We start from the raw sequence: 1,152,118 nt of genomic DNA on the forward strand, positions 1-1,152,118 counted from the left end.
GCTGTTGTGCGACGTGGCTCCCAAACAAAATTGGCGTCCTTTTTTTCCCACAAATAGAGCTTTCTTTTGGTGGTATTTGATCACCTCTGCGTTTTTTATTTTTTGCGCTATAAACAAAAATAGAACGACAATTTTGAAAAAAATGAATATTTTTTACTTTTTGCTGTAATAAATATCCCCCAAAAATATATAAAAAAACATTTTTTTTCCTCCGTTTAGGCCGATACGTATTCTTCTACATATTTTTCGTAAAAAAAAAATCGCAATAAGCGTTTATTGATTGCTTTGCGCAAAAGTTATAGCGTTTACAAAATAGGGGGTATTTTTATGGCATTTTTATTAATATTTTTTTTTACTAGTAATGTCGGCGATCAGCGATTTTTTTTTCGGTATTGCGACATTATGGCGGACACTTCGGACATTTTTGACACATTTTTGGGACCATTGGCATTTTTATAGCGATCAGTGCTATAAAAATGCATTAGATTACTATAAAAATGCCACTGGCAGTGAAGGGGTTAACACTAGGGGGCGGGGAAGGGGTTAAGTATGCCTGGGTGTGTTCTTACTGTGGGGGGGGGGGGGTGGCCTCACTAGGGGAAACACTGATCTTCTGTTCATACAAAGTTTTGACCAACTTTGCGAAGAAAAAAGTATTGTGATCCGCCCCGCTGATAAAGGGGGCGGAATTGTGATACTTAATAAGTCTGATTACCTCGAGGTACTTGGTAATATAGTTGGAGATAGGGATACCTATTTACCACTCCCCAAGGACCCCAGACCATCGTATAGGAAAGTCTTGACTGGAATAGTAAAGAAAGGTTATACTTCTGGAGTTCTCAATAAAAAAGAAAAAGCTTTTTTGGTTCCAGCTTCTTCAAGGATCCCAGTGATATACTACCTGCCCAAGATCCATAAAGATCTGGTCCACCCTCCCGGGAGGCCGATAATTAGTGGAATAGATTCCATCTCTTCTAGGGCAGGTAAGTATATCGATGGGTTATATCGTTGGTTAGGGCCTTACCGGCCTTTATCCGCGACAGTAAACATGTGATTAATATAATGAACAACATCCCACATGAGGAAGGTTTATGGTTGGTTACAGCAGACGTCACGTCTCTGTACACCATCATACCCCACGATTGGGGAATTTCATCTGTGAAATATTTTTTGGAAAGGGATTCTGCTCTGCTGGAGATCCAGCAAAGATTCATTATGGATCTTTTACAGTTTGCAACCACTCACAATTTTTTTTGGTTCGGTGGCAAATACTTCCTACAAAAGAGGGGGGTCGCTATGGGGGCTAAATTTGCCCCTAGCCTGGCCAACCTCTTTATGGGGAAATGGGAGGAGGATGTCGTCTATGCTGACCGCAGACCAGAATTGGTCTTGTGGGCTAGATACATAGACGACGTCCTCCTCCTATGGAGAGGATCCAGGGAGTCTCTGGTTGACTTTATGGATTGTCTCAATACCAACAATAGGGGGATTGAATTTAAGTATGAGGCAGATCAGGAGAAGATCAATTTTTTAGATCTGGAAATAAGGGTGGAGGACGGTCAATTTGTGACGTCCACATACTTTAAATCAACAGATCGCAACTCCTTTATTCCCCGTGACAGCTGTCACCATAAGGCTTGGCTGGATTCGGTTCCTAAGAGCGAATACTTGAGGCTTAGACGCAATTGCAGCAAGATGGAAGACTTCGATGAACAAGCCAAAATGTTAACTGCAAGATTTTTAAATAAAGGGTATCAGGAAACAGACCTCTTTAAACAAACGCGAGAAGCTAAAATTATCGATAGAAATGTGTTGTTGCAGGATAAATGCGTTTCTAGTGAGGAAAATAATCAATACATATCTCCTTTCATCACTAGTTATTCAAATCAGCACTATCTAATTAAAAAACTGGTTAAGAAACATTGGCATCTCATCAAAGAGGATGCTATCCTTGGCCCTGCGTTACCAGAACAACCTCGGGTAGTCTTTAGAGGGGTCCCCTCATTAAGGGATTCTCTGGCTCCAGGAGTCGTGGATCCACCATTGAATAAACCCATGTTCTTTCAAAATATAATTGGCTACCATAAATGCCAAAAATGTGCGGTATGTAAAATCAATGCCATTAAAGAACGCAAGACCTTGAATTTCATTTCAAATAGCACCTCACAAGTGTTTAACATCAAATCTTTTATTACATGCTCTATGACCCATGTAGTTTATTTACTTATCTGCCCATGTGGGTTACAGTACGTTGGACGTACTGTAAGAAAGTTCCAGGTAAGGGTCAATGAACACATTGGGAACATAAGGAGAGGATTTAGAGAACATTCTGTTTCTCGGCATTATAGGGAGGTGCATGCCAGGGATCCTAGTGGCACTTCCTTTATTGCCATTGACATCCTCAAACCCCACTGGAGAGGTGGATCAAAAAGGATAGCGATATCAAAACTCGAGATGAGTTGGATATATCGCATGAAATGTCTTAAACCGCAGGGTTTGAATGTGGACATAGAGGTCAATGCCTTTTTAGACAATTCTTAGTGATCTCTTGCTGAACTATTCATTTTCTTCCCCCCTTTCTTGCCACTCCAATTTTCTGGGTCCATCTGAGGATTGTATACTATTGAAATTTGATACTAAAGATGAGGATAGTATACGATTATCGGTTTAATTTTTTGCCTTTAAGATCCGTGTGGGACCCCTTGGGGAGGTAGGTTACCCTTCTGGGGATTGTTCTTGTCTCCAATAGGGATTTACCTACCTGTAATACTCACAGATGCTGGTTAAATGGCAATGTAATTTCTTTATCAACCACTAGAGGGCTCTCAATGTGATATATTAGATTTATTAATTTTTAGATTTTTTATGTTTTGACCTTTATGATTTTAATGTATAGGGAGAATACAGATGTCAGCCAACTGCGATTTCTCTTTCAGATATTAAAATCCCTGTTTTGGCTGATATGATATTAATTTGGGTATAATGTTCATGCTGCTATCTTTCTGGCGTTTTTAATAGATGCTATAAAGTGGTGACATGAATTTACCCGTTTTTAGGTTAATATGGCGTTATCTGTTTATGTATAGTAAGAACATACGATGTGACAGACAGTGACTCTTTAACTAAAACATTTATATGAAATGAATGGTGGGATGTCTGCTGACCATTGAGAATATCCTCATGAGGTAGGACCTTACCCTGCTGACATAGGATAGTCCTATCTATGTCAAGGGCGGTCTTACTGGTAGGAAGTTCCGGGTCATTCAGATCCTCCCCTTCCGGGTTCATTGATCCTGCGGCCGTTCCTGATTGGAGGCTGCTAGCTGAGAGAGAGGCTTGGTTGCCTGCTCTGTAGGCATATAAGGCTGACGTTCAGTGCGTCGCCCGTGCCCTTTGACAACGCCATCTGTGGTGAAATCGATCAGGGCGGAGCCACGCACCGAACGTCATTGCGTTTTACGTGACCCCGGATGCACGGGCGCACGTTTTTTATTTGTATCTGTTTGCTTGTTTTAGCCGGCAATTTTAAATTATATGTACCGCTGTGTATATGTTGCACAATTTTTAATAAATATTTGACGGTACTTCACATTCTGAGCCTATTTCTTCCCCTGGTTCGCCGGATGGACGTGGAGCCGTTAAACACATTGGAGAGGATATTCTGCCTGTCAGCTGTGACCGAGTTTTCTCCATGACCTGAGTGGATCGACACGCTTTTTATGATCGTGGATCTGGTAAGAGCACACCCTTACTTACCTCTCGGTGGGAATATATGTTTCTTCTGACCAGAGGCTGTTCAATATTTGGATCATTTTATTACTCTGCAACTGTTTTTTGCCCATCTATTTGGACATTCATATGTTTTGGGGTTCTGCTGTTGATTTCCCCTCTCATTTTGGACTGCCTAACAATTGATTAGTATGCAATTCTAATGGACTAACAAAGTTTTTTAAGCGTTTGGTCCCAAATAGCAGATTGTTGTAATTACTCCGAAAGGTTTTTCCCATGACTGTTTGGGCATCATCCCTTTTTTTTGCTATTTTTTGCACTAGCACTTTATTCATTTATTCATTTATGCATTTATTTATTTATATTATTTTCGCATTAAGTTGCGACTCCTAGCGCAACTCATCTTTTTTTCTTTTTCTTGTTCATACATTGTATGAACAGAAAATCAGCATTTCCCCTGCTGACAGGAACGAGAGCTGTGTGTTTACACACACAGCTCCCGTTCCCCATTCTGTACCGAGCGATCGCGTGTGCCCGGTGGCGATCGCGCCCGCTGGGCACACGCACGGGAGTCGGGGGCGAGCGGGGGGCGCGCGCCTCCAGCGGCGCGCATGCGCCCCTAGTGTCGGCTAAAAGGCAGGACGTCCATTTACGTGGTCTCGCCTAGGAGAGCCACCTTGTGGACGTATTATGACGGTGCGGCGACGGCAAGTGGTTAAGGATTGACCACAAGTTCTCAATGGGATTAAGGTCTGGGGAGTTTCCTGGCCATGGACCCAAAAGTTTGATGGTTTTCCCCAAGCCACTTGGTTATCACTTTGGCCTTATGGCAAGGTGTGCCATCATGCTGGAAAAGGCATTGTTCCCACCAAACTGTTCTGGGATGGTTGGGAGAAGTTGCTCTCGGAGGATGCTTTTGAACCATTTTTTATTCTTAGCTGTGTTCTTAGGAAAAAATTTGAGTGAGCCCACTCCCTTGGCTGAGAAGCAATTCCACAATGGTCTCAGGATGCTTTACTGTTGGCATGACACAGGACTGATGGCAGAGCTCACCTTTTCCTCTCTTGACAAGGTTTTTTCCAGATGATTCAAACAATCGGAAAGTTGATTCATCAGAGACAATTACTTTGCCCCAGTCCTCAGCAGTCCAATCCCTGTACCTTTTGCAGAATATCAGTCTGTCCCTGATGATTTTCCTGGAGAGAAGAGGCAGCTTTACATACAATGTATGTTATGCGTAAAGTCAGGGCCAGATTAAGAGCATCATGGGCCTGGGGCTGAGGATTTCGGTGGGCCTTTTTATGGAAATAAATAAAATGAAGATACAAACTATTTTTTGTTAAAACATATTAAATATTTTAATTACCATTAAAGTGCCAAAACAGAAACATATTGAAAATATGTATTTTTTGTAAACAATAGAAAACTTCTTAATTAAATAAAACGATTATAAATAGAACATTCACAACAACCATTTTTTAAAGAAACGTAAACCATATAAACAATTTAACAATTTAAATATACGTGTATGATGTTTGGCTCATACAAATATGTCCCTTAAAGTATTATTATTAAAGCACCATAATCAATACAGCCTGCTGTTATGATTATGGTGCAGAGAGTAACTCTTGAAATAAATTTCAACCACTAGTAATAAACACACAAACAGATTATTCACTGAACTCTAAACTGCATTTAACCTATAAGAATCAAGTTGGCAGATTAAAATAATACTACACATGAACTTTTCTTGCTTTTTTACTTGCAAATTCCTCAATTGTAGAGTCAAGATTAAGCGTGTTCAGCAACCCATTTTCTATGCACAACAGAGAAAGTGCATTTAAACGCTCCTGACCCATGGAAGATCTTAGTTCATTTTTTACACGTTTTAATGCTGAAAATGAACGCTCACCACTGCAGTTGCTGACCATTAAACACAAATACATGCGGAGGGTCACATATGTATTCGGAAATGCACTGATTAGGGATTGTGCCATCATAAAATTGTACATTTGAGTTTGTTGGCTACCATGAATGTCTTTATATGCAGGTGAAGATTGGTACATTTTAAAAAGAGAGGAAAACTGTACAATTTCTTCTGCAAACCGGGGTGCAAGATCTTCAGGGTATATTGTCACGAGTCTACTGGCTCTGGAACGTAGACTATCATCTTGTAGAGTGCATATTTCTGATAGAAATCCAAATCTTTCTTCAATTGTGCTGTATGCTGCTTGCCTGTGCCTCAGTGATTCTGTCAGTTGGTCAATTATAGGATAAAAGGTATGCACTTTAAACCTCTCAGAGGGTGTCATATCAGTATCAGCATCTTCTGCATCACCATAGTCCCACCTCCTATTTCTTTTCACTTTCCTTCCACGTTGTAACTGATACTCCTCGCAGCCAGAAATATTTTTACCCTGCTCTTCAAATTCAGAGAACCTAGATCGGAGGGACTGCACAAAATCTTTCAGAGAGTTCAGCAGGTTTGTTGCTGTATGCAAATCTAATTTTGCATCTTGGAGACACTGACTGGTTTTGTGAAACCTAGGTAAGATGACAGACCATAATTCAACCATTATCCCAGTTTCCAGCTGATCCATGACATTGCTTAGGCCTTTTGCTTGTACACAGATCTCTCCGTTTGTGGCTTCATCACTCAAAATATTTAAAAGGACATCTCTGATGGTACTAAAGCCTTTTTGTAAGGCATTTACAGCATCATGGTGAGCAGACCAACGTGTATCAGCTAACCTTTTTAATGTCGGTATACCACATGGTTTGAAACCATTTGTTAAAAGATTCCACCGATGAGTTGAAGCAGAAAAAAAACAATACAACTGCTGTACGAAATTAAAGAACGAAACTGCAACTGGACAGCTGTTTACGGCATTTTGTCCCACAAGATTAAATGAATGGGCACAACAAGGAATGTATTCAGCAAGTGGGTTTTTTTCCCGAATTAAGGCCTGCATGCCATTATATTTGCCACTCATATTCGATGCGTTATCATAAGACTGACCCCTGCAGTCTTTGATGGAAATTCCATTTTCATCCATAAATTGAAGAAGAGTGTTTGTTAGCTCCATACCAGTGTGTCCATATATTGGAATGAATTTAGTAAAACGCTCCACTGGACCACTAGGTAGTACATAGCGAAATATGATGGTCAGTTGGTCAAAATGTGCTATGTCAGGGGTTGAGTCAACAGAAATTGAAAAATATTTGGCTTTATTTATCTCTTTTACAATATGCTGTAGCACCTGCTCACCAATCAGTTCAATAAACTCATCACATATCGTTGATGATAAGTAGGATATGTGACCTCTTCCCTTGTTGCCATGCTTTTGAATATGCTCAGCAAGAAATGGATCATATTCAGCTAACAGCTCAAGACAGCCCAAATAATTTCCATTATGTACGGATCCAATAATTTCATCACTTCCTCGAAAAGGAAGACCTCTTGATGCAAGTAGTTTTATAACACTCAGGATACGGCGAAGTATTTCATGCCAATATTTTTTCTGCCTCTCAAACTGATTAACAAGACCTTTGTCTATTCGTTGGCCAGAATTTTTTCTCATGGTGAGGTTTTCAATTGCTTTTCCATGGCCAGCACTATTTTCATGGCTACTTAAATCTCTTGTGGCATGTCGCCAATCTGAATACCCTTTTGAAGCCAAATGGATTTCCTCTTTTGAAAATAGCTTGCAAAAAACACAAAAAACTTTGCCAGTTTTCGGAGAATAACACAGCCATTCACGCTTAATTTTTTCTCCATTCAACTGTTCTCGGAAAAATAAAGACTTTGTACAGTGTCTTGTAAAAGTTTCACCTGGAAATGTCTTTTCTGAAGCTCTAAAATCACTGTCCATATGTTGACAATCAACTCCTTTTTGGCAAAAATATTCCCTCAAAGCATCACAGATAATCCAGTCTCCAATATCATCTGAATAAATTTCCTCTTGTTGTTCTGAGTCCAACTCCGTGGATCCACTTGCTCCTGCACTAGTTTCACTTTCATCTGATGCATGTGAAACAACCAAACTTGTTGTACTGACATCAGCTGCACTGGTTGAACTTGAAGCTGAAGCAAGTATATCAGTTGTTCCACTTGTTCCAGGTGTGCCTTTTCTACAAAATTCTGTAATTTTTTTGGTGCTAGACAAGAGTTTTTGGATTTGTTTTTCTTCCTCTTTCTTAGCTTTCACTTTCTCCCAACCACTACGTTGTTTTTTCATCCTTGTGTGAAAAAAAAAAATTCAATGACAGTACTTTCTCCAGGAGCTCCTTAAAGTGGTTGTAAACCTTTATTTTTGACTTTTACCTACAGGTAAGCCTATAACAAGGCTTACCTGTAGGTATAAAGAATATCTCCTAAACCTGTACGGTTTAGAAGATATTCCCCTCGCAATGCGGGCGGCGCATGCGCAGGGGGGAATCCACGGCGAAAGATCCTGCAGCCGCCGGACCTTTCCGATTTTAAATCTCCCGCGCGCGGGAGTGACGTCATCGCTGCTCCAGCCAATCACAGCGCTGGAGCGGCGATACCCGGAAGACACGCCGGAGCAAGATGACAACTCGCTCGGCGTGAACCAGGTAAGTGTTGTTCACCTCGTTTTGAGGTAAGTATTTCATAACCAGCTATTATGCGGTGCATACTAGCTGGTTATGCATTTTGCCTTGCAGGTAAAACAAAAAAAAAAATTATATATGCGGTTTACAACCGCTTTAACACCTCATGCCCATGCAACCATGCAGAAGGCCACATTGATCGATTTGGCATTTGTAAAACCAGCTCCATTTACATATACAGCGGGTAAAATATGTATTGAACACGTCACCATTTTTATTATCACCTGATGCCCTACAAAAAGGTGTCTCATTACCAAGGTGTCACACAAGAAACATCTCATGATGGTTAAAAGTAGGGTTGTCTCGATACCACTTTTTTTCAAGTAGTCACCGATACTTTTTTTAAATGTGTCCCCAAATGCAGCCATGTCCCCCATATGCAGCAATGTCTCCCCCCATCCAGCAATGTCTCCCCATATCCAGCAATGTTTCCCCATATCCAGCAATGTCTCCCCATATGCAGCAATTTCCCTCATATGCAGCAATGTCCCCCATATGCAGCAATGTCCCCCATATGCAGCAATGTCCCCCATATGCAGCAATGTCCCAATATCCAGCAATGTCCCCCATATGCAGCAATGTCCCCCATATGCAGCAATGTCCCCCATATCCAGCAATGTCCCCCATATGCAGCAATGTCCCCCATATGCAGCAATGTCCCAATATCCAGCAATGTCCCCCATATCCAGCAATGTCCCCCATATGCAGCAATGTCCCAATATCCAGCAATGTCCCCCATATCCAGCAATGTCCCAATATCCAGCAATGTCCCCCATATCCAGCAATGTCCCCCATATCCAGCAATGTCCCCCATATGCAGCAATGTCCCAATATCCAGCAATGTCCCGCATATGCAGCAATGTCCCCCATATCCAGCAGTATTCTATTTTGGTATCAGGGGTATTTGCGGGAGTACGGGGGTATTTGCGGAATCGGTCCTGATACCGATACTAGTATCGGTATCGGGACAACCCTAGTTAAAACCCTAGTTAAAAGCAAAGAGCTCTCTCAAGACCTTCACAACTTTATTGTTGCAAAACATACAGATGGCATTGGTTACAGGATTTCTAAACTTCTGTATGTTTCAGTGAGCACTGATGGGGCCATAATTCGGGAGTGGAAATTGATTGGATGGCACTTATAGGTGGCACTGGCATTGATTGGAAGGCACTTATAGGTGGCACTGAAATTGTTTGGAAGGCACTTATAGGTGGCACTGGCATTGATTGGAAGGCACTTATAGGTGGCACTGAAATTGTTTGGAAGGCACTTATAGGTGGCACTGGCATTGATTGGAAGGCACTTATAGGTGGCACTGGCATTGATTGCATGGCACTCATAGGTGGCACTAATGGGCTCAAAAAATATTCCTCCAAGGGGAGAAAAAACACTGCGCTAACAACAACGGAACAAATTATGAAGAGGACCACACCTGACTGTGGAAAAAGCTGCCAGTACCAATAACCTAAAATACCCAAGGTAAAGAAAGACAATATAAAAACCAAGGTACAGCGCTGTGCATATGAGTATAAAAAAAATAATAAATGAAATTAATAATGAAACATAAATGTGACATGAATGAATCATGTGAGTGGAAAAATAAAAAAATATTGGGTGAAAAAAAGTCCATAAAATGTGAACCACAAATTAATAAAGGTAAAGTTCATAAACAGTGATTTGTGTCACATAAGAGTCGTATGAATGGAATTCCTCCACCGAAAGATCACCAATCGTGTAATGTAGTCTGCTTACCACATATATATGGCCGCCGTTACAGCGGTCATATCAGGCGCAGGGATATTTAAAGTCTTCCCGGGCAGACTATCTCCAGACAGGATGTATTGAGGGGACCAACCCAAATAAAATTTGCTCCAAGAAGTATATAGCTGAGTTCAAACTCCCATGGAATGACAAATAGAAGAAATCCTTTTAATTTTCACAACTAGTGCTCCTCTTTAAATAGTAGAGAAATACGCAGACCGCCATTGCTGACCCCCTGATAGTACTAATTGCTTTGCCGTCTAGACTTCTGGATGCACCGACATAGGAGGAGGAGGGGTCACTTCCCAGCGTGGAGGCTCCAAAAAATCTGCACAGTCCCCGGACACTGACCCCAGGAGCTCACACTCCACAACGATCTCCTCTCTGCCTTTGCTCCTGCTGCTACTATTTAAAGAGGAGCACTAGTTGTGAAAATTAAAAGGATTTCTTCTATTTGTCATTCCATGGGAGTTTGAACTCAGCTATATACTTCTTGGAGCAAATTTTATTTGGGTTGGTCCCCTCAATACATCCTGTCTGGAGATAGTCTGCCTGGGAAGACTTTAAATATCCCTGCGCCTGATAAGACCGCTGTAACGGCGGTCATATATATGTGGTAAGCAGACTACATTACACGATTGGTGATTAAGGATGAGCTCCGGCGTGTTCGCATAGAACACGTGCAGAGCCCGCCAGGAAGTCGGCACCCACGCTGCGCTAATCACAGCCAGGCAGACATTTCCCGATCTCTGCAGCCGAGCATCGGACAATGTCTGCCTGGCTGTGATTAGCGCAGCGCGGGTGCCGACTTCCTGGCGGGCTCTGCACGTGTTCTATGCGAACACGCCGGAGCTCATCCTTATTGGTGATCTTTCGGTGGAGGAATTCCATTCATACGACTCTTATCTGACACAGATCACTGTTTATGTACTTTACCTTTATTAATTTGCTGTTCACATTTTATGGACTTTTTTTCACTCAATAATTTTTTTTTTTTTCCACTCGCATGATTCATTCATGTCACATTTATGTTTTATTATTAATTTAATTTATTATTTTTTTATACTCATATGCACAGCGCTGATATGAGTATAAAAAAATAATAAATTAAATTAATAATAAAACATAAATGTGACATGAATACAGTACCTTGGTTTTTATATTGGCACTAATGGGCTGCCTCCCTGCACTGATATAGCCCCCCCCCCCAAAAAAAAAAAAAAACCTGCTACACGTTTCTGCACAATTATACCGTATGACAGTCAGTCAGACAGTTACAATACTACCCCAGCGCAGCGGGCCAGCGCTCAGTCATGGCTTACTTACTTTCCTCCTTCACCTGGCTAGGCTGGCTGAGGGCTGAGACCGCTGCACACACTCCTCTCACAAGGCCTCATAGGACGCCGGGGACGGCCTCTGGATGACGTCACGCCGCCGGAACGTACTGAAGGGGAGGAGCACGCTTAGCCTCGGCGCACAGGCACCGCCCGGGCCGCGCCGCAAGAGGCTGTATTGTGAGACTGTCTGTTATGTATGATAGCCGCGGCCCGCGACTCGCGGCTCGCGGCCCTTGATTAAATGACGCTGAGCAATATTGGGCCTATGAATAATGCAGCTGCCTGCTGCTTGGACAATGTGGATCGACCATGTATTATATAGCGGCCGTCGGCCGGACACTGTGAGAGACATTTGGGCCTACATTGTGATGGGGGCCTGGAGCTGCAGCTCCATCAGCCCCATTGTTAATCCGGCCCTGCGTAAAGTTCCACTTTAACACAACTCTCAACCCTCTATGCACACCCGCTGTCATTAAAGCCACACAAAGCGTTCCACTTTTATAATTTACATTTTTGTTAGATATTTTTTGTACATGTACCATCTACTCTACAGTGAAGTAGCACACAGATGCATTACCCCAACACTGTAATAAAGAAAATAAAAACGGGGCTACTTCTGGATAACTTGGTTTACTTGCCTTCCAGAATGGGTAATGCTCAACAAAAGCTGAAGTGGTCACTTTAACATGACCAAATACTGCACTTAAAGCGGGGGTTCACCCTATAAACCCCCCAAAAAAAAAAAAAAATTCTTATACCATAAAATCAGGCATTGTAGCGCGAGCTACAGTATGCCTGTCCTGATTTTTTTTATCCCCGTACTCACCGTGTACTCGTACATCGAAGATACCGACTCCCCTCGGGGAATGGGCGTGCCTATGGAGACGGAGGATGATTGACGGCCGGCTCTGGCGCGTCACGCTTCTCCGGAAATGGCCGAAATAGGCTTGGCTCTTCACGGCGCCTGCGCATAGCCTGTGCGCAGGCGCCGTGAAGAGCCGAGACCTACTCCGGCTGTCTTCAGGGAGAGTGACGTGCCAGGGTCGGCCGTCAATCATCCTCCCTCTCCATAGGCACGCCCATTCCCCACGGGAGCTGAAATCTATAATGTACGAGTACACAGTGAGTACGGGGGTAAAAAAATCGGGACAGGCATACTGTAGCTCGCGCTACAATGCCTGTCTCGATGGTAAAATCGTGTCACTGAGGGTGAACCACCGCTTTAATTCATGTTTACTTTTGTGCTGATTGTGGCTAATATGTGCTACAGCTTTAATCTACATTGCCAGTTCTTTCTGCCTGTGTTGAACAGGGCTGTTATACATGTCCTAAAACACATCTGAACTGAAACCCACAACAGTAAAATCAGTCTGTATATGCAGTAAAGCATGCTTGTTATACTTACTGTGGAACCTAAGGGGTTAATCCTTGGCTTTGTGTAAAAGGCTGTTTGATCCTGTATGCACAGATCCTCCCCTTCTTGCACTGTCTCCAAAACATCTCCAGATAAGACAGTGTTACTTGAGTTGGGCTGCACATGCTCAGTTTGGTGTGTATTGCTCAAGTTGTTTTCCTTGGGAGAGTGCACGTGATCAGCCCAGGGCCAATCGGCACTGTTCAGACAGGATCAGGGGGTCCTGCATCCTGATAGGTCAGCCATGGCAGTCATCCTACAAGCTTTAACCAGGCACTGATAGAAGTCACAAGACTGCTATATACAGCTAATGGGAAAATGCATTTAGAAGTTTATATTTACTAAAATAATTGCATTTCCATGTCCTGTGGGAGACCAGATATAGTGAATGCATGGTCCTGGGTTTAGTAACACTTTAGCTGCTGAGATTACTGGAAAGGCTCTGCTATGCATTAATAATTGAGCAACAGATCAAGCTGTGTCACTCTAAATGCTTTTATAGGATAAAAAGAATTGTTCTTATTGCATTCTAAAATGGTGAAAGTAAAGGGCCATAGGTCCCATAATGCCTCTTTAGTAGCCAATCATTTGTAGCCACGCTTTTCTTTCATAATGTTCTTTTGGTAGTTCCTGATCAAACTGTAATTCATTTTGTATTGTGGTCTGTGTCTCTAGGGACATTCACACTCTTATTTTGTCCTGGTAAGGTAGAAAGGGGGGAGAGGGAAATTCAAATTACAGATGTCAACACAACCAGGGAAGTGGGGAGACCTTTCCATGGTGACACCTGACTAAGACTGGTATTCCGGGGACATTTTTCAGAGAAATAATTTAGGAGTGGCCGAATTTTAAATAGTTTGTAAAAAGATGGGTCATTTCGGAGAGGGCACTGGGTGTTGTCATTATAGTGGAGGAACTGCATAATTATGAGATATCGATGAGAAGAGTGGCATGTGGTGGATGGGGTTGGTAGACCAATATGAGTACAATTATTATTTTTTGTCCCATATTAAAAGTTTGGCCTAAGAACATTTTGAATTCCTCTACGGTTAGTTCTCCCCACTCAAAGGGATGGGCGTAACTAGAACCAGGGTTGCTTACTATATGTACTGCTGTGCATTGAGGTTGCACTGGGCCACAATGGACGATAGTAAGTCTGTGAAAATCAAATGAAAAAAATCAAGCATGGCAAAATCCTCGGTGTTCACCTGGCTGGGCGGTGAAAGGGGGATATTTGCTACGCTGGAAATAGGGGGAAGCCACAGGGTTTTAAAGGGCATACGGAAGGCTGGCATGGCCCCTATCCCTTTGGGGCTGAGATGACACTCTACTGGTGCCTGGCCTTTGTCGCAGTGGCACTGCGCTTGAGGTGGACGGCCCTGCGCTGCTGTTGGTAGGAGGCTGCTGCTCCATACCAGAACGCCTTCTTTTCACGGGCACACGTTCCTCTTCCGATTCTGTATCAGGCCCACTGCTTATAACAGGTTCATAGACCGAGACTGAGAGAGCTCCCCGCTGCTCTCATCGGTCATGCTTAGATGCTGGTAGGCCTTCTTGCTAGTAAAATATGATGTACTGATGTGCACTGTAGTGGCACAGATTGTACTGTAGTAGCACTGGTGGACACAGGCTGCACTAATTAGCGCACAAAGGTGGCACTACATTGAGCACTGATGGGCACAGGTGTGCACTGTAGTGGCAATGCTAAATGACAAAAACTCACTATTGGGCACGCGGTAGCTCTGATTACATGTGTTAAATGCACATATAAATTTTATAGGAACATTTTGTCCATACATTCAGTAGTCTGGCAACAGGGTTTCTTTTATTAACTGAAATCCAGTAATAGTAACTATTCATTGCTATGGACAGTAATGCAGCATTAAAATGTTACCTGCATTAAAAATCCTTCGGGGGCAGTCATATAGTTAGCATGTGAAACAGCCACTTACTCAGAAGTCCTTTCGATAAGGCTTATTTCATGCATTTTTCAGGGAGCATTGTTCAAGTCTTTCTATTTGTACTCCAGAAAAGTCACTTCCTTAGCACAAAGGCTCAGAAATAGAAATGGCCTGTCTATACATGCCCGTGTAAGCAAAGAAGCCTTTTCAACTTTTACTCCAGTACAAAAGTCAATAGCGTATGTATATTTGTTGTTGCAGATCCTGATCTAACTTCTTTTTGTGAGGAATGTTATCCCTTGGGAGTTGCTGAAGAGTTTCCACTGGACCAAAATTCTATTTCAGTTATTACACAATGGGGTTTATTTACTAAAGGCAAGTGCAGTTGGAAGTGTAGATCTGAGGGAGACATGCAAGAAAAAAAAAATAGCAATTTTTGCTGGTACACGACTGGATACTAAAATCAGCAGAGCTTCCCCTCATATCTAAAGCGACTGCACTTTATTTTTTTGAAGAACCTAGGCCTTTTGGTGAGGGAGATAATTTTATATTGCAGGCCTCAAGTCTTTTCTAGCAGGTCCCTAGGAATAGGACTTTTATACTTTAGAAAATGGGTTGAGGAATTGTACTCATGCTGTTGTTTTGGATTTCTGGCTTTCCATTGCAGCATGTTGGTTTTAGGCATCCACTAGGTCAGTAGACCCCTAAATAATAATAATATAAAAAAAAAAACACTAGTGCAAAACTGAACTTTTACATCCCTGATCCTTAGGCTGGCCATAATGCTCAAAGGAGAAGTTCAGCATGAGCTTTTTAGGCTGGGCTTCTCCTAAGGGTCACAGGCGTGCAATTTGTTTTGCATTCCTGTGACCCCCTTTTCAGCAGAGTGTGGTCTGAAGTCCACGGACGTCACTGCAATCAGCCAAGGCACCGTATCATCCTGACTTCCAAGTCTGAATCCGCCAGCTGTCTTGACATGCCGCTGAGACGGTCACTCCCTGCTCCTCCACAGCTCAGCGCTCCAATGAGCTTGGAGGAGCAGAAAGGATTGATGCTGACCGATAGTCAGCAGCTCTCTGCTCAGGGAGAAGTGAGAACCGAGCCATCGGCTATGTTCGGTGGCTCGGTTCTCAGTGCAGGGATGCCGGGGGACAGCTGCAGCATTGGTCATATGCTGCATCCACCTAGGGAAGTGTGAATCTAAAAAAAAAAAAACAAAAAAAAAAAACACATACTTCTCTTAAGGTGGGCAAAATGCTCAGCTCGTTTTGGGTCGCTCGTCAGGATGTTTGGCCTCCAAGTGCACAGTGAATAGCTGCCCGTTAAGGAGCAGGCTGGGAATCCAGTGGTCATGTCCTTAACAACTGATGCATCATCGGTCAGCAGGCTTCCCCGCCGACAGCTGAATGTAAAAAAAAACAAAAAAAAAACACCACACACACACACAGCCGGCAATAGAAAAACATGAATAAAATGGAGAGGGGGTCCTCCCCAATTCATACCAGGCCCAGTCGATTCCACCTCTGATCTATTTGGGAACTGTCAGACGGCAGGGAGCCTTCGTCACAGATGGAGACTTTTTTTCTCGGGTCTGGGTGCGGCTGGCGTCGTGATTGACGATGCATCCTAGGGGCGTCGTCCCCCCCCCCCCCCCCATTTCTTTTTGGTGAATAAGAATATAAAGAGGTGTTCTATAGTTCAAAGGTATACTTGGCAGGGCTGATAACACTACCTAAGATAATGGTGTAGGCCACAAAAGAACTTGCAAGCTTAGTGAATTTCTGGAAGGATCAACATATTTTTGTGATAAAAAAAATATCAAAACGTTTATTGGTATATTTAACAAACCAAATGGGTGTAAAAACAGTTCATTACATTTACATACTTTATAGAAGCCATCTATGATGTAGTGAATGTAGCCTTCCGCAAATATTCTCTGTTGGTGAATTAATCATTGTCGTCTAAAACAAATGTACCTAGATAAATGTACAGGTCCCTGTCTAGAACTTCTCCTGAGGAAGCGGAATATTCCACGAAACTAGTAGAGACCGTCATAACCCTCAACCCATCGTGTCTTTCTCCTTATCGGGGGTTCCTCAATATGGTGTTGTCATAGGTTATGAGTATTTTAATTGTGTGACCATGTTTGTCCATGTTTTCAATAAAATTTACTTTTGTTTTTTTTAAAATGTACCCTCAATTGTTCCTTTCTGTACCTGTACCGCGATAGTCCTAATTGGCCCATTCCTCCCCCTTGGCTCTCTGGTTCGGGGACCTCAGACCCAAAATATTGCATATGACTTCAGGATGATGGTACTTCCAATATTTGTATTTACATACTTTACCCAGAGGCTCTTACTTTATAATGTCCTAGAGTGACAATGCTGTTCCTCTATGGTAAAAGTACAGTGAACACCACAAGCGTTGCATGATTACTTTGTGTTGGTTGTTGTGAACATTAAACTGCATGTCTGTTTTCAATGTACTGTTGTCAAACCTTTTACAGAATAGTGCCACCTAATGGCCAATTACACAATTGCAGTTACTTTCATATCCTGAAGTTCAGCAGCTCCAGAGTTTCTGTAAATACAGAAAATAAAATTCTTCTACTAATAATTAAAGCCCAAGTGTAGCTAGAATTAAAAACAAAATGTCAGCAGTCAGTTGAAATACTCCTGCAGCTCTGTCCAACACGCACCCCCCGTCATTGTAAATGTTGGGTGTGGCAGGGCTTAACACAACTAGAGCTGTTACAGGCTCTCATCAATAGAACCTGACTATGCCCACCCTTTACTCTTAGCTGTGCCATTCATAGAAGTGGTACTACAGCTTCTATGTATGAAACCGTCTAAGAACGGAGGTGGGTTTATGAATGCCCCTTGATTCATAGATCACGCTTTGTTCATAGAAGCTGTTGCTTCTATAAATGGCACAGCTTGGCGTAAAGGGTGGGCATAGCCAGGCTGTCTTGATGAGAGCCTGTACAACCCCTTAGTTGCACTACCCCAATTCCAAAAAAGTTGGGTCGCCGTGTAAAATCTACATAAAAAAAATGAATACAATGAATTAAAAATCTCATAAACCCATATTTTATTCACAACAGAAAACATATCCAATGATTACACTGAAAATATGTACCATTCTAACAAAATAAGGCAATATTGAAATTGATGGCAGCAACACATCTCACAAAAGTTGGGTCAGGGCAGTGTTTCTCAATTCCAGTCCTCAGGCCCCCCCAACAGGTCAGGTTTTCAGGTCTTCCCTCAGATGAAAAGGCTGTGGTGATTACTAAGGCAGTGAAACTGATCAAATCACCTGTGCAAAATAATGGAAATCCTGAAAACCTGACCTGTTGGGGGGGCCTGAGGACTGGAATTGAGAAACACTGGGTCAGGGCCATGTTTACCACGGTGTACCATCCCCTCTTCTTTTAACGCTTTGTAAACATCTGGGAGCTTAGGAGACCAGTTGCTGGAGTTTTGGAAGATGTTTTTAATTGGTGAAATGTCTGGACTGCAGGCAGGCCCGTTAAGCACCTGGACTTTTCTACTATGAAGCCTTGCTTTTGTCATAGATGCAGTATATGGCCTAGCATTGTCATGCTGAAAAATGCAAGGCCTTCCCTGAAAAAAAAATGTTCATGCTTCCTATTGTGCGATAAAGGTAAGGTGCAAAGTACAGCAAAGCTACCTAGAACACAGAAAAAAGTCTAAAAATATTTTTACATTTAAAATAAGGAAAACAAAAAAGGCCCAGTAAATCCTTTGTTGAAAGATTTTATTATACTTTGAGTTTATACAAAGAAACGATTGTAAAACAATAAGATCATTTCCACAAGGACGGCAAATGAACAGGTCAGTGATCAGGACAGACCACCAAATGTTTATAAGAAAAGTTCAGAGTTATGAGGCTAAAAAAACACAGAAGGTTTTTACATACAAATACAATGCTATTCAGTTCTGACATACGGGTTTGTTTTTATAACCATGTGCCTACAGGGCGTAGTTAATGGTCATATATACACAAGTTCTGAGCAAACCCTGATAATAACAACATCTAACAATATCTAATACCTAAAGTTTCATACACACGATCGGATTTCCATCAGACAAATCCGTGGAATTTTGTGCGGAGGGCGTTGGCCAAGAACATGGTATGCATACAGACAGCAGAACCTTTTCAGCCAACATACACAAAACAACGTGTTTTTTTAGCTCTTTAGCGCCACCCTGTGGGCAACTTCTTCTGATGTCTTATGGTTAGCATTGGTTCGGAGAATGCGTGTTTGTACTTTGGATTTATTTCCCACAGACTTGTGTACACACGATCGGATAATCCGACGCACATTTGTTGTCGGTCAGTTTTAAAGCATGTTATAAAAAAACATTTATCGGAAATTCTGACAACAATTGTCCGATGGAGCATACAAACGGTCGGATTATCCGTCAAAACCCTGCCATCACACATTTGTTGTCGGAAAATCCAATCGTGTGTACGGGCTTTAACCCCCTCTCGAACCGCACCACTAAATTCTGCTGTCTTCAGCATCTGGAATACTTCTGGAGTGTGGGATTCCTGGTCCCCTGCCAAGCCCTGTGATTTTTATGCACATCTACCAACTACATCACTACAGGACACAGCGGCGACATAGGGTCAGATAAAGGAACGAGCTGTATTGATGGGGGTGTGGTATCTGACACACAGAAGTGGCGAATGCAGAACATTTTTCAGCAATTTAAAGACAGCAGAGCTTGGTGGTGCAGACAAGATACCAATGCTTTTTTCGCAGGCTGGTCTTCATTTTATTCATGTAGCAACAGAGCCACTTTAGAAGTTGCACCTCAGTCTTTTATACAGTTTTCCCTTAACTTAAAAAAGTTGGTGCCGAGTTAAAAAGAGAAAAATCTCAGGCTCTCAGTCATCATACAATTTCCCAAATAACAGTACAACTAGATATCATAAGTGACATACAGCCGATTCACTTGTCTTTAGGTTCTTCAGTTTGTTTCTGAAATTTCTGGTGGACGACTCGTAGAGTTGTGAAGAAATTTCCCAAGAAGTGTACAAAAAAAGGGAGACCACACATTAGAACCTACAAAGAAAAAAAACAAATGATTTATTTTGAAGGAAAAAACAATATAATGTGCGTCACAAAAACCTCAAACCGGCTTTTAATTTTAGTGAGGCAAGGATTACAGTTGAAAGGGAAAAAAAATAAAAAAAATAACAGGATCACTGCATGAATACTTCCAAAAATGACTGTTATTGGTCACGATAATAGCAAACACAGCCTGCTTAAAGAAGAACGTGACTGAGGAGAAAGCACAAGCGCTAACATAAGTGTAGTATGTATGGATGTTTACTAGAATTAGAAAAACTCGGGAGGATGGTGCCAGTGGATTCTGACGGCTCCAGGAAGCATCGGAATTCACCGACATCATCCTCCAGAGTACAGCAACCGCAGAGGCCACCCAGCGCCCCACTCTGATGATGTGGATACGTCCAAGTGCTCAATGCCCAATATGATTTACCTTTAGGAGTACCAGTTTTTCTAATTTTATTATACATCCATACATACACTTAGGTTGGTGCTTGTGCTTTCTCAGTCACACCCTAAGCAGCTTTTTACCGAGCTTCCACTCATGCAAGCCTATGTATGAACTGTAGATGAACACTTTGGACTTTTTTTTATTTGATCCTAATTTGAGAACCCCAGGTTCATTAGTACTTGCATCCTTGTGGCAATCCCCCCCCCCCCCCCATGTTTTTGTGCTCTAAGCAGAAGTCTATCATATATTGTTTTGTGATACAGCACCAAACACATTAGTAATGTGCATTGTTGTGAATCTGATTACCTGCAAGCTGCTGCTTCTGGTAAAAATCAACCCAGCAGCATCTCCTTCGTAGTCAACTGATATTGTCCTGATTGGCCGTCTTCCAGCATTGCAAAGTTTAACAGCAGCCACTGCTACTGAGAAAAGTTGCACTGCTCGCCCGCTCCCTTCTGCCCTCACTGGTATTTATATTGCGGATATCACTATACTCCCACAACGTGTGGAGGAGACCCTGTCATCCAACTGCTCTTCCTCAATTCAAGGAATTGCATTGCTGGAAAATGATAGTAGGAGTCCTGTGAATGGCGGAGAGGGCAGAAGGGGGCGGGCACAAATAATTTGTTCAGTAGCAGCAGCTGCAATTTGCCCTCACAGCATTGGCAGAAAGCCAGGACACTATTCGGCAGCTGTGAAGGAGTAATTGCAGGAATGATTTTAAACAAACAGCTACTTGCAGGTAATGGGAGATGCATTGGAGCAGCATTTGGTAATTGGAAAGGTAAATATTTACCTATTCAGCCTCTATGAATGAAACCAGGATTTATGAATGGAGGACAGGTGGATGATTGAAAGGTTATCCCCTCCATTCAGAAATCACATTTCATTTCTCTTTGTTGAAATAAGCCTGCATGTTCAGCACAGCCATGTGTGGCAACTATAAGGCCTCGTACACACGATAGGTTAACCAGAGGACAACAGTCTGATGGACCGTTTTCATCGGTCAAAACCGATCGTGTGTGGGCCCCATAGGTTATTTACCCATCGGTTAAAAAAAAATCCAACTTGCTTTAGATTTAACCGATGGATTCCTAACTGATGGGGGAAAAAATATGATCGTTAGTAGGCACGACCATCGGTTAAAAATCCACGCATGCTCAGAATCAAGTCGACGCATGCTTGGAAGCATTGAACTTCGTTTTTTTTCAGCACGTCATTGTGTTTTACTTCACCGCGTTCTGACACGATCAGTTTATTAACCGATGGTGTGTAGGTGCGACGGACCATCAGTCAGCTTCATCGGGTAACCGATGAAAACGGTCCATCGGTCCGTTCTCATCAGATGGACTGATCGTGTGTACGAGGCTTAAAAGCACTCTGCAACAATCCAGAGTTCTTATGTTCTCGAATACAGTCAGTCAAAGGCTGGCCATAACTCCTTTGCAATTCCAGTTATATAGGTGGAAATACGATCTATAGGTGGCCCTGCAGGTTGACAAAAGTCAATTTAAAAAAAAACGACTGAGCCAGGTGGCACATTTTTGGCCAATCCATAATGCAATTATTATCCCATTATACAACCAATAATGGCAAGTGTGTTTATTGTGGACCTAACTGCATTGAACCTAAAGCACAAAACAGAAAATCAACGCAATATAGCTTACAGTTAATATGATGTGTCCCTTATTCTTACGTGTCTGCTTTCAGTAGAAATTCCCATCTGTCCTAACTTACTACAGTATCTTTGAATGGCACAGGATCTATGAATGGAGGGGGAAGAGCTATCAATCATCTGCCCTCCCTATTCAGAGATCCTGTGTCATTCATAGAAGATGATGTAGTACTGCTTCTATATACAGCAGATATGGCAATAAAGGACAGGCATTATTGGGGTCTTTTGATTAGAGCACCCGGCAGCCCCTTAACTGTATTAACACCTATTGCACTGGGGGTTAAGTAGGACAGATGAAGATTTATACTAAAAAGGTGGAAGAATCAGGACAAGGGACACATCACACCAACTGTCAGTTTAGCTAAACTTAGTGTTAGGCCCCTTTCACACTGTCGGACCATTCAGGTCCGCCTGTCAGTTTTGACGGCAGACCTGAACGGCCGCTCCATGCAGTCCTATGGAGCGTCGGATGCCAGCGGAGACATGTCCGCTGACATCCGACACCATCCGCCAAAAATCAGACAGATGGCGATACGTCCCCATCTGTCCATGGCGGATCAGATCAGGTGAGATCTGATAAAAACGGACATGCTGTCCGTTTTCATCAGATCTCTCCACAAGAGACAGCGGAGCTGCACAAGCCCCTCCCCGCTCAGTGGGCAGAGAGGGACTTGTTATCCACCGGCTCAGCAGAGTCCAGAAGAGGCCTTAGGCTTTTCCTCTGCTTTAAACTCTATTCTTAAAAATATTCTTCCCTGCCTCCTACCTATACTGCATACTTATTTTTAGTCCACTCTGGTTCAGTCAGGTGATCCTGCAGCTCCAGCTCCCCTGGGTCAGTGAGCAGCTTCTGCAGGAGAGGGAGTGCCGACAATGGCTGGACCATAGGATTCTATAAGTGACATCATAGCCCTCCCTTACACGGGGGAGCTAAAGCTGCAGGATCAAGTGACTGGACCGGGCTAAAAAAAAAAGGAACTGCATAACATGAAAAAAAATGTAGGCTGCTCCAAATTAAATGACAATTGAGTCAGACTGTATAACACAATGGGTATAGAAAAGAATCACCCTCCTCACCCTAATCATATTTTGTTGCTTTTCAGCCTGAAATGAAGACAGGCACATTTTTTTATTGTTTTTTTTTTTTAAATAAAAGGACTTGTCCCAAGCCGTCGGTCGCTTTTAAAATTTTGACCCTTTTTTCTGTGAAATGGTAGGGGTACAATGTACCTGCACGTCATTTCAGGCGCGACGACGGCACGCTGCGCTCCACGGTGGAGCGCACGCCGCATCCTCTGTGGCTCTCCGGTGCTCCTGTCCCCCGACACCGATTACCAACAGTCTGCTACAGCCTACACTCTGGATGCCCGCCAGTCAAGACTACTGCAGGACCCCAGGCACACAACCATTTCCCGATTGCCTACATTTCTTCATTTTTGCCTACCATCCACTTCTTGTTTGTGAGTAGGCATTTTTCATATGTATATTCATTTGATTTTATTTCAGTTATTAAATTTTGGCTTACTGCACTCAGATTGGCGCACTCTGTCTTTTCTTTTTGATTGTCCCTTTGATGCAGTGAAGTTGTCTTGTCCTCTTAGCAAAAAAAAACATCCCCAAAGCATAACGTTTTCACCTCCATGTTTGGCAGTGGGGATGGTGTTCTTGGAGTCATAGGCAGCATTCCTCCTCCTCCAAACACGGCGAGTTGAGATGATGCCAAAGAGCTCAATTTTGGTCTCATCTGACCACAACACTTTCACCCAGTTCTCCTCTGAATCATTCATAAGGTCTTAGAAAACTTCAGACGGGCCTGTACATGTGCTTTCTTGAGCAGGGGGACCTTGTGGGTGCTGCAGGATTTCAGTCCTTCACGGCGTAGTGAGTTACCAATTGTTTTTTTTCGCGACTATGGTCTGGGCTAATCCCTCACCATTCTCATTATCATTGAAATTCCATGAGGCGAGATCTTGCATGGATCCCCACGATTGGCAGTTATTTTGCGTTTCTTTCATTTGCGAATAATCGCATCAACTGTTGTCACCCTCTCACTAACCTGCTTGGAAATGGTGTTTTAGCCCATTCCAGCCTTGTGTAGGTCTACAATCTTGTCCCTGACATCATTGGACAGCTCCTTGGCCATGGTGGAGAGATTGAAATCTGATTGGTTGCTTCTGTGGATAGGTGTCTTATACAGGTAACAAGCTGAGATTAGGAGCACTCCCTATGAGAGAGTGCTCCTAATCTTAGCTCTTACCTGTATAGAAGACACCTGGAGCCAGAAATCTTGCTGATTGATAGGGGATCATGTACTTATTTCACTCATTAAAATCAATTTATAACTTTTTTGAAATGCGTTTTTCTGGATATTTTTGTTATTCTGTATCTCACTGTTAAAATAAGCCGACCATTAAAATTTTAGACTGATGGGGGCAAACATACAAAATCAGCAGGGGATCAAATACTTTTTTTCCCTCACTGTAAATGACCAAAGCTGATCATAGTTGAAACTGAAATGGATTTATGTGCCATTGAGAATGTGAGTAACTACATCTGATTGAGTTTAGGTAATTTTTAGGAGGGGGGGCAATACCTTTTCCAACTCAGTGATTGTTTTTTTTCCTGCCATATTTGTGTTATACATTTATACAGCTGGATAAAACAAAAAAAAAGTTGGTCTTGGGCCCCTTTCACATGTACGGATCCACGCGAGGATCCGTACATGTCTCATCCGATTGCTCAGCGGGGATCACTCCGTTGATCCCTGCTGAGCCGACAGGTGACAGGGCGGTCCACGCACACTGTGCAGGGACCGCCCTGTCAGATCTCCGCTCTCCCCTATGGGGGGGGTCAGATGAACACGGACTGTCTGTCCGTGTTCAACCGATACGCTCTGCAGATGGATGGAGAAATAGGATTTTCCTCCATCTGCAGAATCAGAGCATAGTGGACACCGATGAGATCGGGTGTTAGCGAATGTTCATTCGCTGACACCCACTATCTCAAAGGGATACACGCATGTCCCTTTTTCATCCGTAAACGGATAGATGAAAAAGCGGACATACGGTCCCTGCATGTGTGAAAGGGACCTTAATTTCAGGGTGCAAAGCAACAGAATGTGATTATTTTAAAATGGGAGGCGATTTTTCTCTATACCCACTGTACATGGCTACATTTTCCAAATTGTGGATCGACAACTTCAATTATGTGTTGCTTTGAAAGTCTCAGATTCATAACAGAGTGGATACAAAGTATGACTTTATGATACTGTATCTATACGGATTTTTAATGAGGAAATCAATGGTTGTTGCATTTACGTGAGATCTTGATCAAGTTTAAATTCCCCAGGGTACTTATGGGCAGAAGTTTTTTTTATAGCTTTCAGTATCATGTGATTTTTGCGTTTACATACCTCAGCGGTTTGCATTATACATGTTATTTTCTGTAGGGTATAGTGTAGTTTTGAGTCTTCGGTAGCTTTTTTTAAAGCAATTTTGAGTATCGTTGTCTACACAGAGTTTATTTGAGGATGCACTTTGTGGGGCAGTATCACCATTTCATTTTGTAACATATATTAAATTAATAAATTAAATTAATAAAAAAGTGGGGACAGACATATACAGAACATGCAATATTATTAAAACCTTTGGGTACATAAAAGCTAAATATAATGTACATTACCTGCCATTCTTTGCACTCTGGATGCCTGGCTAGTTGGAAGAGTGTGATGGCATTATAGAGCTGCCAGAACTAAAAAATAAAAACACCTTTTAAAACAGCTCAGACTAAACTCACAAAGTTTGCACTGCTGTGTTTAATATTACAGGTTAGATTGAGTCAACAAATGCAGTCCATTGCTATACATACCTGACCAAAGAAGAGAAATGGCAGAAGGAAGGTCAATCCTCTCCACATCCAGGACTGAAAGCCCTCTGGAAACATAGTCAGTACATCAGTAATACAGCAGAAACTTTCGGTAGCATAATGTCAAGTTATCACAGGACTAAACTAGACAATGCTCACACATTTAGGGCTTGTTTGCACCAAATGCGTTCGGGCCAAGTAGGCAGCCATTTCATGTGCAGCCCCAAAGCATAGACAAAAGAATTGCTGTAGTGTGTGCTGTAAAAAACTGCATGAACAGTACTTCATCTTAGCACAGTAGGTTGCAAAACCACAGCAGCGAATAGAACTGTATTAATGGTCACTTGTGACATTTAAAAAAAGTTATGTAAAAAAAAAAAGTAATCAGTAGGAAGTGACGAACTGGTTTATCGGCACCCCAATAAATGCAATTAGCTTGCTGCCGTGTGGCTCATTGGTGTGAATGAGCCTTTACAGTGTATTTTACCCCAACATTTTATATTCATATCCATGTCAACATGCGCTTCTATGAAAAAGTGTCCCCTACTCTTTGTATAGCTTTCTTTGTGTGAAATACTGGTGATCCTGCCAGTCCCATACTTTCCTAATTCAACCACACTAGGACATTCAAGCACATCTATCCCAGTGTGGTCAGTTTTCTTCTTTGCATTCTACTTGGGAGTACACCCCACTACACAGCTCATCACTGGGAAGATCTGTGCACTGCTGTTTCTCTGCCTCCTGCTGGCATGACCACTGCATTCTCCTCCCCCACCTCACTAAGCCCCTTATAAAGAGAAGAGCACTTGAAAAGCAAAAATATATATATTTTTTCCTCTTGTTTTTTTGTTCATAGCACAAAAAATAAAAACTGCAGAGGTGATAAAGCTCTATTTGTGGAAAAAAAAAGGACATTATTTTTATTTGGGTACTCAAAAGATCCGATTTCACCCAATTGCGAAATTGTCCATTAAAGTAACGCAGTGCTGTATCGCAAAAAATAAGTAAACCTTCTGGTGCTGAAGTGATTAAAATAGAAATGAATGGCAAAACATTTGTGTATAGATTATAATTTTTTTTTTTTTTTTTTTTTTTACCTATACACAAATGTTTTGCCATTTATTTCTATTTTAATCACTTCAGCTCCAGGAGGTTTACTAATTTTTTGTGATACGGCACTGCGTTACTTTAACCGACAATTTCGCAATTGGGCGAAATCGGATCTTTTGAGTACCCAAATAAAAATATTGTCCTTTTTTCCCCACAAATAGAGCTTGATCACCTCTGCAGTTTTTATTTTTTGTGCTATGAACAAAAACACGACAATCAAAAAAAAAAAAAAAAAAACACATTTACTGCTATATATTTACTGCTATAAAACATACCCAATAAAAAAAAAAATGTCTTCATCAATTTATGCCAATATTTATTCTGCTACATATTTTTGGTAAAATAAATCCCAATAAATGTTTATTGTTTGGTTTGTGCAAAAGTTATAGCATCTACAAACTATGGGATATTTATATTTAATTTTTCTAGTAGTAATGGCAGCGATCAGCAACTTATAGCGGGATTGCGATATTGCGGTGGACAAAGACAGCTGACACTTTTTGAGGACCAGTGACAATACATACAGTATTCAGTGCTAAAAATGTGCACTGTCACTGTACTAATGACACTGGCAGGGAATGGGGTTAACCTCAGGGGTGATCAAAGGGTTAAATGTGTGTCTAAGTTAAGATTACTAACTGTAGTGGATGGCAAAGGTCTGTGTTGCTACTTAGCAGAAACACAAGATCAGTACCTTTTCCTCTGACAGAATCACAATCTGCCTTGCTTACATAGGCGGAATGGCGTTCTGCCTCTATACTGTGTAATCGGCGGGCGCCGGCAGACATCGAGTCCACGACACCCACCGTTGGGCTCCTGCTGTGTCCAATCACAGCGGGCGCGTGCGCCCCAGAACCGGAAGTGTCAGATCACATACTAGGTATGTGATATGGCATAGAGTGGACGCTCTGCAGCAGTAAATGTACGTGGGGTGGTCCGCAAGTGTTTAAACTAAATGTGTTACTATTGTAATTTTGGGGGGTTAATCACAGGGGAAGATTTTATCTCAATGCGTTACTAAACCCACTAAAGTAAAATGAGTCTGTATATGCAGTAATCCTGTGTAATGTGTAAAAAGGCTGTTTAATCCTGTCTTCTGATTTTATATGACCTGGTTACCAAGACTTCAGACATACAATACAACTAACTGTATTTTATACAAACTGTTTTAATATATAGAGACTGAAAACTGTTCTGTTGTGCCAACTTGTATCCACTCAAACCCGATGTTCCCTATACCAAAGGAAATCTTCACATTGATCTACATTATTTGGTTAACACAATGTTTCATCCACCTACCCACAGTAAGGTCCATATTATGCCTCTCCCCAAGAGCTCGTAGTCTGTACAAACAGCCACTTTGGTAGTAGTATTGCAAGAACTGAACAAAACCTGCAGGAACAAAAACAGCTTAACAAAATCAAAACATAAAAGACACACGCACAAACACATACCCAATATCACACCTACTTTGATACATAGAAAATGAAAGGAATTGGTTTCTGAAAATCTGGTACATTAATCCATCTGGCCTAAAAGAAAACAAAAGCATTTTTTTTTTTTTAAACTGATTAAATCTAACCGATATTAAATCTTTACCTCGTATTTTAGTCATATTTATTGAAAGGTACTGCCATTTTATCACATGGGTGGGAAGCCAGTTAGATTTGGGGACCTTCAAAAACAGCCCATGACTACCCATTACCCTTGGTTCACAACTATGTGTTTTTAGTGCGATTTGCAGAAACATACTACAGTCAATTTAACATGGTTTCCTGTAGATCACATCTGTGCATTATGAGCTGATGTGTGTTTTGGAAAGGGTCAAGGACTTTTTTTCCTCGCAGCAGATTGCGTTTTGCGTGTAATAGTCTTCAATAGAACTGCAGCAAAAAATGAAAGTGTTGCATTTTGTGTGTTTTTTTTTTTTTACCCAATAGGAATGTATGACAGTTCTGTTCATGGAGTCTGACTTTGATGGAACTTTTCACTCTCTGGCACTCAAGTAACAAAGCCGCATTAAAGTAGTGCAGGAACCGTTATGTTCCCAAAGTCACTTTAGAGTTAGCAGCAATTGTTAGGATTAGGGTTGGCGGTAATTGTTAGGGTCAGCATGCTAACCCTAGCAATTACTGCTAACCCCGACTCTAACCCAGAGGTGCTACAAGAACCCTCAGGGCCCCCAATGCAACAAACCATGATGGACCCCCTTGACCCCTCTCTTCCATCCGAGTCCCAGGCTTCCAATTTTGGGAGAGGATGCATCGACATCCTTCCAGAACCCTACCTCCCACATTTCCCCTGGGACGTGCATCCAGCGCAATTACAGCAGCTCTTTACCACGTGATCAGCTGATCACATGTAAACAGGCTTGCTAGTTATCGTGCAGCCCTTTCCTCCCATTGTGTGTGTGTGTGTGTGTGTAAAGGAGAGGCAACAATGTCAGTAAATAATTTACACCGATTAGTGACCTGATCATCAGTGCAGCCCATCAGTGCTCATCAATGCCACCCATCAGTGCCACCCATCATCGCTCATCAATGTTGCCCATAGGTGCCACCTCAATGGTGTCCATCAGTGCTGCCAATCAGTGCTCAATGCCCATCAATGCAGCTTATCAGTGTCCATCAGTGCTCATCAATCCCACCTATCAGTGCTCATCAATGCCGCCTGTCTCCTCAGCACGGCACTAGTAAAGGAACCTTTATGTGTCCAAAGTAGCATTTTAGGGTTAGAGCAGTAACTACCAGGGAAGTGTGAACTTGTTAGCTTTACACTTGACTTCCCGCAGAGCACACACAGGTGGAGAGAGAGTCAGGAGGAGAAGGAGCAGACTGGCTGTCTACTCTTCCCGTGCGAGAGAGGACGGAGGACAGGAGACAGTATTCCATAGAACACTGGCTTTGAGCTGTATAAGAGACGCTCTAAGCTCAGAGCCCTGCGACTAGTAACCAATCTGGGGTTACCCCCCCCCCACAGTGGCGGAATGGCAGGGCGGCCAGGTCGCAAGTGCGACTGTTGCGACCCTGGCAGTTACTGCTCTAACCCTAAAATACGACTTTGGACACAAAGGTTCCTTTACTACTTTAAAGTGACTTTGATGCTACTTGAGTACCAGAGAGTGTAAAGTCACATCAAAGTCACACATCCCGTGAACAGAACTGTCCTATTGGCAAAAAAAAAAAAAAAAGCATCAAGACTCGTAGGAAAAAAAAAAAAAAAAAGCATCAACCGCAACCTGCATTGATGTGAACCTAGCCTTAAAGCAGAACTTAAGTCCGGAAGCCCATAACAGCTAGCAGGCAGGGCTTTTGGCACAAAATGTCAAAGTACCATTAATAAAATGCAGACATCTTTCAATGTCCCCTTATGTGCCCCAGGACCCTAAAGTCTAAGAATATGGAAAGCAAAGTGGAGAATTTTCTTGATGTGCAGTGGCACTTGTACACAAGAACACTTTACCCAACAACACTGGATCTCTTCATTCAGCACATCTGCTTATATATACTCAAAGTGCAAAGTTGTCTTTCCGTATTTAACGTACATTTGCAACAAATTTGAATATAAAACATTCTTTATGTCTTTTGTTCTTTTCAGTAAAAAATTAATAGGGATTCTCAGTGGTTCCCTCCGCCGCTTGGGCATTATGCTCCCCCACTCGGCTTCTTGGCACAGTGGGGAGATGTGAGTTTTTTCCACTATTCTCCCCATTGTGCTTCCACAGTAAAGCCTTTTCCCAACTTGGCCACTGGATGGCAGCATATTCCATGCCGGCGGCATCCTGTGAACACCCCTGAATGTTTAGCGACGTCACATGCCTGCGTGGTCTATGCCATGCATGCGCGTGATGTCATGTGTTTACGTCGGAGCTTGCCTTCTGGAACGCAGAGGGAGCCACACAGAGGCCGCAATCATGGCGGCAATGACCCCAATTAGAGGGGGTAGGAGGAAGGCACCTGAAAGTAATTCATGCAATACCAAAAAGATATTTAAACCGGCAGCCTCCAGCAGATCAGTAGGTGAACTCTGGATATCAGACGATGAACGTATAGGAGAATATGGGGTTTTCAAGTAAGTGCTGCTGTTGGATTTACCAGACCAATTGGTTATTCACACCATATTGTGTTTAGCCAATATATTTCTTACCAACCACTGATAATACCACTATTTCTTCTAATTCCAATGCAGACATGACTTTCACCTCCACATTTGATTAACACTTTGGCAAGTTTCACATTTATGCTTTGCTGAGGTACTGGTTACCTCACCATTGTCTCACCCCCTAAAAAGGGGCGTTTTCATCATACACTTGTAAATATAAATTTCATTCCCTTTTTTCCATATTTCCATTTGGTAGCACCTATCACTCCAAATGAATAGCCTGTCATTTAAATATCACCGGCTAAACCCTTTGTCTTTTGTCCTTGGCACTGCTAATTTTCTTTGCACATTACACTTTTCACCTGTCCCACTTATCACATCCCTTTCACTTGATCTCACCCTCACTACCATCATAATCTGATGTTAGGGGGCTTTAGTCATATTTTTACTCTATTCCTATAGCCCCACTACTTCAATAGATCAAGCATAAACTTATACTATATATCAATTTGATACTAATAAACCAAGGATTTGGTCTGGTTCCAAAAGGCAGTACAAAAAACCCTTAGCTCCTAATTATCTAATCAATCACATATTGCAGGTGCTGGGCCTGCTTCCTCCTATTATGAGTTTTGAACTTGACTCTTCGTAACCTCCTGATGAAGACCACAAATGTAGGGGTTGAAATGCATTGGGGTGCTCATATGTAATGTACACATGTAATGCAAATAACCACATTTTGCAATGTGAATTTTATCATTGATGGATGTTCTTGTTTCATATTCCAACCGGATCTCATATTTGAAAAATAAAATTTGTTGCACTTTGTGATAATAAAATATTGAAAATGCTTACCTATTAATGGTTATTCTGCCGCTTTAAAACCCCTTGGGGAACCATTCCATTTTTAAACTAGTTTTGGGGTGTGCAGCTTCACTGACTCTCATTCATGTGTTTTTCCAAATTATGAAATTGCAATATTCACACTTGTTCTGGGTAAAAACCTTGCTAACTAGTGAAGCCAAAAGATAGGTGGACAGAGCGCTAACAATTTCTAGAAAAGGTAAGCAATGGTAGCTCAGGCATTTCTACCAATAAAACCCTTAGGCCCCTTTCACACGGGCGGACCGTGGAGGTCAGCCTGTTTTTAGGCGGACCTGAACAGACGCTCTATACAGGTCTATGGAGTGCTGGATGCTCAAATCCGCTAAAGTGTGACGGATGGAAACCCTATTTTCCAACCGTCTGGCGGATCAGATTGGATGAAAACAGACTCTACAGTCCGTCTTCATCCGATCCCCCATAGAGGAGAGCAGCGCTCTGACAAGTCGGTCCCTGCACAGTGTGCAGAGACAGACCCGTCATCTGCCTGCTCAGCAGGGATCGACGGAGAGATCCCTGCTGAGCAAAGCAGAGTCCGTACACAGACACGTCCATGTGAAAGGGTCCTAATAGTGTGAACAGGGCAATTTTGAATTAAAAGGAAATCCACACTTTTATGATCTATGTAGCGGTTATCAGCCTTCCTCAAATGCCTGTACTAAGGCAGAACTATCCAGACTTCCAGCCTACGAAGCAGGCATATGGGTTGATTTACTAAAGGCAAATATACTTTGCACTGCAAGCACAGTTGCTCCAGAGCCTAAAAAAACTAGATGAAGCTTCACTTTGCAAAGAATACCCAATCACCTGCAGAAAAAACAAACAAACAAAAAAAAAAACAGCATTTTTGTTTGTACACAATTGAACGATAGAAATCAGCAGCGCTTTCCCTCATTTCAGAACTTCCCTTCAGATCTAAAGCAACTGCACTTGCAGTACAAAGCATATTTGCCCTTAATAAATCAATCTCATAGCCTAGAGTAAACCATCACTGCATGTATTCTCAAATATGGAGGCATGATCCCTAAAACACATACTAGTGGTTGACTTTTCATTCTGAAGTGCAAGGAAAAATCCAGTTTACCAAAAGGCTGCGATATATGAACTTACCAGGTTAACATGACACCTGAGAGGAAGGTGGATATATAATGGTTTAGGACCCACCAGCCTTTAATTCTGTAGAAACAAACACAGTATAACGTTAAAGCTTTCACATATCTCATGAAGCACAAAGCTCTGCTACCCACCACTCAGCAGGATGGCATAGGTCCATCATGTATAACTTGATTTCTAAAATGCAGACCCCTATGATGTATATTTTCGTGACCAGAGTTTTTTTTAATAATGCAATTTTGACATATGGCAAGTGCACTGTAAGGCTGCCGTTTACAGCATTTACTGTAGTAAAGAGTAAGAGAAACCAAAAGCCAGTCTATCAGCAACTATAATAACATTTACAATTGACAATAGTCGGGTCCTAAAATGTAAACCTCCCGGGCATTAAAGCCCACTTAAAGAGCCCCTGGGAGGTGGTGCAGCTTCTGTATCATGTGGGCGCTGTGAATGGTTCTTACAGCTGTCACGATAAACGAGCCCATCCTGGTGGTTTCTTATTAGAAGCCTTGACCGAGCGTTGTTGGTGACAGTTCGGCCAGTGTACTGAGGGCATGCAGTGAGCGCCCTCTTACCACAAAGTAGATATTTGCCAGCACACCATGGATAAACAAGGTAGCGTCCAAACTGATTTTATTGCATGATTACAACACAGAGCATTGCAAAGTTTCAGAGCCACGCAGGACCTCTTCGTCAGGGATCTTACCACAAAGACCTCAAGCTGCATGTATGTGGTGACTTGGCATTTTAGCCCATCTTTGTTACCACATGCATATTTGCATTACGCAGCTGGCAAGAAGCCAACTTACCGACAAATGTTAAAATTAGAAAATGGCCCTCTTTTGCCCCAAAAGGGAGACACTTTAGAGGATAACTATGCTGTCCGCAAAAAAGGTAACTTGCACAATACCCCCATAACAATTGCCAAAACGACAGGTATCGGGGTATTGGTGAGCCATCACCTAATATCAGTCATAATGGTTGGATGATTTACAGGAATAGTTCTAGACTAGGGGCATTATTTAAATATAAACGTGGTATGGCTGCTGCACTGCATCCAGGCCAAAAAAACAAACAGCCATAAAATGCTTTGATATACAAGTGCTTTGGATTACACGCATGTTTCTGGAATGAATTATACTCGCAAACCAAGGTTTTACTGTATAAGAGAAAAAAAAAAGTAAATTTTCACTAACCTGGAACCATTATTGATTAAAATGCTTTCACGGATTGTAAGTGTGCAGTAATACCAAACCAATAAAAAGTTAAATACAGCATCACCCACCCTGAAAGACAAAACAAATACATGTATATTGCAGCAAGGGGTCATTGCTTACAGTCATCACACTACATTGCTTGTACTCGGCAGCATCAGAATCAGACTGACATCTTTGTTAAATAAGTAGCCATTTTCAATTAAGACAAAATAAAAATAAAAATTTTTTACATGTAAAGCCACCCCCCTTTTAAACAGATCTTAGTGGTGTCTATAATGAGGTTATCCCACCCCTCTCCTCCCAATTCTCTGCGATAAACTTGGAATCCCCAGACCTCATTTCAAACCTTACAGTTTCTGGTGATCAGACAACCGTTGATAGTAATTAATAATAAAAGTGTGGCTCCAAAACAATTCCCACTGAGAATTCAATGGAATTTGATAACTATTGACAGTAGTATCCGATTTATTTTGTAATAAATGATCTGCTACAAAATTGTTAAAGGGTAACTAAGGGAAAACAAATAAAGCATATATAATTGTGATACAAGTCATACTGTAATTGATTGTTAATAAAAATGACCTTTCCTTTTCAATCTGCAGCCATTGTCATATTCTGTAAAATGCAATATGGCTACATGGAGGTGTTCTCTACACAGAATGCCCCCCAGAAACATAAATTTTATGCTTGTGTAATTGGCTCACTAATTTTCCCAGAAGTCTGCACTAAGATGCATGTTAAATTTTTGGCATCCCCTGCAGCAAAAAATTGCATTTTAATGAGATAATCCCAATAGGAAAATCATGTCTAAAAGGGATGCAGTCCTTGCAATTTTCCTCATTAGAGCCCTGCAGGTGCAGCAGCTGATTGAGAATTATGAAACCACTCCCATTAGATTAATTTTCCATACGGACACAGCCAAACACAGGGATTGCTTCAGAATAACAAAGGTAGGAATCTTTGCAATGTACATAGATCACAAAGAGGGGAATTATTTTTTCCGTTTAAGGATTGGTCCACTGGATTTGAGTTTTTAGTCACGAGGGGACCTAAACAAGCCTAAAATCTCAGGTCTTATAGCCCTCCCTCTTTACCTCAAGTTTTAGTCATTTGTGTATTAAAAAAAAAAAAAAAAAAAGAAGAAGGACATTCCTTATGATAACAGGATGAGGGCATATGCAAGAACAAATGTGAAGAAATCAATAAGACGATGGTGGTATTTGGCTCAGCCTACCAGAAACAACCATATATTGAAATATTTTGGGCAAGCTGACCCAAATGGACTGTAACTTTTAGCATGTGTGACACAAGCAAAAGAACTAGCAATACAAGTAATTGATTAGGATCAATTTAGAGGCAATATATCATCCTTACTAATACTAGCTATTTTGATGTTTATCAATTACAATACATTAAGCTCACCTGGAATTCAGCATAAAGCGACATAGAAAGGACAAGACCAGAAGGATCATGGTTAGGTATAGTTTGAATTTTTCATACTCATCTTTGTAAGCAAACCTGATAAAATAAAGGGATTTAATGCAAATAGGACCAATATATAGACAAAAAGAATAAAGCTTAAAGCTGAAGTTTAGGTATGGCAATTATTTTCATAGTTGCATTGGTCTAGCTTGGATCCCACAGGCGTGACACAAACATAATTATTACATTGGTCCAAGCTGGATCAATGAAACTATAAAAAAAAAAAAAAAAAAAAAAAAAAGACACCTAAGCTTCTGCCTTAAAATGAACAAGGCATCAGATATATGTTGTGTGCATGTATGCTAAACAATGTGTAAGTGCAACACTTGCATTTACTACATCAGAGTACTTTGACAACACTTTCCTGCCTTTCTCTCCAAAAGGAATCCTTTTTGTTCAGTCATCCAGCTTTAGAAACTGCTTCCTAGATTAAAAAATGCTGGCTCAAAGATTACACAATTATGAAATTCTGGCACCTGTGCAGTTCTTTGCTGTGTTCACAAATATCGGACACATATCAGTCCCTACTACAGCCTCTGTCTGTAAATTGCTACCATATGTGTGTGCAAACCATTGCATTAGGGTGTGCACCCCAAAGCTCAAACACACATGCCTTTCAATGCTGTACATGGCAGTGAATGGATGGGACGTGCTCTGTGCTGAGCAGCTTCCTGTACATTCACAAATTGAAGCATAGTAAACACGGTCTACTATGCTTTAGTTATGCATGAACACAGTGAGTGTTTATTTAGAAAAAGGAAGGCACTGGTAAATTCTTTATCCTGAAATGTCCCCCGCAGCAACTGGGGGAGAGGAGGGAAGCCAGCAGCACTGCAGGGCCAACACGGGGGGAACCGGGCAGTAGGGGGGAATCAGCACTGCACATAGCGATTAGGGTGTGCCCAGGCACACCCCCTGTGAACATCTATGATTGATACAAATTTTGATGCAAAGTCAAATTGCTGGGGGGAGAGGCGATTAAAGAAATGCTTTCTTGTGCCAGCAACAGACAAAAGTCTGGTTATTAATTAAAAAGTACAGATTTTCTGAAAAGTCATACTTTTGTCATGCATTGTGACATAGCAGGAATTTAAAAAAAGCAGAGATGTAACTAAATACAGTAAAGGCCCCTTTCACACGGACAGACCGTTCAGGTCCACCTGTCCGGACCTGAACGGCCACTCCATACATCTCTATGGAGCATCGGATGTCAGCGGAGACATGTCCCCTGACATCCGTTCCGCTAAAATCTGACGTATGGGGATACGTCCCCATCCGTCCATGGTGGATCGGATGAGACCTGATGAACGGACATGCTATCCATTTTCGTCCGATCTCTCCATTGGAGACAGCGGCGCCCGACAAGCCCCTCCCCGCTCAGTGAGCAAAGAGGAGCTTGTCATCCTACAGCTCAGCGGAGATCATCGGACAGATCTGGCGCAGTCTGCCTCGTGTGGAAGGGGCCAAAGGGTCCCCTGAAGTGCCTTATACTTACTTGGACTGTTTGCTTAAAAGAGTGACATTCACATTCCCCAATACCAGACTCAGGTATAATCTGAAAAAAAAAACACCAGTTAGTTAGGATACACTTATTGTTTGAGAAGCACTTCCAATTTTCAACCTCTTTCACTCACATATTAAAGTTTTATTCAGTGTACAAGGAAAACAGCAGAACCACCAAGTACAAAGAGCAACCAATAGGTATTTATCTTACTACAGTCAGACCAATGCATAATGGATTGTGACTGGTTGCTATAATCTTTCCACTTTTCATCCATATGGAACACATTTATAGGCATTATCCCAATGCGTGTCTGGCAGCTACCACAACATGATGAGATCACACTTCAAATCCTCACATCAAATGTCCAAACTTCTACTGTCCAAGCCTCACCTCAGCATTAAAAACATGGTCATTCATCGAAAGGAATGTTTTCCAAGAACTATAGCATTTGAGGAGAACTTTTGTTCGAGAGGGAACTCTTTATTTCGGGCCAATACACACTTTTGCAATGCGGTGCGTTTGTGGTTACACCTGGTAAACCTTGCATGCTGTGAGACCCTCTGCAATGTACTAAGACAATGCAGCTCTGATGCACATGCAAGGAATGATTAGGATGCCTTAACACAACGCATAAAAACAGCAAAGTGTGAATGGGCCCTTAACACTCTATAAAATTATTACAGAACAGAATATGGTTAAAAAGAGAAGTATAGGAATGTATTTTTTTTTTTTAATCATGCTTTCCTAGGTGGATGTAGCATCAGTCCCCTGCCAGCTCTAAGGCTGAGAACTAAGTGATTGAACACCACTGATCACTGAGGAGCGCCATATGCAAAGAGCTGGCGACAGTCAGTCATCGCATCTCTGCTCTACCCCCCCCCCCCCCCCCGCTCACTGGAGTGCTGCCGCTGTGGAGGGCTGGGTTGGCCGGCTGTTAGCATGCTTCAGGCATGCGAGTGGATCCCGACCATATGGTCGCAGTCTTTTCTGAGCCTGGACCGGCTCTGTGACTTAAGCCCACTGTCTGACACAGGAGTGCAGAACGAGCGGCACTTCTGTGATCCACAGGAGAAGTACAGCCAGACAAGCTTTGGCTATACTTCTTTAATGAGAATTATTTGCAAAAAAAGACACAATGAATTCAGCTGGCCTTTTGGAATGACTTCTGCTTTATAGTAAAGGTGTCTTTGGGATTTTTATAAAAAAAATGGCTCTGCAAATGTCTCCAGCATCCCACAGCGATCATAAATAACCCTGGTAATGTGCCAAATACATTTATTTCCGATGATCGCCAACTCCATCTAGTGGTCATATTTTCCTGAAATAACTAAATAGGGGAAAATACTGCATTATTCCCACTAAATGGAGCAGACGATCATGGGATATAAAAATATACACAATACGTTGATTGTTCATGACAGCCGTGTCAATTTAAAAGTGATATTACAGGCCTTTTTTAAAAATAACAAACATATTATACTTGCCTGCTCTGTGCAGTGGTTTTGTATAGAGCAGCCCAGATCCTCCTCTACTAGGGTCCCCTGCCAGTACTCATGGCCCCTCCTCTTCTCCGAGTGACTCAATAGCAAGCTTCTTGCTATGTGGACACCCCCTCCCAAGCCCTACCCTGTGTGTCCATAAGACACAGAACGGGGCTCGGCTACACCCCTGCTCCCTCCTCACTGGCTGTGAGCCGTCATTGAAAGCCGGGGGAGCCAATGGCTACTGCTGCTGCCTCTTAGCCAATCAGAAGGCAGAGACCCGGGAGAGCAGCCGCTCTCGTGCACATTGCTAGATCTTCATCGGGCTCATGTAAGTATGGGGGGGGGGGGGGGTTGTGGGGAAGCTGCATACTGAAGTTTGTTTTTTTACCTCCAGCCTTTAGAACAGATTCAAACAGCAAATTTTTCATAAAAAAAACACCTATATGTACTGTACCTTTGTCTATAATACTTTTATAAAATAAGTGTACATTTTTTTTTAATTGTCAGCAACTACCTTAGTACCTAGAGACAACTTTATTGTACATTGATTTTTACAGACATATCAATATTTTTTTTCTTCACTGGAATAACCATGTCTCCTGGAACATATATCCCTTACCCGTTTTTCTTGGGTAGAAAGGATTCCATCTCAGAAAATGTTCTCTCCCGCAGCTTAATGTTTTCTTGTATGTCTTTAATTTGGTTGTTCTCATTTTCTTGGCTGTCTTTAACCCTGCATACATGTAAAGATGTCAGGATCCTAAGAACATTACTTCGATATAAAAAAAACAGTGTTCATCATACACTTACTGAGACACAGAAAACAGTGCAGTTTGGATGGATTGTCAGAAATTATCTTTAAATCTTTGAAAGATTTCTACTATAAAGAGAAAAGACCACTACAGATTGTTGTAGCTACTTGGGGTACACCCTGGGAATAGTGCAGGTAGGGTGGGCACAGGTCAGACCTTCCAACATGACCCACTATAGTAGGTACGCAGCACTCCTAATCTTAACATACTCAAAACCTCAACTTGACCAGGCCTAAAAAAAAAAATTTACTCAGAAAGGTAGAGAGGTAATTAGAAGCAAACCATCTTGTACCTACTGGAATGGGTCGTCTTGGAGGCTCTATGCAGTAGTTATGCCATCTACCTTGTAAAAGGAGACAAGGCTGTTAAAGAATATGTAAACCCAACATTTCATACTCCTGATATGCGACTGCTGTACCATGTACTTGTATTAAAAAGCACCCGGTTATCTTTGTATTGCTTTCTTTGTGTGAAATCCCTGGTGATCCTACCAGTCTCAACTTTCCTTTTAAAAACTGACCACACAAGGCATGAGAGCACAGCGTGATTAGTTCTATAGCTATTCTGGGAACTCAGCCTGCTTTCCTCTAATGATCAGACCTGTCCTGACACGTTCCCCCCTTTCACTGGGAAGTTTAGTGTGATGCCGCTTCTCCTCCCCCCAGTGATTATGCAGCCGAGAACAGAGGTTATATGATCACTTATACATTTTTAATAAATCTATACACAAATGTTTTGCCATTCATTTCTGTTTTAAACTGAATGGGTTGTTTTACAAGGTGAGGGTTTAAAATCGCTTTAATTACAGGCAGCAATGATTCAGCACTGTAAGAGGTAAGGGCTAGAAAAGCTATTGACTGAAAAAAAAAGCTAAAGCCCTGTGCATGCGAGGTTAAAGTGGATGTAAACCTACACTCATCCTTTCTAAACTACTGCCATGTATCCTTACCTGTCAAATGTCTCCCCTCTGTTATGAGACCTGAAAAACTGCAGATTCTGTGGGTGGGTCTGTTGTCTGGAGCTCGGTGGGTGGAGTCGAGATGTCAGTAGACTCCCTGCCCTCCTCTACATTCCCCTTGTCAACATGCATTTTCTCCTGTGTATTCCCTACACTAAATTCTGCTATGATCACCAACATCCAGTCAAAATCCAGAAAAGTAACCACATGACTTCAGAAAAGGAGTGGGGGTGGGAATTAAAAAAATAATGCCTGTCTCCAGGCTAGTGCATGAGATATGTAAATAACCTGTCATTCACAGCAAGGGGGAAGAACGGACAAAAGTTTTCTCCTGTTTGTCTTTATCTCACTGAAAAAAAGAAGAGGATTGCTCAGAGCTGGATTAACTCTGTGTGGCAAGACTGGGCACAGATGATTGGAAATCTTATACTCTACATTGTGACAGCAAAAAAAAAAAAAAAAACGGGTTTACATCTACTTTAAGTCTACAACAATGGGCTGTCATTAAGGCAAATTACTTCTTGGGCCTGGAATTGTTACCTGGCTCTGGCATTAGGGCAACTCTTATTAAGTTACTATAAGAAATTTGGCCACCTTTGCAAGATTTTTAGTTGAGCTCAAACAGTATAGAACATTATAAAAACTCCAAATGAAATTTTCAGTATGTTTGGCAGCATGGCACACTTGACAGTTTTAAGTGAATCGTTTTAGTGTTTCGGTGGTAAAGTTTCTTCTCTGGAGACCTTGCCAGTAATAACTCTTCCTGTTTCAGGTAAGCCACTGCCTTGCAATTACCAGAAGAGATGTCAGCCTGCTGTGCGCACTCTTATGCCTCGTTTCCACTGAGTGGTTCGGTACGCTCTTTTGGGTATTTCCATTATGAAAGTGTGCCATAAAACCGAACCGTACCGGAACATTCTGGGTCCTGCTTAAGATGTGGGGCCATAGAAAATGGAACGGTTCCATTAGGGCGGAGATGCAATACATTCCACTGATTGGTGGATGCTCTAGGCATTTTTTCTAAATCCTGTATGGTCCCGACGGTCCGATTTGCAGTGGAAACGCTCACGAGAATAGACCGGTCCGTTGTAAACCGTTCCAAATCTACTGACCTGAACCGTTCCGTTCAGTGGAAACAAGCCATTAGTTGGCCTTAGGCTGTCCATCAGGTCCATCAGATGGGCAGTCCAATGGCCACCTGAAGAAACTTTGAAGGCAGGCTGAAAACACTGTTAATTGAGAGACAGCCCCCGGGGGATCAGGGTTTGGGTCCCTTCTTCACAGGAGGACCACTTGACGTTGCACCCGTCTGCACGTTTTTGTGAACACTCTTTATGTGTGTGCACATTTTTTCTGCACCGGGTGGAGTTTTTTTGGGTGTGTTCACACGCCATAGGCTTTTCAAAAAAAATAAAAAATTGAGAGACAGTGGCTTAGTGTTTTGCAGCCTTCAACAGGAAGTACATTTATTGCCAGAAGCTCAAGATGAGAATCATTCCAACAGATTTAAAAATAAAAAATATTTGCCTAAAGGCAAAGTTCACCTTTTGCATAACAAAGGAACTCCATAAAAGCAAAATGCGGTGTGCGATTTTTCAAAATTTTATTTATTGCAATTGCCATACCTGTAGGACTGTTTTGGTCCCCCTGAAGACTACCCGAAATACTCTTATGCAGTTTATATTCCCTGTTCTTGACTAGTTTCCCGGGCATGCCAGACATTTGGTGCGCATCCTCAGAATTACAGGAGGGAGCACAATTACTTGATGAAAATCTGTGCATGGGTATCAAGCTCTCCCTCCCCCAACTGCAGCAACAGCTAGACTTCTGTGGGGCCCTCTCCCAGCTAAGAGATGGAGGTAGACAAGCCCCATAGACGTCTATAGGGATGTACTGTGCAGGCATAGCTAGGAGAGTAAACCAGTAGATGTAAACAACTGAGGCAGCAGGCATCAGATCTCGGCAAGTAATGATCTGTGGAGCTGGACACTTGGTTAGATTAGTTCAGGGCAAAGGGGCAAAAGAAATAAGTGCACTTTACCTGGATTTGCACTCATTCTTTAACCTCTACACAAAAGGTTGAAATCTTCATACAACGTAAAGAACTCAGGGAAAAACGTTTTTCTTCCATGCAGTGGGGCTGTCTCTGCACTACATGGGTTAACTGCTTGTAGTTTGTCTAGGGGATTTCAGAGCAGAGATATACTTACCTAATCCACCGATCCTCCAAGCGCAAGACCGATCCGCCCAACTCCTGCTGCCCCCCCAAGCACACTAGTGGTCTTGTGAATGGACGGTTCCTGATGAAATCACACCCATAGACTGGCTCTGGATGTGGACAGCTGAAACAGTCCACCGCCGGATGTAGGGGTGTGCAATTTTCCGGAAAATCAAAGGATCAGGTAAGTTTTGCTTTCCCCTAGACAAAATGAGCAGTTAACCCGTGCAGTACGGGCACAGCTTCACTCCGCGGGAGGAAAATAAATGTTCATGGATTCAGGCTTTAAAGGGGTTGTAAAGGTAAAAAAAAAAAAAATCCATAAATAGCTTCCTTTACCTTAGTGCAGTCCTCCTTCACTTACCTCATCCTTCGATTTTGCTTTTAAATGTCCTTATTTCTTCTGAGAAATCCTCACTTCCTGTTCTTCTGTCTGTAACTACACACAGTAATGCAAGGCTTTCTCCCTGGTGTGGAGAAAGCCTCTTGGGGGGGGGGGGGGGAGGGGGCGAGCAGGAGTGTCAGGACTCCCACTAACACACAGCTTCTTTCTCTATCTGCAAAGTAGAGAGTGTCCTGACTTGCCTGCTCGCCCCCTACCCCCTCAAGAGGCTTTCTCCACACGAGGGAGAAAGCCTTGCATTACTGTGTGTAGTTACAGACAGAAGAACAGGAAGTGAGGATTTCTCAGAAGAAATAAGGACATTTAAAAGCAAAATTGAAGAAGGTAAGTGAAGGAGGACTGCACTAAGGTAAAGGAAGCTATTTAGGGAAAAACATTTTTACCTTTAAAACCCCTTTAAGTCTCCTATACTGTAACTATAGACCTACTGACTATTTTGTCATGTAGTTTTAACAAAGCATTTTTTCAGTTTAATTCATCCCAGCTTGTGACCAATCATTTTTTTAATCATTCCTGTTTTTTCATAGCATTTTAAATACATTTACATATAAATTAGGCTAAAGTAATGTTACTGATCCCAACATCTGGTGCAGGCAGAACTTCGAATGTCACTTTATACTCTGAGGGGATATATGTAAGATTAGCTTTGTAATTACAATGTCATTGTCTAAAATGAACAACGATTGCATCTGCCATTTAATTCCCATTAGACAAAGGCATCACATACTTCTTTAATTCTAGCGATAGGTCTTTTAGCTTCTTCTTCTGACGTGAAATAGAACTGGAACACCGTGTCTGCAGCTTTGTCAATTCCTCCAGCTTTTGCTTGTATGAGCGATGGGTCTCCTGGCAGATAAAACAAAAAAAAGAACACATTTAACAAAGACCCCAAAGCAAGCTAAAGGAAAAGCTGAGTGTCACGGTCTAGGAAAACATTTTTGGACTTGCATTTTTTTTCTTGAAGTCCATTGAGAGAGCTGAGAACTTAGGAATTCCTAAACAGGCAGGCTATTTTGCCATCCACAGGAGATTGGGACACGTTACGCCAGCCCCCGTAGAACCCTGACTTTAGCATAAAGCTATGTTAGGACTAGAACACCTTCCTCTCTTCTCCACAGCAGGGGGATGAATTTTGTAGACCACGGCGATAACAGGAAACAATACTGACAACAGTCCAGAGACAGAAATTACAGGAAAGTACAGCATCAGCTCACAAGATTTCTGACTAGATGAACTGCAGGTTGAACAGATCTAATAAATATACAATTAACAGCATTTTATTATAACTAAAAAGGAGACAAACAAGAAAAAGGTAATGTTAGATTTTACATGCACTTTAAAGTGGATGGAATCCCTCACATATGCCCAGTTAAGTGAACAGCCTTAGATGCTACACAGATTAAACAAATCTCCCTAAATAAGTTTTACAACTATATCTGCTGTCTTCAACTTTATATATCCCTTATAAAGTCCACATGGTGTTAGCAGATTTCTTCTTCTGGGAAAGGAAGTTTGGACAAAAGACAGTCAAGAGCTTCAGGGAAGAGAGGGCCATGACCAATCAGGAAGGATATAACCCAATTACCAACCTTATAAATAGATAGCCATGAATGCCTCCAAAGCATAAAATCTAAATAGATACAGGGGAAAAAATCGTTAGGGTGAAAAAATTAAAGGGTACCGACCTTGAATCCTCTTAAAGAACAGGTAAGGGTGATTAACATTCACATAAAAGATGGACAGTAATGAAGGGTATACCTTTAACTCAAACCAGTGCACAAAGACATCAGGACCAGAAGAACAAGTGGGCCTTCTTTCAACCAACACCCACAGGCGTTTCTGGGGTGTGATAGCCACATTGCAAACCTGCCTAACCAGTTATCAAACATAAGAGTCATCCAACTAATCCGTGTAAAGGGCATAATACTCTGAGGATTGCGGGCGTCAGGGACGAGTGGGGGGGGGGGGGGACGTGCGCGCGCCCCTAGTGGCCGCTTTGAGAGGGGACGTTATACTACGTGCTCTCGCGCAGGGGAGCCGACCTGTCGCCGTAGAACGGCGGCAGCTGGTCGGCAAGTAGCTAAGGATCACCCCACGTACATATACTGCAGCAGGGCGGTCCTTAAGTGCAAAATCACGTATCTGTACACAATGCATCGGATCAGCTCTTGGACGCGGGCGTGCAAACGCGCCGCCAGAGCCCCGCTTCTGCTGCGATTGGACACAGCGGGAGTCAATAAGCCGGTCCATCGGGCGCAATCACTGGCGGCCACCCACGATCGTTCACAGGAGAGGCAGAACAGTGGTCTGCCTATGTAAACAAGGCAGACCACCATCCGGTCACAGAGTAAGAGACCTGGTCTTCTTGCTAATCATGTACACAGATCTCTCTTCCTCCAGTCAGTCCATCCCCCTCACAGTTAGAAAGAACTCCCTAGAAGCACACTCAACCCTTTGATCGCCGCTGATGTTAACCCCTTCCCTGCCAGTGTCATTTATACAGTGACAGTGCATGTTTTTTTTAGCACTGATCACTGTATCGGTGTCACTGGTCCCCAAAAAGTGTCACTTTGTGTCAGATTTGTCCACTGCAATATTGGAGTCCGACAAAAAAAAAAAAAAAATAAGCAGATCGCCACCATTACTAGTAAAAGCAGTAAATAGTCCATAAATTGATCCCATCATTTGTAGAGGCTATAACTTTTGTGCAAACCAATATACTTTTGGATTATTTTTTTACCAAAAATATGTAGCAGAATACAAATTGGCCTAAATTTATGAGGAAATTTGATTTTTTATTGGATATGTTTTATAGCAGAAAGAATATTATATTTTTTTTTTCTAAATTGTCTGCTTTTTTTTGCTTATAGTGCAAAAAATAAAACCGCAGAGGTGATCAAATGCCACCAAAAGAAAGTTTTAAACATTGCAAGACCGCGCTATTTTCAGTTAAAACAACGCAGTGCCATATTTCAAAAAATGATGTATGTTTTACTACTTTGCAGGGTATAGAATAGCAATCTTGTACATGTTTAAATTGTGTACAGAGCTTTTTTTCTGTGCTCAATCTTGCAAAGTGACCCTTGGAGAATATATTTAAATGGCATCCTAAATACTAGCGCTGTGCTATATAAAGAAAGGCGAGGTGTAAGACGAGCCCCATGACAAGAGCGGGATACTTCTGCCCAATGGCTGTAGCAGAGATTAGTAGATGCCATTCTCACAGCCCTGGTGCCCTTTGTGAAGATATTATTGTCATGTCCTTGTGCAACTCCATAAGAGAGGAATAGAGGCCAAAGTGCATGTGTGGCAGACATCTATCTCAGTGCCTGGCTGTGTCACTAAGCGACCACAGTCTTCCTCCCAAGGATTATAGGCTCACGAGTAGTTAATTTTTGCCTTTTCTGTTGAAGATAAGAATTAGAAACAGCAAAAGATAATGTTCTTGCAAAAAGTGCAAAGGTTTAGACATTTGGACTGCAAGAAATATAGCGCTGATCCCATTATAAGAATATATTATACATTTATTGTTCATATTTAAAACTACTTGTTTAGTTAAACGGAGGACTAGACTGAACAATATAATTTGCCAAATCGTGGCGCAACGGGTGCTTGCTGAAAGCGTGACCTTTATGCCAGTAATGCATCCTAGTATGATAAGCACTCAGGCCTCATTCAGTGGGAGACCTACAAAACATGACATGCATAGTCTGCCATCACCTCAACTTTTCCACAAGATATTTTTTACAGGACTAAAGTATGTTTCAGTGAATTATATCTTCCATATTTGTATAGTGCAGACATAGTATGCCAAGGTCTAGAGCAGTGGTCTCCAAACTGTGGCCTGGGGGCTGGATGTGGACCTTTGCTTGCTTTTATCCGGCCATTGGGGCATTATTCCCCCCCATTGTCAGCAACAGTGGGGCACCACTCCTCCCACTGACACCAATGATGGGGGCACCACGCCTCCCACTGACCCCAACGATGGGGGCACCACGCCTCCCACTGACCCCAACGATGGGGGCACCACGCCTCCCACTGACCCCAACGATGGGGGCACCACGCCTCCCACTGACCCCAACGATGGGGGCACCACGCCTCCCACTGACCCCAACGATGGGGGCACCACGCCTCCCACTGACCCCAACGATGGGGGCACCACGCCTCCCACTGACCCCAACGATGGGGGCACCACGCCTCCCACTGACCCCAACGATGGGGGCACCACGCCTCCCACTGACCCCAATGATTTGGAAATCCTATGGTCACAAGCTGTGCCGTTACTAGATCTAAGATCTCACTGAATAATAGAGATCTGTAACTTTTAGTGTGCTGGCCATTTCTGCAGTGTTGGATTTTCACGTCATCACGGCTAGCCGTGCACCCTCCTTTAAGGACTGAAAGGGGAAAATGTGGGATGGATTGCTGTTCAGTTTTAGGTCTACCACACTAAAGTCTGGCACACACAGGCCGAATATCATCGAACATTTGGCCCCTGTGTACATCAGCCTGTCCGACAGAAGCCAGCCATTCTGCATCAGCATACGATCAGCACTGGCAGCCAATAGTTGCGAGCGCTGACTGATATGTGGCTATGTGGGGGTGGAGATAAAAAAGGGGAGGGGCCCGATTGCACAGAGGACAAGGGATCAGGGGTTTAAGAAATGGCATTGGGGATGGGAGGGGGGTAAAGAAATGGCATTGGGGATGGGAGGGGGGTAAAGAAATGGCATTGGGGATGGGAGGGGGGTAAAGAAATGGCATTGGGGATGGGAGGGGGGTAAAGAAATGGCATTGGGGATGGGAGGGGGGTAAAGAAATGGCATTGGGGATGGGAGGGGGGTAAAGAAATGGCATTGGGGATGGGAGGGGGGTAAAGAAATGGCATTGGGGAGGGGAGGGGAGGAGGGGATGGGAGGGGAGGAGGGGATGGGAGGGGAGGAGGGGATGGGAGGAGGGGAGGGGAGGAGGGGAGGGGATAGGAGGGGAGGGGATGGGATGGGAGGGGATGGGAGGGGAGGGGAGGGGGGTAAATAAATGGCATTGGGGATGGGGGGGTAAAGAAATGGCTCCAAGTTTAGGCCGGGTTCACACTGGTTGCCTGTGGTTTGGCCACAGCATGGTTGTATCCATGGTTTTAGTGTGTTTTACCCTGCGGTTTTAGCCACAGTCCTATAGACATCTATTAGGCTGCTCCAGGGGGCCCCAACCATGGGCACCATTAGCGCACCTCTTGGTGGGCTCCTTGAGTTCCAAGGTTAGGCCAGGTTTACACACGTGTACCACAGTTTGGCCACAGCATGGTTGTATCCATGGTTTTAGTGTGTTTTACCTGCGGTTTAGCCACAATCCTATAGACATCTATTAGGTTTCTCAGGGGGCCCCTAATCATGGATGGCACTAGCACACATCTTGGTGGTTGCCTCAGTTCCAAGGCAACCATCGCCCGAAAAAAAAAATCATGTGATTTCTTGGCCTGGTTTGTAAACATTATTTGTAGTCACATGATTGTCTGGAAGCAGGTGAAGCATTTACAGAAATATGTACACAGAGAGCCAATATACACCTGCTGAAGACAAAGCATGCATACCAAACAATACTCTACATTGTTTACTAATCTGTGATGTACGCATTGACATGGTTATAGTTCATAAGCTTTAAAGAAGGGTGTCAATACCACTAAAGGAGGGTGTCAATGCTGGTTAAAAAAAGGTCAAATGTTCCTTCGGGCCATTTGTGAAGCCCAGTGACAGGGATTGTATTCTCAGTTCCTCCAAAGTAGATTGTAGATTTTGAAAGCACTTGGGTTTACTCATCAACATGTGGAATTATCACTGGGGTCTGAGGTGAGTAAAGTCCTGATACGCAGCTCACACAATAACTAGGATGTTTGCCTGATCTTACATGTATTTAGGGCCTGTACACAAAACTACACGGTGCAGACCGTGGGGGACTGTCATCCTTACCTGTTGCTAAGAAGCAGAGGCCGGCAGCTGCCATGTCAGAGGATGCATGTGATGATACCTGAAGGAAACAGAGAGGGGAGAACACTCCCTGTATGGGAGCTGGAGGGGGTCAGGGGGAGGGGCGGGCGCCTCCTGTCATTGTATGCAGTCCTGATTATGAGCAGAGTGAGCAGGAGATGCAAATAGTACACAACACAGTCGACAGTGAATGAAAAATACCGGCCGTTGCATTGCCGGTATTTTTCATTCAAACTTACCGGCACAGCTCGGAATCCGAATGAAAATACCGGCTGTGCCGGTAAAATACCGGCAGGGTGGCAACCTTAGGCTTAATACACATACTAGGCACCCAATTAGCTTACCAGTATGCTTTTGAATTGTGAGGGGAACCCACTTTAGACACAATCTCTGTGCAGATAATGTGCCAGGTGAGTTTTTTAACCTATGGATTGGAGCCTAAAAAGTTCAGCGCTGGACTTTTAAAAGTCCATCTACAGTATATATAGAATTTTGTTTTTAGTAGATCTTCAAGAGTTAAACCACACAACATTTTCTTATATTTCTCAAGTCTCTATTGGGATCCATCTGTGCTTTTGTTCATGGGTTTGCACACCTGTCGTGGTCACCAAGGAGGATTACCACTTCCTTTTGGATATTTTATTTATTATATGTACAAGAGGTTCTGGAACAAAAATGTGGATGGAAACTCCCAAAACCCCTAGGTGCATGAGAATAGAGACGAGTCATTCCTTATACCTAAAATTGACATTGTAGTTACAATTGTTACAAATAGAATTCTGTTGCTCTTTTACTACAGCTGAACCACCCACATTCCATGGGCAGAGATCAACAGCATTTATATTAGTCTTTGTATTTCTAGGGTAGGACTTTTTTTTTTACAATTCTACTAGTCCAATAATACAAAGTGCAGTTAGGCCGGGTTCACACTGGTGCGACACAACAGTTGTACGACTGTGGATCTGACTTTGTCCTGCGACTTGAAGTCTGACACCAGTGCGACTTCAATGAATGGGCATCTGACTTTGATACCAACAATGCAGGATCTGTGTGTCTATTATTAATCTTTAGGAGAAACTCCACACCAAATTTTCAAAAAACGGCATGGATTCCTCCTCCAAGACCATACCATGCCTTTTGGTCTGGAATGGATTTTAAAGGGGAACCCCCATGCTGAAAAAACAGCATGCCCCCTGCCCCATATCCATATCCTTATCATAGCACACAGCCCAGCAGGTTAGAAAAGGGGGTGGGGACGAGCGAGCAGCCCCCCCCCCTCCTAAAGTGTACCAGGCCACATGCCCTCAACAAGGGGGGGTGGGTGCTTTTGGGCAGAGGGGTCTTGCACCCCAAAGAACCCTGTCCACATGTTGAGGACAAAGGCCTCTTCCCGACAACCCTGGCCATGTCTGCGGGCAGGGGGGCTCATTGAAATCTGGAACCCTATGTAAATGAGTATAGGGTACATTGTACCCCTACACTTTCATCTAAAAAAAAAAAAAAAAAAAAAAGTGTCAAATAAAACGCAGTACACGTTTTTAAAGCAATTAAGGCAGCTCCGGCGTCACTTCCGATTTCTTCTCCCCTCTCCGGGTCTTCTCTGCTGATGTCTTCTAGCCCTCTCTGGTTCTTCTCCCCTCTCCGGGTCTTCTCTGCCGATGTCTTCTAGCCCTCTCCGGTTCTTCATCTGTCCACTGTTTTCTGCCTCTGCAGGGCCTTTGCAGTCTTTCAAAGCGCTGCCTATTCATTTCAATGGGCAGGGGTGTTTTGGGAGCACTCTTTATTGCGCTCCCAACCTGTCCCAAAGATGCTGTTTGCAGGACTTTTCCTAATGTCCCGCAAGCGCACAGCCTGAGTGTGAAAGCACACATCGCAATGAATGGGAAGCAGTTTTCAGCTGCTTTTTAGAGGCTATTTCTAAACGCCTGAAAACTGACTCAGTGTGGAAGGGTTCTTAGTGTGGTTCAATGAGGACAAAACAAAAAAAAGGCGTAACAGCACTATATCTATATCACTCAATTCTGCATCCTCTTTTTAAGAAGTTCAAAAGTGTGCTGTAAACTAGTGAGTAAGTCCAAACAAAACACATGCATGTACAAAGGACAGATTACATACCTCTACTATACCCACCCGCCACTAATCTAAAGCTGTATCAAAGTACAAGGTGATATGCAAAGAATACTAGTGTTCACATTTAGGCTCTATTCACTACTTTGGTGCAATTCCAGTGACATTTTGGACCCATAGAATATGCAAACATACAAATTGCACTACATAATCGCATTGATAATCGGATTGCAGCAATGTGAACCTAGGCTTGTGGATATTTCTGAAACCTTTATATTTGTTCTGGTCAAGCTTTTACATTATGTGGTGAAGTCCACTGTACCAATAACAATCATGCCCATTGGCTGTTTTACATGCCTGTAACGTAACAAGTGATGAAAATCTTATAGCAGGGGATTGGAAGTTCCTCCCACTGTTCCTAGTGCATCCGAAGTGACAGGTCGCATTTGTCACGGGTGGCTTTACAATAAAGCCCATTGCCTGCTCTAAAAAAATTGATACCATGATCATGGCTGCAGCTTTAGCCATGTTCCTGATATCGATGCTCCTGTCCGAGGACATATACACTATGTTGTCAAAAGTATAGGGACGCCGGTCTTTACACGCACATGAACTTTAATGGCATCCCAGTCCTTAGGGTTCAATATTGAGTTGGCCCACCCTTTGCAGCTATAACAGCTTACAAATGTACAAGAAAGTTGGTTAAACAATCCCATAGACACATTCGTAAACCCTGTGGACAGCCTTCCTAGAAGAGTTGAAGCTGTTATAGCTGAAAAGGGTGGGCCATTAACCACTTGCAAAAGGTTATATTTTTTTACAATGCTTCCTTTTTCCGGGGGGGTGGGGGTGGGGGGGTGTTTAACGGTGTCAGTATTTTTTGGGTGAGATACAAGGGGTCTAAACAGACCCTTGACATCTTCCCTTTAAAACAAAGTAAGGGGCTGAGGACAGATTCCCCAGTCTCTTTCTCTGCAGCCTCGGTTACACTGAAAATGAATGGACAGGAGACAGAAGCTCCTGTTTATTCATAAACTGAAACAGTTTACAATGCTCAGTTATGATACAAGCAAAACAAAATGATCCTTTAGAAAAGCGCTTCATCAGAGTCAATATTGGAATCCAAACAATGATTTGATTAAAAATGTATTGTCTGAGAAAATGTTTCCATAGTACCAGCTTTTACTGCTGAATGTTTAATGTTGGCAATCCAAAAACTGGCAGGCAACTAAACTGTTAAACACAGTACTGTCACAAAAGCACTTCCAATAGGCAAATGCCTATCCCACAGGCACGGCGTATTGGAAGTGCTTTTGTGTGTGTGCCGTACTTGTTTTGTTTGTTTAATGCTCAGTTATGAATGGAGTCCGTGACCACTAACTCTGCTCATCCTGACAGATCCAGGACAGACAGGGACCAGGGGAGCACGGAGGGAGACTGGGGTAGGATTGGAGAAGCACAGAGAGGGGGACCAGAGGAGCAAGCACCGACAGTCAGGGGTGATCGGTGCAGCGGTGGGGGAGTTGCAAGCACTGATCTTCCTGTATAGATTTCAAGAAAGTAGCTGAAAGCCGCAGGGGGAGGGGCTGTCAGCCGCTTTATTGAAATCTATACAAGGAGATCGGTGCTTGCAACTCCCCCACCGCCGCGCCAATCATTCCCTGACTGCCTAGGTATCGGGTCAAGCATTAGATCATTTGGACAAGTACAAGTACTCTTTCATATGCTCGGTATCGGCACTGATACCGATATCTGTACAACCCTAGAACTTGGTTTGTTTTGCTAAACTAACTAAAAAAGACAGAAATTTCAAAAAAATAAAGTTTCTGTTATAAGATTTTGCAAATAAGTAATTGATTTTAGGGCCGAAACAACCAATTGATTAATCGACAACTAATCGATTATGAAATTAATCGATTACAATTTTCATAATCGATTAATCGACCAGTAACATAATGGGGTTAAAAAAAAACTAAAATTAGCCCTTTATAGTACAAAAAAGCAAATCGCTACTGTAAATATTACTTTCACTGTCCCACAGTAAAAAAATTAACCCCTTACAGTAGTGATTATTTGCTCTTTTTGTACTTATTTTAGTTTTTTTAACCCCATTATGTTACTAAACATCTCAGGCCTGGGTCACACCTCTGTTTTTTGGTGCTTTTTGCAGAAACACACTACAGTTCATTTACAGGTTTTCCTATGGGACACGTTCACATCCATGATTCTTTTCAGCTGCTGCGCATTTGGAAAGGGCAAGGACTTTTTAACGCAAAACGGTGCCATTTTGTTTTTTTTTGGTTCAATATACTTCAATGGAGAAGCTGCAGAAAAGTATGTAATGTGTTTTTGCGGCAATTTGTGTTTTGTAATCTGCCCAACAACAAATTGGCCCAAAAAATGTTAAAAATGCTTTTTTTTTTTTTTTTTTTTTTTAAGGCTATTATCTGATTAATCGAAACAATAATCGGCCAACTAATCGATTATGAAAAAAATTGTTAGTTGCAGCCCTAATTGATTTGATTGGCTGATTTGCGCTGATGAGGCTGCACTGATAATTAGGACACTGATTATCAGTGTAAAAAGTGTGACGACAGCCTTGCCAGTTATCACTAAGCAAATTTTGTTTATCTGTGATCAGCAGTGATTGGACAGACACAGCTGATCACATGGTAAAGGGCTGCTGTGATTGGCCCTTTAGCATGATCTGTGATCAGCTGTCACAGAGCACGCTTAATGCACACCCTAGCGAGTTTGTGGTGGGTGTGGTTCTGGGAGGATGTCCATGGAGAGAAAGCCACGCTCTGTCCATCTTTGAGCTATAGCACAGGTGATTAAGGCCGGTGTGAATAGTAGAGGCAGGAATAAGATTGCTGCTACGCCTGTGAGTGGCTTGGTGCGGCCGCCAGCTCCATTCACTATACCGGCAGGTCGCTGGTGGCCGCAGCAATTCACAGATGTCTGTACAGCCAGCGATTACCTGCAATGATTGTTGCTAGAAACACAAAGTGCATCCAGCAACGATCACTGCAGGTAATTGCTGGCTGTGCAGAGAGGAGAATAGCTGTGGTGGCCAGCGACCTGCCGATCTAGTGAACAGGGACTGAGGCCACAGCATGAATTTATGCTTCTATTCAAACTGTATGAGCCAGCTGGATGTATCAAGTTCATCGATCAAAATGATCCCATGGGAAGAGTACTGAGGCAGAGTGGTGGGATGTTTTCAGAAAGCCATGATCCACCTACACTGCATTGAGAAACCGTGCCGATGTCCATAGGTCTAAAATATGGTATTTAACCACTTGACTTCTAGAAGGTTTTACCCCCTTCGTGACCAGGGCATCTTTTGCTATTCAGCACTGTGTTACTTTAACTTGCTCAGTCATGCAACACTGTACCCAAATAAAACGTGCACCAAATGTTTTTGCACACAAATTAAAGGGTCACTAAAGGAAAAAAAAGGTTTTGCTGAAATGACTGTTTACAGGGTATAGAGACATAAAAGTTAACTGATTCCTTTTAAAAATTATTAAAAATAGATACAAAATCAATCATATAATGTGCCTGCAGTTTCACTTTCGTTTTTAAACTGGTTTCATGTTTCTGTGAAGTAAAGAGACCCACAGAACAAAAACAAACAAATCCAGGGCAGTGTTGTGTTTTTAAAATGAATCTGATTGGTTCTGTTGAGTTTTACACACACAGTAATGACAGCTTAGACCACCGTGAAAAGCTCCCAGTACCATGGTTATAAGGAGCCAGACAACCAGGAAGTGTGGAGATCAGAGCAGAATTACAGCTACTTCAAAGCAAAAACGAGCAATGAGGACATGAAACCAGTACTGCAGTAAGGTAAAGGAAGCTATTTAGCTAAAAAAAAAAATTCCTTTAGTGATCCTTTAAGCTTTCTTTTTGTGCTTTTAAAGTGGTAGTAAAGTCTTTACAACCACTTTTACCTACAGGTAAGCCTATAATAAGGCTTACCTGTAGGTATAAAGAATATCTTCTAAACCTGTACGGTTTAGGAGTTATTCCCCTCGCAATGCGCCGCTTATTGTAGCGACGCATGCGCAGCGGGGATCCTCGGCTAAAGGGCCGGCAGCCGCCGGACCTTGCCGGAAAGAAATCTCCCGCGCGCATGCGCAGGAGTGACGACATCGCCGCGCCAGCCAATCACAGCGCTGGAGCGGCGATACCCAGAAAGACACGCCAAGGCAAGATGACATCTCGCTCGGCGTGGACCAGGTAAGTTCTCTACACCTCGTTTTAAGGCAAGTATTTCATAATGAGCTAGTATGCGGTGCATACTAGCTCATTATGGCTTTTGCCTTACAGGCGTAAGAAAAAAATGCGGGTATACAACCGCTTTAATCACCACTGGGTTGTTTTTTTGCTATATAAAACAAATACAGAAAAGTTTGAAAAAAAAATAATAAAATTCTTAGTTTCGGTTATACAATTTTTGCAAACAAATCAATCTTTCTTCATAAAATTAGGCCAAACTGTATTCTGCTACATTTCTTTGGTGAAAAAAACAAAAACACTAAATCAGTGTATATTAGTCTGTGTGAAAGTTATAGAGTCCACAAACTATGGTATATATACGTATATCTGAAAATCGATCAATCCTGATGTACCGACGGCCAATTTCATTTCTCGAGGCCCGAAAATACGAGTCACAAGTATCCCCTAAACGACCCATTTTTGAAAAGTAGACAGTCCAGGGTATTTAGTAAGAGGCATGGCAAGTTTTTTGAAGTTGTAATTTTTAGTCACACTTTTTTGGAAATATAATAAATTAAATATTTTTTTTTTCTTTAAAGGGGTTGTAAAGGTTTGTTTTTTTATTTTCTAAATTGGTTCCTTTAAGCCAGTGCATTGTTGGTTCACTTACCTTTTCCTTCAATTTCCCTTCTAAATGTTTTTTTCTTTGTCTGAATTTCTCACTTCCTGTTTCTCCTCAGTAAGCTTGCCACCATCACCTGGCTGGGGGTTAGTCAGCCAGAACGGCTTACTGAGGAGAAACAGGAAGTGAGAAATTCAGACAAAGAAAACAAACATTTATAAGGGAGATAGAAGGAAAAGGTAAGTAAATCAACAATGCACTAGCGTAAAGGAACCTATTTAGAAAATAAAAAATGAACCTTTACAACCCCCCCTTTTTTATATACATACTGTCACCAGTTATATGACTGGTGTGGCAGTGATCAGGGACACTGATTGGTGACAGTATGTAGAAAAAAAAAAAAAAAAAAACTAAAATCATTTTTATTCATTTTTTTTATGCATTTTTGTTTTTTACATTCTGTTATTGGAATAATTTAGTATTTTTTTTAACACGGATTGCTTGCAGTGAACATCACTAACAATTGTTTGAACTGTCACAAATGGCTTTCATTCATCACTCATTGTTTACTACTGTGATTGGCCCTCAGCTATCACATGGGGCAGGGTGCTGTGATTGGCCCAGGTGGCATGTGATCACTGGTAACCAATTTCAGCTCAAGCACAGTGGTAAACAATGGCCTTCATGAATGGATTCTATTCTTGACTAAGGAAGAGCTCCGGTGTGTTCACATAGAACACGTGCAGAGCCCGCCAGGAAGTGAGCAAGGCGCTGTGCTAATCACAGCCAGGGAGACATTGTCCCGATGCTCGGCTGCAGGGATCGTGAAATGTCTCCCTGGCTGTTATTAGCGCAGCGCCATGCACACTTCCTGGCAGGCTCTGCATGTGTTCTATGCTAACACGCCGGAACTCTTCCTTATTCTTGACTATGGTTTGTAGTGATGGGCTTGGGCGTGTTCGTATCGAGCCTGCCAGGAAGACATCACTGTACACCTCCAATTATAGGCAGCGAGGCATTTCCTGACCGGCAGCTGCACATACACAGGATGCCTATGATTGGCGGTGTGCAGTGCCCTCTTCCTGGCGGGCTCGATCCGAACAAGCCCATCGCTAATTGTTTACTATGTGCCATGTGATCGCACATGTGATGACGTGGTATCTGGGCCCAGTGGACACATGGGTTGCAGAGCATGTCGCAAGGGAGTGGCACAGTGCACATGAGCACCAACAGGTACAGGTATGTCACGGTGCCTAGGGGAGCCGCCTGCCAGCAGTAAATGTACTGTTGGCAATTAGCAGAATGGAAAGGTTTTTTTATGAAAATGTCATTAGCATGTTGATGGGTGGGGTGACCAGTCAGAATCAATCTGAGCGGCACAGAGAAGAGAGATGTGTGGGGATCTCAAATCCCTGGACCCCTGAAATGGTTGAGTGGAAGCAGACTGCTTGGCGACTTCAGACCGTGGGGGGCTTGAGTTGGTGTACAGTGATAGTGCACCTTTTCATTTTGCTGTAAAGGAGGAACTACCCCTTTAAATATAGTATTGGAAATATTCTGTTATATCGGTTTTATACATGCAAAACAATTACCCGGGGATCATGCCAGAAACCCAGAACTGTCCTGTGCACACTTCAGCCTTAGAACTTTTTCTAGCATGCTTTCTTGTATTACAAACTGTTGTGGTGAGGAGAGAGAGGTATTCTGCAGTTCAGCAAAAGACAACTAGGCAGGGCTGACACCTTCCTTGTGATTACACCACAGGTTGTATCACAGGGGTATTTTTTTGAGCGGGGTCAACATGTATTTTTCTCTGCTTTCAAGGAATGAACATAGATGATAGAAATGCACTACATACGATTTTCCCCTTGAACACAATCACATAGAAATCAGTGCGACCCATGAAAGCCTACCTACGTGTAGAAATAACAAATCTGACACACTTATTTGCACATCGTCACAGTTGCCATGGCGACTTGCTCCTCTGACCCTTTCTCGCCATACGGCATCGTCTGCTACGGCGGCTCCGCCAATCACTAAAAAGCGGGGGCGGAGCCAGAGTCACACGGCGCAGTGTACACCATCCGTAGGTGACAGGCGATCACTCACCTGGCTCTCATTGTAATGCTGCTGCAGCTCTTCCCATTCCCGCAGACAATCGCGGAGCCCTGAGGAAGTCATCTCACCCCGAGCGGTGAACAGCTCACTTGTGGGCAACCCAGCGCCACTTCCTGATTACTCTTCCCCCACCAATTGCGGCCAGCCGACACGCCCCCCTTCACCGGCAGCTAATCGCAGCGCCCAGCGAAGGAGGCCGGTGAGGTCACGTGCTGTGAGGAAGTTCAAGGGTCTCCTCCCCTTGTCTGTGGTGGGTGGAGGCGGGGCTGTGTGTGTACACAATGCACACGGCGTCGGCGATGCGTCATCACATCAGGAGCATCGGCAGCCTATTGGACTGGGCAGGGCTGACATTTATGATCATTCATTGCTCGTGTTATTACTTTATACACCACAGAATGAAAGATAACACACGTTGGCGATATCAAGGCAGAATAACTGTGTACAGAACTGCAACTTGGGATTTGCTGATTTATATAGGAACACTGATCATCTACAAAAAACATGGTATTGGGTGTTAATTGTGTATAGAACTGCAACCTGTGATTTGCTGATGTATATTTAGACACCGATCAGCTACAATAAAAATAAATAATAAAGTCCTTTCCATAAAATGCACAGATGTGAACTACATCCATAGGAAACCATGTTAAATGAACTGAAGTGTGTTTCTGCAAAATTAAAAATGCAAAGGCCTCTTCTACTCGCTTTTTCTTTTGGCTGGCTGCTGTTAGAGGGAGAAGACAGTAAAAAAACTCCCTCCAACAGCTGTTGCAGTTCCCGTGCCCGTTCACCAGCTACCCAAATTAAAGGAGTAACGGTGGCGCCACTCCCATCATACATCGGGATAGAGAGCAAGGAACTGACAAGCTCCCAGTGCCTCCTCCATACTAGTACTGCATGGTGCCCCCTTGACAGCGGCATCACTACTGACACAGGCGGGTAGAGAACAAGGCACTGACAATCCCCTGGCACCCATTCCTCCTGGTGGCACATAGGGAAGCCAGTGACAGTGGCTGCGCTCTAGGCGGCAGTGCGCCCTAGGCAGCTGCCTACTTCGCCTAGTGGTAGCGCCGGCCCTGGAGAAAAGCCCATCTGCGAGTCTGGTAATCTGTGGATGAACTTTACAATGTGAAAAAGGACTATGGTGCCACATGCAAAAAAAAATGCAAAATTAACATAAAATAGATGAATATATATGAAAAAATGTGTACCTTTCCCCTTGCAATATTATCTAACAGCACCCATGCATAGATATTTTGGTAAGCTCTTTACTGTGCCCTCCCTTGTGTCACATTTCTTTAGTAATCCCTTGTTAGCAGCTGTAAAACTCTGTAAAAATTGGAGTTGTAAAGTCTTGAGGTTTTATGTATGAAGGTGAAAAACCTTCTGTGCTGCAGCAGCCCCCCAGAGCCCACCTTTTTCTTACCTAAACCCGATCGTTCCAGCGTCAAGGGTGAGCACAGCAGCTCCAGCCGCTGTCTTGGGTCCTCAATGGACAGATTGATAGCAGCAGGAGCCATTGGCTCTTGCTGCTGTCAATCAAATCCAGTGACACGGGAGTCGGGGGCGGGGCCAAGTCCTGCTGTCTGTCAATGGATGCAGCAGCAGGACTTGGGAGTGCGCCCGCACGAGTGCCCCCATGGAAATCGTCTCTCTGTAGGGGCACTCGCCAAATAGGAGGAGCCAGGAGCGCTGCCAGAGAAGAAGGATCAGGGCTGCTCTGTGCAAAACCCTTGTACAGAGCAGGTAAGTATAGGCATGTTTGTTATTTAAAAAAAAAAAAACCTTTACAATCACTTAAAGTGGATGTAAACCCGGATGTTTTTTTATATATTTTTTTGTTGTTATCACAATGTAGAGTATAAGATTTCCTATCATCTGTGCAATAACAGCCTCTATGCTCATATACTGTCAAATGGGATACCAAGAGGAATGGCATTACTCACTTTAAATTTTTTACATCCATGTTTATTTTTACTTGTTTGGTCTGTTTGTTTACTTGTTTGTTTACTTGTTGTATTTACTTATACTTGGTGGGGTGGGGGTTGAATTAGCTAGGAGTACAAAAATACTCTTTATTATAACAAACAATTTTTAACAGTTTTTCTGCAGGATGAGATCAGCAAGCAAGCCTTTAACTGGTTGCCGACCAGCCGCCGCAGTTATACGGCGGCAGGACGGCTCTGCTGGGCGAGATCACGTAGATATACGTCATCTCGCCGTTCAGCGCGCCCCCATTTTCCCCTGATGCCGACGCGCGTGTCCGGCGGGCGTGATCACCACCGGGCACCCGCGATCGCTCGTTACAGAGCGAGAACCGGGAGCTGTGTATGTAAACACACAGCTCCTGGTCCTGTCAGGGGGAGAAATTACTTATCATCTGTTCATACAATGTATGAACAGCGATCAGTCATTTCCCCTAGTCTGTCCCACCCCCCTTCAGTTAGAACACACCCAGGGAACATAACTAACCCCTTCCTCGCCCCCTAGTGTTAACCCCTTCCCTGCCAGTGGCATTTTTATAGTAATCAATGCATTTTTATAGCACTGATCGCTATAAAAATGCCAATGGTCCCAAAAATGTGTCAAAAGTGTCCGAAGTGTCCGCCATAATGTCGCAGTACCGATAAAAATCGCTGATCTCCGCCATTACTAGTAAAAAAAAAATATTAATAGAAATGCCATAAAACTATCCCCTATTTTGTAAACGCTATAACTTTTGCACAAGCCAATCAATAAACGCTTATTGCGATTTTTTTTTTTACGAACAATATGTAGAAGAATACGTATCGACCTAAACTGAGGAAAAAAATAGTTTTTTTATATATTTTTGGGGGATATTTATTATAGCAAAAAGTAAAAAATATTATTTTTTTTCAAAATTGTCGCTCTATTTTTGTTTATAGCGCAAAAACTAAAAACCGCAGAGGTGATCAAATACCACCAAAAGAAAGCTCTATTTGTGGGAAAAAAAGAACGCCAATTTTGTTTGGGAGCCACGTCGCACGACCGCGCAATTGTCAGTTAAAGCGATGCAGTGCCGAATCGCAAAAAGTGGCCCGGTCATTGACCAGCAATATAATCTGGGGTTTAAGTGGTTAATCTGCACTGGCAATGCTTCTGCAATGTAAATTTGTAACTGGTATACATAAAGGCCCTAATTTATATCACATATAATATATTGTTGGTAAAACGGATAGCCAATCATGTAAGCAGTGGGATGGTATATCTAGGAAGGCTTTTACAGTATATAGCATACTGCTATCAAGAAAATAAATATGATTTTTGGCTGTTTTAGAAAATCACATCTGTATGCAGATTAAAAGGTAAAATGTGGATTAACCAATAAAATGTCTTGTATAGCAATTATAAATGTTATATCATTAAAAATAAATGAAAATCGGAAAGTGGTATCTTTAACAACAGTTTAGAGGGCAATACAAGTAAGACACAGCGCTGTCGATTTAAATACTCTCTTCTGCAATTAAAAGTGGAAAAACGTCTGCCAACACAAGAATGGCTGAAGAATATGCAACTAAACCTGGCCTTTGACACATAACAGAAGGACTGCAGCATGTACACTTCTTCAATTCATGTAACGTCATACACTGCCACTGTATTCTAAATGGAAGATGAAATGCAACGTTTTTATTTGAATTCTACTATCTTTTCATTTAATTGAGCCAGGACTTGTACTCCGCTGCTTTTGTTGGTGTACGTATGTGTCTTTTTATCTCTTTTCTCTTCTGTCTTCAGGATGTTTGAGAAAAATGTTCCAAAAAATAAAACCGGATTTAAATACTCTCTTCTACTTTATGGAAACCAAGACCAAACAGAATAAAAACACTGAAAATATATGATATTTCATATATAAATACAGTATCTCACAAAAGTGAGTGCACCCCCACATTTTTGTAAATATTTTATTACATCTTTTCTTGTGACAACACTGAAGAAATGACACTTTTCTACAATGTAAAGCAGTGAGTGTACAGCTTGTATTTTATTATATCTTTTCATGTGACAACACTGAAGAAATTACACTTTGCTACAATGTAACCACTTCCATACCAGGCACTTACGCACCTTCCCGCCCAAGCCAATTTTCAGCTTTCAGCACTGTCGCACTTTGAATGGCAATTGCGCGGTCGTGCGACGTGGCTCCCAAACAAAATTGGCGTCCTTTTTTCCCCACAAATAGAGCTTTCTTTTGGTGGTATTTGATCACCTCTGCGATTTTTTTTTGCGCAACAACTAAAAAAAGACTGAAAATGTTGAAAAAAAATTACGTTTTTATTTTTTTCTGTTAATTTTTTTGTAAATAAGTAAGTTTTCTCTTTCAATTACGGGCACTGATATAGCGGCACTGATGGGCACCGATGAGATGGCACTGATGGACATCGATGAGGTAGTACTGACGGGCACAGATGAGGTGGCACTGATTGGCGGCGCTGGTATGCGGCACTGATGGGCACACATAGGCGGCACTGATGGGCACACATAGGCGGCACTGATGGGCACACATAGGCGGCACTGATGGGCACTCATGGGCGGCACTGATGGGCACTCATGGGCGGCACTGGGCACTCATAGGCGGCACAGATGGGCACTCATGGGCGACACTTATGGGTGGCACTGATGGATACTTATGGGTGGCACAGATGGGCACTGATAGGTGGGCACTGGGCATGGATGGGCACTGTGGGGTGGCACTGATGGACACTGTGGGGTGGCACTGATGGACACTTGGGGTGGCACTGATGGACATTGTGGGGCAGCACTGATCCTCCCATGTTGCCAGTCAGTGCCCATTTGTGGGCACTGATTGGCATTTTTTTTTTTTTAAGACTTTTTTTTTTTTTTTATGCTTTTTTTTTTTTTTTTTGGCTCACCCTGGTTGTCCAGGGTGGGCTTCCCTGGTGGTCCAGTGTGGCGATCCGAGGGGGGGCTGCGCTGATAAACAATCAGCGCGAACCCCCCCCCTTTGTTTTTGTCATACAATTGTGTTTTCTCCTTCACTGACGGGCACCGATGAGGCGGCACTGATGGGCACTGATGAGTTGGCACTGATAAGGTGGCACTGATGTGTTGGCACTGATATGTAGAATTGATGGGCACCAATAGGCGGCACTGATATGCAGCACTAATGGGCACTGATAGGCGACACTGATGGGCACTGGCAGGCGGCTGTAAAGGGCACTGACAGGTGGCACTGATAGGTGGTACTGATTGGCACTGACAGGTCACACTGATGTTGAGGTACTGATTAGTTACTGACAGGTGGTACTGCTGGGCACTGAAATGGGCACTGACTGGCACTGTGGTGGGCTCTGATTAGCACTGTGGTGGGCACTGGCAGTATTTATTATTGCGGCACTGCTGGACAGCTGATTGGCAGATCTGAAGGGGCTGTGCTGATAATCAATGTGCTGATTATCAGCACAGACTCCCCCCTGCTGACATGGAGAACCGCCGATCAGCTCTCCCTGTCAGCGCGAACTGAGGAATGCCATTTACCGGCACTTCCTGGTTCATGCGATGATCAGCTGTGATTAATCACAGCTGATTACATGGTAAGAAGCCTCTGACAGAGGCATCTTATAGCGATCGGAGATGCGGAATGTCAGACTGACACGCCGCATGAGCTGCGATGCGTGCCCCCATGGGGACGTTATATGATGCCCAGTCAGGATAACAGAACCACTTCCTGGCCGTCATTCTGCATATTGTGGATGGGAAGTGGTTATTGTCTAAACCGCTGGCAACAAAAGTGAGTACACCCCTAAGTGAAAAGGTCCAAATTGGGCCCAATTAGCCATTTTCCTTCCCTGGTGTCATGTGACTAGTTAGTGTTACAAGGTCTCAGGTGTGAATGGGGAGCAGGTGTGTTATATTTGGTGTTATCGCTCTCACTCTCTCATACTGGTCACTGGAAATTCAAAATGGGACCTCATGGCAAAGAACTCTCTGAGGATCTGAAAAAAAGATCTGTTGCTCTACATAAAGATGGCCTAGGCTATAAGAAGATTGCCAATACTCGGAAACTGAGCTGCAGCATGGTGGCCAAGACCATACAGCAGTTTAATAGGACAGGTTCCACTCAGAACAAAGAAGTTGAGTGGATGTGCTCAGCGTCTTATACAGAGGTTGTCATTGTGCAATAGACGAATGAGTGCTGCCAGCATTGCTGCAGAGGTTGAAGGGGTGGGGGGTCAGCCTGTCAGTGCTCAGACCATACGCTGCACACTGCATCAAATTGTTGTCCCAGAAGGAAGCCTCTTCTAAAGATGATGCACAAGAAAGCCTGCAAACAGTTTGCTGAAGACAAGCAGACTAAGGACATGGATTACTGGAACCATGTCCTGTGGTCTGATGAGACCAAGATAAACTTATTTGGTTCAGATGGTGTCAAGCGTGTGTGGTGGTAACCATGTGAGGAGTACAAAGACAAGCGTGTCTCAGTCAAGCATGGTGGTGGAAGTGTCATGGTCTGGGACTGCATGAGTGCTGCCGGCACTGGGGAGCTACAGTACATTGAGGGAACTATGAATGCCAACATGTACTATGGCATCCTGAAGCAGAGCATCTCCCTCCCTTCAGAGACTCGGCCATCATTCTAACATGATAACGACCCCAACACACCTCCAAGATGACCACTGCCTTGCTAAAGAAGCTGAGGGTAAAGGTGATGGACTGGCCAAGCATGTCTCCAGACCTAAACCCTATTGAGCATCTGTGGGGCATCCTCAAACGGAAGGTGGATGAGCACAAGGTCTCTAACATCCACCAGCTCTGTGATGTTTTTAATGGAGGAGTAGAAGAGGACTCCAGTGGCAGCCTGTGAAGCTCTGGTGAACTCCATGCCCAAGAGGGTTAGGGCAGTGCTGGAAAATAATGGTGGTCACACATAATATTGACACTTTGGGCCCAATTTGGACATTTTCACTTAGGGGTGTACTCACTTTTGGTGCCAGCGGTTTAGACATTAATGGATGTGTGTTGAGTTATTTTGAGGGTACAGCAAATTTACACTGCTATACAAGCTGTACACTCACTACTTTACATTGTAGAAAAGTGTAATTTCTTCAGTGTTGTCACATGAAAATATATAATAAAATATTTACAAAAATGTGAGGGGTGTACTCACTTTTGTGAGCTAATATATATATATATATATATATATATATATATATATATATATATATATATATATATATATATATTTATTTACATGACCGCCCAGTATACTATTTACATTGTTGCTTCAAAGTAGTTATTAACGAAGCGCATGCATTTTTTCACATGTTTTTAAAATGTGGATGCCTGGTGGTTGAAATCTCATGTTGAATAATATACTACAGTGACTAAATGATTAGAGTTGTTCCTGATTTTAAATAACACGAAGGCCATTAAAACTTTGGATCTCCTATATCTGTGAACTGCTGTCCCAAAATTGTCTTTTCCCATTCTGAGAGCTGCTGCACAAATCCTCTGTTTGGTCTCATGTTGTTTTTGCATTTATGAACATGGTTCCAAGCTTCCTGAAAAGAAAAACAACAATAAGTGTCCTCATTGAGGTAAATCAACCTAAGATAATCCAGTTTGCATTTGGTACGAAGACTAAATACAATCTGCATGTGTATTTAAAATAAAATAAAAAGATGAATGGAATGTCATTTGACGGTATGATAAAGCAAAATGAGTCCATAGCTGTGTGTAATGTTAGTGCCATGCCTCGGACTTTCTTTGGACTCAGGGGGCCGGATTCAGATACCTGAGCGTATCTATCCGGCCGGCGTAACGTATCTTAGATACGTTACGCCGCTGTAACTTTGGGCGCAAGTTCCGTATTCAGAAAGAACTTGCGCCCTAAGTTACGGCGGCGTAACGTATGTGGGCCGGCGTAAGCCCGCCTAATTCAAATGGGGATGTTGGGGGCGTGTTTTATTTAAATTTGCTTTGACCCCGCGTATTTTACGTTTTTTTTTGAACGGCCCAGTGCGCATGCTCGAAAATCTGCCGCAAAACGTCATTGCTTTTGACGTGAACGTAAATTACGTCCAGTCCTATTCGCGAACGACTTACGCAAACGACATAAAATTTCAAAACTCGGCGCGGGAACGACGGCCATACTTAACATTAGCTACGCCTCATATAGCAGGGGTAACTATACGCCGAAAAAAGCCTAACGTAAACGACGTAAAAAATTGCGCCGGCCGAACGTACGTTTCTGAATCGCCGTATCTACCTAATTAGCATATTCCTTGTGTAAACATACGGAAGCGCCACCTAGCGGCCAGCCTGAAAATGCAGCCTAAGATACGACGGTGTAAGACACTTACACCAGTCGGATCTTAGGGATATCTATGCGTAACTGATTCTCTGAATCAGGCGCATAGATACGACCGACCGCACTCAGAGATACGACGGCGTATCAGGAGATACGCCGTCCAGTGGCGGCTGGTGAAGTTTTATGATGGGGGGGCGCAATACCCCGCCCTTCCACATTTGGTCCCTCCCACTTCTCATAAGCCACACCCCTTATAGAATCCACCACTCCGTCCCCTGTATTCCACTTGCTTCCACTCAATGTCAGGAGTATACAGCTCAGCGTCACAGCACAGAGTATATAGCCCCAGCATCACAAATCATGGTATATAGCGCAGCCTTACAGATCGGTGCAAACAAACTAAAATATGACACTGTTAGTAATGAAGGACTCGAAATGGGCAGGAGATTAGACTGCGGACATACTGCACAAGGTTACCAGAGACTGCGGACATACTGCACAGGATTACCAGAGACTGCGGACATACTGCACAGGATTACCAGAGACTGCGGACATACTGCACAAGATTACCAGAGACTGCGGACATACTGCACAGGATTACCAGAGACTGCGGACATACTGCACAAGATTACCAGAGACTGCGGACATACTGCACAGGATTACCAGCGACTGCGGACATACTGCACAGGATTACCAGAGACTGCGGACATACTGCACAAGATTACCAGAGACTGCGGACATACTGCACAAGAGTACCAGAGACTGCGGACATACTGCAGAAGATTACCAGAGACTGCGGACATACTGCAAAAGATTACCAGAGACTGCGGACATACTGCAGGAGATTACCAGAGACTGCGGACATACTGCAAAAGATTACCAGAGACTGCGGACATACAGCAGGAGATTACCAGAGACTGCGGACATACTGCAGGAGATTACCAGAGACTGCGGACATACTGCACAAGATTACCAGAGACTGCGGACATACTGCACAAGATTACCAGAGACTGCGGACATACTGCACAAGATTACCAGAGACTGCGGACATACTGCAGGAGATTACCAGAGACTGCGGACATACTACACAAGATTACCAGAGACTGCGGACATACTGCACAAGATTACCAGAGACTGCAGGAATTACTTGTCCTGCGACTTGGGACTTAAATGTTGCATGACGTAGTCGTACCCCATGATTTCCAATGAGAACCGTTCATATCTGTGCGACTTCAAAGTAGTCCCTGCATTACTTTGGTCCCACATTGATGCAACTTGAGGTCCATAGACCTCCAGAATACACAGGCATTGCTTTAAGTCACATCAGAATTGCAGTAGAATTGTGCAACTTTCAGACTGCATTAGCCTGAAAGTCGCAAGATTCTGCAATTTTTTGGTGCGATTTTGCAGCGACTTGAAGCAATGCCTATGTATTCTGGAGGTCTATGGACCTCAAGTCACATCAAAGTGGGACAAAAGTAATGCAGGGACTACTTCAAAGTTGCACAGATATGAACAGTTCTCATTGGAAATCATCGGGTCCAACTTATCCTCCAACTTTCCAGTCCCAAGTCGCAGGACAATTTGCAAGCGGGGGGTGGGGTGGTGTTGACGGCCGATATTTTCCCTGCACATTAAGTATAAAAAAGTTTTTTTTTTAATAACTGGGGGGGTGGGGTGGTCTGGTGGGGTAGTGTTACCGCCCGCTATTTGTGCTGTAATGAATTTTTACATAGAAAAGAAATGTTGTTAATAAATGGGTAAATGAATTATAAAAAAAAGATTTTTTTAATAACCGTTATTGGAAAAATCTTTTTTTTATAATTCATTTACCCATTTATTAACAACATTTATTTTCTATGTAAAAATTCATTACAGCACAAGTAACACTACAGCGGGCGGTAACACTACCCCACCAGACCACCCCCCCCCCAGTTATTAAAAAAAAAACTTTTTTTATACTTAATGCTAAATTGAATCAAATATAAAAAATAAACTGTTAATAATCTTAATATATTTAACTAATATTAAATAAAAATACATTGATTGGGGGGGGGGGGGGTGTTGTTGCCTGGCATTATATTCGTTGAATATTAAATATTAAAAAATATTTAAAAAAAATATAAAAAAATATATAAAAAAGAAATTGGATTAAGCAGGGGGGGGGGGTGGAGGGTGGATGCCAGCCGCTGAATAAGCAGGGGGTGGGGGTTGCCGCCGAATATTACAAAAAAAAAGAGTTTTAATAAGCGGGGGGTGGGTGGTCCGACGAATATTAAATGCAATAAAAGACTATGAATAAGCGGGGGGGGGGGGGTGCCGCCGAAGAATAATCAATAGAAGAAACAAACTTTGAATAAGTGGGGGGGGGGGCCAAATACGAATGTGGAAATACGATAATGGAAATCGATGGAGGGGTTGAATGCAGCTGTGAAGCGGCTGCCGATGTAGAGACAGGCAGGCTTACCTGTTCCTCGGTCGGGCGCAGTGAGCTCGAGCTGACCCGACGTCACTTCCGGTTTTTCCAGTGACGTCGGAACGAGCACAGAGACGGACGGGTGCACACAGACAGTGTATGCACCCGCCCGGCCATAACAATACACTCCATCGCGCCAGAAGCAAGTGGCGCGATGGAGAGCGCCACAAAGGCATATTTTTTGTGCCAATGTAGCGCCGCGTCTGCAATCCCGTGATTGCACAGACGTGGTGCTACTCCTAAAGGACTGTTCCCGGCGTCCGGCGCGCGGACATAAGTCCCTTTTTTGGGAAAAAAAAATTTCTTAAAGGGACAGATTTAAAAAAAACATTTTTTTTTTTTTTTTTTTTTACTGACTGTGTGATGGGGGGCGGCGCCCGGGCGCCCCTATGGACGGGCCGCCACTGACGCCGTCATATCTCGTCTCTGAATCTGGCCCAGGAAGTGTGACAGCTGGAAAAACAGCACTCACAGGTCACTGCAGCAGCACTCACTGCCAACCAGGGCCGGATTAACATAGGGGCTATTGGAGCTGCAGCTCCAGGCCCCTTACTCAAGATAGGCTCATTTGCCCCCCCCCAAAAAAAAGGATCGACTTTGGGGGCTGTAGCTCGCCGAAACATCACATAACACTTCTCTCCTAAATCATAATTATTTTTTTGCTAGAAAATTACTCAGAACCCCCAAACATTATATATATTGTTTTAGCAGACATATTTCTTTTGGAAAGCAACTGTTTCATTTATAAAAAAAAAACACTAAAGTTAGCACGATTTTTTTTGTATACTAAGCGATGCTTTAAATTTTACAGGTTACGTGTTTAGAGTTAGAGAGGAGGTCTAGTGCTAGAATTATTGCTCTCACTATAACGATCGTGGCGTATGTAACCTGTGTGTATCTGGCTCTGATACTAGCCAGGGCCTTCCCAAGGACTGACTAGTATCTCTCCCCAGCCTGTCCCCACACACCCTCTCACCTGCTGACCTGTGGATGGGGGAATCACTCCTGCAGTGTTATTGTGTTCTGCCAGTGCGTACAATGATCAGTGTTGCTAACTATTGCTGGCAGCAATGATTGTTTTGGGAAAAACCTAACAGGCTGGTTGTACTGAAGTCGATTAATAGATTGACTTGTGTAAAACCAGCTTGCCCATACATAGATCGACTATGGCTGGTCTCTGCTTTATTGGCTTCATTTTAATCCATGTATGGCCCGCTTAACCACTACGCAGTCCCTAAACATCCTTCCACAAACCTTTAAATTTTTCATTCCCAGATTCCTTCATCCTCCTTACCTGTACATAGTGCCCCTGTCATACCCTCCACACTCTTCTCCTTTATATACTGCCCACTGTTATATCCTCCCCACTCTACTTCTGTACATACTGCTCACTGTCTTACCCTCCACACTGATCTCATGTACATACCTCCAGTGCTCAGTATCATACCATCCACACTCCTCTCCTGTACATACTGCCCACTGCTCCTCTATTGTGCCTGCTGTCATACCCTCCACACTCCTCTCCTGTACATACTGCTTGCTGTCATACCCTCCACACTCCTCTCCTGTACATACTGCTCACTGTCTTACCCTCCACACTCATCTCATGTACATGCTCATTCAGTATCATACCGTCCACACTCCTCTCCTGTACATACTGCCCACTGTCATACCCTCCACACTCCTCTCCTGTACATACTGCCCACATTCATAAACTCGTCTATTGTACATGGTGCCGGCTGTCATACCCTCCACACTCCTCTCCTGCGCATACTGCCCACTATCATACCATCCACACTACTCTCCTGTACATACCGCCCTACTGTCATACCCTCCGCACTCCTCTCCTGTACATAGTGCCCACTGTTAGACTCTCCACATTCCTCTTCCCAACCTGCACATACTTCCCACTTTTATACCATCCATACTCCTCCCCTATGCCTCTAACCCACCAAAACAGTTCTTTAAAATTATACTGAATATCCTCAATGTTACCAGCTCTAGAATGGACACACTTTTGTTAGTATAACTAATGGAAATCTTCTCGGTCCTCATTTGTTCTGCCCCATTATTAGTACTTGTGACGGTATCGGTATGATATCCCCGTCAACGTTCCCTTCTTCCCATAACGAAAATCACCCCAATATTCCACGAGGAGGGATATCCCTGGAATCGCCCAGAAAGCCACACATGAGACCAGCTTACTGCTTGAACAACACAGCCTTTAATGTTATAACACACAGCTTATATGTCATTTCCAAAACTGTTACAATGACAAATCTCCGCCCCCCTCACACTGGGGCTTCCATACAGATGACTAGGTAGACACGACGGGGCCGATGCTGAAAACACATTTTCTTTAGACAATGACATCAATGACGCTGAGTACTAGCTGTACTGAATACATCAACCAGACCGCTCGACCCCGCATATAGAGAGATAATTACCACAATGAAGCAATCAGAATAATTAACACAAGCCACTTAAACCCAGCTCTCCTTCACACAACACAATAGATCAATTAACCTTTAGAAATAGTGAGGGGACATTAGCACATCAATAACCTGGCTAGCAGGGAGCAGTAAACTGAGACATATAGGCAAATGTATCACAATGGCCCCCCTTTTGCTCCCTGCTCCGGCAAACCCGGTTGGACCTTCCCTGGTCCAGTAGGGTTGACGGGTTCAGAGCTATTAGTCAGAGGTTAACTCCGTTTGGCATGACTGACCTCCCTTGGCAACTGCTTCAGACTCAGGTATGTCACCGGGTCGTCAGATCACACGCCGGTCAGTCCCCAAGTCTTTGTGCGATCTGCAAAGTCACCAGAAGTCAGTGTGAAGACAGCGAATGGGTCTGTGCGCCGCCGTCTAGGTGTCCCACTATGGGAGGGGGCAGGTTATGGCTCTGAAGTGACAATCCCAGGAGATTCATAAAAAGAAAAAGTTATATTTGTTGAAATGCTGTAGCACTGGTGCTCAGAGTCCGGGGGGGGGGGGGGGGGGAAGGGAATCAGAACCCCATAAGGTCAGCCACCCCCTGCTCCCTCCGCAGCCGCCGGTTCTCCTCTTGGAGCTTCTCCAGCTCCATCTCCAGTTCATGCTGCTGTGACCTCAGGTGGTTGTTCTCCTCCTCCATGCGGCTTATGCACTCCTCCAGCTCTATGTACTCACGGATCAGCTCCTGCTTGCTCATGTCCTGCAGGCTCTCCACGTGGTCCTTCATCATCAGGAACTGGGTGGTGGTGTAAGGGGCCACCGGTGGGCCCTTGGCGAACATCTCGGCACGCATCTGGGACGCCCGCTGCGACTCCCTCTCCTCCAGTCGCTTCTTCTCCTCCCAGGTCAGCTTGTTATACGGCTTCCAGGACCTCTTCTTCTTGAAGGGTGGCCGGCGGTGCCTCTTTCTGCCCAGCTCCCTCCAGGGCCCCTCCGGCTCAGGGCTGTCGCCCATGACCAGCTGACAATGGTGTTCCCTGTTGTCCGTAATAACAGATTGTACCATGAGGGCTTCGTAAGGGGTGCCCAATGGTTCTTCCTGACCCAGCTCCTTTGGATCCCAAGCCGAGTCTACACAATGGGCTGCTGCTGGTGGGCGGTACCCAGGTTGAGACCAATTTGACCTGGTGTTGTCATTCATGGGGCAATTCTGCTTGAAGTGACCCAGCTGTTTGCACCGGAAGCAGCGTTGTTCGTTGCCCTCCTGGCGATGATAGCGAGGGCTAGATGTCACCGGTCTGTTAGGAGGTTGGTATCTAGCGGTTGGTGGGTGTGAGGGCGCCGTTGGTCGTGGAGGTTGTTCCTGTGGTGTGACCTGGTTCGTCTTGCGAGTATCTGCATATTCATCCGCCAACTTCGCGGCCTCTGGTAGAGTCATGGGCCTGCGATCTCTCACCCAATCTTTGACGTCCGTCTGGATGTGATTGTAAAATTGCTCCAGGAGCATTAGTTGCAAAATGTCCTCTGCGGTGGTGGCCTGGCTGCTGTTAGCCCAGTTAGAGGCCGACCGGGACAATTGGCATGCCCATTCCGCATAAGAGTCTTTCGTGGTTTTGCGTGAGTCCCTGAACTTCTGTCGGTGGGACTCTGGGGTTACTGCATAACGAGCCAGGAGCACTTCTTTAACCCTGGCGTAGCTATGGATATCCTGATCTGGCACGGTCCGGAAAGCATCAGAAGCTTTGCCTGACAGTTTGCCTGACAATATTGCAACCCACTCTCTTCTAGCTATTCGGTGCAGGTTACATTGTCTCTCAAAATCTGCCAGGAAGTTATCAATCTCACAGTCCTTTTCATCAAAAGCTTTAAAAGCGCTAAACGGAATCTTCCTTGCGTCTGCTGTGCTGTACTCACTGTTTGGAGAATGTGCGGCTGCTTGTTGGACTGCTGCCAGTTTTAACTGTAGTTCTGCGTCCCTTATTTGTTTATGCTTCTGTAGTTCTGCGTCCCTTATTTCTTTATCCTCCTGTAGCTCTGCGTCTCTTATTTGTTTATCCTTCTGTAGCTCTGCGTCTCTTATTTCTTTATCCTTCTGTAGCTCTGCGTTTACTAACAGGTCCATCACTTTCAGTACCACATCTGGCGTTGGGTTCGGGCCGAACCACGCTAGCTTCTCTCTCATTAGCTTGTTGGCTGGCGATTCCTCCTCCTGAATCACTGGTGTCTCCATCTCTTGTACTGCTGGCGTTGCTGCAATCCCGTCCTCCTGGTCTAGCTCCATTGATTCTGCTATGATGACCCGCTTGGTTTTGTTGCTAGCAATCCTTCCACGAACTTCCAGTAGTTCTTCCAGTGTCTGCTTGGAATCCGGGTGTGAAGGGGAATAGAAGGGAAAAATCCCACCGCTACCAACCAATTGTGACGGTATCGGTATGATATCCCCGTCAACGTTCCCTTCTTCCCATAACGAAAATCACCCCAATATTCCACGAGGAGGGATATCCCTGGAATCGCCCAGAAAGCCACACATGAGACCAGCTTACTGCTTGAACAACACAGCCTTTAATGTTATAACACACAGCTTATATGTCATTTCCAAAACTGTTACAATGACAAATCTCCGCCCCCCTCACACTGGGGCTTCCATACAGATGACTAGGTAGACACGACGGGGCCGATGCTGAAAACACATTTTCTTTAGACAATGACATCAATGACGCTGAGTACTAGCTGTACTGAATACATCAACCAGACCGCTCGACCCCGCATATAGAGAGATAATTACCACAATGAAGCAATCAGAATAATTAACACAAGCCACTTAAACCCAGCTCTCCTTCACACAACACAATAGATCAATTAACCTTTAGAAATAGTGAGGGGACATTAGCACATCAATAACCTGGCTAGCAGGGAGCAGTAAACTGAGACATATAGGCAAATGTATCACAGTACTCATTTAATTTTGTGATGTATAGAGGAACATAGGGGATGTCAGCTACTCTAAATATAGCACTTGTAAAAAAAAGTGTCCCTGAAAATATTTTAGAAATGTTGGCAACTATGCACTTAGGCACTGCCCAAGGGCCACTGGATCAGGAGGGGGCCCCATGAGAGGCTCCTGGGATCTGTGATATTAAATCCGTAGTAAACTTTGCTAACATTACTACTTTTTCGAGGCCCTGAGGTAGGTTATGCCACAATGTACAAGTATGCACAGCATATTTGAACATTAGGGTACAGTTAAATTGTCAGACTGAGCCCTCCAGTGCTGTGCTGTGATCAATCCGGTGGGGCCTGGGAGGCTTCCATCATCACCCGGTCTTCCTTCTGGGTTCTGTACCTGCGGCCGGGCTGTGTTGATGTCATTCCCACGCATGCTAATGCGCATCCTCTCTCTCTTATCCCCCCTCTCTCTCTCACCCTCTCTCTCTCTCTCACCCCCTCTCTCTCTCACCCCCCTCTCTCTCTCATCCTCCCTCCCTTGATCCTCACCTCTCTCTCTCATCCCTTTTCTCTCTCTTCTCTCGCTGTCTCTCTATCTCTCTCTCCCATCACCCCTCTCTTTCTCTCTTTAACTTAATTTGTTATAACAAAAAATAGTTTGCATTTTTATTTATTTAATTATTATTTATAAAAGGCTCCACCAAAATCCTCAGCACCAGGCCCATGATGTTCTTAATCTGGCCCTGCTGCCAGCCATGGCTGGACCTCCCTTTACGAAAGCCACAATGATGTTTATTGTCTTGGAAAAAGTCCACTGCTGGCACACAGCTTTTTAAAATGCTCCCCCCATGGCCACAGGCACCTACACAAGTGGTCAGATTTCCTAAATAAGTTGACAATCCTCACTCACAATATTCACTTCAAGCATCAAATCTGTGAAAAGCAAAGAAGTGAACAGATGTTTTCTTTTCACACGATTGAATAAAATGAAGTGAATATTCGCAATATTTTGTGACTGCCAATTCTCAACGCCTTAAAAGAGAAGCATGGGAAAGACTTGTTTTCTTGAACCATACTTACCTAGGTGGATGCAGCATAGCTCCGATACTGCATCTGTCCCCCGCCTCTAACATTGAGAATCGAGTGATCAAACACCACTAATCGCTTATTTCTCAGAGCTCCATGAGCAGAGAGCTGGTGACTGTCAGAAGCGCTGGGCTGTGGGGTGGGCGGGAGCAGCCACACTGAGAGGCTGAGTCGGGTGCCGGTCCAAACATGTGGACAGATTCCGACCATATGGTCACAATCTTTCCAGAGCCTGGACCGGCTCTGTGACATCAGCCCGCTCTCTGCTGAAAATGGGTCACAGGAGTGCAGAACGAACTGCACTCCTATGATCCACAGGAGAAGTACAGCCAAATTAGCTTCTCCTTTAAGTAAGTCAGCCTCAAAGTTTTTATTTTCCAGCAAAATATACAGTTCTACGGCTCCCTCTTGGTCTTTCCCTCTACTCTTCTTTAAACCATTCACTAACATTCCAGTAGCACCTGTACTTATTTTCAGCCAAAGCCAGTAGGCTGTGATATTGAAATGAACACTAATAATTAGAAAATCTAAAGTTTGCCATAGATAGATTGAAATGAATTCTAATGATCGGCTTCTCTCGAACGGGAATGTTGAAAATGTTTCATTTGATCAGCACTGCAGACAATCGGCTGCAACAGTCTCTGTTGTTATAATACAATTACGCAGCAGGGAGGATTCCTTAATCCACCTCCAATGTATGGCTGAACATTTGTTTGTTGTTTTTTTTTTTAAAGCAGACTGGCTAATAATAATTAAAAAAAAAAACATCTAGGTGATGCTTTAAACGAAAGCAGCCAGTAGGTGTCAGTATCTTACAGAAATGCTGTCTGTTAGACATATTTGTCCATTTTGTGTGCAGCCATCTTCTGCTTTTTGGAACTCTTTTTTTTTTTTTAAACAAATAGGTACATACTTTTATGCGTTTTTACATTCTTACTAGGAAGCAAATAGTCATATTAATGCCATCATTTGTGACTCACCATCACCATGACCTCCTCTACTAACGTTGCCATTGCTTTGGATTGGAGAGCTTTAGAATTACTTTATAATTTCAGAGTTTAGATAGGGAATGAAGCAGTGGGGCTTCTGTGCATAGGAACACCTAAAATTTGAAAGAGTATCTATACATAGATCAATAGCTATATAGTGCCAACAGTACACAGCCCACACACAAGCAGGGCCGGATTTGCTACAAGGCCACCGAGGCCAGGCCTCGGGGCGGCAGTGGTGCAGGGGCGGCATGGCCGGCGCCGCTCCTGCGGCGACATCACGGTTTTCGCGGCCGCCCCCCGCATTTACATAGTAGGGAGGCTCTCTGGGGACCCTGATGTAAGGAGGGAGGCTCTCTGTGGACCCTGATGTAAGGAGGGAGGCTCTCTGGGGACCCTGATGTAAGAGGGGAGGCTCTCTGGGGACCATGATGTAGGGGGGGCTCTCTGGGGATTCCCCCATGTGATGTGTGTGTGGGGGGGGGGGGCGGCATTGAAGGACCGGGCCTTGGGGCGGCAAAGGGAGTAAAACCAGGCCTGCACACAAGGCAGTTTGCAATGTTGTAACTCTTCATCAGTGTTTAACCGCATAAAATCTGTCACCCAGAGCTTCATTTGTATCCAAGTTTTGAGTATCTAAATGTTTAAAACTGATTAAAGTAATATTAAAGCCTCATTTCCTTATCTACTGAGTATTCAGCTTTTCTTTTAATCACTGCCTATGGTGCCATGACTGCCGCCCTAGATTTCCTGTTTGATGGCTCCTTTCCCTTACAGCATCCTATAAAACCACTCTTGTGTGCAGGGACTAAAGCTGTGTCTCCATAAGCTGTGTGCATCAATAAAAACGTACAGCCCCTGTAGCCTAGAATGCACCCTGCTCCTCCCTTCTCTAAGCTAGCAGATTGACTCCAGACTGCACTGACCACTGTGAACTATTTTCCATGAAGACCAGGGGCCAGATCCACGTAGCGTATTGTATTTTTATGCAGGTGTAGCATATCCTAGTAACGCTACGCCGCCGCAACTTTGAGAGGCAAATGCTGTATTCACAAAGCATTTGCCTCTAAAGTTATGGCGGCGTAGCGTAATTCTCCCGGCATAAGGGCGCGCAATTCAAATCTATGTGATGGGGGCATGTTTTATGTTAATACGTCGTGACCCGACGTAAATTACGTTTTTTTTTAACGGCGCATGCGCCGTCCGTGGGGGTATCCCAGTGCGCATGCTCGAAATTAAACCGGAACAAGCCAATGCTTACGACGGTGACGTCATTCTACGCAAAGCCCTATTCGCGAACGACTTACGCTAACGACGTAACATTTTCAAAATTCGACACGGGGACGGCCATACTTAACATAGGATACGCCTCATATAGCAGGGGTAACTATACGCCGGAAAAAGCCGAACGCAAACGACGTAAAAAAATGCGCCGGCCGGACGTACGTTCGTGGATCGCCGTATCTAGCTAATTTGCATACTCGCCGCGGAATTCGACGGAAACGCCACCTAGCGGCCAGCGTAAATATGCACCTACGATTCGACGGCGTACTAAGACGTACGCCTGTCGGATCGAGCCCAGATTCCGTCGTATCGACGCGGGAACTTTGAAATTACGTGGCGTATCCATAGATACGCCGGCGTAATTAGTTTGAAGATCTGGCCCCAGAAGTTCAGGAAAGCAGCTGCCAGCACTGAAGTTGTAACTTGCAAGTGCTAAAATAAGACCTTTACAAGATAGTTTACTAGGGAATGTTTATTTATTGTGCTCAATGTGTTAAACTAAAAAATCCTAAAACTATTTTTAAGTGGTTGTAAACCCTTACATAGAGTCAGTGAAGTGCCTGGTCTCAGTTGATACATAGGGACAAATCAAATCCTCCTACATAAGTTGTACCTGTTTATCTCCAGCCTTGTATTATCTACAGCAAATCTAGAATATACTATATAAGCTTGCCCAAGCTGTCAGAAAAAAAGGGGGCGGAGAGCTGAAGTTACACTCTGCAGAGCTCAGTGAGGATAGCTATGAGGGCTGATTGGAGGGAAGGGACACACCCACTTCACACAGCACATAGGAACAGAGCTAAAGCCGCGTACACACGACCATTTTTCATGTCATGGAAAAAAACAACGTTTTTCTCGATGTGATTCCTCTCAAGGCTGCCTTGCATACACACGAGCGTGATAAAAAATGCTCGAGCAAAGCGTGGTGACGTACAACATGTACGACGGCACCATAAAGGGGATGTTCCATTCGAATGGCGCCACCCTTTGGGCTGATTATGCTAATTTCCCGTCTCATAACTTGCTTCTGAGCATACGTGTTTTTTTCCCCATCATTAAAGCGTACACGCGACCGTTTTTCACGACGAGAAAAACGACGACGTTGAGAAAAATGCTCTGGAGCCTACACACAATTTTTCTCGTCATGAAAAACTGTTGCGGCATAAGGCTATAAATCAGCTGGAACTCCCTCCCCGTCACCATTTTTCTCTTGGTATCAGAAGTGACTTCTGCTGATAGCAGAGGAATGAAACAGCAAACAGAACTGACACTTATGCCCTGTACACACGAGTGGAATTTCCGTCTGAAAAAAGTTTTTCCGATGGAATTCCTCTCAAGCCTGCCTTGCATACACACGGTCACATAAAAGTTCTCTGAACTTTCGAGCGTTAAGAGCGCAGTGACATACAACACTATGACGAGGAGAGAAAAAGAAGTTCAATGCTTCCGAGCATGCGTCAAATTGTTTCCGAGCATGTGTGTTTTTTTCCCCCGTTGGAATTCCATACAGACATGGATTTTCCGATAGGAATTTTTTTCCGTCTGAAAAATTGAGAACCCGCTCTCAATCTTTTGCTGGCGTAAATTCCGACAGCAAAAGTCTACTGGAGCATACACACGGTCGGAATTTCCGATGAAAAGCGCACATCAGACTTTTGCTGCCGGAAATTCCGCTTGTGTGTATGGGGCATAAGTTTTCTTAATTGAGACAAGTACACACTATAGAGGGATATGCTTTGTTCATATTTCATGTCGGAGAATTAGAACTGAAACCATAAAAGTGCTGATAGAAAGTATTATTGGTCACTTGATCCCTCAAAACTGGGAAGGGACTGAAACTATGGGTGACAGATTACTGTGGCTGAAGACTGAGAAAGAGCCTAGATTGTGGGTACCAGGCTCATTAACCCCAGCCTTGTGACTTATCTCACAACTGATCCCTGGTGCCCTAAGCCCTTTGCCCAGAGTTCAGTGATCCTGTGAAGCTCTCCCTACAACAAACAATGCTGAAAGTAAACAGAACCAGGGCTGGACTGGGACAAAAATTTGGCCCTGGACTTCAACCAGACTGGCCCACTTTGACAGGTCTCTCCCATGGCGGCCGGACAAATCCCCCCCCCCCCCCCCCCCCAGCCACCCAAGCCCCCTCTCCCCCTTTACTAGCCACTAGCCGTTCTACTGGTACTGGTATTCTTATAGGCAGTACCAGTGGGAAAGCTAGACATTATTTGCCCCGGGGCAAGGAATCAGTTCGGTGCCCCCCTTATGGGACAAGATTAGGTAGAAGTGAGAAACTCCCAGACCATAGCTATTGAGTCAGCAGTCTGTCCCCTCCCCCATGCTCCTCTGTCGTCCCCCTGCTTCTCTGTTCCCCCCAGGTAAGCGCTGTGGGGAGGGAGAAGAGGTGATCACTGCGGGAAGGGAGAGACAGAGCGGATGGGGACAGCGGTCCGCTGTCACTGAAGCCGGCCCACTGAGCCATCGGCCCACCGGGAAACTCCCTGTAGTCCCAATGGCCAGTCCATCCCTGAACAGAACACAAAGAAACACAAGGATCCTGTATACCCTGACTCTCCAGAGGACCAACTCAACAATAATCCCCATGTTACCTGCAGCGTTGATTTTCTGGCATGCATAAGATATGCTATGACCACAGTACTGCTTCGACTCATCCCCAAAGTAGAGGAAACAAGAACAGCGCAGTTTGGAGCCATGTTAGAATCTAGAAAAGAAACAGTTAGACTTCAGTCAATAAAACCATAATATTGCAAGTATTTACATTTGTTATTTATATAATATCATCATCATTATATGGAAGGCCCTATTCACACTGATGCCGCGTACACACGATCGGTTAAACCGATGAGAATGGTCTGATGGACCATTTTCATCGGTCAAAAACGATCGTGTGTGGGCCCCATAGGTTATTTAACCATCGGTTAAAAAACAAGCCAACTTGTTTTAAATTTAACCGATGGATTCCTAACGGATAGTTAAAAACCGATCGTTAGTAGGCACAACCATCGGTTAAAAATCCACGCATGCTCAGAATCAAGTCGACGCATGCTTGGAAGCATTGAACTTCGTTTTTTTCAGCACGTCGTTGTGTTTTACGTCACCGCGTTCTGACACGATCGTTTTTATAACCGATGGTGTGTAGGCGCGATTGACCATCAGTCAGCTTCATCGGTTAACCGATGAAAGCGGTCCATCGGTCCGTTCTCATCGGATGGACTGATCGTGTGTACGCAGCATTACTGTTTAGCCCTGGTTCATTGAGGCTGTGGTGTTTAGGTGTGGGCACAGGCATCCTGCAGGGCAGTCGCTGGGCACATACTGCCCTAAACGTAAGTACTGTTAGGTGAACCATTCAGCCCTGATTAGTAGCTGTCAGCCTTTCATAGAGTTTGACAGGTTGTTGGCAGTGAAGCTGGATGCTGCACCTGTGCCCTTTGTCCACACCTAATCACCGGTAACCCATGTCATGTTTTTTTTCTCTCTCCGCAGCGAAACATCTGTGAGCAGAAATGTTTAAAATAAATGTCTATATAGCATCCACCTATCACGGTCACACAACCAATATCATAGTTATGATACTTATTTATTTAAGATAACAACACTGATGCAATGCTATCACAAAGAATGGAAAGGGAGTTAAAGTGTTGCTAAACCCACAACAGTAAAATCAGTCTGTATATGCAGCAAAACATGCTTGTTATACTCACTGTGGAACATAAGGGGTTAATCCCCTGAATTGTGTAAAAAGACTGTTTGATTCTGTCTCCTCTGATCCCCCCTTCTTCCACTGTCCCCATCTATCTCTTGATAGAACAGAGCCTTTGGAGTCACTCTGCACATGCTCAGTTTGGTGTGTATTGCTAGAGTTTGTTTTTTTCTTGGGAGAGTGCATGTGATCAGCACAGAGGGTCAGGGGTCCTGCAGCCTCATAGGACAGTCACAGTCGAATGAAAACTTCTCCTGCAAGCTTTAACCAGACACTGATAGAAGTTACAAGACTGCTATATACTGCTGACGAGATAAGGTATTTAGCAGTTTATATTTACTAAAATAATTGCATTTTCATGGTCTGTGTACTGTGGAAGACCAGATATAGTGAACGCAGAGCCCTGGGGTTAGTAACACTTAAATATGAATAAAAATTCACGAATTTGTTTAGTACAATTACAACCACCTTGTAAAAAATAGGCTGATTTGACTTCTTTTTGAATAACAGAATGAAATAGTTATTGGAATATGACCAAACTCACCTTATTTCATAGAAAGACCAAAGGTTAGAAATGAATGTGGCAATTCTTATCATATAAAGCAACATTATCTCAGTAAACATTATATGACCTAATTTATTTCCACTTTGACAGGCAAAGTTTGTTTGACTAAAGAAATGTTTGCAAAGAAACGGTAGCTGATTACTTTTTAAAGAGGAAGTCCAGCCAAATCTCCTTCAGCTTTGATTTGTATTGCTGTGTTTCAGCTAAAGAAATGTTTCCTTCCTGGTGTGTCAGACAGGAGCTGAAGAGAACCTCTTCAGCAGGGACTGCAATACACAATTCTTTTCGTAGCCTAGGGTAGGGTATTTTGCCGTCTTTGTCACCATCAAAGACATATCCTTACTTCTTGTGTTACCAAGACAGTAAAGCCCAGTACACATGCTCGGTTTTCTCGGTGGTAAGAAGTCTGCAGAGAAACCCGAGGGGAAAGCCGAGAACCCGGCAGGGATACTGCTCTTTTGTTGTTGAGGTACTACACAATGCTGTATACTGGCCTAGGCCAGCAAGGCCCAGGCGGCCTAGGGCAGCACTTTGCAGGGGGGCAGCACAGAAAGAGTCCCGCCGGCTCACGCTACACTGTTAGTGTAGCGCTAGTCTTATGGGGCGGACTGGGCGGAAAATTAGTCTAGTGTCCCCATAAAGCCGCCGCACTGCTTCCGGTATGCGGGCGGCCGCCATTCCGCAACTGTGCTTCTAATTTTGACTGTCCTATCATCCTGGACCACAAACCTTCCTCGCTGTGCTACATGTCTTCTGCTGCACCATTGCCATGGTTATATCTTCTTAGTCCTCTCTATAAAATTATCAGAAATTTGTGCTTAAAGTAGAACTATAGGGGAACACTTTTTTTTTGTTTTGTTTTGGATAGAGTAAGAGAGGGTTATAGCCCTTCACTTCCTGCACAATAGCCAAACAGGAAGTGAGAGGAAACCTATGCAAATTAAGATAATCCATTGCCCCTCCCCCCATGCCCTCAGAACTAGTGTCCCCACTCGAAGATTTAAGGGCGGGTCTAAAACAGCAAGGGGTGTGGCCTTGACAGCAAGGGGTGGGTCATATCAAAATTAGGGGGTGCATGAGTTTAGTCAGGCCTAGGGCAGCACAAAATCTAAATACACTACTGGTACTACATGGGTATCTGCAATATCTGCAATAGATATTCCCTACCTAGCCAGGTGTGTCAGAGTGTGTGGGGGTATTTGCAGAGCAGTGGGCACAGGAAAGTGGAATTTTGCACATCCAGTGGCTCCTTTGAGGGGTAAGAAATACACATGTACAGATAATAGTTTCCTATCAAAAGTTATACAAAAAAGTATAGCCATATATATTAAAAATGACATGTTTGTAAGCCCCACCTGTAAATATATAACATACAAAAATTACTTGGCAAGTGGAACAAGAGTTCTAATTATAGAGACTTAGAACTTAGAGCCGGTTCACACAGGGGCGACTCGTCGGGCGACTCAGCCACCTGACAAGTGGTGCTCCGCTCTGTTCAATGGAACCGTTCTAATAGGAGCGACTCAAGTCACTCCAACTTAGAAAAAGGTTCTTGTACGACTTTGGGGACAGAAGTCATTTTGCAAGTCGCCCCCCAAAGTCATGCCGCCCCTGTGTGAAACGGGTCTTAGAGTTTTATTTACAAAGACATTTCTGAAAAAGGTGCTCTGGGTGGCTATCACATTGATCACATGATCAAAAGCTACATTGATTTCCTCCTAGCCATTACTTCAATGATCATGGTGTCATGGCTATCCAGGGACACCATGATCAAAATTCTGAAAGGAGCTGTAAAGTCTCATGGTTAAAAAACCTTCTGTGGTGCAGCTGTGATAGACGTGAAACTAAAATGAAAATTTTATGTTATGATTAGAAATATTAAAGTGTATTTCGGTTAATATTTCTTTAGTATATTGCTTATTTTCCTTGATAAGTTCTATCAGAGATTGTTTTAAAGGGATTTGATGTTTTGTGAAAAGCAGAACTGTTTTCCAAATTAAGAAGCAGAGGACTTTTCAAAGGAAGCTAATCCATTTCCCTCCCCCCTGCATTCCTGGAAATTTCACTTTGGATAAGCAATTGTGGATTCTCTATAGGAAACTGACTTTGCCCATCCCCCACATCCTGACTTTTACAGACCCCAGAAGGAGCCTGTATGACTTTTGGAAGAACATGAAATGGACTTGTGAGGAGAAACCACCCTTCTATATGAATTGACCAATAAAAGACTCACAAGGGTGATGGGGAGGGATTGATGGGTGTGTATTTTGTGACATCATGAAGTCAATAAATCTAAGAGGAGAAGGCCACCTCCCTCTCCTCTTTCATTATTTTACTACATTCTCTGTGTGTGCATCTGTCTGTTCTTCTCTTCTCTCATCTTCCTGCTGTGCACTTCAGCTCCAGACCACAAGAAGCTGTGTGTGTGTGTGTGTGTGTGTGTTCGTTTGCCTTTGCTTATTTCCACAGATTATACCAGTGAATCATTACAAATCTAAATCAATTGACGCGCCAACGTGGTTTTTTTGGACTTCAAGGTCAGGAGTGCGGACCCACAAGAAGCTGCCTGAGGGATGAGATTTTGTCTAGCATTGACTGGGACGTCATGAACCCCAAATCACGGTGAGTGTAGTTTTTTTTCTCCTCACTTTGTGTACTCAATGTAAGACATATTTTTCCCTCATCCAGTTTGTCTGCACATCCCCAGCCTTTCAAAGGCGGTATCTCCTTGTCCAAAACCTTTTTTAAACAAAGGCGAACCCGGCTTGTGCTGATTCACTGCTATTAATTTTTTTTGGTGTCTTGCTGCCTGTGAGTAGAAGGGTGCGCTGTAAGGGTGTGAGTAGAAGGGTGAGCTTGTGGGTTGTTTGCTGTCTGTTTGTGGTGTGAAATCGGCCTCCTGAGTTAGGTACTGGTCGTGCATCGTCTCGGATTAAGCCGATGTGATAAAGGTGGTGTGCACGGGGAGTGCATGCTGGCTGGGATTTGAGTCTGGGATTCAGCTCTAAGGAAGTTAGCTGCGAAGTTTATATGGGTTTGTTTTATTTTATGCTTGTGAAAAATATTCCAAACCTCCTTGTTTTGTTAGATTAATTGGGGTACATTGGGATACTGGGGTTTATTTGAGTATGTCTGTAGTGAGATATTGAGTCAGTTTTTCCACATTTTGTCCTTGCTTTGAATAACGCGGGGGTTTTGTTTACAGAACTTCCCTGTGCTAGGAAAGGTGGGGGCTGAGCTGGAGAAGGTTGTTTTTGTGTGGCTTCTGCTAGCTGGCTATCTGTGTATATTTTTGTGTCTTAAATTGCTTTTTCCCTTACACTTCTGCCTTTTGTCAACAGCTACATACTAATTAAGGGTTTTCTAACCAGCATACTTAACTCTTTCGTCTCTGGCTTTCTGCTAATGTGTGCCTGAAACTTTCTGCCTTTTGTCAAGGCTGGACAGCAACTAACTCTAGGGTTTTTATAAACTATTATATTTATCCCTTTGCTGTCTAAACAGAAAACCTTTTTCATTTTTGTGCCTTTCCATTTCTTAGTTAATTTTATATATATATATATATATATATATATGCTTATGGGGTTTTTGCTGGAAAGCACTGTGTTGGTACAGGAATAGAACGAACCCTTTCCTTGCCAGTCTGAAAGGACCGCATGGTTAAGCAATTACTTGTTTCTGATAAGTATAGATATATCTGGATTTCTTGTCATATATATATCAACTGCTGTTGACATTGATTTCTGTTTTTAATATCTGGCTGAAGGTTGAATTTTTTTTTATTTTCTTCTCTCCTTGCTTTGTCTTTACTTTGTCCTTGATTCCTGATTCCCCCCCCCTCCGCCATCTTCTTCTTAGCTCCTCCCTTTCTTCTCCAAATCCTTGCCGCTCTTTTTTCATAGCTCCTCCCCTCTCCACCATTTTCTTCTTAGATCCTCCCGTCCAACCCTTTCTTTGCTGCCTACTACACAGCCCTCTAACTTCCTCTCCCTCTATGTAGCATGCCAATTGTACTGACTGTGCTAGAATTGATTTGATTGTGTCTAATGGTACATTGTGTCTGTAACATATAACTTATGGTGTCTTGCACTTTTCGTTTGGGTTCTCTACTCTGTGCTGGAATCGAACTCTTTCTTTCTTATTTCTTTCTCCTTTCTTCAACCCTTTTTTTTCTTCTTCCCATTGAAATTCATTGATCCCTTTTCCCAATTCCTTGTTGGCAAGTGGTGAATGAATTCTTCTTATTATTATTATTTTTGCTGTTTTTTTTTATATTTCTGGGATGCCTCCCTGTTATAATATATACTCCTGCCCCCTCCCTGGTGGGGGGATAGAACTGGGTGTGTGAGGAATGTGGGAGGTCCAGACCCCTGCATCCTGCCCGCCCTGAGCTCTGCCACATTTGCAAGTTGGAGGATAGCCCCTCTCTCCCCCCCCCAGGGACGACAACCTAGGAGACAGTTTTTTTGTAACAGAGTTTTTTTTATAACAAAAGGTTGACTTGGGATATTGCACTGTCTATGTCCAAGTTAGATTGTACGATTTCAATTGCTTTGTCGCACTTAATAAACAGTAATAAAAACTAATAGGATATTTCTCCTGAGGTTTAACAACTATGGAACAGACATTTGATCAATTGTTAAGTCTTTATTTTACAGTTAAAATCTTCTACAGAGAATTAATTTAGGTGAATTATTCCGTCCTGTTTTTTATCCTTTTAATCGGATAGATTGAATGCGTGTTCTGTGGGGACCTGTCTCTACCTACCCTGACGATGCATTGCATAACCTTTTACATAGAGGGCTTTTTGCAAGTTTGGTTGTTGTAATGTGATACCCAGGGCCTGTTATTGTCTTTTCGTTTCCCTCGTGTTCTGCCCACGATGCCTGCTGGAAGCATGGGCCCCGCCCGACTGCCCCTTCCTTCCCCTCACATTCTGCCCAACTGTATGCCCGGCTGGAGGAAGCATGGGCCTGCCCGGATGCTCTTCCCTGCTGAAGGCTTTGCCTCGTTCTGAACGCAGATGGTGTCGCCTCCTGCCCGCTGCCCTTACTGGATTCTGTGCCCTCCGGCCCACGGGCCTTCTTCTTCATTCTCTCCTTAGTCTGTCCAGGGGGGGGTAACTACAATGCCACTTCGCTGGACAGACGCGTTGGGATGAGAATGATGTAGATGGGAGTGGCAGACCTACCTGAAGGTAGAATCCGCTCATATGCTGTCACGTGTGCCCAGACCTCAATGCCTTGACCTCATGGGGTGCCCAAAAGCGGTAGAGAGAGTGTGTAAATCCTGGCGTTCATGACTACAGAAGCTGTGTTCACAAGTCACAAATGAGGGATGAGGAGATTCTGGGTATCACATTGGAACAGTAGAACATTTTACATAGTACATTTAAATGGTTTTATTCCACATGCTGTGCCATGCCATCCTCAGGGTTAAGTGGGTAAGTGGCCCCAAGGGGGGAGCATTCAATACATTATCCCTTTCTGAAATCTTGTTTGAGACAGTCTCTAGATTAGATTGTTATGAGCTATGATTATGTGACCGCTTTTGAAAATAGGTAACTAATATTCGTGTACGAGTTTTTTCTCACATTTCTGATGTAGGTACCGATAATTACCAATATCCCCTGGGTGATGATTAAGAGGTTCCTTCGAAAATATTCTCTGGAGATGAGTGATATGATGGACTGTGCCCACAAATCTGAATTAAATTATATATCTTTTTTCAAATACATGGGATTGTGACCACTGGGGTTTGTGGGTTGGAATATCTCAAAGGGGGGTCCCGGTTACATGGGGTAATTAGTTAAATAATGTCAGAGTGTAAAGAAGTTCTCTAATGAGATAATTAAGTTTAATTCTGCCTGTAAATGTTTATGAATATGTTTACCCCAACAACTGAAAATGTATTATGACATGTCAAAACATGCATGGGATTAGAACAAAGGTTTAATGGGAAAATTGTTGATTGAGATTGTGTGAAGAATTGTATACAATTCAGTAAATGGTAAACAACATGGTATTTTATGTTTAACTGAAATCCTACAGATCTGGTTGTAAGAATTAATAAGTTGAGGTTTGAGCAATGTTTACAACAGATTCTAAACTTGGGTTTGGTTTATTATAAGGTTCCCCAGAGAAAAATATTAAAATATGAAAGTTATGTTCAATCTAAAAAACTTTATAAAAAATATTATTATAAAAATTGTAAAAATAAAATTAAAAAATAAACAAGTGTTAAAAGTTATTATAAAATGACATTTCTGATAAAATATAGATTGTGAGTAATTATGAGTGACTTTATCAGTAGAAAACAATGGTCGGTTCATGCGCAGGGACTGGTCAGTGGATTTCATGAGATTTGTCCTCTAAGCGATCTTTTGTCGCTATTGGAAGTTAAGGAATGTCATGTTATAATGTGGTGTACATGATTTTTGGCAGATGTACAAACCAAATATGTTTTAAAATTTTTGAAAAAGAGTTAAAAATGAGAAAAACGATGCAATTCGATTGGATTGTATATGGCCTAAAACTTGTACAATCTGCTCCAAGCATGGGGGGGGACAGATGTTTTCCCTTAGAGGTCATTAACAGCAGATCAGGTTACAGGCTGTGGTGGTTTACAGGAGTGAGTGCTAGCTTGAAATCCGACTCCCAGTGTAAACATCCTCAACTTTGCCTAGTTTGAAGGGAAAAATAAATAAATATCAGAGTTTATGTTAAGTAAACTATGGAAGCGTATTATGAGGGTAAATCTTTCTTTAATAATAAAAGGTAATTTGTACACAATCATTAGAAGATCTGAAAGAAAGCCCTTATTAATAAAGTATTATTTTTCTCTTTCTTTTCCTTTCTTTCTTTTTCTCTCTCTCTCTTTCTTTTGCTCTTTCTTTCTTTCTTTCTTTCTTTCTTTCTTTCTTTCTCTCTCATTCTTTCTTTCTCTCATATGTTACTAAACTGTGGGTTTTTTGCACCATTTGGTTTGAAGAATACCTTACTTTGAGGGTGTCATTTTAAAGAGAATGATAATGGTGTTAATCTGCATAGCTTAAGAAAGTCAGTTAAAATAGTTTAAAAATAAAAATACAATATGGATAGATGATGCAGATGATGATGATTTATGGATTAAAATGTCACTTTCTAGGCTTCAGATTGACGAATGTATTAATGGAAGAATAATTGATCTCTTATATTTGGATCCATGTAGGGGAACAATGAAACTTCTGTATGTTCGTTTATGCTGAAGGCTGCTATGTTTGTTTAAACAGACATGCGACAAGAATATTCATGCTGCATGATCAGTCCTGAAAACTAGTGTAATATAATAAAGTTTCTTTAGGAAATAAAATATTTAGGACAGAGCCCAATATAAAATTAAAATGCTAATGAAGGGAAATATAGTAATTTGGTGGGAACGGATGCTTTTATGAAATTTAACTTAGTAATGTAAATGTAGATTGGATAAATTCTGGTTGCTATGGTCAATAGAGGTTTGTTAACTATAAACAAGGATGCATTCCAGTATATTACTGAACACCTAGAGGCCACTTCACAAATGACTTTGTATAAAATTATGGCCTTATACAGGATATTAGGTGAACAAGGGGGGGCATTTAGAATGTCACCTGCGGACAATATTTTGGGTGATAACACATTTGTACTCAAATAGGTATAGCAATTCTGTTTATATTGGTTATGATAATGTTTTGTTATATGGACCGTGTCCTCCATTACCGTCCTTGTCTGTTAAGAAATAACAAAGAGAATAAACTGATAAAATATTCATTTCAAGGGGGGGCTGTGATAGACGTGCAACTAAAATGAAAATTTTATGTTATGATTAGAAATATTAAAGTGTATTTCGGTTAATATTTCTTTAGTATATTGCTTATTTTCCTTGATAAGTTCTATCAGAGATTGTTTTAAAGGGATTTGATGTTTTGTGAAAAGCAGAACTGTTTTCCAAATTAAGAAGCAGAGGACTTTTCAAAGGAAGCTAATCCATTTCCCTCCCCCCTGCATTCCTGGAAATTTCACTTTGGATAAGCAATTGTGGATTCTCTATAGGAAACTGACTTTGCCCATCCCCCACATCCTGACTTTTACAGACCCCAGAAGGAGCCTGTATGACTTTTGGAAGAACATGAAATGGACTTGTGAGGAGAAACCACCCTTCTATATGAATTGACCAATAAAAGACTCACAAGGGTGATGGGGAGGGATTGATGGGTGTGTATTTTGTGACATCATGAAGTCAATAAATCTAAGAGGAGAAGGCCACCTCCCTCTCCTCTTTCATTATTTTACTACATTCTCTGTGTGTGCATCTGTCTGTTCTTCTCTTCTCTCATCTTCCTGCTGTGCACTTCAGCTCCAGACCACAAGAAGCTGTGTGTGTGTGTGTGTGTGTGTGTGTGTGTGTGTGTGTGTGTTCGTTTGTCTTTGCTTATTTCCACAGATTATACCAGTGAATCATTACAAATCTAAATCACAGCTGCCCCCCAAGTGCTCCCCTTTTTCTTACCTGTACCCGATCGTTTCGGCGACGAGCACAAGCCCAGCAGCTCCAGCCGCTGTTTTGGGGCCTCATTGGATAGATTGATAGCAGCAGGAGCCATTGGCTCCTGCTGCTGTGAACCAAATCCAGTGACACGGGAGTCGGAGGCGGGGCTGAGTCCTGCTCTCTGTGTTAATAGACTCGGGAGAGCGCCCGCATGGGTGCCCCCTTGGAAAATGTCTCTCCGTGGGGGGCCAGGAGCACCCCAAAAAAGGAGGATCAGGGCAACTTTGTGCAAAACCCTTGCACAGAGCAGGCAAGTATGACATGTTTGTTATTAAAAAAAAAACACACACACAACGAACCTTTACAATCACTTTAAGTGTATACTTACAAACAGACATTGCCTGAAAAATTATCAATACTATCTTTATGTTCTATGAGAGGTATTAGCTTTTTTTTTATAGCTGGATCCTGAAAAAAAAAAAAAAAAACATGCAAGTTCCAGCGCTGTCATGTTCACCCTTGTTTTACTGGTGGAGCAGTGACTCACTAAGCAAGCACAAGCATGTATATTGACACTTCAGACATTCTTGACTGAAAGGATGGCAGACAGAAATAGCATACTTCTGTCTTAAAATATTTCCTTGAATATGTTTTGGGGGTAGATTACCTGTTTTAGTTTGCAGCTTCTGTAAAGGTAAGACATAAATCCAAAAAATAGCAACACTTACCTATAAACTGACAAGCAGCTGGGAAGAATTGTAGGAGATCAGAATCCTGTGAATCTGGCAGTGCAGTGTGCACTATGGGCACAGACCTAAAAACATAACACACTGATGATGAAATATTTAATGACATCAACTTGCTAAAAACATATTGGGATTCATTAATGACCTGCAGAGCTTTTTTCATTGCATCCCCCTAGTATTGCTCTTTGTAGCACGTTGTTAAAGTGCGTGTAAGCACTAACAATAAACTCATCTTATTTTCTCACTTTTGGACTGTTTAATATTCCTTTTTCATCTAGTGTAACAATGCTTTTCCTCCATAGATACAGTACAGTGGGTGAGCTTTGTCATTCTGGGACAGGCATTGTATTACTGGCAGGATGACTAGGAAAAGTTGAAAGAAAAAAAAAAAAAAAGAAAACCAATGCAACCACCACATCTAAGGACTGGTACTCAATATAATACATTTTTGATCTTGGGTTTAGAATAGACGCTCACAGAGGTAACAGGCCATCCCAATCTATAACCAGCGGCTCCTTCGGGGGTGAGCACTACACATCACAGGTGATATCATTTGCTGCTCAGTGATTGCAGTATTCTAGTCTGCATCTCCTCAAGGTAATACATAAAACCTGGCCTGTTAGTGGGTCCTGAGGACAGGGTTGATGACCACAGAGCTACATAATCAGTTCAACTGCAGAATTGGTGAACTGAACCCAACACTGACAAATTGAGCTCCACTAAATTTAGTCGTAATCTTTACTTACAGTTGTGTGGGCTCTAAAGACACATTGACCTCAGACTTAATCTTCAGATCCTTTTGAATGTGATGGTCATTTGCTTGGCGATGATCTCCCATGTACAATAAACCTGGTATGATTTCAATGGGATATGGCAGAAAATCATCTATTTCCTAGAGGAAAACCAAATAGTTGTTAGTCGGAGCGATGTAGGAGCGATATATACACGATATATGTAGGAGCGATATATGCGATATACAGTTGTGTTCAAAATTATTCAACCCCCCAATGCTGTAAAGGGTTTTAGGGAATTTAGTGTACATTTGTAATTGTATTCAGAATGAAATCCTACAAGGACTTCTTAAAGAACCATATGCAACTAAAATGACATCAATTGGTTTTGTAATACAGTAGTAAATGTTTATTTTGTGAATTCTTCATTTACACAATTATTCAACCCATTAAAGACTACCACTCTGAAGAACAGAGGTTCATTGAAGTGTTTTCAATCAGGTATTGAAAACACCTGTGGATGTCAGGGAGCAGCAATAAAGCCTAATAAGCACCAATCAGGCAGCTTTAAAATGACTGTGATACTCAGCTCCTTCTAGACATTTACTGGTGTGGTTACAAACATGGTGAAGTCAAGAGAATGGTCCGGGAAGACAAGAGAAGAGGTGATTACTCTTCACAGGAAGGGCAATGGCTATAAGAAGATTGCAAAGATGTTAAACATACCAAGAGACACCATAGGAAGCATCATTCGCAAATTCAAGGCAAAGGGCACTGTTGAAACGCTACCTGGTCGTGGCAGAAAGAAGATGCTGACTTCGACTGCTGAGCGCTACCTGAAGCGTAGAGTGGAGAAAAGTCCCCTTGTGACTGCTGAGGAACTGACAAAAGATTTGTCAGATGTGGGTACTGAAGTTTCTGCTCAGACAATACGGCGCACACTGCGTAATGAAGGCCTCCATGCCAGAACTCCCAGGCGCACCCCCTTGCTGTCTCCAAAGAATAAGAAGAGTCGACTGCAGTATGCAAAAATCATGTGGACAAACCACAGAAGTTTTGGGATTGTGTTCTGTGGACTGATGAAACAAAATTAGAAGTGTTTGGGCCCATGGATCAACGCTATGTTTGGAGGAGGAAGAACAAGGCCTATGATGAAAAGAACACCTTGCCTACTGTGAAGCATGGCGGGGGGTCAATCATGCTTTGGGGCTGTTTTGCTTCTGCAGGTACAGGGAAGCTTCAGCGTGTGCAAGGTACCATGAATTCTCTTCAGTACCAGGAGATATTGGATGACTATGTGATGCAGTCCGTCACAAACCTGAGGCTTGGGAGACGTTGGACCTTTCAACAGGACAATGATCCCAAGCATACCTCCAAGTCCACTAGAGCATGGTTGAAGATTAAAGGCTGGAACATTTTGGAGTGGCCATCGCAGTCACCAGACTTAAATCCGATTGAGAACCTCTGGTGGGACTTAAAGAAAGCAGTTGCAGTGCGCAAGCCTAAGAATGTGACTGAACTGGAGGCTTTTGCCCATGACGAATGGGCGAAGATACCCGTAGATCGCTGCAAGACACTTGTGTCAAGCTATGCTTCACGTTTAAAAGCTGTTATAACTGTAAAAGGATGTTGTACTAAGTACTAAGATTGAATGTCAACTGGGGGTTGAATAAAACTGATAATGATGTGAGCACAGAAAAGACATTTGTGGTTATTTCATTATAAATGTTATATTTGTCTGACCTACACGTGCCTCTTTGATTTAATTGTAAGCAGGATGACTGAATGATCAAAATCAATGTCAAACTGGGCAAAACAATCAATTTCAGTGGGGGTTGAATAATTTTGAATACAACTGTATGTAGGAGCGATATATAGACCGATATATGTAGGAGCGATATATACACCACTCCTACAGCGCCTCAAAGATGTGGCTTGCAGGACTTTTTTGAGTGTCCTGTCAGCGCACCGCTCCAGTGTGAAAGCTCTCGGGCTTTCACACTGGAGTGAGAGAAGAGGCTCTTTCAGGGCGCTTTGCAGGCGCTATTTTCAGCTCTATAGCGCCTGCAAAGTGCCTTGGTGTGAAAGTAGCCTAATTATAATTTTGGATAGGCAGTTGGCTGTGTGTGGTGCAGCTGTCTTCACCTACATATTAGTATTGCTTATATTGTTCACATTGGTTTGATTTTGTGATGAGCGTGAAAATGGTATTGGTATTCTATTGATTATGACATTTACCTGCGGCATCCAAAAGACTTTCTGTGATCTGAAGAAATGGTAGTAGCCGGAGAATTCCTCATAGCCTCCCTTGAGCACTATTACAGGATTATGGCAGACTTGTGAAATCACCTTCGCACACTCCAGAGCTGGGCCTGTGGAAGAAAGTTAACCCTTTAGTACACCATTACAGCTTGACCATAACTATAGCAATACTAAGCTAATATCAATAGTTATCCTACCGTCTCCATCCAAGGAATTGGTCCGACTATCATAAACAACACAGTATTTCATGCAAGCCAGCTCAATAGATTCAGGTAATAAGAAATTATTATCTTCATCCTATAGGAAATCAGATATAAAAATATAGAATTACTTGCAAAGGCCATTCGGTGTCAAAAGAACAAAACACAACTGATTAGGTAATTGAAGTGAAGATTTACATGATTTAAGCCAGCCATAGTTCAGGAGGAACTGACAGAACTTCAATCTGTCTATGGACAGGTTGGTTGTCCTAAAGTTGATTCATCGATTGACTTCAGTACAACCAGCCTGTCAGGTTTTTTTTTTGAAAAATAACTGCAGGCGGCTATAGCCGTAGTTTGAAAAAAGCTAGTTCCCCCATTCACACATCCGATGTAGATGGGATATGCACAGCCTTGTCAGTTAGTGCAGCCAAGATCATGACCTGACTTTGCTCTACTGCAGTTTAGAAAACAAACCCTGGTCACCTCCCCGCCCCCCAGCTGTGATTGGACGGTGAAGGCAGAACAGTGGTAGACTGTTACCTCTCCATTTTTACATCCTATTAGACCAGTGGTTCTCAACCATTCTAGTGCCGTGACCCCTTGATAAAATTTCCCAAGTTGTGGGGACCCCTAACAGTAAAATTATTTTCGTAGCTTGGGTTGTCGGCACCCAAGGCAAGACAAGTAATTTGCACCTCTAACCCATGGACATTTAGCGCTCCCTGAGTCCCTTCCACGTGTACAGTATTAAAACCACTTATGGTACATTTTAGGATGTACCACTCTTTCCCTTTTATCTCTCTCTATCCTAATTTCTTGTTTTTTTCCCCCATCCCTCTATCTAGCCGTCTTTCTTGCTCTTTCTCTCCCTTTGTTCACCCCTCTTTTCCTTTCCCTTCCATGTATCCTCAATTTTTAATCTTTCTCTTACTCCTTGGTGGGGGGGGGGGGGGCTGAATGGGATGAGTGGATTAGGTGCTCTTGAACAAGGTCATCTGCTGATCTGAGAACTGTAGTGGGGACTTTAAATGTCAACTATAGTCATAGGTAGTGTTGACTTTGTGGCGTCTTGTAGCAGTGACACCTATGCCGGAATCAGGAGATAGGGTCTCCTCCAGCCCCTCCCACTTCACATTCCTCACCAGTCAGCTGACCTCTAGCCTCTTTCCCCCCACCCATGTCGTTAAATGAATGGGCGGCTGCGACGAGGGTGAGTGGGAGACCATGGTCTCCAGGAACAGCCCAGCTGGGCAGTCACAAAAAGGCAGGGAGAGTGGTGCGGGCTTTAAGAACAACCCAGGATTCAGGGACCCCTGGCAAATCTTTATTTGACCCCCGAGGGGGTCCCAACCCCCAGGTTGAGAACCACTGTGTTAGACCATGCCAATGTATGTGCACTGCAGGACAACTGATTGGCCCGTAGTGCTGCCTCTCCATTTTTCAGTCTGAGTGTTGCTATACAACGGATTACAAGAGGATGATCCCAAGTAAGAATCAAGTATTTACAATACTATTATTTACAAGCATTTAAAATATATATTTAGTATATTGTAATAAAACACATAGCACTAGCAGCATTATTTTTTACCTTCCTTGAATTTGGTTTTAAGTTAATAAAATTTTTGGACAACAAAAATTAACTAGAGCAATATTTTTTAACGGACACGGTTTGTCACATTAGAGGTTACCAAACATATACAGTATGTACACATACTGTGTACATAGTAATTAGCTTCCGTTACCTAGATTACAGTGTCTGTATAGATGGTGGACCAATATTTAGGGTGAGAAAGGTAGCAGAGGGTTCCTACTTGATAAAAAAGTTTATGACTACAGAGTACTCATCCGAAATGTAAGCCAGTAAAAAAACATGCATAAAAAGCACATACGTTGGAATGTGACTGAGCTGGAATTGTGACCAGGAAATGTATGGTCAATGCTGACCAAGTGTTTAACATGTCCTTCACATACTTCAAGCAGTTTAGAGGTCATATGGTGGTTTTATAAAGAGAAGTGTCAATGTTCTCTTCTACTGTCTCACGCCATGTACTAACAATAAGCTGTGAACATATTACACATGTTCTCTTCAATTAACTTGCCAGTTTGATCTTTTCAAAAATGTAAATCATGTTGGATATTGAAATCTATCTATCTATCTATCTATCTATCTATCTATCTATCTATCTATCTATCTATCTATCTATCTATCTATCTATCTATCTATCTATCTATTTTCCCATAATGTACTAATATACCATTTACCATCATTACCTGCTTCACTCTTCTTGCAGTAATAATGTGACCTTCATTATACTCTCGTTTGGAACGGGCATCTAGAAGGCAACGATGCACAATTATAAAGTAAAATGTACACAAAAGCTACTGTATTTCAGACTTCCTAAACATTTGTTCTCATCTCAGGTATTATTTTAAACAGTATTACTGTAACTGGTAATAAATGTAGTAAATAAATTAGGCAGCTGTAAAGATAAGGAGAGCGCAATTTGCAAATCATACCAAATCTCAAGACCCTGCAATTTCTATAAGCCATGCTGGGAATGCCTTTTTTTTATTTTAAGGCCCCATGCACACAGGGTATTTGCCCAACAATGCTAAACACCTTTCCTCCTGGCAGCAGCGTTTTTCGCAGAAAAAATGTTTGGGCACGTCAAGCGCTTGAGTGTTAATTCATTTGGACAGAATAATATTTTATTCTGGCTATAGAAATTAATTAACACTGAAGAGCTTAAAGCGCCTAGTGTTAATGCGCGTTTACACAAGTCAATCGTTTTTTCTGCCAAAATGCTGCTGCTCCTGGACGTCCTGGCACTGTTATTTATTTGATTTTTTTGCCTCTAAACACCTATGCATGCATGGACACATGGCTAACACAGAAGGGTGTTTAGAGGCAGAAAAAAAACAGTGGACACCCCTAAAAGCAGTGAGGTAGATTCAAGAAGCAATTGCGCCTGTGTAACCATAGGTTACACAGCGCAATTGCTTACTTGCCCCGGCGTAACGAGTGCTCTCCTGATTCAGGAACCTCGTTACGCCGACTGCAGCCTAAGATCTGCGCGGCATAAGACTCTTATGCCCGCATATCTTAGGCTGCATTCTTGCGGTGGCCGCTAGGTGGCGTTCCCGTTGTGCTCAGTGTATAGTATGCAAATTGCATACTAACACCGATTCACAACGTTGCGCGAGCCCTGCGTACGCAGTTTACGTCGTTTACGTACGGCGGTTTTCGCGCAAGGCTGCCCCTGCTATTAGCAGGGGCAGCCCATGTTACGTATACCCGTCGTTCCCGCGTCGCGAAATTTGAATTTTACGTACTTTGCGTAAGTGAATCGTGAATGGCGCTGGACGCCATTCACGTTCACTTTGAAGCAAATGACGTCCTTGCGACATCATTTGCTGCAATGCACGTCGGGAAAGTTTCCCGACGAAGCATGCGCTCTACGATCGGCGCGGGATGGCGCCTAATTTAAATGATTCCCGCCCCCTACGGGATCATTTAAATTGCGTGCTCTTGCGCCGGGCATTTTGCCGGCGCACCCGCGCAATTTACGGAGCTTCTGCTCCGTGAATCAAGGGCAGCGGAGCAAATTTGCGGGGGCGCAGGGCAAAAAGGTTGCCCTGCGCCTCCGTAAATTATGGGCAATTCTACCTGAATCCTGGCCAGTGTTTTTATTGCTCAGTGTGCATAAGGCCTAAAATACCATCTGTGTCTTCTCTAATAAACCCCCACTATGATAAAGAAATCAATATAGAAAAATACATACTTTAATACTTTTTTTCTTTACTTGCCTCATTTATTTTTTATATTTATATATTTTTTAGCATCCCAATGCTCGCTTACACCCCTACCAATTATCCCACGCCAACATTTTAAAAGACATCATTAGTGGCTGTTTTTTTTTTTTTTTGGTTTATTATTCTCTGCTGGCCCACCGACGACGCCTGTGCCAGATCTATAGTTACATAGTAGACGAGGTTGAAAAAAGACACAAGTCCATCAAGTCCAACCTATGTGTATGATTATATGTCAGTATTACATTGTATATCCCTGTATGTTGTGGTCATTCAGGTGCTTATATAATAGTTATTTGAAACTATCGACGCCCCCCCCACTGAGACCACTGCCTGTGGAAGGGAATTCCACATCCTTGCCACTCTACAGGAATGGACTGGCCATTGGGACTACAGGGAGTTTCCCGGTGGGCCGATGGCTCAGTGGGCCAGCTTCAGTGACAGCGGACTGCCGCCCCCTCTGATCCTCTGTCTCTCTTTCCCGCAGCGCTCACCTGGGGGGAACAAAGAAGCAGGGGGAGGACCAGAGGAGCAGGGGGGATGACAGAAGAGTATGGGGAGAGGGGACAGACAGCTGACTCAACAACTATGACCTGGAAGTTTCTGACTTCTGCCTAATCTTGTCCCATAAGGGGGGCACCAAACTGATTCTTTGCCCCGGGTGAAATAATTTCTAGCTTCCCCACTGGTACTGCCTATAAGAGTACCAGTACCAGCTGTTCTACTCTAATAAAGTAGAACAGCTAGTGAAGGGGGAGAGGGGGCTCGGGTGGCCGGGGTGTTTGCGGGAGTTGTCCGGTCACCATGGGAGAGACCTGTCAAAGTGGGCCAGTCTGGATGAAGTCCAGAGCCAAATTTCTGTCCCAGTCCAGCCCTGCCACTCTATGCCACTCTATGTATGTTCTGTTCGAGATCTGGTGCAGTTTGTTATTATTTATAGAATTCTATGGTGTTAGCAACGCGACAGTCATCGCACATGCAGACATTCTCATTGCTGAAGGCATAGCAATGTATAGACAAATATGAAAATAAGGCCCTTCCCCGAGATCTCACAAGATTTCACAAAACCTTGAGAGATCTCAAAAATTAGGCACAAGATCACTGTGGAAGGCACAGGTGACATAGCCTTTCCAGGACGAGGCTGTGAGGCACTGACTATGTCACTCAGAAAACAGGAAATAAATAAATACATAAATTGTAAGTTTTGCTAGAAATCATTTATTTTACATTTGACTTGAATCTGTGTGCATGCACCTGCAATTTTTAGGCTGGGGGGAGGTTCTTCTTTAAAATGTATGCAAAGGCAAAACTTTTTTTTTGTTACAGATGTAGATAAGCAGATTTAGATCCTCTGTCAAATGTTTATTGCTGTCTCCCCTCTACTTGTCCTGTGGGCCATTGTCACAGAAAGAGTAAATTATGGAAAATTCAACATTTTACAGTTGTCACCAACAAGTGAGCTTAAGTCTTCCAATGTGGACACGTATTCTGGTGACAACTGTAAAAGAAAGGGAAATTTCTCTCACTTCCTGTTGAGTCTCCAGAAAGCGATTTTATCCAAAACTAAAAAGTTTGGGCTATACATACACTTTAATGATAAACACATACATTACTTACCTAAAAGGCATAAATAGTTGGGTTCAGCAAGTCTAGAGAACTTGGTTGACTGGTTCAAGATGTTGTATAATTCTGTTGATGTGCATAATACCAATTCGCCCATGTTTCTGGAACAAAGAACAACGTTTTCAATTTTTTTTAAAGTAGATCTATATGCTAATTTGGCTTGTGAAAGCTCTGTGTATCTTCCCATGTCAGCACCGCAGTGTAGTGCATTTTGAAAAAATATAAAATAGTATTTATTTTCTGTGTTTCAGTGCATTGGGAAGCCCATAGCAGTCAATAACATCAAAGCGCATATGATATAAGTTAACACATTGGCAACAGGTTTTAACAAGGTTTGGTCAATGGCTGTGAACCCAATCCACTCCAAATTCTGCACTTCCGTCGGATGACCTAGGCCAGGGGTCTCCAAGCTTTCTAAACAAAGGGGCATGTTAACTGTCCTTCAGACTCTCTGTGGCCAGTGTGAATAGAAAATGTTTTGGCATCAATGGGAGTATACAATGCTTCATCATTGGTATTAGTGGGAAGAATGGTGCCAAGTGCAGGTATCAAGGGAAAGAATAGTGCCCTACCATTGATGTCAGTGGGAGGAATTGTGCTCCATTATTGGTGTCCGTCTGAGAAATATTCCCTTGCATTAGGAGGAGAAATATTGCCCAATCATTAGTGTAAGTGGAAGGAATGATGACCCAGTGTTACTGTACAATAGCTAGATAAAAGCAAGCAAAGGGCCACATGTGGCCCCCGGACCGCAGTTTGGAAATCACTGATCTTGGTGATTCCACCCACTGCCCACAATCTCTTGGTCATGTCCCTGGTCCCATGAGGTTGTGGGACCATTTACACAGCACAGCTCAGATCGCACAAGACTGGCCCGGGTAAGGACAGCGCTGGATCCTTGGACAGGTAAGTATCCTTTTATCAAAAGCTTCCTGAAGACGTACTATGCACAAAATGCACAGAGGCTGAGCTGCAACATCATATATGGTCCATTGCCCGTCACATGTCCATCCTTTGGAATGCACACCGACTTGGTGGCATGAGCGGCGGTGCTACTATACCTTCCCAGTTGAGCTGAATGTGCTGGTGTCTTACAGGCACCCAAGGCATGTGAGTAGCTGATTTTAAAACAACTTTGTCTGCATTTTATTTTAATAAAAATACTACACCATGATTTATTTCTTGGGTCTCTTATTGAATCTATGATTGAATTAGTTCTCACTTTCCAAGATATGGATGGGACCTAAATGTGCTGTGTATTTTAAAGCAGATCGTCACCCTTCGCCCATTTTTTTTTAAACCCCTCAGGGGTGGTGTGTTCTGCAAATTTCAGGTACTCACCCACCCAGTAGACCCAGCGTTGTCCTGCAGAATCTTCTCTTCTGCCACTGATCAGGTCCCGTGCTGCCATGTAAAATTGTGAAGTCATCAGGAGGCTGATGGCTCATGCTTGCTTAGCTGGTGGGCCTCCTGTTGACGTGCTGCTAGGCATTTCCCTCCTTACTGAATGAAAGACTATACTACCTGTATAGCGCCTGTGTACTTTTTAGTACAGGTGCTATGTTAAATTTAGTAGAATGAGAGAGTTATTTGCTCTCATCAGGGTTGATCTGTTTAAATTTTGGCTGTCGCCAGCCCTGAACTGTCCTGTGGGTCATTCTGTACTCCAGAGATGTAGTTCCATCTCTGGATGGCAGGTGGCGCCAGAGGGGTCCAGGCGGAGCCGCTCTTCCTCAGCAGCCAATCAGAGGAGCTTTTCTTTCGTGGGGCATGCTGGGGAGGGGTATTTCTGTGGCGGAGGCCTTTGCCCGGGGTTCTTCGTGGGTTCCTGGTTCCTGGTGCGGCACCCACCTTTAGGGTGTGCGCACATGACGGGCCCCCCGGCGGTATGGCCTATTTGGCTGGGGCGCACATGCTACGCAGAGTTCCTGACTCTGGGCCCTCATGGCTCAGAGCAACTGAAGCTACAATGGGACCTCAGTGACTTACTGGGTCCCCACACTTTGAGAGAAAGATCCCAAGCTGGCTGTGCTGTTCAGTGGGGAGTCGGTCTGAAGTGAGCCCGGAGGCAGGTGATTCAATAGGGCTTGGACGAACCATCGGGGATCTGGGTGACCAAATACTGTCAGATTGTATGATGCAAACTGTCAGTCGGTGGCCCCAAATTATTGACTGGGAGGATTCGCTCTACTTTCATGTTCCTGAGTACTGGGCCTGTGGCAAAGACCCTTTAATAATCTAAAACCTAATAGAGTCAAGTCGGTGGCAGAGACTTGTTCCTTCCCAGCAGTTCCGAGTGACGCCCTGGCTGCCAAGTCTGTGAGAGGGACCTGTCCAGGGGCACTATACCCACGCCGGCTGGAGTGGCGATGAAACAAACATAATTATTGGAGGCAGGACTGCTTCTTCTATCCATAGCCTGAATCTGCAAAGTTTACTCTTCTTCACCAACCTATTCTATCTACCTTGAGTTGACTGTTGGTCGTGTTGGACCAGAAATAAACGTCATAAACGTCAACCCACGATTTGGACATTCCTTCACTGCTCTCAGCATCACCATCAACCCTAGACACATCACGGAGGTAACATAATTATGCCGTCCCAAATCTAACCAGCGGCTCCTGAGGGGGTAGCGCTACACCTGTGATATGTGATGTGCTTATCATGGGAGGCACAGGGAGCACAGTGCATGGCATTCACCTAGGTGAGTAATGTGCATGGGCGATGGCCCAAAATCTTTTCTTAATTAATAAAAAGAAGAAAAAAACGGCACTATTTGTGTAGAGGTTGGGTGGAGATAATGGAAGCTGAGTGTGAGGATCTGCTTTAATTCCTGTGTATGGGGGGTCCACATAACCTGAAGTGCCCCGAGCACCCAAGGTATAAATCTGGCCTTGCCTGACTATAGGTACATTTTGGACAGATAAAACTGAGATACACCCTGTGTGTACATAACATGACATGTAGGGTGAGTGTTGTACACAATCTCTGTCCTAATAGACAGGGAATGTGGTGATCAGTGATGGTGCAGTGCAGAGCTTTTTTTCTCAGAAAATAGGTGCAGGAACTCGACCACTACCCCGTTCAGATTTCAAAAACAGTAGAAGGGTCTTAAAGGGTCATTAAATATCAGGATTGCATTACATACAGAATACAGAGTTCAGGGGGGTTACACACAGAGTGCAGAGCTGTCACTTGTAAACACAGAAACCGGACTTCTGTGTTTACAAGTGATTGTGGTGAGCAGGCACCAAAGGGTCTTAGCCAGAGGTGGTGGAACTGAGTTCCCCCAAGTTCCCCCTGAAAAAAAGCCCTGGTGCAGTGTACTTACTAGTATAGGTGACAGGCTCCTTCAGACACACACACCACCAAGGCACACCGAGCTGCCTGTCCTGTTACTAAGGACGCTCTACTGGTATCTATGGAGGACCACGCTCCTCCACTCCGCCCCCTGTGTTCATCATCAGCCATGACACCCTACTATACATCACAAGTTTGCCTTTTACGTGCAGGGCGCTTCTAAAATAGAACAGATGTCATCAATACGTAACCACAGCTGATTATACGCCCATCATAGGCTCCCTGCGCAAAATATAGCTAGTCATAGACCACGAGGATCGTAGTAACTAACACCATTATTACATGACACGATCACATTAGAAAGACCGTCATTTATAAGTCCTAATGTAATACGCATGCGCAGAGTCGGCCTTTATCTATGACGGAGGAAGGTCACGGCACACGTCCGACGTTCCAGGAAGCTCCGCCCCCTCGCTTTTCCTCTGTCTCTGCTGCTGGAGGTCGTTGGAGTCACTGCAAGCCTGTGTGTACCTGTTATCATGTTCTCCCGTATCGCCAGACCCGCAGCCGGAGGCCTCGTCCGAGGATTGTCTACCAGCGCTCAGGTGTCTGTCCGGGGCTATGTGTCTGGGTGGTGGGGACTGCTCATAGCTGGGGCCGGTATAATGCTGAGCACAGGGCTCACTTCCTTAGGGCAGGGGGTGGCTTGTCATTGGCTGCCCATGGGAGATACATGTTTCTGCAGTCCATTCACGTGCAAAGCGCAGGATTGCATTTATTCTAATCAGGGGATCTATAGGCCGTTTATTCTAATTAGGGGCTCTATAGGGTGCTTATTGTAATCATTAGGGGGATCTATAGGGTGCTTATTGTAATCATATGGGGGGGGATCTATAGGGTGCTTATTGTAATCATTAGGGGGATCTATAGGGTGCTTATTGTAATCATATGGGGGGGATCTATAGGGTGCTTATTGTAATCATATGGGGGGGATCTATAGGGTGCTTATTGTAATCATTAGGGGGATCTATAGGGTGCTTATTGTAATCATATGGGGGGGGGGGATCTATAGGGCGCTTATTGTTCTCATTAGAGAGCGATCTATAGGGTGCTTATTGTAATCATGGGGGGGATCTATAGGGTGCTTATTGTAATCAGGGGGGCATCTATAGGGTGCTTATTGTAATCATGGGGGGGATCTATATATGGCGCTTATTGTAATCATGGAGGGGGGGGATCTATAGGGTGCTTATTGTAATCATGGGGGGGGGGATCTATAGGGTGCTTATTGTAATCATGGGGGGGATCTATATATGGCGCTTATTGTAATCATGGAGGGGGGGGGAGCTATAGGGTGCTTTATTCTAATCATGTTGGGATCTATAGGGTGCTTATTGTAATCATTAGGGGGTGGGGGTCTATAGGGTGCTTGGATGAATGGAACATTGCATTAACTGTTTGCCTCACAAGCCTATTTTGACACTTCTCTCCTCCCCTCTGGAAGGGGGGGGGGGATTTTGTGTATCCATATGCGTTCACGTTTTGGGGGTGGCGTGCTCTGATTTTATTTTTGTTTCTTTATTAAAAAAAATTGGATCAACATTATTGCTATCACAAGGGATAAACATCCTCTGATGGCATGGGCTGTGACAGGTTCTCTTTATGACCCTAGCTCTGGTCTCCAAAGCAACCAGTCAGACACAGATCTGTCTGATCGGGTGCTTCACTAGCCGGCAACCAGCCAGTAAACCCAAAACAGAAACCGGAAGTGACAAAACACTCATCACTTCCAGTTTTAGACCATAGAGGTGTTTAGGGACGTTCAAGTCCTCGTTCATTTCTATGGCCAGCCAGCCGCAGTCCCAGGCTCCCTGGTGGGGGAGCCTGTTAAAGCAATCCAGCAGCTAATTGGCCATTGGGGTTGCTTTTACAAAGCCCGTTGCTGCAAGCATCATCCTGTTATAACCACTGCAACTCAAGGATGTAAAGGAATGGCCTTGGGCGGCAAGTGTTTTAAACTTTTTTTAGATGGCTCCTTCTCCATGTTCTCCAAAGCTTATAGCTGGGACATGCATGCCACAAATGGAAGTCAGGAGTCTTCAACTTCATGCTTGTCCCAGGAAACCTCTGCAATAAATTCAAGAAATTACATCTGCTTGACAGCCAGGCAACTAGCATTTTTATAGTGACAGTCTCCATGTTTCTTTCAGCCTAGGCTGTCATTTAAAGGGATTGTTCACTTTTACCACAACTGCCTATGCAGATGAGGGGCATCTGTAAATGAGAACTGTGCAGCGGTGACTAAAGATGAATAATACCCTTGCTATAGGTGGCAGGCCATTTACATACCTTATGAAGCCTGACTGGAATATACCCAGGACGTTGCCAAGTGAAACCTAGTCATCACTACTCACCTTCACCATCACAGGAGTGAGCGCTCAGAGCTACTTCATCAGAGTGTATGAGGGGGTTTGAATCAGAGAGCTCACTCCTATGATGGTGGAGGTGAGCAGTGATGACTAGGCCTCACTTGGCAACGTCCTGGGAGTATTTTAGCCTGCATACATTTATTATGCTTCAGGTAGCCGGGCTGAATGCTGCAACTGTGCTTTCTGGACTCACTAAAGCCCTTGTAATGGGTGAACATGGGCCTAAGTGGTATTGACATTGAGCATGGTTGGATACTGGCCAGACCATTGAAAGACTTTTCACCTGTTCATTTGTACAAACATGAGCACTTGTAACTAGCAAAATGTTAGGTATGTAATAGGATCGGCCTACTGAAAGTGCTAGCTGAGTTTAATCTTTATTCAGAGCCTGGTGGGTTAACAATGACCAAATTCTTTCTGTCATGTATGAAGCCAGCAGAACTTTTCATGTACAATGTAACCTTAACTAGTGTTGGTATAAAACATTGTAACCATTTTGTTATCCTTTGCCTGTGCTTTCTTTTCTGTGGGACACACGTAATGGGGCATTCTTGTGCATCACCAGGCTTTTAATTTAAGGAATAAAAGAATAAACCAACACTTTCAAGGCTCTACTGAGAATATCAGTTTGGTGTATGAGGAAATGCCTTGCTGTGTATACAGATGGGCATTTTTCCAAGGATGCTGCGTAACTTGTCCTCTGGGGAGGATCACCTTTCAGAAGCTGGAAGTTTTACAGCTTGCCATCCAGAAGGCCGGTCACCCTGTTAAGTTCTATGGAAGGGTTTGTCTACGCAAGATGAAATGCAGCGCAGTGTGAATTTGACACACAGAAAACGATTCCTATGCGTCCTTGTGGTGACAGACGTTTTACAATGCAGTAAAGCTTGTCACTGCAGTAAGTGTGAATACACGCTGAAGAGGAAATATTGTTCAAATGATTTGATGTATCACTTGTAGAAAGACGAGCAAGCGCTTGGAGAATCTGTCATAAGGCATTAAAGGCTGCAATTGCTTACCTGATTCTGTGAATGCTAGTTCTCTGGCTGTCATGCTTTAGTGCTTGACAAGCAGAGGTGAGGAACCTTGACTCTCTTCTGGCAAACATGTATGCCAGGCTTGGTTCGGGTCTCTGACTCCAAGTGCTGATGTTGGATAAAGTCGGGCAACTTCCAGCAATGGCAGCCCCCATACTTTTCTCATTTAACTTTAAATGTCATTTTGGTCTTTGTAGTTTTATTGCACTATTCTTATTCTGCATCAATCTGCACAATTTTAAGTTGTTTCTTGTGCTTTCTTATTTCCTTAGAATCATGCCAGGGTGGCAGTGCTTGGAGCCTCTGGGGGCATTGGACAGCCTCTTTCCTTGCTTTTGAAGAACAGTCCTTTAATTAGCAACCTTGCCCTCTATGATATTGCTCACACACCAGGGGTCGCCGCAGATCTGAGCCACATTGAAACCAGAGCCAAAGTGACAGGTAAGATTTATTGCTTTTGGGGTAGTCCTTGCTAGTTTGCAAACGCACAGTAGAACACCAGTTGAGTTGCCTTGTGAGCTATAGTAGCTAGTCTACACACCCATGTGACGTAAGACAAAGAGAAATTCATTTAGAACTATTTCCACTCTTTATTTTTATTTTTTTTTATATACTCAGGGCTTTTAGTAGTGGTGAACTGAAATTAAAAAATTTCAGGATGCACTTGACTGAAACCTGTGTGTGTCCTTATCTGCACGTTTTTTTTAAGTGGTGGCAAAAATGCATAAAAGGTGCACCTGTTTTGAGTGACCTATGAAAAATGCACCATATAAACAAAATCGCAGGTATTTTCGGCAGGCATTGGTTGCGCTTTCCCCATATAATTCCCCCCCCCCCCCGTTCTGTAGTAATTGGGATTTACAATCTTTCTCAAACTGAGAATTTTTGATATGGTGGCTTATTTATTCTTATAAATTGCCGTATTGCAAGGAAGTGGAGCCTCTTTTAAAGCATTCATTGCTTTGAAGCCTGTATGTGATCTGTTTGTTGCCATGTGTTCCTCTTATGCATTTCAATGATCCCCGTTTCTTAGACTTGGGGTTACCCTTACAGAATATTTAAGATATTGATTTAACTTCCTACTAATCACTGTGACCTCCACCCCCCTCACTCAGCCACAATCTCTCCAAATTCCAGTGCCCGCTTGAGAACCACATACTCTTAAGTCAAACTTGTGAAACTCTTGTGCACAGCAGACACTATACTACAGTGGTGTATGGTATGGTGCACTGTATCTTAAAAGTGGTATTTACAATAGGATCTCCCCCCCCCCCCCCCCCCCCCTTCTCTTTTTTTTTTTTTCCTACTACACCCCCTTCCCTCTCCTCCTATTTATGTGCTTCTGCATTCACTATTTCAAATTTGTATTGCCCTCAATCAACAGGATACATTGGAGCTGAACAGCTTTCAGAGAGCCTGAAAGGTGCTGATGTTGTAGTAATCCCTGCTGGTGTTCCCAGGAAACCTGGTATGTTTTATACTAAGACTTGACTAATATGAAATGTATCATATCGGCACATGCATGGACAAATGGATTAATTTGTATTCTTTTTCTTTTGAAACCAGGCATGACCCGTGATGATCTGTTTAACACAAATGCATCTATTGTCGCTACACTGACTGATGCCTGTGCTAAACACTGCCCAGAAGCCATGATTTGCGTCATTGCCAATCCTGTGAGTTTAGTGTTGGTTTACACTGTAATTTTATTTAGGTACTCTTTCCCTTACTGGTGTTAACATCCAAAGATTGATCTGTGCTGCAAAGAGCAACCTGCACGCTCTGCTTTTTTTAATATCTAAATTTTTATTTCTGCTCATTTCTTGCACATGGGATTAAAGGGGTTGGAATCTTAACAGGTTTATGTGTCTACTTTGCAGCAGAAACGCATCAAAAACTTAAGCACTGCATCTTTGTATTTCTGCTGCCTCTCTGTTTCAAGTCTATCAAACCAAAAATGCAACCTTGACCCTTCCCAAAAAAGTGCACCATTGGGGGGGAAAATGTCAGATGTGAATGTGACACATAGGAAAGCATGTTAAATGAACTGTAGTGTGTTTTCCGCAAAGCTAAAAACTCAAAGGTGTGAACCCGGCCTAAGTATATCTATAGTCAATGGTTCATACAAAACTATTTTGTTTAGTTATTTAACCACCCTGGCGGTATGATTGTCAGATTTTTTTTTTTCCGCCCCCCCCCCCCTAAATGGCTTCCTTTACCTTAGTGCAGTCCTCCTTCACTTACCTCATCCTTCGATTTTTGCTTTTAAATGTCCTTCTGAGAAATTCTCACTTCCTGTTCTTCTGTCTGTAACTACACTCAGTAATGCGAGGCTTTCTCCCTGGTGTGGAGAAAGCCCCTTAAGGGGGCGAGCAGGCAAGTCAGGACACACTCTACTTTGCCAATAGAGAAAGGAGCTGTGTGTTAGTGGGCGTCCTGACACTCCAGCTTGCCCACTCTTTCCCCCCCCCCCCCCCCTCAAGAGGCTTTCTCCACACCAGAGATAAAGCCTTGCATTACTGCGTGTAGTTACAGACAGAAGAACAGGAAGTGAGGATTTCTCAGAAGAAATAAGGACACTTAAAAGCAAAATCTAAGGATGGGGTAAGTGAAGGAGGACTGCACTAAGGTAAAGGAAGCTATTTAGAGGGGGGGGGGGAACCTTTACGAGTTGGGGGCAATTGTCAAGCAAAGATTCTTTTAGGTTGATCTCGTGTTTATGAATCTTTTCTACATATGTTTTTGCTCTGTAGAGTAACACATTTTGGCTATCTAGAATTAACTACACTTGTAAATATTTTTTATTAAAGCTTAAATTTGAAAAATCTACAAAGTATTTATTTATTTATTTATTTTTGTTTGTGTTATTTATTTTAATAGGTAAACTCAACTATTCCTATTACTTCTGAAGTTTTTAAGAAACATGGTGTTTACAATCCTAACCATATTTTTGGTGTTACTACCCTGGACATTGTTCGAGCCAACACATTTGTAGCAGAGCTGAAGGTAAGTGACGCTTTTGCATCCAAACTTTTTGGTTGGATAGTTAAGGTTGAAATTCTTGGGTCTTGTTCGCTCTTTGTTCTTGGTGCCGTAATGTACGCAAATGCATGATGGGGTCTGATATTATTATTAAGGCGCTCGTGGATATTTGTTGGCAACCTCCATGTGCATTTATTTTAAGGTGGGGGGGGGATGCTTTTGATGGACCCAGTTTCCATTAGCTTGAATGCCAAAATTCAGGTCTTTTTAAAGAGGGGTGGGAGGAGGTTGTTTTTGAAACTGATGGCAGCAACACGGTCTCAGTTGGGACGGCAACAAAGCTTGCAAAGTGGTACTATCAAGGAAGAACATTTGAAAGAACATGCAACTAATTATGTTACTGACCTCTTGCCTTTTTAACCTGATTGAGGAGAAGGCCATCATAAAGGGAATGTCTCAAAGATGGAGGTTCAGAAGTAAAGATGGGTGGAGGTTCACCAATCTGTTTTAAAAAAAAAAAAAAAACGGCTAGGGGCCTAATGGTATGGTGGTGTATGTAATGAGCCGTTTGCACATCTGGAAAGGCAAGCTATAACCAGTTTTTTTTTTTTTCAGCAGCATATGATCCTATCCAGACACCCTTGCTTATTTCAGCAGGATAATGCTAAACTGCACCATGGCTTTGTAGAAGAGTCTGGGTGTTTAACTGGCCTGCCTGCAGTCCAGACTTTTCACCAACTGAAAATATTTGGTGCATCTTGAATTGGAAAATGGGACCAAGGACTGTTGAGCAGTTAGAATCCTATATTGGGCAAGAATGGGACATTCCTCAACCTCAATTCCAGCAGCTGGTTTCCATTCCCACAGAATGGGTTACAGCGCACACATACAAAAACATTTAAATCCTGCAAGGCTATTTAAAATATGGGGATTTAGTCATACAGTGCGAAGCCCACTATTGCATCAAAGTACCCCATTATCAGTGGGTCCTAAACTATTCATAGAATTGAGAGGTCCTGCCTCTCAAGCATGGGACACTAGCTCCTCTTTATGGGAGAACTTCCATTCCCAGATGCTTACAGAATCTTCTATTGTGAGTAAAATATGAGTTTGTGAGACTTGCAGATCATTGCATTCTGTTCACTTTATTGGGGTTGTATACTATGCTATCTTTTTTCTGCATAAAGTTCAATGTTTACTAGATTGCAAATATTTTTTTTTTTTTTTTTTAATATATAAATATGTAGTTAAACCCTTTTTATTTTAGGGCCTGGATCCCGCACGTGTGAATATTCCCGTTGTTGGTGGACATGCTGGAAAAACTATTATACCTCTGATTTCTCAGGTATCTTCCTCCTGTCAAACTCCATTCTTGTGTGCACAAGTTCAAGCTTTTTTTTTTTTTTTCTTTTGTCTACTAAAGGGATAGACCTAAGTATTCTACATTCTAGGGGCACGCGCTCTTGGCATAGCTGTTTTTGCACTAATGCAAGCACTCTGCCCCAAGGCCCACCCACGGCTCCAAGGGGTTAAAGATCCCTTTTATGTTTACTTTTGCCTTAAATTGATTGTAAAGCCAAAAGTGTTTTAACCTTAATGCATTCTTTGCATTAGGGTAAAAACATTCAACCGCAGTCAAAGCCTATGAGGAAGCAGCTGGGGTGTAGCCAAGCCGTGCTGTGTCTTGGGTGCAAGCCAGCTTGTGTGCCCCCACGGCAGCCTGCTTGCCGAGGGGGCAAGAAATTTCACCGGCATCGGTGCCCACCGTATAAGAAACAGTAACGGCACTTATTCAGTCCGGGGAACATCCGCAGCAGGAAAGAGAAAATAAGATGATCCTGCTGCTGCAGATGTTCCCTGGACTGAATAAGTGCTGTTACTGTTTCTTACATGGTGGGCACTGATGCCGGTGAAATTTCTTGTGAATGAGATCCATTAGGACCGTGTATGTCTGAACTGCGAAATTGGGACCTAATACATGCTGTTTCTGATCCCCTGTCATAAGGGATAGTGGCAATCTGGTAAGGAGCCAATCCATAAGTCTGGTGGAGGACACATACTTTTTTTTTTTTTTTTTTTTTTTTTAGACACGTTTGTAACTAATCTGAAATGTGGCACAATGCACGGGTGTTTGATATTTCACCTGCTAAATATTTATAAACTTTTATTCTGGACTGTTTATTTTTATTAAGAGCTATAACCTAATTTTAGTTATGTTTTTTGATCAAGTGTTTTTGTTTTTTCCTTCTAATCACCATTATCATTTATTGCTAAGGGGTGTTGAGATGGCTGCATAGTGCACCCTAGTGGCCATTATACTCCATTGTTTTGATATAGCAGTGAGCTTCATATAGATCACTAGATATCACCTACTTGTAAATGCTTATAATTTGTTGGTCAAGAACGGTTGTGGAGGTAGCACAATTTATATTTTTCTTGTATAGAAAGTTGTGCTTTCTATAACTCTGGAAGCCTCTTCGCATGAAAGATTGCATAAGATTTTACATCTGGTTAGCTTTTTCTTTTTGATGCAGTGTGATGCATAGATTAAACGGATTTCTTGGCTGAATTAAAACTAGCACTGCTGCAGTTGTGGACCTCCTGCTCTTACAGTTGCATATCCTACCTTCCTTTTTTATATTTAAATTCTTTTTTTTTTTTTTTTCTTCTTCGAGGCTTCCTTACCCTTTTTTGCCCTCCCATCTCACTTGGAGGCCCACAGCAATGTTGACATTCTTCTGTTGGCTTTTTGTTCTGATGCTTGTGAAATTTGGCACTATACATTTCTAGTGGCTGCTAGATTGTCTCCTGTCCCTCTGCCAGTCGTGTGTGTGTCAAAGAACAGAACCGGGAAACATGGCAAAGTGACCAGTGGAAAAGCTTGTAAAGTTGAAATGTCCCTTTTTATTGTTGATGGTTCCTTTAACATAGAACATGTGTGTTTTTACTTGTTTCAGTCTACCCCCAGAGTAGAATTTCCTCAAGACCAGTTGGAACCCCTTGTTTCCAGGATTCAAGAAGCTGGGACAGAAGTAGTTAAAGCCAAAGCTGGAGCAGGTATGTACTGAGCTGTATAAGAACTTATTAAATGGACTGTATGACCAATTGTGTAAATTCCCCCCCCCCCCCCCCCCCCCCAACAAAGAAAAGCATTATCAACTGACTGGCACAGATTAGAAATTGGTGTGTGTATCCATGCTTTTAGAAACTCCCTACTCTCTATAGCTGCTTTATTTAGGGCATTTTATGAATTTCCACTCTGTTCACAGCGCTGTCCTAGAATCCTATCAGTTTACCATTTCAACGAAGAACTGTGCAATTAACTATTTCACAAAAATTTAATAAAATTGCAGTAGATAATTGGTATCAAACAATACTGCTATTAAAGTCCATTTGTGAAGTTATCTTTGTGCTTCAAAAATCACAGCCTGTTCCCTACTGCGCTTTTCTGAATGGCCCAGTGATTGGGGGGGGGGGGGGGGGGGTTCTCTGGAAGTGGGAATGAGTACCTATCAGAACGGGTACCCCCAAATCCCCCCCCCCCCCCCAAAGGTGCCAAATGTGGCAGTGAAGGGTGGAGTTCCCCCTTTTTGGGGTGGAGCTCCGCTTCAACTTGCACTGCCTCACAGGCCCCTCTGAATACATTTTCCCTTGATAATGGGGGGGGTTGTGAAGTATGGGCCTTTTGCAAAACAACCGCGGTGCCTTAAGGCACACATCGATCAAAGGGTGTTGGTTTGGCTTACTCCTTACTGTAGGCAGGTAAAGCGTAGAAATTGCTCATCTTACAATTTCTTTCTAGGATCTGCAACACTGTCCATGGCCTATGCTGGAGCACGCTTTGTCTTTTCACTGCTGGATGCTATGAATGGAAAGGAGGGCGTTGTGGAATGCTCTTTTGTTAGATCTGAAGAGACTGAAAGCACATATTTCTCAACTCCTCTGCTGCTGGGGGTAAGCATGTTGTAAAAGTTGTGTTCAATTCATGCTCTGGTTACTGTTGGCAGCTTAAACCATTTAGTTGCTTTTGCAAGTCTGGCCACATTGTTTTGTAATGGTTGGTTTGTACCAAGCAAAAAACGATTTCTATTTAAAGTGGAGTTCCACCCCTTTTTATTTTTTTATATATTTATATTTATATATATATATATATATATATATCGGTTGCTATGTTGAACTAGCTCTTCTGCCTCTTCCTCCACCGCAGTGGATTGTCTTCCTTGTCCTCAGTCGCGGTGTCTTCTGGTGAATGGGGCGTGCTGCCTTCTGGGCATTATGTATCCCAAGTGGTAGCTGCACGAGTCGCGCATGTGCAGTAGGAAACAGGCAGTGAAGCCTTACGGCTTCACTGCCTGTTTCCTTTCCTTAGTGAGGATAGAGGTGCCAGGACCGAGCGATCGCTGTTGGGGAGCGGACATCACGGGCACCTAGGAAAGGTAAGTGTCCTTATTAAAAGTCAGCAGCTACAGCTTTAAAGTGGAATTCTATTTTTAAGCACCATGATGCCTTCCCTGCATGCCATACGGAAGGCTGACTGTTGTGAAATTAATATAGCTAATTTGCTGATCACTTTTCCATCCAAGTTATTTGGGGGTTTAAATATTTTGTTTAATGGGAGCTAAGATGGAGGAACACTCCATGCAGGGAGCATAGTACAACAAACATCAGCCCACTATGTCATTAAAAGTGGGAAAGTAAACAAATACAAACATCAAGCTACTGTGTTGGCACTAAGTAAATGTAAGATTTGAAATGTAAATGGTGGCAATGATGAAATAAGTAACCAGCACTTTGTTGGCCCGTCCCCAGTCAGTGTCAGGAAAGCACACTGATATCAAAGAAGGGGATCTAGGAGTCTTTCTCGTGGCAGCCTGGAGAGTGCCAGTGGGAAATGAAACTTACTAATGGGGTCAGGATTCCAAGAGGGTGTTCTCAAAGCCAGGGGGCAGATACTAATCGCTTAGAGGCCGCCAGACTTTGGAGTAGCGTTGTACCCTATCCTGTAGTGTTGCCTCAATTTTGAGGTGTATCTCCTGGGTGATGCTAGTCAACATTCTCCCCCCCCCCCCCCCCCAATAAATAGCAGTTTGTTTGGTTTGCAGCCGTTGTATGGAAAAGGAGATGTCATTTGTTCCTGGTCAGCCCTGTGGGTGTTGCATTTAGAAGGGCTGTCTGTGGGTCAGGCGATAAGAGAATAAAAAAACAAAAAATTGTAACAAACTTTGCAAGGCCCACCTGATTCACACAATCCTGAAAGCAGGTAGACGGGTAGTCCCAAACCTACTATGCCATCTTGTGTGGCACTTGTTACTATCTTATATTCTTAAGATGTTTCTAAAGCAGATATGTTTAGAGATACTCTGGGTTGCGTGCCAGATGGCTGACCAGTCTTTGGGTGTAAGGTCCAGAGATGGGTTGGATGTCCACTTGGCTACATAAGCTGGGAGGCCAAGGCTGTGTACATTTTTATAGTGATCACTCCTTTGGCCTGAGGATCCGATGCATCTAAGGTATTAAAATGGATAAGATGTGCACACACTGTACAATTTCCCCCTCAATGGGTTATTTAATCATACAGTAAATCTGTGTTTTGCTTTTATGCTTAATGAGGGCAAATTTATTTGTATTTATTTTAATCTGTTTCTGCTCAACAGAAAAATGGCATTGAGAAGAACTTTGGCTTGGGAAAACTGACTCCCTATGAAGAGAAGCTTGTAGCTGAAGCTATGGGAGAGTTGAAGGCCTCTATTAAGAAGGGGGAGGAATTTGCAAAGAACTTCAAGTGAATCTAAAACTTGGCTTGGAAGTTGGCTTCCATAATTTATTGAAGCAAGGTGACACTTTAGGAATGTATCCCATAAAATATGCTGTGGAGAGGTCTGTATTGCAATAGATGGCTTTTGCTGAAGATTTATTTTGCAGTAAACAAGATATCCTCACAGCATATACAATGGGAACTCAGTAACAGCACTTACATCCATTGCTTTTACCAGTGAAAAGCAAATACTGTTAGATTTAATTTGTGAATTAAACATCCTATTCTTTCTAATGTCTTGAGTGTCCCTTGTTTTTGTGCTTTCTTGCAGGTAAAAAAATTAGTGGGTGTGTAATGTATTTTTTTTTCTTGGAAATTGATTGGTCTATGTCCACTTTAAGTACCTGTGCATTGGTGAATATGTATGCCATTGCAGCTTATGTTTTTATTTTGCAGATGTTCTAAACTCAATGCAGATGCATAAAATATTGCATGGTTTTTGGTGACCTTAATGGCAACATTTAGCTGTTTGAGGACCACATTCTGCTACTGGCCTGGAAAAAGTGACTTGGGCAACCTCAAAACACAAAGCAAGAATGCCAGCTACTCATTCACCATGCTGTGATATGTAATACATTAAATCAAACATTAATAACAGACATATCTCTTGAATGCCACACCTGGAAAGTAGAATTTTCACTAACCAGACCTATGCCACTTTTGGGTTACATGCTATGTAAATTGTCCACCAATGCATTTAATGTATTCAAATTCACTAGTAATACAACCACCCCCTGTCCTATGTCCCAGATTCACCTGTTCCTCTTGGGTGCCTGGGACCTCAAAGGCAAACTGCAGGATGTATATTGGTGGGAGATCGGTGAATGGATTTACCCTGTGAAGTATGGTGAGCGATGTATTCTTAATGAATACAAAGCTTGCTTGTATTGTGGAGGCTGTAGCATCAGCCAGTGCCTCTCTTAAAGCCAATCTGAGTAGGCTACTGTATGTAGCCTGCTCGGATTGGCAGGGGTTACTCAAATCCGAGCAGGCTCTGTATTCATTAATCGAATACATTACTCGCCGGGATTGGCCCCGGCAGTGAATACTGTATTTGACTGAAGCCACATACAGTATTACCAGGCATCCAGGGGGCTGAGATCCATTGGGCAGCATTCTATACCCGGCGTATAAGATGACCCAAGATTTTGGGGAATTTTAAGTGTAAAAGGTAGTCTTATACGCTAGAAAATATGGGTATATATTTTTCACTGCACTTTACATGCATAGGTGTAAATGGGCGTAACATATTCCCATCCATTGAAGCATATTGTGTTAAAGCAGCCCATTCATTTTAGATTTTCAACACCGCTCAACGCCAAAAAAAAAAAGCAAATTCATATCCGTTTAGTGCTACCCTATAGCATGTGTATGGTCTCCTTTGGCAATATATTAAACCTCTTCCTAAGGCTCCTTTCACACTGGAGTGGGAGCCGTGGTATAGCGCTGCTAAAAATAGCGGCGCTATACCGTCGGATTTGCCACGGGATTCGGCCGCTAGCGGTGCGGTATTAACCCCCCCCTGCTAGCGGCCGATAAAGGGTTAATACCGCCCGCATTGCACCTCTGTAAAGGTGCATTGCGAGCGGTATTGCCGTTGTTTCCCATTGTTTTAAATGGGGAAGGAGCGACGGTATACATGCTGCTCCTCTCACCGCTCCAAAAATGCTGCTAACAGATTTATTTATTTTTCTCTCCTGCCAGTGCATCGCCTCAGTGTGAAAGCCCTCCGGCTTTCACATTGAGGTTGCTGGGCAGGAGTTTTTCAGGCGGTATAGTACCGCCTGAAACTCCTCAGTGTGAAAGGGGTCTAACTGTGGGGGTTTTTTTTCTCCCCTCTAACTCATTCCTGCTCAGTTAAAACATTTTTTTTTTTTTTTTTTGCACCACTTGCTTCTTTTTTAGCTGTAGGCTCATATGAGCAGGTTCTTCTTTTTGTATTGACTACCATGCTGTCTGCTTGAATATGTAAAGTGCTCTACAAAATGGTTGGTGCTGTAGAATATGCATGCTATTAAATGGCAGCACAATGCACACAAGCCTGTGTATCACTTAATGTTAAACTGCATACAGCCTTTAAGGGCACTCCATTTGGTTTCCAGCTGTACAACTGGGAACATTTTTAAAGGGGGTGTGACTAGTTTATATGGACAGCACAGATGGTTTTCTCCTTTTTTAAATCTTTGACTAATTTAGTGGTTTGGTTTATTTCCATGTATAGCCTTTTTAATTGTTGCTGCTGTCATCCTATGTGACTATGTATATAGCAAATGTATTCTCAGTCAGAACAAACACTCACTCTTGTGACTCTTCATTTAGGAAGTGAGAAGGGCAAAGCTGAAGTGTGGTAAACCATAATGCTGCGATTTTCATTTTACAGCATTCTAAGCACAGAACTAAATCTTAAGAAGATGCTATATATATATATATTTTTTTTTTTTTTTTTTTTTTTTTTTTTCTGTGCCAAATAAGCTTCTAAAAGTTGGTTTGTATAATTTTTGAAAGATCAAATTCTGCTGTCTGTTAAATGGAAATCACAATGCATAGCAAATGTTACTACCACTTAAGATGGGGCAGTCTTATTTTTCTATGCCATTTCTCCACATTTAAATGGTTTGTGCATTACAGATTGGGACGCATAATGGCTTAGTCGGGCATCTCAGACTCCTGACTTAACCCCACAGACACTTTCTTCTAGCATTTATTGTACAGAAATGTAGGCAAATGGATGCCTGTACTACATAAAATGCTGTATGTCAATACTTTATAAATTATCTTCCAGTGACTGTCCTGGATCACTGAGACTAGATGAAAGCTTGCTTTTTTTTTTTTTTTTTTTGTGGCTGTGACCAGTCTTCTGCAGGAGGCACTGCAATAGCTCACTACAGTCTGACTATAAAATTGTGAAGGTCCTGGAAGTTGCTTGTATTACTACATTCCAGTAGCTCATAGCCATGTTGTGAAATTTGTAGACACTTTTCACTGGTGCTGTGGGCAACAGCTGTGTTCTTGAGCCCCTACACAATTATCCTGTTAATGTCTTATCTGCAGCTACCCCAACCCCCTCTCCTTACTCAGCCTTGCTGTACTTTTTGATAGCGCTCTCAGGTGCCATTTTGCTACCCATGGCAGCCATGATGAGCTTCTAGCACCAGTGGTCAGACTGAGCACCTTCTACTAGTACCAAACTATTGTGGTTTGCTAGACAATCAAGAGTGCCTGCAGGTGCCCTTTGAATCAGCAGAATCTGGAGTCTAGGCTGTGCCTCTGTTATGTCCAGCAGAGTTGCAAAGACAACATAAGTACCTTCTCAGGACCCCCAATCAATTGCCTGAACCTACCTTAAAGGACTTTCATTTTGCAGAGGTCCAACAGTACACCACTTTTACTGGGTGGGTTTGCCATCATATAAGACATTATCTCTAACAAACTAGGGTGCAAACATCTGCTTTGAAGGGCTGGGTCAGCAACATAAATGTCACAAGCCCCCTGAAATTGGATGTCAAGGTAGCCATGTTGTGGGCTCATGCAGATGCACTTGAAGCTTAGCCCCCTGGGAAAACAGTCATAACAGCATCAGGGCCATAGTTTGCCCAGAGGAAGTCAACCTGAATATGCTAAACAATAGGCTAATCTTATAGGCAGAGACAACCTTTTATCTGTTGTTTGAATATGCACACCAGGTACCTACCAGACCTTTTCCCTTTTGGCAGTCTGCCAGAATCCATGTTAATATGCTTACTAAATTACAGGGACAAATAACTTATTTCTGTGACATTGGTGAACTCTTGCTTAACATGCTCTTTCCTGACTTCTCCCCTAAAGTTCAGAAATGGAAACACAGATTTTTGAAAATGAAGAGTTTGCAACACTACAGACTTCAGTATTTAATTATGGATCCAGTTAAACTGCGTGTGGTGGATGGTGAAACCCTGTTATTTGAAATGCTTGCAACTGCACCTGGTGAGACACCACAAAGAAAACGGATATACCCATACTTGAAGTTGGTAGTAACTAGTCTTTAAAGTTTGGATGTAGATTGAGTTCCTCTAGAGCAGGGGTGGGCAATTATTTTTTCGATGGGGCCACATGAGAAACTAAAAATATTTTGGAGGGCCGGGCCAAAAGGCTAAACTCAATACTGCATAAAATCAATTGTATTTCTTTATAAAAAGCAGTAAATATCATTGTTGGAAAACTGGTACGAGTACTTGTTATAGACATGGCACAGGAGGGGGATGGAGGCTGGGGACATGGCACAGGAGGGGGATGGAGGCTGGGGACATGGCACAGGAGGGGGATGGAGGCTGGGGACATGGCACAGGAGGGGGACGGAGGCTGGGGACATGGCACAGGAGGGGGACGGAGGCTGGGGACATGGCACAGGAGGGGGACAGAGGCTGGGGACATGGCACAGGAGGGGGACAGAGGCTGGGGACATGCAGCCACTGTTTATTCAAGAACAATTGATTAAACAGTGGCTGCGTGTGATGGCACAGTGGCTGCATGTGATGGGCACAGTGGCTGCGTGTGATGGGCACAGTGGCTGCGTGTGATGGGCACAGTGGCTGCGTGTGATGGGCACAGTGGCGACAATTTATGGTGGCACAGTGGCTGCATGTGTTGGCACAAGTGGCTGCGTGTGATGGGCACAGTGACCCCTCCCGGCCCTGCCTACTGTTATCACCGCGGCGGGGAACATTACAGACAGCGTTCGTTTGAACAGCTGTTTTCCCCGCTGCGCATAGACACTCCCCCTTGGACGGATCTGTCCAATCGCGAGCAAGGGGGAGTGTCTATGTGACTCCCCCTTGCTATGTCTATGCGCGGCGGAGAAAACAGCTGTTCAAACGAACGCTGTCTGTAATGTTCCCCGCCGCGGTGATTAACGTGGCGGCGATTTCGGCGGCGGGGGGGCCGGATTAAAAGGTCCGCCGGGCCGTAGTTTGCCCAGGTCTGCTGTAGAGTCAACCTTATCCAGAATTATGCACATATTCTTTAATAGCCTTTTATCAGTTGGATATGCCTGCTAAATACTGTCTAAGGCAGGCCATAGATGTTGTGATATTTATTTCCTGCAACCATGGGTTGCAGAAAAGAAAATTGCTTGGTCCCCCCCCCCCCCCCATCAAGACAGTTGAGGGGGGGGGGGGAGAAATCCTTCCTGCAGAGCTAGTCCCAGCCAAGAGAACAAAGTGATTGTAGCTACAGCTGCTGACCATAATGAAATGCTAGAAATCTGACATGCTGCATGTACCCAAGTCGATCAAATTTGGGCTGGTCCCTGCTGAACTGGCTGAGATTTGAATTATCAATGACTGGTTTAAGTAATCCACCCCTCTGAGCACTTCCTTGTTATCAATTGGAGCTGTTCCTTGCACCCTCACCTTTCAGGGGTGCCAACAGGAGGTCACAACCTTGACCAACTAATCAAGTTTAACCAAATTGTATGGAAGAATACATAAATAGGAATGTTTCATGTCGACTGTATGCAAACGCACTGCAAAATGTTATCATGAGCAATATGTTTAAAAAGTAAAACTTGGTGCATGTCCAAAGAAAAAGGCATTTAAAAAAATAAGGAAGGCATATCTTTTGGAAGTTGCATATAATATATCTGAGGAGCTTCTGTCATACTGCAGCTGCTGCATTTTAATATGACACTCTGCTGCCCAGGGATCTGAGCTGGTTCTTCAGTTGGCTTTGGGCCTAGGTGCAGGCATCTTAACTAAGGGAAACCAGATGCAAAGCCTTGTGGCTTTACAGCCAGCTTCCCACTGCGCATACATGAGCCACGTGCTTTGTGAATAGTCCCACAGTTCTGAGACCTGTGATGTGTTTCAGAAGACCAACGGGTGAAAGGGAGGTGAACTTCTGCTAAGATTACCTAGGCGATCCAGGTGGAACTGGGAGCAGGTACCTGTAAAAACCAGGTACACACACTTCCAAAAAACTGTGGGCCGGATTCAGATACATTGCAGTATCTGCCGGCGCGGCGTAACGTATGTCAGATACGGTACACCGCCGTAACTTTGGGCGCAAGTTCCGTATGCATAAAGAACTTGCGTCCTTAGTTATGGCGGCGTAACGTATGTGTGGCGGCGTAAGCCCGCCTAATTCAAATGGCTATGTTGTGGGCGTGTTTTATTTAAATTTAAGATGACCCTGTGTATTACGTTTTTTGTGAACGGCGCATGCGCCGTTCATGAAAGAATCCCAGTGCGCATGCTCGAAATTACGCCGCAAAGCCTCATTGGTTTCAACGTGAGCCCTATTCGCGAACGACTTACGCAAAAACAACGTAATATTTTCAAAACTCGGCGCGGGAACGACGTCCATACTTAACATTTGCTACGCCTCATATAGCAGGGGCAACTTTACGCCGGAAAAAGCCTAACGCAAACAACGTAAAAAAATGCACTGGCCGTACATTTCTGAATCGGCGTAAATACCTAATTAGCATATTCCTTGCGTAACTATACGGAAGTGCCACCTAGTGGCCAGCGTAAATATGCAGCCTAAGATACGACGGTGTAAGACACTTACGCCGATCGCATCTTAGGGAAATCTATGTGTAACTGATTCTCTGAATCGGGCGCATAGATACGACTGCCCGCACTCAGATACGACGGCGTATCTGGAGATACGCCGTCATATCTCGTATCTGAATCCGGCCCTAAGTGTTTAATAGGAGTGGGGGAAGAGACAAACAAGGGCCCTTTCCCTTAGGGGTGAAGTTGCTCTTAAAGGCTGCAAAAAAAAAAATGCCCTACTTCTTTTTTTTTTTTTTTTTTTTTTTTTTTTTTTACAAATACTCTTTAAATCCATTATTGGTAAAGTCAGGCCTTAATATGTAGGACCTTTTGCTATATAATTTAGAGTCGGTTACTGGGGACGAAGAGAAAACAAATTGATTAAATACCTTCTTCAGCTCTGTGTATACAAATGAAAATTCTTCCAAGCCAATAGGAGCTCACACTCCAAGCGCTTGGCCTGCTAGCCAATCCTTCCTGGAAGAATTGGCTTCAAGTGTGTCTGATCCATCCACTGACTGTTTTGCATCTACAGCCTCTCACTACAGGATTTTTCATCCAATTGAGCGGTCTAATATTGCTTGATGTCGCAGGTTAATGAGTCCTAGAGCCTAGCCAGCTCTATCATGTCCCCCAATAGGATTTGGTCAGCTCTATTGGCTGATCCATTACATTACAGTGTGGTCAACTGGGTTGACTTTCCAGATAATTACCCTGTTAGAGTATTACTGCATGCATGCATTTTTGTGATGCAGCTTGAGTTTTAATTAGACAGCGTTGTCTTATTAATTTTAACTATATTTAGGGTGTTGGTGAAGGGTTTTGAGTGTCTGTATTTATGTATGTGCCAATTTTCTACCATTAAAATCTATTATCATATGCAACGTGGTCTGCCCGTGGCTTCTTTATCCAGGGAGTGTGTGTGGGGGGGGGCCTCTTCACTTTTCTTCTCCTCCCAGGGGGGTTTTCTTCCGTATGTTGTTCATTGGCCCATGGAGACTGCACCTTAATCGGTGAGTCGGCAATTAATGAGATATTGTTCTACAGGGCTCGACAAATCCCTGTCGCCATGGCGACTAGAAATAGCGTCCTGGCGACTTGGCTTGGAAGGTGGGTTTTTTTTTTTGTGAGCTGGCGGTGAGCCGTTGGTATTACAAGTTATTACCACCAGATGTGTGAGCTGGCGCTATCTGGTGGTGGCCGTTGGTATTACAAGTTAAGCATTACAAGTTAAACAGCAATTCTAATGTCATTTTTCACTATTTTTCACTGCCATCTTCTTCCCTCTAATTAGAACCCCCAAACATTATATATATTTTTTTATCCTAACACCCTAGAGAATAAAATGGCGATCGTTGCAATTCTTTCTGTCACGCCGTATTTGCGCAACGGTCTTGCATGCGCACTTTTTTGGGAAAAAATTACACTTTTTTTAATTAAAAAATAAGACAACAGTAAAGTTATCCCCATTTTTTTTATATTATGAAAGATAATGTTACGCCGAGTAAATTCATACCCAACATGTCACGCTTTAAAATTGCGTCCGCTCGTGGAATGCCGACAAACTTTTACCCTTTAAAATCTTCATAGGCGACGTTTAAAAAAAATCTACAGGTTGCATGTTTGAGTTACAGAGGAGGTCTAGGGCTAGAATTATTGCTCTCGCTCTACCAATCGCGGCGATACTTCACATGTGTGGTTTTGAACACGTTTACATATGCGGGCGCTGCTCACGTATGTGTTTGATTCTGCGCGCAAGCTCGCCGGGACGGGGTGCATTTTCTGGCTCCTAACTTTTTTAGCTGGCTCCTAGATTCCAAGCAAATTTGTCAAACCCTGTTGTACTAGGATATCTACCCTGCACAATATTTATAATAGAGTGAGCATAGGATCTAATCTCCCTATTTCCAAGCCAATCCTTCCTGCCTGTGATAGCTCTCCCAGATGTGATCATGCGGCTCGTGACGTCGGTTCTGTGTGTTCCAGGTTGGTTCTGGTGTCCACAGGGGATGTGTTGCGGCTAGACAACCAACACAACCATGCACTGGATACCCTTTCTGGGCATGAGGAGACCCCGCAGCCCCCCCCGAACCATTGACACAGATGAGCTTGCATGTTTCCTGTAAGTGTATGGAACTGGGTGATACTCCTGCGCTGTGATGGATAGGTGTAGAGGTAATGGAGTGGCAAGGGAAAAGAGGGGAGGGAAAAATGTTAAACTAGGGGTGGGAACTGCAGCAAACAGAAAGGGAAGTCTTTCCAATGAAGGACAAAAGTGAATGCAATAGTTGTGAGTGTCTGCGCTGTGATTAAACTAGTGGAGAATGGACAGGGAAGCAGTGGTGGTGGAAAAGGGGAGGGGAGAGGGGGGTGTTTGAATCAGGGGAGTCAAACGTGTACAAATGCAACAAAAAGTGACCTACAAAAAGGTGAATCTGATCCTAGCTGGACTGGGTGATAAAACATAAAATAGACTGGATAGGTAAAATGAGTGATATACCTAATGTATACTACAAATGACTGTGAAAAACATGCAATTGCAGTGAGTGGGAACCCAAATCGATGGGATTCACAGTGAGGTAAGAAAAGTGACTTGAATAAACAAGAAGGTTGAATGCCAGAGTCCAATAAGTGAAGGAGTGCAACCCAATTCAATCCACGGATCGTGCAACCCACACCGTTAGGTTAAATAAACGGCTTACCTCCTGGTTGTCACTCACACATGAGGTAAATTGCTGGTACTTCAGCCTCTAGTTTGTTGAATATCCTCTTAACAGATCACAATTTTTGACCATACATGTAGAGAAAAAGATAAATGTATATTGTAGCTTGGCCTCCTGCCACTCAAAGGAAAGAGAAAAGGTTTCTCAAGGATGCAGTGGGTAAGTGTACACTTACACAACTCACACTGTGTATAAGGGGAAGGTGCCTGTCTCCACGAGCGCCGCGCTCGTATCCCGGTCTTCTCACTGTCAGCACTCAGCTCCTCAGATATCTGTGGAAGCGGCCGCTCATAATCGGGTAAAGGAGCAGAGAGGGGAGAGGAGAAGGAGGAGAGGGGGCGTATCGCGTGAGACTGCACAGCAAAACTTTTAATAACCAATAAAATGTAAAACTCACATTGAGCAGGGAAAATACGGTCGCATCTCCTACGAGCACCGCACTCGTCTGCCGTCCATTAAGGTGTTGCTCCCAATCAGTACTCTAGTGTCCCGACGCATGTTCGTCACATCACGTGACTTCATTTGTACCTTGCCATTAAAGTCTCAATTTTATTACTAAGGTGGCGCTTCTGGTATTCTCCCTTTTTATCTTTCTGTGGACAGAGCCATCTCTCTGAGGACAGCAGCCTCCTTTGCCAAACCATCATTGTGCTTTCCTAAACTTTTTGGTCTAATGATTTAAACATAAACTGCTAATTCAGTAATGGTGACTTTCACTTAATTGCACTGCATCTTGGTGCTTACAGTCATTTCTTCCATTTACTGCAGTATACTGAAGAGTGTCAGGGCACTTTTAACTGAAGTATAGTAGTGCATCAGGGCACTTTTACTGCAGTATATTGACGGTGTTAGTTCACGTTTACCGCAGTATATTCAAATGCGTTGGTGCACTTTTAAGGCAGTATATTGAAGTGTGCCAGCGCAGTTTTACTGCAGTATATTGAAATGCATTGGTGCACGTTTACTGCAGTATGTTGAAGTGCGTTAGTACACTTTTATGGCCGTATATCAAAGTGTCAGTGCAGTTTTACTGCAGTATATTGGAATGTGTCTGTTTAGTAAAAACTGAAGTTAAAGTGCACCAAACACTACTTTCCATTGATTAAAGTGCATCCAAGTACACATTTTCCCAGTCTCTACTACATTTTGGTAATAAGCACCCCCCCCCCCCCTAGCAGCCACCCTATTCCATGAGATTGTGGAGTTATCTCCCGACCCACTTCCCACAACTCAGCCGCCTGGGCCTTTTTTAAGTACAAGTGCAGCCAATCGCACTGTTGCAATTTGCAAACTTTGCTTCAAGTGTGCCAAAAACACCAGCCATTTGGGTACCACATGCTTGACATGGCATTTGACTTTACAGAGTCCGCCCTGTGTGAAAGGGGTCTTTGGGGCGATATGATCAACATGTATACATAAGCTGTCCATCTAGTAAATTTGGTGTTGCTATTCCATTAAAGGTCATTTTGATCGGCACCCCAACAAACTATGGCAAGGCAACTCCAAAGGGCATGCATTGTAGTACACCCCAGCACATTGTCCCCGCACTGTGTTGCAAAAACAATGCATGTTTTTTTTGGGACTTTTTCATTTGAATAGTCTTAATGCATTGCATGCTAGGGCACAAAAAGAAAAGCATTGACGCACCACACCAGAATGTCAGGATCTGAGCACTAATAACACTACATCACAGCAGACTGCACTCAATGATTTCTAGCCATGTCTGACCATACAATAGTGGAGTTTTGACTGAAAGTTCAGTACGATTGATGACAAGGTAAGTGTCATTTGAAAGTACTTCAGTAAATGTTTTCTTTTAGTGATTTTGGAGTGTATAGACTTTCCTGAACAAAAAACACATTTAATTTCATCCAAGAAAAGTCTTCCATCCTGCTCTTTCACATTTTCTTATAACTGCAGTCAAAACGAATGCCGATTTGACCCTATTAGCCATTAGAAAATCATATGTTCTTGAAAGAAGGATTTTCTACCCAAATTTAACTAATATACGGCCAGCTGTAGGATATAGAATTGGGCTTTAAAGCTGGCCCTAGTTTGATTTTCTAATCGTTAGTAGGGTTCAGGGTGGGGACAAGGGGTGGTCAGGAAAGGCGGCTGCCCTGGGTGCGGTGATGATTATGGGGGGTTGTGCTAGAATGAGTGATTTGAAGGGTGGAATTTGTACTAGGTAGAGTTCCGTAAAGAGGGATTTGGAAAGGGGGGGGGGGAGTTTTGTGATAGTAGGGATGTTTGAAGGAATTTGTGCTAGGAGGGGAAATTTGGTGGGGAGGATTAATACTAGGATAGGGGATTTGGGGGAGGAGAATTTTGAGGGGTAGAGGAGTTGTGCTTGAAGGGGGGAGTTGGGGAAGGAGAGGATTTGAGCTGGAAGAGGGGAAATTATTTGGGGGGGGGGGGGTTGCTTGAATTGTTTTTGAGAGGATTTTTTCTGGCTCGTAACCATTCATGAGAAGGTTCTCTCACTACATACAAAATCAAGTGCTAAAAGCTAATGTTCATTCAAAAATCGGCTGATACATGCCCAACTTAACCCTACGTTCACACCTATGCGTTTTTAGTGCATTTTGTAGAAACGCACTACAGTCCGATTAACATGGTTTCCTATGGTACTGGTTCACATCTATGCGTTTTGCGGCCGGTGCGTTTCCTAAAAGGGTCGGGGACTTTTTTTACAGTGATTTGCGGCTAATACAGTTCAAAATACAATTTAAAAAAAATGTTGTGGGGCCCCCACCATAGGCGGGGGGCTATGCCATTTTTTATTTTTTACATTTTGGTGTGGGGGGTCCCCTCCAAATCCCTACTAGACCTGAAGGGCCTGGTATGGACCTGGGGGGAACCCCATGCCGTTTGTTTTTTTGTGAATTTTTTTGTCTGCAATCTTTTATTCATTTTATTTTTTTTACATTCATCTTTCCGCCGCACTGATGGCTGATGACTCATAGGTTGCTAAGGATGCAACGGCCTTCTCCTTAGCAACCAGCTATATAGAGTGTTTTTACAGCGCGTTTAAAGAGAAAGGGGGGAAAAAAAGCAAAATGCATTGAAATGTGCCTGAAAAACACATCAAACGCAGGCTCGTAGATGTGAACCTAGACTAAAAGTGACCCCCTTCCCTGGAATAGCCTACAGTAAAGTCTGACAAGTGAACTGGTTGGGTGAAGTAGCCTTGTTGGTCATTCTTTTAGCTTTATAAATTTAAAGTGGGACCAACTGTACATATCGTTTATTTGGTCTGGTTTGGATTGGAACGGTACTAGCATGCATTGCTTTTCTACAATGTATTGTGAGCAGTTTCCACTGGAAGATACATTTTTTATTTATTTTTTATACTCATCTGGGGACTGCATTGAAGTAGCATTTTCCGAGATAAAACACTAGTATGCCTTGTATACATACATTGTATATCGGGGAGGCTGCTTTAAAACGTTTCATCTTTAGGCCTCATTTCCACTGGCGTTTTTACAGCCACGTTTCTGAGCGTTTTTTACAGCTTAAAAACGCCTGTCCATGTTATTCTATGGCTTCATTCCCACATAGGCGTTTTTGAGCTGCAAGTGGCATAGACGTTTTTGAGCTGTAAAAAAAACGCGGGACCAGGGCGTTCTGAAGCTCCAGAGTAGAGCTGTAAAAACGCCAGACGTTAAAAAACGCGCAAAAACGCTCAAAAACGCGACCGCGGCATTTTTAAAGCTGCAGCTCACAAAAAAAATATTTTTTTTTTTTTTTTTTTTTTTTTTTTTACAAAATAAACATGGACAGGCGTTTTTAAGCTGTAAAAAAGCCTAACAACAGTGGCTGTAAAAACGCCAGTGGAAATGAAGCCTTACATTTAGTGGTTTTAAACAATTCCTTATTTTAACATTAAAGCCCTTATTTATTTTTTTAGACACTTAGAATAAATGTTACTGGTCTAATGCCGCGTACACACGGTCGTTTTTTATCATGAAACAAAACAACTTTTTTTAAACTTCATTTTAAAAAACGCCGTTGCCTACACACCATCGTTTTTTCAAAATGCTCTAGCAAAGCGCGGTTACGTTCAGCACGTACGACGGCACTCTGTTCCATTCAAGCTCGCGTCATAACTTGCTTCTGAGCATGCGTGGGTTTAAAAATGTCGTTTTACCCACACACTATCATTTTAAATGACACAAAAAACGACGTTTTGAAAAACGTCATAAAAAATTTAAGCATGTTCGAATTTATTTTTTGTCGTTTTTCAGAAGACATAAAACAAAGTTTTCCCCACACATTTTAAATGACGTTTTTAAAAATGTCGTTTTTTTTCATCACAAAAAACGACTGTGTGTACGCAGCATTAGGCCATAGCTGATCATTGATGAGTTTTCACATTCACATTGTAACCTGCTGGCAGCAGGCTGCACTTGGAGGAACTCATAACTCTTCTTGCAGTAAGTGTATATGCATTACATAAACTGCAGCACTGATTCAGCATGTTTCAGCTTATATGAAATGTGGCCAAGGTTTAAAGGGGTGGGATGAGGACGGCTAAAGCAGGAAGCTGTGTTCTTGAGCTAATGAGCTGTGTTGCTTCATACAGACGGAAAGACTTACTAGCTCTAAAAAAAAAGCAAAGAAAATGCCGGCTGAAATTTAATCTTTGTGAGGACCTGTAAAGTATTAGGTAAGTGAAATACATACTATAGGATCAATACTTTGTCAATGCAACATTGCAAAATCATTTGTGGCTGCAAATGAAACTGCCTGTGAGGTTTACAGCCTAAGGCACATTGGCTCAAAGGTTACATTGCTAAGGAGTTGTGTAAACCACAAATAATGTACATTTGTACCCTGGCATTTGTATATAGTTTGTTTTTTTTGGGTGGGGCCGGGGGCTTGACAATTTTGCAATGATAACAATAGGCAAATGTAACTTTTAGAGAATAACATTTAAGTATTTTACGCACAGGCTTGTTATAGAGGTAAATGCAGGTGTGTTTTAGTATGCGTAGCAACTTCAATGTACTTATCCCTGCTCAGCACTGTAGGAGCTTCTATTTATATCAAGGCACACATCTTCCTGTGCTTGCAACCTGCATTTACAGCTAAGGTTAATGCAAAGTGTTATGCACATGAACCAGGGGGGTTGGGGCAGTCCATAATGTCCTGGACTCACAGTGGGGATCCTTTCACACCATAACCATAAAAAAAATGGCAGCCACCCCGACCTTTAACTAGCCTTTGCAGCATGGAGCATATGGAAGGGCGATGCATGTCAAAAAACAAACAAAAATTCCCAGCTCACTTGCCAGCCTGCAACCAACTGAATTGACCCTGTCTAACAGTTTACGTTAAAAACAAGGTGCCAGATTCAGAAAGACTTACGACGGCGTATCAGTAGATACGCCGTCGTAAGTCCGAATGAGCGCCGTCGTATCTTTGCGCGCATTCTTAAAATGAGATACGCCTCACTGTTGCCAAGATACGACTGACATAAGTCTCCTACGTTGTATCTTGGGTGCATATTTACGCTGGCCGCTAGGGGCGTTTACGTTGATTTACGCGTCGAATATGTAAATGAGCAAGATACGCCGATTCACGAACGTACGTACACCCGTCGCAGTAAGCTACGCCGTTTGCGTAAGACATACGCCGGCGTAAAGATAAAACACCTCGTACGCATTGAGCCGTCGTATCGTAGGGAGTATTTGCGACGTAATTTTGAGTATGCGCGCGCATGCGCCGTACCAACGGCCCTTCATTTACATGGGGTCACGGTTACTTTACATGTAGCACGCCCACTACCTGCCTAATTTGAATTAGGCGGGCTTACGCCGGCCCATTTTTGCTACGCCAACGTAACTTAGGGAGCAAGTGCTTTGTGAATACTGGCTTTGCCTCACTATGTTACGTCGGCGTAGTGCAAATGGGATGCGCTACGCCGGCCAAAAGATACGCCGCTATACGTTAATCTGGCTCAAGGGGTTTAGTTTGCATATATACAGTACCTTGCGAAAGTATTCGGCCCCCTTGAACTTTGCGACCTTTTGCCACATTTCAGGCTTCGAACATAAAGATATGAAACTGTAATTTTTTTTTAAGAATCAACAAGTGGGACACAATCATGAAGTGGAACGAAATTTATTGGATATTTCAAACTTTTTTAACAAATAAAAAACTGCAAAATTATTCAGCCCCCTTAAGTTAATACTTTGTAGCGCCACCTTTTGCTGCGATTACAGCTGTAAGTCGCTTGGGGTATGTCTCTATCAGTTTTGCACATCGAGAGACTGAAATTTTTGCCCATTCCTCCTTGCAAAACAGCTCGAGCTCAGTGAGGTTGGATGGAGAGCGTTTGTGAACAGCAGTTTTCAGTTCTTTCCACAGATTCTCGATTGGATTCAGGTCTGGACTTTGACTTGGCCTGTCTAACACCTGGATATGTTTATTTGTGAACCATTCCATTGTAGATTTTGCTTTATGTTTTGGATCATTGTCTTGTTGGAAGACAAATCTCCAGCCCAGTCTCAGGTCTTTTGCAGACTCCATCAGGTTTTCTTCCAGGTCCTGTATTTGGCTCCATCCATCTTCCCATCAATTTTAACCATCTTCCCTGTCCCTGCTGAAGAAAAGCAGGCCCAAACCATGATGCTGCCACCACCATGTTTGACAGTGGGGATGGTGTGTTCAGGGTGATGAGCTGTGTTGCTTTTACGCCAAACATAACGTTTTGCATTGTTGCCAAAAAGTTCGATTTTGGTTTCATCTGACCAGAGCACCTTCTTCCACATGTTTGGTGTGTCTCCCAGGTGGCTTGTGGCAAACTTTAAACAACACTTTTTATGGATATCTTTAGGAAATGGCTTTCTTCTTGCCACTCTTCCATAAAGGCCAGATTTGTGCAGTATACGACTGATTGTTGTCCTATGGACAGAGTCTCCCACCTCAGCTGTAGATCTCTGCAGTTCATCCAGAGTGATCATGGGCCTCTTGGCTGCATCTCTGATCAGTCTTCTCCTTGTATGAGCTGAAAGTTTAGAGTGATGGCCAGGTCTTCGTAGATTTGCAGTGGTCTGATACTCCTCCTTCCATTTCATATTATCGCTTGCACAGTGCTCCTTGGGATGTTTAAAGCTTGGGAAATCTTTTTGTATCCAAATCCGGCTTTAAACTTCTCCACAACAGTATCTCGGACCTGCCTGGTGTGTTCCTTGTTCTTCATGATGCTCTCTGCGCTTTAAACGGACCTCTGAGACTATCACAGTGCAGGTGCATTTATACGGAGACTTGATTACACACAGGTGGATTCTATTTATCATCATTAGTCATTTAGGTCAACATTGGATCATTCAGAGATCCTCACTGAACTTCTGGAGAGAGTTTGCTGCACTGAAAGTAAAGGGGCTGAATAATTTTGCACGCCCAATTTTTCAGTTTTTTATTTGTTAAAGTTTGAAATTCTGATTGTGTCCCACTTGTTGTTGTTTCTTCAAAAAAAATTACAGTTTTATATCTTTATGTTTGAAGCCTGAAATGTGGCAAAAGGTCGCAAAGTTCAAGGGGGCCGAATACTTTCGCAAGGCACTGTATGTAAGATGCAACGGCCACGTCACCCCAGTGTATTGCAGTCCTAAATATATAATTTTGAGAGGCTCCAAAGTTGAAGCATATCTATAATATTGGATAGATTAAGGGCAGGTATGTCTGGAGGGAGCCCAACCCTCTGCACTGGGCACCATACCACACCATAATGCACATAAAAACTCACTGAAACACATACAAACTGAATGTGCCTTGATGCCAATGTTTTAGCTGCATTATCATGCCCATTGCATTATATTACATTTTTATACACTGTATTTTCTTGTCAACCATTGTGAAGTGACAGTTCCCTGCAAAGCACTGCACTGCATATGTACAGAACATTGTGGTGTGAATGAGGCACAAAGAAAACCATTGTTTTTTTATATGCCTTCTCAGTGACCTGTGTTGATCAGTGCAGAACAACTCAGGTCACTGCACATGAATGAGCCCTAAGTAGTTTAAAGGTGAGCATCATTCAGCCTATAAGAGGACCAGTGCTAGACTTGTGAGAGGACAGCACTGGAGAGTAGTATTCCGGTGAGAGCTTGTAGGTATGGCCCTGGCTCACTGCCCACAGTGGAAGGAAACTCACACGAAGACTAATGTCGAGCAAGGACAGTGAACTCTGCAAAAACGTACAACACGCCAGACCAAACTCTTAAAACAAACTAGACAGAGTGACGTCAAATACTAGAGACAGCTGACAGCATCTGACATGGAACGTGGGAAACCGAAAACTGGGCCCAACACAGGATGACTTCTGTCCCTCCTCCACAGGAACCTGACCCTGTGCTACTCCGACTGTCCCTAGCTAGCGGGAGATCTGTCCCAACCCCAAGGGGACACTGCTTTTTCTAAGCACTGCCCACCTTAAAGATGGCTACCAGGTCAATCAGGGCAGTAGCGTCCAACTGGACAGCTGCTTCCCTGAAGAGACCTACAAAGGCCTCAGAGGAACCTGGTTCCGGCTTGTCTTCTGCACGGGAGAACCCGCCGCATAGCACCACCCTTGCAGGGAGACTGCGCTGCACCTGCCTACAAGCTGGACAAATAATTTTTTATGAGTCCTTAGATGTGGTGTTTTTTTTTTTTTTCCCTCATTCATTAACCACTTGCCGACCGCCCACCGCCGTTATATGTCGACAAGTTGGCTCGGCTGGGCGAGAGCACGTAGTATGACGTCCTCTCTCCCAGCCGCCACTAGGGGCGCGCGCGACTCCCGTGCGTGTGCCCGGCGGGCGCGATCGCCGCCGGGCACACGCGATCGCTCGGTACAGAGCGGGGACCGGGAGCTGTGTGTGTAAACACACAGCTCCCGGTCCTGTCAGCAGGGGAAATGCTGATCTTCGGTTCATACAATGTATGAACCGAGGATCAGTGTTTCCCCTAGTGAGGCCCCCCCCCCCCCCCCCACAGTAAGAACACACCCAGGCATACTTAACTCCTTCCCCGCCCCCTAGTGTTAACCCCTTCACTGCCAGTGGCATTTTTATAGTAATCCAATGCATTTTTATAGCACTGATCGCTATAAAAATGCCAATGGTCCCAAAAATGTGTCAGAAGTGTCCGCCATAATGTCGCAGTACCGAAAAAAAAAATCGCTGATCGCCGCCATTACTAGTAAAAAAAAATATTATAAAAATACCCCCTATTTTGTAAACGCTATAACTTTTGCGCAAACCAATCAATAAACGCTTATTGCGATTTTTTTTTTTTACGAAAAATATGTAGAAGAAAACGTATCGGCCTTAACTGAGGAAAAAAAAATTTTTTTTATATATATTTTTTTTTTTTTTAATTTTTTTATTAATTTTCAATATGTAAATAAACATACAGTGGTTCAACAATCAAATTCAAGTCGAGTATTGTGATACATATACAATTAGTCAATTTCAATAAGGAGAAACAACAATTCTAGTCACTGAAAACAAATAACAGTGTATCATATTTTAGAGAGAAATGGAGTAGGGAAAGGGAAGAGAGGACAAGGAAAGGGGAAGAAGCTTATGAAATGAAGTGTGGCAGCAATAAAAAGAGTCAAATAAACACATAAAATACCATCTCGTGCGAAACTTGATGAAACTTATTCCATAAGGAACAGATGAAAGCCGGTGAGGTCAATTGATAGACAATAACTGAAATTCACTAGATTCTGTGAAGTTAGACCAGCATGCCCATTTTTTATTGAAACTGTTAGAGGAATCGTTCGATTGATGGATTAGGTTTTCCATATCTGCTATATGTTGAACTTTTTTTATCCAATCAGAAATAGTAGGGGGGGAGGACTGCAACCATTTAATTGGGATGCAAAGCCTGGCCGCATTTATGAGATGTAAAACAATTGAGTTTTTATATGTTGAATGGGGTAGGGAAGAAAGATGCAGTAAGTATTGCTCAGCCGTGTAATCAGGGGTGTAGGTAGTAATACTAGAAATTAGGTTGTGAATTTTTCTCCAAAAGGGCTTAATAAGAATGCAATCCCACCATATATGGAGCAGAGATCCCAGAGCAATATTGCATCGCCAGCATACGGCTGAGACACTCGGATTAAATTTGCAAATAATTTGGGGTGTTTTGTACCATCTTGAATAGATCTTATACCCATTTTCTTGAGTCAAAACGTTCAAGGAACCTTTATGCATCCTGCGAAAAATAACCTCCCATTGGTCAGTAGATATATCAATGCCAAGTTCATCTTCCCACTTTAGATTAGTGACGTCTGCCTTTAAATCCAAACTGGAAAAAAACATGGCATACAGGAAGGAGATTAAGTGCCTTTGGGGAGCGTTTTTAAGGCAAAGAATCTCAAACTGTGTTTTTGGTCTGTTCCATACCGAGTATGAATTCGACCTGTTAACGAATTTGGTAAACTGAACAAATTCCTGTGGAGAAATCGCACTATTAGGATTTTTCCTAAGAAATGATTCAAATGAGATAAGATTGTTATTATCAAATAGCGCGCTCACCCTGTGTTCTTCTATAATGGGCATAACGTTGGAGCAATCAGTCGAGTGAAAACGAGGTAATTCCGGGTTTCCCGTCAAAGGTGTCAAGGGGCCATGCATCGAGGATATGTTATATTTTTTGCAAAGTGATCTAAAGATTTTTAAGCTAGTACCCGTAACGGGATGCGAATTAATCGACTTCGGCAATTTACGAGATTCAATCCATGGTAAGTATTTCAGAGGGATAGATTGTGTATAGGACGATTCTTCAAGATTTACCCAATCTTTGAATTCCGCATGAAGATTCCAGTCAACTATTCTGGTCAGATGACAAGCCCAATAGTATTTTTCAAGATCAGGTATGCCTATACCTCCCATGAGTTTGGGGACGATCAATTTATCCCATTTAGTCCTAGCTTGCTTTCCATTCCATATACATTTCAGACACATCTGTCTATATTTCTTAAAAAAAGTGTTAGGAATTCTTACCGGAATGGCCTGTAGCAAGTACAAAAGTCTGGGGAGGACATTCATCTTGACAATAGCAGATCTACCAAACCATGAAAAAAATCCCTTATCCCAACCAAGGAGGTCATTGTTTATTGTACGCAGAAGGGGAGTGAAATTCTTGTCAAATAAGTCCTGGATGGTAGGTGACAATTTGATCCCAAGGTAAGACAAGCAGTCTCCTTCCCAAGTAAAGGGAAAGTTTTGTTTACAAAGGCTAACAGTATTACTGGGGAGAGATACGTTCAATGCCTTGGATTTCTTGAAATTAATCTTCAGATTGGATATGGTTTTGAACAAGGAAAAATCCTTTAATAAATTGGGGATAGTCGTGATTGGTTTGGTCAAAAATAACAAAATGTCATCCGCGTAGGCAGCCAATTTATAAGATCTGTCTTTTATGGATACACCCGTAATATCTTGGTTAGCCCGCAATTTGCAGAGGAGTGGTTCTAAAGCGAGTACAAAAATGATCGGGGACAAGGGGCATCCCTGTCGCGTACCATTCGCTACAGAGAAGGCCTCCGACAGACCACTGAGGGAAAAAAAATGTATATATATTTTTGGGGGATATTTATTATAGCAAAATGTAAAAAATATAATTTTTTTTCAAAATTGTCGCTCTATTTTTGTTTATAGCGCAAAAACTAAAAACTGCAGAGGTGATCAAATACCACCAAAAGAAAGCTCTATTTGTGGGAAAAAAAGGACGCCAATTTTGTTTGGGAGCCACGTCGCACGACCGCGCAATTGTCTGTTAAAGCGACGCAGTCCCAAATCGCAAAAAGTACTCTGGTCTTTGGGCAGCAATATGGTCCGGGGGGTAAGTGGTTAAGGGACACAGGAAGTCTTTAACCTTTGGGTTATATTGTCACCTACAGGAGAAAAGGACATTGAAAACAAATTAACTGTTAACAGCAGTTCAGATGTGGTTTGTACACCCTCTCTGAAGGGAACATTTATCTGATCAATTTCAGATTTATTTCAATCTGCCATCATTACTCCCAATCCAGAGAAGTTGTTTTATCCTTGATTATAGTTAATGATTCCTTATTGCAGCAATGGCTATAGATCTCCATTTCAGCTGTGATGGTCTGTTAAAGGCTTTCAAGATTAGATCTTGTGTGTCTCTTGCATCAGTTGCACATGTGTAGACACCACCATTGTTTAAGGTGCTTGGCTGAGGAATTCTTGTACATTATTCTGCATGATCCTTGAGGGACAACGTCTCTTTGGATCATTTCTAGATATTTAACTAGGATGCTGCAAAAACTTAGACAGGGTTTGCTTCCACATGCTACCAGTGGTAAAAGCACATTTTCCCAGGGGAAGTTGCTTATAATGTAGACTATTGGGCAAATCCACAAATTCACGGACGACTTACACAAACAAAATACATTTTTTTTTTAATTATACGTGGGAACGACGGCCATACTTAACATTGCGTACGCCACCAAATAGCAGCTTTAACTATACGCCGAAAAAAGACGACTAGAGACGATGTAAAAAAATGCGACGGCCGCTCGTACGTTCGTGGATCGTCGGAAATAGCTAATTTGCATACTCGACGCGGAAAACGACGGGAACGCCACCCAGCGGACGCCAAAGAATTGCATCTAAGATCCGAAGGCGTACGAAGACGTACGCCTGTCGGATCTAACCCAGATGCCGTCGTATCTTGTTTTGAGGATTCAAAACAAAGATACGCCGCGGGAAATTTGAAAGTACGCCGGCGTATCAGTAGATACGCCGGCGTACTTTCTTTGTGGATCTGTCCCTATGACAGTCACCCGATTTAGACATATGCTTCGGGTTTAGGTTGACCATGACTTCCACCCAAATCTAGCCTGTATTTCTGTAAACTGACAAAAAACTTGGCCAAGTTTGGCCAGTTCGCCTGCCTGAACCTCTGGCAGATGTAGCTGGAAGTCATTAAAGTGATTGTAAACAATCACCTTGTAAAAACGACCCATTCAGTTTAAAATAAAAATGAAAGGCAAAACATTTTTTTATAGATATAAAAATAAATTATAAATCCTTTTTTTTTTTTGTGATCACATCCCCTCTGTTCTGCATAGGAGCTGGGGGAGGAAAGCAGCAGCAGCATCACACTGAGTTTACCAGTGAATGGCTGTGCAGCGGTGGGGTGTCAGGACAAGTCTGATCACTGGAGGGGTTACCAGCACAGTTGGAGAACTGACCATGGTGTGCTCTCCTGCTTAGCGTGGTCAGGTTTTAATAGGAAAGCAGAGGCACTGGCAGAAACACCAGGGATTTCACATAAAGGCAGCAATACCAAGAGAATAGGATACCGTCTCGTACAAGTACACGGCACAGCAGTCGCATATCAAGAATATGAAGTGTTGGGGTAACAAACGCTTTAATTAAGCAGTGGTATTACTACAGCTACTAATTAACAGATTCTCATTGGCTGGCTTCAAATTGTAAACAAGCCGGCAGAGATCCGGGGTGACATTATGGACCAAATATGGTCCCCATTAAAATACAGGGCCTCCCAGATATTCGACGCCAACCCCCCCCCCCCCCCCCCCTCCAACATGAATAAATAACCACTTTCAGATCGGGCCTTTTCTGGCACCTTTTTGTCAAATCAAGTATTTTTTTTAAGAAAATTACTTAGAACCCTCAAACATTTTATATATATATATATATATATATATATATATATATATATATATAATATATATTTATATTTATTTTAAAGCAGAGGCCCTAGATAATTGGTGGGTTTTGCAAATTACAGTATTAGCACAGCTTTTAGAGCTACACAAGAGGTCTGGTGCTTGAATTACTGTCCATGATCTGACAATTGTGGTGATACCTCACTGTTTGTGTGCATGTGGGATCGGCATTCGTATTTATAAACCCTTTAACCCCTTCCCCGCCCCCTAGTGTTAACCCCTTCCCTGCCAGTGGCATTTTTATAGTAATCAATGCATTTTTATAGCACTGATCGCTATAAAAATGCCAGTGGTCCCAAAAATGTGTCAAGTGTCCGCCATAATGTCGCAGTACCGGAAAAAAAAATCGCTGATCGCCGCCATTACTAGTAAAAAAAAAAATATTAATAAAAATGCTATAAAACGACCCCCTGTTTTGTAAACGCTATAAATTTTGCGCAAACCAATCAATAAACGCTTATTCCGATTTTTTTTTTTTTTTACGAAAAATATGTAGAAGTATATATATTGGCCTAAACTGAGGAAAAAAATAGTTGTTTTATATATTTTTGGGGGATATTTATTTTGGTAAAAAGTAAAAAATATTATTTTTTTTCAAAATTGTCGCTCTATTTTTGTTTATAGCGCAAAAACTAAAATCTGCAGAGGTGATCAAATACCACCAAAAGAAAGCTCTATTTGTGGGGGAAGAAAGGACGCCAATTTTGTTTAGGAGCCACGTCGCACGACCGCGCAATTGTCAGTTAAAGCGATGCAGTGCCGAATCGCAAAAAGTGCTCTGGTCTTTGACCAGCAATATGGTCCGGGACTTAAGTGGTTAAAGTTTTCTGTATCCTTTAAATGCCCACTCCCACTAAACAGTATTTTCTTTCAAACTTTTGCATTCATACATGTCCCTTATGGAAGTGCCCAGTTATCCATGTTTTTTTTTTGTTAACAAAATCTTGAAAATTGGCCTTAAAGGACAGGACAAAATAACATCTTTCGGCTTCCGTGAACTTCAGTGAGGTTCACTGCTATGTTCAGGGTTTTCAGATTTCCCACTGGGTTTGACAAACCTTGTTTTTTCAGTTCTCTCATCACTAAACTCATTCTCAGATTTTTATGAAATGTTCCTTTTTGTTCACCCCTCAACATTCTCATTGTGGTCCTCCTTGCCTGGTTCCCTGTCCACCTGCAAGCCTTGGTGCTTACTCTGGAAAAAATCTCAAACCAGCTTTTCTCTACATGAAGGTGTGGCCCCACTTTCCAGGCTGAAGGGAGTTTATTAACCTTTTATGGTTGCATACCCATGTAGCGCCTGGCTACTTTCATAGCAGGTGCTGCTGTAAATTTAGAGGGAGGTCAGAGAGTTAGCTGCCTCTAATTTGGCTAAATTTGAGGCCTCTGTTCCAGCTCTGGCTGTACTGTGTGCCCATGCTGCTGTCTGGGGACTTCAGGCACCCCCAGACTGGAAGTGGCAGCAGTAGAATCAAGGTCGTGTGGATACTTCTCCTCGGCAGCCAATCAGGAGGGTTGATCGCCTCGCTGTGCATGCTGGGGAGGGGTATTTAAGGGGCAGACACCATTGGACCGTGGTCGTTGGCCTTGCCGCCTTCCACCTGGGCAGTCTTCCCACCACCTCCATGTGTGGCCCTCCTGGCCGGTGTGTGTGTGTGTGTGTGTGTTGCAGTGTTCCTGGCTCCGGGACCACAATGGTCCGGAGCATTTATCTACCTCGTAGACTCAGTAGGCAGACTGAGTCTACAATTTTCAAGTGGTCCTGGGCTGTCCGTCCAAAGTGGGAGGAAGCCGATCGATGGAGAACCTGTCTGGGGGACACCGAGCAAGAGGCTAGTGTCACAGGAGAGGCCTATCTGCTCATCGAAAGACACTTCGTATCCGAGAGGCTGGACGATGGTCGCCTATCAGTTGCAGACGCAACTAAAGCTGTTAGAAGGAGATCCGGGTGCTGAATCCAGTTGAGAAGGATTTTGGACCGAGATCATCTCCACCTTTAGGAGGGTCTGTGGCCGAGACTTCAACCTAAAGTTTCCGAGTGACACTCTGGCTGCTAGGCTGGTGAGAGAGGACTATCCAGGTGCACTATACCCACTCTGGCTAGAGTGGCGAAGAAGTTCGTTATTGGAAGCAGGATTGTTTCCAGTACCAGTTAACCCTGAATCCGCCATTTCCATTTCTTCTATCCTTCACCCATTTCCACTTCTACCGTTTTTACCCGGCTGGGTAATAAAAGTACAGAAAAGACATTGACTTTATTACAGCTCTTATCCAGTACCCTAGATGGCGGGAAGATAGAGGTAACATGCCACCCAAATCAAACCAGCAGCTTCTTCGGGGGTAGTGCTACTCCCATATTGCAGCTTATGTTCCAGGGGCTACTGACTGGAATTATGCTCCTGCCTTCTCCTCAGTTCTTCCATCCTGTCTTTGTCAACATACATTTTATCAAAAATTGGCAGGTAAAAAAGATCAGTGGTAAGAGAAGGTGAAAATTGACCTTAGATAAGATCATGGAAAGAAAAGGGGTTACTGTAGGCTACACTGGAATGATCCTGATCCTAATAATGATAAAATCAGGATATGGTATCAAAAAGTTTATTCTGGTGATTTAATTAATCAGTAGGATAACATTTAAGTATCACAACACAGTTTAAAAGAGCATGGTTTTAGGTACCTAGTATCTAACCATGAACACACATAACATACAAGACATACAATAGACAACATTGACACGCGACGCTGTCCGGACTCTGTCAGTGCTGTACCTAAATTGGTGGCACGACGTGCTCATAGCCTTGGCGATATTTTAATTAAATCGGAATTTGTGAAAGAACCTAACGCCACTTTGTTGTCTGACTATCCAAGATCCCTGGGCATGTTCCCCTGTAATAAATGTCAGATCTGCCCCTATGTCGACCGTACAACCTCCTTTCAGGATGCCCACGGACAATGTGATTTTGAGATCGGGGATTTGATAAATTGTTCGACAACTCGAGTGATTTATTTAATCACCTGCCCTTGTCCCAAAATATACGTGGGAAAAACAAAACGTGCCCTGAAAGTTCGGATAGGTGAGCACCTACGTGAAATCAACGAAAAACAAAAAAAACCCTGAAAAGCCACTCGCCAAGCATTTTGCTGAACATCACAATAGATGCTCTAAGGGCATGACCGTGAAGGGAATCTATGCCCTTAAATTACCGGGCAGACGAGGTGATTTTGACCGTATCCTCCAACAAAAAGAGAAGTGGTGGGTATATCGTCTCAAATCACTTGTCCCTGTCGGCTTGAACACTGAACTAAACTTACAAGTCTTTCTAAATTCATAGGATAGCTTTGATCATGCCTTCCTTTACACCATGATATACAATCTGTGATGTGCCCTGGGAAATCTTGCACATCATTAAGTATACCTTAGCTATTCCCACCTCTCATATTCACAACACCTCTGATACATCACTGTCAAATGCCCAAAATAAACACTTTTTACTACCATAAGTGAAGCATTAATGACTGTCAGGTTAACCAAGTCCTCCAATCTATACCTAATCTGTAACATCTATCCACATGTACAATCGTTTTCATCTGTTCCCAGAAGCCAGTGATCCCTATTGCAATAGATTCAGATGAAGGGATTTAGATATTCACTGATACATGAGGAAATTACTACCATAGTATCAGACAGGACATGAATAATCTCGGTAGCAATTGTTATTTGTTCAGCCAAAAAATATTTGTCCTCCTTTCCTCACCTTTTTCCCTGCTGTGCATCTTTTTCCCCCACTGTGTTTTCACTTCAAAATTGAACATCGTCGTTCAAAGTAAGCCATACCCAATGAAGAAAGAATATGAGTATGTAAATAAATCCCTTTTCTGGGAAATTCAAAGTAATTTATCTGATTAACCTCCATGACCACCGTAGCGTCGGGTGCTCCATAAAGTAGTTCAGCACTAGCACGCACTGCTTTGGTGCAAGCATCAGCTGTGGACTGCGTATATAAACATCCATCAGCTGACATCTCATTACGTCCAGGAAGAAGCTACGCCATTGGCTACGGCGAAACGCGTCAACGTCATCACCAGACGCTGCCCATGTGACCTGTCCATGTGATCCAATTCAAACTAGGAAGGAATACGGAGGAACACGTAGACGGAGACGGCGATCGAGGCGTTACACCGGGCTATCCAGCCCGCGCTCTGAACACGGAGTATATTCAACTCCCTTCCCAACAAAGCCCCCTGCATTCTCGGGCATATTATTTGGGATAACCAACCAGAGGACTGCATAAACAGGACTTACCATCACTCTGATCATTCCACAGAATGAATGAACTTCTACTAAAGGTCTGTAACCATCTTTCATCTTGAATATTTTCATCTGGAGTCACATGGATGACCATATCCCTTGAAACCACTATAAGCATCAAACACGCTGTCGCTATATACCTCTGGGGACATAGTTGCTCGAATTTGAACAGCAATACAACTTCTATGACTCCTGAAAATTGAGCTATACCCATGTATAATCTGACCTAACCATCTCAGTATGAAACGTAGCAGTGTTGTCACGGCATAGCCTTTATAGGATGGCTACATCTAAAATTGGTGATGTATGACTTATATACACCCCCATTACTTATATTACTTAAATCAATATATCTGTGCATTTTCAGATATTAAATGCCTTCCAAATTGACAGCATACTGCGCACTGCTTCCAATGCTATTCAATTAATTGAATACATATCCAGACTGTCAAGGTCATACAGTGTACATTTATTTCAGACCAATTGAACCATTACTCATTCGAATGATCATTAAAATGTTACCATCTAATACAGAGTGAGAATTTTGAGAATTGATGCCATTCTGCACCTTCCACGAGAGGAAGTTACTCCCTCATCAATGGTGAACTTATCAATAGTCCACTATACAATCCTCTTGCCTAGTTATACCTGTTGCAGCATTACCACCTCGATCTCCACACCCCCTTCCCCCCTCCCTCTCCCTCCTCCCCCTCCCTCTAACCCCTCAGGGTTCAGTCATTGGCCAGCACACTATCAGGGTCACAATTGGATGTCAGGTGTCAATTAATTTTTGAATACCGTCACACTCTATTATCCAATATAAATTGTTTATAGTGACGACAACCAATGACTGACCCCGACAGAGTCCGGACAGCGTCGTGTGTCAATGTTGTCTATTGTATGTCTTGTATGTTATGTGTGTTCATGGTTAGATACTAGGTACCTAAAACCATGCTCTTTTAAACTGTGTTGTGATACTTAAATGTGATCCTACTGATTAATTAAATCAATTATAACCCCTTTTCTTTCCATGATCTTATCTAAGGTCAATTTTCACCTTCTCTTACCACTGATCTTTTTTACCTGCCAATTTTTGATATATGTTATGGTTACGGCCCCACTTTTATCATTGATGAGTGATCCCACATATGTTTATTGTTTACTTCATCAGACTTGCTTCTACCCCCATCCCCCCTCTCTCCCCTAAATGCTTATAACATACATTTTAGCAGATCTTATTTGGGCAATCTCTTTTCTAATCTATTTATCATTCCAATATTAAAAAGGGTCAATCACCCCATCTTAAATCTCAAAAGAGTGAATGTCCTCTTTTGAGTTCAGAAATGACAAAAGAGAATCCACCAGATCTGTCTTCGCCTCCCTGCACCAGGGAGACTTTTTATGTTTTTGTCGACAACAAGGACACATACCTACATGTCCTCATTTTTGCAGTGCATCAGCATTTCCTGTACTTTCCCTACATTTCCAATTGTGGGGGCACCCTTTGACCTCATTTGCGCTTCAGTGTTCTCCAAGCCCTAGCATTACCCCTACTGCACTCATGTGACATTCCCATTGAGGAATGCTTAGATGACCTCTTGTTAAAGGGACAGTTAGCATGAGCTCTGTTGTACAATTGACTTTGTCTGTCCACACACAACAGTTTGAATGGACCATGAACCTTCATAAATTGTCTCTGGAACCGATTCATCATTTGTAGTATCTGGGTCGACCAGAAAAGTTGTGCCTGTTTTTATAAATATGACAGGTCTCTATAGCTTTTCCAGTATAGCTACTGTAGTTTACAACATATTTTGTGATTATTTTCAGGTATGCTGGGAATCTTTTCAAGCTGTGAATCAGTGTTACATTATTGAATTCAATTATCTATTACATTTTTTTTTGCGCACTCAATAATATGCTTATTATGTAATACCCTAAATCATTTAGAATATATTAGTTCACTAGATCCATCCTAAAGCTGACCACATGTTATAATCCCACTAAATTAATTAACTTTTACAATGTTCTGTGTATAATTAAATAAATGATCATGCATGCTGCATTATAATGTACATTTTCATGTTTGTGAATTTCAGTGCAATCATGAGCTCAATTGCCCACAATGCACCTATTTCAAGAGTGGTGGTTTTTGGAGGTACTCATGGAAATGAGATGTCTGGAGTTGCACTTGCTAAACACTGGCTAAAAGACCCTTCAGAGATACAGAGACAGACATTTACAGCGCAGTCCTGCATAGCCAACCCACTAGCTGTGGAGAAATGCGTCCGATACTTAGACCAAGACCTCAATCGCTGTTTTTCAAATGAGATACTAAGGTAATGTTATGTATTGTATTATATTCCTTTTTTTTTTACATGAATAGGGTACTATTTACTGAACATTTTAGCTGTACTGCTAGGCAGTGGCGGCTGGTGCTCCATTTTTTTAGGGGGGCGCAAACAAAATCACAACCACCCCCCCCCCCCCCCCAACGTCACTCACCCATGATTGGGCTTACAGACAGACGGACAGAGATATAGAATAGATAGATAGATAGAAATAGATATAGAATAGATAGATAGATAATAGATAGATATATAGAGAGATAGATAGATCTATAGAATAGACAGCTAGCTATAGATATAGAATAGATAGCTAGCTATAGATATAGAATAGATAGAATAGATAGATAGATAGATAGATATAGAATAGATAGATAGATAGATAGATAGATAATAGATAGAATAGATAGATATAGATAATAGATAGATATATAATAGATAGATATATAGACAGATAGATAGATAGAATAGATGGAGATATAATAGATAGATAGATATAGATAGAGAGATATAATAGATAGATAGATAGAATAGATAGATAGATAGCTATAGATATAGAATCGATAGATAGATAGATAGATAGATAAATAGATAGATATATAGAGATAGATAGATAGATAGATAGATAGATAATAGATAGATAGATAGATAGATAATAGATAGATATATAGAGAGATAGATAGATAGATAGAGATATAGAATAGATAGATAGCTATAGATATAGAATCGATAGATAGATAGATAGAGATAGATAGATAGATAGAGAATAGATAGATAGAGATAATAGATAGATAGAGATATAATAGATAGATAGATAGAGAATAGATAGAGATAATAGATAGATAGATAGATAGATAGATAGAGATATAATAGATAGAGATATAATAGATAGATATATAGAGATATAGATAGATAGATAGAATAGATAGATAGATAGAAATAGATGGATAGAGATATAGAATAGAGATATAGAAGAGATAGATAGAGATATAGAATAGATAGATGGATAGATAGATAGAGATAGATAGATAGGAGATATAGAATAGATAGATAGATAGAGATAGATATAGAATAGAGATATAGAATATAGAGAGAGAGAGATAGATAGATAGATAGATTTAGAATAGTAAGAGGGAGATATAGAAGAGATAGAGAGAGATGAGAGAATACAGACCTATACACAGCATGAGCTGCATTACTCTAGGAGGTTGCAGAGCTGGGAGCCCTCGTGTTACACATACTGGAGATGTGTAATAACACTAACAGCCCCATCCAGATTACTGTCCCCAGGAAATGTGCTAAAAGCTTCTCAGCCCTTCACTGTACTCCCCCCTCCTTCTACCTCCCAGATCCACTATACACAGGAAACTGCTGCACGGTCTGAGAGCACAACACAAGAGTTCTCTACTTAATTACCTGCTAGCAGCTCAGTGAGATCATCGGCCGAAATCCTCTCATGTTCAGACTAGCCAGGATGAGTCACTGAGAAAACCGGAAGTGATTGGCTGGTCCGATAAAAGCACCACCCTAAGTCCTATGGACCAGCCAATCACTAACCACCAACAGGACACATCCAGCACAGAGTGGTTGTGAGAGCGCGGAGCTTTGCGCTCCGTGGGCAGTATAAAAGCCAGCCGATAGATTTGCTTGCCCAATCTCACGATTTCGATGACATCATGCTTCCCACAGCACCTCTGTGGCCGGCGCTCTGCCCCCCCCCCCCACACACACACACACTTAAAGGGACATGTTATAAAAAAAAAAAATGACATTTTTTTTTGTTGATGAGTAGCTTTGGGGGGGGGGGGGGGGCAGCGCCCCTGCGCCCCCTATGGACGGGCCGCCACTGCTGCTAGGTAATATAATGGCTGTAATCAAGTTCTGAATTCTATGAGTAAAATTATTTACTTAAATCATAAGGTTTCTGTTAAATTTCTGTTATATTTCACAATTTTGGAAGCATGAACTTGAGTCTGTGTGAGGTGAAATCAAGGTGCTTTTTGGTATTTTTAAGGGTGAATTTTTTTTTTTTTTAGGGCTCCTGAACATGGGAAAGCTCCATTTTAACTATTCTGGACATGTTCATAAAATGGCCTTGATTATCAATATTTTTTTTTCATTTTTTACAGAAAGAAAAAAAGAAATTACCCTATATACACCCTAAAAACATACCCTCTAATAAAGAAGAAAAGAATAGAATATTATTTTCAAAGAAAATTTTACCTAAACAGTTTAGTGAGCAAAATTTAAATTTCCAGATAGAAATTGACAATTTAGCGCAATTCACTCTGCTTTTCTCTGATTATTAGTTTGTAAATGATCTGACATTTTTGTAGTCATGATGCCCTAACTTGTTCCTGATCTACTAAAACATTTTTTGTCCTTGTCCCCATTAAGCAGAATACTGATCACTTCCTACTCTAACAGGAGATTGGAGGAAATCTTCAAATACAGGCAGTAGAAAGCAAAAAAAAAAAACAACAACAAAAAAACCTGTCAGAACCTGAAAATCCACATGTGTTTGATACATGCAAAGGAGTAGCTTTTCTGATTGGTCATGTATTCGATTGGGGCAGACTAATGAGCTGCTGCTCTACTATACTATGGTACTGTGCACATGAGGAATCTCATGACACATGACGCATTGAGATGCATTATATTGCCAAAAGTATTGGGGCACCTGCCTTTACATGCATATGAACATAAATGGCATCCCAGTCTTAGTTCGTAGGGTTCAATATTGAGTTGGCCCACCCTTTGCAGCTACAGTATAACAGCTTCAACTCTTCTGAGAAGGCTGTCCACAAGGTTTATGAGTCTATGGGAATGTTTGACCATTCTTCCAGAAGTGCATTTGTGAGGTCAGGTACTGACGTGGACGAGAGCCTGGCTGGCAGTCTCTGCTCTAATTTATCCCAAAGGTGTTCTATCGGGTTGATGTCAGGACTCTTTGCAGGCCAGTCAAGTTACTCCACCCCAAACTCACTCATCCATGTCTTTATGGATCTTGCTTTGTGCACTGGTGCACAGTCATGTTGGAACAGGAAGGGGCCATCCCCAAACTGTTCCCACAAAGTTGGGAGCATGAAATTGTCCAAAATGTCTTGGTATGCTGATGCCTTAAGAGTTATCTTCACTGAAACGAAGGGGCCAAGCCCAAACCCTGAAAAACAACCCCACACCATAATCCCCCTTCCACCAAATGAATTGAACCAGTGCACAAAGCAAGGTCCATAAAGACATGGATGAGCAAGTTTGGGGTGGATGAACGTGACTGACCTGACTTCAACCCGGTAGAACACCTTTGGGATGAATTAGAGCATAGACTGCAAGCCAGGCTTTCTTGTCCAACATCAGTGCCTGACCTCACAAATTCACTTCTGGAAGAATGGTCAAACATTCCCATAGACACACTCCTAAACCTTGTGGACGGCCTTCCCAGAAGAGTTGAAGCTGTTCTAGCTGCAAAGGGTGGGCCAACTCAATATTGAACCCTACGGACTAAGACTGGGATGCCATTAAGGTTCATATTCGTGTAAAGGCAGGCAATATAGTGTATGTTCATTTTGCCAATGAAGGCTGCAATTAAAAAAAAATAACTTGAAGTTTATCACAGACATAACTAATCAAACATTGTTTAACAGTGAAATATAAACTGCATAGAAAACATCCATGAACTATTAAACTTTAACTTTTATGATTATGCTTTTAATGTTTGGTAGGACGAAAAAAAAAACAACATATGCATTATTTTATTTAAAAGGTTGTAAAAGAGGAAAAATATCTATTAATCTCCCAAGACATACAATAAATAAAATTCCATCCAACCAGTGTGACTCAAATTCCTATTTTTAGACAACACACTTTGTCAATAATATTCTCACACGTGGAAAAATAACGAGTGTTACATAGCTTCTTCTAGCTTTTTGTTACACAGCTATCCCCAGCCTAATATCAAATTGAAAACATTGTCAAAATGTGCAACAATGTGAACAATGTGAACACGCTGTGTTGACCCTGGGAGCTCATATTTGTCTTGTGCAGAGATAACGTAAAGGACACATCTCGTCTGTCTGCCTTTTTTCCTGAATGTGCAACTACTGTAGTAGATGTATGGACAAAAATGCATGGTCACAAAATAAGTGAACTGCAAAAATAAATTGTGCAAAAGTTGGAAACAAACCTGTTTTCCCCCAAAAATTGTGACTGCTCTCGGGGGTGGCTGTAACCTTAAACAAAGGCCACTTGTCTGACATTCATAAAGTCAAGGAGCCAAGGACATAAATGCTTCTCGTTATTAAATTTTATTAAAGCATTACACAGTTGCAACATTGTGAAATGTTAATGCGTTTCTGCTGAAGTCTTCCTCATCGCACACTTGTCTGATATTACCCAACAATTTGTTTATTCTTGTTTCAGCTCTCCAGAATCTGAAGGTGATCCATATGAAGTCAAACGAGCAAGAGAAATTTATCAGCAATATGGATCTGGAGTGTCGTCTTTTGATTTTGCTTTTGATCTACATAACACCACTTCAAACATGGGAGCCACATTGCTTCGCTGCTCAAAGGATGATCTCTTCTCACTGCACTTGGCAAACTATTTGCAGGTGAGTATTAAAATATACATAAAGACAGGAAGAACCATGCTAATGTTTTTTTTTTTTTTTTGTGTATAAGACAGAAATACCAGTACCTGATCACTAGGTGTTAACATAAATGAAAACATACATTTATACCAGCATGCATAGTGTCTGAAAATAAGAGTCATTTAAGAAAAAGGTACAGCTTTAGAACTGCACAAACATTTATTATTCGATAATAACTGATTTGGCCATTTCCTGTATTTGGCGGTGCACATACATTAGAAGCTAACAGATGCATTTTACACATTTTGGGTTTTCCTTGTTTATGAACTTGCAGTTGACTTTGGGTTATTCCCATGTAAACATGATCTCAATCTACAGTATGTATTTTTGTAATATACTGTAAATCCCATTTTTTTTGCGGTAACTATATAGGGTGTGCAGTTCCCATAGATATTTGCAAATATATGCAACTGAAGCCAAATAGAAAGACAGGTTTTCTTTGGCAAAGGTACAGCTAAGTGTTGGGGAGTTTTGTGTTGTATGTGCCTTTAATGGGTTGGACCTCTAAGGCCGCGTAAACACGATCGGTTAAACCGATGAGAACGGTCTGATGGACCGTTTTCATCGGTCCAAACCGATCGTGTGTGGGCGCCATCGGTTATTTATCCATCGGTTAAAAAAAAGCCAACTTGTTGTTAAAAATCCACGCATGCTCAGAATCAAGTCGACGCATGCTTGGAAGCATTGAATTTTTTTTTCAGCACGTCGTTGTGTTTTTTACGTCACCGCGTTCTGACACGATAGTTTCTTTAACCGATGGTGTGTAGGCACGACTGACCATCAGTCAGCTTCATCGGTTAACCGATGAAAACGGTCTATCAGACCGTTTTCATCGGATGGACCGATCGTGTGTACAGGGCTTTAGTGTCCATCCTCATGTCAATTTTAGATGTAATGATTGCCATTTTTTGTTTTTCGGTCTATCCATTATTGCCCATAAGGTGACAATCACATTCAAATGTGTTCTGAAGCTGTTATTGAACAATTTATGTTGCTAGAGCAAAATAATCCATTTTCATCTGGGGCATTACTATAAATAATATCCACGGTTACAACAATTAATATATAGGACTAAATTCACACAACTTCTGGCAAATTTTTTTTTTTAGGTATAGCTGTAATTTCTATTTAATTCCTACCCGTAGGCTGTCGTTTAACGTCTTGGGCTTTAAGTGGTGATAACTGAATCTTGCAGCTACAGGCATCATCTAGATATCATTATTTTCTGCCGGTGATTCCCAGCAATGTAAAAACAATCATAGTGGCTGTTTACTATAGAGCTGACTGAGGAGCAGATGGTCCTTTGGAGGCCAGGCGCAAAGTTATGACGTCTCTTCCGGCGCCGGCAGATGTAAACACTGCCGTGTTTTTATCTGGAAAGGCTGAGATCGCTTCCCTTTTTTTCCCATCTCAGGATTTTAAGCCTAGAGGAGAGATCTGGGGACTTATAGACCCAAGATCCTCCTGTAAAGAGAACCTGTCATGCCCTATTCCTATTACAAGTGATGTTTACATTTCTTGTAATAGGAATAAAAGTGATCAAAATATTTTTTTTTAAGGGAAAGTGTAAAAATCTAAATAAAATAAACAATAAAAAATATATTAAAGCGCCCCCCTACTCGCGCGCAGAAGCAAACACATACATACGTTGCGCCCGCATATGTAAACTACGTTCAAACCACACATGTGAGGTATCGCCGCGAACGTTAGAGAGCACAAGACCTCCTCTTTAACTCTAAACATGTAATCTGTAAAACTTTTAAAGTGTCACCTTTGGAGACTTAAGTACCGAAGTTTGCCACTTCTCTACAAATGTGAGCAATTTTAAAGCATGACATGTTGGGTATCTTTTTACTTGGCGTGACATCATCTTTCACATTGTACAAAAAAATTAGGCTAACTTTATTGTTTTTTTTTTTTTTTAATTCATGTCACAGTATTCTTTCCCCCCCAAAAAATCACATTTGAAAAATTGCTGCGCAAAATACCGTGTGACAAAAGTTTCAACAACAGTCATTTTATTCTCTGCTAAAAAAACATTCTGAGTAATTTTCTAGCAAAAAAAAAAAATATGATTTTTAGATGTAGGAGGGGAGTGCCAGAATTGGCTTGGGCTGGAAGTGGTTAAGCTTCAACCCCTTTGAACAACAACATTTAGAACAGTTTAAAAAAAATGCAGGACTTTTGAAGGGAGTTATGAAGCTGGTTACATTATGGCACAGCCAATTCTTTGTACAGTTATATGAACAAAATATTAATGTAATACTGAACTTGTACAGTAAATGCTGTGCTTCTGTGCAAAATGCATACAAAGTGTGTTCAATTGTCTGTTTTAGAGCAGCAGTGAGGATCAGGTTATGCCATGCTACAACTTCCTCATCGACATACCAGAGAAGGATAATGCATACCTGCAACATATAACAAAGCATGCACTGTGTAAGCCTTCTTCAACTACACCTTACATCCAATCAGAAATCTGTGCTTGTTAGGTTATTGAAATTAGGCTGCTAATGGATGGTCTATTTGCTAAACCAGCCTTTTTAAAACTTTTTAGCCTTAAAATAATTTTTACGCGTTGTGAAACTCCTGCTAAAATAATTTTTCTTTATCGTACACCACGGGACACAGAGCTATGCTCATTACATAATGGGTTGTATGGTCACCAGAGGTGATTGGACACTGGCACAACCAATCAGAGACAGTTCCCCTCCATATAGCCCCTCCCATCTGGGGAATACCTCAGTTTTTTCGCCAGTGTCTAAGAATTGGACGTGTGGAGATGTACTAAGGGAAGCTTGACTAAAAGAGACCTCTGGGGACTAAAGGAGCTAGACCGTCGGGTCCATCCAGGACGCTAGTGTTTTATGCCGAAAATGAATGAGATCCGGGCCTCACGTATGAGGCATCGCCTGTAATGTCTCTCTTCGGAGGACTGGGCTCTGAGGTTCCAGCACTTTCACTATTGCAGCTAAAAGGCCTGGTCAGAGTCTTTTACAAGGCCCAGGGAAGAGGTCTCCTTTAAATAGGAACCCATACCCCTGAAGGTTGGCACACAAACCCCGCTGAGATGGGGGAAGATCGGTACTGTCTGTAAAATACAGCAGTTAAACCTGTGGAGGGGATAAAGGTAAGGGAAAGGAGCCTAAGATTTTTCTTAAGGACCTTTCTTTATGAATTTTAGATGAGTGTCTTCTCAAATTTGGCCACTAGAGGGAGTAAAGATCTGAGTTCACTCACCTCACTCCAGAGCAGTGTCAGATCCACAGGCACGCTTTCTGCTGCAGAGCTCTGCTCACAAGGCGCTGTTCATTTCCCTTTCAGAGACCTGATAGGAGGTCGGTTAAAGCAGGAAGAAGCATTCATGCTTCCAGGCATGCCGCCCCAACAAAATTAGGCACGAGCGAGCACGGGGGCGCGCTTTATGGTGAAGGGACAGGAAGTAGCCAGGCGCGTGCACGCCGTAATTTAAAAAGATGGCGCCCAGAAAGAAGCCATAAAGTAGCCAGAAGGCCAGCAGCTCTCCCTTGGGACACAGCAGCAGTTTTCGTGGGACACGTAAGCCTCTATGTGGTTGATGGGCATTACCAAAGAGAGACACCTACTCTTTGCATGAAACTGTGAGTTTAAGTTGCTTACTTGATGTAAATTGCTAAACTGAGCACAGTAGTATATGCATCTTGGTACCTCGGCTTTTTGCTTTGGAACATGTCTTCCCTTAGGAAGGGTTCAGGGGCTAAAAGCAAGAAGGCAACACCGCCGGAGACAGGGGGTTCTACCTGTGCCGGCTCGTTACCTTCCTCCCCAGTAAGCCTTGATTTGCCTATACAGGAGGAACCATTGCCACGATCAGGAGTTTCTCCAGTGGCACCTGGGCCTGCATATGTCACTGAGGACACTTTTGCGGCAACCATGAAGAGATTAGAAGAAAAGATGCGACTTTAATCCCTAAGTCCTCGCAAAGGGACGAAAAGCGAAGCAGATCTCCTTCGTCAGCATCAGAAAGATCAGAGGAGGAGAAGGAGGAGGATGAAGCAAAATCTGCAGAGGACAGGGATGAGGAGTCGGATGGCTCAGGGGTATCGGAAGAACCCTTTTCTGCTTCTCAGATGCTAAGATCGCAGGTGCAATGTTATGCTGAAGCGGTGCGAACTGCATTCAGACTGCCCTCTTCTGAATTATCTGAATCACCTGTCTCCTCCCTGGGCTCATTAAAATCTCTGCAAAGTTCTTGCTCTTTCCCAGTGCATCCGTTGTTAAAGAAGCTAATTTAAGCAGATTGGTTACATCCAGACAAGCGTTTCTCTCCTCCAAAGAAATGTGAAATACTTTATCCCATGGAGGAGGAATTCACCAAGAAGTGGAGTTTACCTGTTGTAGATGCACCTATATCTTGCGTGAACAAAAACCTGACTTGTCCAGTGGATGACGTACAGGTGTTTAAGGACTCTTCAGAAAAGAGACTGGAATCCTTATTAAAATCTTCTTTCCTGCTAGCAGGTACAGTTACACACCCACTGCAGCTACAACGGGTTATGTGTCAAGTTCTCAAGGACCAGGTAAAAGAGGGACTTAAAGAGTTGTCTCCAGAGCAGGCCAAGTTGTGGGAAAATTTGCCCAAGGCGTTATGTTTTACAATAGATGCTATGAGAGATTCTATCCAGCAAGCGTCTCGCCTTACACTCCAGTTGGTGCATATGCGCAGAGTCCTTTGGTTAAAACATTGGTCTGCAGAAGTGCCATGCAAAAAGCTTTTAGTAAGTTTTCCTTTTCATGGTAAACGCCTCTTCGGGGAAGACTTGGAGAAATATATCCAAAAGATTTCCAGCGGAAAGTCTACGCTGTTACCAGAGAAGAAGAAAAACAAGCGACCCTGTTTTAAACGTTCTCTGTCCCCGGCTCCTGGTAAATCTACCTCCAGCCAGTGGTGACGGCATTTTCAGCCAGCCACAAAAGCAAAGGAAGACCAGCCCCAGAGAGGCAAGAAACAGTGGGGTTCTAAGGCTAACAAGCAAAACCCCAAAACCTTCAGCGGTATGGCAGACAGAGATCCAGGACAGATGGGTGGTATCCACTGTATCCCTAGGGTACAAGCTGGAATTTTGAGAAATCCCATCTTCTCAGTTCCGAAGCTCAGGGCTCTCCAAAGATCCTTTTAAAAGAGCACCCTTCTTCAAGGGATTGGATCACTTGCTGTCCCAAGGGGTGGTCACAGATGTACCCTTAAGGGAGCAAGGTTTAGGTTTTTATTCGAACCTCTTTGTGATCCCAAAACCAAACGGAGACGTCAGACCCATTCTGGATCTGAGATCACTAAATCAGTTTCTAAACATTCGCCTTTTACGAATGGAAACTATTCATTCAGTAGTCGCCACCCTACTAGGCAGAGAATTCATGGCGTCGATAGACTTCAGGGACGCCTATTTACATGTGCCTGTCCATCCCGCTCACCAAAGGTTCTTAAGGTTTGTGGTGGAGTATCGCCATTTCCAATTTGTGGCTCTGCCCTTCTGGGTAGCCACCGCACCCTGAGTATTTACAAAGGTACTAGCCCCTCTGCTAGCAAATCTCAGAGCACAGGGCATAGTGATAACAGCCTATCTGGACGATCTACTTGTGATAGATCAATCAGTGGCAGGGTTGGATCACGCTGTATCCACTACGATAGGATACCTGGAGAAGTTAGGATGGATAGTACACCTACAAAATCCTCACTACAAGCCCAAAGAAGGGTAGAGTATCTGGGCATGATCATAGATACAGCCCAAAGCCGAGTATTTCTACCAGAGTCAAAGATCAAATCACTAAGGCCGCGTACACACGGTCGGACAAAACCCATGAGAATGGACCGAGGTTCAGTTTCATCGGTCCAAACCGACCGTGTGTATAGCCCATCGGTCTATTGTCCTTCGGTCCAAAATTTTAAAACATGCTTTAAAATCGACCCGATGGACCGCTGTGCAATCGGTCCAAACCGATGGTTAGTACAGAAAGCATCGGTTCAAAAACCCGCGCATGCTCAGAATCAAGTCGACGCATGCTTGGAAGCCTTGAACTTCGTTTTATTCAGCACGTCGTGTGTTTGACGTCACCGCGTTCTGACCCGAACGGTTTTTGGAACGATGGTGTGTACGCACATCAGACCATCAGGCCACTTCAGCAGTGAACCAATGGAAATGGCCCGTCGGACCATTCTCATCGGTTTGGAACGACCGTGTGTACGCGGCCTAAGGGATCGGATTCACAAGGTCAAAGCAAAGAAGACACCATCCATTCGCCTTTGCATGAGGCTATTGGGGAAGATGGTAGCCTCCTTCGAGGCTGTCCCTTACGCCCAGTTTCATTCGAGACTGCTTCAAGGCAATATTTTAGCTGCCTGGAACAGGCAGATCCAAGCTCTGGATTTACCCATGCGCCTGTCTTCACAGGTGCGCCGGGACTTCAGTTGGTGGTTGAGGACCAAGAACTTACGGAAGGGAAGATCCTTTCATCCAGTCACCCGTTGGTGGTGTCAACGGATGCCAGCCTAACGGGCTGGGGAGCCGTATTGGAGGAGGCTTCAGCCCAGGGAACCTGGACCAAAGTCGAGAGAGACCTACCCATCAACCTACTGGAGTTACGGGCAGTATACTTGGCGCTCAGAACCTGGACAAGCAGGTTACAGGGCAACCCGGTTCGGATTCAGTCCGACAATGCTACAGCAGTGGCTTACATCAATCACCAAGGAGGCACCCGCAGCCAGGGCACCCAGAAGGAGGTGAATCGCATTTTGAGATGGGCAGAAGAACATATTCCTTGCCTTTTCTGCAATTTTCATTCTAGGGGTAGAGAACTGGCAAGCAGACTATTTGAGTCGCCAGCAGCTATCACCAGGAGGGTGGTCTCTCCACCCCGAAATCTTTCAGGCCATTTGCCAGAGATGGGGGACCCCGGATGTAGATCTATTAGCTTCCAGGTTCAACAGGAAGTTGGACAATTTTGTGTCCAGGACAAGAGATCCTCTGGCTTACGGATCAGATGCACTTGTAGTGCCGTGGAATCAGTTTTCACTGATTTATGCCTTTCCACCAATCTCCCTTCTACAGAGACTGATTTGCAGGATCAAGAGGGAAGGAATTCCGGTAATCCTAGTGGCCCCAGATTGGGCCAGAAGAACTTGGTACGCCAAGATCATAAAGATGGCAGTGGGAACACCGTGGAAGCTTCCGCTTCGTCACGATTTGTTGTCACAAGGTCCAGTGTTCCATCCTTCCTTACAAGGGCAAATTTGAAGGTTTGGCTGCTGAGATCCACATTCTGAAGAAGAAAGGGCTCACAGGTCCGGTACTTTCTACGATTATTAACGCCAGAAAGCCAGCTTCCAGACAAATCTACTACAGAGTATGGAAAACATATGTTTCATGGTGTGAAACTAACAAGTGGAATCCTCAGAGATATGACATAAGTAGGATTCTTGCTTTTTGCCAGCTAGGAGTGGATATGAAATTAGCCCTTAGTACCATTAAGGGTCAAATATCAGCTCTATCAGTCTTCTTTCAAAGACCACTGGCATCTCATTCCCTAGTGCAGGCTTTCATCCAGGGGGTACTGCAGATCAATCCACCAGTCAAGTCTTCCTTGTGCCCTTGGGATCTGAATTTAGTACTATCAGTGTTGCAGAAGCAACCCTTTGAACCTATTTGCCACATTCCGCTGATTCTTTTAAGCAGGAAGTTGGCCTTTTTGATTGCTATCTCTTTGGCTAGAAGAGTATCTGAATTAGCAGCTCTTTCCTGTAAAGAGCCTTATTTAGTTTGTCATAAAGACAAAATTGTACTACGACCCCATCCTACCTTTTTACCTAAGGTGGTGTCGGCTTTTCATTTAAATCAGGACATTGTCCTGCCTTCTTTTTTTCAGAATCCGCAGACAGCAGAGGAAAGATTATTACACTCTCTAGATTTAGTGAGAGCTGTAAAGGTGTATCTGCAGGCAACCGCTCAGATACGCAAAACAGATGTTTTGTTTATTTTGCTAGATGGTCCCAAGAAGGGACAAGCGGCATCAAAATCCACGATCTCCAGGTGGATTCGACAAACTATTATTCAAGCCTATGGTTTAAAGAACAGAACTCTTCCTTTTTCTGTTAGGGCGCACTCTACCAGGGCAATAAGTGCTTCATGGGCAGTGCACCACCAGGCTTCGGTGACTCAGATCTGTAAGGCTGCAACTTGGTCTTCAGTCCACACATTTTCTGAATTTTATCAGATACATTTGAGGGGACATGAGGATGCCGCCTTTGGGCGAAGTGTGCTGCAGGCGGCAGTATACAACTTCTTGTCCATGGCAGTCTGCTTGATCTGTGTCTCCCCCCTTCATATAGGGCATTGCTTTGGGACATCCCATTATGTAATGAACATGGCTCGGTGTCCCGTGGTGTACGATAAAGAAAACAGGATTTTTATAACGGCTTACCTGTAAAATCCTTTTCTTGGAGTACACAGAGGTCTCCCCCTTCTTAAAGGGAACCTTATTGCTTTGCTACAAAACTAAGGTACTCTCCTATATGAAGGGGAACTGTCTCTGGTTGTGCCAGTGTCCAATCACCTTTGGTGACTATACAACTCATGGGGCCCCCAGGAAATAGAAGATTATGAGCCCCCCGGGCTTACAGATGGCCACCAAGCCAGGAGGCAGTACAGAGGCGGGGCAGCTAAAATCTCGTGATTTTCACATCAAAAGCATGTCGCTTTTGGACATATCAGTGACAGATGTAAAAAAAACACAGATTTTTACATACTGTCCCTAGTTTTACTGAGCCTGGCAACCCTGATGGGGCCCCCTAGTGGCATGGGGCCCTCGGGCAGTGCCCGAGAGCCTCAATGGTCAGTCCGCACCTGTATACAACCCATTATGTAATGAACATGGCTCTGTGTCCCGTGGTGTACTCCAAGAAAAAGATTTTTTACAGGTAAGCTGTTATAAAAATCCTGTTTTTTAGAAGTAAGTGAAAAATATGCCCCTTCGCCCATTACGGTCGTGAGCAGAACTCTAGCCTTTAAGGGAAAAAAAAATATTGGTGTCATGGCATTAGTTTGGTTCTGGAATGAAGCAGGCACTATTGAACAGGAAGTCAATTAGTCACAGCTCAAGGAACTTTTAGCAACTTCTGGAGAAACCACAGAATCCGGGTTTAGAATGTCTGCTCTAAACGCAGCTATCTTCCATAAAAATTTATAAAATATGAGTGGTGGTTTCCTGTTGCTTTCAGTGTGTCTTGCATTACAACCGATAACTGAAGCTGTTTTACACACAGCAGGCATTGCTCATTGGCCGGATATTTGCTAAAACATATTAGAAGTAGTTACCGTAATGATTTCTAGAGTTTTTTTTTCTTTTTTATTGAATCCCTTTAATGTTGTCCTTTATGCAGCATGTTAAACCTCCAGTATGGTTTTCTTTCAGACTTTCCTTTTTAGAGATGATTTACTGGCTAGTAAAAATGTAATATGTAATCTCAGTTTCTGACCTCTCTGAGTAATAACACAGATAGAAGAGTTGTATGTACTTTTGTTCTGCTGGGCAGACGGAGGTCTTTTACTTTTGGATAATATCTGAGAAGTCACAACACCAAATTGAACCTGCAGATTGGGTTGCTTAAATAAAAGAAATATGGGAAAGGGACCCATCTGTGCTACTAAGTTGAGGTCAGAAGCAGTAATTTTTTTTTGTAAGCTGGAGATCCTTTATTTTCATTTATCTGTTCTCTAAAGTACGGTAATATAAGTCATATAGATGTTTAATTGCAATTTATTTTAGGTTTAGAACTTGGGCCACAGCCTCAAGGAGTGGTCAGATCAGACATGCTTTCCAGAATGAGAGAGCTTGTAAACCAATCTTTAGACTTCATCGATCTTTTCAATAAGGGTAAGTCAATCCCCAATTTTTATTTAGCACAATGCCTACCTAAAGTGGTTCTAAAGGCAGAAGGCTTATCACCCTAATGTATTCTTTGCATTAACATAAAAACCTTCTGCATGCAGCTCACCCCATCCCCCAGCTCTCTCTCTCGCTCTAGCTCTCTCTCTCTCTCTCAGCAGGAGCCAATGGTCATTCAAAGCTAGTGTGAATAGAGTGGGGCTGGGGCCGAGCCACACTGTTTGTGTCAATGGACACACAAAACACAGCTTGGGAGCAAAACCGCAGAAGTGCCCCTATAGGAAGCAGCTTGCTATGGGGGCACCCAGTAGGGGAGAGGAGCCAGGAATGCTGACAGGGAACCCAACAAGAGGAGGATCAGGGCTGCTCTGTGCAAAACCATTGCAAAGAGCAGTTAAGTATTCACTGTTTACCTGGCAGAGCTGAAGAAAAACACAGCACTTCCAAGTATGGAGGCACGTGTGGCCTTACCTGGCCCAAACAATGCAGCATTGGATGCCTGAGCAGTCAATTACTAAGCCTACGATCTATATTGTGGGGATGGGGGAAGAATACACTTTGATTCTAGTCAATTTCAAGTGAATTGGAAGACTGATGAAGGTAAATATATGATCCTTTTCCTCTCTAAAGTGAATAGGTTCTTTTGTTCGGAAAAGAGTAAAGTGCATGTCTCCTTTAATCAACCATGCACTTTTCTGCTGAAAAAAAAGTAATACATTTCAGATATGCCAAAATGACTGATGCAATCAAAATTATAGGCTTGTGTTTTATTCAAAGGACTGTTCAAGTCAGCTAAGCATTACAGTGAAACATGCGTGTGAACTATTCCTTTAAAGAGGGTACACATGGTGAGTTCCAATGTACTAGTATGCATTTATCATGTGCATTGCTAGTCATTCATGATAACTCCTAATAGGGAGTGAGGTGTAATTCAGCAGGTACAGTATGTTGGTGGTAATCTGAAGGGTGGTTGAATGTACTGCAATCCAGAAGGGTTGTAGGAGTGGGCATTCACACCATACATGCAAAAGCATGCCTACCTCTCGTTAACATCTCCAACATTGGTTGGGACGTGTAGGGTCAAATTTATGTAGCAATGCTGGGGTCCTGTACCATCTAGACAGAAGTTTGTAGTTAGTCTCCTGAGTTGAGATGTTTACTGAACCCATGTAAAATATGTTCCCACCCTTCCAAGGGGATGTCGACTGCCAAGTCTCCCTCCCAAGCACGGCACGCTTTGCCTGTATTTGGTGGTGTATGCTCTTTGAGGAGACCATAGACTATAGAAATGACATGTTGTTGAGGGTCAGCTTTTAAGCATATTTCTTTATCGTACACCACGGGACACAGAGTCTTTAGTCATTACATAGTGGGTTGTATAGTTCACCAATGGTGATTGGACACTGGCACAACCAATGAAGACAGGCTCCCCTCTATATAACCCCTCCCATAAGGGACGTACCTCAGTTTTTTCGCCAGTGTCTAAAGTAAAGGGCACGAGAAGGATGTGCTAAGAAGGAGCTCTGTTGAAGGATCCCTCCGGGGGTTAAGGAGCTACACCACCGGGTCCATCCAAAGTGTTTATTAATTACGCCAAATGGATGGTACCCGAGCCTCTCAGAAGACCGAGGCGGTGCCTATAATGTCTCTCTTTGGAGGACTGGCCTCTGGGATCCAGCACTTTCGCAAATTTAAAACGCGCAAAAGTATTCTGACAGAGTCTTTTACAAGGCCCAGGGAAGAGGTCTCCTTTAAGTAGGAACCCATACCCCTGAAGGTTGGCACAAAATTCCCCACCGTGAAGGATAAAGATTGGTACTGTCTGGTTTCAGCAGTCCTGCGGCGTGGATAAGCTAAGTGGGAAAAAGTCAACTTTTTATACACTTAAGAACTTTCCCCTTTTTTGAGTAGGACTGTCTTGCCTGAAACCGCCACCAGGGAGTAAACAGTTAGAGTTCCACTCACCATGTCAGGAATGAAAGCTCAGTGTGTTAGCACTTCCTCCACTGTAAGGCTCTGCAAGGCAGTAATGTGGTCTCTTCCCAGGCAGCGCCTATCTTCAGAGGTGTATGGATGTCTTTGCATGAGACATGTTGCCTCTCTCCCCCACGCCGCCATTCCCCATAGGCGTGCGCACACACTTTTCACTCCATAAGCTTGGCAGGAGCAGAAAGGGGCGTGGTCACGCGAGCGGGCACAACAGCGTGTGCGCCGCTCTACTGCGCATGCGAGAGGCGAAAAACTTTGAAATCAGACTCCACAGGAAGAGACACAGCAGCTTGGGGGCATGTCAGTTCTCTAGGTGGTTAGATTACAGGCACTTTAAAGACTTAAAGACACCTACTCAACATCAGACTGTGTGATAGTTGGTTACTTTATGTAGATTGCTAAACTAGCACAGTAGTGTATGCACTGTTTGTACCTCTGCTTTGGCTTAGGAACATGTCTACCCAGAGAAGGAATTCTGGGACTAAGAAAGACAAAAAGGAGACGTCGCCTAAAACAGGGGGCTCTAACCGTTCTAGCCGGGTAGTATCCTCTCCTGAGGAACCAGAGGCACCCATACAGGATGAGCCATTACCTTTGTCAGGATGATCAGCCTCTCCTGTTATTCCAGCTCCTGCATATGTCACTGAAGACACTTTGGCAGCAGCTCTAGACAATTTGGAAGGCAGGATCTCTACATTATTCGCTAAATCCGTAGAAAAGGATAAAAAGCAAAGCAGGTCCCCTTCCTTTGTTTTGGATCCCTCTTCTGAAAAAATCTGATGAGGATGATGTGGCGTCCTTTAGCGGATAAGGATGATGAGCAGTCGGATGTATCAGGTGGATCAGAGGAACCTTTTTATGCTTCACAGGTTTTAAAATTGCAGGTGCAATGTTATGCTGAAGCAGTACGTTCCACGTTCAAGTTGCCCTCTGCAGGGTTAAAGTGGAGGTTCACCGGTAAATTGCTATTTTTACCCTTAGATGGATGCTCATTTAGTCTAGGGGAATCGGCTAGTTGTTTTAAAATCCGAGCAGTACTTACCGTTGTAGAGGGCGATCTTCTCCGCCACTTCCGGGTATGGGTCTTCGGGACTGGGTGTTCCTTCTTGATTGACAGTCTTCCGACAGGTTTCCGAAAGGCTTCCGACGGTCGCATCCATCGCGTCACGATTTTCCGGAAGTAGCCGAACCTCGGTGCGCAGGCGCAGTATAGAGCCGCACCGACGTTCGGCTTCTTTCGGCTACTCGTGACGCGATGGATGCGACCGTCGGAAGCCTTTCGGAAGCCTGTCGGAAGACTGTCAATCAAGAAGGAACGCCCAGCCCCGAAGACCCTACCCGGAAGTGGCGGAGAAGATCGCCCTCTACAACGGTAAGTACTGCTCGGATTTTAAAACAACTAGCCGATTCCCCTAGACTAAATGAGCATCCATCTAAGGGTAAAAAAACATGTATGGGTGAACTCCCGCTTTAACTGAATCACCTGTTTCCTCCCTGGGTTCATTAAAATCCCCACAAGCTGCATGCTCCTTTCCGGTTCATCCTCTATCTGAGAATCTCTTATTTTCGCCGACTGGCAACATCCAGATAAGCATTTCTCTCCTCCTAGAAAATTTGACGTTCTCTATCCTATGGAGGAAAAGTTTACTAAAAAATGGAAGCTACCGGCGGTAGATGCAGCCATTTTGTGTGTGAACAAAAAGCTATGAAGTGATGTAGGTGTCACCGGCGCAAATAAATTATATTTTAAATATATAAGTGATCTGCTGCAATACTGTATGGACCTTCAGCAGAAGGTTAAAAAAATGTGTTAAGAAAAAATGTTACTGCGCTGATCCAAAGATTTTTTAAATTTACAATTTCATAAAGTGCTATTAAGCCATAAGCTAACTTTGTGCACAAACAACTCTAAATGACGTGCTATATCAAGTGCAACAACATTAGTGGTGTACTATATGGATAAATATGTGTAAGGATATCACATTTAAATATTATATAAATTGAGATTTTCCTAGCTTGTGATGGAAAATATTAGTTATATGAAGACAGGAGGCGAGTATCTTATGCATTATCTTTCCTTTAATAATGCCCACAGCAGAAATACAACTTTAGTGGATTTTAGTAATAATAAAAGAACTTTTAAAAACAAACTACAAGTCCCAGCAGCCCCTTGGGCCTATCAGCCAATCACGTGGTCTCTGCCAGTATATAAGGGGCTGCCCCTTTAATCACTTCCTCTTTCTTGGAGCGAACTGCCAAAGACTTGAAACCGCGACTTCAATTCCAACTAGTCTTCTGACCATCAACGATTTGGATTCGGTGAGTCGAGTAAGTAGAGGTCCCAACGGGGACAACAAAGGAGATCCCTCCGGAAAAACTGCTCAGCCTGTGGCTCGCGTGTTGCGGTCCTCAATAACCTGGAACAATATGAGAAGAGAGACCATGATAGGGTTGGGTCGGGAGGGAAGATACTCGCCTCCTGTCTTCATATAACTAATATTTTCCGTCACAAGCTAGGAAAATCTCAATTTATATATCAGACAGGAGGCTCATATCTTATGCAAGTTCAAAGTCATACATGGATATAAATACAGTAACAACCAAGTATACGTCTAATTAATAACCGAGTCATAGAACCGACATAGATACGTGTTCCTCCGGTCTAAAGTAGAATTGGCGGAAGGTGGTCTCGGACGACCAGTCCGCCGCTCTCAGAAGATCCGAAAGCGAACCTCCCGAGGTGATTACCTTCGTAGCCATTGCACCCCTGGAAGAGTGTGCGCCAAATCGTGTAACGTCAATCCCAGCCAAGTCCATGGTGGATCTAACCCACCGGGCCAGAGTGGCCGAGGAAACCGGCAGGTGTGGGCCGACGTAAGAGATAAGGAGTTGGGATAGAGACGGAGACCGAAGCGGGGCCGTCTGCAATTCATACGCTTGTAAACAGCGAACCACGCATAAACGTGGGTGCGATGGGAAAAAAGGATAGAATACAGATTGTATCCCTGTTTTTGTCCTACGCACTACCGAAAACTGCACGCCTTGAGGTGAAAATTGGCGTCTGGATATGTCCAGGGCTCTGACATCGGATATGCGCTTGATGGAGACAAGGCATAAAAGGATCGTAAGCTTAAAAGACAATAGTTTTAGCGGAAGAGCGTCGTTGTCGTCCCATGTAGAAAACATGTTCAATACCCTGGAGACGTCCCAGGTGTTTTGATATCTGGGGCGAGGAGGACGTTGGAACCTAACGCCTCGCAAGAGACGACACACCACAGGGTGTTTACCCACTGGAAGGGAATCTACCGGGGAGTGGTAGGCCGAAATCGCAGAGCGATACACGTTAATGGAGCTATAAGATCTCCCGGATGCAAAAGAATCCGCCAGATAGTTAGCAACCATTGCTACAGGTGCGTGAACGGGATCAATTTTCCGTTGATCACACCAACGTACCCAGGTTCCCCAGGCCGATCGGTATGCCGATCTAGTCCCGGGGGCCCAGGCCAGGGCGAGAAGGTCCCTAGCTGTTCGTGAAAGGTCGCTACCTGCGCCTGACACCCCGAAATCAGCCAAGCGAGGAGGTGAAGGTTGTGATTCACGACCAGAGGGTGGGGTTCTCCTGCAGGGTTGGAAAGGAGATGGGGGACACGGGGAAGCAGCCTGGGAAGGTCGACAGCCATTCCCAGGAGAAGAGGAAACCACGGTTGTGTTGGCCACCAGGGAGTGACCAGCACAACTGAAGCCTGTAGGTTTGCCACCTGCAATAGAAATCTGAGGATCATGGAGAAGGGAGGGAACGCATAGTGTGTCCCTCGCGGCCAAGTCTGGCGAAGAGCATCTATCGCCAGGGCTTCGGGGTCCGGCCTCCAGCTGTAAAAGCGAGGGAGTTGACAATTGAGGCGGGATGCGAACAGGTCCACGGAAAAGGGCCCCCACAACCGGACCAGAGAAAGGAATACCGTCCGATCCAGCCGCCAATCGCTGGAATCTGTGAGGTATCTGGAATTCCAGTCCGCGATCAAGTTCGCGGTACCCGGAATGTATTCCGCCAGGGGAACGACATTGCGTTCCAGACAGAAGTGCCAAAACTCCTTTGCTAGATTCGCCAGAGCTTTGGATCTGGAACCTCCTAGGCGGTTGACGTATTGGACTGCGGTTACATTGTCCATCCGCAGCAATACGCAACAATTGGAGGCGTTTGGAAGGAGACTCAAGAGGGCGAAGAAGGCCGCCATGAGTTCCAACGCATTGATATGAAGCAGAGACTCCCCTGCGGACCAGGTCCCTCCTGTGGTGGATGTTCCGCAGCGGGCCCCCCAGCCGTGTCGACTCGCATCCGATTCTATAATGTAATCCGGATTGGAGCTGAAGATGGTCTTCCCGTTCCAATCGATGGCGTGACTCAGCCACCAACGCAATTCTACTACTGCTTCTGCATCCAGAGGTACTTCGTCTGCATAGCGAAGACCCTGTCGCAGGTGGAGCGCTTTGAGTCTCTGAAGGGCTCGGTAATGGAGGGGAGCCGGGAAGATGGCCTGAATAGAGGCCGATAAAAGTCCTACTAATCGGGCCAAACCGCGTAAGGATACTCGCCGTTTGTACAATACGGCACGAATCTCCTTGCGGATAGTAGTTAGTTTGGCTTTGGGCAAGCGAAGTATAGAGTGTTTGGTGTCCACTAAGAACCCCAAAAACTCCATCTCCTGTGAAGGGGTCAAGATGGATTTCTCGTGGTTTATGACGAAACCTAGTCCCTGGAGCAAGTTGACGGTCCAGGTGACATGGATCATCGCTTGATGGTGAGATCGGGCCATAATGAGGAGGTCGTCTAGGTATATGATTAACCGAACGCCTCTGCTCCGTAAGGCCGCCACCACCGGCTTCAGCAATTTGGTGAAGCACCACGGGGCGGAGGAGAGTCCGAAGGGGAGGCAAGTGAATTGCCACAGCCTGTCTCTCCAAAGGAACCGCAGGAGGTGTTGGGAAGCAGGATGAATGGGGACTGTGAGGTAGGCGTCCTTCAAGTCCACCTTTACTAGCCAGTCCTCGGGGCGTAACAGGTCTCTCAAATAGTGGATCCCCTCCATCTTGAAATGTCGGTAGACGACATGTTGATTGAGGGTCCTTAGATTTATGACGGGGCGAAATCCGCCATCCTTCTTTCTTACTAGAAAAAGGTTGCTGAGAAACCCTGGGGATACAGGGTCCACCTCTATCACGGCCTGTTTGGTAAGAAGGGCCTGAAGTTCTAGGTCTATGAGTGTTGAATTTTTGTTTGAGAATTTGATGGGTTGAGGCATTACATTCATTTCTGGCAAGGAGTACAGTTCTATCTGATATCCTGCCACCGTGTTGAGTATCCAGGCGTCTGCCGTAATCGCAGACCAAGCGTGGATAAAATGTCTCAACCTTCCCCCCAAGAGAATGTGACAAGAATTCTGGTGTGTGACACTCACCGGTATTAGGTCTTGAGCGGGGGTAGCCTCTCCCTCCGCGTCCTCTCCAGGGTCGTCCGGGAGGTGGGAAAAAGGGGGCTGGTTGTGCCACCGGGATTGGATAGGATTGTGGAGCCTGGCTATACTGAGCGGGAGCTCTAAAGTACTGCCTGCCTGCGGAATAGCGACCGGCAGAACGGCCCCTGTTTCTGCCGGCCCTAGGAAAAATTTTGGCTGATCCTGCCTTTTTCAGGGATGATTGGGCCTTGTCTAGACTGGTGTATAATCCTACCATCTTATTAATGTCCTTAATAAGTGAATCGCCAAAGAGCATACCTTCGGCTGAAGGGCCCGGTTCTGAGTCTGCGAGGTGGGCTAATTGAGGGTCCAACCTCATCAGGATGGAGCGGCGACGCTCCGTGGAGCAAATGGTATTGGCGCAGCCTAGTAGACAGACTGTTCTCTGGGCCCAACCTCTAAGTTGGTCCAGGTCTACAGGGGTCTCCGTGGAGGAGGCCTGTTCGGCAATGTTCAGTATTTTGGTGACTGGGCCAAACAGGTCGAGGATTCGATCCTGAATGGACCGGAAGGATCTTTCAATCCCCTTCTTGGAGTATTTACCTTGTTTGGTAAGGTACCTGAGAAGTACCGGGTCTACCTCTGGGGTGACTACCGTCTTCTTCGGAATACAGGGACGGGGGCACTCGGCCCTCAGCTTACTGCGATTATTTTTATCTACGGACCTACGGGCCCAGTACTGAATATATTGGGCTACCTCCGGGAGGGGGGCCCATTCGCCAGAGCGGGGGTGAGAAATCCCTTCTGGGTCGAAGAAGGGTTCTCCCCTGGCGTCTAAGATAATTTCTCCCTGGGTTACAGGGGTGGCGTTGTCAGGTGGCGCCATATGCCCACTACCCTCATAATCCGTATCTTCATCAGACTCGTAGGCGTCTGACGCCTCAGATCCTGTGGACGAATCTGATGTGTCCACAAAGGAATCTGGTTTGGTCCGTTTGGCGGACTTCTGCCTCTGCTTTTGCTGCTCCCCGAGGCTCAGGGGTCGGTGCGAGTCTGGGAGGGTAGTGGGTCGGCAGACCGGGTTGGGTGCTGCCTGGGGCACATTATTTACTTCCCCTGCCGGGGAGTCGTATGTTGTGGGAACATGTTTGCGCTTATGTGTCGCTTTGCCCTTTTGTGTGGGCGGTTCACCACGGCCTGGGGGTCCAGGCATGACAGGTGCAGCCAGGTGTGTCACAGGGGCGGAAGCCATGGCTATTTGTACTGAGTGGTTGATTAGATCCTGTATCTGGGCAGCAGTAAGGAAAATAGGGTTATGGGGGGTAATATCTCCCCCAGATGGCATGGAAGGGGAATCAGTGTATTCTTCATCAGCCATGATGGAAGTACAATTTGGTAGCAGGGGTAGATTGGAATTTTATACCCTCAGCGTTAGATATTATGAGGATCTATCAGGGATTATAACCGGATGGAAGGGGTTAATTATATTAGGGAGCCTATCCGTTTTATGGGCAGAGGCACTATAGATGCGTTCCTACCGTTCAGCCGACTCACTCCACACTGGAGCAGCGGCGAACAGTAGAAACTTCCCCGCTCAGGAGGGCGTAATCTCGCGAGATTACGTCTCCTGAGCACTGATAGGATGGAGCCGAGGTCCGCCGGGCACGCCCCCCGCAGCGTACGATGCGCTGATAGGAGAAGCGTGGGGATTGCTCGACACGCCCCCTCAGAGACGAGACTGTCTGAGGGGGAGCGCGCGGAGTGTGTGAGGAGATGAGGAAAGGCGCCAAGAAGGTAAAATGGCGCCGCCTGCGGAGTGAAAAACTTCAGGGAAGGTAGAACAGTAGAAGGAATGCTTTGCTGATAAGCGCCGCAAGTGGAGCGATATAACGCTAGATAAACAGTAATAAATTACTACATTTTACCTCTCAGAAAATTATGGAAAAAAATGACATAAATATAAAAGTACAAACGAATGAGTACAGTACATAAATTGTGGATGGGAAACGTAGGGGAACAAGTCCCAGCCAACGAATCCCAGCAAACTTATTAATACAATCTATAAATAAAATCTATAAATAGTACTTATCTACATAGTACTTATCTAGTTTCTTGCTGTGAGCAGAAAGAAAGAGGAAGTGATTAAAGGGGCAGCCCCTTATATACTGGCAGAGACCACGTGATTGGCTGATAGGCCCAAGGGGCTGCTGGGACTTGTAGTTTGTTTTTAAAAGTTCTTTTATTATTACTAAAATCCACTAAAGTTGTATTTCTGCTGTGGGCATTATTAAAGGAAAGATAATGCATAAGATATGAGCCTCCTGTCTGATATATAACTACATATAATGTGCAATAAACAAAATGCTAAAAAGTGAAAAACGGCGGTTAATTGTCGATATGGAACATCAAAGGGCAAAGTCAATGCCCGTTGTGTTCCTATGATGGAAATGTTACTGCTGATAGTGCTCCTTGTGTGGATGAATACCAAAACATATATAAAAACATTTTAAATTATGATCAAAGTCCCAAAAATGGCTAGTGAATGTGCAGACAATACTGAAAAATTCCAATAATGGGACAGCAAGCAATATGTCAATTGAATGATGAGTTCTTATGAAGGAGAAAAGAGTTCAATGCTGGTAGTGCTTCTAAGGCCTCGTACACACGACCGAACATTTTCCGAACCGGTTTCCACGGACATGTTCGGTCGTCTGTACGGCCGACCGGACCGGATTCCCGGCCTAGCGGACAGGTTTCCAGCGGACAAATGTTTCTTAGCATGATACGAAACATGTCCGCTGGAAGCCTGTCCGCCGGACATGTTCGGTCATCTGTACGACTCACTGGACATGTCCGCTCGGCCGAAAGCCCTCGCATGCGTCAAAGTGATTCGACACATGCGTGGTAGCATTGACCTTCCAGGGTCGCGCACGTCGCCGCGTCATCGTCACGGCCACGTCGCGGCCACGTCGTGGCCACGTCACCGCGTTTGCTGTCCGCGGGGATTTTGGTCTGATGGTGTGTACACACATCAGACCAAAATCCGGCAGCGGACATGTCCGATGAAAACGGTCCGGCGTCCGACCGTGTGTACGTGGCCTTATACAAAATAAATCATTAGAGGTGCGGCTGTTCCACCCGACAAACACGTGCCACCATCACCAATGGCTAAACTGAACACTCAACAGACCCCGAACAATAAAAGGCCCCAAAATGGTTTATTTTCTGACCGCCACTAGGTATATCCTCCTTCTCCCTCTTTCAAGATTTCCTTAGTGCCTCAAAAACAAGGGGCTCATCATGGTGTAGTACGTAAAAACAACTATTTATTAAAATAATAAAAACAGTGCACTTACAAGAAAAGTGCCTTTGACCGGCACCGAGTATCCTCGGCAGTGTCGAGCGTTATAGCTGCTCACCAGCATTTATGTTTCTCAAATGGCGTGCGTACCTCGCTTCTGTTCCCCTGTGTTTCAACAGATGATTGCGGCGTGCGGTGCACTCCCCCTTCGTGTGTATCCAAACAACTTCAGCTTTCCTGATGATGCAAGTATTGCGAAACGCGTAGAAGTTGTTTGGATACACACGAAGGGGGAGTGCACTGCGCGTCGCAATCATCTGTTGAAACACAGGGGAACAGAAGCGAGGTACGCACGCCATTCGAGAAACAACATAAACGCTGGTGAGCGGCTACAACGCTCGACACTGCCAAGGATACTCTGTGCCGGTCAAAGGCACTTTTCTTGTAAGTGCACTGATTTTATTATTTTAATAAATAGTTGTTTTTACGTACTACACCATGATGAGCCCCTTGTTTTTGAGGCACTATGGAAATTCTTGAAAGAGGGAGAAGGAGGATATACCCAGTGGCTATCGGGAAAGAAACCATTTTGGGGCCTTTTATTGTTCGGGGTCTGGTGAGTGTTCAGTTTAGCCGTTGGTGATGGTGGCACGTGTTTGTCGGGTGGAAGAGACAGCCGCACCTCTAATAATTTATTTTGTATAAGAAGCACTACCAGCATTGAACTCTTTTTTCTTTCATTAGAACTCATCGTTCAATTGACATATTGCTTGCTGTCCCATTATTGGAATTTTTCAGTATTGTCTGCACATCCACTAGCCATTTTTGGGACTTTGATCATAATTTAATTTTTTTTATATATTTTTTGGTATTCATCTAGACAAGGAGCACTATCAGCGGTAAAATTTCCATCATAGGAACACAACGTGCATTGACTTTGCCCTTTGATGTTCCATATTGACAATTAACCGCCGTTTTTCACTTTTTAGCATTTTGTTTATTGCACATTATATGTAGTTATATATACCTAGATTCAGATACATGGCCACAACTTTGCGGCGGCGTAGCTTTAGGCATTTAAGCTACGCCGCCGTAAGTTAGCTAGGCAAGTACATGATTCACAATGTACTTACCTGCTAAGTTATGGCGGCGTAGCCTAAATCGGCGGGCGTAAGGGCGCCTAATTCAAATGTGTTTGAGGGGGGCGTGTTGTATGTTAATGGGGCTTGACCTTACGTATTTTGCGAACTGCGCATGCGCCGGGCGCCTACATTTCCCAGTGTGCATTGCGGCTAAGTACGCCGCACGGGCCTATTGATTTTGACGTGGACGTAAACGACGTAAATCCTGCTTCACGGACGACTTACGCAAACAACGTAAAAAATTCGAATTTCGACGCGGGAACGGCGGCCATACTTGACATTACTATTCCAATAGGGCCTAGCTCTAACTTTACGCGGCCTATCTCTTAGGCCTCGTACACACGACCGAACATGTCTGCTGAAACTGGTCCGCTAACCAGTTTCAGCAGACATGTTCGGTCGTGTGTACGGCCGACCGGACAAATGTCCGGCGGATCGGATAGGTTTCCAGTGGACAAATGTTTCTTAGCATGCTAAGAAACATGTCCGCTGGAAGCCTGTCCGTCGGACATGTTCGGTCGTCTGTACGACTTACCGGACATGTCCGCTGGGCCGCCACCCCTCCTATGCGTCGAAGTGATTCGATGCATGCGTGGAAGCATTGACCTTCCAGGGTCGCGCACGTCACCGCGTCGGCGCGGCCACGTCACCGCGCTGTCTGTCCGCACGGATTTCGGTTTGATGGTGTGTACAACCATCAGACCGAAATCTCCGAGCGGACATGTCCACTGAAAACGATCCGGTGGACCGTTTTCAGCGGACAGTCCGTCCGTGTGTACAAGGTCTTACGTAAATGGCGTAAAAGTACTGCGTCGGCCGGGCGTACATTCGTGAATCGGCGTATCTACTCATTTACATATTCTACGCCGACCGCAGTAGAAGCGCCACCTAGCGGCCATCCAAAATATTGCAATCTAAGATAGGACGGCGCAAGCCGTCGTATCTTAGATATGTTTAAGCGTATCTCTGTTTGAGCATACGCTTAAACATAAATCGGCGTAGATTCTGAGTTAGGTCGGCTTATCTACTGATAAGCCGGCCTAACTCTTACTGAATCTACCTAATAATATTTAAATGTGATATCCTTACACATATTTATCCATATAGTACACCACTAATGTCGTTGCACTTGATATAGCACGTCATTTAGAGTTCTTTGTGCACAAAGTTAGCTTATGGCTTAATAGCACTTTATGAAATTGTAAATTTAAAAAATCTTTGGATCAGCGCAGTAACATTTTTTCTGAACAAAAAGCTAACCTGTCCAGTTGACAATGCTCAGGTGTTTAAAGATTTTTCTGAAAAGAAGCTAGAATCTTCCTTTGTGATGGCGGTCGCTGTGACCCAACCTGCTGTGGCAGCTGTGGGTATGTGTCAGGTCCTAAAGGAACAAGTGAAACAAGGGCTTAAGGATCTTCCTCCAGATCAGCTCAAACTTTGGGAGAACCTGCCTAAGGCCTTATGTTTTACGGTCAATGCCATGAGAGATTCTATCCAACAGGCATCCCGCCTCACGCTTCAACTGGTGCACATGCGCAGAATCCTTTGGTTGAAGCATTGGTCAGCAGAAGCTCTATGTAAAAAGCATTTGGCCGGGTTTTCCCTTTCATGAGGAATGACTTTTTGGGGATGATCTGGATAAATACATCCAGAAGATCTTAAGTGGTAAGACTACACTATTGCCAGAGAAAAATAAAGTCCCAGTGACCTCTGCCTCCAGGCAATAGCGACGGCATTCTCAATCAACCACAAAACCTAAGAACCAGACCCAGGGTCACAAAAATCTGGTAAACAGAACCCTAAAGCTTCCTTATGAAGGGGCGCCCCCGCTCGGCCTGAGAGGGGGGGCAGCTTCGGCAGTTTTCAGCAGCTTGGCAGAAAGATATCCGGGACAAATGGGTGATTTCCTCTGTATCCTTAGGATACAAAATAGAATTCCGGGAGATCCCACCTTATCGGCTCCTAAACTCAAATGTCTCCAAAGATCCATTTAAAGAAAATCCTTCTTCCAAGCAGTGGATCACTTGCTGTCCCAAGGGGTAATCAAAGAATTTCCCCTAAAGGAACAAGGCTCAGGGTTCTATTCAAATCTCTTTGTGGTTCCAAAACCAAACGGACACGTCAGACCCATTCTGGATCTAAAAGCTCTAAATCAGTTTCTAAACATTTGTCATTTCCGAATGGAAACAATTCGATCAGTGGTTTCCACCCTACAAGGTGGAGAATTTATGGCGTCAATAGACATCAAAGATGCATATTTACATGTGCCTATTCATCCCGCTCACCAAAAGTTCTTAAGGTTCGCAGTGGTACATCAGCTTGGCTATGGCACCTTGCATGTTTACAAAGGTTCTGGCCCTGCTTCTAGCAAAGCTAAGGACGCAGGGCATAACGGTGATGGCCTATCTGGGCGATCTACTCTTGGTAGAACAGTCAGTGGCACAGTTAAATCACAGTGTACTGTAAAATACCTAGAGTGTTTGGGCTGGATCCTAAACTTCCAGAAGTCCTCTTTACAGCCCCAGAGAAGGGTAGAATATTTGGGCATGGTCTTAGACACAACCCAAAACAAAGTGTTCCTTCCAGAGCCAAAGGTCAAATCTTTAAAGGATCTGGTCCGCATGGTCAGGGCGAATGGAAGACCATCAATTCGCCTTTACATGAAATTGCTGGGGAAAATGGTGGCCTCTTTCGAAGCCATTTCGTATGCCCAGTTTCATTCAAGACTACTCCAGAGCAGTATCCTGGAACAGAAAGATCCAGGCTTTAGATTCTTAGATGGACCTATCCCCAGAGGTGCACCAAAGCCTCAGTTGGTGGTTAAGCACAAAGAATTTGCAAGCAGGAAAATCCTTTCTTCCAGTCACTTGGAAGGTAGTGTCTACAGATGCCAGCCTGTTGGGCTGGGGGGCAATTCTGGAAGAAGCCTCACCTCGGGGTACCTGGACCAAGTCCGAAAAGGACCTACCCATCAACATTTTGGAGATTCGGGCAGTATATCTAGCCCTCAGAACCTGCACAAACAGGTTACACGGTCACGCGGTTCGGATTCAATCCGACCATGCTACTGTGGTAGCTTGCATCAATCACCAAGGTGGCACCCGGAGTCATTATTCTCAGAGGGAGGTGAACAAGATTTTAGCATGGGCAGAAGCTCATATTCCTTGTATTTCTGCGATCTTCATTCCAGGAGTGGAGAATTGGCAAGCGGATTACCTGAGCCGCCAGCAATTGTCGCCGGGGGAATGGTCTCTCCAATTTTGTATCGAGGACAAAAGATCCTCTATCCTACCGAACAGATGCACTAATGATTCCCTGGGATCAGTTTTCCCTGATCTATGCTTTCCCTCCAGTGCTGCTCCTTCAGAGACTTCTTTGCAAGATCAAAGAAGAAGGAATACCAGTGCTTTTAGTGGCCCCGAATTGGCACAGAAGGTCCTGGTACACCAAGATCATAAGGATGGCAGTGGGGAAACCTTGGATTCTCCCACTTCGCCAAGACTTCCTATTACAAGATCCAGTGTTCCATCCTTCCTTACAAAAGCTGGCTCTTTAAACCTACATACTGAAGAAACGTGGGCTCTCGGGTCAAGTTCTTTCTACTCTCATTAGGGCTAGGAAGCCAGCCTCCAGGCTCATTTATTATAGAATCTGGAAGGCGTATGTTACCTGGTGTGAATCTAGAGGGTGGAACCCTCAAAAATATGTAATCGGTAGGATTCTGGCCTTCTGTCAGTTGGGGGTAGATATGAAATTGGCCCTCAGTACTATTAAGGGCCAAATCTCGGCTCTATTGATCTTCTTTCAAAAACCATTAGCATCTCATTCCCTAGACAGGGCATTCATTCAGGGGGTGTTGCGGGTAAATCCGCCAGTCAAACCGCCCTTGTGCCCCTCGGATTTGAATCTATTTTTGTCGGGCTTGCAGAAGCAGCCCTTTGAACCTATCCGTCATATTCCATTGATTCTCTTGAGTCGCAAGTTGGCTTTTTTGGTTGCTATCTTCTCTGCTAGGAGAGTATCTGAACTAGCAGCTCTTTCCTGTAAAGAGCCTTATTTAGTTTGTCACAAAGACAAAATTGTATTACGGCCCCAACCTACTTTTCTTCCTAAGGTGGTCTCGCTGTTCCATTTAAATCAAGATATTGTTTTGCCTTTTTTTCCTGAACTGCAGACAGCGGGGGAAAAAATATTGCACTCTAGATTTAGTGAGAGCAATGAAGGTTTATCTGCAAGAAACTGCTCAGATACGTAAAACAGATGTTTTGTTTATTCTGCCAGATGGTCCCAAAAAGGGCCAGGCAGCATCGAAATCGACCATTTCTAAATGGATTGACACGTGATTATTCAAACTTATGGTTTAATACTGCCTCTTGGGCAGTGCATCATCAGGCTTCGATGGCTCAGATCTGTAAGGCTGCAACTTGGTCTTCAGTCCATACATTTACCAAATTCTACCAAATAGATGTAAAAGGACATGAGGATGCCACCCTCGGGCGTAGTGTGCTGCAGGCAACGGTATAGGGCCTCTCGTCCGATGGCGGTCTGCTTGGTCTGTGACTCCCTCCCCTCATATTGAGCATTGCTCTGGGGCGTCCCACTATGTAATGACTAAACACTCTGGGGTAGATTCAGGTAGAATGGCATATTTTTATGCGGGCGTAGCGTATCTCAGATACGCTACGCCGCCGTAACTTAGTGAGGCAGGTTCTGTATTCACCAAGAACCTGCACCCCAAGTTACGGCGGCGTAGCGTAAATCTGCCCCCGTAAGCGCCCCTAATTCAAATTGTGAAGAGGTGGGCGTGTTTTATGCAAATAAAACATGACCCCACGTAAATGACGTTTTTGACTAACGCCGCATGCGCCGTCCCTGAAAGTAACCCAGTGCGCATGCTCCAAATTAACCCGCAAAAAGCCAATGCTTTCAACGTTAACGTAAATTACGCACAGCCCCATTCACGGATGACTTACGCAAACAACGTAAAATTTTCAAAATTCGACGTGGGAACGACGTCCATACTTAACATAGGATACGCCACATATAGCAGGGGTAACTTTACGGTGGAAAAAGCCTAACGTAAACGACATAAAAAAATGCGCCGGGTGGACGTACGTTTCTGAATCGCCGTATCTACCTAATTTGCATATTCCAGCGTAAAATTGCAACTAAGATACGACGGCGTAAAAGACTTACGCCGGTCGGATCTTAGTCAAATCTATGCGTAACTGATTCTAAGAATCGGGCGCATAGATACGACGCCGCACACTCAGAGATACGACGGCGTATCTGGAGATACGCCGTCGTATCTCATACCTGAATTCCGTGGTGTACAGAAAGAAAGGGGGGAATCTCGCGCCAAAAATAATATATAAGTAAATGAATTTATGAGTATATAACTAAAAAAAGCTGATATCCCCAACATTCTAGTGCATGGAACCAAAGTAGAAAAAAATATATGAATAAATATATTAATGGGAGCGCTAATAAGATTAATAAAATGTATTTTATGAAACAACAATAATAAGAAAATATTAAATATAAAAAATAATATATACATTATATAACACCAGCCTACCTATAGACCTAAAATAATAACACAAGTGATAAAAAATCAGTCATAATTCGTCCACTAGAACAAAAAATTAATGAAAACAATTAAAATAATGTCCACAGTGAATGTGCCAAGTATTGCAACTTTGAACATTATGAAAATTAAACATGTGCTAAATCAAGGATAGACAGGGCTATGACAGTCCTGAAATATCAACACAAACAAGTCCTTGTGAAAGGTTTCTGAAGTGAATCCTGTGAATCAATATCCGGAAGTGACAACTTGCTATGTTCACCTTCACCAAAATTGGAAACCAAAACACCCAAATCGTGCTCAAAATAAGGATGGCAGCTTACCAGAAAAAATTGACTCTTTTAATTAAAAAAAGAAGTCAATAGCACTTGGAGCAAACCAGTTGCTGGTATACGTGGAGCTGATGCATATGGAAAGAAACCCTGCTTAACCATGGGCTCGGATCAGGATATGTGGAAATGCAGATAAAACGGCAATAGTGTAATCCCGTTTTAATAAAATCAATATAAAAAATACAAAATGCCAAATGCTTGCTTACACGAGGGAGTGCCAAAGGACCCGGCAACTGAGGCTAGAGAGCGGTGAAAATATGGAAAAGCAGTGTCCCGAGTGGAGGTTCTCTGGCGTGCGTTCCACCTAAGACGGCAGGAAGCCAGAGGGCCTGGAGGTGACGTCAATGCGTATCCTAGTAACGCCTCGACAGTTTTCGTGTTGCACGTCTTCAGGAAGCGTGCTAGGTCACGGAAAGCATACATTTAAATACGCTTGGCAATTAGCTTAAAGTGGTAGTAAACGCTGTACTACCACTTTAACCTACAGGTAAGCTTATAATAAGGCTTACCTGTAGGTATAAAGAATATCTCTTAAACCTGTAAGGTTTAGGAGATATTCCCCTCGCAATGCGCCGCTCACTGCAGCGGCGCATGCGCATCGGAGATCCTCGAGTAAACGCCCGGCAGCCGCCGGACCTTGCCGGGGAGAAGTCTCCGCACGCATGCGTGGGAGTGACGATATCGCCGCTCCAGCCAATCACAGCGCTGGAGCGGCGATACCTGAAAGACACGCCGAGGCAAGATGACATCTCCCTCGGCGTGGACCAGGTAAGTTCCTCACACCTCGTTTCAAGGTAAGTATTTCATAATGAGCTAGTATGCGGTGCATACTAGCTCTTTATGGCTTTTGCTTTTCAGGTGTTAAAAAAAAAGAAAAAAAAAACGGCAGCGGGTTTACTACCGCTTTAACAGGGGAGGGATTAGAAACTAACTCCAGCCTCCGTTCCGAGTCCCTGGTTATAAAAATACTGACATTACAGAAATAATCAATAAAAACACATAACTTCATGGCCTGAATTATAATGAAGTGAATTAATACAAATTTACCTACAACATCAAATAAATAAAAATAAGAAATATAAAAATTTAAAAATATAATCATTTGGTAATAATTACCCACAATTATACATAATATATAGACCATACAATAACTAGAGATATCACTAAAGAACTATGATAGTGTCTCATTCCAAAGGAAATTTAATATAAAAAGAGATAAATTGATTTTTAATATATAATAATAATTCCACCAACCCCTGTATGGACCTTCGCCTAGGAGCATTTCTGCTTCGAGAAACTTTACAATATAAATTGTTTTCTGCTCCTGGACGCTGATGCTCCAAAAAGCGCCTAAAGTAATGTGCATGGACACATAGAATAAAATTATTTAGCTTCTAGGAGCAGACAAAAAATGCTAATAACAGCTTCTAGGTGCTTAAAACAATGCTAGTGTGCATGGAGCCTTAAATCGTTTTTTTTTTATATTTTTTTATTAATTTTTGTGTTGAATCACTTGGTTCTTTTCTTAAAGTGTCATGCATACCTGTTTTTATAATAATTTTTTTGAGGTCTTGTATTTAGGCACAATTTGGTGCAGCTGCCCCCAGCTCTATGGAGGCCTAGTGCGAGTGTTTTTTTTTTTTATCATTTCTATAATACATTTATTTGCAGTGAGGTTTACAACTACCTGCCCTTTGAAGTAAAGACTGGTGTTAGATAGGGATGTTGAATATCCACATAGCTTTTCAATGTGTACTCAGCTGGCATAGGTAAGAGTACCCACACAATTATAACTAACAAAGGGCCACCATTTAGCTTCATCTAACCACTGCAATATAGAGTAACAAGTATGTGTCTTTTTGCATTATAAAATATTTTTACATCTAAAGCTATAGCAACAATTACGCAGTGTTGTCTTGCAAATCATAATCCTGTTTTCTGTCTCTTATCCAGGTAAGGAGTTTCCAAGTTTTGAAACTGATATATACAAGTTTGTATCCAAGGTGGATTTTCCTCGAGACTCTACAGGAGAAATCACAGCTGTCATTCATGCTGAGCTGCAGGTAGACTTACACATTTTAGTAGTTTAGTAGAATTTTCTTCCATATTCATCTCTCCTCCAATGGTTGAAGTATCATATTTCCCTAGAATGGCAATTTCTCATAAAAATCATCAAATTTCAAAAAATAACAGCTAAAAAAAGTTTTGAAGATAATCTTTCCTTGTTTAGTGTATGTGTCTGATGATGAAACAATGTAGCCAAATACTGTACCTAATGTACTGTGTGGGATGCTTCTGTTGAGTCTAACACAATTCCTTCTCTTGAGCTTCTGGGTTGGGAATTGAAGCTCTTTTTGATTAAGTTATGTGTTGGTTTGCAAAAGTCCCCTCTTCAGTTAAACAAATAAATAAATCTGGATATAGTTTGGGTGTGGGTGGGGGGTGGTACATGAGTAAGAGGATACATACAAGTTAAATCCTGTAATATTATCAAAGGATAAAGGATATAATTGTAAAGGGTAAATTGTTAGGTGGTTATTTCCAGTAAATTTTCAGGAGAAAGGGATAGATACTGTTGTTTTTTCTTTTAACTATTGTACTCCGGTTAAGTGAAATCTGACTGTATATTTGTGTAAGTATGTGTGTTGCTGTGTTAATTACTGCTCTGTCTAATATAAAGATAGAAACTAGAGAGAAAACGACTATGAAAGCCTAGCTTTTGGCCCAATTCCTCCTGAGAAGTTTACTTGTCTTTTTTGGAGCACGGGTTTCACATTGTCTTCTTTATGTAGCACCCTGTCTTAAACAGGAACTGATACTTACAATTACTTGTGCTGGGTGGTAGTCAACCCAGACAGATTTGTAGTGTTTCCCTAAACTCAGTGGAGCTGTGATTTCTTACTGCCAGTAGGTGTCACTGTTGCCACTGGACATATTATGAGATTCCACAACAAGACTGGGTTATGAATATATATTTCCTCAAGCCAACTCAGTAGGGGGTTCATGGCTACTGGTGCATACTGGGGGAGGCTTTAAATATTTGTGATGTCTCTCAATTCCTCCAGGCTGCATCCCTAGGAGCTGCTACTGGACTAACCTGTCTATTAGGCCCATAGTCTAAGTGGAGGCTGCCATGTGCTCTGGATGTAGAGATAGGCCTGAAATGGCCCTGGAACTGTCTTGTCTGTCGAAAGAGGCTAACCAAGATCAAGACCAAAGGGAAGGACTTAGCTGGAGAAAGCCAAGCTTAAGGCTGGTTTCTCACAAATCCTAGGCTTCAGGATGCACTGAAGCCTAGGAAATAGTACAGAGGGCTCCGGAACCAGCAAGAGGGAGTAGTCTGTGAACCAGCTGCCTAAAATGTTCATTGGGTGGCCTAAAGGTCCTGACTCTGTGGCACTGGACATGGATCTGGAGGGGTCTGTAAGTGATCTGGGTATCTGGGATCCCTAACCCTCAACTCCTTGTGTGTGATGACCATTATAACTACTAAAAATACAGAAAGTGACTGGCACCCAATGATCTTTTAGTTCCCAGATTAGGCCATGGACTCAGCTCTGGGATGAAATGCTGTCCCACCCTTGTCTCTGGAGGTACCAACATGATTCTGGGGGTTAGGGGTGCTACATTTAAAGATAGAAAGATCCATTCTCAAAGTTTATAGATCATTGCTTTAAGGTTTGTGTTTCTTCACCTTAATGCATCCTATGCATTAAGGTGAAAAAACACCTGGCAGTCACTGGCCCCCCAGCCCCCCATTTTATTTACCTGAGCCCTATAATTTTCCATGCTGGGCATGCGTCGTCCCTCTGCCTGTGGTTCTCGGCTCTTGATTGGATAGATTGATAGCAGCGCAGCCATTGGCTCCCGCTGCTGTCAATCAAACCCAATGACATGGCCGCCGGGGGGCGGGTCCGAGTCCGGCATTCGTGTCTATGGACACAAATGCTGGACTCGGGAGCACGCCCGAAAAATAACCCCCTTGGAGAGCGCTTCCCCTAGGGCGGTTATCTGATGTGGGGAGGAGACGCAAGAGCTGCTGAGGGACCCCAGAAGAGGATGTTCAGGGCCACTCTGTGCAAAACGAACTGCACAGTGGAGGTAAGTATGACATGTTTGTTATTTTAAAAAAAAATATTCAAACCTTTACAACCCCTTTAAACCATGTCCATCTTTCTTTGAAATATAGTGACAATTCAGTAGCTATCTCAGAAAAACATGCAGGGTATTTGCTTACACTTTCCAATTTTTAGCCATTCTGCCAACTTTGAACTTGTTGGTCATTATTTAAATTTTGGACACGTACTAGCTACTATTCAGCATTGCTGGGAGTAAACAAGTGTGCAGCCTGGATGTTGAATAATGTATGTTTAAAGAGGTTGTAAAGGTTTGTTTTTTATTTTCTAAATAGGTTTAAGCTAGTTCATTGTTGGTTCACTTACCTCTTCCTTCGATTTCCCTTCTAAATGTTTTTTCTTTGTGTTCTTTGTCTGAATTTCTCACTTCCTGTTTCTCCTCAGTAAGCTTTCCACCATCATCCGAGCGGTGGGAGCGGTGGTTAGTCAGCCAGAACAGCTTACTGAGGAGGAACAGGAAGTGAGAAATTCAGACAAAGAAAACAAAGAAAAAAAACATTTAGAAGGGAAATTGAAGGAAAAGGTAAGTGAACCAACAATGCACTAGCTTAAAGGAACCTATTTAGAAAATAAAAAACAAACCTTTACAACCCCTTTAATGTGCAGGAGTGAAGCTGTTTTTCTTTACAGGTAGCAAACTTTACAATGTTAATAGAAACCTGTACTGGGAGAATATGGAGGCTGCCATCGTAACATCTTTCACCATTTTTTTGTGTCAGTGTCCCCACTGTTTGTTACTAAGGCAGAAAATGATGGAAGATCCAATATTTTGAAGGGAAGGAAATCTCTCCAACAGGACATAAATGAAAAAAATACAAGGGGTTTATAACCATTCTCTATTCTAACCAATACACATTAAATGTGACAGAAGACAAAATGGAGTGCCATTATGCTTGTAATTTCCTAAACTAAATTACATTAAAAATATTTAATTATTTAAATTATATGTACTATACTGTTATGTGTTTAGGGTTAAATAAACCGTAAAAAAATAACTTTCTCTTTCGTTCATGGACGGACACAGCCTTAATCTTGACAAAGTGGGTATTAGCCTTCCTTTAGGAGTGACTAGGCAGAAAGTGTTAACAACTTCAAAGCTGTGTCTGCACCAGTCTATGACCCTTCCAAAGTGAACTGCTTGATGGTATTTAGACTCATCTGGGACTGATAAGCCCCCATAACACTTGGGAATGGTCATTTGATTCCTGCTTATCCTAGGTCTTTTATTGGCCCAGATAAATTTAGTAAAAAAACGTGTTTACTTGCCTAAAGTAGGCCCCCGGGATTTCTATTGGTATGGCTTGAAACAAATACAAGTATTTTGGCAATATATTCATTTTAATAGTGTTACAGCGGCCAAACCATGAATGGAATCCATGTTGTCATTTATCTAATAAGGAACATACTTCTTTGTAAACTGGTGGGAAATTTACCGAAAATACCTTTTCTAATCTTGATGGGATGTTTATCCCTAGATATTTCAATGCTGACCCTACCCATTTGATCTTAAAATTGGGTTGTATGTTTTGCTGTACTTTTAAGAGGAGGGCTACCCCCATCACTTCACATTTCACATAATTGATCTTCAGACCTGCTAGTGTCCCGTATCCTTCCATTTCCTTCATCAAATTTGGCAATGAGACCTGGGGGCATGATAGTGAAAACAGGTCATCTGCGTAGGCAGAAATTTTATATTTCCGATCGCCTATTTGAAGTCCCTGTATATCTGGGTTTTGCCTGATCCTATTCAAAAGAGGTTCTAGTAAGAGTGCAAACAACATCAGGGATAGTGGACACCCCTGGCGCATTCCGTTTGAAAATTTAAACGTTTCTGAATAGATACCATTTACTTTTACCGAAGCCCGGGGTGAGGCATATACTCCTGCTATCCAATTCCGCATGTGTTCTCCAATTCACATTTGTTTCAGTACTTCAAACATAAAACGCCAACTAACCCTATCAAACGCTTTTTCCGCATCCGTACTCAAAAAATTGCGGGCGTTTTTGTTTTGTTAGCGTAGTGTACCAGGTTGAGAACCTCTACGGTATTATCCCTAGCCTCTCGGGTAGGGATAAATCCAACCTGGTCTCGATGTACCATTTGATTTAACAAAGGCTGGAGACGGGAGGCAAGCAGTTTAGTAAAACGTTTTAGATCTATATTCAGCAATGAGATCGGGCGGGAGCTCCCGCACTCCGCCAGATCTTTCCCCTCCTTCGGAATTACTGAAATATATGCCATAAGTGCCTCCGGCGGCAGTGTGGGAGCCCGGCCGATCTCATTGAAGGCTCTTGTCATATATGCCCCCAGCATTGGGAAAAAACATTTATAGTATTGGATCGTAAATCTGTCTGGGCCCGCAGCCTTCCCATGTTTAACTGTCTTCATCACTGTCTCTAGTTCCTCTACTGATATAGGTGTTTCTATTTGTTTACGATCTGGTGATGATAACCTAGGCAGATGTGTTTAACAAAGGTTAAACTTTACAAGTTGATGTGAGTGCATCTTCGGATGCTTCTTCGGCCGCAAAGTTTTGCAGGTGGCTGTTTAGAGTTACAACTCCTCAGTTGAGGAGCTCTGTTTTGTTTTGGTGTGAAGTTTAATTTTATGCTGTTCCCACCCCTCTTTTTGACACTGCTTTGGGACGTCCCACTTTGTCAAGATTAAGGCTGTGTCCGTCCATGAACAAAAGAGAAAATAGGATTTTATACTCACTGTAAAATCCTTTTCTCTGAGTTCATGGACGTACACAGCACCCACCTCTCTTTTTTTTTTTAAGTTTGTACTGCTTGTTACGAACTGAGCTGCTTGGTGCAGGCTGAGAGGATATAGCCAGCTGTTCAGCTTTGAAGTTGTTAATACTTTCTGCCTAGTCACTCCTAAAGGAAGGCTTATACCCACTTTGTCAAGATTAAGGCTGTGTCCGTCCATGAACTCAGAGGAAAGGATTTTACGGTGAGTATAAAATCCTATTTTTGCCTTAACGACTTATTTTTATGTGGAGTATTAGGCCACCTTCACACTGAGGCGTCGGCGGTAAAGTGATTTACCGTTGTTTTTGCGGCGCTATTTGGCCGCTAGCGGGATGCTTTTAACGCCTGCTAGCGGCCAAAAAAGGGTTAAAACTGCCTGCAATGCGCTGCTGCCTATTGATTTCAATGGGCAGGGGCGCTTTAAAGATGCGCTATAGTGCCTGCAAAGTGCCTCAGTGTGAAAGCAGCCTAAGCCTTAAGAATTCTTACACCATGGGTCTTCAAACTTTGACCCTCCAGTTGTTCAGGAACTACAATTCCCATCATGCCCAGTCATGTCTGTGAATGTCAGAGTTTTACAATGGCTCATGGGATGTGTAGTTCCGCAACAGCTGGAGGGCCGTAGTTTGAGGATCCCTGTCTTACACTAAAGCAATGCAACATTTGAATTCTCCCTTGGAGGCACTTGGTGGAACCTTTTTTGGGTTAGGAACCTTTAACCATTTTGATTGGTCAGAATGGCATAAAGTGCGTGTGTGTGGGAGTTCATTAAAGCAAAACTACACTGCATCTGAGCACTACAAACCAAAAACGCTATCTAATTCATTTTTAATATTCAAAGCAAGTTCTCCTATTATTTTGCTGAGAAATCACCCTCCTGCTATTTCTGGCTGAGGAAATCTTGAGTAAGGGCAGATGATTCATGTAACATTTACTTCCTGTAATCCATCTGCCCTTAGCTCAGACATGCAGGCAGCAAGGTGTGCTTAGCTAAGAAAACCCCCCTCCCCTTCTGAAGACTCCTGGGATGTATGACATCATTTGCCTATACTTGTAAACCAGGAAGTTACTAAAAATATGTAAAAAAAAAGTTTTAAACAAGAAAATATGATATATTTTCCTATCTCTTTACTAATGCGATAAAAAAATATATTGCTGCGCTAAACCTATGGTTGTTACAAATAAAAGTGTAACCTTGTGAATATGTCAACACTGAAAAATTAACATACATGTGAATAGTCCAAATATACACGTGAAAATTACTTTGAAAAATAAATCATATAATGAAACAAAAATTCTAAATTCATAAGTGAATATAAATGATAACTGCCCTATGTTGAAAGGAAGCCAATGTGAAATCCACCACCGGAATAAGAGAAATTCCTGCTTACCAGAGCTCTGTGATCCCCCGTGACAGAGGATCCGGACTAGCTTAACTAGGGTCACGGCTTATTCCAAGGACACCTGAGATATGATGTATCACCAGTTAACACACTCTGTGGGTAATCAGACCTGTGTGCAAATGTAAGAGACATAATGCTGCAGCCCCCACACTGCCTAGCACCATAATGCTTAAATGCTATAATACTAGCACCATAAGGATTAAAAATAGTCAATGTTGATTGAGAGAGTGAAGTTCCACTTTAATACTGCCACCAAGGCATGCTTAGATTGTACATTGAGTTGCACATCCCCAGCCCAGTGTACATTCTACGGAAGCTTTCAAACAAGCAGATACAAATTTTTTAAAAGAGACTTAGGGGCAGATCCACAAAAGGATTATAAAGTAATTTTAAATTTCCTGCGTCGTATCTTTGTTTTGAATCCTCAAAACAAGATACGACGGCATCTGGGATCGATCCGACAGGCGTACGTCTTCGTACGCCGTCGGATCTAAGATGCAATTTTTCGGCGGCCTCTAGGTGGCGTTCCCGTCGTAATCCGCGTTGAGTATGCAAATTAGCTATTTACGGCGATCCACGAACGTAGGCCGGCCCATCGCTTTTTTTCCGTCGTTTGCGTTTGGCTTTTTCCAGGATATAGTTAAAGCTGCTATACTGAGGCGTACTCAATGTTAAGTATGGCCGTCCTTCCCGCGTACAATTTTGAATTGTTTACGTCGTTTGCGTAAGTCGTTCGCGAATAGGAATTTGCGTAGAATGACGTCACCGTCGTAAGCATTGGCGGGTTCCGGTTTAATTTCGAGCATGCCCACTGGGATACCCCCAGGGACGGCGCATGCGCAGTTAAAAAAAAACGTTGTTTACTTCGGGTCACAACGTATTTTCATAGAACACGCCCCCATCACTCCCATTTGAAATTGTGTGCCCTTACGCCGCAGTAGATACACTACGCCGCCGTAACTTACCGCATGGATTCTTTGAGGATTCACAAGAAGAAAAAGTAAGTTACAGCGGCGTAGTGTATCTTAGATACGCTACGCCTGCCTAAAGATAGGCAGATCTTTGTGGATCTGCCCCTTAATGTTGTAAAAGAGGCTTAATATGTATCTTCTGCAATCTCTAGACTGTAAGCTCTAACGAGCAGGGCCCTTTGATCCCTCCTGTATTGAATTGTATTGTAACTGTACTGTCTTCCCTGATGTTGCAAACTGTTGGCGCTATATAAATCCTGTATAATAATAATAATAATGTACAATAATCTGTCAGCTCACAAACATTTAATTTTAAAGTTAAATTCTAATTTAAGTTAGAATCTAAGGACATAATTATATGCTGTTAATGATAATTTAACTGTAGTTATAATGGACAGCATAGTTGAGTTGCATTCAGTAGAGTATAGATATTTTTTTCTGTATTGATAATTTGAAGACTGTAACAACCACCAGTTTCTAACATTTGTCATTTGAAGGTAGCAAATAATTGATCTTTTTAGATGATTAGCATTTAACTAACGCAGAAAACTTGCCATGATTGTTTACAGCTATAAACATTCATTGTTTGCTCGACATCCTTCAAATTACGATTTCAGTCTAAAACCCATAATTACAATATTTGGTGCTCGGTCTCTCCATCTATCAGTTTCAAACTGGAACTAACATGACTCTTCAGTGTAGATGCAGGCAAAGGGCCAACTAATGATGCTAAATATGTCTTGGTCTGTTTGATGTTTATTAATATAATCCATTGTGTTTGTTGGTAACTTGATGCTATATGTTTTTTTAGGACAAAGACTATGTTCCTTTGAAGCCTGGAGATCCGATCTTTAAGACTTTGAGTGGAAGAGATCTGTATTATGAGGATGAGAAAATCTTGTACCCCACATTTATAAATGAGGCAGCATATTATGAGAAAAAAGTGGCCTTCATATTAGCTGAAAAAGTCAACTGGAAAGTCCCTGCTTTGAAAGTAGAACAGTAACCTGCATGTCTATGGACTTGATGTCAACTGCCAGTATTCCTTTTGTGCCTGAGCTTTAGCACCAAAGTTGTTTAAATTAAAACTAATTTTATTTTTTCTCTTAAAGGTAAAGATCTAAAACTGTAAGAAAATATGTGCATCACCCAGGGTACAGTTCTCAGAGTAAACAAATATTTGCATTTTTTGCTACTTTACGGGTAATAAACAATAAAATATCTGATATAGCTGATGTTAATTATTAAAATGTATTTGCTTAGTCTTGAATTACTTTCCAAACATTCATTAGCTTGGAAGTACATCATGGACATGGGATTCAAGAGAGCTCTCCAACGACATAGGGATTGATTTAAAGACTAAAAAGGGCAGGTACTATAAGGTGCCTGCACTTCAGCATTGTTTGAAATGTTTAGACCAAGTTTATGCCCTGCCCATTAGTGATCTCTTCATGCAGTGAGTGGCCATAACCCATTAGTGCACCATGTAATGGATTCCATATAACACTGATTACAGTCATGGTTTTTTTTTTTTGCTGTCACAATGTAGAGTAAAAGATTTCCTATCATCTGTGCCCAGTCTTGCCACAAAGAGTTAATTCAGCTCCAGTGAGATAAATGGACAAACAGGAGAAAACATTTGTCCGTTCTTCCCCCTTGCTTTGAATGACAGGTTATTTACATATCTCATGCACTAGCCTGAGACGGGCATTATTTTTTAATTTCCACCCCCACTCATTTTCTGAAGTCATGTGGTTACTTTTCTGGATTTTGACTGGATGTTAGTGAGCATAGCAGAATTTAGTGTAAGGAATACACAGGAAAAAATGCATGTTGACAAGGGGAGTGTAGAGGTGGGCGGAGAGTCTACTGACATCACGACTCCACCCACCGAACTCCAGACAACAGACCCACCCACAGAATCTGCAGTTTTTCAGTTCTTATAACAGACAGAGGGGAGACATTTGACAGGTAAGGATACAGTAGGAGGCATGTATATCCTTATAGATCAGCACTATGGCAGTAGTTTAGAAAGGATGAGAGTGGGTTTACATCCACTTTAATCTAGCCAGAGAATAATTTTATTCAGATGGCAGTCAATTTCAAACCCAGTTGCCCATCCATTCATGAGATTAAATTAGTTTTTTGGTGGAATTTGTAATGCAGCACGGTCCAGCTATTTCTAGCTACTTGGATGGATTTTATTGTCATAAGAAATTGGGTAGTATACGCTAGACAAGGAGCACTGGGAGCCTTTGGCCTAGAGGGCAAATACAAACAAGTGGACAAATCGCCTTTGTGTAATAGTTACAGGTTCACATCCTCCAGCATCATCCTTCTTTGCAGTCCTTAGTCACATGACATCTCAGAACCACTACAGTATTTGGTGCTGGAAGATTTTCCTCTTCTAGGCACCGTGGGGTTGATTTACTAAAAGCAAATAGACTATTCAGTAGGAAAGTTACATATTGCAAGGAGATTATTTCCAGAGCATAGTGAGGCCCTGCTGACGGCCATTATCCAAAGAGCAAGCAACATACTTTTTTTCAAATTTTCCTTGCACATGGTTGGATACTCTTTGCAAAGTGTAATTGCACCAAATTCAGTAAGCTCTGGAGCAAATACACTTGTAAAGTGCAGCATAATTTGTAAAGCAAACAGTCTATTTGCCTGTAATAAATTGGCCCTTGTGATTGTAGGTCTGAAAGGGGAGAAGGTAGCTATATATCATCCATATCCTTATTAGGACTGGTAAACTTCAAATGTTTTAAATTGTTATATAAAACATAAAAATACTACACGTACACGCTATTTTTTTAAAATTTTGATTACAAATTACCTTTGTTTTTCAATTTTCAGCCAGATACACATAAACTACAAAAAAGTGTCACTTCTTTGTAAACATGGAAACTGGATGCATTCTATACACTATTTATACACATAACAACTAGAGGTATTCTGGCATGTGTAATTGGCTCACTTCTTTTCCCAGACTACAAATGCAAGTTATAGACATCCCCTGCAATTTAACTTTTTGGACAGATACTTTGAAATTAGGTACCCTTTACACTATTTTCCTTGCTCCTTTCTCTTTTTCCTTCTTTGCATTACTCTCCATTTGTACCCAATCGCATATTACACTCACTCACGCTGTATTTGGGGGAACTCCATTCCCCTGTCTTTTCACTTTTACCTATATACACTAGACAAATATAAATGGGCTTATTAGATAAAATCATGGAACCAGCAACAGATATAATAAAGACATATATATGCAATATACAGTATATGCACTTGTCTGAGTAGTTCATGTATGTAATAATCTGTATTCACCAATGACATTTTTGTTGGCAGAAAACAAACACATCACATCCAGGATGGTAAGCGCTGTAAATAGATCCCACCTGCAGAGCACTAGACAGAGAAACCCAGGGATTGTGGGATATATCGTTTTCCAGAAAATTTCAGTTCTCAGACTACAGATAATGTATTAACCTGTGCAGTGCCATGCCACCTGCCTCATGTTTTAAATGAGCATAAATTTGTGACAACGGAATGTGAAGATATACTCTACTATAGTTTGTGCAAACAGGGAAACAAAAACCATGAAACTACATGATCAATGCACATCTTATTTGTTAAAGAGCAAACCTTTTTTGGCACTTTACAAGTTTAAATCAGTATTTTTTGCTAGAAAATTACTTGTAACCCCAAACATTACATATATATTTTTTAGCAGAGACGCTAGGGAATAAAATGTCACGCTGTATTTGCGCAACGTTTTTTTTAAACGCAATTAAAAAAATTAATTTTAATTAATTAAAAAAAACATAATATATGCACCATTTTTTTGTAAAATATGATGTTATGCCAAGTAAATAGATAGCTAACATGTCGCACTTTAAAATTGCCCACGGTCATGAAATGGTGACAAACTACGGTACTTAAAAATCTCCATAGGCGGCGCGTTAATATTTTATTTATAGATTACCTGTTTAGAGTAACAGAGGAAGTCTAGCACTAGAATTATTGCTCTCACTCTAATGTTCGCAGCGATATCTCACATGTGTGGTGTGAACACTGTTTACATATGCATGTGTGATTTGCGTTTGCGTTCACTTCTGCGCATGAGCATGGATAGATGAGGGCGCTTTACATTTTATTTTTACACTGGTCCTTTAATTATTTTATTTTTTTATCACTTTTATTCCTATTACAAGGGATGTAAAAATCCCTTGTATTAGAAATAAGGATCACAGGTCCTCTTTATGGAGAGATCTGGACTCAAAAAGGCACCATAACTCTCCTTTACCTTTAAAAGCAAAAGATCAAAAAACAATTTTTGATCTTTTGCTTATAAAAAAAAATTGTTCACTTCTTCCCTAGACCAGAAGTAATGTCACAAAGTCGCTCCGGTCCTACAAGGCCATAGAGGTTTTCTGTTCGCCTCTGTGATCAGCCGCCTGCATCGTCGGATCATTTCTCGGGCGCACTGGTAAAAATGGTAATCCTGAGAAACAACGGTGAGCGACGGAAGTGGGAGGAAACGTCCCCTCCCGTCGCTTCTAAAAAGCCATCCAGAAGCTAATGAGCCACTCGCACCACTTTCATGAGAAAGCCAGTTGAAAAAAATACTGGGGTTGTGGCCAAAAAGCATTAACCTTTAGCCCTGTAAATTCCTTGCAAACTACAACGTATAGATAGGTTAGCAGGTGGTTATGCAGGTGAAAAACAAGAGGTTCTGGTGGGAAGAATTATAATGCCACTAAGGTGGTAATGAGTTTCCAGCAGTTTTTCGACTTTGTCTTTCTATAGTTATTTAAAGCTGAGCTTCAGGCAAACACATATACTGTTAAAATACATATTTTAATAGCTGTTTTATCTGCCAGAAAATTTACATTTGTCTATCTGGTCCTGAGATTTACACAGCCCTGCCAGAAAGTCAAGCCAAGTTGGTGAGCTAACTTTTCTCTGTTGCAGTTATGCAAGACAGCCTAGTCCCTTCCCTGCCCCCAGCTTGTGTTTTGAACAGTGGAGGAGCGGCAGAAGACTAATGCGCACATCCGCTCTGAACCCAACTTCCGCCAACACATGTACAGTACATGCAGCATACCTGATTGGCTCTTTAAGATGCCTAACCCGCCCAGTCCTTTTCTGCACAAGGGATAAATAGAAGCTAATTTTAAGACACATTTTGGTACTTTCATTAGCTGCATATAAAAATAAACTTTTAAAGATCACATAACTGTAACCAATGTTTTTATCTGTCTGGAGGTTAAAAATATATTACGTACAGTGTCACATGAAACAAATTGGAAACATATTTTGATTGCTAAAACAAGTTACAAAAAAACATATAAATAATTTATTTACCAAGAATAAAAAAAATGACTCTTTATGCACCAAAAATGTTTGTGATGTATGGATTATGGTTTATGAAGGTATGTGTCCATCTGTGCTTTGTTAGTTTCCTGAGTGAATGGAATCTTTTTGGTGTGTTCTTATTCTGTTTTCACTCCAGAGGCGTGACTCCATATGTGCTTGTATTATAGAAATAGTCCATGCTAGAAACCAATGAAGCCACTTCGACGTTCTCATAGTCACATGAGAATAGTTCTGATGGAAAAGACTTCAGTGAAAAACTTAAGTCCTGTTCATGACACTTTGCACAATTGTCTTCTGTGTTACCAGGGGAAAAGTCACAAGTACTTTTGTACTGTACCACTCTCTGTTGTGTTAATGCATTTTCTGAAGATTCAAGTCTGTTGGGATCCACCAGGTGCTCCAGTAAGTTACCATTTAAAGTAGAACATTGCGTCCTGATGATATCTTCAGAACTAATTCCATGAGATCTGCTTTCCTCACCACTGATAACCCAATTAAAAAAGCTTTTTGTATCAATGACAGCATTTGAATCTTGAAAACCAGAAGATTGCTCGGTGTTGCATGGTGACATTGTTGCTTGTGTTTGTTGCACACTAGCTAAATGGCAAAGCTCATTGGGGTTCACTTGACCTCGTGATTTTTGGTACCGGCAGGGAGAAACTTGAAGTGGCATATAATAATAACATTGGCATAAATTCAGTTGAGTTGTCGAGTATGTTATGTGAAAGTGCCCATTTCTGCATACAGAGTTTTTAACTAGGCAGTAGGGACATGCATAGTAAGGATATGCGTAATTACTGGAGTAACTGATCCCTAAAGGATCCCCTGTTAATAAAATTAAAGAAACAATAAACTGATCTGCATGTTAAAAAAACGAAATATAAGACAATGTATAAGATCAAATTAAAGGCATTTCATTAATAGTATAAAATAAATACAATATAAATTGTTAAACTTACTGCATTAGGGTCGATTTACCTAAACAGCATGAGTTTTTTTTAACTGTGTACTTGATGTTGTGGTAATATAATTTTCTTTAAATTCATAATTATTGCATGGTGTGGAATTATTAATTTCACAAGAAATTACAGTTATTTAAACATTAAAGTCCTTTTTCTTCTAATGGGTTAGGATTTTATTTCCAATTTAAATGTCTCAATTTTATGCTTTTCTAATTTGTACATTGTACATAACTTCCGGTAATGCCAGCCAGAATGAAACAGTATTTTTAGCAGTTGATGATCTATGACATAATGTGAATTGACTTGCATATAATAATCAATAATATAGATAAATATCTTCACAACACCATTGTTTATTCCTTTGCTCATCTATAAAATAAAACATTTATTTAAAAAAAATCTATAATATAATGATAAAAAAAAAATTTGTATGGTAGATCAAACTGTTTCACTGAAGATAACATTTTTAATTTATTGAAAATATAATGATTTGAATAGTGAAAATTTGTAAAAAGAGCCTGGTAATGAAAACACTGCATGCATTTCACTTTATTGAATTGACCCCTGCGGTATTACTATTTATTTTCTTATAGCCAACACTTTAAAATAATTCCTAAGAATGCAACATGCTGTTTCAGAAAAGCAGTAATTATTATGTATAATAATGGCAGGATTAAAAAAATGTAATATGAATACTTTTTAGTTTCTAAAATATGCTTTTCATTTAACTTTAGACAATATGATTAACAATACATTAGTAAAATGTAAATCATTCAGTACGTAAATGTGATTCATAAGAGAGCTAATTGGCATTATAAGTGAAATGTAGGTTCCAGAGTTAGCTTCACATACTCTCACATAGTTTTTCTACGTCATAAGAAAGCTGACATCTGACTGGTCACTACCTGGAGCTTCCTGGTTAGAAAGATGTAGCCCCAATGGCCAATAGGGAATTGCAGGAGTTGGGCAGGGTCAGGCAGCTCTAAATGTCTGAGACGTGCATATTATGCCCAGAGTTGCAAAACTGTTTGAAAATACTGCATTAAATTTTTTTTTTATGTTTGCCAATATAACTGTATATGTGCCAACAAGTTAAATTAACCTCTTTGCGCTGGCACCGCCCGGCCCTTTAAGAGGTTTATGATGCCGGGGGACAGGGGTTAAGATCACGTGACCGCCATGATTTGCCACGTGCTCTCTGCAAAGGTGTACTGGTAGCAATTCATGCAAATATGTGGTCCCTCGATGCTAAGGACCAGTCGCCAAGAAGCTGCATGGCTGGCGCCAAGGGGTTAAAGAGGAGCTCAGTCTCTGAAGTGAAAATTTAAAAGTCAGAAGCTACAAAAACTAACTGCTGACTTTTAATAAACAACCACTTGCCTGTCCCATGATCCAGCGATGTGCTCACACCAGCCGTTTTCTCCATTTGTTCTCTCGCCAGCATCTTTTCTATGGGCACCCAGGTGTGATAGCTTGCGGCCTCACAGCCAGGTGCCCACTTTGCATGCGTGAGTGTCGCTGCGCACTGTGAATGTCACCGCCCTGCTTCTCCACCATGTCCAATCAGAGAATGCTTTGCATTCGTTCCGAAGATGCAAAGAATTCTCTCAATGGCACCCACGTAGTGTGGCTGACCTGTATTCAGTAAACGGAAGAGAAGCCGCATGACATGGGACCAGAAACAAGTGGAGATCACTGAAGCAGCATTGTCTACTTCAGTGACTTCCGACTGCCAGGGACAATGGCCAGGTATGGTATATACCTAGTGACATTGGTCCAAGCTGGACCAATGTAATTGTGTAAAAATATACAATGCTTAGAATTCTGCTTTAACTGTAAATCTGACTGCTGTGGGGTAAATACAGATTATTTTTTTCTTATTGCAGGTATTTTAGAAAAATCTAAGCCTTTATTTTATACTGAAATTTAGTTCACACCAGCCCAACATACCTATTTTGGGGTCCATCCTTATTTAGGGTTGATTTAAATTAACTCCTTTGAGTTCCAAAAGCTTAGGGTCCAGCTGGATTCCCAGCAGGTCCAGTATTCACCTACAGGAAGAAATTGGTACATTATAACAAAATCGGCAACATAGAAAATGAGATTATACAACATAGAAAATGAGAACAGAGCAACTCACAGAAGACTCTCACTGGACTGCCGCCAACCCAAAACTGTCTCAATGCTCACACATGAATTTCAGCATTCCCTGCAGCAGCGTCAGTTAGGAAGCCCAACTGCCAACTGAAAGATCTTACATGGCAGGCTGACAACACTGCTGCTAATTGAGAGGCAGTGGTATTATCAACCTGAAAAAGGAAGTGCTGTTATTAGCAGGGTCTCCGGGTAATAAACTTTACAACAGATTTCCAAAAAAATATAAATGCACGGTGACGCAGAATGACAAACATACTAAAATATATGTTTTGGGTTTATATCCAATTTGAAGTAAACCTACCATTAGAGAAACATGAAAGCTGACATTTTTGGAAAATGCTAGCCACCTGGTTGTCATGCTGAACCTCTTCGCTTCACCCTTAGGCCAGCCATACGGTAGGCGGTTCAGCAATAACCGGCTGAGATTCGAACTGTGTGAGGGCAGGCTGAATGTACCAAGTTGATCGAAGGATCAACTGGGTAAAACCAGCCTGCCAGATTCACTTGTGGTTATCGCTAGCAGCTGCTATAGCCACTAGCAATAATCGCTGTCTTCTCCCAGCCACCCCTACCCCCCGCCAGGAGCAGACAAATGCTCAGCAGGAGGGATTCCCCTGTCAGTACTGTGCGTTGATGGGAGGAACTTGTGGTTGCAGGAAATAAATCTGCATCATCTATGGCCTGCAGGAGTCTGAATATTCAATCTGAAATCATTCTATTGTGCAGGCTTACTGCTGCGTGCATGTTGGGCTCTTGCCATGACATACTTGCCAAAAGTCCTGAGATTACTGGTGGGGGGCCACCATCTTCAATGTGAGGTCAACATCTGCAGCAGATTCAGAGCTGTCACTCAAGTGACCATCTATAGAATTCACTGCCTGTGCTGGTACATAAAAAAATATTCAGGGAGATGAGGGGTGTAGAAGTTTGGCCAACACAGACATTTATTAGACACAGATAAAGACAGGTCCATGATGTGGAAGAAGGAAGGGGCTGTGCTAGAGAATTGAGTCTTACTGCAATATTCAAATTTGCTAGCAAGTTCAGAGCCACATTACAAGTTGAAAAATGATGCTAAGCAAGAGTTAAAAATACTTGATTTTCTATACTTTTACCTGCATTTTTTAAATTTGGAGACAGGCTCTAAAACTGAACTCCAGACAGATATAGAAACACAACTATTTGCTCCAGTTAAATACCCACACACAATTCATTGAAATTTATTTTAGCTAGTACGGACTTCAAAAGTCTCTATAAAAAGCTTATTTAAATCCTCAACACAACAGGTTTTACTGTATTGCAGTATCAATCGAACCTAGTCATCTTGCTGATAGACGAAGAGAGCACAGTAAGTAGAGCAAAATGATGGGCCAGATTCACAAAGAGTTACGCCAGCGTATCAGTAGATACGCCGACGTAACTCCAAATCTAAGCCCGTCGTATGTTTAAATGTATTCTCAAACTGAGATACACTTAAACATGCCTAAGATACGATGGCCTGCGCCGTCGTATCTTAGGGTGCAATATTTACGTTGGCCGCTAGGTGGCGCGTCCATTGAGGTCGACGTAGAATATGCTAATGAGTAGTTACGTCGATTCACGAACGTACGCTTGCCCGTCGCAGTAAAGATACGCCGTTTCCGTAAGCGATACGCGGCGTAAAGATAAACATGCCCCCTAGGTGGCGTATCCTATGTTAAGTATGGCCGTTGTTCCCGTGTCGAAATTTTTAAATTTAACGTTGTTTGCGTAACTCGTCCGTGAATAGGGCTGGACGTCAATTACGTTCAGGTCAAAACCAATGACGTCCTTTAGCGCAATGCACGTCGGGAAATTTTAGGGACGGCGCATGCGCATTAGGTTCGGCGCGGGAACGCGCCTAATTTAAATGCTCTACGCCCCCTACCCGGCTGATTTGAATTACGCGGGCTTGCGCCGGGGGATTTACGCTACGCCGCTGCAACTTTACAGGCAAGTGCTTTGTGAATCAAGCACTTGCCCGTAAAACTTGTGGCGGTGTAACGTAAATGAGATACGTTACGCCGCCGCAGATCTACGTGAATCTGTCCCGATAGCTTCATCTTCATGTGGTGTGGTGATGCACATTTATTGTCCAATCAGCAGGCTGGGTTTAGTGCAACTTGATTATGTAGCAGGGTAGAGGAGCCCAGATCACAATACTGATTTAAAGTGGTTATAAACCTAGTTACACCACTTTTACCTACAGTTAAGCCTATAATAAAGCTTACCTGTAGGTACTGGAAATATCTCCTAAACCTACACGGTTTAGGAGATATTTACCATAGACGCTTGTGCCGACGTCATGCGCTCTAAAGAAAGGGCACGTGCCGTGACTGGCAGCTCCCACACCCATGCGTGGGAGTGACGTCATGCGACTGGCCAGTCACAGAGCCAGGGTCCATGGCCCCAGAAGGAAGAGGGTGACGGGATGTAGTTTGACAGTGCGGCTATTCATACACAAGCCACATCTCAGCAGGAGATCCCTGATGTGTTTCACCTGGCCAGCAGACCCTCCTGATTCCTCCCTGATGTATTGCTGGGCACTGATGAGGCTGAACAAATGGGCAATGATAGGCTGCATTGATGGATACTGATATGCTGCACTGATGGCCAATGATATGCTGCATCTCTGGTGACAAGTAAGCTGCATCTGATGACAAGTGAGTGCTGCATCTCTGGTGACAAGTGAACACTACATCTCTGGTGGCAAGTGAGCATGGCATCTCTGGTGACAAGTGAGCGCTGCATCACTGGTGACAAGTGAGCGCAGCATCTCTGGTGACAAATGAGCGCTGCATCTCTGGTGACAAGTGAGCGCTGCATCTCTGGTGACAAGTGAGCGCTGCATCACTGGTGACAAGTGAGCGCAGCATCTCTGGTGACAAATGAGCGCTGCATCTCTGGTGACAAGTGAGCGCTGCATCTCTGGTGACAAGTGAGCGATGCATCTCTGGTGACAAGTAAGCTACATCTCTGGTGACAAGAGAGCGCTGCATCTCTGGTGACAAGTGAGCACTGCATCTCTGGTGACAAGTGAGCACTGCATCTCTGGTGACAAGAGAGCACTGCATCTCTGGTGACAAGTGAGCTCTGCATCTCTGGTGACAAGTGAGCTCTGCATCTCTGGTGACAAGTGAGCTACATCTCTGGTGACAAGTGAGCGCTGCATCTCTGGTGACAAGTGAGCACTGCATCTCTGGTGACAAGTGAGCACTGCATCTCTGGTGACAAGTGAGCTCTGCATCTCTGGTGACAAGTGAGCTCTGCATCTCTGGTGACAAGTGAGCGCTGCATCTCTGGTGACAAGTAAGCCTAATCTTTGGTGACAAGTGAGTGCTGCATCTCTGGTGACAAGTGAGTGTTGCATCTCTGGTGACAAGTGAGCTCTGCATCTCTGGTGATAAGTGAGCTGCATCTCTGGTGACAAGTAAGCCTAATCTCTGGTGACAAGTGAGCACTGCATCTCTGGTGATAAGTGAGCTGCATCTCTGGTGACAAGTGAGCACTGAATCTCTGGTGATAAGTGAGCTGCATCTCTGGTGACAAGTAAGCCTAATCTCTGGTGACAAGTGAGCACTGCATCTCTGGTGATAAGTGAGCTGCATCTCTGGTGACAAGTGAGCACTGAATCTCTGGTGATAAGTGAGCTGCATCTCTGGTGACAAGTGAGCACGGCATCTCTGGTGATAAGTGAGCACTGTCCCCTCACTTGTCCCCAGAAATAAGACTCCACCTACAGACAAAAAAGTGTCCCTAGAAATGTTTTGACAATGTTGGCAACTTTGCACTTTGATACTGTAAGCGAAAGCTATATGTATAGCATTAAAAATTGCTGCTCATGAAATAACCCACAAACTATTTTTATTTGCATGATGACTGCAAAGCTGCTTCATTTGTAGATTCTCTAAAATCCTACAATAGACTGTTGGAGCCTGCGGACATGTCACAAGATAAAGTCGCAAATGCACTACTGTTCACTATCAGCTAGGCAAGGCTGCTTATTCCTGCAAGCTCTGTGTACATCTAAGGTCCACTTTGCTGAACATGAGAATATGTCCTGCGCAAGTCACTTTATTGTAAGTGCAGTTTTATCCTTTTATTCATGAAATGGTGTTATCCCTGCATTACCTTGTGCACTCTGTATTACTTTTTCTTTGACATGTCTCAAGAGACCTTTACACACTGCTCACATGTGGCTGTTAAAATTAATATAATAATATATGCAATATTAATTTTAATTTGCAACAGTTTATCAAAAAATGAATTCCGTATTTATACTTGGTCTATTACAAAAACTGCAAGCTTTTATTTAAAAGCATTAAACGGTCCATAGCTCAGCCAAGTTATAATCATCAAAATATAATTTACCAGCATGCACCATACTAAACAACTGATGGAACTCACTCCAGATATCATAAACATTCGCTTTAAAAAAAAAAAAAAAAGAACACTAGAGGATGTGCACTTTGTCCATCGCAATTTAAATCTAAAGCAGACTCTGGACTGCATAACATAACGCAGTATGATATAAACTGCCTATAAAACTACAAACCTTAATTTAAAAGCATTAGCCCTCCATAGCTCAATTGAAATATTACCACCAATATAATTATTAACGTGCACCACATGAAAAAATGATTTAAACTCAGTGCGGATATTGTAAATTACATTTGCTGTGGGCCCATTAGACGTGTATTTTGTCCTTCACAGTATTATTCTAAAGCGGACTCTGTGTTCCGTAACAAAATGCTGTGTGATAGAGCTGGTTATTTACATTTGTGTATTAATAAGGGATTCATAACTTAATGGGTTTGCTGGCTGATACACATTTATTGTGTTAGATTATTTCTATAAAGATTTCTGGAGTCTTTACTGGACAATTAAAAAAAAAAAAAATAACAGTAAATTGTGTTTTGTGAAGAACTAAAGGAAGGGTTTGGTGTACATGAAAAAAAAAAAAACATCTTCAAACTCGCCTCTATGCTGCAGTATCGGTCTGATGCTGTAGCTGTTCCTTACCGACTCTAAACCAAAGAACTGAGTGATCACATGACCGCTGATCACTCAGCTCTTAGTATTCTCAGAGCTTAGAGCAGTGACTGTCAGTCACCGCCACTGGCGTAGCAAGGGGGGGCAGGGGGTGCTGTGGTCCCGGGCGCAACATTTAGGGGGGCGACTTTCTGTGCCTCCTCCTTATTTTTAATTTCCCGTGTCACCGACACGGATGTCCGGACCGGCCAGGCGGCCACCATTTTTTTTTATGTCCAGCGCTCTGTGATTGGGCATATGGGGGTCATGTGAGGCGTGGGGCTGGAAGTCCCGCCTCCGCACATGACCGCCATACGCCCAATCACAGAGCGCCGGGAAACTCTGAACATGGCGGCGGGAGACGTCAGGCACTGAAAGTGTGAGCCGCCGTGGCCGCTGTCTTCCACTCCGCTCTGGTACTCTGCTCTGTGGTACGGCGCTGTGTGGAGGGAGTTGCAGCATGGAGCGGGCTGCGGGTGGATGGCGCTGGCGGGGAAGGGAGTCGGGACTCCGAAGCAGTTCTGCACATCCAGTGCTGGGGTCCTGTCCGTCCTGAGGAGAGTCCTGGAGTCTCTGGAGAAGAGCAGACAGAGGTAAGGAGGACTCGGAGGATGGAGGGGGGGAGGAGGGTGTGAGTATTGCTGGAAGTAGGACTCCAACTGTAGGAGTTAGGTGGCTCTGTGTAGTAGGTCAGTGTCAGTGTATGGGTCAGTGTCAGTGTATGGGTCAGTGTCAGTGTATGGGTCAATGTCAGTGTCAGTGTATGGGTCAGGTCAGTGTATGGGTCAGGTCAGTGTAGGTGTCAGGTCAGTGTAGGTGTCAGTGTCAGTGTCAATGTCAGTGTATGTGTCAGTGTAGGTGTCAGTGTCAGTGTAGATGTCGGTGTCAGTGTAGGTGTCAGGTCAGTGTAGGTGTCGGGGGTCAGTGCCATTACCGGTTGAACTTTCACATATACACGATCGGTGGCTCTATAGCCTGCCAATTATGTATATGTGCTGGCTGTGTGCCCCCCTACCCCCTCCAGTACTGCCGCCGCCCCCCCTCCTGACCCCTCACCTTCAATCCCGGGATCCGCTGCCCCATCTGCGGCCCGGGAACGGCTCGGGAGGGTGTCCGGAGGTAAGATGGGAGGGAGACCAGCATCTTCCTCCTTGCTGATCTCCCTCCAGGCTGTGAATGCAGAAGGGATGTGTATGACATCCGCATTCACCTGTCAGTCATCTGGCTGCTATAGCCAGAGAGAAGAAGCAGATCTGTGCTTCATCAGCTTCTTTTGGGGTCCCCAGGTGACATTAGGGGTCCTGGAGACCCCTAATGTCTCCATAAAGAGGACTGGTTAGTGTACCTGTGCTATTATATAGGGGGATTTACGCACATATAAACGTGGATGTTTATATAACTCTGGTTACGCCACTGGTCATTGCTCTCCAGTCTGCACTACAATGCTCGCTGGAGTGCCAGGCAGGAGGAGAGGGTGCAGCTGATTTTCAGCTCCCAGCCGCACACTGAGATACAGAGCCAGCTGTCAATCAGACAGCAGGGTGGATCCTAACAATATGGTCGGGTTTCCTTCTGGAGCTTGGAGCAACTCTGTTACTCAATGAGCAATAGCCCGCATTTAGCTGACTCTATCAAAGAAGAGCATCTGCTGTGCACAACTATGACCCAAAGAGAAGTATGTCCAAAAAAAACTACAGTTCCCATTAGGCTTAGCAGTGCATTAGCATGCGCAGAGCATTTTTTTTAAAACGGCAGACGAGAATGAGCAAAGTTCTCGTGAACACACACAGCCACACTCCGCCCCTAGTATACACCCCCTCCCGCCCCCCCCGCCTATACCCAGGAATTATTTCCCAGTCTACACACACATTCCCGCCTCCCCAGCCGACCAAGCCACGTTTTTTTCAATGGGGGCGGAGTGAAGGCATAAAGAGTTCTGCTAAAGAAAAAGCAAGGGGGCGGAGCCATAGTGTCCTAGAGATGCCCACTTATGTCCTGCCTCCATGCCTGTGAATGATAGAGAGCGTCTTCGCGCAGGTCACGCAGGGCTGTAGTCATAGGGAGGGGGCGAGTACGTTCTGCTTTCCACCATGCAAAACGGCTCAGATGCTGGTGGAAAGCAAGAAGAGGAGAGACAGAAAATGGCATTTTCAAAGCTGGATTACTGTATTTTGGAGGTCAAATGGAAAAACGAGGTAAGTGATATTTAAATGCTCTAGCTTACATCAATCAATTTAGTTAATAAAAAACGAACCTTTAGTGTTCCTTTAATATAAACAATGCATGTTTGCGTGAAACACATCAACTCTGTTCCCTGCCTGTGGAGCTATGATGTTTGTGTTTTAATGGGTTACCAATAAATAAATCTACTTGGAGTTTTCATCAACTTAAGTGCAGTCAACGGTCTTCTCATGCATTGTACAAAAGATTATTTGCCAGCAATATTATCATTAAAATGAGGATAAAAATACAAATAAAGGAATGCGAACTAGCATACTGAATTCTCTCATAACAAATACCAACCGCACAGTTATCAGAATATAACATTTTTACACATTGCAATCTTTCAAGAGATTCAAAAAAAACTTGTTAACAGCTTTGTAAATTCTTGCTAAAACTGCTGTTAGCTTCTGCAAACTAAGGTAAAACATAGGGCCGTGGATGTTCATGTTCACTATATAATTTTCTTACTTTTGCAATTACATACCATAGTTGCACAAAAACTATCAGGATTTGCAGTTTTATGCAGCAACCACTAGAGGGCATAATTGTCTTTTATAAAGTATTTCACAGAGAACAGTCTCTGCATGTTCTGTATACATATGTGTATTTTATGATTAGTCTTTTTATGCTTTGAAGAACTAAAATTGTTTATTTAGTGACCCTTTTAGTTTTGCTGCTTTGAGCATTTTTTTTTAAAACACCAAAAAATAAATTAATTTTATTGCTGCAGTTAAAGTCTGCCAAAAGAGGAAATACAGACACATTTGTGAGAGAATAACGTAGGGTGTCTACTTTGTAAAAAAATAACACTACTGTGGAAAATATACAGGTTTGCTAAAGAAGAATACTTATAGTGGAATAGTTCTGGATCTGGAACAGTTCTGCAGTGCTGAATGTGGAAGGATTCGGAATAGTTTAATAGAGATGATAGTCTCCTCTATGGGCTGAAAGAATTGCAGTGCCCCTGTCCAGGGCTCTATTTTCTATATGGCCCATTTATACCAGCGAGTGCACACTATGTACTAAATAACACATGCCAGCTGATGTGTGCTGTGATGGGGCAGTGTGTTTACAACACATCGCTCTGTTTACCTATTTTTTCTTTATTGAAATGTCACAAAATGACATTTCATTAATGTTTATGCACTGCTGCATATTGGGATGTGGTGTAGTGCATCGCAAAATGCTGCACTACGTAAAAAATCCGACTTTTCTCAGCTTCAAATTGGGTCGTGCTTTGCTGGGGTTTTTCGCCTTCCTCTGGATCAACAGTGGGTATAGATTTAGCAGGGCTCAAAATTTCAAGTCCTGAGCCACTAGCCAGGCCTCGAGAGTTACTCGCCACCAGTTGCCCCACCTAATTCATACACTGCCCTGCGCCTAATTGCAACCGTAAACACGCCCTCGTAGATTATCTCATGGAATGACACTGTTAAATGTTTTATGCAGAATCAAGTTACAAAATTAAATATTACCAACAATAACTTTAACAAAATGGGACAGGGCACTGGGGGCAGACCAGAGGGACAGGGCACTGGGGGCAGACCAGAGGGACAGGGCACTAGAACTGGGTCTCTTCCCCATTCTCTTGCTGTCTCCTCTGTAACTCCCATCCATCCTCTCTCTCTCTCCCATTCATCTCATCATCATGAGCCTGTGTGTGCGGCACCACGCTTGCATGTCCCCACTTCCCCCTTTTATTCAGGCTGGCAGAGAGGAGAGGAGCTGCAGCACAACGGGAGGGAGTACAATCCAGCGCTGAGATCCACACAACTGCACAGCTATTGACACCATAGCACAGCGCACACTGACAGCGCACAGCACACATTGAGACCAGTCTGTTCACAGTGCTCAGGCTGAACTGCTGGACACTTACATAGAGCACAAGAAGAAAACTGTACAAACTGGAAGGCTGCCGCTCTCATGTCAGGGCAACTTTCAGTGAGCGCTGCACCGGAGTGGTAATTTTTGCAATCCTCCACCTCACTCATTACTTTCTGCTCTCCAGTTACATTGGTCAGGGCCCGGCAGAGGGGGGCAGGCTCAGAGAGGTCATACTGTTAGGTCCCATGGCTTAATTGTAAGGAGAGCACCTGTGTACTGCTCTGCCTGTGCGCGGCTCAACAGACTACATTTCCCGAGCATGCACCTTTCCTCTTCGGCCGCCAATCTCATCGGGACTCTAAGTGTAGGCACAGATTGGAGGGAGATTGGTCATGCAGCCCTGTCATCACTCGCCCCCAGCTTAAATCCACTCGCCAAATGCTAGTAGGCGAGTGGAAATTTTGAGGGCTGGATTTAGGAATGTATTTTTTTTGTTTTTGGTTGAACTAGATGGACTTGTGTCTTTTTTCAACCTGGCTAACTATGTAACTATGTAGCTATAAACAGTAGAAGACAGTAGACTTTCCTGAGTCTCAGGATTCAGTGTGCACAGGGAATAGATGGACTCAACAAAAAGTATGAGGCACACAGCGGGGAGATGAAGGGCGAGAAAATCCCCATTGAGAACGTCTGTTAATGACGAAACGTCGTCTGGGAAGGCGCACACTGGCGCTACCACGTTCCATCTGAAGGAGGAAGGGCTCCTATTGCCGGCCGGCATACATACACGCTTTTAATCATGAGATGTTTGTAAGTACATGTCTTATGCATTTTTATTAAATATTTCGTACAGTATCATGCTATGGTCCGTTTTTATTTATATACCGAGGATATGTTCAATCATCGATGTGGTGCAATTTGAGATCTGCTCCCTGGATCCCTCCCCAGTCTGATGCTAATATGATGTGGAGCCCATTGAATAGAATCTGTATACATGCCTTAATTTAAGAGCCTTTGTTTTTTAGTGAGCACCAGCAACAGAAACAGATAGGACACAAAAAATGGTGAGACTGGAGTTCTGCTTTCAGAATTTTAACCAACTCCTGCTGCTGATCTTTAGCTTGATCCTGTCAATCCTTACCTACTGACTTGCTATTTCCTGCTGACCGGTGCTGATGAATTTAGGCCTGTCCTGTTACCCTGCTACTGTTCTAGTTCCACAAGCTCCACTGGCCTATCAGTGATGGCTCATTTTTGTTTGGTGACTTCTCTTCCTGCCTGCTGCCTGGTACCTTGTCTGATCAGTATGCTCTCTTGTACTCCCAGCCACTCCATCATCTATGTAAACATTTTCAATTCTTGGGTTTACTTGGTTTGAGTAGGTATAATAGAAAGTTACTTCTTCGAAGCGCTCTCCATGCTAGGTATAGTAGTGCTCTGAATGGCTTATTGTCTGTCTGCAGCAAATACATAATTCCTCCAATGTTTTGTTGAAGCTCTTTGTGCAAAGGGAACTGCTGGGATTGGGCATGTAATACAGATGTGCAGCAAGCACAGAAGCAAGAGCTTATCAAGAGCCTAGGGGCTTGTGCTCAGAATAGTCAAGATGCTATTAAGTAGATTACACAGAGGTGCTGTTGTGGATAAAATAAAAAGAAGTACAGCATATATCCTCACACAGGGACTTTTCTTGAACTTCCTTGTATATTCAATTTATTTTCTGTAAAGTGTAGAAAGAATAATAATTTTAGAATGATGAAGTAGTACACATACACAGCTCAGTCTGTTGATAAGACTTAACTTTTCTATTGTAGAATTGCTTCTGCAAGCCCAACATTTAACCCAGCCAACTCTTGTACCTATTTACCCCTTATAGACTAATAGCTAGATTCACAGAGAGTTACGCGGCGTATCAGTAGATACGCCGTCGTAACTCTGAATCTACGCCTTTGTAAATTTAAGCGTATTCTGGAAACCAGATACGCTTAAATTAGGCTAAGATACGAGCGGCGTAAGTCTCCTACACCGTCGTATCTTAGGGTGTATATTTACGCTGGCCGCTAGGTGGCGCTTCCGTTGTTTGCAGCGTTGAATATGCAAATGAGCAAGATATGCCGACTCACGAACGTACGTGCGCCCGTTGCAATTAGTTACGCCGTTTACGTTAGAGATACGCCGGCGTAAAGATAAAGCTGCTCCCTAGGTGGCGCAGCCCATGCAAGGTATGGACGTCGGAACAGGCCTATCTTTTTACGTCGTTTGCGTAAGTCGTACGCGAATCGGGCTGGACGTAATTTACGTTCACGTCGAAACGGCGTACTTTGGAGCAATGCACACTGGGATATGTCCATGGACGACGCATGCGTCGTTCGGTAAAAACGTCAATCAGTCATTACCATAAAACACGCCCCCCTGTTCCACATTTGAATTAGGCGCGCTTAGGCCGGCCCATTTACGCTACGCCGCCGTAACTTAGGAGGCAAGTGCTTTGTGAAAACAGCACTTGCCTCTCTGACTTACGGCGGCGTGGCGTATATGCGATACGCCACGCCGCCTCAAAGTTATGACCACATACCTGAATCCAGCTATAAAGCAATTTTCACAGTTTGGCTAGCCTAGAAATAAATAAACTAGATTGTAAAAAAAAAAAAAAATGTGTGCGTAAACAGAGAAAAGAGATTAAAAAGAAATGGTTATATGTATCAAAAAAATAACTTTTTCCACTTAACAGGTCTGCTGCAGCTGAAAGAAAAAGCAGATTACAAGACAAGCCTGTCATTAAAGTTATATTAAACACTCAGGGATTTTTAGTGTATCACCTTGAGGACAATAAAATATATATTCTCTAGTAAACTATTGTTTGTAAACTATAACATTTTATCCCAGCACTCGCAGTTTACAACCTTCTTTTTTTTACACTAGCTACTGGATACTGCTCACTCCCTCAACTTCCAGTCTTTGCAGAAAAGTGCTCATAGTGGACAGTCAGTGTAGTTCCTAGCCAGTCTGTTAGCTTTGGGAGGAGGAAGGAGCAGGGGACAGTCTTGCCATCCTTGGCTACAGAGCTCTGTGTTTCTATTGATGCACATAGTGTAGGGAAACACAACACTAATCCCTAAATGCAAGGGTGGCTCTATAGTACACAGCAAGAGAAGGGAGCCACCTTAAAACTTTTAAATTTGGCGCAACAATCATGGCACTAGCTTAAACAGGAACATAGGCAGGACATAAAAGATAAAGAAGCTACATACTAAACAGGGGATAATTAAACCAATGGGTTTAATATCATCTTAACTACTAACAGCAGCAACTAACTCCAATGTAACAAAATTGCAATAAATGGTATGTGTAACAAGCTGCTACATTGATTACAGTACTAAAATGCCATAGTTCAGCAAGCATCAGCATCCTCTGCATGAAGATCACAACCTTCTGGCAGGTACACTCATGGGAGGCCACCCAGTAGGAGTGGAGGCTAAGTGCTGCCAATTTTTTTTTTTTAATCATCATATGGAATATAACTTACAGCCAATAGGATGTGTCCTGCAGCTGAGGTTGTCCTAATATGCCTCTTTTATCTGTAGAAATCATCCATGCCCCCCTCCCATGCCACCCTAATCTTTTGGTGTGGCAGGGGCTAATAAAAACCTCATTGCATCAAAGCTGCCCAGTTTGGTCTTCCGCTTAGCAGTCAGCTGGGTGCAGAACCCAAGGTGTCCATTACCACCCCATCTAAGACACGCCACTGTAAAGAAAGAGGCCACACAATGACATAACAAAACGCTGACAGATTTATTGATAGACAGCACACACTGCATACTTTCGCCCTAGGTCCACCCCAGGCCCCCTTGGCAGACTTAGGGTGGAAGGACACTATGGGGGTTATTTACGAAAGGCAAATCCACTTTGCACTTGGAAGTGCAGTCACTGTAGATCTGAGGGGCAGAGGTGTATCTAGTGAAAGCACTGAAACTGCGCCCCTGTCAAAACATTTGAAACCCATCTTTTAGATAACCAGGGACACAAAGGGGACAGAGAGGCAAACTGGGGACCACTGGCGCCTGGTGCTGAATTTATTTTGGGGAGGGGCGTAAACAAACTGAAAAAAAACATAGATATAATTTTCTTCCGGCGGCGATCCTGCGCACCGTAAGAATGATCATAGTGGCGGTTCCGCCACTTGATCGTTCTTATAGGCGGCGGGAGGGGACACCCCCCTCCCGCCGCTATCTGGTGCTTCTCTGGGCTCTCCCGTCCCATCGGGGGCCCGGAGAGATGATCGCCGTCCACCGGATGTGCAGCATAGAGATGACTGGTGACCAGATGGTCACCAGTCATCTCTATGACCGTCAGAGGCCCGGGCGCAATGTGATGACATCACGCCCAGGTACCCGTAAGTAAACAAACCGCAATTGCGGCTAGTCAGAATGAGATCTGTGAATTTTTTTCACAATCTCATTCTTTCCAGCCTGGAGGAGAGATGTGGGGTCTTATTGACCCCGCATCTCTCCTTAAAGAGGTACTGTCACAGACTATTCCTATTACAAGGGATGTTTACATTCCTTGTAATAGGAATAAAAGCGATCTAAAAAAAAATGATGTAAAAAAAAAGTGTAAAAAATAAATAAATAAGTAAAAAAAAAAAAATTAAAACGCCCCTGTCCCCAGTAGCTCGCGCTCAGAAGCGAACGCACATGTATGTCCCGCCCACGTATGTAAACGTTGTTCAAACCACACATGTGAGGTGTCACCGCGTGCGTTAGAGCGTGTGCAACAATTCTAGCACTAGACCTCCTCTGTAACTCTAAACTCGTAACCTGTAAAAAATGTAAAACGTCGCCTATGGAGATTTTTAAGTAAGAAGTTTGGCGCCATTCCATGAGTGTGCGGAATTTTAAAGCATGACATGTTAGGTATCTATTTACTCTGCGTAACATCAGCTTTCATATTTTACAAAAAAATTGGGCTAACTTTACTGTTTTGTTATCTTTTAATTCATGAAACCATTTTTTTAACAGCGTTTGAAAAATGATTGCGCAAATACCGGGCAAGATAAAAAGTTGCAATTCCCTAGGGTGTCTGCTAAAAAATCATATATAATGTTTGGGGGGTTCTGAGTAATTTTCTAGCAAAATAATGATTATTTGTACATGTAGGAGAGAAGTGCCAGCACTAGGGGTATAGGTGATGTCTCTTGGGCTGATTTTTCTTTTGGCTGCATTTGGGCTTTAAGTATCTAGTAAATCTTTGGTCCTTATGTGGTAAAATATGATTTAATAAACCATCATTACAAGTGTTGTCATACAATTTGTAAGATTCTGACATTTTCCACCTTGTAAATCCATGGTTCAATAATCATATTAAAATATCTGCACAATAACTCACAGCATGTATACTCCGCTGTAATGAATAAGGTGAAACAGCATCTTGTGTCACATACTATCTAGGACTTGATCAATAAATAGTAAATATATATGCAAATATAAAGATATATGCAATTTGTTTTCAGCTGACTTCTTTCTATTTTAGCAGGTTCGTGTTTTCAGCTTTTGTCTCTGACTTAGTGTAAAGATACTTTGGGGGTTATTTACAAAAGGCAAATCCACTTTGCACTACAAGTGCAAACTACAAGTGCAAAGTGCACTAGAAATTGCACTGAAAGTACACTTGGAAGTGCAGTCACTGTAGATCCGAGGGGGACATGCAAGGAAAATAAAAAACAGCATTTTAGCTTGCACATGATTGGATAATAAAATCAGCAGAGCTTCTCCTCATTTCAGATCTACCCCTCAGATTTACAGTGACTGCACTTTCAGTGCAATTTCAAGTGCACTTTGCACTTGATGTTTGCACTTGTAGTGCAAAGTGGATTTGCCTTTAGCAAATAACCCCCCTAGTTCTTCTAGACGTGAGACATTATAAATGGCAAGTTCCCTAGAGGACCTACTATTGAGTGAAAGAGCTAGGGAACAATGGTCTGGAATGAGGTGAGGTTATATGAACTAGATATTTTCTGGTCTCAGGGACTAAAGATGAGAAATGAATGGAGTAATTTAACTTATTTTTTATTTTGGTACTTATATAGCACCTTCAATTTATGCAGCGCTTTACCCACACACACACACACATTCCTAAATAGACAAAATATAACTGGATATTAACATTTATAATTAAAAACACCAAAGAGAGTTGATTCAGGGAAAGTCCAATTACCTTTGGGGGGGGGACCAGGAAGGAATTTTTATCCATGCTTTATAGTTATTTTTTTCCTTTCTCTGGATCAACTATGGGTATAGGGTTCTGTATATGGAGGCCTTTTTTGTATTCTTTTTTCTACTGGTTGTACTAGATGAACTTGTGTCTATTTTCAATTTGATTATTTAAGACATAATGCAAGTATAGTCCACCATGGTCAACAACATGACCGCCAACCTGAGAGCTGACCTTCAGCCCAGTGGCGGTGTGCCCATAAAGCAATAAAAAAAAACTAGTGGGTTCTGAGAGGAGCTTTTCAGCTGTTTTTGCTGTAAAAACGCTCTAACGTCAAAAACGCTGATAAACGCAGACAAACGCTGGAAAACTACGCTCACCAACGTTTTTTAACATTTTTGATCCGTTGAAAAAAACTTGCTGAAAAACGCAGAAAAAAGCAAATAAAAATTAAAAACGCTATTGCAAAAACATAAAAAAAAAGTTGAAAAACTCACTTTGTACCTTTTTTTTCTTTTTATGTGAATGAATGGATGAGATGGGGTATGAATGACATATAGAGTAAACTTTAAAACTTTTAAAAGTGAAAAAGAGGGATATTGATCCCTAAGGTGTAAAATATGTCCCGTAAATATGTTTCAGTTATACGAGAGACTGTTTATAACATGTCAGCCACCTTTATCCTATTGTTCACTTAATTTTGAACATGCTGCAATTTTCGAACATGCTGCATTTTTTAACGTCGTTTTAAACAATGTCGTTTTTCGAGTTGTAAATAATGATCGTGTGTGGGCTAAAACGGCGTAAAAAACCCGCGCATGCTCAGAAGCAAGTTATGAGATGGGAGCGCTCGTTCTGGTAAAACTACCGTTCATAATGGAGTAAGCACATTCATCACGCTGTAACAGACAAAAAAGCGCAAATCGTCTTTTACTAACACGGAATCAGCTAAAGCAGCCCAAAGGCGAATAGAACTTCCCCTTTAGAGTTCCGTTGTACGTCGCCACGCTTTGTTCATCATTTTTTTAAAACGATGGTGTGTGGGCAACGTCGTTTTTAATGATGAAGTTGGAAAAACTTTGTTTTTTGGACATGCTGAAAAAAGGAAAATTTATTATCATACTTACCGTAATTTTCCTTTCCTGATGGACTCCATGGCAGCCTACGTGTGGGTTAATCCCGCCTCCTCTCCATTGATAGGACCCCATACCCATAAAGGTTTACTCACCGCCCAGTACTGGTGTTCCGTAACTATCCCGACTCCATAATTTCAGGGTGGGAACTCCGTCTGCCATGGAGTCCATCAGGAAAGGAAAATTACGGTAAGTATGATAATAAATTTTCCTTTTTCCTGACTGACTCCATGGCAGCCTACGTGTGGGAAATAACTAGCCAGACCACACGGGTGGGTATGCTGAACAAAAATAAATTTTAATTTGTCCCGTCAACTGACAAAACTGATAAACCAAAATTCACAGAGGAAAGAGATGCAGGCTCAACACAGTAATGGGACATAAAGGTATGTATAGAAGACCAAGAGGCCGCTCTGCAGATGACATCTGGAGCCACGTGACGAGCTGCCGCCCAGGAGGCTGCCATCCCTCTGGTAGAGTGAGCTGTCACCGCCTGCGGAGGAGCCAAGCCCTTCGCCCTATAAGCCTGCTGTATTGTCTGAACGATCCAGGCCGCGATTGTTCTGGCAGAAGCCTTTTTCCCCTTGTTACTGCCTGAGTGCAGGATAAACAAATGATCGGAACGTCTAAAGAGGGACGTCATCTGGATGTATTCAGAAAGGATCTTGCCCATGTCTAGAGGGTGAGTTTCATTGGAATCCGAAGACCTGAAGGTAGGAAGGACAACTTCTTGATTCTCATGAAAGACAGAAGAAACCTTCGGATTTGAACCCAGCATGGGTATCAAAACCACTCGATCCGGGAAGAAGGTAAGGAATGGCTCTTTGTGACCAAGAGACCCGATCTCCGAAACTCTTTTGGCCGAGGTGATAGCGACCAAGAATGCCACTTTAGCTGAAAAGTCCTTTATAGAGGACGGGGAAGGCCCCGATGTACTGAGCCCACTCAGAAAATCCAGGACTAGTGGGAGATCCCACTTGGGAAATCTTGGCTTCCTTTGAGGTCTCAACCTTGATGCCCCTCGAAAAAACTGTTTGACTAGTGGGTGTTCTGCCCACGAAATTCCAGAGAAGGCCGACAGGGCCGAGATTTGAACTCTCAATGAACTTACGGATAGGGGAAGATCTAACCCCGTTTGGAGAAAACTCAATACATCTTGGATTTCTGGATTCCTAAAGGACCTGCCTGAGACCGTAGAGAATTCTACAAATTTAGCCCAGATTCTTCCGTAGACTCTATTCGTGCTTGCCCTTCTCGAGCTCATCAGCGTGGAGATCACCCCAGAGGCGAAACCAAGGGATTCCAGCCTCTCCCTCTCAAGAACCAGACCGTCAGTTTCATCAGAGCCGGACAAGGGTGTAGGAGTGAACCCTGAGAGAGAAGGTCCGGTCTGACTGGTAGAGGTACTGGGTCCCGATAGCTCAGTTGGACCAGGAGAGGGAACCATGGCCTGTTCGGCCAGTAGGGAGCCACTAGCGTCACCTCGACCTCTTCTGCTTGAAGTCTCTGTAGAAATCTCAGTATTACTGGGATCGGGGGAAAAGCATATGCCCTCTGGAAACTCCACCGATCCGTCAAGGCATCCATCCCGATCGCCTGACTGCAATGACCTCTCGAGTAGAACTTCTCCATCTTGGTATTGTGCTGTGAAGCGAAAAGATCTACTTGGGGACTGACTCCCAGAGACAAGATCCATTGGAATGATTGGATGTGGAGAGACCACTCGTTGATATCCACCTGAGTGCGTGAAAGAAAGTCTGCCTGGGAGTTCTGTACTCCGGGAATAAAGACTGCTGTCAGGATGACCAGGTTTTCCTGTGCCCACTTCATGATGGGTTCGACTTCCCGTAGAAGAGACGAACTCCGTGTCCCTCCTTGCCTCTTGACATAGGACACTGCTGTGGTATTGTCCATCCTCAACAGTACCGACTCTCCCTTCAGGAGTTGGGAGAAGGACTGGAGGGCACACCAGGCTGCTCGAAGCTCTAGGATGTTCGAGCCCGGATTGCGGTGGCGAGCATCCCATCTGCCTTGTGCCATGTTTGTACCACACAGGGCCCCCCAGCCGTAGCCACTGGCATCGGTCGTCACTGTGACCCAGGAGACCGGGGCGATAGAATGGCAATTCCGTAGGTTTTTTGGCTGAAGCCACCAAAAGAGGCTGTTCCTCATAGAAGTTGAGATGCGAATCTGCTGATTCTTGTTGCCTGACTTCCACTGCCTGAGGAAGCCGGACTGGAAGGGACGTAGTCTCCACAATGCCCATTTCACCATTGGGGTTGTGGAAACCATTGTTCCGATGATCTTTAGACATTGGAACGCCTTCAGATGGCGGGTGTCTAGCGCCCGAGAAATCCTCTCCTGAACCACAGGGATCTTTTCCATCGGAAGAGAGATGGTTTTCTTCACTGTGTCGAACTGGGCCCCCAGATATACTAGGCGTTGAGTTGGTTCCAAATGGCTTTTCGTTAGGTTCAGGAGCCAACCGAATTCGGACAGGATCGAGATTACTTGATCTCTTTGTGCTAAGAGCTGAGTCTTGTCCTGGGCTAGGACAAGGAGGTCGTCTAGATAATGATAAAGTCTTATCTTTTTCAGTCTGATAAAGGCCACCACTGCCAACAGGGTTTTGGTGAAGACTCGCGGTGAGGTTGTCAGCCCAAAGGGTAGGCACACAAATTGAAGGTGTTCTTGTCCAACGTGGAACCTGAGATATTTCTGTAGCTCGATTGCCACCGGAACGTGGAAATAAGCGTCCTTCAAATCTATCGAGATCATCCAGTCGCCTGGCTGTATGGCTTGTTGGATTGTCGACAGAGTTTCCATCTTGAACCTTCTGTGTTTTATAAATTTGTTTAGATAGGTCAAATCTATGACTGGACGCCAAGAAGAGGGGGGAGTATACTCCATGAAACTGTTCGTCCTTTGGGACGCATACTACTGCTCCTTGGGATTTGAGTAGATCCACATAAGTTAGAAGGACCTGTCTCTGTTCCGCTGACCTTGGGAGAAGGGTGGAAATGAACCTGGGAAGAGGAATGCTGGAGAACGACCATGCGTGGCCTGATGTTATTGTCTTGATGACCCAAAAGTCTGTGATCGAGGCCGCCCAAACGTGCCGAAAGAGGAGCAGTCGAGCTCCCACCCGATCCGCCTGGGCGGGCGTTGTTTCAAAAGGACTTCGCCTGATCGCGTCCACTTGACGCTTAGTTAGAAAAAGCTGGTTTGCGAAAAGATGCGCGACCTCTACCCCAGTTTCTTCTGAAGTTTCCGCCAGGTCTGTAGGCGCGAGCTTCTCTAGTGCGGTCCGGGCTATACCTTCGGAATTGTGGTTTCTTCTTACCGGACTGACGCCTATCCTGGGGGAGAAAACCCGATTTACCACCTGTAGCCTTAGCGATGGCGTCATCCAGCTTGTTGCCAAACAAGGATGATCCCTCAAAGGGAATCTTACACCAATTTTGTTTGGACGATGGGTCAGCGACCCAGGGGCGCAACCACAAGGCCCTTTTGGCTGTAACAGAGGACAGCATAATTCTTGCCAATAGGCGAATTAAATCGACGGATGCCTCCCCCAGAAAGGCAACTGCTAGTTTAAGTTCTGACGTAGCAGAACTTCTGGCCAGATCTTCAGAGACACCCTTAAGGAAGGAGTCCACATTCTCCGTCCAGGCCTCCATTGCTTTGGATAAAGCTGCCAAGGCCAAAGCAGGTTTGCAGGCTGTACCAGCAAGACCGTAGATTATTTTGAGGTCTTGATCCATCCTCCTATCAAGACCATCCTTGAAGGACACCGAATCGGCCAGTGGCAGTGTAACGTGCTTGGCCAGTCGTGTCACTGCTGCGTCTACCACAGGAATATTCTCCAGGTGCTTAACGTCATCTGCTTTGAAGGGATACAGTCTGGAGGCCTTGTTGGCCATAGAGGACCTCTTGTCTACTCTACTCCACTCTTCTTCAAAGATGCCCTTTAGTTCGGTTAACAACGGAAAACTTGGGCGCTCCTTCCCCAGGCGTTTGAAATATTTCTTTTGCTTAGCTGGAGAAGTAGATTGCTCTTCCCACAAGAGAGCCTCTTTGATTGCTTTGATAAGCGGTGTCACTTGGGAGAAATCGAACTCTAGACTCTCCTCATCGCTTTCCAGTTCACCCTCCTGGGAATCTAGGCAAGCAGCGCGAGGCTGGGAAGGACCAGGATCCTCATGGACCTCAATGGCTGGAGAACCAGACCTGATGGTACCGGTTTGACTTTGTGTGTGGGAGACATTCTCTCTCAAAGATTTTTGTACCACACGTTCCACAAGAGACTCGATACGACGATCTTCAGTCTCCTTTTCCCCAACCGCCAGGGCGTAGCATCGGTCACATAATGATTTGCCCTCCGGGACATAAGTGTCACATCCCCAGCAGGCTCTGTGATCAGAGCGGCTTACGTGGCGGTGGGAGCGGTGTCTGGAGGAGGAATGGGAACTTCTCCTCTGATGGGAAGATGTAGATGGAGATCTTCGTTTACTCTTTGATTTAGAAGAAGAGGAATGTTGATGCGGCCTGGCAAGGTCTGCGGACTGGATAGCGGCATAAGGATCAGGACCGGAAGGGCTAAGGAAAAAATTAGATATATATAGGGGGAATAAGTCAGACAAAACATACAAAGTGTGACTTCCACCCCTATGCCCCCCCCTCACCCGCACATACCTTGTGCGTGAGGGCTGGCCACCTGTAGACGGTGACTGGTCCATGGTTTCTTGGACCTGCATAGTACTGTGACACTTATCCAAACAACGGAAGAGATCCTATGATGCCGGATAAAAAACAAAAAATATAAGAACACTGCCCCTTTAAGAAGAGAAAATTTTTTCAAATACCATATAGAAATTTAAATATATCTTTCAAAATGCTAGGCAAGGAGAAACAATACATTTAAAAATTAATAATTATTAAGCAGATTTAAAAACACCCAAAATGCAGGAAAAAAGGAATATAAAAGGGGATCTATGCCTATAGCACAGGCAGATCCCCCACACTAAGCTGGCAGAGTATCACAGGGTCAGCTGCTCGCCTGTCAGGAGAATCCCAATGTATACAGGCGAGCAGCTGATTTTTAAAACCCCCGCCGGTGACGTCAGACGCTGCCCACGTACGCGCCTGCGCAGTGGTGAATGACTCAACGGCGCCTGCACGGCCGCCGCGAGTCCCGTCCGACTGCGCATGCGCGAACCAAGCCTCACTCTGAGAGTGGGCATTGCGCATGCGCGAAGGGCTCTGGTGCTCGCACCAGGAAGAGAAAAAACGGCGCTGGAACGCAGGAGCGCTCCAGCCGCCATACAGGCAAAAAAAATACATAGAAAATACACACAACACATAGGTGACTGCCATGGAATAGAGATAAGACCTTGCCAGCCAGGAAGTCCGGATCTTCAGCACACGCAGCAACGTCCGCACAGCGGAGGGGAAGTTGCTGCAAAGCTCTCCACCCGCCCATGGCTGGGATCCGAGCTGCACCGCTTAAAGTGTGCTATCCATTCAAGTATGTCTTTTGTTTGAACAACTCTGTATTTCCTAGATCCATGGAGGAGGACAAAAAAGGAACACCAGTACTGGGCGGTGAGTAAACCTTTATGGGTATGGGGTCCTATCAATGGAGAGGAGGCGGGATTAACCCACACGTAGGCTGCCATGGAGTCAGTCAGGAAAGCTACGTTTTCTTTCATGCTAAAAAATGATCGTGTGTACGCGGCATGAGAGTTTTGGATACACGATAATGTACAATTTACTAACCATGATGCCCCCAGATAAACCGATTGGTATTCAAATAAAAAAATATGATGTGTATGTCACAATATAAAAGACTGTTTATTATGATTAAATAATCACATGCTGTATAAACCATTACAAATTCAATTGGCATATTGTCACATGATCTGTGTTGTTGCAATTAGTCCTGGGAGATGTGGATCATTGCAGCGTTGGCTGTTTAACATAAATTGCATAAATAAACGGTAGAAGACATTTTCTGTAACATTTTAATATGGCATGTACTGGCAGGTGGAATTTACACACAGGTGGTATGTCGGTGTGATTAAGTTTGTTCTTGGTGCAGTGGCATGCATACAAATGCAAAGTCCTAAAGGAGTTTTCTATTTTTTTTTTTGCTGTTAAATTTACTTCGGAGTGTCAGTGCACTAGATTTAGGGTAATGTCCATTATGAATAAAATAATATAAAAGCATATTGTAACAACTTGGTATTGATTTATTTATATGGTAGTTCAGAAAGTCCATGCATTTGGTGAAAAGAGCAGCACCTGCAGTTGGCAGCTGCTATAGCAATTAACAACTATGCCGACTTTTCTCTCAGGTAGCACAGTGTGCCCAAATCTGACACGCACCATTAATTTTATGTTTTGCCTATAGGCCCCATTTAGCGTGAATCATTATGTTAATAAACAGTCCACAGTTACAAATTAAAAATTAGTTTAATGTACAAAGCTTATTGAAAGCTCACACAACCAAAATTTCTCGAAATCTGGGAACCTTTTCCACCACCACTTCACCCCTTACTCCACCCACCCTCTGGGGGAGGGGTCTTCACCCAAAACCCTCCTGAGATCCAACACTAGTCCTCCTGCCCTGCTATTCCCATATTTGAGAAGATCATATAATTTCCAGCTTGGCGTCCTTCCAGGGCATGAGGACTAGTGTTTTATCTGCAGGAGGAAAATGGAGGGGTTGGTTGCTTCATATGCCACCCCCACTGTTCCTCCTCTATACGCTGTGACCACAGATGTCCTATTGAGCATCTGTGGGGCATCCTCAAACAGATGGTGGAGGAATGCAAGTTCTCAAACATCCACCAGCTCTGTGATGTCGTCATGGAGGAATGGAAGGGAACTCGAGTGGCAACCTGTGAAGCTCTGGTGAGCTCCATGCCCAAGAGGGTTAAGGCAGTGCTGGAAAATAATGGTGACCACACAAAATATTAACACTTTGGGCCCAATTTGGTCATTTTCACTTAGGGGTGTACTCACTTTTGTTGCCAGTGGTTTAGACATGAATGGCTGTGTGTTGAGTTATTTTGAGGGTACAGCAAATTTACACTGTTATACAAGCTGTACACTCACTACTTTACATTGTAGCAAAGTGTAATTTCTTCAGTGTTGTCACATGAAAATATATATTAAAATATTCATAAAAATGTGAGGGGTGTACTGTATATATATTACTCACACATCCCACCATACTCTTACTTAACAACCCTACTAGCATGAACACCGCCATCCAATGTTCTCCTGGCCTGTGGATAAGCTCAGAGGGTACAACAGGGGTAAACTGACCTAATATACGGAACACTACTGTGCAAGAAGCAGTGTTTTGGGCAATAAAGAATGGGGTGTTTTCCGTGCCAAATAGTGTTTAACCACTTCCATACTGGGCACTTAAACACCCTCCTGACCAGACCAATTTTCAGCTTTCAGTGCTCTTACAATTTGAATGACAATTACTCAGTCATGCAACACTGTACCCAAATGATTTTTTTGTCCTTTTTTTCCCACAAATAGAGCTTTCTTTTGGTGGTATTTGATCACCTCTGTGTTTTTTATTTTTTGCGCTATTAATGAAAAAAGAACGAAAATTTGGAAAAAAAATGATTTTTTCTTAGTTTCTGTGATAAAATTTTGCAAATGATTAATTTTTCTTCATAAATTTTGGCCACAATTTATACTGCTACACGTCTTTGATAAAAATAACCCAAACATTTTGGAAATTATTTGGTCTGTGTGAAAGTTTTAGAGTCTACTAGCTATAGTGCAAATCATAAAAAATGATCACATCTGATCACACCTGATGTACTGAAGGCCTATCTCATTTCTTGAGACCCTAACAAACCAGGAAAGTACAAATGCCCACAGATGGCACTGATGAGGTGGCACAGATGGCACTGAGATGGGTACTGATGAGATGGGTACTGATGTGCACTGATGAGGCCTGTGTACTGGTGGACACAGGTGGGCACTGATGAGGCGGCACAGATGGCACTAATGAGGGGGCACAGATGGCACTAATGAAGCGGCACAGATGTCACTAATGAGGCGGCACAGATGGCACTAATGAGGCGGCACAGATGGCACTGAGATGGGTACTGATGTGCACTGATTGACTGTGGCACAGGTGGGCACTGATGAGGTGGCACAGGTGGGCACTGATGAGGTGGCACAGGTGGGCACTGATTGCAGATGTGCACTGAGGTGGCAGATGGGCACTGGGCACAAGTGGTACTGGTGGCACAGGTGTGCACGGTGGCACAGGTGGGCACATGTGGGCACGGTGGCACAGGTGGGCATGGTGGCACAGGTGGGCACGGTGGTACTGGTGGGCACAGGTGGTACTGGTAGGCACAGGTGGGCACGGTGGGTCTGGTGGGCACAGTGGTACTGGTGGGCACAGGTGGGCACATGGTGGTACTGGTGGGCACACAGTGGTACTGGTGGGCACACGGTGGTACTGGGGGGCACTGTGGTGGGCACTGTGGTACTGTGGGGGGCACTGTGGTACTGTGGTGGGTACTGTGGTGGGCACTGTGGGGGCACTGTAGTACTGGGGGCAGGGGCGGACTGACAACTCATGGGGCCCCCGGGCAATAGAAGATTATGGGGCCCCTCTGGCTTACAGATGGCCACCACGCCAGGAGGCAGTGCAGAGGCAGGGCAGCTAAAATCTTGGGATATTCACATTAAAAGCATGTCAGTTTCGGACATATCAGGGACAGATCTAAAAAAAACACAGATTTGTACATACTGTCCCTGGTTTTACTGAGCCTGGCAACCCTGATGGGGCCCCCTAGTGGCATGGGGCCCTCGGACAGTGCCCGAGTGACTCAATGGTCAGTCCGCCCCTGACTGGGGGGCACTGTGGTACTGTGGGGGGCACTGTGGTACTGTGGGGGGCACTGTAGTACTGGGGGGCACTGTGGTACTGTGGGGGGCACAGGTGGTCCTGGGGGCACTGGTTAGTCACTTTTTTTTATCGCTGGTTACTCACAGATTTCTCTCCCCTCCTCACACGCGCTGTCTGTGTGAGGAGGGGAGAGCCGGCAATGAGAGATGATCTCATATGTTTACATATGAGATCATCTCTCATTGGCCGCACAGATCGCGCTGTAAATAGCCGCTGTGATTGGCTATTTACCGCGATCTGTGTTTGGCTGTGTCCAAGGGACACGTCCAGCACAGCAGTTCCCCTCTGCGCGCTCGGGAGCGCACGCGGGGAACGAGCAAAGGGGCGGCCGTAAAAAGACGGCCTGTTAGAGATTTAGAGCCGCGCTGCGGCCGTACAAAGTCGTACGGCCGTCAGCTAGTGGTTAAATACAGTACAGTGAAATATACACATGTGAAACAAATATGTAATTATAAATAAACAATAGCTGCTCCTCAGGTTACAGGGGTGAACTGTGTAATGAGTGATATATAGGTGAACGAGGGTGCTGGGGTTCAAGGTGGGAGCCAATAGTAAACACAATGTGGTGTACTGGTGAATGCGATTCACCTATAGTGGTGGATCCAATGAATATTGGATGGAATGAACCAACAATTCGGATTGAAAAATATATTAAGTGCAATATTGGTGAGTCCCAAAAAAGGAAAATTATTTATGAAAAAATTTTTTAGGAAAAAAATTCAGCAATCAAATCTTGATACAATAGCATTTATGGAAAAAGTTCTTCTGGAAGTTGTCATGCAATCTCATTCCCAGGTGATAAGAACAGCCTTCACCATTTAATCATTTTCACCCGAAGTGCTCTGGATAATTAATGCGCTTACCACAACACATAGACCACTTTAGTGAAAAAGTAGGTCATGTACGCTGGGTGGCTTTAGATCTGGTCATCCCGCACCCCAGCTGATCCTGGCACCCGACAAGCCAGTCACAGTACAGGACGCCTAGCCGAAAGCCTCTATGCTGCTGAGCGAGGTCCCATACTGAGGAATTTGACACACACGCAGTCCCAGTAGCGGGCAGGCACCTCTCAAGTAAGAGGCCAATCAGCTGTTGTTTTTAAATGTCTTTTAATTAAAACAGTAATATGCTATGAGATCCCATTTGTTTCCTTTTGGTTTGAACACATCGCTTTTTGCCATTGGAGTCCTTGTTCTTGTCTTTGCCGCAGAGTGTGCAGGCACATATCCTGCCCAGCGTACATGACCTACTTTTTCACTAAAGTGGTCTATGTGTTGTGGTAAGCGCATTAAAGCGGTGGTTCACCCTAAAAAACAAGTTTCTACCATGAAATTCAGCATACTAGCGCGAGCTACAGTATGCCTTTATTTTATTTTTTTGGGCTGTACTCACAGTTTAATCCCGTAGTTAAGTTTCAGACTCCCCGCGGGGAATGGGCGTTCCTATGCAGAGGGAACATGATTGACGGCCGGCTATGGCTCGTCACTCTTTCCGAAAATAGCCGGAGTACGACTCGGCTCTTCACGGCGCTATACGGCACCCGCGCACAGACTAGGAGCTGACTGCGCAGGAGCCGTGAAGAGCCAAGTCCTATTTCGGCTATTTTTGGGAAGCGTGACGCGCCATAGCCGGCCGTCAATCATGTTCCCCTCTGCCTAGGAACGCCTACTTTTTTTTTAGGGTGAACCCCTGCTTTAATTATCCAGAGCACTTCGGGTGAAATTGATTAGATGGTGAAGGCTGTTCTTATCACCTGGGAATGAGATTGCATGACAACCTCCAGAAGAACTTTTTCCATATATGCTATTGTATCAAGATTTGATTGCTGGACTTTTTTCCTAAATAATTTTTTCCTAAATAATTTTCCTTTGTTGGGACTCACCAATATTGCACTTAATATATTTTTCAATCTGAATTGTTGGTTCATTCCATTCAATATTCAGTGGATCCACCATTATAGGTGAATCGCATTAACCAGTACAATACATTGTGTTTACTATTGGCTCCCACCTTGAACCCCAGCGTTCACCTATATATCACTCAGTGTTTTGGGCAGGTGTGAAAAAATGCTGTAAATTAAGAATACTTGTAAAATGAAAGTGTTACTAATTTATTTCTACCTATTAACAGAATTTAAGGTAAATGAACAAAAAATAAATCCAAATCAAATTAATATTTGGTGTGGCCACTCTTTGCCTTTAGAACCGCATTCATTCTTCTAGGTATACTTCCACACATTTTGTTAAGGAACTCGGCAGGTAGGTTGTTCCAAACCTCTTGGAGAGCTAACCACATCACATTGTGATTTACAGCTTCACCTTTGGCCACATGGAGGTGTCATCCGGATAGATCGTTTGAGCCATGCTGGCCCAAAGTGAGTGTATGGCCCCGTACACACGGCCGAGGAACTCGACGTGCCAAACACATCGAGTTCCTCGGCCAGTTCAGACCTGAAGCCGCCGAGGACCTCGGCGGGCCGAGAGCTCCCATAGAACAACGAGGAAATAGAGAACATGTTCTCTATTTCCTCGCCGAGGTCCTCGTCGGCTTCCTCGGCCGAAAGTGTACACACGGCCGGGTTTCTCGGCAGAATTCAGCCAGAAACTCTCATTCTTGGAGTTCAACTTTAGGTATATTACTGCTTATTTTGATTCCCCTAGACAACACGAGCAACAGTGTTAGGGTGGTCCCAGCACTAGATGCGTATCTGCCCCCACCCCCCACACACACACCTTGGATGAATGTATTTCACTGCTTTTTCTTGTTCTTTTTTTTAACCATCTGTCTGAGCATAGACCTATGTTTGAATAAATTAACAGACTATCAATTCACCCACATGTCAGTTCATGTGCATAATTGGTGTCTAGTTTTGCCTCTCCCTTTCCTAGTCTGAGGTGTACAGTGGACTACAAGAAGCTGTCACCAACCCAAATTCCTATATTTACAGTGGTTTCATGATTTTGAATGAATACCCCATTGCACTAATTGGTGTTACCTTATGTTTTTTATGCCAAGCTAATAAAAGTAACATTGGTTCAATTTAGGTTTTAAAGAAGGTGTCCTGCCCCATGACATCATAATGGAGAAAAGGTGAAAGGCTGTTGAAGAGGTATTCTAGAGCTGGTATTACATAAAATAATTATTCACAATAAGAACTTTGTTTAACTGGTATTTTTTATGTAAAAAATGTACTGGGTATTAATTTCTTATAATATTGATGATTAGTGTATTAAAATTACTCTTAAAACAACATTTTCTAGGGTATTAATAAAAATATAAGGATTACAGATTTAAAGGATTACACTACATCAATTTTCAGTGTATTTTCTATAAATCTATGTTCCACATAACATCAATGTCAAAGCTTGCACAATATAAACCTCTGTATATTTTAGATACGTGTATTTTTGCCTTGCGGTAAATAAATGACTGATATATGATTTATTGATTTTTTTTTCTCTGTTTTCTTTCAGGTTGGACACAAATGAGTCTTTTTTTTTGTTTTACCTTCACGCAATGTTGCTGAGAGGGATTATATATTTTACAAGGATCATGGTAACGTGATGGTAGTTTGGTGCAATGTGTAAACCTTGAGGATGTTAATTCCTATGAGAGATTGATAATTTATTAACAGCATCAGCTGAATTATTTTATTTGGGAGTTTATTTTTATGCAACAAGATTAGGCTTATTTTTTTCTTAGTAGAGCAAATGTTAGCTTTCTTTTTACTACAATGTCATTGACAAGTGTATAGATGACATGATGTCCATACTGCTGTGTGTAGCTGGCAGGTCAGGAGGAATAGCTTTAGCTTTTTAATTTCAAAAGTAATTAGCAACATGAGGGTTATGGGAGTAGGTGGAGGCTGTACATGGGACATATAGACAAAAAGGATGAGAATTTAGGTATATCCATCTGAATAGGCAGTAGTGAATTCAAGATTTGTTCTAAGGTATTTACATGTAGTGTGCCTGCACGTGGGTGGCTAAATTTAGTAAATTTTGTTTTTGCTGTGACTAGCTGAGCTGCAATTTACATTTTAGGTCTGATTAGGTTTATCCCTAAATGTAGTGGCTGATTGCTTCTGCCTGCCTCTGGACGAAATAGTGCAGGAGAATTTATCCCTGGGTTATGATTAATTATCTGACCATAGCCAATCCCTGAAGATGTGGCTGGGGAGGAGATAAATATTTGGGAAGATCTGAACAGTCTCTCTCTTCCCCTGGGACCTTTCCCTGGGTGGGGGAGACAGTAGTGCTGCTGGGCCTCAGTAGGTATTATGGCTGAGGGCTTGAAGGAAGCTGAACTTAAAGCGGAGTTCCAACCACAATTAGCATTTTTTAAATGTATGTCCTTTCATCCTATGTTTTTATAATATAAATCCGGTCACTTACTATTTTACAATCCGCCGCCGATCCGCATAGATATTCAAAAAAGATAGTTTATAAAACTATGTCTACACCGTTGTCATTTTGCTTGTGGGTATTGTGAAGCCTACAAGCACTTACTTCCTGGAAGTCTTGGATGGGGAGTGATAATTGGACAGCGCACTGCATCCTGGGAAATGATGACACAAATTTCCCAGGAGCATTAGAGGTGGTTTCAAAGGCAGATTTCGTGGGACCGCATAGCAACAGGCATTTCCAAATGAGTAAAAAAACAAAACTTTTTTAGGTGTAAGCTACAGTTTAAAGCAAAATAGTTTTTTTGATGGAACCTCCACTTTAAGGAAACTTGTCTGTGGAAGTTTAGCTGCAAAGGTGGGTGCCTTTTGCCTGAAGCTCCAGTTACAGAACTGCTCACTGAGGAAAAGATGTCTGAGGTTGCTGTGACTTGCTTGCATAGGGTCTCAGATTCACTGGCTGTCCCATCTTTCTTCAGCATCATTTTGTGGCAGCTAATATAGGGTCTAATACTGCTGGAACAAGGATCTTCCAGGAAACTGTCCTCCAGGATTTTTGTAACCCTCCTCCCTGCATTTGTTCAAGATCTTTAATAAAGCTTAAAAATACGCCCCTTGACTGAGCCTGAATTTGTTGGTGTGCTTCTGGGACTGAACACAAGACGAGCAGCCTCTGAATAGGTAAGGGGGACTAAATTATTTCTAGCTGCACCTCCGGAGATTATCGCTACATGCCTAAACCAGGTTTTGGAATGGTGCAATTTTTCATCTAGCAATCCGTGGAGTGTATTAAGCACAATTTAGAGTTTTACCTTGGGTTTAAAGTGCAGAGTGCTAGTAGTTACACAACACTGTATATTGTAAGAAGCAGTGCACCAGTTAAAGTGTATGTATAGTCTTTTTTTGTATTGGATAGAGAAGGTTTTTATTTTATTTTTATTTCTATAGAGAAGAGAATGTTTGTTTTCTCTTTCTAGGGTCCTTAAAAGATGGAAAGGGATTTTGTTCACAGGCCCCATTACCTAAGTTTAATACTGAGTTGTGCTTGATTTATGGTTTGCATATTGCTAACATAGGGCCAGATTCACGTAGAGCGGCGCATATTTAGATTGGCGTAACGCATGTCTGTTACGTTACGGCGGCTCAATTTTGTGACGTAAGTCCCATATCCACAGAGTATTTCCGCCCAAATTTGCGCCAGCGTAACGTAAATTCCGAGGCGTAAGGCGGGGTAATTGAAAGTGGGAAGGAAGTGGGCGTTCTCCATTGAAATGAGCCGTGACCCCATGCAAATGAAGGGCCGGCCGTACTGCGCATGTGCGCATGATTATGCACCTCACTGGGCATGCTCAGAACTCGGCCCGGCGCAATCAGTGAGATAGGAACTAGGCCCGGTGTACTTAGTGAGATAAATAGGCCCAGACAAACGCCCTTCCATTGCAAAAGTACATCCATGTGTTCCCCTTCCTGAAGCAAGGTGCTTTTGTTCTGTTGTTTGTGGCTATTTGTTGGTTAGTGTAGTAGTGTTATAGTAAAGATTTATTGGAGTAGGAGATTGTATTAGCTGTTTGTTTTTTGTGTCTGTTTTTTCTGTGTGTTTTTTGGAGTCTGTATTAGCTGTTTGTTTGTGCTGTTTGATTTTGGTGTCTTGTTTGTGCTGTTTGATTTTGGTGTCTGGTTTTTGCTGTCTGATTTTTGTGTCTGTTTGTTCTGTGTGTTTTTGTGTCTGCGTGTGCTGTGTGTTTTTGTGTCTGTGTGTGCTGTGTGTTTTTGTGTCTGTTTGTTCTGTGTGATTTTTGTGTCTGTTTGGTGCTGACTGTATGGTGGTGATATGGCACCAAAGAGGAGAAAGCTCAACTTCTCTGTTCGGGAGAAGCAAATACTTGCTAGGGCCATCACCCGTCATGGGCGATTTTTGCATGGCCCTGAGAGCCGGGACACCACCCCGGCCAGGAAGAAGGAGATCCTCCAGGAGATTACGGATGAGATCAACCTATCTGGCGAGTAGCATGTGTCGGGGGGGAAGGGAACATGTGCCAAGTGTGTGGATCCTCCAACCTGTGTATGTTTTGTGTCCAGGCCCCTTCTCACTGCGAAGTTGTGCAGCATGCCACATGCACCAATGATCTGGCACACAAAGTTTGGGGAATACAACAGGGTACCCCCAGACTTATCCAGGCATCGGAAATGGGACTTCAGGAGGCCAAAGGTGCGTTCCACTACTGCACGGGTACGTATGTGTGCAGCATTGTATCTTTCCTCTCCTGGGGTTTGGGGGAATGGAGTCATGAGATATGGTCCCAGTGCATATGCAGAGTCACCTGGAAGGGAAAAGACAGGAGGATGTTAGTCATGCATGTGCCCCTTGTGATGTCTGCATCATGGGGGGGGACAGTCATGCCTGACACCCATGTCACTCACCAAGCAGCCAGCTGTCCCCATACACGTTCTGTTCAAATTCTCTTGGGATGTGGCTTTGACAGTATATGAAGCTGTCATGGCTGGATCCTGGGTGTTTGGCACGGACATGCCCATATGTGGTATTGGGCATCGGCTATCACCTGTACATTGATTGAATGCCAATGCTTCCGATTGCGGTACATGTGCTCTGTCTCATGGGGGGGCTGTAGTGCCACATGTGTGCAATCAATGGCCCCCACGGTGCGTGGGAATCTGGCAATTCTATAGAAATATGTCATTGTCTTCAGTCGCAGGTCCTCCTGGGTGGGTTTGATGATTTGGTTGGCCAGGCGTCTGAGGATTGCAGGGACAACCTGGTGAACACATCTGCTAATGGAGGATTGTGACATCCCAGCCACCACTCCACTTGTGCGCTGAAAAGAGCCAGTGGCAAAGAAATGCAGTGTTGCTATGACCTTGACCAGTGGCTCCAGTGCATGTGAGCGGTGTGTTGGGCTGGTGATGTCATCCTGCAGGGTTGTGGTTAATTCCATGATGGCTTCAGGGGTGAATCTGAAGGTGCGATACACCTCAGAAGCAGGCATGCCAAAGACATCTAGGCGTCTGCGGTATATCCTCTCCTGTGCCCTCCTCCTCTGTTCCCTCCTCCTTCTGCGTGCCTCTAAAGTCACTAGTATAGCTATGAGCATGGATGCCCCTGGCATGTTGGCATACAGATTGTTGTCCTGCAAGTGTGTGTGCTCAGCTCGTCCCTAACGGTGTTGCTTTAGCTGACCTGCACACGTCTGGTGTAAAGTTAAGGCAGCTTTTATAAGGTGTAACTTTCCGCCGGGAAAACAGGAGATGCGCACAGGGCGTAGCCTGCGCTGCACAAGCGTACTTTTGTGGATCGTCGTATCTCCCTCATTTGCATCTTTGCCTAGCAAAACAATGGTGCGTCTAGCGTATTTTGCGCTCCAAGATGCGCCGGTGTAATCGTTTTACGTCGGACGGAAAAAACTGGTTTTCAGGCGTATCTCGTTTTGAGGATACGGCGCATAGATACGCACGGCGCATTTTTCAATTACGCCGCGCATCTCTAGATACACCGGCGTAAGTGCTTTGTGAATCTGGCCCAAAGCTCCTACATAACTTTTCCCTCAAAACAGGGTCCTTGGTCTGAGTGTAAATGTTGTGGGCACTCATAGATTTGGAAAAAATCTCTACATATTGCACACGCTGCTGTTTCTACAGTTTGATCTCCTATCAGTTATGTAAAATGATATGTAATTCAATGCTAGTTGCAAGAGAGATGTTGAATTCCAAGTCATTACAGGGGTTCTAATTTTTGTACCTGAACTCAATTGAAAGCATTTTCTGGCCCCAGGGTTTTGCCCTAAATTTGATTAATTAGAGGTTTAGACATTTTGCCAGACAAGCCCATTTGCCAAGCTGGTTCACAACTTTTAACTTGGGGCGCACTAAAACACACGTTCACCCCAAGCATATATGCATTATGCATCATGTTTGTTGTTACAAATTTTGTAAAAGTAGCAATACATTAGTCTCTTTTCTAAATCCAAAAAGAGTTTAATTAGAACACGCTTAAATTGCTTGATACCTATAGCTGTAACTATATGTGTCACTTCAATACTCCACAGGAGAAACTCCCACCCTCCTTAGTGCCCTCAAGACAAAGACTACACGCAGATAGCATGTAGGCAGGTGCCTACAAGGGGTTAGTATGCCTGCCTATTGTGGCGGTGGGATCCTGTGTGACCTTAAGGCCCCTTTCAGACGTCCGCTCCGCCTGTCCGTTATTACAAGTCCGTTAACGGACTTGTAATACATCCCTATGGGATCGCGTCCGTTAGCGGATGGAGCATCCGCTAGCGTCCGTCGGGATCCGGTTTTCGGACGGAAGAAAACCCTATTTTTCTTCCGTCCGGCGGAACGGAACTGATGCAGACGGACAGACGGTCCGTCTGCATCCGGTTCCCCATAGGGCAGAGCGGAGCTGAGACAGGGCGGTCCCTGCACTGTGTGCGGGGACCGCCCTATCTGCCGACAGCTCAGCGGGGATCCCCGCTGAGCCGACGGAGACACACGGAGCGGACCGTTTCTGGGTCCGCTCCGTGTGTCTCCCTAAAGACTGTTGGTTTACGCCAGATTTTGGAGAGAAAAGGCACGCTGATTGCACAGCTGTGTGTTGGGCTATTAAGTTCTGACCTGACTATGGCTCAGGGCCCCACTTAACAGACAGGAAGTCTGTTCCTTGAAGTCAGGTGGACTCCCATCCCTCTGAGAGGAGTCAGAGGCTGCATGGGCGCAGCCAGAGTATGCATGTCTGCAGGAGGTAGATGTCATTGGTGATTGAGCAGCAAGGCTCTGATCAGGAGTAAGCTAGGAGAGAGCTTAACTCAAGGAAACTGTTTGGTTCTGAGGAACAGACCTAAGGCCTAGGCTAAAGACCTGAAACAACCAGATGGCAAGAATGAAAGCCAGGAGGCTAAAGTGTTGAGTATGCAATATACAGTAATGGTGGAACCCCCCTGTGAGGGCTACTGATGTATTTGTGAACTTTTTTGTGCTTTTAAATAAAAGTGGGCTACTAGGCCCTTAAAAATTCAGTTCTGGACTGGCATACTCACTAAAAACGCACCTACCGCTGGCGTCTGATCACCCCTAAGCACTTGTTTCCCCTGGCTGTGCTAATTTTTTCATGTTAGTTGAGCCAGCCAGGTGCCAATTGTTACAATGTTTGTATGCTTTCCTGTGTCCTTAGGTTGACCTGAAAGCAAGGGGTACCCAAAAGGCTGTGAGGGTTAATGTTTTCTGCACCATTTTCAGATGGGTTACCACCCCCTACAGGCTAACCAACATAGTAGGGGGCTGCCTCCAAGCCCCTGGAGTACTACCTGGGGAAATACTGCTAAAATATAGCTGGTTACCTTGCTGGAGAATCACCCCTTTGGGGGGGAGGGGGTGCTAGTAGCCTAATTGGGGTCCTGGCGAGGGTCTCATGCCTGGGGACCTATTGGACATGTAGTGGTTAGTCATGGACTTACTGCCTTTGCAGATTACTGCCAATCATGGACTGTAAGGACCTTGCAATACCTCTTGTGGCTTTAAGGCATAATTGCCTGAAAATGTATTGTTTTCTGGACTTTCCTTCTGCATAAGGTATGCACACTCTATGAATTGTTAGAATAGCTCTGTACAGAATTTGTGTTGAATTGCTTTCTGAGATCTGAACTGTATTCATCAACTGCATCAGTAAAGGATCTTGTTTTTTTACTTGCTTTGCTTGGTCTGAAGTCTCTTAAAGGGGTGCATGCACAGCATATCAAAAGAACATGGCTTGCAACACAACAAGGGGACTGAGCTAGAGGAAGATACAATACATGGGTCTAACACACAAAGTACTGTCCAATGAAAGTTTTTGTGTTGTTGCTGAGGACTACAGTCTTTGTGTCATTACTTAAGGCAGCCAATCTGGTAGAGGAGGGGGTTAAGTACTTGGCACCTCCACTAGTGGCCAGTTCTTCACTAGTGGGACCGGACAACCACCACAGAGTGCCTAGGGACCCAACCTGGAATAATCTAAAAGAATGTGTAAAGGGACCCCTGGAAAAAAGAGCAAGCAAGGAGGTTAGAGAGTGAAAGATAGAGAACATTTCCTGTATCCCATAGCAATCTTGGGATGGGTCACTGGGAGAGATGACCTGCATTGCTGGATTGGTGGAGCTCAGTACAGGCTCAGTGGTACTGGCCTCAAAATGCTGCACACTTGGGAGTGGTGTCCTGTAAGCATGAGAGTATCTGAAGTGTCATTAGAGAGCAAGGAATTTGTGTCATTTCAGCTTGTTTCCAAGCCTGGGAGACCTGCCCTAATGATGACTGTCACATGACCACAGCTCCCAGATTGAAGTTCAGGCATTAGCAAGTGCAGTTTAATGTTTTCCCACACAGGCGCTTAAGCCCCAAGTGCAAGAATGCCCACGGGACTGGAAAACTAGCCTGAATGAATGAAAATATGAAATTTGTAGTTTATGCATTGTGGTGTACATGACTACCATAGAGGTGCACTGCTTGCTGCAACCAATAAATGGAAGTTGAAGGGAAAAAGATTTTTGTTAACACCAAATAAATGGTATATTGAAGATATTTCGAGATTTTAAGAAAGGATTTTTAGAAAAGTGCAGTTGCAGACAGTTGCAGACATGTGTCCATGTTTTGAATAATTTTATTGTTTCTCTTTTAAATCCTTCCAGGAAGGAGGATGATTTCCAGGGGCGGGCTGGGCCAGGGAACAGGGATGCGTTTTCCCCCTGGGTTGCTCTGATATGCTCTGCAAAGGCTGCCTTGTCGCCAGCTCAGAACCGCACATGCACCGTTTTTGAGCTGGCCGAGCGCGGCAATTATATCCAGCACTGTGAGCAGCGATGTCTTCTCTGTCTCACAGCCGACAGTCTGTGTTACAGAGCCCAGCCCCTCCCTCCTCCACACAATTGGCTGGCAGAGGCTGCTCTCTCTTTCCCCGCCCACACTCTGGCCAGCCTGTGTGCTGTCTGTGAAGAAGATGTGGGCGGGAAGTTCAATCTGAGCAGTCGGCTCGAATGCAGTGAGTGCAAGTAAAGTAAGTGAGCTTCTCCACCCTACCCCTCTCTGCAGCTGTGACAGACACTACCCAGGTGTTATGATGTGGGCTCACACTGGTATCCTGCAGTTTGTCTTCCTGCATGTTGCCCCTATTCCCATAGAGGTTGCACATTTTTACTGCATGTTCTGAAAGTGCACAACATTTCCTGAATGCTGCATCTTTGGTGCAATTCCAGAAAATGCAGCAAAAATGTGCAACCTGGGGGACTATGACTGTAGAAAACTGGCAATACCCCAGTGTGAGCCCAAAGACTTGTATTCACTTGCAGCAGGAACTGCCACTTCACTGAAAAGTGACATTTCCTCCCTGCCTGTTTTAGCCCCCTAAATGCCAATTCCTCCAGGTAATGGCATGGTTCACTTTTGAACTCCATCTTGTTTCCATTACTCTCAGTAGGTATTTTATGTGTTATTCTCACCTTATTGTTTGCACATCTAATACCTAATGAGTTCTGGAAATAAAAAATGAATTTCTACACCCTAGTGGAGCATTTCTTTCACAATATTTTAGGCTATTATTAAACCCAAAGGCTAGTTGACTTAGGCCACCATAGACAGATTGAAATTCTGCTGGTTCAGCAGAAAGTTCAATCTATCTATGTGCAGAATGTGGTTGTCCAGAATTCAATCTATCAATTGACTTCAGTACAACCAGCGTGTCTTTTTTTTTTTTTTTTGGCAATCACTGCTGGCTGCTATAGCTGCCAGCAGTGATCACTGTATTCTGATGGCTGGAAAACTTTCAACCCCACAGAGAGTGACCCCTTTGCACTGCCCCCACAGAGAGTGACCCCTTTGCACTGCCCCCACAGAGAGTGACCGCTTCGCACTGCCCCCACAGAGAGTGACCGCTTCGCACTGCCCCCACAGAGAGTGACCGCTTCGCACTGCCCCCACAGAGAGTGACCGGTTCGCACTGCCCCCACAGAGAGTGACCGCTTCGCACTGCCCCCACAGAGAGTGACCGCTTCGCACTGCCCCCACAGAGAGTGACTGCTTCGCACTGCCCCCACAGAGAGTGACCGCTTCGCACTGCCCCCACAGAGAGTGAGCGCTTCGCACTGCCCCCACAGAGAGTGACTGCTTCGCACTGCGGGCAATGTGGAGCAGTCTCTCTCTCTGTGTGCAGGAAGTGTCAAGCGATCTCTCTCTCTCTCTCTCTGTGCAGGAAGTGTCAAGCGGTCTCTCTCTCTCTGTGCAGGCAGTGTCAAGCAGTCTCTCTCTCTCGGTGCAGGAAGTGTCAAGCAGTCTCTCTCTCTCTCGGTGCAGGAAGTGTCAAGCGGTCTCTCTCTATCTCTGTGCAGGAAGTGTCAAGCGGTCTCTCTCTCTCTCTGTGCAGGCAGCGTCAAGCAGTCTCTCTCTCTGTGCAGGCAGTGTCAAGCAGTCTCTCTCTCTCTGTGCAGGCAGTGTCAAACAGTCTCTCTCTCTGTGCAGGCAGTGTCAAGCAGTCTCTCTCTCCGTGCAGGCAGTGTCAAGCAGTCTCTCTCTCTCTCTCTGGGCAGGCAGTGTCAAGCAGTCTCTCTCTCTCTCTCTGGGCAGGCAGTGTCAAATGGTCTCTCTCTTTCAGGGACAATATGGAGCAGTCTCCCCCCCCCTCTCTCTCTCTGTGGGGGGAATGTGGTGTAGATGGATGGTGAGCCAATTCGGTGGTTCAATGGGCCACGTGACTGGACTTTCCCCCCAGGCCTAAGGCTGCCAGCCCTCCCCTGATGATTTCCTTTCCTTCCTGGCAGGATCTGATATAGTATGGTAGGAGCTTAGTTCAGAGAAGAGATGTTGGCTGATGGCAAGAGAGTGGCCACAGTAGAGAGGAATCTCTTGACTGGGATTCTAGAGAATCCTCTGGAGGGGACTCCCATATAGCTGGGCACAAAGAGGTACACTGCTTACCCAATTGTAAAGCCCACAGCCCATTTTCCCCCATTGACCAGTGTTCCTTTGGTCTACATGTCCTATGATCTATTGCAGCTGCATAGCAAGTTCCCTCCCAGCTGCTGATTGGCTCATGCACTAATGCTAGGAGAGATGTTGAGCAGATGCAAAGGGATTTCATATACGACCCACAGCCGTGCCTCTCGTTGATCACAGCACCCAGCTAAAATTGTAATGGCTATTTCCTTTACAAGTACAGATGCAGAAATTATTTTTCACCACGCAATACTGAGGGTTGAAACTTTTTTTTTTCACCTAACAAAAAAAATGTACAGAACAATCTAGTAATGAAATTATCCACTTGCTTCCAGAAAAAGCACAATGAAAAATGTCACATCTATTGCCATTGCATTTCTCAAAAATATACAACTAAAGCTAAACATAGGATTTATTTATCCATTACAAATCTACCTAACAGAGGCATAGGCAACAATAAAGATTTAGCAGGGGTTCCAATTGTTTCCTACATCATCCGGAAAAAAATTTGGGCTACAAATTTACTTTGTCAGTGGAACAATCTTTAAATATCTGGAATAACCTTTGAATGGAATGCCATCCTGCTCAGGACTATTGCTTGGCTCCCAGTCAAGGGCTATTATGCTGCACAGAATTGATTAATCACCACTTCCCATCTGTGATGCGATTGTATATAAAGGGGACTCTTCTGTAGGAATAGATTCTGTACTTTGAATAGCTGCTGTATTTCTGTGAAGTTGCTTACCCATTGCGCTGGCTTTCTTTGAAGGTCTGCAGTGAATACCTGTCAACAAATTAAAAAAAACTGTATTTAAGTGGGTGTCTTTCATCTTCAGCCAATTATCCAGGCAGTAAAACATACAGTAAATGGAAAGCAGTTTTGGATATACAGTAACTATATGGTGTCTGTAGCTTGTGTGAAACTATAGGGGGGGGGGGTCATAAAGTGCAAGTGCCCATGGTGCAGTCATGGCTGTACCTCCCCCTCATTTACTAGCTGTGTGTTCTAATCTACCAGATAGGTATTTCACTTTCCTGCATATATCTTTTTACTTTTCGTTAGCAACTATGTGAGGCTCTAGCAGACTAACATGGTTTAGAGGAATAAAAAATGCAAACATTTTGTTTCATTTTAGCATGAAATGGACAATATATCAGAGCTGTTGCATGAGATAATGGGGGTGGTGCTCAGATTTTGTACCAGGGCTCTATGGCATTTAATGACACCTTCTTGCTAGTCCAGTGTTATATGTAATGTAAATCCTTATATCTAAAAAGATACAGTCTGACTAATGATCAAAATGACAATGTGAAAAAATATTGACATTAAAATTAACGTGCTACCAGTGGCGGCCCGTCCATAGGGGGCGCCCGGGCGGCGCCCCCCTCCTGTAGTCACAAAAAAACGGCCCTGGTTTGCCCCTCAGGCATGTAAAATGAAAGAGTGCGTTCGCCGACGTCACCTCCGGTACCTCTTGGTGGACTCTTGAGTGTAACCAAGAGTCCACCAAGAGGTAGCGGAGGTGATGTCGGCGAACGCACTCTTTCATTTTACATGCCTGATTTTATCACAGCTATGTGAGTACCCTAGTGTATTATTTTGTTAATAAACCTTTTTAAAACACCTCCATACCGCACGGATTTACACCATATCAGTTTATTTTCTCTGGCTGCTTTACTGGTGGATCGGTGACCCCTTGGAGGATCGTTTCAACAGACAAGCTCCATCCCAACATTTAGGATCCAGTGATTTCAGCTTGACTAGATCCGTTAGGATCTTCCATTCTGGTAAGGGTCAGCAAGCTATATTTATCATTGGGCCCAGAGTTTTTTCCTTCACGGTTGCAGCAGTGTGCTAACACTCAAATTCGACACATTGGACTATTTTTTATTTTCATTTATCAATTTTTTCACATTTTTGATATTTATTGGACTTCTATTCAGCCTTCTCATTGATTTAGATGGCATATGAAGGCCCTTTCACTTTTTAGCGCTACTCCACCGTTTGTTTATAATAAATATCCCCCAAAAACATATATAACATTTTTTTTCCTCAGTTTAGGCCGATACGTATTCTTCTACCTATTTTTGGTAAAAAAAATCGCAATAGGCGTTTATCGATTGGTTTGCGCAAAATTTATAGCGTTTACAAAATAGGGGATAGTTTTATTGCATTTTTATAATTTTTTTTTTTTTTTACTACTAATGGCGGCGATCAGCGATTTTTTTCGTGACTGCGACATTATGGCGGACACTTCAGACAATTTTGACCCATTTTTGGGACCATTGTCATTTTCACAGAAAAAAATGCATTTAAATTGCATTGTTTATTGTGAAAATGACAGTTGCAGTTTGGGAGTTAACCACAGGGGGCGCTGTAGGAGTTAGTGTTCACTTAGTGTGTGTTTACAACTGTAGGGGGGTGTGGCTGTAGGACTGACATCATCGATCGAGTCTCCCTATATAAGGGATCACTCGATCGATGCAGCGACATAGTGAAGCACGGGGAAGCCGTGTTTACATACGGCTCTACCCGTTCTTCAGCTCCGGGGAGCGATCGCGACGGAGCGGCTATAAACGAATAGCCGCGCCGTCATCCCGGATCGCTCCCCGCGGGAATCCGACTGCCGCATGTAGCGGGGGGGGGGGGTCCCGATCGGACCCCCCACCCGCTAGAAGGCAAGCACGTACCTGTACGCCCATTTGCCTGTATGTGCCATTCTGTGGACGTACATATACATGCGGCAGTCGGGAAGTGGTTACAGTAGTAAGGTAAGGGGACATCCTCACTTATTTTGAAGAGTACACCGGAAACCTACCTTTTCTTCACGTCATTTTGGCATCTACACCTGCACTTTTTTTGGGGGATTTTTCCTCCGTTATGCTTATAGGCTTTTTGTTGCATGGACATTTAACTTAGCCTATTTCAGTCACTGTTGTGTGTTGTGTTATGCATGCTGTAATGCATTGGTTAACAGTACACCAATTATTATTGTATTACACTGTATGATACTAGCACTGTCACATTTTATTACCCTACTTTTGCCAGCTGGATTAGCTGCACTGTAGCACGTTAATTTTGATGTCAATATTTTTTCACATTGTCATTTTGATCATTAGTCAGACTGTATCTTTTTACATATAAGGATTTGCTACACTTCCTCTACACTTGTACCCCATTCCCTATTTACAGCGCGGCACTACCATTTTCTTTATATCTATTATGGTCTGATACACCTTTCAGTGCCGCAGCCGTACCCCCTTCCTTTTTCCCCTTCCCCCACTTCTTGGTAACGCTGTAATACTCACTCCCTCACATATGTAATGTAAAGGTGTACGTATTTTGAGTATTTATTTATGGAAGAAACATTAAATCCTTCACAAAGTGCATCCATATTTATCAATAGTTTCAACTGTATGGGCTATATGGGCTTTCCATTATAAAAGGGAAGACTCCATTTTATTGGTCTTTCATAAGTCTGCTACCTGTAAACTACAGGGGGAATTCACTAAAGCCGCTACACCACTTTTGTGGTGTTAATACCTTGTGTTAATGTGTTGCGACAAATTTATGAAGTATCTGCAACACTTTTGTCTCTGACCGCGTTTTGAGTGCCAAAATCAGGTCTGTTACATTCTGATGCAATGAATGCATCAAACTAAAAATAAAATACGGACAGGTTATATCTTACAAAAGTGGAGCTAATTAAGACCAGCTCTCTTTTAGCTTGGCTCAGGCAGATTTTGTTAAAGTGTGCATTCTAAAAGTGGTGCAGTACCAGGGCTCAAGTCCTGCGGGAACGCGTGGGAACGGAGTTCCTGCACTTTTTTCACAGCAGGAACGCAGTTTCCTTTGCAGGACTAGAGCAGCCGAGAGCAGCCAAGCCGCCAGGAGCCAATCCTTCACTAAGCGGCGATGCCCAGCTCGAGGCACTGTCAGGGGCAGGTGAACCTTAGTAATCCTTTATGTTACTGGCCGCTTCCTGTATATGGATTCATCAGGTAGTGTGCTGGTTTTCCGTCACTTCCTCGATGCTGGTGATGAGGTCTGCAGCGAGTTATCACAGGATTTCTTTCTAAAAAAACACGTGGTTTAGTAAATATGCATATGAACATATCATTTTTTTTTGGTGGGGGAGTGGATCTTGGGTGGGAGTTCCCACACTTTTTTTCCCCCAGGACTTGACCCCTGTGCAGTACATGTGCAAGTTCTAGGCAGGTACATGCATTTGGTACTTTCTAGACCACTAGACCAGGGTATGTGCTAATTAGGTTCTTGCTGGTTAAGATTATGATAGGCACTATCTATATTTTTAGCTTGAACATAAAGCTTGATGCAGCAAGCATATGTCCTCTGTTCCGACTCTAGAAAACACTACAATAGAATAGAGTGGAAATGTTTACTTTATTTCAGACTGTGAGAGCTTTGGAATAGCTGCTAATATTTTTGTAGTTACATTCAACTTGCTCTGTAATGTTCACATTTCACTACTTATTCAAGCAGCTTTTTTAGGTCTAATTAGGGTAAGAAACATGTTTCATTTATAGCCACACAGGTACCTCAGTCACCTTACCATGGAATGTGTGACGGAAGATGCGTACTGTTTAAGTTTAGATCTTATTCTTGGACAATCAGCATGTAGGTGAGGTGCAGTGCGGTGGCAATAATACACTCAGTCTCAAGTGCAATTATGAAGGAACTTGTATTGAAAAAAAAAGAGAAAGTTCACAAATAACCCGGTGGGACGGCAGCCCAGCCAGGAACACTCACAGTTCCAACAGCGTGTAGAGAGCAGGATTTAGCTAAACTATCAGTGCCTGTAGAGAGGGGTAGAATGTGAACTGGCCATTTTTTGCCCAAGAAGGCAGATGTCCAGATAACTTGTAATCCCTATTATTTCCCTTCTCGTCTGGAACCTTTTCCTGCCACTAGTTCTATCCCTACCATGTGGGATATCTGTATCTACTCTACCAACTCACAGAATGCATGCCAAACCTGGGAGCCAGGACCTTAACCACTTGGGGACCCCTTCACGCCGATTTCTGTCGGCTGGGCACAAGCACGTACCTGTACGTCCTCTTTAAGAGCCCAGCCGTGGGGTCGCGAGCGCGGCGTGGGCTCCGTGATGGCGCCCGCGGGACCTGCGGATGCGATCGGTGCCAGTGCCCCGCGATCGCTCACAGGAGCTGAAAAACGGGGAGAGGTGTGTGTAAACACACCTTCCCCGTTCTTCCTTATGGCAATGTCAGTGATCGTCTGTTCCCTGATATAGGGAAAGATGATCACTGACGTCACACGTACAGCCCCGCCCCCCTACAGTTAGAAACACATATGAGGTCACACTTAACCCCTACAGTGCCCCCTAGTGGTTAACTCCAAAACTGCAATTGGCATTTTCACAGTAAACAGTGCATTTTTATAGCACTTTTCGCTGTGAAAATGACAATGGTCCCAAAAATGTGTCAAAATTGTCCGTTTTTTTTCTGCCATAATGTCGCAGTCACAAAAAAAATCACTGATCGCCACCATTAGTAGTAAATTTTTTTTTTAAATAAAAATGCCATAAAACTATCCCATATTTTGTAAACACTATAAATTTTGCGCAAACCAATTGATAAACGCTTATTGCGATTTTTTCCCCAAAAATAGGTAGAAGAATACGTATCGGCCTAAACTGAGGAAAAAAAATGTTTTTTTAATAACTTTTTTGGGGATATTTATTATAGCAAAAATTAAAAAATATAATTTTTTTTTCAAAATTGTCGCTCTAGTTTTGAATTTCCGACGGACTTAGATAGAGAGCAGGTTCTCTATTTTTCCATCTGAAATTCTAACGGGAGTTTTTCCCGTCGGAAAGTCCGGCCATGTGTACGTGGCATTATATCTGCAAATGGTGGGCCAACTCAATACTGAACTCTACGGACTAAGACTGGGATGCTATTAAAGTTCATGTGCGTGTAAAGGCAGGTGTCCCAATACTTTTGGTAATAAAGTATTACATTAGGATTATATCTGTATATGTTTATTAATAATTATATTTATATTTTATGTGTGTATTGTCAAAAACATTTAATAACAATGGGTGTCTTAAATGCAGCAGTATGAATAGACACATATATTTGTTATTTTCACATACTTCTTAGGTATGTGTTCATTTTATACTGTATATATGTTGTGTTTTACTGCTCCACTGATACACAATTACTTTCTAAAGGGCAATTCATTTTACTATCTGCAAGATATTTATTTGTGGGAAAACATTCTTAGAATTTAAGATACTTTCTGTGAATTTTGGCAGTACTGGGTTAATGTCCTTTCTAAACTCAGAACTCCTGATTTGCTAAAAAAGGAAACTCATTAAGTAAATGCCCTGTATGCATCACTTTATGATAATGCTTCACCCAGGGGACTGTCTCTTCAGCTAATGCAAGATAATGAAATACATCTGTCAGAGGAAAAGACTGCCTACCAGTGTGAAAGGAAGCGCATCTAAGACACCAATTTGCAGATACAGCTCTCACAGCTAGCTTACTTTTTATAATTGATAAGGCAAGCAACTTATTTTAGCTTGCTTTGTCACCTATCCATGCATAGACCAAGTGGGGAAATGTTTATCTAACTTATTACATTCATGATTTCACAACACAGACCACTTAACCAATGTAAAAAGTCATGCATAAAATGAGGGTATGCATTCTTTATCTTTGATGGATAATAGTCTTTGGCGATTAACTGTACTGTTTAGCATTGATATACAGTAGAACAAACTATTGGTTTTAAGACAAATGGCACACCTGGTTTCTTGTATTTGTCTGAGGCTGGGTTCACACTACTACACTACTTTCATCCTACTTTGCTCTGCTACATTGGTCCTACATTTATCCTACATTGGTCCTACATCCATCCTACTTTCATGAACAGGATACTACTTTGGTCCGACTTCAATGATATTCAATGGGCCTGAAGTAGGATCAATGTAGGACCAAAAGTAGTACAGGGAGCATTTTCAAAGTCGGACCGACTTGTGTAGGACGCTACAAGACGCTCTCATAGGGAAACATTGAACACAGAGCAAAGTAGGATGAAAGTAGTGTAGTAGTGTGAACCCAGCCTAAAGGGAACCTGTACTTACTAAATAAAGTAACAGACTTTCTGCATAGGAGGTAACACAAGCAGGCTGTACATGTAATACAGAAACCTACAAAACTGCAATAATAATAATAGCCTTATGGTTATGCAGAACAGGAGTGTGTGATGAACTAGTATAGTGGGACAGCATTACCAAAGTTTTCGACCAAGGGAATACCACCAGTCCGACACAGCAGCGAACGCGCCATTGTCCGCCAGTGATAGAAGGTGGGCATTGTCAATTTGAATCATGGGCATGGTTAATTCGCATAAAGGGTGTGATTCATGTAAAGAGTCATCTAAGAGACCTCACTGTATTCTATTAATTACCAAAAAAGCTTGGCTAGTGTATTTTACCCCAACATTTCATATTGTTCATGTGTGCATTGTACCATGTACATTGCTCTCTTTATGTAAAGTACCTGGTGTTTCTGCCAGTCCCCCAAAGCTAGGCATAAAAGCACACCCACTTCAGCCTGCCCTCCGATGGTCAAGACTTGTGCTGACATGCCCCCCCCCCAGCTAATCACTGGGAAGATCAGTCTATTTCTATTTCTTTGCCTCATGCTGACACCCCCCCCCCCCGCCTCAGCCCCCGCAATCTCCGACCCACCTTTCTAAGACCTGATTTTGCCTTGCATTTCTTCTTTACACTGAATTGGTTGTTTTACAAGGTGAGGCTTTACATATTCTTTAAAGCCTAGAGATAGCCTTTATGTATTACAAATAAAGCCACGCAGCACAAAAAATATACAGTAATTAAAAGAAACATTTTTTTTTTCTGTTGAAAAGCCTGTGGCGTGCAAAACACAACCCAAAAACTCCACCCGGTGTAGGAAAAAATGTGCACACACATAAAGAGTGAAACACAAAAAACTGCGACGGGTGCCATCATCAAGTGGTCCTCCGAAAAGGACCCAGCTCTGATCCCCCGGGGCGTTAGGCTCCTGACAGGGAAAAGAGTAACTGTGGCCCATACAGCCGAAGCCATATGGACCCATTTTGGTCCAAGCAGCCAAAGCCACAAGGACCCAACATCCTCGGAGGGACTGCCGAAACAGAACCCTCCTCGGTGAGGCTCCCCCGAAGGGAGACCCCATGAGAGCCGGCGAACTAAGCCAGAAGGCCATGTCCACCAACTCCCAAGACTTTCAGAGGCAGGCCCGAGGACCAGCACCCTACTCGCCACACTAAAAGTGCAAGCACCAAACAAAAAAAAATTACAAAACATGACAAACACGGGGTAAAATAAAAAGGAAAGTGGGGAAGAAGGAAGATGGGAGAGTGAGGAAAGTGACCAATGTGCAATACGTTGGCCGGCCAATTAAAAGAAACATTGTGAATTTGTTTTTGGAGAGATGATAGCACCACTGTCTTTTAGTAGGAATGAGCAAATTGTCCTTGGTTCAGTTCAGGCTGTTCATTGAACTCATGGTATGCCCAAAAATGTCAAGCTTTAATCCAAAACGCATAAGAGGCAAATCCTAAATATCAGTTTTGGCACTTTTCAAGGCTAATAGGCAAAGGATTGTTAAACAAATGGGGAGCTGGGTTCTGCTATGGGAAACGTGCCAATGCAAAAAAAAAACAAAAAAACACTGTACAGAGGGGAGAGGCTCCTACTTTTTATGCAAATGCAGAGGTTACATGGGAAAACATTAGTCCTTCCAATTACATGATTGGAAGGTGCCTTAAAAGAGTACCTATACTTTTTTTCAAGAAAAAACAAACATTGGGGGATCAATGCATTGCAGTGATTTTAACAAACTTTGTAGCAGATTTCTATCTTTTATTGCCGTAAAGAAATAGCTATTTTTCACCAGACCGATCACATATTCAATCTACATGGGAGGATTTGGATCATTATTAATCAACTGATGCACTTTCTGTGTTCTAATGAGGAAAGCTGCAGTGTCTGCATCCCTTTAGACGTTATTAACCCCTGGGAAGTATCATACCAGTACTTACATTTCTATTGCAGGGGTGCCTAAAATCTGACTTTTATTTTAGTCTAGACTAAACTATGTATTACATATGTATAAAAATAAATAGTGTACAAATATCTCTCACCAAAGAGATCATGGTATTGCATTTGTTAATATTACAGGTAATATAGTCACCTTACTCAGGGCCAGATTAAGAACATCATGGGCCTGGTGCTGAGGATTTTGGTGGGGCCTTTTAGGCTGCATTCACACCTCCGCGACAAGTAACGCCGCGTACGCGGCGTATTTTGCCGCGAATAGTGTAACTTTTTTTTTACAAATCCTTCCTATTGCTTTGTATGGCCGAACGCCAATGCCGCCTGAGAAAAAGGGTCTGGGACTTTTTTTCATGCCGCAGGTGTACGGCGTCTATGAGATGTGAACCATCTCATAGACAGCAATGGGAATTCTCCCCTCCAGCGGCACGAGCGGCCGGCGTCGGGCGTATTGTCGCGGAGGTGTGAATGGGGTGTAATAAATAATAAATAAATGCGTGGGAATGACATGAACGCAGCCCAGCCAAGGCAAGTGACCAAAGGCACAGAACCCAGAAGGAAGACCGGGTGAAGATGGAAGTGTCCAGGCCCCCGCCTGATTCATCGCAGCGCAGCACTGGAGGGCTCAGTCTGAAAATTTAAGTGTACACTAATGTGCTAATATGCTGTGCATACTTGTACGTTGTGGCATAACCTACCCCAGGGCCTCTAAAAAGTAGTAATGTCAGGAAAGTTTACTACCGCTTTATTATCACAGGATCCCAGGAGCCTCTCATGGGGCCCCCTACTGACCCGGTGGACGGTGGCCCTTGGGCAGTGCCTAAGTGCACAGTTGCCAACATTTAAAAAATATTTTCAGGGCCACTTTTTTATATAAGTGCTATATTTAGAGTAGCTGAGATCCCCGATGTTCCTCTATACATCATAGTAGTAATCACAAAACTAAATGAGTACTAATAATGGGGCAGAACAAATATGAGAACTGATATTTCCTTTAGTTGAACTAACAAAAGTGTGTCCATTCTAGAGCTGGTAACATTGAGGATATTCAGTATAATTTTAAAGAACTGTTTTTGTGGGTAAGCGACACAGGGGAGGAGTATGGACGGTATATAAGTGGGAAGTATGTGCAGGTGAGGGAGAGGAATGTGGAGGGTCTAACAGTGGGCACTATGTACAGGAGAGGAGTACAAAGGGTACGGAAAAAAGCACTATGTACAGGAGAGGAGTGTGAAGGGTATGACAATGGGCAGTATGTACAGGAAGAGTGAGGGGGTATGACAGAGGGTAGTACGTACCAGAGAGAAGTGTGGAGGGTATGATGGGGCAGTATGTACAGGAGAGGAGTGTGGAGGGTATGACAGTGGGCAGTATGTACAGGAGAGGAATGTAGACGGTATGATAGTGGGCTCTATGTATAGGAGAGGAGTGTGGAGGGTATGACAGTGAACACTATGTATAGGAGAGGAGTGTGGAGGGTATGACAGTGGGCACTATGTATAGGAGAGGAGTGTGAAGGGTATGACAGTGAGCAGTATGTACAGGAGAGGAGTGTGGAGGGTGCGACAGTGGGCACTAAGTACAGGAGAGAAGTGTATGACAGCAGGCACTATGTACAGGAGAGGAGTGTGAAGGGTATGACAGTGGGCGCTATGTATAGGAGAGGAGTGTGGAGGGTATGACAGTGGGCACTATGTACAGGAGTGTGTAGGGTATGACAGTGGGTACTATGTATAGGAGAGAAGTGTGGAGAGTATGACAGTGGGCACTATGTACAGGAGAGGAGTGTGGAGAGTATGACAGTGAGCACTATGTACAGGAGTGGAAGGATATTTAGGGACTGAGCAGTGGTTAAGCGGGTCATACATGGATTGAAATTACACCAATTATGCAGAGACCAGCCATAGTCAATCTATGTATGGGCTAGCTGGTTTTACACAAGTCAATCTATTAATCAACTTGAGTACAACCAGCCTGTTTTTTTTCCCTAAAACAATCAGTGCTGCCAGCTAAAGTTAACAACACTGATCATTGTACGCACTGGCAGAACACAATAACACTGCAGGAGTGATTCCCCCATCCACAGGTCAGCAGGTGAGAGGGTGTGTGGGGACAGGCTGGGGAGAGATACTAGTCAGTGGCTGGGTAGGCACTGGTAGTATCAGAGCCAGATACACACAGGTTACATACGCCACGATCGTTAGAGCGAGAACATTAATTCTAGTACTAGACCTCCTCTGTAACTCTAAACATGTAACCTAAAAAAATGTAAAGCATCGCTTAGGATACCAAAAACAATTGTGCTAACTTAACTAACTAACTGTTTTTTTAATGAATGAAACATTTTTTTCCAAAAAAACATGTTTGAAAAATTGCTGCGCAAATACCGTGCTAGAGCTGCACAATTAATCGTTAAAAAAATCGTGATCTCGATTCAACCCCCCTGACGATCTTCAATGCAGAGTTTGCTGATTCTTTCATATAACAAGTGGAGAGACTTTCAGCTGTCAAAAGAAAATATCTGGGCAGTCTGCCAAGTTTTTAACAGGAAACATTGTAACTGACACTTCCTTCTTAGATCAAAGGGATACACTTCTGTGTGTAAAGAACAAATCTGGGCAGTCTGCGAAGTTTGTAAACAAAATGAAACATTGTAACTAACTAACATTGTAACTAAATTTAACCACTTAAAGTCCAACACTTGTTTCTTAAGTTAGAAAGCAATATTATTTGCTAGAAAATTACTTGGAACTGCCAAACATTATATATATTTTAGCAGAGATTCTAGGGAATACAATGGCTATTGCTGCAATATGTTATGTCACACTGCATTTTCCCACTTCAATGAATAATAAAAACCATAGAAACAAAACAGTGAAGTTAGCCCATTTTTTATTTTGTATTTTTTATTTTTTTTAATGTGAAAGATGATGTTACGCCGCAACAATCGTTAGAGAATCGTGATCTATCTTCTAAGCAAAAAAATTGCAATTCTCATTTTAGCCAGAATTGTGCAGCTCTGTACCCTGCAACATAAAAAGTGCAAAGACCACCATAGAGTAATTTTCTAGCAAAAAACAAATGATGATTTTTACATGTAGTAGAGAAGTGTCAGAATTGGCCTGGGTGGCAAGGGGTTAATTACCATGAGTAATATACAAATAATTAGTATAAGCCCTGTGATCCTATCAGTCTGCTGTAGTGTGTCAGCTTGTATTTATATTGGCCGCTCTGAATGTAGCTTCTGACAGGCTGTGCAAGCAGGCCCGTATCTCCGGAACCATAAATTATAGCCGTCCCATATTTTAACCAGTTGTGGGGTAGCTCTTCCCATGCCTACCCCCAAATGTAGGGTTTCTGTGACCTCTGGTCATCGAGCTACAACCCCCCAAATTCGATCTTAGAAAAAAAAAAATCTTTTTTTTTTTTTTTTTTGGGCAAATGGGCCTATCTTGAGAAAGGGGCCTGGAGCTGCAGCTCCATCAGCCCCATTGTTAATCCGGCCCTGACCTTACTGAAAATAGACCAATAATTGGTACAGCAATCCAACCAACATGCATTGTCAAATAAAAACGAGAGGTCACAATCCAAGTGTAGCAATGCCAAGTGATTTTTATCCAAAAATAAAGGAGCATACAACATCTGGGGAATTTCCCAGAATTGTAGGGAAGGGGACCTGAGGAACAGGAAGGAAATGGGAGGGGAGAATTAAACAATGGTCCAGTGCTATCTATCCACCTGGCCGGGACTGTGTAGACACCGACCACAGGATCTGATTTTTCCAGGACCTCTATATAGAACCCTAGGACTGCTGTTCACCCCCCCCCCCCATGGGAGGATCGAAGTAGAGGCTCCATGACACCGCTCCTTCTATCTGCTCCAATCCCTGGATTACAGAAATATGCTGCCCACTCCCAGGCCCCGTGGACCCCGTTCCCTCTCTTCTAAACTTTTTCTCAGATTATGTCTTGATGGCAGAGCACTCTGACCGGACATATGCCCCAGTACGGGGGCTCGGTGGACTGCAGCAAAGGGGGCTTCATCGGAACAAACCGATCGTGTGTGGGCCCTATCGGTTATTTATCTATAGGTTAAAAAAAAAGCAATCTTGTTTTAAATTTAACCGATGGATACCTAACCGATAGAACAAAACCGATCGTTTGTAGGCACGTCCATCGGTTAAAAATCCACGCATGCTCAGAATCAAGTCGACGCATGCTTGGAAGCATTGAACTTCGTTTTTTTCAGCACGTCGTTGTGTTTTACATCACCACGTTCTGACACGATCGTTTTTTTAACTGATGGTGTGTAGGCACGACTGACCATCAGTCAGCTTCATCGGTTAACCGATGAAAACGGTCCATCAGACCGTTCTCATCGGTTTGATCGATCGTGTGTACGCGGCATTAGAGTTTGTGCCACTATATCTGCTCATCTGTGATCATATTTTTTGGTATATGAGTGTCAGTATTTTGTAAAATACCAGATAAATGATCATTGCTCAATTTACCATATCTACATACACATGTCAGCTGATAAAAAAGACTGAATTATATGAATTATTTTTTATTTTCTTATAAAAACCTTTCCAGTTTGATTATAGAAACAATACGTAAAATCTGGTCTGTTCTTGGCTGCAGGCACACAAGTTATATAAACTAGTGGTCCTTATGTTTTATGTTCAGATCTCAGTGATGGGGGATATACAGCTTGCTGCACAGAAGTAAAACTGGCCCTGCACTTTAAATAGGCAACATTACAGAATCAGCATCTGCTGAAGTGGGTAGGCAATACAGCAGTGCAATCGCCTTTAATAACCAGATAGGGAGGTTTTCTTTCCTGTAGAATCTCTCCTCAGCCAGAACCTCTCCCTAGCACCAAGTACACTTTAGCCAGTGGGGATTCTGTCCCTACACTATCCACTTTGCAAAAGCGTGCCAACTGCAGTGGCACAGTGCTATTTATTAGCATTGCCCTCACTAAAGATGGTCACAGAAATCATTCAAGGCAGCAACGTCCAATCAGATGGCTGCTCCCTGATGACACCTACAAAAGCTCCTCTCAATCTCTCTGCCCTCTTCACAGCAGCTTCCGGAACAGCATCACCTACAGAGGGGTGGCTAAACTGCACCAGCCAACATACTGGTGTCATCATCTTCTCCACTGGTTCTTCTTGGTGCCGGTCTTTGGCCATTTTGATTGGCTGCTGTGATATAATGTCACGCACACTGCCAAAGTGGAAACTAAGCTGCAAATGCCCAGTTCAGTGTATAATCTGCAGGGGATTGTGTATTTTATTGCAGAAAAGCCAAGTAAAAAGCCTGCCTGTTTGTAATTTCATTATTGCTTTAATTTCCACTTTAAAGTGTACTTTGCTGTCAAATTTAAGAACATCCTGCTATATGTTTGTTATGTTTTTCTATTCAAACAGAAACCTAAAAATTATTTTAAAATATGTATTACCTTTCTAGTAGCTTCTTTGGAACAGATTATTACAGAAGGCTCTATAGACAGCTTCTATCGTTTAAAAAGATGGCAAGACGGCAGAAGGAAGTATATTAACATTCCAAGCAAAACCCAAGCCCTGAGATCTTTAACCCTTTTTTCGGACAGGCAGTGTACAAATCTAGTTCAAATCTAAACTGATGAGATCTGGTAGCATAGTACAGACAGGTTTAATTATTTCCATAAAGTTTTATGGAGGTTTACAGATGAAAAGCAGCAACAGAAACACAATTTTGACACTGGGAGAGAAAGTTAGAAAGAGAAAAAAAGAAAGAAGAATAAAGTATAGGAAAAATAGACACGGGGACTTGAGGAGGATAGTGGGGGAAAAGGGGAGGGTAATTTGGGAGCCAGAAGAATAAAGAGGTGGGGAAATATAAGGAAACCCAGAAAAACAGAGAGAGGAAAGGGGCCTAAACCGAGCATCTAACAGCCTATCTAGTGAATTGAGATCATTTAACGATGTCCTGTTAATTCCCCCCACACCATCCCAGTTTAAATGTAGTTAATTTCTTGGGACGGCTGGCGAGGGTTTGCACAAAGTGACACTCTGGCGACAAGGGTTGGGCACTTGTAAATGGGCACTTTGATTCAGGCACTGCTACATATCTCCCTCTCTTCTGCCCACTCTATATTACTGCACTTATCACCTCCTGCTCATTCTAATACCACACAGTATCACCACTTCCACTCCACTACAGCATCTGCCCTTTTATAAATCCCACACCCGCCTTACCACCCCCACCCTCCGACTACTCCTAATGTCTCATCATAATAAACTCCTCATCTAAACCTCGTCAACTCTTTTCTACCCTTATTTCCTTACTTCACCCCCCCGCTCCACCCACCAACTTGCTTGCCGCTCAACGGATTGCCAACTATTCAAAAGCAAAATCAACACAATTCACAAGAAGATATCCAGCATTCAACTTCCCCCCCTACCCATCACATTAGGTCCAACACCACACTCAATACTCTCCTCCTTCTGCCCAGTTACCACAGATGAAGTTGATAAACTCCTCTCCATGGCCCACCTCACCACCTGTCCCCTCACAATTACTGTGACCACCTTCCCGCTCTATCCCAAACTCCCTAACCCTCATCTTCAACCTCTCCCTCTCTTCTGGCACCTTTCCTTCCCTACTCAAACATGCACTGGTTATCCCCATACTTAAAAAAACCCTCACTAGACCTCACCTGTTTGAATAACTTAAGACCCATCTCCTTGCACCCATTTGCCTCCAAGCTCATCGAACGCCTTGTCCATGACCCAATGAGTCGCAACCTCACGGACAACAACCTTCTCAGCCCCCTACAGTCCGACATCCGTCCACAACATTCCACTGAAACTGCCCTACTAAAACTCACCAATGACCTACTAACTGATAAAATCAATGGCCATTACTCTATACTCATACTCTTAGACCTCTCTGCTGCCTTCGGCAGAGTTGACCACCTGCTCCTCCTCAGCAAACTACACTCCCTTGGCCTTCGTGATTCTGCTTTATCCTGGTTCTCCTCCTACCTATGTCAGTGCCCTTTCAGTGTCACTTACAACTCCATCTCCTCCGCCTCTCTGCCTCTTTCTGTTGGGGTACTCCAAGGCTCCATCCTTGGGCCCCTCCTATTCTCACTCTATACCTCTTTCCTGGGCCAGTTGATAACCTCCCATGGCTTTCAATACCACCTCTATGCCGACGACACCCAGATCTATCTCTCCACTCCTCAACTCACCCCCTCGATCTCCTCACGGATCTCAAACTTACTGAATGACATATCGGTATGGATGTCACACCGCTTTCTCAAACTCAATCTTTCTAAAACTGAGCTTGTTATATTTCCTACTTCCCGGTCCCCCCCATGACTTTACCATTAAGATCAACAGCACAACCATTGGTCCCGCCATACATCCCATGGTGCTGGGAGTAATCCTTGACTCTGACCTCTTCTTCAACCCCCACATCCAATCACTGGCTAAATCCTGCCGCCTTAACCTCTGCAACAACTCCAGAATTTAACCCTTCCTGACTAATGACTTCGCAAAGCAACTTATTCACTCCTTGATTATTTCTCGGCTTGACTACTACAACTCTCTCCTTTAATGGCCTACCTTTATGCAGGCTATCCCATTCAGTCTATTATGAATGCTGCTGCTAGACTAATACACCTCTCTAACCTATCCGTGACTGCTGCCCTCTCTGTCAATCCCTTCACTTGCTTCCCTTACCCCATCGTATAAAATTCAAAATGCTAACCACAACATACAAGGCCATCCACAACATTGCCCCCAGCTACATCACCAAACTCATGAATGAATGAATGAAAAACTTATATAGCGCGGCACATGCAAACTGAATTGCTTCTGGGCGCTTGATTGTTCCTGTCTCTTGACATCAAAAGAGCAGAGTTTTAATCTGTCTTCTGAAGGCCAGGTGGTTTTCCTCCAAACGAATGCTGGTTGGTAAAGCGTTCCATAGTCTTGGACCTTGGAAAGCAAACCTTCTTTCTCCTTTGGACTTGTATCTAGCTTTGGGTACCTTGACCAGGTTTTGGTTAGTGGATCGCAGAAGGGATTGGAATTGTGGGGTTCTATCTTGTCGCAAAGATATTGCGGAGCCTTCCCATGGATGCACTTATGCATCCATGGGAAGACATCTGCAGATATCCCCAAATCATCCCCTCTGCTCCTCCCAGGACCTCCTGCTCTCTAGCTCCCTTGTTACCTCCTCCCATGCTCACCTTCAGGGCTTCTGCAGAGTCTCTCCCATCCTCTGGAACTCCCTGCCCCGGTATGTCCGATCAGCCCCTAACCTGTCCACCTTTAGGAGATCCCTGAAAACTCCCTTATTCAGGGAAGCCTATCCCACACCCACCTAACAACTGTCCCAGAGCCACCCCCATGAAATCATTCCCTGCATCTATTACCTTTTGTACCACCACCCCCTCCCAGTTTAAATGTAAGCTCTATGAGCAGGGCCTTCCTGTCCCTTCTGTATTGAACTGTACTGTAATTGTGCTGTCCCTCTACATTGTAAAGCGATGCGTAAGCTGTTGGCACTATATAAATCGCATATAATATAATAATAATAAAGCAGGCGAGAGCTTGGTAAGATATATATGCAAGAAGAGAGCACTAAAAACAGGCAAGCAGCAAGTTTAAATATACATTTTAAGTAACAGTAGAGCATGTAACAATTGTAAAGTGGTTGTTATCGAAATTTGGCTGCAAAAGTAGAAATAAACTTTAAGTAAATAAGCAATGAACAATAAAAACAAGAGACTTACTTGGCTTTGGCTGCTTCCCTCAGCTCAGGAGACCCAACCTGTTGGCGTCACCTAGTATTAGGACACCACATGTTGGTATCCTGCACACTAGGAAGGGGCCCAGAACAGGAATCAGGGTCATGGGAAGCAGGTACAGGCAGCAGGATCAGGATACCTGGTACAAGGAGCAGCAGAAAAGACAGTATGAACACACAGATAAAAACGCTAAAGCACTGAGTGATTTTTGAGGAGGAGCTAAATACCCTCCCAGCAGCTAGCATCACATGAATGCTCATTAATGGGACCTGCTTACTGCTGGGAGATACCTGCTGGTTGGCACCGGAACTGCAGTCTTCAGGTAAGTGGATGACAGTTCCACCAATAGGTGGTCTGGCTTCTATCACCTAGTGTTCATCAAATTATGTTACAGTGATCCACTCCAGGGGATAAATGAACAGTGGTATTTAAAAAAGCCATACTTTAATAGAATTGAGAAATAGTGCTCTAAACAAAATCTTATTTTAGAAGGTAACTCCATCCAAACCAGTGAAACACATAGTGGTTCTTATTTATACCTAGCAATATTTGTAAAGTAATGTACATACATTTGTAATCCACCCACCCTGCTGTACTACTACCCTGCCCTACTCATAGCCAACAGAGTTACCGTGGTGGCATAGCCACCATGTTACTAGCAGCCAGTAACATATTTCCAGGTATAATAAGTGATCAAGACTGGTGTCCTGTATTCTTCAGTGCTGCTTTCCTGCACATTTTGTGTGGTTCTCCCACTCTTTGTCCCTACACCTAGAACTGAACTGCTAGTAGAACTGGTTTAGTGGAATACAGTACTTTCCTATCCAATGTGGATTTGTTTGATGAGAAACACATTGCCTCCAGCTCTTTAAAAGGCGGTCCCTCCGGCATATGGTCGGTTTTATCCAAGAATCAAAGGATGGAGCTGAAATACAGTTAAACTGTACATGCAATTAATTTTATACATACAAAGGGTGGGAACGTGCTGTCCTGGAAGACTCCTGAAAACAGAGTTTTCGTACACATGGCCAAGAATCTTGTCAGGAAAAAAATGTTGTGTACACACACTCATTTCAAAAGAACCACGGTTCTTTTGAAAGGCAAGAATGCGGTGACGTCATCGCGTACGACGAGCATGCTGTTGTTTCTCTAGTTGGGTCCAAGTACCCTTCGCCCATTGCCCCTCTAAATGGGTCCCCCATCCCTGACTACTGGCATCTGTAGCCGATATGTGTGCAATCGGGAAGGTCCACAGCAGTCCCTCTTGTAGATTGACTTGGTTTCTCCACCACCAAAGGGGCTTTCTTTGTTTTTTTCTGAGAGGTACACCTTGTCCTCTAAGTCTTTTCCCCACAAATTTTGTAGAAGGAAGCACTGGAGTGGTCTTGGGTGAAACCTGGCCCATTTGACTGCCGAGATGGAGGACGTTATAAGTCTTAATACTGACATTATTTCTCTTATTGTAACTTGGAGTTTTGTCTGTATTTGTGCTATCCGTTGTCCCATGCGATTGACCTTTTCTTGTGGGAGTATTATTTTTTTAACTGGTTGTGTAACCTAGGAACAGGATTTCTTGCGAGGGAGAGAGATTAGATTTCTCCCTGTTGATGATCCATCCTAGCTGGGATAACCACTGTTGTGCAACTATTAGATCTTGTGGTAATGCCTGAGCTTTTGCTGGGTCCCTGGATAATTGAGTAATCAATACTCTTGCGGGAGTTCTTTAGTTGAACTCTAAGGCCTCGTACACACGACCAGACATGTCCGATGAAAACGGTCCACGGACCGTTTTCATCGGACATGTCTGCTGGGATCATTTGGTCTGATGTATGTACACACCATCAGACCAAATTTCCCGCGGACAGAATACGCGGTGACGTGGAGGCGACGATGACGCGGCGACGTGCGCAACCCAGGAAGTTCAATGCTTCCACGCATGCGTCGAATCACTTTGATGCATGCGCGGGATTTCGGCCCAGCGGACATGTCCGATGAGTCGTACTAATCATCGGACATGTCCGACAGACAGGCTTCCAGCGGACATGTTTCTTAGCATGCTAAGAAACATTTGTCTGCTTAAAACCTGTCCGCTAGCCCAGGAATCCGGTCCGCTAGGCCATACACATGATCGGACATGTCCACGGACCAGTTTCAGCAGACATGTTCGGTCGTGTGTACGAGGCCTAATGCCGCGTACACACGATCAGGCTTTTGCCCAGCCAAATCACATTGGAATTTCATTTAAGAAAAATAGAACATGTTCTATATCTAAACTATGATGGAATTCATCGGAATTGCAGATGAAAAAAACTCAGATGGGGCTACACACGATCTGAATATCCAATGGAAAAAGTCTGTCTGATCGTGTGTACGTGGCATAAGGTATATCCTTTTTTGTCTGGGAATTTCTTTTTGGGAAAGGACTTTTTTCATATCAACTGTACGCTCTTAAGACTTAATGTAGGCGGGTGCCAAAAAGAAACTTGCCTGAAAAAGGAACGTCAAGTGATCACACTCGACCTTAGCTGTCGCTGTAAGGTCCGGCTCAGACAGATAAGAGGGATGAGAGGTCCTACAGGAATAGATATCTCCTACCATTTTCCTACCATGTAAAAACTGGCTACCGTATACCAGATATGTTTTAGTTAGTTTTAACTATAGTTAGATATGTTTAGTTTTGAGATACATGGTGCGTTGTATGCTGTTATGCACATGGCTATGTGCACAAATTGGCCGGGGCATGCCCCAATGGCCCTGTTATGCACCTCCACAGTAAACATTTAAAAGAAAATATTTTTCAAAGAAAAATGAAACGCTACATAAGCGCAACTTGGAGGCTGTGTCCCCTGGCCAGGTTTTGAGCCAAAGGGTTCTCCTGGCTGCTATAGATAATGAGGCTGCTCTGGCTAATAGTTTTACAGATTTGGCCAGGGCATCTACAATAAAGTCTACTGCTTTAAAGAGCATGGGGAAAAATTGTAACCCACCGTCAGATGCTCTTGTAGTTGCTTTGTCCAAAATTCAAAATTTTGGGCTACACACGTTGTTTCCAGTGCTGGCCTGAGGTTTGCCATTGCGGTGTCCCATGATCTATTTAAGTTTACATTACCTCTATTGTCCATGGGGTCCCCCAAGTGCCCCATGTCCTCAATGAGCAAATCTGAGTGTTTTGGCACTTTTCCTAGAGGGGCATTTAATTTAGGGGATCAATTCCAGACTGAGTTAAGGTCCTCATCAAAGGAAATCTTCTTTTTAGACTACTTGAAAGAAGGGTCTCTTGTCTGATTCCTCCCACTCCCTAAGTACTAAATCTGTCATGATTTTGTATACCGGGAATACCTTTTTTTATTCAACCCTGGGTACATTTTGTCACGCCTTGAGTGTGTTTGTTTTTTTCTTCCTTCATCTCTAAGGTCTCATAGATGCCCTCACTAGTTCACCCGCTTCCTCCTGGGAAAGTTTGAACCTTGTGGGTACACTTAAATCCTCCTGGCCTTCCTCCTGCCCTGAATCTGATTGGGAAGAATCCGGGTCAGTGTTTTTAAGGGAATTCTCCCTACTTTCTAAAGGCTCTCCTGAACCTGAAATTACCAGAGTAGGGGAAGTGGGCACCTGTTCCGGCTGGCTAATGGTCGCGCCTGGGGGTTGTGTATCTGAGATACATTTTCGTAATGATTAAAAAGTAGATTGCATTTCATCCTTAAAAGAAAGAGCAGAGGAATTTTAAAAAGGGGGAATCCTCCTCGCTCTTTAACACGGCTGCAATGCAAGTAGGACACAACATTTTTGTGTAGCTAGAGCAGAGCCTTGCATTACAAGAAGGACATATTTTCTTATCTGTCTTGGTAGTGTCTTTCTCTGATCTGGATTCTTTCTGAGAAGGGGACAAGGAAAGAGATTTTTTTTAAAACAAATGGAACCTCATCTAGGCCTGGCCTCCTCCCAGTGTGCTAAGGTGCCCACAGAGCTGTAAGGTGATTCCCCCAGGGTCTTCTAGCTCCCCTTGTTATAAATGGATACACAGGAAAAAAGGTTCTGGCCAGGCCAGCCTACCTGTGATGAGCAGGTGTTCGAATCCCCCGGAGCGTGGGATGCCTCCATGGTGCTCTGTTGCTGCTGTTGTCTAAAGCCCATGCTGTTGCATCCTTTATCTATGCCGGCTCGGCCTACTCCCTTGCTCTCTGTGCCGGAGGCCGGAATCACATCCTCCGGCGCACCGTGATGACATCACATCCACCGGAAGTGACGCCCAGCGTTTTTCAGGTCACCACGTCCTACAGCGAGGAGAGTGGGCTCTCTCACTGCCAACACAATGCTTCGCCATCACTGCCCACTCCCGTGGCCTGAGGAGAGGAACAAAGATGAGAGGGATTTCCGATTAGTCTGGACAGCCCTTGATGATGGATGCTCTCCAACTCCATCTCTCCTTTGAAAGGCGATTCCTCCAGGCAACTGGTCTCCTCCAACTGAGGAAACACAAAAAACTGACCAGATGCCTGAGGGACTGCCTTTTAAAGAGCTGGAGGCAATGTGTTTCTTTTCCGGGAGGAGCTCCATATTTGAAGGGATTTCCTGGAAGACTGGGGAAAATATTGTTTATTCTTAGTTTTGAATTACAAATTCTGTCATTTGTGGATATGAATGAGGTCTGAGAGATCCTGAGAAAGCAGGGTGTCCTGCAAAACATGTTGACCTTACCTTATCCCAGCTACCCATATCGACATTCCAAGTGGGATGTCTTTGAGATGTGCTGTTGGTATTACATACTGACCTTGTACATATGAGGTGACATGTGTTTATGATATATATGTAACAAATATGGTTTTATTTTTTGTACATAATAAAAATTTATGGTATTTTAACTAATGTGTATTGCACTATTGGTGACATATACAAAGTCCCATTTTAAATTTTTGCTCTGATATACTATTAGGTTAGTCTTATAGTCATTTGTTCTAGGTGTACTGATGCATAAGGGGCAAACCCTCCTTCACCTTTTACATCCTCATCATGTCTCGTGTGGCTATGACATCTTAGTCTTTTAATTTGATACTAAAGTTAGCCAATCCACTAGTGTAGGAGGGTGGCAGCACAAGACAACTGGCTATTGGGAAGTAGACTGTATAACTCTGAACCTGCATGTTATATTATAAAATACACCTAACTGAAAAAAATCAATAAAAATAATGTGGACAAGACAGGAGAAAACTCAGAGATGGAAAAAAAACATGGACATAAACAAATAGATGAAAACTAGTATTTTTTATATTTTATTTAAGATCGGAAAATTACCTAAAGCTGGAGTTACTCTTTAATAAAAAAAAGTAAAACAAACAATAGAATTACTGATGTCCTGGCTTTGCTGACTGCTTTGGTACAAATCCATGTGATTTAACCTGGCCTTCACTATTATGTCGCAGATGATTAATTTCATGCATTGGGATAAGTGATCTTTAGTGTGAATCGGTTGATTACATTTCCATAGGCTATATCTCGACTGGGATACATCCTTAAGAAGCATACAGCGCAAGTCACTTGCTCTTCTATTAGATCTGTGCTCACTAGACCATGAAGAAAATAAAGTAGGTTAAAGAGGGAAACCATGGGCAATACATGCATTACACAAGATGTTTTCTCCTCTCAAACGAAATAGAAAACGTTAAAATGTTGGAAGTAATAAAAGAGAAATGTGTATTCTGTCATGTGTACAGAGACAGAAATTCTCTCCTTTGTGATTTCTTTTTAATGAGTCAAACTCCTATTATCAATTTGCCGGGAAGCAGAAGCTAGATGAAAATATTTTGATCTCTTGTGGCCTGGGGTATGAGCAGCACTCATAGACTTACAACACGTAACCCCTTCCCCTCTCGCGCCGTGAGGTTAAATCTATATTTTATTGCTCGTTTACACAGCCGAGCCGATGATAATTTATGACTTTTCAAAGTATTTTATCTTAATTACTCTGATGATTTCTCCTGCACTTTGCATATTGATGGCAGATTTGCTAGTTTTTTTGGAATTCTGTGTATTTTACATTTTAAGTCGATTCAGTGTTTTACTGTGCTGAAATTACAAAATCACTTGAGGACGTAAACTCAATTAGTTTAAGTACACTTGCTAATTCAATGTGACATTTGTTAAAGCATGGCAAGCTAATTAGTTAATTTAAAAAATTGATCATGCTACCAAAGACAACATTTTTATTTTCATTCAGATCAGTATTAGGTATTTATGCATGTTTTCAATTAAGTTGGCTTAAAGTATAACATGCTTGCAATCTAAACATAAAGCTTGAGTGTCAGGTATACTTCTTGGTACATTAAAAGCCGCACAATGAACCAAGCTGTAATGTTTACAGAATGCACGTCAGAGCTGAAAAATAAAATGCACAAAAATGCATCCTTTTACCCCCTGATATGTGATTCAGTACTGCACTGTACTTGAATGACAGTCCCATCCATCATAGATGTAAAGGGAGGCTGTAATGCATGTAATGATGCACATAAAGTGCCAGGCAATGAGCAATACAAATTAGATACCTGTCATGAGATACCTGCCATTTTTAGCTGATTTTTTATGAAGCTTTAACCACTTAAGCCCCGGACCAATATGCTGCTAAATGCCCAAAGGCGTTTTTACAATTCGGCACTGCGTCGCTTTAACAGACAATTGCGCGCTCGTGCGACGTGGCTCCCAAACAAAATTTGCGTCCTTTTTTCCCCACAAATAGAGCTCTCTTTTGGTGGTATTTGATCACCTCTGCGGTTTTTATTTTTTGCGCTATAAACAAAAATAGAGCGACAATTTTGAAAACAATTCAATATTTTTTACTTTTTGCTGTAATAAATATCCCCCAAAAACATATATAAAACATTTTTTTCCCTCAGTTTAGGCCGATACGTATTCTTCTACCTATTTTTGGTAAAAAAACCGCAATAAGCGTTTATTGATTGGTTTGCGCAACATTTATAGCGTTTACAAAATAGGGGATATTTTTATTGCATTTTTATTAATTATTATTTGTTTACTACTAATGGCGGCGATCAGCGATTTTTTTCGTGACTGCGACATTATGGCAGACACTTCGGACAATTTTGACACATTTTTGGGACCATTGTCTTTTTCACAGCAAAAAATGCATTTAAATTGCATTCTTTATTGTGAAAATGACAGTTGCAGTTTGGGAGTTAACCACAGGGGGCGCTCAACGTGTTAGGCTTCACCTAGTGTGTGTTTACAACAGTAGGGGGGTGTGGCTGTAGGTCTGACGTCATCAATTGTGTCTCCCCTATAAAGGCGATGACACGATCGATGCGCCGCCACAGTGAAGCACGGAGAAGCCGTGTTTACATACGGCTCTCCCCGTTCTTCAGCTCCGGGGAGCGATCGCGACGGAGCGGCTATAAACGAATAGCCGTGCCGTTGTCCCGGATCGCTCCCCGAGGGAATCCGCCCGCCGCACGCAGCGGGGGAGGTGGGGGTAATCGCGATCGGACCCCCCACCCGCTAGAAGGCAAGGATGTATATATACGCCCTTCTGCCTGTCCGTGCCATTTTGCGGACGTAAATAGTCGTGCGGCGGGCGTTAAGTGGTTAAAGGGTCACTAAAGAAATTTTATTTTTTTGCTAAATAGCTTCCTTTACCTTACTGCAGTCCTGGTTTCATGTCCTCATTGTTAGTTTTTGCTTTGAAGTAGCTGTAATTCTGCTCTGATCTCCACACTTCCTGGTTGTCTGGCTCCTTATAACCACAGTACTGGGAGCTTTTCACGGTGGTCTAAGCTGTCATTACTGTGTGTCTAAAACTTAACAGAACCAATCAGATTAATTTTAAAAACAAAACATTGCCCTGGATTTGTTTGTTTTTGTTCTGTGGGTCTCTTTACTTCACAGAAACATGAAACCAGTTTAAAACCGAAAGTGAAACTAGAGGCACATTATATGATTGAATTTAATCTATTTTAATAATTTTTAAAAGGAATCAGTTAACTTGTATGTCTCTATACCCTGTAAACAGTCATTTCAGCAAAAAATTTTTTTTCCTTTAGTGACCCTTTAATTGTTTAATTGTTTCTTCATAATTCCCAGAACTATCAGCAGGATAACTGTGTGTGTATGTGTATGTGTGTGTGTAAGGGGATGTAGTAGGGAAGACCATTATTACACCACTGTTTTAAAGGTACCCATCATTCAAGCATGAAAATGTGCAATTATAATAATTTAAGGTACATCTTATCTGTCCTTTGCCCTTAAATCTTAACCTAGACTTCATGTTTTACCTAGATGTCCTGCAAGCTAAATCCCTGTAGGTGACACGATTTCAATTATTTTTTAACAGCTCTACATTTGAACATACAAAAGCACAGGTCAGTGTGCCCGTGTCTTTTTATTTTATTTTACACAATATATATATGGCAAACACATTATGCAGCAGTTTACGGAGTACATGGATCCTCCCCAGCACTGGGACAAGGTCATCCAGAATCCAGGACAAAGATGCTTCCCTTAGGTTTAGGGTCAGGGCGCCACCATCCCTGCTATAAAACATTGGGCTAAATCCACAAAAGGGATACGACGGCGTAACTGCTGTTACTCCGTCGTATCCCTGTTCCTAACTATGGAACTGATCCACAGAATCAGTTTTCCATAGTTAGGGAGAAGATCCGGCATGTGTAATTGAATTACACTGCCGGATCTTAGGATGCAGTACCGCATCCGCCGCTGGGGGCATTTCGTGTCGAAATGCCGCCTCGGGTATGCAAATTAGCACTTACGGAGATCCACGAAGCTTTTCAGCTTCGTTTTTTCTCCGTACGTATTAAGTTGCATGTGTAAAATTAGGGCTGCTTTTACAAGGTGTAAAGTTAGTACACCATGTAAAAGCAGACCTTTCTGTCCAGCGACGTGATTTTTTTTAAAATTTGAATTATTTTTTTCCCGCCGTATCTTTTTTTTTTCCCGACGCAACTTTATTGACCCGTCGCAATCCACAAAGCTCGACGTAACGTAATTTCGCGCTATGCACGTCGGGAAAATGACGTCACGAGCATGCGCAGTACGGCCGGTGCGGGAGCGTGCCTATTTTAAATGGGAATCGCCCCCATTACAATAGGAACGCCTTGCGCCGGCGGAATTTAAGTTACACAGCCCAAAATTTCTAGGTAAGTGCTTTGTGGATTGGGCACTTAGGTAGAAATTTTAAGGCAGTGTAACTTAAATGGAAAAAATTAAGTTACGCCGGATCTTTGTGGATTTGGCCCATTGTGCCCAGGGCAGCCACCATTCCTGCCCACCCCTTGCCCCGGCCCTGATGCTCTCATATAATTTCCTATCCCCAAAGAAATCTCATAATTCGCTTTCCCTGCCACTCTCATACAGGCTCAAACAATATTGTTTTCGTCTGATCATTTAATGATGATTTTGTCTTTGATTTGATTATTTGGTCTCACATCTCCTTCCCCCTTCAAATGCTCCCCTCACCCCCTTCAGTTTCAAGACAGTTGTATTTTGTGACTTTTTAAAAATGTACACTGGGGGACAGCTCTGGATTAAAGGTGAATAGTACTACCTGCTGAGAAATTAAATTTCTTATCCAGACAAAGGTCTATAGTTCACACAACTCCCTTTTGTTGAAATCTGGTGATTTTGGAACTCACCTGCTGGGATTTTGTCACCTTTTACACACAGAAAGCCTAATGTAAACTAATTGACAGTAATAAGAAGTTTTTCAAAGTCAACTATTTTATTTAAACCCACATTTGAAGTCTGTTTTCAACATGTATAAATACTGTACATAAATGGTCCATATAATGAACTTGGTGTTGAGTTACTTTAAAGGGGTTGTAAAGGTACAATGTTTTTCCTAAATAGCTTCCTTTACCTTAGTGCAGTCCTCCTTCACTTACCTCATCCTTTGATTTTGCTTTTAAATGTCCTTATTTCTTCTGAGAAATCCTCACTTCCTGTTCTTCTGTCTGTAACTACACACAGTAATGCAATGCTTTCTCCCTGGTGTGGAGTGTCGTGCTCGCCCCCTCCCTTGGACTACAGGTGAGTCAGGACGCTCTCTACGTTGCAGATAGAGAAAGGAGCTGTGTGTTAGTGGGCGTCCTGACTCTCCCGTAGTCCAAGGGAGGGGGGCGAGCACGACACTCCACACCAGGGAGAAAGCCTTGCATTACTGTGTGGAATTTAATCTCCAATTTTGGAACGGCTTCTTCACAGTAAAAGCTATGAAAATGTAGAATAGACTCCCTTAAGAGCTGGTTCAGGCTAACTTTGTTTTCTAGATACGCATAATATAACTGGATACCAATATTTATGAGTAAAGTTGATCCAGGGAATATTTAATTGCCTCTTTGGTGATCAGGAAGGATTTTTTTCCCCTGCCAGAGCAAATGCTTATTTGTTGTTTGTTTTTTGCCTTTCTCTGAATAAACTGAGTATAGGATTGTATAATTTTTCCTCCTTATAATGGTTGAACTTTTTTCAACCAGACGAGCTATGTTACTATGTCATATCATTTAGTTAGGGATTATTTGAACAATTAGTAGACTTTACATGCATTTGTCAAATATAACTGAATTTGTATTCATATTAACCTCCTTAGCTGCAGTATTCAGACTGGAGGAGGAAGGGGCAGTACTGAGCCACGTGGGGCTTTACCACATTTTAACAGTGCAAACTTCCATACAGGTGGGGTGAGCAGAGTGATAAGCTACTCAACATGTTAATACTTCTTTATTGTCCATTCACAGACTGTAGTGGGTTCTAGAATGGGATGAATTACTCAGCTGTAGTATATTCAGGGCATAGTTCTTCTGTCTGGCAGAGGTGCTTGAATCACAAACAGGGTGAGCACAATTTCAAATATATCACTCCATTTTATTTATTTTAACCCTGTTAGGCCCTGTACACATGGTCGGTCCATCCGATGAGAACGGTTAACCGATGAAGCTGACTGATGGTCTGATGTGCCTACACACCATCAGTTTAAAAAACGATCGAGTCCAACGCGGTGAAGTAAAACACAACGACGTGCTGACAAAAATGAAGTTCAATGCTTCCATGCATGCATCGACTTGATTCCGAGCATGCACAGGTTTTGAATCGATGCTTTTGCGTACTAACCGTCGGTTTTGACCGATCGGTTAGGCGTCCATCGGTTCAATTTTAAAGCAAGTTCTAAATTTTTCAACCAAAGGATAATGGACCGATGGGGCCCACACACGGTCAGTTTGGACCGATGAAACTGAACTTCAGTCCGTTTTCATCGGTTTGGTCCGATCGTGTGTACAGGGCCTAAGAAAGATATCAGAGACTTGTTTGTCACATAGGGGGTTATTTACAAAAAGCAAATCCACTGGCAGTGCACTTGGAAGTGCAGTCGCTGTAGATCCAAGGGAGACATGCAAGGAAAAAAACAAAAAAACATTTTAGCCTGCACATGATTGGATGATAAAATCAGCACAGCTTCCCCTCATTTCAGATCTACCCCTTAAATTTACAGCGACTGCACTTCCAAAGTGGATTTGTCTTTTGTAAATAACCCCCATAGACTTTATAAATTGAATTCAGTTGAGGTTAAAGATGATATTATGAATATATAAAATGAGCAGTGGGCACAATAAGGAGCCCGCAATATGGGATTGTGATCGCCACACACTTTATAAAGTTTTGTTCTAGGTGGTTTGATAGTATATAAAAAAAATATGTTTTTTTATTGTAGTCACGGGGCTTTGAGCGGGAATAATGTGAGGACACAGGTGGCTGGAGGTTATATAAGCCACCTGTGTGACAGAGTTCCTCACAGAAGCCCCTGAGGCAATTATGATTGGAGCTCCCCCTCCCTCCCACCCTGTCACTGGCACCATTATGTGGTTGTGTCACCCTTGGATCAAGGGGGACTTTGGTTTATCAATGTATTCATTATAGCTCGAGTCCTATGACTGAGCCGGTTTAGAATTTGTTTTAAAGTTTTAAATATATATTTATTTATGATTTCAATGATCAATATTTGAATAAAGATATTTATTTATTTAAATACCAATAAAGGTGCCGCGGCCGTTTAAAACACCAAATTAGTTGTCTTGCTTGTTATTTACTGGTTTTCTATATATAGATAGGTGCGATCTACAATCCCATGCAAATATTAGTTTACAAAATATATAGTGCTACCTTTTGCTTTCATATCCCTTGTGCGATATTGCGGGTATTACAAAATAAAAACCCTGCTATAAACATTAAATTGATTAAAATAGTAGACGGTAGTAAAATGCCTATATTTGAGCCTTGACTTGCTCCATAATAGTCTCACTTTGTGTTGTAAATACAGCAATCTGGAGAACACTAACCAGTGGCCAAGCTATGTACTTCTGGCCTAGCAATTAGTTTGGCCCTCACAGGGAACTTTACAGAAGCGCCAATTTTTCAACTACACAAATTAAAACATGGCAGTTGGAAAAAAGTAATAGCTCATTCCTTTAATTAAAGTTTAGCTTTCACAGTAGTTAGCTAAATGATATTGTAGTTATTCTTATTTTGCGTTTATAATTTGCTTTAATTTTTCATGGTAATACATAGCAATAAATCTTTCTGATTTACTTCTGGGTAACGGGAATTAATCTGGTAAATATATTATTTTACCAGAATTTTTTTTAACAAATCTGTTTTTTGTTAAATGGGTAGTATACAGTATAAGACTAATGGACTTTTTGTTAAGGGAATCTATTTATGAAAATCAACAATGTCTCCATGGTATAACTTTGCTGCATATGATACTGCATTACATTGAGCAATAATGACTTGGATGTTATTTAGAACATAAAGGTCATATAATCATTTGTCTTGAGCAAAATAAGCAAAACAAATAAAAATAACAGCTTTTTGTAGGTATTTCCAATACATTATATTTTACTTTTGAGATGTTGTGCAGTGCACAAGAGAATATTTATTTATAGAATCATATTTACTGTGATTTTCTAATGTAGCTGAACACAAAAACAGAGTTTTGGTTCTCTCTCATTACCATTATTGTTATTCTCAGTCTCCTTGACTAGTATCCTGAGGCAGCAGTATGAACATGCTAGTAAAGGCCTTTTCTTTGCCAGTGAATACACTTCCTGGGCGATTTCAAGACATTCCCAGGTTTGCAATGAGATTTGGAATCATCTTCTTCTACAACTGGCCAATCAGAAGACAATGTTTTTGACCTAATTTGCCTTCATTGCAAAGAATTTATAATGGGACATACTGCATCAATGGAAATGCAATGGAAAGCACATCAAATGCAGCGTTAGAACTGTCATCCAGACTATACCATTGGGGAAAATGTGCCTTTCAAACGAATGACAAAGAAAGTTAAACAAAGCCCTTGTGCCTAAGACCTAACTGTTGACCAGCAATGTTTCCATTGCTGGTCAACAGTTAGGGCTTCCATTGTACATTTGTTTTGTACTGTAGTTGCCCCTGGTGTCAATGCTTTATTTTGGCCTAGGCCTAGGGCAGCACTTTAAGGGGGGGCATCAAAAATGCTACCCCTGCATTAAAAAAGCCGGCCCTTCCTCCTCCTGAGTCAGTCCATTCACTGCCGGGGTTTCTGGCTGCAGCGTCTCTGATATGGAGCAAAGCGTGTGCTCACAGTTACCTCTCCACACAGACAGGAGAGCAGAGAGAGAACTGGTGAGGCTGTGCTTGGTACCCTCTTTTAATGTACAAAGATAAAGAGATGGAGCTCTAAGGCCTCGTACACACGACCGAACATGTCTGCTAAAACTGGTCTGCGGACCAGTTTCCGCAGACATGTTCGGTCGTCTGTACGGCCGACCGGACCGGATTCCCAGCCTAGCGGATAGGTTTCCAGCGGACAAATGTTTCTTAGCATGCTAAGAAACATGTCCGCTGGAAGCCTGTCCGTCGGACATGTTCGGTCATCTGTACGACTCACCGGACATGTCCGCTCGGCCGAAAGCCCTCGCATGCGTCAAAGTGATTCGACGCATGCGTGGAAGCATTGACCTTCCAGGGTCACGCACGTCGCTGCGTCATCGTCGCGGCCACGGCGCGGCCACATCACCGCGTATCCTGTCCGCGGGAAATTTGGTCTGATGGTGTGTACAGCCATCAGACCAAATGATCCCAGCGGACATGTCTGATGAAAACGGTCCGCGGACCGTTTTCATCGGACAGATCCGGTCGTGTGTACAAGGCCTCAGAGGAAAAGGTGGAGCCTAAAGATGAAGGGGTGTGGTTTGCACAAGACAGGGTGGGTCTTATACAGGAAGGGGTGTGCCATTGACAGTAAGGGGTGGGGTATATTTAAATTAGGGGGTGCACAAGTTTAGTCAGGCCTAGGACATCACAAAACCTAAATACACCACTGCCTGGTGTCATTCCTATCCTGGGACCTAACAAAAGGTATGATGCTCTCCCAGCTAAATTGCCTGGAACACCTCTGCATAGATCCTTTCTAGGGTCAACTGGCTTTTCAGAGTTTAAAGGGGCTACTGCTGTTTAAAGCACAATTTTGGGCAATCCCTTTTAAATGTTAGAGTGGGGAAGAATTACAATTTCTGCCAAGTCTCTGTTTGTCTTTATCCCCATTGAGGAGATTCCCATAACAGAAATAGGGATAGTGGTTGTCACCAGGACAGGAAGGCACAGAAAACAATACAGTAAATACATTGTCATAAGTTCTAAATGATTCTGAATTTTTTATAATTTTTTTGGACACAGATAGAGCTTTCTTTCGGTTGTATTTAATCACCACTGGAATTTTCTTTTTTATAAACAAACATAAAAAGAGTAAACATTAAAAAAATAATTATAACGTTTTGCAAATAAGTAATTTTTCTTCTTCACTGATGTGCACTGATGAGCACTTATGGGCTGCACTGATTGGTACTGATGAGGCTTCACCGATGGGCACTGATGAGGTTGCACTGATGGGCACTGATGAGTTTGCACTGATGGGCACTGGGACAAAGATGGTGAGAAAAAAAATCTGACAGGGGCTATAACCCTTCCTTGCTCTATCCAAAATGACAAACAAACTTGGCCCTCCTTCAATGCTTACCATTCTTGCAGGCTTTCCAGAAGTAACAGTAATTGTATATGTACAGTGACCTAACATCTGATGGGGGTTGGTTTGCCAGGTTACATGCTTTTATAAATTTGTTACTTTGCAAGTGCGAGTTATCTTAAGTATTTATTTTAATAACTAAAAAGAATTTTATCTGAAATATCTACGGTGCTCGGTCCTGTTTTACATGTGCTTTTAGTTCTATATGCCTTTGGATATAAATGGAACTTGCAAGGAGGGCCAGGCTGCTTTGGTACCAATGAAGCACATTACATCTGAAGATATCTTTCTGTATGTTTTACTTTGATCTCAGGATTTGTCTCATCTACCATCACTTATCTGCTAATGCTATGCTGTGATACTAATGTTTTCTGTAACTCCCTTTAAACATTTTCATAAAATAGATTTAACCATAAATGTCACAGCCACTTAAATAAAGGTCTTTAAATGGCAGCATTATTTCTATTGTGCCATTTTTAAATGAGTTTTGAGACTAGTTTGCTGCTTAGAAGTTGACCTGAGAAAGAAAGTTTTTAATTGGCAGAAAGTTTAATGAGGTTGTCAGATCTGTCACCTATTGCTATGAAAATGTCTTTCAACGTGTCTTAATGTATTTCTATTAAATTTCTGGAACATTAATTAGACTCATTATCATTCAAGTGGTTACATGTGTTGTATATCCTCAGAGTTCATATAAACGAATTATCTACTGGCTGTCCATAATCAGCTTGCAAATGGATTTAGCAACCTTATAATCCAAAAGATATTTGCTCTCTATTTTCATTCAAGGTTTTTATTTTTTATGTGTATGTCTCTTATTAGCTGGAGATTATTATAAAACTTGCAGCTATGTATTCTGACATTTCTGAGCAACACAATTTATTATTGATAAGTAAATACGTTTATGAAAATATACATAACATTTAAGTGAAATTTCACGTTTGTTAAAGCCTAACTCGATGTTTTGAAAAAGTAAAAATGTCAGTCAGCTTTCAATTTCTGTTTGTGACCCCATTCAAGGCCTTTTCTGACTTACTGTCCCTATTACACTAGAACCAAAATGGGCTGTGCTTGTCACCAGGTTAGGAAAGCAATAGAAGCATTATCAGATGTCCTAACTTTTCCCCTTTCTACTAAAAATGTGTTTTTGTAGTCCCTACATTTTTCTATACTGTAACTAACTATTGAGCATGGACCATGGTGCAGTGTCTTTTGGAATTGTTTTGGTTGAAATATGTTTCGTTATAGAGCTGTAAACTAGAGTACCCATATTCCGGTTGAGGTGTTTACTCTTTGCTTGTAATAGATTGATATACTGTATTTATTGGTGTATAACACTCACTTTTTTACCCTGAAAATAGAGGGTAAACTGTGCCTGCGTGTTATACGCAGGGGTCTGTGGAAAGTTTTTTTCCCTGAAACTTCCCTCTTAAAGTTAGGGTGCGTGTTATACGCCTGTGCGTGTTATACGCCGATAAATACGGTATATATGAAATTTATGACCATAATTCCAGCATTTACAGCACAGCACATTTTTAACATACAGGTCCTCAGTCACTACCACTGACATGGTCACCAGTCACCACCAACGACTATCACTGGTGGTAGGTGTTGAGAATGAAAGAGCCAACATCATATCTAACCACCACCACCTATAGTTTCTCTGTTATATAACCAGTATTATCATACCACCTTGCCACAATGCCCTGTATGCAGGTTGAGTTTAATGCTACCTCAGCCAGGAGGGTTAGAGTTAACATGCTTCCCAGGTCTTTCTTGGTGGGCTTTCTTGGGTCCAAACCCCTGGTCCTGTGCTTTATGAAAATAGGGACAGGGGGCTGATCCGAGGGGCGCATATATATTTAGACACAATGCTGTTGCTGGATTCCAACCTACTGCCGAATCCTGGGCACCTATGGATAAAGAGCCTTCTACAGAGTACATGACCACTGAGATGTGCAAATTGCCCACAGATGCTAACTCTGGAGATTTGCCATAATGGACTCTATCCTGTGCAGGCATGCTTAGGGATAAGAGATGTAGGAAAAGATTGTGAACTTTGTTCTGTATGCTAAGGCCGCGTACACACGATCAGTCCATCCGATGAGAACAGTCCGGAGGACCGTTCTCATCGGTTAACCGATAAAGCTGACTGATGGTCTGATGTGCCTACACACCATCAGTTAAAAAAACGATCGAATCCAACGCGGTGACGTTAAACACAACGACGTGCTGAGAAAAATTAAGTTCAATGCTTCCAAGCATGCGTCGACTTGATTCTGAGCATGCACAGGTTTTTAACCAATGCTTTTGCATACTAACCGTCGGTTTTGACCTATCGGTTAGGCGTCCATCGGTTCAATTTTAAAGCAAGTTCGAACATTTTTGACCGAAGGATAACTGACCGATGGGGCCCACACACCATCCGTTTCCATCGGTTTTGACCGACTGTGTGTAGGCGGCCTAAGAGTTTTCAGTAAAGCTTTTGAAACCTTGTCCTTGCCTGGCCTGAAGTAATTTAAGAGGTGTAATGCAAGTAAATGACACACATAGTCTACAGCTCGAATCAGTTAAAACACATTGGGGTCTGAAGACAGCAGCATAAGAAGTAATGCGGTACAGAAGACAGCAAGTGGTTATGATGAGTAATAAAGGTCTTACCATCAGCCTGTCGTAAGTGTGTACATGTGGCAGGTGGGATAGCCTTTTGCAGGTGGAGTTGTTGTCGGCACTCTCGCCCTCTCCTATAACAGATCAGCACTGCAGAGGTCTTCAGCCTGTGCACAGGTACAGAATAGAAAGAGTTCCTCTTGCATGTCCCTCCTAAATGCAACAGTGATCATAGTGGTGTACACGAACACAGAGAGCTAACTAGAGTTCCGTCGTCTATTAAAGTAGAGGTACGCCATGTGTAAGGAAGTGACATTGTTCAAGGTGCCTAGCATAGCCCAGAAAAACCTACCATAGGGTAGGCATCCTATATGATTCACACTTGTTACCCAACGAGCAGGGGAACATTGAAGAAGTACTACCTGCCAACCCTACAGCCTTATTATTGAAGGCACTTTTCTCCCCTGTACTAGGTCTACATCTTTACATCTTCAGTCTTTACTCCTGCCAATGCACATTATGAATACTGGAAAACTGAAATGGAGCTTTAGCTAAAAAGCCTTTTGCACACTGCCATTAAAATGCGATATTAAATCACCCTTCTAATTTACTCATGTGGCGAATTTTCAATGACAGAGCATGGTTTGGATTTAAATTTTGTATATTGTGGATGAAGTGATATTTTAATACTATACTATATAAGACAATATACAATCATTTTTTTTTCATTAGAATTAAACATTTTTATAGTGGAGAATGATAAAAAAATAAAACAAATAGGAAAAAACTAAAGCTGTAAATGATTGTAGAAATTCTACAAAAATATTAATCTATAGTAATTGGTCCTCAAATACACATTACCCATTATCAACAGATTCTGAGAAACTGATTTATGCACGTATTTAAAGCAGCTCATGGGCAATATAACATGTTTGTTGCTGCCAGTCAGGTTTCCCTGTTCTAGTTGTTTACTTTATGGGACTGGCATTGTTAGCCTTAGTGCTACCCACTCATATTGTTAGTGTAAATCTTCCTAATTGTTTCAGACTAAGCCAAAACAGTCTGCTAGGAAACATAATAAATCTGAAAGCTGCAGATGGATTTCAGTATTTGAAACACACATTCTAAAGTGAAAAACAATCATAAGAAGATAGAAAAGGTGACCTTGTATTTAACCACCTCCATACAGGACACTTTCAGGCCGTTCCTACCCAGTCTATTTTTCAGATTTCAGTGCGATTACACTTTGAATGACAATTACTCAGTCGTGCAACACTGCACCCAAGTAAAATTTATATATATTTTTTACACAAATAGAGCTTTCTTTTGGGGGTATTTTATCACCACTGGAGTTTTAATATTTTGCTATATAAAAAAAAATATCGGACATTTTGAGATAAAAATTGTTAAATTATTTTGCAAATTAATGATCTTTCTGATATGGCGGCTTTTTGATGGGGGGAATCTGTGATGGAGAGGAGTCTGTGATGGGGGATCTGTTATGGGGGGTCTGTGATGGGGGGTTTGTTATTCTGGGTTTTGTGATGGAGAGGAGTTTGTGTTGGGGGGCTTTATGATGGGGAGGATCTGTTATGGGTTTTTCTTGATGGAGAGGAGTTTGTGGTGGGGGGTCTGTTATTGAGGGATTTGTGATATAGAGGAGTTTGTGTTGGGGGGCTTTGTGATGGGGGTCAGTTATTGGGGGCATTGTGATGGAGAGAAGTTTGTGTTGGGGGGCTTTGTGATGGGGGGCCTAATATGGGGGAATCTTTGAGGGGGTGATCTGTGATGGAGAGGAATCTGTGATGGGGGGGGGGGGGGTTCTGTGATGAGGAGGGTCTGGGTTGGGGAAGGGTTCTGTGATGAGGGGAGTATGTGAAATACTAATAAGTTTATGTTGATTAAAATTGTTCTTTATTTTAAATATTGTATTCGTTTTTCCTTTTTTTTGCACTTCAAATAAGATGTGTGCATAGGTTCATATTTTTTTAAACTATAGTCCGGCCCCCCAACAGTCTGAGGGACCATGAACTGGCCCCCTGTTTAATAAGTTTAACCACTTAAGACCCGGACCATTATGCAGGTTAAGGACCTTGCCCCTTTTTGCGATTTAACTGAAAATTCCGCGGTTGTGCGACGTGGCTCCCAAACAAAATTGGCGTCCTTTTTTCTCCACAAATAGAGCTTTCTTTTGGTAATATTTGATCAGCTCTAAAGTTTTTATTTTTTGCGCTATAAACAAAAATAGAGCGACAATTTTGAAAAAAATTCAATATTTTTTACTTTTTGCTATAAAAAAAATCCCCCAAAAATATATAAAAAAACTTTTTTTTCCCTTAGTTTAGGCCGATACGTATTCTTCTAAATATTTTTGGGGAAAAAAATCGCAATAAGCGTTTATCGATTGGTTTTCGCAAAATTTATAACGTTTACAAAATAGTGGATAGTTTTATTGCATTTTTATTAATATTTTTTTTTTTACTACTAATGGCGGCGATCAGCGATTTTTTTTCCTGACTTATATCAGGGAACAGACGATTAATGACACTGCCACAGTGAAGAACAGGGAAGGTCTGTTTACACACACCTCTCCCCGTTCTTCAGCTCCGGTGACCGATCGCGGAAACACTGGTGGCAATCGGGTCCACGGGTCCCACGGGCGCGGTCACGAAGCTTAGGACCGGATCGCGACCCCACGGCTGGGCTTTAAGAGTCACGTACAGGTACGTGATTGTGCCCAGCCGTGCCATTCTGCTGACGTATATCGGCGTGAAGGGGTCCTTAAGTGGTTAAGGACCCCTGATTTAGTCTGTGTGAAAGTTATAGAGTCTGCAAATTATGGCATTAATATTTAAAAATTGATCAGTCCTGATGTAATGATGGCCTATCTCAGTTCTAGAGGCCCTAAATAGCCAGAATAATACAAATACCCCCCAAATGACCCCTTTTTGGCAAGTAGACAATCCAAGGTATTTAGCAAGAGGCATGGTGAGTTTTTTGAAGTTGTAATTTTGGGGATTTTTTGGGGGAAAATTCAAAAATTAAAACAAAATTGTTACCCTATTAACAATGTATTTCTTACAGACAGCATAGGCATACTTAGAATTACACCCACAAACACATTCTGCTATGCCTTCCAAAAAGGGAATACCACATGTGTGAGGCCCCGTACACACGGCCGAGGAACTCGACGTGCCAAACACATCGAGTTCCTCGGCGAGTTCAGCCCTGAAGCCGCCGAGGAGCTCGGCGGGCCGAGTTCTCCCATAGAACAACGAGAAAATAGAGAACATGTTCTCTATTTTCTCGACGAGTTCCTCGGCGGCTCCATCGGGCCGAAAGTGTACACACGACAGAGTTTCTCGGCAGAATTCGGCTCTGACCGAGTTTCTCGCTGAATTCTGCCGAGAAACTCTGTCATGTGTACGGGGCCTGAGACTTTCACAGCCTAACCACAAGAAGGGCTCAAAATCTAAGGAACACCGTCGGGCTTTCAAAGAGCAAAAATCGAATTTCCTGACTACCTATCACATTTTGGAGATCCTAGACCCTATTTTGGCAAGCAAACACTCCAAGCTATTTTCTGAAAGTCCTAGTGAGTCTTTTGAAATGTTTTTTGGTAAATGCAGGAAAGAAATAATTTTTTTTTTTTACAAAAAGTTGGCAATTATTAAGATATTTTATACACACATCATAGGCATACTTAATTACACCTCAAAACACATTCTGATACTCATCCCTCCCAGGATATCACATATTTATTTGTTAAAACTCTTGCGAGCAACCAATACTTATATGTAATGTCTAAGCACCTAGCACTTAAAGTGGATGTCCGCTGAAAAAAAAATATTAAAAGCCAGCTACAAATACGGCAGCTGCTGACTTTTAATATTAGGACACTTACCTGTCCTGGAGTCCAGCGCCGTCCACAGCAGAGGACGAGCGTGGGTCGCGATACACCTGCCGATTGGCTCCCGCTGTGTACTGGGAGTCGAGTGCTCCCAGAACACAACGGGGTGGGGGGGGGGGGCTCGGGAGGTGACGTCATGCCCGCAGACTGTGTGGCCGGAAGTGGGTGCAAATACCTGTCTTTAGACAGGTATCTGCACCCCCCACTTTTTTTGCTGCCTAGAGTGACCCAAAATCCAAGGAGCAACCTCAGACGTTCTAGGGGCATTACCGTATTTATCGGGGTATTGTGCGCTCCAGCCTATAGCGCGCACCCCTAAAGTGGACCCGCATTCCTGTAAAAAAAACATTTAGTACTTACAGTTTTGGTGGCTTCGGTGGTGTCCTCCTCGTTGGGTCCGGGGTCCTTTTGCGGTGTCCTCCCCGCTCGATCCCCGCTTCCCGCGCCGAGTTTGAACCACACCACTGCGCCGGCATATACCAAGCGCAGTACACTCGGGTATAGTCGGGCAGGCTCGGCTCCTCTCGCGGTCACGTCCTGTGCGTCCTGTACGTCCAGGGCATGACCGCGAGAGGAGCCGAGCCTGCCCGACTATACCCGAGTGTACTGCGCTCGGTATATGCCGGTGCAATGGTTCAAACTCCGCGCGGGAAGCGAGTATCTGCGTATATCGTATATTCAGGGCAAAAAAGTGCGCGGTATACGCCGATAAATACGGTAATTACACATTTATTTTCCTGACTTTCCTTTCACATTTTGGAGATCCTGTAGAAACACCTACAATATGATGACATTTTGGAAAGTAAATACCCCAAGGTATTTTTTAAATGCGGCACGGGGAGTCTTTTGAAGACTTCATTTTCGTTTTTGAAAAAAATGAAGAAAGAAAATGAAAAAAAAAAATTTGTACACAAAGTTGTCAATTTAACAAGATATATCTCACACGCAGCATGGACATACTTAGAATTACACCCCAAAACACATTCTGCTAATGTAAGACTTTTTTACTGTGTGAACTGATTATGTATTGGACACTGTATTTTATGTATCACACAAACCAACCAATTGTGTCAAAAACAATTGTACAGTAATGATCACCTCTGTACGAGTGGACAGGGAATTTAGCTTAGTGTAGCATCACCTAAAGCAGTCCCAGTTCCTATAAGTTAATCAAGCCTTGCGTACTGGTACATGGCTGCCCCCAGGAAAGTCATGCCCATTGGCCTGTGGTCTTGCAGAAATGTAGTCAGCGGGATGTGCAGATGAGTCAGTTCAGGCTGCAGGCAGAAACATGGTCAGCAAACAGGAAAATAATTGGTCCAGGCAGCAGGTGCAGAAGGTGGAAACACAGTCAATAAACAGAATAGGGTTAGTACAGATGGCAGGCAGAGGCAACACTGCACTGGTGTGGCGGTGATCAGGGACACCGTAACTCGGATGGCTGTGATCAGGGACCCAATAACTGGTCACAGTAACTGGCGTGGCGGTGATCAGGGACACAGAAACCAGTTTGGGGCTGATCAGGAACTCAGTAACCGGTGTGGTGGAGATTAGGAACACAGTAAATGGTGTGGTGGTGATCGGGGACACCTTAACTGGTGTGGCGGTGATCAGGGACACAGTAACTGGCATGGTGGTGATCAGGAACAATATGACTGGTGTGGCAGTGATTGGGGACAATGTGACTGGTGTGGTGGTAATCAGGGACACAGTAACTGGTGTGCGGGTGTACAGGGACACAGTAACTTGTGTGGTGGTGGTCAGGGACACAGTAACTGGTGTGGGGTGATCAGGGACACTGTAACTGGTGTTCCAGTGACTAGAGACAATATGACTGATGTGGCAATAATCAGGGACACTGTAACTGGTGTGGTACGGTACATCCTCCTGGAACTAGAGAGCACCCGTCCAGCCGTTTATGTACATTGGCTGGGAGGGGAGTAGTCTTAGTAATGTTTACAGTTTTTTCACCATGTTTTAAATAACTTGATTATTGAACGTTTCTTCTGTGAATTGAGTTTAGTCAGGGCAGCACTGCACAACATATTTTGTTGTTGATAAATGTGCAAGTGTCAGGGATTATACATGTAGTTTATATATTTAACGCCTGATTACTCTTCAGAACCGGTGCTAGTGTAAATTTAGAGGGGGTCAGAGAGTTAAGAGACTCTGACCAGGTTAATTTGTTTAAATTTGGAGCCTCTTTCCCAGCTTTGACTGTGCTGTGGGCTCATGCTGACATTTCTGGGGTGCTGGTCACACCCCAGGTCGACAGGTGTCAGCAGTGGAGTCAAGGATTTGGATGCTTCCTCCCAGCAGCCTATCAGGAGGGGTTTTCCTCGCTGTGCATGCTGGGGAGGGGTATTTATATGGCAGACGCCATCTTCTTGGGTCTTCTTCCCATGTGGCGCCCACTTTCAGGGTAGCCATACCACAGCACCCTGGCAAAATGGCCTTCCGGGCCAGGGTGTGCGTGCTATGCAGTGTTCCTGGTTCCGGGACCATGTTGGCCCTGAGCAACTGAGCTGCGGCTGGGGCCCAGTGATCGACTGGGTCCTCAATCTGATGAGGTCCTGAGCTGTTGGTTCCTGTGTGGGGAAGCTGTTCGGTGGATAGTCTGCCTGAGGAGTGCCAAGAGAGGCTGGTATTCCAAGAGGGACCTGACATCCACCGGGGACCAGGGAAACCGGGTGCTGAGAGGCTGGACGTTGGTCGCCTATCAGCCGGTAACCAAACCAAAACTACCTGAAGGAGATCCGGGTGTCAAATCTGTTAAGGAGGATTCTGGACCACTATTATCTCCATTGTGTTCAACCATTGGGAGGGTCTGTGGCAGAGACTTAATCCCACGTTAGAGTGACATTCTGGCTGCCAGGTTTGTGAGAGAGGCCTGTCCAGGTGCGCTACATCCACTCCAGCTAGAGTGATGAGATAGAATTTGTCGTTGGAAGCAGGACTGTTTCCCATTTACATACACCTGGATCTGCTATTCTTCATTTCTACTATCTCTTCACTCTTCACCAAGTTTTACTGTTTTTACCTGGCTGGGTAATAAAAGCACAGAAAAGATATCTGTTGTGTGGACATTCCATTTAATACACTCTCATCAAGTACCATAGAGGCGGAGAAACATGGGGTAACATGCCACCCAAAACAAACCAGCAGCTCCTTCGGGGGTAGTGCTACATATATTTTGAAGATGTTGTTGAGTCTCAAGCTCTAGCCCACCTGCTTGCTTGATTTCAGATAGAGTGAACAAAAAACAAAAATATAGAAGATTGGAGCCTCAGCTAAGACAAAAACTTCACTGCTAAAATTTTAGGAGTCTTCAAAAAAATAGTTCATATGTTACGTTTTCTGCTTGTTCAAAACATATATACTGCACGCTGCCAAAGAATCAGGCCAGCAAATACCTTAGTGTGTGTCACAGATCCACAACGTTTCCTAACCAAAGAATTACATTCCAGAGGGAAGAAAAAAAAGATCTGTAAAATCACATTCAAGCTTCAGGGGTTCATTGAAACCGATCAGCGTACATCTGCAGTTGTCACAAAATGCCTTGTGTCTTGGTTTTACACCAAAGTGCTTTTTTTATAAGGCCAATTACAATGCAGGTGCTGGTCTGATTATGTAGTATCAACTGACCAATGAACTAAGTGCTTATTTACTAATCAGATAGTAGTTGATCCTATATCTTTGGAGTTGAAATGATAACAATGCCCAGGAAACTTTATAGCCCAACTTCAACTATACCTTCTGTCTGGATTTCCGTTCTTTCCATTATGGACTCACACACGGGAGTTACCTAGGACAGTCTGAATGAATAGGAACACCCATTCTTCCTAAGTGGCATGCACCCATAATTTTCATAACTCATCCTAAGCCAGTCCACTGCTTATATCAGGACTAGGGATGAGCTTCGAGTTCGGGTCTAACTCATGTTCGACTCGAACATTGCCCTTTTCGCCTGTTCGGCGAACAGCGAACAATTAGGGGTGTTCATGGCAAATTCGAAAAGCCGGCCGGCTTTTGAATTTTTTTTCGCTATATGCTGTTTTTATCTTATTGAATCTGTAAGTACATTACGTTTTTTATTAAATCTGTTATCCTACGGTATCACGCTATTGCGTCCTTCTTTTATCCTATGATCCTTGCACCAGGAGTTCATTGGTTTGTTTGGTACCGTTGGTGAGCCATATCCGTGGCTGAATCCCAATCCTCTTTCACAAAGAGCTTATGCCTTGGGTCCTGGAGAGAGCTCACCTATGTTCTGAGAAGGAGTGTTCCATCCAGTGTTCCAGGGATAAAAAGGCCTTGGCTGGGCTAAAGCCAACTGTGTGGAAAGCTTGCCATCTGGTAAGCTGCTTATGATTACGGTGGAGGGCTGGCACTGATTGCATGCATGTCACCTGGTGATTTGGAGCTTTGATCAACTACTATACCAAAATACCAACTTGTATGGAGTCTCCATCTGCAACTTATACAAAACCTACCATTTAAATACCTGTTGGGTGTTATAGACATTTCATTAGGGCTCAGCCCTTTATTTTTTGCACTGATTCATTAGTGTAAAGTGTTATAGACATTTATTTTATTTTATTTTTTGGGCTCAGCCCTTAAAATATTTTGCACTGATTCATTGGTGTAAAGTGTTTGGCGCGGCTTTTTATTTTTCATCAGTGAATTTAATAATGCTAAAAGTGAAACAATAAAAGTGAAATATTACTTTAAATTTCGTACCTAGGGGGGGTGCAAAGTTAGCATGTGAAATAGCGCATGTTTCCCGTACATAGAACTGTCCATGCACAAAGTGTAATTTCTGAAAGGAAAAAAAGTCTTTTAAAACCGGCTTTGCGGCTATAATGAATTGTCGGCTCTGGCAATTCAGAGCGAATTCATTCATAAAAAAAAAAAAGAATAGCGTGGGAGTTCCCCCAAATTCCATTACCAGGCCCTTCAGGTCTGGAATGGATATTAGGGGAACCCCACCGTCAATTTAAAAAAAAAATGACGTGGGGTTCCCCCCAAATATCCATTCCAGACCCTTCAGGTCTGGTGTGGATTTTAAGGGGAACTCCACCCCAAATAAAAAAAAAAATGTCATGGAGTTCCCCCAAAAATTCACACCAGACCCCTTATCCGAGCACGTTAACCTGGCCCCCCCTCCTGAACCGTACCAGGCCACATGCCCTCAACATGGGGAGGATGTCCCCATGTTGATGGGGACAAGGGCCTCATCCCCACAACCCTTGCCCGGTGGTTGTGGGGGTCTGCGGGCGGGGGGCTTATCAGAATCTGGAAGACCACTTTAACAAAGGGGACCCCCAGATCCTGCCCCCCCCTATGTGAATTGGTAATGGGGTACATTGTACCCCTACCATTTCACAAAGCAAGTGTAAATAGTTTAAAAAAAACACACACACAGGGCCAATGTGGTGCCCATATTTAAAAAGGGAACAAAGTCTTTACCAAGTAACTATAGACCTGTTAGTTTAACTTCTATAGTTGGGAAGATACTGGAACGTGTAATAAAAGACCACATGGATGAGTTCTTGCTGGAAAAAAACTATTTAACCTGATTTCCTTTTATGAAGAGGTAAGTAAAACCCTGGACAGAGGCGTGGCTGTGGACGTGATATATTTGGATTTTGCAAAAGCGTTTGATACAGTTCCGCACACACGGCTCATGTGTAAGGTAAGGTCTACAGGATTGGATATATGAGTTTGTAAATGGATAGAAAACTGGCTGAAAGACAGAATTTAGAGAGTCGTGGTTAATGATTCTTACTCTGAATGGTCCAAGGTTATCAGTGGTGTACCCCAAGGTTCAGTGCTGGGACCCTTACTTTTTAATATATTTATAAATGATATTGGGTCTGAGATCAAAAGTAACATTTCTGTCTTTGCAGATGACACCAAGCTATGCAGTGGAATAACGTCCTTGCAGGATGTCTCCAATTTACAAGCCGACCTCAATGCTCTGTCTAGTTGGGCGACTAAGTGGCAGATGAGGTTTAATGTAGATAAATGTAAAGTTATGCACTTGGGGGCTAAGAATATGCATGCATCATACATACTAGGGGGAGTACAACTGGGGGGATCTGTAGTGGAGAAGGATCTGGGGGTTTTAGTTGATCATAAGCTCAATAATGGCATGCAATGCCAAGCTGCGGTTTCCAAAGCGAGCAAAGTCCTTTCTTGTATTAAGAGAGGTATGGACTCCAGAGACAGAGATATAATTTTGCCCCTGTACAAATCATTAGTAAGACCTCATCTGGAATATGCAGTTCAGTTTTGGGCACCAGTTCTCAAAAAGGACATCGGAGAACTGGAGAAAGTGCAGAGAAGGGCAACCAAACTGATAAGAGGCATGGAGGAGCTCAGCTATGAGGAAAGATTAGGAGAACTAAATTTATTCACTCTTGAGAAGAGGAGAATAAGGGGGGATATGATCAACATGTACAAATATATAAGAGGTCCATACAGTGAACTTGGTGTTGAGTTATTCACTTTACGGTCAACACTGAGGACAAGGGGGCACTCTTTACGTCTAGAGGAAAAGAGATTTCATCTCCAAATACGGAAAGGTTTTTTCACAGTAAGAGCTGTGAAAATGTGGAACAGACTCCCTCCAGAGGTGGTTCTGGCCAGCTCAGTAGATTGCTTTAAGAAAGGCCTGGATTCTTTCCTAAATGTACAGAATATAACTGAGTACTAAGATTTGTAGGTAAAGTTGATCCAGGGTAAATCCGATTGCCTCTCGGGGGATCAGGAAGGAATTTTTTCCCCTGCTGTAGCAAATTGGATCATGCTCTGCTGGGGTTTTTTGCCTTCCTCTGGATCAACTGTGGGTATGGAGTTGGGTGTATAGGATTTTACTGTGTTTTTTATTTTGTTTTTTTATTTTTTGTGGTTGAACTGGATGGACTTGTGTCTTTTTTTCAACCTGACTAACTATGTAACTATGTAACTATGTAACACACACACCGTTGAAAAAAGTCCTTTATTAATAAAAAATAAATAAAAAAAATCCAGCGGTGACACTCGTTCCCGGCTTCCTGCTCCAACGTTGTCTGTATTTAACGTTGTCTATGTCCCTCCCTCTTTTCTGAGGCCGGCCAGGTTAACGTGCTCGGATAAGGGGTCTGATGTGAATTTTTGGGGGAACTCCACGCCATTTTTAAAAAAAAATGGGGGTGGAGTTCCCCTTAAAATCCATACCAGACCTGAAGGGTCTGGAATGGATATTTGGGGGGAACCCCACGTCATTTTTTTTTAATTGACGGCGGGGTTCCCTTTAATATCCATTCCACACCTAAAGAGCCTGGTAATGGAATTTGGGGGAACCCCACGCTTTATTTTTTTTTTTTATGAATGAATTCGCTCTGAATTGCCAGAGCCGACAATTCATTATAGCCGCAAAGCCGGTTTTAAAATACTTTTTTTACTTTCAGAAATGACACTTTGTGCAGGGACAGTTCTATGTACGGGAAACATGCGCTTTTTTACATGCTAACTTTACACCCCCCATAGGTACGAAATTTAAAGTAATATTTCACTTTTATTGTTTCACTTTTAGCATTATTAAATTCACTGCTCCCGAAAAAACTGTAGTTTTTAAAACTTTTTTTTGCATTGATACATATCCCTTGGGACAAGACCCAGGTCCCCAAACACTTTTTAGGACAATAACTTGCATATTAGCCTTTAAAAATAGCACTTTAGATTTCAAATGTTCGAGTCCTATAGACTTTAACGGGGTTCTAAAGTTCACACAAACATTTGGTGTGTTCGCAAGTTCTCGTGCACACCGAGCAGGGGGGTGTTCGGCTCATCCCTAATCAGGACTGAGGGCTTTTCATAGGAGTATATGGCTCCACCATATCTAATGTACCTGCATTGCAAAGGGAAGCACAGGGACCCAGTAATGACATCATTGGGTCTGAAATATTATATGTAACAAATACAGAACTGGAGAGCATGGTACACAATCCAGAAGATTAACCCCTTAGGCTCCACAGTTAGTATAACAAGCATGCTTTACAGCATATAAAGACTGATTTTACTGTTATGGGTAACACTTTAATGTCAGGGATGTAAGCATTGGTCAGACAGATATGAAAATCCTTTGACAAAAAGAAAAAATGCACCTACTAAGTGCAGTATGTCTGATAATATGGAATTTATTAATTCATTAACCACTTGCCGACCTCCTCATGTAGATATACGTCAGCAGAATGGCACGGACAGGCACATGTATGTACCCGTACGTCCTCAGCTTGACGTGGGTGGGGGGTCCGATCGGGACCCCCCCCCGCTACATGCGGCGGTCGGTAAGCCTCGGGGAGCGATCCGGGACGACGGCGCGGCTATTTGTTTATAGCCGCGCCGTCGTCCGATCGCTCCCCGGAGCTGAAGAATGGGGAGAGCCGTGTGTAAACACGGCTTCCCGGTGCTTCACTATGGCGGCGCATCGATTGAGTGATCCCTTTTATTAGGGAGACTCGATCGATGATGTCAGTCCTACAGCCACACCCCCTACAGTAGTAAACACACACTAAGTGAACACTAAATGTTACAGCGCCCCCTGTGTTTAACTCCCAAACTGCAACTGTCATTTTCACAATAAAGAATGCAATTTAAATGCATTTTTTGCTGTGAAAATGACAATGGTCCCAAAAATGTGTCAAAATTGTCCGAAGTATCCGCCATAATGTCGCAGTCACGAAAAAAATCGCTGATCGCCGCCATTAGTAGTAAAAAAAAAAAAAAAAAAAAATGCAATAAAACTATCCCCTATTTTGTAAACGCTATAAATTTTGCGCAAACCAACCGATAAACGATTATTGCGATTTTTTTTACCAAAAATAGGTAGAAGAATACGTATCGGCCTAAACTGAGGGAAATTTTTTTTATATATGTTTTTGGGGGATATTTATTATAGCAAAAAGTAAAAAATATTGCATTTTTTTCAAAATTGACGCTCTATTTTTGTTTATAGCGCAAAAAATAAAAACCGCAGAGGTGATCAAATACCACCAAAAGAAAGCTCTATTTGTGGGGAAAAAAGGACGCCAATTTTGTTTGGGAGCCACGTCGCACGACCGCGCAATTGTCTGTTAAATCGACGCAGTGCCGAACTGTAAAAACCCCTTGGGTCTTTAGGCAGCATATTGGTCCGGGGCTTAAGTGGTTAAAACAGCCAAATGGCTACTCACTAAAAAGTAGTACAAAAAAATCGTCAGCCGATGATGGTGGCTTCTCTGGTAAAGATATTGTTGGTTGCTGTCCAGGAAAGAAGCGAGGCAGAGCACTGCAGGAACAGTGAATCCCGGAAGTACCTGTTCGGCAGCGTGCTTTTGGCCTGGAGCGCACACGGCTCTCGGCGACAGGAAGTGACCAACAATATCTTCACCAGAGAAGCCACCATCATCGGCTGACGATCTACAGTGACTACACTTCCCCTTTTTATGAGCGCATTTTGTACTACTTTTTAATGATTTTGGCTGTTTTAATGAATTAATAAATTCCATATTTTCAGACATACTGTACTTAGTAGGTGCATTTTTTCCTTTTGTTTTTGTATTTGAGTCTTGCTTCACTCTCCAAAGTGCTGCCACGGTGTATATGTCATTTTGAACTGTTTATATACGAACTTTAAATATTGGGACTTTCATTACCATCCTTTTTATTTTTATCCAATTACTGGTCTTTTTGTTTCCCTTCCTCCCATTCCCTTTTTATAACAATTTATTTATCAACTTTTTGTGGTATTGTGGTTCAAATCTCCCTCTTTTGCGCCGTCATTGTGTTAGTTTTTTCATGAAAATCCTTTGGCAGATAAAGCAGCTTCTATATATGTATTTCAGTTATTTACAATTGTCAATTTCTTAGCTGTTTGTTAAAGCCCAGCTTTAGCTATACAAATGTGTGGGTCAGGCATTCCTAAATAGTCCCTTTGTTATAGACTTTGCACAGTTGTATACTGTGGAATCACATGTCAAAAAGCTTCCAACTCAAAAAGCACATGTAGAACTTCATTAAATGTAGCTTTACTGGACAGTTACATTATGTACGGGATATATTAGTAATTCACTGTTTGCTTTCACTAGACTGTTTCTTAAAATGCAGATACAGTCTTCTTGGTGATCGGTTGTTTCTTGAAAACTAGTATTTGCGTATTCCATTCAGAAAGCATTTCATCCAAATTATAGTATAAATCAATTCTCAGAGCAATTTTATTGAATGAGTTCCTGAAAAGCATGCTATCTTGTGTAACAATCAATAACCACTCACAGATAGTGCTAAAGTCACAGAAGTGATTGGTCTTTTCCAGTAATTCAGCTACTCTTTGAAATAACTGTTGATTAAACAAAATTGTCTGAGAATTTCCATAATGTTGTATTCCACTTTTTATAATCTTGAATTTATTAAGATCAAGACTTGATTTAATTTTTTTTTCCCAAATAGAATGCTTTTTAAGATTGCTTTCAGCAATTTTATTTCTAAAATTGTCTGTACTGTGTGGATAATCATGTTTTATTTATGAAATTCATTCCGGAAAAAAAAAATTGTACAACAAGACAATGCTGCAACCCTGTATTTCAGAGTCATTCAAAATTGCAATGTACATGGTTCTTGAGTGCTTAGGCTACAAGCATTTGCAGTGAGGTTTCAGTAATGGCTTGAAGCTCTTTCCTTTGCAGTGGGCATATTTAAAAAAAAAGGAACTCCTGTCCTAAATTAAGACTAAAGATTGGAATCTGAAGTCAGTAAGGGGAGTCTAATATTTATCTTCTTCTTGTTCCTTTTCCCTGATCTGGTTATTCCCATGAAACCCCATAACGGATTGCTCCTTTTGATACTAACTACTAAGCTGATACAGTATATGTCTATGAGGAATTCTGCAACAAGGAAGGTAAGGCTAGCTGTGGGTCTTAAGCCCCATACACACGGTCACACTTTTTGCCAACCAACTTCAAAATCTGCAAGTTTTCTAATTTGTCGGACCGTGTGTACGCTCCATCGGACCAACTTTTTCGGGTTTCATCCAACAAAAAGTTGGGTCTGCAAACGGACCAACTTTTCGGCAACAAAAGTCCGATGGTGCCTTGTCTGACTGTGTGTACAGCAATCCAACCAACTTTTGGACAAAGTGCAAATACGCATGCTCAGAACCAATGTTAAAAGCAACAAACAATAGCAGAAGTTAACCAAAGGGTGGCGGTAAAGAGCAGAAAATAGCATAAAAAACACGTGATGTTAGGAAAGTTTTAGAAAAGTTTGCAGAAAAGTCTGACTGTGTGTATGCTATGGGTGTGGCCGGACAAATCAATTAGGAAAAAAATCCAAGGGAAATTTTGTTGGATGTCTGACTGTGTGTATGAGCCTTTAGAAGTGTATCACAATCAGTGTCAGACTGGATACCACACCCACCAGAAGCAGTGAGAAAGAAGGTCCACTACAAAGCAGCCCATCCACCTATGGTTAAATAGTCTCCGGTTAACACCTTTAGATTATGCTAAAAAAGTAGCACCAGAAGAAAGTAATTTTTGATCATAAAGATTTTCAGGTATTTTTCAGTAGCACGATCGTAAACCAATCCGCAGTCCACAATTACTATTCGTATGTTACCGAAACTGGTAGAGCCTGCTCATTTGCTACAAAAGACTGTCAGCGAATGTTTGCAGGGACCAAAAATGAATACAGAAAAAAAAAATGCTGTCAGAGACTGCTTGCATATTTTCTGCTATTGTTCTCCATTGACATATTAGCTGTTCTGTAGACAGCACAGCCCACATTATTTACCTCCATGAATACTATTGTTAAAGCGGAGGTCCACCCAATTTTTTTTTTTTAAAAGCCAGCAGCTACAAATACTGCAGCTGCTGACTTTTAACAAATGGACACTTAGCTGTTCAGCATGCCCGCGATGTCGGCAGCCGAGGCCGAGCAATTGCTCGTCTCTCGGCTGCCCCCACTGCCATTCTCGGAGAGAGAATCAGGAAGTGAAGCGTTGCGGCTTCACTGCCCAGTTCCCTACTGCGTATGTGCGAGCCACATGGCGCGCCCTCACTGGTCCCCGCTGTCTCCTGGGACCAGTGTGTTTCCCAGAAGACAGCGGGGGTGACGCGAAAGGGCGTAACTCCCGCGGGTGTCTATTCCTGGAAATGGGTGTAAATACCTGTATTATACAGGGTTCCAAAAAGCAGAGGTTCACTTTTTGTGTGGACCTCTGCTTTAAGTTTGCTATTGCAAAAACACAGTTTGGTAGCTAAAAAAAGCATAAATTCACCACAATTTTTTTTAATAAAAATCACACAGAATACTCATTGAAATCGTTTCTTATCTTAGCTGTGTTCAACAAGATGCACAATATGTCCTAAATGTCATTAATTGCAGGTAGGACATGCTGGCTTTTAAGCTGTCGTGACCTGAGTTGAGCGTATGAATGGCTCCAAATGCCCCAGTCCACACAATTCCAATGAAAGTCACTGTCCTGTAGCAATGTATAGGTTGGTGAAAGAAGCCAGTGAGCACTGTGGGGTGGAAGTATCGTTTTCTGAATAGACTATTACTTATTTAAGGCGCATCCCATGCAAAGGTATGGACGATGGAACAGCCGTCGTATTTTACGTAGTTTACGTAGGACTACGTGAATAGGGCTGGGCGTAGGTTACGTTCAGTGATTCGACGTATCTTAGACGTTATGTCCCATGTGATTCTGAGCATTCGCACTGGGAAGCGCCCACGGAACAGCGCATGCACAGTTTGTTCGGCCCTTCATTTGCATGGGGTCATGGTTAATTTAAATGTATCACGCCCACTACCTTACTACTTTGAATTAGGCGGGGCTTACGCCGGCCAATTTACGTTACGCTGGCACAACGTAGGGAGCGAGTGCTGTTCTTGCCTCTCAGAGTTACGTCGGCGTAGCGCATATGAGATGCGCTACGCCGGTATATAAATGCGCCGATCTACGTGAATCTGGGCCTTAGCGTTTACAAAATAGGGGATAGTTTTATTGCTTTTTTATTAATATTTTTTTTTTTTACTACGAATGGCGCCGATCAGCGATTTTTTTCGTGACTGCGGCATTATGGCGGACACATCGGACAATTTTGACACATTTTTTAGACCATTGTCATTTTCACAGCAAAAAATGCTATAAAAATGCATTGTTTACTGTGAAAATGACAATGGCAGTTTGGGAGTTAACCACTAGGGGGCGCTGAAGGGGTTAAGTGTGACCTCATATGTGTTTCTAACTGTAGGGGGGCGGGGCTGGACTTGTGACATCGTTGATCGTGTTTCCCTATATCAGGGAACAGACGATCAATGACAGCGCCACAGTGAAGAACGGGGAAGGTGTGTTTACACACACCTCTCCCCATTCTTCAGCTCCTGTGACCGATCGCGGGACTCCGGCGGCGATCGGGTCCCGTGGTCACAGGGCTTTGGACCGGGTCGCGCATGCGAGACCACGGGCACTTAAAGAGGACGTACAGGTACGTGCTTGTGCCCAGCCGTGCCATTCTGCCGACATATATGTGCAGAAGGCGGTTCTTAAGTGGTTAAAAGTCCAACTATATACTGTATTGTCCTTCGGACTTGTAAAAGTTGCGGTGACATTATCACTTTGTACATAGCTTGTGCAGACAGCAGAGCTGTGGGAGGTACCCAGTAAATCCCATCCACTTCAGGCTGCCTGCTGGAAACTACAGGAGGGGGAGGAGACAAGACCAGTCACCTTGCACAAGAAGAGAGAGCAGCAGTGACTGGACTTTATTACAGGGAGCACCTGCACTGAGGCAGGATAACTGCAATGATCTGGAAGTATTACAAAAAGCACATTATGATTCAAGTGAGAATACTAATGCCTCTTGTATTTAAAAAATATTTTTTATCCCGGAGTTTAGCTTTAATACCTTCTTCAGAGCAATGCCATGATTAACGAATAGGTAAATTAAAAACTGTAAGTACAGCAAAGACATGTTTCCGCAGCAGATGGCTCATTAATGCCCAGTGTGGAGTTATGCCAGCTGTCTATCGATGTACACACGTACACAAGAAAACCCAAACTACAGAAATGTTCTTAAGTCTCAGAACAGATAAGATCTCCCAGAAAATCATAATATAATGCACCATCTGATGTAATCAAATACTCTGATCACTATTTTAATGAAATTACTTGTCGTATTCTACTTTTTACAGCAACATGTTTCATTATTGGGTTTTTGCTATAGAAAACATAAAATATTAATCATACCACAAAACCTTGTATGTAGACTCTCCATGGACATTTGTAATGATATCTAACTCAAAATATAAATTTAGGCCCGTTTTTATGACATAAATCTATGCTATATATAGTCACACAGGACAAAGTAAAATTAGACACTAGAAGGAATAATTTGCAATAGCAATATTTTTCCCCCAGTTTTATAACAGCTCTCTATAATGACACTATGCTATAAATCTTGACAGTTTCCTTTATAAAAATGTTGCTTATTAATATTTCAGGAAATATTGTTTAATGCCTGTAAATGTGGAAATATTACAACTGTCAGTAAAACTTGTCAGCTGGACAGAAGTCCTTTCTCTCACTTGAAGATGTTTTCTGCCTCTAAAGCTGAAATAATATGTTGTTTTCAGCTCCTTGACAGAGGAGCTTCACTTTATTTGAGCTCCAATTTATTTGGAAATAACACAGTTAAAGTGGATCTAAAAAAGTGAAGATCTGCTATAATATAGAAAACATAAATGTGTGTAGCATCATGCCCTAGTTAGGCTAAATTTTGTGTTTTGGCTATGCTGTACTCATTGAAGCGGCGATCATTTTTTTTGGTCTGGTCAGGTTTCCCTAGGTTTGGTGGTTGATTACCCTGCTTGCTAATTCAATATGTTTCCAGAAGATAGAGTAGGTGGATAAATCACTGAGCATATTTATGTGGACATTAGCCAATCCCTGGGAAGGGGCACCTGGAAGGTGGCTGGGGAGATAATAAATATTTGGGTGGTCTGTTCAGAATCATCTTGTTCCTGGGGTGACTGCCACTGGGAGGTAGCCTGTGTGTGTTTTGAGATGGGTTGCTTTTAGGCCTTAGCATATGCTGTGCTGAGGGCCTGAAGGTGATCTGGTGAAAATGATTTGGCTGGAGGGCATCACTTGTGGAGGTCGGACTGGAGAAGGACCTTTTCTTGCTTTTTGAGGGGTGTCACATGCAAGCTGGAATGGTGACAGCTGTCTTAGGACATTGATATAAGACCTTGATTTGGGATCCCAGTTGTGCACATGTTTGTGGATGTAACTGCTCGAATATCATCCTTTATTCCCTCTTATCCCCAGCAAAGGATGTTACAAGAGGATTCAATCAAAATGTTGTCCTTCTATTAGTTTATTTTAAAGTCATGGAGAATCTTTACACCCTTATTCCTCTCCTGTTTACATTTTCTGCAATAAATCCACAAAAAGACAGTGCTGTGTTGCACACTGTTCTCCTTGTTGGAGAAAAACTATAGTATTTTGAGGACCTGTACTTTTTCCAGCTCTCCTGCTACTACAGCTTGATTATTTCTCCATAAGATCACCAGACATCATGGGGACCACTAATACAGCACAAGGGGGTTAATTAACTGCTATTGGCCACTACTGCATTACAGATCAATGGTAGTGTTCAGTAATGCCTTGTGTTGAATTAGTGGCCAGTGTCAGTACATGAACCCCTTCATGCTGAATATTACTGGCTAATGGCAGTGTTAGTTAATTATCCACCAATCACAAAACCCACCACAGTTCCCAAGACATTAACCAGCCCTGTGCACTGGAAAAGAGTCACTGCAACATTACACTGTTAAGCAAAATATATTTTCCTCTGTCTGCCATTGCTCACTTACTTAATCCCAGCAACATGTACGCTTCCTCGCAGTGCCTCTCTCTCTTCCTGTCCTGGCCTCTGAATGACATCATATCAGAGGCGGGGACTAGAAATTATCTGTCGGGCGGAGTTCACTCCTCCTAATAGAGAAGTGTAGTAAGGATGTCTACTAGTGCTGAGTGTAGGAGCACAGGGAGCATTACAGCACTCGGCACCCAGCTGCAGCTCTGCAAGGGTACTGTGCAGGGTCAGAGGGTCTGACTTTGTTTAAACAACTGAAGGGCTGGTTTGCAATGTTGATGGTTAAATAGGTCCTGCAAACCCGCCCATCAACATTGCTAAACCCGCCCTTCAGTTGTTTAAACACGCCCCGCAAAGACGTGTAGTTTATTGATAAAACCACCCCCAACCTATCAGCTGTGCCCATCAATTTTAAATGCGGCCTCTTCTTAAGCCATCCGCCCCTTACATGATATAATAGTAATACACCCACCCCTTGCAGAGTTACACGAGCATCGGGAGCGTGCGGCAGCATGGGGCACAATGTCGTGTTCAATGTACAGCCTATTCACATCTGTTCATCTTTGGCAATTTTCAGCAGCTCCGTTGTGCTCCGTACTGCGGGACCCATCTCGCCAGGACACCGGCACTTTCATCTCTTTATGCTCCCCCATTGTCCTGGCCTTGGTTTCACCCCTCTGGCGGGTGTCCCCCTTGCTATGGGGGCACCCCTGTCCCCCCATAGCAATGCCACTGGTCTATACCAAGATGGCTGTCTCCAAACAGAGACACAGTGCAGAACAAGATTAGCTGCAGGGGGAAGGCAGGAAATACTTGTGTACTACTACATTTTTAGGTGCATTAAATGGACTGTGTTAAAGTGGTTGTAACGTCCCTTTTCTTAACTTGTACCTATAGGTAAGCTTATAATCAGGCTTATCTGTAGGCACAATGAATATTTTCTAAATGTGCACGGTTTAGGAGATTCTCACATCAGCAATAGCTAATGACACCACCCCCCCCCCCCCATGCACAATGATGCTCTGGGCACACAGTATGCCATTGAACGCAAAGGGTTGTGTCGCAGCCTGCTCTCCCATGCACATGCGCAGGAGTGACGTCATCATGGCGGCCATTGATGCGGCCAGGGCCTACAAACCCAGAAGTAGGACCAGGCGAAGATGGAAGCACCCGGGGATCTGTGAGAGCACTGTGCTTGAGGGCTCCATATGTAGGTGAGTCTGCCATAATGTGCTAGTATGCGGATCACTTGCATAGACCTGCAGAAGACCCAATTTTTTGGTGGTTTACTACTGCTAACACATGTTGACACATGGCATAACGTGTGTCAAATTCATGTATTAGTGCACCAAAATGGTGTGATAGGAACCGTATAGCTTAGAAATTCCTTCTGTATTTTTACATTAAAGAGCTGGCAGGGTGTCAAGCTCTGTGTCTCACAGAAAAACAAACTGCCTGTGTTGTGAATCTTAAAAACTATTCATAATTCTTGTAGATACAGAGATAATTGAGAATTTTTTTAAAATGCTTTTACTGAAAAAATAAACTCAGTTTGCATAGAAGTAAGATTATTCTTTTGCCTTGTACACACGACCAGTTTTCCCGTTGGCATGACAGCTTTTGGCTGGGAAAACTGTCCGTGTGTATGCTCCATGGCAGTTTTCCCAACAGGAAAACCGTCGGGAATCCTGGCGGGAAAAAATGAGAACATGTTTCCTTTTTTCCTGCCGGGATTCCCGGCGGTTTTTAAGCCGGCAGCTTTTCTATGGGGAAAGCCTGCTGTGTAGCATGACAGTTTTCATGCCAGGAAAACCAGCCGTTTGTAGGGAGAAAAATCTACTGAGCAGGTTCTTGGTTTTCCCCTTGGTTTTCCCGGCAGACTTTTTACCGCCGGGAAACCCGATCGTGTGTACTGGGCATCACTCTCACAAAAGCTTTCAAGCCAAAACAAAACTGGTGTTTCTGAGTGAAAAACAGTCAGGGGTTACTGGCACGATACAGGCTGTGAATTTGTCTCTCATAAGGCACATACAGTATTCAGGACCAATACAAAGGTAAATTAAGAGATTCGTCTAAACTGCAGAGCTGCCTATAAGCAAGTACTACTTCAGTTGTGGTTTTAAAGCACAATACAAACTATTCTGTGTGCCCTTTTAAAGATGCATAATTTTAGAAGTTTCATTTAACAAAGGACATTTTCCTACTTCCACTGATAGAAATAAAACTGAAAACCAGGAAACCAAATCCTGCGTGCTCCAAGCACAGTTACCGGTCCCAATGCATACTTGCAATTGTGAGCTTCCCAATCAGTGGTCAATGGTACTGTGACAGCGGTCACATGATCAGAATGCCTGTCTCAGCCTCCCAGCATTTAGAACCTATTAAAGGGCCATGAAGTGGCAGGGGGAAGGGGTTAATTTGCTTATATTTTGTTCCTTTATCAACATGCTAATAAAATGTTTTAATTGAACCCAGTGGCGGCCCGCCCATATGGGGCGCCCGGGCACCGCCCCCCCCCTCCTGTAGGCACAAAAAAAAAAATATATATATATATATATATATTTTTTTTTTTTTTTTTTTTTTTTTCAGTGGCCCCTTTAAGAAACGTAAAAAAAAAATCCTTTAATAAAATAGGATTGAGCGCCGGCCACCATTGCCCTATGAAGCGCCACGTCAATGCAATCTTTAGATTGCAGACATGGCGCTTCATTTGCGGGCTTTTATCCCGCCTTATGGGCGCATTGCAAAGCGCTGATAAGCTTCCCGTGTCTCTATGGGCGCCGGGAGCATTACTATTACTGTTACTTACGGCCATTTGTCTTGCAGACGAAAAGCGGAAGTGACGTCAGGCGGCAGCTCAGTTCTCTTCACAATGCCCGAGCGGAGCTGCTAAGGTAAGCCGATGGATCATGCCACAGAATTCAATATGGATTTGCTTGATCGCCCCCAAAGTCATCAGCGGACAGCGGTGCACTGCCTGATCCCCACCCATTCACCTTGGAGCCTGTTATTGTATTTAGACTGCTGGGACTTGTAGTTCTCCATCTTCTCCTGAGGCTCATGGAGAAGATGGAGATTGGAGAACTACATGTCCCAGCAGGTTATACATACAATAAGGCTATGAGGTGGATGGGTGTGGATTGCATGCACCTATCAATCCCCGGGGGACAGGATTATATAACAGTGTTATCTGATCCCCCCCCCCTCCATAAGCCCCAGGAGAAGATGGAGAACTACAAGTCCCAGCAGTCTAACTACAATAACAGGCTCCGAGGTGGATGGGTGGGGATCAGATGGCACAGTGACTGCGTTTGATGGCATGGCACAGTGGCTGCGTTTGATGGCATGGCACAGTGGTGCGAATTGATGGCTTAGTGACTGCATTTGATGGCATGGCACAGTGGTGATAATTGATGGCACAGTGGCTGGGTTATATGGCATGGCACAGTGGTGACAATTGATGGCACAGTGGCTGCGTTTGATGGCATGGCACAGTGGTGACAATTGATGGCACAGTGGCTGCATTTGATTGCATGGCACAGTGGTGACAATTGATGGCACAGTGGCTGCGTTTGATGGCATGGCACAGTGACTGCGTTTGATGGCATGGCACAGTGGCTGCGTTTGATCGCATGGCACGGTGGTGACAATTGATGGCACAGTGGCTGCATTTGATGGCATGGCACAGTGGTGACAATTGATGCCACAGTGGCTGCGTTTGATGGCATGGCACAGTGACTGCATTTGATGGCATGGCACAGTGGTGACAATTGATGGCACAGTGGCTGCGTTTGATGGCATGGCACAGTGATAACAATTGATGGCACAGTGGCTGCGTTTGATGGCATGGCACAGTGGCTGCGTTTGATGGCACAGTGGCTGCATTTGATGGGCACAGTGAGGCTGCAATTTTTTTTTTTTGTTTGCGCCCCCCCAAAAATTTTGAGCACCAGCCGCCACTGATTGAACCTTTACATTTTTCAGTTCATACCTTTTTTAGATCCAGTGAAATTTGTATCTTTGTGCTTCTCTATACAGTGCAGTTGGATCAAGGCTTGTGGCAGTGGCATCACTAGGGTTGGTGTCACCTGGTGCAGTAAAACTTGGTATCACATGCAGGACTTTTGGTGCGCTTTCAGAAAATGCAGTCCTAATAGAAATCTATAGGACTGCAGCTATAACTGCAGGTAAAACCTAGGATAACCCCCTTTACCCTTTACATTACACATCCCCTGCACCTCTGGACCCCTTTACATTACACAGTCCCCGAATCTCTGGACCCCTTTACATTACACAGCGCCTGCACCTCTGACCCCTTTACATTACACAGCCCCCGCACCTCTGGACCCCCTTTACATTACACAGTCCCCACACATCTTGACCCCTTTATATTACACAGTCCCCACACATCTTGACCCCTTTACATTACACAGTCCCCGCATCTCTGGACCCCTTTACTTTACACTGCCCCTGCACCTCTGGACCCCTATACTTCACACAGCCCCCTTGCAGCTCTGCCCCTTCCTACCTTACTTGGGCAAGCAGAGTGGGGGACACAGCAGAGCGGAGCAGGGAACAGGAGGCTGAATGAGAACACTGGAGAGAGGCACAGTAGCACTGAATAGACAGCAGGAGCTGTCGGAGTTAATTTTTCATATTAACAAGCTAATGATTAGTTGCTAGGACCACCTTGCAACCAATCACCTGCTGGTTAACTTGGAAATGTAACTCTGGCAGCTACGGCTGTCTATTTAGCGCTACTGTGCCTCTCTCCAGTGTTCTCTTTCAGCCTTCTGTTCCCTTCCTCCATTCTGTTATGCTAATGAGCAGCAGAGGCAATGCGGCGGCCGGCCATGGGTGTCACCCCTCTGGCGGATGTCACCCAAGTTCGATCTGCACCCCCAGCACCCCCAAAGCGACACCACTGGCTTGTGGGAAGAGATGATAGGGTGTTTTAAATAACTTCCTGAAAACATCACAGCAAGCAGTAGACCGGTTCTTGGGAGAGGTTAAATAGATATCAAAATATCTTGATGGGTGGGTGTCTATCTGGAAGAGGGCATTTGCATTCAATCTGCCTTAGATAATGCCTCCATGGTATGTTGATCCTCCATAATTGAAAGACATGGAATTCAGTGAAAGAAAGGTGCAACTCAGTGACAGCAAGACTGTGGATGAAGGGAGCTACATGATGCTGGATGCCCTCCTCCCGGAAATGAGACAGACTCTATCTGATTTGCTGCAGCTTTTAAAATCACAGGGCCAGATTCTCAAAAGAGTTACGCCGGTGTATCTATAGATACACCGGCGTAATTCGAAAATCCCGCCGGCGTATCATTGTTTTGTATTCTCAAAACAAGATACGCCGGAATTAGGCTAGGATCCGACTGGTGTAAGTCACTTACACCGTCAGATCCTAAATGCAATACTACACTGGCCGCTAGGTGGCGTTTACGTTCAGGTCTCATTTGAATATGCAAATGAGCCTGATACGCCGATTCCCGAACAAATTTGCGCCGCGTCGTCGTCGTTTACGTCGTTTTCGTAAGCGTAAGGTTACCCCTGCTAGCAACGGGAAATGGATAGCTCAACACCTGCAACACTTGACAGAGATTTATAATATTGGGCATACACCTATAGAATAGTATATAGTAAAAAAAAAACTCATAATTCAGCTGCACATATAAAAAAAAAACATAAAATGGCATGCAGATATACATATATATATCATATAAAAATGTATGCGTGTGCTATCTTTGGAAAACTGGGAATTGCTTTTTCCTCATCACACATTTCCATGCTATGTATATATGTCATATAGATGAAATGTCCTGTAGAGTTTTCTTGTAATGTAAATGTACGCCTCTTATGACAGAACTGGGACCTGATAATATATGGCTGTTGGCTACAGTCAGTTCCTGCTTTTAATGTGATACTTCAGTATAAGCTATTACATCTTACATCCACACACGTTAAGGCATAATGGTTTCTAGCAGTTAGCATTAAGTTCAATTCTAAACCTCTTAGCGATTGTTGGCAATTAGAACCGTTGGAATAACTGACACAACATCAAAAATGTAAATGTGGATACGTACTGCTGCCCAGGCCTAGAAATTACTCTAAAAAATAGTCTAAACATTTTTAGATCATGGTCTATGAAAATTGTTTTGTAGTATAGAGAATGGAGTTGCAATTAATTGCTTACAGTTACAGACATTTAGCCAGATTTAGGTAGAGTTACGCCGGCGTATCAGTAGATACGCCGTCGTAACTCCGAATCTGCGCCGTTGTATATTTAAGCGTATTCTCAAACTGAGATACGCTTAAATATTGCTAAGATACGTCCGCCGGCGCCGTCGTATCTTAGCTGTCTGTTTACGCTGGCCGCTAGGGGCGTATACGCTGATTTACACCTAGAATGCGTAAATCAGCGAAATATGCCTATTCACGAACGTACGCTTGCCCGTCGCAGTAAAGATACGCCGTTTACGTAAGGTGTTTTCAGGGGTAAAGATAAACCACCAAAAAGATGGCGCAGCCAATGTTAAGTATGGACGTCGGAACCGCGTCAAATTTTTAAATTTTTACGCCGTTTGCGTAAGTCGTCAGTGAATGGGGCTGGGCGTAATTTACATTCACGTCGAAACCAATGAGTCTTTGCGGCGTAATTTGGAGCATGCGCACTGGGATACGTCCACGGACGGCGCATTCGTCGTTCGTTCAAAACGTCAATCACGTCGGGTCACGATTCATTAGCATAAAACACACCCACCTCACAATTTGAATTAGGCGCGCTTACGCCGGCACATTTACGCTACGCCGCTGTAACTTAGGATGCAAGTGCTTTGTGAATACAGCACTTGCCTCTCTAACTTACGCCTGCCTAACATTAGGCAGGTCTACATGAATCTGGCTATAGATCTGTAAGTAATTTACCAGAATTACCAGAGCAATGCTGCAAACATCTTTGTCTATATTCCTGGTTTTGACAGGTAACTAATACCCTTAACTTACGTGGGTTAGTGGTATTGGACTTCACTAAGTTTTTCACATACCTTAGAATTAGAATTACAGATTGTAGTGGCTGATGAAGTTTAAAAGGCAGCTGTCTGACTTTAATACCACCAAGAGATGTTAGTCTTTATCAAGCCTTAAAGGGCCACTAAAGGAAAAACATTTTTTAGCTGAAATGACTGTTTACAGGGTATAGAGACATAATAGTTAACCGATTCCTTTTCAAAATGATTACAAATAGATAAAAAACAATCATATAATGTGCCTACAGTTTAGTTTTGTTTTTGCTGTTGTTTCCTGGTTCTCTGATGTACAGAGCCAGAGAGCCAATAGAGGGCAGTGATGCTTTGTAAAACGAAACTGGATTGGCGCTAAGGGGTTTTAGACACACAGTAATCACACCTCCTTGATTAGTGACCACAGTGAGAAATCTCCCAGTACTGTGGTGATCAGGAAACAGACAACCAGGAAGTGTCCAGAACAGAGAGGAATTACAGCAACATCAAAGCAAAAACGAAAAAATGAGGACATGAAACCAGGACTGCAGTAAGATAAAGGAAGCTATTTAGCTAAAAAAAATATTTCCTTTAGTGACCCTTTAACATACATAAGGACAGACACACACCTTTCACTTTTAGCCTTCTTAAGGCCTCGTACACACGGACGGACTGTCCGCTGAAAACGGTCCGCCGGACCGTTTTCAGCGGACATGTCTGCCCGGAGATTTCTGTCTGATGGTTGTACACACCATCAAACAGAAATCCGCGCGTACACAATACGCGGTGACGTGGCAGCGCCCTCGTCGCGACGATGACGCGGCGACGTGCGCGGCCCTGGAAGCTCAATGCGTCGAATCACTTTGACGCATGCGAGGGATGGCGGCCGATCGGACATGTCCGGTGAGTCTGTACAGAGACCGAACATGTCCGACGGACAGGCTTCCAGCGGACATGTTTCTTAGCATGCTAAGAAACATTTGTCAGCTGGAAACCTGTCTGATCCGCCGGAAAATTGTCCGGTCGGACGTACACACGACCGAACATGTCCGCTGAAACTGGTCAGCGGACCAGTTTCAGCGGACTTGTTCGGTCGTGTGTACGGGGCCTATGTCCTGCCCCCTTTTTAATTTAAATGTATTTCTTTCTTTCTTTTACAGTTTAGTATATACATATCAATCTCACTCCTAATATATCAAGCTTTAAGTACTAATGGGAAGTTCCCCTAAGGGGTTTTAATGCAGCAAATTGTATGAATCCAAGTAAAAGAATTGTATAAAAATCTTTTATTGAAATATATTGGGATGCATGTTATCACTAAAATATAAATATAAATTCTGGTAATAGAGATACAGTACATATTCTATAATACAGCAAGACAGCTACGTGATTCTGGGCCGCTTTTCCTTTCCGGGTAAGAAGATCTACTCTGGTATCACTAGAATATGGTGTCACTTGGAAGTAGGCAACCAGCTGTTCCTTGGGTCTTTTGTGAGTACAGGCATTCTGAAAGATCTTGGGGACCTATGTGTTTATGCCAACGCTCTGCTTGATAAAGTCCTCTGTGGGTCTGTTTGGAGGAGATGCCATCTGGTGTCCTGGAGAGCTTTTCCAGATACTGTCCTACTTAAAGGGGCTCTGGAGATAATGTTCTCCATTTCTCATTGCAGCTCAGTGAGACGCTACCAGTGACAGCAATGCAAAAGTTCATTAACCACTTAAGGACCCCTTCACACCGATATACGTCAGCAGAATGGCACGGCTGGGCACATCCACGTACATGTACGTAGCTCTTTAAGCCCAGCCGCGGGGTCGCGGGCGCGTGCACGCGACCCGGTCCGAAGCTCCGTGACCGTGGCCGCGGGACTCGCGGACCCGATCGCTGCTGGAGTCCTGCGATCGGTCCCCGGAGCTGGAGAACGGGGAGAGCTGTAAACACAGCTTCCCCGTGCTTCACTGTGGTGCTGACATCGATCGTGTGATCCCTTTTATAGGGAACCACAATTGATGACGTCAGACCTACAGCCACACCCCCCTACAGTTAGAAACACAAATGAGGTCATACATAACCCCATCAGCGCCCCCTTGTGGTTAACTCCCAAACTGCAACTGTCATTTTCACAGTAAACAATGCATTTTAAATGCATTTTTTGCTGTGAAAATGACAATGGTCCCAAAAATGTGTCAAAATTGTCCGAAGTGTCCGCCATAATGTCGCAGTCACGAAAAAAAACGCTGATCGCCGCCATTAGTAGTAGAAAAAAAATAATCAATAAAAATGCAATAAAACTATCCCCTTTTTTTGTAAACGCTATAAATTTTGCGCAAACCAATCGATAAACGGTTATTGCTATTTTTTAACCAAAAATAGGTAAAAGAATACGTATCGGCCTAAACCGTGGAAAAAAATAATGTTTATATATTTTTGGGGGATATTTATTATAGAAAAAAGTAAAAACAATTAAATTTTTTTCAAATTTGTCACTATATTTTTGCTTATAGCGCAAAAAATAAAAACCGTAGAGGTGATCAAATACCACCAAAAGAAAGCTCTATTTGTGGGAAAAAAAAGGACGCCAATTTTGTTTGAGAGCCACGTCGCATGACTGCACAATTGTCTGTTAAAGCGACGCAGTGCCGAATCGCAAAACCTGGCCGGGTCCTTTACCTGCGTAATGGTCCGGGTCTTAAGTGGTTAAGGTGCGAAGTAAGCACCTCACTGGCTGTTTTCTTGATCCCTGGTTCTCCACCGAGGTAGTGACAGCAGGGAGAGAATCGGGAAATGACTGCCATGTGAGGAGCAATATCCACCAGTGCTGGGACAAGGCCATTTGGTGCCCAGGGCAAAGATGGCAAACTGCGCCCCCCCCCCCCATTTTTAAGGAAGAATCAATGTCGTTTCAAAACAAGAATATACTTAAATTGGATGTAAACCCACTCTCATCCTTTCTAAACTACTGCCATAGTGCTGATCTATAAGGATATAGATGCCTCCTGCATGTATCCTTACCTGTCACATGTCTCCCCTCTGTCTGTTATAAGAACTGAAAAACTGCACATTCTGTGGGTGGGGCTGTTGTCTGGAGCTCGATGGGTGGAGTCGTGATGTCAGTAGACTCCCCGCCCACCTCTAAACTCCCCTTACACTAAATTCTGCTATGATCACTAACATCCAGTCAAAATCCAGAAAAGTAACCACATGACTTCAGAAAAGGAGTGGGGGTGGGAATTAAAATATAATGCCTGTCTCAGGCTAGTGCATGAGATATGTAAATAACCTGACAATGACAATTTTTTTTACTGGCAAAAATATGTGCAGATATTGTATTATATATGCACATATTTTTGCCAGTAAAAAAAATTGCATTTATTATTTTTTAAAACAGTAGACTACCTGCACACACTGCCTAAAACTTTGTGCACATACCTCTGTACAGGCTGTCATTGCAGAGCTGTAAGCAGTGTGAATGAAATACCAATGTGTTGATCAGTGTGCTTGCAGTTCATTTAAACTACAAGTCTGTCTGCTATCACACCACACAGTATTGCCCCTTCACATATCACCCCCACACAGTATTGCCCCCTTCACACATCACCCCACACACAGTATTTCGCCCTTTACGTGAGCCCCCCACACAATATTGTCCCTTTACATATCACCCCACACAGTATTTCCCCCTTTAGATACAGTGGTGTCTCCAGCTTTCTTATTTAGGGGGGGCACATGGGGGGACAGTGAAAAAACGATAAAATACAATTATATATATATATATATATATATATATATATATATATATATATATATATATATACTGGGGCTGTTTATTACGATCCCACAACGAGACCCTTTCACATGTTTTGCAGTGAGCCCCCTTCCTACTGTATTGGGGCCCCCCAATACAAGAAGTATGTCACCAGCACACCAGGAAAATATAAGGGTCCAAATCAGTGGGAGAACTACCAGGGTTGCTAAGGTTGCGCTTGCGACCAGGCCCTATTGTTCTGCCACTGTGGGGTTCCCCAGTCTCCTCTTGCTGCCCTGCCCCTGCTATTGACAGTGCTGGTCTGGCATCTGTCTGTATGTTACCCAACATGGGCTCCTGCACTATGTATGTTACCCAACCTGGGCCCCTGCCCTATGTATGCTACCCAACCTGAGCTCCTGCATTATGTATGTTACCCAACATGGGCTCTTGCACTATGTATGTTACCCAACCTTGGCTCCTGCACTATGTATGTTACCCAACCTGCGCCACTGCCCTATTTATGTTACTCAACCTGGGCTCCTGCACTATGTATGTTACCCAACATGGGCTCCTCCTGCACTATGCATGTTACCCAACCTGGACCCCTGCCCTATGTATGTTACCCAACCTGGGCTTCTGCACTATTTATATTACCCAACCTGGACCCCTGCACTATGTATGTTACCCAACCTGAACCTCTGCCCTATGTATGTTATCCAACCTGGACCCCTGCCCTATGTATGTTACCCAACATGGGCTCCTGCACTATGTACGTACCCAGCCTGGACCCCTGCACTATGTATGTTACCCAATTTGCAAAATGTATTTTACATACTTCTGACTCCTGCACTCTGCACATAGGCACATGTTTTAAGCCCTCCCACTGTGAGCAATATTTTGCCACACCCAATATCCACCGCAGTATGCAACATGCACCACTATTAGCTCCACCCACCACTCTGCCCCATTCTCAGGAATTCAAATTTTCAAGAGTTCTCAGTTATGGTCATTATAATAAAAATAACAGCAGAAGAACACCGTGCAGTACAGTATTAAAGCTGGCTTGATACAATGGTTTGAAAACACACACCCCTCTGTTGCTTGGGTATAAATTGATGAAGTCATATGAAGCAGGCTACTGAATGCATCAGGCCTCGTACACACGACAGAGGAACTCGACGTGCCAAACACATCGAGTTCCTCGTCAAGTTCAGGGATGAAGCCGCCGAGGAGCTCGGCGGGCCGCCTTCTCCCATAGAACAACGAGAAAATAGAGAACATGTTCTCTATTTTCTCGACGAGTTCCTCGGCGGCTCCATCGGGCCAAAAGTGTACAGACGACAGAGTTTCTCGGCAGAATCCGGCTCTGACCAAGTTTCTCGCCGAATTCTGCCGAGAAACTCTGTCGTGTGTACGAGGCCTGAAAGGACCTTTTGCACTTGTGACCTAATTCCCCCCCCCCAATTCCTGTATGCCCCCTCTTTCATTTATTGTCTCCTCTTTGTTTTTCTCCATGTATGTTATAATAAAAATATAAAATAAAGATTATACAAAAAAAAAGCTGCAAGGAGCTGTTCTTTCCCCTCCAACCCCACTGAGTATTAATATTTGGTACAAAAATCTCCCTCCTGAGCAGAGGGGGCACAAAAAAACTTGTGGCTTTACTACAGTAATAGTACAGTACGTAGTATACTAGGCACTATGTACTGATTTTAGTATGAAAAGTCCACTTTTAATAAAGTGAACCTGTCAAGCCTGTTTGAAGTTTGGCTACTGACAACAAACCCAATGCATAATGGAGTCAGTAAATCGCGTTCCTAATTTACTACATTCGGAACAGAGATTAGTTGACAAAGGTTGGTGAAACTGATGTAGGATTCTATTTGTATCTGTGCTGTATTCTCATTTATAACAAACAGTGCCCAAACACCTCAGTATAGCAATTATTTTTATTTTCGAAATAGGTTGGGATTATAATACCTTTTTAATATTTGTGCCAAAACTTGGCATTATTGCTGATAATGACTTCTTGCTACTGACAGCTGCAATATAAAGGATTGCAAGTATCTTCTTATATTTTTAGCACTCAGAATTTTCTCATTTGCGATGGTGGATGTAATGTACTATTTCCATGCTCGCATCTGTCAGGTTTTCCCTTGGAGGATTCTGTCTGGATTTCAGGGAGTATATGAATATTATGTGCTCAATTGCTATCATTATTACATGTCAATATTTTGGGGCATCTGAACATCTTAACCATATGTGAGCTATACCAAAGCGATCACCTTCCTTCAAGAAAAAAAGCAAAGTAGCTTTATTATAAAATAGAAAAAAGCCAAGTATGCACCATGTAGGCTGTTGTTCACCTCTGAGAAGTACTATGGCCCAGATTCTCGTAGAATGGCGTAAAACTTGGCGGGCGTAACGTATCTGATTTACGTTACACCGCCGCAAGTTTTACAGCAAGTGCTTTATTCACAAAGAACTTGCCTGTAAAGTTGCGGCGGCGTAGCGTAAATCACCCGGCGCAAGCCCGCCTAATTCAAATTAAGCGGGTAGGGGGCGTGTAGTATTTAAATTAAGTGCGTTCCCGCGCCGAACGTACTGCACATGCGCCGTCCGAAGAATATCCCAGGGTGCATTGCTCCAAATGACGTCGCAAGGACGTCATTGGTTTCGACGTGAGCGTAAATGGCGTCCAGCCCCATTCACGGACGACTTACGCAAACAACGTACATTTTGAAATTTCGACGTGGGAACGACGGCCATACTTAACATTGGTTGCCCCTCATATAGCAGGGGCAACTTTACGGCGGAAAAACCTAACGTAAACGTCGTAACTTCACTGCTTCAGCCGCGCGTACGTTCGGGAATTCGCGTATCTAGCTAATTTGCATACTCGACGGGCAAAACGACGGAGGCGACACCTAGCGGCCAAAAAAAAAATTGCATTTAAGATCCGACGGCGTAAGAGCCTTACGCCTGTCGGATCTAATGGATATCAATGCGTAACTGATTCTAAGAATCAGTCGCATATATACAACGGCCCAGATTAGGACTTACATGGCGTTGCGCCGTTGTAAGCCCTTTGAGAATCTGGGCCTATATGTGCTTAGACTGGACATTTCAGTGCTGGTCTACTCTAGACTATTGATCTGGCACTTGGGGACGAATCCCTACTCAGGTAATAATGAAATATTCTTGCTTTGTTCTTTCCTGCTAGATATTTACAGAGACAAGCTTGTTTAAACACTTGAGTACCAGCCTGAAATATCCTTTCATTAGCCAGCCATTTTTCAGCTTTCTGTGCTGTGATAATTTAACTGACAATTATTTGGTCATGCAACACTGTACCCAAATTAAGTGTATATATATTTTTTTACACAGATAGAGCTTTCTTTTGGTGTTGTTTAACCACTTCACCTCCAGGCCATTTTTTGACACCTTTGTTTACACGAACAAATGAAAATGATTTAGAACCCCCAAACATTATATATCTTTTTTAAAGCAGATGCCCTAGAGAATAAATAAGTGGGTGTTGCAGATTTTTATGTTGCACAGTATTTGTGCAGTGGTTTTTCAAATGTAATAGCAATCAAGAAGCTAGTTAGCCTCTCTGATTGCTTACAAGAGAGCTGACTAGCCGACTACTGGGTCTAAAAAAAATGTTTGTCATACTCATCCAAACTTTTCTTGTTTTTCTCTTTCACATGAAGGATTCATATCTGGCTTTCCAGCTCTAACATATTTTTATGTAACTATTTGCCCCCCCCTCCCCCTTGGGTCCTCATTGGTCCCCGTCCTACAGCTCTCGGGCCAGACGTTCTTTACTGTCACCAACTGGAAATGACACCAAATTTGCCAGTCTTAAGCATCATACACACGATCGGACTTCCATTGGACAAATCCATGGATTTTTGTCCAAAGGGCGTTGTCCGTGAACTTGTTCTGCATACAGATGGCAAACATTTTCAGCCAACATACGTCAAACCACATGTTCTTTCAGCTCTTTACCGCCACCCTTTGGGGTACTTCTGCTATTGTCTGTTGTTTAGCATTGGTTCAGAGCATGCGTGTTTGTACTTTGGATTTTAGTGCAATGGATTTGTGTACACCCGATCAGATAATCTGACAACACATTTGTTGTCTGACAATTTGAGAGCATGCACAGCCAACATTTGTTGTCGGAAATTCTCCGACTGTGATGTTTTTTGCATGAGGGATCAATAAAGGCGAAGTGTTACAATGGATGCAAGATTTCTTTGATTGTGTTTAAATGGAAATTGTTGGTTCACCGTGCTAGACCTACAGTCTGAATAGTACCAAGTTCAAATAGCACCCAATGATCAGAAGACAGCCTTTATATGTCCTACAGGCTTCTATCAATTTATTTGCATGACACAAGGCATAAGAGGTACATCTGCAACATTCCAAAGGTTGATGGAAAGAGTTTTGGGTGATCTTGTACACAAAGAATGTCTTGTTTACCTCAATGGTATTATCGTGTTTGGAGCTACACTAGAAGAGCATGAAGAATGACTCATGTGAGTATTACATTGCCTAAAAGAAGAGGGACTGACATTATCAGCACACAAGTACATGTTCTGCAGGTCATCAGTCACCTATGTGAGCCACGTTGTCTCTGCTGAGGGATTGGCCACTGCTCCTGCCAAAGTTGAAGCAGTAGTAAACTGGCCTTAGCCTTTGTATTTTACAGTTACATTCTTTCCTTGGATTTTGTAGATACTACCTCAGATTTGTAGAAGGGTATTTATTCAAAGTGAACAAAGCTCCCTATGACTTGTTTAAGGGAAACAAAAGAGGTCTTCTAAAAGACTTCTGCATGTGAAGAGGCTTTCACTCAATTGAAGAAAAAGTTGACAGAAGCATCAGTCTTGGCATATGCTGATTTCCCGAAACCTATATGTGCTTCATATGGATGCAAGTTTTGAAGGATTGGTGGAGTGTTGCACCAAGAGTATCCACCTGAGCTACAACCAGTAGCCTTCATCAACTGAAGACTCATTCCCAGTGAGTGCAATTACCCAGTTCACAAGTTGCAGTTCCTGGCACTTAAATGGAATATTGTTAAATAATTATCTGTATGGAGCTATGTTTGAAGTATCAACAGATAATATTCCATGTATGTACAGTATGTTCTAACCACAGCAAAACTGTAGTATGTAGGGCAGCGTACAGAGGTCAGTAGTATGTTGGGCAGTGTACAGAGTTCAGTTGTATGTAGAGTAGTGTACAGAGGTGAATAGCATATAGGGCAGTGTACAAAGGTCAGTAGCATATAGGGCAGAGTGCAGAGGTCAGTAGTAAGTAGGGCAGCGTACTGAGGTCAGTAGTACGTTGGGCAGCGTACAGAGGTCAGTAGTATGTTGGGCAGCATACAGAGTTCAGTAGAATGTATAGTAGTGTACAGAGGTCAGTAGCATATAGGGCAGTGTACAGAGGTCAGTAGGATGTAGAGTAGTATACAGAGGACAGTAGTATATAAGACAGTGTGCAGAGGTCAGTAGGATGTAGGGCAGCGTAAAGAGGTCAGTAGGATGTAGGGCAGTGTACAGAGGTCAGTAGTATGTAGGGCAGCGTACAGAGGTCAGTAGTATGTAGGGCAGCGTACAGAGGTCAGTTGTATGTAGAGTAGTGTACTGAGGTCAGTAGAATATAGAGCAGTGTATAGAGGTCAGTAGAATATAGAGCAGTGTATAGAGGTCAGTAGAATAAAGAGCAGTGTATAGAGGTCAGTAGGATGTAGGGCAGCGTACAGAAGTCAGTAGGATGTAGGGCAGCGTACAGAGGACTGTAGTATGTTGGGCATCGTACAGAGGTCAGTTGTATGTAGAGTACTGTACAGAGGTCAATAGCATATAGGGCAGTGTACAGAGGTCAGTAGGATGTAGGGCAGTGTCCAGAGGTCAGTAGTATGTAGGGCAGTGTACAGAGGTCAGTAGCATATAGGGCAGTGTACAGAGGTCAGTAGGATATAGAGCAGTGTACAGAGGTCAGCTGGATGTAGGGCAGCATACAGAGGTCAGTAGTATGTAAGGCAGTGTACAAAGGTCAGTAGGATGTAGGGCAGCATACAGAGGTCAGTAGCAGGTAGGGCAGTGTACAGAGGTCATTAGCATAGGGCAGCGTACAGAGGTCAGTAGGATATAGGGCAGCATACAGAGGTCAGTAGCATGTAGGGCATTGTACAGAGGTCAGTAGGATGTAGTGGCTGGGGTCAGAAGGGGCACCATACTGGGTGATCAGAAGGCACAGTGCAGGTGGGTGAGGAGGACATGGTACTGGGGGGGTCAGGAGAGCACAGGACTGGAAAATCAGGAAGGTACAGTACAGGGGGATCAGGACAGCTAGGGCATCAAGAGGGCTGGGGGTCAGGAGGGCATGGTGCTGGGGCATTAGTAGGGCTGAGTGTTAGGATGGATGGGTGTCAGGATGAATGGGTGTCAAGAGGGCTGGGTGTCAGGTGAGCTGGGTATCAGGATGGATGAGTGTCAGCAGGGCTGGGTGTCAGGAGGGCTGGGTTTCAGGAGGGCTGGGTGTCAGCAGAGATAGGTTTTAGGAGGGCTAGGTGTCAGCAAGGCTGGGTGTCAGGATGGACTGGTGTCAGAAGGACTGGGTGTCAAGAGGACTGGATGTCAGGATGGATGGGTGTCAGGATGGCTGGGTGTCAGGGTGGATGGGTGTCAGGGTGGATGGGTGTCAGAATGGATGAGTGTCAGGATGGATAGGTGTCAGGAGGGCTGGGTGTCAGGAGGGCTTGGTGTCAGGATGGATGGGTTTCAGGAGGGTAGTGGGTCAGGATAGATGGGTGTCAGGATAGATGGGTGTCAGGATAGATGGGTGTCAGGATGGATAGGTGTCAGAATGGATGAGTGTCAGGAGGACTGGGTGTCAGGATGGATGAGTGTCAAGATGGATGGGTGTCAGGATGGGTGGGTGTCAGGATAGATGGGTGTCAGAATGTATGGGTGTCAGGATGAATGTGTGTCAGGGGGGCTGGGTGTCAGGATGGGTGGGTGTCAGGATGGATAGGTGTCAGGATGGATGGGTGTCAGGAGGGCTAGGTGTCAGGATGGATTGGTGTCAGCAGGGCTGGGTGTCAGGATGGATGGATATCAGCAGGGCACAGAAGTTGTTTGTAAGCAGTGGCACAGGGAAGGTGCAGTTAAAATTCAACATGTCCTGCCGTGGATGCCCCCCAAGTATGTTTTTGTATGTTGTATAGACCCTGACCAGGTCTCTTGGGCTGGAGCACCCCTCCCCTCTTCATTACCTCACATTAGTGGCCACCAGTGCATAGGAGAAATCCCTTTAGTTCTCCCACATAGAGCAGTTTATCTCCCATGGTTGAGACACAGGTTCTTTCATTCTAACAGGGTAGGACCCACTAATTCAGGGTACTTTGTCGCAGTAAGTGGGCTAAGCACTATTTGACCATATATTGTGACCAAACACCCGTATTTTTGAAAATGTTCAGGGGTTTTTAACTAGCCTTGCAGGATAAATGTCATTTTTGCATGTGTGAGCTATAATCTGTGTTTTGTACTGTTTTTGGTCTTATAGCAGCACCATCTTAGATGTATAGCATTTTTAGGGTGTGCCCCCCAAGTATGTTTTTGTCTGCCGTGAATCCTCTCTCACCTTTGCATCTATCATTCACAAGCCCTGTGGATCGGTAAGGAGGGCTGGTGGGGATAACCACGGAAAAGCAACAGCTTGGGCGGGTTCGGAGAAGAGCACGGACCCCACCCCGCCCCTTAGCTGCACCAATGCAAGGGACAGGGGCTTCCTCTGCAGCCTATGATCAGACGAGCATGCATCTGCACAACTCTGAAGCTCTGTAGAGAAGACTGGGTTGGGACTGGGTCGTGTTCGCGAGCTACCCGATGGGTAGTTCGCGATCGACGGGTTGAGAACCCCCGATATAGACATCCAATATTAGCTATTGAAAACAGTGTATGGGAAGATTTCCCTGGTCCCAACTTGGGGGCTATGTGGGCTATGGCTACAATAGTTGAAGATCAAGGGGCCTTTTCTAAAATGTGACTGACAGACTCCATAGGAGGTGGACCAGAATATGTGCCAAACATGTGCTACCCTGCAGCATTTGAGAACTGTTTCATATCTCCGCAGCGGATGTTCAAGAGTCAAAAGATAACCCCCTAATTGGACCTCTGTATAGGGCTGTGAGTGACAATGACCAAGAGATGTTGAGGAAGACTCTACCTACTGAGTGTGGATAGTTCCTAAGATACTGGGAGAAGTTTAAGATAGACAAAGCATTGCTCTGTCATGTGGTATTATATCATGACCATCCTAGGAAATGACAGCTGGTTTTCCCATTTTGTTCTCTAAAGATGGTTTTCAGAAGTCTGCATGATCACCGTGATCATCTGGGACCTGAGAAAACGTATGACTTAGTTCAAATCGATTTCTATTGGCCAGGATGAAAGATACCATGACTAGTCTACATGGATGTTGCCTCAGATGTTTGTAGAAGAAAGCCCTCCCAATTCGAGCTCCTCCATTATGGCACTTACATGGTTCCGACCATATGGATTTAGTTAGTGTAGACTTTCTCTGCATTGATAATGATTCAAGAAGAATTAGAAATATACTGGTGATCACTGACCAAGTTACCTAATTTGCCCAAGCTTTTCCTATCAAGGATTGAATGGCAGTTACAGTCATAAGAGTGGTGGGGGAGAAGTAATTTATCCATTACAGCATACCCTATAGGCTACACTCAGATCAGGGCTGAGATTTTGAAAGCAAGCTAATTTAAGAGATGGTTTGGGATTCTTACACGTGGACTTTCATCATTTTTAAGATTTCACATTTGGACTTTTATATATTTCTCTTTGAAGTTGACTTATTTTTTATGCATAAGTGTGTTATATGTTATGGGACTGTTATTTCACTATTTATGTGATGCACATTGTTCATTATGATTTAATATGAGTTAACTTTATTTCTTATACAATATATTTTTGTATTAATCCCTACAGAGATATTGGCTTTGCACACCTTTTTAGATTAATTTTTTGTAATTGCTTTGTGTCTGGAATATATGTTGCTTTCATTACCTCTTTTTTTTGCAATAAGCACACAATTTTTTCTATGTTTATATGCCAGTTAACATTTGTCTTTAAAAATAACTGTTGTGTGATGTCCCACTAGCACCAATGAGATTCAAAGCTGCAAAGGAAAATGAGGACTGGAGAAAAGCTTGAACCACATTGAAAGCTACAAAGAAAAAAACTAAACACTTCTCACTTAAGAAAATAATAAGCATTCCAGTCTGGTTAGTAATTTTATACATTACATTGACTCCATCTTTGTTCGCTAAACCACTTTTCAAGATGCTTGTGGTAGCCTTGAAACTGTTTTATTACTGCACAGAAAGGCTGATCGAGACAGGGACACAACAATCTCTGGCAGAGGTTCACTAAGCAGTTGTGTCTTCTTCTTGTTAAAAACAGGACCCTTTTAATTCTATGAAGAGGGTGAAGGGGACAGTTATAGTATCTCTATTGAATATGCCAAAATTGTATGTATTTATGTTATCATAATTTATCTCTGTGAATTTAAGATTCATGTTTTAACTGGCTTGGTGTCTGTTTATTTCTGCCTGCCTGTACCCTCATCATTAAATGAATATTGCAGCAGTACTGGTGATTCACAGGTTGTTTGACCTTCACATGTATAATAAATTACACAATGGCTTAGAGTAATGCATGTTTTCCTTTTTTGCAGAAGTGCACTTCCCACCGGCATTGTAGCTTAATGTCATGCCAGGACAAGTTGTGGAAAAAACACATTGCTCTCTTATAAATGTTTGGAATTAAAGAGATCCCGTCGCAAAGTTATAAAATTGCAGTATAAAGCACAGAAAAATCAAGTCTTTTAAATGCTTATTTGCTGTTTTATTTTCCATAAACACATTTTTATTCACCTAAATCCAGTACACACTTTTGTGTGTACTGGCCAATTGTACACACAATTGGCCAGTTCAGCAGGAACCAGACAACTTTTGATCCGTGTGCATAGCTGTCAGTTCCACAGAAGCCAGTATAACAACAGGCTTCTGTCGAATGTCCCTGCTGGAAAACCAGCATTCGATCAGCACCTGCAGCCAATGGCTGCAATTACTGATCAGTGAATTCTGGCAAGGGCAGGGGGGAAACCTCTTGCAGAATACAGTGTTTCAGCGGAAGAGATCACTGCATATACAACGCTTGTGTTGATGTGGGGAACTGTCAGGTTATTTTTTTTTTCATTTTTGTGAACAAAAAAAACGAAGAAAAAACTATGGTGTCCATAGATCACCACTGATCACAGCTCATAAACAGTTTATGAAACAGAGATAATCGGGGGGGGGAGGAGAAGTGTTTGAACTTGCTCTCCCGCCGATTATCTCCACACGCAGAGAAGTCTCATAGACTGACACAGTAACGGCCAGTTTATGAAGCTGTGATCTGAGAGCTTCACTGGCGATCTGTGTCAGAATTCACACTCCCCAATTCACCATCTCAGAGGTGGTGAAGCGGGGAGTGAAGAGGGAATCCCGGGGGTTCTGAGGAGGAAGGAGGAGAATTTTTAACTTCCATCTACCTCTTTCTGACCCCCCAACGCTGTAACCATGTCCCCCTGTAATATTTATGTGTGTATATTTATATATACACACAAACATATATTGTCAGGGCACTGCCCTTTACGGTCACATTCCCCAGTTGGCTCTGGGTGGAATTGAACCTAGGACCTATCCATTACAAGTCCAGCTCTTTGCCTCTGAGCCACTGCTCAAGTGTTAGTTTGCTTGCTGTCCGTTGGAGCCTGGTTCTGAACCTGTACTTCTGTGGACCAATCAGTGGCCAGTGCGGCCTATTTAAGCCAGCCCCTTCCCCTTTGCTAATTGCTGGTTCGTTGTCAGCTTTACCCTGTGAGAGAACCTTGAAACCTGAATACCCTGACCTGTTTGACCCGGATTGGACCTTGACTATTCTCTGCCGTCTCTTACACTTGACCCCTGCCTGCTTATCGGATTTGCTGTTGTCTCCTGCCCCTTGACCTTGGCTTGCTCTCACGGACTTCCTCTGATCTCTCCAACTCCTGACCCACGGCCTGTGACCCGGATTTGCCTTTGTTTCCTGTTGGTCCCTTCTGGACTTACCTCCTGTTCCTGCCTGATCAACGACTGTCTCCAGTCCTCTGCACCTGCCCTGTTTTCGTCAGCTGCACCAAGTCTGCCTACCAGTTCCTGGCACCGGTGCCTCCTTGTGCCGTCCCTCCTCTGTTCTAACTCCAGGGAGTGGTCTGCACAGGGTCGCAAAGGTGAGCCGCCCTCAGCATCTCGGCCTCGGTGAGTACTTACCTTAATGGTCCTGACATATATATAATGTGTACATGTACTGTATATATGTATAATGTGTGTGTATATACATGTGTATGTATAATGTGTGTGTATCCATATATATATTATGTAGGGGGGGACTCATTATTTTAATTACATTAACCACGCCGTCTGATACTGAACAGTGATAATTTATCACCGCTCAATGAACTGACATCTCGGTGTTTCTGTGAATTTCTGGTACTGTAATCTCGTAAAGTCTCACGAGATTCCAGTATCAGGAGTCGTTCTCCACTGTTTGAAGCGTTGGTAGATCACTTCACTCCTCCAAGGGTGAAGCGATCTTCTCGGCTTCATAAACAGGCACACAGAGGAGAAAAATCTCCTCCGTGAATGCCGGAGAATGAAGCAGTGAATAGGTTTCACTGCTTCATAAAAGGACACCTATGTGTGTACTCAGCTTTACAATGCGCCTTGAGGCTTGAAAAAAAAATTGACCAAACCATGAAAAGTCAATTTCTTACCACACACAGATATATGGGAACAAGGCCTTAGTGGTGAATCTGTGATGGCAGCAGATTGTGTCAATAGTCGTCAGGATTTTTTTCTTTTGGTAAGCTTTGGGTGCCATTCATTGTGACTGACGTAGCTTGTGGGTTAAGGCCCTTGTCCTCATCAATATAGTTACAAATTGCTTTGCCAGGGAGATCCCCCCTAGTAAGGTGATGGAGGAGAGGACACAGGAGCCACTGCCCAATGCCTGCCACCCACCACCTGCCACCTAGATGGGGTAAGTGCTGGATCCACCGGCAGACAGCGTGCCAGCAGGCGAGGGGGGGCTGTTTGGGCCCCCTCCCCAAAAAAAACACCAGCCGCACACTGCTAGATGCCAACATACAGGAAAAACGTATTATATTGTAATTATTTATGGTAAATTCACTAAATACAACATGCAACCGATTAACAAGGGCAAGAGTGCTAAGCAACAAGTGAGCTACTAATGCTTACCAGCAATTATCTACCTTTTGGCTAAGATCAAGCATAGTATCTGTTTTTATCAGTTCTTGGGAACAGAACACTGGCATCTTCAGGGCATGGTGGGGACCACTTAGTGATTCCTGATGTAATACGATTGGCACTGGTAGAGGAATTTTTTTGAATGTGGCCTGGTTTAACAGACGTGTCCCTGGTTGTAGGCAGACACTTCCTAAATGCTAATGCCTTACTGGAAGGCATGGGACTGCATTTGATATGGGGCAGAAAGGTACAAGGAGCTCCCGAAACCTCCTTTCCCACCGGCTGCTGTGGGCACACAGCACAAAGGGGAATGCTGAAGGATGGGAAATGGGGGGAGAGACTGGTGAATATGTAATTTCCTCTGATCCCTTGCTTTTCTGATTGAATACAGTGAGTGATTGGTACTGGTCACTCACTGGGCCAGATTCAGAAAGATCAGCGGATCTTTCTGCTGCCGTAACGTATGTCATTTACGTTACGCCGACGCAAGTTTTTCAGGCAAGTGCTTTATTCACAAAGCACTTGCCTGTAAAGTTGAGGCGGCGTAGCGTAAATCACCCGGCGGAATTCAAATTCGGCGGGTAGGGGGCGTGTATCATTTAAATCAAGCACGTCCCCGCGCCGAACAAACTGCGTATGCGCCGGCCATGACTGAATCCCAGTGCGCATGCTCCAAATGACGTCGGCAAATGGTCACGCTTTCGACGTGAATGTAAATTACGTCCAGCCCTATTCGCGAACGACTTACGCAAACGACGTAAAAAATTCAAATTTAGTCGCGGGAACAACGGCCATACTTAACATTGGCTGCGCCTCATAGACCCAGGGGTAACTATACGCCGGAAAAAGCCTAACGTAATCGACGTCAAAAAATGCGCCGGGCGGACGTACGTTTGTGAATCGGCGTATCTACCTAATTTGCATATTCTACGCTGAAATCGACGGAAGCGCCACCTAGCGGACAGCGTAAATATGCAGCCTAATATACGACGGTGTAAGAGACTTAAACCTGTCAGATCTTAGGGATATCTATGCGTAACTGATTCTCTGAATCAGGCGCATAGATACGACCGAGCGCACTCAGAGATACGACGGCGTATCAGGAGATACGCCGTCGTATCTCTTTCTGAATCTGGCCCACTGTGTTCATTCATAACTAAAGCATAGTAAACTATGTTAGGAAACAGCCATTAATTAGGAGCATGCCATATTCACAATACCTACGTATCAAACAAAACTGCTCTACTGAGGAACAATTTCAAAAGGAGGTGGGTCTACTGAGGTCCAGACTGCTTCATTGAGGCTATACAAAAACTAAATTAAAAAGGGCTTACAATAGAACCATTTTACATATTTTTTTAACAGGTTAATATTCTTCTTAAACTATACTGCTGAAGAAGTGGGTTCCCTGCGAAACATGTAGAGTATAATATTGGAATTGTGTCAACTGAGTTCTCTCCTTGGATGGAATAATACTTTATAAATTTCAATCTGGGTGAGAGGAATTGATGTTGTATTAGAATCGTCTAATGTCCATATTTGGACATACATTTAACATGCCCCCTTGTGTTTTTTCCCTTCCCTTTCCCAGTTGGGTGAAACTTGTAATATTCATTGATGTAATAAAAATGTATATATTTTTTTAAATTGTTGTATTTTGAAAGTAAACAGTGCCTCAACTCAATTGTGTACATTACAATAGAACAAAACAAAAAAGTAGACATGATTTGCTGTTAGTAGGGAAGCAAAATGTCAAGAATAGTGATCACTTTTTCCAGTCAGCAGCGGGAGACACGAGATGCCATTCAAAAGCATTGGCACCTGTTAACTGACGATCCCATACTAAGAAAATATATTACGAATCATCCACAAATAACATATAACAAATAATAGCGAGATTGCTTAGGGATAGGCTGGTCAAAAGACACTTTCAGGAAGGGCCCCGTAACGAGTGAAGTTTGTATGGTATGTTTGAATGTGGGCCGTGTGAATATTGTAGGTGGATCTTAGAAAGTCCTTCTTTTGTTTTGCCGTACAGATGCACGCACACACTAGGGTCACATTTACATTATGTTTTGTAAATGCAGCATATTCTATGTCGACAAGACATTTAGAAACTTTTGGAGGAGAATATACGACCACATTTATTATATCAGAGAAAATCTCCTCTATACCCCTATAGGAAGACATGTAGCCTTGAAACACAATAATGACACCTCTATGGTCCAATTTACAGTTATCGAGAAAGTTCTTGATTACCCTAGAGGTGAAACTTTAGAAATTATTTCAACGTGAGGAAAGATGGATCTTTAATCTTAATGCCACCACCCTGCCAGGCTTAAACGAGGCTCTCAGTTTTAAACCTTTTCTATGAGGAATACAGTATATACCTCATTGGTAAAATATAGTCTGCCAAATAAGTATTAAAACAAAAAGAAGATAATCTATAGTATATAGGTGGTATGTGAATTTAGCATGATTTTCAATTTATTATGGAAAGGACCCCCCAGTAAAGTACAACATTGGAAGCTGAGAGACATGAAGTGCCTTCTCAGGCCTCCCTCTGGAGGTGAAGTTGTGGTGGTGGATCAAAGGGGAATCCTCTATTATTATTATTGTTGTTTTTTTAGTTATTTTTTTAATCTCGCTCTATGTGGATGGCTCCCACATAGGGCTTTCTCATAGGTAGACACTGTGCATGACAGGATATTATGACTTGTTCATTGGCAGGCCATGGACTGCTGGTTGTCTGGTAGTATGGACCGTCTCTCTTGTTATGTCGATTGGGATGTGCGGCTATGCAGCCACAGCTGTGTTATGATATTTGCAAAGTATAGGCACGGTCTGTAGCTGTTGCACATACGTGGACTGGTGTTCCATTTACGTATGCACGATGGCATGACTATGAAGGGCCTGAGGCTTGGTTTGGCTGGCACAGGAGGGACACGCCCATTGTCCCTCCACTCCTTCGACCTACAGTAGAGCTGGACCCCTTTTGATGACATCATAGGAAGTTGTTTTACCTTAGGAGCCTGAGGCTTTGATTTGGCGCCAAACTAACTTTAAAAAGAGATGGGTAGTGTCATTCTCTTACAGGTGGTGATATGTGAATGCTGGGTAAGATAAGACTATTATGACAGGTGTAAGATATAAAGGATTACCCTATTCTCCTTGTAAGGAGATGGTTGCACAATTATACTTTACTCTATTGTAGATACGTGGCAATTAAGGCCTGCAATATACCTCCATTGCTGGAAGATCATATCCTAAAATCCTGCTCTTCTATAGCAGGTAAATGGTGTGTTTTAACCACTTCCCGACGGCCGTACGACTATATACGGCCGCAGGGTGGCTCTACTTCTCTGGGAGGCCGTGTTTTTACGGCCGCCCCTTTTCGCGTTCCCCGCGCGCGCTCCCGAGCGCGCAGCGGGGAACTGCTGTGCTGGCCGTGTCCCTTGGACACAGCCAGTCACAGATCGCCGTGAACGGCCAATCGGAGCGGCCGTTTCCTAGGCGATCTGTGCGGCCAATGAGAGATGATCTCATATGTTTACATATGAGATCATCTCTCATTCCCGGCTCTCGCAGACAGCGGTGCTGTCAGGGGAGAGAGGAGACGGATCTGTGTCTCTTGTACATAGAGACACAGATCGGTCACCCCCCCAGTCACCCCCCCTCCCCCACAGTTAGAACACTAATTAGGATACACATTTAACCCCTTCCTCACCCCCTAGTGTTAACCCCTTCCCTGCCAGTCACATTTATACAGTAATTAGTGCATATTTATAGCACTGATTGCAGTATAAATGTGAATGGCGCCAAAAATGTTTCAAAAGTGTCCGATGTGTCCGCCATAACGTCGCAGTCCCAATAAAAATCGCAGATCGCCGCCATTTCTAGTAAAAAAAAAATGTTATACAGTAATTAGTGCATATTTATAGCACTGATTGCAGTATAAATGTGAATGGCGCCAAAAATGTGTCAAAAGTGTCCGATGTGTCCGCCATAACGTTGCAGTCCCAATAAAAATCGCAGATCGCCGCCATTTCTAGTAAAAAAAAAAATTATACAGTAATTAGTGCATATTTATAGCACTGATTGCAGTATAAATGTGAATGGCGCCAAAAACGTGTCAAAAGTGTCCGATGTGTCCGCCATAACGTCGCAGTCCCAATAAAAAACGCAGATCGCCGCCATTTCTAGTAAAAAAAAAAAAAAAAAATAATAATAATTCTGTCCCTTATTTTGTAGGCGCTATAACTTTTGCGCAAACCAGTCGCTTATTGCGTTTTTTTTTTTTTTTTTACTAAAAATATGTAGAATACGTATCGGCCTAGACTGAGGATAAAAAAAAAACGTAAAAAAAAAAAAATTGAGCTATTTATTATAGCAACAAGTAAAAATATTTTTTTTTTTTCAAAATTGTCGCTCTATTTTTGTTTATAGCGCAAAAAATAAAAACCACAGAGGTGATCAAATACCACCAAAAGAAAGCACTATTTGTGGGGAAAAAAGGACGTTAATTTTGTTTGGGAGCCACGTCGCACGACCGCGCAATTGTCAGTTAAAGCGACGCAGTGCCGAATCGCAAAAAGTCCTCTGGTCAGGAAGGGGTTTAAGTGCCCAGTAAGGAAGTGGTTAAGATATTATATCCATGGTGGTGGTCTTGGGCCCCATTTCTCCTCTGAATGTCATTGTGGATATTATCCAAAACTAGCCCATTGCTCAGCATGGATGTCGCACCACTTCCTTAAAAGAAATCTCTCTAAAACTGAGTTACCAATAATCCCCCCCACCCGTGCCCCCCTCCATGACATCAACAATACAATCATTAGTCCCTCCCCCTCACGCCAGGGTATAGGTGTAATCCTAGACTCTGACTTGTCTTTTCAGCCTCAAGTCCAATCGTTGTCAAAAGTTTGTAGAATTCACCTCCGTAACATCTCTAAAATTCACCCTTTTTTAACAAATAATACCAAGCTCCTCATTCACTCCCTTGTTATGTCTCGCCTTGACTATTGCAACTCCCTTCTCATTGGCCTGCCTCTCCATAGGCTATCCCCTCTTCAGTCTATCATGAATGCAGCTGCCGGACTTATCCACCTTACCAAACACTCAGTGTCTGCCAACCCTCTCTTCCAATCCCTACACTGGCTCCCGATCGCCCAGCAAATTAAATTCAAAATACTAACCACTAGTGTTGAGCAGAATATGCCATATTCGATTTCGCGATATATCTCGAATATATATTCGAATATTCGAGATATATTCGCTAAATTCGAATATTCGTGATATTTTATCGAAATTAAATGATTGCGATTTTTCGCTATTGCGAATGCGAAAATAATTGCGATTTTTTTATAACTGCGGTAGGAGCACTCTGATTGGCTCAGAATATTCGTGATATTTTATCGAAATATCGCAACATGCGAATGCGATATTTATTGCGCAATTTCGAGAAATGCTGGAGGAGCGCTCTGATTGGCTCAGAATATTCGTGATATTTTATCGAAATATCGCAACATGCGAATGCGATATTTATTGCGCAATTTCGAGAAATGCTGGAGGAGCGCTCTGATTGGCTCAGAATATTCGTGATATTTTATCGAAATATCGCAACATGCGAATGCGATATTTATTGCGCAATTTCGACAAATGCTGTAGGAGCACTCTGATTGGCTCAGAATATTCGTGATATTTTACAATACAAAATAATTGCGAATATTCGGCAAATGCGGAAGGAGCACTCTGATTGGCTCAGAATATTCTTGATATTTTACAATACAAAATAATTGCGAATATTCGGCAAATGCAGAAGGAGCACTCTGATTGGCTCAGAATATTCTTGATATTTTACAATACAAAATAATTGCGAATATTCGGCAAATGCAGAAGGAGCACTCTGATTGGCTCAGAATATTCTTGATATTTTACAATACAAAATAATTGCGAATATTCGGCAAATGCTGAAGGAGCACTCTGATTGGCTCAGAATATTCGTGATATTTTACAATACAAAATAAAAAGTGTTTTGCATTGGTGGTGATTCTTTACTCTATCCATCTGTCACAGCCGTTTGTCAATCAAACACCTTGAAGATTGAACACGTTCATGCTGCATGCTTTGGACTTTTTTTCACTTCACATATCAAAGACATTTTTATGAAAGATTATTTTTCTATTATTGGGACTATATTTCTTTATATATTTGTTTCACTGTGTATTTCACAAGTTATTTGCGCTTGCTTATTTTATAATTTGCCCACATGTCTTGTCACTAGACATATTTTTTATTCTTGTAGAGCGACTCCATTTTCTGTCTTGTATTAATTTATGTTGTATAACATTTTTGAGTTGCTGCTGTATTCTCCCCTTTTTTAAGGTATGCGCAATTTTTTCCTTCTTACAAAAAATAATAATATCAAACATACAAATATTCATAACATACACATACACAAAGCCCCCCCCTTTTGCATCAGAGACAATCAGAGTTCTCCTACCACAGTTATCGAAAATTCGCAATCATTTTCGCATTCGCAATAGCGAAAAATCGCAATTTTTTTTTTTTCAATTTGGCAACATAAAAGGATCGCCTCAGCTTAGCTACTCGGCCCAGGGTCTCTAATCATACCAGCAATGCTTTTAGACGTCGATAGGATGTGATCTGTTTTAAAAATCAAATTGAAAAAATGCGAATATTCGGAATTGCGAATATTCACCGCGAAATTCGAAATATAGCGCGATTTCTCGAATATGCTATATTCGAGTCGAATATTCGCAATGCGAATATTCGTGAGCAACACTACTAACCACAACATACAAAGCCATCCACAACTCTGCCCCGAGCTACATCACCAATCTTGTCTCCAAACATCACCCAAAACCATCCTCTCCATTCTTCTCAAGACCTCCTACTCTCAAGCTCTATCGTCTCCTCCTCCCATGCTTGTCTCCAGTATTTCTCCAGAGCCTCTCCCATCCTCTGGAACTCGCTACCTCAACCTGTTCGTCTATCCCCTACTCTTGCTACCTTCAAGCGATCCCTGAAAACTCATCTCTTCAGGGAAGCCTATCATGACTCTAACTAATCTTTTACCACTTCCATCAAGAGTTACAAACTTTTGTACCCCCTGCCCCACCCTATTAGATTGTAAGCTCTTCTGAGCAGGGCCCTCTTAATCCTCTTGTATTTTATTGTATTATAACTGTATTGTCTCCCTTTTTATTTTGTAAAGCGCTGCGTAAACTGTTGGCGCTATATAAATCGTGTATAATAATAAATATTAATTGCACATTCACTATCTCTCTGTGGAATATGTGAATTATTCTAATCGAAAGTACATCTACTCAAAAATAACAGTGTTCCCATATTACATAATATAAAGTTTTATATAGTTGCCAATCCCTTATGCCTTATAGATATGCTTCCGTCCAATTGTTTATATGTCCTTGTTGACTGCAAACCGAACTTGAACTTGAGATTTATCCACATTATATTTTTATTCTGAAATGTCACCATCTGGAGGCTATACTCCTACTGTAATGCGTAAGTGTAGCAATAAACATGCTTAGTTAAGCTGTCTATATAACTCTATGTTTGATATACTGTGTTGCTTATGTATATTTTCTTTCTTGAGTAGTCAATGTCTTTGCTACCAAAGTAAAGAGGTCCTGAAGAGGCTGGTTGTTGTGAAACGTATCGACCTCTAGGATCATAAAGCAGAGATAATTTTGTTGTACTTCAATGATATGGCCTATATCACATTTGAGTACAATTTCCAATGTTTTTAAACAATTTTATTGACAATTTTGTAATAAACACTTTGATTTTATACATCAGTGTGATCGTCTCACTTTGGTACCAGTAAAGTCCGAAAAAGGAGAGGTTGTTTTGTAGATGGTTAAATACATGGATGAGGAGCCCCTTTTGATTAGCTGATTGTTCTATACAGATATATGCATTTACTATGCTTCAGTTTATGAATTGACAGAAAGCCATTCAGCACAGAGCACTCCCCATTCATTCACTATCCAGTGTAGCTGAGGCTGCGGAGAAAATAACTGGGGAATCTCTGTCCTCTGTTTTTCTCTCTCTTTCAAAAGTAAGACATCAGGGGTCTGGTTATTTCGCTAAAGCCCCTCAACAGGGGTCCTGAAAAACAAACAAAAAAAATACAAATTATATTGTAAAAATAATTAAAAATAACGTAAAAAATAAAAGACTACTGACACCATCTACTGCCCTACTGCCACCACCAGTCTCTGCCCTTCTGACATCGTCCACTGCTCTACTGACACCAACCTCTGCCCTATTGACAAAGTCCACTGCTCTACTAACTGACACCATCCACTGTCCTACTGACAACAACCTCTGCCCTACTGATAGGTTTACTGCTCTACTGACACCATCCACTATGCTACTGACACCATCCACTGTTCTACTGACACCATCCATTGCTCTACTGGCACCATCTACTGCCCCACTGGCAACAACCTCTGCCCTATTGACACCATCCACTTTCCTACTAAGACCAACCTCTGCCCTATTGACACTTCCACAGCTCTACTGACACCATCTACTGCTCTACTGACACATCTGCTGCTCTACTGACCTGACAGTTTTTATTGTGCTACTGACACTGTCCACTTCCCTGCTGACACCAACCTCTGCCTTACTGACACCATTCATTGTTCTACTGACTGGCAACATCCCCTGTCCTACTGACACCAACCTCTGCCCTATTGACACTTCCACAGCTCTACTGACATCATCTACAGCTCTACTGACACGTCTGCTGTTCTACTGACCTGACACTTTACATTGTGCTACTGACACCCTTCACTTTCCTACTGACACCAACCTCTGCCCTACTGACATACTGACACCATCCACTGTTCTACTGACTGACACCATCCACTGTAATGCTGACACCAACCTCTGCCCTACTGACACTTCCACTGCTGTACTGATAATCATCTACTGCTCTACTGACATGCCCACTGCACTACTGACACTGTCCACTTCCCTACTGACACCATCCATGTTTTAATACATTTTAAAAATGTGTATTTACATTTTTGGTGTGTGTGTGTGTGTGTGTGTGTGTGCGTGTGTGTGTTAATATATATATATATATATATATATATATATATATATATATATATATATATATATATATATATATATATACTGTATACACACAGCATGTGTGTTTGAGCTTTGGGGTGCACACCCTAATGCAATATGCTATCCACATATAACTATTTGGTTCCCAATCTAAGTAATAGTGTATGCCCTGATTTGTAAGAAACACAAACTGAAAGAAATGCTGATGCTGTTCTAGGATAGCTGCTAAGTTATTTACACCGTTTCTTCTGCTTTGTGAATTTGGCAGCTTGTGAGTGAAAAACCACGCAAACAACTCAGTCATAGAGAGTGGGTCTCTTTTCTGAGTAGACCTGCTGAATCACAGATGTTATAGTAACATACTGAATGAGAGCCAGAATCATCCTACAGCTGCCGATACTGAAATAACTGGCACATTTGATTTATGTGAAACAATATACAAAATCTTATGTGAGCAGAGGTGTAACAATAGCTATAACAGCCACTTGACTGATATGGGGCCTGGGTTAGGAGTAGGGCCCTATTAGGAAGGCCGTTAAGAAAAATGTAACTGTGAAGCTTATAGTATATCAGGGCTAAAACCAGACCTCAGGATTTCTGGTAGTCAGAGATACTCCTGTGTGGAAGAGGAAGCATATGCTTGGCTGCCTTAGACATGCAGGTTTGTTGCCTTGTGAACTTCTGCTACAGACTGAATTTAACCTTGTATGCCTTAATGCAGTCATAAATCCCCGGGTTTCTCCTAGACTTTGGCAGACTTTCTAAACAAAAGGGCCAGTTTACTAGGAGGGCCAGACTGTGGCCAGTGGGAGTAGAAAATGCCCCAGCATCCATGGGAGTAAACAATGCTTCAGGCCTGGTGGTCATTAGGAGGTATCAGTAGGAGGAATAGTGCCCAATAATTTGTATTGGTGGTAGGAATAGTGCCCTATCATTGGTATTGGTGGGAGGAAGAGTACCCTGTCTTTGGTGTCACTGGGAGGACCAAGTACCCCATTGTTAAGTAGGAGTCAGTAGGAGTAATAGTGTTGCATTGTTGATGTCAGTGGAAAGACTAGTTCCCCATCGTTGGTGTCAGTAGGAAGGTTTTGATCACCACTGTTGATCTCTTTTTTTTCTCTAAAGATATTTTTTTGGAATTTTTTCAGCATTACAAAAAACAACAACAAAAGAAAAAAAAAATCACAATAAATTAATAGCAGTCATACATTCCCTCAATACAGCCACATAGAGTAGAAACTGCTGTGCATAAACAGATAGGTAGGAAAATAGCAGTACATCAGTAATAATTAATAATCAAAAGAAATAGATCAGTAACGAAAGAGAATACTTAGCGCTACTCAAATCCCTCTATGCATACAGGCGCAAAGAGAAGGAATAAGGTTTTAACAAGCAAAACTAATAAACAAGGGAGCAGTACCACCACTCTTGTTAATGCAGATTAGAAATATATCTCAACTAGAGCGTGCCTACCCTTTGAGTGCTTCAGCCACCCACATCCACCAGTACTACAAACAAGTCCTTTTATGATCAAACTTGACACCATTAACGTTAACATTGTTGAATCTGAATGGACACTAAGGTTAGAGAGGCTGGTCCTGGGATCAGTAACCATGGGTTCCATAGCTTGTTAAACTCCATCGGAGGGCCAAGCTGGAACGCACGTCAGCTACAGAAGGGCAGAATCATGCCTGTCCGGTGTGTCTACTACCACCTGTCCGGCTTTATAAGCTGATATGGATGATGGGTTAAGCTGATCCATTCCATAAATCCATGGGAGAGTCTGTGCTGACCTCCCCACTGGAAGGGGTGGATGACTTGGTAAGCTCCTGCCATCTATACCTCAATTTCCTGCTTGGAGACTACTTTAAATACGGAAACCCAGTTGATGATTTTTTGACAAAATCCTTAGCTCTGGTAGGCAATATATTCCTCACTTCTAGTAATTTTTATTTGCAAGAGCAAGCATGATATGTATCCCTATAGACAGTATGTATTCTCTTTGTGACAGTTCTCTATGGTCTTAGCTATAATTATGGTTGCTCCCTTCATATTTATATATAATACTCCATGTCCCTTTATAGTTTTACATATTGATATTTAGATTTGTGGTCTTCCATGCATTTCACCTTAAGGGATATTGTCCCACTTCTTGGCCAGTTGGCTCGCTTTGTTATACATTTTTATATTTGTGGCCAGCATGACCTAGTTTATATTTTATTTGTATTTATTTTTTTATAAATCCTCTTTTAAAGGAGTTGTAAAGGAATTTTTTTTTTTTTCTGAAATGACTGTTTACAGGGTATAGAGACATAATAAATAACTGATTCCTTTTAAAAATAGATAAAAATCAATCATATAATGTACCTGCAGTTTCTAGTTTCGTTTTTGCATGTTGTTTCCTGCTTCTGTGATGTACAGAGCCACAGAGCCAATACAGGGCAGTGATGGTTTGGAAAACGAAACTGATTGGTGGTGAGGGGTTTTAGACACACAGTAATCACACCTCCTTGATTAGTGACCACAGAGAGAAATCTCCCAGTACTGTGGTTATCAGGAAACAGACAACCAGGAAGTGTGGAGATCAGAGAAGAATTACAGCAACTTGAGAGCAAAAACGAACAACGAGGACATGAAAACAGCACTGCATTAAGGTAAAGGAAGCTATTAAGATAAAAAAAAATTCCTTTACAAACCCTTTAAGTTACTTTCATCTAACAATCTCCATAGACTCCTCTTTAGTTTACCCATTGTGAAAAATTCAAATATTTTCTATCATTACTATGCTTTTTATATTTCTGTTATCATAGATTGCATGGCTGTGACACTTGTGTCTCCTCTTGGTGTGCGCTCCAGCTGGTCCTTGTATGACTTTGCCAGGGGTAGTATGGTTGTGACACCTTTTTCTTCATTTTTGACATGTGAGTGCAATTTTTTCCATTTTAAAATAACATGAAAATTATCTGTATGTGATGAACTATGATACTTATAATTTTCTTGCCTCACTTCTAGAAGTGTTGTGTTCTACTGATGCACACCCCTGAGGAAAGAATGAACTTCTGAAACACGTTGGGGGCTTCTATTTATACTGAGTCACTGTGTTCCTATTGTGTAGTGTTCAGAATATGTAGAACAATATACAGTAAAACCTTGGATTGCGAGCATAATTCATTCCGGAAACATGCTTGTAGTTCAAAGTACTTCTATATCAAAGCAAATTTCCCCATAAGAAATAATGGAAACTCAGATAATTCGTTCCACAACCATTTATTCATAAGTCCTTCAGTTTATAGTCCATATAAAAAGATTATAGCAATGTGATAGGTTGTATAACCATAAAATGTCCATCCACAAATGGAAGCCTCCAAAAGGGGATTAGAAGCCAAATCCAGCAGGAGCTACAGTGTATAAAAGAGAAGAGAAGCACCTCTAAAGCCTCGTACACATGATCAGTCTATCCGATGACAACGGTCTGAAGGACCGTTGTCATCGGTTAACCGATGAAGCTGACGGATGGTCCATCGTGCGTACACACCATCAGTTCAAAAACCGATCGTGTCAGAACGCGGTGACGTAAAACACAACGACGTGCTGAAAAAAACGAAGTTCAATGCTTCCAAGCATGCGTTGACTTGATTCTGAGCATGCGCTGGTTCTTAACGGATGCTTTTGCATACTAACGATCGGTTTTGACCTATCGGTTAGGCGTCCATCGGTTCAATTTTAAAGCAAGTTCTCATTTTTTTGACCGAAGGTTAAATAACCTATGGGGCCTACACACGATCGGTTTGGACTGATGAAAACGGTCCTTCAGACCGTTGTCCTCTGGCGATCCTATCGCGTGTACGAGGCCAAAGTGTAGCAATATGGTTACATTTAATAAAGTTAAAACATTTAGCAACTCACATGGTTGATGGTTAAAATAGGCACATCTATGTATGCAGGCATCTGTGGTAAAGCTGTCTACATAGACCATCTCCCGCACCGCCGGCTCTCATCGTTGTCAGTCTGCAATCATAACCAGGAAGACTACCCAGAAGAGTGATTTGAAAGCGTGGCTTGAAGCTCTTGTGTAGCACAGCATGGAATGGATGACATTGATGGCGGTGCGGTACATGGTTTATGTGGACAGCTTTCCCCCGGATGCCTGCATACTTAGATGTGCCTGTTTTAATCGTCAACCATGTGACTTGCTAAATGTTGTACCTTCATTAAATGTAACCATATTGCTACACTTAGAGGCGCCTCGGTTCTCTTTTATACTCAGTAGTGACATGGCGCTACTTGTATATCAAGACATTGCTTGTATATCAAGTCAAAATGTATTAAAACATTTTGCTTGTCTTGCAAAACACTCTCAAACCAAGGTTTTACTGTACATATATATATTGTGTACAATGTTGATAATGAAATGCCATAAATAACAAATTTCCCCATAAGAAATAATGGAAACTCAGATAATTCGTTCCACAACCATTTATTCATAAGTCCTTCAGTTTATAGTCCATATAAAAAGATTATAGCAATGTGATAGGTTGTATAACCATAAAATGTCCATCCACAAATGGAAGCCTCCAAAAGGGGATTAGAAGCCAAATCCAGCAGGAGCTACAGTGTATAAAAGAGAAGAGAAGCACCTCTAAAGCCTCGTACACATGATCAGTCTATCCGATGAGAACGGTCTGAAGGACCGTTGTCATCGGTTAACCGATGAAGCTGACGGATGGTCCCTCGTGCGTACACACCATCAGTTCAAAAACCGATCGTGTCAGAACGCGGTGACGTAAAACACAACGACGTGCTGAAAAAAACGAAGTTCAATGCTTCCAAGCATGCGTTGACTTGATTCTGAGCATGCGCTGGTTCTTAACGGATGCTTTTGCATACTAACGATCGGTTTTGACCTATCGGTTAGGCGTCCATCGGTTCAATTTTAAAGCAAGTTCTCATTTTTTTGACCGAAGGTTAAATAACCTATGGGGCCTACACACGATCGGTTTGGACTGATGAAAACGGTCCTTCAGACCGTTGTCCTCTGGCGATCCTATCGCGTGTACGAGGCCAAAGTGTAGCAATATGGTTACATTTAATAAAGTTAAAACATTTAGCAACTCACATGGTTGATGGTTAAAATAGGCACATCTATGTATGCAGGCATCTGTGGTAAAGCTGTCTACATAGACCATCTCCCGCACCGCCGGCTCTCATCGTTGTCAGTCTGCAATCATAACCAGGAAGACTACCCAGAAGAGTGATTTGAAAGCGTGGCTTGAAGCTCTTGTGTAGCACAGCATGGAATGGATGACATTGATGGCGGTGCGGTACATGGTTTATGTGGACAGCTTTCCCCCGGATGCCTGCATACTTAGATGTGCCTGTTTTAATCGTCAACCATGTGACTTGCTAAATGTTGTACCTTCATTAAATGTAACCATATTGCTACACTTAGAGGCGCCTCGGTTCTCTTTTATACTCAGTAGTGACATGGCGCTACTTGTATATCAAGACATTGCTTGTATATCAAGTCAAAATGTATTAAAACATTTTGCTTGTCTTGCAAAACACTCTCAAACCAAGGTTTTACTGTACATATATATATTGTGTACAATGTTGATAATGAAATGCCATAAATAGTTTTTAACGATTTTTGTGAAATATAATTTGTACTTGAGAATTTATAAACACTCTCTTGTAAATGGATTGATACCTTTTTGTAGGCCTCTAAAGCCCCATGAGGGGGTTGTTACTTGCTTTTGCATTATATTTGGGATGTTGGCCTAATTTACCCTTTGACTGTAGCCTTCTTTCCAATATAGCTTGTTAAACTTATGAGGGGTGCCCCCTTGTAGCAATATTTGTATTTCCTTAAGTTATGTGATGTTAACCTGCATTTGCCAATCCTCAAATGTAGGAGGGAGAACAGAAGCAATCCCCCGCAGATCGTCTGCACATGCTTTGGAATTGCCCCAAACTGGTACGCCATTGGAAACTTGTTATTGCTACCAATAATTTGGCATTCCAGACTCTCTTACACAATGACCCATTGTTGTGTACACTGGGATGCTTGGGCAAGGAAGCATGCACACCTCAAGCTCAGCCTTCTATCTCTAGATTGTTATTTTGGACCAGCAAATGCATTATGTTGATTGATTATGTTGACGGGTCGTAGTTTGGAGACCAATGTCTTAAGGTTCGTACACACGGTCGGACATCCAACAAAATTTCCCTTGGATTTTTGACTTAATTGATTTGTCCGATCACACCCATAGCATACACACACTCGGACTTTTTCGGCAACCAACACGAACGTAGTGACGTTTTAACGTACTGCCACGCGATTCAAAGAGGAAGTTCTATTTTCGTACGTCACGCATTGCGTTCCATCAGCTACTATATAGTTAGTTGACGTTTCGTGTGAGTGCTTTCCCGATTTCCATGTTCGTGCCTTTTTGGTCGTTACTTTGCGTGCGTTCGCTCGATAACGATATGTTGCGGAATCCAGCGAGAGAACGGGCTGTTTATGGGCTTGGAGTTCTGGCTATTGCTCAAGCCGGGACCAGGACCAGGAAGAGGAGGACTGTTTGGACCAAAAATTGGTTGCTTCAGCGGGACCAATTTTCCCATATGTCATTGCTGAGGGAGCTGCAAGAAAACAATCCGAATGATTTTCGGAACTATCTTCGGATGTCAGATGCCTGCTTCCAGCGTCTTCTAAACTTGCTGTTCCCATATATTAGCAAGAAGGACACCTGTATGAGGCCTGCTATTCCTGCAGAGCAACGGCTCATAGCCACTTTGCGTTATTTGGCCACAGGAAGAAGTCTCCAGGACATCAAGTTCACCACTGGGATCTCTCCCCAGGCTCTGGGACACATAATTCCAGACACTTGCTCTGCCATTATTCAAGTCCTGCAGAAGGACTATATTCGGGTAAGTTGTTTTCTTTGTTTTCACATTTTATACACTTCATGATTTCTCCTAAATCTTTAATTTGTACTTTGTCTTATTTGTATATATTATGTTATTGTCTACCCTCTGGTGTGTCAATCACAAAAACCCAAGTCGGTTGCAACCTGATCCTTCATTGGTTCACCATATTGATCCCATGGAAAAGGAGAGAGTTCTTAACACTTGCCAAACTTTAAGCATTCAACATTATCTCCCCAAAATGTATTTAATCTGCCACCAGAGGGAGTCAGGAAGCATATTATTATCTCTGCTTGTTAATTTTTATTCAACAAATGTTTGGATATATTTTAGTGTTCTCTTGCCCCTATAATGTATGTTTTAAAAATGCTGATACTATTTTGTGCTCAAGTATTAACTAATTTTTCTTTGCTTGACTCCACAGTTTCCTTCAAACCCTGAGGAATGGCAGGATGTTGCAGCCCAGTTTGCCAATCAGTGGAATTTTCCCAACTGTGGGGGTGCCATTGATGGCAAACATGTCCGAATTGTTCCTCCACCGGCCTCAGGCTCTTATTTTTATAATTATAAGGGCTTTAACAGCATAGTTCTGCTTGCTATTGTTTCTGCAAATTATGAGTTTTTATATGTTGATGTCGGTATGAATGGTCGTCATTCTGATGGAGGTGTCATGGCTCATACCGAATTCTATCAGCGTCTTACGTCTGGCACCTTACATTTGCCACCTGCGCAGGACAACGTGGAGGGCCTCAACTTTGTTTTTGTGGCAGATGAGGCGTTTGCTCTTGGGGAACATCTTTTGAAGCCCTTTCCAATGAGGAACCTCACCCCTGAGCAACGGATATATAACTATAGACTATCTCGTGCCAGAAGGGTGGTTGAAAACGCCTTTGGCATTTTGTCCTGCCGTTTTCGGCTTTTTCTGACTGCCATTCACTTGGCGGAATACAAAATTAATCATGTGGTGTTGTGCTGCTGCATCCTCCATAATTTTCTACGGAGGAATGCTGCTAACTACATTGGTTCCGGCCATACTGATGACCCCTCAGGTGGACGGCCGGCTGAAGACGCAGTGATGCCAGCCCTGCAACTAACTAGACCTGCTGTCTCCTCCCAGAATGCCCGTCTGGTGCGGGAGCAATATATGGACTATTTTGTGGGTAGAGGGGCAGTGCCTTGGCAGCAAGATCTCCTGTAGTTTTTTGAGAAGCTTTCTGATGTTCCTTTTGAAAACCCAAATTTCAATTTCAAGATGCTGTTATCTGTGTTTATTAATATTATTTTACTGATTAATGAAATGTTGCTGTGATTAGCATTAAATATTTTGAACCAAGCAAATGTGGAATTAGCCTTTCTAAATTTACAAACAGCTATGTGTATTATTATTATTATGCCTTTTGGTTCTGCTACACCCCTTTTCCATATGCAAATATACTGGTAGTAGTGATCAGATAAATAATAAGCTACAAACTTTTTGAAAAAATATAATTGTTCAATCCTGCACAATCCAATGTCACTTTTTGGCAGTTTACAAAATACAAAAACATTGGTAGTTCAGGAATAACACAATTGTTTTTTTTTTTTTTTTTTTAAACGCTAAACATGCATCTTTTAAAACACAGCCCTAGACATTGCCAAGTGTTTTGAGAAAAAATGTAACCATTTTCAGCTTTCTTCACGCACCAAAATCAAATTTACTAATGTAAATGTCTGTCCAGATGCACTTTTGTTCATTTTGTGTTCCATTTTTGGGTGTGGCAAAAAGGCATGCACAGTGGTCTCCATGCGCTCCGTGGGTTCTGGTTGGCTGTAGCTCACAACATGTAGTCATCCTTATCACCGGAAACGGACTACCATGTTGTGAGCTAGAGCCGACCGGAACCATAATGGAGTGCATGTCAAACACTGTGCCTGCATCTTTGTCGCATACAAAAATGCACACCAAAATGAATGGAACTGCGTCTGATGTGAACTGACCCTTAGCACAGTCTTTCTCAACTCTCCTTCTCCTGGTGCAATCCCAGGGTCAGAATGACAAGTTGTTCCACTTTTGTCCTCGATACATTGGGCATTTTTGTATGTGCATTTTTGTCTGATTTTAAGGTCTAGCCCTTAAAAAATTACAAAATTACATTTGTAGGCACCAGGAGAAGAAGAGTGGATAAACACTCAGCTGAGACCCAGAAATCACACATAAAGATTGTCATTTTGTGGTAATGACCAACCAATTAAAGTATTGTATTGGCGAAAAAAGTCACATGGTCAAAAATGTGCGTAGTGCAAATAGAATTAGTGCAAATTCTTTGAATTCTCACAAACTGAGCATGTGCAAACAAGGCTAATTACAAATATTTCCATGATAAAACCTTGAACACGAGGGAACATTTGTAATTAGAAATGTACGATAGAAAAAAACTAAAATTTTGCTAACAGGTCGTAATAATCCCTGATTCGTCTCTGAACACCAGTGGCAGCCTCCTTGAGATTTTCCAGCTCTGTCATTGCCTGCAGCATATCAGCACTGATCCGACCAATAGTGCATCCTGGTAGTTGGTGGCCTTGGAAAAAGACAAAAATTTTGAATGGGTTTGATGGTCAAGTGACTGAGGCAATCCAAAAAAATTAAATCTAAACAATCTGGTCTATTTTCATGAAATACTTACCTAAACCTAGACACTCAATTAGTCCTAACAAGCTTTTTCAGCTTCATAAGACACCTACACTACTAGTGAATGTACACACTACAGATAATACTCTGTAAATCTTGGGCCAGGTGCATATCCATGTGTCTTCACATGCATCTACCTAAACACCACTGCCACCTCTCCCTTCTACATGCTCAAATGTTGAATACACTAAATAATTTGCTATTGTGGTGTAGGCGTGTGTGGTGTGGACATCGAAACAAGAAACAGGTGTTGATTTTGCAAGGCACATGTTCCAAAAACTTACTGGGGCAAACAACAACCTCCGAAGGCTCATCTTGCATTTCTTGCACTCCTTCACCCTCAGCATATCTGGTGTCTGGGGATGTGCTGTCGACTGATGGCTCTTTGCTGGGTCCGGCACTATCCTCCAAATCCTGCAAAGGTTGGTGCTGAGCACACTCACAATCCTCTAAAATGAAAGAATAAATCATCTATGAATCCTCGCCAAAATTACATTATATTAACATAATCACATGTGCTGCTTTTAAAGTACACCAACCTTGCCCTGGTGAACCAGTTTGCTCCACACTAGTGCACTACACTATGCATTATTAAAATAAACGCAATGCTAGGGAACAGGAGTATGATGTCATTAAAAATGTGTGAATACATGTCTATATATTGGCCACATTAAACAACTCAGGCAGATGACACCCATCACTCTTGTTTCCTATGGCAATATGGTTTATATGATGTGAAATCTAGCAGGCGTGACTCTGTGTGACTCTGATCCCCAGGGCCTCTCCTCTACCCATGTCTACCCTGCAAATGTGTCATTAATGGTCAGTGATGAGCCACGCATCTAACATAAGTGTAATGTACCCCTTAAGTTCTGTCCTGAGCCCATGGCCTTTGTCCTACCTATAAACACCCCTGTCACTGGCAAAAGCACATAAGCATTTTTATTAACTTACGTTTTGGGGCAGATTTTGGGCCTGTTGTCTCCCCTGTTCTCTCCCCTGTTGGAGCCCGGCCAAGGGAAGCCTCCCTTTGTCCCCTGTGGTGTCTTTCTCTGTGCCTTTGTCCTGTTTAAAAAATTAGAATACAGTATATTAAGGATTTGACAAAAGTAGCCAAGACATAAGAACAACTTGACAATTATAATGAAATGCTTGTAAACTTCCATTAACTTCTTCTGTAGGCCCCACCAGAAAAAAAACACATTAAATTTCATCCATCTATAATGTACAGACAAATAATTCTCTAATTACATGTACTTACTTCTTTTGATAATGGTGCGGTGAATGGCTTCAAAATTTTCTTGCTCTCTGTGCTTCAAATCTGACCATCATTTGCGGATTTGGTCTTTCGTTCGTTGGACACTATAATCTCCTTCCAATACCGCGAGGACCTTCTCCAGAACCCAGTCTTTATGGCTGTTGGGCCTATCATAATTTTCGAGTTTACAATCGTAATCGTACTTCTCAAAGATGCGAACCATCTCCACCATCTCCCACTTGCTCATGGGGGTGGCCTTGTGTTTTCTATAAACGCCTCCACTGCGGGGCCTATTCGTTTTCGTGGGTTTCGCCATCACGTTCTCCCTCACACATCCCAGAATGTCGCATGAAGAAAAGGGAATGTGGTCCCGCCCCAGCGTCATGACGCACGTAGAGCGAAGCTTTACGCATGCGCAGGCTATATAAATCAAGAACGAGCGCTCGATGTCACGGACGCATGCACGAACCTAACGGAACGACTCTACGTGCAGCCGAAGGTATACGCGGAACGAAGGTAGGTGAATACATTGGGACACTAGTGGTTACTGCATGATTTAGCTTAGACCAAACAGAGATTGTATAAGCAGGTTAGGAAGTTAAAGCAAGCACTTATTGGTTGTATTCTATCCTTTATTGCAGATATCTCCTAAAAAACATGCCGAAAGCAAAGGGTGGAAAGCTGAATTCAAAAGCCTTCATTACAGCTTTTATTGATCTCTATAGATCTCACACATGTCTGTGGCAGGTCACCAATAAAGACTACTCAAATAAAAATAAAAGGCAGGCAGCAATTGATGAACTGGTGGCAGAAGCAAAGACTGTGTACCCCAGGGCCAACGAGACCCAAATCAAAGCCAAAATTGGGAGCCTGAGGAGCAATTTTCTGAGGGAGCTCAAGAAGATTGAGGGTTCAAAAAGATCGGGAGCTGCAGCAGATGATGTGTATGTGCCCAAGCTATGGTACTTCAGCAGCCTGATGTTTTTAAAGGACCAAACTGAGCCACGAAAACATCTTTCCACACTTGCATCCGCATCAGCAGAGGCCACAGATACTGAGGCTGAACCAACTCAGGATGAGGAGGAGGAGGAGGAGGAGGAGGAGGAGCTCAGCTTGACACAGGTATAGTATTCATGAAAATATGGGCATTCAGATATACTATGATGTTAATGTGTTGTTATGATGGCAAGAAAACAGAAATGATGCTTCTTTTTCAGACACAGGACGTTGGCAGCCAAGAAGAGGCTGGGCCCAGCAGACAGTCCACACAATGCAGAATCCCTACGCTGAACCCTCCTAGGAAAAGGACCAAGAAGAGGCAACACCTAGATGATGCAACAGCCGAATTCTTGAGTAGGGCCACATCGGTCATTACCACAGCACCCGATAGTGCAGAAGGGTTTGGCTGTTTTATAGCAAACAAACTACGCGAAATTGATGCCGATCAAAGGGAGCTATGTGAAGGGATCATGGTCCAGCTCCTTAGCAAGGCCAGGAAACGGGAGCTAACCCCTATTTCACATGTATGTGATTTCGAACACGCACCTCCAGCCAATGTACAACAGGCCTACCAACCACAGACAGCCTACCAACCCCAGACAAGCTTCCAAGCACACCCAGCCTACCCACACCAGCCAACCTACCCACACCAGCCAACCTACCCACCCCAGCCAACCTACCCACCCCAGCAAGCCCACCCACCCCAGCAAGCCAACCCACCACAGCAAGCCAACCCACCCCAGCAGCATGGGGGTCAGTGGCCAACTCAGAGCCCAGATTTTAGGGGATACTAATTTGTCTATTAATATTATGATTTGGAACATATTTTTTCTATTATTTGAAGTTGAGTATGTAATTTTAGGTTTGGCTTACAAAAAAATGCTCGAATAATGGCATAAAATCTTTAGTTTTAATATATTATTGGTTTTTGTATTGTGGTGGGAGTGCTAAAAAATATAAGGCCTCAGCTGATTAGGTGTGAAGTGTGGAGAGTGTTGGTCGTGGTTCAGTTTGGTATGCAGAAATATCAGCCTGTTGAAGTACCACAGCCTGGGCACAGATATGTCTGCTGCTGCTGCTCCCCATCTTTTGGAGACCACAATCTTCTTGGGCTCCTTAGATTTAAGTTCATGCTCAGGTCCCCAAGTTTGGAGATTAGAACATAATTTATGTATGCCCTGGGGTACAGAGGCTTTGCCAAGTCAACCAGTTCTTCAATTGCTGCCTTCCTGTTGTTTTGTATTTGGATCTGTCATTCTTTTTCCCATTTTTTTAAAAATAAAAGGATGATGCTAAAAACTTGTGGATTATGTGTGGAAAGTCAAATGTCAGTTTGTGAGTAGGCAGGCCCTTTGCTAAAATTGAAGGGACACAAATAGAGTAGTTATTACTTTACCCAGCATAAAGAATTGTGGATAATTTTTTTTTTGGAATTTAAAAGAAATATAAAAAAAAAGGCTGGATTCATATCAAGAAAATACACTAATCCAAAGTAAATACATTTGTTCTTAATCTGTCCGTATCACCAGTTGAGCAGATGTACATATTAGGACATTATAAAGAAAAAGAGAATATGCGCTGCTTTTTGAGATTTCGAAACTTGCCGAGTGACGAATGAGCATTTTCGAATACGAACGCTAGTTTTACTAGACAGATGGCTTCCGGGTGCTCTTTATTTCGGGGCATGCGCATTTAGATTTTTTTGTAAAGTCCGATTGTTTTCTGTACACACGGTCGCACTTTGCACAATCGGACTTTTTGGAACATAAAGTTGGTCCGTTCACAGACCCAACTTTTTGTCCGATGTAAGCCAAAAAAGTTGGTCCGATGGAACGTACACACGGTCGGACAAATTTGAAAAGTGCCGGATTTTGAAGTTGGTTGGCCGAAAATCTGACCGTGTGTACGGGGCTTTAGACTAACAGCTTATAGGACAGCTGAGGTTTGTATTTCTACAGAAATGTTTAAAGAATATAGAGTTTAAAGAAGTTTGTATTAGGGTTATAAAGTAAATGTGTGCAAGACTATTACTAATTTTGTTAATACAGAAAATGTCATAATGTTTTTTATTATTATTATTTTATTGCAACTGCAATATAACCTTTATCCAAAGCACTGTTCTCTTGTCCAAGATGGAAGGTCCCATTCAAATTTTGCTATTGGCCCCATGAAACGCATATAAGCTTTAATATGTTCATGGAATTATAAGAGTCATTTTAAATTTTTTGAATGTGCAGCTTGCATTAAAAAAAAAAAAATCCTGGTTATCTTGCAGTAAGGGCCCTTGCTGGGACACTTCCTGTTATAGGGTGAAAATGCACTGTTCCTGTCTACCGGTCATGCTCCTGTGGTTTCACCCTGTCCTACAAAGACCACAAGTGGCTATCGAAACACACATTTTACAGTTGTGGCTCACTATTGTCGACATCAGGAGTACAACGTCACCTGAGTGTATGCATGTAGACAGGAGGTGGCTGTAAAGAGGCCACAGGAGATCGTCAGCACTGAGAGGCAACATTGGATTAAAAAATATGAATTATTATATTATAGTTTTGAACTAGTTGGTGAGCATTAATACTTGAACTTGATTAGTGTTTCAAGCTTCAAGCAACAGTGGCTGCAAATGTCACATATTTTCCAGGTCTCTTCACAGAGTAAAAAGTGAGATTTTTGAAACGTATTTTCTAATCCCTTAATGACTAGCAAAAAATCTATGCTCTGGTTTGTTCTGCATTGCCACCAAGATGTAGAATCGTAATGGAGATTTATAAATGTTTAAATAAATAAAAAGTCTTCCATTGCAGTGTGCCTGTCCCCACACTGCAAGGGCTAAATGCTTGTTTAGGTCTAGGGCATGGGTCTTCAAACTATGGCCCTCCAGTTGTTCAGGAACTACAATTCCCATCATGCCTAATCATGTCTGTAAATGTCAGAGTTTTACAATGCCTCATGGAATGTGTAGTTCCGCAACAGCTGGAGGGCCGTAGTTTGAGGGTCCCTGGTCTAGGGGCTGCAAAAATAACTTTTACTTTCCTGATTCTCCTCTACTCCAGCAGATGGCACTCTCCTCTACTCACCTGCGCTCCAGCAGCTCTCTAGGCATCGTCATGTCCAGTGCAGAGCCATGGGCTATGTATTGGTCTCAGTGATGACATAGAGCTGCGACTGCCAGAGCATGGGGGAGATTAGGCTTGGGGGGGGGGGGGCTAGTTCTACTGCCAAATGATCCTGTGGGAGACAAGGATTGTTTAAGTGTTTTTTTGCGCCCCCTAAACCTAAAGAACATTTAACCTTTGCAGTACAGGGACAGCTCCAATGCAAAGGAGGATGTTCATTTCTTTGGAATAACAGGCATATACAGTATCATTGGCATGCATGTACTGAAGTATACAATATTACATGTATTTTTATGTATCATTGTCATACCCAGGATATTACTAACTGTCCTGGGCACAGTAAAAGTATAAGGGGCAAAGTACAACTTTGAATGTTGTCAATTTGACAGTCATCACCTGACAAAGTAATGTTGTAAGACCCCTACTGCTTCTCATAAAATTCTGTCCTCTGGACCTCTATGCTGTATATTGGAGTCATCTAAGAAGAAAACAAGAAAATACATATCATGACTGCTAAGGTCTTATTAATTATTAAAGCTGTGTTTCCCCCCTGAAAGCCTAGAAAACACAAAATGCCGGCAGCTAATGAGAATTTGAGCTGTAAAGCACTATACTAAATGAAGATTATGATGATGATGAGGTTGTTAATTACTATTATTTACATTCCCTGATTATTGGCCAAGCATAATATTGTAAAAAATCGATAGTACTGCAATAGCATAATCAGCAGCAGAACATAAATGACTCATGGAGCACATGAAAGGCAAATCCATGTAATGTGCAGTAGGCAGGTGTAGAACAAGTGCTTAATGGAGAAACATGAAACCATAGAAACGGCTAAAGAAAGGACAGGTAATGTGCCAGTAAGGGCATCATTATGTCCATATTTGCTATAGGGAGACTGCAACTAGAAAGTGAAAAAAGCAAAGTCACTGCAATGACCAATTGGCATACTCACAGTGCCGTCATCCTGACAACAGACTAAGGTTATTTGGAAAGGTACCACACAGATGACAATTGAGTGGAGGAAATATGTCTATTTCATGAGTTTTAGTTTTTATGTTTAGAAAGGCTTAAAGTGATTGTTTAAAAATAAATAAAAATAACAAACATATCATACTTACCCCCACTGTGCAGTTTGTTTTGCACAGTGTGGCCCCAAACCTCGTCTTCTGGGGTCCCCCGGTGGTTCTCGTGGCTCCTCCTCGCTTTGGTAAACCCCCTGGGAGAAGAGTTCTCCCTGGGGGTTACCTTGCGGGCACGCTCCCAAGTCCAGCATTTGCGTGCAAAGACACAGAATGCCGAACTCGGCCCTGCCCCCCGGAGACACGTCATTGGATTTAATTGACAGTAGCGGGAGCCAATGAAGGAAATCGTCCTGGACTGCCGCACTCTGTATAAGACGTTCTTTAATGAGGATAAAATCCAAATCACAGCATACAGTCAAACTTTAAATGAAGACAGGGACAAGGCTAACGCGTTTCACATCGTGAGATGCTTACTCATAGCTATGCGGGAGCTAATGGCTGTGCTTCTATCAATCTATCCAATCAGGAGCAGAGAACCCCAGGCAGAGAGGAAGATCGCGACTCTGCCGAGGGATCGAACAGAGAGCGGGGGCTGATGCTCCATCTAGGCAACTATCAATTGATTTATTTTTATTATTAAAAAAACAACAGTGTTAAAGGGTCACTAAAGGATTTTTTTTTTTTTAGCTAAATAGCTTCCTTTACCTTACTGCAGTCCTGGTTTCATGTCCACATTGTTTGTTTTTGCTGTAATCCTTCTCTGTTCTGAACACTTCCTGGTTGTCTGTTTCCTGATGAAAAAAGTAATGGGAGCTTTCTCTCTGTGGTCACTAATCAAGGAGGTGTGATTACTGTGTGTCTAAAACCCCTCAACACCAATCAGTTTAGTTTTCCAAACCGTCACTGCCCTGTATTGGCTCTGAGTCTCTGTACATCACAGAAGCAGGAAACAGCATGCAAAAATGAAACTGAAACTGCAGGTACATGATATGATTGATTTTTATCTATTTTTAATCATTTTTAAAAGGAATCAGTTAACTATTATGTCTCTATACCCTGTAAACAGTCATTTTAGCAAAAACATATTTTTCCTTTACAACTCCTTTAAGCTGAGGCTGCATGATAGCTAGTGCAGTATACATAAGTAAAGGTTATATATGTTCTTCAAAAATAAGTTTTCAATAAAAAAGCAATTTTAGCAGTAATACAATTCCTAGAAATACACATTCTTATCTCCAAGAGAGTAACCAAAATAGATAGTTCACAGATTTTGTCATTAACAACCTTCCTAGTACAAGGTGTGATGTACTGATGAATGGCATAAGGAATTATTCATGCGAACATAACATTTATATACTCTCAAGATTCAAGCAAAGACCAAAGAAACCTGCCATGTGAACTAAACTAAAAATATTGGCATAATGCCAATATCTATATACCTCTATGCAAATAAGCGAATATTCAAATTATTCAATCAAATTATTTTCTTTCAAATTTTTCTTAAACCCTTGCTGGTGTTAAAACTTAGTGCATCTAAACCAATTTTTTTTTTTTTTTTTTTTTGTAGTTTTGGATAAAGTGTTGATAAGTTAGGATCCCTGTCAGATTTCACTGTTATCTGGGCTTATTAGATAGATTCCCCCCACACTTTCTGTTCTCGGAATAACCAGGCAAGAAGTAAAATAATCTTTCAAATGGAGCCTCCAATGTCAGTAAAACATGACAGGAATTATTTTCTTCCCCTGCACTGTCAAGAATAAAAATAAAGTTTTGGCTATAGATATACCTCAATAATATAACATTCTCTCTGCCAATGATGCAAAGGTGAATAGTTAGGTTATAGTAGCTCTAGCATCAGATACATGTAATATGCACTATAATAAAGCAGAGCTCCAGTTGTTTTTTTGTTTAATAAAAGTCAGCAGCTACAAAAAGTGTAATAAAAACACACTCACCTGTCCCAGGATCCAGCAATGTGGCTGCCCAAACCTTCGCCAGTGCCAGCATTAGAACTGTGGGCACCCAGCAGTGACAGCTTGCGGCTTCACAGCCGAGTGCGCAATGCGCATTCGTGAGGCACGCTGCGCCTCCCCAATGGTTGGGAAATCTTCTGGGACCTGTGACGTGTCCCAGAAGATTGCAGGGAGGGAGAGGAGAATGCTCAGATTGCCCAAGTGGTCATAACTAGGTACCCGCTCCCCCCCCCAAAAAAATGACATGCACAAATGTGGCATGGAGGGTGGGGTATTTAAATCAGAACTTCCCCTTTTGGGTGGAGTACCGCTTTAAGTGCATGCTAAATAATGTGTAAGTGTAACACTAAAGTTTATTTTGTTATTCTCTGAGATCACAGTACTCCCCTGACAATACAATCATATACATAAAGGACGGCGTCATTATTGTGACACCATTATTGTTCGGACATCATCCATGGTGAACTTCTACTTCCTGGACTGAGATGTTGGCCTAAAGATGACACAATTAAGTAAAATATGGTGCCTGTGAAATTCCTGACTATGCTCTCAAAAATCTGGTGCAGATCAGTCCTTGGTACAGCCTCTCACCTTGCAACAACAGTTACAATGTTGCAGTCTGATCATTGAGAGAGATGAGACTGAGGAAATGCTTCCTTCTGTATGCAACAGACTGATGACATCATCTCAGTCACTGACTGGATCTCAAGGTCTGCTTTTTAATAATAAAAAGTACAGTTTTTCTGAAAAATGAAACTGCTGCTAATTTTGCACCCTGAGCTAAGACAGTTTTGCACTTCTACTTCTTCAAGTGGAAGGATGTGTCATGGTGATAAACCCCACTGTATTGCTTATTAGAAAAATAAAGAGAAATCTGAACAAAAGTGGTTATTAAGTGCCCAAGTCTAATACATACAAAATGAATCCACTGATTATACACTTATTTATACATACAGTACATTAATGCAACTATTACCATGTCTAATCCTAATTTACAGAAGAAATTCACTAAAAGTAGAAAAAAAATGGTAGCTCAAATACCACTACTGAAGAGCTTTGTAGCACATGAGGTTCCATTTTCCTAAATGAGCAGGAAGAACATCTGAAGATTATATCATTAGAGCTGAGTTCAACCCTAAAATGGAACTTCTGCTTTTCGGATTCCTCTCCCCTCCGGTTGCACATTTGGCACCTTTCAGGGAGGGGGGGGGGGGGGAGTAGATACCTGTGTAATCCAGGTATTTGCTCCCACTTCCGGGCATAGATAGCCGCAGTATGCACGGATATCTACACCATGTCCGGCCCCTCCTCCATCCCCCCGCTGTCCCCCAGAAGAAGTGAGCTTGCGCAGAGCGACTCACGCATGCGCAGAAGGAAACCAGAAAGTCAAGCCGCAAGACTTCACTTCCTGATTCCCTTACTGAAGATGGCAGCCCCTCCACCCGAGACAGATTGTGGGCGCCCTGGACAGGTAAGTGTCCATATTTTAAAAGTCAGCAGCTGCAGTATTTGTAGCTGCTGACTTTGAAAAAGAAAATTGGCGACATTCCGCTTTAAAGTCAGTGGGGAATTCTCACATTATCATCCCTTTACTAAACAATATTACTCCAAAACTACTGACACTGGGCTAGATTCAGAAAGAGATACGACGGCGTATCTCCTGATACGCCGTCGCATCTCTGAGTTACGTCGGTCGTATCTATGCGCCTGATTCATAGAATCAGGTTCCGCATAGATATCCCTAAGATCCGACAGGTGTAAGTGACTTACACCGTCGGATCTTAGGCTGCAATTCCAGGCCGGCCGCTAGGTGGCGTTTAGTTTTTTTTACGCAACGAATATGCAAATGAGGATTTACGCCGATTCAGAAACGAACGACCGCCCGGCGCATTTTTTTTACATTGTTTGCGTTTGGCTTTTTCCGGCATATAGTTACCACTGCTATGTGAGGGGTATCCTATGTTAAGTATGGCCGTCGTTCCCGCGCCGAGTTGAAATTTTACGTTGTTTGCGTAAGTCGATTCAGAAAAGAGCTGGACGTAAGTTACGCTTACGTCGAAACCAATGACGTCCTTGCGACGTCATTTGGAGCAATGCACGCTGGGAAAGCTTACGGAACGGCGCATGCGCCGTTCGTTCGGCGCGGGGACGCGCCTGATTTAAATTTTAAACGCCCCCTACCCGGCAAATTTGAATTCCGCAGGGGGATTTACGATACGCCGCCGCAACTTTACAGGCAAGTGCTTTCTGAATAAAGCACTTGCCTGAAAAACTTGCGGCGGTGTAACGTAAATCAGATAGGTTACGCGGATCTAAAGATCCGCTGATCTATCTGAATCTGCCCCAATGAGTTTTGTAACAGCAAATATGCTCTATGGGCCAGATTCTCGTACATCCGCGCAATTTTGTGCGGGCGTAACGTATCTGATTTACGTTACGCCTCCGCAACTTAGACGGGCAAGTGCTGTATTCTCAAACCACTTGCTCCGTAAGTTGCGGCGGCGTAGCGTAAATCGGCCGACGTAAGCCCGCCTAATTCAAATTTGGATCAGGGGGGAGTGTTTTATGTAATTGTACTGTGACCCGACGTGATTGACATTTTTCCCGAACGGCGCATGAGCCGTCCGTGGAATTTTCCAGTGTGCATTACTCCAAAGTACGCCACAAGGACGTCCAGCCCCATTCACGGATGACTTACACAAACGACGTAACTTTTTCAAATTTCAACGCGGGAACGACGGCCATACTTAACATTGGTACGCCGCACTTATATAGCCACTATATAGCAGGGGCAACATTACGCCGGGAAAAGCCTAACGTACATGGCGTATCTTTACTGCGTCGGCCACGTGTACGTTCGGGAATTCGCGTATCTAGCTACCTAGCGGTCAGCAAAAATATGCAGTTACGATGCGACGGCGTAAGAGACTTACACCTGTCGGATCTAATGGATATCTATGCGTAACTGATTCTAAGAATCAGGCGCATAGATACGATGGCTCGGATTAGGACTTACGACGGCGTACATGGCGCTGCGCCGTCGTAAGTCCTTTCTGAATCTGGGCCTATGTGCGTATATACAGCACTGTGCAAAAGTTTTAGGTAGGTGTGAAAAAATGCTGTAAAGTAAGAATGCTTTCACAAATATGTATTGTATTTATTTATTTTTATTAATTGACAAAATTCAAAGTGAGCGAACAGAAGAAAAATTGAAATGAAATCAAAATTTGGTGTGCCTACCCTTTGCTTCAAACCAGCATTAGTTCTTACACTTGCACACTTTTTACACTTGCACATAGTCAGGGGTTTTGTAGGATTAGTGTCAGGTGTATGATTAACCAATTATACCAAGCAGGTGCTAATTATCATCAGTTTCTGTTTCAATTGTATTTATTTAGTTATTACAAGAATCTTCTTATAGGCTAGGTCATATTTATGTAGAGCAACAATATTTTTTTTCAGATCCTCAGACAGTTCTTTGCAATGAGTTGGCAATGAGTTGGCATGTTCCAGTGACCAGTATGAGAGAATGAGAGCGATAGATTTAACACACCTGCTCCCCATTCACATCTGAAACCTTGTAACACTAACAAGTCACATGACACCAGATAAGGAAATGGCTAATTGGGCCCAATTTTGACATTTTCACTTAGGGGTGTACTCACTTTTGTTGCCAGTGGTATACACATTTATGGCTGTGTGTTGAGTTAAATGAATGAACGAACTTTAATGGTATCTTAGCTCTCTTATATACAGTACAGCATGTTAAAGTTAATCACAGGGACAAATGAACTCTCCACCCACACATCACACAATGGGGGGCTTCAATACACCTTCTCTTAGACAATGACATCCAGTTGAGCTAATCATTAGTCATCCCACAGACGTCCCATCTCCGCAATTAGAGGAGGTAATTACTACAGCTTGACAAGTCACATTCCTTTACTAAACATAATTGACATGCTAATTCCCTACCCCTGAAAGGAGACCTCTGACCCTTCAGACATAGTTAGCATCACACAATGGACAATGGAATGTCTAGGAGCAGCCCCAATTAACACCTCAAAAGCATGTGTCCTCACATTGAATGAAACCACTCCACTGATCTGGTGGGGTCAGAATAACCACTTGTAATATCTCAAGATATCCTGCAATATGAATTATCAGTTATCAGTCATATCTCATGTAATTTATAATTAATATTTCTCAGTCACCCTATGCCCATAAGGGGCACAGGATGACCCTAGACCCAAGAGTTATTAGTGAAGCTGGCACAGAAGTACCCCTCATCCTTCAAAAGTCTCTGGGTGTCATGGGTCATTCTGTTACATCGCCGCATACACACGATCGGTCCATCCGATGAGAACGGACCGATGAAACGTTTTCATCGGTTAACCGATTAAGCTGACTGATGGTCCATCGTGCCTACACACCATCGGTTAACCACTTGCTTACTGGGCACATATACCCCCCTCCTGCCCAGGTGAAATTTCAGCTTTCGGCACTGCATCGCTTTAACTAACAATTGCGCGGTCGTGCGACGTGGCTCCCAAACAAAATTGACGTCCTTTTTTCCCCACAAGTAGAGCTTTCTTTTGGTGGTATTTGATCGCCTGTGCGGTTTTTATTTTTTGCACTATAAACAAAGAAGCGAGACAATTTTGAAAAAAATACAATATTTTTTACTTCTTGCTATAATAAATATCCCAATTTAAAAAAAAAAAAACATTTTTTTTTCTCAGTTTAGGCCGATACGTATTCTTCTACATATTTTTGGTAAAAAAAAAAAAAAATCGCAATAAGCGACTGGTTTGCGCAAAAGTTATAGCGCTTACAAAATAGGGGACAGAATTATTTTTTTTTAATTTTTTTTTTTTTACTAGAAATGGCGGCGATCTGCGATTTTTAATGGGACTGCGACGTTATGGCGGACACATCGGACACATCGGACACATTTTTGGCGCCATTCACATTTATACTGCGATCAGTGCTATAAATATGCACTAATTACAGTATAAATGTGACTGGCATTGAAGGGGTTAACATTAGGGGGTGAGGAAGGGGTTAAATGTATCCCTGCTTAGTGTTCTAACTGTAGGTGGAGGGGGGGGTGACTGGGGGGGTGACCGATCTGTGTCCCTATGTACAAGAGACACAGATCGGTCTCCTCTCCAGAGACAGCAACGCTGTCTCTGTGTAAAACGGCAATGAGAGATGATCTCATATGTTTACATATGAGATCCTCTCTCATTGGCCGCACAGATCGCCTCGCGAACGGCCACTCTGATTGGCCGTTCGCGGCGATCTGTAATTGGCTGTGTCCGAGGGACACGGCCAACACAGATTTTCCCCGCAGCGCGCTCTGGAGCGCGCGCGGGGAACGCCCAAAGGGGCGGCCGTCAATTGACGGCAGTTTGGAAATTGGGATCCGCACTGCAGCCGTCAATTGACGGCAGGCGGATCCCAAGTGGTTAAAAAAACAATCGTGTCAGAACACGGGGACGTAAAACACAACGATGTGCTGAAAAAAATGAAGTTCAATGCTTCCAAGCATGAGTCAACTTGATTCTGAGCATGCATGGATTTTTAACCGATGGTTGTGCCTACTAACGATCGTTTTTTTCCCATCGGTTAGGAATCCATCGGTTAAATTTAAAACAAGATTGCTTTTTTTTAACCTATAGATGAATAACCGATGGGGCCCACACACAATCGGTTTTGACCGATGAAAATGGTCCATCAGACCATTCTCATCGGTTTAACCGATCATGTGTACGCGGAATTAGTTTTAGGGGACAGAAATTGACACTGTTATACAAGCTGTACACTTACCACTTTACATTGTAGCAAAGTTTAATTTCTTCAGAGTTGTCACATGAAAAGATATAATAAAATATGTACAAAAATTTGAGATACTGTATCTATTCCCATTTGCACTTGTCTCCTGTTCCTAGAGAGTCTTTTCTGTGATATTTTTGGCCAATTGTTGTGACCTTATTCAAAAAGTTTTAGAGCAATTTTTTCACCTATTTTGCTCTTACATTTTTATTTTTATATTTATGTGTCATATTTTTTCATGCCTGTTGTGAGAATAAGGTTTAACATCTTATATAGAATCTTCTACTATTCCTTCATACGCTCTCTTCTAATTTTCAATTTTTAATCTTGGTTATATATCTTGGATTCCTCTCCCCTTTTTTTTGGCACACGCGTAATTACCATTCACTTTAATGACACGTGTGATCAATTAAATATGCTAATTGTTTATAGGTGGAGTCTGTCAAAGTGTATGTATGTATGTATATATATATATATATATATATATATATATATATATATATATATATATATATATACAGTATATATTGTCATATCTGTCTTAAACTAGCTGTAACTAAGGCTTCTGCCAAAATGCGTCCAATGTACCAATAATTTAAATTTCAAGGATTTCAGTGTTGCCAGCTCCTTTCTACTGTTTGTGACTTGGAATGTGATGGGACGCATCAAGCTCAGGCACCTGTGAGGAGTTAGCTTGTTGGTGTGTAGATAACATCTGGAACATGGGAGAATGTATCAGATGGGAAGGTAGACACAGTAACATCGCTCTCTACAGGGACAACTCAATCCATACGGATTGGGTTGTCCCTGTAGAGAGCGCTGTTACTGTGTCTACCTTCCCATATCATACATTCTCCCATGTTTCAGATGTTATCTACACACCAACCAACTCCTCACATTGAAAAAAAAAAAGTTAGCGTTTTATTTCCTGTGACAACATGAGATAATTTCATGATAGGAATTTACTAAAACTAAAGCAACTGTGCATCGTAGCCAGTCACCTCTTTCTTCAGCTGGTTCCATTCAATTTTGAAAATGAAAGCTAAAAGCTGATTGGTTGCCATGCACAGCTGCTCCAGATTATGGCAGTCTTAGTAAATTCCTCTCAATATGATTCTGTTTGCAACAGTGAGTCCATTACTGTTACAGATAGCCAAAGTTATCGCCCCCGTGTTCCAGTGCGATGGAACTAACTGTATGCCGGTGACTTGTCCTCAATGTTCCACTGTGGGGAAAGTTCCTTCACTGACTGCGCAGGCGCAAACTTCCCGACGGAAATTCCCGAACCTCGCCCGGCATCCAGGCTCATTCTTTAACATCCCCGTGGATTGGAGGATGTTAAAAAAAGAGCCAGGAGGCCGAGCGAGCGAAGCGAGCCGTCCGAGCGCAGCGAGGACGTGAGGCCGACTGACCACTTACCTCAAAATCCACGTCGCCCTGAATGCCGGCCGCCGTTCGGGGATTTCCGTCAGCAAGTTTGCACCTGCGCAGTGCTTGAAGGAACTTTCCCGCATCAGTTCGCGCATGCGCTGGAACTTCCAGGACACCTGGAACCAGCACGGCAGATCACCGGCGTTTTAAACCCCGTTGCCCTGGCGTCTGACGTCACCAGGCGAGCGTGGACACAAGAGGGTGCGCATGCACCAGAGAATGAAGCGCCTGACGGCCTACAATCCTCATACTCCCTTGCGGCAGCACAACGTCGTAATGACTTTAAGGTCTGCTGACTTGTCAGATCACATACTCGCTGATAATTTTTGGGTACAATATATCTGCAAATTAACAGGCTGCCCCCACAAGTATCTTTAACTACCTAACATAGTAAGCTTCATTTTGAAATAACTTTACTACTTATGTTTTATGATTTTTTGGAACATAGCACTCATTTCTTTGTTCCTCACAGCTGGGTCCTTTTATTACCCCCTACGGCTGAGTACTGCCTCTTACACAACTCCGTAATTTTGGATTTTTATTCCACACTCCATGTGGGATTCCACATGTTGATTTCCTCTAGTTCTGGCTGAGTAAAGGTGGGTCTCCCTTGGGGCAACTTGTCAGCACACGTTCATATTTACATGTAAAATTAATTATATGTTTTTTTATATATGTACAGTAATATATTATTTTATTACATGTTGTTTTTGATTTCTTGATAGAGCTGGCTGTTTTTAAAAATCTGTGGTCACAGTGTATCGCCTGAAAAAGCCAAGTTGGCAAAATATATAGGGAAGTGACATCATACCTGACCACCAGTAGTATACTCTAATTTGGAAATACCAGCGACCCATACAGTCCAGTATACTTGTATTAATTATACATGTTTTTAATGAATTGTTTCTATCATGTAGTTTGTGTGATAATTTCATGATATTTTTGTCATGGACCTTGAGATATTAAAGTGTTTCTACTTGACATCTGTTACACAGGAGAGGGACATTCAATGCAAGGCTTTTGAAATGCTAAGTGGAACCAGCTTGCAAAATACCTTTTATTGTGTTCTGCAGGTTCAGAGCGGGTGTCGGAGTCAGTCCGTCTAGCTAGAACCGGGTTATTGTGTACATTGATTACCCCCTGGGGCTTCTGTCTCAATACACAAGTCTTTCTATCCAAGCTATTGGACCAATCCCTGTTGACAATTTCAAGTCCTCATTTGGATGGTCAAGGAGGACTTGAGTGAAGACTGGATATACTTTACAATTGACCAATAGGAAAGCGGTTGTTGGGAGTGGGATGTTCCAAAATTCTGTATAAAAGTGTGCTGTGTACTTGAAAATAAAGAGTCCTGTTGGAACTTACATACAGCCTGCCTGGTGTTTGTTCTTAATGGGTCCGAATGGCACATAGCTGTAATTCGGATCCCGGAACCTTGAATGACTGGACCATCAGACGTTGCAATCTGCAAGCTGACTCACTGGTAGCAGAGGAGTGTCGGGAGAGCAGGACCTGGGCGAGGAAGGATCTCGTCACATTGGTTGGCAGCGGTGGGATTTGCTCTCCAGTTACTGGGACAACTCCAAACCACCACCATGAATGACCAGCTATGCAGCCTGGAGGAGAACCATGCTAAAAGACTTGCTTGAGAGCCGTGGAGGGACCGGTGGGAAGAACAAGGCCACCCTGATCATTGCGCTAGCCGAGATGGATCAGAGGGATGGTGATGCAGGACCCCGGTCAGTTGAAGACTTGTTCCAGCAGCGAGTTCAACAACGGTTGGCATTATATGGTGCTAACCCATCAGAGATGGCCATACAGAATACCATTAGAGACCTCCAGCTGCAGGAACAGAGAGCACGAGAGTGGCAACAGAGAGCACGAGAGCGGCAACAGAGAGAACGAGAACGGCAACAGAGAGAACGAGAGCGGCAACATGAGCTGGAAATCGCCTACAAACAGCTGCTAGACTCCGCTCAGCAGCAGGATGGGGCTCCCTTTGCCTGGGACTATGAGGAAATATCAGCTGACAACGCTGAAATCCTGGCTGATGAATCAGCAGTGGAAAAACGGGAGCTTGCCATTCCCAAAGCAGAAGTGCTGGCAACAGGGCAGAGTGCCTCTGGCATCTGCCCAGCATCAGAAAAAGAGGTGGATCCGGAGAGTCTGAGAGAGGATCTGCGTGAGCTGTTGCCCCAACAGCAGATATCCCCACCGGGAGTAGAGGAAGCAATTCTCCCTCCCCAGCAATTGGACACTACCCCAATGTTCATCCCCCCAGCAGAAGTGCTGGCAACAGGGCAGAGTGCTAGCCATCTCTGCCCAGCACCGGGACCAACTGTGGAGTTCCAGGGAGCCGGGGCGGTTGGCCCCCCTCCCCAGCAACAAGCTGAGGTGGTAAAGCTCGTACTCCCAGCTGAATTACTGGCAGCAGGACAGGATGCTACTGGCTGCTGCACACAACTACAGCTTGAGCGGATATCGGTGGATGGGACTGTGGTCCCCACTCACAGCAACCCAGCGGAAGAGCTGGCAACAGAGCAGAGTGCCCCGGGCCTCTGCTCACAACTAACAGAAGAGGGGGTTCCGGTGGTAGTGGATGGGACTCCGATCTCCACGGACACAACCCCAGAACATGGTGCGGCACTGAGACAGGAGGATGTCGGCTTTGCTTTGCAAGCACCGGGGGATTTTTACCTAGCCTCAGTGGATGGGACTGCAGTCTCCACTGGTATACCCCAGGAATGGTGGCCAGTTGGCCCAGATTCCCAACGGCACGATGAACTGAGCCCAGCCACCCTGTCTTCTCTCCAGCGGCTGAAAGGACTCCAGGGAGAAGGGCCAGTCCAGGCCTCTCCCCAGCGGCAGGCGTGTTCTCTGAGAGAGGCAGAGATTGGCTGGGTGAGTAATGCTCTCTTTGGGACAAAGTATCTGGGGTATTGGGTGGGTACCGGAATTGGGGTCTCTCCCTGTGTTAGTCTCCTGCCAAAGGGGGAGATGTGTGACAGACCTAGCCGGGACAGGGGCTTTTGGAGAGGACTGAATGTGAGCCTCTTGCCGTCCGATTATGGGCCAGGACCTCAAAACAGGAAGGCAGATGGGTCATCCCAGCAGACAGTCCTGGAACTTTAAGACTACTTTTCCAACATCCTCGAATTGACCCGTTTGGGTCCCACTGCGGCTGTTGGACTGTTTCTCAGGGGAAGTAATGTCATGGACCTTGAGATATTAAAGTGTTTCTACTTGACATCTGTTACACAGGAGAGGGACATTCAATGCAAGGCTTTTGAAATGCTAAGTGGAACCAGCTTGCGAAATACCTTTTATTGTGTTCTGCAGGTTCAGAGCGGGTGTCGGAGTCAGTCCGTCTAGCTAGAACCGGGTTATTGTGTACATTGATTACCCCCTGGGGCTTCTGTCTCAATACACAAGTCTTTCTATCCAAGCTATTGGACCAATCCCTGTTGACAATTTCAAGTCCTCATTTGGATGGTCAAGGAGGACTTGAGTGAAGACTGGATATACTTTACAATTGACCAATAGGAAAGCGGTTGTTGGGAGTGGGATGTTCCAAAATTCTGTATAAAAGTGTGCTGTGTACTTGAAAATAAAGAGTCCTGTTGGAACTTACATACAGCCTGCCTGGTGTTTGTTCTTAATGGGTCCGAATGGCACATAGCTGTAATTCGGATCCCGGAACCTTGGATGACTGGACCATCAGACGTTGCAATCTGCAAGCTGACTCACTGGTAGCAGAGGAGTGTCGGGAGAGCAGGACCTGGGCGAGGAAGGATCTCGTCACAATTTTAATAAACAATTAAAATCTACTGTGACGTTGATACCTTGATATTTGAGCACCAATATAATGCCATCATCCTCCTTTTCTACACTGTGCTGTATAACATGCTTTAAGGTAACAGGATCCAACCTACCATATTTGCCGGCGTATAAGACGACCCCCTAATTTTCCAGCTAAAATTTTGGTTTTGGCATACACTCGCCGTATAAGACGATCCCTTACTGTGCCGTTATACATGCCTCACTGTGTCGTTATACATGCCTCACTGTGCCGTTATACATGTCCCACTGTGCCGTTATACATGCCTCGCTGTGCCGTTATACATGTCCCACTGTGCCGTTATACATGCCCCACTGTGCCGTTATACATGCCCCACTGTGCCGTTATTACATGCCTCACTGTGCTATTATTACATGCCTCACTGTGCCATTATTACATGCCTCACTGCGCCATTATTACATGCCTCACTGTGCCATTATTACATGCCTCACTGTGCCATTATTACATGCCTCACTTTGCAATTGCCGACCTCACTGTACCATTCCATTCCCTGCCTCGACGATCTCTCTACCTTCTCCTGTTTGCAGAGTATGTCAGACGGCGGCCATCCATTATTCAAAAGCCGCGCCTCCTCCTCAGGCTGTTCCGTGATAGGCGGAACACTAATTTTCCCAGCAGAGCCTCTGTTCAGTGTTCCGCCTATCACGTATGTCCTCTAGTCCGAGGCCGAGGATGAGAAGGCATCCGTGATAGGCGGAACACTGAACAGAGGCTCTGCTGGGAAAATTAGTGTTCCGCCTATCGCGGAACAGTCTGAGGAGGAGGCGCAGCTTTTGAATAATGGATGGCCGCCGTCTGACAGACAGGTACCGGCGTATAAGACGACCCCCGACTTTTGGGGCATTATTTTACATGCAAAAGGTCGTCTTACACGCCGGAAAATACGGTATAGCAAGGTTTTGTTTACTAGTTCTATCAAACAGCAATATTCAGTCGCTAATAGTTTCTACTTTTTGGGCCTTTTATTTTAAAGTGGAGTTCCACCCATAAATATAACATTACATCAGTAGTTTTAAAAAAATGTCATTAGTCCTTTACAAATTTTTTTTTATTTTTTTGTTAGCCTTCAAAGTGTTGTTGCTAGGCAGAATAGTTAATCTTCCCACTTCCTGCACCTAGGTGCTTAAGCTTCCTAACCTACACCGCACAGACTCCTGGGAATGTAGTGGGTGTAACTTTCCTGGAGTCTGTGCAATCCCCAGTCTGCTTGTGCAGCACTGAGCATGTGCGAGATCTGCAAGGCTGAAATCCAGGAAGTCATACAGTCTGGCTTCATGATGCCCACACTTAAGATGGCCCCAGTCAATTTCTATTTTATAAAGTGTCTAAATGCTGTAACAACCTAACAAAACGGACCTTAGTTTACAGACTAACGTTACTAGAATACATTAAGCTTGTGTATTACAGGGGTATTTATATATAAAAAGTGAAATTGTGGCCGGAACTCCGCTTTAAAGCCAATACTTGCAATGGTATACATGATATACATATAAATAATACAGTAGTTTTATATCTAAAATTTGCAAATGAATGATAAACTTTAGTATTTATCACCTCAATACTGTTCTGTGGGATTATGGCGAAGAAAAGTAATTCTAAATAGCTGTATGCTAAGGGGTCAGAGCTCATGTGTTGAAGCAAGACTCCTCTAGTTTAGCATCATATGTTTTCTTCATCTATACTTCTAGCTCTCTTTTGCCCTGGAGCTTTTCTCCTTGTCAACCTGGTTTTACCTTTGCACTCTCTCTAGTTTTCTACAGCAATTGCTCTTACTTTTTCCTTCACTCCATTTACTGTGCTCTATCCATATTCCTCACATCTCTTCTCTTTGACTACATTTGTTTTTCTGCTCTTTGGTTCTTATGTGGCAATACGCCTCTTTTCTTAACCTCAGTACAATGCAATGGACAGTGCTCAAGAATTTTTATCTTCATTGCATCTATTCAAAACATTCTTCTTACTGCCTCTAACTATACAAATGGATAAATGTTTCTTGTCTGGGCTATTGGTGCCTTTTGCCCAAGTAGAATTTTGCTCTTTGATTCTTATGTGGCAATACACCTCTCCCTAACTAAGTCCTGGGGGTTGGGCGATACATGTTGGAGTCGTGGTCTGGATGAAATGAACTGAGGCTGCTTTTACCTGCTAACCATTCAGGCCTAGTGAGGTGTGCCGCAGTCGGGCTATCTCTTCCTATTTCTGCATTACACCTCTTTTCTTACTCTGAGTACTATGCAATGGGCAAGGCACTCAGGGATTTATATCTGCTCTGCATTTATACCAAACATTTTTCACTGCCTTTAACAATACAAATGGCTAATTGTTTCTTGCCTTGGCTCATGGTGCTTTTTACCCCAGTAGAATCTGAATTTCCCTAGCAAAATGCAACTTCCCTTTTAAAGTGAACAGCCTATCTGCCTTTAGTAACCATCATCAGTGTTGGGCGAGCAGTTCGGCTGAGCATAAGCTCGGCCAGGACATCACCTGTTTGTGTGTTCAGCAAACTCCCGAATTTGCGTAGCATTCATTGTGATGTTTACCCGCCCCGCATTCTAATCCCCCAATTGGCTGAAGCAATGCACCTGACCATTTTTTTATAAAAATAAATTACAAAAAAGGGGGGTTGCCATCTGGGACCTCTGGGCCCTTTACTAAAAAATAAAATAAAAAAATATATATAAAAAAGAAACATTTATAAAAAAAATAAAAAATAAAGGGGGGTTGCTATCCAGGGCCCTGGAGACCTCTGGGCCCTTTAATAAAAAAAAATATATATATATAAACAAAAATAAAAAAATAAACATTTATAAAAAAAATAAAAAAGGGTGTTTGCCACATGGGGCCCTGGGGATCTCTGAGCCCTTTAAGTAAACCCGAGCGTGACTCGGGGTGGGTTTTCCATGTTAGGATCGGTATCCCCGAGTCACGCTCGGGGTGGACGTGCAGAGTGTGCAGCGGCGCGGCTTACCTGCTCGCTGAATCCACAGGCAAGTTACTCACCTTGTCCCTGGATCCAGTGATGCATCCCCGCTGTGTGAGCGAGCGGGTCCTCCTCGCTCGATTCACAGTCTCCCCATGTGCCGCCGATCTCCGTTCCCTGCGACGTTACGACGCACGGGGCGGAGAACGGCACCAAATTCAAAAAAGTAAACAAACACTATACATACAACAACAAAAACCTGGGGAATGCCCAGGGAAAAACCAAGCCTACTTACCGACCAGCTTGCAGAAAACCAATTAACCTGTCTACAGTATGCGTTAAAAACAGGGGTTCAGTCCGCACGCATTTGCAAACGCATGCGTGAGCCACAGAGCCGCGCCAAGGCACCCTGTAATATCTGTGGTCCTAACACTAAACAATGAGCGTCCCCACAGTGGAGGCACATGCATTTTAATGGATAGACAGGGGCAGGTGAACTGAAGGGAAGCCACCCCTCCTTTAAAGGTACAAGAGCACACCAAGCACCCAGCATATAGCACAATGGCTGCAAAGGTGTTGGTGCACTGATGGACCAATATAAACACCACAGGTGAAGCATAAACATGTCCACTGCCCCCGTCTATAGCTGGCCATAACAGTAAGTAGCATTGGAAGACTAAAGCAGATAACAACAAAAACCTGGGGAATGCCCAGGGAAAAACCAAGCCTACTTACCGACCAGCTTGCAGAAAACCAATTAACCTGTCTACAGTATGCGTTAAAAACAGGGGTTCAGTCCGCACGCATTTGCAAACGCATGCGTGAGCCACAGAGCCGCGCCAAGGCACCCTGTAATATCTGTGGTCCTAACACTAAACAATGAGCGTCCCCACAGTGGAGGCACATGCATTTTAATGGATAGACAGGGGCAGGTGAACTGAAGGGAAGCCACCCCTCCTTTAAAGGTACAAGAGCACACCAAGCACCCAGCATATAGCACAATGGCTGCAAAGATTACAGTACTGTATGTAAAAAATACACACCCCCCTTGTCCCTAGTGGTCTGTCCAGTGCCCTACATGTACTTTTATATAATAAAAACTGTTCTTTCTCCCTGCAAACTGTAGATTGTCCAAAAGTGTCCCTTTATGTCAAAAATGGTTTTAGATCAGCTAGAAAACAGCGATAATAAATTATAATCACAGAATTGTGCGATAGCAATTTGTGGGGAAATACGTCATAAAAAAATTAAAAGTAATGACAGCGACAATTCTGCAACTGAGCACATTTCAGTGATTTTGAGTTGATTACATTATTGAATAATTTTTATTATAATTATATTATTATTTGTTATAATTATTTATAATTATTTATTATATTATAATTTATAATTTTGTTTTAAAAAAAAATCATACCCTACTAGACTCTTGTTTGGTCAGATTTAAGTGAGTTATTCCTAAAAAATTACAGGCCTACAGTGTAAAACGCCAAATTTCCTTGCAAAATAATTGTACCTCTTTTGGTACGTAATTCCAGACAGAATCATACCGCCAGGGAGGTTAATAAAAAATAAAAATATATTAAAAATATATATATTTTTTTATTTAAAAATAAATAAAAAAGGGGGGTTGCCATCTGGAGCCCTGGGGGCCTCCGGACCCCTAAAAAAAAGGGGGGTTGCTTTGTGCCCCCAACAGTGATGGGGCCCTGGGCAGCTGCCCCTGTTTGCTCTATGGTAAAGACGGCCCAGGGGATGCTCCAGGGGAGAGCTGCTGAGCCACATGGTTTTACCAAGAGAACAAGGGCTTCATAGAAAGTTTGCTGAGTCCAAATGGTCACTGTGCAACTTGTTGGATGTGTGTGTTACAAATTTCCATTTCCAATTTTGAGCTATCCCTGTCCTTTTGCCACAGTGCTGCTGCTGTCACTAGCCACTGTGAGATCACTGGAGCTCTGAAATGAACTGTCACTTGCATCTGTCTGAGCACTCGAAATCTACAATGTCTATTGTTCTATGTTAAGCAATTTATTGTACTTGCTCTCTAACCCTTTTTTTCCTACAGGGATTTGCAGTCCATGAAAGCTTATTGAAATGTTCTTATGTATGCCATGGTATCATTCAGGTACTGGTGAAGATAGGTCATCACTTGTGCAGGGCAGAATGGGACCCAAAACATCCAGCGTCCCCTTCGGGGGTGAGTGTTACAATACATTCCATTAAAGCATAAGCAACCCACTCAGTTTAAAATAGAAATAAAAGGCATAACATTTTTGTATAGATATAAAAAACATTATAAACACCCCCTTTTTATAAGTGATTACATTCCCTCTGTTCTCAGCTGCATAAGGACCTCAGAGAGCTAGGGGAGGAGAAACAGCAGAACGCTGATCTTCCCAGTGAATGGATTTACAGGTGTGGTGGGTGGGGAGTGTCAGGACAAGTCTGATGATTTGAAAAAAGCAGGCTGGAGAAATGAACACACTGTGCTTCCATGCCTAGTGTGGTCAGTTTTTTTTCTAAAAATAAGAAGACAGGGGGACTGGCAGGAACACCAGGGATTTCTTCTTCTATAGATTTTTATTGAAGCAAATGCACAATATAAGTACAAACAAAGTGCCAGGGGTGCAAAAAGCATTCATTACCAAACCAGTATAACAGTACTAGAGTCTTACAGTGATATGCTCGAACAGTATGTGCATAAAAAAGGAGTGAAACTAAAAAGAAGAAGTAGAAAATAAGTTTTAAATAATGGTTATCCGGTTGTTCAAATGCAATCAAATATATATTGCAATGAATTTTACAAATTAGACATAATAAGTTATAGGGACCCATTGGAAGTGAACAGTATATAGCAATATTGTGAGTAGTATGCAATTTCTGTTGTTAAAGGAATCTCTGCAGGATACCTAGGGGAAGCTGAGTTCTGCCTTATGCCGCGTACACACGTTAGGAAATTCCCGACAACAAAACCGTGGATTTTTTTCAGACGGAATGTTGGCTCAAACTTGTGCTGCATACACACGGTCACACAAATGTTGTCGGAAATTCAGACCATCAAGAACGCGGTGACGTACAACACTACGACGAGCCGAGAAAAATTAAGTTCAATGATTCCGAGCACGCGTAGGATTATTGTGCGTCGGAATTGCATACAGACGATCGGAATTTCCGACAAGAACTTTTGTTGTCGGAAAATTTGAGAACCAGCTCTCAAATTTTTGTGGTCGGAAATTCCGACAGCAAATGTCTGATGGAGCCTACACACAGTCGGAATTTCCGACCAAAATCTCACATTTGTTGTCGGAAAGTCTTGCTAGTAACACCAGGGATTTCACACACAGAAATCAATACAAAGAGAACAGGATACGTTCTCATACAAGTACAAGTACAACAGGCACATATCAGGAATATAAAATGTTGGGTTTACATATTTTTTTTGCTTTGCTTACTAAAAGTAACAATAAAAAGAAACAACAAGAAAACTTTGTAGTCATGTCCTTTTTAGCCACACTGTTTCTGGGAAGTATTTATTTCCATATTGTCATTAGGGAGTAGAATATGGTTTCTCTTTTCATTGTTTCCACTGACGCTATCCATTTTATCTTGCGGCCTCTTTCGTTTCCCCTTTGTCGTCTTTGTCCTTCAGCATGATTTATGAAATATTTATCAAGATATTCTTTTATAGAAGACCACATGATAAGCCTATGCCTCTATAATGTAAAGAGATTAGTGCATTCTCAGCAGTGGCTCACCTGAAAGTACAATGTATCCCGTGTGTGCCTGAGGTACAGAGAATAGAACAAAGCCCAAAGGGTATAGATGCCTTTGAAGGGTCTCTACAATTTTACCCAAATGCTGTGTCTGCTTCAAACACAACCTTGTTCTTTGTGAATTAAATGTTTAAAGGAGTATATTTTTAGGGTTGACTTCAGCAGGGGATCATTCAAGAAAAGACATCTCATTAAATAAATGCTTTACATTAATAACATTAACCTGAATAAAATGTACCTTTTTATGATCAATAAAAACGATTAAGAATGCACAGAAAAAAAGAGAGAGAGAGAGAGGACACTATACACTTGGTGGTGTGCCTTCTTACATACAATAATGTGGCAGTGTGAGGGGCTTGGAAGTGCCCCAAACCTCGCCCTACTGTAGTTTGCTGCTGACTGGACCAATAAAACCTTCATTAAGTGGAATTTAAGTGAGTAGGTTGTCCACTAGAAGCAGCAGGACCCAGCACTCATTGATGATTGATATAGAAAAAAATATTGGTTCTAAGAACATTTAAAACTGCCTAAAATATTTGTTTTATATAGATAGTACAATAGCATTCAGATTTAGTGCAAAATGTTCTGGTGTTTCGCCTTCATGTCATGATAGAAATTAGTTGGATGGAAGAAAACATTTATAAAGCAACCAGGAAACTATCACACTGGTACTGGCTACTTAAAGTGTTTGTAACCCTAACCATGACCAATGTTTATCTTGGTTGCTGAGCCCTGACACCATGGTCAGTTTATGTGCCTCCGTCATCTGATGTCTCTCCTCTGCCCCCCCCCCCCGCCTGTAAGCTAGTGACAGTGCTGATCTGCTCCCCGCCCCTTTCTGCTGCTAAAATTACTGTGTTATAGTCATACAATCCCCTCTGCTAAATAACTTCCCCACTGTATGTGTTTTATAAAAAATATGTCGATTTTTACCTTATTTCAGAGTGCCTTTTTGTGCTCACGTAACTGCCCACCCCTCTCCTCCTCTCCTCCCCTCCTCCCGGCTAAAATCAGCAGGGGATTCTCAGGCTCTCCTGCTGTAGCTGTCAGACTGGGAGAGGAGAGCAGCGAGCAGTCATGTGAGCACCTGTAGGCTATTTGAAATAAGGTAGAAGTCAGCATGTTTTTTATAAAACACGTAGAGTGGGGCACATAACGTCATGTAACAGAGGGGATTTTGTGATCATGACGAAGTGGCTTTACAATAATTTTAAATGCTACCTTGTTTGTAACAACCTACCTAAGGATCCTTAGTATCCTGTGAATTCCAGAAAGGAGATGAAAATGGAAAAATGCACATTTCTAGTTTTAGTGTTCTCTCTTTTAAACTGTCCTGTTTTATAGTCCTATTTACAAAAAGCCTTGTCACCTTGCAATAACCACAAATATATCTATAAAAAAGATGCTCAGATGCTCAAGAGATGGGACTAGTGGATCATCATATCTTCATACTGTTAAATGTTGCTCTAACTACAAAAAGACAAAAAAAGTCACAGAGCATGTGCAATCGGAATGCAAATATTCTACCATCATTTGCATTGACCATGAACATATATATATAATAGAAATCTCGATGATAAAAAAAAAAAAACAGAAAAAACGCTCTGAAGCTCTGTCATCATTGCTTCTGCTCTGAAATTAGCCAATTAATATATATTGAGGTCTATTTGGAGAAGTGTGGTACCATGGCTTTTGAATGTACAAAAGATAAGTAACCATATAAACAGGCCAAGGACGTGTGGTGAGGTCAGTGGATGGTGAAGTACTTGATAGAATCAGAGCCAAACTTTTTTTTGCATTGATACATGTCCCCTGGGGCGGGACCCGGGTCCCCAAATACTTTTTATGACAATAACTTGCATATTAACCTTTAAAATGAGCATTTTTCATGTTCGTATCCAATAGACTTAGGCCCCGTACACACGTCCGAGGAACTCGACGTGCCAAACACATCGAGTTCCTCGTCGAGTTCAGTGTGGAAGCCGCCGAGGATCTCGGCGGGCCGACTTTCCTCATTGAACAACGAGGAAATAGAGAACATGTTCTCTATTCGGCCCGACGAGTTCCTCGTCGGCTTCCTCGCTGAAAAGTGTACACACCACCGGGTTTCTCGGCAGAATCCAGCTCTGATCGAGTTTCTGGCTGAATTCTGCCGAGAAACTCGGTCATGTGTACGGGGCCTAACAGTGTTCGAACAAATTTTTCGCCTGTTCGCATGTTCTGCTGCAAACCAAACGGGGGGGTGTTCGGCTCATACCTAGTTAGCAGTGACCTCCTCTCATATATGCCACATGTAGAAACAACAGAGGCTTGCAATAGTATGATATGTTTTTTTTTTTAAAAGGTTTATTACAACTTAAACTCCACAAAATTACACTCACATTTCATAATAAAAAAACACGCCTTAGTATACTCATGTGTAATGGGGTGATAGTGTCACCTGAAACCGGATGTGCAGCAACATTCAACCCACTCCGTCAGAGACTCTTTACCTAGATCGTTGTTGCGGGGTGTCAGACTGACACCCTGCAACAACGATCGCCGCGTTGCGCGCCCCCGGGGGCGTGCAGCGGCTCAATATCCTGAGGACGTCATATTACGTTCAGTCAGGATATTGAACCCACTTTGCCGATGTCTTTTTGCAATAGGACGGGCGGCAAGTGGTTAAAGAAAATAGAAGCATTCAAAAGTGCTGATCTTGGTGTTTTGATTGCTTTTAAAAGCAGATTCCTCCATAAAGTGTCATGTTTACATTGCTTGTGACAGCAATAAAAGTGATACATTTAATAATATATATATATTTTTTAAAGTGCCCCTCCTCGTGGTCGCGTGCAAGGACAAAGGCATGCATCGGTCCTGAATGTGCGCAAATAGTGATCGTCCCACACATCTGAGGTTGTCAACACATGGGCAGTAATTCTAGTAGCGGACCTCCTTTGTTAATCTAAAGTGGTAACATGTAAAGGCCTTTAAAGCATTGCATATGGATAGTAAAATGTATGTTGTTTGTCACCGTTGTAGGGTTGTGCACACTTTTAAAGCATGACATGTTTGGTATCATTTTATTTGGTCTAAAGGAATCTTTTACATTTTGCAAAAAAAAATCTGATTATATATTGTGTTTTTTTGCATTACAATTTTAAAAAAAGTGTATTTTTTCCCAAATATTGTGTTTGAAAAACCACTGTGCAAATACCGTGTGACATGAAAAAATTGCAAAGCCCGCCAATTTATTTTCTAGGGTTTGTGTTTGGGGGTTCGAAGACATACTGATGGTTACATGTAAACAAAAAGTGCCAGAAATGGCCTGGAGCTGAAGTGGTTAGCCTGGAGTCAGGCTTTTAATCGGGGTGTAATGCAGTACATGGACAGCAGAAAAAAACAAACAATCGATGAGACAGATTAGAACAATGTTTGCCACAGTTTGACTTTGTAGAAACACTGTGAAGTGTCAGAGTGCCTCCAATCAATTTTTTATCACACAAAGACATTTAGCAACATATTGGCAAACCTCTTTGTGGACATCATTCCTTTGCCTGTGGAGAAAAGGGAATAAAGCTTTTACCTCAAGTACATCCATTCATCAGCTGAACCGAAAAGACCATTATGGCAGGTCCTGGTGGTGCACAAGCAGAGCAAAATGGTCAGCTGTGTCATTATCCATGATTCGCAGTGAAGTAGTTATCTGTGTACAACCCTGTAGTTGCAGAGTCTTGTACCAAGATAGTCATTTAATCAATGCTGAAAATATGTAGCTTAAAGTGGTAGTAAACACTGCTATTTTTACCTGTCAAATGATGTGCATTGAGCTTCCCAACAAATGATGTTTAGACAGGTGTCACTCCTCACTCCCTGTGTAATGTTACATACACCTTGTGATAATATTGCTCAAATGATAATGTTAAAAACAGAAAAACATCAAAATATGAGTGTGTGTGTGTGTGTGTGTATCTATACAGTATCTGACAAAAGTGAGTACACCCCTCACATTTTTGTAAATATTTTATTATATCTTTTCATGTGACAACACTGAAGAAATTACACTTTGTACATGTAAAGTAGTGAGTGTACAGCTTGTATAACAGTGTAAATGTGCTGGCCCCTCAAAATAACTCAACACAGCCATTAATGTCTAAACCCTAAGTAAAAATGTCCAAATTGGACCCAATTAGCAATTTTCCCTCCCCGGTGTGGTGTGACTCGTTAGGGTTACAAGGTCTCAGGTATGAATGGAGAACAGGTGTGTTAAATTTGGTGTTATCGCTCTCACTCTCTCATACTGGTCACTGGAAGTTCAACATGCCGCTTCATGGCACAGAACTGTCTGAGCATCTGAAAAAAATTATTGTTGCTCTATATAAAGATGGCCTAGTGTATAGGAAGATTGCCAAATCCCTGAAACTGAGCTGTAGCACGGTGGCTAAGACCATACAGGGGTTAAACGGGACATATTTCACTCAGAACAGGCTTCACCATGGTCGACCATGAAGTTGAGTGCACCTGCTCAGCATCATATTGAGAGGTTGTCTTTGGGAAATAGACGTATGAGTGCTGTCAGCATTGCTGCAGAGGTTGGAGGTGTGGGGGGTCAGCCTTTTAGTGCTCAGACCATATGCCACCCACTGCATCAAATTGGTCTGCATGGCTATCCTCCCAGAAAGAAGCCTCTTCTAAAGATGATGCACAAGAAAGCCCACAAACAGGACATGAATTACTGGAACCATGTCCTGTGGTCTGATGAGACCAAGATAAACTTATTTGGTTCAGATGGTGTCAAGCGTGTGAGGCGGAAACCAGGTGAGGAGTACAAAGACAAGTGTGTCTTGCCTACAGTCAAGCATGGTGGTGGGAGTGTCATGTTTGGGGCTGCATGAGTGCTGCCAGCACTGGGGAGCTACAGTTCATTGAGGGAACCATGAATGCCAACATGAACTGTGACATACTGAAGCAGAGCATGATCCCCTCCCTTCAGAGACTGGGCCGCAGGTAGGGTTGCCACATCATCCCTTTAATCCAGGACACACATTAATTACACAGGTTCTAATTAAGCTCACTTGGTGCCTTATCTTCATTAAATCAGCCTCAAAACTGATTGTGATGTAATTAATATGTGTCCTGGGTTAAAGGGATGATGTGGCAACCCTAGTTGCAGTGCAGTATTCCAACATGATAACGACCCCAAACACACCTCCAAGATGACCACTGTCTTGCTAAAGAAACTGAGGGTAAAGGTGATGGACTGGCCAAGCATGTCTCCAGACCTAAACCCTATTGAGCATCTGTGCGGCATCCTCAAACAGAAGGTGATGGATCTCTAACATCCACTAGCTCTGTGATGTCCTAATGGAGCAGTGGAAGAGGACTCCAGTGGCAACCTGTGAAGCTCTGGTGAACTCCATGCCCAAGAGAGTTAATAAGGGAGTGCTGGAGAATAATGGTGGCCACACAAAATATTGACACTTTGGGCCCAATTTGGACATTGTGACTTAGGGGTATGCTTACTTTTGTTGACATTTTAGACATTAATGGCTGTGTGTTGAGTTATTTTGAGGGGACAGAAAATTTACACTGTTATACAAGCTACTTTACATGGTAGCAAAGTGTAATTTCTCCAGTGTTGTCACATGAAAAGATATAATAAAATATGTATAAAAATGTGGAATGAGTACTAACTTTTGTGAGATACTGCTGTGTATGTATATATATATATATATATATATATATATATATATATATATATATATATATATATGCGCACACAACAAAATTACAATAATAATTTTATTTGACAAGCTATTTGAGTATGTGTGTATATATAATATATATATATATATATATATATATATATATATATATATATATATATGCGCACATAACATAATTACAATAATAATTTTATTTCACAAGCTATTCGAGTTTTAATGTGTCCTCTTAGTTACAATTTTGGGTATCATAATTTTTCAGTGTTTTCAAAGCACACATGATTTTGAGGCTCGATATTGTTATTAGTTAAATTGGCATAGCTTCATCTTCTATGTTTATTGGGAAATTTGGATATGATATTGTTAGTAGTTAAATTGGCATGGCTTCATCTTCTATGTTTATTGGGAAATTTGGATATGATATTGTTAGTAGTTAAATTGGCATGGCTTCATCTTCTATGTTTATTGGGAAATTTGGATATGATATTGTACTATTAAACAAAAAAATATATTTGTGTATTTCATTTTTTACAAAAAAGTATAGATATTATAAACATTTGTGCAAATAGCATGCAACATACAATATCAGACCTTCTCTCGTGTTATTGTATAAATACTCTGCTTCGAAAAATATGTCAATTTGGGGGCTTTAGCAAATTTACAAGTCTACTGTATGTGTGAAAAATGAAAAAAACTGCCCCAAAATGTAACATTGAATCTTTCCCCATTACCTTCAATAGCTGATGCTGCTCACACCCGATATGTTTGATAGGAATTCTCCTTAAAAAAAATCTATATATTTTTTTTAAATCAATTATCCCAACCTTCCCTGATCCAGGTCCTAAATCCTTATGTCCATATGTACCAACAATAGCAGTAAATCTACATATGCAACATATACACACGTTTGTGTGTTTCTAATCTTAATCAGATTTGATTCCTTGAGCATTACTATGAGCCACAAGAAAGCAGTTTCATTTAATAATTTAAATGGCCTACCCTTTATTATTTGGTTCAAGTATTTTATTGGATTTAAATGCCACTGTGACAGCAAGTGGGGACACATTTTCTTTACATTTGATACATACTTATATAGTAATAATATTATTTTGTGGTTAAAATTACTTATAATCTAGCTTTTAAATGTGTCCATTTATCTTTTGAGTTTCTGCAATGTTCATGTAAAAGGAGAGATTAGGCGAAAGTGATTCTATAGCAAAGCTTATTCATTTCCTGCACCCCCTGCCTGAACATTGGAACATAATGTGCTCTGATGTAAATTACGGGTTTGCATATAAAAAAAGTACAATATGTTTCATTAGCCCGCAATTTAATATTGTTCTTCAAACTTTAGTCCATCAGACCTTGCTAAGAATCATAAACATGTGTAAAAGCCATCACACCCTTAGGATAATACTCCATTTGGCAAGCATGAAATATCTAGCTCCCACTGTTAAACGACATTGGAAAACAGCAAGCAGGGTTCTAATTACTAGAGTATGTCTTCCTGGCATTCTCTTATCAATGAATACAGTGTAATTTTTACCATTTACATATAAATATATCTTTTTATCCTTCATCAGAGACTGCCTTTGTTGCTGAAGGTTTGATATCATTTATAACCTAGGAAACTGAATACAGAGGGTGTAGTCAATAAATCAGTATAGATTCCCCAAAATGTATGTTCTATCCCAATCAGTTTTTTCAGTTATAGTGATGATGGGTTGACTTTTCCAGGGATGTCAGTAGAGAGAGTTCTCCAGCAGGTTTTCTGATTCAGCTCACATTTTATCCATTATAAAGCTAGATCGTAGAGTCTCTCTACTTCTGTTGCATACTTTATCATGCCTAATAAAGGAAGAAACCAGCAGCAAGAGTAAAACTCACATGAAATGGCTATGGGAGTTGGATACAATTTTGCACAAATCCTGTGGCCAGAGACTCTGAAAGAACCCTCACTCATCATGTCATGCTTTCAAATTCTTGGAAGTTAGATTTATCTAAATAGCATATGTAGGTTATTATGTGTGTAATATTTGGGGGTTTATGTAACAACCTAGGTGTCTCCAGAGACATAAGTCTGATAAAGGAAAATATTTTAATAACTTACTATAGTACTTACTATTACAATAGTAGTTCCTAACAAGCAAAGAGAAGTTTAAAGTGGATTTTCCCCAAAATGACCAGAAATCACATCAGTATGTATACTGATGTGATTTTTTGCTGTGTGTACCGATATGAAACCATTGTACAAATACATTATTTTCTTTTACTTTGCAATTTACTTACAACCACTTCCTGGTTGAGTAGGGCACTGGTGTTATAATCAAGGCCTCATGGAGGCACCCTGGAAAGTTCCTCTCACATGTTCCAGGAGGTAAACCCAGAGTTCCAGTAAGTAGAGGGAGATGGATTCATCCGCCTTTAGTGAAAATGGTCCCCACGAGGAGAATGGGGAGAAAAAGAAAAATATGGTGGTCAAAAATGAAAAAATAAAAATAAATCAGCACAAGGGACAATACTTATAATGTATATAAAAATTATGATGATGTTACCCACAATAACTTAATCTCTATAAACTATTGTCAGTATCCATATTGGATTTCATCATATCAAAACATAATTAATATAAAAAATGGTCATATATGTGTATATAAATCATTGTGACCCCCCCCCCCCTCACAAAAAAAGTGATGTTGTTTCTCAAACAAAAACTTTCAGTCACATACACCATTCAATGTTCCTGTGCAGTCCAGCATCTTAGTATGGAAAGGCATAAAAGAGACCCAATAGTGCAGACTGCAATTTCTATTTTATTTGAGAATGTTATTAAAAATGCACTCACAAAGTATAAAGGTAAAATCGCATGTAAAACCACATGTATGCAAGTACTCAACAACATGGCTTCCTGACTCCACCCAGCATGAGGACAGCACTGCTTGCCTGACACATATCAACATGATTGGTATTTGAAGAGAAAACCTGTAGACATGTAGTCCACTGTCCTGAACTTGAAAGAACTTTTAAATGGGAAACCACATTTGGATCCTGAAAAAATGCCAGGACAAAGTCATATTTTTGATAGGGCTGAAAATACTGTTCATAAATAAAAGATTTGTGTCCTTAGTCTACCATTTGTTGACCATTTAGTCAGCAGCTCCCGGTTGTCTGACTTTTCATAGAGCCCTATTAAAAAGGTTTCTTTGGTAGATCAGGCTGATTTTATACCAGGGTGTCGGGATTTGTAAAATATGAATTAAACAGACATAGACTGTTGAAGAGACACGCATGTCTCGAACACGCGCATCCCCCTGCTGAACTCTGACCCGGAAGTGACGATTATACAGCTGCACACTCGGGAAACAAGCTCCCCTTCTCAAAGGTTCCGAGGGCGTTCGCCCCCCACCAACGCAGCCACTCGAGGCAAGGGAATTAGCTAGTTCAAGTCCACAGGACACCGAGTGATCAACGTCTTCCCCGGGACCCCCAGCAGATGAATCTTCATGCTAGATGCCTTTTTTAACGCTCCTTTTGTGAGTACACATCTTTGTGAATTGATTTTATCTTATTATTAAAAATACCAACTTACTATGCTTAGAAGGCGCCGCTCTGTTTCTTTTTTATAGACTGTTGAGGCTGCCTGATTGGCTCGTCCTCTAGTGTAATTGGGAGTATTCATTATTTAAGTATGGCAATATGGAGGAGCAGGTAGATGCCCCAGTTGAAGTCCCATAGGACGAAACGCTTCGGGCTTGGTTCGCTTACTCCGCATATTGCTTTTATTTCACATTTTACATGTTTTTGTGATCACTTTTACGTCTATATTTGGTTTTATTTCAATAAAACGTTATCCTCTTTTTACCTGCACCATCCGGAGCATTGTTTTTCTTTTTCTTTGCATGACTTGCTGGACTAAGTTTTAAAGCTTTACCATTGTGCCTTTTTAACCTTTGAGTGGATACTTTTTCCCACCACGCATTATCAGTTTGGAGCAAAGGTCTTCCTGCTTTCGTCTTTGGTCTTGTTCCTGATCCAATCACTTTCATCGTGAGGTTCCGGTCCTGGATTTTCAAATACATCTGGATATCCTGTGTGGCCTCTACCCTTTGGCCTTGGACCGATCGAGTGGATCCCAGAAGGGACCATCCATGCGTGTATGATCTGTTGTCGCTGACAGGCAGATCCTCTGCATCTGGTAAGAGTATTTCATCTACTCCGGTAAACTGAGAAGAATGTACTGTCCATGACGATCGATTTGGCCATATGTTTTCCAGTTTTTTATTCATGGACATTTATTTACACATTCACTGTTGTTTGTTATTTCTTATTTTTCACATATTTGTCACTTCAGGAGACAAACTCCATCTCTTACCTGGGCATTAAATTAACCCCCTCTTTGGCAATTCTTTACCAATAAAACTATTCATGGCTTTTTTCTCAGTTGCTGCAGGAGTTGGAACAATGGTCTTCTGGTGGTCTCTCCTGGATGGGTTGAATAGCTTCGATCAAAATGGAGGTGCTCCCGAGGATCCTGTACCATTTTTCGAGCTCTACTTATAGCAGTCCTCTCCCAGGAGCTACAGAGATTTCAAGCCCAGTTTGAAAATTAAATTGATATTTATTTGGGGCCCTAGGGGGGCGTAGATTGGCCCGATGCACTTTGTATATCTTGCGTGAGCTTGGGGGGCTGCTGGTCCCAGACCTTAAAAAATAATATAGAGCAGCACAGGTGGCCCAGTTGGTTCAGATATATACCACCCAAGGCAGACCGGAGTAGGTGACCCTGGAGGAGCAGGCTGGAGAACCACTGCCCATTGACCTTTTGATGTGGATTCCATTTCGCCATTGTCTGTCGATCCTGTGCCCATCTTTATCACAATCTATGCAGGTCTGGGATTTGTCCTGTAGGTCTGTGCCTCTGCGGCCCTCACACACTCCTGTGACCCCTCTGTTCCACAACCCAGCATTCCCACCTAGTCCATGTCGACAGGAATTCCAGTGATGGATTTATAAGGGCCTGTATAGAATAGTTGATTTCCTTGATCATAAAGGAATCTGTCCGGTCTCCTACTTTGTGCAGCAGCTGAGGGTGCCTCTGTCTGAGAATTTCTGTTTGCAGCAGATCCTACATTTTTTGCACTCTTTGCAGAGATCTACAGCTGATATTACTACACACAATTGCTTTTGAATCTAGATGTCTCCGGGGGGAGGCTCAGAGGGGGGCATCACAATGTTGCACAAATTGTTTGTTTATCCGTCTGCGAAGCTACCTTATACGGAGGCTTGGGAGAGGGACTTAGGAAAGGATATTGATTGGAGTGACTGGTAGAAGTGGTCTCCTCGCACATATAAGGGTATCATGAACACAGCCCTGGCTGAGGGAGGATATAAGGTGTGATCTAGATGGTACCTGGTGTCAGACTGCCTCTTGAAAATGTACCAGGGGGTTTCCTCCCTGTGTTTTTGGGGATGTGGTCAACTGGGTATGATGTTCCACATATGATGGACCTGTGCCAAGGTGTGCCGGTTTTGGATCAGAGTTCATTCCCTGATTAATTTGGTGACAATGGTGAATGTGGTCAAAAAATCTAAGGTGGCTTTTCACAAGGAGCCTGTTGTTGATGCCCCCAAGCATGTTCAAACTATAATTCACCTAATGTTTCTTGCGAATATCGCAATAGTGACCGCTTGGAAGGAACCGGTGGTAGATCTAGCTAATTATGAAAAATAAGCTGACATGAATCATGCTTAAAGGGTCACTAAAGGAAAACATTTTTTTTTTGCTGAAATGACTGTTTACAGGGTATAGAGACATAAAAGTTAACTGATTCATTTTAAAAATGATTACAAATAGATTAAATTCAATCATATAATGTGCCTGTAGTTTCACTTTCGGTTTTAAACTGGTTTCATGTTTCTGTGAAGTAAAGAGACCCACAGAGCAAAAACAAACAAATCCAGGGCAGTGTTTTGTTTTTAAAATGGATCTGATTGGTTCTGTTAAGTTTTAGACACACAGTAATGACAGCTTAGACCACAGTGAAAAGCTCCCAGTACTGTGGTTATAAGGAGCCAGACAATCAGGAAGTGTGGAGATCACAGCAGAATTACAGCTACTTCAAAACAAAAACGAACAATAAGCACATGAAACCAGTACTGCAGTAAGGTAAAGGAAGCTATTTAGCTAAAAAAAAAAAAAAAATCCTTTAGTGACCCTTTAACGAAAAGCTGGTCAGTATCTTGCAGGATAAGACTGTTAGGTTTGACCGGGTTTGGGATCCTTGGATTAAGTATCTCCAACTTCCAGCTGACTGAGGAATGGAGGCGAGCGTCCAGACAGTCTTTCCTTTACTTTTTGCTTTGTCTCTTTCCGCTCTCCCTCTTGCTCTTCTTTTCTTCCTTCCCTTCGTGTTCTCTTTATTTCTTGGATACGCACTTTCTTTTTTATTTAGTTGTGTTGCTTCCACTAGTGGTTGCACATTATGTATACTCATGGTTCATGCCGGCGGGTGGTGGCAAGGTACGGATTGTAATGTTCCCCCTGGTGAGGGGTTTTCTGAGTGAGTTTGCTGTTTGTTCTATGAGAACCCTCTCTCTTTTATGTTGAAACTCTGATTTCTATGGCACCTCTTTGTGACGGAAATAAAATGGTGGTATAATATGTGATTTCTTTCTTATACCTGTTCCTAATGTTTTGATATGCTCCACCTGCGTTGTGGACCTTATTTTTGGAAAATTATTTCAATAAAAAAAAATATTGAAACAGAAAAAGGTTTCTTTGTCCTGACAGCAAGAGTTAATTCATTCTAGTGGCTAAAATAACTGAATATCCTATTCCTAACCAATAGAATTGGTTTACAGGCATACGCCTATAAATGCTATGCAAATATAAACAGGCATAAACAGGCATTTTTTAAGCTGGATTTGTCTGCCAGCTCCTGGAAGAAAGATCTAGCGTTTAGGAGAATTTTGAAAACACCTGTGTGCATTGGGCCTTAAAGGCTAGTTAGTTCAACCCTAGCTAGTCCGTCCTAGTTTCCTAGTTTTTCTTCCCTCAGTCAGTGTTAGTGCTTTTTAGAGACAGGGTATAGGAAAGTCTTTGTTTTCTTATACTTCAAAGGACTGGAAAACATCCTCTGGACTGCAATTAGCTTAAGTAAAATTGGGAGGAACTGCAGTCTGCTCACATAATTTGTAATAAAAACATCTTTGCCATTCTAAAGCTTCCCTCCAACCACTTTGCATATTATTTTATATATACTGTGAGTCTGGCTGCAACCATTTAAACTGTGGGCAGTTGAAGTTGCTGCCTGTTCACTTCCTGGATTTATAGACACACAGAGGCACACCTCCAGCTATGCAGCTCTCATTGGCCCTCTTATGACTCACCCCACCCCCCCACCCTTCCTGGCAAACTCTCACAAGAGTGAGGGAGAGAGCTGACAAAAAACAGGAAGTGGGTTGTATACAGTATTTACGGGCAGACTTTTTTTGACAATACAAAGTTAAAACAACAAGGGCAGAAGATTTAATAATTTAATAGATAGAAAGTTGAAAAAATTACTGAAGGTCCGTTTTAAGCTGCCTGTGGATGGTGCCAAGTCTGCAGGTGACCATACTAGAGTAGACTACTAGACATAGCCTGGGTCTGAGAAGGTATGGAAATGCATAAAGTGGCATTTGAAACACAAACAAACCCTAGCACCAGTCAGCAATCAGGAGAGGTTTGCAGTTTATTATTATTATTATTATTATTATTCAGAATATATATAGTGCTAACAGTTTGATGGCTACAAATTTACCCCAAACACCCACTAATCACATATTTGTGTAAGGCCACTTTCACACTGAGGCACTTTACAGGTTCTATAGCGCAAAAAATAGCGCCTGCAGAGCGCCTGTAAAGCGCCTCTCTTGTCACTTTTTTAATGTCTCACAAGCGCACCGCTCCAGTGTGAAAGTACTCAGACTTTCACACTGGAGCGGTGCGCTTGTGAGACATTAAAAAAGTCCCACAAGCAGCATCTTTGAGGCACTTTAGGAGTGGGTTTGTGGGTGCTTTTAACCCTTTTTTTGCGCTTTTACCCCCCGCTAGCAGCTGAAAAGCGCCGCTAAAACGACGGTAAAGCAACGCTAAAAAAACTGTGCTTTACCTCTGACACCCCCAATGCCCCAGTGTAAAAGTGCACTTAAGGTTGCCTTCCCAATTATACATGCAAGCGTAATGGAATCGCTTCATGAAAAAATCAGGAAGTCATGCCTCAACAGGTTTGATGTTGTCAGTAGCATTATACCAGGGTCTATCATTGATCAAGTGTGCTTGTACTCCATGCATTTGTTTGAAAGGGCTTTTATGCTGGCCGAATATGAGACAGCACTGTGACAATTTGAATCAGCATTTACCCCCCCCCCCCCCCCCCCAAAAAAAAGAAAAAGAAAAAAAGCAATTGTCTGCAGGTACACACCACATATCTCTGTACATAAAAATGAAAAAAAATATTGACCATCCACTGCTCTACTGATACTGTCCACTGCCCTACTGACACAATCTACTTTATCGATGCCTGGGGCCCACTTTTTATCTTGCACATGGACCCACTAATTTCATGATATGCTCCTGATTGAACACCCCTCAGTCAATACTTTGTAGAATCACCTTTCACTGCTATTACAGCTGCAAACCTTTTTGGGGATGTCTCTACCAGCTTTGCACATCTAGAGAGTGACATTTTTGCCCATTCTTCTTTGCAAAATAGCTCAAGTTCTGTCAGATTGGCTGGATAGCGTCTGTGGACAGGAATTTTCAAGTCTTGCCATAGATTCCCAATTGGATTTAGATCTGGACGTTGGTCTATTTTGATGCCGCGTACACACGATAATTTTTCGGCATGAAAAAAAGCGACGTTTTTAAAAAATGGCATTTAAAATGATGGTGTCTGGGCTTCACATAATTTTCGGGTTCTGAAAAACAACAATTTTTTTTTTCGAACATGCTGCATTTTTTAACGACGTTTTAAATTATGTTGCTTTTCAGGTTGTAAAAAATGATCGTGTGTGGGCTAAAACGACGTGAAAAACCCACGCATGCTCAGAAGCAAGTTATGAGACGGGAGCGCTCGTTCTGGTAAAACTACCATTCGTAATGGAGTGAGCACATTCATCACGCTGTAACAGACAGAAAAGCGCAAATCATCTTTTACTATCAGGAAATCAGCTAAAGCAGCCCCAAGGCTGGCAGCATCCGCATGGAACTTCCCCTTTGTGGACAGATTCTCCTACCTGAGCTATGGATCTCTGCAGCTCCTCCAGAGTTGCCATGGGCCTCTTGGTTGCCTCTCTGATTAATGCTCTCCTTGCCCAGCCTGTCAGTTTGGGTGGACGGCCCTGTCTTGGTAGGTTTACAGTTGTGCCATACACTTTCCATTTTCGGATGATGGATTGAACAGTGCTCTGTGAGATTATCAAAGCTTATGATATTTTTTTTATAACCTAACCCTGCTTTAAACTTCTCCACAACTTTATCCCTGACCTGTATGGTGTGTTCCTTGGCCTTCATTATGCTGTTTGCTCACTAAGGTTCTCTAAAAAAACTCTGAGGGCTTCACAGCTTTAACAGTTGTATTTATACTGAGATTAAATTACACACAGGTGGACACTATTTATTAATGTAGTGGGAAATCACCCTTTTTAATGTGATATAAAAGACTACCATTGCTGATCGTGAAGGATCTCAGCTCCCTCCAGTGGCCGAGATTAGTTAGAGCCACCTGTTGTTTACATTTTGTTCTGGTACCACAGGGAATGTTGGGGAATTGAGTACAGGGAAAGAAGAGACTCCATTTGCCCTGGCCTGTTATAAACGACATTACCCAGAGAGCAACTGTACAATCCCAGAATGCCTTGCCTTCCGCACGGCCTGCTGGAGGAGGTAATTTAAGGGAGAGGACATACTTGGCGTGTTCTCTCTGGACCGCCTCTTCAACCCAAGAGTACACCGCCAGAAGTGTCTCCACGGGGAGTAGGCCGCAGCTGAGGCCTACATACGCCCATGCGGAGCGCCTTTGAGAAGGAGAGACGGAACCTCTGACGGAGTGATCGGACGGGCTTCCCTGCGACCTGTCTGAGAACCGTAGGCTGCCGGCTAACAGGACTGTGACCGGAGATAGTGGACGGAGTGCCACAGAAGGACAAGGCCTGAATCGGTTGGGTGAGACGGGCACCTGCCCAAGACCTACTGATTGTGTTGATGGAGGGTGGACCGTCCACATTTGCCAGCGTGTTACCGTTATTTGGGGGCTTTTCCTCAGTTTGTTTATTATCACCCTTGGATTACAAATTACCCCTTGCGCGCCAACGCATGCCTACGTAACAGTGCACGGACTCTTGGGATAATTTGAACTGGGGTATGGTCGGATCAACTAAACCACGTTAGTTAGGTATACCACTTAAAGACTGTCTATTTAATTGTTGTAGTTTATGGATATCCATTTTCATATTCTTTGATTAAGTAACTGAGTTTATTCCACTGTACAGTATTGTTAATAGAGAGAGCTGGGTGAGGCTTGGCAAGGGGGTGCTTCAATGCGAATACCTTATTGAGGGAATCCCCTTGCTGTGTGCTTACGCAGGTCTATTTGATACTGTAGTTTAACTTACACCTATTTGTCATTATTGTTGCTGACTCTGCAGGGCTCTGCGAGCAGTTCATTACTGTCTTACCCTTTTGTTCTTCACCTAATTCTTGCCAGTAAAGTACCCCTTTTTGGTTAAGCTGAAATCTGTGTCCAGTCTACTTGTCATATCGCAGGATCCATCCAAGGTAACAATTAATTTACACATCATTTGTTGCAGTGTAATGAGATATTGTGCCCTCCAATGAATTATTGGGGTCCACAACTCCCATTTTTACCAGTTGTGCCAAGTGAGGGTTTTGAGTCACTTTCAGGGGTTGACCACAAAGCGTAGACCCAATACAAACCAGCAGCTCCTCTGGGGGTAGTGCTACATTAATTAGGTGACTTCTGTAGGCAACTGGTTTCACTAGATTTTAGTTAGGGGTTTCAAAGTAAAGGGGGCTGAATACAAATGCATGGCACACTTTTCAGATATTTACTGTATTTGTAAAAAGAATTGAAAACCATTTATCATTTTCCTTTCACTTCACAATAATGTCCAAACAAGAGAACTCGCTGCTCCAGGTGAGACAGGAAGCCTGATGATCTCACGGGTGCCTGCCCTGGCTCGCTTCCACATAAAACCAACAATAGAAGAAACGGCTGCACTCCGAGATCAATCAAAATTCCTTTATTCAGAAGATCCCAAGTATTACAAACAGACAAGCTAATAGACGCGTTTCACACACTAACAGGTGAACTTAAAGCGGGGGTTCACCCTAAAAAAAAAAAAAAATTCTACCATGTCATCCAGCATACTACAGTATGCCTTTATTTTATTTTTTTGCGCCGTACTCACAGTTTAATCCCGTAGTTAAGTTTCAGACTCCCCGCGAGGAGTAGGCTATGGCGCGTCACGCTTCCCGAAAATAGCCGAAATAGGACTTGGCTCTTCACGGCGCCTGCGCAGTCAGCTCCTAGTCTGTGCGCAGGCGCCGTATAGCGCCGTGAAGAGCCGAGTCCTACTCCGGCTATTTTCGGGAAGCGTGACGCGCCATAGCCGGCCATCAATCATGTTCCTCTCTGCATAGGAACGCCCATTCCCCGAGGGGAGTCTGAAACTTAACTACGGGATTAAACTGTGAGTACGGCGCAAAAAAAAATAAAAATAAAGGCATACTGTAGCTCACGCTAGTATGCTGTTTTTTTTGGTAGAAACTTGTTATTTAGGGTGAACCACCGCTTTAATCATTAGTGTTGGTCTATTACATAATGATAACTAAATAAATCCCAATAAAATAAATTTCTGTTTTTGGTTGTAACATGACAAAATGTGGAACATTTCAAGGGATATGATTACTTTTTCAAGGCACTGTTTGACAAATGCGTGAACCAATACATGGTAGTTTTGAAATGTGCAATTTGGTGGTGATGCTTATTACTGCAGTTTTCCCCACAGCATAGACCGTAATTATGTATATAAATCAGGTTATTTGCTCTATATTTAACGAGCAAAAGGTAAATACACACATTTCATAGAAGTGTTTATGTTTGCCAGAATTCAACAAGAGCTCTGCAATAGTTTAAAGTTCACAGACAAGGTTTCCTGAATAAGTGAATCACCTTTTTCTGTTCTGAGACGGCTGGTGAGCTGTCCAATGTGCTGCAGACATAAAAGGCTGCACTGCTTCTGTAAATTGCTGGGCCATGAGTGTGATTGCCTATTTGAAAGGATTCTCTGTAATTTGCCTAGTGTATTGGAATGACCTGCTTCACTTGCTCACAATAATGTTGGTTTTGGTAGCTGACAAGACACTTGTACCATCTCTAAAGCACATGTAGCCACTGGCCGTTTTTCTGAGCTGTTTAAAGCATGTTTCTTTTAATGCAAAAGCTGTAGATTTGATCTTTAAGCAAGTCATTTTCTTTAAAAAATCATTTGACTTCATGCTACAACTGTTGGAAAAGGCTGTTAAAAAAGGTTTAAAAGTGTTTTTAGGATTTCAGTTAGAAGGAGAATAATTTGCAAAGATAACAGCCAACCTAGGGGCAGACCTTGAAACCCTTGTACTATAGAAACCACAACAATGACAAGTGAGCTATGCAGCGAGCAAATAAAATAGTTCAACTGCTGTAAACATAACTCTTCTTTTCAGAAAAGTTTGGAGGCTCTGACTGCTGACCCTCTTTTGAAGTTTGTAAATAAGTATCAGAAAGGGGCAAAATTCCTTATCACTATATTTCTTTCAACTCATCGAATCAGAAAGCATTGGAGCCTAACCATCTGCATGATAACCAGGGAACTAACAGTAGATGTAAGCGATGGCAAGCTTCCATATTTTTTGAGTGTTCACTTTTGAGTGGACCTTGCACCAAAATTTCCATCTATTACATTGAACCTCCCTCGACGCTTTACAATTTGGTGCCGGTTCCTGTTAAAAAAAATGCACCTGCACCCCAAAGGAGCTGCTGGTTTGTTTTGGGTGGCATGTTACCTCATGTTCCTCCGCCGTCTAGGGGTATTTTGTGAAAGTTGCAGTAATGGAATGTCCACACAACAGGTGTCTTTAACTGTGCTCTTTATTACCCAGCCGGGTAAAAACAGCAGAACTTGGTGAGGAATAGAGATTTGGTAGAAATGGAAATAACAGATTCAGGTGTAAGTAATAGGGAAACAGTCCTGCTTCCAACGACACTTTCTTTTTCACCACTCCAGCCTGCGTGGGTATAGCGCACCTGGACAGGCTTCTCTCACTAGCCTGACAGCCAGAATGTCCCTTGGAACTTGGGGAAGAGTCTCTGCCACAGACCCTCCCTATGGTTGAAACAGTGGAGATAATCCTCCCTAGCAGACTTGACACCTGGATCTCCTTCAGGTAATTGTAGCTAGGTTACCAACTGATAGGCGACCGACATTCAGCTTCTCAGTACCCAGTTACCTTGATCACCGGTGTATGGCCGAACACCCTCTCGGAAAGCCAGCCTCTCTTGGCACTCCTCAGGCAGACTTTCCACCAAACAGCTTCCTCTAGCAGGACTAACGCTTGGGACCTCTCTAGATTAGGGACCCAGTCGATCACTGGGCACCAGCCATAGCTCAGATGTTCCAGACCAACATGGTCCCGAAACACCGCGTGGCACGCACACCCCGGCCTGGAAGGCCATTTTGCCGGTGTGCCGTGGTATGGCTACCCTGAAGGTGGGCGCCACACAGGAAGAAGGCCCAGGCAAATGGTGTCTGCCTCCCAAATACCCCTTCCCAGCATGCACAGCAAGGGAAACTCCTCCTGATAGGCTGCTGGGAAAAAGTATCCAACTCCTTGACTTCACTGCTGCCACCTGTCAGCCTGGGGTGTGATCAGCACCCCAGAAACGACAGAATGAACCCACAGCACAGCCAAACCTGAGACAGAGGCTTCAAATGTAAACAAATTAACATAGTCAGAGTTACTTAACTCTCTGACCCCCTCTAAATCTACACTAGCACCGGTTCTAGGCACTACACACCTATGGAAAGAAAAGTTAGCTTTCACGTGATCCTTTCAGCGAGATCCTGGGAGCAAGTATCCCAAATCTTATGAGAAGATGTCCTGGCACAGGACCATGTTTTTGTGTGATGTGGGATATCCAGTATTCCTAGGGACTTGACAGAAGGATCATGACATCACCCTTGCTTAGGCAATGCAGATGTGAATGCACCTGTAAGGTAAGTATAATTTTTAACTCTTTTTCAACATGTGATTATTTAAAGGTATCACGCAGGGATTTGAAAATATGTGAGAAGGCTGATGTACAAATCAATCCTTTCTATTTTGTGCATGGACCTCTTTAAGAAAAGTTGCCTTGTGAGTCTAGCTGCGTAGGACCATGATAGAAGACAGGTCTGGTAAACTGTTCCCTCAGATGTAATATAACTAGGGGAGTAATATAACTATGCTCAGAAGCTAATTGACAGTGTGGACCTCTCTTTAAATTATAAGTAAACCCAATCAGTAAAATCTCATGTCATATCATAAAGTAATTTAAAACATTAGTATTTTAAAATGTATGTCTTTCATTAAAATAATACCTGCCATGAAGATCCTTGTGCAGGTACTTCTGTTATGAGAAAAAAATACGTATGTGTAGCGCTAAAATTAATAAATGAATATCAAAATACCAAAAAATGTGTATAGTAAAAAATAAAACACATATAACATTAATAAATGTTAGACACAAATTGTGAAACATGTGAGATTCCTCTGTAGCGAGGGGTGACAACAGTGCCAACTGGCACGTGAACTGATACACCTAAGGTGGTATCAAACATAAAAACAAAGTCCAACAAAAACTCCTAAGTGTGATGATCCGAGGTATGTAGCAAAGTTCATCAACATCCACAAGTCATTCAAGTGAAAAGGTGAATAAATAGAAAAAGCGTGACTCCTTTAACGTGACAATCCCATCACCGGAAAAAGTGCAGGCTTACCGGAACTTGTTGACCAGACGATGTGCTTTTGACCACGAAACGCGTCGGGAGGACTCCACTGTCGCCCCATTTACATGCAAGAGCTCTTTTACTTCCAGCCAAATGTAAGTTTGTTAGCTGTGAATAAACACGTATTTTTTCTTTTATACGGAGTTACGCTATGTGGCCACTTCTCTTTATTTTTCTCTATGCACCACTAACACACTGAGCCAATTGGTTTTGGGATACCAACATCAGTATAGCTTCCGGCTTACTCCTGGGGACCTATTCCATATAAGGACCTACCCACCAGTTGGACCTACGCTTCCTGCCAAGGATTGCTGTTTGACAACCGTCATATAAAGCCTTGACTGACCTCTTTTGGCATATGCCACCAGTGGTCAACAAGTTCCGGTAAGCCTGCACTTTTTCCGGTGATGGGATTGTCACGTTAAAGGAGTCACGCTTTTTCTATTTATTCACCTTTTCACTTGAATGACTTGTGGATGTTGATGAACTTTGCTACATACCTCGGATCATCACACTTAGGAGTTTTTGTTGGACTTTGTTTTTATGTTTGATACCACCTTAGGTGTATCAGTTCACGTGCCAGTTGGCACTGTTGTCACCCCTCGCTACAGAGGAATCTCACATGTTTCACAATTTGTGTCTAACATTTATTAATGTTATATGTGTTTTATTTTTTACTATACACATTTTTTGGTATTTTGATATTCATTTATTAATTTTAGCGCTACACATACGTATTTTTTGGTTGTTTTGCTTTTTTGAATAAGCCGTGTCAGCAGCTACCATTTACGCACACCTGGCAGCGCAGGGTATCCACTCTCTACTTCTGTTATGAGATTAAAGCACTCTGTCCTTGTCTCCCAGTTGTCCACCTGCATTTCCAATTGAGACTAAAAGCAGCCCTGCTAGTCTATATTATACAGGAATGTTCTGCTTTTGTCACCAGCAGGAAACCCACCCAGAGAAATGGTAGGACATAGTTACTGTAGTGCGTACCTGTAAACAGGAAGTGGCTGTAGGACACTGCAGTAGATCAGCAACAGGATTAAAAAGGTAAATACAGTAAACTTGCTAGATGATATAAATTGGAAAAAATCTTAGAAACAAAGAACACGGAGTAGAGATGGTTTTGCTTTAAGAGCATATTAAATAAGGGCATTATCCAGTGCATCCCATTGGGAAATGAATTTAAAATAGCGAACAAAAGTCCTGGATGGCTAAACTCCAATGTTAAAATGCAAATAAAAGCAAAGGAGAAGACTTTCAAAAAATACAAGGCTGAGGGATCATCATCAGCATTCAGACTTTACAAAGAATGCAACAAGATATGTAAGGGTGCAATTAGGGTGGCTAAGATGGAACTCGAAAGACACATAGCGGAGGGGAGGGAAAAAAAATCCCAAGAAATTCTTTAAGTATATAAACAGTAAAAAAGGGAGGACAGGTCATATTGGCCCCATAAAGAACTGAAGGACATCGAGTTACAAAGGATGGGGAGATGGCGAAGGTATTGAATTTATTCTTCTCCTCAGTCTTCACAAGGGAATCGGGGGGCTTCAGTAACCAGAACTGCAGTGTTGGTCCTCATGACACATCACAGGAAGCACCCTAATGGCTAACAGAGGACAGAATTAAGCCTCGTACACATGGCTGGTTTTCCCAACAGGAAAACTGCGAGAAGAGCTTTTGGCCGGGAATCCCAGCCGTGTGTATGCTCCTCGCAGTTTTTCAGACAGGAAAACTGCCCAAAAAACCCCTGACAAAAAAAGAGAACCAGCTCTCTTTTTTCCCGCCGGGAAAACCGGTGGACTTTTGCCCGGCGTTTTTTCCCAGTTTTCCTATGGGAAAAACTGCGATGGAGCATACACACGACCAGGATTCCACACCAAAGCTCCATCGCAGTTTTCCTGTCGCAAAAACCGAGTAATTGCCAGACCATTGTTCCTAATTTTTACTGACAGTCTACTGATTGGAGAAAATCCAATATAGCACCAATATTTAAAAAAAAAAGAGTCAAAATACATCCCTGGGAATTACAGGCCAGTTAACCTAACATCAATAGTATGTAAGGGGATGATAAGGGACAATATATAAGATTTTAGTAATGAAATGGTATCATTAGCAGTAATCAGCATGGATTCATGAAGAATCGTTCTTGTCACCTCCTTCTATGAGAAGGTGAGCTGCCATCTAGATAAAGGAAGGTCCGTAGACGTGGTGTATCTGGATTTTGCAAAAGAATTTGACACGGTTCCCCATAAACGTTTACTGTACAAAGTAAGGTCCGTTGGCATGGAGCATAGGGTGAGTACATGGATTGAAAACTGGCTACAAGGGCGATTTTAGAGGGTGGTGATACACGGGGAAAACTTGGAATGGTCAGGGGTAGGAAGTGGGGTCTTCCAGGGTTCTGTGCTGGGACCAATCCTGTTCAATTTGTTCATAAACAACCTGGAGGATGGGGTAAACAGTTGAATCTCTATATTTACGGACAATACTAAGCTAAGCAGGGCAATAACTTCTCCGCAGGATGTGGAAACCTTGCAAGAAGATCTGAACAAATTAATGGGATGGGCAACTACATGGCAATGCCAAGCTGCTGCTAACAAAGCAAACAGAATATTGGTTTGCATTAAAAAGGGGATTAACTCCAGAGATAACGCGATAATTCTCCCACTCTACAAGACTTTGGTCCAGCCTCACCTGGAGTATGCTGTCCAATTCTTGGCACCAGTCCTCAGGAAGAATGTACTGGAAATAGAGCGAGTACAAAGAAGGGCAACAAAGCTAATAAAGGGTCTGGAGGATATTAGTTATGAAGAAAGGTTGTGAACACTGAACTTATTCTCTCTGGAGAAGAGACTCTTGAGAGGGAATATGATCTTAATTTACAAATACCATACTGGTGACCCCACAATAGGGATAAAACTTTTTTGCGGAAGGGAGTTTAATAAGACACGTGGCAACTCATTAAAATGAGAATAAAAGAGGTTTAACCTTAAACTGCGTAGAGGGTTCTTTACTGTAAGAGCAGCAAGGATGTGGAAATCCCTTACACAGGCAGCTGTTTCAATGTGGAGCATCAATAGTTTCAAAAAAATATTAGGTAAGCACCTGAACGACCACAACATACAGGGTTATACAATGTAATACTGACAAATAATCACACACATAGGTTGGACTTGTTGAACTTTTTTCAACCTCACCTACTACCGTATGTAACTACATTTTTTATTTAAAAAAAAAAATATGATACATTGAGCTCTAACAAACTGTATGGCATTCAGTTAGTTTTATACTGGCTGAATTTGAAGTTTAGTTTTTATTTAATTTTTTTCTGGGATACAGCACCAAAAACAATAGTTACTGTATGTGTAATGGTGCATATCCCATTATCTGTAGGCAGCTGCTTCTGATAAATATCTTCCCTAAAGTACCTTCTTCATAGCTGTCAGATACTGCCCTAAACAGCCACTGCTACTATGAAAAGTTGCAACACTTGCCCGCCCCATTTTACCTTCCCCCCAATCGTATTGCTGTTTTTATTACTTCCACACAACGCATCACATTCTGTGAATGGAGGAGGGGAGCAGTTAAATGATAGTGGCCCGGATTCAGATACAATAGTGTATCTATCGGCGGGCGTAACGTATCTCAGATACGTTACGCCACCATAAATTAGGGCGCAAGTTCCGTATTCAGAAAGAACTTGCACCCTAAGTTACGGCGGCATAACGTATGTGGTCCGGCGTAAGCCCGCCTAATTGAAATGTGGATGATGTGGGCGTGTTTTATCTAAATTAATTGTGACCCCACGTCATGCGCCGTCCGTGAACGTTTCCAAGTGCGCATGCTCCAAATTACGCCGCAAACTGTCAATGCTTTTGACGTGAACGTCGGAAAAAGCTTTCCGCAAACGACGTAAAAAAAAATGCGCCGGGCGGACGTACGTTTCTGAATCGGCGTATCTACCTAATTTGCATATTCAACTCAGAAGTCTAGGGAAGCGCCCCTAGCGGTCAGCGTAAATATTGCACCCTAAGATACGACGGCGTAGGAGAATTACGCCGCTCATATCTAGGCAACATTGAGGCGTATCGGATTCTATGAATCAGACGCCGAGATGCGACGACCCGCACTCAGAGTTACGACGGCGTATCTGGAGATACGCCGTCGTAACTGCTTTCTGAATCCGGGCCAGTAACTCCTCTGTCCATAGCACTGGAAGACATCCTCAGGGTAGCATCCGACAACTAGGAATGAAGCACTGCAGGAAAGGTTGTTATCAGAAACAACCATCTGCAGGTAATGGGATGCACACAATTACAAATACCTAATGTGTTTGGTGCTCCCCCCCCCCCAAAAAAAAAAGACAGCAAACTATAAACTTCAGTTTAATATCCCATTGTCCAAAAAAATTAATGATTTTCACTAAATTTAAGCATACATAGTGAATATCAGGTAATCTGTGGTTGTTAAACAAAAATTCTAGGCAAAGAAATATGAAAAAAAAATAAAAAACTAACAAGCACATAAATTATACTTTCTAAAAGTACTTTTCTTAAAAACACGAAACAACTCTCTTTAAAGCGGTAGCAAACTCTTTTCTGCTATAAAACTACAGGCAAGCTTATAATAAAGCTTACCTGTAGGTAAAATGAATATCCCATAAACATGCACCATTTAGGAGATATTCAAGTGAGCAGTAGCTGGTGAGGTCACTGGCACATGTGCTCTGAATGAATATCATGCTCATGGCATCTCTTCAGAGTTCTGTGCCACGGCTACGTCACCTGTTCGCATGCTTGGGAGTGACGTCATCGTGGCTTGGCCATTCAAACGGCCGAAGCCCCCAAACCTGGAAGGACCCGGTGCATACTACCGCATTATGATATTGCCTTGCAGGGAGATTTTCATTTTCTTGGGGGAAGTTTACTACCGCTTTAATCCCTCCATTTTTTAAGTGCAAAAGTAATTTTTACAATATGTCCGGATCAAGATAAAACATTATCCCAAATGTGTTATTTAGAGTCTTAATTAGATACTATAAACCATTATGAACTTTGTAGCTTGTGCATAAAGAAGAAATAACAGTTGAATCTGCTGAAACTTGAGTTTCAAATTGAAGCTCTCTGCTACTTTCTGTGAGATTCCATGTCAGATAATGGTAATTTAGAGCCTGAGGCACACTGAAAAAAAGCAGGATTATTTTTATAGGAAGCTTGTAGAGGTGTCCGCTACTGCTATATCTGACTGACAGATAGTGCCATAAATACATCACTTCCTTCATTCCTGCTGTCCCTTGAGATGCTGTGTGCAGCTTATTGCTGTAATGCTCTAAGCTGCTTTTTCTGGCCTTTATACAAATATAAATGGTGAGTTTTTGGGGACCATTAACCTCTTCATAGCTATAAAGCATTGATATTCACTTCTTTCCTATTATTTATTTTGCTGTCCATTGCAGCTGCAGTGTTTAAAAATCTTTGCTAGATGCTGTATAATTAATATTGATAATATTGTAGTCACTGTTTAAGAATGTACTGGCTATAAGGTTTGTTCGGTAGAATTATTTAGAAGATATAGCTTCCCACAAATACACACATACTTGCACACATGTACCCATATGCAACCATTTTTTCTTCTGTATGATACAACCTCATAGTTAGGCTGCTAACAAATTAGTTTTTTGTCTCCTTTTGTAACCAGGGGAGCAGTGATGGTTTGGTGGCCAGGTCGTGGTTAAATGTGCAATTTTGCTGCAGTGTGCAAAATTGCTTACAAAAAATCCTCAATTGAAGTCTGTTGGTCTTTTTTCAGCTAGGCTTTTTCATTCATTGTACTATTAAATCCCTACAAATAGCATGTATTTTGACAAAACTGGCATCAGTCCTAGCGGTGAATGAAAGTATCTACAACATGTTATTCTCATCCTCCCTGGGCACACTTGTTCTCTTTACTACGCCAAGAATTAGACCATGACTACTACAGCTTTAGCAAACAGGTGACACCAGAAGTCTCAAAAGAAATAGCCATGTTTTTTAACAAATATGGTATAAAACAAAATCCCTTTTAAAATACAATTCCTCCCTCAGTGCTGCCAAAAATACCTATTAAATCATTCACATTACCACCCTCTCCCTCTCATCCAATCCTTGTCAACTCTTTTCTACCTTTAACTCACTACGATGTCCCACACCGCTCCCAACCAACCAACTAGCTCATTCACTGTCCAGGACATCGCCTGTCATTGTAAAAACATGATAGGTGCCACTTGTGAAGAAATTGTCCAGACATCTCCTACACTTAAAATATAATGTCCACCACCACATTCAATACTTTCCCCTTTTGAATACAAAATAAAATGAAAGGCGCGCACACCTAATGCATTACCAAAAACATTTATTGAATGTTAAAACCAATAAAAAGTGGGTACATACAAGATGGCAACTATCAATGATCCTTATGCCGCGTACACATCATCACTTTATGTGATGAAAAAAAACGACATTTTTAAAAACGTCACTTTAAATGACCGTGTGTGGGGGAAAACATTGTTTTATGTCTTGTGAAAAACGACAAAAAAAAATTGAAGCATGCTTCAATTTTATGTGTCGTTTTTCAAAACGTCGTTTTTTACTTCACAGAAATTGACCGTGTGTAGCAAAAAACGACGTTTAAAATGACGTTTTTACACCCGCGCATGCCCAGAAGCTAGTTATGAAGCGAGCTTCAATGGAAAAAGGTGGTGAACGTAACCTCGCTTTGCTAGAGCATTGTGAAAAAAACGATGGTGTGTAGGCAACTTCGTCTTTGAAAATTGAAGTTTCAAAAACGTTGTTTTTTACTTCACAGAAAATTTCGTTTTTTTTCATCACATAAAGTGATGGTGTGTATGCGGCATTACAACCACACAATAATGAATGGGGTGGACACAACAAGGGGTAAGAGCTGACGTGTTTCTTGGGCACATTCTCTTCCTCAAAGCTGAGCTTTCCTCTTTTGACTCATGACATCCAAATCTGTCTCCTTCTCAGCTCACCACTTCAGTCTTCTTGTGTGTTACTAATTGTTCTGATTCCTGATTTGGTACTATACTGCTCTGCTGGCCCTGGCCTCAGTTTGTGCTCTGACCCTCTGTCTCCTGATCTGGTATCCCCCCACCTGTCTGTGTCTGCCCTTGGCAAAGGCATCAATCTAATTCCGGTGACCTGCTTGGATATTACTCCACTGGGTATATGTAAGGTTTTACAACCACTTTAAATGTATCTGCTTAGGTAATATTATGAGCTTTATATGCAGAACAAATTATAGTCAACAGAGAGCGCAGGCCGGAACCTGCAAACAATGGGCCGGATTCAGAAAGAGATATGACGGCGTATCTCCTGATACACCGTCGTATCTCTAAGTTCGGCCGGTCGTATCTATGCGACTGATTCAGAGAATCAGTTACGCATAGATATCCCTAAGATCCGCCAGGTGTAAGTGTCTTACACCGTCGGATCTTAGGCTGCAATTTCAGGCTGGCCGCTAGGTGGCGCTTCCGTATGTTTTACGCAAGGAATATGCAAATGAGGATTTACGCCGATTCAGAAACGAACGACCGTCCGGCGCTTTTTTTTTACGTCAATGGCGTTCGGCTTTTTCCAGTGTATAGTTACCCCTGCTATATGAAGCGTAGCTAATGTTAAGTATGGCCGTCGTTCCCGCGCCGAGTTTTGAAATTTTATGTCGTTTGAGTAAGTCGTTCGCGAATACGGATGGACGTAATTTACGTTCACGTCGAAAGCATGACGATTTGCCGACGGCATTTGGAGCATGCGCACTGGGATTCAGTCACGCCCGGTGCATGCGCAGTTCGTTAAATGTTAAACGCCCCCTACCCGCGGAATTTGAATTCCGCCGGGGGATTTACGCTACGCCGGCTCAACTTTACAGGCAAGTGCTTTGTGAATAAAGCACTTGCCTGAAAAACTTGCGCCGGCGTAACGTAAATGAGATACGTTACGCCAGCAGAAAGATCCGCTGATCTTTCTGAATCTGGCCCAGTGGCTCTAGTTGAGAAAGTGGGATGCCAATTAAAGGTGGTCTTAATATTGTGCATGCAAACCTTGAAGCTGCCAAAGCAAAATGCATTATGTACTATACATATCTTTATTGTTAATAACCATGTTATATTTCCTATAACATTATCCTATTGTTAAACTATAATGACGTACCATTTAAAAATAGCTTGTTTTGCATGGTAGTGAGATGTATCTTGAGGGGTTGCAAGAAATTTACAAATTAAGATGCAAACTGACATTCCCTTCAGCACTGCATCTGTTTAATTAACAAAGAGAGCATGATCAATGTACAAAGAACCTACGTGTAAGAGGCTCTTATCTTATTTTGTTTGCAACTAAGGTCATATTCTATGATCAGAGGAGATAATCTGTAAAAAATTATCTGTTGCTGGGTTAAGAGGAGATTCAACCGCTGTAATATGAGGAAGACTCTTTTTAGCTGGTCTGAAATTTTTAAGCAACAAGTGTAATCCCCTCTTATGAAACCTAAAATCAGAAAAATATACTGTGTATTATAGTGTGTAAAACTCATCGAACCGACCCAATTTTTCTGTATTTTTATTTGGCAACAAAGCTGGCACACTTGTGGAACGCAAAATCCAGGAAAAAAACTGTAATATTATCTGAGACTCACAGTATTTAGTTAGTCCAACTTCCCTTGTACTCTCCCCTTAAAACTGTAAATGTCTGGGAATCGTTTGTCATGTATTCAATAGTCATTTGGACAAAAAAGATTGTCTGTTGGTGCCCACTGGTGGGATTTACTCTCTCTATCTCTCTCTCCTAATCACTAATGTTATTGGTGATGAAAGTGGGGGTAGATCCAAAATTTAAGTTGCCACTAGAAAAGGAAAAGAGGAGAAATCTTCCAATAGGGACAATCTAAGAGTGCATTTCTCTCACATTGGAAAGATATCTTATAAAGGACAGGAAGTAAAGGAAAATAAGATGGCAAAAAAAAATATGACAACAGTTACCTTACCCTACTTTTTTTTTTTTTTAAATAAAAAAAGTTTTAGCTTTGGATGTACTTTAACCACTTAAAGCGGGAGTTCACCCATTTGTAAAAAAAAAAAAAATTCTCCCCTTAGCTTCCTGCTCGTTCGGTCTAGGGGAATCGGCTATTTGTATTAAAATATGAGCAGTACTTACCCGTTTTCGAGCTGCATCTTCTTCCGTCGCTTCCGGGTATGGGTCTTCGGGAGCGGGCGTTCCTTCTTGATTGACAGCCTTCCGAGAGGCTTCCGATGGTCGCATCCATCGCGTCACTCATAGCCGAAAGAAGCCGAACGTCGGTGCGGCTCTTTACTGCGCCTGCGCACCGACGTTCGGCTTCTTTCGGAAAATCGTGACGCGATGGATGCGACCGTCGGAAGCCTCTCGGAAGCCTGTCAATCAAGAAGGAACGCCCATTCCCGAAGCCTATACCCGGAAGCGACGGAGAGGATGCAGCTCGTAAACGGGTAAGTACTGCACATATTTTAAAATAAATAGCCGATTCCCCTAGTAAAAACGAGCAGGAATCTAAGGGGGAAAAGTGCCCTCTAAGGGTGAACCCCCGCTTTAAGGACCGGAAGGATTTGTCCCCTTAATGACCAGGCCATTTTTTGCAATACGGCAATGTGTAGCTTTAACTGACAATTTACATCCTTTTTTTCCCCCACAAATAGAGCTTTCTTTTGGTGGTATTTGATTACCTCTAGGGTTTTTATTATTTCCAATATAAACAAACAAATAGTGAAAATTTGGAAAAAAATTATATATTTTAAACTTTTTGCTATAATACATATCCCCCAATAAATATATTTAAACAAATTTATTCATCAGTTTAGACCGATATATATTCTTCTACATATCTTTGTTAAAAAAAAAATCACAATAGGATTGATTGGTTTGCTCAAAAGTTAATGCGTCTACAAACCATGGGATGGTTTGAGGGACTTTTATTTATTTTTTATTGTTTCTACTGGTTATGGCAGCGATCTGTGATTTTTAGTGGGACTGCAACATTGCGGCGGACAAATCTGACCTGTGCTTAAAAATTCACTGATCAATGTACACATGGCACTGGCAGGGAAGGGGTTAACACTAGGGGGCGATCAAGGAGTTAAGTGTGTTTCCTCAGCATGTTCTAACTGTAGGGGGGGATGGGCTACCTGGGACATGACAGAGATCACTGTTCTTGATCACTGGGAACACAAGATCTCTGACATGTCCCCTGTCAGAATGGCGGGCGGTCGTGAAGTTGTTAAAGTGATATACGCACACTGTTTAATTTACATTGCCCCTTCTAATTCTGTATATAGATGTTGACACTGGTATTATTTTAATTAAAAAAAACAATACTCTTTTCCTAATTGATATACAGCTGTTACATGACCCAGCTCTTTCCCAGCCTATCTGCACAGAAACATAAGCAGGAGGAGTATCCATTCCTCTGCTGCTGGTCACATGCTCAAAATACAAAAAAAGCCCTTTGAATACAGAGTAAAAATAATATAAATAATATCAAGCTTTCTGGTCTGATATAATGCTCTAGAGCAGGGGTGTCAAACTGGCGGCCCTCCAGCTGTTCCGAAACTACAAGTCTCATCATGCCTCTGCCTGTGAGAGGCATGCTTGTAACTGTTAGCCTTGCAATGCCTCATGGGACTTGTAGTTTTGCAACAGTTGGAGGGCCGCCAGTTTGACACCCCTGCTCTAGAGACTGCAATCCTGGTCATTTTCTCAGGAATCACATCCTCCAGGACCCCCAGCAAACAGCACAGATGGTCTATGGGGATTGTTGTTTGAAACACTCCATTAAGCATACCCAATACCTCATTCCAATATCTGTGAAGCTTTGGACACCCCCACAAGAGATAAATGAGGTCTCCACTGTGCCGTCGACAGCGGCCGCACAAAGGGTCCGGCAACCTACCCATCTTATGGAGTTTTGCCGGGGTGTAATGAACTCTCCATCCCCATTGTGTTTAGCTGGTTAATGGACATAGAGGAGGAGGGAGGTAGTGGGCTGTCATTTACCACTGGGTATACACCCACATGTGTGATTCTACAGTCACATGGGCTGCTCAGCTGTGATAGGGAGGAAATGCTCAGCATAAAAACTCACTGAAAACTGAGCATGTGCAAAGTTGCCTCAACAGCTGCAAAACCCCTAGCTGAATTCAGGACATGAACAGGTGGAGATAGAGAGAAACAGGATCAATCATTTTTTTCCCAGTATACAGAAAACAAATCTGAATCAAATTGACTGACTGAGTATAAACAGCATGTAATACAGCATTTATTGATAGTGATTTAATAAGTATATATAGTGACACTTTCAATATTACATATATACATAACACACATTAAATATAAAATGGAGCTTTTAATAAGATCTATATGCCATATTCAGACTCCAAAAAGTCCTGTATATTGGAATTACAGTAAATAATATGTGTACATTTATATATTTGTGTGTGTATATATATATATATATATATATATATATATATATATATATATATAATTATTTTTTGCTATGATGTACTTTCTGATGGATTTGTGTTGTAACATACTTTGTTATTACTTAAAAGCAAAAAAAAATTAAGTGAAAAATGTATATTATTTTGTTGTTATTTGGGGGTTTGGTAGGGGGAGAAGGGTGGGAGATGGATGTAGAGAAGGTTGTTTCTGTGTTATCTGTAGAGAGGAAGAGGTATGTGGTAAAATATGCCACTAAATAAAGCAGATACAATTAAGTGGTTCCTCTCTCAAAAGGACCAAGTGATTCTCCAGTTGATGAAAGGTCAATAATAGATGCAAGTAAAAAATGGAAACCATGCTAAAAATAGATAAAACATTCACAGAAATGGAAAAAAAATGAAGGCGTATATTACTAATCAAGTTGTAAACAAATTAAAAGGGGCATTAGAAAACCTCCAGAAAGAACAGGGGAAGATTAGAAAGAGTTGTCACCATTTCATTCATAGTCTACAAGATGCATTGACTGTATTTCAGCATTTGAAGACTCAACTAACCAGTATGAGAAAATTATCATTTAGCTTAGCAAGATAATCTATGCTTACAATAAAAGGTAGATGACCTAGAAAATAGGTGAATACGAAATAATTTGAGGCTAGAGTCACAACTTGACAAGTCTCTTGCAAATACACTCCTGCAATTACTATGTCTGAAAATTATGAAACTGCAGAATGAAAGAGTCCATAGGACTGGCCCTGGGACAAGACAATCTAGAATGGTATTTTTTTTTAATTCTTTGATTTTGAAGCAAAAGTATATGATGTATACTATATAGCAAAAGTGTGACTAGAATACTTTGTGCTACAGAATATATTTCTTCACAGGAAATATAGGTCTCAAAAACAATACCAGCTCAATTGCAACAGGTAATAAAATGGTATTTTTCAAAGTGCTAAGCTTCAATGATAAACAGGAGCTATTGTAGGTATATACACATATATTATAGTTAGATTAAATGGTTCTTTGCGAAATTTATGCACACATAAAAAGCTAGATTTTTCAGGTCCCTTATGAGAAAATTATGAGAACATTTTAAGAAAGAGAGGGTATATATATATATATATGTATAATAACGTGGGAGTGACATCATCGCGACCTGGCCATTCAAACGGTCAGAGCGCGTGACTAGGAAGAAAGACTGGGTGATGATGGAAGCCCTGCCAGTGATAACCGAGTGCCACTGCAGGGATCTGCTTTACGGGTAATCATGTCATAATGACATTATGACATTAATTATGATATTAACCGACAGGGGGGCATTTTTAACAAGAGAGATTACTACCGCTTTAATTTCTAATTTCAGAATGCAGTTTGATCTTTATGATTTATGACAAATTTAACACAAAAAATGTCACTCAGAGTCAAAAAAAGTTCTCATTTGGTATTTTTGGGGGTTTCAGGTGGCTTACTGGGGCCTGGAATTAAAACAGGACTTCACTATGTTGTACACTGAGATGAATTAAATTTCTTCTGTGGACAGATCCAGGAATACTAAGAGAAATAGAATCCCAGACTACTGTTAATCTAATTTTGAAAAACACCTTTAAAGATAAATCAAGTAATTACATTTTTACACATCCACAAATATGTTTTTTTTTGGGGGGGGGGGGGGGGTTGATGACTTGCAAAGTAAAATGGAGTAAGTTTTGGCCTCATGCAAAAATTAAAAAATTTAGTGCCTGGGGTTACACTGGGATTTGTAAGATAAACACGGATGTGAGAGAGCTTTATTCAAAAATATTAAATATTTATAGCTGTGCAAGACTCCAGAAGATTACTGAGTGGTCGTCAGCACCTATGACCTGATCCCCTGCTTTCTTCTGTGTTCTACTGCATGAGTATTTGCTCTATTGTATGTGTGTAGAGGCCAGCTTCCAGTATATTAATAGGTGAACCTATTTATCACAATAGAGTTTATCTGTAGCTATTGATATTTAAGCTAACCCTGTCCCTTCTGGTCTGGGATTCTATAGCCAGTTCTAGCTTAGGGTTCAATAACCAGCATAGACTAATGTCTTTACACACTTATACTCTTCCTTTATATTAATGAGATTCACCTGAGGCCTACTCTTATACCACCCTTCAGTCAAGTCATGGATATCTATCTCTTTAGCTTCTTCAATGAGTGGGTAGGAAAGACATTTTTGTTGTATACTCATGCCAGAGACTTAAATTCTGGAGAATTAATTAATACCATTCATGTTTTTTTAGGGAGTTTGAAGGAAGCATAAGTATCATGGTATAGGCTACTAAGTGCTCCATTCTAATAATCTCGCAGCATATCTCCACCACCTAGTTTGTATCGGGTGGAGTGGTGATGGTGTTTCAGTATATGGGAATACTATCTCTAGCTGCACAAAGTAAAACAGGAGAAAGACATTTTTTATTGTAGTAAAAGAGCAAGGAAAAACAGAGAGTAGAGCCAGTTCATGGGTACATTTATGTGGGGACACAGAAATGTTGTCCTAAATGTGAGTTGTAAAGCCGTAAAATGGTTTAATTTGTGGATAACATCAACAAAGGTTTGATTTTTCCAGAAAAGATTTGAGGTAGTTTATGTACAGATCTGTACTAACAAGTCAAAAGCCTGTAGTTACTCTCGTGTATGTGGCTTGCATTACTGAGATTTTGTATTAGAACTATGCAGTTATTCTTAAGCCCTGTACACACGATCGGTTTGTCTGATGAAAACGGTGAAAAAAATAGAACATGTTTGAAAATTTTCCTATGGATAAAAAAAGAAGAAAACGATCCTCTGTGTGGAAGTCCATCGGTTAAAAATCCACGCATGCTCAGAATCAAGTCGACGCATGCTTGGAAGCATTGAACATAATTTTTCTCAGCACGTTGTAGTGTTTTACGTCACTGCGATAGACACAGTCAAATTTTTGGCAGATGGTGTGTAGGCAAGACTGATGAAAGTCAGCTTCATCGGATATCCGGTGAAAAAATCCATCGGGTTAGATTCCATCAGATATCCAATCGTGTGTACAGGGCTTTAGTCTCCTCTGAGAAAATTCCACCAAATTCATGTTCCCACTATTCAAGGAAATACAAATCACCAGTGTTTGCATAGCAGAGAAGTGTTCTGTATCAATAAAATACAGTGTGGTCAGGTATTTCACTAGAAATACAGATGTTCTCAACAAAGAATGGTTGGTGGGTCAGGTCCATCTGCTGAGATATAGATTGTATTAAATTCTTAAAGGCTACGTTCACCTTTTACCAGTATATGAACTGGAGCATGCAAGCAAGGGGACTCAGTAGTTTAAAGGAGAAGTATGACCAAAGCTATTTTGGTCAGACTTCTCCCATGGATCACAGGTGTGCCATTTGTTCTGCACGCCTGTGATCCATTTTCAGCTGACAGCGGGCTGTTGGCTGATGTCACAGAGCTGTTCTAGGCTCTGAAAAGATCCTGACTATGTGGTCAGCATCCACCCAGAAGCCTGGATTGGCACCTGGCTCAGTCTCTGCCAGCTGCTGAGGGCCTGAGCCAGCCCCTTCATCCCGCTTCACAGACAAGCATTCCAGTGAGCGCTGGAGAGGAGAGCAGAGAGCAGCTGACTGACAGTCACGGATCTCTGCTTAGAGCGGAGGGGGAGAACTGAGCGATCAGCGGTGTTTGATCGCTAGGTGAGTATAAATGTTTTCTTCAAGTCCTGACCTTCTTTTAAATGTGTCACATGTAAAGAATATTTTTGAATGTAACTGTCATAGCTGTAAGCCTTTTTTTGTCACCCAAGAAGCATGGCCGAAATACTTCCAATGTTTACGTTTGTACATTCTCTCCTGTTTCTGAGTCTCCATTTTTGAGGAAAACTAAAGACATTATCACTTTAGTTGTCCTCAAGCAGAAGGCTCAGGGGCCTATTTGTTGTAGCCCTAATCCTGGACATAAACCCAGGTACAGGTATGTTTGATGTAGAAAGACCATATTTGATGAACTTCCAAAACTCAGGAATACTTAGGAGGAAGAATGGTAATTCAGATGCAGAGTGGAAAATATGGTGGATAACTATGGCGTGACCATGCGAGAAAGTATTACAGTTAATTTCAACCCAAAAGTAAACCTATAAATCTTATTAATAGGACGAGAACTAACATTCAAGGAATGTATATTTTAAAAACAAGATTGAGTTGTCCTCAGGGCTCTTTGCTGTATTTGTTTTGCACAGGCCTGTTGTATTCCACAGTGAATATTGATAGTGCATTCTGAAGCTATAAAATCTACAATTTTTAATGTGAACTTAACGTTTCTTAGGTCAATTATGGTGCAGCACATTTTTACCCAAAAATAGAGAATCAGTATAAATATAATATTTTCTGTGTGAATGCGTGCATAACATAAAATATGTAGGTGAGAAAAGAATCTTCTGAATTTTTTTGCTGTACTTTTCTCACATTATTACCACGGTTCCAGCCTGTTCATCCTTTGGAAACAGAAGCTTTAAAGCACTATAGCATTTAGATTTACTAAATCAGTTTTTGCTGTACGATGAGAACCGTATCCATCAATATTTGATTGTAACAGGGATTCACTTGGCAGACTGATTTGAATTTTAAAGCTTTTTCTGTAATCCAACTTTTTCTTCCAAAACAGTTAATACATCTGGTTGGCTTACAGGAAACCACCCACTACAAAAAACATTTTAGCTTTTGTAAAAAAAATGGTGCCTGTCTGAAATAATTTTACCAGATTAGTTTGGCTAACTTTTTAAAAGCTCCAAACATAGAATTTTACTGCGTTTGCTGTGTCCTTGCCTTTAAAAAATGAATAGGCTAGCAAGCTAGATATATGCTGTTGAGTTTAGAGTTACAATCTGATCATAAAATCCATATAGAACCTGCCTTAGATGTACAAAACATGAACAGTTTTTTGTGTTCAACCAAGGGGTTGAACAAATGACAGATCCACGCAGCCACACAAACAATGTGGAAGCAGTGATCTCCCCTGCTGCGCTATTGTATTCTAACGGGAAGGATTTCCCCGCTCTCAGAGTACACTAATCACCACTGCAGCTATTGGCGGAAAGCACTAATCGAATGTTGGCTTTTCAGCAGGACCATTCGACAGAGACTAGGTTCTGTTGGACAGATATTGGTGCACAGTATACAGAAATTCAGCTAGTTCCTGCTGAACCATTTTGGTACGTGTATACCCAGCTTAATTTGTGACACAGTGAGTTTTGACTGGCTTACTCAAGCATATTCATAAGCTGAAATACGAACAGCCACTCAAAGCTAGATTCCATTAGGCGCCTAATATACAGTTAAAATACATAGGCCCGGATTCACAGATACTGGCGCATATTTATGCCGCCGTAGCGTATCTCCTTGACGCAGCGCAGAGAGGCAAGCACTGAATTCTCAAAGCACTTCCTCCCAAATCTGCGCTGGGTTTCTCAGGCCTATGTCGGCGTAAGTGGAAGTGGACGTAAGCCATGCTAATGAGGTGTGACCCCATGCAAATGATGGGCCGAGCGCCAGACAGATACGTATCGCTAACTGCGCATGCGCCCTCCCGTGGGCGCATCTCAGTGCGCATGCTCACAACCTACGGCGTGAACGTAACCTACACCTAGTCATATTCACGTCCTACGTAAACTACGTAAAATACGTTGGCTTGTGTTCCTTGGTGCAGCCCTTTGCATGGATGCTGCTGAGTTACACCTCCTTTTTGGGGCATAACTTTACGCCGGACGTATGACTTTATGCGCACTGCGTTGGACAGACGTACGTTTGTGAATCGGCGTATCTCCCTCATTTGCATATGTGAATAGAAAATCAATGGGAGCGCCAAATACGTCCAGCGTAAATATGCGCCGACTCTACGCCGGCGTAGGCAAGTTACGTCGGTCGGATGAAGCCTATTTTCAGGCGTATCTTAGTTTCTGAGTGAGGCCCATAGATACGACGGCGCATATTTGCACTTACGCGGCGTATCTCTAGATGCGTCGGCGCAAGTGCTTTGTGAATCCGGGCCATAGATTTTAACTATTTTAATGATTTTTAATTTCACAAAGTGGGTTTTCTGATCTTGGAACCCTGGAAAGATGTGTCCAGGACCTTCAATAAAGCAGCAGCAGCAACAGAAAAGCTTGGCCAAGAACACACCCTAGCCTAATGAGTATTGAGTCTTCATCACTCTGCTAACTGTTTTATCCCTGTGAAAGGGGCCTAAGGCTGCACTGCAGTTTACCTGCACCTCAACTGATCTTAATCTTCCATTTAGCTCACTCCTTACCCTGCTAATAGTCAGGGCTAATCGGAGTATCGCGACCTGTCTTCCCAGTGCTCACCGCTGGCCGGTCTTGATCGCGGAGAGAAAGAAACTCCAGGTAGACAAATAGCCAAACCGGTCCTTAGGATGAGGACTAAAAGGGAACACGGCCGTTGGCTTGGAGCAACGATTTATGGGAGAGGGGTCCTATAGGGGAGGAGTGGATGCGGAGTTAACCCATATGTATGCTGCCATGGAGTCTGTCAGGAAAGAGATTTATAGTGTTTACTTTTTACTCTCATTTATAGAAGGCCTGAGGGATGGGGAAAGTAATAGAAAGGTATGACACAACACACTAAGACAGTCGAGCAGAGATTTTGAAAAGCACTCCAACATTTCTAATTTTGTAAGCTGTAGACACTAATCCAGGTTCTAACAATGGCTCTATTTTTCTTCCCCCTTAGCAGCCACCTTTTTTTTATGGCCTGATTTTATGGATTATGGACTCCGATGGACAGGTTTGCCGTCACCCATCAAGGGACAAGCAAGTGCTTAAAGGAGCACTAAAGGAAAAAATGTTTTTGCTGAAATGACTGTTTACAGGGTATAGAGACATAAAAGTTAACTGATTCCTTTTAAAAATGATTAAAAATAGATTAGATTCAATCATATAATGTGCCTGTAGTTTCACTTTCGTTTTTAAACTGGTTTCATGTTTATGTGAAGTAAAGAGACCCACAGAACAAAACAAACAAATCCAGGGCAATGATTGGTTCTGAGGAGTTTTAGACACACAGCTTGCACCAAGGTTGAAAGCTGCCATGAGATTTTTCATAAGGAGCCAGACAAGCAGGAAGTGTGGAGATCACAGCAGAATTACAGCAACTTCAAAGCAAAAACGAACAATGAGGACATGAAACCAGTACTGCAGTAAGGTAAAGGAAGCTATTTAGCTAAAAAAAATGTTTCCTTTAGTGATCCTTTAAGGGTGGTCAAACAGAACTATGCCAGAGATTAACACAGAGATATTATATAACAAGTATTGTTAAAAACTCACCTAGAATTGATGATTCCAAAGAATGCCACAGACTTGAAGTTAAGGGTGGTACTAGCTGTCCTTTTCAGGGGTAACATGCATCAAAATGTGGGTTTTAGTCAGTGTCAAAGATTCCAGCATGCTCAGCCAGGTAGAGTTAAAGCAAGGTTATGATAAACAGAGTTAGGTGCAAGATCAATCTGAAAACAGTCAGCTTAGACTCACACACACATTTGTGAATGTTACAACTGGCAACTTGACTGTAGAATAAGCTGTCCTTAAAAAGGATCTGAAACCCTATAAATGAGTGCACATTCGGATCTGAGTCAAAACCCTCTTACTCAAAGGTGCACATTTGAATACATAGATGGAGTGCTGGTTTATGCACTGGGACATTAGAAGGTTGTTGCCTAATATGAGAAACAGGTTTACTTTTCTGCATGTTCCTGTGCACCAGTCATTGTCAACGTGAGTCAGTAAAGAACAGTTCTTGGCCCTTGGAAAGGTATGTTTGGAAACAAAAAATGTGCCAGATAAGTACAGAGCTAAGTGGTTGAAAATGTTTTCAATGTTTAATCACATTTCAAAAAAACGAAATTCACACTTTGGTCACAACCGAGGTTTGCACACCATCATTTAGTACCACCTTGATGTATTGAGGTACCTTGGGTAATTGAAAACAAGCAATGGTCCTGCTTTTCCAGCTGATGCTTGACATTGAGTGGTGCTGGGATATCACAAATAAGTGTTGCACCCTCTGGTGTGCTATTAGGCGGCGTACAGACGACCGGACAGTCCACTGAAAACGGTCCGCCGGACCGTTTTCAGCGGACATGTCCGCTCGGAGATTTCTGTATGATGGTTGTACACACCATCATACAGTAATCCGGCCGGACACGATACGCGGTGATGTGCCGCGCCGTCGCCGCGACGATGACGCGGCCCTGGAAGGTAAATGCTTCCACGCATGCGTCAAAGTGATTCAACGCATGTGAGGGATGGCGGCCGATCGGACATGTACGGTGAGTCTGTACAGACGACCGAACATGACCGACGGACAGGCTTCCAGCGGACATGTATTGCAAATGTATTGACTCATGGTAAGTGTGAGTCTGGATTCTGGGTTATGGTTTACTGCAGGTCAGGCTGGATGACTCACAGAGGCAAGGTCTCTAGTGCCTCCCCTGGTTCTGGAAGTTTGGAGAAACTTCTAGAAGGTAGTGGTCAGAGGACAGGAGGGTTGATCTGCTAAACTTAGGGGAACTTGGCCAATCCCCAGGCGTACTGTCCTGGCAGGGTGACTAGTCTAGCCCACAAATATGAATGAGTCATGCTAGCAGGAGAGTCGGGTGAAGGATGGAGTGCTGAGGAGGCTGTTGGTGGCCTAGGAGGGGTCTCCTTCTAGGCCACCGACAATTTTGTCTCAATTTTGGTGCTACTTGGTGCTATATTTGGTGCCCACATAATGGGCTAGTATGCAATGCTATTGCATCGCATACTAGCCCATTATGTGCCACTTACCTGCAAACGAAGCCCGCAATGTCCCCGCTGGTGAAAGCATCCATCTTTGCCCCTCTTCCTTCTGGGGCTGCGGACTCTGGCTCTGTGACTGGCCGGAGCCATATGACATGATGCGTGTGGGAGCCGCCAGTCGACGGCACACGCTGGGGAAGAGACAGCAAGGAGGGCTGTTTCTTCACTGCGTATGCGCCAATGACATCATCGGCGCACTACAAGGCAAATATCTCCTAAACAGCGCACTTTTAGGAGATATTTTCAGCACATATAGGTAAGCCTTATTATAGGCTTAACTATATATAAAAATAGGTCAGGGGGTTTACAACCACTTTAAATCCACTAAGGACTGTGTGAGGAAAAGAAAGGAAGCAGTTCAGGATCTTTTTGTCAGAAGAAGGAGGTTGTCCCCTTTGAGGTTGCCCAAACATCAACTTCATTGTGAGAGGCTGGAGGGAGTATGCATGTGTAATTTAGTAGTTTAAAGTCAGATAAAAGTCACAAAAATGCTCACAAAATACGTCCCTAATCAGAATGACAAATTGCTTTGTCTGGGAGCACCATCCAGATCGACTTGTTCCAATAAGATTATTGTGATTGATTTAATTTGCCCACGTTACCCTTGAACAAAGTTTGTGAGGAGATTGCAGTACAAATAAGATATATTTTTTTTTTTACCAGGATGACACCTATCTGTACAAAATTACTTTGCAAAGTGCTCTGACAATCTAAGATGTTTATCAGTACCTCAACTAAATAAGATGTAGGAGACAAGGATGTGCTTGGAATTAAGGCAACGGTCAACATGATGCAAAGTATAGTCTGTGGCACACTGTACCAAATATTACTTTAGATGCTTTTTAGTATTATAACAGCAAACAAATCAATGTATATATAGATAGAAATTATTGTTTGACTATAACACTGAGATTAAAGAACTTGGCCCTAAATGTGAACTTTCATGTAGGTCTTTAGTCCTCAAGTACCCCCAAAAGTCCATGTTTTGCGGTTTTCCTTAATCCTGCACAGGTGCTTTAAATCAGAGTCAATGGCTTGGTATTTTGGACAGCTATTTTATCTAAGAAAAATTACCAAAACATGGCCTGTTGGTGGTACTTGAGAGCTGAGGTTGAGAACCACTGCTCCAGTTAGCTCATCTGCAGCAGCAACCAAGCCCACTTCAGGTCTTAATAAGCCCCACCCAATTGTCCAGGGTATGCATGTATCTAGGGAGCATTTATGAACTATTGTACCTATAATAGCAGATCATACATCTGCTATGTTACTTTTTCTAAGGGGATTCAAACACCAGGAGTTTAACTAAGCAAAAAATGCTTTGGGTGGGTGTAAATGAAAATAAATGTTCCAATCGAGTTACCTTTTTCCTGTTAAAGCTGATCTATAAATTAAAACAGACAATACTTTTTAGTGTCAAGAGCCTGCATTTTTTAAATGTACAGCTTGCCAAGGGGAAATCATATAGTAAAGACAGTTGTTTATACAGTATCTCAGAAAAGTTAGTACACCCCTCACATTTTTATAAATATTTTATTATATCTTTTCATGTGACAACACTGAAGAAATTACACTTTGCTACAATGTAAAGTAGTGAGTGTACAGCTTGTATAACAGTGTACATTTGCTGTCCTCTCAAAATAACTCAACACACAGTCATTAATGTCTAAACCGCTGGCAACACAAGTGAGTACACCCCTAAGTGAGTGCCCCCCCTGAACCGTACTAGGCCACATGCCCTCAATATGGGGAGGGTGCTTTGGGGTCATCTTTTTCTTCCTCCGGTCTTCCTATGGCTTCTTCTACCCCCGCTTCTTTGTCCTCTGGTCTTCCCCTTCTTTTTCTTCCACCTCCGCTCCTGCCGCCGACCACCTGAAGCTTCAAAAAACGAACCTCCACCGATGATGCGATGGGGCGAATGACTTCATTCAGAAACCCCACCCCTTGTTACTTCACCGTATGATTGGTCCATGATGTTACAAGGGGGCGGGGTCTCCTTTCAGTAGCCACACCCCATAGTTATATATGAAATGTACTTCATGGAAGCGGACAAATCGGCGGGCCACAGCTTCATTTTTGGATCTTCAGTGGGTAGGTGGCACCCTCCTTTTCCTGACCTCCAGGCTGCTTGCTCAGATAAGGGTCTGGTATGGATTTTGGGGTGGACCATATGTCAATTTTTTTTTAAATGTTGGCGTGGGGTTCTTCTTAAAACCCATACCAGACTCGAAGGGCCTGGTATAAACCGGGGGATTCCCTGTTGACAGCTGAATGTACAAAAGAAATTTCACAGTATGTAGCTGGTTGCTAATCAAAGGGCGGGGAAGCCGGCCGCTGCGTCCTTAACAACCAATGAGTTATCAGCTGTCAGCTAGGTTCCCCGCTGACAGCTGAATGTACAAAAAACTAAAAACTACATCCAAAAGAATTGCAAAAAAAACATGGGGTGAGATTCAGAGGGGACCGCCCGCCCAATGCCAAAATAAAAAATGTAAAAAAGCATGGGGTAACCCCCAAAATCCGTACCAGATCCTTATCCAAGCATGCAGCCTGGAGGTCAAGATGGGGGGGGACGAGCAAGTGCTCCCTTCTCCTGAACCGTAACAAGCCAGTTGCCCTCAACATTGGGGGGTGGGTGCATTGCGCCCCCCACCCCAAAACACCTTGTCCCCACGTTGATGGTGACAAGAGCCTCTTCCCGACAACCCTGGCTGGCGCTTGTTGGGGTCTGCAGGCGAGGGGGCTTATCGAAATCTGGAAGCCCCCTTTGTGAATGGGTATTGGGTACATTGTACATTGTACCCCTACCCATTCAGCACAAAAAGCAGAAATGTAAAAAAAATTAAAATTTGACAAGTAAAAGGGCGCAATGCTCAGATACCAAAAAATTACAATTTATAGTCCATAATCGTCCGACGGTGAGTGCAGGGAGAAATTAGGTGAGTCTGTCAGGGCTGGCTCTCGTATTTTCTTTACATTTCACAGCTTTGTTTGGTGAATGGGTAGGAGTACCCGATTCCCTATCGAATAGGGTGGGTGGGATCTTCCAATTTCTTCCCCCTCCCCCCCATTACACTTCCCCTCAAGGACTGTTGAACAGGCGCTGCTTTAAATTTAGTGGGGGTCGGAGCTGTTATTTGGCTCAGACTAGTATGATTAATGGCAAATTGTTCCTCTGTTCCAGCCATGGCTGTGCTGAGAGTTTCACCATTGCTTGCCTGGGGGTGTCATCACCCCAGGCTAAGGGTGGCAGCAGCAAGGTCAGGGTGTATTGGGTGTTCCCCTTAGCAGTGAATCAGTGGGAGTGGTCGCCCAGCTGTGCATTCTGGGGAGGGGTACTTAAGGGACAGACGCCATTGGCGAGGGTCGTTGTTCGTGCCTCGGTGCCCGCCTGGCCTGAGGTGCATGTCCTAAATCCTGACTCCGGGACCACGTTGGTCCGGGGGTCGTGGCTTCGCCTGGTAGGCCCAGTAGTCAGACTGGGGCTTGCCTTTTTGAAGAGGTGACCCTCTGCTGTGCGTCCTGTGGGAGGAGGCCACTTGATGAAGGAAGCCAAGGGAGGACCTATCCTGGAGAGGGCCATGCAAGAGGCTGGTACATTGGGAGTAAGCCTGGAGACTTCATCGAAGGATGCACCATACACTGAGAGGTTTGACGGTGTCGCCTGTCGGAACTAAAGTTCTAAGCTGAAGAGATCCGGGTGCAGAATCCTGCGGCAGGGGATTCTGGACCAAAAGTGAAGGAAGGTCTGTGGCAGAGACTGTACTCTATTCTGTGCCCCATCCCGGCTACTAGGTCAGTGAGAGGGACCTATCTGGGTGAGCAATACCCACTCTGGCTAGAGTGGCAACGAGAACTGTTTGCTGGAAGCAGGAGTGTTTCCTATTTGTGATTATGCACCTGAACCTACCTACTGTGGACAAAGTATATATACATTACCCCCCCATACACCCAGATACATTACATCCCAATACACACAGATTATACCCAGATACATTACATCCCCATATACACATACAGGGTATTACACCCAGATACATTACACCCCCCATACACACAAACACATTACACCCCCATACATACACAATCATTAGCATGGGCAGCAGACTAAGTGTAGCAATAGGTAAATGAAATGCAAGCTATGTAAATAGCAATTCACAGATGTAAATGGTTAGGAGGTTTAGGAGGTTTATAACATGTGTCTTATGCCTCACGTGGGTCCAATCATCCATTAAGCATGCAGATGCAAGAGAGCTGAACAGGAGTCTATGGATGTGGATTGCCAAGATGGCCATCTTGTGATCTCTAATGCCACGTACACACGATCGGAAATTCCGACAAGAAAAGTTTGATGTGAGCTTTTGGTCGGAAATTCCGACCGTGTGTAGGCCCCATCTGACTTTTTCTGTCGGAATTTCCAACGCCACAAATTTGAGAGCTGGTTCTTAAATTTTCAGATGGGAAAAGTTCTTGTCGAAAATTCTGATGCAATTCCGACGCTCAAAAATCCTACGCATGCTCGGAATCAATTCGACACATGCTCGGGATCATTGAACTTAATGATACACGTGTGTATGAGATAAGGAAATCCCCTGTCTGTCACAGCAAGGGGTAAGAAACTGACACCTATTTCTCTGTGTGTCTGTTTTTATGTTACTGAAGAAAGATAAGAGGATTGCTCAGAGCTGGATTAACTCTTCATGGCAAGACTGGGCACAGATGTTGTTACAGATATGAGTCTTAATTAAAAAAAATGTTTGGGGTTTATATCCACTTCAACCATAAACAAGAATTTATACCATGTTTGTGCTATTTGCGCACTTCTATTTTACCTGGTTCCCCATCCACTGGCTCCGACAACAACTGTAGTAGCGGTGCCTAATACAGTGATTCCACAAGGATCCCACATGTATGACACATGCATATGTAACACCACCTAGCTAGTGTGCTAGAGTGCTGGATATTTTCTTGTTAGTGTAGGTAAAATGTTAAGGCTTGGCTGGCACCCAAGCTTGTGTTTGTTTTATCTGGGTCAGAGTGAGTTACTCAAGAAGGCTGGTATGCCTCACAGGCAGCATTTCTGATACCCCCCTACTTTTAGAAACTTGGAGAAGATTCTAGAAGAATGGAAGTGGAGGTGAGGAGGAGCTGCCTGGAGTGTTTATGAGGGCCCTGACCAATCCCCCCTCAAATATTGTGGGTCAGCCCAGCTGGGGCCGTGGAGTTTGGGTGGAAGATGAAGATGGAGTTTTAGGAGGCAGTGTTAGGAGGCTGTTGGTGGACCCTTGCGGGTATCCCCCTAGTCTGAAGGGGGGACCTCAGGTCTGGGAGCTCGGGTGCGGAAGGGACTCTGTTCCTGACCAGTGGCACAGGAGCAGGTGTGAGGACAGCAGGAGGAAAACGCTTCTGGGCAAATCTCCAGAGAGGAAGACAGCCAAGTAGGCTGGTGAGTGTTACAGTTGGGGATTACTGAGAGGCAGCCTGAATAGACTGGGTGAAAGCAGTCTGAGATGGATGCAGAGTGAGTATGGGAGGACTGTAGAGGTTAAGCCAAGAGGATTGGGGAAAGGGGTAGCTGCAGCCAGGTGGGCTGGCAGTGCCTGAAAAGGTGGTGCCTGGATCAGTAGCCACAGAAGGACAGCTGAGAACTAGGACTTTGCTACACAAACAAGGGGTCCGCAGTCACTGCCTGTAAAGAGCATTTACTACCAATCTAACAGTGCCAGCTGGTCCTGGCAGTTGTAGTGCTTCAAGCAAGTGTTGTGCTGGAGGAAGCTGAGGAGTGTAAATAGCTGTACAGAAGATGTTGTCCCTACTAAACTCAAGTGGTTATCCCCCTTTTCCCCATCCAAGTTTAACCCCCTAATAAAAAAAAAGGAATGGACTGTTTCTTGCCTCAAGTGTGCTGTGATAATGCAGTGTGTCTGGCTGTGCAGGGTGGGGAATCCCTTTACACTTTGGGCTCCTTAAGGGGTGCAATACACATACGTACATTGGTTCAAGCTGGATGAATTAAACTATGTAAAAATTAGCATACTTGGAATTCATTTTTACAGCCGGGATATGGCTTTGAAGATGAAAAAATACGTTTATCAGGGCTCAAAATTTCAAGTCCTGAGCTACTAGCCAGGCCTCAAGGAGTACTCGCCACCAGTTGCCCCGCCCAACCCCTACCATGTCCCGCCCCCAGACACGCCCTCATAAATTATCTCATGAAATTACACTTAAATGTTTTATGCAGAATAAAGTTATAAAAATAAATATTAACAACAACTTTATCCGTGCCCAAAAATGCAGCCTGCCCATGTCTACCAATGCAGCACATGTCCCCAGTGCAGCCACCTGTCCCCATGCAGCCACGTGTCCCCATTGCAGCCAGTGTTCCCATTGCAGCCAGTGTTCCCATTGCAGCCAGTGTCCCCATAGCAGCCAGTGTCCCCATAGCAGCCAGTGTCCCCATTGCAGCTAGTGTCCCCATAGCAGCCAGTGTCCCCATAGCAGCCAGTGTCCCCATAGCAGCCTACCTGTGCTGAGTGAGAGGAGGAGAGGGGCGAGAGCCAGAGCTGGAGCCATAGCCATAGACAGATCACCCGTCCAATCCTGGGACGGGTGATCTGTCTATCAAAGTTTCCCGGACAAGGGGGAGGGGCTGTATATGGCGGCTCGCGGCGGGGGAAAACAGCTATTGAATTGAAAGCTGTCATGTTCCCCGCACTTTGAACAACCAGTCGGCGGCAGCGGCTCCTCTCCTTGCTCGCCCCCCCTGCTCCCAGGCAGTCCACACTCGCCAGCCCTCAAAATTTACTCGCAAAATGCGAGCAGGCGAGTGTAAATTTTGAGGGCTGCGTTTATAATAGAGGTATTTAGGTGAAAGATTATTACATTTTTCTAAAGACAGAAGTTTTTTTTATCTTAATGCTTTTTATGCATTAAGGGCCCTTTCACACGGACGTGTCCGTGTATTGGCTCCGCTTTGCTCAGCAGGGATCTCTCTGTCGATCCCCGCTGAGCAGGCAGATGACAGGTCTGTCTCTGCACACTGTGCAGGGACCGACCTGTCAGAGAGCCACTCTCCCCTATGGGGGATCGGATGAAGACGAACTGTAGAGTCCGTTTTCATCCGATCCGCCAGATGGATGGAAAATAGGGTTTCCAGCCATCAGACTTTAGCGGATCAGAGTGGGTCGGATGTCAGCAGACATGTCAACGCTGACATCCGTCGCTCCATAGACCTGCACAGAGTGTACGTTCAGGTCCACCTAACGGTCCGCCTGTGTGAAAGAGCCCTTAGGTAAAAAAAACTTCTGTGTGCAGCAATCCCCCTAACACTTACCAGGATCCAGCGATGTGCACAAGAGCTTCAGCTCTCCAGGGACTTCCTCACTGTGATTTATAATAAAGCCTCTGAAGTAATAATATGTAAACAAAATATAAAAGGTACCATCATCCTGAAATTTTAATATAAACAGATTGGGTCTAAGGTCCCCAAACCAGAGAACCAGGAGGGAGTGGGCCAATTGGACTATTGCGGTACTAATAAACTTAGGTAATAAAAATGCAATTAAAATATGAAAAAAATAGATAATTTTATTAAATCAACAAACACAATATAAATTAAAACCAGTGACGACCATACATGACACCAATACAATGATCCCAGAGAGGGAAAAATTATGGGTTAAAGGTCACGACATTGAACTTTACTAGTTTCGCGGCAAAGGCCGCTTCATCAGAAGCATGTCTACAATAAAGTTGGAAAAACAAACAATTAACACATAGACAAGTTATAAATGATACATTGGGGAACAAGGTCTCAGCTGCTTACCTAGGAGGAACCTGCAGGAGAGAGAGGCGGGGATCACCAAATAGCGTCCCATGTATCGGCCAGGAGGCAGGCAAATGGGGAGATATCTACTTGCCAGGAATATAGAATATAAGATAAGAGGGTAGTTAATATCTAGGCCCTGACCTGGACTACAACAGGAGGGGGGGGGGTGAGGGGTGTGCGTGACCACACGTGTTGATTACCAGTGCTGAAAAAGGGTGTGAGGTGAGTGATGTGCAAATGTGTGGGTGAAGGACAACATGGAAGGAGGGGGGGAAAGGGGGGGGGGGTTTGGCAAACACATCAGGAAGGGTGAACAAAAGAGGGGAGGAGGGGGGGAAAGGGGAGGGGAGGGGGAAAAAGGAGGGGAAGGGGGGGAAAAGGGAGGAGGGAGGTAGGGGGGGAAAAACAGGAGAGAGGGAAGGGGGGTGGGGTGGTGGGGAGGAGGAAAAAGGGGGGGAAGGAGGAGGAGGAGAAAAGACTTCCTCACTGGCTGAGACAATCACAGACAGTGAGCCAATGCGAAATGAGAGAGGGCGGGTCTGAGCCATGGCTCTGTGTGTGAATGGACTCGAAGAACAGCGGCTTGGGAGCCCTCATATCAAGCTGCTTGCTCTGGGGGCACTCGGCAAGAGGGGGACCAAAAGCGCTGGTGGGGTACCCCGAGAAGAGGAAGATCGGGAATAAATGCCCAGTACTGAGGTAAAAAGACATTAGTCTGTATTCCTTGCTGCAAAACCATCTATCAGAAGATTTCTACTTTGACATTCAGTAAAAGGCATATTAAAATTGTCAACACCAAAAAATTGCAGTATTTTGCTCAATAGCATACCTCAACATTTCTGCCTGTAGCCATTGGGCCTCTTGTATTTGTTGTCATTAGTATTATTGTTTTTAATGTTTCCATGGCAGGACGGCTGCTGAGAGAAAACAGCACACATCCACATATTTGAAAGCAGCAGGATACATATTCCTTCAGCAGGGAACAAGAAGAAAGCTGTGTGCTTTGTGATTACTCGCGACAGGGGATAGGACCAGTTGATTACTAATGCTCACTCATATTTTCTTGCACTTCTCAGACTCCTAGCAAACATTTCTATCTTTTGTTGAGCACAAATTCATTATTCATTAATAGGCTATTAAAAGTGTGGAATTATTAGTGTTAGTAAACACAGGAATATTCATTAAATTACTGCATGATAATTTCCTGTTTGTATTACAGATCTAAAGCACAAACCTGGTAACGTTTGCAAAGAATATTATTACCAATAAACATGCATCATTTGTTATTTGTTTTTATCACATCCTTTCAGAGTGATGGATACCAGTAGCATGGGGGCTAGAATTCAATTATCTTCCAGTCCCAGTTTGTGTATTTTCTTTCTATAATATTGATAATGGTACTCACTCCTTTAGAAGTAGATCCTCTCCTTGGGCAACATATAACTTAAAGGGGTTGTAAAGGAAAAAAAAAATTCATAATAAGCATCCTTTACCTGCAGACATTCCTCTTTTCACTTCCTCATTGTTCGTTTTTGCTCAGAAGTTGCTCTATTTCTTCTCTGTTCTGTTCACTTCCTGCTTGTCTGATTTTACTGACCACCGTGATGGGAGGCTTTACTGCGGTGGTCAGTGACGTGCTCACCCCCTACTGGGAACTACATCTGTGCGGCAGGACGCTCTCTACGTGTTAGAGACTTCAAGGAGGTGTGAATTACTGGGCGTGCCGCAATTCATACTGGGAAATGTAGTTCTTACACGAACAAATGATGCAAACCAGGAAGTGAATGAGAGAACAGAAACTAGAATGCCGGAGGTGATATAAATGAAGGAATTTAATAGGTATTTACTAGTTTTTTAACAGAATCATTACACTATTCTGTCTGTCTACCTTGCAGACATTCATTTTAGGCAAAATGTTTTTATGCACTAGCATATTTAATTGCACTAACAAATTGAAGCCAAAGCTAAACACTTTTTAAGCGGTTACAGCAGCAGTCTTGTTCCTTTTTGGATAAATAAACAATATAAATCCTGACCATTGTAAGCAACCCTATCAGTGTTCAATGGTTTCTCTCAACCCTCCAACTACTACATCTACAGGACAGTATGTTGCAGCTTCTTGTGCTGTTGAAAAACAAAACTGTTTTGAAAAAGTAAGAAAGAAAAAAAGAAAGAAAGAAAGTCTAAAAAAGAAAACAAATGCAACCACCACATCTACGGTCGTTTTTTGTGATGAAATATAACAACGTTTTTCATCATGAAAAAAAACTACGTTTTTCTAACTTCATCATAAAAAACGACGTGTGTACGCGGCATAAGAATTGGTAAGCTGCACTATAATAAATATTTGCTTTTGGGTTTAATAGCACTATAAAGTGTGTAACCTGGACTCTAGTTGATAACTGCTGTGTAACTTCTTATTGTTGCTGGTGTATTATTCTTCAGCAATATGGACAGAGCTAAACTGAATATTCATTAATGCAAAAGTGCAGCAGCCATCTTTAAAGAGACCATGTTGCAATGCTCATCTATAGAATACCTCCAATGCAGGGGGAAGCCATCTTGGCTGGGTCTGATTCAATTGTGGAGATGATTGGCTGAGGCAACAAAAAACCCAGAGACCCTGAAGAGGTTGCCCTGAGTTTGGTAGGAGATAAACATCATTCAACCGCTGTGCTGTATTCAAGGACCCCAAAGTTGTCAGCCATTGTTTTTTTATTCATCATTCACTGGCAAATGTGATAAAATTGGGACTGTCTTTCATAGGTGTGCGCAGCCTATTGCATTAGGGTGTGCACCCCAAAGCTCAAACACACAATAACGCCACATGCTGTCACAGGGAGGAGGCTCTGATGGTGGGAGACAGTTGATTGGGAGCATATTTTGTTACATCCTAAGTATAGGTGTAACATGTTCCTACAGTTGAACCTAGCCTTTAATATAATGGGGGCATTTACACTGGCCACTGGCACCCCAACCACCCACCTGGTGCCACCCCTGGGATAATGCTGATGCACATGGGGTGATTAGGGTGTGCCCAGCCCCATCCGGCACACCCTGTGCGCATGCCTATGCTGCTTGGTATATTCAGTATATTCAGGTCGGTTCTGTTAATTGTTGTTATTCAGAATACTGCAGCTGTTTAACCATATCTCTCTCAGAGTAACAATATTATTTATTGATTTTTTGTATACTTGCATTTGCTAATCCTCTCTTGATTGAGAGCTGGTTCACACAGGGGCGACTCGTCAGGCGACTCAGCCGCCTGACAAGTTGTGTCCCGTTCTGTTCAATGGAACCATTCTAATAGGAGCGACTCAAGTCGCTCCTACTTAGAAGAGGGTTCTTGTACGACTTTGGGGGAGACTCGGGGCGACTTGCATTAACTTCAATACAGAAGTCATTTTGCAAGTCGCCTCTGAAGTCATCTTGAGATCGCCTTGCCTAGTCGCCCCCCAAAGTCATGCCGCCCCTGTGTGAACCGGCTCTCAGGCTGTGCATGGCCTATGAAATTCTTAGAAATAGCTCAAAGTGTGTTGGCAAGTGCTCAGTGAGCAAGGTGTGTCATCTTTAGGTGTGCACAAAACAATTAAGTGGCTCCTCTGAGGGTGGAACTACAAAGGTATCTATAGCCAAAAGTTTTTTTGTTTTGGGTGGAGTGGAGTAGGATTAGAACTCCTATCAGGTTTTAGGGGCCTGTTCCCACAAAAACTGACAGCTGCCGCAAAGTAAACTGAAACAGTTTACTGTCCATTCTCTGTCCGTTCTTACTACAGGTAGGCGACGCTGTGGTGCCCAATTCAGCAAATCACACAGAGTCCTTATTTTTTAACAAACTTTATCTGAAGTGCACAAAAGTGATACTTCATTCATGTCACTGTACAGCAGCACAAATACAGAATTAAACTTCTTTTTTTTTTTTTTAAGTAGGAGTATGCTAAAACCTTAGTCAACTTTTTATTGTTCTTTGTTTTCCTGCGGCAGATTTTCCCTTACTGCTTGTCTGGTGAAAGGTTGACCCCAGAACAAAAAGTGAGGGGAAATCCTTCTAAAGCCTGGTACACACATACCGAAATTCGGCCAGTTCATCGGGAACCTGCCGAATTTTGGTATGTATGTACTGCTGCTTGTTCAACGGAAGCCAGCCTCTGTTGAATGGTCATGCTGAAAAAGTAGCATTTCATCAGTGCTTGCAGCCAATGGCTTTGAGAAGATCTTCCCCTACTTCCTGCTGAATCTCTGGGGTAAGAAGTGAAGGGAAATCTCCAGAGCAGGACATAGACAACAAAAAACAAACCTGACCTAGCCAGTGGCTACTATAAAGTACCCTCTTTAAAGGGACAATGATGTGTAGTGCACCCCACGTAGGAGCCGTTGGTGAATTGGGATCCCACACCCTGCACAGCTAGGCACACAAATTTTCACAGGCACACTTGAGTCAGGAAACAGTCCAGCAGTTAGTTTTTGTGTTTAATTGAGGGGATACAACTTGGATAGGGAGTAGGGGTATTATGGGATGCACACTTGACTTTGAAACATCTTTGGTGCCTAGTATATACAGTCCTACAGTGCCTTGCAAATGTATTCACCCCCTCTGGATTTTTCATGTTTTGTTGCCTCACAACCTGGAATGAACATGGATTGTTTGAGGATTTGCATAATTTAATTTACAGAACATGCCCACAACTTTGAATATATATATATTTTTTTTATTGTGAAGCAAACAACAGATAGGACAAAATAACAGAAAAAGTCAACCCTCCTAAAGTCAATACTTTGTAGAGCCACCTTTTGCGGCTATTACAGCTCCAAGTCGCTTTGGATAAGTCTCTATGAGCTTGCCACATCTTACCACTGGGATTTTTGCCCATTCCTCCTTGCAAAACTGCTCCAGCTCCTTCAAGTTGGATGGTTTGCTCTTGTGAACAGCAATTTTTAAGTCTGACCATAGATTTTCTATTGGATTGAGGTCTGGGCTTTGACTAGGCCTTTCCAACATATTTACATGTTTCCCCTTAAACCACTCAAGTGTTGCTTTAGCAGTGTGTTTGGGGTAAGTGTCCCGCTGGAAGGTGAACCTCCGTCCTAGCCTTAAAACACACCGAGTGGTACAGGTTTTGCTCCAGAATATCCCTGTATTTAGCACCATCCATCTTTCCCTGTTTCCCTGTTATTTGGGTGATGTGATGTGTTGGGTTTGCGCCAGACATAGCGTTTTCTTTGATGGCCAAAAACTATAATTTAAGTCTCATCAGACCAGAGCACCTTCCTCCATACGTTTTGGGAATCTCCCACATGCCTTTTCACAAACTCAAAACGTGCCATTTTGTTTTTTTCCCCCCAAAAATAATGTATTTCTTTTGGCCACTCTGCCATAAACCCAACTCTATGGAGAGTACGGCTTATTGTTGTCCTATGTACAGATACTCCAGTCTCTGCTGTGGAACGCTGCAGCTCCTCCAGGGATACCTTAGGTCTCTGTGATGCCTCTCTGATTAATGCCCTCCTTGCCCGGTCCGTGAGTTTTGGTGTGCGGCCGTCTCTTAGCAGGTTTGCTGTTATGCCATGTTCTTTCCATTTGGTTGTGATAGATTAGATGGTGCTCCTAGGGATCATCAAAGATTTGTTTGTTTTTTAATAACCTAACCCTGACTTGTACTTCTCAACAACATTGTCCCTTACTTGTTTGGAGAGTTACTTGTTCTTCATGGCAGTGTTTGGTTAGTGGTGCCTCTTGCTTAGGTGTTGCAGCCTCTGGGGCCTTTCAAACAGGTGTGTATATATAATGACAGATCATGTGACACTTATGCCACGTACACACGATCAGTCAAACCGATAAGAACGGTCTGATGGACCGTTTTCATCGGACCAAACCAATCGTGTGTGGGCCCCATCGGTTATTTATCCATCGGTTAAAAAAAAAGCAATCTTGTTTTAAATTTAACATATGGATACCTAACCGATGGAAAAAAAAAACCGATCGTTTGTAGGCACGTCCATCGGTTAAAAATCCATGCATGCTCAGAATCAAGTCGACGCATGCTTGGAAGCATTGAAACACAAGCACGTCGTTGTGTTTTACGTCACCGCGTCCTGACACGATTGTTTTTTTAACCGATGGTGTGTAGGCAGGACTGACCATCAGTCAGCTTCATCGGTTAACCGGTGAAAGCGGTCCATTAGACCATTTTCATCGGATGGACCGATCGTGTGTACAGGGCTTTAGATTGCACACAGGTGGACATCATTTCACAAATTATGTGACTTCTGAAGGCAATTGGTTGCACCAGAGCTTTTTATGGGCTTCATACATACGCACATGCCAATTATAATTTTTTTATTTCTGAAAAATTGTTTTATGTATATATTTTTCTAATTTTACTTCACCAACTTAGACTATTGTGTTCTGATCCATCACATATAATTCAGATTAACAAAAAAATAAATTCACAATATTTTTTATGTATGGACTTACATTTAGGTCATTATTAAGAATATAGTAGTGCCTTTCATTGGTCATTTTCAGTTTTGAAGGAGAATTCTCCAGTTGATACCCATCTTTGTTTCTATATTACTAGGACAAGGCATCTAAGCCTAGTTTTTTGCTACAAAATACTCTGTCCCTGGACCTCTCTCTATGAACTCTTAGAACTTTTTTTTACCTAAATGGAATGGTACAGTAGGTGATTTGTGAAAAAATGTCTTGGACGTCGTTTTTTTTTTTTTTTTCAGAAGAGACGTTGCATGTGTATTTTTACTAAAGAATACCTTTCTCTCTCTTTGAGCAATTTTAAAATGGTGCACACTGCCTGTGGCACATGGCTCTGTAGAATGCCAGCAATGCAGCCCGGTGCTGGGAATGATGTAACTTTTGTGTGCAAGTAGCTGTCCAATGGAAGGGGAAGAGTGATTTAGGCAGATGGAGCAGCAAGAAACAGCTATAATCTGTTAAGTACAGTGTAGGCAATTTATATCGCTAAGTTAAAAATTTGCACTGTTGAAGGGCCTCCAATATTATACATAAAGTTCACATCAGCACCACTGCCGTATTTTACTAGATTTAAGCCAGGATTTACACCTTTGCATTGTGCTAAAGTGTGTTAAAGAAGATTGCATACAGAGCTTCCTCTCTTCAGCGAGGGGACAAGCGGGTCATCAGGGGCTAGGTCCAGACTAGAACGATGTGTGTTTCCCAAAAACTCGTTCATAATGTACTGCAGTTGCGATTTGCAATTGACTATCAATAATAACTTAACGACACCCCAAACGCAGGTCACAAATGCAGCGTACAAAAGTACCATGCAATCCGGTTACAGTGCATTTGCAGAAGTAGCACATACACTATCAGGGAGGGAAGCAAAGTGTGTTTGCTGGGAATGGCATTAAAGCGACCATGTCGCCCTGTCACTCCTCTAAGGATATCCATCTAGCTGCTCCCTGCAATAGAAAAGCTGAATACTTACTCATCTAGCGAGCAATAAGTGACATTTTTGTTGTCTCCTTTAACTCCAGCTCCTTGCATAGCATGTCCCCCACTGAGCTCTGTGGTTCCTACTTCCCTCTGTTACCTGACAGATTTTGAAGTTTTGTATAACAGAAATGATTGAAAAAGGGAAGATTTGACTTGTCACATGCTGGAGAGGTAAGTTTTTAACGTGTTTTTTATGCATTCCTCCTTTTTTTAAGAAAGCGGGGGGTGTATAACATGAATGGTAGTGATCGAAACAAATGACAGTTTAGAGAATCTAGATATAGAGATATGGATCCGGTGTACATATATCCTAAGCAGAAGCAGGTATAGTACATAAAACAATAGATTGCATGTATCGGTAACAATACCATTCTTGTGAGTAGTGGTAATTTATGTAAATAGAATATCTGATATTCACATTTTAATTTTAAAACAGCAGTAGGGATGGGGATAAGTCCAACTCCATTAATAATAAGAAAAAGTTATCACAGTAGGTTGTATTTAAGGTGTATTAAGGGTGGAGCTTATCCCCATACAGAAAAAGAGGGAGAATAAGAAACAAGGAACAGGAAGGACTGAGGGGGTGGGATCCGACAGGTAAGAAACCTATCCTCTGCCTGCAGGGAAATTGCCAAAGCCAGAAAACACATAATCATGTAAAAATCTAAGTTCTTCTCATAACAGGTGGATTATGTACTTGTTAGAAGGTGCTCACCCTGAAAGCAACTGATTTTATTACTGTACATGAGTACTCTAACCAGTAGAACCAAGCAACGCTGTATCCTGGCCTAGGTCAACAAGGCCCAGGCTATGGCAGCACTTTGCAGGGGGGCAGCACGGAAAGGGTCCCTGCTGGCTTACCTTGCGCTACACTGTTAGTGTAGCTCCAGTCTTATGGGGCGGACTGGACTGAGAGGCAAATTAGTCTAGCTCCCCCATAAAGCGGCCACACTGCTTCTGGTACTGCGGCCGGCATTCCGCAACTGTGTGTGTGGGGGGGGGGGGGGGGGGGGGGGGGGGATACTGCATTTAATTTTGACTGTCCTATCATCCTGGACCAAAAAACCTTCCTCACTGTGCTATATGTATTCTGCTGCACCATTGACATGTTTATATCTTTTTAGTCCTCTCCATAAAATTTCAGAAATTTGTGCTTAAAGTAGAACTATAGGTAACATCATTTTGGATAGAGTAAGAGAGGGTTAAACTGTCAGTTTATTTTTTACCATCCCTGTCCCATTGCAGAGATTTCCCTTTACTTCCTGCCCCATAGCCAAACAGGAATTGAGATGAAATTATGTAAATTAGGGGAATCCATCCCCCCCCCCCCAAAGCCCTCAGAACTAGTGTCCCCACTCAAAAATTTCAGGGCGGGTCTTAAACGGAAAGGGGTGTGGCCTTGACAGGAAGGGGTGGGTCACATTTAGGGGGTGCACGAGTTTAGTCAGGCCTAGAGCAGCACAAAACCTAAATACACCACTGGAACCAAGTAGTTCTATATTCATCATGTTATCCCTTGATTGAAGTGGTCAGGTCTCTCACCAGTCTAATGTCCTCAACTGGATGCAGCCGTTGTGTTATTGTTAAAGGAGAACAGGACTTCCAGTTCACTGGTATACAGGAGTGTGATGCATTAACTAAGACCGGGTTCACATATGTATGGCCACACGTCTGTGCCTGATGTCAGGTGCATGTCTGTCCATCGGTTCAGGTGTGATTCAGGTCTGAATTTTTGTCTAAACTGAACCGGATCCAAACACGCACAGGACCCTTTTTCAATCCAGGTGGCGGCCGCCCTGGACATGTGTTAACTGGCATGTGTGAATGCCACCTATGTAACTAATAACTGACTTTTTGTTTGAGTTTTAGGGGAACTGGGTTTTGGTGAAGGAGGAAATACACAGGATCTTTAGGTAAGTATTCAAATGTTTTCTGCAAGGACCAACCAGCTGGATGTTTATATTGAACCCATTGTGTTGCTCTGCATTGGCAAAAAAAGGTTTATACTCACCTTAAATCCAGCAATGCGTCGTCCCTGGAATTTCCCTCCGTCCATTAATATCTTTAGCCGGCTGGCTTCCGAGTCTCGATCGCCAGCCGCTGTCATTGGCCAGGCCGAGATGACGTCATGTCCACGCATGCGTGGGAATTAAGTCAAATTTACCATTGATACATTTTTGCAGTGCGCAGCTTAGTTTACTGGGGCAGACAGGCAGGTAAGTAGCTATGAAGCATGTCTCTTCTGCATTAAAATGCCTGCATGTCTGACAATTTTCATTCCTAGCATCTAGCATAAAGTTCCACTTTACTGTACTATACTGCAAAAAAAAAAGCAGTATCTTTTTATCTCTGTGCATAGCACTGCAATCTAAAAAGCTCACCCACTCTCCAGTTCACTTACCCGTCTCTGCTTGCAGAAAAAAACATACATTGTAAGATACGCAAATAGGACCCTCTGTGTTTAGACAGATCTGCTCTGTATTTAATGGCTCGAATGCTGTCAGGAACCCACAGCATCAGAACATTATCTGAGACAGGCTTCATTTCCGAAAGCTTTATGGAACATTATTTTTCCTTCCAAACTGCATTCCAAAACAAAACAGCAAGACTCAGGTGAATAGCTTTTCACTTTACATATTTATTATTAAGTTTTCTGGTTTGCCTGCAGTTTTTTAAACTGCTCATGGGGGGTTGGGGTGAGAAAGAAACATTATTTTAATTTGACAGCTGTTGTCAGCAGGAACATAATTCTTGAGACAAATATGCAGCTTTTGATCAAGCTGTGTTGTATCTCAGGTGCCACCCTTCACAAAATAGTCACTGTACTGAAAATCTCAACTGAAGGAAATACGGCAACGGCCATTGATGACTTTCTTCTGAAATGACTGTCTGCCTAGCTCTCGTGTATGAAAAAAAAATGGAAATGTTGGGGACTTTTCAAGCACCCATTAATTTTTACGCTAATTTAATTTAAAAATAATCATCAATTTTATTTGATACAAATATATTGTAAAATCAACTTAAATACTATAAATCAATAAAAAAGACAAACAAAATCTGTATATACAGACTTTTTGCCCCATCAGCCACTATATGGAAATATTGAAAAGGTTGTTTACATAGCCAACAGATTCCATAATTCTCATTTAAGCAGTTGAAGATGGGCAATCCCACTCAACACGCCTATCAGACAATTGATCCACTTCTTCAGGAGAGTATAGATGTACAGGTAAGTACTATAATAGAAAATAAAAAGAATGACATACATTTTTCACTTTATAATACAAATTCAAACTAGCTGTAAATCAAGACATTATTGTAACCATGCTCTGTCCTACCAGGAATAAATAGTCAGTGTCTCTGCCAAAAAACCTGCCAAAGATTATAGCTTCCAAATGAAATGGGAACGGTCCAATATTATAAAGCCAAGACCCACAACACATGTGTAGCGCCTGTGTACTTTCAGTCCAGGTGCTATTTCAAATTTAAAGGGGGATGAGAGAGTTAGTTAGCTCTCGTCCAAGTGATTTGTACAAATTAGGTCTCTGTTTTTAGCTGGGCTCTACTGTGGGTTAATTCTGTGTTCCTGAGGTGCTTTTCCACCCCGGGGCGGCAGATGGCGCCAGTGGAGTCCAGGTTGGGGTGCCTCTTGCCAGCAGCCAATCAGGAGGGGTTTTCCCTCACGGGGCATGCTGGGGAGGGTACTTATGGAGCAGACGCCATTAGGCGGGGTTCTTCTTGTTCCGGGTGCGGCACCCACCTTTAGGGTGACCGCACATCACGGCCCCCGGTGATTTGGCCTACCGGGGGGGGGAAAGCCACGTGGTGTTCTGTTCCTGGTTCCGGGACCATGTTGGCCTGGAGCATCTGAAGCTGTGGCGGGACCCCAGTGATCGACTGGGTTCCCAATTCTGAGAAGATCCCAAGCGAGATAGCTGTTCGGTGGGGAGTCAGCCTGAGGAGAGCTAAGCCACCTGTCAGTCGGTGACCAAGTTGTGAATTACCTGAGGGAGATTTAGGCACCAAATACTTCGGAGGAGAGTCTTCTCCATAATCTACGTTCTAGGGAAGGGTCTGTGGCAGAGACTTGTTTCCCTCAAGTTTTCCGAGTGATACCCTGGCTGCCAGGTCGGTGTGAGAGGCCTGTCCAGGTACACTATACCCACTCCGGCTGGAGTGGCGACGAAAGTAAAGTGTCGACGGAAGCAGGACTGCTTCCGTTCTGTTAGGCCTGAATCTGCTATTCCTCCTCCTCACCCATCTTTGATCTGTCGACCTCAAGTTTACTGTTTGTCATGTTGGGCAAAAATAAATAAAAGCACAAGAAAGACACCTGCTGTTTGGACATTCCATCATTGCTACTCTCATCAACTATCCTAGACGTTGGAGCCATAGAGGTAACAGGTCATCCCTATTCTATCCAGCGGCTCCTTCGGGAGTAGCGCTACACATGCATTCTTAGATAGAATTGTTTTGGTAGATCTAAACCTAGGTTCACACTATGAATCACATAATAATCACACAGGAAGAACACTACATTCCTGTACAACTTACATATAATTCAGTATTGTGTGTTTTGAGCCCATTCATTTTGAATGGGCTCAAATTGCACCGCATCCACACCAAAGTTGTGGATGCAGCAATTTTGGAAATGCACTGTAACCAGAGTGCACGGTCGTTTTTGTAACATGCGATCCGATGCAGGCAAATGAAGGTCTGTTGATGAAACGCGTAGATACGCAATCACGTCACTTCCGGTACTTCTGGTATCTGTATTCCTGGTCTGTGGAATGCGCACTGTCCCAGACTTGTTGTTTTATTTGTTCCCAGCATGTTTTTGTGCTTTTTTATATTTTGATACAATAAATCCCCCCATACGGATTACACTATGTTTATTTTTTCCATCCATCCACATACGGCTATCCCACGATCATACATTGCGGAGGAGACCATTCCTGTGGACATCGGGATTAAGCATAGATCTGATTACATGTGCTTTAACCCTGCAGAGGTGCAACTGTCTGTTGAGTGTGGAACCAAGTGGGGAGTACGAGTGTTATTCACTATTTTGCACGGAAGATGTGATTTTATGCACAAGTCACTTTTGGAATCTTGTACATCTCACTGTGGAGTCACTTCGGAGAACCATTTAAGAGGACATTATTTGCACCAGTCATTTTGGAGTATCATTTAAATGACATTACATTATTTGATGCATTTATTATGTTACACATCATCATTTGATTTTTGTGGTAGTATTTTCTTTAGTACCAATACTAGACCATTGACTCACATTACCAAATGAAATACTGGTTTATGTTAACAATAGCACTTGCACTCTTTTGTTATTTTTTTGCATAATCAACAAGGAATTCACATGATCTGACCGTAACGGTCAATTTTGTCAATAGTTTGTGGCAGCGCCATTTACCTCTTAAACTTTTATTTAACCTATTAAAGATCACAAGGGAAGTGTGATTCGGATGTGGTGCAGGAAACATGCACGGATCGCGTGTTTCCCGCACCACATTCTTTTGTGAAATGAGGCTAGAGAATAGACAGTAAATTCAAATAATATACGGCCACAATTAGCAATGTATGTAAAAAAAAAATAATAATACCCATCCCTTAAACCAAAAAAAACGCTCCCCTTTTTGCATAATGACTGTCTTTCATGCCGCGTACACACGGTCGTTTTTTGTGATGAAATAAAACAATGTTTTTAAAAACGTCATTTAAAATGATCGTGTGTGGGCTTCACATCGTTTTTTGTCTTCTAAAAAACGACCAAAAAAAAATTCGAACATGCTTCAATTTTTGATGTCGTTTTTTAAAATGTCGTTTTTTGTGTCATAAAAAATGATCGTGTGTGGGCTAAAACAACGTTTTAAACCTGTGCATGCTCAGAAGCAAGTTATGAGACGGGAGCTTGAATGGAACAGAGTGCCGTCGTATGTGTTGTACGTAACCGCGCTTTGCTAAAGCATTTTCAGAAAACGATGGTGTGTGGGCAACGCCGTTTTATTTCATCACAAAAAACGTCCGTGTGTACGTGGCATAAGAGCTTCTGACTCTTCTCTGCTTTTCCTGATCTTTCTAATTGCTGTAGGTCAGTGGCTCAAATACAGAAGACAGATGGCAATATCATTTCCAGAAGAAAGGACAACTGCCATATTTCTCCCAGGAAAGGTTTACTTTAAAGTGCCCTTTAACTCGCCAAGGTATGTTGAATACAAATCTAAACAGGAGAGTTGGCTGTTGCTTTATAGCAGGCATATCAAGCTGAAATAAAACAGTGGGTTGAACTAAGTGGAATGTATCTTTACTGGGGCCCCATTTTGTCTATTGAGAGGTTCACTTACTTTATTTTAGAAAAAGAGTTACATAGTTAATCTGGTTGAAAAAAGACACAGGTCCATCTATTTCAAACAACAAAGAAAACACACACACATATACACACCCACAGTTGATCCAGAGGAAGGCAAAAAAATCCCCAATAAAGCATGATCCAATTTGCTCAATGGGAGGAAACGAATCTTTCCTGATCCCACAACAGGCAATTTAGTAATTCAATCTGAATTCCAGGTATGGATTTTATTGCATAGTTACATTGGATCAGCTTAGGCATGTAACTATGCATATTTTATACCTGTGGGACCCCCGTGGAAGCAGAAAATCCCTGTAGTAATCACCACTACTACAGTGATCGTTGCTGCCTTCTGGGTCCTGTGACAAGTGGCAGTCCTGCTGCATAGTAACCACAGGAGGTCACCTGCTAACCACAGGAGTCATTCACAGAATAGCTTGTATTTTTTTTTTCAATAAATACAAGGAGTTCTCTGATTGGACAAGGTGGAGAGCTAGTGACATCACAATCTCCACTTCATTTAATCAGAGAACGTTTTGCATTAATTGAGAAAAATTCAAAGTGCTCTCTGAATGTGGCGAGTGACCCCTGGTGGTTACTATGTGGCAGGGAAACAGTGGTTAGGGCCCTTTCACACGGGGCGGATCAGTAATCCGCCTCCGTGTGTCCGTAAGCTCAGCAGGGATCGCTCCGTATATCCCCGCTGTTCCGGCGGCTGACAGGGCGGTGCCCGCACACTGTGCAGGGACCGCCCTGTCTTTCCTCCGCTCTCCCCTATGGGGGGATCGGATGAACACGGACCGTGTGTCCGTGTTCATCCAATCCGATCCGCAGACGGAAGAAAAACAGGACATTCTTCCGTCTGCAAAATCGGATCTTTGCGGAGGCGGGTGATTACGGGTGTCAGCGGATGTTCATCCGCTGACACCTGCAATCACATAGGGACCAATGTATGTCCCTTTTTTATCCGCAAACGGATGGATGAAAAAGCAGACATATGGTCCGCACGTCTGAAAGGGCCCTTACACAGGTATGGAATATGCATGCTTACATTGGCCCAATGTAACTAAGCAAGAAAATCTCTACTTGGAGTTTAGCCTTGGGGTCCTTTCACACGAGCGTCCGCGTCAGTCGGGATCCGGTTTTCCGAACGGAAGAAACCCTATTTTTCTTTCGTTCGGCGGAATGGACCGGATGCAGACGGACAGACGGAGCAGAGACGGATCCCCGCTGAGCTTTGGCGGACACACGGAGCGGACCCAGAAACGGTCCGCTCCGTGTGAAAGAGCCCTTAACATCATACTAACAATTGCAACTTACATAAAATTGTACCAGAGAAAGGGGCCAGAAATAATTTCTTGATGTTAAATTGAAGAGCACAAATAGTATAGCTTTGTCAGCTGAAGAACAGTACCATTCTTAAACCAATAAGGCCCAAAAAACCATCAAAAGAAAACAAGAGGGCTCAGTGTGGCCAACCTTTAGTAATCTTTTGGACAGTTTGTAAAAAAAACACTTTTCTCCTGTCCATAAATATCCATAGACAGGAAAAAAAGTGCCGTAAACTACCTGCTTGTTGACTCACACTGAACTGCGCATGTGCAGATCCAGAGCCAGCCAAAAAGTGAACTGCTGAGCTCAGACTCAGGGTGGGTCTGGGTGAGATCATGGCCCACATCAGGCATGGCTTTTATTCATACAACCTGATCCAAGGCCGAGCCCACCAGTTCACCCTTTGACTGCCTCTGGAACTGCACATGCTCAGTTCAGAGCCAGCAACAAGTTGATATTTTTAAAGTCCATTCCTGCTGGCCGCCCACCATGCAAAGGTGAAGGTGTGTGTAGAGGTCACTCTGGGAGCACACTGACTGATGTAAGGGGTCACTCTAGGGGCACACTGACTGATTTAAGGGGTCACTCTGAGTGCACACTGATGGATGTAAGAGGGAACTTTGGGGGCACACTGACTAATGTAAGGAGACACTCCAAGGGCTCTGATGTAAGAGGACACAGATACAAGGTGACACTCTGGGAGCTCTGATGTAAGGGGACAATCTGGGGGCACACTGAGTGAAGTAAGGGGGCACTCTGGGGACAATCACTGATGTAAGTGGGTACTCAGGAGGCACTGATTGATGTAGGAGGGCACTAAGGGGGCACACTGACTATTTTAAGGGGCATTCTGTGAATACTCACTCATGTAAGTGGGCACTCTGGGGGCACTGACTGATGTTAAGCGGCATACTGACATATGCAAGGGGGCACTCTGCAAAAATATATGCATTTATCATTTTTTCCTTTATAGGGTTTGTAAACCCATGAGGTTTTTCACCTTAATGCATTATGGTGAAAAAACTCCTGTGATGCAGCAGCCCCCCGAGGCCCCCTTTTACTTACCTGAACCCAGTTTTCCAGCTACGGGGACAAGCCCACCAGCTCCAGCCGGTGTCTTGGGTCCTGATTGGATAGATTTATAGCAGTGCAGCCATTGGCTCCCGCTGCTGTCAATCAAATCCAATAACGTGGGAGCCAGAGGGCGGGGCCGAGTCCTGCTGTCTGTGTCAATGGACACAGCAGCAGGACACAGGAGCGTGCCTGCATGAGTGCCCAGGGCCACTCTGTACAAAACCAACTGCACAGAGGAGGTAAGTATGATGTGTATGTTTTTTTAAACAAACCTTTACATATACTTTAAAGGTGAATTTAGCCTTTGAATATCGATTGTCTTAGCTTATAATAAGAGTTTCTGTTGATATCTGCCAATAGATAACAATTTGGGGTTTTCATGAGCTGTAAGCCATAATCATCACAATTATGACAAATCACGGCTTGAACTATCTTGCTTTGCATGTAATGAGTCTATCTCATATATTAGTTTCACCGTTTAAGTTGCATTAGTGAAATAAATGAACTTTTGCACGATATTCTAATTTTTCGAGTTTCACCTGTATATATTCAGATGACGAGCTGTCGGCTATACATTTTTATCTCAATAGTAAGTGTATTGGCTGTTTCTACAGGGATGAGGCTTTATTCTCTCCTTACCTCAAGGCAGAAACAAACCCTGCAATAAATGAGAATAAGACAAATTTAGAAGTCTAATGGTAACAGCTACAGGACTTTCTTGATACAATTTAAATCATGCAGTTTTAATTTAATTATAAAAAGTAATGCATTTTCTCATTGTTTAGCTATACAATATATGGTGGTCAAAGGAGCATGTTAAACCTCTAAAGATTATTTTATTATCAGGCTAGTCAATCACATAGAATTACTGTTTTTGTGAAGCTAGGTTCTCCTCGTACCTCTACATTGTCCTAAATTCACTTCTGCGTACACCAGTTATGTGAATGAACTGCCTTTATTAATCATTATATTAATGTCATGACAGACTCACACATTTCGCAAGAACTGAGGGAGTAGAAACTAGAAGAATGTCAGGTACTTATTAGAGTCCATTTATCAAAGTCTCCCTACTCTTAAAGAATAATTAAAAAATACAGTAGGTTCTTTTTTATTCCTTTCAGGACTGGTTTAGGGATGAGCTTCATATTCGACTCGAACATCGTATGTTCGATCGTTCGTCGAATTACGAAAGTTTTTGGCCCTTCGCGCCAAATTCGAGTTACGTTCCACAGACCATAATTCACTGCGGCATCGCAGTGCATTGCTGGCTGTTGATTGGCCAAGCATGCACTATGACCCGCATGCTTGGCCAATCACAGCTTGCAAAAAAGCCAAAGCCAGGGTGGCTTTGGCCAATTATGGCTCAGGGGGTTTAGTACACGCCCCACACTATAAATAGCTGCCTGCAGGTCGGCCTTGTGTAGTGTGTTGCGGTGGTTAAGAGAGGACAGAGAGAGTGTCATTTTTTGCAGGTAGATAGAGCAGGTAGGCAGGCAGGCAGGCTAGTAAGTTAATGTTACAGTGTGTAGAGGATATATATACATCCCAGGTGTTGTACATATATTTATACACTGTATAGTTTAGCTAGATCAGTTCTTCCTAATTTACTGGCAGGCAGGTGATTGTGCTAGCTGCAGTATTCTTACATGGTTTATTGTCTGTGTCCTCTGTAGTTTGCACCTAAAGCTACTTGGTGTGTACTGCCCGTGCCCTCTGTAGTTTGCACCTAAAGCTATGTGGTGTGTGTACTGTCTGTGTCTGTGCTATTTTTCTCAATGATTTTCATCCATATTGCAGGGACCAGACATTACATTAAAGCCGCAAGCAGTTTTAAATTACTTTTTTCTTATAGTAATCTCATTTTGTGCAGGGACAGTTCTAAACACGTGCCACTTCACAGGCATACTATAGACACCCAGCAGGTACATTATTTAAAGCGGTTGTAAACCCTCCTATCTTTTTCAGCCAAGGAAGCTGCCATCTTGGCCTTTGTTCAATCTTCAACTGCCATGAAGCTGCACATGTGATCAGTTATGACACCAGCCATTGGATGGTTTGACAGTTTGGTTGAGAGCACAACCAATGTGCAGTTAGCATTCCCGGCATGCCGGGAATGTTAACAGTTTTTTTAAGTGTTACATCGATGGGTTTACAACCGCTTTAAAGGAATTTATATTTTTTTTATTTAAGCATCATTAAAATCACTGCTCCTGAAAAAAACAACCTTTTTAAAACTTTTTTTCCATTGATACATGTTCCCTGGGGCAAGACCCGGGTTCTCAAAGACGTTATACGACAATAACTTGTATATTAGGCTTTAAAATGAGCACTTTTGAATTTGAACGTTCGAGTCCCATAGACGTCAATATGGTTCTAAATGTTCGCACGAACGGTCGGTCCGTTCGAAGGTTCTGGTGCGAACCGAACGGGGGGGGGGGGGGTGTTCGGCTCATCTCTAGACTGGTTGTATTACACCATTAGTATAATGGATTACTCACTCAATAATTACATGTATTGTTGCATCATACACTGGTAAGCTGGTAAGATAGCGCAGGGGGCTAATGCTCCTTTGCAGCAGTCTGTGATTCCCTGTGTCCCAAGGGTTGCAAGTTCGATCCCAGCGGGGTCCTTTTTGTAATGGTGTAATACAACCAGTCTAGAGATGAGCCGAACACCCCCCCCCCGTTCGGTTCGCACCAGAACCTTCGAACGGACCGACCGTTCGTGCGAACATTTAGAACCATATTGACGTCTATGGGACTCGAACGTTCAAATTCAAAAGTGCTCATTTTAAAGCCTAATATACAAGTTATTGTCGTATAACGTCTTTGAGAACCCGGGTCTTGCCCCAGGGAACATGTATCAATGGAAAAAAAGTTTTAAAAAGGTTGTTTTTTTCAGGAGCAGTGATTTTAATGATGCTTAAATAAAAAAAATAAAAAAAATATAAATTCCTTTAAATAATGTACCTGCTGGGTGTCTATAGTATGCCTGTGAAGTGGCACATGTTTAGAACTGTCCCTGCACAAAATGAGATTACTATAAGAAAAAAGTAATTTAAAACTGCTTGCGGCTTTAATGTAATGTCTGGTCCCTGCAATATGGATGAAAATCATTGAGAAAAATAGCACAGACACAGACAGTACACACACCACGTAGCTTTAGGTGCAAACTACAGAGGGCACGGGCAGTACACACCAAGTAGCTTTAGGTGCAAACTACAGAGGACACAGACAATAAACCATGTAAGAATACTGCAGCTAGCACAATCACCTGCCTGCCAGTAAATTAGGAAGAACTGATCTAGCTAAACTATACAGTGTATAAATATATGTACAACACCTGGGATGTATATATATCCTCTACACACTGTAACATTAACTTACTAGCCTGCCTGCCTGCCTACCTGCTCTATCTACCTGCAAAAAATGACACTCTCTCTGTCCTCTCTTAACCACCGCAACACACTACACAAGGCCGACCTGCAGGCAGCTATTTATAGTGTGGGGCGTGTACTAAACCCCCTGAGCCATAATTGGCCAAAGCCACCCTGGCTTTGGCTTTTTTGCAAGCTGTGATTGGCCAAGCATGCGGGTCATAGTGCATGCTTGGCCAATCAACAGCCAGCAATGCACTGCGATGCCGCAGTGAATTATGGTCTGTGGAACGTAACTCGAATTTGGCGCGAAGGGCCAAAAACTTTCGTAATTCGACGAACGATCGAACATACGATGTTCGAGTCGAATATGAAGCTCATCCCTAAACCAGTCCTGAAAGGAATAAAAAAGAACCTACTGTATTTTTTAATTATTCTTTAAGAGTAGGGAGACTTTGATAAATGGACTCTAATAAGTACCTGACATTCTTCTAGTTTCTACTCCCTCAGTTCTTGCGAAATGTGTGAGTCTGTCATGACATTAATATAATGATTAATAAAGGCAGTTCATTCACATAACTGGTGTACGCAGAAGTGAATTTAGGACAATGTAGAGGTACGAGGAGAACCTAGCTTCACAAAAACAGTAATTCTATGTGATTGACTAGCCTGATAATAAAATAATCTTTAGAGGTTTAACATGCTCCTTTGACCACCATATATTGTATAGGCCTTTCATCCTTCCGAGGTGGGTAATAATGACAACCATTATCAGCGCTTAGACACATCGGCAACGGTGTAATTGGCGCTATATAAGTGTAAGCATTATTATATTATTATACACGTTTGTCAAGGATATTATCACAACAATGAGATCCCAGGCAGATTTGAATGCCATACATGATGATCAGGGGTGGATTTGCCTGTACAGAGTTCTTTAGGGGATACAATAAAAACTTTTGACCAAAGAAAGTACTTTCTATAACACAAAGAGCTTTCCTAACTTTTTGAAAACATCTGTTTGGAAGGGAACTTTTTAAATTTCTATATAAAAAGAAGAAGGAAATGTCAACTGCCTGTGCACTGCTACTTTACATCTTCAAAGTCCTGAAGGTCAATTGGTGGGACATTTACCCCTCTTGAAACCATTTTTTGACAATAAACCAAAAAATGACTTAACACTCAGCGCTGCACTTGTTATCAACCAAGGGTAATTATATGAAATTTTAATTTAATGGTGTGTGAGGGATATAAAAAAAAAAAGTAGCTGATTAGTAAACTGTAAGTTTGTACATATAAAAGGCATGTAAACTAGTTAACAATAATGGTAAGTCTGTGTGTAAATCAGAGTCTGTAGCTAACACTGCTGGAAAGAGCAAGGCTGCATCTTGGAGCGGGCTGGGAACCTGGACACGGCAATAGAAGAAGGAAGAGTGCCACCAAGCCACCAATAGCGTTGAACGTTTTATTGTGTCACAAAATAAATATCCAATTAAAAGATGCACTCATAAACGCCAGTGTGAAGCGGGCATGTAACTAGCTCCAAAGAAATCGCCAGTGAGGAATGCAATCCAGGCTGAAGCCTCCAGGATGACAGGTCTGCTCTGGTTCTCCATGCAGAGGTATCGGTGAGCCGCCGGGAAGCTGCCACGAGGGATCCTAACTGTCAGAGGAGCTGACAGATGCCGCCCTGTACTGCTCCTTCCTACCCCCATGTACTGTGCCCTCCTCCCCCCTGTGCCTATCCTCTGATGAGCTTTCAGTCAGGTCTTCTCAAATAGCCTCGGGTTTTGTGATTATACTTACCTTTATAACCAAGGCTCCGACCAGACCCCAGATGCATGCTCAGGCAGCGAAACTGACTGCCATTCAAGCTTACACGACCCCTTCTGGACTCCCCCCGTTGAATGACAAGCAGTGCTCTACCTTGGAGTCCCCCATTGCGCCTAATGAGATAGAGTCAACGGTGAAGTCCTTGCCTAATGGGAAGAGCCCTGGCCCTGACAGGTTCACTAAGGCCGCGTACACACGATCGGTTAAACCGATGAGAACGGTCTGATGGACCGTTTTCATCGATCCAAAACGATCGTGTGTGGGCCCCATCAGTTATTTATCTATAGGTTAAAAAAAGCAATCTTGTTTTAAATTTAACCGATAGAAAAAAAAACGATCGTTTGTAGGCACGTCCATCGGATCAACGCATCCACGCATGCTCAGAATCAAGTCAACGCATGCTTGGAAGCATTGAACTTGTTTTTTTCAGCACGTCGTTGTGTTTTACATCACCGCGTTCTGACACGATAGTTTTTTTAACTGATGGTGTGTAGGCACGACGGACCATCAGTCAGCTTCATCGGTTAACCGTTTTCATCGGATGGACCAATCGTGTGTACAGGGCTTTAGGCGTACTACAGGTTATTCCTACTCCTGCTGTCAGAATCGATGTGTGGTTACTTCAACTCTATAGCAGAAGGCACCGCAATCCCTATGGAAGCACTGTTGGCTCATACCTCAGTGATCCCCAAAAACAGGAATGACCGAAGGACCATTCTCATCGGTTAACCGATGAAGCTGACTGATGGTCTGATGTGCCTACACACCATCAGTTACAAAACCGATCAAGTCCAACGCAGTGACGTAAAAAACGACGTGCTAAGAAAAATGAAGTTCAATGCTTCCAAGCATGCGTCGACTTGATTCTGAGCATGCGCGGGTTTTGAACCGATGCTTTTGCGTACTAACCGTCGGTTTTGACCGATCGGTTAGGCGTCCATTGGTTCAATTTTAAAGCAAGTTCTAAATCTTTCGACCGAAGGATAACGGACCGATGGGGCCCACACACGGTCGATTTCGACCGATGAAACTGAACTTCAGTCCGTTTTCATCGGTTTTGTCCGATCGTGTGTACGGGGCCACACTGTTTAACCATTTTCCTAACTGTTAAATTTTCACCATTCTCTTTATTGCCATTAATACAACTTGATCATCTATTTTATAAGCGTCTGTGTAGAGACCCTCCAGCCAAGGTAATTTGGTGGTGTTAGTTGGTTCCGTATCGGAACAAGAAAGGAACAGAGGACCCAAATATACCAGTGGCTCCTTCAGGGGTGGGACAATATAACATTTATATCATTAGGTTTGGATACGCTTAAAGTGCTTCTTCCAGTGGTGCCCACTAAATTAGCGGTGCAGGGGCGCCACCCCCCCAATCCATGTGCCCGGCTCCTAATCTACATGCAGGGTGGTGGGCACATGGATTTTAATGTTTTTTTTTAAAAGCACATGATTAGAGCCTGAGGCTCTAATTGGCTTAAAAAAGGGTGGACTGTGTATGCAGAGCACTGCGTCCTAAACCGAGTTTTGTGACAAAAGCGAAATAATATTCACTATTGTCTTCCTGATTCTCCTCCCAGTTAATAAGGAAGCGGGTCTGAAGGCCTGATTGGCCGGGATGAGAAGCGACTGTATTGGTCGCCCAGGAGGAGACACAGGGGGATCTGCAGAGGAAGAGATGCAGATGAGGAGACACAGAGGAGGAAGGGCAGGCCCAAGACCTAGATAGGGTAAGGGCAGGGTTTGCTGACCAACCGACTGGGGGGAGGGGGGGGATTTTCACTGTCTTACCAAACGGGGGGGTTTGACTGATGGAAAGAAAGCTGTTGAAAGGTTCTTGCAAGAGAAGAATTAGTATACTCTCCAGCAGCCTGTGCATCCTACCTTTCCTCCATTTCAGCAGTGCAGCCTCCATCAGTCTGTTTAATTTTCCACACTTTCGGGTGTGTTGCATGCCTGTGTTAATTGTCATGTGCTGTTTTGCCATCCTCTGAACCCTACACCCCTATAGTGCTGCTGAGTCCTGTAATGACATAATGAAGGGAGGATGAGATAACAGTGTTATCAGAGTTGCAGTGTTGAGTCTACAGCAAGATCTCAGCGAGTCTATAGAATGAAAATTCAGCTACAGTGACCCCTGTGGTGGGATGACTATTGCACAACATAACTAAACCAGAACTTGCAACAGACTTGCAGAATATTTTCAAAGGAAGTTGATTTGGAGTCAAGCTATGTGGACTGAAATTGTGCAACAAACTTGTGAAGCCTGGCAAGTCTAGTAATAGCTTAGCAAGACATTTTCAAACTTTCAGCTCAATTGCTTGATACAGTAAGGGGAAAAAAGTATTTGATGCTCTGCTGATTTTGCACTGACAAAGAAATTATCAGTCTATAATTTTAATCGTAGGTTTATTTTAACCGTGAGAGACAGAATGAAAGCAAAAAAATCCAGAAAAACTAATTTCAAATAAGTTATAAACTGATTTGCAAATTAACGAGTGAAATAAGTATTTGACCCCTTTGCAAAACATGACTTAGTGGCAAAACCCCCTGTTGGCAATCAACAAGGTCAGATTTTTTATGTAGTTGGCCACCAGATTTGCACATATCTCAGGAGGGTTCCTCTCCTCTTTGCAGATCCTCTACAAGTCATTAGGGTTTTGAGGCTGATGTTTGAATCTTCAGCTCCCTCCACATAATTTCTATGGGATTAAGGTCTGGAGACTGGCTAGGCCACTCCAGGACCTTAATGTGCTTCTTCTTGAACCACTCCTTTGTTGCCTTGGCCGTGTCTTTTGGGTCATTGTCATGCTTGAACCTCCACAACCCATTTTCAATGCCCTGGCTGAGGGAAGGAGATTCTCACCCAAGGTTTGATGATACAGGGCCCTGTCCATCGTCCCTTTGATGTTGTGAAGTTGTCCTGTCCCCTTAGCAGAAAAACACCCCAAAGCATAATGTTTCCACCTCCATGTTTGAGGGTGGGGATGGTGTTCTGGGGGTCAAAGGCAGCATTCCTCCTCCTCCAAAGACGGCGAGTTGAGTTGATGCCAAAGAGCCTGATTTTGGTCTCTTCTGACCACAACACTTTCACCCAGTTCTCCTGTGAATCATTCAAATGTTCATTAGCAAACTTCAGACGGGCCTGTACATGTGCTTTCTTGAGCAGGGAGACCTTGTGAGCACTGCCGGATTTCAGTCCTTCACGGCGTAGTGTGTTACCAATTGTTTTCTTGGTGACTATGGTCCTAGCTGCCTTGAGATAATTGAAACGATTCTCCCATGTAGTTCTGGGCAGTTTCCTCACCGTTCTCACGATCATTGAAACTCTACGAGGTGAGATCTTGCATGGAGCCCCAGACCGAGGGAGATTGAAAGTTATATCGCATTTCTTCCATTTGCGAATAATGGCACCAACTGTTGTCACCCTCTCACCAAGCTGTTTGGAGATGGTCTTGTAGCCCATTCCAGCCTTGCATAGGTCTAAAATCTTGTCCCTGACATCCTTGGACAGCTCTTGGCCATGGTGAAGAGATTGGAATCTGATTGATTGATTGATTGATTGATTGCTTTTGCGGACAGGTGTCTTTTATACAGGTAACAAGCTGAGATTAGGAGCACTCCCTTTAAGAGGGTGTTCCTAATCTCAGCTCATTACCTGTATAGAAGACACCTGGGAGCCAGAAATCTTTCTGATTGATAGGGGATCAAATACTTACAGTATCTGTAAGATTGCAGGAACCTTTTGGCAGTTTTTTTTTTAACATGACTGGATCATTTTAACACAAAGCTGTTCTAAAGGTTACTATACTAGGCACCTTGCAGTCCTAAAACTTTCCCATGGTGCTGCTTCCCCTAATGTTCTTATATTTACTGCCACTTAAAAACACCATAATTGCAGTTATAGCAGAGCATCCTACAATGTGGCTTGAGAGGACAGTTGCCAGACCCCTTTGGTTGTGGCGATGTGGATCAGAAGAGCAGTCAAGTGGAAAATTAAAAAAGAGAAGAATTCTAACATAAGAAATAAGACATTTGTAAATGGAAGTCTAGAAATACTATTGGCAACAGCTGATCTATCGCAGAAAATTGACGAGAAGCAGGCAGTTAGGTGGTTTATCTTATGAACTGCTGCTGGAATCAGCATGAACAGTTATGTCTGAAGAAAGGCCATTCTTTCTTTCTAATGTTACATTGTATGCAGTCATGCACAGCATTTTACTAGCTATAGACTGATTGAATTCTGTCCAATTTCTTCTTAAGTGGCCGAAATTCAAGCCATGGGTAGCCCTGCACGCACCAGCTTGAAAAAAAGTCAATTTAATAAACAACTGAGTGGGTAGAAAATATTTGTTGAACAATGACTGCATGTTATCACATGCAGTTACTGGGCCGGATTCAGAAAGGAGATACGACGGCGTATCTCCGGATACGCTGTTGTATCTCTGAGTTTCTGGGTCGTATCTATGCGACTGATTCATAGAATCAGTTACGCATAGATTTCCCTAAGATCCGACCGGCGCAAGTGTTGTATCTTAGGCTGCATATTTACGCTGGCCGCTAGGTGGAGCTTCCGTATATTTACGTAAGGAATATGCTAATTAGGTAGATACGCCGATTCAGAAACGTATGTCCGGCCGGTGCATTTTTTTACGTTGTTTACGTTAGGCTGTTTCCGGCGTAAAGTTACCCCTGCTATATGAGGCGTATCCTATGTTAAGTATGGACGTCGTTCCCGCGTTGAGTTTTGAAAATTTTACGTCGTTTGCATAAGTCATTCGCGAATAGGGCTGTACGTAAGTTACGTTCACGTCTAAAGCAATGACGATTTGCGGCGTAATTTCGAGCATGCGCCTTTTGTAAAAAAAGTAAAATACGCGGGGTCACATGAAATTGAAATAAAACACGCCCACATCATCCCCATTTGAATTAGGCGGGCTTACGCCCGACAACATACGTTACGCTGCCGTAACTTAGGTTGCAAGTTCTTTCTGAATACGGAACTTGCGCCCTAATTTACGGCGGCGTAACGTATCCAAGATACGTTACGCCCGCAGAAAGATACACCATTGTATCTGAATCTGCCCCAGTGTTTGGGTATTTAGACAGATGTAGGTGCTGCAGCTGCCTGACTACAGTAGTCAGTGTGGATAGAAGAATTAATTGATTCTCTCTCATTCAGCCTGTGGGCCTGAAAAAAAAGAAAATCTAGCCATGTGTAGCTAACTTTGAAAAGTTTCTGACATACTGTACATACAAACCAAAACCTAAAACAACCTGAAATGCCTCTGAATGAAAGAAGGATAACTTTTTTTCCAATAGGTGCTCCATGAACAACATTGTCATAGTGATCGCCCTATTCCTATAGCTTTCTATCAACAAGATGACATGATATTTACCCAATGGGAGAGACAGGAACCAGACTAACCATTTAATGATCAATGGTACCTGCAGCCCTGCATTCCCTGCTTGATGTAAGAGTGAGGAGAGAGACCTCTACTTAATATTAAATTGTGTGAAACAAAGATTCATTTGCCAGAAATGTAAACATAGGGGGTTATTTATGTGTTGCTGGCAGGATCACTAGGTGAAATAAAGGAAAGAAAAGCCTTACAAAAAAGAAAACAAATGCAGCCACCACTTCTGAAGATTGGCAAGCTGCAAAATATTATATTTTGAATATTGCTTTAAGGATTTTGGCTATATTTTGCTTACTGCACTGCTTTTCTCAGCTTCATTGAGTTTTCATAATGGGGTATTCGTCTCGCTGAGGTATTTCAAGAAATTATGTATATTATGGCCATTAGATGGAGCTGACAATCATAGGAAATCAACCTATTAGGCAAAATACAACCAGAATTTGTGAATGCTTGTGATATTCATCTAACGTTTTCTATTTATTTTTTATACATAGACCACTAAGCTAAGTGCCCCCAGTAATATTTGGTCTACTTGTTCCTCCCTGCTTTTCACAGTCATCCGGTGCCTGTGGCTCAAGAGTTTAATTTTGCAATATTGCAGTAAAGCTCCAACAAAGTAACTCTTTACAATAACACGGATATCCTTAAAGTGTCACTTAATTCACATCATAAAAAACTATCAATAAATGCAGGTATTACATGCTGTTCATACTCACTCAGTCACAATGACATGTAAATTAACCACTTCCCGACCGCCGCATGTACATATACGTCGGCAGAATGGCACGTACAGGCACATTGGCGTACCTGTACGTTCCTGCCTAGACGTGGGTCGGGGGTCCGATCAGGACCCCCCCCGCTACATGCGGCAGTCGGGTTCCCTCGGGGAGCGATCCGGGACGACGGCGCGGCTATTTGTTTATAGCCGCTCCGTCGCGATCGCTCCCCGGAGCTGAAGAACGGGGAGAGCTGTATGTAAACACGGCATCCCCGTGCTTCACTATGGCGCTGCATCGATCGAGTGATCCCTTATATAGGGAGACTCGATCGATGACATCATTCCTACAGCCACACCCCCCTACAGTTGTAAACACACACTAAGTGAACACTAAATCCTACAGCGCCCCCTGTGGTTAACTCCCAAACTGCAACTGTCATTTTCACAATAAAGAATGCAATTTAAATGCATTTTTTGCTGTGAAAATGACTGGTCCCAAAAATGTGTCAAAATTGTCCGAAGGGTCCGCCATAATGTCGCAATCATGAAAAAAAAATCGCTGATCGCCGCCATTAGTAGTAAAAAAAAATAATAATAAAAATGCAATAAAACTATCCCCTATTTTGTAAACGCTATAAATTTTGCGCAAACCAACCCATAAACGCTTATTGCGATTTTTTTACCAAAAATAGGTAGAAGAATACGTATCGGCCTAAACTGAGGAAAAAAATAAAATTTATATATGTTTTTGGGGGATATTTATTATAGCAAAAAGTAAAAAATATTACATTTTTTTCAAAATTGTCGCTCTATTTTTGTTTATAGCGCAAAAAATAAAAAGCCGAAAAGGTAATCAAATACCACCAAATGAAAGCTCTATTTGTGGGGAAAAAAGGACGCCAATTTTGATTGGGAGCCACGTCGCACGACCGCGCAATTGTCTGTTAAAGCGATGCAGTGCCGAATTGTAAAAACCTTGGGTCATGTAGCAGCATATTGGTCCGGTCCTTAAGTGGTTAAACAGTGTCTTTAATATCACTTTAAATGCCATTATTATTATCATTTAAAATGCTAATTACGCATTCTTCTCTGCTACCAGTATAAAATATTTATCAGCTTGACATCCATTTATTTAACATGTATGTTAAACCAAAATCTTTTTTATTCCTTTTTGATTTCAAAGTGGGGAAAAATTAGAACCCCTGTCTAGTTTACTGCTATCTTTGGTCTGGTTAAAGAGTGTTTGCTTTACTATCTGAAAAAAGTTTTTGCAGAGAGGAAGTGAAGGAAAATCTGACTGGGACACACTCAAGCATGGACGACTGCAGCTCTATATGCTTTCTGGATGTCTGACTGACAGGTGTTGATGGCAAATAATGTACCACTCTCACTCCCATCCAAGACACACCATCAAGGGTATACCTGTTGGACAATTTTTGCGTATGAGATGTATTTGCAGTGACAATGAACAGTTTGAATGGATGCTTGAGAGAGCCCTTGATATAGCCAAACGGTAAGATGGAATTAATGAATAAAGTTGCCCGACAGAAGGTCAATAAATGTAACCAATTAACACTATCTACCCCCTTCAGCAGTGAATTCAATATGATAAAACAGATTTTCACTGCAATACCTTTTCCGACATCTTAAGGGGAGGGGTCAATTTTGTTTCACATAGAGCTCCGTCTTTGGGTTGCTCCCTGGCCCCTAGCTTCTTCCATACCAAAGACCCTCGATCGGTTACACGGCTATATTGCAAGGGTAACTATAAGTGTGGGGCATCGGTATGTGCCTGTTGCAGCCACATCCTTGGTGGCACCACATTTGGTTCCACTGCCAATCACAAAGTGTACGATATCAGGTCCTTCTTCTACTGGAACGCTAGCCATATAGTTTATTTAATTAGATGTGCGATCTGTAATATGCAGTATGTGGGAAGAACCATGAGAGGACTTATGGAACGGTTTCAGGAACATGTTTATAGTGTGGAAAATTAATTTGTCCACCAATGTGGCCAAACATTTCAACAGGTGCCACAATTGGGACAAAACAACTGTGCAGGTCCAAGTTATTGAAAAAGTTAGGGTGTCCAGACAGGGGGAGATGCTTTCCCGTCCCTAAGTCAGAGGGAAGTATTCTAGATTTTCCACCTCCAGATTCCACTCATGCTCAATTTTGAATGGGATGTCAGTCATTTTTATGAATGAGTTTCACTGTGCCTCCCTCCGTACACGGAGACGGAGGCTAATATATGTGTGATGTATGTGTGAAACTACATGACCTCATGTTGGTGTTTTTAATAAATGATGAAGGCTAAAAGAATGGACAGCCGTACTTCCAAAAAAACCCTTGGGTTGTCTTTAATTAAAAAAGATGACAAATACACTACAAAACACAGCAGAACAGTGAAGATAGCAGCCTACGTGTTTCACACTGCGGTCAGTGCTTAATCATGGCTAACATGCAAATGAAACATACCTCAAATATATGTGATCCTAACACAGCACATGTGGCCAAGATTGACCACTCATGAGTCTAAACTAATCCAGTAGAGGAAACTCCCAAAGTGGATCAATAAATGGTATCACATGTGCACATAAGAAACAGAGACCACTGAAATGGTCTCACTTAGAAAAACGTATCAAAACACACTGAAAGTAAAATATAATATGAAAACTACTATTAAATATATATATATATATATATATATATATATATATATATATATATATATTTATTTGTACATGGATATTGTTATCACTGTAAACAATAAAAGGCAAATCAGAATCTCTGGATGTACAGCCTTTTCTTTTCTTCTATACAAATTTCCCACGGAGGCGGGCTGGCACTCTATTAGACACTCGACTTCAGGCTCTCATCTCTATGAAAGTTCGAACCCTTACCTACCCATTCAAAACTAAGATATTAAAGATTTTTTTTTTTTTTTCAAATAACAAACATGTCATACTTACCTCCACTGTCCAATTTGTTTTGCATTGAGTGGCCCTGATCGTCCTCTTCTGGAGACCCACGGCGGCTCTCTCGGCTCCTCCCCACAATAGATAACCCCCTCTGGGGAGCTCTCTCCCGAGGGAGTAACCTTGCGGGCGGACTCCCCAGTCATTCACTCGGCGGCCATAGCCGTGGCCGCGTCATTGAATTTGATTGACAGCAGCGGGAGCCAATGGCTGCGCTGCTATCAATCCATCCAATGAAGAGCCAAGAAGCCTAGAAGAGAGCAACGCGGGATCGCACCCACGGAAATTTGGGGCTCAGGTAAGTAAAATGGGGACTCAGGGGGGCCGGACACTGCAAGGTTTTTTTTCACCTTAGTGCATAGGATGCATTAAGGTGAAAAAAATATGTGGGTTTACAACCCCTTTAAGCTTTGGCTTGAAAGATACCGTATTTATTGGCGTATAACACGCACAGGCGTATAACACGTACCCCAATTTTAGGAGCCCATATTAGCTGTACTTGAAGATAATTATTTGGCTGCCACTATGGTTAGAGCTTCTCCCAAACAAATTTTTGGGGAATTTTATGCAGCCTTTTATGCAGCCTTCCAGGACCCCAAGGCACAAGCTTAGGCTTTAATAGAAATATTTCTTGATCATACATCACGGGACACAGAGCCTTTAATTACTTGATGGGTTATGTAGTCACCACAGGTGATTGGACACTGGCAAACCAGTTCCTCCCCTATATAACCCCTCCCAAATGGAGAGTACCTCAGTTTTTTCGCCAGTGTTAAGGTGGTTGGTCACGTTCAACATGTGCTAAGAAGAAAATGCTCTTTTGATGATCTGGTTGCAGAGACCTAGGAGCTATAACCGGATCCATTCCTCGCGCTCATATTAAAGGCCTAAGATGGTTGGTACCCGGCCTCATGTAAGAAGAAATGTGGTTTGCCTGTAATGTCTCTCTGCGGAGGTCTGGGCTCTGGGATCCAGACTTTGGTGTACTAATACATCCATGGCACGAAAAGTTTCTGGCAGAGTCTTCTACAGGTCCAGATATGAAGTTTTCTCTAATAAAACCCTTTGTAAACCTGAAGATTGGCACAACTTGCCCGCCGTGATGGGTGAAAGCTGAAACTACTTCTGGTAGGTTTCCTGCGGCGTAGATCAGGCAAGAAGGAGATAATTTTTATTTATGTATTATCTTCTTGCAGTAGGATGTCTTTCCTGGTTTTCTCCACTGGAGGGAGTAAGTGTAACCTGGTGTTTTCTTACATAGCCTTCCAGGATAAACATGCTCAGTGAAGTCGGTCATAATAACACCACTCACCTCCTTCCGCTGCAGGCTCTGCCACGATACGCATACAGGGGTCCACAGATGCCCCCCAGTAACTCTCCCCCGCTTCCTCGTCTCCTGGGCGCCGCCATGACAGTGCACGCACGTGCGAATGTTCGTGCGCCAGAAACGATTGTTTCTGACAATATTAAGACATGGATAGGGGGAGGGCCCAAAGAGGTTGCTAGTGCCCGTGCGCAATGCAGGACACCTGTGTGCAGGCGCCAAGAGCTGGTTCAAAATATTTTATGAGAGTCTGCTTTGGTTTCTATTGACGATGAGACCTTGGAAAAGGTTCCAACCGGCCCCCAATTAGTCTCCCTGAAATCTTCTGATAAGCTTACCTATCTATTTATGCTTCATCATACCTATTTGACACAAGTTAGCAATAAACCTTCTTATTAACCATTATGCCCTAAGAGTCACAAGCCCCCTAGCTCCCGTTTCGACTTGCTCTGGTCCTGCCTTACTGGAAGAAATGAATAACCTTTTTGCATGACATCATGGGTTCCCTTGTGCAACTAGACCCTCGGCTATGCCTGCTGCGTCCTCCTGAGTCATTACAATTAGACATTTATCTGTGCACCTTTTTACATAAGGTATTGTTTACTGCCAAAAAGCTGATAACTAAGGTCCAAGCTCCCTTCTTCAATGTGCTGTAATTTTGATGCAGCTCCTTATTGATTTTGAACAGTGGTCCTTATGTGTTTAGGGTTCGATGTACTTGGGTTGCAGTACAATATACTCATTTGTGACCTGTTATAACTAAGGGTACTACTAATTTTTAAATATCTCTATATTTGAGATAGCACACAACACTTTTGGTTTGAATTATATGGGCTTTGCTATATTATTTTGCACCTAATCCTACACCCGGTCTGTGATCAGGTCTCTCAATTTGTTATTAGCAATTTGATAACTTGCCTGTCTAAATAATACATTTCTTTAGTGTATGTTATATTGCAGAGATATTGCATTTCTATTCCTTTGACTAAATATGAATATTGAAAGTTCATGTGCAAGCCCAGTGTCCATTTGCAACAAACTTTGGCTGTGTGTAAATGATTGACTGCCATGCACATGATTTTGTCATCCTCAGCTGGCCAATCGAGAGGCTAAAAAGCCTGGGGAGAAGATGACAGCAGAGAGCAAAGGATGTTGCTGTGCTATAAGGTGGAAGTGAGTTTGTAGTCTTTTGCCATTCCAGACTTGTTCTCAGGAAGCAGGGCGGAAGACTACACTGCTGAATACTGACAGTAAGACAGAGTATACTCCAATGTTAAATGGGACTGTCTAATGGATTTATGTATGCTGATGCCTACTATAAATTGCAGCTTCCATCCATCCAGGGGCGATCCTAGGCAGGGTGCACAGGGTGCACCCAGGCGCCTGCAGAGGTGGGGGCATCGAAGTGCCAGAGTTCTCCTCTCCCTCCTTCTCTCCTTGTTTGTGTCCGTCCAGAACTAGTGTTCTGAGCATAGGTGTGTCTGTCCAGAACTGATGTGTGAGCATAGGGCAGCCCGTCCAGCCTGGCAGTGCTTGGGGGAGGGCCCGCTCCTCTTCCTGACATGAGAGTTCTAGTTTTCAGTGGCTTCTAAATGCTGATGTGCAGGGATGAATTCCTAACTTTGGGAGTCTTGGATCCCGCATTGTCAACACCAACTCCAGTTGGAATGCCTCCCACTCCCATTTCTATCTCAGGCTGCACAGAGAGATAATCAAGGTGAGTCAGTGTTCAGTGTGCTGGGGGATGGCACCCCCAGCATCCCTTTACACATGCTTTGGGCTGCCCCTGCTCTAGATGTTTAATGGCATGATAGATTGTATAGGATACACAGCCCCTGCGCCTAGTCCATCTACAGATGTGATGTATAATGAGATGTAAAGGGGAGGAGTTAGTAAAATGACAACTCCCATGTGGGGGCGCCAGAAATATTTCTGCACCCAGGAGCATGTGACCCTAGGATCGGCCCTGCATCCATGGTGCCTCCAATGGTGAATTTGAGGAATACTGTATGCTGCATCTGTAGTGCACCAGTTAAAGTGCACATCACTATGTGAGTGTATTTTGTTTTGTTCAAAAATAAATGGGTGATTTTACAGAAAGCGCTATCATGGTTTCAAAATCTTTTTATTTTCAAGTATCATCTTTGGAATGTGGTGGATGTTAACATAATAGTCCAATAAAGATCAGGGGGAGAATTTCTTGCCAAGGATAACATTGCGCTTAAATGAAGAGGCTCAATCAAGACATAAGGTGAGCTGCTAGTGGTGGTGGTGTATTTTTCACAAGGTGGAAATCACAGAATTTTTTTTGTAACATGTGATTCTGGACCTCTGATGTTTTACTAATACATACAAAACTTTTCTAAATTGGGACTTTTCTGATTCATGTAATTTTTAGGTTTGATTTAAGCTGGCTTGAATGAGGATTAATTGTTTTTTTTGTTTTTTTTTTTGCAGCACTGAATCGTTTTAGTAAAATATTTTACCATATACTATGAGACTATGATAAATCATAAAAAAAAAAAATCATAAAGCATTGAGGGATGACAGATATTTAAGGGTATATTGCATTTCATTGAGGGATCTAAGATAATATCAAGATCAATGCCAGTTTTTATTGATTCTATGCATGACATTATAGGTGTGCCATGTATCACATGACATTTATCATAGCAGAATGTCAGATACTACAGGATGAATACCAAGTATCACAGTAGCTACAGCCTGCATCCCCATGCCTGAAAATGTAGCACTTCTGTGAGCACTATTTGATACTGTATCTTTGTCTTTGTAATGGCATATTCCATGTAGCATTTTTTGGGAAAAGTACATTAGTATGCCAGGATCAGAATATGTCCCCATTGTTCTTGGAGCACAATATTATAATGAAGGAAAATATATCTGTTCATAGTGGTGATTATATGAGAAATAAAACCAGCAGCACAAAATCATCTTGCTTGACCTAACCCTTACGTCGTACAGAGGTGGCATCTGTGGGGGGGGGGTTTACAAAAACTCCCAGAGGCTGTTTATCTATCAAGCTAACTGCAGGCTGTTGAGTGGAAGCAATCCGACAACTGTGCAGCCACTGGGTTTTTTCCATACATAGCCGTTGCTACGTTTCTCCCCACCATGTATCCCAAGTTCACCCAGGACTGGCATGGAGGGTGCCACCGGATAGAGGGGAGGCAGCCCACAGAACTTCCATTCACTTTCCTGCCCTTCCTCTTACTGACCCAGAAGCAACATGCAAAATGTCACTTCTGGGTTCCCTTGTCCCTTTCCCCAGCCAATATGCTGGGGAAGAAGTTGATGTGTAGTCCATCAGCTTTATTGTAGGACAGGTGAGACATAAAATAGTATTTTATATCCCTTTTTTATCACTAAAGCGAATAACAATAAAAATGATTACATAGGGGACTTTTTGTACTCTATGTGATAAAAAAAACATTTAATAGAACAAAAAAAATTCAAAATGAAAACCCCCACCCCACCTCCTCATGCAAGCGTAAATACGCGCATTGGGGGAACCTACGCAGGAAAACATGGATTGTGCTACACATAATATTACATATCGCCATGCAAACCTTAGTGAGTACAATGGGCCAGATTCTCGTACCTCGAGAGTATCTCTGCGGCGGCGTAACGTATGTCATTTACGTTACGCCGCCGCAAGTTTTTCAGGCAAGTGCTTTATTCACAAAGCACTCGCCTGTAAAGTTGCGATGGCGTAGCGTAAATCACCCGGCGCAAGCCCGCCTAATTCAAAATAGGCGGGTAGGGGGCGTGTAGTACTTAAATTAAGCGCGTTCCCGCACCGAACGTACTGTGCATGCGCCGTCCGTAAAATATCCCAGGGTGCATTGCTCCAAATGATGTCGCAAGGACGTCATTGGTTTCGACGTGAACGTAAATGGCGTCCAGCCCCATTCACGGACGACTTACGCAAACAACGTAAATCTTTTCATTTCGACGCGGGAACGATGGCCATACTTAACATTGGTTGCCCCTCATATAGCAGGGGCAACTTTACGCCGGAAAATCCTAACATAAACGTTGTAACTTTACTGCGTCGGCCGCGCGTACGTTCGTGAATTCGCGTATCTAGCTAATTTGCATACTCGACAGGGAAAACGACGGAGGCACCACCTAGCGAGCCAAAAAAATTGCAGTTAAGATCCGACGGCGTAAGAGCCTTACACCTGTCGGATCTAATGGATATCTATGCGTAGCTGATTCTAAGAATCAGTCGCATACTGTAGATACGACGGCCCAGATTAGGACTTACGACGGCGTACATGGCGTTGCGCCGTCGTAAGCCCTTTGAGGATCTGGGCCAATATGTCTAAGTTCATTATGCATTTGTAACTCTAAACTGATGGGACTGTAGGGGCTTTTAAAGCATTGCCTATAAAAAATTTAGGGTACATAAGTTTGTTGCTGCTTCATGGTGCACGCAATATTAAGGTTTGATATATTGGGTATCTTTTTACTTGACACAACCTCATCTTTTATATTTTACTGACAAATTGAGTCATTTATTGTGTTTGTGTGCCCTAGAACTAACTTTTGTAGATTTTGTTATGTTTCATATGTAAATCTTAGTGTAAAATTTTGCATATCCTAAACCGTTGCGCCAATATTGTGTGCCAAAATGAAACTGCCATTATTTTATTTTAAAGGGTGTCCGCTTTCAGAAAATATATAATGTTTGGGGGTTTTATTTAATCTTTAAGCCTAAATTTTTTTTTCATGTGTGCAAAAAAAAAAAGAATACACAAAAATGGCCCTGCCAGAGCCGTTTTTCTTGCACATGTTAAAATACATATTTTATGCCTAAACACCGAAAAGCCTTATATATTTCATAAAAGCAAATATCCTGGAAAATAAAATAATAATAATAAAGAAGAATAAAATTGTCATAGTTGCAATTTTTATATCACACACGATTAGCTTAATGATTTGTCAAAGACATATTTTAAGTAAATAAAAAATAAAAATAAAAATCTAGCATAAATTTTAGTGTACACAAACACAATATATTACCCAACTTTTTGGTAAAAAATTAAAAATGAGATTGCGTTGAGTAAATAGATACCCAACATGTCAAGGCCTAAAATTGCAAAGCACCCCAGTGATAGATGTGTTTGTTTTGTAATGGTATTCTAACTGGTGCTGGACTGTGTGATCAGCAGGTGCTCTCATCAACACATCCTAGGTTCATAGAGAGAAAGAGAGAGTGTCAAAGAGTAGCCTGTACCTTACAGTGGTTTCCCAGAGTCCTGCATCCCTAGCCAGGGATGTACATAGTGCAGAATACTCTCCTTGCATGCATCCTCCCATAAGAGCGAGCTAAGAGATAGATCCATACAGCCCACATCCTGCTGTAGTTTGATCATTAGTGTGTCCCATAATTAAGAAAGAGAGGTGGCTCCCTTCCTATACTATTAGGAACTACCCAGGGTGCCCCTGCTGACAGGGAAGGGGCTGGCATTAACTCTCTGTGTCCCCTGCCTACTATTAGCATCCTACCTATGGGGATTTCTAGTGGCTCCTAAGACACCTACACTGCCTATGGCCTCTTCCACATGGGGACAGATCCATCAGCGGCGCCCGCCAGCTCAGCGGGAGATCTCTTTGTTGATCCCCACTGAGCCGGCAGATGACAGGTCCCTCTCTGCTTACTGAGTGGGGAGGGGCTTGTTGAACGGGCCTCATGCATGCACAGTACGGTTCCCGGCGTGAAGCTGAAAGGCTACACTGCCAGGTACCCTTACCCACAATGACGGCGGCAACACCCGACAGCTTATGGAAACATCAGCTGCGGGTGCCGACATCGCTAGACTCCAGGACTAGTGAGTGTCCTATTAATAAAGGCCAGAAGCTGCAGTATGTGTAGCTGCTGGCTTTTATTTTTTTTTGTTTTTTGGGTGGAACACCACTTTAAAATAAAGATTGCTATTCACTCACAATTATCAGCGTAACATATTTTTTTCATATTATAAAAAAAAATTGGGCTAACTTTATTATTTTTATTTTTTTTAATTCATTGAAGTGTATGTTTTCCCCAAAAAATGCATTTGAAAGACCGCTGCGCAAATACAGTGTGACATAAAATATTGCAATGACTGTCATTGTATTCTCTAGGGTCTCTGTTAAAAGAATATATACAATTTTTGGGGGTTTTAAGTAAATTTGTAGCAAAAAATACAGATTTTAACTTAGCAATAAGTGCAAGTAAAAAGCTTTCTGCAGATTTTTGTCTTCAGATTTACCAAAACCATATATTATGAGGACAAACCTTGAGGCCTTGTACACACGGGCAATAATCTTGTCAGGAAAAAACGTTGTTTTGCCTGACGAGATTCTTGGCAAGAATCTCTTGCCGCCGGAGGGTACAGACTCTCATTTGAAAAGAACCGCGGTTCTCTTATGAGGAAAGAACGCGGTGACGTCATCGCGTACGACGAGCATGCGGTCGTCACATTCAATGCCGCCGCCGCCATCTTGCTTTACCCTACTTATGCCGTGGAAGTTACCACGCATGCGTCAAAGTATTTCGAGCATGCGCGGGTTTCTACGGCGACAGGTAAGTATACACACTCTCGGGTTTCTCGTCGGGAAACAGGCCAACAAGAATCTCAACGAGAAAAAAGAGCACAGGTTCTCTTTTTTTCTGGTCGAGATTCTGGATGAGAAACCTGAAAGCCTCGTACACATGATCGGTAATCTCTGCAAGAATCAGTTTTCTTGGTGTTTTTTGCCGGGAAAACCGGTCGTGTGTACGAGGCCTAAGAGTATAAATTTGTATGCAATCAGGCAGGCCCTTGCACTACATGGTTTTGGTAGACAAAGATCAGCAGAAATTCTAATAATGTGTATAGGGCATTAAAGAGGAAGTAAACCCTCCTTAAAAAATAAAAATAAATACACCCTGCAAGACAAAGGCATAATGAGCTAGTATGCATAGCATACTAGCTCATTATGTATTACTTACCTCCGATCAAAGCCCACACATCGGTCCACGTCTTCCCCTACAGCCGCCGACATGTCGTCCTGGAGTTACTTCCGGGTATCACGGCTCTGGCACTGTGATTGCCCGCAGCCGCGATGACATCACTCCAGCGCATGCGCACAGGAGCCGCCGGTAACGGCACGAAGACTAAAGCAACGGCACATAGGTGCCATTGCTTCAGTTTGCCCCAGTGCACATGTGCCGATGACTTCGGCACATGCAGGCACAGGGGGATATCTCCTAAACTGTGCAGGTTTAGGAGATATCCTGGGTAGCTACAGGTAAGCCTTAATATAGACTTACATGTAGCATAAAGCTAAAAAAAGGGGTTTACAACCACTTTAAGCTTAATGCATTCTATGTATTAAGGTGAAAAACCTTCTGCTCTGCAGATGCCCCCCAAAGCCCCCCTTTCACTTACCTAAACCGCTCATTCCAGCGATGAGCTCAAGCCCAGCCCAGGCGATATGTATTCTTCCACATATTTTTGGAAAGAAAAATTGCAATAAGCGTATATTGATTGGTTTGCGCAAAAGTATAGTGTCTACAAAATTGGGGATAGATTTATGGCATTTTTTTTTTACTAGTATGGAGGTGATCTGCGATTTTTATTGGGACTGTGACATTATGGCAGACACATCGGACACTTTTGACACCTTTTTGGTACCATTGACAATTTTACAGCGATCGGTACTATAAAAATGCACTGATTACTGTAAAAATTTCACAGGCAGGGGGGGGGGGTTAACACTAGGGGGCGATCAAGGGGTTAATTGTGTTCCCTTACTGTGTTCTAACTAAAGGGGGGGTGGGACTTATTGGGGAGATAAGAGATCGATGTTCATACTTTGTTTACACACACCGATCCCGGTTCTCTCTCTGTCATGAGCGATCGCGGCGTGCGCGTGCCCCTAGTGGCCACAATGGGAAGCGATGTAAGGTAACGTTGATTTGCCCAGCCGAGCCAACCTGCCGCAGTAAAACTGCAGAGGCTGGTCGGCAAGTGGTTAAGTGGTAAAACTGACCTTAATTGCAGACCAGTTGATTCTTTTGATCTAAAACAAGGGTCTCCAAACTTTTCAAACTAATGGCCAGTCTTTTGTGCTTCAGACTTTAGGAGGTCTGGATTGTGGCCGGGGGGGGGGGGGGTAGCAAATGTCCAGAGCCCAGCATCAGTGAGAATAAATATGGCCTCAGGGTTGGTGGTCAGTAGGAGGAGTAGTGCTCCATTATTAGGAGGAATAGTATCCCATTATTGGTATCAGTGGATGACATAGTGCCCCATTGCTGGTGTCAGAGCCCCAAGGGCCGGCTATCAAAGGGCCACAGTTTGGAGACCCCGGATCTAAAAGAACCAAATGATGCAATGGGGGTTATTTACTAAAGGCAAATCCACTTTGCACTACAAGTGCAAAGTGTACTTGAAATTGCACTGAAAGTGCACTTGGAAGTGCAGTCGCTGTAGATCTGAGGGGGACATGCAAGGGAGAAAGAAAAAAAAACATTTTAGCCTGCACATGATTGGATAATAAAATCAGCAGAGCTTCCCCCTCATTTCAGATCTACCCCTCAGATTTACAGCGACTGCACTTCCAAGTGCAATTTCAGTGCAATGTAGTTTGCACTTGTAGTGCAAAGTGAATATGCTTTTTATAAATAACCCCCTATGTTTCTTTTTATCTCAGAGCTGAGCAATATTGTGATACAAATTGCGTGCTGCTCTTTTTTTTCCTGACAGCTCTGAGCAGAGAACGGCTCTGCACTTGTTACATGAATTGTGGAAATGCCGGATCACGAGGAGGGGAGTAGATTCGAGATCGCAATTTTTTAGGGATTAATCATGCAGCTCTAATCAATACCTTCCCTACGGACAGAACTGCGATCTGCCTTGTCACATCAGGAGCGGGTTGCTGGCAGCCATGGGCATCCGCTAAAAATTTTTCAGGGGGGGGCACTTTGGCAACCGCGATACAGTCGCATTTAACCCTTTCTTCAAACGCTAGCGGGGGTTAAAAGTGCCCGCTAACGGCCAAATAGCGCAGCTAAAACAATGGTAAAATGCCGCTTTTTAGCGCCGCTTTACCGATAACGCGGCCAGCTGGCAGTGTGAAATAGCTCTTGAGATAATTCAGCTTCACTCAATGCCCATATAAATATAGCCTAGAGAATGTACAGGCCCCCCCCATTCTGCACAGACCCCACCATTCAGTACAGATGGACCCCCCCCATTATGCACAGACCCCTCCATTCAGCACAGATGGACCCCCCTTCAGCACAGACCCCTCCATTCAGCAGAGATGGACCCCCTTTAAGCACAAACCCCCTCCTTCAGCACAGACGGAACCCCCTCCCCCATCCCATTCAGTACTTCAGATCAGCCATCAGCGCGGCACAGGCAGCAGGTTCCCTCCCCCTGTGTACACATAAACATTGGAGGGGGAGGCGGCTTCACTCTGCTCGCTGTGCCTGTGTGACATCCGGCCCGGGACTGCTCAGACAGCCCGCGGCCGCGAGACTCTTCAACACCTTCTTGATTTTCCAGGGGGGGGGGTCATTTGCCCCCCTTGCCCTATGGAGCGGACGCCCATGCTGGCAGCATAGACCCGGAAGTGTCAGATCACCTACTAGGTAGGTGATCTAAAACAGAGCGGCCACCCTGCGGCAGTATATCTGCAGTGCGATTAACGCAGTCGCAAACAAGCCGCCATAAAGTCGGGCAGGGTGTTGGCTGTGAAAGTCGTGCGACTTTGTGTGAACCGCCACAAGTTGTAACTATGTAATGGTATCCATACATGGATTTCATCTGTAAGCCTTACATACTGTATCTGAACCAAAGAAAATAAATGTTTTGAGTGTTGATCCATTGACTGCAGAGACAGAGAACTATTCCATTGATTCTCGGCGTTCTCTGACATCCTCGCTGCCTCTCATGTGATTGGCAGAGAAGGGATAATTGTCTCTCTGAGGGATATACGAGCTGCATTTCGCGGCGTGCACACTCCTCGCTTCTAGGTGGCGCTGTGAGCGGCAGGAAACGCTCGAGGCGTTCAGTTCTGCTTGAGTGTGTCTATGGCAAGGAGCTGTCCAGCACTTCAGCAGCGACAAGGGCTTTTCTAGAGCTTTGGAGGAGAGCGGTCCTGACAGATGCACATAGACCTGCATACACTGACAGCCTGACGAGCTGAGCCGTGCACCTGACAGCTTCATCCCGAGCAGCACACATACACACATATATACACAGGAAGAAGCTGAGCTGAGCATCTTCAGGGTGCAGCAAGGAGCCAGGAGCCTGCCTGAAGGTAAGCCAGCACCGTGACATAGGGAGGAGGAGGAGGAGGGGATGTGTGTTTACACAATGCTTTCATGTGGAAGGCACGCTGCATTCATTCTCTATTGTGTAGCCAGGCTCCTGCTGCAGTTTGAACACAAAAGGCTGCCCAGAGACGTAGGGCTCATCAGCAACACGAAGCTTTATTCTTTTTAGCCATGTGACTGTCATTTTTACATCTCATTGGGCTCAGCTGAAAATAACTGACACTTTTTTTATTTTTCTGTAAAAGAAGGATCCCTATTGTGGTGTGTTAGCTTTGTGTATGGAGCCTATGGAGAGAGCTGGGCTGGGTGATCCCCTTCTGGACACACTTAAGCCCTGCTTAACTCTGTATTAAAGCAGGGATTCTTCATTCCACGCTGCGTCAAAGCCAACCCCCCCCTGGTTTGTCCTATACTAGGCGAACCATAATATTCAGAGGTTAGCGTAATACTTTGTGTAAGCTGAGACCATTGGGGGCTGGGCTGTTTGGGTGCAGGGTGACACATCAGGTCCCCTGGCAGATCAGTTCACCTCCTGGGGCTACCATCTAGGCACAGGTGCTCCCTACTCACATGTCTCTGGGTACAGTGGAGGAGACTCGCTGCTCTTTAATCACTTCCAGGGGGAGAAGATTCTATGACCTTATGGATGCACTGAAAGAACAGATGGCTCCAGCGAGGGGAGAGAGGGGGGTCATATATCAGCCTAAATAATTTAAACAATCTTTCTTTTTTTTTTTTACCTGTGTGGACACAAACAATAAAAACTGGGCGTTTTAAACTGAGAGCTTCATTTAGGATAGAGGAAAAGTTGAATTGTGCCTCTCCGTGAAATAAATGTACAGAAGCAAGCGATCTGTTGTTGACTGATACTTTCCTGCTTGCTTGGTAGGCTTTGTAATTTCAGCTTTCGTCACAACTTAAACAGGTCACTAGTCTTAAGGAGCTGCTGGCTACGTTAGAAATTTGCTTTAATGATGCCAGAAAGATGTTTATTTAATGAAATGCTTGCAAAGACACAATTCTACGTACAGAAATGCTAATCTCGGTTCTGAAATACAGTGCAATATTTTTTTTTTTTTTTCTGTTCGCAGTAAATTACTAACAGATGTTAAGGTTCAGTTCTTACAAGCTATACCGTAGTAGCATTTCAGTGATTGCCAGGCTTTTGGGATTTAAAGTTACCATAGGTATGAGCTTTTATTAACCATCTGTTATCTATAAATAGAATAGGATGATGTGGACATAATTAGCTTTACATCATACTGATAACCTATTGCCCCAAGCAAAGTGGCAGTCCAGTATTGTTTACTGCACATGCCATTTTATAGTTATGACTTACTGTGTTGTGTAAAACATAGTTTGTATTTGATTGTACATTTCAATTATTCAGACACTTTTAATTTTGTACTTGTTGCTCAACGTGTAATATATATATATATATATAAATATATATATATATATATATATATATATATATATATATATATATATATATATATATATATATATATATACACTTCTACATAGAAATCGATGAGCTTCTAACCCCAGCTTGTTCAGTTAAGCTTTGGTAATAAAACCTGGAAGCTCATTGGTTTCTATGCAGAAGTGAGCCTGATTTTGCACTGTCCAGTGAATAAACCCCATTGTGTACTTACAAGTGGGGTATGCCTGTATATATATATATATATATATATATATATATATATATATATATATGTATATATATATATATATGATCAAATTGTATACTCTAACCTCACATGTATACGATTTTAGTATCCTTTATCCTGGGTCTGAATCTGTGAATTGGTCGAGCAGAAAAGCTAAAATACTTTTGAAATTGTGCCTCTTTATTACAGGCACATGGTTTTGTTCACAGAAACATACTGTATACCATGCTTGGTCATGCCAGGCACACTGCAGTCACAACATCAATACTGTGCAAAGTAATGATTTGTATGTACTTTATATGTGTAACATTTTGGGTTCTTTGCTCCTTTCACACAGGACGGATCCAGGATGGTCCGCCCTGTGAACCTCTGCTTGCTCAGTGGGTATCGCTCCGTTGATTCGCTGGCAGATGACAGTGCGGTCCCCGCACACTGTGCAGGGACCGCCCTGTCAGATCTCCGCTCTCCCCTATGAGGGGATCGGATGAACACGGACCGTCTGTCTGTGTTCGCCCTGATCCGATCCGCAGACGGATGGAAAAATAGGGTTTTCCTCCATCTGCAGAATCGGAGGATTGCAGACCCGGGTGAGATCGGGTGTCAGCGGATGTTCATCCGCTGACACCCGGAATCTCATTGGTATGTCCCTCTTTCATTCGTAAACAGATGAATGAAAAAGCGGACATACGGTGTGAAAGAGCCCTTACATATAAACATAACATTTTGGGGTTGATTTATTAAAAATGGTGAGTGCAAATTCAGGTGCAGCTGGGTATAGCAGCCAATCAGCTTCTAACTTCAGCTTGTTTAATTAAGCTTTGACAAAAAAAAATTGGAAGCTGATTGGTTTCTACGTAAAGCTTCACCACATTTTGCACTCTCCAGTTGTAGTAAATCAACCCCTTTATTTATGTGTAATATTTGCATGCCTTGCTGAGTAATGGGGTTGATTTACTAAAATGGAGAGTGCAAAATCTGCATGGTAGCCAATCAGCTTGTTCAATTAAGCTTTGACCATAAAACCTGGAAGCTGATTGGTTTCTATGCAGAGCTGCACCAGATGTTGCACTCTCCCTATTTAGTACATTAAGCCCAATGTGTGTATTTAAATTGGTGAATGTTTTTCTTTCTAATCTATTTATAGCACTGCCAGTATCACATTCACTTTAGTTGTTGGGACAGATTTTATAGTCCTGTGTCCTTTCAACAATAATATGGTCCAATAATGTCACGGCCAGCGTAGCCAGAAGCCAGTAATTCTACTGGTATATATAGGGTTTTAGGAAGAAAACTAAAAAGTAAAACCAAGAGCTATGCACTCTATTATATATAAATAATGGTAGACCAATCTGCAGCACCTTGTATATTTATTAGGAGAGTTATAAATTAATCGAAATGACAATTTTCGGACCCATCAAGACCCTCTATTAGGTAAGACAAGACAGGTATGTAATACTTGATCTTGATTGGTTTTGAAACTGTCCTTTTGAAGAATTTGTAACTCTCCTAATAAATATACAAGGTGCTGCAGATTGGACCACCGTCGTTGGTTCTATTTTTTCTAGATCTTCTTATCTGCTTTGTACCTGAAGGATTGTGAAACTTGTCTATTGAGTGCTGTCCTGATCAGCTTATATGCATACTACACTATGTATATATATATATATATATATATATATATATATATATATATATATATATATATATATATATATATACACACACACACAAGGACTCTCCTGTTAGAAAGCTACTGGGAAACAGAATATTGTTGCAAATACCACACCAAGATTTCATATTTTAACTTTTTCTGTTTAAAGATTTTTATTGAACATAATCAAAGAATACATTAACAAATATCCTCAGCTGGACTTTAGAGAACAAAACTTACGGTGCATCTCATGTGAAAATTATACAGTAATAATGAAGAAAAGTTCAACAAAAATTGTTACAATATAACAGTTCAGATTACAGTGAGTTCAGGGAATTGCAATCGTAAGTTAGATCTACAGAAGATGCCGACAATTGAGAGGAGACGTCCCAATAAAATAACGGAATGAAACAAAAACTTTACTCTGCGAGCGAGGGAGACAAAGTACGTAAGATAGGTCCAGTTAGCAAACACAAATTGCAGTCTTTTAGAGCCCCTTCACACTGAGGCACTGTCTATAAAATGATGAGCACTTTTGTGCAGCTTTTGAGGCGCTTTTTAAAGGACACGTAACTCAACAACGGCTCCAAAATCATTTTAAGGTGCTTTTGAAGTCCTTTTTTAGGTGCTTCCCATTCCCTTTCAATGGAGAGGAGCGTTTTTTTTCATCGTACTTCCAGCACACCGCCCCCAGTGTTAAAGCATTCATTGATTTTAATGGGAAACATTTTTTGTGTGAGCTTTTCAGGTGCTTTTTTTTAAAGCCAAAGTGCTTGAAAAACTCCTCAATGTGAAAGTGGTCCTGAAGCCTTGTACACACGGCAAGAAAACTGCTGAGAAAGGTTTTTGCCGTGAAAACCAGGCGTTTGTATGCTCCCTCGCCGGGGAACCTGCTCTCTATTTTCCCGCCGAGATTCCCATCGTTTTTTTTCCCGCCAGATTTACTACACTTGCCAATGGAAAACACTGCGAGGCAGTGCCGAGGGAGCATAAGCCCTGTACACATGGTTGGGGTTCCCGGCCAAAGTTCTCCCCGCAGTTTTCCCGTTGGGATTCCTGGCGGACTTTATATCGCCGGGAATCCCAGCCGTGTGTACAGGGCTTAAAGGTTTTGTTTGTGATTTACCTCACAGCAACCATCTCTGATACTTATACAGATACAGGGTAGGGCTTTCAGCTCCCTAGCCTCTGATCTACATCAGGAGGGTACCAAGGTTTCTGCTGATCCCTGATTTTCAGTCATGCTACCCTATGTAATTATTTGGCATCTAGGCTCCCGACAGCAATGTCAGGGCTGATACCAGTTAAGATCCAACAAAAAATATACATTAATGCATTTGATCATTCAATTTTAGACTATATGTACTCATGTTTATTTTCTTGTACTTTAGTGTGACCATTTATATTACCAACATCTAACTTCATCTATAAAGTGTGTATTTCACAATATATTGCTTTGTTTGTATTTTTGATTATACCTTTTTTGCAGTGAATACATTTTATGTGACCGTGGCTGTTTCCTGTCTAGTAAACAGAAAAAAGAAATGTTATTTTTATTGCCAACATAAATGTTTATTGTTGCAGACTTTGTTTTTCTGGATGAGTTGGAAAAATCACTTTTCACTATTTATTGTGGCTAATATGGACATACAGGGGTTGATTTACTAAAACTTCAATTTTTTTTGTTGTCAAAGCTTAATTGAACAAGCTGACGTTAGAAACTGATTGGCTAACATGCAGAGCTTTACCGGATTTTGCAATCTCCAGTTTTAGTAAATCATCCCCATAGTAACTAAATGCTTTTAGTCAATAAGCAGATGTGCACATTCCTACAGAGCTTTTCATTTATTGGAACACATTTATTATTCTTTGCAGCAGTAGTAGTAAACAGCCACCATAAGATGACGATGCTTTCAAATCACATGCGTATTACTATCATAATTGGCCAACTCATGTTGGCCATACACTATTAGGTCAATTCAAGAGAAACTGCAAAGGGCAATGGGTATTTTCCAAGTGCAAAACACATCAGCTTACAATTTTCTGTAGCCAGGTCAGTGGCTGCGATATGCTTTAGTAGATAAGCACGTATAACATTTGCAAGCGATGCAACAAAACTGAGCATTGCTAGAGCTAGTTGCTTATTGCATGGGACACAACATGATTGAACAAGGACTCAGCCAAATAGTTATCTAGGATGCCAATTCCATAGAAACCAGCAGCAGTTCTTTAACTATGCATGTGCCGAAGAAAGTAGCAACAACTGAGCTATGATTCTGTCGGTTAACAGGTTTTTAAATCTGTTTCCTATGAATATAACTATTAGGACAGCCTTAAGAGGATGTCTATCTTCCACCTATCATTCCACTTATCTGTCCATCTTTCTCACCTCTATCCCACTGTCTGCCTTTGTGTTGCTCAGCACGGCTGCTTCCTTTTGTCATAACGAATGAGGATTATGCATTTTTAATGATTCTTTAAATAATAAATGACAGGTATTTCTATTTTCACCCTCGTTGTTTGTCCTTTATGCTTTCCTGCAAACACCACAAAGGGCTGTGTTTATATAATTTTATGTTTTAATATTCTGTCAGGTTAACCTTCATCTATGAAATAAAGTGATGAAGTCATTGACTGGCACACTATATTGTGCTTGGTGAGTTACCAAAATGTCATGATATGGGCAAACATCTATGTGTACTGCACATATATTTACAACCACCTTTTGTGTGCCTAGAATTATAGAATGATGTCACCATGCTTATGTAGATATCTACATTTGGTTTGTTGTCCAAATCAACCAATTATCCCTTATTTTATACACAAGCAAGTGTGAAGTATTAAAACAATTAGCAATAAAGATGTTACTGGGGGTCTAACTATGGCTAAGTGACCCGCAAATGCTATTTCATAGTCAAATGGACCAACCAGAGTGTTTTAGTGGCCAGTTAAGGCATGCTTATTGGACAGAGGGATAGCAGATGGCAGGGCTTAGCCATGATGTCAGGCCTCAATCAGTGGTGCATTTAGGTTTTGTGCTGCCCTAGGCCTGACTAATCTCATGCACCCCCTAATTTAAATATGACACACCCCTTCATGTCAAGGCCACACTCCTTTTTGTTTAGGACCCGCCCTGAAATTTTCGAGTGGGGAGACTAGGGTTGGGGGGCATTGGATTCCCTTAATTTGCATAGATTTCCTCTCACTTCCTGTTTGGCTATGGGGCACTAAGTGAAGGGAAATCTCAGCAATGGGACAGGAATGGTAAAAAAAAACCTATCAGGGGCTATAACCCTCCCTTACTCTATCCAAAATGAAAACAAAAAAGTGTTGCCTATAGTTCTACTTTAAGCACAACTTTCTGATAATTTTATGGAGAGGACTAAGAAGATATAACCATGCCGATGGTGCAGCAGAAAACATATAGCACAGTGAGGAAGGGTTGTGGTCCAGGATGATAGGAGAGTCAAAATTAGAAGCAGCTTGCGTTACACTAACAGTGTAGCGCAAGCCGGCAGGGACTCTTTCCATGCTGCTTCCCTGCAAAGTGCTGCCCTAGGCCTGGGCCTTGTTGGCCTAGGTCAGGATACAGCATTGGCCCCAATAACACATGAAACTACATCAGAGAGGGCCACAAAAGAGGTGTTTCTGGCTAACAAAGGTAACATCCGATATTGTGCATTGTCTGCTGATAGAAAGGAGTTTTACAGTATACATTTGAAGCAGAATAAAGAAGAACTACATTTTTCCACAAACTTTATATAGCCAAGCTGGCCCAAACAAACTATTTCCCTGTGAGGCCGCTGGATGTGCTGTATAAATGGTATATAGCTGCAGGTACATACAGCATACCGCACCGAGTCTTCCTGTCTCAAACCCAGAACACAGAAGAGTCTACAGAAGTGGGGCTCAGCAGCTCAGAGCAAGTAATGTATTCTATCAATGAATACAAAGTTTCCTCTGATTGGCTGAGTCAGAGGTTGTGACATCATCAGCCCACCTCTCTGACTCAGCCAATAATAGGAAGATTTGTATTCATTGATAGAATACATTGCTTGCTCTGAGTGGCTGAGCGCCACTTCTGTAGACTCCTCTGTGTTCTGGGTATGAGACTGGAAGTCTCAGTTTGCACCTGGAACACAGTGCGGTATGCTGTACGTAGCCACAGCTACATACAGTTTATAAAGTGTAAATAGATGGACTCCCGCGCTGTCAGTAAGCTAAGCTAGGGGGCACTGCTGTAGACACCTGGTGAACTGTCCTAGTCACACAGCGCAGACATCATTATTTATACATTATACATACACTTTATACAGCACATCCAGCGGCCTCGCATGTTAATGAGGGACATAGTTTGTTTGGGCCACCTTGGCCCAAACAAACTATTTATAGTGTGTGGGAAAATTTAGTTCTTCTTTAAACTCAAAAGCAAGCATTTATTATATTGCAGCCAATTCTTAGATGTGATCGCTGTATTAGTTTTCTTTTTTTCTTTTTTTACCTGGTGATCTAGCCAGCAAGTCTGATGTTTTTTAAAAGAACAAGCTGTCCTGCATATGTAGCAGTTAGATAGTTTGGACAAATCATTTAAGGGCCCTTTCACACGTACGGATCCCGTGATAATTTGCGGGATCACTCCGTTAATCCGTGTTCATCCAATCCGATCCGCAGACGGATGGAAAAATAGGATTTTCTTCCGTCATCAGAAACGGAGCATAGCAGACACTGATGAGATCGGGTGTCAGCGGATGTTCATCCACTGACACCCGCAATCCCATAGGGATACAAAACGGATGGATAAAAAACGGACATATGGTCCGCACGTGTGAAAGGGCCCTAACACTGAAAGGGCTGCCTACAATGTTCAGCTTTTCATTATTTATGTAAAACACTAAACGCAATAGGACACAACTGCTGCTGTAACTGCTCAAAAATGTTAGCTGGAGTTTAGCTTCAATTTGTTTTGTTTTATCTAATGCTTCTGGCAGTGGCAGCCCGTCTGTAAGGGACCAAGCCCTTAATCTCCATGCAGGGTGCCGGATGCATAGAGCTCTACCGTATTTTTTGGCAAAGCACATGATTAGAGCCGGAGGCTCAAAAAAGGGTGGGCTCAGCGCGAAGAGCACTGCGCCCTGAGCCCACCCACTTGTGACAATAGCGAATCAACATTTGCTATTGTCTTCCTGCTTCTCCTCTCGGCCAATTTGGACAGGAAGTAGGTCCTGAGACTCAATTGGCCGGGAGGAAAAGCGACCGGATTGGCCGGGGGGAGAAGCCGTCTGGGACCTGTTTGCCACCCCCTCCCCCCAAAAAAATGAAGCACCAGCCGCCACTGGCTTCTGGTACATCTAAGGCCGAGTACTCACGAGCAAACATGTCCGTTCGAAATGTCCGACGGGCTGTTTCCGGCGTACAAGGCTGTTTTTTCATTTGGCCCGCTGGCTTGTACACACCAGCGGACGATATTTCCCTGCGGACCTGAACGCGTGCACGTAATCCACGTTTGACGTCACTATAAAGGGAAAGGCCAAAGTCAATGGCGACGCCCTCTGTTCCGCTTTTGCTAGTTACGGCTTTGCTCGTGTTAGTGAAGGTTTGGTTAGAGCTGATTCGCGCTTCTCGGTCTCCAGGCTTTAGCAGGTAGTATTTTCTCGTTCAGTGCGTGTGCTTGTGGGTACGTAGTTGGCATTCGGGTACAGGCGTGCAGTTCGTTCTGCTTAGCAGATTCGTACTGTGCGTTCGTATCTGTGTGTCGTGCGTTCTTTGCAGGTACCGCTGGATTTGATTGTGCTTTCTGTTGGAGTGTGTTCTTGACTGACCAGCCGGCCGGTTTGAAGCCATGATGGAGCAGCAGCGTCAATTTTCGCGAGTTGGTGCTGTTTATGGGATGGCTGCTGGATATGTTCATTATTCCAGTACTTTGGCCAGAAACAGGGGGCGGAGGCGTTTCTGGACCAAGAATTGGTTGCGCCAGCGTGACCAGTTCTCACATATGCCTCTGCTTAGGGAAATCCAGGAGAATAATCCTAATGACTATAGGAATTTTCTCCGCATGACGGACCCCGTATTCAACAGTCTGCTGGATCTTCTGTCCCCCTATATCACGAGGCAGGACACTGTGATGCGCCAAGCCATCACGGCCGAGCAGAGGCTTATTGCCACGTTGCGGTACCTGGCGACTGGGAGGAGCCTGCAGGACCTCAAGTTCTCGACAGGCATCTCTCCGCAGGCGCTTGGGGTCATCATACCGGACACGTGTGCTGCCATCATTAAAGTTATGCACGAGGAGTATATGAAGGTAAGTTTCCTCATTTTAACCTCACAATGTGTCTTTAATAATGTGGCAAACTAACTTTTGATTTTATTTCCCAGATATGCTGTGTGTTTAACTAACGTTCCCTTTTCTCACTATGCATGTTGATATCAGCTTTTACATGTTCTTTTTATTTTGGCCTACCTGCATATTTTGATCTTACCCAATATTAACCTGTCCAGCATGCTATCTTCGGGCCAACCCCCACCATGCCACTTTATTTTAATTTTTTTGGTTTTCTAAAAACAGTTTAAACACCCCCCACCCCCCCTTCAAAGTGTTTTTGTCCCCATCAGAGGGCTGTGGAGTCTGTTATTAATTAAGTGGCCCTATATATTTGTGCCCCGAAATTCTCCCTTCAAAATTTGCAAATGCTATTTAAAAATTGTAAAGTTGCACAAGGATGCTTGTAGGATTATGTTTGCAATGTTTATGTGCCAAAGTACTAAATCTCTTTTTTTGTTTGTCCCCACAGCTACCCTCCACACCACAGGAATGGCAGTCTGTGGCTTCCCAATTTGCCGAGCGGTGGGATTTTCCTAACTGCGGTGGAGCAATAGATGGGAAACACGTCCGCATTGTGCCCCCACCCCACTCGGGGTCCTACTATTATAATTACAAGGGTTATCATAGTATAGTGTTGATGGCGGTGGTGTCGGCACAGTATGAGTTTCTCTATGTGGACGTGGGGAAGAACGGCCGGATGTCAGATGGGGGAGTGTTCGCACGGACTGATTTCTATGATCGTCTCCAAACTGGTGGTCTGGCATTGCCACCAGATGAAGATAATGTGGAAGGACTTCCGTTTGTGTTCCTAGCGGACGAGGCTTTTGGCCTTGGACCTCACCTAATGCGGCCTTTTCCCCAGAGGACCCTCACCTCAGAGAGGAGTGTGTTTAATTTTCGGTTGTCCAGGGCTCGGAGGGTAGTCGAGAATGCCTTTGGGATCCTCAGCAACCGGTTCCGCCTGTTCCTGACATCGATACATTTGGCGGAATATAAATTGAACACCGTTATATTTGCCTGCTGCATTTTGCACAATTTTCTACGCAGGCACTCCCAGACGTACCTAGCCCCCATGGGCTCTGAGGCAGGACTACCCTCAGAGAACATTCCTGGCCTGGACACTGGTCGCGCTGGCTTGGCCCCCCAATCTGCTCGTGAGGTACGCGACAAATATGTTGAGTACTTCATGGGTCGGGGGGCCATTGCTATGCCAGATCATATTTCTTTCTAATTCGGCCCCCAAAAGAAAGGAATATTCTCACAACTAATAAATAATTAGACCATTGGACTTTATACAGTTGTTTGTCATTACTGCTTTTTCTCTATTTTTCTGTCTTCCAGGTTATCTCCAAAAATAGTGCACTTCTAGTGCCACATTTACTTACTCAGATGTATTAACTAACCACATTTGCACATTATTCACTCATCTACAAACTGGGTATTCAGTCTATAAATAAGAAGCCACTCTTTTTTCTGCTTTTGATGTCTCATTTATTTTTTTTATTTTAGTCATTTTTTAACAAGAAATGTGTATTTTTAGGCAGAACACATTTCCTGCAAATTCTGGAGACAAAATATTGGCTTTTAATTATTTATTTTTTGGTCTTTATTGACAGTGATTATCAATAATAATGATCGAAACACAATGTAACAATAATTTCACTGAAACTATACGCAAGAATTTTTGGGCTTGTCATTTGTTTGTGTCTAATTTTTTAAACAAGATTTTAACACAACACAAAAATTTTTTTGTTTTTTTCTAAAATTAGTTAACTTCTTTCTTTAGGTGAGATTTATTGTTCGTTTTGTGATCTGAAACTGGAAACATTTACAAACCAAAAAAGATCAACACCAAACAAAAATTTAAAAAAAGAACAGCAGTCAGTCATATGGATGGTGTGCTTTCACACTGGAACACGCCAAAATTTCTAAATGCACACATTCAGTGAAAACTCGCCAAATGTCATTGGTTAAACAGACAAATGGCCACATGTGCTATCTGACATCATGGGTGATCAATGTCTGTGTTTTGTGGGAGCAAACCCTTCCTCTCAACTAGTTGAGGATCGAGGAGGGGTTTGTACCCACAAAGCACAGACAATAGATAGTCTGTGATGGCAGATAGCACATATTGGCACACTGTGTGTGCATTTAGAAATTTTGGCGTATTATAAAGTACAAAAATTAAAAAGGGTTTTGTGGGCGGGGGATGGGCGGGGGATGGGCTTCTGTGGTTCAGTCTTTGACACGGCCCATCATGTCCATGATATTTTTGTAATTTTGGTTGATGACTAGCATCCTTTGTCGCATGTTCTCCATTTCCGTGCTACACTCAGAAATGACATTTCGCACATTCTGCTCCATGACTAGCATCCTTTCCTGCATAATGTCCATTTCCGTGCTGCACTCCATTAGTTGCTGTACAATGATAGAAGCACTTGCACGTGAAAAATGTGCTACTCCATCTTGATCCCCTAAAAAGAAACAAATTGGCATTCAAAATATGTAAATAATTTCCAGCCTATCTGCATATGTTTGGCCCTATTAATATAGGGGTGACACTGACCTGATGGCCTGATAATTTCCACATCCCCAATTTCTTCATCTTCTATCACTCCTCCTTCTTCCACCACCTCCCCATCATCTTCTATCACTCCTCCTTCTTCCACCACCTCCCCATCATCTTCGACTCCTCCTTCATCCATCAATCCACCTTCTTGCAATTCGCCAAATTGTTCTTCCGCCACTTGCCCTTCATCTGATATAAATTCTAAGTCCAAAATAACTTCTTCCTCCTCTCTTCCTTCCTCCTTTCTTCCTTCCTCTTCTCCTTCCACATCCTCTTCTCCTTCCACATCCTCTTCTCCTTCCACATCCTCTTCTCCTTCCACATCCTCCTCTCTTCCTTCCCCAGCCTCCTCCTGCTCAACATGTGGAGGTGTTTGATTTTCCGGGTGTCTGGCCCTCTCTGCCTCCTCCAATTGCTGGCGTCTTCTTTCCCCTATAAGAAATAATAAAAAACAAAAGGGATACTCATCAGCACACAGATATTGGATATCATAAATCGCACACATTGCATAGACGATACATTTATGATGATTTTTGGTTGTTTTTTCTTTCAGCAATCCTCCATTTTTGGCGTAGTTCTAGGCCAAGCTCAGATCCTGCCCCTTTTTTGCAAAGAAGTGACACACATGGATGTCCCCCCAAAACATTAATTCTCGTCGACCCTCCAAATAAATATACTTTGATTTTTGAGACACAGGTGCTTTGCATTTCAAGATGTTAAAACATCAGCTTTATTTGCATTTTGGAGAATGAATCTTGTTTGCCTGTCACATTCACTCAATTTAATTTCTGTGATTTTGCTAGTCAACAATGTTGGAAAACCAAGTTTGGGGCCAGTCAGCCATGTCCAGGTGTGTTGTTCCTGGAGTAACGTCACATTTTTGCGAAACAATGTCATATTACGCGTGTTTACTATTTAACCAAATTTGTTTAAGGTTGTTATTTGACATAAACACAATACAGTATCTACACATGTTCAAAAGTAAAAGCAGGCCAAGGAGGCAGATGTGAAAAAATACATGTCAACACATTATTGCAGACATTCCCCCCCCCCTTAAATAATATGGACTTACTTTTACGCAGAATTTTGAGGATCTTCTTCATGTGATGTGGCTCCCTCAATTTTAAATCGGACCAACGCTTCCGTAGTTGCTCCTTTGACCTGGTGACACCAAACATTCTCCTCATTCTCCTTGCCACCTTGTCCATTATGTGTGACTTCCTACGGTTCGGTGTTTTGTAGGGCCCACATTCACCATCATAATCCTTCCTCCTCATGATGTAAACCAACTCCACCATTTCTTCGAACGCCATATTAGTGGCTTTATATCTTTTAGGCCTGGATCGGGACGGTCCAGCCTCTGTCCCTTCACTTGCGCCATGAGAGCTCCGTGCCCGCTCGTGTGACATCGCCATCTTTCCTTCCCACAGAGATTAGGGGCGTGGAAACGAGGAAATGTCCCGTCAGGGGCGGAGATGAGGGCGGGGATTATTGCATATGCGGAGTGTCGCGAATGCCAACAACGTATTGACGTAGGTTACGCGGAGAATATTCGCGCGATTCCAGAACCTACACAGTTAACGCCACATTTACTTTTTCAATTGATTAGGGGCATGGCAAAGGTGACGAGGGCGGCGTTTCATACATACGCGGAGTGTATAAAAGGCGCTTGACGTGATTACGTAGGTTACGTGTTAATTCAGCGAGCGGAAGAAACGAGGATTGTGAGAGAGGCAGGTAAGAAATTTAAACATGGGATCAGCAGCGGGCTCTAAAATGTAGAGCAATGGGATGGGGGTTTGGTCTGTTGGTTGCACAGTTTTATTAAGCTATTATGTCTCTTGGATACCAGAATGTGATTTTCGTACCCAAATGCTTTTGTAGACATCACAAAATAGAGAGATCAAAAATGCTGTGACTCATTAGTAATTATGTAGGGTGTATTCAGATCAGGCCAAGTATTGTTCTGTGTTGGTTGGACAGAGGTCATTAGGAAGTTTCTTTCATGTAATCAATGCTGAGGGGCAGGATATCTACACATGCAATAGTGCCTTGATGAATGCTGTCATTTGTAATAATTGTGTATGGTTGTAGATTTATATTATTTCCTGCAATGTAACCAAAGGGGCGGCATGTTAAAAAAAAATGTTAGCTAAAACCAACCAATGGGGCAGAGCTGGCCAGCATTTTCTAAACAAGAGACACTGTGTTTGTATTTATATCTAGGTACTACTTTTTTAACAACATATTCTATCAATGTAAATGCTGAGGCTTTTTTTAATTGTGTTTTTGGTTTCTTTTCATTTTTTCAATCTAGAATAAAAAAAAAAAAAAAAATATTTCACAATGGATCTCCTGCAGAGCCAAGACATTATCCAGCATTTGCTGGATAAATTTCGGGAAATGCCCATCCTGTGGGATTCAAAGCAGGACCATTACCACAATAAGGACGTACGAGCGGCAGCACTTGAACAGCTAGCAGCATACATGAGGACATGGGTGCCAGAATGCAGTGCCAACATGGTGAAGGATAAACTTGCCAACCTCAGGGGCACATATAGGAGAGCGTACAAAGCTCACCAAAAACAGCTAAGATCTGGAGCAGCAGCAAGACCACCAAAGGAACCCAAGCTGTGGTATTACAACCAGATGTCATTTTTGCGGGATCAACTGGAAGGCAGGCCATCAATGTCGAGTCTGAATCCCAACCTTTCCTCCACGCTACCTCCCAGCGGGACTTCCCAAGATCACCACAGCCCTGCAGAGTCAGATGAAGAGGGCCTGGCTGACAGAGAGGCAGATCTGCGCCTCTACGATGATGAGGTATAGTAGTTTCATAACTATTTATGTAATAATATTAATTATTGTTTGATTCTTGACTTGATATTGGTTAATAAAATACAAGCTGGGAAGTAAAAATCTAAAATCGTGGGCAAACAAATAGGTGTCAGGGATGACAACTGCAGGGGTCAGAGGGTGAGTCTGTTTTCAAGTTTAAATTCAAGGCAAAAAATAAGATTCAAGCATGAAAATGTGAGTGAGTATATTCCTAAATATATTACAACATGTCCCTTTTTTTTACACAGGAAGAAGAGACCAGCCAGGAGGTGGCAGATCCTCTCCTCACTGACAGCCAGGCCGCAGGGGTCAGTGGCAGCCAGGAGGAGGCCGGGCCCAGTGGCGTTCAGCAGCTCCCCAGGACAAGCACCACCAGCCAGGCTCCTCCCCTTTATATTAGGCCACCAGGCCGTAAGAAGAAATTGGGGGCAGTGGAGGAAGCCAGCCTCCAAATGATTAGGGAGGCGAGTGCCATCATGAGGGCCCCCCTCAACCCCACTGAGGCCTACAGTGCCTCCGTGGCACATGACCTGAATCAAGGCACGGAGGAGCAGAGGCAACTGGCAAAGGGCGTGATCAACCAGGCCCTTTGGTGGATGCAGAGGGAGCTGCTGACCCCAGACACTGGGCTATGTGACCCGGCCCGGCTTGCTGAACACCATTCTCCTGCTGCCACATCATCCCCACCTGCAAGGGCCCAGGGAAGACCCGCTGGAAGGCAGCCTGGAAGGAAGGTTTCAAGGAAGAGGAGACGTTGATGCCCTGCCTTCCATTTGATCCCCCACAAATGGCATCTTGTTTGGACTACCACAGCTTGGGTTCCTTTGGTTATGTGCTGCTGCTTCAGATTTTATTTAGTGTGCTTCCTGAGGTTGGCTAGTTTATCCTTCACCATGTTTCAAATGCAAGTTTGCATGTATGTTGCTAGCTGTTCAAGTGCTGCCATTCTGTTTTTGATCCTTTTTATAATTTGCTCAAATAAAAGCCTTTTTGTTGATTTGAAAAACTTGCCTATTGTTTGTAATACTGTGGGTATTATTTTAGGCATCAAACATTACAAACAAATAAAATGATTAATCTAAAATATTCACTAACTCATGTGGGGGGGGGGGGGGGGTCATTTGGTGTGCCAACATGGTAGACAATTTAAACAACCTTCAACAAAATCATGTTAAATATACAAACAAAAGCTAAATCAAAAATATTTCCTATTAAAATATTCTAAATGGTGACATAACTATAAACACCTAAAGAAAGTGGGAAAGATAACCATTAAACATTAAAAGCAAAAAATTTGAAATGTGGAGGACCACTAAAAATATGATACGTCGGGCCAATAAAAGTTTGCAAAAATCTTACTACATCACAGCTAACAAATGTCACTTTTCAGTATGGAACAACTCAGTTGAAATAACATGAGCTAAATAACTGATTAGTTATAGCAAGAGAAGAATGAATAAAACGACGGCATCAAGCATTGGTTATTGTGTGTTTTGCTTCAGTGTTCTATTGCTAGAATTAATCTTTCTATTGACGAATGTGCCATATCCCAAAGAAACGTGAGTTTTACCTGAACGAGCGCTCCCGTGGCCTCATTTAGTCTGAGCATGCGCGGGGTTTTTGTACGTTGGTTTTGTGTACTCACCACCAAACATGTACGTTCGGACAGGATTTGAGCGGACGGTTTTAAAACAAGTTTGGAAATAAATGTCTGCTGGAAAACGGCCCGGCGGGCAAATGTACGGTGAAATTCTGTACGCTCGTAACTACACACGACCAAACATGTATGCTGAAACTGGTCCGCGGGCCAGTTTCAGCAAACATGTTTGGTCGTGAGTATGGGGCCTAACACTCTCCTCCCCCCAGATAATAATGCTAATGTCCAAAGATGCCCCTGTGCTCCTTCATTCAGAGTGCGGTCACATTAATACAGGAGGTGGGTTACTGGCAAGGTGAAAACAGTGGGAAAAAGCTTTAAAAAATAAAACGTATCCAGCCAGCACATCTATTGATTGGCAATCTGCAATATATTACATTTTTTTTGGTTTTGGGTGTAATCCCACTTTAAACAGCTTAGAAAAGTTTGACTGTGTCTTTGCCAGAAGTGTCTGTAAAGTGCCATAACCGCCAACTCTTGGCTGTGGGTAGCAGATTGATTAATAATAAAATTGTGCGTCAATAATATTTGAAGACTTATGCACTGTATAGCTTATTTGTTTTGATCTGCTAAAAATAAATTCAATCTATTTTTAGTTTAGCCATGTGGGCACACTTCTGCTACGTTATACTGTGTAAAGCTATGAATAAATACAGTGATAACATAGTATAAATATGTCTGTAATGAAAGCCATCAAAGCTTCCTTTTTCATTAGACAGCCTTTGCTTATCAGGAAAGGATCAGACAGGCAAAACCTTTTTTTCCTTTTCCCTGTCATACAAATACACAACATGCTTAAGATTTAAGGACAGTGGTCTGCGGTCTGAAACATTCCCCCTATGCTGGTAGGCCATTGTCCTGTTGAGTTGTGCCCTGAGATCACCCTTTTTTGTGCCTAATGAGCAGAAAGTAAACTTGGCAAATGGAATTTTGATTCTGAAACAATTGACATCGCAAAAAATCACTGAAAAAAAAGGCAACTAAAATATGTGAGAGATTTGTGGTTAGTAATGAGATGAATTTCTCTGTAGATCAGGCTGGAAATGGATTAGCCCCTTTTACACAGGCGTCTCCGTAAAACAGGATACGCTTGCTCAGCGGGGGGATCTCTCCGCTTATCCTCGCTGAGCTGGCGGATGACAGGTCAGTAACCGCAGAGCAGACACGGACACAGCCCGCTCTCGTCTATGGGGCAATCGGATGGCAATGGACCACTGTCCAATCTGGCAGAAGGATGGGGAATAGTTCCTCCATCCGTCTGTTTTTAGCGGACAGGATCGGATCGGATGGTGGCGTGTGTTAGCATACATGTGTTGCTGACATCCGCCGCTCCATAAAAGAGACTGGATGGTCCAATCAGGTCCGCCTGGGGAACTGACAGTCAGACCTGATCGAATTGCCTGTGTGGAAATTGGCCTTAGTGTGTATTTTTTTAGCACTGAAATACAAAGGAGCTATTTTTAAATGAACAGTAGTTTCCAATCTTGTATTATCACTGTTTATCATTGATATAAACAATTGCTGGTCTATAGAATACCTGAATTTTGATGAATAATCCAATCTCGTTTGATCTAATGCTACCATACCATTGGTTGTATCCAGGGCTAAAAGAAAGAAGCCATGCTTCTAAAGACTACTGAATCTAAATATATCCAGGCAGAGTCTGAATTTTGGCATGGCAACAGATCTACGGTAATGCATTTTTGCTAATAACATAAAAACACATGTTGTTTTTTTTAAAATAAAAATAACAAACAATGATTGCTGAAGGACTGTGTGTCCCAAGTAGCACTGGAACCATTTGTTTTTTAGTACTACTTACACTCAGCCTACTCTGCTTTGCTTACACTGGGGCCATGTTGACAGGTGTGGGAGTGCCGGTTTTGTTACTTCTTCCAGCCGATTAGCCGGCTTATACACATGGGGCGCCAATCTACACACTGAGGACTACTCCATTCACCGGACTGTACCCATAATTAATGTTCATTTACTACCAAATGTAAGGGTAATGATTTCACTTACTTTTAGCTAGCAACAATTTTTGTTTATTTTTTAAAAATAAAATACTTGTTTACACCTTTTTTATTCTTTGTTTCATCTCAGTGGTGATAGTTTCCTGCAGTCCATTTACAGCCACTTCCAGTGTACATGAATACACTCCAGCAGTTTCTTTGGGGGGTATTCCCGATGGTGACATAATGGGGATTATTTACGAAAAGGCAACTCCACTTTTCACTTGAAAGTGCACTTGGAAGTGCAGTCGCTGTAAATCTGAGGGGTAGATCTGAAATGAGGGGAAGCTCTGCTGTTTTTATCATCCAATCATGTGCAAGCTAAAATGCTGTTTTTTATTTTCCTTGCATATCCCTCTCAGATCTACAGCGACTGCACTTCCAAGTGCACTTGCAATACACTTGTAGTGCAACGTTGATTTTCCTTTAGTAAATAACCCCTAATGTGTGTTAAAACAGCCATTTATAGACACTTATCTCCATCAGAGGCCCATATGACAGGGTGACAATGCTGGAACTCACCTGGGATAGAGGGACAAGATGTTGTCACCCTATAACAGGAACTGCCTGAACATGGACATGGCAGCATCACCTGGTATTATTTTAAAGACAGCTGCAGATTGAATATCAAAAAATATCAAAAATTACTTTTGAAATAAGATAAACATTTGTTTAGCAGTTGGGCTTACTTATATTTCAACACGTTCATATGCAGTTTTCTGATTGTGAATCTGCCATGAAGAGAAGAGATATATGGCATATATACAGTTTAGTATGTCTCCAGACCTAAACCCTATTGAGCATCTGTGGGGCATCCTCAAACGGAAGGTGGAGGAGCACAAGGTCTCTAATATCCACCAGCTTTGTGATGTCATCATGGAGGAGTGGAAGAGGACACCAGTGGCAACCTGTGAAGTTCTGGCTAACTCCATGCCCAAAAGGGTTAAGGCAGTGCTGGAAATAATGGTGACCACACATAATATCGACACTTTGGGCCCAATTTGGACATTTTCACTTAGGGGTGTACTCACTTTTGTTGCCAGTGGTTTAGACATTAATGCCTGTGTGTTGAATTATTTTGAGGGGACCGCAAATTTACACTGTTATACAAGCTGCACACTCACTACTTACATTGTAGAAAAATGTAATTTCTTCAGTGTTGTCACAAGAAAAGATATAATAAAATATTTACAAAAATGTGAGGGGTGTACTCACTTTTGTGAGATACTGTATATCTTTTTAGCAGTGAGATAGGGCAATGTTCACTTTCCTGTGCTGGAAAGATCATGCTTACATCAGCATCAGATGTACATATACATGAGCTACCAGTGCCCACCATCTCTTCTTCCAACCCCACTCCACGTGGAGCATGAAGATCTGGTCAGATGGTGTCAGGTGACAGCTCCACCACTCTACCCAAATTCTCAGGTGCCCACCTACAAAATTTGTGTATAGGTTGAGGGCATTTAGGACATTTTTTCTGTGGGCCACGCCTATATCAATAGAATGTGACATAGAGTGACCTGCAGAAGCCTTTTCTTGGTTGTTTGTCAGTGTTACAAACTTAATGCATGTGTGTTCTGTGATACATTTCACATGTAATGCAGATGTTTTCTACAGATTAAACAAGGGAAGTCTTGGGGGCAGGAACAGTAAGTAGTAATTCTGGCACATACATGCATGCACAGTTAATGGAAGGTGGAGCGTGGGAAGCTGTCAGGTAAGCTAGTTTTAAGGTCTTCTGGGTGTTACTTATGCACACGCATACAGGCAGAGTGTAGCCTCATTACATATTTAGAGCTTTATTTATATATGATTTACATTTTTAATATAGAGTTTTAAATTATGTCTTCGCTGGATAGATTTTTCTATTAATAAAAAGTGTCTGAAACAAGTTCTATCTCAACTGGTGCTGTTGCCTGTAGCAATCAATTAGCTTCTATCTTTCATTTTTTTCCACATAGCTTAGGAAATTCTAATCTAAAAGCTGATTGGCTGGTCTCCAGTTGAGACAAAGTTTATCCCAGACATTTTTTATTTTTCAATCGTTTTATTTACATTTTCAAAGAAAGGGTACAGAGAAAATTTGCCAAATGACAGCACAGTAGATGCAATGCTTCCCCCTGTAAACAGTAAGTACATTCAATAGAAAAATGGACAGGATACACTCACATTATATGCTGTAAAGTGTGTGACAAAATAATATACAGCTAAAGAGTATGTCAACTTGGCCTTCAAATGAGATATCACAACCAGCGAAGAGTTGAGGAGTGCAAGAGCTTGATTGTTGTCCTAGTGATTAACAATATAGAAGCTACATCCATAGCCAGTGACAGGGAAGTGTGCCAAGCACAGCAGGTGCTCTCACTGTACCTGGAAAATCCCTGCCACTAGCAGATATGTACAATAAGGGCCTGTGACTCGAGTGTGGAGGGCAACCCCCCCTCTCTTGCGCCATGTGGGCTAACTCACAGCATTAGAAATAACAATATGAAGAATGAGAAGAAAAAGAAAGGATAGAATGAAGGGTAAAAGAACATAGGGATTGATTTACTAAGCCTAGGAAACAGAAGTTAAAAGCTGATTGGCTACCATGAACAGTTGCACCAGATTTTGTACTCTCCAGTTTTAGTAAATTAATAGTGACTTACCAGCTGATCCAGGAATGCTGCACAACAGAACAGTTCTCAGGAATCTCATGTCTAGTACAGTAAAACCTTGGTTTGAGAGTAACTTGGTTTGAGAGCATTTTGCAAGACAAGCTAAGTAGAGTCATGTCACAACCGAGTATAAAAAAGAAGAGAGGCACCTCTAAGTGTAGCAATATGGTTACATTTAATGAAGGTACAACATTTAGCAACACATTTCTACACTTAAACCTCGTACACACTATAGATGAACCAGAGGACAGCGGTCTGAAGGACTGTTTTCATCGGTCAAAACCGATCGTGTGTGGGCCCCATAGGTTATTTAACCATAGGTTAAAAAAAAGCCAACTTGCTTTAAAATTAACCTTTGGATTCCTAACCGATAGGTCAAAACTGATCGTTAGTAGGCACGAACATCGGTTAAAAATCCACGCATGCTCAGAATCAAGTCGACGCATGCTTGGAAGCATTGAACTTCGTTTTTTTCAGCACGTCGTTGTGTTTTACATCACCGCATTCTGACACGATCGGTTATTTAACCTATGGTGTGTAGGCGTGACGGACCATCAGTCAGCTTCATCAGTTAACCTAAGACAACGGTCCTTCAGACCGTTGTCCTCTGGTTAACCTATCGTGTGTACGGGGCTTTAGAGGCGCCTCTCTTCTCTTTTTTACTCTGTAGCTCCTGCTGGATTTTGCTTCTAATTCCCTTGTGGATGGACATTTGGTGGTTACACAACCTATCACATTGCTATAATCTTTTTATATGGACTATAAACTGAAGGACTTATGAATAAATGTTTGTGGAACGAATCATTTGCGTTTTCATTATTTCTTATGGGTTAATTTGCTTTGCTATACAAGTGCTTTGGATTACAAGCATGTTTCTGGAACAAATTATGCTCACAATCCAAGGTTTTACTGTATTTTATCCAAGAGTCCCAGGTCTTTTAAAACAGTTTGACTTTATAATTTAACATTGCAGAAAGACACTCATTGATCATGATCCAGGACATTTTGGCTTTAACTAGATCATTAGCATCCTCCAGGACCAAGCTATGGAAGTTTTGTCTGCCACAAAGATGAAGGTGATTAATTGTCTCAGATGCTTCAGGGCCTCCTCCACTGGACTGCTCAGCAACACATGTTGTGGGGATTCTCTCAATTTTGCAAGGGTGAGGGAGTAAATGAAATTATAAATGTGTATCCACAAATGCCTCACCTTCGGGCATTGTGTCTCAGGCAGTTTTTCATAATTTCCCCCTTTGTGTTACATCTGAAACTACCATAAAATGTGCGTTTAGTGCTGCCTCTCACTCTATTGTGGAATTTCTCCTTAATGCTTGTACGGGTGTCAAGTTTCAGACAAGAAAAATAGGAAATAATAGAAAGCCAAGAGGGATCCCCCAAACTGGTCCACAGACAGGCACTAAAAATCCAGGCAAAGGTTCTAACTCTTCAGCATTTTTTAATTTGCATGCATACCATTTTCCCCTGGGTTTTTGGCCCAGTCATGTGATGTTCCCTACTTCCATGGTGCAAAGGTCCTGTGTGCTGCAGAGAGTGGTGCCATTTGATGATGTGGTACTGGTCTCTGCAGCATTCTCTTTTGAGTCAGGGGGGCCTGATGATGTGTCCCCAGAGGACAGGTCTTTGTCGCCCTGGGATCTAAGGAAGCAGGTTAAATGATGCTGGGTGTCATTCAACTGGAAGTTGACCAGTGCTGCATTGCAAAATATGTGAGTACTGTACAGTGCTGTATATGTGATTGGCATTACAGTGAAAGTTTTTTTTAAATAATACTGTATATGCTAGAGTTGAGCTTTAAATATATTGTTCCCTAAACACTTTGTTATATTATCAAAAGTGTATGCAGAGGGAAAAAAAATGTCTTCTTAGTTTTAGAATGGGGAAGGTTTCGCACTCCCGTTGAGTTTGTATTCCTGTCTGTTTCCCCTTTCAGTAGATTCAACATCTCTATTTGTCCTAGTGACCATTTTATTGAGATGGGAAGTGATGAGAAAAATTGGAAAATTCCAAAAATTTCAAATTGGAAAACATTTTGAACAATTCTCTCCAGCGTCTCTCCAAGTATTGGCAGCGCCCAAGTTTGCAGCTTTATGCATATGTCAGAGGTTTAATAGAAAGTGCAAGAATAGATTTTATACCAGGGTTTGACAAATTTGCTTGGAATCTAGGAGCCAGCTATAAAAGTTAGGAGCCAAAAAACGCACCCCGTCCCACCAAGCTCAAGCGCAGAAGCGAATGCATATGTAAACCGTATTCAAACCACACATGTGAGGTATCGCCACGATTGGTAGAGCGAGAGCAATAATTCTAGCCCTAGACCTCCTCTGTAACTCAAAACATGCAACCTGTAGGATTTTTTAAACGTCGCCTACGGAGATTTTAAAGGCTTAAAGTTTGTCGAAATTCCACGAGCGGACGCAATTTTGAAGCGTGACATGTTGGGTATCAATTTACTCGGCGTAACATTATCTTTCACAATAAAAAATAATTGGGCTAACTTTACTGTTGTCTTATTTTTTCATTAAAAAAAGTGTATTTTTTCCTAAAAAAAGTGTGCTTGTAAGACTGCTGCGCAAATACGGTGTGACAGAAAGTATTGCAACGACCTTCTGCTTCCTTCTGTGAAGGCCGCAAAGCCGCGGCCTCAATTACCGGTGGGCGTGGTCCCGCCGCGATCGTGCCCCTCGCCGGCCAGTAATTGAGGCATTTTGCAGCCCTAAGCTTCCCCAGGCGACAGGTCACAATTTCTTGTCGCAATTGCGACCTGACGCCCATATTTTGTTGAGGCCTATTTTATACTGCTGATTACTTAACAGTGGCAGTATTTCCAAATTATTTCTGTTTTAATTTGCTCCACAACACCACAGTCCTGCTTCATGATACAAATTAATTTTGTCTTTAGTAATATGGCTAGACCGCTTGAAGTAAGAAATGTGGATTTTGTTTTAGGTGAATATGTCTTGGACATACTTTATTCCATAATATCAGAGCTGCCGCAATTATATTGATATAATAGTGCTGAACCAGCAGCATCGGAGAAAAGGGTCAGCACTAAAGCTACAACATGTACTAGATATTGTGCATTGTCATTTTACCTCTTTATGAAGTGAAAGCTTTGCATAATGTGATATAACAAAGGTTCATTTCTCCTTCTCATTAAACTTGTAAATGTCCTTTTCTGTTTCAGCTTGCCATTGTTAGTGGACAGGGTATAAGTTGCTAATTAAATAAAAGACTTATTTAGAGTTGGCTTACAAGTATGCCTTCAAATGGATAGAACACAAGACCTTCACTTTGTACAGCACAGTATTAAAGGTGATATGCAATCTTAGAGTGGGCTGTTTTGATCGTGCATGAATGAGCTGACCTTTTATTAACTTAATAAAACAAGAATACTGTGGATTGCAGTGAATTAATTGTATTACTATGTTGACACCATCTTGCAATATATATATATATAAAATGAATGAACAAAAGTCCTTACATTTTCCACTGCTTGTTTGCACGGTTCCAGTTTATTTGCTGAAGCCAATTAAAACAACATGGATCAAATACAAAATAAAAAGATGGTCTCCTTTAATTAGAGTATTCCTGTAATGGATATTCCCCAGGGTGCCAACTGTAAAGTCAACACAAATGGAGTATGTCCGTTTTTTATGACTTCTTGTGACATCGGAGTTGATGTGTGTTGATTGTCGGAGATTGTTGATTTGCCAGTTCCAGTACTTCTGGAACCCCTGTATTATTACATTGACAAGAAGAGAGAAGAGTCCTAACTAATAAATATGCAGATGTGGAAATGTTTCAATCCCCCCCAAAAATACAGTGGTTATTACTTACTGAATAAGCCCTTTCACTATGTAACATTATGTATCATAACGTATTATGCCCAGATACATTATCCAAATTATGATGTAATCTATTGGTTAAAGTATATGTGAAGCCAATATATTTTCATTGTATTTTTGTATAGATTAGTAAATAATACAAACCTCTGTCAGGGTTTTATTGCCGTCGGTGCCCTTGTTAGGTACATTCGCCAGCTCTTATTTCTGGTGACTACTGTCTCTAATACAGAAAGTGATAAGAAATCAAGGATTTTTGAGCTGTCCGTTTTCTGTCAAGAAATATTGGCCCACTAAAAATATACCCTTCCTTTCTTTTACAGAGACAACTCAAAAGTTTTGACTTTTCATACACTTTACCTCTGTATTCAACAACTCTCATTGAAACCCTCTCAAGTTTCTCTTCTTTGAACTTGACTCCTAAGTATTAACCTAAAACATTGAATGCAACAAAACGTGTGGGTGATTGTGCACCAGCTTTTGGGATTGGGAAGTTGTGAATAATGTTTTCTAACTTTATTTTCTGTTTTACTTTAAAAAAAATGAATAATACAAATCTATGTGTGGAGAAATACATTTGAAATAATAACATTGTGTAGGAGCGCAAACAATGCTTGTCAGGGACCCTCCCGGACAAAAAAGATTTTCTGCTATGAAGTAGCATTCTACCGAAAACGTACTTGATTTTAGCTATGTCTGCATGCATATGGGATACATTGGTCATTGGTCACTGGTTTCTTATATCTCCAAAGGCCCAGTGTCAAGAGTAGTTCCCAATTCTTGGCCCCGTCAAATAGTTTGAGGCCTACTTTCATAATGGGAATAATTCTTCTTTTTTTTTGTATAGCTTATGATTAATACAAAGTTAATTGGGGAAATTAAGGCCTCATTTTATTGGCTACAGCAGGAAGATCAATTTGCTGTTTGAAAATCAGCATTGCATTAAAAAGCATTAGCTTAGAGTAGTGAAATGAGTCCCCACTTGACTTTGTGTTCAAGCGTAAAACCAGCAGATCATTGCTGAGTCTGTGCATGGTAGGGGATGGAGGCAGTTACACAGACAAAATTGTGAGTTGAAAAGAGCAATGCTAGTTGGAAATGTCTACTACTGAAAGTAAATACAGTACATATTTTATTTTTCTTGGCTTTACTATAGTATGCAAAAGAAAAGAGAGAGCCCACAACATCCATTGTTATTTGTCCTTGTATGGCTTATCTGACATCTTGGTAAACATTATTTTCTTGATAACCTTGTAACAGTACATTGGTAACAATACATTTGTTACCAACATGGTACCAGTACACTTATTTGGGTCTTTCGATTTAGAACTTTAGGAACCCCTGGCTTAGATGAATTGTACTCATCGGTATTGTGTAAACATGCTCCAACATTTTCATTATCAAGAATTCTTCCCAAAGAAATTATGTGCAACTGTTGCTGGAATGCACAGACAATTCCATTAAGGGGTTAGAGGAGATTATCAGCCCTGAGATGCACAAAGGGATGAAAAAAGGTGAATAAAGTTTTTTATGTGGCATATTTTTATTTTTTTATTATTTTTTATTATTTTTTATTATTATTTTATGTTGAAAGGCACTTTTAGCAAATTAAATATTATCCAATAAGGCTGTATCTCTACTTAACCACTTCCGGACCGCCTCATGTACATATACGTCAGCAGAATGGCACGGACAGGCACATAAACGTACCTGTACGTGCTCTGCTTGACGTGGGTCGGGGGTCCAATCGGGACCCCCCGGTACTTGCGGCGGTCCGGTAAGCTTCAGGAGCGATCCGGGATGAGGGGGCGGCGGATCGCTCCCCAGCCAATCCGCTTCCTCCCCCGCCCTCCTCCGCCTGCATTGTAAACACAGGCAGAGGAGGAAGTGATGTCACCGCTCCTCCCGCCGGTATATTCGTCCGGCGGAGGAGCGGAGACATCACACAGTGAGTACACAAGCACTACACTGACACCTGTACACATAGGCATACAATCCCCCCCTGGTCACCCCCCTGATCACCCCCCCCAGCCCCCCCTGTCACACTGTCACTAAATAGCAGTGATCATTTACTGATCACTGCATTTAGTGTCAGTGTGACAGGCAGTTAGTGTCAGGCAGTTAGTGTTAGGTCCAGGATAGCCCCCTACCCCCCCCAATAAAGGTTTTAACCCCTTGATCACCCCCTAGTTAACCCTTTCACCCCACTTTTGCCAGCGTCACTAAGCGATCGTTTTTCTGATCGCTGTATTAGTGTCGCTGGTGCCGCTAGGTAGCTAGTTATTTTTTGAGGTTCGCCCGCCAGGTTTTTATAGCGTTAGGTACCCCCATACATTTTCTAATAAAGGTTTTAACCCCTGATTGCCCCTAGAGTTAACCCTTTCACCCCCCTATTGCCAGCGTCACTAAGCGATCGTTTTTCTGATCGCTGTATTAGTGTCGCTGGTGCCGCTAGGTAGCTAGTTATTTTTTGAGGTTCGCCCGCCAGGTTTTTATAGCGTTAGGTACCCCCATACATTTTCTAATAAAGGTTTTAACCCCTGATTGCCCCTAGAGTTAACCCTTTCACCCCCCTTTTGCCAGCGTCACTAAGCGATCGTTTTTCTGATCGCTGTATTAGTGTCGCTGGTGCCGCTAGGTAGCTAGTTATTTTTTGAGGTTCGCCCGCCAGGTTTTTATAGCGTTAGGTACCCCCATACATTTTCTAATAAAGGTTTTAACCCCTGATTGCCCCTAGAGTTAACCCTTTCACCCCCTATTGCCAGCATCACTAAGCGATCGTTTTTCTGATCGCTGTATTAGTGTCGCTGGTGCCGCTAGGTAGCTAGTTAGTGCCAGTAACGTTTACACCCACGCGCAAAGCATACTCCCCCATATGTGGAATTACACCCCAAAATACATTCTGCTGCTTCTCCTGAGTACGGGGATACCACGTGTGTGAGACTTTTTGGGAGCCTAGCCACGTACGGGACCCCAAAAACCAATCACTGCCTTCAGGCTTTCTAAGGGTGTAAATTTTTGATTTCACTCCTCACTACCTATCACAGTTTCGAAGGACATAAAATGCCAAAATAGCACAAAAAAAACCCAAATGACCCCATTTTGGAAAGTAGACACCCCAAGCTATTTTCTGAGAGGGATGTCGAGTCCATGGAATATTTTATATTTTGACACAAGTTGCGGGAATATGATAAACTGATTTTTTTTTGCACAAAGTTGTCACTAAATGATATATTGCTCACACATGCCATGGTTATATGTGGAATTGCACCCCAAAATACATTCTGCTGCTTCTCCTGAGTACGGGGATACCACATGTGTGTGACTTTTTGGGAGCCTAGCCGCGTACGGGGCCCCGAAAAGCCTTCAAGATTTCTAAGGGCATACATTTTTGATTTCACTCCTCACTACCTATCATAGTTTTGAAGGCCATAAAATGCCAAGATGGCACACAACCCCCCCAAATGACCCCATTTTGGAAAGAAGACACCCCAAGCTATTTGCTGAGATGCATGTTGAGTCCATGGAATATTTAATTTTTTTGCCCCAAGTGATTGAATATTGACCAAAAAAAAATAATTACAAAACGTTGTCACTAAATGATATATTTCTCACACATGCCATGGTTATATGTGGAATTGCACCCCAAAATACATTCTGCTGCTTCTCCTGAGTACGGAGATACCACATGTGTGGGACTTTTTGGGAGCCTAGCCACGTACGGGACCCCAAAAACCAATCACCGCCTTCAAGATTTGTGTGAGTGAAATCAAAAATGTATGTCCTTAGAAATCTTGAAGGTGGTGATTGGTTTTCGGGGTCCCGTACGAGGCATGTTGAGTCCATTGAAAATAGCCTTATGCTGTTATTACTACATTGCAATGGCCGAACATTTTTCTCAAAACTAAAAGCAATAAAAAAAAACTATTCTGAGTTGGCTCTTTGTCATACAGCTTTAAATATTGTTGGAAATAACCCAGAAAATAAAGAAATGAGAAACACCTACAAAGGAAATGCCTTGCTGTTAAATTGTAGATGCTTATTTTCGTTATCTTTTCTTCTCTTATAAATAGGAGCTTATTTATAATGATATTTAATGTGCAGATGTAGTTTGCAAGTAAACCATATCTCAATTAACTCAGCTGGGTCTAATAGCTTGACAGTATAACCTTATTTGATTTTTTTCCTTTGTGATTTTAAGTGAGAAAGCTGTCTTTCTAATTGTACGATAGAACTTTCAGAAAGAGCATAGTAAGCAGGAAGAGGCAGCCAGAGAAGTGGCTTTACCTGCAACAATGCATTGGTCACATATGAAACGTGACAAATAACTGGGAGTTCATAATGTAGCTAAGCGATATTTCTCAAGCTTTACGACAGATCTGTGAAATTACATTTTTGATAAAGGACTTTATGATCCAAAGCAGAGCACATTTTCCTTCCCTTTTTTTTACAAAGCGTCTCTCTCATTTTTTCCTGTCTGCTGCTTATGCATGTCTTAGATCTGTGTTGTTCCTGCAGCAGTAATTGGTGAAGGAACAGATGGTGAATGTTAAGCCTCTGTCGTTCTTTCTGTTAAAGAAGCAGAGATGCATTTTTAAGAAGGTTCAAATAAGAGGGCAAGATTATACCAAAGACTTTTAATCTAAATATCTTTATAGCTTTATAATTACATTTTTCTTTTTAAAGCAAATGATTAACAATGGGACTGCAACTATGTTACTGTGCAATATATACATTTATTGGTTTGTCTGTGAAGGTTTTCATTTATCTAGGTAAAGGTATATCTAGTGGTAGTTAGTCACAGTAAACTGCATTTGACTGGACATGTTCTGTAATGTTGAAGATGTTTCGTAGCTTATCAAGTTACTTCTTTAGTTTCTAGAGTGTCAGGGAGATCTTTAACAAACATTGCACCCGTGTGTCGTTAACCATAAAATCTCTGAGACTGAAGCTTGTACATCCTGAAGACTTATAACTCAAACACAGGTAAAGTGACTTGGCATATGCAGTGCACAGGGGCAGACTGACAACTCATGGTGCCCCCGGCAATAGGAAATTATGGGGCCCCTGGGCAATAGGAGATTATGGGGCCATACAGTATACACACACACACACATACAGTATACACACACAGTATACACAAACAGACACACAATATACACACACAGTATACATACACACAGAACACACATACACACACTGAAAAGGTACTGGAGAGGCGGGGCAGCCATAATCTTGTGAATTTTTTTTAAAACATAGATTTTTACATGCTGTCAATGGTTTTACTGAGGCTGGCAACCCTGATGGGTCCCCCTAGTGACATGGGGCCCTCGGGCAGTGCCCGAGAGCCCGAATGGTCAGTCCACCCCTGGCAGTGCAGTATAGTGAGAAGTGCAGAGAACTGTACACTGGGGAGACAAAACAACCCCTCAACAAACGAATAGCCCAATATAGGAGAGCAAATTCTACAGGAAAAGGTGCAGTCTTTTGAGGTTAGTGAAGTGCATGTTTTGGACCGAGCTAACAACTGGTTTATGAAAGAGGTCATCTACATCAAAAATTGAACAACCTTCCCTGGACTTTAGAAATAATACTATGGGCTTGTGACCGATTTGTTTGCAGGCTAGGGCAGGAACAACAAATATGTAGCTGAGTACCCAGTTCGGTTTCCTAATGCCAGCAACAGTCAGATACTTAGGGGTATATATTTTTTGTAGTATCCCCAGAGTTCTGTATCATCTGGACAGCACTTTATAATTGTGTTATTGAATTGAGGCATTCAAGAAACCTTCATCAATCAACGTATGTATATTCTCCCAATCATGGTCTGAAAAGCTCATATCGGGTTCTCTTTCTCAAGAGGTTGTGACTGTTATGTGTTTGGTGGGTGTTTGTGTAAGAAAAATTTTGTATACGGACGGGACAAAATGACTTTGCGGGCCCTTCGAGATACATCGTTTGTTAAAAGCGTTGTATGGTCTACTATTGTTTCTAAAGCATCAACAGTAAACGTTTTCTCAAGATTTATCCAGTCCTTTGAAGTAGAATGTATATGCCAGTCTACAAGCCTAGCCAGTTGATAGTAGTTTTTCATATCTGGCAGGCCAATGCCATCCCATTCTTTAGTATGTGCCACGCTGATTCTCGAAGGCTCAGAGGTATTAAATATTTTGTGTAAAACAGTGAAAAATGCAACAAGTAGACTAATGATATCCATGCTATAGAGCAGGGGTGTCAAACTCAATTTCATTGTGGGCAATTATTATGATTGCCCTGAAAAGGGCTGGTTGTATCTGTAAGATTAGATGTACAGAGCTTCCCCTCCCCTTACATTAGATGTCAAGAGCCACCCCACTGTCAGAAGTTGAGTCCCCCACTCTCCCTTACATTACAGTGCACCCCCCTTTCCTTATGCTGCTGCTTGGAAGAAGATGGATGCTATGCTTGAAAGCAGAAAGTAGGGGTCTGAATGAGGACCAGAGGTGGGCTGGAGCTCTCCTGCAGCTGCAAGCAAGCCTGCAAGCCTGAGACATCAACCCTCCTTGGTAGATTTGGCATTTTGAATGAACATTATTTGAGTTTTTTATGCTTTGCACAGAATAGATGGGACTTTAATTGAAAATATCTGTATACCTTAAATAATTAAAAAAAGGTGCACTAATCACTAATAGTTAAACAGTGCAAAATGGCATACAGTCCTCAATTCTGAACCATTTAATAAGATGGAACAAAAACGAGTGAAAAAAAGTGTTTTTAAAACTTGTAGTGAGCAAAAAATAAAGTTCAATCAAAAAATGGTTAAATGTCCAACTGGAAGACCATTAAAGAAAGGGATTAAGATAGATCCGGTGGATAAATACTTCAAATATCCAAGACCATAAATAGTGAATATCCCATCACCATGCAGCCTCTTAGGCCTCGTACACACGACCGAGAAACTCGACAGAATCCATCAAGAAACTTGGTGGGAGAGCTTTTTTGCAGAGGAAAACCGTTGTGTGTATGTTTTTCATCAAGGAAACTGTCGAGGAACTCGACGAGGAAAAAAGAGAACAAGTTCTCTTTTTCCTCAACGGGAGTCTCAATTTCGTCGTCGTGTTCCTCGTCGGGCTGGTTTTCTACGAGAAACTCGAGCGTGTGTATGCTAAGAAACCCGCGCATGCTCAGAATAAAGTATGAGACGGGAATAAAAGTAGCATTTGTAATGGAGATAACACATTTTTCACGCTGTAACAGACTGAAAAGTGCAAATCGTCTCTTACCAAACTTTTACTTAACACGCAGTAACATGAGATTAGCAAAAGCAGCCCCATGGGTTGTGCCAGTGGAATCGAACTTCCCCTGCCATTGTATGTCTTGTACGTCACCGCGTTTGAGAATGAGGAGATTTTGTCTTGACAGTGTGTACGCAAAGCAAGCTTGACGAGTTCCTCGACAAGCCTAAAAAGGAACTCGTCGAGGAAAACGATGTGTCTTTTCCGACGAGTTCCTCGGTCGTGTGTACGAGGCCTCAGGCTGTAACAGCGGATCCAATTTCCCAGCAATCACAGGAACCTCTGTATCAAATGATATACAGACATCCAATGGAAGGGCTCAGAGGTAGGCTCAAAGCATGTGTGGGAAGAAGGGGGAAGCCTCATAGTGCAGTAAGTTTTAACAAGGGATTTTTATTACAAACACCACACACTTACATCAAGGCAACTGGTAATCAGCAAAAAAAAATAAAAAAATACAAAGCAGCGGTCTGCACCAGCCTACTCTCACGGATTGACGTCTCTCAATGGGCTCCACCCTGGGATGTCTGTATATCCATTAATACGGAGGTTACTGTTATTGCTAGAACATTGTTTCTGCTGTTATGGCCCAGCCTGCCAGAGCCTTTCGGGATTTTTATCCAGCGTTTGAGATCTCTATAATCTAAGATCCATTCACTCTGGTAAGAGGGGCATATGTGTGGTGATAGGAAATTCATGATTTATGGTCTTGGATATTTGAAGTATTTATTCACTGGGTGTATCTTAATCCCTTTTTTAAAGGGACATTCCAGTTGGACATTCACCCATTTTTTAATTGAGCTTTATTTTTAGCTCGCTACTAGTTTTAAAAACACTTTTTTCACTCGTTTTTGTTCCATTTTATTCATTTGTATGCCATTTTGCGCTGTTTAACTATTAGTGATTAGTGCATCTTTTTTTAATTACGGTATTTATGTTTGTGTCAGGGGTTTGGACTTTTTTCGGTTGCAGCTTTTCCACATTGTTTTAGTCATTAAGTAGTCACATGTTTTATTTAGTCATCTAGGTGGGAGGATAAGCACAGGATTTTCCTTCTTTTTAGGAATCTGTATACCTTACTTGGCATGTTATTGAATAATATAATTTATGAATGCATATGTTAACAGCTGTACATGTATATATTTTCTTTTTTGCACTTATAGCACTTTATTCTCATTAGTGTATGAGCACTACATGATTTTAATAATTTGAATACATGTTTGTTTGAGTGTATTCCCAATGCAACACATTTTTTTTGATTGTTATAATATTAAATATGTACATGGCATTAATAAGAAGGTAAATTAATTATGGTTAAACATGTTAGCTACGCAATTCTAAACAAGTGTTTAAAAAAAATAAAAGATCTAAAAGCTTAATAGAAATGTTTCATATCATTCCATTGAAGAATTTAAACGTGTTGCAAATAAACATATTTGCAACCTATTGATTTTAATCTGTTAAAAATAGTATAATTGTCACAAGGGGTTAAACGTCTCGGTAGTTTGAGATTCTAATTTCTCGTGTAGTTTAGCCTAAAAATAGATGTGTGGTTGACAGTATTTGTTTGCAGGAGACATGTGTTCATTAATTAATTCATTATTACATGGGTTAAAGTTGCCTCTGAACATTATGCTTCAAACTAATGTGTTAATTGTTGTTGTATGTCTGTAGAATAGTGAGATTTTTTTTGCTGTTCGGTGTCCATAAAGTAGAAAATCTTAACTCAAAAATGGACTGGGACAAAAATGTGGCCCTGGACTTCATCCAGACCGGGCCAGGGCACAACACATATGGGTACAGTGCACATCAGGGCACAGCACATCAGGGTAAAGTGCATCAGGGTACAGAGCCCAGCACATCAGGGCACGGGGGAAAACATTCTGGGCACAATACTTACAGGGCACATCACATCACATCAGGGTACAGGGCACAGCACATCAGGGCACACCACATTGAGGTACTTCACCCAGTACACAGGGAAAGAGCTGAGGCTGTCAATCAGCTGGAGCTCCCTCCTCTGACACCTTTTTCTTTCTCTTGGTGTCAGGAAAACTTGGCAGAAGTGACTATTGCTGATAATAGGGGAATGAGGCAGCAGACAGAAATTAGTGCTCTTAAAGGGGTTGTAAAGGTACAATTTTTTTTCCTAAATAGCTTCCTTTACCTTAGTGCAGTCCTCCTTCACTTACCTCATCCTTCAATTTTGCTTTTAAATGTCCTTATTTCTTCTGAGAAATCCTCACTTCCTGTCCTTCTGTCTGTAACTCCACACAGTAATGCAAGGCTTTCTCCCTGGTGTGGAGTGTCGTGCTCGCCCGCTCCCTTGGACTACAGGAGAGTCAGGACGCTCTCTACGTTGCAGATAGAGAAAGGAGCTGTGTGTTAGTGGGCGTAGTTACATACAGAAGAACAGGAAGTGAGGATTGCTCAGAAGAAATAAGGACATTTAAAAGCAAAATGGAAGCATGCGGTAAGTGAAGGAGGACTGCACTGAGGTAAAGGAAGCTATAAGCTCGTCATATGCGATGATGTCACCGCATTCTTTCCTTTCAAGAGAACCGCGGTTCTTTTGAAATGACAGTCAGTACACTCCGGCTTTTTAACTGGAGTATTATCCCCCCATGAGAGTATAGAAACTAAATGAGGGGGTATAGGCCTGGATCTGGGCTGTATAATAAAAAAAAGAAACAGGATTCTCTGCATTATTGATACTAAAATCAAAGCAAGAAAGATGACATGCAGGCAATATAGTTAGCAAGTTTGTGTATTTGTAATATTCAATTTACATATACACTAGATTACCAAAAGTGTTGAGACACCTGCCTTTACACTCACATGAACTTTAATGGCATCCCAGTCTTAGCACGTTGGGTTCAATATCGAGTTGGCGCACTCCTTGTAGCTATAACAGCTTCAACTCTTCTGGGAAGCCTGTTCACAAGGTGTAGGGCAGGTTTGTGGGAACAGTTTTGGGATAGCCCCTTCCTGTTCCAACATGACTGCGCACCAGTGCACAAAGCACGGTCCATAAAGACATGGATGAGCGAGTTTGGGGTGGAGGAACTTGACTGGCCTGCCAGTACTGATCTCAATAGAACACCTTTGTGATGAATTAGAGGGGAGACTGTGAGTCAGGTCTTCTCATCCACATCAGTGCCAGACCTCACAAATGCGCTTCTGGAAGAATGATCAAACATTCCCATAGACACACTCCTAAGCCTTGTGGACAGCCTTCCCAGATGTCTCCAGAAATCGTGCTGCTACCCAAAATAACCCTTAATAATAAACATGATGAGATAGAGACTCGGATAGCCCCCGTACTCCGAGAAAAAACAGCACCACGATGTCGCAAAGAGAAAACATTTATGATTTTCTTCGATCCATCCATTAAAAGGAATCAATACCTGTATTTATCGACGCATTTCAGCCTCTTACATAGGCCTTAGTCATAATAATAATAATTATTAATTCCTTTTAATGGATGGATCTAATAAATTTGTATATGTTTTATCTTTGAGACATTGTGCTGCCAGATTTTTTTTTTTTTTTTCTGATTTGATTAGCCTTCCCAGAAGAGTTGAAGTTGTTATAGCTGCAAAGAGTGGGCCAACTCAATATTGAACCCTACGTACTAAGACTGGGAGTGGTGGTCCACCTAAAAAAAATATTAAAAGCCAGCAGCTACAAATACTGCAGCTGCTGACTTTTAATATATGGACACTTACCTGTCCAGGGCGCCCACGATGTCGCTCTGCTCTTGTGCGGCTTTACTTCCTGGTTCCCTACTGCGCATGCGCGAGTCATGCTGCACATCCTCACTGGTCCCTGCTGTCTTCTGAGACCTGTGTGTCTCCCAGAGGACAGCGGGGGAGGACAGAGTAGGCGCAGGAAGTGGCATAGGTCACCACGATCACCGCAGTGATCTATGCCATGAAGTGGGAGAAAATACCTGTATTACACAGTTATCTGCTCCCCCCCTGAAAGGTGCCAAATGTGACACCGGAGGGGGGGAGGATTCCAAAAAGTGGAAGTTCCATTTTTGGGTGGAACTCCACTTTAAAGTTCATGTGCGTGTAAAAGCATGTGTCCCAATACTTTTGGTAATATTGTGTATATGTAACTACGATATAATCCCTAAGATGCTCAGCTTCTCTGTTTTTAAAGTAAACAAACAAAAAAAAAGGATTGCCATCTTTTGGAGTCATACTGGTATCTGATAGAAATGGCCATGAGAACGATTTTAGCAGTCTGGAGAAGCGGGTATGAGGAATATATTGGGAAATCCATTGGGGGTCTGTGATCCTAAAAAAAGTGAAGGGTGGATCATACCATTGTGTTTTTGCTTGATGGAATTTATATTGAAGTCAATGGAAACGCATTAAAATGCATGTTAGCTCATGTGTCACGTGACACGTGTCAACCTGTGCCAATGTCGCCGCATCATGATGCAAGTCCGCCCATCATAATGTGCATTATGGTGTGTTGACATTCAATACAAAGTGCATTGCAACACTTGTTAATATGGCGTGGCAATGCATCCTAATATGTGTCAATGCATGATGACATGCGTTTTGATGCATCTCTATTGATTGTAATGGAAAACGCATCAAGGGTAAACACATAGATGTAAATAGACTAAGTATTTTATGGGAGCTAATTGACAAAGTATGTTATTAAATCAATACTTCTGGCTGCTCTGAGCTCATGGACATTCACCTTGTTAGTAAATAACCTTCAGAGACAGGTACAAAGGTCAAAGTGTTCTGCCATGTTTTCAAGAGATTCCATCTTACTTTTTCAAAGACCATCTCAAGAGAGAAAAGTCACAGCATAAAAAGAAATCCTTGGGGCTGTAATATTCCTTCTTATCTGCGAAGGGAAATCATATAAAAGAAACGTTACTTGTCTTGGCCACTTCACTTTGTTGACAGAGTTTCATGCTTGCAATCTCTACCGACCTTCAAAGAGTAAATCAGACACTTCATAGAACTGTTTGACAATGTTATACCGATGTGGCATGCGCGTCAGACAAAGGACGCTGCAAATACTTTCATAACGCCACAATAGAAAAAATCATTTTATGACTGTTTTTAATGTTTTGATGTGAAGTGCTTTGCATGATTACTATCAAAATACTATCCTGGGTACTCAGAACGATCGTTTTTATATGACTATATAGCCAAATATTTAGTTGTTAACCACTTGAGGACTGCCTCCTGCACATATACATCGGCAGAATGGCACGGCTGGGCACAGGCACGTACCTGTACGTCGCCTTTAAGAGCCCAGCCGTGAATTGCGCGCGCGCGCCCCCCCGGTCCGAAGCTCTGTGACCGCGCACCCGCACGACCCGTGCACCCGATCGCCGCTGGTGTCCCGTGATTGGTCACAGGAGCTGAAGAACGGGGAGAGGTGTGTGTAAAAACACCTTCCCTGTTCTTCTGTGTGGCAGTGTCACTGATCGTCTGTTCCCTGTTATAAGCTTGTAGGAGGTTGCCCTATGAGGATGCAGGACCCCTGACCCTCTGTTTGGACAGTGCTGATTGGCCCCATGCTGATCACATGCATCCTCCCAAGAAAAAAAAATCTCTCTAGCAATACACACCAAACAGCATGTACAGAGTCCCTCCAAGGCTCTGTTCTATCAGCAAATAAATTGGTGACAGTAAAAGAGGGGGGGGGGTCATAAAAGACAGGATCAAACAGTCTTTTTACACAATGTGAAGGATTAACCTCTTAGGTTCCACATTGAGTATAACAAGCATGCTTTAATGCATCTAAAGACTGATTTTACTGTTGTGGGTTTAGTAACACTTTTTTTTTAACTTTACATTTTTTTTCGTTTTTTAACAGAATCATTTCTAACATAGATGATTTGGTATTGTTTATCATGTTGCATAGATCAGTTTATAACAAGAATTAAGAAATGAATAATAACAAGTTATAACGCTAACGTACATTATCGGAATTTTTATAACCTACTTCCGCCTACCCCAAGTGGGATCATACTGTAAGCGGGATCTGGTTATCAAATACTACATTTTTTAGGGATGAGAAGAAGAAGAAGAAGGGTCTTTATGATATACATTATCTTGGTGTATCAGGGTTTAGTAACACTTTAACCCCCAGTAGCTCACTCTATGACAAATATAAATCTCAGATCTCTTTATTTCATGCTCACCTTACCTGTTGATCCTGCCAGTATTCTTGCATGTGTGTCACTTCATCTTTAGTACTGACATTGCTGCAAGATGGCTGCAGAATTTACTGCAGTATTGTCACCCTTTTCTCCTACACATCCTCCCATGATAAAGTGGGGTGTAGGCGCACCAGTGTGTGAGTGTGGAGGAATCACCTGGCTACACCTGCAGCATGTCAGCAAAGAGGTGCGGGGACGGGGGGATTTTTATTCTGGACCAGATTAGTGCACATTTCAACCTTGCTTCATCCTACAACCGGTGCTATAGACGGAGTGAAAGGAAGAGATGACACCTACAAAATTCAGAAAATAAATTATTGGTATTATTATTTTTATTACCTACAGGCATATTGGTGTGGTGCACCCTATATACAAGTGTTTCTAGTGATGCAAGCTACTTTAACCAACTCTTTATATGCAGCAACAAAAAAAGTATTTTAGACCCCTTTCACACTGGGGCGGTTTTCAGGCGCTTTAGCGCTGAAAATTGCCTCCCATTCATTCCAGTAGATCTTTTCACGTTGGGGCTGTACACTTGCGGGATGTTAGAAAAAGTCCTGCAAGCAGCATCTTTGGGGCGGGTTGGGAGCGCTGTATTTAGTGCTCCCTAAACGCCCTGCCCGTTGGAATGAATGGCAGCGTTTTCATAGTGCCTGAAAAGCGATTTCAAAGCCCCGCAAAACTTGCTCTCTTTTTGGCTCGTCGAGTTTCTCGACAGTTTCCTCGACGAAAATGTACACACGACCGGTTTCCTCGGCAAAAAAATTTCTCCCAGCAAGTTTCTTGCTGGTTTTTGCAGAGAAACTCGGTCGTGTGTACGAGGCCTGAGAGTCTGAGACATCTTTCTGCCTTTAGTAAATCAACCACAATATGTTTAAAAAGCCTATTACCCCAGTGCTGTTTTAAAAACATTTAAAATGTTCCAACACAAGTGGCAGTTAGAGGGCTGAGACAATACATTTAACACCGATGTGGGTGCTTACAATAGTCAGCTTTTTTTATTTAACTGCAACCTCTTAAAAGAAGTAAAAACTTGCTGTAACTGCTTAAAAAAATATTAGCTGGAGTTCACACTCCTTGGATTGCTCTTTATAAAGCTAATAAAAATGTAAAGTAAAAAAAAAAGTGTTAGCAGGAGTTTGGTTTGAATTTTTTAGTCCATCTAAATCTGCGCGTGCATCTACCACTACCCTCCTCCAAGTTTGACCATGCTGCTGTCCAAAGGTGTCTCCATTGCTCTTCCAATGTGGGGACAACCTAAGACAGAAGGTGTGTTACTGGCTGGACCATCAAGTGAAAACAGAGAAAAAAAAAAGCCTAAAAAAGGTACCTATACAGCGACCGCATTAAAGGATTAGTAAGCTGCAGTATAGTACGTTTTTGTTTTTGGATTTAATACCATTTTAACTATGTCTATAAAGACATTGCAGACTGTGGTACATTACCCACAAGTGTATAGTTCTTTGAAGAAATTATAAAATGATGGGGTTAATGATTCTGCAGAAAAGGCAATGCAAGAACAGCTCTTCTGCATATCTATGTAGACATATGTTTATTCTGCTGCAGTACTAAAAACGATTGCTGCCTTTTAAGTCGCTTTCCCTCACTTTGAATACTCTCTCCATTGCAGCACTGAACACAATGCTATCACTAAGTACAAAGTGGCCTACAGTCTCAAACAAGGTTCTCTGTAAAGTTGCATGTTATTGCAAAATATTTAAAGCGGTAGTAAACCGCAGTTAAAGAAAAGAAATCCCCTGCAATGTCATTATGTGCTAGTAGCTTAAAAAGGAAGCCTTCCAGTTTCATGCTGTCACAGCTGAGAGGGTTTCCATCTTCACCCGGTCTTCCTTCAGAGTTTGCGGCATACATAAGTGACTGGGGGCGTGATGACATCACGCGTGCACATGCGCGCGGGAGCTGCAGTTTACAGCACAGGCTCTGAAGATCCGGCATGATATGCTGGACCTTCAGAGCGCTTGCGCAAGTGACATCGCCGGCTGCATGCACTCTGAATATCTCCTAAACAGTGCAAGTGTGTGCAGTGTAAGGTAAAAGATGAACAAGTAGGTTTGCTACCACTTTATGCATAACAACCAATCATCTTCTTTCTTTCATTTTTGAGCCTGAATTGAAAACATATGAAAGAATATAAAATTAAAGGATAACTTGATCCAAGAACAAAAATGTGTTATAGTGCAGTTTAGCTATATTGCCCTTAGATGCAATGGCTTAATTTGTCTTCATTTTTCAAGAACTGTTTCAGCAAGTATCTGTTCTTGCCAGAATTTTTGTGTTCCTCTTTTGAGCTGAACAAAATCACAGAAAGTGATGTGGCAACGGTAGATAGATATTGCGTAGGAGCTCTATGGCTCTGGGTAAATGCAGATATAGTAGGTAGTAACAGGAGTAAAACGGGTAGTTAGGCTCAGGTGTCTAAAATTCATGCTAATATTCTCTATTTCAAGGGGAAAAAAAGGAAACAATTACCAGCCCATTATTAGCAACAATAGCAAAACCAACTTTTTTATACATAATTCACACTCAATCCAGATATTTCCTCTGCAGAATTGCTTCTGCCTCCGATGCATTCGTTAACACACCAGCATTAGTTAACACACTACTTCTGAACCCAGGTCACCCTGGACCCACGTCAGCCTGTGACTGGACAGTGAAAGTAGAAGCATCACAGTGATGAGTTCATTGAATCTCATGACAAGGGAAATTACATTGGTTTCTATGGAGCCTGTTTAAATCTATGCAGCATGACTGCTATCTGACCTTGGGAAAGGGTCCTGTGCTATTTTGGTGCAATGCAGTGTAACTTTGTGGTTATTAGACTTCAATGGGAATGCTTTCAAATCGCAAGTCCACTCTATTGTCATACGATTTCACCAGTGAGAGTGAAAATATATTTTGCATAGCAGTTGGGCGGATTCCTGTGCAAGGTCACAGTGCTGACAGTTATTTGTGACATTTTGCAACAGAAACAGTTATTTGGCTTGATGCTGGCTGCAAATGCACAAAAATAGAGATCAAAACCCACAACACACACAGTATGACTTTGCATATGCACATTTTGAAGTGTTGAACGAGGTTATGCATATGTACTAACCTATTCAATGACATGCGTGTGCAATTAAAGAAAATGTCTTCAGATGCACACTGAGGTCATTATACATGACCCAGAACTGGCCTCTATCCTCCCTATTATCCTCCCTATTTGTAATCACTGAATAGACCCAGTATAGTGGCCTTCTCCACCTTCTGTTCTCTTTTAATCAAAACTGCGGCTGTAGCAGTAGCAAGTGCCGCCATGACAAAGGGCAGAGAGGACATGACATCTAACCACCAAACAGTACAGAAAAAACAGGAAGTCAACAGAAGGATGACTCTTTTATTTGTGTCACTAAAGATATGAGTATCCATTGGCCCACCCTGGAAATTGAAGCTGTATCCAGATTGTGTCCAAATCGCACACTGCAGCAGCACTTGAATAACATACTGAAAATATGATCAAAATCGCACTGCATCAGTGTGAACCTAGTCTTAAAAAATACATTTAAAGTGTTACTAAACCCAGGACCTTGCACTCACTATATCTGGTCTCCCACAATACACAAAACATGGAAATGCAATTATTTTTGTAAATATAAACTGCTAAATACCCTTTCTCATCAGCAGTATATAGCAGTCTTGTGACTTCTATCAGTGACTGGTTAAAGCTTGTAGGTGTTTTCATGGTACTCTGACTATCCTCTGATACAGCAAACACAATCTCCTGCGCTCGAAAGTGATGTGACAACGGTAGATAGATATTGCATAGGAGCTCTATGGCTCTGGGTAAATGCATAGACCTTGCTGCCCTCCAAGGGTCAGGGGACACCCAATGGAGACATAGAAAAAAAACGAAAAGGGGGCGCACCAACCTTGCGCATTTCCCAAGTGGTGTTTATTAGTATTAAAAGAAAATAGATATACCCCCAACAAAATAGTCATAAATGCATTTCAAGTTCACAATGGACACAAAGCGAGCAGGTCACCCGGGACCGCGTCCAGCACGCCGGAGGACCTTCCGATCAGTCCTGGTGACCTGGTTGCTTTGTGTCCATTGTGGACTTGAAATGCTTTTATGACTAACTTGTTGGGGGTATATTTATTTTCTTTTAATACCAATACACCACTTGGGTAATGCACAAGGTTGGTGCACCCTCTTTTAGTTTTTTCTATCCTATGAGGCTGCAGGACCCCTGACCGTGTGTCTGGACAATACTGATTGGCCCTGTGCTGATCACATGCATCCTCCCAAGAAAAAAAAACTCTTAAACAATACACATCAAACTGAACATGTGCACAGTGGAATTGGGGACAGTGGAAGAGGGCAGGATCAGCGAAGGCAGGATCAAACAGCTTTTTTACACAATACGGAGGATTCCACAGTGAGTATAAAAAGCATGCTTTACTGCATATACAGGCTGATTTTACTGCTGTGGGTTTAGTAACACTTATGGGCCGTACAGACGACCGAACATGTCTGCTGAAACTGGTCCGCGGACCAGTTTCAGCAGACATGTTCGGTCGTGTGTAGGCCCGAGCGTGCAGGATTCCAGCAAACATTTGCCCGCCGGGCCTTTTCCCAGCGGGCAAATATTCCTGGACTTGTTTTAAAACACTCCGCTGGAATCCTGCCCGCTCGGACATGTTCGGTCGTCTGTACAGACCTACCGTACATGTCCGAGCGCCCGCCATCCCTCGCATGCGTCGAATGACTTTGACGCATGCGTGGAAGCATTTAACTGGCAGGGCCGCCCACGTCGCCGCGTCATCGTCGCCGCGACGGGGTGGACACGCCCCGCGTATTGTTTACGCGCGGATTTCTGTACGATGGTTAGTACAGAAATCCCCGGGCAGACATGTACGGTGAAAACGGTCCGGCGGACCGGTTTCATCGTACATGTTTGCCCGTGTGTACGCGGCCTTAAAGGATGTGTTCATGATTACAAAGCTGCATTCATTTGTGTTTTTCAACATTCTAAAGTGAGAAAGAGGGACACCTTAAGCCTAGGTTCATATTGGAGTGGGTTCAGCTGAACCCGCACGATTTCAACCTGGCAATGCAGTCCGAATTCAGGGGTGATTTGACAGACATCTGTGCGGGTTCCTGAACAGATGGCTATACAAATTGCCTGCCAAAGTCACTAAAAGTAGTACAGGAACTACTTTTGGGAATGGGTGCAGCACCGCACCGATTTGGATGGTGTCATTGCGGGCAATAGCCACTGATTTGTCAAATCGCATGCCAAATCGCTTCAATGTGAACCTAGGCTAAAGCTCAAATTATGTAGGCAAGCCACAGGCAAAGTACAAAAAAATCTGAGTTTAGATAAAGTGCAGTATAACAATTTGGCTAGGCAAATATTAGATATTTTTTTTATATCAGTCTGTATGTCCAATAAAGGGAAAACTGAGGAGGGAAGTAGGATTTAGTTCCAAAGGAAGGGTAGTCCCTCCAAATGAAGGAGAGTCAGGAGCTTTGATTAAGACCTGTGTTCCATTTGGTTCCTTCCTGAAAAAAAACAACATTCATTTCTATTGATTAACACATTTATAAAGTGTAATCCTTCAATAATACATAATCACCATTTTCATCATCATAAACATAATTACTGATTATTTGTCTAGAATGATTAGTTGCTTTTATTATACCATAGAAATGAGTATACTATATTGTAAAGGATAAGACCAACAATTTGCCGGATTACAGAAGCTTTTTATTTTAAGAACAGAACTACCCTTTCTCTTTATGATTTCTAAACAGTAGCCATGTTTCTCAGTGATGTAGAGTATTAGGGGATGGTCTTTATCTTACAAGTGTATGCTCAGATTTCTACTGAGATTCTTTGCAGGTCCCCAAATCATAAATATGTTATTATGTGTACCTGAATGAAAGGATAGAAAAAGACGGATAGCTCTTTGAAGATCTGGCAGGAGAAAATACAAGGTACATTGTGGTATAGCTGAACATATGTTCTTTTGAATCCAAACAGCCATTCACACTGTGAAGTCCGGTTATTACACGCTTTGAGATACTGATTATTTTGCTAACAGAAGAGGGTCTTATTTGTTGGTTTATACAGTAGAGCTTGTTTTATAAAATATTTACAGGCTTAAAGCCGAAGGCTGGGATATTCTCAATACAAGAGCAATGTGTATTCTTACTTGAATCTTGGCATGCTTTGTGTATTTCTTCCAGATCTGTACAGTGGTCGAACGTGAAACTTTGCCTCTGTGCAGGAGCTTTCTGTAATAAAGACCAATCACTGCTGTTCTCTCTGCTTGTGCAAGGTGACTGGTCTTGTCCCCGCCCTCTCCTGTCGTTTTCTGCAGGCAGATTGTAGTCGGTGGGCCTAATGAGTTCATCCCAAAGTGTTTTTTGACAAATATATTTGAATTAAAGTTTTTAAGCCTGGAGTTCAGCTGTAAAGAGGAATAAATAAAATGATTGCTAGTGGACAGCAGTGGCAGCCCGTCCGAGTGCCACCCCCTCTATCCACGGCCGCCACCCCCTCCACTTTCTAGTGATGCGGCAATGTAATGCCCTATTCATGCGTCCTTTCAGGACGTCAGGTGCTTGAATTACAGCAGCTGGGGTGTTTTTTTGAAGCACCTGATTAGAGCCAGATAGGGTGGGCTCGTGAATGAATATTCGCTGTTGCAACACTGATCTTCCTCCTGGCCAATCGGGAAGTGGGTCTGATACCGTCACCCGATTGGTTGAAAGGACAGGCAATTCTATTGGATGCCTAGGAGAAGGGGAAGAGACGCACAGCAGAAGGGAGGAAGAGAAGACACAGGAACCGCTTCCCAATGCCTCAGCGCTGCCCGATGCCCGTTGCCTAGATGGGGTTAGTAGACCGACTGGCAGACAGCGAACGAGCGAGGGGGGAGTGGGGGCTTTGAGGTGCCGCGGGGATGGGGTGGGGTGGTTGTTTGCGCCCCCAAACAAAAAAACATGATTTGACTTTTTTTGGTGCATGAGACTGTGGGGTTGATTTACTAAAACCGGAGAGTACAAAATCTGGTGCAGTTGTGTATGGTAGCCAATCAGCTTCTAACTTCAGCTTGTTCAGTTAAGCTTTGGCAAAAAAAAAAATGGAAGCTGATTGGTTTCTATGCAGAGCTGCACCAGATGATGCACTCTCCAGATTTAGTAAATCAACCTCCTTGTATTTCTCTTCTGCTTAAACGAGCAATTATTTCTAATTGTACACTCCATGCAGGAAATAAAGGTCCTCCCTGTAAAGAATATAGTAAATACTAATCTCTCTTGCTGCCCACACCACCAAATAACACTGCTCGTTTTAAAGCCAGGCATAGATGGTTCGAATCTTGGCCGATTCAGCAGGGACCGGACAAAATTTAAGCCATGTACTGGCAGGCTGATTGTACACAAGTTGATCAATCGATCAACTTGGGTACAACCAGCCTGTTGGATTTTTCATGCAATTATTGCCAGTGGCTATAGCCGCTAGCAATAGCCACTGTGTGTTCTCCAAGCTGAGATGGCTCTCCCCACAAGGAGAACACAATAGCTCTGTGAGAAGGTTTCCCCTATCAATACGGTCAGTGTGGGTGGGGGAATTGAGCATTTTTTTTCCTGCAACTCGTGGTTGCAAGAAAGAAAATTGCTCCATCTATGGCCAGCTTAAGAGAACGTGTTCTAAAGTCTGTTGAGAAACCAACACATATACTGGTTCCTTTGCTGTGATCAACGGATTCTCTCACCGAACCTCACTTTACTGCATGACACAGTAACACTGCAGGGGTCAGGAGGTGGAATCAGCGGTTTCAGGAAGGACCAGAATTGCTTTAAATATATGTATATATAAAAGCTAATAGTGAAAAAGCCATTTTCTCCATTAATATATTAAGTGAAAGTGTTGTTAAACATTTTTTTGTTTAAAATAAAAAAAGATTTTATACTTTCCTACTTTGTGCAATAATATTGCATAGTGCGGTCCTTTATCTCCTTGTCTGGAGTCCCCCGCTGGTGCTGTCTTTTCTTCTTTCTTGCAGGTGCTCCCTCAGCAAGCAGTGTGCTGAGAGGGCACCTGTGCAGAAGCACTCCTGCTTCCATAGACTCACACAGTGCCCGTAAGCCACGCCTTCAACTCCCTCCTCACAGGAGTTTGACTGACATCAGCAGGAGCCTATGGAGAAGCAGTGCTGCAGCCGGAGACATCGCTGGATTGGTGAGAGAAGCCAGGTAGGTCGCCAGAACAGGAAGTGAAGCGTTTTTTACCCTAATGTATTAAGGTACAAAACATTTTGATTTTATAACAAATCTTTAAAAGGATTTAGATATACCTGTATTTATTATAATATTATTATTCTCGTTAAACTGTAAACTTGGTTGTGGGGTATGATTATAAACTGCCATTTGGGCTACCTTCAAAGTGACCTTGCTGCTTGCTTGCTTGTGAAGAACATCGGGGAAAGATATTTTGCCAAGATTTGTTGAGTAGATTACATAAGGTAGTGAAATGTTGACTGAGAGTTAGCCTTGACCTGGAGCAATGGAAATGCTTTATAGCGCATTTGGCAAGAAGCACAGCTGGTTGACGTTTAGAAGAATCAATATATTGCATTGTTCAGATAACTACAAGGTTGTAGGTCAAAGAGCGACTGAGTGCATTGCATCTAGTAGTTATGTGTGGGAATTTTGTGTCACTCAGTGTAGTGTTAAATAACACAACAGGAGGAAAGCAGAGAAGAAAAATTACAGTCTGGGTTTAATGAATAGAAATGGCTTTGTGTATGGTGTTTTATGGCTTTTTTTCAAAACATCTTCAATGTGCATGCTTATCTGTTGAGTTAATTGGATAGAAATGTGCTAGAAATTAGGCAGTCAAACACCATTCACACACTAAGGGGCAGGAAAATAGATGTATGGCCTTGAGCAAGATTAAGTTGTTTTTACCGTATGTGCACAAATAATATAATAATTACTAGAAGATTTACGGTGAGATAACATTGTAAATGCTTGTTTTGTTTTTGTAATATAATTAACAACTTTGCAGCATACAGAATACAATAGGATAACAATAAGATGACTTGTACTAGTACTGGTTCAAAATCAATTCTGCTTTTGTTAACGAACAAAAACGAAACGAAAATGTAAGGCAGACGTTTACAGTGAACTAACTTCCGATTTCTATGGAGCTCTGCCTGCTTCCACTCCCAGCAAGCAGGCAACTGTGCAACCAGCATTACAGGCCTCTGAGTCCTCAGATGACCACCCAGAGCAGCACTGTGCATTACAGGCCTTGAGAGTCCCACTCCTGACTCACGAGTCATAATGATGACCGTCCAGCACCCACTGTGAGGCCTCGTACACACGACCGAGAAACTCGACGGGCGAAACACATCGTTTTGCTCGTCGAGTTCCTTGCGAAGCCGTCGAGAAACTCGACAAACCAATTTTCTCCATTCCCGTCAAGGAAATAGAGAACATGCTTTCTTTTTGGCTCGTCGAGTTTCTCGACAGTTTCCGTGACGAAAATGTACACACGACCGGTTTCCTCTGCAAAAAAATATCTCCCAGCAAGTTTCTTGCTGGTTTTTGCCGAGAAACTTGGTTGTGTGTACATTACAATTACAAGCCTGAGGACTCCCCTCAGACCAGCATCCGTCCAGAGCACTGTGTGTGCACTACAGGCTTCCTCTGACCACTGACATCCAGGACACTGTGCATTACAGGCCATCCCTCAGACCTGAGACCACCATCCAGCACTGTGCAGCATTACAGGCCTCCTCTTACCACCAGCATCCAGAGCACTGTGCATTACAGGCCATCCCAGTCAGACCTGAGACCACCATCTAGCACTGTGCACTGGCAGATTTACAGGCCTCCTCTGACCAGTGACCATTGGCATTCAGAGCACTGTGCATTACAGGCCATCCCTCATACCTGAGACCACTATCCAGGACTGTGCAGCATTACAGGTCTCCTCTGTCCAACGGCATCCAGAGCACTGTGCATTACAGGCCTCCTCAGACTGTCCAGAGTGGCTAAATCTGTATCTGTGAGTTTATTCAAACCTTAATACCATAAATAATAACATGTTATTCGATTTTTACTCCTGGAGTATATAATGAATTTAGCAATTACTGTATAGAGAAATGCCTAAATAATGCATTACAATTTAACTAAACCTATTAGAACTTGTACACACGACCGTTTTCCTCGACAGAATCCATCAAGAAACTTGGTGGGAGAGCTTTTTTGCCGAGGAAAACGGTTGTGTGTATGTTTTTCATTGAGAAAACTGTCGTGGAACTCGACGAGAAAAAAAGAGATCTCTTTTTCCTTGTCGGGAGTCTCAATTTCCTCGGCATGTTCCTCGTCGGGCTGGTTTTTCGACGAGAAACACGTTCGTGTGTATGCTTAGAAACCCGCACATGCTCAGAATAAAGTATGAGACGGGAGCGCACCTTCGGTAAAAGTAGCGTTTGTAATGGAGATAGCACATTTGTCACGCTGTAACAGACTGAAAAGCACGAATCGTCTCTCACCAATCTTTTACTTAACACGCAGTAACATGAGATTAGTAAAAGCAGCCCCAAGGGTTGTGCCAGTGGAATCGATCTTCCCCTGCCGTCGTATGTGTTGTATGTCACCGCGTTTGAGAACGAGGAGATTTGGTCTTGACAGTGTGTACGCAAAGAAAGCTTGTCGAGATTCTCGACAAGCCTAACAAGGAACTCGTCGAGAAAAACTCTGTTTCATTTACGACAAGTTCCTCGGTCGTGTGTACGAGGCCTTAGAGTTTCGTTGACTAAAGTGTACTGGAGATTTTAGTTGACTAAAAAAACAATTAAAACTAAAACAATTCAGATGACTAAAATACGGCTAAAACTAAAATGACATTTTAGTCAAGACTGTGACTACCCGGTCACGTGACGTGCTCCCCGACCTGTGGAGCTAGCAGCTGGGAACGCGAGGCTGTGCTATGGTGGTAGCGGAGATCCCGGACGACCCAAACTTTCGTACCGCATACTGGCGGTGAAATGTCTGCAGCCCCAGTGCCGGGTAGGCACCAATACAGTAAGAGGCCATTTTGGCTTTTCCTTTGTTTTTAAATAAGTTTTTATTAAAACAATATTACGCTATTGGCTTCTCCATTGTTTTTTTCACATATCCTTATTTGGAACTCCTGGTGACGAGGTTTAACATCAATCTTTCCTGTCGGCATGTGTGCAGGCACAATCCTGCATAAGCTCTTTTGACTAACTTTTTCAGTAAAGTAGTCAACTCATTCTGGTAAGCACATTTTTGGGTTCAAAGAAGATTTGAGTGTGGTGGTGGCATTTTACTTTTACATAAGCAAGATACAGCAAAATAAGAAGATTCAAAATCATCTATTTGTTACACTTCACCTACTTAATGTTGGGACTTGATGTCATTGAGTGACTCATGACATAGAGACACTATTGAATTTAATTTTGTATTATCTACTTTAGTAATATTAGTTTATATTATGATCACGAATATTAACGATTTATTGATTTATCATTTTGTGGTCTAGCGCCCTCTATTTATCCATTTCAATTATTGCAATCAGTATTGTACATGAGAAGCAGCTTTTTATAATTTGTTAATTCTTCTTTTTTGGCGCTGAATTTCACTTCTTCACTTGTGACTAGAACTAAATTGAAATTTGACGTCAAAATTAACACTGGTTTGAACCTGATCGGCTACCATGCACAGATGCATCATATTTTTCACTCTCCAGTTTTAGTAAATCAACCCCATATATTTCATTTGCTCCATCTGCAGCCTAAAAAAATAAGTCTGACAGGTTCCTCCATCCATGCTAAACAGCCTGGCTGGATGAATCTCCCCTGCTGGCTTTTGTATTCTGACAGCTGGCACCCACAGCTTTATTTCCAGCTATGCTACTATTTCATCATTTAACATAATGCTCAGCCAGCTAATATACACTCACCGGACACTTTATTAGGTACACCTTGCTAGTACCGGGTTGGACCCCCTTTTGCCTTCAGAACTGCCTTAATTCTTTGGGGCATAGATTCAACAAGGTGTGGGAAACATTCCTCAGAGATTTTGGTCCATATTGACATGATGGCATCACGCAGTTTCTGCAGATTTGTCAGCTGCACATCCATAATGCAAATTTCCTGTTCCACCACATCTGTGCTCTATTGGGTTGAGATGTGATGACTGTGGAGGCCATTAGAGTACAGTGATCTCATTGTCATGTTCAAGAAACCATTTTGAGATGATTTGAGCTTTGTGACATGGTGCATTATCCTGCTGGAAATAGCCATCAGAAGATGGATACATTGTAGTCATAAAGGGATGGACATGGTCAGCAACAATGCAGTGGCATGTAAACAATGCTTAATTGGTAGTGAGGGGCCCAAAGTGTGCCAAGAAAATATCCCCCTGCACCATTATACCACCACCAGCCTGAACCATTGATACAAGGCAGGATGGATCCATGCTTTCATTTTGTTTCAGCCAAATTCTGACCCTACCAACTGAATGTCACAGTTAAAATCGAGACTCATCAGACAAGGCAACATATTTCCAATCTCCTATTGTCCAATTTTGGTGAGCCTGTGCGAATTGTAGCCTCAGTTTCCAGTTCGTAGCTGACAGGAGTGGCACCCAGTGTGGTCTTCTGCTGCTGTAGCCCATCTGCTTTAAGGTTCAGTGAGTTGTGTGTTCAGATATGGTATTCTGCATACCTTGGTTGTAACAAGTGGTTATTTGAGTTACTGTTGTCTTTCTATCATCTCTGCCCATTCTCCTCTGACCTGACATCATCTAGGCATTTTCGTCCACGCAATTGACACTTACTGGATATTTTCTCTTTGTCGGATCATTCTCAGACCAGCATGTGTGTAACCAACAACCATGCCACGTTCAAAGTCACTTAAATCCCCTTTCTTCCCCATTCTGATGCTCGGTTTAAACTTCAGCAAGTCGTCTTCACCACGTCTAGATGCCTAAATGCATTGAGTTGCTGCCATGTGATTGCCTGATTAGCAATTTGTGTTGCCAAGCAATTGAACAGGTGTACCTAATAAAGTGGCCGGAGAGTGTATATTGTTTATGTATTTGAACTGTACATTTAATGAAGTTCTGTGGTCACAGCATACACTTTCATGTAATAACATCAGCATTGTAATAGCAATACAAACAAAAGTTATTTCTGAACAGTCTAATGTAAACTTGCTTGAAAAATCTCCTTTAGCCCTGGTTCACACTGGTGCATTTTGACATGTCAAATCGCATCTCAAATTGACGGCAATTGTCGGAAATGGGACCGTTCCAATTGTTGCAATGCCACAATGCTGATTTCAAAAAGTAGTTTCTCTACTACTTTGTGATTGCTGCCTGTCTGCTCTCCATCTCTTTCCACAACGTCCTGGATTACCGGCATGCTTTGCAACTTTTCTGTTGCTGTTTATTTTAACCACTTGCCTACTGGGCACTTAAACCTCCTTCCTGCCCAGACTAATTTCACACTTTGAATGATAATTGTGCCATTATACAACTTTTTATCCAAATTACATTTTTATAAAAAAAAAATCACACAAATAGAGCTTTATTTTGGTGGTATTTAATCATTGTTTTTTTTTAATGTTTTGCAAAAAACAAACAAAAAAAGACGGAAATGAAAAAAAAACCTGTTTCATAGTTTTTAATAAAGTTTTGAAAACTTTTCTCCTTCATTGATGTGCGCTGATGAGGCTGCACTGATGGGCACTTGTGGGCACTGCTAGGCAACACTTATGGGCAGTGATAGACAGCACTGATGGGCACTAATAGGCTGCACTAATAGGCACTGATAAGGCTCCACTAATAGGCACTGATAGGCAGGGCTGTGGAGTCGGTAGATAAATGTTTCGACTCTCTAAATTTAGTAGGAGTCGGAGTTGGAGTCGTTGCATTGTTTGCCGACTCCGACTCCCACTCCAGGTACTCAAAATTTCCTCCGACTCCTCGACTCCGACTCCACAGCCCTGCTGATAGGTGGCACTGATGGCCGCACTGAGAAGTGACACTGATGGGTGGCACTGATGGGCGGCACTGAAGGCCACGGATAGGTGGCACTGAATGGCACTGATAAGCAGCACTGATAGGTGGCACTGATGGGTGGTCCTGATGGGCACTGGTAGGCAATAGTAGGTAACACTGATAGGCAGCACTTATCGGTGGCACTGATGATGAGGCACTGATAGGCATTGATTGGCAGCACTGGTGGGCATTGATTGGTGACACTGGTGGGCAGAGGTAGGTGGCACTGTGGGCACTGGTAGGTGGCACTGTGGGCACTGGTAGGTGACACTGGTGGCTACTGATAGGTGGCACTGGCAGGTGGCACTGGTGGGCTCTGATGAGGCAGCCGCAGCTCTCTCTGTGAGGGACTGATGTCCGTCTGACAGAAGCCGGTGATCGGCTTTTTTTTCCCCTCACGCTGACAGCGTAAGGGAAATAAATACAGATTACCGATCTTTTGTATACATGACGTCATCAGCTGTCATTGGCTGACAGCTGATCACGTGGTAAGGGTCCTGAGATCGCCCACTTACTCCGATCTGTGATTAGCCGAGTACATGGATGCCCTCCCAGCAATTAAGGCCTGCCCTGTAGCCGTCTTTTGGTGGCAAATAGTTACATTTCTAAGGACTACATATCCCATGGTACTATTCTATCTGCAGGCAGTGATTCCTGTACCAACTCCTCCTCTCAGCACCTCTGTAGACCGGTTCTGTAAAAAGTGCCACACAGTAGTGTATACTAACAGGGCATAGTGACTACAGAATTCAAGGAAGTAAATGTGTGGGAATCTTCACAAAGTAAGTTTACACATTTCAAGATCATTCGGTATAATAGAAGTAGGCTAGAAATAACTGAAATTCAATCTGGAAATTAATATATAACTTTTTTTATTTTGACTATACATACACTTTAATTGTTTGACCACAGTTTTACCTCCCTATTATGCCATACATATTTGTAAAAATAGATTATGGAGTAGCAGACGTGACAAAGGTGCTGCCTATATACTTTTAAGCCAAAGGTTCATTGCATAGCTGTCTTGCAGTGTTTGACTATGCAGCATAACTAAGCAATATTAGAGAATTCACATTCTGTTTAAGGCAATTTATTATCCGTGAAGTCATAGCTTCCAAAACAGCCATATTGTTGGTTGGCTGTACATCATTAAAACTACGTGTTGGGATTCTGCTTTGTCAGACAATTGATACTGCTAGTGACATTAAATAAAGAAAATCTCACAGCACACATGATTTTCACCCATGCATACAGTATTTGTTAAATAACTGTGCTCTCTGGTTTGCAATAAAATTGATTGCATCTCTGATAAAGCCATCAAAAACTCATTTTCATGGGATTTTTTTAAGATTGTTTCCATGAAATGCTTTCAGCAGGTAAATACGGAAGCAAAACTTGCTATGACCTTTATGGAGAAATCTATGAAAATGAAAAATTGCTGAAAATGTCTGCAGAGTACGTTTCTGTTGACACTACATCAGGTTTATTGTCTGAGACATGCAGTTACACTTTACTAGTCAAGGAATAGAGCCCACATGGTAAACTAGTCTTACAAAAGAGCTCATTCAACACAGTTTGTAAAATGTCCAGATAAACTAGTCGCACTGTTATTTCTGAAAAACCTTCATCACTTTATTTTTATTTTTTAAAGCAGACTCCGAAAATTCAAGGTCCACTGTTAGACCACTGTGTAAAATGTAAAAAAATACATTGGAAAAAAAGAAAAAACTAATTTTATACTGTGGCTTCAGCTCGTAATGGGAAGCCAAGGGTTACATCACGGACCTTTCAGCAATGGTCTACCTTGCAATGCTGAGAATCCCACATCCTGCGAGAAAACATTTCAGCACTGGAGCATCTTTTAGTAAGATTTGAGATTCTCATAATTTCCAGAATCTCACTGGAAGGTCTATTATGTCATTCTTGCCTTGGCACTGTGGGCGAAAGCTTAAGCCTCGTACACACGACCGAGGAACTCGACGGGCGAAACACATCGTTTTCCTCGTCGAGTTCCTTGTTAGGCTGTTGAGGAACTCGACAAGGCAAGTTTCTCCATTCCCGTCGAGGAAATAGAGAACTTGCTCTCTTTTTGGCTCGTCGAGTTTCTCGACAGTTTCCTCGACGAAAATGTACACACGACCGGTTTGTCGGCCAAAAAATATCTCCCAGCAAGTTTCTTGCTGGTTTTCGCCGAGAAACTCGGTCGTGTGTACGAGGCCTTAGATGTAAGGTAGATAGCAAATATACTCAAGTATAAGCCTTTTTTTAGGGTGAAAATGTCCCCCTCGGCTTATAGTCAGTGTTCTTGAATGGTGCGACGCTCCTCCACACAGTGGCAGCCACTATTATAGGCCACGGCTTCGGCCTAGTCTTCTGATCCGGCGGCCATCTTTCTCCTCCCGACCTCTCCACCAGCACTGTATCCCGGCCTCCCTGGTGTCTGGCTCCCTCACCGCACGCAGATCCTGCTCCACGGGCTTCCGACTGTGCAGGGGTCTGAACGGAGTGGTGCCCTCCCGCATGGCGGCAGCCCCAAATCCAAACCGTGGCTTCGGCCTAGTCCCAGGCTCCGGTGGCCATCTTGGTACTCCCGGCCTCTCCACCAGCGCTGCATCCCTCCTTTCCTGGCTTCTGCACTCAGGCCTATGGACGCTTCCTGCATCCTCCAGGTGAGTGGCGCACAGTGAGGTTGCAATGGGCACATTGAGGTTGCAATGGGCATAGTGAGGTTGCAATGGGCACAGTGAGGTTGCAATGGGCACAGTGAGGTTGCAATGGGCACAGTGAGGTTGCAATGGGCACAGTGAGGTTGCAATGGGCACAGTGAGGTTGCAATGGGCACAGTGAGGTTGCAATAGGCACAATGAGGTTGCAATGGGTACACTGAGGTTGCAATGGGCACAGTGAGGTTGCAATGGGCACAGTAAGGTTGGGCACACTGAGATTGCAATGGGCACAGTGAGGCGTGCAAATGGGCACAGTGAAGCTGCAAATGGGCATTGTTGACCCTTTTTTCCGCTTACAGTAGCTGCTGCATTCTCACCCTGGGCTTATACTCGAGTCAATATGTTTTCCCATTTTTTTGGTGGTAAATGAGGTACCTTGGCTTATACTCGGGTCGGCTTATACTCGAGTATATAGGGTATATATTTTTTAAATAATACTCGTAATGTGTTTTTTTTTCATTTCATGCAGCCTTATAATGGGGGTAGGGTGGAATCTAAATTAACCATTGCGTGTTGATGCAAGGTATGTTCCTAAGCTTCTAACTGACAGCTGACAACTGAAAACAAGTTTTTGTGAGGTCACTCATCACACTCTTCCAGTGTGAGGAAATTGGGTAATGGTATTTGTTTATATTTTATGAAATATAGCAGGGATAACTGCTCATTTAGACTGGGGCTAGGGAATATGGAAAAAGTCATACCATATTCCTCACTTTTGTAGCCTTCCTCCCCGCCATGGAACTGGTCCCATAAAGTCACTCCTCTTCTACACTTATCCAGCCATGACCTATCTGACATCATAAAGTACAATGCAGGACCAGAGGTTCTGAATTGTGCACGAGTATGTTGAGGATATAAGAACAAGGAAATGGTCATGGGACTTTTGAGTATGTTGAGGAACCACCTCCAAACGAGAGCACTGGGGGAGCGAGGCATAAGGTAAGTATGTCTTTTTATTCCATACCCCATTCTTATTCCTTACCCCCTAAACTAGATGAGCAGTTAGCCTGTGCTGTTCAACGTGCTAGCAACTGCAGATTTTAAATGCTGACTGGAGAAGAGCTTTTATGTAATGGCCTACTTTATAATTCAATTAGCATCCTTTTTTTCAATTACCTTAGACTACACAAGAGATTCAGAAATAAGCTATATTTGTCATACAGGAGTGGTTCCAAACTTAATTGTTATGATTCTTATGAAAGCATTCAGTTATGATGATCACACATTTGCCATGATATTGTATATTATCTGTGGAGTCAGTGTAAGGCCCCGTACACACGTCCGAGAAACTCGACGGGCAAAACACATCGTTTTGCTCGTCGAGTTCCTTGTGAAGCCGCCGAGGATCTCGGCGTGCCAAGTTTCCTCATTGACTAACGAGGAAATAGAAAACATGTTCTCCATTTGGCCCGACGAGATCCTCGTCGGTTTCCTCGGCCAAAAGTGTACACACGACCGGGTTTCTCGGCAGAATACGGCTCCGATCGAGTTTCTGGCTGAATTCTGCCGAGAAACTCGGTCGTGTGTACGGGGCCTTAGCCTTGGATATTATACATCTTGTCATTTTTAAAAGTTTGTTTCCTCTGTGTAAGCTGTATATTGTCCCTTGTTTCAGTAGTAGTAAACTTTAGTAAGGTTTGCTTGCTGGCAGAAGTTGTGTGGGCAGCTGTTGAGTAAGTTCCTCCTGCTCATATGAATCTGTCTATGGTCCTAAATCTGCACATGTTGTTTGTTATGCTGCTGTGCCAAAACATTAATTGGGGTCAATGCTGGTTTAACCTCCCTGGCGGTATGATTCTTTCAGATTTTTGGTGCTGAAAGCGGTACAATTATTTTGCATGGAAATTTGGCGTTTTATATTGTAGGCCTGTAATTCTTAGGAATAACTCACTTAAATCTGTCCAAACAAGAGTCTAGTAGACATCCCAGGTATGATAAAGTTTGAAACACAAAATCATAAATTATAATATAATAAATAACTATAAATAATTATAACAAATAATAATGTAATTATAATAAAAATTATTCAATAATGTAATCAAATCAAAAACACTGAAATTTGCTCAGTTGCAGAATTGTCGCTGTCATTACTTTAAGTGTTTGATGATGAATTTCCCCACAAATCACTATTACTCAATTCTGCAAGTGATTTTAATTTATTATCACTGTTTTCTAGCTGGTCTAAAACCACTTTTGACATAAAGGGACACTTTTTTGGTTGCTATGAACAATCTCCAGTTTCCAGGCAGAAAAAACAGTCTTTATTATATAAAAGTGCATGCAGGACACTGGGCAGACCCCTAGGGACAAAGGGGGTGTGTAATTATTTGATACAGTACTGTAATCTGTAAGATTACAGTATACTGTATCTATACTGTGTTTTTACTTTTTTGAATTTGGCGCCGAACCCCGCCCCGTGCATTGCCCCGCTTGGGAATGGAGCTCGGCGGCACTCGGCAGTCACCAGTGTGTGAAACAAGCGAGATGACAGCTCGCACACACAGCGGGGACACATCGCAGAATCCAGGGACAAGGTAAGTAACTTCCCCTGTATCCTGCAATGCGATCCCGAGCCCGACGTGGGAATAATGCTAGGCAGGTTAAGGAACTAACCTTCATTAATTTAACTAGTCCAGTCATAAAAGACTTATGCTGGTGTATATTTGCTAAACTTCTGAAGATGCTTGTTTCCTGGCTGGTATTCTGACTCGCTTTAATACTTTGAGTCAAAAAGTTGGAATTTTTCAAACTTGAAGTCCTTTCAAAGGCTCCAAAAATTGTTTATTACAGTACTACTGTACAGCAAGGGATCTCTAATTGTGCAGAATAGTTTGAGATGTCCCTGGAAGCCTTGCTTGATGCGATGATGAAGACAAAATTTAAAAATTGGGACACAGTCTGGAGAAATCAGAATTAGCAGCAGCAGCTTCAAGCTTAAGACAGTTGCACCAGGGATACTAGGAACGTTGGGGCTTATTGGTACAGGCAGAGAAGCAACAGCTGCCCATACAACAGCAGGTGCACATTTAAGGCTTAAGCAACCTGAGCTAGTGGGAAATGAAGCCTACCAGAAAATGAACTGAAATTCAGATTTATCTTGATCAAAATGGTATAAAAATTTTGGGATAAACTCTAGTCAGATCTGCATGCTTGTTTATCCTGGGTTCACACTGTAGCGATGTGGGAACAAGCACGATTACAGTGCCGATTCTCGCAACACCGCTTCGGGTGTCAATACAATGTTAATGACACCCCCAGAGCGGTTAATATGTGTGAACCCAGGCTTAGTGTCAGTGACTCCAATTGTTCAAGATGCAGGGTCAGAGTGTCAGCCAGGCAGCTAGCATTTTCCTCAGGAGACAGACGAATAAACCTAGACAGCCGCACTCCGATGCAACACCTTTATTGTGATAAAATCCAGCACATAACAGTCAGTCCGTACTGTACAAGAAGGGGGGTACAAGCAACTAACGCGTTTCACACCTAAATTTGGTGCTTAACCACTTCCCGCCCGGCCTATGGCCGATTTACGTCCGGGAAGTGGTTATGAAATCCTGACAGGACGTTCCAGAACGTCCTGCAGGATTTCATGCCGCGCGCGCCCGTGGGGGCGCGCATCGCGGCGATCGGTGATGCGGGGTGTCAGTCTGACACCCTGCATCTCCGATCTCGGTAAAGAGCCTCCGGCGGAGACTCTTTACCACGTGATCAGCCGTGTCCAACCACGGCTGATCACGATGTAAACAGGAAGAGCCGCCGATGGCTCTTCCTCCTCGCGTCTGACAGACGCGAGTAGAGGATAGCCGATCGGCGGCTCTCCTGACAGGGGGGGTTCGCGCTGATTGGTTATCAGCGCAGCCCCCCCTCGGATCGCCACCCTGGACCACCAGGGATGCCCACCCTGGACCACCAGGGTGGGCAAAAAAAAAAAAAAAAAAAAAAAAAAAAAAAAGTTTAAAAAAAAAAAAAAAAAAAAAAGCATAAAGAAAAAAGATGCCAGTCAGTGCCCACAAATGGGCACTGACTGGCAACAATCAGTGCTGCCACCCCAGTGTCCATCAGCGCCACCCCAGTGTCCATCAGCGCCACCCCAGTGTCCATCAGCACCACCCCAGTGTCCATCAGCGCCACCCCACAGTGCCCATCCATGCCCAGTGCCCACCTAGCAGTGCCCATCTGTGCCACCCATAAGTATACATCAGTGCCGCCTATGTGTGCCCATCAGTGCCGCCTATGTGTGCCCATCAGTGCTGCCTATGTGTGCCCATCAGTGCCGCCTATGTGTGCCCATCAGTGCCGCCTGTGTGCCCATCAGTGCCGCCTGTGTGCCCATCAGTGCCGCCTATGTGTGCCCATCAGTGCCGCCTATGTGTGCCCATCAGTGTCGCATACCAGCGCCGCCAATCAGTGCCACCTCATCTGTGCCCGTCAGTACTACTTCATCGATGTCCATCAGTGCCATCTCATCGGTGCCCATTAGTGCCGCCATATCAGTGCCCGTAATTGAAAGAGAAAACTTATTTACAAAAAAATTAACAGAAAAAAATAAAAACGTATTTTTTTTTCCAAATTTTCAGCCTTTTTTTAGTTGTTGCGCAAAAAAAAAAAATCGCAGAGGTGATCAAATACCACCAAAAGAAAGCTCTATTTGTGGGAAAAAAAGGACGCCAATTTTGTTTGGGTACAGTGTAGCATGACCGCGCAATTGCCATTCAAAGTGCGACAGTGCTGAAAGCTGAAAATTGGCTTGGGCGGGAAGCTGCGTAAGTACCTGGTATGGAAGTGGTTAATCATTGCTAAAGTAGCAAAATATGATCGTGAATATATAGGTGGAAGTGGCCAGTACAAACCAAGTACCGCTGAAACCACTCCCATGTGCATTGCATCAAAGGATAGAGTACACCCGAGACGGGAGAAACCTCCCATCCATGACTCTCAAATGAACAGGTGAAATATATTCACAAGCATTTTGATACTGTAAAACGTGAAAAAAACTGTCCAATAGGTGTCTTTTTCTCCATTCAAGAGGACAAAAAACACAGGGGCAGGCTGTACAGTGACCGATTACAGTACTGTGATAGTCAATAAAAGCCATCACAGAAATCAGGTGCTTGAAAACTGAGCTTAGTTACAAAATTGGTCAGGTTGAAAAAGACACTAGTTCATCTAGTTCAACGAATAACAAAACACACACACACACATAGAAAACCACCATATACACTACCCTATACTCATAGTTGATCAAGAGGAAGGCCTCTAAAAATTATTATCCAGTTATATTTTGTGAATTTAGGAATGCATCCAGCTCTTTTGAAAAACAATCTACTGAGCTGGCCAGAACTAGGTCTTGAAGGAGTCTCTTCCACATTTTCACAGTTCTTAATGTGATGAAGAATTACCATATTTGAAGGTTAAATCTCTTTTTCTCCAAGCATAAAGAGTGCGCCCTTTTCCTCTGTAATACCTAAAAGTAAATAACTCTACACCAAGTTCACTTATATGGAGCACTTATGTATTTATATATAGGACATACGGAACCCAAGTCTCTCAGTGAGAGCCCAGTCCCTGTGCTGGGAACACGCTTTGCAGCGCGCTCCCAGCACAAGCACATGTGGACATATAAATGCCATTGTGGAAGAAGACCCACTTTTGTGAGGCCACATACTGTATATGTGAGTGCGCAGTGGGACTGGGTAAAGCAGGAAAATATCAACGTAATGGAATCTCTTTATACATATTATTATTTTTTTACTTTACAATGCAATTATTTACCATTCCATGTCTGTCATTAGTGGGATAAACACAAAAGTAAGAAATAGCTAATTCATTCAAAAATAATAATAAACTTTACACAGTGAATATCTGCAAGTGGAGTTTCAAATACATTAGGATATTAGCTATTGCTAGACTTGCCTTACTTAACTGTCTAGATATAAAATACAACCCCCTAAGGATTTGCAATGTATTCTCTATGCAAGTAGCTCTTCTACCTCTCTCTAGCATAAGATTGATGAGCTTCTGGTAGACATCTGTCTGCAAAAGAATGTCCTACTTTCTAATTGCCATTAAGACACAGGAGGAAAGCTTGGGTCCACCTCATGTTACCACCTGCTGGCTTTTTCAAATTAAAGTCTGCTTGTACTTACAATAAATTCTAAAATAGAAAGTAGATGACATACAAAAAGGAGAAAAATATCAACCTCGAAAAATGGAAAACAAACGCTATATGTAGAACAGCTGGCCTCCTTCTCGAAAATTTGGATATAAATATTAAACATTACAGCAGTGTCAGTGACAAAATTTAAGCTTCCCAATTATTTTAAATGTATTACAGTGCTCTTACTTTTCTACACATCATAAAGGATTCAGTAATTTGCAAACATAGATTGGACTTGTTATCGAATTCTGCAATTACTTACATTTGCCAAGTATTAGTCATTCATTATACTACCAGACAGATAAAGCTGTGGTTGGTGTAATCAGTAAGACTTTCACTTAGAGAGGTACGCCCAGCACAGTAGGCACAAATTAAATTATACCCATCGTATGCTGGTATTCACAAAGAATAAGAGCTATAACATAAATATTATTACTTAAAGTGGATGTAAACCCTCCATACACCCAGTGAAGTGAACAGCCTCAGATGATACACAGGGATGAAACAAATCTCCCTACATAGTATGTTTTACATGTATATCTGCTGTCTTCACATGTATATACTGTTTAAAAAGTTCAGAACCTGTTAGGAAATTTCTCTTTCTGTTTATCACAGAGTGTGATGTCTGGGCATACAGCCAAGATAGCCAAGATTGCTAAATGGAGGAAAGGCACACACCCCCTCTCCTCATAGGCAGAGACTCTCAGAGGTGTTTTGTAACAGGGCCAGCTGCCTGCTAATCTATAACTAATCTAAAACAACCTCCCCAGACAGAAATGTCAGTCTGCTTTTATCTGATGTGTTCGAGAATTTGTCAGGAGTTATCAGGCTGATAACAGAGGAAAGGGTCAGGAGACAGATATGGGACTTAGCTCTTTAAAGAGAGATAACAAAATACTACAGATATATGTGCCCAGCTCAAATTTCATGAATTGGGTTTACATTCACTTTAAGATAAGCAACATGTCCAGTCAATCCAGTGTGAGATATTTTAGTTGCTGTCCACAGGCACAAGTTACTTACCTTGTCCCTGGATCCTGCGATGCCGCCCCGCTGTGTGATCAAGCAGTGTCCTCCTCGCTCGAATCACAGTGTCGAGCGCCGCCAAGCTCAGTTCCCTGCGACGTTACGACGCACGGGGGCGGAGAACGGCGCCAAATTTAAAAAAGTAAATAAACACAATACATACAGTGTACTGTAATCTTATAGATTACAGTACTGTATGTAAAAAATACACACCCCCTTTGTCCCTAGTGGTCTGCTCAGTGTCCTACATGCACTTTTGTATAATAAAAACTGTTCTTTCTGCCTGGAAACTGGAGTTTGTCCATAGCAACCAAAAGTGTTCCTTTATGTCAAAAGTGGTTTTAGACCAGCTAAAAAACAGCGATAATAAATTAGAATCACTTGCAGAATTAAGCGATAGCGATTTGTGGGGAAATTCGTCAACAAATTAAAAGTAATCATTTTTATTATTCTTATATTATTTGTCATAATTATTTATATTTATTTATTGTATTATAATTGGAGATTTTCCTACCCTCGGGGACGGAAAATATAGATTTTATTAAAAACAGGAGGCGAGTATTATGCTATAATCTTTCTTTACTGTCATCCAGCAGCAAGAGAGTTAATGAAAAGAAAAAACGTTACACAGATAGGTATGCAAATGAACATAGGTAGACTGTCCAATCAGGTAACAGGAGTATGTTATAAAGGTGAGGTACAGGTGATATTCTTCCTCTTTCTTGATGATAAAACTAGACTGGAAATAACTTGAACTGGAAACTAATTGGAACAACTTGAACTGGAACTCATTCTTCAATATGTCATGAAGTCCACAGTAGAATAGGCGCATTAAGCTGAAAAAGAATGCATTATGTAAGAGCAAAATAAATCTTGAAGGGTAGGGTATTAGGGTGGGATAATACTCGCCTCCTGTTTTTAATAAAATCTATATTTTCCGTCCCCGAGGGTAGGAAAATCTCCAATTTTATGGCAAACAGGAGGCTCATATTATGCTAGTTCAAAGCTGTATACTCTAGAGCATTAAATAAACGTACAACCTATAGTTATAATACATTCATAGACACATGAGATTCAGGTCTAAAGTAGAAATTCTTAAAAGTGGATTCTAAAGACCAGTTTTCGGTTCGCATTAAATCTGATAGAGAACCACCTGATTGAAATACCTTAGTGGCCATTGCACCTCTGGTGGAGTGGGCGCCAAATATGGAAATGTCAATGCCTGCCAAATCCATGGTTTGTCTCACCCATCTAGCCAAGGTGGGTGAGGAAACTGGATGGAAGGGTTTGCAGTAGGAAATTAGTAATGAGTCAGGGTCTCTAAAAGGTTGAGATTTGGTTTCATAGGTTTTTAGACATTGGACTACACAAAGGTTTGGATTGAAGGGAAAGGCCGGATAGAAGACCGAATGTAAGTTGGTCTATGTGCGTCTGAAAATGGAAAATTGAACACCCTGGGGAGAGAATTGTCTACGGGATATATCTAGGGCTTTTACATCCGCTACTCTTTTAAGGGAGATGAGACAAAGTAGTACTGTTAGTTTGAAAGATAGAAGTTTTAAAGACAGATTCTCATTATCACCCCAGGAGTTAAGAAAATTTAAGAGGATGAGGATTCTGAAATAGGTCTAGTAGAATAGAAGGGAATACTGGGAGTAATCGTGGGTAGTCTATGCTCATCTCCAGAGCCTGAGGGAACCATGTTTGGGATGGCCAGTAAGGGGTTATCAGAACTATGTTTGATTCTAGGTAACGTGTCAGAAGGAGAGCCCTTGATATTAGAGCAAAGGGGGGGAAAGCGTAAGATGTTCCTTTCGGTCAAATTTGTAGAAGGGCATCTGTCCCCAATGCTTCTGGGTCTGGACGCCAATTGAAATATGTTGGAATCTGTCTGTTCAGGCGTGATGCAAACAGATCTATCTGGAAAGGACCCCACAGGGAGTTTTAGATGTTGAAAAATTGTCTGGTTCAACATCCAATCGCTGGAATCTGTTAGATAACAGGGAATTCCAGTCTGCAATGGAATTGGATAGGCCTGGGATGTATTCCGCCTTCAATATAATGTTCTTGTCCAGGCAAAAATGCCAAAAATCCTTTGCAATGTTCGCCAAAGGTTTGGATTTTGTACCTCCTAAGCGATTGATGTATTGTACTGCGGATATGTTGTCCATGCGCAGTAGAATACAACAATCGGATCTGTCTCTCGCAAAACTCTTGAGAGCAAATGATCCCGCTAAGAGTTCGAGACAATTTATATGTAACAGAGCTTCGTCTGGAGACCATTTCCCTCCTGTTGTAAGAGGGCCGCAGCGAGCACCCCAACCTGAGTTGCTTGCGTCTGATTCTATTATTAAATCCGGATGTGGATGGAAAAAAGTCTTCCCATTCCACATCTGGATGTGAGTCAGCCACCAAAGTAATTCTTCTTTGGTGTCCGGAGTTAGTGTTATCTCGTCGGAATATGCCAAGCCGTCTCTTAGATGTTGGGCTTTTAGTCTCTGTAGTGCTCTGTAGTGTGGAGGTGCCCGAAATATCGCTTGAATGGAAGCTGATAATAGACCGACAATCCTCGCAATTGTCCGCAGAGATATTTGACTTTTGTTCAGGACTGAGCGAATCTCTCTTCTGATCGTCTTCAATTTCCTGTTTGGAAGGGATAGTTGGGTATTGACAAGAAAACCCATAAATTCTACCTCCTTTGAAGGGGTTAGGATGGATTTCTTGTAATTGATTATGAATCCCAGCATGTTCAGAAGGGATATCGTCCATTGAATGTGTAAATGAATAGTCTGAAGTGATTGTGCCATGATCAAAATGTCGTCTAAATATATTATTAGACGAACACCCCTGCTCCTTAGAGCTGCTACTACTGGTTTCAGTCGTTTCGTAAAGCACCAGGAGGCAGATGACAGACCGAATGGTAGACTGGTGAATTGCCATTTCTTGTTTTGCCACAGGAATTGAAGAAATGGTTGGGAATTCTCGTGCATGTGCACTGAAAGATAGGCATCATTCAGATCTATTTTTGCCAACCAGTCTCCTTGTAATAAAAGGTCTTTTAACAGGTGAATACCTTCCATTTTGAAATGGCGGTAATGGACGAAATTGTTTAGATATTTCAGATTTATTACTGGTCTGAAACCTCCATCCTTATTTTTGACCAGGAACAGGTTGCTCACAAAACCTGGAGTTTGCAAGGGAACTTGAACTATGGCCCCTTTGGAGTAAAGCTCTTTTATCTCCAGTGAGATGAGCTTTTTGTCCTCTTCTGAGAACCTTATTGGAATAGGATCCTGACTTTGAGTCGGTAAAGAGGTGAAATCTATCTGGTAACCTAACACGGTGTTCAGAGGGCCTCTGGGGAAATGACCTTCGGTAGAAGATCTGTTGGGAAATCGGCCCTTGCGTTTCCCAGCTTTGGGAAAAACTTTGGTTGGAAAACCTTTTTGAGTGATGATTGGGCCTTGTCTAAAGAAGTAAAGAGAGCTACGTATTTGTTGATCTCTTTAATAAAAGAGTCACCAAAAAGTAGACCCTTGGTGATGGAAGATGGTTGAGATGAAGCGAGATGCATTAGCTGTGGATCCAGCTTCGTCAGAATCGATCTTCTTCTTTCGCTAGAGATGGCCGCATTGGCGTTGCCAAATAGTACAATGGCTCGCTGAGCCCAACCTTTCAGGACATTTAAATCTATTGGGGTGTTAGATTAAACTGCTTCTTCTATTAAATCTAGAATCTTAGCTAAGGGGCCTAACATGTCTAATAATTTATCTTGACAGAAACGATATTATCTGTCCACCCCCTTTTTTGGGTGTTTTCCTGATTTTAGAAGGAATTTAACTAATGCGGGGTCTAATTAGGGTGTATTGGCTAATTTCTTTGGGAGGGACGGTCTCGGGCACTCTGCTCTTAACTTACTAGCCTCGTTCTTATCTAATGGTTTCTGGATCCAGAGGCTTAAACATTTCGTAACTAGGGAATGGGTAACCCATTCCCCTGAACGGGGATGTTTAATTTGACCTGGGTCGAAATACGGATCACCAGAGCCGTCTATAATAGCATCCTCGGATTCCTCCTTTTCAAGGGTATTCCTTCTTCTGCATCAGAGACATTCTCATATTCAGAGTCTCTTCCTTCTTCTGATAAAGATTCCTTATCAGAAGAATAATTGCTGGAAGAGGTACGGTAAGAGTCTGGTTTTTGCCTCTTTGAGGCCATTTTTACCCGTTGTAAGATCAACTCCTCCCGGGCAGAGGGTATAACGTGTGACCTCTTGTCACTGACAGTAGCATTTCCTTTACTAGGAGGCTTAGAAGATTCACCCTGGTTCTCCATCAGGACCATTCTTTTAGAATGGGAGGGACCGGTATGAGATATATGATGTCGTTTTTGAGACACTTTACCCGCTTTTTTCAATCCCTGAATCATGTGGGATGTAGAGTCCTCCGCTGACCAATAAATGTCAGATGGGGTAATAGGTAAAGGTTCAGGGGTAACCTGAGGTTTACTTTGAGACAGGGCCATGACTACCGATTGTGCAATGGAATCATGCATGGCCGTCTGCATAGCAGATTGGATGGATTTATCTATTATGGATTGGATTTTCTGGTTTTCCTCAGGGATATCTGAGGGGGTAACAGTAGTGGAATCTTTATTAGACATAGTGAGGTGTGAGTAAATGTGATTGACTTAAGACAAATTATTCTGAAAGAGAAAAAATAATAGAACTAATTAATATATATGCAGCAGAACTATATATATTTTTTGTATCAGCAGACAACATACATGTCAGCAAGAGGGCACATATATTATGAGCGTACACCCAAACATATACATATATATATTTATTACTAATATTCTGACTGCAGTTCAAAGTGTGTAAGTATATATGTATATATATATATACATACATCCATATATATACATATATATATATAAAAGTATATATACATATATCTATATGCATATATCCATATGAACAAACATATGTTTATTTAAATTTGTTTGTGTAAATGTGTTACTATTTGTTTGTGTGTGCCAAACATACACCCCTGAACCTAAACCGGGTTCAGGGTTGGTATGTGGCAGGCACACACCCACACAGGAGAACGGACTTTCTGTCAGGGAACGGCGGTATAGCAGCGCTGCAGCGCAGTGAGGAGACACACTGCCTGTCGGGCCGCGAATCTGCGCGGGACCGCGCCACAGCTGAGCACCAGCTGTGAGGAAACGATATCCCGGACTGCCGGGATACCGCCGAACGGCCGCGGTGAGGGGATGCGGGCCGTCAGAGAACAAGTGAGTGTGCTGTAAGCGGGGGTATTGGAATGGTGAGGAGACCACCTGGGAAGTTAATGAATAGAAGGGGGGTGGGCAATGCTGGGACTGCCATTAAGGATAAAAAGTATGGCCCTGCAAACTGTGACAAGCGCAGGGTTGCAGGGAAAACTCTACATATATATATATATTTATATTCATTTTCTGCAATGAGTTATATATTGTGACAGGGTACATGATTCCATGTATGTCAGTGAGAGGTTGTAAAGATCAGCTTTCCCCGTCTTAGAAAGGGTTAAGCCTGGCCAACAGGAAAACCTCCTCTCTCTCCCTATTAATTACGCACACCTGATAGAGACTGGAGGAGGGAGAGCTCAGCCTGAGGCATGCTGAGCTGAACAGGACAGGTTGGAGACTGTCTTCTTTGGAGAAACAAGGTCTGTTGTCACAGACAAACACTTATTTGGACTATTATTTGTTTTATACTGGAGGCTGGAATAGCCCCTCCAGTACACAGTAGTCAGGGACCGTACTGTTAGTTAGCTTCCTAAGCTGAAGTAGGCCGTTTTGTTTTTGTATTATTTCTTTTGAGTGCAATAAAGCCATATTTATTGCTTAAGTTCAGCGACTTTGCTGCATTACATTACCGCTATTCCGTGCGACCTTGTCACAATATATATATATAATATATGTAGAAGCATCTGAGGAAAAAATTTCAATGTACTTATCTGGCTGGAGCAGCAAGAAAGAGGAAGAATATCACCTGTACCTCACCTTTATAACATACTCCTGTTACCTGATTGGACAGTCTACCTATGTTCATTTGCATACCTATCTGTGTAACGTTTTTTCTTTTCATTAACTCTCTTGCTGCTGGATGACAGTAAAGAAAGATTATAGCATAATATGAGCCTCCTGTTTGCCATAAAATTTATGATTTTGTGTTTAAAATTGTATTATACCTGGGATGTCTACTAGACTCTTGTTTGGACAGATTTAAGTGAGTTATTTCTAAGAATTACAGGCCTACAATATAAAACGCCAAATTTCCATGCAAAATAATGGTACCACTTTCAGCACCTAAAATCTGAAATAATCATACCGCCAGGGAGGTTAAGCTAGCCATACATGAAAAGAAATCCATCTGGTTGTGTCGGCACTGGCCAAATTTCAATCCATGTATGGCCACTGTAGTTGAACTGAAGTTGATCTACCCATCTACTTCTGTTCAACCGCTCTGTGAAAAGATTTCTGCTTTATCAGCGAAGCAGGCTATAGACTGCAGCTCTGATCTGCATATTCTGAGGGCAGGGAACTCTCTCCACTATTAGAATACAACATAGCAGGCCGGATTTCCCCATCCAAATATGAATAGGGGAAACAGGTCAGTTTTTTTAATTCAATCCGCTGGCTGAATGAAAAAACACCCATAATTGATTAAGGATTTCAAATAATGTTATTTTGTGTACAATATATAGATATTATATCTAGCATATCTAGCATATGTAAAAAAAAAAAATATATATATATATATATATATATATATATATATATATATTTACACCCTGCAGTTCTGTGGGTCATGCAGCCCAGCACAATGCATGCTGCATTGCAGTGTTACACTTCTACACACTTCAAAGAGATCATAGTTTGGTCAGGTATATACAGAAACATATCAGCCTAAAGTCTACTATTTACATATCTTTTACATGGGGTATTTCCATTTGTTAGCCCTGCCATGGGAATTGTAACCTTCGTAAAAAAATATGCTTATGCATTTTTTTTTTCTATTTTCAATATGAGTTAAAGAGAAAAAATGTGATGGCTTGACTGAAAAAAAAAGTTATTTGGACTACACTTTTCAACATCCCTAATATGCTTAATGCTTAATGTAAATCTTTCACTTGCCACTCTACCCCATTTGTTGCTGGAGTTTTGTCTAACACCACAGACCTTTCTGGGAAAAGGAGTGAAAGGCACTAATATTATAAGCTCATATTGTGTAATATACATATTCTAACAGCAAGGGCACTTTCACACTGAGCAACGCCGGGTGCTTTACCGTTGTAAAAAGCGCTGTCGTTTTTGCGGGGTTAAAAGCGCCATCAAAGCGCTGCTGCAGCGCTTTCAATGGGCAGGGGTGCTGTAGGAGCGGTGTATATACTGCTTCTACAGCACCTCAAAGATGCTTCTTGCAGGACTTTTTTGAGCGTCCTGCCAGCGCACCGCTCCAGTGTGAAAGCCCTCAGACTTTCACATTGGAGTGAAAGGAGAGGCGTTTTACAGGTGCTATTTTTAGCGCTACAGCGCCTTGAGCTGTTGGTAAGCTCTTTAGTCTAAAACAAGACTAAAATGTCATAAAATGACGAGCATGAATAATAAAAATGTAATATATATATATATATATATATATATATTTTTTTTTTTTTTTTAAATTGAGCAATATTCTAATAATTTTTTTTTAAATGTCATTAAAATAATCTTTCTCATGAGTAGAAATGTACTTTAGGGCATGTTTTACATTTTGGACTGAGAATATTTGTGTTAGTTGTGATACTTTATACACTATTTATTAATGTGAATAAAGCTGTGTAGGAAAATATTGACTTTCTAAGTGGAACAAGGCACTTTTCCTCCAAAGCACCAGGGAGTTAGAGTAGGCGCTCAGTTTATGGTATTTAGATCCCATGCCATAAAATGTTCTTTTTCTATAATAACACTTCTAACCTGCCCTGTTCTGTCTAAAAATAAGGGTATATCATTGTATTCCCACCATAGTTTTCCCATAGGAGAAATTCATCCTTTGAACATATCTGCCTCTGTTCATGCAGTAATTAGAATTTCTCCTCTAATTTTTCCATGTCACATGAAACGATCATAATGGCTATTCCCATGAACATTTTGCTACCTTAGTAATGAAAAAATCAACTAAATCCCAAGCAGCTGCTTTCTGTCCCTAGGAACATGAGTAGTATAGAAGATTACCTGTTCTGGCACAGTGGGGTTTATTTACTAAAGCTAGGGAGGGTAAAATTTGTCACATTTCTGCATTGAAACCAGTCAGCATCTAACCTCAGCTTGTTCAATTAAGCTTAAGCAATAAAACCTGGAAGCTGATTGGTTTCTATGCAGAATTGTCACTAACTTTGCCCTCTCTAGCTTTAGTAAATAAACCCCAGTATGTCTCATGTCTATCACTACTTGTAGTCTGATGGACACAATATATAGAACTTTCCTTTTATGTAGACCTTATCTACATCATCTGTAACAGTACTGAAAGTAACAAAAATACTTTTTTAGCTATGAACAAGAATTCTGAAAAGGGAAAAAGCAATGATTGCATGCCTCCTTGCAAAGCAATTTTAGTACATGGTAACATTTGTTGCAATGCAGAATACGGGTTTCTTGGGAATGGGCGATGGGTAAGAGATACAGACACTTTAAATTCAGTGTGCAGTAACCTGCAATTTCTATAACTAAAGTTTTCTAGTTAGAAACATGAATGGTTTGTTTGGTGATTTTATCCATTAATTTAAACATGAAGTTTAGGCTGCTTATACAATGCTTCCCTGATGGCTCTCTCAACTTCATTAACATGTTAATGAGATTTTTAAATTAAGCCTTTCTGTTTTCATTACATATTTTATTTTAGATCCAGTGATTTCATCACTGGGTCTCTGTGCTTTTGTATGTGATACAGACTGATCATGAATAGTGTAGAGGGCTGGCAGGATGCTGTACATAGCTTGCTGAAAACATCAAAGTACTCATACCAGAAGCCCTATATTACAAGCAGTGGGTTGGCTCTTAGTTGTGTAAATATCAAAATTCCTTATCGGTTGGATGTCATTCTGAAGGAATGGGCATTCCTAAGCAGGCTACATTGATTGCAGATCATCCTAAGCAACACCCATATCTGATGCTGAGGCTATATGATTAAAAGAACAGAAATCCAGTTAATTGAAGGTGCAGACCAGGGACAGTAAGAGCCCATTCACACAGGGGCGGCACAACTTTGGGGGTGACTCGGCAAGGCGACCTGAAGACGACTTCAGAGGCGACTTGCAAAATGACTTCTGTAAAGAAGTCAATGCAAGTCGCCTTGAGTCGCCCCCAAAGTCGTACAAGAACCTTTTTCTAAGTCGGAGCGACTTGCGCCGCTCCTATTAGAACGGTTCTATTGAACAAAGCAGGACGTGACTTGTCAGGTGGCTGTCACCCCTGACGAGTCGCCCCTGTGTGAATGGGCTCTAAGGCTCTTCCTCCAGCCAGGAAATGAGGTGGCTCTATCTGACTTGATGCACCTTCTAATGCACACAGTATGAATCTCACCATGTCATGTAAGGTCATCCTGGAGTTCATCTTTAAAAAATAGCTTTAACCTCCCTGGCGGTATTCCCGCGTCTGGCTCAAGGTGAATATTACATACCAAAAGCGGTAACCCCGAGCCAGACTTGGGATCGCATTGCAGGATAAAGGGGAGGTTACTTACCTTGTCCTTGGATCCTGCAATGTCTCCCCGCAGTGTGAGCGAGCTGTCATCTCACTCGATTCACACACTGGGCGGAGTTCGGCGCCAAATTCAAAAAATGAAAAACACAGTATAGATACAGTATACTGTAATCTTACAGATTACAGTGCTGTATCAAAAAATTACACATCCCCTTTGTCCCTAGTGGTCTGCCCAGTGTCCTGCATGAAGTTTTATATAATAAAGACTGTTCTTTCTGCCTGGAAACTGGAGATTGTCCATAGCAACCAAAAAATGTCCCTTTATGTCAAAAGTGGTTTTGGATCAGCTAGAAAACAGCGATAATAAATTAAAATCACTTGCAGAATTGAGCGATTGTGATTTGTGGGGATTTGTGGGGAAATTTCTTAATAAAACACTGAAAGTAATGACAGCGACAATTCTGCAACTGAGCAAATTCCAGTGTTTTTGATTTGATTACATTATTAAATATTTTTATTATAATTACATTATTATTTGTTATAATTATTTATAGTTATTTATTATATTATAATTTATGATTTTGTGTTTCAAACTTTATCATACCCGGGATGTCTACTAGACTCTTGTTTGGACAGATTTAAGTGAGTTATTAATGGGAATTACAGACCTACAATATAAAACGCCAAATTTCAATGCAAAATAATGGTACCGCTTTCAGCACCAAAAGTCTGAAAGAATCATACCGCCAGGGAGGTTAAGGGAACCTGCTCCTTGAGCCTGCAGCTGCTGATAGAATGAAAATGTTTTAACATTCCCATTTGACAGAAGTTGATCGTTAGATTGACGTCTGTTGAGCAGTAATGGCCAAAATGGAAATTTGAAATCGAAATTTGGCTGGGTATGTACTGAAGCCAGAGAGTCAGAATAACAGTCTGATAGTTAGGATTTTAAGAGAAGTAATAGTAGCATTCATGTTTCTGATTAATAATATAGAACAATATTGTACACCAAGGGCCATGCCATTCATAAAAATTTGGTGGCCACAAGTAGCCAGCAGACCTCCATACAGTTTTTTCTGCTTAAAGCAGCAGAGATGGAAAAGAGACGGGCATGTGATCTGGACAGGTCACAGAACATGACCTGGCTCTCCTTCTACCTTTTTTTGAAACAAAACTTTCATTCAGTTCTGTTGCGCCCTGAAACCATCAGAGAGCAGAACACCTTGCTATGCTATATAAATGGGCATTTTTTTAAGCATGGCTACAGTGTGAACATACCGTTTATTTTTAGATTATTCTCTTAGTAAAGGCTTGTTTTTAGTTATCAACCTTTATTTTTCCACTCTTCTGCTGCTTCTTGATAATTCCCCCACCAATCATAAGATCTCCAGGTCATTGGGGGCAGGTCGCAGGGACAAACAAAGTATAGTAAGTCAGCATTGGGGAAAACATCAGGTGCAGGGAGCCCACAGACAATACTGGTGATAGCCTCTGCATTGTGCTTGCCTACTGTTCTAAGCTGAGAAATGGAGCAGATGCTGCTCCTAACTAACAAAAGGGTTGAAGCACCTTTGTTAATTAGGAGGGATCTGCTTTCTGTTCTATGCTGTGTCTGTGACAGAGACAGTATGACCAGAAGTTCAGCTGCATGCATGCTTTTAAACCCCCGCCCCCCCCCCCCCCATGTTCTGCTCATGTAGTGTGATCACTTCACAAGCAGAGAGGAATGTAATCTGTGTGCAGTAGATACTAGAGTGGGTAGCACATATAGACCTGAAAAAGGTCTATCTCCTTATTGTGTGTGGTGTAAAGCCCTGTACACCCGATCGGTCCATCCGATGAAAAGTTCAATGCTTCCAAGCATGCGTCAACTTGATTCTGAGCATGCGTGGATTTTTAAAGCCCCATACACACTATCAGTTTTCCTGATGGTTTTCTCTTCAGGTTTACCAAAACCATCTAATATGAGGTCAAACCTTAAGCATTTCAATTTGAATGCAATCAGGCAGGTCCTTGTACTACATGGTTTTGGTAAACTTGAAGAGAAAACCAGCAGGAAAACTGATAGTGTGTATGGGGCTTAACAGATGGACGTGCCTACAAACGATAATTTTTTTCTATCGGTTAGGTATCCATCGGTTAAATTTAAAACAAGATTGCTTTTTTTTAACCTATGGATAAATAATCGATGGGGCCCACACACGATCGGTTTGGTCCGATGAAAACGGTCCATCAGACCGTTCTCATCGGTTTGACCGATCGTGTGTATGCGGCATAAGCCATACTTGCCAGTTTTCTGTACCATTATAATGGCTCAGGAGCCCTTGTTAATTTTACAGTACATTTTTTATGACAAGGTTATAAGGCAAATGCAGGCTTAGGGGTAATGTTTTTTGAGCAGGAGTCCTTGGTGATATTTTGGTAATTGAATCATACAATTAAAAAACATACAAGCCCTGTGAATTTTGTCTTGTTCTCTTCTTCCCCGCTGTTCCTCTGCAGCATATACCATTCCATGCAGGCATCTTTGTCGTCTTCATTATCGGAGGCGGCTGTCTCTACTGATGGCCCCCTGATGATGCAGCGGCAGGTCCTTCCTCCTCCAGTGCTGTATCTATTCCTGGAGCCTCTCCAAATATGTAACGTCAGTATCCCAGGAGGCTCCAGGAAAAAGCTTTACATCATTCATGTCTAGGCAGGGAGCAGGTCGACCATGAGAAAAAAAAGGTAAATAACATGGATTTAAAAGAAAAAACAGTGCACTTTTTCGAGTGTGGTGGAGGAAGGTTTAGATTGCTACAAAGGGGGCAAAAAGACAAAAGCATTGTTTGCATAACAACACAATACTTTGTAGATGATGAGTATTTCAGGTATTATTATTTATTTTAAATAAAAATTTAGTTATTACAGGTACTTATATAGTGCCGTCAATTTAGTGCTTTAGATATATATTGTAAATTCACATCAGTCCCTGTCCTCAATCTAAGGTCCCTAACACACATTCATACATATACATACTGGGGCCAATTTAGACAGGAGACAATTAACCTACCAGCATGTCTTTGAAATTTAGTACCATTTTAATTATACAAATATAGTGTAAAAATAAACTCTTGTTGATGAAACAGCTAACCCGCATAGTAAACAGCTTCGTCAAGAATAGAAGATGTGCAATAAGAATTCTAATTAACAGAATCACAATATGTGAAATCGCTTGTGTGACCTTACCTTAAAGTGGATGTAAACCCACTCTCATCCTTTCTAAACTACTGCCATAGTGCTGATCTATAAGGATATAGATGCCTCCTGCATGTATCCTTACCTGTCAAATGTCTCCCCTGTGTCTGTTATGAGACCTAAAAAACTGCAGATTCTGTGGGTGGATCTGTTGTCTGGAGCTTGTGGGTGGAGTCGTGATGTCAGTAGACTCTCCGCCCACCTCTACACTCCCCTTGTCAACATGCATTTTTTCCTATGTATTTCTTACACTGAATTCTGCTGTGATCACTAACATCCAGTCAAAATCCAGAAAAGTAACCACATGACTTCAGAAAAGGAGTGGGGGTGGGAATTAAAAAATAATGCCTGTCTGAAGCTAGTGCATGAGATATGTAAATAACCTGTCACTCACAGCAAGGGGACGTAACGGACCAAGGTTTTTTATCTGTAAGTCCGTTTTATTTAACTGAACAATAAACGAGGATTGCTCAGAGCTGTATGAACTCTGTGTGGCAAGACTGTGCACAGATGATAGGAAATCTTATACTGTACATTTTGACAGCAAAAAAAAAAAATCGGGTTTACATCCACTTTAAGAAAAGTAATTATCCAACATATATTCTATCTATTTACTGGGAAACAACTGATATTATACATGTCAATGTTCCCTTTTACTATTCTGAAGAAAGAACAATATATGGCTCTATTTAAGAATGTGTTTTGAGTTAGAATGGCGCTATCAATGGTCACCTTTGTGTATATTAATATATATGTACTGAATTTTAAGTTCACTATAAGGAGAGTCTTTTTCCTCAGGGGTCCATAACACTGGTACAAATCCCTGCAGAGGGTGATCATTGCTGTATTGCAGCACAGATTCTTTTATTATTACTTTAGAGGAAACAGTGCACATCGCAGCACTGAGTCGGCTCTTGCTAGTTATTCTGCAAATGCCCTTTCAGAAGTTGAGTCTCACAGCTTGTCTGCAGGATGTCTTTGTACCTTCAGAATCCAGGTGCCGGTACCGGTCGTGCTGTTTCAATCACAGAACGTCCAGGGAATTCTGCTCCGTCATAAATAATCTTGAAAAGAAAATATCTAAGAGTTCTTTGTTAAGAGTTGGCCCAGTGATGATTTTCCATGGTAACTTACAAAGCAGGTGTTTTTTTCTAATGCGTAAAAGAAATAAAAAAAAAATTAAAACACATTTTTATTTTATATTTGTTTTTTTTTAGCTGTTGTTGGCATTTCATATCTTTATTTCCTCTGCGGTTTATCCCACTTGTCAATTCTACTGTCAGTGAGTTTTTGATCTTGTTGCTCATAGCTTTATTTGCCAATTTTGCAGTCTTGAATTTAGATAAGTCTTCAGCATGATCCTACTTTTTAAATGCGCCTAAACTTTCAATCCCTTATAAGACTTTATTTCCATATAAAAACTAGTTTGAAGCACAGTAGGTAATCTGCATGTCTCACTTCCATCACAAATGCAAAAAATAAGAGATTTATTTCTCTCCTTTGGGTAGGGGGTGTTGCTATGCAAACAATCCTTTTTGCCACTGGGTTCTTCAGAACTAACCGTAAAGCGGACTTTAACACAAAAATGAAACTTAGCAGCAGTCTAACCCTCACCCCACCACAATCAAACTTAAGTTCATGTTATTTACCTTTTCCTCTCATGGTCGACCTGCTCCCTGCCATCAAACTCACCTAGGTATAAATGATATAAAGCCTCTTTCTGGAGCCTTCTGGGGCACCAACATTACATATCTGAGAGACTGCTGGAAGGACCGGCTACCATATTATCAGGGGGCCATCAGGATAGATTGATGCTTCAGAAGGCAATGCAATAAAAATGCCTGCATGAAACAGAGCAGCAGGTTTAGAAGAAGACAATGCAGGATTTGTAGTGCTTGTAAGCTTTTCCTGTATAAAAGGGCATCAAAGTTAAGTGGTAATTAGAGTAAGGTTACCAGATTTTTTAAATGAAATCCGGGGACATATTTTTAATTTATTTTTTTACTAGTAATTGCGGGAATCAGCGACTCTCTGCCCGTCTCCGCCACTGCCCACCTCACAGCCTCTCAAGTCTTACTCTCCGGGCCCCGGCTACTACTGGGTGGGGAGCGAAGGAAGTCCGCCAGGGAAGGCAAGGAGATAAGCAGGCAGACGGCTGTCTGGGACTTGAGCCAAGGCAGAAGAACAGCGAGTGGATCTGAATGGGCATGCACCCCAAACTGAAGAAATATTCCCTCCGCTCCAACCAGCACACGATCATCAGAAAGGGTTAAGGATAATGGAAAAAACACACCCCCTAAGCTAGTAGGACTGACAGAGAGGGGGTGGTAATTCAGAATTTGCTTTCTGCACTGTCTTTGAAATTGCCCCATCTCCTGTTCAGATCCAATCCTGGGACAAAATCGGGGACAGACTTGGTCCGGGGACAGTGTCCTCAGTCCAGGGACTGTCCCTGGAAACCAGGGATGTCTAGTCACCCTAAATTAGAGATGACTAACTATGGGCATGGGTGAAGTTCCTCTTGAACCTTTGGGTGACAAGGGGTCTGACTTGGGAGACCCCCCAAGTCGGATGACATGTGAAATTCAATGTTTCTCTATGAGAGTTGTCTTAACTGATACTACACAAGTCTGTCCGACTTTAGAAAAGGTTCCTGGTCTACTTTGGTCTGACTTTGATACAACTTCAATGCCACAGAGTGTAAAAAAAAAATCATATCAAAGTCTACATTCACTCTATTTATTACATTGGTTTTCATTCATTTTCAAACAAGATTTGCCCGCAGAAAACTGTATCAAACATGATTTTCCAATGTGAAAATGTAATTAAACAAGATTTACCCAACATCAGTTCTTCAGTTGGAAAGTGCTTTACTGTACTATTTATTACTCAATGAATGTATATTCATGTGGAAATTTACCAGGCATTCACTCGTTTTTCATCCTGCATAATATTCAAACTGTTCCCTGGTTTGGAGTGAGGAATGTTTATTGAGAATTATTTCTTTGCTATGGCGCTGTGGATTTTTAGCTTACGGAGAGTACTGTCTATGTGTTTTATATAGATTCGGCACTTCCACAGTTAATGTCCTTTACTTTAAAAAAGAATAGGTTAAGAAAAAACAATACAAAATAAACAGCATGGCCCCCCCTCCCCCCAGAAAAAAATCAGCCAGGCACACAAGGCATGCAGGCTGGCAAAGCCAAAGCAAACGCAAATGCTTTTAAGCATTGGAGGGGTGCTCTAAAGGGGGTTCCCTCAAAAAAGGGGTCCCCCACCAAAGCACCATATCCCGATGCAGGTGGCCACCATGCTTTTTGGTAGATAGCCCAAACCCTATCAGGAAACAACCATATATCACAATATGCATCCTTTACAGGCACTGCATGATGAACTGCTGGGAACTGGATTTCCCCAGAGAATTACTATTTTCCTCCTAAATTCAGGCCTGAACCTTTGGTCATTATATACATGCGGATGCTAGCCTGCATATATCTATTAATAACAGTTGTCTAGTGTCCCAATTTTCCACCGCCATATTATGTCTAATAATATTTTCATCAGACTGTTGAGGGTTAACTTCCTACATTCATATTTGCTTGCATCAGCAGCCTATCCTTGTAGCCGCAGCCTTCATTTATATTGTTTTCTAGCAGTCAGATATAATTGCCAGCAACATCCCTCCCCTGCTCCCAATTAGATTTCTATCCTGTGTTCTTCCTGTACAATGGAAACAGCTCAGCACAACGTCACTTGACCAATGTAAACAGGGGAATTAGAAGACAGTGAAATAAGGAGGCTCTGCTAACAGCAAGCCTGATGAGACAAGCAGTTCATAGGAATCTTTGCGTTTTATGCTTCATGTCCCAGTCGTGTTTAAAATCGCTTTTGGCAGACAGTGTAACAGTAACAGTGTTTGAAAGGAAATGCTCTATTTACTATTCACAATACATTTAAATCTTTCCTAGGGATACCGTTGTTGAATTCTCATTAATAAAGTTGCCCGGCAGTCATACTGATCCTCTTGCTTCGACAGTTTGAATCATTGATCTGGAACACGTCTACAGATAATTACATCATCTGACTTTACGCACACTTTCCTGATTTGCACATTTGTACCAGGTGACTCAATAGGGTTTATTTACTAAAACCGGAGAGTGCAAAACCGGTGCAGCTATGCACAGAAATCAGCTTCCAGGTTTTTGTGAAAACTTAATTGAACAAGCTGAAGTTAAAAGCTGATTGGCTACAATACACAGCTGCACGTAGATTTTTCACTCTTCAGTTTTAGTAAACTAACCCCAAAGTGTTAATGCCTGTGGGTTATCAAAACAGCCAGGCAAATATCATTTTTAGATGGAGTTCAACAATAGTAGCCCCTATATTTCTCTCGTGAAAGGTTTTCATTAAATGTTAGAATTGTCAATGAAAGAATAGTGTAACTAATATGGAATGTGTAAAGAGAAGCAAATGAAAAAATAACCTGTCAATTCACTAGGGACATCCAACCAAATTGTTGGGAATTTTTCTGCTCACCTCTCCTCAGCCAATCAGACGAAGCCTTGTATTCAGTGAGTACAAAGCTTCCGGTGATCGGCTAAGCGGTGTTCAGCCTGACTTGATGGAGTGGGATGGGAAGTCTCCATCCCTCTGTCGTAAAAATGCTGCATTTAGTTTTTACAGCTGAGGCTGTTAGTGAAAGAAAATAGTTCCTTTAACCCAACTGTATCCAAATGAACTAATTTAAAGTGACAAAAAGCTTGAGTTTGCCTTTCTTTTTGAGTCACATAAAAGAAAAGTGCAAAATAAAAAAATATATATTTTTTTTTAAGGGTCACTAAAGATATTTTTTTATTTTATTTTTTAAATTACAAACTTGTTATACTTACCTACACTGTGCAGGCCCTGAACCTGGTCTTCTGGGGTCCTTCGGTGGCTGTCTCGGCTCCCCCCCGCAAGGACTCAACACCTTCATGCGAGCGAGCAACAATGGTGTTGAGTTCTTGCGGGCACGTTCCCGTGATACAGCCGGCGGCCATAGCCGCTCACTGTATTACTCGGCTCACCCCCCCCCCCCGGTGCGCAGCGTCATTGGATGTGATTGACAGCAGTGCAAGCCAATGGCTGCGCTGCTTTCAATCCATCCACTGTAACCAATCAACGGCCAAGCTGAGTGGCAAAAAGGATGTCGGGGGGAGCTCGGGACTTTCGAGGGGTCAGGTAAGTAAAACGGGGGGGGGGGGGGGAGGGGGCTGGGGGAGCAGGTATTGTCGGATGTTTTTTCACCTTAATGCATAGAATGCATTAAGGTGAAAAAAACGTTACCTTTACAACCCCTTTAAAGGGGTTGTAAAGGTTTGTTTTTTATTTTCTAAATAGGTTCTTTTAAGCTAGTGCATTGTTGGTTCACTTACCTTCACTTAACCAACAATGCACTAGCTTAACCTGCCTGGCGGTGTTCCCGAGTCTGACTCGGGGTTAGATTTTCCTGCTGCGAGCGGTAACCCCGAGTCAGACTCGGGCTTGCCTCGCTAGATCCACAGGCAAAGTTACTTACCTTGTCCCTGGATCCAGCGATGCCACCGCGCTGTGTGAGCGAGCAGGACCTCGCTCGATTCACACAGTGCCTCCGTGTGACGCCGATCTCCGTTCCCTGCGACGTTACGACGCACGGGGACGGAGAACGGCGCCAAATTCAAAAAAGTAAACAAACACTATACATACAGTATACTGTAATCTTATAGATTACAGTACTGTATGTAAAAAAAACACACCCCCCTTGTCCCTAGTGGTCTGTCCTGTGTCATGCATGTCATTTTATATAATAAAAACGTTTCTTTCTCCCTGCAAACTGTAGATTGTCCATAGCAACCAAAAGTGTCCCTTTATGTCAAAAATAGTTTTAGATCAGCTAAAAAAACAGCGATAATAAATTATAATCACTTGCAGAATTGTGCGATAGCGATTTGTGGGGAAATTCGTCATAAAAAAAAAAAAAAATAATGACAGCAACAATTCTGCAACTTAGCAAATTTCAGTGATTTTGATTTGATTACATTATTGAATAATTTTTATTATAATTATATTATTATTTGTTATAATTATTTATAATTATTTATTATATTATAATTTATAATTTTGTTTTTAAAAAAATGTCATACCCGGGATGCCTATTAGAAGCTTGTTTGGTCAGATTTAAGTGAGTTATTTCTAAAAATGACAGACCTACAATATAAAACGCCAAATTTCCTTGCAAATAATGGTACCGCTTTCAGCATGTTTTTTCTGAAAGAATCATACCGCCAGGGAGGTTAAAGGAACCTTTACAACCCCTTTAATAATAACTTTGCAATGCATTGTACCAAAATCTAAATTTCAGTGTCTTTAAAATGGACAAACTTTAAAATAACAATTTCTCTCCAAAGCTCTGGCCTGTAGACAGTCCCTCTGGACCCTCACTTACAATGCAGGACTGATGGTCCTGCATTACATGTCATAAAGCCACAGCTGCCACTGCAGGGCGAAGCCCGAAGACAGAAGGTTTTGGGGGCCTGATCTCCTGCAAGGAGAAGCCTGCAAAAGTAAGAGATAAGGTTGTAAATGTGCCTATTACTGGCACCCTCGGCAAAAACAAATATTCCAACACTATAGGTTTTGGCTCCCAGGCAAGTATTTATAGTAATGTCACAGGTTCAGTGAACTATTTCTCACACCAGAAGAATAAACTTTATAATATGGTCTTTGTCATTCTAGAGTCTTCTTTCTCCACATCATTGCAGGTTAGTTAGCAAAATGGGGGTGATTTACTAAAACTGGGTGTACACAGAATCTGGTGCAGCTGTGCATAGTAACCGATCAGCTTCTAACCTCTTGTTTAATTAAGCATTGATTATAAAATCTAGAAACTGATTGGTTACTATGCAGAGCTGCACCAGACTCTGTGCGCACCAGTTTTAGCAGCTCTCCCCCCATGTGTTCACCAGTGCCATCCTTTGTTACAACACAGCTGCCTACTATACATGCATCAGATCCCTTTGTTACAAAGAACCTCCTATATAGTTCTAAGACATACATTACACAAATAGGTTAGGTAGGGTTTGAACACATTGCCTTTCTGCAGCACCAGCATTGAACCTATGCTAAACAGATATTAATTGTCGGTCTTTGCAGTCATGACATCATCACACTATGCCCATCTGCCTGATCTAATCCAATTTTGGATCATCCAGATAGTGTAATCTTCTTTGATTTAGGCCTAATTCACACTATTGGTTTGGGGGTGGTAAAAACTGTAAATGGAGCTGCGTATTTACTACACCCCTTCGCAAGCTACAGTGACAGCCATATGGGAGTATACATATGCTGTGGCTGCGATGCTTCAGCAAAAATTATTTCTTACATCGTGTTCAGTGGGCAGTGCTGCCCAGTGATTGGAACTCATTCAAATAATTGGAGCTGTGCCGCAGCCAACCCACAACCGTGGTATTTTAGTGTAAATGAGCCCTTACTATAACTATGTAGTTTAAGGACTTGCTAGACTGGATATAAGTTGATATAAGTTGATATAAGTTGAATGGATTGTTTGGGTAAGCCATCCCTTGTACTTCTACATAGTTGTATCCAAATGTAAAGCAAGTTGTGGAATCAGATTGCAATACATGTGGTCAGCTTTAAATGGAAATTTTCTGCAGCCTGTGTATAGTAATAATCATAATCTTTGTGGCAAATTTATAAACACTTCTCACCTAAGTTTAGCAAACTTGGATATTGTTGTCCACGTCATTATAGACTAGTATTTGTCATGATAAGAGGGGGAACCAATGCGCAAATCAACCTAATCAAGGGTATTCTAAACTAAAAGGAAGCTAAAATTAATAAATAGCAGCCACGACGGAAAGTGTTCTCACACTCAAGACAGATAAGAATAATGGTAGGTGTAATGGCGCTAAAAACACTAAAACAACTTAAATACAATAAATAATCCTCATCACTAGACCCATAAAATAATAGAGAAAGTTTCGTGGTGAATCCTCCAATGGATGTGAATAAAATGTGTTCCACTCTGGGTCAATCCTGGAATACCATCCGACATCAACAAAAAATGTGGAGGGTATTAATAGTGGTAGATAATAATACGTACCTAATGATCAGTGAACAACTGTGCCAAACCACTGCACAATGTTGCATCAATACACTCAAAAATGACTAATTGGTAGCATAGTGAACATAGATGATAGTGAAAAAACAAATCCAGTATAATTAAAATCACCAAAGGCAGTGATCCATTAAAGTGCAACGTGCAATGATTAAAGTGCAAAAAATACAAAGTGATCCGAAGTAATTTAAATGACATGTACCAATGAGCATTAAAATGAAATCTATATGTGAAAAAATGTCCAGTGAAAAAAACAATATTAAGATGGTAACAATGTCTCAAATAATCCACCAATTGAGGTTAAAGTAAAACAAGGTGATATTGGTAAAGTGTCCCAGTGCATATAATCATGAAAAATAAACAATCATGAATAAATGTTCAGTGAAAAAAATGTGAAAAAAATGTGCTCCAAAACACAGATCCTTATATCCAAAGCGTTCAGTGATCAATGCTGGATGTGCATGCGTGCTTATACTTCCACTATCAGTCTTCCCAGAAATGTCCGACAGACTAGGTGTTCCAGCCCCTTACCTCAGAGCGGCTTGTAATCAAGCCTAAATGGATATCTCACAGGCAGTCTGCTGCTCATCCACTCCCTCAATCCCACGACTCGGTCACCGATGATTGCAGTCTCTTTTATGTTTGCTTATCCGAGAGTGCTGTTGTTAAGCAAACTACTGTAATAACAGCAGCTTAATATTCTAAGCCTATGATTGCAGTCTCTCAGGACGTGGAGGAGCTGCTGGTGACGTCACCCGCTCGCGGCCGCAGAGCGGGGGACACAAAGATCGTACACGCCGACTTTTACTGCTTGAAATGTGAGTGTCTACTTGTTTCTTAAATAAAATGTTTTAATGTTACTACACTATGGAGGCTCCCCTTGCTTTATATTTCCTCTGAGAGACTGCAATCATCGGTGACCGAGTCGTGGGATTGAGGGAGTGGATGAGCAGCAGACTGCCTGTGAGATATCCATTTAGGCTTGATTACAAGCCGCTCTGAGGTAAGGGGCTGGAACACCTAGTCTGTCGGACATTTCTGGGAAGACTGATAGTGGAAGTATAAGCACGCATGCACATCCAGCATTGATCACTGAACGCTTTGGATATAAGGATCTGTGTTTTGGAGCACATTTTTTTCACATTTTTTTCACTGAACATTTATTCATGATTGTTTATTTTTCATGATTATATGCACTGGGACACTTTACCAATATCACCTTGTTTTACTTTAACCTCAATTGGTGGATTATTTGAGACATTGTTACCATCTTAATATTGTTTTTTTCACTGGACATTTTTTCACATATAGATTTCATTTTAATGCTCATTGGTACATGTCATTTAAATTACTTCGGATCACTTTGTATTTTTTGCACTTTAATCATTGCACGTTGCACTTTAATGGATCACTGCCTTTGGTGATTTTAATTATACTGGATTTGTTTTTTCACTATCATCTATGTTCACTATGCTACCAATTAGTCATTTTTGAGTGTATTGATGCAACATTGTGCAGTGGTTTGGCACAGTTGTTCACTGATCATTAGGTACGTATTATTATCTACCACTATTAATACCCTCCACATTTTTTTGTTGATGTCGGATGGTATTCCAGGATTGACCCAGAGTGGAACACATTTTATTCACATCCATTGGAGGATTCACCACGAAACGTTCTCTATTATTTTATGGGTCTAGTGATGAGGATTATTTATTGTATTTAAGTTTTTTTAGTGTTTTTAGCGCCATTACACCTACCATTATTCTTATATATAGTATTTGTCATGACTGCTTGTAGGTTCTAGATTCTCAGTACTGCACGGTTAGACAATATTTCATCCCATTTTAGGAACAAAAAATAATAAACATTACAAAGTCCGGTGAACTTTACTGTATTAGTCTAAACTCTCAACTGGAAGATCAAACACGATTTTTTTATAGGGCTCCTAAGGAGCTCTACAAAGTCTTTAAGACCCTTTCACACTGGGGCGGCCCGTGCGTCAGAGGTAAAGCACTGTTCATTTTTAGCGGCGCTTTACAGCTGTTTAAGGGGTGCTTTATGGCCGATAGCGGGTTGCTTTTAACCCCCAAAAATGGGTTAAAAATGCCTGTGTTTTGGCACTTTCAAATCACTTTCCAGGCGCTTCAGAAGCGCTGCCCATTCAATGCAATGGGCCGGGGGGCGTTTTGGGAGCGCTGTATACAGTGCTCCCAAACTTCCCCAAAGATGCTGTTTGCAGGACTATTTCTAACGTCCCACAAGCACACCGCCCCAGTGTGAAAGCACTCAGGCTTTCACATTTGGGTGGCAAGGGAGGCAGTTTTCAGGTACTTTGCAAGCGCTATTTCTAGCGTTAAACCCCTGAAAACTGCCTCAGTGTGAAAGGGGTCTTAATATACATACAGCATCTCTAGAATTAGTGAATGTGAATTATGATGGAAAGATATGGGCTGCCGTTGATGTCCTCCTTTTAAAAATGCGAGTGGGGTGGGCTGTATCTGTCTTTAGTACTTCTAAGTCACTGACCTAGTCCACACATGCAGCAAATAAAAGTCAGATGAAAGGTGGAATTCTTTACCTCTTTACTTTTTTTCTGGGTCAGTGACTACATGCCGTAAGAGTTAAAGCCAAAACATCATGACAGCAGCCAGGAAACTAGTGTTTTCAGAAAGACTGCGAAACAAAGGCAACCTACATTTATCTCTCATGGCAGGTTTCCTTTCAAGCAAAATAAAAATATATTCAACAGACCTTCCAACTCAAAACAGAACTGTTTTCAAAATATACTTTTTAACAATCGTGCTTAAATGGTTATATTTGGTACTGTTAGCCTATTTGAAAAGCTTCCTTTTTCTGGATCCATTTCTTCCTCAAGGGAGTTTGCAGCCCAAATACTTCATGGATAATTTATGATTGCTTATTAAGAAATCTGAAAAGAAGTGTAGGAAGTGAAGAAAAACAAAATTGTTTAAAATTCATGGTGAGCTGAGCTGAAGAAGCCTTATCATGTATTTTCCGTTTATTAGTGTTCATTGATTTTAAAGTGCTGGAAATCGGCTTAGAATATTAAGCTGCTGTTATTACAGTAGTTTGCTTAACAACAGCACTCTCGGATAAGCAAACATAAAAGTTATATGGAATTATGTCTTGAAAGGTGTGAAGAATTATGCTTTGGAGTACATCATAGCAACAAATCAGTTTACTTTCTGTGTACATGAGGCTGAATCGAGTGATAACAATCTCATGCCTGGGGTAGTGTCAGAGATCTTGGGAAAAATAATGATCACTCCTCTTGGAAAGGCTGATATTGCTTATTCTTTTATAATGCCAAATGGGGGTGTCAAGCAGCATCAGCCATCCTAGAAGTTACCTACTGGTGCCCACAGAATGGGCAGTCTGCATCTGAATTGGTTTCAGTAGTGTTGTGTAATATGTAAATATATATATATATATATATATATATATATATATATATATATATATATATAGTCATGGCCCTATGACTGATATGGATCACATAAACACGCGACAAGACTTACAACATAAATAGACCTGAAGTGTGCTTTGGTCGTCTGTTCCATATGGCAAGAAAAAGGGGCATACCCAAGATAAGTATTGGGTGGTTATGAAGAAGGATGTGCTGAGAAGTGCCCTGAATAAGGGAAAGGGAGGAAGGGCACTGGAACCGACAAGGAGCATGGGCGAGTGGGCTGCTTAAATACCCCCCCCCCCCCGGGCTCCTCCCATAAATTCAGGTCACCATACTGGCCTTCTTATAAATACAAAATTGAGGCAAGTTTGATACATTTTCATTTTTATTACAAGGTGCTTTGCTTCTTTGTCTGCAGTTCACACTTAGTTGTCTAGAAGTACAGCAGATATTTTGCACTTGTTGACTGCTAGTACAGATAAGGCTCTAGTTGACACCGCTGCAAGAGAGGAAGGGGAATGTCTCTCCTCTGGGTCAATCATCTTAGACAGGGCTCAAGTCCTGCGGGAACGCGTGGGAACGGAGATCCTGCACTTTTTTCACAGCAGGAACGCAGTTCCCTTTGCAGGACTAGAGCAGCCGAGAGCAGCCGAGCCGCCCGAGCCAATCCTTCACTAAGCGGCGATGCCCAGCTCGAGTCACTGTCAGGGGCAGGCGAACCTTAGTAATCCTTTATGTTACTGGCTGCTTCCTGTATATGGATTCATCGGGTAGTGTGCGGGTATTCCGTCACTTCCTCGATGCCGCAATGTCTCCTGGGAACTTTTGTCATTGTTCCCAGCAGACATTGCGGAGGTCTGCCGCGAGTTATCGCGGATTTAGAAAGAAGCAAGTTCTTTCTAAATCCTGCTACCCGATAAATCCATATACAGGAAGCGGCCAGTAACAAAGGATTACTAAGGTACAGTGGTTTAGTAATTATGCATATGAGCGTATCATTTTATTTTTTTGGGTGGGGGAGTGGATCTTGGGTGAAGTTCCCACACTTTTTTCCCCAGGACTTGACCCCTGATCTTAGACCCCTTTCACACTGGCAGCACCGGCCGTTAGCACTCGTTTTAGCTTCGCTTTAGCACTGTTTTATTGGCGCTTTTTGGCCACTAGCAGGTTGTTTTTTACCCCCAAAAGAGAATGAAAAACTCCAATTTTTTGGCACTTTCAAAGAGCTTTTATGGTGCTCCCCATTCATTGCAATGGGCAGGGTGTTTTCTGAGCGCTAAATACAGCATCCCACAGCATCCTGCAACGTCCCGCAAGCGCACTGCCCCAGTGTGAAAAGACACACTGCAATAAATGGGAGGCGGTTTTCAGGCGCTTAGCAGAGGCTATTTCTAGCGCTAAATTGCAGTCTCCACCTACTGACAGAAAAAGGAAAATATTGCATATTTCTAGGCAGTATTTCATGACCTGACTGTGTTCATTTGTACTACTAAACATAAGACATTACTAAGGAATATATAAGGAAATACACTAAACATTCCCCTTAGTTATCCACACACATCATACCGAGTCAAGCTGCCTGCTTGCTGTTCTCCTTTGTCAAATCCTCAAATAGATTCTGGATAAAGTCCTGGACTGCTTCTGTGTAATTTGATGAATTACCCTTTAAAGCACTAGATTAAGCTTTAGGCAGATTACTTTTGATTCCATCCTTTAACTCAGCAGGCAAAGCACAGGAAGGATTAATCGTAACAGATATGACAGTCAGCATTATTTATGGTATTCAATTCTCCTTGTTAAGACAAACACATAACTACATACCATACAGTAATATTTCTTTAAAGGGAATCTATATTTTGCGTATATTCTTTATTATGATCAGTGCTACAAAAATAAGTGTTTATATTTTGTCTTTTTATTCAGGTGTAATTATGAATTATTGGCTATTGATATTTCATATTTACTACTTGTAACCAGCAGGCAGAGCTTTATGCAAGAAGCCCATGCTGTTTGATATCTCTGTGTGCAACTGCAATGCTAACAATACATCTGAGCAGTCAACCACTAGCACTCCTTAAAAGAGAAGTTTGGGGCTTAAAAAAAATTGTCATTCTCACCTAGGTGGATGCAGCATTGCTCCAATGCCAGAGCTGTCCCCTGCCTGAGAACTGAGCGATCAAAGAATGCAGATTGCTCAGTTTTCAGCCTTCACTGAGCAGAGTGGTGATGGTCAGTCAATGGCTCTCTGCTCTGCCCCTCTCGCATTTGGCTGTGTCAGGGGCTGGAGTGGCTAGTGCCCCAAAAATGCTGAGACAGCTGCTTGTCAGGCATCTGGGTGGAATGGATCACAACATTAAAGTTGGGATCCCTCCAGAGTCTGGCCCAGCTGAGTAATGTCAGCCAACAGCGGGCTTTAGCCCATTTTCAGCTGAATACGGGTCACAGGAGTGCAATACTAAGTGCACTCCAGTGACCCACAGAAGAAGTAGGGCAGAAAGAGCTTTGGCCCTACTTCTCCTTCAAACAGTCAGCTCACAGAGCTGCCCAAAATGCATGCTGATAATGTTGGGCTTTCTTAGAAAGTTAATATCATAAATATATCCCATAATAAACATATTTGTAAAGTAAAGATGTTATTTTAATATAATTTCCAAATATGTATTATATAAAACATAATTTCCAAAAATGTCATAAAATTAACAAAAAAATTACTAAACACCATTAGTTTCTTTTTCCTCCATATAGCTTGTGGTGGTGTGAGAGTCATTCTTCAGATGATAGGTAGTGTCAGGTAGACATGTGGAATTAGTTTTGTTACAAATTCATTTTCGGAATAAATTTGGCATATTAGTTCATTTAGAAGCATCCGAATGAATGAAAGATTCTTATGACAAATGCATACAAAAACGAATTGTCACAAAAATCAGAAAGAATGAAAATCTGAAAGATCGAAAATCCGAAAGAACGAAAGTCTAAAAGAACAAAAATCCAAAAGAACGAAAATCCAAAAGAACATTCGGATAGTTTTGTTTTTTGTATTTTTGTTCTTTCCGACTATTCGTTATTGCTGAATATAAAGAATTAATTGACAAATGCATTCTTTTTTTTTTTGGGTATATACAGATTCATTTGATTTTCGGCTGTTTTATATATTAAAATATTAAGTATCTATTCACTAAAAAATAGAGTCAAATTTGGAAAATAATTTAAAGGAAATTGTAGGTAAAATATCTGAAGTCAGTAATTATTTTATTCAGGTCTTTTCGCCATAGCAGCTAATTTGGGATAGATTAGATTTACATTTTTATTGAAATTTCCTTTTAAATTTGGCTAAAGTAACTGTTAGTGATGTAACAAATACGAATGCATCCAAAGTTGATTATTATACAAAGTAACCCATGCCGCATCTAAACAAATGGAATGAAACAAATACGAATGCATCCAAAGTTATTTATTAAGTTATTTATTATACAAAGTAACCAATGCTGCATCTAAACAAATGGAATGAAACAAATACGAATGCATCCAAAGTTATTTATTAAGTTATTTATTATACAAAGTAACCAATGCTGCATCTAAACAAATGGAATGAAACAAATACGAATGCATTTGAAGTTATGAATTATCTGAATTGGTGAATGCTGCATTTAAACGAATGGAACGAAAGCAATACGAATGCATCCGAAGTTACGAATTATCCTAAGTAACAAATGCCACATCTAAACGAATTGAATGGAAAAAATACAAATGCATCAGAAGCAATGAATGCCAATCAAAACGAATAATCCGATAAATGAAAAAATAAAATAAAAAATGAAACGAAAACTAAACTAAACAATTTTTTTCGGTAGTGCACTGTCAGAGCTTTGTGGTCATTTGAGGTGCTGGGTATTGCTAAGGGTGTGATGATGGTAGAACATCCTCAAACAAAGTAATTCAAGACTTTGCAATGTAGTCTATTGGGGTTTCTAACGATGGACAGGTAAAAAGACTGGAGAATATTTGAGACTGAGATTAGAGCATTGTAAATCATCCACAGGAACACTAGCCATGATAGTGGTGTGGGCATATTTACTGTAAAAAGCATGTTTTCTGTGATGAGAGGCCTGAGCAGTAGAATAGTGTCAGTATGTTTCTAAATAGAATGGCCCGGATTCAGATACATTTTCGTATCTATCGTCGGGCGTAGCGTATCTCAGATACACTACCCCGCCGTAACTTAGGGCGCAAGTCTTGTATTCAGAAAGAACTTGCTCCCTAAGTTACGGCGGCGTAGTGTAAATGTGTCAGTGTAAGCCCACCTAATTCAAATGTGGATGATGTGGGCGTGTTTTATTTAAATTAATTGTGACCCCATGTAATTGACGTTTCTTACGAGCGGCGCATGCACCGTCCGTGAACGTTTCCAAGTGCGCATGCTCCAAATTACGCTGCAAACTGTCAATGCTTTCGACATGAACGTAACTTACGTACAGCCTTATTCGCGAACGACTTACGCAAACGACGTAAAATACGACGCTGTTAGTTCGTTTCCGACGTCCATACCTAACATGACTTACCCCTGCTTTATGAGGGGTAACTTTACGCCGGAAAAAGCGTTACGTAAACGACGTAAAAAAATGTGCCGGGCGGACGTACGTTTCTGAATCGGCGTAATCTACGGAATCGCCACCTAGCGGCCAGCGTAAATATGCAGCCTAAGATACGACGGTGTAAGAGACTTACGCCGATCTTAGGGAAATCTATGCCTAACTGATTTTAAGAATCAGGCGCATAGATACGACCCCGCACACTCAGAGTTACGACGGCATATCCGGAGATACGCTGTCGTAACTCGTATCTGAATCCGGGCCTCTGCCTCTAAGTTATACTCACATCGCCAGAAATTAAGCACAGTTTCTGCTCCCACTGCATGTAATTTATTGTATCTCCTGTGTTGGAGGCTAGGGGGATCCGTGACAACACTCCCTACTTCATGTGACAGTTCTGAGCGATTGGCTATTAGACTAATGCACTGTCAATGGGAGAAGTTTAATGTTCCCCCATTCGTGGAAGCACCAGGTTTTATCTCTGGCAGCAGCTGAACAGGTAATGTAAGCATAACTGGGGCTGGGCGGCTTATGAAACACAGGGGAAGATTTACTAAAACTGAAACACACAGAATCTGGCTGTGCATAGGAACCAATCAGCTTCTAACTTCAGCTTGTTCAATTAAGCTTTGACAATAAAACCTGGTAGCTGATTGATTACTATACAAAGCTGTACCAGATTCTGTGTGCACCAGTTTCAGTGAATCATCCCCTCACTGTCACATTGCCCTCTATAATATATTGTACTTCACTTTTAATTTTTCCAGAGTTACTTTCAATGCCGGCCCAATTTATTTTTCCATTTTACACACATGCTAAAATATTAAATGTTTAGCCTGAGGAACACTTATAACCAAAACATTTGATATTTTCTGAAAGCAGGGAACCTGTAGAATAGAAAGCTGACAATTGCATATCTTTATATTGCAAAATAATGGCACAAGTGTTTATCAAACCTATCTTTTTTCAGTAAAAAATTTAAAAAAATTGTTTGCACGCAAAGACACCACTTTACAGATGCCATGATCAATTACATTAAAGCTCTGGGCCTGCAGAGAATTTTATAACAGGCTGCTATTGCAACCATGAACTTGTCTTAACTCTTCCAATGCTATGAAATGTGGTACTTGCCATTGCCAGCGAAGGACACTTTTCATAGGAAAAAACTCCAAACTGCCACTTATGCCCCGTACACACGATCAGGCATTTGCCCAGCAAAACTCATATCAGAATTCCATTGAAGTAAAAGAGAACATGTTCTCTATCTAAACTCTGATGGAATTTCTCGGAAAAAAGTCCGATGGGGCATACACACGGTCGTAATTTCCAATGGAAAAGGTCAATTAGACTTTTTCCATCGGAAATTCTGATCATGTGTACGGGGCTTTAGAGTTTCCTAAACATACCTACAACTGCCTTACAAACCCTCCTGTAACGTCCACGCCTTGATAGACAGTGCTTGCCTATGCCTGCCTGTCTCCTGCACATTTTTAGGATTGTGTTCCAGGTGGGACCTAACTGCAAGCTCATCTCTTTCTCCTTAAAAACTCTAAGGCCTTTCCCCTACTCATTTAGCTTTACAGTAGAATCACAAAATGCATCAGTAGTGGAAGCCTAGTTAATAAAATTGGAGCGTATAGACCCATATACAGGGACTCAATACTAGCCAAACATGTTAACTAGGTCAGCGTCCAACCATATATAACTTGGTGGGGTCCTTTCAAGCTAATTCATACAGTTACACTAAAACCAGGGAGACCAAAGGGGTACAAACCTAGAAAATAGCTTAATTTATGGACCGACCGTGGCGTAACCAATGTTTTAAATAAACTTTATTGAGAACAACATTAAAAATGCAAAATCGCCACCTAGAACATATTACACAAAAATACACGGTTGGTCCATAAATTAAGCTACTTTCTAGGTTTTTACTATTTTGGTCTCCGTGGTTTTAGTGTAACTGCATAGGTAGTGGGGTTGATTTACTAAAACTGGAACGTGCAAACTCTGGTACAGCTCTGCAAAGAAACCAATCAGTTTCCAGGTTTTATTGTCAAAGCTTTATTGAACAAGCTGAAGTTAGGAGCTGATTTTCAACCATGCACAGCTGCACCAGATTTAGCCCTCTCAAGTTTTAGTAAATAAACCCGTGTGTCCACACCCGAAAAAGTGATGCTTTTGGTAAGGCTGTTGTATAATGGCCAGTTAACCATTTATTTTGTTGCCAATGTAAGATGTATCAAACTTGTCACCTGTATTATAGCCATATAATTCCCAGGTCCAAAGGCTCTTCAGTGTAAGCATTGCATAAATAATAGTTATTTGTATCACATTGTAATTATTGCCATTTATTAATACCTTCTTTATGAAAGGCTTCACACAGCATGTTCTAGTACAGTGTGTAAACAGATTGGTGACAGCGCTGATAAGAAGCCATGAAATTCTTCACTTTAGTCTCTTACGAAGTAAGGAAAGCTGAGTACAGCTTTAAGCACTGTTGTTTCCCGCAGCCTTTAATTTACACTTGCACCTGTCTCTACTCCCATATCTGTCATTGCATACTAAGTAATGTGAAAAGAGAGGAGATAACAAATGAGTTGTGAGAGGAAAGTGAGAAAAGCGACAGGAGTTTGAGGGAAATAATAGAGCGCTATGCAGAGGCCAAGACAAAGCCAAAGAAGAGTTGGAAATTAATGTATAATATGCAGCCTGTGAAAAGCCATACTTAAACTACATCGGAAAAGGAAAAGCTAGCTGGGTTATAGTAGTTATAACTGCATGTTGGTTACAGAGAGAGGAAGAAGAAAATTTAGAAAGGTAGAAGCAGGTAGTAATCTTGAATAAAAGTACCTTTCCCCATATAAGCACTTTGCAATATAATATTATGAGGCAAATATTTTTAAAATACTAACCATGTGTAAAATGTTTTTTTTTTAATAAACATAAATCATTATTTTCATGGTTGTAATCCATCTTTAAAATATCTTATGTTAACTATTTTATACCCAGTAAGTATTGCAGCTGTAGCATGTGGGCATTTAGCATGTCATTTAAGTCTGCTGGAATACCTTAAAGGACATACCAGTAATTCTAATGCCGCATACACACGACCATTTTTCATGACAAGAAAAATGCAATTTTTTAAATTGGTCATTAAAAACGATCGTGTGTAGGCTCCAGAGCATTTTTCTCGATGAGAAAAATGGGCATTAAAAATTTAGTTGTTTCTCGTTGTTTTTCACGTTGTCGTTTTTCTCGTCGTGAAAAACGGTCATGTGTAGGCTTTAATGACGGGGAAAAAACGTGCATGCTCATAAGCAAGTTATGAGAAGGGAAATTTGCATAATCAGCCTAAAGGGTGGCGCCATTCGAATGAAACTTCCCCATTATAGTTCAATCGTACGTCATCACGTTTTTCTTAAGCTTTTTTTTTCACGATCGTGTGTATGCAAGGCAGGCTTGACAGGAATCACATCGAGAAAACTTTGGTTTTTTCCATGACATGAAAAACGGTCATGTGTACGCGGCAAAAGGCTGAACGATAGATGGGTAAACGTTCTGAACATGACACTATAGGTCTTGACTGCTATGTAAAATACACCACGTGAGACTAAATAAAATAGTGTGCTTTAGCTGTGCTACTAACTAAAAATGTTGATTAAGAGTTTAGGAAATACAGTATATATTTGTTCTTTTTCCAATATGACCTTCTAGTTGGTTTTCAAGAAAAAACGCTAAATTATGACATGCAAAGATTTTTTTTGCCTCAACGTAAATTGGGTTCCAATTCTGCACCAGAATGGGCTTCTGAAAAATCACATTCATTCTTCTGTTCTCCAGCACCTCCAGTGCTCCTCCATGACCTTTGTTACTGTATTTTTAACTCCTTGCAGATATAAAAACAGTTAATACAGTTGTGTATTAAAAAAAAACACTTGAGAAGAATGTTTTTTAAAAAAAAGATCAGTTTGAGAGCATTAGATTTTCTAATCATTGGGAATTATGGCAGAAAGATCTAACAGTTGGGACATCTAAGATTTATAAGATGTCAGGGGCTGAAATAGCCAACCAGGCTCTGTCTAAATATGTCCTTTTTGGGGGACTCAACCTTCAAGTCGACTAAGATTTAATTGAGCTGCAACACTCACACTCCAACAAGTATGTCACCCTTCGATTGCAGTTAAAGCAGAACTAAATCCTCCAATATACTCACTTCCACTTTCCAGTGGTGTGGCATTTACATACCCCCGCTAGTCGCTGTGATGTTCTCCCAAGTGCTGTCTTTTTTAGCCTCTTGATTAGCTCGGGGGGAGTGATGTCTTCTTGTGCATGCACACTGGAGTCAGATAGCCGATGTGTGCCAGGAATGCACGCTGAACTGTGCATGTGCAGCTAAGTTTACATTTGGTAGAAAACTGTGGTAAGTTTGTGTTATTGCAGAAGAAACATAGCATGTATACAGCGCTCCCAAAACACCCTGCCCATTGAAATGAATGGGCAGCACTTCCAATGCACCTGAAAAGCGCTTCGGAAGCACTACAACACTGGCGCTTTTAACCCCTTCTTCTGACGCTAGTGGGGGTTAAAAGCACCCCACTAGCGGCTAATGCTTGGGCAACCCCAGTGTGAAAGGGGTCTTACCAAGAGACATAGCGGTATGACCCACAGTTACTTGTTACCTTTAGGTTGCTTACTGTTCCAATCTGTTATATTAACCCCCTAAACAAAACAAATTCCCTCCAGCCTTTCACATTGTAGTGTTTTGTACCTGAGTACCCTATATCACCAATTTGAGAACTTTGTGAAGGTCAGTATTTGTATAGGAATTTGGGTGGAGAGGGAATGGCGTGGTGTAATAAAGTTAGGCAGCAGGTGCTCAGTCTAATGGTACTAGAGGGGGCCTTATCTGCTGCTGGCTGCTTAAGAGCTGTACACACAGGCCAAATATCAGGTGGCATCGGCCAGTTATAGAAACTGGACAACATTTGGCTTGTGTGTACAGCAGCTGGCTTCTATTGAAGGGGCATGACCAAAAAAGGTCAGTCAATCGGCACCCAATCAGCACTCTCAGCCAATGGCTGCATTTGTTTTCATTTTTTTCCCCCTGTTTTCACCTGGTGATCTAGCCAAAAACACCTCCTGTATTAGAGTATATAGATTAAATGTTTGCTTTTGGATTTAATACCACTTTAAAAACCACATTGGTGGTTTTTCAGCCATCTTTTGAAAAATGTAAAATAAAAAACTGTAGCTGCTGACTTTTAATAAACAGGCACTCATTACAATATGTCAGATGGATTTTCAGCAAGGTCCTGAACCCTCTGTAATCAGTGCTAGAATCGACACATTGATTGGATTATTTTGGCCCAGTACTTAACACAACATAGGCAAGAGATTTTATTCCAAAGGAATCTTAGATTGGAAATGGGCCGTCCAGAAGTTGTCTGACTCTTCACGTTTGCTTGAGAGTCCTGAATCTGATAGTAGCCCTCTTTGCTCATTCTAGGGAAATTAGACTTCCATGACCACCACAGAGTCCATTTGCCCAGCTTCACTCTATATCTCTACAATGCAACGTTCTGTTCTTGTGGGATAAGTCAGTCCAGTCACTTGGATTCATTTGGTGCAGAGAACCAGGTTGGTTCCTGACTTGGCAGCTCAGAAATCTGGCTCAGATACTGGGAAAGTCCTTCCTTCCTGTTTTTTAGAAGATCCATTCTTTGATGCTAGTCATCCAGGTTAGGAGGAGGCATGGGCACTCTGCAGGTGGTCATCAAAGTCTCATCTCCCAACTAACCTTTTGCAATCGGGCTGTCTACAGTGTATGACTATGCTGCTGGAGTCATCCAATTCATTCAAACAATGCCGTGGCATTGGCATACATCAGCCATCAGCAAGGCACCAGAAGTCTAGCCACAGCAAGGAAGGTAGCTTGAACTGTGTGCTGGACAAACTTCACATTCCAGCCTTGTCTACAGTATACATCCCATGTGTAGACAATCAGCAGACTAATCTCGCTTGTTGCCATTACCTCTGTGAGGTGAGTTTCTGAACCAGGGGCCCTTTCAGGTTTTGCTTAAGGACAACGTGATGTTGAGGCACAGGACTTCTATTTGACTAAAGTAATTTCTGCCTTTCATCTAAACGATTGATATGTCTAGCTCAGGATTTTCCCCCTGCCATTGACAAGATGTGGTTAGGGTTGTGAGAGTCTCTCAGCTACTGCTTCTTTTAGGAAGATGTGTTCTCTGTATGTCATTCTAAATGAAACTTGGTAGGGTACTCCAGGCTCTCATTCCATCATTTCTAGATAACTCAGGCAGATCATCATCAAAGATTTTGGTTTCAATAATCGTGTACCACCCTTTTCTTATCAAGGCACACTCTACTAGATCTGTAAGTGCCTCTTGTGCATTTCAGCATTAGCTTTTCATTAGGATGATGATGTTTGAGGGCTCTCGGCCAGTACCGACACAGCAAATGATGTAGCTTCTCTGTGCCTAAAAAAACCTTGTTCAACGTCAGTTAAAGAAATGGGGAGGCAAAGCTTCTTACCCTGCCTAGTTCCCCATTTTGCCTTAAGCCATCCCTGCACTTATCCCTAAAAAAGCACCAAGAGCAGAAAGCCTTGCTTATAAGAGAAGGGTAATTTCTAATCACTGTGGTCAAATTGGAATGAACTGGCAATTAGGGCTGTTCATAATGTAATGCATTTCTAACCATAAAATACTGCAAGTTTGAATGCAGAGATTTGGCTTCAGGCAGAATAGAGAACAAGAAGCAAAGTTTTAATGTCAATTCAACAGACTTTTATGCAATGTCAGCCATTTCCTGGAAAAGCTTTTTTACTCGTATGTGTCACTGGTTTGGAAAAAATATAATTAGGCCTACTGTCTCGGTTGCAGAGCCAGAATCCATTTACTATGTATTGATTCTTACCTCTGATAGGTATAGATCAATGACTGTTCACTTGCTGTCATCTTAGATGAAGTTGCTGATCATTAGTAAATGCCCTGTTGCAAGTGTATGGCCTTCCATGTAGCTATATATTTTGATTGTCATTAGTAACACAGACCTGACATGTTTTGTGCGAGTATATGGATGAGGAGACACAGAACTGCATTCTGTTTTTCTGTAAAGCAATTAACTTTAAGGTTTCATTAAATTTCAGATTAACTTCTGGAGTTTTTAAGGTGCCAATGCAATCTTAGAAATGCCTGCGTGAAAATCAAGTCTTTATATCCATACTTTGCATGCTATAATTGAACAAACGTTCAGTACAAAACAACTCACACAAACACCAACTCTGACACTGAATTTGAATAATACTTAGGGGAGGATTGGAGATGGGCAAGTACGGGTATTTACTCGATTTCAGTTGGGTTGGTTTACAGAAACATGTGATTTTTTGTTGTTTTCTTTACATCTGACTATTGAGTGATTCTTTGATTTGAACCACGGTATTGTTAGAAAGAATATACTACTAAATATGTCATTCCGTAATGCAATATATTGAATTTTTTGTTGTTGTATAATATCTAATGTACCATCTATATTTTGAAAATAAAATTAAACTTGATTGAAAACACCAACTCTGTAGTAAATATATAACATTGGCAGCTATATCTCTGTGTTATATATTAGTATAAATTTATGATTTTCTTTGCTCCAGCTTTAAAAAAACTAGACCCACTTTGGCTATCAAAGTAATGTTTTCTAAGTATATACCCACAGCAAAAGTGTCTTATGTCCAAACTGTTTGGATCGCGATTGTCAATGTATGATAGTTACATCTATATAATTTTTCAGTATTGCTTCTTAATGAAAAACATATAAAATTCTCAGGCTAAAATATAACGTTTTAAATATGGCCAGTATACTTGCAAAGTGTCATGTACACTTGTCAATTTTTATTGTAGGAAGCTTTTTTTGGGGATTGGAATTTCATTGTTTGATGAAATTGCCTTATACTTTTTAATCTCCAATATGAATGGCATAGCAGTGGACAGTAAAAAGGTTGGTAGCTATTCTGTGAGCTTGTCTCACACATGGGCCGATGCTCAGCCAACCAGTAGTCCAGGGTTTCAATGCTGCTCCTACATAGGTAGAATCAACAATTTAAAATAATTGAAAAGCAAGCCATATCTAATGGAAATTAACTTACTGAACCCCTTTCAAGATTAAGCCACTATTTTTGATTTTTTTAATGCTTCCCATGTAATTTTACTAAAAAAATAATAATATTATGATTTCTTACAAATTATATAACAAATCTAGTTATAAAAAGCTAATACCTTGTACATTTGTTACTTTTTGACTGTAATTCCCCTTTAATACATTTACACATGTGAAAAATAACTAAATTAGGCATAGAAAATTTGACATGTATGTTTTTTTTTTTTGGTTGATACCATTTTTATAGTTTGATTGACTTGGCTTAGGTTGCCTTGGGAAGCACCTTTCAAATTCATGTGTTCCAAGTGTATACAATTAATTTCTGGGAAAAGTTCCAGATACGGAAAATTATTTTATCCCTGACACCTTACTGTTGCTGTATTTTACAACATCTCAAAGCAGACACATATTAAAGTATATTTCCCTTTTATACTACACCACTAGCAAGATTTATGTTTTAATGAACAAGCAATTAAGCTATTTATTGAACTGTACATATCAAAGAAATTATCTGAAATAATGTCGTAGAATGATACCTGACCCAGTAAAGAATTAGAAGGCTGGAAATGCAGATTTTCAGCCAATGTCTGGGTATTTCTCATGGGATTTTCTGGGGAAGGGATAAGATCACTCTATTTGAATAAATAATTTAGAACAAATAGCTTTATGACACCCCTCCTATTTTGTTAGCTAATGGCAGTCATATATGTCAGCTGAACCATCTGCCGCTAGCCAGATCCACTTTAACCCTTGAGAGATGAAACCTGGCATTTTGATTATCACTTTCATTAAAAAAAAGGTGTACGCAGTGAATGTAATCAGTCAAGTGAATCACATTTATATTGTGATGCAAAACACATCAATAAATAACAATAAACCAGAATTATACACAATGAATTCACAAGGATTTAGTGCAGGTATAAAAACTGGCTATAACAAAAGAACCCGAGGGACGTGCACCACTTGTATCTGGCATTTGATAGTTTGCCATACTGATAATTTCCTTCTTCTCCAGTTTTTGAGATCAGACCCTGTGAAAGTGTCACTCCACTCAGAGCTAGACACCATAATGCAGTTCCTCTTTCCCCCCATTCTGAATCAAATACATTTGAAGCAACCCCAGAACATTTAAAGCAGATCTAAAAAAAAAAAAGATTTGATACATTGTAGTAAACATTTAGAAATGTTATTTGTGCTTGTGTGTTACCCTGAAAAATGTACCCTTATCTGGAATTCCACCTGAAAAAAAAGACAATGCCGAGAACCTTCCTTCCTCAGTTCAGATTGTCAGTCATTAGAGGGACAGGTCTGACAAAGAAAAGAAAAGCCCTGTCCTCTACTAAGATAGTCACCTTCACAAAGAGTCACAACATAGAACAAGCATTATTAAGTCATCGTAAGTCAGTAATGAGGAAAGATCATCTGCAAGGAGACCACAGGCAATACTGGTGAAGAGTCCTTTTTCTCACTTTCCTTTGTTTGGAAACAGATTCCTCAGTTCAGGTGCTCTTCAAGATGGCTTGTAGAATCCTAATGTTGAATAGCTTAGGAACTCCTTACCCAGATCAGGAATCTGTTACATGCTTCCCTCCTGATTCTCTCTTTACATAGTGTGAGCACAGGTGTAGCTTTAATTATGAAAAGTGTGCTTATTCCTTTAAAAGTAAAAATGAAATAAGGAAAATGATATATGCGTGAGAAAGAAAGGGGAGGCACAGGTGGTATCAGTGCAAGTGACAGGAAATGAGTACTGTATACCTGGAGTTTAGAACTGCATACTGGCCTTTGTCTTATCTCTTTTTTTTAATCAGTAATGTAGGCTTTGGAGGTCACTGACCACTGGTATCAGTGTACATGTGTATGGTGGTGGTATCCACAGCACAGTGACATGGGCATAGTAGGGTATCATGCATGTCAGATTTCTCATGGAGAATAAGAAGGCAGAACATAAGTGAGCGCATATGTAGATACAGTAGCTAGCCGCCATATTTGGCAGCAGTGTGTTGAATTTTTTTTTTCTCTCTAAATATGCGTGTGACAATTACACACTCAACCTCGCCATGCTCAGGGGCAGGTTAATCCACAGCATCTGCTGTTGCAATTCTGACATTAATAAAATGTCTGTATTATGTGCTGCCATGCCCAGACAGGAATGTACCAAACTCTACATTACGGTAGAGTCTTTAACCCCCCCTGGCGGTATTCCCGAGTCTGGCTTGGGGTGGAATTTCAGAACCAAAAGCGGTAACCCCGATTAAAACAGAATAAAGTATAGTGTCCAGTAATGAGATAATGAATAATATCCAGTAATGAGATAAGAAAAGTGAAGTGCACTAAACATGCTATACAATAAGGAAATATAGTTTTCCCCATGACGTAGAGTGAGTGCTGTCATGCCAGAAGCATAGATATAGAGCAAATGATGGTAGGGCATGCCTTACAGGAGGCAGGTTTTGGGAGGCTTGATGCATGGTAGTGCCAAATGTATACATATATAGTAAAGGTCACTGCTTTAGAAACCCCCTAAAAGTCTGTACAGTAGTCAAATTTGAAGCCACTGATGCTGGGCAACAACTTAATGGAAGTTAAGCTATGTTCCCTTTTGAGCTGCTTTTTTGTACAGTTTCTGCATTGCCACAAAGAATCCAGGGACCCGGTGGGTGATGCTTTTACAATTGATTGAAAGTACCAAAAGTGTTGGGTCATACTGGTGGTTTGCAGTGTATCATTTAAGAGATCACTCAACATTCATTGTTTAAATTAAAGCGGGGGTTCACCCTATAAAATAAATATATATATTTTTTTTCTTCTAGCCTAAAATTCGGCATTGTAGCGCGAGCTACAGTATGCCGGTCTTAATTTTTTTATCGCCGTACTCACTGTTATATCGGGGAATGGGCGTTCCAATCCAGACGGAAGGTGATTGACGGCCGGCTCTGGCGCGTCACGCTTCTCCGGAAATAGCCGAAATAGGCTTGGCTCTTCACGGCGCCTGCGCATAGTCTGTGCGCAGGCGCCGTGAAGAGCCGACACCTACTCCGGCTGTCTTCGGGGAGCGTGACGTGCTAGAGCCGGCCGTCAATAACCCTCCCTCTTGAAAGGAACGCCCATTCCCTGCGGGCAGTCAGAATCTACTATGTACGATATAACAGTGAGTACGGGGATAAAAAAATTAAGACCGGCATACTGTAGCTCGCGCTACAATGCCGAATTTAATGCTGAAATGTTGTTCTGCAGGGTGAACCACCACTTTAATTTCCTTCCCAGAAACAATATATTTTATCTCTGAGTGATAAGAGTTTGAGATATTTTTTATAACCCATCCCTGATTGCTGTCTCTAAAGAACTTTATATCAGATTTGTTTTAATAGCCTCTTGGAATTCATGTTGCTATTTGTTTGGAACTGGTATGTAGTAATTTGATGTTCTGAGTAGGTATAAAGTACTGTGGAACTCTGAGTTAGCATATAATGCTGTGGCACTCTAAGCTGGTATATCTTTAGATTATAAGCTCCATGAGCAGAGCCCTCCGATTCCTTTTGTATTGAACTGTATTATAATTGTACCGTCCCCCCTCTACATTGTAAAGTGCTGCATAAACTGTTGGTGCTAAATAAATCCTGTATAATTATAATAGTAATTAGGTACTCTGAGCTGGTTTCTAGTAATTAGGCACTTGAAACTAATATATAATAATGTGTGTGGTCTGGTATATACAATTATGGCAAAGGAGAAGCAGGGAGTAGAAAGTTATAAACCTAGGCCATGGCGCATGTGATGTGTCACACATTCATGATTCACACTTGTTGAGCATATGCCTTTTTAGTCTCAGCCACTTCTCAGTTCTTCATTTCATCTATCCCTTTTTTTATTTGCATAACATGTAATCTACAGGTAAGCATTTAGGATGTGCATGAGCACAATTTAGTAATCACGATCACAATATTTCCAACGTCACCCATTGAAAACGGACTCTATAACAGTAGTGTAAACAGTTGAGTCACTATGCCACTCAAGTTAACAATTCTTGTGAGACACAGTAACCTGAGTACTTCGGGATTGAACTGCATGTGAGTCGTGCAGTTTAATGATGTGGTATGGAGAAAAGAAGTCAAGTAGTAGGTTGCCTACGGAATAGAGAAGAATGCTTTAATCAACAGAGATGGGTAGTGAAACTGATTAATGAACATTTCTACATAATACAAAACCTGGGCAACATATTTTTTTTTTTAAATAGAACCAGCCACTGATATAAACATCTGCACCAATCTTAAACTCTACGTTTGAATTCTTATAATAGTGCAACTTTACCTCTCGGGGAGTATTTGATTTTTCAATTATTTTCTTGTATCCCCCCCCCCCCCCCCCAAGAACAGAAGTGTTACACTGGGAGAGATTTACTAAAACTGGAGCACACAGAATCTGGTGCAGCTGTGTATAGTAACCAATCAACGTCAAGGCTTTATTGTCAAAGATTAATTGAACAAGCTGAAGCTGATTGGTTACTATGCACATCTGCACCAGATGCTGTGTGCTCTAGTTTTACTAAATCCCACCAAGTGTAAGGCAGATCTATCCACTGCATGAGCTCACTACTGAGTTTAACTGAACTTAAAAAAAATTGAACAAAATTTGATTTGTTGCCCACAGTGACCATTCAAATTCAAACAACTCCTCATTTTCCTTTCTTCTTGTTATGAAATGCTCTATTAAGCTTCTAAGTTGTTTCATCCTGTTTTCCTGCTATGCATATATTACCAAGTTGATCATTTAGATGACGTATTATGACCTGACACCAGCATCATCCACTGCACTCGCATTTGATGTCTAAAATGATAAAACATATTCAGGACACTAGTGGAAATAAAATAAAAAAACTAACAAATGTACAATTGTTAAAAGGTTCATCTATTATGTATGAGCTTGATATTGAAAACATGCACTGCATTTCAACATTTGTTAAACAGAATGTAATATTTCCTTAATTATTTAAATGCCTGATATTCGTTTTCAAGGGCAACAAAACATAAGAAAGGCAAAGGAGTGAAATGCTATTAGAAGAGCAACATTTCTAATAAAATTGTTTAGCTGTGTTCTTTTTACAGTTACAAATATATATTAGGCGGTGGCAGCGCATTTATATTGTATGGGTTTATTTATACATTCTAAATTTATTACAATTTAATTCTGCTGAAATAGGAGGGAATTATACCCATACAATAAAAAATAAATAGGAATTTTCTGAATCCTTTCCAAGCGCCTCTTGGTAACAAGCAAATTTAATGTCACTCTCCACAAGTTTGGTTCATATAATTTTAGAAGAAGTGGAGGTTGCAAAGAGTTCTTCTCCAGAAATCATTCGCAAACACAAGTACTAGTTAGCTAAATTGTGAAACAACATAAAATTTGTGCAGTCCCCAAATAATTATAGTCCACAAACCCCAAAGCAAACCACAGTCCACAGATCCTCAGCAGATTGTTTTCACTCTCTTCTTCCATATGCTTTCTCAAAAACAAAGTAAACAATTACTATATTATTTTGTTGCGTTTGTTGTTCTGTTTAACCACTTAATGACCGCTGCATGTAAATATACGTCGGCAGAATGGCACGTACAGGCAGATGACGTGCCGGTACGTCCCTGCCTAGACGTGGGTCGGGGGTCCGATCGGGACCCCACCCGGTACATGCGGCGGTCGGTAATCGTCTGGGAGCGATACGGGATGAGGGGGCGGCTATTCGTTTCTAGCCACCCCCTCGCGATCGCTCCCAGTGAATCATCTGCCACCCTGCCTGTGTAAGTGTAAACACAGGCAGGGGGAAGTGATGTCATCTCTCCTCGTGGCGGTCTTTTCAACCAACGCTGAGGAGAGAGAAGACATCAGAACTGTGAGTTGCACTTAACAGTACACTGACACAGTCACACATAGGCACACAACCCCCCCAGTCACCCCCCCGATTACCCCCCCCAGCCCCCTGTCACAGTGTCACTGATTGCAGTGATCATTTATTTTCTGATCACTGCATTTAGTGTCATTTGTGACAGAAAAAAGTGTTAGGGCAGTTAGCTTTAGGCCCCTTTAGGTCCAGGGTAGCCCCCTACCCCCCCCCTAATAAAGGTTTAACCCCTTGATCACTGCCCTAGTTAAAAGCTGTGTAAATTCCAGAAAATTTACCCTAGTTTGTAGACGCTATAACTTTTGCGAAAACCAATAAATATACGCTTATTACGATTTTTTTTACTAAAGACATGTGGCTGAATACATTTTGGCCTAAATGTTTGACTAAAATTTAGTTTAATCAATATTTTTTACTTTTTGTTATAAGAAAAATCTATTTTTTTCAAAATTTACAGTCTTTTTCCGTTTATATCGCAAAAAATTAAAATCGCAGAGGCAATCAAATACCATCAAAAGGACGCAAATTTCGTTTTGGTACAACATTGTATGACCGCGCAATTACCAGTTAAAGCAGTGCAGTGCCAAATTGTAAAAACACCTTTGGTCCTTTAGCTGCATATTGGTCCGGGGCTTAAGTGGTTAAAGGCTACATACACATGCGCACATTTGCACATTAGCACACAATCTTGCCCACAGCCCATGCGTGCCCTACAAATATAAAGGACTTTGCGGTCACATGGCTGCTGATTAACGCCATTTAAAAAGGTATTTATCTATCCTTTTTTTTATCTAATAAAGATATTTGTGCTTTGGGGGCTTTGGCAAGTCACTGCTTAATATGTACTTTAAAGGCAAAGCTTTGTTTTTTTTTTTTTTTTGAGTGGAGAGAGTTTTTACTGTCATCTGTGCATCCATTAAGGGGGTTTACCCTCTCGATTTGTCCTGTTTAAAAGAAAATCCCAAATTTGGTTGTCCCCAGAAAAGTAATTCCCTTCCTATTTTGGCTACGGGACAAGAAGTGAAGGGAAATCTCCACACAAGGACACAGGTTTTAAAAAAACAACAACCTGACAGACGTTATAACCCCTCCTTACTCTATCCAAAAAAAAAAAAATACTTTTGCTTATAGTTCTGTTTTAAAGTGTGTTTTGTCTTTAGGCTGGGTTCACACTACTGCAAATTCCAATTTGCAAATAGCAGGAGATTTTGTCCAGTTCTCTATGGAGCTGGTTCACATATCTCCACTGCGGCTCCGGTCCACATTTCACAGGAGCCATGTGCGTCTTTTGGTCTGTTTTAGGTCCAAATACAGCCCGAAATTTGGGTTGAAATCGGACCTGAAACGGTGAACAGGGACACACCGGACCCTTGCTGTGAGCTGCATGCAAAGATAGGTGTACGTTTAATAAACCGTGATAAGCGGAGATCATGATGATCACGGCTGATCACTGCTTATCACAGAGCATTGTCGGTTTAATAAACTGTGATAAGGAGCAGAGAACACATTCTTCACTTCACATCACTTCACATCACAGCACATGGATGTTTTGTCACAAACGGCCAGTTTAATAAACCGTGATCTGAAGATTTCACAGCTCTTCACCTGAAATATCTCCCTTCCAGATTCACCAGCTCAGAGGTGGAGAATCTGGGAGAGAAGCTGGTGTGATAAGAGGAAGAAGGCTTATTTCTTCCTAATTTCAACACCAGTGGGTTAAAAATGAATATTAACAACAATATACGTGTGTGTGTGTGTGTGTATATATATATATATATATATACACATACAGTATCTATATAACATGTGTGTGTGTATATATATATATATATACCGTATTTATCGGCGTATAACGCGCACCGGCGTATAACGCGCACCCTAATTTTAGGAGGGAAGTTTTAGGAAAAAAACTTTCAACAGCCCCTTTTATATTCCAAAGCCCCCTGCACATTACATACAGATCCCAGCACATTACATATAGATCACATCCCAGCACATTACATATAGATCACATCCCAGCCGGGGTGAAGGGGTGTGGCCGGATGTAGGAGTGTGGAGCGTGGAGTGTGGAGAGTGAGCGAGGCAGAGATGTGAGAAGTGGAGAGGCGTGTGCCTAAGCCTCCCATGTATCTCTCCCCCCCTACAGGCATATGAAATGGCCATGCTGGGAGCGCTGCTTAAATTGCTGGAGTCTGGTTCTCCTACCTGCTGAACTTATCTTTCTTCCCTACTACGCCGTATCTGTTCCATAGCCTATCTGACAGAGGCGGTTTACCTGCATCGCTGGTCGGGAGCTGTTGATGTCCTGTGCCCTTTTTTTTTTTTTTTTATTACCTGCTCGTTTTCCGTCCCGTCTGGGGAGCTTCTGGAGCCAGGGAGAGAGCGGAGGAGACCTGGTGTGGAGGCGTAGCTGCAGCAGGCGAGCTAACCGCATGATTGGACGGCGGTGGTCAGCTGACTAGCCCATGTGACCGGCCGTGTCAGTCCCAGCGCGAATCGGCGTTTCCTAGCTGCTGGAGGCTTGAGGAGACACGGGAGATAGCCAGGGGGTCTGCCTTACCCTGCAGAGCTGAACCAGATTGATAAGGAGGACTTACTCCCCCCCTATACCGCTATACTAAAAGCCTCACAGGCTTGTTTAAAGGAGGAGAAACAGTGGGGAAAACCTGCAAAAAAAAACACCATAAAAGTGAGTAAAACTCTGCACAAATAGTGACGTATGGATTACATTGTGCCTTGAATGGGCCTGTACTGTGGTATGCTGTCTGGACTGGATATATATCAAAGGTACCAATAGTGCTGTGCGGTGCTGTGCATTGAGACATGGTTTGGCTATATGCCTAATGAAGTAACTGCTCAGTGAAGTAAAATGAAGTAATGTGAAGTGAGAGTATATACATTGTACACTGCATTGAAGAAAACTGAGACTTCTCCACTTTACACTCGTGAAGCAGGGCTACTGATCATTATCTATTTATGACCTCTGGCACACGGCTGGTGTGACATCCTGCCTTTGAACTGCCTTTTGGACTTGTTGTTTTAGCACTTCCAAACAATTGAACACTGCGCCATTGATAGGCTTTGTTGCTACCTATGGAGGCCCTATGTGAGTTGCTGGACTTACGCTGGTTTTAAATGAATTAATGGTGCTGCACTGTGCGGTGATGTGCATTGATAAATGGACTGATTAAAATCTTAAAACTAAACGAATTCAGTTGCACAAGGAAGTAAAGTGAAGTAAAGTGAGAATACGCTCGTGAAGCAGGGCTACTGATCATTATCTATTTATGACCTCTGGCACACGGCTGGTGTGACATCCTGCCTTTGAACTGCCTTTTGGACTTGTTGTTTTAGCACTTCCAAACAATTGAACACTGCGCCATTGATAGGCTTTGTTGCTACCTATGGAGGCCCTATGTGAGTTGCTGGACTTACGCTGGTTTTAAATGAATTAATGGTGCTGTACTGTGCGGTGATGTGCATTGATAAATGGACTGATTAAAATCCTAAAACTAAACGAATTCAGTTGCACAAGGAAGCAAAGTGAAGTAAAGTGAGAATACGCATACTGCATACCGTATCGAGGATAAAAGAGACTTCTTCATTATACGCTTGTAAATACAGAGTTATTGTTCTAATAGCCATTACTGGTCTCATTGTGACTATATACTGCCTATCAGGATCAGGATCAGCTGAAGATTGAGCATTAATGGTCAATTTATTTTGTTTTTCCTTTTTTCTTTAAAGGGGAGAGGGAGGGAAGGGGGAAAGAAACAGAAGTTTTTTTTTTTTTTCTCCTCTCTAGAATGTCTGGGCCGCAAGCATTAAGGTCAGCAAAAGACAAGGTGGGGGTAGCTGCGGTAGCAGCAGCCAAATTAGAAAAATATGTTCTTTTATCAGAACAGACCCCCATTAAAAATGGCTCAACGTCCCAGGCCTCTGCCAAAATAAACACAGAGAGACGAAGCCAAGGCCAAACAGCGGCAGCGGCAGTAAGCAAAACTGCAGTTAATAAGAACGCAGCGCCCATAGTTATGGATCCAAAAGTAACCCCCAGGCCTGAAGATGCTCCCACAATAAAAGACGTATTCCTAGTGGTGAATGAATGTAAAAAGGCACTGGGAGAACTGTGTGACCAAATGAAAAGTGTCAAGGAAGAACTGGTCTCAGTGGGACAGGAATTAAGGAAGACTAATGAAAGGATATCAGAAGCAGAAGGGAGGATCTCACAAATGGAAGATGAAATGCACCCTCTCAAACAAGATGTTAAGAACATGAAGACCCAAGTGGAGACATTAGAAGAGAAAATGGATGAAATAGAAAATAGACTCCGGAGGGACAATGTTAGGCTGGTGGGGCTACCGGAGAAATGCGAGGGGGCTAGACCAATAGAATTTTTGGAAAACTGGTTTGTAAAACTATTTGGTAGAGAAAGCTTCTCACAAGCATTTACAATAGAAAGAGCGCATAGAGTCCCCTTTAAGCCTCCCCCCACCGGGGGGCGTCCAAGATCAATGCTACTAAAATTTTTGAATTACCGAGATAAAGAGTCCCTATTGAGAAAGAGTAGAGAAATGGGAGAGGTTTTTTTTGAAGGCTCTAAAGTTTCATTTTACCCTGATTTTTCTCCCCAGTTACAGAAGAGGAGGGCGGGGTTTCTGGAGGTTAAACGGAAAATGCAGAGGGCTAAACTTCCATATGCTTTATTATACCCAGCGAGGCTACGGGTGGCTGCGCTGGGAACGACATTATTTTTTGATAAACCTGAAGATGCAGCATTATGGATGGAAACGCAATTAAAGGAGGGAGGGGGGAGCTAGGAGTAAGGGGTTTAATTTGTAACTTGCACGGATAGGGGGGGGGGAGGTGGGAGGAAAGGTGCACACTTAAATGAGTGAGAGGAATTGGTCAAGAGTTGAATATAGAAGGGAGGATTGTGAATGAGGTGGGGTGGGAGAAGTGGGGAGGGGGGGGGGGAAGGGGGGAGTGAATGAAAGTATGTTAAGAGAGGAAAGGACGATATGGGAAACGGCCATAGGAAACCCCTTAGGGGAACACCTGGGTAGGTGCGGAGGGGGGGGGGAAGGGAGGGAGGGGGAGGAGAGGGAGGAAGGGTGGGAGGGGAAGGGAAGACAAGTACATGATACACAGGGAAAAAATGTTCACTGTAATAAGTAAAATATACGTAAAACACGAACCAAAGAAAAGTATAGAAGGTAATGATAATGCACAAAGGATTGGGAAAAGGGGAAAACACTAAAGTATTTCATAAGGGGTATAAATTTTATATGGGAAAATAGAGTTTGAAAACCTATATGGAAATAACACTAAAATAGCACATATATTTCTTGGGGATGTTAGTTCACAAGTTCTAATAGACACGGTAAAATTAGTAAACACTATTTATACACATAGATAACTAGGGTAATGAATAGCTACATAAATTATTTTCTGGGATGGATGCCCCTATCCCCCTATGGTATAACCGTGGTTGCTAGATGTAAAGTAAAATGTAAAGTAAAATGTTAAACTTAAGCTCATGGAATGTTAGAGGCCTGGGAACTGCAGCTAAAAGGGCTGCAGTCTTTGCCACGCTGGAAAAACATGGAATAGGGCTGATGTGTCTGCAGGAAACCCATTTAATGAAAAATACAAGTTACTTACTACAGAGTAAAAAATACCCTACTCAGTACCACTCAGTGCACTCTACATATTCTAGAGGAGTGAGTATCCTGGTGAGAGCTGGAGTGGGGTTTTCCTGCAGACAGGTCAGCATAGATGAATATGGTCGATTTATTTTTTTGCATTGTATAATAGACAACAAAATGTATATAATAGCAAATATATATGTCCCCCCGCCCTTTAGGATTGATATTATGCTCAGATTAAATGAATTCATAATGGGGAAGGAAGAGATACCGGTGTTGGTGGTAGGAGATTTTAATGAGGTCTTGGACCGAAGAGTGGATAGGTTTCCCACACCGTTGGTCCCAGACCTCATGAAAAATAGCCGCCTGGGTCAATTTTTGGAAGAGGTTGGTCTGTTAGACTTGTGGAGAGTGAGGAACCCGGGGATTCAACAATATTCTTGTTATTCAAGTACACACAATACACTCTCGAGGATTGATATGGCCCTGGGGAATTATTTAGCACTACAGAGGGTGGGAAAAGTAATATATTTGCCAAGAGGAGTGTCTGATCACTCTCCTATGGTTCTTACCCTAAATCAAGGTGGACAAAAAATTCAGAGAGATTGGAAAATTAATGCACACTGGTGTGAGTTAATAAAAAAATCGGATGAAGTTCTGCCCAAACTGAAGGAATTTGTAGATATCAATGAAGGCACCTCGGGCACTGGGATATTATGGGACACCCTGAAGGCATACCTACGAGGAGTCCTGATCCAGCAGATAGCAAAATTTAATAAAAAAGCAAGAGAGGCGGAGGAAAATTCCCGTAGAGAGGTGTTAGAGGCAGAAAATAACTATGTGGGGGACCCAACGCCGAAGGGAAAGAAAATATGGCTTGAAAAACAACAAGCGTATAAATCGGTAATTACAAGGGAAGTAGAGACCAGACGACTTTTTTTGCGACAATCCTCATTTGTAGAAGGGGAAAGTGTTGGAAGGATGCTGGCGCAGGTGGTAAAATCTAACTCCTCCTCCTCCGGCGTTCGGTCCATCAGATTAACAAGTGGTGCGATAACTTCGGACACCTCAGAGATAGTGCAGATTTTCTGGGCATATTATCAGAAATTGTACACTACACAAAAGAGGGGAATGGAGAAAGAAATGGAGGACTTCCTGGAGAGACTAGAAATCCCGTTTATATCCCAATTAGAAAGGGAAGAACTAGAAAACCCAATAACACTTGGGGAGTTACAGGTGGCAGTAGCAGGTATGGCGAATCAAAAATCGCCAGGACCAGATGGGCTCCCACTAGAAATGTACAAATATTATGGAGATATATTGTTACCTCAGCTTATAAAAACATTAAATGGAGCGGCGGTAGAAGGTAAACTCCCTGCCTCAATGCTGGAAGCAACGGTTATAATTATACCAAAAGATGGGAAAGATCCACTGGACCCTGTGGCATATAGACCTATATCCCTTTTGTGCTCTGACGCCAAAATTATAGCAAAGGTCTTGGCGACAAGGCTTAATAGGGTTATTTCAAAATTAATTCACCCAGACCAGACGGGGTTTATAGCCAATAGATCCACTAGTATGAACATCAGGAGGACATTTCTAAACTTACAAACCCCAACACAGAATGAGGGAGCAAGGGCCGTATTGTCACTGGATGTGACCAAAGCCTTTGACAGCGTAGAATGGGGGTATATTTGGAGGGTGCTGGATAAATTTGGGTTTGGCCCGACTTTTTCAGGGTGGATAAAAATGCTCTATGATAACCCTAGTGCTAAGTTAAAAATAAATAATGAATTCTCAAAAAAAATTGTCCTCGAGAGGGGGACGAGACAGGGGTGCCCCTTGTCACCCCTGCTCTTCGCCCTAGCGATGGAACCTCTGGCAATTGCTATTAGGTCAAATATCGAGATATCCGGCTTCCAGAGAATGACGGGAGAAGAAAAAATCGCGCTTTATGCCGACGATATCCTGCTCTTCCTGGGAGACACGGAACAATCTCTGACAAAAGCAATGAGTTTGGTGGAGGAATTTGGGAGTTTTTCGGGATTAGAAATAAACTGGGGGAAGTCCGAGTTACTGCCGTTAGATCCACTGGGAGAAACGGCAATACGTGGATTGCCACAGTTATCAGTGGTGGACACAATGAGATATCTGGGGATATTGGTGACGAAAAACCCTAATCAATACATTTATAAAAATCTCATCCCTCTACTTGCTAAGTTCAAGCAAAAAATTTATATTTGGAAACGTCTCCATCTGTCAGTGGCGGGCAGGTGTAGCTTAATCAAAATGATTTGGCAACCACAACTTGTATACATAATGCACAATTCCCCAATATGGATTGGAAAAAAATGGTTCAATAAAATTGAATCTCTCTTTAGGGAGCTAATTTGGAAAGGGGGACAAGCTAGGATACGCCTTCGCACATTACAACTCCCGGTGGGGGAGGGAGGACTTGCAGTGCCCCAACCCGAGATATATTATTTTTCTGCACAACTGCAACAAATAGGGGGAGGTAATATCCCAGGAGGAGGTACCCCTAATGGGATGATAATGATGAACGGGGTCTCTCACGACACTATCTTTGAAGCACTAGAGGCTGATTCCTTTAGATATAGGAATCCAACAACAAAAATGATAACCAAAATATGGAAATCGGTTAAAAAATTGATGGGCTATACCGGGTTTTCTGAACTCTCCCCTTTGTGGAATAACAATAAACTGAAGGAAGTCCTCCAGATAGGAAAGGTCAGAGCATGGGAAATAAACGGTATTAAAAGGTTGAAACAACTGTATAAAGAGGATAAATATAGGAAATTTCAGGATTTAAGAGAGGAATTTAAGATACCTCAGTATTCATTTTTCACTTATATACAGGTGGGGCATGCCCTTGAAGCCCAGTTTAGGACACAAACACTAGTGTGGTGCGAAATGCCCCTTCTCCAAGAACTAGGCAAGGTAGGACCAACCAAGGGACTCATCTCTGAATTATACAAACAGATGGTTAAAAAGGCTAATATGGGCCGGCATCTGTTAAAAACAAAAGAGAAATGGGAGGAGGACTTGGGGGAATTGACACAGGATCAGTGGCGGAGGGTTCTGGAGATGGGGCCGAAAGTTTCGGTCTCACCCCCACAGAAGGTCTCCCATCTGATGCTGGTGAATCGTGCTTACTATACACCTAAACGTCTGTTCAAATTTGGGAGAAGAACAAATGACAAATGCCCTAGATGCCAGGGGACCGGAGACCTAGTACACATGGTGTGGCGATGCCCAAAGTTGTTTCGTTACTGGGAGGGAGTCGTAAATGTCATAGGGGAGACATTTGGGGTACCTCTGGAAGCAGAAGCCACACTATGTGTACTGGGATATAGAAGGGAACGGAACGAGAAGAAAAGCACCACAGTAGTGTTATTGAGATGTCTGTTCCAAGCAAGGAAATTAATAATGTTAAGATGGCAGGCGATAACACCTCCAACAATAAGGGAATGGGAGGGAGTAGTAAATGAGACAATATGTAAAGAAAGAGCAGTCTATACAAAAAGAGGTAACCTTAAGGAGTTTGAGGAGATGTGGAGACCTTGGCTGGAACAGAAGGACCTGCCCCTCTAGTGGGTAAGAAATATAACTGGGACGAGGTAGAAATAAAATAATTCTTAAAAATAAAGCTAGACATGTGTCATTTAGGAAAGCCGAGGCTGGCTTCGAAACCCCACCAGGGGAGAGAGAAAAATGGAGGGAGGGTCTAGATACATAAAGTTGAGAACGAAAACTTTGGGCACCAACCACATTGTGAATAGATATAAGAACAGCCCCCTGTAATGGGGATGATCTGAGCATTTTTATCTTTCTCTTTTTTCTTTTTTTTTTTTTTCTTTCCTCTCCCCTTCTCTTTCTCATCCTTTTCACGGGATGTTGTTTCCCTTTCCCTTTATATAAATAAGATGATCAATGTATATTCTTAATTTTTATAATAGATGTATCGCACACTAAGATTAAGTGACAAACAAGTAAGGATGTTGGTTCTTGGAACTTTTTTGATATGAAAGATTTGTTTAAATAATCAAATGTGTATAAAGAAAAAAAAAGACAAATAAAGAATGAAATTTAAAAAAAAAACATATAGATCACATCCCAGCACATTACATATAGATCACATCCCAGCACTTAGATCACATCCCAGCACATTACATATAGATCACATCCCAGAACTTAGATCACATCCCAGCACATTACATATAGATCACATCCCAGCACTTAGATCACATCCCAGCACATTACATATAGCCCCCAATCCTGTGGGAAGAAAAGATTTTTTGTTGTTTTGTACTTACAGTTTTGATGTCTTGCGCGGCGTCCATCTGCGGCCTCGTCGGGTCCGGCGTCCTTCTGCGGCCTCGTCGGGTGTTCTCTTCGGCGGGTCGGGCGTCCGTCTTCGGCGGGTCGGGCGTCCATCTTCGGCGGGTCGGGCGTCCATCTTCGGCGGGTCCGGTGTCCATCTTCGGCAGGGTCCGGTGTCCATCTTCGGCGGGTCCGGCGTCCTTCGGCGGCGTCCTCCCGCTCGTTTCCCGCCACGACTTTGAATACTGCGCCCGCATATAGCGAGCGCAGTACACTCGTGAATCTTCGGGCAGGCTCGGGCGCCTCTCGCACTGACGTCCTGTACGCTCAGGACGTCAGTACGAGAGGCGCCGAGACTGGCCGAAGATTCACGAGTGTACTGCGCTCGCTATATGCGGGCGCAGTATTCAAACTCATGGCGGGAAAGCGGGTATCGGCGTATACTGCGCACCCACGATTTTGCCCTGATTTTCAGGGCAAAATAGTGCGCGGTATACGCCGATAAATACGGTATATATATATATATATATATATATATACACATATATATACACACACACACACACATATATATATACCGTATTTATCGGCGTATACGCGCACTTTTTTTCCCTTAAAATCAGGGCAAAATTGTGGGTGGGCGATATACGCTGATACTTACTTACCGCACTGTTTGAACTTTGCCGCCGATCCCTGCTTCCCGCGCTGTGTTTGAACGCTGCCGCAGACATATACCGAGCGCAGTATACTCGGGTACAGTCGGCCAGGCTCGGCTCCCTTCTAGGTTATGCGAGAGGAGCCGAGCGTGCCCGAGTGTACTGCGCTCGGTATATGTCGGCGGCGTTCAAACACAGCGCGGGAAGCAGGGATCGGCTCAGAGACAGCGCAGGAGCAGCGGGGAGGACACCACGAAGGTCGCAGACGGACGCCAGACCGGACAAGGCCGCCGATGGACGCCAGGCAAGACACCAAAACTGTAAGTAATAAAAAATAAATAAAATTCAGGAATTTCACGTCCAGAGTAGGGGTGCGCGCTATACGCGGGTGCGCACAATAGGCTGATAAATACGGTATATATATATATATATATATATATATATATATATATATATATATATACATACACACACACACACACATATATATACATACAGTATTTATATATATATGTAATTTTATATATATATATATATATATATATATATATATATATGTTATCACATGTCTGAAAACATTAATTACATGTTCTTTTAAACGTTAGTTTCACTGTTTGAATTCGGCTGCACCATAATCTCACAATATCTCACGAGATTACAGGCAGTCCACCCAGTTTTTACACAGATCTCAGCTGTTTTCAGAGAAAAAACTTCACCTCTGTTCACCATCTGAGAACTGAAGTTCTCAGTTTATTAAACCGGCTGCAGAGGAGATAATTCTCCTCATGAGAACTGCCGTGAACTGCTGTGAACTGAACGGAGAAAAAACTTCACAGTTTATTAAACGGACACCATAGTGTGAACCCAGCCTAAAAGTCTCCCACTAAAACCAAGTGCTAGTCTTCCATTATGAGTAGAATAGTTTTCTGGAGGATGATATTATGTGCAATGGCTATGGGGGGTTATTTACGAAAGGCCAATCCACTTTGCGCTGACAGTGCACTTCGAAGTGCATTAGCTGTTGATCAGAGGGGGACATGCAAGGAAAATAAAAAACAGCATTTTTGCTTGCACATGATTGGATGATAAAATCAGCAGAACTTCCCCTAATTTCAGAGCTTCCTCTCAGATCTACAGCGATCTACAGCGACTGCACTTACAAGTGCACTTTCAAGTGCACTTGCAGTGCACTTGTAGTACAAAGTGGATTTGCCTTTAGTAAATGACCCCCTATATGTCATGGATAAACACTTTGGAAGGAAGACTTTGGCTTTTACATGGACCTTGCTTTGTTTATTAAAGTGAGCCCCTGATATTTTTGCACTGGATATAAGAAAGACTTGCTTGTGTGAAGGATTTCTGCTTTTATTACAAAATTTGTGATGGAATAAGATTTATTCACAATATATGCTGTTTTTTGGCATATGAACTTTAATTAAATAGTGGTGACGGGAAGCGTTATGTTTGTTTCTAGTTAAAGTGCTACATTTTTATATTGTTTATAATTTTTTAAGTAGGTTTGACACATTTGTATGTAGCAGCAGGGAATTTTGATGTACATTTGATGTTTTCCAATTGCATTCGGTGGGTGGTTTGTGCTTCACAGAAAGTAGTAAATAATTGGCTATTTGATACATACATATTGTCCACAATCATGTCAGCTAGTGCCTCACAATATATACAATATATGCGGTATATATGTGTGTATTTTACATTTTCAAGCATTACACAATAAAAAAAAAACTTTCTTAGGAAAGTACGGTCAGTCACATGTGAGGGGGTGGGTCAGGATTCATTCCATACTAGGTTAAAATCTACACTCTTATGTCACCTTTTCTAGAGGTTTTAGGTTGACTAGGTTTCTTGGCCTCAACCAGGACTTCACAACTAGGGGGTTGATTCAGGTGTGTAATTGACGGGTTCCATTCTCACATTACTCACATACACAATTTAGGCTGCTCATCATGCGTTAGCTACTATCACATGTTTCTTTGCACTACATTCTGTTTTCGAAGGGCGACCCTTCACCTACGCAGACAAGGCAAAAAAACATTTGGCTTGCAGACAGTACAAGAGTTGGCAGGCCGAACATACATCACAAACTACAGAACACAATATTTCTTCTAATTCTGGCCGTACCAGACTTCAGCTTCTTGCCCCAGTATGCCCTGGGGCTCTGGTCATCAGATTTGTGCTTAGCACCATCTTCTTCACCTTTTTCTCATTCATGTTTACGTACCCCATCTTTCCTCTTCTGTTCTTACCTTTCAGACTCTTCTTAAACATACACACTCCACGTCAGCCCAATTCGAATCCCGGTGGCACAGCGATTCATATCTGTGGCTCAAGACTATACGTTTTTCTTTTACACACATCACAAGCTTCCGCAGCTCGGCCTCCCCCTTGAGGCACCTGCCATAAGCACCCAGTCGCTACTCGTACCACTCATTCATAAGTTCACACACACTCACTGCTTATATGATGCGCCGGTTTGCAGTTCCGGCATGAATCAGCATGTTCCGTTCTCATTTACCAACATAGGATGACGATACACGACTAGCATGATCCATTGTTACTCCCCACACTCGCTTTGTTTTATCTACTTCCTTTTGCTTTCTGCCTTCCTCCCAAGGTTCAAAGCAGCACACTATTGCAACTTGTCTACCAGTGGCACGGTTACAGACACTTATCATCTACTAGTGGCACACATTCACAGCCACTCATTCACATGTCTGTCTATTTCCTCTCAGGTCAGTTGGGATAAGCTTGACCTGTCCTCTCAATGGCCGACAGTGTATATCTTGCCTCCGCCCCTCTGAGACCCCCCCCACAGGGATCCTGAGCATGGCACTGCTCAGTCTCTGAATGGTTGGAGGCTTCGCTTTTTATGACTACCATCAGTCATTAACAGATGCAGCAGCAGCCAAATACTCTCAGTTCCAAGTCGGCCCCAAGCAGGGCATCTTGAACACTAAACTCTTTTGCTGCCACTTGTGGGCTTATGTTCTCTGCTATGCCCCATCTGCCAATCCTCCACACATACAGCGAATTGTTTTACCAATGCAGATTCCAGCTGTCCCCTGACTATCCCCTCCACCTCCCATACTGCCCAGGGCATGCCTGTCACCACTCGGCATTCGCAGCTGGACAAATCGGGGCAACCTGCCCAGTTGCTGAGGGAAGCGCAGATGTGAAAAAATTTCAACTGCGCTCCCCCACGTAAAGGCAATACCGTCTACTCCACATCCTCAATATAGCCATACAGAGCATCATCAGCATAGGCACAGGAACACGGCTGTTCAAGGTGGACATTTTGCATGCCTTCAAACTTTTACCCATCGAGCCGTCCTTGTGGCAATGGCACGGCACCAAATGGAAGACTCATACTACTTTGCCACTAAACTGTCCATCACCTTCCTAGGCATCACTCTTGAAACCCGCTCCATGCAGCTTTATGTGGTTCCATGTCTGTCTCGGTTGGAGGGCTACGAATATAAATATATATATATATATATATATATAATTTTTCTTTTCTAAAAAAAAGTCAGTCGGCTTGATTGATATCTTTTGAGCCAATGTATCTGTAAATAACACATTTAGAAAGCAAGATGTGCTCTTATGTCTAGTGTGAATAACAGCAGATGCCAAGTGCTTAGCAACCCATTAAATGAGCAGAAGTTATTTTAATACAGCCCCTTACAAGCCAATCACTGTATTTAGGCATCTGGCATAAGGCACTTTGAGATAGTGAATACTGAAGCTAAACCACATGAAAATTGAATTGAATTCAAAGCAGTTAAGCATGGAATAATATTAAAAGAAACTACAAACTTTTTCAAAAGTACAACAAAGTAAACTTCCTGCTTTGAAATTCCTCTGATTTGTTCTTTTGTTGTAATTACGGAACATTTTTCCTTGAAGGTCAGGTATATACTAAAGAAAATAAATGTTTTCGAACCATCAGTAAGTACTATGTGGAAACATTTAAAGCGTCACTCTCACAATACATAATTTTGGAAACAGTGCTTAACAATTACATACATATAGTGAATGCTAATAAGTGTCAATAAGTCCATGTTGTGAAAATACTAGAGTGAAAAACTGAGTTAATATCAGTCCTGTGTAAAAGGGAAAGACAAACAATAATCCCAGGTAACTGGTGATCCTGTAATCATAAAAAATGTCTCCCAGGTACAAGCAAACTCCAAGTGATTAGCAAAGGTTTGAAAGCAAAATGAAGGGGTACTCCTGATGATGTCATCTATGACATAACACGTAGGGTGGAATCGGATCACATGCCACTGTGCATATGCCAACTAGCCGCCGCCATCTTGTTTTTGGGAAGGACATTAGAATTCATTGATTTACAAGCCTCTTTGCATCACACAATTTGTAAATTAAGTTCTTTAATAAAATTTGCTGTTTTTTACATTTCACACTATGGATATTATTTCTCTCTTTTATGATTATACTGGTATATGGAGCTTCTGTATCTGATATATGTGGAAATATTTTGCGGTCCGCATTGCTTGACTACATTTTACAGTGAAAGAACCTGATGTCCCATTGAGTTATCTAGCTTCCTCATATGCATGTTTGACCTCTCATCACTAAGGGTCTTGATTGCTTGGTAAGCCTCCATTTTGCTTTCATTGCGGTAATTAACTTGGAGTTTAAAGTTTGCCTGTTCCTGGGACACACTTTATGATTACAGGATCACTAGTCACCTGGGATTATTGTTTTTCCTTTCCTTTTGCACAGGACGTATATCAACTCAGTTTTTCACTCTTTATTTTTTCACAACATGGATTTATTGACACTTATTAGCATTCACTATATGTATGTAAGTTGTAAAGTCAGAAGTTTTTTTTATCTTAATGCATTCTATCTATTAAGATAAAAAGCCTTCTGTGTGCATCAGCCACCCCAGCACCCCCTAATACTTACCTGAGCCCCATCTCTATCCAGCAATGTCCATGAGTGAGTCGGCTGTCTGAGACTCTCCCTTCTGATTGACTAAGACACAGCAGCGGGGGCCAATGTCAGTCAGCCAATCAGGAGAGAGAGGGAGCATGGCTGTGTCTGAATAGACACAGGGAGCTGTCACTCGGCTCAGGTGCCCCATAGCAAGTTTTTTTTGCTGTGGGAGCACTCTACAGGAGGGAAGGGGCAGGAGCACAGAATAGAGACCCGAGAAGAGAATGAGCTGGGCTACTCTGTGCAAATTAACTGCACAGAGGATGTATAACCTGTTTGTTATTTTTATTAAAACAAGACTTTACAATCTCTCTGTGTGTTTCTATATTACTGATTGTTTATATGCTTTGTATTTGAGCATTGTGGAAGCTGCTATGTATTGATTTTCAGATAGACAGAACACATCCCAGCATTGGACTGGCATTCTGTCTATCTGATACAGGCATGGGGTCAGGAGGCGGGGCTGTGTGTAACCACGAGCGGAGCGGAGGCAATTGTAAAGCCAGCTGTAACATCGGGCTAACAGCTCTGTAATCCCGCGGATTTTCTCTACTCTACTGACCAGGGTAAGTGGTGCTTTAAAAATGTGCCCCGTTTTCCCTTCAGGTACGCTTTACAGTAGAACTCCACTGAGGACTACCTACATCTAAGTCAGCAACATAATAAAATGACCTTCACAAGTTTCAAGCAAGCACACCTTGTTCCTTAGAAGTGCCTCAGTTTCATACATGCATATTTTTTCTATGTCCTACAAATTATTTTGCGGAAACACGGGAGAAAGTCCAGTTCCAGGTTGTAGTTGCAAGTTCCGCAGGTCTCACACCTCAGCACTAGTCACTCAGTCACATCTCTACCACCCACCCTTTTCTGACCATGCACAAAACCCCAGGCTACATTTTGGTAATTGCCAGGAGGAGAGGGGGTAGAAAGGTGATCAGCATCCAAGATTTAAATAGAAGTAAGCTCATTAACGTGGACCTTCACCCTCCAGGGAATCTTCATTCCTTTTGCTCCCCTCCCCCTTTTAGAAAAACGTTTTCAGTTTGCCCCAGGTGCACAACATTTGTCTAGGCAAATGACACGCACTGTGCTATTTGCCACCTGGGATATGCATGTCACATACTCCAAGATCTCTTCCCCTGGGGCGATCCTCTGCACAGGTGAGCAGAGGCTGCAATGGTGGGCACAGTGAGCAGAGGCTGCAATGGTGGGCACAGTGAGCAGAGGCTGCAATGGTGGGCACAGTGAGCAGAGGCCGCAATGGTGGGCAAAGTGAGCAGAGGCCGCAATGGTGGACACAGTGAGCAGAGGCCGCAATAGCGGGCACAGTGAGTGGAGGCCGCAATGGCGGGCACAGCGAGGAGAGGCCGCAATGACGGGCACAGTGAGGAGGGGCCGCAATGGTGGGCACAGTGAGGAGAGGCCGCAATGGTGGGCACAGGTATGGCTGCACTGATAAAGTTTGTAACTTAATTCTGCCTAAAACATGTGTCATTTCATGAGATAATTTATGAGGGCGTGTTTAGGGGCGGAATTAGGGGTGGTGCAGGGTAGGGATTGGTTGGGTCAACTGGTGGCGAGTAACCCTTAAGGCCTGGCTAGTAGCTCAGAACTTTAATTTTTGAGCCCTGACTATAGGATGCACAAACTGGTGGGAGGAACCACAGCAGCCAGTCAGGGAAGCAAGCATTTATCTCATCTGTTGATCAAGTACTTGGCTGGGTGTTCGGCGGAGGGAGCAAGCATTCAATTCATCAGACATTTGAATGCTTGCAGGGGGTGGGGTTCAGAGAAACAGTGGCTTTTCCTTACATGGGCTACTAGAATACTGTAGTAGGTAAATAAATGCTCCATTTACAGATAGTCTTTTTTGTAGAAGTGATCCTGTGGTGACAGGGTCATCTTAGCATCCTATGAGTTTTGCAGTTTTGTATGAAATCTTTTCATGCTTTTTCCATGTGAGTGGATCTTCCATTCTTTTTTTGTCCTGCAACATTGAATTTTTCTGCGTTTTATATGCTTTACCATTCTCTTTAGGCCTAAATGCCAAAGAGAAAATTAGTCTTTAAAACTCACACCACGGAAATTTGCATGTGGTTATTTTATTAAATTACAAGAAACCATGTGACGCTATCTATCTTTCTTGTCCTTTTGTATCCCATTTCCAGTCCTCTTTGGAGTGCTATGTCCCTTCATTAAATATTAATAGAAAGTCAATTATAATGTGCAATGACTTTGCTATTAATAAATTTATGAAATTGAACAACTGAGGACCTTAGCAGAAACAAGCATTAGGATTCTACCATGTGTTCCTAACAAATGTTAATACTAAAACTGAAGTTATGTTTGTTCAGTCTTATTTGAGATTTTTAAAAATGTTACCTTAATTAACTGATATTTAATATATTTTTTAATTTGAACAAAATCCATTCTTTTAAAATTAACATTTAAAAAAGGGCACTTCTATTCTTAAGTGTGTGCAGTGCACCTTGAGTTATGTAAACAAAGAGCCCAGAACTAGCTGATTGTTCTTGCAGACTAAAGATCTAATGAGAGTAGGGTGGGTGTGACCTTCCTCTAATGCTAGGTACACATGGGCCAACAATTGTCCAAAATGGGCCAGTTTGTCAGTTACTGGCCGACTTTCGACTTGTGTGTACAGTTTCTTGTCAGACAGAAGCCAGTCTCACAACCAGTTTCTGACAAACGAGCATGCTGGAAAACCAGCAGCCGATCGGCACCCAAACTGGTGTGTTCTGGCAGGGGGCAGTCTCACTATCTGAACACAATAGCACAGCAGGGGAGTGCGCTGTACTAACATCACATAGTACATCAACCTTTTTTTTTTCGTTTAGCCCCTTGGGTTGAAAAAAAAAAACTTCCTGGATATACCAGGCTTAGGTACACAGTCAGTTCAGCAGTTACCGGCCGACTTTCGGCCCCTATGTACAGCTCTCATGACTGGCTTCTGATGAAGGAGCATGCTGGAAAACCACCATCTGGTCAGCGCTTGCAGCCAATGGCTGCGAGCACTGACCGGTTTGTTCTGATGGGGGGGCAGGCTAACATTACATGGTATAGAGACTCAGCTTTTTTTTTCATTCAGGCTGCTGGGTTTAACGAAAAAAAAAAACAACTTCTTGTGTGTACCAGGCTTTATTGCTTCAGGAATGTGTTTGTATACATAAATATGTATGTGTAACCTGAGATTTTGATGTTCAGGTCTGTAACCAGCAGCATGAAGCTCTGGAGAACTATCCTTTATTACTGCAAAGTAATAAATATAAACCTGGCCTTGGTGCACAAACACATTTTCACGTAATGCCAGACTTACCTCATAGATTACCCTCCTACAGCACTGACTGGTCCACGCTTGCTATTGGCACTCCTTTACAGATGCTGAAAGTGAGTGAGTGATAAACATTTCTTTTTTTTTTACAGAAAAGGCGTAAGAAAAAAAAATGAAAAATATAAAAAATATGTTCCCTGGCAAAACAATAAAATATGAATAAGCATAATATATTGATTTAAAATAAACACTTGCTTTTTAATAGATGCTGCAGGAGATAAATGGTAGGAACAAAGTAGTAAGACATTCCCTTTCATGCTCTTGATATCACATTATGAAATGTTCCTTGAACTTGTAGTCTTTTCCAATGCCAGGTCACCTGCTCTCTTTGTATTCAGCTATCGTCTGGTAACTTGTAAAACTTAAAAATAATTAATTAAAAAAAAAGTTTCATTGAATTGGCACACCTATAAAAAGAGACTAGTATTATGGAATTCTAAATGTAGGCAAATTTGTTCAGAGCTTAATCAAGACATAAAACATGACTAAAACTTCAGAGAGTGGATTAAACAGCATCAGAAAGTAGAGTTCAATGCATCAGATGTTCAAGTAAATATTTGCTGAAGTGATTTTTTTTAGATGTGCAATAATCTGCAAAGAAAGAAAATCATAAAAGTATCCAGCAATCAGTTTAACAAATGATAAATGCTGCTTTGGATTTATGAAATGTATTCTGTGTAACTATTTTATTCGGAGTAGGCACATACACTGGACTTGGCACTTCAAGTTAAAGTTTTAAAAGAGAAGTTCATCTTTGTGACCATGATGCTACATATTATCCAATATTTAAGGAGTAGCCTGAAAAATTGTCACAGTCTGCAGCCTCATCCCCAAGCTGCACCTTCAGGGGCTCTTCTTTCTGCCTGCTCTTGTTATTTTTTTAATTTGATTGGCTGTAGATGACCAGGAGCCACATCATTTACTTACAGCAATGGCAACCACCATGGTAAAGGGAATTGTAATTTTCAGTGAAGAACAAGTGCGTTTATGTCATCACACTTGTATTCCATTGATACTTTCTATATCCTTGTAAATGGTACAGACCTGCAGTTGGAGGCATAGTCTGGAGTATTGCGCTAAAAAATACACTGATCGCTGTTTCAATGCTTAGCAGGCTTAAATGCAAAAAATATAATATATGCCCATTTTTTTAATTTGTTAATATGGGTGCATTTGTTATTTTTCTGCAAACCATGGTGTTAGCCTTCAAATCATCAAATAAAGTGTATTTTTCCATGTTGTAAACTGGTATTGACTTTCTTTTGTTCTCACTGTTGCCATCAGACTCAGGCCTTGGTTATGTGGTCTCTGTCAAAGGTTGATCAGAGTTCAGATTGGTTAAAGTGGTTGTTAAGTCACATAACCTCATCACCTGTTTTATGAAGATCTAAAGTACTGTGCGTCAGTTTTTTTTTAATTATAATCCTAAATACCTTTTCTCACACCACTGCTTTGTGGTCACATGATTTCCCTCCTTTCTCCTTTCCCGATCTAAGGAGAGCAGCAGGAGTGGCTAAGATTCCCTTCTGACATCAGCCAGCCAGCAGAGGGAGGTCATGTGACCACAGAGCGGTGCTGTGAAAAGAGGTATTTAGCATTATAACTTAAAAAAATAAACGGACACACTGCTTTAGCTCTTCATAGAACAGAGAGGATACAAGTAATGAAGTTATGTATTGCAGCGGAAATAGCTGCAGGAGCGAAGAGGAAAGGGGGGCAGGGAGGAGATTGGTATTTACTATGCAGACTGAGCTGACAGACAGGGGTGGAGGGGGAGAGGGAGAAACTGCGTGATGATGGAGGCATGTAAACTGACCACGGTTTAATGGATCAGCTGCCATAATTGCCACGGTCAGTTCACATAGGGGGACACAGGGACAGTCAGGATTAACCAGGTATTTTAGAAATGAAAAGGGGATGCGTTACACTGCAACAGCACAATTCTGTCATTCATGCTTTAAGGCTTTTTCTCTCTCTTTTTTAGGTTACAACCACTTTAATTCTCCCCTTTAGCAGGGAATACGTGAACATGTGCCTAGGCTTTCAGATAGGTGCTCAGGAACTTGGAGGAGAATTTTCTAGAGAAAGGTTATAGTTTATGTAAACCTTAATCTTATATAAGCTTTAATGTGTCAAAGCAAATTTCAACCATAATTATGAATATTTTTAAATCTTCAACTAATGCAGAATGCTGGGCCTTGAAAGGTGGTGTAGGAGCTTCCCCCCTTTACACATATTTATGCTAAGACCATCACTGTGATAGTCAGCTTCACTGGCCAAGAGCAAGATGCAGCCTATAAAGTGAAGAATAAATAAAAAAGGGTTGGGACTTTAAATCAAGCATGTGCCTGGAAAAGAAAAAATAGATAAACAAAAAATGTCTGTCAATTTTATTATATTTATCTATGTACATTGGATAATAGCACAATGCAGGTGAATCTGTAAATAAAAATGTGTTCATATATGTAACACATATAAAGTCAAGGGACATGCCAGAGGTTTGCCTGTCAAAATGACAGGCAATGTCTAATTGCCTCTGCTTTATACCTGTAGCCATTTTTTTTTTTTTATCTTTCTAACCATGGCAAAATCTCTTTAAATTCATTCCCAGCATAGGTGTAACAGGCAACCAGATGTTTCCTTTTTTACATTTCTCACTAGATTTCAAAAGAGACTACAAAACAAACAGTACTGATCACAGGAGCTCGTGAGAATAAAAAGGCTTTACCATTTAAAATGCAGGCTGTTTTAAAATGAGAATCTGCTGAAATGACTAAATGCAAACGATTCACCCTTTTTATCTACCTTACTTAAAATGTAAGTACAGATTATCAGCAAACCAGTAGATTACACCTCATACTTTGTGTTGGTATACACCCACTCCATTGCATCAACTTGATTGACAGCTCAATACGAGTATTAAAGGCTCTGATCAGGCCGTGCTGATGGACTTTCCATTTTTTCATTAATACCTGTACAGCTGTGGATTGCTATAGATGTAGAATTCAAACTGCACATGGGCTCTGATAGGGAAATGGGAAAACAGTGAAAAGTAACTTTCTGTTATGGGTTTGATTTTTAACAAAATTACATTTTTTTAAAGGACAATTTACAAGTAAACAATACCTGTTGGGATTTCATTATAACACTTGCCTCTGGAAGTAATTTTTGGTACTTTTATTGGTCTTGTGCGCCTGCTGTCATCAGTTAAGGAATCCTGAGGACCACACCAAGGGCACCAATGTCATGCAGAGAAATCAGTTCCCACTATCAGGTGTTCTAAAGATCAGGCACTGCTGTGTCTTGCAAAACTACATTAGATATTAATATTGGGGCAACCCCATACACGTTCTACATCAGATTAACAATTGAACTCTTCCTATCTCTTATTCACTTATATCTCTCATACCCGAATTCTATTTACTAGGTTTGTTTTGTTTTCCTTATCTCCATTTTTCTATTTTCTTCTTGTGATGCCCTGACATGCTATAGCATCATAACTGTGCATCAGATGTACAAACTTGTGGTATCCATGTTCTTCTGATAAGTTTGATATGTGCCTTCTAATTGTGGGGGTTACACCCATTTGTTAGATGATGTTTATATAGTCATATGAACATGCTTGTTACTATTAGTGCCGGTTCACACAGGGGTGCTTACAGTGCGACTTTGCAAGGCAATTTGGAGGCGACTTCAGCATGACTTTGAACAACTTACAATGCGACTTAAAGTTGCCTCCAGGACAGGTGACTTTGGCCAATCACAGAATAATCAGCTCTGTGGGAGGGTGGGGTTTGCCTGGGTAAACGATTTTCCTGTAAAGTCGCTTCAATATAGATAAAGATCCGACTTGGAGGCAACTTCCATTGAAATCTATGGTTACAAGTTGCCTCAGAAGTTGCCTTGAAGTAGTACAGGAATCTTTTCTGAAGTCGGAGAAACTTCAGTAGTGTACATTAAAGCAGAGTTCCAGGCTTTTTAGGTTTATTAAGTCAGCAGCTACAAAAAGTGTAGTTGCTGACTTTTAATAAACAGACGTTTACCTGTTCCATGGTCTAGTGTAGCCTAGTGTAGTCTAGTGTAGCCGAGCAGAGCGTTGCTCCTCTCCCCCTCCTCTCCGCCATCGCCTCCATTGCCACTCTGGGCACCTGGACGTGACAGCATTCGGTTTCACGGCCAGGCACGCACGGTGCATGCGCGAGTTGCGCTGCACTCACGGAGAGGACAGGCGATCTCCTGGGACCTGTCACGTGTCCCAGGAGATTGCCTAGAGGGAGGGTCTGCCTAAGGCGAGAGGAGGAGTCGCTTAGGCGGCCCCTGGGTGGATGGAGGAAGTGGGACAGGAGGTCCCACTCCTAATAAACCCCCCCCCCCCCTAGAAAATTTACAATTGTGGCATGTAAGGGGGAGAGGAGTACTTAAACCGGAAGTTCCACTTTTGGGTGGAACTCCGCTTTAAGACAGCTCTCATTTACGTCTATGGCATTTCTTATGTCCAGCAACTTGGGACGACTTGAGGACTTACAAGTCGGATCCCAAGTTGCTGTAGTGTGGACCCATTCTAATGTACTGTATTACTATATTTGTTATTCCTGAAAATCAATAAAACTTGATTTTACAAAAAAAAAAAACAATATTGGTTTGTATGTGCCAATACAGTGCAAAGTTTAAAGTACGGCACATGTTATAGTAATAAAGTTAAAATGTCAAAACTTCAGTACTCTAGTTATAAATCATAGACAAATCTTCGAAACACAGATGAGACTTGTTTTTCATTGACAATTAACTTTGTTACTTTAGTCACTGTGAAGTGACTCATAGACATTTTATGAATGCAAACAGAAAAATTGAAAAAGTAAACTTCTTTAATGTGACATATCTGTCAAACGAAATGTAGCATTCATGAAATTAATTGAATGCATTAAAAATAATAGAAAAAGGGTAAAATATTCTGAATAATATGAATAAAATGGATAAGTATATATAGCACTTTACCAGTCCATAAAGTACTACATACTTATGCTGGCACTATGAAAAAAATTGTCATTACCGTGAACATGTTTTTAAGGGGCTGATTTATTAAAACGAGAGAAAAGAAAATAAGAAAAAATACAGAGTTGTTGCCAGTAGCAAGCAATAAACAGCAAGTTGTTGCTATGGGCAACAAATAGACATTTTCTCTATTTTATTTTATAAAAACTATAACCTAAGGGCTCTATCTAAAAAAAAGTTGCTATGTGAATGTATCAAGCATTTGCACAGCTGTCACAAATTACATAATCTAAATTTGTGTAATATGTTTACTTTCTATATTTGCCAGCTCTATCTGGCGGCCACAATGCAGTATCCAATTGAGATCCACCCATATTTTAATCTTAATCGGAAAGAGTCCCTTGCTGCAAGTATAACAACATTTGGCATGATTTTTTTTTACCTACTGTGTGTGTCTTGTTGCTAGGGTGTCCCTTATAATCTGCCTCTTCTTGGCCGCGGTGCTGTAAATCATATGCTCTGACGCCTTGGCTCCTGGGAGATGTTTGTCATCGTTCCCAGGAGTCAGTGGGCATCGCCGCAGGAATGAATTGCAATTTCGCGAGATCGGAGGTGCATACTGGGTAGCCAGCTGCACCTTATACCAGGACAGAATCCTAGTGGGCTTCACATGCTCACAGTGAAGATGGAAGGGCTCAGCAATGCAGAAAAACAAACATGAGTGAGTTAAAAAAACAGGAATTGAGCAGTGATTTTATTAATCACATGTATTAAAATATTAAATGCAGTGCAGCAGAATGGGTGAAAAAAATAAATCTGTGTGGAACTCTGCTTTAAGGTACGCCAGTAAAATACTGCATTATGACACTAGAAGAAACTGGCAGTGGAAGGAAGTAAACCTATTACACATTTATGGTAATTGCTCAGCTGTTTATCAAATGCATAATTTCAAGAAGAATACACTAAATGAATTTTAGGGCAAACACAATGTTATACCCAACTTTTGTTAAATATTAAAAAAATGGGTGGCATCCAGTAAATAAATACCAAACATGTCAAGCCTTAAAATGACATGTGTCCGTGAAGTCGTAAAAAATTATGGCCCTGTGCCTTATGATGCATGTTTGCAGTGAGGGGTAACAGGGTGCTTTTAAATTATTTTGAATTCTTTTAATATTAATTTTTTCAAACTTTTTAAAAATGTGTTTTCTTTTTTAACTTTATCGCTATGACAAGGGGCAAACAAGTCCCCTATGTGATAGCATGTGCAGGTGGCAGGCCCTCTTTATGGAGACATCAGGGGTCTATTAGACCCCTGATTTCTCCCCTGACATCCACTGCAGCTAATACAGATCTTGCTTGATTAGCTGCTACCCCAGCTACAGTATCTGGGATACGACATCTCTGAATCCAAAAGTGATCTAATACACATTGCTTTATTATTTGCAGGGGGTATCAGGGAATAGATGGTCTCAATAGTAGAATAGTTTACTGTTTGGTGGGGAGAGGTCTGCACCTTCAGAGCCCTTTAAAAGCTATCTCTAGAGCTTCCCAGATCATTTTACCTGAAATCCCAATGTCAAGTCTATAACGCTATACCAAGCTCCCAGCAGCATCCATGAGCTTCCTTTAATCCCTTGAATACCAGCACATTTCACAACAGTAAGGTGGAGAAGGAAAGGGCTAATGACCCTGAATATCCTCCAGCCAGAAAATGAGGTAGACTTTACAATACTTGCTGGAGCTTTTAATGCACACTATAAGAACCTCACACTGTGCAGTGAAATCAGAGTGAACAATTTTCAGTACAGAAGAGCCTGTGAAACTATGCAAGACTAAGGCCCCATACACACGAGAGGATTTATCCGCAGATACGGTCCAGCGGACCGTTTCCACGGATAAATCCTCTCAAAGAAATCCGCTGATTTCGATGGGATGGAGTGTACACACCATCCCATTGAAATCCGCGCGGAAATCCTCTGCCGATGACGTGTCGCGCCGTCGCCGCGATTATGACGCGGCGACGGGCGCGACGCTGTCATATAAGGAATTCCACGCATGCGTCAAATCATTACGACGCGTGCGGGGAATCCCTTTGGACGGATGGATCCGGTAAGTCTGTACAGACGAGCGGATCCATCCGTTGGGATGGATTCCAGCAGATGGATTCGTTGTGCAGCACAACAAATATTCGATCTGCTGGAATCCATCCCAGAGGAGATTTCTCCGCGGAAAGAGATCCGCTGGCGTGTACACACCATAGAATCTATCCGCAGAAACCCATTTGCTGGGATTTATCTGCGGATGGATTCTATCGTGTGTATGGGGCCTTAGGCTCCATTCACACCTAGGCGTATTGTCGCCTGTAGCGCAACGCTATTGCAGCCTGCAATACGCTGGAGGGGTGATTTAACATTGTCGGCTATGGAGATGGTTCACATCTCCACGCCGAACGCCGAAACGCCGTACGCCTGAAGCTCAAAACAAGTCCCGGACCTTTTTTTTCAGGCGGCTTTCGGCATTCGGCATAGCCGACAATGTTGATCACCCCTCCGGCGTATGTTAGGCTTAAAAAACGCCGGACAAAACGCCGCAATTTGTCGCGGTAACATACGCCGCGTTCAGGTGTGAATGCAGCCTAAAGGTAAGGCTGGGGTTGGTTTACTTTAATATTTCATGACTTCTTGCAGATAACCCTTGTTTTTTTAGACAAGGTCATTCCAAAGACAGTCTTTCAGCAGTATTCACAAGTATTTCCTTAAATTATTTACAGTGTTAAAACATTTGTGTTATACTGTGTAAAAAAGTCAAGTTTCTCCCTATGAAATGGTTATGTTCTGTCTTTTGTTAAACCTTCACTTAATAAGATCTATACTTCTCAAGGACACACAGTACAACTCAAATTCTCAAAAAGTTGGGATGCTGTGTAAAATCTACATTAAAACTGAATGCAATGATTTTCAAATCTCATAAACCCACAGTAGAAAATAGAAAACATATCAAATGTTGAAACTAAGAAAAAAAATAAGGTAATTTTAAAATTGATAGCAGCAACACATCTGAAAAAATGTTGAGACAGGGCCATGTTTACCACACAGTAGCATCTCATCTTTTAACAGTATTCTGTAAATAACTGGGAACTGAGGAAACCGGTTGCTGGAACTTTGGGAGAGGAATGTTGGCATATTCATGCCTGATGTAGGATTTTAACTGGTCAATAGTCCTGGGTCTTCTTTGTCATATTTTTTGTTCCAGGATTCACCAAATATTTTCAATTATTGATAGGTCTAGACCGCAGGCAGGTCAGGTAAACACCCTGGCCCGGATTCACAAAGCACTTACGTCGAGATACGCCGCGTAAGTGTAAATATGCGCCGTCGTATCTGTGCGTCGTGCCCACAGAACTAAGATATGCCTTAAAGCAGGCTTCCGTCCACTGGCGTAACTTGCCTACGCTGGCGTAGAGTGGGCGCATATTTACGCTGGCCGCATTTGCCGCTCCTATTGATTTTCTATGCACATATGCAAATGAGGGAGATACGCCGATTCACGAAGGTACTTGCGCCCGGCGCATAATATACACGGTTTGCGTAAGTCGTACGTCCGGCGTAAAGTTATTCCCCATATATGAGGCACAACCCAAGCAAAGGTATGGACCAGGGAACTCAAGCCGTCGTATTTTACGTTGTTTACGTTGTACGTGAATATAGCTGGGCGTAGGTTACGTTCACGCCGTAGGCAGTGATCCGTCGTATCTTAGGCATTCGTTCCAACGTGATTCTGAGCATGCGCACTGGGATGCGTCCACGGGACAGCGCATGCGCTGTTCATTATTCGTATCTGTCTGGCGCTCGGCCCATCATTTGCATGGGGTCACGCCTCATTACCATGGCTCACGCCCACTTCCACCTACGCCGGATTACGCCAAGGAAACCCAGCGCAGTTTGGGAGGCAAGTACTTTGTGAATTCTGTGCTTGCCTCTATGCGCTGCGTCGGCGTAGCGTATATTAGATACGCTACAGCGGCATAAATATGCGCTGATGTATGTGAATCCGGGCCCCAGACTCTTCTACTACAAAGCCATGCTGTTGTCATAGATGTATTATGCAGTTTAGTATTGTCCTGCTAAAATATGCAAGGCCTTACCTGAAAAAGTTGCCTAGATGGGAGCATTTGCTGCTCCAAAGACTGGATATATTTTCCATCATTGATGGTGCCTTTCTTACTAATCATACTATCAGAGATGCAGGCTTTTGTACTGAGCGCTGATAACCAACCAGGACAGTCCCTCATTAGGTCAAGGGAAGCGGTGCCCATGGTTGACAAAAAGAATGTCTAATTTTGATTCGTCTGACCACAGAACAGTTTTCCACTTTGCAACAGACCATTCTAAATGAACTTTAGCACAGAGAAGACAGTGGCATTTCTGGACCATGATATGGCTTCTCCTTTGCATGATAGTACTTGTACTTGCATTTTTGCATGGCACAGCGAACTGTTTCACATGCAGTGATATTTGGAAGTATTCCTGAGCCCATGCAGTGAAGTCCATCACAGAATCATGCCTCTTTTTTAATGCAGTGCTATCTGATGGCCAGAAGATCATGGGCAACCAATACTGTGTTTTGGCTTTGTCCCTGACAAAGATTTTTTCAGATTTTCTGAATCGTTTGATGATATTATGTACTATAGATTATGCTATATTTGAAGTCTTTGCAATTTTACATTGAGGAACATTATTCTGAAATTGTTCAACAATTTTTTGTTGCAGCTTTTCGTAGAGTGGTGAACTTTTGTCCAACTTTACTTCTGAGACACTCTGCCTCTCTGCTTCTCAATTTTGTTACTAACATGTAGCTTATTATTTGTAAAATGTTCAGCCAAAACAGGAAAAATTATATTGAGGTATCACTTACTGCCTCTAAATGACAAATCCTCCTGTTTGTAAAAAAAAAAAAGGGCTGAGGATTCTGGATGAAATATTTGACTAAATGGGGTCATATTTTGTCAATGATGTAACACTCAGTGTAAATCAGTTACTATTATGTTTTTAACCACTTGCCTACTGGGCACTTAAATCCCCTTCCTGCCCAGGCCAATTTTCAGCTTTCAGCACTGTCACACTTTGAATGACAAATGCGCTATCATGCAACACTGTAGCCAAATGATTTTTTTTTTTTACACAAATAGAGCTTTCTTTTGGTGGTATTTAAGCACTTCTGGGATAACATTTTTTGCTAAAAAAACGAAAAAGGACAGAATTTTTTTTTTTAACTGTTTCATAGTCTGTTATAAAACTTTTAAAACAAGTCATTGATATGCGCTGATGAGGCTGCACTGATAGGCACTAATAGGCTGCATTTATGGTCACTGATAGGCTGTACCAATGGGCACTGATAAGGTGGCACTGATAGGTGGCACTGATGGGCACTGATGAGGTGGCCCTGATGGGCACTGATAGGTGGCACTGATGGGCACTGATGAAGCTGCACTGATGGGCGGCACTGATAGATAGCTCTGATATGTGGCACTGATGGGTGGCACTGATGGGCACTGGTAGGTGACACTGATAGGCAGCACTGAAAAAGAAAATAAGGGCAAAGAGATCTCTTGTTGTAATAACAATCAAATGCGTTTGAATTTATTATGTTTTTATTTATGAAACAAATAAAATTGTTACATGGTTTTATACAAAAATTATACTTTCTGGTTTATGTAATTGCACCTATAAAATGCTATGATGTAACTGCTTTAAGGAATTTAGGGATGTGGTGCATATATAATACTCATCCTCTATTCATATACAAGTTTTTCTTATAGGAAGTGGAGGTTAAACAAAATACAAGGTTTGTTTGAACTTATTTTTCCTTCTCTATCATGAAAACAACAGGCTGCGGATTTTGATTAGTCTGTATGTTCATGAGCAGTTCTGTTTGTGATAAGCAATAAGCACATCATGGTAATTGTTTTTGCTTCTGAGTTAGGTGGCATTATATGCAGTATGCTGTTTTCTTCTTGATGTTCACTTACTTCCATTGTTATTATTGTTTTCATTCAGATGTCTTTATGAATGTAATATGCAATTTGTTAAAGAATGACAAACAAAATCACTGTTTTGCATGTACACTGAGTATAAATATTATTTGTGTCTTGCAATGCCCTCCCTTTTCATTCTGTAAAGATCGCAAAGCGAAAAATCAATAGACTCGGCTCTTCACATTTCTGAGGATGTCAGGCAGGTGTAATTAATCTCCACTCTTCAGATTAAATGCCTGAAGTACTCCGGATATGGGAAGGTGGCCCCAGGCAGTACTGTGTACTGAAATGGCCAAGAAGAGGTCACTAATGACAGTGTAGATCTAAAGTAGATGCATTCGTGGGTTGTTTCCATTGGTGCCATAAAGAGCAAACTTGGGGGCAGATCCACATACATCTGCGCCAGGCGCAGCGTATCTAAGATACGCTACGCCGCTGTAACTTACTTTTTGTTGGTTTGAGTCCTGAAAGAATTTGCGCCGTAAGTTACGGAGGCGTAGTGTATCTCTTGCGGCGTAAGGGCGCGGAATTCAAATTCGGCGGGTAGGGGGCGTGTTTCATTTAAATGAAGCGCGTCCCCGTGCAGAATGAACTGCGCATGCGCCGTCCCTAAAATATCCCAGGGTGCATTGCTCCAAATGACGTCGCAAGGACGTTATTGTTTTCGACGTGAACGTAAATGGCATCCAGCCCCATTCACGGACGACTTACACAAACAACGTAAAAAATTCAAAATGCGAGGCGGGAACGACGGGCATACTTAACATTGAGTACGCCACCATATAGCAGCTTTAACTATACGCCGGAAAAAGCCGAACAGAAACGACGTAAAAAAATGCGACGTCCGGTCGTATGTTCGTGGATCGTCGGAAATAGCTAATTTGCATACTCAACGCGGATTTAAAAGGAAACGCCACCTAGCGGCCGCCGAAAAATTGCATCTAAGATCCGACGGTGTACGAAGACGTACGCCTGTCGGATCTAGCCAAGATGCCGTCGTATCTTGTTTTGAGGATTCAAAACAAAGATACGACGCCGGAATTTTGAAATTACGCCAGCGTATCAATAGATACGCCGGCGTAATTTCTTTGTGGATCTATCCCATGGTCTTGATAGTTGCACTGTTTTTGAATGAAGGCTCTTGAACGTTTATAAGTATGTGTGGCTCATTTACTGAACTTGCAATTTTTGCAAAGATCTCCGAAAACCATAGCAAACAATCCCTTCATTTAATGTTCTAAACTATGCTGGGAAAGAGCTGATTGGCATGGCTTTTAAGTGTCATATTGCACCATTCCATTGCAACTGCCTTCAAGAATGTACAGCTGTGATTCTCAAATGTATTTATTATAGACCCCTTTATTAGAACCAACATTTTACCAACTAGTACCCCTAACGTTTCAGTTTGTAAAGGTTTTGAACATGCTGTCTGAACACATATCAGTGCTTTCTGAGCAATCCCTTTTGCTTTTATCTGTTACATGGTGGAGGGGTACCGTGATCATATCTGGGTAAGCTCCGACACCATTCGACATTGGACTCATGGGGAGCAACAAAGTAGTATGGGAGTGCAGGGAAGGTGACTATGAGAGGGTCAGGGTTGAGCTTTAATGAAGGACTCTGTCATATGCCCTGCATTTTAAACAAATAAAACCCTTTAACCCACCATAAGTTTCCCTGAACATAGACATATTGCATGCTGAGAATCGGCAGTGTATGCAACATGTCATCCTTATCAAACTCGCCTGTACATCATGCATGCCTCCCACTGTACCAATTTAAGTGGATCCATCATACAGATTATTGTGTGCTTCTTATTATAGCTTGTCTTCTCTGATAATGTCACCTTCAAAAAAGATTAGACTGACAGCAAAGGCTAAAAAAAGAGACATTGCCTAATTAAAGTGACCAGGTGCAGCCATTAAATTAAATGGTAGTCATCTCTATGAAATGTTCCAACATGGTATAAATGTTATGTGATATAAGGAAGTTAAAACAAGAAAAAAAGAACCCATACCTCTTATATTTAGATGAACAAATAAGAGGTTTGTGTCCTCTATGGGCTCTTTTTTTTTTGTTTGTTTGTTTTAGCTGTATTATTTGGATGTGGATTTGAATTGGTGTCTCTCCAACCGGTATCATCCGTTTCTAGTGATATAAGGACGTTTCATAAACACGTGCACAGAACACACATAGATGCATGACCACAATTCTTCAGAGCTGCTAATCATAGCAATATGGTTCTAGGCATGATTGTACCACCTGTACTTTAATTAATTTCAAAACCCAGATAAATCAGTTTCTCATTGTCATAAACATTAACATCTTACGTTATTTTTTATAGCATTTTCTCTGATTTTCTTAAAAGGTCATTCTACCAAAAACTGACATTTCAGCTCTGAGTGGGCTTTGACAGGCCGAATTACCCACTGGCATCTTATTGCTCACAAGAACTCCTAAAACAAAATCTTCCCACAAGGTTTACCGATCTGTTTAGTATGGCGTGGTAATACTCGTTCTATTGTAAATTTTTCTATTTTAAATGACGGAAAATATTAAGGACTTGGTTGACTTCTTCAGCAAGATAAGTAAGACTCTGATATGAGGTAGAGTTGGAAGGAAATTATTGCCATTTGAAGTCCTTTCCCTTGATATATTCAGGCAGAAACAAAAAAATCTGCTATATTTAACATTAAAGTTTTACTAAACCCACAGCAGTAAAATCAGTCTGTATATGCAGTAAAGCATGCTTGTTATACTCACAGGGGTTAATCCTCCAAATTGTGTAAAAAGGCTGTTTGATCCTGTCTTCTCTGATACTCCCCTTCTTTTACTGTCCCAAATCCATCTGGATATAGAACAGAGCTCTAGGAGGCACTCTGAATCTGCTCAGTTTGGTGTGTATTGCTAGACAGTTTTTTTTGGGGGGGGGGGGGTTCGTGTGATCAGCACAGGGCCAATCAGAACTGTCCAGACAGAGGGTCAGGAGTCATGCAGGACAGTCAGAGGAGAGTGAAAACTGCTTCTACAAGCTTTAGCCAGTGATCAGTAGAACACTGATAGAAATCACAAGACTATACTGCTGATGAGAAAAGGTATTTAGCCGTTTATATTTACTAAAATAATTGCATGTCCATGTTGTCTGTACTGTGGGATACCAGATATAGTGAATGCAGGGTCCTGGGTTTAGTAACACTTTAGCTGACTAAACATATTTTCTTTTATAGGAAAGAAATAGTTCTCTTATACTCTCACATATTGTATAGGAGAATGCCCTGTAATCATAAGCTGTTGCAATTTTTGCAAATGTAAATAAATGCTTCTTAAAATACTATATTTTATTATGTAAGCTTATCTTGTAACTACACATATATGTGATCTTATATTTCTTATGAAACAGTTACTTTCTAACCAACTATTCTGAATCTTTTGTGTCTATGTTTAAGACATAGACAGCCTTATTAGTTCCCCCTGGGGTGTGAATTTCCTGAAGGTCCCTATGACCTTTATTGATGAGCAGTATCTTCTACTGCTGATCATGACAAATGTGGTAGAGGCTTCCAACCACAGAAGCGTAGTGAATTCTCAGTCCTCTTCACATCACAATGCTCTTTGAATAAAGGTTAAGACAGTTTGGCGTAACTTGTTCAATTCAGCCTCTAGACCATCTTAAATAACTAAACTATTGGATTTCTTTTCCTTTTAACTCAGTGGACAGATGCTTCAGATGGATATAATAGAGCAATCTGAGGAGATTGCTCTAGGTGCTGAAGTTGGCTCTTTATTATCACACAATCTAAAACCTTTTGGGGAAAAATAAGTACTAATTACATGTATATAGTGCAGCCCTCAAATTTTCCATTCGCCTACTCGCATTTTGCGAGTGGAAAATTGTTTCTGGCGAGGAGCTGGGAGTAGGGGGGGAGCGCGGGGACCTCCGGCATGCGGGGATTGATCGGGATCACCCAGGGGAAGAGAAAAGCCGCGGGATTACAGAGCTGATAGCCCGCTGTTACAGCTGACTTTACATTGCAATTGCATCCGCGCCGCTCGTGGTTACACACTGCTCTGCCTCCTGACCTGTATCAGATAGACAGAACACGTCCCAGCATTGCACTGGCATTTTGTCAATCTGATACAGGCACGGGGTCAGGAGGCAGGGCTGTGTGTAGCCACGAGCGGAGCAAAGGCAATTGCAATGTAAAGTCAGCTGTAACAGCGGGCTAACAGCTCTGTAATCCAGCAGATTTTTCTTCCCCTGGTAACATTAGGAGTCAAACTGCGCTGGCACAATATAGTCAAATGTCATTATGGCGAACTTATTTCCACGTGGTAAGATAAAGCGGCGGAGCAGCGGAGTGCAGGAATGGATACATTAAGCTCCTGTGTTGTAGTTTACAGCAATCAGAAGAGCTCAGGTCTCCTCTAACCAACATATGCAGCGTTGATGTGCATGCTTGTGTCAGACAGCTATGATTCCTATCGACTTTCCTCATCCACACGCCTATACATCATGACTGAAGTGATCAGCCGATCTTTACAATTTCTCCTTCCTCCATGATCTCTTCCCCTGGGGCGATCCTCTGCACAGGTGAGCAGAGGCTACAATGGTGGGCACAGTGAGTAAAGGCCACAATGGTGGGCACAGTGAGTAAAGGCCACAATGGTGGGCACAGTGAGGAGAGACCGCAATGGTGGGCACAGTAAGGAGAAGCCACAATGGTGGGCACAGTGAGCAGAGATGGCAATGGTGGGCACAGTGAGCAGAGGCCGCAATGGTGGGCACAGTGAGGAGAGGCCGCAGTGGTGGGCACAGTAAGGAGAATCCGCAGTGGTGGGCACAGTGAGTGAGTGAGTCAGTGAGACTTAGGCCCGGATTCACATACATTGGCGCATATTTATGCGGGCGTAGCGTATCTAATATACGCTACGCCGGTGCAGCGCACAGAGGCAAGCACAGTATTCACAAAGCACTCGCCCCCCCAGTCGCTGTTAAAGATACGCTGGGTTTCCTCAGCGTAAGCCAGCGTAGGTAGAAGTGGGCGTGAGCCATGCTAATGAGGCGTGACCCCATGTAAATGAAGGACTGAGTGTCATTAAGTTACGAATAACGTACGGCGCATGAGCCGTCCTGTGGACGCATCCCAGTGCGCATGCGCAGAATCACGTCGAAACAACTGCCTAAGATACGTCGAATCACTGCCTACAACGTGAACGTAACCTACGCCTAGCCCTATTCACGTACTACGTAAACAACGTAAAATACTACGGCTGTGTTCCCTGGTCCATACCTTTGCATGACTTGCGCCTCCTATATGGGGAATAACTTTACGCCGGACGTACGACTTACGCAAACTGCGTATATTATGCGCAGGGCGCAACTACGTTCATGAATCGGCGTATCTTTCTCATTTGCATATGTGCATAAAAAATCAATGGGAGCAGAACATGCGCCCAGCGTAAATATGCGCCCACGATACAACGGCGTAGGCAAGTTACGTCGGTCGTAGCAAGCCTATATTTAGGCGTATCTCAGATTGTGGGCACGGCGCACATATACGACAGCACATAGATAGACTTACACGGCGTATATCGAGATACATCGGCGTACGTGCTTTGTGAATCCGGGCCTTAGTATTTAAGTGGTTAAACTGCCCTAATTTGCAGACTGAATTTCATTCCTTTGATCTAAAAGAACCAAACGATACAATGTTTATTTCTATGTCTCAGCACTGAGCAATGTTGTGATAAACTTTGCTGGGTGCCTTTTTTTGACAGCTGTTAGCAGAGAACAGCTTTACATGTGTTACATGAATCATTGAACTGCCGGATTAAGATCATGAGGGGGGTTGAATTGAGATCGCAATTTTTTAACGATTAATCGTGCAGCTCTAGTTTAAGAGAAAAAAACAGACATTACAAATATGCTTCAAGTTTAAATTCTCAATTGTTTCATTATATATATATATATATATTTTTTTTAGTTCTATGTAAATTTAGTCCCCATAAACACCTTGGAATCATTATGCTTTCTCAGTATATCCTTTTGTAGCCACCCATTCAGATGCACTCAGAGCAAAGCCTACAAAAGTAGGAGGTGATAAGTGATGAACCCTAGTGAATGAACACATCCTGGGCAACCCTTTAAATGAGCATGTTCCTCTATGCTGTCCATTAAATGGTGCAGACTTTAGCTGTACCGTGCTACTTAGTTACTTGCTTACAGTTTCAGAAGCAGGTCTGATAGAATGTAATCATGCACTGATGAACTGACTGCATAGATAAAGTCTACAACAGCCAATTCCCCTCCCCATCCTGCTGGATGTTACAAAGTAGCACATGAAAACAGCAGCTGAGGCTACAAGGATGGGCGGACAATATGCACACATTTTCAAAGTAAGAAAAATATATACCAATAATAATAGTACAGTGTTTTGAATCAGTGATTAATGATCTGTATTAATACATAATATAATGAATTTGACAAGTATTTCTTTAAATTATATTTACTATATAAATACAAGAATAAATAAATATTTTCAGGTAACATAGGTAAATTATTTTTAGCAGCAGTATAATGCCTCGTATACATGACCGGGATTTCTAGACGGGAAAAGATCAGTCTGAAATCCTGAGGGGAAACCGAGAACCTGCTTGGTAACTTTTCCCCCATATACACGAGAGGTTTTTCAATCGGGAAAACTCAGATGAGAGATTTGGTCAGGATTCCCGACCGTGTGTATGCTCCATCGCAGTTTTTCCCATAGGAAAACTGCCAGGAAAAAGCCAGTCGGGAATCCCTGCGGGTAAAGAGAGAGCTGGTTCTCTTTTTTGTCCGGCAGTTTTTGGGCAGTTTTCCCGTCTGAAAACCGGTCATGTGTACAAGGCATTATAGTATACCTTACTAAATGTAAGAACAATTGTAGGATCAATATCTTAACCTTTTCCATTAAAAAATGTCATGCCTTTTCTTATTAGCAGCTAGCCTGACACGAGCAACAATCCACAAAAGGATTTCCCTAGTCTTCAAGCCTATTTAATAATAATGGAAGCCAAATCTTAAGGTGCTGGGAATCGGTGCAATTACGCTTTGCCTCTATGTGCTCACCAAATGAAATGTTGATTTGGTGGCAACCTATTACTAATAGAACTTGAGCATTGTCATTCAAAAAATTTGCATATTGTGATAAAGTTCATTATTTTCTGTAATGTACTGATAAACATTAGACTTTCATATATTTTAGATTCATTACACACAACTGAAGTAGTTCAAGCCTTTTATTGTTTTAATATTGATGATTTTGGCATACAGCTCATGAAAACCCAAAATTCCTATCTCAAAAAATTAGCATATCATGAAAAGGTTCTCTAAACGAGCTCTTAACCTAATCATCTGAATCAACTAATTAACTCTAAACACCTGCAAAAGATTCCTGAGGCTTTTGAAAAACTCCCAGCCTGGTTCATTACTCCAAACCGCAATCATGGGTAAGACTGCCAACCTGACTGCTGTCCAGAAGGCCATCATTGACACCCTCAAGCAAGAGGGTAAGACACAGAAAGAAATTTCTGAACGAATAGGCTGTTCCCAGAGTGCTGTATCAAGGCACCTCAGTGGGAAGTCTGTGGGAATGAAAAAGTGTGGCAGAAAATGCTGCACAACGAGAAGAGGTGACCGGACCCTGAGGAAGATTGTGGAGAAGGACCGATTCCAGACCTTGGGGGACCTGCGGAAGCAGTGGACCGAGTCTGGAGTAGAAACATCCAGAGCCACCGTGTACAGGCATGTGCAGGAAATGGGCTACAGGTGCCGCATTCCCCAGGTCAAGCCACTTTTGAACCAGAAACAGCGGCAGAAGCGCCTGACCTGGGCTACAGAGAAGCAACACTTCTCAGTGGTCCTAAGTACTTTTTTCGGATGAAAGCAAATTTTGCATGTCGTTCGGTAATCAAGGTGCCAGAGTCTGGAGGAAGACTGGGGAGAGGGAAATGCCAAAATGCCTGAAGTCCAGTGTCAAGTACCCACAGTCAGTGATGGTCTGGGGTACCATGTCAGCTGCTGATGTTGGTCCACTGTGTTTTATCAAGGGCAGGGTGAATGCAGCTAGCTATCAGGAGATTTTGGAGCACTTCATGCTTCCATCTGCTGAAAAGCTTTATGGAGATGAAGATTTCATTTTTCAGCACGACCTGGCACCTGCTCACAGTGCCAAAACCACTGGTAAATGGTTTACTGACCATGGTATTACTGTGCTCAATTGGCCTGCCAACTCTCCTGACCTGAACCCCATAGAGAATCTGTGGGATATTGGGAAGAGAAAGTTGAGAGACGCAAGACCCAACACTCTGGATGAGCTTAAGGCCGCTACCGAAGCATCCTGGGCCTCCATAACACCTCAGCAGTGCCACATGCTGATTGCCTCCATGCCACGCCGCATTGAAGCAGTCATTTCTGCAAAAGGATTCCCGACCAAGTATTGAGTGCATAACTGAACATAATTATTTGAAGGTTGACTTTTTTTTTTATTAAAAACACTTTTATTTTATTGGTCGGATGAAATATGCTAATTTTTTGAGATAGGAATTTGGGGTTTTCATGAGCTGTATGCCAAAATCATCAATATTAAAACAGTAAAAGTCTTGAACTACTTCAGTTGTGTGTAATGAATCTAAAATATATGAAAGTCTAATGTTTATCAGTACATTACAGAAAATAATGAACTTTATCACAATATGCTAATTTTTTGAGAATGACCTGTATGTGTATGCTTGCCGATTTGTGGCATGACCCCCCAAAGTACAGGTTCTAACCCTTCCTTATGCTATCAAGAGCTAAAACATTTTTTTGCTGGAGTACTAGCTTAAGGCTATATACAATGTTTTCAAGCTGAATACCATTGTGTGTTCTTTGTAAAGGTAATATTTTGCCAAGGTTACTGTGTTTCAGTATTTTTTAGTTGCTTGCTGTTAAAAATAGATATGCAATTGGTACACAATGTAGACATGATTAATAAATCTATGGCTTAGAACTTTTTACTAAGAAAAAAAATCAATGATTTTAAAATAATTCAAACAAGAATGCAAGCGTTGCATTCTTCTATATATAACCTTCATTCAAGGCCATATATTCTTGCAGTGTTACAGCGCACTTCTATGCACATTGTTTTGGTAATGTATTGTCGTTGCTTTTGACCAGCTCAATAGAAAAAAATCAATTCAACTCAACAGTCTGCACACTTAATATTCTTGGTATTACTAGGAAACGGAAATGCTTACATTTTATGGATAGTAGCCGCTTATGGCAGTGTTCTGTGGGAACATCAAATAAAGTAGATAAGCCATGGTATGCTGTTTAATTAAAACAAAAAAGGAGGCACTAATGTATTAAGAAAGCGCTTTAAATTGAATTGGCCTATCTTTGTAATTTGCGTTATTGTTAAAGAGAGCTATTAAGGTTAACACAGGAATAGAAGATAATCATCGGTACATTCCTCCTGCTGAGATCCAAGAAGATTTGTTGAGCCACTTTGTGACCCATCTCAGCAGCAGATCATGCTGGTAGTTAGAAATGCTGGAGAATGATAATAACTCTGATGCAGATTGGTTGTAGAGGTCAATCACAAATTCACTAAGAGTAAGAGCTCTCACAGCAGAATAATGTTGGGCACTAACACATGGATGGTTAGACTCCTTGTAGAAGACTTCACAGTTTTGATTAGAAACAAGATGGATTTATTTAGAATGCATAGCAGCCTTTATAGTAATTGGTTGTGAATATTTGCACCATTTTTATTTAGTATTTTATATATGTTTTAAAATACAAAGTACAAGGGAAATTAACTACTAATAAGTAGAGAAAATTCACTTTGCAAAATGAATTAGGTACAAATAGGTGGACATTATTTATCCAATCATGTAAAATAAAAATGTAAACTATTACCGGTACCTTCTTTACCAACTTGTCAGACCCCTAGATCAGCGATGAAAGAGACCGTGAGCAAAATAACATAGAATAGGTTCCTTAAATTTAATTTGAGTTGTCTTTGAAGGTCTCTGCTCTGTTGTGACATTGTTACAAGGAATGGAAATGTCTTACTCTGCTGGGAAAGCACCCCACTAGACATGGGGTCTCCACACTTTCTAAACAAAGGGCCAGTTTACTGTCCTTTAGATTTTAGGAGGGCCAATAATGGGAGTAGAAAACATCCTGGCATCAGTGGAAGTATACAGCCATGGCCAAAAGTTTTGAGAATGACACAAATACTAATTTTCACAAAGTCTGCTGCCTCAGTTTTTGAGTTTAGAAATTGCATATACTCCAGAATGTTATGAAGAGTGATCAGACGAATTGCAATTAATTGCAAAGTTCCTCTTTGCCATGAAAATTAACTTAATCCCATAAAAAAATGCACTGCATTTGTGAAGAAGGCTTCAGGGTGCCCAAGAAAGTCCAGCAAGCGCCAGGACCGTCTCCTAAAGAGGATTCAGCTGCGGGATCGGAGTGCCACCAGTGCAGAGCTTGCTCAGGAATGGCAGCAGGCAGGTGTGAGCGCATCTGCACGCACAGTGAGGCGAAGACTTTTGGAAGATGGCCTGGTGTCAAGAAGGGCAGCAAAGAAGCCACTTCTCTCCAAAAAAAACATCAGGGACAGATTGATCTTCTCCAGAAAATATGGTGAATGGACTGCTGAGGAATGGGGCAAAGTCATATTCTCCGATGAAGCCTCTTTCCGATTGTTTGGGGCATCAGGAAAAAGGCTTGTCCGGAGAAGAAAAGGTGAGCGCTACCATCAGTCCTGTGTCATGCCAACAGTAAAGCATCCTAAGACCATCATGTGTGGGGTTGCTTCTCATCCAAGGGAGTGGGCTCACTCACAATTTTGCCCAAAAACACAGCCATGAATAAAGAATGGTACCAAAACACCCTCCAGCAGCAACTACTTCCAACAATCCAACAACAGTTTGGTGAAGAACAATGCATTTTCCAGCACGATGGAGCACCGTGCCATAAGGCAAAAGTTATAACTAAGTGGCTCGGGGACAAAACGTTGACATTTTGGGTCCATGGCCTGGAAACTCCCCAGATCTTAATCCCATTGAGAACTTGTGGTCAATCCTCAAGAGGCGGGTGGACAAACGAAAACCCACTAATTCTGACAAACTCCAAGAAGTGATTATGAAAGAATGGGTTGCTATCAGTCAGGAATTGGCCCAGAAGTTGATTGAGAGCATGCCCAGTCGAATTGCAGAGGTCCTGAAAAAGAAGGGCCAACACTGCAAATACTGACTCTTTGCATAAATGTCATGTAATTGTCGATAAAAGCCTTTGAAATGTATAAAAGTGCGTGTAATTATATTTCACTACATCACAGAAACAACTGAAACAAAGACCTAAAAGCAGTTTAGCAGCAAACTTTGTGAAAACTAATATTTGTTTCATTCTCAAAACTTTTGGTCACAACTGTACAATGTTCCATCTTTGGTATTAGAGGAATTATTAGTGCCCCATTGTTGGTGTCAGTGGGAGAAATAGTGTCCCATCATTGATGTCAGTGAGAGGAATAGTGCCCCATGGTTGGTGTCAGTGGAAGCAATAGTGCCGCATAGTTTGTGTCAGTGGGAGGAATAGTGCCCCATTGTTGGTGTCAGTGAAGAAATGATCTCCCCATTGTTGGTCTCAGTGGAATGAATAGCGCCCCAAAAAAAAATAGTTCTTTCAACACAATAATGATCCAAAGTACACTAGCTAATGCTAGCTTAAAGAAAGAGGGAATGAAGGTTTATACACTGGCCTAGTTTTGAATTGCATTGAAATATTGAGCTGCAATTTAAAACAGGCAGTTTATCCAAGGAAACCCACAAACATCTTGCAACTGAGAGAATTTTGCATGGAAGAGTAGTCAGAAATTTCATTAAGTCAATGTCAGAGACTGATAAGTAGTTTGTTTGCGAAAGGGTAATACAAGCTTCTGTTCTGAGGTCAAGGGTGTAGTTACTTTTTTCCAAAATGCACCATTACATCTATTGATATTTTTGTTAAATATATGTTTGAAAAGGCAAATTGTCTTTTGTGTTTTATTCAAGCATATTTTTATTATCTTTAGCCACTGAACATCTAATTGTCTGCTCAAATATATGGAAAAAGTCAACAACTTGCATTGGATGTACTTTTTTTACATGACTGTGTATGTGTATATATATATATATATATATATATATATATATATATATATATATATATATATATATATATATATATATATATATATATATATATACAGTATCTCACAAAAGTGAGTACACCCCTTTTATTTTTGTAAATATTTTATTATATATTTTTATGTCAAAAAGAAATTACACTTTGCTACAATGTAAAGTAGTGAGTGTACAGCTTGTATAACAGTGTACATTTGCTGTCCCCTCAAAATAACTCACACAACCATTAATGTCTAAACCGCTGGCAAGAAAAGTGACATCTGGCTTGTTAGTGTTACAAGGTCTAATGCCACGATCATTTTTCGGCATGAAAAAAAACTATGTTTTTCTACATGTAGAAAAAACAATGTTTTTCCAACTTCATCATTAAAACGACGTTGCCCACACCATTGTTTTTTAAAAATGCTCAAGCAAAGCGCATTGACGTACAACACGTAGGACGGCACTATAAACGGGGAAGTTCCATGAGGATGACGCCACCGTTGGGGCTGCTTTAGCTGATTCCGTGTTAGTAAAAGACGATTTGCGCTTTTCTGTCTGTTACAGCGTGATAATTGTGCTTACTCCATTATGAATGGTAGTTTTACCAGAACGAGCGCTCCCGTCTCATAACTTGCTTCTGAGCATGCGCAGGTTTTTAACGATAATTTTTTACAACCCGAAAAACGACATTGTTTAAAACGTCGTTAAAAAATGCAGCATGCTCGAAAAAAAAAATTGTCGTTTTTTAGAAGCCACAAAATGATGTGCAGCCGACACACGATCATTTTAAATGACATTTTTTTAAAACAAAGTTTTTTTCATGCCGAAAAATGATCATGTGTACGCGCCATAAGGCGTGAATGGGGAGAAGGTGTGTTAATTTGGTGTTATCGCTCTCACTCTCTTATACTGGTCACTGGAAATTCAACATGGCACCTCATGGCAAAGAACTCTCTAAAGGATCTGAAAAAAATTATTGTTGCTCTACATAAAGATGGTCTAGGCCAGGGATATGCAATTAGCGGACCTCCAGCTGTTGCAAAACTACAAGTCCCATCATGCTCTGCCTCTAGGTGTCATGCTTGTGGCTGTCAGAGTCTTGCTATGCCTCATGGAACTTGAAGTTCTGCAACAGCTGGAGGTCCGCTAATTGCATATCCCGGGTCTAGGCTATAAGAAGATTGCCAAGACCCTTAAATATAGATGCAGCACGGTGGCCAAGATCATACAGTGGTTTAACAGGACAGGTTGCACTCAGAACAGGCCTCGCCATGGTCGACCAAACAGGTTGAGGGCAAGCTCTCAGCATCATAGCCAGAGGTTGTCATTAGGAAATAGATGTATGAGTGCTGCCAGCATTTCTGCAAAGGTTGAAGGGGTAGGTGGTCAGACTGCCAGTGCTCAGACAATACGCCGCACACTGCATCAAATTGGTCTGCAGAAGGAAGCCTCTTCTAAAGATGATGCACAAGAAAGCCTGCAAACAGTTTGCTGAAGACAAGCATACTAAGGACATAGATTACTGGAACCATGTCCTATGGTCTGATGAGACCAAGATAAACTAATTTGGTTTAGATTGTATCAAGCGTGTGGGGTGGCAACCAGGTGAGGAGTACAAAGACAATTGTGTCTTGCCTACAGTCAAGCATGGTGGTGGGAGTGTCATGGTCTGGGGCTGCATGAGTGCTTCTGGCACTGGGGAGCTACAGTTCATTGCGGGAACCATGAATGCCGAGGTGTACTCTGACATACCAAAGCAGAGCATGATCCCCTCCCTCCGGAGACTGGGCCGCAGGGCAGTATTCCAACATGATAACGACCCCAAACACACCTACAAGACGAACACTGCCTTGTTAAAGAAGCTGATGGTAAAGGTGGTGGACTGGCCAAGCATGTCTCCAGTTCTAACCCCTATTGAGTATCTGTGGGGCATCCTCAAAGGGAAGATGAAGGAGCGCAAGGTCTCTAACATCCACCAGCTTCGTGATGTCATCATGGAGGAGTGGAAGAGGACTCCAGTGGCAACCTGTGAAGCTCTGCTGAACTCCATGCCCAAGTGGGTTAAGGCAGTGCTGGAAAATAATGGTGGCTACATAAATTATTGACACTTTGGGCCCAATTTGGACATTTTCACTTAGGGTGTACTCACTTTTGTTGCCAACGGTTTAGACATTAATGGCTGTGTGTTGAGGTATTTTGAGGGGACAGCAAATTTTCACTGTTATACAATAACTTTACATTGTAGCAAAGTGTCATTTCTTCAGTGTTGTCACATGAAAAGATCTAATGAAATATTTACAAAAATGTGAGGAGTGTACTTACTTTTGTGAGATACTGCATTTATTATATATATTATCTTGTTAACAGATGTCAAAAAACAATTGATTAAACAAAAGTGAATGGGAAGCCCCTGGTTTGAATGGCAAATAGGTAAATTGCATTTTAAAAAGTTTGAAGCAATGCTGGGACAAACAAAACTGGAAATATAATAACCCATCTAAATGATAAACTACACTTTGATTCTGTAACAATAATTAACAGGGATTGCAATATTGGTAAGCAGCAATCAAAGTCTGAGTTGATCAAAAAATGATATGCATGTATGGCCATTATTATAGGGATGGGGATTGCTGAACAATTTTAACACACTAGTATATAGATTTGCTATGACATGAAGGACCTAAGCTGTGAAAGCGGTACATGAAAAAAAGGCAAGCAGTGGGCAAAGCGCTAGTCAGCAGTGTTGCCTCTGGGCTCCCTGCAGTTGATCTTTATATGTTAATGATTTACTATTCATTGATCTGCATTATATCTCTCAGGCCTCATACACACGACCGAGGAACTCGTCGTAAATGAAACATTGTTTTTCTCGACAAGTTCCTTGTTAGGCTTGTCGAGAAACTTGACAAGCTTGCTTTGCGTACACACTGTCAAGACCAAATCTCCTCGTTCTCAAACGTGGTGACATACAACACATAGGACGGCAGGGGAAGTTCGATTCCACTGGCGCCACCCTTGGGGCTGCTTTTGCTAATCTCATGTTACTGCGTGTTAAGTAAAAGTTTGGTAGGAGACGATTTGCACTTTTCAGTCTGTTACAGCGTGACGAATGTGCTATCTCCATTACAAACGCTACTTTTACCGAAGGTGCGCTCCCGTCTCATACTTTATTCTGAGCATGCGCGGGTTTCTAAGCATACACACGAACATGTTTCTCGTCGAAAACCAGCCCGACGAGGAACACGATGAGGAAATTGAGACTCCCGTCGAGGAAAAAGAGAACTTGTTCTCTTTTTTTCTCGTCGAGTTCCTCGACAGTTTTTGCGATGAAAAACATACACACGACCGTTTTCCTCGGCAAAAAAAAGCTCTGCCACCAAGTTTATTGATGGATTCTGTCGAGGAAAACGGTCGTGTGTACGAGGCCTAAGTGTGGAGGCAGCCATCTTGGTAGAGGGAATTTGTTCTTTGTATAATAACTGATGACAGTGGGGGGCATACCAGAAGGGGTTCAGATATCCACTGATCCACATAACAGATAAAGAAGACAAGAACATGGATGCACTTTAGGTTCATTAAGTACAACTTTCTCTTCAGCAAGAACAGTGAGTGGCACATTAAGTGACAAAACCAATTTTCACTCCAAATCTTGTAAGACGGGTCTTTAGAGACAGCAGCCCTTTTTAAAATGATTTTTTACTGAAGATATACAGCTATGAGGCTATAGGTACAAAAGTGTCTAGGCAAAGGAGGTGTTCTGCAAAAGGTAACATATTTACTGCTTAGGCATAAATAACATGTCTGTATTGTATTCCTTAAACATAAACAAATCGTATTTTTTATCCCACATCCACTATAATAGGCAAGGAGTATTTTGTAATAACTTTGGTGCAGCAGTACATCCCCTTACTGTATTTAGCCTGCTAGTGAAATTACAAAACAAACAGCTGTGCAATTTATATTAAATGGATATATCTCCAACTACTGTGCAGTGTGACACTTATGTATGAAACACATGTAACAATCCTACTTTTGAAAATTCAATTCCATAAATAATTCAATAGAATTTATACAGTATAAAAAGCTGTAAAATAAAGTACAAAATCATGCTATTGGTGTCTGTGCAAGTGTTTCTTCCCACATCCAATGATTGTGCAGAACAAGAAACACATCTTTGGTGCTTCATGCAGCTCTACCCCTACTAGACAGAATCTCATCTTTTAGGTTGGGTCCTAGGGATTACGGTAAATAACTTCATACAAGGCTTTTGTTATGACTCCGCAATATACTGAATATGGTGTTTATGGAATTGGATCTCAGCTGAGGAGGCCTCTCAGATTTCAACCACCAGTTCACTCTCACAGTATAAATAAGAGTTTGGGGTTTATAACATCACATCCTCCAATGAGAGCAAACCATAAGTAATAGCTTAATAACTCTTAAGCTTAACTGAATAACCGATATATATGTATAAACAGTCCTGATGTTACAAAAGAAGGATCTACTTAATCTGAGGTCATAGGTCAGAATAATCAAGTGTTGCAGTCTCTTATTGAATATCACCTCACAATATTAATGTCATAAAGTAGTACTGCTATAACTGATGGATGTATGTGAATGTCACAAGATAATAGGTTTACAGTCCTGGATAGCGTTTAGTATTCAATATAAGAAAAACATCATGGCTATGAAATACTTGCGGTTAGCAGTTTTAGATTGAAGCTGGATACACTGTTTAGGTGGAGGTGATGTTCCTATTTTCAATATGGCACAAGCAGGTTCTTGATCCAGTAAGTAATCCTTCTCCTGTACTGCAGTTGATGGGAAGACTCAGTAGGTAGACATGCAGGAGTATGGAATAAGTGAGGACTTCAGAATAGGAGTGAGCAGAGTGGGGGCTCCAGGTTACAGAGACCAGGATTCAGGCTCCGGGGACAAGGGCTGCTACAGGGCAATCTGTAGCTTGGTTCTGGGTTCCAGGTGGCGGCAGGGTCCAACGAGAATATCCGAACACCCTGCCGCCGTACCTGAGGCTTTAAATAGCCCGGGCTCGTGGAAGGAGCCGGGCGCCGTACGCTGGAACGCACTTCCGCGTTCCAGCGTGAATCGCAGACGTCCGCGCACCGGAAGTGACGCGGACGTCTTTACTGAAAGGAGCGCAGCTGTTAGTGAGAGATACAGCTGCGCTCGTATTGAGAGAATTAACGCTGATAGCGTTACAGCTTTCCCTATGCAGGGATTAATAATACTAGGTCTGAGAACACTAATGCCTCGTACCCACGACCGGTTTTCCTGTCAGGAAAACTGCCAAGAGAGATTTTGGCCAGGAAAACCGGCCGTGTGTATGTTTCCTCGAAGTTTTCCCGACTGGAAAACTCCTGGGAATCCGGCGGGAAAATAGAGAACCTGCTCTCTATTTGCCCACTGGGATTCACGTCGGTTTTAAACCTGGCAGTTTTCCTATGGGAAAACACTGCGAGGGAGCATACACATGTCTGGGATTCCCGTCCAAAGCTCTCCCCGCAGTTTTCTCTACGGGAAAACCTCTTGTGTGTACACAGGGAAAGTTACCGAGCAGGTTCTCGGCTTCCCGTTGGGATTCCCGGTGGACTTAATTATCGGAGAGCTGATACTCTCAGAACATTTAAACAAGACATGTTCTTGCAACTGTTTATCACATGACAATGCTTTTCTCCACATTTAAATATTATTCAAAAGGTTTGTGTCATGGATATGCAATAAAGTCTGGCAGCTTACCTGTCTCATGTCTTCATTAGAGGCCTGACCCTCTTTCTGGCTGTCTATTATCACCTTCCTCCTTGTATGGCCCCACCCAGGCCATCCCAGGAAGTCTATATTAACTGTTGCACTACAGGTCTGCAGTGCTGTTCAACCTTTGTTTGTAGCTTGTTCCTGTCTGCAGTGTGTTACGTTTACCTTCCTGTGTACCGACCTTGGCTCGTCTCTGACTTCTCCTGTTCGCCTGCTTCCCTGACCCTTGGCCTGTTCCTTGTTTACCCTTGTCTGCCTGTTGCCCTGACCTTGGCTTACCCATCACTATCGCTTGTCCTGGTTGCTGCTTCCCCCCTCTCCCTGCAGAGCGTGACCTTGGGGACCCCAGGGGTCGCGACCTAGATCCAGCTGCGGCGAAGGCCATCCTCACCACCAGAGGCTCTGGTGAACACAAAGCTGGGTGTTAGACTCCGCACCCTGGGGAATCTTGGGCTCACACTTCCTCTCTGATCTCAGCAGTCAGCCATAGGGTTCACTACCCTGTGGTGCATCCCTGACCCCAACGGGGTGCACTTGTCACCTGGCCACAGGTGACCTGACAGTTTGATATGATTTGTTACCTTATATACATCGGATCTCTTAGTTAGGGATTATTATTCTATAGTACTTGACTGTCGGTTATATTAACATGGACAACCTTTATCAGGAATATGCGTTCATGTCATGTTACTGTTGAATACTGCATAAATGAATAAAGAATAATAAAAAAAAAAGAACCCATCACTGCCATCTTCCCAGGCACATGCCTGGGCTTCGCCTGCATGCTTGTGCCACCTCATCTCTGCCCTACAAGTTATGTCTATTGACTTCTTCAAGGGCGCCAGCTGTTTGTTTTCTCATTTCACTAGACGTATAGTGCTGTTCTAAACAAAGAAATGATTACCGTATTTTCCGGCATATAAGACGACTTTCTGGATGCAAAAAAATGCATCCAAAGTCGGGGGTCGTCTTATACGCCGGGTACGGTCTCCGTGCTGCTGCGGGCGTCAAGGATTTAAAAGACGCTCCTTCTCCTCAGAGTGTCCTGTGATAGGAGGAACACAAATCTTCCCTCTGTTCTGTGTTCCTCCTATCACAGATGCCTTCTCATCCTCGGACGAGATGAGAAGACGCCCGTGATAGGCGGAACAAAGAACAGAGGCGCTGCTGGGAAGATTTGTGTTCCGCCTAACACAGGACACTCTGAGGAGAAGGCGTGTCTTTTAAATCTATGACGCTCGCAGCACGGAGACTGTCACCACACCGCACCGCCTGGCCTGCTATTCAGAAAAAAAAGTGAGTACCGTAAATGCACCGTTTGCAGTGATGGCACAGAGAGGGGGCAAGTGATGGCACAGAAAGGGGGCAAGTGATGGCACAGAAAGGGGGCAAGTGATGGCACAGAGAGGGGGCAAGTGATGGCACAGTGAGCAAGTGATGACACAGAGAGGGGGCAAGTGATGGCACAGAAAGGGGGCAAGTGATGGCACAGAGAGGGGGCAAGTGATGGCACAGAGAGGGGGCAAGTGATGGCACAGAGAGGGGGCAAGTGATGGCACAGAGAGGGGCAAGTGATGGCACAGTGAGCAAGTGATGGCACAGAGAGGGGGCAAGTGATGGCACAGAGAGGGGGGAGGTGATGGCACAGAGAGGGGGCAAGTGATGGCACAGAGAGGGGGCAAGTGATGGCACAGTGAGGGGCAAGTGATGTAATGGCACAGTGAGGCATGTAATGTAATGGCACAGTGAGATTTTAAAAAAACTGTTTCTGTCAGCGGTTCTGGCTCCCCCTCAGCTTCCAGAAAGACTAGTAAGAAGGGGGTAGTCTTATACAGTGAGTATATCCCAAAATCAAAATTTTACCTGGAAAATTAGGGGGTCGTCTTATACGCCCAGTCGTCTTATACGCCGGAAAATACGGTACGTAGATGGTGCATAATACTACTACTTAGGAGTGCAGAAGCTTTATCTGTTATTGTTCTTAAGGAGTATTCTGCCTATCTTCTAACATCGAGAGCTTTGTGGGTGGAAGGGAAGGATGGTGAGGGATGTTTAAAAAGATCTGAAGTTAAATGCAATGGGTTTGGAGTTTTTTTTTATACATATAGTGACCAGGTCACAACTATCGTGATAACATTATATTCATTGCAATTAAATTGTGCCTTTTGGAATTTTTTTAATGCCCTAATTTTTCAGCAGTAGTGGTGAAAAAACTAGTGGTTAAGGATATTTTCGTGCGTGAAAATATGTCTAGCAGAAATTGTTGTGAAAGGAAAGCATAAAATAACATCATAATAACTAAAGACACTTGTGAAATACTGCATATGAAGTTGCATAATGTGCACTTAGAGTTGTCTAATCCTCTTTGAAGTTGATCCTTGGATGGCTGTGCTTGGTTTTTCTGTATTTGCTTCTTGTTCTATTGCTAAAACTCAATTTAGACTTAGGCAGCATTTCCTGCAGGAAAAGGTCATTAAATACGCTGTCCAATATGGGTTATTGCTGTGATAAGCTAAACTGTGTTTATTTTTGGGCGTTTTTCCACTTTCATTACAAGTAATGAAATATATGTCTCCTTGAGAAGAAGGGTATTATGTGAAAAATCAATAATCACAATTTAAGGTGATTGCCCTAAAAGAAAAAAAAAAGAGACATTAGGTAAACATGTGCCTATTTTTATTAGAATACTAATACTATTTCTTCCAGCAAACTTTTCCAATCTACAGAGCAATAAAATAGGTTATACTCTTGTACTTTGCCAGTGAACTGTAGGGAAAGGAGACAGTATTGTTGGATGCACATTATAGAGAACAACATAATTTAGTATTAAAAAAGCAAACTGATGTTTCCTTTTAATGGTTCAGTTCACACAAATCCATTGCTTTGACTTTGAGTAGATAATTGTAGAATGTATTATTGCTAACTTTTTATATTGCTGGGAGGCTCTAAAGTCAATATCCCTGCAATGTTTTTTTACTGAAGGTCCCAGCTTTGCCTAATACATAAGGAAAGAATTTGAAATGTTGGACCTTGGTCTCACCATCGAATCCCCCAGCAATATAAGCACCACTCAGCCCTTTAACATTTCTTCATAACTCAAATATCCAATATTGAGTGGACTTACCCACTAAAAGAGTTGCACTTATCGTTATTGTTTTCAATATGCCTTACAACATGTTGTATTGCTTTGATTTTGTGTAGGAATTTTAAAATGGCTACTTAAGCATAAGCTTTAGGCCCCTTTCACACTACTGCTACTTCACAGTCGCGCGATTTTACCACGATTTTGCGGAACGATTTTGCCGTGATTCGTGGCTGCGGTTTTGCTGCGATTTCAGGGAATGCCTGTGTAAGTGGCATCAAAATCGGACCAAAGTAGTGCAGGGACTACTTTGAAGTTGGAACAACTTGAAGTCCTACTAATATGAATGGTTGGAAATCATAGGAAACGACTTGTCATGTTACTTTGCCATCACAAATCGTAGTACAAGTTGTATAAGTGTGAAAGGGGCCTTAGGGCATAATTACAAGATTAATAAATAAGTCATTTATTTAATACTTTATTTGGTTTTACCCCATTGCTTTCCACTTTTTATTTACACATATAATAATACAATTTCCCTTCCTTTTGGAAAATCAAAAGACAGAGTGTAAAATCTTAACAATATCTGCTAAGAGTTTTCAATATGCGCACCAGGTTGTCTCCATGGTTTTTATCATATCTTTTTTAAAGGTCTTTTTTAAAGGTCATATTCAGGCCCTGTGAAATTAGCACAGTGCAAGCCACTGACATATTGTCAACACATTTGGCTTGAACTACTGTCACTGCAGACAGCACAAGATGGCACTACGCAAACACCATGTCTGAATATTACAGATGTGGCACATCAAAAAAGTTAATTTGTAGAGGGAAACTTTATGGAAGAAGAGGTTCTTTTATAAACTTAATTCTGTTCTCACCTTGGTCTGCTTCTTAAAGTGATTGTAAAGTCTCGTTTTTTTTTCTTTTAAAATAACAAACATGTTATACTTACCTGCTCTGTGTAGTGGCTTTGCACAGGGTATCCTCCTCTTCTCAGGTCCCTCCTCTGTGCTCCTGTCCCCTCCCTTCTGCCGAGTGCCCCCACAGCAAGCAGCTTGCTATGGGAGCACCTGAGCCCGAGTCACATTCAGACACAGAGCCACAACCCGGCCCATCCCCTCTCTCTCCTGATTGGCTAACTGACTTTGATTGTAGCGGGAGCCAATTGCGCCACTGCTGTGTCTCAGTCAATCAGGAGGGAGAGCCAAGAAACTTGACATCGCTGGACAGAGATGGGGCTCAGGTAAGTATTAGGGGGACGAGGGGGGCTGCTGCACACATAAGGATTTTTATCTTAATGCATAGAATGCATTAAGATAAAAAAAACTTCTGACTTTAAAACCCCTAATAGCATGCCTGATAAGCCTTGTGCACTGTGACCAGTGAAATTATATTAGGCACAACATGATGAAGTCACTATACAGCAACATGCAGTGTTGGCTTTTCTGATATTATTGAGGACCTCAGCACATTATTACTATATAAGTGGAGTACTCTGCAACCATCCTCAAGCAAGAGTTATTTTAAGGCTCTGTTTACAATACAATGCTGTGAAAAAGTATTTGCCCCTTTCTAATTTTTTTTGCATATTAGTCACACTTATATGACTCAGCAAACAAATGTTATTACTACACAAAGATAACCCGAGTAAATACAAAATGCTGTTTTTAAATGATGGTCTCATTTATCAATAAAAAAAAGCTGTCCAAACCTGCCTGGCTTTGTGTGAAAAAGTAATTGCCCCTAAACCTAATAACTGGTTGTGCCACCCTTGGCGGCAACAACTGCAATCAAGTGTTTGCAATAACTGGCAATAAGTCTTTCACGTTGCTGTGGAACAATTTTGGCCCACTCTTCTTTGCAGAATTGTTTTAATTCAGCCACATCGGAGGGTTTTCCAGCATGAACAGCCAGCATAAGGTCATGATACAGCATCTCATTTGGATTTAAGTTCGGGCTTTGACTAGGCCACTCAAAATCTAAATTTTGCTTTGTTTGAAACATTTGGAGGTGGACTTTCTGTTGTGTTTCAGATCATTGTCCTGCTGCATAACCCAAGTGCACTTGAGCTTGAGGTCACAAACTGATGACCGGTCATTCTCCTTTAGGATTTTCTGGTAGAGCTCAGAATCCATGGTTCCATCAATTATGGTAAGTTGTCTAGGTCCTGAAGCTGCAAAGCAGCCCCCAACCATCACACCATGTCTGACTTCTTGTTATGAAAAGCTGTATTAGTTTTATGCCAGATGTAATGGGACACATTCCAAAAAGTAAATTTTTTGTCTCATTAGTCCACAGAATATTTGCCTAAAAGTCTTGGGGGAAATCAAGATATTTTTTGATAAATGTGAGATGAGCTCTTGTGTTCTTTTTGTTCAGCAGTGGCTTTGGCCTTGGAACTCTCCCATGGAAGCCATTTTTGCCTAGTCTCTTTCTTATTGTTGAGTCATGAACACTGATCTCACCTGAGGCAAGTGAGGCCTGCAGTTCTTTAGATGTTGTTCTGGGTTCTTTTATGACCTCCTGGATGAGTCATCGTCACGCTCTTGGAGTCATTTTTGCAGGCCGGCCACTCCTGGGAAGGTTCACCACTTTTTCATGTTATCTCCATTTGTGGATGATGGCTCTTCCTGTCGCTCACTGGAGTTCCAAAGCTTTAGAAATGACTTTGAAACCCTTCCTAGACCAATACATGTACATTACTTTGTTTCTAACCTGTTCTTAATTTTTTTTAGATTGTGGCATGATGTGTGGCTTTTTGTGATCTGTTAGCGTGCTTCACTTTGTCAGACAGCTTCTATATATGTGATTTCTTGATTCAACAGGTCTAGCAGTACTTAGGCCTGGGTGTGGCAAGTGAAATTTAACTCAGCTTTCCAAATAATTGTGGTTAATGACAGTTCATGATTCAGTATGGGAGGGGGCAATTACCTTTTCACATATGGCCAGGCAGGATTGAACAGCTTTTTTACCCCCTAATAAATTAAATAATAATTTAAAAACTGCATCTTGGATTTACTCTGGTTATCTTTCTGTAATATTAAAATATAACTATAGGAGACAGAAGACCAAGCCAGCTAGTTCTATACACTATTGGTTGTGAATGTCACCGGCGCAAAAGAAAATAAATAAATAAATAAATAAATGTGAACCGTGATCTGCTGCAGTACTGTGTGCCCTTAGTGGGGGTCAATAGTGCATGAGGAAGAAAAGTGTTACTGCGCTGATCTAATTATCCAGAGGTATTAAATCTCTGGGAGTATGGACATAAGTGAAATATCAGGGCCACAATGTACCCAATCTTAAATGTGAATAACCTGGATACAAACAATATATAAAAAAATATGAGAAATATATGAGTCATACAAATGTGACACAGTGATTTCAAACTTGAATCGTATATCTAGATCAGTGTGTCAGCATACAATCCATATGCCACAGTGCTTCTATGAGAAAAATGGCTGTTGCTGCTACTGACCAACCAAATAGTGAAAACAATACGAAAGATATTACAAAAAATATTGTGTATATATGTGTATAAAACTACAATATGCAGTATGTCAACTGCACCGTGAGTTGTCCAATAACCGGTATTGGAACAAAATAAATATCAAAAAAGTGAAATAATTATCAAACAACCATACAAATGTGCAATGTGCTGACTGCACTTAAAAATAGTCCAAATGGCAGGCAATCTTGCGCTTATACAATAGGTTCCAGCAAACACAAGGTTCAATGTTGGTAGTACTGTGTAGAGGAAAGTGCCGCTATCTCTTCCACCCGACAAAGATGTGCCACCATCACCAATGGTTAAAATCAACACTCACCAGACCCCAGATATTATTAGGCTCCAAAGTGGTGTCTTTTCTTTGTCCGTCAGTGGGTGTTGCCTCCTTTTCCCTTTTACAAGGTGTCATCAATTCCTCAAAAACAAGGGGCTCATCATGGTGTAGTATATTAAAATATGTATTTATTTAAAAAAGGTAAAAAAATAACACTTACAATATAAAGTGCCTCTGACCGGCACTGAGTGTCTTTGGCAGTGTCAACCGTTAAAAGCCGCTGACCAGCATTTAAATGGCGTCCTAAGAGGTGTGCTTGCCCCGCTGTGCTCCGCATGTATTGCTACAAGGGGTCCGGGCGCGCTGGTGTGCTGCACCCTCTATGTGCGTGTCCAAACAGCCTCTACGCGTTTCGCTAATTGCGTCGTCAGGAGAGCTCCCTGACGACGCAATTAGCGAAACGCGTAGAGGCTGTTTGGACACGCACATAGAGGGTGCAGCACACCAGCGCGCCCGGACCCCTTGTAGCAATACATGCGGAGCACAGCGGGGCAAGCACACCTCTTAGGACGCCATTTAAATGCTGGTCAGCGGCTTTTAACGGTTGACACTGCCAAAGACACTCAGTGCCGGTCAGAGGCACTTTATATTGTAAGTGTTATTTTTTTACCTTTTTTAAATAAATACATATTTTAATATACTACACCATGATGAGCCCCTTGTTTTTGAGGAATTGATGACACCTTGTAAAAGGGAAAAGGAGGCAACACCCACTGACGGACAAAGAAAAGACACCACTTTGGAGCCTAATAATATCTGGGGTCTGGTGAGTGTTGATTTTAACCATTGGTGATGGTGGCACATCTTTGTCGGGTGGAAGAGATAGCGGCACTTTCCTCTACACAGTACTACCAACATTGAACCTTGTGTTTGCTGGAACCTATTGTATAAGCGCAAGATTGCCTGCCATTTGGACTATTTTTAAGTGCAGTCAGCACATTGCACATTTGTATGGTTGTTTGATAATTATTTCACTTTTTTGATATTTATTTTGTTCCAATACCGGTTATTGGACAACTCACGGTGCAGTTGACATACTGCATATTGTAGTTTTATACACATATATACACAATATTTTTTGTAATATCTTTCGTATTGTTTTCACTATTTGGTTGGTCAGTAGCAGCAACAGCCATTTTTCTCATAGAAGCACTGTGGCATATGGATTGTATGCTGACACACTGATCTAGATATACGATTCAAGTTTGAAATCACTGTGTCACATTTGTATGACTCATATATTTCTCATATTTTTTTATATATTGTTTGTATCCAGGTTATTCACATTTAAGATTGGGTACATTGTGGCCCTGATATTTCACTTATGTCCATACTCCCAGAGATTTAATACCTCTGGATAATTAGATCAGCGCAGTAACACTTTTCTTCCTCAGTTCTATACACTAGTATAAGATATTGAATAAATGGTAATCAAAAATAAGCCCGCCCTCTTGATTCCCACCACTGCGCTGATTTGGAAGAAAAATGTATAAATAAATAAGAAAAAACAGCTGCCACTTTTAAATAGATAACGTGAATAAGTATAATGATCACTAAACTAAATAAGTATTCAAAATAAGCAGCGCATAAGTGACATTTTCCAAACAGTGTATATGTATATATATATATATATATATATATATATATATATATATATATATATATATATATATATATATATATATATATGTATATATATATATATCTGTTATCTCTGTCAAGCAGATTAATCAGAAATACTAATAACAGTATTAAAAATGATATTTAGAACCCGTGAAAATTGTGAAACAGGTGGTTCAAACATAAAGTTCATAAAGATACGTGTTCCTTGAATCTTCAAATCTTCCACCACACCAAAGTGTTCAGTGAATCCTTCTCCCATCCAATAAAACACTCACCAGAACGATGCTTCGGCATACAAGCATAAACAAGACCTCTCAGGTAGGTTTAACATAAGCTCCACTTCCATACAGTGATATCCAGATTGCTCCGTATATAAATGATGAAAAAAAGGTGCACAATAATGTAATACCGAATAAACAGTTTTAATAAAACACTGTGCAAAAAAATCTTCAAACATTACACTCACATAATCTCTTAAAATCGAGCAGCAAATCAAAACAACTCATCCACAATTTCCTCAACCGGTGAAGGATGGTCGCAGCGGACCCACGATCAACAGGATGTATTCTCACCGCTCACTTGCTCTGTATGGAATCTCCGTTTCCTACTTTAGCCTGGTGCGTCACACGTCTCAACGTTGGTTCAGATGCTCGTTGTGTAACCACGCACCTTCAGATGCTCGTTGTGTAACCACACCCCTACACAACGAGCATCTGAACCAACGTTGAGACGTGTGACGCACCAGGCTAAACTAGGAAAAGGTGGCAGATTGCCTCTGGGGGAGGCCTGCCTACTCCCAACTCCTGCAGTCCGGCTCCTCTCTTGAGTACACGCACAAAATACACTTTAAAAAAAAAACTAGGAAAAGGAGATTCCATACAGAGCGAGTGAGTGGTGAGAGTACATCCTGTTGATCTTGGGTCCACTGCAACCATCCTTCACCGGTTGAGGAAATTGTGGATGAGATGTTTTGATTTGCTGCTCGATTTTAAGAGATTATGTGAGTGTAATGTTTGAAGATTTGTTTGCACAGTGTTTTATTAAGACCTGTAAGCTAGTAGGGAACACTGTAGTAGTGGCGCCCCATGTAACTACGTGAAAAAGTTATACCTAAACTTCAGCTTTAATACAAGAGGTTGTGACCTTATTAATACTGCTCTCTAGAAATCAAGAAAGAAAAAGCTAGATTGTATTCTCACCGCTCACTCGCTCTGTATGGAATCTCCGTTTCCTACTTTAGCCTGGTGCGTCACACGTCTCAACGTTGGTTCAGATGCTCGTTGTGTAACCACGCACCTTCAGATGCTCGTTGTGTAACCACACCCCTACACAACGAGCATCTGAACCAACGTTGAGACGTGTGACGCACCAGGCTAAACTAGGAAAAGGTGGCAGATTGCCTCTGGGGGAGGCCTGCCTACTCCCAACTCCTGCAGTCCGGCTCCTCTCTCGAGTACACGCACAAAATACACTTTAAAAAAAAAAACTAGGAAAAGGAGATTCCATACAGAGCGAGTGAGCGGTGAGAGTACATCCTGTTGATCTTGGGTCCACTGCAACCATCCTTCACCGGTTGAGGAAATTGTGGATGAGATGTTTTGATTTGCTGCTCGATTTTAAGAGATTATGTGAGTGTAATGTTTGAAGATTTGTTTGCACAGTGTTTTATTAAGACCTGTAAGCTAGTAGGGAACACTGTAGTAGTGGCGCCCCATGTAACTACGTGAAAAAGTTATACCTAAACTTCAGCTTTAATACAAGAGGTTGTGACCTTATTAATACTGCTCTCTAGAAATCAAGAAAGAAAAAGCTAGATTTCTGTGACTTTCTTTGTTATGTCTTTTACTAATCAATGAAAAAAAAAAACATCTTTTGGACAGGTTTGCAAAATTCATACCCAGTACACAACTCTTTGTAGAGGTATTGTTTTAATTAGTGTAGTAAATTAGTCTCTTGTTACCCGTATGCATCCAGAAATTTCAAAGCGGATGTCTACTAAGTTTCATTAAACCTTTCAACATTGAGCTAAGACCTGCTCTTGGTGTGCACAGGGGGCTGTTCATCAAAGATTACTGCCTCTGTCTTTTTTTCACATGTTCTAAATGATTCCATAATGACTTCTTAATCATTACAGATTCAGTTTGTGAGGGTGAAAGGAAGAATTGACATGCACACTTCATGAACAAAATGCAGCTCCCTACTCATTACTCAATCTTACTTCTCTGAACTGATTGAAAATTAGATTCTACTTTGTACTTTAATATTTGACAAAGGGATTTGAGTTTAATGCTGGTTAATTACAACTCAAATACAAGACCTTTATTGCATGTATTACAAATAGCAAGATGGCAAAGACAATAAACATATTACAGCTTTGACATTTTAAGATACAAGATAAACTTACGTGTTGTTGCTTGGGCTGTTTAAATTGTGTACTTAACATTGTGTGTGTGTGTTGGTATTACACTCAGGCCCCGTACACACGTCCGAGGAACTCGATGGGCAAAACACATCGTTTTGCCCGTCGAGTTCCTTGTGAAGCCGCCGAGGATCTCGGCGAGCCGAAATTTCCCATTGAACAACGAGGAAATAGAGAACATGTTCTCTATTTCCTCGCCGAGGTCCTCGTCGGCTTCCTCGGCCGAAAGTGTACACACAGCCGGGTTTCTCGGCAGAATTCAGCTCCGACCGAGTTTCTGGCTGAATTCTGCCGAGAAACTCGGTCGTGTGTACGGGGCCTTATATTCTGTGGCTCTATGTTTTTTTTTGGATTGAATAGAAATAAGACAGGGTCAACATGCTTTTTAAGATGGTGATAGCATCAGTGCTGTACATCCTGTTTCACGTGAGCTTCAGCTTGTATAAGAGCAGTGCTAACGGCATGTTTTTATAATGCATTTGCAGCACTTTAAGCAAGTTTTGTTGAAATGTCTAAAGTGCCATTTATCTCCAGTTTGTAAATATTGAACACAGATCTTCCTGATTGCCACTCTAAACATGCTGCTAGCAGGCTTCAGCACAATTTGGCTATATACGCCTGCTGAAGCCTGTTAGCAGATTGTTTAAATTGATAAATTGACAATCAACACTTCCATTTAGATCTGTGCATATTACTTCCAAACCGGAAATGAAGGGGGCTCTAAAGGCTTAAAGTGGATGTAAACCCTCACATATACCCAGCGAAGCGAACAGCCTTGGATGATACACGGGGATGAAGAAAATTTCCCTACAAACGTTTTACATGTATATCTGCTGTCTTCAGATTTATATATTCTTCAGAAAGTTCAGATCGTGTTACAGATTTTCTATTCCTTTTCAACACTTGGAGTGTAGTCTGGGCATACAACCAAGACAGCTGATTGGAGGAAAGACACACACCTCCTTCACATAGGCAGAGATTCTCAGAGCCGTTCCGTGAATAGTTCAGTGCTCTGCTAATATATTTATAGCAACCTCTGCAACACAAATTTCAGGCTGGTTTTATCACAGTTCTCTGAGAACTTGTCAGAAGTTATCACGCTGATAACAGAGGAACTGAGCAGGAGAAAGCCACGGGACTTAGTGCTTTGGAGAGAGATAAGAAAACACTACAGATATATGTGCCCAGCTCAAATTTCATGAATCGGCTTTACATCCACTTTAAGCCTGGTACACATGAGAATATCCGACAAATAATCCTCCTCTTTCTGCTTGTTGCCTTTCTTTAGCAGTGGTTTCCTAGCAGATATTCTACCATGACGCAGTCTCCTCTTAACAGTTCTAGAGATGTGTCTGCAGCAAAAGGTGGCTACTTTGAAGAACCTAGAATATGAAATATATTTTCAGTTGTTTCACACTTTTTTGTTATGTAAAATTCCATATGTGTTAATTCATAGTTTTGATGCCTTCAGTGTGAATATACAATTTTCATAGTCATTAAAATAAAGAAAACTCTTTGAATGAGAAGGTGTGTCCAAACTTTTGGTCTGTACTGTATATATATGTACAGTATAAGGGGACAGCTGTATTTTCTGATTACATATGCACTCATAACTGAAATAGGGGACTGCAGATGTTGCCCACCTTCTAAAAATGCTAACTGTTATGCTTACACATAGCCTTAATGTGTTTGAGACAATGGGGGTTATCAGGGCAGGACTTAGGGTGGTGGGGGCCCATGGGCTTAATAATCGAAGGGGGCCCCTGGAGCAGAGAAGCGGGGGAGGTGGGTTGTTACCGCCGACCGATCATAGTTGTTAAGGGGGGGGGGCTGGATCCGCCGACCTATCTCGAAGTTGTTGAGCGGGGGGGCACTAATTTTGAAGCCCCTTACACAGCTGCACCTAAAGCATCGAAGTTGTTAAGTTGTTGGGCGAGGGGGTACATTCATCCGCTGGAGTTGTTGAGCGGGGGGGGTGCCGAAATTGCAGCGAATTGGGGATTGCCACAAAATTGCGGGAGGGGGTTGCTGCGATTGCTGCAAAATTGCGGGAGGGGGTTGCCGTGATTTCTGCGAATGGGGGATGCGGGAGGGGATTTCCGCGAAATTGCGAGAGGGGGTTGCCGCGATTGCTGAGAACGGGGGGTTGCCGCGATTGAGCCCATGGGCTTGAGCCCAGTCAAGCCCAATGGTAAGTCCAGCCCTGGGGGTTATTTACTAAAGGCAAATCCACTTTGCACTACAAGTGAAAACGACAAGTGCAAAGTGCACTTGGAAGTGCAGTCACTGTAGATCTGAGGGGGACATGCAATGAAAGTAAAAAACAGCATTTTAGCTTGCACATGATTGAATGATAAAATCAGCAGAGCTTCCCCTGATTTCAGATCTACCCCTCAGATTTACAGTGACTGCACTTCCAAGTGCAATTTCAAGTGCACTTTGCACTTGTAGTTTTCAGTCTCAGAGAAAGTATGCAGATCAAGAAAATTAGTAAACTCAGAACTCCCAACATCTATACTTATTAGTGGAGTGACTTGGTATGGAAGCAGGTCAGAACTAGTGGTGACTCGTCAATATGCAGAACTAGTGGTGGCCCGTCAATATGCCCCAGCCCCTAATATACATGCAGGGTGCCAGATGCCTGGATTCTATTTTTTTTTTTAAGAAGTACATGATTAGAGCCCATCCAGTTGTGTGACAATAACAAATTATTAATTCCTATTTTCTTCCTGATTCTCCTCCCCAGCCAATCAGGAAGCGGGTCCTGAGGAGAAGTGATCCTATTGGCTGCCGAGGAGGAGAAGGGAAGAGACACAGGGGAAGTCCAGTAGGAAAAGACACAGGGTGAAGTCGCCACCCTGAAGGAAGCGATACCCGCAACCTAGATTGGGTAAGTGCGGGGCTGGTGACTGACCGACTGGGGGGTTGCCTGTGACCCCCGACCTATCCAACTGACCGACCAACTGCGGGCTGGCGGCGGGTGGATTGTTTGCCGCACCCCTCCCAAAATATATATATATACCACCAGCCGCCACTGGTTGGTCAGAACAATAATATCCATAACATTTTCAAAAGTAGAACTTAGCAGTGGCAGCCTTTATAATTGCCATGACAGTTTTTCTTTAGGCAGAATGGCTGGAATGCATTAAAAAACAGAGCTCCACCTACTGGTTAATATATAAATCTCTGTGTTTATTATAATAACAAAAGTATAGAAGAGCAGACATGTAAAATGTTAAAGGTAAGAGGAAATATTACCAAATACTTATCCAAGGGACGCACATGGGTGTGTTCCTTGGATAAGACTGACAGGCGTCTCAGCCAGTCAGGTCCACCGGTTCTGGTTACCGGTAAACTGATTGGCTGAAGCATCATCGAGGGCGGGAGAAGATATTGAGGGAACGTGGAGGTGCCGGGCGGGGGGGGGGGGGGGAAGCATTTTACAGGGCACAGCGGCGACAATTAAAGGGCACAGTGGCGACAATTAAAGGGCACAGTGGCATCAATTGGCACAGTGGCGACAATTAAAGGGCACAGTGGCGACAATTAAAGGGCACAGTGGCGACAATTGGCACAGTGGCGACAATTGATGGGCACAGTGGCTGCGTTTGATGGCATGGCACAGTGGTGACAATTGATGGCACAGTAGCTGTGTTTGATGGCATTGCACAGTGGCGACAATTGATGGGCACAGTGGCTGCGTTTGATGGCATGGCACAGTGGCTGCGTTTGATGGCATGGCACAGTGGTGACAATTGATGGCACAGTGGCTGCGTTTGATGGCATGGCACAGTGGCTGCATTTGATGGCATGGCACAGTGGCTGCGTTTGATGGCATGGCACAGTGGTGACAATTGATGGCACAGTGGCTGCATTTGATGGCATGGCACAGTGGCTGCGTTTGATGGCATGGCACAGTGGTGACAATTGATGGCACAGTGGCTGCGTTTGATGGGCCCAGTGGCTGCATTTGATGGGCCCAGTGGCTGCATTTGATTTTGTTTGTTTGCGCCCCGCCCCCCCCCCCCCCACACACAAATTTTGAGCACCAGCCACCACTGTTCTAACCCATCTCCGCTCCACCTCAAAAAAAAAAGTTTTGGCTTTTGACTTTAATAAACTGAACAATGAGCGTATATTTTCAGGATTTTAGAATAGTTTTCAGAAGTCTTGTTCCACTGATTTGTCAGTTGGTTTACTATATATTTGTTGCTGGTAATGCATTATACATATGCAAAACTCTTCCAGCTGGACACTTGGCAAAATGAGTGTGCTGTAACTGAATGACAAATGATTTTAGGGCTTGACGGCCCAATTACTATTAACACAAAGTACTTTATGTTGTGTACTACAGAGATGATTACGTAGATTAATTTATAATTCTGTTCTATACAAGGCATTTATGGTGACTTGCTACAAATTTGTTTTACATTTTCAGCAATGTTGCACAGTAGATGTACTTTTATCATGGAATACTGTTTTTTATCTTTTCAGCTTTGCCGGTGGTCTTGATATTTAAGATTATGCTCAATGACATATACAGTTTGTGTGCCCTTTATGCATGACATAGAAATTACTCATTGTATCAATGCCATTTGCATGGTACAAAACTTGGAGCAGAATATCAGATGTAGGCAGGAAAAAAAAAGCTGAATAAGCTTGTGATGGTCAGGAATGGATGTAGGCGTTGCTATTAAACTCAAAGCAGCGATTTACACTGACCTTTAAAAAAGAAGATTGAAGCTAGCTCCTGAATTGCAGCAATGAAATGATGAGTATAAATCCTTTTAGATGCAGACTTATGTAATTGATCATAGGGTAATGCAGAGCCCTATAAATCAAGTAAGGACTTGCTGCAAAGCTTGAAATCTATTGCATTTTCCTTTTCCACTTTGCAGTTACGTCCTGTAATCCTAGACAAAATGCCATGACAGTGGACAGATAAAGCCGAGTTACCTAATTTTACCAAAAAAAAATGGGAAAACGTATTGACTCGAGTATAAGCCTAGGGTGAGCGGAAAAGAGGGCCAACAATGCCCATTTGCACGCCTCACTGTGCCCATTGCAACCTCACTGTGCCCAACCTCACTGTGCCCAACCTCACTGTGCCCATTGCAACCTCACTGTGCCCATTGCAACCTCACTGTGCCAACCTCACTGTGCCCATCCTCACTGTGCCCATTGCAACCTCACTGTGCCAACCTCACTGTGCCCATTGCTGCCTTACTGTGCCCGAGTCAGTGTACCTGAAATTATTGACAGGCTGCGGGCGTCCATTCATTGTTTAAAAGTTGCGGTCTCTTCCTGGTCCCTTCCGTGATAGGCGTTTCTCAGCAGACACAGTTCCGCCTATCATGGACGTTCTCTCATCCTCGGGCTCAGTTTCCCAGCAGGCTGTGTTCAGCGTTCCGCCAATCATGGACGTCCTCTTGTCCGAGGATGAAAAGACGTCTGTGATTGGCGGAACACTGAACACAGTGTTTGCTGGAAAACTGAGTCCGAAGATGAGAGAACGTTCGTGATAGGCGGAACTGTGTCTGCTGAGAAACGCCTATCACGCAAGGAACCAGGAGGAGACCGCGACTTTTAAACAATGGACGCCCGCAACCTGTCAATCATTTTCAGGTACACTGACTCGAGTATAAGCCGAGGGGGGTATTTTCAGCCTTAAAAAATGGTCTGAAAAACTTGGCTTATACTCGAGTATATACGGCATTTACTATTTTTTTTATTTTGAGGCACTACTTTGAATTGAACTTTGAATCTGAATGAGGTACCATTTCTTAAGTTGCTCAAAAATTGGTCCATAACCAAAATCTTGACCATATCTGAATATTTGTATCTCTACCCTAACTTACCTTGACTTACAGTTGTTAAGCAGTTATTCAATGAAGGGTGTTTTTATCATATGGCCAAACTTACTATCCCTGATCCTGGATATCTAAAAATCAGATCAGCACCAAAAGCAATTCTGTCTTGTTTAAAGGTTAGTTATCTACCAAGGAATCTGCATGTACACCAAGAATTAACAATAATTGTGTGGATAGAACTAAGGTGACAGGTTGTCCATATTTACTCAATATATATTTTTACACAAGTTCAGCATACATGCCTTTTGTCTAATATTCTAATAGAGAATTCTGGTAATATGTGATGTTGAACCTGATATTGATTTGATGTTGTTGTGCTTATGGTTACCACCATGTTAAAAGAAAAATTGAGATTTTTACTTTAATGCAACAGATCTACAGTACTTCCCTTTTTATTGGTTATAGGCTAAGAAGGCTTACAAAATGATAAACTAAGCTTGGAAAAAGGTAATGGATAAAGCAACAGGGCCGAGCCAGTGCTGTCTGAAGGAAGTCACATTAATTAGGGTCTAGAAGTTCATGGATGACTGCAAGCTGCTGTATTGGAAAACAGAGTGACAGAGATGCACAGAGTAGAGATGAATGCATAGTGGCATCCTGGCCATCATCCATCACATCAGTAAATAGATGCTAAGATTGAAATTCTGGCTGTTTTTCCTTTTTTGCCTGAGTGAATTTAGTTTTTTTTTAAATAGGTGATTAATTCCCAAAGTGTTTAATTCTTATTGCTCATTATTATCTCATTAATATTGTGCACTCATTAATTTGATGTGTATAAACATATATAAGTACCAATAAATATAATGTACAGTGGAACCTCGGATTGCGAGTAACGCAGTTAACGAGCGTTTCACAATACGAGCACTGTATTTTTAAAAATCCTGACTCGGTTTGTCAGTGTTGTCTCGCAAAACTAGCAGGATTCAAGCCAAAGCAGTGTGTAGATAGGGAAAACTGCCGCTCCAGATGAGCACACCTAGGCAATCACTGTCCACTCAAGAACCAACGGGTTCCGGCAATGCACGAAGCATGCAAAGGAAGGAGAATGTATGGACAGCCTCACTCCAATGTCTAAAAAAGATGTGCCCTTTATTGGGTAAAAAGAAAATGCACTACAAAAAAACAGCATTCAGTGGGAAAAAACAGCTGACGCGTTTCACATTGAACCTCAATGCTTAGTCATAGCTATAAATGAAACAAAAGAATTCAAATATATACACACAGTGATCTAAAATCCTTATTAGACCCGCCCAACATCTGATTGGTTCCAGCAAATTGCTGGAATCTCAAACACATGTTGGAGAGGGCAAATGGCAAGACAAACATCAATGCATAATGAAGTGATAATGAGCATGTGTATAACATGACCAATATAAAGAGAATTTTTGACATTAAATAAGTGAAATACAAAACACTATGTGTACACATCTGTGATGTCAAGTGTGTAGATGTACTCTAAAACATATATCAATCGTGAAAATATATGCATATGTATATATATAGAAAGGATGTAAATATATATGTCCCATAAATATACGATGAGTGAACAGTGGGGGTGAAGAAAAATATGTGTGAAGCATAAAAACATATGAATCCTTGCTATATGATATGTAATGTCATCTAGCAGGAGAACAAGGACAAAATTGTGTAAAAAAATGTAACAATATATGATATTTTGATATATATAATATGTTATAGTGTAAGTGAATGAATATAAAATGTGTAAAAAAATTATTTATATGTATATATCATATATCGTGATGTGTAAAAAATTTAAATTAATTATTGTGTATATAATTGATGTTGTAATAATATAAAAAAGGAAAATGTAACAAGAATATCGTGTGGTACATCACTAAGGGAATATCACCCCATAATCGTATATGCATATGCGTTATGGATAGATGCTAGTGGACTGAATAACCCCTATTGACTGCTGGGATGCTAATTGGGAGATGTGCACTGTGGCGTTCCAGGCTCTGCCACATGCTACATTCATAATTGTCTCATTCACAGACTTTCCCTTGGTGAATGGAATGAGAATTTTTTGGGGCTGGGGTGGAAGCAATGAAGGTTTAATGCCTTGTTCAACATGAACCCAGAGGAGGTAATAGTCAAGCAAGATGAGTCAATGGGAACAAGTTTCCAACCTCACCTTCCTAAAACAGACTTGCCCTAAAAATTAAAGCGTATCTAAAGCCAAAACTTGTTTTGTATTTTTGAATAGAGTAGGGAAAAGTTATGACCTCTGCAGGGCCGTAGATAAAAAAAAGATACACTTTTATGTTGGGGGAGGTACAGTAAAAACATGCGACAGCAGAGTGGGGCCATGAGACTTTGCAATGCAGCACAGCAAAAATGATCCCCATTCAACTAAATAGAACACAATGCATGCAGTTGTGTTGCGATAGTGTACTCATTAGTACAGCAAGCTCCTCCTAAGCTCCCTATTTTTTTGTTCAGCCCGCTGGGTTGAACTAAAAAAACGGTGAACCAGACTTTAGATCTCATTGATATGTTCTAAATGGCCATGGAATGGCAGATATACCAGGAATACCTACAGCCAGGATCCCAGATGTTCCAATTTTTATCAGCTGTTCAGCCTGTTCATCTGGGTGATGGGCTGAAAAGAGCCACTGCTGTTAACATGTATCTGCACATCCAGTGGTCCCCATGTTTAGCTCAGGGGGACAAAACAAAACACATTGAGGTGTGGCCTGGCGGGAACCCGGGCTGAGGTAGTCTCTCCCATCACTACTACATTACCATTGGATTCCATGGATGTGCGGCAACATGGTTTTATTTCTCTCTTCCCCTCAGTGACTACAGGAGCTGGGATTAGCTCCATCCTTTGTCAGCATTCCTGCAGCACATTCTGTATCATCTACTCCCCACATCGACTGAGCCTGAGCGACACACTAACAAACCATGGGCCACAGTGGTTACCTGCCATTAGGGACACATTTCTGACCCTGGATGCAGAGAGATTTTATTCAAAGGGCAAAAATGTATCCCTACCTGCAGGTACCCACTGGATGTGAAGATACATGTGGATTCATGTTTACAGCAGCAGACAGCCTTGGGTCTTTTCAGCACCTCACTCTGAGCTGAGCTGAGCAGAGATTGTAACATCTGAGATCTCGGGTGCAGGTATTTGCAGTGTACTTGCTGCACCATGGTCATGTAGGATGTATGAATGAGACCCAAGACTGGATTTTAGCTAACCTTACTGTGCAAGTTGTGCAGGTGCAAGGGGCAACATATTGTGGTAGGCAGTAAATTAATTGATTTATTTAAAACCTTAAAAAACTGTGTCCTAAGAAATGTTATGAAATGTTTTAAGAGATGAAACAAAAATAATTTGGTGCACTGCCTGCCACAAGATAGTGCCCTTTGCACTTGGTCAATATTCAGGCTTTTATTCAGTCTATAATAGGCTATAATAATGCTTACCTGTAGGTACAGTGAATATCTTCTAAACGTGGAGATTGGAGGGTGTTTACTGGAGGGTGTAAATATTTCCTAAACTTGCAGGGTGTTTAGGAGATATTCACATGGAAAGCAGCCAGTGATGTCACCGGTGAATGCGCTCTGAAGGGACAGCATACCACTTGGTTGTACTTCTCCTGGGGAGGAGTGCAGTTCATTATGCACTTTTGTGACCCATTTTTAGTCATCACTCAGTAGGTCAAGGCTGTGGAATGATCCTAACTTTAAAGTCAGGATTCACTCAGATGCCTGGACCACCAGCTCGCTCAGCCTCTCAGTGAGCCACTGAGACCCTGAGCCAGCCGCTCCTGCCCCCTCCACAGCCTGGCATTCCAGCGAGCTGGGGGGGGGGTCAGAGCCAGGGACTGACAGTCACCACTCTTTGCTCACTGAAGGATGAGAACTGAGTGGTCAGCGGTCTTTGATCGCTCTGTTGTTGGTCTTAGAAGCAGCTGGGGACAGATGCAACATTGGATCGATGCTCCATCCACCTAGGTAAGTATAATTTAAAAAAACAAACCCCCCTCTCCCTCCTAAGAACCCTCCCTCCCCAAGCAAAGAAGCAAATATTCCCACTGTAAAATATCTCCCTCCCTCAAATATCCCTCCAAAAATTAAACCCACCAGTCTCTCAACCAGCCCCACAAAGCAAAAATATCTTCCTCAGTCAACACCCTCTCCCCAGCAAAGATTCCTAATTATTAAGAAAATCTCCCTTCATCCAATCAAACTCCCTCCCAGCAAATCCCTGCCATTAACCACCCCCTGTAAACTTCTCTACAAGAAACTCCCCCCTTCTCCAAAAACAAACCCACCCCCTTTCCTTAACAAAAGAAACTTCCCCAGGCTGGAATTAAAAAATATTAAATTCTTTAGATATTCTTTGAAACAATGGACACACTAAGGCCCCGTACACACGACCGAACATGTCTGCTGAAACTGGTCTGCGGACCCGTTTCAGCAGACATGTTCGGTCGTGTGTATGGCCGACCGGACAGGTTTCCAGCGGACATTTGTCCAGCCGACCGTTTTGCAGCGGACAAATGTTTCTTAGCATGCTGTCCGTCGGATATGTTCCGTCGTCTGTACAGACTCACCACACATGTCCGATCGGCCGCCATACCTCGAATCACTTCGACGCATGCGTGGAAGCATTGAACTTCCAGGGCCGCGCGTCATCCTTTGCGGCGACAGCGCGGCCTCGTCACCGCGTATCGTGTAAGCGCGGATTTCTGTCTGATGGTGTGTACAACCATCAAACAGAAATCTCCGGGCGGACATGTCCGCTGAAAACGGTCCGGCAGAATGTTTTCAGCGAACAGTCCGTCCGTCTGTACGAGGCCTAAGAATTCTATATTACTTCCCTGATTAAAGCACTGTTATATTGCAGAATACCCTCTGTTTTCAAGAGACAAAAGGATTTGATTTGCTTAATTGAGGATGTAGTCAATACAGTTCTATCGATCCCAAAAAATAATTGATCAGCCTAGTTCTCAGGGAACAAGTCATCTAATCCTTGTGTCATGCAACAGCAGGTTTCGGGATTTATCAACTGTATTAATCTGTGCTGCAGTAAAAAAAAAAAAAAAGTAAATGCACCAGTACAGAAAGTGCCAAAAACTTTGCTGCAGTGGCACAGTGGACTAATTAATCCATACCAGCCAACTGACACCTATTTCTCACTTTGACATCTCTGGGTTTCTTTTATTTTTATTTTTTTAACTCTCTCTTTTCTGGGAGCGTCAGTAAAATTGATCTCACAGCGAGAATGATTGGATATTAATATATACAAACGTCTTGCTACAGAAAGTTGTGTTGCTCGAGCACTTTGCAGAGACATTTAAGTTAGCTGGCATTCAGAAGCAGAGGCTCTCATGGCATCATTCCACAAATACTTGCTAAGGCTTTTGGATAATTCAACCTATTCTATTAAAGTTCAGAATGCCACAGAAGGTCAGTACCTTGATGGAGATGAAAATGGAATTTAGCAGGCTCAGTGCAGAGAATGAATAAAACGGCGACCCTTATTAAACTATATTAATAATATGTCTGTATTTTCTTACTGGAGAGTCTAGACAAGTGGAGTGATGTGCTGTAATTGCTGTCTGCACAATACACTTCAGGCAGCACTAGCATTGGAGGGTTACATCAGATTCTAAGCTTAGCTGGGAGTGCACAAAGACGAGTGTCCATTCTCTATAAATCCTGGACTGGTATACTGTGTATCAGAGACAGATACCGCGTACACATGATCAGTTAAACCGATGAGAATGGTCTTGGTTATTTATCCATAGGTTAAAAAAAGCAATCTTGTTTTAAATTTAACCGATGGATTCCTAATCGATGGGAAAAAAACGATCGTTAGTAGGCACAACCATTGGTTAAAAATCCACGCATGCTCAGAATCAAGTCGACGCATGCTTGGAAGCATTGAACTTAATTTTTTTCATCACGTCGTCGTGTTTTACGTCACCGCGTTTTGACACAATCGTTTTTTTAACCGATGGTGTGTAGGCGCGACGGACCATCAGTCAGCTTAATCGGTTAACCAATGAAAACGGTCCATCGGTCCGTTCTCATCGGATGGACCGATCGTGTGTACGCGGCATAACTCTTTTACAGGATTTTTTTTTCCATACGTTACAGTAATGCCAACATTGTCAGTTACCAATCTGGACAAAGTTATATATTATACCTATTGTATGGATGTTATTTGATATTGCTGTACAAAGAGCTGATGTAGAGTAACCTATAACCGGTGATCACAAATAGCTTGTTACTGCTTTGTGCCCCTTTCCTGACTGCTGTTTTCTAAAAGATGATTTCACAACCATTGGTATTGTCATTGTACCACATATTAGAAAGGCGAGCAAACCATCATACAATCCCTATATAGGGGAGGCCTGCTGTATTGTAGGCAAAACTTAGTGCTGGATAGAGTAGAGAAGGTTTAGGCCTCGTACACACGACCGAGGCACTCGGCGGGCGAAACACATCGTTTTCCTTGACGAGCCAATTTTCTCCATTTCCGTTGAGGAAAAAGAGAACATGCTCTCTTTTTGGATCGTCGAGTTCCTCGACAGTTTCCTCGCTGAAAAATGTACACACGACCGGTTTCCTCGGCAAAAAAAATTTCCCACCAAGTTTCTTGATGGATTCTGCCGAGGAAACCGGTCGTGTGTATGAGGCCTCAGACCTGTCCATTGTGTCATTCAGAAGGTTCAACCCTGTTTGTACTGTTGACCATTGTCACTGGGAAAGAAAGTGAAGGGAAATCTAAAACTTTGGAGTTGTCTCCAAAAAAATAGGTAAGGGGAAATCTTCCAATAGGGACACCTTTTTCAGGGACATCTGTCTAAGATGGGGAATTCCCCTCATTTTATGAAATTTTCCCTTATTTCAAGGTGCCTTTCATTGCATTTCTGGGACAGAAAGTGAAGGAAAACTTCCACAGTGGTACACACTGATTAACCACTTCAGCCCCGGAAGATTTGGTTGCTCAATGACCAAGCCATTTTTTGCGATACAGCACTGGGCTGCTTTAACTGACAATGGCGCAGTCGTGCGACACTGTACCCAAACACAATTGGCGTCCTTTTTTTTCCTACAAATAGTGCTTTCTTTTAGTGGTATTTGATCACCTCTTCGATTTTTATTTTTTGCGCTATAAACAAAAGAAGAGTGACAATTTTGAAAAAAATACAATATCTTTTTTCTATAATAAATATCACAATTTAAAAAAGAAATAAAAAATTTTTCTTCAGTTTAGGCCGATATATATTCTTCTATATATTTTTGATTAAAAAAAATCTGATAAAGTTTAGCACTATGTAATGGTATTTAGGGACTGCACAGGGTATTTTTTGATAAAGATGGACTAACCCATGTGAGCTAGGAACAGAGCATTTTACCCTGTGACAGAAAGTGTCTAAACAATCAACTGCAAGGCAGGATTACCAGCTATTATTTTAATAAAAGCTGCAGATTTTAAATGGTGGAAAATGGCTGTTGACATTACATTAAAGTGATTGTAAAGTCTTGTTTTTGTTTTCTATAAAAATAACAAACATGTTATACTTCCCTCCTATGTGCAGTTGGAATGCATTGAGATAAAAAAAAAACGACTTTACAACCCCTTTAACGTGTTAAAACGTATTTGAGATTTTAATGACTGGGTTTAAACATACCGTATTTATCGGCGTATAACACGCACAAGGGTATAACATGCACCCTAACTTTATATTTGTATAACACGCAGGCACAGTTTACCCTCTATTTTCAGTGTAAGAAAGTGAGTGTTATATGCCAATAAATACTGGCCCAGATTCAAGTAGCAATTGCGCCTGTGTAACCATAGGTTACACAGCGCAATTGCTTACTTGCTCCGGCGTTACGAATGCTCCTGATTCAGGAACATCGTAACGCCGACTGCAGCCTAAAATCTGCGTGGCATAAGGCTCTTATGCCACGCATATTTTAGGCTGCATTCTTGCGATGCCCGCTAGGGGGCGCTCCCATTGTGCTCAGTGTATAGTATGCAAATTGCATACTAACACCGATTCACAATGTTGCGCGAGCCCTGCGTACGCAAGTTACGTAGTTTCCGTACGGCGTGTTTAGTGTACGGCTGCCCCTTCTAATAGTAGGGGCAGCCAATGCTAAAGGATACCCGTCGTTCCCACGTCGCGATATTTGAATGTTACGTTGTTTGCGTAAGTGATTCGTGAATGGCGCTGGACGCCATTCACGTTCACTCTGAAGCAACTGACGTCCTTGCGACGTCATTTGCCGCAATGCACGTCGGGAAAGTTTCCCGACGGAGCATGCGCTCTACGCTCGGCGCGGGAGCGCGCCTAATTTAAATGATTCCCGCCCCCTACGGGATCATTTAAATTGCGTGCTCTAGCGCCGGGCAATTTTGCCGGCGCGCCCTCGCAATTTATGGAGCTACTGCTCCGTGAATCGAGGGCAGCGGAGCAAATTTGCGGGGGCGCAGGGCAAAATCGCTGCCCTGCGCCTCCGCAAAAAAAGCGCAATTCTCTTTGAATCCGGGCCACAGTACTTTGAGGTTTGGTATAACCTTGTCAGGCATAATAATATTATAAATAGATATACAGTAGTGTTGGAAATATAAACCCACACAGCACTGAAAATTAGTATTGGAAGGAACATGTTGATAGATTTGGTTTAGTGATCCACAGCACTATAAAAGCATTAACAAGATATTTCCACTGGAGGTTTCACTCTTTACTCCCTCCCATCATTACTGTCTTGTTTGGTTTCAGGCTGAACACAGCCATCAAGTTCCACCCCGTAAGGTCTTTTTAAAATATTGAATAGATCTTTACCTAAAATTCTCCCAGCAGTTTAGGCTGAACGATAACATTAGTGAAGCCTTGGGAAAAGAGAGGAGAGCCCTATGTGAACACATGGGATTACAGTGATTTTATAAATACAGATTTCCTGTAAAGAAATTGTATCATTTTTTTATGTATATATTTCTCTAATTTATTATAGCTAGGAGTAAAAAAAAAAAAATGTAACTAAATATATTTTTTTAAGTGTGAATGAACTATTGTTTATGAATATTTTGTAGTCAAGACAGCACGTGGAACTTTCAGCTCCTCTTTTACGGTTTCCTCCTTCTCCTTACAACCTCTTTTAAAATCCTGCTGTATACACAGCTCAATAGTTCAAGCTGAAATGTACACAAACTAGTAAATTCTTTAGAGCACCCCATACAAAGCCACAGTGAACATGGTGCTGTTGTTTTTACTTAGCTCATAGTACTCTGGAAATCTTTTATCTGATATTAATTGTTTATTTTTAAGACAAACATCTTTACAGGCTGTTTAGTAAAACATGGGAACACCAATATAAAACCTAAAAACAAACAAAAAATTAGGAAAATACAATGCCCCAAAGCATTATTATTTCCCATTAAATATTGTGTTGTGACTTTCTACTGTGTTAACAAGCATGACCCTCCTAAACCTCTCGTATTGGATTGTATTGTAATTGTACTGTCTCCCTTTATTTTGTAAAGTACTGCAGAAACTGTTGACATTATATAAATCCTGTGAAATAATAATTACTGGTACAATGTTCCATTAAATTAAGCATTACACATTTCTAAAAAAATATATAAGATAGCATTGGAATATATAAATCCAAATTTTACCAAATCATAATGCTTGTCTTCATAAGCACAAATAAGTCTGTGTATATAAACTAGCAGATATATTATCATACATACAACTTGATATTTAATAGTATTGCTATATATTTGGTATTGTAACTTAATGCAACCTAAAGCCATGTGCAGAATATTGCTTAGGTTTTACCGGGTATCTCATGCCATTTCTTCTACATGCAGTGTTAAACAGAACAAGATATCTCCATATATTGCAGACTAATATGATTTAGTACCTGTCCTTGGTCTCGCTTGGCACTCTGTGTGCTTCCTTGCTGCAGTATCAGCTAACACCTTGATGGTTATTCAAAGTTGCCCATCTGACAAAAATTATTTAATGTCCTGCAGCCTGGCACAAAACATTTCTAACTGCAAATCCATCAATGTCAGGAAGACATTGCTAGCAAAACAAACAGTTGCCAAATGCAACACAGTTCACAGGTATTTGGAAGCAAGTCATACCGTTTTTCCAGAGCTTTAAGGCAGCGGTCTTGGTGGCAAGTTTATTAACAGTTTTAAATGCATGAAAGCAAATTTGAATTGATAAAAATACAGAGGTTTCCACTGCTACCTAAAAATGCTATTTGCTTTGTTTCTCTTGCTCCAATACTTTTAAAAGCAGAACTTCACCCAAAAGGGTAATTCCCCTTGTTTGCATCCTCTTCCCCTCCACTGCCAAATTTGGCACTTTTTTTAAGGGAAGGCGGGAGCGCGTACCTGGATTTGACAGGTACCTGCTCCCACTTCTGGTCAGATGCGCTGTGGTGATCTGACCCAGAAGCTCAACCCCCTCTCCTTCCCCGCCGTCTTCTGGGACACATCACAGGTCCCTGCAGACCACAAGGCACAGCACAGCTCAATCATATGCAGTAGGATACCGGCGTCTGCACCCGAAGCCTATTAAGGTATCGGCTCGGGTGAGGACATCGCTGGATCCCTGGACAGGTAAGCGTCCTTATATTAAAAGTCAGCAGCTACAATATTTGTAGCTGCTGACTTTATTTTTTTTTAGGAGAGCCTGGAGCTCCTTTTTAAATCACCTATCTCTAACAGGTATGCAGATTAGAAACTGTGAAGTTGATGTGCATACTTGTTCTAGGCTAGTGATGCAGAAAGTACTGAAGCCTCTGGGTAAGAATGACAGCTGTGGAAACTGGTATTTTTAGAAGGAAAGGTCAGCAGTGGCAGTCTTGATATTTCCTACAGGTGTCCTTTAATGTAATGTGTGAAAAATGGGAGCTAAACGTATCCACACGCAGTAGTTTATGTATCTTTTTAAAATGCCACAATTAGTCACATATTTAAAGAATTTAAAGAACAAAAATATAATATAATGCAGTGTATCAGTTCTTTTATGTGTCGGCTGCATTCGTTTTGCCTCAGGCTTTTTTTCCCCTAGATATTCAGCTGATCCTGCCGGGAACACATTTCTGCCCTAGAGTGACAACGCTTACTCACAGTACTGTGTCTGTGGAGCAGCAGTCTTGTCACCCTAGGACACCCTTTTGTCACCCTCTGCACATAGGGTCGGGTGTCACCTTGTCTGCAGCATACCATCAGCAATTGAACAGCAGGCATGACCCACCCATTTCACCTAGGCGTTAAGTCATTCGGGACTTACAGATCACTGGGATATTTCCACCATTACCATCTATCTACAGGATTTCAACTTGTTTGTTTTTCATCCACACTTCTCCTGGGCTGGATTCAACAGTATCTACTGAATATATAGCTCTTCAGAAGTGGGCTATCAGAGATTAATTAAAATCTGTGGAGGGGAGGACTGGGGTGTAGGGGGGATACAAGAGACAGGGTGACTCTGGGACACTGGAGTGAGGTGTTAGCTTTCTTAGGGGATGGAGGGGTGGGATTCAGAAGGGAGGGTTGGTAGGTTGGGGGACTTCCCCCCTATGGAGGTAGCGTGCACATATCATATATTTTGTCATACTTTTTATGTCTACAGGGAGTGCAGAATTATTAGGCAAGTTGTATTTTTGAGGATTAATTTTATTATTGAACAACAACCATGTTCTCAATGAACCCCAAAAACTCATTAATATCAAAGCTGAATATTTTTGGAAGTAGTTTTTAGTTTGTTTTTAGTTTTAGCTATTTTAGGGGGATATCTGTGTGTGCAGGTGACTATTACTGTGCATAATTATTAGGCAACTTAACAAAAAAAAAATATATACCCATTTCAATTATTTATTTTTACCAGTGAAACCAATATAACATCTCAACATTCACAAATATACATTTCTGACATTCAAAAACAAAACAAAAACAAATCAGTGACCAATATAGCCACCTTTCTTTGCAAGGACACTCAAAAGCCTGCCATCCATGGATTCTGTCAGTGTTTTGATCTGTTCACCATCAACATTGCGTGCAGCAGAAACCGCAGCCTCCCAGACACTGTTCAGAGAGGTGTACTGTTTTCCCTCCTTGTAAATCTCACATTTGATGATGGACCACAGGTTCTCAATGGGGTTCAGATCAGGTGAACAAGGAGGCCATGTCATTAGTTTTTCTTCTTTTATACCCTTTCTTGCCAGCCACGCTGTGGAGTACTTGGACGCGTGTGATGGAGCATTGTCCTGCATGAAAATCATGTTTTTCTTGAAGGATGCAGACTTCTTCCTGTACCACTGCTTGAAGAAGGTGTCTTCCAGAAATTGGCAGTAGGACTGGGAGTTGAGCTTGACTCCATCCTCAACCCGAAAAGGCCCCACAAGCTCATCTTTGATGATACCAGCCCAAACCAGTACTCCACCTCCACCTTGCTGGCGTCTGAGTCGGACTGGAGCTCTCTGCCCTTTACCAATCCAGCCACGGGCCCATCCATCTGGCCCATCAAGACTCACTCTCATTTCATCAGTCCATAAAACCTTAGAAAAATCAGTCTTGAGATATTTCTTGGCCCAGTCTTGACGTTTCAGCTTGTGTGTCTTGTTCAGTGGTGGTCGTCTTTCAGCCTTTCTTACCTTGGCCATGTCTCTGAGTATTGCACACCTTGTGCTTTTGGGCACTCCAGTGATGTTGCAGCTCTGAAATATGGCCAAACTGGTGGAAAGTGGCATCTTGGCAGCTGCACGTTTGACTTTTCTCAGTTCATGGGCAGTTATTTTGCGCCTTGGTTTTTCCACATGCTTCTTGCGACCCTGTTGACTATTTTGAATGAAACGCTTGATTGTTCGATGATCACGCTTCAGAAGCTTTGCAATTTTAAGAGTGCTGCATCCCTCTGCAAGATATCTCACTATTTTTTACTTTTCTGAGCCTGTCAAGTCCTTCTTTTGACCCATTTTGCCAAAGTTGCCTAATAATTATGCACACCTGATATAGGGTGTTGATGTCATTAGACCACACACCTTCTCATTACAGAGATGCACATCACCTAATATGCTTAATTGGTAGTAGGCTTTCGAGCCTATACAGCTTGGAGTAAGACAACATGCATAAAGAGGATGATGTGGTCAAAATACTAATTTGCCTAATAATTCTGCACTCCCTGTAGTATAATATACTTTAGTAGCCTTTGGTGCTTAGGTGCTCTATCTTTGTGGCGTTTGTTTTTGTGTAAAGCCTAGTACACATGGGCCGAATGTTGGGCATGTTGGGTATGTGTATGGCTGGCGGTCTGTCAGAAGCCAGCTGTTTATTCTGTCAGATGTGCATGCTGGAAAACCAGCGGCTGACCGGCTCCCAATCAGCCAATGGCGGAGAGTGGTGTGTGTTCTGGCGGGGGGCCATCTTCCTGTCAGAACACAACAGCTTAGCAGGGAAGATCACTGTACTGACATCGGATCGATAGTACAGTGGTTCCGACCTATACTGTCAGCTTTTTTTTGTTCAACCTGCTGGGTCGAATGAAAAGAAAATGATAGTGTGTACTAGTCTTAACAGTATTTTTGGATGCACCTCCCCTTCAGTTGGGTTTGGCACTTTGCAGAGTTACCATTCCCCGGATTCCTTTTTGGTGGGGTTGAGAAAAACTAGCCTACACTATTCACTTATTGCTACTTGCTCTTGGATCAGTTGCATCACTACAGATAACCGCATTGTGTGCAATATGTCTTCTTTTTTTCAAAGGTGGAAGACCAGTTAGGTAAGAATAGTTACATCAAAATATGTGTCTGCATTTTTTAGCCACAGCACATTGTTTTGCCTGTGGTGTTGTGAAAAAGCTAAAAATACAGTCCTGAATTTTCTGACTGATAGACAGCTCCATTATACCACATGTCAAGCTTTGACTTCAGCAATAATAAACTATTGTACAAAGTGTTCCTAGTCTGAACATAAATATCAACTCAATTAATTTACTTTCATGCAGCTAACCACATTGCTGGAATTGTTATTCATATGTGACTAATCTTTACATATTGTAGGCATGAATTAATCTACTTTGAACACATCAGCTGATGTTATATGATTATTAATCTTGGACAAATAATTGCCTTCACAGTAGCTCCAATATTATATTGTTCTGGTCACCTGCTGCTCTTCAGACATGTTTTATGAACATTGTTTAATGGCACTGCGCATAAAAAAAACAGTCTCCACCAATATTCTATCACCCACAGAGATCCAATCTTGCTACCTCAGTAGGAATAGTGTTCAGTTCCTCCATAGACACCGTCTCAGTTTATACAAGCCCTTACTCAACAACACCATTTACACAGTTCACTTACAGCGTTTAAGAGACCACTTAATCCCAATCCCTGAAACATATGATCGCTTTGTTTTACCAGTATCTCTTACATAGTAAGCAACACATTACAATGCACTTTCAACTGTATTAGGAGAAGAATTGCAAAACACAAAAGACACCTGACTTTACATTTTTCTATACTTTATTTTGGCAGATATGAAACAATGGCAAATAAGAGAGAAATTACCACAGCAAAGCAATTTGATGATCCTGGTTCAATACCAGGGGATCCTAATAAAATATACTCTCACTTCATATGCAGTTTTTTTGTTTAATTGATTTTAGCTGGATGTAGGATTTGATGCTTTGACTGACATAGAGGTAGTCATGGATTTGAATTGCTTGCCGACATCTGAAAGTGCAATCACATCCAACACCCCCTTATCTCTGCAAAGCTCAGTGGAGAAATCAGGAATCAGTCAAAGTAGACAAGGCATTTAGAAAAGCTTTAGTGTTCCCTCTGTCATCAATATACTACTGCCATACAAGTTTAAATAGATTGAAGGAGAACATTGCAAACTTTGTGAGATTAGATAGCAGCCTGCTGAACTCATTTTTAGATTCTGACAACCTAAGACACATATAACATGCTGGTAATGATGAACAGGATCTAGGATGCTTGCCAGCTCATTTCTCACTACTGTTTGTCTATGTTTTCTAAATGTGTTCTGGTATACTGTATAATATTAACGCTGAAGGTAATGCACAATTAGAGATCACTTGACAACTGGAATGCAGTAAAAAAACAGGAATAACAAAAACATGTTTACGCCCTATGCTGAATTAAGGCATCTCTGTTATGTGCGGTCCCTAACTCTAAACTATCTAAACTCCAAACTGGGGCATATATATATACGGCAATGAAATACTTGAGCACAGGCTTACTTGGAAGCAGCTCCTTTGACCACCTCCTGCCCACCGTATTGTGAAATGACGGGCAGGCGGCAGCTCTATTGTTCTGGGACAACGTCATATGACGTCATCCCACTCTAGCTGTGCTTGCACACACACGGGGGTGCACGGCACGGCGATCATCGGCGCGCTGTGTCCTTGGGACTTGGCGCATCACCAAACCCAGTAAATAGCTGATGACGAGACTCTTTACCCTTGTGATCCAATCACAACTGACCACATTTAAATAAGAAAATGTCGGTGATGCCAGTCAATGCTGCCTTTTAGTGCCCATCAGTGCCTGCTCATCAGTGCTGTCCATCATTGCCGTGAATCAGTGTCCAATAGTGCTGCCTATCCGTGCCACCTAACAGTGCCATCAGTGCCACCTATCAGTGCTCATCAGTGCCACCTATCAGTTCCTATCAGTGCTGCATATTAGTGCCTCCTTATCAGTGCCCATCAGTGCAGTTTATCAGTGTTCATCAGTGCAGCCTCATCATCGCACATCAATCAGGAGAAAAATTACTTATTTACAAAATTTTATAACAGGGACTAATGCCGCGTACACACGATCATTTTTCGGCATGAAAAAAACGTTGTTTTAAAAAAAATGTCATTTTAAATGATCGTGTGTGGGCTTCACATAATTTTTCGACTTCTGAAAAACTACAATTTTTTTTTTCGAACATGCTGCATTTTTTAACAACGTTTTAAACAATGTCATTTTTCGGGTTGTAAAAAATGATCGTGTGTGGGCTAAAACGACGTTAAAAGCCCGCGCATGCTCAGAAGCAAGTTATGAGAAGAGAGCGCTTGTTCTGGTAAAACTAGCGTTCATAATGGAGTAAGCACATTCATCACGCTGTAACAGACAGAAAAGCGTGAATCGTCTTTTACTAACACGGAATCAGCTAAAGCAGCCCCAAGGGTGGCGTCATCCACATGGAACTTCCCCTTTATAGTGCCGTCGTACGTGTTGTACCTCACCGCGCTTTGCTAGAGCATTTTTTTAAAAACTATGGTGTGTGGGCAACGTCGTTTTAATGATGAAGTTTGAAAAAACTTTGTTTTTCTACATGCCGAAAAACGTCGGTTTTTTTCATGCCGAAAATCGATCTTGTGTACGCGGCATAAGAAAAAAAAATCCCAGTGGTGATTAAATACCACCAAAAGAAAGCTATATCTGTCACAAAAAAATATGAAAATGTAGTTTGGGTACCGCGTTGCATGATTGCGCAATTGTCATTCAAAGTGTGACAGCACTAAAAGCTGAAAATCGGCCTGGGCAGGAAGGGGGTGAAAGTGCCCTGTATTGAAGCAGTTAAGGTACGGCAACACACCAGATGCCCAACAGTGCTAAATGTATAGACTTTACAATTTTATAAGGCAAATTCATTAAACAGTAATGCATAGGGTAATTTTATCACCATGGGCTGTATATTAAAATGCCAATTGAAGATTATTCATAGTTTACAAAAGGTATATTTTGCATGAGTCAATTGCATTATTCCTATGCAATATTCTTTCTTGTGTTATTATTCCTTTTTGTAGTGTCTGTAAATAAAAAAAAAACAGCAAGGGTACTTCACAGATTATTATTATTTATAGCTGTAGCTTTAAATAAAACTTAGGATGTGAGAGAGACAGAAGGTAGCTACAGTCTACCATTTAAAAGGTGAATAAGATGTGTGATGACAAACGTATCCATGCAGCATATACAGCCTGCACACGCTGCAAGAATACAAGCAGGGCTGGTTATAGCAGCAGTTCTGCATTGAAACTAACAGTGTGTGCAGGGTAAAGCTGTCTGATCCCACCCCCAAGGATCTTTACTTCTAGACTGGTGTATATGGTTAAGCTCTATGATGAAGGTGATGGTTAAATATCTATTTTATGCAAAGAAATACCAATTCCACACCTATGTAATAGTTTTTTTTATAAAGGGTGATTGTTTTGGTAAGAAAATGATTGTGAGGTAAAAGGAACAGAATTAAAATAACTCTAATGCCGCGTACACACGATCGGTCCATCCGATGAAAGCGGTCTGATGGATTTTTCCATTGGTTTACCGATGAAGCTTACTGATGGTCAGTCGTGCCTACACACCTTCAGTTAAAAAAACGATCGTATCAGAACGCAGTGATGTAAAACACAATGACGTGCTGAAAATAAGTTCAATGCTTCCAAGCATGCGACGACTTGATTCTGAGCATGCGTGGATTTTTAACCGATGGACGTGCCTACAAACAATCGTTTTTTTTCTATCGGTTAGGTATCCATCGGTTAAATTTAAAACAAGATTGAATTTTTTTAACCGATGGATAAATAACCGATGAGGCCTACACACGATTGGTTTGGTCTGATGAAAACAGTCCATCAGATCGTTCTCACCGGTTTGACCGAACGTGTGTATGCGGCATAACACTCTAGTGAATTGGGCATTATTAAGCACAGAAGCAACAGTACCGAATGTGGGATGTCATTACTGTAAACATTTGCATTCAACAGCATACAGTTGTGTCCATTGCAAAATATAATGATGGCTAGTTGTGTCTAAAAATTACATAAAGAGTCTTGAATATTAAAAAAATAAAATATTTTGTTTTACTGACTAAAACCTGTTTGGTAATACCAAACAGATACAGATAGGGACCACAAATTATACTCGTTCCTTTTTTTTTTGTTTGTTTTGTGAGCACTTCTTCAGTGATTTAAATTTTACACCGTTTAAAATATGTTTTAAGCTATTTCCTTTTTATATCCTTAGGTTTTTTGAAGAATATGAAGAACCCAACCGAGAAAACATGAACTAACAAGAAAGTCATTGTAAAATTGCAACTTCCTTCATCTCTGCAAGGTAATTTGGAAAGTGCCTTAACACATTGCATTTTGGAAAACACTTATCTGAAGCCAAATTGACAAGACATATTCTCAAATTCATTTTGAAATATTCTGCAATGCAAAATAAAGACCCAATTAGAATTTTTTTTTACGTCTGTATTGCAACTTATGACCTTTTCTTCACACAATATCTGTGGTCTGTGACTAAAGATACTCTGCTGTATATTTTAAGCAAAATTAATTACTTTATTCCGATGTTGTTGCCACTCACAGTGTAATTTAAAATGAGTACCAAAGAGCAAATTAAACCAGATTACAGAGCAACAGAAAACAAGTAATCTGATTATATTTTGGTTATGTTGTGATTACAAGTCAGGACAGAGATTGATCTATCATATGTCCCAGACCTCCAACTATCTGCCATTACTCCGACAGTAAAGCTGGCTATACACATACTAAAAGGCCACAGAAACCACACAAATTTCACAACAGCTGGCTTCTGTCAAACAGTGATGCTGGAAAACCAGCATTTGATGAGTGCTTGCAGCCAATGGTGTATTATGATGGGGGGGGGGGCAGAGGGGAGTTCCCGCAGTCAGAATACAATAGCAAAGTGGAAAAAATACCTGTGGATGCAGGGATCGGTGAGCTTTTTTCATTCAACCTGCTGGTTGAACGAAAAAGAAAAATCAACTCAATGTCTATATTCTGCTTATGGCATAGGGGGTTATTTACTAAAGGCAAATTAACTGTGTACTTCCAAGTGCAGTCTCTGTAGATCTGAGGGGGACATGCAAGGAAAATAAAAAGCAGCATTTTTGCCTGCATGTGATTGGATGATAAAATCAACAGAGCCTCCCCTCATTTTAGATCTTACCCTCAGATCTACAGCGACTGCACTTCCAAGGGCACTTGTAGTGCAGAGGAGATTTTCCTTTGGTAAATCAACCCCATAGTCTCTTATGGAACCTAAAAACATTACCTACAAAGAAGGTTAATTTTAGACCTCTGCATGTAACTGTATATTTTACTGTAAACACATAATAAGGTTTCTATGCAAGAATAGCCTTCTAAAAAGAACATTTCTTGTTTCCCTCCTCCACCAAGTAAACGTATATTTGTCATTGTTTTGAAGTTTCAAGTTGAAAACTCGGAACTGCAAAACAATGACAAATGTAAGTCGATTGGTTAACAACATTTTTTCTTGTTGGCACACTTTTTATCCATAAACCCCATAGCTGCTCATATTACAATTTACTAAACAAAAAAGGAACCCTGCGAGTTCCCAAAACATTGACCTATGATTCCTGTTGTTCATGTGAAAAATGGACAATAGTTTTACTTTAGCAAGGTCTGCTGGTGAAAATCCTTATTTTCCTATGATTGCATGGTGGTGCCATCCACTAAATCACTACAACACCCTACACAAACTGTGAGTGAGACTGTAGGGAGTGCGATGGATACAATGCAACCTATCTGGGTATTTAAACTGACCACCAGCTAAGGTTAATGATTTGTTTAGTAAATTGGCATTTGCGCAAGGGAACATTTGATGTAACCTATGGCAACCCAACGATATGCACAACCCAACGGCTTTTCGCATATCGTTCTCCATCTGTTTTCATTAGCTGGGTCACAATAACATCGGTCCCACATATGCACAGGGGTCTTGTCATCTCCTCTTTGCCGATATTCTTACACTGAGCATGAGCAGCTCAGTATACAGCGAGGACAGGCAAGTAAGTAACATTATTGCAGAAGAGACATACTTATAGCATGTCTCTTCTGCAATAAAAATCCTGAATGTTCGCATTTTGTTTCTTTTTTTAGGTGAAGTTCTATTTTAAAATGTCCTTTTAATAAGGGAATTATTTATAGACATAGTACATGTACAATTTAATGTTCACATATGATTTCCCGAAATTATAAAACTTTTATGCAGTGCATAAATAATTTAGGTAATGACGTGCTTGGAATCTCTTCTGCCATATCCTGCAGTTACACCTACTTTTTTTTAGCCCCCGTGGATTTTCTCTATTTAACATGAAATGTAGATATCTGATTCACGGATCTTTCTTAAACATATACAGTATTCAGGTGCTAGTCCTGGTTATTATTTTTTGTAAAATATTATTTTAGTTTTTTTATGGTAATTCATTAGGATGTGAAAATACCCATGTAAAAAACATAAAAGCTCCTTGAAGAAGATGCACATTCTGGGAATTTAGAATCAGACCAAATTAACACCAATACAGGAGATGCCAACCTACTTTCCATTGAAGTGCATGTGACTTCATGTGACTTGCAGTACAGGTGACAGACATTTCTATCATGAACAGTTGCAATTGGCCAATCATTTGCAATTACTGTACCATAAATTCCTACATTCTGTATAAATAGCCTCATTATTTACAAAGCCTGTTTTTAGTCTTGGGAGATAAGTGACCATTACCAGTTTGAAAAACGAAGTCCACTAAACTCAGAACATATCAAACTCATGTAGGGTCGTGCACAACATACAGGTATGTAGGATGTATTGCATATGCTCTGGAATCATTTTAAAGCTGTATTTTAGAAGCTTTAAAGTTTATTATTCTATACTTAACATTAAAGGTGGCTATGTGCTGAGAACATAGAGAGTTATTCATAGCCATCTTAGTAGTGTTACAGAAAATCAGAAGGATCTTCCACGGATTTGTCTGCTGGTAGATAATCTTGGGCAGTGTTTTCAAAGTGTGTGCTCACAGGTGGTACTCACCTTACTGTAGGTGGGATACTGCAGAATGCTGGGCTTACTACTTTAGTGTCATTGGCAGCTACATGCAGGGAGCTTGAAACAGTATGGGTTTGTATGGGTACCAGTCGACTTTTGGAGATGACAAGTCCAGTACAAAGCTGGCAGCGCAGATGACTGATACATGCTGCAGTTTTTAATATCGCAGATAGTACTTAGATGCTCCAATGCCTTTATATGTGTTAAACAATTAGAAAAAGATTGGAAAATGGTGAAAAGTCTGGGGGATAAAATATATTGGAAAGACTGTAAAAAATTAATGTGTACAATTTCGAGGGAAAGGGGGGAATGATGGAATCATTTTAATAAATTAAGAGTTTGAATAAGGCTGTGGATGTCAGTATTTCTCAAGTTGAAGCTGAGCTCAAGAACACGGGGGCATGATCTTAGACTAGCAGGAGGAAAGTTCAAGGCTAACCTTAGAAAGTGTTATTGTACTAAGGGAATAGTGGGCACTTGTAGCAGACTTCCTTTAGTGGTAATGCATCATTTAACAGCAAGGGCTCTTTTAGACAGGTGGTAAGCTTTCTGGATGGTACAGCAGCAGTCGACAGACATTCAGGAGGCATTACTGCTGCCTGTTTTGTTAGGGTTGTCTTTATACTTTTTTAATTTGCCAAAGAAAATTTCACTTAGCGGGGCTGCTCTGAAACTGTGAGCCAAATGTACTGCCTGCCGCCTGTCAGATTCTGTAGCCCAAGTTAAAATTGCCATGGCTGCGAAGCATAGCATCACGCCCACGGAATATGTACAGCCATGTCAGGCTGTAATGTTAGAATCTTGATGTGCAGTCAGGGGGCAGTAAAACTCTAGCCGAGCCACCTGTTTTTACTGCTATCCCTGGCCACTACTGTAAAAAAGCCCTAAGTGAATTTAACCCTGCTGGCGGTAATCCCGCATGTGACATTTCAGTACCATTAGCGGTAACCCCCAGCCACACTCGAGAATGCATTGCAGAATCCTGGTGCAGTATATTTACCTTGTCGCCAGGATCCTGCGATGTCCCACCGATGAGTCATCGCCGGATCATCCGTGTGTTCTGTGCTCTGTTCCCAGCAAGCGTAGCAATGCATGGGGGCAGAGCCCAGATTACATTACTGTATTAAATCATTGCACCTCCCTTTTGTCCCTAGTGCTTTGTCCAGTACCCTGCCTGCAGTTTTATATTTTATATACTGTTCTTTCTGCCTGGAAACTTGAGATTGTCCATGGCAACCAAAAAGTAGTTTTAGACCAGCTAGAAAATAGCGATAGTAAATAAGAACACTTGCAGAATTGAGCAATAGTGAATCCTGGGGAAATGTATTTATTATTATTATGTTATTATTTTTTATAATTATTTATAGTTATTTATTATAATTTATGATTTTCTGTTTCAAACTTTATCATACCTGGGATGTCTACTAGACTCTTGTTTGGACAGATTTAAGTGAGTTATTCCTTAGGCCCCATACACACGAGAGGATTTATCCGTAGATACGGTCCAGCGGACCGTATCCGCGGATAAATCCTCTCGAGGATTTCAGAAGATTTCTATGCGATGGCGTGTACACACCATCGCATTGAAATCCGCGCTGAAATCCTCTGCCGATGACGTGTCGCGCCGTCGCCGCTATTATGACGCGGCGACGGGCGCGACGCTGTCATATAAGGAATTCCACGCATGCGTCAAATCATTACGACGCGTGCGGGGAATCCCTTTGGACGAATGGATCCGGTAAGTCTGTACAGACGAGCGGATCCATCCGTTGGAATGGATTCCAGCAGATGGATTTGTTGAGCATGTCAGCAAATATCCATCTGCTGGAAATCCATCCCAGGGGAGATTTATCCGCGGATAAATATCCGATGGAGTGTACACACCATAGAATCTATCCGCAGAAACCCATTTCATGGGATTTATCTGCGGATAGATTCTATGGTGTGTATGGGGCCTAAGAATTACAGGCCTACAATATAAAACGCCAAATTTCCATGCAAAACAATGTACTACTTTGAGATTCAAAAATCTGACATAATCACACCGCCAGGGAGGCTACACATGTTTAGCATCAACATAGGTATATTCTCAAACAAGAGCCAGCCTTTGATGTTTCTTTTACATTGTGTTTAAAATACAGAGCTAGAAAAGATACTGAGTCTGGAGCTAACTCTGCATTTGTATTGCTTGCTAAATCACCAATATGCTTCTTTAGCAGATTTGTATTATCGTAATTTCCTGCCTTTTGTATGAATGGTTAGGTTTCAGTTAAATTAGGTGGGCATTTCATCTTCTCATTTGTGCATATCGATTTCCTTTAGGATAGATGGCTTAAAGCAGCTATAAACTAGACTATAAGCTGAGTTTGCTTCCAGTTTATAAGGAAACTAAAATGTATGTATCTATAGACCTATGAAATGGAGAAATTACCTTTAACCACTTGACACCCGTCCGCCGTCAAATGACGGCGGGCGGAATGCTCTATTGTTCTGACAGGACGTCATATGATGTCCTGTCATTTAAAGCCTCTAGGGGGCGCGCGCGCACCCGTCGCGTCACTGGGAACACAGTGCACGTGCCCGCGATTGCCCAGTAACTGAGCAGGGATGTGGAGCTCTGTGTGTAAACACGGAGCTCCACGTCCTGTCAGGGAGAGAGGAGACCGATCTGTGTCTCTTGTACATAGGGACACAGATCTGTCACCTCCCCCAGTCACCCCCCTACAGTTAGAACACACCCAGGATACACATTTAACCCCTTCCCCGCCCCCTAGTGGTTAACCCCTTCCCTGCCAGTCACATTTATACAGTAATCAATGCATATTTATAGCACTGTTCACTGTATAAATGTGAATGGTCCCAAAAATGTGTCAAAAGTGTCCGATGTGTCCGCTATAATGTCGCAGTCCCGAAAAAAACGCAGATCACTGCCATTACTAGTAAAAAAAAAAAAAATCATTATGTCCCCTATTTTGTAGGCAATATAACTTTTGCGCAAACCAGGTTATTGCGATTTTTTTTTTTTTTTTTACCAAAAATATGTAGAATAATACGTATCGGCCTAAACTGAGAAAAAAAATATATATTTTTTTTTTAAAATGGGATATTTATTATAGCAAAAAGTAAAAAATGTTGTGTTTTTTTTTCAAGATTGACGCTTTTTTTTTGTTTATAGCCCGAAAAATAAAAACCGCATAGGCGATCAAATACCCCCAAAAGAAAGCTCTATTTGTGGGGAAAAAAGGACGTCAATTTTGTTTGGAAAATCCACGTCGCACGACCGCGCAATTGTCAGTTAAAGCGACGCAGTGCCGGAAGCTAAAATCTCGTCTGGGCAGGAAGGGGGTGTATGTGCACAGTAGGCAAGTGGTTAATAAGGCAACCTACTGTATAATTAATTGGGTGCTTAACGTGTCTCCATGGTAAAAATGTAAAATATCATATTAATTTCCACATTGTATGTCAGTTATTTCCAGCCTACTCCTATAACTCCAAACTATTTTGAAGTTTGTAAACTTACTTGAAGATCCCCACACATTTACTTCCATGAATTCTGTAACATGTATTTCCTATGCCCTGTGAGTAGTCACTGCTGTGTCACACATTTCACAGATGAGAAGCTGGGGATCCATGCTGAGAATCCAGAAAGCTGTGGAAAGAGATGGCTAGCAGACAGGCAGCACTCACAAGAAAGCAGATTGTCAATAGTAACCATTGTTTGTATCGTTATTACAGTGCTGTTGTTATAAAATGAAAGTGCATGTTGAGATCATAGCTTTCCTTGTATCTTTATTATCATTACTATTTTATTTTTCCAACTACCAGTGGTGTAGCACTGTGATCCAATAGGAACATGTGTAATTCAGTCATAATTTTGTGGACTTTATTCTAAATTATTATATATTTTTTTACTCTGTCATGGCTGTCCACGTGGTGCCTAATAATTGCATTTAACTTTCTAGAATACAATGCAGTCTTAAATGAGAATTCCTTCTCTGATCAGTCTCTTTAAATGTTGATTAGCAATGTCATGCTAGGAATACTGAAGTTGATTTGCTAAAAGAAAATCCACTGTGCACTACAAGTGTACTTGTAAGTGCAGTCACTGTAGATCGCTGTAGATCTGAGGGGAAGCTCTGAAATGAGGGGACGCTCTGCTGATTTTATTATCCAACCATGTGCAAGCAAAAATGCTGTTTTTCATTTTCCTTGCATGTCCCTCTCAGATCTACAGCGACTGCACTTGAAAATGCACTTGTAGTTTGGATTAGGGCATACGCATAAATGCACATTATTCTGTGCTTTAAAGTGCGTTACATTAAGGCAATACATTTATTTGAATGGACTATATAAGGCACCAAGAGTACCAAAACATACCATATCTAGTGCACCAGGGGAGGTCCATCCATTAAGGGTGCCCGGGCACCAAACGAATAACACGCACCCCAATTAAATTTTTTTTTTTTTTTAAATGAACCACTTAGAAGCAAAATAATGGTATCTGAGCATCAATGCAGCCTGATCTGTGCCCATCTGCAGCCTCAATGCAGCCAGATCTGTGCCCATCTGCAGCCTCAATGCAGCCTGATCTGTGCCCATCTGCAGCCTCAATGCAGCCAGATCTGTGTCCATCTGCAGCTTCAGTGCAGCCTGATCTGTGCTCATCTGCAGCATTGATCTTCAATGCAGTTTGATTAGTGCCTCTCTGCAGCCTATACATTTATCAAAATGCTCTGCCTGTTCAGTACCAATCTGCAGTTTTTACCTTTCAATGTTAGATCATCTCTGTTGTCACCGAGGGAACAGGGGGAGCGAGAGCACCACTGAATTACATAGAGCCGAAATCTCCTTCCTGTGTACCCGGCGCTCCGTCACTCACAGCCAAGCCTCCTGCCCCTGCTCATTTGATAGACAGTACAGTAGTCCAATGCAGGGCCAGGAGGCGTGGCTGTGCGTGACGGAGCGCCGGATACACAGGAAGAAGATCACGGCTCTATGTAATTCAGCGGCGCTCACTCCTCTTCCCTCAGACATCAGGGATCGGCGTATAACACGCACCCACGATTTCCCCCTGATTTTAAGGGGGAAAAGTGCGTGTTATACGCCTATAAATACGGTATATTAATCTGTACCAACAAATTAAAAAGTGAACTAGGGTTTAGTTATCTATGAACTATACCCTAGTGCATTACTACATGAAAGAAATGGAAATAACAGTGAATTTTAATGTATGCTGGAAAATAACTTTTATATTGGATTCTCTAGTCTTCCTGTATTACAGGTTGCATAGTAGGACAAGACCTATGTGGACAGCACTATAGATTATGCACACTAATTATTTCCCCCTGTATAGACACATGGAAAATATGAAGTGACATCTAAAAAACAAACTAAAAAACAAACTCTATTACTGTTTTACAGTTATTCAGAATATCTATGTCAGTGTGTCCACAAGGTGCTGTCTACGAATCTTTAAAAACATGTTCCTAAAGTATGTCACTTTCTTTATCTGGCTGGATCAGATGTGACATTAGAATTAACTCAGCTGTCTATCAGTTTAGTCACACATACTGCAATGTTAATTAGTCAGTCTTGCTGCCAGTGCTTGCCTTCACTAGGTTTGGAAAGGCTTTCAAGAAATTGTATTCTTGTAGTTTGCCACAATATTCTAACATAATTGTGTGTTTTACGCTACTAAAATAAATAAGGCTGAATTTAAAGTGGATTTTCAACCATTTTTTTAAAGTTATCCCCATCACAATGCCCACCTGTAGTGCATTAATAAATGGATATTATCATTTTTTTATTATTATTAGAAAGTACCTTTTTTTTAGGATATAGTTTTTACCTAGATTATATCATTAGGCTATCCTGTGGACTCAGCGTCATCAATCCCAGGGGTATTCGACCATCCTGTTATGGCAACTTGTTATCAACAACGCGGCCCATGCAGTACCAGCTTGCCCATCTCCAAGTCGTCCAAAACACGGCGGCACGACTGGTAACAGGGAAAAATCCCTGGGAACCAATCACCCCGTCCCTGAGATCCCTCCATTGGCTGCCCATAAAGGACCGAGTCACATTCAAGGCCTTATGCCTGATGCACAAATGTGTACACGGAAGCGGGCCCCTATATTTAAGTGGGAAAACCCCAATTAAGTTCTTCGATCAACTAACCAAAAATGAATACAAATCCCCAAAGCTCGGTACAAGACCAAGGGAGAACGTCGATTTGCAGTCCAAGGAACTCGACTGTGGAATGCATTACCAACTAATATCCAAACGGAAATTGATCACCTGCCTTCAGAAAAAAACTCAAGACCCACCTATTCTGAGGGTTAAACAGAAGGAAAATTGATGCCAAGCGCCTTGAGGCGATTCAGTTCGCATTTGTAGCGCTATATAAGTTACTCACTCACTCACTCACTCAGTGTCATTACTGCACATACGCGAGATCCGGGAAGTGCATGCTAGGTAGCTAGCTGTACTGAAAATCCCAGAAATGCATAGGAGTGGGCTTCAGATGCCCATATATAAAATATTTGGAAACAAAAGAGGAAAAGAGAAGCCTCCACATGGCGTAGGTCAAAAATGACAAAAATTTAATAAAAATTAATTAAAAGTACAGAACACCATTCGGTGTGTACAGATAAAAGTGATCACATAAAATTGGGCGCAGTAGCAAGCATGAAAAATTGGCGCATTTCGTCCAATGGGACTTTGACTGCTTCCTCATATCAGAGTTTGCTCCTGGATTGGTGATCTAATAGGGCAGGAATTAAAAAGTGGGGCAGGAATTAAAAAGCAGCAGGAGAGGTGCTGAAAACATAGGTCTACAGAATGAAAAGAACAGAAGCAGGGAGAAGCTCGCATTGCAACTTTCTCTCCAGAAAGGAAAAAAAATCTTGTGAGACTAGCTGTTGGAGGCAGCAGTGCTCTAGGTGATCTCACCCTGAAGAGCTTTTACCGTAAAGAACAGGTATGCCAGGCCCACAGTCATACGTCAGGAAGTACACTGCTATTTTTTTAGGCAGACAAGAAAAAAATTACGTTTTTTTTTTCAGGGTAAGGCTTAGGCAAAATTAACAGTTGTAGAAGTTCCCTAAGGGATATAGACTCGTACATTTATGAGTACAAGTCCACTTTAATAGAACATATTTGTAGCATATACTTGGTATGGTGATATAACCTCATATGCCCTGTATGTGACAGGTTGAATTTGATCATAATTGACCCAGATCTGCAATCTGTCACTGGCAGTCAGATGTTAACATGGAAAGGGTATTGTATGTTCTAAATCTTACTTTTGCTATTATGGTCGCAAGTAATCACATAATTAAAATGTTTTTCTTTTCTTTTGTTCAGCAAATATTAATATTATTTTATTAGTTTAATAACAAATGAAATAACACATTGAGCTCTAGTCTCCTGTATACATTGGTATCATTGTATTATTTTCTTTTCATCTATGCTGAAGGAAGTTTATTGTTTACAGAACTCATATAGTTTGACTTACTAGAGTAGAGATCGTTCACTTTATAAAGTGAGCACAACACTCCACACCAGGGAGAAAGCCTCACATTACTGTGTGGAGTTACAGACAGAAGAACAGGAAGTGAGGATTTCCCAGAAGAAATAAGGACATTTAAAAGCGAAATGGAAGGATGAGGTAAGTGAAGGAGGACTGCACCAATGTAAAGGAAGCTATTTAGGTTTTTTTTTTTTTTACCTTTACAATCCCTTTAAGACATTTCCAGTGTGTTATCAGAGCAGTGACTTACCCTTATTAGTTGGCCGAGGCTTAAAAGCACCAATCAAAGCTAAAATGTATAAAACGTAAATCGATTGCAAACTTTTTTTTAATAATAAACATATTATACTTACCTGCTCTGCTCAATGATGTTCCCCCGTGGCACACTTGGCTCCTCCTCTTCAACAAGTGCCCCCATAGGAAGCCGATTTCTATGTGGCACTCATGCAAGCTCAATTCCGAGCCACGCTGCCTGCTTCTATAGACGTAAGACAGCCCAGCTCAGCCCTGCCCCCAACTTCCTCATCACAGAATTTAATTGACAGCAGCAGGAGCCAATGGCTCCCACTGCTATCAATCTGCCCTGTGGGGAGGGATAGAGAGGAGAGAGCTGCTGCTTTTGAGCACAGTGCTGGATCGAGATTGGGCTCAGGGAAGTATGGTGGGCGGAGGGGGTGTCTGGGGGTATCCTGCAGCACAGAAGGGTTTTTACCTCAATGCAGAGAATGCATTAAGGTACAAATTCTTAGGCCTTTAGAACCACTTTAACTCTAGACAGTTTTGTGTATTTATATTGTGTACCATTCCTACTGTGAAACACGGAGGTGGATCGCTGATGTTTTGGGGATGTGTGAGCTACAAAGGCACAGGAAACGTAATCAAAATTGTTGGCAAGATGAATGCAGTATGTTATCAAAAAATACTGGAGAACATTTGCATTCATCAGCCAGGAAGCTGCGCATAGGACATACTTGGACATTCCAACATGACAATGATCCTAAACACAAGACCAGTCATTGGCTACAGCAAAATAAAGTGAAGGTTCTGGAGTGGCCATCTCAGTCTCCTGACCTCAATATCATTGAGCCACTCTGGGGAGATCTCAAACGTGCAGTTCATGCAAAACAACCCAAGAATTTACAGGAATTTACAAAGAGGAATGGACAGCTTTACCATCTAAGAAGGTAAAGGGCCTCATCCACAAATACCACAAAAGACTTCAAGCTGTCATTGATTTTAAACGGGCAATACACAGTATTACTGGGGTATGTAAACTTTTGATCAGAGTCATTTGGGTAGTTTCTGTTGTGATTATAACTTAAAAAAAAGTAAACACAATTGATTGATAATAAATGGCTTCAGCCAAACACTAACCATGAGTGAAAGAAACGTTTTTGTGTTATCATTCATATTGTCTGAAAAATGGCCAAGAAATACATTTTGCCAGGGTATGTAAATGTATGAGCACTGCTGTATATATCAGGTAGATCTAGCAAGCTCTGCACTGTCCCAATTACTCAAAAAGAATAGAAATCACCCATAGTATCGCTTACAACACCTTTAAATATTTATTAAAAGCTTCATAAAATGGACTCACAATGTTGGTGCACTAATCCACAGTAGAGCACGATCTTAAAATTGAATGAATAACATATGCAGGTACATGCCCCCTTTAAGAGAAAGATCACAGTATCACCAAACTTCAGTTTCCAGGTTGCTCCTTCCTGGTGGCGTTATGATGTCACTAAGCCCCGCGCTAATATGTTTTGTCACTTCCTGTAAACTCTTCCAAAGGACTCTTTATAATAGTGTTGGAAGTTTTATGACCTTCTGCCAGACCTGGGCAAACTACGGCCCGGCGGACCTTTTAATCCGGCCCCCCCCCGCCGCCGCCGAAATCGCCACCGCCGCTGCCACGTTAATCACTGCGGCGGGGAACATTACAGACAGCGTTCGTTTGAACAGCTGTTTTCCCCGCCGCGCATAGACACTCCCCCTTGGACGGATCTGTCCAATCGCGAGCAAGGGGGAGTCACATAGACACTCCCCCTTGCTCGCGATTGGACAGATCCGTCCAAGGGGGAGTGTCTATGCGCAGCGGGGAAAACAGCTGTTCAAACGAACGCTGTCTGTAATGTTCCCCGCCGCGGTGATAACAGTAGGCAGGGCCGGTACAAGGCAGGGGCGGGAGGGGTCACTGTGCCCATCACACGCAGCCACTGTGCTAACACATGCAGCCACTTGTGCCAACACATGCAGCCACTTGTGCCAACACATGCAGCCACTTGTGCCAACACACGCAGCCACTGTGCCACCATAAATTGTCGCCACTGTGCCCATCAAACGCAGCCACTGTGCCCATCAAACGCAGCCACTGTGCCAGTCACACGCAGCCACTGTGCCAATCACACGCAGCCACTGTGCCAATCACACGCAGCCACTGTGCCAATCACACGCAGCCACTGTTCCCATCAAACGCAGCCACTGTTCCCAATCACACGCAGCCACTGTGCCAATCACACGCAGCCACTGTGCAATCAATTGTTGCCACTGTTCCCAAACGCAGCCACTGTGCCAATCACATGCAGCCACTGTGCCAATCACACGCAGCCACTGTGCCCATCAAATGCAGCCACTGTGCCCATCACACGCAGCCACTGTGCCAATCACACGCAGCCACTGTGCCAATCACACGCAGCCACTCTGCCCATCAAACGCAGCCACTGTGCCAATCACACGCAGCCACTGTGCCAATAACACGCAGCCACTCTGCCCATCAAACGCAGCCACTGTGCCAATCACACGCAGCCACTGTGCCCATCAAACGCAGCCACTGTGCCATCACATGCAGCCACTGTGCCAACACACGCAGTCACTGTGCCATCAATTGTCGCCACTGTGCCCATCAAACGCAACCACTGTGCCATCACACGCAGCCACTGTGCCATCACATGCAGCCACTGTTTAATCAATTGTTATTGATTAAACAGTGGCTGCCTGTCCCCAGCCTCTGTCCCCCTCCTGTGCCATGTCCCCAGCGTCTGTCCCCCTCCTGTGCCATGTCCCCAGCGTCTGTCCCCCTCCTGTGCCATGTCCCCAGCGTCTGTCCCCCTCCTGTGTCATGTCCCCAGCGTCTGTCCCCCTCCTGTGTCATGTCCCCAGCGTCTGTCCCCCTCCTGTGTCATGTCCCCAGCGTCTGTCCCCCTCCTGTGTCATGTCCCCAGCGTCTGTCCCCCTCCTGTGTCATGTCCCCAGCGTCTGTCCCCCTCCTGTGTCATGTCCCCAGCGTCTGTCCCCCTCCTGTGTCATGTCCCCAGCGTCTGTCCCCCTCCTGTGTCATGTCCCCAGCGTCTGTCCCCCTCCTGTGTCATGTCCCCAGCGTCTGTCCCCCTCCTGTGTCATGTCCCCAGCCTCTGTCCCCCTCCTTTGTCATGTCACCAGCCTCTGTCCCCCTCCTGTGTCATGTCCCCAGCCTCTGTCCCCCTCCTGTGTCATGTCCCCAGCCTCTGTCCCCCTCCTGTGTCATGTCCCCAGCCTCTGTCCCCCTCCTGTGTCATGTCCCCAGCCTCTGTCCCCCTCCTGTGCCATGTCCCCAGCCTCTGTCCCCCTCCTGTGCCATGTCCCCAGCCTCTGTCCCCCTCCTGTGCCATGTCCCCAGCCTCTGTCCCCCTCCTGTGTCATGTCCCCAGCCTCTGTCCCCCTCCTGTGTCATGTCCCCAGCCTCTGTCCCCCTCCTGTGTCATGTCCCCAGCCTCTGTCCCCCTCCTGTGTCATGTCCCCAGCCTCTGTCCCCCTCCTGTGTCATGTCCCCAGCCTCTATCCCCCTCCTGTGTCATGTCCCCAGCCTCTGTCCCCCTCCTGTGTCATGTCCCCAGCCTCTGTCCCCCTCCTGTGCCATGTCCCCAGCCTCTGTCCCCCTCCTGTGCCATGTCCCCAGCCTCTGTCCCCCTCCTGTGCCATGTCCCCAGCCTCTGTCCCCCTCCTGTGCCATGTCCCCAGCCTCTGTCCCCCTCCTGTGCCATGTCCCCAGCCTCTGTCCCCCTCCTGTGCCATGTCTATAACAAGTACTCGTACCAGTTGTCCAACAATGATATTTACTGCTTTTTATAAAGAAATACAATTGATTTTATGCAGTATTGAGTTTAGCCTTTTGGCCCGGCCCTCCAAAATATTTTTAGTTTCTCATGTGGCCCCATCGAAAAAATAATTGCCCACCCCTGCCTTCTGCTATTGACTTCTTTGTTGTCCTAGCTGACTGTGTCCTATCAATAGTATTTAACTGGGTTGTTTTAGTGGGATTTTGTAAATTCTTCCTAAGGACTCTTTATAATAGTGTTAGAAGTTTTATGACCTTCTGCTATTGACTTCTTTGTTGTCTTATCTGACTGTGTACTATCAATAGTATTTAACTGGGTTGTTTTAGTGGGATTTTAGATGGTTCTGCTTTGTGTTTTGAGCTAACTGTGTTGCTTTTTTTCTTTTTCATGGATGTCCCCAACTAGTCTTTGACTTTGCAAGGGAGAACTATATTCATAGTATACACTTTAATTTTATAACATCAGCATTGTAATATCAACACAAATTGTATTCTTGACAATACAAATTAAGATAAGTTGAAAACTTTCCTTTCATGCTGTGATGGATGCCTGTCTGCTTGCCATCTTTTTCTTCAACTTCATGGATTCATTGCATGTTTGCAGCTTTTCCTCTGCTCGTTCCTTTGGTTAATTTTGATTTATAATCTTTTTTTTTGTACCAATATTTTATACGACAGTTGTTCAGTTGTTAGCTCTTAATTTCTCCAAAGAAGAACATATTGTATATACAGCTGTTTTACTTTCCCTACTGGCAAGTCCCTCTGGTTCTTGCTCATTACAGCCAAGAAGACAATGGTGAGTGATTTCACTGTAATAAAAAATGAAATCACACTAATTAAGTAATCAGCTGCTCGGAAGGAAGCAGAACCATTAACCAAAGGCTAGCGTCAGTTCTGAAGACAGAGGGCTGCAGTACATGGAGTTAGCTTTGTACAACAAAAGACTGGCTATAAACACCATTCTTCCCGAAGTACTCATGGCAAGAATTATGAAGTAGACTAAAAAAAAGGACATTAAATCTATGCGTAATACTGTTTTGTAGTTAGAGAATAAAGATTAGATATAACGTAAATATGTTAAATAACAACCAGTAAGTTGTGCACATAATTTCTGTTGATCCAATATTGGCATCAATTGAATTAAAATATAAGGATCAATATTAATCACATTACTGTGTATGCATGGATTTCTCGGAAATGCTAGTGATTCTTAACAATATTATAGCACACTTTAACCTCCCTGGCGGTATGATTATTTCAGAAAAAAGGTGCTGAAAGCGGTACCATTATTTGCATGGAAATTTGGCGTTTTATACTGTAGGTCTGTAATTCTTAGGAATAACTCATTTAAATCTGACCAAACAAGAGTCTAGTAGGCATCCCGGGTATGAATTAAAAAATATATATATATATAAATTATAATATAATAAATAATTATAAATACTTACAACAAATAATAATATAATTATAATAAAAATTATTAAATAATGTAATCAACTCAAAATCACTGAAATCTGCTCAGTTGCAGAATTGTCGCTGTCATTACTTTTATTTTTTTATGACGAATTTCCCCACAAACCGCTATCGCACAATTCTGCAAGTGATTATAATTTATTATCGCTGTTTTCTAGCTGCTCTAAAACCATTTTTGACATAAAGGGACACTTTTGGTTGCTATGGACAATCTACAGTTTGCAGGCAGAAAGAACAGTTTTTATTATATAAAAGTACATGCAGAACACTGGGCAGACCACTAGGGACAAGGGGTGTGTGTATTTTTTACATACAGTACTGTAATCTATAAGATTACAGTATACTGTATGTATTGTGTTTGTTTACCTTTTTGAATTTGGCGTTGTTCTCCGCTCCTGTGCGTCGTAACGTCGCAGGGAACGGAGATCGGCGGCACAGGAGGACACTGTGTGAATCGAGTGAGGTCCCGCTCGCTCACACAGCGCGGTGGCATCGCTGGATCCAGGGACAAGGTAAGTAAACCATGCCTGTGGATTCAGCGAGGCGAGCCCGAGTCTGACTCGGGGTTACCGATCGTAGCCAAAAAATCTCACCCTGAGTCAGACTCGGGAATACCGCCAGGGGGGTTAAACTGTCCATCATCTATAAATAGTATATAGTATTTATTTATTTTTATCAGTATTCTTTTCCTGCAAAAAAACATAATTTCCCTATGAAGGTAGTTGGGGTAGGCACTTTACTTACTCCTTGTGATAAAGGTTTCCAGTTATCCTGCTACCAAAGCAGCACTATGAGTTTAGTAAGTTCAAGAAATAGAAATTATTTATCTCTTAAAAATGTCACTGCAAACTGTTCAACAATTAATCTTCCCCATAGGTGACATATATAAAGTTGGAGAAACTGAAAGCAGAACTTCACCCTAAAGGAGAAGCTCTGCTTAATGCCCTCCCCCCTCCTTTTGAGCAGGTACCTGGTTTTGACAGGTACCCGCTCCCATTCCCACTACCAGTTGGATCGCCACATCGATCCACTATAAGTTTTCTTCCCAGGTTCCAGAAAGCACAAAGCCCAGCATGGAAAAAAATGGCAAATGTGTACAACTCTCATCTCATTAACCCATATTTTATGCACAATAAAAAATAGAAAACATATCAAATGTTTAAACAAAGAAAATTTAGCATTTTAAGAAAAGATAAGGTCATTTTGAAATTGATAGCAGTAGTCTGTCTAAAAAAAATTGTGACTGGGCCATGTTTACCACTGTTTAGCATCCTCTCTTCTTTTAAAAACACTCTGTAAACATTTAGGAACTGAGGAGACCATTTACGGATGTTTTGGTAGAGGAATGCTTTCTATTCTTGTCTGATATAGGATTCCCACTGCTCAACAGTCCTGGGTCTTCTTTGTCGTATTGTTTTTGTTTCAAGATGTGCCATGCTGTTATCATAGATGCAGTATGTGGTTTAACATTGTTCTTCTGAAATATGCAAGGCCTTCCCTGAAAAAGATGTTCTCTGGATGGGAGCTCTAAAACCTAGATATATCTTTCAGCATTGATGGTGAATCATTGATGAAGCTGCCCATTCCATACACAGTAATGCATCCCCATACCATCAGAGGTGAAGGCTTTTGAACCGAGCAGTGATAACAAGCCAGAAGGTCCCTCTTCTCTTTTGCCCACAGGATGCAGTGGCCATGGTTGCCAACAAGAATATCACATTTTGATTTGTCTGATCACAGAACAGTTTTCCACTTTGCAACAGACCATTTTTTTTTTTTAAATCAGAAAAGTTTTTATTGCTCACAAAACATACAGGAAAAAAAAAACAACAATATGACATACCAGTCATAGCATATATAGTACACTTTACACACATCTCTCCATCCAACATCTATCATATATTAGCAATAACCAATAGCATGCCCTCCAATCCCGCCTCCCCATAACTGGAAAGTCTAATTACCGCCCAGTAGCCTCCCCTGAACAAGTTCCATTGGGCTCAAGCTAGGCGTGGCAAGCCATGCATCCCAAAGCCTATCAAATTTGCCCGCATTCCCCCTGTGCTGATATATGTACTTCTCCATAACAAGCATCTTGCCCATTTGCATCAACCAAAACTTAAGTGTGGGAGGAGCCTCCATTTTCCATTTCAGGAGAATGGCCCTCCTGGCCTGGAACAATGCTCTGTTAAAAGCCATTCGAGTCCACTCCCTCCAATACTCCAAGCAGGCAATATACTGGCTCCAGGGGAACGGTTACCTGGAACACAGAGTTAAGTGTATCCAAGACTCCCCTCCAGAACCTGTGGAGCTTGGGGCAGCGCCAGAGTAGGTGAATCAAATCACCAGACATTACCTTACACCTGTTACACATTGGGTCGGTGACCCCACCCATTTTAAAGAGTTTTACCGGGGTAAAGTGAACCCTCAGCAAAATGTATAGTTGAGATACCTTCTGTGCTACATTAAGTGAACAGCTGTTGACTGCCAGCAGTGCCTCCTCCCACATGTCCCCTGTCATCGGGCCCACATCTGCGTCCCACTGGTCCGCCACTTTCATGGGATGTGCTTCTAAAAAGGAGTCTAGCAACATGTTGTAACACTGCGAAATAATACCTTTGGTCTCTAATGCGGCCTTTAAGACGCGGAATACTGGAGTGGGGGACTGAGCCCACTTCACCGCGTCCCCTTGGGCTCTAATTGCATGTTGCAGTTGTAAGTAGTAAAAGAACATGGACTGGGGGAGTGCAAACCTGGACCGTAGAGTGTCAAACGGGAGCAGCCAACAGACCATTTTAAATGAGCGTTGGCCCAGAGAAGGCAGCCGTGTTTCTTAAACATGTTTAGATATGGCTCCTTCTTTACATGATATACCTTTAACTTGAATTCTTGGATGGCATGGTAAACTGTGTTCACAAAAAGTGATTTTTGGAAACATTCTTGAGCCCCTGCAGTAATGTCCATCACAGAATCATGCCTCTTTCCCAAAGATCACGGTTATCCAATATTGTATTTCAGCCATGTCCCTTGCACATATAAGTTTCTCCAGATTCTCTGAATCTTTTGATGATATTATGTACTGTAGATGATGATATATTTAAAGTCTTTGCAATTTTACATTGTGGAACATTATTCTGAAATTGTCTGACAATTTTTAGATATAGCTTTTCACAGATTGGTGAAAATCTGCCCATCTTTACTTTTGAGACAGTCTTGGGTTGATTTACTAAAGGCAAAGATATTGTACGCTGCCAGAGCAGTTTCTCCAGAGTTTAGTAAATGAGCAGAAGCTCTGCTAACTTCCATTATCTAATCATGTGCAAGCAAAAATGCTGTTTTTTTAATCTTCCTTGCATGTGATTGGGTATTCTTTGCAAAGAAAACCTTTACCTCATATACTAAGCTCTGGAGCAACTGAACTTGCAGAGCGCAGATGCACTTTGAAAAGTGCACAGTCTATTTGCCTTTAGTAAATCAACCCCTCTGGCTCTCTAAGATGCCCTTTTTATTCTCAGTAAGGCCTGATTCACACTCAAGCCTCGTACACACGCTCGGTTTACTCGGCAAGAACCAGCAAAAAAACTGCTGGCAGAGCTTTCCTGCCGAGTATACCGAGCGTGTGTACGAGGCTTTTTAGGTTTCTCGACCAAGAAAACTGACTAAAATCTTGACGAGAAAAATAGAGAACCTGCTCTCTATTGTCTCGTCGTGAGATTCTCGGCAGTGTTTTCCTGCTGAGAAACCTGAGAGTGTGTATACTTACCTGTCGCTGTGGAAACCCGCGCATGCTTGAAATGACTTCAACGCATGCGTGGTAGCTTCCTAGGCATAGGTAGGGTGCAGCAAGATGGCGGCAACGGAATCGAATGTGACGAGCACATGCTCGTCATACGCGATGGCGTCACCGCGTTCTTGCCTTTCAAAAGAACTGCGGTTCTTTTGAATGGAGTGTATGTACACTCGGGTGGCAAGAGATTGCCATCATTACATCAGTGCTGTGCTTTACAGTCAGTCTAGAGAAGATGTGGAGGGGAAATAAAACCTGGAAGCTCATTGGTTTCTATGCAGAAGTGAGCCTGATTTTGCACTTTCCAGCTTTAGTAAATAAACCTCATTGTGTACTTAAAAGTGGGGTATGCCTGTACTATAACTATAATGCATAAAGTGGTCAAAAGGCGATTGGGGACCATGGAGCTCGAAGTTGGGCTTTAAGCATGTTCTTTTTTCTTTCAGGTCAAACATGCTGATGTACCCACACTTTCCTATATACCTATCAATAAAAAGTTACTAACAGACTGTTTCTTTACATACTGTAGCTAATTTAAAATATAATGTTAAATATTAATACAGTTTGACACTAAAACTATAACTGACATGAAAGTCTCTTGGAGACACAAACTGAAAGACTTTCATGTCAGTTATAGTTTTAGTGTAAAACTGTATTAATATTTACTGATAATACTGATTTTCTGTGCTGAAATGGGATGTGCATTTTGTGCTCTTTTGTTTAGTTAATGTTATAAATATTATAGTGATGTGTACCTGGAGCCTATTTCCATGCAGCCTAAGGCCGGGTACACACGGACAAACATGTATGGTGAAAGCGGTCCGTCGGACCGTTTTCACCATACATGTCTGCCAGAGGGCTTCTGTACGATGGTTGTACACACCATCGTACAGAAGTCCGCGCGTAAACAATACGCGGGGCGTGTCCGCGGTGTCGCCGCGTCGATGACGCGGTGTCGCCGCGACAATGACGCGGCGACGTGGGCGGCCCGCCTTTAAAATGCTTCCACGCATGCGTCGAAGTCATTCGACGCATGCGAGGGACGGCGGGCGCCTGGACATGTACGGTAGGTCTGTACTGACGACCGTACATGTCCGAGCGGGCTGAATTCCAGCGGGCTGTTTTAAAACAAGTCCAGGAATATTTGCCCGCTGGGAAAAGGCCCGGCGGGCAAATGTTTGCTGGAATTCGGCCCGCTCGCGCCCACACACGAGCAAACATGTCTGCTGAAACTGGCCTGCGGGCCAGTTTCAGCAGACATGTTTGCTCGTGAGTATGGGGCCTAAGAGATGATGTTGCCATCCCCATCTTTTCTCTGATATCAAAGGTCAGAATAATGATTTCAAGTCATGCCTGCTCAGCACAAATTATAACTGTGGCTTTATTATATTTCTAAACTCAGACTGTGCCACTAGCATAAGACTTCAATATTATTTCATAGTTATTTACTATGCATATCATAAAGAGTACCTATCATAAATGTTTACCCCACTTTATAACAAACTGCTTATCTTGCTTTGTATGTTACATAAGTGCCTGGTTCTATCTTGCAAATAGGTGTGTATGACTATATCAGTTTCATACAAAAAAAAAAAAAAGCTGGTAAAAAAAGGCACATACAGGCATTAAAAATGAACAATATTTTTTCCTTTGTCTTATAGTTTTTTTTGTATTTGAGGTTCAACTGGGATTAGTGCAAAAAGTGTTTAAAAGAAAAATGTTGGCCTCACCTACAGTAATATTTCCTTTATGATATGGCCCTTTTAGGAAAAAAGTTATGACATGCCCTTTCTCAGACCTTCTGACAAGCAGCAGAGTTAAAGAAAATATTCTGAAACCTTACTTCTTTGTAAGGGGAGTCTAGGGAAAATGCGGGCTGACTTTCTCCCTGTGTTAGGCTTAACAGGTCAGAAGGTCTGAAATAAGGTACTTCACAGGGGTAAGACTGGAGATAGTTGCACACCATTGCTCCATTGATAATGCACATATTTCCACAACATATGGTGCCCCAGCATGCACGCATTTGTATGTTGTGTTGACATTCATTCTCAGTGTAACCCCAGTCCACTACATGATTTGCATTGTGATACATGCTGCAATACGTAGTAGTGCACTACCATGTGTTGCGGTGCACTACATTGCCAAAAAATAGCCAGGTCTGGATTTTGATGCACTGGAAAGGGTTGGCAACCCATTTGTAATAAATGGAATGCCTTTACATAACACATATCAATTCACATCATAATGTGCGTTACAGTGCATGTGGTAATGCTATGCACTGCAGAGGTGTGAAGAGGGCCTAAAGAAGGCCAACGTCCTTCACGGTCTGTAACAAAATGTTGTAGTAGTAACATTCATTCAGCTGTCATATGCCGGAATGGCATTGGCTGAGACACTACCATTTGGTAATTAAATTACAGGAGAGAAATTTGTCTCGGATCATGACAGGACCTAAGGAGGTGGTTCTTTATAGACACAGCAAAGTGAATTCAAAGGGGAGCTGCAGTCCTAGAGCTGCCCCTTATCCCTTTCCTCCTTCCTATGGTAGGTTATACTATTTCAGACATTATTTTCCTGAGATAACCTTGGTTTAAGGTTAGTCCCAGTCTTCGTGGGATTTCTATAGGGAATATGGAATCAATATGTACACCACTGTTTGATGTTTTCCTGAACTGTTTAAAATGGTCCTAAAGGCAGAAGGTTTTTTATCTTAATACATTCTATGCATTAAGGTTAAAAGCCTTCTGTGTGCAGCAGCCCCACTCAGCTCTTCTAATACTTACCTGAGCCCCCTCTTGATCCAGTGATGTTGCACGAGAGACTTGGCTGTCCAAAACTCTTCCTCCACATTGGCTGAGACAGCAGCGAAGTGCCATTGGCTCCCACTGCTGTCAGTCAAAGTCAGTGAGCCAATGAGGAGAGAGAGGGGGCGGGGCAGAGCCTCAGATCTGTGTCTGAATGGACACACAGAGCAGCGGCTCGGGAGCCCCCATAGAGAAGGATCTGGGCTGCTCTGTGCAAAACCTCTGCACAAAGCAGGTAAGTATAACATGTTTGATATTTTTAACAAAAAAAAATATATATATATATACTTTAGTATTACTTTAGGAAGGAAGTTTTAAGCTGAAATTAAGCTCAATTATCAATACATGTTTTTTTTGGTTGTTTTTTTAATGAAGCTTTAATACTTACGGAATACTAGGTCTCCATTGTTGAATAGCAAAATAATATTTGTCTGTTGCTGAAATGCAAAGTCATCATTCCATTGCATTTCCTCCAACACCTTCCATCTGCCAAGATCCATGGTAATGACTGTCAATGGAATGCTGGAATTCAGTATCACATTTTATAATGCTGACAACGATGGTTGCAGACATTGCATTAATTTAATGAAATTAATGCAGATCTGTATTACAAAAAAAATATCTCAACTGTATTTAACAGGTCAGATACAATACATACTACTGTTTAAAAAACTGGACTCGCATTCTTTAGAGCCACAGGTAACATGTATTCGCATGTGAGAGACATTCCTTAATAGGACAAACAGTATAATCCATAACACCTACCATGTTTTCCCGAAAATAAGACTGGGTCTTATATTAATTTTGGCTACTAAAAACACACTAGGGCTTATTTTCCGGGTAGGGCTTATTTATTTACTGTATTAATACCGTATATGCATAAAGTGTGCAAAAAGTCTCAAGTCTGTCTGGCTGACAGTCTTAAAGTGGTTGTAACCCTTAAAAATCCTATTCCTTTAGCATGAAATAAATCAATAAAATATTTTCAGGTCAGGAGAACCATTTTCAGATCAGGAGAATGTTTTTTTCATCATTATGACATCATGTAATCTGTTTTACTGGTATATGGTGCAGTGTGCCCACAGTTTTATATAAAGTACCTTTTATAACACCTTTATAACAGCTCCCTTGTCTTCTCTGAGATCTCTGAGGAGAGGAGGAAAGAGACGAGTGTCGCTGATGTCAGCCCGCTCCGTGAACTGAAGAGGGAGGGGCGGGTAAAAATCAGCGGGGAGGAAAGAGAAGAGCCGAGATCCCCTCTGACGTCAGCCCGCTCTGTGAACTGAAGGGGGAGGGGCATGCGGCATCAGAGGGGAGGAAAGAAAAGAGCCGAGGTCCCCTCTGACGTCAGCCTGCTCTGTGAACTGAAGAGGGAGGGGCGGCCGACATCAGCGCGGAGGAGGGGAGGAAAGAGAAGAGCCAAGATTCCCGTTTTTATTTTTACCAAATTAAGAACATACTTATTAAGTATGTTTTAAGAAATTGCTACTTTTAATAAATGTTTTCAAATCTTGTGTGCCTTGGACGTAGAGTGAAGGGAACCCCTTCCAATGCACACAAGGAGAGCAAAAAGCTCAAGAGAAAAAAAAACTGACAGGGAATTTGACAGTCTCTACACTTTGCAAAAAAAATAGGCTTTGACTTATACTTTAATATAACTTCTTGCCTGATATACAAAAAAAAAGAGTCTAAATGAATTTATTGGTTTACACTAAAAAACAGTAACATGTTTTTGGGCCCAGAAGAAACTCCCCATTTATCAGGGCTTCGGTTAAAAAAAGGACCTTCAATGGCTCCAAAATAAGGCTTTCCTGTGTGAATCTTGTATGTAGGGAAGCTGTTTTCCAGACTTGTGCTGCGTACACACGATCGGACATTCCGACAACAAAACTGATTGTTGGCTCAAACTTGTCTTGCATACACACGGTCACACAAATGTTGTCTGAAATTCCGAATGTCAAGAAAGCAGTGACGTACAATACTACAACGAGCCATTGGTTCCTGTTGCTGTCCATCAAATCCAGTAATGAGAGGGGTAGGAGGTAAGGCTGATCCACACTGTTTTAATAGACCCACACAGTGTGGCTTGGGATTGAGTCCGTACAAGTACCTCCCCAGCAGTAACCAGATGAATTTAATTTCATATATGGCCATTCCAGTTCATGAATAGTTTTTAAATTGACTTTTTGTGAATAGGAAATTGGAAAATTGCAGTTCGATTAGCTCTGCAGCCAATAGGCTTTAGGGCTGATCTATGTATTCTGATGGTGGGAAGGCAGAGGAGTCTACCCGCTGTCAGAATACAATGACACAGCGTGGAGGATTTCCTCATCCACCTAAATGTGTGGATGGGGTAATCGGTTGGCTGGATGAAAAAACTGAACCATGTATAGGCAGCTTTAGAGAAGGAGTTTTTTCTTACCGCCCATTGACTATTATGTCACATCTTGCCCTAAAACTGAACTTCAGGAAACCTAGAAGAAAGATTTATTAAAATAGTTATCTGCAAAAATAACTGTCACCCACTGACATGAAGTCAAAGTATAAATAAAATGGGATTTGGCCTTAAATATACTCTTGTTTTTGTCTAATGGGTGCGAGGCAGGGGGAGTCCAAATAAGAGCACCACCCTGGAGTATACCCTTGCGAAGCCCAAATGCTTAAACGGCTTCCTTTGTGGTCCATCAAAATAAAGACTCTGCTGGGGCGTCTCTCCTGCAAAGCTGAATATGACCTCTGAGTGTCAGAGACTTTAGGACCCCACAAAATACGTCAGAAAGATGAAAAAAGGGTGGAGTGGAGGGTGGAGGATTGGTAAAGCAATCCTCTGCTCCTGCAGGCTCCTCTGCACTACTAGACTGGTTTCTGCAGCCTCATATCCCCTTCACTCTGGTGGTCTAAGGTCATTTGACTTCATAAACACCAACGCAGGGAGCAAAGCCCTGCACTGGACAGGAAATGTCCATCATTGGAGCATAGGAAAGGACTGTCTGTCAGGGGAGTGGAGCATCAGGTTTTGAGGCCCCTAAAAATAAAAGAGCAATTATTACTTGCAGGTTTCCTGGACTTAGGTTATAATGGAAGAACTGGAGAAGTATACCCAACATTTGAAGGTGTTAAGTACTTATTATCTTTGCAATTGAGAAACATTTCAGTGCGAAAGAAAAGATGCTGTTTTGTGGCTGTCTTAAACAAGTTCAGGGGTGGAATGAATGAACAGACTACATTGATTTTCATACCTTAATTCTCAAGGAAATCAATAAGGTTGCCGATATCTTTCAGTAAGAAATGCTAGAAGCTGTCAACACTGGCCTAATGACATGCTAATGTATTTCGGCACACACAGATGCTCTCACATATACAAATGCACTGTCTGCTTTCCAGCACGACCTAGATATAATATTACATTTCAGGCTCTTGTCTGCAGTCATCATAATTAAGAGTATATTTGGAAGAATGTTTCTTCTATCCATAATAGTGTGACCTAATGTACACGTAGAAATTGACAGAATAATTCTTTGCAGTATCACTTGTTTTTTTTTCTCATATATACTGTTTTTGATGAGAAAACATCTCAAGATGATTGACATTAGACAGGTAAAGCATTTCACTGATACAGTTGTTATATGTAAGCACTAACAAGACGTTTTACTGTGCTTAGCTGTTTGGTCTATACATTCTACAAGCTGTGAACAAATATGACAGTCTGGGCATAAATTGTAACCATGAAATTCTCAATGAGCAACAGAGCAAAGTTAACCATAAGCAGTAGTGCCACAAAACTGAAGTCGTGGTTTACTAAAATGAGGGTTAGGTACAACCCAGTGTGTCTGCTAAGCACAGTAAAACTTTAAGAGAATCTACGCTAGTATGTGTTTGACAGTAGCCTTATTTCTGATGCTTACTATTACTTAGTTGACCAAGGATAATGCCAAAATAACAAGAGTTATTGTAGGACATGCCCATCCAGAATGAATACCCATGGCTGGAGGGGCAAAGCTAATACACCAATTGTCTGAACTAAGGTAGCTCTGGCAGATAGCTCACATTAGTAACCATAGGGTAGGTTTATTGTGATCTCAGCGACTCAGTGATGTAGACTGAGACAAGACCTGGGGCACCATTGGGCACACCAAAGACAAGAAAGCCATGGCATGCAGCAGCAAACAGTGTTTATAACCTCTGCACTGAGCAGTGGCCTTGGCTTAAAGGGGCATAGTTAAAAAGATCCTGAGCCTATCGGCTATATATACAGACATGTTGTGCCTCAAAAAGAGTCTCACAGACACACATACACTTCAAGACAAAGTATCATTTTTTAACAACAAAACTTTTCTATTTTGTATGCTTTTTGTACATAGAAGATAGCCATGGAGCAAACATTTAAGCCTAAACATTTGCTTTGCCTATACAGAGCAACATTTTTGTTTCAAACTCCCCCCTTCTCCCCCAAAAATCTGGTACAAATACACAGTGCAGGTACTCCAGGTCATTGTAGCTTAAAGTAAACACTTTGGGGCAGATCCACAAAAGAATTACGCCGGCGTATCTATTGATACGCTGGCGTAATTTTAAATTTCTTGCGTCGTATCTTTGTTTTGTATCTTCAAAACAAGATACGACGGCATCTCGGGTCGATCCGACAGGCGTACGTCTTAGTTCGCCGTCGGATTTAAGATGCAATTTGTTCGGCGGCCGCTAGGTCGCGTTTCCGTAGAATTCCGCGTCGAGTATGCAAATTAGCTAGTTACGGCGATCCACGAACGTACGCCCCGACGGCGCATTTTTTTACGTCGTTTGCGTTCGGCTTTTAAGTTAAAGCTACTGTTATGAGGCATACTCAATGTTAAGTATGGCCGTCGTTCCCACGTAGGAATTTTAAATTTTTATGTCGTTTGCGTAAGTCGTTCGCGAATAGGGATTTGCGTAGAATGACGTCACCGTCGGAAGCATTGGCTTGTTCCGGATTAATTTTAAACATGTGCACTGGGATACCCCCACGGACGGCGCATGCGCAGTTAAAAAAAAAACGTTGTTTACGTCGGGTCACGACGTATTTACATAAAACACGCCCCATCACAGAGATTTGAATGCCGCGCCATTACGCCGCCAAAGATACACTACGCCGACATAACTTACGGCGCGGATTCTTTGTGGATTTGAAAAAAAAAAGTAAGTTACGGCGGCGTAGTGTATCTTAGATACGCTACGCCCGGCGCATAAATGCGCCGCTGTACGTGGATCTGCCCCTTTATGTTTTTTTTACCTACAAGTAGGCTTATAATATGGCTTATCTGTAGATAAAATGAATGAATATTTCCTAAACATGCACCATTTTGGAGATATTCTAGGCAGCAGCAGCCAGTGACATCATCGGCGCATGCGCTCTGAAGGAACAGCATACATGTGCCATTTCTTCAGAGTCCTGTGCCGCAGCTGTGACTCCCGCATGCATGCGCAGGAGTGAAGCCATTCAAGTGACCACGGCCCACAAACCCAGAAGGAAGAACGGGTGAAGATGGAAGCCTTTGCAGCGAGGGCTTTGTTTCAAGGTACTATAAGTCTTTCATATTGTGCTAGTATGCGATGCATACTAGCACATTATGCCTTTACCATATTACTGCCTTTTCTTAAAGCCTTTTCTACTGCTTTAAATGAGCTGCAGGGATGCAAAAGAGAGGTGGTTTTGTTGTGCTATAGAGAAGAGAGGGACATTATAGTTAACGTTGTGCTTTGCCCTTAAAGGAATTATTTCATTTTATAACATCAGCATTGCAAAATAAATACAAACAATAATTATTATTGACTATCCAATTTAAGATTACTTAAAAATTATCCTTGTTGTGTTGTGAGTTCTGCCTGTCTGCTGGCTATGTCTTTCCACAACTTCCTGGATTCCCTGCCTGTTTTCCAGCTTCTCCTCTGTTGTTTATTTGCAGTCTCTAAGGACTAAGCTAAAATCGAACCACAGGAACTGTGACTGTGAGCATCTGATCCTTAACCACTTATATGATATCCAACATGTCACGCTTCAAAATTGCACCCGGTCATGGAATGGCGGCAAACTTTTACCCTTAAAAATCTCCATAGGCGACATTTAAAAATGTCTTCAGGTTGCATGTTTTAAGTTACAGCTCTAGGTCTAGAATTATTGCTCTTGCTCTACCGATCACAGCGATATCTCACATGTGTAGTTTGAACACCGTTTTCATATGCGGGCGCTGCTCACATATTCGTTTGCTTCTGCACGCGAGCTTGGCGGGACGGGGCGCGTTTAAAAAAAAAATCTTATTTATTTTACCTTTTATTTTAACTTTTTACACTGTTCTTTAAAAAAAAAGTGGTGTAAATTTTATTCCTATTACAAGGAATGTATACATCCCTTGTAATAGAAAAAAGCATGACAGTTCCTCTTAAATATGAGATCTGGGGTCAAAAAGACCTCAGATCTCATATTAACACAAAAAATGCAATAAAAAACGCTATGGTATGGAGACAGGTTGGGGTCATCTTTCCCTCACTCGTCTCCATACCCAGCCACCAGAAGGACCTGATTGCCTCTGGCAGAAAGTTTCTTATGTCTAAAGGCAGAAGGTTTTTTATCTTAGTGCATTCTATGCATTAAGATAAAAAAAACTTCTGTGTGCAGCAGCCCCGCTCAGCCCCACTCAGACCCACTAATACTTACCTGAGCCCATCTCGATCCAGCGATGTTTCACGAGAGACATGGCTGTCCGGGACTCTCCCTCCTCATTGGCTGAGACAAATAGTGGGTGCCATTGGCTCCCGCTGCTGTCAATCAAAGTCAGTGAGCCAATAAGAAGAGAGAAGGGGTGGGGGTCGAACCATGGCTCTGTGTCTGAATGGACACACAGCAGCAGCTCCGCTCGGGTGCCCCTAAAGCAAGCTGCTTTCTGTTGGGGCACTCGGCAGGTGGAAAGGGTCAGGAGTGCCACAGGGGAACCTGAGAAGAGAAGGATTGAAGCTGCTTTGTGCAAAATCACTACACAGAGCAGGTAAGTATGATGTGTTTGTTATTTTTTTTATTAAAAAAAACAAGACTTTAGTATCACTTTAATTCCAAAGATTTGAATAATGTACAGGTAAAAGGCAACTCTGTGCTACAAACTAATGACCACTTAACTCTGCATTAAAAACTTCTGACCACGAACTCTGCATTACAAACTACTGACCTCTGAACTTTGTGTTACAAACTGCTGACTGCTGCACTCTGCATTACAAACTACTGACCACTGAATTCTGTGTTACAAACAACAGACCATATAAACTCTTTTTTACAATTACTAACAACTACACTTTAAGTTACAAACTACTGAATTCTGTGTTACAAACTACTGACCACTGAACTCTGTGTTACAAACTACTGACTTCTGGACTTTGCATTACAAACTACTGACCACTGAACTCTGCGTTACAAACTACTGACATCTGAAGTCTGCATTACAAACTACTGACTTCTGGACTTTGCATTACAAACTGACCACTGACTTCTGTGTTAAACTCTACTGACCACTGAACTCTGCGTTACACTCTACAGACCACTGAACTCTGCGTTACACTCTACTGGCCACTGAACTCTGCGTTACACTCTACTGACCACTGAACTCTGCGTTACACTCTACTGACCACTGAACTCTGCGTTACAAACTACTGAGAACTAAACTCTGCGTTACAAACTACTGAGAACTAAACTCTGCATTACACTCTCCTGACCACTAAACTCTGCGTTACACTCTACTGACCACTGAACTCTGCGTTACAAACTACTGAGAACTAAACTCTGCGTTACAAACTACTGAGAACTAAACTCTGCATTACACTCTCCTGACCACTAAACTCTGCGTTACACTCTACTGACCACTGAACTCTGCGTTACAAACTACTGACTTCTGGACTTCTGGACTTTGCATTACAAACTACTGACCCATGAACTCTGCGTTACAAACTACTGACATCTAAAGTCTGCATTACAAACTACTGACTTCTGGACTTTGCATTACAAACTGACCACTGACTTCTGTGTTAAACTCTACTGACCACTGAACTCTGCGTTACACTCTACAGACCACTGAACTCTGCGTTACACTCTACTGGCCACTGAACTCTGCGTTACACTCTACTGACCACTGAACTCTGCGTTACACTCTACTGACCACTGAACTCTGCGTTACACTCTACTGACCACTGAACTCTGCGTTACACTCTACTGACCACTGAATTCTGCGTTACACTCTACTGACCACTGAACTCTGCGTTACACTCTACTGACCACTGAATTCTGTGTTACACTCTACTGACCACTGAACTCTGCGTTACACTCTACTGACCACTGAACTCTGCGTTACACTCTCCTGACCACTAAACTCTGCGTTACAAACTACTGAGAACTAAACTCTGCGTTACAAACTACTGAGAACTAAACTCTGCATTACACTCTCCTGACCACTAAACTCTGCGTTACAAACTACTGAGAACTAAACTCTGCGTTACAAACTACTGAGAACTAAACTCTGCGTTGCAAACTACTGAGAACTAAACTCTGCGTTACAAACTACTGAGAACTAAACTCTGCCTTACACTCTACTGACCACTTAACTCTGTGTTACAAACTACTGACATCTGAAATCTACATAGCAAACTACTGACCACTTAACTCTGTGTTACAAACAAATGACCATATAAACTCTTTTTTACAATTACTAACCACTGCACTTTAAGTTACAAACTACTGATTTTTGTGATACAAACTACTGACCTCTAAACTCTGTAATCAAACTACTGACCACAGAACTCTTTTTTACAATTACTGACCACTGCACTGTGAGTTACAAACTATTGAATTCTGTGTTACAAACTACTAGGCGCTAAAATCTGTGTTACAAATTACTGACCACTGAACTCTGCATTATATATATTTCTGACCCCTGAATTCTGCATTACAAACTACTGACCACAAAACATTTTATACTAGTTCACTCCAAGGTTATGCATCATTTTAAATGGTGTTTTGAATAAAAAAAAGGTTGGGAAACACTGTTCTAAGTCATACACTAAAGTGATATATACAACATACAAATATATAATAAGGCTTGATATTTTAAAATAGTATAGTATGATTTAGATACAATGTACTTTTCACATTTGAGTGATCAGACTTGTAAATGTATTTGACATTACTGTTTTCATTTCTTGCAGTAAAAACTCTTTACAGTCCTGATCATATGGAAAAAATTGACTTTTAAGTCAAGCTTTCCTAGAACTTTAAAAACAGGGTTTGTGTCTTGTAACATATGCTTTGCTAATCTAAAAATTAGCAGTGAATTACAGAAAGGGATTTGATAAGCATACGTAATAATTGCAATGCAATTCTATTAACACTGCTACTGACTTGTTTTATGGCTGCTCATATTTTAGCTCTTCTATAATTTAAATGAGGTGAAAACTCTCACAATAAACTGATATATTACTTAGATTTCGTTTGGCCTGCATCCGAACAGTTAAAATATTCTCAGCTGGTTCTAAAAAAAAAAAACGAATATGGTCTACTGCACAGTGCTAGAGATAGGGTTGATGACATTGTTTCATATGCATGCAGGGTTTCCATCAGTTTTGTACCAGGCCAAAATGAATGGCCTAGAGCACGGGCGCAAAACTCCAGTCATCAAAGACCAGGATTCTGGATTCCTCTGTTTAACAAAAGAAAATCAATTAAAGTTTGACTCCAGACAAATATAAAAGTCCCAAAATAATGTATTCATTTATAGGATAGGAGAACAGATAGAGAATTTAGCTCATCAGTGTGCTGCTTCTCCTTTTACTGTCAAGTCACAGGCTGGGGGAGGGATAAGTGTTTTAGGTGTTAGTGAATGTTAAAAGTGTTACTAAACCCACAACAGTAAAATCAGTCTGTATATGCAGTAAAGCATGCTTGTTATACTGACTGTGTAAAAAGGATGTATGATCCTGTCTTCTCTGATCCTCCTCTTCTTCCACAGTCCCCAATCCATCTCCTTAAAGGGGTTGTAAAGGTAAAAAAAAATTCCCTAAATAGCTTCCTTAACCTTAGTGCAGTCCTCCTTCACTTACCTCATCCTTAGATTTTGCTTTTAAATGTCCTTATTTCTTCTGAGAAATCCTCACTTCCTGTTCTTCTGTCTGTAACTACACACAGTAATGCAAGGCTTTCTCCGTGGTGTGGAGAAAGCCGCTTGAGGGGGGAGGGGGCGAGCAGGAGGGTCAGGATGCTATCTACTTTGTAGATAGAGAAAGGAGCTGTGTGTTAGTGGGTGTTCTGACACTCCTGCTCACCCCTCTCCCCCTCAAGAGGCTTTCTTCACACCAGGGAGAAAGTGTCACATTACTGTGTGTAGTTACAGACAGAAGAACAGGAAAAGAGGATTTTTCAGAAGAAATAAGGACATTTAAAAGCAAAACATTGAAGGATGAGGTAAGTAAAGGAGGACTGCACTAAGGTAAAGGAAGCTTTTTAGGAAAATTAATAAATAAATACCTTTACAACCCCTTTAAAGAACAGGGTCTTGGGGGCAAGGTGCACATGCTCAGTTTGGTGTGTATTGCTTGAAAAATCTTCTTGGGAGCGTGCATGTGATAAGCACAGCACCAATCAGCACTGTCTATACAGAGGGTCAGGGGTCCTGTAGCCTCATGGGACAATCAGGGGAGAATGAAAACTCCTCCTACAAGCTTTAATTAGACACTGATAGAAGTCACAAGACTGCTCTAACGGCTGATGAGAACAGGTATTTAGCAGTTTTTATTTACTAAATAATTGCATTCCATGTCCTTTGTACTGTGGGAGACCATATATAGTGAATGCAGGGTCCTGGGTTTAGTAACAATTTAAAGTCGGGTCTCCTGTCCTGCTAGACAGGACTGTGCTGTGTGGCAGGGCTGTGTAAAGCTCAAGATTAGATAAACAAAAATGCAAATAGTTCTACAGTTAAAAAAAAAAAAAAAACTTTTAATATAGTGCATATGTGTATTTTAATGTTGGCCTGTATTTCAGCCTTAAGGTGTGGGCCACAAAGCAAAAGGAACCAGCCAGTCCCAGGCTATATGTAATCCTCGTGCTGAAATTGTTCACGTTTCTTTTACAGAAATTCCACTATTACAAGAGAGATTGGAAGCCATGTTATGTTAATCAAAAAAAAAAACTACAGTGCTGAGTATTTGCCATGTGCTGGTTTACATTTATAGCCCACAATAATTCAGCAGGTTTCTGAAAGGATATAAACCCATGAGACAACAAGAAACAATAATATACGCAGTCTAGATAAAATATGGAAAACTCTGAACCTAGCTGCATTATGCAGGTTACAGCACACAGACTCAATAGGAGAATGTTAAAAAAAAGCATGCATTAATGTATAACATAAAGGCAGAATAAAAAGTGTTCAAGTGGACCTGTCAGCAATTTTACAAATCTGCATCAATACAATCCTGACACGTCACAATATAGAGCAGCAGAATAGTTTTACAGAAATGTTGGCGAAAAAAAAATAAGAATACTGTCTGGAGTAATAGAGTTTCTTGCAGCTTTCTTGATATGTTGTATCCTTCAAATCTTTCTTGTTAACCGTCTCTGGACTCGTTTTATCTTATCAATATCTTTATTGTAATTGAGGTCTCCAGATTTGGACACAATGAGGTCTCACTAAAGAACTATATAGGGGAATCAGGGCTTCCTTCCTCATGCTGGTGATCAGGGCCGGATTAACAATGGGGCTGATGGAGCTGCAGCTCCAGGCCCCTTTCTCAAGATAGGCCCATTTGCCCAAAAAAAAAAAAAAAATTTTTTTTTTTTAAGATTTTTTTTTTCTAAGATCGAATTTGGGGGGTTGTAGCTCGATGACCAGAGGTCACAGAAACCCCACATTTGGGGGTAGGCATGGGAAGAGCTACCCCACAACTGGTTAAAATATGGGACGGCTATCATTTATGGTTCAGGAGATACGGGCCTGCTTGCACAGCCTGTCAGAAGCTACATTCCGAGCGGCCAATATAAATACAAGCTGACACACTACAGCAGACTGATAGGATCACAGTGCTTATAATAATTATTTGTATATTACTCATGGTAATTAACCCCTTGCCACCCAGGCCAATTCTGACACTTCTCTACTACATGTAAAAATCATCATTTGTTTTTTGCTAGAAAATTACTCTATGGTGTTCTTTGCACTTTTTATGTTGCAGGGTACAGAGCTGCACGATTCTGGCTAAAATGAGAATTGCAATTTTTTTGCTTAGAAGATAGATCACGATTCTCTCACAATTCTTGCAGCGTAACATCATCTTTCACATAAAAAAAAAAAAAATGGGCTAACTTCACTGTTTTGTTTTTATGTTTTTTATTATTCATTGAAGTGGGAAAATGCAGTGTGACATAAAATATTGCAGCAATTGCCATTGTATTCCCTAGAGTCTCTGCTAAAATATATATAATGTTTGGCAGTTCCAAGTAATTTTCTAGCAAATAATATTGCTTTCTAACTTAAGAAACAAGTGTTGGACTTTATGTGGTTAAATTTAGTTACAATGTTAGTTAGTTACAATGTTTCATTTTGTTTACAAACTTGGCAGACTGCCCAGATTTGTTCTTTACACACAGAAGTGTATCCCTTTGATCTAAGAAGGAAGTGTCAGTTACAATGTTTCCTGTTAAAAACTTGGCAGACTGCCCAGATATTTTCTTTTGACAGCTGAAAGTCTCTCCACTTGTTATATGAAAGAATCAGCAAACTCTGCATTGAAGATCGTCAGGGGGGTTGAATCGAGATCACAATTTTTTTCACGATTAATTGTGCAGCTCTAGCACGGTATTTGCGCAGCAATTTTTCAAACATGTTTTGGAAAAAAATGTTTCATTCATTAAAAAAACAGTTAGTTAAGTTAGCACAATTTTTTTTGGTATCCTAAGCGATGCTTTACTTTTTTTTAGGTTACATGTTTAGAGTTACAGAGGAGGTCTAGTACTAGAATTATTGTTCTCGCTCTAACGATCGTGGCGTATGTAACCTGTGTGTATCTGGCTCTGATACTACCAGTGCCTACCCAGCCACTGGCTAGTATCTCTCCCCAGCCTGTCCCCACACACCCTCTCACCTGCTGACCTGTGGATGGGGGAATCACTCCTGCAGTGTTATTGTGTTCTGCCAGTGAGTACAATGATCAGTGTTGCTAACTATAGCTGGCAGCACTGATTGTTTTAAGAAAAAAAACAGGCTGGTTGTACTCAAGTTGATTAATAGATTGACTTGTGTAAAACCAGCTAGCCCATACATAGATTGACTATGGCTGGTCTCTGCATAATTGGCGTAATTTCAATCCATGTATGACCCGCTTAACCACTACTCAGTCCCTAAATATCCTTCCACTCCTGTACATAGTGCTCACTGTCATACTCTCCACACTCCTCTCCTGTACATAGTACCCACTGTCATACTCTCCACACTTCTCTCCTATACATAGTACCCACTGTCATACCCTACACACTCCTCTCCTGTACATAGTGCCCACTGTCATACCCTCCACACTCCTCTCCTATACATAGCGCCCACTGTCATACCCTTCACACTCCTCTCCTGTACATAGTGCCTGCTGTCATACACTTCTCTCCTGTACTTAGTGCCCACTGTCGCACCCTCCACACTCCTCTCCTGTACATACTGCTCACTGTCATACCCTCCACACTCCTCTCCTATACATAGTGTTCACTGTCATACCCTCCACACTCCTCTCCTATACATAGAGCCCACTATCATGCCGTCTACATTCCTCTCCTGTACATACTACCCACTGTCATACCCTCCACACTCCTCTCCTGTACATACTGCCCCATCATACCCTCCACACTTCTCTCTGGTACGTACTACCCTCTGTCATACCCCCTCACTCTTCCTGTACATACTGCCCATTGTCATACCCTTCACACTCCTCTCCTGTACATAGTGCTTTTTTCCGTACCCTTTGTACTCCTCTCCTGTACATAGTGCCCACTGTTAGACCCTCCACATTCCTCTCCCTCACCTGCACATACTTCCCACTTATATACCATCCATACTCCTCCCCTATGTCGCTTACCCACAAAAACAGTTCTTTAAAATTATACTGAATATCCTCAATGTTACCAGCTCTAGAATGGACACACTTTTGTTAGTTCAACTAAAGGAAATATCAGTTCTCATATTTGTTCTGCCCCATTATTAGTACTCATTTAATTTTGTGATTACTACTATGATGTATAGAGGAACATCGGGGATCTCAGCTACTCTAAATATAGCACTTATATAAAAAAGTGGCCCTGAAAATATTTTTTAAATGTTGGCAACTGTGCACTTAGGCACTGCCCAAGGGCCACCGTCCACCGGGTCAGTAGGGGGCCCCATGAGAGGCTCCTGGGATCCTGTGATAATAAAGCGGTAGTAAACTTTCCTGACATTACTACTTTTTAGAGGCCCTGGGGTAGGTTATGCCACAATGTACAAGTATGCACAGCATATTAGCACATTAGTGTACACTTCAATTTTCAGACTGAGCCCTCCAGTGCTGCGATGAATAAGGCGGGGCCTGGACACTTCCATCTTCACCCGGTCTTCCTTCTGGGTTCTGTGCCTTTGGTCACTTGCCTTGGCTGGGCTGCATTCATGTCATTCCCACGGGTTTATTTATTATTTATTACACCCCATTCACACCTCCGCGACAAAACGCCCAACGCCGGCCGCTCGTGCCGCTGGAGGGGAGAATTCCCATTGCTGTCTATGATATGGTTCACATCTCATAGACGCCGTACACCTGCGGCATGAAAAAAAGTCCCGGACCCTTTTTTTCAGGCGGCATTGGCGTTCGGCCATACAAAGCATTAGGAAGGATTTGTAAAAAAAAAGTTACACTATTCGCGGCAAAATACGCTGCGTACGCGGCGTTACTTGTCACGGAGGTGTGAATGGAGCCTAAAAGGCCCCACCAAAATCCTCAGCACCAGGCCCATGATGTTCTTAATCTGGCCCTGCTGGTGATCCCTCTAGTGATGCATCTTAGAATTCTATTTGCTTTTCCCACTGCCTAGCCACAGTTTGCTCCTTATTATTATAATTATAATACAGGATTTATATAACGCCTTCAGTTTGCGCAGCGCTTAACAAAATGAAGGCAGACATTACAGTTAACATTACAATTTGGTACAAGAGGAATTAGAGGGCCTTGCTCGTTAGAGCTTACAATCTTGCTAATTTTTTTTTATCATGTGAGATAAGTACTCCCAAATCGTTTTCCTCTGTAGTGCTGTAGTACCCTCAATGTTGTACTCTTTTTCCCTAGGTGCATTATTTTACATTTAGAAAGACTGAACTGCAGACTTGTTAGTCATTAATGATACATTTTTTTACTATATCTGGCCGCAATTGTGCATATATATCCCTTAAAAATTTTCACAAAAAATGTTTTGAACGAGAAACACCGAACTGCAGTTTCCACCATGTTGACCAATTTTCCAGCAATGCCAAATCATGTTCCATGTTACAGACACCTTCAGGTATAGCAACCCTATTGGAAACCTTTGTGTCATCTGCAAAATACATACCTTATCTACCAGCCCTTTAGTTATATCATTTACAGTTAATTAAATAGATCAGGACCTGCTACGGAGCCCTGTGGAACACCATTAGTGACAGGTCGAAGAAACATGCTTAGACTCGACTTGAACAACTTCACTACTACTATGGTGAATTGTGAGGGTGAATCAGTCCACAGTACCTGCAGAAACAAAGGACACTGAGGACTTTTCAGATGATTTACTGCTTGTTAAGATATTGCAAATATTAGTATGTCCATAGTCTGGCCACATTTAAATTTTAAAGTGTGCTGCCTATAAGTGTGTATAATATGTTATTCAATTCAATTAGTGATTAAAAACAAAAAGAGAATGCAGCGCTAATATGTGATGAATCAACAATATGGGTGAATAATTGGTGATGTCAACAAAAAAAAATCAATGATAGAAATGATCATTCCGAAGAATAAATAATTTAAGAAAATAAATAAAAAGAGAAAATCACCAAGCTGCAAATAGTCCAGAAATTAGTGAATGATTGCACTTAATTTTCTCATAAATGTCCCACAAGTGAAAATGTGAAAAAACTAAAAAAGAAAAGATGACACAGAAAATCCATATAAAAAAGATCCATAAAGGTTTCCAAGACGGTGAAGATAGGGTGATGAGAGATGAAATTCCACACTGCACCCGTGCTTGTAAAAATGCCTGCTTACCGCAAGTAAAGACTGTATCTCACCAGTCTCATAAAGCCTATGGGAATTGAGGTATCCCACAACCCATCCACCTGGATGATCAGAGGGCTCAGCATAGAATCCGAACGGAACCGTGGATAATGAAAGAGAAAGGGATTCTCATAGCGTATAACGTTTAAAATCACAATAAGTATTTATTAAAGGTTGCACTTACAATTAAGTAGTGTATAATAGACAGTAACAAGCAGTCACAGGAAGGAATCCTTCTCCGATGCTTCAATACTACGATGCTTCCTCGCTACCAGGACTCACACACCGCTGGCGTTCAGGGCGAAAACGCGATGACGTCACTGGGTTGCTGTGACGTCATCGCGTTTTCGCCCTGAACGCCAGCGGTGTGTGAGTCCTGGTAGCGAGGAAGCATCGTAGTATTGAAGCATCGGAGAAGGATTCCTTCCTGTGACTGCTTGTTACTGTCTATTATACACTACTTAATTGTAAGTGCAACCTTTAATAAATACTTATTGTGATTTTAAACGTTATACGCTATGAGAATCCCTTTCTCTTTCATTATCCACGGTTCCGTTCGGATTCTATGCTGAGCCCTCTGATCATCCAGGTGGATGGGTTGTGGGATACCTCAATTCCCATAGGCTTTATGAGACTGGTGAGATACAGTCTTTAATTGCGGTAAGCAGGCATTTTTACAAGCACGGGTGCAGTGTGGAATTTCATCTCTCATCACCCTATCTTCACCGTCTTGGAAACCTTTATGGATCTTTTTTATATGGATTTTCTGTGTCATCTTTTCTTTTTTAGTTTTTTCACATTTTCACTTGTGGGACATTTATGAGAAAATTAAGTGCAATCATTCACTAATTTCTGGACTATTTGCAGCTTGGTGATTTTCTCTTTTTATTTATTTTCTTAAATTATTTATTCTTCGGAATGATCATTTCTATCATTGATTTTTTTTTGTTGACATCACCAATTATTCACCCATATTGTTGATTCATCACATATTAGCGCTGCATTCTCTTTTTGTTTTTATGTTTGTATGATTGTGGTACACAATTTAATGCTAGCTGCTCTTCATTAACATAACTATTAATTTTTTGTTACACTTTTTTATCACTCAATTAATTCAGCGCAGCGCCAACCTTAGGGTTTTTTGTTTTGTTTTTCAATTAGTGATTAGGCTGATTTGGTGTCAAATTGCCAGCAAACGACACTGTAAAGCTAGATCCAGCACTTAGAAACATAGCCCTCTATGCCTACACCCAATGATACTGGATGAAAACGCCTAGATAGTGTAGAAGAATGCTAGAGTCCAACTTTAATTCTTATGACTAAGGCTTTTGCCGAAAGGCAATAGTCTCTTGTGTATGTATTAGATGCTTTGGACACTTTAAGCATCAATCAATAAAGAACAATAAGGATTCAAATTTGACTATAGCATTCCTCTACATATTCAAATTACATGGAAAGCTAACAGGAGTTTTGCTGTTGAGTCCAAGGTCCCTTAATCTACAGTGGCGGGGAGGTATAGCTGAATGAATGAATGAATGAAAAACTTATATAGCGCGACACATGCGAACTGAATCGCCTCTGGGCGCTTGATGTACCTGTCTCCTTTGATATCAAAAGAGATGAGTTTTGATCTTTTTCCTGAAGGCTAAGTGGTTTTCCTCCAACCGAACGCTGGTTGGTAAAGTGTTCCATAGTCTGGGACCTTGGACCGCAAATCTTCTTTCTCCTTTGGACTTGTAGTTGGCTTTCGGTATCTGAAGAAGATTTTGATTGGTGGATCGCAGAACGCGATTGGGATTATGGGCTTTTATTTTTTCGCATAGATAATGGGGAGCATTCCCATGGATACATCTATGAGTTAGACAGAGTGCTTTAAAAGTGATTCTGTCTTTTACTGGCAACCAGTGAAGGGTTCTCAGTGAAGGTGAGATAGATTCCCAGGGTTTTTTCCCAGTGACAAGTCTGGCGGCCGTGTTTTGAACGACTTGCAGACGAGCGATTTGGTACTTTGGGAGTCCGAGGTAAAGGGCATTCGCATAGTCCAGTCTGGAGTTCACAATTGATCCCACTACGACTGCTATACTTTAGCAGTCGTACAGTCGTAAAGCTGTACTTTATTTATTAGATAAACTTGACTAAAAAGGACTGATTATTTGCTTGTTCATAATAGAGAAGAGATATACAGTATACTACTTATTGAAATTGTAAACAATAAAAATAATCATAAGGAGGCATGAAAGGCAAATATGAAATCGAATATTGAGAATCTTAAAGTTTGTATCGGCCATCAGGTCCTGTTTCCATGTTTTTTTTTTGTTTTGTTTTTATGACACCCAGCATGACAGATTTTTGGCAAAGCCTCTCTAGAATCAAATGTACAGTATATATTCTATGTGGATTGAAATTGTATAACTTGTCAACTTTAAGACATGGCACATATAATTTGTCAAATATCTTTCTTTCTCATGTATCAATACTTCTTTTTAAGTTTATATTCAGATATAGGAAATCAGAGTTGTCTGGAAATCTGTATGCATCAGGAGAACATATGAGCAACATATGGTATCTTGATTCTGCCAGTGTACGGTAAAACTGCCATTTTAGAGAATTTATCAATATCTTATCCCAAAAACAAGAAATTCCTTTATCAAGAAATAGACAACATTTTTTTTTTAATATATGCAAAAATGGCCCATGTTTGTAGACTTTTCTACATCTCCCACATTTCTTCAATTGTTCCGTATATAAATAATTCACATGCAGTGAATTAAAAAATAATTGAATGCATTTGTGTACTATGTGGGACTTTTGACAATTGAATGCTATGCGGGCCTTTGGGCCTTTCCGTCACAGTGCAATATGTGTTTACACAGTGTTTCTCACTCTATAGTGAGGGTTTCAGCATGTGTTGAACTGAAATGCATTTATAGGTCCTATAAAAAATATTCACCCTCTAGGAAATGTTCAAGTTTTATTGGCATTTAACACTGAATTACAGTGAAATCAGTTGTGCCGTTTGACAAAATTTAACAGAAATAGACTTGCTATGTCAAAGTGAAAACAGATCTCTGCAAAGCAATTGAAATTATAAATGAAAAAACATAAAATAACTGATTGCATAAGTACATACCCCCTTAAAGTGGACATTCCCCCCTCAAAACAAAAATCCACTGCAGCATGAAACCCTCCTTGCTGTTCTGAAACCAACCATCTGTGAGTAGTTTATAAAGCAATGCTGGGTGTTACAGCTGCAAACAAACTCCACCTGCCCGCCTTCCCGATTAGCACTGCCCAGACGCAAAATGATATGTCTGTAAAAAAACAGTACTGTAGAAAATACAGGTGTGTATAAAAGCTCAGTTTGGGTTCCGCAGTGAGACAGGGATGGCTTGACTAAATGCATTTCACAGTCAGTGCTCTTTAGTCAGAAGTAACTTTGAAGGTTGTTTTGATATTTGCAATGGCCCTCTGTCCAACCAGACAAATAAACCAAGAGTGCAGACGATTAACCCCTCACCATGGCAGGTACAGAGTCACTAGGGGAGCCAGGGGTCTATGCAGAGTAGGATGTTATCACAGTCATATATGCACTGGCAACTTAGTTTCAAGTTAGCAGAGATCTTATCAGTCAACCACAAAATAATTGATGGAACATTTGTATAAAATGCCCAGGAACCTGGTGTCCTGTCTTGTGCACATATATGCTTAGTACACATAGGTTAAAGCATTACCAGGGGGCTGCCACCTCCCCCTTCTCCCTCACACCACAGTAACACAGCAGACTACTTTCTGGTTTCCCATGGCACTGGTGGTCTAGCCAGGACCTCACAGGAGCACTTTGGGAAGGCTACATCACCAGTGCCTTTAGGAATATCTTGTATGTAAGGAAAAAAAAGTATTTTCCCGGAGATCTTGCAATATTTTCACAATGTTGCAAACATCATTGGCGGGGCCATGTCAAGGAAATAGGCAGAAGAAGCTGGCCTTCAATTATGTATTTTTTTTAAATGCCCTGCAGGAAAATAAGCACAGGTGGGATTGACCAGTGGTAGTGCACTTAAAGAAGAAGCTTGTTGCTACAAGTGATAAACGTATTTTACGAAATATACTTGTAGAAGAGGTCTGCTTTAAATTTATTGGATGCACCTTTGGCATCAGTTACAGCCTTGAATGTGGGTGGATATGTTTCAGTCAACTTTGCTCATCTGAACACTGCACTATTTTTCTGTTTGCAAAAACGCTCAGAAAATAATAAAAATGCATTTGTGAGTTCCAAAGGTACTGATGCAGACGCAGAATACAAATTATATACAAATGGTGTTGTAATATGGCAGTACTTATATAAATGTGAGTTATAAATATAGTACATGCATTCTTACAGTAGGAACAATTAGACCCTCTTGTAGTAGCATCATTAGGGTTGGTGGCATCTGGTGCGGTAAAACATGGTGACACCCCCTTCCCCGGCAATGAGTCTCTCCCCCTTTTATTGGGGTGGTGGATAGAGCCATAATGGGATCGAAGTGGTGGATAGAGCAAGAATGGGATCAGGAGAATGGATGGAGCTGGAATGGGATCAGGGAGATGGATGGAGCCAGGATGCAATCAGGGGATGGATAGGCCCGGGATGGGATTGGGGGAATAGATGGAGCAGAATGGGATCGTTCGTAGATGGAGTTGAAATATGATTGGGGTGATGGATGGACCCGGGATGGGATTGGGGGGAATGGATGGAACTGGGATGGAATTGAGGGAATGGTTGGAGCTGTAATGGGATCTAAGAAATGGATGGAGTTGGGATGGGATTGGGGTGGTGAATGGAGCTGGGATGGGATCAGGGAATGGATAGAGTTGGGAAGGGATTGGGGTTGTGGCTGGAGCTTGGATGGGATAAGGTAATGAATAGAGTTAGGATGGGACTGGGGAAATAAATGGAGCTGGAATGGATGGAGCCAGAATGGGATCAGGCAATGGATGGAGCTGGGGTAGTATCCGGGTGGTGGATGGAGCTGAGATGGGATCAGGGAGGTGGGTGGAGCAGGGATGGAATTGGGGCAATAGATGGAGTTGGGATGGGATCGGGTGGCAGATGGAACCGTGATGGGATCGGGGTGATGTATGGTGCCGGAATGGGATCGGAGTGGTGGATAACTAGGAGGTTTGTTGCTGAGGGGAGAGGTAGGAGACCCCCATAACGACGCCACTGAATCCTTGGAAGATTATGTTTGAACATACAGACATGGAAGACGGTTAAACAAATTCCCCAAATACAGGTTATAGTGTGTTCAGTTTTGCTTTTTTCTGTTGGTGGAAAACAATAATGACATTGAAAATAATTTTCTCTCAGACAACTTACATTTCATTGGGTATATGGCTTTACTTAGAGGGTATCTAACGCCAAAACTTTTTTTCATCTTTGATAAAGGCATTAGAGCATCTGTTTCAATAGCTGTGTGGGTCCCTGTTGGGAAATATAGTCTCTGCTTCCTAAAGTGAGGGAAAATCTGAAATTTTAAGCTATCACTGGAACAGAAAAAAGGAAAAACAAATTTCAATTGAGATATTTGATACACAAATTTACTATCCAAAAGGTGCCCACAAACATTTTGGGAACATTCATCCTACAGTATGCATTCATATCTCTAGACCTTCTCCAATACCCCCTGCTGAAACTTTTTTTGAGCAGAAAGACAGCCAGATTGCTAAGGTTAGATGGGGGGGGGGGGGTTATATAGGGTATCCTCCCACTCCTGCTTATGGTAACAATAACTAATGTCAGCACTTTTGTAATGCTAGTGATCCAACCACTGGACCATGCATGACCTTACAGCTAATTGTTGATGTATATAGGCATCTTTAAATACCGCACAATAAATGGTATACACAAAATACTGTACTTGCTTCAAAGGGAGAGAACTGCGCCAACTAAAAAAATTGCACTAAAGAGGTATAGAAAAATAGAGATGTACATAAATTAATAAAAAATAAATAAAAAAATAATATTTTTTCTCAGTAATTTATAAAAAAAACTCTCAAGGGACAAGATGTACAACCCCTGTAAATTGTAGTTATTTGTCTAGGTTACCGATTAAATTGATTTTTTGTATTCATTCATTGTCCTCTGAGATTTTTTTCTATATCACTTTTGTGCATCTTTAAGTATGCCATCAAGCAGTTGTTAGAGTCTGCTGAAATTTGTCCTGCAGAGAGAAACTGTGAGACAGTTTACTCATATACATAAGCAGCAGTGTACATTATTCCACTTGCAGGCTTTACAGTGGTAATATAATCCATTGTGATCAGAGCACTTTCTTTTCTTCAGATAAAAGTACGAATGATTTATCTTTCCAATTCCAATTAGTGAAATGCTTTGCAAAATAAAGTGCTTTAAATAAGCAAATCAAATCTATTCACCATTTGGGTGAAACCTTAGTAAGAAAACATATTTTCATTCGAGTGGAAGGAAGTAAAAATATAGTGTATCAGCATCTCTAAAAATATTTCCAAGATGTCATTCTGTGACAGTTTTCTTCTTCCTGCCAATATGTCAGTTTCCCCATTTCTACTTTCATGATCTTTTACTGATACATTTAAAGCTAGGCAGATGTCAAAGACACAAATTAATGCATGTCTGTCTGTAATCATAAAAAAAAAAATTACATTCATTTTTTAAATGCATGCATGCAGTATAAGTGTAACATGTTTTCAGCCTCTTAGGCCGCGTACACACGGTCGATCAAAACTGATGAAAATGGACAGAAGGTCAGTTTCATCAGTCTAAACCGATTGTGTGTGGGCCCCATCGGTCAGTTATCCTTTGGTCAAAAATGTTAGAACTTGCTTTAAAATTGAACCGATGGACGCCTAACCGATAGGTCAAAACCGACGGTTAGTATGCAAAAGCATCGGTTAAAAACCTGCGCATGCTCAGAAGCAAGTCGACGCATGCTTAGAAGCATTGAACTTCATTTTTCTTAGCACGTCGTTGTGTTTTACGTCACCGCGTTGGACTCAATCGGTTTTTTAACTGATGGTGTGTAGGCACATCAGACCATCAGTCCGCTTCATTGGTTAACCGATGAGAATGGTCCTTCGGACCGTTCTCATTGGATGGACCGACCGTGTGTACGTGGCCTGACAGTCATTGTACAATAGGGTTCAAGTGCGAGAGATAGAAGCAATGCACAATAAGTCAATAGAGTTTTGTTCTGACAAGGAAAACACTGACAGGGGTAGAAAACAGAGTGACAGAGAGATGAGCTCATTACTGCTTTTTTTCATCTTCGTGTCCATTCACAGGCTAAAGGAAAATCTGTGATAGCCTGGGTTCATAGGAAGTGGATGAAACACAGAAAAAAAGGCAGAAATTAAGTACTACTACTCTGTCTAGGATATAAGTAGATGGTGCACAACCAGCCTTCCTATTGAGTATAACATTTGTGAGGGTAACCTCGATGTTGGTATGGGACGTAGTCATGATGACAAAACATGTCAGGATGTGGCTTTGTGGCAACCAGAAGTGACGTGTTTGAAATACTGGAGGTGATATTCCGGCGAGGTCCACAGTACGTGAGAAGGTACCTGCTTATTTTTTTTAGCTGGGTTTTTCCTTAAAGGAATATACAAGATATGGTAAACAGGACATGTAAGAAGTTAAAGAAATCTGAAAGGAAATTCAGCTTTTTTCATCACAATCTTGTTAAAGGAAATATTAGCTTATTCTGTGTTGTCAAACAATATTGACAACACAACACTCTCCTTCACAGTACTGCACCATTACATGTTATTGAGCTTAGTTTCCAGGTTTTATTGAACAAGCTGGAGTTAGAAGCTCATTGGTTTCTGTGCAGAAGTGAGCCTGATTTTGCGCTTTCCAACTTTAGTAAATAAACCCTATTGTGTACTTAAAAGTGGGGTATGCCTGTATAAGAGTGTCTTTGCAGAAGAGGGTATTGATTGAATAATGCTGTGCACGAAATGACATTAAAGCTGCAGCCAAAAGTATGCGTGTGTTACATATCAGCATCTGTTCTGTTCCATATGAAAATGATCTGTGGTATACCTACCCTTGGGGCTTTTTTCTTCAAAAAATAGGTGCAGGTCATCACATCCTGAACCCCACCAACTTGATTGTATGTCTAGATTTTTTTTAATCACCATAAAGTCCACTCTATTGGTAATCTGACCATTAAGAGTGTGGAACAGATGCCTTCAATTATTTTACCAAAAATTATAGTTGTTGTAAAATGTCGATGCTGTAATGCAGAACTGAGTATGAAGCATTTTGTACAGATTAATCGACATGAGTGATTCATCAAAGTGAATTTTGCTTTCAAAAGAAGGAGGAAGAATTTTTTTTTGCGCTAGCTGGTCAGTAATAATGAATACATTTATTTGAACTTGGTGTATGATATAATATATGATGTACCAATGACTACTTGTCATTCCAAAATATTAGATTATTTAGGGTTTAAACTTTTTTTTATCCATGCCTGTTACCATCACAGGCAATTCAAACATTAAGTCATTGTTATAGTTAAGGCCTAAACATTCCTATGGGAGAGGTGCTTCCATTGCGGCTCAGCTTCACTTTTTAGTTAGTTATTGACCCAGATCAAATATGTAGGTCAGGAGTTTCAACATCACTGGCATCTTATTTGATTCAGGTCAGTGACTAACCATTCTTATAAATATTGTATTTACAGTGCTTTTAACAGTTTTTAGAGAAACATAACTGCATTAGAATGTTAAAGTGAACCTGTGCCCAGACTATGCACATACAAATGTTTGTAAATTTTGAACAAGCACTCTTCTCTGTAGCTATAGGCATTTTGGAGAAATGCACTTTCAAAATTCACTGAAATCAAAATGCCTTTCTCTTTATCTGCTTTGGAAACAGAATCTTTGCAGCCTGTGAGTCCTCTAATTAATCACAGAAGATATTTCTAAACTGTTAGAATTCGACTAAGTCCTGACTGCAGAGTCTCTGTGCTGATCTTTGAGGATGAATCACATCACAGCACATTCAGCTAGAGTGCTCATTGCTGACTTGCTTACCTTGATTTACTTGTACAGGGAACAGCAAAAGGTTTGCTTAACTTACCCCTTCACTACAGATCGCCACCTTTCCTTAATCCTCTTGCTGCTCTATCTAGCTGCCGGAAATTAAAAAAGGAAGCCCCATGTAAGCTCCCAGTCGCAACTTATAGCTTACATAGGGCTGAGCACTCCCTCCTTGCTCCACTGTGATTAAAAGGGACTTGAGTCATGTGCTCCATGTACAAAATGGAGCAATGGGGGAGCAAAAGGTGGTAATTAAACAATGATTTTCTCCTCCCATTAGATTGTTTTTCAGCTAAGGCCAGTCATAGGCAGAGTGAATTTCTTTCCTGCAACCACGGGTTGACAGTGTTGACAGGGGAATCCCTCCCATGGAGCCATTGTGTTCTCCCAGCAGGGGGTGGGGAAAGGTGTCCCCACCAGGAGAACACAGTAAATTTTGCTAGCAGCTATGACAGCCACTAGCAAAAATTGCATGTAAAATCTGGCAGGCTGGTTGTATCCAATGTGATCAAACGTTCAACTTGGGTACATTCAGCCTGTCCATACACAGTTCGAATATTGTTTGGTTCGGCAGAAATTTTCTATGACCAACTTACCATTTGAACCATTCACATGTTACACTATCCTTCATTGTGTACTGATAGACAATAGTATATATTTTGCAAATATATATATATATATATTGGCTATAAATAAATGCATTCCTTCTTACTTTGTGGTATTTTATTTGCTCAGCTTTGGCAGCTGTAAAAGTTTCAATAACAATAAAAGTAGGAAGAAAAAATTTAACTTGTGGTGTTTAATCATCTCAGTTCTCTGTATATTACTTAATGAGCATTCTCAGAGCCTTCAATAGGTTAAGAATTTCAGGGAAGAGAAGAACACAGATCTAGATATCCCTAGGGAACATTGCTAGTATTGGATCTGACATCACAGCCCATGGTTTAGGTCAGTCAGAGACTGTTTCCATGGCAATGGTAATTGCATTTTTGAACGAGCAGCATTTGGGGACACTCATATTGCTTTCTCTTGCCCATGCCCTAGAAAGTAGAAAAGTCAGAGCAGCAATTTATTGCATTTATCCTGTGTTCACCTAATCACTTCTTCAAATCACATTTTATGATTATTTTATTAAAATTAGTAGACCATGAAAATGATATAATAAACAAGTATCTACAATATATTTTAGTGTATAAGACTGTGTTGTGTACATATGTCTAGCATATCATGAAACAGTGTTTATTTTTGTATAATTCAAAATATATTTCTATATCAAAATATGTATTTAAACTCTACATGTATTAATGTCAGTTAAAGTGGTGAACTCAAGGCATACATTTGTATTTGTTTATTCCCCACCCACATATTTACATTTTTTTTTTTACATTAGTGATAATCTGATATAGAGCAGTACTCTCTTTACATCCCAGTCCACTAGCAACCGGAGGTCGATCCTTCTGCTCTTGCATGCTGAGTGGGTATTCCCACGTCATCACATACAATGCAGGACCATTTATGGTTATTCTTGCATTGTATATGATGACGTTTGCAAGAGAGACAGTATCAAGACCAGTCAGAGACTACCAAGAAGAGCAGTTTTGGGTGACTGGTTGTTACAGTGGGATTTGGCAGGAAAGAAGACTTTAGGACAATTGGTTAAGAAATCTTCCCCTCTATTAGATCCTCATAACTAACATTATCTTTTGCATCAGCTGGGGTGTGAGGCAAGGTGAAGTATTGTATTAATGCCTGGAGTTAGACTTTTAGTATCATAGATAAAATGCTCATTTTAATCACAGACTAAAGCATTATTTTTTCTGAGAGGCCCATTTTTTATTATTGGAATATGAGAAGTACTTATCTGACATCTAGAGCTCAAATCTGATCTTGCATTCTCCTGGAGGATCATGAGAAGGCTAGTTGACTTTAGCAGACTCCTTGCTTTTTAGTGAGAGTTGTATCAATTCGTTTGTGTGTTGAGACCAAATTAGTCAGGCTTAAATCATTTTACTGTTGGTAGGACAATTTGTGCTGTATTCAGTTGGCGAAATCAACAGATTGGATAGATAACACATGTAGCAGATTAAAGAAAAATAAAAATAAATATATTTAAAGGCTGAGTTCACCTTTGCAGTAAAACTGCCTATGCAGTTAAGGTGCTCGTATAAGATAAAAACAAAAAAAAGAAGAAAAACACTATAGCTTTAGAATTGTTGAAAAATAATCCATGTAAGGTTATTCGCACACCCAAGGAAGCCTGGCTTGAAACACTCACATAGCTAGCTGTGCGCCGTCCTGTCCTGTTGATAGGGCTCACCAACCATTGGATGCCAACCCCCAGCATCATAGAAGCAAGCATGCTTCATTGATTAAATCCCTGTGTATGTGGAGCATTCACTGTTCTTCCGCAGCAGAGCTAAGCTGAGCTTTTGCGTGAAGATCATTGCTTAATAGACTAGGGCTTTTTAACAATCTGCCTCACACAGTGAGTAAGTGCATTTCCCCATCAATACACTGAAGGTGAATGGAGAATGCATTTAAAAAGTATTTAAATGATGATGTTCCATAAGTATATAAGTATTTGAAAGCACTGATTTTCCCAATGCTTAAAATCAAAAGAAGCTTGCCTTGGGAGAAAAATGTGGGTTGCTCTTTCTGACCTTCTATAACGTTAACTGCCTGGCTATCATGCTGATAATTTGACTCCAATCCTCTAAGTACTAGAATTTCACACGCTTTTGTTTGTATATTATTCAGGAGTTAAAATAATTTTTTTAAATATAAAGCAGTTTTTATCATTTTTGTAATCCAGCTGTTTTCTTACAAAATATTCATTCATTTGTTTATATTTTGCTTATGTTCAGGAAAGAAAATTAATGTTGACTGTGCTGTTTAATAATACATTTATTGGCGGCTTTCTATCAGCAGTACACCTAAAGTGTGTCTGTAATTACATTACAATGTGCATAATAGCTTCTAACACTGCCCATGCTTCTTTTCCAATTAGCTGTTACAATTTGTTCCCACAGGGGTGCAAGACAATCTCTCCTTGCGTTGTGTTACGCGTGGTCAGCGCTCCGAAATCTCTAATATATGAGAATTGACTTCTCTGTCTACAATGGAAGCTTTCATAATGTTTCTAGTACTGCTTGGTTGGCAGTGCTGGTCCCTGTCTTGCAGAAAAGCAGATTAGTACAGCTCTTTCCCCATTAAGCCGTCAGTTTTAATTTAACAGAGCGGCTCAGAGCATGGAGACTATTTCCTTTTGCCATTCTTATTTCAAAGGTGTGGAAGAGATAAGGAATTCAAGTTAGCTCAAATGAGTCTGTTTGCATTTTTTACAGGAAGAAAAAGAACAGAGAGACGGCACTGCAATGTCTGTGTGCAACAATGGTACCAGGATTCCATCTCCACAGGATACTGCCAATGGCTTCACTCAGCCCACTGCTTCAGGCACGTGGCATAGACCTGAAGAAGAAGCAAGAACCACCGAACCTCATCCAGTCAAGAAAGCCCACAGAGAGATCCTAGACCATGAGCGGAAGAGACGAGTAGAACTAAAGTGTATGGAGCTGCAGGAAATGATGGAGGAGCAGGGGTGAGTAAAACATCAGCAAAAGGCATTGTAAAATTTCAAAACAGTAACTAATGCTGGAAGGTATACAATCTGGTGCAGCTCTGCAAAGAAACCAATCAGCTTCTGTGTTTTTTGAACAAGCTAAAATTATAAGCTGATTGGTTACCACGCACAGCTGCAACAGATTTTGCACTCTTCAGTTTTAGTAAATCAACCCCAATGACAAGTGACAAAACAAAACGTGTAACACTCTTTTAGAAACAACTGTAAATAAGTAATTTTTTTTCCATATACAAGGTTTTAGTAGACAAACTACTCATGTATGAAGTGTATGGTTTTCTTTTTGTGTCCCCTGGGATGTTTATACAAAACAAAATGTATAACAAGCAAAAATGTCAAGAGGTGAACATTGCATGGAAAAAGAACTCCAAGTTGTTCACTATTGATAATGCTGAAAACTGTCCCGTTGGTACATTAGAAGCTTTCTAAAAACAGCAGTTGTGTAAGTTGGTTGGGAAACAGTCATATACAGTAAAACCGAGCATAATTTGTTCCAGAAACATGCTTGTAATCCAAAGCACGTGTATATCAAAGCATTTTTTAAAGGGTATAAAACAGCAGAGAGGCACCTCTAATGCCCTGTACACACGATCGGTCCATCCGATGAAAACGGTCTGATGGATTTTTCCATCAGTTATCCGATGAAGCTGACTGATGATCAGTCGTGCCTACACACCATCAGTTAAAAAAACGATCATGTCAGAACGCGGTGGCGTAAAACACAACGACGTGCAGAAAAAAATGAAGTTCAATGCTTCCAAGCATGCGTCGACTTGATTCTGAGCGATGGACGTGCCTACTGACAATCGTTTTTTTCTATAGTTTTTTTTATCCATCAGATAATTTTAAAACAAGTTCCTAATTTTTTAACCGATGGATAAATAACCGATGGGGCCCACACACGATCGGTTTAGTCTGATGAAAACGGTCCATCAGACGGTTTTCATCAGACAAACCGATCGTGTGTACGTGGCATGAGTGTAGCAATAAGTTGCTAAATGTTGTACCTTCATTAAATGTAACCATATTGCTACACTTAGAGGCTCCTCTCTTCTTTTTTATACTCAGTTGTGACATGACGCTACTCTTATATCAAGACATCGCTTGTATATCAAAGTAAAATTTATTAAAACATTTTGCTTGTCTTGCAAAACGCTCTCAAACCAAGTTACTCTCAAACCAAGGTTTTACTGTAGTGTGTTTCAAATTACTGTTGTAAATTACCAGGTATGACCAGTCTTTATTTTTTCTTGTTATAATTTGTATGCACTTACATTTATGTTGAGTCTGGATTAGAGACTTTGGAACTGGTTTCTCTGTGTTGGGCCTCCATAAGCCTGCTTGTTAGAGAAAGATACCCATCCACTGCACCCCTTGGATGTTTTCAAATGTAAGTGTAAAAAATATAAAAGCATCTGGAGATAAGTGATGAGGATGAAGATGCCTCTCAGTAAAATAATACACGACTAGGGTGTGTTGATGAATCTCCGGTCTCCTGAATAAAACTAGTCTATGGCCATCTTAGTTCAGCATTAAACCAGCCATTCTCTGAGCAGTTATATGTATTGAATAGTTCAGATCAACTTATTCAGCGCAGGACAAAAATAATATTAGGAATAGGGATTAATTAGTGTTAGGCCCCGTACATACGTCCGAGGAACTCGACGGGCAAAACTCATCGTTTTGCTCGTCGAGTTCTGTGTGAAGCCGCCGAGGTTCTCGGCGAGCCAACTTTCCTCATTGAACAACGAGGAAATAGAGAACATGTTCTCTATTTGGCTCGACGAGGAACTCGTCGGCTTCCTCGGCCGAAAGTGTACACACGCCAGGGTTTCTTGGCAGAATTCAGCTCCGATCGAGTTTCTGGCTGAATTCTGCCGAGAATCTCGGTCATGTGTACGGGGCCTTAGGCTTGAGTCTTAAATGGCAACTCATGGCAAAACAGGGGGTTCCATCCAATGCCTGTCCTTCCCCTGCATATATTTACCTAATATATATTATTCTGGCCCTAAGTATTTTTACAGACAGTTTTTGTTCCTGATTTTTTTATTGAAACACCATCTCTTTGCCCTTTCAGGGCAAAGTGGATGTGTCTATGTAAAGGGAGGGAAGATTTATGTAGACATTGCCACCGAACAGCTAGCTATAAGTGGCATTGCAACTTTATGCTGTATTACTAATTTTAGACTTTACAGGTTTGCGTGATAAATGTATTTCAAGACATTATTTTTTTTTGTGTGTGTACTAGTTTGTACAACTGATTTGTGCTATAGTGACAGAATTGTGATGAATCTGAGAGGTTACCGGTAACTATTAAATGAAAATAAGTAAAAAATATTTTCTGGCATACCTTTTCTTGAGAAATTCCACATGTTAGTCCTAAAGGACAATGTGCATCAAGTTTTTTTTTTGTGTAAGCCAGTAGAGTGAATAAATTGGTTTAACAGCTACAGGAAGTCTGCAAACAGGTCTAAAATAAGGATTCAGGATGCTGTTTTTTAAATTCATCAGGCATTTTCATAAGATATTGCATCATAAATGATACACAGGAGTGCTCCCAGTAGACACAACTTTTCTCTGAGAACGATGGTATTCAAGAGACGCAGTTCAATAAATAAGACATAGCAGTACTCCTGAGTAAGCAATTATCTCATTCAAAGCATAGCTATCACACAATGGTTACATGGACTGACAATTCTCTGAACCCTTCTATCATACAAGAAGGAATTCCCAGCCTAATTTAAAATGAGCATTCATTCTCAGTGACAGTATATTAATGCATGGTTCTGAAACTTCCCAAAAGAAGAATAGATGTTTGTTGAATCTAAACATGAAAGATACCAGGGAATATTACATACTGCAGTAAGCTTTTTTAAAGACAAAATACACACAAGTGATAGATGTTATCATGAATAAATCACTGGACTATTTTCCAAAATTCATTTGAAAGTTCTACATGTAGTAGAAGAAAGTTCTTAAAGTAAATAAAACTAGTCTATGGCCATCTTAGTTCAGCATTAAACCAGCCATTCTCTGAGCAGTTATATGTATTGAATAGTCCAGATCAATTTATTCAGCGCAGTACAAAAATAATATTAGGAATAGGGATTAATTAGGCTTAAGTCTTAAATGGCAACTCAGGGCAAAACAGGGGGTTCCATCCAATGCCTGTCCTTCCCCTGCATATATTTACCTTTCCATTGCTCCTTGGCCTATCCATTGGGAAATCCTTTCATGAATTTATACTCTAAAAAAACACATACCCTGTAAATGTAGCATGTAATATCTATGCCTTTTCTTCTACTGGTGCGGCAGAATAGAGAAATGGCCCCCTGAAGTCCATTGGGAAACCAGTACTTCGAGAAGTATCAATCTTTTGGTGCCGCTGCAGTGCTCAGTGTTTCCTTCTGCTGACTTTCATGTCCTCATGGGGCACTACCAGAATAAAAAATTTGGGGGGGCAATTTATCAGGGAAATGACTGGTGTTGGCGCTTCAATGATCACGGCACCATGGTTGTTATGGTGTCAGGATGATTGAAGCGCATTATTTCTACAATTACATTGTAATATAAAATGAAATAGTTCAACTTACCATAATGTAGAATCAGTGGGAGCCCGAGTGTGTCACTTGCCAAGTCACCTGCCACACGTAGCGGATTGTCACTTGCCACGTCACCTGCCACACGTTGCGGATTGTCACTTGCCACGTCGCCTGCCACACGTTGCAGATTGTCACTTGCCAAGTCACCTGCCACACGTTGTGGATTGTCACTTGCCAAGTCACCTGCCACACGTTGCGGATTGTCACTTGCCAAGTCACCTGCCACACGTTGCGGATTGTCACTTGCCACACGTTGCAAATGGTCACTTGCCATGTGACCTGCCACACGTTAAGGATTGTCATTTGCCACGTCACCTGCCACACGTTGCAGATTGTCACTTGCCACGTCACCTGCCACACGTTGCAGATTGTCACTTGTCACGTCACCTGCCACATGTTGCGGATTGTCACTTGCCACAAGTTGAAGAATGTCCCTTGCCTGCCCCCAGATGCAGATTGTCACTTGCCACGTCACCTGCCACATGTTGCGGATTGTCACTTGCCACGTCACCTGCCACATGTTGTAGATTGTCACTTGCCACGTCACCTGCCACATGTTGCGGATTGTCACTTGCCACGTCACCTGCCACATTTTGCGGATTGTCACTTGCCACAAGTTGCAGAATGTCACTTGCCTGCCACCAGATGCAGATTGTCACTTGCCACGTCACTTGCCACCAGATGCAGATTGTCACTTGCCACATCACCTGCCACATGTTGCAGATTGTCATGTGCTAAGGTGGTGTTTTGCTTGTCTCTCTGCTGCCTGCACAGTGAGGGCGGAAGTTACTGCAGGGATGCAGGGTGGGCGCGGGGCGGTGAGACATAATGTCATGTCTCTGCTCCCCCGGCTGCCGTCTTGTTGATTGTCCAGCCGTCCGCTCACCCACAGAGCCGAACAGCTGACCGCCCACTCTCTGACTCTCACTTGCCGCCGAGCCGCGCGCCCACACACCGAGGCACCCGGCAGCCCACGCTGTGACTCGCCTGCTCTGTCACCCGCACACGGACTCGCGGACCTGCTCAGACTCTCGCAAATTCCGCAACTAGAAATTAGCTTATTTCTCATTTCTAATTAGCTAATTTCTCAGGGGTGGCAATTGCCCTGTTGCCCCCCCTGGCTCCGCCCCAGCCTAGAGATTACTGCATTTGATTGCAGATATCTTCATGAGCATCGCAGGAAACTCAAACCTTGGGGCAATTAATTCTACACCTTTTGGTTCTTGAATGAGATTGGCAGCACTGGTCAATATTTCTTTATAATCCTGTGCCTCCAGATATGATGGATTTTTGTTTGAAAATGTCTTGAAATACATTTTTCTTTCAGTTAAATGCTGCTTCCTACTCTTTTTACTCCAGTGCTCTGTGCTGACAGAGCTGAATAACAGTTATACCCCCCAGTACAGGTGTCTTTACACAGACTTGTACTGCAGAGAAAAGGGAGGGTATCTGTCCAGCTCAGTGAGTCTTTTCTGATGCTTATTAGATTGCATATTTAGACACCCTGCACAACTACTATAACAGCAAAATGGAGATAAGACTATGAAAATGGGGGTAGTTAATACAATGTCTATCTGTCTGTGCATCTCTCAGTTAGACTTAAAGGAATTAGGCCTCATTTACATGGGGCGATTTGATCCATGCTCTGTGCAGGGTTGTGTTTACCCACACAAGGATGAAACATGTGTCCCATGCATCCCTGTGCTCACAGTCTGTTTCATGTCTATCAGGACATAGCATCTGCATAGACACAAACACTTTTCCCAATATGACATCTGTGTGGGTGCAGGTGTGTGTCGCCAAACTTGCCCTAAGTGAGTTAGGGCCATGTATCCTTACCTACATGGATGTCAATTGGGTGCAGTGGCTGTGTCCATACAATCGCTGCATCCCTATAGACATTCATGGGATTGCCAGCATGGGGATACATGAAACACCTGTGCATCCTTGTGCCATTAAAACATATCCTGCATGGGTCACGGATCAGATTGCCCTGTGTGAACGAGGCCTTAAAGACAGTGTTTGCCTATAAGAAAGGCCCTGTTTTCATAGCTCCTAAGGAGCACACGAAGATATCTAATGATACATTCTGGCATTTCTAAATCCTTGTGTTAGAGTCATATTATGCCTTTATTTATGTAAAAGTAATGCTGTACTTTATTGATCAATGGGGATTAGTATTATAATGAACAAATGATACAATGGAATGGGTAAACTGAATAAACTCAAAATATGCCATAGTAACCCAAACAGGCGTTATGTAGCAAAGTGGCATGGGACTTACACCTCCAACACCTCAACTATTGGAACTATACTAAAGTAACCGCTACAACCTGCTGTTATATCACACGTATAGCAGAACTAAACCCTCCAATCTATTACAGCTAAGGAAGCCACCATCCTAGCCCTCTATTTGATCTGCAATTGGCATGGTGCTGTATATGTGATCAGTTATGACACCAGCCAATTGATGGCCTGACCGTTTGACTAAGAGCACATGCAACTGTGATGCCCCGTACATACGTGCGGGGAAATCCCGAGGGGAAAGCCGAGAACCTGCTCGGTTCAGTCTTTCCCCTACACACGTGAGGTTTTCCCGACAGGAAAACTGTGATGGAACTTTGGCCAGAAATCCTGGCTGTGTGTATGCTCCATCGCAGTTTTTCCCATAGGAAAACTGCCAAAAACTGCCGGGCAAAAGTCCGCTGGTTTTCCCGATGGGAAAAAAGAGAACTGGTTCTCTTTTTTTGTCCGGCGTTTTTTGGGCAGTTTTCCCGTCGGAAAAACTGTGATGAGCATACACACGGCCGGGATTCCCGGCCAAAAGCTCTCCTCACAGTTTTCCCATCGGGAAAACTGATCGTGTGTAAGAGGCATGAAAGTAACTGGTTTAGGAAACATTTATATGAATAGGTTTAGGTCCACTTTAAAAAATGTACAGAGTTATTACATACAAGTGTGTGCAGCAAGAGCTCCTTGGGTACATTTAGTACCAACACTGTGAAATAAACATAGACAGCAAAAAGGCATAACACCATAATGAATTTTTTTTTATCAGATGATATTTGCAAAGAAATACACCTATTGTAATTCTTCTGAAATACTACAGACTTTCAATTATTGGAGAGGCAATATAATTTTCTTAACATATAGGTGTATCCATATTACTATTTTGTCCACATCTGTACTTTTCTTGCTTAGTATATTTTAACAGTATGCTGTTTTTAGATAACAGTAAAGTAATTAAAAAGAGAAATGTTATTAAATTGTGGAACAGTAGATTGTAAAGCAGACCTGAGCTTGGCTGTGGACGAAAATACTAATAATATCACTCCTAGCTGAGTTGTCGGTACTTTTATGACTTTTATTATTATTAATATTATTATTATGCAAATACAGACAGGTTAAATTCAATTCACTAGATTTGAAAAGTCCCTTAAGTACTAATTAAAGTAATTGCAGCTGTATCAGATATTGAACTGAGGAATTCAAGGCAGAGAAATACACGGCCAGAGAAAGATATGTGATTTTATGATCCTACATTTGACAGTGGATCGCAGACAGAAACCAATGTGATTGAATAGATAAGATATGTTGCAGATCTTTGGAAAGCAGTAGCTGAATCGCTGCAGTCAGGGCCGGACTTACCATTGGCCTTGACTGGGCTCAAGCCCAGGGGCCCCACCCAATAGGGGGCCCCCTTTAAAAAAAAAAAAAAAAAAAATTTTTTTTTTTTTATTTTTTTTTAGGGGTCCGGAGGTCCCCAGGGGCCCGGAGGCCCCCAGGGCCCCGGACGGCAACCCCCCTTTTTTTTATTTATTTTTTGTAAAAAAATGTTTTTTTTTATATATTTTTTATTTATATATATATATATATATATATATATATATATATATATATATATATATATATATATATATATATATATTATTATTATTATTAAAGGGCCCAGGGGTCTCCAGGGCCCCCGGATGGCAACCCACCATTTTTATTTTTTTATAAAAAAAAATTACATTTTTTTTTATATATATATATATATATATATATATATATATATATATATATTTTTTTTTTTTTTATTAAAGGGCTCAGAGGTCCCCATGTGGCAACCCCCCCTTTTTTTATTTTTTTTATAAATGTTTATTTTTTTATTTTTGTTTATTTTTTTATTTTTTTATTAAAAGGCCCAGAGGTTCCCAGGGGCCCAGAGGTCCCCAGGGCCCCCGGGTTTGGCAACCTCCCTTTTTTTATGTATTTTTTATAAATGTTTTTTTTTTTATTATTATTAAAGGGCCCAGAGGTTTATTTTTTCTTTTTATTAAAAGGCCCAGAGGTCCCCAGGGCCCCGGATGGCTACATATATTTATATATATTTGTTTTCTTCTTTATTTCTTCTATTTTTTGTAAAGGCCCCCCCGCTTCTCAATTTGCGGCAGCCCCCACGCTTCTCAATTTCAGGCGGCAGCACCCCCACCCCCCTAGGTTCTCTGCTTCAGGGGGCCCATGCCTTAAGCTGTGCAAGGGGCCCCAAAATTCCTGATGGCGGCCCTGCGCATACCTCCCAACACGCACAGATTCTGTGGGACTTTCCCGCACAGACAGCTTCTTCCCGCAGTCCCGCAAAAGGGTTAATTTTCCCGCACTGCAAGAGGAGGCAGCACGGAAGCAGGAGGAACCGGAGTGGTGTGTGGAGGACTGTGGCTGCTGAAGGGAAGAAAGCCGACAGCCGGGCTAATGACAGTCTGTGGCCCCGGCTGTTGGCACAGATGAGAGGCACTCCCCCCTCAACAACTGCAAAATCCCCCCCCCCCGCTCAACAACTTTAATGCGCTCCCCCCCACTCAACAACTTCAATTCGCCCCCCCCCGCTCAACAACTTCGACCCCCCCCAATTCTCGGCTCCAGGGGGCCCCTTCAACACTCAAGCCCAGGGGCCCCCCCCACCCTAAGTCCTGCCCTGGCTGCAGTATATGCTCTTTCTTTTTTAATGTTTACTGATACACAGTTTACTATTTGCTGTTGATTTTTGCTATATATGTAACTTATGGACTCCTTTGCTAACATTAATCTATTATCTAAAATGAAATATAGAGAGAGCCAGGCTGGAAAAAACGTAAACAAGGTTATCAAAGGAAAATATTCCAATATATATATATTGGCCCGGATTCTAAAAGCACTTACGCCGACGTATCTTTATATACGCCGCGTAAGTGCACAGATGCGCCGTCGTATCTATGCGCCTGATTCCTAATGCAAGATACGCCTGAAATGTGGCTTCATCCGACCGACGTACATTTCCTACGCTGTCGGGGCCTGGGCGCATATTTACGCTGGCCGCAAGGGACGCTTCCATTGATTTACGCGTTGAATATACAAATGACCGAGATACGCCGATTCACAAACGTACTTGCGCCTGTCGCAGTAGTATACGCCGTTTACGTAAGGCGTACGTCCAGCGTAAAGTTATTCCACCTATAAGAGGCGCATCCCATGCAAAGGTATGGACGACGGAACAGCCGTCGTATTTTACGTTTTTTACGTAGGACTACGTGAATAGGGCTGGGTGTAGGTTACGTTCAGTGATTCGACGTACAGTATCTTAGGCGTTAGGTCCAACGTGATTCTGAGCATGCGCACTGGGAAGTGCCCATGGGACGGTGCACACGCCATTCGTTCGTCCATTCATTTGCATGGGGTCACGGTTCATTTAAATGGATCATGCCCACTTCCTTCCTACTTTGAATTAGGCAGGCTTACGTTGGGAGCGAGTGCTTTGTGAATACTGTTCTTGCCTCACTGATTTACGTCGGCGTAGCGCATATGAGATGCGCTAGGTCAGTATAAAGATGCGCCACTCTACATGAATCCGGGCCATAATCTATATATATATCTCCATTGACCAATTGCGTACTAGCCTGTGAGATGTGCTCAGAATTACTGCATCACGTGGGAGAGAGAGTTTGTGAGGGAGTTTGAATCAGAGAAAAAGCTCACTCCTGTGACGGAGGAGGTGAGCAGTAATGACTAGGCCTCACTTAGCAATGTCATAGCAACATCCTGAAAGTTTTTCAATCAGGCTTCAAGAAGTATATCACTGGCCCAAACCTATAGCAAGGGCCAAACAGTGACAGCAGTAAAATATGTTTATGCAGCATGTGTTATAATGGCTGCTTGTAGTCTACATTTGGAGGGTGCGGGAAAGGATAGCAACATAGGAACATTGGGAGAAAGAAACAAACATTGTCAGGATAACAGGAAATGCCTGAACAAGTGCCTTTATAGTAGGATCATCCTGTATTATATTGAAGAAAGGTACAGATTTATTATTTACATGTACCTTAGTAATACCTTTTATAGGCTAAGGCCTTATTCACACGGGGCACTGAGGCTTGTATAGCATTAATTTGCTTATGCATCTGCCACTGCCTTGAGCTGCATGCAGGCAGCCTATGTAAGTGAATGCTGATCCAGTGGCTGTACGGACTCACCCACACCTCTGAGTTTGACAGACATGCAGGAGTGGGTGCACAGCTTCGGATGCAGACCATGTGCATGCCTTACAAACTTGGCTGTGCAAGTGAGTCTGTACAGCTGTTGCGTCTGCATTAATTTGCATAGGCTGTCTACACGCAGCATTGCGTAGCACCAGGCGCATAAATAAAAACCTCATTGACGCTGTATGGGCCTCAGCGCCCATATAAATTAGGCCTTCCTAAGAACAATTCAAGTCTCCAAAACATGTTGAATTAGCCAATAGAAGGTATCACATTACCTACATGTTCTACCCTATTTCGTAGTAAAATATAAAAATGAGAAGTAATGCTTCTATTTAAAAATGACTAATGCTCTCAAGAAGAATGTTTTAAATGTTAGAGCTATAACATTGTTCATTATTACTCCACAGGGTGCACCTTCTTTATAAATCAGCTGTTTTATTTCATAAATCATTCTTTATTATATTAAGTTGTGGTTTTGTATATGGCATATATGTAATTCCTAAGGTCAATTGGGTTTATTTACTAAAGGCAAATCCACTTTGCATTACAAGTGCCCTGCAAGTGCACATGGAAGTGCAGTTGCTGTACATCTGAGGTAAATAAAAAACAGCATTTTTACTTGCACATGATTGGATGATAGAAATCAGTAAAGCTTCCCCTAATGGTGATCTTCCCCTCAGATCTACAGTGACTGTACTTCTAAGTGCACTTGCAGTGCACCTGTAGTGCAAAGTTGATTCACCTTTAGTAAATCAACAGCAATGCAATATTATTGCTTTGATTTTTTTTCCTGTTCTTTTAAAAGTTTGTTAGAGGGTGGCTGGATAGACATTTAAGAACATGTTAAAGGTTATCAATCTGTAGTAGTTTTAGATATCTGGCATTATTTCTCACTTATATAGTCACCTTCACCCACTAAGGTTCTTTGGTAGCACAGCTGAGACAAGAATTCACACTTTCAATATTTTAGCGCAGTAAAAAAATCCTAAATATTACCAGAAGAAGATCTTTCTAAAAATGCTTTTTCCTTTTTTTTTATTTACTGGGGCCAGGTGATCCTATGACCTGATATTAGTTTCCCTTACTTCCACCCACTAAAGGTAGTGAAGGGAGGCCAAAGAAAAGATGAGCTCCTGGATGGAGATGAGCTTGGGTGTCCTCATCTCTAGCTGAACTCTGTACTTGCGCACTTTGTTTTACTCCAGTGAGCGCCGGGCCAGGTGGTTTCCGGCCCCACAGCCCACCTCTTGGTTTACTTGAGTTTTGGGTTGAGAGTGACCTGGCTCGCAGCTCATTGCAGTAAAAAAAGAGTCCAAGTTTGGAATTCTAAAGCAAAAAAAAACAGCAGCGCTACATAATGGCATAAACAACCAACAATATTAAAGATGTAAACCCGATTCATGAAATTTGAACTGGGCACATATATCTGCAGTGTTTTATTATCTCTCTTTAAAGCACTATGTCCTGTAGCTGTCTACTGTCCCATTCTTCTGTTATCAGCCTGATAACTCCTGACAAGTTCTCTGTCACTTATGATAAAAGCAGCCAGAGTTTTGTGTTGGGGAGGATGCTATAAATAGATTAGCAGAGCCCTGAACTATTCAACGATCAGCTCTGAAAGTCTCTACCTATAAGGAGAGGGGGTGTGTGCCTTTTCTCCAATCAGCTGTCTTAGCTGTATGCAGTGTTGAACAGGAAGAGAAAATCTCCTAACATGATCTGAACTTTTTAAACAATATATAAAGCTGAAGACAAAAGATATACATGTAAAACTTATATAGGAAGATTTATTTAATCCCTGTGTATCATCTGAGGCTGTTCACTTCACTGGGTATATGTGAGGGTTTACACTTTAAGTCAAACATGTGAGTCCATAACAGTCCTTTATCAAACATAAACCTGCAGGGACAATCACCTCTTGAGTTGTGATAACAAGTAAAAAGTAAAAGTTTGGAGTTTGACTAGAGATGGATTCCGTGGACACCCAAGCTCATCTCTACTGCTGGAGGGGGATGGGAGATGGGGGATGGAGAAGTTAAATTGGTTTATATTTATAACCAGTTATTCCTCTGTTGGGCTTTTCCATCTTGACTCTTGTGCAATTTAGGGAAGGGGAAACCAGGCCTTAATTTCCGTTTAACTCTATAGTTTATAAAAAGTCCTATATTATTTATGCTTATCATTTAATGTAAACAATTTGCTTAATAATAAAAAAAAACAGTAGAACATAGAAAAGTTAAGATCTCCACATCAGTAGTGTTTAGCTGGTCCATCATGTTCCTAAAGCCCTGTACACACGATCAGTTTGTCTGATGAAAGCGGACCCATGGACCGTTTTCATCGGACAAACCGATCGTGTGTGGGCCCCATCTGTTTGTTTTCCATCCTTAAAAAAAATTGAACATGTTTTAAAATTTTCCTATGGATAAAAAAACAATCGTCTGTGTAGAACTCCATCGGTAAAAAATCCACGCATGCTCAGAATCAAGTCGACGCATGTTTGGAAGCATTGGACTTCATTTTTCTCAGCACGTAGGAAGCATTACCTCATTTACTAAGCTCTTGAGCAACTGCACTTGCAACTTGCACAGTCTATTTGCCTTTAGTAAATTAACCCCATTGTCCTGTGTTGTGATATTGCTGTATTTTCTTTTTAAAAATGTGTGCCAGTTTATGCATAAATATCCCTGATAGATGCATGGAAATGTCAGCAAAAATGTAAAAGATGTTGAGAAATGTACTCCATCTAGTGGAACAAGCTGAATAACCCCAGCTTTTTAAGGCACTTCCATACTTACCGAATAAAAATGAAATATGTATCTATCAGGTCCGGAAATTAAAATGAAGTTTAACAGAGGAGAATGCAGATAAATGGCGGAGCCAATTTGCATCTGTCTAAGTATTTTATGGGTTCTTTGGAGGTGCTCGCGATCAACACTGATCCTAGACAGTTATACATCATACTCAAGGGTGCATTTAAATGTTTTGCTGTGCTAAGCAAATGTGAGTAATGAAGGTCTATATTTCAGTACTAAATCATTGGCTACATGTCTTTAAATCTCAGTGCAATCATTACAATGTATAGTTAATGTGCACTTCTGTTGTGTTTAGTGTGCATCCTTGTATTTGTACCTAAATTAAACAAAATTACATGTCAACATTGTCTAAATAATTTGCCAACAGCAGCAATATAGTTGTTATTATGTCATTCCAGATTATATAATGCAAATTTAAATTAGAAATACCTTGGCTTGCCTTTTAACATCTCTATTTTTGTTTTTAACCATTTCAATACCGCACACTTTTGCACCTTCCTGCTCAAGCCAATTTTCAGCTTTCAGCGCTGTCACTTTTTAAATGACAATTGCGCAAAATGCTACACTGTGCTCAAACAACATTTTTATCATTTTTGTTTCCACAAATAGAACATTCTTTTGGTGGTATTTGATCACCTCTGCTGGTTTTCTTTTTTGCTAAACGAATAAAAAAAAGACAGGGAAAAAAAAAACGATTTTCTTTGTTTCTGTTACAAAATTTAGTAAATAAGTAAGTTTCCTCCTTTACTGATGGGCACTGATAAGGTGGCACTGATGGGCACTGACAATGGGCACTGATAGGCGGCACTGGTGCGTGACAGTGATATGCAGCACTGATGGGCATTAGTATATGGCACTGATGGGCACTCATAGGTGGCACGGATGGGCACTGATAGGTGACACTGATGGGCACTGAAAGGCTGCACTAATGGGTACTTATGGGTAGCACTTTTAGACTGCACTGTTGGGCACTGATGATGACTTTGATTGACAGCAGCGGGAGTCAATGGCGCCACTGCTGTGTTGTCTCATCCAATCAGGAGGGAAAGTCCTGGATGGCCGATACACTCGTGAAAATCTCTGGACAGAGATGGGGCTCCAGCATTATGTATTGAGATAAAAAAACTTCTGACTTTACAACTCCTTTAAATGTGGTGGCTACATTGTTTTGCTTTTTCTAGGATTTTCCCTCTGTTTTCCCTTGGCGATCTGGCCAAGAACACACCTCCCATATTAGTAGGACACAACTCTGGATGAAGGAGTTTAGGGGGCATTTGGACAGCATCATTGTCAGTCCAGAGGAAGGGGAGAAGTGCAATTGTGGATAAGTCCAGGTGGATGTGGGTGCTGGCAATGCACTAGGCAATGGAAAGTATAAAATGACGGATGGACGGCCGCACACCAAAGAACTCTTGAGTTGTCTTTATTGAAGGAACATAAGCAAACACCGCAAATACACAGCCATGAATAAGCACTAACCAAGTGTGAAACGCGTCGGCTGTTTTTGATTTGTGCTGTGTATTTGCGGTGTTTGCTTATGTTCCTTCAACAAAGACAACTCAAGAGTTCTTTGGTGTGCGGCCGTCCATCCGTCCTTTGCTACTTTCCATTATAGCTGCCCGCCTCTCCAGTACCTTCTCAGTGTGTGTGTGTGTGTGTTCTGTGTGTCTGTATGTGTATTCTGTGTGTATGTATACTGTATGTGTGTACACAGTACTGTGTGGCCCCATAACCTCCAATTGCCCGGGGGCCCCATAATCTTATATTGCCTGGGGGCCCGATAATTTACTATTGAGTTGTCAGTCTGCCCCTGGGTAAAGATTTTACATGAATAAATAAAAGTCAATCATGTTAGGCACTTCTATCAGTGGTAAATGATTTGCCTCATCCCTGTTACTGCAAGAGAGCTTGTTCTGTTGAAAAACAATCACCGAAAGATAATGCCCTGTACACACGATCGGTTCATCCGATGAAAACGGTCTGATGGATTTTTTCATCAGCTATCCGATGAAGCTGACTTTCATCAGTCTTGCCTACACACCATCAGTTAAAAAAAAAGGATCGTGTCAGAACGCGGTGACCTAAAACACAACGACGTGCTGAGAAAAATGAAGTTCAATGCATCCGAGCATGCGTCGACTTGATTCTGAGCATGCGTTGATTTTTAATCAATGGATTTCCCCACAGACGATCGTTTTTTTTCTATCGGTTTTTTAACCATCAGATAATTTAAAAACAGGTTCTAAGTTTTTTCACAGATGGGAAAAAAAACGATGGGGCCCACACACGAACGGTTCGTCTGATGAAAACGGTCCATCAGACTATTTTCATCAGACGAACCGATTGTGTGTACTTAAGACTTACTGGACAGATCATTAGATGAAAACAAAAGAAAGAAAGTCTAAAAAAGAAAACCAATGCAACCAACTTATCTAAGGATTGTTATCATTCTGAAGCTTCCCTCCAACCACTTTGCATATTATTTTATATAAACTGTGATTCTGTACTTGCCAAATATGCTGCAGAAATCTCCATCCGCTGAATCTGCATGCAATCATTTTAACTGTGGGCAGCTGAAGCTGCTGCCTGTTCACTTCCTGAATTTACACAGACTTACAGAGGCACACCTCCAGCTCTGGAGCTCTCATTGGCCCTCTTATGACCCATCCCCCTCCCTTCCTGGCAAACTCTCAGAGAGGGAGACATGATGTCATAAGCCTAGGATTTTTTTACAGACAAGAAACAGGAAGTGGGCTGTACAAGGTATTTACTGGCAGAAAAAAAAAAAAAACCTTTTACCATCCAAAGTTAAAACAACTAGGGCAGAAGATTACATAGATGGGAAGATGAAAAAATGACTGAAGTTCTGCTTTAATGTTTGTTTTTGGGTTTAAAACGGCTTTAAAGGGGTTGTAAAGGCACTGCCAGCCCCTCTGCTAGAATAAAATGTACTATACAGTGTATGTCGTTTTTTCAAATTCTTCTTCTAAATACCTTTTTTCTCCTTGCCGATCAGCGGTCACATTACCACCTGCCAGTATCTTTTTCCGATGTATACACTACAGAGGTAGGGGCTGAGATCTCCCTCTGATGCCTGCGGGGCGGTCACGTGACCGCAGATCAGCGAAGATATAAAAGGTATTCTGAAGGAGAATTTAAAGAAACGACATACACTGTATAGTACATTGTATCCTAGCAGAGGGGCTGGCAGTGATTGTGAGCAGTAATTTTACTACTGCTTGGAACAGCGATAGAAGGGGAAGGGAGGGGCAGCTCACACACAGGAGCTGACAGGGAGAGACGAAGAGTGAGAGGGGAGAGAGCAGAGCTGCGGACTGATGGAGGCACGTAAACTAACCACGGTAATTAGGGTTCAGCTTATGATTATCGTGGTCAGGAAAAACAGGGGGACGCAGAAACAGGAAGGATCAACCAGGCTTTTTACAGCTTAGAGAAGGAAAAATGACACCGCACAAGCACCGTGTAGTTTATCATGCTTTAAAGGAACAGGATCATTTTTTTTTTATAGGGTTACAAATACTTCAAGCTTGCCAATAATGTATATGATAACATTTATGGGAATATGTAAAGCCTAAACTGAACCTTCTGTTTAGATCAGCTAAATACATTTCAAGTGCAGGAAAACAAAAGGTGTGCAAAGTCTTACAGCCACAAAAATCTGTCCCCTGCCCACATGCCTACAGAGGGCCCTTGCTCTCTGTGTAGAAGCAGTAGTCTTTTTGCAGAGGTTCAACATTCACCATGCTGAGTCAGACATATAACTCTTAAATCAGCAAATCTCATCCTCTCTGCTATTAGCTTTTGGTCTGATATATTGCAACTTAACATGGGCTGCAGAGAAACCACTGCTTCCACTCAGATAGTAGTGCAACATGCTGACAGTAGGCTGGCGTTTCTACTTAGGATATGGCTGTTTTCTAAAGAAAATTCACTGGAAGGCTTTGTGTACCTTTTTGCTTTAAGGCACCGGGAACTCACTAATTTAAACTGAAAGTTCAATTGGGCTTTAATTGTTTTGAAAAGCAAGTGGTGCACTTAACCTATATTAACTATTCCAATTTCAGATGTAAACAGTTAGTAGTAAGAGCTACAGAATGTATATTATACTTGTTTTCTGTGGGAAGCTGCATATTACTTATTGCTTCCTGTTTTTTATTTTAAATAGAGTTGGGTCTTATATCTCCAAGAGTTAAACCAGGATGCATGTCTGCTAAAGAATGGCTGTTCTGGGACAACAGACAAATTAATGGACTTCTTGCAAATGTCGCAATTCTATCATAATTCTGGAGTTCAGGAATCAGTAAAAAGCTAGTTCAGCTAATAAAATGTGCTTTCAATACTTTAGCTGGTTATGTATTTGCACATCCTTAGTGCAATGCACTGTGCTAATTTTACATTCATGCAATTATAAATCATTTCAACAAAAATACAAACTTAAATATATTGTTCTACCTCTAGCTTGAAATAAGCTGTGAATCCCACTTGATTTACTGTATACCATGCAGTAAGTATAGAAAGGAGTTAGAACTGTACCCACAGCAAAAAAGAGATAAAATATTAGACATGTGCATTCGTGAATAGCCCAACAACCATCCTATTGCTGTAGCCAAATTATTGGACTTAATTGCCCTTCCTGTGACAGTGACCACATGCTTTTAAATGCCATAATTACATCATAAATGTGGAATTTGGGAATCACTGATAAGCTGATTCAGCAAAAATCTTATTTGTATTGTTTTTGCTGATTTGGTGTTTACACATCCTTAGAGCAGTGTACTATACTAATAGAAAAAAACCCAAAGGTTGACGCTGCGCTAAATTAAATATTGAAATATAAATGTAAACAGCTGCTTGCACTAAATTGTGTACAACAACTTGGTAACCATAAAAAAGAAAACACAGTGCAGCGCTAGTAGGTGATATTGTGCTTCATATAAATTGATAATTGAACATGAAAATCATTCCGGAATAAACTGAAAATTTAGCCAGAATAATAAAGAAAAGAAAATTAAATTACAAAATGATGTGTAAAAGAAAAAAGTCTTAAGAAGCCGTGAAACAAAGTTCATATGACTTTATCCAGTGATTTTTCCTTGTGGGAGAAAGTGGATTGTGCAAACAATGTGAAAAACTCTTGATTGATGTGAGGTAAGCTGTCACCAATACACCCGTGAAGAAGGATAAGATTGCCTGCTTACCAGATGAAAAGACTGTTTTGCATCAGTCTAATAGAGCCTGTGGGAAGTCTGGTCTCCCAGTACCTTAGCCGTCAGGATAACCACAGTATAGCTCAGCATACAATCCGAAGAGTCATAAACCAAAAAAAGAAGAAGGACCTCTCATAGCGTATAACGTTTGAAAAATGAAGAGGGTTTAATAAAAGTTGCACTTACAATTAGGCAGTGTAAATACAGCATAGATAACAAAGCGTCTCCGATCTCGTGTTCCGATGCTTCTCGCTACTCAGTCAGGAAAACACAGCCGGCGTTCAGGACGGAACGCGATGACGTCACGGCACCCTACGATCGTTTCGTCGCTAATGGACTTCAACGGGGGAATAAGCCGGATATTGACGTCAGCGCGCTAGGTGTTTAAATACCCACGGGTTCCATGTTTGATACTGGAAAGCTCGGGGAGAGTCCTCATAGTGACTGAGGGCAAAGTTATTGAGTAGCGAGAAATGGAAAAGTAATCTAATCATGTTGTACATAACGTGTCAGATTAGAGCAACAATATATAATAGTACAGAACGCGGGGGTGTTTAATAACTGGCAGCGGAGCATCGGATAATGATGAATAAGATCGGAGGTAAACAATGTATATAAAAGGATTATATCATAAATGTACATAATCATAAAAATCAATCTATATTTAATTCGAAGAGATCTATAAAATAATTTAAAATTCTAATACTAGTTATGGTAAAAATAAAATTAAAAATTAATATTAATATAGTATATACTATATTAATACTATATTAATTTTTAATTTTATTTTTACCATAACTAGTATTAGAATTTTAAATTATTTTATAGATCTCTTCGAATTAAATATAGATTGATTTTTATGATTATGTACATTTATGATATAATCCTTTTATATACATTGTTTACCTCCGATCTTATTCATCATTATCCGATGCTCCGCTGCCAGTTATTAAACACCCCCGCGTTCTGTACTATTATATATTGTTGCTCTAATCTGACACGTTATGTACAACATGATTAGATTACTTTTCCATTTCTCGCTACTCAATAACTTTGCCCTCAGTCACTATGAGGACTCTCCCCGAGCTTTCCAGTATCAAACATGGAACCCGTGGGTATTTAAACACCTAGCGCGCTGACGTCAATATCCGGCTTATTCCCCCGTTGAAGTCCATTAGCGACGAAACGATCGTAGGGTGCCGTGACGTCATCGCGTTCCGTCCTGAACGCCGGCTGTGTTTTCCTGACTGAGTAGCAAGAAGCATCGGAACACGAGATCGGAGACGCTTTGTTATCTATGCTGTATTTACACTGCCTAATTGTAAGTGCAACTTTTATTAAACCCTCTTCATTTTTTAAACGTTATACGCTATGAGAGGTCCTTCTTCTTTTTTTGGTTTATGACTCTTCGGATTGTATGCTGAGCTATACTGTGGTTATCCTGACGGCTAAGGTACTGGGAGACCAGACTTCCCACAGGCTCTATTAGACTGATGCAAAACAGTCTTTTCATCTGGTAAGCAGGCAATCTTATCCTTCTTCACGGGTGTATTGGTGACAGCTTACCTCACATCAATCAAGAGTTTTTCACATTGTTTGCACAATCCACTTTCTCCCACAAGGAAAAATCACTGGATAAAGTCATATGAACTTTGTTTCACGGCTTCTTAAGACTTTTTTCTTTTACACATCATTTTGTAATTTAATTTTCTTTTCTTTATTATTCTGGCTAAATTTTCAGTTTATTCCGGAATGATTTTCATGTTCAATTATCAATTTATATGAAGCACAATATCACCTACTAGCGCTGCACTGTTTTTTCTTTTTTCTTTTTTAGTGTACTATACTAGTTGTATGTTTATGGAAATTAGTTTGTGTAACGATAGTTATAAATATATTGTTCTACCTCTAGCTTGAAATAAGTTGTGAATCCCACTTGATTTACTGTATACCATGCAGTAAGTATAGAAAGGAGTTAGATCTGTACCCACAGCAAAAAAGAGATAAAATATTAGACATGTGCATTCGTTTTCGTCCAAATGCATTTCCGTCCGAATTTCAGGTATTTTCGTTATCGTTTTAACAAACGAAAACGAACGCACAGAATATGAAAACTGAAAGATCCTAAATAAACAAATGCTTTATTTTCGTTTTCGTCGGTCGAATGTGCCTAACCTAACTCAATTAGTCCAAGATTATTCTACATAGAGAGAAAAGATTCGACATTATAGAGAGAAAAGATTTGACATTATAGAGAGAAAAGATTCAACATTATAGAGAGGAAAGATTCAACATTATAGAGAGAATTGATTTGACATAGAGAGAAAAGATCGCTGCTGGAATTGGGTGGGGGAAGTAAAATAAAAATAATGATGATGATGAATGTTATTGGCTGATTGTAACCAAAGAGGAGGAGCAGTAAAATAGCTAGAACTAACTTGACAATTCAACATGAACGACGAAGATTCGACAAAGCATTGAAAAACGTTGAATCTGTCATTGAAGGCTTATGGTGTCTGTTGATAGCTCTAAGAAGATTCGACGGAGCAGCTAAACTGTATGACACTGCAATCATACATTTCCGGTCAAAAGCTTGGCCCATTTGCTATAGAAAAATTCTATTGTTGGTTGACTAGTAATAATAATTAATAAATATAATTATTACTAGTGTCATACAACATTAGAATTCTACTATAGCTTGTAGGCGGAACATTCAACCGAAAAAGTATGATTGCAGCGTCGTACAGTTTAGCTGCTCCGTCTAATCTTCTTTGAACATTCGACAGACAGTCAGACACCATAAGCCTTCAATGACAGATTCAACCTTAATTTGTTCGGATTTTCAGACAAATGCAATTTCCAACTAAAAACAAAATAAATAAAAATTAATTTCGGGAGTAACTAAATAAATTTATTTTTCGGACGAAAATGAAAATCCGAAATGAAATATTTCAGTGTGCACATGTCTATAAAATATCACTTTTTGTTGGTTGAACCGGATGGACTTCTGTTGGTTGAACTGGATGGACTTTTTTTCAACTAGATTAACTATGTAAATATGTAACTTAAAATCTGCTGTAAGCAATGATAACATTTATAAAATTGATATACTGAGGCCCTAGCATTATCAATAAAAATAAAGTTGTTCAGACATTTAAATTTATGTCAATAAGGAATATCCACAACATACCCACACTAACTGGCACCTATATCAAATTTCTTTCTAGTCAAAAAGTAATTGACTATCAGCAAAAATATTCATGGTTATGTAACATTCCAGATAAATGAAAAAATTATCCTTGCACATTTAATTGTCCAGTAAGTAAAAATAGTATGGGTTTATGAGCAGTAAGTCTGGTGCACACATGTGGTGCACACACATGCACACATGTAATGTATTTGACCAGTTACACCCTACAAGCTAATCACCATCCCACCTAACACTATAGCCAAATTAATGAACACCTGCTTGTCAATGCCAGATATCCAACTTTAGGCTCAGTTCACACTAGCCTGACTCCAAAGTTGTGCAACTTTCAGTGCAACTTTGGATTCTGACTTTGATAGGACTTTTTACTCTCTGTGGCATTGAAGTCGTATCAAAGTCGGACCAAAGTAGTGCAGGAACCTTTTCTAAAGTCAGACAGACTTGTGTAGTGTCAGTTAAGACAACTCTCATAGGTAAACATTGTCATCATTGTAAACGTGTCATGTAAACGTGTCATCCAACTTGGGTCTCACAAGTCAGATCCTATTTCGCACCAGTGTGAATCTTGAATGTAATGTGTTGTGTTTGACTAGAAGTGGCCTTCACGTGAATAGCCCAACAACCATCCTATTGCTGTAGCCAAATTATTGGACTTAATTGCCCTTCCTGTGACAGTGACCACCTGCTTTTAAATGCCATAATTACATCATAAATGTGGAATTTGGGAATCACTGATAAGCTGATTCAGCAAAAATCTTATTTTTATTGCTTTTGCTGATTTGGTATTTACACATCCTTAGAGCAGTGTACTATACTAGTTGTATGTTTATGGAAATTAGTTTGTGTAACGATAGTTATTTAAACTGGGACATGTATTAGTTTTATTTGTAATATTTTATTTCCAGTCCAGCTAATGCTTCACATAGTAGTGTGCAAATGTATGACCACCTTTGGTAAAATTACATGTTGTGTTGATTGTGTTGAAGTAAAATACAGAAGATTTACAGCAGAAGTTTAGGCATATATATACCATACCTTCACAAAAAGATATGCACTTATTGTTTTTAAATAGCACCTCAGTCTGTCTTTATATGACGATCTTGTTGGCAGGAAAAATAGACATATTTCCAAGTTAAATCCTAAATATGTAAATGCAGCATGTGAAAATATTTGAGCACCTTTGCTTCTTACTTAATGATGTGTTTTTTTTATGCACAGTTTCTAAACATGACACAACCAGTCAGATTTTAGTAAATTGTTGCACTAAGCTTGTTGTGTCCATACTCAGGAGCAATGGTCTCCATCTAGTAACCTTGAGTAAAAGATGAATATTAATATTGGGTGTCTGACCCTTTAAAAAATGTTAACATTACATTGTTTGAGTTTTGTTTATTACATGTTTTCAGGTGTAATAAATCTTTAAGAAATGTATTTTGCTAAAAAACAACACACAGAATCCTAATCAGTGCTACAAACATATAGTCCAACTTTCGTTTGGTCTTTATAGCCTATTTCTTTGAAGTTAAACACTTAAAGGGGTGGTTCACCCTAAAAACTACTTTTTCTTATTCCACTGCCCACCCACATTCCATCACGATTAAGGATCTTAATTAATCGTGATGGAATGTGGGGGGGCAGTGGAATAAGAAAAAGTAGTTTTTAGCGTGAACCACACCTTTAAGCAAAGTAAATGTATTTGATTTTCCTTTACTCCACTGTAATTGTGTGTTTTTAGTATGCAGAGCATAACCTTGCATAACCTTCAGTAAGCCAACTGTTGCTAAGTCACATGCCAAACGAGTGTTAGCAATGAAGAGTATGTTTGCCCTTGACACTTTTGGCCATAGGATGGTATTTGGAGAAAACTTCAAATAGTAATTGTGGAGATTTCTCTAATAAAACATTTTAATAATTTGACATATAAAGTACAAAAAGTCCAAATGTTCAGTGTGAGTCTGTAAGTTTGTATAAATACACTTCAGAGGGTGTCTTTATACAAACTGTAAAATTCCAGTAATCAAAGTATGAAACATCAAGTAGAAAAAAAAATGAATGGCAAACACTAAATTCAGGAACATTTGTACTAATTTGTACTAAAATACACTATAGTCTCTTTTCAAAGATCTATAAAATTTAGTAGTTTTAATTAAATTGGTAGTAGAAAAATCAGTGCTGGTTTATTGGATACAAGTCTTGACCTCTGGAGACAAATATATGTTTTCTGCTGATGTTACCCAGCAATGGGTGTCAGAACTATACAAAGAAAGAACAATGATTATAAAGAAATGTTGCCAGTATTTTCAAAACATTGTATTGATTGGCATCGTTTAGCTTGCACAGGATGACTGAGAATTTGCAATTTGAAGAGAGGCTCTGCCTCTAGAGGAGATCATGTGTAGGTAAACCTGAAAGAAGAAAAAGAAAGATGGGGGTTTGTGATTGGGTAACCATTGAGAGGGTCAGCCTCCATGCCCAATCAACAGCCTGGCAGTCTGGAATATAATCTTAAGGGGTATAAACTTGACACAGGAGAATAGCATAAAGTTGAGAAATTAAGTGAGTAGGGAATCTGGGACTGTAAGCAGAGAGCTTCAAATAATATCAAATTTTGGAGAGGAAAAATAAAGCCTTTCAAGTGGAGATAGTGCAACTAATGTCGCAAGAAGGGGGGGTTGACCCGCTACTAAGATGGTAAAGGGTTCCAGGTGACCCGCTTGCAGTGCAAATTGGGGAAGGGTTCCCTCATGACCACTTTAAGAATATGTTTACCTCAATGCCTGGGGAGAATGCTGGACTTCCCATGACAGGAGTCATAAGGCCTGCGTAAAAGGAGATTTGAGACCTCAGTATTGCATCTCACACTTTTAAAAGCAATGAAATGCAGATTGGAAGTGGCAGGAAGAGTGGGATCTTTTGATAATGACCCATGTTAGAAAAGTTAGAGATAGAGGGGTCAAGGCAGTTTCTACAGCGACCCACAGTATGTTTTTAGAATGCAATCTCCATTCCAATATATGTGCCAGTAGTGTGTCTTTGTAGTACATTTCTAAATGAGGGAGACCCAATCCACCTGACAGTTTACCACAGACTAGTATATCAAAGAGCAAATGAGGGGAAGACTGGGCCCATATGTTCCATATTAAGGCTGGTTTCACACTATTGCCACATGCGGCTCACAGCAGGGGTCCAGTGCGTCCCCCGTTTTGTGTCAGATTTCATCCCAGAATTTTTGGGCTGAATTTAGACCTGGAACAGACCAAAAGTTGCACAAGACCCCTGTGCAAATTTACACCGGAGCCGCAGCGGAGACATGTGAACTGGCTCAATAGAGAGCCGGTCACAATCTCCTATCATCCAATTTGCATAGGTGTGAACCCAGCCTAAAGCAGTTCATAATATGAAAATTAAAGATTTAGGAACAGGAATAGGGAGAGTTTGGAAAAGCTATAGGAAATGCAGCAGAACATCCATTTTGAAAAGGATGGCTTGTTCCAACCAGGAATGTTTCACTATAGTCCAGTCTTTAAATCTTTGTAACATATGTTGTAATATTAATATATATGTGTAGGTATGTATGGCACAATATATTGTATTGCATTACCATATTGACCAGGAATTCAGTTGAACTGTCCAAGCCAGCTGAATTCTAACATATCAAAGGTACAGAAGACCCTTAGATGTGTTAATCTTATGCAAGACTACCTAGGTGTGTGTGAGGTATGGCCCGTTAACCTCAAAGGTTATATTGTTTACATACATTAGGAAGTATTTATTGATGGTAATTAGACTTGAGGGGGTATTCATTCATGAGAAACATTTGGTTGGGGTCATTATCTGTCACTCTGAAAGACAGGATGTAGATCAAAGACGGCCAATCAAATTGCTCAGCTATTCAGTGGATAGGGAATATAATTCTGGAGGTCAATCTTGTTACTCAGAATATTCTCTGTATATTCTCTGAATATGGCACAGGTCTATAACTGATCTAGTCAAATGGGACTTTGAATTACTCTGTTGGATTTGTATCATCTGTGGAATTTGGACTTTATTCTGTATTTGAAGTCAAATAAATGCACTCTCTGGAGAGCCTGGTGTGTTGCTGCGGAACAACATAACTTATAGTCATCATACTAATACCTAAATATCAATTATTTAACTGGACTCCACTATATATGACTTCACTACAACATATTTCATAATAATGGGATATAGGTTAGGTTATAAAGCAAAAGCTGGCAACCAGTTAATCAAGATCTACCAAATGACCGTGGCCAGGTTACTGGTAGATCTTTAGCTTGCTGACCTACTGTACCCATCAAACACAGTGGGACTACTTCTGTCATTTGCATGGCCAGGGAAGGAGAAGGCGGCCGCGGACCTCATCTGTAGTTCCGGCTGCAGTTTAAGGCGGAGTGATATCTACTGCACTCTGCCTCTTAACCCTGCTAGCCAGAGCGGTGCCTGTAGGAGCTGTTAGACTGCTGCATCGAAAGTTAGATCTTCACTCTCCTGCATTAACTTCTTCAAGTGTGAGTGTCTTACACACTACTGAAATGGCCATAATAGCATCTAAACTCTGTGTTATTCTTTTAGTTGGCTCAGGACAGTAAGGAATTTTTACAATTGTGGTTCAGATGGGGTAAAACCCCATAGTTGATACTTGTTTTTACCAGCCCTGCCAACATCACCCCTCTTTAGCTGCAGTAGCCAGGGGTGTAGAAATGGCTGCAGCAGGAATTATATGCCCTGTCACGCTTGTCACGTGTAGCGCCCAACAAGCATGACCCATTCAAATAAAGGATGCTGCTCTGCAAGGGCTCTGCAATTGTGTGCAGTACTGCCACATTGTATCGCCTCCTCACCACCTGCGATAACCCCTTGGACCCCACACAAGCATACAGTTTTGGGGTGCTTGCAGAGCAGCCCTATTTACTTGAATAGATCACAAATAGTGGGCAGTAGCATCCATTGAAAGCACAATGGGGGTATAATTCTTGCTGCAGCATGTGTACACCCTTGACTACTGCCCAACTGACACCATTCTCATAGAAAAAAGTGGGGTTGGGACTTTATATGAGGCATGTGGTTTGCACCACCACAGGCCTCCATCCCTAAAAGGGTTTAAAAAATGGAAGGTTGGGACTTTAAATGAGATGCGATTAGCATAATGCGATTAAATATACATATGGAAAATACAAAAATTCTTACCATAATAGCCAGGCTCAAAAATACCAAACCAAAGAAGCACAAAACCAAATTAATCTGTCTAACTGTATGTAATTAAAACAGAGGTTTAGTTGCAGTCATTTGCAAATGTCTGGGAAGCTGCAGGCCACGTCACGGCACTCTATGTAACTGCAGTCCAAACTATGAATTTTAAGGCCTCCAAAAGGAGTAACCCAGGTGTGCTAATTAATAGACAGGGAGCAGAAGGCAACCTAGAACCGCCCCTATCTATGGTTGGTCTGGCAAATGAGAGCACTGAAAAGACAAAAAACAGGGGTGAAACCAAAACATGCATCTCATTTAAAGTCCCAACCTTCCATTTTTTAAACTGACACCATTCTCTGCCCTACAGACACTGGACACTACTTTACCAACATCGTCCACTGCTCTACTGACAATGTCCACTGCTCTACTGACACCATGCACTGCCCTACTGACACTGTTTACTGCTCTACTGCCACTGTCCTCTGCTGTGCCGACACTGTCCACTGCTCTACTGACATCGTCCACTGCCATATTGACACCATCCACTGCCCTACTGACAATGTCTACTGCTCTACTGTCACTGTCCTCTGCTGTGCCGACACTGTTCACTGCTCTACTGACATCATCCACTGCCCTATTGACACCATCCACTGCCCTACTTACAATGTCTACTGCTCTACTGTCACAATCCAGTGCCCTACTGACAAAGTCTATTGCTCTATTGACACCATTCTCTGCCCTACTGACATCATCCACTGCTCCACTTCTCTACTAACATCGTCCACTGCCCTTTTGACACTATCCACTGCCCTACTAACACTGTCCACTGCTCTACTGACATCATCAACTGTTCTACTGAAACTCTCCACAGCCCGACTGACACCATCTTTTGCCCTACCGACACTGTCCACACACCATCCACTGCCCTACTGACAATGTCCACTGCTCTGTTGACTGACAATGTCCACTTTTAAGGTAGATTAAGTTTATATTGTTACAGTTACATTTCTTTTTTCATATTTTTCTAAGTTTCCCTAACTATTTAGTTAGGCCTTGCTTAATAATTTCTTTTTAAAAAAAGGCACTGAACTCTGGTGATCTTTTACCTCTTCTATGTTGTTCAGGTAGATTTCCACAACTCAAAGGTTTCCTACCCCTAGTATAGAGCCTAGAAAGATTTTAGGATATGTGTAACGCAAGGTATTTGAATGACTCCTGCACCAACTGAAATAGGAATGTGGAGCATGTTTGTTGTTGGTCTGCTCAAGTGAGGGTCATATTTAATGCTATAGATTTGATGGTATTCACTTTGAAAGTGCACGAATGGCCAAATTTGTGGAATTCTTGTAATATAGATTGAAATGCTAATCTGTGATTTGACACATAAAGTAGCATATCATCCCCAAAAAGCCCTGTTTTATGGCGTTGTTCTCCCACATTGACATATACAATAGTGCATTTTTATCCTGATCTTCTGCTGTATTAGCGCTAAAGACTGCTTTTGTTCCTCTACCCAGGTACCTCCTTGTAAAGCTTCCAGGGCGCTCTTTTTAGTTTTTGTAACAATTTACTTCTCCTTTTAACCCCATGCAGCAATGGCAATGACATATAGGAAAGAGTTTCTCCCAGCTGTCACCCCTATCTGATGCCAAGATGATTAGCAATACTGCTTACATTTTTTCTCCAGGCAACTGATATGTGGTGTAGCCAGACTTATTTCACACACATAATGTGCACAATAGCTTTTATTACTACAGTGATATGAATTCATTTTGCATACATTTTAGCAGTAATGCAATTTTCATGGATCGAAGATTGTTTTCAAGAGATTTTTCAGTATGGTGGATAATCCATTAGCTGTTTTCCCTCCTCTTCCCCAGTATTGGGAATACAGAATGCAACAGATGGCATCAAATATTTGGCAATGCTTGTACCAGTCAAAAGGATTGTATTTTGTTTTATCAAACTTAGACTTTACTGTAATGTTTGCTCGGGTTTATAGTACATGCATGATTACAGAAGATTTTGCCAGTCCCTGACTAACTTAGAAAACCTGTAGTGCATGCAGATTACTATTTTAATATATTATATTTAATCAAACAGTCAATTGCTCTTGTAATTCAATGTTTTATATTATAAATCCCATGTCCACTTTTATACCTATGCATGTACCAATAAAATTGTAATTTAAAATGTGTGTGTATATCTCACGCAAATAAAAGGGTCCAGATTTCTTTAGAGTTGAAATGACTTGTAAACTGCAGGCTTAAAGGATCAGGTCTCAGAAACTGACATGTAATTACAGCCCCTGATATCAAGGTTCAGTGCACCTTACTAGGTATTATATAAAGGCAGAATGACTCCTGACCCTTAACTTTATCTCTATGTTCAGATTTTTAAATGTAATTATTTGTCTGGTTATCTTCAGTGTGCAGCAGGTGCTTTTTCGTGTATTATGCCTGTTATTACTCTATAAAATGTATTTGAATATTTATCCCTAGTACACTGAATTGCCATTTTTTTTTGGTGAACTGTTTAATATATGTCTGTAAATGTAAAAATAAGCAAACAAAAAGCCTCGTAGTACCCCGCATAGGAAAGTGCAGTCAGAAAGAGGTCGGACTGAGCAGACAGGGCCTCTGCCGGTGTAGGGAATGGTAAGAATCTTCATTGTGTTGTAAGTGCCATCTGTGACCCCATTAATGTTATTTTCCCTCACTTTCTATTCTTTCTCACACCCACCACCTAGACAGAAAATGTGGAGAAATCTTAAGAGACCTTGCTTACTCTTTTAGAAAAAAAATGTTTTGCAGTTTATGTCCTTGTTGTGAAAACTTTCTGTTCGCTTCTTGTTTTGTCTTAAACTTGTTTAATAGACCAGTACATTCAAATCCTGGATAGACAACACTAAAAAGTTTACAGACATTCAAATCCTTACTCACAATAACTTACTGCAGGAATTGGATCAGGAGTGGACTATGTAGAAACTAATCACTAATTCAGAAACAGATACAGTGCCTTGAAAAAGTACTCATACCCCTTGAAATTGTCAACATTTTGTCATGTTACAACCAAAAACGTAAATGCATTTTATTGGGATTTTATGTGATAGACCAACACAAAGTGGCACATAATTGTGAAGTGGAAGGAAAATGATAAATGGTTTTCTAATTTTTTTTTACTAATAGATATGTGAAATGTGTGGCGTTCATTTGTATTCAGCCCCCTTTACTCTGATACCCCTAACTAAAATCTAGTGGAACCAATTGCCTTCAGAAGTCACCTAATTAGTAGATAGAGTCCACCTGTGTGTAATTTAATCTCAGTATAAATACAGCTGTTCTATGAATCCCTTAGAGGTTTGTTAAAAACCTTAGTGAACAAACATCATTATGGAGGCCAATGAACACACCAGACAGGTCATAGATAAAGTTGTGGAGAAGTTTAAAGCAGGGTTAGGTTATTAAAAAATTTCCCAAGCTTTAAACATCTCACAGAGCACTGTTCAATCCATTATCCAAAAATGGAAAGAGTATGGCACAACTGCAAACCTACCAAGACATGGCCGTCCACCTAAACTGACAGGCCAGGCAAGGAGAGCATTGATCAGAAAAGCAGCCAAGAGGCCCATGGTAACTCTGGATCAGCTGCAGAGATCTACAGCTCAGGTGGGAGAATCTGTCCACAGGACAACTATTAGTCATGCACTTCACAAATCTGGCCTTTATGGAAGAGTGGCAAGAAAGCAGTTGAAAAAAAGACATAAGAAATCCCATTGGCAGAATGTGGGAAACCATGTGGGGGACACAGCAAACATGTGGAAGAAGGTGCTCTGGTCAGATGAGACCAAAGTGTTAAACTTTTTGGCCTAACCTAATGCTATGTGTGGCAGAAAACTAACACTGCGCATCATCCTTAACACACCATCCAAACAGTTAAACATGGTGGTGGCAGCATCATGTTGTGTGGATGCTTTTATTGCGCAGGGACAGGGAAGCTGGTCACTCTCTAGATTTTTTCTAAGCTGGCAGAGACATACCCAAAAAGACTTGCAGCTGTAATTGCAATAAAAGGTGGTCCTACAAAGTAATGACTCAGGGGGGCTGAATGCAAAATGCACGCTACACTTTTCAGATATTTATTTGTAAAAAATGTTGAAAACTATTTATCATTCTCTTTCCACTTCACAATTATGTGCCACTTTGTGTTGGTCTATGTGGAAAATTTCAAGGGGTATGAATACTTTTTAAGGCACTGTATAGTTGGGTTGAGGATAATATAAATTATGTGGGACACATCATAATATCACTATTAGTGATTATTTTATCTATACTAGTCTCTGTGTTTATCTAATCTAGTTGTAACATGTATTGCTTTTACAGCTCTATATGGGCAGAAGCACAAATACCTTATCAAAAGGCAAAATGAAATGTGCCCAGCAGCTCATTGTGCTTCATCTTTTCTGATCACAATGCAGTAAGCTGAATTTGGAGTGATTCCCATGGGTTATTGTCGTTTGCATATTGCTATTAGCCTTTCTGCTACCTGATTAAATAAGCCTGTTCTGTGTTCTTTTTCTACATGGATGCAAATAGAATATGTGTACATCATTAACTGACTAGTATTGTGGTGTACCTCTATCAAGACCATTTTCCCTGAACATTTTTATCTCATTACCTAACAAGTATGTAATGATCTTTTCAATGCCTTTAAATATGCAATTATAATTACGTCACTTAGACAAATCATTACTGAATTATTTTAGAAAGATCATTAAATGATCCTAACATTTTAAAAATGTTATGGTATTGCATAAGACATTTTCAATTATTATTTATTTAATATGAAAAGTACTAAGTGAAGTTACCCATAGCAACTAACGAGAAATCATTTTCAATAATATGAGTTACCCAAAGCAACTAATCAGAAATGTGTAGGGGACTCCTACTGGACAGCTGGATACCTCTCACAGGGCCCTGGGAACACCAAAATGACACATACACGAGATGAGGTCGGAAGGATGTCCGTTTTATTAAGGAAATTGTCCCTTGTTTTATAAAATATAAAAGTAGGAGGGATTACACATTGAGGGTTTGGTTACAGAGAAAAAGGATGGCAATTCTAGGAAAAGAAGTTTATCTCCATATGAAATGCGATCTCACAATACTCATAATATTTTCAGTTAAAAAAGTACATGTCAGGATGTTCTCAGCCACGCTAATCTATCAGTGTAAAAAGTTTTTGGTCAGTAAACACATTTTAAGTTAAACTCAAATAATAGATATATGAGGAATAACATGGAAATTTACAGAACAGACAGCAGAAACATCATTAAGCCTATAAAATTATATTTCACTAATCTGACATTAGTAAACTTGAAATCTTGTTGTTATAGCTATCACATTTTGGGTATCATTGATTCATTTTAAATTGATTAATATACAGTGGCATTATGTGGTTTGCAGTCTATTCAGGTCAGGGAGAAGAAAAATAATACAACAATTGAGGTAGAAAATCTTAGTAAGTTCCAAGTTGCAAATTGCTTATTTGCCAGAGCAGCCAGTTACCAAGCAACTGTTGCATGGGAGGAATGGAGGTATCCCATACTTTTGGGTATCTCCCTTATACCCAAAAGTACTGGATTTTTTTCCTCACACTGGAAAATAAAAGTGAGCAAAGGGAAGGTAAGTAATTAAAGTAAACCTACTGGCAAAGTTTAATTTTAAGGCAGCATAAAGCCTTTATTGACCTAATACTGACCCATGCACAGTACAGCCTTCTGGATCTCATCAGAGTGGGGTAGATCTAGTTAGCATGTGAAGTACCACAGAAGAGATTGTGAAAGTAAAAAAGACTTTTGGAGGAATAGTAGTTTCAATTGCAGGGCTTTTTATGAATGTTCTACCCACTGGGTTTTCAAAGGATAATGGTTCAGGGTTTTTCACTTTTTTAAGCTTATCAGTTTGTAAAAATATGTTCCTTATATGTTCTTACTATATACTGTATATATTTGTTTTACAAATATTTAAAGTAGTTGTAAAAACTGATTTTTTTTTTACCTTCATGCATTTTATGAATCAGGGTTGCCATCATCCCTGTTGTGTTGTACGTAAGCAATCTCTAAATTATGAATTTCTTAAAGGCACCCGAACATAACAATATATGATAAAAAAGTATGATTTATTGAAACACGAGTAAAAAATTCCCACATATTCACATATCCCTGAAGAAGATAACCGAAACGTTGTTGGATACAGTACCCAATCCATGTCATAGCTGTAGTACAATCAATCAGCTTATGAGTTTGGGTATCACCACTTCTTATTTCCATGTTTTGTATCCAAAATTGTTTTTAATTGTCCCATGTGGGAATTTTTTTTACTCGTGTTTCAATAAATCATACTTTGTTTATTATAAATTGTTATTTTTGATTGCCTTTAAGAAAGTCCCAATTTAGAGATTTCTTATGTACAAAAAACTTTAGTATGCAGTTTCCCTCATAGTCCCCCTAATACTTGTCTGAGTCTGATCTCGATCCAGCAATCTGCACAAGAGCAACTGCTGCCCCGACTCTCTGCCACCTCATTGGCTCAGGGACAACAGCTGGGGCCATGGGCTACCGCTGCTGTAAATCACAGCCAGTAAGAAGGGAGCGGTGAGGGTAAGCAAGCAGCTATTTGAATAATAATCGTAATATTTCACAGACATATGAGTTCAGTACTAATACCAATAACTTTCTTAATTTCACTTTTCCTATTGTGGAGTGGTGCACAACAAGTCCTACTTTAAGCCCACTGACAGGAATTTTTTTTCCCCAAGACAGCTGTCATCACCCACAGGGGCTAGATAATATTCCTTAGGGACAATGTAGGCATGTGTAAGCGACATCTGTCGCTTTTTCTGCCGCTTGCCAGACAGCAGGAGTGCATAGATCTCAGGAATGAATAGCCTGAAATAATAGATGCAATAGATTGTGACATCACAACATCCATCAAAGCCATCACCAACACATTCTGATGCCGCATACACACGGTCGTTTTTTGTGATGAAATAAAACAACGTTTTTCATCATGGAAAAAAAACGACGTTTTTCTAACTTCATCATAAAAAACGACGTTGCCCACACACCATTGTTTTCTGAAAATGCTCTAGCAAAGCGCGGTTACGTACAACACGTACGATGGTACTCTGTTCCATTCAAGCTCCCGTCTCAGAACTTGCTTCTGAGCATGCGTGGGTTTAAAACGTCGTTTAAAACGTCGCTTTAGCCCACACACGATCATTTTTTATGACACAAAAAACGACATTTTGAAAAACGACATAAAAAATTGAAGCATGTTCGAATTTTTTTTTGGTCGTTTTTTAGAAGACAAAAAACGATGTGAAGCCCACACACGATCATTTTAAATGATGTTTTTAAAAATGTTGTTTTATTTCATCACAAAAAACGACTGTGTGTACACGGCATCAGTTAGGGAAAAAAGATGGTGGGGTCACGCTGTATATTCAAATATTGATAACTTTGTTGCTCTGGACAAATGAATAAGAAGTCCCTATTTGGGACCTCCTTCTCTGTTGTATTTCACCCATGAGTCTGGGTATAATCAATGACTTACTATAGGTAAAAGTCATGCATGGGAGTTTACTCCCACTTTAATGTGAATGATCTCCCCTATTATAAATATTATATCAACCACTTTTTGTATAAACCCCCAAAAATACCTGCTAAAGGAACTTTTTTATTACAGACAAAATTAAAATCAGTAATCCATAAACATATATATAATACCTTATAAAATGTATCATATTAATTCATATGTAAATACATGTTAAAAGACATAGAAAGAGGTGTTATTATATATTACATGTTAATAATATTATATTCTTTAAAAATAAAAATTATTGAAAGGATGGACAACCAAGTGAGAGAAGCAGACAGATGTTATTTATCCAGTGGATGAGATGTGTATTGCATCTTCATGCTTAGTAATAGAATTATTCAAGACTTGAATTATGAATGGGATGTTAACCATTATTACAAATAGATGTACTCTCAACATTTTCCTAATTTTACATTTTTCCCTTCTTCTTTCTCCCCTCCTTTTCTCTTTCATTATTATTATTTTTTTCCCTCACCTTTTACTGCTCTTTGGGGTATACTACAAAAAAAGGAGATTATTTATATTTTTTTTAATAAAGGAGGGTATGTATAATATGATGGCGGTAGAGATAATTGATTCACATTAATGTTTGAAATTTTGGTGCTGAGTACTGTATATAATGATATAATGTATCATTAATCAGCAACCACAATACTATGTAATTATATAATTCTTGCCCCTTCTTACCACTATGATTAAACCCAGACAAGTGAAACTTATCAAAGGAGGAGATTGCTGGTAAAAGATACAGAGTATGGCCAGTTTCTTTCCCTTTCCTGGATGTGAAGCATAGGACATGGGCTTGGGAAAAGCACATTTTATCTTCTTATGAACACTCCCTAAGTTTCAGAGTAGGGATGGTTTAGGGTGAAATAGCAAGATTCGAAATCCTTCACAAGCCACCATCCTTATCTTTTAACTACCAGCTATCTGTATAACTATCTGTTGTATACATTTCTTTTACCATTTGAGACTGAACAAAGGTCTTCAGTCAAATTGAACATCTATCAAATAATATAGCATTTGTCTGAGGTCAAATCATTATTTTTAAAGCTTGAGGAAATAGACATGGATAGACATGCATTTTAGAAGAAAAAAAAATCTACAAATAAACACAAGTAAAAAATGTCTATTAATTTATAAGGGCATACTTGTTTTTTCTTTTTGATTGGTCATTTCAAGAACAATGTATTGAATTACCACAGCAGAGAACTAAATGCTATGCATTTACCTTTCACTGGCCCATTTGTTGAGATTTAAACTGTTCTTATTATTACAATGAACAAGAAGATAGCAAGCCGGTGAAGCAATGAATGGGTACTGCGGTACATAGTGAGGCCAATTTACTAAAAGATTTGGGAATGCCTACACAGTAAAATGTGTGAAAAGCCACTTCAATTATCCAATCATCTGTAGATGAAATAAGTTAGCATGGATTTACTTTCCATGTGATTGGATAACTGAAGTGCATCTTCACACATTTGATGTGAACCTCCTCAAAGCCTTTGCAAAAACAGCCTCATTGTGTTGTGTATTCTACTTTGTGATCTTCTTACTGGGAAAAATTGACAAATTAGACAATTTTATTTAGTTTGGTATTCTAAAAGAATGAAGTGAATGAAAGTGGATATGCCAAAAGATCCTTTGTGTATGTATCTGTTTATTTTGCTCTACCGTTTATTATATAAACCCATCATAATGAGAAGAGAAAACAATGTGGGACAGCAACTTTTTTTCATTTTTAGATAGATCAGGGAAGGGTAAGAACCGGTGATGAAATGTTACTGTTGTCTTAGTCCCTACTAAGGAGCTTCGCCCTGGGGCTTCCAAGACAGAAAGAGTTATGAAATACAAAATGTTTAGTTGTCACTAGAGTATAAAAGTTAAATCTGCTAATGTAGACACTTATACACACGGTCAGACTTTTGACCGGCCAAAATCACATCATAATTTAGACGAAATTCCATAGGAGTAAAGAACATGTTCTCTATCTAAACTCTGACGGAATTCCTCTGAATTTCTGATAAAAAAAAGTCCGAAGGTGCATACACAAGGTCGGAATTTCCGATGGAAAAAGACATGTGTAGCAACAGCTTATGGTGTTTCTGTAAAAATATTCTCAGGATGTATTCCTGTTTGGAACATACCATAACCTTTGCACATGAGCAGTATGTCAAAAAGCAGGCATTAGAATTACATGTTAATGTAGCCCGAGGGCTTTCACACTGGATTGAAAGGAGAGACTCTTTCAGGGTGCTTTGTAGGTGCTATTTTTAGCGCTAAAGTGTGAAAGTATCCTAACCTGGACCTAATCACTAAAGGAAATATATACTTTGATAACCAAAAATACTATCAGAATGATTTTTGTGGCGAGAATGTCATGCCAAAACTATACAATAAAAGCTTTGGCACCTATATACACCAAATTATTGGCATAAATAAAGCGGCATGAAATAGTTAGAACACCAAATTTAGATGGTCTGCCATTAAGCACATGAAACAATTAGAACACCAAAATTAGATGATTTGCCATTAAAGCGGTAGTAAACCACTGGGCGTTTTTTATGTATTCTGCAAGGTAATGTCATAATGTTAAACTTACCTTAAAACAAAGTCCTTCCAGCACTGAGCTGTCATTGCTGCAGGCGCTCCCATCTTCGCCCAGTCTTGCTTCTGGGTTTGCGGACTGCGGCTGTGTGACTGGCTGAAAACTGCATTGACGTTTTTGGCACAGGGCCTTAAAGGAACGGCCCGGGTGTCCGTTTCTTCAGAGCATATGCGCCAGTGATGTCACTGGCTGCGTGTACAGTAAATATCTCCTAAACGGTGCATGTTTAGAAGATATTTACAATACCTTTAGGTAAGTCTTATCATAGGCTTACCATTAGTCAAAGATGAGCGTTTACTCCCACTTTAAGCACTCAGGGCCCAGATGAAGGTGAGCAGTGATTTCATTTTTTTGAGTAATGTAATGTACTGTAGGTCAATAACTATATACTAGATATTTACAGTGCCTTGCAAAAGTATTCACCCCCCTTGGCATTTTTCGTGTTTTGTTGCCTCACAACCTGGAATTAACATGGACATTAACATTAACATGCCCTCGACTTTGAAGTTTTTTTTTTTTATTGTGAAGCAAACAAAGAATAGGACAAAATAACAGAAAAAGTCAATGTGCATAACTATTTACCCCCTAAAGTCAATACTTTGTAGAGCTACCTTTTGCGTCTATCACAGCTCCAAGTCACTTACGATAAGTCTCTATGAGCTTGTCGCATCTTACCACTGGGACTGTTGCCCATTCCTCCTTGCAAATCTGCTCCAGCTCCTTCAAGTTGGATGGTTTGCACTTGTGAACAGCAAGGTCTGACCACAGATTTTCCATTGAATTGTGGTCTGGGCTTTGACTAGGCCATTCCAACACATTTACATGTTTCCCCTTAAAGAGGAAGTAAACCCTTGTGAAAAAAACACACTGCAAGACAACAGCATAATGAGCTAGTATGCACAGAATACTAGCTCATTATGTATTACTTACCTCAGATCGAAGCCCCCGCAGCAGTCCAGATCTCCCCCTCTGGCCACCGACATGTCGCCCCAGAGTTACTTCTAGGTATCGTGGCTCCGGCTCTGTAATTGGCTGGAGCTGTGATGATGTCACTCCTGCGCATGCACGCGGGAGCCGTCGGTAACGGCACATAGGTGCCATTGCTTCAGTTTGCCCCAGTGCACATGTGCCGATGACATCGGCACAAGCAGGGGACAGGGGATATCTCCTAAACCGTGCAGGTAGCTACAGGTAAGCTTTAATATAGGCTTATCTGTAGCATAAAGTTGTTAAAAAGGGTTTACAACCACTTTAAACTACTCAAGTGTTGCTTTAACAGTGTGTTTGGGGTCATTGTCCTGCTGGAAGGTGAACCTCTGTCCTATCCTCAAATCAAGTCTTTGCTGTGGAACTTTGCAGCTCCTCCAGGGTTACCTTCTGTGCTGCCTCTCTGATTAATGCCCTACTTTCCCGGTCCGTGAGTTTTGGTGTGCGGCCGTCTTTTGGCAGGTTTGATGTTGTCCCTTACTTGTTTGGAGAGTTCATTGGTCTTCATGACAGTGTTTGGTTAGTGGTGCCTCTTGCTTAGGTGTTGCAGCCTCTGGGGCCTTTCAAAAAGGTGTGTATATGTAATGACAGATCATATGACACTTAGATTGCAAACAGGTGGACATAATTTCACTAATTATGTGACTTCTGAAGGTAATTGGTTGCACCAGAGATTTTTAAGGGCTTCATAATAAAAGGGGATGAATACATACGCACATGACAATTGTCACTTTTTAATTTCTGAAAAATAGTTTTATGTATATATTTTTCTAATTTTACTTCACCAACTTAAACTATTGTGTTCTGATCCATCACATATAATTCAGATTTGACTAAAGGCTGTAATGTAACAAAATAGGTAAAAAGCCAAGGGGGTGAATACTTCTGTAAAAGCCACATGGCAGGTTACCTTAAATAAAATAATAATAGTGGTTTCCATGTGTATGACACTAAAACAAATTCAAAACTTTGTAAACTTCCTTTTATTTGCATTACCTGCCCATCTATACATTATAAGACAATTATAACTTTGGAACACACGTGGACTAAAGCAAAGCATCTTCAAAGCCTACTTCATTCTATGCTCCCCCTACAGAGTGAATCTCACACACATCCAAATGGTTTTATGTGACCATAAGATGGTTGAGAACAGGCTTTATGCAGCTTAATTGGGTCACCAGAGGGAGCTTGCTTCTAAAGAAAGCTTCTCTATATTCTAGACATGCCTTCTCCTACCCAGTGCATCCATGCTGACAGATTAACAGAAAAAGAATTTACGGAACTGACTGTAAAATAAAAAGGAAACTTTGAAGGCATGTTTAAATAAATCATAAAGTCAGTAAGCAAAATGAAAGTCAGCCTATGCATCCTTTGTACAAATTCATGTCTAAAGGGTTCTCTTTTTCAAAAGAACTTTGCTTTATTCTCTCTTTGGGGAATTGACCATAAAATAAGGGTCGGAAAATTCTAATATATTCTACAACTTTAAAGTTCCTGTTTGGATTACGTTTCAACATGGAATGGATTTTTTTGTTTAGATCAGCCATTCTCAACCTTTTTACCCTAGGGAGGGGGGCCTTGAAAAAAGTTTGAGATTTCGGGGAAGTCCTCAAATAATTTTTCTATCTATTTCGATCTATAGCTCACGAGATGCTAGTAATATTTGAAGAAATTTGCATATACATAGTGGATTTGCTAGTGACAATTGATGCCCACGCTCCAGCCTATCAAGAAGTAAACTATTAATAATTTTAGTTACCCATATAGATGAAAACAAGCTATTACTTAACATTCATCGTTACAAAGGCCTGGTACAATTAAGTGACCTAAATTTTTTACCTGGATATTTTTCTGTTTCGTGAAGGCTCTGTCCAGTAACATTCCCAATCTGGTTTGAGTTGATTATATGAATAGAAATCACTTTACTGGGTAGATCCATTCAGGAAAAAGCACAGCTATCAAGTTAAAGCGGTGTTTCACCCTAAAAAACAAGTTTCTAGCATGCCATCAAGCATACTAGCGCGAGCTACAGTATGCCTTTCTTTTTTTTTTGCGCCGTACTCACAGTTTAATCCTGTAGTGAAGTTTCAGACTCCCCGCGGGGAATGGGCGTTCCTATGCAGAGGGAAGATGATTGACGGCCGGCTATGGCGTGTCACGCTTCCCGAAGATAGCCGAAATAGGACTTGCCTCTTCACGGCGCTATACGCACAGACATCGGAACTGACTGCGCAGGCGCCGTGAAGAGGCAAGTCCTATTTTGGCTATCTTCGGGAAGCGTGACGCGCCATAGCCGGCCGTCAATCATCTTCCCTGTGCATAGGAACGCCCATTCCCCGCGGGGAGTCTGAAACGTCACTACGGCAGTAAACTGTGAGTACGGCGCCAAAAAATTAAATAAAGGCGTACTGTAGATCGTGCTAGTATGCTTGATGGCATGCTAGAAAAAAAATGTTTTTTTAGGGTGAACCCCCGCTTTAATAAAATAGAGTCACCTAATTATACCAGTCTTGTTTAATCATGGGTGTTTAGTAAAAAGTGTAAAGAATTAATGACCTATTTTTCATGAGCACCTCTGGGCCCTGAACTATTCTATCTTGTTACTTCAGCTTTGGGTCATTGAGTACTTACATGAAAACAGGAGCAGTCATTTTGTCCTATGCTGCCGACTGTGTGTGGAATGATCCTTTTCTTCCATGCCTATTTGTTTAAGTCATTAGCTGAAACTCTAAGGCCTTGTACACACGACCAGACATGTCCGATGAAAACGGTCCGCGGACTGTTTTCATCGGACATGTCTGCTGGGAGGTTTTGGTCTGATGTGTGTACACACCATCAGACCAAAATCCCCGCGGACAGAGAACGCGGTGATGTAGAAGACACCGCCGTTCTCTAACACGGAAGTTCAATGCTTCCACGCATGCGTCGAATCAATTTCGGGCCGCTGGTTATACGTCATAACCCCCGGACATGTCCGATGAGTCGTACTAACCATCGGACATGTCCGACGGACATGGTTCCAGCGGACAAGTTTCTTAGCATGCTAAGAAACTTTTGTCCGCTGGAAACCTGTCCGCTAGGCCTGGAAAACTGTCCGCTAGGCCCTACACACGGTCGGACATGTCCGCGGAAGCTGGCTGTGAGTTACTTCATCTGCAAAGCAAGATGAAAAAAATCTCCCCAGATCTTAGTGAAGGTGGTAAAATGTCACCTACCCAATTAAGCATAAGTATTTCTGCTAGCACATGATTGGATGATGGAATTTAGCAGAGCTTCACCCCATTCACTAAGCTCTGGGGATAATTTACTTGCAGATGAACAATATTTTTGCCTTTAGTAAATCAACCCCTTTAAAATGTTATTAAACCCACAACAGTAAAATCAGCCTCTATATGCAGTTAAACCATGTTTGTTATACTCACTGTGGAACCTAAGGGGTTAATAATGCACACTGTGTAAAAAGGCTGTTTGAGCCTGTCTTTTCAGATCCTCCCCTTCTTCCAAAGCCCCCAATTAATCTCCTGATAGTTCAGCGCCTTGGGGCACTCTGTGCATGCTCAGTTTGGTGTGTATTGCTAGAGAGGTTTTTTCTTTAAGGGTGCATGTGATCAGCACAGGGCCAATCAACACTGTCCAGTCAGAGGGTCAGGAGTCATGTAGCCTCTTAGGACAGTCACAGAATTGAAACTCCACCTACAAGCTTTAATCAGTGCTCGGCCTACACTGATAGAAGCCACAAGACTGCTATATACTGCTGATAAGAAAAGTTATTTAGCAGTTTATATTTACAACAATAATTGCATTTCCATATTCTGTGTACTGTGGGAGACCAGATATAGTGAATGCAGGGTCCTGGGTTTAGTAACACTAGTATTGCAAGTATGGTAAACCACCCCTCTGCTTGGGACACTTAGAAGATGACAGTCTCTCTCTGTTATGGTTCAGTCATTTGGCAGCCTCTGTAATTGGGAAGTTCCTCTCTGTAATCTGTGTGTTCTTCTGTAGGTGAGCTACACTATATTGGTAAAAGTATTAATGGCATCCCAGTCTTAGTCCATGGGGTTCAATGTTTAGTTGGCCCACCCTTTGCCGCTATAACAGTTTCAATTCTTCTGGGAAGGCTGTCCACAAGATTTAGGAGTGTGTCTACACCATAATCCCCCCTCCACCAAATGATTTGGACCAGTGCACAAACAAGGTCCATAAAGACATGGATGAGCGACTTTGGGGTGGGGGAACTTGACTGGCCTGCACAAAGTCCTGACCTCAACCCAATAGAACACCTTTGGGATGAATTAGAGTGGAGACTGCGAGCCAGTCCTTCTGTCCACATCAGTGCCTGACACCACGTTTGGAAAAAATGGTCAAACATTCCCATAGACACACTCCTAAACCTTGTGGACAGCCTTCCCAGAAGAGTTGAAGCTGTTATAGCTGCAAAGGGTGGGCCAACCCAATATTGAAACCCTACGGACTAAGACTGGGATGCCATTAAAGTTCATGTGCTTGTAAAGGCAGGCATCCCAATATTTTTGGCAATATAGTGTCTTGGCAGTGTCTTGTTGTTTTTGAACAATAGAATCACTAAAGCTTTTCAGGCTTGTATATGTATCAGTGTCTGTAGAATAATATCAATTGTAACATAGTATCAATAAAAGAAGGGTTAGTGAGGGTTGCATGTGCAGACTCTCTGGGGTTGGTTGTGCACTTTACAAGTGCAGTTGCACCATGCAAGGGCATTTGCTCCAAAGCTTGGTAAATGAGGGAAACTTTGCCTCATTTTCTGAGTGTTACAAAAGTGAATTGCAGGTTGTGGGTACTCTTTTGGTGTATATCTACTGAAACAGATCCACACAGATTGTAAAGTTGTACCAGCTACTTTGCAAACAAAGCTTCTTGCCATAAGTCCCCCAAATATGGATTTCCACTTGCCCCTAAATGTTTTTCAGCTAACATGTTTATGTTTTTTTATGTAAACATTAGCATGTTGATTGGTTTGCCAGTTTTAAATGTTACAGCTTTTTTACATTTTTAAACATCAGTGAACAATAGTCTGCTTTATGTTAATTATACCCGTATTGCCATTCCTGATGGTACTGTGGCAGCAATTCCATGGTTAATCTGTTCAGTGCTTGCAAAATAATGAATGACATCTTCAATGTTTATTTGTGTTAATGAAATTACTCTGGAATTACGAACTGTAGGTAAATGCATTCTCTTATTCTTACACTGATCTCAGCTTTTTTGCAGTATTTTTTGGTGATAAAATTCTGAAAAAAACATTTCATTATCTGTTTGTGTATTGGTAACATTTGCAGAGAGTAAAATCTCAGTAAGATGATTACAGGAAAAAATGTTTGGGTTTGCAGTCAAACCTCAAGGTCACCAGCATTTCGAAGTCAATTGGAATAGCTTGTATGCAAAATACCCATTTGGATTTGTTAGCAATGGATTGTTTTCTTCCAAAATTGTTCTAAATGTTGAGTCTCTTGAAATCCCTTTGGTGAGAAATAGCAACTCTTTTGACAATTTATTAACAGTGACATTCATCAACACTGATTGCATGGATTGCTAGGGCTGCCAGTGAAATTGCTCTAGGCAGTTATTGAGAGATCCACCAACAATCCATTCATTTTCCCTAGCCATCAGGAAACTGACAAAAATGGCACAAGTAAAGGAAATGATAAGTTACTAGTGGGGTAGAATTGCAGAGAAAAGCCTATTAAAGGGCAGTAAGCCTGCAATATTAACCTCCCTGGCGGTATGATTCTGTCAGAAAAAACATGCTAAAAGCGGTACCATTATTTGCAAGGAAATTTGGCGTTTTATATTGTAGGTCTGTAATTTTTAGAAATAACTCACTTAAATCTGACCAAACAAGCTTCTAATAGGCATCCCGGGTATGACATTTTTTTAAAAACAAAATTATAAATGATAATATAATAAATAATTATAAATAATTATAACAAATAATAATATAATTATAATAAAAATTATTCAATAATGTAATCAAATCAAAATCACTGAAATTTGCTCAGTTGCAGAATTGTTGCTGTCATTATTTTTTTTTTTTTATGACGAATTTCCCCACAAATCGCTATCGCACAATTCTGCAAGTGATTATAATTTATTATCGCTGTTTTTTAGCTGATCTAAAACTATTTTTGACATAAAGGGACACTTTTGGTTGCTATGGACAATCTACAGTTTGCAGGGAGAAAGAAACGTTTTTATTATATAAAATGACATGCATGACACAGGACAGACCACTAGGGACAGGGGGGGTGTGTTTTTTTTACATACAGTACTGTAATCTATAAGATTACAGTATACTGTATGTAAGGTGTTTGTTTACTTTTTTGAATTTGGCGCCGTTCTCCGTCCCCGTGCGTCGTAACGTCGCAGGGAACGGAGATCGGCGTCACACGGAGGCACTGTGTGAATCGAGCGAGGACCCACTCGCTCACACAGCGCGGTGGCATCGCTGGATCCAGGGACAAGGTAAGTAACTTGTGCCTGTGGATCTAGCGAGGCAAGCCCGAGTCTGACACGGGGTTTCCGCTCGCAGCAGGAAAATCTAACCCCGTGTCAGACTCGGGAAGACCGCCAGGCAGGTTAAGTGCATTTAAAAAAAACAATCATTATCATGCTTCTGTTTTTTTGTTTTTCTTAGCTGGGATATTTGATATTAAATTTACACTTCCAATTTGATTATGAAATACAAATACACAAGCGACAAATGTCTCATGTTTAGACTGAATTTTAATTATAATCTTAAACAATTAATCAAATAACATGAGTTTTCATGAGAAACTATAGCCACAACTACCGGTATGCCAATTGTTGGCGTTAAAGTAGATGTAGACCCAATTGATAAAATATCATCTAATCTGTCACATGTTAAGGGCATTTTCATTCTTTTTCAATCTGCAGCATTCAATAAAATAATACCTGGTGATCCTGCCATGAATAAACCTTTTAGAGGGTTCCCACTTCTTGGCCTGCTAAATAAGGGCCTTTGTTGATGGAATTTTCTTTTACTTTAAGTGTTATGCGCATTCTCATACAAGTCTAAAGGAATGCAAAATCCATGTATAGCAGGTCAAAAGGAGGTCAACTGCAGGTCAAATGCATCTGTCAATAAATTCAAAAGAATATCACAATAATCTCAAACTGATGCCATTAACAAAACCCAAGGCCACTGACCCCTAGGTGGAGGGATACATATTCATATTGCTGACAGATACACAAGGGGTTTGTTACTTATGGCTGGGGCAGAGATAAAGCGAGAGGGATGATACATGAGGGGGAGATGGATGTATAAACTGATGTTATATATAATATAGAGAGTGCATAGACTTTGAAACTCTAAATTCTGACTGTTAAGAGCATGGCGTTGATCTTACTATGTGACCGAAGCTTTCTTCATATTCAAGAGAGTATAAGTTAATTAGTTAGCTTCTCTAAAAGGCATGGGCTAGGATATTGACTACCAACATGTGAGTACTCCTAATAAATCTCCATCCAGTCAGTGTACATGTTCCTGCTTCCTTTTGAATTCTGCCTCTATTTTTTCTAATTGCCACAGCTTTATGTGCAGGGTTTGAAATCAATAAAGGCCTTTCTCATCCAGCCACAGTTATTTGGTGTTTTTATAGGGTGGGTAATGTGCAAAATAATTTGGTTGCTATGTAATATGGTTTTATGCCTATGTTTATCAACAGTCATGGCATCTACTATGTTAATCGGTTTAAAGCAGTCGAGGCTCATATTCCAAAAATATGGACATATTTACTTCCTAATCCTGAAGAATTTAACCTCTTTTTAGTGTGTAGAATGAAAGGTTTGAAAGCTATAAACCAGTGTTGTTATCAGGTGCTGCATTGAGGTGCCCAATATCTAGCAGGTTGGCATCCATTAGTGTAACCAGTTTATTTCACTAAACATCAAAACTACATGGTGTCTTTTGAGCAGGGCCAGATCTAGATATTTCACTTCCCTGGGCATGCCTCAATCAGGACACCTTTTTGCAACAAGGTCTGTTACTTATATCATACAGATATTTTAGTAAAAATTACTGTGAACTGATTGCTTAGCACTTGTTTTTCTCAGAGCGGAGAGTCAGAGACAGCTGTCAATCAGGCAGCTAGGTGGATCCTGACAATATGGTCAGGCTCCTTCCAGAGCCTGAAGCGGCTCTGTGATGTCAGTTGACAGTGGGTGATAGCCCCCTATAAGCTGGCTCTGGGTCACATAAGCACAATAGAAAGTGCACTCCTGTGACCCTGAAGAGAAGTATGACCAAACAAGGCTTGGCCATTATTTCTCTTTTAAAGTTATGGTAAGAATAATCTGACAATCATTTTCAGTACTTGAAAATTTTGAATTATTGAAAATAATTTTAAGTAACAGATTTCCACTGGCTATTTTGCAACTGTCTTTGGAAAACTGTATCTCACATGAGAGACTGAAGTGAAGTATGGCACATACCCCAGGAACTAAGTGCTTTTGAAGGCTATTATTGATAAAGGTAACTGTCTTAGACAGACAGCTGAGCATATACACTGCTATTTATGAGAAACATAGGTTTTCACAGTAGACAAGGCTGATTATCAATATTTTATTAGGACTGACTTTACTTTGTAAATTGTAAATCCTATATAATCTCTAGAAAGCCAAAAAAAAGTCTCATATCCATGAAAGAAGCATATCAAGAGGAAATGAGCCAATGGGAAGGGCGTTATGGTAAAGTACTGTCTTTCCTTTGTTTTAAAACCCAGGTTAATTGTTTTAGTAAAACAGAAAGGCTTTACATGAATAAAACAGTTTGCTGTGCTACATTTCCAGGTCAAAAAGCTTTTTAGCTAAACATTGAGACACAGGGATATCTCATGAACTCAGCTTGCCTAATAGGAAACCTTTGCATTTATATTAGAATGTTGACTTGCAAGAAATGAAAAATACATTCAAGAAAGGCTTCTCTCAAAACATGATGTGCAACTTTTAACTTCCTTAACTGCATAACCCGGAATGAGGTTACAGCTTTGAACTGAGAATCAATTGAACACCTAAGTCAGATAAATTAAAAACAGCAAAGCAATCTGGCTCTAGTCAAGTTGAACTGATTTAACTGTTGTGCAGATACTAGTAATGCTTATCGAGCACCTTTCCAACCCATATATAATGACAATTCATTCTACAGACATAATAAATCTTTACCTTATATTGCATTACCAATTCTAGTACAACATATATCTTAACATAAAAGTGCTGAAGTAGTCATGACCAATTTTGCTCTGAAATGATGATCAGATTGGTCCATATTTATGAGTCAAACTTGTGGTGGAAAACAGTTTTTAGAGATTGGTTGCTATGAGCTGTATGCCATTGAAGGTTTAAAAATGTGTTTTGCCATAGTTCCTCCCTTTGCAAGGTTTAAAAAATGTTTTTTCTGATACTCATTAAGGGGAACAGCTATGTAGTTTCCACACCATAACAGGATTACCTGTGTTTTGAAATCTACAGATCCGTGTCCCTCATTGAACATCAGAACCACAGTTTTTGTACCATGTTAGCCTTCGACAAAAGTAGATGCTTAGACTTAAGGCACGGTGGCCTCTTCTTCAGGTAATATCTAAAAAAGCCAGCATGTTTCAAAAGCTTGCAGTACAATCTATTTAATCTGCCAATAAGTGGTATCTACCTAAATCCAAACTTCTACTGAGCATAAAAAAAGGGGATTTTAAAGTAACATTTTTGATATTAGCTTACTGGCTTTAGAAAGAACACAATATTGTCTACAGCACATTTTTGCTGAAATTACTGAAATGTCTACCCAGTCTTCAGCCTCTACTTTAAACAAAACCAAAATATACAACAGCAAAGTTCTGGGTTGAACAGACAGTAAATGTAGCACAGGTTATCTTTATTTGAAATTGGTCAACCATTGCTCCTCATTCTGCAACTTAGCATTGATATATTTCGTTCTTATGTCTTTTAAGTAACTTGATCTTAGTACCTGTCAAAATTAAATTAAATGTATGAAAAGTACAGCATGTTCGGCACCAGACACTTTTGTTATTATACCTTCTGCCTCTAATAGTATGGTAACCTGTATGTCTCTTACAGAAATATTCTACTTGTTGACCATGTAAAAACAGCATGCTATGTGTGCTGAAGTTTAAACCAAAAAAGAATGAAATAAATGATTCTGTAAATCTGATTCATAAATTTTGAGATGTAATTAACGCCAACCTGGGTGAAATTGTAGTTGTGTTTTATACAATAAATATACTTAATGCAGAGCACAGAAGTGATTTATTGTTGCTGTTCTGAACGCTAGAGTGAAGAGATAAATCCCTCAGTTTTTATATTCTGATCTTATTTTTTTATATTTCCAGTGCTGATTTTGTACAGGAAAAGTGTAGGGAAATATCAAGTTATTTATTCCTATTTACACTCTTATATATAGCTTTTTACTTAAGATATCAAAATAACATGTTCTCCTGTGTGTTACAATAGATAACCATGTTGTCTCAAAATAGTTTGACATGTATTTGGACATACAGTGAGGAAAATAATGATTTGATCCCCTCAGATTTTCTTAGTTTGCCCACTTACAAAGAAATGAAAGGTCTATTATTTTTTTTATCATAGGTGTATTTTAAATGATAGAGGCAGAATATCAACACAAAAAAAACAGAAAAAACACATGATACAAATGTTAGAAAATTGAGTTGCCGTCTAAAAGACACCTGCCTGCAGAATTTCTTTCTTCCATTAAAACCTCACCATTATGGGCGAGACCAAAGAGCTGTCAAAGGACGTCAGGGACAAGATTCTAGACCTGCACAAGGCTGATATAGGCTACACTTTGTGTAAGTGGGCAAACTTACAAAATCTGCAGGGGATCAAATAATTATTTTCCCTACTGTATTCTTTAGCTGCAGTTTACCAGTGCCAATGTACATTAAGTCTTTTGTGATTAAGAAAATTGTTTTAAAGAATTGTTGTTACCCAAAAAACATCCATATGCATGGAGTATATCGAAACACACTAAGAAGAAACCGTAGACTGGGAATAAGAATATTTCAAATTTATTGAGGAGTAAACGTGCAATATTTCAGCTACTGACAGTTGAGGCTACGGAAACTATATTATAGATTAATTTGATGTTTTTTTTTGAAAAAGCAATTCAAATTAAGTAATCAAATACTGAACTGAAAAATCTGATTGATAATGAATTTGAATTTAAACCTAAAATCAGTCTTGCTCCACTCATTTTATGTCTGGGACAGTCTAAAGTACTCTGTGGCCTAATATTTCCCCATCTTTTACTAAAGTAATTTCTGGGTAACCTTTCCTTCTTACCTCATATGGAGTCTTCATCAAGCTTTTGTCAGTAGATCACCATTGTAAATACATTCATAAATGTTTTATTTAATCTAAAAACATTACTACAAAGTTAAAGAATTGCATGGGTACATTTCACCAAGATGGTGCATTATATTTTACCAGATTTTGACCACCGACCTCTGACTATCCATATAAAATGATGGTCTTTTAAGGGTAATTCACCTAACTTTCCTAACCAATATTTCCAGATTCCCAATTCCCTCAACCCCACCATATACTCTTTCAATTTACACTATTTCCCCCCTTCCTTTGTTCAGTGTTTTCTTCCTTCCAGTTTCATACTAGGATTTGATTGTCAGTGCAGGCAGATAATCCTAAAATTCTTCATCTTAATAGCTGAGAATTCCTATTTTCTTTTGGGGCAATTTGCAAATGTTATTATTAATATTACATGTTTGATCCTCTTACAGGCATTGCTAATCAGTTCTTCTGAAAGTTATCTGCCTTTTTGTTAAAATGTGTTTCCTCTTTATTAAAACCATTGGTAATAATTATTTAAAATAATTTAAAAACGTTAAATAAAATAATTAATTTCTAAAAAAAACTTTGGGGGAATTCAATAATGATGCTGGGTCACTCTTCTGGCATTATTCCCTCTTGTTAATGCACTGCACCAAATTCATGAAGCATTTGCTACACTTCTTGTTCTAAAATCGATTAGTGCCCCAAATTCAGTTGGTTTAAAATTGTGCCAATGTAATGCATTGATTGCGACACTTTTACATTGTATGGCATTGGTTGCGACACTTTTATATTGTGATGGTTGAATTGAATTAGACAGTGCTTGCCTCACCCCACTTCTATCTAATGAAAGCTATATGCTTAATCAAATAATATATACACAGGTGGATATCAAAAGTAGCACTCGTAACCAAGTGGCAAACTATAAATTAAAAACTCTAATGTTACATAAATAGCTAATAATGGTGACTTGATTTAAATAATAATAAAGTGACTCATGATAATATGTGCAAATACTGCAAAACAAAGTGCTTGGTGCTCCGTGCTCAGAAGGTGATTGTAATTCCACCACTGTGTGGTTCTGCACTCACCAGATGGGTTGGGCTCCTCTTCTGTATGGCAAGAAGAGTCAACTGGGCTTTAGGCCTATCCCTCAGTGAGGCATGCACATGGACACAGTGAGACATGCACATGGGCAGTAAAAAAGCAGGAATAGACATCTCACTCTACTGTCTCCTCCTCTTATCATGTTCCTTGTCAATGCTTTTTCATGCAGCACACTGCTAGTTCTGAGCCCTGGCATCTCCCAGTTTGAGTGTTGCCGTAAAGGGGATTGCAAGAAGTTGATACCTAGTCAAATTTACATACTTAAACCACTTGCATATACAATTACATTTACTGACTTATAAACAAATACAGAGGTGCATTCATTTCTGTTTTTTTTTATCTGTTTTGTAGTTCAGATAGGCAACATGAAGAGTTAAATGGCAGATACAGTTTGTTGTTGAGATTTAATGCTATGCACGTAGGTTATGGTAATACTCTTGTACTGGGGAAAATAACATCTATCAAGAACTTACTTTAATACCGGTTAACTAAAAGTTGAATAGCAGCTCTCAATGCCAAACAGCAGATGCAAATGCAAACAGAATCTTGGGCTTTATACCTGGGAGCTAATAATACACAATGCATACATAGTATTGCCTCTGTACGAATCACTTGTAAGGTCATATCTTGAATTAAGCCTCATACACATGATCGGGCTTCAAACAAACTTTTCCTTGGATTTTTGTCTAAAGGGCATTGGCCGTGAACTTGTAAAGCATACACACAGAGGGTTTTTGAACCCTAGGACTTTTTTTGCTGAAAGTTTGTCTGTTTGCAGAGCAAACTTTTGTCCGAAAAGTTTGTCCGATGGAGTGTACACACGCTCAGATTTTTTTGAAAACCTGCCCATTTTGAAGTTTGTTGTCAAAAAGTCCGATCGTGTGTATGGACCTTAAGAAGCACAGTGATAAGCACCATATTTTATGAATCACACAGGAAATTTACAGATTTTTCCAAAATAATAAAAAGGGGTATGAGGTCTTCCTTATTATAAATGGTTAGAATAATCATTTAAATGGTTATTATAAATGGTTAGAATAATTGGACTTGTTCAGTCAGGAAAAATTATGAATGATGTTGCCAAGGTCAATACAAATATTTGGAAAACTATTTTTTATTTTAGGGAATGTAAAAAAAAAGAACAAGGGAAGTTGCATATAAAATATAGATGATTTTAACATCAACATACTAAGGCCCCGTACACACGGTCGGTTTGGTCCGATGAGAATGAACCGAAGTTAATTTTCATCGGACCAAACCGACCGTGTGTATAGGCTATCGGTCTGGTTTCCTTCGGTCCAAAATTTCTAAACATGCTTCAAAACGGAACCGATGGACCGCTGCCCCATCGGACCAAACCAATGGTTAGTACAGAAAAGCATTGGTTCTAAACCCGCGCATGCTCAGAATCAAGTCGACGCATGCTTGGAAGCATTGAACTTCGTTTTATTCAGCACATCGTGTGTTTGACGTCACCGCGTTCTGACCCGATCGGATTTTGGACTGATGGTGTGTACACATATCAGGCCGTACAGCCACTTTAGAGGTGAACCGATGAAAACGGTCCGACGGGCCAGTCTCATCGGTTTGGTCCGACCGTGTGTACGCGGCCTAAGGGTTAAATTACAGTAAGTATTTTTCTTGCAGGTAATGTACATAGATAAAATCAATAAAATACGATTGATCTAATTACATTTTATAGGCTGTTAAATAGCTTGTATTTCACTCTGTGATGTAAAAATAGACATGGTTTGCCAGCAGGTTTTATTTTTCCTTTATCTGGACTGGAACCACTGTTTCTTTTAGCTTATAATATAACTTTATGAGACCAGAAATACATTACCAGAAGCTGTGAAGAAAATGGGGTCCTATTACTATAGCTCACCTTTAGAGCTAGCTATATAACTGTGGTGGTTTCCCCTTTACTTACCAAGCTTAGATGCAAGCGCAAGTCCCCTTAACTTTTCCCACACCTCCCTGGGTTCCTGACCACGCCCAACAAAGTTCCTCAGCTTCCCTCACTGAGAAGCTCCAAATGACCACACCTAAGGAGGCAGAGGGAGCTGGGCAAGTGATTTGCAGCATTATGAGATGCCCTCCACTGTCAGAACTGGAGTGTGGGCAGCAAGGCCAGACCAAACTACATTGGGGAGTCCCTCCCTGATTTCTACCAGAGTACATCAGTTCCAGTGGGGTGGCCCTCTGTCCTTGGATCCCTCCAGCTGTTAACCTGTGTTACCAGAGCTACCCTAGACTTCACTGTGTGGAATGCTGTTTATATGGATGATCGCAAGTAGTTGTTTGTACTCTGATCTGTTTTACTGAAGTTGTGATTTCTATCTAGACTCTCGCTTAAGGAATTCAGTATAGGCTTATTCAAAGTTTTCTGGTGGTAGTTTGCTTTAGAACCTGTGCCTAATTCAGGCAAGGGTTTGCACTAGTTGTAATAACAATACAGACATGAGAAAAAAATTCAAGTAGTTCTAACTCTGGCATCAACTCAGTCTTAAATAAGTACCACCAGTTTGAAGATTTGGAAACTGTCAGTATTTAACCACTTCCTTCCTGCCCATAGTCAAATGACGTCCGCATGAGGGATCTCCCATCCTGGGCGGGCGTCATATGTTTTCCTCAGCTTCCATTCCATCTAGGGGGCACACGCCCATCGCATCTTTCGGTAGCCAATGCGCGTGCCCAATGGCCGCAATGTTTGCCGGGCACCCATGATTGCCTGTAACAGAGCAGGAACATGGATCTGTGTGTGTAAACACACAGATCCACGTCCTGTCAGGGGAGAGGAGACCGATTGTGTGTTCCCAGTACAGAGGAACACCGATCGGTCTCCTTTCCTTTTGAGTCCCCTCCCCTACAGTTAGAATCACTCCCTAGGTAACACATTTAACCCCTTGATCGCACCCTAGTGTTAACTCCTTCCCTGCCAGTGACATCTATACAGTAATCAGTGCATTTTTATTGCACTGATTGCTGTATAAATGTGAATGGAACCAAAATAGTGTCAAAAGTGTCTGATATGTCTGTCGCAATGTCACAGTCATGATAAAAATCGCAGATCGCTGCCATTACTAGTAAAAAAATAATTATAATAAAAATGCCATAAATCTATCGCCTTTTTTGTAGACGCTATAACTTTTGCGCAAACCAATTAATAGTTTTTTTTTACCTAGAATGTGTAGAAGAATACATATCGGTCTAAACTGAGGAAAAAAAATGTTTTTAAGCAAAAATTGAGGGATATTTTTTATAGCAAAAAGTTAAAAATATGGTGTTTTTTTCAAACTTTTCACTCTTCTTTTGTTTATAGCGCAAGAAATAAAAACCGAAGATGTGATCAAATACCACCAAAAGAAATCTCTATTTGTGTGGAAAAAAAATATTTGGGTACAGTGTTGCATGACCGCACAATTGTCATTCAAAGTGCAACAGCGCTGAAAGCTGAAAATTGGCTTCGGCAGGAAGGGGGTGAAAATGTTCTGTATTGAAGTGGTTAAGACTTTGATGTGGCATAAAGAGGTACTGTATGCCAGTGCCCAGAGTTGGTCATGTACAGTATGTGCTGGGAAGCTGTCATTTATGTGACAGCTTCCTGCACAGGGTTCTATTTCCAGCCCCATTTCTCTGACCAAAAGCCAAATGTTAACAGGGGTAATAGTGATGTCATTACCTAAATATGGCAATGCCCATATATGGGAAATTACTTAACCACTTGCCGACCGCGCCATAGGCATTTTACTGCTACGGCGCGGTCGAGTTGTTCTGACAGGACGTCCCTGGGACGTCCTCCCAGAATGCTCCACTCGCGCGCCCCCCTGGGGCGCGCTCCTGGAATCATCCGTGAGCGCCGGGTCTAGAAGACCCGGCGCATCACGGATCGCGGTAAATTGCCGCTGTTAGCGGCCGTTTACCACGTGATCGCTCCGTCAAATGACGGAGCGATCACTTGTAAACAAACCGGCGTCATTTGATGACGCCGGTTCCTCCCTCTCCTCTCTGTACCGTTCGGTACAGTGTGAGAGGAGAGGGGGGGGAGCGGGTGTCAGCAGCAGCGCTGTGGCTGGATCTGTGACTATTGCAGTCACAGATCCAGCCTTCCATCCATCCATCCCAGCTCAGCTATCCCTGTGCAATACTCTGCAATACCCCTATAATCTGCAATACCCCTATAATCTGCAATACCCTGCGCAATACTCTGCAATACCCCTATAATCTGCAATGCCCTGCGCAATACTCTGCAATACCCCTATAATCTGCAATACCCTGCGCAATACTCTGCAATACCCCTATAATCTGCAATACCCTGCGCAATACTCTGCAATACCCCTATAATCTGCAATACCCTGCGCAATACTCTGCAATACCCCAATATTCTGCAATACCCTGCGCAATACTCTGCAATACCCCTATAATCTGCAATACCCTGCGCAATACCCCAATATTCTGCAATACCCTGCGCAATACTCTGCAATACCCCAATACTCTGCAATACCCTGCGCAATACCCCAATACTCTGCAATACCCTGCGCAATACTCTGCAATACCCCAATACTCTGCGCGATACTCTCCAATACCCCAATACTCTGCAATACCCCAATACTCTGCAATACCCTGCGCAATACTCTGCAATACCCCAATAATTTGCAATACCCTGCGCAATACTCTGCAATACCCCAATACTCTGCAATACCATGCGCAATACTCTGCAATACCCCAATACTCTGCAATACCCTGCGCAATACTCTGCAATACCCCAATACTCTGCGCGATACTCTGCAATACCCCAATACCCTGCGCAATACTCTGCAATACCCCAATACTCTGCAATACCCTGCGCAATACTCTGCAATACCCTGCAATACCCTGCGCGATACTCTGCAATACCCCCATACTCTGCAATACCCTGTGCGATACTCTGCAATACCCCAATACCCTGTGCGATACTCTGCAGTCTTCCCAGCCTAGATGTGAGATGTGGGGTCTTATTGACCCCGTATCTCACTGTAAAGAGGACCTGTCATGCTATATTCCTATTACAAGGGATGTTTACATTCCTTATAATAGGAATAAAAGTGATAAAAAATGTATTTTTGGGGAAAAAAGTGTCAAAATCAAGTAAATAAAGTAAAATGAACAATAATTTTTTTTTTTTTTTTAACCTCCTGGGCGGTGTTCCCGAGTCTGACTCGGGGTGAGATTTTTGGGCTAGGATCGGTAACCCCGAGTCAGACTCGGGCTCGCCTCGCTGGATGTACAGGGAGTTTTACTTACCTTGTCCCTGGATCCAGCGATGCCACCGCGCTGTGTGAGCGAGCAGGTCCTCGCTCGATTCACACAGTGCCTCCGTGTGACGCCGATCTCCGTTCCCTGCGACGTTACGACGCACGGGGACGGAGAACGGCGCCAAATTCAAAAAAGTAAACAAACACTATACATACAGTATACTGTAATCTTATAGATTACAGTACTGTATGTAAAAAAAACACACCCCCCTTGTCCCTAGTGGTCTGTCCTGTGTCATGCATGTCATTTTATATAATAAAAACGTTTCTTTCTCCCTGCAAACTGTAGATTGTCCATAGCAACCAAAAGTGTCCCTTTATGTCAAAAATAGTTTTAGATCAGCTAAAAAACAGCGATAATAAATTATAATCACTTGCAGAATTGTGCGATAGCGATTTGTGGGGAAATTCGTCATAAAAAAAAAAAAATAATGACAGCAACAATTCTGCAACTGAGCAAATTTCAGTGATTTTGATTTGATTACATTATTGAATAATTTTTATTATAATTATATTATTATTTGTTATAATTATTTATAATTATTTATTATATTATAATTTATAATTTTGTTTTTAAAAAAATGTCATACCCGGGATGCCTATGAGGCCCCGTACTCACGACCAAACATGTCTGCTGAAACTGGTCCGCAGACCAGTTTCAGCAGACATGTTTGGCCGTGTGTTGGCCCGAGCGGACCATTTTGGGACGGATCGGACAGGTTTCCAGCGGACAACTGTTTCCCGGACTTGTTTTAAAACAGTCCGCTGGAAACCTGTCCGCCCGGACATGTACGGTCGTCTGTACAGACCTACCGTACATGTCCTGCCGCCCGCATCCCTCGCATGCGTCGAATGACTTCGACGCATGCGTGGAAGCATTTTTGAGGCGGCCCGCCCACGTCGCCGCGTCATTGTCGCGGCGACACCGCGTCATCGACGCGGCGACACCGCGGACACGCCCCGCGTAATGTTTACGCGCGGGCTTCTGTTCGATGGTGTGTATAGCCATCGAACAGAAGTCCCCGGGCAGTCCCCGGCCAGACATGTCCGATGGAAACGGTCTGCAGACCGTTTTCATCGGACATGTCCTGCCGTGAGTACAAGGCCTTAGAAGCTTGTTTGGTCAGATTTAAGTGAGTTATTTCTAAAAATGACAGACCTACAATATAAAACACCAAATTTCCTTGCAAATAATGGTACCGCTTTCAGCATGTTTTTTCTGAAAGAATCATACCGCCAGGGAGGTTAAAGCGCCCCTGTCCCCGTGTGCTCGCATGCAGAAGCGAACAAATACGTAAGTCCCGCCCACATATGAAAACGGTGTTCAAGCTACACACGTGAGGTATCTCTGCGAACGTTAGAGCGAGAGCAATCATTTTGGCCCTAGACCTCCTCTGTAACTAAAAACATGTAACCAATAAAAGTAATTAAAGCGTCGCCTATGGGGATTTTTAAGTAGCGGAGTTTGGCGCCATTCCATGAGTGTGCGCAATTTTGAAGTGTGACATGTTAGGTATCTTTTTACTCGGCGTAACTTCATCTTTCACGTTATGAAAAAAAATTGGGCTAACTTTACTGTTTTGTCTTTTTGTTAAGCACAAAACAGTTTTTTTTTTAAAAACACGTGTTCAAAAAAATTCTGCGAAAATACCATGCGAGATAAAAAGTTGTAACGGCCGCCATTGTATTCTCTAGGGTCTTTGCTAAAGAAGCATATATAATGTTTTGGGGTTCTATGTAATTTCCTAGCAAATAAATGATGATTTTTACATGTAGGAGAGAAATGTCAGAATTGGTCTCGGTGCTCCAGAACGCCTGATGGTGCTCCCTGCATGTTGTGCCTCTGTATGTGGCCACGCTGTGTAAAAGTCGCACACATGGGGTATCGCCATACTCGGGAGGAATAGCAGAATGTGTTTTGGGGTGTAATTAGTGGTATGCATATGCTGTGTGTGAGAAATAACCTGCTAATATGACAGAAACAAGTTTTTATTTTATTTTTTTACAGAATTTTCAGTCGTTTTTCTTTTATAGCGCAAAAAATAAAAAACCCAGAGGTGATCAAATACCACCAAAAGAAAGCTCTATTTGTGTGAAAAAAAGGCCAAAAATTTCAAATGGGTACAATGTTGTATGACTGAGTAATTGTCATTCAAATTGTGAGAGCACCGAAAGCTGAAAATTGGTCTGGTCAGGAAGGGGGTTTAAGTGCCCAGTGGTCAAGTGGTTAAGTCATTTTGTAGGCAAGCACTAGTCTATCACTTTCCAATTAGGTCTGCCTTATTTTTGATTAATAGGGGGTGGCAGTAGGTGGATTTGAAAGCCACTATTAGACTGAATAGTAGCTATGGATCCTCCCACTACAGCAAGGGGGACCTGACTATGAAGCAGTTTTTTAGATCCCTGTCAGGCTCAGCCCACCCCAATGACACTCTGTATGCATTCCAGGGAATGTGCTTGTAAGGCCGAGTACTCACGAGCAAACATGTCCGTTCGAAATGTCCGACGGGCTGTTTCCGGCGTACAAGGCTGTTTTTTCATTTGGCCCGCTGGCTTGTACACACCAGCGGACGATATTTCCCTGCGGACCTGAACGCGTGCACGTAATCCACGTTTGACGTCACTATAAAGGGAAAGGCCAAAGTCAATGGCGACGCCCTCTGTTCCGCTTTTGCTAGTTACGGCTTTGCTCGTGTTAGTGAAGGTTTGGTTAGAGCTGATTCGCGCTTCTCGGTCTCCAGGCTTTAGCAGGTAGTATTTTCTCGTTCAGTGCGTGTGCTTGTGGGTACGTAGTTGGCATTCGGGTACAGGCGTGCAGTTCGTTCTGCTTAGCAGATTCGTACTGTGCGTTCGTATCTGTGTGTCGTGCGTTCTTTGCAGGTACCGCTGGATTTGATTGTGCTTTCTGTTGGAGTGTGTTCTTGACTGACCAGCCGGCCGGTTTGAAGCCATGATGGAGCAGCAGCGTCAATTTTCGCGAGTTGGTGCTGTTTATGGGATGGCTGCTGGATATGTTCATTATTCCAGTACTTTGGCCAGAAACAGGGGGCGGAGGCGTTTCTGGACCAAGAATTGGTTGCGCCAGCGTGACCAGTTCTCACATATGCCTCTGCTTAGGGAACTCCAGGAGAATAATCCTAATGACTATAGGAATTTTCTCCGCATGACGGACCCCGTATTCAACAGTCTGCTGGATCTTCTGTCCCCCTATATCACGAGGCAGGACACTGTGATGCGCCAAGCCATCACGGCCGAGCAGAGGCTTATTGCCACGTTGCGGTACCTGGCGACTGGGAGGAGCCTGCAGGACCTCAAGTTCTCGACAGGCATCTCTCCGCAGGCGCTTGGGGTCATCATACCGGACACGTGTGCTGCCATCATTAAAGTTATGCACGAGGAGTATATGAAGGTAAGTTTCCTCATTTTAACCTCACAATGTGTCTTTAATAATGTGGCAAACTAACTTTTTATTTTATTTCCCAGATATGCTGTGTGTTTAACTAACGTTCCCTTTTCTCACTATGCATGTTGATATCAGCTTTTACATGTTCTTTTTATTTTGGCCTACCTGCATATTTTGATCTTACCCAATATTAACCTGTCCAGCATGCTATCTTCGGGCCAACCCCCACCATGCCACTTTTTTTTTTTTTTTCTAAAAACAGTTTTAACACCCCCCACCCCCCCTTCAAAGTGTTTTTGTCCCCATCAGAGGGCTGTGGAGTCTCTTATTAATTAAGTGGGCCTATATATTTGTGCCCCGAAATTCTCCCTTCATAATTTGCAAATGCTATTTTAAAAATGTAAAGTTGCACAAGGATGCTTGTAGGATTATGTTTGCAATGTTTATGTGCCAAAGTACTAAATCTCTTTTTTTGTTTGTCCCCACAGCTACCCTCCACACCACAGGAATGGCAGTCTGTGGCTTCCCAATTTGCCGAGCGGTGGGATTTTCCTAACTGCGGTGGAGCAATAGATGGGAAACACGTCCGCATTGTGCCCCCACCCCACTCGGGGTCCTACTATTATAATTACAAGGGTTATCATAGTATCGTGTTGATGGCGGTGGTGTCGGCACAGTATGAGTTTCTATATGTGGACGTGGGGAAGAACGGCCGGATGTCAGATGGGGGAGTGTTCGCACGGACTGATTTCTATGATCGTCTCCAAACTGGTGGTCTGGCATTGCCACCAGATGAAGATAATGTGGAAGGACTTCCGTTTGTGTTCCTAGCGGACGAGGCTTTCGGCCTTGGACCTCACCTAATGCGGCCTTTTCCCCAGAGGACCCTCACCTTAGAGAGGAGTGTGTTTAATTTTCGGTTGTCCAGGGCTCGGAGGGTAGTCGAGAATGCCTTTGGGATCCTCAGCAACCGGTTCCGCCTGTTCCTGACATCGATACATTTGGCGGAATATAAATTGAACACCATTATATTTGCCTGCTGCATTTTGCACAATTTTCTACGCAGGCACTCCCAGACGTACCTAGCCTCCATGGGCTCTGAGGCAGGACTACCCTCAGAGAACATTCCTGGCCTGGACACTGGTCGCGCTGGCTTGGCCCCCCAATCTGCTCGTGAGGTACGCGACAAATATGTTGAGTACTTCATGGGTCGGGGGGCCATTGCTATGCCAGATCATATTTCTTTCTAATTCGGCCCCCAAAGAAAGGAATATTCTCACAACTAATAAATAATTAGACCATTGGACTTTATACAGTTGTTTGTCATTACTGCTTTTTCTCTATTTTTCTGTCTTCCAGGTTATCTCCAAAAATCGTGCACTTCTAGTGCCAAATTTACTTACTCAGATGTATTAACTAACCACATTTGCACATTATTCACTCATCTACAAACTGGGTATTCAGTCTAGAAATAAGAAGCCACTCATTTTTCTGCTTTTGATGTCTCATATTTTTTTTTTTAGTTTATTCATTTTTTAACAAGAAATGTGTATTTTTAGGCAGAAAACATTTCCTGCAAATTCTTGAGACAAAATATTGGCTTTTAATTATTTATTTTTTTGTCTTTATTGACAGTGATTATCAATAATAATGATCGAAACACAATGTAAGAATAATTTCACTGAAACTATACGCAAGAATTTTTGGGCTTGTCATTTGTTTGTGTCTAATTTTTTCAACAAGATTTTAACACAACACAAAAATTTTTGAATTTTTTACCAAAATTAGTTAACTTCTTTCTTTAGGTGAGATTTATTGTTCGTTTTGTGATCTGAAACTGGAAACATTTACAAACCAAAAAAGATCAACACCAAACAAAAATTTAAAAAAATAACAGCAGTCAGTCATATGGATGGTGTGCTTTCACACTGGAACACGCCAAAATTTCTAAATGCACACATTCAGTGCAAACTCGCCAAATGTCATTGGTTAAACAGACAAATGGCCACATGTGCTATCTGACATCATGGGTGATCAATGTCTGTGTTTTGTGGGAGCAAACCCTTCCTCTCAACTACTTGAGGATCGAGGAGGGGTTTGTACCCACAAAGCACAGACAATAGATAGTCTGTGATGGCAGCTAGCACATATTGGCACACTGTGTGTGCATTTAGAAATTTTGGCGTATTATAAAGTACAAAAATTAAAAAGGGTTTTGTGGGCGGGGGATGGGCGGGGGATGGGCTTCTGTGGTTCAGTCTTTGACACGGCCCATCATGTCCATGATATTTTTGTAATTTTGGTTGATGACTAGCATCCTTTGTCGCATGTTCTCCATTTCCGTGCTACACTCTGAAATGACATTTCGCACATTCTGCTCCATGACTAGCATCCTTTCCTGCATAATGTCCATTTCCGTGCTGCACTCCATTAGTTGCTGTATAATGATAGAAGCACTTGCACGTGAAAAATGTGCTACTCCATCTTGATCCCCTAAAAAGAAACAAATTGGCATTCAAAATATGTAAATAATTTCCAGCCTATCTGCATATGTTTGGCCCTATTAATATAGGGGTGACACTGACCTGATGGCCTGATAATTTCCACATCCCCAATTTCTTCATCTTCTATCACTCCTCCTTCTTCCACCACCTCCCCATCATCTTCTATCACTCCTCCTTCTTCCACCACCTCCCCATCATCTTCGACTCCTCCTTCATCCATCAATCCACCTTCTTGCAATTCGCCAAATTGTTCTTCCGCCACTTGCCCTTCATCTGATATAAATTCTAAGTCCAAAATAACTTCTTCCTCCTCTCTTCCTTCCTCCTTTCTTCCTTCCTCTTCTCCTTCCACATCCTCTTCTCCTTCCACATCCTCTTCTCCTTCCACATCCTCTTCTCCTTCCACATCCTCTTCTCCTTCCACATCCTCCTCTCTTCCTTCCCCAGCCTCCTCCTGCTCAACATGTGGAGGTGTTTGATTTTCCGGGTGTCTGGCCCTCTCTGCCTCCTCCAATTGCTGGCGTCTTCTTTCCCCTATAAGAAATAATAAAAAACAAAAGGTATACTCATCAGCACACAGATATTGGATATCATAAATCGCACACATTGCATAGACGATACATTTATGATGATTTTTGGTTGTTTATTCTTTCAGCAATCCTCCATTTTTGGCGTAGTTCTAGGCCAAGCTCTGATCCTGCCCCTTTTTTGCAAAGAAGTGACACAAATGGATGTCACCCCAAAACATTAATTCTCGTCGACCCTCCAAATAAATATACTTAGATTTTTGAGACACAGGTGCTTTGCATTTCAAGATGTTAAAACATCAGCTTTATTTGCATTTTGGAGAATGAATCTTGTTTGCCTGTCACATTCACTCAATTTAATTTCTGTGATTTTGCTAGTCAACAATGTTGGAAAACCAAGTTTGGGGCCAGTCAGCCATGTCCAGGTGTGTTGTTCCTGGAGTAACGTCACATTTTTGCTAAACAATGTCATATTACGCGTGTTTACTATTTCACAAAATTTGTTTAAGGTTGTTATTTGACATAAACACAATACAGTATCTACACGTGTTCAAAAGTACAAGCAGGCCAAGGAGGCAGATGTGAAAAAATACATGTCAACACATTATTGCAGACATTCCCCCCCCCCCCCTTAAATAATATGGACTTACTTTTACGCAGAATTTTTAGTATCTTCTTCATGTGATGTGGCTCCCTCAATTTTAAATCGGACCAACGCTTCCGTAGTTGCTCCTTTGACCTGGTGACACCAAACATTCTCCTCATTCTCCTTGCCACCTTGTCCATTATGTGTGACTTCCTACGGTTCGGTGTTTTGTAGGGCCCACATTCACCATCATAATCCTTCCTCCTCATGATGTAAACCAACTCCACCATTTCTTCGAACGCCATATTAGTGGCTTTATATCTTTTAGGCCTGGATCGGGACGGTCCAGCCTCTGTCCCTTCACTTGCGCCATGAGAGCTCCGTGCCCGCTCGTGTGACATCGCCATCTTTCCTTCCCACAGAGATTAGGGGCGTGGAAACGAGGAAATGTCCCGTCAGGGGCGGAGATGAGGGCGGGGATTATTGCATATGCGGAGTGTCGCGAATGCCAACAACGTATTGACGTACGTTACGCGGAGAATATTCGCGCGATTCCAGAACCTACACAGTTAACGCCATATTTACTTTTTCAATTGATTAGGGGCATGGCAAAGGTGACGAGGGCGGCGTTTCATACATACGCGGAGTGTATAAAAGGCGCTTGACGTGATTACGTAGGTTACGTGTTAATTCAGCGAGCGGAAGAAACGAGGATTGTGAGAGAGGCAGGTAAGAAATTTAAACATGGGATCAGCAGCGGGCTCTAAAATGTAGAGCAATGGGATGGGGGTTTGGTCTGTTGGTTGCACAGTTTTATTAAGCTATTATGTCTCTTGGATACCAGAATGTGATTTTCATACCCAAATGCTTTTGTAGACATCACAAAATAGAGAGATCAAAAATGCTGTGACTCATTATCAATTATGTAGGGTGTATTCAGATCAGGCCAAGTATTGTTCTGTGTTGGTTGGACAGAGGTCATTAGGAAGTTTCTTTCATGTAATCAATGCTGAGGGGCAGGATATCTACACATGCAATAGTGGCTTGATGAATGCTGTCATTTGTAATAATTGTGTATGGTTGTAGATTTATATTATTTCCTGCAATGTAACCAAAGGGGCGGCATGTATAAAAAAAATGTTAGCTAAAACCAACCAATGGGGCAGAGCTGGCCAGCATTTTCTAAACAAGAGACACTGTGTTTGTATTTCTATATAGGTACTACTTTTTAAACAACATATTCTATCAATGTAAATGCTGAGGCTTTTTTTAATTGTGTTTTTGGTTTCTTTTTATTTTTTCAATCTAGAAAAAAAAAGAGTAAATCCTAATTTCCCAATGGATCTCCTGCAGAGCCAAGACATTATCCAGCATTTGCTGGATAAATTCAGGGAAATGCCCATCCTGTGGGATTCAAAGCAGGACCATTATCATAACAAGGACGTACGAGCGGCAGCACTTGAACAGCTAGCAGCATACATGAGGACATGGGTGCCAGAATGCAGTGCCAACATGGTGAAGGATAAACTTGCCAACCTCAGGGGCACATATAGGAGAGCGTACAAAGCTCACCAAAAGCAGCTAAGATCTGGAGCAGCAGCAAGACCACCAAAGGAACCCAAGCTGTGGTATTACAACCAGATGTCATTTTTGCGGGATCAACTGGAAGGCAGGGCATCAATGTCAAGTCTGAATCCCAACCTTTCCTCCACGCTACCTCCCAGCGGGACTTCCCCAGATCACCACAGCCCTGCAGAGTCGGATGAAGAGGGCCTGGCTGACAGAGAGGCAGATCTGCGCCTCTACGATGATGAGGTATAGTAGTTTCATAACTAGTTATGTAATAATCTTAATTATTGTTTGATTCTTGACTTGATATTGGTTAATAAAATACAAGCTGGGAAGTAAAAATCTAAAATCGTGGGCAAACAAATAGGTGTCAGGGATGACAACTGCAGGGGTCAGAGGGTGAGTCTGTTTTCAAGTTTAAATTCAAGGCAAAAAATAAGATTCAAGCATGAAAATGTGAGTGAGTATATTCCTAAATATATTACAACATGTCCCTTTTTTTTACACAGGAAGAAGAGACCAGCCAGGAGGTGGCAGATCCTCTCCTCACTGTCAGCCAGGACGAAGGGGTCAGTGGCAGCCAGGAGGAGGCCGGGCCCAGTGGCGTTCAGCAGCTCCCCAGGACAAGCACCACCAGCCAGGCTCCTCCCCTTTATATTAGGCCACCAGGCCGTAAGAAGAAATTGGGGGCAGTGGAGGAAGCCAGCCTGAAAATGATTCAGGAGGCGAGTGCCATCATGAGGGCCCCCCTCAACCCCACTGAGGCCTACAGTGCCTCCGTGGCACATGACCTCAATAAAGGCACGGAGGAGCAGAGGCAATTGGCCAAGGGCATCATCAACCAGGCCCTTTGGTGGATGCAGAGGGAGCTGCTGACCCCAGACACTGGGCTATGTGACCCGGCCCGGCTTGCTGAACATCATACTCCTGCTGCCACATCATCCCCACCTGCAAGGGCCCAGGGAAGACCCGCTGGAAGGCAGCCTGGAAGGAAGGTTGCAAGGAAGAGGAGACGTTGATGCCCTGCCTTCCATTTGATCCCCCACAAATGGCATCTTGTTTGGACTACCACAGCTTGGGTTCCTTTGGTTATGTGCTGCTGCTTCAGATTTTATTTTGTGTGCTTCCTGAGGTTGGCTAGTTTATCCTTCACCATGTTTGAAATGCAAGTTTGCATGTATGTTGCTAGCTGTTCAAGTGCTGCCATTCTGTTTTTGATCCTTTTTATAATTTGCTCAAATAAAAGCCTTTTTGTTGATTTGAAAAACGTGCCTATTGTTTGTAATACTGTGGGTATTATTTTAGGCATCAAACATTACAAACAAATAAAATGTTTAATCTAAACTATTCACTAACTCATGTGGGGGGGGGGGGGGTCATTTGGTGTGCCAACATGGTAGACAATTTAAACAACCTTCAAAAAAATCATGTTAAATATACAAACAAAAGCTAAATCAAAACTATTTCCTATTAAAATATTCTAAATGGTGACATAACTATAAACACCTAAAGAAAGTGGGAAAGATAACCATTAAACATTAAAAGCAAAAAATTTGAAATGTGGAGGACCACTAAAAATATGATACGTCGGGCCAATAAAAGTTTGCAAAAATCTTACTACATCACAGCTAACAAATGTCACTTTTCAGTATGGAACAACTCAGTTGAAATAACATGAGCTAAATAACTGATTAGTTATAGCAAGAGAAGAATGAATAAAACGACGGCATCAAGCATTGGTTATTGTGTGTTTTGCTTCAGTGTTCTATTGCTAGAATTAATCTTTCTATTGACGAATGTGCCATATCCCAAAGAAACGTGAGTTTTACCTGAACGAGCGCTCCCGTGGCCTCATTTAGTCTGAGCATGCGCGGGGTTTTTGTACGTTGGTTTTGTGTACTCACCACCAAACATGTACGTTCGGACAGGATTTGAGCGGACGGTTTTAAAACAAGTTTGGAAATAAATGTCTGCTGAAAAACGGCCCGGCGGGCAAATGTACGGTGAAATTCTGTACGCTCGTAACTACACACGACCAAACATGTATGCTGAAACTGGTCCGCGGGCCAGTTTCAGCAAACATGTTTGGTCGTGAGTATGGGGCCTAACTGATAACCCTGTAGGCACGGTAGGTATATTTCAGGACAATTTAGAAACTCAGGACAATTTCAAGGATAAGGCTACAACAGGACAGGGAGTAACTATTTACATAAACCAGAGGCCACCTTTTATGCCATACATTTAATATATAATGTCAAAAATGTTATCAATGCAATCCTGGTATAGAAGGGGATGCAATAAGTAAATGTCCAAATAAGTAATAATCGTTAATTATAGATTTGCTTCTTTATTGATCAGACCAATCAATCTACTTTGCAGATTATTGTTGCTCTGATACAAGAAATTAAATTGTAAAAAAATAAAGCATCTACCCACTCAGAGAATGAAAAAGAAAAGGGGTTTGCCATGTCTATGTTATCACATTGCACTACATGTCTTATGGGTGTTCTACATAATCTGTACATATTTGCCCTGTAATGGACTAGTGAAGCCTTAAAAAGGTTGTAAAGGTAATTTTTTTTCCTAAATAGCTTCCTTTACCTTAGTACAGTCCTCCATCACTTACCTCATCCTTCAATTTTGCTTTTAACCCCCCTGACGGTAAACCCGAGCGCGACTCGGGGTTGGTTTTACATGTTAGGATCGGCAAACCCGAGTCGCGCTCGGGCTGGACGGGCTTACCTTTCGCTGGATCCACAGGCTTGGTTTACTCACCTTGTCCCTGGATCCAGCGATGCCACCCGCTGTGTGAGCGAGCGGGACCTCCTCGCTCGATTCACAGTCCCCGTGTGACGCCGATCTCCGTTCCCTGCGACGTTACGACGCACGGGGACGGAGAACGGCGCCAAATTCAAAAAAGTAAACAAACACATTACATACAGTATACTGTAATCTTATAGATTACAGTACTGTATGTAAAAAATACACACCCCCCTTGTCCCTAGTGGTCTGCCCAGTGCCCTGCATGTACTTTTATATAATAAAAAATGTCATTTCTGCCTAAAAACTGTAGATTGTCCAAAAGTGTCCCTTTATGTCAAAAATGGTTTTAGATCAGCTAGAAAACAGCGATAATAAATTATAATCACTTGCAGAATTGTGCGATAGCGATTTGCGGGGAAATTCGTCATAAAAAAAATAAAATAATGACAGCGACAATTCTGCAACTGCAAATTTCAGTGATTTTGAGTTGATTACATTATTGAATAATTTTTATTATAATTATATTATTATTTGTTATAATTATTTATAATTATTTATTATATTATAATTTATAATTTTGTTTTAAAAAAAAAATCATACCCGGGATGCCTACAAGACTCTTGCTTGGTCAGATTTAAGTGAGTTATTTCTAAAAATTACAGGCCTACAGTATAAAACGCCAATTTCCTTGCAAAATAAATGTACCGCTTTTGGTACGTAATTCCAGACAGAATCATACCGCCAGGGAGGTTAAATGTCCTCATTTCTTCTGCGAAATCCTCAATTCCTGTTCTTCTGTCTGTAACTACACACAGTAATGCAAGGCTTTCTCCCTGGTGTGGAGAAAGCCTCTTGAGGGGGTGGGGCGAGCAGGAGTGTCAGGACGCCCACTAACACACAGCTCCTTTCTCTATCTGCAAAGTAGAGAGTGTCCTGACTTGCCTGCTTGTCCCCTCCCCCCTCAAGAGGCTTTCTCCACACCAGGGAGAAAGCCTTGCATTACGGTGTGTAGTTACAGACAGAAGAACAGGAAGTGAGGATTTTTTAAAAGAAATAAGGACATTTAAATTCAAAATTGAAGGATGAGGTAAGTGAAAGAGGACTGTACTAAGATAAAGGAAGCTATTTAGGGGAATTTTTTTTTACCTTTACAACCCATTTAAAAGGTTTTGAATGCCTATGTACGCTGAGTGTATGATTCAGGAGTGCGCCCGCAAAGTAACCCCTTCAGGAGAGAGCTTCCCAGATAGGGTTATCTAATGTGGGGGAGCTGCGAGAGCCGCCGTGGGACCCCAAAACATGTGGATTGGGGCCACTCTGTGCAAAACAAACTGCACAATGGAGGTAAGTATGACATGTTTGTTATTTAAAAAAAAAAAAAACACGAACCTTTAGTATCACTTTAAGAGTTACTCACCAGCAGTTGCCTCACCCAACTCCTACCCTGTCCCATCCCCTAATTCCACCCCTAGACACGCCCTCTTAAATAATCTCATGAAATAACACTGTTAAATGTTTTATGCAGAATTAAGTTAAAAAAAATATTAACAACCAGTGCCCTATCAGTGCAGGATATCAGTGCCCATCAGTGCAGCAGCATCAGCACAGCTCATCAGTGCCCATCAGTGCAGCCGCAACAGTACCCATCAATGCAGCCTCATCAGTACCCATCAATGCAGCCTCATAAGTGTGCATCAATGCAGCCTCATCAGTGCCTATCAATAAAGTCTGATTAGTGCCCATCAGTGCAGCCTGATCAGTGCCCACGAATGCAGCCTCATCAGTGCAGCCTCACCAGTGCTCATCAGCGCAGCCTCACCAGTGCCCATCAATGCAGTCTCACCAGTGCCTCATCAGTGTACAGGGATCACAGGGATGAGAGCTGGCTGGATCAAACAGAGTTGGGATTCTCCTGCTGTGAACAGCTCCCATTCAGCCCCGTCTGCCGGCGGCACCCGCCCTTCCCTCCGGGGCAGCCCCACACTCGCCCTTAAAGAGGAGTTCCACCCAATTTGGAACTTCCTCTTAACCCACTCCTCTCCCCCTTACATGCCACATTTGGCATGTAATTTTTTTGGGGGGGAGTGGGGGCTTCAGGAGGAGTGGGACTTCCTGTCCCACTTCCTCCTTCCGGGTAGACGATTAAGCCTAATCGCCTAGGCGATTAAGCTTAATCACCTACAGGAAGGGGCTGCTGTAGGCGATCGCCCAGGACACGTCACAGGTCCTCGGCGATCGCCTGTCCAATCAGACGGCGCCTCGCCGGGCCGCGCCGCTCGCGCATGCGCAGTGTCGCTCGCGCATGCGCAGTGGGTGCCCGGCCGTGAAGCCGAAAGCTGTCACGGCCGGGTGCCCACACTGAGCATAAAGACGCCGGCCGGCGAGGGGGGGCGAGGAGCGGAGCCCCGTCCGGCGCGTTGCTGGAGCCGTGGAGCAGGTAAGTGTCGGTTTATTAAAAGCCAGCAGCTACACTTTTTGTAGCTGCTGACTTTTAATAAACTTACAAAATGGGTGGAAAACCCCTTTAAGTAATTCTCACTCTTCAAATACGAGCAGGTCAGTGGAAATGTTGAGGGCTGTAATAAAGTGAACAATATTTGTACATATACATGTAGCTCATCCCTATTCAATATTTTCTTCAGTACCTTCTCATTTTTATAGCCCATTTTTCGTGGTCATGAACAATGTGACTTTTGCTATTTTTAAAGCATGTGTTATTTTTCACCTAATGTAGAAAGAACAGCAAGCTAAAAATTATAGTCATAATATTATTCTTTTCTTAACAGTCACAACAATCACTGGTGTATATTAATACTGTAATTGAAGCATCTACAGACTGGATGGCAGGCAGTGAGAGAATAGGAGTTAAATGGCAATCAAAGCTTGTAGCCACTTAATAAAATCTTCATGCTCTCATAACATATAGTATTTATCACACACTATATCCATCAGTCTCTCAGGCATTTTCTCATTTTGTCATTTAATGATTGATTATTCACCTGGAAAGTGTATAAAACGCAGCTGGAATAAATGAAAGGGGATCAACGAAAAATAGGGTCCACAAACATTATTGATTCTCTACAGTTTTGACTTTGATTTTTTTTTTACAATTTAGACTGTGTGGGTGTAGGGAAATTGTCATTTTAACAAGCCCAAATGAAACAATAGAAATGTAGTGTTGTGCAATGACATAGACAAACAGCTATATTCCTTGACTGCTGTTGTAAATCATTTTAACCACCTTTGACCAAACAGACTCTGTTGTCATATACTGTTCAGCTACATGGAAATAAAATGTGGCTTGAAATACTAGCAGTGGGCATAGATAGCATAGGGGCACAGTGCAGAAATTCTTTGTGCTTCCTTATATTTCATAGGTGTCTAAAAAATGTATATTCTTCTTGTAAAATTCTTCATTTTGATTATTATTTTCCAGTACATATTCACATTATCACACATATTTATCTTTATTTTTATTTATTTTTTGGGTATTCTCTATGATCACTGCGGATACTGATATCTAATTGTATACACATGCATATATATGTGCTGGTTTTTCAGATTGAGAGTCCACCCCAATGGGTGTACGCTGTTTAAACATAAATGCGTATCTTTCCACACTTTTTGATCTTTACGGGCAGGATACTGCTATAATACCTATTATTCAATTACGAATACACCAGACCCACAAGTCTGGATGTTCTATCAGTCCATAATTAATAAAAATTATTACATATGCAGCGTGGCAGTTGTACACATTATATTATTGTGGCAGTGGTTTTTATTTTATTTTTTTTCTACCATTTCCATGTTTTATTTTTCCAGTTGGGCAAGCATCGTTTCTTGGACCAACAGGCTGATGTGTATATTTGATGACACACGCTTTCTTTTATTGATTTGATTTAATTCCAAAAAAAGTTATCAATTTGTTTTATCCAATTTCCTTCTAAGGGTTTGTATATAAACCAATCTTTAGTTGATTCATGTCTCTTTTTAAACAATTCGCTTAATATAGCCTCTCCATGTACATCAGGTTTTACAAGATCTGGCAGTTATCATGTGATTTGGCGTTCTAGTGTTGCTTAGCAACGTGTATAGTTCCTGCAGTGGACGCTGAGAGGCCTGGAACGCAAAATAGTTCAATTACACAGAGGCGTGACATACAAGTCTGCTCGTTGGCATGGCAACGGGAAGTGGCGTCTGACGTAGGTATACGTGGACGCCACTTCCCGCGTTCACAATGAGGTCAGGAACGTACGTGATGCCGTGTCATCGGGAGGCGGATCACATATTGTTTTTTTCCCTAATGAGAGCACTCGTATTCACTTAGAGGCTTGGAGCGCATGAGAAGCCACGGCATTGAGGCATGGAACGCACGCGGCTCTGCCATTTTGGATGAAACCAGAAGTGACCGACAGGGTGACCGGCGGGATGACCGGCGAGACACGGTGGGCTGGGCTGTCAATTTTGGGGTCATATTATTTTTAAATTTGAATGGCTGCAGTGGTGTGACACCCCGTGGCGTCTAGTAAGACAAAACCGGTTGGGACGACTCCACTGCCGGCATATTTTAATCTAAGCGCTTGAAATTTCCTGCTAAATGTAAGTTTACCAAGTGCCCTGTGTGGGTATTTTCTCTAATAATAAAACATGCATGTGCTTATAAAATAGTGTTTTTACAGATCCGCAAAAATATCCACAAACCTATTATGAATTCACAGAAAATATTATATCTCAGAAGAAAATGTGCTAAAAATTTGTGCCAACCACTGAAGTGAAGCAAAAAAAAGGGGGGTTCCTATATGGGTCCCCTTCCCTGTGTTTATTATTCGTTATACAGAGTCCCAGTGAATAACCAAGTGCTCCAAAGCAATAAGTGTTCCTCCTATGGAGTATTCGGATACAGCGTGCTTTCACCACCTTCTTGATATTCCCATCACCTTCAGAAATGGCCACTCACCAGATCCTGCTCAATTAATGCCTTTGGTTCATTCCCAGGATAACCTATCCTATTTGCGCCACCAAAAACTGTCGCTTTTCTTGAATATTTTATTATGGATGCAAAATTAGAGGAGAAAAAATCCTCGAATTCTGCATACACGGCTGGAGAAGCTTGGTGCCGGCAAAGAGGCACACAAAAATGTGAGTGCAAAAGTTTTTGTATTTTTAAACCAATAAATTCTTTTACCTACTACACTATGATGGCCATGTATTTCCTATGAACATTTATAGAGAAAAAGAGGCCATACCAACCTAATAAATATTTGCATTTTTTCCGATTTGCGCCAGTTCCATTTAAATGTAAGTTTATCAGCTTTATTAAATGTTGTAAAAATTTTATATGGAATCACGCAATGTGGCCTTCTTCTTCTCTTGTTTCCCCTACCAATTTTTACATCATATGGTGTGAGTTTTGATACCATCCATTGTTGAAATTTCCATCCCGGTGGATTGTGTGGATTGTGTTCCTATAGATGTTTGGATGCCTTAAAGTGCCTAAACATTGAGGATTTTCAGTCTCCACCCTGTCGGTTTTGACAACACACGCTTTATTTGACTCATGGAAATGTATGTTCCCCTGAGTTCAAAATATCTGGTAAGCCTGCACTTTTATCGGTGGTGGGTCAGCACATTGCATTAGTTCCTGTTCACCATTCAGAAGTCCTCACAATACTTTGAAGTTGTTGGTGTTTCTTCTTCACATTTTCGTGTTGATACACGGTGGACTGTTTCACGTTTTGTTTTGGCTTTATTCATGGACATTTAAGTTATTCATATGTGTAGATTTCACATTTTCACAACATTTTGGATATTGTTTTTGACACATTTACTTTACCACTTTTAGGGTTTATATTCCTTCATTAAGATTCTCACCATTTTTAGGGCTCTCATCTCTTCATTAATATTCACAGTTTGGTTTTCACCTTTCTGATAATATATTTAAGCACTACACTTTTGTTTATCTCAGTATATGTCTCTTTCAGTATATATAGTACATAGTATGGTACTGGTATAGTATATGACCTATGTACAGTATGCTGCATATACATGAGCAATGGCCCATTTTACCTCTGTAGCCTACAGCTTAACACTGATCAACTACTCTAGCTCTATCCAAAGTGACATCACTAGCACCATAAGCACCACTTTGACATCACTAGTTCCAAATGACCCAATCCCTGTAAAGTACACAGTTCTTTTTAAAGGAGATTTTAAGAGGACAAACCCCCTTGTGTCATTACATAATTAAATTGGAAGATCCCTTTAATAAAGGAATTATGTTGTCAGAATACCAGTGCTAGTAACCTGTTGTCTAGTGTTACACCAGAGAAGCCAAATTACTGCTTTAAAGTAGAATTCCAGATTCGGTTGCACTTTAAATGATTTGTTTAGGCCAAGCTGACCCAAACAAACTATTTCCATTAACCTCCTTAGCGGTATTCCCGAGTCTGGCTCGGGGTGAATTTTTCATACCAAAAGCGGTATCCCCGAGCCAGACTCGGGATTGCATTGCAGGATACAGGGGGAAGTTACTTACCTTGTCCCTGGATCCTGCAATGTGTCCCCGATGTGTGTGCAGGCTCCTCCGCTGTGTCTCCTCGCTTGATTCACAGTGTCGAGTGCCATTCCCTGCGACGTTACGATGCACAGGGACAGAGTTAGGCGCCAAATTCAAAAAGTGAAACACACAATACACATACAGTATACTGTAATATTACAGATTACAGTACTGTATGAAATAATTACACACCCCCGTTGTCCCTAGTGGTCTGCCCAGTGTCCTGCATGCAGTTTTATATAATAAAAACTGTTCTTTCTGCCTGGAAACTGGACATTGTTCATAGCAACAAAAAAGTGTCCCTTTACATCAAAAGTGCTTTTAGACCAGCTAAAAAACAGCGATAATAAATTAGAATCACTTGCAGAATTGTGCGATAGTGATTTGTGGGGAAATTCGTCATCAAACAATAAAAATAATGACAGCGACAATTCTGCAACTGAGCAAATTTCAGTGTTTTTGATTTGATTACATTATTGAATAATTGTTATTATAATTACATTATTATTTGTTATAATTATTTATAGTTATTTATTATATTATAATTTATGATTTTGTGTTTCAAACTTTATCATACCTGGGATGTCTACTAGACTCTTGTTTGGACAGATTTAAGTGAGCTATTCCTAAGAATTACAGGCCTAAAATATAAAACGCCAAATTTACATGCAAAATAATTGTACCGCTTTCAGCACCTAAAACCAGAAGGAATCACACCGCCAGGGAGGTTAAAGAATAGTGCAACCGCCCTTTGTGCTGTAATGTACTGTAGTAGCAGTAGCTATGTACATTAAGCGGCACTGAGTTACATCATCGATACAAGCAACTTTGCATCTGCTGCCAGAATTATTGAGGGTTGGCCATCAATCAGGAGAAGCCACGTATTATTCCAGTGAATACAAGACTCCCTCTGATTGTTAGAGAGGCAGGATGGTGATGTCACAATTTCCACCTTGGCCAATCAGAGTAAGTCTTATTTTATTGATAAAAATACAAAGCTTCTCTTTATTTCCAGCAGCAGTCAGGTGAAAAGTCATGAGGTAGTGAGGCTGAGTACAAATAGTTTTGGGATATAATGGTGCAGCTTACAAATCAGGTACAAGATGACTGGCAAAACGCAGAAGAATAGGTAAAAATGTGTGCTGGGGCTGTTGGGAGCCACGTGTGTGTGGACATCAATTTAACCACATTCACATCTAAGAACTTCAGTACCACCTGCAGGTAATCTAGAACAGTGCTCCCCAACCTTTTTATCGCCGCGGACCGGTAAACGTTTGATAATTTTTCCCTGGCCTGGGGGTTGGGGAACACTGATATAGAATAATAATACTATAAAAAAAAAGGGAAAAGAAACAAAACTAGGAGCCTGATGGATTACTTATGTGAGGGTACCTCCATCAATAATGGTAGGGTGTGTATACAGAGAGCAAAACCTGGCACTGTCACCCACTTCCTCTGTGCACTTACCTCACAGCAGCTTCTCTTCAGTCCCCGCGTCTCCGACCTCGAGTCCTCAGTCCTCCCGCGGCGCCTCCTCCTTGGCCAATGGCGTGGGGTTTGCCTTTCGGCCAATCAGTAAGCGGGAGGACCCGCTCCCTGATTGACCAGGAGGAGGATGTAACAATAGTGAATTTTCATTCGCTATTGTCACACAATAGGCGGGCTCTGCTCGGCCGCCACAGTGAAATTATTTAAAGTTACTCTTGGGCGGCCCGGTACCGTTTGATCCACGGACCGGTACCGGTCCGCGGCCCGGGGGTTGGGGAACACTGATCTAGAAAGCCTACTATTTGGATATACACTCACCAGCCCCTTTATTAGGTACACCTTGCTAGTACCGGGTTGGACCTGCTTTTGCCTTCAGTACTGCCTTAATTCTTCATAGCATAGATTCAACAAGCATTCCTCAGAGATTTTTGTTCATATTGACATTATAGCATCACGCAGTTGCTGCAGATTTGTCGGCTGCACATTCATGATGTGAATTTCTCATTCCACCACACCCCAAAGGTTCTCTTATTGGATTGAGATCTGGTGACTGTGGAGCCCATTGGAGTACAGTGACCTCATTGTCATGTTCAAGATGAGATGACTTGAGCTTTGTGACATGGTGCATTATCCTACTGAAAGTAGCCATCAGAAGATATAAACGGATTGACCTGGTCATCAACATTATTTAGGTAGGCAGTGGCATTTAAACTATGCTTATTTGGTACTGAGAAGCCCACATTTTGCCAAGAAAATATCCCCCGCACCATTACACCACCAGCCTGAACCATTGATACAAGGCAGGATAGATCCATGCTTTCATGTTGTTTACGCCAAATTCTGACCCTACCATATAAATGATCACAGCTGAAATGGAGACTCATCAGAACAGGCAACATTTTTCCAGTTTTCCATTGTCCAATTTAGCCTGTGCAAATTGTAGCCTCAGTTTCCTATTTTTAGCTGACAGGAGTGGCGGTCTTCTGCTGCTGTAGTACATCTGCTTTAAGGTTTAATGTGTTGTGCATTCAGAGATGGTATGCTGCATACCTTGGTTGTAACGAGTGGCTATTTGAGTTATTGTTACCTTTCTATCATCAGGTCTGCCCATTCTTCTCTGACCTCTGATATCAAAAAGAAAATTGTGTCCACGAAACTGTCGCTCACTGAATATTTTCTCTTTTTCTAACCATTCTCTGTAAACCCCAGAGATGGTTGTGTGCGAAAATCCCAAAAGATTATAAGAATGTCTAATCTGTAATTTGATGACTTTTGGAGATTTTTCCATCTTTCCTTGGCTTTGTTATGCACATTAATACATTAATACAAATGTTTACCTGGGGTGCCCAACATTTTGATCCCCACTGTATATGCTTACTATGGGGCATCTGTTGTCAGTTGTTCCTCCTTTACACTGAAGCCAGCACTAGGAGCTGATAATGTGACCTGCACTGAAAAAGAAGCAGCATCACAACAGTTTATGTTCTGACAAGAAGAATAATGATAGGAGGATAATGCAGGGTGCCTGAGAGATAATCTCTTTATTGAGCTAATTCTCTTTTTACTGCCCAGGCAGGTCCAGGATGATCTGGACTCAGGGGAAGTGGGTTTAATGCTGCTGACCATTAGTCTGAGGACATCTGGTGGGGGAATAACATACTGCAGGGGAAATCTCTATACTGAATCTAAATATTGCAGCAAATGTTGGTTGTGTCATTTTGTTAATCTTTTAATGGTATACTTATTTTTATATTATTAATTTTGTCTGAAGTTTTGCTGTAGCAAGAACCAGTAGTAGAAACTGGCAGAGCCTAGAAATTGGTACGCTTTCCTTTTTGTTGCTGTACTGCTTGTGTGTTCATTAATGAATGCACTCTGGAGAGAGTCCTCACTACATGGGGTCCCAAAACTGTTTGTGTTCAGTCTGGAGATAAATGGAAAGAAAACAGCCAATTTACTGCACACTAATAGCAGAGCTGTATACAAGTGCAAAGATAGATCTTGACTATTGCGTTCATCGTAATTTAGTAGACTTTTTCCTGCCATTTACATTACATTTAATTTAATAGATACATACATTTCTGAAAACACCCAGGGGCCATCTGCAATTGTTCATCTTGTTAATGGACCTTAAATCTAAACTTTAAAAGCATTTGCATACTTTTAATTTTATCTGACTCCTATTTTACACCATTTTTTTATTTCAAAAGACAAAGTGTTTTATTAAGAAAATTCCCCTAATAACAAAACCTGTAATATGCTGTAATAAGAAGTGTATTAACAATGCAGATAGCTCTGCATGCATCGTTATCATCTTGCAGGGATTAATCAAGATACAAATTAACCCTTTTGCGGGTTCTTCTTTTAGTTTTTTTATTGAAGTTTTTGAAAAAAAAAATAGACATGCAGAACTATTAAAGACCAGGGATATGTCTGCAATTGGATACAAATTGTGAAAAAATGGCGACAAAAAATAATGTAGCATAATATATTATCCAATGGTCACGCATGAAAATCAAAACTGAATCAAAAACTGAACAAACGAAATGCAGAAACTTAACAACTAACTAAATATACAGGTATATACACAGGAGATACAAGGCAGGGAGACTACTGGGGAGCAGAAGGGAAATAATACTGGGAAAGGAACCTAACAAAGTGATGTGCATTATGTCACTTCTGGGAATGGCTGTCACTTTTTCTGGCCTCTGTGGCCAGGGAAAAAGCTAATGAAGAGTGATCTGTGCTCTATTAGCTTCAGTTAAAGGCAGGTCAGACATCAGTGTGCTCCTAACTTGCTGTTCGGGCTGACAACACAGTGACTTTTCTGCACTTAAATTCCAACCAGTGTTATCATTTCTGCCTACTGTACTATGAAACCCTTTTATACAAAAAAATCCCACTAGATGGCGCTACATCATGTCACGGTGCCATACATGATGATGTATAAGGCAAAGAATATAAAACCTATCGTGCAGCTATAAACCACTAGGAAACATGGAAATAACAGAATACAAAAAAGTACAGCGCACAGTGGTTAAATGAATAAAACTTTATAGTCTTTTAAAATGTGAAATGCGGACAATAGAACATGAATTAATGAATTATTAACAATAGCAACAATGTTTATAATGAATATAAAACAGGTCTGATAATAGTCCACAATGCATCTACAGAAGCAAACAGATGGTAAAGTGATGGTAAGGTGGAAACTAAGGCACTGAGGGGAGATAGCAAAAATGCTTCCATACAGTAAGTGTGAAGAGATGTAAAAGTACCTTCACAGCCAATCACAAAACTCCATGCAGGCAGACGATTCAAATGGTGGCAGAAAAGCTATTAGTGCCAGGGGCAGTCGATGGAAGGAGGCTCCGGAGCAGGGAGTAGTGTGGCCAAGCCACCCGGATGTAAGAACGAGCGCCGCAACAGCGAGAAGCTCGTCACTGCTGCGATGGAGGGCAGCGGGGGGAACCTGGGTCAGACGCACTCAAACGGATGGAAGGAGCCAAAGACGCCGCCGCGTCAGTCAAAGCATGGAGGGGCGGGATCTGGAACCCACTGACGATCCCGCCCCTCCATGCTTTGACTGACGCGGCGGCGTCTTTGGCTACACTGCCACACTGCTCCCTGCTCCGGAGCCTCCTTCCATCGACTGCCCCTGGCACTAATAGCTTTTCTGCCACCATTTGAATCGTCTGCCAGCATGGAGTTTTGTGATTGGCTGTGAAGGTACTTTTACATCTCTCCACACTTACTGTATGGAAGCATTTTTGCTATCTCCCCTCAGTGCCTTAGTTTCCACCTTACCATCACTTTACCATCTGTTTGCTTCTGTAGATGCATTGTGGACTATTATCAGACCTGTTTTATATTCATTATAAACATTGTTGCTATTGTTAATAATTCATTAATTCATGTTCTATTGTCCGCATTTCACATTTTAAAAGACTATAAAGTTTTATTCATTTAACCACTGTGCGCTGTACTTTTTTGTATTCTACTATGAAACCCTGCCTATTCCTTACCATATCTCTCATGCATACATTGACAAAGGGCCCTTGGTTGATGTTGCTCTGGAGGGGAAACAAGCCTACACCAGTTAGAATTGAGCTCTCAACAGCTGCCCCTGCAATAATTTTACAAGCCCAGTGATGATGTCACAGAAAGTAGTTTCTTGCTACAGGAACCAGGCAAAAAAATATTGCTGCTATTAATAGAGATAATTGTGCTATGCACAGTGCTGTACACAGTGTTGTATTGTGCTTTATCTGTGAATTTCAGTGTAATGGGCTACATATTAGTGCATGCCACCTTGTGTTCACAGTTTTTATTATGCTATATTACTCTGAATTGCAGAGTAATGGGCTTACATTTTGGTTTGATCCCTCTCTGTGCAAAGACTTAACAATACATCCTAAGACAGAGTGTTACTGGCAGGATCACTGATTTAATACCACTTTAAGTGTGCAATTTTCAGAATTTTCTATAGGTTTAATGCACGCCCCTTGAACTAAACTGCTTACGCCTAGCCTGAGACATGCTGAGAAGGAGAGTGGGAGGGTCGGAAGTACATTTTTGTAAAGTATGGACATACTCTTTAATAATAGAACTGTAGCCTATTTTCAGCATATACCATATAACAAAACTAAATGGAAAGTTTATAGACAAAAACTAGCAGTTACTTATGCAGTTTGGTTCTGTGTATGTGTTTTTTCTAACTTTTGCCTATGTGTTCTAGTTAAAAAAATTGTCTTTTCATTTTATGATTTTTGGATTTTTAATAGTTTTTTTGGCACTTGCCTGCTTGCAAAGCTCTGTTGGAAAATTTCATTCTTTGGCTTGTATTCAAACTGTGCTGCTCCAGTTGTAAGATTGCCAGTCAGGCAATATGCATTAGGACAGATATGCTTTACTTGGTAAATAAAAGTATCTTGGTTTTCTCCAGTTACAACATTACCCATATAATCTGCCAAAAAGAAGCTCATGTACTTTTTTGAGCTTCAGCCATTTTGCTTCAGGTGACAGAATGCTCATAAGTGAACAGGGGCCATTGAAATGCATGGAATTTTGCCTGTTGGGCATTTTGGAGCTTCAGAGCTGAGCGTTTTACAAGCTGAAAATCGCTCAGGTGTGAACGGGGCTTTACTGTCCTCTAGATTTGTAAATCAGCCCTAGTAATTTGGAAACGTTCTTGCTGCATTTGTTTGTTGACACATAATTAACATATGCTTTATGCTATATATTTCATATTTCTGAAATACTCAGGTTCTTTTTTTTTACTTTAGCACATTCAAAACCCTATGAAATGAGATTTGGGGAGGACAGACATGTGAAAAAATAGATTTTTTTATGTAAATTGATAGCTGCTAGTTCTATTCTCTGCCATTTTACTAGTGCTGAAATTTGCCTATACTCTCTATCTTCGGCATTTCCATTTTTTTCTGTTTCCCTCACACCTTCATTGCGTATGCATCTGAAAAAGATGAATTGCTTCAGGGAAATGCCTGCAAGCAAAGATTATCAGAAATGGTTATCTTAAAGGTTATTGATTTTCTTTCATTTGATTTGTGCTAAACTAATGCATCAAAGGCAGTACTTGTATATTGTTATTCTTTGATTTTGTCAGTGGATTATAAAGGTTTCCTCTAGAATAGTAATACACAATGAATGAGCTCAACAAGGGTGCCCACCGAGTTGCTTAAGCAGGATCTGTGCCCTCCTTCATCGGCTATTTCCTTTTACAAACTACTGATGGGATATTGTAAAAGAATGTTCACCAATGTTGTCCTGTGTTTCTGAGGTTATACTCATGATGTTGAAGCATGTGCTGTAGCAATCTTTTTCATAGAAGGGTATGCTGTTGTGGTGGGTTACAGAATTGCATATTCATTATACTGCACCTTATCTATCAAAGTGTCAGTTGGAGGACTTGTCTCAAGGAGTTTGCACTGCCTTGCGACAGCCAGATTCTAAGCTGCATGAAAAACAACAGCCAGAGAATGAAAGTTTGAATATTACTGTTTGATATACAGTAGGTATTACATGCTCTTCAACAATTTGTTTGTATGTACAAATTGATACAGACAATTGTATTTCATGCTGTTGAAATATTATTACTTTTCTCTAGATCTGTGACTGAATTGATAAGTCTGTGCCAAAAAAGAGGTGTTTTTTAAACTTATTGCTCATAGGAAATCATAAGTACATTGTGATCAGTGCTGGCTGATTCACATCTTTTTGCTGGGGAAGATGTTCTGTTTGTTGGATGCACTTGTAATGTGCTGCATTGATAAAGGCACATTATCAGTGTGCTTGTTTAAAATCTTCTCGGTTTACTGTACCAGCACCTCAGTAAAAGTTTCACACCATTGCCTGTGAAGTTTCGTATTCTGCCTCTTCTGACTTGCTGTAACTTCAGGTGTGTCCTTAAATCTACCCTTGGAAATTCCAGTAGAGAGGTTCTGTGCTGCCATATGGAAATTAAAAAGCTGCAGTTGAAATGTCTTATTGAATTTTCTTTGAATTTACTGATATCTTTTTATTCAAAACATTTGAATCGATAAATTTAAAATTGGTCGGATTAAAAAATTTAGATGATTTTTTTTTTTCCATTCGAATGTGGCAAAGTGAACAAACAAAAGAAAATCTTCATTAAAAGATTACAATGACTCTTTGAATCACCTTTGGCTTAACAAAATCAGAATTATTTTGAAATGGTACTCTAATAACACACACAGTCTTTGATTTCATAAATATGTCAACTGGAGTTCGATGTAAAATTAGATTGTAATTTAAATTAGAATTTCAAAAATTAGGCCAAATGTTGTTTCGTTATTCAGAGCAGTCGGTACATTTTCTTTATACTGTAATTCGGGTATTCAGATATATCCGAAACTCTGAATAATGAAAAATGTGTCTGAATATTTATTCGTAACTAAACGAACTGCACATGCCTACTGAAAGCTTGCGTGTGTTACTTAGCATGCAAAACTAACTTATTGGAAACACATTTTTTTGCTTTCTTAAAAAAATTAAGCAAGTTTCTGTCGACTTGTTAGAATTTCCTAATTGGATCATCAAAAAATAAAAACAAATGTTAGAGGTTTTGAAAATGCTTCTATGATGAGGTGCAACGGTGGACTTACTGTATATCTGGGTTCAGCCACTAGATGCCAAAGGAGTAAAGAGATTTTTTTCATTTTTGGGAGAATTCTTGGATACTGATTTTACGGCTCCTCCAACTTGTGACCATCCAACTGCTTTTCTATATGTACTATACAATTGATCCTATATAAAACCAGAAAAATTCTTTGTTTTAAATTTTTTAAACAGGTTTACCCTAGCTAAATTACGTTGAGTTTGCTAAAGCACTGTATACCATAAGCAATTTCCATTTTTGTATCTTTTTAAAAAAAAAAATCCTTTGTTGTATCCCAATGCTCATCATGTCTGCCTGCTCACTAGCAGTGGCTGCATGTCATATCTCAAGGCTGGTTTCCTAATGGTAAGTGTAATGGCTAGGGCAAACATTCTACCCTGCCCCTATTTCATAGGTTTTAAGAAACAGTAGGAGGTATGTGGCAGTGCCAATGCCATCAGCAAACTTCTGTGGAGGTCATCAGCTCTCTAGCCCAGACGGCATCTGACTTTCTGTGATGAATTATTTTTACCTTTCCATAGCAGTAACTGGAAACCTAAAGTGTTCTTCATATAAAAGTAGGCTTTCTTGTCTATTTATCATTGTATGGGTTAAAGTTGGATACCCAATTTACGTATTTTAAAAATCCCATCAAAAGCTGTACATTTTTTAACAGTCCATACTCCCTTTATTATTCCTTTCATCTAACAGCGCGAAGCAGAACATCAAGCCAGAGAATGTTTCTATTCTCCTCACGTCGTTCAGTCATGCTGATCTTCAAAGAGAGCTTTAAAATTTTACCTTCAGGCCATATTTATGCGAGCATGAATCAGAGCTGCACCAAATGAAATAATCCTTTCCTCCCTGTTACTTGTCACCAAGCTTTGCTGGAAACGTTCATTCCAGTTCTCTATAAAAGTTCATGTGACATGCGACTACAAATATTTAGTCGCTTTTCCATAGGTAAATAAGGTGATTGGACTAATGCTTTTTGTTCCTTGGGCTGATTTTTTTTTGCACTGTGAGTAATATTGTAGATTTGAAAGCACCAGTAAACATAAAACACACCAAAATGTATAACATAGATATAAATAACATTTGTAAAAAAAAATAGGATATGTATAATAATAATATGTTACAGCAGCTTCTGAGTTGAGAAATGATCAATCAAAGTCAGTGACCCAATGAGGAGAGATAGGGGGTGGGGCCGAGCTGCGGCTCTGTGTCTGAATGGAGGATCAGGGCTGCTCTATGCAAAACCACTGCACACAAATGGTAAGACTGTATGACATGTTTGTTGTTTTTAAAGAAAAAAATATATACTTTAGTTTAAATTTAAATTAAATCAATAAGGGCCTTAACCCCCTCAGCGGTATTCCCGAGTCTGGCGCGGGGTGGAATTTCAGAACCAAAAGCGGTAACCCCGAGCCAGACTCGGAATCGCCTTGCAGTGTCCACAGGCAGGGAATTACTTACCTTGACCCTGGATCCTGCGATGTCTCCCCACTGTGTGATCGAGCTGTCTCCTCGCTCATCTCACACAGTGTCCGTGTGCCGCCGAGCTCCGTTCCCTGCGACGTTACGACGCACGGGGGCGGAGATCGCCGCCAAATTAAAAAAGTAGATACACACAATACATACAGTATACTGTAATCTTATAAAAAAAAAAAAACAGGTTGTGTAGCGCTTAGACAAATTAATACATAAAGTGGTTGTTTCTCGTGGGAACACACATAACATGGGTGAATGCAATAAAGATTCACGTAAAAAATATATATGATTGGGTGAATCAAAATGAAGTCCAATATGTAACAATAAAGTCCATGTATTTGAAAACACCTCGTGCAGAAATGGAAAAACTTGGTTATAATCCCATCATAGTAAATTCAGTAGTGAGTGAACACCGCCACCAGTGATAGCAAATGGAGGCTTACCGAAGTTGGTGGACCTGAAATGACGTACGTCAATCAAGTCATAACAAGCTTAAAGTACCAGACAGGGTACATACGGTTGCAAACATCCGAAATACTTGCTGGAAGTTATCAGTCACTGCATATCATGTAATGGGTAACCTTGCATCTTATCAGCTCAGCAATAAATTGGATGGTTGGAAGAAGCATGGAAAGACTACCCAGTTTTATAACGGTTTACACTATGTGGCCATTCTCTTTCCATGCTTCTTCCAACCATCCAATTTATTGCTGAGCTGATAAGATGCAAGGTTACCCATTACATGATATGCAGTGACTGATAACTTCCAGCAAGTATTTCGGATGTTTGCAACCGTATGTACCCTGTCTGGTACTTTAAGCTTGTTATGACTTGATTGACGTACGTCATTTCAGGTCCACCAACTTCGGTAAGCCTCCATTTGCTATCACTGGTGGCGGTGTTCACTCACTACTGAATTTACTATGATGGGATTATAACCAAGTTTTTCCATTTCTGCACGAGGTGTTTTCAAATACATGGACTTTATTGTTACATATTGGACTTCATTTTGATTCACCCAATCATATATATTTTTTACGTGAATCTTTATTGCATTCACCCATGTTATGTGTGTTCCCACGAGGAAGAACCACTTTATGTATTAATTTGTCTAAGTGCTACACAACCTGTTTTTTTGTTTTTCTCCAGCTAATGCGTCTTTGTTAGCCGTGTGAGCAGCTGGTCTTATTAATATTTTGTTCACTAATTTGTTTAAGCAGCGCAGTATAACCACCCTTTACTGTAATCTTATAGATTACAGTACTGTATGAAATAAATACACATCCCCTTTGTCCCTAGTGGTCTGTCCAGTGTCCTACATGCACTTTTATATTATAAAAACTGTTCTTTCTGCCTGGAAACTGTAGATTGTCCATAGCAACCAAAAAGTGTCCCTTTATATCAAAAGTGGTTTTAGACCAGCTAGAAAACAGCGATAATAAATAAGAATCACTTGCAGAATTGAGCGATAGCGATTTGTGGGGAAATTCGTCATCAAACAATAAAAGTAATGACAGCGACAATTCTGCAACTGAGCAAATTTCAGTGTTTTTGATTTGATTACATTATTGAATAATTTTTATTATAATTACATTATTATTTGTTATAATTATTTATAGTTATTTATTGTATTATAATTTATGATTTTGTTTTTCAAACTTTATCATACCTGGGATGTCTACTAGACTCTTGTTTGGACAGATTTAAGTGAGTTATTCCTAAAAATTACAGGCCTACAATATAAAACGCCAAATTTTCCTGCAAAATAATGGTACTGCTTTCAGCACCAAAAATCTGAAATAATCATACCGCCAGGGAGGTTAATGGTACTAAACAGGCTGCAGCAGTACAATATACAAGTCAAGCTCTTCTTGAAGGACCTAGATGCCCTACATTTTTTATATTCTGATATGCAGATTTATACACTTCTTTATTGTTTCAAAACCCCTCACTTCTTCATACTGACCTATCACTATGGAGGGTTACTTTACTGGCCAAAAACTAAATTGTGGATGGCAGGAGAGGGGGCGACAGCTACTCAACACTACTGAAAATATCACAATTTGCCTATTAGACTACTTTTTGCATTCCAAGCATCTTAAGTACTCCAGGAAACACCTTACTGGCACTGCTTGGTACTTTAATGTAGTAAAAGCTTTATTGTACTGATAAGTATACTTTAAGGGTAACGTCACTAAAAAGGTGACTCTGTTAATATATGCACTCTTTAACCACTTAAGACCCGGACCAATATGCAGGTTAAGGACCTTGCCCCCTTTTGCGATTCGCACTGCGTCGCTTTAACTGACAATTGCGCGGTCATGCGACGTGGCTCCCAAACAAATTTGGCGTCCTTTTTTTCCCACAAATAGAGATTTCTTTTGGTGGTATTTTATCACCTCTGTGGTTTTTATTTTTTGTGCTATAAACAAAAATAGAGCGACAATTTTGAAAAAAAAATCAATATTTTTTACTTTTTGCTATAATAAATATCCCCAAAAAAGATATAAAAAAACATTTTTTTCCCCAGTTTAGACTGATACGTATTCTTCTACCTATTTTTGGTAAAAAAAATCGCAATAAGCGTTTAACGATTAGTTTGCGCAAAATGTATAGCGTTTACAAAATAGGGAATAGTTTTATGGCATTTTTATTAATATTGTTTTTTTTACTACTAATGGCGGCGATCAGCGATTTTTTTCGTGACTGCCACATTTTGGCGGACACATCAGACAATTTTGACACATTTTTGGGATCATTGTAATTTTCACATCAAAAAGTGCTATAAAAATGCATTAATTACTGTGAAAATGACAATTGCAGTTTAGGAGCTAACCACTAGGGGGAACTGTAGGAGTTAAGTGTGACCTCATATGTGTTTCTAACTGTAGGTGGGCAGGGCTGGACATGTGACATCATTGATCGTCTTTCCCTATATCAGGGAACAGACAATCAATGACAGTGCCACTGTGAAGAACGGGGAAGGTGTGTTTACACACACCTCTCCCCGTTCTTCAGCTCCTGTGACCGATCGTGGGACACCAGCGGCGATCTGGTCCGCGGGTCCGGCAGGCTTCGGACCGCAGCCTGGGCTCTTAAAGGCAACGTACCTGTACGTGCCTGTGCCCAGCCGTGCCATTCTGCCAACGTATATGTGCAGGAGCCGGTCCTTAAGTGGTTAACATGCATTTTCACACTTACTAAAATGCACGTAGTATAGCCTGTACCCGTTACTTGTCCTCTGCTGGAACCTTCTTCCATATGGTATGGCAGTGTCTGGCTATCTGAACCTACTGGGCTTTGGTACTTGATGCTCTAAATCAGGGGTCTCAAACTGGTGGCTGTCCAGCTGTTGTGAAACTATGAGGCAGAGAACAGAGCTGTGGGAGAGAACCAGCAGGCCACACAACCATAGGACGCTGTAGAAAATAAAGGAGGGGGCAGATACAAGACCAGTCACCCTGCACAAGGAGAGAGAGAAGCAGTGACTGGTCTTAATTACATGAAGGTGCAACGTTTCACACGGGATTACTGAATAGATCTGAAAGAAATAGACAAAACACACCAATATTCAATTTAAAAATACAAATTTCTCTTGTATTTGGACCATGGTTGCCTATCCTGGAGTTAAACTTTAATGTAGATTTTAGCAAACATAAAAGCTTTGTGAATCCTTGCCACTCAGTTTAAAGAATATTTTTCCATTCAAGTGCACTTATTGGGATTAGTAATGTTCGCTATGCAATAGCAAAACTCTTAGCACTGTCATATTAAATAAGCCTGAGAGTATACTAAAGCATTTTACAGAGCTTTTACATCATAACATGGATACAATTCTAAGTGTTACAGTTTCTTCATGTAGTTATCTTTGGCTAGATCAGATGCAGGAAGCAGTATTATGATATGGAACAAACTGCTACTTCAGGTAATGTAAAAGTACAGTATTTAGGTAAAGTGTGAGATAACAAAGCAGCTTCCTATTCGTGACACTTGAAAAACTTTTAGAATTTAATACAAGGTTGTTCTTTTACTACACTGAGAACAAACCATGATTGATATGACTGCTTTAGAATCACAAGATAAGTTTGATCATCATTCTGCTCATAGCATCATGTTTTGTCCTCGGCAATCAAAGCAATGTCGAGTGCTGTCATTTCCTGAAGTAAGGTATATCCCAATGTAATTGCTACATAATTGAGTTTAATTTCTAAACCTTAGCAGGCATTTAAACTTTAATTTATGTTTTACATGAAGGGGAACACTTCACAGTTGTAGAGGTAATGAGTAAGATTGACTTGCCATTGAGCTTTTTATGGGCTCATTAAGATGCAATGAGGAGTTTTTACCAAAAGAAAAACATGTGACTTATTTTCGGCACGCTGACGCTAATAGGATTAATTAGACTTGGAATGCAAAACAAGTACTTGTGTCAGTTTTGTTTCATATATGTACTATGAGTTCTGGTGTCTATACAGCTAAATGTGAACTCGAATTCGACAGGCATTTGCAGAGAAAATAAAGTAGCGGGATGATAGTGGAATATAATTTATACCTGTATGCCTGCATCACCAAATGATTAACATTACATTACTTATAGTAGCTCTGGGATTATGAATGGCCTGACATAGGGAATTTTCTGTTCTACTCCAATTCACCATTGGATGTCCCTTTCCTATTATTACCTAATGTTTACACATCTAAGGACCCATTCTTGGAGAGTAGGAGACATCCATGTCCAGCCCAGAGGACCTTATGTGAAATGAATTGGGAATCATTACACGTTTAAGTTAAAACACAAATATAGGTACCATTGAGAGCTTCTGGCTGCCTAATTAACCATTTAAACAGGCTATATCCTGCAGTGGGCTGTCTTAGTAAAGGTCTGAGATTCATCCCGATCTAATGCAGACCCAGACCAGCTTTTATCCATTGGCCTCATTACTCATTATGGGAGAGTCTTCCTCATTGTGTGAATTATTTTGTCAGGCTCCAGACCTAGGACGCACAGTGTCCTATCACAGTAAAACGTATGTTTGTTTTTTATACTCTTCTTGCCCACTCTTGCCATCCAACTATCACTCCGCTTTACACAGCACAGATCCTTTCACAACCTTGCTGGACACAAATAACACACTTCACGCCACTCAATTTTTTCTTAAATCTTTTCAATATAGGATACAGCATTTTGATCTTTAAATCAGGCACCCACTTCCATAGCAATCATCCTGCTTAATTGGTTGATGCATCTGTAGCTATGTAGCATTTATTTTTACTTTCATCATTCCATAGTCCCTGCCTTGGACTCCCCCTTGAACTTTGGAGTTCTGTTGAGTAACCACATTGCTGGCCTGGGTATCTCCAGCAACAGAAACAGGTCTGTCTTACACTTTTACTTCTGCAGAATGTTCTTCATGACCCAGCACTCAGAGCCCTTTCTAAAGAGGAGGAGGATTTCCTCCTTATTGAAAAGGACTTCTGTGGCATTACTAAAGTAGGAGTTGTGGGGACTTATGAAAGCACCTTCTACATACAAAACTAAAGTTGATATTTATACTTTCTGACTTTCTAGGTCAACTGTTTTCTGCTGTTGTGTTCCTATTCCTAGTCTACTGGCTAGTGTTAGTATCAGACACAGCACAAGGTATGCTCAGCTGCAGCAGTAAGACTATTAAAAAAAACAGCTCTTCCACTCTGCTCTGTAGATGAACCCCCTAAATTAATTGTCACCTTAATTTGATAGCAGTTCATTTTAGGTGTATGGCTCAGGATGGGCAAACTGCAAATACACGGTACACGATTCTACCAGTGGACAAGCTATGTAGTGGCAGCCACAATGAGGCTGAATAGCAATGGCAGGTAGAGTGGCACCCTGAACATTTTGATATTATATGATAATTTTCTAGTAATGGTCATGTGCCTCTTGGATTTAGCCCTTTGAACCATAAGCATGATGTTTGGCCAGCTTAGTGCCATCAGTCAACAGCAGGCTTTAGCTTGCTTTTGGTTGATTCTGACCCACAAGGACAGTTTGGCCAGAAAAGCTATGGCCATACTTCTCTTTCAACCCATCCATGCATATTTTCCCTCTTACCTGTATTGTTGGGTTCTTTTCCCATACTCATGCACAGTGAATCAGTGAATCAAGTGTTGTCCTGTTGTGATCTGCTGCTCAGGTGCCATACAGTAGGTCCCACACTTCCATCTTGGTCTTCTACAACTGGCTGCCTCTTCTAGGTGAAGGCAGCCAGCTCTGATCATGCACAGGGCCCATCTGCACATAGGTTTGCCTCCTGACAACTCTGTGTGCTGATCCTACAGCCTTCAGGGAGCTGTGATGCAAGTATCCCAGGAGGCTGCAGGATTAGTGACAAGTCATCCTGACCAAAGCTGGAAAGATGGCGGTGGGGGGGCAGGGCCAAAAAAAGTTAAAGAAAAAAATGTTAAAAAATTCTCTCATTTCTGTTTGGGGGTTTGTTAAACCAGAAATAACTCTCTTTTAGGAGTTAAGTTCTGCTTTGGGGAAGTATAAGAAAGGCTCCACTAGTAGATTTAATTATTTGCTATCCAATCCTATGATTTAAGGTGCTCACACTTGGCACAAAATGATCTTGCAAGAGAAGGTGACTGAAAGTGTTGTGACAGAAATGTGTGCTACTTTTGTGTGATACTGATTTAGATAGATAAGGGTTGATTTCATAGTCTGTCAGAGGTCAGGTTGTCAGTAACACAGTTGTGTAGACTGTCTGGAGCACCGAAATAAAAGCTGGAATTAGCTGACACTTTTTGTTCAATGCAGAGTGTCTGTGGAAAACTGAGTGGTAAGAGCTTCACTGCTGGCTTAGATGTATGTCTGGCTTTGCAGCTGAACCTAAATTTGCCTCTGTAGAAGAATGCACAATGGCGAAGCCACAACATGTGTGCTGCTTCGTTGAAGATTTAAGATCAAGTGGTACAAACAAACAATTCTTGGAGAGTCATCTGTGAATATCTACCCATTAACTTATTACTCTGTTTATGGATAGGTTAGCCTTTCTTTCTTATGATGCTAGGGTGTCTATCATGTCTTACATAGATTATAGCTGATAAATGGATCACTCTTCTCTGAAAAGGTGCAGCCACAACATATGTGCTGCATTTTTGGCAATTTGGGATTACGGTAAGTACTCTGTGGTACCAACAAACGAACAGACAATTCTTGGAGAGTCATCTGTGAATATCTAACCATTAACCTATCATTCCATTTGTGGATAGGTTATAAACCTTCTCTTTCTTAGGATGCTACGGTGTCTATCATGTCTTACATGGAGTAAGGCTGGTAAATGGATCACTCTTACTTATTATTTGAAAAGTTATGAATGTTGTTTGTATTAATGCACTGTTAAATGAGCTGTCATATTCCTCTTTTCTTTTCTTGGAGTTGGAAAACTGCTAGAGGCAACACAGCATCTTTTATGAACTTCTTAGGCCCCGTACAGACGACTGGTCCGTGGACCAGTTTCAGCAGACATGTTCGGTCGTCTGTACAGCCGAGCGGACAGGATTCCAGCATACATTTGCCCGCCGGGCCTTTTTCCAGCGGGCAAACTTGTTTAGAAACAGCCCGCTGGAATCCTGTCCGCTCGGACATGTTCGGTCATCTGTACAGACCTACCGTACATGTCCGAGCGGCCGCCATCCCTCGCATGCGTCGAATGACTTTGACGCATGCGTGGAAGCATTGACCTTCCTGCGTCGCGCACGTCGCCGCGTCATCGTCACCGCAACGGCGCGGACACGTCACTGTGCTGTCTGTCCGCGCGGATTGCCTCTCATTTCTGTCTGATGGTGTGTACAACGGACCATTTTCAGCGGACTGTCCGGTCATGTGTTCAAGGCCTTACACTACATGAAATGGAGTTGATTTAATAAAGGCAAATATACTGTGCACGTTGTAGTAAACAAATAAGTCTTAGTAAACAAATAAGATCTTAGTAATAAAGATTTGCTGATTTCCATCATCCAATCATGTCCAGACAAAAATACCTTTTTTTTCCTGTGCGCCTGATTGACTATTCCTTACAATGTGAAGCTGTACCACAGAGACATTTACTAAGAAAACAAGAGTGCAACGGCACTTGCCAAGTGCTCAGCCTATTTCCTTTAGTAAATTCACCCCAGTGTCCCCTTTCAAGAGCAGTCACATTCATTTACATGGCTATAAACAATCGCCTTGAGGCGATTCAGTTCGCATGTGTAGCACTAGACAAGTTTTTCACTCACTCACTCACATAAACTTGCTCCTGCTTTAGAATTTGGATAACATTTTGAGTGTTCTTGTGTTTTCAAATAGAAAAATGCAGCTGTAGATCAGGTAATAAAGGATGTGAAAAAAGAGAAAAATGTGCTTGAATATGTATGGGAGCTGCAATGCTCACACTGATAAAACTGCCAAGTTCTTGTGGTTTTGGCCAAATGTTTGCAGCATCTGGCATGCTGTCCTGAGATTTTGCAGAGATAATATGATGTGTTGGCATTCCAATAAATCCCTGACTGAACTATTTCCATCTTTCTAACCTAGTCATTTAAAAATATTAAAATTTCGACATCAGTGGATGGACTTTCAAGCACATTCTCTTTGGTTCGAGGTCACGGCAGGAATACTGTCTCTCTCTTCTTCTATGCACCATGTATACTCAACCCATTTTTTTCTTGTTTTAATGTATAAAGATCTAGTGCTACCCCTGGTGAATGTGGTCATCTCCCACCCTACACAGCCAGACACACAAAATTCCAGCCACTCAGAGACAAGAATCAGTCATTGCCGCTTTGTTTGTTTTTTATTTATTAGGGGAATTGAACTTCAATGGAGAAGGGTGCATTTGGGATGACCATTTGATCAATGAAACTATGTAGGGTCTTGAACTATCACTCCCAGGGCCAGCTAGCTCAGGTTTCAGACTCAGCACAATCTCAGCTGGGTCTGGATAAATGCCCTTTGCAGGCAGGGACCACTGGCCCCTATGGTGTAGCAAAAATGGAAGTATTTGGTGCTAGCTGTCCTTTCTGTGGCTACTGCTCCCAGTACCACCTCTATGAGCACTGCCAGCCCTCCTGGCTGCAGCTGACCCTTTCCACTACCCATACCACCACAGTTCTCCTGACTGGCTCTGCACCCATCCCAGACTGCTCCATTCCAGTCCTCTTAGGCGTGTCTCCAAGTCCTCCGGACTGTGTGTCAATCATCCAGCACTCTTGGCTGTTCTTGTTCCTCTTGGAGACCTGCCTCCCACTGTGTTCTCCTTGCTCGCATGCCTCTGTGGGTTTGGAGAAGGTCCTGTCTGCACCCAAGCCCAGGTCCAAGGTCACCCCCCAGACTCGGGAGCTCCCTCAAAGGCCACAACAGTCTAGCACTCCATTTCCAGCTTCCACCCCAACTCTCCTCCCCAGCTGGGCTGACCCAGAGAATTTGAGGGGGCCTGCCCCCTGCCAACCCAAATTGGGGATTGTACAGGGCCCTCAGAATACTCCAGGCAGCTCCACCTTACTTCCCCTCCCATTCTTCTAGAAGGTTCCAGTGCATTCTAGAAGTAGCGGGGAGTTCTCAGTGATGCTGCCTGTGAGTCGCCCAGCTCTCTCTGGATCTTTGTCCAACCCAGGAAAGACACAGACAGGCATTACAATAAGCACTAAATCATGCAGTATTTGCAGGTTGATGGAAAAATCCTTCACACATGTAACATTTTATGTAGGCATGACTGGAGAGCTTATCATAGACACAGTATCATGAATAAATCCAGGGACATTTTTTACAGGGAACAAAAACCCTAGACAACGAACAAGTGTCCTTCTTTTGGGGACACAAAGTTAAAAATTACATTCTGGATGGCTACTTAGACATCCCTCAAGCATACTCATATCCACTTAATAGAAACAACTTGCCAAAAGAGCCCATGTATTCAATATATATACTGTAAATTATCAATATCAACTAATATTATTATTTTTTTTATTTATTTTTTATGCCCGTGGTGTGTGAACACACTCCAAAAACTCCACCCGGTGCAAAAAAAGTGCATACCAAAAAGTGTTACACAAAAAGTGCACAGGGTGTACATATGGTCCTCCAAAATGATCCCTGTTAGGTGTTAGGCTCCAGATGAGGACTAGGGTACTTTCACATGGTCCATCTGGACCCTGTTCTCTGGGAGGTCTGCCAGAACAGACCACCTCAAGTACTAGGTGGGGCTCCCATGAGAGAGGACGAACTAAGCCAGAAGGCCATGTCCACCCCCTCCAAGACTTTCAGGACAGGCCCAAGGACCTACACCCTACTCATCAAACGTGAAATAAAGTGTACATACCCAACAACCAAAAAAACACATAAAGTGACACACAAGAAAAACAACATAAAGGTGGGGAAAAGGGAGGTGGAGAAAGTGCTATGGTGCTGTTGTGAAATACAATGGACAGCCTTCCAGCCAGGAATAAAAATTCCTATGGCCCTAGCCAAAAAGTCCGGCCCAAGAGACAGGTTTCAAAAAAGTGTGTAGTGCATTGACCTAGGTGCCATAACTCAAGGTGACCCTCACTCACAGTGAGATTACTTCACCCTGGAGCTACTCCAGGAGCACATGCACCATAGGCTTTCTTCGGGACCCGGCCTTCCACCAGATCCAGTGCCTCTCCATCCTCACCAGGGGTACCCTTTCTGCTTTCTCTAGTAGGTCCAATTCCTGGTCCCCAATGACGTATGGACACCCTTGTTTCGGTCTCTACCTAAAACTAACCATCTAGGTACCATTACACCAGAAGATTTGCATAGCCGCCACTCCAATCTCCACCATTGTTAGTACAGTAGCACAGCGCCTCCTCTTGGCAACTGATAAAAACAGATACTCCACTTGATCTTAGCCTAAAAGTCATGATGCAATATTATGAGCCACAAATTGGTGCCATGCAGAAAGGTACATGGTACCTTTCGAATCTGAACCTCTGCACGATATCCCAGCACCTATTCTCTTTTTATCTACAGGGACATGCGCTGCCCAGATGAATGTCTTGGTGTGCTTAATAAAACATTAATTGAAGGATGTATAATGTAACAATGTTCTGCAGACACTCCCCCGCCCCCCCACCACCACCACAAAAATAATAGGAAATAGATTTTTAAAACTGGGTACTATATATTGACTATGTGGATAAAAGTTTCTTCTGAAATTATGACTATTCCAAGGAATTCCTCTCCTTATGAGTCTGTGCAACTAAATATTAGTTCCCTGACCAAAACACCATTGTAAGCAGTGCAGTGTTCCTCTACCTTTAGAACTATTGTAACAGGTGGGGCACATCCACAGACGAAATAAGAATAATCTGTGTTCAAGTAGGTATTATATTGCCATCATGAGTAACAACTATTCCTCTCTACAAAGATAGCAGTTCCAAGAGCTATTACTCAATGATAGACTGTTCAGTAAACTGTTAGTTCCTGCTCACAGACATGGTGGACATCTCTTAAACAAGCAAAAGGTAATGAATGACCATGTATTGCATAAACATGCCTCCATTTTATGCAGGAGTAGTGGGATTCCCCCATACACAGTGCACATAGGTTGACCAATGGCCATAGATGAATTTAGATAGCACCAGCAGTTTGTTCTTCTCACAATTTTATTGTGAAACTTTCCTGTAACAAGGTCAATGGCAATGTTTTGGGCCTGGAAGAGCCCTTGGAAAAGGATACTTTATGAAACACATTCCACTGTATCTCCCAAATACATCATTTGTTGTGCCATTTTAAGGAGTTAAAAAATTGGACTGGAGTTGGCTGTATGAAGTGCATCTCACAATTATTAGTAGAAGCAGGGCAATATCTGATACAGACTCCTGGTTTAAGCTTTAAAATGTATGAAGCATTATTTTTTCAATATTGTGCAGAACAAATAGCAGACAGGGGTGAAGTTATATACCTTCCTTATTAATCATTTGTTATTTTGTTTGCCTGGAGTTCTTCTATAAACATTAGATGCTTCTCATTGTGTACTTTCAGTAAGTACTAGTCCACACCCAAAAGAAAGATGCTGCAGAAATTGATTGAACAAGTGTTTATTTTTTTGTTTTTTACTGAGCAGTATTTTGAATGCAATCGGAACAAAGGAAAAAGAGTTTTCTTCAAAATCCATGGGAACATGGCAATTTAACAAAACACTGGAGCTGATAACAAGTATGATTCATGAAGTATCTTCCGTTTCGATCATGGTAACTTTGTCTTGTTATGTATGAAATCTGTTTTGTACATTTGTAATTACACTACACAATTGCTATGAGATGTTTTCTAATGGCAGACCTTTACTGGGGGAAAAAAATATAAGCAAGCAAGGTTAGGTTATGAGCAATGTAAAATGCAGGAAAATCTATTTAGCACTTATATTTTTCAATAATAAAACTTTTTGCCAAAGTTGCAAAGAATTACTCTACCCTTAATCTGGTGTAGTGGTTTTAATATAGTGTGTAATATAGTGTGTGACAGACCTAATTAGGACAGGGGCTTTTGGAGAGGACAAGCCTCTTACCCCCTGACTATGGGCCCTGGCATTTGGGGAAACACTACTCTTTTGGGACATAATTTGGGTTTTGTGTCTCCCCAGAACACACAGGCCCAGATTCAAGAAGCACTTGCGCCCGCGCAACCATAGTTGCGCGGCGCAAGTGCTTACTTGCTCCGGTGTAACGAGTGCTCCTGATTCAGGAACCTCGTTACACCGAATGCAGCCTAGGATGTGACAAACATAAGCCTCCTTATGCCTTCATCCCAGGCTGCATTCTTGCGTTGGCCGATAGGGGGCGCAGCCTTTGTGATCGGCGTGTAGTATGCAAATTGCATACTACCACCGATTCACAAAAGTTGCGCGGGCCCTGCGTACGCAAGGTACGGAGTTTCCGTACGGCGCCTTTAGCATAAGGCTGCTCCTGCTGATAGCAGGCGCAGCCAATGCTAAAGTATAGCTGCGCCTCCCGCCCGTGAAATTTAAATTTCACGTCGTTTACGTAAGTGAACCGTGAATGGCGCTGGACGCCATTCACGTTCACTTAGAAGCAAATGACGTCCTTGCGACGTCATTTGCCGCAATGCACGTCGGGAAAGTTTCCCGACGGAGCATGCGCTGTTAGCTCGGCGCGGGAGCGCGCCTAATTTAAATGATTCCCGCCCCCGGCGGGATCATTTACATTAGGCGCCCTTACGCAGGGCTAATTAGCATAGCGCCCGCGCAATTTACGGAGCTACTGCTCCGTGAATCGCTGGGCAAATGGAAATATTTGCGTGGGCGCAGAGAAAAAATTTTGCTCTTTGCCCACGCAAATATTGCTCCATTCTACCTGAATCTGGGCCACAGACTCTAGGAATCTAGGCCTGGGATCTATGTTAGGGCCTAGATGGCACATTTGCACTGTGGCACTCATAGCAGGTGTTAATCTCATCAGCTCAAGCCACCTGTTTTTCACCCATTGTTAATTGTGCTAATTAACTCACCTATTGTCTGCTAGCAAACTACTGTACGGATGTTGAATTTATGATAATGTGTAGTGCACTTTGTAAGCTTGGTGTCGGCCAGTCTGACCTGGAATGATATCTCTGGGCTCTAGAGCAGCCTGGTCTTGTCCTGGGGGGTGGGGGTGAGGGTGTCAGTTCTGGTGGATTTTGCTAATGTTCCTCAAGGTCCCAGCTGCAGTAGAGCTGGGAGCCTATTCTTAAAGAGTAAGTTCACCTTTACAGAATAATCTGTAAGGTGAACTTACACGCTCCCTCCCCCCCCCCCTCCAGTCCAGCTGACCTAAATTGTGGCGATCCTCCATTATGGACCCTGGTATAGCCACCTTATGTCTCCGGGGGTTTTGAAATCCCCGGAGCTTAATCTCCTAAACATACCCAGTTAGAAGGGACGTTTAGGAGCATTCTAATTGGTCAGCGCCATCACATGGGCGGTGCCGACAATCAGAACCCACGTAGCCCGTCCTCTCAGTGGGCAAGAAGAAGAAAGAAAGCTGAGAGGAATTCTAAGCACTGGTGCCTTGAGGGGGCTATTCCTGGGACTCAGAACGAAAGATCCTGCCATGCAGGTCAGAGGGACTGGAGGTGGAGGGGGGTTGAGGAGGGGGTCCTGCGTAAGTTCACATTACATATTTTTCTGTAAAGGTGAACTTACACTTTAAGCATCTTGTAACTAGCTAAGGAATTTCCCCTAAGGTTCTGGTTTGGAGAACTCACTGAAGAGTGCCCGGTGGAAGCTGGTAAGTGTATAGCTGTCCTGTGGCATTGTGAATTACCTTTCCTCCACTGAAAGGTAATTCAGGTGTTCAGTGGAAACTAGAGGTAAGTACCTATCCCGCAGCCAAAGAAAGAGCCTGGAGGAAGCTATGAACTGTGCAGTTGTCCTGTGATATAGATTTATCTGGTGGAAACTGGAAAGTGTTCAGCTGTCCTGTGACATTGTGAGTGCTGACCTGAGCTCAAGATCTTAATTGCTGTGTGCTTCTTTATCTTTGGGGTGATAAATGCCAGTGGTAGCTCTCACTGAGGCGGTTCTTACATGGTCTCAGTTTTGGCCATTCAACTTTTTCTGTGGCATAAAGACTGTTTAGAGAAGCATAAGAAGCATAGGGAAGTGTGTTCTGCTGTTACTACTCGGTGCTCCTGGTGTTTCCCATACCACGCTAACCCTTCTCCTGTTACAAGTTCTACAAGAAATACAACTTAAAAAGACAAACCCCCTAGACTTTATTGCATCCAGAATGAATGGACTGTTGCTTGGGTGACTGGCAGCCTCTGTACTGTTTGGGATTGGTAAAGAGCCAGTTAATAAAGTGCTACATAAGCTACAGAAAACCATTCTTCAAAATTGCATATTTTTCATATTGAAAATTTGTGTTATTTTCATGTGTCAAACATTGCTAAACAGAAATAAAAGCAGGTCACATTTAGCAGCAATATCAAGAAAATATAGCAAATTGAAACTCAGTTATTTTGATGACTTTTATAAATAGCCCTTATTCATTAGTAGGAAAATGAGCAAAAAAAAGCAAGGAATGTACTTTTAACCTAGATATACCTTCTTAAATTAGAACTTTGCCCAAACTATGGAAATTCAAATATTTACTTATTCTAAATAAACAGAAAATAGGCATTAAAACAAGCCCTCATTAACTTCTGTAGCTGGAGACACTGTGACCTGATCAATGTTTGCAAAAACTATTTTATGCTTGTTCATCTCCTCCCACCCAGCAGCCTGCAAGCCTTTTAATCTCTAATATAAATTTAGAGCAGGTGTAAAGGAGGAGGGGAGAGCATTGTGCTGAGCCTTGAACACATGTATTGCTTCTCTTGTGAAATTTGATAATGAATTGTTTCACAGTGCCTCCAATTACAGAGATCAGTGAGTGCTAGTGCTTGTTATAAAGTTTACTACTGCTTGTTAAGAAAATGTGCATAGGGCAGCTCAATGTAAAACATGAGAACATTCAATGCACAATTCTGTGTTGTGTAAGAGGTTTCCCTGTGATATTACAAAGATAAGATATTACAAATATTTGGGGTCACTTGTGAGACGTTAGTACCCATTTTGCACTGGAAGTGGAACCCAGATGATTTAGGTGTCTTTATGCACATGAGTGACATGCTGTACTGTACATAAATGTAGTACCAGCTAATATTTGTTTGTAAAGAAAAAATGCACAAATTCAGCTACTTATAAAGTCAGGTGCACAAGTTACAAGTACATGTTTATTGTGACAGAAGAAACTATTTTTACAAATTTTACCAAATTTACCAAATTTTACCAAAAGTGTGAAATAGGTCTGTATGCGCGCTGTTTTTAAATAGTGTTAGCGGGTGCGGGAAGAAGAGCCCATGCCCGCTGTCAGAAGGGTTTTTGGGGATTGCGAGCAGATGCTGTATTGTAACATGTTCATGTTACAAAGGTGAACTTATCCTTTAAAAAATATTTTAAAAAAATCTTTATTTTTTTGGGATAGAGTAGTTCAAAGTTTTAACCCCTGTCAGTTTTGATTTTTTTTTGCCATCTGTGTCGCATTGGGTAGATTTCCCTTCACTTCCTGCCCTATAGGTAGAACAGAAAGTGAGATGCAATCCCTCCAAAGTAAGTAAATTTCTGGTTATCACCAGCATCACCAAAACTAGTGTGCCCATTGGCTGATTTCTCCTGTATTACTGTTCTGGGAACAACCCAAAATTTGGGATTTTCTTTTGCTTCCACTTTCGGTAAAAATTACAAATGGAGAGGGTGAATCTCGCCAACTAGGCCATAGACAGCAAAAAAAAAAAAACTCACAGGGGGTCTAATCCATTTCCACCCTGTCTAAAACTAAAAAAAGTTTTGCATTTAGTTATATTTTAAAGTGGTTGTAAACCTCAGACATAAACATGAAAAAAACTCATCCTTCTACAGTATGTACTTGTTTCCCTGCAAAAGTTCTCAGTGTCATGTCTCTCTGCTGTCTGGTTTATCTGTTGTCAGCATGGCTCGGTTCTGGCAGCTTTTCCTGACACCAATAGTTAAAATGATGACAGGGAGGGGGCTGGCAACACTCAGCCTGTGACTGTATTTCACAGCTGTGCTTGTTCTCCATGCTGTGTGAAGGGGCTCCAAGCCTCCAATCAGGACTCAGAGCTGTCAGCTGTGAAGACTTCAATCCGCTGCTCCCAGGGCCAAACCTAGTGGGGGGGGGGGCAGGAGGGGAACCTGCCTAGGAGCCACACAGAGAGGCGCCACAGCTGACAGGAGTAGAGAGAGCAACATCACTACTGCTGTCAGCTCAGCACTGGGAGGGAGGAGGAGAGAGCTGTGAGAAGGCACCGGCTGTGTTCTCTCTCCCCTCCTCCTTCCTCTCAGTGCAGCATGGGATCAATGGGAGCCTGAAGGAGGACAGCAGTGAGGGTGCAAGGCATCTGAATGTCAGCAGGTGTTCGGAAGGGGTCGGTACAGTGTATGCAGGAGAATATGCACCCCCCTCCTTCTCCTATTCGCTCCTGGTGTCCATGTCCTGTTGAATAGGTTTACAGCAACAATGACCTATCCTGAGGAGATCTCTGGAGAGGCAGAGGAGTGTGAGAGCCTGGTGCAGGAGAGGAAGATGCCTCAGATGCCACATGCTATGCTGTACTCGGTAGGACATGTGCATCCCTCCCCCACTACTTGTGTCGGCTCTGCAGACTGTCAGGCAGTGCTGATGGTCTGTCCCTGGGGATCCCAACGTTTTCAGAGTGGTTACAGGAGCCCATGAAAGCAGGACTGTGCCTGGATGACAGCACATCCCCTGGGCTCTATAAGTACATGTCCACAAGCCCCCCCCCCCCTAACTCACACACACACAACCGATCTTTGAGTTGCACCTGACAGTGGCAAGAACTGAGGGGGCACACTGATATAAGAAGGGTGCACACAGATGTTGGGGGTCACATTGATGTAAGGGGGGATACTCTGATTTAAGGGGGTGTTACATTGATGTAAGGGAGATACTCTGGTGTAAGGGGGGTCACATTGATGTGAGGGGTATACTCTGATGGAAGGTGGGTCACATTGATCTAAGGGGAATACCCTGATGTAAGGGGGGTCACATTGATCTAAGGGGGAGATACTCTGATGTAAAGGGTGTCACATTCCTGTAAGGGGGGACTCATATGTAAGGGGACACAATTGTAAGGGGGAAGCTCTAATGCAAGGAACACACTATTATAAAGGGGGACACTGATATAATGGGGGAACTGATGTAAGGGTGGACACTGATGTAACATGAGAAATTGATGTAAGAGGGGACACTGATATAAAGGGTGGAACTGATGTAAGGGGGGGGGGTGCTCTGAAGAAAGAGGGGACACTGGTGTAAGTGGGAATTGATGTAAGAGTGGATGGTGATATAAAGGGGCAAACTGATGTACAGGGAGGCTCTTAAGTAAGTAGGGACACTGAACTAAGAAGGACTCTAATGTAAACAGGGAGAATGAATGTAAGGGGGTCTATGAAGTAAGGGGGGACTCTGATGTAAGGAGGGACTCTGATGCAAGGAAGGCACTATTGTAAGGGGTAAATTGATGTAAGAGGGGACATTGATATAAAGGATGGAACTGATATAAGGAGGGGCTCTGAAGTAAGGAGGGACTCTGATTTAAGGAAGGATTCTGATATAAAGGGGCACGGATGTAGGTGGAGACTCTGATTTAAGAGGGGACAATGATGTAAGGGGGGACACTGATGTAAGGGGGGTACTCTGATGCAAGTAAGGCACTATTGTAAAATGGGACACTGTTGGGGGGGATTTGATGTAAGAGGGTAAATAGATATAAAGGGAGGCACTGATATAAGGGGGGGGGGCTCTGAAGGAACGGGGAACACTAACGTAAATTAATTGATGCAAGGGGGCTTAGAAGTAAGGTGGGACACTGATGTAAGATGGGGCATTAATGTAAGGGGGGACAATCATGTAAGGAAGGACACGGATATAGAGAGGGATACTAATGTAAGGTGGGGCATTGTTTGGTGTTGTGGAGGGAGGTAGCTGTGTGTTACATGCCTTACTAATCTCTCTATAATATGAGGGTCCAACTCTTCTGGTAAGGAGACTTGCTGGAAACAATGTGGTGTGGTGTGTTTCTATCTTTACACTGAAGTTTGTGCGGGGCTTTCATCTGCTCTTCTTTATCATCTATTATATGGACTGTATCTAATTACATTGAATTAGTGCTGCATAATGATATTTTAGGGTGAGGCATTAATAAAAGGGATAAAAGGGGGGGGGGGCTGATGTAAGGTGTGACTCTGATGTAAAAGGGGATTCTGATGATAGGAGGGACTCTGATGTTAGAGGGCATTTTAAAGTAATGGGAGAAACTGATGTTAGGAGGGATTTGAAAGTAATGGGGGACTCTGAAGCAAGAGAGATACTGATGTAAGGGGGACACTGATGCCATTGGGGAGCAAACTGAGTCTTTGCCCCGGATGAAAGAGAGTCCAACTATGCCACTGCCTGCTTCTAGAACTAAAAAGAAATCCTTTCTTCAGGTTGTGTTTTCCTAATGATCTACATAAGAAATGACTGCAGACACACAGCTACAACTTTTGTAGGAGGTTATTTTTATCTCTGTGTATCACCCAATGCTAGTCACTCTATTGGGTACATGTGAGGGTTTACAACCACTTTAAGGTTTACTTCTTTTTTTAAGTTTCAATTTATTTTAGATAATTACATGCATTCAAGTCCACCTTTTATAAAAAATATTTCAGTGGAATCTGGACCACTATTATACGTTTTATAGTGCATGAAAACATGAAAAAAAATGTGAAAAACTGACAGAGCTCTGCATTACAACTCCTTCTCGCAAAACCCCATTGACTACCCAAGAGGATTTTAGTTTTAGAAGCCAGTACACAAAATGTTAAATGAATGACTATATAAGCTTGTCAGAATGACCAAAGCAAAAGCTAACACTGCAGCTCACGGTAGAAGGGTTACAGTAATAGAGACATTTCTGTCAATCCAGAGGGCAGTGAACAAGGCTAGGTGTGGCCAAGTGCTAATTGACGAGCTACAGGCTTGTGATCCAGGGGGGCTAAAAGAAAATCACATCTTTTTAATGGGACTCCATAGTGCAACTTTAATGCCGCGTACACACGACTGTTTTAGATGACGGGAAAAATGCCATTTTTTAAATTGGTCGTGAAAAACGGTCATGTGTATGCTCCAGAGCATTTTTCTCAACGTCTTTCTATTTCACGTCGTGAAAAACAGTCGTGTGTATGCTTTAACGAGTGTGAAAAAAACGTGCATGCTCAGAAGTAAGTTATGAGACAGGAGCACTCGTTCTGGTGAAACTAGTGTTCATAAAGGAGATAGCACATTTGTCACGCTGTAACAGACTGAAACGCACGAAGACTGAAAAGCGTGAATCGTCTCTCACCAAACTTTTACTAACTTTTACTAACACGCGGTAACACGAAATCAGCAAAAGCAGCCCAAAGGGTGGCGCCATTCGAATGGAACATCCCCCTTATAGCGCCGTCGTACGTGTTGTCGTACGTATTGTACGTCACCACGCTTTGCTCAAGCATTTTTTTTTCACGATCGTGTGTATGCAAGGCAGGCTTGAGAGGAATCACGTTGAGAAAAACATTGTTTTTTTCCATTACATTAATAACGGTCGTGTGTACGCGGCATAAGGCGGTACAATGAAAAATGCTACTTTTTTTTACATTAGCATTCCAAAAAGATGTACTGTCAATAATTTATTTTAATATAAAAATATCACATTTTGTATAAAATGTAATATATTACACCAGTGTAGTAAAAGCAGTAAGACCTCATGGAGCTCATTTAATAACATATAGATGAATAATGTAATAGACCCACATCGTGAATCATTTTTTTTAATAATTTAAAGGAACAGAAATCTAAAATGACATTATGAGAATGAGCTACTAATAACAACTGCAACCATGCATGTAATACTATATGTTTTATTTCTGTACAGAAACATAGTTATTTAACATAAACAGTATGTATCTTTGTTCTGCTTCCATTTGTTTATGTTAGCTTCCATATTCAGAAAAAGATGTTATCAAAACCACTCTAGATTTTCCTTTGGGATTATTGGAGCTAGCTGTGTCTTTGAAAATATTGTTTTCCACTATAATGACCCTATATGAATTGTAATGGTCTTTTGTTGCAATAATCACTTCAAACATAACATAGTTACCCAGAAATGATACTGAAACCACTAATATAAAATTGCTTGTAATTTAGTTATAGAAGACTTTTAAGTTGCTTATACTGGTAAAGGCAGATTTATTATGGGTTAGTGCAGATAAGTTACTTCCTATGATTGCTGTTTGTATGTAATAGTTCATAACACTTTTTTTTGTAATTTTCTATATAACCAGGTACATTGTGGTAGTTACATTTTAAAATGGTCATAATATTGCAAAATGTTTAATTTATCTCATATAGCAGAATTTTGCTGTATTTTTTTTTGCCCTGAAGTGGGAGGGTGATTATTGACAAAAACTGTCATCTCTGATTGCTTACCAAACAAGAACATTATGAACTGGTACATTATTCAAAATGTATTACATTATTTGAAGTCATTAAATTATAGAAGACAGAAGTGCTGAATCTTAGTGTTTCTGTGCATTATTACAAATCATCCTGCAGGACAGAATATGTACCGTATATTGTATAACCTTCATATAGCCCTTGGCACTGAAAGCTTATTATCCTTGTTTTCCACAAGCTATGAATACTTGGAGCTTGAAAATGTTACTAATATTTTCTGTTTTTGGGTTGTAGTTTCTGGGCTATGTGAACTAAAATTACCTGCCAACTCACTCTGTACTAATAATTCCCTTTCAGCAGTAAGTACAAATGCCGTACTGTAAGATCCAATCTGCCGAGTGTTTCTCACAGGAAGTTATTGACTTAAATTAAATAATATAACAGAGGGTTGACAGGATATCTTCTTTGCGATCTTGTCTGTGCAGATTATCTGTTATTTTATTTTATTCAATATTTGTTTTTTTTTATAGTTTCCCTATCGCATCACTAGGAGCTGTCTTGCATTTGACTGATCTCCCTAAACAATTATTTATTTATGTGCCTCTATCTATCTTTCTTTCTAGCTGTCTATTGAACTAATAATGTATCTGTTATTCTTTCATCCTGCTAAATCTACATATTATTATTATTATGATTTTTATACAGTATTTATATAGTGCCAACAGTTTGCGCAGCGCTTTACAAAATAAAGCAGACATTACAGTTACAATACAATGTGGTACAAGAGGAATCCGAGGGCCCTACTCCTTAGCTTACAATCTAAGAGGGAGGGTCAAGTGATACAAAAGGTAATAACTGTGGAGGATGAGCTGACGAGAAAGTAAAAACACAGTGTATTCATTAGAAGCAGGATTCTTTAAAGAGAAGGGTTTTCAGGGATCGTCTAAATATAGATAGATTAGGAGATAGTCAGACAGATTGGGGTAGGGAGTTTCAAAGGAGAAGTCCTGGAGGCAAGCATGGTAGGAGGTGACAAGGGAGCTAGAGAGCAGGAGATCTTGGGAGGACCAAAGAGAGCGGTTTGGTTGATATTTTGAGACTAGGTTAGTGATGTAGCTAGGGGTAGAGTTGTGAATGACTGTGTAAGTTGTTGTTAGTATTTTGAATTTTATTCATTGGGTGAGCGAAAGCTAGTGGAGGGACTGGCAGAGAGGAGTGGCAGACACTTAGTGGTTGGTAAGGTGGTTGAGTCTGGCAGCAGTGTTCATGATGGACTTAAGGGGGGTTGCCTATGTAAAGGTAATCCAATGAGGAGGGAGTTGCAGTAGTTGAGGCGAGAGATGACAAGAGAGTGAATTAGAAGCTTTGTGGCATCATTGGTTAAAAAGGGGCGTGTTCTGGAGATGTTGCGGAGGTTGAGACAGCATGATATGGACATGGAATGGATGTGGGTCTGAAAAGAGTTCATAATGTATATATATATATATATATATATATATATATATATATATATATATATATATATTCCGTAACATATATATATATATGTAACATATATATATATATATATATATATATATATATATATATATGTACTTAATGATGCAACACTGCACTTCTGCTTTTGGATTGCATCCAGTTGCAGCTGTTGCATACATAATGGGTACATCAGAAAAGCATTAAAAAATAGTCAATTGATTAAAAATTCATTAGTTTTATACTGAGACCTCAGACAGGGTCCCATTCTTTCCGAACAGTCGTTTCGTTTTTTGGTCAAATAATCTGAGCACTTGTGTACTTGATGCAGCAGTAGTAATGTTTCTGCTGTGATCCACAACCCTTGTAGAACAAGAAAAGAGATTGCTTGTTATTTTCACAAAGATGTGTCTCCACTTCCTTTTTTTATATTTCTGTGTTGTCTAGGTTTTCTTTTTTTTGTGTTGTTTTGTTCTGAAGATACTTTAGAGGACATGTCATTGTAAAGACTCTGCTTATTATTCTTGCTTTTTGTCTGAGTTACATCTAGTATAATATATGTGATATGCGTAGTAAAGTGTGTACTGGTAAAATGAGTCTTGTCAAACATGTAAGAACAGTAAATAACAGACATGGCATGAGGAGTACTGAACGATCATGTTGTTTAGATGTATATACAGGTAAATACATAGTTGTAAGAAGTCTGTGAAACCTTAACTCATTGTTCTTCTGTCCCCACAAATAGTTGAGCTTGCTGTTTCTTGGGTTTGCTTCTTTGACTTTAGCTTTCAAGTAGTAATGTTTCACCTGTGATCAACAACCCTTGTTGAAGAAAGGAAAAGTTTTCCTTTTTTGTGTTGTTTTGCTCTTAACCGCTTCAATACCAGACCTATTCTGGCACTTCTCTCCTTCATGTAAAAATCAAATTTTTTAAGAAGACACCCAAGGGAATAAAGCGAGGAAATGGATAGCCGCACTCCAATAACCAAAAAGGTTGTCTTTTTATTCAAACGAACAGCAAATACATCACTTCACAAGGTCACAGCAAAGGAACAGGGGAGCTGTTCCCCTGTTCCTTTGCTGTGACCTTGTGAAGTGATGTATTTGCTGTTCGTTTGAATAAAAAGACAACCTTTTTGGTTATTGGAGTGCGGCTATCCATTTCCTCTCTTCGTATCTCATGCATGGTCAGTGCATTGCCAGCACCCACGGTATCCTGAGTCAGTCTACTCTACATAGCGACCCACCTGGAGCGGTGATCCTCTTTTTTACCCAAGGGAATAAAATGACGGTCATTGCAACTTTATATCTCACATGGTATTTGCGCAATAATTTTTCAAACGCCTTTTTTGGGAAAAAAATTGTTTCATGAATTAAAAAATAACAAAACAGTAAAGTTAGCCCAATTGTTTTGAATAATGTGAAAGATGAAGTACTTAAAAATCTCCATAAGCGACGCTTTCATATTTTTTACAGGTTACTATTTTCAAGTTACAGAGGATATCTAGTGCTAGAATTGTTGCACACACTCTAACGCACGCGGTGATACCTCACATGTGTGGTTTGAACAGTGTTTACATATGTAGGCGGGACTTACATGCGTGTTCGCTTCTGAGCGCGAGCTACCGGGAATAGGGGCGTTTTATATTCAATCTGATTTTATTATAAATTATAATACAAACCTACAGACATTAATACATTCATACATATATGGATAATATAGTTATTTAATCTAGCCAATTTCGGATACATTTTCATAACTCAAAAAAAAGGGGGGGAAAGGGTTGGGATAGAAGATGGTAGTAAATGTAAAATGTCCTGTATTAAAACTTTTGCTTATCACAGCTATATTCCTTTCCTTGTTTCCCCAAAGTTATTCTAATTTCTTGTTGTTTCCCTATATACCCTTCAGGGGGCCCATGTCCGGTGGCACTCCTCGTGTGTGTCTAATTCATGTGCTAGGAGTGTTTCCATTTTCTCTATACAATCCATTTCATTAACCCATTCCTTGACCGATGGAATTTGTATTGAGCGCCAATGCCGTGGTATGACTAGTCAGGGGCGTTTTACATTTTTATTTTTAAAAACATTTTACCTTCATTTTTTTTTTACACTTTTTTTTACATTTTTTTTTACACTTTTATTCCTATTACAAGGAATGTAGACCCCCACATCTCTCCTCCAGGCTGGAAAGCATGAGATCGTGAAAAAAAAAATCACCGATCTCATGCTGACAGCTATGATTGCAGCTCACTGTATAAATGTGACTGGCATTGAATGGGTTAACACTGGGGGGTGAGGAAGGGGTTAAATGTGTACCCTGAATAGTGTTCTAACTGTGGGGGAAGGGAACTGACTGGGGGAGGTGACCGATCTGTGTCCCTATGTACAAGGGACACAGATCGGTCTCCTCTCTCCCTGACAGGACGCTGTCTCTGTGTGAGCCGGCAATGAGAGATGATCTCATATGTTTACATTTGAGATCATCTCTCATTGGCCGCACAGATCGCATACCAAACAGCCACTCCAATTGGCCGTTCACGGCGATCTGTGATTGGCTGTGTCCAAGGGACACGGCCAGCACAGAATTTCCCTGCTGTGCGCTCGGAAGCACGCGCGGGGAACGAGGAAAGGGGAGGACGTCAAATGACGTACTCCTGGATTTTCAGGTCCGCGCGGGCCTCAAGTAGTTAATAAGGCAGTCTGGGCCAGATTTTGCAGGAAACGGCACATTAATGATGCAGGTGTGTGCTGTATTCATCTTAGAGCCAGGGTTAGAGCTCAGGACCCCACCCTCCCAAGGGGGTCAGTGATTGCAAGGGAGGCATAAGAGGTGTATGTTGCACCATATTGTCCAGTACAGGACAAATTTAGGCACGAGCCTGTGAGAGAGAGACAGTCTGGGACAGACAGAGCAGCTTGGATGCTGCATAAAAGACACAGAGCTGAGGTACAGTGTATGTGTATGAGCACTGGATATGTTAGATGGTCTGCAGCAGTGGTTTTCAACCTCAGTCCTCAAGTACCCCAAACAGGCCATGTTTGCAGGTTTTCCTTTGTCTTGCACAGATGCTTTAAATCAGAGTCAATGGCTTGGTATTTTTGACAGCTATTTTATCTAAAAGCAAAAAAAAACAAAACATGGCCTGTTGGGGGTACTTGAGGACGGAGGTTGAGAACCACTAGTCTGGAGGTGGTCACCAAGCCATGAGGCCTGAGGAGTAAATCTGCAAAGAGAGCCACGAGGCTGCACATTGTTTATTTGCTGTATTGATGGTGAGAACCCCTGCATGGGAATACTTTCATTTGTGAAATTTTGCTTAGTTTTAAATAAAAGTGGGCAGAAAAAACATACTTCTGGTGTGGAGCGGATTAAACTCTTTGGGCCAGATTCTGGTACATTTACGTTGGCGTAACGTATCGCATTTACGTTACACCGCCGTAAGTTTTACGGGCAAGTGCTTGATTCACAAAGCACTTGCCTGTAAAGTTGCGGCGGCGTAGCATAAATCCCTCTGGCGCAAGCCTGCCTAATTCAAATGATCCGGGTAGGGGGCGTGGATCATTTAAATTAGGTGCGTTCCCGCGCCAAACGTACTGCGCATGCTCCGTTTTGAAATTTCCCGCCGTGCTTTGCGCGAAATGACATCGCACCGACGTAATTTTCCGAATGTCGCCGTGAGTTACGTCCTTTCCTATTCACGGACGACTTACGCAAAAAAAATAATTCAAAATTCGACGCGGGAACGACGGCCATACTTTAACATGGCAAGTCTATCTATACGCCACCAAACAGCAGCTTTAACTATACACTGGGAAAAGCCGACTAGCGACGACATAAGAGAATGCGACGGCCGCGTGTACCTTTGTGAATCGCCGGAAAAAGCTAATTAGCATACCCGACGCGGAAAATGACGCGAACTCCACCCAGCGGGCGCCGAAGTATTACACCTACGATCCGAAGGCGTACGAAGCCGTACGCCTGTCGGATCAAAGCCAAAAGCCGTCGTATCTTGGTTTGAGGATTCAAACTAAAGATACGACGTGGCAAATTTGAAAGTACGCCGGAGTATCAGTAGATACTCCGGCGTACTTCTTCTGTGAATCTGGCCCATTGTTTTGCATTACCAATGAGCTTAAAAAATCCCCAACTTTTCACAATATATATAGTTTTTCTCATCTGCTCTTTACATAATGTTTGTGTTGAAGTGCAATGTCTACTGATCAAGACCTCTCATGCCCCGTACACACGATCGGAATTTCCGATGGAAAAAGTCAGAAGGACATTTTCCATCGGAAATTCCGACCGTGTGCATTCCCCATCTGAGTTTTTCCATTGCATATTCTGAGGAATTCCATTGGAGTTCAGATAAAGAACATGTTCTCTTTTACCCCGATGGAATTCCATCGGAATTCTGATGTGAGTTTGGCCGGGCAAAAGCCTGATCGTGTGAATGGGGCATCAGAGGACCCCAGAGTGAGGAATGTTAAAGCCTACTGATAAGGGTTACACAAGAATATGTAAATGCTTGGTTTTCCATAAGTCCACTGTTCTGCAGATAGTTTACACAGAAAATAAACCAGCATTGTTGCCATATGCCGTGTACACACGGACGGAATTTCCGATGGAAAAAGTCAGACGGAATTTTTTCATAGAATATTCCGACCGTGTGTGTGCCCCATTGGACTTTTTCCGTCGGAAATTTCAACGGACTCTGTTCTCTTTTTTTCCGACGGAAACAATTTGATGCATGCTCGGAAGCATTGAACATATTTTTTCTAGGCTTGTCGTAGTGTTGTACGTCACGCATTTTTGACGGTCGGAATTTGGTGTGTCCGTTTGTATGCAAGACAGCTTGAGTGGAATTCCGTCAGAAAAACCTGTTCCGAGTTTATTCCGACGTGTGTATGCGGCAATAGTCTTTTGAAGTGGGCATCTTAAAAAATCAGCATGAAAACATACTGTTCAGTTCTCACATAACAAGAACACAAAATTGACAGACAAGCTGTGCAGGCATCTCTAGCACTTCAAATGTCTGTGCCCAAGGATTTGGCATAAAATAAATTAGAGCAAAAAAAGAGAATCAATGTTGCCCCTTTGTTTATGGCTCATTCACACTAGCCCACATGCAAAGACATTTCATTCAAGTCTATGCACTGCAGCATTTTTCGCTGCACTTCAACACACTTTAATGGATCATTGTGGTATGAAGAGGGCACATAGAAAACAATTGTGCCCTTATGTTAAGTCGGCCTTGATCTCAGTAAACATGATGTGAACACTGCATCATTCAAACAATGCTTTGAGAACAGTGCAGAATTTTCTGGTAAATGTACGTAGCGTTATGTTTGAAGAAAACATCCAAACTGTGAAGCACAATGGCAAGAGTATAATAGTGTGGGGCTGCTTTGCCTCAGTCACAGAGGGACAGTGAATTTAATGTTTTATCAGAATTTCTACAGCAGGATGTCAGCATATCTGTCTCTGATATAAAGCTCACAAGAAATTGGGTCATAGAAGTCATGACTGTGATTCATAACATAGGAATAAACCAGTGTAACTTCAACAGCAGAAAACTTACACTATATTTCCAAAAGTATTGGGACGCCTGCCTTTACATGCAGATGAACTTTAATGGCATCCATGTCTTAGTTCGCAGGGTTCAATATTCTCTTCTGGGAAGGTTTGTCCACAAGGTTTAGGAGTGTGTCTATAGGAATGTTTGACCATTCTTCCAGAAGCACATTTGTGAGGTCAGGCACTTATGTGGACAAGAAGGCCTGGCTTGACCAAGTTCCTCTACCTCAAACTCACTCATTCATACCTTTATGGATCTTGCTTTGTGCACTGGTGTACAGCCACGTTGGAACAGAAAGGGGCCCTCCACAAAATGTCCCCACAAAGTTGGGAGCATGAAATTGTCCAAAATGTCTTGGTATGCTCAACCCCTGAAAAACAACCCCACACCCCGCCTTTTACCCTGAAGCTGCCATTGGTCCTTCCAGATTTTTGTGAGCTGTGATGCATGCCACTCCTGCACTTGGAGCAGACTACAGGTTTCTTTGATGTAAGTGATACTGTTATTAAAGTTTCAATTTTATCCATATACTAACCTGGCACCCTGCTTTGCGCTTTTCTTCATGTTAATGAGGGATTCCCAATATCCATTGAATTGGAACTGCCGGACAGGGTATATGTTTTATCCATCATTCCAATTGCCTGATCATCAGCTGGCGTGAACTTTATGGACTTTTTCTATTTCCACTGTGTTATTAAAGTCTTGATTTATCCATAGGCTAACCTGGCACCCTGCTTTGCTCTTTCCAGTAGATCTGATCAGCAGCTACAGAAAGTGTTGGTTGAATGTATTGCCAAGGAAAGAGAAATAATTACTAAATACAAGGATTAATTTACCTTTTTCTATCATTTACTTAGCAATGATATGAATATTTCCGTGCCTATGAGTGAGTTTTGTGCTGTTCTTCAGCGTTGCTCTTGCCTAGCAATGGCAAAAATCAGGAAAATTGTGGCATTCTTTTCTCTATGGCCCCGTACACACGTCCGAGGAACTCGACGTGCCAAACACATCGAGTTCCTCGTCGAGTTCAGTGTTGAAGCCGCCGAGGATCTCGGCGGGCCGACTTTCCTCATTGAACAACGAGGAAATAGAGAACATGAAAAGTGTACACACGACGAGTTTCTCGGCAGAATCCAGCTCCGATCGAGTTTCTGGCTGAATTCTGCCGAGAAACTTGGTCGTGTGTACGGGGCCTTGGATGTTATGCTCTACATAAGCAGGACCATTTGGAGCTGATTGTGATTTACTGATTGTGATTTACCTCGTAAAAAGGGAATTTCGCATGTCTATATTTTAGGGTGTACTTTTGCACTATTCTGTATATGTTTCTTTGTTGTTTTGCAAATTACGATGTCATTATGACATCATTTAAGCTGACTTATTTGAGCAGGCAGCTGTGTCCCCATCAGAGAGATTATCCCTCATTAACCGCTTCAGTGAGCCCTGCCACTGGACCATAAGATGAGGAAAGTCCTCCCGTAACTCATCCAAAAAAGCTGAAGTTGGCGTTCCACTTTAGTGAATGCAAACACAGAATGCAATAGAAAACTGCAGTGCACAAATATTAGCGTCTGACTGACTGTATAGTATAAACACGGAAGTTATCTGAGAAGACCATACCATAGTAAGTCATGTAGAAGCAAAAGCTTGGAATGTTGGTATTTTCATTACCAAGTTAGATTTACCATTGAGAAAAGTTGACGATTAATGTCAAAGTCATGGCTGGCGGGTGATTCTTCCTCCTGGCGCAGCAAGCGTTACATATCCACGGGAATACTGTAGCAATATGCTCTCATTAAACCCTGCTCTTTAGAGAGCACCTTTTTTAATCCCAGACTCAGTTATCTCCAGTCAGGAGTAAATGACTCTTTTTGCTGCAGCATGCTGAGGGAATAATTGAATATATGTCAAATCAATCAATTTCAGAGGGAGATTTACACAGTTATCAACCTTGCATCACTTGTCCATAAATGATGGGAGGTGTCATTGTCACTAGGGGATCTGCCAAATGAAAGAAACCCACCGTTATTCTTTTAGTCAGGGAAATGAGACATGGGATTAAGGATTTACTACCTCAATAACAAATCACTCTGCAGTATATGGACAGCAAAATAACCAAGGAAACCAGGGGGGCTATGCTAGAATAGACATATTGTGATTACATACAGTGTTAAAAATGTAGTTTGTGAGAATTGAGATCAACAGATTTAAAGGGATACTAAAGTCCCATTTTATTTTGTTTAAAAATAACAAACATGTTATACTTACCTGCTCTGTGTAACAGATTTGCACAGAGCAGCCCAGATCCTCCTCTTCTCGGGTCCCTCTTTGGCTCTCATGGCCACTCCCTCCTGCCGAGTGCCCCCACAACAATGGGGGCACCCCAGCCAAACTGCTGCTCTATGTGTCCATTCAGTCTATTTGAAGATATATATATATATATATATATATATATATATATATATATATGCACACATAAAGTAATTAAATTCTATACAATATATATATATATATATATATATATATATATATATATATATATGTATAGAGATGAGCCCGCAGTTTGAGTCGAACACAAGTTCGATTTGGACATCGGGTGTTCATTTGCTCACAAGCGAACCGAACATATGGGGCGTTCGTGGTAAATTCCCCCAACCTGTCCTCCAGGCTGCATGCTCAGATAAGGGTCTGGTATGGATTTTGGGGGGGACCCCCATGCCAATCTTTTTTTACATTTCATTTTGGCGTGGAGTTCTCCTTAAAATCAATAACAGACCTAAAGGGCCTGGTATGGATTGGGGGGGGCCACAATGTTTTTTTTTTTGGCGTGGTGTTCCCCTTAGTATCCATACCAGTCCCAAAGGGACATTACAGCCGCAAGCAAGTTAAAGCCCTGGTTCACATGGTTCATGTCATTTTCATTGGGCAAACCTGGCCAAATTTACACTAATTCGGCTTGATGGATAAGATGGATGTTCACCAAACAATTTGGGGCAAATTTCAGCCAAAAAAGCAATCAAATCATGGATAAATATAGAAAATGCAGTAGGAAACTGTTCACTTTTATTGTCCTGAACCTATAGCAGGCTGTGTGCATGCAGTAAGAGCATTTTTTACATTGAAGACATTCGCTATGCCAGCCTACTTAAAATTTTTGTCGACTTCTGATTGTTGTTTTTTTACATAGTGGAAGAAATTAGAGAAAGACAAAACAGTGCAAAGCACCTACACATGGTCAGTTATTAGTTGAAAAAGGCTCAATATGCTGTTGTGTATACTGTTTATTGACTGAACACAGACATCTATTATAAAAAAAAAAAATGTACTTTATTCTGCAGTTCCTGGGATTTTCTGCAATTTTGGGTCTGGCTCTATTTCCACTATTAAAGGGTCACTAAAGGATTTATTTTTTTAGCTAAATAGCTTCCTTTACCTTACTGCAGTCCTGGTTTCATGTCCTCATTGTTTGTTTTTGCTCTGATGTTGCTGTAATCCTTCTCTGTTCTTAACAGTCTGTTTCTTGATGAAAAATGTCATGGGAGCTTTCTCTCTGTGGTCACTAATCAAGGAGGTGTGATTACTGTGTGTCTAAAACCCCTCAACACCAATCAGTTTCGTTTTCCAAACCATCACTGCCCTGTATTGGCTCTTTGTCTCTGTTCATCACAGAAGCATGAAACAGCATGCAAAAACAAAACTGAAACTACAGGCACATTATATGATTGATTTTTATCTATTTTTAATCATTTTTAAAAGGAATTAGTTAACTATTATGTCTCTATACCCTGTAAACAGTCATTTCAGCAAAAAAAATGTTTTTCCTTTACAACATATATATATATACCTTTTGCAGCATTGCCCTTGTATGTTTCTTTTATTTCTTAAAACGATGTGTAAGACTGTGCTGTATCAATGGTAATCTTGTGCAGATACATGAAGCGTCACGCTGTACATTCATTCGTATTAGTCATTACTTCTGGTGAGGTGTGGAGTTTTTTATTTCTTGTTACTGCTGTACTGTTTCTATGGCAGCATCAACCATCCATTTCAGTCCATCATTTTAAAAGGCTTGTGTTTGATATTTAAAAAAAAAAAAAAGAAAGAGAAAATTACACATTTATGGAAAGCACAGAAGATATATTTTTGAATTGCTTTTGAGGGGCTTTTATTTGTCTTGCTTCAAATATACACATAAATAGTTATATTTCATGTTTGCTGAGAGTCTGTTTTTACATAGAGAAAAAAGATTGCATATTTTCTACTGCTGACTGCAACTATGATAGCAGTGTACCATGGAATATATAAGATATGGAGAGGACAGAAATTAACCACTTCAGCTGCGGAAGGTTTTACCCCCTTCCTGATCAGGCCATGTTTTGCGATACCGCACTGCGTTGCTTTAACTGACAATTGCGTGGTTGTGCATCCAAATCAAACCGATTTCTTTTTTTCCCCACAAATAGAGCTTTCTATTGGTGGTATTTAATCACCTTTGTGGTTTTTTATTTTTTAAACAAAAACAGACCGTAAGTTAAAAAATATATATATATATTTTACTTTCTGCTATGAAACACATCCAATAAAAAGTTTAAAAATTTTCATTTCTTCATCACTTTAGGCCATGTATTTTGCTACATGTTTTTGGTAAAAAAAAATCCCAATAAGCGTATTTTTATGTTTGGTTTGCGAAACCAATACAGTGATCAGTGCTAAAAAAAATCCACTGTCACTGTATAAATCACACTGGCAGGGAAGGGGTTCACATCAGGGGAATCAAAGAGTTAAGTGTGCTCCTAGGGAATGCTTTCTAACTGTGGGGGGAGTGCTGTGACTGGAGGAAAACAGAGACCCGTGTTTCTGCTTAGCAGATACACAAGATTCACAAGATTCAGAGAAGGGTTTACATGTGGCCTTGAAAACCTGACATTTAATTAGTTATGCTAAAGTGATACTTTGACAATAATGTAGTGCGAGGAACCCCATATTGCGTAACAGCTGGTGTGTTGTAATTCTTCTCTTTTTTCAAAGTTCAAAATTACAGTGGATGTAAAAGGTCTACACACCCCTGTTAAAATGTCAGGTTTCTGTGATGTAAAAAAATTAGATAATTTCAGAAATGTTTCAACCTTTAATGTGACCTATAAACTGTACAACTGAATTGAAGTAAAAAAATGAAATATTTTAGGGGTGAAAGTAAAAACCAAAAAAATGTGGTACCATAAGTGTGCACATCCTCTTATAACTGGGATGTAGCTGTGTTCAGAATTAAGCAATCACATTCAAACTCGTGTTTAATAGAAGTCAGTACACACCTGCCATCATTGAAAGTGCCTCTGATAAACCCCAAATATAGTTCAGCTGTTCTAGTAGGTCTTTCCTGACATGTTCTTAGTCGCATCAATGCATCAGAGGGATCTCATTTTTAAAAGGTATCAGTCAGGAGAAGGGTACAAAAGAATTTCCAAGGCATTAGATATACCATGGAGATGGGGCGCTCCATTTGTTAGTAAATACCAGAGAGGATGAGGGTGTGTGTGGATGTGGCAATTTGAAGGAAGACTGTACAGTTACAAAACAGAGGTCACTGCGCTAGTTATTCCGACTGAAGCAGAGATTTAGGAAGGGAAGTGTACCACCAAAAGTTATAAACTAAACTGCATTTCAAAGCACAGGCTAAAACTTGAGTCACATTGCGCAAGAGTCAGTTCAAAATGGCACCTCTAGAGCAGCCTGTGTGGCAATCTATGTTTCCTCTCGTCCGCAGGCCACTCCCGCTCTGCCATTTCCTGTTGACCTTTTCAGCTGCTCAGTGTAACTTCAGTTGGAGCCTGCATTTTGCAATGCAGTACAGTGCCAGGCTCCCGGGGACCATGCTGGGCAGCTGGATCCTTGACTGGGGAACTGAAGGTAGACATCAGACATGGAGATGCAATCTGTGATTTAAATGCCCCTAACCCAACCCTTGAACTCTGTGCATTACTTAATCCTGACCCCTGAATTATATGCATTAATTAATTGTGATCCCTGCGCTCTGTGAATTTTTTAATCCTGACCCCCTGAGCTCTCTGTGTTACTTATTCCTGGCCCCTGCACACTATGCTTTACACTCTCTTGACCCATGGTAGCATAGGTTCAGGCTTAATTTAGCCATACCCCTTTAAGCCATGCCCACTGCATACCCACAAATGACCATAGCACTGCATCCTTTGCTTTCCCGTAGTACCCAAGGTATTTTGTCTTTATACCTTGAATGTCTACTTTTTGTTCCATAAAGCTATGACCAATTGTTTCTGGGCATGTTAAAAATGGAGGCATGGTTTTGTGGGTATGACTACAAATGAGGGTGTGGTTTTGTGCAGAAGGTTTAAATCTGGAATATGAAATGTGGTCAATAGGGTACCTCTGGACTTCATTGTTAAAATCTGGTAACCTTAGTTTAGTCAGATCAGTAGCATATGATTTCTCATGGCTATGGAAAAACAAGCTTTTCATATTATCATTGCTCTCTGTACTGCTTTGTGACTAAGATTTCAAAGTACAGTTTGAAAGCTGTGGTGAGAAGACTTAAGCTAGGTACACGCAGGCAAAAAAATGGTCAGTTTGGCAGTTATCAGCCAATTTTTAGCCCGTGTATACAGCTCCTTGTCTGACAGAACGAGCATGCTAGAAAACCAGCATCCTATCATTGCTCACAGCCAATTGCTGCAAGCACTGATCATTGTGTTCTGCGGGGGGGCAGTCCCCCTGTCAGAACACAATAGTTCAGTGGAGAGATCACTGCACTAACATCAAATGTGTTAGTACGTTGATCTGTACATTTCTTTTCCATTCAGCCTGCCTTGTGTACCCGGCATTAGAACTAAGCCTACCACTGCACTGCTTTTAAAATGTACCCAGACTGCATAATGCAGGAATTTGGGAGCAATCTGTCAAAGCACAATGCATATAATTGTATAGATTTGAACTGAACCACTGAATAAAAAGATCTGTTTAGTAATTGTATGGTACACTGCTGCACTAAACCGCTAAGATGTGAACAAGCTCTTATTGATAAACCAGTTAACATATATTGTGCAAAAGTCAATCAGCACCACAAAGTGCTACGTGCTAAAATACCGTAAATAAAATTGAATTATAGTGCAAATATGCAATGATTCAGTCTGCAGCTACTGAACACTCAATGTATCATTCAACCATTAAAAATATGTATTTTATAAACAGGGCAGCGCTACCAACTTTTCATATAATTAAATATAAACAAATATGAACACAGTGACCTAGTAAATTGCTCAAATATCCATAATTAGAAAATGCAAGTAATAAACAATCAAAAATATTCCAAAAGTTCATAAAAAAATATATATAAAAATCAGCTTCTGTAACTTCTATTGCTGTGTGATAATTTCCACCACAGTGCTTCTCTCATGATATAATAATCTGTGAACACCTCCACCAGCTCTTATGCCTGCTCACCTCAACAATAAGCCAAAAAAGCTCTGAATGAAAGCTCCCTCCTTTCTCTCCACTACGATATCAAATCACCTGCTCCAGCCTGTTGTTTGGACAACTCACAGACAAGACACTTCCCTTCAGGATATGGTTTGTTTTCATGCAAATACAAATGCAACAAACTTAAAATATTGCACATACAAGAGTAAAAGAGATAAAAAGCATGTCACAAAGTTACAAGATGTCCGCTCACTCACCACTCTGATGGCGTGACGTCACGGGCTTGGCTCCTCACATCTACACGCATATCGCCTGCTATTGGCTTACTCAATAGGTGCATTCTTTCCCTCTCTCCTACCTCTTTCCTTTCCCTACTCCTCTCTTCTCTCTCATCCCCCTCCCTCCATCCTTACTCTATTGTGATATAAGGGTTTACTTTTTAAAAAGAAAAAAAATCTTAAACCCATATATCAGAGAATTTTCCCAGCTTATTCTCACCTAAATAATAACGTTCTTCCATCTTACAAATATATTGTACTCTCATAGCCACTCTCTTACTGCCAAAGTTTCAGGATAAGGCTACATTCAGTAAATGAGGAATATGTGACCTCTTATGCTGTGCTATAGATTTCTCTGTATTGTGAAACGAATATGTCCACAGGTCCATAGACATTTCTATTTCACTAATTTCTAGTATTATCTGTGCAACCCTTCTCCAAAATTCTTTTAGAACACTTCCACCATAGGTGATCCATTGTTACCCGTGCATTACATCCACGCCAACATAACCAAAATTTCTCTGATTGATATTTATGTGCTCTTATAGGTGTGATATACCATCTTGCTAAACACTTAAAATGTATTTCCATTGTATTTACATCCCGAGAAGAGGCATATCCTATCTTTAGCAACTTTATTTTTGGTTGCTTATTCAACATTGTTTACATTTCTCTTTCTCTTCCCTTTATGGACCTATCTGTCCAAAGTGCAATAGCCAAGGCTTTTTTTTTTTTTTGGATAGAGTACCCTCCTGTCTGTGTCCCACAGGATGATTTCCCTTCAGTTCCTTGAGACACAACAGAAAGGGAAAGGAAATCTCTCCAAAGTGAAGATAAATTGCCAACAGAACAGATAGATTATCCTTTCAGGCCCCGTACACACGTCCGAGGAACTCGACGGGCAAAACTCATCGTTTTGCTCGTCGAGTTCTGTGTGAAGCCGCCGAGGATCTCGGCGAGCCAACTTTCCTCATTGAACAACGAGGAAATAGAGAACATGTTCTCCATTTGGCTTGAACTCGTCGTCTTCCTCGGCGGAAAGTGTACACACGCCGGGTTTCTCGGCAGAATTCAGCTCTGATCGAGTTTCTGGCTGAATTCTGCCGAGAAACTCGGTCGTGTGTACGGGGCCTTAGAAGATTCCCCTATACCTCCTGTTCCAGTAAGAACTGTACAATGTTGGTCACCAGGAAAGACAGAGAGGGTGACCCCCCTCCCAACTGGATACCACAGTAAAAATTCAACAAGAGACTGTAGCCCACCTGCATGATAAAGTATCTAAAAAAGTTTTAGATTTACTGTAAAAAGCACAATCTTCCTGCTATGATTTCTGGCTCTGCTCCTGCCCTAATTGTTGGGGTTTGGGAGCCACCTCCCACCTTTGGAAAACATTCCTCTTGTTCCTTTCGGTATAAAAAATAATAAAATTCCTGAGCTCAAAGTAGTAGTTCTTGTGAAATATAAGACAGTATTAAATAATTTAACTGTCCAACTTTCACCAAAAACAGAAATATCAGTTTTGGCTGGACAGACCCTTTATCACCTTTCTTTGATTTGTTTACTTTCTTTCTTTTTTTTTTAATTATCAGATTTGGTCTTTTGAAATTTGGTATTTTTTTTCATTAATTTCAAGTTATAGTACAGCTTCTATGAATGGAGGAAGTGGTCAGAAAGGGCAGACATAGTTGGCACTCTTGACTGTTAGCTCCAATACCACTGCCCTCCACCACACTAGAAGTGGAGGGCAGTGGTAGTATGTACAAGAGACACAGATCGGTCTCCTCTCTCCCTGACAGCACGCTGTCTCTGCGAGAGCCGGCAATGAGAAATGATCTCATATGTTTACATATGAGATCATCTCTCATTGGCCGCACAGATCGCCTACCGAACGGCCACTCCGATTGGCCATTCACGGCGATGTGTGATTGGCTGTGTCCAAGGGACACGGCCAGCACAGAAGTTCCCCGCTGCGCGCTCGGGAGCACGCGCGGGGAACGCGGAAAGGGGCGACCGTAAAAAGACGGCGCCCCAGAGAAGTAGAACCAACCTGCGGCCGTATATAGTCGTACGGCCGCCGAGAAGTGGTTAAATAACAATAATAATAATTTTGAATCATTTTTCAAACCTATTTTTCCTAAATCTTGAAATGTTCATGTAGCATGACGAAACCATTGCTATGTTGGGTACTAAGTAGCTTTTCATTTGTTAGCAGGTGAAAAGCTGAAGCGATCTTAACCCGAATAACATGTTATTTTACCTAGTTTAAAGGTGTCATGTTAAAATTGTGAAGGTAAAATTGCATGAGATAATATCATGTAAAAATGTTCCTCTTTCATAAGGTAATGTAGCAATATCTGTTCTGTGTTGTTACCAGTGTAAGTACAGTATATCCACCATACATCCTACTGTAAAGTGCTATGGTATACAATGGTTGTATATGAATTTAGGATAACAGTAGTATTTGGATTGGCTATAACTATAACCGGTGTATTTTTTATTTTATTTTTTTAGATACTCAGAAGAGGAAATACACCAGAAAGTAGGAACTTTTCGCCAGATGCTCATGGAGAAAGAAGGAGTACTGACCAGAGAAGATCAACATGGAAGACAAATGTAAGTAGACATTAACCATACATTTGGATGCTTGATTACAAATGATCTCTCTGCCTATGGGCAATATTACATAGAATTCCAGGAAGAACAAATTCAACTAGGATTAGGCGATGTTCTAAATGAACAATGTATGAAATTTATATTTAAAATTTAGGCTCTAAAATGATAGGTATTGAGCAATAAATGGAAAACAAAGGTCTGCTTATGCAAATGTCCCCTCAGACACTGCAGCTCACATTGGGAGGCCTTCAGACAGCACTGTTAATCCAGAAAGCTGTGAGGAGAGCTAAGTGTGGCCAGCTGCTTATTGACAAACTGCAGGCTTGTGAAGCAACAGAGAATCTACTGATAGCCACCAACAGGCTCAATGGGTATTTGTGAGACTTTGCAGGGAGACTAATGAATAACTCAAGTGCAGATGCACTTACATTCAAGTGCTGCAGCATATTTTTGTTTAAATGGGAGGCCATAGTTCTTCTTTAACCCCTTAATGCCTAAAGGTAAAACAGATCTTCATGCCTGAATACAGTTTTGCAACTTTGACATGGGTTAGTAAAACTGTACATAAATTATACCTTATTTGGGTATGGATATCTTCTGATTTCTTTTTTATTATCAAAGGAAAACTGACCCAAAATAGTAAAAAAATACATGTTTTTCCATTACCATGACCCACCACCACAAAACTCCCCCAAAAAAAAAATTCTTACTCCTCACATTTGTGACAATACCATATACTGTATGTATAATATTTGTTGTTTATATCCGTAGTAGTGCCAAGAGCATATTTTATTTTTTTTCCTAAATGAAACACGCAAAAAAAAATTCATTCTACCTAGAACTGACGTTTAACCAAACCTTTGACCCCAACCCAGACTTTTGACCCCAATCTTTGACTCTGCCACTAACCTAAATCAAGCCCTGATATAGCTACTATGGCTTAGATTCACGTAGGAGGGCGTATCTTTGTGCGGGCGTAGCATATCCTAGATACGATACGCCGCCGTAACTTAGAGAGGTGAGTACCGTATTCACAAAGAACTTGCGCCCTAAGTTACGGCAGCGTAGCGTAAATGGGCCGGCGTAAGCCCGCCTAATTCAAACTAGGCTGGTAGGGGGCGTGTTGTATGGTAATGAATCGTGACCCCACGTAAATGACGCACCTAACGAGCGGCGCATGCTCAGTATCACGCCGAATTTTCTCCCTAACTTACGCTGGCTCAATGTTTAGTCGACGTGAACGTAACCTTCGCCCATCCCCATTCACGGACGACTTACGCAAACGACGTAAAATACGACACTGTTCCAACGTTTCCGATGTCCATACCTATCATGACTTACCCCTGCTTTATGAGGGGTAAAGTTACGCCGGTCGGACGCCTTACGTAAACAGCGTATTTTAATACGCTGGGCGCAAGTACGTTTGTGAACCGGCGTATCTACCTCATTTGCATATTCAACGCGGAAATTGATGGAAGCGCCACCTAGCGGCCGGCGTAAATATGCACCTAAGATAGAGACTTACGTCAGTCGTATCTTATACAAATTCTGGCGTATCTGATTCTTTGAATCAGGCGCCGAGATACGACGCCTCACATTCAGACTTACGACGGCGTATCTGGAGATACGCCGTCGTAAGTCCTTTGTGAACCTGGGCCTATATATTTATTAATATTTTAGATTTTTAACACCTTTATCCATTGTTTCATTCTTCTCCTCTGACTAGGAGAAAAAGATAAAACTTTTTTTCACCACTCAGAGGAGAATGAGTACAAGAGCAGGTTTTACTGATTGAATATGTGAGAGGCATTTACAGGCTATCACAGTGATCATGTGATCAGGAACCAGGTCTCCCAGCTTCTGAAGGTTAGTATGAAACTGGTAGCTTTTGGGGACAGTTTGGGTTCCATACTGGGAGCGTTGCTATGTAGTGAATTTCCAGCACCAAATACTGGAGCATGTGACACTGCATACTGTATATGTGTTAGACCGGCGTCATCAGGTTTACCACTTGTCTACTGGACACTTTTATACCCTTCCTGTCCAGACCAAATTTCAGCTTTCCATTTTTAATGACAAGTGCACAGTCATACAACACTGTACCCATATGAAATTGTTATCATTTTTTGAGAAAGATAGAGCTTTTTTTTGGTGGTATTTAATCACCACTGGGTTTTAATTTTTTTGCTTAACAAATGAAAAAAAACAACAACTTTTGGCTGCACTGATGGGCACTGATAGGCTGCATTGATGTTCACTGATGAGGCTGCACTTCTGGGCACTGATGGGCACTAATGAGGTTGCACAAATGAGGTTGCACTGATGAGGCAGCACTAATGGCACTGATGGGCACTGGTGAGGCTGCACTGATAGGCACTTATAGGTGGACTGATGGGTACTAATATGCTGCACTGATGGACACTGATGGGGCCCTGATGATCATTGTAAATGTCCCCTGTCACAGGAAAGACGAACAAAATAAATATCAGACTGTACAGGCCAGACAAGGAGCTTGGTATTTCATAAAAGTATACAATTTATTGAGTACCAATTTTTATTAAGATCATACAACATGTACATATCTGAATGAATCAAACCAAAACAAAAACAGACATTGCTCAACAGAGTTCACTGTATACGATCATACACTAAGGCCTCGTACAGACAAGATCGGTTAACCAGAGGATAACGGTCTGAGGGACCGTTTTCATCGGTCCAAACCGATCGTGTGTGGGCCCCATAGGTTATTTAACCTTCGGTTAAAAAAAAGACAACTTGCTTTAAAATCTAACCGGATTTCTAACCGATAGGTCAAAACCGATCATTAGTATTCACAACCATCGGTTAAAAATCCACGCATGCTCAGAATCAAGTCGACGCATGCTTGGAAGCATTGAATTTCGTTTTTTTCAGCACGTTGTTGTGTTTTAAGTCACCGCGTTCTGACACGATTGGTTTTTTAACCGATGGTGTGTAGGCGCGATGGACCATCAGTCAGCTTCATCGGTTAACCGATGAAAACGGTCCGTCGGTCCGTTCTCATCGGATGGACTGATCGTGTGTACGCGGCTTAAGAATTGAATGCTGATACAGTAGATCTTCATGGGTCCTGCATGACAAACGCATGACTGCAGTATATATTAGATGTATGTAAAAATGATGTTAAACACTTAAAGCACAGTATGTGTAGCTGCTGGCTTTTATTTTTTTTGTCTGCAGTCTCTGATCATCTCCTGTACTATGTCTGCAGTCTCTGATCATCTTCTGTACTATGTCCCCAGTCTCTGATCATCTCCTGTACCACGTCTGCAGTCTCTGATCATCTCCTTTAGTAATTTGGGGGGAGAGCAATGCGCACTTGCGCTGTAATCGTGATGCATCGCAGAATCAAGTCGAATTGAATCGTTGACATGATAATCTTAATCTAATCGAACCATGAGGCCAGTGAAGATGCGCACCCCTAATATACACACACACAACACGGATGATGGCCATAAGTGTCACCAAATTTTCCTCAGGAAAGACGGTTATCAGCTTTCCTTTCCTCACACAGTGCCGATAAACGGCATTTGCTTACATGGGATCAGCTGTGATTGACCAATGTAATTCGCTATTTACGCTAATCGGTGATGCACTGTGTTCGAGAGACACGGCTCACAACCGATCGCCTCGCTGCACGCCCCCGAGGCCCGCATGAGTGTTGTGGCTGGGAGGATGACATGTGACTTTCAGCAGAAGAAGGAACGTCCGGTCTGGCCTATAGCAAATTGGCGGCCAGCCGGGACGCTCCTCCTTAAAGCGGTGGTTCACCCTGCAGAACAACATTTCAGCATAAAATCCGGCATAGTAGTGTGAGCTACAGTATGCCGGTCTTACATTTGTCTGTATTTTTTTATCCCCGTACTCACTGTTATATCGTACATAGACGATTCCATCTGCCGCGGGGAATGGGCGTTCCTAGCAAGAGGGAGGGTGATTGACGGCCGGCTCTGGCACGTCACGCTCCCCGAAGACAGCCGGAGTAGGTCTCGGCTCTTCACGGCGCCTGCGCACAGGCTATGCGCAGGCGCCGTGAAGAGCCAAGCCTATTTCGGCTATTTCCGGAGAAGCGTGACGTGCCAGGGCCGGCCGTCAATCACCTTCCCTCTCCATAGGAACGCCCATTCCCCGGAATCTTCTATGTACGATATAACAGTGAGTACGGCGATAAAAAAATACAGACAGGCATACTGTAGCTCGCGCTACTATGCCAAATTTAATGCTAGAGGGAAAAAAAATTATTTTATTTTTTTATATAGGGTGAACCCCCGCTTTAAGGGTGGACGTCATATGAACTGGTTAAGAAACCTCATACAAGCAAAATATTTAAATAATTGTAGTGCTATTTAAAAAAACTTCTAACAGGTTGTTATTGGCAACACTGCCATTTTACTGGGGAGCTAAGTTTCCTAAATGCATTTCCTCAGATTATTACATTATTGCCTGATTTGCCATTAAGAGAAACATCTCCGCTTTTCTTTGTAGTCACTTGGATGGTAAACGCTATCAAACGTTATCCAGGTACAATATATTCTTGAATTGCTTTACATTTTCCCTTTTGTTTTCTTTAACATTAACTGCCTTAAATCATTCAGTGCTAAGCCTGAAGTCCCTTGGTATCACTACACTACACTCCCCTAGCAAAGAGAATTATGTATACTTTGATGTATTAGTTAATTAAAAGTATCTCAATTCACTGACTTTTCCAAAACAATTTTGCCAGTAAATCTTTAGAGTAGAATAAAATGGCCTACATTTAAAGCTTTATTATACATAGCTAAAGGCTAGTTTTACTGAAATGTGCCATTACATCTTTTTGGTATACCACATTTTGCAATAAAACGGGCTCTTAATTATATAAGGAACTTATTTGTGCATTTGCAGGTCTAACGTAAGATTAAAAATTCTCTATCATTTCTGTTTACAACGGGGTACATTTTGGAGTATGATGCCAAAATAATGTGTGCATATGATAATTTTTTTTGAAATGTTACTATTTTTTTTTTTTTTTTATGTTTTACTGTTCCTCAGCTTCTGTATCTAAGATAGGGAAAAGGGAATAGCCGCTCCAGGTGGGAACCCAGATGAATATCCTCCATTGCAGACAACTCAGGTGCAGGCAATGCACTTAGCAAAGCAGGAACAAAGATTGTCTCTGTAAAGCCGCACGCTGAATAAATTGTAGCCTTTTATTAAAAGAAGGACAGCACTACAAGTCACAGCAAAATAAAATAAAACCTGACCTCTGACGAGTTTCGCACTGAAACTAGTGCTTAGTCATAATCTTAACTATGACTAAGCACTAGTTTCAGTGCGAAACGCGTCAGTAGTCAGGTTTTATTTTATATGGCCTGCTAACAGTGTGCATTAAAAGCTAGAGCAAGCCAGACATAGCCTGCCTCATTTTCTGGCTCGAAGACATGCAGAATTGTCTAACCCTTTCCTCCCCAAACTCACTGTCCCTGGCCTGCCCCTGTCATTTATTGGATTTCAGTTCTTTTGATTATTACTGCTTGGCATCAATTGTGAGCATTACCTACGGTGGTCTGCACACAAATGCAGTCTGTCTAGACACGTCTACCCCTCCAGACTGACACCAATGCAGCAAGACATTTTTATATTCACATAACTCCTCCCAAGAGCCAGACCACTGCTTGCATCAGGACTGAGAGCACTTGAGAGGAATACTAAGTGCTTTGATATTTGAAGGAAAATATGTACAGCACCTCTGCTGGTAACTTCCACCAGCCTGGCTGATTGGCTGCATTAGAAGGAGGGCGCACCGACCTAGTGCATTATCACTAAAAAGGATTTTATTAATAGATTAAAACAATGGTCATACTCACAAACGGAGTTGAAAGACAGCGCTTATCAGACAATTGAACTGATATACAGTATCACCCAGCGACCACGGTAACAACACGGATCAGATGGCATCAGACCGACATTTATGGCTTACGCGTTTCAGAGGCGAACCTCTTTCATCAGACCCCCGGTGCTCAGTAGAGCAACTGTATATCAGTTCTACTGTCTGATAAGCGCTGTCTTTCAACTCTGTTTGTGAGTATGACCATTGTTTTAATCTATTAATAAAATCCCTTTAAGTGATAATGCACTAGGTCGTGCGCCCTCCTTTTTCTTTTCTTTTATAGTTTAATGAATTCCCATGATTCTGAGGAGGGCTGCAAGATTTTAGACTTTACACTGAAATTGGATGACGTTGCCCTATAGCAGGAAAACACCAGACTGCAGTAGCATTTTTTTGTGTGCTAGTGATTGGCTGCATTAGCATATTGGTAAGGAAGGAAAAGAGAAACAAGGGAATGCAAAATATCAGCAGAATAAACTGCAGCTTTCATTAAAAAAAAATTGTGAACATTGTGCAGATTGAGGATCTTTTTTTAACCTTTGTGTAGTTTTCTGCCTTTATATGTTCCACTCATTCCTTCAGTCAGTGTTTATGCTCACCATATTCTGTATTTTCTGATCATTTGCAGTATCATACTGGATATAAATGACACATTTATGAAAAATTATACATCATCAAAAAAGTTAATTTATTTCAGTAATTCAATGCAAAATGTGAAACTCATATATTATACAGATTCATTAAACACAGAGTTGATGATTATGTCTTACAGCTAGTGAAAACCCCAAATTCAGTATCTCAGAAAATTAGAATATTACAAGACAAATATAAATAAAAATATTTCAATACAGAAATGTTGGCTTACTGAAAAGTCCATATAGTACAGTATAGTATGCATTCAATACTTGGTTGGGGTTCCTTTTGCATTGATTACTGCATCAATGCAGTGTGGCATGGAAGCGATCATCCTGTGACACTGCTGAGGTGTTATGGAAGCCCAGGTTGCTTTGATAGAGGCCTTCAGCTCGTCTGCATTGTTGGGTCTGGTGTTTCTCATCTTCCTCTTATCAATACCTCAAAGATTCTCTATGGGGTTTAGATCAGGCATGTCTGCTGGCCAATCAAGCACAGTGATACCATGATCATTAAACCAAGTATTTGTTTCCATAAAGCTGGTCAGCATAGGGAAACATGAAGTGCTCTAACATTTCCTGGTAGAGGGCTGTGCTGATTTTGGACTTGATAAAACACAGTGGACCAACAGATGACATGGCTCCCCAAATCATCACCGACTGTGGAAACGTCATACTGGACCTCATGAAACATGAATTCTGTGCCTCTTAATTCTTCCTCCAGACTCTGGGACCTTGATTTCCAAATGATATGCAAAATGAACTTTTGACCACTGAGCAACAGTCCAGTCCTTTTTCTCCTTAGCCCAGATAAGACGCTTCTGGCATTGTCTCTGGTTCAGAAGTGGCTTGACACAAGGAACGCAATAGTTGTAGCCCATGTCCTGGATACATCTGTGTGCGGTTGCTCTTGAAGCTCTGACACTCCTTGTGAATCTCCCCTGAATTCTTGAATGTCTTTTCTTTTACAATCCTCTCAAGGCTGCAGTCATCCCTGTTGCTTGTGCTCCCTTTTCTACCACACTTTTTCCTTCCACTCAACTTTCCATTAATATGCTTGGATAAAGCACTCTGTGAACAGCCAGCTTCTTTAGCAATGACCTTTTTGACTTACCCTCCTTTTGGAGAGTGTCAATGACTGGCTTCCAGACAACTGTCAAATCAGCAGTCTTCCCCCTGATTGTGTAACCTACTGAACCAGACTGAGAGACAATGTAATGGCTTAGGAAACCTTTACAGGTGTTTTGAGTTAACTAGCTGAGTGGAGTGTGACACCATGGGTCTACAATATTGAATTCTTTCACAATATTCACATTTTCTGTAATCAACATTCATAGAAAGAAATGCTTTAAAGTGGAGTTCCACCTAAAAATGGAACTTCCGCTTAACCCACTCCTCATCCCCTTACATGCCACATTTGGCATGTAATTTTTTTTGGGGGGGGGAGTGGGGGCTTCAGGAGAAGGGGACTTCCTGTCCCACTTCCTCCTTCCGCCGAGGGGCTGGAAAGGCGATTAGCTTAATCGCCTTTTCACAGCCCCTCCCTGTAGGCGAGCGCCTGTCCAATCGGACAGCGCCGCGCCGCTCGCGCATGCGCAGTGCCGCTCGCGCAGTGGGTGCCCGGCCGTGAAGCCGAAAGCTGTCACTGCCGGGTGCCCATACTGAGAATGAAGACGCCGGCCGGAGAGGGGGGGCGAGGAGCGGAGCCCCGGCCGGCGCATCGCTGGAGCCGTGGAGCAGGTAAGTGTCTGTTTATTAAAAGCCAGCAGCTACACTTTTGTAGCTGCTGACTTTTAATAAACTTAAAAAATGGGTGGAAAACCCCTTTAAATCTATCACTCTGTGTGTAATGAATCTATATCATATATAAATTTCACTTTTTGAATTGAATTACTGAAATAAATTAACTTTTTGATGATATTCATTTTTTTTTTAGATATACCTGTATATGATATGATTTCATATCGGTATGCCTAACCCACAACAGGTCTGCTTACTAAATGATTGCAGACTACAGATACAGATTGTAGCAGTAGGTAGATTATCTTGCTCTATTTCTCAGTGTCTGTCTTTCGTATCTGGCTACCATACATCACCAGAGGGTTCAGCACCTCATGAAGAGTTTAGCAAACATGGAATTGCATTGCAGAGAAATCAAGACACAGAACAGATCAGTATTGCACATACATGTATGACATTCAAGCTTTAAGAAGAGCAATGCTTTATCTGTGGATCGAATTGGCAACTTCTCTTTTTTATATTCTAAATACCGCCGCCTGTTTGCTAAGGATCAGGAGAAGCTGCTTGTAGTACACCACTGCTGTTATTCACATAGAGATTTTACTTCGAGCCAGTGATTAAGCGCCCCCCATCATGATATGTGAGATACAGGTACCAATTTAAATAAGTTCTTAGCAGGGTATCTAATTAAAGCAATGAGACTTTAAGGTTGTTTAGCAATCTAATGTTTTTCAGCGATTTCTTTTACAGTAGCCTTTGGATCGAAAACCAGGTATGCCTGAATGTTTTTGATATTTCTGTTAATCCTTCTTACTGGATATGAATACTCACAAAGGATGCTTTGGACTTGTATACTTTAGGGCACTGTAAAAAAAATACCTTATGTGAATAGCACAAGTCTAGATCTGAACTCAAATGAAAATCTTTTGGATATAACATAAAAGTCGGATTCTCTAAAACGGATAGCTTCTGTAAACTTATAAGCATGACAGCTCTCCCATTACAATGTTTTCAAAATGTGACCATAGCCTTCCACTATGTGTCAATGCAGGAATTCCATTTTGCTGTAAAAGCATGGCTTGTTGTAAACTGTCTCCCAATATTGGAGACAAGATAGATTTATCTTTGCAGAAATGATAGAGAAAACTATTTAAAACCCTGCCACGTAGTTGTGTAGGTACAGTATGTGTTTATGTTTTATCCCACATTATTAAATTATTTTTATCAGAAATAATTTACCTTGTACTATGAATTAATCACTTTAGGTTTTCTGGCAGTTGTAAATATACTGCCAGTAAAAATGATGATAATAATGAATAAGGTAATGCTTCTCAGAAGAATTGTATTGCCAGTTGTATTCTGCCCTATCAGCAATATGTTTAGTTATACAATTTGCAGCTTTTAAAATGGTAAAGTGGTACTCTTGTGGATTTGTGCTTTTTTTTACATTGTCTGCCTTTCAAAAACCATGATATTCACTGCATTTTTTCTAGAAATGTCAAAGGAAAAGATCCATAAGCCGCACATCATGAAGCAGACCCATGTGCATGAAGTGATATGAATGGCACTCTCAGCCCGGACTCCAGCCAGACCACTTGGAGCTTAATCATGGAGATTCCCCATGTGTAAGCTCCAAGGGGCATAGTGAACACGTAGGGGGCGTAGCCTTGATGGAGTCCGGGTTGAGGCTGCCATTCATCTCACTTCATGCACATGGGTCTGCTTCATGATGTCTGGCTCATGAATCTTTTCCTTTGACATTGCTGCAGCTTGAAGCTAGGGTGAGCTTCCTGTCCATGCCTGCACACACAATGGCCATATTTGAGTTTTTTTTTTATTACATTCTTCATGTTACTTTTAATATTTGTGTTAATTTGTGTTAATATTTTGTATGTTGAACAATGTTGCTGCAAATCATTAGTGTGGAATGTGCCGTTGCCATTCTATATGTACCATTAAACTATAGTTGTGCCCAGGGGGTGTGCCAGGTGTGCCTGGGCACACCCTAATCACTCTGTGCAGTGCCAATTTCTGCTACTGCTCTGGCTTCCCCCTTGTGTTGCACCCCCCCCACCACAGTGCTGCTGGCTTCCCTTCTCTCCCCATATCTGCTGTGGGGTATGTTTCAGAATAGAGAGGGGGAAGGGGCTAATCAATATGTCTTTTACCAGCCCCTTCCTTTTCTAAATGAACACACTCACTCACTGTGTTTAATCATAGCTAAAGCATAGTAAACCGTGTTTTCTATGCTTCGTTTGTAAAAGTGTACAGGAAGCCGCTCAGCACAGAGCACTTCCCATTTATTTACTTTCCAGTACAGCTGAGGCTACAGAGAAAAGCATGTGTGTTTTGAGCTTTGGGTGCACACCCTAATGCAATAGGCTGCACAACCCTATGCATTGAACTTTTATATAGCTGTATTCTCTGTTATTTATTGTAGCAAAAAAAACATTTTAAATTAAAGTTTGCATTTCTATGTTAATTTACATTAAACAAATAGTTTATTTCTATTGGAAACTTGACCAGTAAATTGTAACACAGCTCTGGGTTGTGTTTTTTTTTACCAACTCTCATTTTTATAATTATAATATTTAACTAAGATAATTTATTCTACATACAGTGTAAGTGCTTGGAATAACTAAAGAAATTGCTCCAACATTCAGTGGCTTAGTATAGTGGTTCTGAAATGTTCTTGAATGTCGGGCAATTTTCTGAACTTTGTTATAAATCTTTTTTAAAGAATCTCCTAAGGCTGGGCTCACACTGGTACGACATATGCTCTGACTTTGGAAGCACATGTCGCATGTGTAAATCAATGGTTTCCTATGAGAGCTGTCTTAACTGGTCCGATACAAGTTAGTCCGACTTTGAAAAAGGTTCCTGCACTACTTTGGTCCGACTTTGGTCCTACTTCAGCCCATTGACTATGATTGACCATCCGACTTGTGACATCCGACATGGTGATTACAGCAGCAGTAAAGGGAATTTATGTCACACTGGAATTGTTTTGATTGGTCAAATGACAAGTCAGACTATCACAAAGTTGGATCAAAGTAGTATTCTGTTCATTCAAGTCGGATGGGTGTAGGACCCATGTAGGATCGATGTAGGACTGATGAAGCAGAGCAAAGTAGGATGACAGTCGTATGACTGTCTTGTAGTATTAGTATGAACACAGCCTCAAGCACTAAACAATTGGGACCTTATCAGCTTATTTTATAGCAGTGTTGCTTGTACTGAGGCAGAATGTTATAAAACATATTTTCAACTAATAATTGCCCCTACTCTTGCAATACAAAGCAGTTAATATCTTGTAATGGAAACCATAAGTTGTATCTTTTCAGTTGCAGAATTAATAACACATTGGGAGCTACTATGCTTAGAGAAGATAAAATAAATCTGCTGTGAAGTACAGTAGGTGGATGAACAATACTACTAATTAGAGAATGCACTACTAGCACCAACTAAAACTATTACTTGGAAGCCATTTACTAATGCTATATTGATTAAATTTAGCTGCACAAAATTAAAATGCAAATGCAGATCTTTTCAGATTGATTGTCTGAATACTCCATATTCGCCAGATATAAATAGGCCAGGGATGGTCTCCTCACAGGGGAACAGTAGACTGATATGGATCAAATCATTCTGAAAGAAAGATTCGGAATCCTTTTAGGGCCTCATGCACCCCGGACATTTTTACAGCTTCTGTTTTTGCCGCCAGGTTCTTTTTTCTGCAGTTAGTAAACTCCCCAGTATGTTATCCTATGTGTCAATGCACACATAGGCTTTTGTCAGCGTTTTTTTTTTGGCAGTGGCATGTTCAGGCTGGAAAAAAAACAGAACTACTGTGTTTAAAGAGGTGCTTTTCAGCTGTACATGCTCTAATGCAGTAAAACGCTGTAAAACATGAGCATTTTTGAGACTCAGGAATTGTGGGAAAGTGGGAGCCAAAAATAGCAGAGAGGTGGTTTCTTGCTAAAAAAAAATGCTAGTGTGACTAAATGCTAAAAAACGCTAATGAAAAAAACAGACAAACTTGTGTTTTTTAAGCAGGAACGCTACAGGTGTTTTTATAAGTCCAGTGTGAATGAGGTCAGTAAAGATAATCCTGTTTCTCCTTATGTAGGATGTTAGCACCCCCTACAAATCTGAATGGAAACTGGCAGACTCACTATTACATAATAGATACTAGAGAGACCCTGGAGATCTGCTGCATATGTTGTGGAAACATCAAAAGCTATTTTTGTTACCGTAGAAAAAACAGGGCCGCACATCAAAACATGTATATCATCATACCACAACTATATGCAGTAAAAACAATTGATAAAGATAAAAATGAAGAGAAATCAATATTCAAAAAGGATATTGTATATAATACTAACAATAGTGTCACAAAAATAACATTGGCACATTTTTCCATGTTTGAGCTTCAATGTTTAATTTCAGTGTGCAGCATTAATACTTAAGCAGACCCAGTCACCCCAATGTATACCATAAGAAGATTTTAGCATAGTAATTAAAGATTATCTTTTTCATAGTCTCCCTTTTTTTGCCAAAAAAGCTATGATGTTTTGTATCAAAAGGGAGTTAGAATTAATCTAGTGCAGAGCTGAATAAAACGAAAGGTTTATAGGTCTGAGATTTAATGTTGCTTATGGTCTTTAGGTCTGGAGTTGTATAAAATATGTAACTTTGGTGGATTACACATTACTAGCACATGAATGTAGATTTCTAGTGCTTAGCTTCATTAGTTGGCAGTGAGTGTCTGATAAAGAGGTGTTTGGCATGCTAGCTCTGTGCAGAATAAGAGAGTGTCTGTTCCAGTGGTGGCTGGTGCTCCAAAATTTTAGGGGGCGCAAACAAATGAAAAAAAAAGACAATTGCAGGCTCACTGTGCCCATCAAAGGCAGCCACTGTGCCCATCAAATGCAGCCACTGTGCCATGCCATCAATTGTCCCCACTGTGCCCACATCAATTGTCCCCACTGTGCCCACATCAATTGTCCCCACTGTCCCCACATCAATTGTCCCCACTGTGCCCACATCAATTGTCCCCACTGTGCCCACATCAATTGTCCCCACTGTGCCCACATCAATTGTCCCCACTGTGCCCACATCAATTGTCCCCACTGTGCTCACATCAATTGTTCCCCACTGTGCCCACATCAATTGTCCCCACATCTATTGTCCCCACATCAATTGTCCCCACATCAATTGTCCCCACTGTGCCCTGTAAAATTCTCGATGATGCTTCAGCCAATCAGGTTACTGATAACCAGAATCAGTGAACCTGATTGGCTGAGACGGCCGTCAGTCTTATCCAAGGGACGTAGCCCACTACGTTCCGAGGATAAGATATCCGGGAGCTGAAGGGCTGTACTGTACCGCTGGCTCTGATAGGCACTTCCGCACAGCCAACCAGCTGTCCTTATTCAGATAATCGGCGCCCAATGTCCAGTTTTCTGAATAGGCTGGCCACAATAACATACACTCATGCAATGCATGAGTGTATGTTATTTGCACGGCGCTGCAAAACGAATTTTTAAAAGCCTTAAAGAGCCTGTTTTTTTTTTTTTGTTTTTTTATGACTACAGGAGGGGGGGCGGCGCCCGGCGGGCCTATGGACGGGCCGCCACTGGTCTGTTCACAGCTGATGGTTTTTTGATTCCTAGACTATGCACATTGGTCAACTGTGGAGCACATTTCCCAGTTGTGTTGGATGTCTTCTAATCTCAGAGAACGCTATATTACCCTTTACTATGCAAGCTAGAGTATTCTGGTGTTTCCGGGTGAATGAAACCAATAGCAGTGGAGGAGAAGAGCTGGCAGAGCTTACAATATGAGCTGGGTTGCAAAATGGCCCCACTTGTAGGTACAGTGAAGCGGAGAAGGAAGAAAGAATAGGTCATGTACAATCATGATATTGTATAACAATTTGGAACAGTTCATTCTGCACTCCTATGACATATTTTCAGCATACTGTCAGCTAACGTCATAGAGCTGGTCCAGGCTTGGGAAAGATTGCGACCATCCACATGCCTGGACCGGTACCCAGCTCAGCAAGCCACTGAGAGCCAAAGCAGGCCCCTTCACAGCCCAGCGCTGCAGGAAACACAGGTGTAAAAACATAAATCTACGCAGGTGTCATTAAAATGAGAGGTTTGATGGACTGATGGACTACCTGCACAACTTTTAGGGTAGGAACATTGAGAGCAAATTGCAATAAAAATAATGTAATGATGAATAATACCAATACCATCAGGCATTTTAGACAGCAACGCTCCCTATGAGTTCACATTCTGAAGGTAGCTCAAGGAAATCTCTGAGAATACTTGCTTGAACAATAATGCAAGAGTTTCTGGATTGTCATTAGTGCTTTTTTTTTGTATATTCAAATTAAGACAGGCATCCAGTTTTGCAATCCTTTACACATTGCAAGGTTTTTAGAAAACTTTATTGGAGATCCATAGATGATACTCTCCTGTAGGTATAGATGTTGGCCTTGTCAGCACTCTCGTAAACTTTCTGCCACGTATGAAGGTCTGTAGACTCTATAAACAACAAAAAAACAAGTTAAACAAAAAAAAAAAACATACAAACTCAGCATTCTTTCTTTCTTGGAAAGTATTTAGCCATGTAAGAAACTCCTTTTGCAGGGGATTCCTGCCATTTTACACTTAACAGGGAATAGAAATTCTCGGGCATTCTGTTTAAAAAAATAAATGCCAACAATTTACGCAACGCTTACATATACTGTATATGGTACATTCACATCAGTCCCCACCCTCATGGAGTTTACAATCTAAGGTCCCTAACTCACATTCATACATATACATACTAAGGGCCAATTTAGGGTGGAGTCAACCTACCAACATGTCTTTGGAGTGTGGGAGGAAGCCAGGGTGCCCAGGAGAAGCCCACGCAGACACAAGGAGAACATGCAAAATCCAGGCATTTAATGCTGTGGTTGGGATTCAAACCAACGACCATAGTGCTGCCAGGCAGAGGTGCTAGCCACTTAACCACTAGGCTGCCAATGTATGTGTATTTTATACATCTGCAATACATCCTATACATGCATATTTCCCCATGTTTATCCCTTAAAGACCCTGCAGATATAGAAAGTACCAGAAATGCACAAGTCTTGTTGTGGGTTGACAACACACATTACTTTTGTGTACTGAATGGTGTCAGCTCTCCCACTGTCCTCATGTCCTCCCACTGTTCTCATGTCCACAACATAGTTGTGGAGGCGAATGGGTCTGCTCCCTTGCTGTGCATGAAGACGAGTGAGGGGAAGATGGCCCCCACTGCAGGGCGGAAGCAACGTCAAAATGTCACTTCCGCCCAATGCTCTTAAGGGGCCTTTTTTGTTTATTGTATTTTAGTCCAAATATGAGATCGGAGGCAGTGGCGGCTGGTGAAGTTTTAGGATGGGGGGGCGCAAGACTCCGCCCCTCCACATTTGGCCCCTCCCACGTATCATAAGCCACACCCATTATAGAATCCACCCACTCCGTCCCCTGTATTTCACTTGCTTCCACATCATAGTGTCAGGAGTATACAGCGCAGCATCACAACACAGAGTATACAGCCCCAGCATCACAAATCATGGTATATAGCGCAGCCTTACAGATCGGTGCAAACAAACTAAAAAATTACACTGTTAGTAATTACTAGAGACTGCGGACATACTGCACAAGATTACTAGAGACTGCAGACATACTGCATGAGATTACCAGAAATACTGCACAAGATTACCAGAGACTGTGGACATACTGCATAAGATTACCAGAGACTGCGGACATACTGCATAAGATTACTAGAGACTGCGGACATACTGCACAAGATTACTAGAGACTGTGGACATACTGCACGAGATTACCAGAGACTGTGGACATACTGCATGAGATTACTAGAGACTGTGGGCATACTGCATGAGATTACCAGATACTGTGACATACTGCACGAGATTACCAGAGACTGCGGACATACTGCACGAGATTACCAGATACTGTGACATACTGCACGAGATTACCAGAGACTGCGGACATACTGCACAAGATTACCAGAGACTGCGGACATACTGCACAAGATTACCAGAGACTGCCGACATACTGCACGAGATTACCAGAGACTGCCGACATACTGCACGAGATTACCAGAGACTGTGGACATACTGCATGAGATACTGTGCGACTAGTCCCTGTACTACTTTCGTCCGACAAAAATCATGGCAAAATAACGTGACTTTCAAGTCGCACAAGTTTGAAAGGAGCCTTAATGATTGGATTTTACTACCATGGGTAGTTCGCCCGCGGTAGTAAAATCTGATCATTATTCCTGCGCGTGTGCTGTAAAGACTACGGACAAATTGTCAGTGCTGGGGGGGAGGATGGGATCAGTGTCAGTACTGGGGAGGAGGATGGGATCTGTGCTTCATTGCCGGGGGGGGAGGATGGGATCAGTGTCAGTGCCGGGGGGGAGGATGGGATCAGTGTCAGTGCCCGGGGAGGGTGGGATCAGTGTCAGTGCTGGGGGGTGGTTGGGATCAGTGTCAGTGCCCGGGGGGTGGTTGGGATTAGTGTCAGTGCCCGGGGGGAGGGTGGGATCAGTGTCAGTGCCCGGGGGAGGGTGGGGTCAGTGTCAGTGCCCGGGGGGAGGATGGTGGGGTCAGTGTCAGTGCCCAGGGGGAGGATGGTGGGATCAGTGTCAGTGCCCGGGGGGAGGGATGGTGGTGTCAGTGCCGGGGGAGGGATGGTGGTGTCAGTGCCGGGGGAGGGATGATGGTATCAGTGTCAGTGCCGGGGGAGGGATGGTGGTATCAGTGTCAGTGCCGGGGGGAGGGATGGTGGTATCAGTGCCGGGGGGAGGGATGGTGGTATCAGTGTCAGTGCCCGGGGGAGGAAGGGATCAGTGTCAGCGCCCGGGGGGAGGGTGGGGTCAGTGTCAGTGCCCGGGGGGAGGATGGTGGGATCAGTATCAGTGCCCGGGGGGGTGGTGGTATCGGTGTCAGTGCCGGGGGGAGGGATGGTGGTGTCAGTGCCAGGGGAGGGATGGTGGTATCAGTGTCAGTGCCCGGGGGAGGATGGTGGGGTCAGTGTCAGCGCCCGGGGGGAGGGTGGGGTCAGTGTCAGTGCCCGGGGGAGGATGGTGGGGTCAGTGTCTGTGCCCGGGGGAGGATGGTGGGGTCAGTGTCTGTGCCCGGGGGGGTGGTGGTATCAGTGTCTGTGCCCGGGGGGAGGGATGGTGGTGTCAGTGCCGGGGGAGGGATGGTGGTATCAGTGTCGGTGCCGGGGGGAGGGATGGTGGTATCAGTGTCAGTGCCGGGGGGGGGGGATGGTTGAATCAGTGTCAGTGCCCGGGGGAGGATGGGATCAGTGTCAGCGCCCGGGGGGAGGGTGGGGTCAGTGTCAGTGCCCGGGGGGAGGATGGTGGGGTCAGTGTCAGTGCCCGGGGGAGGATGGTGGGGTCAGTGTCTGTGCCCGGGGGGGTGGTGGTATCAGTGTCTGTGCCCGGGGGGAGGGATGGTGGTGTCAGTGCCGGGGGAGGGATGGTGGTATCAGTGTCAGTGCCGGGGGGAGGGATGGTGGTATCAGTGTCAGTGCCGGGGGGGGGGGATGGTTGGATCAGTGTCAGTGCTGGGGGGTGAGTCCCTTAATATTAGCAGCCCCCCCCCTTAGAGACCCCATTAGCTGAGTGGTTTCTTATGCCACCTCAGATGGAGTTGCTGCAGGCTGAATGGAGTGAATGCACTCTCTCTCTCCCACCAGCAGCAGTCCCCCCCCCCCCCTCAGCTCCGGAGCATCAGCGTCCACCTCAGATGGAGTTGCGGCAGCCTGAATGGAGTGAATGCACTTTCTCTCTCTCTCCCACCACCAGACCCGCTGCTGCTGGTGGGAGAGAGAGAGTGCATTCACTCCATTCAGGCTGCCGCAACTCCTTCTGAGGTGGACGCTGATGCTCCGGAGCTGAGTGAGGCGGCGGGACTCGGAGTGAACTGCTGGCCGGGTGGGGGGGGGGGCCGCTGCTGACGCTGGGGGTGGTGAGGCTAGCTGGCTGGCAGTGCTAGCGGCTGTGGGGCTCAGTGGTGAGGCAGGGCTGGCACTGGTAGACAATTGTGTATGCGGCGAATGGAGCAGGTCATAACACTTACCTTCTGGTTGTCGCTGCTCCTCCATGACGCCCCCACACGCGCTCCAGAATACCGGAAGTGATATACTGGCAGTGGCACTGACCTCTCCTCCGGTCCCCGCTGCGCCAATCCCATGACAGCTAGTGGGCATGCTAGCAAATCACAGGACAGTGGGAGTGTGTGCGGGCGCACAGCTTGCGCCCTGCACACGCCCTAAACACGGGCAAATCAGCTTCCCAGCCTGCAATCAGCTGATTGCAGGCTGGGAAGCTTCCCATAGACCGCCGCATGTCCGGCGCCTGATCACTCTTAAAGTGACATTTTTTTTTTAATTTTTTTTTTTTTTTTTACAGCTTGGGGGGGGCGGCGCCCGAGCGCCCCCTATGGACGGGCCGCCACTGATTGGAGGTCTTTTTGACCCCAGATCTCATATTTAAGAGGACCTGTCATGATTTTTTCGATTACAAGGGATATTTACATTTATTTTAAAACAGTGTCAAAATAAATAAGAATTTTTTTTTTTTAAAGCGCCCTGTCCCGACGAGCTTGTGCGCAGAAGTAAACGCATATGTGAGCAACGCCCACATATGAAAACGGTTTTCAAGCCACACATGTGAGGTATTGCCGCGATCGTTAGAGAAAGCGCAATAATTCTAGCCCTAGACCTCCTCTGTAACTAAAAACATGCAACCTGTATAATTTTGAAGCTTGACATGTTGGGTATCAATTTACTCGGCGTAACATTATCTTTCCCAATATAAAAAAAATTGGTCTACTACTGTTGTCTTACTTTTTAATTAATAAAAAACAAGTTAAACAAAAAAAACATACAAACTCAGCATTCTTTCTTTCTTGGAAAGTATTTAGCCATGTATGAAACTCCTCTTGCAGGAGATTCCTGCCATTTTACACTTAACAGGGATTTATAAGTGATTTTTTTCCCAACAAAGTGCACTTTTAAGACCGCTCCGCAAATACAGTGTGACAAAAAGTATTGCAACTACCGACATTTTATTATCTAAGGTGTTAGAAAAAATAGATATAATGTTTGGGGGTTCTAAATAATTTTCGAGAAAAAAAATGTTTTTAACTTGTAAACACCAAATCTCAGAAAGAGGCTCGGTCCTTAAGTGGTTAACAAACCAAAAGGAGGGAGTACAGGGAAGTTCATTGTTAGGGTTTACATACACTTACATGCACTTTAAATATATAATGATACCCAGAGACTTGAACCTGTAAGTGCAAATTGGTTTAACATATTTTATTTGATCTGGGTTTATTTTTCAGGACTTTTTAGGTTACCTTACATGCTCTGCTGTGGGTTTTTCCTTTTTTAAATTGAAGTAGAAAACACAATAAATGTATTGGTGTTATTTGGTAATGTATATCAACATATTTTTATATGTTTTATGTATTTTACATTTATCACAAAATCTTTGGAAAGCTGTAGTACTGAAGTCTGGAAGTTGTGGACTTAACATCTGTGTGTGTGATTCAGTTTACAACATTATTACATGAAAAAAAATATTTTGCTTTTCTTTCAGAATAATTGAAAACCATTATGTGGTTCCTGGAGATGAAAATGCAACAGAATATTCGGTGTATGGAGAAGGCTACACCCTGGAATGTGACTGTCACAGTGAATGGTATAACGCTGACTGTACCCATAGAGACTACAGGTAATGACCAATAATATAAAATTAATGGTTAAATCAAATTGTAATTCATTTATTTCCTTTATGTGTGTAGCAACACAGTACTGTAAGAGTTTACAGACTAATATCCTTACCACACGCTTGCACATGCATACACACTATGGGGCTCATTTGATCAGATATTCTACTAGTCACTAGGAATGAGCAGAGTGGTTTCACCACATACTGTAATACCAAAATGAAAACTCATCATTTTGCTCATTACGCTGCACAGATGACATTTGCTTTAAAAAAATAGAATAAAAAATATGTTCCCTTTTTTTTCTTTATTTATATGGTATGTTTTTTTTTTTAGACGGATGCAGGTATAAAAATAAATACAAATTAATGCAGTCCTGAAACGTATTAAAGTGGAGGTTCACCCTAAAAAAAAATTCTAACATTACATTGTGCTCACTTCCAACATTGACAGTATGCTGATTTTTTTATTTTTTTTGCTGTACATACCGTCGTATAGCTATTTCCCAACCCCCCCCCCGGCTTCCGGGTAGTGGCTCCCGCGGGAGTAGGAGTTCCTATGCAGAGGCTAAGTGATTGACGTGATGACAAAAACGTCCCCCCGGCGCATAAGGCGTGTCACGAGTTTCTGAAAGAAGCTGAACGGCGGTGCGCAGCGCCGTATAGAGCCGACTGCGAGAGCCGGGGGGGGGGGAATAGCTATACGACGGTATGTACAGCAAAAAAAAAATTAAAATCAGCATACTGTCAATGTTGGAAGTGAGCACAATGTAATGTTAGAAAAATGTTTTTGGGGTGAACCTCTGCTTTAATGTGATGATACTTTGTGGGGAGAATAGGGACATATGTACTAAATAAAGTGCCATCCTCATTTTCTCAAAATTGACAAGTTGTTAACAAAACTTGGTAAGATTTAAAGCTTATGTCTATGCATAGCATAATACAATGCCTTGAAAAAGTATTCATACCCCTTGAAATTTTCCACATTTTGTCATGTTACAACCAAAAATGAAAATGTATTTTATTGGGATTTTATGTGATAGACCAACACAAAGTGGCACATAATTGTGAAGTGGAAGGAAAATGATAATTTTTTTTTACAAATAAATATCCGAAAACTGTGACATGCGTTTGTATTCAGCCCCCTTTACTCTGATACCCCTGACTAAAATCTAGAGCAGGGGTCCTCAAACTTTTTAAACAGGGGGCCGGTTCACTGTCCCTCAGACCGTTAGAGGGCCGGACTATAAAAAAACTATGAACAATTTCCTATGCACACTGCACATATGTTATTTTGAAGTGAAAAAAACAAAATGGGAACAAATGCAACCCTCCCCCTTCATCATTATAAGCCCCCCTCACAATCATTAATCAGCATACTGTCAATGTTGGAAGTGAGCACAATGTAATGTTAGAAAAATGTTTTTGGGGTGAACCTCTGCTTTAATGTGATGATACTTTGTGGGGAGAATAGGGACATATGTACTAAATAAAGTGCCATCCTCATTTTCTCAAAATTGACAAGTTGTTAACAAAACTTGGTAAGATTTAAAGCTTATGTCTATGCATAGCATAATACAATGCCTTGAAAAAGTATTCATACCCCTTGAAATTTTCCACATTTTGTCATGTTACAACCAAAAATGAAAATGTATTTTATTGGGATTTTATGTGATAGACCAACACAAAGTGGCACATAATTGTGAAGTGGAAGGAAAATGATAATTTTTTTTTTACAAATAAATATCCGAAAACTGTGACATGCGTTTGTATTCAGCCCCCTTTACTCTGATACCCCTGACTAAAATCTAGAGCAGGGGTCCTCAAACTTTTTAAACAGGGGGCCGGTTCACTGTCCCTCAGACCGTTAGAGGGCCGGACTATAAAAAAACTATGAACAATTTCCTATGCACACTGCACATATGTTATTTTGAAGTGAAAAAAACAAAATGGGAACAAATGCAACCCTCCCCCTTCATCATTATAAGCCCCCCTCACAATCATTAATTGCAAACCGATCATGATCATTGCAAGCCCCCCCCCCACCTCACCATCATCATCCCCTCATTGCAAGCCCCCCTCGCCATCATCATTGTAAGCCCCTCATTGCAACCCCCCCCCCAAACAATCATTAATTGCAAGCCGATCAAGAACATTGCAAGCTCCCCAATCATCATTACATCATCATCATTATCATCATCATCAGCCCCCCCCCCCACCACCACCATCATCATCATCATTACATCATCAGCCCCACCATCACCATCATTAATTACATCACCATCAGCCCCCATCATCATCATCAGCCCCCCCCACCATCATCATCATTACAAAATCATCAGCCCTACCATCATCATTATCATTAAAAAATCATCAGCTCCATCATCATCATCATGATTACAAAATCATCATCTCCATCATCATCATGATTACAAAATCATCAGCTCCATCATCATCATCATTACAAAATAATCATCATTACAAAATCATCAGCTCCATCATCATCATCATTACAAAATCATCAGCTCCATCATCATCATCATTACAAAATCATCAGCTCCACCATCATCAATATTACAAAATCATCAGCCCCACCATCATCATCATCATTAAAAAATCATGCGGGTCGTAGTTTGAGGACCCCTGGTTTAAACCCCCCCACCACCATCATTATCGTAAGCCAGGCCCCCCCCCCCCTTCATCATCATTAAAAAATCATCCGCTCCCCTCGCCATCGTAAGCCAGGCCCCCCCCCCCCACCATCATCATCATCATTAAAAACCCATCAGCTCCCCTCACCATCGCAAGCCAGCCCCCACCATCATCATTAAAAAATCTTTAGCTCCCCTCACCATCGCAAGCCAGCCCCCCCACCCCCATCATCATTATTAAAATAATCTTAAACTCCCCTCACAATCGCAAGCCAGCCACACCCCACCATCATCATCATTATTAAAATAATCTTTAGCTCCCCTCACAATCCAGCCACCATCATCATCCTTATTAAAATAATCTTTAGCTCCCCTCACAATCCAGCCACCCCCCCCCCCCCCCACCATCATCATCATCATTAAAATAATCTTTAGCTCCCCTCACAATATAGCCACCCCCCCGCCATCATCATTAAAAATAAACTTTAGCTCCCCTCACAATCGCAAGCCCCCCCCCATTGTAAGCACCTCACAGCCCCCTTACTGTTTTGTGCTGTGTCAGTCTGGCTGTCACGATGCTCCCCCACTGTAACAGTTCTGGCGCGCTGTTAAATGTCCCGCCCTCCTCCTCCTCCTAGACCAGCTTGTGTGACAGACAGCACACTGGCTCTATCACACAAGCTAGTCTTCTAGGAGGAGGAGGGCGGGACATTTAATACAGCGCGCCGGAACTGTTAACGCTGTGTTTCACGGAGATCTCCGTGACACAGCGGGATTGCTGTGTAACCGGCCGGCATTGCCTGTCAGGGACGGGCGGGCCGGTTTAAAGTCCTCCGCGGGCCGCATTTGGCCCGCGGGCCGTAGTTTGAGGACCCTTGATCTAGAGGAACCAATTGCCTTCTGTAGTCACCTAATTAGTAGAATCCACCTGTGTGTAATTTAATCTCAGTATAAATACAGCTTTTTTGTGACGCCCTTAGAGGTTTGTTAGAGAACCTTAGTGAACAAACAGCATCATGAAGGCCAAGGAACACACCAAACATGTCAGGGAGAAAGTTGTGGAGAAGTTTAAAGCAGGGTTAGGATATAAACAAGATCCATAAGGCCGCGTACACACGGTCGAACATGTCCGCTGAAACTGGTCCGCGGACCAGTTTCCGCGGACATGTCCGACCATGTGTATGGCCTAGCGGACAGGTTTCCAGTGGACAAAAGTTTCTTAGCAAGCTACGAAACTTGTCCGTTGGAAACATGTCCGTTGGACATGTCCGATGGTTAGTACACCTAATCGGACATGTCCGCTGGTTATGACATGTAACCAGCGTCCCGAAATCCCGTGCATGCGTCAAATTGATTTGACGCATGCGTGGAAGCATTGCACTTCCGTGTTTGAGAATGTCGGTGTCTTCTACGTCACGCGTTCTCTGTCCGCGGGGATTTTGGTCTGATGGTGTGTACACACATCAGACCAAAAGCTCCCAGGAGACATGTCCGATGAAAATGGTCCGCGGACCGTTTTCATCGGACATGTCTCCTCGTGGGTACGGGGCCTAAGAGGTCCAGTTTGCAATTTGCGAGAAGCCATCTGGGGGACACAGCAAACATGTGGAAGAAGGAGCTCCGGTCAGATGAGACCAACATTGAACTTTTTGGCCTAAAAGCAAAACTCAATAAATGTATTGAACCTGCCCAAGGGCCCCTAGATTACACCTTTAACAATTTAGTATTACCAGACTAATGACAGATGATTAGAGGTTACAATAAATCAATATGAAACAGCCAGCACTTCCAGCAGAATCTGCTCCATTAAAGAAAATATTGCTTACGTGCTTACGCATTTCAGACTGGTATCCCTAATAATAGTTGATATGATGATCAAGGTTAGCTGCTTGACAGTGGGCAGCAATATACCTCTGTAACTTCAACACCAGCATAGACTTTTTTGTAGCATTTGACTAATCACTTGAGGACAAGCATATTATAACACCTTCCTGCACAGGCCAGTTTTCAGCGCTGTGGCAGTATGACAATTACTCTGTCATGTGACACTATACCCAAATTCATTTTATATCTTTTTTTGAGGAAGAATGAGCTTTTGAGAAAGATAGAGTCTCTTTTTGGAAAACAGACACCCCAAGGTGATCTGTTTTTTGTCATATTTTTATGACAATGAAGAAACAGTGCATCAGCGCTGAAAGCTGAAAATTGGTCTGGGCAGGAGGAGGGTTTAAGTGCCCAGTAAGCAAGTGGTTAAAGCAGACATTGCATTTCCCATCCCTAAGTGCTACAGTAAATGCTCCCTGAAATATGGCAAATAAACAAACTTACAAGTCCATCAAATACAGCCCTGTCCTCATCTCAGTTGCCTTTCAACTAGTAAAGGCTTTGTTTTGTGTCGCCATCTATGTTTTTTTCTTGCCACAAGCTGGCTTTCTCTTCTGGGTTCTGGCCGCCAAGTCCCTTGATGGAGCAGAAAGATTTCTGCTAGTGGAACTACTGTCTACTGGGATATGTAAGGTGGATATCCCAGGATCCTGAAAAACAAAGATGTATAATATATCACTTTACCTAGGCAAGGAAGGTGATCATGGGAGGCTGCAGCTAGAAGAATGTAAAAAAGTTATTTAGCAATTCTAAAATATATAAACTGCTTTTTAATAAGGAGGAAGAAGGACATGAAGATTCTTTTATTTTCGATAAAAGCTCAACTTTAAGAGTAGGATAAAAGTCAAAACTTCTCTGTTTTCAGAATTATCATGTTGAATTCACAGTATGTCTGACAGAGCCAAATTTTCATTACATATCACTTTATAGCTTCTTTTGTGCTTTAGGATACAAATGAAAAAGATTATTCCTGATTCTGTTTACTGGCAGTTCACAGGTAAAATGCTTTTAAAATGTGCAGCTTCTCTGTACATAAAAGTAAGGTTGATCGACCAGAGGCTTGTAATCCCAGGGAACCTGTTTTCAAACACCAGACTAGCATAGGGAGATATAAAAAATATGCACAGCCTGATATTTGAAGTGGATTCAGGTTTACAGAGTAAGCCATGATCACCCCGGGAAAGGAGATTGTAGCTAAACTGTGTTTGTATTCATAGGTAGAAGTAAAATGTGAAGCAAATTTTTTTTTTTAAATCAAGTGACACTAAATGTTAACTTGTTTCTACAAAAATAACCCATACACATCTAGTTCTTAAAGGCTGTGTAATCTATTTTTTATTAAATTGATTATTACTGTGCCTTTCTGCCTCTTTTATTGTTTTCTGTCATGATCCCTCTTAACCCCTGTACACACGGTCGGACCTTTGTCCGACCAAAATCACATCGGAATTCAGACGGAATTCCATTGGAGCAAAAGAGAACATGTTCTCTATCTAAACTCCGATGAAATTCCATGGAATTTCTGATCGAAATAATCTGATGGGGCACACACATGGTCGGAATTTCCGATGGAAAAAGTCAGTCGGACTTTTTCCTTTAGAAATTCCATTTGTGTGTACGGATCATTACTTCTGATTGTTTGGCATTCATGTGCACTGCAGCATACATAGTCTATAGTCCCTTGTCCATCTTTGAAGCGAGCAAGAGAGGGTGGCTATGTTCCTACACACAGTGGGACCATAGAGAACAAACATAGCCACAAAAGTAGCCACCCTCTAACAGGAGTTTGGATTACAGTAGCCAGATTTGGAGGATGAGAAGGTACTTTTTTGAGTAGATTTTGATATACTAGAATAGGTTATACTTAAATAGGATCAAAAGCATACTAAGTCAATGCAAATTATACAAATTACTGTATTTAACACCTGGGTAGTGCAAGTGGTGGCTTCTTTAACCCCCTCCTGCCCAGCCTATTGTAATATGATGGCTGAGCTGGAGCCCTAAGGGCCATGCTCATATCATGATCTGTCACCGGCTGTGTCCACTGGACACAGCCAATGACAGATCACTGTACTAGCACGCTGCCGGTATCATTGCTGTGGCCAGTAACATCAGATCACATGACAATTGTACATCATTAAAGGCTTTGATTCATGCCATTCATATTCATTGTGTACTATTGTGATGAGCTCTGTGATTGGTCACAGTGATCACATGGTACAGACAGGGCCGCTCATATCCTATCTGTACCATGTGGTTAGCTGTGGCCAATCACAGCTTATCACAATAGTAAACTAAACACTGAATGAATAGTTTTCATTCAGAAAAAAATACTTTATTTATAACTGTAAAATTCACAGTTATAAACAATCATATTGAATAAAAAAAATCCTAATCACTTCCCCATAGTAGTACATTGTTACTACGGTAACATTGTATTGCTCTGGTCACTGTATGTAAAACAACAAAAACAATTGTAAAAAAAAATTAATTATTATTATATTTTTTTACATATTATCACCGGTCTGTGTGCCTGATTACCACCACACCAGTTATATGATGATGCTGTACTGCACTGTACTGACAGCATGTAAAAAAATAATTTAATTGTGAAAAAAAAAAAATTTATTTTAATTTCTTAATTTTCCAAAAAATTGTGGCAAAAAATTACAGCTTGCCATGCCTCTTACTAAATACCTTGAACTGTCTACTTTCCAAAAAGGGGTCATTTGGGGCATATTTGTACTGTCCTGGTGTTTTCAGGCCTCAAGAATTGAGCTAGGCCATCAATACATTAGGATTAATCAATTTTCAGATATACTGTCTATATATCATAGTTTTTGGAATCTATAACTTTCCTATATGCTAAATACATTGATTTGGTTTATTTTCACCAAATTGTAGCAGTATACATTTGGTGTAAATTTATGAAGAAAGATTATTTATTTGCAAAACGTTATAACAGAAACAATAAAAAAACATTTTATTTTTTCAAAATGTATTTTTTTTTCCGCTTCTTTAGCTAGATAAAAAAAAAACAGCAGTAATTAAAGCAGAGGTCCACCCTTAAAAAAATGTTTACACTTATGCCACGTACACACAACCATTTTTCCTGTCATGCAAAGAAACTACGTTTTTGTCGACATGATTCATCGTGATTCCTCTCAAGCCTGCCTTGCATACACACGTTCATGAAAAAAAATGCTTGAGCAAAGCGCAGTGACATACAACACGTACGACAACACGGACGACGGCACTAAAAAGATGAAGTCCCATTCAAATGGCGCCACCCTTTGGGCTGATTTTGATGATCCTCATGTTAGTAAAGGATTAGTGAGAGACGATTTGCTCTTTTCAGTCTTTGTGCTTTTCAGTCCGTTACAGCGTGACGAATGTGCTAGCTCCATTATGAACGCTAGTTTTACCAGAACGAGCGCTCCCGTCTCATACTTGATTCTGAGCTTGCACATTTTTTCCCCTTGGAAAAGCATACAAACAAGCAGTTTTCACAACTAGAAAAAGAACGATGGGAAAAATGACGAGAAAAAATAAAGCAGGTTCTAATTTTTTTTGCGGGCAGTTTTCACGTCGAGAAAACTGCTATGGAGCATACACACGACCTGTTTTCACGACCAATCTAAAAAATGGCAGTTTTCTCGTCATGAAAAACGGTCATGTGTATGTGGCATAACAGTCTCCTTGACACCTATTAAAAAACATTTGGAAAAAAAAAATATATTTACCAGAAATGCCCTGTTGCTAGTCGTCCTAATCTGCCACTTCCTATACCGCGGAGCTCCTCGGTCACTTCCTCCCATGCCTGTGCTCCTGGGAAATTATGATACATCATTTCCCAGGAGTCTTTGGGCATTGCTGTGCTCAAAAATCGCGTTATTTCCTGACAAGAAATGGCACGATTTAAGGCGTATCACAGTGCCATTTTTAAACAGGGCAGAAAGCCCTTTTTTGCTACGGCAACTATACAAACAATCGGCGCTACGGCCGCCGTTTAATAGTGCATGCGTGAGATCGAGAGGTGCATGCTGGTTACCCAGCATGCACCTCTCTAAGGAAAAACAGGAAAACGTATCGACTGGGCTTCACATGCCCATAATTAAGATGGAAACGGCCACGAGATCGGAGAGAACATGTTAAGTACGTTTTTCTTATAGTGTTACCAAATAGATCGGAAGCTATTTACATAGGTTATTGTTTCTATGCTGTACTAATGTTAGGATCGTCAAAAAAAATTATGCCCGGAACTCCTCTTTAAATGCCACCAAAGAAAGCTCTCTGTATGTGAACAAAATGATAAGAATTTAATTTGGGTACAGTGTTGCATGACTGCGCAATTGTCATTCAAAGAGTGACAGCGCTGAAAGCTGAAAATTGGCCTGGGCAGGAAGGGGGTGAAAATGTCCAATACTGAAGTAGTTAAATATGACCAATGCCTTGAAAATGATATAGAAATTCTAAAAATAGTTTTCTGTGAGAAAATAAAGTGATGTTGCTACAAGTCACACCCAGGATGAGATCTTCCATCTTGGGTGAATGCTCTAAACTAGGTATTTTTATTAATATTTCTGCTTCAGCTGTTCTTTTTAATTTTGCAGTTGAGATTTTCACAAGATGTCACTTGCCAAAACTAACTAAATATTCAAAGAAAAGGTGAAAGAATGCCTATCATCTCCTTCACACTTCAGAAAATTTGACCCATATCGGTATGTCATACATGAATAACCGTTTTGACTCCATACTTTCTCATTTAATTATGGACTGAAACAAACATGAAAGATGTTATATAATGGTACCTTTCAGATGGTTTGCTTGAGCAAACATTATCAGTCAAACGCTGTGCCATACCTCCAGTCCTCTCTGTTATTCTATCATTTTTGCTGCATCTGGAGAGTTGCCTCTGACAGCAGCTCAAAAAAATTAAATTAATTCTAACAGAAAGAATCGGGGCGCATAAGAAGGCCACCTCTGCTGATCCTGCACTGATTGGTTCTTTCTACAAGTTATTTGAAATCATTAACTCCTAATCTCTTGGTGAGTGCTGGGCATGCAGAAGCAATCATTGTCTCTTCTATTCAGCATTGCATGGGTAAAACATCCAGGGATTTTTTTTTTTTTTTGCTTTAGCTACTACACGGCACACTACACATTAATCATCCAGATATTGGTAGAAAATGCTTTGAACTTATAAGCAGCTTGCACTATTCAGCTGCACAAGAGGCTTAGAGGGAAAACAGAGATGTATCCTAAACACCCAAATTATAAATACAGTAAATAAAAACAACATCTAAAAAAAAACCTGTTTGTATTCCTTCAAACTGAATTTATTGCTAAAATAAGAGGTAGGCAATAATGTAATTTTAAAAGAAAAGTAAAACCTTAATAGCGTTATTGCCTTGAGTACATGCACCAAATGCATTTTAACATGCCATGGTTAGTGCTGTCTCAGAAATCCCTTACTTTTACATGCACCCTGATTTAACCACTTGAATACTGGGCACTTTCACCCCCTTCCTGCCCAGGCCAATTGTCAGCTTTCAGCGCTGTCTCACTTTGAATGACAATTGCCGGGTCATGCAATGCTGTAAACAAATACAATTTGTATCATTTTTTTGAGAAAGTTTTCTTTTGATGGTATTTAATCACCACTGAGTGTTTGCGAAACAAATGAAGTCTTTTATGGGCACTGATAGGCACTAATAGGCAGCACTGATAGGCACTGATAAGCGTCACTAATGGGCGGCACTGATTTGCGTTGACAGATATCACTGATAGGTGGACACAAGTGGGGATCACTTGTGGGCACAGATGGGCATCAATGGGAGGCACTGGCAGGCATCGCTGCACTGATAATCAATGCACTGATTATCAGAGCCGCCACCCACTGTTAGTGCGAGTAGAGGAATGCCAATAACCGACACTTCCTATTCACACTGTGATCAACTGTGATTGGACACAGCTGATCACATGATAAAGAGCTTACATCATAGGCTCTTTACTGTAATTGGAGATGTGGTGTGTCCGGGCGACACACTGCACCACCAATCGCCGTGCTGCACGCTCCCCAAACAGCGGCTTGTTCTGAAGGACATCATATGACTCCCAGTCAGGGCAATGGAGTCCCCACTCAGCCATCATTCTGCTATAGGCCGGGCGGGAAGGTGGTAAAGTGGTAGATCAGTACATTTTTCCCTGAAGGACTGTTATATGTTTTCTCCACTTCACACTTTTGTTTGGCTGCATCATAATAATTATGGCTGATTCTGATCATTCTCAGCCGCAGCATGAGAAACTCTTCATTGTAGATAGTAAGGCTTGCTTTCCTTTCTTGCTGTTATGCAACTACATGAACAGGATTCACAAGTGTTCTGTGCAGCCTGTACACCAACTTAATCAGTCTTTCTTGAGACAAGGTATTGTTTTATTAGTTGGTCATGAATGAGCCTATGGTTCTCTGCAGCCATGAAGGCCCATCGAACCCCCCCTCATGGAAAGGGAGCCTTGACTTGTGGAAGCATGGGCATTAACCTAATCTAGGGAGGCTAAATGGCTTTATCAGGTTTGGCTACAAAGACCTGAGATGAGGGGGGGGGGGGGGTCTGAACCCTCAAAAGGGTTGCCCTCCCACCCACCTGCTATATGAGGTTTTGTCACAGCTTTATTTGCAGTCTTGACCTTGCCAGCAATTGATGTTACTTTAATGGGCTATGCTCTCAAATTTAATTCTGGAATCAGTTTAATGCCTGCCTGGTACTGATGTTAAGGTCAAGCCTCTTAGACTATGTGAATTTATGGCTTTATGTGTGCTCACAGTACAACTGTGACAGGCATTGGTTAATTGTTACCTTTGGAATGTTTATTAAAGCTGCAGACTTTCCCTTTTCCAACACTTGAAATTACACTGAAAGTGCACCTGGAAGTGCAGTCATTGTAAATCTGAGGGGTAGATCTGAAATGAGGGGAAGCACTGCTGATTTTATTATCCAACCATTTGCTAGCTAAAATGCTGTTTTTTATTTTCCTTGCATGTCCCCCTCAGATCTACAGTGATTGCACTTCCAAGTTCACTTTTAGTGCAATTGCAAGGGCACTTTGCAAATCCACTCTGCACTCCAAGTGCACTTGAAAGTGCACTTGGAAGTACAGTCGTCGTAAATCTGAGGGTAAGATCTGAACTCAGAGAAAGCTCTGCTGATTTTATCATCCAATCATGTACAAGCAAAAATGCTGTTTTGTATTTTCCTTGCATGTCCCCCTCGGATCTACAGCAACTGCACTTCTAAGGCCTCGTACACACGATCGGTTAACCAGAGGACAACGGTCTGAAGGTCCGTTTTCATCGGTCAAAACCGATCGTGTGTGGGCCCCATAGGTTATTTAACCATAGGTTAAAAAACGCCAACTTGCTTTAAAATTTAACCGATGGATTGGTAACCGATAGGTCAAAACCGATCGTTAGTAGGCACAACCATCGGTTAAAAACCCACGCATGCTCAGACTAAATTAGGGGACGGGAGCGCTCGTTCTTGTAAAACTCGCATTCGTTTTGGAGATGGCACATTCTACATTTTTAAAATTAGTGCCTCGTTTATTGCAGCGCATTTTTTTCTTCGTTCTATTGCTAGAATAAACATGTTGTTTTGCTGATGGTATTTAGACAGAGTTCTCCCATACTGACTTCTTTTTTTGTTTGCTTGCTTTTTTTTAGGAGAACTTTCATTTTTTTTTTTTTTTTGAGAAATTTTTTTTTTTGAGAATTTATTTTTTCTCAAGTTATCACAACATCCCCCCCCCCCCCCCCTCAAGGAGGTTGTGTCCTTTGTTAATTACACATTGTATTTCGGAAATGTTTGATGGCTATTCAACAGAAAAACACAATTGACAAGTATTTAACTTAAATTAAATCTCCATTTATTCTGGATAAAAACAAATCAACATGAAGGGCAACAATTGACCAATCAGCCAAATATATGCAGACTTTGGACACCAAAGGCACATTACACCATGATAAACAACAAAATCAATAACATCAGGAGTCCCTCTAATTTGGGTCACAATGTGCTCCCCAAATCACAGATATCAGAAGCAGCAGCAGATGTCATACATGACCCCAAGCTGTGGTACTACAACAACCTCATTTTTATGGCAAATCAGCTTGAAGACAGGGAATCACTTTCTGGTCTTCCTTGCAGCCTTCCTTCCACGGCTCCTTGCAGGTGGTGGAAATGTGGCAGCAGGAGGAGGAGGAGGAGGACACTGGGCCGGATCACTGAATTTTGTGGTCTCCGTCAGCAGGCCCCTTCTTCCATTCTGTATCACAGATGCTATCAGATCCTGGGCCAGGCCCCTTTGTCGCTGCTCCATTGCTTGCAGTTTGTTTGAAATGTATGAATCTGTAGCCCTCAACAGGGTTAAGGGGGGCCCTCGTGATTTCAGCTGCCTCCCTAATAATGCACAGAGACTCCTCCTCCAGCTGGGACATGAGTTTATGTTTTTTGGTTGGGCGCATCTAGAGGGGAGGCACCTGTGACACAGTGCTGCCCCTGGGCACCTGCTGACTGCCACTCACCCCTTCCTCCTCCTGGCTGACACATTCCTGAGCCTCCTCCTCTTGGCTGATCTCTTCCTGTGTCTAAAAAAGGGACATGTTTTTTTTTGGGCTTCATCAAACACACATTTTCAAGCTCATGACTGATTTTTTTGGTTGTTTTTTTAGTAAATTGAACAGACTCTCATTCTGAGCCCTGCAGTTGGCATCCCTGTCACTGTATTTTCTGCCCACGACTTTTGTTTGGGTTTTTAAGCTTTCATTTTGGTACGAAAAATATCTCGTTCAACCAAAAGATTTGAGGCCAAAAAATATGTTGTAAACTACTATACCTGACTGTAGATGTTCAGATCTGCCTCCTCAATCTCAGCCTGCTCCTCGGCACCCTCTGCAGGGGTGGGGGGAACAGTGGAAGGAACACTGGAGGGAATGGTGGAGGGAAGAGTGGAAGGACGACTGGAAAGTGATTCTCTGGCCTTGATCTGTTCATCCAGAAAACTGAGGTGTTTATAGTACCACAGCTTGGGCTTCTGTACTTCATCTGCTGCTGCTCCTGACCTCCGAGAAGCACGGACCTGTATCAAACGCTTCTTGTAAGCATTCCTCATGTTATTGATTTTATTGCTTAACATGGTGGAAGTTATCTCTGGTATCCAGGTCTGCATATAAGTGACCAAGTGGGCAATTGTTGGCTGTCGAACATTCTTGTTAGAATAGGATAGATTTTTGATTTCCCACAGGTTTTTAAAAGTGCAATATTTGTCGATGAATCGCATCATATTCTCGGGCTTAAAAATCCTTTACCAGGGCCCGTTGTCGCTCATCCTTTTTTTGCAGCTGGTCAGCAAGGTAGGTGCTGTAGCCCTCAACAGGGTTAAGGGGGCCCTCATGATTTCAGCTGCCTCCCTAATGTCCTGCAGACACTCTTCCTCCAGCTGGGACATGCGCCTCTGTCTTTTTTGTTTTTTGGATTTAAAGAAATATGGTCTGGCATAGCAATGGCCCCCCTACCAGTGAAGTACTCAACGTATATATCACTGGCATCTCGAGCAGTTTGGGGGGGCAATCCAGTACGGCCAGTGTCCAGGCCAGTCAGGTTCTCAGATGATTGTCTGGCCTCAGGCCCAATGTTTGAAAGGTAGGTCTCTGAAGGCCTGCGCAAAAAATTCAGAAAAATACAGCAGGAAAAATGACGGTGTTTATTTTATAGTCCGCCATGTGGATGGCTGTCTGGAACAGGCGGAATCGTCTGGCCATTATCATGAAGGCATTCTCAACAACCCTCCGGGCTCTGGCCAGCCGGTAATTCAAAACCCTCCTCTCCGGGGTGAGAGTCCTCTGAAAAACGGCCTCATAAGGTGTGGTCCAAGCCTGATAGCTTCGTCCGCAACAAAAAACACAAAAGGGAGTCCCTCCACATTGTCTTCATCCCGTAGCATGGCCAGACCACCAGTCTGGAGACGGTGGGCAAACTCCATCTGCGCAAAGACTCCACCGTCGGACATCCGGCCGTTCTTCCCCATGCCCCCATATATAAACTCATACTGTGCCGACACCATCAACACAATACTATGAAAACCTTTGTAGTTAAAATTGTATGACCCCGAACGGGGTGGCTGCACTATGCGGATGTGTTTACCATCTCTTGCCCCTCCGCAGTTAGAGAAGTCCTACCGCTGGGCCAATTGGGAAGCCACAGTCTGCCATTCCTGTGGTGTGGAAGGAAACTGTGGAGTCAAACAAAAATACAAATTAGTACTTTGGCACATAAACATTGCAATCACAAAGCAAAAGACATCCTTGTCCAACATCAGTATAACATTTATTAGTGGAGTGCTAATTACATGCCAGAACTACAATAGGCCCAATTATCAGACTCCTCACCCCTCTGATGGGCCATTAAACATTTTAAGGGGGGGTTTCAAGCTGAGTTTGGGCCCAGAAAAATAAACACTCTAGCACTCTGCCAAAATGGAATGACAAAATATACATTGGGATACATTTTAAAGAGGGGGGGGGGGTTTAAATTACAATGGAGCAGACAAAACAAAAGTTGTAAACAGACTAGATTAGGTGTGTTTGGGCCTAGGATAGCATTCTGGACAGGTTAGTAAAGGGAAATATGCATGTAGGCCAAAAAAGGAGCATTGAAAGCTTACAACATACATGGGGACAAAGGGGAAATTCACAGCATATTACAATCATGGGAATTAGGGAATGATGCAAGAAATACAAGACATTAGCATACATTAAAGACATATATAGATTGTGATGTGAAAGGAGACAACTTACCTTAATATAGACCTTCTGTATCACTTGTATGATGGCAGAACACTTAAAACAGAAAGCAACCAAGTAAAGCAAGGCCTGTAAAGAACGCACTTGAAAAAACAGATACGAGCGTACAGGAAGGCACTGCAAAACAGAAACGACCTGACTGCCAGCACTGAATGCCAAATACGAACACAAGAACAAACTGAACCCGAGAATACGATCTGCAAAGCACGGAGACTGAAAAGCGCGAATCGGCTCTAACCAAACTTTCACTAATACGCGGTAACACGGAATCAGCAAAAGCAGCGCCAAGGGTGGTGGCAAAGGCTTTGGCCTTCCCCTTTATAGTGCAGTCGTACGTGGTTTACGTGTCCGCATTCTGCCACGATTTGTTATTTAACCGATGGTGTGTGGGCGCGACGGACCATCAGTCAGCTTCATCGGTTAACCTATGACAACTGTCCTTCAGACCGTTCTCATCGGATGGACTGATCGTGTGTACGAGGCTTAAGTGTACTTCCAAATGCACTTGCAGTGCACTTGTAGTGCAAAGTGGTGTTGCCTTTAGTAAACAAATCCCAGTGTGTTTTAAAATTAGTAGTGCATGTACTACTTTTGGTGTGATCCATAAACCGTATCACACAGATCACACAAGAGCGCAGTGTGAACCAGCACTTAAGAGATATCCTTATACTTGGAGTAAAAAAAAGTGCAATGTTTCTATTAATTGTTTTAAAATGTCCCCTATTAAAATATGAATATTTAAATAATATTGTGTTTGGAGCAAACCAAATGTTTGCTGAAAGAAATTCAGAATTTACCTGGATATCATTAGGTTTATGAAAGTCAAGAACAGAAAATATTAGCATGTAAACCGATGTTGTATACAAACCATGCACACTGCACTGGACATTGAATTGCAACCAATTCTGATAGTGAGAGACTGAGGAATAAAGTTTGCTTAAATAGTAGATTTTTTTTCACAAGAATGTGTCCAAAATCACTTTATACTGTATATCCAATTGATAGCCGTCTTTAAGGAAATTAATATGGGGTCTGATGACATTGCTGACCATTGGGTGAGCTCTGAGCCCTAAGGTTGTTTTTCTCTTCCTTGCTTTATTAGGTTGATTAGGGAAGTCAACATGAGCATCAGAACTGGGTTCTTGTTACGTGTTACCAGTATTGGCATCATTAAAAATGATGTTGCCCACACACCATCGTTTTTGAAAAATGATGAACAAAGCGACGACACTTTAAAGGGGAAGTTCTATTCACCTTGAGGCTGCTTTTAGCTGGTTACTTGTTAGTAAAAGACGATTTGTGCTTTTTTATCTGTTACAGCGTGATGAATGTGCTTACTCCATTATGAATGGTAGTTTTACCTCCTGTCTCATAACTTGCTTCTGGGCATGTGCAGGTTTAAAACTTTGTTTTTGCCCACACACTATAATTTTTTACATCACAAAAAATGACATTTTGAAAAACGACATAAAAAATTGAAGCATGTTCGAATTTTTTTTTGTCGTTTTTCAGAAGACGGAAAACGATGTGAAGCCCACACACGATAATTTTAAATGACGTTTTTAAAAATGTCATTTTATTTCATCACAAAAAACGACCGTGTTTACGCGGCATAAGAGAGTGTTCTGAGTAAGAAGCAGGGTATATAAACAGCAATTAGCATGTAGAACAATTAGGCGCATTTCAGCTAATATAATAAGGCTGTAGTTAATTAGAATTCAGTGTATATTTAACAGGTGCACTGTGCTTTTTAAGCAAACAGTAATTCTGAACCTATCCAATAACTAGTAATAAATAAACCATTATAATCTTCAGATTTATAGTAATTGTGAAGTAATGAATCACTGTATTTCTGTGTTTTCACAGCAATGTTAATTATTAGCTAAAAACCTATATATTATAATTGCAATAATTATCTTGTTATATTTATACATCTTGTCTAGGGTTAACTAAACTGCTTCTTGCCAGGGATTTGTGCTGTAATCAAAATTTGAAATGCCGATAATTATTAATCCTAGTAAAATGTTTTCCAGCTTCAAGCAAGTTGGCAACCTTTGCACCAGAGTGTGGACTGTAAGGCCTCGTACACACGACCGGATCTATCCGCTGGGATTGATCCGCGGATCAGTTCCAGCGGACAAATCCGGTCGTCTGTACGGCCTAGCGGATATTTATCCACGGAGATTCGTCCGGCCGATCGATTTCAAGCGGATATAAATTTCTTAGCATGCTAAGAAATCTATCCGCTTGAATCGTGTCCAGCGGATTGATCCGGTCGTCTGTACAGACTCACCGGATCAATCCGTCCGCTCCCCTCCCTCGCATGCGTCGTAATGATTCGACGCATGCGTGGAAGTACTTACCTTCCAGCGGCGCGCACGTCGCCGTGTCATCGTCACGGCGACGGCGCGACACGTCACCGCGGATGTATTCCGCGCGGATTTTGATCCGATGGTGTGTACAAGCCATTGGATCAAAATCCGGAGGAGGAATCTCCGCTGGAAACGGTCCGGCGGACCGTTTCCAGCGGAGATCCCCTCGTCTGTACAAGGCCTAAGTAGGGTTGCCACCCGTCCAGTTTTCTCCTGGATAGTCCAGTTTTTGAATAATGTGTTCGGGTTTTCATCTTCCTGAGAACCGGACACATTATTCATACCAGACTGCACTGAGAGTGAGTCTGCTCAGCCATTGGACTTGTCTCCCCTCCCCGACGGCAGTCTGCTTCAGCTCCGTGGACCAAAGCTCCCCCTCCTTCCCTGCTCTGCTTACACACACACACATGAGGAAGAGGGGGGAGCAGAGACACGCTGATAGGGATCTGTACAAAGTTTTTATTATGATCTGTAGATAGAGGGGGGAGAGAGAGACAGTGGCTGCAAAGGAGAACAACTTAAAATACGTGGAGTGATTGGGGGGGGGGGGGTTAAGAGGATATGTGCTGGGAAGGGCACTTTGGCAGGGAAAGGGACTTGTGCTAGAAGTGTGGGTTGGATTTGAAATCTGACAACCCCTTTTAGCACTAGCCCCCTCCCCTCTCAAAGTACACCCCATCACATATCTGACCCCCTGCCTTCCTTCTTGTACTGGCCCTCTTCCCTCACAAAGCACCCCCCAGCACATAACCAACCCCCCCCCCCTGTGCTAGCACTACCTCTCCTAACTCCCAAATCATCCCCCTAGCACATATGTGACCCCCCCCCCCAGCACAAGTCCTCTCCCCTCCCAAAGCACCCTCTGGAACATATCCAAACCCCCCTGCTAGCTCTAGCTCTCTCCCCTCCCAAAGTGCCCCCCTCCCCTCCAAGCACTAGCCTTCTCCCCTCCCAAAGCATCCCCCAGCACACATCCAACACCTCCTTTAAGCACTAGCCCTCTACCCTCCTGAAGCACCACCAAGCACATATTTGGTCTTTTACAATCTTATAGCGTATACTTAAAAAAAATGGCACCACCACCAGGTTTGGCTTGAAAAAAAGTTGACAACCCTGACTGTAAGTGATTTGCCAGAGTGTGGGCGGATTTTTTTCAGTGCCATTCGGATTGCTGCACAGATTGTTGATATTGCTGGACTGTTACCTTTGGTTACCTGTGCTCCTAAAATACAGACATGTTGAATGGACATTTGCATTTCAAAGTGTTATTTTAGTGTTTAAGCCTTAGGGTAGATTAAATATTAAAGATTTATGTTTAGGTTTAGATAAGAGGTTAAAGTGTTTGTTACCCCAGCATTTCATATGCTGTACCATGTACTTGTATGGAAAAGCATCCTGTTCTCTTTGTATTGCTTCCCTTAGGTGAAATCCCTGGTGTTCCTGCCAGTCCCTCTGCTTTCCTATCAAACACTGACCACACTAAGCAGAAGAACACATCACGGTCATTTCTCTAGCTATGCTGGGAACGCAGTGTGCTCTACTCCAATGATCAGACTTGTCCTGACATGCCCCCCCCCCCTACACAGCCATTCACTGGGAAGCTCAGTGTGCTGCTGCTTCTCCTCCCCCAGCTCTTATGCAGCTGAGAACAGAGAAAATGTGATCACATTATAAAAAAGGGAAAAAATATATTATCATTTTTTTTTTTTAAATATCTATACACAAATGTTTTGACTTTCATTTCTATTTTAAACTGAATGGTTTGTTTTACAAGGTGATTATTTACCATCACTTTAAGTGTAAGTTCTTTAGGAAGGCTACCTAATAAGGACAAAGTTTAGTGTTATGATTAGAGGAAGGCAAAGGGCTTAAAGTGAGGGTAAGGATATGGTGGGCAAAGTTAATACTGTGGGGACATACTTAGAATGAAATTGCTAATTATTCTTAGCAATTATTCTATTACTTGAGCAATTATTCATTATTATAAAGTGGTTCTAAAGCCTAAACATTTTTACCTTAATGCATTTCCTGCATTATGCAATTTTTTTTTTAAAGCTGTTTATTTGTAGTTTTAATTTTTAAACTACACAAAGCCGTACAAGAAAATGCTATCTAATACGGCGATGGCAGCAGTATTGTTAGCAACAGTATGCAGAGCCCATCAAAAAATACAAATCAGGATAACATATACTAAATCAATACAGTAAAAAATGTTTAGATATTGATCTCCCCCCCCCCCCCCCCACAGAACATTTACCTCACTTGACTCATCGCTGTACCTGTTGCAGCTTTTCTCACTCTCACAGGCTTTGCTGAGGCAGAAGGAGCCATTGGCTCCTGCTGCTCTTAGTTAAATCCTGTGACGAGGAAGTGGGGGGCAGGGCCAAGCTGCGCTGTCTGTGTCTATGGATGCAGAGAGCACAGTTCGAGGTCAAGCCGGCAGGTGTGCTGCAATAGGAAGCATCCCATTGCAGAGAGCAGGTATGTTTATCATGTTTTTTATTTTAAAGAAAAAAATTGACTTTGCAATAATTTTAACACTAGCAGATCCATGCCCATGTCAATGAAGTCAGGTAAAGTTAAGTGTTTTTTTAATTCACCTCTGCATGATTGGCTTTGAAGTCAACAGTGTGAAAAATGTCACCCTTTTAGAGTGCCACTATTGCAGATGTCCTATTTAATTGCTCAATAACCTTAAACCAAACCTACCTTACTCTTAAAGTGGATGTAAACCCACTCTCATCCTTTCTAAACTACTGCCATAGTGCTTATCTATAAGGATATACATGCCTCCTGCATGTATCCTTAGCTGTCAAATGTCTCCCCTCTGTCTGTTATGAGACCTGAAAAACTGCAGATTCTGTGGGTGGATCTGTTGTCTGGAGCTTGGTGGGTGGAGTTGTGATGTCAGCAGACTCTCCGTCCACCTCTACACTCCCCTTGTCAACATGTTTTTTTTTCCTATGTATTTCTTACACTGAATTCTGCTATGATCACTAACATCCTGTCAAAATCCAGAAAAGTAACCACGTGACTTCAGAAAAGGAGTGGGGGTGGGAATTAAGAAATAATGCCTGTCTGAAGCTAGTGCATGAGATATGTAAATAACCTGTCACTCACAGCAAGGGGGCGGAACGGACTAAGGTTTTTCTCTGTAAGTCCGTTTTATTTCACTGAAAAAATAAAAGAGGATTGCTCAGAGCTGGATTAACTCTGTATGGCAAGACTGGGCACAGATGACAGGAAATCTTATACTCTACATTGTGACATAAAAAAAAAAAAAAAATGTCGGGTTAACATCCACTTTACGGGCTATAACCTATTGCAGCCAATATAAACCTACTCTGTTGAAGCTAGATCATGACAAAACAGATTGTGCCAGTATGCTATTGGTTATTGTACTTATGAATTAGCAGTAAAGAATAAGCACCCTTTATTAAATAAGGCCATTAGGCTTTGACATTTTGCTCCTGCGATTACAACTGCTTCAAAGTTAACCACTCGACAACAGTAATAATAGCCATGTGCATACATGACATGGTATATATCTTTTATAACCAAGTGCTTCATTCTCTGTACTACATCATTGTGAGCACACAATGGAGGTAAACAGGTCACAAAGACAATTTGCTCTTTTCTGACCATTGAAGATGACTGCTGGTAAGATGCAGGAACTGAAGCAGCAAATTGCTGGTCACAGGGGAGATGAGATAAATCCGTTCGCTATGTGCCACTGAAGATGATTGATTTTTAACGGGCTCTGATTAAATGCTTTAAATGCTGAAAAATGGCTGCCCTCTGTCGTGTAATAACTTTCATTATTAATGCAGCTCGTTAAAGGATAAGCAGAATAGAAAGGAGGGCTGGACTGGGAGTGGAAGAATTTGACTTTTGAAAAAATGAAAGAGAAAAACGAGATTGAGCGAAGGTATTGAAGAGGGAACCCATTAAAAAAAACAGAATGAAAAGCAGATGCAGAATTTTTTTTCCTTGGAGATACCCATTTAGGAAATGTGAGAGTATGGAAACATCTTAACCAATGCATTGGATTGAATAGTGATATGATGTAATAATGCGCTTAAATCAACCCTCAATGCTGTACAGTGAAAAAAAATGAATATTACAATGGCTGTAAACATACAACCTGAATACATAAGTGCTAAAAAATGCTGAGTGAATAAGCTGTGACAAGATGTGTATAAATCATAAAATACGTGCCAATATGTAATAAAAGCAACAATATGCAATTCATAGCCCATGCATCTGAACCATGTCAGTAATGATGGTCTCCTATGGTGCGATCTTCCCTCCACAGTGCTTCACCCCACCGCCTATATATGACACTTCCTCATCCAGAAACAACGGCTCATAAAGAAAGACAAAAGACAATACAAATGCTCATAGCGCAATAGGTAGAGCCAAATATAGGGACGGTACTAGATCGATATGATCGCACTCACGAATCCCTGGACAAACGTGCAGCCTCTGATTCAGCTCAGTGTAGCGATCTCCTCATGCGGTGTCTGTCACCGTCGATCGCGTCACTCGGCTCCTCCCCCTGTGTGTTACATCACACGTCACGTGACTTAATCATTGGATTGAATAGGTCATTAATAGAATATTCTAGTATTTTTCAAATGGAAATAAAAAATGTAAATCTTCTAGCATTTGAAGATGCTAGCATCAAGATGCTTACAGTACAGTAGCCTAACATAACTTAAATGAGGCAGAATTATCAAGATTCTTGCATCAAAACAATGCAGGATTGGTTGCGAATTAATACTTAATGCTTGTATCTCATCTTCAATTATGTGTAGAGTCTAGCAAGCCATTGGAAATCTCCCTTGCAAGCACTTAAGTTTTTTTTGTGATTAAGGTTTCCCTTTTTCCCTAACATCCTGCAACTTTTGGGGTAGGGTAAAAAAAAAAAAAAGGACGGAAAAGGGGGGGGGGGTAAGGCCTTTATTAATTGGTTATTACAGAAGGATGATACAGCAACCATGCCTTAGGAAAGGGGAAGCTACAGATGGCACTGTTGGCAGTGGAATCTCCTTCTTTCTCTACAGCTATGGGTGGTATTGCATGATGATGGTTGTCAAAAACTAATCCTGCGATATACCTATCCTAGGGCATTTCAATGTTCTGCAAAAAGTATAAGATTTTCCAGAGAAAATTCATGGATCTTAAGCTCTTTTGAAGAAAACAACTTTATGTTTGCCCTTACTTTGCTATGTAGCAGAGTTTTTGTCACTGATCCTATTTGACACCACTGTTGTGGTGAATAGCAGATTCCCCCACTAGTTGCTGTGGTTCCTCTTGCTGACCCCCAGTCCCTGCAGGATTTTGAAAAAATGTAAGGGTCATTGGAAGGAACCACAGCAGGCAGAAGGGGACATGTTCGTTCATACATATGGAAATGTGAGATAGAATCAGTGCTTTGCTACAGACAGGTTAGCATGAAGTTTTCTACACAAAGTACTGCTTAAGAAATGCTTTACCCCCCCCCCCCAATAGGATTGCTTTAAATACTATGTTTGGGTGCTGAATAGTGCAGAGAAGAGCATCTGTAGGGCCAATGTGGCCATGTGTGACCCAGTAAAGCGTGAGGCTTTCAGGGGCTGTCAAAATTGTTAGGACTCGAATTTACACAGATAAGAAGTGACATAATTCCACAAATGTGAGTTCTACCAAGATGCAGTGCTACGTCAGAGCTTACAGCCAAAAAATAGGTAATCCACATGCACATGCTAATTATTGTGGCAACACATCACCTGTAACATAGTTAGGCAACATTCCTAATTGACAGGTCTCCCTGTGCATAAAGGCGTGTGTTTCACATACAAACAGCATTTATTTATTTTTTTACGCAGATTGCAGAGAATAGCCTCCTGAATGGGATTTCAGTGACTTTAACCAGTAACAAGTGGTGTTCTCTATTGCCGTTTACACACAATCATTTTTTGGCTTGTAAAAAATTTAGTTTTTCAGTCTCTAGAAAAAACAACGTTTTTTCCAACTTCATCATTAAAACGGCCTTGCCTACACACGATCGGTAAAAAAAAATGCTCTAGCAAAGCGCGGTGACGTACAACACCTATGACGGCACTATTAAGGGGAAGTTACATTCGGATGATGCCACCCTTTGGGCTGCTTTAGCTGATTTTGTGTTACTAAAAGACGATTACGAATGGTAGTTTTACCAGAACGAGCGCTCCCGTCTCATAACTTGTTTCTGAGCAGGCGCAGGTTTTTAACGTAGTTTTAGCCCACACACGATCATTTTTTACAACCCAAAAAACGACATACTTTAACGTTGTTAAAAAATGCAGCATGTTTGAATTTTTTTTTTTCCGAAAAATGATCATGTGTACGCGGCATTAGATATTAATATCAGTAAGGGAAATATAGTTCCTTCTTTCTCTTCAGATGATAAATCATATTAACAAAGATTTAAAACAAAAAGTACTCAAGAAACAGAAAGAATTAAATGCAGCCTATGCAGTTTATAGCAACACTGAGAGCCGGTTCACACTGGGGCAACTCGTCAGGCGGCTCAGCCGCCTGGAGAGTCGCGTCCCATTCAATGCAATGGAACCATTCTAATAGGAGCGACGCAAGTCGCTCTGACTTAGAAAAAGGTTCCTGCACGACTTCGGGGGCGGCTCGGGGTGACCTGCATGGACTTCTATACAGAAGTCGTTTTGCTGGTCGCCTCTGAAGTCGTCCTCAAGACGACTTGCAGAGTCGCCCCCGAAGTCGTGCCGCGGGAGTGTGAATCGGCTCTTAGGTGATTTCTACAAACCTTCAGCCCTCCCCAGAAGTTAAGGATAAAGCGGAGGTCCAGCAATATCACTAACGATGCACACATGGCAGAAAGAATAGAGGAAATAGTTGTGCTGTGCTTTTTTTATTATATAAGAACATTCACCATCAGCTGAGCAACCTGGTCCCTGGCTCGCACTGATCAGTTTGATCTTGTCTATGAGAAGCACAGGTTCTGCATGATCCACTGAGCTGCAAGAAAACAGTATGAATTAATAAAAGTAGTACCTGTTCTGTAATATATATATATATATATATATATATATATATATATATATATATACACAGTATCTCACAAAAGTATTATATCTTTTCATGAGACAACACTGAAGAAATTACACTTTGCTACAATGTAGTGAGATTACAGCTTGTATAACAGTGTACATTTGCTGTCCCCTCAAAATAACCCAATACACAGCTATTAATGTCTAAACCGCTGGAAACCAAAGTGAGTACACCCCTAAGTGAAAATGTCCAAATTGAGCACAATTAGCTGTTTTCCCTCAGTATTCTAGTCTGTGTCTCCCCAAGGTAATACTTAAATTCTGACCTGTTGGTGGGTCCTGAGGACAGGAGTTAAGAACCACTGGTCTAGGCTAGGAACTGTGTCTAGGCCTACACACGGCTGGAAAATCCGATGAAAAGCTCCCATCGGATATTTTCCATCAGAAATTCCAACCGTGTGTACAGGGCATAACACTTAAAAGTTACAGTGTAATGGGTAGTTTTATAAATTAAGTATGGTTTCTTATCGACTATTAGGGCTTGCTGTGTTTTTCACATTGTTCTATGACTTATTAAATTGTTTTTCTTGCTAGAAATTACGATTCTGTGCCTTCAAAACTTTCAGAATTAATGACCCAGATCAAGAAAGTAACAAGTCAGAACTCCTGATCTGTATGCTTGACCTTAGTCTCTGAAAGTATTGAAGGCATTGGGTCAGCATTGTGGCTAACAGGGCTGGATTTATACTTTTTGGCTTATTAGTCCAACTATCTTGTGGTGCCTCTATTCTACCACAGTCATCTGGCTTGGCCATTACCCTAACAAGATCATTTGTCATAGCCACCTTAAAACATCAAACTTCTGGGCAGAGATATTAAACAAGTTTGTTCACTCTTTGTCAGTAGACCTAAAGACAACAACTAGAGGAGTGTGAAAACTGATTTACGTCTTTACTAGCAGTTCATTTCTAGTTTTTAGACTCTGGTAGAGTGAACTTTAGAAGCACAATACACTATTCCATAACACAAATTTAAACTATTCAGGGGCAGTAAAAATTAGGACTTAACATATTTGCAGTTGGGGCCGCAGGCTAAAACCTTTTCTTTTAAACAGAGTTTTGATACTGACAGTCAACAACATGATATGTGGGTGGCTGTGTGCCACCACTGACAGCCCTGCCACTCTAAGCCACTGTCTATGTTAGCTATGCAGAAATCCAGCCCTGACAGCTAGGCAGCTAGCATTTTTATAGGCAGATCAACAATATCAACTGATTTACGAGTGGAGTTTAAGTCAAACCAGGACATTTAATTTTACATGGATAAAAAGGGATGCTAGCGTGGCGGTTCTACGTGCAGTGGTAAGTGGCGTGTGTGTCTTATTACTGATAGGCAGCGCACATGTCGCTGGCCAGTCCAGAGATTGTAAAGATGGCAGACAATAGTGTTAGTGTGTGCTTTGAACAGCAAGTGGTGATAAAGTTTCTTGTGAATGAAGGCTTAAAAGCCGCAGATATCTACAGAACACTTTAAGCACAGTACAGTTATGAGACGTAAGACATTTGAATGGTGTAAATGTTTCAAAGATGGCGGTACGTCAATAAGTAATGATCCTGACCATGGTAGCTCCCAGCCCTGTGAACATTTAGCGCATGGTACACATGATCCTGGCTAATCTACACATAACCTGTAATGAAACTGCACAAGAGACAAATCTTTCTACGGCCAAGTGAAGCAGGCTGTCTTTTCCTTGGATGGTTTAGGTGTACTGACTAACCTTTCTATCCCAAACTTTCCAGGTATTAGTAAAACTCTGGGATAAGTGTATAAATGTGGCAGGGGAGTATGTTGAAAAATAAATGCAGTTTCCAATTATTTGAAATTTGTTATTTTATTTTATAAACTAAGAAGTCCAGGTTTGACATTAACGCCCCTTGTATATATTTATTTTATCCTAAAGTCACTGTAATGTAAAGAGTACTTATGTTTGCATTATGTTTCTCAGGGCCCACAGAAAACTGAGCAGCTCGATATCACCTCCCCCAAAGAAAAGAAAGAAGAAGAAATCTGGACATAAAAGGAGTCGGTGAGTAGATTTCTCATCCATCTCTCAGTGTTCGCTGTATGTCTGCACTTAATCAGGCTAACCTGCTGGACCAGAGCCACCAGGAGAAGCTAATGATAAATTGGCAACATTTAGAAGCTATTACTGCCTCACTGCAATGCAGTAGCCAGATTTTTTTTCTAATTAGTTTTTTAGAAGAGTGGAAGGATGCTATCTCTAGACATGAATAAAAAGTGACTAGGAATGTCAGTCAATAAACAGCCTTGCACATAAATCTTGCCATGATATATAAGGGATATGCTAAAGCTTTCTACTTTTTTTTTTTTTTTCGTTTATCTCCAATAAGCAAGCAAGGTGAGTGTAACATATGTGATTTTTTTTCTTTTATATTAAGTAAGCATGCTATTGATATAAATAAGTCATCAGTTATGAATTTGAATTGGATAATATAAATTTGGTTCTTTGCTGTTTTAAACAGTATTAACCCCAAAACCAAAAATGTATTTTATTGCTGCGTACCAGTCATTAGATGTATTATTATACATTAGTTTGCTTTTTTCGTTTGCCAGTAACACACCTCCTGTATTAGGGAGTCACAACTCTGAATGAAGGTGCACAGTGGGCACAGCAGACAGCAGCATTGTCAGTCCAGAGGCAGAATAGGGTTTATTGTACTAGCAAATTTAAATACACAAACAAATTGAAGCCAAACTCCAGCTCACACTTTATACAACAAACATTTTTTTTTTCTTTTGGGATAAAGGTTTTACATAAATAAATAAAAGAAGTAAGCACCCCTGTCATTGTTAAATGGTTTGTCTCATCCCTGTAAACTGATACATTACATCTGGAAGAGAGTTTGTTCTTTTGAAAAACAACAAGCTTACTGGCTGGATCACCAGATGAAAATAGTAGAAAGAAAGCTTAAAAAGGAAACTAATGCAACCATCACATCTAAGAATTAATTAGTAAGCTGCAATTTAATAAATGTTTGCATTTGGGTTTAATACACTTCTAATTGTAAGAAGCTTTGCAAGGTGTCTGTTGTATTAGTGGTGTGTGATCATTTATGCTATGTCACCAAAGCCTGCAGAAAATGGCTGTGTGGAAACAGCATTGAAGCTCAACTATATCCCAAATGTATTTCTGATGATGGATAGAGTGGGAAAGGGTTAGAACCTCTGTCACGTTGTTATTGCTGTTCCTCCATTGGGATCATTTCCCTTTACTTTCAGTCAAGGAGACACTTGTCACTGGGACAGAAAGTGAGGCCAAGTCTCCCAGTGGTGACCACGACAGCTGTAACAGCCTAGTAGAAATTCAAACCCCTACCAAGTTTATTAGAAAAGTGTTTTAATGCTATCTTTGCCTTTGTGGAAATTTATATCCATTAGCTCCCATGGAAACATGAATAGGAATAAAGTACTTCCAGGCAAGTTTGACGTTGCAAGACAGCACTGGAAAATAATTATCTTGTAGATTGTCTTTGTATCCAATATTGCTTGGTTATGCTTGTTTAGGGCTGAATATGTTTATCTCTTTAATTTGACAGATAAAATACAACATCTAAAGGTAAAATGGAACATGATTATTGATGATATCACTCACCAGCCTTAGACTATGATTTTTTTGAACAAAGCTGAAGTTGTACTTTAAAGCTGAAATATTTGTCATAGACATTAAACAGTGTCAAAACTATTTTCTTGGAGTAATTAAATGCAGAAGTATAGTTATTCATAAGAGCATCTGCCGTAGTTATTATGGTTTGGCAGTTTTTGGACAGCTTGTGGATATTTGAACTTATCAATTTAAACTAGTTATTGGAATATTACCGCAGATAATAGTCTTCATCATTGCTGGCAGGTATTTTTTTCATTGGATTAGTGGATTGTTATATCTAGGTTTCTATAAAAGGGTATGCCTTAGGATACTCTAATGCAAGGTATGAACTATAACAGTTGCTAGAGCTTGCTGGGAGTAAAAAGGATGCTTATAAATTAAATGTTTAAAACAAATCGCTATTGGTAAGAGGATAGAGGTTAGCAATAATTTTAATACTTCTGCTTACTTCTCTCGCTGTAACATTTATAGGTCAGCTGTATGAAGTGGCGGCCGGTGCTCCATTTTTTTGGGGGGGTGGTAAACAAACCTGGCCCCCTTACTTCCACCCCTCACTGGCCCACCCTTTTTAAAGCCAATTAGAGCATCAAGCTCTAATCATGTTAAAAAAAAAAGAAAAGAAAACATTGAAATCCATGTGTCTGGCACCCTGTATGGAGATTAGGGTCCGTGGGCATGGATTAGAGGGCTGTGCCCCTTATGAGCGGCCGCCACTGGCTGTAAGCATAAGTAATGAGCAAAGCAGTCAGACTAAATATAATAATAATGTATGTACCATACAGAGCATACGTTTTTTTCATTATGAGGAAATTCGATTGGCAGAGCAGTGTTATTCCTATGAATTCTGTGAACAGAATGACATACAAATGTTCAGTGTGTACTACTTCAGTGCATCCGGAAAGTATTCACAGCACTTCACTTTTTCAACATTTTTGTTATGTCGGGACAACTCTGTAAATGTACTTGAGTGGCCCACCCAGAGCCCAGACTTGAACCCGATTGAACATCTCTGGAGAGATCTGAAAATGGCTGTGCATCGACACTCCCCATCCAACCTGATGGAGCTTTAGAGGTCCTGCAAAGAAGAATGGCAGAAACTGCCCAAAAATAGGTGTACCAAGCTTGTAGCACCATACTCAAAAAGACTTGAGGCTGTAATTGGTGCCAAAGGTGCTTTAACAAAGTATTGAGCAAAGGCTGTGAATACTTACTGTATGTACATGTGATTTTTTTTCATTTTTTATTTTTAATAAATTTGCAAAGATTTCAAATAAACTTCTTTCACAGTGTCACGAGTTTTGAGGAAAATAATGAATTTAATCCATTTTGGAATAAGGCTGTAACATAACAAAGGAGGTTATTTACTAAAGGCAAATCCGATTCGCACTACAAGTACTGTAGATCTGAGGGGGACATGCAAGGAAAATAAAAAACAGCATTTTAGCTTGCACATGATTGGATGATAAAACCAGCAGAGCTTCCCCCTCATTTCAGATCTTCCTCTCAGATCTACAGCGACTGAATTTCCAAATGCACTTTCAGTGTACTTTCAAGTGCACTTGTAGTTTAGAGTGGATTTGCCTTTAGTAAATCAACCCCAAAACGTGGAAAAAGTGAAGCGCTGTGAATACTTTCTGGATGCACTGTATATAAAGACTCTCCATTCTCTACATGCATACACTATATATTTTCTGTTTCAATCGTTTTTACTGGTATTTTTAAGAAAATGCAGATTGATTGAACACTGTGCAGAGCAGCAAACAATCCTTGCATGCTCTGAATCATACATCAAGAACTGGTACAAAAAGGAGAGTATGGGATCGTTAGGGGAAGAGCTTGGTGAACCAGTTAGGTCTTTAGTAAGGCCTCTGTGGAACATTTATTAGACAAGAACAGAAGTAGACAAGAAAAGTAATCTTTGGATTATGAACATGCATTACAGAGACATTTTATCCCTGAGAGGTGCCAATCGGGATTATTGCCTTGTATATCAATATGAAGATCTATGAGGGTAGGAAGATGCTGAGATTGAGATCTTGCTGAAACATAGTCACCGTGAGTAGGCCCTAAAAAACTATATAGAGGGCTCTAGTCCAGTGACCATTTTTCTCCAAATATCTTCCCCCCATCTCCACTGATGGGGGCTCTAAACCCTTAATTATAGCAATACAATTTGTTCGAGCAGGAAAGGAGGAGATAAATGATGGCGATGGAGGGAGGGTGAAAAGCAGATAGAACCTGATTCCTAGATCAGTTAGGATCAGAGGAACAATAGAAATGGGAAAGAAAGAAAGAAAGAAAGAAAGAAAGAAAGAAAGAAAGAAAGAAAGAAAGAAAGAAGTAAGTCCGTCTGGGGATCCTCCAGTCATTATCAGCATCAGTCTCCTGTGACCTGCAAATAGTTTAGCCAAGAAGACCAAACTTTTTCAAAGGTTGGCTGCTTATCTTGTAAGATGCTCACTACCTTTTCGTTCAGCATGATCCACGTAAGTTTTCGTTTCATCAGGGCCATAGCTATGACAGGAATTTTGTCATGCTGTGGCTATAGCGATTTTAGCTGCCAGGAACATGACATCAATCAGGGTCTGGGTATGTCATGGGATATTTTCAACAGGCTTATTTATTAAGGCTATACTTTAGGTATATTAACCATCGTGACCGAGAAAATAAGTGTAAAAACAGCTGAGGTCAATATAATATTCTTGGTGTAAGACAATAAAATCTATTGAAATCATAAGAAACTCGCACTAAGAAATTGTGGTCAAATTCTGTTGCTGCTGCTCAAAGTGCTAAACACCTAAACAATCCTTTATATATTATACAACAGTGCATACAGTATAAAAAAGATATATAACTGTAGCATTACCCCCGGAGGAGCTGTTGGATGTTTGGGCGGGACATTACCTCATGGCTCCTCCGAATTCCTAGGGGTGAGTGATGCGTATTGCATAGAATAGAAGTAAAGGAATTTCCACGACAGGTGCTCTTTCCTGTGCTCTTTATTACCCAGCCGGGTAAAAACAGTAAAATTGTGGTGAGGAAAGTAAAGTTGAAGAAGAAGGGAGAATAGCAGATTCAGGCGCGATGATAGGGAAACAGTCCTGCTCCCAAGCGTAACACTTCTCTGTGCCACTCCTGCCGGGGTGGGTTTAGTGTACCCGGACAGGCCTCTCTCACTAAAAAATCGAACTATGAAAAGTGGCACTTGTGCTCCTTACTCTCTAGAAGGAATGGACCCTATGGCCCCGTACACACGACCGAGTTTCTCGGCAGAATTCAGCCAGAAACTCGATCAGAGCTGGATTCTGCCGAGAAACCCGGTGGTGTGTACACTTTTCAGCGAGGAAGCCGACGAGGAACTCGTCGGGCCGAAAAGAGAACATGTTCTCTATTTCCTCGTTGTTCAATGAGGAAAGTCGGCCCGCCGAGCTCCTCGGCGGCTTCCACACTGAACTCGACGAGGAACTCGATGTGTTTGGCACGTCGAGTTCCTCGGACGTGTTTACGGGGCCTTAGCTTTTCAGCTTAAAGGTCTAACACGCTCTATGAATGTTTCCAGATGGCTTCGCAGGTTATATATCCTGGAATGGCTGACAAACTTCCTCTGTTACATTCCAAAAATGCCTGAATTTTGGACATTGAGCTCAATAGTGCCCAGTGTACCCACAGTTGTAATGCCGCGTGCACACGGTCGTTTTTCGGCATTAAAAAAAATTACATTTTTAAAAACGTCATTTAAAATCATTGTGTGTGGGCTTCACATAGTTTTTCAGCTTCTGAAAAACGGAAAAAAAAAAAATCGAACATGCTGCATTTTTTAATGTCGTTTTTTAAAATGTCGTTTTTCGGGTTGTAAAAAATGATCGTGTGTGGTCTAAAATGACCTTTTAAACCCGCGCATGCCCAGAAGCGAGTTATGAGACGGGAGCACTCGTTCTGGTAAAACTACCATTCATAATGGAGTAAGCACATTCATCACGCTGTAACAGACAAAAAAGCGCGAATCGTCTTTTACTAACAAGGAATCGGCTAAAAGCAGCCCAAAGGCGAATAGAACTTCCCCTTCAGAGTGCCGTCGTACGTGTTGTACGTCACCGCGCTTTGTTCATCATTTTTTCAAAAACGATGGTGTGTGGGCAACATCGTTTTTAATGATGAAGTTGGAAAAACATTGTTTTTTGGACATGCTGAAAAATGTCATTTTTTTTAATGCCGAAAAACGACCGTGTGTACGCGGCATGAGACTCATCTGAGAATCGTCTATCTTTCAAGCTTGCTCCCATGTCAGATGCAGGTCTTCTAAGTTAGGATGTCATTGCCTACTGTATGGTTGGTGATCAACTGTTGCATCCCTGCTTGGGTCCCTACCGTTTGTACTACTGACTTATGAATTTCGGTGAAGGGTTGCTGAAAGATGGATTGTAACTGGCCCTCTGTGTTGTCACGTGCATTAGGGCCTCGCGGACAGGAGGCATTTCACTTTTTTTTATTTTATAAGACATCCAAAAAAAGTCTGTGCTGATGGAGGCACAATTGTGACATTGCTCAGAACCTGTGGGATTGATGTTTTTTGAGACTTTGTGGCTAACAGGGCCTCTTCATCTTAATTTATTTTGATCAGCTTTAAATAGGTTAGTGCATTGTTTTGGTCTCTAGTTTGAAGTTTCAACATTTTGGTGACTAAATATTGTACCCCTGTGATAACTTAAGTCCACAAGGCCTGACTGTTGCATGTGGTCTCATCTTTTAAGGATGGCCTGGTGAAGAATCATGTCCAAGTGATTGATGAAAGTGGACAACTTCCCCCCTTTCTCCAGGTATCGGAGAAGTATCCCCATCTCAGCCTTTTTGCTAAGATCAAGTGTAGTATCTGTTCTTGTTCTTGAGGGGGGGGGGGTTCAGTTAGTATTTTTCTGTTGCATTATGGTGGGAGGGATCCTTTTCCTCCCATGTTAAATGTGGCCTGGTGCACCAGGCTTGTTTCTGGTTATAATGCCTTTCTGGGCATTTGTCTTGTCAAGAGCTGGGAGGTTCAAGAAATTCCTGGTGATGTGCCGCCTGGGAGTGGCAACCCAGTGATGCCAGAAAAATTTTCATTGGCACTTGGTCATGTCACTTGATGCTTGCTTGCACAGTGCCTTCTTCACAGGCCCTTTGGCCAGCTAGAGCAATTGTTATATTGTCTGGAAGACCTGCAGTTGGTATTCCACATGGAATTTTTTTTTTATTTGCTATCTTTTACAAGCACTTCGCACTGCGCATGTGTTTGTTATTTTTATACTTTATTTATACACCGCGATGAAGGTGCAGGTTATTGGGGCCGTTTGTGATGTCAGGTATAGGTTTAGTATCCTTTGGGTCTTTTACCTCTACCCAATCGGAGGGGTCTCTCTTTGGGAGAGCTCCTCACCAGGTACTTGGTGGACAGGCTCCGGCTGGTTCAACGGCGGATCCAGGGGGGGGGCAACAGGGCAATTGCCCCCCCCCCCCCGAGGCAATCATGTCACATTGGCTTTAAAAAAAAAAAAAAAAAAATGTTTTTTTTTTTTTTTTACTATTTTTTTTTAAACTGCTTTGTGGCAACGGCGGATCCAGGGGGGGGGGCAACATGGCAATTGCTCCCCCCGAGGCAATCATGTCACATTGGCTTTTAAACTGCTTTGCGGTGCCTGCAGCTCCCGCTGCCGAGTCTCTAACTCTCTCTCCCTCTCTCATCACCAGGGCTGGTAGGCTGCCTGTCCTGAGGCTGCTTTGAGCTGTAGCTGACTGCAGCACTCCCCTCTCTCCTGCGTGTATGACATCGGGCATCTCTGGCTGTGTGTGAGAGCTGGATCTGTGTTCGGCTGTGCTGCCTGTGCTAGACCTGCTCGTGTGATAGTAGATGGAGATGGAACACTGATTGAATCAGTGTTTTGTCTATCACACAAGCCCGTCTAGGGTGGGACTTTGCTAGAGCCGAACACAGACCTACAGCTCCTGTTTGTTCCATGACACACGTCGGGAGAGGAGATACCTGCTGTGTGTGATCGAGGCAATGCCATGGTGAGTGCCATGCACAGTGTGGCTGCATTAATAGACAAAAGTGGGGCTGCATTCATATACAAAAGTGAGACTGCATGTATATACAAAAGTGGGACTGCATTCATATACAAAAGTGGGACTGCATTCATATACAAAAGTGGGACTGCATTCATAGACACAAGTGGGGCTGCATTCATAGACAAAAGTGGGGCTGCATTCATAGACAAAAGTGGGGCTGCATTCATAGACAAAAGTGGGACTGCATTCATAGACACAAGTGGGACTGCATTTATATACAAAAGTGGGGCTGCATTGATATATACAAGTGGGTCTGCATTGATATACAAAAGTGGGTCTGCATTGATATACAAAAGTGGGTCTGCATTGATATACAAAAGTGGGTCTGCATTGATATACAAAAGTGGGACTGCATTAATATACAAAAGTGGGACTGAATTTATACACAAAGGTGGGGCTGCGTTCATATGCACAGTGAGGCTGCAATGGTGGGCACTGATGAGGCTGCATTGATCTCTTGTACCATGTGTTCAGTCTCTGACCATCCCTTGTACCATGCCTGCAGTCTCTGACCATCTCTTATACCACATCTGCAGTCTCTGACCATCCCTTGTACCATGCCTGCAGTCTCTGACCATCTCTTATACCACGTCTGCAGTCTCTGACCATCCCTTGTACCACGTCTGCAGTCTCTGACCATCCCTTGTACCACGTCTGCAGTCTCTGACCATCCCTTGTACCACGTCTGCAGTCTCTGACCATCTCCTGTACCACGTCTGCAGTCTCTGACCATCTCTTATACCACTTCTGCAGTCTCTGACCATCCCTTGTACCATGCCTGCAGTCTCTGACCATCCCTTGTACCACGTCTGCAGTCTCTGACCATTTCTTGTACCACGTCTGCAGTCTCTGACCATTTCTTGTACCACGTCTGCAGTCTCTGACCATCCCTTGTACCACGTCTGCAGTCTCTGACCATCTCCTGTACCACGTCTGCAGTCTCTGACCATCTCCTGTACCACGTCTGCAGTCTCTGACCATCTCCTGTACCACATCTGCAGTCTCTGACCATCTCTTGTACCACATCTGCAGTCTCTGACCATGCCTTGTACCACGTCTGCAGTCTCTGACCATCTCCTGTACCACGTCTGCAGTCTCTGACTATCTCCTGTACCACGTCTGCAGTCTCTGACCATTTCTTGTACCACGTCTGCAGTCTTTGACCATCCCTTGTACCACGTCTGCAGTCTCTGACCATCCCTTGTACCACGTCTGCAGTCTCTGACCATCTCATGTACTATGTCTGCAGTCTCTGACCATCTCTTGTACCATGCCTGCAGTCTCTGACCATCCCTTGTACCATGCCTGCAGTCTCCGACCATCTCTTATACCACGTCTGCAGTCTCTGACCATCCCTTGTACCACGTCTGCAGTCTCTGACCATCTCTTATACCATGTCTGCAGTCTCTGACCATCCCTTGTACCATGCCTGCAGTCTCTGACCATCTCTTGTACCACGTCTGCAGTCTCTGACCATCCCTTGTACCACGTCTGCAGTCTCTGACCATCTCCTGTACCACGTCTGCAGTCTCTGACCATCTCTTGTACCACGTCTGCAGTCTATGACCATCTCTTGTACCATGTCTGCATTCTCTGACCATCTCTTGTACCATGTCTGCAGTCTCTGACCATCTCTTGTACCATGTCTGCAGTCCCTGACAATCGTCTACAAACTATGGGATAGATTTATGGCATTTATATTTAAATATTTTTTACTAGTAATGGCGGCGATCATTGATTTTTTAGCGGTACTGCAACATTGCAGCGGACACATCGGACACCTAATTGAGTTCTGTAAGCAACACCTTATTTTCTGGCAGTGCCCCTCCCGAGACTAGACTCTGGATCCGCCCTTGGGCTGGTTCCAGCTTCTTGCTAGACATAATATGGTGTCTTGCACCCTGGGGGTGCCAGGTGTCAGGTTTAGAGGCCCTTTTTGCGGCTTTGGCCAAAATTCAGAATTATTACGTAATAACTTACAATGTGTTAAAGTGGTCTTAAGACATGTTAGGAATATTGGCATTCTGGTGTATTGACATTAGGAGTATTGGCATGTTTCAGGCTCAGAAATGTCCGTTCAGTTTTAACGCTTAAGCAGCTGTATAGCATAAAAGAATGGATTCACGTAAAAATGGTAGGCACTGGCCAATATATCTACTTCAAGGGACTTGTTATTGTTTTTTGACTAGAGTTATCTTTACATAATTGATATAATTAATGTGTTATATAGAAAATGCATCTTGTCTTACCAAGATCTTTTTTCTGTTATCAGGATTCAAATGTGGTTTTTAGTCTTACTCACATACCACAAGTAGCTGGAACCATTTCTGACTTTAGGTTGTAATGGAGAAAGGCATTAATTTGCAACATCCATCATGCTTATGGAAGACTTTTATGGCACCTGAATGTAGCAAAAAGACAGAAAAGCATGAATATGTCATTTTAATTCCTTGGAAATGATGTGCTTGGTTTAATTTGCTTTTAGGGAACTTCATAGTTTAGCACCTGCCTATAGCATTTTTTTCTACATCTTCAGCAGTTGAAATTACTTTAAAACATTCTTCTCTCAAAGCTAGCTCTGCCAAGGATCTGACTTTTAATCCTTTATTTGTTGAAGCCATCATGACTAAACATCTACCATGAGCAGCCAGACAGGGTAGAAAAAAAATCCAGAACCCCAACACCTAATCATAAGATGGAGATCAGCTGATGAGTAATTTAACTCACAAACAGCTCTGTAAATCATAGAAAGGTTTATACTATATGAGATTATTTGTTGGCATTTGGGCCTTTTATCTACACTTGTTTTGTGTAGTAGTAATAAGGCAAAGCTCACTGCAGACTACAAGCATTTGGTACTACCAGTCACAGCTATTAGCCATTTATCCCCCTGATTGCAGACCTTCTCCATATCTGTAAAGTTATTTAAGCTCTAGTCCTGAGACCAAGCTAGTGGTGTCAGAAGTTGCATGGATCTAGATGTAAAATAATTTACACAGGGTTTCCCTCCGCATTCATGCCAATAATCTTTAATGATCATTTTGCATACAGTTGCTTTTGAAGTTTACCTATTGGAAGTGGATGGGGTGTCTAGCCTAGCAAAGCTGTAGAAAATCATTTGTAATGGTGTGTTGTAAAAAAAATTGAATGTGCTTACTGAATGGTGTAAATACCTCTACATGAACCTACACTGTACTATAGTAAGTTGCAGCTTGTTTTTTCATTTGTTTTCTGGTCTACTTGGGTTTTAGTTTTGTTATATGAAGACCTGATTGGTAGTATCTTTAGTATAGCACAGACATATCAATCCACCATTACACAGGCATGGGAAAAAAATGTAAATGGGTTTGTATGCTTATGATGATCAAAGTGCTCTGCATTTTACTTCCGCACCGAGCCTAGGATTTTATGGGTGCTCAGAGAATATGAATAATAAGCCTTTGCTATAAGTAGGACACACTAAAATATTTTAACATAATATTTTTCTGACATACTTGCATAAATAAACTGACAGGCACATTTTTCAATACACTATAATAAAAAATGCATTAGCAACTCATGCAATAAACACAGTTCCCTCTCTTTTAAGATTATAATGGCAGTTAATGTCCATGTGGTTAGACTAAGCTGTATGCATATGACATTAAGGGTACATGCTAGTCAAAATGAAAAAAATTGCCTTGAATGCATACAAGAAGCACACTCTATGGGCCAGATTCACGTAGCCCGGGCACAGCGTAACGTAACCGATTTAGGTTACACCGCCGCAAATTTTCGGGCTAAGTGCCCGATCCACAAAGCACTTACCCGGAAATTTGCGGTGGTGTATCCTAAATCCGTCCGGCGTACGGCGGGCCAATTCAAATGGGGCAGGTACCATTTAAATTAGGCGCGCTCCCGCGCCGGACGTACTGCGCATGCTCCCGACACAAATTTCCCGACGTGACTTGCGCGAAATTACGACGCGCCAACGTTTTGTGAATCGCGACGTGAAAAAAAGACTTGCGCCGGGGAAAAAAAAAATTCAAAAAAAATTCAAAAGCGACGCGGGAAAGACGGGTATACTTTTACATGGTGTACTAATTTTACACTTTGTAAAAGGTGCCCTATCTTTGCGACGGCAAACTAACACTTGCGGCGACGTAACGACGGGAAAAAGTTTTGTGGATCGCCGTAACTGCTAATTTGCATACCCGACGCTGGTTTACGACGCGAACTCCCCCCAGCGGCGGCCACGGTACTGCATCCTAAGATCCGACAGTGTAAGTCCATTGCACCTGTCGGATCTTCTGCCTATCTAAGCGTAACTGATTCTATGAATCAGTCGCATAGATAGAAACAGGGATACAACGGCGTATCAGCAGATACGCCGTCGTATCCCTTTTGTGAATCTGGCCCTTAGTGCTTAAGGCTTAAAGGCATAGGGGGTTATTTACGAAAGGCAAATCCACTTTGCACTACAAGTGCAAACTACAAGTGCAAAGTGCACCTAAAATTGCACTGAAAGTGCACTTGGAAGTGCAGTCGTTGTAAATCTGAGGGGTAGATCTGAAATGAGGGGAAGCTCTGTTGATTTTATTATTCAATCATGTGCAAGCTAAAATGCTGTTTTTTATATGCATGTCCCCCTCGGATTTACAGCAACTGCACTTCCCAGTGCACTTTCAAGTGCACTTTGCACATGTATAGGTAGATTCACAAAGAGTTAGGCCGGCTTATCAGTAGATAAGCCGACCTAACTCTGAATCTACGCCGGCGTTTGTTTAAGTGCATTCTCAACCAGAGATACACTTAAACAAAGCTAAGATAGGCCGGCTTGCGCCGTTCTATCTTAGCTTGCAATGTTTCTGATGGCCGCTAGATGGCGCTTCCATTGCGGCCGGCGTATATTATGTAAATGAGGGGATACGCCGATTCACGAACGTACGCCAGGCCTACACCGTCGAATTACGTTGTTTCCGTAAGGCCTTAGGCGGCCTACAGTTATTCCACCTATGAGGTGGAATAACAATGTTAAAGTATGGCCGCCGTTCCCACCGCGAGGTTCGAAATTTTTGCGTCGTTTGTGTAAGTCGTCCGCGAATCGGGAGTTACGTCATTTACGTCCACGTCGAAATCAATAGGCCCGTACGGCGTACTTAGCCGCAATGCGCACTGGGAAATGTAGTCCCCCGGCGCATGCGCAGTGTCAAAAAACATAAAAAAACGTGAGGTCAAGCCTCATTTCCATACAAAACGCCCCCCTCCAAGCAATTTGAATTAGGCCCCCTTACGCCGGCTCGTTTTAGGCTACACCGCCGTAGATTAGCAGGTAAGTAGATTGTGAATCACTACTAGCCTAACTAATTTACGGCGGTGTAGCCTAAACAGGCTAGGCTAGGCCGCACTAAAGTTAGGCAAATGTGTGTGAATCTACCTATCTGTCTGCACTTGTAGTGCAAAGTGGATTTGCCTTTAGTAAATAACCCCCATAATGTCTGTACATAAAGCAAACTGTGCAACTTTGACTGAAGTTGAATAATGCCCTTGCTATAATTGTAGGCCATTTGCATACCTCATGACTTCTGACTAGAAAACGTCTAGGGTGTTGCTAAGGACATTGTTAAGAGAGGCCTAGTGTTACTGCTCACCAACACTATCTTAAGAGTGAGCTCTTTCTCTGATTTAAACCGCCTCATATGAGCTTTCTCTAACCTGATGCAGTAGCTGTGAGCTTTTGAGAGCCCATTCCTGTGGTGGTTAAAGTGAGAAATAATACTAGGTTGCTGTTTAGCAAATTCTTAGAAGTTTTTTGAGGTACGTAAATATGGCCTACTGCTTGGTTTGTATTATGTACAGACATCCCTTTTTTTTATGGCAAAGGTGAACTAACCCTATAAGTCTTTCATCCAGGTGGAATGTTTATTGTAGGACTGTGATGCCAGTATAACCAAGGTAAGTATCACTTTACAGTCACTGTGGTCAGTAAAGAGCATGGAGCATGCAAATAGGGAGGAAACAGCTTTTAAAGGGTGGTGGCTGCTGGTGGGGCAATTAGAAAAGCCTCCTGCGAGTTAGCCTATATCGAGGCATCAATACAGTACTAAGTTAGGTGAAGTTAGTTCATCACATTCACTGGTCAGATTCAAAAATAATTTGGTGTTTTAATATGAATGATGATACGTTAAGCAGAGAGAAAGGAAGCTTGAGAGCCCAGGCTTCAGGTGGCAGAACACTCCAACCCAAATGTGAGATTGTTCATTAAAGTTGTTGTTTTTTTCTAATAATTATGTTTTTATGTCATCGTTACTGATTGGGGAAGTGTAATTTTTTTCAGTACAAAGAAGTAAGAATTAAGTATCTGTTCTTATTTCCAGCTGTGATAGTTCATCCCCAGTGCGAAAAGAAAAGAAGAAGAAAAGTGGCAAAAAGCACAAAAGAGACAGGTAATGTTATTTTAGAATTCATGACAATCAGTGTTTCCCAAATCGGTCTGTACCTACTATATTACTGCTCGCACAAAAAAAATGTCACAAGACACTCATAACTATGCATTTATATATAAAACTGTTTCTATGTTGTAGGATTCAGTGCATGTACAGTACTTGATAGTATTTTCACTAGATAGACTTGGTGCAATATTAAGGTTTGGGACCAAATAGTTTATTCTCCAATTGTGTAACAATCTGTCACAGTAATCACTATCATGACTCAACGACAAATAATACCCGACTTCTTGTTGGGTTTTCCTGTGAAAAACAGATGACTATTTTTAGCTATTTTTAAAGATGGGTCACAGTTTTTCATAATCTTCCTATGTTTTTTCATCTGAAATGAACCCGTGATTAAAAAAAAAGTCTGAACTATACTCACCTAAGTGAATGCATCGATCCAATGCTGCATCTGTCCCCCGTCGGCTCTGCAGTGAGAACTGAGTGAACAAACACTGCTGTTCTCGCAGTTCTCCCCCTCCGCTCTGAGCAGAGAGCCGTGACTTTCAGTCACCGGTTCTCTGCTCTGTCCCTCCAGCGCTCACTGGAGCACTGGACTGTGGAGATGGCAGGAGGTTCTGCCTCAGGCAAAAAGCTTGAGCCAGCTTACTGGTTTAGGCATCTGGGTGGATCCTGACCATATGGTCAGGATCTTTTCACAGCCTGGAGTGGCTCTGTGATGTCAGCTGACAGCAGGCTTTAGCCAGCTAAAAATAGGTCACAGGAGTGCAAATCAAATGTTTCATAGGTGCCAGGATAGTAGGGTTCATCTTCAAAGTCATAAAGTCACTTTAAATGATTGCAAAGTCTCGTTTTTCTTCTATAAAAATAACAAACATGTTAAACTTACCTGCCCTGTGCAATGGTTTTGCACAGAGCAGTCAAAATCTTACTCTTATTGGGTCCCTCTTCAACTCTCCTGGCCCCTCCCTCCTGTCAGGTGCCCCCACAGCAAGCAGTTTGATATGGGGGCACCCGGGCCAAGCTGCAGCTCTGTGTGTCCATTCAGACACGGAGCACCAGTTTGGCCCCACCCCTCTCTCTCCAGATTGGCTAATTGACTTTGATTGACAGCATCGGGAGCCAATGAAGCCGCTGCTGTGTCTCAGCCAATCAGGAGGGAGAGTCCTGAACTGCTGAGGCATTTGATGGACATCTCTGGATAGAGATAGAGCTCAGGTAAGTATCAGGAGGTGCTGAGGCGGCTGCTGCACACAGAAGGCTTTTTATCTTAATGCATAGAATGCATTAAGATAAAAAACCTTCTGCCTTTACAACCCCTTTCACTGTTCAAACATTGCCATGTTAAAGTGTATAATGAATGGACCAGAACACAATGGCGGGTTATTTACTAAAGAAAAATCCACTTTGCACTACAAATGCAAACTACAAGTACAAAGTGCACTTGAAATTGCACTTGGAAGTGCAGTTGCTGTAGACCCGAGGGGGACATGCAAGGAAAATAAAAAACAGAATTTTAGCTTGCACATGATTGGATGATAAAATCAGCAGAGCGTCCCCTCATTACAGACCTACTCCTCAGATTTACAGTGACTGCACTTCCAAGTGCACTTTCAGTGCAATTCCAAGTACACTTTGCACTTGAAGTTTGCACTTGTAGTGCAAAGTGGATTTGCCTTTAGTAAATAACCCCCAATGTGATGGACCGCCTGGCACCCCAACTGGGTGCCTCCGCCAAAAGGTGCCTCCTGCCCTCCAAACCCTTTCAGCAAACCGCTAGCTAATACCAGCCCTCTGCCCCAAGCATCATATGCAGACAAGATGTTGAGGTAAAACTAAAGGAATAACTTTAGTGAACATCATTTTTTTTTATACACATAAATAGGGACAGTCGCCACATGAACAATAAAAACAAATATTACACATTGGTATCAACATTTCCAAATGGTTAGGTAATGAGGTAAAGTTGACAAAAGACTTATCACATCTTGTAGGAATCTCCAGGAGGATTAGCAAACAGCCAGAAACATTAGGTTACTCAATTAACAAAGAGAATGCACACCTAGGAGGCACACAATAAGGGAAAGATACTTTACACCTGGAAAGGATAGACAAACACAGGTGCACATTATAACAGTAAACACTTAAAAAACAGATTACACATAACAGGAGGAGACCCCAGCATCAGGTTATTTTGAGCTGATGATAATCTTCTGCTTTGAGTCCTGAGTCTAGCAAGGGTTGAAAGGGGGTTCTCCAGTTCTCAGAGTTTGAGTGTTTTGGGCAGACATGGAGTTAAAACCAAAGTATAACTACCCCAAAGGTCCCCTAGGCACACACCTCGCAAAGAATAGAGCCCTTTCAAATTCCAGTGCCCATAGTCAGTAGACAAGAGGCTAGCCTGCAGTCCTCTCCAAAAGCCCATGTTGGGTCTGTCACATCTCTCCCCTCCCAAAGGCAGACTAACCAGGTCCCAGACCTCCAGGTCCCAATGTTTCTATCCCCATAGCACTTCCGAATTGTTCAGCACCCGATCTTTGCAATCCAGGATTTCCGCCAAACGCCACTCCAGATCGCTCCCGAAGTCAGGATCCTCTGACTGCCTCCCGTACAACAGCCCTAAGCTCTAAGCCGCCATAGCCAAAGCCTTCTGTCGGGCTGTCGCCACACTAGGGCTACATACCAGCATAGGGCTTTCTATCTCTTGTCCAGCCACATCTCTGCCTGAACCAGCCTGCTTGACTTAACTGTTCACTCCTCATACAGTTGTTCCCCCAATAACTGCACCCGCACTTAGTACTGCAACCAGTACCTTTCCTGGATGGAGGGGAGCATTTTTTCCCTGGTGGCGCTGCTCGGGTCTAGTGCTTCCTTCCAGGGTTGCTGGTCAACAGAATGATACCATCCCACCAAGATGGGGATCTCCTTAGTCCTGGATCCATAGTCAGTGGGAAGGAAGCTGGCCCCCAGTCCCCTCGAGGACCACAAATCACGGAGGTTTCCATTACATGCGTTACCTTAAAAATGCCTGAATTGTGAGAAAACCATGATATAGGCATGTGAGAAACTTCCAATGGCCCAGATTCAGAAAGCAATTGCGCCCGTGTAACCAAAGGTTACACGGCGCAATTGCTGACTTGCTCCGGTGTAACGAGTGCTCCTGATTCAGGAACCTCGTTACACCGGCTGCAGCCTAAAATCTGCGCGGCATAAGGCTCTTATGCCTCACAGATTTTAGGCTGCATTCTTGCTGGGGCCGCTAGGGGGCGCTCCCATTGTGTATCAGCGTGTAGTATGCAAATTGCATACTACCACTGATTCACAAGCTTGCGCGGTCCCCGCGCAAGCCAGGTACGGAGTTTCCGTACGCTACTTTAGCGCAAGGCTGCCCCTTCTAATAGTAGGGGCAGCCAATGCTAAAGTATAGCCGGCCTTCCCGCGCCGTGAAATTTGAATTTCACGGCGTTTGCGTAAGTGAAACGTGAATGGCGCTGGACCCCATTCACGTTCACTTAGAAGCAAATGACGTCCTTGCGACGTCATTTGCCGCAATGCACGTCGGGAAAGTTTCCCGACGGAGCATGCGCTGTACGCTCGGCGTGGGAGCGCGCCTAATTTAAATGATTCCCGCCCCCGGCGGGATCATTTAACTTGCACGCGCTTACGCCGGGCAAATTTGCCGGCGCGCCCTCGCAGTTCACGGAGCTACTGCTCCGTGAATCGAGGGCAGCGCAAAATATTTTCTGGGGGCGCAGGGCAAAATCATTGCCCTGCTCCCCCGCAAATATCGCGCAAGCTATGCTGAATCTGGGCCACTGTGTACAATTCTAAGCTAAAAAAAAGCAATGTTGAAATACATTGTATGTTACACACTTGGTTGTATAGATATAAAACAGAAAGACACATGGGAAACCTCTTCTGTCTATAGTAAGCAGCTAAAAAAAATAAAAAGACCAATGGTCTAAAAAATATTAGCAATTTACTGTGATGTGGTCTGATGAATCCTTATGATAACATGCTGTAAAGCCTCTGTCCATCAACCTTAGTCAGGAATTTTCACAATGGGTGCACCACACCTTCATTTTTGTGCACCGATCCTGTACTCGAGACTACCGATAGCAGCACTGTGAGCATGCAACTTCTGTCAAGATGGGTTGGTGATGCAATGGGACTTCAGTGTCACACAGTAAGCAGCATTGCTAGTACAATATAGTACTAACCTGTTGACACTTTGCTTGGTTGCCCCCATGCTGATCTCACACTTGGTTCTGAGCCACGCAGGGAAGATGTTTCAGCCAGTGCAGCAAGTTATATTTAGTGTGCCTGAGCCCATTCCTCACTGCTCAGGAGGAGGAGGTTCATCAGATGACCTGCTGTAGCTTGTCTGCTGGAATTAGTATGAAGAGGAATCTGTGCCCAGCGAACAGTATACTGTGTATATTTTCCAGAGGGGTCTGTGTGTGTACAGACTGACAGCTGCATGCATCCTAGTAGTGGTCAGAGGCCTTTATGTCTGTAAAGGTGTGGGGGTTGTATGTGTAAGGTAAGGGGCTAAATGCATGCAAGTGTGTGTGTGTGTGTGTGTGTGTGTGTGTGTGTGTGTGTGTCTGGGCATGAGCATACATACGTCAATAAATAAATATTTAAATAAAATAAAACTTATGCCTATTATTTGTGTCACAACTCATAAAACCATATGTATTGAATTATTTTTTAAAAAGTGATTTAAAGTTCTCTTAGTAAAGTGTCCGTGAGCTAAACCACAGTCTGTATACTGTATAAACATATGACTTTTCCTATGCAAATCTGCAGTGTGTTTCAGTTCCCAATAGGGTTGCCTCCTTTTCTTCAAGCCAAACTCGAACACTTTTGCAACCTGGGACACCTTTAGGTGCCCCAAGGAGAGTAGTAATGTGGTGCGCAACAAAATGTGAGTGTGGCAAAATTGCTCTTGCTGACATCATCACCCTGCCCCTCAGTGATGCAGAACCTGCCCTAAGACAGCTGCCTGCAGCTCCCTGACAGCAACAGATTTGTGTGTGACTATCTTGGTTACTTGGGGAGCCACAGCCTGGTCTGAATAATGTGTCCGGGTTTCAGTCTGCCGAAAACCCGGATGCATGATTGAAAACCCGGACTGTCTGGGTGAATCCCGGAGAGATGGCAACCCTACTTCACAAAATAATGTGCTTTCCATTAAATCCAATAATTGTGGGCTCCAAGTGCTCTTCAATCAACCCCCTTGTGAGCCACACTCACCAGATTACATGTAACTCCTCTGTAGAATAAGGTCTTAAGCACTCTGAAACGTATGATCCAGCTCCACCAGGATCCTTCCTTTCTTATAGGATGTCATCATGAGAGCCAAACTCCAGTTTTCTCCAAAGCTTAAAAAAATTATGCCATTTCTGCTATTTTGACTACGCAGGCATATTGGATCACAGGTAGCTGTGTCCACAGTAAAAATAAGGGCTAATTTCTTTACATGTTTGTGTAAGTGTGAAACTTAGATGGCGTGTGTATTTAAAATAAAGTGGTGTTACACTCTGCATGATTTTTCCCTGTATTCATTTTCTGGAGCTATGGAGAGTGTTAAAGTAATTTTTTTGGATTATATGATTCACAGTGCTTCCCTCTACAGCAAACCCGACTGACTTAAACCCAATAGAGAATCTATGGGGGTTTAGGTCAGATTTAGAATCTAAAAGAGAGGAAAATGAGAGAGACCAGATCAAACAATGCAGACGAGCTTAAGGCCACTATCAGTGCCCCAGGTTGATCGCCTCCATGCCACACTGCATTGATGCAGTAATTCATGCAAATGGAGCTCTGACCAAGTATTGAGTGCATATGACTTACAAACGCCCGACTTACGAACAACTCCTACTTACGAACGGGCCTCAATATCGGCTGCTTGTGCTCCACAATGGTCCCAGATACCTCCGAGCAGCTATCTTGCCACATTCCACACATTTCAGACTGCATTACTTCATGTACTGCATAGCCAGAAGAGCCCCAGAAGCGCCCGAAACATGCCACATTCCTGCACAGGCGGAAGCCGAAACATCTCACATCCCTGCAGAAGCGGAAGTTACAGTTACAAGCAGTGTTCCGACTTACCAACAGATTTCACTTACAAACAAACCTACAGTCCTTATTGCGTTCGTAAGTCGGGGACCCCCTGTACTGTAAATGGGCATATTTTTCAGTAAGCCAACATTTCTGTATTAAAATCCTTTATTTTTTGTTGGTCTTAGGTAATATTCACATTTTTTGAGATCCTGAATGTTGGGTTTTCACTAGCTGTAAGCCGTAATCATCAAAATTGCTTGAAATATATCACTAACGCATCTATATACAGTATATGAGTTTCACTTTTTGAATTCACTTTTTGAATTGAATTGCTGAAATAAATTAACTTTTTGATGATATTCAAATTTTATGAGATGCACTTGTATATTAGGTCAACACTTATAATCAAATATTATAATATCAATTTATAACAAGCTGGTTACCTAATCCATCAAGTTGAATCCCACTTCCATTGCACATGCAATGCTAAAACACAAACAACCTCCACACTAATGCAGACAAGCAATGTGGCTCAAATAGATATACTAACAGTAAGAACTATTTGCTCTCTCAGCAACCAAGCATCACTTGTCAGCCTGACAAGTGCATAGAGAACATCAGAGTATAGGGCAATCCAAGCCTAATGCTGAGTTGTATAGGTCAGACTATATATAAAATTGTTTCTCATAAAATAAATTGTAGTGAGGTGTTTATAACAGACTGGAAAAACTGAGGAAAAAAAGCTAAGCTAAACCATACCTAGGAGAAGAGAGAGAAGTTATTTTCCTTCTGTTGGTAATTTCTAGTAGTTTATATAAATATTACTTATGATGATCCTTTCAGGCTTCAAATATTTTATCTGATCGATGTGTGATTTGATAAAAATGATTGAAACCGCAAACTATCAAATAGCCATGACTTCTCTTTCAATCAATTTAGATTCGATTTTTATCAGATTTCATCAAGCTAAGTTGATTGGCCAGGGCAAAATATTATTGATCATTTTGCATCTACTGGCAGCACTGAGATACTTTGTTCATGTATGCCATTGTATTTTCATCGATCAGGTTATGAGATTGCATTGTGGAAACAGGGAGGCAATTGATAGTCTATGTTTGTAAGTTATGGTCATATCCTAATGATTGATCAAAATGCAGTTTCCTGGGTGTGTCATATCGATCCAATGGATTGATGACTATAGATCAATTATTCCTATAGTAAAAGATCAATCGTAAAATGTATCATTTATTGAAGCACATGTGGCGACCATTAGTCAAGTCATAAATGTTCTGTTTGTTTACAAATACAGCCCTACCATAGTGGACAAGTATGCTGTTTACTGTAAGAGCTGGTTCACACACAGGCGGCACGACTTTGGGGGCAACTCTGCAAGGCGATCTCAAGACGACTTGAGAGGCAACTTGCAAAATGACTTCTGTATTGAAGTCAATACAAGTCGCCCCGAGTCACCCCCAAAGTCTTACAGGAACCCTTTTCTAAGTCGGAGCGACTTGTGTTGCTCCTATTAGAACGGATCCATTGAATAGAGCAGACCGCAACTTGTCAGGCGGCTGAGTCGCCTGACAGGTCGCCCCTGTGTGAACCGGCTCTTATATAAACTATAATAGGCATGTTTTCAAAACAAATACTTGATTCATCTGTTGGGTCTCTACATGGAAATTGCTGCAGTGTTTCCAAAAGGAGGAAGATGGTGATGCGGTCCAGGTAAAGTCAACCTTGTATAAAGCTTGTTCACCTGTGGAATACAATGCCAGCTCTAAAGGCCAGTTGACAAACAATTACGAGTAGCATAAGATACCTATTTATCTGATTTGATTGCATAATTCCCTCTAGATGTAGCAACAATTACTGTATTTACTGCTGGGGCCTGCCTGGCTTTGTGCAAATCGAAACAAATTTTCTAGGTTGTCCCTCAAACTACATCATTTGTTTTACAATCAGAATGTAATGTCTAGCTGTTAAGTGAGTCTGTTAGATGTTAGATGTATAAATCCTTGTAATGGTGTTATTTTTAACTGCTGAAATGGCCAGATTTGAAGAAATAAAAATGGCATTCAGTCACAGGTATATGTGTATGTTGTATATGAGGTATGCAAATTATGCAAACACAAAATTCTGTCGTTTTAGGTGTCACTGCAGTAAAATGGCTTGGCACAGGGAAATGCAATGAAGTCTGTTGCTGAATGCACTGTATGGAGCATGGAGACTTTGTCCAAAAATCTTAACATGCTCAAATTAGTGACTTTTTGAACACTGTTCGACATGCATTCAGATTCCAATTTCAGCAGTTAGATGGTCTTTTCTACCTGCTTTGCAGTGCTACATAATGGTCATGCTTTACTGCTCCTTTTTGCAAGAGTCAGTTAATTCATAGAGAGCCATTCATTCCATATGAACTCATACCTCAGCTCCTAAAAAAGAAGTGTCCAATCTACAAATCTCTATTTTTAATACAACACCAAAAATAAGAGTACGTTTTTTAAAATAAGAACATTTCATAGAAAAATACTTGTTTTTATATTATTTTTATTTAAAAAAAATTGGTACAATATGTTTTATACATATGTACAATATGACAAATGTATAAAATAAAAAGGAGGAGGTTGACATTTCAAGTGTGCAATACAGTGCTTCGGTGATTGATTCCAAACAGTAGTTTTCAACTTTGTAACCATACTAAAATCTGGTCTTCTTAAATGTTTGATAGTTTGAGTACTGAGTAGGGTCTAATTCAAACTGTTTGTAGGCTTTCTTGTGCATCATCTTTAGAAGAGACTTCCTTCTGGGACAACAGCCATGCAGATCATTTGATGCAGTGTGCGGCGTATGGTCTGACCACTGACAGGCTGTCCCTCCACCCCTACAACCTCTGCTGCAATGCTGGCAGCACTCATACATCTACTTCCCAAAGACAACCTCTGGATAGGACGCTGAGCATGTGCACTCAACTTCTTTGATCGACCATGGCAAGGCCTGTTCTGAGTGTAACCTATCCTGGTAAACCACTGTATGGTCTGTATGGTCTTGGCCACCATGCTGCAGCTCAGTTTCAGAGTCTTGGCAATCTTCTCATAGCCTAGGCTATCTTTATGTAGAGCAACCATTCTTTTTTTCAGATCCTCAGAGAGTGCTTTGCCATGAGGTGCCATGTTGAACTTCCAGTGACCAGTATGAGAGAGTGAGAGCAATAACACCAAATTTAACACACCTGCTCCCCATTCACTCCCCATTCACACAGGACACCAGGGAGGGAAAATGGCTAATTGGGCCTAATTTTGACATGTTCACTTTTGAGGGGACAGCAAATTTACACTTTTATTCAAGCTATACACTCACTACCTTACATTGTAGCAACGTGTCATTTCTTCAGTGTTGTGACATAAAAAGATATCATAAAATATTTACAAAAATGTGAGGGGTGTACTCACTTTTGTGAGATACTGTATAGAAAGTCCAAAATGTAACGAAAGACCATGTATCATAACATAAATCTTTTTAAAAGTTTTTTTTTCTTATCTTTTATAAAGGTCAAATTCAGGGTCAAGGAAGAAGCGAAGACACAGGTAAGATATTAAGTGTAAAAGTCTTAATACTCATTAAAAGAAAGGTCCAATCTCCAATAATAACATGATATAAAGTATATAATTATATATTATATAATTATACACAATGTTTTAATGTTTTAGGAATCAACTTTATGTTTCAGCCTGCTGCCATGATTTTCTTAAACTATCAAAATTTGCCAAACCATAAGAGAACACCGTTTACGTACATGTAGGATTTCTAGAATTCCTGTCTCTTTGCTCCGATAACTAGCACACTACTTTTCACAGAACACTTCAAATACCTTGAGGTCAACTTACAGGCATCCCTAGCAATGTTCTCTACTAGGAGTTTAATCATTAGTCAAACAATGCTTCAAATATAATTAGATGTTGGAACTAATCACACAATTATACAATGTCTCAGTATCTACTGAACAAAAGCAAGTAGGGCTGTACAGTGAGGACCCTTTTACACTTAAGACATTTCAATCTATGTATGGGCATTTTGGTTGTACATAAGTCGATTCACTGATTGACTTCTGTACAAATCCCCTGTCAGGTTTTCCCCACTCACTCGGCGCTGCAGGCTATAGCCAGAAGCACTGATCAGTGTATCCTGTGGGCGGGGAAGTCTCCCCTCTGTCAGAATACAAAGGCTCAGCAGGGAGGGTTCTCCCATCCACCTCAAATATGTAAATGGGGAATCAAGTCATTTTCCCCCATAGGGGGAACAATAAAAATAAATTACTCTCTGGGCTGCTTTAGAACTTCTTTGTTCTTCAACATGCATTCTGGTACCTGTGCCCATTCATGGGACATTTAATTAAAAATACTTTTAAGTTAATATTATGTGCTGAGTAAATAGATACTCATCATGCCAAGGCTTAAAATTGTGTGTGTCCGTAAAATGGCAAAAAACTTTGTTACCCTATATATTTCATAGGCAACGCTTTAAAATCCCCTACAGGTCCTAAGTTTAGTGTTATGCAGGAGCTCTGGTGCACATGTGCAGCAATATGTAATATGTCTATTGCTATCAACATTTTCGTACGTAGGCACCACTGACGCATGTGTTGATATTCATACGTACATGTATGTGGGAGTGGGGGTCCCTCTAAAAAAAATTGAGGGGTTTTATATGCTTGGGTGTAACCTTATTTTTTTTATTTATCGTTTACTTTTTTATCACATAGGGGGCAAAAAAATCCTTTCCAGGTTCTCTTTAACCGTTTCCCGACCAGCTGACGTACTTATACAGTGGCACAATAGCACTGCCGGGCTATAAGAGCCGTCAAAGGGCGTGCACATGCCGCCAGCCACACGTGATCGCATGCATGAGAGCCAGCACAGGGATTTGTGTATGTAAACACACAAATCCTTGTTCTGTCAGGGGAGAGGAGACATATCCTTTGTTCCTACTAAGTAGGAACAGCGATATGTCTCTACCTCCAGTCAGTCCTATCCCCATACAGTTAGAACACATCTAGGAAACACACATTTAACCTCTTGTTAACTCCTTCCCTACCAATGACACAGTAAACAGTGCATATTTATAGCACTGCTGCTGTATAAATCTGCGAGATTGGGGCGGTCAAATCGGACACTTAACTGACATTTTTGACACTTTTTTGGGAACCAGTGACCAGTGCTAAAAATATGCGCTGACATTGTACTAATGGCACTGGCAGGGAAGGAGTTAACATCAGGGGCATTCAAAGGGTTAAATGTGTTCCCTGGGTGTGTTTACTAACTGTACGGGGGATGGCCTGCTTGGGACAACACACAGATCTGTCTTCCTGCATAGCAGAAAGACAGGATCTGTGTGTCATATCCTGACAGAATGGAGATCTGCTTTGTTTACTTTGGCAGATCCCCGTTCCATCTCTGTGGGGAACGAGCACGGGTGGCTGGCAGACATTGAGTTTGCAGGACCTGCTGATTGACTCCCCCACCGGTCAATGGGCACCGTGTACAAGCACGACATACACCTACTGCGATTCGCACACCCGAGCCAACCTGCTGCAGTAAAACTGCGGTGGCTGGTTGGCAAGTGGTTAATAAGACACCACGATTCTAAAAGACCTTACCTGTTCTAATGCAGCAAAGAAAGTGACACGGGGGACCTGGAAGTGACGTTTTACATGTCACTACCAGGTCAGCAAGAAGAAGGGGAAATGCATCCGCTCTATTCCCCTCTGCAAAAGAAAAAATGTGCTTGCCGTGTTTTCTTGTTATGCAACACTAAAAAAAAGTAACAAACAAAATGAATGAAAATGAAAAAATAAATATAGTTGGTAAAACAAGTAAACAAAAGCAAAAAAATAACTAAGGGGAGAAAGAGAGAAATAAGTTAATTAGGGCTGATTAGGGTTAACCAAAGGTCAGAACGAGGTTCAATAGGAATACATTTTAAGGTTTGTTTAAGTGATGTCCTATGCAGATCTAAGGTCACACCTCTCATTTACATATGATTAAAATATTAAGTACAATAAAAAGAGATACGGCCCAAAAACTTTGTAGGAACGTAAAGTATTTCAAAGAGAGACCTGGAGATTTGTGTATCATTACTGCTTTATCAGCGATTGGTTAATTATGGTATTATTAATATTATTAAAAATATAATTTTTATAACATCATGGAAAACGTCACTTCTGTGGATTATATTAAGCTGTACGGATTTAATGACTTTATATTCTTGCTTAATAAGATGGACAGTTTGTATAGTTCCTCTTGTTTCTTTGTATGGTCTATGCATCGTTGAGCTAATAGCTAGGTTTTCCACTTGTAAGTGTAGCTGTTCATTTTATGATGCCAAGGTCATTGCCTGCAGTTTCCAGCACTTACTAAAGAACCATACAGGGAAGAAAAGACAGCACAAATATAACAGTTAAACAATGGTATTAAAAGAAATGGGTGGGAGCAATTGACAGAGGAGCTGATAACATGTATAACAGAAAATTACCTCTAATTGGAAAATAGGGCACCTGCAAAGAAGAACAAAATAGCACTATTCATTTGAAGATTGGACTAAGAAAGAAAATATGCTCTTAACTCCTTAGCTATTTTGCTGTCAAGTGCTTTCTTCTTCTGTGCTGTCACTGAGATTAGACAGTAGCTGTAACTGACAACAGACTAAAAAATTGAATGTGTTAATTTAAATTTCTGAAAACTGATGAAAGCACTCTACACCAGTAGTTTGCAAGGACAACATAAATAAATTATAACCATCAATATGTAAGGCTGGAAACATGGGGGTTCCCCACCACCTGTACAGCCCAGGTTTATCACAGAACTGTAGTATATGGTGGCAGAGTACCAGAGTAAGATGTTATAGTGTACATGGCACCAAAACCAACTGGTGGTGCTAATCCAGTCTTTGCACATGCGCAAGAAATCCTATGCAGATGGTCGGGGGAAATAAATGTGTGTGAAGACACGCCGCAGGGCTCGATGATTGGAAAACATAGGCCCAGATTCTCAAAGGGCTTACGACGGCGCAGCACCATGTACGCCGTCGTAAGTCCTAATCTGGGCCGTCGTATCTATGCGACTGATTCTTAGAATCAGTTACGCATAGATATCCATTCGATCCGACAGGCGTAAGGCTCTTACACTGTCGGATCATAACTGCAATATTTTTTTCCCCCGCTAGGTGGCGCTTCCGTCGATTTCCGCATCGAGTATGCAAATTAGCTAGATACGCGAATTCCCGAACGTACGTGCGGCCGACGCAGTAATGTTACAACGTTTACGTTAGGCTTTTCCCGGCGTATACTTGCCCCTGCTATATGAGGCGCAGCCAATATTAAGTATGGCCGTCGTTCCTGCGTCTAAATTTTTTTAAATTACGTCATTTGCGTAAGTCGTCCGTGAATGCTGCTGGACGTAATTTACGTCCACGTCAAAACCAATGACGTCCTTGCAACGTCATTTAGAGCAATGCACGCCGGGAAATTTCATTTAAATGAAACACGCCCCCTACCTGCCAAATTTGAATTCTGCCAGGTGATTTACGCTACGCCGCCGCAACTTTACAGGCAAGTGCTTTGTGAATAAAGCACTTGCCTGAAAAACTTGCGGCGGCGTAACGTAAATCAGATATGTTACGCCTGCCCATTTTTACGCCATTCTACGAGAATCTGCCCCATAATTCTCACCTGGGCGAGAAATGAGGAAGTGCTAAAATCTAACATGATTTTAGATTCCTTTCCTATTGATGTTTAATTTTAAATTGAAGCCTAAGTGCAGCCAAAACTGAAAAACCAGCACAAGGGACATAACTTACAGTCAGTAGGATGTGTCCCTTGTGCTGATACCTCTTCTTTTAGTTGAAATTCTCCTCCATTCATGCCCTTCCCATCCCCACCGCGGTGAAGTTTTGGTGCGGCGGGGGTTAACAGAACCAACAGTCTATCACAGGCTCTCATTAAGACAGCCTGCTTGTGTCTGCTATTTTTGCCCAGGTCTGCCATTTGTAGAAACCATGGGCCAGATTCACAAACGAGATACGACGGCGTATCTACTGATACGCCGTCGTATCTCTGTTTCTAACTATGCGACTGATTCATAGAATCAGTTACGCATAGCTAGCCCTAAGATCCGACAGGTGTAATTGAATTATTATCCTTATGCAATTCTAGGCCGGCCGCTAGGTGGCGAGGCCATTGCGGCCGGCGTAGAATATGCAAATGAATACTTACGGCGATCCCCGAACGGCCCGTCGATCTAACTCTACGTCGTTTCCGTCGAGTTACGCAGCGTAAAACTAGGGCTGAGCCCTAGTTGTCTTAAGCCATGTTAAGTATGGCCGTCGTTCCCGCGTCGAAATTTAAAAAGCAACGTCGTTTGCGTAAGATGTCCGTGAATGGCGCTGGACGCCATTTACGTTAACGTCTAAGCAAATGACGTTGGTGCGACGTCAGTTAGCGCAATGCACGTTGGGTAATTAACCCGACGGAGCATGCGCAGTAGGTCCGGCGCGGGAGCGCGCCTAATTTAAATGGGACTCGCCCCATTCGATTGGGCCCGCCTAGCGCCGGACGGATTTAGGATACACCGCCGCAAATTTCCAGGTAAGTGCTTTGTGGATCGGGCACTAACTTGGAAAAATTGCGGCGGTGTAACTTAAATCGGAAAAGTTAAGTTGCGCCCGGGCTACGTGAATCTAGCCCCATATTACAGCTTTAATGAATAAACCAATTACCCACCCCTCCATTCAGAGAAGCTGAAGTATGGCTTCTATGAATTGCGGAGTTGGGCAAAAAGGCATGCATAGTTGAGCTCTCTTGAGTACAGCCTGTGACAGCCTGTTTGTTCTATTATCCCTGCTGCACTGGAAGATTGCGACAGCAGGGTTGGTGGGGGAATGGATGGGGGCATTTCAACTAACAAAAAAGACATCAGTGCAAGGGACACATCCTTTGGCTGTACCTAGGCTTTAATATCATTTATGATCAGCACATTTTCTGTGATAGCAGCTCTGTCCATAGTAGCTCACACACCTAATGCAAGATTTCAATGTTTATCTAGCAACTAGCTGAATACCCGGCGTTGCCCGGTCTTCCTATCTTAACCTTTTGGGGAGGAAAATCATAGTATTATAAATATACCCATCTTTTATATAAGGGTGTAGTTAAGGGTTAATTTAACTGTCATATATTTTTATTTGGCATATAAGTAATATGTGTACCAGGTATTATTGAAATATCTCCAGGCGTACAGAAGTTATGTGGGAACATACATTTCCCATTGATTTGCATGGGACTTTAAACAAAAACCCAGACCCTCACAAATGGGGGTAGTTAAGGGATTAACTATCCTATAGTTTAAGTGGACATATAAGTAACATGTGACCAAGTGTTATCGAAATATCTACAGCCGTTTGGAAGTTATGAAGTAACATGTATTTCCCATAGAGTTGAATGGGACTTTAAAGGAAAACTCCGACCATGGCAAATGGGGGTGGCTAAGGGTTAAACCACCTATCCTATGTTTGTTGCTGACATATAAGTAACATGTGTGCCAAGTTTTATGTTAATATCTTTAGCCGTTTGGACTTGATGCTGGAACATACATACATACATACATACATACATACACACACACACACACACACACACACACACACACACACACACACACACACACACACACACACACACACACACGTTGAGTTTTATATATATAGATATCTGCTGATGTGTTATGTCATAGTTTATGGCTTTTACACTTTGAGGCTGATTTAGCAAAATAATTCATTTTCACCCTGTCCAGTTAAATACCCAAAGACAATTCAAATATTCAGGGTAACTTAAACAATGGAATTTACCCTAGTACCCAACTCTGCATTTTAGATGAACATAGACTATCCTTGTCTGGTCTTTTAGTAAATAGCCTTTTTTTTGGCATGTACAGTGCCCTCAAAAAGTATTCATACCCCTTGTATATGTTTTATTGGAATTTTATGTGATAGACCAACACAAAGTGGCACATATTTGTGAAGTGAAAGAAAAATTATCAATGGTTTTAAAAAAAAATCACAATTAAATATGTGAAAAGTGTGGTGTGCATTTGTATTCAGCCCCCCTGAGTCGATACTTTGTAGAACCTTCTTTCACTGCAATTACAGCTGCAAGTCTTTTTGGGGATTTCTCTACCAGCTTTGCACATCTAGAGAGTGACATTTTTGCCCATTCTTCTTTGCAAAATAGCTCAAGCTTGTTAGATTGGATGGAAAGCGTCTGTGAACAGCAAGTCTTGCCACAGATTCTCAATTGGATTTAGGTCTGGACTGACAGGTCCATTCTTATAACACACAAATATGCTTTTATAAAGCATTCCATTGTAGCTCTGGCTGTATGTTTAGGGTCGTTTTCCTGTTGGAAGGTGAACCTCCGCTCCAGTTTCAAGTCTTTTGCAGACTCTAAGGCCCCGTACACACGAGAGGATATCCGCCGGACCGTTTCCAGCGTATAAATCCTCTGGCAGATTTGGATCTGATGGCTGTACACACCATCAGATCAAAATCCGCGCGGAATACATCCGCGGTGACGTGTCGCGCCGCCGCTGCAAAGATGACGCGGCGACGTGCGCGACGCTGAAAGGTAAATACTTCTACGCATGCGTCGAATCATTACGACGCATGCGAGGGAGGGGAGCGGACGGACTGATCCGGTGAGTCTGTACAGACGACCGGATCAGTCCGCTGGACTGGATTCCAGCGGATAGATTTCTTAGCATGCTAAGAAATTTTTATCCGCTGGGAATCCGTCGGCTGGATTTTTATCTGCCAGGAAATGTCCGCTCGGATGTACACGCGACCGGATCTGTCTGCTGGAACTGATCCGCGGATCAATCCCAGCGGATAGATCAGGTCGTCTGTACGAGGCCTAACAGGTTTTCTTCTAAGATTGCATTGTATTTGGTTCCATCCTACTTCCCATCAAATCTGACCATCTTCTCACAAACTGCAGACGGGACTTCTTCTGGATTTCTTTCAACAATGGCTTTCTATTTGCCACTCTTCCATAAGGGCCAGATTTGTGGAGTGCACGACTAATAGTTGTCCTGTGGACAGATTCTCCCACCCAAGCTGTGGATCTCTGATGTTCATCCGGAGTGACCATGGGCCTCTTGTTTGCTTCTCTGATTATTGCTCTCCTTGTCCGGCCTGTCCGTTTAGGTGGACGGCCATGTCTTGGTAGGTTTGCAGTTGTGCCATACTCTTTCCATTTTTGGATGATTTATTGAACAGTGCTCCACGAGATGAAGTTTCAAAGCTTGGGATTTTTTTTATTACCTAGCCCTGCTTTAAACCTTTCCACAACTTTATCTCTGGTGTGTTCCTTGGCCTTCATGATGCTGTTTGTTCACTAAGGTTCTCTAACAAACCTCTGAGGGTTTCACACAACAGCTGTATTTATACTGAGATTAGATTACACACAGGTGGACTCTATTTACTAATTAGGTGACTTCTGAAGGCAATTGGTTCCACTAGATTTTAGTTAGGGGTATCAGAGTAAAGGGGCTGAATACAAATGCATGCCACAGATTTCAGATATTTATTTGTAAATACATTTTGAAAAACATTTATTCTCTTACTTCCACTTCACAATTATGTGCCACTTTGTGTTGGTCTATCACATAAAATACCAATAAAATACATGTACGTTTTAGGTTGTAACATGACAAAATGTGGAGACAAGGGGTATGAATAGGGGTATAAGGCACATTGTGGGGTTGGTAGGAAGAAAGAAGATTAGTCACATACGTTATACATACATTTCATAACCAGTTCAGAAGTTTTATGATTCAGACTAACAGAATTAATTGTTTTATTCCTGGACAGATCAAAAAGCCCCAAGAACAAAAAAAAGGATAAAACTAAAGACAGGAAGAGGTATGTACAGTTGTGTCTAATATTTTGGTGTCAACTATTGTTCATCATAAAAATTCTAATTTGAGCAGATGTTAAATCATGTTAAAAAAGCAAAAAATTGCGCAAGCAGTGAACACGTCACTAGGCATACAGTTCAAAATGGAAATAAAAGACAAAAGTGTGGCACTAAGTGAGCAAGTAAATAACGTATGAACCTGATAAGGTAAAATCGGCAGTGCAAAATTGAATGTGAACAAAACCAAAACATAAAAGTCCAAAGTGAATAATAAACATCTATGGAAAGTCCATTAGAGTTCAGAATAAAGTGATATAATGCGGAATGAATCTTGAAAAGACAGTCAAAATGGTAAATAGTTCACACTTACCAGATTCGATGGACACACGTACCGTATAGCACATGGGTCAAACAGGCACTTTTGAGGGAATCACCTCAAACAGGAACTCCCACCACTGGATAAACAGTAAGAAGGATTCTACCCAATGTTGAATGAAGACTGTCAGGAATACATGATGGACTCCAAAACATGCGATGAATCACATCAAATGGTGTGCATGAAAAATAAATGATGCGCACATAGTGTGATACTGTTTGACGCTTAATGGTAAAAAAAAGGGGGTTTACACTTATAGCAAATCCAAGCATTAATCGGACAAGTAGGCCTGGCTCGCAGTCTCCGCTCTAATTCATCCGGTCCATAAAGACATAGATGAGTGAGTTTGGGGGTGCAGGAACTTGACTGGCCTGCACAGAGTCCTGACCTCAACCTTTGGGATGAATTAGAACGAAGACTGTGAGCCAGGCCTTCTCGTCCAACATCAGTGCCTGACCTCACAAATGTGCTTCTGGAAGAATGGCCAAACATTCCCATAGACACACTCGTAAACCTTGTGGACAGCCTTCTCAGAAGAGTTGAAGCTGTTATAGCTGCAAAGGATGGGCAAACTCATTATTGAACCCTATGGACTAAGACTGGGATGCTATTAAAGTGCATGGTTGTGTAAAGGCAGGTGTTCCAGTACTTTTGGTAATGTAGTGTACTGTATATACTTGTGTACAGTTATGTAAAAAATCAATTACATCCCGTTTACATTTTTATATCATATTTAAACTGGCAAACCATATACCTTGATTCAAACAGTGCCTACAGGTAAAGGTAATTTACTTGAACAATTGACACATTAAGCTGACATGGTGTATTCATTTTCATGATCTAAATCAGGGGTAGGCAACCCCCGACACTGGTGTCGCAAGCGGCACTCAAAGCCTCTTTTGCCGACACTTGACTCCCTCCCCATCAGCAGAGCAGTGCAGGGAAGTGTCAGTGAGACACTAAATGCATTCCAATTTCAGAATTCCCCAAGCCGCGCCCGCACTGAGGGGGGGGGGCACTGTGCCACCCACATTGTAAAAGATGGGAAACATTGTTTGGTTCTCTAAGGGCCCTTTCACATGGGGCGGATCAGTAATGATCTGCCTCCGTATGCTCAGCGGGGATCGCTCCGTTGATCCCCGCTGAGCCGGCGGATGACAGGGCGGGGACACCCGCAATCTCATAGGGACCAATGTATGTCCCTTTTTCATCCGCAAATGGATGGATGAAAAAGCAGACACACGGTCCGCAGGTGTGAAAGGGGCCTAACTTTGCTGTAGCTGCAATCGTCAGCTTTTGTGATGGGGAAGAGATTGGGTGAAGTTCTGCTGGGGGGGGGGGGTGTCGGTCCCTGTTTCCAGGAGGAGGATGGAGGATGGCTAAAGCCAATCACAGTCTTGCTAGCTGTACCCACCATCTGGAGGAAAATGACTTGCTTGGTTGCCACTACCCATCTCAGAAAGAAGGGATTTCACTGTGATTGAGAAAACCACAATTAGGTGACAGTTTGTGGAATTACTGTTGAGCTTCTGTGAACTTTGTTGAAATTATTACGGAACCTTTTGCGTCACTTACTACTGAACCCCTGCACTCTGTGTCCCTTTAAGCCACAGCCAGTATTCAGCCCAATGAGAATCACACCCAACCACTTTCTCAGCTGTGGGGGGCCAACTTATGATCTTGCACACAGGGCCACTGCTTTCAGAAAATATCCCTGGCCTGAGCTAATTATTGTGCATCCAATTCAGATGCTTGTATATTACATCACATACATCACATACATCCCATACATCACATACAAGCACGTGGGCTGGATGCGAGAGGTGGATCAGCAGGATGAGTGTGCCAGGATAGGTAGATGTGTCTCATCTCTGCTTCCTTTCACCACTCTGCTTCCTTTCAACCACTGAAGAAGGTACAGCGGTGGGGCAAATGAGCAGGAGGGTACACTGGTGAAAGAGATGAGAAGGGTTCTGCAGTGTGACAGAAAATCAGGGGGGTTCAGTGTTGGGGCAGATAAGAGAAGGGGGTTTAGTGGTGAAACAGAAAAGCAGGGGGTTAGAGCAGTGGGGCAGATGTGAAAGAAGGTGTATTGGTGGGACAGATGAGCAGGGGTTTGCAGTGGTGAGGCAGGAGAGCAGGGGGGGTACAGAGGTGAAACATGTGCAAGAGGTACATTGGTGGGGCAAATGAGAAAGTGGGTTACAGTGGTGGGGCAGATGAGTAGATGGGTTTAATGTTAGGACAGATGAGAAGGTGATTCAGTAGTGAGACAGAAGAGAATGGGGATATGGCAGTGCAGCAGATGTGCAGAGAGGTACAGTGGTGGGGCAGATGAGAAAAGGGATACATTGATGGGGCAGATGAGCAGGGGAGGTTACAGTGGTGGGACAGAAGATCAAGTGGTGGGGCAGATGTGCAGAAGGTACAGTGGTAGGAAGGATATGAAGGGGGTTCAGAAATGGGACTGAAAGCGGGGGGGGGGGGTACAGTGATGGGGCTGATGAGCACAGGGGGTTACAGTGGTGGGACAGAAGAGAAAGGGGGGTACAGTAGTGGGACAGATGTGCAGGAGGCAGGGCCATCTTAATAGCATCATGGGCCCCTGGGCAAAGTAATGCTATGGTGCCCCTACAAGGTTACCCAAATTTACGCACCTACTCTCAAGAATTACAATATTTCTACTTTACAGTGTGTCACTTGCCACTGTACCCTGTCACCAGATTCAGCGTGTCACTTGCCACCAAATTCAGTGTGTCACTCGCCACCGTCACCTGTCAACAAATTCAGCATGTCAATTGCCACCACTACCTGTCACCAGATTCAGCGTGTCACTTGCCACCAAATTCAGTGTGTCACTCGCCACCGTCACCTGTCACCAGATTCAGCATTTCAATTGCCATCCATCCCCTGCCACCAGATTCGGTGTGTCACTTGCCACTGTCACCAGATTCAGCGTGTTACTTGCCATAGTCACCTGTCACCAGATTCAGCGTGTCACTTGCCACTGTCACCTGCCACAAAAGAAGGAAGGCGAGGGAGAAGGAAGGGGGGAGAAGGGAGGGGGAGAGAAGGAGGGGGGAGAAGAAGGAGGGGGGGTCTGGTCACAGTGCTCACTTACTTGAATGGTCCCTGGGGGCTCTCAGTCAGTGACTTCTCTTAGTCTTGTAGTCTTTGACTCTTTAATCTTCCCGCCCCTCATCCCCTTCACAGACATGTAGGGAGAGAGGGGCGGGAGAAGGGGAAGGAGCAGCGTGGGGGATCCCTTCTAGGACAGCCACACCTCCCGAACGCTTGTCACTGCACATTGAGCAGTGAGGATGGAGCGGCTCAGCAGGCAGCCTGGAAAGGAGGGGGAGGAGTGGAGGAGCTACGGGTTTCCTGGCCATTCCCGGGTGTGCTACGGATGTTCCACGAGCGACGGAACGTGTTTCTGAACTTTCTGGTGCTGTGGAGAGCCTTAGTTAGCTGGTATCTTGCAGCTAACTAAGGCTCTCCACAGCACCAGAAACACCTTCCTCCGCTCGCGGAACATCCGCAGCACACTACTCATTCAGCGCACCAACTGACACTCCCCCGGGGCCCCGGCTAGTGCCATTTGTCCAGTTCTGATGTCCAGCTCTGCTGGGGCCCTGGCAGGAGGTACAGTGGTGGGAGGGATGAGAAAGGGGTTCAGCTGTGGGACTGAAAATCAGGGGGGTACAGTGATGGGGCAGATGAGCAGAGGGTTACAATGGTAGGACAGGTGAGAAGGGGGGTTCAGTGTTGGGCCAGATGAGAAGGGGGTTACAGTGGTGGGAAAGATGAGCAGGGGGGTTCGGTGTTGGGGCAGATGAAAAGGGGGTTCAGCGGTGGGACAGAAGAGCAGGGGGCTACATCGGTGGGGAAAAAGAGCAGGGAGTACAGAGGTGGGACAGATGTACAGTGGCAGGGTAGAGGAGAAATGACAGATGAGCAGGGGGTTACAGCGGTGGGGCAAAAGAGCAAGGGGGTGCAGAGGTGGGGCATATGTGCAGAGGAGAAAGTAGGTATGTCGGTGGTTACAGTGGTGGGGCAGAAGAGCAGAGGGAACAGAGGTGGTACTGTGGTGGGGCAGATGAGAAAGGGGGCTACAGTGGTGGGGAAGATGAGTTCAGTGTTAGGACAGATGAGAAGATGGTTCAGTGGTGAGACAGAAGAGCATGGTGGTACGGCGGTGGAGCAGATGTGCAGGGAGGTACAGTGGTGGGGCAGATGATAAAAGGGGGGACATTGTTGGTGCAGATGAGCAGGGGGTTACGGTGGTGGGACAGAAGAGCAGGGTGGTACAGCGGTGGGGCAGGTGTACAGGGGGTTATGGTGGTGGGACAGATGAGCAGGGGGGTACAAAGGTGGGACGAAAGTTTAGGGAGTACAGAGGTGGAGCAGGTGTGCAGTGTAGTACAGTGGTGGGGCAGATGTGCAGTGTAGTACAGTGGTGGGGCAGATGTGCAGGGTGTTACAGTGGTGGGGCAGATGTGCAGTGTAGTACATGGGGCAGATGAGCAGGGGGGTACAGTGGTGAAACAGGTTTGCAGTGGGGACAGTGGTCTGAGGTGTGGAGTTGCAGGAATTGGGGCTGATCTGAGGCGTGAGTGCAGGATGTTCATGTCTCACTACTACTCAAGTAGTTTACAGCATTTACTTTATAACAAAATAATGTTCGTGATTGAGAATGTGAAGTTGACTTTTTTCAAAAGGTTGCCTACCCCTGATATATATGCCATCTCTGAATGCACAACACATAAAACCTTGAAGCAAATGGGCTACAGCAGTAGAAGACCATACCGGGTGCCACTCCTGTCAGCTAAGAACAGAGAACAGAGTCTACAATTCGCACATGCTCACCAAAACGTGACAATAGAAGATTGGAAAAATGTTGCCTGGTCTGATCAGTCTCCCTGAGTCTCGATTTCAGCTGCAACAATCAGATGGTAAGGTCAGAATTTGGCGTAAACAACATGAAAGCATTGATAGTGGTGGTGTAACTGTGTAGGGGATATTTTCTTGACACACTTTGAACCCCTTAGAACCAATTGAGCATTGTTTAAATGCCATGGCCTACCTGAGTATTGTTGCTGACCATGTCCATCCGTTTCTGACTACAGTGTACCCATCTTCTAATGGCTACTTTCAGCAGGATAATGTATCATGTCACAAAGCTCAAGTCATCTCAATCTGGTTTCTTGAACATGACAATGAGTTCACTGTATTCCAATGGCCTCCACAGTCACCAGATCTCAATCCAAAAGAAGAAAAATAAAGGATGTGGTGGAACAAGAGAACAAAGGATTAGCACCATGGATGTCCAGCCGACAAATCTGCAGCAACTGCGTGATGCTATACACTACCGATCAGTACATGTGACAACAATCTCCCGTATTCTTTAAATGCCTGTCTGGGCTATGGGGTAGAGTGGCAAAATGGAAGCCTTTTCTTAAAAAGAAAGGCACCCAAGCCCAGCTAAATTTTGTAAAAACACATCTGAAGTCTACCAAAAACATGTGGGAAAATGTGTTATGGTCTGATGAAACCAAGTTTGAACTTTTTGGCTATAATTCCAAAAGATATGTTTGGCACAAAAACAACACTGAACATCACCAAAAGAACACCATACCCACCGTGAAGCATGGTGGTGGCAGCATAATGCTTCAGCTGGGACAGAGGCCTTAGCCAAGGTAGAGGGAATTATGAACAGTTCCAAATACCAGTAAATATTGGCACAAAACCTTCAGGCTTTTGCTAGAAAGCTGAACATGAAGAGGAACTTCATCTTTCAGCATGACAACGACCCAAAGCATGCCACCAAATTAACAAAGGAATGGCTTCACCAGAAGAAAAATAAAGTTTTAAAATGGCCCAGTCAGAGCCCAGACCTGAATCCGATTGAAAATATGTGTGGTGATCTGAAGAGGTCTGTGCACAGGAGATGCCCTCACAATCTGACAGATTTGGAGTGTTTTTGCAAAGAAGAGTGGTCAAAGTCAAGATGTGCCATGCTGATAGACTCACTCCCAAAAAGACTGAGCGCTGTAATAAAATCAAAAGGTGCTTCAACAAAGTATTAGTTTAAGGGTGCACACTTATGCAACCATATTTTTTTATTTTTACTTCCCTTCACCTAAAAGGTTATTCTTTTTACATGACAGAAACCTTACATTTTAACAGGAGTGTGTAGACTTTTTATATCCACTGTACATCTGTAAGGTATTTTCCATAGCACACCTAGGCTTTATTTTATATATATATATATATATATATATATATATATATATATATATATATATATATATATATATATATACATATACTGTGTATGTGTGTATATATACAGTGCCTTGCGAAAGTATTCGACCCCCTTGAACTTTGCGACCTTTTGCCACATTTCAGGCTTCAAACATAAAGATATAAAACTGTAATTTTTTTTGAAGAATCAACAACAAGTGGGACACAATCATGAAGTGGAACGAAATTTATTGGATATTTCAAACTTTTTAAACAAAAAAAAAACTGAAAAATTGGGCGTGCAAAATTATTCAGCCCCCTTAAGTTAATACTTTGTAGCGCCACCTTTTGCTGCGATTACAGCTGTAAGTCGCTTGGGGTATGTCTCTATCAGTTTTGCACATCGAGAGACTGACATTTTTGCCCATTCCTCCTTGCAAAACAGCTCGAGCTCAGTGAGGTTGGATGGAGAGCGTTTGTGAACAGCAGTTTTCAGTTCTTTCCACAGATTCTCGATTGGATTCAGGTCTGGACTTTGACTTGGCCATTCTAACACCTGGATATGTTTATTTGTGAACCATTCCATTGTAGATTTTGCTTTATGTTTTGGATCATTGTCTTGTTGGAAGACAAATCTCCAGCCCAGTCCCAGGTCTTTTGCAGACTCCATCAGGTTTTCTTCCAGAATGGTCCTGTATTTGGCTCCATCCATCTTCCCATTAATTTTAACCATCTTTCCTGTCCCTGCTGAAGAAAAGCAGGCCCAAACCATGATGCTGCCACCACCATGTTTGACAGAGGGGATGGTGTGTTCAGGGTGATGAGCTGTGTTGCTTTTACGCCAAACATAATGTTTTGCATTGTTGCCAAAAAGTTCGATTTTGGTTTCATCTGACCAGAGCACCTTCTTCCACATGTTTGGTGTGTCTCCCAGGTGGCTTGTGGCAAACTTTAAACAACACTTTTTTATGGGAATCTTTAAGACATGGCTTTCTTCTTGCCACTCTTCCATAAAGGCCAGATTTGTGCAGTATACGACTGATTGTTGTCCTATGGACAGAGTCTCCCACCTCAGCTGTAAATCTCTGCAGTTCATCCAGAGTGATCATGGGCCTCTTGGCTGCATCTCTGATCAGTCTTCTCCTTGTATGAGCTGAAAGTTTAGAGGGACGGCCAGGTCTTCGTAGATTTGCAGTGGTTTGATACTCCTTCCATTTCAATATTATCGCTTGCACAGTGCTCCTTGGGATGTTTAAAGCTTGGGAAATCTTTTTGTATCCAAATCCAGCTTTAAACTTCTCCACAACAGTATCTCTGACCTGCCTGATGTGTTCCTTGTTCTTCATGATGCTCTCTGCGCTTTAAACGGACCTCTGAGACTATCACAGTGCAGGTGCATTTATATGGAGACTTGATTACACACAGGTGGATTCTATTTATCATCATTAGTCATTTAGGTCAACATTGGATCATTCAGAGATCCTCACTGAACTTCTGGAGAGAGTTTGCTGCACTGAAAGTAAAGGGGCTGAATAATTTTGCACGCCCAATTTTTCAGTTTTTTATTTTTTTAAAAAGTTTGAAATATCCAATAAATTTCATTCCACTTCATGATTCCCACTTGTTGTTGATTCTTCAAAAAAAATTACAGTTTTATATCTTTATGTTTGAAGCCTGAAATGTGGCAAAAGGTCGCAAAGTTCAAGGGGGCCGAATACTTTCGCAAGGCACTGTATATATATATATATATGTGTGTGTGTGTGTGTGTGTGTTATATATATATATATATATATATATATATATATATATATATATATATATATATATATATATATATATATATATATATATATATATATATATACGGTATGCCATTATAATCCATAAAGTGCATTTTTGGAAGCAAGAATCCACATTATAGCAGTGAAAAGCTGAGAAATTACATGGTATTTCTACTGTGCCTATAACAGCCTGGTCAGAGTCGGTTTGATTTGGAGAGACATTATTATCTTCAGCACTCTCTAAGGAAACAAGGCTGCCCGAGCAAGTGTGTTTCTGTCTGGGGCATGCACAGAGCAAATCCAACATCCTTATGTGATGAAATCTGCTATTATGGTGTATCTGTGGCTACAATAATTATTGCAGAGTGTCCACATCTAAAAAAGCAATATGAATGAAGCAATAGGTTCTAAAATTCGAACATTTCCATAGACTGCTAAAAAAATGTGTGTTTATTGTTGTCGGTGAGTTATTTTCCCTGGTTCATTCTGTCCAGGCTACACAACGGTATTTGGGGGAAAAAATCTACTTATGAAAGACCAGTCTAGCCATTGGAGTCCCTGACAGTGATTAAAAGTCAATGATTCATTCGACCTGCTGTTATCCACCAAAGACTAAATAAAAAAATGTGACCATGTGTTAAAGAAATGGGTTTGTTAATCAGTAGATTTTAAAATTGTTAAACTATTTTGTAACATTCTCTTCACTGCACTAATACTGTTTTGGCAGATCTCACAGTGGCTCAGTGGTGCGAAGAACGCACAGACACAGCAGCTGCAGTTCTCACAGTCCATCACCTTCTTCTGATTACAGCACCTCCAAGTCACCATGCAGGTAGAGTATGTCTTCACTTTACAATTTGCCAAAGTTGTACCAGAAGACTGAACAAAAATAAAAGCACAGAAATGTTTTATATTTTAGTACCATCACTTCCCAAGCAGTGGCGGCTGGTGCTTTAAATTTTTTTTGGGGGGGGGGGGGGGGGGCAAACAAATGAAAAAAAAAAGACAATTGCAGCCTTACTGTGCCCATCAAATGCAGCCACTGTGCCATGCCATCAATTGTCACCACTGTGCAATGCCATCAATTGTCGCCACTGTGCCATGCCATCAATTGTCGCCACTGTGCCATCAATTGTCGCCACTGTGCCATGCCAAACGCAGCCACTGTGCCATCAAACGCAGCCACTGTGCCATCAATTGTCACCACTGTGCCCATCAATTGTCACCACTGTGCCCATCAATTGTCACCACTGTGCCCATCAATTGTCACCACTGTGCCATGCCAAACGCAGCCACTGTGCCATCAAACGCAGCCACTGTGCCATGCCATCAATTGTTACCACTGTGCCCACATCAATTGTCCCCACTGTGCCCACATCAATTGTCACCACTGTGCCCACATCAATTGTCCCCACGGTGCCCACATCAATTGTCCCCACTGTGCCCACATCAATTGTCCCCACTGTGCCACATCAATTGTCGCCATTGTGCCCACATCAATTGTCGCCAATGTGCCCACATCAATTGTCCCCCACTGTGCCCACATCAATTGTCCCCACTGTGCCCACATCAATTGTCCCCACATCAATTGTCCCCACTGTGCCCTGTAAAATGCTGCCAGTCAGATTGCCGCCCGGCACTTACCTTTCTGGGGTTCGCCATCCTCCTTCCACGGTCCCTCGATGTCTTCTGCCGCCCTCGATGACGCTTCAGCCAATCAGGTTACTGATAACCAGAATCAGTGAACCTGATTGGCTGAGACGGCCGTCAGTCTTATCCAAGGGACGTAGCCCACTACGTTCCGAGGATAAGACATCCGGGAGCTGAAGGGCTGTACTGGGAAAGCCTATCAGAGCGGCTGGCTCTGATAGGCACTTCCGCACAGCCAACCAGCTGTCCTTATTCAGATAATCGGCGCCCAATGTCCGGTTATCTGAATAGGCTGGCCACAATAACATACACTCATGCAATGCATGAGTGTATGTTATTTGAGCGGTGCTGCAAAACGAATTTGTAAAAGCCTTAAAGGGCCCGTTTTTTTTTTTAATGACTACAGGAGGGGGGGGGGGGCGGCGCCCGGGCGCCCCCTATGGACGGGCCGCCACTCTTCCCAAGCCAGTTTGCCCCACCTTTCCTGATTCTAAAGACTTTCTTTTGGCACTTTAATATGACAGACAACCACAGTGACAACAGGGAGACTGGGAATTAAAAAAGGCTGGGCCAAGCTCTACAATTTAAAGCTAGAAAATGCCTTAAAATACATTTTTCTTTCAGTGAAATTGCTGCTTTTAGCATCCACAATGCAGTGCTCTATGCTGGCATAGATGAGTAACAACCACACCACTTAGTATTCTCACCCAGACTTGCATTGCAGAGCAGCGGAAGGAGTGAATATGGTCACATCTACTGAAAGCAGAGTAAGCGAGTCGTATTTAGACACCCAGCATAGTTGTTGTTACAGAAAAGTGGAGGTAGGACTAGAATAGTCATTAGCACAAGGTCTATCTCACTGAGTATCTAGTTATGTGATGCCAGTTGAGCCTAAGGCCGGCCAGAGCAAATGTCTTTCCTGCAACAGACCGTGTTCATGCAAGAATCTCTCCAGATCCCAACAGACCAGTGTCTTCTCCTGGTGGGGGAGAGGGGGAGGGTGGGGGAAGCTGTCCCCGCTGGGAGAAGGCAGTGATTATCGCAAGAGAATCTGGCAGGCTGGTTGTACCCAAGTTGATCGATTGCTCAACTTGGTACATCGGCCTGCCCATTAATGGCTTAAATCTCAGCCGGTTCCTATTGAACCAGTTGAGACTCGAACCGTGTATGGCCGGCCTTAGGCATATTTTCCGGTTGAATTGCTCAAGTTAGTAATAGATTTAATATAAGTAAAAATGGTTATTATGTGTCTCTCCCCACTGCCTTCTGGGAGACGAACAGGTCCCAAAAGACAGTGGGACCATTCAGAAAGTGCAGCAAGTCTCGTGCTTGTGCAGTAGGAAACAGGCCATGATTCCCTTAGTAAGGATGCTGGTGCCTGCACCCAGAGCCAATAAATGGATCGGCTTGGGGTGCCGACATCACAGGCTTGCTGAACAGGTAAGTGTCCTTATATTAAAAGTCGACAGCTACAGTATTTGTAGCTGCTGACTTTAATTTAATTTTTGTACAGGCAGAACCTCCTCTTTTAAGTGTTTTTTTTATCATTTTTACAAACATCTAATATATACTGCAGTCATGCGTTTGTCATGCAGGACCCATGAAGATCTACTGTATCAGTATTCAATTCTTAGTGTATGATCGTATACAGTGAACTCTATGAGCAATGTCTCTTTTTGTTTTGGTTTTATTCATTCAGATACGTACATGTTGTATGATCTTTTTAACAATTGTTACTCAATAAATTGTATACTTATAAAATACCAAGCTCCTTGTATGGCCTGTACAGTCCAATATTTATTTTGTTTGCTTTCCTGTGATAAGGGACATTTACACTGATCATCAGGGCACTGATCATCAGTGCCCTGATGATTGGTGCAGCCCCATCAATACCAATCAGTGTCTATCAGTGCATCATATCAGTGCCCATCAGTGCAGCATATCAGTGCCCATCAGTGCAGCTTATCAGTGCACATCAGTTCACTTATCAGTGCCCATCAGTGCAGACTCACTAGTGCACCAATAGCGCAGCCATCGCTTCCTGTTTCCTGCAGTGAAGATGCCTGCGCCTGCCGATGGATGGATCGGCTTGGGGTGCCGACTTCACAGGATGCCTGGACAGCTAAGTATCCTTATATTAAAAGTCAGCAGCTACAGTATGTGTTTTTTTTTTACAAGCTGGAACTCCTCTATAATTTGGATTGAGTTTGATCAGTCCATATATTAACATATTTTAGGCAGTAGTGGTAATGCCCTGTACACACGATCGGTTTGTCTGATGAAAACGGACCGATGGACCGTTTTAATCGGACGAACCGATCGTGTGTGGACCCCATCGTTTTTTTTCCCATCGGTGAAAAAAAATAGAACCTGTTTTAAATGTTTCTTATGGTTAAAAAAACTCTAGAAAAAAACGATCGTCTGTGGGGAAATCCATCGGTCAAAAATCCACGCATGCTCAGAATCAAGTTGACACGTGCTCAGGAGCATTGAACTTAATTTTTCTCAGCACGTCGTAGTGTTTTACGTCACCGCGTTGGACACGATCTGATTTTTAACCGATGTGTAGGCAAGACTGATGAAAGTCAGCTTCATCGGACATCTGATGAAAAAATCCATCGGTCCGTTTTCATCAGACGAACCGATCGTGTCTACAGGGCATAAGAGTTATGATAAGTCAGACTTCTGGATCTTGTGTGTTAATAGAAGTGGGTTTGCTTTGCATATTTATGTAGCAATCTGTTGTCAATCTACCATCATATTTTGCATATAGCCATAACAAGCAATAAGCCTCAAAAAGGCTTTTATGTCGTTACATTATCATGAAAATGATAACCTGTTTTTTTCTGAATTCCTGTAAATACCTGATCTTGTAGAGGTAATTGCTTGTCTTTCTTAAAACTCATAGACAAAGTCCCAAGCGTAGACAAGATGACCATAAAGCTTCTAGCCACAGATCCAGTCGTAGCCTGTCTTCTTCTCGCACTGGTCACAGCCGATCTGCCACACCACATCAGAATGGGCACAAGAGTGGCAGTCATAATGGTTACCACAGTCAAGGGCACGGCTCCACTGTAGAGAAACATTTGGATGTAAGTATACATTTTTGAATGACTATTTGTGTCAAGTAATCTTTTACCACTCTCATCCTGTACTCCTTCCTGTACTACCTTGTCTGGTCCTTTTAGTATGTGATCTATATTCCTCCACTGAGGTTTAAATATTTCACATATAGCTGGGAATGACACTTTAAAAAGACTTCCAAAGTTACTGGGACAATATGCGTAAAAAACAAAGTGTAAAAACCAGAACAATCTGGATAAGCTATATTAGCTGGCCAAGGCTGCTGTTTGGATGATGGCTGATCCCCTGTACCCCCTTGAGTGCTCCATACCTCCATCATTAAGCAGAATATTCTTGGCAAAATTACCTTTTCGTGGATAAAAGAATATCTGTAGTCTGTGCTTTAAATGCATTTAAAGCAGTTAGGTGTGGCTTATGTATACCTGTTTTGTTTTCTCGTTTTTTTAATCAAGTTAAAAAGGGCAAACTAATTGTGCAAAATATGTAGAAGAGGTTGGGATATTTAAGGGATGTCACAAACATTCTTTATTATGCCCCTGTTACGGTTGTCATAAAAAGATGATATGATCAGATACTTGGATCAATATTTTCTCTCAGTAGTATGTCGTGCAGCCTGTATAGTATAAGAGAAAACTGAAAATATCATTGATATGCAAGAAGCACTTGTAACCTGTCTTGGAAAGGAAAACTCCTCTGAGATCATATTTTCATGCCATAGAAAAGTGACTGACAGTTGAATAATATGAATCCAAATGTGAAATTCAATCCAAGCATTAATGATTAAAGGAGGATATTTTGAGAGCTTACAAAATATTGTAAAATACATTCAGAAAAAAAGCAGGAATGTTATTACATGAATTTCAGAAAATAATTAATCATTTATAATTTACTTCTGTACTGGAAGACATTTAAGAGTACTGCACTACTGGATATACATCAGTGACTCTTTTCATTAAATTGCATTTAGTTTTTCTCCATTCGTTTCATATGCTTTATTATAATCTCCTGTTGGGCATTATGTCTTAAGATACTGTCAAGTCAGTTGTTTAGATAGGCAGTCAAATGAAATCTAAAACAGTAGTTTTCCCAGTGTATAACATCCATTCTAAATTATCATTCAGTATTACAGTACATTACTGATTTGATTGTGTTTGAAATGTAATGGCTGTTATACTATATTTTACCAGTTCAGTAGTAATAAGTTGCTATATTTTAGCAATTATCAGATGTTATTTAATCTCCTGGGGGTTAGATGAGATGATAGGAACTCTTGACATTTTAGGTTAAACATCAAAGAGGGAGTATTAACATGATGTCAGCTGGCATCTAAATGTTATCATAACTAAAATGCCAATATTGACACATAACAAAAATGATTAATACATTTATTAAACTTTAGCCACGTGTACGTTTTCATATACTTTTTAATCTCTAAATATTCTTTCATCTGAAAAAAATAGTGTTAAACTAAGCACAAATATGAGCAATGCAAATTGAGCATTGCCCCCTTTAAGGAAACCATGTGTCATATTGACTAGTAGATCAAGAAAGGGGGGTTTAGGATGAATAAACTTTTCTTGTAAAGTGGTGTTAACTGGAAGGAACCTCTGCTTATGCATTTTATCACTGCATACTCTGTTAGATATGCTAGGTTATTTTTAGTTTTGTAGATGAGATATTCTGATTGCTATTGTTTGCTGTTTTATTGGACAAATGTTCTTCTCTGCAAACATGTATATTTGTTGATAAGACATACAGTGCCTTGCAAAGGTATTCACCCCCCTTGGCTTTTTACCTATTTTGTTACATTACAGCCTTTAGTTTAATGGGTTTTTTTTTATCTGAATTATATGTGATGGATGTGATGGATGTCTAAGTTGGTGAAGTAAAATTAGAAAAATATATACATAAAACAATTTTTCAGAAATAAAAAATTGATAATTGGCATGTGCGTATGTATTCACCCCCTTTGTTATGAAGCCAATAAAAAGCTCTGGTGCAACCAATTACCTTCAGAGGTCACATAATTAGTGAAATGATGTCCACCTTTGTGCAATCTAAATGGCACATGATCTGTCATTATATATACACACCTTTTTGAAAGGCCCCAGAGGCTGCATCACCTAATCAAGAGGCACCACTAACCAAACACTGGCATGAAGACCAAGGAACTCTCCAAACAAGTAAGGGACAATGTTGTTGAGAAGTACAAGTCAGGGTTATGTTATAAAAACAAAAACAAATCTTTGATGATCCCTAGGAGCACCATCAAATCTAATATAACAAAATATAAAAAAACATGGCACAACAGCAAACCTGCCAAGAGACGGCCGCACAACAAAACTCATTGACCGGACAAGGAGGGAATTAATCAGAGAGGCAGCACAGGGACCTAAGGTAACCCTGGAGGAGCTGCAGAGTTCCACAGCAGAGACTGGAGTATCTGTACATAGGACGACAATAAGCCGTACGCTCCATAGATTTGGGCTTTATGGCAGAGTGGCCAGAAGAAAGACATTACTTTCAGCAAAAAAACAAAATGGCACTTTTTGAGTTTGCGAAAAGCCATGTGGGAGTTCTCCCAAAATGTATGGAGGAAGGTGCTCTGGTCTGATGAGACTAAAATTGAACTTTACGTTTTTGGGCATCAAAGAAAACGCTATGTCTTGCGCAAACCCAACACATCACATCACCCAAAGAACACCATCCCCACAGTGAAACATGGTGGTGGCAGCATCATACATCATATACCCTAAACATCAAACACCTCTTGATGCTTGGGGACTTCAACCTTTGGGCCAACTCCTCACTGGACCCCGTCGCCGACGCCTGCATCGACCATTTGGAAGGTTTAGGTCTGCAGCAACTAGTACATGGGCCCACTCATGCCTCAGGTCATACGCTCGATCTCATTTTCAAACAAGATGTGGTAATCGACGTCCTGGAAAATGAGCCGCAACCATGGACAGATCATCATGCTATTAAATTCACAATTACCAAACCCCCCCCCCCCCAAAACAACAATAAAACCGGTGACAACTCACTGGACTAGATCTCAGAAGAAGCTCCACTTGGAACTCTTCAAAACAACACTAGGGAACAGAATAATGACAATCCAACAACAGCAAACAGCCACAGCCACACTCAATGCCATCAACAAGGCTCTACTACAGTCAGCCGACTTAGTAGCACCTAAACGCAAAACTTGTATCCGGAAAAACAACGCCAGCTGGTTTAATGACCAGCTGTCCTTGCTAAAGCAGAAGCTGCTTGGAAAAGAAGCTTTTCGGAGGCTAACCACTCCACTTATAAGAGAATCACCAAGAAATACCACAAAGAAATCTTTATGGCCAAAACAAATCACATCTCCAACATCATCACAAAACCGCCCCCGCAAACTCTTCAAGCTGGTTACTCAGACGATGAACCCAACTTGTTTAGAGGCCCCCGATTCCAACTCACAAGAATTTTGCGATGAATTATCGGATTATTTCATAAATAAAATTTAAGGAATCCGTGTAAGCATTCAGCAAAATAAACCCCTCATCAACCCCTCCCCAAAGCCCAAACCAAACACCCACTCAAAACCACCACAATCAACAAAATTCTCCCTAAAACCCATCTCCATCGAGGCCACCAAAAATATCATCGGTACTCTGCGTAAAAGCACAGCGCCCAAAGATATTATCCCCACCAAACTGCTGAAAGAATGTGTCGATATTTTGGCACAAGCTATCTCGCAGCTTGTAAACCAATCATTCAAGGAGGGCACGGTGCCCACCTTGCTGAAAAAAGGTATAATAAGACCGATTCTAAAAAAAAACACCCTCGACCCCAAAGATCCAAACAACCGTCGACCTATAACAGCCATAAATGTCTTCTCCAAGGTAATGGAGAAAGACGTTGTACAACAGCTACAACATCATTTAGACACTCATAAATTACTCGATCCGTTTCAATCGGGTTTTCGTCCTGGTCACGGTGCAGAAACAGCGCTGCTCAAAATATGGGATGACGTTCTAGAGGACGCAGAAGAAGGAGAATCTTGTCTCCTGGTACTGTTGGACCTAAGCGCTGCTTTCGACACTGTAGACCATGGACTACTTCTGACTCGGCTAGCTGAAGTAGCCAGAGTCACGGAATGTGACTTAGCTTGGTTCTCCTCCTTCTTGGAAAACCGATCACAAATAGTGAAATTGGGGCCTTTCACTTCTGAAAAACAGACGGTATCATGTGGAGTCCCTCAGGGATCCCCTTTGTCGCGGGTTCTGTTCAATATCTATCTTCGCCCTCTTTGAAATCATCAGTAACCAGAAGTTACTTTACCACTTCTATGCAGATGATACACAATTGTATTTTCACATATGCAACAAAAAGGATCATTCTCTTGGACTAGAGAAATGCCTGTCTTTAATAGAAAACTGGATGACAAAGAGTTATCTTAAACTCTACGGTTCAAAAACAGAACTTCTGTTTCACGCCAACCAGAAAAATCATCCCACAACAACATGGACGCCCCCGCCCATTCTGGGTCAATCCATCACCCCTAGCGCCAAAGTCAAAAGTATCGGAGTCATTTTTGACACCAACATGACAATGGATGCACAAATAGGGTCAGTAGTCAGCAGATTGCACCATCTGCTGCGCCTACTACGCAGATTCACCCCCTTTATTCCGAAAGAAGACGTTGCAGTCATGGTGGGAACAATTATCAATTCCAGACTGGACTATGCACATGCCCTCTATCTTGGACTCCCCAAATACCAAATCGCTCGTCTGCAAGTTGTTCAAACACTCTGTCTAATGCATAAGTGCATTCATGGAAATGCCCCCCAATATCTATGCGAAAAAATAAAAGCTCATAACCCCAATCGTATTCTACGATCCACCAATCAAAACCTTGTCCAGATACCCAAAGCCAGATACAAGTCCAAAGGAGATCGAAGGTTTGCAGTCCAGGGACCTCGACTGTGGAATGCTCTGCCTATCACCACTCGATTGGAGTCAGACCACTTGGCCTTCAGGAGAAAGATTAAAACCCATCTCTTCTAAGGTCAAGGGGTTGCACTGACAGAATGGATTCAGCGCCCAGAGGCGATTCAGTTTGCATGTGTTGCGCTATATACGTTTTTCACTCACTCAATCACTCACTCATCATGCTGTAGGGATGTTTTTCAGCAGTCGGGACTGGGAAACTGGTCAGAGTTGAGGGAAAGATGGATGGTGCTAAATACAGGGATATTCTTGAGCAAAACCTGTACCACTCTGTATCTGATTTGAGGCTAGGATGGAGGTTCATCTTCAGGCAGGACAATGAGCCCAAACACACTGCTAAAGCAACACTTGAGTGGTTTAAGGGGAAACATCTAAATGTGTTGGAATGGCCTAGTCAAAGCCCAGACCTCAATCCAATAGAAAATCTGTGGGCAGACTTAAGGATTGCTGTTCACAAGCGCAAAACCATCCAAGGAGCTGGAGCAGTTTTGCAAGGAGGAATGGGAAAAAATCCCAGTGGTAAGATGTGGCAAGCTCATAGAGACTTATCCAAAGCGACTTGGAGCTGTGATAGCCGCAAAAGGTGGCTCTAGAAGTAATAACTTTAGGGGGATGAATAGTTATGCACATTGACTTTTTCTGTTATTTTGTCCTATTTGATGTTTGCTTCACAATAAAAAAAAACATCTTCAAAGTTGTGGGCATGTATTGTAAATTAAATGATGCAAATCCTCAAACAATCCATGTTAATTCCAGGTTGTGTGGCAACAAAACACGAAAAAATGCCAAGGAGGGGAATACTTTTGCAAGGCATAGGTGTATACATAGGTGTATCAAATACTGCATTCCAAAGATCAATGATGATTAGACAGTAATTTGTCTAATTGTTTTTACAATTAATAGGATCAGTAAAAGATTCCTGCTGATTAGAGTTGAGCGGACACCTGGATGTTCGGGTTCGGTTCCGAACCCGAACTTTAAAAAAAAAGAACCCGAACTCCGAACCCCATTGTAGTCAATGGGACACGGACTTTTAGAAAAAAAAATGCGCGGAGGTCCCCGCAAATTCAATAACCAGACCCTTTAGGTCTGGTATGGATATTCAGGGGAACCCCGCCGTCAATTTAAAAAAAAAATGACGTGCGGTTCCCCCTAAATATCCATAACCAGACCCTTCAGGTCTGGTATGGATATTCAGGGGAACCCCTCCGTCAATTTAAAACAAAAATGACGTGCGGTTCCCCCTAAATATCCATAACCAGACCCGTTATCCGAGCACGTTGACCTGGCCGGCCGCAGAAAAGAGGGGGGGACAGAGTGCGCCCCCCCCTCTCCTGAACCGCACCAGGCCACATGCCCTCAACATGGGGAGGATGTCCCCATGTTGATGGGGACAAGGGTCTCATCCCCACAACCCTTGCCCGGTGGTTGTGGGGGTATGCAGGCGGGAGGTTTATCAGAATCTGGAAGACCCCTTTAACAAAGGGGACCCCCAGATCCTGACCCCTCCCCCTGTGTGAAATGGTAATGGGGTACACTGTACCTCTACCATTTCACAAAGGAAGTGTAAAGTATTGTTTTTTTTCCCGAACTCCGATCCCGGACCCGAACTTTTTTCAATTATTCGGGTTCGGGTCCGGGTTCGGGAAAAACCCAAAGTCCGTACCGAACCCGAACTTTACAGTTCGGGTTCGCTCAACCCTACTGCTGATTTGTTATTATTTGTTATAGCACTTTGGTCCTTGTTTTATGTATGAACCAAATGTAGTAGAAATTTAAAATAGTGTTTTTTTAACCAACATAGTGCATTTCATAAAGCTTAATACATATTTATATCAGACAGTTCTTCAATTACATCCATTTCTTCAAGACTATAGTATTTTGTTTCTTACTTCAGGTATAAATGACAAAGTTCAATCAAAGCACTTTTTATTAAAGCTTTTGCACATTTCTGTAGCTACTCTTTACATAGTTTCAAGTACAGCATTGTGCTCCAATGCGTCAACAGGATGCTCTTTTCTCCTCTTTTCTCCTCAAAATAGGTTTTCACAATCACAGTTTCATAAATTTTTTAGAATTGTTTTCTAATAGGAATTTCTGCTCATTAGCAATTTGAATTACCCAGAAAATGTTATAGTTTCTTAAAAAAAAAAAGAAAACAAACAAAACTGTGTTTAATTAACCAGCCCTAAGTAGTAAGTAGCTTATTGTAAAAATAAGACACTTCTCACTGCAGTCCATTTGTATGAATGAGTAGTTATTACTTAAATAATGTTGCACAATCATAACATTTAAAATACTGGTTGCTTACTTCAAGAAAAAGTATGTCCATCAATTCTGGAATTATTGGTGTTTGTGATCAAGATTTCAGGGTAGTCAAGGATATATCATGAGTATAAATCATGCTATAGACTTGCCTATTTATACAATTTGCCATGCCAATGTAGCAAGGTAAACTTTAAAGCAAAACTGTTACCTATGGGAAAAAAATGCTGCAGTTCTGAAAGAAACACCATGTACAGTATCTAAGCCAGGTCAACATTCTTCCTTGTTGCACCCTAAGACCCTCCAGAACTCAGCTTTCAGGTTTACAGCATGGCAGAGCTTAGACCAGTGCAATGCTCATGCCTATCATTGGCAGCTATATTGCAGTGAGGAAGGATGCAGGTATGTATAGACTTCAGCTTTATAGAATGTCAAAAATTATAGCACTTTTTGGACGTTCAGGGCACTTTGAGGAGGAATTTCAACCTGAATAAGATGTGTGCATGCCTGTGGCTTAAGCCTTCATTTTTTAAAACTAATAGGAACTGTATTCTCTTTTCTTGCACATGTTCTATTTTAGCTATTTTGTTTGCAATATTCCCTGTGCTTTCCCTTATTTCAACTCATTCATACTAACATATACAGGTTCTCTTTTAACTTTATTTGTGATGTTGATAACATTTACCCAATCTGATCTATTGGACTGCGCACCTTTGTCCCCACTGACTTGTAGAAGTTGATGCACAAATGCACAGCATGTCAGCACATTCAGCTTGTTATTGCTTAGAGAGTAAGGGTGTTTACACCCCTTAGTAAAGACAACTACTCCCTAGTAGAGTTGGGCAAACGGTTCGCGTCAAGCAAAAAGTTCAACGTGAACATCGCCTGTTCGCCCATTCGGCGAACACTGGAATTTGTGGGGTGTGGTGGGTATTCACCCTGCCGAACACCCTGCACTGCGCAGTGCCTTCTGAACCCTTATTGGGCAAAGCTATGCCCAATCAGGGTGCAGTAAATAGCTGGTTGTTAAGGAGCTGGCCAGGAAGCAGGCCGTGGCGTCCTTAACAACCGACGAGTCATCAGTTGTCAATGGGCTTTCCTGCTGACAGCTGAATAAAAAAAAACATTGCAGGCATTTAAAAAAACAGCGTGGGCTCCCCCCAAAATCTATACCAGACCCTTATTTAAGCATTCAAGCGAATGCCCTCTCCTCCGGAACCACATGCATGCAACATGGGGGTGTGGGTGCTTTGGGGAAGGGGGGCTATTGATAGGAACAAATGCCTTGTCCCCACAACCCTGGGCTGTGGTTGTGGGGGTCTGTGGACAATGGGGCTTATTGGATTCTGGAAGCCCCCTTATTGGAATCTGGAAGACCCTAGATCCCACCCCACCATGTGAATGAGTAGGGGATACCCCTACCCATTCACCAAAACAGTGGTCCTTTATTTTAAAAAAACAGTGTCCCCTGTTGGGCTTGCCTTTTGACAGTTCTTATATAGATAAAGGGTGGAGCCACCTGGTAACATCACCTGGTGGCACTGCCCCCTTGTGACATCATTGACTGGTGCATGCTGGTCGGTGATGTCACAAGGGGGCGGTGTCACCAGGTGATGTTGCCAGGTGATCCCCTGCCCTTACCTATATAAGAACTGTCAAAGGACAAGACGATCATTTGGCGGTTTGCCTAACTGGACAGCGGAACGATTTTTTCTTTACTTTTTGGAGTCCGGCGATGCGGCTGGCATCGTGATTGAAGATGGTTTTACTTCGGGGGACACTGTTTTTATTTTTTTATCTTTTAATAAAGGTATTGTCAAAAACAGTCTCTGTGTTTTTATTACCTTTTTGATCCTTTTTTGGTAAATGGGTAAAGGTACTATATACCCCATACATTTACAGTGTGGAGGCGGGATTTGGGGGCCCCTTTCTTAAAGGGGGCTTACAGATCCTGATAAGCCCTCTGCTCGCAGACCCCCAAGACCGCAGCCCAGGCCCCAAAGCACCCCCCCATGTTGAGGGCATGTGGCCTTGTATGGTTCAGGAGGGGTGGGGATGTTTACTTGTCCCCCCTCTTTCCCGGCCTGCCAGGCTGTGTGCTCATATAAGATTCTGATATAAACTTTGGGGGAAACCCCACATCTTTTTTATTACATTTTTCTATTGTCTGCAATTCTATTGTATTGTCGGTAATTTAAATGTAATTTCATGCATTTTTTTTCTTTCGGAATTTCAATTTTGCTGCAGCATGTTCTATACATGCTAGAGATGCTCCAATTTACAGGCAGACTAGGGGCCCCCCCCCCAGGCCTTATATTTAAAGGAACTTTTAATTTTTATTGTTGCACTTTATGCACCATTTAAATCATTGCTCCTGTATAAACGATCTTTTAAAAATGTTTTGCATGTTCCCCAGGGCAGTACCCAGGACCCCATACCATTTTTTGGCCAATTGCTTGCATATAAGCCTTCAAAATTAGGACTTTTGTTTTTTCAAGTTTGGGTCCCATAGACTTTAATAGGTTTTGCCATTCGGGTCAAAACTTTTTTTCTGTTCAGGAGTTCTCTACTCCCTAGCACTCGTTCAATTATCTTTGATTATAAAACCAAATTTAACATTTCATGATTGGTAATATTTTCTTTATTTACATTATAAAAAAAATTATGAAAAAGTATTCGCACAATCCTTTCAATGCCACTGTTGTAGAACAAACACCTATGCACCTAAGCTGCTGGTGCACAAGCAGTAAGTCAAGGGTAGTAGATGGTTTAGAAGTTTGGCAGTTTAGACATTTAAAAATCCTGGCCTGCAAATTTATTTTATTCAAATGAACGCTGGTGCACAAACAGAAAGTAAATGTAAAATGATATCTTATTCGTACAGTACAGGACTCAGGCTGAGTATTCATAGACCCTGGCTTATAGGCTGGTACCTTCGGGTGATTGGACAATGGCAATCGTTTAGGGACATGCCCCCTGGGCATCCACTCTATATAATGTAACCCTACCTAATTTTGTGAGTCCTCAATTTCTTGCTAGTCTCAGTTTTTTGCAAGTGTCCTAAGGTGATTAACCCTTTTTTGTTTATTGAGAAATCACTCATACCTTAACTGTTTTATTTCTCTCTGGAGTCTTTAATCAACTCTTCAATCAACTTCACTATCTTCTAATACAGCAATAGATGTAGTGTATCTGAACAAGGTGAGTCAGCGCTCTACTGGCAGACAAATAGTCATTTAAAATTCATAGAAGACATACTGTATGCAGGAGGGTGGTAAGCTCGATAGGAAAAAAGACATATGCAGTAACCGGCAGCTCCTCGATGGGTATGGGGTCCCCTCAAGACATGCAAACAATAAAGGAATGGGCCAAATCAGTATATGTCAAACATAAACTGCAATTTATTCTGAAAACACGAACATCTAAAAACACAGTATACTACACACAGGGCTGGTAGAATGGAGCACCAGTCTCAATGGCCACAGCTACTCTCCAGTCCATCGAGACCACTGCTCCATTCTACCAGCCCTGTGTGCAGTATACAGTGTTTTTAGATGTAAGTGTTTTCAGAATAAATTGCAGTTTATGTTTGATATACAGTATACTGAACTGGCACCCTCCTTTATTGTTTACAGTGTATACGACCGCCTGTAATGTAGATGCAGGCACTGGAACTTTGTGCAACAAATGTAGTTATCCACAGGGTGCTATACAGGTCCATGGCTTGGGTCCATCCCTATGGAACCCATACCCTGAATACAGGGGTGTGCCCACTCTGAAAGGTGAAACCTGGACCTTATATAGAGACCAGTGACAAACACAGGTAAGACATGACCAACCTGTATCCCTGAACAGTACTGTAAAAACCAGATTATGTTTGGAATGCATTAACTTCACAGTGTAAACTTTTCAAACTTGACACTAAAACTCAGCCTCTCAGAGCTAAGCCTGAGGTGGATGATCAGGTGATACATCACACCACAGGTCACAAACTTTACCATCATTTCCACTGGCACTTCTTCCTATCCTTTTGCAATGAGGACCTTGCTACAGGATAGACTGCACTTTGGTTGCTGTAAATTCCTTCTTGGACACTCTTAGCCTATATTCTGCACCCTACTCCCTAAATACTCCAAAGGAGAATACCCTCACCCATAGTTATTGCAGAAACTAGGTGAAAGGGAGCCATGGCAAAAGCTCAGGCAGACATTACCAAAGGCCCACACACATTCAGACTTAGAGTAAAAATGCTTCTCTTGCACCAGAGCAAGACACAGTTTCAACATCCGATCTTGCTTCCGATTGTAGCTCTATTCTATCTCAGGCACACAACAAGCAGCCTACCTGACTAAGGCAGACTTTTCTGCTACTATGTCACAATGCATTGGACAACTAATGGCTTTAAAACAGCCATTGCTGTTCAGGGCTCAAAAACACTAGACTCCTTCTCCAGCTCCACCATCTCTTCTTGCAATGGATCCTAATATGCCTGGTCTAAAAAAAAGGGCAGACATATAGGGAATGAATTGAACCAGGAGGTGATGTTAGAGGAGGCTGCAGAAGATCTCACCCCACCCCCCCCCCCCCCCATTCTCCTATCATCTGATGTTACGGCTTTGTCTAATATGCTCACTTGGATGCACTTGAATCTTCCCCGCCCCCTCTGATTCACAAAAAAGTGGTCTGTTCTGGAAGTAGATTCTTCCATCTCAGTCTTAAACAAAACATCTCAATGTACCAATTGAAGATGTTCCTCCATTCAAGGATTCTGCATATAGGATGTTTAAGGTGCTTATAAGGGCTCTCTGTACACTTGCAGGCCAAGCTCTGCAACCAGTAATTTCTGCAATTTCTGTTTGTCAAACCACAGCAAATTGAATAAACTGTAATGAACAACCAGCATGATCCTGTATTCCAGGACCTTGCATTAACTGAGTAATTACAGCAATTACCTTCTGCTCTGCTTTTTTTTGTTTATTCCCTAAAAAGTAATGACACATTTCTAGAATGGCTCTAAATCCCATTCACATGCACAGAATCGTGTGGCTCAAAACCTAGCCAGCTGAAGCTGCCCATAAAAGATGCCTAACACATAAGCCCCTTGAAGCTAGAAGTGCTTTTGGCAAGGCACTTGACAAATTCATTAAATATTTAATCGGAGGAAAGGTTTTTCTACCAAAGTGTTAAAAAATCTTCTACTTTCTCAAGGGCCTTTACCTCATTAAGACACAAACTACCTCAAAACTCTATTGAGGCTTCAACTTTAAAACCTAAGCTCAGCCCTTACTTTTAGCTTAATTCTTGGGACACAAAGCCCATCAAGTATTCCCCAAATCCCTCTTCCCAATGAATCACTCCTAAAAGAATACAGTTTGCTTCTCTCTGGGTCACAGACATGCCAGACTTGAGGGTTAAATCAGTGGTTTCAAAGGGGTACAAAATAGTTTAAAACTCTACCCCCTCACAGTTTTTCTTCTCTCAAATCAACCAAAATCTTCCCAAGGACAGTCATAACACAGAACGCCCTAAACCATATATTGTCCCAGGGGGGTTGTTGTGCCAGTATCCCTACAGGATAAGTTAAAATAATTTCATCCAAACCTGTTAATGGTGCAAAAGCAAAACAGGGGCATTTGTCCTATCCTGGACCTAAAATCCCTAAACATTTACCTTCAAACTCCAGAATTTTGCATGGAATCTGCAAGGTCAGTTATTGCCTCTCTGCAACAAGGTGAATACTTGTCAGCCATAGACATCCAAGAAGCCTATCTGCATATTCCTATTAATCCTCATCAGCTTTCTGCACTTTGCAGTAAGAGACTATTACTTCTAGTTTGTTGTGCTGCCCTTTGGACTATCCTCTGCCCCCAGAGTATTCACAATTCAAATCCCTTGGTTGGATCCAAAGATCCAAAAATATGCTCTCCAAACTTTTCTTCAAATGGGATACTTGTGTCTTATCCTGGACACATCCCAAGCAAAAGTCTCCCTAGCAGAGAAAATACTGCTTTCTCTGAGTAATCATGCTTGTGACTTGAGATCAAAGAGGCGTTCCACTGTGTGAACAAGGAGTGTCTGGTGAGTGTCTAATAAAAGGTATCTTATGCACATTTTATCATATCATACACAACATATAAATATAATAAATTTCATATATATCACATAGTAACATAATGGTATAATGCCATGTTGATACGTGATATTGACATTTTAAAAACACCAGACTCTAGGATCCGTGTTCACACAATATATAACAAAACCATACTTAATTTGGTAAAGGCCAGTAAAACATAATCGATAAAATATTGGTGACACTCTTGAGATGTATAATCATAATGATAACATCTATATAGCTCAATGCGTTTCATGGATAACTTCCACTCTTCAAAATACGGCCGGTTGGGACTTTAAATGAGATGCGATTTGCAATATGCGATTAAGTATATATATGGAAAATATAAAAATTCTTACCATTAAGACCAGGCTCAAAAATACCAAACCAAAGAAGCACTAAACCAAATTAATCTGTCTAACTGTATGTAATTAAAACAGAGGTTTTAATTACATACAGTTAGATTAATTTGGTTTGGTATTTTAGTGCTTGGTTTAGTGCTTCTTTGGTTTGGTATTTTTGAGCCTGATCTTTATGGTAAGAATTTTTGTATTTTCCATATATATGCTTAATCGCATATTGCTAATCGCATCTCATTTAAAGTCCCAACCGTCCATATTCTGAAACCCTTACAGGGATGGAGGCCTGTGGTGATGGAAACCACATGCCTCATATAAAGTCCCAACCCCACTTTTTTATTTTAACATTAACTAGGGATAGAGATGCGATTTCAGGAGTGTTACATATTGCCTCCACAGATCTGCCACCAACAAGTTAATTTATGCATTGTCGTTTTTTGACTAACTGACCCAGTTTTGTGTGGTCCGCACCCAGTTTGGTGGTATTTTGGTTTGGTAGGCATGTATTGGTCTCACCCCTGTTTTTTGTATTTTGTTTTTTCAGTGCTCTCATTTGCCAGACCAACCATAGATACTGGCAGTTCTAGGTTGCCTTCTGCTCCCTGTCTATTAATTAGCACACCTGGGTTCCTCCTTTGGAGGCCTTAAAAATCCCAGTTAGGACTGCAGTTACACAGAGTGCCGTGACGCTGGCCTGCAGCTTCCCAGATATTTGCAAATAACTGAAACTAAACCTCTGTTTTAATTACATACAGTTAGACAGATTAATTTGGTTTAGTGCTTCTTTGGTTTGGTATTTTTGAGCCTGGTCTTTATGGTAAGAATTGTTATATTTTCCATATATATACTTAATCGCATATTGCTAATCGCATCTCATTTAAAGTCCCAACCGTCCATATTTTGAAACCCTTACAGGGATGGAGGCCTGTGGTGATGGAAACCACATGCCTCATATAAAGTCCCAACCCCACTTTTTTCTTTTAACTTCCACTCTTCAGGAGCAGATGCGGAATAGGTGTCTATAAAGATATTGTAAGATTACAATGGGTCTATCCACAAGAAAGAATGGGATGATTAAACATCTCAAAAGTGTCACCAATATTCTATTGATTATGTTTTACTGGCCTTTACCAAATGAAGTATGGTTTTGTTATACAGCATATTGTGTGAACATGGATCCTAGAGTCTGGTGTTTTTAAAATATCAATATCATTTATCATCATGGCATTATGCTATTATGTTATATATATGAAATAATTTATATTTATATGTACTTTGTCTATGTTATAATTTAATGTGTATGATATGATATAATAAATGTGCATAAGATACCTTTTATTATACACTCGTCAGACACTCTTTGTTCATGTCGCCAATTTGGACGCATGCTTCATATAAAGTCCCAAACGCTCTCCTTTTATTGATCAGAACTTGGCCACTGTAAGAGGCCTTGTCCATTCCTTTTCAAAAGCCTCTGGCCTCTCTCTCCGTTATCAAAACCATTTTTCAAGGTGTATCTTGGATCAGCCTCACCTTACAGCATCCTGTGCTTCCCAGGGACCTCAATCTGGGTCTCTCTGCCTTGCATCCTTTAGACCCACCAGGGAAATCTTGGATGATCTATCTTGCAAATGTTACCTTCTTGGTTGCGATAAAATCTTTCACCTAGTTGAGTTAGGGGCTCTTTCTTCTTGGAAGTCATTCCACATTCTTTGCAAAGACAAGGTAGTCAAACACCTTACCCTAATCTTTTACCTCGATAATAACATAGTCTTACCATCTAGGTGCTCTGCTCCAAAGCAACCTTATGAAATTGCTCCTCACTGCCTGGACATAGTCAGAGCCATAGGTGTCTACCTTAAAGCCAAGGTTTCTATCAGGAGGTCAGACTCCCTATTTGTCCTAACCTTAGCACTTGGCAAGGAACATCTTGCTTAAAAGTCCACCATTACTAGATGGATAAGACATCTTATCACCAGAGTTTACACTTTAAGAGGCAATACTCCTCCTGGGCTTTTACATGCTCACTTTACCAGGGCATTGGGTTTTATGGGCATTCTAGCACCAGGCATCTATTGCCCAGCTTTGAAAAGGTATGAACAGAGGACCAGGTGGCAGCCTTGCAAAGTTTTTCCAGGTACACATCCAAACTTCTGCAGATGTAGCTTTTGGGTACAAGGTTCTTGCTGTGACACTCTGAAGTTGGGTTGAGCCTTATTTTTAGGTCTGTTGGCCCAGTTCTGTTTGCCTGTTTGTTGCCCACCCTTCTCATGAATTGCGTAGGGATATTCCAGAGTCTATGAATACTCAGCCTGTGTCCTGTACTATTTAATTAAGACAAGAGGAATTTTTACTTATCTGTAAATTCCATATTTTCAGTACAGTACAGGACACAGGCTTTAAGTACAGTACAGAACACATGCCACTCTCTTTCTCTTCCTGGTTTACTATGCAATGCTTGTTACAAAACTGAGGACACACTGAGTGGGGTGGAGTTATAGGGGGGACAACCAGGGATGGGTGTTCTTAAATGTTTGCCAGTGTCCAATTACCTGAAGGTACTGACCTATAACCTAGGGTCTATGTATACTCAGTCTGTGTCCTGTACTGTAATCCAATGTATGAAAATACAGGTAAGTCAAAAGTATGTTATGACCTGTACATTAGTCATTTTTGTTCTAAGAGTGAAGTTATACTTGAATGTTTTCATATGTGACAGAACTGTTTTAAATAAAGAAAACGAACTATGCTTTATTGAGCAATCTTGGCGGTTTGTAAAAATTAACATGGACCTTTATTATTCTTTTAATTGCATGTTGTCATAAAGGTTGCTAGATTAAAATTCAGCAATGCAGATACCGACTATGTTTTCCTCCCTGAAACCTTGCATTCATGATAGTAGGCACATTTTATTTTAAAGGACATAACATGTGTACACATGAGGTGAACAAAAAAAATTGTAAATTTATCTCAACCGTTACAGTGCATCCAGAAAGTACTCACAGTGTTTCACTTTTGTCCACATTATTTCAAAATTGATTAAATTCATTATTTTCCTAAAAATTATACAAACAATACCCCATGATGACAACGTGAAAGAAGTTCGTTTTGAAATCTTTGCAAATGTATTTAAAAAAAAATCCCATGTATATAATTAATCACAACCTTTGCTCAATACTTTGTTGAAGCACCTTTGGCACCAATTACACCCTCAAGTCTTTTTGAGTATGGTGCTACAAGATTGGCACACTTAATTTTGGGCAGATTCTTCTGTTCTTCTTTGCAGAACCTCTCAAGTGCCATTGGGTTTGATGTGGAGCATCTTTGCACAGCCATTTTCAGCTCTCTCCAGAGATGTTCAATTGTGTTCAAGTCTGGACCTTGGCTGGACCACTTAAGGACATTCACATAGTTTTCCCGTCGCCACTGCTTTGTTTTCTTGGCGGTGTGTGCTTAGGGTGGTTGTCCTGTTGAAAGGTGAACCTTCGCTACAGTCCAAGGTCCAGAGCGCTCTGAAATAGGTTTTCATCAAGGATACCTATGTACATTGCTGCATTCATCTTTCCCTCAATCCTAACTAGCCTCCTTGTTCCTACCGATGAAAAACGTCCCCACAACATGATGCTGCCACCACCATGCTTCACTGAAGGGGTGGTATTGGCTAAGTGATGAGTGGTGCCTGGTTTCCTCCAGACATGACGGTTGCCATTCAGGAAAAAGAGTTCAATCTTTGTTTCATCTGACCAGAGCTTTTTGTTTCTCATGGTCTGAGAAAGTCCTTCAGGTGTCTTTTGGCAAATTCCAGGCGGGCTGTCACGTGCCTTTTACTGAGGAGTGGGATCCATCTGGCCACTCTACAATACATGCTTGATTGGTGGAGTGCTGCAGAGATGGTTGTTGTTCTGGAAGGTTTTCCTCTCTCCACAGGCAGACTTGTAGAAGCATCTCAAGGATGATCAGTGGGAACAGGGTGAACCTGAGCTAAATTTTGAGTGTCATGGCAAAGGCTGTGAATTCTTATGTACATGGGTTTTTTCTAATTTTTTAATTTTAATAAATTTGCAAAGATTTCAAATAAACTTTTTGCACATTGTCATTATGGGGTTTTGTTCGTAGAATTTTAAGGAAAATATGAAATTGTATCTATTTTCCAAATTTTGTAACATAAAAAAATGTGGAAAAAGTGAAGCGCTGTAAATACTTTCCGGATGCACTGTATGTTTCCCAGTGGATTTCAGTTTAAGATCCACAGTAGATAATGATCCCACTCTGATTAAATACAATTTTGATTTAATGTGAGTATTACAGGGTGTAAAATCCCCTGCTTTCTTCTTTCTATTGTAAAAACTGAGTTTTACGAACCAAAAAGGATGGCTTGAATTGTAAAGTTGTATCTGAAAGTATTTCCAGAACTATATATATATATATATATATATATATATATATATATATATACATACATACATACACAGTATCTCACAAAAGTAAGTACACCCCTCACATTTTTGTACATATTTTATTATATCTTTTTATGTGACAACACTGAAGAAATTACACTTTGCTACAATGAAAAGTAGTGAGTGTACAGCTTATATAACAGTGTATATTTTCTGTCCCCTCAAAATAACTCATTACAGCCATTAATGTCTAAATCGCTGGCAACAAAAGTGAGTCCACCCCTAAATGAAAAGGTCCAAATTGGACCCACAGTGTCAATACTTTGTGTGGCCATCATTATTTTCCAGCACTGCCTTAACCCTATTGGGCATGGAGTTCACCAGAGCTTCACAGGTTGCCATTGGAGTCCTCTTCCACTCCTCCATCTTCTGTTTGAGGATGCCCCACAAATGCTCAATAGTTACATAGTTACATAGTTACATAGTTAGTCAGGTTGAAAAAAGACACAAGTCCATCCAGTTCAACCACAAAAAACAAAATAAAAAAACACAGTAAAATCCTATACACCCAACTTCATACCCACAGTTGATCCAGAGGAAGGCAAAAAACCCCAGCGGAGCAGGATCCAATTTGCTACAGCAGGGGAAAAAATTCCTTCCTGATCCCCCGAGAGGCAATCGGATTTACCCTGGATCAACTTTACCTACAAATCTTAGTACTCAGTTATATTCTGTACATTTAGGAAAGAATCCAGACCTTTCTTAAAGCAATCTACTGATCTGGCCAGAACCACCTCTGGAGGGAGTCTGTTCCACATTTTCACAGCTCTTACTGTGAAAAAACCTTTCCGTATTTGGAGGTGAAATCTCTTTTCCTCTAGACGTAAAGAGTGCCCCCTTGTCCTCAGTGATGACCGTAAAGTGAATAACTCAACACCAAGTTCACTGTATGGACCTCTTATATATTTGTACATGTTGATCATATCCCCCCTAATTCTCCTCTTCTCAAGAGTGAATAAATCTAGTTCCTCTAATCTTTCCTCATAGCTGAGCTCCTCCATGCCTCTTATCAATTTGGTTGCTCTTCTCTGCACTTTCTCCAGTTCTCCTATATCCTTTTTGAGAACTGGTGCCCAAAACTGAACTGCATATTCCAGATGAGGTCTTACTAATGATTTGTACAGGGGCAAAATTATATCTCTGTCTCTGGAGTCCATACCTCTCTTAATACAAGAAAGGACTTTGCTCGCTTTGGAAACCGCAGCTTGGCATTGCATGCCATTATTGAGCTTATGATCAACTAAAACCCCCAGATCTTTCTCCACTACAGACCCCCCCAGTTGTACTCCCCCTAGTATGTATGATGCATGCATATTCTTAGCCCCCAAGTGCATAACTTTACATTTATCTACATTAAACCTCATCTGCCACTTAGTCGCCCAATCAGACAGAGCATTGAGGTCGGCTTGTAAATTGGAGACATCCTGTAAGGACGTTATTCCACTGCATAGCTTGGTGTCATCTGCAAAGACAGAAATGTTACTTTTGATCTCAGACCCAATATCATTTATAAATATATTGAAAAGTAAGGGTCCCAGCACTGAACCTTGGGGTACACCACTGATAACATTGGACCATTCAGAGTAAGAATCATTAACCACGACTCTCTGAATTCTGGCTTTCAGCCAGTTTTCTATCCATTTACAAACTGATATATCCAATCCTGTAGACCTTACCTTACACATGAGCTGTGTGTGCGGAACTGTATCGAACGCTTTTGCAAAATCCAAATATATCACGTCCACAGCCACGCCTCTGTCCAGGGTTTTACTTACCTCTTCATAAAAGGAAATCAGGTTTGTCTGACAACTTCTGTCTTTCATGAATCCATGTTGACTGCTGCTTAAATAGTTTTTTTCCAGCAAGAACTCATCCATGTGGTCTTTTATTAAACGTTCCAGTATCTTCCCAACTATAGAAGTTAAACTAACAGGTCTATAGTTACTTGGTAAAGACTTTGTTCCCTTTTTAAATATGGGCACCACATTGGCCCTGCGCCAATCCAGTGGTACTATTCCTGTCTTTAATGAGTCCCTAAATATTAGATACAGTGGCTTTGAAATGACAGAGCTCAACTCACCTAGGATCCGTGGATGGATGCCATCAGGTCCAGGTGCTTTATCCACCTTTATTCTGTCTAAATATTTCTGGACCATATCACTTTTGAGCCATTGTGGATTTGGGGCTGGGTCTGGAGACATGCTTGGCCAGTCCATCACCTTTACTCTCAGCTTCTTTAGCAAAGAAGTGGTCATCTTGGAGGTGTGTTTGGGGTCATTATCATGTTGGAATACTGCCCTGTGGCCCAGTCTCTGAAGGGAGGTGATCATGCTCTGCTTCAGTATGTCACAGTACATTCATGGTTCCCTCAATAAACCTCAGCACTCATGCATCCCCAGACCATGACACTTTCACCACCATGGTTGGCTGTAGGCAAGACACACTTGTCTTTGTACTCCTTACCTAATTGCCACCACACATACTTGACAGCATCTGAACCAAATATGTTTATCTTGGTCTCATCAGACCACAGGACATGGTTTCAGTAATTCATGGCTTTAGTCCACTTGTCTTCAGCAAACCGTTTGCAGGCTTTCTTGTGCATCATCTTTAGAAGAGGTTTCCTTCTGGGATGACAGCCATGCAGACCAATTTGATGCAGTGTGCGACGTATGGTCTGAGCACTGACACCCCACCCCTTCAATGCTGGCAGCACTCATACGTCTATTTTCCAAGGACAACCTCTGGATATGACGCTTAGTTGTGCACTCAACTTTTTTGGTCGACCATGGCGAGGTCTGTTCTCAGTAGAACCTGACCTCTTAAACCGCTGTATGGTCTTGGCCACCATGATGCAGCTCAGTTTCAGGGTCTTGGCAATCTTGTTATAGCCTAGGCCATCTTTATGCAGAGCAACCATTCTTTTTTTCAGATCCTCAGAGATTTCTTTGCCATGAGGTGCCATGTTGAACTTCCAGTGACAGTATGAGAGCATGAGAGCGATAACACCAAATTTAACACACCTGCTCCCCATTCACACCTGAGACCTTGTAACACTAACAAGCACATGACACTGGTGAGGGAAAATGTCTGATTGGGCACAATTTGGACATTTTCACTTAGGGGTGTACTCACTTTTGTTGCCAGCATTAATGGCTGTAATGAGTTATTTTGAGGGGACAGCAAATTTACACTGTTATACAAGCTGTACACTCACTACTTTACATTGTAGCACAGTGTCATTTCTTCAGTGTTGTCACATGAAAAAATATAAAATATTTACAAAAATGTGAGGGGTGTACTCACTTTTGTGAGATCCTGTATATTTAAAAAAATACAGATACAAGTTGTACAGGTATACAGATGAGCAGAATGCTTCTTTTCTAAACATTTATTGCGGGGTTTATTCAAAATGTTTTATAATGATCATCTTAGAAATATAGCTATTGTATGTTACTAGGAAGCTTGCAACAAAAATAAAACTTGGAAGACATTTTAAATTGTAAAAGCCCTTGTCTATTTCTCAGTCATTGTTTATTTATAACACAGCTCTTTTTTTCCAAATTTTTGTTACTTTTTTATGAATCATGCTCTTTTTGGGTTTAGCAAAAGCTGTTTATCTTCACGGTGTCATACTTTTAGACTTCTCTCTCTTTTCTACCCGCCCACTTTCTCGTTTTTACTATTCTTAGTTGTCCTGGTGCCAAAATTGGTGCATAAATTGCACTGAACAATAATTTTCTAGATTCCACAAACAGCATTTCAAACTTCTAAGAAACTAAGACTTAATAAAGCCCCTTATCAGTGTATGGGTTGTACTATGATAAAGTGCATGCATGCTTAGTATATTTAGACAAATATAACTTAGATCAATTTATTTATATTTTTAATCTCATCTGTGTTTTTCTTTAGCCTCTCATTTGAAAATCGGTAAAACTTTGACTTTATTTTAGGGAGCAGTGGTCTCATTAGTGTATTTTCACTCATTTCTTCATTTTCTTTCTCATAACAGAAATGCAATTTTCCTTTTTTCTGTGATGTTCTAGAGTTTTGTTTTTCTTTTTGTGTGTCTGTCATTGTGGGCCTTTTTAGTAGTAATGGAGATTTTTTTTAACTATACATATTTATACTTTTGTAGCTGATTTAAAAGGGAAGATAACTGATAACATGAATGACAGGAATTTAATTACAGAGTTTAAGTTTAGAGAATTAACTAATTAATTTAATGTCAAGTTTGCTTTTTCAATTTTATAATCAGTATTTAGAAAAACATGATTCTATTTATTTTTTAACTAAAACTGTATAACCTTTGATAACAACATAACTTTATAACATATAAAGGAAATGTATGTAACTTTTCAGAAGATAAATGGAGTCTTTAATAATTTAAATTAATTCTCTTAAAAAAGATCTCATTTATTTTTTCAACATTTTCCGACCAGTTGATGTTTTAGAAAAACATGTGGCTCTCCAAATGGCTGTAAAATTGTTTCACTAATTCCTTGTGGTCAGTAAATCCTTATTATAATGCATTTGTCTCAAAAGGTTTTTTAAATTGGCTTTAATAGTATTCTTCTATAAAAAAACAAATAGTAATAAAAAAAAAATGTCTGTCGTATTCACTATTATTTACACAGTTCAATTTAGCTAAAATTAACAGTATACAGTTAATTGTTGGCTTCAGGATGAAATGTACCCCTGTGCTTCTCAAGCTCCCTCTTCAAGGTAATGATGAACAATCATCTACTTGCAATTTTGATCCTTACAGTTTATCTATAGTAGATAATTATGTAGCTTAGCCCATTTGTGCCACTTTTCTATGCAAAACTGTAAATAATCACTTGATTAAAAAAAGTATTTTAAGGATCACTTGTAAGTGTAACATGTTATTATTCAAGATAGTTAGTTTGTTAATGGATCATACTCATAATAGAAGTGGTTTACACCAAATCTGTATGCATCCTAGCCAGTCCCAATGTACCAATGTACATTAAGAAATATGAGATTTATTCAACTAGAGAATGAAAAGTCTCCTGAGCACCATTTCAGAATGAGGGACTAGTTGACTTCCCTTTTAAATAGAGATTCAAGTTTCCATTTCATTCTGGTTGGCTTCCACTTCTGCTACTTTTTGTTTCACTCTATTCAATTCTTTCTGAGGGCCTCAATATTATTAGGAGGCCTTTGACTCGTAACATACTTGTTTTGCTGGTGACACTGCATGCACATTATGTTTAATAAAACCAAAAAGTGTCATACCTGTTTCTTTTCACCTCCTCTTCCCTCCCTGAAAATGGCTTAAACCTAATCAAAGAGAAACATTTAAGATGGTGTATAGATCGTTAGATATTATGTATGTAATTGGAAATACTACACTAATTCTAGTGAAGGGATGTGAAACGCGTTACTGAGTCATTGTCTTTTTCCTCCATTCTGCACTCCTAATGTGGAGATTTTTCTTTTCTGTTATTGTTCCATTCCTGTTTCTGACAATTAAAGAAGGTAGGTATTTGTCTACCTTTGCACGTTCACATCTGAAGATGAGCTTGTTCAAGCACAATAGCTTATTTTTCATGTTAATTTTATATTTCTTTTAGTTTTTATTTTACATTATTTTAGATCTTTCTCTGGTGTATCATTAAGCTTTGTGACTGACAAAAAATAATTGTAGCTAAGGTTTCACTTCAATTATTTTGCAGTATCAAGCTATAAATATAGACAGAAAGAATTTTAATGATATGATGTTGTCTTTTTAAGTGATTTTTTTTTCCTATTTGTTCTTTTTAAGAATTATATACTATTATGTTTCAGTAAGCAGTAATCTTATACACAGTGCATCTTGTAGTATCTTAGGATATTCCTTTAATTTTTAATTAAGTGGAGATCCTATATAACACCCTAACTGTGAATAATTAGGAGTCCAGTAGGTCACCACTGTCTGTATTAAATCTTCCAAATTTCCAGGAGTGGTGCAAAACATGTAATCTCTTTAAATGTAGTAGTGGAAGATATATTACATCACTAAATGGAAGAAAAATAAAATGACAATGACGGAGACTAAGCAGTGTGCTTGTGTGTTTGAATACATGCATGTATGAAAATTATTTTTCTTTTTGTTTTCTTTTGAGAATAAATCTAAACACAATATTCAAACTTGTCGGGGGACATTTCTCGATTTTATTGCACACCATCAATGCTAAACAGGAGCAATGCTTAACAGAAGCAACAAGACATATTATTATACAGATTTACTACAAGGTTATAGCTTGAGTCATACATTCCTCACTCAGCTGCACCATTGCAACAGAATGAAACTTAGTCTTGACTATGCAAATGCCCTCTATCTTGGACTCTCAAAATACCAAATCACTCATCTGCAAGTCATTCAAAATACTGCCACTAGACTTGTGACTGGGAAAAAAACATGGGAATCAATCTCACCTTCATTGAGATCCCTTCATTGGTTGCCCGTAAAAGACAGAATCACTTTCAAAGCACTCTGTCTAACGCATAAGTGTATTCTGGGAAATGCCCCCCAATATCTATGCGAGAAACTAAAAGCTCACAACTCCAATCGCATTCTGCGATCCACCAACCAAAATCTACTCCAGATACCCAAAGCCAGATACAAGTCCAAAGGAGAACGAAGATTTGCGGTCCAAGGACCCAGACTATGGAGCGCTCTTCCAACCACCATCCGATTGGAGGTAAACCACCTGGCCTTCAGGAGAAAGCTCAAGACCCATCTCTTCTGAGGGCCCAGGGAATGGATACCAAGCGCCCAGAGGCGATTCAGTTTGCATGTGTTGCGCTATATAAGTTTCTCACTCACTCAGAAGATGGAGATGCAGTGCTGAGGAGACTGTCAGTTGACCACTTTGTAACACAGATGTTTACTCTAAACGGATTATCTTCAGTGATAAATCTGTGTCAGAATTTTGCAAACTATAGAAAAAGAAGAGATTGCCCAGCCACCGCATACCGGACCTGACCTGAGTGGTTAGCAGGTAAAACCAGCCTCAGCTCTATTCATCCAGACTATGCGCATTGTCTGGAAATTGTACAATCAGATTGTATAGTGCAGTGTTTCTCAACTCCAGTCCTCAAGGCGCCCCAACAGGTCATGTTTTCAGGATTTCCCTCAGATGAAACAGCTGTGGTAATTACTAAGGCAGTGAAACTGATCAAATCACTTGTGCAAAATAATGGAAAGCCTGAAAACATGACCTGTTGGGGCGCCTTGAGGACTGGAGTTGAGAAACACTGGTATAGTGTATGGCCACCATTATACACCTAAAATTAACTAGTTTCACTTTCAGAGCCATTAATTGTTGACAGCACCCCAAACGTGAAAGCAAATGCACATTTTGTTGAGTGCAAAAATGTGCAACGTTCGCGCAGAAAAAAATGTGCAAACTGCAAATTTGTGTTTGTCACGCATAGGGCAGCCTATTGAATAAATGAAATAAATGATCTGAAAAAACACACCAAAAACGTGTGCTCCCACTACGCTGTGTGATTGGGCTTTAAAAAGTGAAGTTGGTGTGTTTACAGCCTCCTACCTGCATTACAAGAACATTGACAGCTGAATGTCTCCCTCCCATGTACTTGTATAAGGGGGCCATACACTATGCAGTCTGGTTGTTCCATTTCTGTGGAATTTCCTTTAGATTTACCCAAACTATGCAATAGGATGCCCCATCTAAACAATCCATTCAATTTGTATCGAATTGGGCAGGCCCTAGTACTACAAGGTTGTACAGTGTATGGTCACCTTAAAGAAAGAAGTAGGAAAATGGGGAGAAAAAATTGTATATTAATGAGGGTATGGTCCAGAGTGGTAAAACACACCCTATTCTGTGAAGCAAAAAAACAGTGTATGAAGGGATATGAAGTTTCCTGGAAGATCACATGATGCCTTAAGAAGTCAGATCTCGCATTTTTTTAAATAACATAGCCTTTAAAGTGGAGTTGCTCCTAAGAATGCAACTTCTGCTTTTTGGATTCCTCCCCCTTAGGTTTCACATTTGGCACCTACCTGTCTAATGCAGGTATTTGATCCCACTTCTGGGCATAGATTGCCGCAGTATCCGCAGCAATCTATGCCATGTCCGGCCCCTCCTCCATCCCACCTGCTATCTTCTGGGAGACACACATGTCCCAGAAGACAGCAGGGACCAGTTAGATCACGCAGTGAGATTTGTGAATGCACAGTAGGGAACCAAGCTGTGAAGCCCCAAGGCTTTACTTTCTGATTCCCTTACCGAAGATGGAGGCTCCTCCACCCGTGAGCCGAGGGACAGATCAGCTTCGGGTGAGGACATTGCAGGTGCCCTGGACAGGTAAGTGTTCTAATATTAAAAGTCAGCAGCTGCAGTATTTGTAGCTGCTGATTTTTAATTATTATTTTTTTCGGAGGAACTCCACTTTAATCACTATTCCTGAGTTATATACAGCTACTGTTAGGTGATTAGACACTGTCAAAAAGGGCGGCAGGGACATCCCCTATATCACCCCTCCCACTTGCAGCTAGCCTTAGTTTTTTTGATAGTGTCCTTTTATGAAGGACTTCTCACTGAAATATGCTCACCTTCTCATTATTACAGTGAGCTTTGGTTGGATCCTCAGTCTGAGTAAAACATTGCTAGACCCATCTCACAGATTAACGTATGTGGGCCTTGTTCAGCTTCTTCCTGCCTTAAGACATATTTCTGTCGCTTCTGGCCCACAGGAAGCCCTCAGTTTGGTTGCCTCTACGCTGGCTGTGCTGTGCACTGAATTTAACTCCAGACTGTTGCAACTTAACATTCTGGCTGCATGGGACAAGTTGACTTGGTCAGTCGACTGTCCCCTACATCTAACCACCAAGGTCAGATTCTCCATAGCCTAGTGGATTTCCAGTCCAGTGCTGGAGTCAGGGAAGTCCTTTCCTTCATAGATGTGGAAGGCTGTCATAGTGGATTCCAGCCTGTTGAGCTGGAGAGCAGTCCTGAATGCAAAGCAAGAGACATTGGAGGAAGCTTGCTTTCCTGTTAACATTATAAATTTCACAGCAATTTTGTTTCCTCTTTATCAATGGACTCGTCTATTGCGAGGACACCTGATGTGAATCCTGTCACACAATGCTCCAGCTGTGACCTACATCATGTATGAAGGAAGCAAAGAAGCATCACCGCTCAAAAGGAAGCAAAACTGGCCTTCTCTTCAGCGGATATTCATGTTTCCACCCTGTCTGGCATCAACATTCCAGGCATGGAAAACTGTAAGGCAGACTTTCTTATCATTGTCTGAATCCAAGTAATTGGGCTGTACATTTGGAGATGTTTCATTCCCTTTGCCACAGGTGGGGAGCAACAGATGTTGATCTGCTGCTTTCCAAATTCAACAACAAGCTGGACAGGTTTGTTGCCATGTCCAAAGGACCCTCCAACCATGGATACATTGGGGATGACATGGAATCAGTTCAGCCTGATTCTGCTCCTCCAGATTCTCCCTAATCTGCTAATCTCATTACTCCAAATAGATCCAGGATTATTTGTTACTGGTAGATGCTCTGTGGGCCCTTCTGGATTGTCTTGGTATTCTGTCCCACCGTCTGCCAGTGTTCCATTCTGGTTCTTAGTCGCTGGCTTAAATGGCACGGCTATTTTTATTTTGCTTGGTGTGAGTCAAAGAACTTTCATCCTAGAAAGTATTCCATGGGATGTATACTGTTTTTTCTCCAGTCCAGCCAACTAGCATCTGGCTTTGAATACCAGGAAAAGAGAAATCTTGGCCTTGGCTGCTCTGTTTCAGAGACCTTTGGCTCATTCCTTGGTTAAGGCATTTGTTCACGGCACAGCTCACATTTCTTCTAATTTCTGCAGATGCCACCATTTGAACCTGTTAGGGTAATTCCTTCTCAGACCTTAGCCATAAAGTGGGTTTTCTTGTTGCTATCACCTCTGCATGGAGGGTCTCTGGGCTAGCAGCCTTATCAAGCTTCTGTTCAAGAGCATGTGTCCTGTAAGGTATAACAAAGAAAATATAATTTTTTACTTTCCAGTAAAATGTGTTTCTTGAAGTACCGTAATGGTCCCTCCCCCTGTTCTTATGATCTCCCTATTATATGCTACAAATTGGGGCTAACTGGGAATGGGAGGGATTATGTAGGGGTATGTCTCTCCATCCTTCTTTTTTTTTGGCCAGTGTTCAATCATATAACCCAGCCATAATGTAAGGACCCATTCTTGGTGTTGCAGGCCTAGGGCGCTTTCCACTTTAACTAGGACATTTTCCTTACTCTCATATGTCTGGCTCTAAAACATCCAAAGGAAGTTTCTCTCTGCTATCTGGATGTTGTGGGCACTGGAGGAGTTTACCTCTCAGCTACTACTATTTTTACTCAATCAGATTGCCTTCTCGTACTTCCAGAGGGCTCCCACAGGGGCCTCCCTAATTTTCACTCAACGATTTCTAGGTGGATCACAGTTATCTTTAAGATTTATAGTAAGAAGGAAAGGATTCGTTCCATGCCTGTTAAGACACACTTTACTTGATTATTTAGTGCTTCATGCCCTCTTCAGCATCAAACATCTTTTGCTTAGATTTGCTGCCACCTTGGCCCCTGTTCACATGTTTGTTAAGTTCTTTCATGTAGATGTTCAGGCTTCCTCTCATGTAAGTTTAAGGCATAAGGGGTTCAAGCTGCTGTTCAAGAGCATGTGCCCTGTACAATATAACAAAGAAAATAGAATTTTTGACTTTCCAGTAAAATGTTTTTCTAGGAGTACAGTACTGGACATAGGACCCCCTCCCTGTTCTTATGATCTCCCTATTTGCTACAAACTGGAGCTAGCTAGGAATAAGAGGATTATATAGGGGTATGTCTCTGCAGTTTTTGGCCAGTGTTCAATCACCTGAAGGTGGCTGCATATAACCCAGCCATGATGTTTTAAAAGCCCATGTCCTGTACTGTACTCCAAGAAACATATTTTACTGATAGGTTAAAATCCTATTATATTGCCGATTACCATTCCTTAGATGTGGTGGCTACAGTTGTTATCTTTTTTTCCCAAATAAGAACATTTTCAGCAAGAAGGTATGTCATTTGGGTTACTAGGTGAAAATAAAGAAAGACTGCAAATTTAACTTTCAATATATACATTTCTTTGGTTTAGATACTCTTTAAGCAAAATGCAGAGGTTGGCATCCTGATTTTTGCAGGATTATTCTATACCTGGGATAATTTTAATCATTTCTCATCCCAACTTTAATTGTCACCAAAGCAGGAAGTAAGGGTAGCTCGCTATATTTCCTATTAAAGTGAGCAGATGTCAGTTTCATTATTATACAGTTGAGGAGATTTCCCTTCCTTCCTGGACAGCAAGTGAGATGAAGTGCCTCAGGGATCTAGATAGCAATAAAATTGTCTGAGGTTTAAATCTTCCGTAATCCAAACTAAAATAAAGGTGTTGTATCTGGAGTTGCATTTTAAATAATTGTTAGCCATTAAAGAGCAAGACGGCACTGTGGAAATGCAATACTAGAGGCATTCGGGCATCTAGACCTTCAAGGAACAGGGGTTCATGTGTGGCTGCAGCTTCTACAGTCCTTGCTCTCAAGTATATTTAGGCCCTGTACACACGATCAGTCCAAACTGACGAAAACAGACTGAAGTTCAGTTTCATCGGTCCAAACCGACCGTGTGTGGGCCCCATCAGTCCATTATCCTTCAGTCCAGAAATGTAGAACTTACTTTAAAATTGAACTGATGGACTGGTAACCGATAGGTCAAAAACGATGGTTAGTACGCAAAAGCATCGGTTCCAAACCCCGGCATGCTCAGAATCAAGTCGACGCATGCTTGGAAGCATTGAACTTCATTTTTATTTGCATGTCGTTGTGTTTTACGTCACCACGTTGGACTCGATCGGTTTTTGAACTGATGGTGTGTAGGCACATCAGACCATGAATGAAAAACTTATATAGCGCGGCACATGCGAACTGAATCGCCTCTGGGCGCTTGTTGTTCCTGTCTCTTGATATCAAAAGAGCAGAGTTTTAATCTGTCTTCTGAAGGTCAGGTGGTTTTCCTCCAACCGAATGCTGGTTGGTAAAGCGTTCCATAGTCTAGGACCTTGGAAAGCAAACCTTCTTTCTCCTTTGGACTTGTATCTTGCTTTGGGTACCTTGACCAGATTTTGGTCGGTGGATCGCAGAACGCGATTGGAATTGTGGGGTTCTATCTTGTCGCAAAGATATTGCGGAGCCTTCCCATGGATGCACTTATGGATCAGACAGAGTGCTTTAAAAGCAATTCTGTCCTTTACTGGCAACCAGTGAAGGGTTCTCAACGAAGGTGAGATTGATTCCCATGTTTTTTTCCCAGTCACAAGTCTGGCGGCCGTGTTCTGAACGACTTGCAGACGAGAGATTTGGTACTTTGGCAGTCCGAGGTAAAGGGCATTTGCATAATCCAATCTGGAGTTCACAAAAGTTCCCACCACGACTGCTACGTCTTCTTTGGGAATAAAAGGAATAAGTCTGCGTAGTAGGCGCAACAGATGGTGCGATCCGCTGACTACTGACCCTATTTGTGCGTCCATTGTCATGTAGGTGTCGAAGATGACCCCAAGACTTTTGACTTTGGAGCTAGGGGTGATGATTTGGCCCAGAATGGGCGGGGGTGTCCAGGTTGTTGCCAGTTGACTCTTACGGCTGGCGTGAAACATGAGAAGTTCTGTTTTGGAACTGTTGAGTTTCAGATAACTCTTAGTCATCCAGTTTTCTATCAAAGAGAGACATTTCTCTGAGATGATGATCCTTTTTGTTGCAGATGCGAAAATACAATTGCGTATCGTCTGCATATGAGTGATAGAGTAGTTCTTGGCTACTGATGATTTCAAAGAGGGGGCGAAGATAGATGTTGAAAAGCACTGGTGACAGGGGGGATCATTGGGGGACTCCGCATGGCACTGTGCGCTTTTCAGACGTGAAAGTTCCCAGTTTCACTGTTTGTGATCGGAGGAGGAAAACCATGGTAAATCACCTTCTGCGACTCTGGCTACCTCAGCCAGTCGCATCAGTAACAGTTTGTGGTCTACAGTGTCAAAGGCTGCGCTTAGGTCCAGCAGAACCAGGAGACAGGATTCTCCTTCGTCTGCGGCTTCATTGGTTAACCGATGAAACTGAACTTCAGTCCGTTTTCATCAGTTTGGACTGATCGTGTGTACAGGGCCTTAGAAAACTGTAGCTGTATTATGCCAATACACCATTAGGTAGATTCACGTACCTTGGCCTAAATTTAGGACGGCCTAGCCTAGCCTTTTTAGGCTACACCGCCGTAAATTATTTAGGTTAGTAGTGATTCACAAACCACTTACCTGCTAATCTACGGCGGTGTAGCCTAAAACGAGCGGGCGTAAGCGTGCCTAATTCAAATGACTTTGAGGGGGGCGTGTTGTATGGAAATGAGGCTTGACCTCACGTTTTTTTATGTTTTTTGACACTGCGCATGCGCCGGGCGACTAAATTTCCCAGTGCGCATTGCGGCTAAGTAGGCCGTACGGGCCTATTGATTTCGACGTGTACGTAAACGACGTAAATCCCGATTCGCGGACGATTTGCACAAACGACGTTAAAAATTCGAACCTCGCGGCGGGAACGGCGGCCATACTTAACATTGTTATTCCACCTCATAGTTGGAATAACTTTAGACGGCCTATCCCTTACGGAAACGACGTAATGCGACGGTGTAGGCCTGGCGTACGTTCGTGAATCGGCGTATCCCCTCATTTACATAATCTACACCGGCCGCAATGGAAGCGCCATCTAGCGGACAACAGAAACATTGCAAGCTAAGATAGAACGGCGCAAGCCGGCCCATCTTAGCTTTGTTTAAGTGTATCTCTGTTTGAGAATACACTTAAACAAACGCCGGCGTAGATTCAGAGTTAGGTTGGCTTATCTACTGATAAGCCGGCCTAACTCTTTGTGAATCTACCTACATATATTTAATCATGCTGTATGTATAGTTGTAGTCTAACATATAAGTAACTATTCTGTATACAGCATACTTAGAAGACAAGATAAAAAGGTATCAAAATGACAAAGACCAAATTCTAAAAACTTACAATTGTTTTGATACAATATATTTACATTTATTAAAGCAAATTATTTACTACTCTCATTTTTTGTTTCAGTTAGCTTTCCAATCTCATCAACATTAACATGATTAATTAAGAGAAAAATAAAATAAAAATAAGCTTTTCGGCATGCATGAATATGAATGTATATTTTTACAGCACCAGTCTGTTTATAAGATGGGATTTAATTTGAAGGTCAATTGTTTTTTTGCTTAGAGGCAACCTAAAATAAACTATGCTGTCTTTCTTTTTAATGGTTATTAGTAGAATTAGAGAATTAGAGTTGTGTTGTTAAACACGCAGGGCCAGATTCACAGTTGAAATACGCCGGCGTATCTACTAATACTCCGGCGTATTTTCAAATTTGCCGCGTCGCAGCGTTGTTTTGAATCCTCAAAACAAGTTACGACGGCTTTAGGCTTCGATCCGACAGCCGTACGGCTTCGTACGCCTTCGGATCGTAGGTGTAATACTCCGGCGCCCGCTGGTGGAGTTTGCGTCGTTTTCCGCGTCGGGTATGCAAATTAGCTGTTTACGGTGATCCACGAAGGTACGCGCGTTCGTTGCATTCTCTTACGCCGTCGCTAGTCGGCTTTTCCCGTCGCAAAGTTACGACTGCTATTTCATGGCTTATATTTAGACCAGCCATGTTAAAGTATGGCCGTCGTTCCCGCGTCGAATTTAAATTTTTTTTTGCGTAAGACGTCCGGGAATACGAAAGGACGTAACGCACGTCGCCGTTCAAAAAACACGTCGGGGCGTCGTAATTTCGCGCAAAGCACGGCGGGAAATTTCCAAACGGAGCATGCACAGAACGTTCGGCGCGGGAACGTGCCTAATTTAAATGGTACACGCCCCATTTGAATTAGGCGGGCTTGCGCCGAACGCATTTACGCTACGCCGCCGCAAGTTTACAGGCAAGTGCTTTGTGAATCAAGCACTTGCGCTGAAAACTTGCGGCAGTGTAACGTAAACGAGATACGGTACGCCGCAGCGCAGGTACCTGAATCTGGCCCATAATATATAGTGTACAAGGCAATTTTGATTTTAAAGGTTATATACTAAGCCTTTATTAATTTTAAGTTTACAATAATTTCCTTTTGGACCATTTACTTATTTCACCTTCACCTAAAAAGGTTTTAGAAGCAAACAGAGGACATCCATGTCCATATTAATATTATTTTGCTTTCCACGGTGCTTTATTGTACTGTTTGCAGAAAATCTTCTAATTTTAGTATCAGCAACTAATACTAAGCAATAATTAAATAGAAAAATAGGGCTAGATTCAGGTATCTGCGCCCATTATTACAGCGGTGCAGCGTATCGTATTTACGCTGCGCCGCCATAAGTTAGAGAGGCAAGTGCTGTATTCACAAAGCACTTGCCTCCTAACTTACGGCGGCGTAGTGTAAATGGGGCCGGCGTAAGCGCGCCCAATTCAAATGATGATGAGGGGGCGTGTTTTATTTAAATTAATGGTGACCCCACGTATTTTACGTTTTTTACGAAACGGCACATGCGCCGTTCGTGAAAGAATCCCAGTGCGCATGCTCGAAATTCTGCCGCAAATCGTCATTGCTTTCGACGTGAACGTAAATTACGTCCAGCCCTATTTGCGAACGACTTACGCAAACGACGTAAAAATTAAAAATTTTGAAGCGGGAACGACGTCCATACTTAACATTGGCTGCGCCTCCTAATAGCAGGCGTAACCATACGCCGAAAAAGCCTAACGTAAACTACGTAAATAAATTGTGCCGGGCGTACGTACATTTGTGAATCGGCGTATCTAGGTCATTTGCAAATTCTACGCCGAAAACAATGGAAGCGCCCCTAGCGGCCAGCGTAAAATTGCACACAATTATACGCCTCCGTATTCAAGTTACGTCGGCGGAGGAAGCCTATTTTTTGAACGTATCTGCATTTGAGAATCGGCGTAAAGATACGACGGCGCAGATTTGAAATTACGGCGGCGTATCTGGAGATACACCGCAGTAACTTCTACCTGAATCTAGCCCATAGTTGCTATGTCTGTGTTATGTCCAGATGTTCATAAGAACAGCAGTGGTGATCACTCAAAGGTAAACAAAATGGAAGCTTGATAACGTTTGTGTGTGAGTGTACATTATAATACAGTGCAGACCTGATTGTTTTGTGAATTCCAACTGCCTCCATGATAAATGCAGGTGAACCTCAATTTACAGAATAAAAGGTCAAGGAGCTCACCTGTTATTAGATCAGTCAATTCCCCAGGATTTCCCCCACACAAATGTATTGTCAAAAAACATCCAAAAAGCCACCAGCTTTCTTTTTAATATATTGATTAATATCTTCAATCAATCAGTGCAAAATAAAACGTGATGGCTGTTTTTATTTTAGGTTAAAGATAATAAAGGATAATGTTAAAAATACATGCTGGCTGTGATTTAAGACTTTTTGACTATAGACCTTGTATTAGATTGATATGTGATGATAATTTTGTTAATTTGTTAATAAGGGAGCTAAGCCTTGGTGCTCCTAATTTACATTGTGTATAAAAGCCAGCTATAATGTAATGAGTAGAAATTATTTACAAATAACAATGTTGCATTTAAAGGGCATTTCATAGAAAAACATAAATCCATTTTTTTATTGTGGTCTTTCTGTATAGTAGCATGTAGGTCTTGTCTACTCCTACGACTTCCTAACAAACAACATTGAAACTTCCACTGCTTTTGTTTGAAGTGCAACTAAAACCTAGGCAGGATATTCAATTATGGTTGCACTACAGTACTAGATTTTTATCCTGACATCCTTAAAAAGCCTTTGAAAATTCAGCAGTAGGTCCTTGATTCTTTTCTTTTAATCAGCATTTGCTAATTGGGGAATTTTAAAATATTTATACTCTTTACAAGCAGTAAAAGAGCTTTAAAACAAACCCTCAATGACACCTCATTTAGGAGCTGCGGGGACAGTGGGGAAATTCAGCCTCAGATGTCACATCAGAGATTCTGAAATGGGATTGCGTTGGTTTCTGAACAGTTTACAGCACCTGCTGTTTGTTTACATTAGATGTTTCCAGGCTGGTAGTTAGTACTTTGATGTGACCTTTTCATTTTTAAAGCTCTGATTTGGTGCCACTTTTCTGTAAATGTATTAAATATATAGCCCTGATTTATGTTAAAATTAATATTCAAGGTGGAAGGTTTACAACAAATGTAATTTTTCATCTTGTCTTTTTAAAAGTTGCCAATCAAATATTTCCTTCTGTATAAGAAGTAATTATCATCATGTTGTATACAATACCAGTAAGTTATTTCCCCTCTCTGATGATAAATTGGTAGCTGCCTCAATAGAGACTTTGTTTTACCTTGTTTTGAATCAACAGTATTAGAATAGGCTTAATGTAATGGACCTTTAGCTTAGGTATATTATTCTGTATCACAATCTGTATCTCTGTATATTTACATTTATACTAGACGTGTGCGGTTCGTTTCGTTCCAAATTAATTTTCGGATACATTTTTCTTTATTTTTCGTTATTCAGAGATTTGGATATATCCGAATACCCGAATTACAATATAAACAAATTTTACCGAATGCTCCGAATAACTAAATGAAATTCGTCCAAATTTCGGAATTTCGGACTGAAATTCCAATGGAATTTTACATTGAACTCCAGTTAAATTCTAGCTACACATATTGCTGAAATCAAAGGGCCAAATCCACAAAGCAGATGCGCCGACTTAACTCGAGATTTCTAATTTTACTCCACGCGTATCTTTGCGCCCGATCCTCAAAACGAGATACGCCTTAAAATCCGTATTTTCCTTCCTACCTAAAATAATTACTCCGGCGCATCCTCGGACGCAAATTACGCTAGTCACGCCGCTGTTTTTGATAGGCAAAGATGCAAATGAGGGAGATAGGGCGATCCACATAATTAAGTGTGTGCGCCGTAGATTACGCCCTGTGCGCACCTGTTAGTTTCCCTGTGCAAATTTACACGTTATAAAAGCAGCCCTAATTTTACACATGCTGTGTAAAGGTCTGCTGAAGCAACAGCATTAAGGAAGAGCTGAGCACACATATTTGCTGGACTTGAATCTGTCTGCCAACATGCCCGGGCCATCCATGATCCTAACGGCACTCGCTACTTTAGAGGCGCAAAGAAGGAGGAGGGCACAGAGGAGGAGGAGGGCACAGGAGAGGGTATACCGCCCACGCCGAGATCTCTTTGGCATGCCTGCTTCTGAGGTCTATGGCAACTTCCGTTTTAACTGGGAAGCCATCCTTGAATTAACCCGAATCCTGCAGGATGATCTCACCACCCCAACCCAACGATCCCATGCCCTGCCACCTCTCATCAAAGTAATGGCAACACTCCATTTCCTTGCCACTGGGTCTTTCCAACGCACATGTGTAGGTCTGGCTGGGATGGCACAATCATCCATGAGCAGGTGTGTGCACAAAGTAGTCCCTGCAATACTGAGACGCATGGGCAATCAATTTCAAAAACCCACCCAGGAGGACCAGCGATTGCAAACCATGACGCACTTTTACCACATTGCCCGATTCCCACGGACCATCGGGGCCATTGATTGTACCCATGTGGCACTACAGCCCCCCCATGAGACAGAGCACCTGTTCCGGAATCGGAAGCACTGGCATTCCATAAATGTCCAGGTAATCGTAGATGCCCATGGCCTCATCTGGCACGTCTGTGCAAAATTCCCTGGATCCTGCCATGACTGCGATATATTCCGGCAGACCAAATCTCCAGAGATTTGGAACTGAACATGTATGGAGACAGCTGGCTGATTGGTGAGTGACATGGGTGTCAGGTATGTCCCCCCCCATGAAGCAGACATCACAAGGGGCACATGCATGACTAACATCCTCCTGTCTTTTCCCTTACAGTTGACTCTGGATATGCCCTGGGACCACATATGATGACCCCATTCAGGAACCCCCAAACCCCAGTAGAGCACCGCTACAACGAGGCTCACATACGCACCCGGGCAGTTGTGGAACGCACATTTGGGCTGCTGAAGTCCCGCTTCAGATGCCTGGATAAGTCTGGGGGTACATTGTTGTATTCCCCAGACTTTGTGTGCCAGATCATCGGTGCATGTTGTATTCTGCACAACTTTGCCATGAGAAGGGGACTGGAGATTGACATACGTGCTGACCTGACCCCCGACCCAGGCAATCCCCCCCTAACCCACTCTACCCGGTCTGCTGAGGGCACAGCAGCCAGGAGACGCCTCGCAGAAGGCATTTTTTCACAGTAAACGCACATGAATAATGTCACAATGAGAATGTTTCTTTTCACAGTAAACGCACATGAATAATGTCACAATGAGAATGTTTCTTTTCATAGTAAACGCACATGAATAATGTCACAATGAGAATGCATGAATGCACACCACTGTGGTCCCTAGCACAGACACATCACATGCACATCGAATTGGATTAGATCCAAGTACCCCCCCCCCCCTTTGGTACTTGGGAGCAGTAACGCCACGCCACGGCTCCAATTATGTCACTGTGCATTCATACACCATTCAGGAACCTGGGATCACTTCTCCCTGGTCCTGGGGATCCCTTCTCCACCAAAACTGAGGGTGACACCCTTATTTTATCAGGAATGCCACCCCCCCCCACATTCACACATCATTCACACACATAAACCAAATCATAAGTACAGTATAATAAACAAAATCATAAAAAAAAATAAGAAGTACCCCTGGAAATTAATTCCGGCGGTGAGTGCTCCGTCTGGGCTGCCCAAGGGCACGGGCATGGGCACGGCCAACTGGAGGATCTTCACGGGGGGGTGTTAGCAGGGGAGGGAGTATCTTCAAGGGGGGATGAGTGAGCAGGGAAAGGAGGATCCTCCTGGGGGGTGAGCAGGGGAAGAAGGAGCCTCCCCTGGTGTCTGTCCTCCTGCTGGCCTTCCCTCCAAGGCCACTGCTATCCTGTTCAGACAGCCAGTGATGGCAGCCGTATTGGCCTGGCCAGCCGGGTATTGTCCTGGACAGCCCGGGTATTGTCCTGCACAGCCTGGGTCAGGGCAGTCACCTCCTGGGCCACACCTGTTGTGGCGGTCTTCAGGTCCCACAAACATGTGATGACCCCCAAAGAGTTTGTGGCCACATCACCAAGTGACTCCCTCATTGCACCCAGGCTGTGCTCCATCTTGTTAAGAGTTTTTTGAATCTCACCCAGAGTGCGGGTCTGCCGGGCATTGTCCTTCTGCAGACTGGCCGGCAGACGCTCAAACACCCCCCTGGTCTCCTGGGTCGCCATCCTGCCTGCCCCTGAGGCTTGTGGCTCAGGAGGAGGGGAGAGAGTGATCCTTGTGGTTTGCAGCCTGTTGGGGGAGGAGTGGGAGGGGCTACCCATGATGGTGGCCTGACTGCTGCCAGCCTCTGGGGTAGGCTCTGGGGTAGCCTCTGGGGTAGGCTCTGGGGTAGCCTCAAGGGTATCCTCAAATGTCATTAGATCAGAGGCCAGAAGGATTTCCCTGCCAAGCTGCAGATCTTCTTCTTCCACCCCCTCATCCTCCTCCCCCTCATCCTCCTCCCCCTCATCCTCCTCATGAGGGGAGGTTTGGCCACTCCCCTCCCCTGGGGACTCCTCAGCAGCCTCCTGTCCTTGGGGTGGTGCAGCAGCCTGGCCTGATGGCCCAGCATCCTCCTGGCCTGATGGCCCAGCAATCTCCTGGTCATCTGTGGAGGACACCAAACAATCACAGGTTTGAGGATCCACACACTTGGCACATCTTCCCTTCCCCCACCCACACATGCTAATCACCAGATAGAAAAACAAAAAACTTACCTGGCCCCACAGGAACATCAGAGTCAAAGCCACGCAGGCCCACCACCTGCTCTGGCTGGAAACACCGGGCCACTGCCCATTCCTCCTCAGTCAGCCGGATGGGGCATGGTCCCCCTCCTCCAGTGCCCCTCCTATGGGCAGTGAGCTTTGCCACCTTATTGCGGACCACGTATGGATGCCAGCGGGGGTCCTCGTCTCCCCCCCCCCGCCACATTTATATGATCTGTAATTTTTTGGTATATCTTCTTCCTTTGGGCCGGGGAGGTGTTCCGGCTCTCAGGGCCATGTAAATATCGGCCATATAGGACGATGGCCCAAGCAAGGATTTGCTTCTCCACATGTGTAAAATTAAGCTTCCTGCGCTTGGGTGCCATCACAGACACCACTCAGCAACAAGAAAACTCACAGGACAAACAAACAAAAATACACACACAACAAACAAACAAAAATCATACCACACAAGCAGACAGCTACTACCAAGTCAAAAACAAACACACAAAAAACAAACACAAAATCCAAGCAGAAAAAAAAAAAACACTTAGCAGAAACAATCAAACAAAAAATACACTTATCAGAAACAAACAACAACTACTATCTAATACTCCTCCAAAACTTCTCTATCACACACAACTCACCAATAAACACTGACAAACGTTCAGAGCAGAAGCAACTTGCTCTAGGAAGGGAACACAGGGAAATACTTTTGCAAGGGAAGTGTGTTTGACTGGGGCTATTTACACACAGGGCGATCCTCAAACTAAGTATGCTTGGCCTTTTACCTATCTCACTGATTGCGCCGAGCAAAGTTCTGCACATGCCCAGCGAGCAGCAGATTCGTGCGCGCATGCGCAGTACGGCCGGCCCTTCATTTGCATGGGGTCACGGCTCATTACAATGAAGCACGCCCACTTCCTTCCCACTTGCAATAACCCCGCCTTACGCCTCGGAATTTAAGTTACGTAAGCGCTATTTTGTGCCCAATTCCCCTCTGGATACGGCACTTACGACACCAACTTAGGGCGCCGTAACTTAAATGACATAAGTTTTGAAAAACGTAATTTCCGCCGCTGGCTGTGGATTTGGCCCAAAGACTTTGTGTGTTATTAGAGTACCATTTTGAAGAAAATGTTAAGCCAAAGGTGATTTAAAGAGTCATTGTAATAATTTGATGAAATTTTTCTTTTGTTTTGTTCACTTTGCTGCATTCTAATCGAAAACAATATAACATTTTTGTTTTGATCGTTTCAAGTAAAAAAAATCTGAAAATTCTAAGAAAATTTGAAAATTACGAATTCCGAATACGAATTGAACGAATAAACTAAATTTAACTAAATAAAATAACTAGATTAACGAAACGAAACGAAACAAAACAAATTATTTCGTCATGCACATGTCTAATTTATACTTTGCTAGCTCTAATGTTTCAGCCAATGTTCAAATGTAAGCAAGTTTGATAATTTACACATGCCAAGTAGAGAATATTATTTAGGGGAAATAAAAATCCTGTCATATTTGATTATTTTGGAGGCTGAAGAATTTGCTACATTTGCTGTATGATAACTTAACAATAGTAAGGCAGGTTAGCATGTCACGCTACTTGATATGGCAGCTAAAGTTTAACTGCAATAGCTCCTATGTATGAAATGAAATAGCATGTTTTAAAACCATGAAATGATGCGAATTATGATTGCTTAGTACAGGATTTCTATAAAATTTTCACTGGCGAATATGTAGTGTCTTAGAAGCCAAACTTTAGAAAGGATAGTGTTGCTAAAGTAATAGTTGAGTTGGAACTAAAACAGTTAATCTTAAAACAATTTCTGGAATGTTTCCAGCACGGTCTAATGTTAAATATGCATATTATGTAGCATAATAACTAACACTTGTTTTGTATACCTTATAAGTCCAATCAGTATTATGCTACATAAAAAAAGGTTATATGTTAATATTGTATGTGCATAAAGTATCACTAATGGATTATGGCATATTAATCATGTTTATTTGGTTATTAACCTCGCCTGTTTTATTTATTTAATGTTTGATACATAGGGGTTGATTTAGAAGTCAAATAGACTGTTCAGTTTGCAAAAGAAGTTGCACTTTGTGTGGGAATTATGCCCAGAGCTTAGTGATGAAGGTGAAGCTCTGCTGACTTCCATCATCAAGTCATGTGCAAGCCAAAATACTATTTTGTTATTTTCATTGGACATCATTGCATAATTTTTGCAAACCGGAATGTCACCACATTTACATAGCTCTGGGGAAAATACCCTTGTAAAGTGAACAGCCTTTTTGCTTTTATAAATCAGCCCCATGGACTTTTAAAAAAGACACTACCCTATTTCCTATAGCCTTGTGATAGACTGCAGAGACTAGAACCTGTGCAAAACTAGTTGATTGCAAGAGTAGGCACTTTCTGGCAGTAGAGGTTTCCTAATCTAGATCATCTGTAACCTAAAGTAAACATTTAAGATTTAAATTATGCCACCTATATCGCATTAATTAACTAACTTACTGAATGGCTTTGACCTATTTCATCTATATGTGATTTGTGATGAAAAAAATTGGAAACATCAGTAAGTTCAATAAAATATCTATTGGTACACCTTACTGCAGAAGTTGAGTTAAACATTCCCTTGGCAATACATTTTCAAATCTTTACAAAAGGAATGTATAGTGTTTTATGTATATATTTTTTTATTGTGTTTTGACCTAGAGAACAAATATGTTTTAAAACAGTTATTTTTACTCAGGTAAATATGAAATATTGCATTTGAATATTAATTTATATGGTTGGGGTTGCACACTAGATGCAACCCCAAGAAAGCAATTACTTGCTTGTAATAGGCTCTGTATGGTCACCCATAGACTTTTTTTTAATCCATTGTTCTTTACTCCCTTAACAAATTTTTTACCCAAAATGTATATATTTTGTCTTCTGTTTAATCTTGCAGAGTAAAAAAGCATTTTTCTTTTTCCAAATTTACTGTTGCTGTTTTGGCTGGGTTGGCTTGTGTTTATGAACTCCTCATTCAAAAGGGAGTTGTAATAATGCCCCCTGGTAAACTTCTGGGAACATTTCTGGTCTTTGTACAGCTTATGCTATTGTGACAACCTCTGAAGCCTCGTACACACGGCCGAGGAACTCGACGGGCAAAACACATCGCTTTGCTCGTCGAGTTCCTTGTTAGGCTGTCGTGGATCTCGGCGAGCCAAATTTCTCCATTGCCGTCAAGGAAATAGAGAACATGTTCTCTTTTTGGCTCGACGAGATCCTCGACAGTTTCCTCATCGAAAAGTGTACACACGACCGGTTTCCTCGGCAAAAAAAAAAAAACAGCAAGTTTCTTGCTGGTTTTTGCCGAGAAACTCGGTCGTGTGTACGAGGCCTTACACATTCACTACCTGGTTCTGCTGAATCACAAATGATAGTGTCTGACAGCTAATAAATCTCTCAAATGGTGGTCAAAGGCGCAGGCAGGCTCCAGCCACCTGTGGACATTAGTGCTAGCTGCCCTTTCTTTAATTGGCCAAATGGACAGAGAATAGAGGAGGGGCAGATACTTTTAGATCTATTTATGACTTTTTTTACTGGTTGGGAAAGGGGTTCACAGTAATGGGTGGGCATTGTTCTCAAACTAGCCTAATTATCACCCCCCCCCCCCCATTTCAAAAGAACAGTTCATACATTTGTGATAATTTTAATCGTTCCAGCTGAAAGTTTCTATATATGGCCAGCATAACATTGTGGATGTATGGAATCATCACACTGTTAGTTTGTCATATTCTGCTTGCAGACTTTGAGACTTTGATGCTTTATTTTCATTGTTTCTACAATCAAGTGGAGACAGATAGGATAATTTACTAAAGCAGAAGAGAATTTTCATTCATGTATGAACAATTACTTAAATTAACCAATCATGTGCAGATTAATTAAGTAAACCGGAATTTGGTTTTCACATAATTAGATAATTGAAGTGAAGATTCTCAACTCCTTTAGTAAATCAGCCTCCATGTGTTTTTCAAAACAATACTGGTTCACTTTAAAGGGAGAGGAAAAAACCTTTAGTAGCCAACTCCTCTTGAAAATCTGGCATTCTCATGTTAAAATCTAGGCAAGACTGGGCAAATTCATGAGTGCCATTGTCAAGAGTGACATATTTTTTTCAGAATTACATTTTTCAGATTCAGATTTCAGATTTACATGGGATTTTCTGTAGCAATATATTACTTCCCAGAAAATCATAAATTGCTGGTCACAGAAGGGTCTTTATTTAACTTTGTAAACCCCATATTCATTGTGTAATGCTTATTTTCCTTGTTTTTGTGTGCAGTTTGTAAGGACATATTTTATGTTACAAATATGACTGTTATTGAAGATAAAGGGGAGATGTTTCAAATTTCAATATTGTAAAATTACTCAAAAGGGAGCAAAATATTCAGGCAACAGAATTGTACATAAAAAAATGCTTGTCTCTAACACCTTCTTTGCCCATTGTCAATAGCAGAAACACTTTATTTATCATTCATTCTGTATGTTCATTAAAGAGGTATTACTTGTTAGGATGTGTAAATAGCTATTGTAACTTGGATCTCCAAGCTTACAAATATGATTAATATTGCCCTGACAGGAAATATGTGCCATCTTTTCTTTTCACAGCTAGGAAGAAAGCATATATTGGCTAGTGATAATGAATATCCTGAGGTGTATAACTTCATAAATATGGTTACATCAGTTTGCTGATATTTGGTTAACATCCAAATTGGACCAAAATGAGGCAAGGAACAGCTCCCTTTCTTACTACATTGACACAGACATGGTGTGCTTAACCATATATCAATACTTTTACTATTTTAAACAGTTCTAAGCCCAATTTAGGTTTACTATACCTATGTCTTAAATATGTGTCAACATGCACTATACAAGTAAGCTTAGTACTAAACATGATTTATTGAAAATGAACACCGTATTGAACATGCATACATTTTTAGAAGTCTAAAAAATTAACTTAAAATGAACACCATTTTTTTATTTATGTTTTCTTTTTTAGATTTTTATTCATGATATGAACCTGACTTACTATTCCTTGCATTTTAAAGCCACCATTGTTCAATTCAAGTTTTGAATACTGATGTATGATCCAATAAGTTCTTCAAGAAAATTATTTAAAATTTAGAAAGCATACACTAGCTGGACTGGAAAGTAAACCTGAACAAAGGTTCCTTACATAACTAACCAAGGTCACTCAAACCTCATGATTGGCCTCTTCAAGCATTTTCAAAATACAAGGCCAGGAAAGTGGGTTTGTGTGTTTTTTTCTTTATTATTATTTTTTTTCTCTCTCTCTATCTCTCTTGCATTTTTGTGAATCTAATGATGCACTTATGTTGCCCCACTTTTCCCTTCTCTTCATACCTTACCTACTAAAGGAGGAAATGCCACTTTCTTGGTAAGTGGATGTTAACCAAGAGGGACTTAAATCAAAAAATAAAAAAAAAATCACAGTGTGACAAAACTGAGAACATGGGGTGCTGATGAAAGCTCAACAGTACTCTACCGGAAAAATACAGGAGTTCAGAAAAACTAAAATGAATTTATAAAAAAGACAATTTATTTTTCTTAGTAACATTTGTGGATTTTATTTTATTATTTTATTTTTATACTTTCCCCTCTTCTCTCCTCAATCTCTCTACCAGTTTTTGTGCCGTTTTGTCCAGATGTCTACCTCACTCCTCACTTTTTATTAATTTTATTTTACTTTCTCTTTTTTTTTATCTAAATAATATTTAACCCATACTTTTGTAATCCACATACAATTAATTTTCTTTATTTTTTTTATTTTATTTTATGTGAGACCTTAATTTTAGATTTCTCTCTTCCCCTACCCGCTCTTTGAAATAATTTCTTGTTTTCTATTTTCTTTTTGTTGCGTTTTGCATGCAAAATTGCATGAGCTGCATTGTTGGGGTCAGAAGGCTAAGCAGAAAAAATAGTCTCAGTGTAGAATCTCTGTGTTAACGTGCTGTATGCAACTGTGAGTTAACATTTCTGTTCCTTGCTGATGAAGTAGTGCTAAAGCATCTCCCTATCTTTTCTTTTTCTCCAATTTCTATTTATTTTCCTCTGCAGCGGCCGAATTCAATATCTCCATCATCACGGACACATGCAAAATTGGAAGCCTCACCTAGCCATCACAAGGGCAACAATCGTAATGATATAAGGAGCCCAAGATCTGTTTCATCAAGCAAAGGTGGTCGTTGTTCATCAGATGATAAGCATCGACGAAACTCTAGGTCGCCATCATCAGTCAGACACCATGGACGGTCCAGGGTTAGAAACAGACTACATAAGGAGTCTTCTGTAAACTCAGGAAGCCATACAAGCTACAGCAGTGATTCTGAAGGGTCAATATTGTCACATACCACAGGAATGCAAAAGAACCATGGTGTCGCTGCCAAAAAGTAAGGTCATATTTAAATAGCATATATGATTTTTTGGACTTAAAACATGGTTTCATTAAAACCATTGTGAATGAAAGTAAATTATTAGGTTGTGTCTATGTCAATAACTGTAAGAGAAATAAAGTTCTAATGAGATAATGGATAGAAATAATTATGGTTTGTATGTCACAGGCTAAAAATAAAGCATCACCGTGGTAGACAGAATAGCTGCTCTGAGTCTTCAGTGAAGCATATTAGACAGAATTCTGACAGAAAAAAGAGTCCAGTGCGCAACACTGGCCACAGAGGCAGCTCCTGGAGTTCCAGCCGATCTCCATCCCGCTCCAGGTCACGTGACAAAAGGATGGCCAGAAGCAGGTCTCGATCTGCCTCTCAAAAGAAAGCTTTAAACAGGTAAAGATTGTATAACGTTATAGTGTGTTTTTAGTTTTGTGATTGAACTTTTTGACTTTCAAAATTTGTTGAAGATAATGTAATCCCTTTAACCTCCCTGGCGGTTTTATTATTTCAGAAAAAAGGTGCTGAAAGCGGTACCATTATTTGCAAGGAAATTTGGCGTTTTATACTGTAGGCCTGTAATTCTTAGGAATAACTCACTTAAATCTGTCCAAACAAGAGTCTAGTAGGCATCCCGGGTATGAATTTTTTTTAAAAACAAAATTATAAATTATAATATAATAAATAATTAGAAATAATTATAACAAATAATAATATAATTATAATAAAAATTATTCAATAATGTAATCAACTCAAAATCACTGAAATTTGCTCAGTTGCAGAATTGTCGCTGTCATTACTTTTATTTTTTATGACGAATTTCCCCACAAATCGCTATCGCACAATTCTGCAAGTGATTATAATTTATTATCGCTGTTTTCTAGCTGCTCTAAAACCATTTTTGACATAAAGGGACACTTTTGGTTGCTATGGACAATCTACAGTTTGCAGGCAGAAAGAAACATTTTTATTATACAAAAGAACATGTAGGGCACTGGGCAGACCACTAGGGACAAGGGGGGTGTGTATTTTTTACATACAGTACTGTAATCTATAAGATTACAGTATACTGTATGTAAGGTGTTTGTTTACCTTTTTAAATTTGGCGCCGTTCTCCGCCCCTGTGCGTCGTAACACAGCGTGGTGGCATTGCTGGATCCAGGGACAAGGTAAGTAAACCAAGCCTGTGGATTCTGCGAGGCGAGCCCGAGTCTGACTCGGGGTTACCGATCGCAGCACAAAAATGTAACCCCGTGTCAGACTCGGGAATACCGACAGGGGGGTTAACCATTCATCCTTTTTGTGTCCATGTACCTAAAGTTCATGCATAGATAATTAATTTTTATTAGTTTTGGATATAAAAGGAAAGGGATTATAACCCTGTTTATTATATGCTATCTGTACTCGGTTGAGGAGATTTCCTGTTTTGAAGACGCAACATAAAATTAAAGGCTATCTCTCATGGAGCTAGGGGAATAGCTCTCATAGACAACAATCCCCATTGGAATGTTGACCCTCATCTCTTGTTCTGGTGACAACTGTAAATGTGTGAATTTCCCCATCACTTTTTGTCACGGTAATACTGGTCATCAGGACAAATGGGTAGCCTTATTCTATCCAACCCATAGAGAGAGCAATGAAAAGTTGACAGAATTAAAGAAAATGTTTAGGTTATACATACACCTCAAATGGGTCAATATTCAGATCCCTGGATATATGACTCATAGCCATACATGTTTGGTGCCTAAGCTGAGCTTCCAGAAGATAAGGGGAAAATTATATAATATATAGTATAGTGGCCACATCCATGCTTAAACAAGGTAATTGTACTATCACATAGTCCACCCTGGCCATATGCATGGTTAATTGTTAGCTTTAATGGTCATTAGCAACAATGAAGAGTTAATCATCTTTATAATGCAGGGTTGCTAACACTTTAAAATGTATGTTTTATAAAGGATCTGCGTACAATCACAACTATTAAGTATTATTATATTAAACTATTTTATTTAGAGTTTGCTGATGAGTAAACAAAACGGGAAGACAGGTTTCAGAGATTACCTAGTCAAATTTGGTCAAGCAAAGTTACTGGATGATCAGTAACTTATGCTAATGTATTTTAGTTATAGAGCTTGCACCTATTAGAGATTGCCTGTCTACATTCTATTGCTTTTTTTCAAGAGGCAGGCAATCTCAAAGTCTGGTCAAAGTCTGGCCACCAAGCAGAATGTTTATTGATGATCAGCCGGGTTTTAGGCTGAAAGGTTCTCTTCAAAGCACCACTCTTACATTTGTTAATATTTTTAGGACTTTTTTTCCCAAAATCCAGTTAATGAAAATTACATAATCTGTGTTTTGTAATCCTTTCATTTTTTTCTGCTTGGTAATTAGGCAATGCTTACCCCTTTCATTAAAAGTGTTTATAAATTGTTTATGTGCTTCTGCCTATATTAGGGTGAAGGATGGTGAGAACCGAACAAGACTTAATGATACAGAAGCAGCAAGACCCCGTAGACGCTCAAGAAGTTATTCACCTATTAGAAAGAGAAGAAGGGATTCCCCTAGCTTTATGGAGCCACGAAGAATTACAAGGTAAAATATTAAACTCACCCAGACAATTTATTATGTATGTTTGTATGTATCTTTATTATGCATTCATTAGAACGTCTCTATAAAAAGCACTGCAGCTTGCATAGCAGGGGCTCAAAATAGAACACATTACTCATAACTATAAGCAATAAAGCATAAATATAATTGCATTAAATATACCACTAACCTGGAAATTAAGGGCATCCACATCCCAAAAGAACATATATTTAGAATCAGACATGAGGGGACTTTAAAGGTGCCATAACACATAAATCATAAAAACCTTTCTTTATTGTACTTTAAATATTAACATATTTAAGAGAATAAAATATTAGAGAATATCTATATACAAATAAATCAAATGTGTCTATAGTCTCAATGATATGTTACACTGATAAAGGTAAACACTAACAGCCCTAATTTCAAGCTACTAAGTGCTCAAAAATAAATATGTTACCATAACCTGCTAAATGAAAAATTGCTCATGGGAAAAGCAAAAATACTAAACACATGAAAATCAAAAGAAAAAATGATAATCTTAAAAGTCCTCAATATGCTAGCTAAGGCACTGATATCCTCTGACTGGAATGGGTGCCTCAGATAATAAAGCTATAAGTCCAACCGCCCGTCCTAAAAACGCAGTAGAACTCTGGAATAAACTTCAGCAGTTGCTATGATAATATAGCCAACAGGATTGACACGCAGGGATCCCCCAAAGGGAACTCACTCACCAGATAGCAGTCATCAGTGTGCATTGAACGCTGGCTGTCTCTCAGGGATATGATGCAGTGCAGCTGGATCTCTCCTCCATCACTGTGCTACCTCCTGGTGTGCTCTGGTGGTTCTCATAGAATGCGGTCATGCAAGGATAAGAGGGAGACTCCACATAGTGTAAAATCGTTTATTAAATAAAGAAAATCACTCTTAAAAGTTATGCTTACAAAAAGGAATTGAATATGGCGCTTGTCACAATCCTGTATGATGAGCGTCTCTCACTGGTTAAGCTGTCTAAGGGATTCCTCCTCCTGACGTCGTGAGTCCCGGGATCCCGCTCACCCGATTGGATGGTTGAATCACTTGGCCACGCTCTGAGGCGTTTCGTGATTGGTTACACGTCTTCAGAGCGCCCTCTGGCCAATCTAGATCTCAATGGCCAGACTGGGCAATCTCTGACACCCGTGGATGAAACTTCAAAGCCAGTGAGTCGATCAGGCAGGATGAATTTTCCCTGTTGATTTCAGTTTTTTTTCCTTTAAGGCTGGCATATGGGGTGTATACAAAGTTGTTTGGTTCCCTATTACCTACTAACAATCTGAAAGAACTGATGGACAGCCAAGAGGCCAAATGAAAGAGTTTTGCAGAGGTTTGGCAGTGGCTTAACAATGTCAGCCTGCAAGATCTTTCTCTGAACACACACGTGGCCTTGGTTGCCTATTTAAAATTGGGTGTGTTTTCCACCAATTTACCCCCTACTTGCCATTGGTTAACCGTGGTCACACGTGTTGTTCAGGTATGATATATATTCTGAAAGATTTTTATCGTATACTAGCCATGATTAAGCACTAACTGAGTGCGAAACATGTCGACTATCCTCCTCTGTGGCTGTGTTTTGTTTTGCATGCCAACTTTTATTTAATAAAGACAACTTTTTTGAAGTTCCTTCTGAGTGCGGCTGTCCATCATCTCTCCATTCTCTACATTTGCCTTGTGCATTGCCAGCACCTGGGTTACCTGAGAGGTTCCTCAATTGCTCACAAGACTCACCTGGAGCGGTGACTCCCTTTCTCTGCAAGATCTAGTATCTGTTCGTTAATGTCTATAGGTAGCCTTTAATCTGGCTGCACACATTATGATTGTGCGGTCTACCTTTGATTTACCAACAGTTATGTAGCAAATGGGTATACGTGAATGTCAGTTCCAGTGATGTTTTCAGGCCTTTAACTGTTACGCGTGGGTTCACCTTTACCTCATTGAGGAGTGCGTTGTGCCTTGGGAGTCGTCTAAGCTTAACTCCTACTTCTAGGAAGGGTAGTCACAGTACTAGACTGTCTCCATTTATAGACAAATTGTCTGTCAACTGATGGATGCCTTCATACTTTGCGATTGCTTTGTATCCCTTTCCAACATTATGCAGATTAACTTATCTTGATCACGTCTTCAGAGAGCTCTTTTTTTGTGAGGCATGGTTTGCATCAGCTGATGCTTCTATTGAACAGCAGTCTTAAAATGTTTGAGTGTGTTTTTCTAAACAAAGTAGCTCTAAACCACAACTCCAAGTTCATTTAATAAATTGGACTCCATGTGTGCAAACTACTGTCTATAATTATCTTTTGTTGAAGTCATTAGTGTATGGGTTCATTTACTTTTTTTTTTTACCTCCAGCACTGTGAGAATTGAATGGGTGTGTTCAATAAAGACATGACAAATTAGAATTGTTTGCATGTTATCAGCTTAGGACATTGCATGTGTCTATTGTGACTTAGATAAGGATCAGATCAAATTGTATGGTAAATTTCTGCAGAAAACCAGTTGTGCCAAGGGGTTCACATACTTTTTGTTGACAATGTAGCAAGTTCTTGGAGCTGAAAACAAGTGATTTGATAGTTGGAAAATCTAACATGCACAGTACAAGACACAGACTTTTTTTTAAAATTATTATAACTGCGTTATATGCAGCTACCTTTCGGTTATTGGACACAGGCAAAAATGTAACGCTGAAAGGACATCACCCTCCCACACTTAGCTAACCTAATTTTTTTCTAGTCCTAGGTGATGAGCCTCTTTTTTTCCCAGGAAGTTTTCTTTCTCTCTCACTGGATTATATTGCAAGATGATGCACCATCATAGCTTGTACTTGATCCACCCTGTGGGTGCTTCCCTTGGCATATAGTGCAACATGTGGAGTTAGCTATAAAATGCTTTACAGATTCAGAGCTGTGATATGCCTGGTGCTGAGCTTAGTCTCAGAAGACCACTATGATGGTGTGCCCATCATGGAAAGCAAAGTCAGGATGGGGTTAATCTCATGTTTATTGCAGCTATTGATGTGGGTAGTACAAGGCAGAAGCCCTATACATGTTCAGTGCATTGCTAGTCCAACGCAGCTTTTACCCTGTGGATGTATTGAAACCACTGCCCCCCCCCCCTTTTTGCAGTAGGACCCAGAATAGCCAAGGTTAAAATGTTTACTTTGGAGCCATTTTAAGCTTTAGAGCATGTCTTGTGTGGTGCTGTTGCGTCTGTGCACATCCCATGTGCCTGTGCAAACAAGTGCTACTGCGCCATCACAGCCAAAATGCTTTCTGTGCCTGACTACCCTCTTTCATGTTACTAGTGGCTTATTTTTGCAACTACTGGGTTCCAGTGGCCTACAATTGCTTGCACCAGGGCATCCTCCCTTTCTGCTCCACTGTATTGTCTATGGACAATTTTCACAAACATGCCAGATATGGGCTTGTTGGCTCATGCTTAGCCTTTATCTCCCTTTGAGGGGTGATAGTACATCTGTTCAGGGCCCTAACACTCTTTCCTTTTCCATTGTAACTCTCTGCCTTCCTCTGGTCACCCAACCCATTTTTCGGCCATACCAGCCTCCACCTTCCTTTCTAAAGAGGAATCTGCCATAATGTCAGAGTTCATGGTCAGAATTTCTGGCTTTATTAGGGGCATAGACAGAACAGGTTACAGATATTGCCTCTTCAACCAACCTGCTGATTTGTTCTTTGACTTTGCCCTTGAGCCCGGCACAGTACAAAAAAAGGTATGAGCTGAGGAGGACCCCTTGCCTTTTGAGACATAGGAACAGGATGATATGTCTGCTACAGACATTAATCCTAAGCTAAAAGAAATGATTGCAACACCTCCTTAAGCTGTACACTTTTGTTTAGCAGTAAAGCAGACAGAATCTGTTCACATGAAGGTATCCAGCATGGGGTCTTTAAAATTTCCAAAACCAGCTTTCAGGTTCACATGCTGGTTGTCCTGTAGGTCATGTCTAAGAGGAGAAGATTTTTCTCCAACTAAACATTTCATTAAACAGTATCCTATCATGCAACGTTTCCTTAGAATATGGGCATTTCCTTTGGTGGATCCAGCCATTTTTCACCTTAACCAGACCCTACAAATCTGAGGCTAGCTGGGAGTGGGAGGGTTTATATAGGATGGGATGTCCCTGCAGCCTTCCAATCACCTGAAGGCAATTCCATAAAACCCAGTCCTATTTACAGTATTTAAAGAAGCCTGAGTCCTGTACTCTAGGAAACAGATTTCAATGGTAAGTAAAAAAACGAATATCTTTAAAACTTTCTGCAAATGAGACAAATTTCTTTGAATTAAAGACATGTATACTTTAATGGTTTTTTTTTTTTTTGTTTTTTTTGTTTTTTTTATTTGTTTTTATTTAGTTTATTTGTATGTCACATTATGTTATGCTATTCCATCCCACAAGGTTCCTTTTGAAGATCATCTGCCAATGATGTACGTTACAGCAAGTCTTCTTGGTTACTGTGGTAACCTAATCACTATCAGGTGTTTACTGAAAAAATGTAACCCTCTCCCATATACACTAATCACTCACAAAATATGTGTTTTCTTACAGTCTGTTGCAAATCTGGGATCTTGGTTTTCTGGCTTTGACCTCTAACCACCTATTTCTCTCTGCCTTATATATGTTGCACAGCTTTTGCCAATCTTAAACATGTTTTTGAGCAAAAGGGTACTGCAAATCCAATTCTATTTTATGGTTCTCTATGTTTTGAAACTAGTCAGAAATATTTAGTCTTGAAAGTTTGTTTTTCAGTATTTCAGCATACAGCCTATGTCACAATCACTCAGTATATATATAAAAAAATGGTGTCAGTATTCATAAAGTCAAAAAGGTGCTGAAGTAAGTAAGAGTGCTTTCTCCTGCCATCTTATCATTTATGGTTGGCTAGGTCCTGTCATAAAAACAGTTGTAAGAGATGTGCAAATAGCTTTAGTGTTCATGGTTGCAATTTACATCATGTGTATACGACGTAACATACTCGGGCAAAATGAAAGAAAATAGCAGTTTTGTAATGATCTTTCAATTCTAAAATGGGCTTTAAAACATTCTGCCTTTCTAAAGGTATACAAGCTGGTCAATAGCTGTGTTGTAATGGATTGCAGTTCCTTTTTGTTTGACACTAACTTATTCGTATTTAGCGGTTCAGTTACCTACTAACTATTTGTCTCAACAATTTCAGTGTCTGTCTGAGGTGTGGATAATGTGGAGCAAACAAAGCAGGAAGGTCATTCAGTTTACCTTGTTAACCAACTATGATTCCAACAGATAGCCTTATATTGTTTTTGAACTACAACTCCTAACATCCTTAGTCTTTTATGTTGTGAGCTGTGATTCATAAAACACCAGTTTTTTATGCTAACAGAAATGTGCATAATAAAGATTATTTTGGAATTATACATACAGATGTAGCAGTATAGTTGCCTTTTGGTTATGCTCAGCAAATGTGAACCCACTGTGAGCCCCGTTACCTTAACCTTTATAGTAACTCTGATTGGAAGGAGGTAGATAAAATATTTAATAGCATTGTCTTTGCTAATGTGATCACCCTCAATCACCCCTTTGGTCCAGTGAATTATTTCACTATGGGCTTTTAAAGGCTTAAAATTATGTACTTCATTAAAAACATTATTAATTCCATCCCCCAAACACATCTCTTACCCCATATTTCACTAGAACACAAAGATGAAAAGTATTTGAGGGGAAGTTGTTTTTTATTAGGGACCTGTTACATGATGATTTTTTTGTCTAAGTGTTGTGTATTCTTTCTTTTTTTTTGAGTATTCAAGAGGTGACTTGCAAGGAGTTTATTTTAATCTTTTTTAATGTTGTGTTGTTGGAGTAGCTGATGATGATGAAGAATGCAATGGAATGATATAAATATATATATATATGTCATCGTGCCACACATTCCCTCTACAGACATGAACCAACCTTCTGTTTAAAAGAATTGGGTAATAATCCACCCAAGAAGAGGAAAATATAGCTCTCTGACACACCTGTAAGGTGCTTGGTCATCTTTTGCCTACTTTACAGTTTGTGCTATACAACTGTGTTTTCTTTTGTTCAGTGAATCAATCTTCACCCCTGGAACCATAGAGACATCTTTCCCTCTTCTGATGTGGCTAAACCCATGCTGCCTCTTCACACTGCACTAATTTCCCAATCTTTTATTCTCTTTAACCCACACATATTTTTCTTCTTAGGTCACTGATTTTTTATTAGCGCTGCTGCAAACAATGGAAACTCACTCAATTACATTCCTGTAAACAATTACCAAACAAAACAGTATCTTAATCCACAGACCAGGCACTCACTTCAACAGCAATAAAGACATATAATTGCTTATAAGGAAGCATAGTTCTTGACTCCTAACACCACAGAACAGCAACATCACACCAAATTCGCACAGCTGGCCTTTTTCCATTTTTTCTATTGCAGAATGAGGTCCTACTCAGCTGCCACCACTGTTTGATCCTCATAACTCAGCAACAAAAGCTCTTTTCTATGATTAAAGAACAGTGATCCAGATCCACAGCCAGCGGGCGCAACTTAAATATTCCGATTTAAGTTACACCGCCGCAAAATTTCTACCTAAGTGCCCGATCCACAAAGCACTTACCTTGAAATTTGCAGCGGTGTAACTTAAATCCGTCCGGCGCAAGGCGGGCCCAATCTAATGGTGCGAGTCTCATTTAAATTAGGCACGCTCCCGTGCCGGATGTACTGCGTATGCTCCCGACACTATTTTCCCGACGTGCTTTGCGTTACGTTATGTTGCGCCGAGTTTTGTGAATCGCGATGGGTAAAAAAAAGATGCGGCGGGAAAAAAAAAATTAAAAATAAATTTGACAGCGACGTGGGAAAGACAGGTATACTTTTACATGGTGTACTAACCTTACACTTTGTAAAAGAAGACCCTATCTTTGCGACGGCAAACTAACATTTACGCAGACTTAACGAAGGGAAAAACCTTTGTGGATCTCCGTAAGTGCTAATTTGCATACCCGACGCGGAATTTCGACGAGAAATGCCCCCAGTGGCGGCCGCGGTACTGCATCCTAAGATCCGACAGTGTAAAACTATTACACCTGCCGGATCTTGGGAATATCTATGCGTAACTGATTCTATGAATCAGCCGCATAGATAGAAACAGGGATACAACGGCTTATCAGCAGATACGCCTGCGTATCCCTTTTGTGGATCTGGCCCAGTATTCCCTCAATTGGAAAGCAGACTCTCTTACCATATTACAGTGAGTCATAGGGTCAAATCTCTTAAAGGCCCCCTACGACCACCTTACAGGGTCATACCACACACTGAGCAAATCAGCAAACTGATCATCTGTCACTCATTTGCAGAGACCATTTCTCTACCTATTTTTTCACATTGTGTGGCAAATGACATGTATTGTGATCATTGCAACATATGTTCTCTGCAAAGGATTTTTTAAGAAATGTGCATATGATGCCAAAATCCAATGTTAATGTGGTGTTGTAAAAGGCAGGCATAGAGGATAGGTAAATATACATATGTGGCAGATCAAGGTTTATTGGGTCAGATTTAGGATTGCATAAATCAGTTTGTTACATTAAGTGTATGAAAAGCACAAATCTTAAAAGTAGGCTGCTACATTTGTGTTAACCCAATGTTCACAGAAACCTGAAATATTAGTTTATAGCTATCTCAGCTTTCAATACATGTGTGATCACTTTAGAGATCAACTCGTTGTCTTGCACAGTGTGGTTGCAGCACAATGAATGCTTCTACTTTGTACCTGTACTGCTGCATCTGTCTGGACATACCATTATGGGGTAAGATTTGCACCCATTACCACCCTTTACTTTTACAGTCTAAAAAAAGTAACATCTATGGTTAAATGCTTAGATCTAACATATGTCTGTTAATGCAGTGAATTATTAACCAATAACAAGATCGTTTTCTTACTGCTCTGTTTTTCTTGTCGCAACTTGTAATAAGCACAACAATGTAATTATTACTTGTTATCTTTCATTTTCAGTGCCCGGAAGCGCCCAATTCCTTATTATAGACCTAGCCCATCTTCCAGCTCCCTGAGCAGCTACTCCCACAGCCGTAGTCGAAGCAGGAGCTATGACAGTTACAGCAGCTATAGCCGTAGCCGGAGTCGGAGTCGCTCTCCCAGCCACAGTCGAAGCCCCAGCTACAGAAGCAGTTCTGAGAGTGCTGGATTTTAAGCCTTGCGTATCAAATGAACCCTGCTATTAATTACACCTACTACATAAAGTAGAGTGTTAGTTCAAAAAAATCCAGTGGGTTGGAATGTGATATAGATCAATGTATGTACATATATAAATAAATATAAAGAAGATACACTATCTATAGCATTCATGATATCACACAGACATATTTCTGTAAAATGAACAATGTTTCGAAAAAAATCACACTAAACTAGGCAGTCTCAAATGTAGTCAAAGCATTACATCTATAACATGAAGACTGTGATGATTGTAGTTTTAGTCCAAATCCAATGCCTCTAAGCACAGAAGCCATGGGCTTTGACTGTCTTGCAAGGAGTGGGTAAAAAAATCTGTATGAATACATAAAATACCTTTGTAAAGCTACATACTGAAAACTAAGAATGTAGCCATGCACTATGACATTTACACCCCTCTCTTGTTTACTTTAACTTATTGTTATAATTAATTTATTGTGTATCTAGAAGATAGGTAACTGGCAAGGATATACATTACCAAAAGGGTGGGCAAGCAAAGCATTGGGATATCATAAACATTTCAAGTTTACTTTGTATAATTTAATTTAAAATCTGTTATTACTTAAATGTTGGTGTAAAGATATTTGTGCCCAAACAGTATAAATGATATAGATCAAATCTGGACTTCTAAATCAAAAGAACATTTTCTGCCTATGCAGTATAAAGCAACAGGTACAATATAATTCTAGTCCATACAGCTGCTTATACTTACCTACCCTTTTCTTTTATACCTTTCTGTTTGCCCCAGTAGCAAAGAGAAATAGCCCTGTGTAAGCCCAAATCACACATTAGAACTTACTTAGGACAGAGGACTCTCTTTCCACCGCGATATGATAGTGTGAGGTGCCTAAATGGTCAACACCAAGAACCAGTGCTGTCACATTGGAGGAAAAAGACTGAGTCACATGTTCTGTATCACTTGATTTCCCAACCGAACATATCAGCAAAGGGAAGAAAGGTACAAGCACTTCCAGTGGCTGAAATTGATTTTACTGTGTTGCTTTTCCCTGCAAGGGCACAATACAAAATGTATTTGGCTTCTCAGCTGGCACTGTTAATGAAACCTCAGATTTCCACTGCACATGACCCCCATTACTGTACTGAGTTGGAAGTGGTACCAGAATGCAAACCCTATTGTGTTATTATCAGTGACTGGACCCATGCATTAATGTGAGCTGGTGAACTTTAAATGCCAGTTTTGTTTTTCACTCCTAGTCAATATCACAGGTACAAGTGACAAACCTTGATACAATACAAATGGTACTAGAAATCTTTAATTCAGTATTGTAATGCACTCTTTACTTAGATTTCCCACCTTTGCTAAAATATGGTTGTCTCGCATGGCATGACAAAACATAGCACAAGATATCCTGTATGCCGGCAGTCTTTATTCTCCAAATGGATAGGTTTTAACATGAATTTGTTCAATACCGTAGAACATTTTTTAACTAGGCATACCGTAATTATTTGTTCTTCTGAAGCCAAACAGACTAAACAGTTTTGCTGTGTTGTTTTGACTGAGGCCGATCTCCTATATTATTATCCTGAAGTAAATGTGTTACTTAATAAGATAAGAATGCATTGTGGGTGGAAGTCATGGTTTTAAATATTATTGACATAGGTATACTCAAAATTGTTAAAAGGCTTGCAATCATGTAAACGACAATACCTATAACTTATGCTGCCTGCTAGGCACATAGTTAGTCATAAAGTTGGTCATACACATTACAATTTGAGAATACATTCTCCTTTAAATCTACCAACAAATATGGAGTGCAAGGACTCACTTGACTGGGCATAACATTAATTGTTTAGATAGGCCCTCTCACTGCATAATTGTTGGTAGGTCTAAAAGGGATGTATAACGATTGTACACTTATATTGTAACCTGTGTGGACTGATTTAGAGCTTTGCCATAGTTCTTCTAAATTGTAACTCTAAACAGCACAAAAAAAAAAAAAAACATTTTGTGTATTGGACAATTTCTCCTCGGTGCTACAAAATTTCAGTATGTTTCCGATTTAATCTTTGGATGAATTTTGTCAAAGGATTGAATTTGAATAATGTGTAGAGCTGCACCAGTGCAGTTTCTAATGCATTGCCAACTGCACCTCAGCAATTAAATCACTATAGATGTTTATTTATGGCATTGCTATGATTAATTAAATTGTATCTCAGACAATGTCCAGGGAAATATTATCTGTCCACCTCAATAAGCAGTGTTGCCAATCTTAAAATAGTAATGGGTTTTGATTTAAATGACCTGCAGCATCTTACTCAGCTGCAGGTTTAGCAGCATCTGGGTGTTTCTGAAATCATTCTGCATTACCATCCATTCAGACTAATTTTAGTGATGTATATTGTCTTCTGTACATTTTATTTAAGGGTACAAAGTCCTTGGTCATGTGACTTTTTCTCTGGCTTACTCTGCAAAAAAACTCAATGCAGAGACCTGGCATAAAATGTTGGTATTTTCTGCAAAAAAAGGAGCTTATAGCCAGCATGTGAAGAGAGTTGGTGAGAAATAAAGGCGCAGGCATGTGTGTGTACATTGTATCTCATTCTAACAAGAGAACATGTCTTGGTATATTACTGCTGGATAACCAACTGTTTTCCAACTGAGGTTATCACTACTTTTCCAAAATGTATTACACATTTTTTTTCTCTTCATAGCTTATAGACTAGCTCATGGTTGTAGTAGATAATTGTGGATTGTAAAAATGTCTCATTTGGTTTATAGTATTCCATTGCAAATATGCAATACTCTAAGGATAAAGGTTAACGTGGCACTACCTTCTCTTTATTTTATATTTTAAGAGGATCTCTAGTCTTACCTTTCTGTCTGATGCACAGTTGTTCAGGCTCCTCTCTTGCACTGAAATTGCCTACTCTGATTTCACTAAAAACTGTGGGCCAGATCTACGTACATGCGCCTATCTTTAGGCGGGCGTAGCGTATCTCAGAAACGCTATGCCGCCGTAACTTAGAAAGGCGAGTACTGTATTCACAAAGAAGTTACGCCTTTAGTTACGGCGGAGTAGCATATATCGGGCGGCGTAAGCCCGCCTAATTCAAAAGAGGCTGGTTGGGGGTGTGTTCTATGCAAACTAATCGTGACCCCACGTCTTTGACGTTTTTTACGAACGGCGCCTGCACCGTCCGTGAAAGAATCCCAGTGCGCATGCTCCAAATTACGCCGCAAATCGTCAATGCTTTAGACGTGAACGTAATTTACACACAGCCCTATTCGCGAACGACTTACGCAAACGACGTAAAACGTAAAAAATTTGACGGTGGCCCGACGTCCATACTTAACATTGCGTACGCCTCATATAGCAGGGGTAACTTTACACCGGAAAAAGCCTTACGTAAACAACGTAAAAAATGCGCCGGGCGGACGTACGTTTGTGAATCGGCGTATCTAGCTAATTTGCATATTCCTCGCGTAAATCTATGGAAGCGCCACCTAGCGCCCAGCGTAAATATGCAACTAAGATACGACGGCGTAAGAGGCTTACGCCAGTCGGATCTTAGCAAAATTCCTGAATACAGAAAAAAGATACGCCGGAGCATCCTAGAAGTTACGCGGCGTATCAATAGATACGCCAGCGTAACTTCTTTGTGGATCTGGCCCTGTACGTTTCTCTCATTGGAAGCTCTAACTAGTCAGATACAGTCAAACTCATATCTAAGCTGGGAGACATTCAGCATAATCTAGACCAATGATTATTATTAACCTTTTTTTTTAATCTAGGTACCCTTTAAAAATATGCATAATCTGGGAAACCCCATTCTAAAATGTAAACTAAAGTAATAGGTTTACATAATGCAGCAGCGTCTACACATGTAGGACACATAACAATCAAGGTTGTTTTAACAAAGCAATGTACCTTTGAACATTGGTACTGACTAGTAGTCCAGTATCTCTCTTCTCCCTTATTCAACTAGCAGAACCCCAGTGCTGACAAAGATGGTTAAACAAGGATACCCTAAGGTTCCCAACATCTTCCTAATCAGCCTATGATGACATCAGTTGATAGAAAGCCGGTGGGTAGCATGCAAAATGCCTACGGTTGTAATGCTGCACAATAAAAATCTGTGCCTTTATATAGCAAAAAAGGCAGTCTTAATCCGCCTGCTGACTTGCTAACAATTTTTTTAATTTTGCCAAAGCACCCCTGGAAAACCCAGAAGGAGTTATGCTCTTGGAAGCAGTTATGCAAATATTACAATACCTTCATGGCTGGGTGTTGGTCTAAAGGAGTTGGCATTCTACGAAGAATGCATGGTAACACCCACATGAGATACTGAGCCTCCAATGAATCAAAGCGGCAAGCCAGAAACAGTCAGTCTGGAGAGGAAAGGGCTAGATCATCCTTTTCAACCAGGATGCTGGCAGGTTAATGCGTCACGGCTCTCAGCTACATTTTTCAGAGCAACTTAAATACACCTCAATTTGTATAAACCACCCTATTACCACCCTATTTTTATCAAATTACTAGATTGGTAGGTGTGATGGGTCAACAGGATTGAGTTGTGATATTTGACTGAATATTCTATTTAGTTTGATTAAAACATGCTGTCTTTTATAGTAACATGCAATCATGCGCACAAGCTAGTTATTTTCACCAAGAATACATTAATTTCAGCATTGTTAATTTTATGCAGTGTATGTACTGTATATAATGAATGTGTGTGCCATACATCGATCTTACCTTTCCTGCAAAAACCCTTTTGCAGTCTTGCAATACTGACAACAAACACTAAGGAGACTTAAAGGGATTGTAAACCCTCGTGTTTTTTCACCTTAATGCATCCTATGCATTAGGGTGAAAAAACACCTTGCTTTGTCCGACCCCCCGTTTTACTTACCTGAGCCCCAAATTTCCACGGGCGCGATCCGGCTTCAGTCTCCCCACGGCTTCTCGGCTCTTCATTGGATAGATTGATAGCAGCACAGCCATTGACTCCCTCTGCTATCAATCAAATCCAATGACGCGGCCTCCAGGGGGCGGGCCGAGTCATACACTCGGTGGGTAACCCCCTCGGGATAGAGCTTCCCAGAGGGGGTCACCTATTGCGGGAGGAGCCGCGAGAGCCACCATGGGACCCCAGAAGAGGACGATTGGGGCCACTCTGTGCAAAACGAACTGCACAGTGGAGGTAAGTATGACATGTTTGTTATTTAAAAAAAACTGAACCTATAGTATCACTTTAATTTATTCTTGTTTCTATCAAACTCCAGAACCTCCATATCGTATCTGCTATACAGAGTATTGCATTACATGCCCAGATCAAAATACCTTGCATCATCCTGAACACACACACAAACATTGAGTTGCAAACAGACTTTTAAGCATATAGTAGGCCAAATTTAAATGTAGAACATTACATTCTCACTGAAAGAAGGAAGCAATTATTGTGAGAGCCTAATAAATTAAAAATGTTCTGTTTTGTCTTGAGTTCTTCTTTAAAGAAAACCTGTTTTCTCATCATAGTTTCTGAACAGCAGACACATAAAAGTGCCTACAATTGTGCTCATAAGTTTACATACCCTGGCAGAATTTATGATTTCTCGCCACTTTTCAGAGAATATGAATGATAACACAAAAACTTTCCTTTCACTCATGGTTAGTGTTTGGCTGAAGCCATTTATTATCAATCAACTCTTTTTAAGTCATAATGGCAACAGAAACAACCCAAATGACCCTGATCAAACCTGATCTGACCTGATCAAATGACCCTGATCAAAAGTTTACATACCCCAGGTCTTAATACTGTATATTGCCCCCTTTAACATCAATGACAGCTTTTGTGGTATTTGTGGATGGGGCTCTTTATCTTCTGATGATATTGAGGTCAGGAGACTGACATGGCCACTCCAGAACCTTCACTTTATTCTGTTGTAGCCAATGACAGATCGACTTTGCCTTGTGTTTTGGATCATTGTCATGTTGGAATGTCCAAGCATGTCCCATAACCCTGTTCCTGGCTGATGAATGCAAATGTTCCTTCAGTATTTTTTGATACCATACTGCATTCATCTTGCCAACAATTTTGACCAAATTTCCTGTGCCTTTGTAGCTCGCACATCCCCAAAACATCAGCGATCCACCTCCGTACTTTTCATCATAGGCCTTGTTGACTCCTCTCCAAATGTAGTGTTTATAGTTGTGGCCAAAAAAAAATGTTGGTCTCATCACTGTAAATAACTTTGTGCTAGAAGGTTTGAGGCATGTCTCTGTGCTGTTTGGCATATTGTAAGTGGGATGCTTTGTGGCATTTGCGTTATAATGGCTTTCTTCTGGCTACTCGACCATGCAGCCCATCTTTCTTCAAGTTCCTCATTATTGTGCATCTTGAAACAGCCACACCAAATGTTTTCAGAGAGTCCTGTATTTCATCTGAAGTTATTTTTGGGGTTTTCTTTGCACCCCGAACAATTTTCCTGGCAGTTGTGGCTGAAATTTTAGTTGGTCTACCTGACCGTGGTTTGCTTTCAATAGATAATAAATAATAATAGTAAATTATGATTTAAAAAGAGTAAACACTGTTGATTGATAATAAATGGCTTCAGCCAAACACTAACCATGAGTAAAAGAAAAGTGTTTGTGTTATCATTTATATTCTCTGAAAAATGGCCAAGAAATCATAAATGTATGTAAACTTATGAGCACAGCTGTATATGTAAAGTTTTACCTCTTGTAGAACCCTCCTGATCTGAAAAATGTAAAATGCAAATATCAACTTATGCTTGACTCTGCTCCCTCCAGCTCCCTCATGGCTCACTACTAGTCTATAAATATGTTGGACAGGCTCATTGACAAATAGTAACCCATGGGAAATAGGATGGGCATGGCCCATGCAACTCAAAATCCTGCTGTACTTAAGTGATCACAGTTTAGATCTTTAAAGTGAACACGGGATTTGGCTGTTTTTGGCTAGTGTTAAGGTTTGGAATTGATTGATCCAGAAAATTACATATTCAAAGGTTGTCACTAGGGTTGTCCCGATACCACTTTTTTAGGACCGAGTACACGTACCGATACTTTTTTTTATGTACTCGCCGATACCGAATACCGATACTTTTTTTTAAATGTGTCCCCAAATGCAGCCATGTCCCCACCACAAATACAGCCATGTCCCCCCACATATGCAGCCATGTCCCCCCACATATGCAGCCATGTCCCCCCACATATGCAGCCATGTCCCCAAACATATGCAGCCATGTCCCCCACATATATGCAGCCATGTCCCCCACATATATGCAGCCATGTCCCCCACATATATGCAGCCATGTCCCCCACATATATGCAGCCATGTCCCCCCCACATATTGCAGCATACGGCGGCAGCGACGACGGCGGGGGGGGCAAGTATTCTATTTAGGCATCGGGGGTATTTGCGGGAGTACAAGTACTCCCGCAAATACTCGGTATCAGTCCCGATACCGATACTGGTATCGGTATCAGTATCGGGACAACCCTAGTTGTCACAAAGTAATTTGACATAGACTACCATTTTACTGAACAAAAACTGCACCAGAAAGTATTCAATACAAATAATTTACCATTAGAGGGTTACTTTTCAAACAGTAGAACCAACAATAAAAATTGCAAGCAAATGCTGTATATCTATGCAAATAACTCCCTTTACAAGGGTTATGAAATTGAGGTCTAGTCATTAAGATTTTATTCCATCAGAGGTGCGAAAAACATGTTTGTATAATGATTCTTCACATCACAGCACCCCCTTTTACATCACAGGCCCTCCTTTAAAACATTGTCATTAGTCCTCCATTCACATTTCAACCCTTCACTTTGCATCACTGCCCACCCTTTACATTACAGCCCTCCACCTTTACATCACAGCCCCCTTTTACATAAGTGTCTTCAGTCCTACCATCACATCACAGTCCCCCTTTACATCACAGCCCAGCCTCAACATCAGTATCCTCAGCCCTACCTTCACATCACAGTCCCCCCTTTACATCACAGCCCACCTTTACATAATAATTCCCCTTTTACATTAGGTTCCCTATTGGCCTCTTCAAATCTGAGCTCCCCTTTACATTAGTGTCCTAATTTTTTCCTTTACATCTCAGTCCCCCATTTCCATCACAGGTCTCCCTTCCTTCGCAAACTTACCTACCTACACTGCTGGGCAGAGGGCAGGAGGTGCAGCAGATCTGGACAGGGTCGGGAGCTGCCCAACTCTTCATGTTAACAAATGGGTAATTGATTGCTAAGATGGCCTTGTGTTCTAACAACCAATCATCTGCTTGTTAACTTGAAAAGTTGGGCAGCTGCCACGCTCCATCAAAACCTGCTAGGCTTCCTGCCTTGTGCCCTGCTGTAAGGATGACAGAGACAGCTGCTGAACGGTGGTGGGGGACTCAGAAGAGGACACCCAGGCATTCCGAATAGATCTGGACCATTTAGTGATGACTGCCCTATACGAAATAGACAAGGATTTTTACATTAAAACTTTGTTCCATGGACTCAATGAATATTCTTCTGCACAGATCCCTTGTTTTATTTGAATAACAAATTTAATAGAGTTTAGTAATCCTTTTTTTTACCTCTATCATTAACTAATGTTTACAACGTATAAAATGACTATAACTGTAATGAAAGTATACCTTACTTACTTTATACCATGTAGAGCTAGTGGGTCAAAATTCATGAAGTCACTCCCTTGTTATCATGTATTTATTATTATTATTATTATTATTATTATTATTATTATTATTATTATTATTATTGTTGTTGGTATTTATTTTTTATTTATTTATATTAAAATGTATTATGGAGTTATGAACAATTTTTTGACCAACTCAAGGTTTTGTGGATATGTTAAAAATTAATAATAATAACTGACTTAATTTAGGAAGGAATTAAGGAACGCGGTTACAGAACTTTGTGTTGAATTCTTCCTTGTAAGATTAATTTATATCTATCTTGGAGCCGAGATGAACAAAAAAGACATTTCTAAATACACTTACCGATTCATCACCAATGCTGCTTACCTTCTATACCTTGTGCACAAATCATTTCCTCTACCTAGCAACATGCACAATGGAAGAGAAAAGACATACAGTATAATGGTCAAAAAAATAAAATTCTGCCACTAAAAAGAATTCAAATAAAACAAACATCTTTTTATTGATGCTATTATAAAGCTGCAATACAGATACATATTATTTAAAAAAATAAACTTTAACAAATAACTTATGTTTAATTTTGTTGTGTTAGATGTATATATAAAATATATATTTGTTGTATAGGTTCTCAAAGATAAATTAGGTTCAATACATGGGTTGTCTTCTAACTGTTGACTGATGCCAGTTTTACCTTTTATACTCAAAAAACAATGGGGAAAATTACAGATTGCCCTTTTAATGATGTATTTGCTTATTGTAGAACATAGTTTCCTCTTGCAGTATACAAACTTTAATCCATTTGATGACAGTAATGTGACTGGAATATGTATGTAGGCTAATGTTAACTTAACAAATTAATGACAACACACAATACATAATATCATTCTGATGAGCCCTCTTATATATATGTATATGTTACGTTTTTATTGCATTCTAAATGCAGTTTAAATCTGCATATAACAGATGGCGATTATTAAATATCTCTGATTGAAATGTATTGTTTAAATTATTTGGAGTTATCTACCTTGTATTTGGTAACTGTCATAAAGTCCAAAAAGGTCTGAATGTGATGTGATTTTGACATTTTCCATAAACTCCTCTATGTTTTAATATATAAGACTATTGGTTTTATTTCAACTTCATAACTAGATGCCTTCTGCTGCTAAGGAGATCAACCAAAACTAACACTATCTAGACTTACTCCAACACTATGGCTTTCAGACCTTGCCTGGTTTCAATAGATTATGATCACCACACTAATGGGTCTACAAAGGTGCTTGCAAGGGAGTGGTAGGTTTATTAAAATAAGCAGCTAGTACTCAGAAACAGACATGAATGACCACCTTAGCAGGTTTTGCCAAGTGCTTACTCATGAGGTTTATGGATTTACTTATTCATTTTTGCTTTTTATGAGTTTACACATTTTCTTTGTATCAGTAAAATAAAGTTAATCAGTACAAGGCCTACTTTTTAACAAAGACTAATAGACAAAAAGCAAGTGCAATTCTAGGCTCCTTTTCACATGTATCTGCCTTTTTAAGCTGTTCTGTTAAAACTAATTTATACAGAGTACTTCAATTCTGCCCTTTCTAGACTTCCCTGCTCTGCTCAGACAGGTCATGTGGAGTTTCAAAGAGAAACTAGAGGCAAACAGCTTCTGCTGAGTTCTCAATTTAGAAAACCCACTATTCTGTGAAACAAGCATGCATTCTTAATTAAATATTTATTTCTAAAATAGATATTACTTTGGAAAAAAATAAGACTTCAAATTAAAAGGTAAACATAGAAAAACAAAAATTTGACCCAAAATACCTAGAGCGGAGTTCCTGTTAAAACATTTTTTAAAGCTAAAAATACCCCTAGAATAGTCAGGCCTCATGCATTTAAATAAAGGCATCCTGTAAACTATCCCCAGTTTCGTGTTCATGCAGCATTGTTTACTTACTTTGTGCAGTTCCTAAACAGCCACCTCCAGTGTGGGCATCTGAAGCTGCAGTGTCCCTCTTCTGGAATTCTGTGCATGCTGTTTACCCAGCATGCACCTGCCGATCTCACAAATGCGCAGTGTATTGCAAGCGACAGTGGCAGCGGAGGAAGTTGCCACCCCTTTGCTATTGAAACCTCTTCTACCTCTCATCTACCTCTCACCCTCCTTGTTGTTCTCCCTAGGGCTCTATAAATAAAGAAAAGGAAGAAATTGGTTGAACACCAGACTATCAGATACATGATAGGAAGTCCTTTATTGTCGTATGCCAGTCAAACATGCAGGGTTTCAGGTAGTTGGCGCGTTTCACATGGATGTACCGTGCTTGTTCACAACACTAAACTGCCCACGCTATTTAAAGGTATGCCACTAATTAGAAACACACCTGGAAACCATGCCAACATCAGTAGAACAGCCAAATAGAGAAACCACTGACATTTGGATTAAAAACCTTTCATAAATAATTGATAGAAAAATTCTGGAAAGTAAACATAGATGAATGAAATGAAAAAAAAAATCAAATAGATCCAAATTAATCACCAATGGAAATTGAAGTAATAAATAAAAACAGACCCGAAGGAAAAAACAAAATAAAAAGAACAAAATTTATTGACTAAAAAAGAATAAAATCAATTAAATAGAGATAACCAGCAATGAAAAACGAAAAACGTAACACGTTAATGATGATCGCATATTAGTAATACAATTAATTACAACTAAAATACAAAATCATATTTCACAGTCATCACTTCGGGTATATGAATGCAAGCATCTCAGTGACAATCCAATGGGAATTCCAATGAGATACCTAACATGGCCATGACACAAGCAAAGATCAAAGCATTAAAAGAACACCACTGACATATAACCAAAATATTATGGCATAAATGTACTGTAGTCCATGGGAAATTATCTATCGCATGATGTATGGGAATATGGGACAGGATATAACCATCTCAACCACAAATGGTAAAAGAAGAGTGGAGGGAACGGCTTATCCCAATACTTAAGTGGAACGAAGTAGTACATACAAAGTGCAAAAATAATGTAGGTATGTAGAAATATTAAAACCACATGTTCGCTAGAATACGAGGAAGCAAAAAAAAAAAAAAAGATCTATTAAAAAAAAACAATATATAAGGAAACTGAACTTAACCATGGGGGAAGTATTAATAAAAGCAATATGCCGAAAGTGAATAAACTGTAAATTAATAAGTGCTGAAATGTACACTTAAAAAACTTAGAATGGGGTGTCATTAATCCTGATAATGTGTGACATTCCATTTATAATTCAACCCATATGGTATACAGGTTTTGTAATGGAAAATCCAAAAAACCTCCCTTCTACAAAGGAGCTTAAACACATCCCACCCTCTCTTGGATGTTTTGACTTTTTCTATGATCTGTACCCTTACTGCTGAAGTCTTGCCACCATGATATTGGTTGAAATTTCTAGCAATATTTGATGAATGAATTTTTCCATATTGTAAAGGTGCTTTAGGAATCTGTCCCTAAGTCACCTGGTGGTATGACCTATGTACTGCACATTACAGATGCATGCAACAATGTATACCACATAACTGGTATTACAGTTATAGAAGGAGGTCAGCGGGTGCTACCTTCCATTAGAAGGAGAACAAACCACATCACCTTTTGTAATATATTTACAAAGGGAACAGCCTGTCACTCCACAACCATAGCTGCCTTTAAAGTGCAACCAAGTAGTGGATGTGATTTTGGTAGGACCGAAAAAAATAGGTGACAAAGTTTCCCAATGTGGGAGCATGTCTGGAAACAAAATTAATACCGTCCTTAAGAAGATCAGCACAAATGCAATCTTTAAACAAGACAGGCAGGTATCTGTGCATAATCTTCCTGATATCATTGAACTCCTCGCTAAAAGGTGTACTGATGGTTGGTCTGTTCCTATTAAACTGTTTATTATTTCCTACACAATTAGTATGCTGAGTTCTCCTTAAGAGGTCTCCTCTATCTTTAGAATTAGCAATTGACAGATATATATGTCAAGCATATATCTAGGATAACCCCTTTGTAAAAAACGAAGATAAAGGGACTGCACTTCCTTATCATTGGTGAGTTGGTCATTACAGATTCTACGAACCCCCTGAGAAATTGACCAACAGGAATACCCCTAATAGTGTGCCGGCGTTGGCTAGATTTGGCCATCAACTGGGTATTACCAGATAGGGGTTTTCTGTAGAGGCTGGTGTATGTATGTGTATTAACACCACACAGATGGACTTTAATGTCCCGTGAACTGAAGGTTAATGTCAGTGGCCCAGATTCAGGTAGATCCGAGCAATATTTGCGTGGGCAAAGAGCAAAGATTTTTCTCTGCGCCCACGCAAATATTGCGTTTTGCCCGCGATTCACGGAGCAGTTGCTCCGTAAATTGCGCGGGCGATATGCTAAACAGCCGGGCGTAAGGCTGCCTAATGTAAATGATCCCGCCGGGGGCGGGAATCATTTAAATTAGGCGCGCTCCCGCGCCGAGCGAACAGCGCATGCTCCGTCGGGAAACTTTCCCGACGTGCATTGCGGCAAATGACGCCGCAAGGACGTCATTTGCTTCTAAGTGAACGTGAATGGCGTCCAGCGCCATTCACGGTTCACTTACGTAAACGACGTGAAATTTAAATTTCACGAGCGGGAAGCGCAGCTATACTTTAGCATTGGTTGCCCCTGCTATTAGCAGGAGCAGCCTTATGCTAAAGTCGCCGTACGGAAACTCCGTACCTTGCGTGCGCAGGGCCCGCGCAACTTTTGTGAATCGGTGGTAGTATGCAATTTGCATACTATACGCCGATCACAATGGCCGCGCCCCCTAGCGGCCAACGCAAGAATGCAGCCTGGGATGTGAAGGCATAAGGAGGCTTATGTCTGTCATATCCTAGGCTGCAGTCGGTGTAACGAGGTTCCTGAATCAGGAGCACTCGTTACACCGGAGCAAGTAAGCACTTGCGCCGCGCAACCTATGGTTGCGCGGGCGCAAGTGCTTCTTGAATCTGGCCCATTGTGATTAAGATATCTCAAAAAAACATCAAGATGGCCAAGGCTCACATCCACAATGAAAATCAGGTCATCAATGTAGCGATAAAACATTTTGATGGAGGATCTAAAAGGATTTACAGTGCCAAAAATATATTTTTACGTTCCCACCATCCCATATAGAGATTTGCCAGTGATGGTGAAAACTTGGGTCCCATGGCTGCTCTGCATTTTTGGAGAAACAAGTCTCCATTAAAAGAAAAATAATTATGGGTTAATAAATATTGCAAAGCATCCAAAATGAACAACCTATATTCCAAACTAAGAGTGGTATCGCGTTCCACATAGAAACTGATGGCCTCTAATGCTAGGCTATGGGGTATGCTGGAATATAGGCTGAAAACATCACAGGTGATCCACATAGAGTGGTCATTCTACTCTGTGTCATCTGCGATGTTAAGGAGATGGTTAGTATCTTTCAGGCTCGATTCACACCTACGCATGTTGCTTTTGACCGTTTTTGCAGTGCTTTTTGCGGTGCTTGCAGCGTTTTTACGGCGATTTTGCCGCGATTTGCGTTTTAATTTTTTTTTTACATCAATTTACATTTTTTTACATTACATTTAACAACCAGCTATAAACAGGTAAAAAAACGCAAAACGCAAATCGGGGACAAAATCGCGGCAAAATTGTGGTAAAAACGTGGTAAAAACACGGTACTTGCGTTTTGGATGCGGGTCCATTGAATTCTATTACATGCAAAACGCTGCTTTTTGCGGGAAAAAAAGTCCCCGACCCTTTCCAAAAACGCAGAGGCACGAAAAAGCATTGATGTGAAAATGTTCCATAGGAACCCATGTTAAAAAATTTCCCTGCTGTTCTGCAAAATGCACCAAAAAACGCATTAGTGTGAATCAAGCCTAAAATGGCTGGGAAGTTTGCACACCAGATTCTGCAATATGTGCAATATGTGGATGAGTCTTTCTCCAAACTTTTAAGGGCTTTTATCCAGTTTAGTGCATATGTCGGCTGATGGTTGTAAAGCTAAAGCCGTAAGATCTCTTTCTATTAGCTTCTGAAATGTATCCATCTCAGGACAATGTGTACCAACTGGATAAAAATCTGAACTTTTCTTGACCAAATCTGTATATTTTCTAACAGAAACAATATCACGACAAACCTCCATAATACCCTCATTACTAGGGATGAGCTTCGAGTTCGAGTCGAACTCATGTTTGACTCGAACATTGCCTGTTCTCCTGTTCGGCGAACAACGAACAATTTGGGGTGTTCGCGGCAAATTCAAAAAGCCGCGGAACACCCTGTTAAAGTCTATGGGAGAAATCTAAAGTGCTAATTTTATATTTCAATGTTTTTATTAGAGAAAAGAACAGAATAGTCAGCATACATAGCATAGAGCTCATTGGGGAACTGAAATATAATGAATGCAAGGGCCCCAAATGTTCTCAAATTTTTCAGATTTATTATGGAGTATATGCGTGAGTTTATCATTTACCATAATCCAATTTACCTTATTTTTAACATAGTCCAGAGGGACACCCAATTGTTTCCACTGACGGGCTATTGCGATTCTTGCCGCTAACAAAATATACGTGATTAATTTCACAGATGTCCTGGGCACCTCATCAGGCAATCTGTGAAATAAGGGTATCTCGGGGGATCTACGGATATTCACCCCCGTCACTGAATGTATCAAATTAAATATCCTAATCCAGAACCTGATCACCATAGGGCACTGCCACCAAACATGATACATTGTCCCCAATTGACCACAACGCCTAAAGCAATTAGGCGAAGCGGACACATGCATTTTAGCCACCCGAGTCGGTACCAAATACCACCGTAAAAGTGTTTTATAGTTGGCTTCAATTAACGTAGTATTGATAGAAACTTTAGATAAATTATAAGCCATATCCTGCCAATCTGACAATTCAAAAACAATATTCAGGTCTTTTTCCCACTGTTTCATATAGGGGAGCTTTGAATTTGGTTCAGCGAGGGACGTATAGACCACAGAAACCCGTCCTGTTACTAGCCCCTTTGCCTGGCAAACCAACTCAAATGTTGTGAGCACAAGTGGTTCAGTAACAAGATTGAGCTTACGTCTGACTAAAGATACAATTTGATTAAATCGAAACAATTCACTATCAGGTACCTGCAACTCGTCCTTAAAATGTTGGAAAGAATGTATCTGATAACCATTAAGGTAATCCCCAATTCTAAGCAATCCCTTATTCAACCACCAGTGAAATGATTGTGGCACCAATCCAGGTGGGAACTCCGGATTACAAAAAATGGGAGCTAAAGGAGTGTGTGGAGATGCTACTCTGTCCCAAACCGCCAATGAATGTGATAAAGAAGGGCATAAAATAGGAGGGCGTAGTCAACTGGGAAGCCACATCAATGTTCCTATGGCCAGTGGGTGACAGGAAAGCGCCTCAATCGAGACCCAAAGAGGCGTGGGTCCAGCTGCTGTAGTATAGGCTAATTGAGCCACCTGAGCAGCTTGAAAATAATTTTGCAAATTAGAAAGACCGAGACGTCCTTTTAATTTTGGGGCATATAAAGTCTGTTTGCTCAGTCGAGATCTTCTATTACTCCATATAAAGCGGAGAACCTCAGCTTGTAGACACTGTAAGTCTCCTCTCGGGACAGCCACTGGTAGAGTTCGAAAATAATAAAGTAGCCTGGGTAAAAGCGTCATTTTGACAGAATTTATTCTGCCAAACCATGATAAGGAATAGTCTGCCCATCGGCGAAGATCATCTTTCAATTTTTTAAACAAAGGGGGGTAATTAGCCTTGTAAAGCGTCTCAATGGAAGACGTTATTTGAACCCCTAAATAAGAAAGAGAATGTGGTGCCCATTGAAAATTAAAATCATCCCTAAGGCTCTGCACTATGGAATGGGGAAGGGAGACATTGAGGGCCGTTGTTTTGTTAGGGTTTAAGGAGAGACCAGAGAGTCCAGAAAACTGATCTAATAATGATAGTAAATGGGGGAGAGTAACTTTAGGATTGGTAACATACATGAGAACATCGTCAGCAAATAGTGCACATTTATGGACTTTTAGAAAGGTGTTGGTACTGCGCTGGTATATTAATGTGATATCAAAATAATTTATAAGAAAAACGTTTTTTTAGTTTACCCAAAAAAAAATTTTTTTTTCTATTTGACCCCTATAGTGATATAGTGTTAGATCCAGTATAGTGATGTACGTGTTGGGTCACTATAGAAACAGCTCTTGTGAACATATGTACTAGCGTGATGCTATGTGCATATGCTGTGCCATCAAAAATAAATAAATAAATAAATAAATATGGCTACCCCAAATGATGTGCTTGTGAAACAATATTCCAAAGTGCTATAAGTGAGTCTATAAACTATTATGAATATACATGCCCAAGTGTGCGAACATATAAATAATGAATAATATTGTTAATATATACAAATATTAATAAAGTGCGTTGGTGCCAAAAATGAGTTTTTCACAATTCATGTGCATTCATGCTGCAACACGTCCCCAATTATGGGTGAGCGCCAGTTCACAAATTCCAGTCCAAACAGAAAGTGTTGCTGAGTTTAAATCCTGGTGCTATATTTCATGCATACAGGGTGCTGTCACTTCTTCCACCCAACAAAGATAAGTGCTACCACCACCAACTGCTGAAATGTAAACTCACCAGACCCCAGCTGGTAATGTGCCTCAAAAACGTATTCCGTTAAAATTGGTGAGTCCTCTCAGGATGTTCCTCAATGCCTCAAAGAAACCAAGGGGCTCATCATGGTGAAATACGTTTAAAAATATATTTATTTAAAATTCATAATAAAAAACTACTCACAAGAGAGGTGCTTTAAAACCAGCACCTGGTGTCTTTGGCAGTGTCAGTCTTTTAGACAGCCGCTGACCAGCTTATCGTACGGGTGCGTTCCCGGCTCCTGCTGTACCTATGGTCTCACTGGTTAAAATTACACTCCCCCTTGCGCTGTCCACATAGCTTCTTACGCGTTTTGCAGTTTTGCGTCTTCAGAAAAGCTGGTGGATGATTTTGCTGTCACTGTATTTATCTCCTCTGTCAAATTGCACTTACTGGCCAAACAGGAAGCGGCGCAGCCACTCCCTGTTTGGCCAGTATACAGGAGTTAAGATGGCCGCTGGGCCACTTCCGGTATAGTAAAGATGGCGGCGTAGCCACTTCCTGTTTGGCCAGTAAGTGCAATTTGACAGAGGGGATAAATACAGTGACAGCAAAATCATCCACCAGCTTTTCTGAAGACGCAAAACTGCGAAACGCGTAAGAAGCTATGTGGACAGCGCAAGGGGGAGTGTAATTTTAACCAGTGAGACCACAGGTACAGCAGGAGCCGGGAACGCACCCGTACAATAAGCTGGTCAGCGGCGGTCTAAAAGACTGACACTGCCAAAGACACCAGGTGCTGGTTTTAAAGCACCTCTCTTGTGAGTAGTTTTTTATTATGAATTTTAAATAAATATATTTTTAAACGTATTTCACCATGATGAGCCCCTTGGTTTCTTTGAGGCATTGAGGAACATCCTGAGAGGACTCACCAACTTTAACGGAATAAGTTTTTGAGGCACATTACCAGCTGGGGTCTGGTGAGTTTGCATTTCAGCAGTTGGTGGTGGTAGCACTTATCTTTGTTGGGTGGAAGAAGTGACAGCACCCTGTATGCATGAAATATAGCACCAGGATTTAAACTCAGCAACACTTTCTGTTTGGACTGGAATTTGTGAACTGGCGCTCACCCATAATTGGGGACGTGTTGCAGCATGAATGCACATGAATTGTGAAAAACTAATTTTTGGCACCAACGCACTTTATTATTATTTGTATATATTAACAATATTATTCATTATTTATATGTTCGCACACTTGGGCATGTATATTCATAATAGTTTATAGACTCACTTATAGCACTTTGGAATATTGTTTCACAAGCACATCATTTGGGGTAGTCATATTTATTTATTTATTTATTTATTTATTTATTTTTTGATGGCACAGCATATGCACATAGCATCACGCTAGTACATATGTTCACAAGAGCTGTTTCTATAGTGACCCAACACGTACATCACTATAACACTATATCACTATAGGGGTCAAATAGAAAAAAAAAAAAAATTTTGGGTAAACTAAAAAAAAAAATTTCTTATAAATTTTTTTGATATCACATTAATATACCAGCGCAGTACCAACACCTTTCTAAAAAAATTTCACCTAAACCTCATAGAAGGTTTATACAGCACTGCAGCAGGTCAATATAGTAGTATTTAGAACTTATTTTTGCGCCGGTGACAATCACTTTTCCTACATTTATGGACTTGTTGCCCACAGTTAATACCAGAAATGCTAGGATGGGACCGAATTGCAATTGCTAAGGGTTCGATGGCGAGTGCAAAAAGTAAAGGTGAAAGCGGGCAACCCTGTCTCGTACCATGTTTGATGTTAATTGGCAATGATTTGTAACCCCTTATCGAAACCTGAGCTGATGGGGATCCATATAAAGTTTTCAATAAGGATAAAAAGTTGGGGCCAAACCCAAAAATCTCTAAAGTAGTAAATACATAATTCCAATTTACACTATCAAAAGCCTTATGGAGGTCTAATGAAAGAAGTAAAAGCTCACAAGATAGGGGGGAATCCCAATTAGACCGGACAGCTGAAATCAACGTTATAGTTCTACGAATTTGGTCTAGTGTTTGGCGCCCAACAATGAATCCCGACTGATCTTTATGAATATATCTTGCCAAAAATGTATTCAGGCGTAAAGCTAAGAGTTTCGTAAGAATTTTCAAATCACAATTGATTAATGAGATGGGACGATAGTTAAGAACATCTGTAGAATCCTTATTGGGTTTAGGAATAACGCTAATGAAAGCCCTATTCTCATCAAGAGGGACCATGCCTCCACTCCGCAAAGAATTAAAATAAAGGGCCATATGTGGTACCAACTGTTCTGAGAATTTCTTGTAATAATTATTAGGGAGACCATCCGGTCCTGGTGATTTAGAGAGTGACAGCATTTTAATAGTGTCGCTTATCTCTTCACAAGAGAAAGGCTGGTCCATTAATTCTCTATGTGCCTCTTCAATAGAGGGGACAGATAGACTCCCCAGAAACCCCCTAATAGATGAGGAAGAAGCCTCCTGGGGTTGTCCATAAAGATCAACATAAAACTTATGGAATTCTTGGAGAATTTTTTCAGGATTTTGGGAGATATGTCCCCCTGAAGCCTTATTTTTGGCAAAGCCAAATGGGAATATCTAGGAGTAAGTTTATGCGCTAGTAAGGATCCTGGGCGATCACGCCAAGTAAAAAACCTATGGTTAGACCAGCGTAATTGCTTCTCAGCTTTCGTGGTGAGGCAAATATTAAGTTCCAAGCACGTTTGCTCAAGCTTGGTCAGCATAACAGGGGAAGGAGACTGTTTATGGTAGGCTGCAATAGTTTCATATTCCCTAGTTTTAGCAAGTACCAATTCTTCTCGTGCTTTTTTTATCCTGGAAGACAACTGTATAAGGAACCCTCTAACTGACGCTTCATGTGCGGCCCAGTTAATTGCAGGGGTGGTATCATCTGCCTTATTGAACTCAAAATCTGATTTTAAATGGGTAGAAATATCTAGACAAAAGGATTCATTGCTGAGGAGGGATTCATTCAAACGCCAATGTGATTTAGCTATTTTTGTCATCAGGTCAGAAAGTTGCAGTAAAACCGGGTCATGGTCAGACCACGGAGTGGAGACTATTTTGGCTGAGCGTAATTTAGGTAGGAGTCCCGAGAGGAGAAAGACATGGTCAATGCGAGAATAATGATTATGGGCCCTCGAGAAGTGGGAAAAGTCCCTAGAGGTTGGATTGGCTTCCCTCCAAGCATCAACAAGGTCATAGTGATACAATAACTGAGCAAACTTATGACTTTGTCTAGAAGGGGATTTGAAAGAAACTGTGTGGGATTTGTCCATTATAAGATCTAACGCCAAATTAGAATCTCCCGCTAAAATAACATCTCCCTCAAACTCAGGGGCCAAATTTTGTAATAGGGAACGAAAAAACGCTGCCTGATTCGTGTTAGGAGCGTAATAAACCAAAAAAGTTACCAAATTTTCTCCCAGATATCCCTTTACCAAAAGGTACCGTCCCTCCCGATCTCTAATGACTTTGGGATCAGTGAAGGGAAGTCGATTGGAGAAACAGAGAGCCACTCCCCTTTTTTTTCCGAAGCATTGGCAAAATATCATATAGGAAAATCTTTATGAATATACCTTGGAGTAAAAGAAGGGGCAAAGTGAGTCTCCTGTAAAGCAATGATATCGGCCCCTACTGATCTATAGTATGTGAGAGCCTTAATGCGCTTGGAGGGAGACCCTAGACCCTGGACATTATGGGAAAGTAGGCGGTCAATATTGTCTACTTTAGGCATGAAAATAGTACAACAAAGGTATTAATATGTAAACTCACCCCGCCTTCCAAAATCCGAACAATCCAGAGGGACTGGACAAATCTCTGGTTGACCCTCAAGAACACAAAGTAAAAAGAGAGAAAATAAAAGTAAACGAAAAAAAGAAAAGAAAAATATTCAGGCCAGGAATCTCCCAGCTCCGAGTAGCATCTAGAAAAAAAGCAGGACATTACAAAACATACAGCAACAAGAATTACAATGTCCCAGAACTAAATTTCTGGGGGTGGAGGAGTCTTACCAAAACCAAGTAATGGAAAGAGTCCTACCAATAGAGAGAGTGCATAGACCCCCCCGGCACAAACATGAAATCAAATATTAAAGGCCTGAACCCATCGTAAATAAAATGGACCAACTATAAAACCAGTAGAAAAAACCTACAATAGTACAATTTACATATCAGGCAATTTCAAAATATCTGAATAAAGTGCAATACCAAATCTCAAACAGTCATAGAAACAAATAGCACTCAATTGTATAAAACAGACCTCCCCCCTAAAAATAGAAAAAAAGGGGGGGTAGGTAGGAAGACATACGCAGTGGCTAATGTCTATACTTAGAGCTCGGAGAAGCCACTGCTAAAAAGGGAAAAAAGCAGCAATGACAGTTCAACCCTCAGGTCGCTCAACGGGAGGTTGATTAATTCTTCCTCGACTAAGAGGACAAGAGAGGGGAAAGCGGGGGAGGAGAGCTACCGGTTCCATGTTGATTCCGAGATGACGGGCTGCGTGAAATAGGAGGAGAATATGTTCACCGTCATTAAAGGTCGAAAACGAATACAATTTGCCATTATAGGTAAACTGCAGCTGAAAAGGATAGTTCCATCTATAGCGGATATTCCGGTCGATCAAGGGAGTGAGCAAAGGTTTGAAAGATCGTCGTTTCTGGATCGTGGCCTGAGAAATATCGGCAAAAACTTGAACCTTATAACAGTTAATTTCGAGATCTGGATGATCCCTAGCATAGCGCATAACCGCCTCCTTGACCTTGAAAAAATGGGGCTTCACGATCACATCCCTGGGTGGGCCATCGGGTTTCGGAGGGACCAGAGCTCTGTGTATACGATCTATCTCCATATGAATTTCATCAACGTTTGGAACTGCAAGTTGCATAAGAGCATAAGCACTGGAAGAAATGTCCTTTTCAGTTTCCGGGAGACCTCTGATACGGAAATTATAGCGCCTAGCGCGATTTTCAAGGTCATCAATTTTTGTATACGCTTCCTCAAGGCGGTCTTGCAGATCAGTGATCATATTGGAATTTTGGGACACTCTGTGAATAGTGTCATCTACCTTTGATTCAATACTCTCCAGGCGGTTACCTATTTCCTGAAAATCCTGTCTTATCTCAAAAGACAATTTATCAGTAGCTTTAGCTAATTTCCTCTGCAATAAGTCAGCAAAACGGGCAAGGAGTATAGGATCTCCTGAGTACTGAGGCTGAGCTGGTGGGAACTCAGAGGGGTCAGCAGAACTGTCCAATATAGGATCATGGCTGCTAGCTTGGCTAAGAATAATATCAGCCATCTCCTTGTCTATAGCAGAGGAAGTATATGAATCATGGCCTGGAGACAGGGCTGCAGCCTGAGAGGAAGTACTGGCAGGGCTTAATGACATGCAGGGATTGATTGTAATCTCACCTGCAGCTGGAACGGTTTCAGAAGAGCCTGTGACACAGCCTCCCTGTGCGTGGGGGTTCAGCTTTGCCTTCTGCTTTGGAGGCTGTGATGGCTGGAACACTTTGCTGCCTCCGATCGTCGCCATCTTGGCTTCCTTACTCGCCGCCCGAGTGGAGTTGCGGGACCTCCCAGACTGCCGATTCGACATGCGACAGATCACCCCCTTACAGGGACACAGGTGAGCAGAAGAGCCAGATGGGTGTGCTGGGAGAGCCGCTTAAAAGAGCTATATGTGCCGGGGGTGTGCGGAGCAGCTCAGGGAGACATCCACCTCAGCCGTCCGCGCATGCGCTCCAGCTAGAGTGCTAATTTTAAAGGCTAATATGCAAGTTATTGTCCTAAAAAGTGTTTGGGGACCTGGGTCCTGCACCAGGGGACATGTATCAATGCAAAAAAAGTTTTAAAAACTGAAGTTTTTTTCGGGAGCAGTGAATTTAATAATGCTTAAAGTGAAACAATAAAAGTGAAATATTCCTTTAAATTTTGTACCTGGGGGGGGGGTGTAAAGTATGCATGTGAAATAGCGCATGTTTCCCGTACTTAGAACTGTCTCTGCACAAAGTGTCATTTCTGGAAGAAAAAAAGTAATTTAAAACCGCACTCGCGGCTATAATGAATTGTCGGCTCCCGGCAATTCAGAGAGAATTCATTCATTAAAAAAAAGCGTGGGGTCCCCCCTGGTATGGATATTAAGGGGAACCCCGCCGTCCATTTAAAACAAAATGACGTAGGGTTCCCCCCAAATATCCATATCAGACCCTTTAGGTCTGGTGTGGATTTTAGGGGAACTCCACCCCAAATAAAAAAAAAATGGCATGGAGTTCCCCCAAAAATCCACACCAGACCCCTTATCTGAGCACGTAACCTGGCCGGCCGCAAAAAAGAGGGGGGACAGAGAGCGGCCCCCCCTCTCCTGAACCGTACCAGGCCACATGTCTCAACATGGGGAGGATGTCCCCATGTTGATGGGGACAAGGGCCTCATCCCCACAACCCTGGCCGGTGGTTGTGGGGGTCTGCGGGCGTGGGGCTTATCAGAATCTGGAAGACCCCTTTAACAAAGGGGACCCCCAGATCCTGGCCCCCCCTATGTGAATTGGTAATGGGGTACATTGTACCCCACCATTTCACGAAGGAAGTGAAAATAGTTGTAAAAAAACACACACCGTGGAAAAAAGTCCTTTATTGAAAATAAAAAATAAATCCAACGGTGGTAATCCACTCTCTGTCCCGGCTCCCCGCTCCAACATTGTCGGTATCCAGCGACAAAAACATAATTTTTTCCCCACAAATAAAGCTTTCTTTTAATGTCATTTGGTCACCTCTGCGGTTTTTATTTTTTGCGCTATAGACAAACAAAGAGCGACAATTATGAAAACAAACTATTTTTTTTTTACTTTTTTCGCTATAATACACATCCCAATTTTTTCTTATAAAAAAACCAAATGTATTCATTAGTTGAGGCCAATATACAGTATATTCTTCTACAGATTTTTGGTTTAAAAAAAACGCAATAGGTTTATATTGATTGGTTTGCGCAAAAGTTATTGCGTCTACAAACTATGGGATTTAGGAAATTGTTTCTACTGGTTATGACGGCAATCTGCGATTTTTAGTGGGACTGCGACATTGTGGCAGACAAATCTAACCCCAAATGACACTTTATTATATATGGCATATGTATTATGTCAGCCCTCCAAATTTGCACTCGCCTGCTCGCATTTGGCGAGTGAATTTATGAGCAGTGCGAGTATGGTAAGGGCTGTGCTGCATAAGGTATGTATCCAGTTCCCCTCCCGCCGCATACACACTCGCAGTGCTGCCAGTTCAATATGTATTCTACAGCAAGCCCCGCACAGGCTCGTAGTGCGAGCTTTGCAAAGAAGTGGTGTACCAGCCAGCGCCGCCCTGCTCCACCTTCCACACATTGCCGATTGGGACAGCCCCTCTCCACCTCCCACACATCCCCGCACTGCACAGGCTAGCAGAAAAGCAGAGTGTCAGGAAAGGTTCCATCCGCTGGTAATATTCATTATTATTTATCTTGCAGTACTGTGGTCCAGCAGGTGTCTCCTGGCAGTTTGGAACTGTCAGGAGAACTTCTCCCTGCTGGTGTTATATCATCTTTGGGACGCAGTACTGGTCTCTATCAGCGGATGGATCCTGGCAGTGTGGAGCCTACTGCTCTTTCTGCGCTCAGGTGTGACTTGAAGCCAATCATTGACTTCCCTATTTATACCCGGCGAGTACAAGCACACCTCGTCTTGGTATCTATCTCCCTGACCTTGAGCCTGCTATCCTGACTTTGAGCCTGCATCTTACCTGACCCGATCCGACCTGATTCCTATTCCGAGCCCATCCTGTACCTGTCCCCTGATTACCACAGATACCTGTCCTCCTGTTACCTGATTACTTTGGATCCCTACTCTGCAGCTTTTTCATTTGTCCCCTCCCTGTTTCTACATGCGTTTTTGGTCTCCTCTGTGCAGTCACACAGTCTGGTCTACTAGCTTCTCTGACATCATACCATGGCCACTCCTTGACCAGATGTGCCTGTATTGAGGAACCATCCTGGTGTGGTGCGTTTTTCTAATATGGATTTCAATGAAATCATTTACTTTTCTCTGCTGGCAGAAGAGGATGAGGAATATTGTCGCCAGGTTTTAGAAGGGTGGACTAGTGACCGGCTGATGGAAACCATCCGATCAGCTCATTCCTTGGTGGAACAGGGCTATATGTCTTTTGATGATGTTCAGCCGTTAATCCAGTTATGTGTAAAGCCAGCCTTGTCGTTTATTCCCGATGGAAGTGATGATTTCTCTCCCCCCTTCAGTTGTGACCAAGTTAAATCCCTGGTATGGTTAATAGAGCATGATCCGGCTTCTTTCGATGAACATTATTTCTCTTGTCCCCAGCAGAAATGATCTGATTGTATTAGTTCAGTGCAGTCTCTGATTAGACAGGGTGTGTGTGAACCAGCTTTTGTTCAACCTGTGCTGCAGGCATGGTCAGATCTCCTGAATTTAGCCAAACCACTACATTCCAGCCCTGCCATTAATCACCTGCCTTCCCAAGAATCTATCCGCCCATCGCCTATGGCAACCCCAGCTACAGCCCAGTTTACCTAGTCTCCTGCCAAATATTATTACCCAGTGTCTACTGGTTGCACCTACCCCACCTTCAATCCACCTGCTTCTTCCCTTCCACCTGTAACAACTCCACAAAAACCTCCTCCAGCCACTGTTTCTTTGTCTCTGCCACGTTCCAGTCCTTCCTCTTACTCAATTCCATCCTTTTCATACACCCCTCCTGTTATTTACAGATCTGCAGTGACTAAGCCTAAAAAGAAGCAGAAGTACTTCCCGACCCACACCATCTTGCCAGCTGCCCAGCCTGATGTTCCAGTGCCAGCTGCCCAGCCTGACGTTCCAGTGCCAGCTGCCCAGCCTAACGTTCCAGTGCCAGCTGCCCAGCCTAACGTTCCAGTGCCAGCTGCCCAGTCTGACGTTCCAGTGCCAGCCACCCAGCCTGACGTTCCAGTGCCAGCCACCCAGCCTGACGTTCCAGTGCCAGCTACCCAGCCTGACGTTCCAGTGGCAGCTACTCAGCCTGATGTTCCAGTGCCAACTACCCAGCCTGACTTTGCAGTGCCAGCTACCCAGCCTGACGTTCCAGTGCCAGCTACCCAGCCTGACATTCCAGTGCCAGCTACCCAGCCTGATGTTCCAGTGCCAGCTACCCAGCCTGACGTTTCAGTGCCAGCTACCTAGCCTGACCTTTCAGTGCCAGCTACCCAGCCTGATGTTTCAGTGCCAGCTACCCAGCCTGACTTTCCAGTGCCAGCTACCCAGCCTGAGGTCCTAGTGTTGAAGCCGGAGGTGCCAGTGTTGCAGCCCAATGTTGTGGTGCGCGTTTCCCAGTCTGATGAGCCACTGTCTGCTGCCCAGCCTGATGAGCCACTGTCTGCTGCCCAGCCTGAGGTGTTCTTGTCTGCTGCCCAGCCTGATGTGTTCTTGTCTGCTGCTCAGCCTGAGGTGTTCTTGTCTGCTGCCCAGCCTGAGGTGTTCCTGTCTGCTGCCCAGTCTGAGGTGTTCCTGTCTGCTGCCCAGCCTGAGGTATTCCTGTCTGCTGCCCAGCTTGGCATCCCGGTTCCTGCCTTCCAACCTAGTGTCCTGGTTCCTGCCTTCCAGCCTTGTGTCCCGGTTCTTGCCTTCCAGCCTGGTGTCCCGGTTCCTGCCTTCCAGCCTGGTATCCCAGTTCCTGCCTTGCAGCCTGGTGTCCTGGTTCCTGCCTTGCAGCCTGGTTCCTGCCTTCCAGCCTGGTGTCCCAGTTCCTGCCTTCCAGCCTGGTGTCCCGGTTCCTGCCTTCCAGCCTGGTGTCCCGGTTTCCTGCCTTCCAGCCTGGTGTCCCGGTTCCTGTACCTGGAGTACAAGGAGTACAAGCACACCTCGCCTTGGTATCTATCTCCCTGACCTTGAGCCTGCTATCCTGACTTTGAGCCTGCATCTTACCTGACCCGATCCAACCAGATTCCTATCCCGAGCCCATCCTGTACCTGTCCCCTGATTACCACAGATACCTGTTGTGAAGAAAATAGACTTTATTCTGGATTTTCTCATAGGTTCTGTTTGTTTTTTAAGAACCCCTGGACCGATCTGGGTGAAATTTGGATATGTTGGTCCCCCAGATCGGAGCTATCAGGGCATATGTAATTGTAGGGATACCTTGTGTGGAAAGGGGTGTTCCAACTTTTGGGAAACTTGGGGTGCTCTCTGCCTGGAGATAATTGGTTTATTCCTTAACTGATATCAATATCTCCCAGGCAGAGCTTGCTGTGATAATATCGTCTGCAGTGTCATGTAAATGAACTTTCGTCTGTCTCTCAAGAAGCGTTCATTGTGTGAATCTCTATAGTTCAGCAGGTGAGAAGATCTCACCTCGTCTGGGTAACTGACCAGTAATTAACACATGTGGATTACATCAGAGACAGGACGTCTGTCTCCTTAGAGGTCTATTGTTAGTAAAACCATTGTATGATGATGTGTGAGGAGATTATCATTGTTCATCTGATTATGTCAAGTATTCCTTTTGCTGTATATAAGTAACCTCCAGTCTCAATAAAGCTATTCTAGATCTGGACACCCTTCATGAAGTCTTGGCTCATGTTTGGGGGGAACATTCATCTTGGAAACTGCATTCATCTCCACTATCCCCCTACCTTCTATGGTAGCGGTAATCCCCTATGCTCGGCGATTGAGGGACGGAATGAAGGCCGCAGTACCTTAACCACTGCAGGTCTTAACACCTGTCCTCCTGTTACCTGATTACTTTGGATCCCTAATCTGCAGCTTTTCCATCCATCCCCTCCCTGTTCCTGTTGGTTTTCCATCCTTACCCACCTGCTGATATCCCCTTGTGTATGACCTCGGCCTGGCTTTTACTACGATTCTGGTATCTCCCATTTTTGTATATATTGTCTATAGTTATTTTTGGGTCACTGTTTATTGGTTTTAGTGTTGTTCATCTTAATAAATTATTATATTTTCACCTACATGCATTTTTGGTCTTCTCTGTGCAGTCACACAGTCTGGTCTACTAGCTTCTCTGACACAGAGCTTCGAAAGAAAGTGTACCAGCCAGTGCCACCCCTCTCCACCTTCCACACATCTCTGTGCACAGGCTAGCAGCAGAATTGTGAAAAGCAATGTACCAGTCGGCGTACTGGTGGAGGCGCTGGAGGTAGAGGCGTACTGGTTGTTGTTGTCATTTATTTTTGAAACTTAATTCTGAATAAAACTGTTAAAAGTGTTATTTCATGACATCATTTACAAGGGTGTGTTTAGGGGCGCGGCAAGGCAGGGTTTGGGTGGGGCAACAGGTGGCGAGTAACTCTTTAGGCCTGGCTAGTAGCTCAGGATTTGAAATTTTGAGGCCTGTATTATGTTATATAAATGCACTGTTCAATGTAAAAATTACACTGGCAAGGAAGGGGTTAACACTAGGGGGCGATCAAGGGGTTAACTGTGTTCCCTTAGCGTGTTCTAACTGTAGGGGGGATGGGCTACCTGGGACATGACAGAGATCTCTGTTCCCGTTTACTGGGAACAATAGATCTGTCATGTCTCCTGTCAGAATAAGGATCCGCCTTGTTTACAAAGGCAGATCCCCATTCTGCCTCTGTACTAGGTGATCGCGGGTCAGCGGCGGACATTGAGACCGCTTGACCCACAGTTTGCAGCAGGTGCGAGAGCAACTGCGGCTGCGCTAGCCGACGTACAATGATGGCGATTCATGCAGGAGAGCGAACCTGCCACAGTACAACTGCAGTGGGTGGTCATTAACTTGTTAAACACCTTACTTCAGGGGTATTGACATGGAGATATATATACATTCAGTGGCCATTCATGTGTTGTCTTTCTAGTTGTAGCAGTGCAAACAGATCTCATCCATGCCTTTACTGTGCACATGGCTGTACACTACCTTGATTGAATTACTGAATAAATATATATCTCCCTGTCAATAACCCTGAAGGAAGGTGTTTAAACCAGGAAAGTGTTGGATAGACTGGAGACAGTACAAATATCTTATATATTCATCAACAATATGGTTGCACAGTAAATGGTGTACTTTTATTGTTTATGTACAGACACCTGATGATCCTGCCAGTGACGCACTGTCAAAGGGTGACAATATTTATTGTGAAGACAACAAGGGAGGGGTAGAGAAAGGCGCCAAAACCGCCTATGGTGCAGTAACATTTTTTATGTGGAAACAAAGGTTAAACACAGGTGATGCACTCACAAGGTATCCAGCAAGACAGGAATATAAATGTTGATGAATGTCAACTCGAGGGAACCCGGGTCTGATGAAGGACCCTGCTTCGGAATGTGTTCTGTTTGACAATTTTGACTCCAGACCAGACAGAGCCCTGAAAGCTCCTGTCATTGAGAGATTCCTTTGGCATCTTCCCGACCTTGTGAGTGCATCAGCTGTGTTATGACCTTTGTTTCCACATAATAAACGCTACGTAATAAACATTCCCTTCTTATCTTCACAGTGTTCAGGTCCCCTAACCCACCATTGAGGCTGCCTATTACTATAGACTCTTTGGGCCAGATCCACAACCAGCGGGCGCAACTTAAATGTTCCGATTTAAGTTACACCGCCGCAAAATTTCTACCTAAGTGCCCGATCCACAAAGCACTTACCTAGAAATTTGCAGCGGTGTAACTTAAATCCGTCTGGCGCAAGGCGGGCCCAATCTAATGGGGCGAGTCCCATTTAAATTAGGCGCGCTCCCGCACCGGACATACTGCGCACGCTCCCGACGCTATTTTCCCAACGTGCTTTGCGTTACGTTACGTTGCGCCGAGTTTTGTGAATCGCGACGGGTAAAAAAGAGATGCGGCGGGAAAAAAAAAATTAAAAAGAAATTTGACAGCGACGCGGAAAAGACAGGTATACTTTTACATGGTGTACTAACTTTACACTTTGTAAAAACAGCCCTATCTTTGCGACAGCAAACTAACATTTACGGAGACTTAATGAAGGGAAAAAGCTTTGTGGATCTCCGTAAGTACTAATTTGCATACCCGACGCTGGATTTCGACGAGAAATGCCCCCAGTGGCGGCCGCGGTACTGCATCCTAAGATCCGCCAGTGTAAGTCCATTACACATGTCGGATCTTAGGGATATCTATTCTATGAATCAGCCGCATAGATAGAAACAGGGATACGACAGCGTATCAGCAGATACGCCTGCGTATCCCTTTTGTGGATCTGGCCCTTTGTACTCACACATGGATAAGCCTTTCTACCCTCTGAGACTATTGAACTTAAGTATTAAGGGCTAGATTCACGTAGGTGAGCGGCGGCGTAACGTATCGTAGATACGTTACACCGCCGCAAGTTTTCATCGCAAGTGCCTGATTCACCAAGCACTTGCGATGAAAACCTACGCCGGCAGCCTCCGGCGCAAGGCGGGCCAATTCAAATGGGCGTGTGCCGTTTAAATTAGGCGCGCTCCCGCGCCGGACCTACCACGCATGCTCCGTTTCCTAACTCCCGCCGTGCTTTGCGCGAAGTGACGTCATTTTTTCGAACGGCGACGCGCGTAGCGTAATTCCGTATTCCCGGACGGCTTACGCAAACGACGTTCATTTTTAAATTTCGACGCGGGAACGACGGCCATACTTTAGACAGCAATACGTTTGCTGACTAAAGTTAGGGCACCAAAAAAAACGACTAACTTTGCGACGGGAAACTAGACTAGCGGCAACGTAGCGAACGCAAAAATCCGTCGTGGATCGCCGTAACTCCTAATTTGCATACCCGACGCTGGTTTACGACGCAAACTCCCCCCAGCGGCGGCCGCGGTATTGCATCTTAAGATCCGACAGTGTAAAACAATTACACCTGTCGGATCTTATGGCTATCTATGCGTAACTGATTCTATGAATCAGTCGCATAGATAGAACAACAGATACGACGGTCGTATCTGCTCTGTGAATCTGGCCCTAAGATCATTATTATTATTATTATTATCTTTTTTTATCTATACTATATACTGTACCTCGATTTTTAATCATGTTTTGCCATAATTACTCCCTACTGGGTTACTACTATTTAGAGTTGGTTATACTTGTATACTGATCGATCACTTTAATCAGATGAGCACTATACACAGTCCTTCAGGTTTCAATTATGAACCTATAGCTTGTTGCTAACAGGTGTAATGCTGAGTATAACATTTAGTGTGTTGACAATAGTTACCCGTACTGTTTTTATGGAAGGGCAGTGTTGTCACTTTAAGCACTACAGATTTGGCCTGCAAAAAACACCTCCCCCTGTCATAATTTAGAGATGAAGTGTTCTGTAGTCCCCAGAGGTAAACTGGGCAGGACTGATAACACTGTTTGGGATTTCAGTGGCTAGAGTGCACAGAAAAATAGGAGCTTGCATTCTAAATTTAGACCTTGTTGCATCCATCCCCATTCCGGGGATGTCTACCTCTACCTCTGTCTACCTCTTTTTGTACCACCAATCGCCTCTTAGTTTCATGGCGCATCAAACACCCAATTGGCAAACAGTACACCTTTTACACTCCATCCCACAAAATATATTCTAGACTGGATGATTTCTTCATTTCTGCCCCTCTCTTAACCAAGGTTGTAACATCTGACATAGGTCCATATACTTGGTCCGACCACTCCCCTATATACTTGTACCTTTCTCTTTCCGCATCAACTCCCAAAAACTGTCACTGGCGCCTAAAAGAATCTCTTCTCAATTTTGACAATACCAGAGAGCAGCTTTCTCAGGCCTCACTAGAGTTTTTTCAACTCAATCAGGGTTCTGTCTCGGAGGAGTCCACCTTATGGGAGGCCCATTTTTAGAGGACAATGTATTTCTGTGGGATCCCACTTGAAAAGAGACCACAATGCTTTTGAGAACTACCTTATTGGGCAAGTTACGTCTCTCAGAGCGACGTCTTCTACAATCCCCCCCGGTGGCTGACCTCGAGCGGTAACCTCAAATCGTAACGAGCTTAAGACCCTGAGTATGAACGAGATAGCTAAGTCTCTTCTTTGGTTAAAGCAAAAAATATTCTAATAAGCCCCATCGCATGCTAGTAAACAAGCTTAAACCTCGTCCCTTCCATTCTTTTCCTGACCATCTACTTCAGCCGGATGGTACGCACACATAGTGCCCCCAATCTATGGCACAAATATTCAGGGATTTCTATAGCAAGCTTTACAATTGTCTGACCCCACAAAATCTTTTCATTTCTCCCAAGATGCTTTTGATGCCGTTTTTGATACTCTTAAAATTCCAAAACTATCTCCCTCTAATCTGCAATCATTAAATATGGCTGTAACCCCAAAGGAATTATCAGATTCCTGACCGGCTCACGCAGATATACTGAGGCAGAGTGGCTCTCCTGCCGCTGTCCACGCACGATCGCACACATGAGCGGCAGCAAGGAGGTTTGTGTGTGTAAACACAAATCCCCGTGCTATCAGAGGAGAGAAGACAGATCGTGTGTTTCTACAAAGTAGAAACAAATTTATGTTTGGGTACAACATCGCACTCCATCTTGGACAGCAAGGTTCCCCATTCCCAATTTATGAACTCTTTTATTACAGTGATGCCGATACCAAAACCGGGGAAGAATCTTTCCATCCCTGACAATTAAAGGCTCAAAGCACTTTTAAACATTAACTATAGGATTTTTTCAAAACTCCTAGCTAATCGACCGACCCAATTAATTCCCAAATTGACACAAATTAGGTAGGGTTTGTTCCAGCCAGACATGCTGGTGACAACACTAGACGCACCATAGATCTCATCGATCTGCTCAATAAATTTCAGCGACCAGCACTCATATTGAGCCTGAATGCCCAAAAAGCCTTCGATAGGCTGTCTTGACCCTATATGTTTGCTACTACCCTATTTCACTTTGACTTTAAGGGCAAATTTATATCAGCTTTACGGACTTTGTATTCTACATCCTACCTCTCATGTGACTTATTAGTGTTTCACGGTCTCAGGTTTGAATGGGGAGCAGGTGTGTTTAATTTGGTGTTATCGCTCTTAGGCCTCGTACACACGATAGGTTAACCAGAGGACAACGGTCTGAAGGACCGTTGTCTTAGGTTAACCTATGAAGCTGACTGATGGTCCATTGTGCATACACACCATCAGTTAAAAAAACGATTGTGTCAGAACGCGGTGACGTAAAACACAACGACGTTCTGAAAAAAATAAAGTTCAATGCTTCCAAGCATGCGTCGACTTGATTCTGAGCATGCGTGGGTTTTTAACCGATGGTTTTGCATACTAACGATCGGTTTTGACCTATCGGTTACCAGTCCATAGGTTACATTTTAAAGCAAGTTCTCATTTTTTTAACCTAAGGTTAAATAACCTATGGGGCTCACACACTATGGGTTTGGACTGATGAAATCGGTCCTTCAGACCGTTGTCCTCTGGTTAACCTATCGTGTGTACGAGGCCTTACTCTCTCATACTGGTCACTGTTATACAAGCTGTACACTCACTACTTTACATTGTAGCAAAGTGTAATTTCTTCAGTGTTGTCACATGAAAAGATAAAATAAAATATTTACAAAATGTGAGGGGTGTACTCACTTTTGTCAGATACTGTATATCTAAATCATCCAGATATGTTGTGCAGAGAGAGACTACTGTCAAGATATTAATGTTTTGGTACAGAACGTGCTCCATCGCTACGATTCTTCTATTTCTCCACTATAATGACGTTGTGGCACTGACATTGGGTCTCTTTTCCATATTTTCTGGCAATGTTCCCTAATACAACCTTTTTAGTCTAAGGTGATGTCTACCCTCCAAAGCTTGCTGAATGTGTCATTACCATTGGACCCATTACACTATCTGCTGGGTCTTCCCTTTCCTGGGTTAAAAAAGTTATTCCCTGTTTCTTCAAACTATCTCTGAGATCTGCAGAATGTAATTTCTCACTGCAACTGTCAATCAAAAATTGTCACAATTTGACAAAATATGGGAATCTTGGGATCAATCTGAGTATGGTACTTCATTTTATACACCCTAAAATGTTACTTTATCTATGCCTACCCATCCTCTTTGGTCTCAAATTCTTACAGCAGAATGTCTTATTTTTGTATTTTCTTTACCTTTTTTTTGCCCTTTTTCCATCATATGCTCTGGCCTGTCTTTGAAAGTTAAATAATTGATTTCCTGTATGGCCCAGATTCACAGAGAGTTGGGCGCACATTACGCCGCCGTAACACTAACGCCGTACGCCACGCAGACGCAGTGCAAAGAGGCAAGCATGGAATTCAGGAAGCCAGTGCTCCCAACGCTGCGTCTGCGTGGCGTAGGTTTCGAAGGTGCAGGGCGGCATAGGTGGAAGTGGGCTTGACCCATGCAAACCCATGCAAATGAGGTGTGACCCCATGCAAATGATGGTCCGAGTGCCAGACAAGTACGTTTACCGAACTGCGCATGCGCCGTGGACGCATCCCCCTGCGCATGCTCACAACCACATCGGAACAACTGCCTAAGATACACCGGATCACTGCGTACGCCATGAACGTAACCTACGCCCAGCCAGACACACGTCCAATGTAAAATACGCCGGCTTGGCCGGAAAGTGTTCCCTGGTGCAGACCTTGTGCATGTCTGCTGCTGGGTTACACCTCCTTTATGGGGCTTAACTTTACGCCGGACGTACAACTTATGCGCACCTCTCGTAGCCTGCGTCGGGCGCACGCAGGTTCATGAATCGCCGTATTTCCCTCATTTACATATTTGAATGACTAATCAATGGGAGTGGCACCATGCTCCCAGCCTAAATGTGCGCCCACTCTACGCCGGCGTAAGCAAGATACGACGGCGGGGTATAGCCTGGTTTTAGGCGCATCTCTATTGGGGGTCTTGCGCACAGATACGACAGCGCACATTTGCACTTATGTTGGCGTAACTTGTTATACATCGGCGTAAGTGCTTTGTGAATCCAGGCCTATGTGTTTATCCGTCTTTGAAATCTATTTGTTTTGAAGAATGTCGTAGCAACATGCTGTAACCTCTGTTAATTTTTCTTAAAAATCTTAATAAATATACAATTAAAAAAAAAAACATAACACAGTCTGTCTGAGATTACATGAAGAGACAGAAGCATTGGAGGCATATTTGTGGTTAGTCCTTTAAGATGTTTGGGACAACCTACCTGCTGAGTTCCTTCAACAACTGTGTGCAAGTGTACCTAGAAGAGCTTATGCTGTATTGAAGGAAAAGGGTGGTCCCACCAAATATTGATTTGATTTGGACTTATCTGTTCATTCACTTTCCATTTTGTTAATTGATAAAAATAAACTATTACCACTTCATTTTCAGAAAGCATTCTTGATTTACATCATTTTTACACACCTAGAAGTTGTGATGTGCAGTGATTATTTGTATTACAAGTGTCACTATATGGTCCAAAAGGAAAGATTGGTTATTTAAAACCAATATAGGTTAAATATTTTGGGCTTAAATATTTTCCATGTTGCTGCTACTGCTTTTGCTGTTGCTGTTTGCATTTCATTCTTCCTAAAAATATATATTTTATTAAATCAACAAAACCGTTATAAATACTCACAACAGCATAAAAGAAATCTTTGCAGTTTACACCTCTGTTAAGGAGTGACATCTTATGGCCATCTTTAAGACTGCAGCATTATTTGTTAGAGGGTATTCATGGTCCAAATATAACATAATATATTAATTTCCACATTGTATTTCAATTATTTTTAGCTTAATTCTATTAATCCGAATGATCTTAGGTTTGTGAACTTACTTAGTGAAGATCTCATCTCTCACACATTTAATTCTGTGCCACATATTGAGGTGAGTAGGCACTGCTCTATTACAGGATTCACAGAACCTGCATTAAGAACTACAGAGATGCTGAGAGGAGGAGTTTCAGGAGACGGATTCATTACAGGATTTGCTACTTGTAAGCAGCGAGGTACCATGGGATATATAGTCCTTTGAAATTAAAAGCAAGCAGCAGAGGAGAAGCTGCAAAGCATGCAGGTAATCCAAGAGGTTGGAAAGAGATGGTCAGCAGACAGACAGCACTCACAACATGAAAGGAGATTTTTTAAGTAAGCTAATATTGTATTATTCAAATATAACTCTTGTTTATATTGCGGGTTTCAATGCTGATGTTATAAAATTAAAGTATGTACTTTGAACTTGAAATTCCTTCAAACCTAAAGCGGAGGTCCACCCAAAATTGTAACCTCTGCTTATCTGCTTCCCCCCCCCCCCCCCCGGTGCCACATTTGGCACTTTTTAGGTGGAGGGGGATTGGGTACATGTTTTTGACAGGTACCCTTCCACACTTCCCGGGAGACTGCTCCAAGGCACTGTCCGTCAGAAGTTTGGTCCCCCTACACTTTTCTCCGCTGCTGGACCAGTTAGAAAGCACAGCGCGCTTTGCGTATGCGCAGTAAGGAACCGGCTGTGAATCTGAAAGGCTTCACTGAAATTTTCCATTATCATGGTGGCAGCACCTGAGAGCCGATCTGAAAATTGTTAGGGGGCCGACATTGTGGGTATAGGTAAGTTTCTTTGTATTTATAGTCAGCAGATACAATATTGTAGCTTCTGACTTTTAGTTTTTTCGTGGGGAGTCAGCATCACTAATCTGGACATATAACTCAGCATTACAGATCAGAGTATATAGCTCAGCCTCACAGATCAGGGTATATAGCATAGCTTCACAGATCAGGATATATAGCTTAGCATTACAGATCAGGGTATGTAGCTCAGCATTACAGATCAGGGTATATAGCTCAGCCTCACAGATCAGGGGGCTGCGCCCGTGTGCCCTCAATGCTTGGGCCGCCACTGTTTACAATAATCATAAAAGTTACCTGTGACAACATTGTGTTTTGGATGCACTGCAATCAGATTTCTGCTTATTATAACTCAAAGCCTACTTGCAGCACATGGATTTCTGTATATGCACGGTCATGGGCTGAGCCGGGATCACCTAAATAAAGCATAATGAAGGTGTCCTGGGAGGACCATATTGCTGACTTGCTGGTTTTGGTGATAAGCGCACTTCAGGCTTTTTCAGAGAGAGAGAGAGAGAGCTGCAAATTTTACCCATATTCTCTGGTAAGTCTTATTCATGGAGACCTCTCTGGCTTGACACAAGGTAGCCACTACCTGCAATGAACACCCTTGACTTGATAGGCTCCGCCTCTCAACTTCCATGCCATCAAAAGTAGTCTCTTGGGGCTGGATTCCAAAACTGGTCATGAGAGAGCAGATCCGTCATCACTGGCAGAGGCAGGTAGGAGAGACAGACACTAAAGGCTCCTCGGCTAAAATGGTATAATTGCAATTATCGATACTGGAAGTTTCAATGACCACCTAAGAATTCTATCCTTCCATTGCTGTCTCTTGTACAACTCATGTTCCTCTTATAAAAGGAGTCAATGACAGAAGGGCTTTTGATGCAACTTTGATCACAGAGACTGTAAAGTTGGATCAAAGCTGCCCTCAAAGTAGCATCAAGTTGCACTCCAAAGTCGCACACTAAATCGCCCGACTTTGTGGTCTCAATAGTGTAAATGTAGCCTTATGGTGCTCCTAAAGGAAAGTATGTTAAAAACACAGAGAATGCATCTACAGGAGGAGGGGGAGTAGTGAATAAAACATTTTTGGCCAGAGAGGAACTTTATCGTTATTTTGAGAGATTTACCACAGGAAAGCTCTATCTTTATTGGCAGCAAAAGTGGCAGTGAAAAGAAACGTGCTGGATTGTGAGAAGAGTGTTGAGAGTTCCTTGGAATGAAAAAGATCATATCTGTCTTCAAGGAAACAAACTCAGGTTGCTCATTGGAAGGACCGGCACTGAAACTAAAATGTGAATATTTTGTCCACATTATGTAAAGCCAGCAGTCACTGGAGCAGACTCTAATACGGGGTGAGACTGGAGGCGGAAATGGGGTGGCATGTATTAAAAAGTATGGACGTCAATTTGGAAATAAAGCATGCAATCCTGCAAGATGATTTTTTTTTTCTTCAGTTGTCCAATATGCAAAATGTGTCTGACTTTATATACATTTGATTTTAGAGTGTATGTAAGTATTATGCTTCCTGCAATGTTGTTACTTTTGAGCAGGTGGAACTCTGCTGTTACTTTGACCTAGTGGCAATGCAGGATTGAAAAAATGTACTATATTACAATTTACGATCCTTAAAGCGGAAGTAAACCCATCCATAAAACATTTTCATTTCTGGCACGTGCCGGAAATGTAACACTCCCATTGGATGAGCTCTTACCAAACTGTCAAACCATCAGCAGCGGCTCCCCCCGCAGTTCACTCAGAGTCCTGCCGCCACAGCACTCACCAGTCCGGAGCACAGTGCGTGCTTGAAATTCCCCCCTCCATCTCAATGTGCCGCTGCTGGAAGAGAGCTCACGGTTGGCCACAAACACAGCTATGCTGGTGGTGGCGGAGCTGGCTGGCAGTACTAGCGGCGGCGGGACTCTGGAGTGCTGATGCGGGGGATGGAGCCGGGAAGTAACACTTACCTTCTTGGCGCCGCTCCTCAATAATGCCCCCACACGCTACTGAGAAATGCCGCCGGGAGTCATGTGACGATCCGCCCACTGACCTCTGCTCCGGTCCTGCCAATCCCATGATAGCTAGCGGACATGCTAGCAAATCAAATGAAGTGGGAGTGTGTGCGGGCGCACAGCTTGCGCCCTGCACATGCCCTAAACTCGGGCAAATCAGCTTCCCAGCCTGCGATCAGCTGATTGCAGGCTGGGAAGCTTCCCATAGACCGCCGCATGTCCGGCGCCTGGTCACTCTTAAAGTGACATTTTTTTTAAAAAAACATATTTTTTTTTCTTCCACAGCTTGGGGGGGCGGCGCCCGAGCGCCCCCTATGGGCGGGCCGCCACTGCAAACCATCCAATGGCTGGTGTCATAACTGATCACATGTGCAGCATCATGGCATTTGTAGATTAAACAGAGGCAAAGATGGCAACTTCCTTGGCTGAAAACGATAGGAGGGGTTTACTTACACTTTAAATGTGTACGCTGAAATTACAGCTTTCTTTTCTTTATTTTTATCTGATGGCCTGGCCAGTAAGTCTGTTATTATTCTATTTCCTTTAACACACCTAACTGTCAAGCAGAAGTGTCAATCAAAGGGTTGTGAAAAACAATTTAACACTGACAGTGGTGTTTTTTTTAATGATGAGCTTTTATTCATTTATTTAAACCTTTATCTGAAAGGGAAAACAAATGTTTGCTGTGACTGATTATGAAGTGTTAGCTAGAGTTCGGCCTTAATTTGTTGGTCAAGTCCATCTAAATCTGCTAGTGCATCTAATACCACCCTTACCCCAGACCAAGAATTCTTCTAAGATGTCTTTATTGCTACTTCATTAAGAGTGGAGACACTCCAAGACAGGAAATATGTTACTGATCACGTCACCAGCTGAAAAAAAAAACAAATACAGCTACCACAATATATACAATTTTTGTTTTTGGGTTTAATGCCACTTTACCTCTGTGCAACCTAGGCATTGACCTTATTCTAGATGCAAGCTGCACAGTTTAGCTATTCATACTTCATACCTCCCAACTGTCCCTGATTTCGAGGGACTGTCCCTGATTTGGAGCAATGTCCCTCTGTCCCTCATTCTCCTCATTTGTCCCTCATTTTGGTCTGATCCATATAGATGTATATAAAATGCACTTTTTATCTATCAAAAAGTGTTTCCCAGTGTTAAACCTTTCATCTGATTTCTAAATTGCTGCATTTGTAAATTCCAAAAGCCAATATAAAGGAATAGTAGTGGTAAAAAAGCACTTGTGGGTTTAACCAATCTTATTTTTTTTTGTACAATTCTCCTTTAAGGGGGCGTGGCAAGGGGTGTGTCCTATGCCTACATACTTTTGCTGATAGGTGTCCCTCATTCCCATCTCAGAAAGTTGGGAGGTATGATACTTAATAGGGGACTTAATGCAAAGTTAGCAGCTACAAATACTGGGCCGAACTTCTGGCTCAGGTCGCAAGAAGTGGTAGTAGGTACCTGTCAAAACCAGGTACTGTACCTGCTTCCCCTCCCCCCGAAAAAGGTGACAGGGGGGAGCTCCGCTTTAAGCTATGGAAAAATTGTTAAGTAAGTAAAAAGTTTGCAGTGTGTGCAGCTTCAGACCATGCTGTCACCTATCATTTTCTGCAACAGTGTTGCATTTGCACTGGAAATTTAATTATAGCACAGGGTCATCTTATGCATCTGGATCTTTAGCCAATCTTGTTTGAGTTATATGCTGAGTGAGCAAGGTTAGATATTCTCTTAGGTTGTTACCGCTAGGTTCCAGATATTACCCCTCACATTTTTCTGATGACACGGGGGCGGGGCATTACTGTAAGCTGAGCTTCATATTACACTTCAATCGGTTATGTTCTCCATAAACAGCTCAAGGAGGAATGGTTGAAATAATTTTCAGTTCTCAGAAAACACCAGCTCATTTCTCACTCTGCTTTTTCCTTCTATCCTGTTGTCAGCACATGAACTGATTGGCCTTTTGTGCTGCTTCTTCCTCTCACAATCTCACACCCTGCTGTACGGGGATTACAAGAGGCCTATACAAGGTCAAATGTAGATACACTGCTTCCAATAAAAGACATAAACACAATAATGGATGTAATAATGGTTATGGAGCTGCAATAATGTATGTCTTTTTATCTGTCTATAGATCTCTCTTCACATTGTTTCCCAGCATTATACTGCATCTAGCTGAAGTTTTCCAGGGAGACACAACCCCAGAATGAACAGGCTTTGCACATTTATTCATGGGACCTATATCTATGGGCTTTAGCTTATGTCAAAGAAAATTGAAGCAAGAAAATGGAAGTGGAGCTCCACCCTAAAGTGGAACTTCCACTTATCGGATCCCCCCCCCCTCCGGTGCCACAATTGGCACCTTTCGGGGAAGAGTGGAACAGGATACCTGTCAAAGACAGGTATCCTTTCCCACTTACAGGAGTCCAGCCGTGGCCGTGGCGTGGCAGTGACGTCACCACGGGGCTCCCTCCTCCTCCCCCGGCCTCCAGGCTAATAGGAGAGAGGAGCGGGGCCTCGCACATGCGCAGTAGGGTTCCAGGCGTGAAGCCGAAAGGCTACACTGCCGGGTTCCCTTACTCGCAATAGCGACAGCAGCACCCGACCGCTGAGGAACTCCAGGACAGGTAAGTTTCCATTTATTAAATGCCAGCAGCTGCAGTATGTGTAGCTGCTGGCTTTTATTTTTTATTTTTCCCTTGAACTGTCCTTTAAGCGACGACAAATGCAGGTCAAAAGGAAGTCAACGGGGAGCTGCGGTGGCTAAACGTGATTGGCACTGCGCTGACAAGCCATTCACCTCTGCAGCTAGGGGTTCGGATCCCGGTCTCAGCTACATGTGAATTGAGTTTGGTGGTCTCAGCCCGGCTCCCGGTGGGTGTGCTATGCGAGGTAAGCCTGCGCTTAGTACGCCCACCCCCCTCCCACAAAAACCACCACACTTACACGCACTCGAAATTGGGTTAACATGCACGCACTTTGACCACGCGGTCTCTAAAAAGAGAGGCGAAGGACTACCGGGGCTGGTTGAGTGGGCTAGATCCTCTCACTCCCTTATTCCCTCTGCCCCGTTGGGCTTCAAAGCGGAGCAGGTAGGGTGGGTTGTGTGGGAGGACCCCCTCACGCACCCATCATTGCCACCCGGGGCATGGAAAAAGGTGGCAGATTGCCTCTGGGGAGGCCTGCCTACTCCCAACTCCTGCAGTCCGGGTCCTCTCACGAGTACACGCACAAAATACACTTTAAAAAAAAAAAGGAAGTCAACGCTGGTCAAATTCACCTATTCATGGACTGTGAATGATTTCAGAAGTGCAATAAGTATTGAAAACATTACCATTTTTCTAGGTAAATCTATTTAACAACCCATGCGATCCATACATACAAGGAAGCCAAAGCTAATAAATTCAGAAATTAGGTTATGTGTAATAAAATGGAATGACACAGGGAAAAAGTATTGAACACATAAGGCCCCATACACACGATAGAATCCATCCGCTGAAAAATCTCAGCGGATCGGTTTCAGCGGATAGATTCTATGGTGTGTACAATCCAGCGGATCTGTTTCCGCGGATTTTTCTCCCATGCGATGGATTTCCAGCAGATAAATATTTGAAGACATGTCATCGCCAGAGGATTTCGGCGCGGATTTCGATTCAATGGTGAGTACACTCCATCGCATCAAAATCCGCGCAAATCCTTGAGAGGATTTATCCGTGGAAACGGTCCGCTGGACCGTATCCGCGGATAAATCCTCCCGTGTGTACGGGGCCTAAGAGAAGGGAGGTGCAAAAAGACATGTAAAGCCAAGACACCAGCTGAAATCTATCAGTACCTATATTATTCTGTACACATGGACAGCACCACTGTATACTGGGCGTAATTCTCATATCTATTCTTCCACTGCATGTATGGGCACTGCATAGCAGCACTTTCATTGGTCTGTAAAGTGCATGCAATTTTCAGTATCTGTTCTTCTGTATGTACGGACTCTGCACAGTATTACTTCTCTGGTAGGACACATCTGCTAAGGACACATATATTGATACATTTCACCTGATGCTGTGGTAGAGCATGGTTACAAAGTTAATAATTATACCGTACATAGATGGATAGAAATCTCCCTGAGAACGATGGATCAGGAGATATCTTTTTTTAAACAGATCACATACGTATTTCAAGTTTATTTAGTTGTTCGGCTAAATTTAAGAATCAATAATTATTTAAACATGTTTATCAGGAAATGTTATAAATTGTAAATGAATAATAGCTAACTAATGATATCAAACAATTACTTCACTAATGTATAAGGGATGGTTCACACCACATATTTTGCAATCCAGATGCGTTTCTGCATGCACATTTTTGATACATTTTTAATGTATTCCGGTGTGTTTTTTCCCCTCTTTTTTTTTTCTTCATCTCAATTGAGGACATGTGCGTTTCAGTGTGTTTTTGATGTGTTTTGCCATGTTCCATACTGACAAAAATGCAACAGGCGTTGTTGTTGACTGCACTTGCATGAACTAGGGCTGTTGGAAACCATGTTGAACAATGCTGATGCATTTTTGATGCAAAATAAAAATGCAGTGGACTGCATCTGGTGTGAACCAGCCCTAAATATAAGGATTAGTACAGGAATGACAGTATAAGGAATGCCGTCTCTCCGCCACTAGATGGCGCTGATTCCTAGGATTTGATTAGGCCATCTAGAAGATTCCAGTAAGTTAGTGCTGGACAGTAACTTTACTTTCTATAAATAAACTGTCTTGGCAGAAGAGGGTAGAGCATTCTGGATCAGTAGATCCTAATAAGATTATTAATAGCCTGGCAAGGTTCACAGTGTACAGCATGTACATCTTGCAGAGAACAATGATTTATAGTGTTAGACTAGTGCTAATATTGGTATGTAATAGAGAATATTCAATTATAAAATAACTATGAGAGTGCTGAGTCATTTTCTCCCACTGACTAAGAAGCACCTATAAGAGAACAGCGCTGGCAGACCGTAAAGAAGAAATATCTATACTTGTTAAAATTGTGATTTCTTTTTCAACTTTTATTTCTCAAAAATGACAAAATGACTGCCTATGGTGCCCATTTACTGCACTGTATGTACTGGTTTTCCCATCTCTTCTCAGATTTGAGTTCACTCGTGATTACTGTAAGAAGGCCCTTATGAGCAACAATTGATGCTCATTTTATTATGTAAATATTACATACCTAGAGTGATTGTAAAGGATATACTGTATAATATGTATATATATTTTTTTAATTAAAATAAAAAGATGTTATACTTACCTGCTCTGTTCAATGGTATTGCACGGAGCAAACTTACCTCCTCCTCTGGAGTCCAACATCGGCGCTGCCCGCTGCTCCTTCTTACGAGTGCCCCCTCAACAAGCCACTTGGAAACAGCCACCTTTACACTTGGATATACACTACGTGCCCCAAAATACTTAACTTTGTACACTGTGATTGATGTTACATCCCCCTACATCCTGTATGTTGAAAAATCATCTTGCTGACAAATTTACAGAGTAATCTGCTCAGGTCACTGTTTTGGGGAAATGGATGAACCGTGGCCTACCCTTTTCTGCTCTTCGTGTCCCACTGATGGGTAATAAGGCTGCCAATCCCTATATGTGGCCACAGTGGAAAAGATTGGAAGGAGAAGGAGTGGTTATGATGGCTGAAGTGGATGAATATATATAAAAAAAATGGTCTTTTCAGGGTGATGGGTTGCATTTCAAACTGGAACCTGGAGATGCAAGCACTATAGACATAGGGGCAGATTCACGTAGAATGGCGGCGGCGTAACGTATCGTATCGTAGATACGTTACACCGCTGCAAGTTTTCATCGCAAGTGCCTGATTCACAAAGCACTTGCTTGAAAACTTACGCCGGCGGCCTCCCGCGTAAGCCTGCGTAATTCAAAGGGGTGTGTGCCATTTAAATTAGGAGCGCTCCCGCGCCAGACCTACTGCGCATGCTCCGTTTTGAAATTCCCGCCGTGCTTTGCGCGAAGTGACGTCATTTTTTCGAACAGCGACGTGCGTAGCGTACTTTCGTATTCCCGGACGTCTTACGCAAGAATTTTTTTTTTGAAATTTGACGCGGGAACGACGGCCATACTTTAACATGGGCTGTGTAAAGTTAGGGCAGCTAAAACGACGACTAACTTTGCGACGGGAAACTAGACTAGCAACGACTTAACGAATGCGAAAAACTGTTGTGGATCGCCGTAACTACTAATTTGCATACCCGACGCTGGTTTACGACGCAAACTCCCCCGAGCGGTGGCCGAGGTATTGCATCCTAAGATCCGACAGTGTAATTCAATTACACCTGTCGGATCTTAGGGCTAACTATGCGTAACTGATTCTATGAATCAGTCGCATAGTTAGGACGACCCTAAAACAAAGATACGACGGCGTATCAGGAGATACGCCGTCGTATCTCTTTTGTGAATCTGGCCCATAGCTCCCAACTGTCCCTGATTTTGAGGGACTGTCCCTGATTTGGAGAAATGTCCCTCTGTCCCTCTTTCCGCCTCGTTTGTCTCTCATTTTGGTCTGATCCATATAGTTGTATATAAAATGCACTTTTTATCTTTCAAAAAGTGATTCCCAGTGCTAAACCTTTCATTCGATTTCTAAATTGCTACATTTGTACATTTTAAAAAACAATATAAAGGAATTGTAGTGGTAAAAAAAAAAGTCCTTGTGGATTTAATTAACCTTTTTTTGGGTTAATTCTCCTTTAAGGGGGTGTGGTAGGGGGGGGGTGTCCTATGCCTACCTATGTTTGTTAGTAGGTGTCCTTCATCTCAGAAAGTTGGGAGGTGTTAGGAGGCGGGACGCAGGCCCGCCTACATTTGTAGGAGGGGCCTCGCCCTTTAAGAACGGCGTCCTCGCCTCCTCCCACTGTCGGCTCGGCTTTGCGGTTCTGAGCCTGTCACCGACGCATCGCTCGTGACGTCATTTCCGGCGCGACGACGGCTGTCATTTCCGGGCGCTTCAGCGTGGGGACACGGCGATCGGTTGTCTCCTCCGGCTTCCTGGGCTCCCGGTTCGGTCAGGTATCTTGCAGAGCGGCGGTCGCTGGACCGTGGCTCTGGCTCTGTGGCTAGCAATAAGCAGCATTTCTTAGTTCATGTCGGGGGGGGGGGTCATTTTGGGCGACCAAATATTTGCTCTTGGGGTTTTTTCCATTTCATAGGAGTGATGCAGGATTGAGTTTCTCTACTACTTGGATTATGCACAGATAAACCAGCTATGGGAAAGATTACGTTGAGGTTCTTTTCTCTGTCACTCATTCTTTACCTTCAAGACCATTAATAATACAAGCTGAAGGCCTAGTGGGGGTGTCCTTGATTGGGGAGTTGGTTGCGCTATCAGTTGCCTCATGTTCAGTTGTGGCAGCAGCAGCAGCGGGGGGAGGGGGTGTCCCTGCCATTTGGACCGTCTCTTTATTGGTCAGATTTCATAGTCCCCCCTTTTTTTTTTTTTAATGGGCTAATTTGCTTATTCAGGGGGCTGGGTATTCTCCGCGGAAATTTCACAGGTGGTCAATATGGGCTCCTGACTTGAGTTTTCTTTTTCTGGAAATAACAGCATTTCTTAGATTTTTGTATCTTGGATATCCCTCATCCCTGTGTCCGGGAGTTTCTCCATCAGCTTAAGTGGCACTATCAGCTTAAGGGGCCTGGTCACGGACTGCTATGCAGGGGGTACAGTTACCATCTCGGCGGCTACATTGGGCTTGCTTCCGTCATTGGCATGATTAGGGCCCAGGTCGGTGGTATCAGCAGGGCTGGCGCGGACAGCTCTGTGGGAGCACCGCCCTGCGGCCAGCAGAACGTTGACATTTACACTATACATACATAGTCATGTTCAGGAGCGATTTACACTCGTATTACATTTTTTCACCATGTAACTGAAGGTTTTATGTTGCTTTTAGGGTCACGTTATCTTTCTTACAGGTCGCATGTCATTTCAATATCGTTTTCTTTCACAGGAGCTGTTTGCAGGATTTTTGTCCAGTTAAGTGAGCCAGCGTGTCCTCTCGGTACCCACAATCTGGGTACTTGCATTATATATTACACTTGGGGGTCATGTTATCTTTCTTGCAGGTCGCATGTCATCACAATGTCATTTTCTTTCGTAGGAGCTGGATTGCAGTATTTTGTCCAGCTTTAAGTGAGACAGCGTTTCTTCTCAGCACCCGCGATCTGGGTACTTGCTTTTATTTTACATTTGGGGTCATGTTATCTTTCTTGCAGGTCACAGGGTTTTTTCAGTGTTGTTTTCTTTCATAGGAGCTGATTGCAGTATTTTGTCCAGTATTAAGTGAGCCAGCGTATCCTCTCCGTACCCACGATTTGGGTACTTGCTTTTTATTTTATATTTGGGGTCATGTTATCTTTCTTGCAGGTTGCATGTCATTGCAATGTCATTTTTTCTTTCGCAGGAGCTGGTTGCAGTGTTTTGCCCAGTGTTAAGTGAGCCAGCGATTTCACTTAGTACCCGCAATCTGGGTACTTGCATTTTATTTTACATTTGGAGTCACGCTATCGTTCTTGCAGGTCGCAGGTCTTTTCAATGTTGTTTCTTTCATAGGAGCTGGTTGCAGTGTTTTTGGTCCAGCGTTAAGTGAGCCTACGACTCCTCTCAGTACCCTCGATCGGGGTATTTGCATTTTATTTTACATTTGGGGGTCTTGTTATCTTTCGTGCAGGTCGCAGGTTTTTCAATGTTGTTTTTATTCATAGGGGCTGGTGGCAGTGGGTGTGCGTTCGTGAAACTGTCAGGTTTTGTCTAGCAAGTGCAGTAAGTGTTGTCTTACTTTCCACGTTGGATTGGGTCACTCAGGTGGCAACGAGTCATGGATCTCATACTTAGGGTGGCTTTTAGCGCACTTTGACGAGCTTTGCTACTTTGGTGTTCCAGCCGGGGAGGTTATTTTGGGTTGGGGGGGGTGGTGGGAACGCCGGCCGCCGGCAACAATGGCACTAGGGTCACCACTAGGCCTGGCCTTCGTTATCACTCCGGGGGTCGTCCTCTGGGTTAGGCTTCACCATCCACCCTTCTCGTCTTCATGTGGGTTAGTCTCGGCTGGGGGGGGCTAGTTCAGATGGCTTCCAGGTTTCACTAGGTCACCTTCACTGGGTTGGTCCCCCCGGCTAGTGGGTTTGGCGGTCCACATGGCGTTGGGGTCTCACTATGTCCTGTTCCACCGGTTGGTGGCTCATCACGCTGGGGGCATAGTTGGGATGGGGTGGTCACTGCAGGTATCGGACACAATGGCATTCTGCTTATTCATTTCACTCACGTCATTTCATTCCACATTTCACTTCCTATGCTTTACCTGACACGTTTTCAGGTATCTAGGGCCTGAGTGTTCGTTTTTAATTGCCCGCACGCCTCGGGTGACTCGGTCCTTTGTTTTGTCACGTCCGGCACTTGCAGTTATCTACACAGGTGCCAGATCCACTTGGGGTTTCGTGGTTAGTCACTCACTTACCAGTTCTATGTCACAACTTGTCATGTTCTGGGCGGGCATGTTTTCGGCTAAATCTTTCATTCTATCCCCCTTGCGCTAGGTCATGTCCCAGGCAGGAGACATCGAAGAGGGGGTCAGTCGTTCTTCCTTCCCTGGGGGAAGCATCTGAACATGAAAGCACGCCATCTATGAGGGCCTGGACCATCCCCAGATTGGTGGCGGAGCTCCAGCGTAGGGGTATCTCCTACCCATCGGCCGCACGCAAGGCGGAGTTCAGACTCTTTTTTAGAAATTCAGACTCTTATTCCCCAAAAAGTTCAGACTCTTTTTTAGAAATTCAGACTCTTATTCCCCAGGGCTTCAAGTGCCGCTCCAGAACAAGTGACTTTGCGCTCAATTGGGGCGTCACTCACGCTCATCCACTCCTCGCTCAATGTCCTAGCGACAGGTTTTCAGGAGCTACGGGCCAGGGTGGAGGGCCTCGAAAGCCCTCCTTGCCTGTCTCCTGCTGCTCCTGTCGTGCCCGCTTTATCAACTGACCCAGTGTTCCCCGTGGTTGGCCCAGTCACTGTAGGTAAGACCGCGGGTTCCCTTTCAGTCACTCCTGCCTATTTTGTGCCGGCCAACATTAAGAAAGACATTCTGGATAGGAAGGATGTTAATTTAGCCTCCCTCTTGATCGCAGCTCACGATGTTGCGGACAATAAATCTTACGCTTGCGGCGATGTCTCAGTGGTAGTTAAGTCCAGGGACCACAGACTTAGCCGCAAGCTCTCCGTCCCTGAATTCGTGTTAGCTTTCAGTATCTATAGGGATGTGATCTGTTCAGTCAGTCCTCAGAGGAGGGAGGAGTTGGATCTATATTTATACGCAGTAGTGGAGCTGGGCTACAAATATGGCGGGTCGGCATTTTACGACTATCACCGGTCGTTTTCTGCGAAAGCAGCAGCCGTATTCATTCAACACCAGGCGATGACCGACTGGAGCGTGGTAGATACAGAGCTTTTTTGTCGGCATTTCGCAGGACTAAGGTCCCCAGTTTGCTCCACGTGCCAGTCCTCCACCCACACGGCTTACTGGTGCCCTCTCATGGGCCCCCCTGCTGTGCCAGGGACTTCCAGAGCTTCCTCTAGTTTATTGCCGACCCCTAGCACTTCGGCCTCTTTTGACAAACTCGGCAGGCCGATTCAGTATCTGGGCAAATCACAGCTGTGCAACAATTTTAATCAGGGTTCCTGTAATTACAGCCAGTGCCGCCTGTTACATGTTTGCGCCACCTGTTACAGGGCACACCCCAAGTCATCCTGTACGCTTAAGCAGGGGAAGTCCTCATGACTAAGCCGGATCAACATTTCCGTCTTACAGTCCTGTTTGGCTTCCCACCCTTCCCCCTCCCTTTGTCAGTTTCTAGTTGAGGGGTTCGAACGGGGGTTCCACACGGGCTTTATCACGCTGCCTCAGGGCACTTTCGAGTGCAAGAATCTTCTGTCCTCAGGCCTTGATGTGGAGGCAGTGGATGGGCTGCTCCAGACAGAGCTGGACAAGGGGTTCGTCATTGGGCCTTTCACTTCCCCTCCATTTCATCAGTGGAGGGTCAACCCTCTGGGCCTAGTTAAGGGGAAATTTTCTAATAAAATTCGATTAATCTATGATTTGTCAGCTCCTCATTGCTCGCGGGTACCCAGTCTAAACTCCTTGATTCCATCAGAGGAGTTTTCTCTGAAGTATGCATCAGTTGACCAGGCCATCCAGCGGATCATACGCATAGGTAGGGATGCTTGGTTGTCCAAAGCCGATATCTCGGATGCATTTAAGCTCCTTCCTATTCAGCCTTCCCTGTGGCAATGGCACGGTATCAAGTGGAAGGGTATGTATTTTTTCGCTACCAACCTGACGTTCGGCTCCAAGAGCAGTCCCTGGATTTTTAATGTGTTCGCGGATGCGTTCAATTGGATTCTCGTCCATGAGGCAGGTTGTCAGGAGGTTTTACATTATCTAGACGATTACCTCCTGATTGAGAGTGCAGGACGTACGCCCTCCGACCTCCAGAAACTGGTGGCGGTGTCTTCCGCTCTCAATGTTCCTTTGGCAAGTCAGAAAATGGAGGGCCCAGGCACCTCTCTCACCTTCTTGGGAATCATTCTGGATTCCCAGACCATGCAGGCAAGGTTACCAACAGACAAATTGGCCAGGATTAGGGAGCGGATACATGGTTTCACCATGTCCCGAGTCACTTCCAGGAAAGATCTGCAGTCACTGCTGGGGATGTTAAATTTTGCCATGAGAATTGTCCCTCAGGGCAGGTCGTTTATCTCTCGGTTGCTCGCCTTGCTCCCCGCAGCCCCTGATGCAGATTCATTGGTCAGGTTGGACGCAGCAGCTTCAGCAGATCTTCGCATGTGGGATCAGTTCCTCCGGGACTGGAACGGTGTGTCGATGTTCATACCCACAGTATCGGAGTCATCATTTCGGGTGGTTACGGATGCCGCAGCCACTAAGGGTTACACGGCCATTTTTGGCACCCATTGGCTGGCCGGACCATGGCAGGATGAATGTCGGGCAATTCCCGGGTTCATCCGGACGTCGGCCTTATTCGAGGTTTACCCCATAGTCGCTGCGGCTCAGGTATGGGGACATTTGTGGACAGGCAACTCAGTAGTATTCTACACGGACAATCAGGCGACCGCAGAGATTGTCAACAAGGGAAGGTCAGGGTCACTGCACGTCATGGCCTTCATACGCAGGCTCATTTGGATTTCACTTCAGTACAAATTCCATATCCACTGTAATTTCATTAGCGGGGTACAGAATTCTGCTGCGGACGCTCTATCACGGTTTGATATGTTGTCCTTCTTTCAGCAGGTCCCGGACGCAGACGTCTATGCCACACCGTCCCCACAGGTCTCCCAGCTGAGGATGGACTAAGCTTACACTGGGCAGGAGCGTTAGGGTTAATTAACAAGTCGCTGGCAAATAACACTAGGAAGGCGTACGGTACCGCCTGGAGAACCTTCCAGACTTTCCTGGCGCAATATCCCAGGGCGGATCCATTTGACAACCAGTATCTCTTGTCATTCGTGGCCTATTGTCACTTCCAGCTGAGGTTGTCCCATAATACTATCAGGGGGTATCTGGCAGGCGTCCAGCATTTCATTTCTCTGCTCCATCCTGGCAGGCAGTCCCTGTTTGCAGCTCACTCGGTCAAAGCAATCCTCAGAGGGATTCAGAAGAGCAGCCCACCAACCTCTACCAGCAGGTTGCCCATCACAGGGCACATCTTCCGGGCCATGTCAGACATGCTGTCTGGGGTTCCATTTGGGTTACTACCCAGTCTGGTACTGAAGGCGGCTATTTATCTGGCTTTCTATGGGTTCCTGAGGCCAGGGGAGTTTACCCGTACAGGGGCCAACTCCCGTACTCTGGTAGTAAGTGAATTAGTTAGATTCCCTGACCATTTTGTGTTACGTTTGGAAGCTTTCAAGACACAGCAGACAGGGCCAGGCACCAATATCCGGTATTTCAGGGTTGAGTCAGGTTGCTGCCCAGTTTCGGTCTTAGATTCACTTTTGGCTCAGTTATCAGGGGTACCCAGGGACAGTCCTCTTTTGCCATTCAATGGGGCCCCTCTCACTTCAGCATTGTTCATGAGATATTGCCGCACTCTTTTGGGGAATTTAGGTTTGAACCCCATGTCATATTCGGGTCATTCCTTCAGAATTGGGGCCGCCTCATCAGCCTCACGTCAGGGGGTCCCCGTCCACGTCATTAAAAGGTTAGGTAGGTGGAGGTCTGCTTGTTACGCTAGGTACATTCCGGAACCACTTACAGAGATGTCTCTGGCCTTTGCCCATCTGGCCGATTGATGTTCAAATCAAAATAAATCATCTATTCTCATACATTTGTCCTAGTGTCTTTTGTTTTTGCCCCCTTTTAGGCATACTGACCTCATGACCACGGCACACCTCAGGTCACCATCCATCTCACATCTTTCTTTCCCTAACTTGCCGTTAGAGGCACCGAGTACAAGTTAGGAGGCGGGACGCAGGCCCGCCTACATTTGTAGGGGGGCCTCGCCCTTTAAGAACGGCGTCCTCGCCTCCTCCCACTGTCGGCTCGGCTTTGCGGTTCTCCCTCCCTCCCGTTCCCTTCTTAAATTATCTTCTTGTTCACCTTTTTCTTTTTCTATTTCACATATCTTCTCGGGTATGCCCCCTTTTACCCATACTGACCTCGTGACCACGGCACACCTCAGGTCACCATCCATCTCACATCTTTCTTTCCCTAACTTGCCGTTAGAGGCACCGAGTACAAATGCTATAGATCAGATGGCATGTTACAAAAAATAACATTGCTAACCTCTCCTAATACTGCTAGTTGCTTTGTTGATTCAATTGCTTTAGCACTTTCCAAGTCACTTACCCAGAGAAAGTATTAAAGTAAGAGGATCAGCACGACAGCCAGGCAGCTAGCATTTTTAAAAGGAGTTCAGTACTGGCAGTTCTTGTATTTCTCTCCAAAGAGGATAAATCAAACCACCACCACAGGAGAATGCATAAACAATCGGCATGCTGTGGACATGAAGGTCCCGGTTTGGGCACTTCCTGTTATAGAGTAACAACTCTCTGTCTCACAGATGTGCTCCTGCGTTATCACTCTCTCACATAGCCCAATGATGAAGACAAAGCATATTACACTTCATATATTGCCACCCTGAGAAATGCCATGTAAGTGGCTGCAAACAGGCTGCAGGAGATCAACGCTAAAATGCAACAAAGGATACATATTTGAAAAAACAAGTATATAACTGTACACATAACATCTTATGAATTTTGTGTGCTACAATTATGGGTCTGCAGATATGGCACCCATTTCTTTTTAAGGATTGTTGTGCATTACTTTTATGTGCCAAATAGTTCCCAAAATGATTTAACCAACATTACGTTCAAGTTTATTTTATATTTTATAAAATGAATTTCCCAGTTCTAGTTTTGTGACTGTCAGGCCAATCCGCCGGACAAATAAAAAGGGGCAGACAGGTGGTTGTTCTTTTTTGTTTGCAAAGTGCTTCAGAAGTACACATCACGTCTTAAAATAACTCCACAGCAAGTCACTATGAATATTCGGAAGCATCAGGCTGGCTACTGAAGGCTCTAAACCCAGAAAGCAAGCAATAATAGACCCAGTACTGACAGTAGACCATCTGTATTATGAATTTTACTAATATTAAGCATTTTAGAAAACTCTGTTAGGTTTTTAGTGATGTGCTTTACAAAAAGAGAGACCATTCCCTCACACTTTCTGTTCTGAGGACACTTGTCACCAGAACAGGAAGTAAGGATAAACTTGCCTAACAGGGCCACAGTCTGCTCCTAACTGCAGGTAATTGCTTCCTGTGCAATTTCTTCCCAACACTAGTGGACAGCTACAGTGCCTTGAAAAAGTATTCATCCCCCTTGAAATGTTCCACATTTTGTCATTGACACATAATTGTGAAGTGGAAGGAAAATGATAAATGGTTTTCAAAATGTTTTACAAATAAATATGTGAAAAGTGTGGCGTGCATTTCTATTCAGACCGTCCCCCACCCCCCCCCCCCCCCCCGAGTCAATATTTTGTAGAACCCCCTTTGGCTGCAATTACAGCTGCAAGTCTGGGGATTTTTTTGGAGATGTCTCTACCAGCTTTGCACATCTAGAGAGTGAAATGTTTGCCCATTCTTCTTTGTAAAATAGCTCAAGCTCTGTCAGATTGGATGGAAAGCATCTGTGAACAGCAATTTTCAAGTCTTGTCACAGGTTGTCAATTGAATTTAGGTCTGGACTTTTACTGGACCATTCTAACATTTGAATATGCTTTGATCTAAATCATTCCATTGTAGCTTTGACTGTATGTTTAGGGTCGTTGTCCTGTTGTGCTATAAACAAAAATAGAGCGACAATTTTGAAATTTTTTTATATTTTTTACTTTTTGCTTTAATAAATATCCCCCAAAAATATATAAAAAAAAAATATTTTTTCCTCAGTTTAGGCCGATACGTATTCTTCTACATATTTTTCGTAAAAAAAATCACAATAAGTGTTTATTGATTGTATTGCGCAAAAGTTATAGCGTTTACAGAATAAGGGGTATTTTTATAGGATTTTTATTAATATATTTTTTTTACTAGTAATGGCGGCGATCAGCGATTTTCTTTCGGTACTGCGACATTATGGCGGACACTTCGGACACTTTTGACACATTTTTGGGACCATTGGCATTTTTATAGCGATCAGTGCTGTAAAAATGCATTGGATTACTATAAAAATGCCACTGGCAGTGAAGGGGTTAACACTAGGGGGCGGGGAAGGGGTTAAGTATGTTCCCTGGGTGTGTTCTAACTGTAGGGGGGGTGGCCTCACTAGGGGAAATTACTGATCTTCTGTTCATACATTGTATGAACAGAAGATCAGCATTTCTCCTCCTGACAGGACCGGGAGCTGTGTGTTTACACACACAGCTCCCGGTCCCCGCTCTGTAACGAGCAATCACGGGTGCCCGGCGGCGATCACGCCCCTAGTGGCCTGCGTGAGAGCCGACGTTATATTACGTGCTCTTGCGCAGGGGAGACGAGCTGCCGCCGTTGTTTTACAAACAATGGCGGCTGGTCGGGAAGTGGTTAAACTTCTCCACAACTTTATCCCTGACCTGTCTGGTGTGTTCCTTGGCCTTCATTATGCTGTTTGTTCACTAAGGTTCTCTAACAAGGGCTTTACAGAACAGCTGTAGTTATACTAAGATTAAATTACACACAGATGGACTTTATTTACTAATTAGGTGACTTCTGAAGGCAATTGTTTCCACTAGATTTTAGCTAGGGGTATCAGAGTTAAGGGGGCTAAATACAAATGCACCCCACACTTTTCATTTGTAAAACATTTTGAAATCCATTTATCATTTTCTTTCTACATCACAATTATGTGCCACTTTGTGTTGGTCTATCACATAAGATGTGGAAAATGTCAAGGGGTATGAATACTATTTTAAGGCACAGTATACGGAAACTTTCTGCCCTGGTCAGCCTTTGCAGATGGGAACGTTTTACGTTAAAAGTGGAAGTGATTTAACAATCTTTTTCTTCCGCTGTGTGCTGAGACACCTAGCTAACAGGTAGGAAGCCTCACTTTCACCATTCACTGCGGGCACTGCTAGAAATACAGAGTCATGTCAGAGCTTACTGAGGCTTAAAGAGGGCAAATTGTTGGTGCCTACTGAGCTGGTGCCTCTGTGACTGAAGTTTCCAATTAATTTGCTGTGTTGCAAAATACAGCGTCAAAGGTTATGACAGCATAAAAAAGTTTCTGGAAAGTGTTGTCTGATAAGCATATGCGCAGTTGACTGATTGAAAGAATCATAAAGACATTTCACAGCTTTGTGACTCCGATTTTTGCATGAGAGTAGTATCAGATTCCATTTTCCACCATCTTTTTTGTAAATTTCCAGGATAATTTAGGCCACCTTGGATGCCAAAGATGGTTCAACACAATATTAGGTAACGATTTTGTTATTTTACCATACTTGTTTCCATAGTTTTGTCTAGGGGTGCCCAAACTTTTGAAGGCCGAGGGCCACTTAAGGGACTTAGTAACCAGTCGCGGGCCACAATGAAGGGAGTGGGCAGATGACAGGTCTGTGTCCAGTCTGCATATGCAAAGCAGACACAGCCCAATCTACTCTATGGGCCCTCTGGTCCAATCAGATGGATCCACTTCTGTTTTTTTTTTTTTAGCAGATCGGATTGGAGGTAGGTGGATGTAAATGGACAAAAGTCTGTTTACGTCTGCCAATCCGTAGAGGTGAATGGTGGGTCCGATTGGGTCGAACCGATTGTGTGAAAGGGGCCTAAGGCTGCTTTTACACTGATGGTCTGCGGTCTACCCACACCATGGGTGCGGCGCAGTGTACAGTACCTGTGGTTTTCCCGCCGGTTAGCTGCACTTTGCCATAGACATCTGTTATATCCTGCAGGTGTGGTGCACTTTCTGAAAAGCCGTTTGCTTTAACTACCACTGGCTTCATTCACAACACTGATGCTCTGGGATGACAGGTCGGCAACCTGCAATATGGTGGTCGCGGGCCACATCAGAGGGCTCACTGGTTGGGCACCCCTGGCTTTGTCCAATTCCTGTATCTCAGGTGGGGAAGATCACTTGGAAACATTCTGTGACTATTGTTTCCCCTGAGATTTTCACTCCTCCATGCTTCATAGACATTAAACATGCATGCTAAGTAAAGTCCAAATGTGCAAGTTGTTGTCCTAAACTGCAGATGACCATCCTCATAGGTTTGTGGTCACTTTATAACCACAGTTCACAGGAGACAGCTCAGTAAGATATAATGTTAATACCACTGCAGGAGGCTATAAGCCATCTCTTTAAAGCACTCAAGCAGTTGTCAAACTCTGTCTTTATTTTAATGTTTTATAAGCAGAGCTGTGTTTAGAATGAGTGCATTACATCCCAAGGTAATACTATTCAATTAAAATTTTTGAATACTTACATGTTCTCATGGAGAAGTTGGAGTATAGCAGAAGTAATTAGTGTCTTTCCTGCCTATCGTGTCTGACAGTTTTTCATTTCTGAGGTTTACACTCTTGTATATACAGCGGGTAAAATAAGTACTTTGCTAGGTAAATACGTAAATATATTTCTAAAGGTGCTACTGACATGAAATTTTCACCACCTGTCGGTAGCAACCCATGCAATCCATACATACAAAGAAACCAAAACTAATAAGTTCAGATAGTAAGTTATGTGTAATAAAATGGAATGACACAGGGAAAAAGTATTGAACACATGAAGAAAGGGAGGTGCCGCCCCCCCCCCAGAAAAAAATAATAATAATAAAAAAATCTAAAAAAGGTCCTTATGTACACATGTGTCCGGGCGGCGGGCGCAGCGAGGGATGGGTAGCGCCACGTCTGTGCAATCACGAGATTGCAGACGAGGTGCTACATTGGCAGCGAAAAAAATGCCTTTGTGGCACTGCCCATCGCGCCACAGCTTCCAGCTCCACAGCTTCCAGCGCGATGGACTGTATTGCGGGTGCACACAGTATAGAGCCTATTTCACTTCCCCACTAGGCGTGCTTTCTGTGCTAGTGCCGACATCACTCGAAGTACAGGAAGTGACGTCGGCTCAGTGGAACGCATCGCCTGAGCGGATCAGTATCAGGTAAAGAAGTGCTGATCAACTAATTATGTAGAGGCAGCACTAGCATCCAAACAACCTCCCCTTGAAATTAGCGGCCATCAACCCCCACTGCTGATTAACATTTTTTTTTTATTTAAGTGTTCGGCGAAAATAGCGTCGCCCCCGCTTATTAATATGTTTTTATTTTATTTAACTGTTCGGCGAAAATATTGGTCGTCCGCCCCTGCCCCCCGCATAGACGCCACCCCCCCCCCCCCCCCCGGGTCATTAATTTTTTTTATTTAATGTCCTGCGAAAATAGCGGCCGCAAGGCACCCCCAACCCCCCCCCCCCCGCGCTTATTAACAATTTATCTTTTATATTTAAATTACCTGGTTATCTAAATTATCTGGTAATCTCATGCAGTAAGTCACAGTCTCTGGTAATCTCGTGCAGTATGTCCGCAGTATCTGGTAATCTCGTGCAGTATGTCCGCAGTCTCTGGTAATCTTGTGCAGTATGTCTGCAGTCTCTGGTAATCTTGTGCAGTATGTCCGCAGTCTCTGGTAATCTTATGCAGTATGTCCACAGTCTCTGGTAATCTTGTGCAGTATGTCCGCAGTATCATCTGGTAATCTAATGCAGTATGGCTGCAGTATCTGGTAATCTAATGCAGTGGTAATCTAATGCAGTGGACCCACAGAGCATTTGCGGCAATATGTGGACAAAATAATTAAATATCTTGTTCAGGAGCTCTCATAATTTGTTTTGGACACAGGAGATCTACTTGAAAAACTAAATGACCTTGTACTACTAGAGGAATGTATACTAGCAGGAGTGAATGTGGAATCCTATACACATATACATCAATCCCACATCACGTGGGGGTACATAAAAAAATAAACACTAAAGTTAGCCCGATTTTTTTGTATAATGTAAAAGATGATGTTACGCCAAGTAAATATATACCTAACATATCATGTTACACTTTAAAATTGCGCACACCTGTGAATTGGAGCCAAACTTCAGTACTTAAAAATCTTCATAGACAACGCTGTAAATTTACAGGTTACATGTTTAGAGTTACAGAGGAGGTCTAGTGCTAGAATTATTGTTCTCGCTCGATTGTTCGATTGTAACCTGTGTGTATCTGGCTCTGATACTAACCAGTGCCCCACCAGCAACTGACCTCACCGCACATCTCTGCTGGACAGGTACAGGCTGTAAAAAGGCTGCAGAACATCAGCAGCACTGAGCTGTAACAAAGGTTGTACAGCTTCTATGAATGAAAGAGGATCTATAAATGGATTGAAACGTCTACCTCTTCATTCATAGATGGTGTTTCATACTTATGCCACGTACACACGATCGGACTTTCCAACAACAAAACCGTGGATTTTTTTCCGACGGATGTTCGCTCAAACTTGTCTTGCATACAAACAAATGTTGTCTGAAATTGCGTGACGTACAACACTACGCCGAGCAGAGAAAAATTAAGTTCAATGATTCTGAGCATGTGTCAAATTGATTCCAAGCATGCGTAGGATTGTTGTGCATTGAATTGTATACACACATTCGGACTTTCCGACAAGAACTTTTGTCGGAAAATTTGAGAACCAGCTCTCAAACATTTGTTGTCGGAATGTCCGACAGCAAATGTGCGATGGAGAATACACATGGTCGGATTTTCAGACAACAAGCTCACATCGAACATTTGTTGTCGGAATGTCCGATCGTGTGTACATTAGAAGCTGTAGTATGGCTTCTGTGAATGGGGGAGCTGGACGGAAAGGGTGGGCATAGTCGGGCACTTTTGATAAGTGACTGTCACAGCTCTCTCAGTCACAATAAGTACGGTGGTGGGGCAGATTACTACTAAAGCAGGTGATAGCAGTACACGAGACACATCACATTTATGGTAAGCAATGTGCCTAGTGTTTATTTTTTTATTTTTCTAACTAACCTTAGCCTTTAACAGACCTGTCATTGCGTATAAACCCTACATTAATCGTTCTATGTGTTTTGTCAGCAGCACTCCCTGTGCTTCCCTATAACATTGCCAATACAACTGCTGTGACCTCACCCTTTCATATTGAGGGGGCTGACTTATCCAAAAGCTCCCATACTGGCCCTTTTAAGCCAACTAACCTAAACTCAAAAGTCAGGCGGTGCATTATGATTATAAAATCAGGCAAACTCAGTCAGGAAAAATAATAAACGACCTTGCAGAGACTGCGAATTTCTAACCCACTGGAACCCAAGATAGTGATTAACTAGAATCTCATTGCTAATTATTACCTAGTACTTAGTGTAGACATTAGTCAAGGAACATTGGCCAAATAAGCTTTACATTTTTTTTTTTAACTCTTTTAAATTTTTGTTCATACAAACTTATATAACAGTCAGAAATCCTAGTGGGCACATCTCACAGTAAGATTAAAGCAGGATAATTTACAAATTCATCACTTTTTGATGAGATCAGGGCAATAGCAGATTTACCATTTTGTGTTCCTGAATATTTACCAGTAGAGCTAGAGTAAAATCAAACAATTTAGGAGTACAGGCATTTGTGATTCATAAATACAATAATTCTCTGCAGCCTTAAAAACATCTATTTACATATAGCCATAAGGGTGTGAAAAATTCTCAGTCTTAGTCAGTGACTCATTACTAGTCCTATGTCACTACTGTTAGCTGACATTTTATTTTTAGGCTTAGCCACAGAGATATATTAAGTGCTCTCACCATGACTAAGATGAGACAGTCTAGGAGCTTGGTGTAAGAAAGGAAGGATGGCTAAGTAGGGTAGGTGACTCACACGTGCCAGTTCTTTCTGATCCAGCTAGTACCATATGTACTGCATATGAGCATCAGGAGTAATTTGACAGTCTTGGACTTTCTTTCCTGAGACGTAAACTATGCACATAGCTGATATGTTAACTCATATTAACATATGCTGCATGTAGAGCATACTTATAACTTAAGTGCACTATGCTACCGATTCCCCCCAAATTCAACTCGTCTTCATTTTAAAGTAGATCTAATCACTAAATGGATGACAAGTAATTTTCTAATGCTCTATTTTATCATAAACATTTGCCATTTAATTATCCTTGTCATTCATTTGATAGTTGTAGAAATATATCATACACAGGCAATGCCAATTTCATGCAATTAAAGCCTTCATAATGTAATACATGAGCATGTTTGTGCTATTGTTCTTTTTTAAGAATGTTCCTTACACAATTGTTATCAAGCATGAAGATCGATCAAAAACCTTCCTCAGTGATAATAATTTTTGAAGGGTCAACTTGGTATTACAGACAGCATACTTCAATTTAATAGTGAAAAGAGTTTGCTGATGACTGCAAACCTCAGCTACTGGGACATGATTTTAGTAATCAGCATGGGTATTTACAACATGTGACTTAAATAATATAATTAAAATGGAACTGGTATTTTTTTTTAATGCATATGAACTGTCTATTTCTGCATTAAAGGGGTTGTAAAGGTTCGTAAAGCTAGTGCATTGTTAGTTCACTTACCTTTTCCTTTGATTTCCCTTCTAAATGTTTTTTTCTTGGTTTTCTTTGTCTGGTTTTCTTTGTGTTTTCCTGTTCCTCCTCAGTAAGCTGTTCTGGCTGACTAACCCCCAGCCAAAACGGCTCGGATGATGGGGGCAAGCTTACTGAGGAGAAACAAGAAGTGAGAAATTCAGATAAATTAAAAAAAATTAGAAGGGAAATCGAAGGAAAAGGTAAGTGAACCAACAATGCACAAGCTTAAAGGAACCTGTTTAGAAAATAAAAAACGAACAACCCCTTTAACCCCCCTGGCGGTATTCCCGAGTCTGGCTCGGGGTAAGATTTCAGGACCAAAAGCGGTATCCCCGAGCCAGACTCGGGATCGCCTCGCAGTGTCCACAGGCATGGTTTACTTACCTCGTCCCTGGATCCTGCGATGCATCCTCGCTGTGTGAGCGAGCGGCATCCTCACGCGAGCGGCATCCTCACTCGATTCACACAGTGCCTGTGTGCCGCCGATCTCCCTAGTTACGTAGCAGTCAATCTTTCAAATCACCTTGGAGCTTTAGAACCGGTTCACACTGGGGCGACTCGTCAGGCGACTCACCTGCCTGACAAGTCGCGTCCCATTGTAGTCAATAGAACCGTTCTAATAGGAGCGACGCAAGTCGCTCCGACTTAGAAAAAGGTTCTTGTACGACTTTGGGGGCGACTCGGGGTGACTTGCATTGACTTCTATATACAGAAGTCATTTTGCAAGTCGCCTTAGAAGTCGTCTTCAGGTCGCCTGGCCGAGTCGCCCCCGAAGTCGTGCCGCCCCAGTGTGAACCGGCTCTTATAGTGCCTTTCTGTCTCCCCTCTGTTCCCTGCAGCCACCATCCTCCCTAGAGATCCTATGCCATTGTTTAGTCAGGACTGCAACATGTAGCCTCACCCTACATGACAACACTTAGGTTGGAGATGTGTTGTTCTGAAAGTGAGATTTGCATTGTGGGGTGGCGTGGGGACTATGCACATTTAACCAGGGCCGGCCCTATGATGGGACCGGGTGGTACCATGGGTACCAGGCAGCACTTTTAGGGGGGCAGCATACTGATGCCCGCCAGCCCGTTCCGCCACCCAAATAAAATTGATGTCCTTTTTTTCCCACAAATAGAGCTTTCTTTTAGTGATATTTGATCACCTCTGCAATTTTTATTTTTTGTGCTATAAATATATATATTTTTTAACTTTTTGCTATAATAAATATCCCCAAAATTTAGAAAAATAAACTATTTTCTTCCGTTTAGGCCAATATGTATTCTTCTACATATTTTTGGTACCAAAAAAAAACAACACAATTAGCGTACATTGATTAGTTTGCGCAAAAGACATTGTGGCCGCGGAAATTCACAGGTCCCTTTATACTCCTGGATACATGTATAGAGCCATGGCAGATCCTTTTATACACCTATATGCATGTAAAGAGCCATGACAGGCCCTCTTTATACATCTATAGAGCCATGACAGGCCCTCTTTATACATCTATAGAGCCATGACAGGCCCTCGTTATACTCCTTTATACATGTATAGAGCCATGACAGGTCCTCTTTATACTCCTATATACATTTATAGAGCCATGACAGGTCCTCTTTATACTCCTATATACATTTATAGAGCCATGGCAGGTCCTCTTTATATTCCTTTACATGTAAAGAGTCTCGACAGGTCCTCTATATACATGTATATAGCCATGACAGGTCCTCTTTATACTTCTTTATACATATATAGAGCCATGACAGGTTCTCTTTATACATGTATAGAGCCATGACAGGCCCTCGTTATACTCCTTTATACATGTATAGAGCCATGTCAAGTACTCTTTATAGTCCTATATACATTTATAGAGCCATGACAGGTCCTCTTGATATTCCTTTACATGTAAAGAGTAATGACAGGTCCTCTATATACATGTATAGAGCAATGACAGGTCTCCTTTAGTTATCATGATATAAAATAATGAATGTTGGGCGTAATTTTTTTCTGGGGGGGGGGGGGGCAGCATTTCATTCTTGGTCCCAGGCAGCACAATGTTTTGGGCCGGCACTGCATTTACCCCAGTCCTATTTCAGGTTTCGCTTCTTCCCCCAATCTTGATTGGCCAGCCCGGTATGACATAAATGCAGTGCATGTGAGATAATTCATTCAGCAGATGCTGGAATTGTGCACTGAGCTGCCATGCACAGCTCAATGTACATTCTATAAAATTCTGCAAACAGAAAGGAAAGAAGCTTTAATTGCAGAAGAGACAGAGGATGTCCCTTCTGCAATAAACAACATTCATGGACAAAAAATGTTTTTCTCTTACCTAAAGTTCTGCTTTAAGACAAGTTCACTGCGCATCATGCACCTCAATATGACAGTATTTAAAAAAAACATGCAGTTTGATGTGATTCTATGATGTAATAAAGAGTGAATTTTTTCAAGAACATTGGTGTCCTAATGACATATTTTATTGATGTTGTACACAATGTTAGTTGACCATTTCCGTTCCCACATAATAGTTCATTGCAGTATCATGTGAGAAGGGAATGCTTTTAAAATTAATGGGTGGTATTTTTCCCAGTAAGGTGCATTGCAGAAAGGCATTACATTTATTTTGCCACACCATAAAGCAGGTTTTAATAGTAGTTAATACAGTGCACTATACTGCAAATTTAACCACACTGCAACATGCAGCAGCCAGATTCATGTTTTACCATGTGTTGCAATTTTCCCAAGTGTTACTTAGTCCTAATGAGCATGTGGCACGTGCATTAACCACTCAATGATACACATATCTCCCTTTGCTTGCATATATTGTATAAAAAAAACAACAACTCTGCTAATCACTGTTTGCACAAAACTCATATAAAATATCCCTAGTTAATTTTCAGAAAAATAACCCTTTTTGTGAAGAAAAACATACTATCCAAGGAGTTGCAATGTCTTTAAATGTCACAGATATGAAAAAATCGAGCAAAAGCTCTGTGTATCGCCATCCTTCCCCATTTAGGAGGGCACATAGCTATCATGGCTCCCACTAACACCCAATGACCTTAAAGAGTATGTATAAAGAGAGTGTATGCTGGGTGGTATATTGCCATAATGTACAAGTATGCTGTATATTATGGTTCACTTACATAACAACTGTGCTCTGCTCTAGTGCTGTCCACTCCAGTCTGTTAGTAGACAGTCACCCACTGCACCGCTGTCCCCATGCCACTTCTTCTGGGTTACCAGTCAGTGTACACAGAGAATTAAAATTGCTGGGGAATAAGGCCTTTTTCAGATCCTGCACCCAGTAAAACGGTGCATTCTGCCACCCGACTTCCAGTGTGCTCCCTTTTCCCTACCCGCTGTTTTTGATTTTTTTTTGCTTCTTCCCTATCCATGTCCTCTAATATCTCACCATTTCCACCTCATCTACCTTCCCCTCCCCCTACCCTTCCTCCCTCCCTCCCCTTAGCCCAGTACCTTTTCTGTACTTGCCCCATCCACACATGTTAAATGTGAGAAAATGTTGTATTCCCAGTGTTTGCATCATTCAGTAAGCCTAAGAATAATGCTGGTCTGACTATACTGTATGTTCATGCTATGGGAGGTCTCTTGTAGTCTATGCAATGTTTGGAGATTCCTGTAAAGACAGTTCTGTACTCTGTGATTTGTATATTTTTTTGACTAAGAACATGCACATGAGGCACTGTGTGTGTGTCCTCATAAACTATATTACTTTGTGAATACCAGATAACTTAAATAAAGAATTTGCAAAAAAAATGTTGGGGTAAAGAAAAAGATTTTTGGCAGAAGAGACACTGTTGTTGCTGCTACAAAAAGTCCCTATCTCCAATCAATTTTAGATTTTTTTGAGTTTACTTTAGTCCTCTAGGTACTAATATGATAGAACAGAAAGAAGATAATGACCATATGTGTGCACATATGGTGGGAATGTTTAAAAATACAGACATTTTGGCAAGAGGTGATACAATTGATTCAGGAGATAACTGGAATGAATATGCCTAAAAATACAGAAAGTTATTTATTTCATAGCACTAACCTGACAATAACAGTATAAGAAAGCATTGATATCTCATTTAATAAACACAGCGAAATACCTGATACCAAAACATTAGCAACCATCGGAAAGCCCAACATTAAAATAATGGATTGGAAGGGTAGATTTTATATATACCGTATTTATCTGCTTATAGCGCGCACCGGCATATAGCGCGCACCCCTAATCTAGAAGGAAAATTCCTGGGAAAAAAAATGAATTACTTACAGTTTTGGTGTCTTGCCCGGCGTCCATCGGCGGCCTTGTTTGGTCCGGCGTCCGTTTGCGGCTGTGGGCGGGGTCTGTCCAGCCTTCCTCGCGGCGTCCGTCCTGGTGTCCGTCTGTGGCTTCCTCGCGGCGTCCGTTCAGGTGTCCATCTGCGGCTTCCTCGCAGGGTTCGTCCAGGTGTCCGGGGTTTGCGGCGCTGTACGTTTTTGAATTAGGCGCCGAGCCGAGAGGAGCCGGATTTCCTGTTTGTTTGGCTTCTCTTGGCTCCTCTCGCGTGGCTGCGGGTGTAGCCAAGTGCGCAGTACACTCGGATCGGCTCGGCTCGGCTCTAGGCTGCGACGCTCAGCGCCTAATTAAAAAAACAAACACTGCTGCAGCAGTATCAGCGTATATCGCGCACCCACGATTTTCCCCTGATTTTAAGGGGAAAAAGGTGCGTGGTATACGCCGATAAATACGGATTTGGAAGAATTATATTATTGTAAAGAAGATAGAAAAGGGAAGTTTGTAAAGGCATGGAAAAGTTGCATGGAAATTAGGAGTACAAGGAAATATTCTGGGATAGTGAAAGCGTGAGGATGAGGAGATGAGAAGATGAAGGAAGGGAATGGAAGAAGAAAGACAGGATATAAGTAGAGAAGAGAGAAGAAAAAAGGGGGGGGGGGGGGGGGGGGAAACAAGAAAGAAGACAATCTTATCCAATGTTTTTTTTTTTCCATCGTAGTAAAGTTATAATGATACTGTGATATCTTAAACAAGCAGCAATTAAGGTAGTAACTGTTATTACAGATTTTGAAATAACATCATTGTTGTAGACATATTAAATTAAGAAGTACTGTGCTAATATAACCTTACGAAGTGTATATGTAATTTCCAGTTACAGCCACGTAAGTGACATATAAAGGAATGTTTCCTATCTGCTTGATGGTACATAAATATTCATACATGACTTGTCAGTGAATTGTTATGCCTGAGGAACGAGAACCTTCTATCACAACTACTTGTGTAATCTCCAATAATAGCACACACTTTTCAGTTGCTAAAAATAAATGCCTGGCTCTCCATAAAACAGCTGCACCCTCCAAATGTCAGTGACAGACTGAAGCTTGGACAGAGCAAAAACAACTTGTTGAACAGTCCCATAGACCTAGACCATGTCTTCAGAACGTAGAATTCCCTTCACTTTCCTTCGCACCCCAAGCTGGGAACCATTCCGAGACTGGTACCAAGGTACCAACCGACTGTTTGATCAGTCTTTTGGTATGCCAAGAATTCCTGAAGATTGGTACCAATGGCCTAGCACCAATTGGCCAGGCTATGTCCGTCTTTTTCCCAGTCAATCCGTGGATGCTGTTCCTCCTACTACTCCAGCTGTAGTTTCTCCTGCTGCAGCAACTGTTCCTGATTTTAACAGGGCACTAAGTCGGCAACTTAGCAGTGGAATTTCAGAGATCCGACAAACAGCCGACTGCTGGAAGATCAGCTTAGATGTCAACCACTTTTCTCCTGAGGAACTGGTTGTCAAAACTAGAGATGGTTTAGTGGAAATCACAGGTAGGTTGAAGTGGTTATCAATGCATTTATGTAATTTATTTTACGCAATCTATAGTATACAAAGTACAAAAAGATTAGTTATGGTAAATACTGTAGTTAATGTAATGATAAATGTTATTTACTGTACCTTAGGTATGTTATATGCTTATTTTATTTGTGAATAAATTACTTTCATTACTGTTCACTGCTGGTTATACATGTGCCATCTTGTTGGCCATGGTTATTTTCTACCAGAACAAGATCACTTTAGTTTTGCTAAAAAACAAAGGGCCAGATTCAGGTAGAATCACGTAACTAAGCGGCGGCGTAACGTTTCATATTTACGTTACACCGCCGCAAGTTTTACGGGGAAGTTCTTGATTCACAAAGCACTTGCCTGTAACGTTCCCGCACCGAACGTACTGCGCATGCTGCGTCCCTAAAATTTCCAGACGTGCATTGCGCTAAATGATGTCGCAAGGACGTCATTGGTTTTGACGTTAACGTAAATGGCGTCCAGCGCCATTCACGGACGACTTACGCAAACGACGTTAAATTTCAAATTTCGGCGCGGGAACGACGGCCATACTTAACATTGGCTAGACCACCTAGGGGGCAGCTTTATCTTTACGCCGTATATCTCTTACGGAAACGGCGTAAATTTAATGCGACGGGCAAGCGTACGTTCGTGAATCGGCGTAACGACTCATTTGCATATTCTACACCGACCGCAATGGATTCGCCACCTAGCGGCCGGCCTAGAATTGCAGCCTAAGATCCGACGGTGTAAGTCACTTACACCTGTCGGATCTTAGGGAGATCTATGCGTAACCTGATTCTATGAATCAGGCGCATAGATACGACCGACGGATCTCAGAGATACGACGGTGTATCAGGAGATACGCCGTCGTATCTCTTTTATGAATCTGGCCCCAAGCTCTTAGTAAAGACACTACGTTCTAATATGTATTTCCCATCAAGCTAATTACCCATGTTATTCCAATGTAGCTACACCTATGTACCATATTATAGCTGAAAAACATTGTATTTAGCCACAACATACGTTTCAGTGGAATCTGTCACTACATAGAGTTACAGAATAATAGCAATTTCATGAAATATTTAATAATATATATTTTTTTTATATGTACTCAATTTGCTCTCATGAAATTACGTAAACACTGTTAAAATGCATAATGTTAGGAAATGTATTATTATACCCATATATCCCTAAATTCAAAAACGTTGTGTGTGTAAAGAAATCCCTGGTTGCACGTTCAAAGCAACCAGTGCTAGACTGTAAAAAAGCAGTTGATCTTATGCTTGACTATCATTATTGTCATGCTATACAGATCTCAGCACTAACAACCAAAAAGTTCAAAATACACGCTTCTATAATTTAGTTATGATATGTCATAGCTGTAAATTTACTTATAAACTTTACATGATTATTGATTTCAACAAATAATAATACAGAAAAGTTGATTATTTAAGCAGTAGAGCAAGTGAGTTTTCACTCATCTTAGCGAATTGGGTAAAACAAAGTGAAAATAAACTGGAAAAGAATACCCAATAATGTGCAAGGAAAATATATTAAAAAAAAGATTTTTGCTTGCATATTTTTTGATGGTGATCAGCACAAGTTCACCTCATTCACTAAACTAAGTGATTGTTTTCTTGGCAAATTGAACTGTCACACAGCTTAGTGAATGAGGTGAACTTGTGCTGACTTCAATCATCCAATTATGTGCAAGCAAAAATGTGGTTTTTAAAATATTTTTGAATATCTTTTGCAATGTGACTTTTCACCTCATTCACTAAGTTAAGTGTAAATTCACTTTGAAAGTGAGGACTATTATTAATACGCCTGTGCTGCCAATTAACTCTGTAATGATCTTTTTCTTGTTAAAAAAACAACCACTCTGTATTGTTCTTAAATGAGCTGGCAGCAGTCGCTATTGTGTGATCCCACGCCTTAATCAGTAAAATAGCTATATACTGTATATATAAGTGCTGGGGTGAGCAACACACAACACTTTACAACATGATACTATTTAAAGATTTTTAAGCCTAGGTTCACACTGCTGCGAATTCAAAATCGCGGTAAAATGCGCGATTTTACCGCGATTTCGCGGCTGCGATTTTGCCGCGGTTTCGGCCGCAATTTAATGTAAATCGCACCCGAAATCGCAAAAAGTAGTACAGGAACTACTTTTTGAAACCGCAGATGCGGCGTCGCACTGATTAGGACAGTGCCATTGCCGACAATTGCCGCCGATTTGAGATGCGATTTGACATGTCAAATCGCATCTCAAATCGTTCCAAATCATACCCAGTGTGAACCAGGGCTCAATCTATTTTCTTTGATCAGGGAAAAGATAAGCAGGTGTGCAACTTACAGCTTGGCATAATATTATAGCTTAGGAAAACGAGCGCAAACACATGTTAGTTGAATCCTATCCTAAATAATTAACCTTGAGATTTCAAGGTCAATTTCTGACACTTTTAATAAACTGCATACACATAAACGTGCACAAGATTTTATTTTTAATAAAATGCAATTTAGGCATTCTTAAATTTTTATTGTAATTTGAGCTATATTGGTTCATTAATTAAACAGGGATTATTAGAGAGAGTCATCTCAAGGCTAGATCCCACCCAGATCAGATGGCCCAGTGTGATGCTTAGCAAGCATGGAGAAATGTAAAGGTACCCATAGGAGTGCTTCCAGTATCAAGAAGTGTTAGTTATCGCTTAAAGTGGTAATTCCCCCTCCAAAAAAATGTTACCCTTAGTCTGATGCTCATTTTGTCTAGGGGATTCGGCTAGTTGTTTTAAAATCAACGCTGTACTTACCGTTGTAGAGAGTGATCTTCTCCGCCGCTTCCGGGTTTGGTCTTCGGGGATGGCCGTTCCTTCTTGATTGACAGTCTTCCGGCAGGCTTCCGACGGTCGCATCCATCGCGTCACGATTTTCCGAAAGTAGCCGAACGTCGGTGCGCAGGCGCCGTATAGAGCCGCGCCGACGTTCGGCTTCTTTCGGCTACTCGTGAAGGGATGGATGCGACCGTCGGAAGCCTGTCAATCAGAAAGGAACGCCCAATCCCGAAGACCCATACCCGGAAGCGGCGGAGAAGATCGCTCTCTACAATGGTAAGTACAGCGTCGATTTTAAAACAACTAGCCGATTCCCCTAGACAAAATGAGCATCAGACTAAGGGTAAAAAAAATTTGGAGGGGGAACTACCGCTTTAACCTGCCTGGCGGTATTCCCGAGTCTGACTCGGGGTTAGATTTTCATGCTGCGAGCGGTAACCCCGAGTCAGACTCGGGCTCGCCTCGCTGGATCCACAGGCACTGTTTACTTACCTTGTCCCTGGATCCAGCGATGCCACCGCGCTGTGTGAGCGAGCGGGTGCTCGCTCGATTCACACAGCGTCCTCCTGTGCCGCCGATCTCCGTTCCCTGCGACGTTACGACGCACGGGAGCGGAGAACGGCGCTAAATTCAAAAACGTAAACAAGCACATTACATACAGTATACTGTAATCTTATACATTACAGTACTGTATGTAAAAAATACACACCCTCCTTGTCCCTAGTGGTCTGCCCAGTGCCCTACATGTACTTTTCTATAATAAAAACGGTTCTTTCTGCCTGCAAACTGTAGATTGTCCAAAAGTGTCCCTTTATGTCAAAAATGTTTTTAGAGCAGCTAGAAAACAGCGATAATAAATTCTAATCACTTGCAGAATTGTGCGATCGCGATTTGTGGGAAAATTCGTCATAAAAAAAAAAAATAATGACAGCGACAATTCTGCAACTGAGCAAATTTCAGTGATTTTGATTTGATTACATTATTGAATAATTTTTATTATAATTATATTATTATTTGTTATAATTATTTATTATATTATAATTTATAATTTTGTTTTTAAAAAAATGTCATACCCGGGATGCCTATTAGAATCTTGTTTGGTCAGATTTAAGTGAGTTATTCCTAAGAATTACAGGCCTACAGTATAAAATGCCAAATTTCCTTGCAAATAATGGTACCGCTTTCAGCACCTTTTTTCTGAAAGAAAGGGAGGTTAAGGAGATTTTTTTTTTTGGTAAGTTCCCTTGTGGCCTAACTAATTATTTTCCATGAGGAAGGTATTGAAGTGAATGCAAACTCAGGCAATGTTATCCATCAAACAGCATGGGACAGGTCAATTGTGAATGCTATACAGGGAGTGCAGAATTATTAGGCAAGTTGTATTTTTGAGGATTAATTTTATTATTGAACAACAACCATGTTCTCAATGAACCCAAAAAACTCACTAATATCAAAGCTGAATATTTTTGGAAGTAGTTTTTAGTTTGTTTTTAGTTTTAGCTATTTTAGGGGGATATCTGTGTGTGCAGGTGACTATTACTGTGCATAATTATTAGGCAACTTAACAAAAAAAAAATATATACCCATTTCAATTATTTATTTTTACCAGAGAAACCAATATAACATCTCAACATTCACAAATATACATTTCTGACATTCAAAAACAAAACAAAAACAAATCAGTGACCAATATAGCCACCTTTCTTTGCAAGGACACTCAAAAGCCTGCCATCCATGGATTCTGTCAGTGTTTTGATCTGTTCACCATCAACATTGCGTGCAGCAGCAACCACAGCCTCCCAGACACTGTTCAGAGAGGTGTACTGTTTTCCCTCCTTGTAAATCTCACATTTGATGATGGACCACAGGTTCTCAATGGGGTTCAGATCAGGTGAACAAGGAGGCCATGTCATTAGTTTTTCTTCTTTTATACCCTTTCTTGCCAGCCACGCTGTGGAGTACTTGGGCGCGTGTGATGGAGCATTGTCCTGCATGAAAATCATGTTTTTCTTGAAGGATGCAGACTTCTTCCTGTACCACTGCTTGAAGAAGGTGTCTTCCAGAAACTGGCAGTAGGACTGGGAGTTGAGCTTGACTCCATCCTCAACCCGAAAAGGCCCCAAAGCTCATCTTTGATGATACCAGCCCAAACCAGTACTCCACCTCCACCTTGCTGGCGTCTGAGTTGGACTGGAGCTCTCTGCCCTTTACCAATCCAGCCACGGGCCCATCCATCTGGCCCATCAAGACTCACTCTCATTTCAGCAGTCCATAAAACCTTAGAAAAATCAGTCTTGAGATATTTCTTGGCCCAGTCTTGATGTTTCAGCTTGTGTGTCTTGTTCAGTGGTGGTCGTCTTTCAGCCTTTCTTACCTTGTCCATGTCTCTGAGTATTGCACACCTTGTGCTTTTGGGCACTCCAGTGATGTTGCAGCTCTGAAATATGGCCAAACTGGTGGCAAGTGGCATCTTGGCAGCTGCACGCTTGACTTTTCTCAGTTCATGGGCAGTTATTTTGCGCCTTGGTTTTTCCACACGCTTCTTGCGACCCTGTTGACTATTTTGAATGAAACGCTTGATTGTTCGATGATCACGCTTCAGAAGCTTTGCAATTTTAAGAGTGCTGCATCCCTCTGCAAGATATCTCACTATTTTTGACTTTTCTGAGCCTGTCAAGTCCTTCTTTTGACCCATTTTGCCAAAGGAAAGGAAGTTGACTAATAATTATGCACACCTGATATAGGGAGTTGATGTCATTAGACCACACCCCTTCTCATTACAGAGATGCACATCACCTAATATGCTTAATTGGTAGTAGGCTTTCGAGCCTATACAGCTTGGAGTAAGACAACATGCATAAAGAGGATGATGTGGTCAAAATACTCATTTGCCTAATAATTCTGCACTCCCTGTATAACATAGGCGTTCTACAGCTGTTCTTTTGCCTTGCCCTACTTTGTCATCCACAGTATTATGTAGCTGCAAGACAGCCACCATATAAGGGGGGGGTCAAAGTCAGGCTGCTATTACTATTCACGGATCTAGCCCAAAAATAACATAGTCATTGTAATCCATCAATCAGAAATAGAAGGGGGGTGGAATAATACCCCTTTGATGTCAAAAGTCCTGTAAGGCTAGAGAAATGAAGGGTGTCTAAGGAAGATAAGGTAAGGAAGTGCTCTGCTGTGATTAATCTAGAATGATATATGCCCTTTTTACTAATTGCTTCACCATACTAAAATATACGTATGAATCCGTTTTAGCCAAACTCTAGATTTGAACTATAGGTCCACTCTCTAATTGTGTGTTCACCATTGCAGCAGCAGATCCTAGTTCTACAAATGACAAGCAGTTGTCTTTTTAAACAATTGTTCTCAAAGACACATCTATGGCTAGTCCTTTTACCTAAAATAAAAACTTATAGAAAATACTTCAATCCGGATGGCCGCACTCCAACAATGATTTCTTTATTGGTTAAAAACCATATAGAAAAAGATACAATCAACATCTGACATGTTTCACACCATAACTACTGGTGCTTACTATAGCTCTGAGTAAGCACCAGTAGTTATGGTGTGAAACATGTCAGCTGTTTATTGCATCTTTTTCTGTATGGTTTTTAACCAATAAAGAAATCGTTGTTGGAGTGCGGCCATCCAGATTGAATTTGTTTCTATATGCTACTTTGCATACGGAGCCAGCACCATCATTTTGAGGAGGAGAAGATATTTTGTGACCCAGACACCTGGAGCGGGTTCTTTTCCCTGTTTGTTCATTTATCCGTAAAATCAAAACTTACTGTAAACCAATTTGCCTATAAGGACAAACATATTATGTGACAATTTAAAACAAAGCTTTAAGTTCACTGCACATTATTGGCTGTTTGTGGGTATATTTGTTTATTGGTTCTTTGCCAAAAAAGTATTAGTCACAAAAATATATATGATTTTCAACAAATATTTTAATAGCTGCTGGACGATCATATAGTATTTATACCTCATGATGTTTATGAATTTCAACTTAATAAATAACATACTGCAGTCAGTGAGAATTTACTGTTGAGTAATTGACAGTAAATGAACTGAATGGATAAGTTGACCAAAGTTTTTAACTCCAAAAATGAATGTCAGTGTTATAGAGTTATTGTTTGATCATTAGTAATTATTGTAATGTTAAGGCTAGGGATTTAGAGTAAAAATTAAACTATAGATACATGTTTTACGAGCACCAACATTTAAACAAAATGCTGCATGTTTACACAATATAATCTGTTAGGATTCACATCAAAGGTAGATATAAGGGAGTTAGAGTTCGGGATTATGATGGTTCCCAAATACACTTAAAATACAATTTTACTTAAAAAATACAAATTTTATAAAAAAAAAATGTAATTTTTTTTAAATAAAATTGTATCCTAATGCCGCGTACACACAATCAGAATTTCCGACAAGAAAAGTTTGATGTGAGCTTTTGCTCAGAAATTCCGACCGTGTGTAGGTCCCATCGGAAAATCCAACAACCAAAATTTGAGAGCTGTTTCTCAAATTTTCAAACGGGAAAAGTTCTTGTTGGAAAATCGAATCATCTGTATGCAATTTTGACACGCAAAAATACTACGCATGCTCGGAATCATTGAACTTAGTTTTTTTTGGCTCGTCGTAGTGTAGTACGTCACCGCGTTCTTGATGGTCGGAATTTCCGACCACGTTTGTGTGACCGTGTGTATGCAACACAAGTTTGAGCCAACATTCCGTCGGAAAAAAATTCATGGTTTTCTTGTCGGAATTTCCGATCGTATGTAAGCGGCATAAGTGTATTTGGGCACCGTCGTAATCCCAAACTTAAATCTACTCTACCAATACAAGGGATGAGGTGCCGGATCCTTTGAGGTCACTCAATCCACACTCCATCACAATTTCACATCAAAAGTATTTGCTTTCAATTTTTGAAAACTCATACTTTTCAGTGCTGCAGTGTAATGCCATCAGATATTGTCAACCACCATGCACTGTGCTGCTTTCTTTCACTCTCATAAACCATCATCATCATTCATCAAAGCCACATTTCATTTGTTAATGGCTAGAAGGCGCTACTAGCATTTAGGAATACTGCTTATATCTTGGGTATGGTATTAGTGCAAAAATAAAAAACAGGGCTGCAGCCTCACTAATCCACACACAGGCAATTAGTGTTAGGCAATATCAATGTGAAGAACTGTTAGTGCAGATCAGTTAGGCAAAGTGTGTCTTGCCCCTATGTTAGTTACTGAGCCAGCACTGCTTCACAAAAGGGCTCTATGTTGCAAGTTCCTGTTGCTGATAAAGTGGCATGCTCAATGGACTTAATGTTACTTCTGACTAATACTACAGTACTAATACATGACAAATTGAACAGCAGCTATGTTTAGGAACAGTATTCAGCTTTCGTGACCAATTGAGTCAACCTGATAGTAAACAGTTCCAATGACACAGCCAGTCGTAAACCAATAAGGAAGACAGAACTTGATTTGGGTCTAATAAATAGCACAAATTACAAGCAAGAGAACTCTGCAGCTAGTTGGAAAGCCAATCTAATTGGATCTTCGCTGACAATTGTTTTTAGTGGAGGGATATGAGGTAATGCTGATTTGTTTAAGTCATGTCTCATCTCTTGAATATAATGAAAGGTGAAACTGCATTGGGTACTACTGACAAAAACAACTCCACGTTTGCACTTTCTTTTCTCCATCATTCCAATGTGTATGTCACATTGTATATGTGCTCAGTAAGCCTGAATTTAATTTGTAGGTTTAGCCCAGGTGTTATTTAGTCTTACCCATATTTTAATCACGTTTTGAATAGTGAATTTAAAGAACAGTTGTATATAAAAAATTATGAGTTGTACTGAAAAAAAGACTCACATTATCGCTCACATGGTAATAAAATTACTACCCCAACTAGCTGCACCTAATATGCGAATGAAAGCAAGACTAGACTTTTTTAATGATCAAACAATGGGTCTAAAGGTAATCAAACTTTTACAATTGTTATTTATCGGGAGTAAAAATGTTGTTGACATTTTTTTTTGTCTTTATAACCTAGATTATGGACAGTTTCCTGGGTTATATGTCTAATGTTACTAAAGTAAGAACCTGCTCCCTGACACATATGATGTCTGACCTAATTAAACTGTCACCTAATGGCCCAGTAATTTGCTCTGTGCATAGCTTTCTTGCATGTTTTATCTAGGATGAGGAAAAGGGAAATATAAACTGCAGCCCCAGTGATTTCTGTAATGGATAACACTGTCTCAGCACATTAAATATTAATTCTACTTTTTAGTTGGCTTTTAGTCTACAGTGCAGGATGGTGCAGTTCATTTTGAGGCAATGTGTATAATGGGGAGTAGAGAGCTTCTCTTTGCAACAACTTGCTGCCATTAGTATTATTGGATGTTGGCCTGAAACTGACATTTGCCTTTGCTAATCTGTAGAATAAGACCACAGCTGTTGCTTTCATTCTTCCTGTCAATTTTGACCAGGAGCACAGGAACACTGATATTGTCACTACGTTTTTATATTAATTGAATTCTAGCATTTAGGGGTAAATATTTGTAAATTGTATTCTGCTGTATACAATGCTTTTTATTTATTTTTTGTCAGAGAATAGGTACAACTCTCCTGGGCCACCCCTCTTTTAGAAAACATATTAAGCATCTCCACCTCCTTCCACCCTTGTACCAGGTGACTTCTCATACATTGTAGACTGCAGAGTCACTCACACAGCAGCCAGTGATGATTTATAGCTGGGATCAGGCATCCTCTAAAAACTGCACATTACCTGTGAAGCCTCGTACACACGACCGAGGAACTCGACGGGCGAAACACATAGTTTTCCTTGTTGAGTTCTTTGTTAGGCTGTCGAGGATCTCGACAAAGAAAAGTTTCTCCATTCCCGTCGAGGAAAAAGAAGACATGCTCTCTTTTTGGCTCGACGGGATCCTCGACAGTTTCCTCGTCGAAAAATGTACACACGACCGGTTTCCTCTGCAAAAAAAAAAATCCCAGCAAGTTTCTTGCTGGTTTTTGCCGAGAAACTCGGTCGTGTGTACGAGGCCTAATACTAAAGATAGGAAGATTGGGCCATATTCTCATAGAAGTTACGATGGAGTATCTCAGGATACTCCATCGTAACTCCCTTTTTTGGCCCGTGTATCTATGCGACTGATTCTTAGAATAATTTTCGCATAGATACACTTAAGATCCGCCATCTGTAAGTCACTTACACTGGCGGATCTTAAATGTAATGACGCCGGCCGCCGCTAGATGGCATTTACGTGAAGGACTCATTTGCGTATGCAAATGATCCTTCTACGCCGATTCCCGAACGAGTTTGCGTCGCGTAACCGTCGCTAACGTCGTTTGCGTAAGCGGAAACTTACTCCTGCTATATGAGGAGTAAATTTCCGCAAGTCCCACGTAGGCCATGTTACGGATGGCGTCGGGTCCGCGTCGTGTTTTTTCGTCGGGTACGTCGTTTTACTAAGTCGTTCTTGAATACGACTTTACGTCAATGACGCACACGTCGGCGTCATTGACGTTTTCCGCCGAGAACTGGAGCATGCGCACTGGGCTTTTTGAAGCCCGGCGCATGCGCAGTTCATTAGAATCGGGGGCGCGCTTAATTTGAATACAAGCCGCCCCCTTGGAGATCCGCCAGGCTACGCCGGGGCATTTACACTCCGCCGTCCTAACTTATGGAGCAAGTGTTTGGGGAATACAACACTTGCTCCTGTAAGTTGGGACAGCGGAGTGTAAGTGCCTTAAGCGCAGCCCGCGGATTTTTAGAGAGAATATGGGCCACTATGTTTAGTTGGTCACTTAATTTATTTATGTTACAGCACAATTATCTTGTCTAGGGACCAAACAATACTATCAGCTTAGCACAGGAGACCTGCTCTCTATTGCAACCTACTGGCAAGGTGTTGTATGCATACTCGGCAACCGATAAACTGGGATAGATTTACTGAAACGGGAAAGTGCAAAATCTCCTCTAGCTGTGCATGGTAGTCAATCAGCTTCTAACTTCAGATTGTTCAATTAAGCTTTGACAAAAAAAAAAAAATGGAACCTGATTGGTTTCTATACAGAGCTGCACCAGATTTTGCAATCTCCAGTTTTAGTAAATCAACCACATAGTGTAGCTCCTACTGAGTAGAACCATGCAATACAGGACTATACATAGTATCATCCTGGTACATAGTATCAGCACATTCTGATACAAAAAAAGACCTAATTGTATATGTTGTAAAACAGAATGCAGAACAATACAGGAAAAAATTGGTGTGCATGTATAACAATATCTTACATGGAAGTGATATCAAATAAGCCTCATGTATCAAGTATCTAAAAGGGGATTTAAAACTTACCAGATCAACAAATTGCAGTTTTCCATAGACTTTCTATACAATTGTTACTGAAAAACTGTTGGAAAAATTCCTATGGGTAACACAGACCAGACAATTTATGTACAGAATATTTTTGTAACATTAAGTGCAAATGATCCTTGTCAAGTAGTAATTCACATATCCTGAGGTCTAGTCACATGGTCAATGCTGAGAGAGATTGTTCACATTTCTGTTCTGATGCAAAGAATCATAGTTCAGGCAGACAATCCACTGGTCCCAGATATTAAGTTGCACAACAATAGTCTCAACGGTTAAAAAAAATGGGATATAATTGTTTTTTGCTTGAAGCTATCTATGGTCGCGCTGCCACCCACTAGTCAGGCGCCCAGCCCCTTTTCGGGAGCCTGAATTATAGCAGCAGGGTTTTTTTTAAGCACCTGATTAGAGCCATAGGCTCTAAGAGGAGTTAAAAAAAGTGACCTGCGAGTGCCATGCTGGGTGCTCGCAGGTCACTCAGCTTTGTGTCCAATTATAGCAGAGGATGGGAAGAGAAAAGACATTGAGTAGGATCGAGGACACAGAGGACACCGCTTGCCACACTGGCAGCATTTGATATGGCACAGTAGCTGCATTTCATGGGGCACACTGGCAGCATTTGATATGGCACAGTAGCTGAATTTCATGGGACATAGTGGGAGCATTTGATGGGGCACACTGGCAGAATTTGATATGGCACAGTCGCTGCGTTTCATGGGGCACAGTGGGAGCATTTAAAGGGGCACACTGGCAGAAATTTATATGGCACAGTAGCTGCCTTTCATGGGGCACAGTGGCTTTGTTTGATGGCACAGTGGCTGCGTTTGATGACACAGTGGCGGCAATTGATGGTCACAGTGGCGGCAATTGATGAGCACAGTGGCTGCATTTGATGGCACAGTGGCTGCATTTGATGGTACAGTGGTGGCAATTGATGGGCACAATGATGGGCATCCCCCAAAACATTTTGAGCACCAGCCGCCACTGGCCCATGGGAATCTTGCATCCTAATGAACTTGATCACGTTTTAGTAGTGCACTATTACATCAGTGAAGCAAATATTTGCACGGCATAGCAAATAATGGGGTCCACTCTGCTGAACCAGCAGCTTTCATTACTCCCTTATTTTTATTCACAATACCATTTAGGTTCAATGTTAGAACAGATGTCTTTTAAATTGGCTCTATGTGTAAGACTCCATTCACACAGGGGCAACACGACTTCCAGCACGACTTTGGGAGGCAACCTGGACACAACTTGAGTATGAATCACAGCGCGACATGATGCAACTTACAAGGCAACTTCAAGTTGCCTCCAGGACAGGAGGCTTTCCAGTGGCCAATCAAACAACAATCAGCTCTGTGGGAGGGAGGGGTTTGACTGAGAAATGTATGTTATCTTCCTGTATTGTTGCTTCTGTTAAGACAGTGATCAGACTTCTGAGGCGACTTCCATTGAAACCAATGGGTACAAGTTGCCTACAAGTCGCCTAGAAGTCGGAGTGAAGTAGTACAGGAACCTTTTTTGAAGTCGGAGCGACTGCAGTAGTGTGCATTAAGATGACTCCATTCACTTACATTGATTTTCTAATGCAGCGCAACTTGAGGCGACTAGGGGCGACTTGAAGTCGGATCCAAAGTCGTTCCTGTGTGAATGGGCTCTAATTCAAATCTGCAGTGGGTGTTGACATTAGCCTATCATTTGGATGGCACTTTCAGTGTGTACAGGGATCTAGCACAATATAAATCAATGATACATAATTTTTAGAACCAATATGCAAATGTGTAAAAAAAAATAAAATAATCAAGAGCAGCGAATAAAACATTTTCTATATTATAAATAAGGTGAATGTTACAAAGACCTGTGTTTCCTGTCAGAAAAATCTAGATTTGTGACATTGTACATCGGTTTATTAAATGGCAACATTTTTTACAGTGAATTATACAACAGAATCCCAGTGGTGAATAATCACTTTCTGCTTTAAAAAACATGCCCCAAGACATTTACTATAAACATACACTGTATACTATCAAACTACAGTCCATGCTTCATTTTTGACCTAATGAAGTGATAAAGCGAGCTATACAAAACCGGTACAGATCTTTTAACAGCGCTTGAATCCCATAAGGTTTAATAAGGTGTAATCCTACCTAGGAGACCAGCCTTAAGTCGCTCACACGGGGATTTATGTCTGCTTGCGAAAATGTAAGTGGATGCCAATACAAACATTACACTTGGACAAATAAAGAATGCATATCAGTGTGAATCATATTACTTTTGCTAGTCTATATCCACAACACAGTGTGAAAGGTCACTTCACATTATACATAATCAGAATGCTTCTGAATGTGATGTATTTACATTGCCAATGCATGAAGCAAACATCAACAGAAAATGTGCACATAAATCCAATACAAAGTCCATATGTTAGCCATTAAAGAGTTTTTTTCAAAAAATTGTATCTGTAGAGTCAGGCCCCGTACACATGTCCGAGGAACTCGACGGGCAAAACACATCGTTTTGCCCGTCCAGTTCCTTGTGAAGCCGCCAAGGATCTCGGCGAGCCGAAATTTCCCATTGAACAACGAGGAAATAGAGAACATGTTCTCTATTTCCTCGCCGAGGTCCTCGTCGGCTTCCTCGGCCGAAAGTGTACACCCGCCCGGGTTTCTCGCCAGAATTCAGCTCCGACCGAGTTTCTGGCTGAATTCTGCCGAGAAACTCGGTCGTGTGTACGGGGCCTAATGAGTAGAGTTTCACTAAAATGTGGTTCCATTGGTTACAGTTAACCCAGACCTCAGATTACCTCACACACGCTCCAGGAACCCTGTCATAAAGGGCCCAGGATGTAATTGAGAAACAAAGGGGGTTATTTATGAAAGGCTAATCCACTTTACTCTACAAGTGCACTTGAAAGTGCAGTCACTGTAGATCTGAGGGGGACATGCAAGGAAAATAAAAAATGGCATTTTAGCTTGCACATGATTGGATTATAAAATCAGCAGAGCTTCCCCTCATTTCAGATCTACCCCTCAGATCTACAGCGATCTACAGCGATTGCACTTTCAAGTGCACTTTCAAGTGTACTTGCAGTGCACTTAAAGTGCAAAGTGGATTTGCCTTTCATAAATAATTCCCCCCCCCCCCCAGTGTACAATGATACAGCCTTTTGCCCTCAGACTATGCTCTCTGTAACCAACTCCTTCCATTGATCTATAAATCCTCCTTCTTTCCCATCGAAACATACAAAAACCGAATATTTTCTGCTCAGTTCTGCTATTTGTATATATAAGACCATGGGGTTAATTTTTTTACACAATGACCACTTTTCACTCTCCTCAACACTTCCTTCTCCCCCACTTTCTTTTATTTAAAACCTCTGTTTGTCACTTTTTGTATTCTTATGTTTGTACACAGATTTTGCACGTGTGACTGGTAGGGTGTAGGTCCTCGGGCCTGCCCTGAAAGCCTTAGGAGAGGTTGGACATGACCTTCTGGCTTGGTTCGCCCTCTCTCATGGGGTCTCCCATTGGGGATCCAGCAGACCCTCCGGAGAAAGGGGTTCGTCTGGTTTTGGCCAGATGGACCAAGTGTAAAGTACCCCAGTCCCTGTCTGGAGCCTAACTCCCCGGGATCAAGGCAAGGCCATCTGCTTTTAGAGGGCTTGTGTACACCTGTTGCACGTTTTTGTGTCACCTCTTTTTTGGGTACCGGGTAAAGTTTTTGAGTGTGTTTCACACGCCATGGGCTTTAAAATATATATATATATATATATATATATATATATATATATATATATATATATATATATATATATATATATATATATAAAACCATTGGGTTGATTTGCTTAAGGCAAACATGCTGTTCACTTTGCAAGGTAAGTTGTACTTTCAAAGAGAATATTCCCCAGAGCCTAGTAAATGAGATTAAGCTCTGCTGACTTCCATCATCCAATCAAGTGCAAGCTAAAAGGCATTTTTTTTTCTTGCACGTGAATGGGTAAATTACCACATTCACTAAGCTCTAGCGCAATTTTCCTTGCAAAGTGTACCTTCCCTTGCTAAGTAAACAATCTATTTACCTTTAGTAAATTAAACCTATATCTCTACCCTATACCCCAGTTTCACCCTGGTATATGAATGTGGTTAAGCTTCATACTGTACAGACTGATAAATCTTTGTACATATATCGCATTAGCATTTAGCTGTTTTCCAAGATACCACCTTTAGTCCTCTGCCCCATGCTCCACTTACCCAACCACTTCTATAAATCTTTACTCCACCCATATTCCTCCTTCCCCAACAAAGCAAAAAATTAAGACTTACTGCTCAGTTATTTCTACGTATAAGTCCATATCACTACCCTGTACCACTGTTTCACCCTGTTTTAGGATTTTCCTGTATGGATTGATAAATATTTGTACATTTATCAAGTTAGCATTTTACTTGTAACTTCTCTGTATATTTATATTATGTGGAATTATACTGGTACCCAGCATCGGCATTGTTAAACAAAAACTTTGTAAAAAACCTTAAATAAAGAATACAAATTTATAAGGAAAGAGAACTCAGGTGCATGGCATGTATGCTTCACACCACAAGGTTATAATAAATAATAAAATCTATGAATCACACAAAAAATAACCCAAATTATTTAAGCGCTAGACAGACCATCCTAATGTAGGTGTTTTTTGTAAAAATAACGAAGATACTGTATGTGACAGCATTTCTAAACGGTGCCTTCAAAGTAGTCATAAATAACATTTAATATTGCACATTTTCAAGATGCCCCTAGGGTTTTTTCTCTTCACTTAAACATTGCATTACTAGACCTATCATGATGAGAACTAGCTTGGCTTGCTCTTAGAGCATTTAGTTGAAAATGTGCACCATTAACATAACTGATGGACATTAATGCCGAGAAGCATGTGAGCCCATTTAGGCAAAGGCTATTCACTATAAGGGATGCTGATTATTCATGAACTACTTTAACACTTTTCTTACAGGAAAACATGAAGAGAAACAAGATGAACATGGATTTATCTCAAGATGCTTTACAAGAAAATATACGTGAGTCCATACTAAATATTTTCTCTTAAAGAATGGAGCTGCTGTAGTGAACGATCATAAAAATTGTCACTTTTTCTATTTACTGTGATGTCTCAAACTGTACATGAGGCTTAAAATATACTGTACATATTTAGATGTCTATTGCTACAGGTTCACATATCTCAACAAGATAAATGATAAGTTACAGGACAGTTCTATGTCAGTTGTAACATATTTATTTCCTTCTGGTCATGAAATGTGATAATATATGCACTTGTATAGTATATTGTTGTTTTCTGCATGTTACTAGATCAGCTAACACTTGTTGCCTAGAGAGTCAATAAAGAATGAACAACAGATGTGTTTTAATCCTGAAAAAGATCAGCACTCTAAATAGACATGTGCCCTTAGCTGCTTCAAACCAAGGCGCATCTAACATATTTTGGTTGTAAACTACCAAAATGGTATTTGGTCCCATTGACAAAAGACTTGTCAAAGACCACAAGGAACTGACCCAGGCCATATTGTGTCCCTTTTTCTAACTGAGTATAAACCTCTACAGAACGTTTTTCTATTTGGGTAAAAGTCTAGGTCTTATGCCGCGTACACACGACCATTTTTCATGACGAGAAAAATGCAATTTTTTTAATTGGTCATTAAAAACGATCGTGTGTAGGCTCCAGAGCACTTTTCTCGTCGTGAAAAATGGGCATTCAAAATTTAGAACATGCTCTAATTTTTGTGAAAAACGGTTGTGTGTAGGCTTTAACGACGGGAAAAAAACGTGCATGCTCAGAAGCAAGTTATGAGATGGAAGCACTCGTTCTGGTAAAACTAGCGTTTGTAATGGAGATAGCACATTTGTCGCGCTGTAACAGACTGAAAAGCACAAAGACTGAATCGTCTCTCAACAAACTTTTACTAACACGAAATTAGCAAAAGCCTCCCAAAGGTTGGCGCCATCCAAATGGAACTTCCCCTTTATAGTGCCGTTGTACGTGTTGTACGTCACTGCGCTTTGCTCAAGCATTTTTTTTCACGATCATGTCAAAAATCACGTTGAGAAAAACTTTGTTTTTCCCTGACATTAAAAACGGTCGTGTGTACGCGGCATAAGGCCTCATGCACACTGGACTTTTTACAGATGCAGTTTTTGGCTTCAAGTGTTTTTTTTCTGCAGCCAGTAAACTCCTCAGCATGTTATCCTCTGTGTCCATTTACACATAGGCTGTTATCAGCGTTTTTTTGGCAGGGGTGTTTTCTGGCTAATAAAACGCTAATGCTCATAAATTCTCTTAAACGCTCCTAAAACGTTGCTACAAAAAGCGATTACCAGCATTTTTTATCCAGATTAAAAATGCTGAAAAATTTGTCTATTTGGCATCTATCAGCATTTTTGAGCCCATAGGATTTTGTGGGAGTATAGTTTTGCTAAAAAAAAGGGAAAAAATGCTACAGCTAAAAAACGCTACTGCAAAACTCATTCTACAGCTACAGCTTTCTACAGCTAACACTACTGGCATTTTTATAATGTCCAGTGTGCATGAGGCCTAAGAGTCAATATTGTTGTAATACTTCACTGGAATTTTTATTAACCTCATAACTAGAGGAACATATTGTTGATCTATTTTATATATACGTATTATTTTTTTCAATTAAAAGCAGATATGAAGGGAGAACATAAAAAGCCATATGGTATACAATGGTAAAAAAAATGTCTTCTGTTTTGATTATAGAGAGCATTAGAAAAGGCAAACAAGAGCAAAGAAAAAACAATAGTGTCTCAAATGATAAGTAGACTAAGCCCGGCAAACATGTACTAAAAGTTGGCCTACTTCTGTTGAATGGTCTTGCTGGAAAACAAGCATTGGCTGCAAGTGCTGATCAGTGTATTCTGACGGGGTGGGAAGAGTCACCCTGTGAGAATACAATAGCACAGTGGGAGAGAACTCTGCATCAAACATTGTTGTGTTGATGCAGAGATATGTCAAGAGCCGGGACCCTGTGCAGAAGTTTTTTCACCTTAAAGCGGGGGTTCACCCAAAAACATTTTTTTAACATTAGATTGAGACTAATTGTGAGAAGCACAATCGGGTTTTTTTATTTAAATCAATGCAGTACATACCATTTTAGAGATAGATGTTCTCCGCGGCTTCCGGGTATGGCCCGCGGGACTGGGCGTTCCTATTTGATTGACAGCCTTCCGACCGTCGCATACAGCACGTCACCAGTTGCCGAAAGTAGCCAAACGTCGGTGCGCAGGCGCCGTATAGAGCCGCACCGACGTTGGGCTTCATTTCAGCAACTCGTGACACGCTGTATGCGACGGTCAGAAGGCTGTCAATCAAATAGGAACGCCCAGTCCCGAAGGTCATACCCGGAAGCCACGGAGAACATCTATCTCTAAAATGGTATGTACTGCATTGATTTTAAAAAAAAACACCCGATTGTGCTTCCCACAATTAGCCTCAATCTAATGATAAAAAAAAAAATTCGGGTGAACCCCCGCTTTAATGCACAGGATGCATTACATTACGCCTAAAGGTGCAACCACCCTGTGAAAGGTTGCTTTTTTGTATAGGGCAAAAGCATATTGGTCTATTACAGTTTTTCATGCCTTTAACTTGACTATTTAACTTTATCATTTATATAAAGTTGCAAAGGTGTAGTGAATGGTGGATTTTCTTAATGTAATAAAAGGGAAAATCTATATCTGTCTATGGAAGATATAGTGAGGTGCAGTGAAGAAGCCATTTAACTACATTCTATACTGCCATTGTCGGCCCAGATTTAGTTGCCTTTCTATATTTCAATTCTGAATTTCATTGTGTTTGCTGTGTGCATTATGCATTGAGATAGCTCCATGGATCATATATAATTACTGTATATGTGAATAAAATGAGGTGTTTTATTGTTTAACCAGTTCCCGACCCCCGCATGTACATATACGTCCACAATATGGCACGTACAGGCACATGGGCGTACATGTACGTCCTCGCCTATTAGCAGGTGGGGGGTCCGATCGGGACCCCCCCGCTACATGCGGAGGTCGGGTCCGCTCGGGGAGCGATCCGGGACCACGGCGCGGCTATTTGTTTATAGCCGCTCCGTCGCGATCGCTCCCCGGAGCTGAAGAACGGGGAGAGCCGTGTGTAAACACGGCTTCCCCGTGCTTCACTGTGTCGGCGCATCGATCGCGTCATTCCCTTTATAGGGAAGACACGATCGATGACGTCATTCCTACAGCCACACCCCCCTACAGTTGTAAACACATACTAGGTGCACCCTAACTCCTACAGCGCCACCTGTGGTTAACTCCCAAACTGCAACTGTCATTTTCACAATAAAGAATGCAATTTAAATGCATTTTTTGCTGTGAAAATGACAATGGTCCCAAAAATGTGTCAAAATTGTCCAAAGTGTCCGCCATAATGTCGCAGTCACGAAAAAAATTGCTGATCGCCGCCATTAGTAGTAAAAAAAAAAAAAATTAATAAAAATGCAATAAAACTATCCCCTATTTTGTAAACGCTATAAATTTTGCGCAAACCAATCGATAAACGCTTATTGCGATTTTTTTTACTAAAAATAGGTAGAAGAATACGTATCGGCCTAAACTGAGGAAAAAAAATGTTTTTATATATGTTTTTGGGGGATATTTATTACAGCAAAAAGTAAAAAATATTGCATTTTTTTCAAAATTGTCGCTCTATTTTTGTTTATAGCGCAAAAACTAAAAACCGCAGATGTGATCAAATACCACCAAAAGAAAGCTCTATTTGTGGGGGGAAAAGGACGCCAATTTTGTTTGGGAGCCACGTCGCACGACCGCGCAATTGTCTGTTAAAGCGACGCAGTCCCGAACTGTAAAAACACCTTGGGTCTTTAGGCTGCATATTGGTCCGGGGCTTAACTGGTTAAACATACCATTTATTAATATTAATCATGATTTTTTTTTTTTTTTTTCAGTCTTCCCCCAGGTGTTGATATTGCAAGTGTGGCTTCATCTCTTTCTCCGGATGGTCTTCTGACAGTAGAGGCACCACTCCCCAAGCCAGCAATCCAGTCTGCAGAGATCACTATTCCAGTAACTTTCCAAAGCAGCGCTGAGATTGCTAAGAAGCCTGAAGAGCCGGCCAAAAAATAAGAGGACAAACCACTGTATTTTCTTTTACTGTGTTTCAGTCACATATTTTTACACAAAAAAAAAAAATTTGAAAAATAAATGTATTGAAGTTTTTATTTGTTCTGTTTTTTTATCACTAGCTGTCAGAAAAGAGATACTCAGTTATAACCTTGTTTGCTAAAAACACCACAATTATGATTTCTTAACTTTGAGTGTATACACATTAATTAGAGTTAAATATACTTTACTTCCTCTTTATGGGGAAAACTCTCCTCTAGGCTCCAAAGCAGCTAATTAAACACAGATCGGTCTGATCGGCTGCTTTCCTGGCCGGTTACAGCCAGGTAAAACAAAAGGCTGAACCAGAAGTGACAAAATCCTTGTCACTTCTGGTTTCCAGGGTCACAGAAGGTGAAGGTGGAACAACTGTGTAGTGCCTCTCTGTGTAGTACCGTCATCGCTGCCAGTCGCAACGCTTTTGGGCTCTGCCAAGGTGGCGGCGGCAGTTCAGCCACTTGAATCACTTCTGGTAAAGAGGGAATTGCTGACTGAAACTTTTAATACCGTGATGATGCCTGCAGCCTGCAGGTGCAAGCTTCATCTTGATATAACCACTTCAACCCAAGGACATCATATGACGTCATATGATCAAATAATAATATTTTTTGCAGTTCATGTTCAATGCTGAACAAGTCCACTGATAAAGTACAATAATGAATTGAACTGTGGTTACTCCTGTGAAACACTCCATGATCCCCCACAGATGTTCCCACACTCACCAGAAATGTATGAATCTCTGTTTTAGCATAAGAGTCCACCAAGCATTTGAACATTTTTTCTCTGAAAGAAAAGAGTCATATACTTCTGGTGAGTGTGGGAATGCCTGAAACAGAGTGTTTCACGGGAGAAACCATGGTTCAACTCATCATTGCACTGAAAAAGGGAAAGACTTTATTGTTATTTTACCACACATTACCACTGGATATAGTTCATTGTGTTATCGTATATATCATGGTGTATAAATAGGATAGGACTGTGAAAAAATACACATACATTCAAGTAAAAACACATAAATATATAGCAAACATAGAGAAAAATATATAGAAAAAGTTTCAGTCCATCTAAAGCATGGGTCTTCAAACTATGGCCCTCCAGTTGTTCAGGAACTACCATTCCCATCATGCCTAGTCATGTCTGTGAATGTCACAGTTTTACAATACCTCATGGGATGTGTAGTTCCGCAACAGCTGGAGGGCCGTAGTTTGAGTATCCCTGATCTAAAGGAACAGATAACTAATATCCATATGGCCTAATGGAGATCAGATGGGAACTTGCGAGGCAGTGAGCCAGGAAGAAACCGGGCAGCTAGCTTGAGCTCCAAGAATAGCGGGAGGAGCTAGCCCAAGGCATCTTGTGTACTGACTTACATGTTATGCAATCTGTTTCAAGCATTTGCTAGTGAGTTTGCCTATTTATTTAAATAAACACTGGATTTTAGCACTATAACTTAGTTTTTTTCCCCGTGATCTTATGATACAAATACCTTTGAGAAAGAGAGTGAGGAGGATTGAATGCAGTATGGGGTTGGTTTAGGTGCAGTCTAGGTTTGAAATAAATGTGGTATAGAGTGCAGTATGGGTGTGGTATGAATTGATTACACTTGGTGCCTTGCTCTCAGTGGCTCAATCCCTGCTACCAGTACCAGTAATTGACAAATAGCCCTCTCACCAGTCCCTGGGGTACTGTGGTGACCTATTGTTGTAAAAGGTGGTGCCCCCTTGTTTTTTTCCCAAAAGCCTTCAGTGATCAGCAGTGGAAAGCAAAGGGTGAGTGGATGCTCAAGTATCCCTAGGGCAGTGGTGCAGGTGCTGTGATGTGGGCAGTGCTGGGCTGCCCCCAGGTGTCCTCACTTCCACTCTCAGGCTCGGATCTCCACTGGTATGAGCTCCCACTGACAGGCAAATATCCAAATAGAGACTCTTCCTCTCTAGCTCCCTTGTTGCCAAGAGGAAGAACTTTCACAGTAGTTTAATAAAAAGCAACTCTCCACTCCTCCTGCTACACATTGGATATTGGGATCTGTGTGTAAGGAGTCTCTTCGTCCCATTATATGACTGCCATCTCAAAGTAAAACTCCCAGCATAAAAGTCTATAGGCTTGCTTGGCTTTAGCTCTTCCCATGGTGCAGCATAACATCAGTATCTCAGTAGAGGGAGAGAAGAATTAAAGGCAATGTCTACTTTTGCTGTAGCCCAGTCCCTGGCTACATACATATACAACACTGTGCAAAAGTTTCAAGCAGGTGTGTACAAATGCTAAAAAGTGTACTGGGGGCTCTATAGAGTAAGGCCCCTTTCACACATGCGGACCGTATGTCCGCTTTTTCATCCATCCGTTTGCGGATGAAAAAGGGACATACATGGGTCCTTATGTGATTGCGGGTGTCAGCGGATGAACATCCGCTGACACCCGTAATCATCCGCCTCCGCAAACATCCGATATTGCAGACGGAAGAAAACCCCTATTTTTTCTTCCATCTGCAGAGTGGATCGGATGAACACGGACATACGGTCCGTGTTCATCCGCTCCCCCCATAGGGGAGAGCGGAGAAAAGACAGGGCGGTCCCTGCAAAGTGTGCGGAGGCCGTCCTGTCATCCGTGGGCTCAGCGGGGATATACGGAGCGATCCCTGCTGAGCTTACGGACATACGGAGGCGGATCATTACTGATCCGCCCCGTGTGAAAGGGACCTAATATGTAATTACACAACTTATACTATAATAGGCAACAACAAGTAAATTAATAAAAATGTGTCCTGTTGTACGTGATAAATCAATCAATAAATCAATAGTAAATTATAAAGTCCCATTGGTGCAAACAAAGATACAACATCAATGCTCGAACAGCCTCTAGATATATTTCTTGCTGTGATACAAAAACCGTCTCTGGTCCATTTTAATAAAATAGCGTTTCACTATATGTCTGCAGGCATTATCCTGCTCAAGCCCATTTGACCGTCTTTTTCATTAAAGAGGTCAACCAGGTCTGGTAAGCACAATTCACTACTTGTGCACATTGGGTGTCATACTAATTATCCAGGTGGTGGTAGATTAATACGTTTGCACGACCGGAGACGGTTTTTGTATCACAGCAAGAAATATATCTAGAGGATATTCGAGCATTGATGTTGTATCTTTGTTTGCACCAATGGGACTTTATTATTTACTATTGATTTATTGATTGATTTATCACGTACAACAGGACACATTTTTATTAATTTACTTGTTGCATATTATAGTATAAGTTGTGTAATTACATATTACTCTATAGCGCCCCCAGTAGACTTTTTAGCATGCATCAGATAGAAGTCACATACACTTCATCACTTTCTAGGGGAGCAGCTTAGCATGTATTGTGTGTTTGGGACCTTTACATGGGCACCCAAGTTATTGTTTAATAATATATATAAATACATTTTTTTGGCCACGGAATTGTTTTTTTTTATATTTGCACCAGGTGTGTAGAAATGCTGTAATTAAGGGTGATTTTGGAAATAGAAGTGTTAATAGCTTATGTTTATCAAATAAAAAAAGTGAAAGTAAACCAACAGAAGAGAAATCCAAATCAAATCAGTGTTTGGTGTGACCACCCTTTGCCTTGAAAACAGCATCAATCTTCTAGGTACACTTGTATACAGTTTAAGGAACTCGGCAGGTAGGTTTTGCCAAACATCTTAAAGGATTAACCACAGATCTTCTGTGGATGTAGGCTGCCTTAAATCCTTCTGTCTCTTCGTGTAATCCCAGACTGACTCAAGGATGTTGAAATTAGGGCACTGCAGGGGCCAAACCATCACTTCTAGTGCTCCTGGTACTGTTACACTGAAGATAGTTCTTCATGACATTGGCTGATAATTTGGGGGTCGTTGTCCTGCTGAAGAATAAATGTGCAGCCAATAACATATCTACCTGGTGATATGGCATGATGGATAAGCATCTGCATGTATTTCTTAGCATTAAGGATACCATTGATCATGACCAAATCTCCAACTCTTTTTGCAGAAATTAAGCCCCAAACTTGCATGGAACCTTCATCATTCTTTACTGTTGCCTGCAGACATTCATTATTGTCCACTCTCCACTTGTTTGCATGTCCTATGCATCAACCATGTGATGTGAGGACCAATTAGAATCCATCTGGTCCATAACTTAGCTTAGAGAATGAGTTAAAACAAAGCTTACTAAGTTCAGTAAAATTCACTTTGCAACATAAACGTGCTCAAGGTCATTGTGTGTAGTAGATGTATGCCATACTGCATGTAATAGAGACTCATGAGGCACTATGTGTAAAAGAAGGGCAAACCATAATGCATGACGTGATGTGTTGAATGAATGAATGAATGAAAAACTTGTATAGCGCTACAAATGCGAACTGAATCGCCTCAAGGCGCTTGGTATCCATTTCCTTCCAATTTGGCCTTCAGAATAGGTGGGTCAGAATATTGCATGTAGTGGAGGCTAAATAGATTGTGTAATAAAAAGAAACAAAGGAACGACATGCATAGCTCCTAACCTTCCCTCAGGGTGAGCAACTGTCACTGTTTTGAGACCAAAGCCCTCTGTCTAGCCTGTTTAGTTTTTTCTAGGGTCCTTCTGTACTGGGCAGTTTCTTGGCTTTCCTTCTTCTCTGTTTCAGTTCCCACTTTCCTGTACCAAGGCAGAATTTCAGCTATCTACTATCACAAGGCAGATTAGCTAGTTTCTCTTTCTTCTTGGACTGGATATGGACTGTTGGATGGAAAACCTCTCAACCAGTTCTGATTCTCTTTCACCTCTAAATATCTTATACATGGGGTGATTTTCAGCAGATAGATCTTCAATCATGACCAGATGTCCTGCCCTCCCTTCCCTTTGTTGCTGCTATCCTTTTTGGGGAGTATTGTCACCCATTATTGGGGGTGGACAGTATGATTAAACACTTTATTGGACTGTTACATTCAGCTTGAGTCTTAGTGACTAAGCTTTGGTGTTTGATATTTATCTAAAAATAATCTTGGTTTATGGTTATAAAGTTTCACAGAATATATACATTTACCCCAGTAAAGGGCCAATATTTTCCATAGAAGGTTTGTCCTTTGTCTCATTTAATCAACCTTTTCTATTAAATTACGTTTTATTGCTATTGGGTTGGGGGAGGTGATTGTGGGGTCTACAATCCAGTGGATACTTGAGAGTGATCTGTGTACTAAGGGTCCGATCTCCCTCGTAGTATTGATTCAGGAAAGTAAACTATATTTACCGGAGTTGTTATCTCAGTGATGGCATGTTGGAGAGGGTGAACAGGTGGAATGGATACTAGTGGAAGATCATTGTGTGCTGTCCTGGCTCTCACTGTTGAAATGGATACTGGAGAGTGTTTTATGTGATTGGAATGCAGACTTCATTGGTGACATCAATACTACCTATTTGAGTTGTGTATGTGCTGGAATGCATATCTCGTTGGTGACATGAATATTTGGGTTTAAGCCATGTATGCTGGAGTGCAGTTCTCGCTGGTGACATTGATATTTGGGATAGAGCTATGTGGGCTGGTGTGCAGTTCTCATTGATGTCACAGAGACTGGGAGTGAGAGTAAATGCTGGAGTGCAGATCTGATTGGTCTTTCGTTCTTTAGTTAATTTCCGTGCGGAGGAAAACAAAAACTGGAAATATAAGTACTGTACTATGGATTGGCATACCTCATAAAATTAATTCATATTTTTATCACTAATAAACCATATTTTCTACATAAGGCAGAATCCTTATGGCACCCCTGGAAATGTGCCTAGGTTCTTTCCCAGCAGCCAGGCACGCATTCACATTCACAACCACACCTTCTTTAATAACCAGTCTAGATATGTTTTGTTTCTTTGTTGTTTTTATATTTTAGAGTATACTCTATAATAGAGTAATTTGGATAGGCTTGAGGTAATTGAGTGGGATTCTCCAAAAACTGAACTATGTACAGATTAAGGACAATAAACTTATTTCTGAAAAGCTGAAGTAGAAGTCTTTGCAATAGCAAACTGGGGACTTGACTTTGTAGTGCAAACAGTTAAATGCAGACTTCCTTCTTTAGAGTAACAAGAGCAGAGTCCCTACACACAGAACCAGATAGACTAAGCTCTTCAGGACACCAGTTGATTCCCCCTTAAGCAAACACACACAGCTAACTCTCTAAAGCAAGAGGGGTGGTAGCAGCTCAAAAGTCTTTAAGCTCTCTCACAGCAGTCTGAACTCACAAAATGCCCAAGGATAGTTAATTGCCTCCTTTCAACTTCCAAGAGACCCCTTTCACCAGTGATACCAGACTCGATCTTCAGCAGGCAGTCTCTCAGTCAAATCTCTATAGCTTTAGCATCCAGGCCCTCAGGTTACCCACCTAAGGTCTCACGAACAGCAAGCACATGGCAGTGTTGCCCCGGAGGACAGCAGCCCACCACCTGGACTGATCCTCTGCAGGAAAAGACCCAGGAGCTCAGTGTATTAGAGTATTTATACAGAAACCCAGCAGCTTTCAGGGCCTTGCTCCCTGGGATTGGCCAGGGCTGCATAAATATTCATACTACTATCTGCATAGCTCAACACCTATGTTTCTGAGAATTCTAAAGCTCGTTGGAAGGTAGAGGGAGCAGTCAAACTAGCAGCAGCTGAATACACTGAACATACTTAATTAATCAGAGGCAGCTGCACTGGTTACAGAAAGTATAGCTAAATTTACCTGACAGATAATTGCAGCCACACTGGTTCAGTGAGGCAAGCTAAATTTACATAACAAAACACACACACACAGCCCCACCGAACACAATGAGCCAGCGCTAAATCTAACACCCATTTAGGAGGGTGCTATACTATATTAAAATAACTATTTTGAATTGCAGTATTACTATGACCTGCATCTTTATAAAACTGTACCTAACACTATAGCATATTAACTGGTTTCAGAATAGGGCGGTAGATATGGTGTCTCAATTATCTATTTTTTCTTATTGAAATTACATATTTTTTATGTTCAGCTGTATTCTTTTGATCCAAACATTATTTGCTACATATATATTTCTGTGGGCATCCAGTGCTTCTGGGTCTTAGGGCAATTACATGTTTTGCAGAAACCACTGTGTAGTTAAGCCCTTGTCAAACTGCTGATGTATTTAAAATGTAGCAAAGAGTGAGTAAGTTGCTCCATTTGGCAGATGATATTTTGTGGTAACTGGCATAAGAGCATATAATGCTGTCCTTTCCTACTTCAACCTTTTTAGTGCTCCTATCCCTTACACAGATTATAATGGGTGTTGTGACAAGCTGCTAAAGTGTTTCCATTGCTGTAAGACTAGTGAGGAAGTGCTTGTGGAAAGACAGTGACAGGTGACTGACTGTGTGATTGTGCCAAAAAATCTTGGCAGGCAGACTAGAAAAAGTTAATATAGAACTGACATCACTTTAGCTGATTTGCTTTTTATGTCATGCCATGAATATTAAAATCCCTGCAATGGTACTGCAATACAAGTGCATTTCCTCTATACTAAAGACATTGTCAAAGTGTATGACAGCATGATGATGGCATCCATAAAACAAATTGAGGCAATAGTAGCAATTAAAGTTATTAATATTTAAAACAAATTGTACTGAAAAAAATATTGTAAACACACAGAACATCCAAAAATTATATTTGTTTGTGAATTTTGACAGCAAAACAATGTGTTACATGTGTAGCACCCTCTAGTTAGTGTGCTAGAGAGAGATAGCATTTTTTGCTAGTGTAGGTAAATTGTTAGGCTTGGCTGGCAGCCAAGCCTGTGTGTTTCTCTTCTGGGTAAGGGTTGAGTGACTCAGGCAGAGCTGGTGACTCACGGGCAGCATCACAAACAGCTCTCACTTTTTTCCAGAATGTTCTGTTGTATTCTTGGATTGGCAGGGGGCAGGCCTCCTTAAATACTCAGGGTCAGCCCAGTTAGGGAGGATTTGTTCGGATGGAAGCTGAATATGGAGTGCTAGGCTGTTGTGGCCTTTGAGGGAGCTCCCCAGTCTGGGGGGGGTGACCTTGGGTCTGGGCTCAGGTGCGGACCGGACCCTCTTACAGCACACAGAGGTGTCCTGGACAGGTGGCACGGGAGCAAGGAGAGGACAGCAGGAGAGCACTGCCAGGCAAAGTCTCCAGGAGGAACTACAAGTTGCAGCGAAGAGGGCTGGTGAGTGTCAGATGGTCTGAGAGGCACGTCTGAGAGGACTGGGAGATTGTAGTCTGTGATGGGTGCAGAGTCAGTGGAGTGGACCAAGGTGGCATGGGCAGTGGAGAGAGGCAGCTGCAGCCAGGAGGGCTGGCAGTGCCTGAAGAGGTGGTACTGGGATCAGTAGCCACATGTAGGACAACTAGCACCAAGGACTACCATATTTTGCTATACCATAGCGGCCTGCGGTCCCTGCCTGCAAAGGACCTTCTCTTTAGGCCTAGCTGAGCCAGTGTCAGGACTGCAACTCAGCGCTAGCTGACTCTGGAAGAGCAAGCAAGTGATGTGCTGGAGGTGTTAAGGAGCGATAGTCTGCAAGCAAGAGATGTGCTGGAGAGAAGAGAGGAGTTGTATATACCAGAGGTGTAAATAGTTTTCACAGTCTCCAACAATTTCTGCAATCAACTGGGCATCTCATAACTACCCTATGCCCATCAAAGTTTATTCCCTCAATAAAACTACAAAATAAAGTGCATGGACTGTTTTCTGTCTGAGAGTGACTGAAATCGTGTGCCTGGCTGGGCAGGGTGACAGACAGGCTACAATTACCAGCAGCCTCTAAGGGGGTACAGCTACACATGTAGCTTTCCATAAAGCTTTCAATCTGTTTGGTGTGATTTGTGTTTTAATTTGCATCATGTTACACATTACGTACTGTTTGTGTATTTAGGCCTGTATTTCTCTGCTCTTGGCATGCTATGGACAATTGTATTAGTTTGTGGAAATTCACATTGAGGTTTGTCTGATGTTGTCAAACAGCAATCCATCTACAAAATGCTCCTTCAGACATTCATCCACATAACCAGTGCCAGGCCATCCTACTTGGCCCATTTTCCATGGCATATATCTGCTACAATGTCTTGCAGTAGATTCTCCCATCCTCTTCTTTCTACTGATGAAGTTGGCCCTAATGTCCCCTAATGTTACCGTTTGTTACCGGATTCCTAACCGATGGGAAAAAAACAATCGTTATTAGGCACAACCATCGGTTAAAAATCCACGCATGCTCAGAATCAAGTCGACACATGCTTGGAAGCATTGAACTTCGTTTTTTTCAGCACGTCGTTGTGTTTTACGTCACCGTGCTCAGACACGATCGTTTTTTTAACCAATGGTGTGTAGGCACGACGGACCATCAGTCAGCTTCATCAGTTAACCTATGACAACGGTCCTTCAGACCGTTCTCATCGGATGGACCAATCGTGTGTACAAGTCTTTAGTGGGCCCTGAGGACAGGAGTTGAGAACCACTGCTCTAAACTGATGAGCTGTAAAAGGTTTTTAAAGCATCACCTAAGGAGATTTTTGGGAACCATGGATTTTGGAGATATCTCGAGTTCATATCATTTTAAGACATGGAATGTTTGGTATCTATTTACTCGATGCAACATCATATTTTATTATAGTGTGTAGTTTTGCACTAATATTAATTGTATTATATTTTTTCAGAAAATTTGCATTTGATAAACAGTTGCGCAAATATCACGGGACATAAAAATTTGCAATTATCACCTTTTAATTCTACAGGGACTGCTTTCAGAAAATATATCATGTTTTTGGGTTTAGGAAATTTTATTGCCAAACCATTCAGAACCCAGCTACCTGTGATTATCTTCATAAACAGTATCCCTTTCAGTAAAGTCCAGGGTAACTCTGGTAACAGTTGTAGGGATCCAAGGGACAAGGAAAATATATCATTCCACTGGAACTGTAGCATTTAGGGAGGGGCTCTCCACATTAGCTAGGTCTGGAGAAGCTGTATGCTTTAACCACTTCAGCCCCAGGAGAATTTACCCCCTTCCTGACCAGCGCTCTTTTTGCTGACAATTACCCGGTCGTGCGACAAAAATTACGTCCTTTTTTTTCCACAAATAGAGCTTTCTTTTAGTGATATTTGATCACCTCTGCGGTTTTTATGTTTTTTCACTATAAACAAAAAAAGAGCGACAATTTTGAAAAAAAAAGCAATATTTTTTTACGTTTTGCTATAATAAATATCCCCAAAAATATATAAAAAAAATTTTTTTTTTTGACAATTTAGGCCGATATGTATTCTTCTACATATTTTTGGTAAAAAAATGGCAATAAGTATATAAGCGTATATTGATTGGTTTGCGCAAAAGTTATAGCGTCTACAAAATAGGGGATAGTTTTATGGCATTTTTATTATAATTTTTTTTAATCCGTAATGGCAGCAATCAGCAATTGTTATCATGACTACGACATTATGGCGGATACATCAGACACTTTTGACACTATTTTGGGACTATTGTCATTTATACAGCGATCAGTGCTATAAAAATGCACTGATTACTGTGTAAATGACACTGGCAGGGAAGAGGTTAACAATAGGGGGCGATGAAAGGGTTAAGTGTTTCTTAGGGAGTGATTCTAACTGTGGGGGGGATGGGCTACAAGTGACACGATAGTGATCACTGTTCCCGTTAACAGGGAGCAGTAGATCACTGTCCTGTCAATAGGCAGAACAGGGAAATGCCTTGTTTACATAGGCATCACCCTGTTCTGCAGCTCCGTGACACGATCGCGTGACACCAGCGGACATCGAGTCCACGGGTCCCGCTGGGGCGGTCACTGAGCTTGCGGTGGGCGCACGCTGCTGGCGACACGCGAACGCCCGCACAGCGGCAATTTCAAGTGGTTAAGCCTCTTGCCCAGTTGCCCACACAGTGATTCTAATAGTGGGGGGCCTCTGACTTGACTGCAGATAACTTGCCCAGCTACCGCTGCCTCAACACGCATGGCCTCTCTGAGATGCTGAGAGGGAGGAGGGGGGCTGAGGAGTTTATAACCAAGAACCCAGAGAGTTGTGGGAAATAGAGTTAAAGGGGCCTGCACCTGGATCTGAACTTGTTGGGTATAATTACAATCTGCTATACACATACAACACAAAGTAAACAAATCCCCCCAAAAAATCCACACGCAGATATATGTACACATACCACAAAATGCAGAACAAGATGAAAGAGAACAAATAAAATAATAGAGTCAAACTCAAAATCACTACTTCATTAAAACAGCACTATAGTTAGTGCTCAGCCCTCAGATGTCCAAACAGTCAAATACATTTTCAAAAATCCCTCAGCTGCTGGAAAAAAAACTCCCTCAAGCAAATAATAGCATACAAATTGGACCATCACTTATAATGTATTGAGAAAGTCAGGTGACAAAACACGTCAGTATGAAGTCACAGGGGAACTGGAAGTGTCCGATCTGTCATCTTTGTTTCTGGTTTCTCATTCATCTCTATGTGAGCATTTTGGCATGGAATAAAAGTTTTTTTGCTGTGTGTGGTTGCATTATGGTTGGTGTTTATGTTTTATTTTTTTACATGGCGATTCTGCATTCTAACAAGGAGAACATCCCATTTTGGGGATAGTGAGCTGAAGTGTAGAAGGAGTTTGTTAACAATGAAAGCAAGCCAGGTGGCATGTGGGCATAGACTCTGATAAAGTATATCGGCATGTGTAATGATGCATGAAGACCGGAGTGCAAATGGTGACTTAATTTATCAGTTTAAAGCGGGAGTTCACCCATTTCTGTTATTTTTCCTCTTTTCCCCATAGCTGGATGCTCGTTTTGTCTAGGGGAATCGGCTATTTGTTTTAAAATATGAGCTGTACTTACCCGTTTTCGAGATGCATCCTCTCCGTTGCTTCCGGGTATGGGTCTTCGGGAGCGGGCGTTCCTTCTTGATTGACAGTCTTCCGAGAGGCTTCCGACGGTCGCATCCATCGGGTCACTAGTAGCCGAAAGAAGCCGAACGTCGGTGCGGCTCTATACTGCGCCTGCGCACCGACGTTCGGCTTCTTTCGGAAAATCGTGACGCGATGGATGCGACCATCGGAAGCCTCTCGGAAGACTGTCAATCAAGAAGGAACGCCCAGTCCCGCAGCCCATACCCGGAAGCGACGGAGAAGATGCATCTCGTAAACGGTAAGTACGGATCATATTTTAAAACAAATAGCCGATTCCCCTAGACAAAACGAGCATCCATCTAGGGGGAAATAGTGTTCTCCATGGGTGAACCTCCGCTTTAAGCACATTTTAGCATATGTGAGCACATTTATTTTATATACTTGTCCATTTGTGAAACAGGATTGCATTATTAGATTTTTTTTTTTTTTTATGTGATTGATATTTCATGAGGATTGAAGCAATTAAGGAGCATGTTTGGCTTGAGAGGATAAAAAAGAGTTTTATTGATGGATGAATGAATGCTAAGAAAGTAACAGTATGTTAAGGGCATTTTGGCTTGTGGATCTGAGGAGTGATGAACACTGAATGATTCATCTTTAATAGTGGCACATAGATGTGAGCACATTACCAGAAGAGATATTGATTTTACGGTGTATGTGGACATACTACACTATACACTATTTTTTGTTTTGGGAACACTATCTTGGAGCCTTAAAGAGGAACACACGCCTTTGCTTTCGAATGCATGAGCTTTATTTGACTCTTGTGAGTTACATAGTCCGGTGAGAGTCTAAAATTATTTCAAGGTTTGTCCATTTTGGTGAACAACAGGAGCTTGCTAGTGGATTATAGAAGTGCTGGTTCAATTTATATTGTGTATTAAAACAGCACTGTTAGCCAAGTCTACAACCTGCTAAACATATGTAGCAAGGTCCCAGGCCTCCTTCATTCTAATGAGAGCCTCCAGAGCCAAGAGCTGCTGACATCCTTCCATATAGAGTGGGTTGTAAGGCATAGTGGGTGTAGTGTAAAGAAGATTCATGGGCACCAGACACTTCTTGAATGCAAAAAGCTTTTATTTCTCTTGAACAAAACTTTGGGAGAGAGAATTAGGGCCAGGACACCCTTCGGCAGTTGCGATGTTAATTTGGCAGATTCCGAGAGTTTAAGGCCCCGTACACACGAGAGGATCGATCCGCTGAAATTGATCCGCGGATCGGTTTCAGCGGATAGATCCGCTGGTGTGTACGATCCAGTGGATATTTATCCGCGGATATATTTCGGGCCGACCGATTTCCAGCGGATAAAAATTTCTTAGCATGCTAAGAAATCTATCCGCTGGAATCGGCTCCAGCGGATCGATCCGGTGGTCTGTACAGACTCACCGGATCGATCCGTCCGAACCCATCCCTCGCATGCGTCGTAATGATTCGACGCATGCGTGGAATTCCTTATATGACAGCGTCGCGCATCATCGCGGCGACGGCGCGACACGTCATCGCGATGGGAATTCGGCGCGGATTTCCATCCGATGGTGTGTACACTCCATCGGATCAAAATCCTCAGAGGATTTATCCGCGGAAACGGTCCGGAGGACCGTATCCACGGATAAATCCTATCGTGTGTACTAGGCATAACAGGTAGACAGCCATGCAGGGAAAGGCAACAAGCAATAAACCACATCTGCATGTGTATGAAAGCTGTCTCCTATGGTAACAGTCTTTAAGACTGGGTTCACACCTATGAGAATTGAATGCGGGTTTCCCCGCATTTAATTTGCATAGCAGGAAAATGTGACTGGCTCTCTATGGAGCCGGTTTACATATCTCCGTAGCAGGTCTGTTGCGGTGTGCCGGAAAAATGCGTGCCTTTTTTGGTGCCTTTCAGGTTCGAAATTAGCCCAAAATTTGGGCTGAGATCGGACCTGAACCGGTGAACCACCACGCACCGGACCCCTGCTGTGAGCCGCATGCGGTGACAGTGTAAACAGTTTCTAACACAAGTTGTAACATTTCCTTCACTTTCCACTGCAATCACTTCTTGTAGTTCTTCAACCCACTGAGCTCCCAGTCTCTCTCACTAGACTAGATAATTCACAGCCGCTGAATCCCTTGAGCTCCTCCAATCCTCACTGTAGTATCTTCCTCAAGCGTCGCCTCCACTTCTCTGGTGGGTCCCTAGCTTGGCACCCCAGATACTTCTCAAGCTTAACCCCACTGGCCTGCTCGGTCCCTGGCTTGACACAAAAGGCTGCTCTGCAAGCATCACCTCCGCTGACTGGGTCCCTGACTTGACACCTGCTGAAGTTTCCATAATCTTCACCATCCCCGGTTGGTGAGAATTCTGCTCCAGTACTTGCTTCAGCTACTCACTGTGGTCCCTGGTAATAAGGTGGATGGACCCTTAGTGGCGACAGCTTCCCTCTCTACCTCCGACCATGACAGGTGCTCCTGCCGGCAGAACCGTCACTTCTGGTTGGACTACAAGCCGAAATCCCAACCCTGCGCTCTTACTTCTGGATAGGCCCTCAGACAGCCTAGCAGCCAGATGTGCCCGTGATAGGCCCAAACTCTGGACTAGCAGTCCAGGCAGTACAACACACATCCACCCAGACAGTGGTCCGGGTGGCACAGAACACAGATCACCTGAATATATAGGTTCTCCCAGCAGGCCAAGGGATTCAAGAAAACCCCTGCCCATTGGCTGAGATACCCCATAAACTCCTAATCTGTCCTTGCTTTGCCCTTGTCTTATCTAATGCCACCAGGTACTCGGCCACCTAGCAGCAGAAGAGAGAAGTGCAGCAATTCTAGACTTAGAGTGAAATCAATTAATCCCCAACAATGAGCAAAGGTAACTACACCTGGCAGGTAAATTTAGGAGCAACCCTGCCTAAACATCAGGGTGCTACATATACAGGGTACATTTTGCATTACATTGTTGATGGGCTATTTACTGTATATATGGTGCTGTTTTATATTAATTTTCTTTTCATGCTTTATGCTAAACCAAACTGACAAAATACAAGTGACATGATAACCTTCATTTATGGAGAGAGACATGTGAGTGATTGTGCATCAGAAAATTTTTTCATATTGTCTTTAATTTTATTCTTTGCATATTTCTTGTGTTTGAGATAGTTTAGTCACCCAGAATGAAAGTCAGGGCTCGAGTCCTGCGGGAACGCGTGGGGACGGCGTCCCTGCACTATTTTTACAACAGGGACGCCGTTCCCGTTGCAGGACTCGAGCAAAAGAGTTGTGTCAGGCAGTGTCAGGCGGCGGCGCAGTGTGATTTCTGGAAACATGAAAGAGCAGAGCGTCCCCCCGCACGGCTCTCTGTTCTATCTTGTTTCCAGAAATCACCCGGCCCCCCTCCAGCAGGGCGCTCTTCTATGTGTACTGTCCAGAAATCCCCCCCCCCTCTCCGCTCTCCGACTTCTCCCAAGTGCCGCCCCCCATGTGTGGTCCATCCAATCCAATCTCCCAAGTCCCAAGCAGCTTCAGTGCTTCACACTCCCGAGTCCCGTCCCTCCTGTGTGCCCGTCTGAAGAAGGAGAGGTGGTCGGGAAGATTAAAAACAAGCATCCACACTGAGCCAGACCCTGGGAACCATTCCAAGTAAGAGAGCATTTTCACCGACCAGACCCTGCTCTCTCTGACCCCCCCTCTCTCTCTCTCTCCCCCTCTCTCTCTCTGACAACCCATTTCTCTCTGACCCCCCCTTTCTCTCTGACCCCCCCCCTCTCTCTCTCTCTGACCCCCCTCTCTCTCTCTGACATATAAGGGGGTCCAGTGATGCAGGGTGCTGTGTAATGTAAAGGGGTCTAGTGATGCAGGGTGCTGTGTAATGTAAAGGGGTCCAGTGATGCAGGGTGCTGTGTAATGTAAAGGGGTGTGAAATATATATGCATATGAGCGTATAATTTTTTATTTTTTTTGGTGGGGGAGTGGATCTTGGGTGGGAGTTCCCACGCTTTTTTCCCCAGGACTTGACCCCTGAAGCAAGTGATTTGTTGCGTCCAGGATTTCTGAGAAACATTGCATGTTATTCATTTAGAAATTAAGGTATATATGTTCGCAATTAAATCCATAAAAACAAACTTTCATAAAAGATAAACTAAAGGGGCAACACAATAACAATGCACCTTCCACCTAAATTCTCATTACAGCTTTCAAACAGTTCATAAAAAGATAGTTAACATGCTGAGTTATATGTTGTATTTGCTTTGTACATAACCTGGGGATATTGCATAGCATAGAGGTTATTATAGTGCTACCCTGAGAGGGACAGATTTTATGTATTAGATATTGAGACTGTGTACATGTCATATTTAACCAGTAGGAGGCACTGCATGAAAATACTTGGGAATGTATGTGATGCTTCACTGCAGTTGAACTGTGCCACTCCTTGCAGGCTTGTTCAGATTTTTTTCTAGCTCATGGATAAATGGACAGTGACCTGGCAAACATTTGGACTCAAGCACTTATACTGTAACCGTATATCAGATTTCAAGGGTTATGAATTCTTCATACATTAGTAAAAGGCTGTGGGGTTGTAATGTCTTATGTATTTTCCCTTTTTATGATCTTTAGCATTTACCTATGTGTTTAAATGTTATCCTTATTGCTAACTACACAGCTGTGAGCTATATTATTTTTAGATTTGATGTTTTAAATGCATGACACATCTGTAGTAATGTGAGTAAAGGAGATTTGTAATAACAGTATAATATAAATGCTGCCATTGCTGACCTCCTGAAAATAGTTGCCTGGATGTCATTCTGATATTAAAGCTCCTATTAACAAGGTATGACAGCCTGGCAAATAGCATTCTCAGAAGGATTTGAACAATGCAACCTCTGTATTGCCTTTAGGTTTATAGCGGGGGTGGCATCGTAAAACATCCTAGGCATTTACAGGAGAGCTCTCAGACAGGGATGACCAATATCAAGTAGATCCAAAGGGTCACGCTCATACAGATCAGCAAATGTTTCACAGATTCCATTTACAATACAGGTAAATAAAGCGGTCATTAACCAGAGCTCACACTGCACCAACACATTTCTCCACTGACTTCCAACGCACATGTGCAGATCTATGTTGGCCAACGCTGCGCTCATCTACTTCTTGAATGACCAATGCTGCACCCAACTACTTTTAGGATGATCAATACTGCACCCAAGCACTTTTGGGCTGACCAACACTGCACCTATACACCTCTCGGCTGACCAATAGTACCTATGCATGTCTCAACTGACCAACACTCCACCCACTCAACTTCTTGATTGGCGAACTCTGCACCCACATATTTCTTGGCAGATTAACACTGCAAGTGTGAGGACAGTGGGAGAGAATTAGCACATCTGAAAGATCTCCTGAGCAGTCAGCCGGGTGGGCTGGTGAGTGAGCAGTCTGGGAGGACTGTGGAGAAAGGAAGTGTCAGTCTGGGAGGACTTTGGAGAAGTAGCCAGGAGGGCTAGTGAAAGGGGCAGCTGCAGCCAGGCGGGTTGGCAGTGCTGGGATCAGTAGCCATAGATATTTTTCTAAATCTGGGAGACTGTGGAGATTTGGTGTGCCTGGCTGTGCAGGGTAGGGGGACCCAATTCACTTGCGGCTCCTACATGGGGTGCACTACACTTCAATGCCTCAGAGTGTAAAAAATCACATCAAAGTTGTAACAAAGTGAGACTCCAAAGTTGCACTAAATGTTGTGCGACTTTGGTGTTGGGCTCGTGTGAACCGATTGAATTTACACAAAAAAGTGTCATGAGTTCCAATTGCAACCAATCAAAAAAAAGGGGAGACACTCCACACAGGAGGAACCTCAGAAATGACAGAAAAAGATGTGTCATGGACATGCAATAATGTCTGGCAGCTTACCTTCTCCTCATGTGTCCATTAGAGGCCTGACCCTCTTCTGACTGCCTTTTTATCATCTCTCCTTCCTGTATGGCCCCACTCCAGGCCATCCCAGGAAGTCTATATTAACTGTTGCACTGCAGGTCTGCTTTTCTTTTCAACCTTGTTGTTAGCTTAAGTTCCTGTCTGCAGTGTGCTACGTTTACCTTCCTGTGTACCGTTTTTGGCTCGTCCCTGACTTCTCCTGTTTGCCTGTGACCCTGACCTTTTGCCTGTCCCTCGGTTACCCTTGTATGCCTGTTGCCCTGACCTCGGCTTACCCATCACTATCGCTTGTCCTGGTTGCTGCTTCCCCTCTCTCCCTGCGGAGCGTGACCTAGGGGATCCCAGGGGTCGCGACCTGGATCCAGCTGCAGCGAAGGCCATCCTCACCACTAGTGGCTCTGGTGAACACAAAGCTGGGTCTTAGACTCCACACCCTGGGGAATCTTGGGCTCACGCTTCCTCTCTGATTGCAGCAGTCGGCTATAGGGTTCACTACCATGTGGTGCATCCCTGAACCCAACAGGGTGCACTTGTCACCTGGCCACAGGTGACCTGACAGGATGGAATAAAGAGAACAAAGTGGAATGGAAAAGAGGAGAGAGAGAGAAAACTAGAGAGAATAAGAAACAAAGCTCCCAGGGGGTGAACTTAACTTGTTCAAATTCCCTACAGCTTGTACATTGTCGGCTCAGGGGCTCCAGATAACCTCAAATTGCTTAGTAGTATCATTAACCACACTGGCAATTTTTCATTGAGCATAATCCAAGATTTTTTTCCATCGTATAGCCAGATACACACAGAGGTCTTCTTCCAGGAATGGGCCATAGTGTTTTGTTTTCTTGCCATGAGCATTAAAAGATAATTTTCTGCTAAGATCAAGGAAGATTCTCAACTGGTTCATTTAACAAAGCAATATGGGGTCGTTGGGGGACTGGGATCTTTGAAATTTTTCATATCAAGGCAAAAACTTTATTCCAGAAACTCTGCAACTTCGGGCACTCCCACTATATATGATACATAGTGCCAAATGAGTGGTATCCTTGAAAAGGCAGGGGCGAGGAAGATGGATAAAGCCTTGATAAATGGGTAGGCACCATATACCAACTAGTCAGTACTTTGACATTGGCTTCCACTAGGAACATATTTAGAATACCCTTATAAGCCTAATGGAAGGATGAGTACCAGTGTTCCACATCACACAGAGGCTAGATTCGAGTCTGCATGTAGGAAATGTTATCAGGGGAGTCAAGCAGCAGCCTTTAGATGGTAGATATACCTCCTCTGTGCCCTTTTGTCAGGAACCATGAATCAGACTGAGACAGAAGTGCAGTAAAAATCACACTATTTAATAAAATGGTAAAATGGTATAAACAGAGAAAACCTAATCAAAACATAGCCAGAGTTTGGTAACCAGGATGGGTATTCGAAACAAGCCAGAGAAACAGGAGTTCAGAGATCAGTAAATTTGGATGCAGCAAACAGGATCAGGAACCAGAAGGGAAGTCAGCCAAGCAAAAGTCTTTTACAGGAAAACACAGCAGAGAGAGTCTGGATATGTTGACCAAGGCAAAGGCACAGAAGATCTGATCCAAGGAGTTTATATAATCAGCAGCTCTAGCTGACGAGCAGGAAATGAAGACCAGGGGAGTCAATGTGGAAGGAAGAGTCTTTGCCAAATAACCGACAGCTGAGCACAGAGCCCTGACACCTGCCACCTGGATACACCATGTCCCATAGGGAGTGACTTTCGGATCTTTAGTCACAGACGGGCCTAAGGAGTCCAGGAAATGGGAGATTTTAAGAAACCGGAAGATTTCAGATTAAGGCATTTTCAATTTGGATCGCAATGGGCCAATGAGAATGGACCTCGAGGGGTCAGAAAGTGACCAATTCTGTACAGGCCCTTATTTAGCCACCAATGGAAAAGCTCTGGTTCCTGACCAGGAAGGGAAGCGGTATTGTTAAAAACATGGTTTAATGGAAAAAAAGGAGAGACTAGCTTGTGATTTTTTCGCACTCTATCACAGACAGCTCTCCACAGAGTAAGCATACACTGTGGAGAGCTGAGCTACTTGTGCAGCCTTATAATACTGGGCCAGATGGGGGAGACCTAAGCCGCCCGCTTTTTTAATGCGCAAATAAGACTTGTTTTGAGAGCCTATGACCGTTATCACCAAACACAAAGCGCACCATTTTAGACTGAAATGTATATATCCTGCCTATCTCTGAAAGTCCTCCTCCAATTTCATGTACAAAGGGGACTATGCCCACTCCCCCCAGGCCACATGTAGGCAGGGGCTAATTTGTTTCCCCTTTATGGAAAGATTCTGTTTTAAATCCTTCCAGGAAGTGAGGTGATTTCACATGTTTCCTAAAAGGATACCTTATAAGCTGTGGGTGGATACTAGCGAAGGGCAGTTGACTAATGGGAAGGTCAGAGCCTGAGCTTAGAATGAGATAATATTTTTCTGCTGCCCCAGGATGGGCACCCCTGCTACTGCGAACTGGAGGTACACTGCCACTTAAAGAGGACTTGTATTCTTTGAGAAGTAGAGGATACACTTAATAAAACTTTAAATTTGAACTACCTCCAAAAAATTAAGTTGTATCAAGCCTGTGGCTGTTTGAAGCGACTGAAATGGATTCCTGTTACTATTGGTGATGTAAAGTGGGATAGCGCCCCTGTTAGGCCAATTGCTGGACTGGTGCATTTCATGAAAAATACAGAGGTAAATATGATCCCTGTAGAATAATTCTGGTGCTAGATAGGGGAAGTAGTACCCCCTCTTGTCAATGAGGAGCCGATGTCCAAAGCAGCAGTACAGCAAGTGATCTGAACCCTCAAGTCGTATGGGCTAGAAAATGAACTGTAAAAGACCAGCCAAAAATATTAGAATCAAGGGACAGTTCCAAAATATGTGAAAAAAATCAGCTGGGTCAGCTCTAACATCCTGCAGAAACAGAGGGACAAATCCCATGTAACCACTGGGGAGTAAGATATATTTTGTGTAGAATATTAAATTAGATCAGTCAATCCCTAGCGGAAACTAACTGCAACATGGGATAGTCCCATACATCCTCCCTGTCCAGTTCCAGGTCTCCATCCCCCCCCCCCCGCCAGATAGTGCAGAGAGTCTCAAGATCCTCATGTACAGATTGCAACAAGGCCTTATAGATCATGGATAGAGGTTTAGTTAGCTTTTTGTCTCTTAATAGAGTTTCCAACTGGTGTGGTGGAGCTGGGGGTACCGGAACAGATAAGAGTTAGGGAGGGCATATAGTGTTTTTAGTGTGTCAAAAGTTAGCAGAAAAGTGCCATCATAAATATGGCTGAGGTACTTGATCCCCTTGGATGCCTAGATAATTGGATTGGGTATAGTAGAGAATTCAGGGTAAGTGGGATTTAGCCATAAAGGAGTGGACGAGAACCAACTATGGGGCTTCTCAGGTTCTTGGGATTCACCTTTAAAGGGGTTGTAAAGGTTAGTTTTTTATTTTCTAAATAGGTTCCTTTAAGCTAGTGCATTGTTGGTTCACTTACCTTTTCCTTCGATTTTCCTTCTAAATGTTTTTTTTCTTTGTCTGAATTTCTCACTTCCTGTTCCTCCTCAGTAAGCGGTTCTGGCTGACTAACCTCCATGGATGATGGGGGCAAGCTTACTGAGGAGAAACAGGAAGTGAAAAATTCAGACAAAGAAAAGAAACATTTAGAAGGGAAATCGAAGGTAAAGGTAAGTGAACCAACAATGCACTTTTACAAACCCTTTAAGGGAAACCCGCCATGAGAATAACACAAGCCATTGTTAACTTCCCTTAAAAATCCTGGTTTCCTGGCTGTTATGCTGACACTTTGGTTGAATACTGTGTTACAAACCTAGAAGAAGTCAATAGAGATGGACATCACTATGCTGATATCTCTCGTCTCTTCTAAACCCAAACATGTATAATCTGCGTGTCTCAATTTTGAATCAAATCATTTATAACTACAAATAACTACATGAAATAAGTAATTGTTACGCATCATTTATTCTTTTTTTTTTTTTCAAAGATATTCACCAAAAAAAATCCATATCCACCTTCTTTTTTTTCACAATTTTAATTAGTACAGTGTAATAGAAATGATAAGTAACAGTATGGGCCAGATCCACAGACGAAGTACGCCGGCGTATCTACTGATACGCCGGTGTACTTTCAAATTTCCCGCGTCGTATCTTTAGTTTGAATCCTCAAAACAAAATACAACGGCTTCTGGGTTAGATCCGACAGGTGTACGTCTTCGTACGCCTTCTGATCTAAGATGCAGTACTTTGGCGTCCGCTGGGTGGCGTTTTCTGTGTCGGGTATGCAAATTAGCGATTTACGACGATCTACGAACGTATGCGCGGCCGTCGCATTTTCTAACGTCGTCTGTAGTCAGCTTTTTCCGGCGTATAGGTAAAGCTGGTATTTTTCGGCGTATACATAGACTTGCCATGTTAAGTATGGCCGTCGTTCCCGCGTCTAAATTTGATTTTTTTTTTTTTTGCGGAAGTCGTCCGTGAATATGGACGTAACTCACATCTAAGTTAAAAAAATTACGTCCTAGAGACGTCATTTAGCGCAATGCACGGCGGGAAATTTCGGGACAACGCATGCGCAGTTCATTCGGCACGGGGACGCGCTTCATTAAAATGAAACCTGCCCCCAACCCGCCCAATTTCAAATCCGCCACCAGAAATACACTACGCCGCCGTAACTTACGGCGCAAAATCGATGAGGATTCGAAAATGCGCCAGGTAAGGTACGGCGGCGTATTGTATGTCTGATACGCTGTGCCGATCTACATGTATGTGGATCTGGCCCTATATTTTTATCCATCCAAGTAAGCATTTTTAGCATAAATACAATTGGTGAATGTTATCTGCACATAGAATTCATCAGTTTCTAAAAGCAGCAAATTTGATAGCAGAAGGCAATTTTCACCACAAATGTTTAAATCGCTCCAATCAAAAAAGTTAAAGGAGTTGTAAAGGAAAACATATTTTTTTGCTGAAATTACTGTTTACAGGGTATAGAGACATAATAGTTAACTGATTCCTTTTAAAAATGATTAAAAATAGATAAAAATCAATCATATAATGTACCTACAGTTTCAGTTTTATTTTTGCATGCTGTTTCCTGGTTCTGTGATGTACAGAGACTCAGAGCCAATACAGGGCAGTGATGGTTTGTAAAACGAAACTGATTGGTGTTGAGGGGTTTTAGACACACAGTAATCACACCTCCTTGATTAGTGACCACAGAGAAAAAGCTCCTATTACTTTTTTCATCAGGAAACAGACAACCAGGAAGTGTTCAGAACAGAGAAGGATTACAGCAACATCAGAGCAAAAATGAACAATGAGAACATGAAACCAGGACTGCAGTAAGGTAAAGGAAGCTATTCAGCTAAAAAAATGTTTTCCTTTAGTGACCCTTTAAACCCTACTGGTCCATACTTTGGGTTTCTATCCAGGTTTTTCCGTAATGCACCAGTCTACCTTAACCCATTATATATCTGGCAATCTTGGAAAACACCTGCTGGTAATGTTGGAACACCCTGTTGCTGTCCTAAGCAGAAAACCTGATGTAGAGAAATGTCGTGCCAAGACTATTCTCCCATCAGAATTAAACCTGCCTTGGAAGTTGGCATGTGATTAATGATGCAGGAAGTGGAAAGAGAGAAGGTTGCCCAGAACAGGGCACCTGTGATAAACTGCATTTAGCAAACTTTGAAAAAAGAAAAAGTTGACTAGGAACTTTATTAGGAATTTTCATGTCAGATAAAGAACCACAATATGTCTGATTTGTCCTGGTGTAGGGAAATAAGAGGAAGAATGGCACATTTTTCAAACCCCAGGACCACTGCGCGGATGGCGAAGCTTTATCGCCTTGGAGGTAAGTGCAGCTGGAACTGGGGGAGAAGGGTTGGTAAAGCTGAACTCCTTATACAAAAATATTGTCTAGATAAAAGGGGCAAGTGTGTTCTTGAATTTTGGTGTGCTTTGTGTATTTTTTTCAGTCGGTGGCATAATCCACTGTCAAACTTTGCTTCCATGCAGAAGCATCCTGTAGTGAAAGTCAGTAGGCACTGCTCTCTTTACCTTGTGCATGGAGACTGATTCTCTTTTCGTTCTGCTCCTTTTGTTTTCTGCAGGGATCCTGTAGTGCAGGGGTGTCAAACTTAATTTGCTTGTGGGCCACATCAGCATTAGGGTTGCCCTCAAAGGGCTGGTTGTATCAGCACCCCACCCCCCTTACATCAGATGTCAAGAGCCCCCCACCATCAGAAATCGAGCATCAACCCCACTATCCCTTACATCAATGCACCCCTTTGCCTTGTGCTGCTGCCAGGAGGGCTGGACAGAGAAGTGTAGGATCTGGTGGAGAAGTTCTGTCCTTTCTGCTGCTGACTGCTGAGACCATGTGGGGGCAGAGACAAGGGGGGTGTGAGGGCCACATGAAACGACCTGGAGGGCCGGATTTGGCCCGTGGGCCTTGTGTTTGACACCTATGCTGTAGTGGGTGGGGTCCCTCTTACAGCTCTGCTTTCTGTACAGGCAGCACAAGGGTATAATTACCATTACTTTTACAATATATTAAATTTGTTTGCAAAGGCATATGTTGCAAACAGAGTGGCTTTATAGCCTTTGTGGCTATTGAGTAATATATATAAATGATCTGTGTGCTCATATTTTAAATACATTCTTAAAGAGGAACTGCAATCTGCTCACATAATTTGTAATAAAAATATATTTGCCATTCCCTCCAACCACTTTGCATATTATTTTATATATACTGTGATTCTGCACTTTCCAAATATGCTGCAGAAATCTCCCTCCACAGAGTCTGGCTGCATTCATTTTAACTGAATCTGCTGCCTGTTAACTTTTTGGATTTACACACAGAGGCACGCCTCCAGCTCTGCAGCTCAGCAGCTCTCATTGGCCCTCTTATGACTCACCCCCTCCCCCCTCTTTCTGGAAAACTCTCACAAGTGTAAGAGGGAGAGAGAGCTGCGCATGATGTCATAAGCCCTGGCTTTTTACCAGACAAGAAACAGGAAGTGGGCTGAAAAAGGTATTTACTGGCAGAAAAAAAAATGTTTTACTATTTAAAGTTAATACAACAAGGGCAGAAGATTTAATAGATGGAAGGTTGAAAAAAATGACTGAAGGTCAGCTTTAATCAGAAGCCAGTGTGCATGGTGACAGCATAGGAGCACAATAGGGAGAAAGACAGTTGTCACCTTATAACAGGAAGTGTCTAAACAACATGTTAATGTCAGGTGTTGTTCAAATGAAAGCTGCAGAATAAAAATAAATATTGAAAATGATGTTCATTTTCAAATTAGTAGAAGCAGAATGTGTCCACGATCAAACTAGATTGTGTGCATGTACAGTATATGAGGAAACAGAGAATTCAGACAAGAGGATGCAGCTGGATGAGCATCATAAAATATTTGCTGGTTTAAGAGGGAGTTCAGTCCTCTTTGAGGCTGCTAAGAGATTAATAATTAATATGCTGCTGTTTAGAATTTGGCATCATGCTCAATACACAGTAATGATCAATATTGATTCATCAGCCCCTCTATGTGAATAATTTCAGTTTAACCACTTCAGCCCCGGAAGATTTGGCTGCTCAATGACCAGGCCATTTTTTTTGCGATATGGCACTGCGTTGTTTTAACTGACAATTGTGCGGACGTGCGATTCTGTACCCAAACAAAATTGACATTCTTTTTTTCCCCACAAATAGAGCTTTCTTTTGGTGGTATTTGATCACCTCTGCGGTTTTTATTTTTTGCACTATAAACAAAAGAAGAGCGACAATTTTGAAAAAATACACAATGGGGATTATTTACGAAAGGCAAATCCACTTTACAGTACAAGTGCAAACTACAAGTGCAAAATGCACTTGAAATTGGAAGTGCAGTTGCTGTAAATCTGAGGGGTAGATCTGAAATGAGGGGAAGCTCTGCTGATTTTATTATCCAATCATGTTAAAGCTAGAATGCTGTATTTTATTTTCCTTGCATGTCCCCCTCGGATCTACAGCGACTGCACTTCCAAGTGCACTTTCAGTGCAATTTCAAGTACACTTTGCACTTGTAGTGCAAAGTAGATTTGCCTTTCATAAATAACCCCCAATATATTTTACTTTTTGCTATAATAAATATCCCATTTTTTTCTACCAAAAAAAGTTTTTCTTCAGTTTAGGCCAATATGTATTCTTCTACATATTTTTGGTAAAAAAAATCTAAATTAGCGTATATTGATTAGTTTGCGCAAAAGTTATAGGGCCAGATTCACAAATGAGATACGACGGCGTATCTCTGTTTCTATCTATGCGACTGATTCATAGAATCAGTTACGCATAGATAGCCATAAGATCCTACAGGTGTAATTGTTTTACACTGTCGGATCTTAAGATGCAATACCGTGGCCGCCGCTGGGGGGAGTTCGCGTCGTAAACCAGCGTCGGGTATGCAAATTAGGAGTTACGGCGATCCCTGGCAGTTTTTCGCGTTCGCTACGTCGCCGCTAGTCTAGTTTCCCATCGCAAAGTTAGTCGTTTTTTTTGGTGCCTTAACTTTACACAGCAATCGTATTGCTGTGTAAAGTATGGCAGTCGTTCCCGCGTCGAAATTTAAAAAATAACGTCGTTTGCGTAAGCCGTCCGGGAATACGGAATTACGCTACGCGCATTGCTGTTCAAAAAAATGACGTCACGGCGCGCAAAGAACGGCGGGAGTTAAGAAACGGAGCATGCGCAGTAGGTCCGGCGCGGGAGCGCGCCTAATTTAAATGGCACACGCCCATTTAAATTGGCCCGCCTTGCGCCGGAGGCCGCCAGCGTAGTTTTCATCGCAAGTGCTTGGTGAATCAGGCACTTGCGATGAAAAATTGCGGCGGTGTAACGTATCTACGATATGTTACGCCGCCGCTGCCCTACGTGAATCTGGCCCTTAGCTTCTACAAAATAGGGGATAGATTTATGGCATTTTTATAAAAAATATTTTTTTTACTAGTAATGGCGGCAAGTGATATTGGGGCGGTCACTTTTGACACATTTTTTTGACCAGTGACATTTATACAGCGATTCGTGCTATAAAAATGCACCGATTACTGTATGAATGATACTTGCTGCGAAGGGGTTAACACTAGGGGTTATCAAGGGGTTAACTGTGTTTCCTAATGTGTGTTCTAACTGTAGGGGGGATGGGACGAACTAGGGGAAGAGATTAATCGGTGTTCATAGTACATTGTATGAACACACGATCAGTCATTTCTTCCCTGAGAGAACTGGGATGTGTGTGTTTACACACACACACACATCCCTGTTCTTGTTCTGTAACGAGCAATCGCGGGTGCCCGACGGTCATCGCGACTGTCACCAGTCAGTAAAAGACACTGACTGGTGGATAGAAATCACCCAGTAGTTCACTGTGGCTGCCCCTTTTCTTATTGATGCAAAGCTGTCCTGCCACTGTCCAAATTTCTAACAAGCTCTCATTATGAATGAAAATAGTTGTGAAGGTTAACATCCACAAATAGACCAATGTAACTTATAGAATTGTTTATGCATCTTCCATTGTTCAAAATACCGTGAGCTAGATTCAGGTAGGGGGACGTGAGAGTCGGTTCACACTAGGGCGACACGACTTCCAGCGTGACTTTCAGAGGCGACTCCGACACGACTTGAGCATGAACCACAGGGCGATCTGGGGCGATTTACAACACAACTTGAAGTCGTCTCCAGGACAGGAGACTTTCCAGTGGCCAATCAAACAATCAGCTCTAGGAGAGGGAGGGAGGGGGAGGGAGGAGGGCAGGAGAGGTTTGCCTGAGAAATGTATGTTATCTTCCTGGAAAGTCGCTTCAGTTAAGACAGTGATCCGACTTCTGAGGCGATTTCCATTGAAATCAATGGGTTCAAATCGCCTACAAGTCGGATTGAAGTAGTACAGGAACCTCTTCTGAAGTCGGATCGCCTTGAGTCGTGTGTATTAACACCGCTCCCATTCACTTCCATTGTTTTTCTCTACAGCGCGACTTGGGACGACTTGAGGCGACATGAAGTCGGATCGCAAGTCGCCCCAGTGTGAACCGGCTCTAAGTTTGTGCGGGCGTAGCGTATGTTATTTACGCTACGCCACCACAATTTAGAGAGGCAAGTGCAGTATTCACAAAGCACTTGCTCTGTAAGTTGCGGCGGCGTAGCGTAAATCTGCCAGCGTAAGCGCGCCAAATTCAAATTGTCAAGAGGTGGGCGTGTTTTATGTAAATAAAACATGACCCCACGTAAATGACGTTTCTCACGAACGGCGCATGCGCCGGCCGTGAACGTATCCCAGTGCGCATGCTCCTAATCACGTCGCAAATAGTCAATGCTTTCGACGTGAACGTAATTTACGCAAGGCCCTATTCGCGAATGACTTACGCAAACAACGTAAAATTTTCAAAATTCGATGCGGGAACGACGTCCATACTTAACATTGGCTATGCCTCATATAGCAGGAGTAACGTTACGCCGGAAAAAGCCTTACACAAATGACGTAAAAAAATCCGCCGGGTGCACGTACATTTCTGAATCGGCGTATCAAGCTCATTTGCATATTCTACGCTGAAATCGACGGAAGCGCCACCTAGCGGCCAACGTAAATATGCAACTAAGATACGACGGCGTAAGAGACTTACGCCAGTCGGATCTTAGCCTAATTTTGTCGTATCTTGCTTTCTGAATACAGAAAGAAGATACGCCGGCGCAGCTTTGAATTTACGCGGCGTATCAATAGATACGCTGTCGTAAATTCTTGCTGAATCTAGCCCCTTGTTTTTAGTTTTCCAGTCAAGTGACCACAAATTGTGCAGATTATTAAAATGTGTGCGGCGAGAAGCATGAAACTTTGCACCTGGTACGTTAATGTTGGTAGTGACTTTGGCTGCATTGTGGCTTAATCAACACCCCACCGCTCTACCTTCTCCAGAGAATGCATTGCATTTACAGTGCCTTGAAAAAGTATTCATACCCCTTGAAATTTTCAACATTTTATCATGTTACAAACAAAAATGTTAATGCATTCTATTGGGATTTTATGCGATAGGCCATCACAAAGTGGCACATAATTGTGAAGTGGAAGGAAAATTCCTCATTATTCATCTTTCCATGAAACACTGGTGTTGATTTACTAAATACAAATAGACTGTGCACTTTGCAAATTGCAAGTTCATTATGCAACTGCAGTTGCTCCAGAGCTTATTAAATGAGGTAAAGCTTCACTTTGCAAAGGGTACCCATTCACATGCAAGGAAAATAAAAAAATCAGCATTTTTGATTGGAGACAACCCGCTGAGAACCAGCATTGTAAGACATTTTAACAATTAAACTGACAATGAAGCAGGATCAGTGTGGTTACTCTTTAGGAAATTGGAAAGGAGCATGGTAAAGGAGACTCAAGCATTTTGGGAATCAAGCTCTCTCTCTGGGTATTTATTGACTGAACGAATACCACAGGATTGAGGGTTAAAAAGTTCCCTACATTTGAACTTGTTGATGAGTCTCTAAAAACACAATGGACAGAGAGGCTTTGTCCACATGCTCAAAAGCTCTTATGGACATTATTATTAGTTCAAAGAAGAAAGAAATGGATGTCCTGCAACAAGTCCTTAAAGCGGAGGTTCACCCGTACAATATACTTTTTCCCCTTAGATGGATGCTCGTTTTGTCTAGGGGAATCGTCTAGTTGTTTTAAAATATGAGCTGTACTTACGGTTTACAAGATGCATCCTCTCCGTCGCTTCCGGGTATGGGCTGCGGGACTGGGCGTTCCTATTTTGATTGACAGTCTTCCGAGAGGCTTACGACGGTCGCATCCATCGCGTCACGATTTTCCGAAAGAAGCCGAACGTCGGTGCGCAGGCGCAGTATAGAGCCGCACCGACGTTCGGCTTCTTTCGGCTACTAGTGACGCGATGGATGCGACCGTCGGAAGCCTCTCGGAAGACTGTCAATAAAGAAGGAACGCCCGCTCCCGAAGACCCATACCCGGAAGCGACGGAGAAGATGCAGCTCGAAAACGGTAAGTACAGCTCATATTTTAAACCAACTAGCCGATTCCCCTAGACAAAACGAGCAGGAATCTAAGGGGATTGTTTGAAAAAATAGATTAATGGGTGAACTCCCGCTTTAAACCATTGCAAGGTGTGAGTGAATTCACACACTTAGATCAATGTTTTAATGACAAATTAAACCGCTTAGAAAAAGAGATAATTGAAAACAAAAAAGAAAAAATGTCACGTGACAAAATTGATCATGACACTAATAATGTTTATACTGTACATGGAAACAAAAGCATCTTTGGAGGGGCATCCCACAATCTAGTGCTGGAACTGGGAAGCATGTCAGCTTTTCTGATACAGAAACGGAACCCTGGGATGATACTCTAGCTACTTCTGAGTCAGAGCCCTCACCTGATCGTCCCTCAACTAGCGCCCAACAAGACAGATCTACCCCTATTGCACCAAAAAATGGGGGTCGCAGACACCGGCAACACAGGAAGGGTCGGAACAACAATTAAAACATAGGAGGACACACCGTGGGCAGGGGAGGAGATGGGTGACCCGAGGAACACAGGAGATATCGATCCTGAAATCAGGCACGCAAACCTCGATTTACTACTCAAATGTCTTGAATCTCTCTGATAGGACACTGATGGGTGGCGAGTCACCTTTATTGTCCAAAGGACTACATTTTTGCCCCAGCGGCATTTCAGTTTGTTTGATACAATTGTTGATGTGAATAGATTCATAAGAAATTTGACTATCAAAAGGCATTATCATACATCAGACAGTGAAACCACTAGACCAGGGATATGCAATTAGCGGACCTCCAGCTGTTGCAAAACTACAAGTTCCATCATGCCTCTGCCTCTGGGTGTCATGTTTGTGGCTGTCAGTCTTGCTATGCCTCATGGGACTTGTAGTTCTGCAACAGCTGGAGGTCCGCTAATTGCATATCCCTGCACTAGACAATCTGTACACATGGCTGCTAATATTGTATCAAACAGTGAGGACTTTTCTTTTAAGGAATTATGTGCTGTTAGAGATTTAGAGGATTTGGCCGCAGAAAGTAGATCGATTGAATTGCCCTATGTATGTGCTAGTTCTGTTGAATCAGTGCAGTTTAAATCAACAAAGTATTTTTATCCGGTCAATTCTCGTACTACAGAGATGACAAAATTCCATAAGGCCGTTCAGTGCGATTTAACTGCACTGTCACAGTAAACTTTGAATGGGGATACTGCTTGGAGTCATGGGTGTAGGAACCCTTACAAATCTGGGGGGGACAGCATTTTTAACGACCCCTAACCCCCCCCCCCCGCCAGGCGCGCACACTCCATACATTATATCTGTGCTCCATTAACCTTAAATGGTTATGATGCTTAAAGTGATCGTTTAACTTATTTATCTTTTACAGAGAAAGATAGCATAGATGGCGTTATTCTGCATTGCGCTGTATAATGTACTATTGCTGGGATTTGTTGTTCCTCTGTAACTGCTGGTATTCTGCATTGCGTTGTATAATGATTATACTACGCAATGCAGATTACCACTGACCAGTTATAGAGGAACTACAAATCCCAGCAATAATACATTATACAGCGCAATGGAGAATACCACCAGCTATAGAGGAACAACAAATCCCAGCAATGATACATTATATAAAACACAATGCATAATACCAGCAGTTACAGAGGACTACAAATCCCAGCAATAATACATTATACAGGCTGTTTAATATATTATTGCAGGGATTTGGTGTTTTTTTTTTAAACAGGAAACTTTAAAACAGGTCCCCCTTACCTGTTTCTGAAGCCTTGGAAGTTGCGGTGGATCTGCGGGCGTGTGTCCGGCCTGTGTGGTGAGCGCGGCGTGGACTCGTCCTTCAGATGCCACCCGCAGCGGCAGCCCACACACACTGCTGCCCCCCAGGACAAACCACCCCCCCCTCCATTAGTACAGACCCCCCCTCAGGACAAACCTCCCACTTCAATTAGTACAGACCCCCCATAAACCACCCCCCATTAGTAGAGACCCCCCATCCATTAGTACAGACCCCCGAACAAACCACCCCCTCCATTTTTACAGACCCCTCACCACAAGTCATTCCCCACAATTAGTACAGAACCCCCCCACGATCCCCCACAATTAATACAGACCCCCCCACAATTAGTACAGATCCCCCCCCCCAAGCCATCCCCCACAATTAGTACAGAGCCCCCCACAAGCCACTCCCCCCACAATAAGTACAGAGCCCCCCCACAATTAGTACAGGGCCCCCCCACAAGCCACTCCCCCCCACAATTAGTACAGAGCCCCCCCACAATTAGTACAGAGCCCCCCCACAAGCCACTCCCCCCCACAATTAGTACAGAGCCCCCCCACAAGCCTCTCCCCCCCACAATTAGTACAGAGACCCCCCACAAGCCACTCCCCCCACAATTAGTACAGAGCCCCCCCACAATTAGTACAGAGCCCCCCCACAAGCCACTCCCCCCACAATTAGTACAGAGCCCCCCCACAATTAGTACAGAGCCCCCCCACAATTAGTACAGAGACCCCCCACAAGCCACTCCCCCCACAATTAGTACAGAGCCCCTCCACAAGCCACTCCCCCCCACAATTAGTACAGAGCCCCCCCACAATTAGTACAGAGCCCCCCACAAGTCACTCCCCCCCCCACAATTAGTACAGAGCCCCCCCACAAGCCACTCCCCCCCACAATTAGTACAGAGCCCCCCCACAATTAGTACAGAGCCCCCCCATAAGCCACTCCCCCCCCCACAATTAGTACAGAGCCCCCCCACAAGCCACTCCCCCCCACAATTAGTACAGAGCCCCCCCACAAGCCACTCCCCCCCACAATTAGTACAGAGCCCCCCCCACAATTAGTACAGAGCCCCCCCACAAGCCACTCCCCCCCCACAATTAGTACAGAGCCCCCCCACAAGCCTCTCCCCCCCACAATTAGTACAGAGACCCCCCACAAGCCACTCCCCCCACAATTAGTACAGAGCCCCCCACAATTAGTACATAGCCCCCCCACAATTAGTACAGAGCCCCCCACAATTAGTACAGAGACCCCCCACAAGCCACTTCCCCCACAATTAGTACAGAGCCCCCCCACAATTAGTACAGAGCCCCCCCACAATTAGTACAGAGGCCCCCCACAAGCCACTCCCCCCACAATTAGTACAGAGCCCCCCCACAATTAGTACAGAGCCCCCTCACAAGCCACTCCCCCCCACAATTAGTACAGAGACCCCCCACAATTAGTACAGAGACCCCCCCACAATTAGTACAGAGCCCCCTCACAAGCCACTCCCCCCCACAATTAGTACAGAGCCCCCCCACAATTAGTACAGAGCCCCCCACAATTTGTACAGAGCCCCCCCAAACCCCACCCGGGCGGCAGCTGGAGAGGACAGTGTGCAGCTGCGCCGCCAGGGTGGAGAAGATGAAGATCGTTCGTGGATGGAACAGGAGGGAGGACTAGGAAACACCGCGGCGGTGGCCTCAGACAAGGAGAGGAGGATGGAGAGGAGGAGGGAGAGGCGCACTCTGGCACTTGAGCGCCACCTCTGTGGCACCTGGGTGAACTGCACCCCACACGGCGATATGCCTCCAAGTCCTCCTAACCTGGGGGGGATTTTACAATACCTGTTCCCCCCGCATTATTTCCTGGGGGAGATGCGCCCCCCCCGTCCCCCCCGGTTCCTACGCCCATGCTTGGAGTGATAATCTTACTAGTGAGGAACGTTTGGCCTTGGATGATTTAATCAGAGATAATACGATTATTGTACATAATTCAGATAAGGGGGGTCTTGTTGTAGTATTAAATAAAGAACAATATAGACAGGAGGCAGTTTGACAGTTGTCTGACTGCTTCACTTATAGAAAATTAGGCGTAGAAACAACAAGGAAGTATAGAATCATCATCTCTGAATTGGTTCAGAGGGATGTCAGAATGGGCATCTTTAGTCAAAAAGAAGCTGGATCACTTATACCAGATTGTCCTGTGCTTCCTACCTTTTATCATCTGCTCAAAACACACAAGGGGTTAGATCCCCTGTTGGGCAGGCCGGTTATTGTGGTTATTAATTCTTTAAATGAACGATTAGGGCAATGGTTGGATAGGCAACTCCAGCCTTTGGGTAGAACAGCTTCAGGGTTTCCTCAAGGACACAAATCATCTTCTCTGCATTATGAAGGATTTCATATGAGAGGAACATTTTTCATGGGTTACATTTGACGTGAGCAGCCTCTATTCCTCTATATCCCATAACCATGCAATCACATCAGTCCTTTTCTACCTCGAGGTATTGACTGATCTCCCATTAGAACACAGACTCTATATTGCAGAAATACTGGAATACCTGCTATCACACAATTATTTTGTGTTCAATGTTTTCTACCTCCAGAGGTGTGGGGCCGTGACGAGGGCAACATTTTTGCTCTCTCTCGCCAACTTATACATGGGTTGGTGGGAGCGGTCCCACATCTTTGGAAACAGTAACCCATACAGGTCGTCTATTTCATTGTACCATAGGTTCATTGATGACCTCTTGCTTGTTGTGCAGAAGGGTACCGAGCTCATACCTTCCCCTTTGAGACATCTAAACAATAACAATAAAAAGATCACTTTTACTGGTAATGTGGATGATAGGTCTGTGTGCTACTTGGATGTCAAAAATTGGCGTGTTGAGACCACTTTGTACAGCTAATCCCTGTCTGGCAATTTGCTCCTACTTGCACAATTGGGACATCCAAAGCATACGATAAAGGGTATCCCGGTTGGACAATTTCTGCGAGATCAACATTTGCAATGTTGATCTACATTTCGAACAGGAGGCTAAGTCTCTGTATGATAGATTTTTACAACGTGGGTATCCAAGATGGATGGTCAACAGGAATTTATCCATAGCTAGACAAAAATGTAGGACTGAGCTACTGCAGAGATTTAATCACAGGAAGAATGAAAAAGCCAACCGTTTAACCCTATCCACTCTGTTTAGTAGTGAGTTTAGTCAGATAAAAGTCATTTTCTTTTTTTTTTAAACAATAGATTTTTATTGAGGTATTATCATGTTATACAAAGATAGTACAGTTGGATCAATTCAAGATATACAAAGCAAGATAGAGGAATACATCTTACATAAAAGCATCACATAATGCACAGGTGTGAACTACAGACACTCTCGATAAAAGGCATTTTCAATAGACAGTTAAACTCTTTATACTCTGATGAGATTTGTGCCAACATTCAAAGGGAGGGTGTTAATGTAGTTTCCCGGAGGGTTCCTACTCTGGGTAACTCCTTTCAATAAAAGGCATTTTGTTTTCGAAACCCTTGGATGTGCAGCTATTTCTTCTTTTCTCAAGTTTTCACGGAGGCGGGCTGGGACTAGCACTCTTACTTGGTTCCAATTGAGGTATTACACACACCTGGAGCAACAGATCCATTTTCTCTTGAAATGATTGGATGATGGAAGTCAGCAGACTTTCTGCTCATTTACAAAGTTGTGGAGCAACTGCTCTTGCAAAGTGCACAGTGTATTTGTATTGAGTAAATCAACCCCACTATATCTACACACTTGTTATATATGTAGCATACCCCCGAAGGAGCTGCTGGTTTGTTTTGGGTGGCATGTTACCTCTGTATCTCTGCTGTCTAGGGTACTTGATGAGAGTTGTAGTTAAGGGAATGTCCACATGTCTTTTCTGTGCTTTTATTACCCAGCCGGTTAAAAACAATTAAACAGTAGAAAGGTGAAGGGACAGCAAATAGGAGACAGCTGATTCAGGTGAAACTGCATACAGGGAAACAGTCCTGCTTCCAACAGCACTTTGCTTCGCCACTCCAGCTGGAGTGGGTGTAGCGCACCTGGACAGGCCTCTCTCACAAGCCTGGCAGCCAGAGTGTCACTCAAACTTAGGATCAAGTCTCTGCCACAGACCCTCTTAAAAGAATGGAGACAATTACGGTCTCTCAGTAGATTCCGCACCCGGATCTCCTTCAGGTAGTTTTGCAAATTAGCGACTGACAGGCGACCAACATCCAGCCAGTCGGATCCCAGGTAGTCCCCCGATGAATGGACAGGCCCCTCCTGGAACACCAGCCTCGTGCTTGGTATCCTGCGGACAGACTCCTCATCGGTCAGCCTCCTCCAATTGGACGGACAACTCGGGACCCCCTCCAAATTGGGGACCCAGGCAATCACTGGGCCTGCACAGCAGATTATTTGCTCCAGGCCAACGTGGTCCCGGAGCCAGGAACACTGCTACCCATGCACACCCCATGTGTCGTGGAATGGCTACCCCAATGGTGGGCGCCAAACGAGGAAGAACCTAGAGGCAATGGCGTCTGCCCCCTTTATACCCCTCCCCAGCATGCACAGTGAGGCGGCCCACCCCTGACTGGCCACCAAGGATAGATACTCAGTCTCACTTGACCCCACTGCTGCCACCTGCCGTCCGGGGGTGAAGGGAGTCCCCAGACAAAAGGCTAGCCCACAGTACAGCCAAGCTAGAGCAAAGAACCAAATTGAAACAATCAAACTAATTCAGAGCTAACTATTTCTCTGAATTCTCCCCTAAATTTAACAATTTAACATAGCACTGGCTCTGAAAGTAACAGTTCAATCTCTGTATTTGCGGACGATACTAAGCTAAGCAGGGCAATAACTTCTCCGCAGGATGTGGAAACCTTGCAAAAAGATCTCAACAAATTAATAGGGTGGGTAACTACATGGATAACTACATGTGAATGCAATCTATACACTGGGGGGAGAACCTTTGGGGGAATCTAGGATGGAAAAGGACCTGGAGGTCCAAGTAGATGATAGGCTCAGCAATGGCATGCAATGCCAAGCTGATGCTAACAAAGCAAACAGAATATTGGCATGCATTAAAAAGGGGATCAACTTCAGAGATAAAATGATAATTCTCCTGCTCTACAATGAGAAAAAAAATATTTAAATTTACAAATACTGTACTGGTGACCCCACAATAGGGATAAAACTTTTTCGTGGAAGGGAGTTCAACAAGGCACGTGGTCACTTATTAAAATTTGAAGAAAAGCGGTTTAACCTTAAACTACGTAGAGGGTTCTTTACTGTAATGCCGGGTACACACGAGAGGATTGATCCGCGGATACGGTCCGCCGGACCGTATCCGCGGATAAATCCTCTGAGGATTTTGATCCGATGGAGTGTACTCACCATCGGATCGAAATCCGCGCCGAATTTACACAGCGGTGACGTGTCGCGCTGTCGCCGCGTCATCATCGCGGCGACGGCGCGACACGTCACCGCTGTGTAAATTCGGCGCGGATTTCGATCCGATGATGAGTACACTCCATCGGATCAAAATCCTCAGAGGATTTATCCGCGGATACGGTCCGGCGGACCGTATCCGCGGATCAATCCTCTCGTGTGTACCCGGCATTACAGTGCGCGACGCAGTCATATAAGCAATTCCACGCATGCGTCGAATCATTACGACGCATGCGAGGGACGGGTTCGGACGGATCGATCCGGTGAGTCTGTACAGACCACCGGATCGATCCGCTGGAGCCGATTCCAGCGGATAGATTTGTTAGCATGCTAACAAATTTTTATCTGCTGGAAATCGGAAATCTCCGCGGATAAATATCCGCTGGAACGTACACACCAGGGGATCTATCCGCTGAAACCGATCCGCTGAGATTTTTCAGCGGATGGATCCTCTCGTGTGTACGGGGCCTAAGAGCGGCAAGGATGTGGAATTCCCTTCCACAGGCGGTGGTCTCAGTGGGGAGCATCGATAGTTTAAAAAAACTAGTAGATAAGCACCTGAACGACCACAACATACAGGCATATACAATGTAATACTGACACATAATCACACACATAGGTTGGACTTAATGGACTTGGTGTCTTTTTTCAACCTCACCTACTATGTAACTATGTAAGTGACAATCCGCAACCTGTGGCAGGTGATGTGGCAAGTGACAATGCGCAATGTGTGGCATGTGACGTGGCAAGTGACAATCTGAAACTTGTGGCAGGTGACATGGCAAGTCACAATCCACAACTTGTGGCAGGTGACATGGCAAGTGACAATCTGCAGCATGTGGCAGGTGACGTGGCAAGTGACAATCTGCAACTTGTGTCAGGTGACGTGGCAGGAGACAATCCGCAAAGTGTGGCAGGTGATGTGGCAAGTGACAATCTGCAACTTGTGGCAGGTGACGTGGCAAGTGACAATCTGCATCTGGTGACAGGCGATGTGGCAAGTGACAATCCACAATGTGTGGCAGGCAACTTCTGGCTTGGTGACGTGGTAAGTGACAGTCCGCATCTGGTGGCAGGGGACGTGGCAAGTGACACACTCAAGGCTCCCACTGATTCTGCATTATGGTGAGTTGAACTATTTGAACTAGCGGGGCGGTTTTTACCCCAAAAAAGGGTAAAAACTTCAGTTTTTCGGCGCTTTCAAATCACTTTTCAAGCTCTTGGAAAAACGCTGCCCATTCATTGCAATGGGCAGGGCGTTTTGGGAGTGCCTCAAAGATGCTGCTTGTAGGACTTTTTGTAACCGCGCCAGTGTGAAAAGACACACTGCAATGAATGGGAGGCGGTTTTCAGGCACTTTGCAGAGGCAATTTTTAGCGCTAAAGCACCTGAAAACCGCCCCAGTGTGAAAGGGGGTCTTAATCCAATGCACCTCAGTGGTTAGATGTGAACCTAGCCTTAGGTTCATTCAGAGACAATTCCGGTGATCTTTGGAATATAGCCAAGGGTAATGTAAACTTATTACAGGAGCTTTATATTTTTAGGTCTAGATCTTGTTCAATTTAATCTATGTGTAAATGATTTTTGCTGACGACACAAACATGCGAAAAAGAGTTGATATCCCTGGAGATGTCTGTAACATTAAACATGATTTGACATTTCTGAACGATTAGACAAAGCATTGGAAACTGCAGTTCAATGTTTCTAAATGTAAAATACTGCACCTAGGGAAAAATAATCCATTGACAAAGTGCAACATCAGGGGTACAGTGACTAGCACTAGAGAAGAAAAATATTTGGGAGTACTTATCTCAGATGATTGCAAAATGAGCAAACAGTGTGACCAGGCAGAGGGAACAGCGAATAGAATACTAGGATGTATTAGTAGAGGGATCACCAGCAGCAGGAGGAAGGAGGTCCTAATTTCCCTATATACAGTATATCACAAAAGTGGGTACACCCCTCACACTTTTGTAAATACTGAAGCAGAGCATGATCCCCTCCCTACAGCGACTGGGTCGCAGGGCAGTATTCCAACATGATAACGACCCCAAGTACACACCCAAGACTACCACTGCCTTGCTAAAGAAGCTGAGGGTAAAAGTAATGGGCTGTCAATCATGCCTCCAGAACTAAACGCTATTGAGCATCTGTGGGGTATCCTCAAATGGAAGGTGGAGGAACGCAAGGTCTCTAACATACACCACCAGTGTCGAGTTACTTTGTAGTTTTTTTTTTATTTTGTTTTGTTTTTTATGTCACTTTTATGTTTCTAGAAAAATAAAATAAAATGGATCAAAATTTTATCTAAAAGTCTCTTAAAGAGATTGCAAAAAATATTGCTCAACATGGTTTTAAAGCACAGGCTTATGAGAAAATGCAAATATTGGAGAGCAGGGAAGGAAAGCAAGGCAATAATTAAAGCAATCATGATTTTAATAATAGCTGTCAAATATAATTTTGTTAATATAGATGACATCCAAAGTTACAGATCTAAATTTAATCCAGTTGATTAGAGATGGCATTTATAGAAAAGAAGTCATTTGGATTTCTCTTTTCAACTTTCAGGTAATTTGTTTCTCTTGTTGATATTTCCAATTTAAAAAGTATCCAACTTGCGTATCAATCAGATGAAATGTTACATTCATGACTTTGATGTTAAAATGAAGGCCCTCTTCCACACGGGCTTTCCGATCAGGTCCGCCTGTCAGCTTTTCAGGTGGACCTGATCGGATGCTCCATGCACCTTTATGGAGTGGCGGATGTCAGCAGTGACATGTCCGCTGACATCCGCCGGTATCCGATCCCATCCTGTCCGTGAAATCCAGACGGATGGAAACCCTAATTTCCATCCATCTGGAGGATCGGATAGGATCGGATAAAAATGGACAGGCGGTCCGTTTTCATCCGATCTCCATAGAGGACAGTGGGGCTCTGACAAGTCTGTCTCCACACAGTGAACTCTCTAGCCCTGATAGATCCCTGCGGAGTCCGTACACGGACAAGCCTGTGTGAAAGGGGCCCAAGAAAGGAATGGGTAACTGATAAGCTTTTAAAAAAGAGAGCCTGGATGCTCCCTCAGGTGGCCAAATAAACCATCCAGCCTTAAGCCTCATACACAAGATCGGTTTTCCTGACAGGAAAACTGCCAAGAGAGCTTTTGGCCGGGAGAATCGGCCCTGTGTATGCTTCCTCGCAGTTTTCCCGACAGAAAAACTGCCGGGAATCTCAGCGGGAAAATAGAGAACCTGTTTTCTATTTTTCCGTCGGGAATCCCGTCTGACTTTTTCCCGTCGAGAAAACCGGACGTGTGTATGCTTTTCTGAGGGTAAAAAAAACACGCACATTCTTCACGCTGCAAATTATTGCATCGTTTAAATGCTGCGCATTCAAATCTTCTACAATAATGATTTTTTTTGCAGAGTTCTGACCAATTTAAAAAAAAATTATCGTCATCTCATGAATATTTATTTATATTTTAGAGCAAGATCTCCTTAAAGCGGGGGTTCACCCTATCGACGGGAAAAAAAAAAAAAATTTATTTTACCTAAAAAACAGGCATTGTAGCGCGAGCTACAGTATGCCTGTCCCGAATTTTTTACCCCCGTACTCACCTTGTAGTCGTCCATCGAAGATACCGGGGAATGGGCGTGCCTCTGGAGACGGAGGATGATTGACGGCCGGCTCTGGCGCGTCACGCTTCTCCGGAAATAGCCGAAATAGGCTTGGTCTTCACGACGCGTGCGCATAGCCTGTGCGCAGGCGCCGTGAAGAGCCGAGACCTACTCCGGCTGTCTTCGGGGAGAGTGACGTGCCAGGGCCGGCCGTCAATCATCCTCCCTCTCCATAGGCACGCCCATTCCCCGCGGGAGCCGAAATCTACGATGGACGACTACAAGGTGAGTACGGGGTTAAAAAAATCGGGACAGGCATACTGTAGCTCGCGCTACAATGCCTGTCTCGATGGTAAAATCATGGGATTGTGGGTGAACTACCGCTTTAATATTTTAATTTTTTTTAATTTTTTTTTTTTTCTTTTTTTATTTCTAGTGATCTCCATGATTAGATTTTTAATTTTGTTGCGTTAAGTTACCACAATAACATTATTATCTTGTATTTTTTTTACCTTCGAGGGATTGGTTGGTGTTATCTGTCCCTTTTTAATTAGACCTTGTTTTTTTTTAAATGTACCTGCCTACTCACAAACAAATTTTTTTTTTTTTTTATGAAAACACATAGGCAAGTATTAACTGTAAAAATAAATTCCATTTATTCTGGCTCATAAAGAAAATGAATAGAAAGGCAGCGCTGGAGAACCTGCTGCGATTTGCGCATCCCTGAGACCCCAGGGCACACATCAACTCTGTGTGGACCAGAAAATTGGGATCTTGATAAGCACATACATTTGGGAGCACAATCTGGTCCTGGACTCCCAGAGGTCAGGAACATCAGCAGATGATATATATGTCCCAAGTCTGTAGTACTACAAAAGCCTGCCTTCTGTCAGACCACATTAACCACTTGCTCACCACCTACAGTCGAAATACGGCTGAAAAGCGGTTGCTTAACTCTGGGAGGACGTCCATGGACCTCTGGGGCGCGCACACGGGAATGTCCGTGACTGCCGGCTCCTCTGGACCCGGCGCATCACGGATCACGGTAAATCGCCACTGATAGCGGCGGTTTACCACGTGATCGCTCCGTCCAATGACGGAGCGATCACTTGTAAACAAACCGGCGTCATGTGATGACGCCGGTTCCTCCCTCCCCTCTCTGTACCGAACGGTACAGTGTGAGAGGAGGGGGGGGAGAGAGCAGATGCAGCACAAGTGCTGTGGGCTGGATCTGTGGCACATGCAGTCACAGATCCAGCCAGCCATCCATCCCTGCTCAGCCATCCCTGCCCCATACTGTGCAATACTACACACCTATACTGTGCAATACTCTGCAATACCCCACACTACACTGCAATACCCCACAATACTCTGCAATACCCCACACTACTCTGCAATACCCCACACTACTCTGCAATACCCCACACTACTCTGCAATACCCCACAATACCCTGCAACGTCGCCTATGGGGATTTTTAAGTAGCGAAGTTTGGTGCCATTGCACGAGCGTGTGCAATTTTGAAGGGTGACATGTTGGGTATCTATTTACTCAGCGTAACTTCATCTTTCACATTTATGCAAAAGAATGAAGAAAAAATACTAAATTTGCTAAATTTTATAACAGAAACAAAGAAAAATTCATTTTTTTACAGAATCTTCAGTCTTTTTTCTCTTATAGCGCAAAAAATAAAAAACCCAACGGTGATTAAATACCACCAAAAGAAAGCTCTATTTGTGTGAAAAAAAGGACGAAAATTTCATTTGGGTACAGTGTTGTATGACTGAGTAATTGTCATTCAAATTGTGAGAGCACCGAAAGCTGAAAATTGGTCTGGTTATTAAGGGGGTTTACGTGCCCAGTGATCAAGTGGTTAAAGCAAGGCCATCACTTTCTAGACTTCTTGGTAACCTTCCCTGTAGTCTTCTTTGCAGCCTTCCTTTCACGCTTTGTTGAAGCCTGTGGCACTGGAGGTGGACTTGTGTCAGGAGGAGGAGAAGGAGGTGGAGGAGAAGGAGGTGGTGGAGAGGGAGAAAGAGGTGGTGGAGAAGGTGAAGGAGGAGGAGGTGGAGAAGGATGGGAGACTTCACAAATCGCATTTTTTTCAATAATTGTCCCCATCAACCCCTTATTTAGTGTTGTTAGAAAGAGGGGCTCACATAGGAGGCGTTGGTTTATCTCCATCTGCTTAATTTTGGCACCAACTAGGGCGGCATAGCCCTCTTCAGTGGTGGTTGGTTCTTATAGGGTGGCATGTGCGTCTCTAATCAGGGCCAGTGCTGCCTCACTCAGGCTCCTATACCTCTTGGCCCTTCTTGTTGGAAGGCGGATGGGAGGCACCTGAAATGTTGTTCTGCCACTTGGCCCAGTCACCTCCTGTCTGCCACTGGGCCTGGCCTCCTCCTGGCTGCCACTGGGCCCGGCCTCCTCCTGCCTGACACTTTCCCCACCCTCATCCTGGTTGTGGTCATCCTGTGTATAAAAAAGGAACATAGAGGCTGTTTGGACACACACATTGAGGGTGCAGCACACCAGCGCGCACGGACCCCTTGTAGCAATACATGCGGAGCACAGCGGGGCAAGCACACCTCTTAGGACGCCACTTAAATGCTGGTCAGCGGCTTTTAACGGTTGACACTGCCAAAGACACTCAGTGCCGGTCAGAGGCACTTTATATTGTAAGTGTTATATTTTTTTACCTTTTTAAAATAAATACATATTTTAATATACTACACCATGATGAGCCCCTTGTTTTTGAGGAATTGATGACACCTTGTAAAAGGGAAAAGGAGGCAACACCCACTGACCGACAAAGAAAAGACACCACTTTGGAGCCTAATAATATCTGGGGTCTGGTGAGTGTTGATTTTAACCATTGGTGATGGTGGCACATCTTTGTCGGGTGGAAGAGATAGCGGCACTTTCCTGTACACAGCATTACCAACATTGAACCTTGTGTTTGCTGGAACCTATTGTATAAGAGCAAGATTGCCTGTCATTTGGACTATTTTTAAGTGCAGCCAGCACATTGCACATTTGTATGGTTGTTTGATAATTATTTCACTTTTATTGATATTTATTTTATTTTGTTCCAATATCGGTTATTGGACAACTCACGGTGCAGTTGGCATACTGCATATTGGGTTTTTACACACACATATATATATAATATATATATATTTTTTTTTTTGTAATATCTTTCGTATTGTTTTCACTATTTGGTTGGTCAGTAGCAGCAACAGCCATTTTTCTCATAGAAGCACTGTGGCATATGGATTGTATGCTGACACACTGATCTAGATATATGATTTAAGTTTGAAATCACTGTGTCACATTTGTATGACTCATATATTTCTTATATTTTTTATTGTTTGTATTCAGGTTATTCACACTTAAGATTGGGTACATTGTGGCCCTGATATTTCACTTATGTCCATATTCCCAGAGATTAAATACCTCTGGATAATTAGATCAGCGCAGTAACATTTTTCTTCTTAGAGCACTATTGACCCCCACTAAGGGCACACAGTACTGCAGCAGATCACAGTTCACATTTATTTATTTATTTATTTCCTTTTGCGACGGTGACACTCACAACCAAAAAAGGAACATAGTTTTACATTTTGGTTCATCAATCACACTTTTCAGCTCATGACTGTTGCAAATTGAATGTTAATAAATAGAAAAGACTATCATTCTGACCCCAGCAGTTTTCATTCTTGTCACAATATTTTTAGGCCACTACTGTCTATTGATATGTCTCCTAGGGAAACTCTTCAGCAAATTAGTTGAAACCATGTTGCCAAGTAGTCTACCCTATCCATTCAGACAGTTAAGGTAATCCTTTTCTCCTCTTTTTTCTTTCCTTTTGTGTTTTTTTATAATCATTTTCAGTCATTATTATTTTTCTCCCACTTTTACATCATCTCATCACCACACACACCATCACACTCACGTTTTACCTCTCATCCGGCCATTCTTCACTCCATACTGGCCCAGCTTTGTGCACCACATTCAAGCAGTCACATCCTACACTTCTAAATCTGCTCTTCTCAGCTTCACATTTTTTACATTTTATCACTCACCTGTACTTTTAACCAATTCACAATCTATAATAACACCCTAACCTATGCATTCTTATTTTCTCATTCACATCCTCTTTTCACTTCTCTTGTTGACATCCCCATTCACACTATCCCTTACACCGTCTCTCTCACATGCTTAATTCACTCACTTCTCACCCTGCCTTACACACCCTTTGTTTTCACTCCACCTGTTGACTATCTGTTTAAAATTACCATTAGGTTGCAACCAGCCGTATGATGGGGTATATATATTTTTTCTTCCCTTTAGGGTTGTTTATTCCTGCTTGGGCGGCATGTTTCCACTCAATCTGGCCCGGCTTCCTTCCGTCCCGCCCTGTCTGCCCCCCCCCCCCTACGGTCCAATGTGGGGTCCGTGGTTGCGACCTCTTGTAGGCCTGGGGGTTTTGTTTCACTCATCCCACAGCTTGGTCCATGTTTCCACCTTGACCCTCCCTTTTCCTGGGTGTCCCTTGGGAGTCTCCTGCTCCTGTCGGCATGGTCCACATTTGGTTACCGGTCCCGGTTCTTGACATCCACCTCGGTAATTATATGCTTTTGGATTAATGTCTCTAATAATGACTATATACATAATAGTATAATACATATATGCTTGTTTATTGGTTGCTCAATTTCATCATTATGTACATTTTTTCATATCACCTATGCCTGCAAACTTCCTTCCCCCTGAAGAAGACCCACAACAGCATAAGGGTCAAAACGTGTCAGTGTCTTTGCGCATAAGTTAAACCATTATACTGCTATATTCATCTATATTCATTTATTGTACCTACATGTTTATAAACAACATTTTGGAGTCCATATTCTGATTTTTACCAGATGGTTTTCTTACCATGTAATTTATTTGTTTTTAATAAATTATACAATTTTCCACACTTCCCATTGAATTCTTTTACTTTTACAGCTGCAACTCAAAGCCCCTAGGGGTACTTTTCCTTTGTCCAAATATATATTCAGGGGTGTGCAGCACTTCAATCCACATTTGGTTTCGCCTTTCCTTGCTAATCCTGTGTATAAAAAAGGAACATAGTTTTACTTTTTGGTTCATCAATCACACACACTTTTCAGCTGATGACTGTTGCAAATTGAATGTTAATAAATAGAAAAGACTATCATTCTGACCCCAGCAGTTTTCATTCTTGTCACAATATTTTTAGGCCACTACTGTCTATGACTTTTTGATCAAACATTAATTTCTTTTCAACATTAACATTTATTTGACAGTGTCATGGACCTTGGAGTAATGGAGTGGTTACTGAGCTATATTGAGACATTTCCATTATGTGATAAGCCTGTTTAAAGCCTTATTATCAGGTGTGGGTGTCTTCTGTCGGAGACAGCCCGTCTGAAGATGTATGTGTTTATGCTAAGGGACTTTGCTAAGGGACTTTGTATTGTTCTAAAGGTCAGAAGCCTGTCAGCTGTATTGAATTAGCATTCTATTGTCTAAAGTAATGTAACCTCTCAGAGGTAGTAATTAAGTAGACCGGGTTATTGTGTACATTGATTACCCCCTGGGGCTTCTGTCTCAATACACAAGTCTTTCTATCCAAGCTATTGGACCAATCCCTGTTGACAATTTCAAGTCCTCATTTGCATGGTCAAGGAGGACTAGAGTGAAGACTGCATATATTTTACAATTGACCAATAGGAAAGCGGTTGTTGGGAGTGGGATGTTCCAAAATTCTGTATAAAAGTGTGCTGTGTACTTGAAAATAAAGAGTCCTGTTGGAACTTATATACAGCCTGCCTGGTGTTTGTTCTTAATGGGTCCGAATGGCACATAGCTGTAATTCGGATCCCGGAACCTTGGATGACTGGACCATCAGACGTTGCAATCTGCAAGCTGACTCACTGGTAGCAGAGGAGTGTCGGGAGAGCAGGACCTGGGCGAGGAAGGATCTCGTCACAGACAGCATTAATTTTATCACAACAAATCTTTTGTAAAATATTATACCGGGCTCCAGAAGTCTACATTCGGTTCTTCCAGGATGTCAGGCTCTTCTTGCTCCAGTGAAGCCTCAGCTTGGCTGGAGGGAAGGCTAGAAAGTGATGGCCTCACTTCAAGGTGGTCGTTTAGAAAGCTCAATCTATTGTAGTACCACAAACTCGGGACATACACATCCGCTGCTGCTGCTCCTGACCTCTGTGATTTCAGGACCTTAAAGCACTCCTTTCTGTATGTGCCTCTCAATGTCCCAACTTTATGATCCACCTCAAGGAAGGTTGCTTTGGGCATCTGTGTCTGCAGAAATTGGAGCAGGATCTCCAGCGCTGCTGTCCTTGCCCCTTTTTTCCTATGGATTGGGGTTTTTGTCTCCCACAGAGCAGGCAGCTATCTGTATCTGTCTATGAACTTAATCATAAAATGTTTATCTTTGAAAGCATTCATTCTTTCTGCAAGACAAAACACAAGACAAAAATACTAATACCAATGTCAGTCTAAACTCTAGTAATCTTTATCCCCATATAGGCCACAATCTCTATGCAGTATAGGCCACTGATGTCCCAAGTTAAAATCTTACCTTCGGTCTCACGCTCGTCACTTTTACTCCTATCTCCGCACACAGAACGTAGTTACGACACATGCGTGTTAGCATTGTATTCACTACGCATGCGTGAAACTCTGCACACGTCGCTCGCCCATGACGTTCTTTCTCTAATATTTCCCACCCCTTCTCTTTCGTCGCGCAGTGGGCGACGACATGACGGAGTCTCAGCAGGTGTCTGCTAATTCATCTAACGATGAGACAAGCCGGGAACCTGATTAAACGTCATGATCAAGGAGGGGATACAAGGCATCTAATATGTCCTTAGCAGAGATGGCGGAGATTGTGGACAAGTCGGATTATGATGGTAAGCATGGGCCGTATACCCACCCTAATCTAAGGAAGGACAAAATAATGAGGAAAGTTGTAAAAAGTCTGCAGAAACATTTTCGGGTACGAAGATCGAAAGAGCAGCTTAGAAAGAGTTGGTCTAACCTCAAACTGAGGGAGCCGGAGCAGTTAAGGAGTATCAAGAGAATGCTTGAAAAAAGTAACTATTTCTCCTGTGTCCCTATTATTTTATTAGCAGAACTTGCATGTTGCTCCATGTGTTATTTTTTTTACTATTAGACATTCGAAAATGTCAACTTTCAGGTTAGTGGGCACAGTAATCAGTCATTATAGACCAGTGGTCTCAAAGTACCAGCCCGCGGGCCATTTGCGGCCCGCGGACCAGTTATAAATGGCCCGCAGGCAGGGCGGAAGTGGGGGGAGCTAAGAGGAAAAAAACATTTTTTTTTTTTTTAACTGGCACCATCTGGTGGTGAGCCGTTGGTATTACAAGTTATTACCACCAGATGTGAGCTGGCGCCATCTGGTGGTGGCCGTTGATATTACAAGTTAAGCATTACAAGTTAAACAGCAATTCTAATGTAATTTTACACTATTTTCACTGCCATCTTCTTCCCTCTAATTAGAACCCCCAAACATTATATATATATTTTTTATCCTAACACCCTAGAGAATAAAATGGCGATCGTTGCAATACTTTCTGTTACGCCGTATTTGCGCAGCGGTCTTACAAGCGCACTTTTTTGGGAAAAAAATTACACTTTTTTTAATTAAAAAATAAAACAGTAAAGTTATCCCCATTTTTTTTAATATTATGAAAGATAATGTTACGCCGAGTAAATTCATACCCAACATGTCACGCTTCAAAATTGCGTCCGCTTGTGGAATGCCGACAAACTTTTTCACCCTTTAAAATCTTCATAGGCGACGTTTAAAAAAATCTACAGGTTGCATGTTTTAAGTTACAGAGGAGGTCTAGTGCTAGAATTATTGCTCTCGCTCTACCAATCGCGGCGATACCTCACATGTGTTGTTTGAACACCGTTTACATATGCGGGCGCTGCTCGCGTATGTGTTCGCTTCTGCGCGCAAGCTCGTCGGGACGGGGTGCGTTTTCTGGCTCCTAACTTTTTAAGCTGGATCCTAGATTCCAAGCAAATTTGTCAAACCCTGACTTACACCAGTGCTGGTGGTAATAATGCGCTCGCTGACACCAGTGCTGGGGGTTAATAATATGTTCGCTGACACCAGTACTGTTGTTTTTGAAGTTTGAAAGTTTGCATGCGGCCCCCCATGGCATATGAAAACTTGTCTTGTGGCCCTCAGGTAATTTGAGTTTGAGACCCCTGTTATAGACACATCATTTACCCACTACATACAATGGGCTAGATTCACAAAGACTTACGACGGCGTATCAGTAGATACGCCGTCGTAAGTCCGAATGCGGCGCCATCGTATCTATAAGTGTATTCTCAATCTGAGATACGCTTATCTGTTGCTAAGATACGACCGGCGTATCTTAGCTGCATATTTACGCTGGCCGCTAGGTGCGTGTACGTCGATTTACGCTGAGAATATGAAAATGATCAAGATACGCCTATTCACGAACGTACGCACGCCCGTCGCATTTAAGATACGCCGTTTACGTAAGGCGTTTTCAGGCGTAAAGATAAACCACCAAAAAGATGGCGCAGCCAATGTTAAGTATGAAAAGAAAACCCTAATTTAGTGTGCATCAAGCGTAAGGTGATAATACGGATGCACCGGTATTAGGTGTGCCACCGCCCCGATAATGTAGAATTGAACTAAGGACTAGTGAGTTGGGCTTTGAAGGCACACGATACAAAAATTATAGAAAACTAGAAAAATGTATTATAGGTACAGAAATATCATAGAAACCGTTATGAATAAGAAATCACAAAGTGAAGTTCAATTAACAACTGGTTTACCACACGGTTCACATTCATTGTATAGTTCTAACATAAAAAGCTTAAGATAAGAAGCATAATTATAAAAACGTTATATCACAAGTGACCAGATGGTTGTCCAGAGGACTAGGAGGATTTGCTCGACATGTTGCGCGCTTATGGAATTAGCGCTTCCTCAGGAGCATAGATATTTCATTAAGGGGTATCCCGCGTTGGTGGTAATCAACCAACGGTCTCTTATTGGCCTATCACTGATTGTAATTCACAAGGAAATTTGTCTCAACCAGATAGGAGAGTGTAATCATAAGAATGCAGAACTAAATTGCATGCGGTGGTATGGCAGTTGATTGCTGGTAAGCAACGAACAATGAATCTAATCCAGGTATATGTTCACACACTCAGCTAGTGCATACAGTGTATTAAACCGGACATGAAAGAACAGATGGGTAAATCTGTCTAAATAATCGCCTACCTAACTGACCTTAGTCCATGGATATGGAAAGGATAATAGGTGAAGGCGTTAAAGTCCTTAATATTGCAGTACAGTGTATAGCTGAGTGTGTCCCTGGTAACAGAGTAGCGCCAATGTTAAGTATGGACGTCGGATCAGCGTTGAATATTCCACGTTTTACGTCGTTTGCGTAAGTCGTCCGTGAATGGGGCTGGGCATAAGTTACGTTCACGTGGAAAGCATTGAGTATTTGCGACGTGATACTGAGCATGCGCGCGCATGCGCCGTACGATAGATGCTTCATTTACATGTATGGTAATGAATCGTGAATTCATTACCATACAACACGCCCCCTACCTGCCTATTTTAAATTAGGCTGGGTTACGCCGGGCCATTTGCGCTACGCCGACGTAACTTAGGAGGCAAGTGCTTTGTGAATACAGTACTTGCCTCACTATCTTACGTTGGCGTAGTGCAAAGGGGATGCGCTACGCCGACCTAAAGAAGCGCCGCCGTACCTGAATCTAGCAGAAAGTTTTTGGAAGATACAGGGTAAAATTCATTTTGACATGCCTGTTTGTATTTCAAAAATGGTATTACATTGTTGTCTAGATGATGTGGCTGTAAATGAAATGCAAACTTGAATCATAGTAAAGGAGAGGACACTCAGCAGCTGTTTACACATCTGCACTCTGGAGCAGACTGGGAGGAAACCACTCCAAGGAGCACAGGAACCCCACACCTCAGCAAGGACCCCAAACCCAGGATGTGGAGGAAGGAGAAGCTTCAAGTAAGAGATGTAGGCCTGCATATTTATAATACCTTTTTAAAAAATTTTAGGGGATGAACATGTTGGTGAGGAAGAAAGTCCTTGTTTCTCAAGTGCTAGTGCACAAAGAATTATCCATCAAGTAATGGTGTGTAGTCGTGAATTTGACATCATGAAGAATAAGATCAATGTTATGGAGCAAACATTTAAGGACATCATTGATGTTTTGGGGCGAATAAAATGAAACACAAACCCCCCCCCCCTTTTTTTTTTATATTTTTGCACTTTTCTAAAAGTTTTTAGCACTTTCTCCAACAAGCCAAATTTTGAAGATGCACACAGTGTGTCAACATTTGCTATCTGTCATCATTGGATATCAATGTATGAGTTTTGTGGGTGCAACCTCTTCCTTGCAACTCAAGTAGGTGAAAGGAAGAAGGGGTCGTTGGCAGTGGCGGAGGCGATTGTGTCTGCTCCCTTGCTTGGTATGGAGACGAGTGAGGGGAAGATGGCCCCCACCTGTCTCCATGCAGGGCCAGAAGCAACGTCACAATATCACTTCCACCCATAGATCTTAAAGGGACATTTTTTTTTTTCAAATGACTTTTATTTATTTATAATTTTATTACATTTTAGTGTAAATGTGAGATCTGAGGTCTTTTTGACCCCAGATCTCATATTTAAGAGGTCCTGTCACGCTTTTTTTCTATTACAAGGGATGTTTACATTCCTTGTAATAGGAATAAAAGTGACACAATAAAAATAAAAAAAAAGAACAGTGTAAAAATGACAAATAAAAGGTAAAATAAATAAGAAAAACATTTGGGCTAACTTTACTGTTGTCTTATTTTTTAATTAAAAAAAGTGAACCTTTTCCCCGAAAAAGTGAGCTTGTAAGATCGCTGAGCAAAAACGGTGTGTCAAGCATTGCAACAACCGCCATTTTATTTTCTAGGGTGTTATAAAAAATATATATATATATAATGTTTGGGGGTTCTAAGTAATTTTCTACCAAAAAAAAAAAACAGTATTTAACTTGTAAACACCAAATCTCAGAAAGAGGCTCCGTCCTTAAAGGAGTTGTAAAGGAAATTTTATGACTGTTTACATGGTATAGAGACATAATAGTTAACTGATTCCTTTTAAAAAACGTTAAAAATAGATAAAAATCAATCATATAATGTACCTGTAGTTTCAGTTTCGTTTTTGCATGTTATGCTGCCTCTGTGCTGTATAGAGCCATAGAGAAGTGATGGTTTGGAAAAGAAACTAGAAGCTCCCAGTACTGTGGTCCTCAGGAAACAGACAACCAGGAAGTGTCCAGAACAGAGAGGAATTACAGCAACATCAGAGCAAAAACGAACAATGAGGACATGAAACCAGGACTGCAGTAAGGTAAAGGAAGCTATTTAGCTAAAAAAAAAATTCCTTTAGTGACCCTTTAAGTGGTTAATATCACTAAATATAATTGCTTTCATGTCACAAGGAAGAAGGTCTACTTTTTATACACCCATTTTTTTAATTGAGTTAACAGAACCAAACAGCATATAGTCTGAAAAGACAAAGGTAATACAGATAGAACAAAGTTCACTAGTTAATAGGAAGATTTTACAGTATATAGTATTAACTGTTATATAGCAGTGCATAGTGTTCCCATAGCAACCTGCTTTTTGGAGAGAGGTTTTTGCTTGTGGGTTTACTGTACATATGATCATGAAAGATATTACAAATGTACACCATGTAGTTATTCTTTATACATGTCACTGCCCCCCCATTATTTAGTTGTCTAGCTCCTTCCGCAAAGTAAAAGACAAGCCATGTTCTTTATTGCTCTGTGAAAATTTCCAGCAAGACTCAATCTAACCATATTAATAATCTTGCAGATCTAGTGATATCTCCCATTGCTTTATAGCAAAAGATATGCTGTACCCTCATGTGTGAAAGTGATTTTTTTTTTGTTGGAGACGCTGAATGTTAGATGGATTGTATGCTAGTTTTCTTTGAACATCTCAGTGGCTTGCATATCGATATGGCCCTTTAATAGTGTGTAGAAGCCTCTTGGGGATGCGGGATCAGCGCATCTCTCATTTGCTTGACAACTCAAAGGCAACCAGAGACACACCTCTTTGCAAAAGGAATATTGTTTCTATAGCAACCAAGGAAGAGGCCAATAAAGCAGGTTCTTTTATCTCTACACCCTGTGGTTTCGGAGTAGAAAGGAGAGAGATGTTATGTTAGACTTAAGTCAAGAGCAATAGCAGCTGGTGCGTGCTTTTGGGATATTTGTTATGGACTGTTATTTTACCAAAAAGACTGGTTCATATTGTGACAAAATAATATGTATTATAAATTCAGCACGTGCCACTGGGTTTCAAATAAATGTTTTTTTTTTTTATTAGAGCTTGATTGCATTTCATATCACGGTATCAAGAGCTAACAATCCACTTTGAGAAGTAGAAAAAAAAAACATCTGTTACCTATAGTTAACAGTTGTTCTGAGCTAAAAAAAATGCTGTAATCTGGTATACTGTAAGGGCCAGATTCTTGTAGAATTGCGTAACTTAGGGCGGGCGTAACGTGTCTCATTTACATTACGCCGCTGCAAGTTTTTCAGGCAAGTGCTTTATTCACAAAGAACTTGCCTGTAAAGTTGCGGCGGCGTAGCGTAAATCACCCAGCACAAGCCCGCCTAATTCAAATTAGGCGGGTAGGGGGCGTGTAGCATTTAAATTAAGCGCGTTCCCGCGCCTAACGTACTGCGCATGCGCGTCCGTAAAATATCCCAGGGTGCATTGCTCCAAATGACGTCGCAAGGACGTCATTGGTTTCGACGTGAATGTAAATGGCGTCCAGCCTCATTCACGGACGACTTACGCAAACTACGTAAATTTATAAATTTCGACACGGGAACGACAGCCATACTTAACATTGATTGCTCCTCATATACCCAGGGGCAACTCTACGCCGGGACAAGCCTAACGTAAACGTCATAACTTTACTGCGTTGGCCGCGAGTACGTTCAGGAATTCGCGTAAATAGCTAATATGCATACTCGACGGGGAAAACGACGGAGGCGACACCTAGCGGACAAAAAAAAATTGCATTTAAGATCTGACGGCGTAAGAGCCGTAAGCCTGTCGGATCTAATGGATATCTATGCGTAACTGATTCTAAGAATCAGTCGCATAGATACCACGGCCCAGATTAGGACTTACGATGGCGTACATGGCGTACAGTCACTTGCCAACTGCAACAGCATTATACGGGAAAAGGTGGATCTCCTGTACATGATCCAGCACTTCTGGGTAGGGGGGCTCGCTCACGTGCACGGTGCACCCGCTGCACCGGTTGTGCTGTGATTAGTCACAGCACATGCTGATCAGTGGGTGCTGGCCAATGGAGGACTGCTGGTGCCTGCTGATTGGTCAGGAGGATGACAGGACAGAGCTCTGTGTATGTAAACATTACAGAGCTCTGCCCTGTCAGCAGGGATGTGCTGTTTTTTTGGGGGTTTCCCTGCAAAGCAAAGAATAAAAACCAGCACATTCCTTAGTGAAAGCACCTTAAAGTAAACACATAAACACTGGTTAGACACATATTTAACCCTTTGATCATCCTAGATGTTTAACCCCTTCCCAGCCATTGTCATTAATACAGTGACAGTGCAAATATGCACCTAAGAGACTTACGTCAATCGTATCTTAGACAAATTCTGGCGTATCTGATTCTTTGAATCAGGTGCCGAGATACGACGCCTCACATTCGGACTTACGACGGCGTATCTGGAGATACGCCGTCTTAAATCCTTTCTGAATCTGGCCCTATAACTTTTGTGTCAACCAATCAATATAAGCTTATTGGTATTTTTTTTTACAAAAAATGTGTAGCAGAATACATATTGGCCTAAATTGATGAAGAAATTCGATTTTTAAAAATCTTATATTTTTAATGTGTTTTATAGCAGAAAGTAAACTTTTTTTTTTTCACAATTGGATGTATTTTTTCATTTATAGCACAAAAAAAACGTATAGGTGATCAAATACCACCAAAAGAAAGCTCTATTTGTAGTTAAAAAAAATGATATAAATTTTGTTTGGGTACAGTGTTGCATGAATGCACATTTGTTAGTTAAAGTAACGTAGTGTCGTAAAGCAAAAAATGACCTGGTCATGAAGGGGGGTAAATCTTCCGGAGTTCAAGTGGATATACACATATACACAATTTAAAAAAAAATGAGGTGGGGTTCCCCCTAGATATCTATAACCAGACCCGTTATCCGAGCACGTTGACCTGGCCGTCCGCAGAAAAGAGGGGGGACAGAGTGCGGCCCCCCCCTCTCCTGAACCGCACCAGGCCACATGCCCTCAACATTGGGAGGGTGCTTTGGGGTTCCCCCCAAAGCACCATGTCCCCATGTCGATGGGGACAAGGGTCTCATCCCCACAACCCTTGCCCGGTGGTTGTGGGGGTATGCGGGCAGGGGGCTTATCAGAATCTGGAAGACCCCTTTAACAAAGGGGACCCCCAGATCCTGCCCCCCCCTGTGTGAAATGGTAATGGGGTACACTGTACCCCTACCATTTCACGAAGGAAGTGTAAATTCTTGTAAAAAAAAAACAAACACACACCGTAGAAAAAAGTCCTTTATTAATAAAAAAAAAATAAAAAAACTCCAGCGGTGATAATCCACTCATTCCTGGCTTCCTGCTCCAACGTTTTCCTGATCCAGCGACGGGTGCGGGTGATATCCAGCGATGAGAAGATTCAGCGACGGGTGCGGGTGATCTCCAGCGATGAGAAGATCCATCCATCCAGAGCGCAGCATCGCCGACCTCTTCTCACCGCTGGACACAGCCCAGCGAATGATGCGCTGAAGCTGTGATATTACTTATATAGGGGAGGCAGGGCCACCCGTCACGTGACCCCGCACCCTCTGACACACCCTCTGCTACGTCACTGGGTAAGCCCAGTCTTCCCCCTTCCTGGGCTTCCCCAGTGACGTAGCAGAGGGTGCGTCAGAGGGTGCGGGGTCACGTGACGGGTGGCCCTGCCTCCCCTATATAAGTAATGTCACAGCTTCAGCGCGTCATTCGCTGGGCTGTGTCCAGCGGTGAGTGGAGGTTGGCGATGCTGCGCTCTGGATGGATGGATCTTCTCATCGCTGGAGATCACCCGCACCCGTCACTGGATCACCCGCATCCGTCGCTGGATCTTCTCATCGCTGGAGATCACCCGTCGCTGGATCACCCGCACCCGTCGCTGGATCTTCTCATCGCTGGAGATCACCCGCACCCGTCGCTGAATCAGGACAACGTTGGACCAGGAAGCCGGGAACGAGTGGATTATCACCGCTGGAGTTTTTTTCTTTTTTTTTTATTAATAAAGGACTTTTTTCTACGGTGTGTGTGTGTGTTTTTTTTTACAAGAATTTACACTTCCTTCGTGAAATGGTAGGGGTACAGTGTACCCCATTACCATTTCACACAGGGGGGGCAGGATCTGGGGGTCCCCTTTGTTAAAGGGGTCTTCCAGATTCTGATAAGCCCCCTGCCCGCACACCCCCACAACCACCGGGCAAGGGTTGTGGGGGATGAGACCCTTGTCCCCATCAACATGGGGACAAGGTGCTTTGGGGGGCACCCCAAAGCACCCTCCCAATGTTGAGGGCATGTGGCCTGGTGCGGTTCAGGAGAGGGGGGGCCGCACTCTGTCCCCCCCTCTTTTCTGCGGCCGGCAAAGGTCAACGTGCTCGGATAACGGGTCTGGTTATGGATATTTAGGGGGAACCCCACGTAATTTTTTTTTTTAATTGACGGCGAGGTTCCCCTTAATATCCATACCAGACCTAAAGGGTCTGGTTATTGAATTTGGGGGGACCTCCGCGCATTTTTTTTTCCCGAACTCCGAACCCAGACCCGAACTTTCAGCAATTATTCGGGTTCGGGTTCGGGAAAAACCCAAAGTCCGTACCGAACCCGAACTTTACAATTCGGGTTCGCTCAACTCTACTCTTTAGTCCTCAAACAGCATTCTAAAATATATGTTAAACAGTTTCACATTCAATCAATAAACTTGTTAAATATTCATAAGGAAAATGCAGTTATTATCTGAAATATTTACTACTGTTGTAAGCATGCTTTTGTAAGCATTCTGTCCTTAAATTGTTCTATCTCCAGAACGTGGTATGTATTATGCCGCGTACACACGACCATTTTTAATGGTCTAGAAAAAACAACGTTTTTTTCAACCCGATTATTGCTAAGCCTGCTTTGCCTACACATGATTGGGGGGAAAAAAAGCTCTAGCAAAGCGCGGTGACGTACAACACGTACGACGACACTATAGAGGGGAAGTACCATTCAGATGGCGCCACCCTTGGGACTGCTTTTGCTGATTTTGTGTTAGTAAAAGTTTAGTGAGAGACGATTCGTGCTTTTCAGTCTTCGTGCTTTTCAGTCTGTTACAGCGTGATGAATGTGCTATCTCCGTTATGAACGCTAGTTTTACCAGACCGAGTGCTCCCGTCTCATAACTTGCTTCTGAGCATGCGCGTTATTTTCACGTTATAAACTACGCGAAAATTTAGAGCATGTTCTAAATTTTTAATGGCCATTTTTAACGTCGCGAAAAATGCTCTGGAGCCCACACACGATCGTTTTTAATGACATTAAAAAAAAAAAAACATTTTTCACATCGCGAAAAATGGTCGTGTGTACGCGGCATTAGACAAAAAAGAGATAGCCAATAAAAATACTATTGTGCTTTGTCGCACACTCCTGTAGAAAAGCAGTATTAAACCCAAAAGCAAACATTTATTATATTGCAGCTTACCAATTCTTAGATGTGGTGTCTGCATTCGTTTTCTTTTTTAGGCTATATTTTCTTTTTTTCACTGGGTGATCCAGCCAGGCTGTTGTTTTTCTACAGAACACTGCATCCTGCAGTTGTAACCGTTAGAGGGCTGAGATAAACCTTTTACCACTTACAGGGGTGCTTACAATGATCAACTTTTATCTATTTATGTAAAACCTTTATCCCGCTGCAGCGGTGCTTTGCCGGCGCTGCCCATTGATTTCAATGGGCAGAGGTGCTTTAAGAGCAGTGTATATAAACACAAAATGTAGCGCTAAATATATGTGAGAACGTAGAATAGATAAAATGACAAATATCCACTCATAGACAACCATATAAGTGAAAATGATGATAAATCCACATATAAAAAATTTTAATCAGATAAAAAGTCTCTAAAAATTGAGAAACTTGAAAACAGTTAAAAAAATTGGTGACTGTGCAAAAATAAACGTGACTGATCTTCGCAGATATAAGATGAAGTGAATCCACCACCGAAATGAATGGAGGCTTACCGGAATCAGTGGACCCAAAATAGGCTTATACCTAATGGGTCATACACGCTTGTATCTGATGGTATCCAGTTCACAGCAGGAAGGTGAAGTCCAATGCAGGTAGTGGTTTGTACCAGGAAAAGACACGACTTGAGATCAGCTTGTGATGTTTAAAAACTCAGATCCATATGGAAGGTTCAAACACTCGATTCAAGGGAAGGAATAAGAAAGAAGGCAAAGATGCACATAGTGTAAATCTGCTTTAAAAGTTTACTTGACAGCAAAGATTAAAATTTTACACTCACATTTTCAGCAATTGTAACAGGCATAAAACGATAAGCAGCAATGTCAGCAGGTTCCCGATGCGTTTCGATCTAATCGATCATCATCTGGGGTATACACTGCCTCAAAGATGCTGATTGCAGGACTTTCTTAAGAGTACCGCCAGCACACCATTCCAGTGGGAAAGCACTCAGGCTTTCACACTGGTGTGACAGGAGAGGTACTTTACAAGCGCTATTTTTAGCACCTGTAAAGCGCCTTAGGCCCGGTACACACGGGCAAACATGTACGATGAAACCGGTCCGTCTTCACCGTACATGCCTGCCAGAGGGCTTCTGTACGATGGCTGTACTAACCATCGTACAGAAGTCCGCGCGTAAACAATACGCGGGGCGTGTCCGCGTCGTCGCCGCGGCGATGACGCGGCGACGTGGGCGGGCCTGTCATTTAAAGGCTTCCACGCATGCGTCGAAGTCATTCGGCGCATGCGAGGGACGGCGGGCGCTCGGACATGTACGGTAGGTCTGTACTGACGACCATACATGTCCGAGCGGGCAGGATTCCAGCGGACGGTTTTAAAACACGTCCAGGAATATTTGTCCGCTGGGAAAAGGCCCGGCGGGCAAATGTTTGCTGGAATTCGGCCCGCTCGCGCCTACACACGGTTATAGTAGTTAAATAGCTTGGCTTATGTAGCACTACCCCCGCAAGGACGATCGATCAACTTGGGTACATCCAGCCTGTCTTATTTTCCATGTGATTATTGCTAGCGGATGTTATAGCAATAATCACTGTGTTCTCCCGGTGGGGGCAGCTTCCCCCATCCCCCTGCCTGGAGAACACAATAGCTCAGCGGGGAGGGGGATTCCCCCATCAACACTGACTGTGTTGATGAGGGAATTGAGCGAGTGGTTGCAGGAAAAAAAATTGCTCTGCCTAAGGCCAGCCTTACTTTACTATGAAAAAAAAGCCAAAGATATAATTTTCAGTCTTTTATTCCTGTCAATGTGTGTTGTTTCAAGGTTTATTGAACTGTATTGAGATAAAACTAGTCACTGTTTAAAGACACTCACACAATAATTGTATATTGGTTTAAATCTGAAGATCGTTATTTAAATTGACCTATGTACTGTTCCTACCAAGCAAATGTATAGTAAGCTCAAGTGCCTAATGCCGCATACACACCATCACTTTATGTGATGAAAAAAAACGACATTTTCGGTGAAGTAAAAAATGACGTTTTTGAAACTTCAATTTTCAAAGACGAAGTTGCATACACACCATCGTTTTTCTCACAATGTTCTAGCAAAGCGAGGTTACGTTCACCACGTTTTTCCATTGAAGCTTGCTTCATAAGTAGCTTCTGGGCATGCGCGGGTGAAAAAACGTCGTTTTAAACGACGTTTTTGCTACACACGGTCAATTTCTGTGAAGTAAAAGTTGACGTTTTGAAAAACGACACATAAAATTGAAGCATGCTTCAATTTTTTTTGGTCGTTTTTTAGAAGACATAAAACAACGTTTTCCCCCACACACGGTCAATTAAAGTGACGTTTTTAAAAACGTCATTTTTTTTCATCACATAAAGTGATGGTGTGTACGGGGCATTAGGCCTAAGACCAAACAGCCAGATACCTTGGTATGTGTGAGTTAGTTCCTCCACAGGTTTGTAAATAATTCAAATGATTGTGATCAGTGGTTAATAAGTGGAAATGATGAAGGTGCTTTCAGCACCATGGAGAAGAGAAGATAAAGCAGTATTATATTAGAGTCTATAGGAGGGACACAAAGGCTGGGTTAAAGTACTATTATGTGTTCTAGTCAACGACAGTGCATGAGGCTATGCTCACTGATGCCATGATGTCATCCTTTTTTTTTTTTTTTTTTTTTTAACATAAAGTTTATTAATTTAGAAAAAACAACATACAAAAAAAGAAAACACTGTGATACAATCTCGATAGTCAGTTCTATGAGCAGAAGGCTTAAACCATGATACAGGGTTAGGAGTTAGGTCAGTGAGTTGACAGTACAAATGAAGAACATTACACAGATGCATCTCAAGCAAAAAAAAGGGGGGGGGAAGACCCCAAGGGGACAGCAACCAGAACAAAAAACAGTAAAAACATATTACAGGAAACATGTCCGAATCCAAGATCATCCCAGATTAGTGGGCCGTAGCCCAGTGGAGGGTGGGAGGAAAGGCACAGGTCAACACATGTCAGTGTCCAGGCCAAGCTACCTCAGAGATAGTGTTCCAAAGTCAAGGAGGCCAAGGTGATGTTCAATAGCAGAAGCAGGCAGGGATAGGGCGGTACAGAAGAGGGGGGTCTACCCAGGAGGGCAACCCTAGTCCACCCCTTGGCAACAAATCCAGCTCCAAACCCTACTCCAGAGTCAACCATCTCTTACGTGTCCACGCCACCCAGACCTTATCAAATTTGTTGGGGCAGTTACGTACCATATAGGTCAATTTATAGAGGGAAGGGCCGCGTCCACCAGTGCCCTCCAATGCTGCTCCGTCGGAGGAGAGGAGTTCTTCCAATTTAAAAGGATCACTATTCTGTGGCATAAAAGGCCACAGAGAAAACAAACAATTTCTTAGCTTGCGAGGTCTCCAGCGTATCAACAATGCCCGCCATGATGTCATCCTTATTTTGATGAAGAAAGAGGGTAATGATGAAGAAGATGAAGCTATACAATGGTTTACCAAAAAGACAATATACTCCAGCATAGTTGCTTTCAAGATTCTGGTGGTGAAGCCACTCATGTATAGCAAATTCATTCTCCTTTGGACAATTATGGATTGCATTCTGTCCAGATGAAGGACACTGAACTAATACTTGTTTTCTAACAAGGCTGGCCTTATACAATTGTTGTCATGATGACATGCTCTCTAGAAAGGTACAAACCAGAGATGTGTGGCGAGGTCAGTGGCTGGTGAGGCACTGGCTAATATCAAAGCCAGATACAAACAGGTTACATATGCCAGAACGTTATAGCGAGAACAATAATTCTAGCACTAGACCTCCTCTGTAACTCTAAACACTTAACCTGTAAACATTTTTAAAGTGTCGCCTATGGAGATTTGTTAAGTCCTAAAGTTTTTCGCCATTCTACGAGTGTGCGTTATTTTAAAGCATGACATGTTAGGTATCTATTTACTTGGCGTAACATTATCTTTAACATTATACAAAAAAATTGGGCTAACTTTATTGTTTTTTTTTTTTTGTATATTCACAAAACAGTTTTTCCCTCAAAAAGAAAAAAAAAATAATAAACCAGTAATTTCACAAAATGTTGCAACAGCCACCATTTTATTCCCTAGGGTGTCTGCTAAAAAATATATATAATGTTTGGGGGTTCTGAGTAATTTTCTAGCAAAAGAATGATTTTTACATGCAAAGAATTTCCCTGGGGGGCAAGTGGTTAATTATGATAAGTAAGTAATATACAAATAATTATTATATATTGTTTTTAAGGCAATTTACTTTCTTTTCAAAAACTGTACTCAAGCAGGTGACTTAACAGACAAATTACTGAAGTTTTAAGTTATAACTCAAACCAGTAATTTCACAGTAAATAAATAATAAATGATTACTGTATGTTATAATATATATATATATATATATATATATATATATATATATATATATATATATATATATATATATATATATATATATATATATATAATTATATATAATTTAGCTTGATTAAGGCTGGATTCACACCTATGCAGTTTTAGTGCTTTTTGCATTTTGCATATTTGCACTACAGTCCATTTAACATGGTTTCCTATGGAACACGTTCTGTAATGCAAAGCTGCAAAATGCAAAAAGCACTAAAAATGCATAGGTGTGAATCCAGCCTAAAACAGTACCTTTTCAGCAGGCAGCATGGGCCAAATCCTCAAAAGAGATACGACGGAGTAAGCCGTCGTATCCCTGGTTCTAACTTTGGAACTGATCCACAGAATCAGTTTTCCAAAGTTAGGCAGAAGATCCGACATCTGTAAGGGACTTACACTGCCGGATCTTAGGATGCAGTACCGCATCCGCCGCTGGGGGCATTTTGAGTCGAAATGCCGCTTCTGGTATGCAAATTAGCACTTAGGACGATCCACAAAGCTTTTCAGCTTCGTTTTTTTTGCCGTAAGTTTTAGTTTGCAAGTGTAAAATTAGGGCTGCTTTTACATGGTGTAAAGTTAGTAACACCATGTAAAAGCACATTCAAGCGACGGCATTTGGTATGCATTCCCGAGGGAGAACTCCACGGCAATTTGTAAAAACAAAACCGGCATGGGTTCCCCCCCCAGGAGCATACCAGGCCCTTAGGTCTGGTATGGGTTGTAAGGAGACCCCCCTACGCCGAAAAATCGACGTAGGGGGTCCCCCTACAATCCATACCAGACCCGTATCCAAAGCACGCTACCCGGCCGGCCAGGAATGGGAGTGGGGACGAGCGAGCGCCCCCCCCCTCCTGAGCCGTGCCAGGCCGCATGCCCTCAACATGGGGGGGTTGGGTGCTCTGGGGCAGGGGGGCGCACTGCGGGCCCCCCTACCCCAGAGCACCCTGTCCCCATGTTGATGAGGACAGGACCTCTTCCCGACAACCCTTGCCGTTGGTTGTCGGGGTCTGCGGGCGGGGGCTTATCGGAATCTGGGAGTCCCCTCAAATAAGGGGGCCCCCAGATACCGGCCCCCCACCCTAAGTGAATGGATATGGGGTACATCGTACCCCTACCCATTCACCTGGAGGCAAAAAGTTAAAGTTATTAAACACACAACACAAGGGTTTTTAAATTAATTTATTAGTCTGCTCCGGAGGCCCCCCCTGTCTTCTTTATTAGCTCTAATACCATGGGGGGGCTTCTTCTTCCACTCTCCGGGGGTCTTCTCCTCTCTCCGGGGGGGGGTTTCTTCTTCCGCTCTCCGGGGGGGGGTCTTCTCCGCTCTCCGGGGGTCTTCTTCTATCTTCGCCGCTCTCCGCTGTTGACTCGGCGAACCCCGGTTCTTCTGCAGCTGTCCGGTGCCTTCTCCTTCAGCGCTGGCTGCCTGCTATCTTCGTGTGTTAGCTCAATTACTAACAGGCAGCCAGCGCGGTCTTCTGTGACGTCACCTTCTTCTCTTCTGTTCTTCTCCCCTCTTCCGATGTTGACACGTCGCATCTTGTCACTGCAATGATGGAAGCGCGCCTTGCATCCCATTTATATAGGCCTCACCGTCCCAACATGCTCCGGCAGGTACCCACGTGGTGGGTGCCTACCCACGTGCACCCACCACGTGGGTACCTACCGGAGCATGATGGGACGGTGATGCCTATATAAATGGGATGCAAGGCGCGCTTCCATCATTGCAGTGACAAGAGGCGACGTGTCAACATCGGAAGAGGGGAGAAGAACAGAAGAGAAGAAGGTGACGTCACAGAAGACCGCGCTGGCTGCCTGTTAGTAATTGAGCTAACACACGAAGATAGCAGGCAGCCAGCGCTGAAGGAGAAGGCACCGGAGAGCTGCAGAAGAACCGGGGTTCACCGAGTCAACAGCGGAGAGCGGCGAAGATAGAAGAAGACCCCCGAAGAGCGGAGAAAACCCCCCCCGGAGAGCGGAAGAAGAAACCCCCCCCGGAGAGCGGAGAAGACCCCCGGAGAGTGGAAGAAGAAGCCCCCCCTGGTATTAGAGCTAATAAAGAAGACAGGGGGGCCTCCGGAGCAGACTAATAAATTAATTTAAAAACCCTTGTGTTGTGTGTTTAATTACTTTAACTTTTTGCCTCCAGGTGAATGGGTAGGGGTACGATGTACCCCATATCCATTCACTTAGGGTGGGGGGCCGGTATCTGGGGGCCCCCTTATTTGAGGGGACTCCCAGATTCCGATAAGCCCCCGCCCGCAGACCCCGACAACCAACGGCAAGGGTTGTCGGGAAGAGGTCCTGTCCTCATCAACATGGGGACAGGGTGCTCTGGGGTGGGGGGGCCCGCAGTGCGCCCCCCTGCCCCAGAGCACCCAACCCCCCCATGTTGAGGGCATGCGGCCTGGCACGGCTCAGGAGGGGGGGGGCGCTCGCTCGTCCCCACTCCCTTTCCTGACCGGCCGGGTAGCGTGCTTTGGATACGGGTCTGGTATGGATTGTAGGGGGACCCCCTACGTCGATTTTTCGGCGTAGGGGGGGTCTCCTTACAACCCATACCAGACCTAAGGGCCTGGTATGCTCCTGGGGGGGGGAACCCATGCCGGTTTTGTCTTTGAAAATTGGCATGGAGTTCTCCCTCTCAGGAATGCATGCCGAGCGACGCTGTCAATTTTTTTTTAAATTATTTGTTTTCCCGGCGCGTATATTTTTTTCACCCGTCGCAACTTTAGTGTCCCGTCGCAATCCACAAAGCCCGGCGTAAATTTCGTTCGCGCGCTGCACGTCGGGAAAATTACGTCACACGCATGCGCAGTACGGCCGGCGCGGGAGCGCGCCTCATTTAAATTTTAAACGCCCCCCGGAGAGGAGGACCGTGTAATTTCTAGGTAAGTGCTTTGTGGATCAGGCACTTAGGTAGAAATTTTAAGTCAGTGAAACTTAACTGCTGAAAGTTAAGTTACGCCGCCTGGCTGAGGATTAGGCCCCATATTCTCATTCTCCCTCTTAACTGTGTGAGGAAAAACTTGGAATTGTGGATAAAACTTATACCCATAAAAAACCCATGCTTTTTCCTTATAGTTAAGAGGGCTGGGCTGTTCCCTGGTGGACGTGTGGAGAGTCCTCCATCGCTCAGCCAGGGACTACACTTATTTCTCCCCCGCACACTCTTCTTATAGCAGATTGGATTACATACTCATTTCCCAGTCACTGCTGGACCTCTCTCCCAGTGCCTCGATTGGCCTCACATTGTGGTCAGATCATGCGCCCGTCCATGCGTGCCTGGGAAAAGCCCCCTTACACAAACCCAGAGCCTCGTGGAGGCTTAACGACAACCTGCTGTCAGACCTGGCTTGTTCTGCTGACATCACGCAGGCCATCACAAACTTCATTACAGACCATGCGCACGACGACACCAACCCCCTCACGAAATGGGAAGCCCTCAAATGTGTCCTGAGAGGCACGTTCATACAACACGGCTCTAGACTCAAAAAAACCCGCTCGGTGGACATCAGCCGCCTCTTGGCAACTATTACGGCTCTGGAGGATTCCCACAAGCGTTCCCCCGATGCATCTAAAATGGTGGATCTGGCCAATGCCCGACGGGACCTCCTGCAGATTTTCGCCGACCGATCTCCGGTGGCTAGGGATAAGGGGCGGTTTACGCACTATTCCCAGGCCAACAAGTGCGGCAGACTACTGGCAAACACGCTCAACTCACGCCAGACCAAGAAACACATCCCTTTCATCTCTTCCCCCAGTAAGGGTAAATTGCTGGTCAACTCTGCCATTGCAGAGGAGTTCCGTCAGTTTTACTCGGACCTCTACAATCTCCCACCCCAGACCCCCCCCTCCCCACCTGGCCCGAGCAGCCCGCCATCTGACGTGTCTTCTTACATCACCGAAACCGCTCTCCCAACTATTGCAACCGCTGACTCTGACGAACTAGAAGAACCCCTGACCGACCTTGATTTTCTATCAGCCATTAAGAAACTTAAAAACGGCAAGAGCCCTGGCCCGGATGGCTTTACCCCCCGTTTCTACAAGACGTTCGGCACACAACTGGCCCCTCTTCTAGCGAAGGCTTTCAATGCCATCAATGAGCAATGCTCCCCATCCCCCTCCCTTCTGTTGGCCCAGATAGTGGTCATCCCCAAACCCGGCAAAGATCACTCCCAGTGTTCCAATTTCAGGCTGATTTCTCTTCTGAACGTCGACCTGAAACTATTTGCAAAAATTCTCTCGGATCGCCTAGCGCCGCTCCTGCCGAATGTGGTACACAGGGACCAGGTGGGGTTTGTCCCTGGCCGTGAGGCCCGGGACAACACCACTAAGACTCTCCACCTGATAGCCTACGCCCATAAACATCGTATACCGACCTGCCTTCTCTCCTGCGACGCAGAGAAGGCCTTCGATCGCGTCAGTTGGCCATTTTTGCACGCCACCCTTGCCCAGATTGGGCTAGGCCCAAAGATGCTCTCCCGCATCATGTCCTTATATACCTCCCCCTCTGCCACCGTATTGGTGAATGGTGTTCAGTCAGGCACGGTGTCGATTAAGAACGGCACCAGGCAAGGCTGCCCATTATCTCCTCTCCTCTTTGCACTTGTCATAGAACACTTAGCTCAGGCACTCAGAGCAAACCCTAGTATACGAGGTATACAAACATCCTCCTCCCACTGCAAACTCTCCCTGTATGCAGATGACCTGCTTCTTTATGTTACCCAACCCCACATTAGCATCCCGTTCATCCTGCTAGAAATCGCTAGGTTTGGCAGACTCAGTAATTATAAGCAAAACTTATCTAAAACAGAAGCTCTGAACGTCTCCTTACCACAATTGACCCTTAACACCCTTAAATCTAACTTTTCGTTCCAATGGCGGGAGCAGTCTATCTCATACCTGGGAACAGCCATCCCTGCACAGCCATCAGAGGTCTACACGCTGAATTATGGCCCACTTCTAACCAAGCTCAGACGCCTTACGGAGGACCATATGGACCTTCCTATCTCGTGGTTCGGGCGCATGAACGTGTTGAAAATGGATATCCTACCCAAGGCATTGTATCTATTCCAGGCACTCCCGATAGCACTTCCGTCTGCCTTTTTTCGCTCTCTTCGCTATCCGGTTTGTCTGGCGGGGAAACCGCCCAAGATTAAAACACAAACTCCTATGCTCTCCCATCACTAGTGGGGGAACGGGCCTTCCTGATTTTGAGCTATATCACACTTCAGCGGTACTCTCTCGGATGCTGGAGTGGTTCCCTCGCCCACTGCGTAAAGTCTCCACCATGATCTGTCCCCTGTAGATATCCGGGCTCTCCCGTGGGGATATGCCAAGACATACCGGTCCCTTTCGGGGTTGTCCCGCCTAACTAAAGATGCCCTGACCATTTGGTACCGGAAGAGGGAGGTATGCGCTCTCTCCACTGATCCGGGACCTTTGACCCCGTTGTTCGACAACCCTGCCCTCCCGGAGAGTAGATCGACCCAAACTATAGATGATTATGACAGAGCTTCTTGGGCTACAGCCCACCGCTTTGTTCATGCTTCCTCCGGGACCTTCGCCACACCCATGCCTTCCACTTGACTTGGCTCACCCGGCTACATCTGTCAGCCTACTGCAAATCACTCCGTGACACTGGCCAGGTCCATAGACCCCTGACTGACTTCGAGCAACTCTGCTCGCTCCCGAATACCCCGCGACACACTCTCTCCCAGATTTACAAACTGATCTTGGACCATACCCACGACTCCCTGCCCAGGTTTACTGCAGCTTGGTCGGAGGACCTTGGTAGAGATATCAGCGAGGCGGATTGGCGTAAAGCCTTCTTTTACACACACAAGTCATCTATCTCGAGCTATGCTCAAGAAAAGAATTATAAAGTATTGTCTAGGTGGTATCGTGTTCCAGTCACCCATCCGCTCCTGACTCTTGCTGGAGATGCGACCTCGCCACAGGTACGTACTGTCATATATGGTGGGAGATTTAATTCGCCCTTTCTGGGAATCAATTTTTCAGATGTATGCAGACCTCTATGACAAACCACTTGCTCCCTCCCCCTTTATAGCCCTCCTTTCCATTCTCCCAGGCTCCCTTAAACTCCAAAAGCACACCCTCTTGAAATTCTGTTTGAGCGCTGGCAGACAACTGATCTCCAGGCATTGGAAATCCCCTACCCCCCCCCCGACCCCAACCGAATGGGTGTGTGAGATGAACAACATCATGCTTATGGAGGAACTGCAGGCCAAATCCCTTGACACCCATGCTAAATTCTCTTTCACCTGGAGTGTATGGAGGCATTACTCCACTTCAGACAAGCTTAAATCCACACTGAACCCAGCCTAACTCCCTGTTCACTGTTACATGCTGGTCCACCCCACCTCCTGGATTACGGAGAGCCGTCTAGGAACGGAGCACGCCGTTTCCCCCCCAATCCCCCTCCCTTTCCCTTTGTCCCGCCTTTGCTTCTTTCTCAACTTAACTTCTCTAACTATCTCTATTTCCTTTTCCCCTTTGTCACCCGGCCCTCCCCCAGGGCCATCTATATGGACCATACCGTGCTTTCATTAGTTTCCTGCTGGTTCGGTGCACCTACCGAACCCTCGGGTTGCGGTGCATTCCTCACGGTGTTTAGTGGCTCCCTGCATCCCAGCCCTGACTTTCCTAATGTCATAGATGCTACCGCCCTGGTTCCTGGCCGCAGCAGGCTCCCAGAGGGGCGGCCGGGCCACGGGTGGTCTTTACCCGATGCTGGGCTGCATTGCCTATACATGTTTGTACCACCAATGTGCCTACTTGACATCTATTTGTACCTTTTTACTCATTTGGTATGGCAATGTTACTGTTTTATTTGTAACTTTATATTTGTTGGGTCCCTGACCCGGTTGATTCTGTTATGTCTGTCCAAAAACTGACAATAAAAACTTATTGAACCTAAGAGGGCTGGGCTGGAAGGTAGCGTGTGTCTTTTAGACACATGCACCCTTCTTTAAAACTGCAGTAAGAGGAAAGCTTCCACTGCAGCATTTTGATTGGACAACTTGTTCAAATGGTGCTTTACCATTGGTCCAAGGCTCCAAGCTGTACATTGAACTCAGTGCTTCTGACAAGAAGTAAGAGTCACTGTGAGCTCATCCTCTCAATCTGCTGCAGAGTGTGCCAGCTTGTATTTAAGCTGGCCACTCTGTATGTAGCTTCTGACAGGCTGCACAAGAACCTCTGGAACTACAGGAGCCACAAACTTTGACCAGTTGTGGGGCAGGACTTCAGCTACCTACCCCCCAAATTTGGGGTCTCTGTGACCCCAGGTCACCAAGCTACAACCCTCGAGTATGCCTCCCCTGACTGCATGTCCCTGGTACAGACCACTACTGAGGAGTAGAGAATGTCAGTCAGGGAATATCTTTTACTTCCCATTGGGTTAGTTTGTTTAAAGCAGAGCTAAATCTAATGCCTCGTGCACATGATCAGAATTTTCTGACCGTGTGTGTATGCCCCATTGGACTTTTTCAATCGGAAATTTCCGACAGGCTTTGTTCTCTTTTTGTTCAGATAGAAATTCCGTTAGTCTGTATGGAACTCCGACGGAAAAAAAAACATGCATGCTCAGCATCAAGTCGACGCATGCTAGGATGCATTGAACTTCATTTTTCTTGGCTCGTCATAAGTGTTGTACATCACCGCGTTTTGGACGGTCAGAATTTGGTGTGACTGTGTGTATGCAAGACAGCTTGAGCGGAATTCCGTCAGATAAACCCATTGGAGTTTATTCTGACGGAAAAAACGTTTGTGTGTACAGGGCATAACTTGTAAAAAACTGCAAGCAGGCAGCTTTTTATTGCAGGGGACATGCTATGGCAGCATACACAGTATGGTACACGATATAATGAGCGGACATTGTTAGTCTGCCTGATACTAACCAACAACATGGCCGCCTCCAAGGAGGAAACAACTTTTTTCCTCTTTACCTGCTGTTCTGTCAAATCAGCCAACTCGTTGTGTACTAAAAGTAGTCAAAATCTGCAAATACTGATGCTGGAGAGTCACCAGAAGTGATGTAGTTGGAGATTTAGAAGAGTTGGCTGTTGTGACAGAACACCAGCTGTATCTGAAAGACTGATTTACTCCTTTGCGCATGTGTGTTATGACGACATCCCCTGCTGGCCAATCAAGAGACCAAAATCCTGGCACCTGGAAGAAGCCCAGGAAGAAGATTACAGCAGTCGGTGAGGAATGCAACCGTCTCATAACTGGAAGGTAAATTTGAGTATTTTTTTGAAGTTTAGTTCTACTTTAACTGTCAGTGGCAATGCACTAGTATATGACAAAAGGGCACTCACTGCTGAACTGAGGAAAATGCAGACTGATGTATGTGCATCCAAAAGAGATCCTCCTAAGACAGTGGTTCTCAACCTGGGGGTCGGGACCCCCTTGGGGGTCAAAAGACAATTTGCCAGGGGTCACCGAATCCTTGGCTGTTCCTGAAGCCCGCACGATCTCCCAGCCTTTTTGCGACCGGTCTCTGGAGCCTGTGGCCGCCCACTCAGCCTCTTCCCAGCTGCCTATTCAGTTCACGGCATGGCTAGGGGGGGGCAGAAACTAGAGGTTGGCTGACTGGTTAAGGAATGTGAAGGGGGAGGGGCTGGAGGAGACCCTATCTGCTGATTTTGGCTTAGGTGTCACTGCTGCAAAACACCACAAAGCCGGAGACACAGTGAGTAACACTATCTGTGATTAGAGTCCCCACTACAGTTCTCAGATCAGTATATGACCTTGATCAAGTGCAGCTAAGTTGGCAGATCAGAACCTTCCCCAGCACTGCCACTCATCCCAACTCCCCGCCAGCACTGCCCCTTGTCCCATTCTCTCCGCCCCCCACCAAGGAGTAAGAAGGTATAAAAATTGAGAATACATGGAAGGGGGAGGAACAAAGAAAATGGGAGACAAAGTATAAGAGAACAAGAAAGACGGCTAGAGAGAGGGATGGGGGGGACTAGGATAGGGAGCTAAAAGGGAAAGAAAGGAGGACAAAGAGAGACTGGTACATCCTAAAATGTACCATAAGGGGTTTTAATACTATACGAGTTGAAGGGACTCGGGGAGCACTATATGTCCGTGGCGCAAATTACTTGTCTTGCCTTGGGTGCTGGCAATCCACGCTACAAAAATTTTACTGTTGTGGTCCCTACAACTTGGGAAATTTTATCAAGGGGTCACGGCACTTCAAAGGTTGAGAACCACTGTCCTAAGAGAAACCTCAACTTCCCTCTTCGTGTCAATCCACAGTCACAGGTCTCTGGGCTTACTTGTAATTAAGGAATCCTAGTATGCAGTATTTAACTCTCTTTATTGTAGCAAAAAAGCAAAGACTAAAAACATCTAAAATACATCTGGCCAGTGACCATTTCTCGAGCAACAACATTTGTATTTGGCTACTTAAACACAAATACCCCTTTCACACTGAGGCTCTTTTCAGGCACTTTCAATCTAAAAAAAAGCGCCGGAAAAGCTCACGAAAACATATTTCCATTAAAATTAATGAATGCTTTCACATTGGGGCAGTGCGCTGGCAGGGTGGTGAAAAAACGCACCTCTCCATTGAAACGAATAGAAAGCTCTTCAAAAGCGCCTGAAAAGCTCTTCAAAAGTGCTCAGTGTTTTAGGCTGAGGCACTTTGCAGGCGCTATAAAGCAAAATATAGCGCCTGCAAAGCACCCTGAAAAAGCCTCCTCTTTCACACTGGAGTGGTGCGCTGGCAGGATGCTCAAAAAAGTACTGCTAGCCACATCTTTGAGGCGCTGTAGAAGCTGTGTTTACACCGCTCCTTAAGCGCTCCTGTCCATTGAAATCAATGAGCCGCTAGCAGCCGAATAGCGCCGCAAAAACTACGGTAAATCGGTGCTAAAAATAGCGGCGCTTTACCGCCAGTGCCACCCGTGCTCCAGTGTGAAAGTAGCCTTACTGGTAGTTTAGAAGCGCCTCAGTGTGAAAGGGATCTGCATCCTTTAACCCCCGCTAGCAGCCAAATAGTGACGCAAAAACGACAGTAAATTGCTGCTAAAAATAGCGGCGCTTTACCGCCGACGCCACCCGTGCCCCAGTGTGAAAGTAGCCTTAATGGCCGTTTAGAAGCGCCTCAGTGTGAAAGGGACCTGCTTCCTTTAACTCCTGCTAGCGGCCGAATATATCGCTGCAAAAACGTCGGTGAAGCGCCACTAAAAACACCGGTGCTTTACCGCCAACTCCTCAGTGAAAGTAGCCTAACTGGAAGTTTACAAGCGCCTCAGGGTGAAAGGGGCCAAAGCCAATTAATGTTCAGCTGTTTCTTAAAGACATGTATGCATGTACACATGAAATGTACAAACAGATTTCTTAGTAATCTGATCTGATGAGAAGGAAGCAAAATGAAATCAGAGCAGGCAGTTAGCTGTCTGGTTGCTAGGTAACTGTGTCTGCTGTTTCCAGTGAAAACATGAGAGCATCTCACTGCTGCGCTTACCAAAATTGTTATCTCTTCTCATATTATGTGTATGAGCTGCAGGCTGATATCCCAGTCAGATTCAGAAACACACAAAGCCTTACTGCTAATGGGCTGTTAAATAGGATTGAGAATACATACAAATAATCTGCATCAAAACCTTACAACAGAAAAAAATCAGATAGAAGCATGACATAATTACATAGCACAAATTGAAAAAAAATATTGGATGCAAAAACACTGGAATCAACCTTGCATATGAGGAACTCATTTAATACCTCTAATAAACTATCTATAACAAATAAAAAATAAACTATAATGTGTGTTTCAACCCTTACTCTGTAGTAAACAAATGGAAAATGTATGTATGAGAAAGACCAAAATATAACAAAATAATTTGCTTATTCTAGGTAAATTAGCTAGAAAACATTTATCTTGTAATCTCTATAACCTGTGACCTCATCAAACTGATAGATTTGAATTATTCCCAAGTAATCCACTCTGTACCTCAACAGCTCAAAAGTATAATAAACCTTCCTTCTCTTGGAATGGCAAGCTCAACATAGTAAAGATGGACATTTTACCCAAATATTTCCCAAACTATCCAGCTAACGTCCCCTTCTAAACATCTTGCCCTTCTACGGAAGGCATTTAGAGACTTTATTTGGACACATAAGACATCTCATATTAGCAAACAAATTCATACTACACCCAATAATGCTGGTAGGCTCGCCCTCCTGGATTTCACCCTATATTAACAAGCTGCATCTGTCACCACAATTGTGGATTGGTTCCACAAGCCTGGATCTAAACAATGGGTGACCCTGGAGAACGATATGTTGTCCTTAACCACTTGCTGACCAACGCACGCACTTTTATGTTGGCAGAATGGCACGGACAAGCAAATGGGTGTATGGGCACGTCCCTTTCAATTTGCCGCCATTTGAGCGAGCGTGCCCTTGCCACGAGCTCTGTGACCGTGGGACCCACAGACTCGATTTCCGCCAGTTCCCCCCGCGAACGTGTCACGGAGCGGCAGAACGGGGGGATGCTTGTGTAAACAAGCCATCTCTCTGTTCTGCCTAGTGACAGGACACTGATCGTCTGCTCCCTGCCATCGGGAACAGTGATCAGTGTCGCGTCACAGTAAGCCCAGCCTCCACACAGTTAGAATCACTCCCTAATGGTTAACCCCTTCCCTGCCAGTCACATTTATACAGTAATCAGTGCATTTTTATAGCACTTATCGCTGTATAAATGTTAATGGTCCCAAAATAGCGTCAAAAGTGTCCAATGTGTCAGCCATAATGTCGCAGTCACCATAAAAATCGCCCATTACTAGTGAACAAAAAAATATTGATAAAAATGCCATAAAACTATCCCCTATTTTGTAGACGCTATAACTTTTGCGCAAACCAATCAATAAACCCTTATTGTGATTTTTTTACCAAACATATGTAGAAGAGCACGAATCGGCCTGAACTGAGGGAACATTTTGTTTTTGTATATATTTTTGGGGGATATTTATTACAGCAAAAAGTAAAAAATATTGCTTTTTTTTTCCAAAATTTGTTTATAGTGCAAAAAATAAAAACCGAAGAGGTGATCAAATACCACCAAATGAAAGCTCAATTTGTGGGGGGGGAAAGGACATCAATTTTGTTTGGGAGCCACGTCGCACGACCGCGCAATTGTCAGTTAAAGCGACGCAGTGCCGAATCGCAAAAAGTGGCCCGTCATTTGGCAGCCAAATGCTCCGGAGCTGAACTGGTTAAAACTAACATCTTGGTCATGGATACAACCTTGTCTATGTACAAAATCAGAAGATATGCCATTGTTAACTTCCTTAACTGTTAAGGTCTGAGACTTTTCTCTAAAAAACATTTCTTGTCTTGACACTGGTCCTATGACCCCTATGTTTTCTAATCCTGAATTCCCACCAGCATTACATTCCCAATCCTTCCTTATATGGAAGCATGAAGAAAACAATAGACTTGCCCAGACTTTGAACAATGATGAACTTTCTTCTCTACATTATCAAGCCCTTACTCCACCCTTGGAGAGATCTATATAGCTGCAGCGAGAAAGCAAGGTCAGAGCATATTGACCTCATAAAGAATTACCAGGGAAAGTTGGTTATCACTGTCAAGGTGAAGGCAATTGTACTAAAGGGTAATAGTAATAAAGACTGTATGATTAGTAACACATCACATAATGTATCCCCGTGGCTTACAGAAGCCAGTGTCTAAAAAATATTTGAAAAACTTAAAGCTAATAAGACCTCTTTCACACATGCGGCTGTTCTGCCGCTGTTAAAAGCATGTTTTGTTAATTTTGGAATGCCAAGACTCCAGGCACAGTGATCACCTGCAGTTGTACATTGCGATTAGCGGCGTTTATCTGCGTTTAGCTGCGGTGGAACATTCTTGCCATTTCTTATGTGTGTAGCGCCTGGTTACTTTAGGTACCGGTGCTATTTTAATTTAGATGGAGATCAGAGTATGGGTAAACTCTGATCCAAATTGTTATGTGCAAAACAGGGTCTCTGTCTCAGCTTGGCTGTACTGTGGGCTCATTCTGTTGTGCTGGGGTGTTCTTCCCACCCCTGTGCAGTAGGTGGCAGCAGTGGGGTCAAGATTTGGGTGCTCTTCCCCAGCAGCCAATCAGGAGGGTTTGACCTCGCTGTGCATGCTGGGGGAGGGTATTTATGAGACAGACGCCATTGGTTCTGGGTTCTCCTTCGTCCAGTGTGGCACCCACCTTTAGGGTGGCCACATCATGGCGCCCCGAAGTTATGGCCTACCTGGCCAGGGCGTGTGTGCCACGCGGTGTTCCTGGTTCCGGGGCCATGTTGGCCTGGAACATCTGAGCAGCGACGGGGACCCAGTGAGCGACTGGGTTCCCACCTTTGAGGATCCCAAGCTGTACCGCTGTTTAGTGGGAAGTCCGTCTGAGGAGCACCATTGAGAGGCTGGCGATCCAAAAGAGCCTCGACAAACCACCGGGGATCAAGGTAGCCGGACACTGAAGGATTGATCACCTGTCAGTCGGTACCTGGGCTACAAGTTGAAGGAGACCCAGCCATAATATACCTAAGGAGGATTGCCTCCGTAACTGCAAATCAGAGAGGGCATGTGGCAGAGGTGTCTCCCTGAAGTTCACCAAGGAGGGTCTGTGGCAGAGACTTTTCCTCAAGTTCAAGCTCCCCAATATAGGGTCTGTGGTAGGGACTTTATCCTACAAATGTTCGAGTGATACTCTGGCTGCCAGGTCAGTGAGAGAGGCCTGTCGGGGTACGCTAATCCCACTCAAGCAGGAGTGGCACAGAGAAGTGTTACGCTTGGGAGCAGGACTGTTTCCCTATCATTACGCCTGAATTTGCCATTCTCCTTTCTTCTTCAACTTTACTTTCCTCACCACAAGTTTATTGTTTTTGCCCGGCTGGGTAATAAAGAGCACAGCAAAGAACACCTGTTGCGGACATTACTTTACCTCTACCAAATGCAATACGCATCATTCACCCCTAGGAATTCGGTGAAGCCATGAGGTAAATGTGCCACCCAAAACAACCAGCAGCTCCTCCGGGGTAGTGCTGATGATACACAGCTAAGCAGGGCAATAACTTCACAGCAAGATAATGAAACTTTACAAGAAGACCTCAATAAAAAGGGTGGGCAACTACATGGAAAATGAGGTTTAATGTTGAAAAATACAAAGTAATGCATTTGAAGGCTCAAAATATAAACGCAAGTTACTTGCTAGAGGGGAACATGTGGGGGGATTTAGGATGAAACAAGATCTGGGGGTCTCACAGGCTCAGCAATCGCATGCAATGCCAGGCTGCATCAAGCAAAGCAAGCACAAAATTAGCATGCATTAAAAAGGGTATTCACTCAAGAAACAAAACTATAATTCTACCACTGTACAAAACACTGGTGGGACCGCATCTTGAGTATGCTGTCTTGTTCTGATCACTAGTCCTCAGGAAGGCTATGCTGGAACAGAAGAGAGTCCAGAGAAGTGCAAGAAAACTAATAATGGGACTGTAGGACCTCAGTTACAAGGAATGACTACAAGCATTTAAACGTATTTTCCCTGGAGAAGAGACGCTTGAGAGGAGATGCATTAGTGATATACAAACACCTCAATGGTGATTCTAGCATAGGGGAAAAAAGGGTTCAACTGGATGGACTGGTGTCTTTATCTTTGCCAACTTTGTAACTATAGGCACATTTGCATGAAGAGCTAGTCACTGCTAGTCACTGCCCTAGGAAACCTGTGCCAAAGCAAACAATATTTTAAAAAATGCAGTTTTACTAGGGACATTTATTTTAATAATGCTTTAAGAGCAACATCAAAAATACTACATTTATTTAAATGATATGGCCTGCAAAAAAGCACATCTGTGTGATGTATACAACCTACTACAGAAAATTTGTTATTTACAAAAAAAAAAAATTACTACTTAAATTACAGCTCATCTATTCTAAATGACTTTCATAGTGCTGATCTATAAGGATATACATGCCTCCTGCATGTATCCTTTTACCTGTCAATTATCTCCCCATTATCTGTTTGGAACCCTGCAATATTTCAGATTCTGTGGGCAGGTCTGTTGTCCAGGAATCGGTGGGTGGAGTCGTGATGTCAGTAGACTACCTGCCCACCTTTACACTCCCCTTGGCGATATTTAGATATTTCTTACACCACATGACTTTAGCATGCCCAATCATGCTGAGGTGTGGAGCAGCCAATTCTGGGAGAGCTGGAGAATAAAGGAGGGGGGATGTGAAGTACACAGAATGCCTCTCTCACACTCGTACATGAGATAAGGAAATCCCCTGTCAGTCACAGCAAGGGGGAAGAAATTGACACCTATTTCTCTGTGTGTCTGTTTTTATCTTACTGAAGAAAGGTAAGAGGATTGCTCAGAGCTGGATTAACTCTCCGTGGCAAGACTGGGCACAGATGATATGACATCCTCTGCTGTAACAGATAGGAGTCATAATTAAAAATATATTTTTTTTGGCTCTACATCCACTTTAAACAAACAGCCAGGGATTTCCTTCATCTATATCATACCCTTATCCTACATGAGGGTCTGGCATAGATGTTAATGGGGCACCTCCACATACAGTATAAAAAATGCCAGTATCCATACTATGAATTTTATAGGGGAACCTCATGCAACAAACAAGAGAAACATTTTAAGCCTCCCCTAAAAATGTATACCTTTCAAGCATGCAGTCTGGCAGGTCAGGAAAGGGGCAAGTGTGGGCCCACCCCTTGCCTGAACCATACCAGGTCACATATTTTTAATATGGCAAGGGCCTCTTACCCACAATCCTGGACTGGAGGATAGGGGGGGGTTATAACCTTGAAGATCCTTTTAACAATAAGGGGGGCCTTGAAACCACCTCCTATGTAAATGAGTACTCATTTACACAAAAAAGTGAAAGGAAGTAAACACACTTACACAGTTTTTAACAATTCCTTTAATAAAAATAAAATGTTCTGCAATGTGCATGTATCATCAATCACATCATCAAGTGATGCAGATCCACTTCAAACATGATGAAAGGCGCTTGGCATCTGTTGGAAAAAATCTCACCGACAGACATGTCAAATCACGTCACTGACCAGTGTTGAATGACATATCATGGGGCCCCGCCGCTAAAAGTAAACAAAGACAAAGAGTTAGCATGACATTACATGGCCACATTTGGGCACTGACATTACATGGCTGGAGATTCTCAGTCAGTAAATTAATGGGTCTGAGTGACATTACTGGTTGCTCAGAATGCGGTGGGTGCCAGCACATGCCGCTATTTTAGCAACTGTTGACAGTGAGGCAACAGTCGGGTATAGTAGTGGTATTTGCAAAATTGAATGCCAGAAGGTGAAAATGACAGTATCAGAAAACTAGTTTCCAAATACCTGACATCCATCATTTAACCCACTACAAGACATAACCAGCCTAAAAAAAATAAAAAAATTCAAAGGCTTGTGGTAAAAAAAAAAAAGTCTTCAAAAGACTCAACATGCCTCGTAGAAGATACCTTAGGGTGTTTGCTTTCCAAACTGTGGTAATATAATGGGTGTTTCCATTGTCCTGGTGCCCCAGGGCCACCAAAAATGTTATAGGTAGTCCAGAAATTAGAAGTTATGCCCCAACCCTCTAGAAGGTGCACCTTGGATTTTGGGACCCTCTATGAGAAATAGCATAATATAATATCTATGTATACTTAAAGCGGGGGTTCACCCTAAAAAACAATTTCTAACATTAGAGCCAGCATACTAAGGACATTTACTGTATGCAGGTCTTTTTATTTTTTTATCCGTACATACCGTTATATTCTGGTTTTGTCCAGGGCTTCCGCGTTCTGATGACTGCGGGACTGGGCGTTCCTATCCCTGCCTCAGGGTTCTGATGACTGCGGGACTGGGCGTTCCTATCCTTGGGGTAGATGATTGACGGCTTGTGAAACAGTTCCCCTGTCGCACAACGCACGTTACCAGATTTCCGGAAATAGCCGAGCTGCGAGTCGGCACTATACGGCGCGTGTAGAGCTGACTGCGCAGGCGGCGTATAGTGGCGACTCGCAGCTCGGCTATTTCCAGAAATCTGGTGACGCGCGTTGTGCGACAGGGGAACTGTTTCACAAGCTGTCAGTCATCTAACCGAAGGATAGGAACGCCCAGTCCCGCAGTCATCAGAACCCGGAAGCCCTGGACAAAATGACAATATAACGGTATGTACGGATAAAAAAAAAAAAGACCTGCATACAAGAAATGTCCTTAGTATGCTGGATGTAATGTTAGAATTTTTTTAGGGTGAACCCTCGCTTTAAGCTGTGTGCTACAAATATTTTATTAATTGACAACTTTGAGTAAAAAAAAAAAAAAAACACATTTTCATTTTATTGTCTGCATTTTGGCAATTTTTAAAAGAATCACTATGCCTATCTGAAAGTACTTTGTCAAGAACACCTGAAAGTGCTCTTTGGATTTTGGGCTGCTCTATGAGCATGTGTTTTGGAATGTAATTGTAAGTATGCCTGTGCTGTGTGTGAGAAATAACTTTTATTTAATTTCTTAATTTTCAAAAAGATTGTGAGAATATAAATTTTCAAACAACTCGCCATGCTTCTTCCTAAATACTTAGGACTGTCTACTTTCCAAAAATTGGTAATTTGGGGGGTATTTATACTGTTCTGCCATTTTAGGGCCTCTAGAAATGAAGCAGTCAGTACAGGATTGATCAATTTACAAATATCTATACCATGGTTTGTAGACTCTATAACTTATACACAAACTAAATAATATACATTGGTCACCAAAGAAATGTTACAGAATACATTTTGGCCCAAATTTATTAAGAAATAATATTTATTTGCAACGTTTTATAACAGAAACTAAGAAAAAAAAATGTTCAAAGTTTTTAGTCTTTTTTCCTTTATATAGTAAAGAGTACCAAAGAAAAACTCAATTTGACTAAAAAATTATATTAAATTCATTAGCGTACAGTGTCGCATGACTGAAAAACTCATTCAACGCGCAACAGCGCTGAAAACTGAAAAATGGCCTGGACTTGAAGGAGGTGAAACAGTCCAGTTAAATTATTCTAAAACACATAATTTAGTATATGTTTTATATATCAATTGTTTGTGCATGGATTTACCAGTCAACTTGGGGACCACACACACTATAAATAATGTTACTTTTGCTGTACCTTGAAGTTAGAAATAATAGTAGGAATTAAAAAACTGTAATCCATTGTTTTTAGTTTTCTAATTTTCTCCTCCCTTTCATATACCACAGCTGTTCTTAAAGCATTTTATTTGGCTCTATTGATTAACGTGGATAATTAGGAAGAGATTGAGAATATAACAATGAACTTTCACCACTGTGCAAGACATACAAAAGGGCTCCCCTGGTTTACTGTTCATACAAAAGGAGCCCGGTGAGTGTGTATTCATTTATATTGAGCATTTACAACATCTGTGACAAACCCAGTTGGGGTGCTTACACTCCACCGTGTGATGTTAGCTATTATTAATGACTCCTGCTATGATCACCTCTCATCAGCAGAGATCTCTGACTGCTGTATTTCTAAAGATAAAACTGATTGCAACATATTTTAATAATGACCAGTGGTTGTTCTTATGTACAGAGGGCCACCTAAATCATGTATAACCAGATGATACACTCAGAGAAAGATGAAGGCATCAATCCATTGTCTATTGATCTGCAGACAAATTTTATATGAAACAGCTTTGGGCTCTTAGGAAATTACTTCTACAGCAGGCCCCCTTTCTTGACTTCCTTCATGAAGGGATTGCATTTGAGTTTACACATAACAGGTTTGTGATGTGTGATTTTAATACAATTAAATCCTCTGTGATTTATTCATGTTTTTCATTGCAGTAGAAATTCGGAAATTCACTCTTACTGCCCAACCCTTTATACAGCTCAGAAAAGGCCTGACTGCTAACCAGAATCATTGGTTGGGTTAGCTCTGGTGAATGTCATTATAGTGGTCCAAATTCTGCATGTGTGGCAGACTTGCAGTGCTGTATTTTGACCTAAGCTGACAAGGCCAAGGCCTAGGGCAGCACTTGACATGGGGGCGGCGCCGCCCCCAGCCTGATCGCACATTTATCCAGCACAGCAGAGCAGCAGGGCTGGGACTATGGAATGCGGAAGGGGCAGAATCTCTGGGCGTAACAATTAACTTGAAGCGGGAGGGGAGGGGGGCGCAGGTGAAATTCGATGTGCAGGCACCCCTGGGGTTAAAGTCTCCCAGCTGAAGATACAGACAAAACAGTAGAGCTGCAGCAGGGTGCTGAGTTAGCTCCTGCACCCAGCACCAGTCTAAACTACTGTACATACGGGTGATTTCTAGTCCTGGCCTCTGAGGTGGTGTCATTCAGATGGGACAGGAAGGGAGCGTGGCGCTGGTGCCAATCAACTGAAGTAAGTGCTGAGTAGTAAACTTTGCAGCAGCATATCTTGCTTGTATGGTGCTGTATATGGAGAATGTGGGGCGGGAGGAGCTGAGTGTACTGGGGGGGCAGGGATGAGAGACGCAGGGGGTGCTGTGTCCCTTTGCTGCTATGCCACCCTCTGAAATGTGATCCACCACAAAATTGCTTTTAAGGGGCCGTAAGCTTATCACAAGTGCAAAAAAAGTCAAGCTCTGCTGCCGGAGTTAGAAATGCTGCAGCCACGAAGCAAAGCATCACATTCACGGCATATGCACAACCCTGTCAGGCTGTAATGTTAACATTTCGGAGGGCGGACATGGGGTGGTAAAATGGCCGCTCAGTGGAAGATCCCAAATTCTGTTGACAAAACAACAGACATACTCGTACCATCTAAAGTGCTGCATGGGGTATCTGTCAAACATATACTGCCCAGAGGATGTGCACAGTATGTTGGGTTTAAATATCACATGTGCAGAGCACTTATATACAAGAAGCTTTAGGTACCAACTTTAATATTAAACTGATCTGTATTGAGTGAAATCATTAAATATGTTCTAGTTATTAACTTTCTTTTGCAATTATGGATTTTACAAAAGCCATAGGACCAGTCTTGCTTTGAGCGTTTTTTTTTTATTGAATCCCACTTCAGAAGTGTGAACTTTTTTCGTTAACCAGAGTATTTTTGATTGATATCATAGCAGAGATGTTGCTGTGGATACTTTACCTGCGGTTAGCATTATCGTTCTCTTCTGTGTATAAATAAGACATCAGTTATTATCTAATTGAATTCAAAAACAATTTAAAGCAATCAATTTGATAGTGATGGTAAACCATAATTTTACTAATATAAATTGTGTCCACAGGCACAATGGGATTAATCAGCAAAATTATTATGTTTTATTCTAGAATTATGTCAATGGGCCTGATATAGAAAAGTAAGTTGCAGCATAAAAATAAAAAATAAACATTTCTCTTTTTGTCCATGGACAGACACAGCTCCTTAAATCTTGAAATTTGGGTTATGTTCCTGTTCATAGTAGAGGACTAGGCAGAACATGTTAGTTATCTTAAAACATGTAACTTTAACAGAGTTGAACAGCCCCGCCCAGGGGGCGGTCCCTCCGGTCATAACCCCTCACCCTGCAGCCTCAGTTTTTTTCTGCCTAGCAGAGAAGAAGGACGTGGCTCCCTTTGGGGCCAGAGTCCTGAAGAGATTTTTAATTTGTATTTATTTTATTTTTGTGATTCTTCTATCAACTGCCGGCTGGGTGACAGGCTGGATATTATAGATCCTTGTAGTCTCCCCAGTCCGGCCATCGAGCGTGAGCAGTCCTTAGCTACACACTGGGTTGGCCACAACATACCCCATGGCTCCAGGGGTGGCCGGTGAGCTTATGCTCCGGGGTCCACATATGACTGGGCTGCTGTTGTCTCACTCACAGTGGATCGGGCTGACAGCTACTCCGTACCATCGGACGTGGGTCTGTCAGGGACGCGCCAGCAAGTCCTCGCGAGGATGGGTAAGTACGGTTCCTCCAGGATGGAACAGCTAGGCATTCCTGGGATTAAGGGGTTCTCCTGTCCTCCCTTTCCCTGCTCTCTGTCATCCTTTCACCTCCTGCCCTAGGGCCGGCTGCAACCAGGGTTTACCTGTGGGGCGCCGGGATTCGCTTTCTGTGAGGGGGGTCTGTCTCCTAGGAAAGTCCCTGCACGGCCTTCTCGTCCACATCGCGGTGCTCAGGCGCCATTTTTACGGCACCGACGATATTTTTTGTGTGCCTGCCTTTCTCAATTGAAAATTCCATTGGCGGCCATTTTGCCGTAGCCGCGCTGTGACTCAGGTCGGCATTGCGGGCAGCTATTTTCTTGTGGTCCGCACCCTTTTATCTGTGGCATCTGGCGGCCATTTTGGAGTGGGCTTTGGCCTCTAGCACTGGCTTTCTGAACGGCGCACACCTCATTCTCCTCACAGTCTTTTTCCTCACAGAATTTTCCTCACACACACACGGTGTATACAGGAAGGCGGGCAGCGGTGCTGAGTGGTCTCCCTCTGGGTGGTGAGTCTCCTGGGTAACCCCTCTGGTCGGTGCAGCAAGGAGGGTGGACTTTTTAAGTGTTTTTCACTTAGTCCCTGAGGGCTGTCAGTGGGTGATAATGCAGTCAGTATCTGGCCTTTCTTCCCCTAAATTACCAGAAGCAGCAAACGGTGCCCCTGCACCTGCGGTTCCCATGGATACGCTGTCGGCAGTCCTGGAATCATTTGTTGCCAGGGTGGAAGCGGCGTGCGGGCGTAAGGGGGTAAAAAGTGCCCCTTCCCCGCCATCTTCTGGGGGAATGCTCTGACTCAGATTCAGGCCTGGCTGTGGCTCAGCACCCCGGTTCTGGTATGTCAGAGGATGCAGACCAGGACCTCCCTGGTGAGGAGGACCCGTCGTCCGGGTCAGTGCAAGACAGGGCACTTGTGAGTGCGCTTACTGATGCTGTGAGGGACTCTCTCAAGCTGGAAGATGCATTTGGGACTTCCGCAGAGGGGTCTGTCTCATTTGGGTCACACAAATCTAACCGCTCTGTGAAAGTTTTTCCTTATGTTACTTTCTTTGATAAGTTCATAGATAAGGAATGGGAACGACCGCAGAAGTTATTTGTGGTCCCTCAGCGCATGGCAGTCCGTTATCCTTTTGAGGAGATCCTTTTAAAAAAATGGACCTCTGACCGTGGACCCCCCGGTCTCTCGGCTAAATAAGGTAACCACTCTCCTGGTAGAGAGGACCCCTGCCTTTAAGGACCCTACTGATAGGAGGTCCGATGCGGTGACCCGTTCCATGTTCACCATGCTGGGGTCGGCGTTGCGACCTATATTGGCTGCAACTTTGGTGTCTCAGACACTCACTGAATGGGCAAAGATTTAGCAACAGACAGTAGAGGAGCATCAGCTTCCTCCAGAGTGTGTAAGGCTGGCTGACCAATTGGTACAGGGCCTTGTGTATGTCTGTTAAGCCACTCTGGATGCGACCCCCTTGATCTCCAGAGCCTCTGTATCTGCGGTGGTACTGTGCCGCCTGATTTGGTTGAAATGCTGGTCCACTGACCAAGCATCCAAAAAAGCTCTGGCAGATTTGCCCTTCAAAGGTGGGAGGATTTTTGGTACCTCGCTGGACGACATTATTAAAGATGTCACTGGAGGTAAGAGCACACTTCTCCCGCAGTCCTCTAAGGGGAAGGAGCCACGCCGTAAGCCGGGGCCCTCCTATTCCACGCAGAAGCGGTATTTTCGTCAGTCAGGCCCCATACACACCATAGAATCCATCCGCAGATAAATCCCAGCAAATGGGTTTCAGCGGATAGATCCTATGGTGTGTACACGCCAGCGGATCTTTATCCGCGGATATATCTCCCCTGGGATGGATTCCAGCAGATCGGATATTCGCTGACATGCACAACAAATCCATCTGCTGGAATCCATCCCAACGGATGGATCCGCTGGTCTGTACAGACTCACCGAATCCATCCGTCCGAAGGGATCCCCCGCATGCGTCGTAATGATTTGACGCATGCGTGGAATTCCTTATATGACAGCTTCGCGCACGTCGCCGCGTCATAATCGCGGCGACGGCGCGACACGTCATCGCAAGAGGATTTCGGAGCGGATTTCAATGCGATGGTGTGTACACACCATCGCATGAAAATCCGCCGAAATCCACGAGAGGATTTATCCGCGGAAACGGTCCGCTGGACCGTATTCGCGGATAAATTCTATCGTGTGTATGGGGCCTCAGGGTCAGCCGGCAGATCTTTCCAGATTTTTTAGAATGTAGCCTTAAAGAGTTTTATCTAAGTAAAGCAAAGAGGACAGTGTCCACAATGGGTACTTCCTCCATGCTCTCTATACCGAATCACAAAATAAGGCAAAGGCAGAAGTTTATTAAAAGACCAACTAGCAGCTGCTTCGGAGTGTGACTTGTTAAAAAAACACCAAATATTATTTGAAGACAACAGTATAAGCAGTATATGCATAGCATATTTAACTGTTGGGAAGATTACAAATTAAACTAGGTTGCTTTGAACTATAATCTTTTATTATTTTCTGATGCCTATTAGTGACTAGATTGTGCTTGACTGTCTTTCGTGAGTCTGCTGTTTGCATTTTTGTTTGCTGTCTATCCTCGTTCTCTTTGTCTCCCAGACTACTGTGCACATTTCTACCAGACAAAGTCTGCTCAGGTCTAAGCCTGCATGCTGCATGCCAAATACATCTCCATCAAGTAACAACTAAAGCCTTCATGTTACCATCTTCCTGCTTTCTTTCAAGAAAACTGCTTCAGTATTAATACTTTCATTTATTTTTATTTCTGATTCATTGATAACATTTCCTTTCTGGTATACTTTACTTATATAAAACATATACAGTATGTAATACTAGATAAAATGAACCAAAGTTCTCACCATTAACTGGAGGGTGCAACTATGTGTACGTTGGCGTTGTTTCACCCATTTTTCCATCATCATATTTTTGCAAACTATGGGGTAAGACGAGCCAAAAGACACAGGGCATCATAGGATATCTTAGAGAACAATAGTGCTTTGTGCTTGCAGGCTTCTGTTGTGCTGAAACATCACAATAAACTCTTTTCTATGATTGCCAGGATTTCAACTGCTGTGAAATCATACATTTGGTCAGGTTCACCCATCTGGAGTGCTCTTCGGTGTTAAGAGGTTCATCAGCCTATACTACCCTTGTCATGTGGATGTTTCCCTCATAGCTTCCTTTGCCCAGGTGTACTCCAGTACAGGAGGTATTGCTACTTTTCACCTCCTCCTGCTGTCTTCTCCCACAAAACAATACACCTATACATACACCTATATATGTGTAGCGCCTGTTTACTTCAAAGTACCGGTGCTATTTAAATTTAGAGGGGGATCAGAGTGTAGTTAAACTCTGATCTGATTAAGATGTTTAAATTGGGTCTCTGTCTCAGCTTGCCTGTGCTGTGGGCTCATTCTGTTGTGCTGGGGTGTTCTTCCAACCCCAGTACAGTAGATGGCAGCAGTGGAGTCAAGGTTTGGGTGTTTTTTCCCAGCAGCCCTCAGGAGGGTTGAGCCTCGATGTGCATGCTGGGGGAGGGTATTTATGGGGCAGACGCCATTGGTTCTGGGTCTTCTTCGTTCAGTGTGGCACCCACCTTTAGGGTGACCACATCACGGCGCCCCGGCGTTATGGCCTACCTGGCTGGGGCGTGCATGCCGCGCTGTGTTCCTAGTTCCGGGACCATGTTAGTCTGGAGCATTTGAGCAGCGACGGGGACCCAGTGATCAACTGGGTTCCCACCTCTGAGGATCCCAAGCGCTATAGCTGTTCGGTGGGGAGTCCATCTGAGGAGCGCCAATGAGAGACTGGCGGTCCAGTTCTAAGTTCCATTCTAAGGAGGGCCTGTGGCAGAGACTTTTCCTCAAAGGTTTGAGTGATACTCTGGCTGCCAGGTCAGTGAGAAAGGCTTGTCCGGGTACGCTATTCCCACTCAAGCAGGAGTGGCGCAGAGAAGTGTTACACTTGGGAGCAGGACCTATTGCTACGCCTTAATTTGCTATTCTCCTTTCTTCCTTCAACTCTACTTTCCTTACCACAATTTTATTTGTTTTTACCCGGCTGGGTAATAAAGAGCACAGCAAATAACACTTGTTGCAGACATTCCTTTACTACTGCTATATGCACCATTCACCCCTAGGAATACGGAAGAGCCACAAGGTAAATGTGCCACCCAAAACAAACCAGCAGCTCCTCCGGGGGTAGTGCTACATAAGCATTCCCTTTAACCTTTCAAAATCCTGAACAATTACAAGGGAGTGGTAGAGCATAATTATGTTTCAGCAGGCATTAGTCAATTTCTTGATTGGTTGATCTCCTTTTAAATTTGCACATTATAATGTTTTTTAGTTTGTTAGTGCTATTTTTCAAAAAAATTTAAGTAAATCTTAGTTGGCCTGGCTTTCCTTAAACTCCACCTGCCCTGATTCTTGTTTTGTTTGTTGGCTCCTTTTTTTTTTCTTGCTCTAGTTTTAATGCTTATTCCTGTTTACCCCAGCAATGACCTCTGGCTACAGTTTCTGACAAGGTTTTAGGCTAGCTGGGTATGAATAACATCGTAATTTGGACTTTGCCAACATCACAATAATACCCACTACAAACTTTTACTGCATGTAATTAGACTTTTCAATGTACTTTTCAGTTTTAAGTCAAGGATAAGTACTGTTTTAAAACACTTTAGCGCCATCGATAAATCCATAAGGTGTATATATAGCTTAAAAATATTGGGCCAGATTCACAGAGGAAATACGCCGGAGTATCTACTGATACTCCGGCGTATTTTCAAATTTGCCGCGTCGTATCTTTATTTGTAATTCACAAAAAAGATACGACGGCTTTTGGCTAAGATCCGACAGGCGTACGGCTTCGTACGCCTTCGGATCCTAGGTGTAATTTTCCGGCGGCCGCTGGGTGGAGTTTGCATCGTTTTCCAGCGTTGGGTATGCAAATTAGCTGATTACGGTGATCCACGAAGATACACGTGTTCGTCACAATCTCTTACGTCGTCGCTAGTCGGTTTTTCCCGTCGCAAACTTAGGCCTGCTTTTTCATGGCTTACATTTAGAACAGCCATGTTAAAGTATGGGTGTCATTCCCGTGTCGAATTTCAATTTTTTTTTTTTTTGCGTAAGATGTCCGGGAATACGAAACAATGTAACGCACATCACCGTTCAAAAAATACGTCGGGGCGCCGTAATTTTGCGCAAAGCACGTCGGGAAATTTCCTAACGTAGCATGCGCAGAACGTTCGGCGCGGGAACGCGCCTAATTTAAATGGTACACGCCCCATTTGAATTAGGCGGGCTTGCGCCGGATGGCTTTACGTTACACCGCCGTAAGTTTACACGCAAGTGCTTGGTAAATAAGGCACTTGCGCAGAAAACTTGCGGCGGTGTAACGTAAAGACGATACGTTACGCCGCCGCAAAGGTATGTGAATCTGGCCCATTACCTTTTACATTTCTCCAAGAACTGCAGAGAATACATTTATTTAAGGCAAGTATTCCTGTATATATAATGTACAAATACCTAGCCCTCAACTTCTTTCAAGAATGAGTAAGCCCATCTAAAGGGTTTCTAGGGATGTTCCCCTATACAGACAAAGAAGTGCAACATGTTTATCTTTTCTCTCAAGACTTATTTTTAAATGAACAGTTACTGACTTTTAAAGTGTTACTAAACCCAGGACCCTGCACTCACTATATCTGGTCTCCCACAGTACACAGAACATGAAAATGCAATAGTTTTAGTAAATATAAACTGCTAATTACCTTTTTTCATCAGCAGTTAGAGCAGTCTTGTGACTTCTATTGGTTGCATTTTTTTTTGTTAGAAAATTACTTAGAACCCCCAAACATTCTATTTTTTTCCAGACACCCTAGAGATCAAAAAGACCTCAGACCTCATATTTACACTAAAATGCAATAAAAAAATAAATAAAAGAAATGTAATGTAATTAAAAAAAATAAATAAAAAAATTCCCCTTTAAGAGCATTGGGCAAAAGTGACATTTAACTTTCCCTCACTCGGAATCCAGGCAGTGAGGGCAGCGGACACGATCGTCTCTGTGGCTACCCGCGGCTTCGGGATGGGGAGCCCCTCTCCCGCCACCGATAAAAATGATCTTTTGGTGAATCTGCCACTGAGACCACTTTTATCTAAAAGAGAAACGCACGTCATTCCTGAAAATATGTCAAAGTACTGACAAACAGGTATGTAAATTTGCGTGAAGTGGATAAAGCAGATATAAACCTGATTCATGAAATTTGAGCTTGGCACATATATTTGCAGCATTTTCTTATCTCTCTTCAAAGCACTATGTCCCGTAGCTGTCTCCTGCTACGTTATTCTATTAACAGCCTGATAACTTCTAACAAGTCCTCTATCCACTGAGATAAAAGCAGCCTGAGTTTTGTGTTGAGGAAGATGCTATAGATAAGCTCAGTGCTGAACCATTCAACGAACAGTTCTGAAAGTCTCTACCTATGAGGAGAGGGAGTGTATGCCTTTCCTCCAATCAGCTGTCTTGGCTGTATGCCCAGGTATCACTGTAGTGCTAAACAGGAATAGAAAATCTCCTAACATGATCTGAACTTTCTAAAGAATATATAAAGCTGAAGACAGACGATATACATGTAAAACTTGTGTAGGGAGATTTGTTTCATCTCTTTGTATAATCTGAGGCTGTTCACTTCACTGGGAATATGAGAGGGTTTACATCCACTTTAAGGTTTCTTGGCTGTCTCTTGGCAACTCGAAGTTTCAGTTCCCTCCATAAATTTTCTATAGGATTAAGGTCTGGAGACTGACTAGCCCACTCCATGACCTTAATGTGCTTCTTTATGAGCCACACTTTTGTTGCCTTGGTGGTATGTTTTGGATCATTGTCATGCACGAAGACCCATCCACGACCCATCCAAGAAGAGTGAACCAAAATCCCTCCTGAGATGTGTGCAAACCTGGTCACTAACTACAAGAAACGTCTTCCCTCCGTGCCTGTCAAAAAAGGTTTCTCCACCAAGTACTGAGTCATGTTTTGCTTGGGAATCAAATACTTATTTTACTTACTGAACTGCAACTCAATTTATAACATTTGTATCATGTGTTTTTTCTGGATTTTTGGTTGATATTCTTCCCCCACTGTATGTATGTATGTATGTATATATATATATATATATATATATATATATATATATATATATATATATATATATATATATATATATATATATATATATATAGACCTTTGTAAGTGCTGCATACAAAGAACTATCCAAAAACAGATGCATGTTAAAATATTGATTAAAATATTAAGGATTACCTCTGCAGCTATATAATTATATATTATGAAACACTAATATTTTGAAAGCCTTTAAATTACTCCTACCATATAGATTACCTAAGATCCCTTTAGTGTTTAAGGAATATTTTTAATGCCTGTTCAAACACATCAAGGCATTGTAATACACGGCAAAAAATTGAACTAGAAGGAATGTATGTGCATCACTGGAGCTGTGCTTCTCTGCGTACAATACAATAGGTTACCGTGCATCCTCTCCTAGAAAATACTGCAGTCCTGTGAATAATACTTCTGACATAAGGAAGCAGCTTTACCAATCCTTGGTGCTAGTGTGGATGGAATGATTATGTCACAAATACTGCTGTTGCTAGGGAAAAAAAAGGATGTTGAGGTCTCCAGCACATGTCCTTGGAATGCAAAACCAGCTGTGAGTGTAGATCACCCTTTGTATGCCAGTTTCCAAGCAGGTTTTCCTGGCCCGCATTACATGTTCCTGTGGTACTTCATTCAGATTATAAATGTATCAAAAAATTAAGCTCAGAATGACAGTTTACAGGTATATACAGGGTATGAAACATAAAGAACATAAGTAGAGGAGCAATCCTTGTGTAGCGCTACCCCCGGAGGAGCCGCTGATTAGATTTGGGATTGGCGTATTTAAGTTACCTCTGTGATGTGTCTAGGGGTGATGATGGCAGTGAGAGGAGTGATGGAATGTCCAGACAGTTGGTTGACGTTTTCAATGCTTTTATTACTTCTGGTCAACACGACCAACAGTCAACTTAAGGTAGACAGTATAGGTTGGTGAAAGAAGAACAAACTTCACAGATTCAGGCCTTGGATAAAGAAAGCAATCCTGCCTCCAATAGTTACACTTTTCACGTCGCCACTCCAGCCGGAGTGGGTAAAGTACCCCTGGACAGACCTCTCTCACAGGCCTGGCAGCCAGAGCGCCACTTAAACTTCTGGGAAAGGAACAAGTCTCTGCCACAGACTTGGCTCTAATAGGATTAAGGTTTAAAATTGAGACCTCTGCCACAGGCCTAGTGCTTGAAAGTTCAAATAGTAGAGCGAATCCTCCCAGTTTATACTTTTGAGGTCACCGACCGACAGTTTGCCACATACAACCTGTCAGTGTCCGGTCACCCAGATCCCCGATGGTTCGTTCCAGCCCTGTTGGATTGCCTGCCTCCGGCTCACCTCAGACCAACTCATCGAACAACACAACTCGCTTGGGATCTTCTCAATAGAGATGGTGGACCCAGTAAGTCACTGGGGCCCCTTTGTAGCAATAGATGCTCATGGCCATGAAGGCCTAGAGTCGGGAACTCCGCGTAGCACGTGCGCCCCGGCCTGGTAGGCCATATCACCTGGGGCCCGTGATGTGAGCATACCCTAAAGGTGGGTGCCGCACCCGGAACCAGGAACCCGCGAAGAACCCCTAGCAAAAGCCTCCGCCACAGAAATACTCCTCCCCAGCATGCTCCGTGAGGGAAAACTCCTCTAATTGGCTGCTGGGAAGAAGCGGCTCCGCCCGAACCCCCCTGGCGCCATCTACCGTCCAGAGATGAGACAGCATCTCTGGAGAACAGAGTGACCCACGGGACAGTTCAGGGCTGGCAACAGCCAAATTTAAATAAATCAAACACAGATGAGAGCGATGTAAGTCTCTCATCCCACTAGATTTAACATAGCACCTGTACAGATAAGTACACAGGCGCTACACATGCAATATAAAAGTGGCACTTGCGATTGGACTATGCTACTACAGCAGGTTACATGATTGTTTTGTTGTAGGATGAAATCTGATGGCAGCATCTAATGATGAACTGACCTCCATGTTATATTGCAGAATCAACATAGTTAGTTCTTTTCAAAAAGGATTGTAAAGGAAATCTGATGTTGGCATCAACCAATCAGCTCCATAAACAGCCACATACTGTAGGTACTTTATATATATATATTAGACACTGCAGTTATTAGTGTACAAATTGCTACATGAAAAAATAAAATTATAAAATAAGGCTGGTGGTGCTCTAAAGTGTAGATACCTGCATAATAGTGTATTATAATTGCATTAGCACAACAAGTAAATACCATTTTCTCAATATATTGAGGTAGATATAATGAGAGTAGGCGGTGAAGTCCTATTTTACAAAAGATATATTTAAATTCCATGATGTCTGTGCCTTGTGCACCAGCAGAAGTTTCCACATTAATTAAAGCTGAACTCTGGGGAAAGAAATGTTTTTTCTACATTCGCTATGTAAATACAAACTACTGCCTGCCCCATGTGGCTTCTGCTGTGTTTGGGAAAATTACTGAAAAGTACTGTGTGAGCTGAACATCCAGACTTTACATAACTCCCAACATTCTTGGTTTCTGCATGATTTTGATAACAATCTGGCATTCTTGCAGATCCGAGCATTTTTGCACCAACACTCCACTGCCTGGAAAAACTATTCTGCAGTGGTTGCAAGGCAGGAGAAATGTCAGACAAAAGTCCAAATTACAAACACGCATGCTCGGAAGCAATGCTCACCAAACACGACATTAGCAGAAGGTGCCCAAAGCTAAAGAGCTGAAAAACCACATAGTTTTGTGTTTGTTGGCCGACAATTGTGTGCCGTTTGTAAGCAAGACAAATTTCTGCCCAACGCCCTTCGGACAAAAGTCTGAGGCTTTGTCTATGGAAAATCTGATAATGAGTACAAGGCCTAACTTGTAACTATTCACAAGGTCTAAGGCTGGGTTCAAACTAAAGATAGCAGAGGCTCACAGCGTCTCCATTCACTGTTTCAGGTCCGATTTCAGCCCGCATTTTGGGCTGAATTCGGACCTGAAATGAACCAAAAGACACACAGGACTCCTGTGTAATTCACACCAAAGCCGATGCGTGAACTGGCTCCATAGGGAGCCAGTCACAAATCCCTGACATTGTGAATTGGATGCAGAGAAACCCATATCCAATTCAAAATAGTGTGAACCCAGCCTTAAACTGCAGTCTATCAGGAGGTTATGATATTGTCTGGTATTGTCTATTCATAATCCAGCTCTGCACGTTCCTTTGCCTATGTGGAAGGGTGGGGGGGTGCTTTTCCTCCAATCAGCTGTCACAGAGTGTAAATCCAGACTCCCATCCACTACTGAGTGAGGAAACAAGTTTCTAACACAATCTGCACTTTCCAAAAAGTGTAGAAAGGGAAAGACATCAGATATACATGTAAAATTATGTAGGAGGATTTTTTTAGGAAAAGTTCAGGCGGAGAGGGAACGACCATCTATATGCTATTTCCTTCTGCTGTAGGATTTGGAGCAGTGCTTTAAGCGACCTTCTCTTTTGCACCGTGTAGGGCGAGAGGTCAGCAAAGATTTGGACTGTGTGTCCCAGAATAGTGAGGGCGGCAGCCCCACTGGATTTCCTCATAACCTCCTCCTTTACCGAATAAAAGTGGGGTTTGACAATAATGTCTCTGGGAAGGCCATCTGCGCGGGGGGCTGTAAAGCTCTGTCGAGTTCCAGGCGGTGGTCAGCAATATCTGGAATAAGCCCCGTGATAAGGGCTTTGACTGTCTGCTGGACATCCTTCCCTTTGGGGAGCCCCCTGATCCTGAAGTTGTACCTTATTGACCTGTTCTCAAGGTCATCGATCTTGGACAGGGCTGTCTCCAGTTGGTCCTATACATCTTGGACCCTGGCTGAATTTTGATTAATCCTGGCAACAGACTGGTCAGCTTTCTTTTCAATGATCTCTTTCCTCATTCCCAGGTTCTGCAGGTCTGCATGAATAGATGAGGTGATTTAGGCTGCATTCTGTGCAAGGCCTCTGGAGAGCATCTGTGAAAAGGCAGCCATCATAGATGGAAAGCCTGAGGGGACTGGGACCGTGTCACAGCCTTTCTCATTACAGGCCAATAAGCCTGTATTAGGGTCCTGCATAGGGGTTGTAGGGATCCCTGGCAGTGATCTGCCCTGCAGGGATTCAGTGGAAGTAGGAGATGGTGCCTCATACAGTGAGGAGTTAGCTGTACCTGGGTAGAACGGTGGAGCAGTGTCCTGATCTGCAATGGACTCTTCGGCTGCAGCATCTGTGTTTCTCCCTTGTGGAGCAGCCGCCATTTTGGCATAGCTAAGCGGGCCTGCGGCGGAGCTCATTTGATGGGTGATGCTTCTCCAGGCGGATGCTGAGGACATCCGTCCATTCCCTAGGTCTTCCCCTGCTCGTTCGTCCCGGTGGAGCGGTCGGGTAGGCGTTCTGGAAGCTACGGCGGGCTTTCACTGGGCCGTGGTGGAGCGGAGCTCTAGAGGGTCGCGGCCATCTTAAGAGCCTCCACGCATGCGCCTTAGGAGGATTTTTAATATCTTTGTGTATCATCTGAGGCTGTTAACTTCACTCGGTATAGGAGAGGGTTTACAACCACTTTAAGTTACAATGTTGGTAGGAATGGACATACAGTTATGACTGTAGTATAGCTCTGACAGCGGGTCACTTGCTCTCTATCTCATCCATTCAAAAAATATTATACTCTTTTTACTGAATACTAGGCATTCTGTGAACAGAGGAGGTGCAGATAAATACCATGATCTTTCTCCATCATAGAAAGCCTTGTATTCTGCTAAAAGAATACAAGCTGTATCTTGAATGAATGAGGTGGAGAGCAAACAACCCATCAGAGCTGTACTACTGCCAGAACTATGTCCCAGTGCTGGATGCTCGGTGCTTACAATACTGAATAAAAGTAAGAGTTTTTACAAAATCAGCAGTAACCACACATGGGACAAGTATCAATAGAGGTAGTTTACATTTATAACAAATATATATATATATATATATATATATATATATATATAAAAAGAAGATTGTGATCGGTTCTCTATGGAGCCGGTTCACATATCTCTGTTGCGGCTGCGTAGCGCACTGCACAGGAGTCCTGTCCTGTGCGTCTTTGGCTCCATTTCAGGGCCGAATCCAGGAAAAAATTTGGCCCTGATTTATCCCTAAAGAACAGGGACACACTGGACCCCCTGCTGCGAGCCGCATCCGGCAAATAAAAATAAAAAAAACGAGTGGCTGCAGCTATTGAAGGAATAAAATGAACCAAAAGGCCCTCAGTTGAATCAGTGCAAAGCATAGTAGATCCTTCAGAAGGTACACATGTATCCATCCATCACAGACCCCAAAAAATAAGAATTACTCATTCTTTCAGGAAAGTGGGAGGAACATGCAAAAAAACATTTATTTACATCCCAATGGCCAACTGCACATCCAGAAATACTGGTATATAGTAAACTTACAGTCTAATATTTGAAAATCCCCTGCTGAAGTTACGTGGTGTGACGACACGCGTAGGGACCAGGAAGCACTAGATCCTACACGCTATGACGGCAGGGAGACAAGCTCGCTGCTCATTTGTGTTTGGAATTGTCCGTGCATTGCAAATGTGAGTGTTTTTCCTTGTTTTTTATTCCATTAAATTTTTCTATGCGGAACTGTACTATGTGCCTCCTTCTCCTTTCTTCCATCTACAACCTCTGAGCAAACCACTTGCTACTGTTTGTCGGATCAAGAGGTGGAAGTAACAGAAGAGAGAAACCCAGGATCACAGACAGGACCTTGCGAACTCACTGTTCATTGGAGATAGGCCCACTGTCCACGGCCTCCATGTGAGTGCATGTGCATGTGATTTATCATCTCCCAGATTACCCCCACAGTATTATGCCATTTTGCTGTTTCCTTTATTATATATCATGCCCATCTGATGTGGAGCCCTCCTCCAGCTACAGACAAGCCTTGCTGTGATACTAAGGATACATCTAAGGTTTCTAGGCTGTCCGTGCTATAGCCTTGAGGTGAGCATTTAGAGCCACTAGAGGTGTCTGCACCGAAGTTTGTCCTTCCAACACTGGAGTCTGGCTTTCTATGTAACCACCGTTCACAAAGACTTTATCTCTCACCTGTATGCTATATCTTCACCTGGACATTGACCCACTAGACTTATTTCACGTTATATTGTTTCACGTGTTTTATTGCTGTTTACCTTGCCTCAAGATTTTTTGAGTTTGCTACCTTGTTCACACTGTTATATACTTATTATTTTTGGGAACACTTTATACATCCATTTTATCCACAGTGGTTACTGCCCCTAGTGGCATCCCACCTACCTGGTGGGCCCCTCTTTTCACCCCTTCTTTTTTTAGTTCCTTTTAGCCAAACAGCGCAGTCACTATCACCTATTCACAATTGTAACTGCAAGCCTTGCAATGCCTCATGGGAAATGTAGTTCCACAACAGCTGGCGATCCCCAGGTTGCCTACGGTCTCTGCCATCACTCACTTTTTTCCTGAATAGGCGGTGCGGTGACAGTCTCCATGCGGCGAGCATCAATGATTTAAAAGACGCTCCTTTTTCTCAGCGTGTTCTGTGATAGGTGGAACACAAATCTTCCCAGCAGCGCCTCCGTTCTGTGTTCCTCCTATCACAGATGCCTTCTCATCCTCGGACGAGATGAGAAGACGTCCCTGATAGGCGGAACACAGAACAGAGGCGCTGCTGGGAAGATTTGTGTTCCGCCTAACACAGGACAGTCTGAGGAGAAGGCGCGTCTTTGACGCGCGCAGCACGGAGACTGTCACCGCACCGCCTGAAAAAAAAGTGAGTGATGGCACTGGGGGGCAATCTCAGACACCGTGGGGGCAAGCTCAGGCACAGAGAGGGGGCAAGCTCAGGCACAGAGAGGGGGCAAGTGATGTAATGGCACAGTGAGGAGGCAAGTGATGTAATGGCACAGTGAGGGGGCAAGTGATGTAATGGCACAGTGAGGGGGCAAGTGATGTAATGGCACAGTGAGGGGGCAAGTGATGTAATGGCACAGTGAGGGGGCAAGTGATGTAATGGCACAGTGAGGGGGCAAGTAATGCAATGGCACAGTGAGGGGGCAAGTGATGTAATGGCACAGTGAGGGGGCAAGTAATGCAATGGCACAGTGAGGGGGCAAGTGATGTAATGGCACAGTGAGGGGGCAAGTAATGTAATGGCACAGTGAGGAATTTAATGTAATGGCACAGTGAGATTTGAAAAAGCCTGTTTCTGTCAGCGGTTCTGGCTCCCCCTCAGCTTCCAGAAAGACTAGAAGGAAGGGGTAGTCTTATATGGCGAGTATATCCCAAAACCAAATTTTTTTCTGGAAAATTAGGGGGTCGTCTTATACGCCCAGTCGTCTTATACGCCGGAAAATACGGTACTTTCTTTTAAATTCTGTTTTTATATTTATGTGGCGTGTTTAATAAAATGTATTACTTTTTATCAGTGGTGACTTTACAGTCAGTTTTTCCAGTTTCTTCAATTACTCTACAGGTGGGAAGAGACTACAGGAATAAAAAAAAAAAAAAAAAAAAACTCCTCAGAGGTACAAGGTCCATAAAAACATTAATGAGTGCGTTTGGAGTGGAGGAACTTGACTGGTCTGCACAGAGTCCTGACCTCAACCCATTAGAACACCTTTGGGATGAAAAAGAGCAGAGACTGCGAGCCAGACCTTCTCGTCCAACATCTGAGCCTGACCTCACAAATGCGCTTCTGGAAGAATGATCAAACATTCCCATATACACACACTCCTAAACCTTGTGGACAGCCTTCTCAGAAGAGTTGAAGCTGTTATAGCTTCAAAGGGTGGGCCAACTCAATATTGAACCCTACAGACTAAGACCGGCCTCTTTTTGGGTGCAGAGTGCATGAATTACAGTGGTGGGTGGTGTTTTTGAAGCACCTGATGACAGGTGCTGTGATTGGCGACATTCAATGGGCACAGTGGCGGCATTTGATGGGCACAGTGGCTGCAATTGATGGGCACAGTGGCAGCATTCGATGGGCACAGTGAGGCTGCAATTGATGTTTTTTTCTGAATTTATCAGTTTGTTTGCACCCCCACAAATATTTTGAGCACCAGCCACCACTGCTGATCTCCATCCTTACCCTAGAACCATTCTTACTTACCCTAACTCTCAGGTAGCAACATATGCAGAAATATTCCATGCCGCACCCGGTGAGAGGGCACACAGCTCCAGGAATTGAAAGACAGGTATTTTAAAAATCTTAAACCCCATCAAATTGTTTGTGTGGGGTTTCTGACGCCTCACAACATCCTCTTTGCTATATCTGAACCCAATTGCTCTTAGGCATTGGCCCACTCTCATTATGGTAAGTACAGGCCTGATTTTACCAGAGGTTCTGGAAAGAACACAGGGACATACTAAAACATTAAATGTGAAAATGGCTTAATGTAGCTTAATGAGCAAAAAAGTGCCTAAACCTCAATCAATTGCCCTGAAACTTTGTACAGCCCAAGACCTCGACCTTCCAACCATATCCTATAAGTTTTGTGCGATTTGGTGTTCCACAAGGCAAACTAGGGATATTAAGCTTGTTTTTTGGGGAGCTTAATGTGGCTTAACGTACAAAAAAGACCTTAAATGTTAACCAATTTCCCCCAAACTTCACACAATATAAGACTCTATCCATGTTTTAGTATGTCCCAAGAACACACTAGAATGCATTTCAATCAGTTCTAATTATTAATAACTAAGCATTTCTATCTGAAATCCCTAATTCAGCTTACCTCATCTTTTCTGAATTTTTTTTATATTTCTTTGAAGACCATTTTCGTTAATAGAAGTGGCTTTGAAAAACCGAAGTGTTTTATAAAAATTCATATTTACCATTTGGAGTTATCTGCAGTAGCATAGCAACCTGTGTGTTTTTTTTTTTTTTTGAAGCCCTGTGAAAAGTTATCCATGTAATAACTGTTACCAAGACAACATAATGGTAAAACGTTAGTATTACAACAGCATTCTGCATTCATACTCTCCTATACTCACAATTACATACCTCATAGCTATATTGTGTATGTCTTTGTATACTTGTTTCAATTAGGCAGCACCAGGGACCCGTATCAGTAAGGCCCCTTTCACATTGAGGCGTTTTTCATGCGGTACAGCGCTAAAAATAGCGCTGCTATACCGCATGAAAAATCATGCCCTGTAGTGTTCAATGTGAAAGCCCGAAGGCTTTCACACTGAAGCGGTGCGCTAGCAGGAGCGCTCCAAAAGTCCTGCTAGCCGCATCTTTACTGCGGTATAGGAGCGGTGTTTACCGCGCCTTCCCATTGAAATCAATGGGAAACCGCGGTATTAACCCTTTTTCGGTATAGCAGCGCTACAAATAGCACGGCTATACCGTCACCGCGGCTCTACGCCTCAATGTGAAAGAGATCTAAGAAGAATGGGTTGTGGGAATACAGCGCTGGACATCAGGCACTGGTAAGTACCTGATGTTTAACCACTTAAGCCCCGGACCTTTAGGCAGCTAAATGCCCAGGCCAGGTTTTGCGATTCGGCACTGCGTTGCTTTAACAGACAATTGCGCGGTCGTGCGATGTGGCTCCCAAACAAAATTGGCGTCCTTTTTTCTCCACAAATAGAGCTTTCTTTTGGTGGTATTTGATCACCTCTGCAGTTTTTATTTTTTGCGCTATAAACAAAAATAGAGCGACAATTTTGAAAAAAATGCAATATTTTTTACTTTTTGCTATAATAAATATCCCCCAAAAACATATATAAAAAAAAAAATTCCCTCAGTTTAGGCCGATACGTATTCTTCTACCTATTTTTGGTAAAAAAAAAAAATCGCAATAAGCGTTTATCGATTGGTTTGCGCAAAATTTATAGCGTTTACAAAATAGGGGATAGTTTTATTATTATTATTTTTTTTACTACTAATTGCGGCGATCAGCGGTTTTTTTCGGGACTGCGACATTATGGCGGACCCTTCGGACAATTTTGACACATTTTTGGGACCATTGTCATTTTCACAGCAAAAAATGCATTTAAATTGCATTCTTTATTGTGAAAATGACAGTTGGTTTGAGAGTTAACCGCTGAAGGAGTTAGGGTTCACCTAGTGTGTGTTTACAACTGTAGGGGGGTGTGGCTGTAGGTCTGACGTCATCGATCGAGTCTCCCTATAAAAGGGATGACTCGATCGATGCAGCCGCCACAGTGAAGCACGGGGAAGCCGTGTTTACATACGTCTCTCCCCGTTCTTCAGCTCCGGGGAGCGATCGCGAGGGGGCGGCTAGAAACGAATAGCCGCGCCCTCGTTCTGGATCGCTCCCCACGGGTTTCCGACCACCGCATGTAGCGGGGGGGGGTCCAGATCGGACCCCCGTCCCGCGGAAACGTACATGTACGCCCATATGCCTGTACGTGCAATTCTGTGGACGTACATATACATGCGGCGGGCGTTAACCGGTTAAAGGTCAGCAACTACAGTAGTTGTAGCTGCTGATTTAAAAAAAAAACGAAAAAGTTCCTCTTCAAGTGCTATTGCTAGGAAAGACATCATAAGATCCCGTTTCCTTACTGCCAACATTTCAAAATATTAAAGTAGTTCTAAAGGCTGAGTTTTTTTTTACCTTCATACATTCTATGCATGAAGTTAAAAAAAACTTCTGTGTGCAGCAGCCCCCTGAATACTTACTGGAGCTTCCTCTCAATCCAGCGATGTGCACAAGACCATCAGCTCTTTGGGGACTCTCCCTCCTTATTGGCTGAGACATCACTGCTGTCAATCACAGCTAATGAGGAGAGAGGGGGCGGGGAGAGCCCGAGCCATGGCTCTGTGTGAAAATGGAAAGGAAGAACAGTAGCTTGGGAGCGAGCCTTCTTCGGTGCCCCTATTGCAAGCTGCTTGCTTTGGGGGCACTCGACAGGAGGAAGGGCCAGAAGGGGAGGATTGGGGCTGTTCTGTGCAAAACCACTGCATACAGCAGATAAGTATGACATGTTTGTTCTTTTTTTTTTATTTTGCCCTTACTATCACTTTAAGGATGGACACCTTGAAGGAAGAATATTGCACTAATATTGAACTATTGTCAAAGAGGGCCAGATTTGAAGAAGTGAACATGCGTGAGGGCCGACCATTTTTCCTGACATTCTTTGAACCATTAAAATTCGGTCTAAGTGTGTTCATCTGAGCACTAATACACTGCCCAACAAGAATCCTCTGGCCCATCTCTGGAGTTGTCAGGTAGTTTACACTTCCTTTAAAGATTTCTAGGCAGTTACAAACTGAGCTCAGATTGTTCCACATCAACAGCACTTCACAGGGTTTTTCGCCAGTCCTGGTTACAGTACCCAAACAAGATGGGCCTGTTTGTCCTATTCTGGATCCTAAGAATGTAAATGCCTTGTTTGCCCAAAAGTGTTGATCTTTTTAGCATTGATGGATATTTGAGATGTCTACATTACTATGCCAGTTCTCCCTGGCCAACTGTACTTAAAGTGGTTGCAAAAGGCATAACTTTTCTTTTAACCTTAATGCATAAAAAAACTTCCACAATCAACCCCCCCCCCCCCAAATACTTACCTGGCTACTTTCGATCCACTTTTCTGCCGATGAGAAGAACAACTGCTCTCTCCTCAGGACACTAAGGCAGAAGGCATTGGCTCCTGCAGCTGTCAATCAAATCCTGTGAGAAGGGAGTGGGATGCAGGGCTGCGCTGCACTGGGTTTGTCTTTAGATCAGGGTTCGACCCCAGGCACCAGGTCACAATTGCGACTTGAATTTGCAACCTGGAGCCTGGGGCATCCTGTGTCTTCAAGCGCCTCCGCCGCACGATCGTGTTGGGCCATGCACGCCTGCCAGTTTAAGAGGCCGCGGCTTTGCGGGCCTTCTGCAGGCCTATGCTTTCTTTCTGTGATCTGGCGCCATCTTGTAGTGGCCATTGGTATGACACGACAACCAGCAATTCTAATGGTGCTTCCCCTGTCTGTTTTCACCACCATCTCCTTCCCTCTAATTAGAACTCCCAAACATTATATATATTTTTTTTATTCTAACACCCTAGAGAATAAAATGGCGGTCGTTGCAATACTTTGTCACTTTTTTTTTGCACAGCGGTCTTACAAGCGCACTTTTTTGGGAAAAAAAAAAATATACTTTTAATTAAAAAATAAGACACCAGTAAAGTTAGCCCAATTTTTTTTATATTGTGAAAGATAATGTTACGCCGAGTAAATTGATACCCAACATGTCCCGCTTCAAAATTGCATCCGCTTGTGGAATGGCGACAAACTTTTACCCTTTAAAATCTCCATAGGTTGCATGTTTTGAGTTACAGAGGTCGTCTAGGGCTAGAATTATTGCTCTAGCTCTGCCTATCGCGGCAAAACCTCACATGTGTGGTTTGAACACCGCTTCCATATGCGAGCGCTACTCACGTATGCGGTCGCTTCTGTGCATGAGCACGACGGGACGGGGTGCGTTCCTGGCTCCTAACTTTTTTAGCTGGCTCCTAGATTCCAAGCAAATTTGTCAAGCTCTGCTTTAGATGCACACAGCCAGATAAGGGGGTGTGCCCACACATGCACACCCCATAACAAACTACATGCTCTGCTGGCTCACGAAGAGGAGCACCAGTGGGGTACCCCAGAAGAGGTTCAGGCCCATTGTACAGAGCTGGTAAGTAGAACATGTTTATTATTTTAAGGAAAAAATAAATAAAAAAAATAGCCTTCACAAACACTTGGAGATGCACGCCATATGGCTGCCCATGCCTTATTGGATCCATAACCTGTAGGACCATCTTGTGAGAAGCGAAACAACCTCATGGTGCTAGCATATATAAACCATCGGGTTGCCACAAGACGACTGAACTACAGTTTAAGAAGTCAAGGCATGTCTTTCGCTGGACAGAAGGGTAAGTTGCAGCCCACATTCCAGGAGTGTTGACTGGCTGACGGACTATCTAAGCCACATGTCAAACAATGCCCGTGGGCCAAAGTTCAGGCCATTTCATGTGGCCCTCGCATCTCTCCTGCAGCTACAGAACACCCACCTCGTCCCTGCCCCCACCTTGTCTCAGCAGTTGGCAGCAGAGAAAAAGACAAAACTCCTCCACCTCCCAGTGCAGTTGTGGCGAGGCTCATCTCAGCAGCAGAGAATAGGGCAGAACTCTTCTTGATCCTGCGCTCTCTGTGCAGCTGCAGAGCCCCCTCGTCTCTGCTGCCCATAGTCTCAGCATTCAGACTCGAGCCTGCTTGTCCTCCTCCAGACCCTACACTTTCCGCTTCTCAGCTCTGTCCCTGCTTCAACTAAACCGTTGGCAGAAGAAGCAGATGCTGTTATTGTTTTTCCCACTACATAGGTCTGCCCAATGTACATGCCATCTATTATTGCTTTTTTTTCTCAACTTCTATAGATGAATGATCAAAAGAAAAAGCATTCCAGCCTAAGTTCTATTTGCAACTTCCCATCATCCAGACCTTCTGACTTTAGGACTTTTAGATCCTGCTCCTCTGCAATTGACTTAAACGGTATGGCTATTTCAGCCTACACACGATTGGATTATCCGACGGGAATTGTGTGATGACAGGAAGAAACAGACCGTTTGTATGCTCCATCGGACAATTGTTGTCGGATTTTCCATCAGACAAAGTACAAATAATGCATGCTTGGAAGCAATGCTCACCATAACACAACATTAGCAGAAGCTGCCCAAAGGGCGACATTAGAGAGCTGAAAAAGCACGTCATTTTGTGTTCGTTAGCCAACAATTCTTTGCCGTTTGCAAGACAAGTTCACGGCCAACGCCTTTTGGACAAAAGTCTGAGGCTTTGTCCGCAGAAAGTCCGATTGTGTTTTAGAGGATTAAGTGTTAAGCCTCATGTACACGGGTGCTTTTAGCAGCATTGGGCATTTTTTTTTTTTTTTGCAGCTTAAAACATCTTTCCCTGTTATTATATGGCCTCACACACACAGGCTTCTAGGCGCTGTAAGTGGCATAAGCATTTTCAAGCTGCAAAAAAAAAAACCACAGGACTAGCACATTCTGAAGCATGGCCTTAGACCTGTAAAAACACCAGACACAGGTAAAAGTTGTCGTATTTCTCATGCCTCTATTCAAAAATCAATGGTTCCCTACGGGAGCCCAATGATTTTAATAGAAATCCGATTATGGCTCGTGGCTTGTGTGCTGAGGATCTTGAAGGAGAACCCCTCCCAAAAATGGATTAAAAAAAAAAAAAAAAATCTGGCATGGGTTTTCAGCCCAAGCCTATACCAGACCCTTCTGTCTGGCATAGATTTTAGGGGGAACACCAACTCCAAAAAAAAAAAAAAAAAAAAAATTAACCGAGACCCCCTTATCTGAAGCATGCAGCCAGGCAGGAAAGGAAAGCAGGGTGTGTGGCTGTCAGAGGCTACA

At 42.2% G+C, this 1,152,118-nt stretch overlaps 7 protein-coding genes and 1 pseudogene across 7 annotated transcripts; 5 read left to right on the forward strand and 3 right to left on the reverse strand.

Annotated features, from left to right (window-relative positions):
- Positions 1 to 5,024: 5,024 nt before the first annotated feature.
- Positions 5,025 to 8,024, reverse strand: LOC120926701. Its single transcript, XM_040336853.1, has one exon. The coding sequence runs from the start codon at positions 7,965 to 7,967 to the stop codon at positions 5,463 to 5,465; it is 2,505 nt and encodes an 834-aa protein (XP_040192787.1). The 5' UTR covers positions 7,968 to 8,024; the 3' UTR covers positions 5,025 to 5,462.
- Positions 8,025 to 19,204: 11,180 nt separating this feature from the next.
- TMEM120A (transmembrane protein 120A) lies at positions 19,205 to 58,337 on the reverse strand. The gene is made up of 12 exons (XM_040336854.1): positions 58,156 to 58,337; positions 43,877 to 43,995; positions 39,378 to 39,491; positions 37,266 to 37,325; positions 35,711 to 35,806; positions 34,268 to 34,357; positions 33,069 to 33,134; positions 28,446 to 28,507; positions 28,275 to 28,367; positions 25,869 to 25,933; positions 25,683 to 25,751; positions 19,205 to 19,869 (listed from the first exon to the last, which is right to left on the reverse strand). The coding sequence occupies exons 1-12, from the start codon at positions 58,225 to 58,227 to the stop codon at positions 19,756 to 19,758; spliced, it is 1,020 nt and encodes a 339-aa protein (XP_040192788.1). The 5' UTR covers positions 58,228 to 58,337; the 3' UTR covers positions 19,205 to 19,755.
- A 7,064-nt stretch (positions 58,338 to 65,401) lies between these two features.
- On the reverse strand, positions 65,402 to 103,529 carry STYXL1 (serine/threonine/tyrosine interacting like 1). Its single transcript, XM_040336857.1, has 9 exons — positions 103,174 to 103,529; positions 99,837 to 99,943; positions 96,681 to 96,742; positions 94,404 to 94,503; positions 94,183 to 94,316; positions 91,960 to 92,105; positions 91,196 to 91,281; positions 80,283 to 80,395; positions 65,402 to 65,708 (listed from the first exon to the last, which is right to left on the reverse strand). Exons 2-9 carry the CDS (start codon positions 99,937 to 99,939, stop codon positions 65,577 to 65,579), a joined length of 876 nt encoding a protein of 291 aa, XP_040192791.1. The 5' UTR covers positions 99,940 to 99,943; positions 103,174 to 103,529; the 3' UTR covers positions 65,402 to 65,576.
- A 52-nt stretch (positions 103,530 to 103,581) lies between these two features.
- MDH2 (malate dehydrogenase 2) lies at positions 103,582 to 115,641 on the forward strand. The gene is made up of 9 exons (XM_040336855.1): positions 103,582 to 103,747; positions 106,881 to 107,049; positions 107,993 to 108,076; positions 108,175 to 108,284; positions 109,489 to 109,614; positions 110,858 to 110,935; positions 112,548 to 112,647; positions 113,393 to 113,544; positions 115,245 to 115,641. Exons 1-9 carry the CDS (start codon positions 103,682 to 103,684, stop codon positions 115,374 to 115,376), a joined length of 1,017 nt encoding a protein of 338 aa, XP_040192789.1. The 5' UTR covers positions 103,582 to 103,681; the 3' UTR covers positions 115,377 to 115,641.
- Positions 115,642 to 129,151: 13,510 nt separating this feature from the next.
- LOC120926705 (N-acyl-aromatic-L-amino acid amidohydrolase (carboxylate-forming)-like) lies at positions 129,152 to 187,899 on the forward strand. The gene is made up of 7 exons (XM_040336858.1): positions 129,152 to 129,330; positions 144,793 to 145,032; positions 149,458 to 149,647; positions 152,023 to 152,122; positions 159,482 to 159,589; positions 179,359 to 179,468; positions 187,481 to 187,899. Exons 2-7 carry the CDS (start codon positions 144,800 to 144,802, stop codon positions 187,673 to 187,675), a joined length of 936 nt encoding a protein of 311 aa, XP_040192792.1. The 5' UTR covers positions 129,152 to 129,330; positions 144,793 to 144,799; the 3' UTR covers positions 187,676 to 187,899.
- A 260,480-nt stretch (positions 187,900 to 448,379) lies between these two features.
- SRRM3 (serine/arginine repetitive matrix 3) lies at positions 448,380 to 959,918 on the forward strand. The gene is made up of 15 exons (XM_040336859.1): positions 448,380 to 448,617; positions 637,445 to 637,534; positions 688,707 to 688,960; positions 810,952 to 811,053; positions 831,016 to 831,150; positions 857,964 to 858,044; positions 872,099 to 872,167; positions 881,794 to 881,829; positions 890,159 to 890,209; positions 899,332 to 899,436; positions 903,163 to 903,346; positions 948,604 to 948,935; positions 949,107 to 949,328; positions 951,387 to 951,524; positions 959,585 to 959,918. The coding sequence occupies exons 3-15, from the start codon at positions 688,737 to 688,739 to the stop codon at positions 959,778 to 959,780; spliced, it is 1,875 nt and encodes a 624-aa protein (XP_040192793.1). The 5' UTR covers positions 448,380 to 448,617; positions 637,445 to 637,534; positions 688,707 to 688,736; the 3' UTR covers positions 959,781 to 959,918.
- On the forward strand, positions 864,474 to 864,634 carry LOC120929984 (annotated as a pseudogene).
- Positions 959,919 to 1,026,376: 66,458 nt separating the features above from the next.
- On the forward strand, positions 1,026,377 to 1,047,420 carry HSPB1 (heat shock protein family B (small) member 1). The gene is made up of 3 exons (XM_040336860.1): positions 1,026,377 to 1,026,851; positions 1,043,138 to 1,043,201; positions 1,047,150 to 1,047,420. Exons 1-3 carry the CDS (start codon positions 1,026,452 to 1,026,454, stop codon positions 1,047,325 to 1,047,327), a joined length of 642 nt encoding a protein of 213 aa, XP_040192794.1. The 5' UTR covers positions 1,026,377 to 1,026,451; the 3' UTR covers positions 1,047,328 to 1,047,420.
- The last annotated feature ends 104,698 nt before the right edge of the window (positions 1,047,421 to 1,152,118 follow it).

This window comes from Rana temporaria, chromosome 2, assembly GCF_905171775.1.
Source record: "Rana temporaria chromosome 2, aRanTem1.1, whole genome shotgun sequence".
Classification (NCBI taxonomy): Eukaryota; Metazoa; Chordata; class Amphibia; order Anura; family Ranidae; genus Rana; species Rana temporaria.

Excerpts from the sequence above, each read along its gene's own strand:
- STYXL1 (XM_040336857.1), bottom strand. The coding sequence starts at position 99,939 with ATGGGCGAATTGGTATTATGCACATCAACAGAATTATACAACATCTTG. Across the intron at positions 96,743-99,836 it reads CAACTATTTATGCCTTTTAG|ATGCCCGTTCCAAACGAGAG; the intron begins GTAAGTAATGTA and ends GTTGCCTTCTAG. Across the intron at positions 80,396-91,195 it reads AGCTGCTTGTCAGTTTATAG|ATTCTAACATGGCTCCAAAC; the intron begins GTAAGTGTTGCT and ends TTTCTTTTCTAG.
- SRRM3 (XM_040336859.1), top strand. The coding sequence starts at position 688,737 with ATGTCTGTGTGCAACAATGGTACCAGGATTCCATCTCCACAGGATACT. Across the intron at positions 688,961-810,951 it reads GAAATGATGGAGGAGCAGGG|ATACTCAGAAGAGGAAATAC; the intron begins GTGAGTAAAACA and ends TTATTTTTTTAG. Across the intron at positions 899,437-903,162 it reads ACCTCCAAGTCACCATGCAG|ACAAAGTCCCAAGCGTAGAC; the intron begins GTAGAGTATGTC and ends TAAAACTCATAG.
- LOC120926701 (XM_040336853.1), bottom strand. The coding sequence starts at position 7,967 with ATGAAAAAACAACGTAGTGGTTGGGAGAAAGTGAAAGCTAAGAAAGAG.
- LOC120926705 (XM_040336858.1), top strand. The coding sequence starts at position 144,800 with ATGAGCTCAATTGCCCACAATGCACCTATTTCAAGAGTGGTGGTTTTT. Across the intron at positions 145,033-149,457 it reads TTTTCAAATGAGATACTAAG|CTCTCCAGAATCTGAAGGTG; the intron begins GTAATGTTATGT and ends TTCTTGTTTCAG. Across the intron at positions 152,123-159,481 it reads TATAACAAAGCATGCACTGT|GTTTAGAACTTGGGCCACAG; the intron begins GTAAGCCTTCTT and ends AATTTATTTTAG.
- TMEM120A (XM_040336854.1), bottom strand. The coding sequence starts at position 58,227 with ATGACTTCCTCAGGGCTCCGCGATTGTCTGCGGGAATGGGAAGAGCTG. Across the intron at positions 43,996-58,155 it reads AGCATTACAATGAGAGCCAG|GAGACCCATCGCTCATACAA; the intron begins GTGAGTGATCGC and ends TTTATCTGCCAG. Across the intron at positions 28,368-28,445 it reads TTCATTTTCTATGTATCAAA|GTTTTGTTCAGTTCTTGCAA; the intron begins GTAGGTGTGATA and ends TTGTTCCTGCAG.
- MDH2 (XM_040336855.1), top strand. The coding sequence starts at position 103,682 with ATGTTCTCCCGTATCGCCAGACCCGCAGCCGGAGGCCTCGTCCGAGGA. Across the intron at positions 103,748-106,880 it reads GATTGTCTACCAGCGCTCAG|AATCATGCCAGGGTGGCAGT; the intron begins GTGTCTGTCCGG and ends TTATTTCCTTAG. Across the intron at positions 108,285-109,488 it reads TTTGCGTCATTGCCAATCCT|GTAAACTCAACTATTCCTAT; the intron begins GTGAGTTTAGTG and ends TTATTTTAATAG.
- HSPB1 (XM_040336860.1), top strand. The coding sequence starts at position 1,026,452 with ATGTCTTCAGAACGTAGAATTCCCTTCACTTTCCTTCGCACCCCAAGC. Across the intron at positions 1,026,852-1,043,137 it reads TGGTTTAGTGGAAATCACAG|GAAAACATGAAGAGAAACAA; the intron begins GTAGGTTGAAGT and ends CTTTTCTTACAG. Across the intron at positions 1,043,202-1,047,149 it reads TGCTTTACAAGAAAATATAC|TCTTCCCCCAGGTGTTGATA; the intron begins GTGAGTCCATAC and ends TTTTTTTTTCAG.